A 1,071,607-nucleotide genomic window follows, 5' to 3' on the forward strand; every position below is an offset into this window, starting at 1 on the left:
CCCAAGGATGACAGAACAAATGAAAATGGGGGCTTCCCAACCCCATGGACTGCTACACCCACGTGGCCCTCTGCTCTGTGATTTCCAAGCAAAGCCTACGCTCAGTGGGAAGGAATGTTTCTGAAGGAGCAAACAGACATCAGAGTGAGACTAGCCTGAAAGCTTGTTCTTTTCTCAGTCAGAAGCTCCATTGGAGATAACAAAAGCAGCCCACGTTTTAATTCCCGAATTGGCTTTATTTCTCTGCATAAGGAACCCTGCACAGGCAATTCAAATTAAAACAAAATAAATATATGAATATTCATGTAAAACTGTTCTTTCTAATGAACAATTATACACAATGTACAATTTCATGTTCACTGGGTGGGTTTACAAAAATGTACCATTCCCAACTAAAAATGCACCAAAATAGTTCCATGCAAACTTATCAAAGTGACCAAAAATATGGAGGGAAAAACCTGACTGAGAGCACTTTGTCTTTTTTTTTTTTTGTACAATCACAGAAAAATAAAAACATCTAATTTCTTTGTTACATTTAGAATAACTAAATGTGGCCACTGTTTTTAATGTCGGTTTATGTTCCTAAAACATCTATGTAGTTACCATAAAAGTATATCAACATTAAACTGGAAATTACTGAGAAAAAGAGGGGGTGACGGCACCCCCAGCAGTCAGTAGTCGGTGTCGGAGCCCTCTGCGTTGTCCACGTTTCTTGAGAGCATGTAGTTGTCCATGTCGATCGAGCGGCAGTTGTTGATGGCATAGCGCAGGCGCTCGGCCATGACCAGCTGGCTAGAGTAGGGCGGCAGCCTCAGCTGGAAGAAGCAGGTCTGTGAGGTAGGCAGACTGTCGTAAGGCTGTGGAGAGAGAGAGAGACCCAGAGCCGTGACTGCAGCATCGGGTGTCACATGGCGGCGAGGGGCTGCCCGTTCCCTCCGCCCCAAAGTCAGGAAAGCGTGTCCCTGCTTGCAAGATGGGCTCCACAGACATGACTGTGTGGACAACGCGAGAGGAGGCAGAGACCGGGCCATGGTTTAGAAAGCGCTCAGGCTCTTGTGTCCCATGGCCATCAAGGCTTTCCTTCCTCTCCTCACGTTCCAAAGCCCTCGTGTGTACAGCGAGAACAAGCCCTGACAGGATTGAGAGAACACACTTCACACAGTGCCAGCTGCAAAGTAAGCATGCAACCGAGCTCATTCCCTTTCACCAAGAGGGTACCAACGTGAAGATGCTTCGGGGATTCCCCTACAGAGCTGGTGAAATGGAGGAACAACTCTCAGGGAGCCACCACCCTCTTCCTCCCCTCACTGTCCCCCTAGGGTGCGTTCTGCACGCTTCACCAGCCATGGCTGCCAGCACACAGCTCAAAAGAGGAATGAGCAGTTAATTAAATCCCAGTCCATCCTTTAACTGATGGTGATGCAGTCATTTAAAATGATAATTATGATAACTAGCAGCAAAACAGAAAAAGTTCTCAGGATGGATTGTTAGGTGCAAAAAGCAGAATACAAAATGCAAAGATGTGTATGCTTGAGGCAAAGACTGGGAGGAATCAGCAAAGGTGAAAGGTGAGAATGGCTACTACTAGACAGATAGGATTACATTATGTTCCCTGTCCCTCCCTGCAAACACAACTATTTTCCAAACGATTTGTAATGATTGTAACAATATTACACCGATTTTACAATTTTTTTAAAAATTAGTTGTTAAAAAAGAACCTGCCCACTCTTTCTTGCCCAACCCCCACTGAAAACCAGCCTTCTCCTCCCTCATTCCCCTCCCCTCCTCAGAGCCTTAGCCAGGTGAGTGCATTTCAAAGAGGTGGGAGATGGAGGGCCCAGAACCCAGAGCCAGTGCTAACACAAAGCTCAAATGCAGAAAAACCCCAAACCAGCAAAGACACTGAAGGGGAATGTTAGCAGGTGGCTCTGACTCGGAAACTAGAGAACTGGTCTAAGAGTCATAAAGGCGAGACCAGCAGTGGTCATTTTTCGGAGGCTGAAACCCCCCATGCAGGGGCTTAGTGGTGGATTAACTCCAAGGATGGCGGGGTAGCCCCTGACAGATACAAGGCAAGGGTTTTTTCCAGAGCTGAATAGAAATAAACCATTTCCTCCTCCCCACCTCTCTCTGAAGCAACAAAACAGATTTACAACTTATAGTTTCTGGCAAGTCATGTAGAAAATTTATGGAAAGGCTCTTTTCATAGCCCTTCCTGTGCGAGGCCTCTTCAGCAAGCCTAGCCCAGGAGTGGAGCCCAGGCGGGCAGCCTCGGGAGGCAGCGGGGGAGGGATAGCTTTGGCTAGAGCAACCTCCAGGAGTAGTTACTGGAAAAACACCAGAAAAGCAGGCACTGAAACCTGCTGAAACTGGCAGGAAGGGCCTTTGTGTGAAGAGGCCCTACTATCCTTACTGTTTCCGGAATAAACACTGTCGGCCCTGCTTGGAGGACTGCCCAGCTTATTGGGAGGGGAACAGGGATAGAGGGAACAGAGACACTTATAACTTAATGCTGGGTTTGAGGGGTATACGAAATGTGCAGGAGGTGGATAGAAAGAGATCTAAGTCTCCCCTCAGGAATGGTCAGAGGGTCCAGGAAAGCACCCAGGAGGGCTTCCTGGAGGAGGTGACACTGTTGTTAGGCTTAAAGGATGAATAAGTGCTTGCCAGGCATAGATGGAAAGCAGTGTGAAGGGGAATTTACTAAAGCTAGGGAACAGCCTACACAAAGGCAAAGTAGTTTAAAAACAGCATGGTCTATCAGGGAGAAAGGCCAACAGCCCATTATGGCCAGAACATAGTAAGTGTCAAGAGGTTATATATCACAAAGCGGGGCAGAGGCCAGACTGTGGAGGTGTTGACGGCTGCAAAGGTGGTCGGCATTTATTCTGGAGTCAATGCAGGGAGGCCCTGCATGGTCTGAAAGGAGGAGAGTGACATGGTCAGATGGGTGCTTGAGAAAGCTGAGTCTGGCAGCAGTGTGCATTTAAGACTCTAAGCCCTTTTATTCCTACGCCATCTGTCAAAACGGCAGCTGGGCCAGGGCTCTGCAGCTGGGGCCTTTCGTCAGGCTACAGAGAAGCTGCACTGCCTGCTCCGCACGCGGCACTCCACACAAGGAGCTGCAGAGTGCGTTCCCGCTGCTCCCGCCTCTTCCAGTTCCCCCTGGAGCATGTGTACCGTTAACGGAAACAAACAACTAAGACCCTGTCCCAGTGACAAGTCACACAACGCAAAGGTGTAGGAAATAAGAGGCAGAGGCAACACGATGGTCCCTCCGCCAAGCTTAGCGTTCACTCAGGAAGATACTGGAAGATTTAGCGAAGCTTGTTGGTTATAGTATGCCTTCCATATCCATTTAGGTCTTTTTTCACTGAAGTTATGTGATGTTTCTGAACAAGTTTTTCTGCTTGGTTTTTTAAAAATACGGAAATTCCAAGCATTGAGCCTGCACTGGCAGGCCTACTTGAGGGTTACAGTTTGGTTTTCCCAACATATAAGCAACAGGAGGCAATAAGGACAGGCATTACCAAGGAATTAAAAATAGCTTACTTACCCTATCAACCTTCATGATTTGAAATCGCTGAGAAATGTCAGCAGTGTTGGCTGGCAGTCGCGATCTCCCCGACACGAACCTCATGAACAGCACCCGCTCCTCGTTGGAGAACTCCTCCAGCGTGTGCCAGAACCACTGCACCAGCTGGTGCTGCTCGTCCACCTCCCGGTACCGCACCACTTTCTTCAAGACTTCCACGGAGATCTCGGGCATCCCGCACACCATCTGCTCCAGCTGCTTCGCGGTCAGGAGGGACAGCAGTGGCACGGGGACGATCCAGGACATCCCTTCTCGGACTGCAGCTACCTGCTCCCACGAGAGTTGTTGATTCAATGTCAGCGCCCAGACTGAGTACCCATCGTGGACCCACATGGGCTGGGCACCTCCCGCCTGCTCACCCACTCCCCAGGCCCCTGACTTATCCCTCAGAACTCCAGGCACGAGTGCCCATGTGCACGGCCCGCCCTCCTTACCTCTGACCCTTCCTTAGAGCTTCTCCCTGCTGGTGGGACTCAGATACTCCTTCTGGTCCCAGTTCCCGTCACTTTAGGAGCCCTCCTTCCGTCCCTAAGCCTCCTCACTTATATTCCCACACGCTGCCGTGGGCTGTGAAAGTGTGCCACGGGGGCAGTTAATCTCCTCAGCAGGGTAAGAAGCTCTTGGAGGACATGTCTACCTTCTAATGTTTTCGTAATTTCTATTTTTCTTTTGAAAATAGTCATATTTTTTGGTAAAAATTATTTGTGTTCATTGTTTTAAAAACTGTTAGAAAAGGACAAAGAAGAAAGGAAAACTGGAAAATCCTCTTGTAGGAGGGCAGTAGAAAGGACAGAGAATTTAATTTGGAGACTCGGGTTCCAAATCCCAGCTCCCCCACTTCTTTGACTGTAATTTTCTCATCTGAGAAGTGAGGCAAATAACTGCTGCTCACATAACCGTGAGAAGTGTTACTGGCTGGGCAGTGACACCGCTGCTGCTGGGCCCTCAGCACACAGGCCAGCAGGGCTGCCGCGGGGGGCTGCCAGGGGCGGCCCACACCAGCTGCTCAGAACTCCTCCAAGGTTGCGAGTCGTGTCTCCCCTACACACAGACTCATCGGTCTTCAAGGCTGGTTTCATAAATACGCCTTCATTCTTGGTCAACCCAAAACATCTACCAAAAACAAAAACAAACAAAAAAAAGCAAACCTAGAACCTCAACAGGTGCCACACCTCGGAGAAGGCCCTGGAGTTATGATTGGTCCAAGGTTGTCATGTCTGGGGCTGAGGAATGGGACTGGCAGTGACAATGGTCTCTACCGATATTAAAAGGAATACCCCCGCCAAAGTCTGCCAAAAACCAAGATGGCATGCCTGCTGACTCTAACACAGAAGCTGCCTGGAAAGAAATGCGGCTATGGTATGTTATGGGGCTGGCTGCTTGGGCAGGGGACAACTGGGGACAGTTATGGGAAGAACACTGGGTTCTAAGAGATGAGGAAGAAGTGAAAGAGGAAGAAGGCCTTGTGACGGAGAAAGGAATGAAGCCAGGACAGAGCAGCGCACAACTGACAGAGGGTGGAGTGTCCGTCAGATCCTCAGGGGAAGGGCCAGCAGAAGAGCCGCTGCTTTGGGATCCTGGCTCTGCCTTGGGCACAGCACTTCACTTCTCGGGACTCAGTGCTTTCATCTGTGAAAATGTGACAGTAATCCTTATTTCCCGGAATAACTATGGGAAAAACTGCACAGGGGTGCCTCACCACGCCTGGCACGCAGGTGATCAGTACACGTTAGTCAGTTATTCACTCACTGAGAGTCAAAAATAGTCAAGAACTAGAGTCAAATCCGAAGTCCTGGCTGTGTCAACAGCATTGCTGATGGAACCCGCCCTCACTAAACTAAGGGATTTCGTTTTCTGACTGGACTTGGCCCAAAGCCAGAGTCAAAGGACCAGGAGTGAAGAATGTAGAAAATACATACTTTAAATCACTACACAGCCTCAGAGCCTGAGACCAATTCTCAATAAAACCTCAACATATTCTGCAAATAAAGTATTACTGAGGTGGCTATAAGGATTATATAACCAAAAAAAAAAAAGAAAATGAAAAAAACATTTTTGGGCACAAATATTCATTTCTATGATCACTGATCATATTTCCATCATTTGTTAAATGCTTACTACATGTCAGCATAGAACAAGAATATATAGGAGACAGATAAGACAGACTGATAGATATAGATAGATCGATAGATAGATAAAGATAGATAAAATATATTTTTCATTCAATGTCTTACAAGCTAATCAAAGAAACAAAACCCAAACTCTATGGCCTAATTCTTAGACCGCAACACAGAAGTATGTGATATCTTGAGGAATTTCCAAGCAACAAAAAAGAGCTCTACAAGTTACGGACTCGGAGGAGAGCTGGTTTGTGGAGGAGATGCATTCTCAGCTGCAGCAGGAGGGGGAAGAGGCACTCGTGTGGGACTGCACGATCAGTGTTCAGGGGTTCCCTCACATGGGCCCTGACTGCCCAAGCTGGAGTGGGGACACTGGGTTGGGGAGCAGGAGGAGATGAGGAGGAGAGAGAAAGCAGGGTCTGAAGGCCTGAGTGACAGCCTGGCCTCAATCCAACCAGTGACCAATTCGGAGCTGACCTAAGTAAGGCCTTGGGTAAGGAGGTAGGAGACCCAGATATATGACCTGAAAAGTCTCTGAATAGGAGCTGTAATATAAACACAAAATGAATGAACACAGCCAATTCATATGCCAAAATTCAGCAGTAAACAGCCAGTTCTTATTTGGAGACAAAGGCAAATGTTCGTATGCACCTCCCCAAATATCTCATCTCACCTGTCGGTCCATCTCATGAAGTCGATATTCAATGGCCCTCTCCACATACTCCTTCCTATTGGAAAATGTGAGTGGGATACTATTTCCACCAGGGATAATGGGAACCATTTTGCCATCAGCACTCTGGCCAACAAAAGAATCAAGAGGAATCATCTAAGGATAGAAGAAAAAAGAATTTTTACTACATGGTAGAAGTGACAACAAAAAGTACGTTACACACACAAATATAGCACAATAGTAACAACATCAAGATTTTTAAGGATTAAAACAAAGCAGCCGAGATAGCTGATTAGGGTACTTGAGCAGCAGGAAATATGCTGACTCCTCTGGCTGGAGTTAGAAAGGATGCTGAACATTTCTTCCCTAAACTAGGTCTGATGAACTCTGGTCGCCCCTGGCTTCCTTCTCCACCTTGGTTCCCTTGGTCTTTCATTCTAACTGGCAGAGGATTGATTAAAGGGGCAGAAGCAGGGTGCTGGAGCTGACTCTCTTGGCAGCTATTTCAATTGCTGGAGCTGAGCTGCTGAGGGCAGCAATGGCACATGGCATGGGTCAGCCAGACAGCAAGGGGAAGATCACATCTGAGAAGCATCTACTCAATCCCAGCAGAAACATGGACGGGCCAGGGTTTACCTCATGGAAACTCTCCTCGGTAATCCCACTGTCTTCAATGTGAAGAATGCTGTTGAGGGTCTGCACGTAGAGCAGATCCACCTCCTCCAGGTCTTCCAGGGTGAGTGGGACACAGCACAGCTGCTTCCACACCAGAGGGGCCAAGTGGAGGTCCAGAGGCTTCTTTGTGCGAATGGCAACCCCCATTAAAATTCCCAAGAACTTAAACTGCATTAAGTGTTCATCGAGGCAGGCAGAAGGGTTAAAAAGGAACCTGCAGAAATAAAGAAAGTATTTCAAACAAAACGGTTCTTAAGTCTATTCAAAGTAAGTTACCCAACAGCTAGAGCATTAGTCTAGACCTGCGTTGCCCAATATGGTAGTTATTACCACGTGTGGCTATTTAAATTATTAAATAAAATTTAAAATCCAGTTCTTCAGCCACGCTCACCACATTCTGAATGCTCACCAGCCACATGTGGCCTGTAGCTACCGTTCTGGACAGCACAGGGACCATATTTTGAATTATTTTTAGAAGAGACATAAAAGGGCAAGTGAATGGCCTATTAAGTCCTAAGCTATCTGCTCCAGGATACCCGATTTCCTATATTCACTTCATTTACAAGTCCATGACACAAGATCCAAAATTCAAAATTTGGCAAATACAGGGATAATATATAACTGCAAATAGTAAGTGCTGTGACTTGATAGCCTATGAAAGCTTTTTGATAAAATTTGATGCAGAAAATTCCTTGACAGGAGGCCACAGTGGTCTTCAGAAATACAAAAGAAGTGAGGTTTCATTATCAAGTTTAACTTTCCTCTCTCTACCCCTATATATTATCATTGAGTTGGTCCCATACTAAACACCCAGATATTATGGCAGTGCCTCAGGTCTCTTCTCTGTGAAAAGGGAATAACAGTAATTCCTACTCCTTAGGGTTATAATGAAGATTCAATGGATAGCACATGTACAGCACTTAGAACAGTGCCTGGCACATCGTAAACAATCAATAAATGTGATGAATGCGAGCTACTATTGTGATTATTATCATTATTATCATTACTGATTACTGACATTCAATACCTACTTGCTAATTGCCTTACCTGTCTCTGTTGTAACCTACTTCTGCGGTAGCATTGGGAGAGGGGATGAGAAGGTCAACAATACCAGTTTCAAGCTCCTAAATGAAAGAAAAACAATTTTTTGAGAAATGACAATCAAATGCAGCAAGAGAATGAACTAATTACATTAAACATCATACTGAAACGAGAATATTCGAGAAATTTATAATGCTATCTGACAACCAGACATCTCTATAATTATTTTTGCGGTTTTAATTTAAAATGAAATTAGGAACTCCCCCATGCAGAACTAAGATGAAAAGAATCCAGGGCAGAAGTTGGGGTCTATGAGTAGGGTATAGTATATTCAAATATAGACTCAATAATTGATAGCTAGGTGTTATATTAGTCACAGGATTTATCAGATTTATCGGAAAAAATCCTGATACTAGACAAAGCTGGAAGGGTCAGAGCTGATCTGGAAGCAAAGCTGCCACTGTAAATCTTAAAATAAGAACTAGTCCAAACTCTTAAGACTTGTTTTTCTAATTCCCCTGGAGCCTGGAAGTTCTGAAAGCACCAGAATAAATCGGAGCACATGGGAGGTCCAGGATTTGTCTGTTATATAAATGTAAGTATGTGTCATTGTTGTTTCCTCTGCCAGTATTATACGGCACAACAGATGGTGAGTCATTGATAGATGGCTAAGCACTGACATTTATTCAGTAAGGTACCTTCACACATTTCACAAACTCTCGCTATAATTCACCTATACATCATTAACAGCATGACTTCATATAAGGCTCACAAATGCATCCTTGATACATTTACAAAAACATGTCTGACAGAATAATCACTGGAATCAGTAAAATGGCCAACACCAGAGCGGACGACTCAGTAGGGGACAATGAATATACCTGGCACATCTCTGTGATTGTGTCATCAAACACTCCTCCAGCATCATCAGCCCCTTCGCCAACCAGCTTAACCTTCCACGCTCTGGAGGGCAGACGGAGATCTGACGCATTCAGTTTAACTACCTGTCTTGCTATCTGGACAAAGATGGGCTTACACTTCCGTCCTCTTCAAGAGAAAGGAAAAACAGAATAAAACACAACTCTCACCAGCTTCCCCAAATCACCACAAAGGTCATTTGAAGATGTCTTCCCATCAGTGAATGAACAGGCAAGCTTAACAACAGCCAAACACTGTGCTAGGCCCACTGTAACCACATCAGGTACTAATGTAAGTACTGTTACTATCCTACTTTACAAATGAGGAAGGCTCAAAAGATTAGTTAGTAATAATGTTCATCTAAAAATATGCTAGTTAGTGAAACATACACACATATGCTAACCTGGTTGAAATCCTCTTGACTGTAATTTGAGGTCCATAGTTTTTGCCTTGAACCATGGTTTTTCCTATGGAGCGCACCATCGGGAGGGTGTAGACTCTTGGGGCTAACAAAGGCCGCAGCTGTCCCTGCACAATGCCCCACGTCCCAGCATTATAATGGGAGGTACTGCTCTATAACAGAAAGTGAGCTTATCATAAACGATACACTCTAAGGCTTAAAAGAAATACTACTTTTTTACTTTTAGAACACAATTCTTTCTGAAATTCACTTTAAAACCATAAACCCGGATATGAGTAGCTATTAGTTACTTTTAAAAATATTTGTTCTAATAAAATATGTAATTATTATTTTAAAAAACTTGGAAAGCACAGAAAAGGACACATACATGTACATACACATGAAATCATCCAGAATGCTACCATATGGAGGTGGCCCCGTTAACACTTCGATCTGTTTCCTTCCATGTGTGTAGACATACATTTTCCATATTGTTCCCATACTGGTTATACAATTTTCTGCTGCTTTTCTCACCCAACTTTATATCATTAGACATTTCTCCCACCAATTACAAACAGTTTGCTGACACTCTGTGTAGTGCATACAGTATTCTGTTGCCTCGCTGATTATCTATTTCTAACAATGACTTGTCAAATCTCTCATATGCCCATGACTGGTTACCCAAAGGATTTTTGATGAACAGTTTTATAAACTGATACCCATTTTGGTAGGCATGCCTACACATTAAACAAACAAACATAGCCAGCTTGCTTTCTTCCTAAGTTACTAGACTGTTCTATAAAGACAGTCAAATCAGCCAAATTTACTTTATCCCCATCCCCCACCCCCCCACCTACTCTTCCACAGGACCCAGAATGCACATCTGTAAGGAGAGCAAGAAGTCTCCTAAATGTTGTGGACGCATTCACATAAGAACCTTGACTGGTACTAACAGCTGTGTGTGCCTAAGCTTTAAAAACATTTCACCGACTTCACAGAAAACACATGCTTAGCCAGTCATCCCTCCCTGAGGTGGACAAGCCAAAACCCAGAAGGAAGACCACTGTGTGTCCAGCACCATGACTACCGATGTCTGGACTGTCACTGAACCAACAATAAAATGTGAACAGAATTGTTGCCTTTTCTACATCTCTTGGGTGCTGGGAGTAAAAACTATTAGCCACGGAAGAATTTTCCACAGGCTCAGAAAGGCCCAGACCTGGTGAGCATGTATGTCACAGGCACTATTTCCCAAGCCAGCATTTACCTGGTTGTTGGGGCTGAGGTTCAGCAGCCTCCAGGACGAGTACATGAGGTCTGAGAAGTGGTAGAGCAGCCGCAGCCGGGCCCTTGCGGTGTGAATGCTCACCTCCCGCAGGGCCCCGTACTGCGGGGGCACAGCATCGGGCAGGCCCAGCTGCAGCGGTACTGACACACCTGCCCGGAAAGCAAATGGACACTTATAAGGAAAATGCATTGCTTGCATTTTCAGTATTTTGAAAATTTTCAAACACACAAAAAAGTGAAGTGCACAATGAACACCTACTTAAATTCTATAACATTTTGTTATATTTGCTTAATCACATATTTGTCAATTCCTCTATCCGTTAATTTATTATGGAAACTTTTTTTCTCCTTTAATATAGTTTTCCATTTAACTATGGGACTTAAATAGTTTCTTCACAAAAAAACAAAAACAGAAAAACCCAAATTCTTCCTTTCATATTCAGTAATTGTCATCTTCATAATAACACTGGTGTGGGTCAAGACCAGGCAGAAAGTTCTGGAAAATGGAAATGAGCAACTTAGCAGAGCCACCTCCCACACTCACTAGGGATCTGACAGAAAGTGACCATGACAGAATGAAAGAAATGGGCGCATGCTTTACTGCAAGAATAGCAGCTCTGGAGAAGTAAAGACTACAAGGACTAACTATATCCACGGTTACTCTCTTATAAAAATGTACAAGGAGTAAAAACAAGATACTTAACTTATTTGAGTTTCCTATAAAGATTTGTACAGCTCAGTTCACAGAGGTATTTTACTATTATTAATAAAAGCTAACATTTATTGAGTACTTCTATGTGCCTGGCACTATTCTAAGACCTTCACAGGAATTGGTTCATTTACTCCTGTAGCTCTTTACGATAGGTGCTATTATTATCCTCATTTTATAGACAAGGAAACTGAGTCTCAGAGTCACTCAGTTCGTAAGTGGAGGCGCCAGGATTCAAGCCAGGCAATGTGGTTCCAGTCTGAACTTTTACCCACCACACTGTGTAGCCTCTGTCCTGAAGTGGGAGGGGAAACCTCTTGGAGACCTCCTGAGTATCTGAAAATGTCAGTACGTGGGCAGCACTGTTCATTTTGGATTCTGTTAGCCAGAAACCATCTTCTGCTTTTTTGGACCTACTGGCAAGTCCTGCCTTGCTCTCTTAGGGTATCTAACAGGAAAAAAACCTCTATGGAGAGTCTTTCCCAAGGACCTGTGGCTTAGAAGTAGAGAGGTCAGCAAAAAGGGAAGAAAATGCTGAGCTCTCAGGTACAAGGTTGCTTCAGGGAAATTATAAGGCCATAGACAACAGAGGATGGTAGAAAGAAAGGGCTTGAGGAACTGGGAAAGAAACAGCCTAAATATGAAGAAATGTGTAAGGATGATAAATGCCACATTTAAGGCAACAGTTACATTTGTGGGGAATGGAAGATGGATTTAATCCGGGGAGTACACAGCTGGATGGTTAAGTACACAAATATGCACTTTATTTTTCTTTATATAGTTTTGTAGCTCTATAAAGATTTCATAATAAATTAAAAGCAAAACAAACAACAAAAAGGTAGAAACAGCCCATCAGTACTGTTACATGCTGGAGTAAAATGGCAACAATTTTTTTTTTCTGTGCCAATGCACAGACAACAACATCATGTTTCAAATGGTTAACTGGAGTGAAGAATTTGACAAATGCGCTCAGGGCTTTTAATCTTTATTCTTAACAGTAGGCCTTAGGAAGCTACTTTATTTTATATAAAAACATACTTAGTTGATGCTCTAAAATTATAAATTTTTGCTTGCCTAAGTAATATGCAGAGAGGGACTGCTTCATAATGAAGTCTGCAGGAGAACTGCCTGCTGTGAAAGTATTTACAGTGCTGGTAGCACAAAGAGTGCTTTGGTTGTGTGGGGTTTGATGGTTTCAGAATGACGTCTGGATGCAGTTTGAAACTGGCAAGCAGACAGTGCAGCTGGGCACTGCTGAAAGAGAAGGTGCAGGAGCATGGGTATTTCATCCCTCACCTGGTGCTCTTGGTGGGACCGGTGGCGCTGTCCATGCAGCACTGTGGCAGCGGCCAGCTGAAATCTGCCGTATGTTTTTCCCTTGCAAAACTGTTACCAAGGTCGGTTCTCGAACGTGGTTGGTGTGGCCTAGGCCAAGCTGGGGATAAATTCAATCAGAGATTCAATTAGAAAGAGGAAGAGAGGAAGCCAAGATGATGAAATTTGTCTTAGATGGTAGCAGATATAAGTAAGTTAATAACTGTACCAAGACAAGCATGGAAATAATGAAATTAATTCTGATTTTCTCTATCAACGTGGTCCTCACAGCTCAGATTGTCTCCTAAAAACCAAGCTACAACAAGGCCATTCCAAATTTAGCAGCTGCGTCTTAATGACTGAACACATCCTTGATTTCCACTTTTGGAGAGGTAATTAATTCTTAGAGAGTTAAAACAAACAGAATGATCTATAGAGCTTTCACTTAAAACTCATGATTTCTTGGTTTTTAACACGGATTGCCTTTGTAACAATAAATAAGCAATTATAAAAACATACACAGAGGCAGGTTGTCATCTCTAGATCTCTGTTCTTAGGGTCTGACAGGGACAGCAGCATTTCAGCAGCTAAGCACCTCAACATCATTACGGAGGATCCTGTCAAGGCCCTGTCAGGGACCTCCCGAAGTTTCCTCAAAAATCAACTGCCCTCTCAGTAAGATACTGTGCAACCACGATGAGCAGCTTCCCCATCTGTTATGACAGTGATGAGGAGATAACAGTACCAAAATGAGGCCATGAGGGATGTTACTGGACCTTGAACTTGAGAGGACTGATGCAGGAAGGGGATGTGGGGTGAAAGCCAGTGTATTAGCCGGCATCTCAGACTCTCCCACTGAAGTCCCTCCCTCCTCCATATACAGGGTAGGCTAAACACATCAACATCGAATCTGTTCGCAACCTTAGAGGCTCAGTTTACTCCTCTTTATAATGGAGGTGACAAGACTTCCTGCACGCACATGAATATATTTTATACGCTATAGTATTATAAAATATAAAAGTATTGTTGTTTCATTCTTTCCATTTTCCAGACCAACTGATGCTCCTAGGACTAATCTCACGTACCACCGATGACGATGATGATGACAGAAGCGAATACTTACACAGTGCTGCTTCCTACGTGTCAGGCACCTAGCAATGTATGTAGACACATACTTGTACATTTACTCAGTTAACTCCCTGAATCACCTTGCTGTGATTTTTCCCTTAAACCACCGTGTAATACTTTCTTGGCCACAATCAAGACAGAGATACGAGCATGAACAAGTGGACGCACAAACCAGCCCCACAACGAGTGGGCGCACGAGGCACCGTGACAGGTGGGATGAGCTTCCTAACTTACCTGTTTCCCAAATGAGGAATGTGGTCAGATTTCTAGGATGTGAGAGCAGCACGTAAGATGAATATTTACCTGTCCTTCTGAATTGCTTCCCCAGGCATATACATCTCCAGTTGATGCCAAAGCAAGTGTGTGTTCAGCTCCAACTGCCACATCTTCTATGACCACTCCAGCCAGCACAGGGATTTGCTGGGGTCGATTGTGATTGCGAGCACGCCCCTCTGGCAAGCCTATCAAGCGATCTGAAAAAAAATAGCAGGAGGAAATTTACGAATGGCACAGCACAGTCCTTTTATGCTTTCTAAAGAGTCACTGAACTTTTATGGTGGCATAGCAGTGACATATAACTCACTGGGGCAAAAGCTGCTCTTTTGATAAGGTGTACTGGATTCTGAGTGAATGGAAAGTTTGAAACTGTTTCTTTGTAAAATGTCAGTGTCCTTATTCATAAAAATGAATACAATTAAATCTAAAATTAGTAGCTTATTTCAAATCAAGAGGCACCTCCGGTACCCTCAGATCTGAGAGGGCTGGTGTGTATGTAGTTCACAAAGGCCTGAAGCTCTCGCATTCTAAGAAAAGACGTTATTCGACCTGTCTTGTCCTCAAACTTCTAACCTACCCCTCCCCTTGCCTTTGCTTCTCAAAGTGCAGGCCAGCCCTGGTTTTTCCATGTCCTCCAGGCCTGTCTGGGTTGGCCACCTTCCACAGCCTACCTTCCACTCTCACCACTGCACTGAAACTGTACTGTCAAGAGCCATGAGTAGCTCCTAACTGCCAACCGCAGCAGCCTTCTAACCAGAGTGAAGGCTCTGGCGTAAGGGACCCTCAATGGGGAGGAGAGTGTCTTTACGACCAAGTTCATAGAGCGGAGCAGAAAAGTAGCTAGCGCCTGAAGGTCACAGTGTCCACTCATCACCCAGCGCAAAAAATGACTCAATTTAGGTCACTTTCTATAAAACTGGAAGGCAAATGTTTGTATAATACATATGCACACAAAACGAGCAACGTAATGCTTTGAAAATGCCTTACCTTGGCCAAAGGTATACACATGACCATCCTTGGTCAATGCAACAGAAAACTGGGTTCCACAAGCAACCTTTTTTATTCCAATTCCACAAAGGACATCAACTTTCTGCAAAACAAAAGTGTAACACACACTTCAAAAAGGGAAAAAAAAAACGATTGAATTTGTCGACCGAGATGTATAAACACAAGGATTATCTTCCAATAAAAAATACTAATAGTCACCTACCTCTTTCCACCCAAATCCATACTCCCAAATGACATTTTCCCATACTGCTTGTCAAACTACCTGAATTTGGGGGAGGAAGTATGCATGGGGCATTTGATTAAAATCCCCAGGCCTCATGTAAGGTGGAAGCATTCCTCTGGGCAACAGAAACCGAGGAGTCCTGTGGCCTTTTAAAGACCGCTGCAAGATCATGTAAAGCCATGGGCTGCTCCCAGTTAGACTTTTCCTGCTTTCAGAAGTTACAGTAACTGGTTTATCTGTTCTCCAGAGAGGGCTTCCTGGCTTTGTCAATTAAGCTGAATATTCACCATAGTTTACAATGTATCACAGACTATATATAGCGGTGAATATGGAGTTGAATATAAATTGGATATTTGTAAATCATGATGCTTATTATATACAGAGGGTACCCAAAAAATGTATACACATTTTAAGATAACATCTCTTAAAATGTGTACACATTTATTTGGCACCCCTGATTTGGCACTCCCGGTATGTTAAGAAAACAAAATAATTGTATAAGAAGTCTTCTGTAGAGCCAAGAAAACTTCTATAATGTAAATAATATTTTCTAATTTATTTGTTTCTGCACTCGGATTTCCTTTCTATTATTTTTTAAAGGGAGGTGCATACCTGTATAATTCAGTGGTAATAATAAGCAGAGATGGCAGCAGCAAGCAGAAGGTTACAAAAGATTATTCATGGTTCCCTCTATAAGACACCCTGAATATATGTTCATAACTATTTCTTCTTTACATGGGAGGTAGTGCTACAGTACGCAGCCCGTATACAGAGACAGACACTTATCCTTGCAGATTTTTACATCCAGTTTAACTATTAATGGCTTATTTAAAACCAAAATCTAGAAAGCTGAACATTTAAGAATAAATAACAAAAGCTTCTGAACTCCATTATGAATTACCAAAAATCTTAAAGGTAAATTATCTCCAACTAAAAAGAGGTACTGACATAAATGAAAACTGTTGTCTGAAACACTAAAGACAATACTGACCTGAGGCGAAGATTTTGCCGTGGAATTTCCTAAGCCCAGTTTTCCATAATCCCCATCTCCGAAAGCCCACACCATGGAGCCATCAGCTGACACTGCTAACGTGTGGTTTAAGCCACAAGCCACCTGGAGAAATAACAGGGTATTCAGTAAGGCAAATCATAATACCTACAACACATACCCTTGTTTCTGGAATCATTTTTTCATTTCAGTGAAAAACTTGGTTATGTTTCCAAAGATTCTACATGTTAACCAAAATGTGTCAACGAGAAATAATTCCTAATGTCCACAAACAAAAAATAACTTTTTGTTCAACGTGAAATCCTTCAGTTATCTGAGGCTAACTCAGAATCAGAGTATAGAAGATAGAAGTACATGTGACTCAAAAATACTCCTTCACACCAGAGAAGTCTAAGGTATGATACAGAAAAAGATAAAAATATCTTATTTCCTTGTTAAGAGATAGTCTCAATGTGCACAGGACTGGGACAATTACTGCCTAACATCAGTAGCTATCAGTGATGCAGCAGTTCAGCGATCTACTTCCAGACTACTGGACAGGAGTCACAAAAATCTGTATTCTTTAAAGGTTTTACATCAAGTTGTATTAGTACTTTAGGTGGGGGTTTTAAAATATTCACATCTTGAATTAATGTGGAACCAAATACGACAAACAAACTTATATGACAAACAAACAAACGAGTTAAAATGTGAATTTTCATATAGGGGAAAAATCATGAAAAATTCTCAATTAGGCCAAGCATCAGATTACATCAGATGTACAGCAGATTAAATATAACTGGTGATTCTTTCGTTCCTGAAAGGAGAATGTCTAAGCGCACAGAAAGGAAATGAGAAACTATGATCAGATACAGTGAGCATTGACTTATTCCATGCCTGTCCAATCTGATATCCCTCCAGTGCAGTCACTCTCTCTGGAAGTTTTTTGTTAGAGGTGTTTCCAAGACCCAGACGACCATAGTCACCGTTCCCAAAGGTAAACAGTTTGCCATCTGAAGTTACCACTGCAGAGTGCTTGAAGCCACAAGACATCTACAGATAGAACCAAGGAGAAAAACATTTTTGAGAAAGGGTACTTAGAAAAAAAGAAATCAGTTATTTTTGGTTATTAATATGGTAATAAATGTCACTGACAAATCAGGATCTTCAAGACCAGTATGTCACACCTGCCCAGTGACTTTCCTGCTCCCCCAAACCTGATCTACCTCACCATCCTCGGGAAGACCAAGCTAAACAGCATACCTGGGAACAACTTGCTACTCTTCAGCTATGTACAGATGACCCAGACTACATGAGCTAATGAATGGGGAAACTCTTTGTAAAATCTAAGGTGCTATGCAATGTTACAGTATTACTTTAGATCACTAATAAGATTTTCCAGAAAATGTGTATGAACTCAACCTTTGTGACAATAATGATAGGCTGAAAGCAAAGCTTTTCATTTACTGGTGTCTTAAGAACTGAGTGGCAAGAGCTAAATCCCACAATGATTCCTCCAAGGACCCATAGCACGCTAGCCTGGGCCAAGTAGCTGGCTCCGGAAAAAGGAGTCCATTCTAATTCCAAAGCCAGTCAGATGCTGACAGAATGAATATGAACAATCAGATACAGTGACTCTCTTATGATTGTGTAATACATTTTTACTGTTATTTCCCATTATCTAAATTTGAATCGACAACTAGTACGTTCACATTCAAAGGCATTCAAAGGCAAACTTATCCATGTCCTGCCTGACCTGCACCACTTCTTCTCCTTGTAAGGCCTCAATCTGCCTGGGTCGCCGCTGCCTGTCGCTGTTCCCATGGCCGAGTTTGCCATAATCACCATCTCCCCAGCTAAAGACCTCACCACTTTCCGTCAGGGCCATCGAGTGCCCATCGGAACCACAAGATGTCACCAGCTGAGTCACCACAAAGCCTGGAACAGAGCAGAAACCCAGTAAGAGTCACTGTATGTTAAACTCCCTCTTTACTTGCAGCTGCTAAAGAATATTCTCTGAATCGATATATGCCAAAATGGGACTACAGAAATAAAAACAATTTCTTAATTTTAAACCAAATTTGCATAAATAGCCTACCAAATTGGGAGCAGTCATAAAATAATGATGTGACAAGGAAGAGGAGGGTGACAGGAGCAGTTATAAAGGACTGTGTTCTAGCTACTCCTATAAATGCTTTAACGGATTACTTCATTTTCTATCTTCGCATAGAACCTATGAGGCAGATATTATTGTCACCACTTTTACAACTGGGGGAATTGAGTCACAAAAAGGTCTAGTAACTTGTGCAAGGTCCCAGAGGCAGGATGTAGTAGAACCAGATAGGAACCAAGCCCTCCCACCCTCACTGCTATGCTCTTCACACTTGGATCTCAAGGAGAACTCAAGAGCTACTCAGGAATTGGTTCTAAACTCCTTGTGACTTGTACTCTTTAACTTGAAAAAAAAACCCAAAAAACCCTCTTTGCTCTTTGTGTAGGCTTCAGAGTCAGTAAAATTTAAGAACAAACCAGAGGCTCCCGCAGTGGTTTCTCCAGAGGTATTCTTTTTCTAAGTCATAGAGAACTCTGACAGAGATGCCCTTCAAGTCTTTAGTACATTCCCATATAAACGGATTTTCAATTTTAATGGAACACATGCATGACGGCTACTGCTATTAACAGTTGCCTAATTATAGTTTTGCAATTTTAAAGAATTTGTTTATATTCTTTAGTGGGTCTTAAAACAGTTATTCATACCATTGAATTCTACCATTGCTATGATAGATAACTTGCAAAATAATACAGCTTAAAATATGGGAATTAGGGCTGTACGTGCCTAAAAGAGAATCTCAACATAAGTGAAACCCCTATGTGACTATCTAGGGAAAGTTTGAGATGAGCTCCAGCATAAGCAAACATTCCTACAGTTAGGCCATAGTTTCTGACCAACTTTTAATTGAGGATAATTTTACCTTGTAAGGCTGAAATAACTGTCAGCACATGAAGGTCATCTGAATTTCCTTGTCCTAATCTGCCATAACTTCCTTCCCCACAAGCCAACACTGTGCCATTGGCCTGGATGACAAACGTACAATTCTGACCACATATGACCTAGTATAAAAACATACAGCTAAATATATTATCCTTTATTATACAGCTTTAACATGCAAATATTTAAAATAATTTCATTTATACTTAAGATACCATCATCAATTTTTTTATCCTTTCACTACAGGGGAAGGGTTAATGTAACTAGGGGGTTCCTGTAAGCCCTTAATTGTTACAAAACTGCTTACTTAACTAAGAGATGTATGAGGCTCACCTGAGTTTTTAAGATAGTTTGAACTATGTTATTTACAGGGATTTCAGCCAATTGTGAAGAGTTTAAATAATATTAACAACAAAGTAGATAAAATAAGAAAGAGGAAAGGGTGACCGGGAAATATGAAAGACTGGAGGTCAGCAAGAGGTATAAACTGGAAGGGATATACATGAGAAAGAATAGTGCATTCTGGGACTTACTGAGGTAGAGAAGAACGAAAGAGAAAGCAGTGGCCTCAGGAAAGGTTTGGATATATAGTACCCAATTATTAGAAGAGGGGAGGGGTGTCAATGAAATCTGGTTAAAGATCCGAGTAAGTCTATAGCTCCAAAGAGAGAATTGATAATTAGAAGTATCTTCTATAAATAAGTATTGGAAAGGCCTAATGCTTCAAGATGTTAATTTATTAGACGTGAAAGCAAGAAAAATTTAGAAACTTATTAATACAACTTAAGTCTGATAAAAACCTTAGGCAAGCTTTTATTTGGAAGCTATAACATCATGCCTTTCTTTAGTGATTCCTTACAATAGACTATGAAATGCACAAATTTTATCCTCCAGTGTTATTGACAGCAAAGGAATCAGACAGAACTGTCAGTTTCCGAGTTTCTTCTCCATTTTTTTACCCTGATAGTTACCTGCTGGGCCTGTGAGAATGAGGGAGCTGCTGCAGGTACCATTACGTTTCTTCCAGCTTCTGCCAGTTGTCCGTGCCTGCCAGCACCCCATAAGTAGACATCACATTTACCCCCAAGGTGCCAGTCCTAGAAAACAACAATCATCTCAAAATTAGATTCTCATTCATTCAAACAAACAGGTACTGGGTACCAAGTGTGTGCTGGTCTCTGTGGGAGACACCAGGACACAAACACACAAGCATTTACAATCAGAAGATTTACTGGAACCACCATATAGTGATGTCCATCTTTACTGACCTCAGGTCTGGAAGTTGCCCAAGACATAATCTGTTCATCCATGCCATTAATCCATTTACTGTTATCCTGTAAGACAGGGCAAATGTCAGGATCAATCTTGCTTAATCACAATTTACCTGTTCTTAACTATTAGGCTGGTGCAAAAGTAATTGCGGTTTAAAAGATTAAAATAGCAAAAACCGTAATTACTTTTGCACCAACCTAATAACAAATAAGTCTTCTTCTAAAACTTAGTCTTTACAAAAAAGAACTTGGTAATATGAGAAATTAAGCCAGTTCTACAACGCCAAACTTGACTTTAGGCATTGTTAGTATTTCCCTTTATTATAAACACTTTCACTATCAACTATCACTATCACCTTGGTGATTCAAAGCTAACCATTTATGTTTTCTGAGCACCCAAAGGAATAAGGTCATGTCCAGGAGCCACTGTCCCATAAACTTGCTGTATAGCTTTGAACAGGTCACTTCATCTTTCTGGGCTTTAGTTTCCTCATCTACAAAATGACAGATTTGGGGCAAATGGGCTCAGAAGGACATTTCCTAATTAAAGTGTTCTCATTTAGATAATTTTCCTCAATTCATGTCTGTTTATATTTTATCTATATTTATAAATTTAAATATTTGTATATATAAACTTTAATTAAGTCCAGGGGGTATTGGATCACGAGCTGGCCTGCAGTACCTACATTATAGTTTATATTGCTAGACACTCAAATACAATCAGAATGCTCTTCCATATTCTTATTTCATGGTGATTACAAACATGATTGAAGTGCCAAATAATTTAGAATCTATACATGAAACAAACCTTACAAGATGACCAGGAAAAGATGCTAAAATATATACAAATAAGGTACTTACAGGCACTTATGAACAAAAAAAAAAAAAAAAAAGGAAAAATATGGGACTATGTCATTGAGAGCTAGCAAGTTTATAAAGAGCTCTAGTTCTCATATAATCAATCCCTGTCACCACAGAGGCCTGACAGCAGATCAAAAATGACTACTGAAAGCAAAATATTTTAAGTTTATCTAAGGGTATGTTTCTAGCTATTCAAGCTAGCAAATACTTACTGAGAAGCTGCTACATGCTAAACACCCATGATACAATCTCAGCCACAAAGAACAGCAGTTCCTATTACATTTACCATTAGGAATACAAGCTCATCCTCTGGAACAGGCTCTAGATCTGGAACAGTAAAAGATTCTGGAAACTGTGCTCCATTGGTCAGGGCTTCAGCAGCTTTTATGGTGGTTGAGAAACATTCTAACCAGGCCCACTCATTCGGATTCCAGGATGCAGGGTCAGGGAGACAGTTCTGGTGGTGTGGTGGCACTGGAGGGTTACACAACAGCTGGTCCAGATGAAGTCCCACAGCAAGGGAAGCCAGACACTGCATATAGGGGCTGTGAACAAGCTGGTCACCACAAACCACATGAGGCTAAGAGAAAAATGCAAGGACATTACGCTGAAGAGCCTCTGACAAATATTCTAAATTAACCTACTGCAATCTGATAGCCTGTAATTTTAAGTTCACTGTTTTTTAAGCTTTTTACTATGAAATAACTTTAGATATACACAGAGTTGTAGAGACAGTAGATAATTCCTGTATTCCTGTAAACCCTTCACCCAACTTCCTCTAATGTTAACATCTTCCATAACTGGTGCATTGATCAAAACTAAGAAATTAACACTCATACAGTACTAACTAAACAACACAACTTTATTTGGTTTCCCATTAATACCCCTTTTCTGCTCCAGAATCCAATTCAGGATATTATATTGTTTAGCATATTTTCAGTAGTTTTTCTTGATTTAGAAAAAAAGAAAGGCAAACAGATAACAACTGAATCACGGAGAACTGCTCCCTCTCACAATTCCTCATTTGCCAAGAGAACTCTGGTAGCCGCCAAAAGAAAATCCTTCTTTCATGGTGCTCCCTAGTTGTAGTAGAGCAACTCTGTGACAGACTAAGTGATTCAGAAAATAAATTGTGGGCAAATGCATCAGTGAAATTAACTGGGTGTGGTAACAGTTGATTATATTAATGTAGCTTGGCAAAAAATTCCCAAATCAAACCCAAATCACTCTACCTAGGGGTAGCACACTGTGACTAGTAAGGCCTGGAAGACAGGCTACATACACAGGAACAAATTCTGTAATTCCTCATTCTAGTATTTAATGACCCTACTCAGTCAAACTTAGCTTTTCCATACAACTTTCCACAAGGATTCACCTGATGTGGGGAGAAGATGTCCACTCTGACACATATCCACTCCCACCTCCCAACTCTGGGATGACAAAACCACACAAAAATAGATATATAGGCAAAAAAAAAAAAAGGGAAGATAATACTCTGAGGCACAGGTATTTTAAGAAGTTTTGAAATAATCTGAAAAAGAATGATATAAAAACACCATTCAAATTTGAGGGTTATTTTTAAACTTTACTCTCACTAAAATAAAGTAGGAGCAGACTTAGGATTACTGAACAACTGTTTTAAGCATGACTTATCTTCATTTGATTCTGCCCAAATAGCCCCATGTATTTTCCTCAGACCTCATCCTCTTAAGGGGTAAATTCAAAGCTGTAATTCAAATTCCAAAGCACCAGGTATCTGTAGATCTGTAGGAATGAGTGAAATCAATCACCTTTTCATAGGCATACTGCTCCTGAAGCATCATGGGTAGCCGCTCCAGAAACGCTCTCATGCAGGGAGCCATGTTTAATCCCAGAACACCTTGCTGTTTCAGTGCGGTCCTACAGGTTGCTAAAACATGATTGGCAGCAGCCCATTCTGGGGTACAATTCACAACCAAAACATCCTGATGGAAAATAAATCATGTCACATGATTTATTTAAATAAAAGATAAAAAATTCTATCACCATTCACATCTGAGATATTCCTTCCAGTAATTGCATTAAACATGTTTGCTTTTTGGACATTTTATGGTGTACTTTTAATGCCTATGAACTTCAAAACATCCTAAATTTTGCCTAAGTGAAAACAAGTGAATAAGAACCATAAAATTTGTGAACTACCTTGGATTAGCTGATTCTTCTAAGAGACAACAGGAATTATTTGCTATTACATAGGACTTGGAGGACAAAGTATCTAGCATATTTTAAAAGTCTGACATGACCACAGGGATACTAAAGGAAGTACTACTCTGTCTGCTGAGGGACATATATGCAAAAGAAGCAGCACTACTTGAACTGTGGCTCTATGGTTTATTCTACACAGGCCACTACTGCCTAGGGTCTGGTTCTGTGTCTTACTTCTAGCAGGACTATTCATGCAGGTTTACAGGTCTATTTTAGTATCATTTAACCACACAGAATGTAAACCAGAGCAGTACAGTGGCTCTATTCATTAAGGGTATAAAAGGCAATATTAAAGGGGATAATGTCATAGAATTACTTCACAGCAGTAGGGGGCTAGTATTTTTTTTTTTTTTTTTTACTAGAATATTAAATTTGGAAACCAAAATATATTGTGTATACTTGAGTTAAATGTCTTTGAGATAGTCCTTCTTTTCAGAGAAAGTTCTTTTGAGACAGTTTAGTGCTATCTCAAAACTCATGGCAGAAAGTCAAAATCCACTTTATAACTTACAATGGAGATGAAGTCATTCAATAACTAAGCACTTCACTGAAGTCTGGGGTATAATAGAAAGAGTACTAGATTATAAATCAGGAGACCTGGGTTCTACTTTTTTTTCTGCCACTAAATAGTTGCATTATCTTGGGCAAGAAATAATCCCTCTGAATATCTGTTTTCTCCTCTGTAAAGTGGGATGTTTGGACTATGATTTCTAAGATACCTTACAGCCTTATACCCTATGATTTGATATAACTGAAATTACCTTTGATCTATTTGAACAAGCAGCAACCCCAACATCTGGAATCCATACCGTGGTGTGAATAGCTCCAGAGCCTATCACAACAGTTTGCAAGACAGAGCCATCCTAAAATGAAATGTATTTATAATATGCATTACTTAACCTTGGCTATTATTTACATTTTAAATTTATACTTTACATTCATAAAAACATATTCTAAAATCTACACTTCAGCTAAATTTGATGATGTCCAATGACATACCTACTACTCAATTTTCTAGGGCCTCGATGACTTTAAAAGAACTTATCATCAATAAAAAAAAAAAATTAAAGGGCAGAGGATTCTGAAAGGAGTTTTCCAGTATTCAAGATATTACTACATAAAATATTCCTAGGCTTGATTGGGTTAATTTTTATCATACATAAGTTAATGAAAAACATTTCTTAAGATAAAAATAACATCTATACTCTTACCCTTAAAGACCAAATGTTCATGAGCCCACCTAGTCCACCAGACACCAGGGCCAACCCATCAGAACTAAAGGCAACGGTCCGAACTGGGGTGATGTGTCCCCGCAGCTGATAAACACACTTGGCTCCGGCTGGTTTCCTATATCCATCCTGCAATTCATTTTTGTTTTTAACATATATTAAGATTAAAATAATTTATAAATTCAAGATTAATAATTAATTCTTGGAAACTTTGTATTTCAGTATAACATTGGAGAAGAGGGAAGGACAACTCTCAGAAAGATTAAGCTAACTGAGAAAATGAAATATTAACCTGGTTCTCCTTTGCTAAAGGTGAGTTTCATCTTTTTTGAAACACTTCTAAGCTAACTTCTTAATCTTCAAAGTGGCAGAAATGACTACATTCCTCAGTTCCAATTATCCCTCAGAGATAAGTAAACTGTAACTTCTACTTCTTAATGAGTGTTTTAATTTCACAAATTTAACAATGTAGTTTTCATTTTTAGCCTCTAACATTTGTGAACTGTACATGCTGGCTTGACAAAAACAGGTACATCTATTTGCTGCAGATGGTTCTGTCGTGTGATGTCTAATTCCGTATTTGCTCTGCAGGTTTTAGAAGTAAGATAGGTAAGGCCTGTCCAAATACTCTCTGGCATAAAGAACAAACTAGATTTATCTTTAGTGCTTCTACCTCCACCTCTGTGATATTTTCCTCCCATTAGTGAGTTACCTACCCATCCCTCCTCACCTCTTCTCCCTGCCCGAGCTCCCTCTTCTTCTAGCTATGACAGAGTATAATACCAGGTGTATGCATTTACCCAAAGATCACATAAAGCATAGTATTTCTTTCAGGGATATTTGTGTCATGGACAAAAGAAACAGCAACAGAGGCTGCAAACTGGTAGCTCAGGGATGCAATTGGATTGGCCACCCAGTGCTGTAAAGAATCTTAAATCAGGTACCAATGTTTAACATTGGGAGATTTTACTTAAAACACTGGATTTTTTAGCTTCTATCAAAAAAAAAAAATTAGACAATTTAGTAACAATAGGCTCTCATTTCTTGAGGGTGACGATCAGCTTTGTGGTAATGTGCCCATCATATGAAGCATGTGCACTTCTGGGTTTTTTCTTAAAACCCTCTCCACACCTTTCAACTCCCAGCTTCAGGAATTTATATTACGTGCCTAGACTGTTAGCCCTGTAAGCATCTATGTGGATTTGTACCCTCTGTTTAAGGTAAATAAATTGTTCTTCATAGGGGGACTTCTGGTATCAGGAGGAGACATTAATACTTTGGATAGGTGTGCTCCTGTGGCAGTCCTATCTCACTGAACCAAAGACCTAACTTTGGACTTGTCTATTTGTAGTGTCCATTACACCCATTATTATAAATGATCACCACTCAGTATTTATTGAGTATCTCACCTTAACAAGCAATTATGGTGTCTGTGATTTATAAAAAAGTAAGCTAAATTCAGAAAGTATACAAAGCATGACAATTATTCATGTTTCCCTAATGGATCTTACCCTTTGGGATACAGCAGTATCTTAGTAATTAAGGGAGGATTACTTTCATAACATATACTATTTATGGTGTCAGATAAGGTCTTCAAAATCACCAGAATGTTTACCTGGCAATTTGATTCCTGGTCCCACCATCCTTCTGAACCAGCTACACTGGTTTGTGTAGTGTCTTGGGGAATACGCCAAACACATACTAAGCCACTCTGACAGCCACTTAAAATAATCACATAAAACCAAAACATGTCAATATGCAGAAGTAAAAGTATTTTCAAATAACAATCAATTAAGACCTGATAGAACTACCACTAAATGATATTATTTTAAAATTTATTTGTAGTAGGCATGCTACAATCTAAGAAATACAACTAGGACTGATATTCTAACATCACACCCAGATAAGAAGATTACATATGAAGATTCACATTAGAAAATTGCTCTTTATTTCTCTAAGGTGATCTTATGGTATTACACATTTGAAGACTAGTAACTAGCAATAAACTGTATAAGACTGTTGAGAAAACACATTTTATGCAAGTAACAGTCTATGAAAATTAAGACACACACACACACACACACAAATTTACAACATACGTAGCCATTAGTAAATGCTGCTTGGGTCCTTTCCCTGGGAGGCTGCACCAAGCGATGCCATTTACAATAGATGGATGGCAGAGTGAATGTAGACAGCGCCAGCATCCTGAAATCAGCCCCCAGAGTTTCACATTTTCTTCTTTGGCACATGTCATAAGAATATGACCTGTTGGGTCCCACTTCATACTAACAAGAGTATCCTTGAAATGGTAGGGAAAAAAAGTCATAGTAACACTTCCTTCACAAATACTTTAAACTCAATATTTAGAACCCATACTTCTATTATTTGGAAATCAACATTATATGCAAATCAGATACTGTTATATCATTCCCAATCATGACACCAACTCACCCATTAATATAGTCGGCATTATATATATTTGCTGCAGTCAAAGCTCAATAAATGTTAGTGGAATAATTAAGAAATCCCGATTCAGAAGGAATATTTACCCCTCATTAACATTTTAAGAGTCATTTTTATTTATATTAAAATATGAAAAAGAAGAAACTTAAAAAAATGCACCCCTCATACCAAAATAGCAAATACTAATGAGAATCTGGGGTATGTTATTTATTTTTTTAACTTTTATTTAAGTGTGTTTTTCCAGGACCCACCTGCTCCAAGTCAAGTAGTTGTTTCAATCTAGTTGTAGAGGGCGCAGCTCACCGTGGCCCATGTGGGGATCGAACGGGCAACCTTGTTAAGAGCACCGCGCTCTAACCAACTGAGCTAACTGGCCACCCCTGGGGCATGTTTTGTATTTATATGGTTATCATTGTGTCCTTCTGACTTTTTTTTTTAAAACACTCCTTCACCACTTCCAACTACTGGCTTCATGCATTTATGTCACTTGCCTACCTGTAACATCTGAACTGGCAATCTCTGTTTAAGGTAAAAGAATCATTCTTCATAGATGGAATTTCTTGCATTAGTGGGATTTACTTTAACAGGGGATGTTCCAAGGATGTTCCTATTTCACTGTTTTGGTTTTACTTCTGTTTTGGCTTGATGGCTTTCTTACATAGACTTTTCCATGTATATACATGGTCCACAGACTTTGTATAATGATAGAATATTATAAGTGACTGATGTGAAACATTGTTTTAAAGAAACTAGTATCAAGGAGCACTACAGTAAGAAACAAGAAAACGTTACCATCTACTAAAGATGTTTTACCTTATGTGCATCAATTAGAACAATGCCTCCTTTCTCAAGTGGTTCCTTTGTTCCCAATAGCAATTTTCCATCAAAATATCCCACTGCAAATGGTCTATCTTCACTGAACCAAGCAATGCAAGTTACAGACACTAACATAGAACAAAATAAAAATTTTAAAAGAAAAAAAAAGAGAGAAATGTATTTGTCATTGTCTAACTTAAAAAACAGAGGCTTTGCAACAAATATATGCTATTGAACCATTGCAAGTAAGTTTTCAAACATCTCTGTATTGAATTTAGACAAAATGTAGGCATACTGCAGGGATTTCATGTAACTCATTTTAAAAGTGTTATTTACAAGTGACAAGGACTACCTCATTTTTAACCTTTCATTCTTTTCAGGTGGTTATTGAAAAAGAAAGACAAAATTTGAATTCCCTTGCTGATTTCAAGTAATTGTACTAGGTGCTTTCCTTTTGGACCAGAATCTACCATGAAACTGAGAAGTGAAATGATCCACATCATAGAAAGAAAATTACCTGTCCCTTCTTTTGCTAATATTCCATACTCAGTATGTTTCCATAGTCTATCAAACATATTCTACTCTAACAATCTATATTCATATATGCGTCTTTAAGTATGTATAACACTGGACAACTACAAAAGAAAAAAACAGTATTTATCTGTGCAAGTAGAAGGGAGACATGGGAACTGAGTAGATGGAAGAAAAACTTTCACTTTATACCTTTTTAAACTTAAAAATTTTTGAACCCTATGACTGTATTATCTACTAAAAATAACAAAAACAAAAAAAACCCCAAAACTGTTCTGTTCTGCTAACACAGTACCATTTAAGCTGGGGCTGTGAACGCTGAAATACCCAATCTCCTAAAATGACTAACAAAAACTATCTAGTAATAGGCCTACGAATCCAAAGGGAATAAAGTGAGAAAATAAATGAAAGTGGACTTGACTACTATCCCTTGTCAGACCACGAACTCCCCTCTTCCTCTTTCCCCCATTTCCTCATTTCATTCATTCGTTAACAATTTCATCTCTACCAATGATTATTATCTTTTTTCTCTTGAACATTCCTAACCTTCAAGGGAGATTTGGAACCTGCTGTAAGTGATTAGATACTAACACAAAGGATGAATGACTAGTATATTAATATTGTATCTCTTTTGGCAGAGACCTGTGGTAAAGGTTGGGAGAGAAATATCTTTCAACTTAGTAACTAATTAAAATGAAATACCACCTGGATAAATTAGAAAACATAGTCAAAAGTAATATTTACTCAGCATTTTTAAAAGCAAATGCCAAAAGACTAACTCTATTTAACTTGGGGGAACACTTTCTTAACTAGATGTAAGTCATTTACCATCATTTCGATAGCAATGCTCCAATTCTCGACGGTACATGGTAGACACATCAACAACTTCGATCAGTCCTAGAGATCCGTCCATCCGTCCCACCAACAATAATTCCGGAGACTCTCCTGACCAGGCTGTAGCTGGAGCCTCTTCCGGCCAAGCCAGAGAAGATACCCAATGAGGTTGAATATCTACTAATGCTTTTCCTCCTAAAGATGGACAAAATGTTTACTAGTTGTTACTTAATTCTTAAAAGCAATTCTTAAAAACAAAGCAAGAACAAAAATAATTACTACCTAATTCTAATATACACTTAGAGCAGTCCCCAATTTCCTAATAGCCTACTAATGAATACGACTGCAAGACAGGATCCTTCCTTTACATACTACATAGATTATCAAATTAATAGGTTCCTCTGTAAAGCTACAAAAATGGTAGCTTTACAGAAGAGTAAAAGAAAATAGTGTACAAATGGCAAACACTTAAGTCCTTTCCTAATAATTACTGAAAACCAAATTAACGTAAGAACTGTACCTACAGGTAAGGATAGCTATTCCTTCAAATATGTGAAATAGAACAGCCGTTCCTCAAATATGCAAAAACAAACAAAAATACTGATGAGTCCAAGATTATAATGATAATTTTTACTGTCCAGAGAGGTATTATTAAAATTTACAAATCTGTACCTGTGAAACAGACTAAATAAATAGAAATATTTCAAGTGATTTAAAAGAATACATAGCTGAAAATTCAGTAATGCTACTTCTCCTCAAACCCTTCTCTGAACACTCAGTGGTACATGAAAAGAATTTTTAGTTTATAATTACCACGTTAGTTGAAACTCCCAGAAAGGAAAATCAGGAAACGAGCATGTCCTCTTTAAACATATTATGCATAGATTTTCACAGTTGATTAACAGATTGTGAGTTTCAAGGTAAAGGGAGGCCATTGCCAAAGGCTAAGAGAAAGGCTTAAAAAGTACCTTCAGTAGTTTACTATTATTTACAAGAGTCTTACCATTAACTTGCCAGATATTCACCATCTTTTCCAAAGCCCCAGCTAGATATTTGCCACTGATACTCCAGGAAACAGGTGAGAAACTTGGATCACTGGGTGACACCAGGCTTTCCTCAGTACCCTCTTCCCTAGAATATAATAGATATCAATGGAATTCTAATCCCCATCATCCAAACATAAACTAAATCCCAATTCTTAAAGTAATTGTTTCTTGTACACCTCGGTACATAATAGCAGATTCTTACATTTCAAAAGCTTGGCTAGCAGTATTTGACAATCACATAGTAGCTACTGTTTGTCATAATGTAAAAAATGTGGAATTATAAACGAGTGATGCTTAGACTATTCACCATTTAATGTAGTCCATAATTTGTCAGTAAAGACATTCTGATTCTGTATGGGTTGTACAGGTGGTTATTATCCAGAAGACACTGATTCTTGTCTGTCTCATCCCTAGGTAAGTAAGTCCTCAGAAAAGAAATACCTACAGCTGTCTATAGAAGATGCTACATTCTGCTACAGAAGAAACATCATTACTCTAATTCCTAAATAATCCTTGAAGAATGATGGAAAATTAGCCTACTGTTTTATAGAATTGAACATTTATTTGCTAGAACATTTATCTTGATTTAATTCTGAGTAAGTCCAACTATTGATAGCTAAAATTTTTATTTGCTGAATTACTATCCTGGAAATTTAAAAACACTTTGGGGATATAAGACTATTCTAAAAGAAAAACTGAAATATTTTAGTAACAATTTGATTACATTAACACAGCCACGATGAAGCATGTTTAGAGTTCTCTTATTTTAAATGTTATACAAGAGAGGACGACATCAGCACTCACAGTCTGCTGAACATGCAGGTCTGTTGAAGTGAATACTGCTTCTTGGTAACATTCCACACCCGGATGGTGCCATCATTGCCACTTGTAGCCAAGAGTCCTTTTTTATTACACCAAACACAAGTCATTACCTAGAAAAGTTGAAAAAGCCCAGCAATGCTTGAGCAAGTTTTGATTCAAATGATTCTATCATTTGAAAAAGTTCTATCAAATTAAAAAAAAAAATCTACCATGAAATTGTAAAATAAAAAGCATCCATGTTATAATGCAGCATGCATGGTCTCATTCTTTTCTAATTAGCTTATAAATATATACCCATTTGAAGTATATTTTAAAGTACTATGCCCAAACTCATTTGAGTTATCTGAAACTGTTGGAATTTTCAGTAAACAAGTTTATTTAATTCAAAAACATGTTTATTTAATTCAGTAAAGTATAAGTACTTCAACATATTTATGTTTTATAAAATAACACAGACTAACAAGAGATTTTAAAATTAGTTAAATAACAGAAGCTGGGCTTCATTTCCTAAACTGCCCTTGTCACTGCTCTTGGGCCCAGTGGGTGAGATTAAAACAGTGAGGACAATTTCTTTTCCTCTTGCATGTAGAAGTCTTCATTTTTGTGAGGCTATCCCTTTGATTTTCTTCTCATCCCCCATCTGATTTTCCCATTTGTACACTATAATGTCAACCCAACATACAGAGAAAGGAGAGTCGGTAACTACAAGATAAATATTGATAATTGTGCGTGTGTGTGTGTGTGTGTGAGAGAGAGAGAGAGACCTAACACTTGGCGTTCTTTGAGAAGGGCAGAAACTATTTTATCTTCCATAAGATGATCAACACACTTGGCGCTCAAAATACATACTCTGTTCTGATGAGCCTCCAACTTGATAAAGGAGCATTTTCTGAGATCTCCTCCCATATCAGCAAATGTCTGTGGAGTAGTTTGGTTGTCGCGATCGTGTGCAGCCAGAGTGCGCACGAGCTGTTGAGCAGCCCATTGCCTGTGCTGTGAGGACAGCCTGGAGGAGAGGCAGCAAGCTGCCAGGGCATTAGCCAGCTCCAGAGGGCCTACACCAGAAGGATCATAGGAAGGATGGACATACAATTGAGCAGTTAAATCTCCTTAAACGAAACAATGAAATAATACCCAGGTGAGAGCTGGTGGTGATGAACAAACAAAAATGGGTTAACCCCTATCTTTTAAGAATTAGCACTTTTGTAAGCAATCATTTCACTAACATATGCACATAAGGTATAAAGCATTTATCTCACACCAAATTATATAAAAAATCGCATTCATTGCAAATGTACATTTATATTCATCAATCAATAGTCTTTGCTCTAAGGACCCATAGACTGAGAATGCAGCAGAAATAATTTGAAGGCCAGGGCAGAGGCAGCATGCCCTAAAGAATAAGAATTTGGCTTTTGCTGCTCAAAAGTGATCTTAACAGCCAGTCAAGAGACGGGGCTGATAGATCCAAAGACCCATCTCTCTTGGCCACGTGGTCCTGATGAAGAGAGAAGGGTCGTATGATTAAGCAGTCCCTCCAAAGTGTTATCATCTTAAGACAAAGAGAAAAACAGCAGTATCTTCATCTCAATTTTATTAAGGAAACCTACCAGGATTATTATCTATGGTGACTCAAACCATAATCTAATAAAATAATCTAATCAAATGAAGACTAATTTGGTACATTTTCTAATATTGGTTTCTATGCACAATGAAAAAGTATCCATGCACTTCTTTTATGATCTAAACTTAAGAAGTATACATTTATATAATTCATCACATACCACACTGCCAACATGCATTTTTAAAAACATGAATAAATTGATAAGGAGACTATACAAATTGATTAGAAGACTATACAAATTAAATGGTATGGAACTTACCTTTTTTTTCAACTTCTGACTTATCATAGTTAGGTCTCAGTTTGGCCCCTTTGTCTGCTAGTAATGCCACAAGGGCCTGAGTTACAACAAAGTTTGGGGAGGTTACAAGCTTATTCTCTTCGGCAATTCCTCGGAGAAAGCTGGGTAGAAATTTTCGCTGAATTGGATCATCGACCGTGGTTAGATTTACACCTGTTGCAGCAGAAATCAAGTTCTGAAGAGGCAATTGGAATAAACAAATTTAATTTTTACATATAATTTTGGAACAAAAAGAAGATTTCACCTCAAAAGGTTCTTTTAAGAATCTGTTGGAAACAAACAATGCAACAAGAAAAGTCCTGAAAACTAGCTTACCTGTGTACACAACTGTACCAGGAGTTTTGCGGCACTAGGTGTGTTTGATGCCAGACATCCCACTGCTGTGCTCAGATAGGCCAGGCAAGAGATGGGCTTGTTGGCCTTGCTGTGCCCACCTCGTGAGCGTTCTGATGTTCCTGCCGTGGTAGAAGGGCTGGTGGAGAGGCCAGCTCTCCCTGCTGCGGCCAAGCACATCAATCGAACCAGCGTTCGGATATCTGTAAGTCCCAGAGATTCAAGACCAGCAGCCAGGCTACAACTGGAACCACTACCAGAAAAGGAAAACACATCAGATGGATAGAGAAAACAAATTTCTTAAGGGACCATTTGGAACCCCACATAACATCCATAGTACCAACAACCAAAATAAACGGTAGGCTGTAGTATCACTAGTCATACATGTCCTAAAAGATGTCCAAAAATATTATGTAAGCTGTTAACTGTTATTGAAACTTTAAAAAAAAATGTTGACATATGCTTGAAGTATAACTGAATTACCAAAATATAACATACAGGAATGTTCACAAATGATGATGGGCATAAATGGAACAAACCCCTGCAACTAATGACCAGATTAAGAAACTAAATACTACCAACACCTTAGAAGCCTGCTCGGGCCCTTCTCAGTCACTATGCCCTCAAAAGTAACCATTATTCTGACATCTAAAATCATAAATCAGTTTCGCCTGTTTCTGAACTTTATATAACTAAAATAATAAAGTATTCTTTTGTGTCTGGCTTCTTTTGCTCAACATTATGCTTTTAAGTCCCATCCACGTTGTTGTATTATAGCAGTAGCTATTCATTTTCACTGACATATAAATGAAATCTACCACAATTTATCTGTACAGGTGACAATCAGGCGGTTTCCAGTGTGGTGCTATGATGAATAGTACAGCCGTGAACATTCCTGCTTATGTCTTTGGGTGCATATATGCAAGCATTTCTGTTGGCTGTATACCCAGAAGTGAATTTCTGGGTCATGGAATAAGTTAATATTCACCTTTAGTTGGTGCTATCAAACAGCTTTCCAAAACAGTTGTACCAATTTATTTTCTCACCAGCAGGGTATGAGAGTTCTGTGTGTTCCACATCCTCATGCTCACCTTTTCCCCCTAGTCTTTTAAATTTTAGCAATACTGTTGGGTATGTGGTAGTATGTCACTGGGTTTTCATTTTCATTTGTCTGAAGACTAATGAGGTTGAACACCTCATTTTTCATATTTATTGACCACTTGAAGATCCTCTTTTATATTATTTTGTATTTTATCCATTTTTCTCGTCTTTTTCTTATTGATTTATAGGAATTCTTTACATATTCTGTTGGTTATATTCATTGCTAATATCTTCTCCCATTCAGTGGCTTTTATTTTTTTTAAAGATTTTTATTATTGGGGAAGAAGAACAGTGTGTACTTCCAGGACTTTTTCCAAGTCAAGTTGTTGCCCCTTCAGTCTTAGTTGTGGAGGGCGCAGCTCAGCTCCAGATCCAGTTGCCGTTGTTAGTTGCAGGGGATGCAGCCCACCATCCCTTGCGGGAGTCGAACCGGCAACCTTGTGGTTGAGAGGACACTCTCCAACCAACTGAGCCATCTGGGAGCTCAGCTGCAGCTCAGCTCAAGGTGCTGTGTCCAATCTAAGTTGCAGGGGGTGGAGCTCGCTGGCCCATGTGGAAATCGAACCAGCAGCCTTTCACGTTAGGAGCACGGAGCTCCAACTGCCTGAGCCACCGGGCCAGCCTGAGTTTTTACTTTATTAATGACTTTTGCTGAACAGAAGTTCTTTTTCTAATGCAGTCCAATATATCAACATTTTTCTTTATGGTGAAGACCTTTTGTGACTTGCTTAGAAATCTCTGCCTGTCCCAAGATCAAGAACAAATTCTTCCTATGTTACCTTACAGAAACATTTTTGATCTACCTTTCACATTCAGCTCTTAGAGCCATTTGGAAATATTTGTTTTATACAGTGTGAGGTTAGGGCGAAGACTCTTTTTTTCCCCTATGTGCATAAACCATCTGACTTAGCCCAAGTTATTGAGAAGACCATCCTTTCCTCATGTTCTGCAGTATAAACACTGCCATAAAAACCATAAATCAAGTGTTTATCTACGTATATGTGTGGGTCAGTTTCGGAACTCTTCTCCACTGTCCAAATTGTCTATTCTTGGGTCAGTACTGCACAGTCTCATCTAATTTTTATGTTGAGTTTCTTTTGGAGTCCTTCTGTCTTCACTGACAGTTAAATACCCTAGCTTAACCATTTCTTAAATGGATGTCTTTTAGGTATTGACTCTCTTCCCTTTTTCAACTTGATAATCCACAGTATGAACATGGCCTCCATGATGGAATCTGCAGGTTGACTTAGTTACACAGTTGGTTAATTCTGCAGAAAAACTCTTTTGATCCTTTATTTTCACCCTGTACCAAATGGATCAATATCTGTAGTTTCCCATTTCAGATAATCAAATAAAATGATTGCAGTTACTATAATGGCATTATTTTCTACCTAAAGATAGCCAAGTATTAACTGAATAACTGATTGAATGAATGGATAACAATGATGACTATGTCCAACTTTTCTTTCAATAGTAGATATTCAAGTTTTTAAAAATTCTATCTCATCCTCCCAAACAATAGCCAGACTCCTGTCTAATATATACCAGAATCTAACTTAGCATCATTTGACACAAAATAACACTTACCTGACTGAGAGAAGAGACAGAGCTCTCATGACCATGGTTCTGGCCAGAAGAACCTGAGCAGCCGCAGTCACTCTCCTTAGAGCCACCACTCGGTCGTGAGGGTTTGCTAAGGCTGCTGCCTGCTCACCTAACGTTATTCTCCCAGAGGAACTCTTTTCTACAGAGCCATGGCAACCTAAAAAACATTAAGATTTTGTTGAGATCTCAACATGGTAAGAAAAAAATATCTGGACTACAGAAATAATTTCCCATTCTACCTAGATTCTACGCTGCAAGGAAATCCAGCAAACCAGTGTGTTTTACTCATCTGGAACTTTGTTCTAAAGAAAATTCCTTGGGAGAAATAAATATTTCTTAGTTAACAATCTATTCCAGAAGACATCTTATAGATTTAGACTTTTTATACATTTTTTTGGTTTTATTAATACTTATTTTGTCCATGTATCATATCTACTAATATTAACAAATATAGGAAAGATATAGTTTTGAAAACATGCTTTGAGCACACATTAAGGGGTGAGTCATCAATACTGCCCCAATTCTTTACTTTGTATTTCCTATAGCAAAAAGTTACCATACCCTCTCACTCAAATAAAAGAAGACTGCAAGATAGTTCTTAGTCAGTCACAGGATTTTCTTATCACAGTGTAAAAACGAAAATCTTACTCATATTTATAAATTTTTTATCATTTCACTATTTCATTAAAAAAAATCAACTCATTATTGCATTATACCTTAAAAATGTTAAAACTGACTAAAGATACTTGGATACTTAATGGGGTAGGACAATGTTGAACCCTTATTCTTCTTATTTACCTTTAACTTATTATTATTGACCTAAGAAATAAATTAATGTAGACTATAAAATCCATGGCAATCATCATTTCAGTTTACCTATTTGCATTAGAGTCTCTTCCATACTGTTGGTGGCTGTTACCATTGCTACTGATGCTCCCAATGGATCACTGTCGGGGAACTGAACTGGTTCTGGTACAATACGCCGGTCGTTTAAACCAAGTGGTCCAGCAAGTAATTCAAATTCTTCTTCACCTGTTAGCTTTTCATCTTCATCAACCTCCAACATGTCCCAGTCTTCTGGAATTTAAATAAATAGATGTATGGTATGTGAATATAAACATGACATTAACTCTGCTGGCAACGGTTATTGTGAGATATGTCTAAGATGCAGGTGGACTAAAAGCCACTGCCCACAAAGTGAACTATGGCACCATCTCCTGGTGACCCAACCAAACTGCACTCCTGAGGCACAGTGAGACCACTAGAAGGGAAAGGGAGTCAGAGCAGTCAAATCCATTTAAAGCAAACGTTATAGCTGGTAATGGAGGTTTCAACTAATAAAAAAATATTGTTACAGGGCCAACAAAGAGTTAACGCTGTCCACAATCATTAGGGAATGAGTTCTTTCAAGTAAATGAATGCTCCAGATAAACTGATGCCCACTTAATTTTTAATTTTTTATTTTTTAACTTTTCTCAATTAGGATAAACATTGAAAATATACTATTATATATTTTCCTTACTTTGAAAAAAAAAAAGCCACACAGAAATGAACATTCTGTGGTAAAGCTAGTATTTGAACCGAGGCCCTTTAACTTTTAAAACTAGGGCTGTTGCTATTAAACTAGCTTGAGCTTTTTAGGGAAAGTTTAAGTTAAGATGTACATAAATACAAACACACACGAAGGTAAATTTTAGTAACCAGATGTTAAGCAGAAGGTATATATAAAAAATACATGTAAAAGAAGCTCTCAAAACAACTACCTTCATATACACTGTCCTGCTTGCCAATTAGATCTGGAGCTTGTCCCTTGTACCTGCACCAAACATGAAGAACATTGTGTAGTTATATAAAACGGTTAGTACCCAAAAATGCAAATTAAGTCATTAGGACATTTTAAGAGGTCATTAATTAAGCAACACAAAATAAAAAAGTGTGTTTCATGTTATGGGGTAATGTAACAAAATCTGTTGGCATGTAGGTACACACATGCTTACAAAATCAATGACTATTTTACCACATTACTGGGGAGGTTTATCAGCCATCAACAATTTTTTAAATCAAAACCTATTCCAGAATATCTTCAAGATTTCAATAGTTGACAAAAAGGTCAAAAACTCTACTCACTAGAGATTAACTGCTATTCAAGGTATAAAGAGGTAATATTTTCGTGAAAGCTCATTTTCTCTTAATAGTCTATTTTTTCATCAAGGAAAAACTCTTAATTAAGGTGTCCAAAATGTGGTGAAAAACACAATGAAAACAACTAACCATAATCCTCCTAAAGGTTACCGCAAGCATCCTACCCACAACGTGCCAACACGCCAAAGGTTACCCCAGTCAAACTCCAGTGAAGGACCTGCTGACATACCACTGTTCCTGGATCAGACGCCCCCTGCTCTGACAGGAACATGAATTCCTCAACCTCCTCCATTCCTCCTGCCCCCAATTCAGAAATCACAAGACTTCAGGGAAAGTTAAAAAGTAACTGCTCACATGAAAAACAGCTTTAATTCCCATGTATTTAATGAGAGATATTTTGTGCTCTTCATTCAGAGGGTCTGAATATCCATACAATTTCAAGGTACCTTTCAGAACTTGTTGTCTTGGATTTGGTCTTCAGGGCTAAGTACTTTTCCCTGCAGCTGCCACAAAGCAGGTAGTAGGGGTTTCCACTCCCACATTCTCCACCGAACCAGCCGTCCACGTAGGAGCCATTGCTGCGGTAGCCCTGCCGGTTGGCACTGCGCCCGCAGCCTGGGTGATTTCTCTTCATGTGCTGATTGAAGCTGACAACACTGCATTCACACAGTTCACACACCACCACTTCCTCCCTGTCTTCAGACTCACAAACATGCTGCACAAAATTACATATCAAATTATTAGTCAATTTAACATAAAATTAAGAAAAGGTCAATAGATAATTTCTGATATTAAATTAACTACTTTGTTTACATGTGTTGGCATATTTGGGAGATGTTCATTAATGCTACATAAATTTCTTTCAAGTCAGAATTCACTCACATAATCTGAAGATGTTCTTTCCCATTTCTCTCTTTAATAAGTTATAAAAGTAACTGACTATACTACTGAGAAAAGAGAATAAAAACAATTTTCCTCATCTCAAATATGTATTTTTTAAATCCCTCTAATGAAAACTACTTTTTATCTAGCCACATAACATGCATAAATATTTTCTGGATTTCTAAGAAGTCATTAAGATTCATTTATCTTATCAACTTAATAATATAGTAGATGCTCTTTCTTGTAGGACTTACGCCTTTGAACTTTTTAGTTCCCTGCCACCAAAGCATAACACTAAACAACGTAGACATACAAACCCACCATGTACCCTGCCCCTGGATGGAGGTATTTACAAGATCTAGTGGCACTGGTTCCTAGAATGAGGCATTAACAATGATTAAATGGAACCTATAAAGGAGAAGGACATGCATTCAGTAGCAAGGTGAGCACAGCAGCCACGTCATAGAGCCAGGACAGTTGACTGGGACCTGATGCCTGTTTTGTAATCTACCTTTGATATTAGGATCACATATTACCACAATATGGCTCTATCCATCTAGTCTGGGGAGAGAAGCAATAAAATCGCACAGAGATAGCAACAAGAGAGACTTTTTCTTATTAGTTTGTAGGTATCAAAGTAACTTCAAGCGTTAGAGCCCCAAACTTTAGGATGAGATGTTAAGACTTTTCAGAGTGTTACAACTCTAGGCAAGGCTGTTATTAGTACGCTAGGAACAGGAGGGCAGGAAAATAAGTCAGAGCAGCCCCCGCTGCAGTCACACACACCCAGGTAGGCCAATCCAGTACCTCTGGGATCCACATTCCCAGAATATCATTTTCACTGGTCAGGTCTTGTCCAAACATAGCTTCCATTGCTTCATCATCAAGATCAATTTCCAATTCCTCATCTAAATTAAAGTCATACAACGCCCCTGGATCTTGCTGCAAAGATATTCCTTCTCTCCGACTTTGATTCCTGTGGGCCTGCACAGAGCGGTATAACCCCGCTCAGAACAAAACAAAAAAGGCATTTTATTTGCATGTATAAAATAATTCTGAATATTTCGCCAATTCTTAACCTCCATACATGAAGATCAGAGCCTATCTCAGCTGACTTACTGGATTCTAGATCATAAACATAAAATTTTACCTATCACGTGTTTTCTTTTCTGTAAAAACGGGGTAATAGCACTCATACTGGGGGCTGGCCCAGTGGCTCAGGTGGTTGGAGCACCATGCTCCTAATGCGGAGGTCGCCGGTTCGATTCCCACATGGGCCACTGAGCTGTGCCCTCTACAGCTAAAACAATAGTTCTCCCTGGAGCTGGGCTACCGTGTGCTGCTGTGGGCTACTGTGTGCCTCCGTGAGAGTCCAGCGTGAGTGGCTGGTGATGTGTGCCTGCCGTGTGCTGCCGAGAGCAGCCGACCAACTGCCTCAGCCGGGGGGGAGTGGGGGGGCGGTGTGTGTGTGTGTGTGTGTGTGTGTGCGTGCGCCCGTGCGCGCGCAAGGCTCATAATACCAGCATGGACCAGGGAGGTGTGTCCTACACAACTAGACTGAGAAACAACGGCTTGAACCAGAGTCAGGCTGGAGGTGGAAGAAAGGGGAAAAAAGAAAAGAAAATAGCACTCATACCAAGCAGGGTGGTTCATGGGTTAAATAAGATAAAAAACTTTGTAATAACGTATGTTATATAGGAAAAACAGTAAGTGTGGGCTGTTATTATTTTAGGTTTTGTTCTTTTTAAATCAGTCCCTTTCATTATATATTAAGTCATCTTATATTTCTAGGGCACTCTTAATTTCTCTTTGTTCCCATAAATTATTGAATCACTATTTATGTTTTAATATTTCAAGGATCAAACTCTGTTTTGGCAAATCACATATCCTAATTTTTAGTTTGGAAAATATGCTCCCTATAACTTATACTTCACACGCCCAGAACATAATCCTAGAAGTGTTTACTAATGTAATGAGGCAATTTATTTTTGTGGATCTAGGGCTTTACCTAGTTGCGAAGCCCTAAGGTTCACAGAGAACATCAGAAAAGCCAGTGTCTAAAAATAAAAAAAAGAAAAAGAAAAAAAAAAAGAAAAAAAGAAAAGCCAGTGTCTACTTCTTTGGCACAGTGTTCTTTTCAGCTCCTTCTCACCATTGATGTTAAATTTTAAGCATGCACCTTCACTTCTTAAATTATAAGTTGCTTGAGGGCAGAGAGCATTTACAAAATTTCTCAATATTTACAAGTGATCAGTATAGCCTTCTGTACCCAAAGGGAACTTAAAATCTATGAATGCATGCTGTGATTTCAATTATGTAAAATTATATAAATACACAGAATATACAAATAGTTCTCTGTTAATGTGGAAGAACTGACTACTTAGTATCATTAGTTTACATCTTCTTTAATTTTTCCTTTTACATTGACTTTAATATATAAGCAAACTCTATGACACTTTCACCAAGAGAAGGTGAAACATAATTACCTGCTCTTGCTAGCAAAGTGCGAGCAGCTAAATCAAACTTGTGCCTTCTTGTTACTGCTGAGCGACCCCGAGCTGGTGGTCCACTTCCAGAAGCTGCATTCTCTGTATGATCCAGATTATCAGGGCTACAAGTGCAAGGTTGAAAGCAACACAGATTTTTAAAAACCATCACGGATAGAAAGCATAGGTGCATGCTTGCTTGATGGTGGTACTTTTTCCTCCACATATTACCGAGAATAAGTTTAGGATAAAACTTGGAAATATATCTTTTGTCCCTGGTAAAGCTCGCAAGTTTTAAATGTGTCATATTGCCATAAGCAATAACTTTATCTTGTTTTGAATTATGTCAACAATGAAATAATGCTTAATGCATGTTCAAATTCGAATGGGATCAGTGGCCTTAACTAAATCTTAAATGATTAAATTCTTAAAATTTAAAATGATCGGGAATCCTTGCCTAGAAGAAACAGATATTTCAAAATAAGTTATGAAAATATTCACTGAGTTGACAGAAAAAGTCAGCATATTTACATAAAATGCAAGCCATGGTAACCATATGACTCTGGCTAAAATTAAAAATGAAGATTTTGTACACCTGAAACTAATAAAAAAAAAAGAAGATTTAAAGTCATAAGAAGTGCTGAAGGGGGAAAATTTTAGGAAGAATTGTAGAATATTTTATTACAGCTCATTAAGGCTAGGCATTATCACAGAATTCTTTCCTCAACTTAAAAAAAAGGGGTATATTGTATTCCATATTAAAAACTGAAGAAATGAAAATATAAATACATATTAAGAGACAGAAAAGACTTAAAAGTCCTTTTCTATCAAATGCATTAATTAAATCAATTTCTAATATTGAAATGAACATTTTATGTTATATCACTTATATGAGATAAAACCATTTCATCAGCATGTTTATTTCAAAATAAACTTGCTTTAATTTTCAGTTTCCTCTTTTCAGATCAATTTTATATAAAAGTTATTTCCTTCTTTCCATGAAAACACCCATTCAAGTCAAACCTTATCATGTCATTTTTACCATTCACAGACACATAAACTTGCAACTGAAATGTCCATCTTTTCACATATCTCTACTTAGCAACTTTATACACCATTAGAAGCACCTATGATGGGAAATAAACAGGACTCTTGGGGGGCATGATTTACAACATGAACAGAAACATGGAAATCGGGAATTTCACCTTTCACTAAAGCCTTCCTCCATTTCAGCGGCATCGGCAGATGGTATGTCTCCTGGTGACTGCAAGTAACAGGGATCGTTTGACTTGCCACCACTGCCTAGGACGGCTGCTCCGTGCCTTGAGTCTGCTGTGCTCCCCGACTGAGGCTCCTCCTCGTCCTCATGCCCAGGGTGCTCTATCATCCACATGGCAAGCACAGTGATGTTCTGGGCATCAGCCTCTCCTCGAGCACCTGAACAGGAATAATAAGTACTTAGGGGAAGGAACTATGAAAATATGTAAATATCCCATTCCTCATCGAAATTTTACAAAAAATTCTGATACTGACTGTGGGCAAAATAATTAGTTATTCATGCTATCAGCTTAAGAGTGGCTGCTATGATGCCACTGTAACTAAATTTGGTGTTAAAAATCTTACCAAGCTTTAGGACCTCTTAAAACATATACTGCATTTAGTAAGATCAGGCTTCTCATAGCTGCATATAATGATATATAAAAACTTATCCTACCTGTGGCTTCCATGGCTTTAGCAATCTGCCGGAGAGAGAACCCCATTTCCAGCAAGGGTACTGCAATTGCTGGAGGAGGAGGAGACGTTGAAAGTCTACTGCTTGGGTCTGACAAGGCTGAGACAAAAGGAAAAGTAAAGACCTAAATATTACTAGACACCATGAGTAAAAACTGTTCTTAAGTAACCGTAAGTCCCCAATTTCCTGATACTGTCCAAATTTAATGAAATTAAGAATTTTGTGCTATAAGAATTTGCTAAATATATAACTAAACATGATTACACTGTTATAGCTTAAGGTTTTTCATAAAGATAAACCTGCTGAAAAAAATTTAAAACATTTATTTTAAAATAGGTTCCTACTTACAAAAAATTCAAACAACAGAAATTTGGAAGAATAGTACAAAACATTCTTTTACCCCTGATCCACTGGAAAGGAGTAGGAGACATGATGCTCCATCTCCCCTGAATACACTAATATGTGATTCCTACAAATAAGGACGTTTTCCTGCATAATCATTACACAACCATCAAAGTCAGGAAATCAATAATGTTTTATCATCTAATCCAGATCCCATCCTAGCTGCAGCAAAAGCAAAGGCTCCAATCCAGGATCACCTTTGTATTTAGTTTTCATGTCTCTCTTCAGTCTCCTTCAATCACTTTGATACTTTAAGATTACAAGTCAGGTACATGGTGGAGTATCCCTCAATTTCGGTTTGTCTGATGTTTCCTCATGCTTAGATTCAGGTTGTATTTTTAGGCAGGAATACCACAGGACTGATGCTGCCTTCTTCTCATTACAGTCTATTAGATGATACATGATTTCAATTTGTCCCATAACTGGTGATGTTAACTTTGATCATTTGAGTTAAGCTAGTATCTGACAGGTTTCTCCACTATTTGTATTAATAAGTACTTAGGGGAAGGAACCATGAAAATATGTAAATATCCCATCCCTCATCAAAATTTTACTCACTAGCATCTATTTATATTTATTGGCTGAATTAATCATTATGATGGTTGACATTTAAATGATGGTTTTCTAAGTCCATCATTACTTTAAGATTCATCAGTTGGTATTCCACTTTAAAGCAAAGTTTCTACTTTCTCTATAAGTATAGAGTTATATAAATTCTTATTGTATTCATGGGTTATCTGTTACTATAATTATTTATTTTGATGCCCCAAACCTTCCAGATTTGGCCAGGGGAAGCCCTTTCAATCTGTTTTGATGTCTTTGAGGCATGTGCCCATCATTCTCTGAGCCCTTTATCAGTTTCTGGCACCAGCTATTCTAAGCTCATCTCATACTCAACCCTGAAATCAGATTTTCTCTCAGGAGACTGGAGTTCCTTTTTGTAGAGAATGGTATTTAGATCTCATCTCAGCACTAGGTGTGTTTATTGCTACTGAAGCATCATTGCTCCCAGTGCTAGTGGAGGCCCTCCTTACCTGCATGGCCCTGGTGCCCAGGCCATGTGGACATTTCCTTACCCCACCTGGACTCCAATACTCCATACCAGACCACTCCCGTATACACAAGGAGCCTTTCTCACCCCAATTGGGTTCTGATCCCGCCCCCCACCCGGGCCACCATGCCACCTACCTCCCAAGCCCTGCTGGCATGAATGTGTACCTAGCTTGGCCTCACTTAATGGTTTTTGAATTGAATTAGGAAGGAGGGAGGGGAGAAGGACCGTAACTCTCATTTTTGCTTTATAAATGTCACTACTGCTACAGTAGTAATAGTACTGATATGTCTGATGAAATTCTGCTTCTAGCCATGATGGAGTAACAGAGATTGGATTTACTCTCACTTACACAGGCACTTTAGGACAGTGATTCTTGAGAGAAGGGAACCAAATAAGGGAAGGTATACAACTGCCTCAGCTTCTAGCCTGGGGAGCTTCCAAGCTGCAGTTTGGGGAGGGTAAATTCAACCTAAACTCAGTAATCTCTCTGAATTAAAAAGACAGAGTAGAGAATTCAAAGTGGCTAGAATTCACAGGGTGTAATACCAGAAAGGAGAGAGCTATATAGAAAGAAGAGAGCTGCCCAGAAAGAGAACTCCAGAAATGTGCAGAGGGTCCTCAAGTCCTCTGCTGATGCTAATACAGGAACTATCCAAAGCCAGGGAAAGAATCACCAAAAAGTAGCAGGCAGAACAATCCTTGAAGCTAACACAGGGTTGGGAAGGGTTTATGTTAACACAAGCCAGAATGAAAAAACTTTGTAATACATAAGGCACTGGACAGAAAGGTATCAGTTCAGTGATGAGGAAAAATTAGTCCCAAACTAAAGGATGAACTGGTCCCACATAACAAAGCTTAAAAGGAAGACTTGAAAGAATAAAATTGTTTCCACGTAACTTAACTATATCCTACAACAAAGCTAAAGTATATTTGAAGAAATACAAAATATTCTGCACCCAATAAGATAAAAATCACAATGTCTGGTATACAATAAAAAATTACCAAACAAACTACAGCTCAAAATGAGGAGAAAAACTGGTCAATAGAAACAGATCCAGAAATTAGATAGATGATAAATTAAGTAGAGAAATACATTAAAATAGATATTACATATACAGTTGATCCTCATTAGTTATGAATTCTGTATTTGCATATTCAACTTCTCATTAAAATAATTTGTTTCTCCAAATAAAAACTCAGGGTATTTTCACAAAGTCATTTACATGCACAGAAGAACCCAAATTTCAGTCTCCCAATGCACTGTTCCCAGCAGAAGTCAAACAAGGTGATGCTCTGTGTTCTTGTTTCAGCTCTCAGACTGTAAACAAGTGTCCTTTTCAGTCTATTTAGTGTCACATTTTTTGTGTGTGCATTTTTGTGCTTTTTGTTGGTGATTTCACAGTACAAAATGGCCCCAAGCATAATGTTGAGACGCTGTCTAGTGTTCCTAAGTGCAAGAAGGCTGTAATGTGTCTTACAAAGAAAATATATGTGCTAGATAAGCTCATTCAGGCATGAGTTATGGTGTTGCTGGTCATGAGTTCAATGCTAATGAATCAACAATATATATTAAATATGGTGCTAAACTAAATAAAAACACACATAAATTAAGGTTGTATATTGATCAGTTGACAAAATGTGACCAGAAGCTCACAGAAACCTAGTCCTATATTTTCCTTAGGTGCACTAGTTCAGTTTTCATTAATTCAGTGTACACAGTGACTGTATGGAAAATAGCTATTCCAATGAGAACTGACTGTTATTCCACATATTTGATAAGGTAGAAGAAAGATTAAACATGTTAAAAAGACATAAAATATTTTTTTAAAAGACCTAAATCAAACTTCTAGAGACAAAACCTCAGTATCTAAATGGAAAAAATATACTGGATGGGTTAAGAGCAGATTAGACAATGCAGAAGATTAATGACCAGAAGACAATAAAAACTATCCAACATGAAATACAGACCAAAAAAAGACAGCAACAAGAAAGCATCAGAGCATCAGTGATCTGTGAGACAACTTCAAGTGGCTTAATATACATGTAACTGAAGACACTGAAATGGAGAAGTAGCACAAAAAAAAAAAATCTGAAAAAAATAACAGATGAAAAATTTCTTAATTTAATGACAACTATAAACCCACAAATCCAAGAAGCTCAACAAACTGCAAGCACAAGAAACATGAAGAAATTTTCACTAGGCTAGATCATAATCAAATTAAGTCCAGTGACAAACAGAAACATCTTAAAAGCAGCCAGAGAAAGAAAGATTACATCAAGATTAGAATGAGAAAGACTTATCATTGAAAACAATTCAAGCCAAAAGATAATAGAGCAACATCTTAAAGTACTAAAAGAAAAAAAACTGTCAAGCTAGAATTCTATGCCCAATGAAAATATTTTTCAAAAATGGAACTGAATTAGACTCTTTCAGACATACAAGAGCCAAAAGAATTCACCACCAGCAGACCACTATAAGAAATGTTAAAGGAAGTCTTTCAAGCAGAAGGGAATGACGTCAGATGGAAATATGAATCTACATAAAATAATAAAGAATCTCAGAAGTGGTAAATATGTGAGTAAATATAAAATACATGGTTTAGTTTTTAAATCTTCTTAAAAGATAACTGGCTATTAACAACAACAAAAATAATAATAATGTATTATGGGTCTTTATAAAATATGTAGAAGTTAAATGTTTAATAACAGAAGTGTAAAGGCCGAGAAAGGAGAAATGAAAGCATACTGTCGTTAGATTCTTTTACTACACATGAAATGGTGTAACATTACTTGAAGGTAGACTATGATAATTAAAGATGTATACTATAAACCTAAAAGTAATCCCTAAAAATACAATACAAAGTATCGCTAATAAGCTAACAAAGGAGATAAAATAAAAAAGACTCATTTAATCCAAAGGAGATAGGAAAAGAGGAAAAAGGGAACAAAAGAACAGAGGACATGAACAGAAAGATCGTAGATTTAAACCCAACCATACCAATAATCACATTAAATGTAAATGGCCTATACATTCCAATTAAAAGACAGAAAACATCAAGTTGGATTAAAAAAGCAAAATCTAAATATAGGCTGCCTTAAACCCACTTAAAATATAAAGACACAATAAGTTAAAGGTAAAATGATGGCAGAAGATATACCATTCAAACATTAATGAAAAAAAAATCATAAGTGGCTATGCTTATACCAGATAAAGCAGATTTAAGGGCAAAGAATATCACAAGGGATAAAACGAGTCATTTCATAATAATATAGAGGTCAACTCATTAAGAAGATATAAGAATCCTAAATGTTTATGGATCCAAAGACAAAAGTTTAAAATACATGAAAAATTGATCAATGAAAGGGGAAATAAACAAATCCATAATTGCAATCAGAGATTTCAACACTACTCTCTCAATAATTGGTAGAATAAGTAGACCCAGAATCGGTAAGGATAAAGAAGACTTAGACAGCACCATCAACAAACTTGATCTAACCAACGGCTTATAGACCACTCCACTCAACAAGAGCACAATACACATTTTTTCCAAGTGCATGTGGAATATTTATCAAAACAGACCATATTCTGGGCCATAAACAAGTCTCAATAAATTTAAAGAATCAGGGGGTGGCCGGTTAGCTCAGTTGGTTAGAGCGCAGTGCTCTAACAACAAGGTTGCCAGTTTGATCCCCACATGGGCCACTGTGAGCTGCGCCCTCCACAACTAGATTGAAACAACTACTTGACTTGGAGCTGATGGGTCCTGGAAAAACACACTTAAATAAATGAAAGTTAAAAAAAATTAAAAATTTTTAAAAATAAATAAATTTAAAGAATTCAAATTATACAAGGTATATTCTCTGATGACAATGAAATTAAATTAGAAATCAACAACAGAAAGCTATTTGAAAAATCCCCAAATATTTGGAAATGAAATAATATAGTTCTAAATAACCCATATGTCAACGAAGATATCAGTGGTAAATTACAAAGTACTTTAAACTGAATGAAAATGAAAATACAGCATTTCAAAACATATGAGTAGCAGCAAAAATCAGTGCTTACGGTGAAATTCATGGCACTAAAAATGCCTTTATTAGAAAAGAAAGGTTTAGTATGACTGATAAACAGTACATTATTCTCTCCCAAATAACCATAATTTAATGAAATGAAATTACAGCTTCAAAATATAGATGACAGTTCCGTTTGATGGGGCAGACCCCTTTTTATTAAAATCACTGTTTTACCTCCAATGAAGACAAAACACAATGCCCACATAATAAAGTCCTACATATCTGGAATGCCAAGAGATTTAAGTGTCATAGTACATGGTAACACACGCACCTGTGCGGTTAGCTGGCCTTGCTGACTGGGAATCAGGAGAAGTTAAGCTTTGCCTCCTTCCTACTTCATCAGAAGGAGAGGTTGGTAATGATGATATTGGAGGAGTCTGTGCACGACGAGTGGGAAGTACAGTGGTAGTTGGGTAACTAGAGAACATTTGCCTTTAAGAAAACAACAATGGTTAGCATAAAAATCCAATTAGCAAATACATACATCACCATCTTATAAAAGAATATATGACCTGGAAAACTATACAAGTTAGCTATAATTTAATTGGGGACAGAGGATAAAGACTCTGCAGTTTTAAAAATCAGTACCTCACAGGATGCTTTCACTATAAAAGTATAATACCTAATCATTTGTTTAGCAAAAGGTAGCAACATAGCAGGTGGAAGAACATAGCAATTACCAAAAAAGATTTTATAAAATCCCTGCCTTCATGGCACTTTCCTCAACTGTAATACCAAGATGACAGGGGTATTTTGGTAGGCTTACAGTAGTTAGAATGAAAAAGACTTTTAAAGATAGAAAACTTAAGAGTTACTTCAAATATAAATTCACTAGCTAGCCATGCAATTATTCACAAGGATTCATAGTAAAAGTGTATAGGGAAGTTATGGAAAGAAAATGGCCCAGTCACCCTGCACAACTGAAAAATAGCATATAAATGGCATGCCAGCTGTGTAGAACAGGAAAGGTACCGGAGAGGCAGCACCTCTCAGGATGAGGTGGCAGACATTGTCCAAAGAATAAAGTTAGGAAGATCCTCACTGACTGACTGCTCTTTTGATTTGTCCAACAGAACTAATAACTTTTTAAGTATCAAAAAGCATTGTCTCCCCAGTTAAATATTGGTGATATGATGGTCTTTACATAGGGGACAGTTGTTTCCCTGATTTTTTTCATGCTAAAATATATTCAGCCGGGCAGAGACAATTACAGCTCTAATGCAGAAGACTGAGAAGAAAGAAGAAATCACAGGCCTGGCGAATGCTTCTGGCAGCAAGAGAGCATTATTTTACCATTGAATCCTATGCCTATAATACAGAGCTTGAAAGGCAAAAAAGAGTCGCAGCACTACTAATCCTCTGGGGATGTCCTGAATTCTATAATTGCTGGAGGGATTAAAGATCACATTAGAATATCCTACCATTCCTCTCTTCCTCCTTTCTTGAACATAAGCACTTCTTTGGAACTGTGGTACTTAAGTGAGAGAGCTAAGAGGCAGGAGATGTGTGGGGAATGGGTAAAGGTAGCTACTAATACTGGTGTTCCTTCTGCATAAGACCAGAGCAATAATTTTTAACATGTGGCCACCGCATCAGAATCACTGGGGAAACTTAACTGAAATACAAAGTACGTGCCCAGCAGGCGCTAAGAGGTTTGCTGGGGGATACAGCCCCAGAGCTTTAGAAAGCCGACCAGGGGGCTCTTGTGCACAACAAAACTGACAGTCATTGCAATAACAGCCACTCTCTCTTCTACTGACATGTCAGTCTACACATTGGGGAATAATAATGGCCTGTTAATTAAAGGGAGGGGGGAAGAAATAAGAAAAAGGAGGCTATCCATTCTCCTTCCCCTTATTTCCCTTAAGAGAGCTCACAAAATAGCCTCTCCCTAAAGATCTTCTCTCAAGGTTTTCATTGTGTGTATACAACTAGCAAACTGAAGCAAAAAGAAAACGTTAACATTATCAGAAATTTACAAATCTACTAAAATAGGGTTGGCTGAAGAAGCATCATAAGACATGCTCTTTCATTTGAGTAGACTTATTTGATTTTACAGTAAGAAGAAACTATGTTTTAAAGGGAAATAACCTGAGAAAATTATTTTTCATGGGTGAGCTCTTTCTTGAGGCTGTAATATTCCAAATACAAGTATTTACTTGTTAACGAAAAAAATATTCAAAAGCTTAGTCAAAAAAGAAAAAAAAAGGATCAGTGCAAGGCAATAGAAAGTTGTTAGCAGCACCGTTGATTAGATCTGGGACCACCGCTAACTGGCTGTAAGACTTGGGGCAAGTTGTTAAACTTCTGAGGAACATTTCCAAGTTCAGTAAAATGGGTTTGACCATATAATCTCTTAGGTTCCTTCTATCTCTAGAATGCTTTAAGTTGAGCACATTCTTCGTAAGAGAGCAATTGTGTATTCAGAACCATAGCCATCAAATATGGCAGACTTTACAGGTCAACTTCCCTACCTGAGAAGACTTAGTGGCATCACTCCTGGGGACTCAGAGGCAGGCACTGTTTCTGTGTCAGTAACTGGAGTGGTGGCAGTCGTAGTGTCCTCCAGTGAGCTGCTCATAAAGGAAGTCGTGCTCGAGGCTGATGGGCTGGTGGTAACTGGAGTCTGTGCCTGCTGGGCTTGGTCACTTTCTTCAGCTTGTTGGTCAATCTCTATAAAACAAGGTAAAGGTTAAGGAAGCAGCAAGGATTTGTTTTCTCAAATGTGACATGGGAATCGAAAATTTTTAACCTTTAATTTGGAAAGTTTCTGAATATATTTCATCAATTATCAATCTCTATGAAAGATTTACAGAAAAAAATGTTCTTACATATACATATACATCTGTGTATTCACTATTGTACTCAAAATTGTAGACTCTACAGACAACAATGTAATAAGTCCTTGTAATTACTCATTTCTCTTTTTAGGGAAGGTTCTTTAAAAAAAAAGTCTCATTCATGCTTGTAAGATCTGACCAGAGATTCTCTAAAGACATCAATCATTAAAACTGTGTTTCCTTCGATTTTGATGCCTATCTTTACTCTTTAAATAGGTAAAGATGAACACATGCAAATACAAGAATAATGAAAATCTAGACAGAAACTCTATGCTCTGAAAAGGGCAATGCCTCACAAAATAATCTACTCCAAGTTAAAAAAAAACAAAACAGTTGCTACAAAGATAGCTAATTCTATTAAGGTTTGCTAAATGGCCACATACTTTCATAATCATCATCAGCTTAACACTTCTATTCTATGCACCATGCACCCCTCTCTACCTGTGTACTGTCTAAGCTAAGAAAGAAAGGAGGGAGTAAAGGAAATGAAAAGGAAGGAGGAAGAGGAAGGGAAGGAAGAAATAGACAGTGGAAGTTCCATGAAGACAAGGGACTTTGTTTTGTTCACTGCTGACTCCCCAGAACCTAGAAGAGTACCTGGCATATAATTAACAGGCACTCAATAAATATTTACTGAATGGATCTCATTTTCATCTCAGAATTCATATTATCCTCAACAGTGAGGATAAATGATAAAACAAGGTTTTTTACATATAATACAGAGTCAATGAAAGTAGTACTTTAAAATGACCTTTAAAATGTCTCTGAGAAGTTATCAGAATAATATATATTTTGAATCAGATCAATAAATACTTGAATACCTTTTGTGACATGAGTTAAATTTCAGTTTTACAAAATGTAAGTTTTGTAAAATAATATTTACAAAATTTTTACAAAATTATTAAATTCTAATGCTTTATAGGTCTAAAATAGAAAATTATCGGTAGATTATTAATATAAAAGAGAAAAAAGAACTGTCCACCTTGCAAAGGAAAAACAATGTGAAAATTACTTTGGCCAAAAACAAAAGTTTATAAATAATTTCAATTATAAATAATTCCAACAGCACAAAAGAAAAAAAAATATCAGATAACATACCTTGCTTAATTTTGCCCCCAAACTGGTCTTCCAAAAGCCCATGGACCACTAATTTATAGATCATGGCTTGAGCTCGTTCCAGATCAGCTAATCCCAATGCTCTCTTTATGGGCGACCGCATGACTGCTCGCTTCACCATGTGTCGCATCAAAAACTGCAGGGCTGCACGCAGTTCCACATCTTCATGGACAACTGGAGAGCTCGCACAGTCAGAGTTGTGGCCATTTTCAGCTAGAACTTTTGGTATCAGCAACAGCTCAGCATATTTACTACAGCCAAGAAGAGCACTAAGTGATTTCATAGCACCAAGGTAGAGATAGGACAGCTGGACTGCTCTGATTTCTGACTGGGCTATGTCATGGTTTTTGGACATGTGTTCATGATTTTTTCTTTTTCCTTCTGGTATTTGATGTTGGGATTCCACACCTGGGAGAGCTGGATCTGAAGAAAATGAAGCTATTTCGTTTTCGGATTTGGAGCTTGTGGTACCCTGACTTTTGACATCGTCAGATGTTAAGCCTGTTTGCATATCTAAAGCAGATTCACTCTCGGTTTTCTGTTCAACATCCCCTTTCTCCTCAGATTCATGTCGGTGTTTCTTTTCATGTCGCTTGGTGCTCTGTTTGCCCATGTCTTCATGAATGCCAGTCAGATACGTGAGGTCCAGCAACACAGAAGCCGTCAGGCCCCGGAATCGCGCCACGTCAAAAGGCAGTGGTTCACAGGGTTCCAGGTTATACAGTGGAGTATCACTAGGCGACCAAAAAGTTGGGAAGCTTTAATAAAGATCAGAATGACACAGGAAGAAGCAAGTGAGGGATAGACAGGAGGAAGGTACAGAAAATAATGTAGACCAAATAAGATGCATCATGTACACAGTACAGAGAACAATTGATACAAACTAGAGAGGTCATCACAGAGAGAAAAATGAGTCTATTACGAGAATATGGGGAGATGTGATGTAAATGCAAAAGCAATGAGATGGGCATGTGCTTTCAAATAAGAATGTTCACTATAATATAAAGTAAGCCAGGAAGTAGCAAACTCTCTGTAAAGAGCCAAACAATAAATATTTTAGACAGTGTAGGCCATAACCTTTGAACCCTACCATCAGTGTGAAAGCAGCCACTGACTTACCTAAACCAGGGGGTGTGGCTCTGTAACTATTTACAAAAAACAGGAAGTAGACAGGTGTTCTTTGCCAATTCCTAATGTAAGCTATTTGGAAAGTTTGTATAATAAATCTAATTTATTATGTGGCTAATGGCCATTTATAACCTATTCCAGAGAAGACTTTGCTTCATTTAAAACATTACATTGTATTCTTTAATTAATGCTTCCAATTTATAGTTTAAGCAAAAATATGATCAGATATTTTCTGATATTTGGCAAGAATTTCCTGAAGTTTAAAAATCTTGTAATTCTATAAAACATAATAGAAAGTTTGAGGAAGTATAAAAAGTTTGGTGGCACACATTTGTTGTATTAACCTAAATTTTAGTTCTAACTTAACTTTCCTAATATTATTTTCCCTTTACCTCATTTTTCTTATTTGTTTTAATTTAATTTATTTGGTTATACTGTATGTATATTAATAAGGATTAATAAATCCTTTCTGAAATAAGGCAAAGAATAAAAGAAAAGATAGATATTTTCACATAACATTGTAAAATTTTCATTGGTTTCTTAGCTTGGTGGAGGTGGGGGGAGGTAGAATCTATCAACTCCTAAAATGATGTGTAAACTTTATTATGGATATTTTTTAGCTGAGAGAGTCCTTAGCTACTGTTAGACTCTAAAACAGTACAGCCTCCGAAAAATATTTAAGAAACACTGTTTTAGGTATTATCCCATGTCATATCAAGACTATCACAGAATCACTTTAGGCAGTATAGTGAATAGTTATATTATCAATAAATTCTTATTTTCAAATGATACAATTATACAGTAATTAGATAAGTGAGTCCCCTTATCGATGGAGATACTTGACATATTTCTTTTTAAACATATAAAGTTTCTAGTTCACACAAATCCTATCTGATGGCAAAACACATCTAAATGCTTTTAAGTATACACACAGTTTGTGTCAAATAATGTCATTCCTGTATTTATCCAAAATGTTGCACACACACACTGAGAGGATAGAAACAAGTGCTTAAAAAAAAAAAAAGGCAAGAATACTTAAAATCACAGATAATACGAAACCTAATTTTAGTCACTCAAACGTTCTCGTCCTACATTCAAAGCCCTTCTACACGAGATGTAACTGATGGATCTGCTGGCTGGCGTTTTCCTATCCCAGTGTATAATAAACATGATCAAACAGTAGAAGGGCAAATGAAAAAATAGAAGGATCCCAGTTAGACTTACCATTTCTTCACAAAACAAAACAAAACTACATACTTTACAAACCACTAGTATTCCAGGGAACATAGATTTGGGAAATATTCCTTTATGAAATCATACCCAACTGTATGAAAAAAAGTATTTTAAAAAGTTAACTGGCAGCTCACCTAAAATAATAATTACTGTCTATAGGCAATGGCCCATGTCACCGTTAAGAACTCATTTGCTATAAGCGTAACTCAATAGATCATACCTGATTGTAATTTCTGCTTCATCCCATTGGACCTTGGCAGACGTGCTGCCCTCTTTGACCACTCCCAGCAGCGTGGCATGGCGCCCAGTTTGCTTGTGAACACACCGACCTCCAACTCTAAGACCAGCATCAACTCCTCCTATCACTGCCAGCACAGGCCACACCTCTATGCAAAGGGTCCTCAGCTGCAGCTCTGAGAGGTCAGCAAGGCCATGTCTATTATGTTTACCTTTCTCTTCCTCTTTGCTCTCCTTCTCCTCTCTCATTTCATTTTCCTCTCGGCTTTGAACCGAGCGGCTTTTCTTTAGCTTCTGACCTGACTCTTTAATACATATCTTAATTTTGTGCAGCCTTTCCATCATTTTTTTGTTAATGCAGTAAGTCCAACGGTCTGTTCGGTGAAGGATTCGGATAAGCTGAATAGTGGCCTCCGCCAGCACTGCTGCTACTGGACTACAAATGGGGTCTCCTGGAAGTAAGTCTCGGGGTGTGCCACGCATCTGCATATCACAAATTTTCACCTGTAAGAGAATGGCAAATGTGTAATATTAATATTTCTCCTAAACTGTAATTCACTATAAATTCTAGCACATGTACTCCCGTTGAACTAGTGTTTGGTCTCCTAATACATGTGTATTATACCACTGACCCCAATAAGGAGTGAGCTTTACTGATGTTTGTAACAGTTATGGTCCTCTGATATACACTGCCCAGTCATTTAAAATTCACGCAGGCTGTGAGTATCATAGCTGTTGTGGCCACATGGAAGATGGATACAGACCAAGGCATATGTGACTAACTCAGTTCAGTCCAAAAAAATAAGACGCCTTGAGAATCTATTCACTCTCATCCTCGAGACTCCAGAATAATATTGAGTCCTGGGACCATCTTATATTGTTTCAGGGGCACAAAGGTAAAATCATAAATGTAGATAATTAGGAGAGCCCCAATCTGGACACACACTTCAAATAAGACATATAGAGGTTAAGAGAAGAGTAAGACTTGGGTTCAAATTTTAACTCTGCATAACCTTGGAAAATTATTTAATCTGGCTAAATAAACCTCAGATTTTTCATCTGAAAAAAGATGGCACTAATAATAGTATTAATAGTATTGTATGGTTATTTTAAAGATTAAATGAGCCTATGTACATAAAGTGCTTATTAGGACAGTGCCAGACACACAGTAAATGTTCAAAAAAATGTCAATGGCTACCCTGAAATTATAACTTCTTGAAAATTTAAAAAATGTATTTAAAAGCACAGAATAAAAAGTACTGCATTTTGCTGTGTATAATGCGCACTTTTTTGCCCAAATTTGTGAGGGAAAAATAAGGATGCGCATTATACATGGGTACTACTGATTCTGTATCCATATAAATGTTTTTAATTCTTTTATTTATGCTTATGATTTAAAAGTGTAACTCTAGAAATCAATAACTGTATCCATATGCAAAATAATACCCTGGAATATGATAATCAGTTTTGTTGAACTTAAGAGGAACTTGCAATGACGATTAGTTCTTGGCCTTCTATGATGCGTAACTGTCATAAATTTGTTACTGGTACATAAAATTTCTTGTCCCTTCAATCTGTCCCTGTGTTTTGTAATTGTTACATAAAATTTCTTGTACCATATGTTAAAAAATAAATGTTAAAATTCCTTTATAATACAAAAAACAAGCACTTAAATGTAAACAAGTAAAAATTTGAATTACAAAATTAAAACGAAAGATTTTCTTCCCCTGAAAGTTTGAGCCAAAAACGTGGCTGCGCATTATACACGAGAACGCATTACACATGGCAATATACTTTCATGGTTAGGATTTACCAAGTCCAGCACTTCCATTACAGAAATATTATTGTAGGACAGAGCATATTTAATCCAAATTTCTGAAATAATTTAGCATTTTGTGATATGTTAATAATGTTGCCAAATTACAAATGTCTTTATTAATATACTGCCATCAAAAAAAAAAAAGAAAGATTATATATGAGATAAAAACTTCCTACTAACAGGGTGGCCTGTTAGCTCAGTTGGTTAGAGCATGGTGTTAATAACACCAAGGGTGCCGGTTCGCTCCCTGCCTGGGCCACTGTGAGCTGTGCCCTTCTTAAAACAAAACAAAACAAAAAAACTTCCTACTAAAAAATAACTAGAAATTCTGGAGACCAAACCCAGTCTACCCTACATCCTCAAGTGAAAGGATGGATTAGAAAACAAACCCACCCACCAGCACAGGGAGATGACAAAGGAGTTTGTCCCTGCCTGGGTTTTAGATGAGAAGAAAAAGTTTAGAGCTAGGGGATATCTCTTTCAGAGGGTCCTCCTAAAGGTTTAGGGATCGCATTTATAATACCTATAAGATCTGAGAATCCCCTCAACTGAATGAATGAAAGGCAGCTTCCCCTTCACAACTGGAACTACCATTATTCAGCTAAGATACCTGATTACATTTAAGATTATTTCTATTATTTCTCTCATATTCATAATTGCCAATGAACCAGATTATTCCTAAACTATTTCCTATAATTCTTATAATTGCACATAGGCTTGAAAGTTGACTCACTATGTTCACATTGCCAGAATATCAAACAGTGCTTTAATAAAAAGTAAAGGCAATTTCTAAAAGTAATCTGTTCCAGAAGAGTAAATTGCCTTAGCAGGTAGGTACTTTGAATAGTAGAAATAACCTATATATATAAACTCGATCTATGCTAACAAATATCAATAAAAAATGATAAATATCCTTTATGTTTTAGACTTGAAGCTTCCTTACCTTTTCCCCTGGGTTGCTACTATAGAACATTACACACGGGTACAACTGTGCTGCATCCACATCTTCAAAAGCTAATTTGGGTTCCTATAGTGTGACAGAGGTGATGAAAAGAAAAGGAAAAAAAAAAAACATTAAAAAAAATTAATAATATCCAATCACATTCAGATTCAAAGCTCTTAGGAGACAGAACAAAGTTACTAGAGCCAAATTTCAATTAACCTTGCTAACCAAGGAAATTCCACATTATTACAAATGATCCTAATTTGTTCATCTGTCAATAATCTTACTGGGATTTTACTATCTTTCTGTTGTTTGATGCTGATAAATACTGTAAGAACCAAAAAGTAGTAGAGAAAAAGAATGGATAATCTATAATCTGAGTAATAGCACTTAAATAACTGAGATGAGTGTAAATAAAAACAAGAAAACATGAATGTTTGTGAATGAGTTTCAGTACCTCTCCATTTTTCCCAAAGGAAATGGTCCTGGCTTCCATGTCTAACACACAGGTAATGAAATCTCCTTGAGTGAAGCTGGACAATGTCAGAGTCTGTTCTCCATTGTGATAGAGGTTCCCACTGTAGGCCCGATAGAGCCACATATCCGAGGTAGTACGGTGGTTAAAGTCATGTACTGGCCAGCGAGAAACTCCAACACACGTGCCTTCATTACCTCTGTTTTCCTTCACAATGTAAAACTAAAATGAAAATGGTAATGTTCACTAATATTCCAAAAACCTATTTAGGTACTATTAACTACATAAACCAATACTGGAAAATGTTTATAAATAGTACTTATACATTTATGGGAATATAAGTTTATTTTCAGCCTAAGTGAAAATAACACACAAATGAAATATATTTCATCATTTTGTAAAGATTTTTAAACAAATTTAATCTTTACCTTGTAGAACATTTAGAATAACCTTTGAATACTTATTTAAAATTTTTTTAAAATTTCAATTACAATTCACATTCAATATTATATTAGTTGCAGGTATACAGCATAATGATTAGACATTTATGTAACTTACAAGGTGATCTCCCCGATAAGTCTAGTACCCACAATGGCAACATACATACTTATTACAGTATTATTAACTATATTCCCTATGCTTGAGTACTTATTTTAAATAAACAATCTTAGCTTACATCTTAATTATGAAGCTGAGGAAGTATGTTTAGTCCAGAAAATTATTAATGGAAAGCTTCAATTCTTTACATATAAATTTTCTAACTGCTCTCTTGCATATACTTCTGTGCAGAAAAGAGTTAATACAGCAGGTCTGAGACTGCTATCTTTAAAAACGCATGCCTTGTAATGCTGGCCCTTGGCTAGTGTCTGGGAATTGGGCTGGTAAAGTTTCCTCCACTGATACAAAACTTTCCCTAAGTGATGGGTGGCTCACCAGGCCTAGAATATTTGAACAAACAATATGGTTTATGCTGAACACCTGCTTTCCTTCTGGGAGTCTGGAATTTTGGCACATGCCAGGCAAAGGGTACCTTCATGATCAGCCAGCCCCCAAGTAGTGATCTTGGGTGCTAAGTCTCTAATAGGCATCTCTAAAGCACTGCAGACATGTTGCTGCATTTTGCTGCTGGGGAAAGAGTGCTCCATGCGACTTCTCATGGGAGGGAGAGAACATACGGAAGCCTGCACCTGGATTCCTCCAGACTCTGCCTGTGTCTTTTCTCCTTATTATCCAGCTATGTATCCGTATTGTGTTGTTGTAATAAATCTTAGTCACACGTACAACTATATGCTGAGTTCCGTAAGTCTTTCTAGCAAATCTTTGAATACAGAGGTGATCTTGGGGACCCCCAACACAGTGGTGGCAATGATGACATTGGACTCTGGAGCTCTTCTTGAGGACATCCCACTTGCAGCTGACTTACTATGTTCAGCTTTTTGGTTTAGTTGCAGTTTGCAATAACAGACTGATAGCTTGACTCTACATGTCTCATCTGTCTCCTGATATACACGCCTCAGTAGGTGAAGCTTTTCCCAGAAAAAGATCGATCTTTTCTAGGCTGCTCACTGGATAAATGATAATGATAAACAGAGGTAGAAGGTTTTCTAAACCTATTTTGAAAAAAAATTTTTTAATTGGGATTTTTGTCGTGACCAATTTCTGGTTTATAAGTTACATAAAAATGTTTTTGTGTGAAAATTCTTTTGTCCCTCTTTCACCCAACCTGTCTGGACAAAAGGTCTAGATGAAGATAAAAAGTGATTGAAAAAGTTTGAAATTATAATTACTAAATTACTAAATCACGGGTTTTAAAATAAGGGAGAAAAAACAAAAATGCAGGCCCTGGGGAAATGTGGAGGAGTGGGGAGGGCATCAATGATCTTTGTTTTTCAGAACTGTTCCTCCTCCTAAGGGAAAAAGTATCCATGTTGTCTTGAAGCCTGTTGTGAGCACTTTAAATTCACACTGACTGCTGGGCCTCCCACCACACTTGACAGACAACAGGAAGCAGAGGGTGGCCCCTGCTCCTGCACTTTGCACAGAACACCTCCAGATGTCATCCACACTCTTGAGGCAGATAAAGCGATGTCACAGACAAGCAAAACCATTTAACTGACTGCATTTAGGCGGTCCCTCTGAAACCAAGGACTCAACTAACTTATTCCGACTGCACTGGGAACAGAGGGAAAGAGGTGACACTGGCGCCCTGTTAACTTATTCTGCCTTATTACTGTACATCCTGACTAGGGCTATCCTAACAATTATAAACTTTGTTTCCAGGGATACCACATATGTCCTCTGGGAGTGTATTTCTTTTGTGTGCACCTATCGTGACAGCCTGAGACCTGGACTGGCCAGAGTTGTGCTGTGCTAAATCAATGCCTAAGCCAGTTTTAAAAGGTTAATACAAAAACGTAAGACCAAAGCCACATGACTTTTTAATGTAGACATTTATAGTTAATAAAATTTGTTTTAACTGGCTAAGTCTAGGACCTCTAAAAGGCATAACTGAAGTCAACCCTACAGGTTGGTCTCACTCTGCTACATGGGGTTCTACTTATAATAATAATTTTACTGTAAAGACACTGTGGCCAAGAGCCAAGAGGGTGGACTGCACAAAAGGAGTTAACATAGAAGAGACAGCTATCCTTAGAAAGGCCTGCTTGTGATGTTAGCCCTTGGCTGGCATCTGGGAACTAGACTGGTAAACAGTTCCCTACACCAGGGGTGTCAAAACTGCGGCCCACAGGCCAACTGTGGTCCACAATCCATTGTTAATTGGCCCGCAGCAAATTCCAAAAATATATTTAGTTTACTTAAATACACCAGGTGAGGCAATACATACTTCACCTCGAGTGAGTGGCCCGGCTGTTTGCATATTTTATCGCATATGGCCCTTGGTAAAAAACGTTGAAAAAAGTTTGGACACCCCTGCCCTACACTGATAAAAACTTTCCCTAACTGAGAAGGTTGGCTCATTGTGCCTAGACTCTTCAACAATATGGTTTATACTCAATTCCTGCTTTCTGACTGGCAATCTAAAATATTAGCTTATACCAGGCAGAGGGTATATGATCGGCACCTGATAAAAATCGCAGGCACTGAGTTTCTAATGGGCTTTCCCTGGCAGAAACATTACACACATCACTGCATTTTCACTGTTGGGTATGCACTGCATGACCGCCTCATGGGAGGGACTATCATGATTAAAAAATTTTTTGATAATTTTAGAATTGTAGAACAGTTATAAAAATAATAGCATTCCTGTATATCTTTCATTCAGTTTCCATTTATGTTAACATCTTACATAATGATAGAACATTTACATATAATGATTTTTAAAAACTTTCCATACATTTTTCATAAGAACCTGGAGAAAAAGGACTAGAAGGCAAAAATGCTAAAAACTACTTGGAATTCTACGCACCTTCCACTGATAGCACCCAGAAGTTACTCCAGTCGATGCCAATCCATATCCTTTTCCTCCACTGCCATGAGTTAAAATCTGTCCATTCTCCACTAGGCAACATTGAGCTTTCTCTGGGTCAAAGGACACTTCTTGAATAGGGAGATTCTCATCTTCTTCCTCCAACTCTCCCTGCTTCTATCAGAAAGGAAGCTGGGTCAGTATTTTGGAGTAACGCCAGATCTCAGTTAATACAAGTTAATACAAGTTTTGGCACCCCCAGTATATTCTAAGACCCCTAATTGGAGTCCATAAATATTTATTGAGTATCTACTACTGAGCAGTTACTATACAGGCAGTGGGAACACAATGATAAATACAGCATGGTCCCTGCCCATAAAGAGCTTACAATCCAATTAGGGGACAGAGAGACAAATAAATAACACCAATATTATAGTGAGAGAATTACAAAAGTTATATGACAGGTATAGCAGAAATATAAAAGTTTAAGTCTAACCATGCTTGGAAAGAATAAGGAAGCATTCAAAAGATGATGATTTCTGAGCTTAGTTCTGAGTGATGAGAAGGCATTAAGCAGATGGTCAAAGGAGAGAAAGACATTCAGGGCAGTATGTGTAACACAAGTCAAAGCATAAAGCTGCAACAGAGTTCAGATTGAAAGTAACCTCAAGCAGCATGGAATGTCTGGAGGATGAGAATGGCAGAAAAGGAGCCTAGAAAGTGAAGAAGGAACCAAATCTTAGAAGGCCTTGAATGCCATTTTCAGTTTGAACTTTACTCTAAAGACACTAGAGAGCGGACGGGTGGCTCACTTGGTTAGAGCGTGAGCTCTGGGCAACAGGGTTGCCGGTTCAATTTCCACATGGGCCAGCGAGCTGCGCCCTCTGCAACTAGAATGAAGGCAACGAGCTGCTGCTGAGTTGCCGCTGAGCTCCTGGGCGGCTGAATGGCTCAGTTGGTTGGAGCGCGTGCTCTCAGCTACAAGGCTGCTGGTTCGACTCCCGCAAGGGATGGTGGGCTATACCCCCTGCAACTAAGATTTAACAATGGCAACTGGACTTGGAGCTGAGCTGCGCCCTCCACAACTAAGATTGAAAGGACAACAACTTGACTTGGAGCTGACAGGTCCTGGGAAAAACACTCTGTTCCCGAATAAAGTCCTGTTCCCCATCCCCAATAAAATCTTAAAAAAAAAAAAAAAAAAAAAAAAGGGCTGGCCTGGTGGCTCAGGTGGTTGGAGCGCTGTGTTCCTAATGCCAAGGTCACCGGCTAGATTCCCACATGGGCCAGTGAGAAGCGCCCTCTATAGCTAACATTGTGACCAATAGTTCTCCCTGGAGCTGGCCTGCCATGAGCAGCCGAAGGTTGGCATGAGCTGCCGCGGGCTAACGTGGGCTGCCGTGTGCTGCCATGAGCAGCTGACAGCCGATAAGAGCTGCCTTGAGCAGCTGACTGATGACTGGCAAACAATGGCCTCAGCCAGGGGTGGAGGGCAAGGCTCATAATACCAGCATGGTCCAGGGAGCTGTGTCCTACACAACTAGAGAAACAATGACTGAGAAACAATGGCTTGAACCGGAGTGGGGGAGGAGGAGGCGGAAGAAAGGGCGGGGAATAAAAAGACAGTAGGTCGTGCCTACACAGAATGATTTACATAGAGGGTCTCTGATCAGATCTGTGTTTTATAAACATTGTTTTACCAGGAATGTACAGGATGAAGGCAGAGAGACTAATCAGGAGATTACTGTAAGAGTTCAGGTAAGAAATACTGAGGACTTGAATTCATTCATTCATTGAGTATTTATTAAGCATCTACTATGTGCCAGGCACTATAGCAGGTCCTATATATTTTAACTAGATAAGATCTCTGTTCTTAAAGAACTTATATTTTGGAAGATGGAGACAGAAAATAAACAAGAAAAATATCAGGTAATAAGGGCTACGTTGAAATTAACACAGGTGATGTAACAAAGAACGTGCGGCAACTAGATTGAGGATCAGGAAAGGACTCTCTGAAGAAATGATAATTAAGTGGAGACCTGAATAATAAGAAGTTGACCTCTGAGAAACATATCTGAGGGAAATATTAGGAAGAGAGAATAACCTGTGCAAGCCCAAAGGAAAGAACAAGCAAGCTTAGTGTGTCCAAGACACAGGAAAAGGCAAGTTGTTCTGAGTATAGTGAGCAAAGGGGAGAGAACAGGAGTTCTAGATTTTATCCCAAGAATGATGAGAAACCATTGGAGGGTTTTAAGCAGGGAATCAACATGCTCTGATCTACAATTTCAAAATACCACTCTGAATCCTGGGTAGAGAATGAACTATAGGGAGTTAACAATGGAAGCAGAAAGACCAGTTAGGAGGCCATTGCATAGTCCAGGCCAGTGATGATGGTGGCTGGCAGTAGGGCGATGGCAGAGGAAGGAGGATGTGGACAAATACAAGTTATTTTTTACAGAGGAGTCGATGGGACTTGGCGATTGCATGGATGGAGACAGAGAAGAATCAAGGATGACTCCTAGGTTTTTGGTTGAGTCACTAACTAGGCAGAACAGACTATAATAAAACTAAAGACGCTACTAACTATGAGATACCTATTAGACTATGGTTCAAGGGGTAAGTCAAGTAGAAGAAAGGTATATAAGTCTAGAATTCAGGAAAAATGTCAGAACTGGAATTAAAAATTTGGGAATAAATGGCATATGGGTCTGCATAAGGTTTGGTTGGGTACAGAAAAGGGAATGGGAGTGACAGCTGAGAAAAAGGGGGTCTTGGGACCAAGCTTTGGGATACTCCAACACTTAGATTAAATAGAAGAGGAAGAAGTAATAAAAGAGAATGAGGGGGGGGAAGTCATTGTACTGAGATAGAAGGAAAACCAGAAGAAGTGTGGAATCATGAAAACCAAGAAGGACCGAGGTAGCTAGATGGAGTCAAGAGCTACTTAAGAGCTCCTAATCAATGAGGTCTAGTGACTATATGGATGGGGACATTAGAATACTCTAGAGTTCCCAGGAATTCAGATCTGGAAAACTAGGTAAATGGAGCCATCAATAAAAAATGAGACAAGAAAAAAGGGGGAAAGGTTTGAGGAGGAGACACCTGGACTAGCATTTAAGTTTGGAAGGCAAACTTAAGAAGACTGCTTTCGATCCCGGGTTTCGGCACCAAAAAAAAAAAAAAAAAGAAGACTGCTAAAAAAGCTAAGCATAGAACTCTGAGGAACACCAGAGTTTGGGATGGAGGCAAGGGGAAAGTGGTGTCAAAGGAAAGATGCCTCCAGAGGGAATCAGGATTGGCAGAGAGTATATGGAGATCTAGACGGTAGTGCTCTAAAAGCAATAGAAGGCTACCGTTTCCAGAGGTCCAGTAAGATGTGGACAAAAAAAGTGTACACTGTATTTAGCAATTAACACTTTGTCATTTAATTTCTGTGCTTTGATGGAATATAAACAATTGGGTTGCAGAGGTAATGAGAAGCAAGGAAGTGCCTGAAACATATGTAAGATTCCTCTTCTGAGAAGCTCAGCAATGAAGGACAAGAGAGAAGATATAATATAAATGATACATTTACAAATGAAGAGACTGAAAGTTTAGATTTTGGGTGAATCGTGTTGAGGATGTCAAAATCATCTTCCAACAACTTTAAAAATAGAAACTTGGGCCATTTGATCAACGTCTACACCAGATTCACAAGCTGGAAGCACAGCCTCAAGGACGTGAAGTGTAAGGAACCTGTTCTTAGGGAAGGCTTCATGAATTAAAAAAGGATTTGGTAGGCTGGGAACGAGAGATGTGTATAAGCTGAGGGGAAAGAACCAGTGGAGAGAGAAAGAGTACAGAGAGAAGATGGAAAAACATAGAACAAGGTCCCTCAGAGGAGAGGAGATCTAGAGACAGGTGACAGGATCCTCACTTGTGCTGTCTAAAAATACCTCTTTGGAAGAATCAATTACCTGTAATTTTATTTCTTGTTCTTTTTCCTTTATCTGAATAGCATGTTTGGCCTGAGCAATGGGTGTCTCCCACATACAATCCGACAGAAGGGAAAACAGGCATTCAACAACCTATTTGTTGAAAGAAAAAGAATGATGAAATTTATAAAGGGTAATTTTAAGTATTTTTAGAAAAGAGAAATCATTCAACTATAATACTAAGTCACATGTGAAATTTGATTATGTCAATGTCCAACAGCTACCTTCACTGGTTTTCATTATCTTTTTTAAAGAGAGATTATTAACCCACTAGAAAATGGGTTCCATCGCCCTCATGTTGCCCCACTATGTGGACCTTTGAATAGGCCATGCAACTTCACATATTTCTCGGTAGAGGCCCAAACCTAGTAAGAGATTTCACCCTTACTATCCCTTACTGTAGATTCACTATCCCCCTCCTGCTTACACCTCATTACTTAATTTCTCTTTCTCCTTCCTTGCTTGGAGATGAAATAATAAAGCAATCTCAGAAGTGGAAGTTTTGTTACTAAATAAATGAGACATTTACAACGGAAGAGACTGTAACTTTAGATTTTGGGTCAATCATATTGAGGATGTGAAAAACATCTTCTAACAACTTTAAAAATAGAAACCTGGGCCATCTGATCATCTTCTACACCAGATTCACAAGCTGGCAGCACAGCCTCAAGGACGTGAAGCGCAAGGAGCCTCGTTCTTAAGTTACCAACTAGAGGAATACCTGGGTGGGGGGAAAAGACATTGTTTTATTATCAATGTGACTTAAATTCAAAGTTTAAATGAACTTGGTGAAAAATATCCCTGAGGCTGCTAAGCGTTTATGGGTGTAATGGACTCTACTGCAACCTATTATCACAAGAATTCTGGACTAATCCTGGACAGATTAATGTATATGAATATTCCCATTTATGTTTCCGTTTTCAGATATATATAAAGGAAATAGCACTATAATCACTACCTATGCCAGGCACTGTGTTATGGATTTCACACATATTAACTCTGTTGATCTTCAAAAACTTTACATTATATCCCCATTTTACTGATGAGGAAACTAATGCTCAAAGAAATTAAGTAAATTGACCAAAGCCCACACAGCTCAGTGGAGGCAGAGGTAGAATTTTAAACAAGTCTATTAATCTCTAAACCTCAGGCTTATCATCCCTTCCATTGCTTCTTCTCTGTCCATACCCTGGCTGCCTCAGAGAGATTGTAAGCGTTAGTGGGAATAAGCAGTTTATCCTTTTCTAAAGTAAACAAAGGTAGAGACAGACTACTGATACTTTTTTTTTACACCCATTACTGCAATAGTACCAATGGAAAATAAGTGCATATCTGATTTTTTTTATGCTCCAAGACCTGAATCAGTATTATATAAGCCTCACCTTTTAAAAAGAGAAAAAAAGCTGTTATAAGGTGTACTAGTTAAAAAAAAACAACTATTAAAGTATATTGAGAATATATGCATATAAAATAACAAGTACCATGGAAGATCACATTATGTTTTAGCATACTTAAAAAACTAAGATGATGAAAAAGTTCTGGAAATGGAGAATAGTCGTGGTTGAACAACACTGTGAATGGCACTGAATTGTATACTTAAATAGTTAAAATGGTAAATTTTATTTTATGTATATTTTAACCACAATTAAAAAAACATACTAGGAAAGAAAGACTGACAGTAATCTATGCAAACAGACCATACTTTTAGGCTATATCAGGAATTAAGCTTATTATATACAACTTTCATAAATAGCACACAATGAGAAATTACAATCAAAGTACAGAAATCATATTATGATAAGAGAGAATGGACAAATTCAGATCTATATTTTGATAAAGAGATGAGGTCAAAATCTGTGTGAAATTATCAAACAGGATGTTCTCTGCTTATATTTATTACTGTAATCTGAAAAAACAGGGCCAAGTTGTTTAAATCCATTATGTTCTCCAGTGCTACTTTCTGTTATTAATTCCCATCAATTTTTACTTCCGAAATTAGAGTTTTCTTTTGACCAAATAAGTAGTCAGAAAATAAGAAAGAAAAGTCCTGAAATCAAGGTCAAGCATCTAGTGTTGTCAAAGCCTGGCATTACCTGAATAAAACACATGTGATGTATAAAAACACTCTACAACAAGGCAAAGGTCAGATACCTGAAGAACACTTCTGAGATGCTATATTTAGAAGCACCTCTGTCCACTTTGGGGAAGCCATTTTTGATTGAATTGCTTTTGAAGACACAACTCTGCGAAGAAAAACTAAAAAATCTCCCAGATGCAGTTCAGCTGCGTGTTGCTTCCTAAGAGCAGCTGAAGAGTGAAGAGACAAGTTTGCATTATAACCAAAACCCAACAAACAGGAGAGAGCCTTATATCAAATAACTTACATTTAGATTGCAGTAAGCAGAAACATAATTTCAAAATCTAGGTTGTCTGCTGCTAAATTTTTACAATTTAAAGAACAGAATGGGGGTAGAGTACCTCTTCTTTACTTAAATGTTCATAAACAAGTATTTTTTATAATCTTAGTTTGAAGAATATAAAATTACTCGCTTATCTTGGGTACACACATACACAAGCATCTCACTCCAACCTTGTTCCTACACATTCCTTAAAAATCCAGTTCAAAAGCTACCTCTTCTGTGAAGGCTTGTTAGAGATCCTGGGAAAATCTCTTTTATGAGGCCTCCATCCTACCCCCCCCCCCCCCCTCACTCCCAGCAAGTATTTCTAAAATAAGACACTAAGTTCCTTAAATTAATTAAAGCCTGGAGACCTTATATATAAAGCTGGTTGATACAACTTGATGATAATTTGTGTTTCAGTATCAATACATGTGAAATGAAAGGTACACCTTTCAGGTACGTATTTTAGGTTTGTGGGGTTATTAATACCTGGGCAGCCTGCCTCTGAATGCCTGGCCACTGCTGACTAGAACCAGTCTCACTCCCAGCCATCCCCATAAATCAAGAGGTGCAATGGCCTTCTCTCCAGGACGACCTGAGGGGAATGGATGTGGATTCAGTCTGCTGTTCCACCTGCTGAGATTCACTCACAAAAGAACTGTTTCATTCTTTGCTGGATATGGAAGGATGCAGTTTTGTTGGGGACGCATAGGCTGAGAAGTAACTTACTATGTCTTCCCACATATGCAGTACTCAGCCCAGAGTGGAGAGAAACTATTACCTTGACAACCCTGTATCTCCAATTGGATCTCAGGAAAACAAGAGGTGGCATTAAAAGCTTGTTTTTATTTTATTACCTTGTGAGTCTGCCCACGTTCTTTGTATAAGCACTGTACTCTCTATATAAACATGGAGAAAGAACTTGTGACAGGTTCAGCCTCTGAAACTAAAAGCTAGTCCTTAATCAGACTTATACATCCTCCTAGATTCTGAGATTTAGCTATTTTTTCTATTTTCCTGTATTACACCATAATTATTTGTTTATATGTCTGCCTTCCTTATTGCCCTAGAAGGTCCTTGAGGACAGAGACAATGTTTTATCATTTTTGTACCCCCAGAGTATTTCCTCTACCCACCTACCTATCTATACAATTTATAGATACTGGAGTATTAGAATATTCCAATATTAACATTCATTGAGCTCTCACTATGTGACAGACACCGCTCTAAGTGCTTTACGTTTATTACATTATTTAATCCTCATAACAATCTTAGGAGGTTGTTACATTATCCTTATTTTATAGATGAAGGAATTGGGGCACAGAATGGTTAGATAACTTGCTCTCTCCATCCATCCATCCATCCATCCATCCATCCATCCATCCATCCATCCATCCATCCCAGATTTAAAGAATTTAAAGGCTCCCAGAGTTTATTATGGTAATAAGACATGGTAGTTTCACAAAATGTTTTGAATAAATGACCAATTTTAGACCTTTATTCCCTTAATTATGTAATAGACATATGTGGTAGTTCTGCTCGGGGTTTAATTAATTTAATGAAATACAATGTTCACTGTAATTTTTTAAAAGCTATAAGCATATACAGCAATCAAAAATTATTATGGCTAAGTATAATGAATAATTTTTTTAGTGACTAGGGAACAGAACAGCCTACCAAGAAGTTTAGCTCCTCTAATTCTAACCCAGTTCCCAAATAATAAAACCCTTGGTCCTGAGGGAACACTTAAGCCAAGTGTGGTTAGAGATGGGCTGTCAGGATCATATGCTAAGGAAACATAACCTGGGGGAATCAGTCAGCTAGAACCTTTAGGTTCTAGAGCCAGGACAGCCAAGGAGAGGCTGAATATAGAGAGCGAGCAGTATGGTCACCACATCAGGGTTAACGGACTCTAAGGAGATAAGGTTCAGTCAGAAACTCATCTATACCACACATATTTGGAGAGAAAAGGGATTTCTAAATGAACAAATAAAAATCTTTTCATGCCTCACAACAGAAAGACATCTACCATCTAATGATATGCACATAATGGAGATTCAATAAATGCTTGTAAATAATGACAGAGAAAAGAGTTTATGATACCTCTGAAATCTCTCTTCTCAGTTTCTCCACTGGAGTCAACTTTTTTTCCTTCTTCTTCACCCTCTTCTTCTTCCCCTTCTCCAAAAGAGGCCATAAGTAGTACACCAGCTTGGGATAACAAATTCTTCAACTGACTACAGAGTAGATCCAACAAGGATTGAACTACCTTGGGGCTCAGTTTATCAGCATAGGTCCTACATGAAATAACAGGGAAAAAGAAAGTAGTAATAACACAGAAGGGCAAATGTTGTATCTAAACACATAAAGGAGATTACGGGAGATGGAGATTACTAAAATGGGAAAAGACCAGGCCCCACACAGTTCTATCCAGACTTCTACAATGCTCACCCTGTTGTGATGGCCAGAATCTGGAGCAATCTTGTACTAGCCACTTTTAAAGCCGTGCTAAGCTGGGAAACACCCGTCTTTGGCAACAACTGCAGGGGCTGGCCTAGCATAGTGTCTGTGCCACATAACTGCGACAATACGTTTAGCAGACCAGTGGAAATTGCCAAAGAAACATCCACTGGTTGATAGTGAACACTCAGGGCGAACACTGTAACCAAAAGGAGACGCTGCTGGGCTTCTAAAAAAAAAAAGAAAGACAGTTGAGAATCTTCTTTGAAGTAAACAAAGCATTTAGTAAAATGAACCATATTCCAAATTATAAATAGTAATATGGAACACTATTACATTTTCAAATATGTATTGTTCACCTATAAGTTTATCTACTAATGTCAAATACAAGGTACAGAATGTTACCTATTTAACAAAACCTCACGCCAAAATGTAACTTGCATCTTGTATCTGCAGGGACAGTTACTCACCAATGTGATGTTTGTTTGCTTGCAGGGCCCTCTCCAGGGTAGCCGACAATTGTTGGTAAATCTTATGCACAGCCACCTGGATTTCAATCTGTATATTTCTCTTAGCTGCTCTGATCCCATCCTGAATTACACATAAAGATTTACTTTTTCTATTAGCAACAATAATACCTCCTACCAAAATAAAAGCAATAGCATTTTATCCTTAGTCTATCTATCTGCTAGAGGCGTATGGTAGTTTGTAATTATTTAGTATACTTCAGTATATAAAAGTTTTATACTAAATTTATTTTTAAATGCTTCATAATTCTTGATTCTATGTAATCTTTCTCCTCTCCCACAAAGCAAATTTTCCTCAAATTAAAAAAAAAATTTTTTTTTCAAGCAATCAGAGAAACCAGGTAAAATGATCAAGTCTAAACTGTAAATTCTAGAAACCCATCCTCCCAAAAACCATATCCCAACTTAAATCTATATCTACCTCTATCTAATTTGGCTATGAGTTAACAAAACTGAGTGAGCAAAGAATCTAAAAGTATAACAGTACCATGGCTCACCTAACCCCAAACTATGATACTATTACTCAGGAAACTAAACCAATGAGATACCTTTAACACTCATCTAAAAGTCTTTATATTTTAAACCTCAATGTTAAACACCAAAAAGTTTAGTATTATTAAACTGGTAAAAAAGATGGTTAAAATCTGAATACACTGCAAGGTGTCATCCTCACCGGCTCCGTCACCTACCTGATAGTGATGCAATCGGCCGCTCTCTCCTTTGGCTCCTGCGTGTCCCACAGTGCCCAAACCAAAACAGCCCGCTAGAAACTGCAGCCTCACCGATGTGAGCAGCGTGGATGACTGGAAGCCTGGGCTTGACCTGCTTCCTGCCAGAGAGATGCTACCTTTTTCCTCCATCCCAGACAACAGAATGAGGATCTGGTGAAGTGCCTCTAAACGAAGCTTGAGAAAAGTACAATAAATATATTTTAGAGTTCTTCACTGAACCAAGATACAAAGGAACTCTATATGTCATTGACAATATATTACTTAGCACACAGAGAATTCTCATATTTCTCAAGAACATATTTTATTTTATTAAGATGAATGTTTATTTTGACTTTTTAAAACTGAAATATCTCTAGAAACTCTGTAAGGATATTTCAATATAAAAGAGGCTACACAGTACGATAGGAAAAGTAGTAGATTTGAATGTAGGAGACCTGGTTTCATGGCCAAACTCTTCCACCTACTGTGTGGCCTTAGAAAACTCACTTAACTTTCTGAGTCTCAGTTTCTTCATATGTAAAATGAAGCTAATAGTGTTTTATCTATTCTACTCACAGAACTACTGTGATGCTCACGAGGTGATATGTGTGAAGGTTTCAAAACTGTAAGGTAGTATGGTTACTGCTTTCTTTTACTTATACTAAAGTTACATAGAATGAAAACTCTTTAGTTCAAAAATTAGAGGAAGTATTCCGGAAGGTTTCTCTATGGTTCTCTCTACTTCTGGCTCTATCCTCCCTAGGAGGACAATACCTACTACTGCAGTCAATCAGCCTAACCCTCCTCTTTTTTAAAAAAAAAAACTTATTTTGGAATAATTTTATGTTTCCATAAGAGTTTTAAAGATGGTACAGAGAGTTCCTGTACATCTTTGCCCTAGCTGCCCCTAATGTTAACATCTTATATAATAACTATGGAACATTTATCGGAACTAAGACATTAACATCATTAACATCAACACTATTGACTAAACCACAGACTTTATTTGGACTTCACCAGTTTTCCCATAATGTCCCTTTTCTGTTCCAAGATCCAGTTCGGGGTATCACATTGCATGTAATTGTCATGTCTCCTTAATCTCCTTTAGTTTGGGACAGTTTCTGTCTTTCTTTGTTTTTCATGACCTGGACACTTTGGAAGAGCTGTTCATATGTTTTATAGAATGTCCCTCAGTTTGGGTTTGCCTGAGGTTTTCTCATGATTGGACTAGAGTTACGGATTTGGGGGAAGAATAAAGTCTCCTTCTCATCACGTTCTCAGGGGTACATGATATCACCATCTTATTACTGGTAATGTTAATCTTGATCACTTGGTGAAGGTGATGTCTGCCAGGTTTCTGCAATGTAAAATTACCATAGTTTTTCCCTTTTCATATTCTATTTGTTATCCTTGAATCACGAAGTCCAGTTTACTCTCAAGAGGGAGTGGAATTAAATTCCACCTCTTGGAGAGAAGAGTATCAAATAATTTGTGGACATGTTAAAACCACAATAACTAATAAATTATGTATTGGTAAATAAATAAATAACTCCAATACACTTTTTTCCGTTCTTAAAATGTGTATACATTTTTGTGGCACCCTCCATATTTTAAAGGGGAGATATTTTGAGGCTATCTACACAGACATCCTGTGTCTCCTTCAAGTTTTGCTCCCTAATGTTAGCATTCATCATTATTACTGTGGTGTTCTAATCTAGCCCATTTTAAACAAAGATAAATGGGTCAAAAATGGAGGCTCTAAGAAGCAGATCCATATGGTCACCAGTCAGTCTTACTCTAGTTTCTACGGGACAAGTGAAGACTTATGATCAGAGTATCTTGTTCTAAGAAATGGCAATTAAAAATGCACTTTTGTCCACTTCAAACAAAATATCATGTTGTTATGGTTATGATAATGACATCAAAAAGCTCAAGTGGAGGAAAAAGGAACGCAAGGAGAAAAAGAAAAGGAAAAGTTTTTCCTACAATTGTACATTCAATGGTTTATGTTTCCATAGTCCCTCATGAAGAATAAATATCAAAGACTTACTTCTGCCCTTAACTGCTGCTGTTCCATTGCAATGATGGAGGCCTGGGGGCTTGTAGACATACTTTCCTCTGGCTCTTTAAAACCTGGTGCATTCCCCACATCTCCACTCACAAAGCTTACAACATTTTCAATCAAAGTATGAACTCCCAAAGACTTGGTAAGATCAAAATCAGACTCAAAGGAGTAAGAGGAGTTGCACAACCAGTCTCTGCTGTGTTTCAAGCGAGCCCAAGAGTCGCTCAGGGATTCCAGTTGACTGAGCATTGGACCTACATACAAACAAAACAAACAAGCACCAATGGCAACCAAGTAGAGCAAACATTCTGAGACTACAGGAGGGCTGAGTGCTGTTACCATACCAACTGGTGAGAAATGGATACTTATGTTTGAATACATGCATGCATTAAGTGAATCTGAGCAAAATGCTTTGGTAAAAAACAACAAACAAAGCAATGTAAGAAAATAAAAGGAAAGCCCTGTTTGATGTACCAGTGTCTCTGTAAGTGCTTTAGCAACACGCTGCCACAGAAAAAGGAAGGCAGAAACTGCTCTCAAAATGCTTAGCTTAAAATGCTCTGCAGTATTAAACCAGACCATCATTTATGAACAAAAAGGAACTAGGCACTTAGGACACTACTGGTAAGACCTACTAGTAACAGGACTTCATCTGATTAAACATTATCATTGCAAAGAGTAAGTTAAGACTGTGCAGTGTCTACGTATCTGCAATAAAACATTACCAAAAAAATGAATATAGAAGGGCAAGTAAACTTACACAAAAAGGAAACACAAACGTTACCCTTTGGGTTTCATTAATAAAAGGAACAGTTTCACGGTTGCAAATGAATACTTATCGTAGGTTGTGAAACTCCTAGATAGAGGAAGCAAAGTTTCACAGACAAGAATATGTACGATTTACTGTAAGATGATATTTATGTAAAATTACTGAAGGGTGTCACAATAGTTGCTAAATATACCATTAGGTTTGCCAGCGGGCATTTTATAGGCTAAAATCTTTAGACAGCAAAAATGTTAATATGTTTGAATACAACAATGACTGTCAAAGTCATGTCAATATTAGCTTTAAATAAATAATAAATGTCCAATTCTTGTTACAAGCTTTGTTTTTAATTTTTAAATTTTACTTACAAATTTATCCTTAACTTACAAATGATCCTGGGTACAGGAATTAGATTAATCATAATCCTTGGCTCATGATATACGTTGGTATAATCATTGGTCCATGCATGGCCTGCTTTTGTATTTATATTTACTTATAATAAATGTGAATATAATAAATGTGAACCTAAGAACTAGAAAATGACAGTAACTTTATCTTTCTATCTGTCCCGCCTCCAACCCCTCTCTCCCTCCTTGTATCCTCCTACCCAAAGCTTTTATTACCCCTAGGCCTGAGTTTGCTTTCATTGTTATCAAATAGTGTTTTATCTTATATGTATTCCCAAGACAAATAATGTTTAGCTTTAGTTGTTTTTGACTTTATAAAAAAGTATCATTTTATATATACATTTTGGACATACTCTTTTCATTCAATATTATATTGCTAATATTAATGCACAGTATTGCATGTGGCTATGATTCATTTGTTTGAGTGTTGTATAATATCCTATCATGTGAATATACCAAATTTCTCTATTAGGAATGCATCTTTAGGTAACCAATAAAATATGCATTACAAAAATTATATTTGTTATATAACGAGATGGAAAAGATCTGGGAAGAGAACTACTTAAACATTAATGCCCACAGAGAGAACGAACTAATACAATATTGATTGCATAACTTATTTTTGAATTACTACCCTGGTAACAGTAAAACCTCAGGACTGTAAAATTCAAAACAGGCAGCTAATATAAAGTAACTATGAAATAATGATATGAATTCTACCAAACAATTTGGAATGGTAAAGAATATATGGTTTATCTGCCTTTGCAAGAATTTTTTGCACGTTTTTGCAAGAATTCTTAAAAATTAAAAAAAGCTGAATTTTCAGTTTTACTGAACATGAAAAATAACCAATCTGAAAATTTCCTCAAATTACATAGCTGAATATTCTTCATATAGAATAGAAAAGAGGACAAAATCCAAAGAATAACTTTATGGATGTAAAAGGTATTAAATTAAAAATTATAAAGAATAAAGTAGGGGTTAAGGTAAAAAGAAAAAAGAATCATTTTCCATTTCCTTAAGCACCCCATATTCAGAATCTGGATTTCTCCTTAACTTAAAAATAATAGTTTTTGACTCTTTGCATTGAGCTTGTTTGTTCAACAATAAAACTTCATAATAAAAATTCTTCTGTTTTCTATAACTTATAAATTCTTTTTCAAAATGGAAATAAAAAGTGCAATGAGCTAGTGTTAGAACCAAAAAGTAAAAGAGACTTTAAAGATTATCTAGTCCGATTTCCTCAAATAGAGGCTCAAAGAAATTGATCTGCTAAATTAACACTAATTCCTTATTTTTATGGGAGGTGGTCTTACATTTTCCTGTTATTAATCAGCTCACAAATCACTAATCCATGGAAATTTCAATTGCCTGCCTACACTCAGGTTCAATTGTGAAGAATCTACAAATAGTTAATTATATTAATACACTCCAAATATTCTGTGGAATGGGTGGCCAACCCCAAGTTAAATCTTCTCTGCAATTTAAAGCAGAGGTCAGCAAACTTCTTCTGTAAAGAGACAGACAGTAAATATTTTAGGTTTGGTGGGTAATGAAAGTCTCTGTTACAATTACTTAACTCTGCTGTTGTAGTGTGAAAGCAGCCACAGACAATCCATAAACAAATGAGTGTAGCTGTGTTCCAACAAAACCAGATTTACAAGAAAAGTGGCAGGCCAGATGTGGCCCACCAGCCATAGTTTGCTGACCCATAATTTAAATATAACTTATTAGGTGTATGACCCAAACAAAACTTTGTATGAATAAAATATAAGAAAGAACAAGAAAGACATTTATCTGAAATCATTAGGGTAAATTAATAATTGTAACCAAACTATTTAGGCTGACATCTTTGAAACACAAAATTTTACAGTTTGGGAATGAGAGATGAAAGAACGCTAATTCTTAAAAAAAAACTACAACAACCTGATAACTTTGATTTGTTCTATATTATTATATCTGAATATAGGAAATACTGTGTCTGAAAAGCAAAAGCAAAAGCCCAATTACTTAATATTAATTCAGAGTCAGCTACTATAAAAAGAAAATGTAAAGGCCAACAAGAAATTTTTGAGATTGTTTACTTGTCCTTACAGCTTTGGATCTTAAATGGAATTTTCAAAATGAACATGGCAGAGCTGCAATACATACTTTATAAACCATAAAATATGTAGGCAAGCTAAAAGGGGGAAAAAAATTAAAACATGCCATCATGTACTTGCTTGAAGCTCTTCTTTTTTCTGGGGCTCAACTGGCCAAAAAGGAGTAAATACACTACCATACAAGAATCAGAAGACAAAAGGAGAAATATGATACAGAAGACAACATTTACATCTTCTTTTCTTTATATAATCTCATTTGAAATGCACAGATAAAACAGCATTTCACCCATACATGTTATACCACAAAACACACATATTGATAAATGTTTCCGGTATTATTTAGCAATGAAACCCTAACTTTATATTTAAAGACCTAGGGTGCAAAAAAAATCAAACCATATAGTATTTTAACTAATAAGGTCCTGATGTTGCTTCTTAAAATTGTTGCTTTGGTATTCCCCCATTTTTTCACCGTATCAGCTTAAATATGAAAACTACACTTAAGTAGCTGCAAAAAGGTACTTTCAATGAAGGATGAGCCCAGTTCTGCACAACCATAGCCCATCTTTTAAGTATTTATCAAAGGATCAAAACACCAACATATTTAACAGGTTTTGCCAAGAATTTTGAGAGGCTGTTAGGAGAATTAAATAATATGTTTGAAGTGATGAGAACAATGCCTGACATATAGTAGTAAGCAGTTTATAAGTGTTTAATGAATACAGATTTCATATTACCTCTGAAGCACTAAGGAGAAATATGTTTCACTTGTCTCTTCTTAAAGTAATTTATGATATTTTTGGTTTTAAAATTTAGCTTTGATACCTCTAAAGAGCTGAGCAAGTTGGCTAAGCTAAACTGATATGCTCACTTTGCTTTACCCCTTTCGACTATATTTGCTTTCGTGGACCAAGAACTTGGACCAATTGGGAAACAGTAACTGGAGTAAAGGAAGAAGCAGCAATCATGGATCAACAGCGTGTATCCTAGTATCCCCAACGCAATTATTGAAATTATAAGCACTAGGAGGAGTCTTTGGAGACATAATAACAGCGGCTGAAATGTGTATACAACCATTAATTGTCATTGATACATCTATTTAGTTTCAGTAAACGGGACATAATTAAACATTATGTCTAATTTCTCTTACTAGGCTTTTAATAACTCAGGACTGCGAGTCTAATAAATACAAAAGCTATGTGAAGGGGAAAAGTTACATTTCCTCTGCAAAATACTGGAAAGAGTAAACGAGCACATAGAACAATTTTCACTTGGCTGGACATGTGTTGTCCTTCAGAGCTCAAGTCAGAATCAGAACACCTGAATGACTCTAAATAGCTCTCTGACTTGGTAGGTACATCTGCCCAATTGAAGATAGGCATATTATGGTTTATGGCATCTAGACCATATTGACAACAAATAAGGAAGGAAGAAAGGGTGGTTTATTTCACCATTGTTTAAAGTAAAAAAAACACAAACCAGAAAAATAAGACCCCCCCCCCCCACCACCACCAAAAAACACACACACAAAAACATTAAACTGACCTGGTCAGAGGGTAGTCACTAAATATACATGATTTAAAAAAATTCCTTTCACAATATAATCTCCTAAATGTGTCTTCAATGTTAATTTCTTTTCAAGAAGGAAATCCATTAGAATAAAATAAAACTATTAAGTGCACACTTTCGTTTAATCCACAAACTCTAGGATTCATGAGCTTGAAAACTATTTTTGTTGCCCTATCTAACATAGTCATTTTTCTTTTTAGTCACCTACTCCTGGAAACAAAGCCATCAGCAAAATTTTTCCCTGGGAACACTAAAATGCAATGATTAGAATAAATTAGTACCACATTAAGTGATACCATGAAAATTTACATAACTAGTCTGCCTCCCTATTACATCTTCCTTAATGGTAATTAAAAAGAAAACTTTTCCCATGAGGTCCTGGGTTTGTTTTTCTGTTTTCAACAAAATAAAGTTAACTGCCAACAAGTTAATAGGTTTCGGTACTACCTTGAGATTTTTGGAGAAGGTAGTTTATCCATAAACAAAATTTGGATTGATGACTTAATTAATTTGTATTCACTTAGATCTAAAACTACAGGAAATCCACATCTACTTCTAGGATAAATGTTTAAAAATCTGAACAGGCAGCAACTCTAGGACAGTAATTTTAAAATGTCATATTAATTCCTCCTAAATAATTAATCCTCAAATTCTAGGTTATTCTTAAAAACACTAGGTTAACAAGATTAGGTTAACAACACTAGGTTAATAATTCTAGGCTATTCTTAACACTTTCTGTTTTATTCCAAAGATTGCTTTGCCACATGCTGACATGGTTAACATAAACTGAATCTCAAATTTCCATAGGAATGATAGGAATCTCCATAGGAATGACAAAGATTTGAGAGAAAAGGATAATTTTAGCCAATAGACTATCACTTATAATTAACATAGTAGGAAGCTCTTAAACTACAGGTTGGATCCCTTATGCTAATCAATACGTTTGGAGCCATCTTCTCTCCAGCACCAAATGGTATGCACTCATTAACATAACACAGAAATTTTAGAAACAATAATCATCTGAGTTGACCAAAATCAGGAAGGTAAATTTGTTCCAAAAATTTATTTCCTAAGTCAAGTGGTTAAGGAAAAGGATACTCTAGCTAATTATGGCACATGAATTGCCAATTTTCAAAGAATTAGAAAATAAAACACATACTGCACATTATACTATCGTTTAATTTCTTTAATGTCACAAATACCTTATAATTTTTTTTTACAAACCTAGTAGCTTTGATATGTTATAGTCTCAAAAGATTTTTCAATAAAGTACCAGCTCTAGTCTTTATTCCCAATAATTCAGAAAAATCATTTATGTATTCTGATTATAATTAAAGGGCAGTCAACAGAAATACCAACATTTCTTCTTCTAAGTTATAAACACAAAAATGAAAAATTGTGTTTGCCTTTCTTCCCCTCATTCCTGTTTTTTTCTGGGGGGCGGGGGGGTGCCAAGGGAGCTATCAAGAGAGGAGTTTCATTTTGAAATATAAAAGATTTAATAGCATGAAAAAAATATTTTTCCCCCACAGGCTTTTAGAAACTGCCCCTAGTGTCAATTTTTAACATTTCACGTTTTCATAACCACAGTATAAATGGGTTTAATAAAAGTCAGTTAATAGAGAACAATACTTAGAGAGTTTTTAGTTATTCTTGGATTTGTTTTATTTAAAACTGCTGTTCGTCCCATCCATGTGCACATATAACCAACAGCTAACTATATTATTCCCTAAGACAGAGCTTCTAACAAGTGATCCCTTGATGACACTTTAAAAATTGTTCCTTGTGGGAAATTTTTTTATTTAGAAATCATATAGTTCATCTATTTCATGCTTTATCTTAAGAGGCAAAGAGGGAAACTAGAAACTTTCAACTTGAACATGTGTATGTGTGTGCAGGAGGCAAGTGGGGTAAAGAGTTCTCCCTGTAACAGCATTTAAACTACAGCAACTCTAATATCACCAAGCTAAAACATGGCAAATTCTGTACATAACCCCTTCTCCCCCCATAATTGTTCCATAGGACTTTTAATAAGCCAAAACACATGGAAAATGAGAAACAGAGCTGATTATTAACTTCTAGACATTCCTAGATTTTAAAAGGGTATATATTTTAAAGAAAATGATTTTCCATTTCACTCTTCTGATAAAATGTTTCTAATTTTTTTTGCAATAACATTTCAATGACAATCAGATCCAAATACATCAGATATAAAAACAGCTACTTAATTTAACCAGATAGTTAACATTTCTTAATACTCACCTCTCTTTCTATGAGATGATGCCAAATCCAAATCAACATTTCGTCTTCCACTCTATTACGTTAAAAATAAATAAAATTTAGTTGTGAAAAGTATTTTAAGACTAAGAGTTAATAGAGTATTAGTAAAAAATTATATAATTATAGCAAAGTGCTACTTATTCACCAGTCAAGTCAGACTAACAAAATGTCTAAACATTCACTGAAAACAGCTCTAACAAAGTCTAGGCACATAACTCTCAGATACTAAAACTCAAAGTCACGATGTACATTAATTAATATTGTAAAGTAGCATAAGTTTTTCTGTGTTGCCACCTTTTCTTCTTTGGAATCTTTGTCTTTTATTTTCTAAAAACGTATTAATACCCTCTGGATACGTAAAGCCCCTGTAGCAAAGTCGCACTTTCCAAAATTACTACTTGCTCTATCCTCACTTTCTGCCCTTTTCAAAACTCCCACTAGCCTTGGCTAGGCATTTAAAGAAAGAGAATCTGCTGAATCCACACTAACAGAAAAATAACATAGTCCTAATCCTTCTGGTACTATTTTAAAGTTTTTAAAATGTTTTAAAGAACCTAGTAAAATAAAGAAGCCTCAAATGTGTGAAACGGCAGACAGCGTAATAAAACAGTGAAGGTTTCCAGGAAGAATGGAAGTAGATTTGTGTGTGTGTGTGTGTGTGTGTGTGTGTGTGGTGGCAGGGCAGTGTAGACAACTCTACTCAAATGTACAGCCAACTACACTCAAACTCTAGATGACTTAAATTTATGCACACTTGACATTATGGCCTTAGTAATTCCAATTGTACTCTATCACACAATAAAAATATTGGTGGCAAAGAAGAAAGGCTGCATAAGTGACAAAACAGATCCATTTAGGAAATGTAGAAAATCTTTACTTGGTCACACAAACAGACACATGTGCACGCACGCGCGCGCGCGCGCGCACACACACACACACACCAGAAATGAGTATATACTCAGACCATTTGGTGCTGGACAAAACATGAACTGGTCATCACAACAGTTCCTGAAGACATCACTGTGTGCCATGCAATAGAACATTTTTATCATACAGTACCTTTGCCATGAGGACTCATGGAAGAAATTTATCTCAGGCCTCAGAACCAGAAATATCTGTGTTTCCCTTGAACAACTGGTCTCTTTTTATCTTTTAGATACTGTGAATCATGTAACTCATTATGCTTTTCCTGTTTGGTGGCCCACCTCTAGCAGAACACCACAGGATATGTGCTGAAGTGTGCAAATCTTACACCCAAGGCTTTATTTTCCTCTTAGTTTCTTTCAGCCCTAATTCATTCCTTAATTTATCTTTTTATAAAGTATTCATTTTTGTACATAACATCAAATCCTTTGTGAAATGAGGGAGGTAGGAGTTAAACTTCAGTTTAACTGTTTAGTTAGGTTTCTTCTCTGTTTACTAAGACAGAGAAGTAAATAATATATGACATAATATTTTTTCTGAAAGGAGGTTAAAACAAAGATTTAGCATGAAACTGGTTAACTTCAGTTATTTTAAGAAAGCATTTCATTCACTAACAATTCAGGATAAATGAAGTACTACTAGATATCAAGGATATGAACGGTAATCCTAAATAACCTCAGACAGAAGGATGATATGTTTCAGCTGGAAAAACCTAAACTGCCCCCACTGCTTGCTACTCTTCATCTATACCAGGCTCTCTGAAGCTGAAGGCCCAGCCCAGGTGTCCCTTTTGTCTATAACAGAATCTGCTCTCTCTGGTTCTTGACTTTTCCACTTTTTATGATACTATCTTTCTAAATATTCCATAAGGAAAGATAATCAAGAGTCAATCTTTTTCAAAAATGTGTTTATTAATCTTTTAACAAACAATTCTGCAGAAACTAAACGAACAATCTTTTAATTAAATCTAGATTCAACCCACTTTTCAATACTGAGCTGTCTATTGTTTAGAAAACATAATTTTCAAAATGTTTTATATTATATTAACAAACTTGTTCTTCACAACAATCAGATGACATAATTACAGCAGGTAGTATTATTCCCCACCTCAAAGATAAAGAAGCTAGGGCTCAGAAAGGTTACCTGTCTTACCCCAGATCAAAATCAATAGTTGAGTCTTAAGCCTATTGTGACTAAAACAGTTTCATTGTTTATTTCCAAAAAACATGCCACTTTGACTCATCTTTTATCTTTTCATCACAGTTGAAATGAATTACCAATTATGCTTTGTATATTCTAGAAGATATCAGGGGCATTAAAAAAAACAAACAAACCTTAGACCTTCTAAAAGGTCTATTGGAAAGAAAGACTAATAATGCATAAGTTTAACATGAAACAAACCACTATGGTTTATTAGAGTTACTAACAAACTGCTATGGAAATAACAGTGAGAATCACTATGAGTAATCTTGGGAAAGCTTTCTGGAAGAGATGACATTTCAGCCAGTCCTTAAGGGAGAGACAGGACTTCATCAACAAAACCAGGAGGACATTTAAGGCAAACAATGCTTGTACAGAGGCTCAAGAGGTTTTCTTATGTTTGGGGTCTGGCATATGGACTACTATGGCAAGAATGCAGATTACTGCAGGAAAAAACTGGCTCCAAAAGCAGACAGGCAACATTTTCTAGACTCTCTGATTTCTGGATAGGCAGTATAGTCACTGAGGTCTTTGAATAAGAAGGGAGCACGACAAGCAGGTGTCTTGTTGTCTGTGCCTTCAAGACCTCTAACTTTGGGAGCAGTGTATAAGGAGATGGGCAGGAGAAAGTAGGGAGATCCATCTGAAAACTACCAGTCGGGCAACAAGGGCCTGAAGTAAAAAGTGGAAAGCACAGAAATTTTACCAAAATCAATAAAACAGTTATTCATTCATTCATTCATTCATTCATTCATTCACTCAAAACATATTTAGTGACTGCCTACTGTGTGCCAGGCACTATAGATGCTTGGGATATAGCAATGAATAAAATAGCAAAAATTCCTGTCCTCAAGGAGCTTATATTCTATTGTAGGCCAACAGAAACTAATAAATATAACAAGTAAATTATGTTAGGTGCTGGGGGGGGGGGGGAAGCAAAGCCAGGAGGCAGACAGGGAGTGAATATACGGAAGGGAGGGTAAATTGCAATTTTAAATAGAGTGGTCAGGGTAGGCCTCATTGAAAAAGTAACATCAGAATGAAGATTTCACGTGAGGGAATTCCCCATGCAGACAAGAGTATTCCAGTCAGAAGAAACAGCCAAGTAAAGCCCCAAACGGGAAGTTGAGTGCTGTGTTCATGGAAAAGCCAAGAGGCCAGCGTGGCAGGAGAGTCACTCAGGAGAGCAGTGTCACAGTAGATCAGAGGTAGTGCAGCCAGGATATGTAGTCTTGTAGGCCCGTGTGAGGACTTAGGCTTCTACTCTGAGGAAAAGTGAAGTCTACTGGAGGTTTTGAATAGAGAAGTAACATGATCTATGTTATAAAATTATCACCGAGTTGGGAGACTAGATAATGAGACTGATGGACAGAGAGGAATCTCATTCGACTACAAGACTGGGAACCTGAACTGGCAGCACGAAGATACTACTGGGAGTGAAGAACAAGAGGAGGAAGAACAAACAAAAACATGATGATACAATGAAACTTGAACACACTATATGACCTTCCTTAGATTCTTAGAATTTTCTTTCAAACAACAGTTTTTTGTTTAGGTGGCACTTTTATGAAGTCAGGTTTCCAGCCTGGATAGTTAATAGTACCACCTGCTAAGATAGGCAATATGACAGAAGGTTTGGGAGAAAGACGAGTTTATTTTTGGATAGATTAAGAATGGGGTAACCTGACATGCTCAGGTAGAATATCCATCAAGGAGTCAGATACATGAATTTGTAATTTTCTTAGGAAGAAAGAGCTAAAGATAGAAATCTGGGAGTCATTAACACATAAGTGGAAAATATCTATGCAATATAGTTATCTCATTTCTCTTTAAAAAGTTTTTTACATATCTAAACAAATGTATATTACTTAGTCTAACCAAAGCCTTATGTATCTATACCTTGAAAACAAAAATCCTTCTTTACTGAATCTAGATATACCTACCAGTGCGTAACCCTCTTCATCTGATTCAGGCTGAGACAAATCAGATTCACTCCTCGATTTGATCAGTCTATAATTTGGACTTGCGTGGACTAGCCGGCTCTCTGCAGTAAGACTTTCACTCCTGTCTCATATGCACAAAGAAAAGTTTTTCGATTTGGGACTGTTAGTGAACATAAAATTGAATGGAACTAGCAGCATAGATAATACACACACAATGAGGAGTAATTATGTCCATTGGTGGGAAATCCTAACTAACTCTTGTCTAAGCACAAAGCCCTTCTCAATTACATCAAAATAATTTGCATGCCACTAAATTAGAGGCATGCACATAACCTCGTTATGTTTCTCAGCTACTGTTGTTTCATGTACGAAAAACTGAGCCTCCTCATTTACTCAGAAATCAGTATTACTCTTTACATTACTTTCAATTCATCCCAGTCAATTTGCAATTCTTCCTCGATGCCTGTGTTAATTTCAGAAGAATACACTAACTTTGAGAATAATCCATTTCCGTGCATAAAGTAACAAAGGGAGGAGAGTAATGTTTTAAGTTTCTAGTCAGTCCCACCTGGTCATAAGTCCACCCCCTTCAGAGGCACTTGTTGAAGGTTGCTGCAACTGTCCTTCTTCCCTTCGCTTCTGAAGCTCTTCGATCACAGGACTTACTCCTAATATTAAGAGGGCACACCGATGGATCACGGAGTTGCAGGCAGCAGTGTACACATCCTGACCCTCAGGAAGGTCTGTGCTGACCCTTCGCTCTTGCTGAGACTGAGGAGATGGATCATCAGCTCGAGCCCCAGACCCTGCCCCACTGTTCATTCTATCTCGATCTCGGCTACGAGCTACTTCACGGGCTGAGAGGAAACACTGAAAGATTTCTGTAACATGCAACACAAAAACAAGGTCTTAACACATGGGGAGAGAAGAGCAAAAAAAAAAAAAAAGAAAAAAAAATAACAATAAAAATAGTCAAAATGTTTGGACCAAAAACTTACTGAAAGAGGGAAAAATGGTTTTTTAGACATTAAATACAGCATAGTAATAACTAAGTTAAAATTATATCAAAAATACATGTAAAATATTAAACTTTTCATGAAAATCACAATAGGAAACACTCATGCTTTTACAGAATTTAGATTTGGTTGGTTTTTATTTCTCCTCTTATTTCTGAATTTGATCAGTGGTTTTCAAGTGTGGTCTTAGACCAGCAGCATCAACATCATCTGGGCACTTGATAGAAATGCAAATGATTGGGCCCATCCCAGACCTTCAAAATCAGCAGCTCTAGGCATGGGGCCAGCAGTCTGTGTCTTAATAAGCCATTCAGCTGATTCTAAAGTCCACAAAAGTTTGAGAAACACTGGATTAGATAAAAATAACTGCTTATATTCATGACCTTAGTACGAAAAATGTCAGGTTACAAAAAAAACCTGACATTGGTCAAAATTGAAGCTGCACTGGTTATAATGAAAAGGCCTCTTTTCCCTTCCAAATTCCATATAATATTTAACACCTACACTTTGCTGTATCTTGGACACATTCAATAATCACCACCACTAAAGGTCTTTGCTGAAACAGAATGCGGCTATAATATATGGCCAAGATTGCCTCCAGAGTCAAATGGCATCACCAGGAATGTCCACCTGATGCCGGCTCTTCCCAATTTATAAGCAAAAAGGCAGTGGGTATAACAAGGTTCCGATGCAGTGGTACATACTTCAGAACAGGAAAGCTTTTTTTTGCTCAAATATGAAGTGAAGAAGGTATTGTTAATGGGGAACCAAGGCAGAAAAGTTGGGAAAACACTAGATTCATCTGTTCATATAGAAGTATAAACTTTAAAATTGATCTGTGTATTTTATAGAATTATTATAATATTTTCATTATGCTGTTGAAATCCCTTATATCTCTAAAACCAAAGCAACAAATGCAGTCTAGAGATAGAAATCAGTTAAAGTAATTAAGAATGGACACTGGAATTTGGGACAGACCTGGTTTTAATTGCAGCTGCTACTAACTGTGGCCCTAGCCACATAATTTTGCCTCCTTAAACCTCAGTTTGCCCATCTTAAGAACAGGGTCACACTAGGACTCCTAAAACTGTTGCGCAGATTATGAGTTAATCCATGTGAAGCATTTGACTCAGTGCCCAGTATATAACAGGTGCTCAAAAACTGTGGCTAGTTTAAAAATTATTACTCCCCAGATGACTATTATGCTTTCTGTTACTATATTTGAGGGCTACACTTTGCTACTATTTTTTCCCTTTTGGCCTCTGCTTTCAGGAATTTCTAAGCTAAGTTTTAAGTTCAACCACAAAGTTCCCTCAGCCTAAGCTTTTAAAATAAAATTATTCTCCCTCCCCATCTCCAATCTCCTTTTCTTCATTTATCTTTTTCCTCTTGTTTTAATGGTTTTTGGTCTTGTTTTGAGCCACCCTCAAAATCATTTTTAGAAGTATCCAGAACACAAATAAACTGATAATAAAGTGTCAAATTGATTTATATATACAGACAATCCCAATAGCAAATGCATAGCTGGTCATAACATTTTAGGCTACAAAATGAACACAAGTTTTAACCAAAGTGAATACATTCTTTAACTTAAAATAGCCAAATCACTCGAGATAATAATGAATGTTTTAAAAGCTTTGATAGTTCTCTTTAAATATCTAAATGATTACCTTTAAAAACTACTGTAGCCTTGGAATATAAAAATATGAAAAGGGTATTTACCCAGTCAATAGTATTCTCATGTATATTTTTGCTCCCTACTGAAAATAGCAGTGTAGTCAGTGGGTAAAATTTATAATTGTAGAAGTTCTACATATGAAAATAATTGGGCTCTCCTAATAGGCATCGAAGGAGGCTCTCTCTTCCTCACCACACAGAAGCCAGCTAGACCAATGGACAACTCGGTGCCCCCCAGAGGACATACTTTGAGTGACCTTATCCAATGGCTCATGGGCGTCTTTCATGCATGAGACTCAGTGGAATGGGCATGGTTTCCAAAAGCCTGCTTCCAGAGCTTTTCAGGCCCAAACATGCAATTCAATAGCTTCAGAATGGAAGGAACTATGACAGTTTTCAGAGCTGAAATGTTAGCTAATGTAAATTCAGATCACCAGCAGAAGATCAGATCCTTTTAGAAAAAACTATACAGAAATTTTTGTCTTTCTCTTCCCTAGTCAGTTCCCCTACCAAAAAGAACAGCACGGCGTGTATCTGTAAAGTAAGGTGTGTACTCACTGCCAGCTGTCATCACTTCATGTTCCCGTTCTTCCTCCTCATCCTCTGGCTCCGGATGCCCCTCTTCCCGATCTCGCTCGGCTTGTTCCTCCATTTCAGCTTCTTCATCGATGGTTCGGGTAAATGAATGCTCCTGAGGATCAACATCTGCAGAGTCTTGGTTTTCTGAGATCTTAAAGAAATGATCAGAGTGACACTGAATATAGTTTTCAAAAACCGTGAAAAACTTCATTAAAACCTTGACTTTTTCACCATGGAAAATACTGCTAATATCAATAACAACACATGAATTTTACTACCAAAAAAAAAAAAAAAAAGACATACTAGATAAACCTGAAAAATTAGAAAGAACATATATACATAAAATATATACAGAGACACCTATACACTCTCTCTTCCTCAGTATTTTTATTATAATGTCATGCTATAAATTGATTTTTATATTGCTATTCAGTTGTAAATTCCTAGAGCTGCAATTTAAAATGAGTTAAGTATGGCACCAACAATAAAAGGTACTGAAAGAATATGAATTTTTATTCCATTAAGTCTCTCTCAAGTTATGTATGTTGTTACTACACTGTATAAATGTTTAATAATTCTAATTTAAAACAGTATACTTTTAAACTTTTTTTTTTTTTTTTGGTGAGAATATTTAAGTTCTACCCTCTAGCAAATTTCAATTATACAAATAGTATTGTTTTTCATTTTTTTCTTTACTTTGCCCTTGAAGAAACCAAAAATTAGCAATCTGGTAAAGACAATGTTAGTTTTATTTCCCACAATGGTTATGCTACCTAGCAGTCATCTAGAGGAAAGAGTCCTTACAACAGGTGCTAAGAGAGTCACAAATACCATAACAATCCTGTGACAGTACTATATCACTTCCCCGACAAATCTCAGTATAAGGCACAAATGAGAAATTTTAATGATAGCCTCAAGATGCATAATAAAAGTTATTCTGTGATTCACGGCCAGTGAATAACAAGAATTTAACAGAGAAGGGGATACTTCGTCAGACTCACACAATACATAAGTCATTATTCCCACACTATGAGTTTCAAATTTGAGCCTCAACAAAATGGCAAAGTGAAGCAAATGGAGTTTTAAGGTCACTAACAAATAGATCCACAAATATGAAATCAGGGCATGACAAAGGAATACTATAACACAAACACAGAGATAGAGTTTGATTTTTAAAAATCCAAGATCTTAATAATGGAGTGAATAGCAGCTAATATACAAAGAAAGCATTTCTGAAGGTGATGTATTTTACAGGCTTATACTTATAACTAAAAGATCATGTTATCAGGGTTACCAAGCACTTTAGAAGTTATCTCATTTTTGGTGCATGAGTTACTTCTGGAACATCCTTAATAAGAGGTTTCAATCTTTACCTCCAGTAGTGGACAACTCTAATACTAGAAGGTGTTTTTCCTTATATTCAGCTAACAATGATTCTCCATTCAGTTGTTACCCTTTAGTCCTACCTTTGCCCAAAGGTCTATTTCCTCTCCTACATACCGTGTTTCCCCGGAAATAAGACCTAGACGGACCCTGGGCTCTAATGTGCCTTTTGGAGCAAAAATTAATATAAGACCTGGTCTTATTTTACTATAATATAATATAATATAATATAATATAATATAATATAATATAATATAATATAATATAATATAATATAATACTGGATCATATATTAATTTTTGCTCCAAAAGACGCATTAGAGCCCATGGTCCTGCTAGGCCTTATTTTCGGGGAAACACAGTAGAAGCTCTTTAAGGCAGCTATCATGTGACTCCCCTTTGTTTTCACTTCTCTAGGCTAAACATTTTTGACATTTTCCAGTTCTTGTATGAGATGATTTTCGGACCCTTCGCCAATCCAAGGTAGTTTGTTAATGTCCCTCGTAAATTATTAACACCCCAAATTAAACAGAATAATTCAAATGTGGTCTGATCAGCATAAAATAAAGAAATATTAGTTCATATGAGATTTGGACAATTCAATTTGTACAGCCTAAGACTATATAAATTTTCTTAGCAGACATGTCATAACTGATAAGTGTGGCATGAAATAAACCCCAAATTTTATACTCGCCCAATTTTTCACTAGAAAAAGAACTACTCAACATTTATTGAACATCTGCAATAAGCAGGGTACTTTTTTTTTTTCCTGACATAAACCAATATGGAGCTCTCTCTCACAGCTTGCAGAAAAACATAGAAATGAACTGATTTTCAACTTTACCCATCTGTCTCGTGATGATGGCCTGGTTTGAATAAGTTCAAGGTTCTTGCAAGCAAGTAAACGACTTCGAACTTTGTACACACAACGGTACACTTCTGATAAGCTTTTACCAGGTTGATATCTAAAGAAAAAAAACAAAATAGAAAAGTTACCTAATTTCTAACATCATGAGAGCAAATATTTGTCTGAGGATAGTTTAAAGTTACTTACCGGCTTTCTCCACATGCTTGACTAAGTAAATTTGTGTGTTTCAGAAGAGCTGCAAGAACAAATCTGGACACAGTATCCAAAAGTGACTCATTACTTAAAGTTGCACTGTCCCAATCTGAAAATAAAAACGATTCATTGACATTTAAAAGGGCTCAGAAAACAGTTCAGAGGTAATTCTAATAGCTTTAGTAATCCAACACCTGAATGTTATAAGTTTTTTAAACAGTTATTTAACAAGTACACCTACTAGATCCCACATACTATTTCGTGTGCTAAGGATACGGCAGTGAACAAAACTAAGTTACTGATCTCACAGAGCTTATATCCTAGTTGAGGGGTAGCAGAGAGACAATAAATAAAAACATTAATATGACAGGTAAATGCTATAGAGAAAAATAAAACAGGGTAAGGAGAACAGGGATTCTGTACTGTGTGGGATTCCTATTTTATACAGGCTGGATTGGGAAGGTCTCTGATAAGGGTACAGTTGAGTAGACATCTAGGTGAAGGAGGGGAAGAAGTCACATAGATACAGTGTCCCCTCAGAAAAACTAATATAGAGGTCCCGATGTGGGTTCACAGAGGCCAGTGTGGCTGGAGCAAAGTGTGCATTCACAAGAGTGGTAAGTGACATAAGAAAGCTGGCTGGGACTAGATCACATAGAGCATTGCAGGCCATTGCAAGTGCTCTAGGTTTTACTCTGAGGGAAATGGCAAGCACAGTAGGCTTTAAACAGAAATATGACATGATCTGACTTGTGTTTTCAGAGACTCACTCTGATTGCTGAGTGGAACACTTCCTATAGGGATAGCAATAGCAGAAGTCATTATTGCAGTGATTCAGGTGAGAAATGGTGGGGGCTCAGACAAAAGTAGTACCCGTGAAGGTAGTGAGAAATGGTCAGATTTCATATGTATTCTGAAGGTAGAGCTGATAGGATTTGTTGATGGATCAGATGTGAGATTCTGAGAGAAGTCAATGTTGACTATAAATGTATTTAGAATGTGGTTGGCATTTACTGAGACAGGAAGAACACTTTTGGGGGATACAGAGCTAGAATCAGGAGTCCAGTTATAAATACTATCTATTAGATCTCTTGGTAGAGATATCAAGTAAACTAGTCAAGTGTGTATATGGTATTTGAAGCCATGAAAGGAGATATTGTGAATACATGTACATTTAAGTGGGTAAGAAATGAAACAATTGGACAGAAATTAGTACATGCAATAGAAAACCTAAATCACAGCATTAGATGATGAGAACTGGTCAGGAGCTTTCTTTCATGCCATATTAGCGTACCAGTACTATACTTTAAAAGTGCAGTACATTCAGTAGATTCCAAATGGGGGTGGGTTTACCATCTATTCCACTCTCAGAATGTCTGCTAGACATTCTGTTAATTTGACAGATTTAATGTGCTATTTAAAAACAAAACAAAAACACCCTTGGCAAGTATCAAGCCTCAAGTAAACTTTATTTGTTCTTAATCCTTTCTTAAACCTCCTACCTCAAGAGATAAAAATTTTACATCCTGGTTTTCTAGTCATTTCTGTATGCTAAGGTAAAAAATTAAGTTCAGATTTACCTATTTTACTGGTGAAAAAAAACTGACAATCTAAAGATTCCAGATTTAAGAAAGTCTTACGGCTTACAGAGGATCTTAAAATGACAGTCTGTATCACATACAAAATTTTTCCACATTCGGTTCTTGAGAAATCATCTGTTCTAAGGGACCGCTTGCTATTCTGATAACTATGACGACTTAAAATTAAACAGGACACCATTTCAAGGAGACTAACATTCAATTTAAAAAGCAAACTAAAGTAATACCCTTGCTGTGTTTCAAATTTAGCAGAGATTATCCTCCTATGCAATTTTTAAAGTAATCGGTTCTTTTAAAACACCTTCATTAAAGTTATGGTCATTTCATACCAAGTACTAAAGAATGTTTCCATTATCTAAGTATAAAAGTTAAGGATATAGTATATAAGCAATTCAGCAAATAGTGCCATACAATGAGTTTTTATTCAGAAAATACAACTTAGAATGTAAACTTTTTTCTCCTCATTACCATACTTTTGTAGCTCTGGTGGGAGTCAATATAATAGAATGAATAAAATAAATGAATGGTAAACTGGATGAGACTAAACTTTCAAAGGTTATCATCTCACCGGTGTTTTAAAGATCTGAATAATATGTATCTCCTTTCATTTTTATTATTCAAAATGAAAGACAATAAAAGCGACATTTGTATCACAGAAAGAAGAAAATCCATTTTCTGTGACGTTTTTATCACAGAAAGAAGAAAATCCAAAGAAATGGAGGGAAACTAAAGATAGGATAAGAAAATATAACATGGAAAAACAACTAGGGATATGTGATTCTGAACAATCCAGGTCACTGTTAAAAGGGAAAACATGGGAGCTAAAAAAAAAATCAGGTATATCCTTTGAAAACTTGTACATAAAATTAATTTTAGTAATTAAATATTAGAAACTAAAATACCACTACATACTTGCACAACACTTTACTACTAAACTTAATATTAATAGTACACCTTATTTCAAATTGATATCTTCACCAGCACTCTGAAGTAGGCAAGTTTTACAGAGGTGGAAAATGACCAGGCCTAGAGTTTAGACTCTTACATACACATCCTTTCAGTTCTGACACCAGGGCTTGCAAAGGGAAGAGATTCATTAACCTACTCTTATACTAAATCCATTAATACTGCATGGAATCTTCAGTAAAATGATTGCCTCTGGATTTATCTTTTATATAAATCTCAATTTTCCCAAGTGGGTTTGCTTCAAGTGGAATACATGTATCTATAAAAAAAACCTAGAGGGTAAAGGGGGTCAAATACATGGTGATGGAAGGAGAACTGACTCTGGGTGGTGAACACACAATGTGATATATAGGTGATGTATTACAGAATTGTACACTTGAAACCTATGTAATTTTACTAACCATTGTCACCCCAATAAATTTAATTAAAAAATAATAAAACACAAACTATACATATATATGTGTGTGTGTATATACATATATACTTAATATTAATAGTACACCATATATATATATATGTATATACACACACACATATATATGTAATATATGTAAATAGAAATCACAGGGGTCACCCTACGTTTTATAGAAAATACCCTAACTTAGGATATTTTCCACAAAGAGGAAAAATAAGGTTTTTAAAAATGTTATTTGTAAAATACCCTTTTCTATAAAAAATAGGGTGACCCCTGTGATTTCTATTTACATGTGTTACATATATATTAGTATTGTGAGCTATCTAAATATTTAACCCCCTTTACCCTCTTCATCTCACCTTTACTAACAGCATAATCCTGCATGCTGATCCAAAGACTTCGTGCAGGCTCTTTTGAACAACCCAATGCAAGGTCTACAAAGACAGCAATTTCAGGTCTCAATTTGTAATCAAAAGGTTTCTGTTCTTCATTTCCTGAAAGAGCTACTTCTAATAGGCAACTCATACATTTATCTAAAAAAAAATAAAAAAAAAAATTGTTCATGTTATTAATTTTAAACCTCATGAATTTTGGTGCTACAAATAAAATCTGACCACATTTATTTAATGCATAAGAAATGACACATTTCAAACCATTTTAAGTAGATGATACAAAGTTCTTTAATGTTTCTCAATTGAAGGTAGTATTATCACTTCCATCTCCTCCAGAAGAATCTGTGGCCAAATGTACCTCTCCAAGGAAGAGTTCTAGCATTTTGGTAGGCAGGGGCCTACACATGCACAACAGTCTTTTATAATAACAAAGAGCTCTCTTGTTTGAAATGGAATGATATCCTCTTTGAGAAACATGGGGCCACTGGGAAAGAGACTAGACAAGAATTTTATAGGCTTAAAGGAAAACAATCAGGTATGATTCAAGAGAGATCAAAGATACCATGAACAATTCCTCAATTGATGTTTACATTTGTTCAGATGTTTCCTAACTTTTCAATGGGACATTTGGAATTCAGAATTTATTTTCCATTTAAAAAACAAAACTCATAAATGATATGTTCTTGGGATAATACCAAAAGTCAATTTAACCCATAATATAACTGAATCATAAATTTATAAAGGCCAAACATCCTTTTCCTAATATTTGCAAGTATTTAAACATAAAGTGTAACATTTTAATAATTAATGATGTTATAATTTAAAAACTGAAAAATAAGAATAAAAACTGAAAGTGATTTTACTGGTACTAAAGGCCAGTTAACTGAGTAAAGAAAATATAACAGAAATATGAGGAAGGTAGAGATATAGATACTTTCTTCCTCAGGAGGAGATAAGGTAACAGAGTAACACTAACAGCACTGCAACCATCTTTATGATGTTAAATATCCCTTAAAAAAAACCATGATTTTACTTTTCTTGATACAACTGTATCATAAAGTACCAGCTTAGCATTCACTAGCCATGGCCAAAATCACCTTCTAGTTCATAAATGAAATAAAGAATATACATTCCTATATGGAAAAGAGGAAAATCTTCAATAGTTTTTCCTCATTCCATTCTCCAACCCTCCAACTCCAAAGTAGAATCTTTCTGTGATTTTTGTTTTTCCTCGTTTGAGATTCTCTTAGATTGAGGTTTCTCTTAAGACTTTCTTTCTTGGATACTCTCTGAGTCTCTTTCTCTTATCAGAGAAATAATGAATTTTAGATCTAGTATGACCACATAGGCTATCGAATCTAACTCACTATTTTAGGGATCAAAATTAGAGGCCCAGTGAGATTTAAGGACCAATCATAGATAAAACAACTAGATCATCTGTTTAGGAACTGGAGAAATCCTCATTTCCAGACAGTCTGCAAGTTAGCCTGCCAGCAAAGTAGACAAATGGGAGATGAGGCAGGAAAAAAGGAATCACCAAAGGTACGATCAATAGGGAGGAAAAAATAAGGAATCGTACATTGTAACATCAGCATGAAAGCAGGACAGGCTGGGTGGGAGGAGAACGACTACCACTCACATCTGAGAGGTGTCTGAGCACTAGTAGTCATGGTAGGTAAACGTATAGAGCTTTACTTTATATGAAGCAGTTGTATAACCTCCAGGTCCCAGAACAAAAGTAATCAAGCATTTCCCATTTTTTGAGTTAGATGACTTGCCCCACATGAGTGATAAATAATCACAGAGTGGGACCGGGCCCACATTTTCCTAGCTCAGGGACTCCTTCACTCACTACACAATACTGCCGGATTTAACTGTTTTTCTGAGTGCTCCAAGTTACAGTCTCAGGTCCCCTGCCCTGGTAATGCTGCATTTGTGTTCAGTTAGTTATCTACTGAGCAAGCCCAGAATAAGTGAAATCTCCACTGGATGTGTAAACACAAGCATGTATTTTAAATGTTGTAAAGAAGCGTATTACCTAACTGAGGGGTGTCCATCTCTACGCCGTCACTAAAAAGTGGTGTTTTCATCCAATATGCAGTGTCCTGTTCCTCTGGAGACAAAGGGGAGCCCTGAAGCATGCCACCAAGGCACCGCCCAATAAGGAGAGCAATTGTTCTTTCCAGATCCACAAGCCACACCCAGGACTGGGCAGGCTGAGGTAATGGCAGGCCAGCAGGGTCAATCAGTTCTGGCCCTCCTGAAGACAAAACCATTAGTAATTGCGCCTTTATCTGGTATTCAAGAGTCTCAAGCTTTCTCATTTCTATTGCACTGCAATAAGATATTGAAGCAGAATAATTTTACCAAGAAAACAAATTATAACGCTTTCTGTGTATTTTCTCTTTAGTAGGTTAATTTAAAACACATTCAGTAAGTTATGCTATCAAATAAAAATTTCCTTTATAAAATTAATTAATTTTAAGATAAAAATTAAAGCAGTATATGACGGAATTATCCCAAAGGATTCTATTTATATTCTTCATTATCCAGATCAAATTTCACCACCACGAGTGAGGCAGCTCATCCCTTCAAAATCAACACAAGAGTTAATCTAGCAAGATGATATTTAGTGCTATGTAATGCTTTTAAGGCCTGAATTGAGAATTGTCTTGTACTAAGATCCAGACCCATGCTTTCTTATTGAACATTTGTTTTTAAAAGTTCTTCACATTAAATAAAACAAAACATGCTTAGCCATAAAGATAAGAACAGATATCAAGGCTTTAAGAAGTTATAAGTGACTTGCCCAAGATCATACAGCCAAATTACTAGCAGAGCCAAGACTAAAATCTGGGTCTTTTTATGCATTAATCCAGGATTCTTTCAAAAAAAACATGTGACTTCACTTAAACTTCAAAGATTTTTAAGATTTCAGTAATGAAATTCCTTTGACAGCCTTAGGACAGATAGACTCCAGTGGAAAAACATATTGATGTATTCTAGACATGATATTTTAAGCTATATTCAACTGAATAGAATCAACATTTTATAAATTAAGAGTGAATTCAAGTGTCATGCCTAAAATCAGAATGCTATTTCCTATACAGTACCTAAAAAGAAAAACAGAAAAATAGTCCAAATTTCTACCTTTTGCATTTCAGCTATCTATATATCTAACCAAAATATAAAATACTTTATTGTCAAATAGATTCAAAACTAAAAATCTTTGCATTTAAGAAATAAAAGTTTTAATCAAATCAATCCACTGATGTAAAATGTATCATTATGCTGCTGGCTGAATTATGAAAGAATGCTTTATCATCCATTATAAGATGTATTCCAGTTTTAACCATGTCAAAATTTGAAAAAAAGTGTCTTGGAATCAATGAAATACACAATTCAAACCTGATGACCATATAAAGACCCTATTCATGACAGTTATATATGAGCAACTTAAGTTTTCTCATATCAGTGCCCTCTATAGACTGTGAGCTCTTAGAAGATAACAACTTTATCTTTTTCATTACATAAAACATCAAAGTGCCAGATATGATTTACCTGATGCATGTAAGAGGAACATATTCTCTCAAAAGCATTATCTGCTCTTTTACCATTTTTACTTACCATGAAGAGGCCACTGTAACTCCTGGTCTTCTAAAAGAGCGGCAGCTGGCAGGAGTCTATTAAGGCAATCAAGAGGTGGCAACAAGTCGAGGAGGTAACTCAATAAAGGCCGAGCCACGGACACGGGGAGTAACAGTAGGGAGTTAACAATTTGGCAGAGCATACTGCCTGCAGCGGAGACATATATCACATCTAGAAAGGGTAAGAAATTCAACATGGATCAATTGTTACAAACTTTAAAAAAAAACAACCCTAAGAAATACTATTTTAGCCTGAACTACTGTACACTAACTCAGTAACTCTTTGCTGAACACCTACCTGGTGTGATATTAGTATTTACTCACTTTCAGAAAGTGCCAACAACAGACACTTTGTGGGAAAGCATATACATCTCATGCCAACAAATTCAAAGGACTACAGCTGCTTTTCTTAAAATGCATTATGAATTTTTCATTCACAAATTTACCCTCACTTCTAGATTTACTCAAGAAATATTTATTGAGTACCTACAACATACTAAGCACTGTTCTAGGTGAAAGGGATAAAGCCATGAACAAAGAGCTAACAATTCCTGCCCTCGTGGTGCTTACATTTTAGTGAAGAAAGACTTTATGTTTTTTAAACCAAATTTACTTTTTAAAAAATTAAGATCACCTCAAAGCATCTATCTTTTTACTATCTGTATTGATTTTAAATCAATTTGGTTTCAATATTTCATTGGATTTGGGGACAGAGAGGCAGGGAGGATCATTCAGAGATGAGCTCAGTTTGAATGGATTAAATTTTAAATGCCAGTGCAACAATGAAATGGAAGTATCTATTAAGCAATGGTTTTCGTTTCTCAGCTTCTTTTTTTCAGTTGGGGATCTTCAGAAATGAACTGGTTTTGGACATACTGAATGTTAGTTGCCTTTGGGACAACCAAGAAAAGTAGGTAACTAGAGAGAGGCTCCAGTGTGAAAAACAAGTTCTCAGCTAGGTGCAAATATGGGGGTCAACATACACATGGTGGTTAAAGACAATGGGACCAGAAAAGATCACTCAGGGAGAAGAGGGTTGAGGGCAAAATTCAGAGGAGTTTATAGGAACCAACAAAAAACAGTGGTCAGAGAGATATGAGTAGAAACAGATCTATGACTACATAGAAACCTAGGAAAAAGAAAGCATTTCAAGAAGGAAAAAAGAACTGGAAAATGCTAAAGTAAAGAAATAGCAGTTAAAAATCTCATTTGATGGCATTTACAATTAATCTTTCTGAGTATGTATCATCTAATGCCTTAAAATTAGGCCTTTGTCATGCCAAGTAGCATCTTTTCAGATTAACCAGGTCAGTCACTGCTACCGTCACACGCAAACAAAGATGAAAGGGATCTTCAAAAAGGAGATTCAAGATCATTCCTATTCCACTCAGAGATTTCAGGCCTTCTTTCGGCTTTGGAAAGGCTAAGAACTCTTGCTTTACAACCACTGATTAAATCTGAAATCTAGCACCAAACACACCTCTTAATTTTTCTCCAACGCTGCCATTCCAAGGACTTTCTTTGAGCAAATTTGCAGAACGTGAATAAATATCTGTAGCATGAGGCAACAAGAGCTGAAGATGTTTATGAAGCAATGCCACACTGCTTGAGTTCTGAAGAAAAAATGTTGCTAAATTACTACTTTGAAAGATTCAAGGTACAAAAATATCATGGCTTAACCAAATATCTGCGTTTCAAGTTCCCTGAGAGACCACCATAAAAAGCAAAGAATCACATACCTCACTAATGTTATTGATATGGCAAAATGCCAGCAGTTGTTTCTGTAGTGAACACAGGAGTTCATGAAGATGAGCAGGCTGGCTGTTCTCTGAAGATGATGTTCCAAGCAGAAATTTATCACTATTCTTTTCTAGCTCTCCAAATGCTTGATCCTAAAATGATACATAAATGAAGATTATATTTGAAGTGTTTGAGGATGAAAGTAATGTCCAACCATAAGTGATTCTAATTTAAGAAGCCACTGTCTCCTTTCTCCTATTATCAATCTTGAAATCTATGCTATGTTGTTATTAGTTATTAGATGGTAAGATTTACAAGCAATTTCAATTTGTTTTTCCATTTAAAAAAGTAATACATATTTCACCACAGAAACTTTGAAAATATAGAAAACAAGAAATAGGAAAACAGTACACTACCCAAAAACAACACATTTCAAAATTGAATGGTATTGCTTTCCAGATCTCATGTATAATTGTTTTGTTTTCACATACTTGTGAATATCTAAGAGCACAATTCTTAGAAATTAAATTTGCTTCTGATTATAAAAGAAATAAGTGGACTAAACAGACATGACAATTAAATGTAATATGTGATCCTGGAGTGGGAAGGGGTTGCTACAAAGGACATTATTGGGACAATTTAAATAGGGACTGTATATTACCGTGTTTCCCCGAAAATAAGACCTTGCCGGACAATCAGCTCTAATGCGTCTTTTGGAGCAAAAATTAATATAAGACCCGATCTTATTTTAATGTAATATAAGACCGGGTCTGTGACGTGACGTGACGTGACGTGACGTGACGTGACGTAACGTTAATGTAATGTAATGTAATGTAATGTAATGTAATGTAATGTAATGTAATGTAATGTAATGTAATACCGGTCTTATACAATATAATACAGGGTCTTATTTTAATTTTTGCTCCAAAAGATGCATTAGAGTTGATGGTCTGGCTAGGTCTTATTTTCGGGGAAACACGGTAGTTCTGCATCCATGTTAAATTTCACAAATTCGATAATTGTTCTGTTGTTATGTAAGAGAATGTCCTTCTTCTTAAGAAATACATGGCTAAGCGCTTAGGAATAGCCAGCATGACACCTGCAACTTACCCTCAAATGATTCAGAAAACTAGATAGATAGATTAGATAGATAGATAGATAGATAGATAGATAGATAGATAGATAGATAGATAGATAGATAGATACAGACAAAGCTAATTTGGCTAACAGGTGTGAGGAGTCTTTCAATTATTCTTCTAACTCTTGTGTAAGTTTATATTTCAAGTTAAAAATATTTTTTAATAATGTTATGTGTAAAAATTTTAGAAAATACAAAAACTGTATTTTTTAAAAAGTTAAATATCACCATTTGGTCAAAAACCCAAAGAAAATCACTAGTAATACTTTTTGGTGTATTTTTTCCTGATTTTTGGTAGCTTTTTCATAATATTGCTTATTCTATTTTTATTCTTTTCCAACAAATTCACAAATATTTTCTACATTTTCATAAGCCATGTGCACATGAAACAAGTCATATAATATTCCCTAGAGCATATATAGCATAATTTACTTAACCATTCCCCTATTTTTAGATATTCTAGTTGTTTCCAAATTCTTACTTCTTATCAAAATGATGTGAACATCTTTTACAAAGTGCAAGAGAGAGAACCTCAGAACATTTTAAGGCCCTTGCTATATAAGCACCATTATAAGCTGCCAAATAACTGGCACTACTAGAGAAACTGAATGTTTGTGTCTCCTCAAAATTCGTATGTTGAAACTTAATTCCCACAGTGTAGTAGTATTTGGAAGTAGGGCCTTTGTGAAGTGAACAGGTCATGAGGGCAGAGTCCTCATGAATAGGATTAGTGCCCTTACAAAAGAGACCCTAAAGAGCTCCCTTGTGTGAGTACACAGCAAGAAGACAGCTGTCTATGAACTAAGAAGCACGCACCGCTAAATTTGCCAGCACCTTGCTCTTGGACTTCCCTCCTTTTTAACTGAGAAATACATCTGTGTTGTTTATAAGCTACCTAATCCAGGGTATATTCTGTTACAGCAGCCCAAACAGCGGCCCAAATAAGATAAGCACCATTATTTTAAAATCTTGGAACATAATAAATTTGGTTTAAATCACATCAGAAAGAAACAATAATTTATGATTTTAGCCTAAAAGGAGTTAGTGTTTTATCGCCATTTCCATATAATATATACATCTAGCTCATCCCTAGTAACATAATAAAGGCATTACTTTAATTCAGCATAAATATTCCTCACAACTTTGGAAAAATATTTCGGTCAATAACAAGTGGATATACCGTTAACACTGTTCCCATTTCATTTGCAGCCAAACATCAGATTAAACTTAAATTCTTAAATCTGAGAGAAAATAATTCTATAGGAATACCTGTCACTCTGACTTAGTCAACAATCTTTTAATGTGGGCAGAACAGAACAGTAAGACTTATACAGAAGAAAAACAATACACAGACCCAACAATATGAAATGATACGCAATTCAAAGTTAAGTTGCCGAGTACATTTTGATGCTAAAAACTGCTAACGTGTGTGCAGTTATAACTACATAGTTAGATGGGGTTATCTGGGCAAGGCTTCCTAGAATAATGAAGTCTTACAGAAGTTACAGATTGGTAGACGGGAAGAGTAAGTAGAAGACAGGTACGCCATGTGCATGAGCTCAGATGAGAACGGTGTGTAAGCCAACTTCAGAAGAAGGTTCTTCTGAAAAGAACCTTCATCATTTGGATTACAATGAGGTTATTTAATAAAACAAGTCTATTCTAGCAGTAAGATGCTGAGAAGAGACCAGCAACAGTGAAAACAGCTACAACACTGCTATTAGTGTTAGGTCATGATGACTTCAGTTAGAACCCAGAGAAACGGAAAGAAAAAAAAGAGATGGATCTAAGAAACACACAGAGTAAGGCTTAATGGCATCCTAATACAGGGAAAGCCATAGTGTCCCCTGTCTTCTGTCCTACTGACCAGCCTATTCTTCAATAGTACCAATCACATTCTTCAATTATGAGATTATATCTGGTAAGGCCAATCCTCATTATTATACCCTTCCTCATTATTCACCTCTTACAAAACGTTGTTGACTATTTGTATCTGTTTATTCTTACACATTAACATCAAAACAATCTGGAAAAATTCTAAATTAAATCTCTCTGGAATTCTCAATTGCAAGTCACCCAGCACCCACAATATTTCAGATCTGATATGTTTTCCTCCTTTGGGGTTAGGAATCTAGAGTTTTATTTATTTTATTAATGTTTAAATGTCAAAATATCTTAACCTGAAGCAATCCTTTCCCCGTCCAAAAAGAACTCCCCGAGCTTTATTCATTTTTTACCTCCAAGAAAAAGGGCAACTTACTGTATAAAATCCTAAATTTCTTAAGAGAGTCTTCATCAAAATTTCAGCCAGATGGGTGTCTGGATGGCAGCTCTGAGTGCCGTAAGGTTGATCTGAAAGGTTTCCGTAGCCAGTACACACAGAAGAGAGGTCGGCAGCATCAGAGGGTGAGCTATAGCCAAGTAAGGAGGCTACATGGGTATGATCTTGCAAACTTGTCAGAATGATATCCAATTGCATTCTCTAAAGAAAAATATTTCCATCGATGAAATAGGAACAAATAAATAATTAGCTTAAAATGTACTAGAAAGGGGGGGAAAAAAGGATCACAGAAAAAAAACTATACTAATAATAACTAACCCACTTAATATCCTGATTAACAATAATCTTTTAACAAGTACATAATCAAAAGAAAAGCTACACCATTAATACCATTTGGGAAAACATAACTTACAGTTTTATTCCATCCTTTATTATAATACCTAAAACTCAAAGCTAAAATGGCACACTCTGCATAATGATTTTAGCACTATAAATAAAGTGAAGTAGGAAATGTCAACACACAAATTATACTACACATTCTTCTATAGAGTTACCAATGAAACTATTTATTCTAATGTTTAAAATAAATCACTGAAATCTAAATTAATGCAAAATACTCATTGGAAGGCATCTGGGGATATCATCAGTGCATACCACTTTTTCCCTCTAATCTATAACTCTATAATTGACTGTTCTACTTAATTAAGCAAAATATACTTATTTTAATAAACAAAAGATATTAAAATGGAAAGAATACGCATACTCATGTTATCATATACTTTTTCATAGCATCTATCTTCTTTTACTTTTTATGTAAGCAATTTCAAACTAAGTTCTGGGCATGGAACCAACATTAGTATATGCCCTTGATTTCAACTCAGTACATTACAAATAAACTAAAGGGTCACTGGTTTGACAGTAGAAAAATTAATCATAATTTTAATAATTAACCACAGATCATTTAAATTATCATTTACTTCACCTTCATTAGAAACCTGGGAACTCTTCCAGCAGAAAATATTAAATACTAGGATTCACCAGACCCATCAAATCAAGCATTATTTCATGAACACAAGGCAATCGACTAGTTTTATTTTCCTCGGATGTGTGTGTGTGCGCGCGCGTGTGTTTGTGTGTGTGAGAGAGAGAGAGAGATATTACTGGTTTACTTAGATAACATGCAAAGGCTCACCTGTCCTTTAGATAAGCTTTCCCATCTATCAGGTCCTTGGGGTAAAAGAGAATGAAGTAATTCCATACGTTCTCGTAATGGAGGTAACAGCATGGTTGCTCCCACTGACAGAGTTTCAATTACTACCTAATATCAAAAAAGAAAAGTGGGTTTATTGGCCTGGTTGTTATCTTTTTAATAAAAAGATAAAATAAATCTACTGACTATTAGGATCACCGAAGTCTAAAGAAGGTGGACCACGAAAGCCCAAACAAAGGTGGCATGTGAAAAAGAAAAGCATGCAAGTCCTTCTTTACTCGTAGATGTCTTAAAGAAGACCAGAATACATATTTTAGATATGCCACTAAATAGATAATCATCACCCAACAAATATTTAGTGTTGAATCTACAACATTGGACCTGGACAGGCTCCTTGCATAGTGCTATGGATGCAGAAATGAACGAGAGAGACAAAAGCTCTGCTTTCAGGAGCATATAGTCTAATGGGAGAGACCCTGAGCAAGTAATTATAAGTACAAAAGGAGTCACACAGGAAAAGTAAAAGGAAGTGTAAACTTGAATGAATACACACAAAAGCAGTTAACATGGACTATGGGCTATGGAAGGTCTCCCTAAGGATTAGGCACTTAAATTAAGAATTAAAAAATGGGCAGGACTTGGCCAAACAGAAGTCCAGGTAGTGGGAACAGCATAAGGAATAGCTGCATTATCTATGACCCATAACTTCTCTGCATCATAGCTTCTTTATCAGTAAAATGAGGCTGTTGGACTAGAAAAAAGAAACACTCCATGATTAAGAAAAGAACTCTTATAAATTGAAATATGACAGAAGAAATAAATAACCTCAATTGAAGGGTTAGAATATGAAATTAAATTTCTCACAAAATAGAGAGGAAAATGTGGAAAACAGGACAGAAAACACAAAAGGTCCAGAAGGCCTAGCATCCCAATAATAAAGAGTTCCCGAGAGAGAAAACAATGAAGAGGAAATAATAATATACTTCAAGATAATTTTTTAAAACCTAAAGCTATGAGTTTTCAAAGTAAAAGCTTCCACCCAAGAATACACCACAATGGATAAAATCAGACCCACATCAGTTCATATCATTTTCAAATGAGAGAACACAAAGGACAAGTAGACTTGTTATAGAATCCAGGAAAGAAAAACAGATTTCCATATAAAGGATCAAAAATTTGAATAGCACTGATTTTCTGAATAACACTGAAAGCTAGACGGCAATGACTTCACAATTCTTATGGGAAAATGATTTTCAGTTTAGAATTCTATGCCTGGACTATTCATGAAGCTATTGAATTCGCAAGCTACTTAAGGGTGACTATATTTTCAAAGAATATGTTTTCTATCTACCCTCTCTCAGAAGAAACTGATAAATGTAGAAAGCCAGTTGACACCACCTTAATAAAGTGATCAAGGTCAAAAACTCTAGTAATAAGATACATAAATATCATGAACCCCGTGATGTAGTGAGGACACATCATTTCTGTAGTATTCTTGTTAAAAATGCATAACCTTAGTTCAATCATGAGGAAAAACACAGAAATATTCAATAAAATAATTGACTAGTACTCATGAAGTGTCCAGGTCATAAAAGACAAGGAAAGAATGAGGAATTGTTACAGAATGTGGGAGACTAAGGAGAAATAACAACGAAATGCAATACAGAATCCTGAATAGGATCCTGCAAAAGAACAAGGGACACTGGTGGAATTGATAAAATTTCTAATAAGGTGTTTAGTTTAATTAATAATATTAAACCATTGTTAATTTCTTGGTTTTGCTCATTGTACCGTGGTTATGTAAGACTTCTGTATTAGAGAAGCTGGGTGAAAGATATATGAGAACTTTATTATTTATGCAACTTTTCCTTAAGTCTATAATAGGTTCAAAATAATGCACTGAAAAAGAAAGAAACAAAACACGGCAGCAACAGTGATTGCTGCAAACAGATAAATTACCAGAAGCTTCAGGGATAAGTACAGAAGAAACAAAAATAGCCCTCAACAGAAAAAGCCTTATAACACATCCTGGGAGAATCCATCTCCTAAGGATTCTCCTAAGACAGAGTAGCTACCAAGGAGCCTCAAGGAACAAATAAACTTATTTGTTCCTTATTTTATCCCAGTAGTTTTCAACCTTTTAAAAAATATTATACTCCCTCATTCCTGATTAACATTAAATCCTCAGAGTTCCCATTTCCCACCAAGTTCTATTAATACTCCTTCTAACTGCAAATCAGGGAATGTCCCTCTAGCAGAAAAGTCACTGTTATGTTTTTTGCTTTTTTTAGTGACACGTAATTCACATGTCATAAAATTCACCTTTTGAAAGTGTAAAATTCAGTGGTTTTTAGTGTATTTAGAGTTGTGCAATCACCAGTGTCTAATTTTAGAATATTTTCATCTCCCCAAAAACAAACTCTGTGCCCATTAGCAGTCATTCCCCATCTCTCCCTCTCCCAAACCTCTGACTACCAACTAATCTATTTTCTGTTTCTACGTATTTGTATACGCTGAACATTTCCTACCATGTTTCCCCAAAAATAAGACCGGATCTTATATTTTTTGTTCCAAAAGACGCATTAGGGCTTATGTTCAGGGGATGTCATCCTGAAAAATCATGCTAGGGCTTATTTTCCGGTTAGGTCTTATTTTCGGAGAAACATGTATATATGAAATTATACAATATGTGGCCTTTTGTGTCTAGCTTCTTTCACTTAGCATAATGTTTACAAGGTTCAGTCATGTTGTAGCATATCAGTACTTTATTCCTTTTTATGGCTGAACAATATTACATTATATGGATACCATTTTGTTCATCCATTCATTAGTTGATAGACATTTTATTTGTTTCCACTTTTTGGCTATCATAAATAATACTGCTATAAACATTCATGTACATGTTTTTGCATAGACATATGTTTTCAATTCCCATGGGTATAGACCAAGGTATGAATCTGCTGTGTTATATGGTAACTCTACCTTCAACTGTTTAAAGAATTATCTGTTTCCAAAGCAGCTGCACCATTTTACATTCCCACCAGCAATGTATGAGGGTTCCATTTTCTCTACATCCTTACCAATGCTTGCCATTTGTCAGTCTTTTTGATTATAGCCATTTAGTGGGTATGAAGCAGTAGCGCATGTGGTTTTGATTTGCATTTCCCCACTGACTCGTGATATAGAACATTTTTTTCATGTGTTTATTGACCATATGTACATCTTCTGCAGCAACATGTCTACTCAGATTCTTTGCTCATTTTTTAAATTGGTTTTGTTTTTATAAATTGTTGAACTGCAAAAATCCTTTATATATTCTGGAAACTAGAAGCTTATCAGACATGATTTACAAATGTTTATCCCCTTCTGTGAGCTGCGTTTTCATTTTCTCGATAATGTCCTTTGAAACATAAATGTTTTTAATTTTGATGAAGTCCAATTTACCTCTTTCTTTGGTTGTTTGTGCTTTGGTTGTCATACCTAAGGAACCAGTGCCTAATCCAAGGTCATAAAAATTACAGATGAGTGGATAAGCAAAATGTGGTATATACATACAACAGAAGATTATCCAGCCTTAAAAAGGAAAGAAATACTGCCATATGCTACACCATGGATGAACCTTGAGGACATTATGCTAAGTGAAATCAGCCAGTCACAAAAAGACAAACAGTGCATGATTCCAGTTATATGACATAGTTAAGAATGTCAAAAATCATAGAGACAAAACGTAGAATGGTAGATGCCAGGGGCTGGAGGGAGAGGAGAATGGGGAGTTATTGTTTAATGGATATAGAATTTAAATTTTTATAAAATGAAGAGTAATGGAGATGGATGGTGGTGATGGTTGTACAGTATCACGAATGTATTTAACACCACTGAACTGTACACTTAAAAATCGTTAAGATGATAAATTTTATGTTATACGTATTTTACCATATTAAAAAATAAAACTGAGTCCTTGTGCTCAGAATTCATCTTTTGGTGGAGAAAGACAGGCACGCTTGTAAATAGACAACTACAATACAAAGGGATATGATGAGAACACATACGAGAGAAACCTAACCTGTCAGGACAGCAAGGAATGAAAAAGTTCTCAGAAACGATATCTGACCTTTCACTTAAAGGATGGTTAACCAAAAACATTTATTCCCGCCACGAAAATAGGAATAGGGGAAAGAACATCCAATTAAAATTTTTCAATATAGAGTTGAATTTATGAGCTACAACCTCAGGGAAAGATGTGGCCTGAGATAAAGATTCAAGAGTCCTATCCTCTTACCTCTTGGATTTCATCTGGGACAGTTGAGTCCATCAGTCTGAAGAGCAAATTTCGAAGTGGACCTGCCTGTCTCCCAAGAATGCTGGTAGCTACTCCTCCCGCAAGTGCAAGAGCTAGGTGATTTGAAAGCAGCTTCAGGCACAGCTTGAGGAAATTGTGGTGTTCCCTGAAACCAAATAATCTGCTGTGAATTTCTGTAACAAAAAAGAGCACGTGCTTTCCAATTTGGGTAACATTTTTTTTCTCTCTTTAAAAATTTTGTCAAATTATAACTAACAGTAATTTTTAAAACGTGATTGGTGAAATGATGGATAACTCTCCCAAAAGATTATTATCAACAAGGATCTAAGTTTAGCTCTTTTTTAGATTATAAAGAAGTTTCATATAACTGAGGGGAAAATCAAACAAGAAAATAAGTAAGTCAAAACTCAGAATGAGCAATGAACAGACATGCATGCACATACCCACAAACATACATACATGTAACATACCTTGATGAAGGGAAAGGGAGTGGGGGGACCTCACTGTTTATTTTCTCACAGTATCTCTCAAGAAAAGAGCGCAGGTGAGAGAAGGTACTCTCTTCAAGATCTACGCAGTAAGGTCGGTGCCATGCGACCACTTGTCTAGATGAAAGCATGAGAAAATCATGACACACCCTTACCGTGAACTTTTCACACATGATCAAAAACAAAAACTAAACCATTACTAACACTGAAAGATTTCAAGAAGATACGCAGAAGACCTTCCTGATTATGAAGGTGATAGAACCCTTCATTTCAGCAACTGAGGAAGACAAGAATTTGCCATCCCTAGAGTTCTTCAAAAGAAAAACATGTAACGACCACCTGAGGTGGAAGGTTTGGATATTCACTCACCTGAAGGCAGAGGGCTGAGCCACGTGATCTATTATAGCCCCTTCTGGTTCTAAGGATCTACAAAATGTATATTTCATATTCAGAAAAATAGCCTGATTCTATAGAGTGATATACTGACATCTATTAGAAGAAAAACTCCTAAAAGATCTTGTGAGGATTTTTTTAAGATCTTGGGAACCAACTACCTACAAACAAAGTGGGAAGTTACAGATTTAATACTAACAACAAATTGTTTATATTCAAGTTATTATATTTTTGGCTTTTGTTTTGGAGGGTAATTATCTATAAATGATTTTAATTGGTTAGAATGTCATAATAAAGCCCATCTGAATCAAAGGTCTAAAAAGCAAATACAGTTGACCCTTGAACAACACACAAGTTAGAGGCACTAACCACCCCCTCCCCCGGCGCATGTGAAAATCCACATAAAACTTCTGAATCCCCAAAAACTTAACCACAGTTGTCCCTCAATATCTGCAGAGGATTGGTCCCAAGAAACACCCCGCACTCAAATCCAGATGCTCATGTCCCTGTATAAAATGGCACAAAAAACGGCATACAGTCAGGCCCCCACTTCCAGATTCCCAACCGCAGATGGAAAATACATACTGTTTTTGATCTGCACTTGGTTGAATCTATACATTTGAAACCTGAAGATACAGAGGGCAGACTATATATTTACAGAAAAAAATACAAGTGTAAGTGGACTGGCACAGTTCAAACCTGTGTTGTTCAAGGGTCAACTGTATAACACAGTCTAAGTTGTAAATTAGCCCACACACATCCGAAAATATCTGAAACAATCCCCAAATTCCTTAAAATTCAATCTCCTAATACTGGCTGAAAACCACCTATCTGTTTATCTAAAAAGATCTGATTATCACTTTAGGAAAAAGCTAAATTGCTGCCAAAAGTAATTCTTTTATTTAAAAGTATGGCCACTATTTTCCAAAAAACCTACCAGATAAAGGACACTGAGGCAATCAACTGTTTAAATCAATAAAGCCTAGTTCTAACTGTGATTATTTTAACTTCTTCTTGATATGCAGACATTTAATTTTTAAAATCAGTATCTAGAGACAGAGAAGAATTCAAAATATTTAGAAGATACTTTAATTAAGAAAGTATCTTAAATACAGGGTATAATTTCATGCTTATAAAACATATTTAACCTCAACATTCAAATTGAAAGAAATCTAGATGTCATTTCTATTATTGTAAAAAACCAATACGAGAAATGTTCAGAAGGGCATTCTATGAACAAAGTACAGTTATTTCTGTTATCGCTGGTGTTTCTGCTCCTATTAAAACACTAGAATTTTTAATATGGGCACTCTTACCTGTCCCTAGGAAGAGCAGTCCATGCCAGACTATGTGACGTTCCAGCTGAGATCTGCTGGATAGCTATGCCATCTAAGCCACTCACTTTCTTTGGTTTAGTAATAGGACCTGTGGAATTTCCTTGGCCACACTGCCCCATTGAATTATTGCCCCAGGCATAAACTTCATTATCTAAAAACAAAACACAAAATCAAAAGAAAAGCCCAATTTAAAAGTTATGTATTTATGGAAAGTGATCATTAATACTATTTCTTTAAAAACAAAGGATTTTACCATGAGAAAGAGCCAAACAATGACTGTCTCCAATAGAAATATCAACTATTCTTGTGGTAGCCAGTTCTTCAATAAGCTTGGGTCTCAAAGCAGTAGCTTCTGAAGAACCACAACCTAGACAAGCTCCACAGCCCCAAGCATAGACCTGAAATAAACAGAAATACAATGCTCATAATATCCTGAGATATTAGGAATAAATACCATAAATAACAGTGTAGTTTGATACTAAATAATAACTTTCTGTTGTTAGAAATATTTAGTTTTGATTATTTTAAAGATTTTCACAGTGATTTATTTTGCTGTTTTTTAATGTTCATTGTATAAGCAGACAAATAGCTGATCTGTCAAGAAAAATAATCGTTCATAGAAAAAAATGGAATGATCTTCTGAGAGATTCTGCCAAAGCTACTAATTGGCTTGCATTGTTATAGTTACCCAATCTTAGCAGTTTGGAAATACTGCTGCTATCTTAAAAATTCTCCTTTACATGTTTCTTACTCTGAAAGTGTCAATAAATATTTCTTGGTCGATTAGACCAAGATGTGATCGTATAAAATAAATTATATAAATCACACAACTGACGTTTATGATTTAGTTAAAACTACCTCACCTCATTGTTGTAACAATTTTAATTACCACTCACAAAGAGGGCCATGTGAAGCAATAGTCAAGATAGTTCTCTTCGAACATCTACGTTCTTTCCTAATCAATACGAAAACAACCACTGACTGATTTAAGGTGCTCGAGGAAAAGATGAGGTGAAGAAAAGAGGAATATAAAAGAATTAATGAAGGTCAATTTGGCAACCCAAAATCAAAACAATCAGCACACTGGCTGATTTTTTTTTTCCTTCAATAGGTTTTGGTAACATTATAGACTCGTATCCTTATGTCATCAAGTTTGGGAAGTTTTTCTGTCTTGCAATTATTTCAGGAAAGACTCTTAGAAGGTTAAACCTCAAAAAAAAAACCAAAAAGATTAAACCTATTCAGCCAAAAATGAAGAGCAAATACTTGTACCAGTTGCCAGAGAACTTAAGAAAAGTATAGAATACCATACAATTCTAGTACAAGACAGGCATTCGTTAGGAGGAGTTAGGAACTAAAGACAAATAAGGTGAAAAAATATATAATCAATGTCATTGAATACCTCTGAAATCACTCATTAAGTACAATATAGTACCATCACTCAGAAAGACCCACATAGCTAGGGTTTGCTCTTACAGTGTTCCTTTGGCTTGCATTTAGGGACCTTGTTATATAAAAAATATATAATGTATTTTTAAACATTAAGAATCACACTTAATATGGTGGGAAGTTAGCAGTGAAGAGGCCTGAGGGCAGAGATGAACTGTGGGGGAAAAAAGCAGCTGTTGATCTTTATTTCATGCTCAGCAAGTATAACGGTAAATAGACCCACCTTACCATTTAAAAGTATTTCTCTCTCACTTTATTTTTTTCTAAGAATATATACAGAGGGTGCCAAAAAAAAAAAAAATGTTTGCACATTTTAAGAAAGGAAAACTGGATTAAAATTGTACTACTCAATATATACCAACAACAAAAGATGAATACAAGTCACATTTGACTTCTGCAATTACAAGAGGTGCTCAAAGTGGTTACCATCAGCATCCAGACACTTCTGATTACGGCGAACTACTGCTTGAGCAGCACTGACCAAAGTGTCCACTTGCATACATTTTCTTGGCACCCCCGGCATTTGATTTTACATAACTCAGTATACTTATGATACAACTATTCCATATAGGAAATAATTTACATGTTCTTTTGGAATTCAATACAATGAATTTATTGTTATTATTAGCAACTAATAGTTGAACAGTCCTTGATAATTTATAGACACTTTCAATTCAAATAATTATCCTTTATGATCATTTGTAAGCAAAGCAGAAATTAATACGCCTCTTATACAAAAGAAGCACGATGCTCAAGAGAGGTCTGTGATTTGCCTGCGAGTATACATCAAACAAGTGAGCATCTTCTGGCTTCAATTCAAGGATTCTTAGCACAAAACCCATAGTAAGAAAGATGTAAAAGAGAAGTTTTAAGTTTTAAGGCAGCAACCAGCATTGTAACCAGACTACCGTGTTTCCCCGAAAATAAGACCTAACCGGAAAATAAGCCCTAGCATGATTTTTCAGGAGGACATCCCCTGAACATAAGCCCGAATGCATCTTTTGGAGCAAAAATTAATATAAGATCTGGTCTTATTTTGGGGAGACACGGTAATACAATGAAATACAAGGTGGTGAATAGTTTGAGTTAGATTTTTTAGGACACAAGGCATTCCGGTCTCTCAAAAAATAATTAAATTATATGCTAATTTCAGCTTTGCTGCTCATCTGCCTTGTGGATTAGTCAGAAAACATTTTTATACCACAGCCTGGCACACAATGTATTCCTGTATGTGAGAGAATGGGCGGTCAGTTCACTTTTTCACTGAGGGATTTAAGGGGGAAATTACTATCATCCTATCACCATACCCAGACCCTCTCTATCACCAACAAAAGAGGGAAGTCAAAATATGTACGCAAAAGTTTATAAAGGGATTGTAAAATTCTGACCATCCTAAGCCTGACTAACCTTCTCAGGAACCCTCTCAGATTATTTTCCATATGGAAATGTTCACCCTCTTTTGATCACTTTCTTGCCTTCTTAGTTCATATCACTGGTTCCAGCAAGATCTAGTCTCGCTTTCTCCCACTCTCCATGGTTTATAGGAAAATGTTTAAGGGGTGCTAAGTACTGAAAGATTTTATAAAACTATCTTAATACAAAACAACAGGGGACTGAGGGTACGTTTATCTGGGTCACACAGGCCAGGTCAGAAAACCTGGTTCTTTCTCAAATACTCTAGTTCCTCAAACAGGAGAAAACATTTCATTTCAGTAGACGGCATTTAAAATGTATTTTAACTCTAAAATTTAAATACAATTATTACTTTTTAGTCACCCCACCCTCGGAAATACTCCAATCAGCCTTTTATGCTCCTCCCTTGGTCCTACCTGCCCTGTTGATGTCAAAGCAAGTGAAGACTGGCTCCCAGCACAAACTTTGCGAATGAACATTCCTTGTAAAGCTTCAATAACTTTAGGTTTGTACACTCTGTTGGTATCGCCATGGCCAAGTTTGCCTATAAATACAAACATACTCAAGTTAAACAATTTACTTGTTTTAAACAATCTCTATTCTTTTTCTAAGTATTTAAGTTGACAAATAATGCTAATATTTCTGTTACTAACCTGACAGCTATGGAAAGCTCTAAGTTTCCAACAGCAGAGGATTTAACAAATGAATGTTTTTGTTTGTAAGAAACAACCGACAACTAATATCCTCTGAATCTTAATTTCAAGCAATTAAAACCACTTTACGGGAGATATGGAAAACTAATTTTCTGTCTTTCCTTTAATGGTCATATTTCTAATATGAAATTTGCTGATAAAATAAGCAGGTCCTATATTAGAGTACATGTGAATATAACTGTTTTTATTTTTTGAAAAGACTTAATAATTCATGAAATAAAACACTTGGTAAATCACTAAAGAAGCAAAACAAATGGCCAACAACACATAAATTCAACCTTACTAAGAATCAAGGAAATACAAATTAAATGATACCATTTTTACTATTAAAATTATTTTAAAAATCATCTTCATTTTAATACTCAGTGTTGTTGAGGGATATGGGGAAGTGAGCAGTCTCACATTGTTGGTACTACGTAAAGTGGATAAAACAACATTCATTGTATTGTTTTTAATACTGAAAAAAACTGGAAACCCTCTAGATACTCAACAATAAATTCGTTTTATAAGTTGGGCTACAATCACATGAAAGACTATTTTTAGTCATTTAAAGGAAAAATGCAGGGCCATGCTTGTCAACATACAAAGATAATCATAAAATACGGTTAGATAAAAACCTGCAGGCTATAAAATAATATCTATGGTAAATATGGGTCTGCTTTGTTTTTTATAGAGACATCTGTAGCCAAGTATGTACATACCAGGGATGCCAAAAAAATGTATACAAGTGCACACTTTGGTCATCCAGACGTGTCTGGTTGCTGATGGTAACCACTTTGAGCACCTCTTATAATTGCAGAAGTCAAATGTGACTTGCATTCGTTTTCGGTATATATTGAGTATTACAATTTTAATACAGTTTTCCTTTCTTAAAATGTGCATACATTTTCTGGCACCCTCTGTATTTGTATAAATGCATATATACTTAGATGTCTATCACCAAAGTCTTAACAATGGCTATAGCAATATTTGTAGAAACAGTCCATTTTAATTTTTTAAATTTCTGTCATCTGTATTGGGATTTTTCTACACTAGGCACGTGTAACTGAAAAATATTTTTTAAAAAAAAACTCAAGAAAAAAAGGCTAAAGCTATCAATAAATAATGTTTACATACCATTGTCTCCTCCTCCAAAAGACCACACGGTTCTCCCATCTTTAGATAAAGCAATAGTATGTGAACTGCCACAAGAAACCTCTCCTACATTGCTAATGTCTTTGACTAACGTTGGAATGTTACGGCTATTACTGTCACCGTGACCTTGGATAGAACACACACAATAAAAAAGAAATAATGCTGTTAACTCTTTTTCTTTAGTTATTACTTCACAGACAGAATATACGTTACAAGGTAGTAATAGAATTAAGTATTTTTAAGTGCAATTAAATATGAAAAACAGAATCATTTCTAACATCTTCTTATCCAATCTTACTGAGATACCCAGTCCCTTCAATGAATCATTACAACATTCTATTTATGCTCCTATCACAGCACTTATCTAATACTGTCTCGTATCATGCTTGTGTAGACTTGTTTTCATTACCCATACACTTCAGGATCACGATGGTACCTATCCCTGAAATCCTGCAGTGCCTCCTTTAGTACAAACTTAGTAAATGCTTGCTAGATTTAATTATATTTTAAATTTCAGCACCAGAATCTAGGTCTTCTCTATATAAACTTATCTTCCTCTTAACTTAAAACTAATGAAATAAATGACAACCTTTGGCCTGTTAATTCTAGTCTCACTGTTTCTCAGTAACCATCACCATTTCTATTTTTCTGTGAGAATAATTTCCATTTAAAAAAATCTTACCTAATCGTCCAAAGTCTCCTTCACCCCATGTGTATAATTCACCATCCTCTGTGACAGCAGCACTATGTCTGTAGCCAGCCGACACACAAACAACTACCTGCATTGCACACAAAGTGAATTTGATGAACACGAAGACACTAAAACATATAGTTCATACTAGATCCTATACACAGAGACTTCAGAGATGCTCATATTTCCCACTCATCCAGGAATTGTCATGTATAGTTGTGGATGTGCCCAGGACCAACGTGCCTGGCTAAAGGGTCAAGAACGTGCTGAAATATAGCCCGTGCTCTGTATTTCAGAGCACGGGCTATATGCTCTCTATTTGCCAAACCACGAACCCTGGCTTCCACCCAGAGGAGAGGACAACTCTTCTGAATTCATACGAAGGCAATGCAAAGACTAGCAGGCACCCCCCCACACACACACACAAATACATCAATCTAATCATTTGCAAGAATATTATATCACCACTCAAGTCTTTACTCGAACAGTTGGAAGGGTCTAAACATTCATGGAACAATGAAAAAGTTTTAAAATATAATGTTAACATAAAACCTCTAATCCTTGCTAATCAAGAAAAACTCATTACATAATAGAAATAACTCTCAGAAACACATTGACTATTATTACCAAGGCAGAAAGATCCAAGCAGTATATAAACTTATATCAAACTCCTGACAGTATCTCTTTACCCTCAAGTAGCTATACAATTAATTAATAGAATCAGGGGGATAAGGGTATATAGCAACATAATTTGGGGGCCACTCATACCTATCAACACTGATGAAAATCACTACTGAAAAAAGAACACACAGAAAAAATAACTACGCTAATAACTCCATGTCTTTTCTCTCTCTAGTCTCTTCAATTTCAAAAATTAGAACTCACTAGAAAATTCAAACTTTAGATTCAATTAAAAATACTATGTACTTCACATAGTTCTGAATAATATATTAAGAACTTAGGAAATTTCTATCTGTAAATTATTAATTTATTTTTGGGGATATTTTTTCCTTCATGACATTCATACTATTTTTAATTGGCAATGTTTCCATTACAAAATGAAACATTAAAAGGATTTTAAGTAAAGAAAGTTAAAAAGAATTGAAATTAAGGAAGAAAGAAGGCGCTAGGAAGGCTAGGAAAATACGAGTTCAAATAATATTCATCTGAAGTTCCGTAGAGCCCATATTCAACATCTTATCAAGAATCCCCTGATGTTGTCCAGTGGAATGTACTTTGGGGGTTGATGTCTAAGTTAAAATACTGAACGTTATAATAAAGTAAAATGCATTTGATTAGCCAATCTTGTCAGACAACCTCCTATGAAGGAAAAGTATCCCACTTGTAATTCTGCTGTAAAATTAAAATTTAAACTTGAAAAGACTTTTACATAAGAAAACTTTCAAGGAAAGAATGCAATCTTAAAATGGAGGAACCCACATAATTACATACATACATATAAGTCTACAAAATCACTTCTTTAAAGAAAGGTAAAATAGAAATAAGAAGAGGAGATCTAAATTCAGTTTCTAATGGTGCCAATTATTTGTGCATGACCTTGTGCCAGTTACTTAACCACGCTAAGTGCTTCAGTGAGGTTTCTGATAAAGTGCTACCTCCTCCAAGAGAACCAACCCTCTGACCTCATCATCTACTGTAACAAACACCTATTCAAGTTAGTATCTATTACAATACTCAGTTTTTTTCTTTACTGTTATTTGAAGTTGCTATGTTTGTTTACTTATTATCTCTATCCCATAGACTAAAGCTCCATGACAGCAAGGATCTTGTCTGTTCTGTTCACTGCTATGTCCAATGCCTAAAACACTGCCTGGCACTTGGAAGGTACTAAATAAATATTTGTTGAATGGATGATTCAGTTTCCTTATCTGTGAAATGAGAAAATAACTACTTTAACAAGGTTGTTATAATAATTATATATATGAAAGTGTTTTATAAACCATAAAGCAGAGCCAAACCAAAGAGGAGGGGGGCTGGGGCAACTTCAGAGAGAATACATCAAAATCTGAAAGATATTGTCAATTATAGCACCAATGCATCTAATTATTGCTAAATCCAAAAAAAAAAAAAAAAAAAAAAGGCACATACCTTTCCCTGCAGAGGGCCCTGAATAAGCTTGGGATATTTCTGTGTCGAACTATTTCCATGTCCTAGTTTTCCATAATCACCATCTCCCCAACTGAAGACTTCTCCTTCTGTTGTAAAAGCTAAAGTGTGACCATCAGATCCTTTAGAAGATGAAACCTTTTTAATGGACCTGTGAGGCTCAAATGTTAGTTTTTTTAAAGTAGACTGATTATTAGAATCTCCAAGGCCCAGTCTTCCATAGCTGCCTTTACCACAAGCTCTGACAGAGCCATCCGTAGAAATGACAAAAGTGCAGTATTGTCCAGCTTCAATCTATAAGCACACAAAAAGAATCGTAAATATAAAATGCTTTGGTGAGAATCAAAATATAATATTTAAGGCTGGTTTTACCAAAGAAGCTCAAAGAAAGTCTTTTAACAGCAGAATAGGGCATAAATCTTCATAGAAATTTAAAAGTATATAGAAAATTAAGAAAACTACTCATGGTCTTTTCATGTTGACTTTACTGTTAGGCTCAAATTAAAGTATATTTTCTCTTTTCAGGTCATCGACCTGATCATGGTTCAATGAAACAATAAAGCAAAATGTTTTAGCCTGCTCTTATAATTGGTGATGGGCAACAAATAAAATACATGTTTTCCTATAAATTCCTTAGAGTCCACTATGGCAAGAACCACATAAAATATATTCTAAACTCATTTGAAAAAATATATGTTTTAATAAAAATAATGAGATAGAAAGTTCTAGCTTGCCCAAAAGGTAGCTAAAAATATTAAAATGTGGTCATAATAAGAAAATGAAATGCCAGCCTGGGAAAGGGGAAATTCCATTTTTCACTTGTCTTATTTACTATTTGGGTTGAATATAACGGTAAGTCTGTTGTCATTCATAATTCTTTTTATAAATCCAGATCCCAATTTACCTTTTTGAAACTTGGAAACAGTGCTAGGGAAATGGAGGACTAAAGACATTTTTTTCTGTTAAAATGAAAAAACTGGCACAGTATGGCATAGAAAAAACCTAGATAAGAAACAACCAAGAAGCACCACTCATTTTAAAAACTCTTTAACATTATTTAAAGCAAACCCTGTCATCTACCAATTTTTAAGACATGCAGAGAACTCACAGTCTGAGCGTCAGAGAAACTGGGCGCCAGTTTGGGCTGTAAGATTTTCTCCTGTGTGCCTTCCACCAACTGATGGCTGCTGTTGCTCCCCCACACATACACCTCACAGGTTTCCGAGACTATGGGAGCGTCACCAGTCTGAATGCTATCTGGGCTAGCACATGTTCTTGAGTAATCAGAAGCCATTCTGCAAACCTATTTAAATTAAAAACATATAATAAAGTGTCATTTATAAAGTAGACATTTTTATAAATATTCTCTGAAATTACTGTTGAATTCCCTTCTTCGAAAACTTTCAACTGCTCAAATAACCTAAGAATAACACATCCAATCTTAAACAGAGATGGCTACACTATTTACTACTGTAGAATAAACCATTAAAAGATAGTAATAAAAATGGCAAAAATGGGGAGATGGAGACACACAATCAAGCCTTTTTAACTAAAAGTTTTGTTATTGCACACAACAGCACTATAGAAAAACAAAGTTAAAAAACAAAGTAGAAAAAACCACCAATTATAATCCCATCACCTTAATACAATATTATCTATGGCCTTCCGGAATTTTGCATATACATGTTCTTTAGTATAGCCATCACAGTGGATATATAAAAGCGATGATACAAAAGAGTCATGCAAAACTTTCCATATATCTATCTAATCTTCATGATTCAACCCATCAAATGTTAATATCCCATCAAATGTAAAAATCACACTTTACTTAACCACTTTCCTTTGATAGGATATTTAGATTCTTTCTACTTATTTGTAATATAAGCCATTTTTAAGAATATAGCTGTTACTACATTCTTTATTACCGCCTTAGTAGAGAACCACAGAAATGGGACTACTATATCCCCCCAAAAAAAGACCTCAATCTTGTGATTCTTGGAATGTCCTATACCAAACTGCTCTCCAAAAATAATGCTGCAACATTATATCACCAGCAATGTACAAAGGAGGGCTGTCCTCAAAACAGTAAAGGTCCAAAGCAATTCAACATTCACACATATATACATAGACAGTAATAAAAATCATGGCTTATGTACCATTTGCGTTAAATATAATGGTAAAATCTGTTGCCATTCACGCTTTTTAAAAACCAAGGCTTCTCCCTAACCCCCACTAACCCCACCAAAAGCACAGGCCACCCCAGTTTACCCTAACCAAGGAGTAGATGTATATGAGTGTACAAGTCTCACTGCATCCATACCAATAACAAGTATTGTTCTTTTAATTCTTTTGCAAACTTAAGTGGGGAAAAAGAGGATGCATTATTTTAACTTCACATTTCCTTATTATGAACAGAACTAAAGTTTTTCCATCTATTTGTTTACCACTAACTTCTGCCCATTTGTTTATTAAGGCTTAACGGATTTTTAATTGACTTGCATGAACTCCATGTAATAAAGGTGTTAATTCTGACTACAGCTGTTGTCAATATGTTGTCTAACTTTTAGTTGTGTTGTGTGTTTTTTTGCTGAATCAAACAAAACAATAAAAGAAGACTCTTAAAAAGTCAATATATTGGATTACCAACCCATTAAATAGGAGGGGATAGAGCAATTTTAGTTAGAATCTTTAAATAGTATTCAAAACAATAAAATAATTTGTATGTTAGAGAAATATTTTCTGGTGAACATTAGGACAGTTTTGGGGACATACTAAATATGCATAAGGGAAGACTGCTGGTCCCTAATAAAAGACCTGAAATTTTGCTAGAGACAAATGGAGGATGATGGATCCAAGCAGGTTAGAATTTTTTAATTTAAAAATCTATTACTATAACAGGACAAAAGGAAAATCATAGCTCCCTTCTCCCCCCAAAGAGGAGAGGGGCAGGAAAAAAATCTATTCATAGGGCTTAGAAATAAGTTTTTTGAAAACAACTAGGGGCTGGGTAAGATTCGGAGAAGATGACAATAGCAGGAGCAATGTAGTTTTGTAAACATTCTCAATCACTACGCAGAGCAACTGGAAGGCAAAACTCCAAACCCATGCTCAATATTCAAAACCAAACTAAACAACATGGGAAGCTGCAATAACTCCAAAACTAAGCAGGTGCAGACAAATCACCACCAAACACAAAACCTGCATGGTAATGACATCTGTGCAGGTGGAAGCAACAGACTGTCGACAGACCTCAGAACAGGAAAAACCCACAACCACCAGCAGATAGTCACTGGAAAGAACAGTGAACCAATCTAAGAACAGCAGTTGCAACTGGGAAGATCTCTGCCCTCTCTGATAACAGGTAAGTACAAAGGGTCCATGATGAGAAGTTTAAAAGAAGCCAGAGCAGTCTAACTCTTGTGAACTCTTAAAATTGACAAGCCAGGATTCCTTTACAGGACGGAGCACCCACACTGAGAAGAAAGTACTGGGAATGGAATAAAAATTGAGCAGAATACAGACAACAGACAGGAAAGACGGAAAAGGTCAAGATAAAAGTTGGGGAGGGGAACACACTGGGAACCCACCATGGTTTCTTTAATGTTACACAAAAACAATAAAAGGAGGGAGCATATGGAGTTACTAAAGCTATCCTGAATCCCATCCCTTTCTAAAAGTTCAGGAAAATGAATTTCGCATAAAAATAAGCAACAGAAAAGCACTAAGATCAAATTCCCTATGAAGTTACAATTAGAAAAAAAGGGAAAAGAGGCAGAATAACATCCCTAAAAGCATGCTAGAAGGGAAATGCCCACAGAACAGATTCAAGTGTAACCTATTCCAAAGCAAGCTAAAAGGAGTAAGAAAATGATACAAGACATGAAAGAAAACCACAAATCTGAAACACTCAAAAATGAGGTAACAGAACTCAAGAATCAGAATTAAAAGAAAAAAAAACTGTTTCAGAAACGAAGACTAAACTAGAATGAATCCAAGAATAAATACACACAGTAGATACCGTAAGAGCAACAAAAGATTAAAAAAAGGAAAAGCTTTTAGAAATAGAAATGAAGAAGATATACAAAGTATTAAAGAAAAAGTGACATACTATAGATAGGCAAAGATCCAACATACAGGTAATAGAGGTCCTTAAAAAAGAGAACCAAATAAAAAGAATAAATACTAAAAACTATAATTTAGGAAAACTTTCCTGAAATAAAAAAGATTTGAAACCACAGATTGAAATTCTCACATCTCCGAGAATATCAACCCAGAATGAATAACATCAAGATGTATTCTAGCAAAATTAACTGATCTTTAAAGAAAAAAAGATGCTTTGGGCTTCTTGGCAAAACAAGCACATGACTCATATGGGAAAGAAAAATCAGATTATATTCAGACTTTGACAGCAAAATGACTCATATGGGAAAGAAAAATCAGATTATATTCAGACTTTGACAGCAAAGGTTTATGCCAGAATAAAATAGAGGAACATATTTAAGATGAGGAAGAAAATGTGAGCCAAAGATTTACATTCTCAAAACTGACTTCAAGTATAAAGAGCACAGCAATTAACATGTAAGAACTAAGAGAATCTAGTCCCTATGAGTCTTTACTGAGGAATCTACTAGAGAATGAGCTTTAAACCACCAAAAAGAATAGGGAGGCATTGACACAGAAACTGAAAGTGAGCATTAAATATGTAGTTATTTGTGGAACTAATACTAAATGAGGGTTCAAAGACAGAGTATGTATGCTGTGACTATGTAGATATAATACAACTATTAAAATACAGAGGGAGCATATGAAAAAATTATTTTCAGTAACCATACTGTGGTGTTTGTCTAATTTTAGGACTGCTGTGTGTGTGTGTGTGTGTTGTGTGTGTGTGTTGTGTGTGTGTGATATGTGATTAACACAAATCAGTAATTATAAGATATTCTAATTCTATCATCCTTGTATCCTTGAGAATTAGCATTCTTAGTTTAGAAGAAAAGAGAGAGATATAAATGTAATGCAGAAAAGGTTACGCAAAAATTCTATAGCCCTGAATTGGAAAGTACCAGTATCAACTCCTAAAGTACTTTAGCTTTAAATAGTGTCTCTCTCTCTGTCTCTGTCTCTGTCTCCTTTTCTCCCTCCCCCTAACTCTGTCCACTATAAAAGCCTAGAAATTATAATACCAACTCAGTAGCAATGAGCATTTTTAGTGTCCTGATTGTAGTTCTGAAATACTATTTCCTACTAAAAGAAACCAGGGGCTTTTTGGAGAAATAGCTAGTGGATTCCAGGTCTGGGGCAAGAAACGTACAAGATGAATCTGGAACAAATTGATGGATCAGATAGCAAGGAAGCTATCAATGATTATTAGACCCATTTCAAAAGAACTTAGGAACCACACTGAAGAGGTTACTACCCTGAAAGACTATTGGCCAAAGAAGAAACAATATGAGCTTCACTACAGGTAATAATTCATTGTATTGAAAGTCAAATAGATTTAAATCTATCAGTTCATAATGATATTTTTCAAAGGAAATCAATTGGTCAAGGTTGGAGGATAATAGGAAACCAATTCATTAAACTGAAACCTAGTAAGTAAAAATCAGTGTTAAAAAAAGTCAGGTGGGGAAAGTGAAGCATTTATTCTGCTTCTTCTATATGAACTGGAGCAGAGTAACCAAATCATCTCTTTATAAAAACATTCTAATTAGTAAATGAAAGAGGAATGATAAAATATCACCATTTTGCACCCAACCACGAATGAATTAATAGATCTAGTCATTAAGCACCAAGGGTTGCTAACACCATGAAGAGAGACAACCATACGAAACCTGATGGGGGATCACAACACCACACACAGTCTTGCCAAAGCGATCAAACCGGAGACCCATCAAGTCTCCAGATCTACAGGCCAATTTGCAAGAAACACAGGACAGGCTGAACTGGATTATGAGTAATCAATCAGCAAAATCCAGATTGTGGGCAATTCTACAGCCTAAAAAAACCCAGGTTCCTGAACAAATACACTGAAAGAAAAGGAAAAAAAAAAAAAAAGAATGGGAATTTATAGATTAAGAGATTTAAGACTTTTTTCTTTTAATGAGCAAGACTGAACTAGTGTCTAGGGATGCAAACCTGTGTGACACAACTACAAAGAAAGTGATTATAGACAGTCCCCAACTAACGATGGCTCAACTTACAATTTTTTGACTGCAAAAGTGATACCCATAATAAACATGAGATATTCAACACTTCATTATAAAAGTTTTTGTGTTAGATGATTTTGTCTAAGTGTAAGCTAACGTAAGTGTTCTCAGCAAATGTAAGGCAGGCCAGGCTAAGCTATGACATCTGGCAGCTTAGGTGTATTAAACGCATTTTCGACTTAACAATATTTTAAACTTACAGTGGGTTTACTGGGACGTAAGCCCATCATAAGTTGAGGAGCATCTGTACCCTAAAAGTCAGGATAGTGGTTACTTAGAGTAGAAGCAAAAGAGTTATGGCCAGAACATGAAACGGCTTCTAGAGTGGCTGACAAGCTTTATTTCTTTATCTGCGTACAGATTAGAAGGAAAGTTTTTTCAATGATAATTCATTAAACCATACATTTGTTTGTATGTCTTTTGATATCCATTTTATTTAATAATATATTTTTAAAACTTACAGTCACCTGCACGATACAAAGTTCAAAATGAATGAAAAGGTAAACACTGAAAAGTGTGTCTCCTCATCCCTGATGCCAGACACTCCAGCTTCACTTTCTAGAGGCAACCACTGATGCCACTTTCTTTGGCATCCTTTCCAGAGGTTGAACGGATTATTTTAAAGGGATAAATAATGCTGTAGCATTTTAACACAAAGTACTTTGTAATGTAAAAGCCACGATTACTACATACCTCTTCAAAGAGACACAAAGCTGCCTCATAGAGCGAGCACAAGCCATCAGAGGTTCTGGTGGGTTCCCTCCACTGACTCCGATCAGCAGATGAACCCTGTAAGTAAACATTGTGGGATACAGGTTGGGAGGAAGAGAGACATATGGATGTATTAAAATCAGTTAGCTAGTCCACAAAAACAATTGAAGAACTGTTTATATGATTTTGTGCATTAAGATCAAATCCAAACATTAGGTCATGAAACCAACTTTTACATAAAAATGTTATAAAAGATTTGGCTACAGTGTGAAACAGTAAATTAAGTGCCAATGTCTCACTGATTACCTTATTAAATAGTGATTTATTCTAAGGGTCACAGGGCTGGACCCAGAAACAGTCAAGGAGTCAGAATTTTGCCAAATATATCCCATAAATCAGGTTCCAGGAAATACTCTGCTCCCTTGGGGCTGCCTTGCCCATCTGCCCCAAGGATACAGGCAAGGAGAACATCGCCGACTTGAGTGGTGACCCTGAGCAGAGCAGAAAGTCTGGCTCTCCCGTCTTAGTTTCAGCACAACCAAGGTGCTATCATAAGTCAGTTCCTGTAGCTACCTGACTACACTAGCAACAAAGCACCTTTCTCCTAGCACAGCTGAGGAACCATAACACCTCTCTGGGACTAAATGCTTAGTCTCCACTAGGGCCCAATGGCTATGGCCAGGAATCATTCTCGCACTGATAAATGGTAAACCAGAAAGCGAACTTGATCTTCATTGTTCCCTCAAATTCCCATATCCTTAAGTCTTTAGATCCCAAATGTCAAGCGCTTTCTTTCATTGATTTATCAATACTAAATTAATTGCAAGATTTTCATCAGTGGCTTTATTTCAAAGGATACTGTATTTAGAATATAAAGATTTTCACGATGATCACCTGGCAGATCTACCACAGAAAAGTATATCCTCTACTGGTGGTTGGCCTAGGTACCCTGTAAGACCCATCCAACTCTCACAATATGATCTTATCAATTCCAACTATTTTAATTAACACAATTCCCAAGTCATGAAAGAAATGAACCTGTTGGCTATTTATTGCTAGGTCAGCAGGTACTAACCTGCCCCTGCCAACAATTTTTCTTTCTAATTATTTAAGGTGGTGCTTCTCAAATTTTAAAATAGACATGAATTATCTGAAGATCTTATTAAAATCCAGATTCTGGTTCAGTAAATACAGACGGGAGCCTGAGACCCTGTGTTTCTTAAGCTCCCAGGTGAATGCTGCTTGTCTGAGACTCAGACTTTGAGTCGTAAGACTTTAGAGAGCCATTTGTAGGTCTGAATCATACCATAAACTGAGTGTTCAAAATTAACTAGTCTTTAGACATACAAGGTGTTGCTATATCAGCAAACAATTGGGGCAGAGCCTCCGCAAATTCCATCATTAGCTGTGGAGCGCTTCTGTGAAGCACAATTGTAATCTGTGGCTCCGTCATTTAAAGCACCGATAGTGATCAGCAAACCAAATCAGACGAGGAGCAGCCTGCTGTCCCTTCTGAGGAGCTGGCACCAGGGCCACCACAATCCCTTTTTTATGCCTTTCTACAGTATGGAGAAAAATGTTGAAAACTGCATAGTTTTTATAACAGACAGACCTGGGTTTAAATCCAGATCCATCACTTACTGGTGATGTGACTTAAAGATAAGTTTCCTTATCCTTAGACATAAATAATGCCTGTATTATTTAGAACTGAGAAGATTAATTGAAGTTATATATAAAATACACTTAGTACAGTTTCTAGTATACATTGTAATAACTCAAAACTGGTTGCAGTAATTATTAGTATTTTGCATCATGTACACTGAGAAAGAAAATACAGGCAGTCTTTAATAAATTCTTGCTAAATTTAAAAATAAGAAACCAATAAAATATCCTTCAAACACTATCTGCAGTGACTGTCATTGATTTCTGTTCTTCTCAAAAAGTCAATAGGTAAGAGACTTGTCCCAGTCAATGAGGATTAAAGACATCTCTAAAACCCATTTTACACAGAATTCTTAATGTGTTTTGTAAACATACTGAATAATAATAGTAATAATAATAAACGGCAATACTTAGGCATTTTCTAAAGAACTAAATTTTGAAAAATATAGCACATTAAATGTATACATTGTTAACATCATAGGACGCTCAATGGCCCAAAGATGAAATAGAAATTAAAAATAACAAATTTGTGGTTTCACAGGTCTTCATTTAATTACCTTTCTCTTAACTACCTACTGTTGAAAATCACATACTACCTTTTATTTGTTCATACTTGTCCTTTAAAGATATTTAGACAAGGACCTAAGACTGGATGGAGTCCATTTATTTTCTTGCTATCTGGCTTCACTCTACTTACAATTGCTTCAGTGACTCCCCACTGCCTAGGGCGTATAGTAGTCAAAGTCACCCAAAGTCACCACAGGCGTACATTAGGTTGAATTTAATTAAATTTCAGATTGCTTTTAGGGGAAAGAAATGATTATTTAATTGAATTTTATTTTTATGATTCCTTCTTGCACAGTAAGCAATAGCATCTGACGCTATTGGTCTCTAGAACCCATGTTTCTTAACACTTTACAGTATTACATATGAGTTTACTACAACACAGAAAAGTTAGATGAATTTCCCAAGTTCACATAAGCCAGAAAACTAAAACTAAAATTCTGACTCCCGATCCAGTGGTCTTAATACTGTATCAACTAGCTTGCCCTTGAATTCCATATTCACATCAACATGTAGAAAAGCTTCTCTACTCAAAGCATATAAAACATTTAACTAACCTAACAATCACCAGTAGAACTCTAAAATCATTCACTATTACTACAAATTCATTAAAAGCTGGGTTGACTTCTCCCAGAATCGTTAGGTAAGAATTTTAAAGTTGAGATTTATAATACATACCAAAGAACGCCTCATCTGCATTAATATCGTCATAAAGCAGTCAAAGCTGATCATTCCTTCTTGGCTTGATAGTAATTTGCTTTTCTCCATGGAATTTACAACTGCTGAAGCCCCCAATGCCATTTCTATCCATTCAAGAAGATACCGCAAAGAGCCTCGCTGAGCTGCTAAACCAAGCAGCAACTCAGAAGCTAACCTCCGACCTAAAGTGTCTGCCCCAGAATTGGGAATAGTTACTCCTTTAAGAAATGTTGTTACTTGTGATAAGCAGTCCAAGCCCATCGGAGGAATCTTGCTTTCATTTGCTAAAGATAATGGTGGCAAAGAGCTCACGACTTCAATTGCAGTATGAATAACGTCGTTACAAAGACTGAGACCAGGTCCCGACACAGGCATCATCCAACTTTGTCTCAGAAGTGCAAATAGTAAACTTAGACCAGTTCGGACGCCCATTTCTATAAGTGCATCAGTGCTGGACCGGGGCCGCTCACTCACAGAATGGACATCTGCAGACCCAGAGCTGCTCTCTGGAGAAGGCTGCTGCTGTTTCACTTTGCCTTTGTCATGGTATTTATTAGAAAGTGCATAAAACACACGCTGGAGCACAAGCAGTCGTTTCCGAAGGGCCCCAGCAAATGGGGAATCTGAACACACCATCTTCGCTAGGGCCAGCTGGCTGCTCAGAAGGGCATCCAAATAGTGGTCCTGCTCATCGCTTGAAAGAGACTCACGTTCAAAGTCTGGCAACTGTGGTCCTTTGAGGCACAAAACTTGTTGGGGCAAAGGTACTACTTCCTTATTGCTGACCAGTTTAGAATACAGAACAGCAACCCCTTCTCTTGTAGCAATAGATTCACTGTCCTCTGTAATCCAAGAGCTGTTGAGGTGTTCAAGCCATTTCAGTTTCACTGGTGGAACCATAGTTGCCATGTTGATTTACTCTTCAGCCATTAGTTCTGTAAAGGGAGAAGAAAATGAAGTCAAAAACTTATAAGGATGATTCATAAAATGTTTCTAAACTTCCATCTTACATTACAATTAGTTATTTTAAACTGGTGAAACACAAAGCCTGGACTTCAGTTCACAGCAAGGTACCTTCGTCACATAAGATGTTAGTATTAAGGGGAAATGGGTGAAGGGCACATAGAAACGCTGTACTATCAGTGCAATTTTTGTGTAAATCTAAAATTATCCCAAAATAAAAAGTTTATTTTAAAAATTGGTGATTTGTCTACCTTTTCTCTTCAGGTTCTGGTCCCACTGTCAGTATAACAGTGGGTTCTACATGCTGATAACTCCCAAATTTCTATCTCCAACCCATATATGTATAATGAGTTGAACTCCAAACTCATATACATAATTGCCCACTTGACCTCTCCATGTAGATATCTAATAGGCATCTGAAACTTAACATATTCAAAACTGAATTCCTAATCCAACACTACCGTCAGCCTCCCCTAAACCTGTTCTGCCTGTAGATTTCCTCATTTCAATAAATGGCAACCCCATCCTTCCAGTTCCTCTGGCCAAAAACCTTGGGAGTCATCATTGATTCCTCCCTCTCTTATACTCCAAATTAAATTAGTCAGCTCTACTTTAAAAAATACTGAGAATCCAAACAGTTCTCACCCCCACCATTGCTAAAACCCTGGTTTAAGCCATCACCTCTTGGATCACTGAAGGAGACTTCTTACTGGTCTCCCTAGCTGTACTGAGGAACTACAGTGACTCCAAAATGACAGGAATGTTTTTGTATATTTTGTTTACTGCTGTATTCCAGCACATAGTTAAGTGCTCAATAACTATTTGTTTTAAAAAAAGTACTTAAAAATTAAGTCCTCGGGGATAAAATGTTCACAAAACATATATCCCACAAAGGACTATCCAAGATACATTTAGAACTCCTACAACTCAATAATAAAGACAACATAATTTAATGGGCAAAAGATGTTAACGTGTTGCGTACAGATCACGAGAATCTTCACGAGGGATTTAAACCGCGCCGCACGCAACGTGTTAAAAAAACTTCATAAGCTATATAAATGGCCAATAAGCACCAGAAAAGTTCTCAACCTCATTATTCATCAGAGAAATGCAAATTAAAAACAAAAATACTATTACGCGTCCACAGTTATGGTTAAAATTCACAAGACTGACAACATCAAATGTGAGCAAGGATGTAGAACAACTAGAACGCTTTATAAAATCTTTGAGGAGTATAAAAAGGAACAATCACTTTAGAAAGATGTCTAGTAGTTCTTTACAAAATTAAACATATACCTACTCAGTGACCCAAAATTCTTCTCCTAGGGACTCACCCAAAAGAAAACATACCGTGTTTCCCCCAAAATAAGACCTAGCTGGACCATCAGCTCTAATGCGTCTTTTGGAGCAAAAATTAATATAATTTTTTTTATTACAAAAATTTATTTTATTTTATTTTACCTTATTTTACTATGAGACCGGGTCTTTAATATATATAATGTAATATGACATGAAATGACATGACATAATATATAATATAACCGGGTCTTATATTAATTTTTGCTCCAAAAAATGCATTAGAGCTGATGGTCCGGTTAAGTCTTATTTTCAGGGAAACACGGTATGTCATAAAAAGACTTAAATCAAAATAGTGGTTGTCCCTAGAAGGTAAAGGCATGAATAGACATGACAGAATTTCCTGAGGTGATGGTAAGGTTGGATTACAAGGTGTATGCATTTGTCAAAACTCAGTGAATATACTCTTAAGATTTTTGTATTTCATTGCATGTAAATTTTACTTCAATAAATATTGAACTCCAGTTGATATGCATATTGAAGCATATTTTGGGGGAAGTATACTGATAATTTATTTTAAAATGCATCAAAAAATAAGATGTGTGTGTGTGGAAAGATTAGATAGATATAGATAGACAGTTACACGATAAAATACGTATAGTAAAATATTAATGGTAGAATCTCAGTGGTGAGAATATGTCTGTTCTTTTTTTTTTGTCTGTTCATTTTTAAACCTTTCAATTTTTCTGTTATGTTTGAAAAATTTCCTCATAAAATATTAGGGGAGAGGTGGGACTAACTCCTGCTTTTTAAACAAGTCCCCAGAATGGCAGTCGTTAACAGTTGGTGGTAGAGAAAGATCCTCAAACACTCGATTAAGGGCATTTCATTTTCATGATACAGGTAGATTCAAGAAAGAGCTCCAGTGTTAGAGATCCCACACTAATTAAAAGGAAGTTCTTATTTCTCAATATGCCCTGTTCAATTCTAAATATAACATCTAGTGATACTTCCCTTCTCAAGCTTGATTACTATGCTTAATTTATCTTTGTTAGATATTTGGAAAGTATGTACTTAAGCGGGCGGGGGGGACCATAAGCCTCCTCCCACTTCATTAAGTATTTATTAAACATTGTACAGAAGATATAAAAGTACTTTATTTACCTCCATCCCTGCAAGCCATAGGTAATTCTGCTTTTTTTATTTTGCTAGTTTGACAGCTGTAAAGGGACATGCTATAGCTCTAACTTGAATTTCCCTGATTAACAAATCTGCACATCTCATGCTTATTGGTTATTTGGATGCACTCTTCTGGAAAATGCTTATCCTCCCAGTCGTGTGTTTTTCTACTTGGTTACCATTCTCGTCAACTTGTAAAAGGTTTTTGTACTTTATCACTGTCCTCAACATTGCAAACATTTCTTCTGTCTTCTGTTTACACACACATTTTTTTTCTTTTATAGTTTCTGCTTTCTATTCCTGCTTCAATAGGCATCCCCACACCCGCACACCCAGATTACTCAGGAATTCTGGATTACACAGACATTTGCCCAGATTTTCTTGAGGTATATATTTTTTTCCACACGCAAGTCTTAAATTCCGTCTGGAATTTAAATAAGTCCTATATTCATCTGGAATTTTAAGTAAGTTCTACATGGTATAAAACTGGATTCCAATTTCCTTGTTTCCAAGGGGATGGCTAGTTGTGCCACCACCAATTATTAAGTTATTCAGGACTTCCAAGAGAGCTGAGGACAATGGCAGCTACATAACTATCTTCCCAAACAGTAAGAAAAAAAAGAAGGAAAAAATAAAGTCTACATTAAAATCACACCTGCAGCATTATTTGAAGATACAGAATGACAAAATTGAAAATTAACTGTGAATAAAAAGAGAAAAATCACCGCTATCACCTCCAACGAGTCACAGGCTTTATGGCAGCAAAAGCAGACTAAGAGAAAAACCACAGAAAGGACAGAAAAGGAAAGATAATTAAGGGGCCTGAAGGTGATTTGGAATGACTTCCAGAAAGATTAAATCCACACAAAATGTGAAAATACTGGAAAAGTGTCCAGGCAGAACAGACCACAGACTACAAGGAAGAGATTTCAAAGTAGATTTAACTTAAAGAGGCAGGTATGATTTAAAGGAGCAACTTAATTTTAAAAGATGGGTGATTAAATGAGAATTCTTTGAAATGCAGATGGGAGAAAAAAGACAAAAAGGAAGAGAGATGCATCCTTTGGCAACTGGGTGGTGATGAGTAAAAAGGAAAGGGAGAAATGTTGAGGGTTCTGCAAGACAAAAGAGAACCATACAAGTGGAGACTTAACAAAGGTCCTCTCAAACAAAATAAAACAAAAAACCCTCTAAAGTACTTGGATTTTGCTATGACAGAAGAGGGTGTCATTAAATTAGGAATATTATAAAACACCAATACCATAAAAATGAACAAGAGAAAAGTCCATACAGAGCTATTGCAGAAAATCAGGAAAGAAAATTTCAAATATATCAACTGAGGGAAATCTTCCTGATAACAGCAAAGCAGAAGAAAATAACAGGTACCAATCTATACAAAATTAAACACACTCAAACATTTGAGTATATAAAAAACCTTGAATCAGAAATTCAAAAATAATATCAGAAATGGACCACAAAAAAGACAAACAGAAAGGAAGACAAGAAGGAAGGAAGGGAGGGAAAGCAGGAAGGAGGGAGGGGGAGAAAGAGAGAGGAAGTTAGGAAAGAAGGATGGATGGAAGGGAAAAAGGGAGGGAGGGAGGAAGGAAGGAGGAAGGAAGGAAAGAGGGAAGAAGGAAGGAAGGAAGGAAGGAAGGAAGGAAGGAAGGAAGGAAGGAAGGAGGGAAAAAGGAGGGAGGGAGGAAGGAAGGGTGGGGTGGGTGCCCTCCTCTTGCAGTTGAGCCTTGGTTGCTGTTTGAACGTCAATAGGAGGGACTGACGCTCGGGCTGATGAGTTGTAAGGACAGGCCGCCACTACAGGGGAGGAGCTGTGGTGCAGGGGCTGATGATACAGAGCAGGATTCCCTTTAGCAGGGCTCTGGGGCCTGCCCAGTAGGCCCTTTGGGTGTGTTGTCCCTGGAGGCAGTGGGTGATGTTCCAGCTGGGTCCAAAGTTGCCCACTGGGCCTGCCAGCCCCAGGGTCTCCCACTGCAGGCCAAGTTCATCCGCACCCTGTGCCCTGCCTAGGGCCACCTGGCATGAGCACAATGCAATGGTATGTGGCCACCACTCATGCTAGGCTTGGAGGTGCCTCAAGAGGCTAACCCACAAACTGATGCTGGCTGTCAATAGTGCTGGGCTGAGGGCTGCTCAAAGCCAGATGCTACTTGTTTGGGTTTTGTGAATCTTAGAGATTTTAGGAAAGTCTGCACCATGAGCCAAAAACGAGCTGTTTGTATGGAAAAGCCACTAGAAGTGGCTTGGGAGGGCCCGACAGTTGGGTGGGGCAGGGTCTCAAAGAATCAGGGCGAACAAATGGGGTCAACCAGGTTGATGGAGACTCAGATATGGCGGTACCTGCGTCTGCACGCTGGGATGGGGGAGGGCTCAACAAAGAAACAATGGCTTCCACCAGCTCCTCTGTCTAGGAGAAAGCTGCCCCTCCAACCCTTGCCCTGAAGCCAGAAAATGCAGCTCCTCCCCGTATGTCCCTGGTGCCTTTCAAGCTGCTGCCCCCGTGTGGGAGCACAGAGTAAAAAAGTCCATCTGCAAGTAAGTCTGTGTGCAGGCCATTTAAGAGGAGCGCCTAGGACTCCAGCCGCCCTCCATCTCATCTCAGCCACAAACTCCACTGGTTTTCACAGCCAGTCAGACTTCTCTTCCCAGCACTGGAAACTTGGGCTGGGACCTCTTGCTCCTCCGGGGGGAACCTCCACAGCCAAGATATCCCTTACAATTTTTAATGGTTACACATGGGTGTGGGACCAGCTCGTTCCACGTCTCCGCCCCTCCTACCACTGCCCAGGTGGCTTCTTCTGTGCATCCTTCATTGTGGGATTTCGGTTCAGCTAGACTTCAGATGATTCTAATGATGATTGTTCTGTAGTTCAGTTTTAATTTTGATATGGTCATGAGAGGAGGCAAGCACAGTATTTACCAAGTACTCCCCCATCTTGACTGGATCTCCACCTAAAATTTTCTTTTTTTAAAGAATTGATTATCTGTCTTGTTTCTAACTAAAACAAAAATTAAATAATGTAGGTTTAATGGTGTTTGTCCTTTCCTCAAGCAGATAGAAATCTTCAGTTGTGGGACAAATACCCTAGAGATAATGCATCAATCAGCCTGCTACCTCAGATACTCTTTAGATAGTTTTATTTACAATTTGTCATTTTGCATATGTATTATACATAAAAATCACAAGCATAACCTCTAGGTATATTATGATGATGCATTTCATAAAACAGAAAGATGAATCATCAATGCAGCAAGATTTGCTAAAGATAAGGTGATGACGCTTTGCAAAATAACTACAATCAGCAGAGAGAGGCTCAAAAAACAAAATACTGCATCAAACTAACAACACTTTCAATAAAACTTTTGAGTTACTAGCTAAGTTCTGTTTAGTCCTTTCTTTAACACATGTTGTAGGCAAATAAAAGAATAAAAAACAATTCATCAATGGTGTTCAAATTACAAATTCTGGTTCCTTCAGTGCTCAAGCACATATAATAAATTAAAATCAACTGGAATATCTAAATTTTTCAATAGTAAGCCCCATTTACATCAGCTACAATCAGCAAACCCTCTCTGAATAAGAAAAGTGAGAATAAATTAATTTCCTCTCACTAAAATACAGAATAAAGTTAATATTTCTTCAAATATTGTATAAAAAAGTAGTTTTCAGCCCATCCATTTCAAAGCTAAATTATCTACCAGCCATAGCCATCTCCAATGCTGACATCCCACAACTCTTCCAAACCAAAGCAAAACTGTTGAACTAAGCAATCACTTCTCAGTGTAGTTGTTAACACTACACTGATAAGTAGGGACAAAGTACAATCATTGATAACTGATTTAATTTTTCATTTTCCTTAAAACTCCAAGAAAGTATATAGTAGGTTCACAAAGTTTATATTTTTATATTCAATCAACTAACATTTGCAAACCATAATGTCTTAAGCCACTTTATCAACCTCTTCCTTCAGCTACAGAGAAGACAGGCATGATTCAGTAAATACTAGAATGGAGTCGGGAAATTAAGACACTAATACTTAAAAAATGACCTTAGACAAAATCACTTACCCTCCCAGAACACACCTAAAAAATAAGAGATTCAAATGAAATGATCTCTAAAGTCCCTTCCAGTTCTAAAATACTATAAACCTTTATATTTAAAACAAAACCCTAATGTTTAATAACATACAAAATTGAATCTTACTACATTCTATCCCCTTCTGGAAAGAACACAAAAAAGGACAAATAATTTCACCAAATGCAGAATATATTGCTGACTTTTCAAACCTCTTCCCAGATATAGCTCCAGCAGCAGAGTAGATTGAATGTGTACTTCCAAGAGTTTGGGGTACCATTTTAAGCAAGAAATTACTTTAAATTCCTACAATTTTAATTTTTTTCTTCATAATATACGGTGTGCTTTTAACATAAAATGATGTTTCAACTTAACTACCTAAAATTGAGACTAATGCCACACTTCTATCCTGGAATAGCTAGGAGTTCTCCCTCACCTTACCCCAAGCCTCCAACCTCACATCAACAGTGGGAGAAAAAAAGATAAAGGAATAATCATCCATTTCCTACTTGAAAATTTAAATGAACACTCACAAATTATAACACTTAAAAATTCAGCAATAGCATTTTAAAGTACAAGTTTCTGCTCCACAGATCTTAAAACTTGGGAAGGAAAAATTGGGGGAATTTTCTTAGTTACTAAATATTGCCTATTGTAATGGTTTTGTTAAAACCTTATGTTAGCTTCTACAATTTGGGACACAAAGGTCCCTGTTTCAAATTAATCTGAAGACAATTTATGTTTGTCCATTTGAACCACTAGTAAACTCAGAAGGAATACATTTTTAAAAACTAAATCTAGTCCATCACTAAAGAGTATCATCACGTACGTCCATTCACCAACTAATACATTTTCCAACAGCTACATCTTATGCAAATTTTAATGAACCTGTTTCATTTAATATGAAGAGTACTGAAATATGACTAAGTTCAGTAGTTTCTAATGTAAATTATTTTAACTTTTAAAATGAAATTAAAAAATTTAAATTCACAAACCTTTACAGAGCACATACTAGATTTCAAATACTTTAATTATCAAATAAAAATCCGTAAGACAGTTGATAACATGAAAGAAATTTCTAAATTAGAATTTTTAAAATTTTCAATTAGTTTACACACAATACTATATTAGTTTAAGGCGTATAACAGTGATTAGATATTTATATGACTTACGAAATGATCACCGTGATAAGACTAATAACCATCTGACAGCATACATAGTTATTACAATGTTATTGCCTATGCTGTACTTCATATCCCCGTAACTGTTTTTATAAGTGGCAATTAATACTTCTTAATCCCTTCATCTTTTTCACCCATGCCCCCCAACTAACTCCCATCTGGCAACTATCAATTTGTTCTCTGTATCTATGAGTTTGTTTCCATTTTGTTTCATTTGTTTTTTAGATTCCACATATAAGCAAAATCATATGGTATTTGCCTTTCTCTGACTTATTTCACTTAATATAATACCCTCTGAGTCCATCCATGCTGTTGCAAATGGCAAGATTTCATTCTTTTTTATGGCCAAGCAAAATTCCATTGTGTACCACCTCTTCTTTATCCATTTGTCTATCAATGGACACTCAGGTTGCTTCCATATCTTGGCTATTGTAAATAATGCTGCAATAAACATAGGGGTGCACATATCTTTTCATATTAGTGTTTTGAATTTCTCCGGATAAATACCCACAGGTGGAATTGCTGGGTCATATGGTAGTTCTATTTTTAACTTTTTGAGGAACCTCCTTATTGTTTTCCATAGTGGCTGTACCAATTTCAATTCCACCAACAGTGCACAAGGGTTCCCTTTTTTCTACATCCTCACCCACACTTGTTTTGATTTATGATGATAACCATTCTGACAGGTGTGAAGCACTATCTCATTATTGTTTTAATTTGTATTTCCCTAATGATTAGTGATGCTGAACAGCTTTTCATATCTCTGTTGGCCATCTGAATGGCCTCTTTGGAGAAATGTCTATTCAGATCCTCTACCCATTTTTTAATCAGATTGTTTGGGTTTTTTGGAGTTAAGTTGTATGAGTTCTTTATATATTTTGAATGTTAACCCTTTACCAAATATTTTATTGACATGTATCTTCTCCCATTCAGAAAGCAGTCTTTTCTTTTTTTGATGGTTTCCTTTGCTATGTAAAACCTTTTTAATTTGATGTAGTCCCATTTGTTTAAATTTTCTTCATTCCCCTGCGCAAGGAGACATATGCAAAAAAACATTACTAAGAGTAATGTCAAAGAGTTTACTGCCTATGTTTCCTTCTAGGATTTTTATGGTTTTGAGTCTTAAATTTGCCTTTAATCCATTTTGAGTTTTTTCTTGTATATGGTATAAGAAAGAAATCCAATTTCATTCTGTTGCATGTATCTGTCCAGTTTTCCCAACACCATTTATAGGCGAGACTGTTTTTACCTCATTGTATTTTCTTGTCTCCTTTGTCATAGATTAATTGACCATACAGGCATGGATTTATTTCTGGGCATTCTATTCTATTCCATTGATCTATGTATCTGTTCTCTTATGCCAATACCATGCTGTTTTGATTACTGTAGCCTTGTAATATAATTTGATATCTGGTAGTGCAGTACCTCCAACTTTGTTCCTCTTTCTTAATATTGCTTTGCCTATTCAGGGTCTTTTGTGGTTCCATATCAATTTTAGGATTATTTGTACTAGTTCTAGTGAAAAATGCCTTTGGTATTTTGACAGGGATTGCTTTGGGTAGTATGGACATTTTAACAGTGTTAATTTTTCCAATCTAAGAGCACGGTATATCCTTTCATTTATTTGTGTCTATGTCTTATGAATTTCTGAGTACAGGTCTTTTATCTCCTTGGTTAAATTTATTCAAGGTATTTTATTCTTTTTGAAGCAATCGTAAATGAGATTTTTTAAAATTTCTCTTTCTGATAGTTCATTATTGGTGTATTAAAATGTAACTGATTTCTGAATATTAATTTTGTATCCTACTTTACTGAATTCATTTAATAGTTCTAACAGATTTTTGGTGGATTCCTTAGGGTTCTCTATATATAGTATCATGTCATCTGCAAATAATGACAGTTTTACTTCTTCCTTTCCAATTCGGATGCCTTTTATTTCTTTTTCTTGTCTGAATGCTGTGGCTACACATAGGACTTCCAATACTATATTGAATAAAAGCAGTGAAAGTGGACATCCCTGTCTTATCCCTGATCTTAAAGAAATGCTTTCAGCTTTTAACCTTTGATACAATCTTAGCTGTGGGTTTGTTATATGTGGCCTTCAGTATGATGAGGTATGTTCCGTTTATCCCCATGTGGCTGTTTTTATCATAAATGGATGTCGAATTTTGCCGGATGCTTTTTCTGTATCTAATGATATAATCACATGATTTTTGTCCTTTATTTATGTAATGTATCACATTAATTGATTTGCAAATAGTGAGACAGCCTTGCATCCTGGGAATAAATCCTACTTGATCATGGTGTATGATCTTTTTAATGTATTACTGAATTCAGTTTGCTAATATTTTATTGAGGATTTTTCAATCTATGTTCATCAGAAATATTGGACTATAATTTTCTTTATTTGTAATGCCTTTCTCTGTTTTGGTATAAGGGTAATGCTGGCCTTGTAAAATGAGTTTGGAAGCCTAGCCTCCTCTTCAATTTTTCTTGGAATAGTTTGACGATAGGTATTACTTCTTTTTGGAATGTTTGGTAAAATTAACTTATGAAGCCTCCTGGTTCTGTACTTTTGTTTGTTGGGAGTTTTTTGATTACTGATTCGATTTCATTAGTAGTTATTGGTCTGTTCAGATTTCGTTTCTTTCTCATTCAGCTGTGAAAGATTGTATGTTTCTAGAATTTCTCCATTTCTTCCAGGTTGTCCAATTTGGAGGCATATAATTGTTTGTGGTATTTCCTTAAAATCCTTTGTATTTAGTGGTGTCGGTTGTCATTTCTCCTCTTTTATTTCTGATTGTATTTATTTGGGCCCTCTCTCCTTTTATCTTGATGAGACTGGCTAAAGGTTTGTCAATTTTGTTTCTCTCTTCAAAGAGCCCAACTTTTGGCTTCCTTGATCTTTTATATTGTCTTTTTAGACTCTGTTTCATTTATTTCCACTCTGATATTTATTATTTATTTCTTCCCTTCTACTTATTTTGGGCTTTGTTTGCTCCTTTTTCTAGTTCCTTTAGATGTGAGGTTAGATTGAGATTTTTCTTGTTTCTTGAGGTAGGCCTGTATTGCTATAAATTTCCCTCGTCGAACTGCTTTTATTTTGTCCCATAGATTTGAGGTCATTGTATTTTCATTTTCATTTGTCTCAAGGTATCTTTTGATTTCTTCCTGATCTTGTTGTTAACTCTTTCATTGTTTAGTATGTTATTTAACCTCCATATATTTGCGTGTTTTACAATTACAAGTTTACAATTACAAGTTTTACAATTACAATTACAAGTGTTTTACAATTACAATTACAAATCAATTACAAGTTTTCTTCTTGTAATTGATTTCTAGTTTCATACCATTGTGATTGGAGAAGATATTTGACATGGTTTTAATCTTTTTAATTGTTGAGAGTTTTTTTGTGACCTATCATATGGTCTATCCTGGAAAATGGTCCATGTGCACTTGGAAAGAATGTATATTCTGCGGCTTCTGGGTGAAATATCCTAAAAATATCAATTACGTCCAGATAGTCTAATGTGTCACTTAAGGCCATGGTTTCCTTGCTGATTTTCTGTCTGGATGATCTATCCATTGACGTTAATGAGTTTTAAGGTCCCCTATTTGATTGTATTACTGTTGATCTCTCCATTTATGTCCATCAATATTTGCTCTATATATTTAGGTGTTCCTACATTGGTGCATCAATGTTTATGAGAGTTATATCCTCTTGTTGGATTAATCCCTTTATCAGTATGAAATGCCCTTGTCTCTTGTTACAGCCCTTATTTTAATATTTTGTCTGATATAAGTATTGCTACCCCAGCTTTTTGTTCACTTCCATTTGCATGAAACATCTTTTCCATCCTTTACTTTCAGTCTGTATGTGTCTTTCAATCTGAAGTAGGTCTCTGGTAGGCAGCATATGTATGGGTCATGTTTTCTTTGTCCATTCAGCCACCCTATGTTTTTTGATTGGAGCATTTAGTCCATTTACATTTAAAGTAATTATTGGTAAGTAGGTAGTTATTAGCATTTTATTGTTTTCTGATTGTTTTTGTAGTTCTTCTCTTTTGCTTTCTTATTCTCTTACTCTCTTCCCTTGTATGCTGATGACTTTCTGCATTGCTGTGTTTGGATTCCTAAATAATTTGATGTACACCATTAACTAATACAGTGTTATTTGTTAATCATATCTCAATAAAACTGGGGGAGAAAAAAAAACTTAAATAATTTGACAAGATCACACAGAAGTAAACTCCAAAGTCAGGATCTGCACACAAGTCTCCAGATTCTAAAGTATAGTGCTGTTTACACTGCCCCGTAATACCACTCCCTGGAAAAATTAATTTTAAATGCAGGGTGAATGTGAGTTAAGAATCAAGTGTGAGAGCTTGTCTAAATACATATGCCCAGCTTCTCAACCCCAACCTAACCTCACCAAAGAACTTCTTTTAGAGAAGTATGATACTGCACTCCCTACCCCCACCCACACGAATGGAATCAGTGCCTAAAGACGACATCTGTGATATTGTAATTTATAATGAAAATATATAGATTCTCCCCCAATCTAGTTCATCCTCCATCTTTCTAAAAACCTGATGTTACTCTCCTGCTTAAAGCTTCAAGTGGCTATTTGGCGTTTACCAGGTAAAGGCCAACTGCTTTACACCAGCAACCACCTCCTTACAATCAGGAATTTAGGTACTTTCCCACTTTATTTTTTTTTAACCCTCTCCCACATAATCCTCACGTGCAAGGCTTTCAGAATTTGAAAATTAGGCTTTCTAATTCTCCAATAGGATATCTCTCACTTTGAACTGCAATTATTTAGGATTTTTTTTTTTTACTCCCATAATAGATAATGCACTCCATCCTTTATAGGGACTCCAACTTAATTTTAATTCCCTAGCATGCAGTTTAAAACATTACAGTATTTGTTAAACTAACGAATTATACAACTAATGTCTATATTTAAATAATTTTGGCTACCAAAAAACTAACTTCCAGACAAGTTAACTTCAAATCAATCAATGACTAACTAAAAGTCAATTTAGGAATTATACAACTAAACTATAAACTCTGTAATTTAACACAGAAAACCTCTTCTACCTACCTCCTTCCTAAGTTCAGTTCTCATACACAATAAGTTTTCAATAAATGGTAGCTAGTACCACCATCATTATCCCCAACTACATATACAGTTACCATTCATAGAATACCTACATCCAGCCCCCAACCTCAAGTGTAAAAGTGTAGAGGAACGAAAATCTAGAAATGTAGAAAAATTTCTATCAATATAGAATAACTCAAATATGTCTGAATTGTATAATATTGTTCCTTGACACAAGTATCCAAAGGAGACAATGATCCAGAAAACCCCTACAAGAAAGCTAGAATCTCCATGGGTAGTGCTAGTTGTCAGAGTTACTGAGGAAGTCGGTGCTTTGAAAGCAAAGGAGAATATAGAACATGAAGAAAGACAGGAGATGGAAGGTAACAGAACAATGAAATACTACAAAAATAAGTATTAAATTAACAAGTATAGCTGCAAGCAAGACTAAAAGTGCAGAGAAGCAAAAAGAGGTCAGAGAATTTCAAAGAGCAGGTTTCAGGAGCTATTCCTAAGTCTGGCTTAAGACACTGTGAAACTGAATGAAGGGAAAACAAAATCACAAATGATCGTATCAACTGACTCAAAAATAGCATTTGACAAAATTCAATACCTTTTCATGGGAAAAACACTAAAAAAGTAGGAATAGAAGGAAACTACCTCAATATAATAAAAGCTAAAAATCCATATGATCATACTCATGACAAAAAACTGATTTTCCTCTAAGATCAGGAACAAAGCAAGAATGCCTACTTTTACCATTTATATTCAACATAATACTAGAAATTCTAGCCAGAGTAACTGAAAATTACAAGAAAAATAAATAGGCATCCAAATTGGAAAGGTAAGAATTAAAATTATCTCCGTTCATAGATAATTATCTTATATGTAGAAAACCCTAAAGAGTCCACAAAAAATTGTTAGAACTAATAAATGAATTCAGCAAAGTAACAGGACACAAATTCAACACAAATCAGTTGCATTTCTATAACTAACAATGAACAATCTACAAAGAAATTATGAAAACAATTCCATTTATAATAGCATCAAAAATAATAAAATACTAAGGAATTATACAAGAAAGTGAAAGCCTTGTATAATGAGAACTACAAAACACTGCAGAAAGAAATTAAAGAAAACATAAATAAATGAAAAACTTCCCATTTGCATGGATTGGAAGATTTAATACTGTTAAGATGTCACTACTACTTAAAGCAATCTAAGGATACACTACAAACCCTATCAAAATCCCAATGACACTTTTTGGCAGAAACAGTAAAACCCATCCTAAAATTCATAGAGAATCTCAAGGGCCAAAACAATCTTGAAAAAGAACAAAGCTGGGCGACTCACACTTAACGATTTCAAAAATTACTACAAAGCTACACTAATCAAAACAGTGTGGTACTGACAAAGGACAGACATATATAGACCAATGGAATAGAATACAGAGCCAAGAAATAAACCCTAAGATACCGTGTTTCCTCGAAAATAAGACCTATCCAGACAATCAGCTCTAATGTGTCTTTTGGAGCAAAAATTAATAAGACTAGGCAATATATTATATTATATTATATTATATTATATTAGACCCAGTCTTATATTATAGTAAAATAAGACCAGGTCTTATATTAATTTTTGCTCCAAATGACACATTAGAGCTGATGGTCCGGCTAGGTCTTATTTTCGGGGAGACATGGTATATATTCAAATGATTTTTGACAAGAGTGTCAAGACATTCAATGGGGAAATGACAGTTTCTTCAACAAGTGGCGCTGGAAAAACTGGATATCCACAAGCAAAAGAATTACGTTGGACTCTTACCTAACACTACACATAAAAATTAACTCAAAATAGATCAAAGACCTAAAACTATAAAACTCTTAAAAGAACACATAGGGCAAAAGCTTCATGAATATTGCATTTAGCAGTGATTTCTTGGATGTAACACAGGCACAAGCAACACAAGAAAAAACATATAAATTGGACTTCATGAAAATTTTTAAAATGCGTGCATCAAAAGACAATACCAACAGAATAAAAAGGCAACCCACAGAATGGGAAAAAATATAGAGGGTGCCAAAAAAATGTACACACATTTTAAGAAAAGAAATAACTGTATTAAAATTGTAATACAATGAATGACGCTAGCATTCATTTGATTAGTGCCATATTTTGAGCGAACGTCATACTACACACTGCTACCGTAATTCAATTCAACTTCGAAAAGTAAGACATAGATAACGTCTCTTAAAATGTGTACATTATTTTGGCAACCCCGGTATTTGCAAATCATGTATCTGATAAGGGATTAATATCCAAAATACACCAGCAACTCCTAAAACTCAAAAGCAGAAAAATAAACAATCCAATTCAAAATGGGCAAAGGACTAGAATAGACATTTCTCCAAAGATATACAAACGGCCAGTAAGCACATAAAAAGATGGTCAACATCACAAATCATTAGAGGAAGGCAAATCAAAACTACAATGAGATACCACCATTAGGATGGCTACTATCAAAAAAAAACAAGGAAAAAAAAAACGAAAAGCACGCAGGCTGCCGGATGGCTCAGTCGGTTAGAGCGGGAGCTCTCAACAACAGCATCGCCAGTTCAATTCCCGCATGGATGGTGGGATGCATTCCCCTGAACTAAAGATTGAAAACAGCAACTGGACTTGGAGCTGGGCTGCGCCCTCCACAACCAGATTGAAGGACAACGACTTGGAGCTGATGGGCCCTGGAGAAACACACTGGTCCCCAATATTCCCCAATTTAAAAAAAATTTTTTTTTTTAATACATGTCTTTAAAAAACTAAAATAAAATAAAATTTAAAGTATATTTAAAAGAGGAAAAAGTAAAAATTTTAGAAGCTTTTCAATAGTTTTACTCTAAAGAACAAAATCTCTACTGTGGCCAAGAAGGCCAAGGCCTGCCCTCTCCCGCTTGCTTTCCCTTCTATAGCTCCACCTGAGACGTTCAATTCCTAGAAGCAACATGCTCCTTTCTATTGCAGGACTTTGCACATGCAGTTCCCTCTGCTTAGAGCCTGGCTTCTCCATCCCACCCTTTTTCACCCTGTTAATGTCTAGTCACAAGATCTCAGTTTAAACAGCCCAGGACCAGGGACATATTAGGTACTCAATAATTACTAGTTGAATTCAATGTCACTTCCTCAGAAAAGCTAGCCCTGACAGCACCTATGTAAGACCTACTCCCTCTTTTAAAATGCTCACTCAGCACCCAATACTTTACCTTCACAGCATTTTGCAGTTTGCAATCATGTACTATTTGTGTGATTATTTGTTTAGTGTCCTTTCAAATTAGTCTGTAAGATCCATGAGCGTGCAGACAGTTTCAATTTTGTTTATATCCCCAGTGCTTAGCAAACAGAAAGCACATAGAGGGACCTCAATAAATATTTGCTGAATTGAGCTGAGTAACCTGGGTCTTTGTAGTTCATTATTTACACAGAATCTAATTTAAACTCAGATCTTATCTTACTCTGAACTGATATAATGAAAGCACTTTAAAAGAACAGATTCCAAGTATGGCGGTACCACAGTCCACACACCTCATGAATTCTGTCTTCAGTCCATTTCTATCTCCTTCTCTCACTGTACATACATTTTTGGAGTCATTCCAGTTAGTCCCAAGGTCTTCACCTACCTCTCACATGCTAATGAGTCCAGTCCAAATTTCTCTCTCCTTGGCTCTGGACCTGATTATCCACTAACATGCTATATCCACACAGATGTCCCAAAAGAATGTTAATTCCAACATGTTTAAAACTGAACTTGTCATTCACTACCCACCCTCTGCCACACTCACAGCCACACATAAATGTATAAAGCTCTAAATTTATTAATTTAGAGATTCATAAAAGAAAGACACCTATAAGGATACTTCTCAAGGGCATTTCTTGCAAGCGCAGGAGGGACAACCCATTTGCAAAGCTCTGAGACTGAAAATTAAGTCCCACTGTGACCCAGCTCTCCCCATCCCTGCCCCAAGGACTTCCCGTATAGAGGGCTCCATCAGGCGGACTAAGTGACTTTTACTCATTAAACCTCACAAATTATCAATGTTTAGCTGCACAAAATTAAACAGCTGACAAAAAGGAAAAAGGTTTTGTTATTATCCCTATTTAGAAAGTGAGTACACTTAGAAAAGGAAAAGACTTGCTGAGTTTGCTGGCAAATTGTTTTGCTCCATCAATAATGAGAATTAGTCAAAAAAAAAAAAAAAAAAAAGCTCAGGGAGCAGATATGCTTATTCAGCAGGTAAAGAACTATAGACAAAATCGAATCAAACTAATGGGTTTTGCTTGTATTCGAGAACCACCAATGTACAATCCTGATGAACCAGCTAAATAGTGGAAAAGAAAAAAAAACTACTGTTTTGTTTTGTTTTGAATTTACAGTAATAGTTAATACCACTAAAAGCAATTGGTTTTTTTTCCACTCATGGACCAATGCACAAATCCAAATTTAACTGCATACATAAATTACCAAATTCACCAATGAAAAGTGGGGTTCAAAAAATTACCAAAGGACTGGAAAATAAACCAAATAGCACTCTACCACCATCTTTCTAAAACTGAAATAAATGAGGAAAGCCGAAGGATTTGAGCACAGGGGCAGATGAAATAGTTCTTACAAGTGAATTTATCAAATTCTGAAGCTTTTTAACATTTCTTTAGGTGAAAAGTGATAACAGCGGTTAACATTCTTCGAGCACTTTCTATGTGGCAGGCACTGTGCTAATGCTTTACATGTATTCTCTGTATTAAATCTCAGAACAACTCTATGAACTAAGTACTCTTAACATTCCCCTTTGCCAGGAAAGAAAACAGAGGTACAGGGCGGCTAACTAGTTTAACCCAAAGTCACACTGCCAGTAATTGATTAAAGATTCAAATCAGAGCAGTCTGACATCCGACCTCTTAAGCACTAAATCGTGCTGTTTGTCACTTATTATGGTGGTTTCACAGGTTCTGTATCACTCCAAATTTTTTTAAATTAAAAACCTCAAAAGATTTCAAGACTCAGTTGCTAATTCAGTTCAGCTCCGTCTTCGAGTCCTGCTGCTGTGATACAATCCAGTCCTTCTAGCCACTATCTCAAGATCATTAAATGACCCCAATCAGGTCACAACAACGAAACACTTTTCAGTCCTCAACAGAAACTTGAGGGACCGGAATACAAAGGACTGAGACTAGCAAAACAATTCTGATGGAGAACAAAGTTGGAGAAATTCCACTATCTGACTTTAAGGCTTATTATAAAGTTACAGTAATCAAGACATGTGCATTGGCATCCAGAGAAATCAACAGAACAGAACTGAAAGTTGAGAAATAATCCACACATATATGGCCAAATGATTTTTAACTAATGTCAAGGCAGTTTAATGGAGGAAAAGACAATCTTCAGCAAAGGGTGCTGGAAACAGCTAGATATGCACACAGGGGCAAAAAAATGAACCTCAACCCTAATTTCATATCTTATACAAAAATCTACCCAAATTGGTACACAGACCTAAATGTAAGAGTTAAACTATAAAAATCTCTAGAAGAAAACACAGGAAAAAAATCTTAGCAACCCTGGATTAAGCAAAGATTTCTTTAAAAGGATTGAAAAATTTATACATCATAGACTTCTCCAAATTTAAAACTTTTGTCCTTCAAAGGAAAATGAAAAGGCAAATGTAAAGAAACTATTTGAAAAATATATATCCAACGAAGAACTTGTATCAAGAACATATGAAAAGAATCCTTACAACTCAATAAAAAAACAAGACCCACAGTTTAAAAATGGACAAAATATTTGAACAGACATTTTACCAAAGATATGTGACAGGCAAAATAAACTTATAATAATGCTCAGCATTAGTGATTAGAGAAAAGCAAATTAAAACTACAATGAGATACTATTAAAAACCCACTAAAATGGCTAAATTTCAAGAAACAGACAATACTAAGTATTGATGAGGATGTGGGGCAACTAACTAAAACCCTCATAAACTGCCGCTGGGAACGTAAAATGTAAAACAGTTTGGCAGTTTATTATAAAACTAAAGATTTACTGTACTTAACTAGTATATATGTAGCAATTCTACTCCTTAGGTACTTGTCCAGAAAAATGAAAACACATGACCACATAAAAACTTGCACATGACTGCTCATAGCAGCTTGATTCATAATAGCCAAAAGCTGGAAACTCACATGTCCATCCACTGATGGACAGACAAATTACAGTATATGCTACTATTCAGTGATAAAAAGGAATGAACTACTGCTGTAAGCAACAACATGGATGAATCTCAAAAGCATTATGCTAAATGAAAGAAGTCAAACACAAAAGACTATATATACATATAACTATATATATATAACTATATATATAACTATATATATATATATACACATCTATATATAACTATGCTTCTATATACATAAAATCCTAGAGGCAAAACTATGACAGGAAGTAGATCAGCGGGTGCCAGTGGCTGAGGAATAGGGGAGCAGATTAACTACAAAGAGGTACAGGAGAACTTACCTCCTGGTGGTAGCTACATAACTATACATATTTGTCAAATTGTTCATTTAAAATTGTAAATTTTACTGTATGTTAATTATACCTCGTTAAAGCTGACCAAAAGCAAACAAACAAAAAACCCAGTAACTTGCAGACCTCTTGCCTCCTTTGTCCACTTACGGCCCGAAGTTTCTGGGACCGCCTCTTAGAGGGTACCAGTCTCAGTCTCCAAATGCCTGTGGGGGGCATCACTGTGTCAATGCCTCCCACCTCCCAGCACCTTGTGCAAACTTCACCACCTCTCCAGCTCCCCGACCCATCCTCCTCCATCTTCACAAAACCAGCTCCTTCTGATTCACCACTCGAGGACCCAGTCAACTCAGCAGAGCAGCCTTTCACTCAGACCTTTCCTTTACACAGCAGCCTCTTGTAACTTTCCCACTGGCCCCATCCCGCTTCAGCCCTCATAACCTGTCCCCAGAAAATGCAATGGGCTCCCCAGGAGCCTCCCATTCCATTGCTTTCTACCTGCTTCTGCTAGATTAATCTTCTTAAAGCTCAGTTCTAATCAACTCCTATGAAATTGAATATAATCCATTGTAGTGGGTTTAAATCCATCCAGAAGGAGCCAAGTTTGCCTTCCAATTTCATCTTCCAAAAATACCCTAAATACATCCTAATCTTTAACGAACCAAACACTCCCGCTTCTGTGCATTTGTTCGTGCTATCCCTGTAACTAACTGCCCTCACCTATCATAATTTCATACCATATAAAATCTTTACCTTTCAAAATCCCTACTTCAAAGGCTTTCAAAGGCCTACCTCAAAGGTCACTTCCTCCATAAAGCCTTTCACATTTTAATCACTCTATACTCACCAATACAGATTTGATCACTTCCTCCTCTAAACTCTCATAACACTTTCACTTACTACACATAACATTTGTCATACTCTGCCTGATTTGTTAATTGTGTGTCTGTCTTCATCACAACTCTACAACCAGGCTTAAGCTTTTCAAGGCTGGTCCTCTGTACTGCTCCCTCTTGTCCCTGTAAGCCACTGGCACCTTACAGGGGCTCAGGAACTCCCTGCAGTAGATGAAATCAATTCTGGTCTAAAGAGTCTACAGAAAAAAAAGATAATATAACCTACAGGAATTATAAGGATAAATCAGATAATAGATTGTACTTTGCTTTTTTTTGTTACAAACTGAAACTTTACCTGAAGAGAGAGATTTTTAAAGAAGACCCTCAAAATCCACTAAACCAAATCTTCCTACAACAGCACTTTCAGTATAACATTCCTCTGCTTACAAAGTCACAATAATTTAAAATGGGTTCTGGGCTAGGCAGTCTCTATTTGACCCCAGTCTCCCCAAACTTCCTCTCTACCTTTCCCTGCTCTGCTTTGTGCCTCTGATGCTGACCTCTAGGGCTACACTGTGCAAGCCCTTCTGGCCTCCAGTTGGGTCAGGCCAATGAGGGGCACGAGGACGAGAAAAGGAGATTGCGGTCGGTATGTCCCTGGCTCCCTCCCCACCTCAGAACGCTTTCCCCTATGGCCACAGGTCCTAGCCACTGGTTTGGCTTCCATTGCTCCAGCTTTCATCTGGTTTCAATGTTCCTCTTGACACCTCTGGCTTAAAAGTATCAATGGCTTCCTGGTATTGGTAGGAACTGAGACCTTCACAATCCCTTGTTGCTTTCCTCAATCCTACCCAAACCTCTGTAACTAGTCCATTTATTTCCCACCAGGACCCTGAGTGACATAGCTCCCTAGGCTTAAAATTACTCTCTCTGCTTTCAGGGCTCTCAATGAACTGTTCCCCCAACCTATCAAACCTTCCCTACCGCGTGCTCCTTCCTCAGCAGCCCTCCGCCCCAGCCAGACAGGCACCCCTGCCAATCCTCACCATTGCTCAGTTGGGTGTGTTCACGCCTACCCTTACTCACGCTACTGCCCCCTAGAATGCCCATTCCTGCCTCTATCTAACAACTATTTCAGATCTACGACACCTCCACACACACAATTAAACCTGTTCTCATAAGCTTAACCCGCAATTATACTTCTCATCTTGGAATTTCCATGTCTCTTACACAGAAGTACTTTGAAATTGTAAAAATAAGTGTTAGGTATTGCATTGTATGGTCTCTAATTCGTCACCATATATATCCCAAAGGGAAGTCTTTTAAACTATTTTAAGTTCCTTCTTTTATAGTCTACCATGGAAGTTAGTGTAACGTTAGAAATACAGTAACTCTTACTGACAAATACTAGTTATTTTAACTCTTGTTACATCACTACAACGTTCTAGTACAAAAAGTTTATGGTAACTAGCTACAAGTAAATTTACTCTGTTTTTAATGATTCTGTTTTTAATATAATAATTACAAACAATGGCTGCTACCAACCTTGGGGTTTTTAGAACATTAATGCACTTTTTAATAAAAGAATCCTTTATAAAAAGAGTAATGCAAGTGATCAATTTGTCAAGTTCAACAACCTATTACACAAATAGATGGAATTCTAACCCAAATGCAAACAGAAATGCCAGCACATGCAAGAAGGATACCTTAACTTGTAGCTGACCAGTGGCCAGGAACCCGACAACAGATTTCAACAAAGTAGATTTTCTAGAAGCATGAAGAGACCAGTGGTCTTCATCTATATTGTTTGCAGAGAAAATTCTCCTTTCCCTTTAGAACACTTCATTTGCTAGCATCTAAAGCCTAAGTCATGGCAATCATTAACATTTTTGGTATATTTATGCTTTCTGAACTCCCAATGATATATCCAATTTACACTTCAAAAACTCATTCTTATGAGGCTCCCTAAAATAAAGAATGGAGAAAAAAGCAAAAGTGTTGGAAGGAGACACTAGAGCTAGATCCTCACACAATCTCAGAATATCACACTGAATGTGATTTTGAAGAGGAAAAAAATAAACCGTAAAAGACTCTCTGAAAGGGTCAGTCTCCGGCCAGAGTTGCTGGGGTTTCCTGCTTGCCCGGCACCGACGCTGGCCCCACGGTGCAGGCCACGCAGACCCAGCCCTGGGCCACTCCGCACGGCGCCGGCCAGCCCAGCATCCCACCACCGCTCGGGCACAGCACAGCCACGCAGCCGCTGGGTCTCAGCCGCCCACCACGACGACGGCGTCCTCCTCGCAGGTGCAGGTGCACCAAAACTACCAGCAGGACTCGGAGGCCCACATCAGCCCCCAGACCAACCTGGGGCCCTGGCCTCCTACGTCTGCCTGTCCACGTCTTACAACTTTGACCGCGATGATGTGGCTTTCAAGAACTTGACCAAATATTTTCTTCACTGATCTCTTGAGGACAGGGGGCGTGCTGAGGAAGCGATGATGCTGCAGAACCAGCAAGGCGGCCAAACCTTCCTTCAGGGCACCAAGAAACCAGACCGTGACGACTGGGAGCGCGGGCCGCAAAGGAGTGTGCATTACACTTGGAAAAAAGTGTAAATTGGGCAGTACTGGAATTGTACAAACTGGCCACTGGCAAAAATGACACCCATTTGTGTGGCTTTATCAAGACTCATTACCTGAATGAGCAGATGAAATCTATCAAAGAATCCAAGATTTGACCACATTATCAACTTGCTCAGCGCAGAGTTAGCTCTTTGACAAGCACACCTGGACACAGTGATGAGCGCTAAGCCTCTGACTGGCTTCCAATAACCACAGGCCCCCTCCCTGCTTGGTCACCAAAGCAGTACATGCATGTTGGAGTTCCCTTTACCTTTCTGTAAGTTGTACCAAATCGTCTACTTAAGTTCTTCCATTTGTACCATGCCAAGTAATTTGGTGTCCCCTCCCCCCCAAAAGACTATCTGAACGATCTAGAGCAGGGGTGTCCAAACTTTTTTCAACGTTTTTCACCAAGGGCCATATGCGGTAAAATACACAAACAGCGGGGCCACTCACTCGAGGTGAAGTACGTATTGCCTCACCTGGTTTATTTAAGTAAACTAAATATATTTTTGGAATTTGCTGTGGGCCAATTAACAATGGATTGCGGACCACAGTTGGCCCGCGGGCTGCAGTTTTGACACCCCTGATCTAGAGGTATCAAAGGAAATGGGGTTAGGGGAGACATAATGGTACCAAATATTAAATGGCTCAAAAGTAAACTTTTTATCTCCTCATCAGGAAGAAAGGAAGGAAGGAAGGAAGGAAGGAAGGAAGGAAGGAAGGAAGGAAGGAAGGAAGGAAGGAAGGAAAGGGATGTACCCTAGCACATTCACTAAAGTGAGTCCTATTTGCACATTTTTAAAAAATCTTTTGTAACTATGTTAATTTTAACAAAGGCAGTCCTATTTATCACTACCAGGAACTTGGTAAGAATGTGGAAAACGTATCCAGAGTAGGAAGGTCTACTAGATAGAAAGCACAGTGCCCAAACGGACTCAGAAACCAGAATAAGATAAGGCTATGTAAGCAATTCCAATACAAGATGTTAACATTGCATAACAAAGTTACGTACTAAGGAACTGACAAGGACAGAGTGGCCAGGACACAAGAGATGCCCTACACATTGAGTTAAGAGATGTGGACCTAAACTAAAAGAGCAACAATGTAGTCCGATGAATTTTAAGGACATTTAGAAGGTATGCTCAATGAGACTAGGTTCAATCACCATTTTCACATTACAGTTTTAATCTTCACATCACAGTTTTAATCAAGAAATAAGGTATTGCTTAAACTACTAAATATCCTATTCACTGCAGCCTTTTTTAGAATAGCAAAAAGCAAAAAACAAAAAGGGGAAAGAATCTAAAGTCTACCAATAAGAACTGGTTAAATAAATTATACACATACATTCGGATTCAAGGCAATCATTAAAATGAATGAGGAAGATCTATAATTCCCTGGAATATATTGAATTGGAATGATAACCACGATATATTAAGTTAAAAATACATTAAGATGTAGGTTACGCAATTCCACTCCTAGGTATATATCCAAAAGAATTGAAAGCAGGGAATCAAACAGATATTTGTACACTAATGTTCATAGCAGCATTATTCACAAAGGCATAAAAAACCCAAGTGTCCATAAACAGATGAATGAATAAACAAAATGCAATATATACATACAATGGAGTACTACTCAGCCATAATAAGAAATGAAATTTTGATATATGCTACAACATGGATGGACCTTGAAAGAATTATGCTTAATGAAATAAGCCAGGCATAGAGGGACAAATATTGTATGATTCCCCTTATATGAGGTACCAAGGATAGTCAAATTCATAGAGAAAGTAAAATGGAGGTTACCAGAAGCTGAAAGGAGAGGGGAAGAAGGAATTCTTGTTTAACGGATACAGAATTTTTGTTGGGGATGATGAAAAGTTTTGGATGTAGACAGTAATGATGGTTACACAATACTGTGAATGCATTTAATGGCACTGAATTATACACTTTACAACTGCTTGAAATGTTAAATACATTATCTATATTTTCCAACACATACACAAAAATAAGATATAGAACAGTCTGCAGTATGCCACCATTTGTGTAAAAAGGGAAAAAAGAGAGAGAATAGGTATGAATGCATGACTGAAGGGGTTTAAAATCTCTGAAAAGACATTCTAGAAACTGGTAACAGTTGAAGCTGGGAAAAACTAGGAAAGTGGATGGACATGGAGAACAAAACAGAGATATACATCTTGCTGTAACCCCCTCTGTACCATGTAGGTTTAGCACTTAAGAATATATATATATATATATACATATATATATACACACACACACACACACACACACACACATATGTGTGTTAAAATCATACAATATTTGTGTGTGTGTGTGTTATTAATTAAAAAAAGGAAAGAATTAGCCAGGCAAGGATAATCTTCCCATGGATGCTAAAACCACTGGGAAAAGGTTGTGGAAGAGAGGATTTTCACACAATTTCAACATACCACCCCTAGATTACTTACTAGTTACAAATGGAAAAAGTGCATTTACAGTGAAGTGATCTGGTAGTAGTCACCTCCTTAAATGATCAAACTTAGCATCACCTATAATGGAAAAAAATGGCATTAAGTGATGCCTCTAAAGTGATGCAAAAAGTACACACCATCTATACAGTGTTCATGCAATAAATGTTTAGCCAGAATATATAATCTGAAAGAAACAATTAGCAAATTCAGATTGTAGGATATTAAGACAAATGCCCTAGATTCTTCAATAAAGTTAATGTCGTTAGAAAGAAAAAGGCAAGGCATTGTTATAGATTAAAAGAGACGTAAAAACCAAAAGCAATATGTGAATGTGATTGGATCCTGGGTCAGAAAAGAAAAACAAATAGAACAGGTATAAAAGATATGTCGGAGACAACTAGAAAAATTTAAATACAGGCACTGCATATTAGATGATAATAAATTCATGTTAGTTTCCCTAGGCGTGATAAAGGTAACTGATTATGTTGGATAACGTCCTTATTTTTAGGAGATGCACACCAGAAATATGGGCAGAGGGGTGAGTATCTCAGTGGCTACAACTTACTCTCATTTAAAGCAAAATTGTATGTGAGTTTAGAAGAAAACAAAAAAAGCAAATGCAACAAAATGTTACAATTTGTGAAACTAGGGAAAAGTGTATGGGTATTTATTGTACTATTCTTCAACTTTTCAATAGATTTGAGAAATTTTCAAAATAAAAGTTTGGAGAAGAGGGCAGAAACAGCTAAATCAGGCACAGCTGGGCCCCAATGATATAAAAGAGGAAATATAAAAAAGATTATCTTTTACAATAAAAGTATACATGGGAGTTAAATGATAAGAATGGTTTTTCCATTATTAACCATGTCCTTCCTGATGGAGCATATGTAATAAACTCATTTATTCCCAGAGTTTCCGTGTTAAGCAAATCTCACTTTCGATTTCCCTGTAACACAATCATTTTCTTTTAAATACAGTGATACCATCTCTGTAAACTCAGAGTTGATTTATAAGCCTTATTCAAAAAAGAGCAAGCAGAAAAATATTGCTCCCATAAACACGTAAGTTGCCTACCCTTCCTTAGAAGGAAGATAAAGGCCAGACAGCAAGATGACAAGTTTTACTTAAGCTTGTGCTTTGTACAAACTACACAGAAAGAAACTAAAGGGCAGGGAACAGCTGGGTTCAACAAAAATGAGAAGGCAGAACTATTCATCTCTTAAATCTTTAACCCACATCTTCACTGTTTTAAAATAGTATGAATTCCTATATATCAGAGAACATCTATGTAAATCTGCATTGTAACGTGACTGGAGGTAAATTATAGCAAGGAAAGTTAAACGGTAAACTGATTTGGAAATGAGCTTAACTATCTCTGAATATGTCTATTTTCTGGAGAATTCATTTTTAAACAAAACAATGAAGACACAATATGACCACTACTGACAAACTGACTCAGGGAAAAAATGAGAAGCTTCTCATTCCCTCATCTTGAACCCTACCTAACTCCCTCCTGAAAATCTCTCAGGTTGACAGAAAATAGCAGAATTTGAAAATAAATCCATCCTTGTGGAATTAATCAAATTATATATTTACTGTATGTACACTTCTATGAATATATATTATGCTTTGATAGTTTTTTAAACACTTTTTAATGAAATACCCAGGTGCCATATGCTGAAAATTGCATGAAAGAAATCAAAGGACACCTAAACAAATGGAGAGACATGCCATGTTCCTAGCTTGAAAGACTAAATATAAAAATGTCAGTTCTCCCCCAAATTGATCTATAGATTTAATGCAATACCTATCAAAATCCCAACAAGATTTTTGTAGCTTTAGACAAGCTTATTTTATGTTTATATGGAATGGCAAAAGAACTAGCATAGCTAAACTCATAAATAAACTTAGAACCAACAAGGAAATATTGAGAGATGTAAATAAAATATAACCCAACCCTCAAAAAGAAAAACGTATTTAAAATAAGACCATCCAAAAAATCTGCTTGGGCAGAGAGCGATTAACAAAGCAAATCACTAGATGCAGTAATAAAACAGAAAGCAAGATATGCTAAGAACTGACTTCAAGTACAAAAATCTATTCCACAACCCAACACAACAGGCTCTTTCCCTACCACCGCTCCAACAGTACTGAGGCAAGTTTCACACACACACACTCACACACTCGCACTCACACACACAAACACACCAAAAGTGCCCACACAGAGTACTCCAAAAGAATATTTTATTGTTCTCAATGTTTACTTAAAGAAGTCTGAGTTATTTATCTTTTAATCCAGTATAGTGTGAAAAGTTTTTTCCTATCAAACTACAAAACAATCAATAGTCAATCCCAAATTCCAATAAAAACAATAAAAATAAGCTTTACATTACTCATTGCCTCCTTAAATTAACCTAACCCAGACAGATTTTTATCTATTCACCTCGCCTTTACTAACAGGTCAGCGATTCGGGGTGGGGGTGCTGGAGAAGGGCTTGACTATACATGTTTGCCGGGAATATTACCATTTTATGCCTGTTGTCCCTGCGTGTACCTTTTTACTATGGTAGAAGCAAAACACCAATGTTTATAGATATTCTCTTTTAAGAATATAGTATTTCAGGTTGTAAAACAGTATTTGTAGAATTTTGAAAAAATTCTTTATATAGATAGATAGATCTAGGAAAAAATCTGGAAAAACCACACATGAAAATTTAATAGCGGTTACTCTGCAGAGGGGACAGTTTTCACTTTTTTCTTTACATCTCCCTATACTGTCTAAAATATTGTTTTTTACAATAGCATATATTATTTCCATATGTTAATATGCAGCTTTTCTTTCTGATCCAAATCCTCATCTCATTTCAGAAACACGCACTAATCCTCTTTATGTTATTCTTCAAGAACTGAGGCAATGTGATATAGTGTAGAAAACTTTAGCTTTTAAGATGCAGAAATCTAAATTCAAGAACCACCTTTGCTGTGGAAAATATGGAACCTACCAGCATACCTTTCAAGGTTGTTTAGAGGATCAAACGAGAATGCTTGTGAAAGTGCTTTCACGTAATAGACTAACGTGAGCTATGATTGTTACTGCAAGCACATGAACAAACTATGTAACCTCGGATCCCATATATAAAATGAGGGAGTTTTAAGGAGGGAGCTCCAATTCACTTCTAAGCCTGAAATCCTTGTATTAACAGTATCCTCTTAATTCAGCCTCCTATCTGCATCTAATCTATCTTTTTGGGAGTTATACTTTTTATGAATAACATTCCCAGGCCTCCATGTTTTCTATCTTCACTAGGACACAGCTCGCTCTCCACATTCTTCTCTTATGGCCCCCTGACCACCTACCTGTAAGTTAAAGAAAAGATGTCTTCTCCATCCAAAAAGACTTTAAATCCCCTTTGAATCTCATTTTTTTTTTTTTTTCGTGATCTCCATCTCCAAATCTTGCACTGTAGAATAGTGGCTATGCAAATAGACTCTGGAGCCAGGCTGCCAAAATTCAGATCCTGGCTCTGCTATGTCACCAACTCTGCAATGTCACCTTGCACAATGTCCTTAATCTCTCTGTGCCTCAATTTCCTCCTCTGTAAAACTGAGATAACAATAGTGCGCCCACTGCATAAAGTTGTTGTAAAGATTGAACAAACTACAAATTATACACAAAGGACTGAAAACGGTGCCTGGCATGTGGTAAATGTTATGTATGATAAAGTCCTTTCCTAACTCCGCTTCCGTAAAAGTATAATGTTTACAGGCTAAGATGAAACAAACCAACCAGCATTTCCCTCTTGCTTTTTTCTCATTGAAAAATGTCTTATTATTTTTTACCTATCAAAAATTTCTCCACATGACTGTACTAAAGTCATACACATTCTTTGTCATCGGACATTTTTCTAGTTATTCTGTGTTCAAATCTGCTAATTCAATATTTCTCAAAACTTGTTTCCTCTAGAAAATTTGTTCTACTAGTTCAAGATGTTATGAGGGAGAAAAAAGTTTCAGTGATCAAATAAATTTGGAAAAGGCTGAGTTAATGTTACACAGGTTATTTTTTTTACTGTCTTTTACATGTTAATACGCATTATTATTAATACATTCCAAGAGGGGATAAAGTGCACATTGTTTACCAAGTTTATTTGACCCCAGTAGTCTTTTGTCAAGGAGCTACATTGGGAAATGCTGCTTCAGTTCTTTGACAACCTTTAAAACAAAATATGTTATGTAAACCCAAAAACTTTTTAAAACATAATTCATACACAGGCCTGTTCTCAAATTCATGCTGAGAAATCTGGCTCAAGAAACTAATAACTGCTGCCCTGCACAAATTACTTTTGAAATTTCTGAATATGAACACTGACCTCTAAAAAAACCAAACACCAATGACCAGGTACACACGCTAGGTCACAAGCTGCTATCTCACAATGGACGTTAATCTACTTGCTAGCCAAACGTCCTTTAAACAAAATCTAGTGATTCAGTATTCCCAAGTTTTCTCTGTGTTTTCAATAATAAGGACTTGTACTCTTCCCTTAAAGGAATTCCACCACAGAATCTTGTCAAATCATCCCAGAACCAGTTCTAACATAAATTCAATGACCTAAACATACAATTTACATTGTTGAAGAACTATCCAAAAGAACACTACATAATACCTGAGTACGGAACAGTAGAATTCCACTATTTTGCAATCTGATGAATTAATAAATCTAAGCAATGACCATCAATAGATGTTAACATCACAAAGAGAAATAACAAGACCTTATGTACCTCAAGGAAACACAAAACCATTCCTAAGAAGTATTCTTACTAAAATAATAAATTAAAAATCAAATAATCTCACAAATCTATCAACTTACAGGAAATTCAGGAGACAGAACATGTTAAATGACACTACAGAGATGCAGTCAGCAAAACAGGGAAACTTCTCAGCACAAACAACCTGGTTTAACAAAAAATTTTAAGGAAAAAAAAAGAGGGAAAGTCCGAAGATTAACAATGATTTAATAAACATGTCAAACAATTATAAAGTATGGACCTTATTTGGATCCCACTTCCAGCAAACAAACTAGATGTGTGTGTGTATGTGTGTGTATATATATATATATATATATATATATATATATATATATACACAAAATAATCAGAAAAATATGAAACCTGATTACATATTTGTTGATATTAAGAACTTGCTATAATTTTTTTTGGTAAAATAATGGTATTATACTTATTTTGTAAAGAGAAAGAGGGATTATATTTTAGAAATCCATACTGAAGAAACAGAAATTTACAAAGTAAATAAATATGTCTGAGATTTGGTTCTAAAAAATCCAGGAATTGAGGGTGGGGTGGTGGATAGACATAGAGGAAACAAGACCGCCTATAATAATTCTTGAAACTCATTGGTGGGTACATGGGAGCTCTTTATACTATTCTGTCTACTTTTATATTAACATATGTTTAAAATATTTTGTAACAGATTGAAAAAAGTGTCTGGGAAATTGAATTATCTGCCTAGGACTGCTAACAGTTTCTACATATTCCCATAACAGATTAGTGCACAATCAGGCATGAGTGAATGTAAATTTATCAGGATTAAATTATATTTATAAAGTACTATAAGAAATCATTTGATATGAATTTCACTAACACTCAACATGCTAAACTCTCCTATATAATTATTCTTTTTTACAAGCCTGTTAATATCCAACCAATTTATGGTTTTCCATGAAAAAAAAGTGTTTATGATTTATTTTTTAATTTTTCTTTATTAAATAAAGCAAGAGTCACAGAAAAAAACTTGCAGACAATATTGCAGAGTCATCGCCATCTTTCTAGTCCTATGGGCCTAATGGTACTTCTGGAATTTATCATCAGCAGACTTATTGCATAAGCACTCCAGCTCACTAAGCTCCAAGCAGGCCTGGTTTTATCTTATGTATAAAAACCCTTTCCTGCCTTCCTACTCTGAAATAAAGAGCCAAACCAACAGATGGCAGACCAACAGGGAGAGGGTGGTGATAAGGAGGCAGTTACAAGAGAGCACCACAGAAAAAGAAAATAACACAGAACTGAAAGATACTATGAATACAAAATATTCAGCAATTCCTTAGAGTTTTGCAAAACAAAGTCACATTTTGTCAATCATCGATCACTTTAAAGTGAAATTATTCTATGAATTTACATCTGACTTTATTCCTTTATACAGGGTATCTTTAAGAATTTTGAAAAGTCCCTCTTAATATCTCAGACCAATTTAAATTATCCAAAGCAGTTCAAGCTATTTTCAAAATGAACAAAGGAAACAGGGAAAATAGTAAACTTTTACCAACATTTCACGACTGCTATATGTTACATCATACATCAGCCTTTTCAGAAGCTACCAAACTTTCTTTTTGATCTCAAAAAAATAAAGCACCCCACCTCTATGCTAGTCTATGATACGATCAAAATATCGATATTACCTTAGCCTAACTGGTAGAGGTTTTAATTAAAATATTGGTTTAAAAAATTACAAGTGTTATTAGAATGACAGTTTTAACCTAAATTACATTTCTTAAAAATGCCTAAGCTTTTGGTTAAACAAACATTAAGAACACGCCAACTGCAACAGGCCATCTTTGCCCATTCAGCGTGCCACGGAGCTTCTGCTTCCAGAGTAAGCAACTTTCCAATCACTTATTTAAGAGATCAAGCCCATAACACCTTACAAAGCAAAAGTCCACTACTCCTCACCCTCTGGCAGTTTTACAAAGGAACAGCAACTTCCTTATGAACAGAACCTTCATTAAAGAGGGTCTAGCAACTACGTAGTGATTATTTAAGGGCTCGTTCCTCAGACAGCAACCTCTCTCCTCTGTGGAAGCTTGTCAAATGGCAGCCTATCTCACAGAGGTGTTATGAAGATCAACTGAGAAATGTTTACCAATGTACTTTGTAAAATAAAAATCTACCAGGGGTGCCAAAAAATGTATACACATGACTTGTATTCATCTTTTGTTATGGGTATATATTGAGTATTACAATTTTAATACAGTTCTTTCCTTTCTTAAAATGTGTATACATTTTTTTGGCACCCTCTGTATATACAAATGTAAATCATTATTATTTCACAACTTGTTTGCACTTTAGCCAGGTGGCAGACTAAACTTGCTTCTTAACGTCACTGGGTTTTAAGGTCTACCAAGAAAAACTTCATATTTCAGGGTATAAAGATTCACTAATATTCACCTTTCTATAGCAAAGTTCAATGATTATACCAATTAATGTTCTAACATCTATTTCCCCTCTTTGGTAGAAAAGAACAAGGAACATGCTTTAAGAAGTCAAAGCAACCTGTGGCACACCTAAAATTCTAATTGTCAGCATGAGTTCCTTAATATCTACTCGTATGTAGAATGATCCTGTCCATACATTACTTGGCTGGGATTTCAGATCAGCCAAAACCATCCAGCTGAGCCTGGCCATTTCCCTGCTCTGCCTCCCACAGTTTCCACCAACACCCCTCTGTTTCTGAATTCTAATCAAGGCTCCACCACTTACTAGCTGTGTGATCTTGGGCAACTTACTTAACCTCTCAGTGCTTCAATTTCATTACCTGCAAAATAAACGGGTTAAGCGTAGTTTAAATAAGAGTTCAACCAGATTTAAACATAGTGTAAATAACAGATGAAACTGCTTAGAATAGTGCCTTGTGCACAGTAAATGCTCAGTATTACCCAGTATTATTCCTTTATATGTACATCTGTCTACTCCACCACACCACCTTCACGAAATTACATAAATTTCTCCATCATTTTACATAATACCTTCCTTTCAGAAGAAGGAGCAACTTTGAGCAAGCAGAAACGATGGCCATACTTTGACAAAGTTTCATTATACGGTATATGACTGGATACTTGGTTTCCAGTAAGGTCAAAGATAACCTTATATAAAAGATACTGGCTCACACATGCTTTTAAATTATATTAACACATAGATAATATAATCTCCCTAGTTCTAGATTAGGTTATCCCGTATTTCTAATACAATCAGATAGCAAAGCTGCTTACTTGAGTTATCACATAAAATTGTCCATGACCAAACAGTTTTATGGCACAATGACTAACAGAAAAGGTCTTAAAACATGACAAAATTTAAAAGGACTCTTACAAATACTATTAAGTTTTTTAAAAAGCTTGGAAAACAATATATCCCTCCCAAATCACAATCACCATAGATTTTAAATCAAGAGTCTAGAATGAGGAAAAACAGCTTGCCAGAGCAAGACGAAGTATTCCTATTACACTCACATCACTACCACCATAAGGAGAGGACAACCAGAGTCATCCTCTGCAACAAGCACAAGAGCTGATTTTTCACACATTACTTAGCACATCCTATGCACAATTATATGCTCTTGAAAACATTATAAACTCTAAAACTTAACAGTTCGTATGTGAAAATTCAGTGTTGTTTAACTGACTTAATAGTTTTCCTTTGGCCTAAAACCTTTAAAAGGCAGAATCACTTAATCTAAGTTAGAGACAATTTTACTCCATAAACAACTTCCTAGAGCTGCATCCCTGACTTACGTCGTGCCAGGGTCTTTTCTAGCACTGAAATAAACAAGACATATAAGGTTCCTACTCACATGGAGTTTACATTCTAGTGAGGAAGACAAAGAATACACAAGTAAACAAATAAGTCAGTAAGTGCTGCAAAAAATAAAGCAAGAGCGAGGGGGCTGGGGTTTGGCCATTATTTTCTGTAGTGTCATCACTGAAGATCTCTCTAAAGAGGTAGACTCTGACAACACCTCTTTAAGCAGACACCTGAAGGATGTGAGGGAGCAAGCAGTGCGAAAACCGAAGGCAAGAGCACTCCAAGCAGAGCAAGAACAAACATTAAGCCCTGGGAATGCACCTGGCATGATCAAATACAGGGAAGTTCAGTGTAGCAGAAGTGGCGTGAACAGAGAAGATAGGTACTAACTACATCATCTAGGAACTTACAGGCCATGGCCAGGAATCTGGCTATGTTAACTGTATAAAGCACTATACAGAGGAGTAGCCTATCTGATTGACAGTTTAAAAGATCATCCTAGCCAGCCATGAAGTGCAGAAGAGACTTTAGGAGGTCAAGTGAGCAAGTATGGAAACCAGTTGAGAGACGACTGTAACTATCTAAGCAGAGGAGCAGGTGGTTTAGGCCAGAGTAATAAGGTAGATATGATGATATGTGACCAGATTAGAAATATATTAAAGAAATGGAGCCAAGAGGATTTGCTGATGAGCTGATTAGAGGGCATACCGAAAAGAGAAGACTCACAGATGACACCTAGGCTTTTGGCCTGAGTGACTGGTCCTGCCATTTACTAAGAGTAGTTTCATAGGAAATATGAGGATAGGAATCACACCTCTGTATTGTGCAAATTTAAGCTGAGATGCCTATTAGACAGCCAAATGAGATGTGGAATTGGCAGATGAACTATGGCACTGAACCTCAGGGAAGGGGTCTGGGCTGAAGATATAAATGTGGGAGTTGATCAGCATATAGTTTTTAAAGCCATAGAAATGAATAAATGTAGACTGGAAAGACTTTTTTGTTTAATCCTCACACCAGCCCTACGAGGTAGCAACTATAATTATTATTCTCATGTTATAGAGCGGGAAACTAAGGCTAAGAGATTAAGACGCATCCAACTCCATTCTGCTAATACATGGTAGAATTAGGGGGGGAAAATCTAACTGACTACAATGACCATGGCTTTTCTCAGCTGGGGTTAGTCATCAGAACCACAGTACTTGAATACTGGAGTGAATATTTTCTCAATTCTCCCAAGGATGGTACATAACTACTGCCATTCAAGACGCATTGGAGAGAAGTTAATTCTCTACATACAACGAATGTTCAAATATCCTAGAACATTACAGTCTAGTTCTCTCATGGAACCCCAGTTGAGAAAAAAACTGTACTATACTATTATTTTATTATTATTATTATTCCATTACTACTACTGCTACTACTACTACTACTACTTACTAGGAATCACAATGAGAGCCGGTTAGCTCAGTTGGTTAGAACATGGTGCTAATAACACCAGGTTGCCAGTTTGATCCCTGCATGGGCAACAGTGAGCTGCGCCCTCCTTTAAAAAAAAAAAAAAAAGAGGGAGATTGATGAACAACTTAAGTTACCATCCTGTGACTTTCCATGGCCTTCTCTCTGTAACCAGTAAAATCAGGTATTATTGGGGGTTTTATAGCGCCACAGGTTCCTTGAAGACTACAGCAGACCTTGATTGATTCCATTCACAAGCAGCACTCAGCATGTTTTCCTGAGAGCATCAGTTCATCAGAAACCCACAAGAACATCAGCTCCTCCAGGGCTAGAATCTTTGTTTTTTCATGTGTTCCATGCACTTGAACAGTGCCCTTTCTGGGAAAGAATCTAAATTTCTAGACATGCTGGGCAGAACTTGTTACCTTGTAAGATGGGGATGTTTTTCACGTTATCTGAGTTTCTTGGCACCACTAAAATCTGATAGGATTATCCTAATTATCCACTACTTTAAACTCTCAATTTCATCTTCCTTAAGATTGGCCTTCTTTCTTACGGAAATATAAAGGGTTCCAGATATGGCCATTGCTGAAAAAACCCTACTATACCTGTGTACTATTCAAAATAACTAGCATACAATGTGAGCAAATAGCTACTATATCAGACATACTTTAAAGGAAAAAGTACTCTCCTTACCATTTCAATTATCCTTTGTTAAACACCACAAGTATTCAAAGCACGGGTATTATGAATCAATTCTGCACTTCCATTAAATGCAAGGGTTTCAAATGAACAATCCGGACCAGACCAGAAATTGCATTCCAATCGATTTCACCTGCACATAATAACCTACATGTATCACTGCAATATTAGTGGACTGTGTATTTCATTTTCAAGCTATAAGAACCTGCCAACCGCAGGCACTAAGTGCCCTTCCACAACTGGCTTGGGTCACTTGGGTCACTAAATAACCTACAGAGTATTTTTTAAAATCATTCCTCTCAAGCAAAATAAAATGAAATAAAGTAAAAATAAAAAGAACAGCAACACATTCTGTTGGTGAGGCTGTGGGGAAAATTGGTGCTCTCACACATTACTGGTGGGAATGCAAATTAGTACACCACTTCTGTAGAAAAGCTTGTTAATACCTGACAAAACTACATATGTACTTAACTTCTGACTCAGCAATCCCACTTGTAGGAAAACTTGTACATGAAGATACAATACAAAAACACATATGCACAGGTCATTTATTGAATCAATTTTTATAATTATAAAACATAGGAAACAGCCTAAATGCTCATCCATTGAGGAACGGTTGAATAAACTAGGATACATCCACACAGTGGAGTAGTGCACAGCTGTTAAAAAAAGAATGAAGAATATCAAAAGAACAGCTCTTCAAATAAATAAACTGATTTGGAGTGACTTACAAGACATACCGTTAAGTGAAAAAAGTAAAGTTCAAAAGAGCATCTATAACATGCCACTCTTCATATAAAAACAGGGAGTAGGAAAACAGTTTGGCAGTTTCTCAAAAAGTTAAACATCGAGTTACCATATGACCCAGCAATTCCACTCCTAGGTATATACACAAGGAAACTGAAGGCATATGTCCACACAAAAACTTGTACATGAATGTACATAGCAGTACATTCATAACAGTCAAAAATGGAAAACTAAATGTCGATAAATTGATACATGAATGAACAAAATGTGGTCTATTCATGCAATAGAACACCCCTCAGCCATAAAAATGAATGAAGCGCTGATACATGCTACATGAACCTTGAAAAAATTATGTTAAGTGAAGAAAGCCAGGCACAAAAGTACACACGTTATATGATTCCATTTACATGAAATGTCCATAATAGACAAATTCATACAAACAGAAAGTAGATAAGTGGTTACCAGGGGCTGGGGAAGAGGAAATGGGAAATTATGCTAATAGATACGGGGTTTCTTTTTGAAGTGATCAAAATGTTCTTGAATTAGATAGTGGTGATAGTTGTACAACCTTGGAATATACTAAAAACCACTACATATATTGTATACTTCAAAAGGGTAAATTTTATGGTACATGAATTGTATCTCAATTTAAAAAATTATATAAAGAAAAAAGAAATATAAGAAAACATACACAATCTGTTCATTTGTGTGAAAAATAATGGAAGGATAAACCCAAAACTGAAGAGATTCTCTAAGTATATCTTTTTATATAATAATGTTTAGTCATGCTAATGTTTTATATACAGAGAAAAAGAAAGAAACGAGGGGCCGGCCCGGTGGCTCAGGTGGTTGGAGCTCCGTGTTCCTAGCTCCGAGGGCTGCCGGTTCGATTCCCACATGGGCCAGTGGGCTCTCAACCACAAGGTTGCCAGCTCAATTCCTCGAGTCCCTCAAGGGATGGGGGGGCTCTGCCCCCTGCAACTAAGATTGAACACGGCACCTTGAGCTGAGCTGCCTCCCGGATGGCTCAGTTGTTGGTTGGAGTGCGGGCTCTCAACCACAAGGTTGCCAGTTCAATTCCTCGACTCCCGCAAGGGATGGTGGGCAGCGCCCCCTGCAACTAAAAATTGAACACGGCACCTTGAGCTGAGCTGCCACTGAGCTCCCGGATGGCTCAGTTGGTTGGAGTATGTCCTCTCAACAACAAGGTTGCCGGTTTCGACTCCCGCAAGGGATGGTGGGCCGTGCCCCCTGCAACTAGCAACGGCAACTGGAGCTGAGCTGCGCCCTCCACAACTAAGACTGAAAGAACAACTTGAAGCTGAACAGAACCCTCCACAACTAAGATTGAAAGCACAACAACTTGACTTGGAAAATAAATAAATAAATTTAAAAAAAAAAAAAGAAAGAAAGAAAGAAAAGAAAAGTCAACCAGGATTGGGAAGAGTCCAAAATGAAAAAAAAGAAAAGAAAAAAAAAAAAAAAAGAAAAGAACCTAATTGAAATACTGCCATTTGCAATAACATGGATGGATCTTGAGATTATTATGCTAAGCGAAATAAGTCAGACAGAAAAAGTTAAGAACTATAGGACTTCACTCATATGTGGGATATAAAACTGAAAGCAACAAAGGAACAGACAAAGAAACAGAAATTCATAAATAGACAAAGTTTAGTGGTTACCAAAGGATAAGGGGGAAGGGGTGGTAGAAGAGGGTAAAGGGGGTCAAATATATGGGGATGGAAGGAGAACTGACTCTGGGTGGTGAGCCCACAATGTGATATTATAGAATTGTACACTTGAAACCTATGTAATTTTACTAACCATTGTCACCCCAATAAATTGAACTTTAAAAAGAAAGAAAAGAACCTAATTGCATTACAGATAAATAACATAAGCACAATAAAAGGAGTAGGGAAGCAAATAACTAACCTAAGTAATTTTGAAAAACAGTATTTTGAGTCAGATACTATAAGGCTAAAGACAAAAAACAAACAAAAAAAACAAAACCTGTACACAAATACTGCATCCTAATTAGCAAATATGTTTCTCATATGGGTATGGGTTAGCAATCATAACTACTTGACGTGCACTCTAAAAGTGAATAAATAAGTTAATATACTATAGATAATGAGAGCCAGGATTCTCACTTCAGAAAAAAAAATTACAAATAAGAATAGAGGAAAAGTTGGAATGAACCTTGTGATGATGGACTGGAATAGAAGATAGCAATATGAACGTATGGTTTTTAATATATAGAAAAAGACAAATATAGAAATAAGTGCGTAGGCATGCGCTATCACTTACATGCATGGGCAGGTTAGTATATAAACATATTTCCTTGCTCAGGGATCTCATCAGGAATTTAATATTCCCATTAATTTAGAGGACCCAGTATGTGACAGCAGAACAAACTAAAATTATAAAAATCAGATCTGGCATCTAAAAAGTAAATTACCTGCTTTACGTTCCCTTGTAAATTTTTTAGTCAAAAACATTTGCTAGTTGTTGTGACTTTATTGGCTTTGCAAACTTCTTTTTAAATGATGTGACCAATTATTTTTTCACCATCATGATAATCTACATTTCATGTGTCTGTTTAACCCAAGTTTTATTTACATTAAAAAATTCTCTTCAATAGATCATGGCAAGATTGTTATTACTATATAGTTGTCCAACTATAAAATTCAACTTTTGTTTCACAAGTCAATTTGCTTTCATCCTAGCACAAATGTCTCTCTCCACACCACAAACCACAAAGTCATCATTATTTTAAGTTCCAAAAATCTGAATTTTAAAACATCAGCTGTTCAATGTATCCAATTCTTTTTTAATTTCAAATATTAAGGAGTAATTTAGTCTTTGGGGAGGAAAAATGCTTGAGAACTTCGAATTGTATTGGTATTTATTATGTGCATCATCTACTGACCAATCCAGCCAATCAACAACAATCTTCGAAATTTCTTTAATCAAATAGGATTTCAGGAGACGTTTACATTTCCTTTCTTCTCCATGCACCACCAAGATGCCTATATTGGGAGTGAAATAAGTACATGACCAGCAAATGAATGGGTGTCACATGCAAATAGCATGACTAGAAATTTAAGAAACTTAGGGAAAGCAAAATTCATAAAAGTTTAGAATTACAAGAGGCCTTAATAGGCTATTTAATCCATTCCAATGACAACCCCAGACAGATGACAATCTATGCTCTTTTTAAAAGCCTCCAGATTTCCAACCTCCCTAGATGTCTCATTCTGCCATATAATCCTGTCATATGATTTGGGGGAAATATTTCAAGACTATTCTTTGCCCTACCTAATGCTTTCTTTTCTCACATAACAATACATTTTAACTCACTTCCAAGATACACATACACACAGATATGTGCACATAGGCACCTAAGGTAGTACGGCGACAGCTCTGACCTAAGGCACTCAATTTTGCTTGTATAAACACACACTATAGAAACCTATATAATCAAAGGAACATATCCATCCCATTCCAATCACAAAAGCACTATGAAACAAATAATGTCACATAACGATTTGGGGCTAAAAATAACCAATGGAAATCAATTTTATAAAACCTTGAGGTAAACAGGTTTCTTCTCACTATGGATAATCATAGCTTATTTGCTTTCCAAAAACACTGCTCCTTTTCAGCATCCACCCAAGGCAGAATTGTAAAAACATATACGTACCAGATCCAAGTAGATAAATTTTTAACGTTTGATTTTTAAAACCATTTAGCTAACAATCATTTTGGAAGAGGGCCCAAGGAAAGAGATATAGTGATGACAGAGTACAGCCAGTGATAATGAACAAATAACCAGTTTTAACCAAGCAGGCCAAAGAAGTGACTCAAAACAGATCATTTTTGGAACATATATAGAATGGGGAAGTCCCAATCAAAGACGAGGCAAGTACTATTTGAAAAAATTAAGTGTCTAGTAGGAAATACACCAAAATGTTAACCATTAAATGCTATCTCTGGAAATGGAATTACAAGGATGGCTTAGTTTGTTCAGATTTGGTATTCCTATTATTCCAATTATCCGTATTTTCTTCAGTATTACAGACATTATTTTTAAATTAAGACAAATTCTGCCCCTGAGTTTCACAGCTCTCTAGGATGGAAGGCATGTCTTTTACATAACCTCCTGGGAGAGGTGGTACGAGGTCCTGTCTTCGTGTCTCCCATGAACCTGTCGCCCATCACAGAAATGGTTTCACCATGTTCTCTGGGACAGCTCCTGTCATTATCATCCTCATCTCACCCCAAAGACTAAACAATGCATCTCGTCTCCCCTCATGGTAGCAGAGGCTATAAATTATTTTATCGAAGCGGGAGATTTGTAAAATGGTTTACCAGGGGATGAGTTGCCACCACCCAAATGCAGAGAAAAGGAGAAAGACAGCCCTAGAGAAAGACAACCTCCAGCCCTCGATAGGTGGCCAGCGACGGGAGACACGAGGGTTGCAGTTCTCAGATCCCGAGTCGGGCCGCCGCCCCCAGGCCCCAGCATCGGCCGGGGGAGGGGCGCTCGTTAGCGGATAAAGGGGTGGGGGACGTGATCAGAGATGCGACCTCCGAGGGCTGAGGGTCAGGTACAGCAAGCGCCGGAGGGGCGGGTCCCTCCGCCCTCTCGGGCCGGCGGCTAGGCTTCTAACGTGGCTCTGTATGCGGCCGGGCGGCGGGAGGCCCCTGGGGTCAGGGGGCCCCACAACACCGGGAGGGCTCCATCAGGCCTTCGCCGGCCCCCCACCCGGGACCCCGGCAGCCCCGGAACGGCCCCAGTTGGCTTTGTCCGGCCGGCGGGGCGCACGCACAGGCGGCCAGGAAAGCAGAAGAGGAGACGTTACCGTACGCGGCTCCGGAACTGGCGGGAGTTGGGTGCGGCTCCTGCGACCCGAGCCCCGCTCGGCAGCAGCTGCGGCTGCCGCGTCCTTTATTTTTACTGCAGCAGCGGCGACTTGTCAAAGGGAAAGACGTAAGAGGCGGCGGCAGCGGCGGCAAGCGAGTCTCGCGGGATTTGGGCGGAACTCTCGCGCAGTCCGGAATCCTCGCCCCACCCACCAGGCCCAGCGCGGGAGGCGAGAGGAGCTGGGGGAGGAGCGCCGGGAGTAGGTTGCGGGAGGAAAGGGCGAGGGAAGAGGATTTAATGCGAGAGGCAAAGCTAGGTTCTTTGGGCACCCTACTACCGCGCAGCCCTCACCTTTCAGCCCTCGCGGAGTCCGGACCCTGCGGGGACCGAACTCCGCCTGTAAGGCACAATCGGGGGCCTTTCACAAAGGATGGTGAGGAGTAGGGGGCCAGCCAGCACGCCCCGTTTTCCTTGTGGTGGGCGGGGAACACCCCGACCGCCCCGCGTGCTGCTGCTGCTGGGCGTAGCAACGCGTTTAAAAGCTGACGGCCCGACCGGGTCGGCCACACCCCTTTATCTCCGACGCGCACCTTGCGCTCTACATCTCTGGTGAACACCTGGCGGTAGACCTATGACGGGTCAAGTTCAATCGCGTGAAAGCGGTTCACTTGACCTACTAATATCTCATATTCACATCTTTGCGCTGCAGGACTGCCAGAATCCTGCAGATGCTGGTGCTTGTGGCTCCTCGGTTTTCTTTAGTGCTGAGGAATACGGAGGTAAATTGTCCTTTGGGTGACTTACATCCTTGATCATAATCCCGATGTCTACAATGATGACCCATGAGGGACCCTAACTGGCTTGGTCATCACTGTATCCCCAGCACCTAACACCAGTCCAGGTACTCATTAAATTGTTGAATAAATACTCCTGTCCCCATCTTCCTTCAGTACCTGTTCTTACTCCTAGGCGCCTGCATTTCTCATTTGTACCCATCTTCCCAGTGTCCTTCCTTGAAACATTCTACTGAGCACCAGTTACGTGCAACTAAGAACATAGAGCCCGTCTCCGCCCTCAAGAAGTTCGCCATCTAATTGGGGACATGAGAGGAATACACAACATACAAGCCATGTATGTGTCATTCATGTAAAAAAATTATGGTAGAGGCAGAAGAGGTTAAATTGGACATATGTGAGGTGATTTAGCCCAAGAATTATTCAACTCACTGTCAAATAACTTGTTTCACTGTCAGACATAGGGGAAAATTCTGGAATCCTGTTTACCAGGTGTATAACCTTGAGCAAGTTGCTTGACCTCTCTGAACCTCTGTTCCTTATCTGTCCACTTAATAATGTTAGTTCTTATCATCATGGGGTTCCTGTGAGGAGTAAAATAAATGTAAAACTTCTGACATTAATTACTCATTAAATGGTAGGCCTTATTATGTGTGTAACTTTTAAGTTTCTGTGTATAAAATATGTATCTTTCTGATAAATCAGATGTGAGGGAATGGGCATAGAAGGTCTGACAAGTTCACGATGTTGCTAACCTTTTTTGATATCAGAGGGATTATTCATTATGAATTTGTACCAACTGGACAAACAGTTAAGCAAGTTTACTATTTGGAAGTGCTGAAAAGACTGCGTGAAAGAATTAGATGACCTGAACTTTTGGCCAACAACTCATGGCTCTTGCATTGAGACAATGCACCAGCTCACATGGCACTGTCTGTGAGGGAGTTTTTAGCCTGTAAACAAATAACTGTATTGGAACACCCTCCGTACTCATCTGATCTGGCCCCCAATGACTTCTTTCTTTACCCGAAGATAAAGGAAACGTTGAAAGGAAGACATTTTGATGACATTCAGGACATCAAGGGTAGTATGGCGACAGCTCTGATGGCCATTCCAGGAAAAGAGTTCCAAAATTGCTTTGAAGGGTGGACTAGGCTCCACCCTTCGGTGCATAGCTTTCAAAGGTGACCTTAGTGATGATATTCAGCAATGAGGTATGTAGCGCTTTTTCTAGGATGAGTTTGCGAACCTAATTGTCAGACCTCCTACATGGAGAGGTGTCATTATTGCCAGTACTTTATGACCTGGGTATTATGTGTGAAGCTGGGACAAGGCCAACAAGCTCCCTTGTCATTCTCATTTTAACATGCTAATGATGTAGGTATCTGTGGCACTCACAAGCATCCCATGACATTCCATTTTTCTTTGATTTGTAAACCTGTACTGCCTTTGCCTTTTCTCTTTCAAGAAAAGGACTCTGCTTATTTTAAAGGCCAAATGAGAGATTCCCTCCTTTGCCCTCTCCTTAGCTTCCACCCTCAGGGCTGTTTGGAAAGGAGAATTGAATCCAATTAAGTCCAATTTCATACAAGTGTCACATACAGTTAATGTCAGCAAGTAAGCCCTCACTAATTTCCACCCTCACCTTTGCCACACCACTCCTTCCCTAAACACTCTTTAATACTTAAATCTACATGGGCTGGAGGCTTATCGTCTCCATCATTTTCCCAACTTTACCCGTTCATTTTATTTAGATTTCCCCTAGAGAAAAATGTTGGAGATGAAAGGAGGAGAGAGAGGAAACTCAAGGCCAGGGCCTCAGCATCACAGGCCCTGATAGTCCTCTGAGCAGCACAGTCTGGCCACAGCAGTCAGCTCCATCTTTCCCCACACATACTCCTCACCCTTATCTCAGCCACATATTCCACAAATCCCACACCTCAACCAGGAGATCCCGGGCCAAGGAACTGTAGAATCAACAGAAGAATATATAGTTTTTCATCTTTCATCTGCATATAGGAAATGTGTGGCTCCTAAATAAAAAGTAGGGCTAAGTCAGAAGTGAAAGGATCCAACAGAGGAGTAAAGGCAGAGCAGAGGAGAAGGTTGAAAGGATTCAGGGAATAAGTTTTTTTGCCTTTGGCACTTGGCTTAGGAAACAAATAGCTCCTATGTTCAGAAAAAGGCTCCAGAGCAGGAATCCACAGTCATGAGTCTTGGCGTCCCCTGAAATGGCAGCCTATTCGCCCTCAGGTTATACAGCCTTTCTGAACCTCTTCTCACATCTGTAAATAGGGGTGATCATGGGTTTCCTGCCTGCCTCGAGTATCAGGGGAGTCAAATAACATAGGAAAGCACTTCATAAGTCTAATGCCACTGTATAAATGTAAGACATTATCATCCATCCTTTGTAAACCAGGCACTTTTGCAAGGGACTGAATATATACTAAATTGAGCAAGTTTTAACACCTGCCCTCAAGGAGCTTATGGTCTAATGGGAGGAGATAGGGAAAAAAATAAATAATTACAATACCAAGAGAGAGTGCAAGTGATGAGGGTGTGGGGGTAAGGCTGCAGCTCAGTGAGGAAGAACAAAGAACTGAAACACTTCTTGAAGGAGGTTTAGAAGAAGAACACACATAATGAGAATCCAGCCCATTTCATTAAGAGTGATTCATAAATCAACTCCAAAATAACTTCAACAAATTTCTCTGTTGTGAATTGTGAATTCTGCTGTTCTAATAAAACTCACATCTCCTGAACTATTAGAAAAGAGTCTTTGATGTGGAGTCATTATATACACCCATTAGCTTTGAAGAAAGATGGAATTAATGGAGGGAAAAATCAGTGGTATCTTAATTACAAACATTTTGTTCTTACAGTTTGTGTTTGAACAGCAGAAACAGAGAACATTCCATCTCACAAACTGGTCCCCAATAGTTCTCTTCAGCCAGTCTTACTGATCCAGGGACTATTGCAGATCAGAGGCCAAGAGGCATTTCCAAAATGTGGTGACAATGCTTTATTTTTATTTATGTGTTTATTTATACTCCATTTTTTTACAAAAACACTTTGAAATAGCTATTAGCACTTTATTCTTAATCATGTTTTCCACAAAGAAACTCCAAGAGAGTGTATATATCATTCAATCATTTCTCACATTTATTGGTGCCTACTATCTATAAAACATCATGCTAGAACTATCAGCTGTACAAAGTAGGCCCATGCCCTCTAGGGTCCTTAAAATTACAATTGGAGTTAAAGATCCATGAAAAGATAGCTAAATAACTAACAATGTAGATTCTATCCCCCTACATTTTTCCTTGGTTGAATGAGCAAAATTGTAAAGTTATGTGCCCAACTTCTGAAACTTGTTTACCCTATTGCTTTTCCAGAGAAGATACAAAGGAAGGGCAAGATGTTTATTGTAACTTGATATTTATAGATGTATGATGTATGATGGGTATTTTAATAGGTCCTCTGGAACACACCATCTTTAAAAAGAGTGTAACCATTACAGTCTTGTCTGTATACAGGTAAAATTTGAAATTGACCAAACCCAAGGATCAATTAACATTATCCTGAAAAAGAGAGACTTATGAAAAAGAAAAAAAAAATCATTGATAAAAAGCAGTATGATACAAGCTAAAAGAAGGTGCAGAAAAATAAATATTCCCAGAACTCAGAAAACAGAAGAGATTGCTGGACAGAGAGAATTTCATCCAGGTGGTAAAATTTGAGAGGGGAGCTGAGAGCTAAATATAAAAGGTTATGTATTCTGATAATAATGTAGTCGCAAAACACCAACCCCCAAGCCACAAAAGATCCCTAGAATTTTTGTTAAGTGTATCTATATATGAGAACACACGTTTTGCCTCTTTTCTTGCTAACGTATAATTGATCTGCCAAATGTTTGAAGGGAAGCAGGGATACTAAAAATGGGAATACAAGATTGGCAGGTAGTTCTTTTGGAAATGAAGTCCCTTCTTGCTGAATACAAACCTTTTCGAGTTCCCACTTGAAATCCATGTTCTAAATGAAATATCACACACACCAGGACAATTCACCTTCTAAACAGTATTAACAACTTCCCTCCCTAGTTACTTAAGCCTGCAATGAAATAACCATTTTTAGATAAATTTTTTTCACAACAGTTTGTTAGTGTTGTTTCATCAAAACACAATTGCCTGGGGCAGACCAGATGAATATTTTCTCACTCATCAGCAGGGAATGGCATGTTGATGTCGGGGAAAGAAAATGAAGCAACAGGAAAAAAGTGTGCCTACCATGAGGGGAAGGGGAAGAAGGGAAATAACATTATATAGTGCTATCCATGCCAGGCACTAATAGCACAGTGGGAACCAGGCAAATGTTTGTTCTAAAAAGAAATTAGTAGGGAGGGTGTATGTATAAAGAAGTATAGCACAAGTTTAGAAAGTTCTGAGTACAATAAGAGAACTTTCACCCTTTTAAAGCATTGGGGAGCTTAGAAGAGGGGTAGTTAAATTCTAGCAGGTTGGATCAGGGATGGTTAATGAGAAATGGGTCTCTAAGATTGAGTGGTGAGTTTTGGACATGTCGGGGAATAGGGAACATTTTAGGAACAAAGAACAGCATAAGCGAAAGTGTGCTCAGGATCAGGCAGTCCAATTTAGGTGTGGCTATGTGGTACTTACATTGTCCAGGACTCTTGGTTACTAGTGATAGACATCCAACCTAAACTTGCTTGGGCAAAAGTAAAGGAGAAGAATTAGCCCAAGAAAGCCAAAAGAAGTTTGAACTATCAAACTGGGCGGGATGGGAATGGGGAGGGTAGGAAGCAAGATGAACTGGGGCTTCAAGAACTTCTGGAACCAGAAACTTTAGCACCACCAAACTCTCTTGCTTCTTTGCTTCCCTTGCTGCACTGGCTTCAGTTTCTCTCAAGAATGGTTTTCTTCATATGTCAGGAAATATGATACTCCCAAGCTTTACGTCTTACTATTTCCACCACTAGAAAGGGACTAGCATCTTAATTCAAGTTTGAAAATTCCTGGGGGTTAAAAGTGCTGATTGGCCAGGCTTGGATTAATGCCCACCCCTAGAGCAATCCCAGGGGGCCTAGGGGAAGGGCAGGGCACACCACAGATGTGCCCCATAGCACTTGCTAACAGTATAAGAAAAAGTGGGAGATGGGTCTGCAAAATCAGTCATCCTTGGGAGGCCGTGCTGTGGGAGTCGCAAGGACTGCAGTTGGCAGCTGTACAAGGAGCATCTCAGCCAAGGGGCAGGGGAAGGGGGAGGTGGCCCAAACTTACAGGGAACATTCACTGAACAATCAGGCTGAAATGGAGCTGAAAAGTTTGCCATTGTTCACACTGATTTGTTATCATTTCAATCAAGATATTGTAAAACAGTGGATCTCTCACTTGTTTAATACCAAGACCTGGGATCTTTCTTTAGCCTTCTAACTGGGTGACTTTAGAGAGGCATCTTAACCAAACTGTCTCAATTTCCTCACTGAAAAATAATAATAATAATGACAGCTGATATCTATTAAACTAGATGTTCTCAGCACTTTTCAAACATTATTTCACGTAGTCCTCAAAAATCCCTATAGGGCTCTAAAGCTGAGAAGGTAATCCCCACTCATAGGGTCACTATAAAGATTAAAGAAACCACGTAAGCGGCAGAGCCCTTTTGCTTGGCACACAACCAGCACTCAATACATCATTATTTTTAATTATCTGTTGCCCAGAAAAGGAAACTCCCCTCATTTCCTGATTGCTTCAGATACCAGAAGCTACTTTGAGAAAACACAAACAAATGGAAGGGAAGAACTCTATGACTCCTTGTTTCTGACATAGAGGTGGTTAGTTAGAATCTGACTTAATAGGGGCCAAAATAGGCCAGGAAGAGAAATACTACAAAATGAAGTAGGATATTGAGAAATGTGACTGTGGAATGTCAATTGAATGAGATTGGGCTAGGTATTTCCTTATTTCTCTTTAAAAGGACAGAACATTCCTAAAAAGTTCCCCCTGTAAAGCTGATCTAAAGAGCCATTTGAAGTTTTTAGTCTCTGACCTAATGCTGTCAAACGACAGGTATTACTCAACCAAAGACAGGAACTAACATTCACTGAGGAAAACCAATGCGCTTGAGTTCTGTGCTGTGCTCTTTATGTATATTAATATCTTTTACTCCCCCCTCCATCTAATAAGGTGAATATTTTCTGTGCACTATACTGAAAAGGACTCTCAGGCTGAGAGTTAAGAAGAGACTTGGTGGAGATCACCAGCTAGAAAGTCACAAGGCTGGTATTCAAACAGAGGTCTGTCTGACTTCAAAGCTTTGAATACAAAATAAGTCCCACTCCCTTACTAGGGAAAGATATTTAAGGCATGAGTGCTACCGAAACCTTAGGAAACTGTTGAAATAATAGTCACTTCCCAGCTTCTCTTTCTTCTGCCCTTTCTTTCATGGTCAGCCTCCTCCCTCCCCTTAGACAATACCTCCTGGCTGCTCAGGGCTGCAGACTCTTCCCAAAGACTTCTCATATCTGTCCTCTCTTAGTCTTCACCATAGTGATACGACGTCCTAAAGCGTGCTCATCCCTTCAGATAACACATTTTTAAACACATTTTGCATTCTAAATTAGATTTCCTGGGAGTATTGCAACAATATTTAAAAAATAACTCAAGTGATGGAAATTTCAGAACCTGGAAGAGGGTTATGGATCAGAACAGAGACAAACAGGCTTTTGAGAGTTGCCCAGGTTGCTACATAGCTCTCCACCCCATTCCTGCAACCCCAACTGTGAGTTTCCTGAGAGCTGAGCCTGAGTTTGTCATGATCTGTGTCTGGAAATCAATAAGTATATAATGAATGAATGAATGAATGATACCTGAAACACATGACTGCCCCTTGCTTCCACAATGCCTCAGACTAACCCAACCCAACTGTTCCCAGGTGACAAGATTGTTATCTGCCTTTGGCAGAACATTCTTTCCCATCCCCTCCCTCAGTGAGCTCTGCCAAAGTACAGACAAGGTCAGAACAAAATGAACCATGCCTCAGTGAATAAGAATGGACCCCACGGCTATAAAATATGGACTAAAGCTTTCAAGAGCATAGGGAGAATGAGAAAGAACAGGTTTGCCTGTGTGTGGCAGTGAATGTGAGTTACTGAAGAAGCAATCACCACAAATCCAACAAAACCAGTTTCTTGAGAAATATTCACCAGCCTTTCGAGAATCTACAGATATGTAGATGGACTCTTTTGATTAAAAACCAAAGCAGTGTAAATTAAAAGGGACTTTATTGGTTCATATAACTGAAGAGTCCATGGGTAAATCAAGTTTCAGAAATGGCGGGATGCAGATAATCAAACAAGATCCTCGTGGACTCTGCCTCACGTGCCACGTGTAGGCCCTGCGTTCCTCGGGGACGGTTTCATTCCCAAAGCAGATCTCTGCATATAGAAGGCATCATGGCACCTAGTGGCTCCAGGCTTATGTTGTCCTTAGAACTCTTTTTTATTTTTTTAAATACAAAATAAAACACAAATATGAGAAAAACACCTGAAACAAATACGTAGCTCAATCTAAGGTGAACATTCTTGTCACCAACACCAGAGGAAGAAATAGAAACTTGCCATCTCGCATCGATGCCCCATACACATCTTTGCTGTAAGCATGTTGGGGCAAGCATTCTCGCCTTGTAAACTCATTGGCCATAAGGCAATTTTGTCATAAAGATAAAAATAGCTGTTTGACAGCTTGGTTTACTTTTTGGCAGACTTAATGTATTTTTTCAGTGTGGTTTCATTTCTCCATTGACAAAGAAGTTCTCCCAGTACTCCCATTTTCATATAAATCTTAGCCCTCATAATGGTCTATACAATAAGCAGATGGGTGGTCTTGAAATACTGGATCATAACTACATTTAAGCCAGATTGCATGCTGGACTAGAAAATGATAGCATCACTTTGCAAATCCTTCCGTGAGCAGTCATCCTTCCCATCCGTCAAAACCAAAAGTTTACCGAGCTATGGCCAATATGGAAGAGACGGCTACTAATTCACAACGGCCTTTGAGAGCATTAATTATTGATTCTTTAGTTGGAAACTGATAATCACTCTTAATGAAGGAAGAAATTTTAGTGAAAAAGAAAATAACTGCCAAGTGAGACAAATCAACAAGCAATAAAAAAATGTCTACTATTATGAACAAAAGACTTTGAAGACAATGTATTTTCATTTTTTATAATTTTGTTTACTTTTTTCATATGTCTTTGTGACCTTTTTAATGTCCCTCTTAATTTTTGTTCTTTCGTCATTTATGGCAAAATTGACTGATGGCCAATTAGTTAGTTATTCGACGAACATGTTCCTGGCAAAAATACTTTTGGCAAACATGCTTGCAGCACAGATGTTTATGAGAAAACTACCTAGAACCTTGCCATCCACTCCAGAAGCCCCATCCATGGGCCCCTCCTAATCACCTTCCCCAGATGCTGATTTTTATAATAATCACCCCATGTGTATCCCTAAACTGGAGTTTAGTCTTGCCCATTCTTCTGTAAGAGGAAATATCCCTAAATCTCTTTCAACCCATATCTCCCCTTCTGTCCCTTTACTTCACCCAATCTGTTAAAGAATGTTTTTTACTTGTACAGCTTCCCAGTTTAGATTTTGCTGACTACATGCTCTTGGTACAGTTCAGCATTTTTCTCTGTTCCCTATATTTCCTACAAATATGTAGCTGCATCCAGAGACTGGGTTAGACTCGGGTTTGGTCCCTTTGGCAAGACTACAAGCAAGACTATAGGAGGCACACAATGCCTGGGGGGTCTCCATTTTTATGATGCCTAATGCCCATATCTAATAATTTATTGAGGGTTGTTAAAAATGATATTCTAATTCAAAGGTTAGCAAACTATGGCCTGTGGGCCAAATCTGTCAAACTTCCCTGTTTTAATACATAAAGTTTTACTGTTATTAAGTGACAGTCAGGCATGGAAAGCCACGATTTCGTCTCTCTGGATGTACCAGGCTTCCATTCTTTTCAGGGGTCCTGGAAATTTCGTGGGACTAGCTGGGTTAGGGTACAGGTTTCCCAAAGTCACAGAATCCACAGACTTAACCGACTTCTATCTCAAGGACTCTCCCTTCACTCTCTCTGCTTCCACCTACCGCACCCTAGAACACTTAACCTCTCTTCCTTCCTCCAGAATAATCCCCCCAAGGAACTCAATCTTTTGGAAACCAAACCTAGGACAGCAGACTGCCTTAGGTAATTTTTCTCTCAGCAAAAAGTTGCCTCTGCCTGTAGTTCAAACTTTCTCTAAGGCAGGAAACAAAAGGCCTGTCAACCTTCTCAGAACAGGGAAGGGAAATCCAAAACATAAACAAATGCCTGTTATTCTTTCTAATTCTTCCACAAGAGCAAAAGCAAAATACAACATCTCTATAAGTTTTCCTGCCGTACTGACTATCACATGCAAAACAGAGTTATCCTGAAGACTCTATCTTCATGAAGTCCCCTTTTCTTGCAAATAACAGAAAAATCATTCAAATTAGCTGAAGGAAAATGAGGACCCTATTACAAGGACACAAGGACAGGAGTAGCGTGGCCCTCCAATCATGAAGAATAGGAGCCAGAACCGGGATGTGCTGCCCTGAGCACCCTCAGGCCTCATCCTGCCTCTTGTTTTGCATCTGCTCCATTCTCCTTTCTTTGCAAACCACCTGTTGTTTCTCCTTTGCCATGGCAGAAAGCAGCCATCTGTGGCTCCCAATTTTATCTCTTCTCAGTTCAAGGGAACAGCAGACATTCATTGGTATCTCTCAAAGGCCAGAGTTTCCAGATTAAGAAATCTGATTGTTCCGTCTCTGGAGTTTGCAGACATCCCTTCCACTCATCTCCAATTGGCCAGAACTTATTCACATGGCCATACCTAACTGTAAGGGAGGCTGGGTTATGTGGTCTCTAACAGGGTGGTCATAGGCTCTGTGAAATCTATCACTAAAAGGAAGACGGGGGAAATAGCTATTGGAGATAGTTGCCTCTGCCACAGTCCATATCACATGCTTAGTTAAGACAAAGATGGATATGACATCTCCTAACGATAAAGCCAAAGACACATGATGGATCTAGCTCATGCTGGGCGCTATAACCTGGAGAGAAAGAGAAACTGACACCAATAGGAAACCGACCTGGTACCTTCTTTCTGGAGGATAGATTCACAAAAATGGGATTCTCAGATCAATTTTTTCCAGCTTTATTGAGATGTATTTGACATATAATATTGTGTAAATTTAAGGTGTACAATGCGTTGATTTGATATACATATATTACAATATTATTCAGCCATGAGAAAGAAGGAAATCCTACTATTCACAACATGGATGGACCTTGAGCATTATGCTAAATGAAATAAGTCAGACAGAGAAAGACAAATAGTGTATGATATCGCTTATATGTTGAATCTAAAAAAAGCCTAAGTTATAAAAACAGAGAGTAGGATGGTGGTTAACAGAGGAGAAATTTTGGTCAAAGAGTACCAACTTCCAGTTAGAAGATGAATAAGTTCTAGGGATCTAATGTATAGTATGGAGACTATAGTTAACAATACTGTATTGTATACTTGAGAGTTGCTAAGAGAGCAGATCTTAAATACCTCACCACAAAAGCAACAGCAATTATGTGATGCAATGGAGGTGTTCTCAGATCAATTTTAATTCGTATGGCCAGATTACTTTCTCAAGAGGTTGTAATAATTCCCATTTCTATAGCTGATTATAAGAGCGCCTCTTCCCCCAGGCTTACAAGCACTGCATGTTATCAGCGTTTTCAAGTTTTACCAGTCTGATGGATGAAAGATGGTATCTTGATGTTCTAATATGCATTTCCCTAACTACAGTGAGCTTGCATTTTATCTCCATTTTAAGCAAGCTTAGCATATTTCCTGTTTGTGGCTTTGGTCATGGCCTCAGCTCACCCGAGTTTGTGGTATCTTTTCAACCCACCTCAGTTTGCAAGGCCCGAGAGTGAGCACAACTTTACCTCTCAGCTTCAGCAGTGGGCCACACCCTGCATGTTTGCTCAGCCCTTCTGGAAAACAATTTGCCAAAATGAATTGTTCTCACCATTAACCCAGCAACCCCTCTTCTGGGAATCTGTTTTACAGAAATGATCTAAACTATAGGAAAAACTATATGCACAAAAATGTTCATTATAGCATTAGTTATAAGTGAAGAATTTTTATAGCAATCCAAGTAGCAGACAATATTTAGCAAGCATTAGGCAAGCTATGGTATGCTGCAATCGTAACTCCATTAAAATGATAATTATGAAGATCATGGAATGATATACAAATTTCTCATGATATAAAATATGGGCAGAGAATGGCTCCTGTTTTTGCGTGCCCTACACCTCTTATCCACGAAAGGAACCACCTTTCCCCCTGGTTGTATGGCAATCACACCCTTCCTCCCAATCCTTGCCTGCAGGAGTGGGCATGTGACACAGGCCCGGACAATCAGGATACCTCTATCCCCTACGCACACTGGTTTGTCCAAAGGATAGACATGTGACCCATGGAAGGCCAATCAGAGTCTCAGTACAATATGTAGTATGTGGATACTTTGTCTTCCTCTAGGATAAAGACCTATAAGAACCACAGAAGCCTCACCATACTGTTGGCCATTTTCTCACCACATAAAGAGAGCCCCATGGATATTGAAACCATACAGAAGAAAACAATCAGGGCATGGACAGACGTAGGACCCTAAAAACATCATTTGAATACATGAATCAGGCTATTCCAGAAGCCAGCGTACTTCCTAGTTATTGAACTAACAAATTTCTTTTGTTTACTTTAAGTTGGGTTTTGGTTACTTGCAACCAAGAGTTTTAACTAACACAATGTGTATATGAAAAAAGATAGGAAGAAAATGCGCTTATTGCATTAGGGTAAAGGAATTATGGGAGTTTTTCTCATATTTTCTATTCTGTTTGTAATGTTGTGTTATTTTTATAATTTAAAACAAAATTGTTTAAGAAAAAAAGCAATCTACCCTCTTGGGGCCTACTGCCGCTGAAAATGATCATAGTTCAGGGTCCCCATGTATGTAGTTTAGGAGATCAGAGGAGCTTTTTAGGGACTTGCCCAAGGTCACACCACTGAGGGGCTAAGATACAAACTCAGGTCTGCCTCCTCCACAGCCAGTGCTACAAATTAATCCCCTGACTCATTCAAAGGAAAAAATTCATGGGCATAAGTATAAATAAAATATATAATTACTCCACTGTATTTGATAATCCTCTATTGTAATAGCTGGCACTTTAGAAAATTAATTTTCATTACACATATTATTTATTTCAATTTTGTTATATATATTATATTCATATCCCATTGCTATTGTAACACATTACCATAAATGTAGTGGCTTGAAACAACGTACGTATTATCTCATCATCCTGGAGGTCAGAAGTCTGCAATAGGTCTCCCTGGGCTCAAATCAAGATGTTGGCAGGACCGTGTTCCTTCTGGAGGTGCTGGGGGAGGATCTGTTCCCTTGCCTTTTCCTGTTTTGAGAAGTTAACTCAATTTCTTGGCTCATGGCCCCCTTCCACCATCTTCAAAGCCAGCAGTGCAACATTTTCTAATCTTTCTCTGATCTTCATCCTCCTGCCTCCTTTTTGTAAGGACCTTTGTGATTACATTGGGCCCTGGATAATCCAGGATAATCCCCCCATCTCAAAATCCTTAATTTACACTTACAGAGTCCCTTTTGCCATGTCAGTTAACATCTGCACAGGTTCCAGGGATTAGGACATGGAGATCTTTGAGGCATCATTATTCTGCCTGCTACACAACGTACTTAATTACAAAACTGAGAACTTGGAGCATGTACCAAAAAAGTTGCCTACAATTCCTCCATCATCCTATCACAATGACTAATAATATTTCTTTGTAAGTCTTTCCAATCTATTTTTCTATTGAGTCTTTCACATAGTTATAATTACACCATTTTGTGTGTGGCCTTTTCTCTTGATATATCACTAGAAGCCTTTTCTGTGTTGCTGCTTGGTCTTTATGATATTTACCAGCAGTGGCTGCATAATATTCCACCAACTGGACATGCTGTCGTTCATTCAACCAACCCCCTATTGTTAGACCTTTAGGTTGCCATTTAGGATGTTTTCAACTCTTCCACACACAATGAGGCAATGAACAAACATATGCACACGGCTCTTTCTAAATTTGTGGGTTATTTCTTTTAGAATAGATTCTCAGAGATAGAATTACTCACCCTAAAGAAATGAACGCTTTGACACCAACAGCCATATTGCATCCCCAACGATTATAGTGATTTCACTGCCACCAGCAATAAAAGAGAATGCTTGTTTCACTGCATCCCACAAATTGTTGTTGCTCCAGGGGTGTGAATACAAAGCCCTTGTCATTGGATTCATTCTCTGTGTTCTGTTTGTACTCTGGGAAATTGGCTTTTAGTCACCTTGCTGGAGATAAACCTGAAGCGTCCTGATTTCTCAGGTATGTTTTCATCAGTCATAACTGAATTAGCCTGTCAATAAATTCAACCCTTTTGTCCAAAGACACGAGGTTAGAAACCAACTGCCCAGCCATGACTTTTTTAAAAAATGGTTTAGTAGGAGAGACAGCATCCACCCTCACAACAACAGCTGTGGAACACATCTGGAACATGTCAACATCTCTTCCTTGTCTCTTACAGCTGTGCCTAGCTGAGCCCAGCTGGGAGGTCCCTAGCTGCCCAGCCCCCTGAATACTGCAGGAGAAAGGGGCCTGACCTTGCAGTGCTTGCCAAGCATGCAGTCTCAGGCTACTGTGACAACATAAATAAAGCCAAGTTCGTACCTAGATTTGTGGCTGCCTCTGGTCCTGAGTTAAAGCTTTTTTCAAAAATGATAATAACATGACAATGATACTAGCAACAGTAATCAGTATCTCCTCAGTAATTGCAACGTCCGAGCAGTATGCTGAGGACCATGTATGGATTTTCTCATTTTTCCTTACAAGAACACGGGAAGGTGTCTGCTATTACAATGATTTGAAAGATAAGGAAATTGAGACTCAGACAAGTTCAGAAACTTGTCCATGTCCACACAGCTAAAAAGTTGCAAAGCCAGGTGGTGAGGCCAGATTTTATCTGACTCCAGAGGAAGATTCTCAACCACCACATTAGGCGGTGGTGCATGCTAAAAATATCTACACCATATTGTCTTAGTGAATTGCTTATCAACCCAGCATATTAGGGAAAAGTCACCTGGCACCATTCTGTACCTTCAAAGAAAAGAAGAGGGAGGGCCCCTAACTGATAGCAGGGCCTTGGGAAAGAATCACAGAGATAATGAGGACACATCTGTACCTTGCCCACACATTCTTTTGCTATCTGACTTTTCTCAACTGGAAAATAACACAAGGAAATAAGTGTGTAGTTGGGTTCAGGCTCCTGGCTTATCTCCCAGAGCAGAGGACCAGTGCTTTGAATTCTGGGCTCTGTCATGGGTCTGCATTCCTCCAGCATTCCCCTAGCTCCAGGCCTGGATTGAGGGCACTGAGCCAGACAGAAGCACAGAGGGAAGGCCTTGGCTGGTGCTTCTGAATCAAGGTCTCCAAGCCAGGAGGCTGCACCCTCAGACCCAGACACTCCCGCACACACTTGGGGTGGGTAGGTGCAGATGTTATCTTCCCCAGCCTCAAGAGTCTTCAGGCGAGGCACCAGGTTCCGAAGTCCATCTCAAACAGCAGTTAGAAGTTGTGACTTCCACCCTCTGACCCTTTCTAATCTCATCCTCCCTCATTGCTGCTGCCTTCTCTAAGAATCCTTCCCGGGGCACCAGCTCTGCTCTTTAGCCGTAAATGCTGCCCTTGTGGTTGTTAGCAGCAGCAGTATTAGCAGGAACAGCAGTGACAGTAACCGTAGTAATAGCAGCAGTGAGGGTGGAGATGGCGGTAGGAGTAAGAATAACTACCACTGCTATTTACTGAGCCCTTCCTGTGCTCCAGGTGCTATGCCAAGGACTTACCTACATATTTTCTTTCGCTTTCACAACCACCCTGGGCAAGGTGGATGTTAATGCTCCCCTTTCTGGATGAGGCAATGAAGCTCTAAGATACAGTGTAACAAAGCAGAGCTGGGATTTGAATCCAGGTCTACCTGCCTCCAAGGTCCGTGCTCTTCACTGGCATGTTCAGTCCCTCCTTCCTGATGGGAAATGGGTTTTCTACTAATTGCCAGGCTGTGTGCTAGTTGTCTTGAGACTTGCTCAGAAGTCCTCTGCATTAGTTTCATATTATGATAACAAATCACCACATTTTAGTGGCTTAAAACAACAGTTTATTATTTTACAGTTCTGGAGGCCAGAAACCTCCGATGGGTCTTGTGGAGCTAAAATCAAGGGCGTCAGCAGGGCTGCCTTCTCTCCAGAGGCTCTGGGGAGAATCCGCTTTCTTGCCTTTCCAGCTTCTAGAGGCCACCTGCATTCTTTGGCTCAGAGGCCCTCCCTCCATCTTCAAGCACATCACTACAACTTCTGCTCTTGTTGTTACATCCTTTCTCTCTGACCCTTGACTACTTTGGGACCACCTGGATAATCCAGGATAATCCCATTTCAAGACTCTTAACTTAAGGGCACCTGCAAGGGCCTTTTCTTCATGTAAGGTAACATATTCACAGGTTCAAGTATTGGGACAGGGACATCTTTGAGGACCATTATTCTGTCTACCACACCCACCAAGGGCCAGTTTGCTCAACCCAAAGCTAGGCAGGAAGGGAAAGACCCATTGAGTGAGTGGTCCACACCTCTCCTCCCCTCAGATGCTCCCTCGTCAGAGTCATGGAACTGGGGCACAGGCTTGGTCTACAGAAGGATGTGTCGAGAGCAGAGGGTCAGAATGCAAAGAGCTGATTGGTCATCCAGCGGTTTCACAGTTGGGTAGAATTAGAGGCAATGGAGAAGGCTTTCAGTCTAGTTTACCAGTGCAGGCTTCCCCTCCACGACATTTTTGACAGAACCTTGCTAGAATATCTCCTGTAACAGAAACCTCACTCCTTTACAAGACAGCCCATTCCATTACTGGCCGCTCTAGTTGTTAAAACTTCTTCCTTAACTTCAACCTTCCTCCTCAGAAATGTACCCATTGGTCCAAGCCCTGAGGCCGGGGCTGAACAAGCCCTCTCCCTCTTCCGGAGGTGAGACATTCAAGTGTAATGAGGACTTTGAAGGATACTCCTGCTAAATCAAAGGCACCATTTGCACCTGGGGTATGTTCTGCCATCCTCCACTGCCATGATAATAGTGGATACTCTGAGTGCCGTCAGAGTCTGTGTGCCCATGGATAATACCAATCTGGTGCCTACCACAATGTAACGGAGTCTTAAAGACAGTGCCCGGGACTGGTGTCCAACAGCAGAACTGATTCCGCCTTGAAAGAGAAGGGCAGAAGCAGGTTCGGAAGCCTAGCCAGGAGCCCCAGGCTCACCTCTTTAAAGCAGCTGCCAGAATTGAGAGACTGAAAGCAGGTGATAAAAATAATGTATGGTGTGACGGGCCGGCCCCGGTGGCTCAGGTGTTTGGAGCGCCGTGCTCCTAAATGCCAAGATCGCTGGTTCGATTCCCATATGGGCCAGTGAGCTGCACCCTCTGCAACTAAGATAGTGAACAACAGCTGGGCTGCCGTGTGCTGCCATGAGTGGCATAGACGACTGGCAATCGACTGCCTCAGCCTGGGGGGAGCGCAAGGCTCATAATACCAGCATGGGCCAGGGAGCTGTGTCCTACACAACTAGACTAAGAAACAACGGCTTGAACTAGAGTAGGAGTGGGAGGTGGAAAAGGGGGGATAAAAAGAAATTATGTACGGTGTATGTGTCGGGACCGCCTTCAACTTTAGTCCAAACTGAAAGTACAGAACAATTTGGGTCTGATTTTCCCTCCCTGCCTCAGACTCACAGAGAGGTAGAGAGGCTGCTGCCCCGCCTCTCCACCATGCCTCTCCCTCTCTTCTGTCTTTTGAAACTATTGAGCGTTTCTGTGTCTGTCTCAGGCCTGTGCCATTTACCTTCTATGCCATTCTTCCTTTCACCCCTGCTCCGGTCTGTATTATCAGAGGTGACCCCTGGAGTTAGTCTGTATGTCTCCGGCCTCTGGATCAGCTGTCTTCTGCACTGGAAGGAGACTGGGGGGAAAGCCAGGCTGTTTCTCCCTAATACACACACACACACCCCTGCCTGCATCTGTCCTTTCCCTCCGTGGTCCAGTGTCTATGGGTATCGCTGGTTCCTGTGCCCTGGCAGCTCCTCCCACTGACCCTCCGGCCTAGGGGTGGACGTGACTTTCTGCTGCTGCTAATCTCTGAATTGCGTCATGTTCCCCAGTGGTTTCTTGGGACTTCCATCCCTTGTGCAGTCAGTTCTCTTTATTAACATCTCTCTGTTTTAAATACTCAAAGTGGTATTTGTTCCCAGGCTACACATTACCAATATAGGTTCTGTAAGACTTTCAGCTGTCATGCTTCAAGCACCCCACCCTGTTTTAGAAATCCTAAACTCCCTCCCTTAGACCGATTATTGATTTTCCCATCTAATAGCCTTGGTAATTGATTTAGAAATTTCCTTTTTGTTTCCTGAAATCTCCGAAAAAGAAGATATAGGTTCACGAGATCCACAAAGGGCAAGGGTGGGATCCAGTTCCCTTCGACTCAACAAATGTGTACGTGGCTCTCAGCACTCACTCGCTCACTCACTCATTCATTCATTTAACAAATATTTATTGAGAACCTACGATTTTCCAGGCACTGTTGTAGAACGTGAGGATACAGCAGTGAACAAGACAAAGTCTTTGCCTTTGTGGAGTCTATTCTAGTGGAGGGAGACAATGAAGAAATAAGCAAATAAACCTATAGCATATCAGATGGTGACAAAAGCTACAGAAAAAATACATAGCTGGGTGAAGGGGTAGGGAATGCCTAGGAGGCCATTGTCCTTTTATATAGGTGACCACAAGATCCCTCTGGTGAGGTGACATTTGATCAGAGACCTGACTGCCTAGGGAGTGAGCCTTGTCAGGTAGCTGAGAGACGAGCATCACAGGTAGAGGGAAGAGCAGGTATAAAAGTAGATCCTACGATGGAGTGGCCTTGACATGTTCAAACAGCAGCAAGGAAACAAGGATGGTTGGAATGGACTTAATATGGGAGAGAGTGATAGGAGATTAGAAAGAAGAGAGAAAAATGGGGGGGGAATCACGTGGGACATTAGAGGTCAAGGTAAGAACTTTGGCTTTTAGTCTGAGATGAGGACCTCTGGCGGGTTTTGAACAAATGAGTGACCCTATATGTCTGACATTTTAGAAAGACTATTCGGACTGCAGCATTGTTAATAGATTAGAGGGGGGCAAGAATTGAAGCAAGGGGACCTATATCAATAACCAGGAGTCTAGAGCAATAACTCGGGGAGAGGTGATGATGGTTTGGATTAGGTGGAAGTGGTGGAGATGGTCACGTGAGGTTGGATCCTGCATATATTCTACAGGCAGAATCAACAGGATTTGCTGACATAGAGTATGAAAGAAGGGATCACAGAGGACTGTTTTTAGACATGGGAAACTGAGAGAATGCAGCTGCCATTTATTAAGCTGGAGAAGGCTGGCAGAAGGTGTGTGGGAGGGAGGGTCAGAAGTCTGCCTTTGGACACATGGAGTGTGAGAGGGCTGTCAGCCAACCAGACGGGTCGGGCAAGCAGGCAGTTGGATATAAGTGAGTCTGGAACTGACGGGAGAGGTTTGGGTTGCAGAGGTCAAGTTGAGAGTTGGAGCCCTCTTTTGGCCCAAACTTTGGGCCCCCTCTACTCTGGACAAATAACTCTGACATAACTCAAGGATTGAAATGACTTTCAAGTAGCTTCCACATGCCAGGAACTACACCGAGGTTTTGTACTTGTTACCTCACTTAATCTACTCCTAACATCCCGAGAGATGAGAAACATCTCCCTGTTTCCAGGTAAAGAAACAAGACCAGAAGAGATCAAATCGGTGCCTCTATTCCCCCACTTCAAACACCTCCTTCCCAAAGATACAATTTTATAGCCTCACTTACCATTATGTAAAGCATCTTAATCTAAAATTCATGAGATTAGTGGGAACAGAGTTTTTCTGAGTTGATGTCATTTTTATTTCTTTTCCTGCCTCAAGTTCAGACTTGATTTCTAATTGGTGGAATTTTCTCCTTCTCACTCTCTTGGAATCTCTGTAGGACCTTTCACCCCTGTCTTACTTATTTGTGCTCCTTTTTTATTCCCTCTTCTTATTCAGGATAGCAGCGGGGTAGTTTTGACACCCCCATGGGTCCTGGCATAGAATAGGTGACCATGACCTTTAGGTATCTGGGCTAAGACCAAGTGTCCCTAAAAAAATGACCCTGAACAATATCTTTCCATTTCCCATCTACCAAACTATAATTCTCCTTTGTGTACTCTACTTCAAAAGTGAAGGGGGGTCAGGGCATGGGGACCATGGGGAGAGGGGTAACAAAGGAGGTAAGAGGAGGCCAATCTCACACAATTAGAAGTTCAAGATCCTAAATTGAAATACTGATTCTGTCACTTACTATGTGGTTTTGGACAAGTCACTTAACCTCTCAGAGTTGCATTTTCCTCATTTGTGAAAGGGAATGACAATCCCTGCCTCATGGATGGTTATGAGGATTAAATGAAATGATGGGTGTGAAAATGAGAGCAGTTTCCATCTCGCAGGAGACACTAGATGAATACTTGGTAGATAAACAAATGGATAAAAGATCTAGAAAGAAGTAGATAATACAGAATCTATTTGAAGAAGTGCAGTTTTTATAGAAATGTACTATTGAAACCTATATAATTTTACTAACCAATCTCACCCCGATAAATTTAATTTTAAAAAAAAGAAGTGCAGTTTAAAATTTTTTCATGTCTTACACATTATCTTTTGGGGTTATAAATAACATTAAGCAATAAATGAAGTATGTCAATGAACAATTATGACTCACAGTGGAAATGCCAAGCCTTTAAAACCTAACAGCCAATTTAATTACTGGATCCAGCATCAAAGACATACCAAAGGACATTTTTAAAAATTCCCATAGTGTAGGATATGACAAAGTTGCTGTGCAAGGGACGGAGCCCTTGGTTGCTATTAAGAGTCTGAACAACCAGAGGAACATTTTTCTCCACATCAAGTGAGAATCCTATATCTTATATCTGGATTAAGGCCAATCAGGATATAAATGATTTTGGTGATTTTGGTCCTAAAGATTATAGGCAAATCCCCAAATTTACAGTCTCTGAGCTCCTCCACGAAGGGGCTGGAATCTGCCCAGACCCCTTCCAGCCTTCTCTCTGAGGCTGTGGAGCTCCTCCCCGCTGCTGCTGCTTGCCCTCCTCCTCCAGAAGGGTCCTCCCCACTCTCCCACACCCCACCTGGAAGTGGGGGCTGGCGTCAGCCTGCATTTCCATCCTCCCTGCCTGAGGTGCTGTCCAGATGCTAACAGTTGGGAGCCTTGGCTGCCTCCTGAAATACCATGGGAGCTGTCCAGCCTGGGACATAGGCAGAGACTCGGAGCTCAGATGACGCCTGCAGAGCCCAGGACCCAGAGCCTCTGAGCCAAGCTAGCATAGCCAGGAGAGCCCTTGTAAGCCATGCCTGTTTGTAAAGGAGGAAACTGAGGCCCAGAGTGGACAAGGGTTGGCTCAGGGACATGTAGCCCAGCAGCAGAGACAGAAGCAGTTTTTCCACCTCTGAGTCCCGTGCTTTTGTCACATTGCCACACTGTGGGTTTCTACCCCCACAGTATACAGTATTATAGGCTCACAGACCAATGTCTGTTGGATACACGTGTATCATTGACAGTGACACTCACTTATACAGCCCTTTATGGAGTGCTTTCATCATTATCGCTTTTAATTTTTGCCACTGCACTGTGATCAGCTACAGTGGTACTGCTGTCATCACCCCCATTTTCCAAATACAGAAACCAAGGCACAGAGACATGCCTAGGGGACTGGAGCCAGTAGCAGGAGTGGGTCAGGGAAAGCTGCCCAGAAGAGGAGCTATCTGAGCTGGACTGGGAAGAAGGGGCTCACTAGGAGGACGAGGGCAGGAGAAGGACACTGTCGGGAAAGGAGGCACAAAGGCCCGCATTTATGGGAGGAGGGAAGTGGGCGCGCCAGAGACAGAGATAGAGAAGAGCATGGCAGAGGCACGAGGGTGAGGTCCAAGTGGTAGGCAAGGTAGGGGCTGGGGACTGCCTTACACAGCTGTGAGATAGCCGGTAGTCCTGAAGCAGTGGACGGTCTGTACCTCAGCCAGCAGAGCTTGCCTGAGAGTCTTTCCCAAGGGCGTTTCTGAGGGGCGTGGCTCATCCCTCCAGCTATGCTGTAAGTTCCCCTAAGTAGGAATGACATTGATCCTTCTGGGGTCTCCTTCCTTCCCAACCCGGGGCCTTGTCATGGGCTATAGCTCCATGTCATCTGCGATAAAGCTTCAAGGGCCTGCCTGCCAAAGCAGAAGCCCTCGGGCCCTGGCCTTGGGGCACACACTTGCTTTCATGTGTGTATGGTTGGGACAGTGGGAGGAATGATGGTTGATGCTGTGAACTCACCTCTGAATGGGATAGGACAAGGGAATGCTGGGAATTTGTGTTCATTGGACATTTACTGGGCACTCCATTCCAAATCTTTAAATATGCTATTTTATTTAATCCTCTAAACAACTTTCATTTTGCAGTTGAAGAAACTGAGGCTCCGAGAAGTGAGAGAACTTGCCCAAGGTGTTCACTCTGAGGCCATGCTTTGGACAGGCTGCTCTCTGGGGGGAATCTAAGGCAGACCTGGAAGCTGGGGGACTCCTCTGAAGGGAGGCTTTGGCTTGAGGACCCCTGTTAGCCTTGCTGACCTTTCTTAGAACTGCACTGCAATCTAAACCCTTCCAGCCAGCCCTCCTTCCTTCCCTCTCTCTCACATGGTCAGACCTGCCTTGAGGTCTGAGGGCTTTCTCAGCCTCCCCATCTTTTGCTCACAGGCATTTACCAAATAAACCTCTGCATATCTAACCTTGTCTGGGTGTCTGCTTCTTGGGAGACCTGGGCCAGCACAGCTGCAGAGCTGAGACTTGACCAGCTGGACTCCGACCAGCCCATACCTCACATCTCTGCATCATGTGTCCTCTGCCATGACACACTTACAGGCATCTAGAACCAACGTGGAACCGGCTGCCTAGTTTTCTTTAAACACGTACATGACAGAGCTCCTCAGCCCTCCTCCCTTTTGCAGCAGCCTCGCTTCCTTCCGGAGGGGCTGGCTCTATGATCGCGGAGAGCTCTGTGTGCCTGCCTGCTGTTTCTTGCTTTTCCCTGGGACTCCAGTGGAGAAGAAAGCCTGTGCCAGTTTATTTTCCCCGCACAATGAAGCCTGTTTTGCACCTGCCTCTCAGTTTCAGTTCTTATTCTTTCCAGGGTCTAAACAATTCCCCCTACAATGACAATGTTCAAAGGCTCCCGAGCTCTGCACAGTCTTTGTAACCCCAAATAAACAAAATATAAAGTAATTCTACGGATGGTACAGATGCCCTTACATAGGAGAAAGGGCAAGTTTCCTGAAAAGCTGTATACACGGACTCTTTCCACAAACTAAATCAAGTTTTATATTCAAGGGGTGGAGGTACTCTTTATCTAAAGGACTCCCAAATCGATGGCTTCTTCTCCTTTTCCTCCCAGTCCCAGACTATACAGAATGGATGCTGGGTAAATATTTTTCGTGTGAAAAAAAATGATGCTGCTTAATGAAGTTGTTTTATAAATTCAGATTTCCGCATGACTGGTTTCTAGAAAGTAGACTATATTGTTCATTGTCAGAATAACAGAATAATATGCCATTCTTCCTGCTTCCAGAAATATAGTAAGAGACCATTAAGCCCATTCCTAAAATCTAATTAATTCTAAATAGCCCTGGCTGCTGTCTCAAGGTTCCAGGCAAAGGAAATGAACATAATTGTTTTCCTGTGTTGGGAGGTGGGAGGACATCTAGACTTGAAATACACTGTACTTGGATATCCTGGTGTCACCCTTTATGGGTTTTATGCCCTTATCTATGGAAAGGACACACTGAGACACCTTTTTGTAGAGCTGCCTCTTCTGACATTAGCCAGACGACATCGGCGTTGATCAGCTCACCATCCCCAGCAGCCATCCCCCGCCTATCACTCTCTGGCACACTACCCGATTTTATTTCCTTCTTAGCATTCCCACAACTTGGCATTATTAATGTCACTAGCATTTGCCCCCACACACCTGGCCCTCACCCTACCTCCCCACTAGAATATAAACCCTACAGAGATTTTCTTGTTCATTGACACTTGCCCAGCTCACCAACATGACCCCATGGCTAGAAGAGTGCCAACACATAGTAGGTGCTCAATAAATATCAGGGATGCCCCCCCAAAAATGTATACACATGACTTGTATTCATCTTTTGTTATCAGTATGTATTGAGTATTATGATTTTAATACAGGTTTTTCCTTTCTTAAAATAAGTATTCTTTTTTTTTCTTTCTTGGCACCCTCTGTGTATCTTGAATGAGTGTTAAATAAATATATCTTGAATGAATGGCTGAATGAACAGAGAGAAGCCAAAAGAACAGAAGTCAACAAGAGGTGGATTCAGATGGATCTGGATGGGAACTAACAAAGGTCTGGCCTTTGGCTATAATTGCCCACGAGACTGTTGGTATTTTCCACTTTCTTTGTGGGGTTGCAGGGGCCATAAATGATCATGTTTGGTTATTTTAAAGGGACAATGAGGGTGAAGGAAGAGAGAGTCAGCCTATCCCTTTAACATTTGTTCTGGCCTCTAACAACAAGATTATAAAATGACTCTGCTGTCTTATTCTTGGAGGGCCCTGTAGGCTTCTAGTGGATGTGAATGCATCTCACAGAGCACATTATGCTTGTTTTATTATACAAGGAATAAGTAAAATGCTTGGGTTATTGTTCAGGATATATTCATTTACTCACCCCACCCCTGTTCCTATTGTGGGTGTCGTATACTGTTCTGTCCCATCGATGTAGGGCTTGCCCATGTGACTTCCTTTAGTCAATGCTGTGTTATTGAAATGATGTAAGCCGAAGCTTTATATGTGCTTATACAGTTTTGCTTGTGTCTTGGGCTCTGGGGATCTGGAAGGGAAAGCAAGCCTTAGAGAGCTAGTGTCCCTTCAGCCTGTGTCAAAACGAAGACACATAGAGCAGACCTGAGCCTGACCTGCAATGAGGAGCCAGGCCCAGTCGACCTGCATCCTGAGACAGAGCAGACCCGCCAAGCCCAGCCTAGATCAGTCCAATTGCAGTTGAGCTGCAGACACATGAGCATGAGACTAAATCCTTGTGTTCTAAGCCACTGAGTTTTGGCGCTGGTCTGTTATGCAGCATTTTTGTGGCAATAGCTAATAAATAGATAATATATGCTCACTGTAGAAAAGTTAGAAAACATAGACGAGTAAAAAGGAAAAACACAAGCCATCCATGAATCAGCACTGTGAGCATTGTGGCATACAGCTCTCAGCCATTTTTCTGTAGTTCACAGCCATGGGAACCTATTGGACACATCGTTTTGTAACCTGTTTTTTCATACCAATATGTCACGAGCATCTTTCAAAGGCCATAGCTTTGCAGTGTGGCCTCGTTGTCCCCCCACCAACCCAAGGCAGGCTCCGAGATGCAATCGAATTTGCCCAAAGTCACACCTCTGGGAATCAACAGAGCCCACTGTGACTCCAAGCTCAGTGCTCTTTCCACCAGGCAGGTTCTCTCCTGGGGCCCCATTAGCATTTTTGGCACCTGGCAAGGTCGGCTCCTTCCCCAACAAGAACAAAATGAAACCTTTATCTTATCTGGAAGGAGAGCACAAGTGTTGGGTTCCCCTGATTCACATGATCCTAAGGGCTGTGACAAAGCCCTGCTGCCAACCTCCCTTTGCAGGTCTCCTGGGGGATTGTCGTTTCCTCCTTGGGTAGAGAGAGACAAGGGCAGGTGGTTGGGAAGTGTGTTTTGATGAAGCCCTCAGCAGGCCAACTGGTTTCCAGTTTCATGTGGGGGAGAAACAAAGCTCTCGGGTGTTCTCATCAGCAGGAATGTAGCAGAGGGCAGATCCAAGTCCTGTAGTAGAGCCAGCCTAGGAACTGCTGGCACGAACTTGGGAAACACAGGAAGACAGGCTGCATTCCAGACTACAACAGCTTCAGCAAGAAAAGTCCATGAAGGATGGAGAAAGGAGTGCAGAATGAGCAGATCAAAAGCCACAGTCACTCACCTAAGCAAAGGGCCTGGACTCGGAGATGGAAGGCCTACCTCCTAAGAGTTGGATGGCATCAGTTTTCTCATCTGTCAAATGGCCATAGAACTATGCTCATTGACCTCTCTCTCCACAAAGCAGGGCTGTGAAGTCACAAATGGGAAAGGGCTGTGGAAAGGCAAGAACGTTCACACTGAGAATGCTGGGGGGCAGTGTACTCTGGCCAAAAACCAGAGGAGACAGGGCATGCTGATCTTCACTCTTTGAAGGGCAGCAGGGGGAGGAGCAGCCTGGATTTGGGGAGCTTCAGATGGAGAAGGTACACCCTATGAATCCCTGAAAGTGTGTAGAAAGTGGGCCCGTCACAGCTTCTCCTGTGATCAGGATTTTCTCCGGAGAAAGCCCTTATTTGTAGTTTCCTTCTTAAGTTGATTTTCTGGCCCCAGCTGGTGAAAGAGAAGGAAGGAAAGATGGAGGGAGGGAGGGAGGGAGGGAGGGAAGGAAAGAAGGAAAGAAGGAAGGAAGGGTGGAGGGAAAGAAGAAGGGAGGGAGGGAGGGAAGGAAGGAAGGAAGGAAGGAAGGAAGGAAGGAAGGAAGGAAGGAAGGAAGGAAGGAAGGAAGGAGGAAGGGAAGGAGGGAAGGAGGGAGGGAGGGAGAAAAGAAGGAAGGAAGGAAGGAAATAGGAAAGGAAAAGGAAAAGGAAGAAAGAATACTGGGTAGACTGGAGGCAGTGCAGGAGGGTGGGAAGGAGTGTCTGAGACCATAAAATGGGGCCAGTCTGGACCTAACCCCTGAGGAACCAGAAGCCTTGGTGTAAACCCAATGATGGTGGGGAAGCCCCAGGCCCAGTGGCCCTGATGGGTGGGTGAAGAGCATGGCTAGGCTTATTTAGCTGAAGGGATTTCTTCCTGTCTCCTTCTTTCAAGGCCAGCCTCTTTACAGAAGGAGGAAGAAGTGGGAGGTGTAGACACACAGGAGGTACAGGAGAAAGAGCTTTGGAGTCAGACAGAACTGGATTGAAATTCCAGTGGTATGACTTTGTGCAATTTACGGAGACTGTCTAGGCCTACTTTCTTCGCCTGTAAAACAGAGAAAATACTTTTTTTTTAATGTGTAAATTATCTCACACAGTGTCTGGCATATACTAGGTAACAAGTATTGCCAAGCTTGCCCAGAGAATTAGTGAAAGAGCCAGAACTAGAGACCAGGTTGCTGAACTCGATGCCTTGACCCTGCTTCTCTGATCTCCTCAGTAGCGGTAGTGGGAAGCAGGCAGTGCCCTAATGTCTGGCAGTGAGGACCGCGGCAACTTGAGTGCACAGGGGAACTGCCAGGAACACCCTCCCTCCCTCAGGATTAGAGTCCCCAAGGCTGCCTCTCTCTGAGGCCTGAGGACAGCAGACTAACTCTTTCTCTGCAGCTCTCTACAGGCAGCGGTGGGCTCCCTGGGGCCAGCACTACTGCCAGGCCTCAGGAAAGCTGTGGGGAATATGCCAACAGAACTAGGCCTAATGGCTGCTCCCCAGAATGTCCACCTGAGGGACCCAGTTCTCAACAGCTCTGCCGTCAGAGTCAGCAGGAAAGAGAAATCCTCCTCAGAGAGCTCCACAGCACACCGGGGACCCCACGCCTCAGCAAAGCTTGAAAGAACCCTGAGGGGACCCAAGTTACAGCGGTGGGGACCCAGTGCCCAGCTGGAAAGGCTTCTTCTACTGCTTTCCCTCCTGTATATAATTCTTTCATCTCTAAACGGCAGCCATTGAAAGGCATTTATTTCCTTCCTTCAATTATCTAATCACGTGAGGATGGAGGTCGCCCTGTCTTCATCATCATCTTCCTGACACAGAGCCAGGATGCATGGTGTTCAGAAAATGGGTGCTGAGCTAACAGGAGAGAAATTGAGTTGGATTCTTTGGGGGTTCTCAAAGGTACTTAAGAGTTTACTGGACCAAAATGAGTAGGAAGAAGTTGCAAGACATTTGAGCTGTTCAATCTGTACCTTGATACACCCACCAACACAGATTTCCGTACTTTAAAGAAAAGCAACATTGGTACGGTTATACAAGGGAGACTGTATTGTTTAATATGATTTTCTTTCTCATTATAAATATGATGCATAGTCATTGGAAAATACGTTTATGTAAAAAATAAATGAAGTTCTGCATATACATAGCATATATATGTATGTGTATGCATAAATTTTGTATTGAGGCATAACATCTGAGGTCCAATGATTAAGTTCACGCACTTGTTGCCATGATGTTACTAACCTTTTTGGATATCAGAGGGATTATTCATTATGAATTTGTACCAACTGGACAAACAGTTAACCAAGTTTACTATTTGGAAGTGCTGAAAAGGCTACGTGTAAAAGTTAGACGACCTGAACTTTTTGCCAACAATTCATGCCTCTTGCATCACGACAATGCACCAGCTCACATGGCACTGTCTGTGAGGGAGTTTTTAGCCAGTAAACAAATAACTGTACTGGAACACCCTCCCTACTCACCTGATCTGGCCCCAATGACTTCTTTCTTTACCCAAAGATAAAGAAAACATTTAAAGGAAGACATTTTGATGTCATTCAGGACATCAACGGTAATATGACGACAGCTCTGATGGCCATTCCAGAAAAAGAGTTCCAAAATTGTTTTGAAGGGGAGTGACGTCATAGGAATGGCAGCAGCAGGGCGCACTTTTTGAGTTCTTCTCCGGATCTTTTCACAAACGGGATATCTATAACCTATCAAAGGACTCTCTGCTCATCACGCAGAACAACTAAGAGACTCGTGCAAGGATTACTTGAAGGTGGGCAAATTGGGAGAGCAGGGGAAGAGGGAAGGGAGCAGAATGGGGACGCGGCCCGCATCTGCGGCTGTGGAAACGTGGCCAGCATCCGCAGCTGCAGAGACGCAGGGGATCCCAGGACGGAACAGAGAACACAAAAGCCAGGAGGTGGGCTCTTTCCCTGCATCCCACAGCTGATCTCTCCCACCGAGGAGGCAGCATATCCAGCATTTGAGGCAATAACCTCACCTCCAGTTGGGCCCTAGGCCGGACAAAGGACACAAATGCCATACCTGGGCCCCTCCCCCCGCTCTTCCAATCCTACCCCTGCCCTTCCAGAGACTTAAACTGACCCCTGAACTGAGGAGTAGTGTCAGATTACAGAGGAGCCTTAGTGCTCAGGCTCTGGGAAGACTGGCGTGCAGCTCTGACCCAGGGAAGAGGCTGGGAAGAGTGTGATTTTTGCTGGGCTAGGAGAGAAGAGACTCCTCCACCCCCAGCCACCACCTTTTCTGGCCTGCGGGAAAAGTGTGACATGGCTGGGCTGGGAGAGAGAAGACCCCTTCAGCCCCCACCCTTTCTGGCCTGCCTAGGGCAGGGCAATTACAACTGCAGAGACACTCCCAGGGATCAGCAGTAAGCGGCAGACACAGCTCTGGGCTTTCAGCAGCTCAGAAATCTCCCGCCCACCACACACACACACACACACACACACACACACACACACACGGAAGAAGTGCCCTAAGACTCAGGAGAACTGGACACAGGGCTGGTGGTGCTACTCTCAGTGAGCATATGTGCAGGCAAGAGCAGAAACTGCACTGACTTTGTAGAAACTACCATCCAGACCCCTCAGCCCCACGCATCTAAATCTGCAGTTCCAACGTCACTCTTGGCACCAGGTGACCAGCTCTGCCTGCACAATACGCAGAGGACTCTTTGGTACAGCAGAGGACAACCTAGAGATTACTTGGTGGGCTTAAGCCAAAACTGGCACTGCTTTTGGTTTTGTTTTGTTTTGTCTTTATATCTTTTATATCTTTGCCTGTGTTGAGTGGGGGTTGTCGGTTGTTTTTACATGTGAATGTATTTGATTTTTTCTTTGTTGTTGTTGTGCTTGGTGATTTGCTTTGTTCTGAAATTGCCCTACCAGGGCCCAGCTTAAGAGGCACAAGATTCAACATACCCAGAGGCCAACTCCAGACTAACCAGAGTACTACCAGGTTTGACCTACAAGTGACAGACCCAGAGGGAATTCTCTACAGGCACAAGAGCCCATAGAGGCCAAACCACATTTAAGTGGTCAACCCTCACGCAGCAGAACACCCTGCGGTGGGCAGAGCCAAGTCTCACAACTAGTCAGACTAGGAGTTAACCCCACCTATTCACAAGCGAAAAGCAATTAAAGATCTTCTTTAACAGGACAATATACACAACACAAGAGTCACCTTTGGAGTACACGCAGAGAAGAACAAAGTAGTGCAAGTCAAATATAAAGGACACATACTACATAAGATAACCCAGCAAGAACTAAGAACTCTAGGGGATCTACCTAATACATCGAAGCAAACACAAAAAGTCAGCCAGAATGGGGAAACAAAGAAACATGTCCCAAATAAAAGAACAGAAGAAACCTCCAGAAATGGAACCAAATGAAACAGAGGTAACCAACCTATCAGAGACAGAGTTCAGAACACTGATGATAAGAATGTTTAAGGAGCTTAGAGACAACACAAAGAAGGATGAAGAAATCATAATGAACAACCAGTTAGAAATAAAGAACACAATTACTGTATAAAGAACTCACTTGAAGGAATTAACAGCAGGTTAGATGAAGCAGAGGATCGAACCAGTGACTTAGAAGATAAGTTAGCAGAGATCACCCAAAGAGAACAACAGAAAGAAAAAAGAATAAAAAACAATGAAGATGATTTAAGAGACCTCTGGGATAACATCAAGCGCAAAAACATGCACATCATAGGAATACCAGAAGGTGAAGAGAGGAAGCAAGGGATTGAGAACATATTTGAAGTAATAATGTCCAAAAACTTCCCAAACCTGATAAAGGAAACCAACATACAAGCCCAGGAAGTGCAGAGAGTTCCAACCAGGATAAACCCAAACAGGCCCATACCAAGACACGTTATAGTTAAAACGGCAAAGGTTAAAGACAAAGAAAAACCCTTAAGAAAGTGGGAATAGAGGAATCATATCTCAACATAATAAAGGCCATATATGATAAACCCACAGCTAACATCATACTCAATGGGGGAAAGCTAAAACCATTCCCCTTAAGATCAGGAACAAGACAAGGTTGCCCACTTTCTCCAATTCTATTCAGCATAGTGCTGGAAGTTCTAGCCACAGCAATCAGACAAGAAAAAGAAATAAAAGGCATCCAAATCGGTAAGGAGGAAGTAAAATTGTCATTATATGCAGATGACATGATACTATATAGAGAGAACCCTAAAGACTCCACCAATAAACTATTAGAGCTGATGATGAATTTAGTAAAGTAGCAGGATACAAAACTAATATTCAGAAATCAGTTGCATTTGTATATACCAATAATAAAACATCAGGAGAAATTAAAAAACAATCCCATTTACAATTGCTCCAAAGACTATAAAATACCTGGGAATAAATTTAACCAAAGAAGTAAAAGATCTGTACTCAGAAAATTATAAGACACTGAAGAAAGAAATGAAAGAAGATACAAATAGATGGAAACACATGCCATGTTCATGGATAGGAAAAATTAATATAGTTAAAGTGTCCATACTGCCTAAGGCAATATACATATTCAACGCAATTCCTATCAAACTACCAACGACGTTTTTCACAGAAATAGAACATATAATCCTAAAATTTATATGAGACCATAAAAGACCCCGGATAGCCACAGCAATCTTGAGAAAGAAGAACAAAGTGGGAGGTATAACAATACCTGACATCAAATTATACTACAAGGCGACAGTAATCAAAACATTATGGTACTGGCATAAAAACAGACACATAGATCAATGGAACAGAATAGAGAGTCCAGAAATAAATCCATGCCTATATGGCCGTTTAATCTACGACAATGGAAGCAAGAATGCACGGTGGGATAAAGACAGTCTATTCAAAAAATGGTGCTGGGAAACCTGGAGAGACACATGCAAAACAATGAAGTTGGACCACCTCTTTACACCATATACAAAAATAAATTTAAAATGGCTTAAAGACTTAAATGTAAGATCTGAAACCGTAAAATTCCTAGAAGAAAATACAGGAAGAAATTTCACAGACATTACCCGGAGTAAGATTTTTACTGATATATCCCCTCGCACGAGGGAAGTAGGAAAAAAAATAAACATGTGGGATTACATCAAACTTAAAAGTTTTTTCACAGCAAAGGAAACCATCAATAAAACAAAAGGGGATCCTACTGAATGGGAAAAGATATTTGCCAATGATGTATCTGATTAGGGGTTAATATCACAAATTTATTAAAAACTCACTCAACTCAACTCCAAAAAACAAACAACCCAATTAAAAAATGGGCAGAGGACATGAAGAGACAATTTTCTAAAAAGGACATACAGATGGCAAACAGACATATGAAGAAATGCTCAACCTCACTAACCATCAGAAAAATGCAAATAAAAACCACAATGAGATATCACCTCACCCCAGTCAAAATGGCTGTCATCAATAAATCAACAAACAACAAGTGCTGGCGCGGATGTGGAGAAAAGGGAACGCTTGTGTGCTGTTGGTGGGATTGCAGATTGGTGCAGCCACTATGTAAAACAGTATGGAGGTATCTCAAAAATCTGAAAATGGAACTACCTTATGATCCAGCAATCCCACTCCTAGGTATCTATCCGGAGAAATCCAAAACGCTAATTCAAAAATCTTTATGCACTCCTATGTTTATTGCAGCACTATACACAATAGCCAAGACATGGAAACAACCAAAATGCCCATCGGTAGATGACTGGATTAAGAAACTGTGATACATTTATACAATGGAGTATTACACAGCCATAAAGAAGAAAGAAATCTTACCATTTGCAACAACATGGATGGACCTAGAGAACATTATGTTAAGTGAAATAAGTCAGACAGAGAAAGATAAATACCATATGATCTCACTTATATGTGGAATCTAAAGAAAAGAATAAGTGAATGAACTAATCAGAAACAGTTTTGGAAACATGGAGGAAAAACAGAGGGTTGCTAGATGGGGGGGGCAATAGGGATAAGGGGGAAGGTGGGGATTAGAAAACAGTCGGTAACCACAAGATGGTCACGGGGTTTTTGAAAATTAATTTGGGGAATGTAATCAATAATGTTGTAAAGATTTTGTAGGGTATCTGATGGACACGTGTCCCATTTGGGAGACCCCCTCAGGGATGATGTAGATGCCTGATCACTGCACTGTACACCTGAAGCTGAGCAATAATAAATGTCAACTATAATTTTTTAAAAAAATGGTTTTGAAGGGTGGACTAGGCACTGGCATCGGTGCATAATTTCTCAAGGGGAGTACTTCGAAGGTGACTGTAGTGATACTCAGCCATGAGGTATGTAGAACATTTTCTAGGATGAGTTCGTGAATGTAATTGTCCAACCTTGTGCATACCATGCCACTGTTAATATAAACTTGCTCAGTATAAATTTTTTCCCCAAAATTATACATACTCCCTAATCTGAAGTGAGATGTCTGTCAGTCATCCCAGGCCGTTAGTGATGTGCCTCATCAGGCAAAAACTGAAGGAAGGGCAATTTCTGCAATTAGGAATCCAGACCCCTTTGGGATGCTACACTTAGAAGCTCAATGGGTTTGTGGTTGTGGGCAGAGGACAGAGGACATCCAGGTACACACAGGGAAGAGAGCAACAAGTGGGGAAGGTGACCTTCCGGAAGAGGGGAAAAGGAGTTCCTAGTTATTTGACACCTACCCTGAACCAGGCCAGAGATGGCTAGCAGGTCACACCTGTGTCTCCACTCCCCCATCTCACCCAATGCAGACATTGATGGTTGGTCCCAGCACTCTTTCTATCCCACTCACTCAACCCAGCGCTCCAGGCAGACGCTGCTAATTATGGAAGTTGCCACCTGAGTTTCTGGACTTTCAATTTATTGCCTCTTTCAGTCCTGCAATGGCCCATTATTAAAGGTAATGTTCCCATTTTACGATGAGGAAGCTGACGCTCAGAATTAGTACATCGCTTTCCCCAAAGCACTCGGGTAAGTGGCAGAGCCAGGAATCAAATCCAGTCTATCAGAATTCAAAGCCCAAATTCCCCTTCTCTCCGCACGTCTAGAGCCCTCAAGAGGGACAATTTCCATTGCAGTTGCCTCTGGGAGCTCCACCGTGCTTTTGCAGGACTCCCTTGCTGCCATTCCCATACCACTCAATTAACACCAGGCCTGGCCCTGGGGAATCAGGCCCCTTTAAGTCATGCTCCTCACAAGGAGGCTGGCAAGAAGTCTACCCATCCCCCACCCCCACACCAACCATCAGCTCTTCCCCTGCCCTTCAAGGAACCTATGCAGAGACTGCAGACAAGTGGGGATGGGAGGGGCAGACCAAGCCCCAGAGCTGCCACACTCTTGTCTTGACTCTTGTTTGGCATGGGGCCAACTAGGCACAGAGGGTTGGGAAGTAGACTCTTGGGAACTTTCCAGTGACACCAAGAGGTGAATGCCTTAGCTTTAGGGGAAATTCCCAAAAGAAATAGTTCAATTAAACCAACTTTCTGTGGCTCAGGGTCATCCCAGGCTATAACTGGCATGTGAGATAGGGAGAGGTCAGACTTGGGCCCATATGTTGGAGCCTCCTGAGAAAGAGGATATTGTTAACCTATATCAGTCATTTGCACTCTAGTGTGAATGAGTTCCCCTGTGCATTTTCCCAGAAGCTAAGGAAAGAACTTAAGCCCTAAGGCCTTATGGTGAGGAGGAACCAATCTAGGAGATTTCAACAGAATGTAGGCTCAAACCCAGGTTCTTCTACTTGCTAGCTGAGTGAATTGGGGCCAATAATCTACCTCTCTGAGTCTCAGTTTCCTCATCCCAAATGTAGGGGAGTGACAAGTCCAAGGATGTGGAGACCATGGATAGAGACACCTGAGTGAAGATGCCTGGCCTGCAATAGGTACTCAGTTTGCCTGCCTGCCAGCCTTCCTCACAAAGCTTCAGGCAGAGGAAGGCTGCCCATATGGAGCCAAAGCCAGAGAGCAGCCCACTGCCCAGAGGGCCTCAGGCAGTGTTCTGAGTGACCCGGCTAATACTGAAGCTAGAGCCTGGAGCAGGACTCCAAGTGGGTTATCTGGGACTGGCCTTGACCACTCTTGCTACAGAGTGGCTTGGGGGTGGACATGCTCTGAACATTTGGGCTGACCTCAACATTGACATCAGCAGCAGATTATCTTCGCAAGTGGGGTTTGAACTTGGGGTTGGTGACCCAAAGCAGGTGGGGAGAAGGTTTTTCACCCGGCTATACTCCAGGGATAGACAGACAGGACTATACTCTGGGCCTTGCCCTGTATCTCAAGGAACATCCCCTACTCAGGAGAGGCAGAGAGATCTCAACTGACACTAGGAAAAAGCATGAGAAGTTTAAATTATGTAAATGCAAACTTGTCAGGCACCAAGGCAAAGTGGGAAGAACTGGTCGTCCATCCTACAGATCAATAGAGCTGAGTACACAAAACCCCAAACTATTTCTACTGGGGGAAAAAAATGAACTATAAATAAAACTAAAAGTCAAATGAGAAATTAGGGAAAGATATTTGCAGTACAACTAACAGATAAGGAGATAATCTTTTTTACTGAGAAAGTTTTTTCAAATGAATTAGAGGATAAATACCCAAGTAGATAATGGACAAAGAATGAATAGGCAATTCACAGCAGAAGTTACAAATTACCAGTAAACATGTGAATATACACCGAACCTTATGAGTAATCAAAACAATTAAAATTAAGGTGAGATAGTATTTTTTAAACTCACATTGGCTAAGATGGAAAAGTTTTTAAATGCTCAGGGTGGGCATGGGTGTGCAGCAGTGACATATAAACACTCCTGGGTGGGAGTATAAGTTGAAATAAATTTTATGAGAGCAATTCGGCAGTTTATTGCAAAACTCTTTCTTCACCTTAACTCAAAAATTCTATTGAGTAATTTATCCTAGGGAGCAATTTAAAAAAGAAACCTAAGATGTATAAGAATATTCAGTGCTACTTATAATAATGAAAAACTGGGAGCATAAAATGTTGAATAGAACATGATAAATAACATGGTACTTCCAAGCAATTAAGTGTTTTACAGGCATTAAAAGTTGTAAGCGAAGAGTATTTGTTAACATGGGAAAACTTTTATAATATTGAATAAAAAAGATAACACATTTTGACAGTATGAGCTCATTTTTGTAGAAACTATGCATGTGTACCTGCATTGAAAAAAAATTAAGAACATATTCTAAAACGTTACTAGTGTTTAGATCTGAGTAGAGTTATTATGAGAACTTGGAGGAATTTTGTATGTTTATTTTTTTGTTTTGCATATCTTCTTTATTGAGTATTCTGACTTATGTAATGAGAAGAAAATCCTCCAAATAAAAAAACTAAAGAAATAATTTTAAGAAAACTCCTTCTCCTAGCCTCTCATGCCAATACCCTTCGGGTTGAATTAGCACACGTTGCTCAACTGTGATCAGAGTCCTGGGCTGGAAACTAGGGTTTGGGTCTTATTTGTGGTCAGCTCAAGACTGGCTAAGGCCTTTCTCATCCCTAAGGGTCTTCAGAGCCTAGACTCCAGGGGATGTGGCAAGACCTTGGCGAACTGGAGAAGACGAGCCTCCAGGAAGAGCAGACACCAGCCCCACTGCACACTCTGAAAGGAAACCGGGCCCATGGCCATCACCTGCTGGCAGGTGAGGGGCTGGTGGTCCCCGACTCATGAGCATATCATAAGTCTCTATAAGCGCAGCCATTGTTTAACTGGATCGGTGCATGGAAATCAAGGGTCCATGCATTTGGATGGGATTAAAATATATGTATACATCTTTATTATCATTGACCTCTATCTGAAATCTAGCATTTCCTTTGATTATGAATGCAGACAATAAGCCTCAGCAGCTTTAGTGGTATCTGTGACTTTGTCACTAATAGAAATCATTGATATTTTCTTATCACATTACAATTCCTTGCAGGTAATCCCAAAATGTGATTTTTATGAGGACGGACAATTAAGTTCTCAAACTCATCCTAGAAAAAGTGCTACATACCTCATTGCTGAATATCACTATGGTCACCTTCGAAGTACTCCCCTTGGGAAGCTGTGAACCGATGCCAGTGCCTAGTCCACCCTTCAAAACAATTTTGGAACTCTTTTTCTGGAATGACCATCAGAGCTGTCGTCGTATTACCCTTGATGTCTGAATGTCATCAAAATGTCTTCCTTTCAATATTTTCTTTATCTTCAGGTAAAGAAAGAAGTCATTGGGGGCCAGATCAGGTGAGTAAGGAGGGTGTTCCAATATAGTTATTTGTTTACTGGCTAAAAACTCCCTCACAGACAGTGCCGTGTGAACTGGTGCATTGTCGTGATGCAAGAGCCATGAATTGTTGGCAAAAATTTCAGGTCATCTAACGTTTACACATAGCCTTTTCAGCACTTCCAAATAGTAAACTTGGTTAACTGTTTGTCCGGTTGGTACAAATTCACAATGAATAATCTCTCTGACATCAGAAAAGTTTAGCAACATCGTTGCAGCAAGTTCACAAACTTAATTGTCAGACCTCATACTCACCATCACTTCAAATTTCCGGCAGTTAGTTTGCCCACTGCTAGATTTTGTTACTGAAAGTCTCAATAAGGAAACACATTGATTATATTACACATTCATTTTTTTAAAATAGTTTTATAACTGTATCTCAATGTAATTGATTTCCTTTATAGTCCTTTGTATTTTAGTTTGCATATTTAACAACAATATTCTGAGAAGGGGCCATAAGTTTCACTAAACTGCCAACGGGGGCCATGCCCCCCAAAAGGTTAAGAACTCCTGCTATAATAAGCCCAGGACTTTGAAACAGGGAAGGGGGACTTTTCTATTTGGACTGATTCTTACTGGTCCCTCTCCCCTCACCAGCTCACAAGAGAAGCCTGGACTTCTAATGTTTCCAACAGAACACTGTGATTTGCTACTGATTCACCTTAAACCCTTATCAAATACTTTCCCAAATAGCCAGCACGGAAGGTGAGTATCCATAATCCCCAGGTGATTGCATTCTCAACAAAGTCACCAATAATGATGTCACTCAAGACACTGAAAATACAGGTCAGGTTCCAGGTTTCAGAGTTTTTACAAATAATAAGCCCTTACCACCACATCTGTAGTGCAGGTTACAGTTTCAAAAGCACGTTTCACACGTTTTCATTTAAGCCTCATACCTGCAAGGATCAGGTATGAGGTCCACAGAGGTAAAGCGACCTGCCTGATTCTCATTTAGTAAGTAGCAGAGCTAAGATTTGAACCTAAACTTCCCGACTCCACATCCAGTGAGCTTTCGGTTGCTTTGCTCCCTTCCCACTCCACCCATGCCTTGGGATTTGAGACTATAGCAAATTTAAGCCCTGGCTTTCTTCTGGCCTTTCCAATGTTGGAGTCCTGCCTCCATTTTAAATTCAAAGAACATTCTACAGTTGGTCTTCATCTGTGTAGGAAACTCCATCTGTAGTATCTAATATCTGCTGTTTTTCCCAACCAGAATCTCTTCTCTCTGCTTCCTTTTGGAGAACTGCTTCTTCCCAATTCTCTGTGCCCTAGAGTAACTGTCCATCTCAGTGCCCCAGGGCCAAGGATGGGTGTCTGACCCAAGCTTAGCCAATCAGATGCTCTCTCTTGGGAATCTTGTGCAGAGGGAACCAATGCCAACATCCCAAATGACTGAGCTCCTCACCCATCCCTGGTTCCTATCCTTCTCAAGGCTGGTTTCTAGCCCCAGCCAACTTCTGTAGCTTTCAACCAAAGAACCATCTGGTTCACCATTCAAACAGATAAGAGAACAGGGGAGAGGGCAAGAAGAAAGGAAGTCTGTTTGTGGTGCAGGCCTACTATGTACAGACATTGGGCCAGGAACCTTCGATATACTCTTTCATTTTATTCTGATAATAGCCTTTTGTGGTGGGTATTATTAGGCCCATTCTAACAGAGGAAGAAACTGAGGCCTAGAGAAGTAAAGTCACAGCATTGCATATTGAGACAGGGGTCAAACCCAAGTTTGTTCCATCGCAAAGTCCATGCTCTCACCACCATCTGAGGCAATTTCCTTCCTGTGGTACATTGCTCATTTTCTAATTGACAAAGGAGAAGCGTTAAAATGTATTCTATCTTTCTCTTTCAAAATCTGAAGAGCACACTCAGCTCTGGCTCTGGGTTCAACTGTGAGGGAGAGGGTCCTGGGACGCCCTTTCTGTGCCATTTTGTTCACTACATCTCCCTCCCAACCCACTCTGCGCTCTTCCCAGATACATGTCTTTCTCCCCTTCCCCACAGAATCTTGCTCTTGGGAACGAGACTTCTTGAATTCATTCCCATCTTACTCCCTGTGAGTGAGAAGACAAAATGTTTTCCTGTTTAGGAGCATATCCAAGAGCAGAATTTCTAATTCTGGGATTTGTGGGTGTCAGTAAGCAGGGTCAGAGGCAGTTTAGAGGATGGCCATACCCCTCAAATAATACTGCATAGACTTCCTCACATTGCTCAGTCCTGAGGGGTCAAGGCAAGCCAGCAGAGCTCATCGCGGGGTGTGAGACCTGATCCTGTGGGGAGGGGCCTGTGCTCTGCCCATAGCGAGGAGAGGTCCGGGCTGGGTGGGGCTGAGGGGACAGGCCTAGGACACTATCTGGGGAAAGCCAGGGATCTGGAATCCCGCAGGTGTTGCCCCAGCTTTGCCTCATTTGGATAAGATACTCCCCTCAGGGGCTACTACATACCCTTGTTGTGGCGGAGCCAGGGGCTGGGGGAGGGGAGTCCCTGCAAGTTAGAAAAGGGCAGTAGTGACCAGAGCCCCTAGGCCTCCAGAAAACAGCCTGGCATTTAGGGACTTTCCTACCAGGGCCTGGAGGGCTGGTATGACAACCAGGATAACCCGACCCTCTACTGAGTACGGGTCACAGGCCAGGCTCGTCAGCACTTCCTGCTGCTCTCGGTGGGTCCCCAGCGGCAGACAGACCTTCTGTTTCAGAGTTATCAGGACCAGGATGGTGAGACAACTCCAAGGTAGAATTTCCCACTGGTTAGGGCTGCACCAGGGCCAGCGGGGACAGGAAGGTGTGGAGAATAGGCGCTGTTGTCCGAGAGGGACGGGGGGTTGGCTTTGCTACCCTTTGTTTGTTATTAAAGAAAACACCACGGAATAATCTGACTTTGAACAAATAAATCCAGTATGCCAGCTGTAGGGCAGACTGTCCACGTGTGAAATCTAGAAAAAACCTTAAGGTAATCATTCTAAAGATGGAGAAACTGCAGCCCACAGAAGTGACAGGACTAGCTTGACTTGCTGGACCAGGAATCTCCACTCCCCATACACACACTATAATTTCCACTCCAGGAAGGGAGGCACTATAACAGCTCAAGGGTGTCAGATTTTAGGTAACAAGCGTCCTGCACTGCTCCCGCTGTACCCTCCTCTTCCTCACAGTTCATGAGGAACCTCCTGACCACATTCCCCATTCAGAACAAGTCACCCTAGTATTGACAGAAAAATACATCTATTGTCTCTGGGTATTAGGATTGCCAATTTTCTCCCTTAAAAAAAAAAAAATACAGAAAAAAACAAACAAACAAAACTCTTTACTTTTAGAATCAAAAATTTTCATTTAAAAGAAAATAAACTCGCTTCTGCTATGAAGTACCCACAGAGCCTTGTTAGTAACTCCTGACGATTTTATGTGGTTTGAATAATGGTTTGCATACTTGGGTCTGTCTTGCCCACTAGACTGTAATCCCTTCTAGGGCCAGAAATGAGCCTTGTTTGGCACTGAGTTTTCCCAAGGCTTGCTCACAGCAGGTGCCCAATACATGTTGAATTAAAATGGAAACTGGGAATGAAGGGCTATTAGGCTGCCATTTTGCTCTCTGTGTGACGACTGGCAGGCACTGGAATGGGCAGCAGTGGAAAGGCCCCCTGTGTGTTGCTCAGACCTTTCATCCCATGAAATGTTACAGGAGAAAAGTATTTCAGTTCAAATAAAATTTCTCAGCTACCATCTGGCAGACCAAAGGAAAGAGAGTAGATGCACTGATTCACACGAGGGCGTTAACGACAAGCTCAACACTGCATGGTGTGAGCTTAAATTGATAGAACTAGTTGGGAGGGCAATTTAGCAACATCTAGTAAATTGGAGACCGTCTTACCCTTGGGCCTATCAATTCCACTTCTGAGTACACACTCCAAAAAAACATTCACACCTGACACAGTGAGACATGAATCAAATGCACAGTGTGACAATGTTTGTAATAAAAATGTCCATCAACAGGAGAAGGGCTGAATTGTGCTTAAGTTCAGATAATAGAATAGTAGATAACAATTAAAATCAATGGACTAGAGCCATACATATCAATATAAATTAACCCCAAAATTTTAAAAGAATATTTCAGAAGGAGATATACTATGACAGTGTACAAAAGTTTAGAAATCTATAAAATGATACTATACTGTTCTTATGGATACATAAATGCTAGCAAAAGCATAAAATTATGTATGGGGATGATGTATACTATATTCAGAGAGTGGTTCCTCTGGGGAAGGTGGGAGGTGAGAAGTAGGTGGTGGGAGGGCCCAGCGAGGCCACAAGCTACGATGTATCATCCTGATCTCTTGTGGTCTTAGTTTATTAATTTTTTATTGTGGTAACGTATACATAAAATTTACCAGTTTTCAGTGGACAATTCAGTGGCATTAAGTACATTCACATTGTCCTGTTATCATCACCACTATCCATCTCCAGAACTTTTTCAGTATCCCAACTGAAGTGCAAAAATGGGAATGAAGGGTTACTAGACTGCTATTTCGCTCTTACTATGATAGGGAGAGGGTGGAATGGGCAACAGTACTAAGATCCCATGTATGAAATTCTGTACCCTTTAAACAGTATTCCTGTTGCCCCCTTCCCTCAGGCCCTAATAACCACTCTCTACTTTTAGTCTGTATAAGTTTGATATTCTATGTACCCCATATAAGTGGACTCACACATTTGTCTTTTTTTGGTCTGGCATGTTTCACTTAGCATAACAGTTTCAAGGTTCATCCATGTCTCAGAATTTCATTCCTTTTTTAGGCTAAATAATATTCCATTATATGCATATATGCACACTCATATGTACCACTTTTTGTTTATTCATTCATTTGTTGATGAACATTTGGGTTGTTCCCACCTTTTGGCTATTGTGACTCATACTGTGCAGTTCATTAATTTTATAGCTAGTGTGTGCATAGCATTTTCCAATTTACACAGCATTTATTTACATATGAAGGCAGAGTAGATTTCCTTATCACATTTTATTGAGGTTCAGACAGGTAATATGCCTGGCTGAAGGTCACACAGCTGATATAACTTGAACTGAATTCTCATATAAAATGGTGCCTATACTCAGGATCTAAGATCCTATAGTCCCTCTAAAAGGTTTTGTGGTAAATTTCAGACCTCTTGGCAGACTCAACTTTGAAAGTTCCTTGTGGCCATGGCCTGTGTCTTTCTGTATCTTGTGTTTGACAGGCAGAAGATGGTGCATATTTAGTGAACATTTGATGAGAGTCTGCTGTAAAGCACTCACTCTCTCAAGGACCTATGAGACCACCAGCTGGAGAGCTGCCAATCACATCCAAACTCCCTCCCTTGGCCACAGGAAGTGCTGCCTCTCCACTGTTGCTACAGAGAGTAGAGCTGGGACCCCTATCAGCTCCTGAGATGAGCTCCTAGATTTTCCTCAGATCTGGACTTATGGCTCTTTTGACAGGATACCCATGGCTTGAGGAAAGGGGGAAAAAGGAGGCTTCTACTTCCTCTTGGGAAGGCATTGGAAATCATGCCCATTCTCTAGACCCAATTCATGTCCCCCTTCTTCCCTTCAGCTTTCCCTGTCACCACTAGACTTTCTCTACCTCTACACCCCCTCCCCAATAGGGCCTGTTCCAACTGCTCCTGAAGACCCTATCTCTAACAGCTTCACTGAAATACAATTTATATACCATACAGTTCACCCACTTAAAGTATGCGATTCAATGGGTTTTAGCATATTCAGTGATATGTGTAACCATCACCACAGTCAATTTTACATTTGTCACCACAGAGAGAAATTCTGTACACTCTCCCATCCCCCAACCCCAAAGCGATCACTTTTCTATCTCCATAGATTTGTCTATTCCAGACATTTCATATAAATGAAATCACAGAATATGTGGTATTTTGTGTCTGGCTCTTTTTACTTAGTATCATGTTTTCAAGTTGCACCCAAGTCATGGGAATCTCTTTTACATATGTGAATGTCTTCTTCCTCTGGCTGGGCTATAAATGCCTTGAGGTCAGGGCCACCTTTTCTGTTGCTTTTCTACCTCCCCACCCCCCTCCCCCTCAGTGCTCAGAACAGTGCTAAGCACTCAAACACACATTGGTTTCCCCTCTGGGACTTTGGGGCGAATTGTTCCTAGGGGTTCCCTTTCATGTCCTCTATGGGCCATGACAGTGAATAGGCAGGGGGACTGTTCAAACTGACACTGGATTTGCCAGGAATAGGGTGTGCAACATCCAAGACACTGGCACGTTCTGCCCCACAAACTTTGATGGCTCATTGTTAAACGATTGAGCTCGAATTCTTGGCCTGACTCTAACACTTTCCAGCAGGTAGGGTGCCCTCAGCAGTGGTTAGCTTTGTCTCAGGTATAACTCCACCTTTCAGGTCACAGGGCCTTCTCCCGGCTTCCTGAACAAGGAACCTCAGGCCTTTGCTCAGACCACGCCCCTGTCTGGAATGCTCTTCAGTCTTTCTCCCTTAAGACTTATACTGTGGCTCATTGCAGAGCTACCAGATGGGGAGGAAGCCTGGCCAAATGGAAAGTGTGAGGGCCTGGATTTGATTCCCGACTTGGTCATTTAGTACCTGCAACCTCAGACAATTTTTTAAACTTCTCTGGATCCAGGCTTCCTTATCTGTAACGCAGGGCTACCAGGAGATCTCTCCTGTGGGTTGTGCCAAGCGTTGAAGCTGACCTATGTGAAGTGCTCGAACTGGTAGGTATTCAGTGGTTTCAATCCTTTGCCTGTTAGATTTGGGATTTTCTGAGGAAATATCTGAGCTGTCCTCATTTAAAAACAAAACATCTTTTATTGAAATATCTGCATAAAAATACACCAATCATAGCACATGTAAAAAAAATACACCAATCATAAGCATATAGTTCGATTAATTTTTAAAAACAGAACACAAGTGCGTAACCAATTCCAGATCAAGCCGCCAACGTCCCTTTGTGTTCCTTCCAGTCTCTACTACCACCTCCCTGACCTCTGACCAAAGGTGACCACTGTCCTGACACCACAGAAGAGGGTTGCCTGGTTTGTACTTATATAAATGGGATCTTACACTACCATACCCCTTACACTCTTAAGGAGCCTCCACTCTTAAGGAGCCTCCCAGAGCACTGCTTCTAAACCTCTATTTGACACAATTTTGTGGGCTCCCAGAAGTCAGGAGCGGAGACTTATTTCCCTTATTACCCTCCCTGCGTCTCACAGGATTCAAGAAGATGGAGAAGGCAAAGAGTCCACGATTGTTGGTGAGTTTTCCTGGCCCCTAACCCCATGCTGAGAAAAACAAGTCTTTATTCACTGGTGAGGGGAACTCACCCTCTCTAGGCCTCTGGGGTTTCTCAAAGGATGCAGCCCCCTTTTCCTCTTTTTGACTCCTGTTCCACTTCTTTCCTTTGGGTGACTTCCTCCCCCCTGGGGCCAGGCCTTCGAAGACACTATGTCAGCACCTCCTCTGAGGGTCAGGCCCTGGGCAGGAAGCCTGGGAAAGCTGCCCCAGCTGCTCTTCCACAGACTGGCGCTGGGCATGGGGTATTCTAATTTGAAGTTAGTTTGAGCAGGGGGGTTGGGGTTATGGATAAGGCCTCCTGGCAGATGCAGGGTCAGGTCCTATTCTGGGGTCAGCTCTTGTCATCCAGAAAGCCTGGATGCAGGCTTAGGGCAGGTCCCTGCTGGCCTGCCTCTGACTCTCCCCCATCCACACGATGCCCCAGGAGATACCAATCCTCCAGGCGCCCCATGCAAACACGGACATGCGTAAGTCTGCTTAAAACTCTGGAATGTTATATTCTATTTATAGCTATCATCTGTATTTTGTTATGTTTTGTTTTAGATTTTAACTTTCAAAGTTTGTTTATCTAGTGCTTTCCTTCCTTCCCTCCCTCCTTCCTTCCCCCTCTTCTTTTTCTCAAAGTGAATGTTGGTTGGCCATTAGTCAAGTTATGTGTCCATGCTGGGCAAACTAGGTCCTTTGTAGTGCTGTGTGGGGAGAGCATGGGTGGGGCTGGTATTTTCCTAGTCTTGCCCCTGCCGCAGCCTGGACATGGGGACATCAGCCCAGCAGGCTAAGTGGCTGGATCTCATGGGTCCCATCAAAGTTCACTGCCCTCCAGTTTGTGCTAAGGTCAATTGTCCAAATTGCTCCCTGGGCTGAGCAGGTAGAAAGGTGAGTCCTGACAGGGCAGGGGCCCTGGATCAGAATCTATGGGACATGAGCCCTTACTTGAGTATCTATCAGAATATCAGCCTCATCTACAGCTGCTGCTATTGGCTGTCTTCCTTCAGGATTAAGCACTGTCCTCTGCTTACAGGATGCACCTCTCTCAAAAGGGTGAGCTTACTGCCTTCCCTTTCCTGTAAAATCAGGGAAGAAGAGCCTGAAAAAGCTCTGGAAAATAAGGACGCGCAGAAGGAGGGTGGTGGTTCAATGTCCGCCACCCCCACCAGAGGTCTGCCTTGTTGACAGGCTTGGGGTCAGAGACAGCTCTGGATGGGAGCACCTCTTCATGGAAGAGCCCATGAATTCCCTGGAAGGGGCTGAGTCTGAAGAAATGCCCTTACTGTACACACCACACACAGTTGTATTCACCACCTCCGCATCGTAGACACGCCTCTACAGTGAATCCCCACAAACCCCACCCCACCCTTTACTCCTACCCTCCTCCACTATCCCCACCACACATAGAAGTCTAGAGCTGGCAAGGACCTTCAAAGTCTAGCTATTTTATAGACAAGAAGACTGAAGTAGAGAGAGGAGAGGGCTAGTGGCCAAGCCAGAGTGGAACCTCGTCTCCACGTGGCTCAGGCAGCTGTGTGCAGTGGAGACACAACATTTCATCTCCTCTCCCCGACTGTGTGACCTTGGGCCAGTTACCTAACCTCTCAGCCTAGAGTCTTCGTTTGTGAAATGATAACACCCACGACAGGGTTTGTTTTTTGTTTTTGCTTTTGAAGAGTCATGTGGTATGAGCACTTTCCTTGCAAGCTATACAGATGGTGAAATGTGGTGGACAGTCAGAGCTCTGGGCTTTTCCCTTCCTTTGAAAGTTCATCTGCAAGTTACATTGGGAATACGTGTTGCAAATGTTTTTTTTTTTTTTTCCTGTTATGTCTTTTAAGTTTTTCATGGTATTTATTGCTTATTATATAGAAGTTTGTGGTTTGAATGTAGTTAAACATATCCATCTTTTTCTTTAAGATTTTGTTTTTGTGTCTTGCCAAAATTATAAGTGAGGAACATTTTATCAATGACAGATTCCCCCAGACAAATCACAGAAAAGGAACTATCAATAGATCTTTAAAATATGAAAAAATCCCACAAATTCTCTCATAATAAAAGAAATGCTGAGATACCAGTTTTTATATTATCAGATTAGAAAATATCCTAAAATTTGCTAACACATTGAATTGGTGAAGCTGATGAGGAACAAGTTACTCGTATACTTTCCCGGTGAAGCATAAATTGGTACAACCCTTATCAAGGGCAATTTTGCTATATTTGTAAAAATTAAAAATGCACGTACCATTGGATCTATCAATTCTACTTCTAGGAATTTATCCTCAGATATTACACATGTGTCAAATGACATGTACATTATAGCCTTGTTTGTAACAGCAAAAGAAACAACCTAAATATCTGCAATTGGGGAACTGGTAAAAATATGTTTCACCCATGCAATCGGCTGCTATGTAGCTGTAATAAACAAGAAGCTTTTTATAAACTACTATGGAAAACATCTCATACTGTTGTGTGAAAAAAGCAAGGAGCAGAACACTATGTACGTATAACACGCAACACTCTCTCACCACTAGAGTCTAGTAGATCTCCACATCATGGAAGCAGGGCCCTCGGGTCGCTGTGGCTGGGGAACTGGGAGAGTGCTGCTCTAGCCCAAGGGTACTTTAAAATGTATAGCCAGTGGTTTGGCATCATGCAGCCCGAGGTTAAGGGCCCAAACCCCAAAGTGATGTTCATGAAAACCAAGCCTCCCAAAAGCCAAGAGGCTCAGTGACACCTAGAAAGATTCCAACAGACCCATCAGAAGCATCATGCTATTTTGGCTTCTGTTATGTCAAAGGAGCGGGATTGCTTGAAAGTTGGGTGGGATCAGCACAAGGATTGTAAGTTTTTGGACAGCCCTGCGCAAACAAGGATCCAGGGAGCCATGCAAGGGTTTACCATGAACACTGAAGAAAGACAAAATAAGTAAGACTCACAAGCCTGGTGGCCCAGGCTGGGAATCACTGCTAAAACCACAAAGTGAGATTGGCTTACAATCAAATGAATTTGTATAGTGAGGATCATGGCTGAGATCGCCATAGTCCTACCAAATCAATAGCTAGTCTTGTTAATATTTTCCCTTGTGATAACCTATGTCTTGCTAGAATATGTTATTTTGTTACTTTAATTAAAATCTATTCATTTTGCTTCTGTTGTTGCATGTATGCATTTCGTATCTTATCTGTATGTGATCAAATAAAATATGGCTTAGGTCAGTCACTTTATTGATTTAAAATGTCAACTAGTCTTATTTTTCCTTCTAACAAAAATTATGTTTACACATAATTCTGAAATTGAATATGACAAAATAAATATTTAATATGAAGATATGTAACCATTTGTGTAAAAAATGGGAAAGAATACATATCCTTATTATTATGTATTATTATATATATGCTTTTATATATAGATGACTATATTTAATATTATATGCATATGTATAATCTCTAGAAGTGTTCACAAGTAACCAATACTAGTGAAATCTTGCTGGGGAGTAGAAGGAGAGTTTTCTCTATACAGCTTTTCATACTTTAATAGTTTTGAACCATATGAATGATACTTCACCAATTCAGAAAATTAAACAACAATTTTAAAATGGCAGACTCCAGAAACCTAATCTAGAATATCTAACCGGGCTCTCAGGGATTGGGGCTATATTTTTAGAATTCCTCCGGGAACCTCTTAGGGGGATCCTGGCCTGTGACAGAAGATCCCTAAGAACCTGGGGAGCCTCAGATCCAGGAGTCAAGATCCCATGAGCTATACTGTGCCACCTGGTGGCCTGAGTCAGACAAGATTCCAAGCATCCCTCTGAAAAATCTGTGGGGATACTCAGCAGATACAGTCAAGGATGGAAGATAACATGGCACTATGCCCAAGGCCGCATGGGGGTGGCTCCAGTGACACACAGTCGACCTCCAGGGCTGCTTGTCTGGGTCCAACTTGGAACGAGGCACAGCTCCTAGAGTTCCATAGCCTCTGTGTCCTAAGGAGCCACCTAGAGGCAGCCTGCAGGAGCACATAACACATGGACTTTAAAGCCAGACCTGGGGCCAGCCGTGGCTCAAGCGTTTAGAGTTCCATGCTCCTAACTCCGAAGGCTGCTGCTTCGATTCCCACATGGGCCAGTGGGCTCTCAACCACAAGGTTGCTGGTTCAACTCCTCCAAATCCTGCAAGGGATGGTGGGCTCCGCCCCCTGCAACTAGCAATGGCAACTGGACCTGGAGCTGAGCTGCGCCCTCCACAACTAAGACTGAAAGGACAACAACTTGAAGCTGAATGGCGCCCTCCACAACTAAGATTGAAAGGACAACAACTTGACTTGGAGAAAAGTCCTGGAAGTACACACTGTTCCCCAATAAAGTCCTGTTAAAAGAATAAAAAAATAAAAAAATAAAAAAATAAAGTCAGACCTGAATTCAACCCCTGGCTCCACCATCTACTAGCCTTGTTATCTCATGTAGCTTAACCTCTCAGGTCCTCAGTTTTCTCATCTGCCAAATGGGTGCAGGTATAAGTCAGATAAAGTGTGCACAGAAATTTAGAACAATGTCTGTGCATAGCAGGAATTTGATAAATGTTAATTCTCTTCCCTTTTGTTACTCTTGATAACTTTGTTCTCCTGCCCAAAAGAGAGTAACCTGGCTCCTGGGAGCTTTCTGTGGACACAGTGCTGGGAGGGCTCAGCATTGGGAAAACTGAGGAAAAAGAAATCTGTATGCTTCTGGTATTTCTAAACACTCTCCCTCCTTCCTTCCACCTTCTTGCTTCTTCTTTAGCTACCGAGGAATATTCTAGGCCTAGCTGAGGCGGGGAGGAAGCTCAGGAAGTGGCTGCAGTTCCCACAGTCAGGGTCATATCCAGTTCCAATCATTCCCCAGTAGGTCTGGGTATTCCGTCAAGTACTTCCTTTAGCCAGGGAGCACGGCCCAATCCCTGTCCTCAGGGAGTGCACAGTGTGGGGAGAGAGCCAAATGGGGCCGACATCACAGTGAACGTGCAGGGGGTTGAGGAGACTCAGAGAGGCATTGACGAAGTTACTAAGTTGGCCACTTGCTTTTTTGGCTTATGACACTGTTTCTAGAAGCTCCTGATAAAATACAACTAAAGAGCCCATTAGTCCCTCACCGCTCCCTTCAGATTAGCATCATAGCTTCCCTCCTAGGCTTTCTTAAAGATGGCAGAACCCAAGGGAGATAAAGACACTAGACTAAAAAGTTTTCATTTGAGGCTGTGAGCAGGAATGTTCAGAGAACAGGACAAAGCAGCCTGAGAAGGGTGACTACTGGGTTCAAAGCTGCCTGTCAGTGGGACGATACCAGCCTGGTCAGCGGAAGAGCCTCACAGGAGGAAATTGGGAAATATCAAGATCACCTGTGTCACAATTCTGCCCTGGCTGTGCCTGTACCCCTGGCAGCAGAGGACTGCCAAGAAGTCAGACGCCAGGAGAACAGAATCCTGACCTTAGGCATCACCTGATTCACAGGTGAGGAAACAGGACCAGCAAGGGGAGGTGCTTGCCCAGTCCCACATGAGATAGTGGGTGAGCCTGACCTGGCCCTTGAGTCTTCTCCCCATCCCGTGGTGAAAAGCACTTGGGCTTTGGAGCCGGATGGAATTGGATCTGAACCCAAACTCTCCCGTTAGTGTGCTAGCTATGTGGTCATGGAAAGGTCCTTCACCTCCCTCAGCCTTGGTTTTTCTCATTTGTAAAAGAGACAATAGCTCTTTCTCAGGATTGTTGTGGAGACTCAAGATAAAATATGCAAATCACCTGGCACATGGCAGGCACATGACAAGTGGGACCACTAGTATTATTGCTTCTCCTACCCAAACTGCCCCTGGCACAAAAAGGTAGGAAAGGGGCTGGCTGCTGCAGCAGGGCTGCTTTGCACTCGGTGGGGGTCATGGCAGGGGCGAGGGGTTGTGCGTGGTGAGGAAAGCAGAATGTGCCTTGTGGCTGGACAGTGGGGCTTCCTAACTAACCCCAGCTTGCAGAGTGTGCAGGCTATGGGGGTCACACCCAGCCCACAGTGTGGAGTGGCCGAGGACACTTGGCCTCTTAATAATAAGACCAATAATAATAATAAGAGGCATGGCCTCTTATTCCAATTAAGGCACCTGCCAACCATATGTTTTGCAGTCACCAGAGCGGTTGCCAGGGGCAGAAATACTACAAGGAGTCTCTCTTCTCCTCTCCCTTTTGCTCTAGTTTCATTTATGTATTTATTCTTATTAATTTATTGTACGTCAACAAGAAGCTTGGCTATTGCAGCAACACCACTCTCTGAGTGCAGTGTCCTGGGCACTTAGCTTACATGCATTTGTTCATTCCATTTAATCCTCACAGCAGCCCTGCAAGGAACATATTGCCATCCCCATATTACGAGAGGGAAAACTGAGGCTCAGTCCCTTAAGTCACTTGGTCATGTAGGTGCCAGAACTGGGATTCAAACCTGGAGGCCCTGCCTGACTTCAAATCTGGTGTTTCCCCACCTGAGGCCAACACCTCCTGCTGGGATAAAAGCTGCTTTCCAAGGAAGAGGGATAGATACAGGCAGGGCCTGCAGGCTTTAGAGGCTGCCGCAGGCCTGGCTCCCGGCCCCGTGTGGGTGCAATGTTGGGAGGGGGGAACCTCATTTGAATCCCCGAGAGTTTGCTCATGAGGAAACCCTGAATGAGTGGAAGGTGATCCAGCCTGAGAGCAGGTAAAAAGCAGGGCTCAGCAGGAAAGGGGAAGAGACCTTAGACTTCTCCCAGCATCTGTTCCCCTTCTCTTGGCAATCACCTCAGGTCCCCATTATCAGTTTTGGAGGAAGATGACTCCACCCCAGGCTCTAAGGCCCTGGGTCTCAGGCCTAAACAAATTATCCCAATCCATCCCCAATCCTCATTATTGGTCCATGGATGAGCACATGGACCAGCAAGACACACGGAGAGGTTCCTTGGGGTCTTCAGAAAAAAGCCACCGCATTTTTCTGAGGAAGCTTCGATGGGTAACCTTTCTATCTGGTGTTGATACCTCAGGTCCTGTTGAAAACCACTCAACCTGTTGGAAAGGTGGGAGGTCACAGGGCTCTGCAATCCTCCCCCTCCCCCACACCCTCTCCTTGCCAGGCCGCTGGCTGAAGTGGTGAGAACCCAGTTGAGACCAGACTAGTGGGGTAACAGACACCACAGCAGCTCCCCCCACTACTGACCCAGAAGAGTCAGCCTAGTGCCCAGACCAGGACACTGGGTATTTTCAGCCTCTAGCAGCATCAGCAGGGCCTGAGAGGCACAGCCATATTGTATTTCATGTGACCCAGGCACCGGGCCAGCGACGTGGCCATGGGGAGCCCACCTTGCGCCCTTACCACTGGCCTGGGCCCCATCTCCCTTTGTGCTGGTCCCCAGAGCCAGACCAGGACAGAAGCATGTAGGAAGGGCTCCTTCCAGACCTAGAAATCACCAAAAACAGGTGACAAGAGGGACTAGCAATTTTCACTGCCACCAAAGTGCTCGAGAATGGGCTTTGAGCCCCTCAGCAACCCCACCTTCCACCTATTCCTCCGTAAATATCCTCAGCAGTGCTCCTCTCTGAGCCCACATAGGAGGTAGGGTCACCAACCGCCCCAGTTTGCCCTGGATGCTCCTGGCTTTAGCACTGAAAGTCCTGGGCAAGCTGGGCTGTTGTTGGTGATATGTCCTACCATTCTCCAGTCGTGACTCCTTTTTGAACATGCAGAAACTGAGGACCAGGAAAGGCAAGTCCCTTGCCCACGTTCCTGAAGCTAGAAGGTGAGGGGCTGGCTCAAATCTCTCTAACTTCCTGCCTCCCTCCCCCAGTCAGGCCTGATGCCTCATTCAGGTGATTCTAATAGCCCCTACTGAGCTCCCTCCCTACGACTCCCCCCTCATCTATCTCTGTCTCAGCTCTGAGGGATATTTTCCTAAACCAGTGCATCAGAATCACCTGGAGCCTTGTTAAAGCAGATCGTTAGGTCCCAGCACCAGAGTTTCTGAGTTGGCAGGTCTGGAGTGGGGCCTGAGAACCTGCATTTCTAACAAGGTCCCCGGGGCTGCTGATGCTGCTGGCTGAGGACGATGCTTTGAGAAGCACTGATATGCAACATAGCTCTGACAGTCTCCCCAAACCTCTGGACCTCCCATGGCTCACTCAGTAAAGGCCTGGGCCTGACTTCAAGACTCACTGTGTTCCAGCCCCCATCACCCCCACAGCTCCCCACCTGTCCACACCAGGCCTCACCCGGCCAGGCTACTCCACATCCTCAGGAGATGCTCTGCTCGCTCCTGCCTCTGTGCCTTTGCTCTAGCTCTTCCTGGGCTGGACGCCACAGTCCCCTCCATATACACTAATCCCCTTGTACTTTAAGCCCATCTCAAATACCACCTCCTCTGGATGGCCCGCTGGGCCCCCATCAGTCAGGACGAAGGACTCTTCCCTCAGCATGCAGCTGAGCCCCTATTTCATCCCGCGCTGTGTAGTAGCTCCCTTGTCATTGGTCTGTGATTCCTTGAGGACAAGGACGGTCTCTTTCATTTTTGTTTACATACCGTGTTTCCCCAAATAGAAGACCGGGTCTTCTATTCACTTTTGCTCCAAAAGATGCCTTAGGGCTTATGTTCAGGGGATGTCATCCTGAAAAATCATGCTAGGGCTTATTTTCTGGTGAGGTCTTATTTTCAGGGAAACATGGTATTTGTTAAATGGATGTGACCTCAGGAAACAGAACCAGGATGACAGATGGCTCTGTGAGAGGCAGCTTTGAACTCAACCTGAGAAAAAACTTACAACAATGTGAACAGTCGACATCAGCCCTTAAGGGTCCTGCCAAGAGGTCACCAGCTCCATCACCTCTGGGCATCTTCGGTGGGGTCGGACCCTTCTCACCCCAGAAGAACCGGACCCCCACCAAATCCACGGCCCTGCATCCCAGACCCACTTGCCCCACAGGCTGGCTGGAACTCACCAGAGGCTTGTGATGGCAGGCAAACACGAGTTGCCAGTGACCTTCACTGTCTGAATTAGAGAAGCGACCAGTGGTGAGGCCTCCCTGCTCCAGGCCAGCCTACCTCCCACCTCCTCAGAAGGACCAACCCCTCCTTGAGGCACCCACAATCCCTTCCTCGCCTCATCCACACCTGTGACTCTAGCCTTACAGCTAGAGGAAGCAGCTTATCTGTGGAGCAGCTGAAGTCTACAGATTCGCCCACAGTTTGGGAACAGTGTCTGGTACCACGCCAGGCACATGTCAATGCTCAGAAGCTGCGTGTCTTCTCCCCGTGCCCTGCCCAAACCCTTTCCTCATCCCTGGTGCCCTACCAGGTACACCCCAATGGGCCAATGCCACCATGCCCTTCCCCATCTGCTCCTGGAATGAACCTGCGAAACCCATTCCAATCAAGGGGCAGTGACTGAGGTTCCCTGCCCCACCATCCCTGGGGGAAATGTTACTGTTTAAATCAGACAAACTTGAAAGACTCACTTGATTGCATTGTGGCTATGCATACCATTGCGGTGCTTTTTTGTTTATTTGTTGGTGGGTCGGTTTGGAGAGAGAAGAGAAGGATTTTCCAGAGTCTGGACTCATAACTTGGTGGGGCCCCCAGAGTCAGCACTGATTGTAAGTTTGGTGAGGACTGCAGTTTGTACCATGGAAGCCAATCTGCCCTGGCTTCCTCTCTCACCAGCAAGTGCCCATCCGTCAGTTTCAAAGCCGGCAGCTTGGTTATTGGAACGGCCTGAGAAAGCCATGACCTGGGAGAACCAGCTGGAGAACACCCGGGTTTCAGCTCGCCTTTTGCCAACCTCTAGGACTCATGAGCATTCTTGCTTCCACTCCTTCCTGGGGCTGGCTGAGGTCATGACCTTCTGAAAGAACACAGGGTCAGCCAGCCTGTCTGAAATTTCCTCTCTGTGTGTGTGAAAGGAGATATGTCCAACTGTGAATACATTGAGTCCACATCCCTATGACTCAGCAGATGCGCTGTCCTCAACCCTGTCCCCTAGAATGTCAAATAGATGAGCCTCAGAGGTCTGACAACGTTAGAATAGATGCTGCAAAGCCTGGGCCCAGAGGCACTTCCCCCATGAGTCCTTTTGGATAATACCCAGGCACCCAGCTACATCCACAGAGACAGATGCACACACCCAGACACCCAGACATACCAGACGCAGTCAGATGCATACATATAGAAACAATGACAGACACACAGAAAACTCAGACACATTCAGTGCAAGCACACACATGCAAGCACACACACACACACACACATACACACACAAATATACCCACACAGAGACAGATGTACACACAAAGATACCTAGGCACAGCCAGAAACACATATACTCTCTCTATCTCTCTCTCTTTCTCTCTCCTCCAAAGGACTCAGCCAGAGTCAGATCTGTCCTGTATGCCTGACCTGGAACACCTCTCCCAACCCCAACAGGTGGCTGCTGGCTCTCTAGCAGGGCCTTCTGAGTCTCTGACCTGGAACCAGGGTCACAATGGCTAGAAAAGGGGAAAGTGGTAGAACGACTAATTCATCACACTACTAACGCAACTCCCAGAAAAGAAGTGTCATTCTTTCATTTATTTGGTGACTTTCCAAAGTCATGGGAAGGCATAAGGACAAGAAATCAGAACACTAACTCATACCTCTTTCCCCTTCTCTTATCAGAAGCTTATGCATCTTGTAAAGCCAGACAAAAGTCTGATGCACAGTAGGCCTTCAACACCAATTCGTCCTGAACTGAGTCCATCTATGAGGATGGCCATGCCAGGAAAGGGTGACTGCTAGTGTGTGGTTCCAAGGTCTCTCTTTGGCTTCTTGCCAGTCTGAGGTCCTGCAGCTATCCATGTCATTTTGGATCAACCAAGGGAAGATAACTCATGGATTAATTCATTCCGTAAATACCTACTGAGCACCCCCAGGTACTGTATAGAAAACAGCAGAGAGCCCCACTCCTGCTCTCACAGAGTTTATGGCCCACCAGAGGAAACAGACATAAAAAACAACTCAAGTAATCCTTTTTTTTTTCACCCCCAAGGAATTCTTAAAGTAAGTATTTGTTGTAGGCTGAATTGTGTCTCCCTACTCTCCCCCCAAATTTATATATTGAAGTCCTAACCCCCAGTACCTCAGAATGTGACTATCTTTGGAGACAGGGCCATTAAAGGGGTGATTAAATTAACACAAGGCCACTAGGGTGGGCCCTAATCCAGTAAGACTGGTATCCTTAGAAGAAGAGGAAATTTGGATACACAGAGACACAGAGACAGCAGGAACATGTGTGCCCAGAGGAAAAACCATGTGAAGAGGCAGCAAGAGGGTGGCCATCTGCAAGCCAAGGAGAGAGGCCTGAGGAAACCAACCCTGCCGGCACGTTGATCTTGGACTTCCAGCCTTTAAGAGCTGTGAGAAAATAAATTTCTGTTGTTTAAGCCACACAACCTGTGGTATTTTGTGATGGCAGCCCTAACAAACTAATACAACATCAAAAACAAGAAAACAGGGTGGGGACGGCGCAAATAGTCTGAGTCCTGCATTTACTTCTTTAAAGAGTTGTTACACCCATTGAGGTGAACTACACAGGTCCTGAATGAAAAGACGAAGCAGCACTAAGTGCCCTCTCAGTGCCCTGACTCCAGTAAGGCTCTGTTTCAGCCTCTGGCCTCCCCAGCAGACACCCTCCAGCAGCAGTGTGGGAGGAAAGCCCGCCATGCCTTCTCCAATGGTGTTTAATAAACCATTGCCACATGTCTGTGCTGAATCTGGCATCAAACAGGTGTGTTGGAGCAAAAGAGGTTAGTAAGAGTCACACACACCCCCCGCCCCAGGAGCCGTCCACTCAGAATCTAGACCACCCGCGTTGACTGCCACTATAGGCCATGGTTGTTCTTCTTTGACATTTCTGAGAGTCGCCTGTGGTCTCAGAGGGCAATTAAATTATGGAAATAACAAATCCCTTCTGTTTGCCAAGTTCTTCGAAGGCGGCAAACCTTCTTTACAAAATTGGTCTCAACGAGGTACTCATGAAAATAATATTGGTATTATGATCACCATTTCACAGATGAGAAAATCGAGGTCCAGAAAGATTGAATGACAAGGCCAAGATCCAGCAGTTGAAAAGTGGCAGGACTTGGCTCAGGCCATTGGGCTCTGAGTGGTGAACTATAATACAGACTGTTAAGAACTAGGAAAGGGAATGGAGGGAAGACATAGGATCACCTTGTCTCAATTCAATATGAGATGAAGAAACCGAAATGCAGCCCACCCAGGAGCAGGGGAATGGCCCACACGGCTTTTCAAATCCCGACCGGCCTCTGGGTTTCAACTCAGAGACATGAAGGCAACACAGAGTGCGAAGGTCAACAGCCTCGTTGGGCTCTGACGTCCGCAGGCATCTCAGAGTCCTCAGGCAAACTCCAAGGGGAAGCGATGACTGGGGAGGCGAAGCTGGGACCCACAGGGGATATGTTCTACCCCTTCTCTTTAAAATGGGAATAATCACCCAGCCCAGGGATTCTCACAGGCTGGCAGCATGACCTCTGATCAAGGTGCTGGTAAAAGAACTCAGAGGAAAGCCCGCCATTGAGTCATGAGGGGAAAATCACCCTCAGGGATAGTCACCACACAGCCTCCCCGTCCTGTCCATAAGGACCATCAGGGTTGATTTCCTTCACTTCACTTCCTCTCTTTATTATTTTAATGTAATGCTTGATACGAAAAAGAATGGATAACTAATATGTAAGCAAGAAAGAATGACAATAACATGAACTCCTGTGAGCCTCCCATGAACTTAGTGTTGGCGAGAAAACACCGCCACAGCCAGCACTCACCTTTCTCCTCCTCCCCATCCCAGCTGCCCAGAAGCAAGCTTCACCTTGAACTCTGGGGCAGTCAATGCCCTGCTTTTTTTTTTTTTTATTGGGGAAGGGGGACAGTGTGTACTTCCAGGACTTTTTTCCAAGTCAAGTTGTTGTCTTTTCAATCTTAGTTGTGGAGGGTGCCGTTCAGCTTCAAGTTGTTGTCCTTTCAGTCCTAGTTGTGGAGGGCGCAGCTCAGCTCCAGGTCCAGTTGCCATTGCTAGTTGCAGGGGCGCAGCCCACCATCCCTTGTGGGAGTCCAACCGGCAACCTTGTGGTTGAGAGGACGCGCTCCAACCAACTGAGCCATCTGGGACCTCAGCAGCAGCTCAGCTCAAGGTGCCATGTTCAATCTTAGTTGCAGGGGGCGCTGCCCACCATCCCTTGCGGGACTCGAGGCATTGAACTGGCAACCTTGTGGTTGAGAGCCCACGGGCCCATGTGGGAATCGAACCGGCAGCCTTCGGAGTTAGGAGCACAGAGCTCTAACCGCCTGAGCCACCGGGCCGGCGCCCAATGCCTTGCTTTTAAAATTTCATTTTATTATACTTGCATGTATCCCTAAACAACATATGGTATAGTTTCTGAGCTTAATAAAAATTATACTGTATGTGGTTCTCTGGGAGGCTTTTTTCACTCAACAGTGTTTCTCCAAGAAAAGTAGAGAAGAAATTGGATTTGGGGGTGGGCAAAATTGGGCTGGAATCTAGATTCCAAGTACTTTAGCTGTGCGATTGCATATAAATTTCTTAACTCTGCTGAGTCTCAGCTTCCTCATTTATATAAATGGGGCTCTCATTTCCTTTCAAGATGATGAGGATTAAGCGAGATGCCATATATGAAATGTTCCTATTGCAGAATAGGTTTTCAAAGATTATTGTGGGGTTTTTTTGTTTGTTTGTTTGTTTTTCTTTTCATTTTTCTTCCAGCTCAGGGGAGGGAAAAAAATACTTTCCACAGGGAAAAAAATACTTACAAAAATTATTTCTCCCTAGATAATATAATCAACTTTTTTTTTTAGATTAAAAACTGGGAACACAAATTTTATTCAATAAGGCATCACTAAAATATGTACTTCAGCTATATATATATATGGAAGAGGAGTGAAAACGAGAACTAGTGGGAGAGAGGGAAAATTAGGAAGAAAGAAACTATTAATGGGAGGTCACCACCCGTGTTTCCGCTTTTTGAAATGTCAATTAACCACTGCTTACCGTTCTTCAACTGGTCCAATCCCTCAGCCTATTAAGGTTTGCTTAGAATGGGATCCTCTCAGCAGACCACCAAGAAAGACATTATTCTTTGGGGGGCAGCAACAGTGAACAAAACACTGTCAGGGTGATATCAAGCTGGGAACCAGATGGAAATAAAGTTCTACAAGCCTGCGCCAGATAAAATTCCTTGTGATATCCCAGCCCTCAATTTAGCTCTTCTCACATGAACCTACTTTGTCTGTAGAGCACAGGGTGTGACTTTTCTTTCATGGAGATTTTGTGGTTCACCTCTTATGGTATGGCTTTCATTTGCTTCCAAAATAAGGTTTTCAGCAAATAAATATGTGAGCGGAAAATACAAAGGCAATCGAAGATCTGGAGTCAGGAAAGCTGGTGAGGTTGACATTAACATGCAGCACATTAAAATATTTATCTGCGCACTTGTGAAATATTAATGCAGCATCCTGAAAAAAAACACACACAGACAAACACTCTAGGGCAGGGCACCCTCAGACCTCTTTAAAGACTTGCCTTTTAACCAAACACAGCTTTCGTCACTGGAAATGTTCCATTTGCCTCCTAGCACACTGTGGTTCATTCGGCCTTGAAGTGTCAGCTGGTCAACACATCCTCTTCAGAGCCAACTGAACACACCTGGTTCCCCTGGGCCAGCTGCTCCACTCATCCTCATACCTGGAGGGCACCAGCCATCCGCCAGCAGAGAGGCCACAAGGACTGAGCCCCTGTATGGGGGTGGCATGGGCGCTTGGCTCTGGCTGCTAGGCCTCAAAGACCAGCTCAACGGATGTACATCTTCAAAGGCCCGCCTCTGCTCACTGTCTGGCCCTGCGCTTCCCAAGAGATTCTGGGAAACCCAGCAGATGCGATCAAACACCAGAGAGCTGGGCTGAGGAGACTTGATTAACAGGGCTTTCTACAACCTGAATGAGAAGAAGGCTAGGAGGAACAGTCTGTGGGCAGCACAGAGTCCTGAATTACCAGAACTTACAGAATGGGGACTCTTTAGGACAGGGCGCATGTCTGTCCTGTTTACTGTCCTAACCCCGCATCTAGACCAGTGCCAGGCACATACTGGTCCACTGACTGGCTCGCAGCGCGTGGTGGTTGGCTACTGACATGCCCTCACCTGGAGGCAGTGTCCTTTACTGCAAAGATAGACAGCAGCAAGTGTGACCATTTCTTCCATTTTCAGGAATGAAGAATGAGGCAGGGAACAGTAAAGGATAGATGAGAGCTTATTTAAAATGAGGCAAAGTGGATGGTCCATCCATTTCCTAAAAGGTCTACCATAGTTTATGAAGCTGAAGAAATGAGCACTGTACTAGGAGTCAGGAAGTCGGGGCTTTCATCAGACATTTTCACAAATTTGCTGTGACGCAGAACTAGGCACTTCCTCTCTCTAGGCTTCAGTTTCCTCCTCAGTAAAATGTAGTAGTGTTACCAGAACCCCAGTGTTTTAGCTTGAGTCCACCTGCCTGCACACACTGGCCCAAAGAAATGCATGAGCAGGAGTTTGCAGTATAAAAAGAAAAAATAGTTTAATATTGACTTGGTCGATTCGGAAGCGGGGAGCTTATGCTTCTAAAAATCCAACTCCCCGATGGTGTGTAGGTTACAGATTATATAGGGCAAAATCATAAGACACTGTGGGTTAGTAGTATGGAATCATGCTGGGAACTGATTGGTTGGAGCTAAGGGTCATAAATCATATCTTCAGGTCTGGAGGACAGCTCTGAGGTCTTTTCTGGCATCCCTCTGTCCAGTCTCATGGGAAAGTAGCCAGTTCCACCTTAGGGCTCAGGGACTGAAACATTACTTAGGTCAAGATGTTCTCTTTAACCTACCAGAGGTCCAGGCTACTGGCTTCTACTGCCTCAGGGTTGCTGATTATCCTGGGGAAAGGCCAGGTCTCCAAGGGGTGTGTGGCTATATATATATATGTATACACACATATATACACATATGTATGTATATACGAGTATATATATATATATACACACATATACATATATACATACATATATACATACATACATATATACATATATATGTGTATATATATACATATATATGTATATATATATATATATATATATGGAGAGAGAGACAGAGAGAGAGACAGAGAGAGAGAGACAGAGACAGAGAGAGAGAGATATGATTTCTAGAGCTAGGATTTAATACCAAATTTAATCAAAGTCATAAGGACCCTCAGTTTCAGTAGTTGGGCCAAATTCTAAAACGCTAACCTTATGGTCATGATCAGAAACTCAAGACTGGGTTTGTCAAAACCATTTACTGCTATCCTTCCTAGCAGAAGGGCAGTTCCCTACCCACTACCACACTTTACTTCCTAGGAGCTCCCAGTGAGCCCCTGTTCCAGAACATTCCCTGCTGACTGATGTAACCAGCCATAGCCAAGAGCCCCTCACCGGCCAGGTCTGTAACACAGCTCCCAGCCTCAGCTGTCCTCCAGAGGCTGCGGTGAGGCACAGAGCTGGTTCTGCCTGAGAACTGGGGACGCCCAGGAACTACAACAGAGTTTTATTCACCAAGCTTGCAGGTCCACTCCATTTCTGACGGGAAGCTTTTCTGAAACCATATTGCCTTTCTGTTCCTATGGGGCCCTTTCCCTCTGGATCCATATACTTGAATGAAAACAGCCTGGCCAGCTCTCTCACAGGATGTGCTTAAAACTTACTGCTGATAAAGGGAAGGGACGCCTCCCCTTTATCCCTAGGCCCTTTCCTTTCTGCCCTTTTTACTTTCTCCCCCCCTCTCTCCTTCCTGGCTCACTTTCTCCCACTAACCTTCCAAAACTTTCCTTTTCTTTCCACTTCTTACCATATGTTTTCTCAGTGTCAGGCCTCACCATAACCCTTTTTATTTCTGGCTTCCAAGGGTCTCGTCTTCGGTTTCTGGTCAGCAGCACCATTCTTCTGCCCTGGAAAACAGGGCTCAGATCTCTATGCCGTTAAGGTTCCCCTGCCATATTCAGTCAAGGGGCTGGGTAGTCCATCTCTTTTTCTCCCCGTGGGTCCTTCTTTGCCCTTCTCCATCCACATCTTTAAAAAGTCACTGCCCCTATTTTGGCAATAGTATATTGGCAGGTATATTAGTTTTCTAGGACTGCCTTAACAAAGCAGCACAGACTGGTGGTTTAAACAACAGAAATTTATTTTCTCACAGTTCTAGAGGCCAGGAGTTTGAGATGGAGGTATCAGCAGGGTCGGTTTCTTCTGAGGCTCTCGCCTTGGCTTATAGATGGCTGTCTTCTCCCTGTGTCTTTACATGGTCTTTATCTGTGTCCTAATCTCTTCTTTTTTTTTTTTTTTTAAGATTTTATTGGGGAAGGGGAACAGGACTTTATTGGGGAACAGTGTGTACTTCCAGGACTTTTTTTCCAAGTCAAGTTGTTGTCCTTTCAGTCTTAGTTATGGAGGGCACAGCTCAGCTCCAGGTCCAGTTGCCATTGCTAGTTGCAGGGGGTGCAGCTCACCATCCCTTGTGGGAGTTGAACTGGCAACCTTGTGGTTGAGAGCCCACTGGCTCATGTGGGAATCGAACCGGCAGCCTTAGGAGTTAGGAGCACGGAGCTCTAACCGCCTGAGCCACCGGGGCCCGCCCCCTAATCTCTTCTTATAAAGATACCAGTCATATCAGAATTCGGGCCCACCACAGCCATCTCATTTTAACCTGATTACCTCTTTAAAGACCCTATCTCCAAATACAGTCATATTCTGTAGTATTGGAGGTTTGATACTAGGGTTTGGGAGACATGATTCCACCCACACCAGCAGGGGTGACGGTCACAGTGGTAGAAGAGCGCAGGCACATATGCCATATCTGGGCTGATTTCCTCGGACTGAAAATCTTTAGGGAAGGATGCTGAAGGTAGGTGCCTCGGAGTCCAGAGGGGGTGGTTCAGTATGATATACTTCTGAGACACTGTCCACTCAGCACCCCATCTCTGGGTGCTCCCCCAGAGTCATAGGCACCTGAGCTGAAGAAAATCAGATGGCGATAACCCTAAAAGAAGCCAAGCATCAGGTAAACCAGAAGTTTAATAAAAATGAAAAACAAGTTACAATACAGTGGGCTGGCAATGGGCTGCTTTGGAAGGTCTGATAAGTTGGTCAGCCTAACTCCAGGTAGATTCTGGGAGGTCACAGGAATGGCCCCTCCCACCTCAAGATTCGTTTTGCTCACTTGTCTTGTTCCCGTGGGAGAGGCCTCTGTCTTCCTGGTATAATTTTTGACCAGGTTGCTTCTGAACTCCCTCATCCTGTGAGGGAATCTGCCTGATTCGGACCTTCCCCCATGATGATGATGATGCTCATTTACATTGTTTTCTTAAGTCCACACCCGCACCCCAGGTTCTGAGGTTGGCAGACAGGTGAGAGCCCATTTTATGGAGAATAAGAGCTTTGGGGACGCTGGGGCCTCCTCCACAGGAAACAGCCACAGCTCCCGGGGTCTCCAGGCTCCCTGCAAACTCTTCTGAATCCTGCAGGCCCAAATCTCTTGCAAAATGTTCAGGAAAGCAGAATGCCTGGGATGTGGTGATGAGCGTGGACCAAGAGTCTGTACAGAGGGAGCCCCGCTGGGCCTGGGCCTCCCTGGTGGCCACTGATTGCCAGGCCAGTTAGGAGGTACTGCTCCTCCTCCGGGGGTGGAGGGCTTTCCTCTTGGCAATGTCCTCCTCGGTGTCACTCTCACAATTCCTCTGGGGGAAAAAAAACAGGGCCAGGGCAAGAGGGTCATGAGATGCCAGGAATAGGGCTGTGCTGGGCAACGAACGGAGCCTGGTACACCTGGGACAGGGGCCTGCAAGCCAGGGAGTTGGATGTTGAGGGGAAGGTTGTTGTTCTGTCCTGAGGCAGGATGTAGGGGAGGGTGGAAGGGGGAGGGATCCGAAGTGGTGCCACGCCAACTGCCATGAGGCCTCCTTCCCAGGAGAAAGGAAAACAGGCAGAGAGCATGTAGGGGAAACCAGGCACCAGGAGAAACCAAATGATAACAATCATGAAAATTATATCTGGTGGCTGCCACATAACCAAGACCACTTTGATAAGTGGTCTGTGGGCTGATGGGTCTCCTGAACTCAGACTAGAGAAAAGAGGAGGGCAGGGAGGCACCAGGACCTCCCCAGACTGAGGGCCACCACTCCACACCCTGTCTTCTTTGACTGGCTTAGGCTGCACCTTGAGAAGCCTTGCCATGAAGTTTTTCCCGGGACACGGCTTCTGTGCTCCACTTATATGAAAGAGAAAAAGAATAAAGTACATTCCATGGCTAAACCAGAGCTGAGGCAGCCACCCTGGAAGTCATGGTGCCTTTTTCATGCAGGCTACATCGATCTAATCAAATTATTAACGTTATTAAAAGAAGTACTAATTCAGAAAGACTTAAGCAAGTCATAGAATCATTTGTAAGAGGTTCAATTTTACTAAGCATTAAAATTGCGAAGCAGTGGCACTGCATTTTAAAGTCTACAGGAGTATTTTTGACAATAATATTAGCTGCGAATACGTATTGAGCCCTTATCAGTCCAGGTTCTAAACAAACAGACCTTTATTTTTTTTTTTTAGTTTATAAAGTTTTCTTTGGGAAAACTTTATAATAGAGGTCTGGGACCCAATCCTTTTCCACTTGTAGGATGAGCCATTGAGTTTATGGTGCTGAGTGTTCAAGTGAAAACAGGGCTATTTTTAAATGTTTGCACAAGAACAAAAACTAGGATAGAAATTTACTGTCTTTTTGATACTTTCTGGTCCTCTTTCCCGATGGCCTGCATTATATCAGGGCAACTCAGGCGTGCCTGCTATCTGCCATGGGCCTTCCCAGGGCCCTTTCTCCTTCCCCTAGCTTAAGCCACCTGGAAATCCAAGGTCAAGATCAACTTTAGCCAAATACATCCTGCACCAAGCCCGGCTATAACAATAAAAATAACTCAAACTCTGCTGAACAGCAACTTTTTAGCATGCGTCAGAGCCAAACAATAAAAAAGTAAGTTTGGGGGGAAAGTCTGCCTATCATTACCAGGGATTTTCAGAGGGAGAGAGTCCTATCCCCATTAATAGCAAATGAAGAAAGAGGCCAGGGAAGAGACATGGCTTGGCCAAAGCCACACAGTTGTTTCGGACTTGTGGAGTCATAAATCCTCAAGTCCTGGGCAAGAGTAAGAATATACAAGAGTTCGGGCTGAAGAAAGAGGACCCCAGGATGTGTGTGTGGTGGGGGAGGCGCGCAGGGACCATGCAGCGTCCTGGGGTGCAGCGTGCGTGCTCTGGGTCCTGAGGCTGCTCACAGCTCACTGCCCATCTGTCTCAGGCAGCTACCTTCCAGCCCCTTCCTGAGCGAGAGTCACCTTCCATCCTGACCTGTGCCGTCCCAGACACTCCTGGGGCCCTCATCACACTCGGGGAGCAGTGGGGAGCATCTGTTCAGAGAACCTCTAACGCTGAAGTACTTACACTGCATTCTGAAGCACTGGCACTGCATTTTAAAGTCTACAGGAGTATTTTCGACAACAATATTAGCTGCGAATACGTAATGAGCCCTTATCAGGCCAGGTTCTAAGACTGTGTCCTCATTTCATCCTTATGACTACCCTATGAGATAGGAACTCTTGTTCATCTCGTTTTACAAATGATAACATTTTGACATAAAGAAGTTAAAGTAATTTCCTCATAGTCACACAACTAGTAGGTGGCAGATGTGAATCCTGGAAGTCTGGCTCCAGAGGCCACACTCTTGACCAGTATGTAAGTCCCTCAATTTAACTGGACACAAAACAATAACAAGCTAATCAAATATAAGTTGGCATCTAACTATTATTGTTATTATTACTATTATCATTATTAATCTAAAACAAAACAGAAATGGAACAATTGGAACATGAATAAAAACCCCCCTTCTCCAGCAGGTCTTTGGATTGTCAGGAATACATTTTGGATTGCCTGCCGTGGTCTGCTATCCAAAGTCCTCAGCATCTCCCACAGGCGACAAGTCCTCAGGGAAAGGCCGGGGCAGTGGAGCAGCAGCCATAATCTCTTGGAAGGCCTACCAGGAGAGGATTTAAGATCCTCAGAAGCTCACAATTCTCCTGTCACCCCCAGTGGCCCCCCAGAACACAAGTTCTCCACTAATCACAAAGTATAGAGGACAGGACCAGCAGATCTGGCTGGAAACAGTTAAGACCCATCCACTCCCCCTCACCCCCAAGCTCCAGGCCACCCCAGAATCCCACTGCAGAAGGGGGCGCTGCATTTACCCACCAGGGTTTCATCCGGCCTCAGGTGCACCTTCTTCATCAGAGAGCGGGTGAGGTGGTTACACAAGGATACGATGCTGAAAGAGAGCTGAGGGAGGGAGAGAAAAGGAACTGCCACATGAGAATGTGCACAGAGATCTCGGAGGGACCCAGGAACCCAACTGCACCCCTTACACCCCCGGCCTCCCGTCCTAAGCCCTGACTCACCTTCCACCGTCTGCGGACATACTGCTTCTTGAAGTTCTCCAGATTGACCACGGACTCCCTGCGCACCAGGGCTTGATGCTTGTCCACTGGCTGGGAGACAAAGCAGAGCATGGCAGCTGACACTGGGCTTCGATGGCAGCCACCCCCTTCCTGCAGAGCCCCCCTTCCACATCCCATCCTTAGCCTGTCCCTGGCACCTCCTTGCTGGGCAGGGTGCACAGAGGGATGTGGTACTGAGGGCAATGTTTACAGATGTCTCAGCTGTTCAGGAGATGGATGCCCTGGGTGCCCCTGAGCTACTGTTACACAGCCAGACACACCGAAGCCGACTGGCCTGGAGGCTCGGCTCCTCCACAGAAGAGTGGGAGGTAGGGCTTTCAATCACGGGTCACATTGGGGAAGGGTCACTGTACAGCAGTCTAGGATGCCCACTGTGTATTGGGCCCGATGGCCTAGCAAAATGGATGCTTTGTGGGCATAGAGGACATTAGCACGTACTCCATTCAAAAATAAATGAGGGAAATAGGGGCTTTGATGGGGGTCGGGAAGAGACAAGATGTGTAGTTGCCTTTCACAACCTGGCAGTCAAGGCTCAGCTTAAATCCTGACTTCTCCAAGAAGCCTGGCATGGCTTCTCTGAGCCTCAGTTTTCCCATTTGTAATATGGGGATAATAAACCACATTGGGTCACAGGGTTGTTTAGGATTAAATGCATGTGGGTGTGTAAAATGCTTAACCTAGAGAAGCTCAATACCTTCTCCGTACTCTTTTTAAGAATTGACTGTATTTTATTTGAAAAATAGCTTTATTGAGGTATGTATGGTTGGCATACCAAAAAGACTGAACATATTTAATGTATACAGTTTGATGAGTCCATTCCCTCTTGAATTCCTCCCCTTTTGTAAAACAAGGTTATCCGAGATCAAGAGATCAAGAAATGAATTTCAGGGGTTCTACTAACTTCCTGAAATGGTTTGTAAATTTTAGTGTGTAAACTTGTACATGAATGTTCAGAGCAGCATTATTCATAACAGCCAAAAAGTAGAAAGAACTGAAAGGTGCATTAACTGATGCATGGATAAACAAAATGTGGTCTATCCACACAGTGGAACATTATTCATAAAAAGGAATGAGACACTGATACATGCTACACCATGGATGAACCTTGAAAACATGTTAAGTGAAAGAAGGCAAACACAAAAGGCTACATACTGTATGATTCTGATTACATAAAATGTCCAGAATAGGTAAATCCATTGAGACAGAAAGATTAGTAGTTGCCAGGGTGCAGAGAGAAGGGGGAATGGGAAACGCCTACTACAGGGTATGAAGTTTCTTTCTGGAGTGATGAAATGTCCTGAAATTAGATAGTGACGATCGTTGCACAATCTTGTGAATAGGCTAAAACCCACTGAATTGTACGCTTTGAAATGGTAAATTTATGGGATGTGAATTATATCTCAATAAAAAAATTGTACATATGTACAGATATACATTTCTTCTGAGGCGATAGCTTTCACCGATTCTCAAAGGACTCCACGACCTCAAGAAAATGAACTGCCCCAGACGATCTATAAGGTCCCATCCAGCTCTATTTTTCTCTCCACTCTGACAGCCTCCGCACAGCAATGCCTCATGTGGCACCTTAGGGAATGCTAAGTGAGGTCGCTCAGTTCCTGGGTGCTGGTCTTGTCTCTTCCCCACACTTGGAGCACACCTCCATTTTTGTTTATTTTTCACCATGGTGCCAGGCACCAGGCGAAACCAGTGTGCATTGCTGGCCCACACTGTTCTGGACGTACAATGTTCTCGCAGGATGCCCTTTCCATGTCCACCCAAACCCCTCCTCCTTGGAAAGCTTCTGTGTGTTTCAAAGCCCAATTCAAATGTGATCTCCAGGACAATGTCCAAGAAACAATATCTCCCTCCCTGGCAAGACCAAAACACATGTGAGAACCCTTACTATACATATCACCTATTTCGGTCCGCTCTGCAGTGGAGTCGTCTCACTAGCAGAAAACAACTTGAGGTCACAGAAAGAATTTCCTTCATGTGTTTTCAATGTCCCCTGCCCCACCTCCTCCCCACCCAGAGCACACAACAATGGGTGCTTAATAGTTGTATGGTTAAATTGTTTCCCTGGACTGCTGAAGAGACAAACTGGAATGAAATCCTAGGACCTGGGACCTGCTCACTCCTGCCAGAAAGGCCAGGCACCTGGACCAGCCACTGTGATACCATGAAAGGGTGTGAGCATGACTCCCCAGGGCTCTGCCTGGGGTCAGCAGAGTTCTAGGGGTCAGGGAACAGGGAAGAGAGTGTGCACATCCTTGACATGGATGGAAGTTAAGAAAGCAAGGGGGCAATTCACCATCCCAAACTGGAACACAATGGTTTCGTCCAAAGAGTGCAGGACAAAAGAGGAGAGGGGAAAGAGGAAGAGAGAGAGGGAAGAGAAAAGGATGAGGGTGCTGAGGGGACCATCAGGCCAAGCTCTCCCCGTTCTTTCCTCAATTGGTCTCACCTCCTCTGCCACATCTGCAAGCCCGGCTCTGGGTCTAGGTCTTACCCAAAGGGAGACGCAAAAGAAGGCAGAGTCTGCCCATGCCTTGAACCAAAGCCTTCCAGCAGCTTCCTGGCAGTCTTGATGGAACCCAACAAGCCCACCAAGACCCCCAGGGCCTGTACCATCTGAGTCCTTCTCCAACTTAATTTCCTCCCTTTCTCCTTCCCGTCTGTGGTCCTCCAGCGACACCAGAGAGTCTGGGCAATTCTGACCAAGCTCCTAGGAGCATGTGTGGTGTCTCAGAAAAATGTCAGGAAGGTAGGCAAGAAGACAGAACGCTTTGGCTGAACTCAGATTTTGTTTTACAGATTTAAATGCCTTTGAAAAAGCCCAGCAGGGTGTGCTAGGTCAGCACGCACACCCACAGAGCCAGGAGATGAAGCAGCAGCCATCCTTCCAGGTGTGAAAAAAAAAGGAACCCTGGCTTTTCAGAAGAGGCACTCCAGAAGATTTTCTCTAAATACCAGGCCTCCTCTAGAAACTCAAATAGATTGCAACTTTTCAAACCTCCATCTGTGCCATTTCTCCAGCCCCAACCTCCACTGACAGCCGGGAACACCTGAACACCCACTACCATCTCCTGCCCAGGCCCGTCACTCAGCCCCTCCGCCTCCCCAATCTCCTTTATATAGGTGGCCCCTCCATCTCTCCCTTTTCCTGGCTGTTTCACTGGCTGGAGCCTGGGCCCTGCAGGCTTTACGTCACCTCCTGAGAGGAGCACGTAGGCTTACAGGTGCCTGAGTCTCTGCCTCCTTATAAATGGCGGGAAGAGCTGTAGAAGGGATGTGTCCCTGCAGGTTGTCCCTGTACCAAACAAGCCAATGGAAAGAGGTAGAAATGCCCTTTGCCTCGCCTGAGTTGGTCTCACTTTTCCAAGTTAGGTCTTGGCAAGGACACACTCGCACTTTTAATCATCTCTCTGGGACCTTTTCTGAGCAATTTTTCTCTCTGGGACCTTTTCTGAGCAATTTTTCACCCCCAGGAAAAGCTTCAAAAGCTCTCCCTCCTGTACTATTACAGAGGAGAGGTGATTTGAGAGACGTAACAATCAATGCCGCGTGTGGACTGTGTTTGGATCCTGATTTGAACAAACCAACTGTAACAGGACACCTTTGAGAAAAGTGGGGACATATGAGCATGGAATGTGTGACCAGAGGATATTAAGGAATTACTCTTGATTTTGTCAGGTGTGATAATGGCACAGTGGTAATATTAAAAAGAAAGTCCTCATCAGAGATTCATGCTGAAGAATTTATGAATTACCCATGTCTGAAGTCTGCTTTAAAATACCCCAGAAAAAGTAGTGGTGATGAATGAGAGAGGACTGGCCATGACTTGCTCACTGTTGAAAGTGGGGAACAGGTACATGGAATTCACTATACGATTCTCCATACTTTTGTGCAAGTTTTGAAAATTTCCTATGACAAAAAATTAAAAACAAAAACCCTCTCTAATTTCTATCATCTTCTCTTTAATCTCCAGTCAACAGTCCAGGTTTCTGACCCAAATCTGGGCTTATTCCTCCCAATTCTATGTGGCACGTTCTCCACAAGGCTACATTTGGGGTGGGGCGTTGAGGGGAGAACGTCCCTGAGAATGGTTCTGCCCTCTGCCACCCCTCTTACTCTTTCCCCATCCACATTCATCTCTGTCCTGTTTTCTGGACTTTCAGGTACCTTTATTTTATCACTTATCACGGCTTTTCCCATATCTCAGTTGGTTGGGTCCGCCTCTGCCCCAGACACTGAATCTTTAGGGGTTGTCTTGTCCTTATCTGTCACCTCTCCAGAGCCAGAGCACAATCAGTGTTTGGTCAACTGAACTGGCTTCTTCTGCTCCTCAAATATGCCCACTGCTGAGTCTCCTTTCAAGGCAGAGTCTTCTCCACAGGCCAAGTTTTGCAGACAAAGGAGAAAAGGCCATTCAGCTAGACAGGCACTTAAGAGGCCGACAGCGGGGTGGTACCTGGGCACACAGCCACCTCCCACATGGGTTGACTGCGCTGGGTGATGGACGGAGTGAGGTGGGAAGACACCGTGTTCATCGCCTCCTGAGGGGAGGGTGGGTGGTGTGGGGAGGGTGTGCATGGAGGAGACTCTGGCTTCTCCTGTCCTTATTGCTCTGCCCCACCGGTTACCATGCCATCGCCACGATTCCCAAAGCAAAGCGGAGTCGTCACGTGCCCGTGCTTCAGAGCAGGGACAGGCTGCTGCCGTCCTCAGGCACCAACTCTCCAGCTTCCTTGGGAAGCATTATTCAGGAAGGTGTCACACACTCACCCTCCCTTTCCCAAGAGCCCAGGATGGTGTTTGCATAGGGCCCAGAGGCCGACCTTTCATTCACAGCCTGGTGAATGAAAACTCTGACGGCAGATGGGCCTGCCCACAGAGCTGTGCCCCCAGGCCTACCTCCCTCTAGGGACCAGTGCCATGGACACCTGGGACCATCAGCCTCACCGCCTGCCCTGAGCCTGCTGTTCAAATGCCAGCGGTGGGCATGCGGGGAGGAGTTCTGCAGCCTCTGGCTGAGCGCTCCAAAGGCCTCCTTGGGCTCCCCTCTGCACCAGGTTCTGATGCCAAAGGGTGACAGGAATTGGACTGGCCAGGTGACAGAAGAAGGCCACAGTCTTCTCTGATTTCCCTGAAAGACTTGAGGGCCTTTCTCAGTTCACTTCAATGTGTCTTTGGAAACTCTTGGTACAGAAAACGATCTGTTTATAAAACAGCTAAATGACAAGTCATTAACAACTGGATGTGAACACAGAGAGGATGATTCCATTGAAAGTCTCTTATGGTTCCCACTAGCTGGGTGCCTTTAGACAAATTCTGTCCTGTCAAATGCTGTAAAGTGAGGGTGTCTGGTGGTTTACCTCTGAGGACCTCCCAGCACAGACAGTGTGTGGCTGATGCCCACAATCCTAAAATAAGCACTTCTCCCTCCCTCTTCTCAGTCTCCCTAATTCAAACCATCATCCACACCTTACTCCTAGATTGCACTTTATTTCGACCTTCACAAGAAAGTTTCCCCTGAGTTGCTCAATTGGCAGGTTCCCTTTCTTTGGGAAATCTGGCCGTATAAGGTCAAGGTCTGCTCGTATTTGCCGTGTCTTCTGCCAAATGAGTACGTTGTGTCCCATGACAGAGCAGTAGGTTCTTGGAGATCATAGATGGGTCATTTGTACCAATTCTCCCAGGCAGGGTATAGGAAACAGCTTTGCCATCTTCCACGGATTCCAAGATGCACCCTTTTTTGGATCTCTGAAGTCAGGACTTGTCTCCCAGTCGATGACATCATGTCCTTACTATAGGCCTGAAGAGAAGGCAGGTGTCCGAGAGAGTCCCCACTGCTTCTGCCAGCTACCAGGGGCCAGCCAGCCTCACACTGCTTGACATTAGATTCTCTGCTTGAGGTTCTTTTGGATCATGCTGATTGTGCAAGTTCAGAAGGCAAACCCGCATGAGGACCACTAACCTGGGGCTCCTATTCTCAGGGGATGATTTTTCATCCTGCCACCTAGTGTCAAGGTTGGTATACACATGTTCCCTTGTTTTCCCTTTCTTCCTGGTGGCTTTATTTCTCACTTATCCTCTCAGTGAAAATGTCCCAGCTTTGTGTGTGTGGCATCTCCTATTGAACTTCCCATCTTGGGCTTTTTATCTTTCTTATTTTTGATACATAAAATAATGATGCTTCTTATATTTGATGAAAATATGGTTTCTTATATTTGATGACAAAATTCTGTTACAAATATTATATACGATATTTGAAACGATCCAGCATGCTAATAGAAAAGGAGGTAGAAATGGTTGCATGGGATCAAAATCTCATGTCTCATCCTAAACCACTTCCTGTCTGTGCTGCTCACTGGGCAACCCCCCACCACCACCACCGCTCCCGCCCCAGCACCTGTCATTCGTCATGGCTCCCATGACTCTTGGGATAAAGGCAGAGCTCTTTAATACGGTAAAGCCCTCCTGGTCCTGCCTCCTCTCCAGCCACATCTACACCACACTCTTATTCTTTCCCCTCCAGCTTTCCTTCTATCTGCACAGGTTCAGCCTCCCATTCCCCTGCCACCACAGAGCCCTGGCATGACAGTTCTGTAGGGAACAATTCTTTCTCCCCATTTGCCTAGCTGATCTCAGCTCTAGCGTCATCACCTCAGGGACATCATCCCTGACTAGATCATACCCCCAATGCATGCTCTTGCAGTACTGAATACTTCTCTTGCATAGCGTATGTCCCAGCTGCAGTTCTACATTTCTAGAATGTTCTTAATTAATGTTGGAATCTTTCACTGGACTGAGATTAAGGCAGGAAACATGGCTGTTTTCATCAACTTTGTACCCCCAGTGCCAAGCCGAGTACCTGACAGTTGGTAGCTGCTTAGAAATTATTTGTGGATGCATAGATGGATGGATGGATGGATGGATGGATAAATTTGGGTATAACCTGCCCCAGCAGCAGAGAGTAAACTCCTGGAGCCTGGGGCAGTTAGGGGAAGCAGAAAGAACAACAGACTTATCATCGGGACACCTCCAATTTTGCCATTATGACCTCGGGCAAATCACATCCTGTTTCCTCATCTCCAAATTGTGAATGACCTTTACCCCGCCTATCTGACAAGGGTGTTTTGTGAGTCTGTGAAGACACTGAAATGATACATCTGTTCCCCCACCCCCGTGATTCTAGCGCAGCACTGCAGCCACACTCCAGGCTCTGTCTATGTGAGCTGGTCGACTGGCCCCTCCTCCAGGGAAAGGGTGATGAGATCCTGCAGTCCCCAGGAGGGGTACGCAAAGCCTGGGGTCATGAAGTGACCACCGAGCCTTGTGCTTCCCAGTCTTAACTTCCACCCTCTTCAAAAACTCTCATGGAGTTTCTCGGAATTTCAGGGCCCTGTGCCCTCGATGCATAAGAAAAGGAACCTCCTTGTTGAGTCCCTTTTGGTTTTCATTCCCAACAGAAGGTCGGAGCCCTTAGCCAGAAAGCTGGAGACGGGTGAGATGTTGCCTCTCCCCTCCTGCTCTGCGGGCTGATCTTCAGACAGGCACTGAGCTGTGCTTCTAGGACACACTTCTGGGGACCATCGTGTGAAGGTGTGAGGCATTCCACCTACACCTGGCAGAATACGTGAAGCTGCTTACTTTACCTCTGAATATGAAGGTTGATATTTACGGCAAAGCCTCACAATTTCTTCCCAGGTGTCTCATCTTAGAGTGGGGCATCCTGAGTTTCTGTTTCATCTGTGTCAACTAGCTATAAATGACTCTGGGTAAGTCATTTTCTCGGAGTCAATTTCCTCATCAGTTACATGAATTAAAACAATACTAACAACAATAGTAACACCACCCACCTTCCTGTCTCACAGAATTCTTTTAAGGATCAAAGACAAGTGCTTGGTAAGTGATGTCCATACAAACGAAAAGTAATATTTTCTCTGTGCGTTTTAAATCCCTCCTTTTGCAGAAGGAAAGCACCAAACTGACTTGCTGTCACCTCTAGTTAGCTCAAATATTACCCAAGATCTGCAATCCATCAGGCATATAGGTGGGGAGTGAGAGGTGCACACGTCCATCATCACAAATCAGTTGTCAAGCATCTCCCCAGGACCAGTCATCCTCCCTCAGGAGAAGGAGCCATAAAAGGTATTCATCCTCAATTGTTTTCACAGCTTGGCTGCCCTGCCAGCTGCACCCTCCAAAAAAAAAACAGGTTGCAGAGAGGAGGTGCAGAATGAATAGCTAGCTAGCACCTCCGTGATGCTGGATTCTGTGAAGGTGGTACAAGGCTATGCTACGGACACACATTCCTGCAGGATAATTCTAGCCGATGCCCAGCAGGGCAGTTGGGGACATGCTTCTGCAAGCCACCCAGGACGCATTACTGACTAGATCCCGGGGCTCAGAGCTTCAAACCAGCCAAGACTTCCTTGCTGCCTGATCTGTTGAGCAGCTCCACTAGGGACTCACTGGTGTCCCAGCGGAACACGGAGCCCAGGCCATCTGTGCTCCCACTCTCCAGCTGGAAGCTGCCCACCAGTTCCTGGATCCACTGTAGGTCTGCTGACAGCTCCTGCCTCAGGGCTTCAAATTGCTCCTGCAGATGGTCCAATTTCCTGGCCATGCTTCCGAGGCTGGACCCTGTAGCCTGGATGTCTTCTCCCAGGAGCTTCTTCAAGGACTCCACTTTGCGGAACTCATACCTCAGCTGCGACAGGTCGTGCCGGGCACTCTCGCTCTCCTCTCGGTACCAAGCTTCCTTCTCATTGAAGATGGAGACCAGGGCCTCCACATCATCCTGGAGGGTGTCATGGGCCCCTGACAGGGCACGGCATCCCTGGTCTACCCAAGCCACGTCCTCTACCACACGAGCAAAACGCTCGAAGTTGACATAGGTGTTATTGGGGGGCATGCTTGAGTGGCATTTGAGGGTGTACTCTCTCAGGCGCTTGGTCTTCAGCTGGGTGGGCTCTGTCTTCCGTTGTTCCGGGGCTCTGACTTCCCCTTTGGACTGGTGGGTATTTAGACAGAAGAGCCAGAGTTAATTTGATGCCTGCTCCAAAGGGCAATTGGAGGTGCAGGCGGAAGGCACACAAGCAGTCTCTTTGGCATTCACTGCATGCATCAGGCCATGGGGAGGGCCAGGCTGGGATGAGGACCCCCACAAACCATAAGCAAGGTTGAGGAGGACAGAGGTCCTGCCTGCACACTCACGTCAGGGCAGGGTGGTCCACGGCCATTAGAGGGTCTTCACACGCATAGCATTTAGGGCGCTCACACAGACAAGCAGCCTACAGCAGGACTCTGCAAGTATCCACACAAGGCCATGGCTGACAGCAGGAGGCTGAGGGGCCCTGCACCTTCTGGGCCAGTCAGCTCCCTGTGCCTCAGCAGCACTCAGCAGGCTGAGCAGGGAGGCAGTCCGAGAGACTTGTTAGCTCTGTGCCTTGGGCCCACTCCAGACCTGGAGGGCCCTTGGCCTTCCCCATCCTTCAACGAGCAGAGGAACCCGACCTTCTCCAGAGCACTCCAGCCCTCCCCACGCTCCATCTTCCACAGGCGTCTACCCCTTCTCATCTGCACCCTCAGACATCCTCCTCAGCCCTCTCATTTAACTCCAGGTGAACGGGAAGTCAGACGACGTCCCTGGGACTGCACATCTGGTCAGTCAACAGAACTAGGGCCAGATTCCCCGTCTTCTGATTCCCACCCTCCCAAAGGGCTTTTAGCACCTTACTCTGTCGTGACTAGACCACAAGACCCTCCGAAAAACCAACAGCTGGAAGCGCAACTACAAAGCCTACAAAGCGGGTTAGGCAGGGCGTCACCTCTGTGCCCCGCCCCTCCCCAGAGTGTAAGGTATTGCCCTAAAAGAATGGCTGCCTCTCCTCCCCAACAGGCCTCCATCTCGCACCCCTATTCCCTGAGGTCTTGAGGAGTCTGAGGAAGCGGGGTGACTGGTTTGCATATCAGAGCCCAGAAAGTCAGAAAGAAGGAGCCCTGGTTACAAAATTGATGTTTTTCATTGTCACTGATCTCTCTACAACTGGGGAGTCCTGATTTCTGCTTTGAGAATGATGGTGACATGTCATCTCACATAGAACACTTTGTAAGATGGCACCAAAGAAAAAAGGGTTTCAACTTGGTTTGTGAGGGTTGCAATTCATAAGCCACCTGAACCCGTGAAATATAAACTTAAACCTATAAACCTAGTTGAACAAGCCCCAGACCCTTCAGAGCCCCCGACTAGCTTTCATCCATGCCCAAGGGTCAGTGTTTCAAGCAAGGCCTTTCCAGGGCCCTCTGCATAATGCTATCCAGCCAGCCCCGGCGACAGAGCAGGGACCTGCCTGCTCACTGCAACTCATCAGCATGCCCTTACCATGATCCAGGGGTGTCTGAGAGCCTCTTGGATTGTGAGCCGTTTCCTGCAACAAGGATCGAAAACAGCCATGATTCATGAGGACAGAAGCTGAGGACAAAGTCTTCATTCTTACGCTTCTTAGACCCGCACTTTGGCATTCTTTGACCACTGGCATCCAATCAGAATCATGGGGGATACAGAGATGGATGGGGAGCTGGCTGAATTCCAAGCACTCCAGAGAAAGTGGTCTGGGCAGACCCCGCAATAAGGTGACATTACATAAACCATTCTCTTTGGTCCCCAACTTGAAGGCCCTAATGTCACACTACAGGGAGTCTTACGTGCTCTTTTGAGTTTCCAGTTTTCCATCGCTAAATCTTTGGTCTCTGTTTTTCTATTTGTCTCCCAGATCCCTTTTGTACTCTGCCCTGCTCTGCACCCAGGTAGGGTGATCCTACCTAGCACTGCCCTTTGACAGGGAAATGAAGGCCCTGTACTTTAGAGGATGCCTCTCTGACTCTCTCTGATGTCTGTGGGACCAAGAAGACATGGCTTTCTAGAGTCTGTGGACCCTACTCCTAACCCATCAAGGCCATGCTCTGGGCACCCAACACCCTACAGTTCCCTTCCCATCTCCTGCTTTGATCCCACAGCCATGGGGTTCACCCTGGGACCTGAAGAAGGGGTAGGATTATCCTGTCTCCTATTCTCCCACTTACTGGCCTCTCTGAGCTTATCTCCCTCAACTCCCAACTGAACTGGCTTGAAAACTCCATCACGTTTCTTTTCAAATCCTAGTTCCAGCTGCCTTTAGAAGAGACTGCACAAAACAATAAACCCTAGAGAAACCCAGGCTGACTTCCAAACGTACACTGCACACACACACACACACACACACACACACGCACACACAGTTATTTACATTTCAACAGGAAAAAAAGCAGAAAGACTTGAGCAAATAAGATCCATGCCAAGTCTCGGCCAGTCCACACTTCTCAGCACCTGCCCAGATTAGACCACAATGGTGCAGATGACAGCCCGTGACAAAGTGGGGACAGATTGACACATCTTGGGGAGAGGCAACAGGAGAGGGTCAGTACCTGAGAAACCCATGCCTTTCTCTGTCCTCTTACCGGGTGTCTTTAACCAGAAGCTTCCGAATGAAGTCCTTGGCCAGCTCGCTGGTCTGGCTGAAAAATTCCTCATCAAAGTCATAACTCACTGCTGTGATATTTGCCAGCGTTTCCTGCTTCGTGTCTCCCAGGAAAGGGGATGCTCCACTTAGGCTGAACACACAGAGAGGGAACATGTGATTATAGGAAAGTAGATGGAAGTGGCGTTGATGGGCTCAGGGAACCCTGACTCGTACTGTTGCATGGGGACGGGAGGCTCCCAGCAATACTGCCCGCCCACCCTGGGCAGCCAGAGCAGCCTTTTCAAGGGAGTCCAAGTCAATACACTTTATGGAGCTCATACCAAGTGCTTGACAGAGAGAAATTGTGTCTTCAAGGGAATCGAAAGTGGCGGGGATAGAAGCACAGGAGAACAATGCAGAATAGAAGCGAATGCCGACAAAGGACGGGGAGCACAGGACGAAGGGGCGGCCCAGTGCAGGCAGCATGCATGGCAGAGTCAACATCTGCATCAGTTGTGTCTTGAAAAATGAAGATGTTGTCAGCAGTCAGAGAAGGAGATGGAAGGTCTTCTAGGCTCAGGGAGCAGCTGAGCAAAGCATAATAGGTGGAAGTCGATAGGCCATTAGAGACGGAAGGGTGTGTGAGGTTCCCCTGCAGGGTTTGTCAAGGAGATGTCATTCAATAGTGACTCCTGAATTTACTGTCTTCTGACTCATATTCTCATTGCTTATGGAAAACCTCTACTCAGATGTGCCATTGTCCTAGAAGTCACTGTGTCCAAACCTCCCTCCATGAGCTCCCCACCTTGATTAATGATGTCACTTCACAAGTGTACCCAAGCTAGAAACATAAGGGTCACGTCTGACTTTTCCTTTCATTCCCTCACTTCATCTCACTGGCCAAAAAAGTCTTGTTGGTTCCATTTACTAAATGTCTCTTAAAGGGCATCCCCATTCCCACTGCCATAATGGCTGCAAGGTGCACTGGAAAAATTTGGTATTTCAATTCTGAGTTTGAATCCCAGCTCTGTCATTTGTTAGCTGTGTGAACCTAGAGAAGTTACTCAACCTCTCTGAGCTGCAGGTTCCTCCTCTGTAAAATGATGAAAATAAAAGTCTCCCCCTCACATTTCTGTTGTGGACAATAAATACATATAAATAACTCCATGCAATCCTGCCCCATCCTAAAGCTCTGGAATTGATGGTCACTATTATTGTCATTGTTAGAACACAAAGAACCTTCGATGACTCCCCATTTTCTAAAGGATGGAATCTAAACTCCTGAGCAAGGCCTCAGAAGTGGGTCCCTGTAACATGCTCAGTACACTTCACACACTCACTGTTCCCTTCTTCAGCAGGGAAGCCCTTCCCTCCACTTCTACTTGGAGAATTAACATCATTCCATAGAACTCAGTTCAAATCAATCACTAGCTATCTCTCTCCCTCCTTCCTCTCTCTCTCTAACTCCCTCCCTCTGTCCTCAACAACCCTCGTTAAACCTTCCACAGCTCTCCTGTCCGTCTCTCACAGAGGCGTGTTCATACCTCTGCCCACAGACTTGGTCCCCCCAGGTGAGAGTTAGCTATCTTGTGTCTCCCCCGACCCAGGAGCTCCAGAGAAGCAGGGCCGACCCTCCATTATGTCACCATCCCCAGTGGCTGGCACAATGCCCGCCATGGAGCAAGCACTCAGTACACTGTGTGGAAGTCAAACGAGCTATGAGAAGACTATGCACCCTGTACACACTAGAATTGTTTAACATTTCAGTATGGAAACCAGAGTTCTGAAGAGATCAAGGTTTCAAGAGCCAATGCCTGAATATTCTGGCTCTGATCTGAAACTATAGAGCAATATATCAAACTCTCTCTTTGCATCAAATTCCTCTGGGTTTTTTTTTTTTAATACTGGTGCCCAAACCCCACCCCAGCAGTTCTGATCTAATAGGTCTGGGGTGGGGCCTGGACTGTGGCTGATATTAAAGTCTTGATGTGCAGCCAGGCTTGAGACCCGGCACCACAGCTTGAGGGGAGGGTCCCCAACATCACACAGAGCTCTCAGTCCAAGTGCTGCTGGAAGAGTCAGAGAACTGTTTACGGGGTTGACCCGTAACAGTGAGAATGACCCCCTCAGCTGTTGAGCATTGGTTCCCCCGCCCCCCCACCCCACCCCCATGGCCCCTCTCTGGCTGTGGGCTGACTCTCACCCAGTGTGCCACAGAAACAGCATTTTCCAGGTGTACTATGAGGGGAAACCGGTTGGGAAACAGTGAGGAATGAACACCTAATCGGCCATGTCCTACGTGCCAGAGCGGTGCAAGGAAATTTACACACGTCGGCTTATTTATCCCTTATTTATACACACCCGTGGCGGGAAGTTTGTGATTTCTATTTTTCTGACGAGAAAAATCTCATTTTTCGGATGAAGCCCAGAGAGAGGTTAAGAATCTGCTCGAGGCCACAGAGATGAAAAGTGTCAGATCCACCGCACACAGAGCTATGCAGGAAATCTCTACTTAAGCAACTGAATACTTCAGGGACAGGAAAGAGAGACTCTGGGGAGAAAGGAAGAGGGAGTGGGGGCTGGGAAAGGAAGGCAAAAGGGCGAGAGAGAAAGAAGAGGAGGGCAGGCGGGTAGCTTGAGGGCTCTCCCAAGGCTTCTGAGTGGAAGCTGCCATTCCCACAGGAAACCTCGGTCTGGGTCAGGCTGAGCAGTGGATCCCTGGCCAGGGTGAGGGTGCAGACACCGTGTGAGCAGGATGGAGGGCCCAGGCTGCTCTCCTGGGGTCCTGCCCAACCCCCATCCAGGGCCAAAGGTGCGAAACGGAGCTAAGAGTGCTCAGCTTCAGGTTTGCTGCATGGATTGAACACATCTGGTTCGTGGTGGGTGCTCAGGAAACGTCAGTCTGTCTGTCTGCCTGCCCCTCTCTCCTTCCTCTTGTTTTCCCCAGGACTAAGCTGGGTGGGAGCCTCGGGATCAGCGATACTCACAGGATGTAGGTGATGACGCCTATGCTCCTGCAAAACAGAGAACAGTCAAGTCAGGACCTCCTGCTTCTAACCCCAGACGGGACTCTACCCCCCACAGGGCTCTCAGGGGAAGCACTCACTAGCCCCTCCACAGAGGCCTCTGGATGCCATCTCAGGCCCCACACCCCTCTTCATCCCCCTCTTCAGCAGCACCCCGGGAAGCGTGCGGAGTCATCAAGCTCTGGACATGGAGTCCGAGGACCCAAGTTCAAGATCAGACTCCTGTGCTTACAGGCTGTGACTGGGGCAAGTCCCTGATCAGCGCGGAGAATCCTTCTCTTCCCACAATGAGGATAATGAAAACTACCTCAACAGGACTGCTGGGAAGATGGGAGAAAGGTGCCCAGACAACTAACTGTAAAGCACTGTTGAAAAGAAACAAGTCCTGTCTGTGCAGAGAATCAATCACTGTGGTTTCCCCAGGCTCGGAACAGAGTCTAGAATAGGACAGGCTCCCAGCAGTCATGGTTGACTGGCTGAACGAGCTATTGTTACCATTATCTTGCTCAGGGCGGTGGCAGGCCTCAGCGTGAGCCTGCACCTCCAGTCTCACTTCTCCCCTTGTTCTCCACCTCAGTCATGTTCTAACTGGCCTCAGGGCCAGGCCTAGATGCCTCCACCTGCCCAGACTGTAGGCCCAGCACACCTGGAGTAGCCAGGGGCTCTAAAAGGTGAATGTGGAGAAAGGGGTTTTCATGGTCAAGGGGGATCTCAACCAGAGCCAGGGTCTGAGAACTTCTGTCTTTGGAAGGATCCTTAGACCACCTGGATGGCCTACACAACTTACCACATGTCAGCCTCCAGGCCCAGGGGCTCATAGTTCACAATTTCTGGAGCTGAAAGAAGCATGTCAAAGAGTCAGCAGAGTATGAAAAGGAAAAGAGATGGCTGTTGGGAATTTTAAGGAGTTTGGTGCCAAACGTCTCCACCCTGAATCCCCACTGAGGAAAACCAGAGCAAAGGAAGGAGATAATCCGGATCTAAGAGTTTTGAGGAAGTTAGCTCCCTGTTATCCTTGTAGAAACCTTTCACAAAGAGGTCTTGATAGTGAGGGAGAGGGAAAGCATATAGGAACATCTGGAAAAGGAAGAGGAGGATGAGGAGAGGAAGACGTAGGAAGGGGAAAGGGGGCCTAATGACAAGGCCTGTGTTAGAACGCTCTAGTGGAAACCAGTCAGGTCAGCACTGGAAAGTGATGGAGAAGGCAGAGAGGGAATCCACATTCCTCGAGTCTGGTCTGAAAGAGGGCACCTCCCACCTGAGGGACAGAAGGCCATTCTGGGGGCTACTGAGATGATGAATTTGAGGTGCTGGAGGGGCCCCCAGGGAAAGATGTCCAGAAGAAGCTGGGTATTGGGGAGTGGGCCAGAGCCATCAACTTTACAGTCATCGTACAGGTAGAAACAGGAGTTGTGCAAATGATGCGGTGAGTAGGAAAGGGTGCAGAGTCTAGGAAAGAAGGCTCTGCTGAGGAAAGGAGACCTAACGGGGCCCAGAGATCAAGCAGACAAGCACTAGAAAACGAGTGTTGAATTCCACACTCACTGCAGTGCCCAGAGTGTGGAAAGGGAGATAAGAGTGTAGACGACTCTTAAAAAGCTTGGTGATGGAATGGAGGAGCATGAGAAGGGCAGTAGCTAGAGACGGGAGAAGGACTGAGCCTGTTTAACCACTAATGGAAACAGAGGGAGAGCGGGAAAGGCTGTTGGTTCATCTGGACCAGTACCGAAACCACCTCATCTCCAAGGTAAACCCACCATCCCAGGCTCCCACCTCTCCCCTACTTCCAGATACAGGGAACCCCTTCCTGGTTTTGCTTAATTTTTAGCTTCATAAAAATGATGTCATACTGCACGTGATCTACTGTCACTTGATTTCCCACCCCCCCACTCAACATTATACTTCTAGCGTTCATTGAAGGTTCATCCATTGAATGATCTTTCATTTTCACTGCTGTATAATAGTCCATTGTGTGGAGACAGAATTCTATTTTTTACTCATTCTCCTCTCAGTGATCCTCTGGGTGGTTTCTACTTCTTTTATTATTGGAACAACAATGCTATGAACTTTTTTTGTACATAGCACTTTTTTTGTGTCCTGGCACACACATGAAAGACTTTCTCTACTACAGTGATATTCAAAGTGTGGTCCACAGAAAAAGAGTCTGCAGATTGTCACTGGTCCAGACAAGATAGGTACAGAAATGGAAAGTAAGCATTAGAGACTCATATGTAGCAATCTGACATTGTCTTGACATTCAAACCATGATAATTTTTCTGGGAATTAATTTTTCTTGTATCTTACCTAAGAAGCAGTCCAAGACAGATTGAAGAATTTTTGTTTCTTTCACCATAGAGAGTTTGAGAAGCACAAGTCACTTTCCAGTGCTTATCTGCTCTATGTACTTATCCACTCATTTCTGCCCTCTATGTGCTTTTGTCTGTCCCTTTATTCCCTTTCCCTGTGCTTTTCTTCTTTCTTCTTTCTTCTTCTTCTTCTCCCCCTTCCCTTCCTTCTCCTTCTTTTTTCAGTTTTTTTCATTGTTTCTTCCCCCAACCTATATTTTTGCAACGGCTACCCTCATCATTGTTTTAAACAGAAAATGGTTATATTTGCCTAATGTTTACTGATATCTGTGCTCCTATTGCTTCTTACATTGAGACCTCCCTTTAGAGGTCATTTTCCTTAATTCAGATGTACATCTTTTAGAAGGTCCGTTCATAGAGTTCTGTTGGTGGTTAATTGTTTTGTTTTCTTATTGTTATTCTTTTTGTTTTTTGCTTTGTTTTACCTGAATCTTTTATCCTCATTCTTGACATGTAATTTTCCTGGGTACACAATTATGGGGTTTTTTTTATTTTCCTCAGCTCTTTGAAGGTACTATTCTACTGGACATTTGTTTTGAGAAGCACGTTGTCAGTCTAATTACTGTTTGTTTGTTTGTTTGTTCTGTAGGTCATCTGTCTTTTCTTTCTAGCTGCTTTTAAGATCTTCTCTGTCTTTGCTACCCTAGAATTTAACTATAATGTGTATAGGTATGGATTATTCTTTTCTGTTTGATATACAAGTACATTGTTCTTTCTTTATCTGGGGATACATATTTTTACATTAATTCTAAAAATTCTCAGCAATTTTCTTCAAGTATTGCTCCTCTAGTGTCTCTATTCTTTCCTCTGAGATTCCAAATACACCTACGTTAGGCTTTCTTTCTTTCACTTATCCTCTTTTGCTTATCCTCTAGTTCATATTTTTGTCTTTGTCACTCTGTGGTACTCTAGCTAATTTTTTTCCAGCTTGGTCTTCCAATTCTTCAACTTTCACCTCAGCAGTGTGTAATCTGCTGGTTAGCCCGTTGAGTTTTAAATTTCTATGACTATATATCGAATTTCTTAAAGTTCTATCTGGTTCTTTTTAGAAATTGCCTGGTCATTTTTGGGACTCTCTTGTTGCTTGCTCATTCTGGTGATTCTACCTTTTATTTCTCTGTACAATCCATTTATTTTATAGTCAATATCTGACAATTTCAATATCTTATGTCTTTGAACATCTAAGTCTTGCTCATCTCTGACTGAAATGCTGATACGTGCTCTTGCCTTTGGGAGAGGGCCTCCTACTGAATTTTCTTGCTCCAGTTCTAAGTTCATTTCATTGGCTTTTGGGAGGAGGAGGTGATGCTGAAGGTGTTACTACCCTTAAAGATGTCTCTGATTTCCCAGGAGTCCAGAATTTCATTAAAAAGTATATTTTTCTGAAGAATCCAGTTTTGTAACGGGAGGGCTTGTGGAAAACCAGGTCCACCACCCTCCGGGAAGCTGACACTAAATTTTTAACCCTGGACCTCAGGTTGAAATTTCAAAGGAATGGAGGGAGTAGGGAAAGTGGTTATAACCTATTTCTCAGGGATCTTGGGCAAAGAAAGTCATCATAGTTTGGGCAGGGGCTTAGAGAAGATACCCTATATATCTCTAAGGTACAAACAAAACCAGTTTGGGGCTGGAGCTGACTCATATTGACTAATAAGAGTCAACTGTGAGCAATTCTTCCCAACTCTGAATTCAGTGATACATTAGTAGCTTGAAATTGGCAAACGTTATAAATTAAGGCTTGGTTTTGTTTTGAGACCCAGTTATTAAGACATTTACCAGCATGTCACTGGGCAAAACCCTCCACAGTCTAGCTTCACCCATTACTATCCCACTCACACAAGTAGTCTGTGTGAACTCTCTGCTCCATCCAGAGTGGACAGTGAATTGTCCCTGATAAATGCGCTCATTCTGGCCCTATCCCCCGGCTATGGATGACTGAGCCTGGAATATGCTCATCCTCTACCCTGGCTCCTTCCCCATTCCTCTTCAGATACTTCTCCCACCCACAAGAGCCCTGTCCCTCACTGATTCGAGGCCATAACTGATATCTCCGACTGCGAGAATGGATATCTTGTTTGAACAGGCTTTGAGAGCTGTCTACATCGCTCGCTTTACCATTAATCACATCCTGTCTTGTGGCACCTCTTCCATTAATGCCCTGAATTTTTAGTTGAACCGTTTATTGTTCTTTAACACTTGGTTTGACTTAACTAAATTAACATATACGTTTTTACCATACATGTGAATGGTGGACAGTGACTGCTGTCTCAGAAAAAGTTCAAGAATAGATGTCTTGTGCTCCAGGTTCAAGCTGGCTCTGCCACCAACTCGCTGTGTGGCGTTGGGTATATCATTCTGAGTGTGGTTCCTACCATCACTGTATCTGTCCCTAGTACCTCACCTGATAGCTGTCATACGGAAGGTGAAGGAGCACCACTGGATGACCTTTACTAAACTCTTCCAGCCCTCTAAGTCCACATTTGTTAAACTAGACCAGACGATGTGAAAAGAGCTTTCCAGCACTCCTTTGCGGTGGCTTGATGTCGTGCTTCCACAAAGGGTAAGCCCCTTGGAGTCAGGGTCTTCTTAGAGAGACAACCCAGTATGACGGAAAGAGCACAGGCTTTCCTGTGGATGTATCTGTATTTGAGTCTCAGCTCCACCACCTACTGGCTGTTTTGCCCTGAACAAAGCAGTTGATAGAGAAAATAATTAAATCTGCTTCATGAGGTGCTTTGAGGATTAACTGAGATAATGTCTGTGGAGCACCACGCATACCCTGTTTCCCCAAAAATAAGACCTAGCCGGACAATCAGCTCTCATGCATCTTTGGGAGCAAAAATTAATATAAGACCCAGTATTATATTGTTATGTTATGTTATGTTAGTTATGTTATGTTATGTTATGTTATGTTATGTTATGTTATGTTATGTTATGTTATATTACCGGGTCTTATAGTAAAATAAGACCAGGTCTCATATTAATTTTTGCTCCAAAAGATGCATTAGAGCTGATTGTCCAGCTAGGTCTTATTTTCGGGAAACACAGTAGTACTTGGCACACAGCAAGATTCCCCTACCGAGGGGGGTCTTTGGGCGCTCTGCAGGGCCATTCCATAGTATCTGCAGAGTGTGTACGTGTGGCCTGAAAATCCATCAGAGTAGATGCTCTGACACATTCTGTCTTCGTTTTTGATTAGAATGTGGTCAGAAGTTTCAGCACCCAGGTTTTAAGGAGACCATACCTTCCCTCCATTTCCAAGACCACTCCAGCTCCCAAAGCAGAGAGACAGTGGTTCTCAACTCTCATTCCTTTCCCCTTTGCAGGGCTGTTTCGTTATGACCCCCAATCTGCAGCCCCAGCCCCACGAGGGAGTTTCTGGGGCTGGGCCATGGGTGAGAGAAACAGAGGGAAGAGGAGCCTCCAGGGCCCCCCGTGTGTGAATAAAGGCACCCAGGACAGGTGAGTGTGTGGATCTGGCATCTGGCCAATGATTCCCCTTTTTCTTCTCAGGAAATCAAATGCGACTCCAGAGAGTTGAATTTACAGCAATGCAAGAGGGTGAGGTAGTTTTAAATCTTCACAACAAACTCATCGAAGAGCTGGTGGTGGTGCCAGCTCTGGGAGGGTTTATCTCTGCAGTGGCCTCTAGCCACACCTGGCCTTCCTAGGTCCCACTGGGCACTCAAAGCCAGCCCTGGACCCTCACCCAGAGGCTCAGCAAGACTTCTCCCCCCCCCCATTAGGTGTTGAGGGGTCTCCAAGGCCTCATTGCTCAGCACAGAGGCTGGAGTCCCAGACGCAGGGTTTGCTCCTGGGATTTCTTTACCTTTTGATCCCAGATTCTTTGCTGGGAGAGAAGTAGACCTAGGACTCACCAACAAATTCTGGCGTGCCAAAAATATTCTTAAATTCAACTCCATCTTCTATTTCGTGAGCCAGGCCAAAGTCAATCAGCTTGATGTGTGGAATGGGAATATTCTTGTCTAACAACATAATGTTTTCTGGCTGGAGAACAAAAAAGGAAAGGAAGAAAAGATGGTAATTAAAGCCCCGTTTTGTGATTTTGCTTTGGGCTGGGGTGAGGTTTGGTGTTCTTTTTTTAGGAGACAAAGACCACATGAACTCTTTCTTGTTTTTGTGTCCTCACTCTTCTTCTGGGAAGGCTGAAACAGGCAAGCACTGAGGGCAACGTCTCGGTTTTACCAAACCCGCTGCTCATGACAGACACGGAGATGTTGGCTTTCATCACCCTTTCTGTCTCTGAATGGCAGGTCCCTTCAGTGCAGTGCCTCTGTTTCTCTATCTGTCAGATGCAACCAGGGAGATAGACACCCGCAGCATTTCCTGTAAACAAAACCACCGCCTCTGTGTAAATGTGATGGGGGCAGAGGCATCGCAGCCAAGCCTCCTCGGTTTACACTTGGCTTATTGACCTTCATCTTCCTGGCCACCTCTTTCCCCAGGCCAGCCAGCTTCCTGTTGACAATACTCTTCTCCTCTAGACAAATGGTGTGGCTCACACTTCTCTATGTGGTTAACTAATTTTGTCCCTCAGCAGGACACAGGGGAAAATGTACCTGATTTCCAGGGAAAATACCAGCTGCCCTGGCTATTTCCAGCCGAGCAAACAGCTGCCAGATCTGACATAACAATGCGCGTGTGTGTTGGTGGCGGGACAGCCCCTGCCCTGGCCTCATACACCCTGGGCTTCCCGTGAGACCAGAGCAGAATCCTAAGTCCTTCTCACCCCCACCCAACCTCTCAGAGTATGAACTGGGTGAGCAGGTCCCTCTGTTTCATCCTCTTTCCTCCCACTCCCACCATGACTGTCCTAGACTCCATTCAAAGTGGAATCTCCTGACAACATACAACCACACAAAAACGTGTACACAAATGTCATAAGAGGATATTCATAATGTAACAGTGACATTATATCTTCTATTTTGAGATTCAAACCTCGTGTTAATAATTCGATTTGACAGTGTGGTTTGTCTTGGGACTTTTTAAACGTTTTTCTTTTCCTTGCTTCCCTCCCCACTGGCCAAACCTGAATAATTCTGTTTACTATACATTTACTATGCAAGTGTCTACCAACTGATGACTAAATAAACAAAATGTGGTGTATCCATACAGTGAAGTCCAGCCATGAAAACGAATGAAAGCAAAGAAAAAAACGAAAGGAATGAAGTACCGAAACATGTCACAGCAGAAATGAAGGTCGAAAACATTATGCCAAGTGAGAGAATCAATTACAAAAGACCATGTATTACATGATTCCATTGATACGCAATATCCTGAATAGGCAGATCCAAAGAGACATAAAGTAGATTAGTAGTTGCCTAAGACTGGGGGGATGGGGAGCGACTGCTAATAGGTACAGGGTCCCTTTTAGGGTAATGAAACATTCCTAGAGTTGGTTATGGTGTTAGTTGTACAACTTTGTAAATTGTACACTTTAAATGAGTGAAGTGTATAGTATAGGACATCTCTCAAGAAAGCAGTTTAAAATCAATAAACAAACAAAGAAACAGGTGTCTGTGTGTTTAAGAAAACTGAATGTCCCTATTTCTCAGGCTACTGAAGAATTTCCGGCCTTGCACCTTTGCTCAGATCACTTGCTCCACCCGGCAAGCCTTCTGTGCAGTCTCTGCCCGCCAAGATCCTACTGGGCTTCAAAGTCTAACCCACCCACCTCATCCTGAAAACCCTCCTCAGCAGCACTAACCATCGCTACCACCAGAGGTGAACTCTCCCTCCCCCAGGCTCCTCCGAGCTTATCTGAACCTTTTTGTTATGACACTCAGCTCGCTTTCCCTTGTCCAAGGGCCCTTGCTGCCTTTGTGCTAACTCCCCTTCGGGATCCTCGGCAGGAGGGGGGATTCAGGTCTTTGCATCTTGGTCCCCACAGCGCAGAGCACAGAGGCTGGCAGGCCGAGGGTGGCCCTATCTGTTAGCTGAACGGATTCTGAATCTGGACTAAAGACACCTCAGGAACCCCCACCTCAAACTTCCCGGCACCACGATGTCTCTGTGACCTCACATCACAGTGGCTGAAAACTTTCACTCAAGTGAGCTGGCTGAGGGCCTTTTTCAAAAAAATAAATGATACATTTCCTTTAGCATTTTTCAGGCTTGTTTATTCTTTCTTCCCCCCTGGAGATTTCTCTCAACTTTATTTTGAAACGTGTCCAAGTCCTTTTCCAAGGCAGAGGCAAGTTTTAGGCTCTGCAGAAAGGAGAGTGAGGACACGGTAAGGTCAGGAGACAGGACCCAGGCAGGTGGCCCTACTCCAGTGCCTCCAACCGCACTGTCTGGCAGCTGCCCACAGACCCCACAAGGGCCCGTGCAGTCAGCTGCACGCTCCCCACTGCACACCGCGTCCTGGGAAGGTGGCTTTTCCTCCCTCCATTCCAGCACATTCCTCAGCCACCTTATTGGGAACTTCTCTTCTCTTCCAGAGAATGACCTTGAGGCTTGTCCCTGGGGCCAAGGGGCCAAAGCCCAGAGCCTTCTGAGCACCACACGGTGCCTGAAGTCCAGGTACTGCCACACAACACTCTGAATGAGGACAGGAGCCGCAGTGGACAGAGGCAGACACACCAGACCTGTGAACCCCGGGACCATGGGGCAGCAAGGACAGGGGTGGGGAAAGACAGGGAGGAAGGAAGAACAATTTTCCCAGGCAGCACAGCCCTGAGAGGTGAGAAGCGTCCTCGCTTCGCATCCTCTCTTCTCAGTGACCCACAGTATAGGGGAAACAGCCTCTCCACCGGCTTGTGAGAACCTCACGGCAAGGCCACGTTTTCTCACCTGAGTCCCGCCTGCGCCCAGCCCCATTCCAAGAACCTAACACACAGCAGATGGCTTCTCCCCTGCTTGGAACACTCTCCCTGCAGTTCCTATCCCAAACGTGGCTAATTCTTATTCACATTTCAGTAAAAATAGTACCTCCTGTAGAAGGCCTTCGCAGGCGCACGTGCGCACACACACGCCACCTATTGCATTGCTTCTTCCACTGTCTCAGGGTGGTGGCTGACTTACCTGTCTCCCTGCCCTGGGCTGTAAGCTTCCTGAGGGTTTTGCGCCTATTATCTACCCAAAGCTTGGTAGAGAGGCTGGAATCCATCAGGTGCTCAATAAATGATCCCTGAGTGAATTCAGGAGCCATTTAGTAAGCTGCAGCCGTGTGCTCACTGAGCACATGACATATTTTATACCTCACTGAAATGAACCCTCTCAGCTTTTGCAGTGGGTATTATCATTCCTCTGTTTCAGAAAAGAAACCACGACTGAAGTACTGGCTTTAACCTTCACCTGACAGGCTCCAGTGCTTGCATTCCTCACCACCAGACTAAATGATCCCCCTTCCCTGCCTCTCAAGGGTCCTGGGAAGCTACTGCAGGAAGAAGTGGGACTGCCGCTTGGCCTGGCACCCTGGGGCGGCCTCACAGCCTGGCTCAGGCACAGCACCTTTCCTGCTCTGGCACCTGCTTCCTGTCCCAAGATGCCTTTTCTTCCAGTGATGCTTTTACCCAGATGAGGGGCCCCAACCCTCGCCCCTGGCCTGGCCCTCATGCAGTGAGTGTCCAGAGACTCAGAAAGGACCTCCTGGGCTGGATTTCCTCATCTCAGTGAGAAGACAGAGATCCTGGCAAAGAGAGTCCCAGGGTGGGTCTGGATGAAGTGATGTGACCTGGGAGTTTCAGATGGGAGCTTGCCCTGGGACAGCAGGACTGTTCTGAAGGACAGTCAGGACGTGGGTTCTTGTCCCTACCTCACCACTGGGCCATTTGGACCAGATGTACCTTTAGGCTTAGACCTGTCCTGACTGCGAGAACACAGAGGCCATGGGAACCAGTGCTTCCTGCTTCCTTCCCAGGCCAGCAAGGCAATTTCAGCCAGTCAGATTTGGACTCCACATCTGTAGCTCCTTCTGCTTTCAGAAAGGCTTTCTTCTTGCTATTCTAACCTCCACTAATAGCCTGATGATACCCAGAAGGTAATGCAGGGACTGATATTTACCAAACATTTACCAAGACAAGCAGGGCACTAGTGTTCTACACTAGTCATCCTTGCAGCCACCTCAGTGGTAGGTACTATTATCAACCCCATTTCACAGATGAGGAAAACAGAGGCTCAGGGAACTAATGTATTTGCCCAAGGTGCAACAGCTCATAATGGCAGAGTCAGGGGGTGCTTCCTGGGCAGTCCAGCCCTGGCTCTCTTCACCACATGACCCAGTTTGGTTAAATATCTTCGGCGGTCCCCCTGACCACCAGAAAAAGCCCAATGCCCTGCCTGATATTTAAGGCATCCAAGGCTCTGCGCTGGCTGCCCCACGCTGTCTTTCCAGCCTCACTGCCCATCACTTGCCTGCACCTGCCCCATATCCCCTCAGGGTGGTATTACCGCCCCCAGAACAATGTCTCCGTTTCCTCCTTTGCTCCGGCTCTTCCCCTTGCCTAGAATGCCTTTCCTACTCTTCTTCACACTCTAAGAGCCTATCCCCCCATCCCTGCCTCCTTTTGCTCTTTTACTTTTCAATGAAATATTCCCCGACCTTGTGTTCTAACCCACTCAGCGCTGACCGAGCAGTCCGAGTTGTAGGAGGCTGTCTCTCATATTGTCACGCCGCTTTCCTGGGTGGTGGCCTCCCTGAGAAAATTTGAATCAGTTTCAAGGATCCTGGCATCCCCTGTAGTGTCTTGAGGGCCAGCACAGCAGCAGTCCCCCCAAGGGTTTGGTCTAAGTTTCTTTGCTTCCCCATTCCCCAAACAGGGTGGGGGAGGAGTGGTAGAAAAGAGCCCAGGCCCGGTACTGGGAAACTCCACTTTCAGCTTCACCCAAGGCTGTGAACTGAAGCAGTCCAGGTCCTCTCTCTGGGCCTCAGTCCCCCAACTCTAAAATAGACACGGGATGATATCCCAAGTCCCTTTGAGCTCCAGGCTCTGCAACAGCAAGGTGGCGGCAAGGTGGCACAACCTCCCGAGCTGGCGGGGCCAATTCCCCAAGGCATGACATGCAAAAGCTCAGGTCTCCAGGCCCCAGGTCAGGAAAAAAGAACAGGCAGCTGTGACCACAAGCCTCTGGGCCCAAGCCAAACTGGCCTCGGGCGTAGTATGATCCTATCTCTGCTCCCTCGCTCCTGTCACTCTCCTCCAGCTTTATTTACATCAGCTAAATAGTTCACCTACGCACCTGACATCATCTCAAAAGCACGACTGGAGGGAGGGATCATGTTCTCATAGGTGCTGCCATTACCCAGGTCTCATGGAACAGCCACCAGGAGGTGAAACTGCCCTCACCTATCAAAATAAACCCACCCCGCTCAGCCCACCAGGCAGGCAGCTGTGGAAGAGGCCAACATGCCCCTTCGTGTTCTAGTGGATCTGGCCAGAGGTGCCTGCTCTGGGGAGAACCAGAAGCTGGTCCTCCAGGTGGGATCCACGTCTATGGGTGACACCTAGCACAGCATGTCCAGGAGCCCCTGCTGATGAAGGCAACCTGGGTGGGTGACTATGTAGTAAGGTGTACATGACCAGAGCTTAGAGTCAGGCAGGTCTGGGTTCAACTCCTAGCTCTCACAGTGAAACCTGGGCAGACATTGGATCTTTTAGAGGCTTGGTGTACCATCTGTAAAAGGGGACAACATCTACCAAGGCACAGAGTTGTTCTGAGGATTCTGAGTTGCTCCCCGCAAGGAGTGATACCCAGCACCACTTGTTCACTCCCTTCTGGGATGCAGACTTGACTGCCAACATCATCCCTGAGAACTTTCCAGCATCCCTACTGAATCACCTGCACACGGCTGAGGACTGTGACCTGCACAGACCCACCTCCTCCCCCACTCATCTTCTGCTTCCCTCTTCGTACCCCGTTTCACCCCCAGACTCACAGTGTTGGGCCTGCAAGGGACCTCAGAGATCATTTAGTCCCTTCACGTTTCAGAACAAGCCAGAGAGGTCAAGAAATGGCCAGGTCTACCGAGCAAGGAGCAGAGCCCAAGTCTGCTGACCCCCAGCCTAGTGCCCTCTCCAGGTGTCTGTGTGGCCTGCCTGTCACTGGATAAGGCTGCTCAGCTCAGTAGAGCAGGAGCCCGGCCATAGGACAAGGAACCTTCACTGGAAATGTCAAGCACAGCTCCAGATTATTTAGGAAGCGCCGGGCAATCTGAGAAAGCAAGGCGGTTCCATACCAGGGCTCTGTGGGCAGGTTTCCATGGTGCTGCAGCTCACTCTCCTCCCAGCACACTGTAGATGAGACCACAGCAGCCCCTCCCCACCAGCCCCCAGGGTGGCCCAAGCCCCATGCCCACCTCCATCTAGCTTTCAAGGCCTCCCACCTCTGGCCAGATCACCGTCTGCCACAGCCAGGCTGACCTCCTCATCACCCCTACCCCAACCTGCAGCTCACTCTGTGGAATGCCTTCCTGACAAGCTCCTTCCCCCTGCTCACCACCCAGCTCCAGCTCTTTCACCCTGGAACACCTTCTATGACCCTCTCCTACAACACCCATGGGCCTGCATGGTACCGATACGCCTCTGGCAGAGAATCAACTGCCCTATAATTACTTCCTTACGTGTCTTCTCCCCATTATACTGAAGCCCCATGAGGGGGGACAGGGGCCTTCCTCTCATTTCCATCCCTAGAACCCAAGAGTGGCTGGCACTATCGTAGGCGCTCAGGAATTGTTCACTGCATACGTGAATGGATGAATCGATGTAATCAGATGTGTCTCCTACACATCCTGCTTCCAGGCAATCAATACAGACAATGGCTCAAAGCCTTAGAACCTGGGTTTGAATCCATGTGTGACATGTACCAGCAGTCTGACACTGAGCAAGATACTTAGCCTCTGCTGACCTCAGTTTCTCCACCATAAATTAAGAAGAAGAATAAAACCTACCTTAAGAGGGTTACTAAGAGGATCAAACAAGTGTCCTGTAGCCGTTATCATCATCTGTCATTATTTCCTTGATCATGTCTCTCCTTCCCAGAATGATAGTCTTTATTTTATCATCTGCCTATTGAAATCCTCCCTATCCTTCCAGGCCCAGCTAAAATTCTAACTCCTCCAGAAAGTATCATCTGAATACCCAGCCCAGCGCTTCTTCCTTCTCCCGGCTCCACGCTTGTGCAGCAATCTTGACCTGCAGCATTATGTTTGCCAAGAACTCTGTGTGTCAGTCTTGCCTGCCCCGCAGATGGCATATTTGCTGAGGCCAGGGCCTGCTTCTTATACTTTTCCTGTGTTACCTGAAAGCACAGGGCTTCATATATAGCAAAACCTATCGCACTTAGTTTGCAAAGCATTCACACACATCTCATTTGATTCTCACTCTCTGATGCAGGTGCTGTCATCACCCCCATTTTACAGATGACTAAACAGAGGCTCAGAGAGGTGAAGTGCTTGCCCGAGGTGCCTCAGCTAATAAGGAACGGAACTGAGACTCAAGCTCTGGCTGACTCCAAATCCTGTGTGCTCTCCCCTCTCCCATGCTGCCTCCCTTCCTCTAGTAGATGCACAGTGCCCACTGGGATCACCCCTGCCTACTGCCAAAGTGGGCATTTCCATCTCAGCTCTGGTGCCTAATCAGCTTGCCACGCAGCTGTATGTTTTTCCCAGAAAACTCAGCTGTGGCTTAGGGAAGGGCCCTAACTCAGTCGCACTGGATTTGTTAAACCATAGCCTCCCTCCATTCACTCAGAACCTCCTCCTCTGGGGGAGGCCACTGCATGGCTGTGACCTCCTGCTGCCCTGCCGGGGAAAGCAGGAAACTACCTACTCTCTCTATGCTCTTGTGGGGTAGAGATAGGGAAATAAAAATTCAACTTCAAGGCCATTCTAGGACCACTGGCCTTCAGCCTTGAGCCAATCAGCAATGCTGCCTTTATGGTCTGTGCCACACACCAACTAGCATTTGCCATGGGCTCTCCCCACACACGACTTTATTAAATCACCACAGCTGCCAAGCTGCGGATGGCCAGTGCCCTCATCTAAGCAGTGAGGAACCTGGGCCTGGTTCCAGGTATTCTGCTCTGCTTTGGGGGCCCCATCTGAGCTAATTGCCCATTGGGATCCCCTGGGGATGGTGTTAAAAATACCAAACTGATTAAATCGACTCACCAGGAGTGAGGCCCCAAAATTGGTTTTGTAAAGCAAGCTCTCCATGGAAGTCCAGAGTAGGCAGGGCCCAGGGTTTGGGAAACCAGCGCTAAAGAGGACCCTGTCATCAGACAGACACGAGTCGAAATCCCACTTCTGCCCCGTGCTAGCTGTGTGACCTCAGCAAGTCATTCACCTCTCTGAGCCTTGGCCCAACATCTGCAAAGTGGGAATATTAATATGGTAATGGACTCTGAGGAGGCATGATGAAGCCCTAGGAGCCTCCCGGATCTGTAAAACGGGTACCACCCGGAACCTCCTTCACAGGGTTGTGTGGATAAAATGAAGAGACACATGCAGAGCACTCCGAGAAGAGCCTGCATGTTTACTGTGTTCAATAAATGTTGGCTGCCATTGTTATCACACCACTGCTGCCCACAACAGTCAGCCTGCAGGTAGCGCTATCTTGGTGACAAACGCTTTCACCTAGAGGATCTCAGAGAACCAGGGCTGTGCCAGAGCTGGCGCCTACTGGCTCATGACAGCCGATGACTCAATTTGCAGGAATTTTGCCAGCCAGTTGCTAAAGCGCTAATGTAATATTACTTTAATATTAAAAATTAAATTATACAAACTTATATAAATATTACTTATATAATTATATTAACTTTAGTTATAAACTTAAGTAAATTAAAAACAATACTTAAAATTTATCGCTTCCTAATTTTTAATTATATTTTAGTATCATCTATGCTCTTGAGGCTATTTCTGCCTTTTAGCTCTGTATTGGGGAAATACTATATAATGGTGTGCTCCTGCACCCCTCTTCCCAGCTCTAGTCAGTGATGTCACGTTGATACCTTGAAATTGGCCATAGTGAGTGTATTTACACCACCGAAATTGGCAGACACTACAAATCAAGACTTGATTTATTGTCTTCTTGATTCTAGACTTAAGAAGTGCTAGATGGGCCAGCCCGGTGGCTCAGGCAGTTAGAGCTCCATGCTCCTAACTCCGAAGGCTGCCGGCTGCCGGTAACCGATCAACCTCGAGTCCCGCAACAGATGGTGGGCTCCGCCCCCTGCAACTAAGATTGAACACAGCACCTTGAGCTGAGCTGCAGCTGAGCTCCCAGATGGCTCAGTTGGTTGGAGCACGTCCTCTCAACCACAAGCTTGCCGGTTCGACTCCCGCAAGGAATGGTGGGCTGTCCCCCTGCAACTAGCAATGGTAACTAGACCTGGAACTGAGTTGCGCCCTCCACAACTAAGATTGAAAGGACAACAACTTGACTTGGAAAAAAGTCCTGGAAGTACACACTGTTCCCCAATAAAGTCCTGTTCCCCTTCCCCAATAAAATCTTTTTTAAAAAAAGTGCTAGAGAAGATCACTGAATAAAGCAGCTTAAACTTAAAAAGGTGCTGTGTCTGTAGCCATTATTTTGTGAATAGCACAGAAAATTCAGGAAATTTTTTTTCAATATGCAGAAACTATTAACCTATTCAGCAAAGACGTCACTCATGTCACTGGTAAACAAATAAAATTCCAACGCGGATCTTCGTGGTTGCATTTTGAATGAAGTTCCGACACATATCTTCATGGTTTCATTTTCACCTTACTTGTTAATGTAAACAAAAATAGCAACCAACATTCTTGTTGGACCTATACTCATTTGTCAACTGCATCCACAGGTTGGCTACTGATACAAGAGTTTGGCAAAAACCAAGGAAAGTGTTCTGGAGAATTTACAATAAAAATGATGTTTTTATTATTTGTAAATTGTATTATAAATCTTTACATCATAAAGTTTGTAGTAAGTGTATGTATTTATACGTGTGTACGTGCGTACGTGTGTGTGTATAGCCACATTTGTTTTTCAGAGGTCTGGCTGTTACCAAAACAGCACTGCACAGAAACTCAGTGAAGTTGGTTACTGTCTCTGTTTTCCAGATGAGGACCTGAGAAACAGAGAAGTTAAGTAACTTATTTAAGGCCACACAACTAATAAGTGGTGGAGGCAGGTTTGAGCCCAGGTCTCCTTAGTGCCAAGGTACCTGTTCTTTCTACCACCCTTCACTGCTTCCAGAATCAGATTCTTTCACTCCTACTGAGATCAGCTGCAGTGGGAGGGCTGATGGTAGAGCTGCGAATAGAACTTAAAAGGCACTGTTTGAACACATACTTCAGTGGAGGTCAGGCCTGCCAGGGGTCCAGAGTGGAGGGCTTCGGGCGGCTGGGAGCAGGATGAGGCCTCTGAGCACGTACCCTTTCTGGCAAAGGCGATAAGGACAAAAGAGGACAGGGACACGGCATTTTTGTCTTAGGAGCCTCATCTGTAAAATGGGGATCATGATTCATCTACTCCAACCGATATCAGCCTTACACAGTGTCCTACCACCCTGGAAATCTGCCCAGCCTGCTGGCCGGGAAATGCCACCGTATTCATCCTCCCTTTGGATTTTTTCATGCCCACCTTTCTTTCAGAATTCTATTAGAGGCAAGAGAGGAACAGGGAGAAATGCGGCCTAATAGGGAGGCTAGTTAGCACTTGCAAGGAGTTTTAGAGTTGGCAGGGCCCTTTCATAAACACTGATATCTTCCTGGTCCCTCATTCCACTCCTGTGGGATAGGAAGGAAAGGCAGTATTATCCTCACTTTCAAGGCCAGGAAAGGTCAAAGATGTGACCTCCCCCAAATCCCACAGCAAGGGTAAGACTCAAATGCAGGCTCAACCCCAATCCTCTCTTCTTTCCACTTTGCCATGTGGCCTCTGCTGTATCTTGCAAGAATCAGCTAGTTGGTTTAATGCTCCCCATTTCAAAGCATCTACATTTCAGTACTTTTAATAGTGGCTCTCCATAGTTTAATTTTTGCTACATTTTGTTCTTTCCCTCAACCATTCAGGAGTTCAGTGTCCTCACTTCACTTGTCCTCAGGTTACCCCAGGGTGGTTTTGCAGTAGCTGGTAAAGCAGCCAGCATGCATGCATTTCTAGGGCTCCAGCTCACAGTCTGATGCAGGGCTGAGAGGATGTACCCATGGGGTACGGTATGAAGCTGGGGCACAAAGGAACCGGAAATAGGATCCACCTCTCAAAACACACCATGATGGTAAGGAAATCAGGAAAGACTTGTATAAAAATTCTACAGCAAAGTAAAATACTCCAGAGCACACGTGGTCTGCTTGGGTGAGAATACAAAATGAAAAAAGCAGGAGAGAATATCATGAAAGTAGTATAACTTATAAGCACCTTAAAACACACATACACACACACACACACACACACACACACACACACACCTGTTCATAAAAAGCTGGAGAAAATACACCAAATGTTAATAATGGTTGTTTTGGAGTAGAGAGTCTATGGGTAACTTCTTTGTACATTTCTGTATTTTCTATGAGTTATTATTTTTTTTATAATAGCAAAAAAGACCATCAACTTCATTTTTTAAAAATGTTTATGGGGTATCTTTGGTTCACCTCTTTCCCACATTGTTATCATATCTCCAACTAGTCTATTCTCTCCCATCCATCCTTTCCCCTAGTAGAATTTTCTTTTTAAATAAAAATTGAATCATGTTTCTCCACCAATTAAAGGGCTTCCATAAATTACTGTTAATTTTCTTAAGTGTGACAATAGCACTGCGGAGTGTTAGGAGACAGACCTTAATCTTGGGAGATGCATACTGAAGAGTTTAGAGTAAAGTGTCAGGATGGCTACAATTTTCTTTCAAATGATACCAAAAATTTAAAAGATCGTGTGTGTGTGTGTGTGTGTATTACTCTTTACATAAATATAATTTTTTTTTGTGTGTTTTTTTAAAGACAGAAAGAGGTAAAACAAATGTGACCAAATGTTCAGTTTAGGAGAAGGGTGTAATGGTGTCTATCGTATTCTCCAATTTCTTCAAACATTTTGAAAAGTTTTCATAATACAAAATTTTGAGGGAAAAACCCTTCCATGGCTCTGACTGCACATACAAAGTCCTTGGTCTGCCCTGAACCTTTCCAGTCTCACCCTAAACTTGCTTGACAGTTAAATCTCTGCCAAGTCTCACCTCCACTCCATGCCTCCCAGGTGGGAGTGTGGAAATAGTCTCATTCTTGTAAATTCTACTTTCAAATGCATGCATATTTTATGGCAACTACTAGAATACAAATTTATTTAAGTATGAGCAATAACTTACTAGAGAAAACAATATATAACTAGATGATAAATTAACTGTGTAAATTTAGGGCACAGTGCAGATCTTGGGATTAACTGTATGTAACAGGCATGACCCAGGGAAGTAAGAAATCTGCACTGTTAGAATCTGGTGAAATAAAAGCTAACACCCAGCTTTGATTAATGTTTCCTGACTAAGTTCAAATCCCAGGCCTGTCATTTAATACCGATGTGCTCTTGGACAAGTTACTTAACCTCTCTGAATCTCAACTGCCTCGTGTGTAAAAAGATGACCATACCTTGTACCTCAGTGGGCGGCCATGAGGATCAAATGAGAGAACAGATGTAAGCATGCTGTACTCTAGAGCGTACCATCTATATTTAAAGTATTATTAGTATCATTCCTATGAAAGCTTGATGTGCAGACCCCATCACATCATGAACATAAGAACAGCTCAAAGGATGATCAGGGCATGAAGGAATTTGGATTTTTGGAGTATCTTGCTCAGGAATTCAGTCCTCTTAACACTGTTATAAATCAAAAAGCCCCTTCTGAATTCTGGGTTCTTGGCTTGCAAACAATTTGATTCAATTGTCATGTCTTATTCTTTTTGTTTAAAATACTAGTCAGACTCAAGTTGGATCAGGGTAGGGCTGTGGGGAGTGTGGCGACACACCCTTACTCAGAAAGGAAACTCCCAAATCCAAAATAAACACAAAACCACACAAAAACGCCCTCTACAAGGCCTTTATTTGTATTGGGATCACATACCAGGGTGAGGTCCGCGGGGAGCGCTGGTACCATCCCTGGTAATCCGTCCTGTGGGAGGCGTGCCTGAAGGCACTTCTGGTGCTACCAGTGCTGAGGGGTAGTCAGCCCCAGTGTCCCTTCCATCTACATAAACACAGGGCAACATCATCTGCCTTTACCAGTCCTACCTACCCACACCAGCAGGCCTTTCTGTGGTGAATTTACACCACATACCAGGCTGGCATTCACTCTGCTAGGCAAATGGCTTACCCCTCAGAAGTGAACATTTCTCGGGCTCGGGCTTGCTTTTATTTCAGGTGGCCTCCCCACCGAGTCCCACTGTGGCCATCCCCAGGGAGAGGGTGAGCCCTTGGAGAGCAGGTACCAAATCACATTGGTGTTCGTCACTCTACCCTCTGGCATAAGATAATCCCTCAATAAATGTTCACATCACTGAACTGAAATCTTCCTGCAACTTCTTTTGCATGTTCCAGGTGACGTGAAAGGGCTTTTGCCATCCATGTGTGTATTTGGTCTTACTAAGGCATTCATTCATTCATTCATTTACTCATTTTCTCAACACTGAGTAACTTGTCATGCGTCAGACACTGTGCTAGACTCAAACAGCAGAAGGTGATTTACAGTAATAAAAGCTGTCAGCAGCAGTCTGTACAATGGGCAACAGAAGCAGAGAGGCAGGTTAGTTCTGTTACGCCTTGGGAGGGGACATGGATGGGAAAGGATTCCCAGAGGAAATGGCGTTTCTGCTGGACCTCAAAGGATGAGCAGGATGTCCACGGGGGGAAAAAAGGAAGAGCACCAGCTTCCTGGATGGGAACAGCATGCACAGAAGAAGAGGGAGGCCAGAACAGTATATGTTGTCTTGTTGCCTGGGGCAACAAGAGTGGGGAAAGATGGATGAGGCCAGAATCAAGGCTGAGGCAGGGTAGGCAAGAGCTGAACGCCACGCTGAGAATGGGTTCATTTAGCCTACGGGTGATAAGGGTCCATCACAGATCTCTGGGCAACAGCACGCCATTCCCTGTTTACCAAGCCTCCTTCTCAACATGAATTTGTCCATTGATCTGCCTCCTGCCACAAGGCTGGAAGCATGTCGTGAGCAGGGTCATAGGCTCACCGTCCCTAACACAATGACTGAACATAGGAGGAGAGGTCATTCCTCTTCCAAAGGCAGGACAGAGAGCTGACCCTCCTCCATCACCTGCCCCTTCAAGGAGGAAAGTGGGTGCGGAGAACAGGTCAGAGGTAAGAGAATGGAGACACGATGGCTGTGTTCATGGGGCAGCAAAGCGAGCCTGACTGAGGAGAGGAAAACAGAGGCCCTTCACTGAGAATGAAAACCAGGAACAAAAACGTATTCATATAAAATGAACTTCAGACGGTGGGAGACGATATGAAACTAAGACGCGTCCTCTAAGCTGTTAGCTGGAACTTAGGCATGAGCCCCTCCAGCTGGCAGAAAGTTCCCACCCCGGGGCACACATACACACATTCTGGCTCCACGAAGTGTACCCAATCATGAGGGAATCTCACTGAGTTCTGGCTACTCATCACTTCCTGAAGTTGTCCAGCTGGGCCCCAGCCAATGGACCCCCTGGTGGGGGAGCCAGAAGGCTCGGAGTCTACACAATTCTAAGGATATGAGGCTGGGGTGGGCGTTAGCAACGTCCTCACCCTACGCGCATCCAGGAGAAATCCAGACTGACTCCAGGTCACGGAAAATGTCCAGATTGAGCCCAGGAGCCAGACAAGATCCCCCACTAGCAGCCCCACCTAGCCACCTATCTCAGCTCTCTGCTGAGCAATTTAGAATTGCACTAACAGGCTTTGTTTTCTTAGTCTATTGGGGCCCCAAACACTGTAACAAGAGTTGCGTTTTCTTTTCCTCTATTCTGGGAAGGGAAATAACAACACCAGCTACTACTACAGAGCACCTCTTCTGTATTCAGCACTTCATGCTGCTTCTCTCTAACCTTTACAACAACTCTGCCAGGCAGGTATTATTATTCGTGTTGAAGCTGAAAACTGAGGTTCAGTTGGATCCTGGTACACAGCCGAGTGAGGATCAAACCCTGACCTGGCTAACTCCCAGCCAGCACATCCCTACCACAGCAAGCTGCCAAAAAGCAAACTAAACAGCACGAACCTGCTGTAATTAGTCATAGGGCCCGAGGGCCTCCACAACTCCTCACACCTCTCCCAGACCTGTTGGAGAACAGACAAAAGCGCTCATTTTGAAGCTGGCCTACCATCCAGGAAAGACATGAAAACAAATTATTGTCCAGTGTATTACCAGGAAGGAGACACAGGTACAATCCAGGTAGACCGTTTCCTGCTTGGTGTGTTACCACCTTGAGGTCCAAAGGCCTGCCCAGGCCCCACCCTCCTCGGTGACCCCGACTTTTATGCTGTGACACCTGAGTGAAAACTCTTCAAAAGGCCTTCTGTTGAAGGAACTCAAATGAGAAATGACAAGCATCAGAAAGAAGGGGGAACATACTGAGAGGACTCACGGCAAGTCACCCCATGATGCAAAGTGAGGGCAGAGTGAGATTCATGTGCGGGAACTGAGCCCACGCCCTGGTGCAGTCTCTGTGAGACCGTGGGCATGCCACACCCTCTATGAACCAGTCCCCCAAGCCAGACCCTGAGTGTCATCCTGGACTTTTCCTCTCCCACATCTAATTAGGTACCTGATCAATACTCAGCTCAACCTCTACGATAGGTCTTGAATCCGCCCCCTTCTCAAATTAGTTTGGTATTTGACACATCTCACCTGGGTTACTGCCTCTAGGCTGTCCCCATTCTGTCCATCCTCCCAGCCAGAGGGATCCTTGTGAAACACACACCTGCTCACCTCACCTCCCTGCTCACCTAGCCCCTGTATCCCTCAGGGTAAAGTTCCACCCCCTTGGCTTAGCTCCCACACCCTTGGGTCTGCCTTCTGCTCTCCTAGCTTCTTCTCCAGCCATTCGGTGCATTCACACTTTGCCTGTACTTCCCTGAATGCATTGTGCTATTTTGGGACCATGTACACTGCTGGCCTCTCTTCCTATGAAAGGCCCTTCCCCTCTGATAATGCCTGCCTGTCCTTCAAAATTTAATTCAAATACCACCTCTTCCAGGAAGCTCTCTCAGATACCCCAGTCTGACTTAGATGCCCCCTCCTTAGGCTCCCCAGCCCCTCATGTACTTCCCCCGGTCACAGCACTTAGAGTTGTTGATCTTTCTTTTCTCATGCACTAAGTTCCCCAGATAAGAAGAACTAAGCCTAGACAGGTCCTCAGTTGATTCTGTATCTGTATCTGTGCCCAGGCACCCGGTATAAGACTTCAAACACAATAGGAATTTATGGGTTGAAAAATGAGAGGGTTGGGCTGGCCTGGTGGCTCAGGCGGTTAGAGCTCCATGCTCCTAACTCTGAAGGCTGCCGCTTCGATTCCCACATGGGCCAGTGGGCTCTCAACCACAAGGTTGCCAGTTCAATTCCTCGAGTCCCGCAGGGATGGTGGGCAGCGCCCCCTGCAACTAAAGATTGAACACGGCACCTTGAGCTGAGCTGCCTCCCTAATGGCTCAGTTGGTTGGAACGCATCCTCTCAACCACAAGGTTGCCGGTTCAACTCCCGCAAGGGATGGTGGGCCGCGCCCCCTGCAACTAGCAATGGCAACTGGACCTGGAGCTGAGCTGCGCCCTCCACAACTAAGATTGAAAGGACAACAACTTGACTTGGAAAAAAAGTCCTGGAAGTATACACTGTTCCCCAATAAAGTCCTGTTCCCCTTCCCCAATTAAAAAAAAAAAAAAGGAAAACCATAAAAAAAAATAAAAATGAGAGGGTCTCCTCCCTGGCAAACAGGTCCCTCTGATCACAGGTTAGAGATCTTTATGTTTTGGTTGTCTGTACAGACTCGTCAGTCTATACAACAGAGCTCACTTACTATGGGACACGATGCTTCTACTTTGACCACACTCTTGCTTTATGAAGTCCTACGTGGTCATGGTGAACTTTCTTGGCCCTGAAGGTCAGTGGCCCCTGCAAGGAGTTTGATGGCCGCAGTACGGGGCGAGGTGAGGAAAGGCAGCCAGCAGCCCTGAGCTCCAAGATTTACAACCTCTGCTCAAGGGATGCCGGAGACCGTGCTGTGCCTGGCCCAGAGAGCCGGCCAACCTCAGCTGTGCCCTCTGAATGCTTCTAGCTCTGCCAGCTCAGGAGTTAGCTCTTGCTTACTGAAAAGTTCAGTCTTGTGAAATGTGTTTGGTTTCGAGTTTCCGGTCATTGGTCTAGTTATTTAAAAATTATACCCCATCTGCTGCTGAAAGAAATAAGGTGCCTGTGGTCTGATGAAGAAACTTCTTGCAGTCAGCCCTATGTGAAAAAAACCTGATATGTGAGATGAAACGGGGCAGGTGGACACTTTCCATAGCCTCACTTCCTTCCCAGGAGCTCAGAGTTTTCAACTGTAAGATGAGGGAGCAGGGCCACGTGGGTGCTGACCCCTCCTGGCAATGACACCACGAGAGATGAGGTCCATTCTTCCTAAACGGATTATTTCCCCTCACCCCCTCACTGACCTTAAGATCAAAGTGAGCAATTTTCTTGGCGTGAAGGTAGTTCACCCCATCCAGGATCTGCTTGATGAAGCTGGTGGCTTCCTCCTCACTCAGTGACTCCTTCTGGGCCAGGAAGTCAAACAGCTCTCCTCCGGACACTCTGCAAGACACCAGCAGGAGGGCCCAGTCAGCCCTGTGCGTCATGAGGCCCGGCCAATGCATGCAGCTCCTGAACCTGACCCCTAGCTCCCCTGTGTAGCAGAATCCCCACGCCAATCTCTGGGGCTTTGTCCAGCCAGCACCAGGGACTGGCTTTGCTTCTATTTCCTATGTTCATCCTTTTGGATCACAAGGGCAGGAACCACCCTTAAGTGTCACCAGAAGAGTCTCTGTTCACACTCTAGGCCCCGGTTCCTGATTACCCTGGGTGTCACCTCCCCCCCACATACAACTGAGGTGGCAGAGGACAGAAACAAGTGTTGCGGGATAACAAAGAGGAACATATGCTGGGCCAGAAACTGGAGAGCTAGGTTCCAGTCCAGCCCTGCCACTGACCTTGGACAACTCACTTCCCCCACTCTAGGCAAGCCTCAGTTTCTTTACCTGCAAAATGAGCAGACTAAACAGATGGCTCCTAAAACCCCTTTCGTTGATTTTCTACAAGATGGCCTCTTCAAAGGTTCAAGAAAATCTAAGCATGGTCCCTAATTTAAACATAAAGACCCATTAATTATACTCATTTCTAAAATTCTAAAGTAATACTTTTGTCCTCACATTCCACACTCTATCACCGTATGATTGTTGTGACAGGAATGGAGACCTACAGAGCAAAAACAATCTCCCCTGTAAATACTAGCTTACAATTTTATCTGAATTAGGGATTTAGGGTTGCAAGATAAATTAGGAGATTTGTATTTGCTAAATCTGGCAATTCTACCGGGCATTTGCCCTTTGACAGATGCTGGGGTATCCAGCCAGCATGTGTTCCTCTGGGGCTGGGACAGAGCCAAGGGTCACCCCAGAGAAAGATCTCAGGGAGGGATCTGGCCAGGCAGTCCAGGAACACAAGATCACCTAGAGAACTCATTTAAATGCAGATTCCCAGGTCCCACCGCAGATCCTACCAAATTAGATTCTCTAGCCTCAAGGCCTTGGAACCTGTATTTTTGTAACGACATAATAACATTAATTAATATTCATTGAATACTTACTCGATACATAATGCATACTGTATGCACATTATCTCATTTAATCATCACCATACCCTATGAGCTAAGTATTATTAGTTTCCTATTTTAGAGTTTAAGGAACAGAGGCTCCAAGAAGTTAAGTGACTTGCCCAAGGTCACATAGCTAGTAAGTGGTAGAGTCAGGATTCAAACCCCGGCAGAATGATTCTCAACCACCATGTATGCTGAGTGTCCCCGGATGATTTTTCTATAGCCACAACAGCTTCTGTCCCAGTGCTGCAAATCACTTCCTGCCACCTAGCCCATCCTAAATAAAGAGCATCAAAATTTTCTTTCTGCTTTTCCTTAAAAATGTCTGGAAGCACAACTGGACCTGATGTGGTACAACAGGAAGCACCCAGCAAGACCCAGAAAGCCCTGCCACTGAAGCTTCTCATTGGCGCTGTCCAACAGAACTCCTGCCAAGATGGACATGTTCTCTGTGTGTGCTGTCCCTAGTCACAGAGTGGCCACTCGTCACATGTGGCTGCTGAAATAGGGTTGCTGCACTGAGGAACTGAATTTGCAATTTTATTTCATTTTAATTCAAAAATGAAGTGATGCGAGATTGTTTTCTTCTAAACACAACTTTATTGCTATGGTAGGATTGCATTTCATTTTAACCATTGTGTTACTAACGAATTGAGGTGATTTTAGGCTGGAAGCATAAAATCCTTATACTTTATGTTTTGAAGCTGTAATATGAAAAAAGAATGTAAATACCTCACTCATGATTTTTATATTGATTACATGTTACATGAGAATTTTTTTGTATTGTTGGGTTAAATAAAATGTTATTAAAATCAATTCACCTATTTCTTTTTACTTCTTATTCAATGTGGCTACTAGAAAATCTAAAATGAGAAACAAAAACTCATAGACACAGACAATAGTTTAGTGGTTACCAGAGGGTAAAGGGGGTGGAGGGTGGGAGATGAGGGTAAAGGGGATCAAATATATGGTGATGGAAGGAGAACTGACTCTGGGTGGTGAACACACAATGGGATTTATAGATGATGTAATACAGAATTGTACACCTGAAATCTATGTAATTTTACTAACAATTGTCACCCCAATAAATTTAAAAAAATAAATTAAAAAAAAAAGAAAATCTAAAATTGCATATGTGGTTCGTATTATATTTCTATTGAAGAGTGCCAACAGAAACGGTATCTTGTTTAGATCTAATGACTGCTTTACAAGAAATACTGGAGATAGAAGGATGAGTTAAATAACGCCACGAGGAAGGCCTAAGCCAAAACCTGATTGTGAGACAATAAATGGGACAAATGACCTAGTTTTTCCAATAAATCACAGGCATCAAGAAAGAGGGGGAAGGAGAACTGCTATAGAATAAAAGAGACATACGAGTAAGAGACAAAAGAACCAAATGCAGTATGGGGACCTCACTAGGATGCTAATTCAAATAAAAACAACTGTAAAAAGAGCAGCGGGTCCATCAGGGAATATCACTATGAACTAGAGCACAGACAGCCTTGATGGCCCGAGGACTAACTGGATAATTCTGTCAGGTATAATAAATACATGATGGCCACATTTAAAAAAACCATCATCAGTTAGAGATGCATATTAAGGCATTTAAATATAAAATGATGTGATGTCTGAGGTTTGCTTTAAAATATTAAAAATATTTTAAATTTAATAATATTAAAATGTCCTAGTACCGGTCACTTTAGCAGAAAGCAGGAGGAAGGCCCACACCAGACGACAGGTGCTGACTGGCATAAACTGATCGGCAAAACCCACAAATTTAACTGAGCAGGTGGGCGCTGCTACTCATGTTTAAGTATCAGGCAAACCCACTAATCTATTAGGGCCCCGTGAGGAGCAGGGGGCCAAAGGCTCCTGATCAGCCCAGCAGGAATCACCAAGTCCAAACACAAAAGCCATGACAAGCCCTTCTTTCCCGGGAGGTCCTCCCTTCAGATCCCGGTCACACATGATTTAGGTACAGTCTCCGCAGTCTGTAACACTCCATGCATAGACAAACACCATGAGAGCAGTGAGACAGCTTGAAAGTAAAGGAGGAGACAGAAAAACGAGGAACAGACAGAACTCAACAAACACAGCAGCTCAAGCAAGTCATGGGAGCACCAGTGTGAACACTGATGCTATGGGTGGTGACAGCTTACAAGAAGAGGGCACAGAGCTGTTGGTTGACCGTGAGCCTTGCTGGGAAAAACAGGGACATCTCAAGAGCATCCCAGACCCCAACTCCTAGGGTTCTACAGAGAGAAACAGATAATTTCCCCAGCAATGACAAAAATGCCAATTAAAATGACAACAAAGTATCACTTTATAACTATACAATTCAATAAATAATGAACCCTGTTTTAAAACAGATGACCCAGGGCTAGCAACACTGCAGGCAAATAGGAACGCTGCTACTATGTTGCAGGTGGTACTGGTTAATTAACACTATTCTATGAAAGTGAGGGTATTGGGAGCCCTAAAAATGTCAGCCTAGTCATCCCATTCCTGAGGATATATCTGAAAGAATTCGTTCAGAAGAAAAGGGGATCAAATATATGGTGATGGAAGGAGAACTGACTCTGGGTGGTGAACACACAATGGGATTTATAGATGATGTAATACAGAATTGTACACCTGAAATCTATGTAATTTCACTAACAATTGTCACCCCAATAAATTAAATTAAAAAAAAGAAGAAAAGTGGAAATTTATGGGAAGAAAGTTGTTTTATGGCAGTAAAATCTGTGATGGTTAAAAAGCTGGAAAATAAAAACCAAATGTCCAACAAGAGGGAAAGACAGGTATGTAACTCAGTGAAACATAATACAGTTAGTTAAAAGGGGGAAAAAAAGCCATTTATGAAATTATGTTACCTGGGGGAAAAGTAGAGCAGGAAATTTTACAAGTACAATGACTGTATACAAATAGATAAAGACTAAGAGGAACCACAAAAAAAACATAAATAGCTACGTTTGGGTGGTAGGATTATGAATGTCATTTCTTTTCAGTAGTATAACATTTTTGTGATAATAGACTTTTTAAATAAATGTCTTGGTCTTCCCAGTGAAGGGAAGCTTGTCACTCTCTGCCGGGAATCAGTGTGCCGACTCCTGACCCTAACCTTGAGGCATGTCAGACCTCGGGCTGTTGACATGGCTGGTCACACTGTGGGAACCCACGAGGCTCGTCTGGGCCAGGCAGGTGCACCAACCCGTCCAACTGGCTGAGAAGTGCATGGGAGAAACACAGAGGACTTTGGGAGTCGGAAAAGGGGAGAGCAAAGGCAACTCGAGACATTTACACATTGAGATGGCTCATTTAAGCATCAAATGCAAGAGCATGCAAATGACCATCTGCCACGTAAATCTATATCCTGGCAACACCAGAACATAATTCTCAAATTAGAATGATCTCCAATTCCAGGTGGTCCATCCCACCTATAGGCAGGTTAAGTATGGCTACCCGGTTTACAGATGAGATCTGAAGCTCAGAAGGATGAGGTAACTTGCCAAAGGTCACAAAATCAAGGACTGCGGAGACAGATGCCACCACTCCTCTGCTAACCGGCAGATGCATACATGTCTGTGAGGCACAGAGCATGCCCAGCATGGTATCTTGCGGCTTGACTGGACACAGCCATTGTGATTTGCACCACAGGCCAACTCAGACTCTCCTGTCTGCCAGAACCCCACCTCCCCATTCCATGGAGATACCTCCAGGAGGGACAATCTCTGAACACTTGGTGTCACCTATCCAAATTCCACCAGGCTGGGCCAGCATAAGGCCATCCTGCCTCGTGGTCACAGCTATCTACACAAGCAGTGTGGACTCAAGTCCTGGTGTAAACTAAACTACATAATATATACAGAGGGTGACAAAAAAAATGTATACATATTTTAAGAAAGGAAAGAACTGTATTAAAATTGTAATACTCAATATACGAGGTCAGACAATTAAGTTCACGAACTCATCCTAGAAAAAGCTCTACATACCTCATTGCTAAATATCACTACAGTCACCTTCGAAGTACTCCCCTTGGGAAGCTATGCATCAATGCCAGCTCCTACTCCACCCTTCAAAGTAATTTTGGAACTCTTTTTCTGGAATGGCATTCAGAGCTGTCGTCGTATTACCCTTGATGTCATCAAAATGTCTTCCTTTCAATATTTCATTTATCTTCAGGTAAAGAAAGAAGTCACGGGGGGCCAGATCAGGTGAGTAGGGAGGGTGTTCCAATACACTTATTTGTTTACTTGCTAAAAACTCCCTCACAGACAGTGCTGTGTGAGCTGGTGCATTGTCGTGATGCAAGAGCCATGAATTGTTGGCAAAAAGTTCAGGTCGTTTTCGTCTAATATTTTCATGCGGCCTTTTCAGCACTTCCAAGTAGTAAACTTGGTTAACTATTTGTCCAGTTGGTACAGATTCATAATGAATAATCCCCCTGATATCAAAAAAAGGTTAGCAACATCGTCGCAACAAGTTTGCGAACTTAATTATCAGACCTCCTATACCAATAACAAAAGATGAATATAAGTCACGTGTACACATTTTTTTGGCACCTCCACTATATATCTCCCAGCAGGTAGCGCAGCATAGACTAACTTTGTGTTTAGAATTTATAACTTTGCCTTAACCTGTAAGCCCATTTAGATCATCCAAGAATTTATAAGGTTTGTGTGATGCATATCTTTTAATTTGCTAAATGTTTCACAGAAAGACCAAAATGTAATCAGCTAAAATTCCTTCTATAACCACAATCTCTGACATTGATGATTGCCAGAACTGTTTTTCAGGAACAAGCGTAGGATATTTTGCAGGACCAGGGGGTGAATTGGCTGAAACCGCCTGAGACTGGCTGAAACAGCTTGAAGGACACTCTATTGACCTCTTTGTGAATTTTCCTCATTATAACACTGAATTTATAGGTATATATATATAAACTACATATATAGTTATATATATACACATATATATATACATATATATATGTGTATATATATATATATATAGTATTATATACTTACGCCTCATTATAATACTAAAATCTCTACGCAGAGGTGGAGATTTTCCAACATTTTTGAACATGCAATGTATTTATAGCCATGTTTTCTAACTATGCATGTGGTAGAATGACCACCTATGTAATGACAAAGCCCACCTTAATGTCTATGCATGATTTCCCCCCGTAAAGATGGATCAGATGCTCCCAGACAAGAAAAAGCTAGAGCTCATCACCACCAAACCAGTATTACAAGAAATGTTAAAAGGATTTCTTGAAGAAGAAAAAGAAAAAAAAGATAAAAAATATGAATAATAAAATGGTAATAACTTCATACCTATCAATAATTACCGTGTTTCCCCGAAAATAAGACCTAGCCAGGCAATCAGCTCTAATGCATCTTTTGGAGCAAAAATTAATATAAGACCGGGTCTATATTATATAAGACCCGGTCTTAATTTACAGTAAAATAGGACCAGGGCTTATATTAATTTTTGCTCCAAAAGACACATTAGAGCTGATTGTCCGGCTAAGTCTTATTTTGGGGGAAACATGGTACTTTACATGTAAATGGATTTAATGTTCCAATCAAAAGACATAGGGTAGCTAAACAGATAAGAAAACAAGACCCAAGTGTCTGTCGATAGATGATTGGGAAAAAAGATGTGATACATATATGTACAATGGAATATTACTCCATAAAAAAGAATGAAATTTTGCCATTTGCAACACCATGGACAGACCTAAAGGGTACTATGCTAAGTGAAAAAGTCAGACTGAGAAAGATAAGTATCATATGATTTCACTTACTGTGTTTCCACGAAAACAAGACCAGGTCTTATATTAATTTTTGCTCCAAAAGATGCACTAGGGCTTATGTTCAGGGGATGTCATCCTGAAAAATGCTAGGACTTATTTTCCGTTTAGGTCTTATTTTCGGGGAAACACAGTATATGTGAAATCTGAAAAACAAAATAAACAAACAAAACAGACACAAACTCACAGATACAGAGAATAAACTGATGGTTTCCAGGTGGGAGAGGGGTTGAGGGGTTGGGGGGCTAGGTGAAAATGTGAAGGGAGGGGAGGCCAGATGGCTCAGTTGGTTAGAGCGCGAGTTCACAATAACAAGGTTGCCGGTTCAATTCCCGCATGGGATGGTGGGCTGCGCCTCCTGGAACTAAAGATTGAAAACAGCAACTGGACTTGGAGCTGAGCTGCGCCCTCCACAACTAGATTGAAGGACAATGACTTGGAGCTGATGGTCCCTGGAGAAACACACTGTTCCCCAATATTCCCCAATAAAAAAAAAAGAAAGAAAGAAAGAAAAGGGGAAGGGATTAAGAAGTGTAAATTGGCAGTTACAAAACAGTCACAGGGATGTAAACCATAGGGATTATAGTCAATAATATAATAACTATGTATGATGTCAGATGGGTACTAGGCTTATCAGGGGGATTACTTTGTAAGTTATATCTGACTACTATGCTGTACACCTGAAACTAATATAATAATGAATGTCAACTGTAGTTGAAAAATAAAAAATAAAAAAATAAAAATTTTTTTTGAAATTAAAAAACCACACAAATCTGGTATACGAAAAAGAAAAAAGATGGATCAGATGTTTTGTTTGAGAAACCCACTGCTCTGGGAGCGATTCCCAGTGTGTTCCTTTCTTGCAGGCTCACGGTGAAGTTCCTTCTCATAAAACCCTCTCAGAGTTGTCTTTTAGCTGGCAACTACTGAAGAGTTTGGACCCAGCTCAGTCCAGTAATACTGGTCCCTCCACTTCCTGGCTAGTGGATCCGGCAAGTGACCTGGCCTTACAGTGTTCTTGTAGTAAAATGGGGATAAGAAGAGTCCCTGTGGGATAGGATTAGTATGAGGAGTAAATGAGGTAAGAGACGTGCTTGGCACAGTGAATGCAAAGCAACGTCTCTGTTTGGACATTCCCCTCATGACAGTCCCTGTGAGGACTGAACAGATGACAAACATGGAGCATCTGGCAAATGTTGTCTAAATAATAATTACGACAATAAAGGCATCACAGCACCAATGCAGTGGATTTTTCTCAGGAAAGGGCTGGCGATGGGCTTTGCACAGCCGAAAGGATGCTTTTTCTTCCCTGGGACATAGAACAGACCCCTCCCTGCTCCCCATGCCCACCCTGCCCCCCATCCTCCCGCATGCTTGCCAGCCTGTAGAAATGACCCTAGTGTCAATCATGTCTTCCCTTTGATCCCCAGGTCCCAATGAAAGCCAGACCTAGAGTGTCACCCTCTGTCCCTCCAGCCTGGCAAGTCCATCCCTGCTTTGGCCCAGATTCAGAAAGGAGAATGTGGGTAACTGAGCAAAACCACCCACCACTGACTTCATCCCCTCTGGGCGGAACTTAGGTCTGGTTGCTGCTGCCCTCTGGGGCCTGTGGCTGGACCTTCCGCTGCCCTGCCTGCCCCTGCTGCCCACCATGGGCCCCGGCAGCCCACTCACAGCTCCAGGATGAGCACCACGTCGGTGCGGTTCTCGAAGACATCGTGCAGCGTGATGATGTTGGGGTGCAGCACCTGCCGCAGGATGCTCACCTCCCGCTGGATCTCCTCGCGACTCACGCCCCGCCGGCTGGCCCGGCTCTGGCGCTTCTTGATGAACTTGGCTGCGTACTCCAGCCCGGTGCTCTTCTCCCGGCACTTCTTCACAATGGCAAACTGGCCGCTGTGGGGACACAGACTCACACAGTTAGGGTGTCACTGTGGCCATTGGGGAAGTGACCCGACTGTTGGCCCCCACGTCACACTAATTCAGAGTCACTCTGCGAGGGCAAAACAAATCATGTCACCAGCCAGCATCCCCACCTGGCCATCAACCAGTGGCTGAGATGGGGCAGGTACTGGGCTTCCCTTCTGTTCATATGAATCCTGAAGGAATGTGAGTATTGTCGTTCCCAGTGTACAGATGTGAACACTGAGGCTCTGAAAGGTTATTGATTTGATCAGAATGACATAGCCTTGTCATTCCAAAGCCTCAGCTAGAACCCAAGTCTAGTATTCGCCACATGAAATCAAAATGTCCATAGGCTTATACTATGTAATGGAAAAGATTAAAAAGGAAAAACAAAGACAGACATGGTCAAAATACTAATGGTAGCAATCATCCATTTGAGTCTCCTATATCTGGATATAAGTACATATTCGTCCATTTGGAATAACAAGGTGACAAGCACCTCGAACTTCTCATGTTTGTACCTTTGCTCCCAACGACCCCCCCACCCCAACAAATAAAATCTCAATTACCTGATGTGAGCCAAGCAGCTAGACAATAGGGGGACCGAACAATTACGAGAATGAGGGACTTAATATAAACACAGGGCCAGAAGCTATGCAGGCTGGGATGGTGGAGATCATGGTGGGGATCCTGGTGGGGTCCTGGTGGGGGTGGAGGCAGCCTGACACTGTCAATACTACAGTGGGGTTCAAGAGGGCTGATGGGACCACAGAGTTGTAAACTGTTTGGAAACTGAGGCACAAGAGAGGTCAAGTGACTCACCTGAGGTCATCACAGTTAATGGCAGAGCCAGACTCCAGAGCCCACTGTCCACAAAGCCTCTCAGATACAGGAGTCAGGGCTGGGCCTGGAAGTCCTCCATGCTGGGGACCAAGACAGCAGCCCTAAGTGGCATCCACGCCAGAGCGGCGGGCAGCCCTGAGCCAGCTTCCCCAAGTGCTCCCAGCGCAGCCCAGCACACAGGAAGGACAGCAGCCTCCATTTCACCATCTCAGTTCAGGCACTGAGTGCCAGCGGCTCTAAGTCTCTGGAGACTGCCCAGGGGCCCCCCTCCTGGGGGGCCTCCCACTCCCCTTACAGTGTTTTCCACCATTGCCCCGTGTTTTCTTGCCACCCACAATACCCACTGCTTAAGACAGAACTTAGAAAGTTTCAAGGTTCAGCTTAATGGCTTAATTAGGGGTCACCAGATGCCACACTTAGGATATACTCTGTTAGTGGCTCTGGGGTGAGAGCCACACAATTAAATGCTTTGGAGATGTGCCTCAACCTCAGAAAAAAAGCATCGCATCTGAATCATTCCATTACTAGAATCATACTCAATGAGGCAACCTTCACCACACACACAAAAAGATTCGAGTAGAACAAGCGAGGAATAAATACGCCAACACGTAAACAGCATTCTATGCCAACCATCTTAAAGATGTCACCAGACACACATTCATGCGCCTCTCCATCCCTTTCTTCTCCATTCACTCAATGCTAGCTGAGCATCTGCTCTGTGGCAGGCTCCATGCTGGGCAGAAAGGGGCAGGGACCAAAGGCCCGGGGAATAGGTACAGAGGGAGCTCTGGGAAGGGAGAGGGCCCTGGGGGCTGGGCTGGGCAGGGAAGGCCTGGTGGAGCCAAATTAAATTACACTGTCCACTAACATTAAAGTTTCAGCTATTTATGCCCCAGTATTGGCTCTCAGCTATCCACACACTAGGGGCTGACGCAGGTGGAGTGAAGCCAGGCCTCCCAAAGCTGGAGTGAATCCATTCAGCGAGATCTCTAACACACTGGCGACTTGGAATCACTTTGGGCCTCGGGGACATCGGGTCCTTTAGCGGGTGCCAGCAAACACTTGACGAAGCTTCTAGCCCAGGCAGCTGTGAGTGTCAGCGTCAGAATGCCCACACTCCGCTCCCCTCTCTCTGATACCTCAAGGGGCCTGGCATCCATCGGCAATCCTCAGGACAAACAGTTGAACTGTGGGGAAGCCAAAACTTAAGGATTCTGAGCCATTTGTTTAAGCTTACAGAGCACAGAGGTGAAAGCACAGGGTTTTTATAAAGCAGAACTAAATATTTCAGGTGACCTTGACAGAGTTTCCCCTATTCTTATGAAGGAAACAGAGGCATTTTCCTATATCGCATGCCTAAAAAATTCTTCCAACTCTCCAAAAGCAAATGAGTGTTTGCTTTTCCTCGTTGAGTTTTCTCTTTGTGAGAGCAGCTGTGGCACTAAGAAGTGACTGGGGGTCAGGCATCTTCCTCCCGCCAAAAGGTATTTTGTGAGGGGGTGACTAACGCGGAGCCAAATACCAGGCAACACACTCATCTCCCCTCTCTCCACAGGGGTGGGGTCCTCCATTCGACCAGCCCTGGGGAGCCTCAGGAAAGCCAGGCCACTCGCTGGCTTTCCTCTTTCCTTGGGCTGTTACTGGGAAGAGTGGAGAATATGCCCCACCAGGGCCAGCCCCCAGCCCATGAGGCTTTGGACAGTGAGAGCAGGTCAGACAGGTCTGGTTCAGGAACTTATCCTGTCACCTAGGGCAAGAGGCTATCTGATCTGAGCGTCAGTTTCGTCATCTGTAAAATGGGAACTATGAAGACTAGAAATATCTGTCACGTTGGCCCACAGTCATCCCTGATAAATGGTAGCTTTCATGACTACAAGTTTGTGGCTCATGTGTAGGCTGAGCAAGAGGTACTAGACATGGAAGTCCCTGATTTCAATGGTCTGCAATGTGCGGCCAGGAAATCAGTGTAATTTTAAAAGCCCCCCTGATGATTCCAGCGCACAGCCAGCTGTGGAAATATCTCTATTCTAAGCAATTGGCCGACTCTTAATCCTTAGAGCAGTGGTTCTCAGCTCTGGCTGTACATTGGAATCATGTGGGGAATTTTAAAACTACTAGTGCCTGGGTCCCCCATCTCCAGAGATTCTGATCTTCTGGGTCTGGGTGGCAGCCTGGGAATCAAGATATAGCAGGTTCTTAAATAACGTCATTTCATTATAATGAACGATGAGACGCCGTTTGAACTTAACTCTAGTTTATATCAATTAGCCTACGGTAAAATTGGTTCCATTATATGTTATTTTGCTTAAAGTTGTCGAATGACGTTAAATGAGGACTTTCTGTACTTAACAGCTCCCCAGGGACTCTGACGGGCCGTCAAGGCTAAGAGACACCCACGGACCACAGTTCTCTGACTACCTCCACTTTACAAGTGAAGAAACTACAGATGTTACTCATATTATTCCTTGTCCTTTTCAGTATGACCCTCTCCCTTAGTTCTTTGATCTGACAAGGGAGGGAGAAAGGGAACAGGGAGGGGAGTGTAGTGTATCCCACCAGCATAGCTTCTGCTTGAGGGGTCTACAATCTAACTGCCTCAGTATTCATTTGCAAATCAAAACAGATTACCCTGGGCTTTGGGGGATAACAGGAGTGAAAGTTTGCATTCAGGCACCCCTTGGTCACTGTACCCAGAGCAGATGCACAAAAGCCAGACCTGAGGTGGCTCTATCATGCCCAACAAATGGCACAAGCAGACCCAAGGGTAGGTTGAAAACAGTGACAGTGATGGGCCCTTGTCTGCCCATGAGATAGGCTCCAAAGCCAGAGGTTCAGACTCCGTGATGCAGAGGTCACCTGGCTTCGCTATGCGGGTAAGGGGTGGACAGCGAGAGCGGGCCACTCTAAGTTAGGACACAGCCACCCAGGGAGGTATCCAAGGAGGGAACAGAGGGGAGCCATCCAATCTCTCTCTAACGGAGGTCACTGCCAACACTAATTTAAAAATTATGGGAATGCTGCAACATTGATATACACTCGTAGGCAATGCATGCATATTCCAATGTCATCCCCCATCCCCCGACCCCCCTTCATACCTAACCCACGTCTAATTCAGCAAAGGGCTGGTGGTCGGGAGGCCGGATTCCTGATCCTGACCTGCCATCAAAGCTTCATGGCTTTCGACAAGGAACTGCCTTCTCAGGTCCTGTTTCTCTCCCCGCCACCTGAGGTCTCATCTCAGAAAGCTTCCTGTTAGCTCAAAAAGCCTGGGACAACTCTGAACAGAAAGGAGGGCTTTCACTTCACTCTCCAAATTCCTATCCCTGGGCTGGTGTCCGGAGACTTGTGTTCTAGTCAGAGCCCTACCACTAACTGGCCATGATCCTAGGTAGCCTATTCAACACCCCAGGCCTCAGTTTCCTACCTGTCAAATGGGGGGGGAGAAACACCAGGTCTGCCCACCTCACAGGACTGGTGGGGAAATCACGAGATAATGCCTGAGAAAGGACTTCACCATCGAGAGCTGTACAAAGGCAGGAGGCATGGGTGGGTGGAACTCCGAGCCCGAGGTTGGCTTGCAAAAGTCACGTAGGTAGGTTTAGTGAGTGACAGTTAACCGGCAAGTCACAGAAACCACCTTCCCTGCTTCTGCCAGCACACTATCCTGCAATTATGAAAGGAACACACCCCTCTTCCAGGCAGAGAGCTCAGCTCCTCACTCACTCAGCACCCTGGGAGGACAGAGGAAGCTGCAGAGAGAATGAGACAGATGGACCTCATTCCAGAACTCAGCAGAGCCCAGGGTGGCACCCCACGAGGGTCTCCTGTTGTCTGCCCCAGAATCACCTGATAAGGAGTAACCCTAGAACAGCTTCTCAGCGCCGAAAATGGTGTTGGTGTCTCCAGCACCAACTCCTAAGCTTCATGGAAAAGCTTCATGGAAAATTCAATCGCCCCCAAATTTCTCACTGCCAAAGGGGAATTAACCTAGAGATGACCCAAATCTCACACCACTTAGATTTTGCATAGCAATGTGGCCATTACAACATTTACACCCAGCTTTTCTCTTTATACGCTAAAATTATATTTATTTTATTAATATTTGCAGATAGTTCCATTTTACAGAACAGAAAACTGAGGTTTAGGGAGGGCAAGTGACTTGGTAGTTGGCCCTGAGAGCAGGGCTAGGACCTAAACCATGTCTACTGACTCTCGCTCCAGTGAGCATGTTGAGATAACTAACTAGTGGTGGTGTAGCAAGCAGTGAGGAGAGGGGCCCGCTCCAGAAGGGAGGAGCATTTTATCACTGACATTGTGTAGCTTTGCTGGTGCACAGTGATAATAAAAAGCAGACTGATCTTTATTTGATTTTACCATTGGTTTTTAATTCTCAAAGACAATGCATGCCCCTGGTCTGCATTGCTCAGATCCCACCAACTGCCTGCCCGCCCTCACCTGCCATGGGAAGCCACAGCCAATCAGATGTGTTCTGGAAGCCCCAGGAGCTGGTTACTACAGGTGTTTTGTAAGGTGTCAGAATAAGGTGGGCCTAGTTCATTCTCTTCCTCGGTCATCTCCAGTGGCCACGACTTTAGTAACTTGCCCCAAAGTCACCAGTTTATCAAGGTGGAGATGAGGCAGAGCTGCACAGAATGCAAACCCAGGGACGAGATACCACGTGAGGGGAGAAGTGTCAAATGGGAAGTGTTCCAAGGTAGAAGGATGTGGAGACCAGGTTCCTCCTCCTGCTTCCCCGCCAAGGGGTCACTGCAGTTCCACTTTCCCACCCTGGAGAACAATGAGTCGATTCCTCTGGAATTACCCTGCAATTTTTCAGGGCCACACGCAGAGATAATGCTTAGAAGCTTCCAGTCAAGGCTACGCAAATGCGGCCCAACGGGTGGGGGGATGGGACCTGCAGCTAACATATTTCAAAGTCATGGGCAGGAGCCACTCGAATCTAAGGTCTACAGGAAACAGATCAGCCTAATCCCAAAGGACACAGACCCCAATCCCACAGCAACAAACTATCTGGGGATGGTGTCACCAAGCCGACTCCTCACTCCTCCGCCTGGCCAGGCTTGACTGGGGGGCCTCGGTGGCTGACCCTGCCCCTTATCTCTCTCCCCTTTCCAACACATCCGTCCTCTAGGCAGACCACTCTTAGCTCCCATAGACAAGATCCTTCCGCCTCTTCCCTTAGCAGACAACCTGTTTCTGACCAGGACTCACGTCCAGGATTTAGAATCAACATACCCAGATTTCCAGCTCTGATACTTTTAGCAAATCGCCTAACTCTGAGCCTCGGTTCCCTGTGAGTAGCACAGACATAAGAATATCGCAGCCTCACCAGGTTGGGATGAGAATGAAATGAGACAAGTATGTGGAAGCGTTATGTAAACTACAATTTCTCCGTGAATGTGATTATTCTTTCCTTCCATCCCCTGGATCACATCTGGATCCTGGTCTCCATTCTCCAGCCCCAGCATATTCTTGAACCTCATTCAGCCCCAATGATCTCCACCCCCAGATCTCAGCTTAAAATCACACAGTGCTGGGGAGGACTGTGGCAGATGGAAAGCGGGGTCCCCCGGTGGTGCCAGGATCCAGAAGGCAGAAAACACTTCAGGACATGGTTACTCGAGGGTAGGGCAAACAAGGGACTAGATATCCAGGCAGAAGCCAAAATAGGGTGAAGACATGTAAAGTTACCAGAAGTCGGAAGGGGAAATGGGTCAGTATTCCAGGCCAGAAAGAAAATTTACAAAAAGCCAAATGCGCAGTTTATCAGGAAATAGGTGGGCCAGCAGAGGAGAGAGAGGCACGCAGGAGCAGTGGCCAAGACAGAAATATCAGCACAAGACCTGAAAACCAAGAAGGCCCAGAGCTGTTCCAATGACCAGTGTTTGGCCAGTGAGCCAAACACCCTGTCTAATGAACCCGTTTCCCCTCTGACCACGTTACAATGCCTCTCTGGTCTCCTGACAATGGTCTTTTACATTTATTGGAGGTGTGGAACCCTCGGTCCAGCAAATGTTACACAGAATCCCAGTATGTAAAACAGATAAAAAGCAGTGCCTCTTTTGGGGGAGGGGTACTCAGAGCCCACCTACTCAAAACCCACCCCCATGATGCCTAAAGGGGCTTCATGGAACCCCAAGAGCTCTAGGGGACACAGTTGGAGAAGTACGCTCTCTATAGGGCGGAAGCACACTCTTGGATGATCCCACAGCAGTTTCACACTATATACGAAAAAAAAAAAAGAAAGAAAACCAGAAAACACTGATGCTTCTCAAAATTACTATCTGGTCTTTCAAGAAGTTACTTTGACCAAGCGAAGATCAGGGCCAACAGTCAGGAATACATGTAGGATAAGCATCAGGAACCAGAAATCTCCAGGGAGCTGAACCCTGACCTGTGAAGGGCCCCTGTTCACAGGGTCACAGGTGTCTGCCTGCGCTGGCCTGTGGCAGCTGCTTTCACAGGTTAGCTCATTGAATTCCCTGGTCCCACAGACTAACTTCCTTCCTCTGAGCCCCTCCATTTTTTTTATTATTTTTTTTTTTTGTCAGAAAAAAACCCTAAAGCACAAAACGGAAGGAATCATTGAGCAGAGCCAAGTCGGGCTGAGGTATGATTACTTTTTGGAGTCTATTTTTAAGTATAAGCACATTTTGATGTTGTCAAATGAACATTAGCCCACATGTCCAAGACCTGAAATAAATTAGGCTCGATTTAAGTTGGATTGACTATATGCACAGGTTTTCACTAAAAGTACAGCTGAGAGTCCTCTGGTGTTCCCTAGTCTCGAGTCCAGACACTAATATGATGTAAGTGACGGTGGCAGTGCTGGGCTTGGAGACGACCATCCCCCCACTCACCATCCACCTAACGGTCCATTCGCCAATCCATTCATTCACTAATTTCTCCTCCATCCTTCATTTATAAATCAGTGTCCTGAGTGCTATTAAACAGGACCCGCCCCACAACCTGAAGGAGTTACAGTCAAATGGGGAGATCGGACAAACACTAGTGGAAAAAGAAATATGGCCTAGATGTGTAGAAATACCTGCCTCAGGGCCAAGTGAGTGGGCTACAGCAAGCAGTTCAGCGGAAGGAAGGAAAAGTACTGACTGATTGGAATCAGGGGACATGTTATGGAGTCTAATGGGATTTGAACCAGGCCTGGAAGAAAAACCTGGATCCTGACAGGCAAAGGGAAACAGCCCTCTACAGCTGGAGAGGCAGAGTGTGATACACAAACGCTCTGTTCTGTGGAGGCCCCAAGTTACCACCTCTCGGCCTCACTTCCTCCCTGTCAAGTAGTCACTTTCTTGAGGAAATACACCAGGAAGCTAAACTTGCCCTATCCCCTCCTCTCTGCGGGGTGGAGGGAAGGACAGCGCAAGAGGTCAAGTAGCCAATGACTCCCAGTCAGGTCAGACAGCCTTCTCACCACCCACATTGTGAAGCCAATTGGCCTTCACAGCCTGGGCAAAGCCCGGGAGGCTGGGCCATATGGCTGAGACCTTAAACATGAGCTCATGGTGCACAGCAAGAGAGGGACTGCAGAGAGAAGACAGAAAAATCCAGGATGGTTGAGGTTCTGCTACTACTGTGGGGGTACAGCCTCATGCATTGCAAAACGGGGACGTAAACAGTTTATATTCCATTAATATAATACCTCCTTCCCAACTTGCCAGCGTCCTCCCCACCGGTGCAGAGTTCTATACCAGCCCGTCTCCTCTGAGCTTTGCTCATTCCTTGGCCCACACCCCCTTTCCATATTATGGGGTGTTTTCCATAATTCACATAAAGTGACTCCTTGGTTCCCAAGGGTTAACCAGGCCTCATTCCAAAGTGACACATTCACATTTTAACAGCATCTTTGACCAAGAGGGGCTTTAATGGTAGCAAGTTTAGGCACATGTCGGGCAAGTGGAGGAACTACATGGAGATTAAAAAGGTCTTTCCACTTTCCTAAAACTCACACTAAATACCATGTTTCCTGGAAAATAAGCCCCAGTTAAGATCGCCAGCCAGACGGACGCATTTAGTATGTTATGATGATGGTCCAGAAGAAGATGACATGATTATATTTGAATAAATGTAGATTATTATTGTACATGAAAAATAAGACATCCCCTGAAAATACGCCCTAATGCGTCTTTTAGAGCAAAAATTAATATAAGACCCGCTCTTATTTTCGGGGAAATACGGTATAAGACCTGGTCTTATTTTTGGGGAAACACAGTAGGTGGGACTATGTGTATTTGTGTATGTGACTGTGGGTGTGTGTACAAATCATAACCTATTATTTCTTGTCGATTCTCCTCTGCACACCTGGATCTTAATGTCTGAGGGATTCTTACTGCAACTTTGTCATTAATACACTCAACTCTTAGCCACCTAGGGTGAAAGCTCTATTTCTCAGAATTTCTGTGAGCTTTTTTTATCCCAAGGTGGTTTCCTCGCCATTACTTGACAATGGCCCCACTCACCTGTCTCAAACACCAAGGGCTGTGAATAGAGAGGACAATACACAGTGGGCAGGGCACAAGGATAGGAGCCCTGGGTCTGTCACCAACTTCCAAGTCCCCTTCTTTCTTGGGGCCTCCGGGTCAGATCAAGATGTCTCTTTCAGGTCCCCATCCGAGCTCACCCTCTTAGGAGTCTCTGACGCAGGTCAGTATGTCACATGTATCTATCAGCCTGAGACATACTCATACAGGGTGATTTCTGGGTTTTCACTGGACAGGGCCCAGCCTTGTGTTCCGGTTACTGAGTTTTATCAATCACATGTTAGCCAACTAAATTTCCAAAGAGAGAGAGGGATCAAGGCTTCAGGCAAGGAAAGCAGATCTCAGGCACTCTCAACAAGATGCCCCTGTACTATCTTCACACCAGCAAAATGCTGAACACACCAAATGCCAAAGGTATTGCTATAACAAATTACCTGGGTGGTCACCTTAGCCCTGAACTACCAACCAGCCCATAAGAGCCTGGATAGTAAGTACTGTCTTTGTCATCTTTATAACTCTCACAGGGCCCGCTCAGCACTAAGCAGTAGGCAGGTATTCAGCCAGTGTTTGTAAAAATAAAGATCTAAACTGAGACAGCAGGAAGTGTGGTGGAGGGACTGTCACCCACAGCTGGCCCTCAATGCAGCAGGAGAATGTCACTGGCAGATTTGCGTTAAAAAGAACATGGTTGTAATATTTTTTTAATTGCAAAAGGAGCATGTTCGCTATTTAAAAGAACAAAAGAAAGAAAACATAGAAAAGCACGAAGAGGAAGCTTCCTGAGATAACCATTGCTATCATTTGGGTGTCTTTCGGTACATACTATAGTCTTGTTTTGTTTGTTCAATTTTTTAAATGTAATTGGGATGACATCACATATACTATTTTGAAAACTGCCTTTTTTTAAATACTCTACTTAACAATGTATCATGAACATTTTCCCACATAATTTAAAATTCTTTTACTACCTGATTTTAAAGAATGCCCCACCATACAGATAAACCATGATTATTAAAACAAATTCTTAATTTTGGACATTCATCTTACTTCTATTTTAATATAATTAGTAACACTTATAGAAACCCTTATGTATAAATCTCTGTGCACATCCCTGATTATCTTATTCCAGGAAATAAGGATCCTTGGTCAAAGATTATGTACATTTTAAAGATTTTTGATACTTGACAAATTATCCTCCAGAAAGAGGATAATTGTCCCATTAATCCTTCCAACAGCCAAAAGCACCATTAGCACCCCTACTCCCCAGCCCACACACGTTACCAAATACTGGCTCATTACTTTTTTCAGCTTCCCCATATTGATACTTGAAAGATGATAGCTCATTGTTGCTTTAACTTGAATTAAATTATTAACTTGTAGTTGATTACTACTAAGAATGAACATCTTTTCCTATGTTTACTGGTAATATGAACTGCCTACAAATACACGCTTTGCTCACTTTTTTATTGGGGTGTTTGTCTTTTTCTTACTATTTGTAAAAGCTCTTTACATATTTGTCATATTAACCTTTGTCACGTATGTTACAAATATTTGCCCTGATTGTTTTGTAAAGGAGCTTTAGGTCTTTCCAGCATTAGGTGGTGTTGACCAGTCTTTTTCCCTTTAATTCTCTTTCCTCCGGCCTATCACTTTAATCGCCTGACTTCTGTGCCTTAGGACACTCTGGGCACTCTGAAGGGGAGTGCCTTGTGGCTTGGTGACATTATTGGTCACCTGGGCACTCACACAGTTTATACTTTCAAACTTACTGCACAGGCCCCACGGGAACCACCGCCATCCCTCATTCCCCATTCCTGATCCCTTCCTCAAAGTCACCTCACTCTTCCTCCTGACAATGTCCCTCCTGCTGGCTGACGGCAGGAAGGGATGGCATCTGAGGGTGAGCAGGCTCTGCTGCAGAGTGGGCCTGGTGCCCCCACAGTGGGCAGCAGCTATGGGGGTGAACAGCACAACAGACCCCTTTAGGGATGCAAAGCATCTCCCAAGTCCCAAAGTATCCATTATGTTGTTAAGTATCCTTTGTAACAGGATGCACATGATGGCTTTCTTTCGGAAATCAGGACCATGAAGATGTCCCTGATATCCCTCCTCCTCGTTTCAGATAATGAAAATGACATACTCTATCTTATTTCCCTTTTGTTATCTTGGTGGTCAGTGACAACAGCTATGATGGCCTAGATCTTGGGTGTATTTCCTGCGTCCTTCCTTCACACCAGTGGTTCTCACATGCGAATGTAACAGAATCAACTGGGGAGCTTGTTAAAAATGCAGGTGTCCAGGCCTTACCACAGATTTGAGAAACCATAATCTTTTGGAGGGGATGTGGCTTCTGATCTTCTACCTTTGCTTTCAAATTCTCTGTGCCTCTCATTGTATGTTGCCTCAAATCCTTAACATGCATGAGCAGGAAGAACTAAGTGAGTCTGTGTGGCTAGCACTGCAGCAAAAAGAAAGATAGTGAGCTGCAGAGCACACCTGCAAGACAGAACTCAGTCCATTTCACAGATGGCTAAAGGAGGCCCCAAACTAGTAAAGGTGTAGCCCAGGGCAGGACCACCCAAACGCCCCTTTACAGACCATCCCAATGGCCAAACTGATTGACTGTAGAGCAGAAGGCATTTCCCATAGGAATAAAATGTTGCCAACCCCATCTGCCTCCTTCCCCACACTCACAGGTAGCCAATTCCCTCATCCCTGCCCTGAAAGAGGCTTCGCTTCAGATCTACATCCAGCTTCCTTATGCCCACAAGCCTGGAGGGCAGGGTAAGGGTGGAGGGAACAGGCCCAAGTCCTCTTAGAAGCAGATTTCTCTTCCAACTCTCCTCCTACCCAGCCCCGTCTTCCCAAGAGAAGCCAGAGCCTTGGTTGGGCAAACGGCGCAGAGTTGCAGCTGTGCCACCTCCTCTGTCATCACCAGCCCCAATTAGCAGCTACCAGGAGCCCTCGGGGCTGCCACTCCTTCCCAGTTCCTCTAAGTCATTACAAGATCTGGCACTGCCTGACATGTTTCCTTCGAGCCTAATTGTCAGGACGCAGGAAAGGTATGTGTCACATCCAACACGACTTATTTTTCCTCGATCTATAACACAGAATGGACCCTGGCCTCTGTCATGGCCTCTTCCCAGAAGCCTCTGGCCTGGTCTGCCTCACTAGCTGCCTCAGGGTGGCCTCGTCCTTGCCCATGTGGTTCGCACTGGAATCATGGGGCAGAGGTTAATCGACAGCTCTTTGGGGCCCAAGGGGACTCAGCTCTGGGCAGGACCCCAGAATAACCCTAGCGCAGTTCTGTTACTGGCTGGCTCTAGGACCTTCAGTAAGTGTCTTAACTTTTCTGATCCTCTGTTTCTTCATCATTAAGATGGGGATGACAACCTCCTCAGAGGCCATGATGAGAATTAAATGAATTGACACATGTAAGTACCCAGAACAGCGTCTGGCACATGATAAACACCGACAAACATGATTTTAGTTTTAGCGCTCAGGACTTCAGTTTCCTCAGTGGTGAAATGAAAATAATACACTTCAATCACAGGGCTGTAGAGAAATGTTAGTTAGAGAAATGTGAGCACACTTAGCACATAGCCTGGCATATCCTTGGTGCTCAGTGAATAGTTTCTGAATGATGAAGGATGAATAAATCAGACAATGCATATCATGGTTGAGAACAGACATTTTCACACATGTCTGCAGGCTGCCCTTTCCTGCTCCTCAATAACTCAGAAAATCACCTCTACCCTCAGAGAAAGAGGCCCACAGAGCAGTCACTGGCCCCCACACATTCCTGCCTTATCTTGAGAGCTGGCAGATCCCAGCTTTCCTTCCAGAGCAGAGTGAGAAGCCGGGCTGTGTCTCAACATGTCAGGGCCTGGGACAGCCAGGGGACAAACTGTCTCCTTGGGCCTCCTGCCATCACACCGTTTCCTCCAGGTCAGGGACTCCAGACAAAGGTGGGATCTGGCTGGCAAGGCTCATATACACACAGGGAAGGGTCCCCAGACGAGCAGAGCTCTCTGCCTGAGTCCCACCCGCAGAGCAGACCCACCCACAGAGCAGACCCAGAGGAATTGCCAGGAAGCCCAGCCAGAAGCAGCTGAGATGGCCATGACCATATAACAGATGCGGTCTGAGCGCCACATCCATCACAGTTCTTACTGCCCTAGACTCTTCTGACAGTCTGCTTGCCCACACCTGTCCGCCGCCCGGGGCTGCAAGTCCCAAAAGGCAGGGTCAGCACTGTCTTGCTCCCTGTGGTGCTTCTGGCATCTCGAAGCGCTCAGTGAGTGGCAGCTGAATACATGAGTCTGGAGTGTAGGCATGGGGAACATAGACGTGAAGAGGCAGTTCCCCAGTCAGACAAACACCACCAAGCACTTGAAGAGGGCACCCTCGCCAATCTCTTTTCTAAACTCGTCATCCCGTGTACCTTCTCTCCCACGTTCTTTGAGGGCAGAGCTGTGTTGTGGAACTTCTCTTTACCCCCAGGACACCTGAGCTCACCCAGGGTGTACAGCTGGCACTCTGACACAGACTAAACTCAACTCGAGAGCACTGCATATACACTCTGCTGGAGACCTGCCCAGGCCCGCTGTCCCAGGAGGAATTTTCCCATGGAACCCAACTGCGAATAGAACACAAAGTTATTTGGTCAAAATTCCCCTTCCTCTCCCTCCCAGAAATTATCTAACCACACTGGGGCTGGAGGTCAGTACGATCCACAGACTAGGTGTCAGGCCCCAGCCTTTCTAGGCACAGCAAGGAGCGGGAGGGAGCAGCCAACAGCTGCTTCTCACGGAACTACAGGGTCAAACCGCAGGCAAGAGGAAGGACCCTTTTCACAGTTGAAGAAACACTCAGCGCAGCTTGCCCAAAGTCACAGGGCAGTCTACAGCAGAGCAGCGCGTGACCCCAAGTCACTCAACACCTATTCTGTGTCTTTCTGCAATGGCAAGGATTTCCGCACTTTTTCTAGTAGCAGGGCTCTTTTTCTTTTCATTAGTTATTTACTTTTACATTTTTAGCCAAGTAATAGGCACGAAGGTGGCTAAATAGAAACGAAATTGCACAGAAGTCCTTTCAGCAGAGACACGAGCCCCCTGCCCCCACTCTGCTGGCTAGAGGCAATCACTTTCAAGTCTTACTGTGTTTAAGAACGCTTGTTTCAAATAAATCCTACATAGAAGTGTAATGTACAAAATATTGCAAAGCAAAAATGCTTTGGTTGAAAGGGAAGCAACACAATGCACTTATTGATGACTACACACACACAGAGACATACACACACACACACACACACACACACACACACACACACACACACACACGACAGCTCCTACCTAAGTCTGTACCATAGGACTCAATGTGAAAATGACACCACTACAGCAAACTTCCCCTGACATCACAGCCTCCTGCTTTTACTGGGGACCAGCTGTGGAGGCAGAGGGAAATTTTCTCCCTGAACAGACACACCTGCACCAGGTATACCTGGATTTTATCCTCACACCCAGACCCCTGAGGTATCACCACCTATAGCAAAAGAGACCCCTACGAAGCCTCGGGTTTCCCTAAGGTGTAGGCACTGACTAGTGAGAGAGAAGTAGGGAGGAATCCGTGTATGTCACAGTCCCATTAAAACACGAATAACTAATAGCTAGTTGGGTTGGCAGTCATGTACACCTTAATATGAATTAGTTGAATTAGACTGCTTTCCTACCAACTGACAAAATTCAGTTATGCTGGAGAAAAAAAGGAAATTTTTGTATAAGAAGAGAAGAAGGGATAGTGTTGGGTTAGGGAGAACTGAGGTACTTAGGGAGAAGGCAGAACAAGATGGGCCCTGCAGTGGAAGTCTTTGGGGTGCTACAGGGCAGCATGAGGGCACCCAGCATGGGCAAGCTGGGAACAGGGGATGACAAAGGTGTCAGAACGCAAAAAGAAAGGGGTGAAAGCACCCTCTGATTGCTTACTTTGCAGTCCTTCCCTTCTTTGAAACACTTAAGTCAATACTCTTCAACCACCTCCACTACTGGGGGGAAAAGTTCTGGTCTGAACCGGATTCTGCTATGCTGCCCCATCGGATGCTGAAGGCCGGAACTGACTCTTTCTGTTATCTCTAGATCATTGTCCAGCCATGGGGAAATGCAGCTTGCCACCTAGTGAAGACAGTTACAATACCTGATGGTGCAATCGCCTTCCTTCCTCCTCCTTCCCCCAAGCACTCACAATGTACATTATCTCCCCCCAAAATTTAGAGCAAATACACAGCCCAGGAAGATAACAGCCTCTTCCCACCAGATGGTGACAGGGAAGGAAGTGGGGGCATTGAGTTGCTATCACAGCTCCCAACACAACCTTCCTGGAATGCTCCCTTCCTCCCGGAGCCTTGTGCCGCTCTTCCTTCCCTCTCCTCACCACTGGACATTGCACCCCTGAGAACGTTGCTCCTCAAAATGTGGTCCTTGAACCAGCAGCATTGACTTCCCCTGAAAACTTGTTAGAAAAGCAGAATCTCAGACCCCACCCCAACACTACTGAGTCGGAAGCTGCATGTTAACACAACACTCAGCTGATTCATATACGTATTAACATTTCAGAAGCATTGTTTTAGCAAATATTACAGACAGCAGTCCCCCAACCCATTACTTAATAGAATGCCGATACCCAAAAATTCACTCTTCTTCACCCCTCTTGTTGAAAATCTGTTGAAAATACCTAGAAGGCTATTTTCATACCTTGGAAAAGGCAGTATAATAAGCAAATACAAATTAATAAATATCTATCAAATGACTCTTTCCATGAATAATAAGTAACTTAAAGAGCAGCTTTATGATTTACAAAATCATTTCACATGCATTCTCTTGTTTCTTTTTTTTTTTTAATATATATATATATATATATATTTTTTTTAAATTTATTGGGGTGACAATTGTTAGTAAAATTACATAGTCACGAAACCCTGGGAGGCCCTTGGGGACAGGTATCACTGACTCCTATTACGGAGGCGGAGCCAAGCTCAGGGGCCGTAGAGAGAGTAGCACCATCTGAATTCCTATCTGGTGGGAACGTCGCTGCTCGACACAGATTAAACATAGTGTTGGAGGAAAGGATGACACGATTTGATTTTTAATGTTTGTAATTAAACAGAAATTCATCAGAAATTCCTTTTTCATTTGGGCTTTCTTGTTGGGAACACAAATCAGCTTTACCCACCCTAATAACAAACAATATCCTGTATATGTGCTTTGATCAAATTTTTTTTGAAGATTACAAATCTTGAAAGGTCTTAAAGTTTCTCCTGTTTATCACTGTGTCTTCCACAGCATCTGTCACAGTAATTTGCACATGACAGTCAATAAATATTTTCTAATTAGTTAATTGATAGATGACCAACTGACAGATTTATCCGAACATGTCTTTTTCTCTCTCATTGGAGAGGCCTGTAAACTGAGCTAGAGGTATGATTCATTGGGGTCCTACCCCTAAAATATAAACTAGATTCCTGATAGCACCTTGTTTTCTTTTAATCTGCCTCTCTCCTCAATTTAAAACATCCTGTAGATACACATACATAATTCCATTTAATAAAGGATTATAGTCAACTCAAGTTTCACAGAATGAAACCATAATGTGTCTGGTTGTCTCCTATGATTTGCAGTCTGGCCCAGAAAGCAATTCTCAGGAAGCAGTTTCAGAATTATTTTCAGCATTGACAGCATCCTTGGGAGAGTCTCTGGTTTATTTAAAAACAGCAACAACCAATCACTCATTATTTTGCAGTCATACCTTATTCTAGTCGCAAAGACATTTCACTATTTTTTAAATAGCTAACATTTCTTTCTTTCCATATTCTGGGCACCATTCTAAAATGTGTTAACACATCAAAAAACAAACAATCTGATTAAAAAATGGGCAGAGGGCCTGAATAGACATTTTTCCAAAGCAGACATACAGATGGCCGATAGACACATGAAAAGATGTTCAATATCACTAATCATCAGGGAAATGCAAATCAAAACTACAATAAGATATCACCCCACACCTTTCTGATTGGCTATCATCAAAAAGACAACAAATAACAAGTGTTGATGAGGCTGCGGAGAAAAGGGAACATTTGTGTATTATTGGTGGGATTGCAAACTGGTGCAGCCACTGTGGAAAACAGTATGGCGGTGCCTCAAAAAATGAAAAATACCATATTACCCATCAATTCTACCTCTAGGTAGAAGAAAACAAAACACTAATTAAAAAAGATATATGCACCCCTTTGTTCGTTGCAGCATTATTTATAATAGCCAAGATATGAAAGCAACCTAAATGTCCATCAATAGACAAATGGATAAAGAAAATGTGGTATATATACAGAGGGTACCAAAAAAATGTATACGCATTTTAAGAAAGGACAAAACTGTATTAAAATTATAATACTCATATACCTATGACAAAAGATGAATACAAGTTATGTGTATACTTTTTTTGGCACCCCCGTGTATATATATATAGCAGAAGTCCTGCTAGTCTGGTCCTTGTTCTCGCCTGGGTACCAGCTTCCGTCTGCAGTGCGACTACGGGGCCTGAGGCCAGGGAAAGGAGAAAGCCAATTTGCCGGAATTTTGCAGGTCTGCTGTCCATCGCACTGAGCAAGGCTAGAAAAGACGAGGAAGAAACTGACCAGATTGATACTGATGTAATTGTATTCAAAGAGGAATAAGCAGAGAAAAAGAAGGAAGAGAGACACGAGATGAAACCCTGTCAAACAAAGAAAACCAGAAAATGAGAGTGAACCAAAGCCTGAGGAAGAGCCAAAGCCTGAGAAAAAGCCAGAGGAGGAGGAAGAACAGAGGAGGAGGAAGAAAACAGGACGAACTTTTAAAGAAAGGCTGATTCAGTCTCTCCAGGAATTTAAGGAAGATATACACAACAGGCATTTAAGCAAGGATGAGATGTTTAGAGAGGTGAATGAAAGAAACGAGATAAGGAGAGTAAGAAACAAACTTACAGTGATGCGTTGGAAGGTTAATGGAAACCATCCTTATTCCTCTTGAATGTAGTTTACCTTGATTTTTATTCTTTCTGATACTAACATTGCCATATAGCTTTCTTTTGATTTGCATTTTCCTGATAAACCTTCGTCCATTTTTCTACTTCTAACTTGCTATTAGTGGTTTTAGACGCATCTCTTCTTATCTGCATTGTCATTATTTATCATATTTTGAGCCAATGTCCAAGTCTCTGCCCTATAATAGGAGAGCTTTACTCATTTGCACAAAAAGAAGTTCCTGACAGGATATAAAATGAAAAAAGAAATCACTAAGTAATATATGAGTATCGTATTTTTATAAGGGAAGAGTACACTGGTATATTACATGTATGCATAGAAAAACGTGTGAAGGATGAAAGACAAAAAGTACAGTCCGTGGCAGGATTATGAGTGATTTTTAAAATTCTATTTATTTGTACTTTTCCTTATACCTAGAATGTACACACATTATGTTAAAATAATAGAAGTTCTATAACAAAAAAAAGTAAAAAAGAAAAAGAAAGAAAGAAAGAAGTCAGACAAAGAAGGACAAATACCTTATGATTTTACTTATATATGGAATCTCTAAAACAAAACAAATGAACAAACCATACAAAACAGAAACAGTCTCATAGACATAGAGAACAAACAGATGGTTGCCAGAGGGTAAGGGGGGGGGGGCAGGGAAAGGTAAAAAAAAGGTGAAGGGGAATATGAGGTACAAATTTCCCATTGCAAAACAAATAAGTCAGAAGGTTGTAATGTACAGCATAGGGAATATAGTCAACAATGTCTTAATAACCTTCTCCGATGACAGATGGTTACCAGGCTTAACATGGTGATCTTTTCTTTAGGTATATTAATGTTGAATAACTATGTTGTATACTCAAAACTAATATAATATTATATGTTAACTATATCTTATTTTAAAAATATTGTAGGCAAACATTAGTACATAAATAAAATAAAATGTATTAACTTAGTCCTCTTAACAACCATGTAACGGAGGCATCATTATTACCCGCTACTGGCTCATGAGGTTATTGGAGTGCAGAGAGGGGACATAATTCTCTAGTCACACAAGCTAAGAAAGGCAAAGCTGAGATTTGAACCCAAAGGGACTGGCTCTAGAGCCTTCTTCTTAATCCTGATTGCATCATCAAGAGTGGTGGGAAACGGAGTTGGAAGTCTGGAGAGAGGGGACAAGATAGAAGGTTGGGATCTGCTCACTTTGGAAGCCAAGCAGGGTTAACTTTGATCCATCCTGAACGTCACCAGAGTTTGCTGGGAACTTGGCCATGAGGGAGAAATCAACCTGAGTTTCTCCGTATTATTTGTTCCACCCAGAGAAAGGTCTCCAGCTGACCTCTGAATGCTCCTTTCTACCTCAGTCACAGGTGATGGTGGACTTCTAGGATAGATCCGCCCCCATCCTGTGTCCCTAGAGTCAATCATATACTGCCGGGATGTGTGATCCCCGGAGTCAGGTGACCTGAGATCTGGGACCAGCTCCCTCAAAACAACTGGTATGCTTGAGATAAGTCATGAACTCTCTCAGCCTCCGTTTCCTCGTCTGTAAAATGAGGGTGATCCCTGCCTACATAAGGTTGCTGTGAAATCCAAATGTGACAATGGAAGGGAACACACTCTGTAAGCAGCAAAAGGCCACACAAACGCAGGGAATGATATGGTGAGAGCCATCGGTCTTACTCGTAGACTCACTAGGCAGCTAGCTGTCTGGCAAGAGTTCAGGGGCCTTTGCCCAAGAATAAACACAATGCCTATTATCTCATCTCTCAGCATCATTTCTTAGAGTTCTGGGCCTTCTTCACAGAATCATCTAGTTAAGGCTGCATGGTCAACAGCAAATCGGTCATCCACCCCAGGCCTTACACAACTGGAATAGATCCATAGTCTTCAAACTTCTTAACTAGGAAAGCCCAATAGGTAAAACCGTGAAAACAGAAATGCTAGGGGTGGAAGAGCCATGTGCTCAAGTCCCTTTTCCGCTTCCCCTTTTGGTGGCCCTGGGAGACCCTGGATTCTAAGTTACATGGCTTATAAATCACTGGGTCAAATGCATTCCATCTTTCCTTCTGTCTAACCTATGGGATTCCATGATTCGTCCTGGGAGCTGGTGAAGAATGTCAGGGTGAATTGGGGTCCAAAGTTATTCTTATAGCCAAGTCAGGGGACCAGACTCCCTAGGAAACTGGCCAAGCTTGGAGTGGGATATTCACAAAGTTGAGACACCGCTTGCCATTGCCCGTGAAGAATTCGTCCCTTGGGTAAGTTAATTTGCTGCTATGCCTGTTTCTTCACCTTTAAAATGAGGTTATTAAATCTTCCTTATGGAAGCACCCCAAATAATGTATGTAGATACTCACCCCTCCAAGGGGTGCAGCTTAATTCCCCCTCCCTTGAGTGTGGGCTAGACTTAGTGACTCACTTTTTTTTTTTTTTTTTTTTTTTTTTTTTTTAGTAATGCACTTCTCACAAATAGTGTGGAAAGGGAAAAACGGTAACTTTACAGTGAGGAAAACTGGCCGCCACCAACTCAAGCAAGTGATCAAGGTTAACATCACCAGTGATAAGTCATGTTGAGATCAGGTACCCCTTGTTAGGACGCGGCAAAAAGGGCACTTCAACTCCATGGTCTTCTTCCCCCAAATCCATAACCTCAAGAGAAAGACGTCAGACAAAGCCAGCTTGAGGGACAGTGTACAAAATACATGTCCAGTACTCCTCAAATCCCTTAAAATCATGCAAAACAAAGACTAAGAAACAGTCACAGACCAGAGGAGACTAAGGAGACATGAAAACTAAATGCAATGCGGTATCCTTAATGGGATCCTGGAACAGAAAAAGGGACATTAATGGAAAACTGGTGAAACCCACGTAAGGTCTGGAGTTTAGTTAACAGTAATGCACTAATGTCGGTTCCTTAGTTTTGAAAAATGTACCAGGGGTTTATGAGATGTTATTAACATTTGAGGAAACTGAGTGAAGGACACACAGGAATTCTCTGTACTATCTCTGCAACTTTTCCATAAATCTAAAATTATTCCAAAATAAAAGTACATTATAAAAACTGAGGTTGATAATAGTATTTACCTTACAGAGTTGTTAGGAGGAATAAATGAACTGATAAAAAGGGCTAAGAACAGCATCCAATATACAGTAGATTCTCCATAGATACTAATTACTTTTATTATTACTACTACTTTGTGCCAATCCAGAAAATAGTCCTCTATTCTATGTTTTAATGTATTGAAGTTCATTTGGTTTACAAATATTTCAATAATGTCTGTGACACTGAGACTGAGAAACATGTCTAAACAATAAGACATGATTCATATCTGAATCAACCTGGGATCACACAGTCCCATAAGTTTTTTGTCAAATCTCATTAAAAATCTTTTTTTTTTTCACTTCACCAATTATCAACTCATAACCATCTTATTTCATCTATACTCCTATCTAATCTCCTCTCCACTGGGTTATTTCAAAGCAAATCATCTGTAAATATTTCAGCAGGTATGTCTAAAAGATAAGGGCTTTTTTAAAAAAAAAACTATAGCCACAGTACGTAGCATATTTTAAAAAATAACAATAATTCTTTAATATCATCAATATCCAACAATATCCAATTGGTGTTACTATCTACCCTATTGTGCCATAAAAGGTTTTTACAGTTTGTTTTGCCAAATCCAAATCCAAATAAATTCCATACATTACATAGGTCTCTTTTAATCCACAGGTTTTGCTCCCTTCCCTCCCTCCGCCTCTCTTTCTCTCTCTCCCTCCTCTTCCTCTCTCTCTAACTCCCTCCCTCCCTCCCCTTTCCCTCCTTCTCCCCTACAATTCATTTGCTGAAAATACTAGGTGTTTTGACCTATAGTTTCCCACAGTAAGATTTTGCTGACTGCACCCCCAGTGTAGTTTAACATGTCCCTCCGTTCCCTCTATTTCTTGTAAATTGGTGGTTGGATGTAGAGACTGATCAGCTTCATGTTGGAGTTTGTGGCAAAACTCCACAGGTGGTGCTGTGTAGCTTCTATCCGGAGGTACGTACAGTCTGGCTGTATCTCTTTGTGATAATAGCAGCTTTTATAATCGATGCCTAGACCTGTTAATTCAATATCATCATCAGCATGCGTGACTTGCCTCACGCGGATCCCTTTGCCTGGAAGGGACAGCTTTGTTTAGACCAGTGCGTGTTGAAGATTTTGAGCTCCTTAGCAGGACACAGACTTTCAAAACTGTTATTGCCCCATTTGCATGGGGTGGAAGGGGGGTCTCTGCTAGGCCTCCATAGAATCTGCTGGCTAGTTTGGTGGCGTCTCCCCCTCCGCTTTCGTCACAACAGTCACATGGTGGGCCCCAAGGTGTGGCAGTGGGCTTTCTCACAGGTTCTGGGGCACACACACAAACACACTGAGCATGTGCAGCACGGCCTCCTGAGTCAGCCAGGGACACAACCTGAGGATCCCGTAACTCTGAGAGCCACACCCTCCCTTTCAGCAGCCACAGGTTGTTCTTTAACCTCACATTCTTGGCTTCAGGGCCAGTGACGACTTCTCTTTCTTTCTTTCGAAACATTAATTCCTTCTACTCCCATAGCTCCTTTTAGATTAGGGTTTTCATGAGCTTTCAAAAACCGCTCTTACCTAATCCTCCTAGTGTTAAGTGAGTGAGGAAGGTGACTAGCAGAGAGCCCTACTCCCCAGCCGGGGAAGCGGAGCCCAAAGAACTTGGCTGGTCAGCCCGCAGTCCTGCTCGGGCCTCAGGCCTGCACGTAAAGGTGCAAGATCTTAAAGGTGCGCTTGTCTTTAGCAAGACGAAGATGAGCCTTCTGAGTAAGTCCAGTAACCACCCCCGAGGGAACTTCCACCTGAACTGCTGGGGACGCCAGGAGGCTCTCAGCAGGAGGGGGATCCACCCAGCTCATGGCAAATCATCCTGCCTAGATTTTCCTGAACAGCAGCAATTTCAAACACTTGGACCCACTCTCAGGCTCTGTGTACAAGGCCATGTGTTCTGATTAGGGGCTCAGTAGACACAGTCACCACAGATATTGAAAACAAGAGAAGAAACTGGATCCTCCCTTGACCTAAATCCCAGCTGATGGTCCAGGAACACCACGTGCAGTTCAGGGAAGATGGGCAGGTGCTGAAGAAGGTGTGGAAAGGGATGCCTGCAACAACCCAGAAGGTGGGAAGACAGCCATGTGCCCTCCCAAGATGAGAACGGGCTTGTACCAATCTGCCCAGAATCCCTCAAGCTTGAGGCCAACAGCAAATACCAGGAGACAGATGGCCAAGGTGGGGGCGGCAAGGGAAAAAACAAGAAACTATGTTGCCCACAAAGGAGGGAAAGTAGCACAAGGACTGGATGCAGGAGCAGAACGAGATCCAACTCACGTGGGCAAAACCAGTCGCCCAGAATCGCCCTGGCTGCGCCATCTCCTGGCAACCCATCACTCCCAAGCAGGCTTCAGGACTGACCCGCACCGAGTGGTCCCAGCACACCACCCTGGTCCACCCGGCTCCTCCAGGCCGGCCCTGCCCCCTCTGCTGCCACAGCAGCACTTGCCACGGAGATTTGTAACCACCTGAATCATGACACGGGTAATTTTAGCTAGTTTACCACAAACATGCCAGAGTCAGAAAATCCACCTTTGCCATCAGGGCCACAGGTCTCCAGGCTGACCGGTCAGGGAGCAGAGGACACCAGAACATCTCATGTTACGTTGTGGTCTCTATAACATATGTCAGCTTCTGCCACCTCCAGCGAAGGGTGTGCAGTGCCAGCACCTGTCTCAGGACCCTGAATGGAAACCGTAAACTCCCCCTACAGGGCAGCACCGACCAAGGCAAGTCGTCCGAGATCTCCCAGTACATAATACAACTCAGCAAACCTCAGGGAACCGTGCAAGGAAAGGGAACTTCTCACCAACACCTTCACTTGACAGAGGGGGAAACTGAGGCCCAGCAAAGGGAATGGACTTGCCCACGTTCCCTGTTCTCCCAGGCAATGACAGACCCAGGACCAGACAAGTCTCCTGACAGGCAGCCCAGGCCTCTTTTCTCTCCACCCCGCCTCATGTTTCAGACAGCTTAGACTTGGCGCCTACGTGAGGAAGGCCTGGCAGCGAGGACAGGAGAAAGCCAAGTCCAGATTACATCAATCTCACAGGTAGCCAAGAAGGAAGTGGAGACTATTTTCCCCTCCCACTCACAGGGAGCCCTGCTCCAGGAAGCCACTGAACATGCAGGGAGGCCAATCTCACTCAGAGAAACCTCCACCAGCTACAGGGATGGGAGGAAGCTAAAAGACAGTGGTGGGCCCTCATCATGCTCATCACCACAAAACCCTGCCTCACATGCCCCCCCAAATGATGGGAAAGTATAAGATCCCCTCAGGTTGGAATCTGGCCCCTCGGTTTCAGTGCCCCAAATCTTTCCCCTACTCTCCTACCATGGCAACCTTTCCCTTGCGCACACTGCCTAACATGTCTACCTCTTCTAGCTCCAGCCAGACTTGTCTATCCTCCATGGGCCAGTTGGAAGGCCCCCTCCTCCAGGAAGCCTTCTCTGCCTCCTGAAGCCCCTCCTCTGCTCTCCCAGCTCTGGAGAAAGTTAGCACTGGGAAGGAAGGCAGAGTTCCCCTCCTGGAGGACCCGTGCTTACTTAGCACTGGGATTCCTCACTGGGACAGTGGACAGTCACCTATGGTCACCTAATGTATGCAGGTTGATTGCTACTGAAAAAGGGACCAAGAATTCTACTTTTTGGCACATCAAACAGTTTAGGGCACGCAACAATGTTTGATAGATGCCATTTAGCACTACGTGTCAAGAACCATACAACCCAAATGTCCACCAATTGATGCATGGACAAATAAAATGTGTTATATCTATATGATGGAATATTATTTGGCAATTACAAGGAATGAAGTACTGATACATGCCACACTATGGACAAGCCTTGGAAACATTATGCTAAGTGACGATGCCAGACATCAAACACCATCTGTTGTACGATTCCATTTATGTAAAATGACAAATCCATGGAGACCAAAGTAGATTAGTGGATACCTAGAGTTAGAGGGATTGGGGGAAATGGGAAGTGACTGTTAATGGGTATGGAGTTTCTGGGGTGATGAAATGTTCTAAAATTGATCACAGCGATGACGCACACTGAATATACTAAAAGCCACTGAATTGTACATTATAAACAGGTAAATTGTATGGTATGTGAATTATATCTCTACTTAACAAGATAAAAAAAGAATAACCATAAAAATCCTCTTCCGGGGCGGCCGGATGGCTCAGTTGGTTAGAGCGCGAGCTCTCAACAACAAGGTTGCCGGTTCAATTCCCACATGGGATGGTGGGCTGCGCCTCCTGCAACTAAAGACTGAAAACGGTGACTGGACTTGGAGCTGAGCTGCGCCCTCCACAGCTAGATTGAAGGACAATGACTTGGAGCTGATGATTCCTGGAGAAACACACTGTTCCCCAATATTCCCCAATAAAAAATTAAAGGAAGAAAGAAAGAAGATATGTATTAAAAGAAAAAAGCTCACTCACATGCTTTCCCTGGGAGATGTCAGCTGTGCCTGACTGTGTAGGTCCTTTATGAAAAACTTCTACATATACTGGCGCTGGGTCATATCTCAGCGCCCTGCACAGTTAATATTATCACCATTTTACAGACCAGGAAGTTGAGACTCAGAGAGTTAAGGTCACATAGTTAACTAGCCACAGATCTAGAACTTAAAATCAGATAATCTGAGCCTGAGTGCAGAGTTCTTTGGGAATGTAACCTATGGCGAGACTTCAAAAGAAAGAACACAGATCCATAGACAAGGAAAAGCTGGAAACAAAGTAAACATTCTCCACTAGGGAACTGTGGTGGCCATTCCTTGTTCCAGATGCAATGGAAGATGACACAAACATTAAAATGAAAAACAGGAGCACCATGTGTTATAAAATAATGTTCAGTGAACATGCACAAATGGTACATAGTTTGATTAGTTTTTGTTTTGTTTTAAATATACTCATGTGGCAAAAAAACAGCAGAGAACACAGATGCAAACATGTGCTAGGATAATGAATAGTTGAGTGAAAGCTTTCCTTTTAAAATGTCCCGTGTTGTTTTAACAGTTAAAAAAAGAGAGAGAGAGAGAGAGAAATAAACACTTGAATGGACACTCCCAACCAGCTCAGCAGAGCACTGTAATCATCCAATCGGGGTGAACTCAAAGGAGGGTCAGTAGTCTCCACAACACAGGCCACTGGACTGCAGGTAACCAAGGACCTTAGAGTCATTGGGGAAGAAAGGCAGGACCTCTTTTTCAGTCCGCCAAATAAGACCTCCTCTTTGTCAAAAGGAGCACTAGAAAGCTGGCCCGAATTTTCCAGTCACTTCTGATCTTTCCTTTTCAACGCCGTGTCCTGGACACAAGGCCCTCCTGTTTTCACCTCTGCTGCACACCTGCATCGTGGCATCTGGCACGTTCGACTAAAATGCTCTCTTTATACATTCCTCTTCCTCACTAGACTGTGAGGTCCTCAGGCACAGCCCACAATCACCCACCCCTGAACCCTCAGGCATCTCATACAGTGCTGGACGCAACAGGTGTGCAGTGTATGTATGTTTTCTGAATAGGATTGGCTCGACTCGTCATACCTGCCACTCTTGGGCTAGACGTTTACAGGCGAATAATACACTCCGCACCACCTCCTGATCAGCGTTCTTGCCCCAAGTCCTCCACCCACACTCTCATCCAGCCCACACATCCCCAAGTCCATCTTCCTGAAACACTGATGTCATTACATTCTCCTCTGCTCAAGACCTGTTTTCCTCTTCCCATCGAGCCTGAGTGCCTTGGCTAGGCCCCAGGGCCCTTTCAACACCTGGCCCCGTGCTACTTTCCCAATTGTACTCTGGCTTCCCAGCAGGCACAGCCCAACACACTCATTCCCACCTCCGGGCTTCTACTAGCCCTGACTGCCTATCCTGAGATATCTTCTGCCCACTCAAATGCTACCTCTGCTTCAGTTCAAGTTCCAACTCTTCCTGGAAGCCCTCCCTGACCATGCCAACCCCTCGGCAATCCTCGCCTCTGAATGTGTCAGCTTCCAAACTTGAGTACACCTACTTCTCTTTTTGTACCCTTTTTCCCCTGTGTTTGTCTTTTCCCCACCCCAAAACTAGATTAATCTGCTTAAGGGCAGGACAATGTCTTACACTTCATCAGTGTAACCCACTGCACCCACTGTAAGACAGGCACATTGGAGACGCTCAAGACTTATGGGTGGTTAGGTCTGAAAATCCCAAACACAGCCACAGTTAACGACAAAAGTGTTTTCCAAGTGGTACAGAGGACTGACTGTTCCAGGCACCCAGCACAGTTGGGGCATGGGTAGGAGGGTTTGTAAAAGGGACTTGGAAACGTAAATCTATGCCACTAAAACTCAGGCTGAGTTCTCTCTAGCATCTGATGGTATAAACCAGTGCTTCTCACAGTGGGCGCTTGATCTGGGCCCTTCCTATCAGGAAGTGGTCAGGGCAAGGGAACAGAAGCAGCCATGCGAAGGGGTCCTGAGGATAAATGAGGCAGGTTGGAGTAGAGGACACGCAAGAGGAGAGCTGGCTCTAACTGTTGCTTTGCACCCTCCGCGGCATGACCACAGGCAGCTGATCACCTCCTTCTGTGAGCCTCCTTTTCCCTACTTGTAAAGGGAGAAAGGGAAGGTGATCGCAAACAATGCTACAGCCTCATGGACACTAAGGCAGTGCCGGGAGGACGGAGACAGTCTGTGAGGCGCTGTCCGGGGTAGTCGCCGCTAGCCACACGTGGCTACTGAGCACTTGAAATATGGTGACCATGACTGAGGAACTTATTTGTAATTTCATTTAATTTTGACTATTTTACATTTAAATTGAAATAGGCATGCATGGCTGGCTGGTGGCTACTGCATTGCCTAGCTCTAAATGAATGCTTGAAATGCAAGTCTTTTAGAACCCTATCTCCATATAGTAAGTGAAAAGAAAAAACGAATTCGATCTTCTGGTTTTCAAATGCTTTAGTTTAAATGGCAGAAACTGTGAGCACCCCTGGAAGAAGTCCCAGGAAGCAGAGACCCTCTTCCTGAGTCCTCACCTCCACCTTGGCACAGCCAGCTTTGTTGGGAGCTAGGAGTCCCTTCAACAACCTTAGCTCACCAACCTGACCTCTCGGTGCCCCAGTTCCTTCTGCAACGTGTAAACCAGTGTGGTCACACAGCAGCCTAGCCGTCTGTCCCCTCCAATCTTTCCTTAGGGAAAGAAGACTTTGTGGGACCGTCCCTCTTTGGGGTTGAGTTCATTTATCCTAAGTCTCCCTAGTTGGTCCTTGTAAGTTGGGTCTGCAGTCAAAGACGAGTAATGATTCCTCATGGGAGGAACGACTTAAGCCAGACGGGACCCCATTGGGACCCCCATGAGTTAACATAATAAAAGTCAGGAGGTAGCCATACCCCTCCTCACCATTATGGGAAGCTGCTAATGCATGCCCCAGTTGTTGTCCTGCACCCTGCTGTGCAAAGGACTTCTTAGAGCGATAAGATATCGCTCTTCCTGCTTAGCTCATGGGATGGTTTTACCTCGTGAGACTTGCTCCCCCAGGGGGTTGAACACACCCACCTTAGTCGCCTGGGGACAATGAGCATCGGTTGCTTTGGGACAGATATCTGGGAATTGGAAGAATTTTTATGGTGCGGACCCTGCCTTTCATCTTGTGATGCTTATTGTAAGAAATCAGTAAATACCCACGATGACCCAATTCGGGGCTCCAGTCCCTTGAGGCTGTGAGTCCCTCAGTCCTCTGTGATTTAACTGTATTTGAGTCTCTGTCTCTTTATGACGCCGCCTCCCTCACCTTCCCACGGCTTGTGTTGTGCAGGTCGCAACAAACCAGCCCCTCTGACTTCCCCACATAGTTGTGAAGACACACAGTAGAGAAGTACCATAGGAACCCTAAAAGTGCCAGCAAACACCGATTACTATCACCATCCATCGGTGCTATAGTGACCTGCCTGAAGCCTAATGGCTCTATAATCTCTGGGGGCTGGGGAGAGGGTGATCATAATGTGGCCAGGGACAAAGGGAGAACGTTTCTGGCAGCCACTGATTTATCAAACACTCAATAAAATATTCTACGTGGCTTAGATGCATTCAGTCAATGTGATACAACAATCTGCCAACAATCCCACTTCCCAGAATTGACCTGAGAATTATACTGGTACGAGTGTGGTGCAAAAGTGGGTCTTGTTTACTGCAGAAGTCTCAGTGCCCAGAATCATACTTGGCAGCTGGAAGGTGAGTAAAGGAGGTATTCAAATGTATGTACAAGGATGCTCATTGCAGTAACAACCAAAATGTCTATCAACAAGGGCACTGATTAAGTTTATTACAGTCCATCCCTAATAGGTGGGCTATGCAGCTGTTACACACACACACACACACACACACACACACACACACACACAGATCTGTGAAAATGCACAAGATTAAAAAATCACATTCTGAACACGTCTACACGTACAGTCCAATCCCATCTACATTTTAAAAACTACAGCATATGCATATATCATTGTATATGCATAGACAACTTCCGGAAGGATACACAGAAATTTAACAATGGTCACTTCTGAGGACTGGGCCTTATGAAGTTCAGAAGGACAAGGGCAGGAACTTTTAAATGCACTATTTGGTTTTTTTATTAATTAGTTTTCTTCCCCAACTTAAAAGTTAAACATGATCATGCTAAAAATTCAATCTGGAACATCACACGGCCGATAAATATATTTCCCGAGGGAATGACAGAGAAAAATGTTTACGCTGTAATGTAACTGGGGCAAACAAGATATAAATGGTATTTTTGGTGTGATCATAATATCAAACGGACAAAAAAGGACAACGCACAGAAGCAAAACGACGACACAGCCCCTAACAGTCTAGTCCTTCCAAGGAGAACTGAGGCCCCTGCCACCCCCATCCCTAGACAATCCACACGGTGGCAACCACAGCTTTTAAGGACCCAACTAATTCCAAAACCAGAGTTCAAGAAGCAGTCACAGGAACAGTGCAAATGTCCTATAAAGTGACAGACAGGTCCCACTCCCTCACCCTGATGGCATTCGGAGATGGAGTAAGCCTGTCTAACTCTACCTAAGGGCTGACACCTTGTTCTTGGTTACCACGATTTTAGGCTGGGAGCCACAAGTCGGGAGACATGAGGTGAATCTGTGCAATCTCAAAAGGCCAGACTCTAACAGCTTAAACTACCCAGGGTGCCTTTAAGACTTGGTAATTGGGCAGAAAAATGAAACCAAGCGGGAGTCCTCCAAGCAGCTGCGAGGTCTCTGATTACCTTGCTGCAGCCCTATGGAAGCAAATACCTTAAGAAAACAGAAGGGTTGGCTGGGGAAAGGAGCAAGAATTTCAAAGTAAAGAACCTGAGGGCTAGAAGGCACTGAGATACCATCGAGCCCCAACCCCCACATTGCCAGGAACGAAGGTCCAGATAAGAGTGTACTCCTTCTAAAATGACTACAGACCCAGGAAGACGGGTGCTATTAAGTGACAGCGTTCTTGGTTTCCTGGCTGCAACTGGAAAAGCAGGCTAGATTTGAGAAATTATCCATTCTGGAAAAATACAGTTGGCTGCCCAGCACATGGAAGCCACAGGAAACAAGGGCCCCGTCCCTGTAAGTGTTCCAGCCTCACATGAATAAATCATGATGCCATCGTAAGCAGATAGAAATCTCCGCTTCAGGACTAATTAGTCATTTCACTTAGCAAATCTTCAGCCTTCTTTGGGTGTGGCTGGCAGCTTAGCCAGACAGAAACACCTTCCGGCTAGGGTTCTGGGCCTGGAAGTTTGGCTGCCTGAGTCCTCCCTGAGGTTGTAGGACACAGATCAAATGCTTATTCACTTCATTGTCCTCTAACTGGGTTCCCAGATGACCTGCCCCCATCCCAGAGAACCTGACCCTCATTATCCCTTAGACTAACAGAGAAAAGTGTGATCCACCCTGCAGTTTTGTTTTGTTTTGTAAGAATACTGCGTGAGGAGGCAGCAGTGCTGGGGATAGAGGTAACTTCATGTTAAGAGTGGGTAACTTTACGTTGGTTCAACCCCTGTCATTATCAGATGGGATCCTTCAGAGACCTGAGGGCTGATGGGAACAATCACACAATGTCCAACCTGAAAGGGAGCTTTGAGATGAGGAAAGAGTGAAGATAGGGAACACATAAAATGGAGTCACTTTAACCAAGCTGCTAAAATTAATATTATGAAGGTAAGGCATGAAGAAAGACTATTCTTATTCTAACTAGCCTGGGAACTTACACGTTTTGAACTTTTCAGTCTTGTGTCAATGCCTAAATATACATCAAATAACCCTCTGATAACCCACTGCAGGACTCACATATCCAGACCACCTGACATCCATTATCCAGATTGCCTGACATCTGACTGATAACCATCCCGGACCAATCCTAGGGCTAAGAATGCAGCAATCATTATTCTCAAGAATGCACTTTTCACTAAAAGAATTCTTAACTTTTCTTTCTTCTTCAGAACACTTTTGGGGTTTTGCCTACTGTGTTCCCAGTGTACAAATTCTAAGATCCTTGAATAAATCTTTATCATTTATTTCTTTTTGAGTTCACGCGACAGAGTACGTAATAGTCCAATGTTCTGGTTTTTCCAGAGGCAAAAATAAGTACCCAGAAAGTGAGTGACTTGTTAAAAGCCACCTGATAATTTAGGAATAAGTCACCTACTTCTTGGGTTTTCATTTCTTCCCTCTGGAAAACCAGAACGTTGGACTATTAGATATTCTCAAAGGTCTCTTTTAGGTTGAAGGTTGTGTGATTGTCCCAACAGCTCTCAGGGCTCTGAAGGAGACCTCAGGACGAGATAAGGAGTCCACAAACACTTTCCTATGCCAGGTGAGTAGCCAAGGGGAGAGAGACCATCAGGTATTTATCAAAGACCACATGCAAGTACCACAGGGGAGCTTACATCTAATTGAAAAAACAGACCTGATACCACAGAAACGTTAATAGTACTATTAAATAAAAACAAGACACATCACAGTTGAGGGAGAAGAGAAATTACCAAAGAAGCAAGAGGCATAGAGAATCCTAAGAGGAGGTGGGCAGGGAAGGATGGGGAGATCTGGCTAGAGTTGCACAGCAGATCTTTGCAGGGTGGTAAGTCAGGGTCAGGTGGCAGGAGAGGGTATTGCATGGTCAGGGACCTGTGACAGCTGCAGTCTGGCAGGAGACAAACAGCTTGGCTGACCCACCAGGGCCCTGCCATTACAAGGTCACCCTCTTTCCTGCCTATGCCACGTGGGACAAGCACAGCCTGTTCCCGGTGGGAATTACTGCTCTGAAGTTCACGAGCAGCTAACCCCAGGGCTCCACAAGCTCCTTATGTAAGAGCCTCCCATTGCCAGTCTGTGGGGGTGAAGGCCCACTTGGCCATAAGGCTCAGGGGCCCTTCCTGGGGAGGAGAAGCAGCTGCATTGGCACAGGGCCCAGCCTGCAGCGAGGGCACTGACCCCAATGGTCTCAGGCAACTCCAGGAGGAAAATGGGGGTGGCAGGTGTAATGGGTTGAATAGTGGTCCCCAAAACGATATGTTCATAGCCTAACCCCCAGAACCTATGAATGTGACCTTATTTGAAAAAAGTGTCTTTGGGGAGGTACCTAGTTTAAGGATCTTGAGATGAGATCATCCTGGATTACCTAGGTGGGCCCGTGTCATAACAGTGAGGCAGAGGGAGATTAGACAGAAGAGGAGGCCACACAGACACACACAGGGGAGAAAGCGATATGAAAACAGAAGCAGAGATTGGAGGGATGCGTCTGCCGGCCAAGGAATGCCAAGGATTGCCACAACCGCCAGAAACTAAGTTAGAGGCATGAAACCCATTCTTCCTCAGAGCATCTAGAAGAAACCAACCCTGCCAACACCTTGATTTTGAACTTCTGGTCTCCACAACTGTGAGAGAATAAATGGCAGTTGATTTAAACCACCTCATTTGTGATAATTTGTGATGGCTGCCCCAGGAAACCAATACAGCAGGGAAGGAAGACGCAACAGCAGGCTCGAGGTTTTCAGGAGTTGTGGGAGAAGGGGTCAGTGATCTTTGTGTAACAGGGGTCATGAGGCCTGTGGTAGTGGAACCCTCCCAGGAGGGTATCCAAGAAGACAAAGCAGCCTCTGGCCTGAGGACTTCATACCAGCTGGATGATAACATGAACAGAAGCCCGCCCCACCCGACCCTGCTCTCTCATCAGACACCGGCTGCCACAGCCTCTTAAAGATGCTCCGTCCAGAGCTACAGTCCTGTCCACCCACCCCAGCACCCTCCACACCTGACCCTCTTTAGGCATGAGCTGCCCAAAGTAACTGGGCCATCCTTCTCCGGCAAGTTTCTGAGTCCATTATCATAGAGAAGCAGTGTAATTCAGTGGAAAGTGTTCTGGCTTTAGAGTCAAACAGACCTGGGTTTTAATCCCAGGGTGACATGGGATACGAGTGATTTGACCTCTCTGAGCCTCGGTTTTCTCATCTGTAAAGTGGGGGGCAATAATCACTACCTCATAGGGTTACCATGGCAATTAGAAAAAGCACATGTAAAATGACCAGCCTACGGTCTGCTATATAACAGGAGGGCAACAAATGTTAGCAATTATCATCACCATTATTTACATAAATAACAAAGTTTTCCTGGAAATTGGCCTGAGCCCACCTTGTTTTCATTGCTGTGGTGGATACAAAGAGATCGACAACCTGCGCTGTCCCCAAGGGCTCTGCCTCCGCAGAGTTGCTGAGCACCTCCTGTGTTCCCTCTTCTTACCCGCCTTCAAGTCCCTTCTTCCTGGGCACTAGCTGTGACCTCAGTCCCCTATGTACCTCCAATGGGCACCCAATAAGTATTTGTTTTGTGAATAATGATGCTGAGTGAGTCTCTCAACCTCTTGAAATATCAGTTTTCTCATATGTAAAATGGGGCCAATAGCATCTACCTACCCTGATGCCTCACGGGCAATTGTAAAGGCCAAATAGAGAGAGAAGCCTGAGAAGGCCAGAGGGGCAAGCCCCACACAAAGCTGGGTCCAGGACAGTCACAGTGAGGTCTTGCGATGCTCACATCTCCCTGTGCTCAGAGAGCCTTCATTCTAGGACATGGGTGGGTCCACATCTTAAACTAGGTGTAAACCTCCCTGCCTTTCCTGGTCTGGAGTCAGAAAACACTGGCTTAACTTCTCACGCTGTCTCTTCCTAGGTGTGTAACCAGGTCACTTAACCTCTCCGAGCCTCAGTTCTCTTCTGTAAAAGAGGGTTAATTGCCACTGTGTGTCTAGAAATGCAGCTGCAAAAAATCTAGTGAGATAATGTATATGAAAGTGCTTTGTAGACTGTAGAGTTCTCTGCAAACATAAGTGATTATTATAATTATCATTACTATGTCAGAAACAAAAGACACTCACATTGGTGTGAGCCTCCAAGGAACACAGACTGGGCCAGAAGGGGAGCGTACAAATGCCACTGCTCCTTTCAATTTTGGTAACTTTGAAACCCTCTCCATCAGATTTCAAAATCCTAGGTGGCTTTGCCAGGAAACCAAAAATATTCTAGCCACAACTCTGTAGAACCACAAGATAAGCCATTTCCATAATATGTGCTGCTGGGCTTCAATCAGCTCAGCTGCTTGACCAAAAAAAAAGTTTTTTAAAAACACCACACACCACAACTCAGCCACTCCCCCCAAAACATACTTCCCTTCTCGTAAGAAAATACAATAAATAGAAACCAACTTTGAAGAAATCCAACTCTGAGGCATTCATTCTCGGAAGGCAGGTCTTCCCTGTGATGGGGCGGACACAGCATTCTCCAATTATAGTTTGCAAGTAGGGAGAGTTCCAGTGGGAGTGGGTGAGGAAGTGAGTCTTCTGGTCTGTTCCAAGGACTGTGAACACTGGACCTGTGAGCCCAGAGAGGCAATCGCTGCCTCAAACTCAGAAATCAGCTCTACTAATCCAGCTAAAAAGCTAAAAAACCATAAGAGTCCTCTAGTGGTTGTTTTAATTAACCAAGTACAAAGAAGGCTTACAGACCAATTTCTCCTCACCCACAGGCCTTGATACAACAACCCACACTCCAACTCCCGGCTCCCCAACAAAGGGCCTCCCCCATGGCACAAGCAGTGCGAGGATGAAGGACCCTCCAGACTGGCCAGAAGGAGGCTCAAAGGAGGCCCTCCTGTCCCATGGTTCTCATGGGCCCCCTGGGACTGCTGGGTCGCCCCAGGGGAGCAGATACACCCAGTCCTAGGTTCGGGGCTGATACACAGGGATCCTGCCTGCAGCTGAGACTCGTCCATGTTTCACACTTAGGGCTGCCTCTTCCTCCAAAGACCATCGGTCCTGGATGGAGGCTGCACACTGTTTATTAGCTCAGCCTCCCTTCGGAGGTTTCTGTTCTCTGGTGAAAAACCCTAAATCACATGAAAGGCAGCCTGGTGTAGTGGGAAGAGCAAATGCTTTGCACGCAGGCAGATGTGGGTTTGAACCTAGGGACTGGCTCTGGAGCTTTGGACAGATGACTCTCCTGGCCCTGGATTCCTCATCCCGAAAACATAGCTAATACCGATCTCACAAAGTTTTGTAAGGATTCATAATAACATATGGAAGGCGCCTGGTATATGGTTGGTGCTTAATCAGTGGTAATTATTATTATAGCTGCACTCCCACTCCCATGCACAAATTCTAAGGCCCAGTCCCTCCTCCATGCCCGGCTCCTCCTACCTTTGCTCACCTGTAAACACTTATCAGAGTGCCTCATTCTCAGACCTGCCCAGTCTGGGCCAAGCTGGGCCTGGCCAAAGTGGAGTACAAGATTGGCAAACAGAAAGCACTCAAAGAAGTAAGTGTTTGTTTACTTAGAAAAAAAATCCTGAAATCTCAAGTGATTGGAATTTTTCCCACAACATTCTGCTTTCATGAATACAAATCAATAAGTAAACACACTTAGATCAGGGTTTATGCAAAAGAGTAACTTCTTATATGAACTATTCTCTTCTCCTAACAGTTATGTTACTATGCAATGTCCAGTAGGAAAAACACTATGATCTGAGGGACCTGGAAGGTTCTGGAAGTTGAGACTCTTCAAAGAAAACGATTTTATTTCTCATGCATTGCCCTTTTCTGATTACAAAAGTAATATGTGATCATTGTAGACAGTGTAGAAAATAGAAAAAATAGGATGAAAAATTCAAATTAGTGGCAATTTCACCATCTCTAGAGAATGTTTTGGTGTTATTTCTTTCCAGTCTTTTTTCTATATGCCTCAACGGTGTAAGTATCCATTTGTTTAAAAACCAACAGAAGCATAAGCTGGCCATCCATTGCCCATCCGTAGCAGTCCTGTTTTCCATTCTCCCCAGCCCTAAACAACTAATTAGTTAGTGACACACCTACACGTTGCATAACTACATCTTGTCTTATCAGGGCTTGATGAACTTCTACCCTCTGAGTGAGCTAACGTAGTCATCTCTGCTTTCCATTTTCGTGCCACAGAGTCAATATTTACTGGCTGTGTTGCTAAAACAGGCCCTGGGCACGGACTCAGAGCTAAATGTCCCTGCCGATCGTCAGCAGCAGCCGTCGCAGTGGCACCAGAGGCTTTACTGTGCCACCAGGTGAATGATTCCTGCCCCGACTGAGCAGACAGACTCCGGCCCAGCAAGGATGCTTCATGTAGTCATCAAGTCCCGGAGGCTAGTGCTGGGAGGCACAGAAATGTTAGCAGATGGAGAAACAGAGGCCCTGTCGGGGCAAGGACTTGTCTAAGCACACGTAGCTCCAGAATCAAAGGCTGTACCCCTGCATTCCCACACCAGCACTTTCTCATTGTATGGTCTCTTTGAATGCATCAACATGGAAAAACGGCTGAGATAACAGTTGGGCAACATTTCATCAGGCCTGGAAATTGGGCAAGTGCTGGTCTGAGATGGTCAATTTCACAGAGGCGTCTCCCCAAGATTGGCCTGGTCTCTGACATCATCAATTATCTTGCCTCTTGCTGGAGTGCATGCATTTATTGATTCATCTATTTGTGTGACTAATTCTTATTGAGCCCAACTATGAGCAGGCATTACTTGCCTCACCCCTCTCTTCTAGGAAGGATCTCTTTGTAGTTGTCAAGAGACAGACCCGTCGGGTAGCCCCAGAGAAGTCTAAGACTTAAAGAAAATATCCATAGGAAGGAAATACAGGATAATTATGGTTTGGGGGTAGGTCTCTGATAGCAGGCCTCTAGGAGATAGTCCCTATTCCTAAGAGCATCTCAGGTACTATTTAAAAGGAACTGAGTCAAAAGGGAAAGGATACGTGACTTGGTGCGATACCAAATGCCTGTAGTGTTTCTGTGGAGTCGTAGAAAGAGCAACGGACAGGGAGTGAGGGATCTACCTTCAGGGCCCACTTGCACCACAAAAAATGTTACATGGCCCAGAGAGGGAAAGTGTCTTGCCCAAGGCCACACAACATAATGGTGGCCAAAGTGAAACTTGAATCAAGCTCTTTACTCCAAATCCATGGCTGATAGCTCTGATACCACAGATGAGTTTTTCTAGTTCTCAGACAGCCCCAAGAAAGCCACAACCCTGATCTGGGGTTCCATGGCAGTAGGAATTCCTTCCATCTCCTCAGCTGAGACCAGGCCCTGCCTACAAGGGTTAGCCTTAGCTCCTTCTCTCCCTGGGACTAGAGGTGTCACTTGGGTTTCAACTGGGCAGAACCAGGCTCAGCCACTTCCTAGAGAAGCAGGAGCAAGACAGAGGTCAGTAGGCTAATCCAGCACATGAAGAAGTTGTAATGTGGGGCAACTGTGATACCTGAGAGGGAGAACAAGTGAGCATTCTGTACAGCTGCTGGGATGTCAAAGAGCTCTGCACACGTGGCCTGTTACCCTGCTCCACCCCTCCAGGCAAGAACACAAAGAAGGTCGTGCGAGCAGGGCTGTGATGAAAGGATGCTGCTGCATTTCTACCATCTGCTGGGCTTGTAGACGCGAACTCAAGCCCTGGTGGCTCAGCTCTCTGAGCACAGCTTATGGTTGCATTGGCCCCTGTGTTTGCTGAATGCCTACTGTGTATCCTGCCCTATGCTAGAGGTGGTGGAAACTCTAGAAAACATAAATCTTGACTCCTGTCCTCAAAGGTCTTGCAGCCTGGCTTGGACTACAGAATGAACCTCCAGAAAACCTTCTACTTTAGAAGAATTATAGATGAGGCACAGACTCCAAGAGCTATGAATGCCTGAAGCTGGAGAGGTTGCTGAGGCTGGGGGAAATACCCATGGAAGGTTTCAAAGGGAAAGGCGGTATTTCCATTGGACCTGAGCGCTGAATAGAACTAGTGTAAGACAGGAAGGGAGATGAGAAAGAAGGTGTTCACATGAAGGAAAAGAACATCTTATTAAAAAACTTGGACAGACCAGCTAGAGTGGAGAAAGGTTAGAAAGTATCGGGAGGGAAGGGTGGACAGGTAGAGTGGACAAAATAATGGGACTCAGTTAGCCACACCTTTCAGTGTAATCAGCCAGCCGCTTATTCCTGATTCTGTATCAGACAGAATATAGGGGAAACATGGCTTAGACATTGGCCTGGAAACACTTACCCTGCAAAGAGGAAACTAATGTGGCAACAAAAAGGGAAAGTAAACACAGGAGAGACACCTGTATACCTGTGGGCACAGAGTACAGTTTTATAAGAGTAACCATCCCAATGCCAGTTAATATCAGCAAGCATCAGCTAACCTTGGCAATGTTCTAGGTGCTGGCTAACGGGCAACCTTGCAGAGAGAAAAGAAAACATACGACACTGTTATTACTCAATGAGAACCTGCAATATTAACATTTAAATAATTGAAGTTCTGTTCTCAGTTAATGGTCATGTTCTTCAAAGCATTAGGCAACCCGACTTATTTTTGGACGCTCTTATTGAGGAAAAGCTCCCTAAGGCCAGCATTAGCTGGAATTAGGACGTGAGCCATAATACATACAGGTATACCTCATTTCACCCAACAGACAAGGTCCCTAGCGAGTGGACTTTTTGAAAGTCAAGTCTTTTTTTTTTAAAGAAGGACTTGTGCATGCTGACTACTTCTGTGAAGAGCAGACTATTAACATTTAAAAATGACTCTAAAGAGCTCACAGTGCAATGAAGGGGTTAGAGAGGTGGTACCTTGGGGCCAGTCTATATTCTAGTGGTGTAATGACAAATGACTGTTTCCAAACCCCTTGGGTACCTCTGCCAGAATTTTGCTCACGAAAGTGATGGGAGACTCATTATAAGTCCCAGTATGGATTCTATCTCTTTACCTTCCCTTTCAGCTGCTGACATCCTAATACACTAATCCTTCAGCAAGGATTCACTGAGTCTTTTCTTTCTGTGAGAAGGATACAAGGCAGTGAAGCCTCCATCCCTCCCTTGAAGAGCTTCCAGGTCCTCATCACCTCACATTCTCTACATCGATTCACTCCCCCTGGCCCACCTCCCATGCCCCTTTCTCCATCCAATCCCATTAACCTTTCTTCCAGCTTAAAACCAGAATGAAGTCCAAACGCCTGAGCATGAAATGTTTAAACAGCAATTTGTCCTATATAACGTAAGAACTACGTTAAACATTTTAAATTTAGAAGATACAGAAAAGTGTAAGTAAAAAACAAATCATCTATTATCTCACCCCACTACCACTCCCCGCTACCCCCGTGACCAATACTATTAAAACTTGAATGGCTGGCTTAGGCTTTTGTCCAGCCTCTGCTTGCTACTCTGGGCTTGTTTGGTGCTTCCCTGCCATTACCTCTCATTCCAGTTTCTGGGGACCCACCCCCCAAAACATACCTTGCATTGTCCTGCCCATTTAGGCAGCTCAAGTCCATCTGTACCTGGAATGCCCACCTCCCCTGCTCAGCCTATCCAAATTCCACCCAACCTTCAGTGCCCCACTCAGCTCCCAGCTCCCAAAACCTTCTCTTGAATTGCTGCTGAGCCTGATACTCTCATGGATCGTTTGTTTGCTTGCTTGTTTGCTTATTTACCTCTGCCACCTCTCTGTAAGCTCCTAGAAACATAAACTATATCTTTGCACCCACTCCCCTCCTCACCCTAGCACCCATCAACACATCTCCTACCTAGTATCTGATGGGTATTTCATAGACTCGCGAGATTTTAGAGCTCAGCGGGGGAAATGGTGAAGACCAGAGAAGAGGAGAAACTTGACAAAGGTCACAGTGCAAAGCCAGAATAGAGACCCCAGAAGAGGAGCCAACTGCAACCAGAATTCATTCAAACGTTTGTGGTGCACCTACTATGTGCCTATCACTGTGTAAAGCACTGGGAGATGAAACAGAATGACTTCCAGGTCCTATGATCAGAAAGCTCATTGAACTGTGAGTTGCTTTAGGGTAGCTTTTTATTAGGGGTGGTGCAGAAGAGGGTGGGAGCGGACTCAAGGCAAATAATGCCGACTAGGAAATCCACAACAGACTGTGGAAAGCAGGCCAGGTGCCTCCAACCCTGCCTGCAGCCCACATGCTTGCAGCAGTCAGGCAGGCTTCGGGAAGAAGCAGAAGTTGAGCACATGTAGAACTGGAGGCGCCACAGATCACTGGAGACACAGATAACTCAGGGAAAGCATGCTACCTGGGCTCTTCAAGGGAAAGGTGGTCACTGGAAGGATACACACAGGAACAGGAAGTGAATCTAGAGGCCATGAAGGAATTAGCTTATGGGTCACTGTACCTTCAGTGGCAGCTCCATTCCCTCCTCACACCCTGCATTAAGTCTCAGAGAGAAGTCATTTAATTGGCTTCTAGCTAATTAGCACTGCTCCTGGTGGGCAGAGCTTTTTCAGCCCAGCCATTTCATAGGTTACCAACTAGCCAATGAATGGGTCACTCTTGGATCAAGTGACCATCCCTGTTCCAATCAGGGGCCAACCCTGCACAAGGACCAACTCAGCTTCACTCTATGTGGGAGGGGGCTGTGAGGGGCTCAAAGGGTATGGGAAAGAGGGTAGTTTTAGGAAGCAAGGAATACTGAGTGTGGTAGACACCATGCAAGAGTTGGGGTGGGGTGGGAGAATCCCAGCAGGAGTCTAGTGTGAGCAAAGGAAACAGAGGTAAAAATAACATAATGGGCTAGGTAGCACTTCTCATAGCTGGTTTTCTCTAAAGCTGAGATAGCATCCCAGGTCTGAAGAGTGTCGGGTTGCTGTTAATCAAGTGGCATCTTATGAGCTGCACATCAGTGATACTTATTTCTCTATGGCCTGTTACTACCAAGAAGACACAGGAGCACCTCTTTTTTGCTTCATTCTTTGGTTCAGATGAGACATCAGCAAAAATTTTACAACCCCAAACTCTGGAAACGCTGCAGAGTTCAGGGCTCTGAAGATGCTTTATAAAATTTCTTTCTCTAAGAAATCTTTTCAAGATGGCTATTTGGACCCGTGTTTACAAACCCCTGTGAACACATAGCCTTATTTCCCCTCTATCTGGCCTCCCTGCTCTCAAAGGTTGGGACAGGGTCTTTGTGCTTGTTTACTTATTTGTAAAATGGGGAAAATGACTTCCCACCTGCCTGCCAATCCCACAGGGCGAATCTCGCTGATTAAATGAAGTAACAGAGGATAAGCTGCCCAAACCAGTTCCTCCCTGAGCTCTTCAAAACCACTGACCGCTGGGCTTTTAGCACAATGATGTCCATACCTGTGACCATTTTCTGGGCCCTTCCCACATGCCAGGCTATGCCCCTTACGTCTGTGGCAGGGATGAGGGGAAAGAGAGAAACTTTAAAGAGCCTTTGACTGTGGAAAAGAGAAACCCAGAGTCCACTGAGGGAGAGGTTGCAACAACAACAAACAGCCTATATGTAAAAGAAAGAATGGTAGCAGGTTTGGGGAAGGCCCTAGCATCGTGGCAGAGGTCAGGGGTCAAAGAAGCAGAGGTATCTATTGTCCCCCTTTAAGTCGTTTCCTTCTCTGTGCAAAAGTTCCTCCCACTGACCCCAAACCTTACATGAAACTCAGTCTACCCTGCAACCAGTCTCAGAGATGAGGGAGGCACTCAGAAATGGGCCTGAGTTCACACAGGAGACAGGGTCACATAGGGAGTGTAGCCTTGTCTTGAAGGAGGAAGGGGTCCTTGAGTTCAAGGACCTGAGGCATTGAGGAGAATGTGAGCACTCCCTGGGGAGAATCAGAAAGGCTTGGTTGGGAACAGGACTTCCTGTTGCCCTGGAATGGAATGCTAATTATTCTTGTTTGGACATTAACCAGTGGGACCCCAGAAGGCTGGAAAACATGAAGAGACAGATTCCGTATGTGGTATTTCAACAACCCTGTGAGACAGGGACCATTACAACAAAGAAACAGAGCCTACAAGAGCAAAGCTGCCCCAGAGGTCCAAAAGCTCATAGTAGCAGAGCAAAGGTCAAACCTGGGCCTGGTGGCTCCAAGTGCCCAGAGAGGTCACGGCCAGGCTTGGGCTTGTCCACCTCCTGCCCTGAGCCACTCCTCCTGCCAGGAGCGGCTCAGGTGCCCTTCCCTGCCTCCTCCCTCAGCCGCCCTCTCCCTGCCTGTCTCCTCTCTCAGTCAGCAGACGCTCCTCCAAAGGACTGGTGAGAACACTCTGCCTCCTAGAACCACACTGCAGCCCCTCAGCAGCTCAGTTCTCCTGCTAGCTGGTGGGCCGTGGCCTGGGGGCCATATGAACCTCATCCTAAAGAGGGAAGTATATTTCAGCGCCTTCCATGCCTTGTGGCCAAGCTACCAGGGGCCAGCAGCTCAGGATTCAAGATCAGGGTCCTGAGTGGAGGCCTCAGAGTTACATGCTGGCAGCAAGCGGGTGGGGGACGGCAAGGAAATGCCAGCGGAAGTGGATTAGACACAGGACAACTGGGCTCTCAGCATATTGTCCAGCAAACTACCAAGAGCACTAAACAATAGTACTGGAGGGGACCCGAGGGTCACAGGCAGAAAGAAAATCCTAGGCGGCTTGGCACCTCAAAGAAGTCAGAAGTCATGGTTTAAAGCCCAGCTCTGACACGCACATTGGCAAGTTAGTTAAGTTCTCTAAGCTTCTGCTTCTTCCTCTGCAAAATGGGAGAAATACCTACCAGCCCATAGGGCTGCAAGAGGATAAAACCAAGTAATAGTCCCCGTGGCTAGTGCAAGATACTCAATCCCTAATACCCAAAGAGCTCCTTCCCTTCTTCCCACCCAGCACTCCCTGAAGAGGATGGGACTGCCCTAGGTGGTCAATGGTTCTGCAACTGGCCTTCGCAGAGGTTCCCCATGGGCTGTGAGAGGAGGGCGGGGAAGGGGGGCAGGTGGACCTCTGCTCACCCCTTCTTCCTCCTTTTCCATAACTACACCTTCACTTTGATCAGTTTATATCCAGTCTCCCACCACATAGTTATCGACTTTTTAAAAGTTTTACTGCCCAAGTAGTAAACTCTACCAAAGTAGATCAGGAGTAGGCACCCTTTTCCTGCAAAGGCCAGATGATAAATATTTTAGGCATCGTGGACCAGGAAGCAAAATCAAGGATATTATGGAGGTACTTATATAACAAAGGAGAAAACAAAATTTCAACACATCCTTAATTAATGATATTAAAAATATAATAAGTATAAATGTCTAATCACTATGTTATTTTATATACCTGGAACTGATAGTAAAAATAAATAAAATAAAATAAAGAGTCTAAAATATATATATGTATATGTATATGTATATGTATATGTATATGTATATAATAAGAATTGAGTTTTGTTTTATTTTGTTTTGTCTGTTTTTTGTAATATACATCTCCCAATAAGAAGAATAGAATTTCCTTTGGTGGGGAGGAAAACAGTTTGCTTAATTGGGATCCAAAGTTAGTGTTCCCTATCATCAACTCTATTGGAACTGTTCCTCTGTAAAGCCCATTATTAGCTCCAGAGCCATTCCCAAACAGGTGGCAGACAGATTTGGCCATAGGGCTGTAGTTTTCCGTCTCCTAGATTAGACATTGTAGAAGCCCTTGCAGGCTAAAGGTTTTGGGCTCTGAAGCCTGTTGAAGGCTGCTTTGGGGTCTGGGACCATCAAAGAAGAGAGACTCTGAAGGTTGCAGTCATCACCTCTGCGGGAGGCCCTGGAAGCTGCAGGGTCTCCCATGACCTCCCTCCTGCACTGCCAGAGCCCTGGGGTGATTTACTACAGCTGAGGTGATGTGTACCTCGAGGCCTAACTCCTACCACGGTCCTTACCATGAGGCTCTTACCCCTCATTTTGTTCTCCCTAGCAAGGGGGAGATCAGGGGAACAGCTCTCTCCTTTGCCCTCAAAGCACACCGCTCCCCAAGCAGCCTCTCCCAGTAACACTCTCAGAAAGCTTTCTTATAGAAACCTTCCTGCCAACTTCTAAAAGTAGAGACAAAGAAGTAGGACCCTTCACTGAAGTTCCAGAGTCCCCCAGAGATCCTGAATCCCCTCTACCTGTGAGGGGAGGGAGGCAACACCATCTGTCTACAGGGAAGAGCTCTGTCTCTGGTCCTGACAGGTCAGGTAAGTTTTCTGGGCCTCATTTTCATCTTTTACAAAATGAGAAGAATTATATATATTTGCCTTATGTTGCCGTCGGAACTTCAAATTATCCATGAAAATGAGTGGAAAGGTAATTAAATGAAAATGAAATGTAAACACCATGAAAAAAGGTAAAGTAGCAGAAAGCAGAAAGATTGGAATTAAGAGAGAAGCACAAAAAAACCCTACTTTAAATTTCTGCACAGCAGGGGTGACTCAGGCGGCAGGCAGTTAGAGCTCCATGCTCCGAACTCCAAAGGCTGCCGGTTCGATTCCCACATGGGCCAGTGGGCTCTCAACTACAAGGTTGCCGGTTTGATTCCTCAACTCCCGCAAAGGATGGCGGGCTCTGCCCACAGCAACTAAGATTGAACATGGCACCTTGAACTAAGCTGCCTCCCAGCTGGCTCAGTTGGTTGGAGCTCGTCCTCTCAACCACAAGGTTGCCGGTTCGACTCACACACAGGATGGTGGGCTGTGCCCCCTGCAACTAGAAAAGGGCAACTGGACCTGGAGCTGAGCTGTGCCCTCCACAGCTAAGATTTAAAAAGGACAGCAACTTGACTTGGAAAAAGTCCTGGAAGTACACAGTGTTCCCCAATAAAGTCCTGTTCCCCTTCCCCAACAAAATCTTAAAAAAAAAAAATTTCTGCACAGCAAAAACAGTAATATACCTTTACAAAACTCTTAAACTACCAAAAATACACAAAAACAATGAAAGAGTGTTGGCAAAGCCATAAGGGAATAAGTGCATGCTGGTGACCTGGTAAACTGGTTTAATACTTCTAGTTTCAACCATTATGCAAATCACTCATAACCTTTGACCTGGTATTCCACATCTGGGCAATAAAGCAGAGAGAGGAAATTAAACAACTGTATTCAAAGAAACATTTATTTTTAGTAGTGAGAAACAATAGGGGAAAGTTAAGTAAATTGGGAATGTCTACACAGCAAAATATTATGAAGCTAACAAAAGTATATGGACTATATCCATATTTATTAAAAAGAAAAAAAATGGTCAGTAGTCTTCAAAAATATCAATGTCATAAAAGTCAAAGAAAGGCTAAGGAACTGTCCAGATTGAAGGAGACTAAAGAGATATGACAACGAAATGCAATATATGACCTGCCCTGGATCATGTTCTGCTATAAAGCACACTAATGGGGAAATTGGCAAAGCTGGAACAAAAATATTGTATCAGAGTTAAATGTCCTGAATTTGAAAACTGTACCGTGGTTACAAAAGAGAATATCTATGTCACCTATGTCCTTAGTAGATGTAATAATGAAGTATTTAAGGATGAAGAGGCATAATGTCTGCCACTGACTCTCAAATGGTTCAGAAACAATAATAGTCAGACAGACAGAAAGCAAGGAAGGAGGAAAGGAGGCAGGGAAGAAGAAAGAAGATGAAAGAGGAGCAGGAGGAGGAGGAGGAGATAGAGGGAGGGAGGGAGAGAGGGAGGGAGAGAGGGAGGAAGTGACAAAATGTTAAAAATTGGTGTATCTGGATAAAAGGTGTACAGGAGTTGTTATTCTGAAAACTTTTCTGTTATATTTGAAGTTATTTTGAAACAAAAAAATGTTTTAAGTTATATTGACTCTGGATACATGAAAGATATAAATAAAACAATACTGAGTCAAAAAAACAACAACACAAAATGTATATGCTGGTGACAAATTAGAAAAGAAAGTGTATACAGTAGATAATAGGTATATAATGGTTTCAATTACCCACATAAGTACCTCCTTCCAGCTCTTAGAGTTTTCATAATGCAAACTGAGCTCAATGAGACCGACCCCTCAGGGCAAGTGATTTGCTCTGCGTGCCAGCTTCTGACTGAAGCCTGCAATGCAGCCACTTTGAGTGGCTTTGTGCTTTGTTTTCCTAACAAAGGATTATAACAAGGCCTCTCTCCCTCACCCACAGCTTCTGACACCCAGGGCCCTCTGCAGTCGCCTATCCTCCTGGCAGCCCCATCCCGACGACCCTCTCCACGGGCCCTCTTGCCCACGCCCAGGCCTGACGCTCCCCGGTCCTTGGCAGAAACCTTACCTCAAGATGGTTACCTGCCATTTCCCGAATTAGCCTGTGAGGTGCTGCTTTACCCAGGGTAATAGCTTCCTCCTCTGAACAAACACCACATGTTTTGGGGGTCCCTCTATGTTCTCATGGACTGTTCCATCTTCTCATTTCATTAGCTTTTGAAGAGAGTATCCTTGTGCCCCACTTAGCCTTAAGCTCTTCTGGGGCCAGGCCTGAGCCCTAAGTGTCCTGTGTCATACAGTGGGTGCCTGGGAAGAGTCATCGGATTGTGAAAATGACCTAGAGTCCAGACGTACACACACTCATTCACACACTCACTCGTCTTTTGGAAACCACTGCCTTGTCTAAGGCACAGCTGTGGTCCAAAAGATTTCCTTGCCACAAACACCAAGCTGAGAGCTTCCTGGGCCTGACACAGACAAGCTTCGTGTTAGTGGCAAGGAAGCCTTTTGCATTTGAGTGACAGGAGACCACTGTGTAACTTCTCTGAGCTTTGGTTTCCTCGTCTGGGAAGCAGGAATGTGATCCAGCTCATTGTTCTGGAAGGATGGAATGTGCTCGACACACACTGATATGAGGGCAGGATTCCTCACACATGTCGGTCACTTTCCCTTTCCCAGCAACAGGAAATAGAAGCATGTGTGTCAGAGAGGCACAAAATCTCAGCCTAGTGCAAACAGGGCTCTGACCAGAGAAATTTCTGGCTGTTATTTCTGACTTTCTCTAAGATTTGCTGTGTTGCACAAAATGGAATTTTCTCACACGGCTCCTTCTGGATAAGGTAGGTCTGTCTATATTTCTTGAGCCACTTACCTAACATTTTAGAGACCGAGTTTCTTCATCCCTAAAATGGGAATAATAACTGCTTCACAGGGCATTACAAAGATTAAATACAAGAATGTGCATCCAGGAAATAGAGGTAATTTTTGTTTTGTTTCCCACTATGTGTTTGGAGAATCCTGGGGGTTCATGGATTCCAAGGCCTATGGAAGCTGGGGGTTTGGCTGAGGTTTTCTGCCTGAGATTTAACTCCAGGCATGTTCCAGACAGCTCTGCACTTAACTGATGGGTATCTGTGGAAGCCGAGCACTTATCAAGTATAAAAGGCCTGGGCTGGACACTGCGGCGGCAGGGAGGTGAATGGATGGATAAGTCCAGCCTGGAGGAACCTCCATTCCAGCAGGGAAGATGACCAGGTGAACCCTTTTGTGTAACATGAGGCACGATGAGTTTAGCACTTGATAGAGATGTGGGTCCAGAATAAGAGGTACTTAAATCCACAGAAGGGGGTGGGATAGGATGGGGTGGGTCATGATAGGCTTTGCCAGAAAGACAACATTTCATCTGGACCTTAAAAGAAAAGTTTAATTTTTCCCAGCAAGCGCAAAGAGAAGTGACAGAAGTTTGGGGGACCTCTCGCCTCGGGGGACCTCTCGCCCGGACCTGCCCCAGTAGCTTAGCACTTGGGGGGATGTGAACAATGAGTGTATGTGTCCCTCAAGTAGACACAAAAGACGACAGGAAGCGTGGATGTGAGAAACAGCCATGGAAAGATTAGGAGACAGAAATAAAAATAGCTGTTGTGTTAAGGCTGCTAATCTTTTTTTGGTTTTTGTTTCTTGCATTTTATGTTTTGTCTTTTTTACTTCTATTATTTATTTATTTGTTTGTTTGTTTTTAAGGAGGGCGCAGCGAGGCCAATGCGAGGATTAAACCGGCAACCAATGCGGGGAATACACCGGTTATTAGCACCATGCTCTAACCAACAGAGGTAACTGGCCACCCCAAGGCTGCTCATCTTTTATTGGCTTAAACTATCTTCTTAAATTTTTTATTAAAATAAAAAAACTGTCATCCAAATTATGCACATCTCATAGATATATATATACATGTCTATAAAAAGATATTCAACGTATTGTAGGAAAAAAGCAAGTTATAGATTATTACGGTCATGTGATCCCAGCTGGGTCCACGGACACACTTCAGTACTTAGAAAAGCTCTAAAAGGCAACAGAAGAAAATTATCATCAAAGTCTACCTGTAGGTGTGAGATGTGGAGAAAAGGCAGAGGGAGTTCTGCTTTTTACTTTAACTCTTCATAACTTCATGATACTTGCCATGCATCACTTCTATAATAATTTTTTTTTTAATTTAAAAAGAAATAGTAAAAGCCCCTCCGCTTCAGAGTTCATCTTGGAAACCCTTTTCCCAAGCACTGAGACTGGTAAACACAAACACCTATTATTGTTGCGTTCTACAGCGCTTTGTGGCTGGTCTGGGCCGTAGCATCCAGCCTGGGTAAATCTGATCCCTTACACATTTCCTGTAGGTTTTCGTTTCTCTCTCAAAGGAGGTTGCCCTGCTTAAGCTGAGTATGTAGTGGGTGATGTTAACCACAGAGGACCCCACTGGGAGACAGGTCTGGCAGGCGGCCCTATTAACACGGCCATTCCAGGGAATTCCTCAGCTCCCAAGAAGGGTGAAGTCTGACAGCAGTGGATTCCTCCCTGGCCCAAGGCTCCTGTCCCTACAAAAGGCGATTGGCAGGTTAAGTACCTAGCGGGGTACCTCTCACCCTGTGAATAAGTAGCAGGGCTTATGGCCTCTGTCTTCACCAGGGAGGGAGGAGGGGGTAAGAGGATGGATGTGGTAATGATGAGGGACGCTCCCTGAGAGAGGTGGAGACTGTGGATAAAAGTTGAAGGTACATATAAAGGCTTTTGTCTGTTTGTTTAAACTAGCACAGTGTAACTGAAAAGTTCTTTCAGTTCCACCTCCTATATTGCTTGCTGTGACCTTGGACAAATCACCTCTCTTCTCTGGGCATCACTTTTCATTGTCTATAAAATGGAGACTTGGACTAAATTCTTGTTGAGATCCAGTTTAACAGTAACACTTTATGATTTTATGTTAATATCATAATTTGATAATCTAAGTAAAGGAAAGTAATACAGGAAAGAAGAAACCACTGATTATTCCATGCTGCTTACATTCAATTACCTTGTATCCTTAGGCATACGCTATTCATCACGGGGCCCATCCACTAGCACTCTTCCCCTGGGGAACGTCACTCCTTCCCAAATGCTTACCTCCTGATTCTGACCTTGCTACTCTACCCTCAAGGTCAAACAGAAAAGACCATCTGACCATATATTCTCCCCCACTCCCCAGAAGCATTCAAATTAAAGAAAAAAAATGAGTTGGTGCTTTGTGGGTCCTCACGGTGTGATGGCCAAAGCCCTAGACCACCAGTCCCTACCCTGGTCTATCACCAGTTCACTATGTAACCTTGGACAAGTGTCACTTAACCTCTCTGGTCTTAGCCTAGTCTATAAAACGAAGGCTTGGATGAGTTTCTCTTTGTGAGCCCTACTCTAATATTCCCCTGCTCTGCCCTACAGCGGCTATCCAGGCTGGGAGCAGCCAGACTCTGCAGGCCAGCATTTCTCCAACTGCTCCAGCATCCCCAGCAGGCTGGTGCCAAAATGTGAGTGCAGCCAAGTGTCTGCACTTAGAGCGGGGAGCCAAAAATCAGGCAAGATACAAAGGGCCAGGTCCCTGCCGAGCGCAGGCCTCTCCAGCCGGGGCACGTGTCCCCATCCAAAGCTGGACTCTGCAGCTTTTCTGACGGATGTTGTCTTACTCACAGGACAAGGACAGAGAAGACCCCCCAAAGGAATCAGAAACATGTGCTTCAGGGACCAGACCAGGGCAGGGAGTGGAGGGAGACAAGATTCCTTGTCTGTTAACATGTGGTTTTAGCTAAGGTATAACATACCTACAGGAAAATGTACGTGAACAGGCACAGCTTGATGTATTTTCATGAAACGAGTGAAACAGGCACTCAGACCAAAAAACAGAACAAGAATACCGATGCAAAAATCCTAAATAAAATTCTAGCAAATCGAATACAACAATGCATTAAAAAGATTATTCATCACGACCAAGTGGGGTTCATCCCCGGGGCACAAGGATGGTTCAACATACGCAAATCCATCAATGTGATACATCACATAAACAAAATAAAGGACAAAAATCATATGATTATATCAATTGATGCAGAAAAAGCATTTGACAAGATACAACATCCATTTATGATTAAAACACTTAATAAAATGGGTATAGAAGGAAAATACCTTAACATATCAAAGGCCATATATGACAAGCCCTCTGCTAATCTCATAATTAATGGAGAAAAACTGAAGCCCTTTGCTCTACGTTCAGGAACACGACAGGGATGTCCCCTATCACCTCTGCTTTTCAACATAGTGTTGGAAGTCCTTGCCAGAGCAATCAGGCAAGAGAAAGAAATAAAAGGCATCCAAATTGGGAATGAAGAAGTTAAATTATCACTCTTTGCAGATGACATGATGCTATATATAGAAAACCCTAAAGACTCCACCAAAAAGCTATTAGAAACAATCAACGAATACAGTAAAGTTGCTGGCTACAAAATCAACGCACAAAAGTCCATTGCCTTCCTATATACTAACAATGAAATCTCAGAAAAAGAAATACAAAAAACAATTCCTTTTGCAATTGCAGCAAAAAGAATAAAATACCTAGGAATAAACTTAACCAAGGATGTGAAAGACCTATATGCTGAAAACTATAAGACATTTTTGAAAGAAATTGAAGAAGACACAAAGAAATGGAAAGACATTCCGTGCTCATGGATTGGAAGAATCAACATAGTTAAAATGGCCATATTACCCAAAGCAATATACAGATTCAATGCAATCCCCATCAAAATCCCAATGGCATATTTTAAAGAAATAGAACAAAAAATCATCAGATTTGTTTGGAACCACAAAAGACCCCGAATAGCCAAAGCAATCTTAAGAAAAAAGAACAATAATGGAAGTATCACACTTCCTGACTTTGGCTTGTACTACAGGGGTACAATAATCAAAACAGCATGGTATTGGCAGAAAAACAGACACATAGACCAATGGAATAGAATTGAGAACCCAGAAACAAAAGCACATAAATATGGACAGATAGTTTTTGACAAAGAAGCTAAAAACATACAATGGAGCAAAGACAGCCTCTTCAATAAATGGTGCTGGGAGAATTGGATAGCCACGTGCAAAAGAATGAAACTGGACTGCTATTTGTCACCATGTACCAAAGTTAATTCAAAATGGATCAAAGACTTAAGCATAAGACCTGACACAATAAACTGCATAGAAGAAAACATAGGTACTAAACTTACGGACCTTGGGTTCAAAGAGCATTTTATGAACTTGACTCCAAAGGCAATGGAAGTAAAAGCTAAAATAAACGAATGGGACTATATTAAACTTAAAAGCTTCTGCACAGCAAAAGAAACCATCGACAAAATAAAGAGGCCACCAACTGAATGGGAGAAGATTTTTGCAAACAGTGCCTCCGATAAGGGGCTAGTGTCCAGAATATACAAGGAACTCATGAAACTCAACAACAAAAAAACAAACAACCCAATTGAAAAATGGGCAGAGGACTTGAAGAGACATTTCTCCAAAGAGGACATACAAATGGCAAATAGACATATGAAAAAATGCTCAACATCACTAATCATCAGAGAAATGCAAATCAAAACCACAATGAGATATCACCTCACCCCAGTCAGAATGGCTATCATCAACAAGACAAATAGTAACAAGTGTTGGAGAGGCTGTGGAGAAAAAGGAACCCTCATACACTTTTGGTGGGAATGCAGACTGGTGCAGCCGTTATGGAAGGCAGTGTGGAGGTTCCTCAAAAAATTACGAATAGAATTGCCATATGACCCAGCAATCCCTCTCCTGGATATCTACCCAAAAAATCTGAAAACATTTAGAGATAAAGACACGTGTGCTCCAATGTTCATTGCAGCTTTGTTTACGGTGGCCAAGACATGGAAACAACCAAAATGTCCTTCGATAGATGAATGGATAAAGAAGTTGTGGTATATCTACACAATGGAATATTATTCGGCGGTAAGAAAAGATGATATAGGAACATTTGTGACAACATGGATGGATCTTGAGAGAGTAATGCTGAGCGAAATAAGTCAGACAGAAAAAGCAGAGAACCATGTGATTTCACTGATATGTGGTATATAAACCAAAAACAACAAAAGAACAAGACAAACAAATGAGAAACAGAAACTCATAGACACAGATAATAGTTTAGTGGTTGCCAGAGGGTAAGCGGGGGTGGGGGATGGGGGGTGGGAGATGAGGGTAAGGGGGATCGAATATATGGTGATGGAAGGAGAACTGACTCTGGGTGATGAACACACAATGGGATTTATAGATGATGTAATACAGAATTGTACACCTGAAATCTATATAATTTTACTAACAATTGTCACCCCAATAAATTTAATAAAATAAAATTAAAAAAAAAAAACACAGAACAATACCTACACCCCAGAAATCCCCCTGTGACCTTTTCCAGTCACTAGTCCCCCAAATAACCACTATTCTGACTTCTAACCCATGTGATTCATTTTGCTTGTTTTGAACTTCACACAAATGGAATTATACAGTATGGGCTGTTTAACTCTGGCTTCCTTCGCTCAACATTATGTTCGTGAGCTTCACTGTCAGCACAGGTAAAAATGAAAAACGACTGTCATTCATTTTCATTTCTGCATAGTAAGGATTTAATGAGGAGCTAAAAATCAAGAAGCTAGTCCTGAGTGTGGGCTAGGGTACTCACTGACAGCCAAGAAAGTAGGTTGACATACAGCTCTCCCCAATATAAAAGTGACCACTTTCCATTGCTGTTCTCCCTGCAGAGCCCTACACCTTCCTCCTATGGGCTCCATAGGTGGGAGCCAGGACCCTGAAGCCCCAAACTTACTTCAAAGGCCAGAAGCTCCTGCTCACTGAACACTTACCCTGTGCCCAGCTCTGACTCAGCATCTCATGTAACCCCCATAGCCGTGAGGTAAATATTGTTGTCATTCCTGTCTTACAGGCAAGAAAACTGAGACTCAGAGAGGTTGCGTAAGCTGTCCTAAGGTCGCACAGCCAGGAAGGAATCCACAACCCCAATCTGCGTGACCCCTAAGGCCAAACCTCTCCACCACTCTGTGTTCACAGGGAGCTCGCCAGCTGCATCTGGCCCCCACCTATGTCTCCAACCTCATCGAGTACCACTGACCCACAGCTCCAATTCTAAGGCCACATGGGCCTCCTGCCAGCAGCTCAGGCCCCAGGCCCTTCCCCATGGGGTTTATGTGCATGCTGTTGCCTCTACCTGTATATTGACCCCTCAGTTCTCAGTTCTCAGAGCACCCAGGCTTCCCTGACCAGCTAGTCTAACCTCCATCCCCTCTTCTCTCTCAGAGCACCCTGCTGTCTCCTTTTGTAGCCCTTAACACATGCTATGATGATGTGTCCTTTTGTGTTCCCTTAGCCACTTGTTTAGTGCCTTTCTCCACCAATGGATCATAAGTTGCAAGAGGGCAGGAATGTCTGTTTATTTACCACAGCCTTGGACAGTGCCTGGCACACAGTAGGTCCTCAATAGTATGCTAAGAGAAGAAAAGAAGGGGAGGAGAGAAAGATAGAACTGTCCCTTCAGAAGCTAAGCAGTTATCTGGAGGCAGCTCTCGTTCCAACCTGTTTACGGCCCCCGGCGAGACCTTCCCCTCGCTGAGCCTCAGTTGCCTCAACGATCAGATGAAGGGCCTGTTAGAAAGGACCTTCAACGGCCTTCCAGCTCATCTGACCTCTAGACCACAAATCCTAGGATGTCAAGCCATTGCAAAGGCCTCAGGCCTCTGCTGCCTCTTCACCACCCTACGTCCAGTTAGCACTTTAGAAAAGTGGGCGGAGTCCATGAAGGCACAGGGGAGGACGAAAAACATGAGATCTCTTCTGGCGCTCATCGCTCTGATGTATGGGGTGGGGGAGAGACAGAACGAGGCAGGAATCATAGATGAATCCCCCAGGAAACTGTTCTGCTTCCTTCCTTCCTTTTTCAGAGTCCCCCCTCCAACTTCTCAGTTCTTAGCCCACCCCAACCCTAGTCGCATCCAACTCTGCCCTTGCGCACAGCTGCCCCCACAACCAGGGGGAGCTCTGTGTCCTCCTCGTCTTTGTAGCCACGGCACCTCACACCGATTCCTATACACAGGATGTGGCTGAGGTGAGGCCACTGAATCGAATGCCATTGGCGGGGTCTGCTGCTGAGGATGCCACTTGCCCCCTGGAGTCACCCAGGTCAGGAGAAGCACCTGAGGAGAAGAGAACCTGACTTCCCATTCAGAGGCAGACTGACTACCCCCGCCTGTCTTCCTCCCACCCCTTCACCAGGCCCCGGACTGCCAGTGTCAGGCGGTCTCGGACACAAGGCAGCAGAGTCACCCCTCTCTGGGGTCTCTGCATCTCTTCCTCCCTCACTCAGCCAGCCAGCCAGTCACCCAAGACAAGCATTGGCTAAAAGTGAAGCAGGCTCACCCCCCCTTCTTCTCAGAGTAAGGCTCCAGCTTTCAAGCTCTGTCTTTTAAAAATAAAAGCAAGTAAAGGACTAGTCCTGACCCAAGGGCTCTACAAAGGGGAAAGGCCTCCTGTTTTGCCTCTTGGATACAGTAGAGGCCCTAAGCCCCATGTTTTTGCTCTGCTGGGTGTGTGAAAGGTGAGTCTGGGTACACTGCTGAACACGTGTGCGTGTACAAGTGCCACGCACAGAAGGGAGAGCCAACAGGTGTGCAGTTACAGACTGGACTGGCCAGACCTTGGCTATGTCACTTGCTGGCTAAGCAACTTTGGGCAACTTGCTTAAACACTTTGGACCACAGTTTCCTCATCTGATAAACGAAAGTAAAAATAATTCTCCTTTCATGCATTGTTGTGAGAATGAACCTTCAGGACGAGTGTTCTGTAATCACTAAAACACCATCTAAGTATTAACAGTTGTTAGAAATGGAAGGCAAAAAGAGAGCTTTGGGAAAACCTTCATTTCTCCCAAATAGTAACTACTTTCGTCCCTCAGAGGTTAGCCTTGGCTGCATTCTGGGTTTAGCAAAACTGGAAATGCACCCGATAACTCAGATCCCAGAAACCTTCATGACTAGGTTCGTGTGGCTTGTTACTCAATGCAAATCCACTTTCAGGAGGATTACTTCACCTCCCATTTGGGCTCTGAGCTTATGAAACAAAATCCCGGGAGCCATGGAAAATGCCAAGAGGGACTTGGAGAAGAAAACCAGCAGGTCAGGTCTCAGTCCAGAGCCTAAGGAGAGCTTTGTGAGAAAAATAACAGATAAACCAAGATATACTGAGATCCACCATAACTCTCAGCCAGAATATATTGAAAACACAGAACTCAACAGTGCTAGCGCCTTCTGCCAGCAAATCTTTATTTCCAGAGACATGACTATTTGCAGAGCCACGCATGGAGATGAATAAACCTCAGGATTGTTTTTAAAGCTTCCCATGAGTCCTGTGACATGTGACAAGCTCGTGCCCTACAAGGTCAAGTGACAAGTGTACCAAGAGAAGCATATTCTTGGCTCCATCTCGCACCCTCTCTGCCTCTCACAGCCTCTTACCTTCCCAGCTCCTCTCCGATGTCGTAAAAGTCCTCCACCTTCTGTTGCTTGAACGTCTCCATGTTTGGGCTCCTCATTGAGATATCGAGCATACAGCCCTGAAACTGAAGAAACCTGAGATTAGGACAGATGTGTAAATTGGCACAAGCCTAAGAGTCTGGGTCTAAAACTAATCAGCTGCTAGGGAGTTGGTAATTTGACAATAATCCATAGCACTGGTTCCTCAAGAACTGCCCTGCTCAAGCCTTTCCTGACCTGTGACCAAATGACACTGTATGGTTCTTATTTGATTTAGATTAATTCAAATGTGTGAAAGAGACAGAAAAAGAGCACTCCTCACGTCTTCAGATCTGCTCTGAACAATCGGAGAAACAGAGCCGTGGCAACTTCAGCAACTTGTTCCCAGGAAATTCAGGTGCACTGAGAAAAGAGGCAGTTGTGATGGAGGAGAAAGAACACTCGTTTGAGTCAGAAGATCGGGGTTCAAGTCTCAGTTTTACTTGAGTAAGTCATTTAAACTGCGGAAGACTCAGCTTCCCTATCTATAAAAGGGGCTGATGCTATAAAAACCAACTGCAAATCATAAAATTATTTTGTAAATTATAAAATGTAGTCAAAAGGTAAGGGATTTCATGACCTCAGCTCCCTGAGGGGCTGTGCCACCAGAATGAGAGTCTGAACTGATGTGTAAACTCTCACTCATCACCCCAAGGGAAAGATGGGTGGGAGTGGTGTGACAAATTACAACAGGCACCAGAAGCCTGAGGTTCTAGTTCCAGTTTCACCCACAGCTAGCTCTGTGACCTCATCTCATGTCAGAGGAGCCTCAGTTTCCTCATCTGAAAAATGGAGCTAACTCTGCCTGCCGAGGGCACCTCCGTGAGAACCACAGGACAACTCTGGGTCATGCGGAGTGCTCACCAATCCACCAGAAGAGACTGTCTGCATCCTGCCCTGGGATCCCCCTGCCCCAAGGAGCTCACCCATTCTTGCCACCCTGGACAGCACCCTGAGGGCAGGGCCCCAGATACCATCTGCAAACCACAAATATAACACCAGCTGCCTGTTGATGTGTCTTTCAAGAATCATTAGCACAGGCCTCTCAGAGCTCATTTTGGCTAGTGTTGGCAGCTTTTCTTCAGCCTGCCAATCAGATACCAACCACACCCAGACTCCATGATCCCCAAAAGACTGTTTTCACCAGGCTGGGTGGAGGCGCCATTACATAAGGACGCAACTCATCAATGCCAAGTGGCTGAGCGTTCTAACTTTCTGGTGATGTGTACATTTCACCCTCTTTCCTCCATCTTTGCCCTCTGCAAACCAGAGCTGTGTTACCAAGATGCCACCCGCCACCCTCCCTTCCACTGAAGCACATACATCCCTGAAGACCTCCAGGCTTTACTCTCAGGGTCACCTGCTGACCTCCTGCCTGTCGGCACTCACGGGCCATCACACATTCTCCTCCCCACTTGGTCTTCCCTTTGTACTTGACCAGGGCCCAGCGAGCATGGGATACCGAAAAGAGCAGGCTCTAGGAGCCCCAGTTCTAGGCTGGTCTGGGTGTATATGATACAGGTGTGCTACTCACAGCAGGTTGGCACCCGCTCTGGGCCTCAGTTCCCCTCATCGGTAAACAGGGGTGATAACATCTATATCACCTACTTCACACATCTGTGTGAGGATCCATTGTGATAAAGCACATAAACTGCTGGGCAAATAACAGGATGATTGTTACCAATATTATTTGACTCATCGCAGGCTAATGTTTGTGTTTCTGCTTCCCACAGCCATTGAGACAACCAATTCCGTTCCTTTCTGAGGAAAGGTTTGGAGATCCTCCTGGCAAATGTGGCTTGACCAGAGTCAGAAGCTTGACACGCTCACCCCAACCCTAACGCACCCTAGCAAATCTCCTGAGATAAACCTAGAGGGTGGCAGGCCTGCTACCCACCATCTTCTTTGTGCTGAAAAAAATCATTCCAAATAAATTATTTGTGCAGATCCTGGGGGGGTGGGGGCTGGGGGGGCTGGAGGTAGTTTACTAATTTTACACAGCTAGCTGGGAGCAGAAAACGCCAAAAAGTTCTGTTAGTAGATACTGTGAGAGTGGTCCCAGAACAGCTAAGATCCTCCTTTGGCACAAGGCCAGGGCCATTTGTTACCAGGAGCTGAGCTGGATTTGAAGCAATCCAGCTCCCCAGCAAAACAAGCCCATCCTTGGGTTCTACAGCCTGGGTGGCTGGGGTGGGGGCAGGGAGCTCCAAAGACAAACTAGACCCACGAGTTTGGTCCCAGTTCACTTTCTCAGCCTTGGGCCCCTCCCCCCACATAACCTATATTACAGCCAAAGTAGACTTTTTCCCACTCCCCCAAAACTTTTACCCCTGCCATGCCTCAGTTCAAGCAGCGTCCCTTCCATGAAAGGCCCACCTGGAGAGCCTTCCTAGTGGCGCCACTGCTACATCTCTGTGAGGCTCCATGACCTTTTTTCTCACCCATACAGATGAAAATTCTCCCCCTCTTTAAATTCCCAGAGAGGGTTCCTCATACATTTTTAGGGTGAGAACTTATATCATCATCTGGCTCATCATAATCTATAGCCACGTCTAACCCAGAGGAAAGGAGCACAGATTCCATAGTCACAAGGGCCTGGGTTCAAATCCGAGCTCTGCCACTGACCAGCACACAATGAGCACAGGATAACATTGTTGAGTTTCCAATTACTTACATGGAAAAAGAGTCTAGACAATGCCTAGTGTTGGTGAGCAACTAGGACTCTCAAACACTGGGACAACCACTTTGGAAAACTGCTGGGCAGTTCCTATGGACATACCTAAGAAGCTGCATGCAGATGTTTTCTCAATGGTTCATGTCAGAATGCTCACAGCAGCATTATTAGTAATAACTAGAATTTGGAAACAACCAAATGTCCATCAATAGATGAATGGATAGAGTTATCCCATCGATGGAATTATTACACAACAATGAGAATAAACTACTGCTACGTGACACTACCTAGATGAAACTCACAACATAATATTGAATGAAAGAAGCCAAACACAGAAGACTTCATACTGTGTGATTCCACTTAGGCAAAACTTATGGTGCTAGAAATCAGAACAGTGGTTACCCCTGGATGGGAGAGCATGCCTGGAAGGGAACAGCAGGGGGTTTCAGGGCGCTAGCTCCGCTGCTTCCTGATCTGGGTAGTGCTTACATGGGTACATGGGACATATACTTCTTTTTTACGCAAAGTTTTACATACTACAAAATGAATCTTATATCTAATTTATGGGACAAATGAGATATCATATGTAAAATGTGCACAATAGTGCTTGGATGGTCACAACAAATGTGAGTTGCTTACCTCCTACCTATTGTCTTGGAGCCTCCTAAGGGCAGGGGTTGTGACAGTCTCACCTCTGTCCCTTGCAGTCGCTTCTATACAACATGAATGCCATAAGTGATGATACCTCATTAGATAAAAACAACTGATAACAACTTAAAGCCCTTTTCTTACATCTCTCCCTAAAGTGAATTTGCGTTTTACCAGTTTAGAAACATGAAGCTAAAGAGGAGAAACTCTGAGGTGGACACATAGTCACCAATCAGGACCCACAGGAGGACCCAGAGGCATAGGTACCTTTCTGGCTCTAAAAATATGACACCACACGGCCCAGGGGAGGGACACAGCTACAACTTTTGGCCAGAGGCACAGGCCACTGGCTCCAGGCATTCCAAGGATGAGGCCCCATTTAATGCCCACATTTCTCTTAATGGAGTCTCCAGAAATCATATTCCTGCCCCCAACCCTAACACTAGGCGACACTTCTGAGGTTTAACACAGATTTCCTAGAACCTCACAGAAAGGGGCCTCAAAGATCATGTAGGGGATTTTTAGACTCTGCTTCCAGAGCCACCAGTGTGAGGAAGGGCAGCCACAGCAGCTCTACTTTAACCATACCATATGTTGGGGTTCCGTGTAAGAACTCATTGGGAGGGGGGTCTGAAAACCACTGCTATCGGGTCTAACCCACTTGTTTCACAAAAGGAGGAAACTGAGGTCCAGACAGGGGAAGGGACTTACTAAAAGTCACACCTCCAGCCCACTCCAGCTGTTTTTCCTGGGGTTCTGTTTTTCCCAACCCGCCAATGGTGGCACCAGGGTGGGGGAAATCAGTGGCCTCCTGGAGGATCACCCCATAGGGGACTCTTGGTCCTACGGAGACCTCTCCCCCACTGGCCCCAGCTCACTCTGCTGACCTCTGAGATCCTCACCCCATTTCACCCGGTGCAAGTCAGTGAAATGGGACCGTCACAAAGAGCAGGCATGATTGTCCTCTTCCGCCTCCCACCCCAGCCCTGCAATTAGGAATTCTCACACTCAGGCTCAGAGGAGGCTGCCAGCAGGAGGGAGGGGGCTCTGGCATTACAAAGCCCCTCCAGGCATTCGTGGCTTTGACCCACCCTAATCTCTGCTGAGGAAGCTGGGGCTCCCAAAAGATCAGCCACCTACCTAAGTTGACAGGAGGAAACTCCATCTCTTTTAGTGAAAGTCCTGCTCCACAGGGCAGCCTGTTTGTTCACCCCCACGTGTAACAACTAGGGAGGCCTTAGGGCTGTGCTCAGCGTCAGTTCAGATCTCATTCCTGCCAGCCAGAAACTTGCTCCAGACCAGCACACACCACCGAGTCCACAAACTCCTATGCCCTGTACCCAAGCCTTTCCCAAAGGGTCCACTTTAGGTACTAAAAACACATCCTGGGAGATGGGTGGTTTGGGAAGACTAGGACTCAAGGTATTTGTGAAGGGGCCAAGGCAGCATCCCTCAGTCACCAGGACTCTCCCAGGAATACCTTACAGAGGCAGTTGGGAAATGAGCATCAGAAACCATAGCAACAGCCCCCAGCTGCCCTCCTGGATTCTAGAGTACAAGGTATCAGGGGCTGTGCTCACTCCACCTGTCCAGAGTGACTTTCCCACCTGTTTCTGAGGCAGCCAGCTATGGCGCCCTCTCTTCCCAGTGTACATTCCTAATCTACCAGTACCTGCATGGTCTCCATGCTCACCTCTCTGGGTCTCATTTTCTCCTTCCTAAAGGGAGAATACTAAGTTCCACCTTGCAGAGTTACAATGAGTATTAGCCAGAGCCATGAGACATCCACAATGCCTGGCCCAGAGTCGGGGTCAACTGTAGACAACAACCTTCTATGCTTTCTCCCCTCGCCTGCACAGACCTGCTTGGCTGTCCTTGTGCCCACCCTAGCTCTTCCCCCAGGCCGAGCTCCTGACCACGGGGCTCACAGCTTCATTCTGCAACGTAGGAAGCGCACTGGGCAGGGAGCGGCCTCCTAGAATCACCTCCTGGAACAAGCGGGCAGAAGGTGTGTGAGGAGGCTGATACTAAGAAAACCTGGTCCCTCTCCTCCAAGAAATGTGAAGTTCTCTTCCCCGTCAGGGGGCCTTAACGTGATGGAAGCCTGTCTCCCATCTCCTCCCTGGGTGCCAGGCCTCTGCCCGCCGCCCCGTCCTCAGATCAAAGTGCCAAGTTTCGGAGCGCGCACTGGGGGCGCAGCGGCCAGGTCCTGACGTTCCAGTGCCGGCCACAGCGCCCAAAGTCACGGCGGGCCCTACCCGGGGAGCGGCGTCAGGGACTGGGGCGGCGGGCTTAGGGAACTCGAGAGTGCGCCCGGAGCAATTTGCCCCGCGATCCCCAGCCCCGGGACGCCGCTGCCGTCTGGCCACGCGCCCCATCCGCCCGTCGAGCCCGCACACCGGCACTACTCACTGCACAAGGCTCCGCTGCGGTGGGCGCGGTGGGCTCGGGGGCACCGGGCGCGCAGTGGGGTGCGCGGCGCTCGGCTCGGCTCTCCTCCCAGTCGCCGGGCGCCCGCCCGCCGAACCACTGAGGAGCCGAGGGGGCGGAGCGGCCAGCCAGGGCGCCGGCTGGAGGCGCGCCCCGTGGCCCGGGACGGGGCTCAGGGCGCCGCCTGCTGGAAGCCCCTCCGGACAGCCCCGGGATGGGGGCCCAGAGCCAGGCTGCCAGGTCCGGGCGGTCACTTCCAGAGTTCTAGCAAGACCCTCCAGGCTTCCTTACCCGCTGTGCCCCTCGCGTGCTGTGTGGCCTTGCGCAAGTCAGCTAACTTCTCCAAGCCTGGTCTGGAAATTGATTCAAATGGACTGATGCATGAGACATAACATCGCTCAGAAAATGGTATTTCCATTGCCCCATCCCCCAACACACTCCGTGAGAGAGGAAGTCCCACTAGGGAATAGGCTGCTTCATCCCTGCCAGCCAGCATGCTCCCTGACACCGCACGGATTCTTCTGGGAACCTCGCCACCCACGTTTCACGGTGCGGTGGGGGCTGTGATGGGGTGGGACACTCCTCGACTCACCACCACCCCACGCTTGGGAGTAGCCTGCCTTCGTTTGCCCTCTCTACCCCAGCCCTGGCACGACTGGTGAGTGAAACCCCTCATCTTCATCAAGCCTTCCCTAATAAAGAACTTGCAAGTGGATTCCTCCTCTCTTCCTTACCCCCAAATCCCGGGAGGAAAAAAGGAATGAGGGGGATGGGGGAGGAAGGAAACAGAAACGGAACTTCAGCCGAGTTCAGTGTTCTTACTTCAAGACAAGAGGCTGTTTAGCCAAAGGAAATGGAAGCCCCCTTCCCAGAGCTTCCATCCCTGGGTCACCCACGGAGCTTCTCAAGACAGCCTTGGTCTTCCGCATGGCACCTGAGCTTTTCCTTCATCAGTAAAATGGGGGAAACACCCCCTCATACAGCATGTAATGGAGCTGTTGTGAGACTGAAATGAGACCGTTAGAGGTGCACGTATAGGACCTCTGCCTGAGTGAGCAGCCTTCCTTCCGCCCTTTAGCCTCTCCCACACCGGGACTGACAAGTACCGAGGAACCCACCTACCAGCTGGCCAGTACTTCAGGGTCTGGTACAGCCTGGGGAAATACCCCCGACTTCCTTGTTTATAAACTTTACAACCTCTCAGGTCAGTGCAGGCTCCTAGCTTCCTCTCCCAAAAGCACCACGCTACCTGGAGCAATTATCCAAGCCCAGAGGCGGCATCCGAAATTCAGCTGGCAAAGGAGGACATCCACTAAGCATAGGGACACCCTTCCTCCTCAGACCACCCTCAAAAAACCCCTCCAGTCCAGTTATCTATTCATGTATAAGAAACCACCTTTGGTGGCTTGAAACAACAACTTTGTTAGGCTCACAAATTCCGAAGGTCAGAAATAGCACGTGTGGCTTATCTCTGCTCCACAAAGCTGAGGCATCCACTGGGGAGACCCGAATGGCTGGAGAAGGGACTATTGTGGAGGCTTCTTCATGTACATGGTCAGTCAGTACCTGAGCCATGACGAATCCAAGCCTGAGCTCAGCCAACACTGCTGGAGCACCTACATGTAGCCTCTCCATCCAGTCCCTCTGAGCCTGAAGCTTACTACCCGAGTCGCAGCAACAGTATCCCCTTGCATGAGGCAAAACAGCCCTTTTTGGATGTGGTACTTGGCAAATGAGTCAGAGAACATTGCACTTGGAAGAGGCATCATCAATCATCCCATCCAGCCCGATTATTTTTTAAACGAGGAAACTGTGGATCAAAGAAGAGAAACAACTTGCCCAAGGTCATACAGCTGATGAGAGGCAGAGCAAAGACTAGAACCAGGCCTCCTCCAGATTCTCAATTTGGTGCTCTTTCCACTGTACCTGCCAAATGCAGGTACCTAGAGAGGTACCATCTGGAAATGCATTTTATGCTCAAGGTCGAGTGAGTTTTTCAGACCCTCACCTGCGAACAGTGACAGGACACTGAGCATTGAATGTGGGACCACGGCAATAGTGGGCAGAAATGTGGTGGAAACAAGGCTGCAGACTCCAGAATGAAGACAGGAGAAGGTCCAGGTATTAAGAGCTAAGAATTATGCAACTGCTCCACTTCCTGCATGGTTCCCACAGTTGACCAAATCGAGTCCCAATGCCTCACCCTGGCAGTTAAGGCTCCGGTTTCCCCACTCTGCGCACACATCATTTGCTCTTTTGTGCACGCACGTCCTGCTCTTTTGCTAGGTTGGATTATTGACTGTTCCTGCATACTTGCTTTTTTTTAAGCCATTCGACCACCACCACCCTTATCCCATCCCACAAAATCCTATCCGTTCTTCAAGGGCCTTCGAGGTATCATATCTTCCATGGAAACTTCCCTGATCTGCCCTTTAGATGGCTTTGTTCCTGACACCTATCACTCTTGGTTTGTACCTAATCGGTGTCCCCTTTCCTCTATTTCAGTTATGATTAGTGTTCACTTCTCTTTTCCTCAAGGGCAAGGACAAATGTCTTGTTGATCTTTGTACACATACAGTGCCTGATATCCCAAACCTAACAACACTTTTAAATTGAATTACTAGGATGTAAATGCCACAAAGTAAGAGACCATACCTGTTTTGTTTCCTATTGTTTCCCAAGAGTACCCACGTGCCTGGCACTTGGTAATGTCGTGTTAGATGAAGAGATGTATAATTAATCTTAATAGCTGTCACATACTACATTTCATTTAGCAGATGCCATCCTAGTGCCAGCGGCTTTACTTCAAGGTAGATGTTGTTATCCCCTTTTACAGGTAATTGAGGTAACTGAGACTTCGGGCAGTTGACTTGCCCACGCTCACCCAACCTGTAAGTGTCTGAGCTGTGATGTGAATCTTGCCTACCCATCTCCAAAGCCCGAGTTCTGCCGGCCTCAATTGAAACTTCCAAGTATTCTAAAGTGGTGGGGTTCTCAGCCCTGGCTGCCCATCAGATATTTCCTGGGAGGGTTTAAAATTCCCCATGCTCAGACTGCACCCCAAACCAATTACATCAGAACCCCTGGGAGTGGGGTCTGGGCATCAGTAATGGTTGAAACTCCCAAGGTGATTTCAACATACAGATTGAGAACCACTTTGTTCATTTCACAGAGCTCTGGGGAAATGAAGGCATCCTCCATCAACCCACCAAACTGCAGACACATCCGAGCACCTGCTTTGTACAAGACAGTCCAAGGGACTGTGAGATAGGTGTGTCACGGGAGCTTGAAGCTTGCACAGGATGAAAAGACAAGCCCACAGGGGAAGACGTAACCATGGCAGGCAGTCAAGTTCAATGCAAGTGGTGATATCCTAAAGCACACTTTGGTACCTGGCAAATTTACAGAGCTTAACCACCTGCTGATGAGGAGGCAGGGCCTAGATGAAGTAGCTGCATGTGTCAGCCAGGACAGCTGGCACTGGAGTTGGCCTAGAGGATGCATGTGTGAGGGCTACATGCAGGGATGTCAGATGCTTGAGCGTGGATCCCAGCACACAACTTACTGTGTGATCTAGGGCAAGCTTCTTGACCTCTCTGTGCCTCATTATCTCCACTAGTCAAATGGAGACAAGAATAGCATTTATCTCATAGGCTGTTGTGAACACTCATTAGTTATGGATATGTGTGAAGGACTTAGATTAATGTCTGGCTCATGATAAAGTGCTCAGTGAATATTAGCTATATTTATTATTCCTTAAATGTCTGGGGTGAGCGCCTCTAGAGGAGTAAATGGATCTCACCCATCTTTGTACCCCACCCATCCTCATCCTGACCTAGAGCAGGTTCTAAGCAAGTGTCAAATGAAACCTGGAACGCAGGCTTCTTGACAATGAATGGGTCCAGTGCTGACTTCTTTCTTAGGTTATCAAGGCAGGCCAGGAGGTACCTCCCCAGCTGGCTCACCGCCTGGGTGGAAGGCAGGCAAGAAGCCTCCTCCTCCCAAGGTGGCCTGGTGGTCTGGCGTCTCAGCCCTTCCCTGCCCTGCCCACCCTGCCCTGTGCCCTCTGCTCTCCCACACCCAGCCAGGCAGGGGTGGGGGGATGGAACAGGCCTGGCAGTCCTTCCTGCTTCCTCCCTCAGGATGTAGGCTGCTTCAACCTCTAGCCTTGCTGAACTCAGTAAGGCCTTGACCCTACCACACGGGTAGGGTGGAGAGGGGAGGAAGAAAAAAAATTGAAAGGGGCTGGGGCCTGGGAAGGCTTGCCTTTCCCTGGAAGCCCTGGAGGGTGGGGATTCCTGGGCATGCGTGCACACTCATTCACTCCACAAACAGTCAAGGGCACCTCTTGGGGCCAGGTGCAGGCAGGGGGAAGTATAGGCTCAATGCCCAGAAGGGTCAGGTCTACTCCAGCAGGCATCATGAGGGGCTTGTGGGGAAGAAGAGGCTTGATTCAAACATGATAGAGGACCAGGGAGAGTCGGAGGTGGGGAGGGAGGGAACACACAATAGGTGGGAGCAGCTGTGTGTACAAAAGCCTAGTATAAAACCACCTGCCATTTACTGCTTCAACACTTGAGCCAGCATGGGGGTCACAGTGTGTGATGTTGTCACCTTCTGTCTGGAGCAGAGGTTGGTGACACAAGCACTGGGTGCTTGGCTAGAGTCCCCAAATTATGCCCACATTTAGGGTTATAAATTCAAACCACCTCCTTCTCTAGGCTCAGGAATCAGATTGGACTATTTATATTCCTGTTTTCAGCCACTATCTGGGAAATTCACTTTCCCCTCTCTGAGCCTTAGTTGCCTCATCTGTAAAATGGGAATAATTACACTTCTCTCTCAGGACTGAGGTGAACACCAGACAAAATATTTGAGAAAGCACTGGCACATATGTCAGTTTCTCTCCCAAAACAGATGTTTCCCTCTCTCAAGACAGTCTCTCACTGGTGCCATATCTCCCCACCATGTTGTTCTTACCACTGTCTCTGAAACACTTTCTTCCTTTGCCCTTCATTTATCTAAGACTCAGCTCAATTCCAACCTCACTCACTTTTCAAACATTTCCTGGTGCCCATTGTGAGCCAGGCTCTGAGAGAAATGAGGACCAGGCCTGCCCTTCAGGAGCTCAAAGCCAAACAGAGGAAAGACCCTGGGAACAAATGCCCAGAATCCCATGTTCTGGAGCCAGGTCAGAGGCTGGGCCGAGCCCCCAGGGAGCCCTTGGGGGTTGGGGGGATGGTCCCTGAGTGGCGAGGCAGAGGCAGGGAGAGAACACTCTAAGGAGATAACACTTCCTAGATGTCACAGTCATGCCTGAGGAGCTGAAGTTATGGTTCCACTTTCCTGTGTTTGTTAATGGACCCTCTGAGTGACTCCTGTCACCTTCTCCATACTTTGTTGATAATGTGGTTGGACCTATCAGAGGCCTTTGGTGGATCCACGAGGGAAGCCTGGGTAGGACAGCATTCCCTCCCCACCTTCCTCTGAAGAGAAACTTCATGGTCAGACCTGGTCGCTCTGCAGGCGGATCCTCCCACACCCCTGGTTGATCCCTGACTTCTACGTAGTTGGCTTTTCCACTCGGGGCCCCTGCTCTGCCCTCCCTGGTCTGCATGCTGACTCCATCTCAGCTAAGCCCAGATCCTGACCCAGTTCTGAGCAGCTACATCCAGGAAAAAAAGACACAAAAGGCCAAGTCTAGCCGTCTACAGTGACTTCTGCCCTAAACAGGACTGGGAGCTGTTCCTTCAGCTCCAGACCTGCTCTCCAGGCTAAGGGACCCCAGGCACAGCAGAGCAAGTAGACTCCTCCCCCTACTCCTCCACCTAACAGTGGCCACCGCTTTGGATTTGGCATAAAGCCTAAGTAAGAATACCTCCGTGAAGAAGAGAACAATCTCCCTAGGGAGGCCTCCTGGGGGACAGGGGGCACCGTGGGAGAAGCAGAGCAGAGGTAACTCTGGTCCTCCATGAGGGGCAGAGGGTGGAAAAAGGAAGCTGGCTCCATCTAGAAGTGAAATACACCATGGTGCACCACATTCAGAGTAACACTCTACTTTTTTATCAGTTTGTCCCCAGCCTGCACACTCCCCACCCTGTCCCCAACAGGAAAGCTACACTAACAACACACCCAACCCACTTACACAGTTTGTAAACTGGAAAAAAATAGAAGTCTGCCAGGCCAGAACAAAAAAATGGGAAATACAGAGAAATGTTCAGAAGCAGAGAGAGAGAATAGATCTAGGAAGCCCAGCGTTTGTTTAAAATGAGTATTAAGAGCTCTTTCACCAGGGACCCACCTAGATGGGCCACCATACAGTACTTTTACAATGGAGGATTCTGGCAGGTACCCCCTAAATAAAATGTCCAAATTTAGCATCAATAATAATGGGGCAAACTGACATCCTCTGCCTGCTGATGTGTTGCGTTGAGAAAGATGCAACATCCTCTCTGTAGTACTCCTGCCAAAAATATAGAAGCTGATTCTAATCATGAGGAAACAATCAGACAAATCCAAATTGAAAGGCATTCTGCAAAACAACTGATCTGTACTCTTTAAAAATATGTCATGAAAGAAAAACTTTGCTATTCTAAATTAAAGGACACGGAAGAGACATAACAAATCTGTGCAATATGTGATGAGTGATTGGATCCTAGACTGAAAAAAAGGTTAAAAGGGACATTATTGGACAACTGTGAACATTTGAATTACGGAATACATTATCCTATAAATGCCACATTTTGTTAAGTGGGAGAATTTTGGTTATGGAGAATGTCCTTATTCTTGGGACATGAACATTGAGGTGTTTTGGGAGCAATGGCATTGTATCTACAAGTATTCCTCAAATAGTTCAGCAAACAAGAATATGTATATTGTAGAGTGAGAGAAAACTAAATATGGCAAGCTGTGACAGCTGAGAAGTCTAGGTGCATTCTTGCAACTTCGCTATAAGTTTGAAACTTTTCAAAATCAAAAGTTAGGGAAAGTAAAACATAACATTTATTATGCTAATTAGTAGAAAAACTAAAAGTAAAAATTGTTGAAAGTGGTTGCCTTTGGGGAGTCACACTGAGGTGGGTAGAAAAAGAAACTTCTAGTGTTCATTTTCTATTTTTTGAACTTTTTTCGGTTTTGCTGTTTCTATATTACTTCTGTGATTAAAAAAACAGGTTAATTAATAAAACAATATGTACAACAGAGGTTGGTCTGAGGATAGTCAGCTTGTATCCAGGGAGGCCTCTTCGTTCCAGAAGAGAATTCACAAATATCATGTGTAGTGCCCATTAATGCTCATTAGCTTTTAGACTTATTAATGAGTGCTGAGGTCCTTCGACCTCAGTTTTCCTCATCCTCATTTCTACTCAACAATAGCACTTATTGAAGAACATTGTATTCTTTTGCTAAATTTTGCTAAAAGAAAAAAAATATTGTGAAGAACATTTAATATCATTAATGTGGAGACATATAAAGATGTAAATAGCCTTCAATACTGATGAAAATGACAAAATGAGTAGAATTATATCTTGATTTTTATATTCTATTATGTTGCGTTTTTTTTCGTCAGTAACTTCTCTGTCAACTTACCTAGCCCCTATTTTAGTCTACAAAATAATTAAGGAACCTAGAAAATTTTACATTTTTTCTATCTTTTAATTCACTTCAATCAGTGGGGAGAAATGACTTGCCCAAATCATACTGCTGATTATTGGCAAACACTCAACTGGAAACCAGGCCTCTTTCTGTACATCCTAACCCCACAGTCTTGATCCTGATTCTTCCACGCTGTGTGAGTTTGGACAGGTCATGTAGCGTCACCTGACCCCATTTTCTTACCTATAAAATGAGGTAGCAGGATTAGATGAACACAAAATCAACCCCATAGTTCCTGATGATGGCCATGTGTTTTAGTTGGAGAAATGAAGGTCCATCAAGGCTCTGCAACTTGGTAAGATTCACCCTGCAAGGCCATCTTGATCTTTGCACATGTATTCATTTTATGTATACAGTAGTCCCCCTTATCCACAGTTTCACTTTTCACAGTTTGTTACCTGCAGTCAACTGTGGTCTGAAAATATTAAATTTCCCCAACCAGTGACATCATCTGCTCCTGACATCCAACCATTGACATGGCTCAATGATCCACGATCACCCAAAGCAGACGGTTCTTCAAAAGGTCAGTAGTAGCCTAAGCCTGCATCACGATGCCTACGTCATTGATCTCACTTCGGCTCATCACAGGCATTTTATCATCTCATATCATCACAAGAGGGGTGAGTACAGTACAATAAGACATTTTGAGAGAGAGAGAGACCAGTCACATAACTGTTACTACAGTATAGTATTATAATTGTTCTATTTTATTTTTAATTGTTGTTAGTCTCTTACTGTGCCTAATTTATAAATTAAACTTTATCATAGGTATGGATGTATAGGAAAAAACATAGTATACATAGGGTTTGGTACCATCTGTGGTTTCAGGCATCCACTGGGGGTCTTGGAACATATTCCCCACAGATAAGGGGAGCTACTGTATTCTGACTCATCTGAACAGACCTCACCTTAATGTAGCCAAAACACGGGTATGACAGACTCAGGAATCCAGCAACAAGGAAAGTCAGCTGATATGACCAAGTTTAGCTTAATTAGCTTCACCACCACCACCACAATAACAACAAAACCTGAGAAGTGTAACATTCCTTTAAAAAAAGAAAAAAGAAAAAGAACAACTAGTAAGCTTTAGTAAAGGGTCATAAGCATCTTTAATCTGAATGAATCAATGGATTAGCAACTGTGGATCAAGCTCAATATTAATCACTCCTGTGGTTGCTAATAATGCTAATGAATCCTTGAAAGCCCCAGAAAGCCAGAAGCCACTGTGGCTTCTAGTAGGTAGAAATTTAAAACTGGAAGGAACCTTCGAGATTATCTAACACCTTCATTTTATAGAAGGAAGAAGGAGGCCCAAAGAGGGGAAGTGACTTAGTTCACACTTGTCTGGGGACAGAGCCAGGATTAAAGGTCAGGCTCCCTAACCCAAATAACACTTATTTGAGGTTAGAAATTACTAAAAGGAAACAGACCGAAGGCCAGACAATTAAGTTGGCAAACTTTCCACCATGCACTTATACCACGTATTCATTGCAAATAAACTACTTTTAAGGCAGAGATAATTATACTTAATTTTTTATAATTTTCTTCTACCATTTTATATGTAAATGTACTCTTGTTTTTCATTGGAATCACCTGGCATATATTGTTTTGTGTTTTTCTGTTCTCTTTTAATTTTATCTTGAGAATTCTCCCATGTAATTAGAGTCTTTGAAAAAATTAAGGGGGCCGGCCCGGTGGCTCAGGCGGTTGGAGCTCCGTGCTCCTAACTCCGAAGGCTGCCGGTTCGATTCCCACATGGGCCAGTGGGCTCTCAACCACAAGGTCGCCGGTTCAACTCCCGCAAGGATTGGTGGACTGCGTCTGCAACTAGCAACGGCAACTAGACCTGGAGCTGAGCTGCGCCCTCCACAACTAAGATTGAAAGGACAACTTGAAGCTGAACCGCACCTGCCACAACTAAGATTGAAAGGACAACAACTTGACTTGGAAAAAAGTCCTGGAAGTACACACTGTTCCCCAATAAAGTCCTGTTCCCCTTCCCCAATAAAAATCTTTAAAAAAGAAAAGAAAACATTAAGATCCCATTAAATGAATACAGTATAAATTATTTAACATTTTACCAATGTTGGACATTAAATTGTACACTTTTCATTATAAAAAATAATTCTGTGATCATGTGGTTCATAAAGGATTTGAAAATAATGGTCATGGACAAGATGGATTATTCAACAAGTGGTATCAAAACAATAATTAACGATCTGGGTGAAAACGGAGTTGGCTCCATTCCTCACTGTATATCAGCATCATTTCTGAATGGTGCAAATATTGAAATGTTAAAATGTTGAATCACAAAAGTTAAAGGGAAACATAGAAAACATTTTATAACCTTGGAGAGGAGACCTTTCTAATTATGACCAAAAGATGCAGGATACACAAAATTTAAGACAGTTAAATTACATCACCTAAAAATAAAGAAAATCTTCACGGCAATACAGTCAAAAACAAATGACAAACTGGAAAAAAGGATACTTGCAACACACATCACGAAGGGCTACTCCCTCCCTACTCTGTAAAGACCTCCTGAAAATCATGAAGAAAAAGACTAACAGGAAAAAATGGACAAATGATATAAACAGATAGCTCACAGAAAAGGAAATACAAATGTCTCTAACACATAAAAGAGATGTTCAACCTTGCTCATAATGAGAGAAATACTAACTAAAACTCCACTGAGGTATAATTCTTTACCTATCAGTTTGACGAAAATCTAAAAGTTTGATAATTCCCTATTTGGCTGCGGTGAAATGGGTGCTTTCATACATTGATAACAGGAGGGTAAAGTGGCACAATCTCTATAAAGGGCAATTGGACAGCATCTATTTAATCATAAATGCATAGGTCCTTTACTCTACAATCCCATTTTGAGGGATTTACCCTAGAGATACACTTGTCCATGTATAACATGAGCTATATATAAGGTTGCTCATTATAACATTGCTTGTAATAGCAAAATAATGGTAAAAACCTAAACGTCCATCAATCGGAGGCTTGTTAACAAATATGATAAATACAACAAAACACTCCAACACTATAAAAAGTAATGAGGAAGCTCTTTGCAGATTGATATGGAAATATCTCAAGAATACATTGTTAAGTAGAAACAAAAAATAAAGCAAGGCAGGTCTGGCAAGATATGTGCTAAAATTTGTGCCAAAAGCATATGTATATTTGTATGGGATTTTACAGGCATAAAAACTCTCTGGAGCAGTAAGAAACTATTAACCATGAAACCTATTGGTGAAGCGTGAGAACTGAGTGAATAGGGTTGGAAAGGAATCTTTTCATCGTAAACCGTTCTATGCTTTTTGGTGTTTGAACCACCTGAAGGTATTTATTACTCATTCAAAAACAGAATAAATAATTGTTAACAGGTCTATGCAACCCAAAAAAACTGGGAGATTTTATATATAGTTTTATATATATATATATATATATATATATATATATATATATATATATATATATATATATTTATATATGTAGTTATATATATTTAAATATATATATTTATTTATATGACAGAAAATGCTAATATCCATATTTTATAAATAGTTTTCTAAATAGTGAACATCTCAACAGAAAAATGAGCAAAGGATAAAACTTATAAGATTTTTCAAAAACCCCATGTCATGCAGGGTCTCTGGTCCTGCTCCCCGCACAAGAACGCAGGACAAGGTGAGGCCAAAAAGGAACACCCACGGAGCCATGGATGGGGGGTTCATACCACTATATTCTCTCTGGCGCCTGGGTTGGAGACACAGGAAGCAGGAGCCACACGATCCGCAGCCTGCCGTCCACTCCTCTGCCAACCAATCACCCCCTGGTGTAGCCACGGCAGTTATATTAGTGGCTAATGGCTAACCGGTAACAGTTGATGGCCACCCAGCCACAGCGGACGGCCATCTGATTACAGCTGATGACCATCTAATAACCGTGCCAGCACCTTCCCAAGTGAGGCCGAGAGCCTGGAAACTGCTCTCTGGGACTCTGTCCCCACACCCCAATAGAAATGTTTTTCAATATTTAATTTTAGCAAACAAACACAAATGAAAAAAGAGAGCATTTTTAACCCCCCATGTTGGGTAAAGTTTTTTTTTAAATGATAATACCCAATAGTAGTATGGAACAGGGACAAAACCCAGCATTCTTAGTGGTATAGCAATTGGCACAATTTCTTCAGAGAGCAATTCAGCAATACGTATCAAAAGTCTCCAAATTACTCATAACCTTTGGCAAAGTAATTCATATCTAAGAAAGTTTTTGTAATAATCACCCCAATCAGAACAAAGGTGCAGACTGCAATGCACCCAGTGTGATCTGGCACCACTTAGTGAGCCTCTGACCAGGCTCCCCAGTGGGGGTGAGTGTGCCCTGAGCAGGTGGGGGGGGGTCCCTCGGCAGGTGCTGGAACACCCAGGACAGCTGACGCTAAGCAGTTTGTGGATGAGCCTGGAAACCAGGAAGCTAGCACTAAGGAATCATGCTTTGCTGCCATCTAGTGCTCCCCGGGTAATCGCACCCAGCTGGGGGAGGAAAACTGTCACCTCCATGAAGTAGTAACTTAGCACCAAGGGGCCCTCTTCTCTATTTTTACTTAACAAACAGTAATAAAGCATTTACTATGTTCCAGGAATTGTACTCAGCATTTACTAGCATTCCCTCTGAATCCTCGTAACAGTCCTACGAAATAGGTAGTTTTATCATTCTCATTTTACAAAGCAGGGAACTCAGGTAGACATTAGGTGACTTGTCCAAGGTCACACAGCTACTACAGGATTAGAACAAGTGGCAGACTGGCACCAGCATCTGTGCTCTGAACCACCTCCTTCGTGAGAGTCAAAGGTCTGTGTGACACTGACGGCGCTCAGAGAGAACCTCACAGCCCACACAACTGCTTCCCCCCTTCCCCCAGCACATCTGACCCAAATAAGTTCACAAAGAGACTGAGTTCACCTCTGCCTTATAGGCAGTCTAACCTGAGTCAGGGACAAACACTGGCCCAGGCTAGATCCAGTGGATTTTTTTAAAAATTCTTATTTGTAAAATATTTCATACTATATCCACCAAGATGTAAGGAATAACATAACAAATACTCAGCACCCACCAGCAGCTTTAAAAATAGTGTTTGCATTCTATGTCAACTATAATTTAATATATATAGTCACAGGATATGGAGTACAGCATAGGGAATAGAGTCAATGGAATTTTATAATAGATGTATACAATGTCAGAGGGGCAATAGATTGGGGGAGGGGTTATCACTTTGTGAGGGGTGAAACATCTAACTAGTACATTGTTTTGTACATCTGAAACTAATAATACAAATAAATAAATAAAAAGAAAAAAATAAAATCATATAGAGGAAAAAGAAAAAAAATAGTGTTTACCGTAATGGTGCATCAGTGATGAGTTTCCACCCTCGCAGTTCGATGGCTTGTTTTTTGCCATTGAATGAACACATGCGGGATACCATCTGGGCTATAAATGCAATGCGACTCTTACAGCAATTCTTTTCCTTCCTAATAAACAGTCCTCCCCGATTACAGTTGATTGTATCCTGCTGGAGACATCTGCAGTTTAGGTAACAAAGCAGTTGCTTCACAGTGGAGCTGAGAAAGCTTCTTCGTTATTGGTTATGGTCTAGGAAAGTAGTGGCTCCCGACCAAAGCTGTGAGCCCCAGGCTCTGAGGAGTCATGGAAGGAATGGGAAGCCCACGTGCTTGGCTAGCATTCTTTGTACACCAGTTCTTCACCTCAGACCCACTGACTCCTTAGCAAATCCATGAAAGTTCTGGAGTCACATGCAAAGCTTTATGTGAGTGCCTTTTTCCTCTAGGGAAAGGATCCATTCCATCTCTTTTGTCAGAGTCTCAAAGAGGTCTGAGACCTTCCAAAAGGGTTAAGAATCTTTCCTATAGAAGAGGGGCTGGCAAATGGCCTACAGGCCAAATTAAGCAGTGCTTGCTTTTGTACAACCCACAAGCTATAAGAATGGAATTTTTATATTTTACATGGTTAAAAAAAAAAGAATATTTCATGACATGTGAAAATTATATGAAATTCAAACTTGTGTCCATAAATAAAGTTTTGTTGGAACACAAGCACTCTCATTCATTTATATATTGTCATGGCTGCCTTGACACTGTAAGAACAGAGTTGAATGGTTGCAACAGAGATGCAAAGCCTAAAATATTTACTATCTGGCCCTTTTCTGAAAAAGTTTGCTGACTAGATGGGAGTAGATAATACATCTTGTATACCTCTAGTTTTCACTTGTACGTAGATGCTATCATGATTCATAAAGTACACATTGTCATGCAGGGCGGCCTGCGGGGCCTCTGGTCCCACTCCCCACATAAGAACGCAGGATATGGTGAGGACAAAAAGGAACCCCCATGGAGCCATAGATAGGGGAGTCATACCACTCTATTCTCTCTGGCGGCCAAGCGAGACACACTCAGTAGTAGCCACACGATCTGCAGTCCGCCATTCACTTCTCTGCCTGCCAACCAACCAACCAACGCAGCCCCGCAGTTATATCAGTAGCCAATTGGCTAACCGGTTACAGCTGATGGCCAACCAATCACAGTTGATGGTCATTCACTACCGGAGCCAGCAGCTCCCCACGCGAACCCGACAGCCTGGAAACTGCTCTCCAGGACTCTGTCCCCGTAACATTCATTTAAATATATTATTAATGTAGTGCACATTAGTCATTGGAACCCTCTTACTGCATGTGGGGAATTCCCACCACTTGAGTCTTGCTGGGAGAGTCGGCCTCCCCATACAGGAGGCCAGGCTCTTTGTCCCTTCTCCCTGGCAGCCAGGACATGGAGATGTTACCTGGGATCAGCCCATTAGAGACCCCACCTAGGACTTTGAAGCTGGAGTGAGTCACACAAAGCAGTAGGGATTGAGATCGTTCTGGCAGCAGTGAAGATCGCGGCATTACATCTAACTTCCAAGTGCAGCAGGGCCAGCAGGATGGGGGCACCTGCAGCAGCGACCTGTTTCAGGTTGCACCTCAGTGGTCTCCTCACTAGACAGTCCCTCGGGTATGGTTTTGTCTTTGGTCCTGGCTGTCTAGCTTCCATGTTTACCTGGCCAGGACAAGTTCAGGCACTAGATGAGACTGAACCTGCATCACTCACTGCTGAAAACAGAGGTCCGTAAGTACGAACTCCAGGAAGACAGTGGCTGATCCATCTTTGTATCCTCAGCCCCTAAGATAATGCCTGATACTTGAAAGGTGCTCACTGAATATTTGTTGGTGAGCACACCAGTGAGTAAGTACATGACTTGGAGAAAGCATCCACTAGGGATTTCTGATTTCAATAGACTCCGGCTACCTGAAACTGGTAATGAGAGTCTCAAGTATCAGGGTTTCATGAGCAGGGGATGTAAAGACAGCCCTGCTCTTCAAGTCCTATATATCGCTTCCTGGGTATCCCAGACCATCAGGGCTCCAGTGATGAGAAATGGTCAGAACTTGAGGATTAGTGTGAATTTGACCTTGGGCTATGAACCCCAGTGCACCCTCAGATAATGCCTTCATTCATATCTTAGAGGGCAGCTGATCAAAAAGCATGTGTATGCACGTGTGCACTGGGTGGGAAAATATGGAACAGTGCGCACACCAGGTACACTAGCTCTTGCCCTGGCCCTGGATTGCAGACAGTTGTAAAGTAAGAAACTTGGTGTTGGCGCTAAGGACCTTGTTGGATGGGTTTGTAATGTAAAAAGAAGTGCTTACCGTGGTAACTAAAGATCAGCAACATCTCATTACTTCTGGGTCTATTTATCCATGGTAGGTGACAGATTTTTAAGATCTGGGGGAAAGAGAGGAGTCAATGAGAACCCTGTTTCCCCAAAAATAAGACCTAACCGGACAATCAGCTCTAATGCATCTTTTGGAGCAAAAATTAATTTAAGACCCAGTCTTATTTTACTATAATATAAAACCGGGTCTTTAATGTAATAAATATATAATGTAATATAAAATATAAAATATAATACCAGGTCTTATATTAATTTTTGCTCCAAAAGAAGCAGAGCTGATTGTCTGGCTAGGTCTTATTTTCGGGGAAACATGGAACTTTTAAAGCAGAAGATCAGGAATCAATAGTGACATTTCCACAAAGCTAGTGCTCCAATGCCACAACGTCTGTGGTTTCTGATAGCAGAATTTTTAATCATCTCCAGAGAGGGAGAAGACGGGGATAAAGCTGTGCTGAGACATTCCCACAGTGCAGACCCTTAGCAAAAGTCAAGATGGCTTAACAGGATTTTTTTTTTTTTTTAAGATTTTTATTGGGGAAGTGGAACAGGACTTTACTGGGGAACAGTGTGTACTTCCAGGACCTTTTTCCAAGTCAAGTTGTTGTCCTTTCAATCTTAGGTGTGGAGGGTGCCGTTCAGCTTCAAGTTGTTGTCCTTTCAGTCTTAGTCTTAACAGGATTTTTATAACCAGTTATGTGGTATAAGAATTACAAGGTGTGATCAAACAATGCGGTGAATGCTTAAATTAAAAAAAATTTATTACAGTAAAAGACACATTGTCATTAATCCTCCTCAAAATACTCCCCTTCACTTTAAACACACTTATCCCATCGTTCTTGCCACTTTCTAAGGCAGTTCTGGAAGTCCTCTTTCGTGTCTTTAGTTGCGTTGTCATGGCTGCCTCAATGTCCTGAATTATTTTGACTTCAGGGAAGAGCCAGAAATCACATGGTGCCAGATCCAGTGAATAAGGTGGATGAGGACACACCGTAATGTTTTTATTCGACAGAAATTGCTGTACCAGAAGTGATATGTGACATGGAGCTTTGTCATGATGGAGGATGAAACCGTTTGCCCATTTCTGAGGCCATTTTCTATGTACATTGTTTCTTAAACTCCAATAAGCCCTTATAACATTCTGAGTTCACCTTTCCTGGGTACAAACTCAGCTAGCACAGTTCCATCGAGGTCAAGAAACACAATTAACATGACTTTGATGTTATTCATACTCATAGAAAATGGCCTGAGAAATGGGCAAACAGTTTTATCCTCCATCATGACAATGCTCCATGTCACACATTACTTCTGGTACAGCAATATCTATCAAATGAAAACATTACTGTGTCCTCATCCACCTTATTCACTGTATCTGGCACCATGTGATTTCTGGCTCTTTCCAGAGTCAAAATGATTCAGGACAGAGGCAGCCATGACAACACAACTAAAGACACTCACGAAAAGAGAACTTCCAGAACTGCTTTAGAAAGTGGCAAGAACAATGGGATGAGTGTTCAAAGTGGAGTATTTTGAGGAGGATTAATGGCAATGTGTCTTTTACTGTAATAGTTTTTATTTAAACATTCACCATAGTTTTTTATCACACCTCGTAGTTTTATTTTTGTCCCCCACTATCATTTGAAACTTTGTTATAGAGATATGATCTTCCTCTGTCCATCGGTAAAGACGTGATTTCTGTCAGATAGTCTTCCTGTTACTTTTAATTATGTAATCTCATCGAGTCAAAGTATCTACTCACATCTATTATCCAACACTACAAACTTGGCATTAAATCTTTTGCTAATTTGAGCTTGCTTTAGGCCTGAAACCTACAGCTGAGTAATGGGATGGAGTCCTTTGCTCTCTCCTTTCCTCAACTCACCCACATGCTAGTTATTCTACTACGGCCTCAGAGGCTGAGGGAGAAGCTTTGGAGACAGAGCAGTTCTTACTTACCTGGTTGGCCCTGTGCTCTCGGCCTGCCTGGTGTTAAAGCTGGCTTTCTCTTGGGTTGACAGTTTCATGAGCTAATCAGAGGTTCCCACTGTGCCCCTTACCCATTAGATACCTCTCCATCCTGTCTGCTCACTTGCTGTCCTCTCCTCAGTCCTCGGGTACCAGGCAGTTCATGTCCAGACCTTTCTGCTGAGGTGTCTTTGGCTCTGTTGATGGTCTGTTGGACAAAGTCAACAGACCCCACAGCATAGTCCGTGAGAAAAATTCATGCATCCCTTGCCACGAGGACGCAGTTAGCTTTGCCTTTCTTTTGCCCTCTAGATTTCTTAGGCAGGAGTCAGATAACAGCCTTCGCTAGCCCACTCCTGCTGTCTTTCTCAGGCCTGAGTCAGGCACCAGTTTTGTGGGTCTTCCAACTGCAGAGAACACATTTCCAAACTCTCTTGAGTTGTCCCCTTGAAATTCCCCTCAGCAGACAGTGGTGAAGGTGTCACTTCCCTACCCTTTTGCCAAAAGAGGGTTAGAACTCAGCACAGCAATAGCTTTATCCAAAGAAATCTCTTCATCAATCTTACCAAATCCTCTGTTCTCTCAAAACTTATATTCTTTAAGTAGTAAAGGAATTAAAGAGCTATGAAACAAGATTTCTTGTTTCCCCCTTTGTATCCTTAATAAAATTTGAGGCAGAAGAGTTCCATTTTTATAACCTGTATATTAGTTACTTATTGCTGCGTAACAAATTACCCCAAAAACTAGTGGTGTAAACAATAAACATTTATTATTGGTCACAGCTTCTCTGGGTCACAAATTCAAGAGTGGCTTAGCTAGGCAATTCTGGCTCAGGGTCTCATGAGATTCCAGTCCAAGATAGAGGATTGCTTCCAACATGGTTCCAACCTGGTTCACTTCCAAGATGGTTCCAAAATGGTTCACTCACAGTTTAGAAGTTGGTGCTGGCTGTTGGTGGAAGGCCTCAATTCTTTTCCATGTGGAATTCTCCACAGAGCTGCTCAAGTGTTCTCATGACATGGCAGCTGGATTTCCACAGAATGAGCAATCCAATAGATCAAGGTGAAAACAGCAATACCTTTTATGATCTTGCCTCGGAAGTCACACACTGTCACCTCTGATTCTTTAATTGTCATACCAACCAGCTCGAATTCAATATGGAAGAAAACTATGTAAAGGCATGAATTGAGGATTATCAAGGGTCACCATGGAGGCTGCCTGCCACACCCTGTTACACTTCAAATGATCAAACAAACTGAACAAAGTACACATAAAGAGACCACTTAGATTGTTTTCATCAAAACTTCTTTGGGGACTTCTTGATCTTCAAAATTATACATATCATCTAGTCCTCTGTACATCTGTTCCTTATCATAAATGGGTCCAGGACTCTCCTTGAAGGAAGGCAGGGCCTAGGGCTAACCTTAAGGGTTCTTTTTGGTTCTCAGATCTCTAATTCTAAATAACGAGAAAATAAAGTTATAGAAATATACTTCAGAGTTGACATTTACACTGAAATTTACAATTCAATAAGAAACATTCTAAGATGTGTCATTATAAGAATCATCTCTGTTTTATTTATTTTACAGAGTAATGATTTTAATTGAATACATTTGGGCATGGTAAATATTTGACATGAAAAGTAGTTGTATCAGAATGGGCATCAGAAAAATAGCAACTCCTATTACACGTAACAACTAGAAAATATTTTCTTGTCTGATCATTTAAGTGTTATAAATCCTGAGAATGTTATACACTGAACATTCTAGGTACTACCTTATAATTAAATCTTGCTTGGAAATCATCCTTTAAAAAAATGCTTTGAGGTACAAATCCCCTATGTATCAAACATGAGTCTTTCATATTTTATAAAGAGCTTAAACAACTACATCAAACAATTACAGTTCAGTGGCTCTTAAAACAGCTATTAGTCAGGTTCAAGGACACACTGTTCCACAATTTCCCGTAAGTTGGGGTTCTCCATTGCAGCTGCCACTCGCTCTTTGTCATTTATCTGCTTGTTGACTGCAAAACACACAGAAAAAAGTTAGCAGAAAAAACTGCATCAGTCTACGGCAACAGACACTGTTTTACTAGCCTGTTAAAACAGAAAATTTAACTCCTTGAGAACTTAAAGCTAGTTTTGGCTAATTATTCGTAAGTTCTGGAAGGGAGACATAAAGAGAAAAATATGCCCTATAATTCTACTACTCTACCACAATTATTTTCATTTCTTTCTTTTCAGTCTGTCCATATACATATTTCCATATAGTTACGTTCAGAGTAAACACAATTTTGAAAACTGTTCTTTTTTCCCCTTAAGAAAAAAGAAACTGTTCTTTTTTCCCTTATTTTTTAAACAATAGGGTTATTTAACGCAGCAAAAATTATAAGTGTTCTAAATTATGAAGGCTATGCCACAGTGAGTACCTTTAAACATATAGCCTTCTTTTCTGGAAACATTCTTAAAAGTGGGATTATTAGATTACAGGGTATAAATATCTTTATGGTTTGATTCATATAATTACTTCTTAATATTTTTAATCAATTTATATTCTTAACAGTAATACACAAGCTATCGGTTTGCCAAAAATACCCGGTATTAAACAGAAACAAATACACATACACACACATAAAAGAGGAAGTGAAAAATGGCTCCAATTATTGTTGCAATTTGCAATTTATTCACCGTCAGATAACATTTTCCCATGTTTATTTATTAGTTCTTCTTGTATGAATTTTCTGTTCACGTCTCTTTCTATTAATCTGCTGGGTCTTTTTTTTAAAAACCAGTTTGCATGGATCTTCACATAATGAAGGTATTGGCCCATATCTGTTGCCTATAATTTGCTAAAAGCACTCCTGATGGAAAAGTTCAAAAGACAGATGTCCATGTTTTCAATGTGGGCTAACTTTTCTGGGATCCTGTTAAAATGTCACATGTAGAAAACATATATTCCCACATAAACAATTTTAATTCTTTGTTTCTTCCTACTACGATGTAGGCTCCACAAGGGCAAGGATGTATCTCAAAGGTCAAATTGCCTACACTGAAAAAGCACTCAATAAATACTTAGTAAATGAAAAATCCAGAATGATAAGGCTTAATATTAATACTATGGTGTTATAAAATCCTATAATTAAAAGGAGTTTCAAAAATATAACAAGAGTGGATTTAGGGTATCTAAACTCTTATATTCTTTAAATTAAGAGGTAGAAGTCATGAGTTTACGGGATTTGAGTAAATTTAACCCATGAGGAGTAAAATAATCTACATATTGGGAATTGTGAAAATAGGACATGGTTTTGGTAGTTTACATGACAATATCTAAAAAGTGTTCTGGATGGGCTGTTCCTCTGAAAGCAGTGGGCTTCGCTCTCTACAGCTCTTTTCTATGTTCGTGTTTTCGTGCATCTCTTCCTTCATGTGTTTTCTGAGTCACTGTCTTCCTCTGTGTGTCTGTCTGATTGTTACTCTGACTCTTATTACCGTCCCTTTCTTCCCCTCATCTGCTAACTTTTTCCAAGTTCTCAATTACCTCGCAATGAAAGCTAAGTACAACATGCACTTTGAATGGATTTCTCATTATTTGCACTCTATCATTTGTAGATAAAATGCTATTCTGTTTTTAATGTAACACATAGGTTATGTGGAACATTTTGTCTTTTGCTTTTCCCAAACTCCACCTCTCTGCTAATTTTAAGTGGCTTCTAATTGACTTCTCTCTGTAGGCCAGAGAGCCTCTGTATAAAAAAGGTTTCCCACTCCTATTTTAATACATTAATTCACACAGACAACACCTACCCCAAGATTCCCTAAAGCTTTACTTGCTAGACCTTCAATTTCAATTTCAAGTACACAGTTCTCTATTCCACCACCAAGGGAAAGAATTGAGTCTTCATTAGAGCTTATAAATCAAAGTTCTTAGAGCTGGATATTCTTTATCGATGTGTAGCCACTGGCCTAAACTACTCAATATCCACAAGGTCTAACTCTAATTCACCTAGAGTCCTACTGAAAAAATTACTTCCTTGAAATGCCTAGGTTTCCCCACCTCAAGGAAGCGTTAATAAATGATTTTTCACTTTTTTGCAAATGATCCAGTAGATATTTGGCTGGCAGAATAACCTGGTCTCCAAGATAAAGTGCTATCTGAAGTTGTTTTTAAATAAAAGTTCAAAATTCACTTACTGTCTTCCTCTGTTGAGTGGGTTCCTTCGGAAATGTAGATTTCCAACTAGAAAGAAAAAATATTAAAAGAGAAACATTTAGAGTATTCTAAGATGATGAGTGAGTGGAAATGTACCACGGACTCAGGGCCTATGGATGAAACCCCAAAGATCCTGCTTGTACCATCAAAGACTTCGGGACAAATCCCTTAGATGCTTCTCTAAAACAAGTGCTGAAATGAGTAGGATTTTTAATTGTGGTCACCTGGGAAACTTCTATAGAGGGTATTCCATTATTCTTTTATGACTACAAACGAATACAATTTTACAGAAGTGCGATCTCATACGTGTTTTACTCATGCATATCTCTCCCCTGTACTCTACTGCTTCCTCCTAAATCAGTATCTAAACTTCTTCCCTGCTCCACCCCCCAAGAAAGCTACATAAATAATGTAGTGTAGTGTCTTCCATATTTTTGTCTATACTCCCATAATCTAACACAGATTTCACATACACACACACCCCAAGACTGGATGCCTGTTTTACAAAAGTGGGATCACAGTATAGTTTTCAGTATCCTCCTTTTCTCATCCACTTTTATCTTGATAAATTTATGCTCAGGTGTAACGTTGGTTAAGCCAGCCCCTGGCCCTGTAGCACACGCTCCCTCACATTAGCTACCCTCGAAGAACAGAGCTTTTGAGACAAACCTACAAAATTATTGCAAATCCTGTGGTAAATAAATCATGCTATATGATAAAGAAATGTTTACTTTCCAGAGAACATTGGAGCATATGAATTAATTCTTATATACTTATTCACTACTGAGATAAATGTTCTTCATGAGGAAAAATCATAGCCTATTATGGTTAAAAGAGACCTTAGAGATCATCTAGTCCTGTCTTTTTTAAAAGACAAAACACCACATCAATTCCCCTAGTGGTACAGCTCTAACTCTTTTCTCTAGACAACAAAGTAACAGGTATAAAATCATTCCATATCCATTTACTTTGGTTTAAAATTATGCATGATTCATAATTCTAAAAAATGGTAAATAAAGGGGAAGAGTCAAGCATTTACCCTGTTATTCCTATAAGAACTATGCCTCAGGGTAACCAAACAATTGGTTTGGTACCTTGAAGGCATAAAAGATGCTAATTTGAGAGGTTTCTTATGGTCCTTTTTAGGTGGCTCTTACTTGGTTTTAAGATTTTGCACATGAAAAATGCTCAACATTATTAGCCATCAGGGAAATGCAAATCAAAACCACAATGAGATATCACTTCAAACCCATTAGGATGGCTATAATGAAAAAGATAGACAATAATACGTGTTCACGAGGATGTGGAGAAATCAGAACTCATACATTGCTGGTGGGAATGTAAAATGGTGGAACAGCTGTGGAAAACAGTCTAGGAGTTCCTCAAAAGGTTAAATATAGTTACCATATGATCCAGCAATTTTACTCCTAGGTGGAAGAGAAATAAAAACTCATGCCCACACAAAAATCTGTTCACAAATGTTCATAGCAGCATTATTCGTAACAGATAAAAAGTGGAAATAACCCAAATGTCTATCAACTGATAAATGTATAAATAAAATATGGTATACCCACACAATGGAAAGGAATGAAATACTGATATGTTACAAGGATAAATTCTGAAAATGTTATTCTAAGAGAATCAGTTGTAAAAGACCACAAATTGTACAATTCCATTTAAATGAAATGTCCATTAGGAAGTACAAATTGGTAAGCAATAAAATAGTCACAAGGATGTGAAATATAGTATGGGGAATGTAGCCAATAATGTAAAAAGTATGTATGGTGTCAGATGGGTACTAGACTTACGGGGTGGGGGGATCACTTCATAAATTATATAAATGCCAAACCATTGTGCTGTACACCTAAAACTAATATAAAATAATAGCAATGTCAACTATTATTAAAAATATATATATAGTCACGATGTAAAATACAGCATAAGGAATGTAATCAATGGTATTGTAATAGCTATGTATGGTGTCAGATGGGTAATAGTAGACTTGTTGGGGTTATCACTGTGAGGGGTGTAAATGTCTAATCACTATATTGTTTTGTACACCTAAAACTAATTCTAAAAAATTAAATAAATAAGTAAAACATCCAGACTAGGCAAATCTATAAAGACAAAAAGTAGATCAGTGGTTGCCTAGGAATGGGGGAGGGTTTGGGAGAGATGGGGAATGACTGCTATCCATATGGGGTTTCTTATTGGGATGATAAAAATGTTCCAAAATTAATAGTAGTGATTTTGCACAATTTGGTGACTATATTAAAAATCATTAAACTGTATACTTTAAATAGGTGAATTGTATGATGTGTGAATTACATCTCAATAAAGCTGTTATAAAACAACAAAAAACATCTTCCTTACCTTATGTTTAAATGGTAAACACCGCTGAAGTTTCACTCTTAAGCATAGTCCTATGGAAGAGAAAAAAGCCTCAATTATCCCTTCTTATTGGTTTTGAAAAAGTATACAGCTGTGTCTAGGTATCTCTATACAGTACAGTAGCTGAAAACAGCTTTGGCTCAATCCATGGTCTGTCTCCTTTGAGCCTCACACCATACTAGCAATTTTAATATAGCGAGAGTCTTACATATTCCTCATGATAACCCAGTGAGCTAGGTATTATCAACCCCACTCTACAAATTATGAAACAAAGTCACACTGTAACTTGCCCAAGGTCACTGAGCTTGTAGAGTGGCAGAGTAGGGAATGGAACACAAGACCACTGCAAAGCCAGGTCCTTTCTACTACATCAATTTGCCTTCAACAAAGGTTAATTCATTCATTAAACTTTACTAAATGTCCACAACAGGCCATGCAAAAATTTAAAACCAAGTTAAGTCACTTCAAAAGGACCACAAGAAACTTCTCAAAGTTGGAATCGTCTATGCCTGCAAGGCACAAAGTTATTTCCCTAAAACAAGCTCTTCTGAAGTTCAGTTTATCACTGCAATGCCAGGTCACAGTTCAGTAACTTTTTCTCCAGTTGAGACTTGTAAGAGAAATTAGAACTGGGCTTGGAACAGACCCTCCACACCAATGTTCCACTTCTCCCCCACCTCAAAATAAGGAACGAATTTTAAACGAAATCTACACCCTAGATGCAGAAAATAAATCAAACTGCTCTTATTATGAAGAGAAAGTGTTTCAATAATGAGTTTTGGCTTTGCAGGCTTTGATTTAGAGCAATTTATTTCCTTTCCCAACAAATATTTAAGGGCTTGTTATGTTATAAGGAACGTTTTCTTAGTATTTTGGTTTGATTAAAAATAAATAATAACAACAAAACCCCAAACCATCCCAAAACAGCAAAATATAATTGTTAGACTACCTATCTTTACGGGAAGTATGAAATTAATTTTCTTTTGGTCTTCTAAGTACCATCAGGTTTTCTAACAGGATCGTTTGAAAAATCCCAGAATAGGAAAAAGGATTAGATAAGCTACGAGACTGGGTCTGACTTAAGAGTCTAGAACACAGTAATTCCATAATACATATTAAGGAACGCTAAAATATGTAATTTCTTTCAGAGGGTCTTCCTTTGGAGGATCTGCCTTATTGTCTAGAGAGTTCTTCTCTCCCCTCGGCCCTCACATTCTCCTTAATTTGTTGCTTGTGTACCATCTGAGTATCCTCATGTGTCCTAGTCATTGTTGATAGGTGTTTTACACATTAAGTAAATAGTAACTTTTACAATTCACGAAGCACTTTCTTAAGCATCCTAAAGAGAAGCAGTGTAGCATAATTGAGATACTTTGGGTTCAAAAGTGGCTCCACTGCACACTAGCTGTGTGACCCTGGGCAAGTTACTTAACCTTTCTGGGCTTTAGATTCCTATCACAGATACTTTGATTCCTTAATTAAAATTAGTAATTTTCAATAGAAGTATGAAATCTCGTCGTATTGATGCCATTTCTTATTAATAGATACTATAGTTTCTTCCAGGTTTCATTACTGCAAATTTACCACAAATGTTTTGTACATGCTACTATTTTCTTCTATGGAATTATTTCCTTAATTCCTGGGTCAACGAGTAAAAACAAGTATTATAATAGTACCACTACATATAAGGCTGTTATGAGGAATAAATAAATTACTATGCAATGTACTCAAGACAGTACTTGGCATACAAGTATCCAGTAAACATCAGCTATTGCTATTTTATCACTTTCATTTTACAGCCAGGAACCAAGGTAAGGGATTTGTTCAATATCACATAGCTAACAAGTAGCAGAGCTGGGAGCTGAATCTAGAACTTATCATTCCAAATCCTATGCCCTTCACATTGGACCACACCTGCCTTCAGCCTTTCTTGTCTGAACTAAGTCAACACAAATGACTATCAGCTGATTTCTCTGCCTTGCCCACTCATCCCCTTTGACTCTTCTGTTTCTTTGTAATTATTCACCAGGGTAACTCTGAGTAGGTGACAACCTAAGCAGTCAGGGTGGCACTATTACTCAGGTGTCTTTCCTTGCTTAGGTCTACTTGCTCATAGGAGATGCCTCCTAATACATCGGCCAGAAAGAGGGCTTTCCTCTCTAACTTTTCCAATCATGTTGATTGAACACAATTACTACGGTACACCACTATACTAACATGAGAAAAGCCCAGGGTGTTAACTGAAACCCATATCAAAATGGCCAAAAAAAAGTGACAAAACTTTGTTCAAGTGCACAGATCTGAAACATCAACCATAACCTAATTTTGGCACCATTACATACATTTATTTTTATTTCATGTGCTCTCTCAATCTCTGTCCACATAAACAGGTTTTCAATAACTGCAATCATAATATGTAAATTCAACTTATCATTCAAGCGTTTTCATACATTTCTCACAGATACTTTGATTCCTTGATTAAATTCATCATTTTCAATAGAATTATGAAATCCCGTCATATTGGTGTCATTTCCTTATTGATGGATACTACAATTTATTCCAGGTTTCATTACTATAAATTTACCGTAAACGTTTTGTACAGGCTACTATTTTCTTCTATGGGATTATTTCCTTAATTCCTGGGTCAAAGAGTAAAAGGTTTTTATTGAGGATTTGCTAATATGTACCCACCCAAAGGCTTAAAAATATTTATACCATATGACCTAATAATTCCACTTATAGGAATTTATCCTGAGGCAAAAATTAGAGACAGAGTTGTTTATCACAATATTATTTATAATTGTGAAAGGCCAGAGGTAATCTAAATGATTATAAAAATATGCTATATCGATGTGATTAGCACGTAATCTATATGACTATATAATTGAAGAATATTTAATGAGAAATAAAAAACATTCTTCCTCTATTCATGCTTTCTATTACTTAACCCTTACAACTTTGTAGATACCCTATTATCTCTATTTTACAGATAAGGAAACTGAGGCTCAGAAAGATTAAGTAACATGCCCAAGACCACAAAATGGCAGGCTGACAGAGCTGGAATTTTAGCCCAGAGCACACAATCTTTTACGATAGCAGCTGATTTTTATTTTCTACTTTATGCTTTTGTGGAGTTTCAAAATTCTTGCCAACAAACATGTTACTTTTGTGATTGAAAAAATACAAAATAAATTTTACTTTTTTGAAAAATCAATTTGCTATAGGCTCTTAGAGTAGGGTAATGGACCATCTATTTAGTAATTCTTATAGATCAAAATATGTTAAGACACCTCCTTTACATTTGTATAGTAGCAGTATTTTTGATATCTGCTGATTCAGAAAATGTTCAATGACAACAAATAAATATGAATTCAACAATGCTTTCTCTAGCATTGCAGTTTTAATAACTACAGTAGTATCTACGGATTAATGGACCCTTGAGACGTGGCCCATATGCTGGAAACCACTAAAAGAGGGATGCCAGGTGAAAAGTGAGAAGAGAAAGACAGAAATCACAACAATAGTGGGAGCAATAATATAATATTTGCCTTTTCAATCCATTTTATAAACTTGTCTATTTTAAAATAGGGAATATATTCCCATGGTTCAAAAACTTAAAAAGAGGGCCGGCCCAGTGGCTCAAGCGGTTGAAGCTCCGTGCTCCTAACTCCGAAGGCTGCCGGTTCGATTCCCACATGGGCCAGTGGGCTCTCAACCACAAGGTTGCCGGTTCGACTCCCACGGGAGATGGTGGGCTGCGCCCCCTGCAACTAGAAAATGGCAACTGGACCTGGAGCTGAGCTGCGCCCTCCCCAACTAAGACTGAAAGGACAACTTGAAGCTGAATGGCACCCTCCACAACTAAGATCGAAAGGACAACAACTTGACTTGGGAAAAAAGTCCTGGAAGTGCACACTGTTCCCCAATAAAGTCCTGTTCCCCTTCCCCAATAAAATCTTTAAAAAAACAAAAAAACAAAAGTTTTAAAAAGATATACAGTAAAGTCTGCCTCCTACCCTGGCCTCCATCTCACCAGTTCCCACCTCCACTCCCACTCATCCCCCATCACAGCTACTCATTCTTCAGGTGTTCTTTTTGCATATGCAATCAAATACAAACGTATATTTTGCCTTAGTTTACATAAATGTAGCATAAATATTATACATAAATATTATACTTGCTTTTATTTCCTAACAGTATGTTAAAGAGCTCTTTCCATATTAGTACATGGAGAGCTTCTCCATTCTTTTTTATAGTTGCATAGCATTCCATGGCTAACATACACCATCACTGATATTTAATCAATCTCCTACTGATCAACATTTGATTTGAAATAGACTTCCTTTATCTTCTTTATAACAAAGTATGTAACAGACATATACCTATAGACGCCTACTGTATATCTTACTGCTAACTAACACAAAATACTGGGAATGCAGCCTCTCAAATAGAAAACCACCTCAAAAAATACCCTCCCACCAGGACTTGTGCCCGTACTACACAGACGGCAACAGAACAGCCAAAAAGGGAAGATGGTGACGGCGATAGTGCTAGTCTGCCAGCACCCATTCCAATGCCCAGAACTGAGAAGACGGCCCACACCCACTCTCCAGTAATTGTAGGCATGTCCACCTGGGAGAAGCAGCATCATGTAACTGAGGGAGAAACACATGTGGGGTCAGGAGACCGGGGTTTGAGCCTCAGCTTCACCATTTCCTGGCGATTCAATTCTGGGCTTAAACTCTCTGAGCCTCAGGTTCGTTATCTGTAAAATGAAGATAATACTAACCCTCTCCTAGGCTACTTGTGAGGACTACAGAAGATGAATGCAGTCGTCCCTGAGTACCACAGGGAGTTGGTTCCAGGCCCCCGTGGATGCTCAAGTCCCTTACATCAAATAGCATGGGATCTCCATACAACCTACGCCTATCATTTCTAGATGACTTACAATACCTGATACAATGTAAATGCTATACTGTAAACAGTTGTTAAACTGTATCGTTTAGGGAATAATGACAAGAAAAAATGTCTCTACATGTTCAGTACAGACACAACCGTCTTAGACCTAACTATGCAGCACACTTCAGAACAATGTCACTTTTCTTTCCCCATATATTTTTGATCCCTGGTTGGTTGACTCCGCAATGCAGAACCCACGAATACAGGCCGAATGTACATGAAAATATGCTATAAACCACAAAGTGTGACACACGATACTAATTGTAATTTTGGATCAATATCAGCTGGAATAATTTAGAATTAAATATATGTATGTAGATATAAAACTTTACCAATAAGAGTTGCCAAAGAGCAATGAGGTACTGTTGGCGTGAACCTGATAATAACCAAATAGTCCTCTTCATTTATCTCCTGAACCTCCACACAACTTTCCGTTACTACTTCCAGTTCTTCTAAAGTATTGGGCTTCTCCGGGTCCCGGATAGTTCGAATCAAATCTAAAAAAAATCACAGACAAGGTATCATATGAAAACATGAAAATTCTAAATACGGATGATTCTGCCAGCCCTAATCCAAATAGCTAGTACTTTTTGTTTAAGCAAATACTATAGCAACTCTCCAGATTTCTGACAGAAATTTCTACGACTCAAAAAATTCCTTTTGAGAAAATTGTTTTCTTGGATTATCATTAGATCATATCCAGTTTCTTAGATCCAACATTGCAGGGAGAATATAAGAATGGGGAAAGTGTCATAGAAGCTCAAGAGGAAGATGTAACTTTTAGCTTGGGAGAACGTGGTATCAGGATTTATGGAAGTGGAATCTGAATCAAACCTTTAAAGATGGGTAACATTTCAATATTTAACATTTAAGGTCAAAGAAAGTGAAGAACTGGAAGTTTAGTTTGCCTGGAACCCAGCATAAATAAAGAATATAAGGGTTTGGTGCAGACCACCAAGGATGGGTCTTTTACAGCCAGCCGCAGGCAACAGGATGTCCTCAGGAGGTTTTGGAAAAGGAGTAACGTGGACAGTATTACACTGTCATCTGGTAACTCATCCACCAGCTGGTAGACTCAGGACTAAAGAGCAGAGCCAGGGATACCAGCTGAAAAAGTTGGGCCTAGCTTTCTTTTCAACGAGGCGGCAAAGCAGCTTCCCCAGCAAATGCAGAGACGCAGATCTTTGTGAAGACCCTGATGGGCAAGACCATCACTCGAGGTCGAGCCCAGTGACACCACTGAGAATGTCAATGCTAAAATCCAAGACAAGGAGGGCATCCCACTTGACCAGCAGTGTCTGCTCTTTGAGGGCAAACAGCTGGAGGATGGCCACACTCTCTTAGACTGTAATATCCAGAAAGAGTCCACTCTGCACTTGGTGCTTCGTCTGTGGGGCAGTATCATTGAGCCTTCCCTCCGCCAGCTCGCCCAGAAGTACAACAGTGACAAGATGATTTGCCACAAGTGTTACTCTCACCTGCATCCCTATGCTGTCAACTGCCGCAAGAAGTGTGGCCACACCAACAACCTATGCCCCAAGATCAAATACGGCCCCTCTACCACCTGCTACACTCACAGGCGGCCTCCTGTCCCAACCCCCTGGCCCTGGGGCTTCAACAGTTTCCCTTTCATTGAGTAGAGAAGGAAGGAATGAAGAGAGGGAGGGAGGGAGGGAGGAAGGGAGGGAGGAAAGGAGGGAGGGAGAAAGAGAGAAAGAGAGAAAGAAGAAAAGCTGAGCCTTTGACAATGGTAACAGAGAGGAGGGGATAGAGGAATAAGTAATGTCAGAGGCAGAATCAAGAGAATTTGAGAACTGTTTAAGTGTAGAAGACAAGGAAGGGGAGAAAAGGAACATGACTCAGATTCCAAGTGTGTCTGGGAGAACACTGACAGAATGAAAAAAAAAACACAGGAATAGATTTGAGTGGGAGCTGGAACAAATGGGTTCAATTTTATACGTTGATGATTTTGTACTGCAGCATTAGGCTTAAGAGTGGTGGCTGAACCCCTGAGCATCACAAAAAAGAATGAGTAGAACAGTGGTTTTCAACCTTGGCTAAACAATGGAATCACCAGGACTCCTTAAAACAAAAACTGGTATCTGAGCCCTACACCCAGAGATTCTGATTGGATGTGAGTGTGGCCTGGGCATTAAGACTTTAAGAAATTTCTCAGGTTATTCTTACGTGTAGCCCAGTGTGAAAATCACAGATGTAAAGGGAAGAGACCCAAGGATAGCTCTGTGGAAAGCACCTAATTTAGGGATCAGAAGGAGGAAAAACAAAAAACAGGGAAGGGAAGACAGGGGTGGTTAACGACATCAAATGCTGCAGAAAAATCCAGGTTGACAAGAACTATAACAGGTCTTTAACCAGTCACCCAGGAGGTCACCTGTAAGAAAGCAGTTTTGGTAGAAAGGTGAAGGCAGAAGCTAACTTGCAGGAGTGGGAACTGAAAATGTAGTCCTCGGACTTTGTCAGGGAAGGGCAGGGCAGAGAGAGAAAGGACAGTAGGTCTAGAAAAAGCTACAATGACAAGGTTAAGGGAAGCTTGGGTATGTTGTATAGCCCAAGGGAAAGGATCAGATAAAGAGAGGTGGAAAATTTGAGGGGAGGAGGGGAGACGGGTAAACTAAGCAGAAAGGAATGAGCCCAAGGATGTGGGAACCTGGGTTGGCCTTGGAGAGGAAAGCTTTCCTCTTACTCTGAGGTTGTAGAAAAAGATGCAGAAGGAGAATGGCAGAGAAATGGTGAATTAGAAAGGAGAGAAGCAGAGGGAGTCCACACAGGATGGGCTTGATGTCCTGAAGCCTGAGATTTTGTTCTATTATGTATAGCTCCCCTTCAATTAGAAATGCAGCTTGGAAAAACAAATCAATCAAATTTACCTTCTGTCCAGCAACTCCTGGGCTTATCGTTTGATTAGAAACAACTTGAAAACGGAGGCAGGAAAAAGAGGACATAGCTTCTCCTTCACAAGGCTGTGTCATCATGGAGTTCAGGGAAACAGGGGTTTTTGAAAAGGAATTTGCTGTCCCTCATCCTAGGCTTTTTCTCTGTAAGGCTCATTTATACAGGCTGCATTATATTCTTTATATGCTACTTAGCCCAGAAAAACCTCACCCATTATTAAACTTCTCTAGTCTTCTAGTGATTTGAGATTTGGCTTTTAGAAAGAAAGCAATATTGCTGTTGCTCTCCTCACATTACTCCCCTGAAAAAAATTCTTCTATGGCTCTGCACTGATATTAAAGTCTTCATTTATATTTAAACCTTCAGTATCCAATTCCAACCTGCTTCCTAAAACAATTTTTGATCATACCACCTTTAACCACAAACCTTATCCTGTAGCCCTGCCTACTGCCATTCCCTAAAGATGCTATTTTCTCACCTCCATACTTTTGCTCTACTTTTCTCTTTAGTATGCCCTCTACCCTCTATCTGTCCAGATCCTACTAATTCATCAAGACCCAACTCAAGTGATTCTTTCTCCTAGTCTTTCCAGATCCCTCAATCAGAATTTGTATTTCTCCTTCCTCTGAATTTCTGTGTCTTTCAAGTCTACGGTCTTCTACTGCATATAATAAAGAAATGTTATGTATTTGTACATATAGGTCCTCCTCAATGTAAGTTAGAAGGCAAGAATCATCTCTCTTCCAAAGCTGTATCGCCAGAGCCCTGCTGTCACTAGATGCTGTAGACAGAGGTCTGACAGGACAGGAACGCACCTATCTGCTTCGTGGAGATTATTCCACTCATAACAATCATTTGGCTAAGTCCTGCCTCTAGCAAGACAGGTAAACTACATCAGCTCCAAAGGTCTTTTCCATCCCTGGCTTCCTTCTCCTGGCCTATTATCCTTACCTGTATTATATTTGTGTTCTTATGGTTATATCTCTTACCCTTAGTCAGCAGGAATCTCTGAACGTTACTTAGATCCATTCTTTTTAGTTTTCAAAAACAATGCTACATTAAGTCCAAAAAAGGACAGTCATAAGGCAATTGTGAAGCAGTGGAAAGTGCACTACGTTTGGGCTTTCGTATTTGCTGTTTCCTTACTGGCACTGTGACCTCCAGGTAGTTGTGTAACCATTCTAAACTTTTTGTTTCCTCATCTGTGCAATGAAGATGGTCCCGGGGGTAAAGAGAGAATGGTGTGTGTGTGTGTGTTCCTTTTTTGCACTCCAATCTTGGCTCTGTTAAGAAGCCCTAAGTTCCAGGGCCGGCTACGAGGAGTCTATCTCGTCGTCTTCTCTCCGGGATCTCTGCCTATTAACTTTGCAGCAGAAGAAAGTGGTTGTGACCCTGGACCAGTCCTCAACTTGGCAGTCACACAGCAGTGCTCTCAACCGCGGTAGGAGGAGCGCGTGTCCAGGCATAGGAAAGAGAGAGGCTCAAGTAGCGCAACCAGGCCAGCCTTGCTTCCTACCCAAGCACCCTACACACCAGCTCTGCCACTAGAACGTGGGGCAGACAAGAGAAAAGCAGGGTTTAAGACTTCCAGACTTGGCTTGACCCAGGTTAAGGAAGAGCCTGGGTCCTAGAAAGACCCACAATGCCGCGTAACTTAGGATACTGGAGAAAACGCTTCCCATGTTCCCGACGAGATCCGGCAAAAACCGGAGTGGCTACTCCCAGCCCGGAGGTGAGGCACTCGTTACCCCCCGCCTCCACGTATAACGCCAAATACTGCCCTGGGTAAAATTAATTACCATAAACTTCTAGCGCTTTCTCTTCCATGATCCGGGGCTGCCGGGCAGCTCCCCGCTCAAAAAGGCCCGAGAGCCACACGACTCTGCTCAGCATCCAGGACAGCAGCCCCGACATCCACTCCATGCTCACGCTCCGCCATCCCTGGCGACTGTCCCACCCGAGCCACCGTCTTTCAGAAGCCGGCCTCGCGATTTATCAACTTCCTGGTCTTCATAGGGGCCAAGACAAGCCTAAAAGTCCAGGGGAGCAGAAAATAGGCGGATCCGGACGCAGTAGCGCGGAGGATTTAGGGAAGGACGCCGCAAGGACCACAAGTCCCAGCATGCTTTGCTTGATTTCGGCGGGACTAGAGAAAAAGATTCCTCGCGGAACGTGAGGCTCATTGCCTGCTGGGATATGTAGGAGGTTTTCTTCCGAAGACAGGGAGCTATATTCTGGGACTTGTAGTTTCCGCGTGGGGGAGGGGGGCGGTACTGTAACGGTCTGTTACCCGCCACAGATGGCCTCAGCGCCCTGAAAGAGCTAAAGATGAATCTTGAAGAGGTAGGGGAAAGGAGATCTTGATTTCTAGTCCTGGGGGAGCGTGCACCAAGCTGCTTCCACACAGTTTTCTTACTTCTCAGTCAGGCCGGTAGTGAGTTTCCGTTGAGATAAAACGGGATGTCTTGGTAGCCCAGTAAGGATAGTTAGGCTGGCAGCGGAGGGGAGGTTTTTTTGGTTTCTCCTCTCATAGGGACTCAGGCCAGCACAACGCCCCAGTAAAGGCTGAATATTTCTGCCAATCGCCTTCAAAGACAACTTAGAACGAGAGAGTTTTCCCTGTGTCCGGTGAGTCCTACTGTGACATACTGGAGATAGCAATACTGAAAAGAATGCCTTAAGTCCTCTAGTGTTCATGGCCGTGATGGATGGCAATAACAAGGTTGATGGTGTTAGTTTTTTTTTATCCATCCCTCCAATCGATTCTCAAACATTTATTGGGTACTTAATTTGCCAGACTTAGTCTATAGACGCCAAAGATACAAATATAGTACACGACCCCTCTCCTCCAGTGGCTCACGGACCTGTGAGGGAGCCAATTACTGATGCTGAGGAATTTGCAGTTAAAAACAAACTAATTCTGTTGTCTAAGTTAATGCCAAGTTTTACCTCTATTGAGAAGAAAGTCAGGATTATCTTGCAGAATTATCCCATGTCCCATTTATCTTTAAACTCTTGTTTAAAGATAAAGTTTTATCTAGCTGATTTATGCTTGAGGCTTGCCAGACAACCAAAGAATCATTTAGGTCCCAGGAAAATTTTGTTCAGAGTTTAATAATTTCCCTGCCATCTGTTCCTCTTCACTTACTCCACAGCAATTGAGAGGATAATCCTAACTTCCTTGCAACCACATTTAGGACACTGAGGTTTCACCTCCTTTGTGACGCTTCCCGACTTCAACAAATAGAATCGATGATTTCTTTTAACTGGGCTCACACAGCACATTATAGCACTGAACGTGTTGAGTTGTTGCTCTACATGACTGTACCTCAAGCACCTAATGAGCCAGGAGTTCCTTTATTTTTATATCTCAGATGCGTAGCGGGGTGCCAGGCACACATGCGATGCTCAATATATATTTTTTAATGAAATAACTAAATGTTGTCCAAAGAATAAATGGCGAAACGTTACTGCAATTTGTTGAGAGACCTCAATCAAAAATATTTATTGAATTTCTATGAGGGCACTGTGCTTGGCATGGGTAGGTTTTGGCATGTAGAGGTTTCCACACTCCTTGACTCAAATGACATCTCTTTAAGAACCCTGTTTGATAAAACTATCCAGAGCACAAAGAGCCTTACCAACCTGAGCCTTCCCGGCTCCTCCTCCTTTGCCCCTTTGCCCCCTTGGTTAAGATAGCGTCGCGGTCCAGGGCTCGGATTTGCTGGGCAGAAGCCGCGAGCTGGCCCCGCCCCGCACCCAGCGCCTAGGCCCCGCCCCTGCTGCCCGGCGCGGCGCGTTCCGCGGGGTCGGTCGCAGCCATCCCATTCCTCGGCCGGCTGTAACTATTTGCTCGTGGCGCTCTCTCTTTATAAAGTTGTTGTTGCGGCTTCCGCCGCGGGTGGAGGAAGATGGCGTCGGGTGGTGGTGGCTGTAGCGCTTCAGAAAGATTCCCTCCGCCTTTCCCCGGCCTGGAGCCGGACTCCGAGGGGGCGGCCGGAGGGTCAGAACCCGAGGCTGGGGACAGCGACACCGAGGGGGAGGACATTTTCACCGGCACCGCGGCGGCCGTGAGTTCGCACCCTTTGGGGCGGTCAGAGGGCGGGCGATCGCCCCAAAAGGGAAGAAAGGCTGAGCGGAGTGGGCCCGGCGAGACCTTGCATTGGTGACAGTAGTCGTGGCTTGGGGGCGCTGGATGAACGCCGGGACGTAGGGCCTGGTTTCCTGGCCCCTGGGAGGACAGTAAGGAGGGGTGTGGTGGCTTCTCCGCCTGGATCTCTGACTGCGAAGAGCCCCCGAGGCCGGCATTCGGCCCTGCCGTGTGGTGACCCCACAGACTCATGGGTCTGTTTTGCTGGTCGTTTCCCACAGGGCTGATTTAATAGGTCAAGTTGAAGGGATGGGGTGTAGATTATCTTGCCTTACTGCTGCTATGATGAATAATGTTATATCAAGTGGCCCATGATAGTGACCCGTCCACAAATGCTTTCGTTAGCTCAACACTAACTGGTAATTACCAAAGGCCCTTTCTGGATCTTATCATAGTTTATAAGAGTTAGATTGACTCTGATCTCTAGGAAAATTCTGCCAGAGATCGGCTGGAAAAACGCCCTGCCAGATAAAGCACTACAGAAACCAAAAGCTTTGTTGTCGCTTTTAAAGGGATATGTTAAAGTGCTTAAGTATCTTAGCTGGAGCAAATCTGTAAATGTGAGAAGGAAATGGTGTTTCCCATAGTAATTTCCAGGTTTCTAATGAGTTTGGTGTTGGGAAAAACTAAATTTTGTAAGTGGAATGTGGAAATCAGTAATCAGTTCTGGAACCAGTGGAGATGTTTGGGGTTGTTTTGTAAGAATATTGACAAACACCATTGGTACAGTTGGTTCCAGGTTGAAAACTTCTTCAGTGCTAGAGTAGGTCTGTGAATTTATGTATATTTCTGTCTTGGATAATGCTTCTCTTCATAGTAGCCACATATGATTAAATAAGACAGCTTTAAATTCTTTATGCAGTATATGTCTGAAAAAGTTGGACGTTTGTCTCACTTATGTCAGGAAAAGGTTAAGATTCTTGGAAATATCTTCTATGGCAATCATTAGAATTTCCCCTGTGTTGTATTCTGAAATTGAGTCCATAATCCCAACTCACAAAGCACTTGCTGATGATAGTATAACAGCTCAAACTGTCTAGTGAAGTCTCTGTTACTCTGAGAAATAACTCTCGCTGCTAATTTAGTCTCTGTATTCCATTAAAACAAATCTTGAGTCTATTCCTTTGGTAATTCTCCCATATTCATGGAAAACAGCTACTGTTGATAACTGCTGGGATGGTAGATATTCAGACTGAATATCTGAAAATAGAATCTCTGGTAATGAAAATGATTGGTCATATGGGCAAATGATGATTTATTTTCAAAAAAGGATCCTGGAAAGTTATTTTCTAGAATTAACTAGTAAAACAGTTCAAGAGGCTATGATTTGATTGATTGCACCAGATTACTGTACAGATGCATCAGTACTTCTCTCTTGTAAGATTGTAAAAATAATTTGCCTAATGTCCAGCTAAAGGGAGGAGGAGGAGGTTACAATGACTTTGTTCTACCATAGAAAGCGTAATTAGTTTTTAGATTTTGATTTTAAAAAAATGAATTGCTGAGGAAACTGAAATGCCACCTGTAAGCCATTTTTTGAGCTGCCTACCTTGCTGTTAATCTTCAGGAATCCAAGACCCCAAGATCCCTCACTAGTTAAGCTGTGAATTTCTTGTTAAATAGCCATTAAATACAAATTATATTCCACTACGTGCTTTAATTGTGAGCCAATGTGAGAAGGTAGGGGATTGCATTGCTTCTGTATCCTAATGAACAGCATGAAGAATAAAGTAATTAAGAGCATGGGCTTTGAAGTCTGATTTAAATCCAGGCTTCGTTATTTGCTAGCTTACGCTTGGGCAAGGTGCTTAATTACTTTGTACAGTTTCCTCACCTCTAAAATGTGAATAATAATAATAGTATTTACCTCCACCGTTTTTATAAGGATTGAATTAGAATACATACCTATAAAACACTTAGAACAGTTGAGTGTTCTGTAAACTGAAATTACTTAAAAGGATCAAAAACCCCACAAAATCTAATAATGGATTACAAATTTTAAATTAACCCTAAAAATGGTTAATACAACCAAAACAACAGAAGAACAAGACAAGCAAATAAGAAACAAAAACTTGTAGACACAGACAATAGGTTAGTGGTTACCAGAGAGGGTAAGGGGGGAGGAGAGGTGGTAGATGAGGGTAAAGGGGATCAAATATAGTGATGGAAGGAGAACTGACTCTGGGTGGTGAACACACAACGTAATTTATAGAGGATGTAATATAGAATTGTCTGCCTGAAATTTATGTTACTATCAACTGTCACCCCAATAAACTTTAAAAAAAATGGTTAATACAATTTATCAAAATCAAACTGGGAAATTGATTTGATTAGTTAGAAGTCATCAAAGTAGACAGGATTTCAGTAGCATTTTACTGTTTTAAGTTTATCTTCATATGGTTTTTTGTTGCATGTTGGAGGTAGAGGAGCACTAAAGAATTGGGGAGCTGAGGCATGTAAAATTTAAAACTCATTTATGGTATGCATGTAATTGAGGTAACAGCTGCTGCTGTTAGTCACCCATCTGCTCTCTTTTACAGCCCAAGAGACTTTGTTAATACAGTAATAAAAGTCATTTGATTTACAATTGAAACGGCAGCCCTTGATAATAATGCATCTCAGAATCTACAAGGAGAGACTGGAGTTACACAATTATTAAAATAAACCTGAAGTCATTGCTTTAAGACTGAAAACCAGCTTGTGGAAGGTCTGATTCTTAAAAATTCTTTAGACCTTATCTTTCTGCCTCTTTGTGAGCCTATAAAGAAAAAGGTCTAAAATTCTAAATATATTATCTGAATCTTTGATGTAGACCTAAATCCAGATATATATCTTTTTAGTTAAAACTTTCTCAGTTCTGGGATAGCATTGATTTTTTTTTTCCTTAATAAAACTAGAGACTAAATAAAAAGAAATAAAAATAATAAAATAAAAATAAAAATTATATAAAAACAAAAGAAAAAAGAACAACAAAAAAATAAAACTAGAGACTAAATTAGAGCCGTTCTTTCGGCTCTCCTAATTCTTAAAATTACTGCATTAAAAAGACTACAAAATGACATACATACTTTTATACCTCATTTGATCTCACCGGTCTTATTTGCTTACGTCTAAACCTGAATGAAAATTAAAGCAAGTTCTTTATTTGCCTTCCCAGGAGTTCTTTTTTTTTTTTTTTTTTTTAAGTGTGTTTTTCCAGGACCCATCAGCTCCAAGTCAAGTAGTTGTTTCAATCTAGTTGTGGGGGGCACAGCTCACAGTGGCCCATGCAGGGATCGAATCAGCAATCTTATTGTTAAGAGCACCGCGCTCTAACCAACTGAGCTAACCGTCCACCCCCCAGGAATCCTTATATACCCGTCTCTTGTTAGCAGTATGCCAGGATCACAGTTAGATTTGCTATGTAAATAAAAGGGGAGAACTGTGGAGGCCTTTCATTGCTGAGAGGAAAGAGGAAAACAGATAAGTGATGTCTTCAGTTCAGATTTTGGCCAAATCTGGTGACTTCTTTTGATGATATTATCAGACCAGTTAGAATTTTTTTCCCACAGGTCTTGTTCTTGAATTGAAACCCTAATTAAAGAAATGGCCAGAAAAAAGAAAGAAATTAAAGAAATAATAAGAGGGAATTTGAAAAGTCATCTATTGAATATTGAGAAGAATGATTAATCAAGAATTATTTACATGTTCCCACTGGTGTTTAAGACTAAAGAACACTATAACTTGTATTGATATTCAAAAGTCTTGGATAGCAATTGGCTTCTGATTGACAGTGTTTTATAGACTACAGAGAATTACATAAATGGAAGTTATGTGTTAACATTTAGCCAGGAAAGGGCATGGTGTTTTTAGAATCCAGCCCTCATCTGTGATCAATATAACATGTATCCTGAGGGGGAACAAATGAGCTTTTTAAAAAAAATTGTGGTGGAAAAATCACACAATAAAATTTGCTATCGAGGGCCGGCCCAGTGGCTCAGGCAGTTGGAGCTCTGTGCTCCTAACGCCGGAGGCTGCTGGTTCGAGTCCCACATGGGCCAGTGGGCTCTCAACCACAAGGTTGCCGGTTCGACTCCTCGAGTCCCGCAAGGGATGGTGGGCTGCGCCCCCTGCAACTAACAACGGCAACTGGACCTGGAGCTGAGCTGCGCCCTCTGCAACCAAGATGGAAAGAACAACAACTTGACTTGGAAAAAGTCCTGGAAGTACACACCGTTCCCCAATAAAGTCCTGTTCCCCTTCCCCAATAAAATCTTTTTAAAAAAATTGCTATTGTAACCATTTTTAATTGTACAGTTCAGTAGTGTTAAGTATATTCACATTTTTGTGAAACACATCTCCAGAATTTTTCATCTTGCATTTCTGAAACTATACCCATTAAACAAGTCCCCTTTTCCCCTCTCTCCAGCTGCTGGTAACCACCATTCTGCCTTCTGTTTCTATGAATTTGACTACGTTAGATAACCTTGTGTAAATGGAATCATGAAGTATTTGTCTTTTTGTGACTGGCTTCTTTCACTTAGCATAATGTCCTCAAGGTTCATCCAAGTTGTATGTAGCATGCGTCAGAATTTCCTTCCTTTTTAAGGCTGAACAATATTCTATCATTTGTATATACTATATAACACATTATGTGTATTGATTTATCGCTCAATGGACATTTGGGTTGCCTCTACCTCTGCGCTCTTGTAAATAGTGCTGCTATGAACATGACTGTTGAGATATCACCTCTGAGACCTTGCCTTCCAATTCTTTTGAATGTATACCCAGAAGTGGGATTGCTGGATCATATGGTAGTTCTAGTTTTAATTTTTTTGAAGAACCTCCATACTATTTTCCATAGCAGTCGCACCATTTTGCAATCCCATTTGAGCTCTTTTTAAAGACTAGTTCATTTCCTTTTGAGTGATTGTAGGATAACTTCTTTAGATCTGGACAGAAATTTGGTAATTTTATTAAAAGCTCTAAGGAGATTAATAATTTAGTTAGTTCATATCTTAATTCTCTGTTCTACAAAATACATGATGGCTGTTCCCAAAGGTGTTCTGCATACTCAGTAAGTTTCTTGTCACTGTCCCTTCTCTATTTTTAACCAGCTGAAAATTAATCTACATAACAGTAATTTTAAACAAAGATTTATTGCTTAGGTTCTTTAGTTAATGGTGTAGTCATTTACAACTTACTCATATATTAATAAATAGTCATGGATGAGTGTCCCTCTGGTGTGTAGTATTTTCTGTAGGTATATTGTCTCAAACACTTGTTTTTGGAGCTACCATCATCACAGGTGTCAGATATGGTGAAAAGACCAGAAGTTAAAATTCCACTTTTTTTCACATGGGTCTAATACAAATGTTTGTAAAAAAAGTCAGTAACTGGTGTTATGTCCAAAGATTTATTTTAATGCTCAGCTCAAATTGTAGACAAGTTTTACTTCTAATAAGTTTCAATTTGCCTGAAGTGCATAGCTTCGTTGATTTCTTGATCATAGAATTGTACTAGCAGTTAACCTAGCTTTCAAGATAACGGAGGAGAAGCTAACAAAAGTAGTTAAAGACCATTTTGGAGGAAGGGGGCTGAGTGAAAACTTTTAAAGATGACGAATAAGAACCCAACTTAAAAATTATTTAAAATTCAAGTTTGGAGTTTATGAGAGAAACAGCAAAGGTGGAAGTGGGACTTCTGATTTCTGTAGGGAGTTGCTGCCCCTTTGCTTACTACGGTGTTAAGGTAGCTCTGATGACTTGGCCATTTGTGATTTGTTTGGTTGAGAGGAGAGAGAGGAAAAGGAACACTCTGATTTCTCTTCCTTGGTCCTTAATGCTTCTCAGCACTCTTGAGTAACTGTGGGCGTAAATAAATCATGAGTAGTGGACAGTTACTAGAGCAAGTAGCCTTAAGTATTTCATCTCCAGGAAAAGCCTGTTTGTTGCTCAATTTTTCTGGCTTTTGCTTAGTCAGATGGACAGCTGGGGTTTCATTCTGCTTTCAGAGCAGATTTGAACTGGGTTTGCTTTTTCAGTTTAGAAGTTAATGTACCCATTAGTGCTCTGATCCTTCTGCAGTTTTCTGGCCCTTCCAACTTATATTGGTTAGTAGGGAAATTTCACCAGAGAATCCAATAGAATGTCAGTAGCTGAATTTTGGTAGATCATAGTGTGCCCATTCTTTCTTTCTCCTTTTTTGTTTTCTTTTAATTCTTTGTGGTTTGCCCTTTCACTTTGAGATCTCTAATGGGCTTGCTCATGGTTTTCCTTACCTAGCTGAAAGGTCAGCTCTGGGCTCATTTTCCCCCACTCTTCCAGCTCCCCTTTTACCGTTTTCATTAGTTCTTCTACCCTCTTAGCTCAGAGGTTCTTTATCTTTTTTTGTGTTGTGGACCTGTTAGCAGTCCAGTGAAGCTTCTGGATCTATTCCCAGAATAATGTCTTTGAATGTGTAAGATACATACGATTACAAAGGAAACCAATTACACTAAAATGCCTGTACTATCCTTTGAGGTTGCTTGAACATAATGCAAGGGTTCTGTGTGGAGCAAAGAGCAGTTTGAGCGGCAGGAGGAAGAATCACAACTAAAGGGAAGTTACCCAGAATCCCAGTAAGACTTTTCCGAGCTGAATGGCTGTGTCAGCTCTGAGGGGACAGCAAGTCCACCCCTGTCCTTCTCTGAGCTAAGAAAGCCCAGGCCTCACGGTTTGAGGCTGGTAATTGGTGAGGAATACCTGTTTGCTCTTAACACAAGTGCTCTCTAGTTCCTCTCTGAGAATTAGCTTTAGGCCTGTCTGTGTGCTCTTATAAACAGAAGCACTTCAACTTTTTTTCAAACAGGCTTATCAGTGGAACCACCTGCTAGAATTAACAGCCAAAGGGAGTCAGCAAGTGTTGGATATCCTAGCCTAGGATCCTATCCCTAACAGAAAGAATGCTTCCTTTATTTTTAAAAAATGTGGGAGGCCAGGGGGGAGTAGGCAGGGCTTTAGCTTATTAGCTACATTACAAACATACTGTTTTCATCAGAATATAATTTTATCTGTTGCCTAGAAATTTAGCTCCCTTCAAACACATGATGTATAGTTTTGTGACTTAATTATTAAATGGTTTTTTAAATATGAATTATAAAGCAAAGTTTATTTTTAGTATTGATTTTGCCACTCAGTGTAATCAGTGTGCCTCCTTTCCCTGAAAATAAGTCCTTCCAAAAATTGTGATTGTTGATTCAAAATTAGCTTTTTAATATAAATTATACCTTAATACTGATTAGAAATTAGCCTTTTAACTTTAAGCATAGCATATGAAATGTGTTATGCTATAATGCCCAGGTGGGTATTTATTTTGATGACAAGTATCGACATGAGAAACGTCCAAACCGGTGGAGAATTTTTTATAAGAGTTTATTTGAGCCAAACTGACCCCAGGATTGAAGGTTGCAAATGCTCCGGATAATGAGTTTTGCAGTTTCTTTTATGCGTTTGAAATTATTAAGGAGGAGAAGCTTCAGGAAGATTACCTGAGGATGGGAGAAAGCAAGGTTGGGAGTGGCTAACCAGACGGTTCATAGGATTATGTGCTCTGGAGGGTCATTATACTTATTTCAAATTGTGTTAACCTAGACGCACAAAAGCAATGGACAGAGCTTGCTTACGGCAAAGATAAAAAGATAAACCTTTGACTAAAAAAGTTACATGCTTGGAGTGTGACTACCCACCATGACCTGCCCAGTTAGGAATTTATGATCAGATCACCCTGTGAGGTTACTTTCTGTAGAACCCTCTTTTTGTCCACATAAGTAAGCTATTATTTATTATAGACTCTACAGTCTCATGGAAGACTTGTTTTCTATTAACTGTCCTGTATGAATGTCGGATACCACCAATAGGGGGCCAGTTATTCTTATCCTTAAAAATAGCTCTGCTCAGCTTCTTTTGAATCTGATTTTAATTAAAATTTGAGAATATTATGCCTCAAAGGCCATCTGTGTGCTCGATACTCTTCAGTCTGTTAAAAAAAGAAATACTAGGCCCCAAATGGAGTCAGTTACTCTCGCAGCAGCACACCAAATTTCAAATTCGACCTCTCCCAGAAATGTGACCTTTAAACAGTCAATCTGAAATTTCCTGAGTAGCACTAGTGAGGGTAATCTGCTTCATAAAATCACTGTTGCTTCCTTCGCCCAAGAGAAGATGACCTGGCTGAAAACAATCCTCTTTTCTTTTGCTAATGACTTCCTTGCCCCACCCTCCTGCCTTTAAAACCCTGCTGTTTTGTACAGGTGCCCCAGAGCACCTTTCTGTTTACGAGGTGGGGTGCTGCCCGATTCATCAATGGTTCGATAAAACCGATTGGATTTTTAAATTTACTTGGTTGAGTTTTGTTTTAACAGTCCCAAAGAAATAAGTTAGTTTGTCCAGTGCCAATCCAAGTCAATCAACCGAAAATAAATTTGGTATGGTTGTGGAGGAAAAAAGGGTGCTGTAATCATAAATTCCTAACTGAGCTGGTTGGTAGTCACGCCCCAGACCTGTAACTAATTTAGTGAAGTGTTTTAAGCCAGCCCTGTCCTTTGTTCTTGTGCATCTAGGTTAACACACCTTTGAAACGCCAGAGTAAAACCCCTGGAAAGTATGACCACCCTCAAGAGAGCACAGAATCTTGACTAATCTGTAATCCATTCCCCACCTTGCTTTCTCCCACCTTCCTGTAATCTCCCTTACTTTCCCTCCTTAATTCCAAAAGAAACTGCAGACTGTTATTCGCCAGAGAATTTGAGATCATGTTCCCCAGCATAGTGTCGTCAGTTTTGGCTCAAATAAACGCTTATAAAAATTCCCTACAGGTTTGGACGTTTCTTACATCGACAAAGTAAAAAATAAAACGTGAACAGAGATAAAGTTGGAGAGGGGCACTGTACTGTATGCCAGAGAGAGGGTTAACACCTTTGTAAGAAAAGTGCGGACATCTAACTAAGAAATGCTAACTTAGCATAGAAAAATGGGCAAAGAGATCAAGACAAGTCACAGCAGTGTTCCTATGGCCATAAACATGTGGAAACAATGTCTTTTCAGCAGTCAGCCTGGCAAAGACATTTTTTAAAGAGAGAATGCTTAATGTTGCTGTGAATGCAGCGCTCATATATTGCTGGGGGTGGGGGGATGTAAACTGCTGGTCTTTCTGCAAGGCAGATTAGCAGAGCCTTTGAAAATTTTATGTCCAGTCATTCTACTTAAGAATCTATCCCAAGGAAATAATCAGATGTGGACTTAGGTATAGGGATGGATAGCACATCAATACTTGTGATGATAAAGAACCTGGAAACTCGGTATGTCCATCCTTAGAGAAATGACTATGGAGAGTTAAGTCACCGGTGGGATTTTCGTACAGCTCTTAATGACAAGTACAAATGCTCAAATGGTAGAGGGGGAATACAAAAGATAAAGTTTTACCTACATAGAGGATTAATTTTGTAAAGAATTACAGAGGAAAGATGTGGGTAGTAAATATAGTAATCAGTCTATCTTCCAGTTTCTTAGAACTCAGCCTTGAGTGGTTTTGGGATGGAGCCCCAGAGAATTCATCTGAGGAACAGTTTTTGGTTCTCACAGGTAGTTGTTACCTAGCTACTAAGGAAACACAAGTCTTTGTTTTCATCACAGTTCTAGTCAAGCAACTTATTATGGTTTGGGCTTGAAGGTGGTTGGGTGGAGGAAGAAAGACGGGTAATGTGCTCTGCTCTAGTTATCACTGTAGTAGCCCCTTCATCTGGGTCTGTTTCTCCTGATTAATTGTGGTTAGACAGACTGCTATTCTAGTGTTACACCAGAAAATGCTCTTAAGTCTTAAAACGTGCAAGTTTAGATGGTAAATCAGAAAAATACAGAGCTGGCTTTATTCATCTCCTTATCACAGGAATGGGTTCTTCTAGGTTTTTTTAAATAGCTAAATTCTCACCTGTGCCTTTCCTGTTGCTTTAGTCTCTCTCTAGTGAGCTACTAGTAAATTATATACATACATATATATATATATATATATATCTACACATATATATATATATATATATATATGTGTGTGTGTGTAGATAGATATATATATATTCTGAATGTAGCTTGGGTTTTAATCTCTCCTATATCTCCATCTACAGATGACTGGTATTGGGAACTGAATTGAAAAGAAATCAAATGGCTTGTTATGAGCTCCCATACTATACGAGAGCAGAGTGTGTGGGGAGGCAGTGTGTATGTAGGGCGGTGACTGGCAATGTGTGAGACAAAAGGAAACATGGGTTTTGTTTTTGCCCTATTATTGTCTGTCTCTGCATTGATTTTGTTGTTATTTTTTCAGATTATGGAAGCAGCTAGAAGAAAAAATCACTAACAGAATTGGTGTACTATTTTAGCGTGTACAACTAAGTGTTCATTAAACTTCATTAGCATAGAAAAGTTCCAGTAGAAGCAGTGTTTGCTAATATAAAACTAAATATTGGTAACAGTTTCTTTCCCTGAGGGTGGCCCAAATATTTGGATGGAACTGTTTGCATGGCATATTCAGAGTACCCAATAGATCTGTCATTTCACCTTGTTCTGTTGGGTCAGAAAATGCTGGTTTCTGAGGAACAAAATCACTCAGATTTGTTGGGAAATGTTTCCTAAAAGCTTCCTTAAGTCAGGTCTTGAACTGATTTGGCCTTGGGGTCTGACTTCAAAACCCTGCAACACCACACCATAGCTTCTGAAGCCGGATTCCCGGCTTTCTGTCCATCTGCACAATCCAGCTTTGTTCGTTCTGGTCCTCGTTGGGGTTCCTCCCACCCTGTTTGCGGCTGATCACTGAGCTTTTGATAAAGGCCATGGACTGACTGTTTTCACTATGTGCCCACTAGTCTAAGCAGGACTGGTTTTTATTCTGCTAGCCTGACACGGGTATAGTTGAAAATTATGTGTGTGTAAGTTAAGAATGAAAAGATAAGTTATGTTTATAAACAGCATTTCATGTAAAGTGCTCTACCCTCTTTGCCTGTCAGAGGGGTCAGTAATTCCCATACAACTTGGGCTTCAGTGAACAGTTTAAGCCAGAATCAGAGCTTAAAATCTGGACTCCGGTGTGGTGTCCCGGTCACTAGAATGCGCCCTATCAGCATTTGAAAGAATAAAGGTCATCGGCTGAGAAGGAGGAATGCATTTGGGCAGGTTCTTTTGAAAATGATCCGCATGTACACATACCCACATCGGTATCATGTGCTTTGGGGCAGGGCATTTCAGCAGGGTTTTGGTGTTAGAAATTAACTCTAAAATGTGTGCGTTTATTTGAGCTCTGTGATCACTGGGGCAGCACTTACTCACTCATAGTGACTCGCTGCTTATTGAACTGTCTTCCCCTAAACACCTGTGGGAGCCACCAAGGGATGCATTCAAAGTCACTTTCCAGGTTTGTTTTTAATGGTATTGTTTTATTCAAGAGTATCTTTTTGTTTTCAGAGTAAGCCCCAGTCTCCAGAGAGAATTACTTCCCTTCCCGTCAACAGTGGCTCCAAAGAAAATGGGATCCATGAGGAACAAGACCAAGAGCCACAGGATCTCTTTGCAGGCAAGTGTGGACTCAAAAGTTACACTAGGGAGCTTCTAAATGCTGTGTTAAAGTAACCTCCTCCTGTGTGTATTGGAAACAATTCTATGTGAAATACAATTGTGGAAGATTCCAAACCTGGAAAATGCAGTCCCTGCCATCAAGATCCTTACAGGTGTAGGGAGTAAGACGTACATATACAGTTATTTGAGAAGGTGAGTTAGACAAACTTTTAAACAATAATATAACTGTGGCCAGAGGAATGCTAGAAATACTAAGTCATGGGAGCTCAGAGGGACCTGAGATCAGACTAAAGCAGTGGCTTTAGACTTTTTGATCAAGACTCATGGTAAGAAATACATTTTGTGTCATAATCCAAAATATATCCATACTTGGATAAAACTGAAACAAGTTTAGAGGGTAAGGGGGATCAAATATATGGTGATGGAAGGAGAACTGACTCTGGGTGGTGAACACACAATGGGATTTATAGATGATGTAATACAGAATTGTACACCTGAAATCTATGTAATTTTACTAACAATTGTCACCCCAATAAATTTAAAAAAATAAATTTAAAAAAATGGAAAAAAAAACACTGAACAAGTTTTATTAAATGACTTGCCCTTACTACTTTCAATGCAATCTGAAATTTCCTATTGTTTCTCTTTTTTTAAAATGTTATTTGCAACCCATTGAATAGATTTCACAATTCACCAATGAGCTACAATCTGCACTTTGAAAAACACGAGTGTAGAGCAGAGTTTATCAGTCTTGGCACTGTTAACATTTGGGGCCCAATACTTTTTTGTTGAGAGGGACTGCCTGGATCTTAACGGGGTGATTTTTGTCCCGCCCCCTAAGACACTGGGCAATGGTTGGAGACGTTTTAGTTCTCACAGCTGGAAGAGCTGCTAGTGTCTGGTGGGTAGAGGCTACGTATGCTGCTCAGCAGCCTGCAGTACACAGGACAGCCCTTCCCAACAAAGAATTATCAGCCCAAAACATCGGTGGTGCCCACACTGAGAAACTGGTCTAGAGTGGCCTTGGAAGGCTCCTCGAGAGAAGCAGGATTTATGTTGGAAAAAGGACAAAGAGTACAAATGGTTGGGCAGGAAGTACAAGGTGCAATGAGGGACAGTCAGTAAACCTGGTTGGCCAGAGCGGGGTTCTTAGAGAAACCATGGAAGATAGGGCTAGAAATGTAGTTTAGGACGATTTCCGATGTCAGTATTAATTAGTTCAAATTTTCATCGTAAGCGGGGAGGGGGGTGGTAGATGAGGGTAAAAGGGATCAAATATATGGTGATAGAAGGACAACTGACTCTGGGTGTTGAACACGCAATGTGACATACAGGTGATGTAGTACAGAATTGTACACCTGAAACCTGTGTGATTTTACTAACCATTGTCACTCCAATAAACATTTATTTTTTTTAAAAAATTGTTTTTTCATCCTAGTGCCAATTAAGAGCCGTTGGCAGTTTTGAAAAAGGAAAGTGATATGGGCAAAGTAATGTTTTAGGAAAACTGATCTAAGAAATTATTATATAAAATAGATTGCAGTGGACAAAGACTAGAGACTGCAGAAGTCATTCACAAATTAGTTCAAGAATGAAATGGCAAAGACCGAAAGTAAGGTGACGAAGGAAGGGGAAGGTGAAAACGTTTCAAAAGAGAAATCAACGAATCCAGGTATTAATGATTAGATGTAATGAGTGTCCAAAAATGGGGATTGAAGACAGAGTGAAAATAAGTCTCAAGTCCAAGGACTAAGAAGATAATGGTAACATTTGGAGGCCTACATTCTAAAGAAGAAACTGGCTTTGGGAGAAGAGTGAGTTTGGGTTTTAGAAAATTTAAATGCAAGTGGCAATGCCCAGGAGGTGATTTGAACTGTGGTACTCTATGTGGGGAAAGACGGAAGAACTGGAGATAGGGGAACTTCTTAGAGGTTAAAACTGCCCTGTGAATAAGATCCTCAGAGGAGTGAAGGGTGAGGAAAGGGAGGGATGAAAGGGCGGGTGGAGGGTAAGAGCTTGGGAAGACTCACATTAGAACTCTGGTAGGAAATTTAGAAGACATGAAAGGGAAGAAGTTAGAAGGTCTATAAAGATTTAGAAGATTTTCCAGTTCCTTTCATCTCTGAACTTAAAGTACACACTGTTCATTCTGGGAGTGATTATTTTTTGGATAAAGTTTCTGGAGGAGAAATGCAAATAATGAGTTATCTTTAGTTATATGGCAGGTTGAAAAGGTTTTTCTATCTTTGGGCCTTAATGTTTGTGATCTTTCCTTATAAGAGGACCTGAAATCTTAGTGTGACTTGAGTCACTTCCGTGGTTGGGTTTTATATGCATGAATATGTAGAACTTTATTAGGGACTTACACTTATTACTAAGGAGGGTTCTGATTAACTTCATTCCCCTACTGTTTTCCTAAGCAGCCAATACCTGCCTCACTAAGAAAGGAACATAAGATATCTACAGAAAGTAATGCTTACTTACAATGAGACGTTTACTTTAGCACTCTTAGCTTCTCCAATATTTAATATACTGACTGGAAATTTAAATGCTTTGATTTTATTTTCCACGTGATTAGTTTAGTGGTGGTGGAGCCCAAAGGCTTTTCCATTACTCTTATCAAGAGTACAGAGAAAAAAACATTTTTAATGTAAGTTTTAGCATCTTTGTCACATGAATTTCAATAGAAAATGTACAGCTGTTCAAAAGGCTTTTAGTTGCACTCTAATAAGTCAAAGGTTTTAAATGAGAAGCACCTTATGTTTCACTTCCAAACATATTTATTAACTTAATTATTTATGTGGGGCCTTCATGATGGGAATGTCCTAAACATACTGCAGCTGGTTGCTTGCTTCAAAGAATCCTGTCATCCCGAGATGTTTGTTATGTATACTTTTTTTGTTTTGGACTCCCACAGCAGGGGCAGATTACATTACCACCGCTCCCTTTTTACTGATAGGAAACACATTCTAATGGTGTGGCAACCTTGTTTGTAGACATGATTCACACTTAATGATTAGAACATTGATCTAGGACTTGGTTATGCCATGTAGACCCCCATCTCAAGGTTTCATTTTAGCTCCAAATGAAAGTCTAGAAAAGAAAAAGAAACCTCTGTCTTTGATTTCCCTGAGGCTAAAATTGAATGCCTACCGATCAGGCCAAACCTAAATGGTTATTTGTTTCCTTTATTAGAAAGAAAAGAAAAAGCTGAGCTGTTTAGGTTTTGAACTTTTAGCTCCACTGCTTTGAATTGAAAGTACATTCTTTATATTTGCCTAAAAAATTTTAATGCCTAAAAATGGTACATAATGCTCTTTTGAAAGTACTCCCTCTAGAACACTTGGGGAATGAATTGTTCTGCTCAACTGAGATTTTCCCAGATAGATAAAGGGAGCTCTTAAGCACTAATTTTTTTTAAAGTAATTTTGATTAGAAAGATTTTCAGGTATTACACATATCTTTTTTTCTAGTTTGCTGTCTTTCTGACCCTTCCTTTGATGTCACTTTTCACTCTCAGTATACCTGCCTCTTCTATCATACTGGCTTATAAAGCAGATAACCAAACTTCTTTTACAATAATTATAACTAGAACAAATAGAGCTCATATAAGGTTTTAAATGAATACTCCTTAGACTAAAATAAATTGGTACATTTCCTTTGGCTGTGTAGTCTTTTTGCTTGATAACTGGTTCTTGCCTAAATTCTATATAGGAGAGAGTAGCCAAGTAGTTGTATTTAGAAATGAGAGCGGTTGCTGTACAAAGCTTGTGCTAGAAGAACACCGCCCTTCCTGCCCTCCCCTTTTATCCATGTAAAACTTTCTTGATTCTTGTTCTTAGTCGGAGAACCTCCAAGTATTGAGAGTGGTTGCTGTCGTTCTTGTCTCTCAGCCTAGAGAACTGAAGTTTAGCCATCAAAGACCCATTATTGACCTTCATTATAAAATAATCAACTATTTTTAGATGCCACAGTGGAGCTATCCCTGGACAGCACACAGAATAATCAGAAGAAGTTACCAGCCAAAACGCTCATATCTCTTCCTCCACAGGAAGCCACAAATTCTTCTAAGCCCCAGCCAAGCTATGAGGAGGTGAGAGTCTGTGCTATTGGTCTTATTTATTTTGGATTTTTAGGACTGTGCTGCCAGTTAAAGTTCAGTTGAGTATGAACCTTGAGAAAATATTTCTGACTTTTGAAGAAGACCTTTATGGTTAATGGACAGCCAGAATCCAATAAAGGACTCTTTCTTGTGCAGAGTATCTGTTACCCCGAGGAGAGCACAAAGGCTTTCCATGGTCACTAATGATATTTAGTGTCTGATGCTCCCATATTCAAGAGTGTAGTCTCTATTCATTCCCTCCTTAGCCTGACAGAGGCAAGTCTTCCAAAGCCTAGTAATTAGTCATTATTACAAAATAAGGTTTTACGAGAATAGATACAACAAAAGACCTTTAAGCAGACTTCAACTTAAAATGGTGGAAGTTGGTTCATTAGTAGTGTTGGGAATGGACAGAGCTGAACACTGATACATAGAAGAATATATTTTGATGTTATATTGATATAAGATTAAGACAGTAAAATTGGTTTTTTGTGTATCAACTCTCATGATTGTCTTCTCTTTAAAAGCTAGAGGAAGAAGAACAGGAAGACCAATTTGATCTGACAGTTGGGATAACTGATCCTGAGAAGATAGGTAAGTGTGCTTGGGACCCCTTCTGCTGTTAGGATGTGGCTGTGGAAAATACAGTTGGCTAATTTCCAGATGAACTAGCCAACGTAAATACTTCGTCATTATCTTTCCTGTAGAATTATACTGCTTACTATGCTTCTAAGGCCAGAATCAGCAGTCAACCAGTACTTTATTTAGACTTTTCTTGGCTTTAGGCAGAAAACTCAGAGACATCAAATACTATTATAATCCCTTTTTAACACGTTGCGTACGGATCACGAGAATCTTCACGAGGGATTTAAACCCCGCCGTACGCAACGTGTTAAAAACCCAAATATTGCCTTCTCTCACAGAGTTGATGAGACCATTTTATTCCCTTTTCAGATCATAAATTCCATTTAAATACAAAAACAAAACAAAAAACCCCACATGTTCTATAATTTGGGGATACCGAATTTATTTTTCCCTCAGGAAGTTTAGAATTCTTGTTACATACCATTTCTCATATAGTCTTGATACCTACAGAATTGGGGCAGTCTGCATCTCTCTTTCATAGGTAAAGACTAAAAGACCCAGGTGGAATCTTGGTCAGATTGACATTAGATTTTCAAAAAGCACAATATTTAACTTTGGCCAGGACTTGAATTTCTCAGCTAGCCTTTCCGTGTCCCAGCCTTGTGAAGCTGTTGGTGAGCAGAGAGCAACCGGCCTCAGCTGTCCTTGTTCCAGAGACAGCCCGTGACAGTAGAGGCTGGACAGAGCCCTGTCCTAAATGGGGATGGTGTTTATATGGTAAAAGGAAAAAGATAATCTCCCATCTTTTGTCTATTCTGGACTAGGAACAGGAATTTCTAAAGTCTAACTTAATTAAACTTTATGCCCAAATGCTTTGTTGTTAAAATGTCGAGTTTTACTTTTCCTGTACTGTTGTACTGGTAGGATATTTATGAGCATCTTATACGATTCCCTCATCCAACAACAGAGGAAATTGAGGACCAGTAAGTGAAATACAGCTTTCCTGTCAGGTCACAATGTGGTCCCTGGTAGAGCCTGGACTAGAACTTGGAATTATATGTTTAGGATTCTCTTGCTTCTCTCATGTTTATGAGTATCCTATATATCAGTTTCCTAGGGCTTCTGTAACCAAGTACCACAGATGCGGTGGCTTAAAACAACCAAATATATTCCCTCAGAGTTCCTACTGGAGGTCAAAAGTCCGAGGCCATAGTGCCAGCAGGGCCATGCCCCCTGTGCAGGCACTTGGGGAGAACCATTCTGTGCCTGTCCCCTTTCGGTAGCCTCACACATTCCTTGGCTAGTAAATGCATTACTCCGCTCTTTGCTTTATTGTCACATGGCATTCTCCCTGGGTGTCTTCACATCATTTTTCCTCTATGTGTGTCTCTCTGTGTCCAAATTTCCCTTTTTTATAAGGACACCAGTCATACTGAATTAGGACTTGGTTACATCTGTAAAGACAGACCTGTTTCCAAATAAGGTCACATTCTGAGGTACTAGGGGTTAGACTTTCAACATAACTTTCTTAGGAGGACACAGCTCAACTAGGACACAGTTCAACCCATAACAGTAATTTAAACATCACATGGACCAGATTTATTTCCACACAAATCACTTTTGGTGATAAGCCTTCTTCCCCTTGCACTGTAGTCTAGATTCATAGTCATGTTGATGCCAAGAAATCAGCCTCTTAAAGCGTTTTCATATTCAAGATCTGATTTTTTTTTTAATCTTTCATTTATTTTAAGTGTGTTTTTTCCAGGACCCATCAGCTCCAAGTCAAGTAGTGGTTTCAATCTAGTTGTGGAGGGCGCAGCTCACAGTGGCCCATGTGGGGATCGAACAGGCAACCTTGTTAAGAGCACTGCGCTCTAACCACCTGAGCTAACTGGCTGCCCCAAGGCCTGATCTTTTTAAGAACACCTTCTGTTTGGGTGGGCTATTTATCAACATGTGCTTCTCATTTCCACACACATCTAAATAAATTAGAATCCTACTTCTACCAGGATATGCTTCTTCCTCTTGGTAATGTGCATATGCCGTCTTCAACTTTCTGAAATTATTTAGAAATTAACCTGAATTTAAAAGTGCTGTATTACTAGCCCATTTCTGTATCTTATGAGCTGTGTATATACGTGCAAGTAGTTCTCTGTTCTCACACATGTCCTCAGTAAAAGCAGCTGATATGCAGGCGAAGTGTCTGAAGACCCTGCTTTGCTCCTGTTGTACGTACAGGTGCACTTACACGTTCCTTAATTGCAGGCGCTAGATTATGGGGTTGACCTTTTGGACATCTGACCATGACTATTCAACTGAGAATGAAATTTTGAATACTTTTCCTTAAAGTAAATTTAGATTACTTTTTCCTTTTATCAATGGTAAGCACCCTTCATAGCATTAGGCAATGCGGTGTGAGTTGGTTAGAAGAGAAAAACACTACTAACCAGTATAAAATAATTTCTAAAGCTTAGTCTATGATTTTCATTTCACACATACTCTTTTGGTGGAGGCTGGAGAGGCAGAGAAGGCAAGCCCTCTATTCCTGTGTGATCTCCAGCTTCTTTGTGTGCTTTCCCAGCCATCTCACGGAAACCAAATTGCAGAATATGAGCCTGCTTATGACAGTATTGCACCTTCTTCCCCTGGGCCCTCACCCCACCACCAGTTCAGAAGTTTAAGCAAGTAGTAATTGTTGACCTAGGTTTCCTGCTTGGTGTAAGGAAGAATCAAGGGGTGGGGAGAAAAGGAACAAAACGAACCCCAAACACCAGAGTCCAGCCCTAAAGCTGTGTCTGTCTAGAGTGCAGTGTATGTCTTTTCAGTGCTCAGAGAGTCAGTGGTGTCTTTATGTCCCTAAGTGGCCTAGGTCATGACACTGATACAGAGAAAAACAATTGCTTGAATCCCAATTTACTGAACAGTCGAAGGCTGTTTCAGAAAAACAATCCCTCCAGGAAAGAGAGAGTTGTGTGACATCAGGCAGCCGAAGTTTCTTCCGGCCAGGCCCTTTGCTCTGGGTGAACATGCTAGATGAGAGAGGTCAGTGTCCCCCAGCACTGATGGAGGGGCCGTGACAGTATTTCTAAAAGAGCAAACCAAGCCCAGAGCTAGCTTAGGGTAGAACTACTTGTTTCCTTTTACATCATTTGCTTCCTTCTCCTCCTCCTGCTTTATACAGCAAGAGAATTGTGTGGTTTTAGACAGATGTGTGCAAACAGCTCAAATATTGGCATGGTAACAACTGATGGATTGTCAGTATCCAGTGCTGCTTTGTGAAGGGCATGAATGGAGCCTGGCTTTAGAACAGAGGACGGACTCTCTTGTCTAACTCAAATTGGGACCCAGCCAGCATCCATGGGGTATGACAAGCACCAGAGGCCATGAGGCAAAGTCAGAATTGAATTGTAGGGTAGTATCTAAAGTTTGGTGATGAAACAAACATCCCAACTTGTACAGGGCCTCTGTGGCTTAAGATTCCTGGCTACATGTGAACAAGGTGAGCACTGCTTTGGTGAACAGAATGCTCAGTCCTCTCCTGCTTTGTTATTCTCCCACAGGGGACGGTATGAACGCCTACGTAGCCTACAAAGTCACAACACAGGTGAGCCCGTGTGACCTTGCTGATGAACCTTAACGGGCTTGGGTGCTTCTACGAAGAAGGTCATCATTCAGATGATTTCTGGGTATTTCTTTAGTTCCTTTGCCAACATCTTCCTTCAAGTTTACTCAAGATGGAGCAAGCCTGCCTCCCCTTGGTGATCTCATCCACACCTTTCCACTTTTCTTCCAGAGACCTAACACGTCAGTGTCAAACTGCGTCAGTTTTTTGAAGCCGTGCAGTGTATCTGACGTAGTCCTGTCCCTCTTAGGAACTAAGTGGCTTAACAGCTAGTTTGGTGGATTGCCCCGAACTATTATCAGCTGTTTAAAAATTCTCAGTTCTGAGCTTTCCTGTACTGAGCTTCTTTTAATACTTTCCCTAACCTTTTGCCCCTCAGGTCTGGTCTTCCTTTTTCCTATTTAATGCATACACCACTTACACAATGTTGTATGCAGGTTATGAAGCATACAAAATGAAGCCCCAAACCTACCACCAGTCTTCAGATGAGTACTGTTGACCTGTGTGTTTCTCCCTGTCACATCCCCTGCCTCACACCTTAGAGGTGACCACTGTCCTGAGTTGTGTCTTATTTCCTTTATAAAAAGTCTTCATGTATGTATCTCTAAACAATATACTGTTTTGCTTTTGTTCTTGAGTTTCATAACAGTGGTATCATGCTGAAAATAGTGCTCCTTTACTAGCATTGTTTCTCAGACCCATCCATGTTGTGTGTAGCTGTAGTCAGTCCACTGTGTGATTGTAGCATAATATATCCATTTTCCTGTTGTGAATATTTCACACGTGTCCAGTTTTTTATGATTATGAACTATGAACATTTTTGCACATGTCTCCTAGGGTACATGGAAAAGAGTTTCTCTAGGGTATATAACCAGGAGTAGTACCCCTGGGTCGTGCACATGTTGAAGAAAAGGAATGCAAACTTTTTAAAAGTCTTTGCACCGATTTATACTCCCATCGGCAGTGTGTAAAAGTTCCCATTGATACGCTCCCTTGCCAACAACTGGCAAGGCCAGTCTCCTTAAATTTTGCCTGTCTGCTGAGTATTAAATGATCTCGTTGTGACCTAGGCCTAGTCTTTTTTACTAGAAGTCTCCTTTATGTTGTCTCTCTGCTATTTGTTGGCCTGCCTCCTGTAAGTTCTAGATCCTGTGACCCTGGAGGGGTTAAAGTATCTGCAGTGTGGACATTTCATCTGATCCTTCCCCCTTAGAAGCACTGTTTAGTCTCTTTTTTTCAGTTTGGCTGCTTTAATTCCAGTAGCTAATACCCTTAAGTCAGTGCAGGATGAATGGTTGGAGGTGACCATAGAATTCTAGCTTTCTAGAGTTCAACATTAGTTTCCTTAGAGCAAGTGTTATTAACCAGGGAATGAAACTGTTTTTGAATGTAATTCATTGCCTTTTGTAATCCTACATATTTTATGCATTTTAAGTCATTATTTTGAGAAGGGCTCCGTAGGCTGCCACACAGCCAGAGGGGACGATAGCTCAAAAAAGTTTAAGATTTTCAGCCTTGGAGAAAGTTAAAATTTACTTACGTGTGGCTAAGCAACAGGGATCTGGGCAGTAGATTCCTTTGATGTCAGCCGGATGACTTGCAAGATACTCCTGCATCCCCTATTTGGAATAAAATCACCTTGTTTTTTTCTGTCCCCAAGACGAGCTTACCAATGTTCAGAAGTAAACAGTTTGCAGTGAAAAGAAGATTTAGTGACTTTCTGGGGCTTTATGAGAAGCTTTCCGAGAAACACTCTCAGAATGGCTTCATTGTCCCTCCTCCTCCTGAGAAGAGCCTAATAGGTAAGGCTGTGGTCTTTAATTTTGCTTGGATTTGTTTCCTTTGCATTCTTCTGCAGTATACGTTCTACTTAGTGTATGAAATGATTTCTATTAACAGTGTAGTCTTGTGGTTACAAAAATTTCTGGTGTTTTCCTGTAAATTGCAGGAGGTCTAGAGAAACAGACAGCAAGTTTTGACATGTTCTCTTTCTTTGGGTATAGCAGGAGGTTCTGGTTTTAGCTTCCACAGTTGTGTGTGTGTGTGTGTGTGTGTGTGTGTGTGTGTGTGTGTGTGTGTCTCCTAGAGTGTTAAGTGATTGCTATTCCTTCCAGATTGGAATGTAGTAAATTGGATGGGGTGAGGGGCAAGGAACCTTCTCATTACCATCATTTGATGTTTGATCTATACTCAGAGTCCCACTGGCCCCTTTTAGAAAACAGGCTCTGCAAGTCCCAGAGTTTAGAACCTCCAGCACTTCGAGACTTGTTTAACCAATGACTCTCATGTGAAGAACCTTTTGTTCTTGCCTGCTCATGGCATAGAAGTGGCCTTTGGTTGTGTTTTGTACTGTTTTTACTGCCTTTCCTTCTAGAGTTTTTTTATAAGTTTATCCTATTCATGATGGTTATTGGTTATTTTTGCTTTTTAAATTCCATTCCAGGAATGACAAAAGTAAAAGTTGGGAAGGAAGATTCTTCTTCTGCAGAATTTCTTGAAAAACGGAGGGCCGCTCTAGAAAGGTAAGTGCCCTACAACCATTTTTCTGAATAACATGAGAACTAGGGAGGAGCTGAAACCCGAGACTCAATTATGAGACATTCACTAGAGTTAATAGAGATGAGAAAGTTGAGTGAATGAAAGATTCACACTTCCATGTTATCTCTTAACTTTTCCTAGGTCTCTTATCTTCCCACCTTGGGAACACACCATCTTCTTTTCTTTCCCTGCCCTGAGTGGACAATAAGATATGAAAGGCTCTGAGGTCTCTTTCTGACCAGTTATTTTTCTTCCCTTTTTAGAAATGTGAATAACATGACCTTAAATGTGCTTACTACAAGCAGAGTCATATTTAAGTGCCTTATCTGAGGACATTGTAAAGTAATGAAAAACCTTGTACCTCTGCCAGCACTATATGACGCCCAGAACAAGTGGGGCCAGCTTGACTAACCAGATGACCGCTTACTCTGTAGGTACCTTCAGAGGATTGTGAATCATCCTACCATGTTACAGGACCCTGATGTCAGGGAGTTCTTGGAAAAAGAAGAGGTTAGTATTGTACAAACTGAATTTCATAATTTGTATTTGCCCCTAGTGAAATGAAACATTCAGTCAACAAATACTTGAACACTTAACATGCATATAGGGCAGTTAGTACCAGACTCTATCCTAGTTTGTAAACCCCTAATAGTGACAAGTATTTTTCGGCCTTTGAAATAAAAGAAGCTCTGCCTGTAGTCAAAAGCAACTGGTTGTAGAGGTCACACTGTAGCCTAGTTTTGTCTTACTGGATTAACACAATGATCCATTTGGCAAGTCCTCAGCATCTTTCATAAGTTACTAGGCTCAAATTCAATACGTTTTTTGTGCCAGGAGCTGAGGGGCGTTGGTTCAAAACCAGTTACCACAAACCACAGAACTGCCATGTAGTAAAAGTGTTGATTCAAGTGGACAGTCTTTTTCTACAGGCTATGTGTAGGCTATTCATGATTTTGAAAAATTGGAGCCCGCCCAATTGCTAACAATTGAATAATCAAGTAAAATATATTAATACAACAAATATGTTATTCTCATAAACAAGGTACACAGAAATGCTCATAATATTTGCTAGAAGTATATATTAAAAGAATTATAAAAAGTGAAACATGAAACCATGAAAATGTAGCTGTAGAAACACGTTAGTCATTAAGGATCAAAAGAAACACTGGAATGAAACAACGTTATATCTATCTCATAGGAAAGAAAACTAGAGGGAAATAAATCACAGGGTAGGATTATCATTTTGTAGTTTTTTTGTGTTTTTATTTTATTTTTTAAATTTACATAAAGTACATAGTATTCTAATGAAGAAAATACTTCTAAGTATATGGGTATTTTTTTCCCTCAAACTGGAATTTTTTTAATTAAAGATTCTCTGTCTAATGCTTTAAATCCTTCATTCTTCTTCTGTGATTCCTAAATCCATTCTTCCTTTGCACCCACTTATCCCCAGTTCATGCCCCTAGAACAGGGTTTGTGGGCAGCAGTACCACTGACACTTTGGGCTGGATGCTTCTGTGTTGTAGGGACTGTGCTATGCATTGTAGGTTAGCAGCATTCCTGGCCTATGTCCACTGGATGCCAGGAGCAACCCCTTATCTCCAGACATGGCCAAATGTCCCCTGGGAGGCACAGTGGGCCCAAGTTGAGAACTGCTGCCCTGAGCACTAAATCCAGTTTCTCAGCATGCTATACTATATATACTGTAGGCTCTTCAGCATCCCTTCCATGCCTTAGGAAAATAGTGGTAAGACCGAACCAATCAGATATTTCTAAATATTTGGCATGCTTGGCTTAATTAGATTATCCCTCAATGTAGCCTCAATCTGAATAAATAATGCTCCTGTCCTTGGATCTTTGTTCACTGGGGAAAATCCTAATGGAATCACGGCACAACTTCGAAGTCTTTCAAGACCTTAAGTCCAGCTTTGTGCTGTGTGTGGTAATCCAAACGAACTTCTGACTTTTAACAAAAGGATGCTTGGTATTGAAGTAGTTCATGCCTGGGTGGGCAGACAATCTCGTGAAGTCACCTGGCCACATAACATTCACACTCTCCTTTCCTTCTACGCACAATATCCAAAGCTGGAAAGTTTGCTGATTCTGTTTAACATGGTCCTTTGGTTTTTCTTTCTGTACGTGCTGGTGGTGGATTTGTGTAAGTGACTTTGAAAACAACAATTAACAGTTCAAATAATTTGCTTGGCAAGTTTTAGGCATGACATCTGATGGATACTAATTCTTCCGAACCTAAAATAGGGGCAGCAGATAACTTGCCATCCCCGCCTTCTTGGTCTTGTAGCTGCCCCGCGCCGTGGGTACTCAGACATTGAGTGGCGCTGGTCTCCTCAAGATGTTCAACAAAGCCACAGATGCGGTCAGCAAAATGACCATCAAGATGAATGAATCAGACATTGTGAGTAGCCCTGTGCCTCTCGGCCTCCCCACCCCCTCAGGCTCGTGGGTCAGGAGCCCTGAGGGGTCCTAAAATTTCTGAGACTAAGGATTTTCTTTTTAAGATAATTCAGTCCATTTTTTTACAAATGGCTAAGGAAAGACTGCTCTATGCCTATGTGAGTAGCTTCCATTAAAGCTCTGGCCTTGTGTGTTTCAGTGGTTTGAGGAGAAGCTCCAGGAGGTAGAATGTGAAGAGCAGCGCTTGCGGAAACTGCATGCCGTTGTAGAAACTCTGGTCAGCCACAGGAAAGGTAACAAGCTCTGAAGTTCACTTGGAGCTGGGGAAAACTGATGTGTGCAGCGAGCTGGAGAGGGGAGTGCGTGCTGTTCCCAAACCTCTCAGCCGTTCAAGTTGAAATTCTCAGCCCACCTGGTGCTTGATGTTCTGATCAAAAAGATACGTCCTGTGTCTCCTGACAGGAAAGCCCTCCTCCCACTTGATCTCATTTGTCTTTCCTCGGCCACTGTGGACATTGTACTTTCTGCCCAGAAGGGGTGCAGGAAGCTGTTCCACATACAGCTTGACCTGAGACCTGGGCTTCTGTTGATATGATTTGAGTCGGTGGCTTATATCCATAAAATGATGTCACACACTTTAGCTACATGGTCAAACAAGCAATTTGTAAATGTAGGGAAATGAGATGTATCTCCTAACCCATCCTCCCTTTGCTTTGGTGAGATTTGCATAAGATCTGTGAAACTTGCCAGATTTGAATGCTTTCCTTCTCTGCCTTAAACATAAGGATCATCGGAAATCTAAACAGGCAAAAAGACATTAGAAAGAGGCCAGTGAGGGCTAGCAAAATGCGGCCCGGCCCCTGGGCCAAATCTGGTCCTGGGCCTGTTGCTGTGAGCTCGGAACAGTTTTTACATTTTTAAAGGGATGAGTGGAACAAAGAGAGAGAGAGAGAGAGAGAGAGAGAGAGAGAGAGCAAGTAAGACCTTATGTGGCCTGCAAACCTTAAACTATCGGGCCCTTCACATAAAAAGTTTGACCTGCTCTAGAACATGCAAGACTGTGTAGTATGCCATGCAGATAGGCTGTTCACCCTGAGCTTGGACATAAAAATCAGAATCGTTCCTTTGTCCCGTTTGTATTAACTGGCCCCTGGCTCTCCAGGAATGTTGGAGCTGCTGCTTCCAGGGAGGCCTAACCTTGAAACTTAGGACAGCAGGTGCCTCTCCTGCTCGTGTGACCAAGCTGCATGCCCTCCCTTTCTGAATACAGTTGGCTGTGGTGCAGGTGACTGGGTTCCAGAGCCCACAGTTGCTGCAGATGCAGGGGGCAGCAGGGCTGAGACATGCCATGCAGTGTCAGCTGACTGGTCCCTTTTCCTGGTGAAATGAGCGGCCTCTGCTGTCTTCCTCCTTCCAGAGCTAGCGCTGAACACAGCCCAGTTCGCAAAGAGTCTGGCCATGCTCGGGAGCTCAGAGGACAACACAGCATTGTCACGGGCTCTCTCCCAGCTGGCTGAGGTGGAAGAAAAAATTGAGCAGCTCCACCAGGAACAGGCCAACAATGACTTCTTCCTCCTGGCCGAGCTCCTGAGTGACTACATTCGCCTCCTGGCCATCGTCCGAGTAAGCTTCTGTTTCCTTTCCTCTTTCTCCTCCCCTTCATGTCTTTCCTTTGCTCTTCCCCTTCCCAAGAAAGTTTCATCCATTATACCTCGAAATAGGTCTAAGTTTTTCTATTCTCAGAGAGAAGGTCTGTGAACCAAAAACTCCATTTAACTTAGCTAGTTACCACTAAGTCCTTTGAGGCCCCACAGCCAGTTTTTAAATGCATGAGGAGACAAGACCACTCCTAAGTGTCTACGCGGGTCCCTCCATAGTGTTGAATGCGGACAGCGTCCTGTGCTCCTTTCTTCAAGTGGCTCATGACAGACCTACTGTCTGGGCCCTGGGAGCCGTGACTTCCTCAGTCTTGGTCTTTGCCTCCTTAACAGTAAGCGGTGGCTTTACCCTGTAAGCGCTCTTGCTGGCTTCCACTTGTCCTCCAGTGTGACAGTCAGGTAACTACACGGATCCAGTTTGGCAATGCATGGAGGAGTGTGGCCAGGGGGCTGAGAGAGCTTGTCACCAGAGCCCTTCGTGTGCTGTGCTGTCCACTCTGATAACCACACCGCAGCCTGCCCCTCGGGTCAAGCACCTCACCTTTCCCCCCGGTGACCAGGACCTTTCAGAGTGGCCAAGGAAGCTTCACTGGGCAGTGGTGTTAGCTCTCGCATGACCTCCCTGAGACAGGAAGAGCCAAGAGGGAGCCTGGCGCCTGCCCTGTAAGAACCTGAGTCTGCCCTTGGTCCACTTGGGACCAGGATGTATGAGCCTCTTGAGTTGGAACAGAGCCACCCGCACTCCCACCCCCAACACCTCCCTGACCAGATAGCTCTGTGTTGTCAAGAGCTGAGCTGCTCCCAGGATTCTCATTTCGTCCATAGCAGAGATGCTTAATATAGCCTGTGGGATTGCTCAGTGCCCTCGCCCTTTGCTGTTTCGTTTGCTGCTGACTCCAGAGTGATAAAAGGCTGGAAAAATAACCTGCTTTGGAATTCCTAGAACTGGTCAGGCTGCTTAGACCAGAGAACCATCCCCGGGAAGGGCACTCCAGGGAAGCCTTCAGAGAGAGGCACTGTTTGGGATCCCTGGATCCCAGAGCTCTTGGCTGTGAGCCCTGGGTGGGGTGCGCCCCTGTGGACAGGGGGGATGGAGGCCTCGCCCGAGCCCCAGGTGCTGGGGCTGCACACCTTGGCACGCAGAACTGCCAGGCTGGGCTTTGCTCTGAGACCCTTACCTGCCCTCATGATCATGAGCTGGTGGTGGGCGTGGAGAGGTGAGCAGATGTTTCTTTTCCGCTCTGCCCTGAACGTGGATTTGCAGCACTGTTAGCCCAGGGGTTTAGGCTTGAGCCTGACTTACTTGGATATGAGGTCACCCTTTACCTAATCCTTTGACATTGAGATGGTAAGAAGTGTCAGGTGAGCAGTAGTGACACTACTGGGGAAAGTGAATTTGATGGCATTTCACTTCCTAAGGTGCACGTTTTGGCAAAGGCCTGTACTAAGGAGGCCTAGAAAACACCCAGGGAAGAGGAGCCAACGGAATCGGGCTGGGGGACGGGCCGCAGGCACGGATCTTCACCCAGGCTCTCTGGAAGCCTGCAAAGCCAGCGGGATGGAGGGTGGTTTGCTTAGGCCAACAGCTGTCCTCTGGAAATGTCGATTGTGGTCAAGGGACTGGAACCAGGGAAAACCAGCAAATAGATTTTGGGGGAGCTTTTTGGGGGCCTTGATAGCCGAGAGCAATTGAGTGTGTAGATAAGATGACAGTGGTGTGTTTAAGTTTCACGATGTGTTAAGCTAACCCTGTATACATTGTGGGTGTCAGCTTAAAGGTTGCTTCCCTAGGTTGGCCTTCTTGATATATCTCCTAGGCTAAGCCAGGTCCCCAGTTTTATTATAGTACCCTGCTTGTTTTCTCTGTGCTCTGCATACTTGTAATTATTTATTGGTAATCATTAATGTAATCTTGGCCTTTTCTATTAGATTATAATCTCCATAAAAGCAGAGCCGTGTGTTTCATTCCCCGCTGTGTTCTTAGTTCCTGGCACATGGCAGGTCTCAGGAAGTGTGTGTAGATTCATGATTGACTGATCTGAGGGAGGCCGTCCGAAGCCATAGTACTGGGCACTGGCATCAGGTCACCTACTGTGCTCCCAGCCATCCAGTCTTGGGAAGAGCATGAAGCAGCATGGCACTGGCCCACTGGAGGCTTGGAGAGGAGTCTCACCCAGGCTTGTGCTTTCTGACCTTCGGCTCCAGCTGGGCACTAACACTCGGCTGCAGAACCTGCCCCTGCTCGGTCCTTCCCTAGCCCAGCTGCGGGGAGAGCCCCCCGAGGCAGAGCCAGCGGGGCTCCTGAAGGCTGCTTGTGCTCTTCCCCCACCCCCACCTCCACAGGCTGCTTTTGACCAGCGCATGAAGACATGGCAGCGCTGGCAGGATGCTCAGGCCACACTGCAGAAGAAGCGGGAGGCTGAGGCTCGGCTTCTGTGGGCCAACAAGCCTGACAAGCTGCAGCAAGCCAAGGACGAGATCGTAGAGGTGAGGCCCCTGAGGCAGCTCTGGGGCGGGGGGGTGCACTGGTTCCTTAATGAGCCTGGGTCCTGTCCCACCCAGGTTCTCCAGAACTCCACAGCAGTCGAGAGCTGATTTACTCTAAAGGACGGTGGCTGCTGGGGAAGCTGAGAATGAGTCCAGGGGTCCAGGCTTGCCTCGAGGCCTGGCCCCGCCTCTCTTCCCATTTCACCTAGACTTGCCAATTCGGGATCTCTGCCGGAGGGGTCCTGGCTGGGTCTTTGAAAAGCTCCAAGGTGATTCAGATATTCCTCCCTGGTGAGAACCAAATTCAGTTCTCTGGGGCTCCCAACCCTTCTGGTGAGTAGCTAAACCAGGGGCTCTGGAGTACCCGAGCTTTCCGAGAGACCAGGTGTGGTCTGGGGGACCCGGCATCTCTTGCCCAGCCAGCACCAAAGGTGGCCTTTGCTGGACTTGGACTTAACATGCTAAGTCTCCATATGACCCAGAGGGACAGGCAGACATAATGACCAATTGAGGTCATATGTAGAATTGCTCTCCAAAGGCAAAGACTTAATGGTACCTTAACATTAAGTGATCCTTTCTTTCTTCCCAGTGGGAGTCTCGGGTGACTCAGTATGAAAGAGACTTTGAAAGAATTTCAACTGTGGTCCGAAAAGAAGTGATACGGTTTGAGGTGAGATAGATCTTGCTTCTCCCAAGTGTGCGGTGCCTGCTTTAGTAGTTAGTGGTGGTGGTTTTGTCCAAGTCTATCGAGTGGAGATGGATGAAGCTGCCAGTGACTTGCCGTTGTGAAAAGGCGAGACCGTGTGTGTGTGTGTGCGCGCGCGCGCGTGCGTGCGTGTGTGTGTTTGCTCCTAAGGCAGAGGGGCTGTCCTGCACGTGTTGCTGGACCAGAACAGACATAGAACAAAACTTGTAGCTGTCACATACCCTCCGGTCCCCTGTCCTGTCTCTTCCCCTCCCCCACACTGCTGTGCCAGGAGTCCTTGCACGCCCTTGGCAAAGGCTGTTTGGCTAGAAATTACAGCTATTCCAGCTGCTCTCTCTACTTCCTGAGGCTCTGTTCAGCCTCAGTCAGCAATAAATCACCACCATCTTATCAAGAAGGGAAGAAGCAAGTGTCTGAGTGGTCAGTGTAGAATCCTCTCTCCCATAGAAAGAGAAATCCAAGGACTTCAAAAACCACGTGATCAAGTACCTTGAGACACTCCTGTACTCACAGCAGCAGGTATGTGAGTTACGCATGACTTGGTATCATCTACTGCCTGCTCCAAAGGCCAGCTGCCTGCTTGTGGCTCTGGGACAGGATGGGCTGGCCCTGTTTTGGGGGGCCCTGCTATGATCAGTAATTGAAAGTAGGCCCTGTTGCTGTAACATGGAGCATCCAGTAGGGTCTTTTGCTAAGTAGGATTGCCCTAATCCTAAAATGAGTAGTTTCTAAGACTAAATTCCAACTCTCCTCTCTTTTAACCCCTTGACACCACCTGACCCTCCTGAAGCGGAGGCCCTGGTCAGTATGTGGGACAGTGGCCCCCATGATGAGGAGCTAACTGAGCCGGGCAAAGCCATGGCCCCCACGGGGACTTCCTCTTGGGCAGAACCAGGACTGTCTTCAGAGACGGCCCCAAGTCTAGAGAGATGGAAGGGCAAGGTGGCCGGCCGGCCATCTGTCCTCAGGTCCGCTCTTAGCCTAGCCATTTCCTCAGCTCACGCCTGCCTTTGGGTGGCGGAGGCGCTTGAGGAAGTGCCGCGGCACTGTGCTTGCTCCCCTCAGGCTCTGCCACTAGATGGGGGCACTCACTCACTGTCCCCACTTCTTTGCAGCTGGCAAAGTACTGGGAAGCCTTCCTTCCCGAGGCAAAGGCCATCTCCTAATGGACTGAGGACACCAGAGCCACCTGCTTGACGCTCCCTTTTTATACACGTCCTTCTCCATCTCTGCTGGACCCCAGCGACGCCATCCTGCCTAGCCTGGACTTGACCCCTTCTCCCTGCACCCACGACCAAGCTTCCCCGTCATTCTAAGCATTACTTCATTTAGCTTCCATATATATTTTCTTACCTGAGAGAATAGTTTCTTGCTTTAAGCAAAGACCTATAATAGGTGGTGGAATTATGGGATAGGGGTGGAGTATTGATATAAATATATAAATACAAATGTATATTTTTCAGGATGTGGTTAGGAACTGGGAATAACGTTTTCTGTTACTCCTGATGGTGCCATGAAAGTTTATGTAATAAAATATTTTAAAATCAGGTCACGTGACTCAGAATGGTGGTGCTTTTTGCTTTAGGCTGGGGTGCAGTTGGGAAGGTCTGGAATACTCCTAACTGCTGCCCAGTTAGATTGTTTCTCTCCACAGGAGTTCACAACCTTGTGCTGCTGCTTCGCTATGGAACTGGAGTTTCTTTTTTTCTTACCTACCTCAGCTGCGTGTCCTGGGGGTCTTTTAATCTGTTTAACTCTTATTCCTACTTCTTTCGAGAAGGCGTTTTGAAGATGTCTCTTATAATAAGAGGTGCAAAACCAGTCCTGCAGAGGAGGCAGACTTTCCCTGAGCTGCCAGGGTGCTGAGTCCTGGCTTCTGAATGCAGTCTTGTGTTCCCAACTTCTTTTTGCCGCCTATCAAAACATGTCCTTAGAAGTGTAAAGGATGGCCAAGGACTTAAGTCTTTATCCCCATAGACAAGACCCAGGCACTCTGCTTCTAGATAAGGTCATCCACGAGTTTCTAAACCGTTTGAGGTTCCAAGAAGCTTTACTGTGCGCCCAGCCTCCAGCGGGGTCTGTGCTGGCCTGGCCAGGCGGCCTGGGACTCGCATGCGCTGTTGCTGGGCTTCCCCGCAGCTGTGTCTACAGCTGCTTAAGCTCACTGGTCAGAGGGCCTGCCAAGCTGTTCTGGGGGGCAGGGCTGGCAGACTGCCTACCAGGGAAACCTTGCCACTCCCAGCCCCACCCCCCCCCAAAGATGCCTCTGCCTGAGGCGCTCCAGACCTGCTCTGTCAGTTCTCCTTGGTGGGTGGTTAAAGTTTGGGGAAGGGCAGCCTAAGGCAAGAGAATGCAGTAAATAGCACTGACTTCCAGTACCTGGGGGGCGGGGGGAAGCGCCAGTTCTAGTAAGTATTGTGAACAGGTTGGTTGTTTTTAGTTTTTTGTTTGTGTTTTTTGAAAAAAGTCACAATCTCTTCCTACCACCCAATATCCTTATTACCACCTTTGAGTTTTACCCTTCCAGTCTTTTATATGGTTGCTTTTGCATAGTTGTAATAATATACACAAAATATTTTGTATCCTGCTTTTATCATTCAACACTGTATATTTGTATGTTATAAGCATTTTTTCTGTATTGTTACGTGTCTTCACAAACTTTATTTCTAAAGCTATGTCACTCATTGTAAGGCTGCCATAGAGTAACTGTACCATAATTCTGACTCATCCCTTGTTGGAGTCTTGCTTTGTTTGGTAACTTTTTATATTTCAATATAACTTCAAACCTACAGAAAAGTTACAGGACTACCCAAAGGACTCTCATAGATCCTTTACCCAAATTTCCCAAGTGTTTACATTTTACCCGATTTGCTTTATCTGTATTTATTATGTATTTTCTGAGTCATTTGAGAGTAAGTTGCAGACATTGTATCCCTTTACTACCAAAACTTCAATATATATTTCGTTAAGTTATAACCGTAAGTACAGTTACCAAATCAAGACGGTTAACACTGATTTAATAAATACTGTTACCTAATCCATGGTCCATATTGAAATCTTGTCATTTGTCCCAGCGATGTCCTTTATAACAGTTCGTTTTTTCCTGGTACAGAATCATGTATTACATGTAGCTGTAACTCATGATGACATGTGTCTCTTAATCCAGAAGAGTTCCTCAGCTTTTCATTACCTTGGCATTTTTGAAGAATACAGGTCAGGTGATTTGTAGAATGTTCCCCAGCGTGGATTGTCTCATGGTTCCACGTGACTAGATTAGGGTTTTGCATGTTGGGCAGGAACATCACAGAAGTGAAGTGTCCTCGGTGCATCTGAAGTCGGCGTGTGATGTCAGTTGGTCCCATTAATGATGACGTTAACTCTGATCGCTTGGTTAAGTTGACGTGTGCCAGGTTTCCGCATTTTAAATTTACTACTCTCCCCTTTGTGATGAACAAGTAATTTGGGGGGAGATAATTTTTTGTTCCTTATCCAATGTGATTTTCTAACTCCATCATTTCTTCTTCGTTTATTGGTTGACATTCTCCTTCTAAAGAAAAGCATCTTTTCTCCCTATTTATTAATCTGCTTATTTATCAATATGGATGAATAGATTCCTATTTTACTCAAAGTTGCAAGTCATTCCTTTGATTTATTTTGATTCTCCATCCATCTCAGATTTCTAGCAAGCTCCTGTGTCTTTTTAACATGCCCCCTTCATTTTATGAACACTTTCTGGCTTAGCAAGATATTCTGGGCTTATCTTATATCTTTCCTGCCCCAGCCCTGGAATCAACCATTTCTCCAAAGAGTCTTGACTCCTTTTCCTGGGAAATTATATTTACAAACCAAGATGTGGGTGCTGAGTGTGCTCATTTCTGCTAGAGTGTCATTGCTTCTACGCTTGGTCAAAAAATCAAGGGAATAAATATGAAGATATATAGAAATATGAAGAGATAGATAACAAATAAAGAGTTAGTTTTTATAATCATGAATTCACACTGATACTTCAGTCTAGCCCCATAGGGTTTATACTAGTTTCCTTCCTTTTCCATATTTGTGACTCTTCTTCACAGAAACTTAAACTTTTCTACCTTGATTTTTTACGCTTTGTTATGGTCCATCCAGTGATCATCTTGATATAAGTCTCTTTTTATTATTTTCTTGGGATGGACTCTCCTCTGGTGTCAGAACGTCCTCCTCAGCCTCCTGCATCCAAGGCTGACAGGGCCTGTGCATTTCTGTGCAGGCCTTGGATATGGACAGCAAGAGGGCCCTTCGCAGGTTAGGAGTGTTGAGCCAGAGGCCCGTATACAGGAAATAGTGGCACAAAAGGAGTCATTCCACCCGGGAAGGGATCTGTGGAGAAGGGGATGCTTGAACCGTCTTAAAGGTGGAGAGGGGTTTGCTCCTTGTGCTGGAACCATGAGCCTCCCTGTTCCCTGCCAGTGGAAGGTGGGCCCATCTAGTAAAATGCAGTGTCTCGGGGTGGCCAGAGTCAGTCAGTGGGTGGTCCGTGGAAAGGGATGAGCAGGAACCGAGTCACACATGACCTGGAAGTGTGGGAGCTACTGAAGGGGTTTAAGCAGGAAATAACATGGTCATGTTTGTAATTTAGACATAGCAGAAGGTTTGAGACTGGGGGCACGGAGAGCAGCCGGGGAGGATTGTGCTTGGGTTGGAGCTCAGGAGAGAGGTTCGATGGGTGGAGATGGAGCCATGTGATCTTGTCTTCTGAGGGAGGAAGCGGAAACGAGGATGATCCACAAGTTTGTCGTGTGGATTTCAGGGTGAAGCTCTTCATTACAAGGTGACACAGGAGGCCAAATAGGTTTGGAGCAGATGGGAGGCAAGCGGTGGGGACAGTGAGTGCTGACCTTGTGGTATAAGAGGCTCTTATGAACAGGAAGGGAGACCCGTGGTGATAGGTGGGGGAGACAGAATGAAAGAAGGCTTTGTTTTATTTAAAGGTGGATCAGACTTAGCATGTTAATAACATTCAGAAGAGAGAAAGGGAAGAACGTTCAGAACCATGTCTGGGAACAGATGCACAGAGCAGGGAGCAGGAAAGATAGATGGCGGGGGGCAGGGCGGGGGGTACAGAGTAAAGGTCTCCTGCTTAATAATTGTTCTCAGGGAGGTCTTGTTTACCTATTTGGAGGCAAGTGGTTTAGAGAAGAGGTATGGAGATGAGTCTACACTTGCCCTGCTTCCCCTTGGGTTATTTCTCCTAAGGATCTCTGGGCTCCGGAGTCCTGTAGATGAGGACCCAGAGCTGGAGGGACCCCCACATTTAATACAAGTATTCAGTGAGTATAAGTGAGAGAAGTCAAAATGATAGGAAGGGTCACTTACACATAAATATTTGTAACTTTGAACTCTTTCCAGATTTTCATTCTGGATGCACTTGTAGCTGGGAACCCTAAGGAAAAGAAAAAAATGCCTTTGCAGCTCAATTTTAAAAAGGGAGAGAAGATAATGGAAATCTGCTAACTGGGCCAGGAACTGATTGAGGAGAGAGAATGGTGATGGGAGGAGTGTCCTTTGCTGAGTGAGCTTAGAGCCCACATGGATTGAAGATCATGAAGTTTGAGGGACATCAGGCCCCCCGGTAGTGGGGTTTTCCCCACCAGTCCTGGGGGAACCAGAAGGAAGGGGAAGAGAATGGTGATCACTTCTGGAGCAAAAGACACACTTTTGCTGCAGTTAGCACGAGCCCAAACTGAACACTTTGTCTTCTGAGTCACCAGCTAAGACTGTCTGCTCCGTGTTTGGGTAGAGTCAGGCCGGAGCTGAGTTAGAAATGGGTGAGAACAACTCAGCCCATCTTCTGGCCCTGGGAACGGTGTGTACATCATCTGCTAATGTCTTGCGACCCAGCTGTGTGGTTTCATGTTGGCTCTCTCCCCCAGACAAACTCCCAAGCGGCACAGCTTTATAATTCCATGGCCTGAGCAGAGATTGGGGCTTTGAATAGGTGCCAAGTAGATAACTGTTCAATGTTCTCCAATTGCAACTCCGCTGCCTGGCACTCCTGGCCTTCTATGAGAGGGACCCAGTTCACCTTCTCCTGTGTATCCCCTAGTCCTTCGTAACCATGCCGACACCTCATGGAAACTGATTCCAAGTAAGCTCTTTCCTTTCTCACTCCTGTGTGGCCGAAGGAACCTTCATTAATAGTGGGCTTTGTACCTGAAGCCCCTTGTCTCAGCTCCTATCCTCTCTCCAGTCTCACAATTACACCTGTCTGACACAGTCTGCATATTGCGGATAGCAGTGTAGGTAGGTAGAGAGGGCGGGCATTGGCCAATGTGTCCGGATATTCAATGGGGATTCCCATAGACACTTCTGGAAAACAAGTCCATGAAGATGACTATGCAAAGATGCCCATCACAGCATTGTTTACAGTTACAGAAATTGAAATCAGCCGGCCCGGTGGCTCAGGCGGTTGGAGCTCCGCGCTCCTAACACCGAAGGCTGCCGGTTCGATTCCCACATGGACCAGTGGGCTCTCAACTACAAGGTTGCTGGTTCAACTCCTCCATTCCTGCAAGGGATGGTGGGCTCCGCCCCCTGCAACTAGCAACGGCATCTGGACCTGGAGCTGAGCTGCGCCCTCCACAACTAAGATTTAAAGGACAACAACTTGACTTGGAAAAAGTCCTGGAAATACACACTGTTCCCCAATAAAGTCCTGTTCCCCTTCCCCCCGCCAAAAAGAAAAGTATTAAAAAAAATTGAAGTCAATTTAAATGTACAGCAGGAAGGGATTAAATGAATTATGGTACATAATACAATTGGATATTACATATATACAGTCATTGGATATGATACATAGCTATATTCATTAACAAAGAAAACATTTTTAAGTGAAAAAAGGTATAGAATTACATGTATGGTATGGTCCACACTTACATAAAATTATATTTACGGGAAGGATGTTGATTGAACTGTTAAGTGTGGTTGCCTCTAGGGGTAGAATGTTGCATGATTAACAATCTTTATACCATTTTATGTTGCTTGGAATTTCTATGTATTTTATAATCATAAAAATTAAAGCTATTTTTATTATGGGGGAAAACTCCCATGCATCCTTTGAGGTCTACTTTATACATAATTCTCTGGGAAGCTTCCTTTGATCTCCTTTCCGTGCCACCCCCAGACTGGAATGGAAGCCCGGCCTCCTGTGTACCTCATGGCAAGGCACTGTCTGTCATCCTCCTAAACCTTTGGTCTTTCTCACCTTTGTGTGTAACGTTCTTGGAGGTGACCTCATTAGCCTTGTGTCTCTGAACTTCTTACATCATGCACTGTGTGTTCTTACTCCTCTGGGTGCCCTCCTCTAACCCCAAAGGCATCCTGAAGGGCAGTAGTGCCCTTAAGCTCTGGTGATTATTGTTTGATGAGTCTGTGGGCCCAGATCTTGGGGTTTTTCAAGAGATCAAAAAATTGGGTTCAGTAGGCATTGCTGTGGTTGGCCGGGTTGGTGCTCAGGTGTCCCCAAGTGCAGCCTGCAGGCTCCTCCCCTTGGTCATCCTTGGGTGTTGTGGAAATGCCCCTCTGACAGTGAGGACCAGACTCGGGGGCAGAGAGCCCCTCCCCGTAAGGCTGCTCAGAGGAAGCCAGCTGCTCAGCATCCATAGGATGGACTTTGGGTCCAGAAAAACCCTGTCCAATCTGAGGTAAGGCCTTTTCCAACAGGGATGTAATTAATAATTGTTTCCAAATGAGTGCCCCCTCCTAGCTTCCGTGCTCTCCGCTTCCTCTTCCATTTTGAGTGACAGCAGTGATGACCACAGGGGCCCAACCAGCACGTCTCTACACAGCATCTTCACCAGGAAATGATAAGGCCCCTGGCAGCTAGGAACAAGTATCGGCGGGTCCAGACTTCCCCGGTGGCCCCTTCCTACCCCAGGGCCTAACAGTAAGACCTGTCACATGTTAAACACCTACTCTGTGCCTGTGTTCTCAGGGCTTGGAAATACCATCTGTCTCCATGGCCCTGCCACGTGGGCATCATTCTCTCCATTCAAAGACTGAGACTTAGGGACCTTAAAAAGCTTGCCCAAGGTCACACTCCAGAGCTAAGACTTGAACCCAATTTGCTTGACACGATCCACAAGGATGGACGGGGGAACCTAAACATTAACCCAGTAAACTGTTTTCTTAAAGACCTTAGTAAGTCCGTACAATAGGCCTGTTAAGGACAAGTTGCCCACCTGACCTTGTAGGCATTTGAGCTTCTCTGATCCCTTGAGATACTCTCATCTGGTAGCAGGAGCAGAAGCTGGAAGACAGGAGCAGCTTGAGGGAGTAGCTGGGGACCGTTACTGGCCAAGACTGAAAATTCCACTTGCCAAGAGACTAGATAGCACCCATGGCACTTCCATTCCAAACTTTGAGCCCTGGGGCTGCAGCCCCTCCTGGCCTTTGCCACGGCTTTCCTGTTGTCCTCAGCTCTCTTCATGATAAACCCCCGTGACTTGAGGCTACCTGCACACATCTTTGTTCCTTGAACCCCAGTGCTGAGCACACCAAAGGGGCTGATTGGTTGGTCCACTGACATATCACACTAAGGGGTGCTTGTTGTAGCACCAGAATCCACCCCCCTGGGAAGCTGCACTGCCTTAGATGCCAGGTGGCTGGGGGCTCTGCCAGCTCCCTCTGCTGCAGCCCTGGCTCACGTCTGAGGCAGCTGGGCTGCCTCTTGTCCGGGCAGGGGGCAGGTGACTCCTAGGAGTGACACTGCTGGCTGGAGCCTGGGGCTGGACCCTGCCTGTTCCCTGAGAAGCAGATGACCAGCCTACCATGAGCCAAATTTTGCTTTCAGGGCTTAGGCAGGACATGCTTGTCATGTGCCTTCCTAACACAGCCTCTCCAGGGCCCACTTCTCCTCACACCTCAGGTTCCTTATCTAGGAAATAAAGTATCTAGACTGGCTGAATCATTTAAAATGTTCTAGCAACAGAACTATTTTTTTAGACACCTACGCCAAAGTCCAATAGTCAAAACAAAAATATTCCATTATTTCAAATGTGTAAGATACACTTGGGGCCAGCCCGGTGGCTCAGGCGGTTAGAGCTCCATGCTCCTAACTCCGAAGGCTGCCGGTTTGATTCCCACATGGGCCAGTGGGCTCTCAACCACAAGGTTGCCAGTTCAATTCCTCGAGTCCCGCAAGGGATGGTGGGCTCTGCCCCCTGCAACTAAGATTGAACACGGCACCTTGAGGTGAGCTTCCGCTGAGCTTCCAGATGGCTCAGTTGGTTGGAGTGCGTCCTCTCAACCACAACCACAATGTTGCCGGTTGGACTCCCGCAAGGGATGGTGGGCTGTGCCCCCTGCAACTAGCAACGGCAATTGGACCTGGAGCTGAGCTGCGCCCTCCACAACTAAGATTTAAAGGACAACAATTTGACTTGGAAAAAAGTCCTGGAAGTACACACTGTTCCCCAATAAAGTCCTGTTCCCCTTCCCCAATAAAAGAAAATAAAAATCTTTTAAAAAAAAAAAGATACACTTATTAAAAAGGTAAGCAGTAAGTACTCTGGGGCTGACAGGAACAGGATAGCTGCTAATTTACACCAACTTCTGCTTCCAATGTATTCTTTTACCTTATTTTGGTTGCACAATATGGAGAAAATCAGGAAACTCCTGATCACAGAATTAGTAGTTGAAATAGTAGTTTTCTTTTTCTTAAGCTAACCTTGCAATCGCAGGATACTGAAAGAGGAATAGTAGAGTTTGTTCTTGTTTCAAAGTTGAACCAGTAACAATATACAGGAAGAATCATATGCAGTTGCCAATAGCCCACAGTTTTGGCCTCCAAAACAGCAAATTCATAGAATTCAGTCAAATAATGATAGCTAACATTCATTTACTGCAAGCCAGGCCCCATGCTAAACACTTTAAAAGCATGATGTCAGTTAATCCCCACAACTCTCCCAGGTACAGATAAGGACCCCGAGGCACAGGGTGTCGTCCAACGTTGCCCAGGTAACCAGAGCCGTCCTGGGTGGAGCAGTCCAGGCCCAGCAGTCCAGTTACTGGGGGGAGGTGGGGCTGGGCTCCCTCTGGGGCCAGTCTGCCCCTGGCCACCCGCCTGGAGAAAAGAATCCAGCCTCTGTGCCCAGCAGCGCCCGCCAGCCCCAGGCCCAGGAGCTGTTTGTTTTCTTAACAGGGTTAACCAAGCCTCCTGAGCAGCTGCACAGCCCAGCAGAAGTGGTTCTAGTGTGAAAGGGGCTTTGTGTGATGGTGGCAGAGGGCAAGGGCCCAAGCCAGAGTGGGAACCAAGGTCCAACCCACCGGCCTGCCACCCCACCACCAGCCACCACCCCCAGTGGGGGTATGTCAGGGGGACACCACCCCCAGTCCTTCCTGCCCTCTGCTTAGGCCCTGATTCTCAGCTCTAGGTGCCAAGTCTGAACAGTGGGGCGAGAGGGGCCCCACTCCCTGGCGGGGCTGTTTGGGGAGTCGAGAGACCTGCGTCTACAATGTGGTCCCCAACTAGGGGCATCAGCATCACCAGGGCACTTGTGAGAAGCACACATGTGAGGCTCCACATTCAGAAAATGGGTCAGGGCGCTCTAACCCTCCGTAACATAACAGGCCATGTTGGTGATGCTGCTGCTTGCTGAAGTTCAAAAACCACTGTTCTATCATTTGACCCTTATATACCCTGCCAAGAAAATGTGACCAACCAGTACTTTTAACCAACTTTCACCGAGAAACCTGGACGTTAAATTTGTATGTTGAAGAGTGATGGAGAAAAGACAAGAATTTATACAGTAAAACAACTCATTGTGAAAATGGAAGTCACTTTGAAGAGCCTGGAACTTATCTCAGTGTTCACATACTGAGCGGGGCCTAACTTAAAGTGTATAGAAAATAAACTTTACCTCTGACTGTAACCACTGCCGTGGGGTATCCACCATGTCATGTGTTCCTCCTTTCAGGAAAGCATTCTTCATAACTTGTTCTATCTCCCCAAAGACATCAAAAATGTCTCCAGGTTAAGAATCTGGTTTTTCTTCATTGATCTTCACTCATTTACCATGGGATGCAGTGGCATTTTTCAAGTCAATTGCATCAAATCTCCCTCCACAACTGGTGATGAAAATCCATTATTGATTTGACGCTTCTCAGGAACGCTGGAAAATTAAGCAAATGAATATGGTAAAGAACAATCTGGACAGAGAGAGAGAGAGAGAACTCTGAAGGTGGGAAGAGTATTCCTGTTGTTATCTCCCCTTCCCGCCTTCCTCTAACCCTTCAGCAACCCCTGCTCCCTTCCTCTCTCCCAGTCTTCCCTCCTCTCCCTAGCCTTTTCCCAACACCTCTCTCCTCCATTCATTGATATAGTCTTTCAACCCACAAATGTGTTCTTTGTGTCTACTACATGCTTTGCACCATGGTGGCAGCCACTGAGAAGACACACCAGGTCCTGGCCTGATGTGGCTCTGAGTCTGGGGTAGAGTCAAGGAAACCAAGGAGACACAATAAACAGACATAACTACACATTGGAATAAGGTGATATGATAGGGTGGTCAGAAAGGAAGGCCTCTTTGAGGAGTTGAGTTTTATGCTAAGAATTGGAAGTTTTAGGCTAAGCTTACCAGGTAGAGTCGGAAAAGTGTTCCAGGGAGAGGAACCATCATATACAAAGGTCCTGAGGTGGGAAAAAGCTCATTAGGTTTGAAGAACTGGAAGAAGGTCATTGTGGCTTGAGCTTGGTGCGTGGAGGGGAAGGACAGGGGGTGAGATGAGAAATGGAGGTTGGGCTGGGTCATTTAGAGTACTGTAGAGTGTGGTAGGGAGAGTGCGTTTTGTTCTAAGTGCTATGGGAAGTCTTTGGAAGGTTTTAAGCAGAAGCCTTGATGACAGTTTCTGCTGTTAGATAGAATGGACTTTGTCTGAAGGAGGGAGGCATGGAAAGACAGGGAGATCCATTTGGAGACTAGCAGTTTTCTGGATGGTAGGAACAGAGACAAAGGGGCAGACAGTCGTTAGCATGGATGACCAAGAAGTTTAGAAGTCTGGGGGTCCCAGGGAGGACTTCCTGGCCAGTAAGACAAGCAGAGCAAAGTCCCTGAATGATGGAGGCCCTAGAGTGTAAGGGGGCAAATGAAACCCCAGCACTTCTCCTCATGGGGTCATTTCCCTTCCAAAGAGGTTCAGCTGCCTCATTCTAGGGCCCTTGTGAGGATGGAATTGGAGGAAAGAAAGTGTGGGACATAGGATTGATAAGACCTGCTTTTCTCCTTTTTTCCCCCCACCTTTCTTCCCCTCCACACACTCCAGTTCAAGCTGGTCTGCCTAGTTGTGTAGGACACAGCTCCCTGGCCCATGCGGGTATTATGAGCCTTGCGCTCCCCCGGGCTGAGGCAGTTGGTCGCCAGTCGTAGGTCGGCCGCTCACGGCAGCTCTCACTGGCTGCCGGCCGCTCATGATGGCTACCGGCCCCTCATGGCAGCACATGGCAGCACACAGCAGCTCACGTCAACTTATCAACTTACGGCTGCTTAGGGCAGCCCAGCTCCAGGGAGAGCTGTTATTCACAATCTTAGCTGTAGAGGGCGCAGCTCACCGGCCCATGTGGGAATTGAACCAGAGACCTCAGCGTTAAAAGCACGGCACTCCAACCACCTGGGCCACCGGGCCAGCCCCCCTTTTCTCCTCTTGGGATCATTCTCTCAGCCTCTCGTGGGGGCAGAGCTGGGAAGGGAGAGTTTCTGCTCCAGCTCAGAAGCACCTCTGCACTAGCAGTGCATGGAGTGAGTGGTTCCCCAACCCCATCCCCTAAGACAGGTACTCTGCTTCTTCCTTCCCACCACACGACCTCCTACTAGGTGTGAGCTCTTGGAGGCAGGGCCTCCCTTCCCTTCACCACCTGCCTAGGCCTTTGTGGGAGAAGTCAGTGGCGTGGACTCTGCTGAATGAGACAACTCCCTTATGGCTGAGGGGTGGGGGGCTGAGAGGTGGGAGCAGAGGCCCTTTCTAGAACAGGGGGTGAGAGAGTTACAGATTAAGTCCTGCCCCTTACCCAGAAAGACCCTGCCCAAAGGGGTGGGCAAAAACAGCCTAGTGCCACCTTCCACAGGCCCTCTTCCCCATCCATTGGCCTGTACACAAACACCACCCACCTGTGCCTCTAGGACAAGCCCACAAGCTGCCATTTTCTTAACACCTACTTTGCTGAGGGCTTAACAGGGATCATCTCACTCAATTTTCAGGCACTCTCCCCAGGGAGGTATATTATCCCAGTTTTGGAGATGAGCACAGGTCTACACAGTTTGGGAAATCCAAATTGTCTGACCCCCAAAGCAGAGCCTAGGTTGCGAAACCGCCTCTTGCTGGCAAACTGGGCCGGAATCAGGTTAGGGCTGAAAGATGAAGGAGTGAATTACAAGAATGAATGAATGAAGGGGCTTGTGGATGCTGGGAGAGGGGAGGACATCAAAACCAGACGGGGTTCCAAGGCTTACCCAGGCGCGGCCACCCTCTCAGGGTCCAGGTTGAAGGTGGAGAGAAGAGGATGGGAGGCAGCCTGGTCGCGGGGAAGGGCGTGAGGAACAGAAGGAACGTCCCTGGTTGGCTCTGAAGGTAGGCGCCAAGGTCTGGGCCCCGAATCCTCCATGCCTAGCGCCCACAGGCTCTAGTCTTTGGTAGACACTCAACAAAGAGCAGGGGAAATCTTGGCTCGCCCGCGTTCCTCACAGTCAGTGGGCGCTCAGTGTATGTTGACAAACACATGCCTCTCCACCGAAGGGTCCCCACCCGCACTGCGGCCCCACCAGGCTCAGGGAACAGCTCTCAGCTCCCACCACCCTGCGCGCTGCCTAATCTGCCCCTAGCAGGACTCGGCGCGCGAGGGAACGCCCCGGGCTGGGCCATCTGGGGGCGGGGCCTTTGAGTCCGAGGGGGCGGGGCCGCCCCTTCAGGGTCTCTCCGCTGCTCCTGGAGAGTTCGGGCTCCCAGCTTTGAGTGAGGAGGTGAGGGCGGGGACGGGGGCGCGGATGCTGGAAGTTCACATCCCGTCGGTGGGGCCGGAGGCCGAGGCGCCCAAGCAGAGCCCAGAGAAAGGCCACATGGTAAGCGGGGGCACTGGATGAGAAGGGGTGCAGGGACCGCCGATTTCCCTGAGCCGAGCGCAGTGGGGACCCCGCGCCCCGGACTGGGGCGTCGGAGCGCTGCCGCCGAGGCCGTCGGGGGACAGCCAGCCGAAGATCTCGGGGCGCTAGAATTTGCCAGCCCCGCGGGCGACGATGCGGGCTCATGAGGGACTGCACCGAGCGGAGGGCGGGTCCTCTCGTCCTTTCCACATAAAGTGTGAGGAGCGTGGGAGGGTCCCCGGGGAGCGGCGGCGCTCCAAGGCTGCTTTGTGCCTTTAAGCGCGGGAGGGTGGGCGGGCGCCTAGCCTCACGCGCATCCGCCTGCCGGCCCGCGCCTGCCAGGTGTTCCGAGTGGAGGTGCGGTACTGCGGACGCAGACACACGGTGCCCCGGCGCTACAGCGAGTTCCACGCGCTGCACAAGCGGGTGAGGCGGCACCGCCGACCGACCGACCCCGGCCCGGCCCCTGCCCAGCCCAGGGAGGAGGGCAGACGAGCTGCGGCCTCCGACTCTGCCACCCCCGTTACTACCCCAGTCCCTGGAGGGTATTCAGGGCCTGGGCACTGAACTCCCCATGGGCTGCGGGGTGGACACAGAGGGTCAGGTTCCGGCCGGCACTGTCCATGCCCCTGAGCGGCCGCCCCACCCTCGGGCATCTGCTGGGGCTGGGAGACTGGGTCCCCTGCCCCAACCACCACTCACCCGGGACTGTTCCGGGCAGAGCCTGGAGTTGTGGGTGAGGGGAGGGGAGACAGACTGGGGAGGGCTCTCGCAGGGATGGAGTGAGCCTGAGGGCTCAGTGGGGACACTGTGATCGCACCGCGGTAACCTCCTCGCAGATCAAGAAACTATACAAAGTGCCCGACTTCCCCTCGAAACGCCTGCCCCACTGGAGGACCAGAGGGCTGGAGCAGCGGCGACAGAGTTTGGAGGCCTATATCCAGGTGGGCGTGGGCCTGACTCTCGTGCTCTCTAGCCCGCTGGACTAGAGGTGGGACCCAGCCAGGTGTGGGCGCATGGGGAGAGGGGATGCACATCTTGGGCATGTTTTTTAGTACCTCAAGCCTCAATTTTCTGAACAGTAATTTCGGAATTAATTGAAATTAGTTTACTTCTTGAACTTTCATGGAACTGGAACCACTTGCCTTCTAGTTACCTCATTCAGTCTTAATTATGAAACTGGAAGCTAGTTCTCTTCCTCTCCAGGCTGAGATCTTGGTGCTGCCTTCATGATGAGGACCTAGAGTGGGTACCCTCCCCACGACCCCCAAAGTGATGCCAGATTATAGGCCAGGCTGGCTCATGGGCATACACCTGTGTAGTCACAAGGCCCAGTGTCAGACGGGCCCCCAGCTTGGTTAATGAATGTTTTGCTCTTACTGTCTTGAAATTCTTGATCATTTTGGCAGGACCTCCATGTTTTCATTCTGCACTGGGCTGTGTGGCAGCACAGAGCTGGGTCTGATGCAGGTTTCCTCTGCCCTCTTCTCCAGGGCGTCCTGTACCTGAACCAGGATGTACCCAAGGAGCTACTTGAATTCCTGAGTCTGCGGCACTTTCCCACCGGCCCCAAGGCCGGCAGCTGGGGGTGAGAACCTCTAGGGGCTATGGCTTGGCGTGCGAGCGGCCCCAGCATTGGGAGGGCAGGGCTCTCTGCGGCAAGCAGAGGAACATTTTAGAGGCCAAGCCCTGTTCCTTCCTACACCTGCCAGGCCTGAGCCTGATTCTTTTACTTTGAGACACGATCTCCCTCAACAGCTTTCTTGACCCTAGTGGAGGTGTTTTCTGGACAGCCTTGGTTACCCCAGCTGCCTCTGGAAATTAGCTTTTTACAAAAAGAGGCAGTGGCCCCTGGGAGGTGAATATCCGAACCCCTCTGGGCATCCCCAGCAGCTCACATCCTCCCTCTCTCTTTTCAGAACCCTGGGGGAGTTCCTGCCTAGCAACAGCAGGCAAGTCAAAGCCCCTACCCTTACCCGCTCCTGCTGCCCCCTGGTGGCCATATGTCAGGAGTCTGGCCTGCTGCCAAAATGGCTTGTATTGTCTGTCCTGGTCCAGGTTTTCCTGTTGGTGCCTCCTGAGCCCACTGCCTTCTCACCTCGTTTTTTTATGGGTCCTTGGTGATCTCAATTCCTAGTCTCTACCTAATAGGAGACTGCTCCACCTCCCTCTCCAATGCTCCTGACCCTCTGTTCTAGAATGCAGCTGCACCATCGGCCTGTCGTCAGCTTCTGCATGGATCCCTACATTTGCGCCCCATCCCCAGGTGAGGGGTTGCTTCTGACCTATAACCCGTATTTAGGGCACAGGTAGCAGGGCGGGAGTAGGGCTGAACTTGCCGTTTCTCAGCTCCCAGGACCTCCAGGCAGCTTCTCTCCTAATTGCCCTCCTTTGGGACCATACCTACCCTGCAGCTCCTGTGCCCCCATAGCCTGCTTTGTATTCACCAGGGAGCAGACATGATGAAATTAGCTTGGCTCCCCTGATCTGCGTTCCTTACCAGCCTGGCTTTACCAAGCTGTGAACAGAATGTGAACTGGGAATGCCCATGCCTCATGTTAGGTGACCAGCTATTACCTGCTGCCTTGGCAGGGGCTCCTGCTCCCAGGGGGGGCTAAGCCTGGCTAGAGGCTCTGGAAGCTGCAGGCCTGAGGTCAGGCCCACCCCACAGCGCCTTCCACTGCAGCCTCCTACACCTTCCTCCTGTTCTCCTTCGGCCAGAGCCATTGCCCAGTGTGGTGGTGAATGGCGTGCTCCAGGGCTTCTACGGCTTCGGCACCAGCACAGCTGACATCCAGCCAGAGGCTCCTTGTCACCCTGCACCTCTGCCATCGATGATGCCCTGACCAGCCCAGAGGCCTCTGGACCACCTGCCAGGACAGTCACATGCCTCTGTCCTGTGAGCTCCATAAAAGGGACATGGGCTAGGTCCCCCTTGGATTGGACTCAGGACTTACCCACCTCAGGCTCAGAACTGAGCTGCATTGGTGGCTGGGGGTGCTAGAACTCCTGCACTCCTGGAGCCCTGGGGCCAGGGCAGGACGACAGAGTGAAGATTAAGGGAGAAGTCAATTTAGGAGGTCGGCTATGAAAGGGTACAGGTGTATTTCTTCACTAACACCAGAAGGGGGCAAGCAAAGGTTGAGGCACAGTAGTAGGCCAAGTTTAGAAGCAAGGAGCAAAAGCTAAGTTTTGTGGGTAGCATCTGAGGAAAAGGTTCTGGCTGGAGCCCAGGGAGGGGACAGGCAGCCCAGCCACAGGAGGCCCATATAGGCTGGAATGCAGACCTGGGGGGGAGGTGCTGCAGGCCCAACAACCCGCTCACACACAGATTATAAAAAAACAAAACCCACCTTTTTTTTATTGGTCAGTGTTGGTAGGAATTTGTTACAAAACTGGGCCTGTGGGCCTGTGGAATGTGAGAGGAGCGGTCCACTCCATCAGATGCCAGCACTAGGGCCAGTGCAGCAGAGCCCTGTGGCAGGCTGTCTTCACCCCTCAAAGGGGCAACAGGGCCGCACAGACAGTTGCTCAATGGGAAGATGCCCCTGAGGCCCTACTCCTTAGCAATGGCAAAGGGCTTCTCCACCTCGATCTTGCCACAGTCTGCGATGACCACATCTTTCAGAGGCTTGTCCCGGCCGTCTGTCTTGGTGCTCTCCACCTTCCGCACCACCTCCTGGGAAAGGCAGAAGCGGGAAAGTAGGGTGGGTCAGGAGGTCCGCCACTTGAGACACAGGCCCAGTGTATGGCTGGGGAGGACTGAGACCTCAGGTGATGAACAGCCTACAGACCTCGAGGTCCCAGAATCCTAATAGTCACTGCTAGGTGCTAGGTACTAGGTGCTAGCCCAGGGCAGGGAGAACTCAGCGCTGACAAGAGGAGGCAGCTGTGTGATCCTAAAGTACAACCCAGATGGGCGAAGGGTGAGGAGGAGGAAAAAGGGTGGCTGGGGAGTGGGTACCACATGGCTTCTCGTGGACATCATGTTCAGCTGTGCCCTGTACAATTCAGGGTGGTGTCAGCATGTGACTGAGTGATGGGATGAGGGTCCCTGCAGTGGTGCAGCCTTAAGGCCTCCTGGTGGGACCCTGCCTGGGGCCTGAAAGGATTCAGAACTTTGGGGCACAGAGCAGCAGGCTATTTATCCCCCCCCCCCCCCCCCCAGTTGGCAGACACAATGCTGGTCTGAATCTTTTGGGAAAGCGATAAAATACATGGCGTCCCGGCCCAGGGTCGGTGCCTTGAAAACTCACCATGCCCTCTATGACTTTGCCAAACACGACATGCTTGCCATCCAGCCAGGCTGTCTTGACTGTCGTGATAAAGAACTGGGAGCCGTTGGTGTCTTTGCCCGCATTAGCCATGCTCACCCAGCCGGGCCCATAGTGTTTCAGCTTGAAGTTCTCATCGGGAAAGCGCTCACCGTAGATGCTCTTACCTGGGAAGAAAGACAGAGTGGGTCAGGGGAGCTAAGCTGGCACAAACCAAGCACATCTTTGAGGTGAGGATTCCAGGGGCTCAACCTGTCCTCTGTACCAGGCCAAGCTCAAGTGGAGTGTAAGGGCATCAAAGCTGAACCCCTCTTACCCTCTGACCTTGGAGCCAAACAGTGGTGACAGACCAAGTAGAGCATGAGGCCAGGTCAATGTAGTGAACAGCTCACACAATCGATTACTTTGAGAATATGGTTTTACGGCTTTTAAATAAGGCACATATATTAACTGGCCTTGGCTATGGCCCAAGAGGCGTGCCATAGGGGGACTCTGGTGGAGAGCTGCTGTGCAGGGGGCAGGGGAGGAGGCAAGAACTCTCCAGAAAAGGAGGAATGCTGTGGCTGACCAATTTTTCTTCCTAAGAGAATAGAAGGCACTGAGGTAGCTGCCATTTGGGTTCTGGAAAGTCAAGAGCCTCTTATCAAGAAATAAACAGAAAAAAGGTGGCTATTAATGTGTGTAATGAGTCTGTCCATGAGGGGTCTGGGGCTGGGGCACATGACAAAGGGAGCCGAGAGCACATCTCCACACTTTTTCAGAGATCCTAAGATTCAGGAGAAATACTGTGCTCTTTTTCCCCCGTCCCCTTCTAGAGATTCACACTGTTCACACTGTGTACTAGTATACTACAGGCCCCGAGAAACCCAGCAATAAAGAACTTTCATTTTGTTTTACCCAACACCTTTCCACCTTTTTTCCCCTTAATACACATATTTTCATCCTACAGTTCCACAGAATGGAACCAGGTTGGGAAATTGTCCCAGACTGATGCTAATCAGGGAGATATTTCTGACAGTGTAGCAAGTGGGAAGACTGAAAACCAAGAATTCCTAGACTCTGGCTGGTGGGAATGGGGGTGTCCCACTTCTTACTCCCACACTGGAAAGAAACTGGTCTCTTCCAATGTTGTGCAATGACTCCTGGCTAGGGTGCTGGATAAAAGCCTCCCAACGTGAGAATCCTCTTTGTAAGTCTCAACCAACTGCAGGATTTCAATTACTGCTGCTATCCAAATCTACAGCCTTCACTCCAATCACTTTCCCAAAATACAAGGAGTTCCAAGTTTCAAGGGATAGTTCTTCATGTTAAACTGAACATACTTTGTCATGTTCCTCCAGATTCCATTCTTTTGACAACTTTCCTCTGCACTGTCACTGCTGTCCCCACCCCCCCGTCACTTAGTCATTCTTTCCATTCCTGCAGCCCTACTGCAATAATGGCTAATGATTAGATGCATGACAGAGAACTGGGGCAAGAATTTTACACGTAAAAATCCCACCTGATGATGCAGCAGCTTATAACCCTATTTCAAAGATGAAGAGACTGAGGTAGAGAGAGGTTAAAGGTACCCAAGCTGGAGGCAGCAGAGCAGGAATTCAAACCAAGGGCTCTAGCTTTCGAATCTCAGCTCTTACCTACTAGGCTATCCTCTCCTGGGGCTCCAGCCCACACTGCCCTACCCAGGGACACTAATCCCCTCTGCTGTCACGCAGCAGCCTACCCGTCTGTTCCCTGTACCTGTCCCTAAAGAAAGGAGAGTCTGTGAGACTGATCCTTTCAGGGACTTTGCTTCACCTTTATGTTTGCACCTTATGTCTCATCTTTGGACCCGGAGGGTGGCTGGTTAGCCAGTGAGCTGTAAGATTCCCCACGGGGGGGACAACTCAAGCCAGGCACAGTCGATTGGGGCCCAGCAGGAGAACCCACGGGGTTGATAGAGGTGGGCATAGACCCCCGACCTTCCCCTGGTTAAGAAGAGCTTCTGCCTTTGTGGCTGCATTCCTTCCCACAACCTGCTTGGGAAGAGATTCAATGGTGTAATAATAACATCAGTTCTCCATCTATCCATTTCAGTAAGTTTAAGCATAAAGGTTCAGCTGCTTGCAGGAGGTACATCCTGAAATTGAGGTTCAGCTGCTTGCAGGAGTAATTAATTCAAACCAGTTTCTTAGTATAATGTGTGAAATTCAGACCTTGGAGAAACAATGTTGTTTTCTTGTGTATGCATCAATAAAAGCCACAGGATGGCCCCATTCAGTGTTCTCAGTCCTTTGAGGGTGTGAGACCCTTGGCCCCTGTTTCATAACTTTCTTGACTTCTGTTTCTTACTTTCTTAATCCTTCGTCGCCCCTTCTCGTTCGCTCACTGCCTGTGTTGCGCTGGACATGACACCCTCACCAGTTTGCTCCTGCCTTCACATCCTGAATCCTGCTGTCACATTATTTTCCCTCAAAGTCCTTTGTGATTGGGTCTTCGTCCCATTCACGTCTTCAGTGGAGCCTCACTCCCTATAGGACAAAGCTAGTGTGGTCTACTTCCATTCCCTGGCCCCACCTTTGGGCAAGCTCCTGCTGCAGAACAGAGCTGGGCTCACACCGTAACTATGCCTCTTCTTTGCTCATTCAAATTCTCCATAGCCGGTACCCCGCTCAAATCTTTCCTCACACTCACAAGGCCTTTCCTGAGCATCTTGGCCTGAACTGATTCCTTTGCTAGTCAGCACTTTGACAATGGCTGACTTTACTTACCATGTACTGGACACTTAACACTCAAGACCTCACCCAACCCTCACAGTACCCAGAACTCTTACTACTCTTACTTTACACAAAAGGAAACTAGCCTTGGCTATGGCCCAGAGAAGCTCAGAGAATTCATTTGCCTGACGTCACAAAGCAAGAAGGTGGCAGACACTGGGTCATACCCAACTGCGTCTGACTCCATGAATACAGAGAGCACTACGGTAATGTCTGCTTTGTTCCTCTCCACTGCTGCCGCCAGCTACTGCTTACATCTTGTATTGTTACGGAGCTTTTCTAGTGTTTTCTGGATCTTCCCACCTAGATGATCACTTGAGAACAGAGCCTGAGTCATAAAGGCTGTATTATGGCCAATTGGTGAGCGTGCAGGTATTGGAAGTGAAAGGGAGTTGCTGCCCCGATTTTTGCATCCTCAGCACCCACCACAGCCTGAGTGAGCTGCAGATGCGTGGGATGGTGAGACCTGTGGGTTAGTCCTATGTGTCTGTTCTATGTGTACAAGTAACGCAGAAACGAGACTCACTCAGCTCTTGCCAAGTGGCCTCGTGTGGGATACCGCCAAGGAAAGCAACTTCTCCCACCTTGCTGGTGCTTCCAAAGTTGCTCACACAGGCTTTGAATGCCTGACCTAGAATCACCTACTCATGTGTCTCACTCTGCTCCGCTCCCCCCTGGGGTATTGTGAGAAGTCGCTGAGGCTGTAGGCCTGGATCAGCAGGTATGCCAGCTGGACGAGATCCTATTTCCACCTGACCCCCCAATTACTCCCTCTTCTTTGTACTGAATTCCCTGTACTAAGATGGGTACAGCTGATCTCAAAGCAGGTGACAGGTCGGCCTCTGAAACTATAGAAGAGATCTTGTCCACCCTACACAGCCCAGCCCTCCCACCTAGGAGTCTGCACTGACAGCCTCTCTGCCCAGAGGACCTGAGTTACCTCCAGTGCCATCTCCCCGAGTGAAGTCTCCACCCTGGATCATGAAGTCCTTGATCACACGATGGAATTTGCTGTTTTTGTAGCCAAATCCTTTCTAGAAAAAGGGATGAGAAGGTGAGGAGGTGGCATGAGGCACCAGACAGACCTCCTGGCCCTGTAGGAACCCTGCCCACAACAACTCCCGCTCGCAGAAGAGACACCACTGCTGGCCAGAGTCAGTTTCACATGCTACTGAGTGAGCAGTGACCACGGGCCAGACTTGCAGCACACAGATCCAGGAAAGGCTAGACTGCACGTTCCTCTGTCTTCATACAATTCCCAGACTTTATATAATTCTACTTCACACAATGCCTCCGCCCTTTCCCTCTTGTTTTTCTTTCTAATCATAAGAACAGATGGAAGAAAACTGGGCAAATAAAAAGGTTATCTGCTGACCCAATGGGAAGTTAAGTTGGAATACAAACTTTCTTAAACGGGGCCTTCTTGTTTTCTTAAAACCTGGGAAACTCTGGGCCCCTTACTCTTAAGAGAAAGGTCGGGTACAGAGGGCACAAACTAGTTTCCACAGATACGTTTTCTTCGGTTATTGCAATGTCTTCAAGATACGTTTTCTCAAAAAAAAAAAAAAAAAAAAAAAAAAAAAAAAATCCAGATTTCTGGATTCAGTTTAAAAAACTCAAAACATGACAAGACTGCGTTGCCCTTGCCAACATGTCAAGAGTTGGTACTGAGGGCTCCTGGCACACATGGGCCACATTCTGCAGGTGTTTGCTGCCAGCCCTCATTTGAATGTGACTATCTCCGCTCTAGCCTCTTACCTCTCCTGTAGCTAAAGCCACAAAATTATCCACTGTCTTTGGAACAGTCTTTCCAAAGAGACCGATGACCACCCGGCCTATATCTTCATCTCCAATTCGCAAGTCGAAGTATACCTGAGGAAAAAGAGCATTTCAAGTTTAGCCTCTATAAAGGAGCCTTGCTAGGGAAGAGAGGGCCCAAGAAGCTACCCTGAAGATGGGAGAGAAAACAAAGCCGTATTTTAAGAGCAGTGTTTGTATCTGACTTTGGTGGCTACAAAAACCCTATGAGAATCTAATGAAAGTTGCAAACCTGTTTCCCAGAAAATACGTTTACACTCTCCTTGTGCTACGACAAGGTAACAATCTTTGCTCTAAATAATGGGTTCGGATTTTAGAAATTAACATAAAAAAAAGAAGGTGGGGAGCCTAACCTTACCACGCAAGTTTAAGCTATACTGCTGTGCTTTGTAATTGGAAGTGGCTAACATTTGACCGAAGTCGAGAAAGGATTCGCAACTTGACAGACGTGAACTTTTACCGTTTCGCCAGCACTGCGGGGTATTTGCAAAGACTACTATGAGGCCGACAGTGCTGGCCCCAGGTGGGCACTCCGGGCCCCCAACGCCTGGGTCAGGCCAGGGGTGTTGGGGTGGTTCCAGGTCATTCTCTGGTCTGAATGGGGGAGGACCGTCCAGGTGCCAAGATGTCAGAGCCAGGAGACTAGGGAGGGGCTGAGTCAAAGCCGCAGACGCCCAGGCCTGATCTCCTGAACCCTAATTGCCTCGGACATCAGTGACCAGCGGCGCCGAGGCCAAACCCAGGCGGCGAAGGGCGGGCCTCGCCAGGCAGGTCAGAAGAGGGGAGGACGGACCTTGACGGTGACTTTCGGCCCCTTCTTCTTCTCATCAGCCGTAGAGGGTCCTGGCAACAGCAGGAAGAAGACGGAGCCCACGACCAGGGCAGCAGCGAAGAGCACCTTCATGTTCCGCTCAGAGAGGCGCAGCATCCACCAGAAGCAGCTTGCTCTGCCTAGACAGCGAAGGCCTGAAGAAGGTGGCGGCAAGGCGGTGTGAGCACCGGCGCCGCCACTGAGCACGATCGCGGGGGGAACCAGGGCTCCATTAGGCCTCTTAGCAGCAGGAGGGCCTCTTTTTCCCCCTCTGGATCGGCGCCGGATAGTAGGTCCTTCTGGCGGGCGGAGCCCGGCTCGTCAACAGGGCGGGAGGAGACGCGGGCTCGTGGGGGGCTGCCACGTTACTGCGGCCTCATTGGCTTCCCAGCTCGCTAAAGGCCCACCCACAGGATGGGGGATCAGCGGAAGGCGGTGCCCCCTCAAAGAGAATGGGGCTTGGGTTTCTGAAGAGACTACAAACCCCAGCATGCAGAGCGGCACGTCCCGGGGCCTGCTCTGCCTTTGCGGAAGTGGACGTCTTAGCGGATATTTTAGGTGAGGAAGTTTATAGAGAGGGTCGGAAGGCTTTTGTGATTGTCCGTATCCGACCAGTCAAGCATTAGTCACCACCAGATTGGGTTTAAGTGTGGTAGCTTCCAAAAACTCAGGGCACGTTTATGCTTACCCAGAGTATGACCTTATCAGCTCCTTGTACTTGTCTTGCAAAACTTGCTTCAAAACCCACTTCCTTTTAGACATAGTGCCTATCACTTTACCACTCAGTTTCCTCTCTCTCCTCTAATCTTACTGTGCTTACCACTGTGTGAGTCAACGCACACTCTAGTGTATACTCTGGTTCATCATTTCTTTTTCCCAAGCAACTACATTTTTTGCGAGGTATGTACTGTGTTGCACTGATTTTGTACAACTCCCAGATCAGTGCTGCAAGGCTAAGGGCTCAACCAATATTGGTTGCGATAGCGTCACATTAGCACTGAGGTGGGAAATACATGCGAGGGCCTGAGGTTTAGTTTCCCTTCTCTAGACACCTTCAGAAGGGCAGGGATAGTCGTCAGTCGCCTCCACACCAGTTTCAGGTCTTCACACATACGTGGTGCTCTACAGAACACATACTTCAGTACTGGGAGTCATACACACCTCCCCAAATAAAAATTACACTCCTATCTTATTCCCCAAATTTGGACTTCTGATGTTATTAAACGTCTTTAAAACTAATTTTCAAAGGTTAACGTTACAGAAATTCCTGGTCTTCACAGCCCAGATTGTAGGTAGGCATGACTCCAATCCATTTCCATAGCTGAACTCTGCAGCTTGGTCTCTAGAGCAGGTACTGACCTGAGTTGGAGGTTATACATGGCCGCTGGCATGACCTCGTCCTTCCCTACGCTGAGGTCACTGCAGGTAGACTGCAGAGCTTCTACAGGCAGTTCTCTCATAAACACAAATGACATCTGCTATTTCTAATCCTCACACCTCAATCCAGGCCACCTCCACCAATCAGGTGCATATATTCTTGGATAAAGTTGTTGCCCTGACAAAAATAGTCTTCCAAACAACCCACCTCAATTTTTTTGGTCTGTCAAGCCTCTTTCCCCACTCACTGGTCTCACGTTGCCCATAGCCACTGAGAAAAGTGTTTACCAACCAATGTTTTCAAAGTAGCATTCTCCACAAGGAGCTAATGCTAAAATGGCATAAAAGCAGCTTTCTCCCTGCCTCCCCACCTTTGAAAGAAAAAATTAAGTTTGATGGATAGAATGCTCTCAAAGTGAATGTTTTCTCTCATGATGATTTTAAATTTTTTTCTGCTCTTCCTTGCCTACCAGTGAAAAACAAATAAGTAGTAATTGAGGAATAAAATAAAAAAATTGCAACCAGCCAATCATGCCTAGATGGAAAGTTGTTTTTGAAGCCAATATATGCCTTTGTGATTTTACATTGCATATCAGTTATATCCTCTGTCTGTATAGATGTTCCTCATTAGTAGAACAGGATTATAAAGCTACTACTTCCAAGTTGTTCCACAGAGCAGATCTAATTCCCCGGTTCTACCACCTAAGAACCACAGGAGATACTGGTGCTAGTATGTGAGTGATGAATGTCCAAATTCTGCCAGGAATATTTACCTTTAAAATGACCCACAAGAGAAGGAAGGCCATGTTCAACCCAAAGGAATGAAGCAAGAATGCCAAAATATCAGGCATTTTCATTAACTGGAGGCTTAAATCAAAATTAATCCTAGCCAGATTGTTAGTTACAAATGAACCAAGGGAGATTAAAATCAGATCAACCAACCAACCAACCAAACACACACAATTAGCCAAGAAAGGTAAGACATTTTATTTTACATACAAAAAGGGTGCAAACTGAGTCCTTTCCTCCCCAAATTGGGGAAGAGGTATACTTAAAGATCACATTTGTGTTTTCCATGGTGCCCTAGGAAATGGGCTACTCTGAGATAACATATCAAGACCCATTTTCCATTTTCTCCAAAGAAGGCTACTTCCTCTGCAGAGGAGTTTTTCCTAATGGTGTTACAAATTTCTCTCCTGGAGGAATCATTTCAGATACACTTGAAATTGACATTCATGTTTAAAAAATACTACAAATTTCATTTTCACAGCTGAGCTTTGTGACCAGTGCCAGGATTTGTGAAACAACAGTACATATCTAAAACCAAAGGTAAAAAAAAAAGGCATTTAACAATGATCAGACACATCCACACATCAATTAAAACTGATTTCCACAGCTGATTTATACATTAGTCTTTAAAAATTGCAATCAACATCCCAACATCTTTTTAAAAGTATAATGGGTAAAGATTAAAGAAACAGACAAAATAATAATATAATAAATTAGAGGATGTATATATCCAATGGGAACATTATTTTCCATTGGGGGGTTATAATATTTTTGGTTTCATCTCTTTCCTGCTGTTTACTCTTCTGCTTGATAAATGGGGCTCATTCCCAGAGCCAGCTTGCTGTGACACTACCTTGAGAAGTCACTTTATGTCCTAGAATATTCAGGAACACATGGTCCCAGCAGCCTGGACTGGGTTTTTATGGAAGTGAAATACACACAGATGAGCACACACACACAGAGGCATACAAATGCAACCCACCCATCTGTAAATATATTTCTCCCCAAAGAAATGGCTCATCTTTCCTGGGACATTCCAACAGACTGATTAAGCCTCGTAAAAAAGCTTTCGATGCAAGGGCTGGCCTGGGATTTGGTCTGGAGCTCATGAAGGGGAACACTGAATACGTCTCACCTGCCCTGAAAGAGGGGCTTTGTGCAGAAGGGGCAGTCAGCACAGCTGATCTCTCGTGTGTGTTACTGGATGACTGCACCGCACCACTTATTACCATGGATAACCCTCTGCTCTGAGACTGAAACGGGTGATGGCACCAGAAAGATGATTGTGAAGAATAAAGAAGAAAACTAACAAAAGAAATTCAGTCCACAGAACTGAGGTTTCTTTATAACATCAAGTTTTGTAATCAAACTAGAAATAGATGGAGTACACATTCACTTTTCTCCTCTGTAAGCTGATCTACAAATACTGGAGAGGACTTCCTGGCTGCTTTGTGAGGAAACATGTAAACTACTACTGTCTATATCCAGGGGACCTACTTACTGTGTTGAATACAATGAAGAAACCTATTCTTTTGCACTCAGCCACTTGCAAAAGGAGTTAGGGAAAACATGTTTTTAAGACTGCTTAATTGATCAGAGACTTCCAAGATTCCTTATTTGTGGCTAAAACACTGCTAAAAACTACACACGCTCAGAAGGGCCTGGTTTCCTCTTTTCAGATACCTACCCGCAGCCCCCAAGAACACAAAACCATAGGAATCCCACTTTGATTCCTACCAACCCATCATGGGAAAGACTGGGAGTCACTGTCCAGCAACCTCTAGATGGGACTTGCTGGAGCCCTGGAGTCGGCAAAACCAAGAACCCCCGAGACAAGGCCTGCTGCTCACATGGCCAATCCAGATGGGGTACCTAGTTATCCTGGCTCCCTAAGGGTTTCTGGAATTCATCTGCCCACCTTGGGGCAATGGTGGGGATGGTGGCAGTGGACTGGCAAAGGCCATATCAGCTGTATGGCGCTGCAAGCTCCCGACGTGACAAACTCTAGCCCTAACGTGATGGCTCTGACACTACATTAACGCTGTCAGGGCAAGTGCCTGGGAACGGAAAACTGGTTTCAATATGAACATGGAAGAGGAGACTAGGACACAGGAGGCACGTGGACTTGGGAGAGATGCATCAGAAGATCAAGTTCTTTTGAGAAGATGCTTTCTAGGCTGCCATGGAAGTACTTATTTTTGAAAAACGCAGGCCATGCTTGCTCACCGGGAGCGGGCACAGGGTCCTATCTTTTGCATAAAAAAAATTAAGGCTATGATCTTTAGTAACCGTTCTGACATAACATTACCATCACTGCATATTTCTAACATTAAAAGTGATCACTAACACTGAGAATCAACACTGAATATGTACTACCAACCAGTGTACATTTCCAGTGAACTAAGTTGGAAGTTAGAGGCAATGGACGCCTCTTTTGGCGAATGGCAGGTGTTCAGTACTTCTACTGGAAACCTCAGGATCCTGCCGGCTCTGGTTGCCCCTCTATTACAATGTAAAATGGAGCTTTAACTGGATACCAACCTAGTCACCTGACTTGTACCTTCCTAGACAGACCCCAAATAGCAGGAGTGTTAATTAAGGCAGCCATGAAAGCACACGGGCTGCTGGCACACTGTCCACCCCAGCAGAGCAGTCTGGAGTGAGCTCACTGGGAAACGCCCAGGCGTGCATACATGCAAATGGTCCTTATATGCCTGGGCGTCACAGACACAAGTCATGCTTTGGTCACGTGGGAAGGACCCTCTATGCCTTGGTGGATTCCTGGCCTGCTTGCCTCAATCTGCTCAGGGTGCAATGCCTGAAGGACTGCAGGGCTTGGGAGAACTCCTAATGGTATATGAAGTGCTGTAAGCACTTCACACTAACTCAGAAACAACTGCATCAATCCCAAAGAAAAAGATCCCTAGGCATCTTGGTTGTGAAATGAAGAAAGCTCACAAACTACACAGCAAGTGGACTTGGGTAGGTGGTGGGTGGAGGGACCTGGCTGAGGCATAGAGCTAAGCAACTATAGCAACAGAGCTGAGGAGGAAGCCCTGATGGGGGTGGAACTGATGGCCAAACTACTCCTTCGGTACTCTTTTTTTTTTTTTTTTAAATTTAAGTTTAAAGGCTTTCTCAGGGGTCTGGGACTACCCTGGAGTGCCAAAAGCCCTAGAAGGATCACCATTACCCTGCATGCCAGAGGGACCTGGGCCTTTTCACTTTTGTTATGAAAATCAAGTATCTAGTAAGAGATCTGCGGGGGGGTGGGGCAGAGAGTAAAAACAGTGCATTAGGAAAGACCCCCCCAAAACTACTCAGGTTCAACCCCTTCATAGCTAGCCTTTAAAAATATTTAAGACCAAAAAAAGTCAAACCCAGCTGCAAGGGGGCTTGCCCTGCAGCCAAGCTGGCCACTGCCTTTGCTTTTTATGGAAACGGGGTGGGCAGTAGGGAGGCACTTAGTGGGGTATGGAGTGCCAAGAGGCTCTAGGCTCTGCCACCATGTCCCCTTGCCCTCCCTTGAGAAGAAGGCTTTTTCTATTCAGGGAAGAGGAAATAAAAGTTTTTATACAGGAAATTAGAGTTGCCCAAATACCAACTGAGAAACTATGTAAGTTTCACTGATTATGCCTTAACTACTAGGCAATGTCAAGCAAACAAATCCCAATATTAATGTTCAAAATCCTTCTGGGTAAGGGGTATGACACTGCGTCTCCCAGCCACTCAGGAAAATTTCTTTTAAAGACATGGAAGATTATAATCTTTACATAAGGTAAGCAAGCAGGTGTGAAGCCAGTGAAGTGACATTGCCTAGCCAAGGCCTGATGGAACAGGTGAAGCCCAGTAACTGGTTCACGCTACTGCTGCTATTTCTGCTCCATGTAAGATACATCAAGGGACCTGTCAGGAAATGTCAACTACCAGAAAGTATCCCCACACCCTCCAGTCCAAAAGACAGCCGTACACCTCAAGACAGGCAACGATTTGTGTTCATTCCCAAAACCACCCGACTAAGTCACCAGTTTTTGTCCTCTATGGTTAGTTAGCTCTCTCTACTCCCAAATACAAGAACTCATTCCCTGATGTAAATAATCTTTTCTCTTCTATCACATCTGGAATGTGAAGTCACTGTCTGGATAAGCCACTGAACTCAAATGAAAATCGAGCATGAGAAGATAAACTCCATACATTAATAATTTTTAAAGCAGTGAATAAGGAACCAAGACTCCTCACAGTAGTATGTCAAGTGACTACACCATGGCAGGGGATGCAGACAGTGTACTGGGAAGCACATGCTCTAGATACATGGCCATCTTATCTGGAAGGAATCTATGTCCAATTGAGAAAATTTCAGAGCTTTCAGTTCAGTCTCCTTTCCCCTGGAACTTTCCAGCACCAACCAATCTTACCTCCTGTTCACTACAGCCCCATGTACTGAGTCCTAAGCCTGCTGCTGTGGACCTTTTGGGAGAAAATCTGTAGGTGCTTGGTTTCTGACAAGGAGGCCAGCCCAAATGCTAGAAGTCAAGCTATTGGGGCAGACAGTACACACCAATTTTATGTCCTGGCCCTGTGATGCCAAATCCTGAGGTTCCGTTGGCAGTTGGAAGGCAGGTTCACTTTCCTCCTCTTTGTGTCCACTAGTGGCAATATGACGGTGGCTGTTTCATCACTAATTTTGTCCCCTACGTCACTAAGGAAGTCACATGGCTATCTAGTTGGAAGTCCCTGGCAGTGGAGAAAACAGATGTTTCAGATTTGTTTTAAGCATCTCCTTCTCTGGGATAAACTATCTTCTGGTCAGTCTGGCTTGGCCGGCTCATCCCACGCACTGGAGAGCGAGGCTGTCCAAATCGCAGGCTGATGAGGTGAAGAGGCTCTGTAGGGACATTCTTCAGTAGCTGAGAAGATGATGAGAATTCAAGTATGTGTCCTTGCCAACCTGAGTGTTCACTCAGAATGACATAGAGTTTGGCTTCTTCTCTTCTGGGTGCCGCATACCCAACTCTTTCCATTGAGAATGTCCTCTGGACCCATGTTCTCTCTGAATGGCTTGGCTGGCCCCATCCCCCTCAAAACAGAAAAAAGGTAAAACTCCCAATATAACCAGACACAATATGCATCTGCCATGTTTTCTGTTAAAAAACAAAAACAAAAAACTAAAAGTGCAATAAAGTCAGTTTTTTTTTCCTTTGCTCAGAACAATGCATTGTCCTACTACTGACTGGAGAACAGAGTTCGCTTGTCAAGAAAAGCTAGGAACGCCAACACATGGGGACAGTAGACTGCAGATTTCTCACAGCTTGTGTCCTACAGTGTAACTTCTTCACAGGAGGGAGGGAGGGAGGGAAGGAGGGAGTAGCCTGCACCCCGTGGCCAGCGGGGGATGGAGGCTGTGCAGGCACAGAGGATGAGGGAGCATACCGCCGGCCAGATATACCTGGGAGGTGGAGAAGACTCTCCTCCAGCGCAGGCCTGCCATCTTCCTCCTACCTGGGCCGCACTCCCAGCCCCTTGGGCTCCTTCAGCAAACAAAGCCTTCGACTCACTAGCTATGATGCTGGGGAGGACTGGGGGCGGGCCAAGGACCAGGAGCAGACTCAGGGGAGGGTAAGAGACTAGTAGTCCTTGAGTTTTTGTGAATGACACCTTCACTGTAAACAATAGGAAGGAGAGTCAACCAGGCGGCCCCAAGGGCAAGCAGTGGAGCAGCAGCAGCTCTGGGACCTGCTCAGAGCCTTAGGCAGGTGGGGACAGCCATGGACCCACTGGGCCCTGGCTGCCCACACTGGCTCCTTCTGGGGGCATGTTTTCTTCCTTTTGGTTTGGATCTCCACCCTCCCCCACAGAGGAGTCCTTTCCAATGAGAAATGGCAGGAGCTGCAGGTGCAATTGAGTCAGAGTCCCCAGGGCCTGAGGACTCCTGGGAGGCACTGGTCACTTGTGGCGCTGAGCAGTCTTCTTCCTTTTCCTCTTAAAGAAACAGCAGCACCTGGAGCACAAGGAACATTGCAAGTCAGTCGGAGAGGCCTGCAGCTTCTAACATGCTTCTGCCTGCTTCTGCTTCCTGCGGGGGGGGGGGGGGGGGGGCATTCCCCTCTGGCGCTCACCCCCAGGGCCGCCCACCAGCTACAGTGCACACACTGGGGGCAGTGGGCAGTGTCTGCCAGAAAAGCCAAGGGAAATAGCTGCATCATTTCAACCTGCAGCTATCAAACCTAATTATCAAAACCACTGCAGGCCAGGCAGGGCTGAAACCAGCATTTTTGGAAGGAAGATGAAGAAGGCTTATTTCCTAGTCTAACAGCCAATCCAGACACTTCATCTTTATCTGGAACCATGGCGTGGGGACCCTCCAGGCTGCGTAAGAATAGCGGTCATTGTCTGCCCCTTGATGCAGAGGGCGACATTAAGGCAACTTCAGTGATCAGTGGGTATGGAGGCTAAACAAAGTAAGGCAGACGAACCCCATGAAAAGTCTGATGCTTAGAACTCTAGGAGGACCTCGTGACGCTACCGACGAAGGATTAAGGATTCTCTCTATCCCGCAGCCCTGCCCCCACCTCGCTACCTGGAGTAGGCAGAAGCCCAGTTGTAGTAAGAACTGCGAGTCCAGACTTCCTGACTGAATCAGCACAGCCCACACTCTTCATTCAGAGGGGATCAAAGCTGATCACCAGGAGGCGTCTGGTGGCAGGGTCCTCCTCAGCTTAGCTTCCTGACAGCGCTGCTCTGTGCCCGACGGTTATAGGACGGACCCTGTTTAGAGTGGCGGTTGGGGCCTGCTCCCTTCATGAGCCCTCCAAGTGCTGCCTTCTGGGCAACAGCCACCGCTCCGTCACATCCTAAGCCTGACTGTCCCCGCCTCACACCTTCCTTTGGAATAGGAAGCACCGCTTGCTCAGGCAGTGACTAGTCCAGAGGGGGTGGTGAGGGCTGTGGCATGGGTGGTGCCAAAGGCATGTCCTTTCCGGGAAACTGACACATGGGAAATGAAAATGCGAGGGACAGAAGGTGGTAGATGAGTCAAAGATGCCAGGTGATGAAAGGGAGTAAAGTTGGAAGTATGACTCAGACTTGCTGGACCCTTGAAAGAAAAGCTTTTCTCAGAAAACTATCTTTTGGTCTCTTGCCCAGTCCTTCCAGGTTTAATGCCAGGAATATTCATATGGAAATAAAGAACTGTTGCTTACTTCCTATACCCTTAAGTTCTCCACTGTAGCTGAAGTTCTCTCCTTTTTTAGTCAGACTCTTGGTGTTCCTACACCCACCAAACTAGTTATTAACAATGTGAAGAAAGTTTTTTAGAAAGCAAAAATAGACACTTACACAGACAGTGACGGGCTTTAACCATATCTGAATGAATCAAACATGGAGATTTTGGAAATAGGAGCTTAAGAGGGTCTCATGATTTTCTAAGTGTATCAATGACATTTGTAAAGTACTACTAATGAGAGTGAAAATAGTCACTAAACAATGTGTCGTGTATTTGGAGACTGAATACATTCTTTTTTTTTGCAGCAATTTATTAGAGAATAGTTTTTTAAAAAGTACTAAAAATTTTGTCATACTTGTATTTAGACAATTTTCTCAGCTTTTTTTGAAAACGTTCTTTTAAATAACAATGACCAACAGTTTTGGTTGTTTAAAATAGTCCTCAATGGAATCCCTGGGGAAGGATTAAAAAAAAATGTATTTTTCTGTATAGATGCTTTAGAAAACAGACATTTTCCAGGTTAAGTGTCCTGAAATTAATATTTTTTTCCTGAAATTAATATTAAATAAGGCAAATTAAATCTTATGGGAGCACCAATATTTCAATAGAGTTACCTGTTCCCTGTTTGCCATGACTTTCAGAGGGATAAATAATATTTAAGCCAATTTCGATTTTTATCCTTTTTGGAAGATGCTAGGATTAGGATTTTGTGTTTTTAAGTAAAAGCAATCACAAAAAAAGTTTGAAATACTGTTTTAGTCCATTTCAAACAATACTTCATTTTTATCTCCTGAGGCAAGTCATAAGAATCAACGTCTGCATACAAGTGTATCACACGCTGATGTGCAATGCTGAATTCAGCTGACTGGAGGACAGGGTGAGCTCTGGTTTAGAGCCTGAGTTAATTTTTTTTAGCTGATTAGTGTAGTTAAAGCTTCAGCAGTAGCAGAAAGCTTTTAATGATTCTACCCATGAGGAAACAGACCCCACAATCTGCTCTTCAACTCTTTGGTTTCTCTGGGGACTACGAGTAAAAGGACCCATTAAACTCGGGCGAACCCAGACCAAGCCCACTGACAGACTCCATACAGATATCTTACTATCAGGAGAGAATGAAGGTAAGTGATGAACCCTTCTTGTGCCTTAGGTTTCCTTCCAGCTGTTTCTCTGATTGGATGACCAGAAGTTCTTAACATGCTCGAGTGAAACGGATCCAGTCTCCCTACTCACGAGCCATCTACTGCTGCCCTGGGCCTCTGAGCCATCTATTTGCCTTTCCCACACTGCTCGCTTACTATGTCCTTCAGCTGTTCTTGGCTGTGCTCTTCTTCTTGGCTCTAACTGCACATTCTTCCCTCGCTCTAACACCTGGCTCAAGTGCCACAGTAGCCATGCGGTCCTCCTTGACCATCCTGTCCACAGTGACCTCTCCAGGGACAATGACACAAGTGTCATTGAAAAAACTACTTGTCTTTTCAAGTACATAAGTCTTCTCCCTCCAGCGAGAAGATACCTAAGTTCTCTGGGGGAAGGCGTGGGGCCTCCTAGAATTCCAAGCAGTGAGTTAGATGAGCACACAGAAGGCCCTGGATTTGCAGTCAGGATCATACAGGACTGACATCTCACAGGAAAAAAGAGACCACAGCAATGTCAGATTTTACAGACACATGTTTGCTAAACAAATAGGCCCAATATACTCCTTGATACTGTAAGACTATGAATTCTATCTCCATAAAACCCAATCGTTAACTTCAGTACATCCCTGTCCCTGGGAAAATCCCATAGGAAACTTAGTGGCTTAGGGTTCAGAAACCAGTGCTTAACCTAGTCACTGAGACAAACAGAAACAAGGTAATCCGAGAGGCCAGCAGGCTGGTATCACTACACCAAGTATGACCCCATGCATGCAGACAGTGTGGGAGAGTTACAAGTCCAGTCTGCAATGGACCAGCCAGTTCAGGAGCACCAGGAAGAGAGCTGGGGAGGGGCTCTGTCTTATAGCAAGAATGTGCCTCACCAAACAGGGACTCTTTAAAACTTCCCCTTCTCTATATCTCATGGTGTTCCTAAGAATGCATTCAAGGCCCCTGGAAAAGAGAGGCTCCAATATCCCATTGGCCAAGTCAGCCCTTGGCCCATTATACTTTCTTATAGGAAGTAAATAGACAATAAACAAAAAACAAACAATAAAACTCCAAACAACAACAAAGTGTCCATCTCTCCCCCAAGTAGGAGCTGTCTTTTTTTCAGACTCATATTCTATAGATAGAAGAACCAGCTGAATCAAAAAGAAATCTCACCAATTTTTCCAAAGCAGTTGATTTCTAGGTTAGAGACCAAGCTGCAGAATGTGAGATTATCTGGTAACAATTGTCGTTAGGGTTGTGAGGATAATTTAATAATCTAAACCACTGATAGAGTAACTTCGTCCTCCTACCTCTGAACCTCTGATAACATCTGGTTGTATTGGGAAAAAATTCACTCAGTTAAAAAAAAATTTTTTTTTTTTTTTTTTAATACTGTGGGATATTGTTTTGACAGGAGGAGGCAGCGATGAGGTGGGTTTGAAAGGAAAGAAGGAACAGATTAATTCCTAGGTCCAGGCCTGCCTCATCCCCACCTTGTGGATCTAGTTCCCCAGTCTGGGTGGTTATGGCACAAGGTGGCACATGGAAGGCATTCAGTGCTCCTAAGGCATTTTGTTTGGCTTTGCCAATCCCAGCCTAGTCTGGTCCGCTCCCCTAGCATGTGGACCGGAGAGAGGGACTCACCACAGGTTGAGCATTTTCAGGCAGCTACAGAGTGTATAAAGAGAAAAACACAGAAAGGAAGAGAGAAAGAGAGAGATATTAGTCCACAGAGGTGAGATGGAAGCAACTCCCTGTGAGCCATGCAAACATGCAGAATGTTGTCTGTGTTTAGTTTCCTCCTCTCGTCAAGGCAGGGTGAGTAGGTCCAGGCCACTGGGTCCCCACACTCAAGTGCAGGGGCAGGTACCTGCTAGAAGCATGAAGGTGGGAGGGGGATCTCAGGGAGGGGGAAGGCAAAACAGAAAGAGCGTTGGTGGGCACCCCAGGGTGGGCTTTCCTGTGCACCTTCCAGGAAGGCAGCAGGAGAAAAGAGCACATGACCTGCTTATAAGAATTCAATCAAGCACCAAGGCCAAGCCATTTTGGTTCCCACAGGAAGTTTCACTACGCAAGTTTTTAAGCTACCCTTCCCAGCCATTCTGAGAGAAAGAGAAGTGCCTAGTCCAAACTGCCTGACCAAAGCAGCTAGCAGTTAGCTCTTCCTCTAAAGGGGGAAAACGCTTAAGAGACACTTTACCTGAGAGATGATTTAGAGCAAGGAGTCGCTGCTCTGGACTAAGGTGTAACTGCTGGAGAAGGGCCTGTATCCCATTCCTGTTCATTTTCAGGAGAAATGAGGTCCAGTCCACATTTGCTAATTTATAGATAACGTCAGTGGATAACCTAAAATTCTTGCGTTCTCACCATAACAAAAATCAACCAAAAACCTGTCTTGCGTCACTACTCTTCCAATCACACATAAACAACGACATGTGTCCTATAGCTAGAGAAAAAGGGAAGTTAGATGTTCATTTTGTAAACAGAACAAAAACCAAGACCCTGTTATTTCTCTCCTCCTTTACACAAAACAAGCTGGGAGAAGAACCCAAAATTAAAAGCTTGGAAGTGAAGGTTTCACCAAGTCTCTCCAGTAACCTAGTTGAATCTTAATAAAGGCAACAGGTCCCTTTTTCGCACAAGCAGGCTGCAGGGACAAATGGCATCGCAGCTGCATGTAATGAGAGGTTGTTTGGGACGTCTCGTGCTTCTCTAGCTGTGACTTCTTCCCATGAACACGATCAAGCAGGTGGAACTATGGCTCCGCTTTACTCCCCCCGCACACACAGAAGGCCAAGAAGAAAACCACATGGCTGTGCCCTGACAGTTCCCTGGGCAAGATGGGCAGGCAGCTCATGAAATCACTAGGGGAATCAGCACACAAAATGCCCTACGGTACAGGCTTCGGGATGCCATTAGGGTCAAATCCAATTGCCACATTTTTAAAAGGGCCCAGACCTGGAACTGGAACTGGTGGCAAACAGGCACAGCGGCTCCTTTCTGCTAAATGGGGAGACTTTAAATTCTCTTTACATCCTAGAGTTTAGATTATACCAGGACAGAATACACCGTATTGAAATCTCTTTGTGTGAATAGTCTGCTATCTTACACACAGGACACAAACACCACACTCACATACACAAGTAGTGCACACAGTTACCAAAATGAAATGAGTAAGTTCAAAAGATAAACCTGCATAGGGCATATGGTAAGATTAAAGCCATTCAATCTTGGTATTCCAAGTATACTATTAAAGCCAAAGCTAAACTTTCAGCCTTCAAAGTAAGAGCCGTGATGGTGAACTGGGAGTGACGTGGGTACAGCCATCTTCCAAGCCCAGACAATGTTTAGATCAGACGACACCTAGTGCAGTGGTTCCCAACCCTGGCTATACATTCAAATCACCTGAACTTTACAAATTCCTGAAACTCAGGCCATATCCTAGATGAATTAAATCAGAATCTCTGGGGCCAGGATTCAGAAATTTGTATTTTCTTTTTTTTTAAAGTTTTTTTATTTTTTATTTTTTTATTGGGGAATATTGGGGAACAGTGTGTTTCTCCAGGGCCCATCAGCTCCTAGTCATTGTCCTTTAATCTAGTTGTGGAGGGCGCAGCTCAGCTGCAAGTCCAGTCACCGTTTTCAATCTCAGTTGCAGGGGGCACAGCCCACCCACCATCCCATGCGGGAATTGAACCGACAACCTTGTTGAAAGCTGGCGCTCTAACCAACTGAGCCATCTGGTCGCCCCCAGAAATTTGTATTTTCTAACGAGCCCCAGGTGACTCCAAAGTGCAGCCGAGGTGAAGAGCCCATAGGGAAGCAGAACCACACTTTATTTGGGAGAATGAAGTTTTGTCACAGAAACTGAAAAATTGTGAATACCATTAAAATCTCTAAAGTCCCTGAGCATAGGGAGCATGTCTCCTTAATAAAAAAGGTGTCCACCTGGCACTAAAAACTCCCTCTGTGTGAGGGCCTTATACTGTAGCAGGGCCTTGTATAAACAGGGAAACGAGCATCTGAAGCCGCCTGCAGTCAGCAGGGACTCGACCAGCGAGAGTCCACGTCATCCTTGGTTGTTGTTTATCTACTGGGTAGGAATCCTCAAGTCCTCGCTTTCTAAGGAAAGGCCCTCTGGAAAGCAGAGTGAGCCCATCATGTAGACAGGCCGCCGAGCAGAGGAGTCGGCAGGAGGGACGACCATGCAAAGTGTGTCTGAAGGAAGAAGAATGCAGGTTTTGTCTGGCCTTTCACTATCTTGTATCCAGAGGCGTAAGCATGTTCTGGCTTGTACTTAGGTTATTTGGGGGCTCAAGAGACTACTTAGGACACAGTATCACTATAAATATGTTGACTGCTTCTGAGAACGAGGTACTGGAATAGCCTGAATGTTCACAAAGGGTATACAAGAAAAATCATCCATATCGGGCTTGGCAGAAGTTACTGATTTGTAAAGGACTTTTCTCTCCCTACCACGTGTGTTCTTGGAGGTCACATCTGGATTTGAATTTGGGATGGGGCAAAAAAGGAAAGAAGTGCTAGAAATGCTGCTTTTGCAGTAGAATCAGCAGTAATTTCACCTTCCACTCCATATTCTAAGAGTTTAAACACAGACCATGCAGAGAGCACGATGGGGTTGGTGGTACGGGCAGGGCACGACATTCACATGCAAGAGAAGCAGAAAAGGGAGTGGGGGAACCTCCTCAGCCCCCTGGGATTAGTGCGATTTCCTTTCCTTCCCAAGACCCTTCCACTCATAGGTGCAGAGACTGTTTTTCTTGCTTGTCTTATCTGAGTCTCCCTGCGTCCAGAACACAACAGTCTGGACTTTTTCTTGCTTGTTTTATCTGAGTCTCCCTGTGTCCAAAACATTTAAGTGAGAACAAAATGACCCTGAAACCCTTGCTCCAGGACTATAGATGCAGATTGGTTACCCAAGAACCCGGAATTTAATGCTGTTAGCACAGCCCATGGTTGAGATAAGCAGATTTTTCTCTATGCCCCACAGGGAGCAAGAAGCTCCAGGGCCCCAAGAGGCTCATTACTATTTAATCTACTGTACATCTTCTATCATGATTCTTGTATCATGATGTTTTTTGCCCCAGGTGGACTAAAAATATGTGACTATCTTCCCAGAAATCACAGCTAAAGAAGGGCACAGCAGCTTTACAGTACCATGCAAAAAATAAAATGGTAAAAAGAAGAAAGCTGTAGACATAAGCATGAGGAATTCAGTCTGAGATGAGCAGCACACAGAGAGGAAGAGACAGATTTTTCAACCTATGACTGAAGAGCCCCCTTGAAAGATGAACGTACTTAGCTTCCTCCACTACCTCCACCTCAGCGTGAGCAGTGATTGGCGCATTGGAGTGGGCTCCCGTGGGATCATCGACGTTCAGTTCTCCGTTGGTTGAGCTAACCACCTGAAACAGAAAGACAGAGTGTGATAGACACCCTGGCCATTGGAGCCTCCTGCCAGCACAGAGGGTCACTAAGGGATACCTGGTCTCAAGGTTAGGCACAAGCCAGGCAGTGTCTAAAATGTCTGCTTTCCCGGGCCAACTGTCCTAAGTTAGGGAAGGTCCCCAGAGCCGATTATATCATGTGAGAACACAAAATTCAATGATGTAATCATATAAGAACAACAACTTCCATACTGAATGCCTAGGTCAGGCTCTCTGCTAGAGAGAGAGAGAGAAAGAGGGAGAGAGAGAGATTTCTCACAAAAATCCTACGAAATAGGTCACATTAATTTCTTTAACTCTACTTCTCTTAGATAACGATGATGATGATGATGATGATGATTAGACTCAGTGAGATGTTAAAAAAAATTCTAAAAAGGAAATTAATAGTGGGCATCAGAAATTATAAGCAATCACACTTTCCTTCAGAAATTTCTTCATGGCTTTGACCATCGGTTTGAAGTTACTCAAATAATAAGACTGCCACGTCCTCTCTGGCGAGAGGGCAGACAGTAAGGAAACGCTTTCCTTGGAAGACCAGTCTTATTTCAACAACCTTTATTTCAGGTTCAGTGTTATCCCATGTCTCACTGATGGTCCCCGAATTGTAACTGAAGGCTCTCACTCCTGTCATCTGGTTAATGTGGACCCGATCAGGCTTCTCTTGCTTGTGCAGCTGCTTCTGCCACCTGCTTTCATTTCCAGCACATGACTCCTGTTTATGTGGGTGCTGGGGAGTGGGACAAGGGACCCCGCTGGACAAACCACTCTGCTGTTAAAGATCTTGGCTGAAACATGGGAGAGAACCACAAAATAGAATAAATGGTTCAGATAGCATATGACCTTGGGTACGTAACTTCATCTATTTGAGACTGATTCTTACAGTCGATGTGAGAATCATACAAGAAAATGAAGGCGATAGTACCTAGTACAGTACCTGGTACATAATCACCGAGGCAGCATAGCACAGTAAACCAGGAATGGGCTCTAGACTTAGTCAGCCCTGGGTTTGAACCCTAGCTCCACCACTTACTTGCTCTGGGTCCTTGGGCAAGATCCTCAATCTTTCTGTGCCTGAGTTTCCTAATCTGTAAAATGGGAGACAATGCTGCTTACCTAATCGGGTTACTGTGCGGTCAGTCCACAAAAGTGTTTATCCCAGTGCCAAGTACATGGCAATGGCTCGATAAATGTTCACGTTACTGTTATTCTCCCTCCATAAACATTTACTCTGATCTCCCTCTAGAACTGGGGTCCTCACCAGCAATTAATTTGCAAAAATTTCCTGCATAGCCATAAAGAGGAAGGTGGGAGGAAATGCTTAGTATAAGGAGTCTTTGGGTATTTATTCAAAGAGGAAAGGGCAGACGAGGTGAATACTACTTACTAGCAATCTATTCCCAACATTATTTCTAAACCAGAAATATTTATTGTACTTAATAATATGTACTTTAGAAAAATTAAAACGCTATATGGTTAAAGAAAACTACAACATTAAATTTGGACTTACCCAAGGAAGACCTGAATTTCTGCTCGTGATAAGATTTAGCATCTCTGATTAATGGAACCACCTGATCTTATTTATCTCCTGACATGATATAGTAAATACTATATGACATTATCTATGTAGTATTCTTGTCAGAAAAAGATTTCATTTGAATCTAAGGATGATGGAAACAAACTGACAAATCCAAAATGTGGGACATTCTATCGGACAATAAGATTGGACTCTTCAGAAGAGACAAGTCTTAAAAATGTTTTTTTTTTTTTCCTTTTAAGATGGGGGGACTGTTACAGATTAAAAGAGATTAAGAATCAAGTGACTGAAAAGAGACTGAAGAGGTATAACAACTAAATGCATTGAATGGACCTTGATTAGATCTTGAACACTGTAGGATTAATTTTGGGGACAATGGAGGGACATGTGATATGGACTGTATATTAGGTAAGATGGAATTATTAATTTTCATAGATGTGACAATGGTGTTGTTGGTTACATGAGAGAATGTTTCTGTTCTTAGGAGACGTGGGCTGAAGTATTTTGAGATAAAATGTAATGATGACTGTAAGTTACGTTCAAATTGGTTAGCAAACACTTCCCTACCCCCTCCTAACCCCTTCACACAGAATTAAGCCAAATATGGCAAAAATCTTAATAATTCGTTAATCTAATTTAAGGATTTACACAGGTTCATTGCATTCTCCCCTCTAACTTTTCTATCGATTTGAAAATTTGAAAATAAAAAGTTGGGGAAAAACAGCAAACCCACAAGGCTCAGAGAGGGTTTATAGAATGGAGAACCACACAGCTCCTTATGCTAATACTGTCCTGTTAATTTCCTCAGCCTCCATTTGCTTCCTGTGGGCACGTTCTGGCTGCACACTAGTGATAATGCTGTGAATTCATCCTGTGAGCACAAGGGTTCAGGAGAAATCAGAGTAAGTTTCTTAATGAACAACTGAGCAACTAGATAAGATGTTCAATAGAATGTCTTCACATCTACTGATAGGACCACAGCAGGTGTAAGCATCACCGCTGCGAATTACCTGGTGACTTTGGGTCCTGGTACCTGTTCATAGCGTTTCATGTGTCCCATACTCTCTAATTTCTCCTTGCTATGAATTGTCACTTGGCCCACAAACAATGTCCTTGGCCAATAGAAGAAGAGATTATCTTCATTTTACAGACTAGACATCTTGTCTGTATCAATGAGACTCTGGTCGCAAATGAATCCGACACAAATGGGAACCTTAACACCAGTTGTCTAACCTTAAATACACTTGGCAATAAATCTGGGCCTCTTGAGCATCCACTTAATTATTTCAGGATGGAGGTATAGTTTGACGTACCACTGAATTGCTGCCTCGATGTGCAGTGGGATAAACATTAGTGTAGGTGAGCAAAGAGCTAGAGCCCTGGCTTAGCTCCCCCACAGTGTCCTCTGTGAGCCCTGGTTTCTCATTCTGCAAGACTCTGCAATCACCTTGGTCGTAGCAGCCTGAGAACCACTAAGTTAAATACAGTGACATCTAGCAATAGATATCTAGGAAAATGGTATCTAGGAAAGCAATTTGAAAAATTGTAAAGAATCTTATGAATGTAATGAACTATTAGTATTTTAAATAATATCACTTATATGTTTTCTACTGAATTGTTTTAGTATAACTTCACTAAAAAATAAGCTTTTTTGTACACCTGGAATACTGATATTTATTTTGCTGTAATCACTACTAAAATTAATCCCATATTCCTCTGTCTATATCACACAAAAACCAAGTAATTCGTATCTTACAGGATTATCTTATGAAAGAGATTAAGGTGAAACACTACTAGGTAATTAAAAATTATAAAGATTTGAGCAACGTAAATATTAGCTGAATGTTAAATGTCATTCTTAAGTCTTATGCCCTTGTGTGGTCCTAGATATTTCTAGATGTTTCCTACATTTTAATTTAAACAACTTTAGAGATTTCTGTCTTCTTGAATTTGACCCTTCCATATGTGGAAGGTCTATGGAAATACTGGAAGGATGGGAACCGGAGGGGTCTGCCCATTAAGTAGGTTGGAATGGGAGTGTCCGTTTGTCTTATCAGATCGCACTTCTCATCTTGGAGTTTTGCACTTCCTACCAGGTCGTCATGGTACCTGCAGGTCATCAAACAGGCCAAACCATGGTTTGACCATATTACCTTTGAAAAGTGAGACAACTTAGAAATACGTGGGCATCTGTTATTTGGTCTGCAAAAAGCATAACCTTTATGTTTATACAAATTGGGGCTAAAATCAAAGAGGCAGATATAGTGAGGAGCAGCAGAGCTTACCGTAATATTAGGGAAATGGCACAACTGCCTGCCCCTGTGTCAAAGAAGCTGGTAGAACTTAGTTTATAGGGAGTCGAGGGAGGGTGCATTTGTCAAAAGTGTTGCCAGAAACTTTCAATGACTCCAATTCTAATCTGAAGAGAACCCCTCACAGTGAACAATAGGAAACACTGCCCAAGTGAGTGCCCTTGTGTTCTAGGAGCACAGATCTAGTAAACTAAGCTGAGGTGCTTGACTATATGGTGTTTCCCTTTTAAAATTATTATTTATCTTTACTGTTTTTCTAATTACAAAGTAAGCCTGTTTATCATAAAAGAAATAATTAGAATATTAAAAAAGACAACATAAAAAAAGCACAAGTTTCCAGTGATATCATCACATGGAAGTACTAGTGGGAAATTTGGTGTACGTTCATCGAGAGCCCGGGTATGCAAAGCATTTACATAAAAGGACAAATAGTAAATATATTAGGTTTTGTGGGCTATAGAGTCTGTGTCAAAGCTACTCAACTCTGCCACTGTAGCATGAAAGCAGCCACAGATAATATATAAATAAATGAATGTGGTTATGTTCTAATAAAACTTTGTTTACAAAAACAGGCAGAGGGTGGAATCTGGCTGTTCAGAAATCTGAAGCTATACTAAATCCTGTTTCTTTCTCTGTATATGACTGTTTTCTCTTTCTGGAAGCTTTAACGAGCTTCTCTTTGTCCTCGGTTTTCTGAAATTTCACAATGATGTACCTTGGTATGGGCACTCAGTGGACCCTTCTGATCTGGAAGGAAGTCTTTATGAGTTCTGGGAAATTATTTTATTAATGATTCCCTCACCTCCACTTCCTCTGTTCTTTCTCTGGAACTTCCATTATTTAGAAATTGGACCTCCTGTACTCTCCTTACATCTTGTATTGTTTTCTACTATTTTCATCTCTCTCTTTGCTCTACCTTCTGGGAGACTTCCTCCTAAATTTGTCTTCCAAACTATTGAGTTTAAAAATTTTGTTTAAGTTTTAACTTTCGAAGAGCTCTTTTTTTGTTTGTTCTTAGAGTGTTCCTGTCCTTGCGTCACAGTTGCAGTATCTTCTGTCTCTTGAGGATATAGAACAAGGTTTTGTTTTTGTTTTTTTGGTTGTTGTTGCTGTTGTTGTTTGCTTTGGTCTCTATCTTATTAAAGTCTTTCCTCAGAAATCTGATAATCCTTGATTGTTCATATTTCAAAGCAGGAGATTGCAAAGTTATTTGGCACTTTGAGTACAGGGCTGGGACTTCTGAAACATGGATTTCACTGTAGAATGACTTGGCTGGGCCATTTCATTAGGGAGACCCTGTTGTCAGTATGCGCAGAGGTTTTCTTTTGGGCTGGTCAGATTCCCCAGGGTCAACTCAATCTCCCACCTAGAAGGTACACACCTGGCCATCAGCATTCTGAAGCACTAAATGGGGAAAGCTGGCAGTCAATATGCATACATTCATTCAGTCTCCCTTTTTCAGGCTAGTACTCTGCCCCCAAATGTGCCTCGTACCCCCTTATCCAGTGAAGATCCTCTATTTTGCCTTTTCCGAAGAATAAATCTTTTGCTGGGGAGTGGGGAGAGCACCTAAGGATCTCTGGCTTCTTATCAAAATAAAGAAGACTTTTGATCAATCTTCTTTATTTTAGTACATGCCCCTCCACACACACCTGTCCTTAGAGAAGGCTAACTTCTGAGCCTTTTGGGGATTTCTGTTTAAACACCTTCTCTACTTTCCCCTCTATTGGCTCAGGATTCAGTTTTCTTGAGACTCCTCATTCAATAACTGCCCATCTGCTTTCCAGCTTCCAACATTTTGTTGCTGTTGCCTCCTCTCCTGTTTTCTCCATCCTTGTATGGATTAAGGCCTTAAAGAAAAATCCCTTTATCATTCTTTTAGTGTTGTTTCAGGAGGGTGTGAGTACATCTGTGTGTTCAATTCACCCTTTTTACCTAGATGTGCCTATGAGGTTCTTACAGGGCCAAAGCTGTCTCCTAACTTCCTGTGAATAACATGGTCTTAAGTGAATCACTCCATGTAAACGCATATCCTAGACAACCACACCATCAAGATGCATTTCTACATGCAAGAGGTTTGTCTACCCCTTTATAAGAATTTGTATTTCGTAGCTCTGGGTTCACTTGTGTGCCCCAACTGGTGGCATCACTTACCAGTATGAGAAAAATATTTAGGTTAAGAATTAAGACAGTGACATATAAGAAAAGTTAAGAGACATACGTACTGAAGTACTAGAGAGGATATTGATTCAAAACCGTCCAAATGAAGTCAGAAAACAGTTCTCTAAGATCATACTTATTTCAGGAGAAAAAAGAAGTAGCCTAAGTTCGTAGGTCCCCACTCAGACCCAGCTGACCTGGACTAATTAACATTCTCACCTTATGTGCTAAGGTACCTCTCGTCATGGAATGAGCTACATACATAGGCTGTCCTCTAATCTAAAAAAATACCTTTTTTATACATTTCAGATCCTTACAATTCACAGACTTGACACTAACAAACTTCAACCTTGATGTTATTTTTATAGTTTATCGTGAGCGGATCAAGGTTGTAGGACTGGTTTCAGCAGAAATCAGTATCAGAAATCAGAGACATTTCTTAGTCAATGACAACAACCAGCAACCCTCTCAACAAGCGATTTTTGTAAGTCCACATAGGCAGAAAATTAGCACACAGTTATTCAGTTACCTAGAGAAGCACCTCAACCTTGCTATAAAAGTTTCCCTTCTAAAAAACTCCGAATTTCAGAAGCAAGCCAACATTCTCTCAGCCACGTTGGGAAGGCCAGGAAAAGGCAATAAAGGCAGTAAGTACCTGCACTGATCCCCCATGGCGGTCTGCAGCCAAGTGAGACGTCAGGTATGAGGTATTGGTCTGCCGGCTGGGCTGGATTTCCCACTCTCCTCGGCGCTCTGACGATGTGGTCTGCTCAGGCATTAGGAAGCATGAGAGCAAGAATGGAAGGAAAGGTGAAGCAACAGCAAGCAATAACAAAACCAAATACATTAGTGTCCCTGAGGGTTTTGTATTTGTTTTGGATTTTAAATTAACAATCGCTGCAAAGCACTGAGAAAAAGTTAGTTTGGCTCCTTCATTTCAGCCTAATAAGCCCACACACGACAGTCTACAGCAAACCATCCTCAACCAGATACAGAAGGAAAAAAATCACCAAAAGAGGGGGGAAAAAAATCAGAAGCTGGAATCACCTTTTAGCTTCCATATTAGTAAAATTTCAGTAGCCACGAGGCAGACCAAATTCAGAATGTTAAGACTGTTGGACAAAGGAACAATCATACTTATAAATCATTTCGGATTAAAGGTCTATCTAAATAGGCAGTAGTCAGTACAGAAAATTCCTAGCATTAGGAATGAAGGTAACATGCCTTTCCCTTAAATAGGGAGCCCACTACTCTCAATATAAACCTCCACCAGACTTTCAACTCAGAGAAAATAAGCAGTGGCTGGAATATGCTTTCTTAGCTAAAAGAAGGAACAAAGTATCTCTTCAAAAGCAAGTTCCACAGGTCAAGAATATGAAAAGATGGGGGGAAAAACATAAGGCTACAATATTTTCCTGATTCCTCTAGCTAATAGCCTCTAGTCTAGAATTAGAAAAAGTTTAGCTATGACCACTGTGAATTTTCTTCTAGAAAGCAAAACAAAGATCTTTTCTCAGCAAAAGGAGGGCTTTCAATTCAAATCCTTTTTGGGTTCTGCTGTCACTCGGGCTCTCTTCATTCCTTCTTCACATGTTTTTTAGATCTCACACTACTCTGATCTTGCTCATCTGTGATTTTTGTTCTGAAGAATCTGTTTAGGTGCCTCTTCTCCTATGCCAGATGGCTGAGGAGGTGTTAGCATCATGACGCTCAGCTGTAACAGTCCTAGGGCCCTACAAAAATGAAAAATGAGGAGCTCGAGAGGCAGCCATGAGGGATTGGTAAATCAAATTTTAATTGCTGCTGATATAAACAGCAGCAGGGGTTGGGATGTGATATTGCTGCTCTGCATGAAACCAGTAAGGAGGCTATAAATCTCAGAAATGTTCACAGCTAATAACGTTGTATTCTATAAAAAAGAAAAGGAAGAGTGAAGAAGTAATGGTCTCAGGCTCCATGTTCACTCTTCCCCATCTGTCGACAGTTGTTTAAAGCTCATCTGTATGTCACCAAAAAGGCTTTTCTTACCAAAAAAAAAAAAAAAAGAAAAAAAAGAAAGAAAAAACCCCTTATACACCAGCTAGAATTTACTCATCTTCTTTATTAACGGAATATGAATTCACATTATAAAGGATCCTGGCCATGTTTTCTGATGCTCCTCAGGGAATGAGCACAGTCCGCAAGAAGGCATCTGTATTAACTTGCTCGCTATACACTCTTACAAAAGAGGAGTTTGATTTTATACTGCTAGTCACATGTGAGAGAATGAAAACTACTCCGACTATATGCCCCTCCAATTATTTCAGCCAACAGAGGTTCAGATGTTTCATTTTCCAAAATAAGACCGTGGTTTATAACATAGTCCTAACTATTTTATATAATTTATTGACAGTATCCATATCCTCAGAGAACTTGATGAGAATAAATCTGTTCTTCTAATATTATATCTATAACTAATATATATTAGACATCGTCTCTTCAGTTCTCTCTAGGACTTTTTTACTTTTTGTGACATTTAAGTAGAATATTTAAGCTCCTAAACTACTATACAGATCTGTCAGTTCTCAAAAACTTTAAATGCTTAAAAAATATCCAGACATATATAGGCCATTTGATGGTGTTTTGAGTTCTATGATATGTGTTCAATGCAATTACTTCCCTCATGAATGCTCTGTTTTGCCTGTTTTTAAAAGCCGACAAAATTGAAAATGGCAACAAATGTACATAAAACACTCATGTGCTTTCAAGCTTAACAAAACCTTGGACAGCTAGCTGATCAACTATTATTTTCATTTTTACTGAACTATGTATGAGAAGTCTGGTTTGATTCTACTGTCTGATTCACAGGGCCGTGTACTTGTTTATATTCCTTCCAGCTAAATAAATAACTCTTGGAAAGAATTAAGATTTCTGTCTAAATGAAAATAGTACGGCATTTTTCAAAGGCCTAAAAGTCACACTCCACCTCTATCCTCAAAGCAATGCACTACTTATCTTTTGAAGAGAGAAAAATGTTAATTCCTGACTGCTTCAGAAATGCTTCGGCTGTAACAGGAAGAACACAGCGCACCTTACGACTGCTTCTCAGTACCTTCTATACACACTGAAAGCAACAAATCGAGTGACAGACGTGAACATGGGGTTGTTGGGTTGGGTTTATTTGGGAATTACTTTCCATCATTAACACTAAACTCTATGGCTATTCTTTTCTGGAATTTAAGGGCTTGGACTGGTACCTACAAGTTGATGTAGTAGAAAAGGTCATTTGCCCGTTTTGGAAAGCAACTGAGTGCCTAGGAGCGAGATGAAAGCACAGCATGCTGACGACTACAGCATTCTGCTGCTGTTCCTGCCCCGGGAAAGTATTCTCGGCAATGTACGTACATAGGGGTTACGATTAGGCATCTCAGCACAGGAGCTAGTTATACAGAGCAAACCAGTAGAGGAAATAGGCATGTAAATCCTCCCCTCTTAAAGATCATTCATGCACATGTGTCTATCTAAGAAGCTATCAAGAGCATCCACGGGTAGAAAAGTCATTCAGCAAAATCAATCTCTCTGCATTACTTGAAAGACAAAGGTCCACATGGAGTGTGTAAATCCCCAAAGGTAGAATCAGGAATCTCAAGCAGTGGGACTTCCTTGGGGGAACGCTTTAAAATCTTCAGTTGAGATTGTATTACCTGCGTGGAAATGCTTGGTTTACCATCCAGGAGGTGAGTGTGGAAACAAGGAAGAAGCAATCCAGCATAGCATAAATCATAGGCACAGCTAACCAAAAAATACTTCAGGGAAAACATAGAAGCCTGGTATAAAAAGTCAAAATCACCACCAGCGCCTAGGGCAGAGGAAACCAACTTCTCTCTTCCAGCAGTCATGTGGCAGGGATCAATGGACAGACAGTGGGGAGAATGACACTAACGAGAGGGTAAGAAAAGAAGTCTGAAAACCCCTCAGATGCCACCCCATCTATGGGGTGATTTCAAATTCTCATTGTAGAAAAAGCTACTGTTCTGAAGCAAAGGTAAGCAGGTGTCTTTCTCCTGTTGTAACAAACAAATCATCAAATCCTATTCTTTATATAAAGTTATTTTGAAAAATTAATTTCGATTATTCACAAAGAACTTTATTTCACTTTATGGCTCCCAAAATACTTTAAAAGTTGACTGCCATCTACACAGAACATTTTGGCCTCCGATGTCAGTGTTCTAGACTCACCTATAATATAATTAACAAGAATGGAGACTGAATAGTACCAAAGGTTAGCAATGAACACACTAGATTACGTTGTCTCACAAAACTTCCAAGACAAATTTTTTTTTTTTAAAGATTTTATTGGGGATGGGGAACAGGACTTTATTGGGGAACAGTGTGTACTTCTAGGACTTTTTCCCAAGTCAAGTTGTTGTCCTTTCAATCTTAGTTGTGGAGGGTGCAGCTCAGCTCCAGGTCCAGTTGCCGTTGCTAGTTGCAGGGGGCGCAGCCCACCATTCCTTGCGGGACTCAAGGAATCGAACCAGCAACCTTGTGGTTGAGAGCCCTTGCTCCAACCAACTGAGCCATCCAGGAGCTCAGCGGCAGCTCAGCTCAAGGTGCCGTGTTCAATCTTTAGTTGCAGGGGGTGCGGCCCACCATCCCTTGTGGGACTCGAGGAATCGAACTGGCAACCTTGTGGTTGAAAGCCCACTGGCCCATGTGGGAATCGAACCGGCAGCCTTCAGAGTTAGGAGCATGGAGCTCCAACCACCTGAGCCACTGGGCCAGCCCCAAATTTTTTCTTGATGTAGTGGGGATAAAATGAAGAAAGAACGGGGCAGTCAGAATGGTAAAGGAAGCATCTTTAAAAAAGTTGGGGGTGTAATGAACCTTAAATATGAAATTTAAAAAAGCTGGTAAAGTTATTGAAATATATACTTTAATAAAATTAAAGACATCTTTCTATTAAGCTCATGACATAGAACCAAATTTCCTATGCCAGACGGGTTACTCCATGCAACCTGTCACATGTGTTACAAGTGACTTCCTGTACTCGACGTACTTGATCACGTATCAGGGATGTTTGAAAATCACTGATAACAACATGGAAGGGATTATTACCAAGCTCCATGCTATGGAGCCCGCAGAGATGACAGTATAAATTCTGTGACGCTCTGAGAAAAGTCATGAGAACAGTCCTAGAGGCCTGAAACTCTCTCCTCAGACCCTGCCCTATTCTTACTTAAAATGGTAGAAGATACTTCCCTCAGAGAATCAAGATTTATCTAGGTAGGATTACTCTAGAATCAAGTTCCTCAAGAGGTGCCTCAGAACAAAGGGTGTCTGCTGAAATACAAAACATTAAAGAATGCATGCAGGGGCCGGCCCAGTGGCTCAGGCGGTTGGAGCTCTGTGCTCCTTACTCCGAAGGCTGCTGGTTGGATTCCCACATGGGCCAGTGGGCTCTCAACCACAAGGTTGCCAGTTCAATTCCTTGAGTCCCGCAAGGGATGGTGGGCTCCGCCCCCTGCAACTAAGACTGAACATGGCACTTTGAGCTGAGCTGCTGCTGAGCTCCAGGATGGCTCAGTTGGTTGGAGTGCGTCCTCTCAACCACAAGGTTGCCGGTTCAACTCCTGCAAGGGATGGTGGGCTGTGCCCCCTGCAACTAGCAATGGCAACTGGACCTGGAGCTGAGCTGCGCCCTCCACAACTAAGACTGAAAGGACAACAACTTGACTTAGAAAAAAGTCCTGAAAGTAAGCACTGTTTCCCCAATAAAGTCCGGTTCCCCTTCCCCAATAAAATAAAATAAAATAAATAAATAAACAGCTTTAAAAAAAAAAGAATGCATGCAGACAGAAGAAAACTTTTAATAGAGAATAGAGAATTAAGAGCAAAGGTGAGCAGCAGTGACTAGGTGACAGAATGGGAGAAACTAAGAAAAAGTTTGTAATTTAGTTTTGCATTAGCTTGTTTCAATGTCCCCCTTGGAGTTAAGATCCCAGAAATGAAGACAACCAGTCCCATTCTGCACTGAGCTCTACGCTGGAGGATGGCAGGGCAAGTGTGCAATTTCTACACCTGAGCTCCTGCTAGCAGCAGGCAGCAAGTTAGGAAATTACACACAGTCAGAAGGAGGCAAATTATCTCTAAAGAATCTCATATGCCCTTTCAACTATTAGTACACTGAACCTCGCTGAAAATGAAGCATTGTTCTGTAAAAGGAAGGGAATGAAGAATTAATCAGCTTTTGCTTTTTTTTTTTAAGGCTATTGAACTTGAAAAAAAGTAATAAAGATATTTATTTTATGAAGATCTCTGACCATCTTGGCTACTTAGTAATTTGGCCTAATCTCCCCTTTGGAAACGCTATGCTTATAACAAGCTTCATTCAGTAAGCACCACAGCATTAAACCACAACATATTTTTCTGAGGCTGTATATTCCTTAAATCTAATCCCTTGGAGTCTAGATACAAATATACAAATAAATCTGAACCACTCTTTTACCAGGGGCACATCTTCTTTAGAACTCAATATGATTTCACCCTTTTAGGTATTGTTGTTTATTTCTTGTGTGTTTAGTTTAAACATGGTTCTTCTGGAAGGATGAGGGATCAGCTTTACTGATCTTTGATTCACATGTTCCTGTCTAGTCAAACTGGAGAATTTGCAAGTGAACAGTTCATCTAGTAGAAAACTACAAAGAATAAACTCCTTTCCTTAAATACATGCAGTGTATGTAAAAACAAGTAAGTAACATTTTGGGATTCAGTGTTATCAGGGATAGGATACCATGTCTGGTAGAGTTTAATAGCTCTTGATGGCTAATAGGACCCTCCATTGGTTCTAACCTTCTAGGCGAAGTACCTATTCTTCATATGCCCTCAGAAAACCCACCAATTAGATTGGTGCAAAAGTGATTGCAGTTTAAAAGGTTAAAAATAACTGCAAAAACTGCCATTACTTTTGCACCAACCTAATAAAAGGAATCAAGGGGAGAAAACGGCAACTATCAAAATTGCTGAACCACCATGGTAGTGTATGCTTGTGTAGCATTTACCCAAGTAAGGATTGTCACAAGCTCAGACTCAGTTCTGAAAGAGCAGGAAGCGTGTTGCTGCATACATATCCCAGTCAATGCAATATTCTATATTTATCATATTGAACAAAACCTTCCACACTGAATAAACCCTTCCACAGCACCACATACTGCACTCCAATATTACATCTCTGGATACCAGCAGAACCTACTTCCTGACTGAAGTTGATCAGAAAATGCAAGGGAAGCTTTGCAGGTAGAAATAGGCAGAACTATTGAAGTTTTCATCCCCTTCCTGAGGGATGGTAATGCAGAGTTCTTTGGAGAGGAACCAAAGCCTAAAGACTTACCATCTTTGGAATTGGGGAAGGACAAATACCAAGGGTAAAACGACAGAAGAGACTAACCTATTGGGATCTTTCTAAATGGATTTAGCTTTCAGGAATATTTACTCTACCCAAATTCATGATTTACTTACAGTTTTCTAGCTGGGTAAAATTAATGTTCAAAAATATTGTTCTGGTATTAAAATAGTTAAAAAAATAGCTTTAAAGACAGATCCAACATAGGTGAGTTTAAATAGGAACTATATTTGGGATCTATTACTACATCTAGGAACTAAACAGCACTCAATTCAATATACCTACAACCTAGACCAGCAAAGCAAATTTTCCCTAAAAATTCTCATCATGATGGAGAACTAATACAATCGCTTGAACTTACCTGGCAGCAAGAGCCTGCCGAGAGCCAAGTTTTGATCATATCACCCCTCTGCTCAAAACCTTTCATATCTATTCCCTGCTGAAATTAAAAGTACCAATTCTCCAGCCCAGCATTCCAGGAGCTTCATTAAATGGCTCCAATCTATTTTCCTAGTCTTGTCTCCTTTGTTCACACCATATATTTTAGCAAAATGGAGCTAGCTAACTTGTTCTTGCCCATATTTTTGCTTGGAATGCCTCTTTGGTTTCCACTTAATTCTTCCAAGAGCATTTCAAATACAACTTCTTTTGTGAAACTCTTTGTCATGTTCAGACTAGACGAAATGTCTCCGTCTTATAATCCCTGATGTTAACAATTTGTAACTCGGGAGGCTTATCTGTTCTGCCAGTGTTAATAGTCGTCTGGCTACCTGGCGTATCTGCTTGTCAGTTCCTTGAGGAGAAGGACTCCTTACTTATCTTGGTATCCCCAGGACATACTTTCACATAGTAGGTCCTCAGCTAGATTTACTGAGTCAAAGTTCCTGAAAAAATAAAGTTAACATCTTTCACTCTTGCTCAAGGAGAGATTTCACTTTCTTTTGCTGATTTTAAAACTTGAAGAAAATTGGTCTAAAAAATCATACTGCTTCCAATCCCTGGAGTTATAAAAGGGACATATTTAGCTGTAATTCTTCTTTTAAAAAAAATCATAAGCAAACAACCCTAAAGATGGAACAAAAGCTATGAGACCACAGACTAAGACACAGTGTAAAGGTTGAACAGACACTAGAAATCCATTTCCCTACCGCACACAGCGCAGAAAGAATTCTACCCAGCAAGGATTCAGAATCCTGCTGGGAAGGAGGTGTAGAACTTGCATTAATGTGGGGAATTTCAATCCCTTAGCAGCCATGGGATACTAAAAATACTAAAAGGGAAAAAAAAAAATCAGAGAGACCTTCAAGATTCAACTCTTCAAAAGGAAGCTTACTGCCTTTCAGATGACATTTCCTAATTATATACAGTGGTTTAATAACCTTGCACTAAAAAATACATTGAAACTCATTGTACTTTTACTTAGGGCCTAGGTATGACATCATTTACCACCCTGGCAATTTAGGTTTTCAACTACCTTTTTCCTCCATACTTTTAAAATCCATTCAGAACAGCAGCATTGATTATGAATTCACTGAAGCAACCAAGACCAAAAAAGGAAACACACGTTTTAGTTTAAATATATTCCAAAACACATGAACAGGCAGATATATTGATTAGACTTCACTGACTAGTTAATTAATTTTTTCCATACCTTTTCTATTTAAATACATTTTTCATTGTAAGGTAATATAACCTCATTACAGAATAGTTTGGAAAAATATTACCCACACTACCTTTTCCAACACTACTTCTGTTAATATTTTGGCAATGTTTCCTCTCACTGATTTTCTCATCTTCTCTTTCCTGAGGGGAAATCACGAGGTATTTCTAAATTTGCATTTTGGTTTCCTCACTATAAAAATCATAAGCACTTCCACGTTTCTACAATTTTCTCTAAATATCTTTTAAGCGGCTATACAATACTCCACTGAATAAATGGATTACAATTCACTTTAATACAACCCAGTTTATTCTAAAGGATTTGAGCTGGATCCATAAGCATTCCCTTATAACTGGATAGATGGGTCATTTCTAAAACTTTGCTACAAATGACATTGCGACAGTTTTATGCATATAACTTAATCTATATCTTGGGTTGTTTTATTATGATTGATTCCAAGAAGTAATATTATTCTATCAGAGAGGATAGTAACTTTATCAAATTACTTTCTAGAGAATTTGTAACAATTTGCAAAGTCAAGAGCAATGTATGAGTGTCAGTACGTACCCCAACTATATTTTTTAAAAAGGAGGTAGAGAAAAAGGGCAAAAAGCCAACAGTATTCTGTTGTCAAATCAGCAGTCAGTCAAATTATAATTCTTAGTCAACTACTCTGATTAAAGCATGTAATTATGGACCCAATTAGTGTATAGTTTGCTAAACCCCATCTTTTTGCCTACCTACTCTCTGTTTTTATTTACTTTCTAATACACAGATTTCCTTCCTTTACACATTATTTTTCTTACCCGCCACGCCACACATTTTGCCAAGAGTATGAACTTGTTGGTGAGTCTAACAAAATTTGGGCACGTACTTCACTGTACGTACATGTGTGTATGTACTTCTGTATACTATTTTTAACCTATGTACTTTCACATGTGCGTCTACGAGGTAAGTGTTGTCGCACTTTATTGTAGAAATGCCTGTGAATGTAAAAAAGTGAGGAGGAACAAGCAGCTAATCTGATAGGTGATAATGACTGTGTGTGTGCACACCAGCATATATGTATATTTTTATTACTCTTTGCTTATTTATCTACTGGGGTCCTCATTTTTCTCTTTTATTACGATAGAAATCATCAAATTCACTTCCCAATCAGTTACCCTTTTCTTTGAATGTTGTCAAACTTGATATTTTTGTGCGTGTTTGCCTCCTCTGTCTTTAGGCTGAGAGCAGCCTCTCATATAGATTGCTAGTTTCCCAAATCATGAACAATGCTGGATGGATGACATGGCCTTTTCTGGAGTGGCCTAAAGCAAAGCTGAGTCTTCACTGTGGGTCCACCTCAGATCTAGAAATGTGAACCAGCTCTACAGTTCACCTGGGTATAGAGACAGAGGTGGAGTGGAGGTGCCAGTTCATGCCCAGGTTAACTGCAAGTCCAAATTACGCACCCTTTCTAATGAGCAAGGAAAAACCAGCATTGGCAAAAGCTGCACACTAGACTGCAGATGAGACCCAAAAGGGGCTAGCCTATACATTCTGTATGTCCAGCAGGTCCTTTCGGCCAACATACTCTGACAGGCCCAGGTTCTCCAGAGTAGATGCTTCATGTAAGGCACCTGGCTACATCTCAGTGCCATTACACAAACCCCGAGAAATGCTAGAATGCCACATCACACTAGTGAGAAATGGCAACCCCGCTGTCTTTAATTTCAGTATATACACGTAAGCAGAGAAGCTAAAGAATCTGAGTTTAGCCACAAATAAAGGGAATGCATGAAACAATGAAGAGCCAACACATACCTGATTTCGTAGAGGCTGTTGTTGTGACGGCCGATCCCTGTGTGTGTGGCTTTCTCGAGTTATTGCAGATGCACCAGAGTCTACATGAACCGACCCTACTGGAGTAGGCTGGAAAAATATAACAAAAAGTCACATGGGGAAAATAGGTCCAACTTAATACCTCTGCAAAGGACAGCATCATTCTAATTCTAATAGAATAGTAGTCATTATTATTTTCAGCCACCAAGGGCAGTTTCAAGTCTTCTTGTCTTCTCAGTTTGCTTATCTACAAAAAGCAGGCAGCTCGGTCCTCAACAGTTCATCGGAGAGTAGCTTCCCTTTGAAAATAAAACCAAAACACCTACTAGTGATGTTCGCTAGCATGCTCTCAGGCCCTGTGGACGCTTGGCCAGAAGAGCAAAGTCAGAAGTCTCCTATGGTGCTGGGTTCCACTCCTACAGAAATCAAGCACCTTAACCGCTTAGGTAGCACCAGCTTCTGGATCATTCAAATGAAACTTCTTAAAAACTGGCTTAAATTCGGGTATCTTAGGACATACTGGTCATCATCTTAAAAATGTAAAGGGAGTTACTCCTATTGCCTGACTCTAGTAAGAGCAATCGATGGCATCACCCTGAAAAGGCTGGTAAATGTAAAGTCTACAGTCAGAGGAATGGTTTTCCATCGATCTAAGCAGAAAGTCTGACAAGCAAAGGGGTGAGGTAGTGCTGGCGTGAGGTGAGCAGTACAAAGAGGATACTCACAATAGGCCTCCCGACCCAGTCGTAGGCGTAGTCAAAGGTGTAGCCTTTCCTTTCAAAGAGGTCAGTGAAGAGGGTCCGTAAATACTCATAGTCAGGTTTTTCAAAGAAGTCTAATCGTCTGACATACCGCAGGTAGGTTGCCATCTCCTCTGTGAGGGAAGAGGTGAGAAGCCATGCTCATTAGCTGAATGCTTCCCATGGGGAGAAGCTCTGGGCCATGCAAGGAATAGTACAGACTATGTGACACGGGAGTTTTCTTTGTGGACCTAATGGAAGTGACAAAACCTATCTTAGTCTAAATAACAATAAAGAAAATGGAAGTTTTCTGGACCTTTATCTAGAGATACGAAGTCAGTCTTCACCTGCTATAAAGCTTTAGTCACATTGGCTAGAGTGTCCTTTTAGCATCCTACCTGGAAAGTTTTCACAGAGCGCTTCAATGGGAGTGTTCCTTTTGGTGTCACCAATTTTTTGATATCTCTCTTTTAATGTATCAGCCTGTAGAGAGTAAAGAGACGTTAGTTGGAAATGGGTGCTAAGTATGGGAGGTCCAGTGTATTTGGGGATACAATGGCTGTTTCACTCAAACTGGCAGGACTTTAGTTAGACAGTCTCAATTGTTTTTCTAGCACTAACAAATTAGAAATATAATAGAGATGATGTATTTAGATATGTACAAAACATCTGCTCTGCTCTGGAAAGTTTTACTCGCAAATATATTTAGTAGTCTCAGATAAACATCATCAAACGTAATGTGACGAGTGGCTAGGAGGAAAACAAAACTCATGTAGCAATATTTTCAAAACTGCAGAAGCTTAGTAATCTCTTGTGGCCACTGGGGTTCAAAAGCGATTCAGCTTTCCCCTTCTGAGATCAGCTCTATGATAAGATTGAAAATATTGCTAATCTAAGTGGGGCCAGATAAGATAGGTGGCTCCACAGCGTACTTATCATGAAATTGAATTTTTAAAAAAAGAACAAAAAGTAGGAAAAAAACGCCTTTCCCCAATGTGGTTCCAGAGGGAGAAATGTTATCTATGATACAGGCATGGCTGATAGACAGGTTTGATGTGTGTCAGTGGCTCAAAGCAGCCAAGTGTGATTTGCTCAGGATGGTAGACAAAGGGCTTCTGGAGCTTGGACCATGTGACCTCAAGGGATCACCGTGCGGCAGAGCGGGCCTGCTGCACCAGCTTTAAACAATAATGTGCTAGAGTAAGCTGGAGAAATTTTATGTCTTCAACTACGACAAAAATGATTCACGGACTGTGAAGAAGTTTCAAGCAATTAATAATACATACACAAATGCACTGTTTGGCTGTACGACGAGCAAATATGATAGGAAACTATTTGACAACTGTCAGTATCAATGAGGAGATATGTATGACCAGGAGAAGACAACTGAGGAGATGTTAAGAGAGGAATTTAAGGGGAAAGAAAATCTTTCCAAAGGGAAGGGGTAGAAGCCTTACTTTTCAGGACAATGTCCTACAGAGCACAGCAAAATCAATCATTTTGCCCTTCTGGAGGGGCAGGGGGTGTAGGAGTACCCAAAGATACTGCTTAAGCTTCTTTCCGCAATAACATGTTGAAATAAATTACAACTCAAAAATATGTCTCACACTGAACTATCTAATGGGACTTAGAATGGGTTAGAAGCTTATTATTTCCTAATCTATAGCCAGAGGCAGAGAGTAATTACAATAGTTATAATTAATAGTTAACGTTAACACAAATGTACTGCAGTGACACCTACCTAAAGAAGGCTATTTTAAACTGCATGTCTCACAAGGAATGGTTATTGTCCATATAGGCATTTTTCCAATAAAACCCTTGAACAGCAGTGTTAAACCTGGATTTTCATTTTAGTTCAGGTGGGCGCTTAGCCTATGCAGGATGACAAATATTTTCTGCTTCCCTTTAGGGGCACACCAGCCCTGCTGGCCTTGCTGCTAAAATGTGTAGCAGCTGCTGACATCAATTTGTACCAGAAATTCCCCAACACACTGGGAACACTCATCCTGCTACATAATGGTAATGGAGGAGGAATATAGACAGGAAAAGTAGTACTGGCAAGGCTAGGAGGGAATGAGGGAAGAGATTATGGAAAATCCCAAAACACGGAAGAAGGATTCAGAAGGGGAAGAACACTAATGTGAACAAAACAGAGCTTCCAAAGCCCAGGGGAGCATTTACAATATAGACTAGTGTAATTGGTCACTGCTTCTCATCTCTGTAGCCAATCTTCCTCATTGTGCTTCTCGCAGACATCAAGTCAGCCACCCCTTCACTGACAACTGAGTATTGAAACAAAGCCCTCCACTGAGCACTTTCAAGGATACCTTGAGTCCTTGCCAGGGCAGGCTGCCTCGAAGGAAATACATGAACATATGGCCTAGGGCTTCCAAATCATCCCGCCGGCTTTGCTCTAAAAGGGAAGATAGATCACACATTACATTTGCAGTTATTAAAGCAGAAAGGGGCTCAAAACCAAGCAGTCCCTTTAGAAACCCTTCTGCTCTGGAAAGGTTTACTAATTCTTTGTATGCCTAAACCAGGGATAGTATTTTAGGTCAAAACCAAAAAACAATGTGTACCACCTTTGCTTAGATCTGTCACTGACAAGTAAATATCAAGTGAAAAGAGCAAATCCTAAACTAAAACCAAGTCCAAATCACTAAATGGTGAGTAACCACCCCTCACTCAATGCGGTCACCTTCCCGAAAGTAAGATTAATTTAAATGAAATAATTATTTTCAGTATATGAGCTACAATTACCCTTGGTTACCATCAGGGAAAGTGGGAAGCAGATCAAGCAGCTGAAGCTGTTCAAACAGTCCATTCTGGAAAGGCCTGTGAAGACTCAAGCTGCAGAATGCCTAGCACATATGCATTAGTGCTTTTTATTTGTCATAAAAAATTAATAAAAAACTATTTTCAAAACTTGATTTGATATAAGCAAACATCAACGCACAATCTCTCAGCTCCATTGTATGTGTACCAGGTTCCAAGGCCACCTTAAGAAAAAATTTAAATTTATTACTAAGGTGCCCTTTATGGGCACATAAAACAGGATCCCTGGGGGCGGCCTATGGTGAGCTCTTAACAACAGGATTGCTGGTTTGATTCCCACATGGGCCAGTGAGCTGTGCCCTTCACAGCTAGATTGAAGACAACGAGCTGTAGCTGAGCTGCTGGTGGGGCAGCCGGATGGTTCAGTTGCGTAGAGCGTGATCTCTTAATAACAAGGTTGCCAATTCAATTCCCACATAGGATGGTGGACTGCGCCCTCTGCAACTAAGACTGAAAACGGTGACTGGACTTAGAGCTGAGCTGTGCCCTCACAATTAGACTGAAGGGCAATGACTTGACTTGGAGCTGGTGGGCCCTGGAAGAACACTGTTCCCCAATATTCCTCAATAGAAATAAAAATAAATAAATAAATAAGGATCCCTGCATTCTGGGAGCTTATCATATAAAACAAGTTGCTGGGTTTTTCTTTCTTTCAATTGGAAAGATTAAAATGGTAATGACTGCAGAGTAACACCCTATATCTCCTTTGGTTGTTAGACTGAATATAATTAGTACATGCCTCCATTTCTGATTTGCCAATTATGGTTCATTTCAGGCATTTTATGTTTATTTTTCCAAATCAAGCTTAGGCCTTTATCGAAAGAAATTACAGAAGACTAAGGGCTACCTTAAACTTGGCTGTGCTTTCATTGTGTAGAAAGTAAAGTCAAAGAGAATCAAGGAGGCAGGGAAAGCTATTTAGCCAACTCAAAATACAAAAGCACAACACGGTTTAACTGTGGCCACGAATTTTAGGCAATTTGCATGAAAAAGAGTGAAAAGTACTCTACTGGGTAGATGAACAAAAAGGCAACTTTCTAAATTGCCACCTAAGTAGATTTTTGAAAAGTGGTCACCAATGGGAAGGGGAGGCACCCTGACAAAATATGTAAATAACCTAAAATTAGTTGATGCACATCAGTTGATATAATCTTAAAAAGAATAAAATCGAACAGGAAGACCAGAAGCTTTTGTCTACATAGCTTGCCTAAAGGATGCAATAAATTTTATACATAACTGAAAACAAAGTCATTAGACAAAAACAGTTTGTTAACAGAGCTTCAAGTTACACAAAAAAAAGAAAGAACAAGCAAGGTGAACTGAGGCCTCCAACAAAGCAGGGCAGACAGAGAAACCACCTTGCACGTTCTCACACTGCATCACACCTACTCATCACCTCTCCATTTTTATATTCACTTCCTGTAAGGAGGCCCCTCAGTAATAAAAAATTCACTGGACAAATGGTTGCAATTTAGTAAGTTGAGAACTAGAGGGCGACATTTCCCACATTTTCAATATTGATCAGCCCTGCAGGAAAAAAGGCCAACTTCTCTCTTCAGAGCAAAGCCAATTATAAAATGAAATTTAGAAAGAAACAAAAAATGTGTGTGTGTGTGTGTGTGTGTGTATGTAAACACATTTAAGCCCACAGGAATAATTAATAAAGTAACTTTCAAATACTGAGAACCATGAAAAATAGCTGTGGAATATGGGATAACAGTGGTTCTAGAGTCAGGTCATCTAGATCTTGGCCCATCCTTTCCATTAATTTAATCTATGTGAAATTAAGCATGGCCAAGTCATCTACTTTGGGCCTAAGTTTCCTTATCTGAAAATAAAGTGGTTGATTTAGATAGTCTGAAAAGTTGTTTTCCAGCCAGCTCTACACTAACCCATGATAATGTAATCCATTTAAGGCCTTTTTAAGAAAAAAACAGGGTGAAAACCAGAGCCATGCTTTATTTCGTATTTCTTTGAACATTCCACATTCATCAAAGTCAGTATTTCCACATACCCTTGTTTATTCATCATGCAAGACATTTTCACTTTCAAAGAAGGTAGGTTTCAACACCAATGAGACCAGTAGGACACAAAATTCTTCTCCACCATATAGGTTTGCTCTCAACCAATTAGAAAGACATGCATGGTTTACATATATCACATCCTTGAGTTTGGGTCAAATATATTTTGTTGTATTAATAGTAAAGGAGCTAGGTAACCCAGGGCTCTCACCCTAACTTCAACCATGAAAGAACACTTAACGGGTTGTCTTAATCAGTGGGGGAAGGTGGCTAACTGGATGTGGCAATGTCGGGCTTAGGAGACATCTTCCCTTGTTCTCTTCCCTCGCAAAATTAATAGGCAATTCTTTCCAAGTTATTTGAAGATACACTTCCCTTTTTCTTCATTACAACATAAAGGATGCTACATATTTAAAAACCAATAGGATTAGAGTTCCTACGTAAACTTCGCTGGTTTGAGACTCTGGCCAGAGTTTAAAGGACATGTGACAACCATCTGTATGTCTTCTCTCTAATACTGACAAAATATTGTGACAGGTTGGATCTGACCTGAAAAACTCTGGAACTAGGAAGTCCAAGTTTGGATATAAACTCAAAGTTCCATCAGAAATGGCGACCCACACTAAGAGATGAAGGAACTCAGTCTGACAACAGTAGATGCTTAAAACATTTTGTTGAATAAATGATAATTATTATTATAGAGTCTTTACTATAGAGCCAGGCACTATACTAAACATTTTAGATGCATTATGTCACAGAACCCTCTGATATAAGGTTTGTGCCCATTTCATAGATGAGGTAACTGAGGCTGAGGGAGGAAGGTTATTGGATCAAAATCACATAGCTTTAAGCGAAAGAGATAAGATTTGTATCCCTTTTTCTTAATGATTACATTGTACCTTTTACAAAAACAACGCGGATAACCATCCCTGTCTGTCCTTGTTTTTCCTGACAAGAACAATAAAATTAGAACACGAATTAATGAGCCCAGGAAGTAGGCACTTGGAAGAACAATTTCTAGAGTCTGTCAGTTAAACCAAGCAATTATGGCTTTACAACACAGGCTGTCTCCTTGTAAAAGGGAAGTAAAAAGGAACACAGAGCACTATGCGAGACCTGTGTTATATGTTACCCCTTCAATTCTCAAAACATCCTTGTGAAATATTACTCTCATTTTACAGATAAAAGTGACAATGATAATACGTAGCAGAGGAGCTTCTAATCTAATTTTAAAGCGTTACATTTAGTTAAGTGAGGATTTCCATGTTGTTATTGACAACATTCTGACAGCATTCATGATTTCAACTCAAGCTGTACCACACTACTTTGTAAAGTCGTTTTTACTCTTCACTAATACTAGAATCATCATCTGAATACCTGTGCAGTTTACTCCATGAAGAAACTTCGTAGCTGTTGATTTTAGTCTTTAAAATACTTTAGTGTACAAGTTGATTAATATTCAAACACCTGATGTAATCAACTATGTCTAGGATTATGAAACCTGATATTCTGCTTACAGAATGTAGATGGTATCTTTCAAACATATTTTTTCAATCACCTTGGAAACTTTTCTCCAAATAGAATCTTCCATGAAAGACCAACATATAAACAGATAAAAAGGGAAGTTTTACTGGAGATGCTGGTGAGGGGCCGAGGACCCTGCCTACTTTGCCTTCCACTGTTCTTAAGGCTTCTCTCTCCTGAACTAGTTCCTCTAACAAGTAAGGCCTTCTGCCTTGATCGGAGCTTCTGCAGTATTTGTACACACAGTCAATCCTGAATAAAATGCAAGACTCATGGAAAAGCAAATATATTTTCACTGAATAAGACGTAGGCTCTTCCTTGAAGAACTATCATGGAACTGCGCACAGTGACCAGCAGCCTAGCCCGTTTTTCATGGAAATGCTCCCTCCCCAACAGGTATTAGCCCGATGTCCTATATAAGGTTATTTGTATCAAATTAAATAAAATGCTATGACTTTAATACACTAATTCAAGTACCTACACTGCTAAGAAATGAAGAATTTGGAAACACAGTATAGTCGACCTTTGAACAACACGGGGGTTTGGGGTGCCGACCGCCTGCACCGTTGAAAACCCACATATAACTTCTGACTCTGCCAAACATAACTAATAGCCTACAGCCAATTAACATGTATTTTGTATATGTAATATATATATATATATATATATATATATGTGTATATATATATATATATATATATATATGTATTCTCACAATAAACTAGAGGAAAGAAAATGTTTACAAAATCATAAAGAAAAAGTATTTATAGTATTCATTGAAAAAAATCTGTAAACGGATCCGTGTAGTTCAAAACTGTGTTATTCAAGGGTCAACTGTATAAAGAATTAAAATCCTTAAATTGTTAACAGAATACTCAGGAAAGTCACTAACTTACCATCATAAGTTCTCAAGTATAAACATCACTTACCTGTGAAGCAGTAAGAATCACAGGTTGTAATGCAGAATGGGGACAAAAGTGTTATTAGAACAAAAGGCTGTTTTAACGACCTGCCCCTTCCAAGGAGCAGAAAATAAACACACCTTTGCCAAGATGCGTGTTGATAGACATGTATCTTGCAGTTCCAGTTAAACTTTTGTGCTCCCTATAAGGTATATGTTTTTTGGTTTCAGGGTCAATGTATTCCTTGGCCAGTCCAAAGTCTATAATGTGTATAACATGTTCTTTCTTATTGCCTTGCCGGCCAATCAGGAAGTTCTCTGGCTTGACATCTCGGTAAATGAGATTCTTTGAGTGCACATATTCCATTCGAGAAAGCTGAAAAGAAAAACACAATGATGGAAATTCTCCAATGAAGTCTACTGAAAAAATACATCAAAACATTTTCTTTTATCAGCCCAAGGTTTTAATTACTGAAATGAAAATAAAAAACTCATTTCTTCTTCACTACCTAGTCACTTTACTCTTGTAAACAAGACAACATTTTCTGATATGAACATATACACAACAAATATCACAATAAAAGAGTGGGATAGTACAGTTCAGCTAAGATGATAATATACAGTTTTACCTCATGTTACAATTTGCAAATGATGAATAGTATTAGGTGTTCTTATTCTACTTCAGAGAGTAAGCATTTGGGAGGCAAGAAGCATTCCCAGACAGGGTATCGGAATATGCTGGCTGCCTTTGAACACAGGTGCCACTGCCACATTCACCCCAGTCCAGCTCTTTGTTGCAGAAACGAGGGAAGTGAGGCCCAGAAAAGTTAACACTGGACTGATATCAAAGAGTTAATTATCAGCAGAGCTAGGAGTGCAGTTTATATGTGAATGTAAAAACAGTCCAAAATAATAATCAACATTATTTCAAAGTTCATTAAGTTCATTTCTATCTACAAAGCTTTTCTACTTATTCAGTCTAGAAAGGGAAGCTCAGACATTTGAATTTTAGACTAAGAAGTCAAGGTCAATTTTTCAGCATTTCCAAGTTTTTGATGTAAAGTGGGTTAGACCTACATCATCACGTCAGACCAATAAAAATGCATTCGCATTCTTTCCAGAGGCTGACAAGCTTCTCAAAGGAACTGTCTTAACTGCTCCTTAAACTGGTAATGATATGCAATTTGGCAGGCGCTGAGAGAGCTGCCTCTTCAGCTATGTCAGTTTGAGAACTGGAGGCCAGAGAATTAAGGAGGGTTCTTGGTCACACAATTTTGGAATCTGATTGTCAGGGCAGTGGGTTACATTTCCAATCTTTTCTTGGATGCAACAGAAAAGGGAGAGGGAGGACGTGACAAAACCTAACAGGCATGTGTTTAAAATCTATAAATAAAACATCTAAGAAATTACTTGCATTTGTACAACTTCCCCTAGTCATCTTCTTTTTCCCTAATCTAAATGATATACTTCCACTTCAGCTAAGGGCAGGGTATTGCTCTGAGGTGCAAACTCTTAAAACAGAGCAAAGGGCAGAGGCAGTGGACTTATCTGGATTGGCCCCTGTTGCCCTGGTCAGCTTCCTAAGAACACTATCAAGCCTATGAGTGTGCATTCACTCGGTGTCACTACAGCTGGTAAACCACCAAAAGGGACACGAGGATGTGGCTGCAGGACCCACCTGTCCTCCTGCAGAATAGCAATGCCAACTTACCAACTGGATGGCTATCATTAACACAGTCTTCAGAGTAAAAGTCCGGTCACAGAGGTCAAACAAGTCCTCCAAGCTAGGCCCGAGGAGCTCCAGCACCATCGCATTGTACTTCCCACATGGTCCAAAGTAATACACCTGTGGGAGACCTTCACCTGAAAGCAGAGGGGAAATGGGGTGCGAATGGGGGAACAAAAACCAAAAGATGAGATAGTCGCAGCAGCACTGAGTAGATGTAAAGAAAGTACAGTTTGTGAGATTTCCATTTTCCTTCCTAGTCCCTCCTGGAGAACTTAAACTGAGCACAACAGCTTCAAAGGGAACTAATGATGAGTGGGAAAGGCTAAGTCCTTTCACAGTAGGTTCAAATAAGCAGTTATTTCATACCAGAGTGTCAAAGACATTTCCATTGCTATGTAAGACAGAGAATGGTCCCTGATTCATCACTGGGTCAGAGTGTAAACTATTTCCCCCCAAGGATGCCCAAGAGCGCATGGTTATTAACGGTTCAAAAGACAGCTCTCGCTGAGCTCAAAAGGCCAGGCTAACAGACCCTGTTGCATTCTCTGGTTTCATTTGCACTTCCTATGCTTACTGCCAAAGCCACACATGGAGCTGTTGGCAGCTGCTGCCCCAAGGACAACTCAGTCTGCAGGGGTGAGGTCACAGAGGGTGCAGCCTGGCCTCTTCTCACAGCGAGTCTTGGTAGTTTCCTGTTTTCTATTAACTGGAGCAAAGTCAACAGATAGGGTTTGGTTACTGATAAGTAATTATGAAAGAAATAGGGGGAAAAAATACAAGTCTGGGTTTCCCCCAGATTTGAAATTCATAGCTATAAGAAACCAAAATCTAGACTTTCTCACCAAAGTGGCAACTTGTGAATGAATTTCCTCCTTAAAATGTACTGTAAATATGAGGCACTCAGTAAATGTGACAAATGAGGCACTCAGAACATTGAAAAAAACCTGGTGTCATAGAGCAGAAACACTTCCATCTTACACAATAATGTATACCATGGTTTACAGCTGTATATGCTGCAGATTACTGCTTACAAGTTTTTTAGAAAACAAAATTCTCGGCATCTTCGTATCTCTTTTTATTTGTACAGCTAAGATACAGGCAGAGGTCATTATATCTGCTATGACCTGAATGTTTGCACCCCCCACCCCCAAAGTTGAAACCTAAGGTCTAATGTGTTTTAAGACTTGGGGCCTTTGCGAGGCGTTAGGTCATGAGGCAGAGCCCTCATGAAAGAGATTAGCCCCCCCCCCCCCCCGAAAACTTCCACCATGTGAGGACACAGTAGGAAGTCAGTCGTCTACAACCCAGAAGGGAGCCTTCATCAGAACCCGACCGTGCTGGTGCCCAGATCTTGGACTTCCAGCCTCTGGAACTGTGAGAAATAAATTTCTGTGCTTATAAGCCATCCAGTTTGTGGTATTTTGTTATAGCAGCTTGAATGGACGAAGACAATATGCGCCACCTAATAACCCAAGGTGCCAATCATTCTCTCCAGGACAGGTCTTGCATGTGTGGAGTTGGTATGATTCATTGCTACGATACGTGTTTACCTGTTTCATGTGCTGCATCAGGCTATCTTGTTCCAGCTAAAGACTAAACAACTTGAGTGTTTTAATAAGTTCATTCCTAGCTCAAATCATCTAATATAGTATACTCTGTTCCTGCTAGTTCCATAAATATCCATTGAACTGTCCTTGTGGTTATTTTGATTGTCCCTATCTCCAAAAGGAAACAGAATTTAATTTGAAATGTCTTTCCCCCAACCCCTGTTGTTTTGAAGAACTCATTTTTCAGTGTATTTAAAATATGTAAAACCTAACAGCTGTTCCCAGCGAGTCCAGCTGAGGAATCCGAAGTAGAACACTATCGTGGAGATTCATTGTTTTTATTAATCAGACACATGGTAATTGTAGCTTGGGATCTTTTACATTTATATCCTATGTAATAGTTTTTGATGTCACTAAAATTTGATTTTTCTAGTATAAGTATTATATTCTTCAAAACAGGTTGAGGCAAATCTGTTGTTTGCCTGCCTAATATCCACTCTTCCTTCTTTCTTAATAATAGAACTTCTAATTATAGTGAATAGCAACCTGCCCAGTTATAACTTTCCAGCCTCCCTTGATAATAGGAATAACAAGTGAGATGGAAGCAGAAATCATGGATGGGATGGTTCTAAAAAAGCTCTTTCAAGGGAGATGACTCAAGTTGGAGCTATGCCCCTTTGATGATGGCTGAAGCTCCAGAAGCCATCTATATATGTTGGTAACTGCAGTTTAAAAGGTTAAAAATAATTGCAAAAACCGCAATAACTTTTGCACCAACCTAACAGCACCATCAGACGCCTGCAGGATGTAAGATAGTGCCAAGAATGGATGAAACAACAACAGAAGAACCCGAGTACCTGATGGCTATGAAGTAACCACACCAATGTTGGACTTCCCTTCCCTCTGGACTTTTTTAATCCAAAATAAAAATCAATCTTTGCCTTGACTTAACTACTGTTATTTGGATTTTTTTTTACAGCTAAATCTAATACTAATTAATAAGCAATTTATTCCTTTAGTCGGTTAAATTGCAAATCTGGGTACAACATCCTCCTCTGAAGTAAAGCTAAAAGTCAGGCCTGCTTAGAAATATAATATTAGTATAACTTCCTAGACTTGCTGCCAATATTTAAGGAACAGTTTAAATGAGACAAATGAACATCCTGTTCTTGACAGTCTTTAGTGCCAAACCTAGGTATCTCTTGTTAGAAATGTCCATGTTTACAAAGAAGTCACAAAAGCATTCTGGGTGATGTCTATAATTTCTAACTGTGAGTTATATTACTCGTAACCCCTGCCTTTAACTTCAGAGATGGGAGAAGTTCCTGCTGGCTGCATGATTGCTCCTGTTATTAAATACCCTGAGACCTCACAATACTCTGTCAGGATTTGGGATACTCAAGACAACTTCTCAATTACTGCGTGGCTTTAAAGCTTTTCTCAAAGATGGACTAGGCCCAAGATGCTAGTATGAAAAGAGCTCAAGTCAGAGTCTTGGATCTAGTATTTGGTTGGTTCTGCTACCAATTCTGTAAAGAAGAGAGGTTTAGAATAGTTCCGTTTTAAATCCAAAATTCTGACCACAGCTGAGATCTCCTTCTAGTTCCTCTTTGTAAAGCCATAGAACCAGCATGAAAGAAACTCGCCTCCATGTCACATAGAATGTGTGTGGTACACGTACAAATGTAAGCAGGGAGCGGTACTCAACTAGAAGTGTGTCAGTTGGAAACATCTCTAAAACTTGAAAAAAACAGATGCAGTGACTTCCCTTCAAACTTACTAAACCAAAATTTCTGGTAGTGGATGTAAGCACAGATCCACAGGTGATTCTGAAGTGCAACCTCAGCTGGAAAACTCTGTGTCTAGAGGGTAAAAATAAAAGGCATTTCTTTGTTTTATGACTAAAAATATATGAGGACTCAGAAAACATTGACAGAGCAGTCGCTTTCAGAAATTCCGTTACATCAGAAATATTAGACTCAATACCTTTTGAAGGGAATCATTTTAAGGCTATTTAAAAGACTTGTTTAGAGCTTCTTAGATATTACAGAAAATGTACTGCTGAGTATAAAAGTCTCTTTGGGAGATGTAGCCATAATTTGTTAGAACTACTTGTACAGAAAGATGCCCACGCAAGTTCCATTCTGTGCCTAGTTTCTTGCATGACTGCCCATTAACTGGCCAGTGCTGGTGGTGAAAGACACAGAGAAGCGCACTGAGAAAGTCTTGTCTTTTTGGTCACAGATTACCACAAATAATTTTTTATCACCTGGGCTTCATTTACATGAGAAACCCTGTGTTTTACATTTTATTCTTCTTTTGCCATCTCTAATTCCATTGCTTCAGAAAATTACAATTAATCCACATTATGCTGTGAAATCCTTTAGTAAGACTGGGTATGAGGGCAAAGCCTTAAATACAACACAAGCTACACACATGGTAAACAAGGTACTTCCTGCACGTAAACATGAGATACTGGAAATGAAGTGGGAGAGGTAGGAAAGGCGGACATGCACTGAATTCTCTGATCCGTGGTATTTCAGAAACCAAGGTAGTTTTCTAATCTCTCATCTGTGATGGAAATGAAGCACTAGTGAGGTCTCCCTCCTTACTTGGTCAGCTGCATAAAAGCCTAGAAATTAAAGAAGTGAATCCGGAATTTTCCTTTTCTAAAGGCTTTCCAATAGATTTCATTTAGCTACAGGTTCCATCTCTTACAAACCAAAACTGCAAGTTTATATATACATTGCACATGTTACCTTGTACATTTTCGTAGGGTAGCATGAAACAGCTTTTCCACCCACCAATAACATGTTCTTATAAACCCTGCTGGACATGTGACACACACAGAGCAAGTTGCACAGAAGGAAGTGAGGTGCTCATCACTACAGCTAAGTTTCAGTCTGGCATAAATTTAACTTGGGTTAAACACACAAAATCAAGGATAATGGCTTCTTTATCATCCGAGCTGTTACCTAAAAAGATTCCATAATGCATTATGAACAGTACCTACTCTAAGTAGAGATATTTTTAAACGCACATCAGGCTGAGAACTGAAATAGAACCACCTTGAAGCTTTTGGTAATTTGATCACATTATTGCCTAATAATTAGCCTTTCATCTTTTTGAAAAACTAAATTACCTAGCTGTGAAGCAATTTCAAAGTCCCATACCTACATTAATATCTAGATATAAAAAATAACATCTATATGAAAATACTCTATGAAAAAATAAGCATAGCTCGGTGATCACTGTCTTCTAAAGTCAGGGCCGGGGAAAACCTTTAAGGGCATAATGACCTTGGCAATTCACTTCTTTTATCTGTTTATACAGTTTTTTAATTTGTAAAGAGAATACAATAATTTTTCTCCAGAATTAAACTGTCCTTGGTCCCATCAATGGTAGTGGCTTCCAACTACTGAATGTTCTTTATTGTTTGAGAGAATCAGGGAATTATTTACATATGGGGAATTATCATCAATAATATTAAATAAAGCCACTTAACAAAAAAGAAAGAATAGGCAGATAAACAGGTCGATATTTCATAGGAAGAACTGAAAGTGGAAAATGAAAGCAGTGCTTTTAAAACTCAGGAAATAACTAAAAAACAATGCATTATTACAAAGACAAGACAATACATGTGTTTCTCTTTTAAGAACAGAATCCCTTTCATTTTTCTGACTCTGAAAAATGCCTCTTTGCAATATGAACCAGTTCAACATATGAATATACTCAACATGCTGGTTTAATAACAAAAACAGCCAGACCCAGAATTAAAGCATCAGGATAACGTTGTCTGTCCTATAATGAAAAATGTTTTACAATCATCTTATTCACAGGTCTCTTGGGAACTGGAGTATCTCTAGACATATCTGCTGCTAACATAAGCTCACATTTGTGTGGTGGGGGAAGAGGAGGCAAGGAAAGGCAAGTGCAGTGAGACACAGAAACTGACCTTTTCCAGTTTCTCTATCACACACATAATTACCAAGTGCCTCAAAGAAGGTTCAAAGTTTTATTTATCCAAAGGAGTCAAGAAAGAAAGCTCAAGATAGGAGGACAGATTCCTTCTGTAGTAGATAGCACGTAAGATAAACACTATTTAAAAAGTATTTTGTGTAATGGGGGTGGGGGGGTGGGCTGGGGATGGGGGATTCTTTCTCTTTCCAAAAAGACACACTCAGCTCAGAACTGGTAAATTTAAGGGATAAAAACACCGTCTCTGAAAGCTTTCCACTTTCCTCAGAAGGGCAATTCCTGTGATTAAGTTATGAAGACAGAATTTCAAAAGCTAAGAGATGCCCAATTCTTCTTTACAAACATCTGAACAATAAAAAGTCAAGGAAATTCTAGCAAGCATTTAGAAGGAATGAGAAGAAAAAAAAGAGGTCACTCCCAAGTACAGTGAGCCTCTTTCTGACAATCCTGCCCCACTCCTGTTACACTTTCCCCGTCCACGTGTCTATCTTGCCTGTCACCACCAGAAGGCTGTCTGAAGGCTGCAACTACAACGTGTTAAGTAAGTTTGTGTGTCCGTGACAAGCTAGCACTGGTCCAAGCATATGGTAGATAAGGGTAGAATAAGCACAAATTAAACAAATAAACAAACGAACACAGCTCAGTGAAACGCCACTTGAGTTTTCTATTTGGAATGTACAAGGCTCGCCTCTAAATGCTCACACACGTAATACAGAGCAAAACAAATTAATCAGATTTTAAATGAGCAGGGAATGCTAACACAGTTGATATTTCTGAGTAGTTCTTGTTTGAATTCCATGGGAATGACTGAAAAAAAAAAAAAAAGTTCTGTTGGGCAAGTCCCAGTAAGAAGATTGCACATAATTCAGAGTTGTAGTTCTACACTGACTTTATCCTGTGTTTTCTTCCATGATGGTAGTTATGGTATCTGCAGTTTCATCTTGCTGTTCCCATATGTAGATGAACTACGTAGAATTACTCATTTAAGTTAACAGCAGTGAAAGTTACACACAAACAAATGTAAATGTCTTCCCTGCTCTCAAAAAGCCACCTGCCAATCCAAATAGGTTAAATGACTAACAAAATTAGTCATCTAAGTCATCTAATCTGCAAAGGAGTCTAATGACACCTTTCTTTTTCTTCACCCCCTCCATTTATATGTAAACAAACTCTTTATTTTGGTCCTAGCGAACTTGGAATTATGTGGTCTTTATATTACATAAGTAGCCCTCTTCTTTTCTTACTTAAATCTTAGTCATCCCATGAAGAAAAAGGGAAATCCTAGTAATAAGTCCATTTTACGTAGGAGACAGAGACCCTGAGAGATGGGGCCTGGACTTACTTAGGTAACAGAGTTGCCCAAATAACAGAACCAGCTCTCTCAACTGCAGACTCGCTGCTCTCTTCTTTACACTGAGCTAATTCTCTGCTTTTACACTGATTCTCTCTTCTTTATACTGATTCTCTGCCTCTGTTCTTCTTCCCTTTCATACATGTGGTTGCCAAAGTTATTCCCTATCCTACCTCTTCCAAACCACATGCCTTTTAAGTTAACATTTACTTTTTCCAGCAATTCTCTGTCACTCTTCCGAGATGTAAACCTCCCATCCCTACTACACAGGCAGCGTAACCTGTTCTAGCCACGCCGTGGTTCCCATCTGTGTTGTATCAGCTCCATGTACACTGTCTTCCCAGATTTCCTATCATGTGTCCATCTCTCTGTAGCTCTTGAGCTCTGTGAATTCCAGTCATTGGTCTGGAACAGACGCCACCTGGTGTATTACCTATTTAAATTATAAAAGTGATATATACTCATTTCCAACAAACATAACAGCAAACTAAAAGCAGTACAGAAATATATGAAGAAAAAGTATCCATATCCATAACAACAGATCATATAACACATATGCATAACTAAGAATCTTTTTCTGCAGCTTCATTTTTAATTTAATACTATGTAGTGGACGTTTATTCTTGTCAACACATGGATATACTACATGGTATCCCTTTCTATGATGAATCATATTTGTTTAAGTTTTCCTGTACCAGGACATTTAGGTTGTATCCATATATTTGTTATTAGAAATAGATATTATAGTGAACAGCTATTGTTTTTGCCCGGCTTGCATCCTTCTTCCTTCTTTTGATAAAAACACCTTCCTCTTCCAGTGGAAAAGCACCATTTCCTCGGTGTTACTTGATGTGGGTAAAGTGATTCAACTCATTTCCCACTGCCACCCCAAGGATATGACTCAAGCCAGGTTCATCAGAGTATTCTATCCCCCTGCCCTGGGGAATTGGGTCAAAGATGGGTGCTTGGCTAATCTCAGTACAATGACAGTCCACTCCAGGACTCCTGTGGAACTGGAGGAGAGAAGTAACCCCCCTCCCCTCACTCCTGCCCTGCCTGCTAAAATGGAAGGGGTAAGCCTGGAGCTGCCCGGCACCACCACACGAGAACAGGTAGACTACCTGTCTGGGAATGAAACTAACAGAAAGCAGAGTTGAGAGCAACAGAGAGACAGACAAATACACCACGTAACCTGAGGACCAAGGACAGTGTTGGTCCTAGATCTGGCTGGCCAGACGTGAGAATATTGCTGGACTTCTCAGTCTCGTGAATGAAGAAATTCTTGCCCCACCCACTCTCTCTGAAGTGAGCTTGAACTCTATCACTTGAAAATGAAAGTGTTTAGACAATTATGTGTACAATACTGCAAAAAAATCCTTGTGTCTACGTTTCAGGGCAAGAATGCAAATATGTTTTGAGGGTAAATTCCCTGAAGAGGAAATGCTGAGTCAAGGGGTATGAGTATTTAACATTTTAGTACACACTGACAAATTGCCGGAGTTCTAAATCCTCTTTGGTCCCTGGCCTGTTTCAAGTCCTGGGCCAATTTTCAACATTTAGTACTGCCGTCCTATTACTTAAGTATCCAAGCCCATGGAGTATTTAAAAATGCTTTCAGAACCTGTCTTGACCCACTATTCCCAAAGCCCCAGCCACAGTGTGTTTGGAGGAAATTTAGCTTTTTATCCAAATTGTCACTGATATTTCAAAGGCAGAAGAATCCTTCCCACCCCATTATTTGTTCAATGCTACAATGAGAAAATTTCACTCAAAGAATACCCCTATCACAAAAGTCTATTGGCCATACACTGTTCTATAGTTTATGGAGTGTTTTTATAGAGGTGTTTATATAGGTTCTCCCATTTAATCCTAACAAGTACATACAGGTATTACTACTCCCATTTTAGAGGTAAGGTAATTAATCTGAAGTGACTTGCTCAGGTCATACAGTGAGGGGTACAGCCAAGACCTAAAACCCCAACTTCTGCCTCCAAGTCTCCGGCTTTTTGGCTACATCTCATGTACCGATCTGTGCCCTAAATTCCAGGACATCTACAGTGACAGCAAGTACTACTGGGTCACATTACTTTGATAGGAGATGAACTGATTTTTGTAAAGAGTCATCAGAACACGGTCTGTCTATGAACCTACTGGACAATCACAAGATATTGATAATGTTTATAGACGATGAACCCAAGTAAATAAAGAGTAATATTTCCCTTACAAAAGCACAGGTAAGATTACATCAGGAGTGCATTAGTGGTATTTTTCTAATACAACTACCAAGGAATCCATCGTCGAATGAAGCCTAATAAATTAAACACATCATGAGGAATTCAGAAGGCAGCTTGGCATATGCTTAGATTAATACAGAAAGTATGAAAAGTGGATAAGCATACGTTTTCACTAACTTTGGGCCCATTTAACAAATTGTTCCCAGAAGTCTCCTGATTGATAAACAAAACAACGCCCACTAAGGCACACAGTCTAATCATAGCACAGAAACAGTGTCCCCTATTATTGAACTCCCTTAATACTGTAATATCCCTCCTTAAGCATAAAGAGAGCCCTGGGAGAGTAAAGCACCAAGGGTCACCCTCATTTTCCGAATGGGAAAGGAGAGGTTAAGTGGTTTGCCACAGAACAGCAACCGGCCAGTGGAACAGATGCTACTGCCTGCCTTTTTTTCTCTCTCATTTGAGCCTTCACCCCAATCTCTCTCCAGTCAGAACAGATGTGACCTGATAGAACATTCAAGATGACTTTATTACTCTCATCACTGAGGAGGCAAGACTTGCAAGGAAGCAAAGTGAACTCATTTATCTTGCTGATTTTTCAGTTAGTCTGAGGAATAAGTGCTGCAATGTCCCTGTTTCCCAGTTTCAAATTCAATGAAGTTCAAGTGTCTGGCGGTCAGTTTGTCCATTCATCAAACATCACAAGTGAGAACACAGTGCTACGGTAACAGTAAAGAGGGGCATCTAACCTTGACTGACGGGGCTGGAGAAGGCTTCGCAGAGCAGGGGTCACAGGCTGGGTAAGAGCTGATTAGGCTGGAGTGGGGAGAGTGAATCTTGCAGGCTGAGGGAGTAGCAAGCATATACTCTGTAGGTAGCTAAAAGCCCAGAGGCAAAAGCAGGGTAACAACTCTGAAATTAGAAAAACTAAGACACTTTTGGTCTCACCTGTAGACCTTCTAATTCTGAACCACTGGCTGGTTAAGCAAATGTCTCTAAAAATTATGGCAGAGGTCATTAATAAACTTGAACAGGCAAAGATATCTGAGTAAATAAAAAGAAGATCAAAAGAATAAAGAGGAAAAGGAAGGATTAATCTGAGTATTATACACCTATAATAGCTTCAGTGCATCTTCAATAATAGTTTCACAGGAAATATTTTCTCCTCAGCATATACTAGGAACACACCGCTGCATTACAGCAGCACTAGCTAACAAATACAATGCAAGCCACGAATTAGAACCCTGAATTTAAGTTTAAATTTTCTAGAAGTCACATTTTAAAAGTAAAAAGAAATAGGTGAAATAAGCTTAATATTTTATTCAACTCATATCCAAAATATCATCATCCCAACATGTAATTATTTAAAAATTATTGAGATATTTTACATCCTTTTGGGAAGGTACTACATCTTTGAAATTCAGTGTGTATTTTATACTCATAGCACAACTGGATCGGCCACCTTTCAGGTGCTTGAGAGGTACACGCAGCTAGTGGCTCAGCTCTTTAAGGAGTTATGAAAGGTATAAATGAGGCTGCATTATGTACAAAAGTGGAGCAGGAAAAAGGTTCTATACTTGGCAATCTGTACGACCCCAACCAAGAAGCCCCTCCAGCCCACAACTCTCCTTCCTCTAAACTCTCCAGAACTGCCGATTCTGTTCATCTGGAGCCAATCACAGGTTGTCGCCTCTTAGAAAATACGTAAGTTAGGGACACAGAGTCTTCTTGTTCACCACTGAATCCCCAGGGTGTACCTTAAAACAGTACTTAACCCAAATGGGATGCTCAGTGAAGACCTCTTTAGTAAATGCATGAACAGACACATACCTGTCTCTGAATCTGAGCTTATTTTGTACTTGGACAGCTTTCCTTACTCTTCTATTTGAACGTGTCCAAGTAAATTATACCTCTTTTTGAAAGTTCAGCCTCATAGCTCTCAATAAAGCCTCCTTGTTTCCAAATAATTAGACACCATTTTCCAACACTTCCATGTTATTTTATATGTACCTTTAAAAAGAAAATCACGTTCCAAAAAAAAACGCCAACATTCCTCTTTCAGTTTGCATTATGGTTAGACACATTTGCGAGCCCCTTGAGAGTTGCACGACAGTGTCTTACAATCAGTAAACATTACATTTTCTTTCCAATGAGGCTCAGTGTCCTGCAGGTCAGAGACCATCTTATTTATAACTCTGTGGTCCTCAGATGAATCAGCATAGCGCTCTGGCCACAGCTGATGCTCAGTGTTTCTGTTCATGAAAACTCCCTCCTCTGGCATTACGACTGAAGTCATTATTAGTAAGAAATTGCCACAGGGTGGTAAGCAATGATGAATTAAAGCACTATGAAGTATAAAGACAGAGGAAAATGAAGGGAAAAGTTAAAAGTACGTCAGACTGCTGAAAGCACAAGAGAGTGCAGAGGTGTACAGAGCTGACAAACTCTTTTCAGTGGGTGGAACATAAATTACTCTTAGGAGTTGTGGAAAGATGACAATATAATTGGTCATAAAAAATTCACCGTTTTGTGGGTTTTGTCTTAAGCATGCTTATGTGCAAGTCATATTCTACAAATGCAACAGGACTTAACCAGCAACTAGATCACTGTTTTGATAGTTGGTGTGCAGAGTTATCTATCCTCATGTAGTTTGTTACTGGAACTTCAGAAAAATATTTTCTCTCGCCAACAACTGACAAACATTAGAAAGAAATTTGCTAAGTGTTAATACAGGACAATGAATACATGCTTCCACCTTTTTATAACCCATAGGAATAATTCATTTCAATGACTCATCTCTTTCATTCCATGGTATTCCGTAGCTTTGGGGATGCTGAGTGAGACCTTCCTTCTTAATGATTAACCTCGCCAAACTATGAGTTAGGAAGGGTAGTGACTGAGGGCTGCGCTCAGTCTTATGATACTGGGCTTACTCCAGCCCTCAGTCTGGACTTTGATCTCCTTAATAAGCATTCTCTAAAGGCAGCCATGAAGCTCTTCTTAAAGTCCGAAGGATGGCTGTGAGGATACGAAAGGAAGAGAAACTTGCAGGGACACAGTAAGAGAGGGGTGAGTAAAGACAGAAAATTATGACTTGGAACTAAAGGAAGAAAATGGCATCAAAACCATGAGGGTCGGGTCCCTTATAAGCAAGCACCCACCGACAGGCTTTGGTGACAGCCTTCCCCGAATCTCTGCCTGTATAAGCACTATGTATATGGTACAAGTTTTCTGGAACTTGTTACAACTCTCCAGCCCAGTCCACTTACATATAAGTTAGCTGGGCCTGTTTTTAGAAACTTACATTTTATTTTTCCATGAAGTTTCTTAAAAGAAGACAAAATCCCAGTAACAAATTCTGCCTTCACACTGAGCAAATGTCTCTAGCGTTCTGCACTTTGCAAAACAATGCACTGAGAAGGTGTTAGTACCTTGTGTTACTGTGAAGTGTATGCAGGCCAAACAATTTCTATAATAAACTCACAGCACTCTATTTGCAATGAAAGAAATTACTGGTCCAACAAGTCTTCACCAGTAAAATCTTTAAAATAGAATTTTTTTCCCCAGGAGGGAGAGGGACAAATTTTATGCATATGATTAAAGGTAATTACTCTCTATATGTCTCATGCGACTTAGAGCTATTTGCAAGTTTTAAGAGGCTGAGAAGGGCCACATGAGGTTTGGCTCTAAGATAAGCAAGTCTCTTACAGCATTACATATGAACTTTTACTGCTTATTTTCCACTGTACCATAAAGTACCTTATTAACCATAATATGAGAAATGTTGTCTTACTGCTCTAAACTATGGAAAATATACATAAAGCACACACAGCCATAGAATTTATCCTAGTCCGGATGTGTACCAAGTGTTGGGCTTCAGAAATACTGGTTCCTTTTTTTGGCTAACTAGTGTAGCTAGTTGATGAAGGTTAAGGTCATAATGTTTCATCCTTGAAAGGACAGAAATTCATGGTACTATCACCACTAAACTAGCTCCATTAAAGACTAGCAATTATTAGTACTGAGTATGTGAATCACACCTTTCCAAGCCCAGTAAATGAAAACAACCCTTTCTATTTTTTCTTCACAAAATTAAGCATCAGTCACAGATCGGACTGATGTTTTAAAATCAAGAGAACAATTTAAATGTCTTTTTAAAATGTTTTCTGGACAACGTAGGTACATTTGGAAACGTCACACACATGCACACACACTCTTCAAAAGGAAAAGACGACCACACCACGCTTTTTGTCGTCTGAAGTTTGTTTCATACACTGTAAGGCAGGGAAGCCGATCATACACCAATCTCAGGTTCTTGCTACTGACTCACCAACTCAAGCACACTTATAATTCAGGTTCTGCTCCCCAAGAAAATAAAAAGGACCATAAAACATTTTGCTGACATACACCTTACTACACATACTCTACACCACTGTATATACAGTACGTCCATGCCGGGCACTGCATATTTACTGAACACGCACGATCATGAACATAAATCCAGTCAGACTGTGCTCTACACCCTGGGCAACTTACGGGATTTTTCAAGGGTAACTTTGATTGTGATTTTCACCCCTGTGCTAACTTTAGCTCCTAACCTCACGTCACTGACTCCACTGTATTTAACAGTTTCCTTAGAAAAACTGTCACCCTTGAAATCCTAGCATTTTAAATAAGATACCTATAAACTAGTGGATAGGTGTGAGCTGTGACAGCTGTTGGTGGTCTGGTTATTTGACTGATTAGATTATCCCAGAAGCCAAATGAAACTAAAATACGGTGTTCTGGGAGGTATCTTGAGATTTTGAACGAAGCCTCTAGACTCAAATTAAGTCCCCAAAATGACAGTGTCTCAATATGAAAAATTATCACAGACATGGGCCCCAGCAACTTATTCTGTAACATTTTTATCTTCCTAGAATATTTTCAATGTTTTATTTTTCAATCATAACATTCAACTTGATATTTAACTCATTTTACTCCTTTAGTATTCTCATCTCTCAAATCCATATTGGATAATAAAGCTAAAAGAACCTCAGCAGTGTTTAAAATTTACACCTTCCCATTTGATAAACAGACCCCTATCTTATATTTAAACCAGAAAAAAATTTAATGAAAAATATATAAATAAAAAAGACTAAATAAATACACATGGTAATAGTAACTGTTGAATGGAGAGGTTTAATTTTTGTTTCATATATTTTTCTAAACATTCATTGATATTAGTTTTCCCTAGAATTTAATGAAATCTTTTAAGTGAAAAACTGTTTTTTCCTTTGAGGAAGCTGCACGTAGATGATTGCAAATTCCTTCTCTAAAGTTACTCTCTTTTTTTAGGGAGCAGAGTAAGAGATCTCGTGTGCTCTTTTCTGAACTGTAACTATTAAGAGTGGACCCAAGCAAAAAGTTGTCAAGATATGACAATGATTGTGTCCAAATAATTCTCGAGCTGCTCACGAGTCCTTTATGTCTGAAGATCTGCAATGCTATAGCCATGGTATTGATGAGAACTGCACATATTTCATTTCCTACCTTCAAAGGGCTTAAATTCCAGAACTTTCACCATCGAGTTCTTGGATGCTCTAAGTTTATAGGTACTAGTAAATATACATGTCTCTATTTGTATACCAAATCCTCATAGAAATAATTTGGGGGATTTTGTTCTAATACCTTAAATTATTCATTCATACCTGTATTTTGCTTCCTTAACACAGTTAATTAAAGATTGTTGGCACAAGCAAATAAAGAAGAGGCTGAGAGTTTGGAGAGTGTACTCATGAAAGAAAGAAGCTGCAACTTAACTTAGTGACCTCACTACCAATGAAATACTGCTCCAAGAGATTATATACTGAGATTTCATCAATTTACCAGACATTTGTTGAGTCTCTTCTTTGGATCAAGTGATATGCAAGTAATACTATAATGAATACAAGATACTTCTTGTCCTTAAAAAACTCATAATCCAGTAGCATATTCCACTGTGAAAAGTCCATAGTGAGAGTGATACAGTTTTCTGTCTCTGAGCGCTGTCATTATAGTGCCTCCAGGGTGGCATATACTTCTCTGAGGTCATTTCCTTATTCTGCAGACTAAATGGGGTGATAAAAAGGAATAAGGAGTTTGGTCACTGACACACTAGGGCAGGAGTCAGCAAATTAGATAGAGCCCATAGGTCAAATCTGGCCCCTCTACTTTTGTATGATTAGAAAACTAAGAATGGGTTCTACATTTGAAAACATTTGAAAACTTAAAGATTTCCTGATACGTGAAAATTCCATAAAGTTCAAATTTCAGTGTCCATGACTAAAGCTTTCTTGGAATACAGCTCATTTGTTTAGATATTGTTTATAGCTGTTGTTGTACTTCAAGGACAAAGTTGAATAGTTACAACAAAGACCAATGACCCACAAAGCCTGAAATATTTACTACCTGTTCTTTTACGCTATCTGGCTTCATAAGAAATCTCATCTTCCACACTGGAGGCAGGAGGTAGCTCAATACGTGGATCCTTTCTTTTGGGGGGCAGTGATATTCACGAACATTCCCACAGAACACTAACAAAACTTGTGCTGTGTCTGTAGTTCAGCACTAGAAACACCACTTTCTTTGAGGATTCATAAATGAATCCAGTTATGATAAGTACCAAACATTAAGTGAATCAGTTGGCCTGGTCCTTGCATAAAGGCTTCAACTCCATTTTACAAAAGAACAAAAATAGGTATGGCAATTTGGTCTTTTTTTCCCTGGGGTTCTTTTCCCAGGTATTAAAAGACAGTTGTGCCCAAGTGTACCCTCCAAACTGGCATTAAAGGCTGTGGAGCTGTGGAAGTAACAATGTTCATTCTCACTAAAGAGGTGCGAATGAGCGTAACTGTATTTCAACCTGACCACATCCAGCTCCTCTGAAAGAAACAAACACCTCCCTCAAGCTGACAGATGTTTTGGGCTCACCATAGCAGGAATTCTGCTCTATTTCAGAGAAAGGACTGGGAAATAATCAAGTGACGATTGCTTGAGCAAACATCAGAAAGTCTACAACAATGAAACTGTTATATCTTCATTCTGATATTCTTTAAAGCTATGAAAAATGTAAATAGGATATTTCCATTTCTACAGGCAAGTTAGACCTTCAGTCTCAAAGTAAAACAATACTGCCTTGTGTTTATAAAGCACTTTTCCCTTAAGAATTCAAGGCCTTTACAGACATTACCTCATTCAACCCCAGCAGGTCTGCAAACTCGATAAGAAACAGGTTTTCCTGTTGTCTGAATAAGGAAACTGAGGCACAGCATGGGCACATGGTTAATACTGAGTCATGGAGAAACAGCTGGAAAAATTAGGCTCAACTTTTCCCCTCGCTCCAATTCTTGGCTGTCTCCACTTATTCACATTGCCTGTAATTAGAAATGGCAAGTGTCTACGTCTCCACAGTCCTTAAAATGTAATTTCAAGGCTGCCTGTTTATACTAATTAAGATCAGTTTCCCTGAATTTAGTCGTCTAAGTCTCCTCCCTCTATAATATCCCTGGCAGAGAGATTTCTAGAAACTTATACATAGCAAGAAAGGATCCAGATTTCACTCTCTGTACCAAGATCACTTTTTCACCCTTTCTTTTCTTGTTATGAAAACTTTCTACCCAGGTGAAGACCCAAAAATTCCTTCTAAATTCCTTAACCACTCCTACCGTGTTTCCCTGAAAATGAGACCTAGCCAGACCATCAGCTCTAATACATCTTTTGGAGCAAAAATTAATATAAAACCTGGCATATTATATTATATTATACTATACTATACTATACTATACTATACTATACTATACTATACTATACTATACTATACTATACTATACTATATTATACCTGGTCTTATATTAAAGTAAGACCGGGTCTTACATTAATTTTTGCTCCAAGAGCTGCATTAGAGCCGATGGTCTGGCTAGGTCTTATTTTCGGGGAAACACAGTAACTATTAGACATCTAAATTGAGATATATTACTTGTTCCCAACTACATTTGATACATGATTCACTTCTATTTTAAGTAAAATTTCCATCGTTTCAGTGTCTCTTCAGATGTTCTTATTCTTAATTTTCCTGTATTCTGCTTCCTATGTTTGCCCAGCTTGTTTATAACCTACTCCTCAGGAAGTTCAAATTATAGAAAGGTTTTGTAAATCTCAGACTTTCTTATGATTTTCTTCAGATCTATGCTCCGTTGAAGCAGAACCATGTTCTTGTTAATTTCACAGTTGCCGAGATTCAAAGCTTTTTCTGATACCAACTAGCACCTGCTATCTTTTTTGATGACATATATAATAAAACCATTCCCTCCTAGAAACTTCAAAATAGCAGAGCCCCATCAACTCTATGAACACTTTCTTTATTCACAGAATAAAGGTTTCAGTGGGTGAAATGGCTTGCATAGGGTAGCTCTGAGCTTCTCAGTTATATACATGGCACATGTATTCAACATAAATGATTAACTTATTTTGGAAAGAAATGTTTCAAAACCTAGGCTGCCCAAGGCCATGAAAGGTTTTGGAGGTAACAAAGGCAGCCTTCTCTAAGGCTTGAAATTTGGGGCACTATGTGACACAAGAAATCCTACTCCTTCACTGGTGGGAAGGTCTGAGCCTTTGCTTCAATTAAACACTTTTGTGTCTATTTTACACCACTCTATCATAATTAGGTAAGGGATAATGGATGGAAGGTTCCAGGCATACATATGGGTATATTTATATGTATTCACACAAGACAAAAATCTGTACAAAAACATGGGACAAACAGAGTCCTACCTCAGGTTTGCTTACTGTGTGACCCTGGGAAAGTTCCCTGAGCTCAAAAATGGGAAAAATAAAATAACATATAAAGTACCTACTGGGTACTTAAGTTCACTTGCATTCTCTGACCAATGAGATTTTGCCTAGACTTTGTCACATTGTGAAATTTCAATAAGTATCTTGCTGTCTTTTTAAACTTGGTTTAGCATCTCCTTTAGAAGAGAGCCAAAGCAGAATGGCCATTAGATTAGAAGAGCTGCTAGAAAGCCAAGATATGGCAGCTCAGGCTTAGATCAGCTATATGATATTTATTCCTAGAGCCCTTGAGAATTTTTCCCAGGCACGTTGCTAGGTTGCAGTGGAATTAAGTGTTTAAAGCACAGCAACATGAGTTTCTCCACTACATTTAAAACCTCTCAATACAATTAAGAAGGGTCCAGAAGAAAAGAGATCATTGTAGTATCCGTTTATATTACAGTTAGGTCTTTCTAAACACCAAGTGAAGTGGTGGGAATTATTACCATAACCTAGTACTCTAGTACTTTTACTAAAAATGTCAAAGCTATTATTCAAAACCACCGTTCCTAAGAAACAGGTAACTCTGAGAACAGTAATAGAGGTCAGCTTTATGGCTCCTTGTACCTAAGTCAGAGGCCTCCACCATATTTTATCAACTTGCATTCTCCTTTCTGTATCTGTGGTTCTATTTTCTTGCCATTTGCCTATTCCCCATCCTCTTTCATTTGTTCCTGCCCTTGCGATCTCAGTCCCTTTTTCTCCCTCCCTTCTCCTGCCACTTCTGCTGCATGCTTGGCACTGGTTTATTCATCTTTTATTTAATTACCAAAATATACTATACGAGGCCCTTATCATGGGGCTAGCCCATACCTAACTATGAACCTTCATGCTTCTATCGCGCCTCTACTATGTTTAGGCTGCCTGTCTGTTTAGGCCCCTGGTTTTGCCGATCTCTGCCCCAAACTTGTCATCCACCAAGTCTTGGTCCTGTGTGTCAGACGCAAGCCAAAGTGGGAGGTGTACTGGATAAAAGAGATGTGGTCTGGGAATTTGAAAAATTGACAGTGTATACACTCTCCTAGGTAAAAGGACCCTGAGAGCATGGAGAAACCTAACAACAGTCCCATAACAGGAAAATAAGTTTGGGACTTACCCGTAGCGACTGTAATACAATTAACACAACACTGATGACTGAAGAAAATGATAAGAAAATAAGGAACATGGTTATAATTCACAGGGAGGTTTTATCTGCTGTCTGCAAGGCTTATAGCCTTTAATTACCATGATTAAATACTGCTATTCTTTCTTATGAAGCTGGATCATTGTACCAAACAAATACTGAAGCTACCAGGAGGGCAAGCAGGGAATCTGGAGTTAATCTTTAAGTCCCTGACTCCTAATCTTGTGTATTCAGAACAATCTATAGAAACTACATCTGAAAAACATAATTGTGCTAGATGCCAAAGCCTTTTATGCTTTGAAAAATCTAAACACAGTGATATAAGAAGGAATGAAGCATAAAAAAACTGAAGAATGTATTTGCTTTAGTCACAGAGAAAAATCTGAAACTGACTTTCCGGGGTGACCGGTTAGCTCAGTTGGTCAGAGCGTGGTGCTGGTATCACCAAGGTTGTCGGTTCGATCCCCGCATGGGCCACTGTGAGCAGCGCCCTCCTTAAAAAAAATCATAAATAAACAAAACTGACTTTACAACAGTGAGGAAAAGAATAATGTATTTTTTTCATAGTCATTACATATAGTTGCAGTTTCATTCACATTTCAAACTACTGTTTTGCTTTGTAATAAATTTGGAAATTCTCCAGCAATCTCAGGTTCAGTCACTTGAACCATAATTTCCAAATATTAATAAAAACCTACCCTGCCCCCAGCTATCCAATTATGTGAAACACTGGATAATGTTCACATTTTGATTCACTGACCATTTGGATGTCCATTTTGCCAGGGTTATATTTATAATGTATAAATTGTAAAAAACAAGCTTGTCTTCTGAAACTGAGGAAAATACCAAGTGTAATAAATTGCTGTACCAGGATGTTTCCTGTACAGTAACACGTGGTTTTTAAGAGTTTTTAATATAATCTTAGAGTTCAAATAAGTCTTAAAAAGTCAGGTATTCTTTTTACCCCGTGCACAAACCCCCCTCATAACATTCAGAATGTGTAACTGTTCAACTTCTGCCTTAAAAACTGCCCTCCCCCAAGAGATAGGAAATCATTGCATAAGACAGCTTATTTCACTTCACAATTTGCTTTTTTCAGTCCTATGAGGTGTTTGGAAAGAAAGGAAACGAGGTATTGCACCATTTTATTATCATTTGTTGATCTTATGCCTGAAACTGTTAACACATGGCTCAGGATAAATGGAGACAGAAATAGGTTGCTAGGTGATGACAGAGGTAAGAGAGAGACCATAAATCCACTGTGCAGTTTTTTTAGAAATTAGTACATACTATACAACAATGAATTCAAAATAAAACAAATAATTTGTATTAAATATAAAAATTCAGTTATAATAATGCTCAGGACAGAAAAACGCAAATAGTAACAAAGAATTAAAGTGAAAACTTAAAAGTGGCACTGCTTCCCATTTCTAATCATACTCTTCAAAGGTATTCGTTATTAAATTTTTTGCATATCCATTCAGATAGTTTCTATGCTTATGTGGACATATCTGTATTTTATATATGTGCATATTTCTTATATTACACAATACCGATCACGTTATACTGTTCTGCAAACCTTTTCACTTAAAAATATATTGGGACATCTTTCCATTAGTATATAGGACTCTACCTTTTTTTTTAGAGCTAATTCCATAGTATAAATAAATATATTATCATTTATCCAGATGCATACTGATGAAAATAGATTACTCTCACACTGTTCTGTTACACAAAGACAAACTTTGTCTTCTGTAATTTCTTTTAATATTTTTTGTTCTAGAATCATTTGGAATAAACTGAATCTATCATTTATAGCTCTTTCAACATCTGAAAATCATCACATATCATATGGGGAGTAAATGGGAGAACATATGAAAGTTTTGAGTCACCATACTCATGTATCAGAAATCAAGAGGGGAAATGACTTCCTCAGATAAAAACAATCTAAATATCTGACAACATAAAATTGATGCCTAAATTATGATCTCTGAAGCCAATAGGATATTATACAATTATTAGAAACATGAAGACTCCACAGCATCATGACAAATGTTATCATGTTAAGTGGAAGAAGACGTGCAGCTGTACATGACCTGAGATTAGCCATGAAACACATCTGCATATGAAAAGGACAGAAATATTCAAATGAAATGTAGCTGAGTTAGGGTGGTATACGAGTATGGATCATCATCATTTCCTTTCAAAATATCCTTTAATTTTTATAATTTGGCTTCTACAATAAGCAGAAAAAGGAAAAATGGCAGCTATCAGGAAGACCAGGATGCTCATTTTCAGTGTCAAGGCCCTCACAGCCCCTTTACTTTCTTCCCTGAGTATCTTGGAGATACCAACCCTCAAAGTAAATAATCAGGTCTTGAAATTCTTGATGGCAAAGCTACGATCAGCAAACAAAGCTTGAAGTGTGACTGCCCACTAGAAAACAGAGTGGAATGGAAGGGAAGGAGTTAGAGATCAAATGAGGAAAAGAAGGGACAATCAGGAAGAGCTCCAACTTAAACCACATTTGTAATCATCCAGTGCTACCATTTTTGTTCTATTCTCCACATGAGTACAAAACGGGTATGAATTTCCAGAGCCTATGATATAAGAGTCAAAAACTCAAGGAAATGATTAAGACCTGGGTACTTAAGGTCATATTCCCAAGCCAACACAAAAGTTACTACTTTAGGAATTTAAAGTCTCAAGTTCTGGTCACAATAGTAACAGCAGTATTCTTTACATTCATTATCGCTTATTTCTCCCCCCAAAATTCATCCATTTATTGTAAGCACTGATTAATTTCTTGAGCAAACCTAAGTCATAATGGGCTTTTTAAAAGTATTCCTTGTCATGATACCCAATATTCTGCAAATCACTGGCCTGTGCTGTATGACACACAGAGCACTAGTAAGTAAAAACGATCATGTTATTTTGGTTGTTATGTCTTTGGCATGAAAAGTTGTTTATAATGCCACAACATCACCTTGGTTCTGAGAAAGTGGCATATGTGCTCCGGCTGCTGAAACATTACTGATGAGTCACATTTGCAGCTGGGAACACACTCTAGAAAAACGGAGAAATACTTGTGCTTGTGAGTTAGGAACAAGCTCTGTTCATGTTCACATTTATAATGAGACATGGTAAAATCTTGTTTACTTTCTTGTCAACTGAACTACTTTCAAATTAAATTTCCTTTTTTGGCCATCCCCAGAGAATATTTTTATTAATAACTTGGCAAAAATCTAAAAAGGTATGCTTATCAAACCTTCCTAACTTCTTTCTGTCACGAAAATCCTTCCCAACTGCCTACTCTGTGAAGGAACTCTGCTGGGCCTCAACACTGGAGACACAGGTAAAGAAGGTACATGCCTTGTTCTCAAGGGGCTTAGTCTTATGGGGCACGGAGGCATGATATGCAATTACAATTCAGAAAACAGTCAATACTTAATCATAAGTTAACAGAATCAGGATTGAAAAATATCCCAATATTTAGTAATAATGGGATAAAATAACATGACATCTAAGAGGTTTAGGTGCTCAAAACCAATTATATAACCACAAAATGCAGAAAGCTTTTATTGATGGTGGCTAATATATAAAATATATAAAGGTTTCAGCTGAGTAAAACTCCATAAAAGCATAAAAGTTAACTAAGTGAAATGGCTGTTAAAACAGCTCATCCAAAAAACAAACACACACACACACACACACACAAAAGAAAAAAAGAAAAAAAGAAAACAGCTCATCTAAATTAAAGGTAATATTGCATCCAGATAAAAAAAAAGTAATAACCCCCCTGTCTCCATATTCAGAGATACCGGTGCTGTTTTATGAGGCTCATTTTAAGAGGAACATCACAAAACTGGGAGTGAGTGTGTGGGTGTGTCCCTCACACACACATTCATACCTGGTAGTGGAGCAAGGACAGTGAAGCATCTATAAAACATATTGTACAAAAAGACAAGGAATTGAAGATGCGTGGCTTACAAGGAGATTTGGAGCTGAGTGGTGGAGGGGGCAGCATATAACAATTGTGACGAATGCCTCTGAGCTCCATGGAAAGAAAAAGCAGATTTTGGCCCAATATGAAGAACTTCCAATACTGTGCGATTTCCAACACTGAATTACCTTGAAGAGAGATAAACTCTATGGCTAGCAGTAGTCAAGCAGAGATGGATGACCAGTTATTAAGAAGCAATTCCTACACTGGGTAGAAATTTGTAACAGCTCTCTCAAGCTCCTCCTATCTTGGAAAAGCTGTGGTTATCTTGTTAGCTGCAGGCAAGAACATTCAGACTACACTTACCACAATTACTTTAAGAGTAGTGGACAATCTCAAAAAGCAAACAGGTCAGGAATCACCATTGAACTTCAAGTAAGACCTGGAAGGCTTTGTGACTTTCAAATGATTGTCAGAGGAGACACTGGCAGGGAGACCTATGCGAGCCAACCCACTGGAGTACGAGCCTCCTGATCAGTTGGCCTGATCACTACACAGGAGCCCTTCCATTCACACTGGTGGCAACGGATGCACCAGTCTCAGAGGTTCCAGGTTTTCTTTGCTGCCGTAAGTGAAAGGCAATTTTTTTAAGTCCTCCAATGCTCTTCCTATTTAATCTTGTTTTCAGTGCATGGAGAATGCTGAAACTTCAAGAATCTGCATGCAACATTCTCCTATATTTGGTGACAGTCTGAATCCAGCAACACAGATGTTACTCCTATATTAACAGGTTTTGTGGCTCCATGCTGAAAAGTAAACATTTGCCTGATCTCGTCTCTTTGGAAGGGCTTCCAGAGGAAATCCTGTGAAATGGCCTGGTCACTTTCCTCAGGCCACTTAAACTTCTAAGTTGGATTGGATCTGGCATGTTTTTAACTATGCTTTAGATTTGTGAGACAGGTACAGACATGTTTATTTTAAGTGAGCTGTGATAATTATCACCCTGAAATTTATGAAAGCAGAAAGAACTTAATAGCCATTTAAAATTTAGTTTTGGAAAGACAAATCTCAAGTTATATATACATCCTATGAACTCAGTTGCCAATCTTAAATCCTATGCCAGGAACACTCCATATTTAAGCATACAGTCAATGAACAGATATACGCACATACTAACAGGCTCCTGTGAGCAACTAGTCACGTTAGATTCAACGAAGGACATATGTCCAACCTGGCCTCCCTACGTTATAAATATGGCTGATTATTGACATGGTCAGAATGTAAGACAACTTGAATAACACCCAGTGGCTCTTAAATAATTCTATATAATCTAGAAAGTGAAACTCAAATTCCCTCAATAGTACCTTCAATAGTGGTACTTGAAATAGAAACCATGTTTCAGTCATTCATACAAAACCGTCACACTGAAGAAAGCATAAAGCAGAGGAATGTTTACTAATGTCAAATAATAAAACTAGCGCTGAAGGATTTCATCTTCTGTGAGAGGTACACTATAGGTACAATCTCCTTAAGATTGGTAACATTTGCTTAGTCAAGATATTTTTCAGGAAGCCAGTAAGATATTTCAAAAATTAAAGCATTTAGGTGAAAAATAGGCATGTTTTTAAAAATTAAAAACTTAATGTTAAAAGATCCTCAACGGTCACATGTTATTATAATCATATAGGTAGGTTTTCCAAATTAATGAGAACAATGGATAAAATGACAGTTAACGGTATTCCGGAACATGTGTTTTAGTATGTCTTTGAAACGGATATAGTCTCAATGTAGTAAAATACAGCTTGCAAATAACAACCCCTCCTCCTTTCTTCGAAGCAATGAAAAGAGAATGAATAAACCATGTGTATTTCAGGTGGGTGAAAGCATTCAAAGGTTGGTTTGCAGGCACAGTAATGGCATCGCAAATCCCCAATCAACTCAACTGCCCCTCCAGGAGCCAGAGAGCAAGTAGCTTTTCAGTTGACTGTGTTCATTGACCTATCCAGGAAGCAGGAGAGATATAAAAAGGTAAAGTGGAGAAAAGAGTTTGCATATATTAGGGCTTCCAGTAAGCTATATGTTAAATAAATGGAGAAAACAGACTTGACTTACCTGCACTGCCAAGCTGCTTGTAAAACCTGTACTCTAAATGAAGCTGTGGAGCACGTGATTTTATTGGTTCCTGAAATTCAAGAAGAGATACTGTGATCAGATTTAGATAAACAATTTTTTTATTCCTAGGTTTTCAGAGTAAACCAGAGCCAAGGCCACATAATGTTTTAGAGACGATACATACATGATAGCATTTTCTTATCAATTTCTCTTTAAAAATCACAGCTAGGGGGAAGATGAAGCTGAATCACATATAATGCCTTCCATTAATATTTAGGTAAAAATACTCTGTACTTGATCTTAGCCAAAAGGCCGAGAAGCGATAGGTAAAAATACTCTGTATCCACCATTCAAGGATAGCTCTCTCATGAAGTATTCTCCTGAAGTGTATTCTCTTTGGAAACCAGATACCAGTCCTTTTAATTAAATACAGGCATGTATTTCCTGCTTGTTTTACTGTGAATTTTGGGTGTATGCAGTTTTATATTTTTTAGAAAAACGATATATGCTCTGGAAGAAAATTTCAAATGCACAAAAATTAGGAAGAAACTAAAATCAATGTGAGATCCTATCATTTTAAAAAGAAGTACTATTAACATTTTGGTGAATGTCCTTCCAAATATTTATTTACAAATATAATTATATAAAATATAGATTCAGAAATATACTATATTAAATAAATTTGCTTTACACCAAACTTCAAGAATTGGCTGGTTAATTTTTCTGAATTGACAGTCCACCAGGCAACTAAGTAACAAGAAAATCAAACAATACCCTAAAAGATACACCTGCATACTCATTACGGTGGCTATTATCAAAAACACAGAAAATAGGGCCGGCCCGGTGGCTCAGGCGGTTAGAGCTCCGTGCTCCTAACTCCGAGGGCTGCCGGTTCGATTCCCACATGGTCCAGTGGGCTCTCGGCCACAGGGTTGCCAGTTCAATTCCTCGAGTCCCGTAAGGGATGGTGGGCAGCGCCCCCTGCAACTAAGGTTGAACACGGCACCTTGAGCTGAGCTGCCTCCGGGATGGCTTAGTTGGTTGGAGCGCATCGTCTCAACCACAAAACAACAACAACAACAAAAAAAAACACAAAAAAAACAACAACACAGAAAATAACAGGTATTGGCAAGGACGTGGGGAAACTAGAATCCTTGTGCATTGCTGGTGGGAATGTAAAATGGTACAGCCATTGTGGAAAACAGTATGGCAATTTCTCAAAAAAACACAAAATATTACCATATGATCCAGCAATCCCACTTTCCTGTTCATAGCAGCATTATTCACAATACGTAGTTAAAAGGTGGAAGCAACCCAAGTTTCTATCAATAAATGAACAGATACACAAAATGTGGGTACACACTCTTGTATACATAAGATGAAATATTATCAGCTATAACAAGGACATTCTGACACATGCTACAACATGAATCTTGAAAACATTATGCTAAGCGAAATAAGCTAGACACAAAAGGACAAATACTGTGTCATTCCACTTGTAGAGTAGTCAAATTCATAGAGACAAAGAAAGTTGAATGGTGGCTGCCAGAAGCCAGGGGCAGAAGGGAACAGACAGTGTTTAATGTATATAATTTCAGTTGAGGAAGATGAAAAAGTTCTGGAGATGGATGGTGGTGATGGTTGCTCAACAATGTGAATGACTGTACTTAATTCCACTGAATTGTACACTTAAAAATGTTTAAAACGATAAATTCTAGACATCAATTCCTTATCAGATATGATTTTCAAATACTTTCTTCCATTCCATGGGTTTCACTCTGTTCAGAGTCCTCTGAAACACAAAAGTTTTTAATTTTGATAAAGTCCAACTTATCTATCTTTACTTGCTTGTGCTTTTTGCGTCATATCCAAAGATTACTGCCAAATCCAATGTCATGAAGCCTTCCCCCTAAGTTTTCTTCTAAGAGATTTATAGTTTTAGCTCGTATGTTTAGGTCTTTGATCCATTTTGAATTAAATTTTGTATATGATGTATCGTAAGGGTCCAGGTACATTGCATGTGGATATCCAGTTTTCCCAACACCATTTGTTGAAAAAAACTGTCCTTTCCTCATTAAATGGTTACTTGTCTATTTTTAAGATAGGTTCAAAGGAAAGATACCCACAGCTTCCTTTGATAATTCACACTGGTGTTTAACAAATTTCATGGCTTGCAAGGTCTTTATATGGGACTTAAATCTCCACTACTGAAACTTAAGCCTATTTTCTTATGTCCTCAATAACAAGAGAAAATAACCCATGAACACTACAATAGCTCTCTTCAAATAACAAAACTATTCAATCATTTCTTAAACTTCATTTATTCAGTCAAATTCCTTTAACCTGTACTCACTGGTCTTACTTTTTTTTAGCTCTTTGACAATCGTTGAAGGCTCTTTCTGAACCCACTTGAAGTTTTCTGCACTTTTCTTAAGATACAGAATCCATAAATCATAGAATTCAGAAGTTTCCTTGAAGTTATCTAGTCTATCCCTTTGTTTCTAGGAAGGTTTTATCTAAATCAATTCATGCAGACCGGAAAACAGTTAAGTCATCACTTAGTGTTGCCGATAGGTTCTTGGAATTGTGGCAAAATAATGCATAATGCAATCAATTTTACCATACTCCAACTGATACAAACAAGAGTTAAGTTCCTATGGCAATGCATCAACGTTATAAACTAAATGACATTGAACAAAAAGTTATTTTGATGACCCACTGTATTTCATATGCCCTTAAGGAACTCTATACAAAAAGAACTCATACCCCTCTTTGATTGTAAAATCAGCAATCATTAGAGTTGGACTTCAAGTTTCTTAAGATTCTTGTATTCAAAAGGAAAATACATAAGATTAATTATACTGTAGTCACTTCCTTATTCATTTATCTCTTCAGATAGAGAGGGATCACTCCTGAGTCTCCACTTGGTTTTAGATCTTCCACTATATCATCATCAAAGCAGGCAATTATGTAATTTGTCCTTTAGCAAAATCATTAATAATTCACAAGGAACCAAACAGAAATAGTAGTGACAAATTAATATGGAACCAGACAGATGTTGACCTAAACACTACAAAGAGGAGTGTTCTTTCTGGAGAAACAGTCTTTGGATTGTGACAAACCACAAGGGGTAACAGATCCTTCTTCAAACATAATACTCTCAAAACTTCACACTGGAAATCTGCGTAAGAAATAATCTGCTCTTGGGTAACAAAGCTAGCAGGTAAAAAAAGCAAAAGCTCTTCAGATTTATAAGGCTGACAGTGAGCATACATACCACATATAAGAGACATGAGGGGGCTTTTTATGGAAGACAGAAGGACTTTCACCCTTCAGCTAACCCCTTCAGCACCTAGTTGTAGCTCGCTCAGCCAGTTGGAGTTTCAAGGTGCTGTTCTGCCAGCAGTATGGATGAAGGACATTGCAAACAGTCTACAGCTTTGGAAGGCAGCAAAATTCGTAGCAGGGAGATGAGTTTTTTTTTTTTAACAATTGATAGAAAACCTGTATTAAAAATAACCCCAGAAATCTCAGTGGAGGTAAAGGGGGGGGGGGGGGGCTCATTACACTATATTGTTTACATTGTGTATGATTTTTTAAAGCTTCCTAGATATCCAAGAAACACGTGCTCACAATGACGATCCAAACAAAGTAGAACTGAAACAGTACCAGCTGGGCTTCCTTGTATTTCTGTGCCAGATGCTGATTACATTTCCATAGAGGGCTGGCTCTTTGTCAGAATCACGATTATTCTGGAACACACATGCCTGCTTGAAATCCTAAACGGACAGCAGACAGCTACCTTGTAGGACTGTAATGTTTAAGGCCAATTTTGCTGTTGCAATGAAAAGAGCTCAATTACTGTCCTTGTATCTCCCTCAGAGAATACAGGCCAACAGCCAGAGAGGAGGCTCACAGACAAGATTGTTATCCTTTAAAAACCTTTATCTAAAATTTATTTGAAACAGAAATGTGGTACTGAGACACCATACTAGATGACATGAAGTCTATTTTTAGCTTTAACTCTTGGCCATACAAAATAGAATAAAAAATTTGATAAAATGTAAGTGAAATGCAATGGTCAGCCATGTCAACAATTTGCTATGCAAGTTTATCTAAAATAGATCGACTAGTATGAATCTGGAAGGAGAAAATCTAAAGAGAAAGCACTGACCCTAACAAAAAGCCTGAAAAGGAGTTTTGATAAAGGGACAATAACAAATACACAGTATTGAGGCAATATTTTGAAGTGTTTTAGGGGCTGCTTCTTCCTGTTACTAGCCCCAAAGAATCAAAATTATTCCAACTTACCAAAGTAGTAAAACAGAAAAAATTAAAAAAACAACAACAGATGAACTAGAAAACACTTTTACAGAATAACTAAATTTGTAAAAATTTAAAAAATGGTTAATTCTTTGATGGTCACTCTAAGAAAATATTTGGTCTGTATAGTTATATGCATTACCTCTCTTCTTGACTCCGTTTCTCCAACAGAGTTCCGAGTCAATAAACAAAAGAAAACACTTGGTTCCCTAGCAGCTACCTCTCCAAGCCCTGCTCCCTGCCCACCTCTTTGTGGAGAAACCAATCTGATAACTGTCAGTTTTTTCACAAGACAACTCTAACTACTCCACAAGCCCACGAGCTGAATGAGAGGAAGGATAGATGTGGATGTGGTTAAGTGCAATTCACTACAACTGTCACAATTGTCACAAGGTATGTTCTTCAACCATTACCTCCTCTGTCTTCCAACTAATAAAGCCCAAAACTACCTGTGAATCCTGGGAAACTTACTAGGATTTAGTAGGACACACTTTTATACAGTTTCATAGAAACTAGTCACATGAAACATTTCATGTAGGACTAGAAATGGTTTTGTATCAACCTTACGCATAAGAATTGTTTCTCCTAAAATTGTTAATCCTCAAAAATAATATATTGTTTTGAGAAAATATTTGGCCTGCATTGTTATATATGCATTACCTCTCTTAGGATACTATTTTCAATAACTAGGTTAGTTATTTATAAGATTAGTACCAACAAAACCAATTAAACCCTTTGCTTCAAATTTGACCATGTAATGTGTTTTTTGTGTTTGGTAGCCTTTTAACGCAATGATGAGATGTTCAGATTTGTATTAAGTATATTAATAAATACCTTATATTTAAAAAATGGATCAGTCATATTCAAGAAAATGATAAAATTTTCAAATGATTTTATCTTTTAAAATAGCACTGTGAAAGGTACCAAGTTCGCAGAAATTATTAGCCTTTCGGTGACTTTTTTGCTGCCAGCTATTTTGTAACTATTTTTTGATTCATCATTGTTAACACTCTAGTTAGCATCATCTAATGTTATATAGTCTACAGTGATTCATAACTGTAACACTATATATAGTTGAAGGAAAATGACTATGTGGGATCATACGCAAGGAAAAGAAACATTAGTATTTTTGTAAATGCTCACTACCTCCTATAGAAAGATATGTGAGGGATGAGGGCACCAAAATATAATGATCACAAATATAGATTCTACTCACCAGTTTGATAGCTACATATTCATTGGTGTAGAGATTTTTACCTAGGGAAAAAGCAAAATGTATGTGTTAGTGACATTTATCCCAGGAAACGCAAAGCAAAATCCTAGCATACAAGGTCATGAGAAAGGTCCCATTCCCAGTGCTGTTCACATATATGAAACATGATTTATAAGTGAAAAGGTAAACAGAGATAATGAGACCCAGGCAAGACAAGGACAGAAACAGCTTGAGAATTTGGAAATTTAGAGACGAGAAATTTTTAAGAAAAGAACACAAATCTCTTTTTCTCTAACATATGCACGTTATGTTATTTAGTATTTCCCAAGTATTAAGCTGTGAGGCAAATCAAGAACAAAAAATGCCAGAATTTCAAAGACACCGAGATTTTAACTCTTAGCACAATAAGCACAAACCTTTCTTCTTCTAACTCACTGACAAATGAAGATTTTATATTTTTCTGTCATGGTATTTAGTGTCAACTTTAGTTAGTATAAAGGACAGTGTGAAATAAAAGCAATTATTGCCCTACTCACCTTTTGGAAAACTTATCTACGGAATATAAGGAGATGATTCTCAGAGCTCTTGACTCTCTTCACCAGAAACTAGTGCTGTATCTTTATGTGCTGGAAACAGCTCTCCACCCAGACAACACTTTTAACCATATCAAAGTTCTTCCCGAAATAACAAATTTTACTCTCAACTCTTCTACTTGTATAAATGGAATCGATATTCTCCTAGACATCTCGAGTTGAGAACTTGGGAGTGAGGATGAGGATGAGCCACAACACTCACTTACCAGGCCCGTATTACGTGCTGGGCACTCAGCCTCCTTCACCCCCCTACCGCCGGTGACTCCTGAGCTTTCATTCCTCCTGCATGTTTAGTGTGTCGCATAGTGTAGCCACCGCACTGGGTCACACTGCTTCTTATATATTGGTCCTGCCTTAGTCAGCTAGCCTCTCACTGTCTTGAGGGTAGTGCTTTGATCTCATAGTTCTGTCAGTGCCGTATTCTGTGGAAGGCCATGCTCTCCACTTCACAGACACCCCAGACCTTAACTGAGTAAAAGTTATTGGTATATGTAGTATGACTACTTTTTAAATAATACATAGAGATGTTCTATTTATATATATACAAATACACACATATATGTAACATAGCTGAATATATATACATGAAAAAAGATAATAGAAAGATATATATGAAGGTATTAAATGACTGTTTCTTAGTATTTTCTGATTTTTATATAATAGTTTTTATAATTTAAACAAACAAAAAAAACTTCATTTGGGAACAAAAGCTGCTTGCAGTATAAATTCTTATTTTTACCAAGCTCTAGACAACAGATGACCCTTTGTAAACTACACAATTGTACTTTTGTTTGTTTGTTTGTTTGTTTGTTTTTGTAAAGATTTTATTGGGGAAGGGGAACAGGACTTTACTGGGGAACAGTGTGTACTTCCAGGACTTTTTTCCAAGTCAAGTTGTTGTCCTTTCAATCTTAGTTGTGGAGGGCGCAGCCCAGCTCTAGGTTCAGTTGCTGTTGCTAGTTGTAGGGGGAGCAGCCCACCATCCCTTGCGGAAGTTGAGTCGAACCAGCAACCTTGTGGTTGAGAGGATGCGCTCCAACTAACTGAGCCATCCGGGAAGAGCGCAGTGGCAGCTCAGCTCATGGTGTGTATTCAATCTTAGTTGCAGGGGACGGAGCCCACTATCCCTTGCGGGACTTGAAGAATTGAACTGGTAACCTTGTGGTTGAGAGCCCACTGGGCCATGTGGGAATCGAACCGGCAACCTTCGGAGTTAGGAGCATGGAACTCTAACCTCCTGAGCCACCGGGCCGGCCTCCACAATTGTACTTTTAATACTGCTATAAGGTTGCTGAATACTCTTATGTGTTGAAGAGTATACTAATTTAGGAATAACTTCTGTCTGCCAATAAAATAATAAAGAAGACTCACAGGTTGCCAAACACCTAAGAAACCATTATAAGATGAACAACTTCTTTTTTTATTTCCCCTTTCCCCCCCAACTCCAAGTCAAGCTGCTGTTCTCAGTCTAGTTGTGGAGGACGCAGCTCACTGGCCCATATGGGAATCGAACCGGCGACTTCGGTAGGAACACAGAGCTCTAAACAGCTGAGCCACTGGCGGCCCGAACAACTTCTTTTTTAAAGGAGCAAAAGTAGAAAATAGGCACTTTTTCTTTATACATTAACCACATTTAGCTTCTAAAAGTTAATTTGTGTTTCTAATTAATGTTAGCATAAAAAAATTAAAATATATATATATTTCAGGAAATTCTGAAAAGGGTACCACTGGGAGAGAAATAGGTGAAGTATTAAGTTAGGCAGATTAAAATTACCTAGCAGATCAAAACTACTCCCAGGGAGATTAAAACTACAAATTGGCCACTGACTTCTTCCACAGCAGATACGATAGTGCATAAAGGTTTTTCAGGAGAGCCCTTCCAGACTCTGTATAAGCAATGTTATTGTGACCTAAAGCCAATTTTAGCACACAGCTGACCCTAAGAACTTAGTATCACTTAAAGGAAAACAGTCAAGTTTAAAATTGTATATGTGTTTAGGAGATCTTTCTGAATTGGACACCCACACCCCAGTTTTACCATTAAGAACTACTTGGTAGAGGGTAGGGAAGTAGGGACACCAAAATTCACCCCTTACTCATTTGGAATACAGCATGCCTTCACTGTTAAAGAATTAATACTTGAAGTATATGCTTCAAGTAACAGACCCCCTGGAGTGAGTGGTAGTGTAAGTAATGTAATAAACCTGGATTCTGATCTGTGAGCAAGAAAACGAGAAGGTAATTACAGGAGTCTTAGGAAGGAAATTCTTTTCTTCCTTTTTTTGCCCCAGCCACTTCCCCCCAGAATCTTAAAAAATGAGTAAAATTTTACGTTAAAGAAGAGAGAAAGGCATCTCAGAGAGAAGAAACTGCAGAAGCAAACAAACGAAAAATTAGAAAGTACATGGTGCAGGCTGAGAATGGTGAGTGGGCTTGGAGTAGATGGACCATAAATTGCACCATGAGGATCAAAAAGGTGTAGGGAGGGGAAGGAGTGGTTAGGGCAGCAAAAGAGACTAGAAAAGTAAGCCTGAGTTCACATAAGAAAGTCCTCAATGCTATTTAAAGTTTAAAAGAAAAGGTTTTTGAGTAGGGTAGTGACATGATCAGATCTGTCTGAATAACCATTTGTGAGGAAGGAGAAAAGATTAACTAGAAAAATAAGGCACCAGAGGTAGGGGAAAGCATTTGAAAACTTTAACACCCATCGTATGCAGATATCAGACATTTAAGATGACTGACACTCAGTTCTCACATCTCAGAGACTGTATTCTAGCTTCTCATGCAGGGCCTTGCACATAGTGGCAAAAAATTTGTTAAATAAATCACATAATGTGATGAGTGTTAAAGAAATAAGAGCAAGTCAGTAGAGGAGCTCGGATGAGGGAGCATAAAGCACATGGGCACAAGTGGCCCTCGAGGTGAGCCTTAAAGGACAAACAGGAGAAAAATAAAGGGAATGTCTTACAAAAACTACTAATTTCAACAGTGAGATGGAGACATAATGCACAGATTTTGACATACTGTGTGAGTGGACCAATAAGAACACAGCACAAGGTATATGGGGAGAAATGGGGAGAAGAAAAGCCAGATAGATCCAAAAGGGACAGAATATGAACTACCAGGAATGCCAGCTTCTTACTCTAAGTTATGCACAACCAAGGTTACATGGAGGTGTGCCAGGGCACAAGCTAAAGGACAAATAAGTCATCACTTTTAAGGGTTTGGGGGAAAACTTTATAATAAAACAAATTAACTATGTTACAGAAATTGTGCATAAATTTTTTTTTGAAGAAAAAATGTTCAAAGAAATCCCAGGCACTTATGGATCTGCTTCTTCCATATAGTCCAGGTCTCACTAATCAGTGGAGATAAAACGTTCTCATTTTCCTTGAGTTCAGCTGGGCAGCCCAATTTTCACAGAGCAGTTCAGTTTCAACAGTGTGAACCTTCCATCTCCCATGAGGGTGGGAAAGGGTACCTGTCAGCGAGGCCATACCAGGGAGGAGGGGGATTTAGCGATTCACTGCTTCATAAACAGACCTACAGCTAGGCTTCCTGTTTTTAGCTCTGCATCCCAACTTTCAGAAGTTCCCAGCGTCTCTAATTTTTGAGCCTCTCTGATGTATTTTATGTTACAAACTGGGCTATCCTTTCAATCATTCAACTTTCTCTGGACTGCTATGTCAGTTACCACTGAACTATGTTTTCCAGCTTTCAAAATTTTGCTAACATTTCTCATCTGTTTTTATCTTCTTTTCCATTTTTTTGGTTCCTTGTGTTTTTATGCCTTAAAAAAAAAAATCCCTTTTCTAAATATACTTTATAAAACTGAGGCAGCATCCAGTTCCGTAAACTTCCACATGTATTATAATTAGTTATGTATATATCTTTTTACCTCCACTAGGCAGTGAATTTTCTCAGGACAAGAAGAATGTTCAACTCATCTTTTTATCCCTAGCGACAAACATAGTATTAGATATATGGCAGGTAAGAGATGCTTGCTGAAGTGAACCAAATTGACTTGATATACAGAGAAGGTTCTGAGAAAGTTCTAGCCACCCCACCCCCCAAAAAAAGGCTAGTTTACAATCAGATTATGGATAATCCTAAATGGAAATACAGGAATTTCGATTTCATTATTCATCTTGCTGGGAAACTACCAAAGGTCTGGTGCTAAGAGAAAAAGCATAATGGTGAAAGTTTGTTTTAAAAATACTAACCTGGTCCCAATGTGTAAGAGAATAACTAGAAATAAGATGAATAGGAAGTTTTTATAGCACAACATTAGAAGAACAACATCTACCACATACGGTGTGGTTATGAAGACTACATGAGTTAGAATATGTGAAAATACTTTGTGAACTGTAAGGTGCTAGATAAATCTAATTTTTATTATTCCTATTATTATTGCAGATACGAAGCAATAATTTCTAAAAGAGAATGACTTAAAAAATAGGGTTTATAATCAACTTATTTCGAAGAAGAAACGGACCACCTTTGGATTACATGTAAACATAAGGGATAAGGAAAAGAGAAGGATCAAAAATGATGCTCTTAAATAATGGAGAAAAGAAAGAGAACCAGGAGAGTAGACAACGATCCTGCCACTCCACCATGATGCCTTCCTCCAAGTTCTCACTACATCTAAAAATAACAGACAAATGATGAAATGGCCCTCACCTTCAATTTTCATATCTGTATAAAAGAATGTAATAAATGAGACAGCCTGTAACACCAAACATGATGGCTGATACATCACAAAATGCTAGCTTGCTTGTCTTTGCTTATTTCCTCTAAGGGCACCAAAAGAACTGAACACATGTCACCCTCTTATAAAGCAATTATCCTTACTCCTAAGAGGCACTGGAGGTGGCTAGATCATTCTCTTGAGCCCTCATCTTGAGCACTCGAATGAATTCCTTTGCCAGGGGGCATCATTAAGACTGAATAGGCCAACACAAAACGCAACCATGTGGAAAGCTAGACAATCACTCAGCTACTCTCCTCAGTGACACACAGTACTCAAACATTTGGCTCTGGAAGAATTTAATTACAAAGATAGAGAGTTAAAATCCTGCCCATTTAAAATGAATGACTATCTCGGCTAAATACTGATATATATGAATATATGTATACTAATATATGTAATATATCAATAACAGTTTGAGGAAAGCAGGCAGTTTAATGGACAGAAAATGCCATCGGTGGGATGGCACAATGCCAAGCACTCAAAGCTTTTAGTATCTGTGGCACAAAATCCACAACGGTTCCCAAACTCACTTCCTGGCTATAGGTTCTTGTATTGTTAATGGAAAAGAAACTGCATTACACAGTCGTTTTTGGAGCTTTACATCTAAACTCAGCCCTTTTGAAGCAGCAGTGCTGGAGGTGATGCTGCCCATAAAACCCACTGCGTGAGGACTTCCTGTTTCCCTAAGTCACCTACAGACACAGCACTTACTGTAAGCTTCATCAGGCACAGCCTTATTTCAAAGAACCCGCAGGTCTCAGCTCTCAGTCACACTGATAAAGGAACATATCAGTTCCTGATAAAGGAACAGCCTCTGATTCCCATTTTTAATTAGATTTCCAGCAGTCACATTTTCTTGCCCTAAAGTGAAAGTAGTGCATTTATAAGTTACTACCTAGAATTTGTAAAAAAAAAAAAAAAAAAAAAATCCAGCCAAAGAACTTGAGGCAATTAGGAGTTAAGCCAAGAAACCACTTTTATGTAATTCGGATTGGTTACCATGTCTACTTAGGGCAAACAGGACAGGCTGGCCTATTGCCTCCACCGCGCGGGGCATCTCTCAGTGGGCAGTGTGTGCAGGGGTACGAGGATAATAAAGGGCACGAGAACGTTGAAGAAAAACGCCAGAGGTCTTCCTCCTTTTTACTGGCCTGATTCTACTGGTATATTAGTATACTATGCAGAGACATTTTCCAAATGGTTAGCAGTTAACAGCAAGGATAATTTCTTTTTGTGCCACGTTTTCTGAAGGGATTAATTATTAATGTCAGTAAGTAGTTTATTGTAAAAAATCTTATTAAATCTTCCTTAACACCACTGGTAATGGTATAATGCATGTTTACTATTAACATGCTAAATCCGTAAGATGTATCTGTTTTTGACAATTTAAAGTGTTTTGGAATTTGTAGGACATGATCCATTAATGGAGTGTGAAATAAATAAATTCAGTGGGTCTTAACCAACATGATCTTTAAAGAAAAATAGTATACGATAAAAAATAGAGTACCTTGCGTTTAGAAAGGGTGTTATTTCATGAAACTTTTGTTTCAGGTACACACATATTAGTGTATGTATTTGATCACAATATTTATTTTTTAGTGTGGATCATGGTAAAAATAAATAAATAAATAAAAGCCATCAATAAAAACTTTCTGAAAAGCAGTTTCAATTATTTCGTTTTGGAATAAAAAGCTTAGGTCAGTGATTGGACTAGCTTTCATGACTTTCCTAACTATTAACTATGATATTCTGATCAATCTGTTAGTAAGAAAAATGAGGGTTTTTCTAGCAGCTTAAAGTCTGGAGTGAGGCTGAGTAGAGTGAGGTAAAAGGGGGTGGGGGATGTCACTTATTAATGGGGTCAAAGAAAGACTCACACCCCATTTCAAGAGGGGGACGCCTGTTAAGTACTTACAGAGGCCTATGTTTTAGGCAAATGTGTAAAACTTTCTATATTATAGTGGTGAGAAAAATGAAAATAAATCACCCCAAAAAGAATGATACTCTGCAGCAGAAAAATACTGAAGTGTCCTTTAAAATTTTACTACGCAAAATTTCAAAGTTATATGATTTCCCCCAAAAACCTCACCCAATTTTAAAGCAAATCAGCAGATATTTCATTACGGACATCTAAAAGATTTGAAGTATTCTTTTAGAGCAGATGGATTCCTTGTTATTTGGAGGCCTCTGCAATATAAATGGGGAAAATTGGAAGACCAGATGGAGACCCACAGATATGGGGAAGGTTATAGTCCCAGTCAGACATTTCAGCAATTCAGGAAGAAAAGTCCAAATGGTTCTTTGAAAAGTAAAAGGGTTGAAAGTGAAAAAACAAAATTATGATCAAAGTTCAACGCAAAGCAATAGATTTTACAAGAACTAAAACCATGGAATGACCATGACTTGAACTTGATCATGAGGCAAAAACAGTCTATTTTATTAATATTTTCCTGCCAAGAAGACTATAGCCCTCCATTCTAGATGACAATGCAAGTTTTAAGAGGAAATACAGATGCTATTAATGAAGTTACAGCAGGTACAGAAGAATACTTATATGTAAAATTAGACACTCAACTAATGTACAAATTGGAGAAACCACAGTATCTCCACGGATCCCAGTGATACACCTGTATCTGTTACTTTTTGCCCTAATGAAAGTACTTACGTCAACAGAAGCTATGTTAGTTAACGTACTTTCTTTTTTTGATTAAGTCTTGTTTTATTATTAATTATTTGGACAATTTCCTAGAGAGTCTGTGCATAATTTTTCCGCTTTGTTTACATAGTCAGTGATTAGGAAGCAGCTCCTCCTAAGGAACAGGTGGAAAGCTTGTGAGGGTCACCAACACATACTACTGACATCTAAAAATCAAAATTTAATCCTCTTGTACAAATCACGTCTTTAAAATTTTTTTATCATTAATTTTTCTTTTATGTTAAGTTATAACTTACATGAAGTAAAGAGCACAAATGTTAAGTGTACAGCTCAGTGAATGTTTACATATCTGTATATATACCCAAATAACCATCTGGGGAGAGAATATTTTCAGCACTCTAGTAGCCTTTCTTGTGCCTCTTCCCGATCAATAATCCTCATCTACCACCACCCAAACTAATCTGTTTTAACTGCAACAGCCAAGAAACTAGTTTTGCTTATTTTGAACATCTGTGGATGTAATTATACAATAACCACTCTTTTGTGTCTGCCTTCTTTTGCTCAACATTATGTTTGAGATTCATCCATTTTGTTGCATGTATTAGTAGTGCATGATTTTTTACGTTTTTTAATTGGGGGGGTTAGTTCTCTCTAGTTCATGTTTATTAGTGTGCATGACTTAGATATTCTGCTATGAACATTCTTGAACATATTTCTGGTACACATACTGTGTTTCCCCGAAAATAAAACCAAGTCTTCTATTAATTTTCGCTCCAAAAGACGCATTCGAGCTTATGTTCGGGGGATGTCATCCTGAAAAATCATGCTAGGACTTTTATTTTCTGGTTAGGTCTTATTTTCAGGGAAACATGGTATATATGCATTTTCTTGGGCACAAACCTAGAACGGAATTTCGGGGTCATATGCTTACAGGACAATAAACTTATCAAATCCACTCTGTATTTCATCTAAAAGCATGTTGAAACATAAGAGACAATCCTTCTCAGGAAGAATTCTTTGGTAAGTGTAAGTTGAGTTGATATCATAAATTACTCTCATTAGTCACCAAGGACAACTAGGCCAAAAAGGTAGTCACCCTACTGAGGTCCACCTTTCCTCATATTTGTATCTTATTTCCAAACTGCTGCCTCTTCCTCCACATCAAAACTCTAATGTCTTGGTAGCTTAAGCTAAGCATTAAGAAGCTACCAAGTTAATTCCATTCATAATAGCCAAGAGGTAGAAACAACCCAAATGTCCATCAATGGATGAATGGAGGACAGATGCATAAACAGAATGTGGTATATACATGGAATTTTACAATGGAATATTGTGATACATAACAGTGGAATTTTATTCAGCCTTAAAAAGGAAAGATATCCTGTCACATACTACAATGTACATGGACCTTGGGGATATTATGATAAATAAAATAAGACAGTCACAAAAAGGCAAATACTATATAATTCCACTTTTATGTGGTATCTAAAATAGTGAAATTCACAGAAAAGAACATAGAATTATGGTTACCAGGGCCTAGGGAGAGAGGGAAAAGAGGATGTTGTTTAACTTTCCCCAATTTCAGCTGGAGAAAATGAAAAGGTTCTGGAGATCTGTTTTACAACAATATGAATATACTTAACCCTATTGATTGTACACTTAAATTGGTTAAGACCGTAAATTTTATGTTGTATTTTTTACCACAAAGTTAAAAAAAATGAATCTGCGCAATCTGTTTCAGACCCACAAATGCCATTTTTAGGAAAGTAAAAAATTCTAAGACCTACCTTCTCAGTGTAAGAATAACTATTGTCATTTTGAGCACAGTCACTCCCAATTTATAATGGGAGAACGTGGTCTTTGGAGAGACCACGTCAAAATGTAACAAAAAATCAGTTTGTACTTTAAAAGTAAATCACTGAAATCTCAACAATTTAATGGCAACAATTTAATGGACTTGCTAAACTCTAATCTGTAGAATTTTAGGCAATGCAGTGTTCTTTAGTAAAACGTTTGCTTTAATGGCTAGAACGGAAACGTTAACCTACGGCTATCAGATTCTCATTCAAAGTCAAAAAAATCTTGCCTTGTGGAGAATAATAAACATCAAAGCAGCACCATCTCTACTCAAATATTGCCTTTTATAGATTAGCTTAAAAACCTTGTAAGGAAAAACAAGTAAGACGATCTTGCTCATGGTTATTCAAGTGATTATGAAACAGTGTATAAGGCTACAAAAACATGATAGACAATGTATAATTTAAGACTGACCATAAATGATATAATAGTCTTATTGCCAATCAATAACTTACAGAAAAATTAAAAATATATCAAATGTGAAGAAACTTGAAACTTTCCCAAGTCTAACTATAAATGTAGTTTCACAGGTGGGAAAAATAATTTCAACCAATACCAAGTGATTACACAAACTTTAAGTCCAATAATACTGTATGAAGTTACATAATTATATTAACAAGTCTGTGGTATCAATTTTGACTAAACCTACATATTTTAGTAAAAGCTTTTGAGATATAATTCATACACCATACAATTCACCCATTTACAGTGTGAATTCATGGGTTTTAGTATGCTCAGAGTTGTGCAACCATCTCCACAATGAATTTTAGACTATTTCCATCTACTTGAAAACTCATACTCTTTAATTATTACCCATTTAACAGTCTTTCTGACCCTCCCCCGACTCCCAACACCAGTCCTTAGCAACCATTAATCTGTTTCTGTCTCAAAAGATTTGCCTATTCTGGATATGTCACATAAATGGAATCATATAATATGTGGTTTTTGGGACTGGCTTTCTCCACTTGGCACAATGTACATCAATTGTTGTACCATGCACCTTCATTCCTTTTAAGGTGAAAAAATACCACATTTTCTTTATTAATCAAGTCATAGACATCTGGCTTGCTTCCACTTCTAAGCTATGAAAAGTGCTACGAATATTCATGTACAAGCTTTTGTGTAAATACACGTTTTCGTTTCTCTTGGGTATATACCTAAGAGTGGAATTGCTGGCACAAATGGTAACTCTTAAATTTAACTTGTGAGAAACTGCCTGGTTGTTTTCCAAAGTGGCTGCACTATTCTACATTCCCTTCAGCAGCATATGAGGTCTCTGACTTCTACTATACATCCTCCCCAGTTAACACCTGTTATTATCTATTTGATTCTAGTCAGCCTAATCGGTATGATATGGTATCTTACTGTGGTTTTGATTTGCATTTCCCCAATTACTAATGATGGCGAAAATATGAGGAAAAAGTGAAAAAATCAAATGGAGTCTCTAGAGTCAAGCTGTTAAATTACTAAAATGAAGTAGATTGAAGCATAAGGAAATGATGTTACTCTTGCTTTAAGTAGCCTGGGAACTTAAGTTATGCCTGGAGATAGATATATTATATAGATAACCCTCTGATTATCCCCTGAAGTACTCAGGAAAGAAAGTTCATGTGTTCAGACCGCCTGACATCCATTCTTCAAACCACCGGACATCTGGAAGATTACCATCTGGGACAAACCCTGAGGCTAAGAATGCAGGACTGATTCTTCTCAAGAATGTACTTTTTACTATAAGAACTCTTAGCTTTTCTTTCTTCTTTGGAACACTCTGTGTGTGGCCTAGTTGTGTTTCTGACTTGCAAACCCTAAGACCCTTGAATAAATTTTTGCCATTTATTTCAAGTCAAAGTCTTTTGATTCTTTTGTGCTTGGCTGACACATCATTTCAAATGCTTAAGGGCCATCTCTATGTCACCTCTGGAGAAATGTCTATCAAATCCTTTGCATATTTTTAAATTGGGTTGTCTTTTTAGAAGGTCCGACAATTAAGTTTTCAAACACACCCTAGAAAAAGTGCTACATACCTCATTGCTCGATATCACTACAGTCACCTTTGAAGTACTCCCCTTAAGAAGCTATGCAGTGATGCCAGCGCCTAGTCCACCCTTCACAACAATTTTGGAACTCTTTTTCTAGGATGGTCATCAGAGCTGCCGTATTATCCTTGATGTCCTGAATGTCATCAAAATGTCTTCCTATCAACATTTCCTTTATCTTCGGGTAAAGAAAGAAGTCATTGAGGCCCAGATCAGGTGAGTAGGGAGGGTGTTACAATACAGTTATTTGTTTACTGGCTAAACACTCCCTCACAGACAGTGCCATGTGAGCTGGTGCATCGTTGTGATGCAAGAGCCATGAACTGTTGGCAAGAAGTTCAGGTCGTTTTCGTCTTTTTCACACAGGCTTTTCAGCACTTCCAAATAGTACACTTGGTTAACTGTTTGTCCAGTTGGTACAAATTCGTAACAAATAATCACTCCGATATCAAAAAAGGTTAGCAACATCGTTTTGACTCTTGATTTGAACTTTTTTGGTCATGGAGAATTGGCTGACTTCCATTGTGCACTTTGACGCTTTGTTTCAGGATCATATTGGTACACCCATGCTTCATCATCAGTGGTAACATGGCCCAAAACATTGTCTTGCCTCTCCAAAGGTCTTGGCAAACTTCGACTCTCCTTTACTTTTCTTCATCGGTGAGCTCCAGTGGGACCATTTTTGCACACCTTTCTCATGCCAAGATTTTCCGTTAAGATTTTCCTGTTTCTCTGAGGATGTTTACTTCGTCTGCTATGCTTCTCACAGTCAGCCAACGATTTTGATGCACAATTTGATGAATTTTTGCAATGTTTTTGTCAGTGCTGCTCATTACTGGCCACCCTGACCTCTCTTCATCAGTGACATGTTCTCTCCCCTCAGAAAAACGTTTAATCCATTTGTACACTGCCATTTTCTTCATGGCTTTATCCCCATAAACTCAGACTAACATGTCCCTGATTTCACTTCCACTCTTGCCAAGTTTAACAAGAAACTTAATATTTGCTTGTTGCTCTAATTCAAGCTCAGGCATTCTCACAATAGCATACAAAAACATGCAACAATAATGAACGCCACTCAGCAAAACACCGGCACACGTTGACACGAACACAGCTGTGAGACACTGATACACCAAGTTTATGAAACCTTACCAAGCTGTTTGTACAGTGCTGACAATGTTAATCGCTGGCAAGTTCATGAACTTAATTGTCAGCCTTAATTGTTGAGTTGTAAGAGTTCTTTACATACTCTGAATACTAGTCCATTATTAGGTATAATTCGCAAAGTTTTCCCATTATGTGTTTGTTTGTTTTTACTTTCTTTATGGTGTCCTTTGCAGCACAAAATTTTTATTATTGTGAAGTCCAATTTATCGATTTGTTTCTTTTGTTGTTTGTAGTTTTAGTGTCATACTGTAAGAATCCACTGCCAACTCTGAGGGCATGAAGATTCACCCATATGTTTTCTATGAGTTTTATAGTTTGGGCTCTTACATTTAGTTCTTTGATCCATGTGATTAATTTTTTTATACAGTATGAAGTAAAGGTTCAACTTCAATCTTTTGTATATGAAAATCCAGCTGTCTCAGCATTATTGGTTGAAAAATTATTCTTTCCCCATTAAATGGCCCTGGGACACTAGTCAAAAAGCAATGGACCACAGACCTGGTTTCTCAATTCGTTTCCATTGATTTATGTCTAACCTAATGCCAGTAGCAGTGTCTTGATCACTGTTGCTTTGTAGTAAATTTTGAAATCAAAAAGTGTGAGTCATCCAACTTTGTTCTTCTTTGTCAATATTGTTTTGCCTCTCTGGGTCACTTGCAACTCCATACCAATTTTAGGATCAGCTTGTGAATTTCTACCAAGAGCCAGCTGGGATTCTGACAGGAATTGTGTTGAATCTGTAGATAAATTTGAGGAGTACTACCATCCTAACAGTATTAAGACTGGTCCATGAATGTTAATGTCTTTCCATGTATTTAGGTCTTTAATTTCTTTCAACAATATTTTGTAGTTTTCAGAGTATAAATTTTACACTCATTTTATTAAATTTATTCTGTTTTTGAGATTTATTCTTTTTCAATACTATAAATGGAACTGTTTTCTTAATTTCATTTTTGGATAAAACATACTTTTGTATAATAATGATTCAAGACCTCTTCCTTCATGCTCCATTTCCAGAAGCACATTATATCTTTTAATTAGAAAAGTAATAGTATCTGCCAGATGGATGACACTCCTTCAATAAAAATTTAGAGCAAAATCATTTACAATGGAAATGTTTCTAAAGTTTCAGGTTTAATAAAGAGTGTATGTGGTGCTTGCTTTGGCAGCACATATACTAAAACTGGAATACAGAGAAGATTAGCACGGCCTCTGCACACGGATGACATGCAAATTCATGAAGTATTACATATTTTTACAAACTTCTAGTTATAAAATAAATAAGTCACGGGGATGTACAGCATGGTGACTATAGTTAATAATACTGTATTACATATTTGAAAGTTGCTGAGAGTAAATCTTGTAAGTTCTCATCACAAGAAAAAAATTTTTGTAACGATATAAATTTCCTGCCCATACAGATAAAATAAAACTAATTTATCTAGTAAGCTCTGAAGGATGATATGTTATATTTCTGATAACAATGTATCTTCATGAAAATGTCTACTGTGTTATTAATTTATTATAATAATAAAAGGTAGTAGTAACTGGAAGGCCAATTATATGGTAACAATTGTGGTAATCTGCTTGAAGAAACAGAATGAAAACATTAAACTTATGAAAATCATATAGCAACTTAGTAAATAAGAAAGTAGAATCTCAAAGCATACCCAACTTTGTTTATATTAATAGAAGTACATATATACATATGTGTATATGTATATACATGTATGTACACAACTGAACAAAGACTTTGCTCTAATTTTCTGTGATGTTACAATTCTGTCTACCAAAACCAACCAACCAACAAACAAAAAACCCAAACAAAACAAGCTTCATGAATTGGAATTATCCTTAACCTCTCTATAGTCTGGATGTTCAAATTCAAACAATCTAATTATTATTTAGATTAATCCATCTCTGAAGTAGTTTATAAAATAAAGATACGTAGAATAAAGCAGCACTGCAATCTCAAAAAGGCATATTAATTTTTAGTTTCACAGTATAAAAGCCTAAACTAACTAGAAGAGAGCCCTTTAATCAAAGAGACATTTAGCATTACTTGAAATCACAAAGCATTTACTGTTTAAGCTTTTTACCATCCAGACAAACCAGAGAAACTGCCACTATTATTCTTTAGATATCAGCACCACTGGGTAAAAAAGATTGCCCTGTATTTTTAACAATACAGAAAAATTACACCTTTTGGGGGTAAAGAGGACACATCAGAAATTCTAATTAATTTATGTTCTGGGTAGGGAAATGACATGTAATTCCTTCCAAGATTTTTTACTGCCTACAGGATAAAGTCCAAAATCCACATCATGGCCCAAAGCTAATCAAGAACAGACTCTGCTCACATCTCTAGCCACATTTCCCACTGTCTTATTCAAATAAAAAGCTATGGGTTGAATAAGATACACTGTTTATAATTTCTTCCACTTCACAATATCCTCCAATTTTCCTCTAAATTTCAAAATATATGCTTTGCAAAATAAAAAATAAAAAAATATTAATTATTAATTAACTAATGCTTTCGTTCCTCACCTCCTAGAAAATCCCTGAAGATTAAAGCTAGTCCAGCATAGAAACCAGATAGTTAAAGAAAGAATCACTGGCTATCATTTTATACTTTATATTGCTTTTCCTAGGAGTTGGTAATTATGTTTAATGCCAATGACTACCAACTTTGGAATTCGGTATTTATTATCTGTTTGGGATGTCCCTGATCTTGGCTCTAGTTCCAAGTTTATGGTAAGTAGTTTATTACACTTTAACCCAAGTCATTTAATTTCTAATTTCTCTCATCTTTAAAATGATGAAGGCTGGACTAGATAATGCCAAGGTTCCTTACAGGTCTAAAACTTAACTATTACTTTTGTTGATTTGGATTATCTATATTTATTAAATCAGTCTAAGTTACCATTAGATTTCTGGGAGCCAGGTCCCTCTCTTGTGTCATACTAAATAAACTCAAGGCCATCTTTTTCATATAACTGTTGCTAATCTAGTTGTCAGACCTGAAATTGTACAGTATGGTTCTTCAACCATGGTCTGGTTTTCTGTTCAATTTACTGCTTATTTAAGATAATGCCGAATCTTGATTATGTTAACCAGTCAGTGTATGAGCTGCCCCACTTCAACCATTGTACTATGTGAGGATTTCATTAGGATAGTAATCCCCCTTATCTGCAGTTTCACTTTCTGCGGTTTCAGTTACCTATGGTCAACCGCGGTCTGAAAATATTAAATGGAAAATTCCAGAAATAAATAATTTATAAGTTTTAAATTGCATGCTGTTCTGAGTTAATGATGAAATCTCAAGCTGTCCTGCTCTGTCCAGCCCTGGACGTGAATCATCTCTTTGTCCAGTGTATCCGTGGTATGTATGCTACCCGCCTGTTAGTTACTTCATAGTTGTCTCGCTTATGAGACTAGTGGTATCACAACGCATAGTTTCAAGTAACCCTTATTTTACTTACTAAGGCATATATTCAAAAATGTTATTACAGTATATTGTTATAATTGTTCTATTTTATTGTTAGTTATTATTATTAATCTCTTGCCATGCCTAATTTATAAATTAAACTTTACCCTAGGTATGCAATATAGGAAAAAATGGTATATATAGGATTTGGTATTATCCAAAGTATCAGGTATCCACTGGGAGTCTTTAACTATATCCCCTGCAGAAAAGGGGGGGGTGGGAAGGGCTACTATATGTCCTTCAAAGGTCTCCATCCAATTCACAGTTGAACTAAATGGAACCAAAATCAGAACTCTATGTTCAGCATCAGTGATAATAGTGATCCATTAACTAATTCTCCCTGGTAAAGGTGTTTCAAAGAACTACAAATCTACTTAATTTCTATCAGCCAGCTCATATTTTTATTCATGTTACTAGAATATCACAAAAGTCTGTCAAATCAATGCTTTGCTGAATAAAAATACATATACCGTAATATGTACATTGAGACATCTGGTTTAACATGGCAGATAAAATTAAGCATTTAGCCCTATTACTTTCCAAAACCCCACTGAAATGACAAAAGAAACAAAAAAGGACAAAAGAAATAGGTAAGGAAACAGCAGACGAGAGATGTCAACATTTTGGATGGTAAGTGAAGAGACAAGTGGTAACAGACAGACTTAGCAGACCTGAGAAACCCAAATGCTAAGAGTACCTAATGATACTGACAGAAAATTTATAACTTTGTTATAAACTTGAGAAGAAAAATTAATAAAGTGTAAGTAGATAACTAAGAAAAATTTAAAAAAATCAAGTATCAGTAATTTTTATCTGAAGGGAGGAAGGCTAGGGATGTACTAGAAAGGAAACACAATAATAATGCTTTCTTGGCTCAGGAGTGAACAATATTTCCACAACCATTACACTGTACATGTAGAAAAATGGCTTAACTAAAAAGTATGACATAAGTACACTGGAAGAATGTAGGGAATGTATGTACAGACGACCCCCAATTTAAAGGGTTCTACTCATGATTTTTCAACTTTACAGTGGTGCGAAACCGATAAGCATTCAGTAGAAACCATACTTTCAATTTTGATCTTTTCCCAGGCTCATATGTGGTACAATACTCTCTTGTGATGCTGGGCAACGGCAGTGAGCTGCAGCTCCCAGTCAGCCACCTGATCACGAGGGTAAACAACCAATACTCTACAGTGTGCTCATTGTTAGATGATTGTGCCCAAGTGTGGGCTAATGCAAGCGTTCTGAGCATGTTTAACAGGCTAGGCAAAGCTATGATGTTGAGTAGGTTAGATGTATCAAACGCATTTTCAACTTATGGTATTTTCAACTTACAATGGGTTTACTGGGACATACCCCACCATAAGTCAAGGAGTATATGTATGTAATTTGGAATAGCATGTATGAGAAAAAAACCAATAAACAATATTTAATATTGAAAAAATTAATAATGTCTAGAAAAAAGGTATCTAGGCAGACATTTAAAGAGTTGAAATGCTTGCTTGCACGGATCAGGGCTTTAAAATCTATGTCACATGGTTATTTTCATAAAAATTAAATTATAAAAAAGTGTATATCTATAGCATTTTCTTGCCCTAGTAACCCCAACTCATGATCTACATCTTGTGGATGGCAATGAGCTCCACTTCCTCTAATAAGAGCTTTACCTTTTATTGAAAAATATAACCTTAAGTTCAGACAGTTTTCTCCTTAGGATTCATGATGACATCATGTAAATACGGATTCTGCGCTCTTTTCATAATCAAATCCATAATCATCCTAGTTTTGTAGTCCTCCTCAACAATTCCAAACCGGTTTAGCAATCCTGGAAATTTTACTGTTAAATTTTCCTCATTAACTAGCCAAGATCTCAATGCATAATCCTGCAAGTACCATATCTATGACACTTCTAAATTACCATATTAACATGACGCATACTGTGCATCAACAAATGTGGTTAAAACTGTTTATTCCTACCATTTTTAAGATTATGTTATTGACAGAAAGAATTCTTTCTCAAGATCTGTTAAAGTTGTTTAACCTCAACAAATTGTGCTTGAGTTAGAATAGTACCAAATTTCCAAAAGAAATTTACACTGTGACACTACTAGGAACAAGAATTGTATATACATTTATGGTTTTTTTCCCAAGGAAGTTAAAATACATTATTTCTGGAGCCATAATTTTAAATTTAACCACTCGACACCAAACTGTGGAACCAAAACAAGTAATATGATCTTTTACATGCCTGTGAAGCGGAAACATAAAAACACCACTTGCAGGGGGCGGGGAATATATTTTGTCAGGTCTACACACAAATGTACACATATACATATCTCTGAAAAGATAAAGCACATGGGACAAAATATTAACTGGTAATAATATATTATGGATATTAATCATCGTATTCTTTTTACTTTTTTATCTTTTTGTAAAATTTTGAAAACACTGTACAAAGTTGGGAAAAATTAAAACAAAATTTCTAATGTTTTGTATTATATATATAACCATATGCTCACTATATATCAACCACTGTCTTAGGTGATTTTATACATTATCTGAATTATATGCTCATAACAAATCTGTAAGGTAGATACTATTACTCTCATCTGACAGGAAAAAACATGAAACCTGGAAAGGCAATCTGACTCCAGGACTCTTACTTTTAACCACTGGGGAAGAGAGTAATGACATAACTTCTAAAATTTGTTTTAGTTTGTTCCATCTACAGACACTAAAAATTTCCAAATTTATAGAAAAATCTTATCAATCTTATAAAGCACAAAATATGTTTTTCTGTTTTGTTGGTTGGCTTGGGTTTTGGCTAACATACAGTTCCCATTTGTTCAAGCTGCTAAGATTTCCTACGACACCATGAATAAAGTAACATTTGATTTTATAATGGCTTCACTTTCAACTAGAGAACATACAGTTAGTTACATTTCATGTTTTATTGTAAACCTATATCTATTCAGATGAATGATTTTCAAAAAATTTTAATGTAGCAGAACCATATCTTTCAAACAAAATATTACTGAGAACTCAATATATAGGTAACAGAGCATCCTGCCAGCTCACTTTTTCTTTCCTGTTCTCTTAAGAATGGGAAATAGGGGCTCCAAGATTTTATGGGACACAGTATGAAACCGACTGATATGTATCTGAAACTGTTAATGATCACAACTGCTAAAAACAGGACTGGCTGACAGGAGCTGAAGTTACAAATTCTAATTTAAGGTTGGTAGTGACAGTTAAGTAGTTCAAGTAAAGCATATGCACAGAAATGATCATATACACCCTACTTTAGTCATAAAAATAAGTGTCTTATTTTAGCAGCCAGGGAGGAATGTGTCACAGGACAAGTTGCTACCCTTAACCAATTTACCTGTGCCAGAAACATACTTCTGTTCTAATGCACTTTTGCATATTTCACCAGATACCAAAGAGGGAAAAGAGCAAAAAAGTCAAATCTTCACGCCTCCACTTTCTTGTTTGTAAACAAAAACATTCTCTAATAATATCGATTTCACAGGGATAACATGAAGATTATTAAACACAGGTATACACCCATTAGATGTGGGGAAAAAATCATCTATTTACTTATTCTTGCAACAAAGGAAAACAAGCCATTGTTTGTAGACTAGGAGTATACATTTTCTTAATTCTGGAGGAATAGAATCATTTGTATCTTAATGTTTACATGATTTTTTCCAGGCCTGATTTCAGCAGGAAATTCAAAACTTTAAAAAAAAAAAGAAAAAAAAAAATCCTCAAAATATGTCCCATGTTTCTCAATTAATAAAAAACAACCTGCAGATCTGTTTCCAGTTCATTGTGTTCTCCTACCTTTTATCCAGGATCACCCTTCATCAATCTTCCTTTCTTAAATACTCAAAATTCCTTTCTATTGTGGCAATATTCACAGGTAAGACTCCATAGAAAAAATCTGCTCATTAAAAAAAATAGAGAAAGCCCACAAAGAAGCAACTCTTAACAGAAGAAATATAAATGTGCAAAGATGTTTAACTTCACCCATGAATACATACACATTCAACAAGTTACCATTTCCTGCTGTCACACTAGCACAGATGAAAAGATTCCTAATAATCCTCAAGGTTTGTGAAGAGGAAAGGAAATAAGCCTCCCCACTCCCCACACACAGTAAATGGAAACCATCTTTCTGGAGGGCAAATTGACAGTGTATAACAAAATTGCAAATATGTATATCCTTTGACTCAGAAAGTACACTTATACAGAATTTATCCTAATAAAATAAAATAATCAGCCAAGTTTGGACTACAGGATATTCAGTATAGTATTATTCATATTAAAAAACAGAAACAATTTATATGTATAATGTATAAAGACTAGTTAAATGAATTATTAAGTAACTACAGACGTTAAAAATAAATGATCTGTATTTAAGTTGAAATAAGAAGTGCATGCTATATTAAATTACATAAAAGCAGGTTTAAGTACAATTTAATTGTATTTCTAAACTATATCCTGATATACATATTAAATTCTGGATAATTAAAGAAAATTAGTGGATATCTTTGGCGACACTTCCCAAGTAGAATTTAAAAGAATTTTTAGTAATAACCGTGTTATTTTCTTTTTTAATAATTTCCTATAAAGGACATTTTTTTGCTTTTTGTTTATTGCTTTTTTTCTGATTACAAAATTTAAAAGAACAAAAGGAAGGGGGAAAAAAGAAACGTCTCAGAAATAAATAAACAGAAGTGAAAAATCAAAGGCCGTAAGTGTTTCTCTCCTGCTTACTAACCTTAGGGCACGAGGCTTTGCTAGCCCACCTGTCTAGAAACTCTTCTCTTTAGACTTTTCACACTCTCCCCTGCAGGGCTTCCTCTTCAAGCATCCCTTACAGGACCCTGTTTCTCCCGGTCAGACAGGCTCCACAGAGCCTCACCTCATCATCCACAACTGCAGGTTCATTAACACCTATTTGGTGACGAATTCTTAATCCCTATCTCAAGCGTCAACTTTTCTCAGCCTCAGATTCATATTTCTGCATACGTGTTGCAACTCCTCAAAATCTATTAATATATATTCACAAACTCTACCTGTCTTCCCCACTGCTACGCTAGTCCTGTGTTTCCAATCTCCATTAAAGGTGATCTCCCCAAGCTGGCAAACTCAGTCATCTCTGACCTCTTCCCCTCAAATCCTGCCTACGGTCTACTTCTGAAATTTCTCCCTAATTCATCCCTTCCTTCCCATCTCACTGCCATTTTCAGAGCTAAGGCAAGCCTGGCCATTTCTGACCTGGACTATATAAAGCCAAACAAAAATTCTTAAGTATCCATTATATGCCACATACAGCAAAAGGAATTAAGAACACAAAGATTAATAAAGCAAAGTACTACCATTAAGTGTCCCTGGAGGTAGAGAGATGGAGGAAGATAATACAATGAGACAAGTACTACAATTAGAGCAAAATCCACAAGTTGTCAATCTGTCCTATGTGATTTAACCTTGTAACTATGTGAAATATCTTTCTAGAATACAAACCAGATGATGTCACTTTTCTGTTGTAAAATTCTTGATGACTCTACTCCACTGCCTATAAGAAAAAGTCCAAATGCTTTAATACTATACAACCACTTCACAATCTGGTCCCAACCTAACAGCCTCATCTATTACTTTCTTTCAATTCACTCCCCTAACCCAGCCATGTAGAACTGTAATAGTTGCAGCTCTGATCACACGCTGAGCGTGTTCACAACACCTAGTGCTTGTGCATCCCACAGCTGGAGAGCCCTTCTTCCTGTGCCCACCAGTGGAAGTCCTGTCCTCCTCTCAATCAAACAATACTTCCTCTCTGATACCTTCAGTAATCTTCCCAGTCAATGTAGTTTTTACACAATCTATTATAATACGTATCACTTCATATTATAATTTTTCTCTTTCTCTCTAACACTAGACTGTGAGATTAAGGACAGAAACTACACTTTTGTTATTCTTTGTATCTTCCCCAAAGTCTAGCAAGATAGTAACTACTTAAGAACCGTTTGTTAAATGGGTGATCGGGTGGAAACAGATTTTCAGAGAACCAAACTGTACTAATCATTACATTACTTTTTTGGTTCTGTCTGGAATCCAGGGGTCTGCCTAAACATTAAGGCCACTATCTATCACCACCCCCACATAGCAGGAGCCCGAAGGAGCCCATGTTTTTTTCTCCCCTCTTCCTATTCATCTGGCTATTTATCCATCCATCCCACAAATAACAACAGAAAATAATACAGATAGAATCCCTATCCTCCATGGGGCTTATATTCAATAAGGAGAGACAATTAACAGGTAAACAAATACATACAATCGTTTCTGATAGTGCTAATGCGATGAATAACATAAAGCAGTTTCATGAGCTAGAATGTGGCTGGGGAGAAATATTTTATTTTAAAATGAAGGTGGAGGATAAGTCACAGATTTCTCTGAGATGGTAACATAAAAAAAGCTGAGGCCTAAAAAATGAGGAGCAATCAGCTAAGCAAAATTTTGGGGAACAAATTCTGCAAGCAGAAGGAACTATTAAGTATAAAAGCTCTGTGGCAGAAAAGCACTTGGCTGTTTGAGGGACAGAAGAGACAGTGTAGCTAGAGAAAGAAATGAGTTTGGGGAAGAAAGCACGACCCTGTAGGAGGCATTGGTGGAGGCGTATCTACCCCTGCCTTCAGTTTTCAATTTCCTAGTTTACATCTTTCATTGTCTGCACAATCTTCTACTTATAAATATCAGAGCAAGAGAATACTGGAATGGGGTACACAGCACACCCTCTTGTGAAAAAGATGTCAAATGATTCTGAAAGTACCTTTTCTGTTTTCTGTTGATAATATCGTGTTTCCCCGAAAATAAGACCTAGCTGGACAATCAGCTCTAATGCGTCTTTTGGAGCAAAAATTAATATAAGACTGGTCTTATTTTACTATAAGATGGGGTTTATAACATAATATAATATAATATAATATAATATAATATAATATAATATAATATAATATAATATAATATAAAATACCGGGTCTTACATTAATTTTTTGCTCCAAAAGACACATTAGAGCTGATTGTCCGGCTAGGTCTTATTTTCGGGAAACAGGGTAAGTATTCCTAGATAGAATACAGAAAATAATACAGATAGATATAACAATATGGCCCCAGGGCTAATGTAAATCTGATAAGCACATTAAGAATAAAACCATTTGAAAAGAAAGACTAGTTTTTTTACTACAAGGCAAGTCAAAATAAGAACTAAAAAAATTATCCTAGATTTATGGAAATAAAACACAATACTTTACTATTCTGAAAATATACATGGGCTACAAATTTACCTTTTTAACTGAATGGATTTCTTCCATTCTCATGTAAACTTAAAGATCAGATAAGACAAATCTAGACTTAAGTAACTGAATAAAACAGTTTCCAGTTTTCATTGACCAAGGATTTTCTTCAACTTTATAAAAATTAAACAATTTTATGATGTTTTGAGAATACATGAATTTATATGCATTTTAAACTGCCTCACAGCAGTAATTTTGTAGATGTTTATGTCATAATCTATTTAATTCAAGTACTATTGTGATGTTAGAGCAAAGTTAATTCATTACATAAATGAATATTCACCAAACTAGCTGCTAAGCAATTAAGTAGTTACCAGGAACTCAAGCAGTGTGAAATTACACATCTTACTCCTGTTCTCAGTAGCATACGCTGGTTTTGTTAACCCAGATGTGAACACATCACTAAATATAAAGAACCTTGCATTATCATAGTCAGGTGTTAAAATTCCAGGCTGCCAGGCTTCGATCAGTAAAAATAAATTCATTCTCAGCATCCCTAAATTCAATTCTGCACCCAGTGATCTCTGGTTAGTGTAGCGATGTTTCCCTGAATCTCTCTATGGGGGAATCAAAAGTTAAGACTTTATCCATCTGCTTTTGCAAAATCATCAGAAGTAGCAGAGGGAACAAGCAATAACCATCTTATGCTCCTACACTCCCATTCCCCCATGGGCCAAAGTCTCCAACAATGGGTCTTCATAATAATCTATAGCCTCAGTGTTGATGAGGAAAAAAGAAAAAACTTTAACTTAAAAGGGGACCTCTTCACATTCCTCAGGCTGATGTCCACCTTCATACATTTATAAGCTCTTTCATTTTTCTTCCCCATTCACCTAGGGACGGCCATAAAAAAGCTTATAAATACCCAATGTACCATCTTCCCAATTTCATGTCTTCAAACTAGTCAATTTTGTCATTATTCACCATCTCACTCATAAATTTATACTTGAAATAAAAAAATCCATTTTCTTGGTTGGGAAATTAAAATTACATAATTTCTCCCTTAAATTCTAGCTCAATCCCCATGCTGGCACTTAAGGAAGAATTGCAAACATAATATGAATGGAAAGCCTCTGGAAACAGGATGTATAACCTTGCAGACTAAATCGGAGTATTACTGAATGAGAATTTACTCCTTCCTTATCTAGGGCAGAGTTTGAACTAAAACAAGGCCTTTCTCCCTTCACAAAGTGTGGTTCACGGACTAGCAGCTTCTGGAGTACCAGGGAATCTGTTAAAAAGACAGAATTTAGGACTCTACCTCTCAGACCAACTAAGTCAGACTCTTCATTTTAGTGATATCTGTATGCAGACCTCCCTACATCATAACAATCTCAGAATTGGTGGAAAATTTAAAAGCCTGTCACACATACGTAGATATGAACCTTGGGTAACAATCATAACTAATGACTATAGTCTCATTCAAAATATTCTTTAGTTCTTTTAATAACAGGGCTTCTTTAAGAGAATTTCCCATAAAGATATAAACCTCGTCTTGAAACACATCATAGCTTATTACAGCTGCTGCTGTTAGTGAAAGCCACTGATATAACCCAATTCTTACCTAATCTGAGCTCTCCGAAGTTCCCACACCCTATCTTCTTGCCAACCCTGAAGTTGGGTCCCACCATAAGAACCCCAGAGGATGTCGAGGTGCCAGACGGTCGGGAACAGTGTGTACTCCTTTGTGCCATGGGTTTTGTTGTCCGTTGTCTTTCATCCTTCTCCCTATTAGGATGGTCCATGATCCTACACGACAGAGTCTCTCCACAATGAGCCGCCTCAGTCTGTGTACCTCACTTCAAAACAAAAGTATGTCCAAAGAAACTGTAGTCAGAGACAGGAAAGGAGTTCTTTTGGCACCATATTTGTGTTTCTAATGTATCTCCAGGAGATGAAAAAGCACTGATTAGTTCTTGTAGGACATGTAGACTGTAGGTCTCAAGCATAGGATATTTTGTCACCTAGGTAAAAATCAAGAAAACACACAGTTAAAAATTAAATTTTAAAACAAACTGAGAAAGTTACCACTAATTACAATGGACCTTATCCAAAAATGAGCAAAGTGGATCACTTCCTGAAATGGGTTTTGGCTTTATATCCTCCAACAGTTTAGCCATCTGGACTAGTTACTCATCTGGTAACATAAGCTCAGTAGGCTGCAGACCATGGTTACTAAAGAACACACAAACCTTTAATATGAAATGCTCTCCTCTAGTACTGTACATATGTCCCAAAAGAAAGCTATTTGTTGGCTTTTTTGTTAGTGGCTAAGAGAAAGATACAACGGGGTTAAGCCTAGTTAAATAAACTGAGGACAATGAAAAGCTCCTCCTTTCAATTTGGACAGAACCTAGCAGAAATGAGGCTAACACTCAACCCTCTCCTCCATCCCCATCATCTATCAAGCACTGACAGCAATGACACAATCCAAGAAAAGTTACTGATTGACACAGACTAGTTCTACGAAGGACTTTCCGAAACTCTAGCGGTACTAAGCAGTCCTAGACGAAAGCTTTGGAAAGCTCAACTTTTGATCTAGTTTTCATTGTGGACTAAGTGTACAAAGACAGAGTGCCTGACGCAGATCCTGTGCATAATCCCAAAGTGAAAATAAGGCTGCAAAACAAGGAATCTTATACTAAACTCATTCCCTACAGGAATTCTCCGGTGCCCCAATTCATGACTAAGACAAAAATTTACAATGAGATCATTTTGACACTATTTTTAATAAGCCAGGTATCAATTAATAAAAACTGTCACCAATCACATACTAAACACATACTTATGTGTCCCTTTTATTAAATATTTTCCTTAAAATTTTAAGGAAAAGAATTAGAACAGCGGCTTGGTTCTTACTGCATGTATACAATAAAGCAAGTACAGTCTAGACTGTCAACTTCTTATGGACACTTTCAATTCCCTAGTACAGGGACAGACACAAACCTGTGAGCGGACTGTACAAATGGGCACATGATCCAAGAATATAATCTGTTTATCTCCTTATGGTAGTTAAAATAAACTTTATTTTCATCTTTTCTGTCTGTTTCCTTTGCATTATTAAAACTGTATAATGACGATTGGCTTCCATAAAACTAATCATCAACAAAATGTTTCTCTGAATTCAGAAAACAATGTATGTACATTCATAATGTATATTCTTTTAAGAAAAAAATCAGGGCAATGAGAAAAGGTCAGCAATTACTAGATTTCCTACAAGGGCAACACTCTGAATTTATAGTTCTCCTCATTCTTTCTCGTATCTCCAATTGCATCAAATAGTCTGTGATTAGCTGTTGTTTACCAAAACTTCCTCAAACAATATTAGTAAGAAAAGGGAAATACAATTTAAGATGTTTTATTTAGACGATCTCATCTTAACTGGTGGGAGTATGTCTATGTGTGAGAAACTGTCAGGCTATACTTTCTTCCCTTATACTTTTTTGAGGACAGGAAAAGTATGTGTCTTAACTTATCCCAACAATATTGAGCATTCAACTAACTCCCAAATTCTCATAAATAATCATTCATATAATAGTGTCATTTATAAGATTTGGAAACTTTGTCTATTACTCTCCACATTTTTTATTTGTGTTCATTCCGTTTTTCTAAGAGATGATGGTTATTTTTATAATACATGTCACTAACTTTCTCCATTACACTTAGACTCACATAACATTAAGTGGAGTAATCATTATCCATGTATACTTGGATGTATGCATTGAAAAAAAAACATACAGGGGCGGCCGGATGGCTCAGTTGGTTAGAGCGCGAGCTCTGAACAACAGGGTGGCCAGTTCAATTCCTGCATGGATGTGGGCTGCGCCCCCTGCAACTAGATTGAAGGACAACTACTTGGAGCTGATGGGCCCTGGAGAAACACACTGTTCCCCAATATTCCCCAATAAATTAAAACAAAAAAACGCACAGTACTTGCAAGGCTAGAAAACTGCAGAAAGCCAAAAGCCAAAAATTGCCTTCAGCTGGGAAAAGGATGATTTTAACACCTGATTGTAGACCAGAAATAACTAGAAACATAGCAAAAACACACATTTTAAGACAACAATTTTCTAATCTATGCATGGGACATTAGTAGTCTAATTCATAATTATGGAAGATGAATAATATTCAATACCACTTTATGTGGCAGTTCTCATTTAAGAAACTAACTAAACACTAGAAATTTTTAAAATTCTATTTCTTTATCACCCACTGCTCAAAACTATTTTCTACTTCCCAATTACAAACTCTTTAACTTGTCATTTGAGTGCCTCCAATATCAACTCCTCATTTAAATTCGTGTTTTAAAAAGCTACTTCACAAACACAAGAAACATCCATTCTTAGCCCGTATACCTAGAATGGCCTCTTAACTCTTCTGTCTTATACAGGCCTGACTCATATCCTACATCTTGTGTGAAACCTTTAATAACCAATTTATCATCAACACGTGATGAGCACCACTATCTATACCACTCATTTGTCACCTCCCACGTACCAGGTTATACTGATATGTACTATAATATTCAATTTGATTATAAGCCTTTGAAGTTAGAGATTTCGTCACATCTCCTTAAATTTCTTGCACATAATTGGTACTTAATACATACCAAATAATAACTATGATAATCTTGCTTAACAGAAAACAGATTCCCAGTGACACAACCAAATATTTTACACCAAATAATAAAAGAGAACCCTAATTTACCCTAAGAACTCCTAGAATTCCTCTAGCGAGAAGCTAGTATTATTTCACTTAAATTCAATAGTACTAAGACCTAGTTAGGATTTCCATTTCACAAGGATATTAAATGGTTTATTTACAGTTACTAGCAGATAACATATGAAGAAGTTAGCTCAACAACCAGATCAAATAGAATACCCAGGGTAAGTTATACTTTAACCTTCTTTTTAAAAAATTGCTTTCAAGGATAGCAGTAGAAGACAGACTATATACTTTTTTCTCTTTTTTTAATAGTAAAAAAGGGGGGAAGGAAAGATATTATATAAATGCAATAAATACACGTAGATGTTTATTTTTCAGGTGAATTGGCAATCACTTGTAACTTATTTATTAAACATGTCTAATGTTATGATGAATACATATTTGAATTTTTAGAGTGATAGCAGCAAAGTCTTTAAGAAGTCTAATTCTAGTAGTTAATGTCAATTTAGGCATGCCTGAATTAGAGAAAAGATAAAATATTTTTAAAAGTATGAGACCCCACAGTCTTTATAATAAAAAATTGTAATTTATTTCAGAAACTGTTTTTACTCTTTCCAGAAGGCATCACTCTATCAATCAAGCCCCACTTAGGTGCTGAATAAAAACAGATTTTTACCCATGGCTTTCAGGACTGGTAAATTATAAGAGCTCTCTAGCAGATCAAAGAATTACTACCTATCATAAAATCAACAAATCCAATTCAGGGAATCGTGGGTGGGAACTGATGCCCAGTCTGCTGTGTTTGTATTCGAGTTGGGGAATATGGCTATCTTCAGCAGTGCTCGTGAGGAGGTTTCCTTCACAGACTGCTTTTGAAGATACAGCATTCTATCACAATGAAATGGGAGAAATTCATGTTTCTAGTAACTACCACCCTGAGCCAACACATAAAAGATATAGGTCAAAGCCAAGAATTCATCTGGCCCCAAGTCACTCTCTGCAAGGCAGCAATGGATGTTTCGTGGGAGAGATAGGCATGGTCTTCTACCATGAATGAACTGACTAAAGTATATTTACTGCTTCATGCCATTGTATTTTGAGAAGTTGCATGAAGTATAAAAAAATTAAGTCATATTATAAAACCATCAAAGAAAATGCTTAAAAAATTACAGCTGCAAATCTGTTAACTGAAATAAATCACTGATTTACAGTTTGATATTTTAGATTCTCATATATTGGCAGTGTTAAAAATGAGGCACATAAATATTTAAATTTTAGTCAAAACACACTCGCCCTTTGTTGATAGTCAACACAAAAGGTTGTCAGGCTTCTAAATCTCTCTCTTCTGATATAACTTATGATGAAATTGTTTATTGGTGTAGGAATGCTGGATCATATGGTACCGTGTTTTCCCGAAAATACCTAGCTGGATAATCAGCTCTAATGCATCTTTTGGAGTAAAAATTACAGTAAAATAAGACCCGGTCTTATATAATATAATATATATATTATCATTTGAGTGCCTCCAATATTATATTATATAAGACCGGGTCTTACGCTAATTTTTGCTCCAAAAGATGCATTAGAGCTGATTGTCTGGCTAGGTCTTATTTTCGGGGAAACAGGGTAAGTGTATGTTTAACTTTAAAGAATTTCCAAAGTGACCAGACTCTCTCTTCTACTTTTCCTTCATCTACCACATGTTAGCTTTGGTCCTAATGCTTACAACCTCTTGGTCACAAGTTTCAGTTTCAGAGAGAGCTTCCCACACTAGTGTCCAAAACAGAAATGAAAGGGCAATAGCAAAACAGTGTCTGTTTTTTGGTAAGGGTGAAAATTCTTTCCAGAGCCCCCAGCAAAAGTCCCCTTATGTTGAGTTGCCACCAAAGTGTCTGCAACAGTATCTGAAACTCCCACTTTAAGCAACTCAAAGAATGAGGTCAAAGCCTAACCTGATGTTTAGAACATAGGATAAATGTCATGAGCAGTATCACACTCAAAGAAAGTATTCCGTAAACATTCAGTAAAAATGACATCATGTGTGCATATGCATGTGTATGCTAAAAAATCATCAAAAATCATAGGACAATAAAAACTATAGGACAATTTAAGTACAAATAGAAGACTCATAACTCATTTTAGCTTTTAAAAAGAGGATACAATAAAAACCTCACTTTAACCTAACAAATAATCAAAATTGATTTATTTTAGCCAAAATACATTGCGGGAGTGCTATTATTAAAGGGAAGAACAGATTCTAGTACTATTACTGTTTCTCTTTTCCACAAATTTCAATTATTAATGTCTCCAATTTTTACCATCCCACCCCTCATTGCTCAGTCTATTCCCATGTGACCATTTTTTCTCCAGTTTTTTGATATATAAATGACATATAACAGTATTAGTTTAAGGTGTACAACATAATGATTGAATATAGGTATATATTACAAAATGACTGCCAGAATTAAGATCCTTCACCATACATAGTTATGATTTTTACTGTAATGAGAACTTTTAAGATCAACTCTCTTAGCAACTTTCAAATATACAATACAGTATTGTTAACATCATCAATAAAATGAAAAGGCAACCTACAGAATGAGAGAAAATATTTGCAAATCATGTATCTGATAAGAGGTTAATATCTAAGATATATTTTAAAACAAAAAAAACTCACATAACTCAATAGGAAAAACCAAACAATTCAAATAAAAATGGGCAGAGGAACTGAACAGACATTTTTTCAAAGAAGACATACAAATGACCAACAGGTATATGAAAAGGTGCTCAACATCACTAATCATTAGGAAAATGCAAGTCAAAACCTCACTGAAATATCACGTCACACCAGTTAAAATGGCTGTCATCAAAAAGACAACACATAAGTGTTGGCAAGAATGTACAGAAAAGGGAACGCTTATCTCATGCACTGTTGGTGGGATTGTAAATTGGTACAGCCACTACGGAAAACCATACAAAGGTTCCTCAAAAAATTAAAACTAGAACTACCATATGACCCAGCAATTCCACTTCTGGATATTTATCTGAAGAAATCCAAAATATTAATTTGAAAACACGATTTACAATAGCCAAGATATGGAAACAACCTGTGTCCATCAACAGATGACCAAAGATGTAGTACATATACACAATGGAATATTATTCAGGCATAAAACAGTATCTTGCCATTTGCAACAACATGGATGGACCTATAGGGCATAATGCTAAGTGAAATAAGTCAGACGGAGAAAGACAAATACCATATGATTTTACTTACATGTGGAATCTAAAAAACAAAATGAATGAAAAAACAAAGAAACTCATGGATACAGAGAACAAACCGATGGTTGCCCGGTGGAAGGTTGGAAGGTGCATTGGTAGTATGGGTTTAAAAAAGGTGAGCGGATTAAGAAGTGCAAATTGGCAGTTACAAAATAGTCACGAGGAGGTAAGGTACAGCATAGGAAATATAGTCAATAATATTGTAATAACAATATATGGTGACAAGTGGGTAACAGACTTTTCAAGGGAGATCACTTTGTAAATTATATAAATGTCTAACCACTATGCGGTACACTAATATAATATTGAATGTCAACTATATTTGAAAAATTAAAAAAATTTTTTTTAAAGAATAATAGTTTAAAAAAACACATAGGTCTATTGAGTGGGGAAGGAATGGGGGGCCCAGGGTAGAGTGTCAGACCCTGAAAAGGGTGAGGAGCCCAGCATAGAGGTCACATGGAAAGTGCAAGACAGCATGGTGTGCTGGAGCACAGGCAGGGTAAAGATGACATCCAGGTGGAAGAGGTAGTATGACCAGAACCGGAGTGTGGAGTGGATGGAGGTGGCAATAGGAGATCAGGTATGTACAGGCAGATTGGTCAAATAAGTTAATATACTGAGGACAGTGATGGTCAGGTTCCACTATAAGAATGAAAAGGGAAAAAAATAGCATGAACTACGTATGTGGTGTTAGATTGGCATTGGAATTATCAGTGTAAGCTCATGGTCTTATATATACATATATTACGTACATACATACACAGATGTGTATGTTTTTCTACACACACATATATACACACATACATATATATATGACAGATAAATATAGAAATAAAATAATTACTCTTTCTATCCACAGGGCCTGAGAGGAACAATACCCAATAGCACTGAACACATCTGGCACCCAGATCTTTATTTTAAAAACCATTCTCAAGTAAAAAGAATCAGGGTTCAGAAATGGCTGATTCTAGAGCCGAGGCAGTGGAGTATAAAATGAGCCTAAAACATGAAAGTAAAGAAGTGATCAATGAATGATGGGTACATGTCAAAAGGACAAAGGAGCTAACTTGTAGGGGTTCCTACTGGCTAAATTTGAGTATCAAAATAAACTACAGTAAAAGATTATAATCCTCTGAATAAAATGGTAAAGTAGGAATTTACACAGATATAATTGAATAAATTGAAAGTCTGATTAGGAATGGGACACTTACTTAGTCTTGAAGTATTTCTGTCTAAGTATTTTAGGAAGAGGTACTTAAATACTTCCTAAAATACTAAATCACTCTGAAGTGGATCCTTTTACTATAAAGGACAGTATTGGGACAACTGGCCAAATTTAATTGGAATCTGAAGATCAGATACACTTTGATAACATAGGAAATATATACTAAAACACCGGGACTTATGAAAAATCTTATCAGCAATTTACTCTAAAATAGTTTGGGGAAAATATGTTCTTCGTACTATACTTCCCAAAAAGACACAGAAAACAGTATGTACTTAATCTATAATACTTGGGGTTTTGTTTTTTTTAATGTTGTTTCTTTATTGTAGATCTGTGGGAATCACAGGATCCTACAACTAAAAAAGTAAGTTAAAATGAAGTGAGTGTTCTTTGCATTTACATCTTCTGCTTTATTTTTCAGTGAAAAGAGATAATCTTATTTCCATAAATTAGTTTGTTCCACCAGCTTTACATTTTTAGAAAAGCTGCCCATTCTTCAAGTAAAAATAAGTGAAGAGATTAAACACAGGGATACTTTAACTTTATTTGCCTTCCAGCTCTCTCACTCTTTCCTCCCATTTTTACATACTTTTTCTGTGATTCCATCAACCTTTGAGAGCCCTCAATTCTTTCCTTTCTCCTCCAGCCTACTTAGTTCCATAATCTATCATTTCAATCATGCCAAAGTTCCTATCCTATGTGAATCTAATTATTGGCCTTCTCTATACTCAAACCTGGGCTCTGCTGAGCACAGGTAGAGAAAAATGTCACAACTAATAGCATATAAAAATGTGGCTTCCTAATTCACGGGAACCTTGAACTATGCTAAGCAGTCCTGCTACCTTATCCTTAGTCTGCTACCTTATCCTTAGCAGATGATCTACTACTTCACATAAGAAATACCGTGTTTCCCAAAAAATAAGACCAGGTCTTAGATTAAGTTTTGCTCCAAAAGACGCATTAGGGCTTATGTTCAGGGGACATCATCCTGAAAAATCGTGCTAGGGCTTATTTTCCGGTAAGGTCTTATTTTCGGGGAAACACAGTAGAAGTCACATCCACAACTGGAAGAAGTATGGATTGGCACCGCATTACTGGAGGATAATTATACTATTTAAAACTTTAAATAAAATTTAATGGTAATTCCTTTGATTTTTAAGTCTCATTTTGAACAATCCATAAGTATCGAAATTCATGAAAAGTGTGCTAAAATATATAAGGAAGTCATATAATATACACAAACTTTATGCCCTTAGGAAAAATAAGATAAAATAATAAAGCCCAATCCCCCCTACCATTACATTCAATAAAGAAATGGCTCAGGGCTCAATAAATCAGAGAAACGAATCTTATTCCCTCATATGGGCTCTCATTGTATGTGAATCCCACAACATGGAATGTAATTTTACTCTTTAATGATATGTATCTTTATAAAATATAGCTTCAGAATGCACTAAATCTAAGGAAACAGCAATCTGATCCACTGTTGCAGGAAACACTGACCACACTAGATTTATCTATAGGCAATACATGGGTTTCTCAAAAGTACTACCCTGGAAAAGAAACCATTCTTCCTCAGGATGGAACAAAATCTCCTAACCAATATCTTTGTTTACAAGTTTGTCCTCTCGACTCCCTTACGTCTCCATACCAATCTGTGCACAACTGAAGCCGAAGGGAACTTTCTAAACTGCAAGTCTGAGCATGTCATCTTCCAACTCAAAGGCCTGTAATGGCTTCCCAACGCCCTTGGAAAAAAGTTAAAATCCTTTAAAGTGGCTTAAAGTCCTTCCTGATCCAGCACTTGTTTACCTCTCCAGCTTCATTTCGGTTAAATCCTCCCCTCACATTATGTTAATGAGCACCAAATTTACTTCATTTCCTCCAAATGGTCCTCAGCCAGGCTCTCCTTTTATCTCTGCTCCTTAGGTTACCTTACGCTCCTTTACTTTTACCTTAAATGTCTCTTTTGCTGGAAAACTTCCCGACTCCTCAATTCTGTATTATGTGACCCTCTTATATACTCTTAACACTCCACCAAAGCACTAATCACACTGTACTGTAATTATTCGTTCACTTGTGTATTAGTTCTGTGAAGGTAAGAACTGTCTCATTCACCATTTTATTCATAGGACATGGCATAGTAGGTTCTCAAATATTTAATGAAAAAAGGAATACATAAATGACTGAATGAATTCTCAATTTCACTTTTCAAGCAAAGAACAGATTTAACAAAGTTGAAAAATTCAAATCCAACAGATCATAATTCCTGCCATCATTCTAAAGTGAAGAAAATCAGTAATTCCAGTACCATGACAATTATATCCTGCCTTAATTATATGCAATGATTATTGTAGTTATTAATAGGCACTGGTCATTGGAAAGGTATGACCCAGAATTCTTCATCAGATCATACCAAGATGGCGCAGTAGATAAACGCTGTGCTTACCTTCTCTCACGACAACATCAAAATTACAACTAAACTACAAAACAACTATCACTAAGAATCGCCTAAAATCTTATGAATCGAAGCCCTACAACTAAGGACGCACAAGTAAAGCCACCTCAAGACTGGTAGGAGGGTCAGAGACGCAGAACGAGCTGGTTCCACACCGGTGTGTGACCATTAAAGATCGGGAAGGTTGTTTCGGCTGCGGAGGTCCCCCGCAACTCCCCTGAGTAGCAAGAGGTCCCAGCCCCACCCCAGCCCAGGGTTCCAGTGCCAGGAGGGAAGTCCCCATAATTTCTGGTTGTGAAAACCAGCGGAGATTGTGACCGAGGGAGACTGAGTGCGGCTGCACTCACAGGCGCTCCTCTTAAGGGACTGAGCGTGGACTTACCCACCAACAGAACAATCACTCGCTCTGAGCTCCAGGGCTGGGGCAGCAGCTGGAAAGATGGCAGGGACAAATGGTGGGGAATTGAGTTATTTGGCCTGGGACAGGGGCTGGAAGGCGGCTTTCTCCTGGACGGAGGAGCTGGTGGAGGCCATTGTTTCTTTTTGAGCCCTCCCCCTTCCTGGTGTAGGACTTAAGCAGGCGCCAAATCTGAGTCTCAGACATTTGTTTGCCACGCCCCGGTGATTCAAGACCCCACCCCGCCCAACTTTTGAGCACACCCAAGCAGCTTCCAGTGGCTTTTTTGTACAACCCGCCTGCCTTAGCTCAAGCTACAGACTTTCCTAGGGTCTCTCAAAGGTTTGCAGAACCCAGATAAGCAGCATCTGGCTTCAGCATGTCCTGTACCTATGGCTGACTCGCCCTAAGCTTGGCACTAGCGGCAGCCAACCTTGGTTTGTGGCTCAGACTCTCAAGGCGCTTCCAAGCACAGCACGGGCGGCAGCCATCTGCAGATTTCTTTGTAGCTCCTGCTGGGTTGGCTCTGGGTGGGGCATGGGCTGTGGCTGTACTTGACATACAGCGGATACCCTCCAAGGTGATCCTGGGGCTGGCGCCCCCCAGTGGCCAGCTTCAAAACAAACTGGAGCAGCACCCCGCTGCCTCCAAGAACAACACACCTACGGGGCAGATTGCGCAGGCACCAGAGTCCTGCTGAGGCAGATCCTGCTCTGTAGATCAGCCCCTGCACAACAACTCTTCCACTCTAGTCAAGGCCAGTCCTCACAACCAGTGAGCCCAAGGGTCAGTCCCTCACATTGATGTGCAATTATCAACCAAGGCTCAACTACAAGAGGAGGGCACACACAACACACACACAAGGGACACACGTGGAGTACGTGGTTCAGGTGACCAGAAAGACTGCGCCACTGAGCCCCACAGCACACCTACTACATAAGGCCAGTCTACTAAGACCGGCCTAATACACAGAAACAAAAACATGGAGACAACCAAAATAAGGAGACAAAGAAACATGTCCCAAATAAAAGAACAGAACAAAGCTCCAGAAAAAGAACTACACAAAATGGAGACAAGTTATCTACCAGATGCAGAGTTCCAAACACTGGTTATAAGGATGCTCACTGATCTCAGGGAGAACTTTAACAAAGAGATAGGAAACATAAAAATGGAGATAGAAAAGATGAAAAAGAACTGGTCAGAAATAAAAAATACAATAACAAAAATGAAGAATATATTACAGGGAATCAACAGTAGATTAGATGAAGTAGAGGATAGAACCAGCGATGTAAAAGATAAAGTAGCAGAAAACACCCAACGAGAAGAACAAAAAGAAAAAAAGAATACAAAAGAATTAAGAGTTTAAGGGGCATCTGGGACAACATCAAGCGTATCAACATTCACATTTTAGGGGTACCAGAAGGAGACGAGAGAGCAAGGAATTGAAAACCTATTTTTAAAATAATGACAGAAAACTTCCCTAACCTGGTGAAGGAAATAGATATACAAGCACAGGAAGCGCAGACAGTCCCAAACAAGATGAACCAAAAGAGGCCCACAACAACACACATTATAATTGAAATGCCAAAGGTTAAAGTCAAAGAGAGCATCTTAAAAGCAGCAAGAGAAAAGCAGTTAGTTTCTTACGAGCGAGCCCCCATAAGATTGTCAGCTGATTTCTCAACAGAGACTTTGCAGGCCAGAGGGACTGGCAGGAAACACTCAAAGTGATGAAAAGCTAGGAACTACAACCAAGATTACTCCACCCAGCAAAGCTATCATTTAGAATTGAAGGACAGATGAAGAGCTTCCTAGACAAGAAAAAGCTAAAGGAATTCATCACCACCAAACCAGTATTACAAGGCATCTTAGAGGGACTTCTTTAAAATGGGAGGGGGGGTTAGGGATGAGTGAAAAGGAGAAGGGACTAAAGGGGGGAAGATCAATAACCTTGTGATAGCATGGTACAATGTCAGACGGTTGCTGGACTTGTCATGGTGATCACTTCTTTAGCATAGGGAATAAAATCAATAATGTGGTAATAACACTGTATAGTGCTAGGTGGGTACTGTTGAATAACTATGATGTACACCTGAAACTAATATAAATTGTATGTTAGCTGTATTTTAATAAAAAAATCTTTTAAAAAAAAGTACTCAAATTTGTACCCATCTTAGATGCCAGAGAGCATCAGAAGATTAAAAACTAATGACCAAGACACTGGCTTTACTATGGAGGTATCTCAAAAAAATGAAACTACCTTATGACCCAGCAATTCCACTCCTAGGTATCTATCCAGAGAAATCCAAAACTCTAATTCGAAAAAATTTATGCACCCCGATGTTTACTGCAGCATTATACACAATAGCCAAGATATGGAAACAAACAAAATGCCCATCGACAGATGACTGGATTAAGAAACTGTGGTACATTTATACAATGGAGTATTATGCAGCCATAAAGAAGAATGAAATCTTAGCATTTGCAACAATATGGATGGACCTAGAAAACATTATGCTCGGTGAAATAAGTCAGACAGAGAAAGACAGATACCATATGATCTCACTTATATGTGGAATCCAAAGAAAAGAATAAATCAATGAACTAATCAGAAACAGTCTCAGAGACATAGAGGAAAAACTGAGGGTTGCTAGATGGGAGGGGGAGTGCATATAAGGGGGAAGGTGAGGGGATTAGAAAGCACAATCGGTAACCACGGGGATACGAAAATCAATTTGGGGAATGTAATCAATAATGTTGTAAAGATTTTGTAGGGTATCCGATGGACACTTGTCCCATTAGGGAGACCACCTCAGGGATGATGTAGCCTGATCACTGCACTGTACACCTGAAGTTGAACAATAATGTCAACTACAATATTATATATATATAATATATATATAGTTACAAGAAGCGGAGTACAGCATTAGAATAGAGACAGTGGAAATGTAATGGCTGTGTGCGACGACAGAGGGGTAGTAGATGGGGGTTATCACTGTGTGAGGGATATAAATGATAAATGTCTATTACATTGTTTTGTACACCTGAAACTAAAAAAAGAAAAGAAAGGACACTGGCTTCATTTTAAATCAAACTCTAAGTATTCCCATCTGGGGGCTTCTCTGGCATTATCAGTATTTAGCTCCTATGTTTGTTCTAGGCCATGCAGAAACAGCTTATTTAAAATAGGCACTCAGTTGGTGAGGTAGAAGATCAAGGCTACAAATCTGCATTTTTATTTTCAACCTTGACACCAACTTACTTCCCTCCATTTGATTCACCTTCTCCTTTAAGAAAAAGGACATACCTGAAATTTATGTTATGTTTTACTGGAGAAAGAAAAAAAAGATTAAAAAAACTGTTAGCGAACAGCCATCAGGCTCAGTTGGTTTCAGCTCAGTTGGTTAGAGCTCTGGGCTCTTAACAACAAAGTTGCCAGTTCGACCCCCACATGGGCCACTGTGAGCTGCGCCCTCCACAACTAGATTGAAACAACTACTTGACTTGGATCTGATGGGTCTTGGAAAAACATACTTAAATAAGTTTTTTTTTTTTTTAAAGAGAAAGATATACAGGGGATTTATGGTTTCTATTCTGCATATAAGGAGCTTGGAAGTCACCACTCTAACAAGTAAAAAGCTGAAAAGACTGAAAAATCGACTTTCCTCTTGGATCCATAAGAGAGGGAAGAACGTAGAGCAAACTTCGGGCAAACCATGTTAAAATATGCCAGAGGACTTGGTTCTTAAGGAGGCCTGCCTGCTGGAGAAACAAGTTAACCAGCCCCAACCTGAGGTGGTATTTATCAGAGCCTCACTGACTTGGGAGATGGGAACTACTCAACTTTAGTCCCCTCTAGCCTTCCACACCGTAAAAGGGAAATACCCAACCCAAATCACTACAGCCTTTCTGTCCCAACTAAGGGAGGAGAAAAAGCGGAGAAACTTACAGTCCAGAGGAACAGGCTCACTAAACGACTGACACCTGACATGGGATTAAAGCATGCTAACCTGTCTTTAACCAGATACATCATGTCTAGCTATCAAGAAAAAATCGCAAGGCATATTTGAAAGGCAAAAAACACAACTAGAAGAGACAGAGCAATTATCAGAACCAGACACGGCCAAGGATGATGGAATTATTAGACCAGGAATTTAGACCAACTACTGTCATATGTCGCTTAGTAACAGGGATATGTTCTGAGAAATGCGTCATTAGTCCATTTCGTCATTGTGGGAGCATCACAGAGTGCACTTACACAAACCTAGATAGATGTTCTAGCCTATTGCACACCTAGGCTATATGGTACAGCCTATTGCTCCTAGGCTACAAGCCTGTACAGTATTACTGTACTGGATACTGTAGGCTTTGTAACACAGTGGTATTTGTGTATTAAACATATCTAAACATAGAAAAGGTATCGTAAAAATACAGCACAAAAGATAAAAAATGGTCCACCCTGTATAGGGCACTCAGCATGAATGGAAGCTGCTCTGGGAGAGTCAGTGAGTGAGCGCTGAGTGAGCGTGAAGGCCGAGGACGTGACTGTCCCCTACTGGAGACCTTATAACACCGTTATATAAGCCCCCCCACCACTGCTTCCTTCTGACAGGGTCAGAAATAGAACATCAAAGCTGTCAATGCTGCTCCATACACAGGGATGTGGGCTGGATGATTGGAATGACCAAGAACTGGCTGGGTGAGGCCACAGATGACCGTAATGGTGCCTGTCAGGAGCGCGGGAGCGCGTAGAAGGCGGCTGAGGATCAGCAGGAATGAGAACTCAGGATGGAGACATAAAGGAACACAGCGATTGTCAAGGCAATGTGGTTTCAGTAACTGCATGTTGGAGCAGTGGTCAAATTAAGGAACTTTCTAGTATTCGATTGAAAAAAAGAGGGTGTTTAACATGGAGAGGGTGTAGCATTAAGGACTCAGAATTTGGACTTTGGAATTTTGTTTTTACTTCCATTGATCTTATCTAGAACAAAGGGCTCTCTCTAGCCTTGAGTTGATGGAAGAAATAAAGCTTATCTACGCTTTACATCATTATGACCTGCAGGTATTTCCAAAGACAGGGACAGGCTGGCTCCACACCACCACAGAAAGCTCCTACTAAAGTGGCTGTGGCCCTGAATACTTGCTAAGGTAGCTCCTGTGGACCCGCGTCTTTGCACAGATCTTAGCTCCTCGACAGAGAATTTACAGCAACATCCGTCCTCTGAAGACCACAAGCTAGATCTGGGAGGGGTGTAGCGCCTTCTGAATATGTAGCACTGGGGTGGGGATGGGGGACAGACTCCTCTGTGGCTGAAACAGGTCAGTGGCTGACTGACTGGGATGTAATCTGTGCACTCAAAACTGAGGGGCTGTGAGTGAGAGGGAATCTATTGCCAAGCCCCACAGATAATGCTCCTGTCAGAGAAAAAAAAAATCCTCCTAACCCACATATCCTTCCATTTCGTCCAGGAAATTCAGCTCCATTTTAATCTTATGGGGCCATAATCATATATGTGGTCCACCGTTGACCCAAACATCGTTATGTGGCACATTACTATTATTAATATGCTAACAGGCTCTGAAGTCCTTCAATAGGTGAACGGATAAATAAGCTGTGATACATCCAGACAATGGAATATTACTCAACACTTAAAAAGAAATGAGCTATCAAAGATGAAAAGACATGGAGGAACCTTAATGCATATTACCAAGTGAAAGAGGCCAATCTGAAAATGCTACATACTGTATGATTCCAACTATATGACATTCTAAAAAGGTAAAACTACGGAGGCAGTAAAAAGATTAGTGGTTGCCCCGAGGGGAGAGGGATCAAGAGGCGTAGCACAGAGGATTTCAAGGGCAGTGAAACTACTCTGTATACCATTAGTTTGGTGCAAAAGTAATTGCGGTTTTTACAATTTTTTTTTTTTTTTAACCTTTTAAACTGCAACTGCTTTTGCACCAACCTAATATAATGCTGGGTACATGTCATTATACATTTGTCCAAACCCACTGAATGTACAACACTAAGAGTGAAACCTAATGTCAACTGTAGGCTTTGGGTGATATGATGTGTCTATGTAGGTTCATCAATTTTAACAAATATACCATTCTGGTGGGGGATGTTATAGGGAGACTGCACGTGTCAGGGCAATCTCTGTACCTTTGGGAAATCTCTGGAACTTTCTCTTAATGTTGCTAAAATAAAAAAATGACATCTTAAAAAAAAAAAGATATATACATGTTTTTAAATATTATTTCTATATAAAAGGACCATAGGAATTATACCAATCACTGAAGGAGTTTGCTAATTTCCAGGTGACAAAAAGGAAAAGTACAAGCACAAAATGGATTTCTTATTCAATCAACAAACATTGAGTAAGTGCCTCCTATGTATGTAAAAGTAGGACAGTCACTTGGTATATAACAATGAACTCAACATATATGTAGTTCCTGTGCTCAGAGCTTATGGTCTACATGGGGCATCACAAATAATCATAAATAAAAGAACTACAAATTTGGGCTCTGCTACAAAGAAAACAAAGACCTACTGAAATAAAGATTATGGGGAAGTCAAAAAGGAGAGTTTTAGATAGAGTTCTAATAAAGGTCTTTATTAGAAGCCACATTTAAACAGAGCCCTCAAGGATGAGAAGGAAACAACCTTGTCAAGAGCTAGAAACAGTTTCCAGACAGAGGGACAGCCTGTAAAGAAAGGCTCTTGGTGAAAGACCAGCAAGGCTGGGGATTAGTGTGCAAGGTGAAGAGGTAGCAGGAGTCCATCATTCAGGATTTATTAAGTCAGCTGATACTCCAATGAGAAGCCATTTTAAGCATTTAAAGCAGGGGAGTGACATTTATACTTAAAGGGATTTAGGTTTATAAAAGACATTTATATTTTTTTAAAGAATTGGCCCCAGGTGCTGTGTGATCTATTCAGTGAAGTTAACTTGGAATTACCTGCCTTGGTAAAGACAAACTATTCCTTGCCATAGACCAGGAAATTGAAGCTCAGAGAGGTTATATGCACTGGCTAGGTCACACAGTCAAACCCAGTCAGGAGTCCAAAGCCTGAGCTCTTTCCCGTGTGCCACACTTACCAAAGGACCTGCACTCACTTACTCACCCATTCAGCCCCATTGAGTCAAAAGTGCACTGGCCTCAAAACTGTCCTCCTGAAACAATAAAAAACAAAGTGTGCAGTGATTTTTTTAAGTATGTTGACAATGTTTTTGCTAGGGAGCAAGAATAATAATTCTCCTTCCCTCGAGTAACTTAAAATTTCTTATTTCCCACACTGATTAATGTTTTCCATCACTTGAACACTATATTTATGCGCCCATTTTTAGTGGCAAAATTTCTCCATGGGATCTCATTTGTGTGTTTTTTAAAAACAACTTTATTGAGATATAATTCACATGCCATACAATTCATCTGTTCAAAGTATAGCTCTGTTTTAAAAATAATTTTTGAAGTTGGAGATCTCAAACTGGGTGTTCTCTTTAGCCCACAATTAGTCCAATTGGTTTTTCTTGAGTTTGTTTGCCTGGTAAATACTTAACCAGTTTCTCTAGTTGTTTCATTAAGTTCACAACAGGGATGGACAGGGGGCCAAGTCCTTAAGCAACTGCTATACTGCTCAGAAAAGGATCTTCTGAGCCTGTCTGTCCTGCCTTTGGCCCTTACCTCTAAATCTTATTCATGTAAATCTGGTGAAGACTTCTTCATGGAGAAATAAGCCAATTGTGGTAGCAAAAGTTTTTATCAGAGAGAAAGGAAAAAATATATTTATATAAATATTTTTACATATAATCTAAATAAATCATATATAGTTCATGACTTTGCAGTTGTAGCCTCAAGACACAATTGAACCATGTACCTAACTTACTTCTTTGTGGTCTAAAGTATATTATTCCTGGAAGACATTCCCGGAAATTTGTGGGATTAAATTAGTGCTGTTATCTGTTTTCATCACCTTGAAGTTTTCTTCATTACTTTTGCTTTAGTATTATTTTTTAGTGTTGTTAATTCATAATAGTAGTACTATATGCTTTTGGTGAGGGGGGGAGTTAAGATTGAGGAATAAAGGGTATAAACTTGTACTTATAATGTCTTCTTTCCTGGAGAACTATTTTAATTTGAACAAATATTCAAATTTACTGTGAACCTGGTTAAAATCTGGTTTTATCCAAATACCCATTAGACTTTGAGCTGACTTCTTGCTACTTCATAAAATTTGTCACATTCGATTTTCTTGTCAAATTATATATACCTATCAAGTATTATGAAAGTGTATCTACCCCCAAAGGATAAAAATTGGACATCCCTGAGAATATTAAAAAGAAATACCATCATTCTTTTTTTTCCCCAAAAATTTTTTTGAGAAGCACTTGTAGAATACCTGGCCTCTTGAGGTGATTACTTTAAGAAAGCAATACTTACTTAGATTTTAAATTATTGCAGTAAATTTGTTTCAAAGTTAGCTTAATTTATCATGCTAATATCCTTGTATTTATATTGTAGACATAAAATGTAATGCTTTTCCCTTGAATAAATTAAAATCATAAAAGGAAAATAATGTTTGTCTAAGAGACTTAAAAAAACAAAACAAGGTATGGCCGGTTACTCAGTTGGTTAGAGCGGGTGCGAATAACACCAAGGTTGCTGATTCGATCGCCCCATGGGCCACTGTGAGCTGCACCCTCCTTAAAAACAAACAAAAAAAACAACAACACAGTAAGCCCTAAGTAGACCAGGGCTTTTTATAATTCTTCAGGTATGCATCAGGAAACAAATTCCTTGATGAAGAAGTTGCAATTCTGAAAAGGACCAGATATTGAATGCAATGAGTGAGGACTACTGCAAAGGTATATGGCGGTGAGGTGAATAGTGGGTGTACTATCTTAAAGTGCAGCTACCTCGCAGCTCCTGCTGAGCTGTGCCATTTAAAAACACAGGCCCAATGTTGCCAGCTCTGATTTTTCAAGAGTTGCTAAGCACTGAAATTTCAATAAAATCTCCTAGTTTTTATACGTTGGCAATTAATTTAAAAAAATTTCAGTGTCAAGACACCAGTTTGCAACCTCTGGTCTAAAGTTGTTAAAGCAAAATACAGCTTTAAAGTCTTTTGCATAAATAATCTGTTGCCAACAACAAGGATGGAAACTCACAAAACAAAGAAAAAGCACACTGCTTAAAATAAAAAGTACATATCTTGTTTATTCTAGCAATGAAAAGGTCTTAATATGAAAAAAAAAAAGAAAAAAAAAAAAGGTCTTAATATGAAAACTGCGAGTCTGAAATAACGATCAACTAAATGCTTTCCACAGGGAAGTTCAGAACACGATGGTTAGTACTGTTAACTAGACAAATGTAATTCATTTCTGTTTCTTACTCAAGGGAATTCCCATTTCTCAATTTCAAATTCTAATGAGAACAATTTAATGTATTATTCTACGGAAATGAGCAGCATTCAAAATATTAGATAATGTTTTCCACATTAGATAATGCAAGCATCTATATGAACAGATGGGTTTCTAAAGGAAAAAGGCTATAATCTATCACATAAAATTACCATAAATCCACGGGCTGATGATGAATATAGCTGCTGCTGAAAGTGGGCTAGGTTAAGGCTCAGTCATGCAAATTTCATTTAAAAGCATCTAGTCAAAGGCTTAACACTAATACTGATAGTTTTCCCATTATGAAATGATCATATCATTAAACCTTCCTTGAGTAAACAAGGCAGCCAACAGGGTGAGGAGGGAGGAGGCGGATTTAGGGCTGTAATGATTCTGTACATAAAGCCTGAATTCTCTTGTATTTCCCTCTAATTTATTGATAAGCTACACCAGGCAGTATCAAATCTCACAAAAGTGCCTGTTAGGCTCTCATATAACATTTCACTGCATTTTTATTCCTTTTTCTCAATTACCTTAAGAAGTAAGTATCTTTCACCTTCTAAAATCCTTATTCTGTGACATGTTTTCTTCCACTCATGGAGCATAAAGGCTTATAATACGAACGTTCAGAGATTCTCGTTTCTTAGTTTTATGCATGAACTAGCTAAAAAGAAATCTAGTTCTTTCTTCCAAACGTGCGAACAGCTAAGCCTTTTTCATCTCAGACACATACTATACTCTTACTTGGCACATGCAAACCAAGTTTTTTAACTCAGTTACTCTAAAGTTTAAGATAGGACTCCACTTTAATCATAGCGATATAAAACGCATTATACTTTTATCTTTCTCTTGCTTTTGTCATGAATGGGTCTTCACTGTTCCACTGCATTTACTGGTAACATGAAAGGCTGCTGTTGAAAATCTGCTCTGGTATTAAATACAAGTATTACTCTATTTGTATTTCACTTTTGTGTAGTCTCAGAAAATTGTTAATCATTGGCCAAACACATAAGCAACTTCACCCATCTGGTTAGAATGTTTGAAGTTATATTTACTCCCCTCTTTCCTTCAAAAAGGGCCATTATCTGCATACTCTCTCATTTTATGGCTTACATGGTAGTGCAAAAAGAATAGGTTCCTTCTAGTATTCTTAACAAAAAGCCACTCTTTCCCAACAGATTTTATTATCCTCTGTATACACTTCATAGGACAGAATGAAACACAAGAAATAGGTCACATCTGTCACACTGCAGAATAGTGACAACTGTAAAATCTATTTATTGGGCCCTTACGTTCCAGGTATTCTTTAAGTGCTTTAAATATAATTCATTAAATCCTTGCACAATCCTATGAGACAGTAATATTTTTACTATCACCCTCATTTCACAGATGAGAAAACCAAGTAAGGTGCCTAAGATTACAAAACTAGGAAGCAGTGGAGCCAGGATACTTGGCAGCCTGACTCAAGAGCCTGTGACATACTCCTGTGGCTTTAACAAACCCTACACTGATTATCAAAACCTATAGGAAGAAAAGTATATAGTTGCCCTAAGACAGCATACTCTTGTAGCCTGAGAGTAGAAATGAACCCTATCCAATTTCTTCAATGGTTCTTAAGATTCATCGCTGACTATGCAACAAATGCACAGATTATCACAAGAGAATTTATTCTTTTAAGAAATATGAGTACATTTTCAGGTATGAATACATTTAAGTTTTGTCAAGAGGATGCTACTGAATTAACATGTAAGGTAAATTTTATTATTATACAGTCCAATTTTCTGTAATGTGTTAGGTAGGGTAACAGAAAAGTACCTGAATCGTAAGAACTTGATTAACCAATATATGGTGATGGAAAGAGAATTGACTCTGGGTGGTGAACACACAATGTGATACATAGATGATGTAATACAGAATTGTACACCTGAAATCTTTGTAACTTCACTAACAATTGTCACCCCAATAAACTTTAATTAAAAAAAACCAACAACTTTATTAACACAAAATACAAAAAAAATAAAAAAAAACCCAAAATTTAATACAGAAATCTTTTGAATTTTTATGACACTTTTTCCTATAATCATTCTTTACAGCTAAATGGTAATAAAATAAAACAATATTATGTATTTTAAGGAGAATGGAACAACATGAATACAAGTGGTCTTCAATGATGTTTTACCTTCACTGGGATATGGCTAGAGTTACGTTATACCTCAAAAGCAGCACAACAGCCTTCCATTGGAATTCTACAAGTGTATATAACCAGCTTTAAGCTTCATCTTTCATTATTTTCTGTAAAGATAACTGAACTCCATCAATTGAAGGAGGTCGAAGCAGGGAGTTCAAGCCTAGAACACAATTCACATAGCCTGACAGCTGTTAGTGCTACATTACTCTCATATTATAATGGGTTACCTCATACTAAGAAAAACTCTATAGTCCTAGAATCATAAAGGATTACCTAACCATTTCTATGAAAAATTAAAATCGGGGGAGTATTAGATTCACAACTACTTTAAATAAAGGTTTTAAAAGCTCTATTACTTATCATAACTTTAGGGTTTAATTCACAGCTCTGAATTTGTACGGTAGTAAGAGCATCTTCTGAATGCCTACTTCACATGTGTTTTGTTATTTAACAATTATCCTTTGGGAAAGGCATTATTAGTCTTACTTTACCCATGGGAGGAATAAAATTTAGAGGTGTTAAGTAATTAGCCTACCACTACCATAGCTAAGAAATGACAGAGAGAGAAGTGAAATTCCGATCTGCCTGATCCCAAAGCTCTCACCCACAGCATGTCACGTCCCATCAGGTCACGTCACACCTCGCCTCATTCAACATGAACGAAAACATCTGCACCTCAGTTTTCAGTTAATTTTACTGTGTTTTAAGATAGATTGTAAACCAGTTCTTCTAATAAACGCAATTTATACTAATTTATCAAACCTTTAAATTTTAGTATAAAATTTATAGGACTAAGAAACTTATCTTTATTTTCAGAGATTTTTACACACACATACGTACACACACATTCAGCTTTAATTTAAATATGAGCTAAAATTACTTGGGAAGAAGGGAATAAAGAAATCCTAGCATGTATAAGCTCAGGAGTAAAATACAAGAGTACCATTTTCTAAGAGCATCTCACTCAAGGAGCTGAAAGAGGCACTTTAAATTAAAAACTAAGGCAATGACAGTAACAAAGCTTGAACTACTGAAATCTTTTACCTGCTTTAACAGATTGACAACATTACACCTATCTTCACCAAAACTCCTAGAATTACCTGGTTTTGTCTAAGTTAGGGTACGCCTAGAGATCACAATATTATTTTCATCTTTGGTTTCCCTAATGACACTTCCAGAAGAGTTCATACAAAGATTCAGATTATTGTCTTGTTTTACAAGAATTGCTTTAAGACAATCTATAAAGAAAACAAATGTTTCTTTCAAACACTTCTACCTACTATTTAAGAACATACCCTGTGTGAGAAGGTATATAGGAAAAATATCTTTCAGTATGTGGTAAAAGGATTTTATTTTTCTACTGAAATAATAAAAACAAAAACATAACAACTTTTACAGAGCAGATGGCTTTTCTTCCTTACTCAAGAAAATTAAACAATAAAACGGTCACGACGCTGCCAGGATGGAAGAGCCACAAACACCTCTCCCTGGCAGTCAGAAGGGTCCCGGATCCCCATTTTCCTTAAATTAGTTTTTAAATTTTTAAATAAAAGCTTTGAGGACTACAGCTTGGAAATACAGGAATAGTCAGCATAACAGGCTACAGAACAACAGGCAGCCTTGATGACTTTCCCACATAATTATCGCATTGAGCTCTCTCCACTGATTGCCTCACCCCTACCTACAATCCAAAGAACTAGTATGACTCCTCCATAAACACTTTGTGACTGAGGATTTAAACTTGTAAGCTTTCAAGTAACTTTTTACCTAATTATTACTTTTTTAAAAATCACCCTATCCTATCAGTAAAGAGTGCCTCCAATATTGATGGGAAAAAATAGAATTCCGACCTTTTCTGTTGATCAAGGGAATATTAGATTATCATACAAACTCCATTCTGAGTTGAGTTCCTCCAGTCAACTTACTCCTGCTGTTGCATGTCTTGTTTTAGCTACTTCATTTCAAATACTTAATCACAGGGACAAAATAAAACCTACTTAAAACCTGCTGGTAAGCTCCCTCAGTACAGGAGCAAATCTGTCTTGTTTGTCACTATAGTCCCAGTGCCAACACTAGGCCTAACACAGAGTAGTAGCTCAATAAATTTATGACACGTGAATGAATAATACTAGCCTTAGTTCACGCATACATCTATCACGGAACTGCTTGTGGCTATTTTTCACCTGTCTGCCCACTAACTGGATTGTGGAACTCTATGGAGCCAGAGACTGCTGTCTTATGTACCTGTGCTGTCAAGCAGTGCGCCCAGAACAGAGAAGTGAGTAAATATTTTAACTGAATCAAGTGTTTTCAATTAACTAAAATTTACTTAACAAGCACTCTCAATTAACTAGATCCCATTACTCCATTTCACTCCTTATTCTAATAACAAAAAGATTATAAAACAACAAAACCACAATATACATAAAACCCATAACACATACTCTACACACATCCTTTCTTGCCTCCCTTCTTTCTTACTTGTTTTAAGGCCAGGAAGTCTACTGGAATCAGTATAAATACAACCTGCACTTATCTATGTAACTGAATATGCTCAGAATTCTTATAGAGAATAAAAGATTTATAAAGTTCATCAGAGAAAGAGTCCACTCCATTCCCTACAGTATCAGGGATATCAGTGGTATATTTTTAAACGATCAAGAAACAAAAGACCACCACATACTAGTCTAGTTCTTCCAATATACTGTACGCCTCTTAAGGGCAAAAACCCATTTCTTCTTAATCATGCCCCATAGTACCTTAAGCATAGTAAATGTTCAAAATAAAACAAGCTTTAAAAAGTTAAAAATGTTATTCATAATCTTCAATTAAAAAGTTAATCCTAGGGCCGGTCTGGTGGCTCAGGCGGTTGGCACTCGGTGCTCCTAACTCTGAAGGCGGCCGGTTCAATTCCCACATGGGCCAGTGGGCTCTCAACCACAAGGTTGCCAGTTCAATTCCTCGAGTCCCGCAAGGGATGGTGGGCTCTGCCCCCTGCAACTAAGATTGAACACAGCACCTTGAGCTGAGCTGCCGCTGAGCTCCCGGATAGCTCAGTTGGTTGGAGTGTGTCCTCTTAACCATAAGGTTGCCGGTTCGACTCCCACAAGGGATGGTGGGCTGTGCCCCCTGCAACTAGAAACGGCAACTGGACCTGGAGCTGAGCTGCGCCCTCCACAACTAAGACTGAAAGGACAACTTGATGCTGAACGGCACCCTCCACAACTAAGATTGAAAGGACAACTGACAACTTGACTTGGAAAAAAGTCCTGGAAGTACACACTGTTCCCCAATAAAGCCCTGTTCCCCTTCCCCAATAAAATCTTAAAAATAAAAAAAAAGTTAATCCTGTTATCCAAATCCAGACATTCTAGGCTTTCTTTGTTCTAATGGATTGAATTTTTAAAAATCTGTGTAGGAGCTTTTAAAGAAATATGAGAAATTATAAAAGCACTAAGAGGTTCAGAATTTACACAACCCAGCTATTCAAACAGCTAAAACAGTAAATCAATCAGTGGGTTAATTCTCTTGTGTAAGTCATTTCTCCCATCACAAGACAGGTCATCCCCGTATCATGGGAAATCAAAATGAAAATTAGGTAATTTCCCAAGGGAAAACAGCTAGCAAGAAGCAAAGTTCCAGGACTAGTTTGAATTTGTGATCTCTACTTTCAGAAGACATGTAAGAGTCTTATGAAAATACTTTTTTTCTGACTGTTGAACGACTAATTAAAATGATTATGTCCCCCACTCAATTACTACTATATTAAATAAAGAATAATGCTTACATGTCACAATAGTAACTTAAAACCGGTTACACACAAAGTTTAAAACAGGTGAAATTATTAATAATTATTATGCATATACTGTCTCATGTTCTCCTTTTTAGGGCAAGTAATAATTGCCGCTCTTCCTTTACAAAAGCTCTACTTTCACAGGAAATTATATTTTGAATAGTTTTTATCCAGGTTTTAAGAAAGGCTGAACAAGTTCTCCTTATGGCCGTGTCAAAAAGCATGCAGAAGCTGGTTGGGATACGCAGTCTGTAGTTGAACAAAAAGATTTGTTTAACTATGATGGAAATCATCATGTTTTCCTCATTAATACTGTATCTAGATCTAGACAGCCATAATATTTTCAATAGTACAGAAGACATCAGACAAAAGACGAAACTAAACACAAACTTTCTTTTCAGGTTTAGTTGATGAAAGAATTTCAGAATGGCTAATAAGTAGGACAAATACTGCTGAAACTGAATAATCAAGACGATCTCCTTTATTTTGTGGGAGTACAAAAAGCATTTTTTAAAAAGTCTAAAATATACTGCCACATAATCTTTGACTTAAAACGTATTTCTATACAAAATTCGACTGTATAGCTGACCATTAGGTATTGTATACAGTACATATGCCTTAAATGATACATTATAAAATAATTTTTCAGGACAGAAAGAGGTTAGAGATACAACCTCTTACATTGAAATAACAAACTAGAAAATGTCTATAGCCGATAAAAATATAACTATTATTAAAAAGGAAGTTTTACTCACATGTTACTGAAAGTACATAATTGACTCTAGTCTTATAGAAAATCATCTAATCAATTAATCCAAACAATTTAATAAGCAAGATTATCAACAATCTTTACATTATCAACAAAATTAAATTTCCCATATATATCTGTTATATATTTGCTTTTTTTCTGATTATAGAAACACAAGCTTATTAGCAAAAACAATCAGAACTCACAGAAAAATGATACAAAGAGTGAAAAATGAAGCCTCACCACCAAACAAGACTTTAAAATTTTTTTTCACATCATCTATTAACTTTTTTGTTTGTTTTTTACTGTGGAAAATATACATATTCATCATTTTAACCATCTGTAAATACATAATTCATTGGAATTAAATACATTCACAATGCTGTGTTCTCATCACCATTTTCTAAATCCAAAACTTTTCATCACCCTATCATAAACAGTCACCCATTAAACAGTAACTCCCTCTTTCTCCCTCCCCTCAGCCCCTGGTAACCTCTACTCTACTTTCTGTATCTATGAATTTGCCTATTCTAGGTATCCCATATAAGTGGAGTCAAACAATATTTGTCCTTCTGTGTCTGACTTATTTCACTAAGTATAATGTTTTCAATGTCCATCCATGTTAAAGCATGTGTCAGAATTTCCTTCAGTTTTAAGACGGAATAATATTCCACTGTATGTATACACCACACTTGGTTTATCCATTCACCTGTGAACAGATGCTTGGTTTATTTGCACAGTTTGGTTATTATAAATAATGCTGCTATGAACATTAACATACAAATATCTGTTCAAGACTAATTTCAATTCTTTTGGGTTAAATTCAATTCTTTTGGAGTGGAATTGCTGTGTTATTTGGTAGTTCTAGCTTTAACCTTTTGAGAAACCACCAAACTGTTTTCCACAACAGCTTCACTATTTTATATTCCCACCAGCAACGTAGGAAGTTTCCAATTTCTCCACATCCTCACCAACACTTACTTTGGTTTTTTGGTAACAGCCACACTAATGGGTATGATTTGATATCTCATTTTGGTTTTGATTTGTATTTCCATAATGACTACATTGAGCATCTTTTCATGTGCTTATTAGTATATTTTCTTTGGAAAAATGTCTATTCAAGTTCTTTGCCCATTTTTGAATTGGGTTTCTCTTGTTGAGTTTTAGAAGTTATGTATATATCCTATATATTAATCTCTATCACATATATGACTTACAAATTTTTTTTTCCATTTTGTAGGTCATCTTTTCATTTTCTTGGTGCACAAAGTTCTCAGTTTTGACAAACCTAATTTATCTATTTTTCCTTTGCTTGTTTGGGCTACTGGTGTCATCCATAAAACTACTGCCAAACCCAATGTCATGAAGATTTTTCCCATTTTCTTTTAAGAGTTTTACAGTTTTAGCACTCAAGTTTAGGTCTTTGATCCATTTCAAGTTAATTTTTGTATAAATTGCACAGTAGGAGTCCAAATTCATTCATTTATATGTGAATATCCAGTTTTCTCACTGTCATTGTTAAAAAAGATGGTCCTTTCCCCATTAATGGTATCGGCATCCTTGTTGAAAATCAATTAACCACACAAAATTGTTTAAAATGTAGTTTTTGAAATGAAAAAAAAAAAAGAAATGGGATACTACTACACGAATTCAAAGTTTAGGCGTTTGCTTTGTTTTTGGCAACAATACATCTTGGACTAGTTTCCTATCAGTATATTTCATTTTTTAAAAAGTCAGTTGTAGAGTATATGTAGATATTTCTAAAAAATTCCCTATAATACTGAATACAATTCTATAGTTTATGAAAACCAGTACCTGAAATTAAATTAGAAGTGTGAATCTGCAAATTGCCTAACAGGCTAACTAACCTTAATCTCCACTTTGTACTGGGACTATTAAAATCAGACCTGTTAAGATTAAGCCTACAGTGTCTAAAACTTGAATAAAGGCTAAAAGTCTGAAACAGTCATAGCAGATTATCAGTTTGTATCAGAAAAATTCTGACACAGTTTCCTAATTTTAAAAGAACAGAATGAAATAGGACAAAGTTTCACTCCGTGAGATTTATGGCTCTACTCATCCATTGTTGTTAACTCACACAGATGTCACTGAAGGGAATTAAATGACAGAATATGGTAAGCCCCCTCCATTCTCCATGAGATGCTGCTACAGCTAGTATAATCTAGTTTACATCTGAAGTCACATGAGACTATGGCAGAGAGGATACTCTGATCAAATACAATCTTCACTAATTCATCAAACATCACTATGAAAAACAAATATGGACCAATCTCAAACCCACTTACTAGGTCCCTACCCCTTTTATTGGAATATTTTCTTTGAACCCCTTATACTATAAAACGGTGGTTCACGGTTGTGGCTGCACATATAATCACTAGTGAAACATACAACTATACAAAAGCAGTATCTGTGCCTTTCTTAATATTGTGATTTAATAAAATGAGGGTGGGTGGAACACTGGTATTTTTTAAATATGCAGCTAGGATTGAGAACTATTACTCTAATACTTGTTACCAGTATTTCTCTAAGAGTGGTCCAAAAATTCCATGCATTTGCTATGTTTTATAAATACAAATATGTCTGGCCCCCAACTCCTAAACCACTTAATTAGAAACTTGGTGCACGGCTCATAAATCTACATTTTAACATGCTCCCCAGATGATTCTTTTGCACTGAAGTTGGAAAATCACTGCAATAGGAAAGTTCTAAAATTTTTACTTAGTGTAAATACATATCCCTAAATGTGTGTGATGGCTTTTGTAATGTGTCAACTTAGGTAGGATAAACGTTCCCAGAACTCACTTTCTTATATGTTTCTGGTTAGGGTGGGCCACAAAACATTTTCATGTAAGATCTGGAGGATGGAAGGAAAGCAGCAGTTAGTGTTTTATACTCAGAAGGCCGGGATAGGAGCTTTTATAGCTCACGCATGCTGTTGCTTAGCCGCTAGCTCACTTTGTCGGTATGTGAAAGTAGCCCAGGCCTGCAATGACTCCACCTTCCCTTGGATCTACCTTCAGCCTCTCCTGGGCAATTGGAGTAAAAATGCCCAGTTTCACCTGCAAGATAACCTACATCAGCAAACTTGAAGGCAGTGGCAACTGATAAGCATTTCACTCTTTGTCGGTTCTAGCTTGTGCTCGTGGCTTCCAATTTTCCATCTTCTCTTATCAACTACCTGCCTGTGAACTTTATGCTCTAGCAACAGAGTCAAAAGACTAACATACTGTTTAACCAGCTCCCACAACTGCAGTCAAATCCCTTAATAATAATATACAGATCCTAGTGATTCTACTTTCAGGTTGAACTCTGATACAATTAATTATGGAAGAACCACTGGCCTAGCTCTTATATACAAAGGGTGCCAAAAAAAAAAGTATACACATTTTAAGAAAGACTGTATGAAAATTGTAATACTCAGTATATACCAATAACAAAAGATGACTACAAGTCACATTTACTTCTGCAATTACAAGAGGTGCTCAAAGTGGTTACCATCAGCGTCCAGACACTTCTGATTACGGCGAGCTACTGCTTGCACAACGTTGACCAAAGGGTCCACTTGTATACATTTTTGTGGCACCACCGGTATTATCCTTATTAAATCCAGTGCAGAGTCCATTTCTCACTTCATCATCTTTATTTCTATACCCCAATGTTCCAGCCAATGACATGAAATGGCAGGAAGACAAAAAGAACCTTTCCAAACCCAGGTGACCTTCCCAAAGTGTACTTTAACCATATATATTCAGAATGTACAATGTAAAAAAAAGTTTAACACTGCGCTATATAAAGTCTTGGATAAATTTCCATAATCACTTCTTCCTACATAACACAATCAAAACATGGAAGGAAAGAGCCCATTTATTTAGGAACGCATATTTACTGACTGCTTTCTATGTACCAAGTGCTAACACCCCAGGGATACACACACAAAACACAGTTTTTAATGGTTTTAAAAAGCATGATAAGGGCTCTTACAGCTGTGCAAGAGGTATTTTGGAGTGTAAGAAAGCACAGACAAGGGACAGCTAACAATGTGGTGGTTAAAAATCCTTGCGAGAAGAGTCCCTGGCACAACATTTCTCAAACTATAGTCAGTCCCTAGGGCAGCAGCATCAACATCACCTGGGAATTGGGTTAAAAGTTTGGGGCCCCACCCCAAAACCACTGAATCAGAAACTCTGGAGGTGGAATCCAGCAATCTATGTTTTAAAACAAACTGTCCAGATGATTCTGATGTACACTTAAGTTTTAGAACTACCCATTGATCTGATCAGGGAACTGTAATTATGTTAACAATTCTTCGAATGTTAAGTCCGAGAAGCCACTGACAGTTCCGAATGTCTGAGGCTCTTTTCCTCTTAATTACCACTGCCCTCAACAAGTAGAGAATACGTTATTTTCAAGCTCTCACAGAACATTAATGAAATTTGATTACCATAATTTGCCATGTACAATGCGCACTTATTTGGCCAAATTTGTGAGGGAAAACTAAGGATGCGTATTACACATGGGTAGTACTAATTCCTTATGTATATAAATGTTTTTAATTCTTGTATTTATACTTATAAGTTAAAGTGTAACTTTAGAAATCAATAATCATATCAGTATGCAAAATAATACCCTGGAATACAATAATCAGTTTTGTTGAACTTATGACGAACTTGCAATGACAGAGTTCTCTGATACGTAAATATCATAATTTTATTACCAGCACATAAAATTTCTTTGTATCTGTTCTTGTGTTTTGTAATTACTTGTTACATAAAATTTATTGTACCATAATATGTTAAAATAAATGCTAAAATTCCTTTATAATACAAAAAATTACCTAAATGTAAACAAATAAAAATTTTAATTTAAAAATTAAAATGAAAGACTTTCTTCCGCCTGAAAGTTTGGGCCAAAAATGTGGGTGTGCATTATACACAGGAGTGCACAATACGGTATGTGCTATGCCCAAGAACTGCCAAGCTTCACCCACAAATTTTGATGTTACATTTTCATTATCACTGAGTTTTAAGTATTATTAAACCTTCATCATTTCTTCTGCAACCAGTTATTTAGAAGTGTATTTTTTAATTTTCAAACTTTTGTTTAAAGTTTGCTTTTAAAAAACAGTCCTAATTTAGTTTGCACTGTCATCAGAGAAGGTGGTCTGTATGACACATATTCTTTGAAATTTGCTGACTTTCAGGAGTTTTTTAAAAAAATTATTATGTTTAGTTACAGCTGACATTCAATATTATTTTATATTAGTTTCAGGTGTACACAGCATAGTGGTTAAACATTTATATAATTTATGCAGTGATTCCACCCGGTTGATCTAGTACCCACCTGGCACTATAAATAGGTGCAACATTATTGACTATATTCTCGATGTTGTACTTTACATCCCCATGACTATTTTGTAACTACCAATTTGTTATTTCCTAATCCCTTTATCTTCTTCACCCAGCTCCCAAACCCCCCTCCACTCTGGCACTCATCAGTTTTCTCTGCATCTATGAGTCTGTTTGTTTTGTTTATTTCGTTCTTTAGATTCCACATATAAGTGAGATCATATGGTATTTGTTTTTCTCTGTCTGACTTGTTTCACTTAGTGTAATACCCTCTAGGTCCATCCATGTTGTTGCATCAGGGGCACTTTTTAAGGATGAGTAAATTTCTGCAGCATTATGAGAAAATTTGCATTCCACAAAGCACTATATGTTCATATAGTAGCAACTCAATGGTACTGAGTCTTTAAAACTTGAATACAATGTTCTATATTCATCCAGCAGCTAAAGCATGTTCACTGTGTTGTTCAAGTCTTCTATCTCCTTGCTAAATTTTTTGTGTTAAAAACTATTATTATACTGAATTTGTAAACTTTTCCATGTAGTTGTTATTTTGGTTTATGTATGTTGAACCTGTGTGTGTGTGTGTGTGTGTGTGTGTGTGTGTGTGTTTTGGAACAAATAATAGGATTCTGGTATGTTCCTGGTAAACAGAACCTTTTATTGTATTAGACCATGTAGCAGAGACTGCTGGTGGCCTCTGCCAATACTGTATCTCTCCTCTTTCCTCAGTAAAGAAAGTCCAATTTTATTCTGGGCAGCAATATGCTTCTCTAAAATACATAACTGCCTTGCAGTGAAGGGACAACGAAGTTGCTAGGTGGAACTGCTATGAGTCACTTTAAGAGATGGCCTAAGAGTTTACATAACTCCACACCCACCTCCCATCCTTCCTCCTAATTGCAATCAGAGAGAGATGGTGCCTGAAACACCAATCTTGGACCATAAGGTTAGCCACATGCTAAAAGATGGTGCTACAGAAACCGCTCAGAGAAGTATCCTGAGACCTTGATGAAATGAAACCTCCATAATTGGCCCTAGAATGTCCATTTCTAGGCTCTTTTATGTGGGAGAAAAATAAATGTCTGCCTTCTTTAGGGCAGTATTATTTTCATCTCTACCTAGCAGCAAAAATCAATTCTCATCTGAAACACTGACACTATGTATAGCGGAGCTCTTTGCCCTGAAGTTTATTTTAGTATAATATAATTAACCAGGTATAACATTTTTCATCCTACCCTCAACTTACCTCTGTCTTAGTATTTTAATCTTTTAAAAACCACATAGTTAGCTTATGTTTACACACAGTCTGACAATCTTTGTCTTTTAACTAGAGCATTTAATCCATTTATATTATGATTAATGATATATTTGGCCTCATTTCTACCAATCTGTCATACTCTTTTGTTTCGCTTTTTTTCCCCCACATTATTTGAGGTTCCCCTCTCCCATCCCATTTGTCTTCTAGTTCAACTTTTATTCTTTTAGGGGCTACTCTAGAAATTTTTAAAGGCACGGTTAATTTAAAGTTTAAAGTAAGATGTCTCTTAACCTTCTTTCACCTACTGGTGGAATTGTGATTAGACTGAATATTAGTTTTCTATGGCTGCTGTTAACAAATCACCACTAACTTCATGACCTAAAATAACAGAAATCTGTTATCTTACAATTCTGGACGTCAGAAGTCTAAACTGGGTCTCACTAGGCTAAACTCAAGGTGTTGACAAAAGACTGCATTCCCTGCGGAAGCTCCAGGGGAAATTCGTTGTCTGTTTTACCTCTAAAGACTTCTTGTATTCCTTGGCTCAGGGCTCGTTCCTCCATTTTCAAAGCTAGGAACGGAGCATCTTCAAATCTCTCCCTGGCTCTCCTGCCTATTGTAGTCCCTTATAAGGACCCTTCTGATTACATTGCATTTACTGGATAATCCAGCAGAATCTCCCAATTTCAAGACCATTAATTTAATCACATTTGCAAAATCCCTTGCTATCTAAGGTAACATCCAGAGGTTCTGGGGATTAGGATGTGGACGTCTTTGTGGGGAAGGGTCATTATTCTGCTTACCACAAATGTATATCAGACCTTTTTATTCTTCTTCCACGTTATAATCTTATATTGGTGTTTTCTATCTTTTATCTCCCTATACAGCAATCCTACTTATTTCTTCAGATCTACTTCACTAAGTCTCTTTTCAATCTAATGTGCTGTAAAACCTGCTCTTGATTTTAATTATAGGATTTTTGTTTGTGAATTCCACCTAATTATTTTAGTCAATTCCTTGTTACTTACTCATTCTTTCAATTCTCCCATTTGTTTCTTCAGATATATTAAACACATTTATTTTTATATTCAGTATCCTGTAATGACAGTACCTGAAGTCTCTGTGGGTCTAATTTTGGTGTTTGTTTTGTTCATGGTGACCTATTTCCTCATGTGCTTTATGGTTTTTTACAAGGAGCTCATGCTCTCTGGAATATTATCTTTGGTAATTCTTTGAGGCCTTTGAGAGGACCTTCCTCCAGAAGAGATCTGGATTCACTTCTGTCTTTGGGCACAACACCAAGCTATAATCACTCAAAATAAGTCTCAACTTAGAGATATTTTTGAAACACACATGTAGTAGGATCCCAAACCTCTATGAGGCATGTTTATAATTATAAATATTCAGGGAAAATTTCTTTCTCCCGCTATTCACAGCCAAGGCTTAGAAGGATAAGGTTTTAGGCTGTTTCTCTTTGCTAGGGTGATGTTTTTCTGTTTCTTCCTTTTTAGTAGGTATATAACCTTTTGTGGGTTCTGATTTTAGTAAGGTGGAGCTCTGGGCTGACTCCCTATAATGCGTGGCTTCCACTCTTTGTCTCCTGAGTTCCCATGTGCACCTCTTAAAAACTGAAAATACAAGTCATCTATAACCAGCAGCTGCCCTTAGGGCAGCAGTCATTAGGTGCTTGCAAACCTCTCTCAATTTCGTCTCTTTTTGTTTCCTATCTTACTTTTTTTGCCAGCTCATCCGTGATTTGAAGATTTAGGTGTGTTTTTTTTTTTTTTTTAAATAAATCCATCATTTTTAGATGTTTAATAGTACGAAGACTTTTTTTTTTTCTTTTAAAGATAGTTTCTGGGCCGGCCCGGTGGCTCAGGTGGTTGGAGCTCTGTGCTCCTAACTCCGAAGGCTGCCAGTATGATTCCAACACGGGCCAGTGGGCTCTCAACCACATGGTTGCCAGTTCAACTCCTCGAGTCCCACAAGGGATGGTGGGCAGCGCCCCCTGCAACTAAGATTGAATACAGCACCTTGAGCTGAGCTGCCTCCCAGATGACTCAGTTGGCTGGAGCGCATCCTCTCAACCACAAGGTTGCCGGTTCGACTCCCGCAAGGGATGGTGGGCTGCGCCCCCTGCGACTAGCAACGGCAATTGGCCCTGGAGCTGAGCTGCGCCCTCCACAACTAAGATTGAAAGGACAACAACTTGAAGCTGAAATGGCGCCCTCCACAGCTAGGATTGAAAGGACAACAACTTGACTTGGGAAAAAAGTCCTGGAAGTACACACTGTTCCCCAATAAAGTCCTGTTCCCCTTCCCCAATAAATTCTTTAAAAAATAAATAAATAAATAAATAAATAAATAAATAAATAAGATAGTTTCCCATATCACAGGAAACGAAGGAAAGGTACATACCTATTCTTAACTGATAATAAATGTAAGATTATGTTACACCGGTGTTTCTGAAATTATACCTTCCCTGTACATTTCATTTCTTAATTCTCCTCCTCCTTCACTCCTTCCAAGTTGCCTTCTAAGGAAGTGTCCTTTATCAAGTAACTATAAGCAGGTACAGTTGACCCTTTGAACAACATGGATTTGAACTGCATCGGTCCACTTATATGTAAATTTTTTTCAATGCTGTAAATTTATTTCTCTTCCTTATGATTTTCTTAATAACATTTTTCTCTATCTCACTTTATTGTAAGAATACAGTATATAATTCATACTAAATATGTGTTAATCGACTGTTTATGTTATCAGTAAGGGTTCCTTCTGGTCAACAGTAGGCTAACAAGGTTTTGGGGAATCAAAGTTACATGTGGATTTTTGACTGCGTGCAGGAGGGGTGGTCAGCTTCCCTAAGCCCCGTATTGTTCAAGGGTCACCTGTGTTACTTTCCAGACTTTGCCGCCTATTTCTAAGACCCTTAAAAATTTCCCAATATCTCTCCTTTTGAAAATATGGCTTTACGGACTATAAATATATATTTATGACATTATTGCCAAATAACAAAAATTAAATATACTTATAGACAAATACACGTGCAAATAAGAATGGAAAATAAAATAATTTGTTAGGATAGTGAAATTTTCATTTTTAATTATTTTCATTACATTACTTACGTAATAAAATGAACTCCACCACCATTTTCAGCTGGCTAGCTTCCCTTTTTCATCCTTGGTTGAAAAATTATTCATACAAATACGTTTCTTAACCCCGTCAGCCATTCTCTCATGTAATTGTTTCAGGATGTTGGTAAATTTCTATGGGCCGCCAAACTTAAGAAACAGTCACTATAAAGTCTGTCATGCTGCAGTTTTTATCTCAAAGCTATATAAAGACATCCCACTCTTTGTGGCTGTCAAAAATCAGCCAGAAGTGCATTTCCTAATCAAAACCAATTCAGTCCCAATATCACTATCTGCCAATAAAAGGAATCAGACTGAAATCACTAACCAGTAAATTACTACTACTTCAATGCACCTCCTCTTTAAAGAAGGAAGTTAGGATGGCTTCGCAGCTCAAAGGTGGGGAAAACACACAGGCTCACAAAAGATAAAGCAATGGAGAGAAATAGTAACCTTTGACTATGCCTCAATTTCTTTATTGGTAAAGTAAGAATAACTACCACAGAAGAAAAAAAAGAAAATGGATGAGAGACATCGGGCAGCCCACCAAGAATGTTCTTTCCCATCATCTCTGTTCTTTCAGTAAACAGCTACAAAGCAGGAGGAGGAAATATGGAGGTAAACGAAATGAGCAGACAAAAGACAACCATACCCTGGAGAGGGTCGTTTCCTCACATCCACACAGAGCGCCAAGGAGTGACTCCTGTTCTTGCATGTCCACACCCAACAAACAGAATCCTAAAAGGAACTTGAATTTGTCCTGGCTTGTTTGACAATTTGTATTTATCAGTACTCCATAGACCCAGAGATTTTTCCTTTCCATCCTGTGACTCCCTACTGAATTCCCAAGAATCCATGAAGTCTTCTGGGTCTCTATGCATAGTAGTCTCTGACTGGGAAATAGCCCCTCAGACGAAAATCCAGTGAAAACACTAGCTAATGTTTGAGAGAAGTAGAAGAAATAGCCTCCCATTGCCTCCAGGAGGAAAAGTACCAATAATTCTGTATTTAATACCATCACTTTAAAATAAGAGATGTGTGTCAGTTACAGTTTGACACATTAAAAGCAATGAGTAAGATTCGTGTTTCTTCTTTAAAACTAAGAAAGGCCCATGAGAACAGAAACAACTGGTAAGCCCACTACAAAGAAGCAAACAACAACAAAAACACCCAAAATCCATATTTCAGCACTGCTTTGTGAAACATTAATTAAAACCAACCCTCCTCTAGTAACTTGCTCAGAAGTCAAACATACACACGCCCACAGGATTCCCATGAGCCTGGGCCAAATTCAATTATCAAGACAGTGTAGTGAAACTCATAATTTTGTACATTTGGCTGCATAAAAGGCTGTCTAAAACAATGCTTTACAATTCTAAAACAGGAAAACTCTGTTACTCAAAAGATAACTGGATTTCATTTGCCCCTTTTCCTTTTATAATCATAACTCATTTAAATCAGTTACGTAAAATTTTCACTCTTAAACGCTAAAAGACAGTATCTGGTATTTATAAAATGCCTAGGGAAAATGTGACATTAAAACAGAAAATAAAAAAACTTCCTTTTAATGAATATTCCAAGAATAAAATTATTAGCATATTACCTTCAGATTTTCTCTTTCCCAACTAGCACACATACCTATCTTACCTTTCTACTCTTCCATAATTAGCCTTTACCTTGTCTCACCTTCTAATTTACTCATGCCTCTACCAACCACAATTCTGTCTAACCAATTACTCCTAAATATAAATATACATATACACACACACACATATATATGTGTATATGTATGCAAATATGCCAAACTGTACTTGTGCATAGATGTAAATACCTTTAAGTATTATATTAGTCTAGTCATTAGGATATTATGTCTTGAATAGGTGAATTTGCTAAATTGAAGTTTAAACTTTTAAACCCTAAAACTAAGTTTAAGACGTGCATACTTTATACTTACATAGAAGTCACTGTAAAAATAACTTAACCAATGATCCCAGCCAATTCAATAAGAAAATGAGATATAAACATTGGAAAGGAAGAGGAAAAAAGGGAAGAGATCATAATTTTAGAGCATAATCTCACACATGGACTCTTAGGCAGCCAAACACATGAAATTATGTGAATTTAACCTTTATGATGACTGAAAACAACCAGTGCTAGTTTTCTGAGAAAAATTATGTCATTTAGTCCTAATAAAGTGTGTAATGCCAAATATTACTATACTATTAATAAATGGCCCCACGCTACTAAGTTTTAAGACTGTTTTTTCCTTTCTTTTATATCAAAAGTCACTTCTGATAGCTGTTGGTGTGTTCTGCTCTAGCAGCACCTTCCTTCCCTGGTTTGTAACCTGCCGCCTTTACTTTGCTGAGCTATAACCATACCTGTTAGTAAAGTTAGGTGACTTAGTAAAGTCAGGTGACTATGCTCTTGGAAGCTTCAGAAGTACACTCTTAAAAAAAGCACATAGTTTTAGGACTCAGACTTTTAGAATACAGATTTCCTAGCATACACTCAAGTTCTCAGCTGTGTGGATATATGAAATTTCTATGGAAATAAAACTATTACAAGAGTTGCTATGGGTGTAAAACTATGGTTTGGTAAAGATAGGCCAGTTCATTTCACAAATAGGTCAAACAGAGGAGATGCAGGAGCAGTGGGTCAAGATATGTGATTTGTAGGGAAATGATCATTGCTCTATAATTTGTAAGAGACTGCCTTACATTTTAGAAAGGGCAGACTAGTTTCAAGATCAGCCCAAACAATGTCCTTTTAAATGTATGAATTGAAATAATTTAAAAACATTAAAGAAAAAAGGAAATGCTATTTTACGTTTTATGTGTTCAAATACAGAGAATAAACCAAATTAATAAAAAACCCCACTTCTAATTAGGAGTCCATTGGGTACATCCCTAATACAAATAAATAAGAAGAGTCTATTATTAAAATGTCAAACATAAATGCCTCTAAAGCAATTTGCTCTTTGTTAGGTTAGTCACTGCTGCTATTATTCTGATTCCACCAATAATTTTCTTATTAAACCATCTTTTCCATAGATGTTTTTTTCCAGTCAGCGGTGGAGCTACTTCTTAGTAGCTATACCCCAACAACTTTCAGGGTCATGTAAATGTCGCACATCAAAACTCAAGGCGGACTCGTCAGCAGACTCTACCAAATTTTATCCACATGACAATGCAAACTAGAAAATGCAGACTCTGTAATTTTCACTACCACCTAAAATTTCAGAAATTAATACAATTTGATGTGTTTCAAACTGTACTAATTTATTTTTACATAAATTTTATTTAATTTTACTTTAGTTACCAAATGTGTATGATATCCCAAGTCCACACAGCACTGTGTTGTATTATACATTTGAAGTACATATTAAAGATGTTATACAAAAACAGTATTTTTCATCTATAAAATAGGTAAAGATAAAAGAAAACTATGACACCCAATGTTGGCCAGATACACTCTCATGCCTTGTTGAGGGGACTGTCCCACCTCTCTGGAAGACTCCCTGGTAAAACGCTCATTCACTGAGCCTTATGGAATAAACAGTAATGTTTGCCTATAATACACCAAGCAAATATGTTTCCTAAGGAAATAATCAAAATGTTTATTTCAGGATTTATAGCAGCAAATATCAGAAATAACCTAAAAACTAACAATAGCGATGTAGTTAAATAATTTATGTTATATAGCGATTAAGTGACTATAAAATGATACGGAATATTTTCTCAATGTTAAGAGAAAAAGGATACTAAACTGTATAATTTAGGTTTACTTAAAATTTATTTTATAAATAAATATAGAACTGGACAGAAAATTTAACTACTGATAATTATTACTCTCTAGGAAGTATTACATGTGGTTTTATTTTGTTCTTTGTAACTTTCCTATATTATTCAAATTTTTTTACGATGCTCACATGAAATAACCATATAAATCATTTGAAAAAGAAATCAAACTAAACACCTTGTCCATGTCTTCAAAATAGTGACAAAATACTGAGATACAGCTAAGAAAAAAAGTGTTTTTAAATATTAAAATAATAAATAGTGCATCATGTATTTTATAACAAGAGGATTGAAAATACATGCATGTTAGCATAAAGAAATAGAATTTAAATACACAACAAACTGTCACATTTCTAAATGAAGATAAATTTACAAGCACTTTGTTAAAAATTTGCAAAACATTGAAACTTTTTATAATGACTGTTTTACTCTGTAAACAGCTTACAGTAACAGAAAATCTTACTAATACTGTTTAAATAAAAAATGACATTTGCAAGGAAACATTAACCCAAGAGTTTAATAACACTGACCACCACTAAAACAAGCAGTTACTGGTTACAAGTACAAATAATGTCAAAGTTAATAATACTTTATCTTTTACACCTTATTATAATATTGTAATTAAATTACACTCGATTCAGAATGTTATAAAACTAGCAGGCATATGCATGCTCAAGTTATATATACTCTAGTCCTTGAAAGATTAAGTTCCACAGTCACCTGCTTCCAGCAGAGGTATTATATTACTTAAAAACGCAAACTTTCGTGCACAGCATACATTACTTCTTATTGGGCACACCAGAGACTATGCATTCTCAAGTCAAACAAAGGTCTGAACACTCTAGTCACTCTACTCAAAGACAAAATTAAATCTCTCAACCCTGGCATTGGTCACTCTGGACACAGGATTTTACAGCAACATGGAGAATCAATATAATTTTCATATAAAAATTAAGTGAACTAATGTTTACCTCCCCCAAATAAAAAACAATGATTCTGAATAACCAACAACACCTTAATATATTTTAGTACCAACAGAAAACCAATGCAAGAAAGCCAAAGACACACACTCTTGTGAACAGAGAAGAATGTCTCATATAGAGGAACAGAATGTAAGAATTGAATCAAGGGCTAAAAATTCTGAATTCTAATCATACATAAACGAGTGACCCAAGTTAATAGTTCTTACCTCAACTTTCTCAACCATAAATTGAGACATTCAAAAATAAGTCATGAAAATGTTTGAAAAAAAGAATGAAAACAAAATTTTTAACCAAAGAAAAAGAATTCATTGTCCTAATCTGGACACATAAAGACAAATCCCAGTGGTCCTGAAATCAGTACTGGTAAGTGTGGCACCTTAAAAAGATTTCAAGTATGTTTAGCAATTGGGAGGTGGTGTTTTAATACCAAGGATATAAAGCTTAGTTTAATCACAGCTGAGTGCACAAAGGGGTTTATGCTGTCAGTACTGTCCTAACATGGATACAGCATAGCCTTGCCTACAAAATGATTAAAAGTGTGCAGTTCAAGCAAAAAAGATAATGGTTAACTATATATATGTATTTTTTATATTACATTTACAGTAAAAATGTGAATATACTTCATGAAATAAAATTTGTTTAATCATTCTCAAATATATCTGTAGCAAATATCTGTAGCTCCTATGTTAAACTATTAAATACATAACTCCTTATTTCCTTCATTTAGCAATCATCTTGGTTATGTGTCTGATTTTTGGATCTTAGTACTTTTATCTTTTATTACTCAAAAAACATTATTACTGACATTCTTCACTCGGTAAGTTAAAACTAAGATGTTAAAATTAACATCTAGTTAAAACTAATAAAATTTTGTTCCCAATTTTTAAAACTTATGCCATTGGGTAAATTTATTAAGAAAAATGATGAAACCAGCTAACAGCAAGATTTGAGAATTACCAATGGAAAAGAAGCTTGTGGAGGGGAAAAAATGGAGCTATGCTTCAATTTCTGGAAATATGGCAGATTACTCAAACAACCTGCCTACTAAAAACTGAAAATGCTGAATTAAAAGCAGCAATTCAGGTATTTTTTCAGCTCAAAAATTTTTATTTTGTTTTTTCTTATACTATTTTTCTCTTCAGTATTTTCATATATATCTTTATATCCTTAAGGTTTTTAATGTTTTTAAAGTCCTTGCATACTAATTCTATCATCTCAGTATTTCTAGGTCTACTTCTATTAACTAATTTTTCTCCTAGTTATGGATGACACATTCCCACTTATTTGCATGTCTAATTAACACAAAAACTAGGAGAGTGGTTCCTTCTAGGTCAGAAAAAGAAAGGGACACATAGAGCCTTCTACTGGTAATGTTCTGGTTCTTGAGTGATGGGTACACAGTGTTTACTTTTAGTCTTTAAACTATACATGACTATAAGTATACTGTCGTTCCTGAAAAAAACATTGTAAAAATTAAGTTGGGTGAATTGAAGATTCAGTAGGAAAACTTAAAAAAAAGGGGTGGGAGGAGCAGGGGAAGGACATCACCAAAAATGGCAGAGTAATGAACTCCAGGGCTTTATCTCCTCCACAAAATACGAGTAAGCTGGCAAAAATGGTCAGAATCAACTTTGCACAACTCTGCAATCTAATCAAAAACTTAACAACAACCAAAGGAAGGCTTAGCAAACAGAGAAACATTGCAATAGAAGAGTGCTATACGGTTTTAAACTGGTTTTAAACTGACTGCCTACCGCTCCCATTCCCCAGCTCAGCAGAGGCAGTGAGGATGGCAGCTATAATCCTGGTACAGGCTGACAGTGCCAAAGGTGCAACATAAACCTTAGTCTCAAAGAATTGTGGTTGAAAGTTTTGACCACACTGACAGCTTCCTCAGGACTGGCACAAAGATTTAGTTTTTATTTTGCCTGACTTTAAGCATTCCCAAGGCAAGCAGCCTGGTGCAAGGGAAAACAATAAGGATAAGACATAGAACTAAAAGCCTTTAGGAAGAGAGAAGGTAAGAAAGAAGATATATGGGGAGAAATGGGCTTGGTAAATTCTCATGTATAACAAGGAATCTAGAAGGACACACCCGTCTAGAAAAGGCCTAAGACGACCCTAAGCTTTCACCTCTAGCCGACCTTCACGCTCCACACAAACAGGAAGTAAAAACTAAGGCAGCACTGTAAACGGCCTGGCTAAGCATTGAAAGAATACCCAAACACAGAACCACTCGGCCAAAAGTAGGAGAGCATTTGTTTCTTTTTCTTTATTTCTTTTCTGGGTTCCAGGTGTTCAAAAAAACTTGGTCAAACACTAGCTAACTAATAAGCTAATGGAACACAGACTTCAATGACTACACATGACAAAGAATACACACTTTACAAAAATAGTTTTAAAAAGACACTAAACAAACCACAAAACAAACAACAACCTACAATAAAGAGTAACAAAAAACCCTGGGGGGGGCATGGAAATATTGTCTAGAGTTGACACATAGTAACATTTTAAACCTCTGGCTTTCAGCAAAAAATTAGGAGTATAAAGAAACAAGGAAGCGTGGCCCATTCACAGGAAAAAAAATAAATTAATATAGAATCTGTGCATGAAGTTCAGGCAAAGGAAACCAAGAAAACAGTATCTTTCCAAGTAGAGAATATCGAAGAAATGGGAATTACAAAAAGGAATCAAATTGAAATTTTGGAGCTAAATAGTACCTGAAACTTTTTAAAAATTAACTAAATGAATTCAATATCAGATTTGAGTAGGAAAAAGAATCAACACATCTGAAGACAGGTCAGCTAAGGTTATCCAGTCTGAAAAATGGGAAAAGAATGAATAAAAATGAACAGAGCCCAAGGAACCTGTGGGACATCACCCAGTGCACTACCATGATGCATAAGTAGGAGTCACAGAGGGAGAGGAGAGAAAGGGGTGGGAAGAATACCTGAAATAATGGCTACAAACCTCCCAAATTTGATAAAAAAACATGAATCTACACATCCAAACACCACCACATCGAAGCACTTCAGCTAACCCCAAGCCACGTGAACTTAAAGGGATCAACACAAAAACACATTATAATCAAATTGTCAAACACAAAGAATTTTTAAAGCTTCAAGTGAGAACCAACTCATCACCTACAAGGAGTCCTTCGTATGCTTAACAGCCAATTTCTCATCAGAAATCATGAAGGCCAGAAAGCAGTGGGATGACATATTTCAAGTGCGGAAAAAATAGTCAACCAAGAATGCTATATGCAGCAAAATCTTCTAAAAAAATGAAGGAAAATTAGGACATCCCCAGCTAAATAAAAGCTGATGGTGTTCATCACTAGTAGACTTGCTCTGTAAGAAATCTTTGGGCTGAAACGAAAGGACAATAGATAATAACTAAAAGTCATACAAAGAAATAAAGAATAAGAGTAAAGAGGGCTACATAGTACATATACAAGCCATTATTGCATTAATGGTTTGTAACTTTTTTTGACTTATGTGATTTGAAATAAAAATGTGTAGAACAACATGCTTATAACTAAACATCTCTGTTAATGGGAACAGAATGTATAAATATATAATTTCTGATAATAACAACATAAGGGGGGGCAAAGTTTTGTGTACTATTGAAACTAAGCTGGTATTAATTCAAACTTGATCGTCATAAGGTTTAGATGTTAATTGTAATCCCCAGAGAAAAACTAAGAAAAAAACAAAACAAAAATAAACAGAAAAAAGAAACAAGAAGAGAATAAAACAGTACACTAGACAAAATCAACTGATCACAAAAGAAGGCAGTGATGGAGGAATCGAAAAACATTAAGACACATAACAAGCAAATAGCTATATGGCAAAAGTCCTTCCTTATAAATTACATTCTATTCCCATTAACACAGATGTTTAAATGTAAATGGATTAAATTCTCCATTTAAAAGGTAGAGATTGGTATATGGATTAAAAACAATTGAACTAAATGCTGTTTACAAAATATTCTATTTTTATCCGAAGACACAATAGCTTAAGAGTAAAAGGATGAATGAGAGAGAGTCCATGCAAAAAGTAACCAAAGGGGCAGCCGGATGGCTCAGTTGGTTAGAGCGCAAGCTCTCAACAAGGCTGCCAGTTCAATTCCCGCATGGGATGGTGGGCTTCGCCCCCTGCAACTAAAGATTGAAAACGGCAACTGGACTTGCTTAGCTGCGCCCTCTACAACTAGACTGAAGAAAAACAACTTGGAACTGATGGGCCCTGGAGAAACACACCGTTCTCCAATATTCCCCAATAAAATTTATTTTTAAAAAAAAAAGAGTAACCAAAAGAATAGAGTGCCTATACTAACATCAGACAAAATAGAATTTAAGATAAAAATTGTTACAAGACAAACTATTACAAATAAGGGTCAATCCATCAAGGAGACATAGCAATTATAAACATACACATTGAAAAGAGTTGAGGGGCAGCCGGTTTGCTCAGTGGTTAGAGCATGGTGCTCATAACACCAAGGTAGCAGGTTCGAGTCCCACATGGGCCAGTGAGCTGCGCTCTCCCCAACTAGATTGAAAAACTGACTTGACTTGGAGCTGAGCCGTGCCCTCCACAACTAGATTGAAAAACAATGACTTGACACGGAGCTGATGGATCCTGGAAAAACACACTGTTCCCCAATATTCCCCAATTAAAAAACAAACAAAAAAAGAAAAATGTATGAAGTAAAACACAGAATCGAAGGGAGAAATTGACAGTTCTACAACAATAGTTGGAGATGTCAACACTCCACTTTCAATAATGGATAGAACAACCAGACAGAATACCAATAAAGCAGAGTATGTGTACAACACTATAAACCAACTAAACCTAACAGACATATACAGAACACCCCACTAACTAAACAGCAGGATATACATTTTTCTCAAGTGTACATGGAACATTCTCCAGGATGGATAATGTCTTGTTAACCCACAAAACAAGCATCAATAAATTTAAAAAGACTGAAAGGAGGAAGGAATTGGGAATCATGTTATAAAGTACCTGCACAAACCACGAAGCAGTATAGTGTTATTTGGAAGTAGACTTAGATGAGTTGTAAATGTATAATGCAAACCATAAGGCAATGAAATAATTTTTTTAATTCATGTGCAATTGTAAGGGACAATAAATAGCCAAAATACGAGGTATGATCAAAACCTATGGTGAATGTTTAAATAAAAATTTATTCTAGTAAAAGACATATTGCCATTAATCACCCTTCAAAATATTCCCCCCTCTTAGTACACATTTATTCCATCATTCTTGCCATTTTCTGAAGCAGTTCTGGAAGTCCTTTTTCATGAGTGTCTTTAGTTGCTCTGTTGCGGCTGCCTCAATGTCCTGAACGAATTCAAAATATTTATCTTTTATGGTCACTTTGACTTTGGGGAAAGCGAGAAGTCCCACGGTGCCAGATCCGGTGAACAGGGTGGATGAGGACACACCATAATGTTTTTATTTGACAAAAATTGCCTATCAGAAGCACTGTGTGACATGGCACGTTGTCATGATGGAGGATGAAACCGTTTGCCCATTTCATGTTAATGTGCTGTTCATGATCAACTGTTTACGGCGCACTTTAAAACACCCCTTTTCTCAACAGTAGCTGACACCCAACTGACTTCACTGAACAAGTTGAAACTTGTCACTCACCGTTACTAAGGTTTGATGCCCGCTTCCCATACTAAAGATTCCTGCCTTTCCATTGGATGGCACTTGCCAGCAGCATTCACCACATTTTTTTGTCATACTTTGTACAATCTCAGAAAATCTTGAAAAACAAAACTGGAGGCTTCCACTTCATGATTTCAAAATTACCACAAAGCTACAGTCCATGGCATAGAACTGAAAGTCCAAAAATAAACCCATACATCTATGACCAATTGATTTTCAATAAGAATGCCAAGATCATTCAGTGGGGAAAGAACAGTCTCTTCAACAAATGGGAATGGAATAACTGGATACCCACATGCAAAAGAATGAAGTTGGACCTTAACCTCACATTGTAATAACTCAGAAAGGATCAAAAACCTAAATATAAGAGCTAAAACTGTAAAGCTCTTAGAAGAAGATACACAAATGCCCAATAAACACATGAATAGCTTCTCGGTATCACTAGTGACTAGAGAAACGCAAATCAAAACCACAAGATACCACTTCATACCTACTAGCATGGTTATAATCAAAAAATGAAAAGTGACTGTTGGCGAGATTGTCGAGAAATCTGGAATCCCTGTGCACTGCTGATGGGAATGTTAAATGATACAGCATCTACAGTAAACAGTATGATTGATTCTTAAGAAGAGTTAAGCATAGAACTACCGTATGATCCAGCAATTGTACTTCTTTGGATATACGTACACCCAAAAAGATTGAAAGCAGGGACCCAAACAGATGTTTGTACACGCATGTTCAACAGCCTTTCAGTTGTGGAAGATAAAAAAAGTCTGGCGATAGTGGTGATAGTTGCACAACAATGTGAATGTACTTAATTCCACAGATACACTTAAAATTGTTAAACGGTAAATTTTATGTTATATTTTATCACTTTTTTTTTATTAGTTTCAGGTGCACAAGACAAAGTAATACTTAGATGTGTATAATTTATATCCCTCACACTGTGTGAACCCCCCTCCCCCATCCACTATCCCTCTGACATTGCACAGAGCCATTACATTTCCACTGTCTCTATTCCTAATGCTGTACTCTACTTCTCGTAAGTGTGTGTGTGTGTGTGTGTGTGTACACATATAAAATTATAGTTGGCATTCATTATTGTTCAGCTTCAGCTTCAGGTGTACAGTGCGGTGATCAGGCATCTACATCATCCCTGAGGTGGTCTCCCAAATGGGACAAGTGCCCATCGGATACCCTACAAAATCTTTACATTATTGATTACATTCCCCAAATTGATTTTCAAAACCCCATGGCCATCTTGTGGTTACTGTTTTCTAATCCCCTCACCTTCCCCTTTATCCCCACTCCCCCTCCCATCTAGCAACACTCAGTTTTTCCTCTATGTCTCCATAACTGTTTCTGATTAGTTCATTCACTTATTCTTTTCTTAGATTCCACATATAAGTGAGATCTTATGGTATTTGTCTTTCTCTGTCTGACTTATTTCACTTAACATAATGTTCTCTAGGTCCATCCATGTTGTTGCAAATGGTAAGATTTCTTTCTTCTTTATGGCTGCGTAATACTCCATTGTATAAATGTACCACAGTTTCTTAATTCAGTCATCTACCGATAGGCATTTCAGTTGTTTCCATGTCTTGGCTATTACCACATTTTTTTTAAAAAGCAACTATAGGAAGAGAAGAAACCATTGCATGAATCTGTGCAATAATCACTTATACAGAAAGGCAGCTTAAGATAGAGCTACAATTAATGAATATCTACTTAAAATGTGGAATCAGACCAATTATCAACAAAAAACATGAAAACTCTCTACCAAAAAAAAAAAAAAATTTGGCAAAGGACTTGAACAGACATTTCACCAAAAAAAATATATATATACATATATACAAATGGCCAATAAACACAAGAAAAGATATTCAACAACATTTATTCATTAGGGACATGCAAAGCACAATCAGGAAGTATCACTTACACCCACTAGGATGGTTGTCATTTTTTAAAAGTCACAAAATAAATGTTGTTGAGGGCAGAGAGAAATTAGAACCCTTGAACATCGGTGGTGAGAATGTAAAATGTAAAATGGTGTAGCTACTGTGGAAAACAGTTGGCAGTTCCTCCAAAACTAAAATGTAGAATTACCATATGACCCAGCAATCCCATTCCTGGGTACAAACCCCTAAGAAAACTGAAAACAGGTATTCAAACAAAAATTTGTACATCAACACTCATAGGAGCACTATTCACAATAACCAAAAGGAGGAAACAAACAAAGCTGTCCATCAATTGATGAATGGATAAACGCCGTCTATCCATACTATGGAATGTTATCTGGCCATAAAAAGAAACAAAAAGTACTGATACATGCTACAACATGGATGGACCTAGAGAAAAGTACACTAAGTAAAAGAAGCAGATACACAGACAAAAAAAGCAGACACAAAAGGTCATATTATAGGACTCCATTTATATGAAATATCCAAATAGGAGAATTCATGGAGACAGAAAACAGATTAGTGTTTTCCAGTGGCTATGGAAAGGAAGGTTTGGGGTTTTCCCTTTTGGGATGATGAAAATGTTTTAGAACTAGATAAAGGTTATGGTTACATAACATATGTACCAAACACCACCAAATTGTGCACTTTAAAATGGTTTTATGAAGTCAATTTTTTACCTAATAAATAAGAGGATGCTAGAACAGAACTCATAACATCTTAAGAAAACAATTACCCAAGCATGTTATTTTACTACGTATTGCTTCCCAACTATCTGTTTTAACAGGACTCTAGATGATTCCAGTATACACTAAAACAAAATAACACAAATATTTCTTAAGCTGTCTTAAGATGCTTCTGACCTTTTTTCTAAATTAACAAATATTTCTCTAGAGAGGGAAGAGGGGTATTATAGAACGCTTCTCAGGCATAATTTACTCATGGACTGACTTACTCTAAAATCTAAAAGATATTTTTTAAAAGCTGGATGAAGTCGTTCTTCTAATTCAGTCATCATGAGCAAAAAAGACAAAACCCAGAAAACAGCTATCACAAGTCACTTCATAGCATGGTATCACAAGAACTTTACACCTAAAAAGCACAATACAAAAATTCCCATTACTTATTTCTCACAGTCACTTTTATGAGACAGTTTCAAAGGAGCTAAATGACTTGCCCTGTTACCCACTGGAAGCACTATTTCCCTTCTAACGGTGACTTCCCCTTGATATTTGTCACCTAGGATTAAAACTTTTCTGAGTTAGTTTTCTCCTTTATCTCTTGGTCTCCAGATATTATCAGCTGTTTCTTCAAAAGACGCTTTAATGGTAAAGATACTTGACTTGACATCCTGCGTCTACCACTTACCAGCAGTGTGAACGTTGAGGGTAACCTTCCTTTCTTTGCCTCATTACTTGATCTGTAAAATGGGAACAATAGCCACCTCAGTGACTTGCTGTGAAAGTGAAATGAGATAATGTGTCCAAAGCATTTAGCATATTGCCCATTCCATAAACACTTAAAAAATTGCCATCACTATTATTACTATTCTGTTTTCGCTAATATTTCCCTAGAACAGGCCCTCACTGTGACTAGAGTACGTCTGTACCTCCTCACCTGGCTTCCTTCATCCCTATGTCTTAGTAGTCCAAAGGATTCTGCATATCACAATCACATTTACCTTGCATACATACAAATACATCTTGTTACTCCCCAGCTTAAAAAATCATTAATGGGGGGCAGACAGATGGCTCAGCTGGTTACAGCGCGAGCTCTCAACAACAAGGTTGCTGGGTCAATTCCCACATGGGATGGTGGGCTGCGCCCATGCAACTAAAGACTGAAAACAGCAACTGGACTTGCAGCTGAGCTGCACTCTCCACAACTAGATTGAAGGACCGCCACTTGGAGCTGATGGGTCCTGGAGAAGCACACTGTTGCCCAATAAAAAAATTTTTAAAAAGTCATTAATGGGTCCTTATTTATCAAATCTAACTTCCATCTAACTTCCTCTGCCTGACTTATGAAATTGAACTTATTAATCTAACTTAACATCAAATCTAACTTCCTCTGCCTAACTTAAATTATCCTCTATTAATGTATACCAGAATCGTCTGGAGTCCTGTTAAAACAGATTGTTGGACCCCGTCACTAGAGTTTCCAATTCAGTAAATCTGGAGCAGAGCTTCAAAATATGCATTTGTAATACATTTCCAGGTGACACTGGTGAAGGGACCACACTTTAAGCACTAGTCCAAAACGCTCCATTTGGCCTCCCTAAGCTTATTTCTCCCTACTCGCTAACCGGCACGCACTGCTTTGATTGGATAATAGGCGTGTTCACAGGCTGTACCCAATGCTCCCTCCATGCTTAATTGTGCTGCCCCAAAACACTTCCTTGCCTACCCAAATCGCACCCATCCTTCAAGGCTGTGGTTCTCTTAACACTTTCTGTACATTACAATTACCTGAGAAAGTTTTTAAAAACTATGGATGCTCCACCCTTAGGTTCTGATTCAACTGATCCTGGGAAGTTTCCCCAAGCGATTTGAATGAGCGGCCGGAGCTGAGACCCACCACGTTACCTTCAGTCTCCTTCCCATCAAGACTATGAACACTCACTGAATTTTCTCTCCTCTAACGTCCTATAGTACTCCCAGATTATAGCACCAAGTCGGCATTTAGTTACAGACAGATTGTATTACTCTACCTTTCGTTTTAAATCTTGTTTCTCCAAGTTGGTCGATGATCATAACTTCCATTTCTACCTTCCTATCGCACTAGTATGATGATGAACGCACAGCTCTGTGGTTATTTCTTCATTGATTGTGAATTCAAAATAGAATTCAGCGCTTTAAAATATTTCTAATCTATCCAATTCAGGAAACTATACTCCCACTTTATAAATACAGTTCTGCAACAAATTAATACCGTTATGGCAAGTCATTTAACTCCTTCCTGCCCCAATAAATAAATTGGAAAGAAAAATATTAATGTATCAAAATACTGTGAATAATGATTAATAGCATCAGAAATGGTTTCATAGTTGCTTCCTGAGAATGGATTTTCTAAATCCATTAAAACTGTTTCAAAACAGTTAAAGAGAATCAAAGCACACATAGTTAAAGATGCTGAAACTCTGAATAGTTCTATGATTTGTTTTCTCAACAGATGTGCATCCTTCAAGCCCTGAATTCACCAGATGCATATTAAATTAATCTGTACTTTTAGTTTTTACATAACACTCCACTCTAGTTTTATAAATACACCACCACATAAAGCAGAATTCCATTGTTGCCTTATGAAATTAAATATTAACAAATTATCTCCACTGTGCCAAAAAACAAATATACTTCAATTCATTTTAATGCAGGCAAATGTGTGCTTGCTAATAAATACAGGATATAGTATCTTCATTATTTTTGAATTGGCAGATTTCTATCTAGAATGTGAAAAATAAATTTGCTCTTAACTAAAGATCCAGTGACACATAGTACTTAAAGAAAACCACACTCAGCACTTCAGCAATTAACTAGGAAATTAAATCGAATATTTGAATTCTAATACTGCAGTGGTTTATTAGTCAAATTAAATTTCCTGGAAAGTTTACTTCTTAAGAAATCATGCCTTCACTAGAACCAATTAGTGTATTATATCATAAATAGGACTGGACTGGGAGTCAGGAGACTGGGGTTCCAGCCTGACTCATTAGCTGTACAATCTTGAGTAAGTCACTTAGCACTTAAGTAGTCTCAGCTATAAAATGAAAGAGTCTAACTAGACCCTCTCCAAATTTTTTTAGCTTTGTGATTCCATAATCTACGAAACTTAAGAAACACAAGCATTAAACCAGATGGATTCCATTAAAGACAAAGTGAGTTTATGTATTGATTGATTTGGAGAGCATCCATCTCTGGAAAACCTAAGTGCTTTCACACAAACAGATTGTTCCTGTGCCCGTTGTTATTTAGGTGAAAAAGCAAACAAAATCCACCAAACATGAAGTTATCAAACAATTTTTACATCACACCCTAGATGGCCAGAATACCTGGATGTCATAATACCAATTAAGGTTAAGATATTCAGGAATACAAAGGGTGTCCTAGAAGTCCAGGACGGGACAGTTACAAAGCCAACTGACAGAGGATTCTAGCTAGCAATGACTACTTAGGTTATGTACGTAATAGTGTCTCAGGACAGCATTTGATTACTTTTAGAATAGATATTCACACTCTGAGTCAGAATTGGAAATTATCAGGCAACTACAGCAGTCCCATGTACTTACTCATTCCTCCTACTCAATCTTTGCCAGCTCAAGCTTCTGGGCAATCTTCAACAAGTGTAATAAGAAGCAAACACCGGAGAGGGCAGCCAAAAAATCTGTATAGCTGAAATGCTGCGTGATAATGAAATGCAAGTGGCAAAGGACCTGAAGTGATGGTTCAAAAATTCTGAATTTTGATCTCTTTTACCACCTGAAACTGTTATATGGCCAGTGTCACATTTAGCTCACCCATCCTAATGCCCAATTAGGTATCTCAAACAAAGAATTAGGCACCTGTCAATTAACATCTAATGACCTAATATTAATTTTTTTAAGAAAGGGAAACTCAACACCCTGAACAATGCTTCTAATTACATCTGAGAATGTTAGGAAAATCTCTTTTCAAAACTACCCCCATATGGGGTGGCTGGTTAGCTCAGTTGGTTAGAGCATGGTGCTGATAACACCAAGGTTGCTGGTTCAATCCCCACATGGGCCACTGTGAGCTGCGCCTCCTTTAAAAAAAAAAACAAAAACACTACCCCCACAGAAGAAGATCTAAGATGACAGAAAGTATGGAGAAAAAAAAAAACTACCCCCACAAATTATTTTATTTACTTTAGTTTCTTTAAAAAAAAATGTCCAGGGTTGGGGTGGAAGTAAAGGATAAATTGGCAGAGCCCAGAGGATTTTTAGGGCAGTGAAAATATTCTGTATATTATAATGATGGATAAATATTATAACACATTTTTTCCAATTCTGCAGAATGTACAAACAAAGAATGAACCCTAAGTTAAATTATGAACTTTGGGTGATTATGATGTATCAATAGTAGGTTCATCAATTATAACAAATGTCCCCTCTGGTGGGGGATGTTGATAGTGGGAGAAGCTACGCATGTGTGGGGGCAGGGGATATATGGGAAATCTATGTACCTTCCTCTCAATTTTGTTGTGAATACAAAACTGTTCCAAAACAATAAAGTATTTTTTAAAATACCACACTGACATTTTTAGAATAGCAAATATTTTTATAAAACAATGGACATCCCTGTGCAACAACACAAATACAGACACAGTCCTTAAAATTCTCACAAGCATTAATTCAAAACGGATCTTAGAACTCAATGTAAAACGCAAAACTATAAAAATTCTCAAAGATCACACAGCAGAAAATCTATGTGATCTTGGGTTTGGCAATGAGTTTTTAGATACAATACCAAAAGTATGCTCAGTGAAAGAAAAAATAAGTTGGACTTTATTAAAATTAAAAACTTTTGTACTATTAAAGACACTGTTAAGAGCATAAAGGGCACAAGCCACAGTTTGGAAGAAAAGATTTGTGAAACACATTATTTATCTGATAAAGGATTTGTATCTGAAATACGCAAACAACACTTAAAGCTCAATAGTAAGAAAACAAAGATCCCAATTTAATAACAGGCGGAAGATATGAACAGACACCTCACCAAAGACACAGAGATGGCAAATAAGCACATGAAAGAAAAGGGGCTCAACACTGTATGCCACCGGGGAATCATAAGGTAAAACACCTATTCGATTGGCTACAACTGATAATACGAAAGCTGACAAGGAGGTAGAGCAACAGGAACGCTCCCTCGTTGCTGACGGGAGTGCAATTTGGCAGTTCCTTACAAAATGAAACAGTTTTCCCATAAGATCCAGCAATCCCGCTCCTAGGTATTTACCCAAAGGAGTTCAAAGCATGGCTACACAAAACCCTGCACGTGCACGTTTACAGCAGCTTGACTCATAATCGCCTCAAAAATGGAAGTAGCCAAGATGTCCTTCAATAGGTGAAGGGATCAACATCCATATAACGAAAATTATTTAGCAATAAAAGGAAATGAGCTTTCAAGTCACAAAGAGACATGGAATACATATTGCTAAGTGAAAGAAACCAGTCTAAAAAGTTTACATACTACATGATTCCAACTATATGAAATTTTGGAAAAGGCAAACCTATAGAGATAGTAAAAAGGTCAGTGGTTGCCAGGGATTTTCTGGGGGAAAAAACAGGAGGGCTGAATAGGTCAAACAGGATTTTTAGGGTGGTAAAAGCATTCTGTATGAAACTGTAATGGTGGATGCATGTTGTTACAGTTTTGTTAAAATCCACAGAACTATACAACACAAAGAGTGAACCTTAATAAAAACTATGGATTATAGTTAATAATAATGAATCAATATTGGTAATATTGGTTCATTAATTTTAACTAATGTACCATACTAATGTAAGATGTTAATAATAGGGGGAGTGGGTGGAAAATTATGTGGATGAGATTCTATCTGCTCAATTATTCTGTAATCTAAAACTGTTAAAAAAAAAAAGTCTTAATTTTCTAAAAAATTGGACATCCACAATCTCAAAAAGTAGATACTGCTACTTTAGTCTACAGAAATTCTAGTAAGTAAACAAAGAAATTAACTTTAAATAAAATTCAGCTTTAATCCCCTTGCCTTTGTCCTATTGGTCATTTTGATCATATCCCTGCTCACTAGCACCTACATCAGAGAGTGACAGCTCCCGTGTTTCCCCAAAAATAAGACCCAGCCGGACCATCAGCTCTAATGCGTCTTTTAGAGCAAAAATTAATATAAGACATGGTCTTATATTATGTTAAAATAAGATTGGGTCTTCATTTTTGCTTCGAAAGACACATTAGAGGTGATGGTCCAGCTAGGTCTTATTTTCGGGGAAACACGGTAGGAAGTAGAGAAGATATGCAGCTACCTGACCACAGTTATGGTTGGCAATTTAGCCTGAAGAACTAAAATGAGATCTGGTGATTATCATGGACACACACACAACTTAAAATCCTTTCACATCATTCACTAATGCCAACAAACTAAAGTGTATTTATAAATGTATCAAGAGGGACGTAAATGTACAGTACTTTCATTCAGAGGCGCCAAAATCCTCAATGGCCCTCTTTGTAGGTTAAAGAGTTAGAAAGTATTAGTTACAGAAATCAATGTGGGTCCCATGCTATGGTTCCCTAGAAATGTATGTGGCATTTTGATGGCGACGTCACACTGCAGCATTCTGCCAGGCTTACCCAGCTCCCACAGCTGTTGCACCAAGTCCTCTTTGATGGCAAGGGCAATGGCTACCTGTTCACTCAGCTTCTCTGGTCAAGACAAAATCCAAGAGAATATCCCTTTCCCTGGTATGTCAATGCCTCCATTGTGATGGCTGAGCAATTATTGAAGAACAATTCCCATCCCTGACACCCCAGCCCTGCCGTAACTACACTACCCACCTAGCGCTTCTGGGTAACTAACAGAGCAGAGCAGGGTAGCAGCAGTCTGTCTGTCTTCCTGTATCACAGTATGGCTCTCTTCCATCCAGATGGCTCTCTTCAGGCCATTTCTGGGATACCACACTAGTTCTACTTAGTTTGTCAAAGATGCCTGGATCTTTCTGGTCCATGCATGCTATGTGCCAGCTACTGTAATCTGCACTAGTTATGGGCTTTTCCAGCTCAGTAAACCCAAAAGCCTGACCTCAGAATTTATTAAGATCCATACTGAAAAGTGACAAATATGTGCCCTATGAACTGTATGGTACCATTTAGATGAAAATTACAGCAACTGGCATAAAGTAAGGCAAAACTCACTACTGAAAGACGAAGTTTAAGTGCACTTAGCACTAAATAAAAAATCCTCAGGAGAAGCTTTTCTTCTGGTTGTGACATCAAAGGGGAGAAAAAGTTTTATTCTGCATCTCCACAATCCATTTCTCTTTTTTTTAGCAACTTCCACCAAGAGTGGACTACGGTAAGAATTACCGACAAAAATGGTTTGTTTAGTGAATAAAGACAAAGATACATGAACCTACCTAACGTTCATATTGTCTGAAATAACAAACACTTTTAACAGATGTCTGTGATCTCTGTAATTCAATATAAAGATGCAAGTTCGTTCACTGATACAGCTGAAATTATGTAACTTAAATCTGAGGATTCTTATTTTTGAACAATAATCTGATGAATTCAGAGCCACAAAATATGAAGGGGTAAGGGAATAAAGAATCTGAACAGATGGCATCTCTCTTAATTTTTTTTTCCTGAGTCCATCTTGAACACAATCCCAATAATGTCAAAATCTAATTTAGCTCTCCAAGTAATCTACAAAACTGGAAATGGTAATTCTGAAGTAATTCATTCTTTTTTTCTCCCAGATTCTCAAAGTTTTTGTGATTAGGCAGAAATGAGTAGAGAAAAGTTAGATGTTTAAAAAACTATCGCTCCACAAATTCTAAAATTCTTTCATGAAACTCTACTTCCACCTCCCTGAATCCACTGAGAAGTTTCTATCAAGATTGATATTAAAATCTGTCTGTGGTATCAACCTTTTTTTCTAGATACAATGATTATTTACCCTTATTAGAGACTACACCATATCTCCAAAAAGAAATGTGCTTTAAAATAGAAACAAGCTCTGGAAGATACTCATTCGGTTTGAGTAAAGCATTGCCTGTCATTTTTAAAACATTTCCACAGTAATTTTTCACTCCTGATTTGGCAGCTCCAATAACATTGTTCATTATTTGATTCTAGTATATGGTATATAAACCTTCCCCATCTTTCCTAAATGTTTCTGAGATCATGAAAGGATGGATATTAAAGGAAGGTTTAGTCATTTTTAGATTTCGTGACAAGCAAATTCCATAACTGACAACTGCAAAGATCCTTGGAACAGCCACATACTTTGGGTGGAAAAGTTCATTGAGAAAGTATCATCTCTAACAGTCACTACAGTTGCCTATAATTTAGATAGATATTTTTACTCTAACAGCTAGTATCCTCTTATACCAAAGTAAATTGTTTAAAAAGTTTTATGAAAAACGGGGGGAAAAATAGGAGCTTCCAATAGCTTTACCAAAGCAAGAAAATATGGCCTCAAATTTAAGATTTGAAGGATGATGAAAAAATGATCCCGGAAAACACAGCTAAAAGCTTATAGATACACTAAAGGTTTCACACTCTCAAAAAAGCCATTTAGAAAGTTGAATAACCTTACAAAAAGGTTGAATAACCTTACTACAACTGTAGCAAAAACCTAATTTCAATTTAAAAACATAGTATTAATACTTTTTTTAATTTTAAATATATCCATATATCAATTTGACCAAGTTATTGCCTAGCTGCAGTGGCGGAAAAAATTTAAAATAGTATTTCCACCTCAAGGAGCATGCAATATAGTTGGAGATTTCTATCAGCGTTTCATTAAAAAAAAAAAGTTCATCCCTGTTTAAAACATAAAGACATGGGGAAAAATATATTTGAAATTTTCTCTCAAAATTATGCAAAATCTTTAAAGCTCTTTAAAACGTGATGCTGAATTACAAACTGTTCCTACTTTCCACACACACAAAAACTATTATTAAAGCAAGTTATTTGATTTTTTTTATACTTTGAGTATAAAGTACACTTAAATATTACTAACTGCTAGTTACATGAAAAAGCAGCTGAAAAATCTGACATACAATAGGTTACATATAAATATCATTTTAAAACTATAAAACAAATGTATTATAGAGACTTCATGCTTCTGAGATTTATTTCTATATTCTCATCATGAATAATATAAAGGCAGAAATTCATTCCATTTTCATTTATTTTACAGATTATACAATATAAGAATTCTGTGTTTTGCTAACAGTTTAAATCTAATTAAGATGAGTCATGCTACTGATGTTGATTTTAATCTTAAAATTACAACTACTTTCTATTTTATACCCCAATTTTAATTCTCTTCAGAGACATGTGATGTTAACTAATATTTACATACATTACTTTAAAAATGTTTTTCTTATCAATCCATACCACACACATCACAAATCTGAGAAAAACCTTTAAAGCATCATTGGTCATTTCAATAAATGCACATATTCTGCTTTATTTATAAGAGTTTTAAGAAACTACTAACTGAATTACATGCTACTTATGATCAATTCCTGTGAACACTGAAAGTCCTGCTGTATACACGTTTTGGAATATTATCCAATTCCCTTCCTATCTCAAACCTCATTCCACAAAACTGGGCTACCTTAACTGTGTAAGATTAATAATTCATCTTTCAAGTAGAAGGTGCTTTCATTTAAAGTGGGCTATTATTCAAATATATTACCACCCTTTACCAACACTGGTAAGAATTTCAACTCGTTTCACTTATGAAGAAAATGAATCTCTGGTAGATTCCATGACTTGCCGAGGGTCAACAACTAGCCAGTGGCAGCCTGGCAGGGTTCAATCCCAGATTTACCTACCTGAAAGCCAACACTCCACTTGACCACAATTATCTCCTTAAAAGATTAAGAGACAGGCTCAAAAGCAGACAATCTTGTCTCTCCGAACATATCTACTCCGAGACTTCTATCAACACACGACACCTATAATTCGGTCACTGATTGAAATATAAATGAAGAGGATCCTTCTGCTTCATTTAAACTAGGGCAGGCTTACTGGCAGGTAAAAAAGAGGTTGGAAAAGGCTTGTCTCAACATGTCTCCCATAACCCTCTCTATCTATACGGTTCCCCTAGTCTATTTTTTATAACACGCATATCTACCAAACAAGGCTATGCCAGACTAGCCTATACTTTGGGGCTTTTCAGAATTGCACTTTCCTAAGATAATTTACACCAGATTTAATATCGAACTGGGAGACTTTGTTGAATAAGCTATTCTGGCTCGTCCCAAACATTTGAAGTATCATTTAGACAACAAACCCAGTTCCACCCTCTTTCTCTTACGCTGTGATGCCTGCCCACTTGGGGGGTATCGCTCCTGTAGGACGCTGAGGCCAGAGCAGTAAAGGAAGAAGTGGGGGAAGCGCACGGAAGTTGGGTGGAGGGAGGTCTCCTTACCCCTTCTTCTGTCCTAGCTCTGCCAAGGGCGGCTCCCCACGGTGCCCAGCCGACTCACAACCCCCACAACCCTCGAATCCGGCTGTCCCAGCGGGGTGGGCAAGGCAAACGGGCAATGGAAGCACAGGATTGCCCCAACCACCCCGCCAAGGTCCACGCTCTCCTTTTGACCCGGTAGGATGCTCCCCCTTTCAGAGCGAGCCCTCCAGGTGGCAAAGTCCCGGTCCACAACGGCGAAGTCTTCTGCATCCGAGGAGGCGACTCCCGCAACCTTCACCGGGCCACCTGAAACTCTTCGCCCGCGGTGTCTCCCAGCCCCTCCACTCCACCCCCGCAACCCTCCATAGATACGCACGCCGGCCTGCGCCCCACCCAGGATCTCGGCGTCCCACTCCCCGACCGAGCGAAGGGCCCCCCATCAACCCCCACAGACACACACACACCCTCTGGCTCCAGCCTCCCGGACCCCGTCGAAGCCGGAGCGAGTACCTAGTCTGGCCGTGCTCCGGGGCTCAGAAGGGGCGGGCGCGGTCCCCGCCCCGAGGCGCCGTGCGCTTCTCTACCCACCCGCAGAAGAGGCTTCTCTCTTTCCCAGGAACGGGAGGGAGGAGAGGTGTGGGAGGGGAGGGGGAAGGCGAGGAGCCGAGGGGCGGCAGGAACCGAACCGGAACCACTAGCGCTGGCCCCACCCTCGGCCCGGTGCAGAGCACCCGGGCGCTCTGGATAGGACCAAGTTAAAGCAAGCGGCGAGAAACGGACACCACCACTTCCGGGTCACCCCCACTACAGCCACTCCTTAGCAACCGCGTGGGGTTGCTAAGCGGAAGTGCCTTCAAAGATAACCACCCCCATTTCTTCTGGGACTATCTGGAGGTAGCTGGGCGCGTGTGCTCCTATTCGGCTTCTGGTTTTAGATAGAGCACACGCTTTGCAGCGGGTCACAAAGCTCATCCTGCTTTTCCCTTCAGCTGTACGCCCTCCATCTGCCTCCGACCACTATATACACCTGCTCCCTCCCGCCCTGAGTCTCAGGCCAACCCTTTGGCTCCACCTAAGTCTCTCTCTGGTCCCTCGTGAGAGTTATTTTCTGTCGGTTTAGCAAGCATCTCCCTCTTGTGGATTTTCAGTTGTGTTTCAACTGGGTTTTAAAAATATTCAATGTTAAATAATTGTTCTGTTAACTGAATACCACTCTGTAATTGCAAAAAAATGAAAATAAAAATGAAGCTGTTTTGTTGACATTCTGAATGCTTCTAAGTAAATGCAATTTTTTAAATTAAAAAAGTAATACAATAAAAATACTCAATGTCATGAAAGCTTATTCATGCACTTCGTTCTCCTTTGACAGCCCCTAACGGAATGGTGAGAAAAGTTTCGTCTTCATCTATCTTTTGTAAGGATTGTACGTTTGTATATGATCGGGAAATAATCTAGTTAAATGGAAGGAGAAAATAAAGATTCGCTATAAATTGAGTAGAGTGATTTAAATCCTTAAAAGAAAAAGCAATGAGAAAAGGCCAAAGGAAGCCCATACTCAAGCTTGGGAAAAAAGAAATTTAATCCTCCACTCAGAAAAAAACTTTCATACCTACACTGTGGACAAGAAAAACCTCATTTACTGTATCAGGGTGATCTGGGCTTTGCAAATATTGGAAAAGCTGGTTGGGGTAAAAGCCAGCAATATAACTAATCCTCTTTAGAAAAATCACCCGTATCGTAACGGCAGTTCAATAGTCAGAGAAATGTAGTTGGGCATTGAGAGAAACATGAGAAGAAAATCTTGGCTTGACTTTCCTATCTTGAATAGGTCTGCTTAAAAGCACTAAAGCTTAAGAAAGAGGAGCTCCTGAATTTGTTCATTTTCTATGGAAGTGAATGTACTTGCAACTGCTGGCTCTAATTTTATTGGTCACAATAATCTCCTACTCATCAATATTGGACTGTGGTCCACCTCAGCTGGTGCAGAGGAAATGAGTTTTGGTAACTTAAAACAGCAGATCTGTTGGTTTCCTGTACATATGGGAGAGCATTAAATTGATTTCAGCAGTTCAGCAAAACCTTTAGGAAATCCCTTCAGATTCAAATAGTAGTAGGTTGTTTAATAAGTTTTAAACATTTCAAACCCTTCTTACTGACATGCATACATGTGGAAGTATACATATACACACATACACAATTTAAATGGAACATGAGAACATCTGGTAATTGTTCCTGGCTGTGACAAGTGATAAATTGTTACCCTGACAAAATAGATTGGTATTTCGATTGCCAACAGGTTTAAATATAAAAAAATATTCTAATTAGAAAATAAAACTACGAACCCAATGAACAATGATTTATCTAAAACTGGTGGACTTAGATGTCTCTAAAAACTTTAAGACACAATTATGGTAAATGTGTTCTATAGAAAGGTTTCTTGGGTAAAATTAATAACGATTAAATGTGGTAGTTTAAGCCAATATAGAAATGCAAATTCTATGCCTCATCCGTTTTTCCCACTGTCTGAAGAAATACAATTTAACCAGTATTCATTTAGATCCTCTCTTCCTACAGTTTTATTTTTCACTTTTGTATAGGTATATGAAATTGGCTTGACTCCTAAATATTCACTTGAGTTCTGTAATTCTATCATTTTCAACATACTCGTTGTTTGGAGACCTCTAAAGGTATAGCGCACAATCATACCTAAAACTAGCTATGTGGGTTTAACTACACTTTTAGGATGTTGTGAGTACTAGAGGAATCCATTTTCTTCATATGAAACTAAGACAGTGCTCTCAGATCTAGGCTAGATCTCAAAGTCTTCAAAGTCAGTACACTACCTTCATCCTGTAGATCAATATGACCTCCAGCTTTTTTTCCCAGTTCTTCTATTTTTCATTTTTATTGCCCTTTCTAATCATTTAAGACACAGGGTATCTAATGTTTATTTTTGGGAAACTGTTATTCAATTAATATTTAAATATTCCTACAGTAACTAATATCTAAATATTCTTAGAGTTCCATTGGCATCTCCAAATATATCATGAGTCAAACAATTAGTGGATACTTGGGATCAGTTACAAGAAATGTAGCTAAATTTCATTTATGTGCCTAATCAATATACAACACAAAAGACATAGCCCCTTACACGGGGACTTAGAAAAACTTAGGATACATGTGACATAAACAATAGACATAAACAACGGCTTTATCAATGATTTAAACCCTCAGGACCAAATTGCCTTATAGTTTTCCAAAAGACGACAATCATCCAAATTTTTTCATCAATAGAACATTTAGCCTTAGGAACAGAAGGCTAAAGATGTAACAGCTATCTTTAAATACTTGAAAGTTGTCATGTGGAAGGAATAACTTGTCCTGTGTTATGTCAAGGACAGAACCAAAAATGAAGAGGGGAGTTAGAAAAAAATCAAATTTTTAACTCATAACATTTTTCACAATTAGAGTTGCCAACTATAAAACAACTAGTCTCCCCCAATGAACAGCTGTAACTGGGACTAAACAAAATGACTTCTAACATTCCTCCCAGTTTCACATCATTGAAAATCGCTCCAACTTCCACAATGCTGTCCTCAAAGGTAAAAGTAACAATTATAACAATGTTGATTGGACCAAGGCCAAGCTGAGCCTTCAATTTTTCCAAGAGTTACTCCAAAGGATTCTAAATAGTGAGATTTGTAAGCCATATATATATATATATATATATATATATATATATGAAAGTCAGTGATTTTAGGCTTTATTTTCTGCTTCTTAGAAAATAATAAGCATTTGTCATAAATAACTTTAAGCACACTTTATAATTTTGGCTGTAGTATTGCTCTTCCTTTGTGAAATTATATAAACACAAAATGCATATGATCCTTACAATGTTCCATTATTCAAAACTTCCAGAAAAGTAGCTTTAACCATTGTCTGGCCAGGAATTTAACACTAGCATTAATAATTTGAATAATCCATTCAAAGAGGAAAACCAGATCAACTTTGTGAAGGGTACAAAATTACAAATTTAGCTTAATTACATATAAATTTTTTTATTCAGTTTTAATGGAAACGGTGAGTTTGTACTTCCCTTGTTTAGAAGAGGCTAAATTGCCAATCTATATTTTCAAAGGAAATAGATTATATGGGACCTGTACCTAATAAAAGTGAGACATCATCAAATATTGTATATTTGAAAAGACTATAGTTTCTTTAGGTCAAATTTTTTTAGAAACAATTACATATCAAAATTAGACACACCACCAAAAAGTTTCTCTCTTCACCAGTGAAAAATAACAAATCAGGTTTCAGATTCATCAAAACTTGACTTTATAGAATTGATTTGAGCTACTCCTTAATAAGAAGCCTAATTATCAAAGAACTACTTAGGATAAAAACTCTATTCACAATTCAGTAACATTCTGTTTAATATGTTTAATACCCACCTCTAAAAGACAAAGCAAAAAATGTAATCTACGGTCATCAGGATTCAGTTAGGAAGTTGATAAAATCAGGTCAATGCACTGATTTGTATTTGGAAAGAATAAAATAGAAGTATCTAGTATAATATAATCTTAAGAAGCACACAAATGGATACAGTCGGTTGTGAAAATAAGTATCATTTATTAAAAACAAACTTCAAAATAAATGCCTGTTAAAACATGGTTATTATTGACAGAAAATGTCAGTGAGCAAAAAGTATGATGAGGAAACAAGAATTACTATTACTAAGTAATATTAAACCCCTCTTTAATTATACCCCTGATTATCTTGAAAAAATATAATGGTAGCTCTAAAAACTTTAGAGATAGCTCTGAGTTTATGGCATGATTTGCCTTTCATGTTTTATTGATTTCCAACTCTAAATGTATTGTCCCAGAGGATAATATTTTATGATACTGAACCAAACTCATAGTCTATGAAAATTCCGCTTTTTATGTAGTCTATGAAATCCTTCTGCCTGATTCAATGCTAGTATTTTATTTTTGTTGTTGTTAGAAGCTTTATCAAACATTTAAACCCTTGCCTTACATTTTTCTAAGACAGCAATCCAAATTTTTTCAACATTGCATCTTTGGTCCCCATTTTTTAAAGGGATGTAGGTTCAGTTTAATTAATATGTGCAGAAATCTATCTGCTTTTTAAAGCAAATAAAAGGAACAAAAATATGGCACCATTTCAAAAATCTAATGCCGATAAAAACTGCAGTAGTGCAAAGATCTAAGCAAATTTCAAACACAGCAGATTTGTAATTAAGAGCACCACCCAATGATTTGTTTTTAGCAAGAACAAGAAGCTTAATAACAGGTAAAAGAAACCAAATGCTACATTATATCGAATACTAAGGTAAGTAACCATTATTAATCTTACAAACTTTCCAGTACCGTAACTACTTGCTTTTGAATAACTATATGTAACCCTCATTTAAATTAAATGCCTATTCAACAAAGCTAATTGGAACAAATACATTTACTCAAATTTACATCCTACGATAACAGAGTAAATAGGAAACAGTCAAGGATGAATAAGAAAGTTTTATTCTTTTTCGTCATCTGTGTCATCAGGTGGCAAAGGACGTACTCTGTGGAAAGAACAGAGAACTTCAATAGTCAATATCAACTGTAAAAACAAAACAAAAATAGTTATAAACATATAAATGGGGAACATCAGTTAACAGTGCAGTGGGTCTGGTCAAGCGACTAGAAATGAGAAAAAACTAAACTCTGTTAATTGACTAACATCTACAAATTCTAAGTACTAGAGCAACAAAATTTTTAACAATTTATTTTGCCTGTTATTTTACTGAATCAGTGTTTCTTCTTTAGGATATGTTGCCATTTTTATTAAAAAAGGAATATCTCTTTCTATAGCATCTTTTTTCAACATGTTAAGTGGATGATAACAGTGGAAAATAATCTTCAAGAAGTTTGTGATAATAAAAAGCAAAAAAATTAACAATCCATTTGAGCAGAAAAAACAGAAAGTTGTAGTAGTCATACTGAGAGGTCTTCATTGTATTTTTCCGAAAATTAAATCAAGTTAACAAAGGAACACTATCATGACCCAAATTTCCTTTTTGCAAGGACTTTAGTCATCATGGCTCTCTGTTCAAGGCATTAAGTAGGTTGTCTTTTTGATTGACTCTCCCCCACACAACTGACGGAGTTTACCCTGCCTTTGTGAGAAAACTTAAAGTCACAGGAGTAAACCATACTCCAGATTACGAATTAGGGAGTTAATAGCAGAAGTCCTTCTGATAAACTGATTGTTTACTACTTACTATCAATAGTTGAGCTATTGATCTACTATCAATAAAGGGGTAATTACAACTCTCCTAAATAAAGACCAATCTAAGAAAGGAGCTAAAGGGATAATATAAACTTTTTATCATACTATGGATCAAAGTTCTTTATGAGAATATACGTATAATCTTCTCCAGATGATGGAGATTGCTCTGATGGTCATGGCATAGCCATATTTGGCTATATTGCCAAATATTTTGTTTCCTTAATGGAACTCACAAATAATTCAAAAGAATTGTAACATACTCTAGAGCTGATATTATTAGCTTGTTCATATTAGAATGAGAAAGAACCAGGAAGAATGGTGCCAGACAATGTGAGAACTAAAAGAGACTTACCGGAACATGAAAGCAAGTCTATTAAAAGGCTCTATCCAAAAATGTAGCCCTTTGGTTGTTTTTTTGGAAACCAGAAATAATAATAGTGATATAGCAACAAAGTCTAAAATTTAATTACTGCTCCAGAGTTTGACATTCCTTTTAACTATCTCGTAAGATAGTAAGTACTCAATAACTATTTACTAAATAACCTTATGAACAGTATTGAATAATTCTTAAAATTTTATATGCATAAACATCATTTTATATGTCCAATACTTTGTTTTCATCGCTCTTTCAGCCATTTATTTTTGTCTAGCTCGTGTTCAATGCAAATCAATTCCAAACACAATATACAATCCAAAACAGATGTATAGTGTTCAGATATGAAACAAAAGGGAGGGTTCACTCACACACAGATCTCACATAGTTTGAGATCTGTTGGGTCTGGTACCTGTGTAGGTTTCTAAAGATGGCAAATATTGTCAGACTAATTAAGAGTAACATGTAAGAGTAAGACTTATAAAGAGTACCATGGCCACACAGGACACTGTAACATCTAAGCATCAGCGTGTGAACATGTGAACCAAAGACTTTGTGGAATGTCTATTTCTAAAAAGTTTTCTGTATATCAAGGCAGTTGTAAAAGTTTTAATTTCAAGAATCAAGTCCACTTAGGTTTAAGACCAGGTTCTAACTATCTAAAACATTGACTGATATAGAAAGGGTTCCAAATGTAGCTTTTCTGATTCATAAAGCTTTTTAAAAAATATTTACAGAAAGAGAACAAAGAGCTGTGAATTTAATGCATGCATGTTTCCAGTGTTCACTTCCCAAATACCTAATACACATTACTTTTGCCTCCTTCATATATTTGCCTCTTTTCAAGATTCCCAAATTTCAAGATTTCCAAATTTCAAGATTTGTCAAATATACCTTCAAATCAGATAAATTTTTAAGTTGTAAAAATTATTCAACATGAGTATGCAGAAATAAAAAGCAGTATTTTAAGATTGATTGATGTCAATGCACTTCTAATCTTTACAATCAATTTAAATGATCCAAGTTAGCTAAACAAATCTGGTACGCTTGTTGGATGGGAGTATGTGATAGGAAATACCTATTACTTGACTTTTAAGAGTACACGCAAGAATTATTCATGGTTGGATTTGTAGATTCCAATCCATTATTGCCCTGGCACCTGTCAATTGCTACATAGAGTCAAACTCGATATCAAATACAAAGCCCCAGAGGAAAGAGTTAAATTCCCAAGAGAATAGTGAAACTTTAACGCTGTAAAACTTTATGTAGAGTATACCAGCATTAAATTAGGACTGAAATACAGAGGACTTACAGTGACACCCCATGGTTCCTTCCGATGTACATATGAATGAAATCATGGCAGTTCTTTATTTTACCTAATCATTTTACTGCCTTCTAGATTTAATGAACCAATGTGAAAACGGAATCTCCATTCCATGGCTCATCCTTTTTCTATAGATTAAGGTCAGATGATTCTTATTTTCAAGGTAAAGTTTTAAGTGTCCATACTTCTTCAGCTACACTTAATCACGTCATTAATTTCCGAGGTTGTCTCTCTCTTCTTCCTTGTACATGAAACTCCAGCAGATTTAATATTGGCCTTCATTAAGTAGTCAAACCTTCATCTGTTCTTTAAATGTGAAATTCTCAATATTTTCTGTGGTAGTAGACTAGTAATTAGTAGCTTTGATGAAGATCTGTTGTTTCCTTGCCCCACTGAACTTCAAGATGCCATATGGACTGGGCTGTAGAATACGGGTTGGTGAACTGTGGATGTTCTTTGACCCCCATCTCTTAAAAGTAGAGATGGAGAAGAGCAAAGAAGACCACAAGGAGACTGCCTGTTAGCTGCAGGGCACATGTGGACGTTGTGGTTTCGGGAGGTTCTGGCGTGCTCGTCAACGGAACTTCGGAATAAACCTGCGTGGGTAGCAACAGCGCCAGAAGCAGCAGCCCCAGACTGAGCCTGGCCACCATCCTCTTACCCATGTTGGTCTCTGAACCTTTGGTCAGGCCCGCGGCTTGGCGCGCTAGAGGATCATGGGCTCCTGTATGGTGCAGGAGAGGTGCCAGCGCAGGATCTTAAATCAGGGGGCGTCATAAAGGCAGTGAGGCGGCACCACCCGCCCGGCCGCGTCACCACTACCCCACCCCCAGTCAAAAATTTGTTTTTAACAAAATATTTCAGTTGTTGAGAGAGCCTGGAAACCTGTATTTTAAAAAGCAGATTTCCATTGTGTTTTTTAACAAGTGGCATTGATTTTTTTCCTGATGGGTAAAAGCATGTTTGTTGTTGAAATGTGGTAGCATAGCACTCAGTGAGTATGAGAAGAGATTTTTACCCAGAGATTATTATCTGTATTGATATTTGGTATATTTTCATTCTGCACTATTGATATTTGGTATAATTTATACATACATTTGATATATTTATATACGTCTTTTACACAATAAAGACTGTACTTTCACATCCTGAATTTTTTCGTAACACTTATGAGCATTTTCCTCACATTTAAAGCTTTAAAAGCATGAATTTGAACACTAAATTCTGTATCTGTGCTGTTTTATCCCCACCTTGTTTTGAAGTATTCTTACATATTTATAGAGAAGTTGTAAAGAAAACACACCATGGAGTTAGTTTTGGTTGTTTCTAAGTAATGGGTGTTTTTTTTTTTTTTCCAACTTTTCTACATTGGTTATATATTTCTTGTGGAGGCTGAACTTGTAGTTTTTTGAAGGTTAATGGAATTCAAGCTAGATCAACCAACATGGAAATTGATTTTTGAGAAAAAGACTATAGAAAATAGTAAAAAAAGTTTATGATTAATAATGTCCCATTTAATGGGAACTGATCCTCTCTAAGTGACTAATACTTTTCAGTGATGTTTGAAATTTGGGAGTGACTTCGTATAAGAGATTAGCATAAGTTTTAAAAACCCTCTGGTCTGTATTTTCTCATCTGCTCAAGGAGAAACTCTAAAGTTACTCAATATCCTCTTGTCTTTTATTTTCAAGAATATACTTTCTTTATATTTCAGAATATATTATAAAAACTTACCTTCTCTTTGTTTTTCCTAAGCCACTGCTTCCTGCCTCTTCAGGAAGCCGATTCTCTTTTTCAGAATCCTTAGGGGACAGCCTGAAGAATTCTCCAATTCCTTTTTGCCACTTGGGAGTTGGGCGTACACAAACTGGATTCCCTCCTGCGTACTTATTTTCAGCTATAAAATATAAATAAGAACTAAGAATAGCCGTTCCTTAAAGGGACACTTAATTTTTAAACATCAAATCTAAAGGGTATTAAATGGGGTGGGGGGAGCAAAAGGCTCATAATACCAGCATGGGTCAGGGAGCTGTGTCCTACACAACTAGGCTAATAAACAACCGCTTGAACCAGAGTGTAGGGGGAGGGGGAAGTGGAAAAAGGGGAATAGTGATCCTTTGGTTCCTAATTTTCCTGAAGGAACCTTATAAGAATGCGTTCACTGCCAGAAAATATATAGCAGCAACATAGTTCAGCACAGAATTCAAACCCAGCTCTGCAGACTTGGTTGTGTGACCTTTATCAAAAGAATGTAACCCAAGCTTAAATTCCCTCATCTTTAAAAGGAGGATGTTACCAATTTCATACAGTTGATTATTGATTAAAAATAGAGATCTATAAAATGCCTTAATAGTTGCATTTCTCCAACACAATTTCATGAAGGGCCTATTCAGTTGTGTTTCAACAGTGGGGCAATGGAATGTGCCCCTGATTGGAATTTAGTCTAGTGATACAGGGTATAAGACATTCTCAATAAACTCACCTACTTTCAAAATTTTTGACCTATTTATTATTCCTTTTTATCGAAAGAGATTGAAATAGTAAATATTTTCTAATGAAGTGTTACTAATAGGAGGAAGTTTGAGTTAACTTAAAAACCCATAAAGTCCTTAACAGTGCTCCCTTGAACGTTCTTAACTAGATATTGTGGAATTGATCTTCCTTACTGCTCAGTTGCCTACTGAAAGGAATGAGGCACCAGATGGTTCAGTATTTTCTCAATCTCTCCTTGCACAGGAGCAGCATGAAGCTATTTCCCTGGCCTGGTTTTCACTACTATGTCTCAAAGGAGTATCAGGAGCTGCAAAGTTGGCACACACACACACACACACACACACACACACACACACCAGTCAAAATAGTAGTGGTAATATTAATAATAATAAAGGAAGGAAAAACATACAGAAACAAAAACAAAAACATTAAGAAAACGCTAAGAAGACGTGAACTATCATCCTAATTCTTATTTGGAAAGGGACACTTACATGGCCTCATAAAAGAAAAAGCCATTTGTCAGTATTTTAAAAACCCGCTAAACCAGAAAAAATAGGTTTTAAGTAATATTGTGTCCGTCCCTAACTAACACCAAGACTTGAGATTCTTTTCCCTGTGACCCCCACCTCGATGCCAGCTCGCCAAGAGCCCAAGCTCCCTCATTATATACAGAGGGCAAGGAAGAAATTCAGGCGTGAGAATCTCAGAAAAAAAATTCCCTGATGGGTCAGGGGACTCACAAGTCAGAACCGTGGTGCCAGGCCTGATCCCCTTTTGCTAGGGAGCTAGCAGGGGCGCCTTTTACCTTTCCTCGATGAAGGCGACGTGGAATTAGTGGCAGAGGTGGAGGAACCAAGCACCTTCCTTGGAGCTCGAGAAGCCACCACTGCGGAGACAGGAAAAGGACGGCATTCAGAAGCGGGCTGTAAGGTTCCAACACCGAATCTCGGAGTCACTTTCGCACCACAGTCCCCGATCCAACCACTTAGAGAGTAGAGCCCCACGATCCTGAACAGCAGGATAACCCTCCCCTACCCCCGCCGCATCTTCCTCCTGGTTAAGGGGCCGGGCCACTGCTTCCGGCCTGGCTGGACCAGTTTGGCTCACAGGGCAGTGGGGGGCTCCAGCTTCTCCCACCACCTGCGCTCCACTACTGTGCTCGCCTGCCTCACCTTTTCTGTAGGTGCCTGGGACACTGTCTGCTTTAGTCCGCACCATGTTCAGACACGAGGAGATGAGAGTAACCAACTGAATATTCCAGCCGAGGGTGTTTCACCCGACAAGAACCGGAAAACGAATCTCCCGCCACAGTTTATATTGGTCTCTTTCCCGCGCGCTGCGTGGACTCTCCGGGGGCCGCCGCTCCCATTGGTTTCGCGCGGTCCTCCCGCAACCAATCGCCAGTGTCCAGTAATGACAGTGGCGAGTCTTGGCGCACTGCTGACCCGTCTATCAACTCACAGAAGCTCGTGATTCGTATCTGCGCCGGGTGGGCGGTGCCGGAGCGCTTTCCTGGGGTGCCGGGTGTGTGGGTGCTAAGATTTTGAACTACCTGTAGGGAAATCGGCCTGCTTAGAGAAGAAAACCCAGTAAGGACAGAGAGTATTCTTTTATTTCTTCAAAAGTTACCACAGGATTAAATCCATAATGATTGACTCCTGGAAGTGAAACCTGAAATGAAGCGGACTCTTTCATTCGGAGCAAAATAAAGAGAACTTTCCTTTAATACTTAGGGCAGGAACTCTCTCTACAGCGTCCCTAACTAAAACAATTCCACGGAACGGGAGAAAAGGAAGCTAATACAATTTATTTACAGGGATTTTCTACGTTTTTAGGATGGGGTGAAACTAAAGAAAAAACTGAGTGTATTATATATAGATACACACAAAAGAAACAAATTAATAAGACGTCTTCCCGAGACCTGTGCAGTCTCAGTTAAAAAAATATATGCCAAATGTACTAAGGGTACATCCCTGGCACAGAGCACGCATAATTCTAGAATAGGAACTCATATTTTCTAACCCTGTGCCTATCTTCTAATTACTCACAATATCTCCGGGGAGTGATTTTCACTCTCTGAATACCATGCATAAAACATCAGATGAGCTTGCCTTGGGATTTTGTTAAATGTTCACTTGAAAGGCAACCCTGAAAGTGTAAGCACGACATTGATTCTCTCCAACAAATTATGCTTGAACTTTCGGAACTCTTAGTACTTTAACAGAATCAACTACTTTGTGTTTTAGAATAAAGAAAGTGCAATTAACATTATAATAACAGGAAATGCATTGAAAATTACTTGTAGCTTTGTCTAAACCTTGGAGTCTAAGATTAGAGCCAAATTCCTATCAGAAAAATCAACAGGCCCTAGGGTATATTCCTTTGTTCTTTGTTATCATGTCCCTCTCGATACACAATGGTTCTTTAATGCACATTATTTCCTTTTCAGTTAAAGTGGCTTTTACAAAGGCCTGAATTACTAATTTGAACTCATGTCCCAGGTCCCTGCAGAAATTGTAACTGCATAGAAAATCTGCTGGTCTTTTCTCCTAGTCCACATGAAGAAACAAAACTTGTTCCCACTATAAATGAACATTCACAGAGTATTTTTTAAGCTGGAAAATCGCATATTTTCCAAATTAATAACAAAGACAATGTATATGTCTACACTCAGTGTAAATCAACACACCTGTGTGATTTTGATTATTTTATATCCATGAAAATATTAGCATACAAAGGTGAAACAACATCCGATTAATGTAATCACTTAGACTAAATAGCCTAATGGGAATGAAGAACGTATAAATGTAACACAAAGCCAGCCAATTAAATTTATTGATAAAATATACCAGAAGACATTATGCTCTTCAGAAAAGTCTGGCCAAATTTTCCCCAGTCTGCTGTGCAGTGGAGTGGAGAATAGCAAAAGACCTTTAAATCTGGTCATCTTCAGATGAAATACATACCTTTAACTTCTTAAAAATCAATACAGGGAATTCATGTAGAAAGTCTTCCAAGTCAAATCCCAGCCCCTGTTTTATTAAAGTTCTCTCCCCCTCGAGCTTGCTGAGTTGTTTTGGCCCTCCTAGAAAAGACCCCGCTCAAAACATTAAATCGAAAGAGGTTTTAGCAGCGTGAATTTAGTGTTAGACTACAGAGGGGCGGGGGTGGTATTAATAAAACCACTATCAACAGACCAAATCCTCACAGCGCTTTACTCTAGTTTCCAATTACTATTTTAAATGTTTTACATAAAACTGGACAATTTAAAAGCTGGTCCCTCAGGTTACGGATTATTTTTCTTTTTTTCTAAACTGTCGTTTTTATAGGTATTGGTACTGTCTTCTTAGCAGAATTCCCAGTTTTCCAGTCCTACATCTGAAGATGCGGGAAAATCACGCGCAGAAACTCTGACGCAAGCGTAAACACTTCAGAAAGAGAGCAGTAGGAGGAGCCAGTACAGGTAGAGGGATCGGTGTTATCGGGTGGTGCGACCGCGCGGAGCGGCGCAGGCGGGCGGAACCCGCGCGAGCGAGGTCGGTGTTGCAAAGGGGACTCGTCCAGCGCAGGACTCGAGGCTTTTTCAACCCAGCTGGTTCCGGCTGGGGAAAATGGCGGTGGCTGGGGCGGTGTCACAGGAGCAGCTGGTAGGCTGGTGCACCCAGCAGTTGCAGAAAACTTTCGGCCTGGATGTCAGCGAGGAGATCATTCAGTGAGAACGGTTCCGGTCCGAGGCGGGAAGGAGATCTGGGATGTGCACTGGCTGAGCGAACAGGGAAGCGGGGAGGACTAAAAAGTTAATGAGAATGAAAAATGTGATAAAAGGGCTGCTGTTCCTCTGTAGGCGCCGAATTTTGATTATCGGCTTTATAGTTTACTTTCTGAAGTAGGCTGTCAGGCTCCACAATGGCCGGTGGGGCCTTTTTTTCCTAGGAAAACGCCAAGTCCCTGATAATAAGAACTTGTAAGGCTGTCCCGGGAGCCAGTTTCTTTATAGATTCTGGAGCAAAGGGACAAGCCAAATGGCTTTCTATAAAGTCCTTACTCTGAACATTCTAGTTTGCCCAGTCTGAGTTGTGCCAAATTGTATCTGGAATTTAAATGCGGGCGGCGTTGTACAGTGCAAATAGCTCCTGACTCAGAATATATTTTCTTTTACCAGTTTTGGAATGTTGAGCAACTTAATTTTCCTCTCTCTGTACCTTAGTTTCGTCACCTAAAAGCTGAATAATTAGTAGAGGTTATCTTTAATACTTTATGATTCTTATTAAATGGGAATGGTGACATGATTTAATACCTGCTTTCAGTTGATTTAAGAAATATTTGTTGCGCTACTATGTGCCCAGGTGCTGGGGCAACAAAGACAATTGCGGCAATTGGGTTCGGCTTGGTTCATAAGACCTGAAGTGGGGGAAGTGCAGGGTGTTGTGGGGGCACGTACGGTAGTAAAGGACTCTCATTAAGATTTGGGAAACTTGAAGGTTTACTGCAAGGGATGACTTTCACCTGAGAACTAAAGGGTCGCTAAGTGGAGGCGCGGTGTTGAGGAAGAGGGAAAAACTTCCAGAAAAATTGGTCTTGTTCAAGGAATCTGAACATGTTTTTGACTTGATTCCTTGTTCGTTGGTGCTGACATCTGAATTGCAATTCTGGGGCTTTTGTGGGAAGTTAGGTAAGTTTCTGAGATTGGGAGAAAATAGACTTGTTGGCAAAGAGTTAAGAGAGCCTATTTTAAATGATTTTTTTTTTTAAACACTGGAATAGACTATCAAAAACAAACACAACCAAATCGTATGGGTTGGTCTTGTCCTTGCTGGAAGGCAAGATCAGGTTAAGCAGTTTTTCAAACATTTTTTTAAAGCAATGGAATGCTGTCAAATGAAGTAAGACTTTGCAATATAGCAAACAAAAAAGTCATTCAGTTAAAAAAATGTTTTTTGAGGCTATTTTTGATGAATCAACAGCGAGGTATGGATTGGTACAGTCTTCTCAGTCTCAATTCAATTGTGTTTTATCTGCTTACACAGTATCAGGAATATTTTCATTCTTATAGATTACAGTTTAACAGCTCATATTACAGCCTCAGATTTTCCTTAGCTAAAGTTATTCACACCCTTGAAAGAGGAGTGATCAGAAATTTGTTTTAAAGTTGAAGCATTAAGTATGGCTAAACACCTGCTTGCATTTTCTAAATTCATAAATATAAGTTAAACAAGAATTGTTCAAAATTAAAGTAAGCACTAAAACTACCTATAATACTATTTGAACCACTTACTTTTTACTGGTTGTTGCACAACACGCTATGATGCCATGATGAAAACATTTGCTGTGTAAGAATGCTGTGCCGTGCCTGGTATTTGAGAATTATCCAGGTGTATTGTAGTAGTCTGGCAACTTGAACAATTTGACATGGGTGGCCTGATTTTTTTTTTTTTTTTTAAACACAGAGCTCTTACCATCCTACTAAATGACACATTTGTGAGACATTAAGATCTGCACGCAGAGTTAGCAAACTATATTTTGTTCCACAATGTATTCATGTTTTAGTTGACTCTGCTTCAGTAAGATTTGCTATATAACACATTTGGATGTATGTTGTTCTTTATTACATTTTTAAAAATAGTTTAAATGACATTCAAATAGTTCTGGAGCTCTTTATTAATACTTCCCTAGTGGTTTGAATACTCCAGAGTTAAATGATCAATCCCCTGAGGTTCCTGGCACCTCTTTGAGTCCTTGATAGAAGTTAATTTTTTAATGGGGGCTGGTAAGTTTGGGGATGAAGTTGATTAAGCTATAAAAGTCCTGAAAAACAGTTTTTGTTTTTTTAAAAAGCTATGATGGTTTAGAAGATGCTCTTAATGACGCCTGAAGACACAGGTTTGTTTACCTATAGGTAATAACTCTATAGGTAAATCCACCCTCATTAGGAAAAGAACACAATACATATACTACCAACCATGGGACAACTGCATGATGTTTTAAAGGATATAGCATTATTGTTCTTATATCCCACACCAGTGTCTGAATTACTATTTCTTCAGATCTTAGGATGCTTTCATGGTCCAGTATCTTTACTTATAAGTAATTCTTTTCACTTATTGTTTTCTCTAATAATGTGACATACTGTAGAAAACTAAAAAAATCATAAAAGAATAAAGGAGAAAACTAAAATTACCATAGTACCACAATCCAGAGATAACCATCATTTCTCTTTTAGTGTTTTCCCATGCATATTGTAATAGATGTTCAAAACATTGTAGTGGAAAAAATAAAATAAAAATAAACCAAAATTCTATTTAATCATACCACTCTATGGTAATCATTTTGGTGTATAACTTTCTAGCCTTCTTCCTACACATAAGCGTATGTATATACACATTCCTTTTATAGCCACTGGGATCATATGCTATAGTCAATCCTACTATTTCACTTACCATGACGTGAGAGCATTTTCTCAGGTCAATAATAATTACTCAAAAATTTCACTTTTATTGGTGACGTATTACAATTTGTAAAGTCCAAAAACGAATTCATTTGCCCCTTTCCTATCAATAGATGTTTTAAATAGCTTCCAGCTTTTCACTAATTCAAATAATGATGCAGTTAACTTTTTTGCATAAATTTTCCTGTGTCTCTTATTTCATATAGAATCCTATAAATGGAATTATTGGATTATTTTTAAGGCACTTCAAATATACTGGCTGATTGATTTCTAGGAAAGTTGTGCTGACTTGTACTCCCATCCCATTTCACTTTTAGGAACCCTGTATAACATTTCCTTATGATACAGGCATACCTTGGAGATATTGCAGGTTCAGTTCCAGACCACTGTAATAAAGTGAATATCACAATAAAGCGAGTCATAATTTTGCTGAGGGAGGGTCTTGCCTTCAGTTTGTAAAAAATGCAACACCTGTGAAGCGCAAATAAAGAGAAGCACAATAAAACTAGGTATACCTGTCGATCTGCTTATTTGGATGTGATGCTAATCTTGAGTTAACAATTTTTAAGAATGTTAAATCAATAACTGGTTAGATTGTAGTATAGATCCATATTTTTAGCAGAAATGAAGAGAAATTTTAGGTTTGGCAATATAGAGATTAAGTAATCTGTATTGTTTCTATGAAAATATGACTGCAGATGTATAGTTATCCAAAGTATTCCGCCAACTATACTTTAATAAAAAAGAAAAAGTAGTGCTGTGTTAAGGGTAGCCCCACAAGCCTATCTTCAAAATACTGATTCGATTCTAGAAATACAAGGTTATATGAAGGTTAGGTTATGAACTGCTTGAAGGTCAGGGTCTTTGTCCTGATCAAACTTATATCCCTAACATCTAGCGTAGAATTTAGCTCAAAGTAAACACTCCAGTGGATTAATTAGTGGTTTTTACTGTTATGATTATTGAAAATCATACTGTAAGCTAGCTTTGTTTCAACAACTTATGTCTTTGCTTCCTGAGGTATGTTTTGTCAATTGAGAGTGCTGAAGAGGTACGAGAGTATGTTACTGACCTCCTTCAGGGAAATGAGGGCAAAAAAGGTCAATTCATAGAAGAGCTTATAAACAGGTGGCAAACGAATGATCAGGAGTTGATTTCTGATGCTCTGCAACTGTCCTTCAAAAAAGATGGTAAGTTTAGTTAATGTAATTAAGTAAAAGTTGAAATATTGGTAAATGGGCTGGCTTATAGGACCTGGTATTTTCTGTCACTCCGTTTCCTCACAGCTGACTTAGGCAGAAGAATATATATACATATTTCTAGTTTAGTTCTTCTCAATCTGTAATGAATATTGTTCTAGTACAGGATTCTTCAACTTAGTCAATATCACAAAATACCTGTTTGCAAATGTGGCTTCGGAATAATTTGAAAAATTTACACATGGATTAAAGAAAGACTTTTTAGTTATGTGCATACCTGGATGAAGGTAAATGTTGACCAATTTTAGTATGAGTAGCATTTAGAGTAACTAGTTAAACAGTAGAAAAGCTGAGCACCAAACTAAATAAGCCATTGCTTTTATATAATCTAAAATACCAGATTTTAATTTAAATTCTTAGTTCTAGCCAATAGTCTTTATCATTAACTGCAATCTTGAAGATGATGGTTTAAATTTAACTCTGGTTTAAGAGGAAAAGATAATTTTCAAACCTGCGTGACTTCGTATCTTGACTCTGAATATAAAGCATCGCCTTCCCTTTATTAGCTATTAGTTCACCAATAATCCTACCATTATCTATCTACGGGCATATCTACAGAGGGTGCCAAGAAAATGTCTATACATTTTAAGAAAGGAAAAAGCTGTATTAAAATTACGCTGATGGTGACCACTTTGAGCACCTCTTGTAATTGTAAAAGTCAAACGTGACTTGTATTCATCTTTTGTTATCAGTATATATTATTACAATTTTAATAGTTTTTTCCTTTCTTAAACTGTGTATACATTTTTTTGGTACCCTTTGTATATTGTTTTTTTCTTTTCAGGGTTTTTTTAATTTCAGGTGTACAAAGCAACGTAGTAGACGTTTATACCCCTCACAAAGTGATAACCCCCTCCCCCAAGCTACTACCCCACTGACATCCTATATAGCTATTACAATATGTTTTTTTCTTCTTTAAAGAAATTTTAGATGGGCAGAGATCAGGAGACCAGCTAAAAAAGGGTAGGCGGAAAGGGAGAAACAGACAGGAAGTTCCTGCATTTGCTGAACCTGATACAACCGTAGAGGTCAAAACACCTTTTGATTTGGCTAAGGTAAGAGCTTATACAGTGCATTTTTTTCTGGCTATGTGGAAAAGAGAAAATGACTGATACATTTCAGAGAGAAAAGTTTACAAATTGGTCTAGAATAGCAATTTTTCAACAAATGCATGAATTTTATGAAGAGCAAGTGATAATTACTTTCTGCGAAGTAGTTTTTTGACAACCTGATTAAATATTATATTTGCTTAGAGATGAGATTGAGAGATCATGTATACATATATATGATGGAAAATATTTAATGAAATGCACCAGGGCTTCAATTTTGAAATTTTTTTGTGGGTTTATACTAAACGAATACACAATTCTATGTTTTATTAAGAATGTTCCTATTTTGGGCCATCCACCACCACCACCACTTTTCTCCTCATCATTTAGCTTTTAGAGCTTTTTGTATTCTCTTGATAATCAAAGTAGCCCTGTGAGGTAAGCAGAAATATTTATAATCCGGACAACTTGACCAGCTAAATTTCCCAGTAGAAAGCAATAGTTAATGATGCTAAGATGGAAGAGTAATGATCAAAAATTCTGAGTGTGATGATCATGCAAAAAAAAAAAAAAAAAAAGATATGGAAAAATGTTTACAAAATATTAAATTAAAGAAAAAGAAATAGAGACATAAGTTTTTAATCAGATGGAATAAAACGAACAAAGACCATCACAAGCAAAAGGAAAAAACACAAAAAGATGTTTAACTTTATTAGTAATTAAGGTGACCAATTTGTCACCCTTATTGCCTGGGACTTTTCCAGTTTTAGCTCTGAAAGTCCGGTATTCTGGGATTCTCCTATGTCCTGGACAAGGTATGTTAGCTAGTTTTTCTAGAGCATAACCTTTTCTCAGACCCTTGATTATAACTACTTTGTATTTCTTTCACTTCCTTTTTTCCTGGTTCCCGAGTAGTGTATCAGTTGTTAGTGAACAGAATTGAGGTTTTTCTCCCCTCAACTCTTTTCACTGTCATTAATTATTTGATGTTATTTCTGCTATTTTTATACAATTAGGCACAAGAGAACAGCAGCTCCTTAAAGAAGAAGACGAAATTTGTCAGTTTATACACAAAAGAGGGACAAGACAAGCTGGCAGTCCTGATCCCTGGTCGCCACCCTTGTGATTGCCTGGGCCAGAAACACAAGCTGATCAATAACTGTCTGATCTGTGGGCGTATAGTCTGTGAGCAAGAGGGTTCCGGACCTTGCTTATTCTGTGGTACTCTGGTAATTGTTTATTTTCTATTTTATTTTACTATGCTTTGGTTTAATAAATAGGGATATTTACATCCCTAGTACTGGTAGTTTCTGTTTTTCATAGTAAATTTCTTCCCTAAGATATCCAATAAACTGTAGTGGCAGGAATTTTTTAATAGAAAACCCAAGGTTATATCCTAGTACTGAGATCTCTTAGTGAAAAGCGTTTTGAGAATACACATTGTTGAGGGATGCAAGTCTTGTACAGATTAATTTCAACTCAAGAAAACTAGGGCCTAAAATGTCGAAATTTTTTGTCAGTCTTCATATGTGGTTCATATCCCCAGGGGAGTAGAACCATTATGACATAATCCGTAATCCTTAAAGCTTCTGTTTCCAGGACACCTCTTTATAGCTCTGCATTGTCTGAGGGAGTGACCTCAAGAGTTTAGCAGTAATGGATCTCGATTCTTGTTGTTGGTATTAAGAAATGTGTATTCATTTACTCTAAATTTTTATAGACTTTTATATAAGAAAGTGTCATCAAGGTGTATTGGTTGTCACTGTATGCTTCAACACCATCTCTGCATGGTAAAACATACAATGCCCTTTTTCACCTAAAAAAATAAAAGAGTTTATCACTAATGACTCTTACAAATATCATAATGATTTGTCTAGAAAGCTTATTCTGCTTCTTGAGCTGGCTAGCAGAAACTGGCTTTTGGTGTTGATGAAGGCATCCATTTAATACTGCTTTGTTTTTTCCCTCCTCTTTCTAACTACTTTGTTTGGGGCCTTTAATTTTTCAATATACTCAGAGAACAAGCTGATAGACAGTGGATGACCTGAAAAATGTAATGTCTACCATCAGAAATATTCATAAGATGGCAGTAAATGTCCTCCCATATGGAGCTTTCTCTAGAGAAACACCCTACGGCTGGCAGGAACTCTGTGTGCCACTGTGGCAAGTGCTAAGAAGCACAGTGTTTTCTGTTAGATCCCTTGAAGATCTAACAGTTCAAGAAACAGAGGAATGTAGAGCACATTGGCCTTTAAGCCTTGAAAGTTCTATAAACTTAGTATGAAACTTTTTAAGTAACCCCTTCTTTGCTTCCCTTCTTACAATTGCAGTGATTTTATAATAAACAGAACTTTTTCTTTGATTAATATGTTCACTATTTTATAATGTTCGAAGGCAAAGGAACAAAATATACATAGTGTAAAACGGAAACTAGTTTTCACTGGTGACACTATAATTTGCTTTTTCTGCTTTTTTCTAATAACATACCTGCTTATAATTTCTCTTATAAGGAAGGCTTGGATTTCATTATTAGAACTGAAGGTCTTTTTTAAAAAAAAGTTTCGTGTTTTTTTCCAATATTCTCAATGATGGCAAATCTTTGCTTTGAAAATGGGTTAGATTTCTTTTTTTAACTATCAAGTCATTCAGGGACACTTGAAGTGAGAACAGTTTTTTGTGTGGTTCCTGAAAGTAGGGAGAAATGGAAAGACTAGGGCAAAAGTCATTTGGAAATATATATGTGTGTGTATATATATTTATATAGATTACATTTATATATATATGTTTTTTGTCACGTCTGGATAAAAAAGCACCAACAGTCTCATTTTTTTATTACCATATCTAATGTGTAATTTAAGATTACTTTTTAGGTATATCAAGCAAACAATATAACTATTAGATCATGTTTCTTTTATTACTTTATAGGTATGTACTCGTGAAGAAAAGGATATTTTACAACGTGACTCAAACAAGAGCCAGAAACTGCTCAAGAAGCTAATGTCAGGTAGGGCAGCAATCTTCTGATTGGTTTACTGGGTGCTAGATACATTTTGTTGTTTCTGTGATTGTTTCTCTTTCTTGTATCCTGGTTTGCAAAATGCAGTTTATTTACTCATTTAGTCTATAAGCATTTGTTTTTTTGAAAATTATTATTAAAACCACATAACATTGAGCAAAAAAACTAATAATAGTAATGGATTATAACACGAAGAATAAAATTAATATTCTGAATTAACTGTGTAAGTTAATAAATGGAGAAGGGACAGCTTTTTCTTATAGAAGACTTCTAATTAATACAGAAAGGAATGAGAATAAGAGGAAATCACCATTAGAATACCACAGTAGTAGTAATTACTACAGTTAAGATCCACCAACGGATGCTAAAATTGTTGGAATAGGAGATTTGCAAGGTCACGAAAGATAAGACAAGAATTGTCACAGGTTGGAGGAGACTAAGGAGACATGACAACCAACTGCAGTGTAGGATCCTGAATTGGATCCCAGAACAGAAAAACAACATTAATGGAAAAGACATTGAAATCCAAATAAAGTCTATAATTTAAAGTCCAAATAAAGTTAATAGTATTGTACTAATGTTAATTTTTTACTGCTTGATTGTGCTATGGTTATGTAAGATTAAGGGAAGCGGAATGAAAGTTATACAGGAACTCTACTTTTTTTCCAACCCTTTTCTAAGTCTTTTGGTTGGAAAACATGATAAAAGTAGTTAAGGACATTTTTAAAAAGGAAAAACAGTACTCATTACTTTCCACTTATGCAAATTATTTTTTAATTTTATAAAAATCTTTACTTCATTTCTTTAAGTTATTTGTATAGCAAAATTTATTTTTATGCAGGAAAGATGTAGTTTCTTTACAAGCTAACTTTTGTTTTAAAGCACCGTTTATTCTAAATATTTTTTTTATTAGTTTCAGGTGCACAAAACAATGTAATAGTTAGACATTTATCAATTATATCCCCCACACAGTGCAAGAAGCAAATTTTTTTTAATACATAGATAAGTTGGTGTTATAAAGTAGTGATCATATTGTGTACAGAATTTTGGTTTTCCTTTTTTTCAATTAATATTTTATAATTAGTTTCTATATTGCTATATATTCTTCACATTTATTGTTTTTTGTGGCCAAAAATAATCTATTAACTTGATTTATTGTAATTAGATTACTTATTTTCTAATTACTGGATATCTTGACCCTTTTCAAATTATAAGTAATACCACAAGTGGTCACCTTTGTTAATGTATCTTTTGTTTTATTTCCTTGGGATAAATTCCTAAGAATAGAATTACTGGGTTAAAGAATATGATCATTTTTGACACTTTAGATGTATTTGCCATATTACTTTACCAAAATGTTGTACCAATCTACAACAATACTAGTATTGTACCCCCAAACCTGTCACTATTGAGTTTTGATATTTCCAATTTTTAAATTTTTATAGTTGTAACTTTTAAAAATTATTAAGGAAATTGAACATGTCTCCATATTTTTTCAATTAGGGTTTCTTTAAGGTCATTATTATGAGAAAAGGTAGTTCTAAGTGCTTTTCTTATATTCAGCCTACAAGAATCTCTCTGTTTTGTTTTTTCAATTTAAAGGAAAGATTTGACAGAACTTTGAACAGCCCTGGAATTTTAGGTAAAGAGAAAGGTCAGCCTTCATTATACACTAGCTGTTTTCCTAACAAATTTTAGATCTTGTTTTACCATAATGTATGGCTCTCTTTTCTGGGACCTGTAGATTTATAGAATGCTGTCACGAAGGAGATAACACATGGTCAAGGAATGAATGTGGGCTTTAGGCTTAGACAGACCTAAGTTTAAATTTTGTTTTTACTTTCCAATTTCTGAGTGAACTCAGTAAATTTATCATCTCTAAACTTCAGTTTTTTATCTGTGAAACAAAAATAATACAAACTATCTAACAGGATTATTGGGAGGATTAAATAATACGTATTAAGCGCCTTAGCATCTAGTAAATTCTCATTATTTATGTCATCCCCTTCTTGCGATTTCTTTTTTTTTAGTTTTTACTTTTGATATGTAAAAGTATGTTTAAAGGTGATACTCAGTCCTAAAGTTTTTCATGTTTAAAGGTGATACTCAGTCCTAAAGTTTTTCATCATTTTTATATTGTGTTATTAAACAGTTTGGGACCCTTAGTGATCCAAATTTCCCTGAGGGAAGAAATGGACCTTAAGGTTTATTGAGAACCTATTACGGTGTTTTCCCGGTAATAAGACCTAGCTGGACAACCAGCTCTAATGTGTCTTTTGGAGCAAAAATTAATATAAGACCCGGTCTTATTTTACTATGAAACCAGGTCTTATATAATGTAATATAATATAACATATAATATAATATAATGCAATGCAATGCAATACAATACACTACAATACAATACAATAATATCATACTGGGTCTAATATATTATGATATAATACAAGGTCCTATATTAATTTTTGCTCCAAAAGACGCATTAGAGCTGATTGTTCAGCTAGGTCTTATTTTCGGGGCAACATGGTATGTGTCAAGCACTGCTTGATGCTTGGCAAATAAAGCCTAACCTGTGTACTTCTTTGTTTTCCATTGAAATGAAGGCTGTTGGCCATCAGGGCTGAGCTTCTGATTTTGTTCTTTGCTGCACAGTGATACAACTAATTTATATTATAGGCTGACATCATTTTATTTCCTTATTGAATTTCAGGGACGGAGAATTCTGGAAAAGGGGACATCTCTACCAAAGACCTTCTTCCTCATCAGGAATTGCGGTTTAAGTCTGGTCTGGAGAAGGCTGTCAAACATAAAGACAAACTGTTAGAGTTTGACAGAACTAGGTATGATATGGTTAGCGTAACAAATGCTAAGAAATAGGCTAGTCCACAGGTTCTGCCCATTAAAACGTTATTTTGGCAATTGATACATTCTTAGGGGTGGAGTATGAAAAAATTGACAGGAAAAGAAGAGTTGGGTGCTCTACATAGGAGACCAACATCTTGGTTTTGAATCTGTGTTTGAATAAGTTAGGCTCCCACCAAGAGGTTTCTACCCTGCAACATTTTTTTATTTTTGGCAAATGCTAGTATACCCCCTAGAAAGTTGCTTTGGGTTGGCAGAATTCCCCACTTGTTTCACTTGTAGCCATTCATTCATTCAGTTAACATACAGGAGTGCCTACCATGTGCAAACTGTTGGGCTGGGCTTTGGAGAATCTGTAAGAAGTTGCCTCTGGGAGAGTGTAGGTAACGCCATATCATGGGAAGGCATGATTTACCTTTCTCCTTCCCTTTGACACTAAATTTGTTTTCTGATTCATTGATCAATATATTAAAATGTCCCTAACTTGGCTTTTACACTCCTATACTTTTGTCATTTAGCCCACTGACTTCTCTTTAGGAGACAAGTATATGGATTTGCTAGTTCTGTTTTTCATTTTTTCATTTTTTTCCTCTTTTGGACCAAATATATATTGAAAACCACTTGATGGTTTTAAAATGTTTACATAGGACTTATACGCTCACTTCTGATTTTGGAGCATTCTTGGGCATCCATATTTGAGGTAATAACTGTTAGGACAGCAGGAGAGTGAACTACCTTGAAACAGTTTCCCAGTAATCAATAGGTGACCTAACTGCCATGTGTTCTTTTTTTTTAGCATTCGAAGGACCCAAGTCATTGATGATGAGTCAGATTACTTTGCCAGTGATTCTAACCAGTGGCTGTCCAAAATTGAGCGGGAAACTCTACAGAAGCGAGAAGAGGAGCTGAGAGAGTTTCGACATGCCTCTCGGCTCACTAAGAAGATCACTATTGACTTTGCAGGCAGGAAAATTGTAGAAGATGAAAATCCACTAGCTGAGTATCATAGCAGGTAAGTGGGCAGCCCCTGAAAGGGTGTGAAAGAAGGGGGCAGTTTGACTATAAAGTATCTGTCCTCTCTAATGGATCTGTTATTTTTGTTGATTTTAAAAATAATATATTCATTTGGAATAGAAACATATAAGAGTAGCTAAGGAAATTTTGAAAGTGAACAGGGAAGGGAACTTGTCCTGCTAGACAATTACTGTTTATAAAAAACTGTTTTTAAAACTGAGGTAATTTGAGCACAGGAATAGATCAATGAAACAGAATTCAGGAAGTGACCTGTGTGTCTGCATTGTGTATATATGTGTGCATGGGAGTATATTAATAGGTGTGTAAATTTAGTCATTGATAAAGGTAACATTTCTAACCAGTAAAGAAAGGATTAAATACATGGATGGGATGATTGGCCACGAGCTTAGAAAAAATCTGAAGTAGGTCTCTACTTCATCCGTGATAAGTTTGACTAAAGAGTTACATGTAAAGGAAATAAAAGGATCAGAAAGAAATATAGAACAAATACCCTATGATCTCACTTATATGTGGAATCTAAAGAACAGAATAAATGAACAAACAAAACAGAAATAGACTCAGAGATACAGAGAAAAAAACTGATGGTTGCTAGATGGGATGGACGTTGGGGGATGGGGAGAAGATGAAGGGATTAAAAAGTACCAATTGTTAGTCACAAAATAATCATGGGGTTGTGAAATATAGTGTGGGGAATGTAATCAATAATGTTGTAAAGATCATGTAGGGTGCCAGATGGGCACTGGACTTATCAGGGGATCACTTCATAGACTGTGTAGATGCCTGACCACTGCGCTGTACACCTGAAGCTGAAGTAGAATAATATTGAATGTCAACTATAATTATAACACACACACACACACACACACACACACACACACACACACACACACACACACCCGGATATTGGTGAACTTAGTAATGTTTTCCACAAGGCCCAATCTTTGGCTTTTCTCTTTCATACCTGTCAAATCCATCATAGAATTTTCCTAAACAAAGGTTATTTTCTCCCTAAAAGGAATTCTACCACTAACTTCAAGTTAATCATTTGTTCTCACCTACTACATATGATACACAGGTATAAGAAAAAAATAAAATTATTTCTGGGTTATGGGTTAGGAATTTTTCATTTTCTTTTAACTTGTATTTTCTAGTTTCTCCATAATAAACATGGATTGCTTTTATAATAATGAAAATCATTTTTATGTTCACTAAGTGGTACAGGATTTTAGAAGTGAAATTGGTCAGTATCCCAAAATTTAAATTGCATACTTTTTGACTCAACAGCTACATACCAGATATCAAATGTGCATTTCTTCATCCTCTTCTCAACTGTTTAAAAATATATTTGCCATTTTGATACATGAGAAATAGTATTTTATCGTAATTTTTATTCACATTTCTATGCTTTGTTGTATGCTAGTAAGTGTGAACATTCTAAAAATGTATTGGTTAGCTGTTTGTATTATTTCTTCTATAGGTTCTGGAGTTCTGGATATACTTACCACTGTACTATGTCTTAAATCTATTTCCTTCCTTCAGATCCCACTGTCCCCATTCTATTTGAGACTCACCTCTTCCTTCAAATTCTTGTACCTTTTTTTTTTTTAAGCTTCATGTCTTTGTTTCTGCTTTTTGTTGGTTTGGAAATCCCTCTCCCAATCTTTGCCTTTCAAATATCTACCTCTCTCTTGAACTGCTTGGTACAACACATGGGATAATAGGATAATAACCACCAGATAGATTGTGCCTGTCTCAGAGTATTAATTATATCCTCTCATGTTTAGTTCATCATCTTTATAGCTGTCTTAAACCTGCCACTCAGATTCAAAGTTTCTTGAAAGCAGGAACCATGTCCTCTACACCTTTTAAGTTGCTTTGTATATATAAGAGGTTCCTAATAAGTATCTCTTTAATTTTATTCAAGGTCAGGTTCAGCCTTACCTACTAGTAGAAGCTTTTCAATATGTTGTGCCTCAGAATTATCATCATCCACATTTGTTTAGTATCCAGCAGAGCATGGAGTAAAACAGCAAGTAGAGCTATAGAGTAGAACAAGATACGGTTCCTGCAGGACCTATGATCTCTTACTAACCAGTGGGAGTAGTTCCACAGTCTTTAAATGGAAATTATCCCTTTTTTTTTTTCATAGGTTTAGAGCCAAATATTCATAGCAAGCACGACCATAGGCATAGGATAACATGGGACATGTTATCTGATGACTAAAGAGGTATTAGGAGACTTCAGAGAAAGGCGTAAGCACTTTTGTGCTGGGCCAGTAGAGGGCACATTACAACTTCTGGGCCTTGAAGCGAGGATAGAATTTAGATCAGCGTGGACAAGTGGAGGGACTCCTGAGTGGGCAGAGGACTAACTGAATGTGTTGAGTAAATGGGCTGCCATAGAACATTCTGTGGGTTCAACTGTTTCTAGACAACTTTTCTAATTTTGGCATTTTTAATAATCTTGTCAAACAGATGAATGATTGTCGTGTGTTGTACCTATTTTCTTAGCGCTCTGGAACTTTTATTTTTACTAACTTATATTCCTTACAGTTCTTGGATGAAGAAGGAAGTGGTGGGGGGAGCAGGGAAGGAGATCATTCATGGAACCCTCTTTGAATTTCAAATTTTATGACTGTTGAAGGGGTTTTATGTTGGTGGTAAGTCAGGCTATTCTGAGCATAGAACATTACTAATCCTTTGATTTCTTATCACAGACTAGATGAGACAGTCCAGGCCATTGCCAGTGGAACCTTGAATCCACTGACCAAATTGGATAGATCTTCTGAAGAACCTTTGGGAGTTCTGGTGAATCCCAACCTCTACCAGTCACCTCCCCAGGTCAGTGGACCTTTGCTCTAACTGATAATGAGAGAAGTTTGGGCCCAGATATTTCTCCTTTCAAGTAAGCCTATTTAATAGGCTTTAAATACCAGTCTACTCTCTGAACACACCCACCAACCTTATTCTCTGACTTAATTTTCCCCAATTTTTTTGCAGCATTTCTGACAAGTTGATCTGTATTTAATTTTCTGAATATTTCCCAAGAGAGAGTTTTATTAAGTACTGTAGAGACTTAGACAGTAGATTCATGGTCCTTTTGTTAATGTTCTTTATATTTTATAGACTATGGGTAGTGCCATAGACTGGTGTTTTAAATTAATACATTAATTCACGTATTCATTGTTGTCATTCATTTTTCTGTCAAGTACATTGAGCATCTGCTGTGCACAAGCACAGTAGTAAGTGGTCAACCAGACATTGCTTCTATCTTCAAAGAACTTGTAGACTAGTAGGGGGAAAGATTACATAAGCGGCTCTAATACTGATGGAGATGTAAAGTACATTGGAAACCCAGATGAGGGGAAGACTACTTCAGTTGAGAGGAATAAAAGAGGCTTTTATAGGGAAGCTGGCATTCATAAAAAGTAAATATCCAGGAAAATGGATGTTTGGGGATGGCGGGGAAAAGAACATTCTAGGCAGAATGTACTGTAGGAATAAAGCATGGATACACAAAAGCATGGTTGTGTGTGTGTGTGTGTGTGTGTGTGTGTGTGTATTTATATATACATATGTATCTATGCGTGTGTGTGTATATATAAATTCACTCACTATTGTGTGCATATATATATAAAACAGTGAGTGAATTTAGGCAACCTAGATAGTACTCATAAAAGGGATTATCATGAAAAATAGAGTAGGGTTAGGTAGGTAGACCCAGATCAGTAGAGAGCTTAAATGTTTAGCTAGGAGGTTTTCATGTTTTTATTTTGTAAATGAGCTGTACAAGATTCTTAAATAGAGGCATGCAATCAGAGCGGTGCTTTAGATAGCTCCACTGGAGATCTTTCATTTATTCAGCACTGTATATGTGCCAGGTTCTTTGCTAGGTGCTGGAAAATTAAAAGGTAAAGGCCCAGCTCCTGTCCTTAAGGACTTCACTTTTAGTGGGAACATGTGTTTTTATACAAATAATTCCATCAAGACAATTGCTATAATAGACATGTCATGGGTATAATAGGACTTTAGGAGAGTTCATAAACCCACTAAAGGACTCACAAAAGAAATAGTGTTTGAGAGGAGACTTAAGGGGTGAATAGGAGTTTCCAAGCAGACAAATCTGGGGAGGGACTTCCATGTCAAAGGTTCAACATGTACAAAGACTCAGCATCTTGAGAGCATTGCAGGTTTGGAGAACCATAAATAGTTAAGTATTGTTAGAAGTTAAAATGGACTAGTAGGTGTTTTAGTTTCCTAAGGCCCCCATAACAAAGTACCACAACTGGTTGGCTTAAGACAACAGAAATTTGTTCTCTCATAGTTCCCAACACTGAAATCAAGGTTGGTGGGGCTCCCTCTGAAGGCTCTCTTTCCTCTCAGCGTCCGGTACCCACCGGCATCCCTCGGTTTGTAGCTGTGTCACTCTCATCTCCGCCTTCGTCTTCACCTGGCCTTCTTCTCTGTGTATCTTTGTCTTTCTGTGTATTCTCTCCTTTTATAAGGACACCAGTCATTATTTGGGGTCCACCCTAATGCAGTATAACTGTATTTTAACTTGGTTACATCTGCAAAGACTATTTCCAAGTAAGGTTACTTTCACTGGTTCTGTATGGCTATACATTTGGGATGGGGTGGGGGGGATACTACTTAACTCAGTGCAGTAGGCAGCATCCTATCAGGAAACCCTTTATGTCTCATGTTAAGGAGTTTGGCTTTATACTGAAATAGGCAGAGTCCTTGAAGAATTTTAGCAGAAGATTGGATTGACTTCCGTGCTTATGTAGAGAATGGATTGGAGGGAGGAGTAAGACTAGACGCAGGGAAATTGCTAAGAAGGTTATTGCAGTAGCACAGTGGGGAGATAGATGATGAAGGCCCAAATGAGTGTTGCAGCAGAGAGTTATCTAAAGGCTAAAAATATAGATGAGACCAGTTAGCAGGCTCTATGATAGTATTATTGAAAGGTCATAAGAGATTAATTTAGCAAAGAGTCTATGGGAATAAACAGGTAACATGAACAAAAACTGTAATAGAGATAGAACAGAGAATTTAGGCCGCAGAATTATTCAAATATCAACATTTTTATGAACTCATTTATTTCCCTTGTAATGGATCAGTTCTTCCTCTGTGTCTGCACTTAAGGGTTTATATCCCTGTGTAGTATTTACTCAGTTCTGTCTTATATTTTGCATATTTATATGTATCTCTTAGGATTGTAAGTTCCTCGAAAGCAAGAACCATATCTTTTTATATTTTATATAAGTCTCACTACTTTTTATGCTTTTTGTGTAGGTAAGGACTCAAATGTTTGTGTTTTTTAAAGATACGACACAGTTGAGTCATAAAATTTTATTGCAGAAAGATTTTTAGAGATTTATTTAGTCCAACCCCATCATTTTACAATTGAGAAAAACTGAAACCTTTAGGGGTTAAATGATTGCTTAGAGTTTCTAGACTACCACTCTAGCATTTTTTTCCCCTGTAAATGACTAAAAAGTCAAAGAATTAAGACAGCTGAGTCCCACCTCACCATCCTGATAACGCCTTTTTTTCCCCTTGAGTTTCGGAGCACTCAGTCTTCTTGCTCTGGAAGGAAGAAACATTAACCTTTGTCACTCTCTAACTGAACTTCTGCCAGGACTCTTCAGTCTACTGTAACTACCTGTACCCTGTAATTTTCTGTTCCCTTTCCACGATGGGAGCCTTGTTTCAGTAGTGCTCCATCCTCTCTTTTAGGGGACAAGTTGTTTGTTTCAGAGTGAAAGAATACGTGATGCGTCCAATAGTCGGAAATGCTGCCCTGACAACATCTGTTTGGCTTTATCACGGTACCGGCCTGTGACCCTGCTCCTAAGCACATGAAGAATGTGCAGACCAAAATGTTGACCCTTCATTTGGCTGATAGATTTACGTTGGGAAATTGTCCAGAATTCAGTATGGATCATGAATAAGCATAAAATGGAAATAATTACAGACCAATTATTTAGTCTGATAGTTGTGCTTTTGCTGGTGTTAGGAAGCTATGTATGGAGATTTCAACATTCCAGTTACCTTTAAGGTGGGAGCTTGTTGTCATACGTGAGGCTCCTACTGAATTATATCTTCTCTACTTTTTTTGGCCCTGTTTCAGGCAAAGATGGGATAAAATATTCTAGGGATATGTTCCCAGTATGATTTCTTCCTTACTAGCACTTGTCTCACTTTGTATACCTACTCCAGGGTTCTCCCTTGTCAGACTGTATGTTTGGTTTCTTTCCTATATAGTGGATAGACCAGACAGGTGCAGCCTCACAGAAGAAGGCTTTCCCTTCAGCAGGATCAGAATTAGAGTTCAACTCATGTCGGCACCAGTTGCGAATCCAGGACGAAGAATTTCAGGAAGGCTTTGATGGTGGCTGGTGCCTCTCTATGCATCAGCCCTGGGCTTCTCTGCTTGTGAGAGGGATTAAAAGGTAAGGATGGAAATGAGTCTTGGCAATAAAGGATTTTACAGTGACATAAACTTGATTTAGAATTATGGATTGGAATTTTCTTCAATTTAGTGGTGATTTATACTATTCAGTACATAGAAGTTTAAGCAATATATTCGTGGTAGTGACTTGGTAGTAGTCTTTTTACTGAATAGCTTGAAGAAGACTGAGGTTAGAAAGGCTAAGGATCCTACTCATAACAAAGAATAGAATATCAATTTTTCATCTTTGGAGGCAGTCTATTGACAAAACTTCTCTTGGCGTTGCCTTTGTAATATAGCACTCAATAACCATAATGGGGGTGGCCGGTTAGCTCATTTGGTTAGAATGTGGTGCTGATAACACCAAGGTTGCCTGTTCAATCCCCACATAGGCCACTGCGAGCTGCACCCTCCTTAAGAACAAGCAAACAAACAAAAACAACCTTAAGGGTTTGATTCTACTTGAAATTCAAAGTTTTTAGTGCCTATTTATTAATTTTTTAAGACACTAGCCTAACTGGTATTCTCTCTCGCTCTCTCGCTCTCGCTGTCTCACTGTCCCCCTCTCTACGCCCCTTTTTCCCACATTGAGAGAAACTATTTTACCAGAAATTCCTTTTCTACAAAAAGGAGAAATAGTGAGGGATAGTGGAGGTATAATAAAGTTGTATCGTTTTACCTGTTAATGATGGTAATAGCTTACAATTCCATGGTTTCATATGTTTCTTTTCAATTCATGTTTTTTTAATAGTGGGTTTGTTTATTATTTTCATTTTTTGCTTTTATAAATGTAAATAGAAAATTGGAAAATACAGAAAAGTAGCTAGAAAAAGGAAGATCACCTATAATCCCATCACCTAGAAACAGTTACTCTTAGCATTTTAGAGGGTTTACATTTTTCCTATGCAAAATGTTATATAGTGAGGTGATAATATATATTTAGGGTTTTTTCTTTCACATATCATTATGACATTCATTTTCCTTTTTTTATCCAGTTTTACTGAGATAAAATTGACAACATTGTATTAGTTTAAGGTGTGTAACATAATGATTATATTGCAAAGTGTCACAGTGAGTTTAGTTAACATCCATCACCACACATAGTTACAAGTTTGGGGGGTTTTGTGATGAGAACTTTTAAGATCTACTCTCTTAGCAGCTTTCAAATATACAATAACGTATTGTTAATTATAGTGGCCATGTTATACATTTCATCCCCAGGACTTGTAACTGTAAATTTATACCTCTTGACTAGCTCCACCATTTTCTGGCAGCCACTAATCTGTTCTCTGTGTCTATGAATTTGTTTTTTTCAGATTCTACATAAAAGTGAGATCATACAGTATTTGTCTTCTCTGTCTGACTTACATATTTCACTTAGCATAATGCCCTCGCAGTCTATCCATGTTGTTGCAAATGGCAGGATTTCCTTCGTTTTTATAGCTGTGAATAATATTCCATTGTACATATACACCACATTTTCTTTATCCATTATCTGTCAATGGACAATTAGATTGTTTCCATGTCTTGGCTATTGTGAATAATGCTGCAACGAATGTGGGGATGCAGATATCTCTTTCTTCCTTCTTATTTTATCTATTAGAATTTTATATGCTCCTAACTCATAACAGTAATAATACCTTATATTTAAATAGAATTTTATAGTTTTCAAAGCAGTAGCTCTATGTAATAGATCAGGCCACTATTACAATCTTTGACAAATGAGGACATTTAGGTAGGCAAAGGTAAAGTAGCTTGCTCTGAATTACAAAGCTAGTTAGTGGCAGAGAGGGAAATAGAGTTCAAGTTTTCAAAGTGCTTTTTTCCACTCTCACTGTGTAAGCTTCAGTCATTTCTCTACTTCTCTGAACAAAAACTTATTATCAGCATTTAGGAACAATCATTTGTACTTCGGTGTTTTCATGATTAGTTGTGATTTCCTCCTTCATTAAGATGCATTACTGTTTTTCTCCCCTCTTGAAGGTCAGGCTTTCTTTCTTTGGCTCCTAATTGTTTCATAGTCATACATGTAGTGCCATTAGAATAAGCTCATGTAATCCGCTTCTGCCCCCTGGCACGAGGCCCTCAGATGTCTGTTCTTCTCAGTCAATTCTCTGTAATTTAGGTGCCTTCCTTTTCTAAAGTCGAAAACTAAACAGCTACTTTCTGCTGAGGGGATCAGAATGTTTACATTTCTCTCGGCCAATTTTGGGTCTGTATTATTTAGTTTCTCACTGAAAAGGAAAGGATGAGCAGCATCCAACCCACAATCACTAATCCCACAGAAATAAAGTGGGTGGTTCTGCCATATCTGTGAGATGATTTTCTCAGTAACCCTTCAGGTTATTTGGTATAGAGGGAAGAAATACATTGATTCGTTCCTCATTTATTGAGTACCTACTATGTGCCTGGCACTCTTCCAATTCATTTATATTGGAAAACTAAGAATATGAGAATTTCCCATTATAAGAATAGTATCATAGGGGTATATTATCAAGGTACTTTATTTCATTAGTGGGAACTAGAAGAGAAACACCTTTTTATAATCCTTGGAGAGTAGCGAGTATTCTCTTGAATGCATTCTGTTATTCCACTTAAAGATTCTTTCAAATTAGTAAACAGGTTGTTTAATTATCTAAAAAGAACATAACCTTTATAAAATACCCAGAAAATATAAATGAATGTGGTTATAATTTAAAGAGTAAAAATGATAAACATTTTATTAAATTATATTAAATAATAATTATAAGAGTACTATTCTTGGGAAGTTACATGTGGGTGAGAATTTTTCTGTCATGTTAGAGAACAATTAATAAATATTTCAGGAAAGGTTAGCCTTTGAGTCCAAGGCAAGGATTTCCATTTTTGCGGGACAACTTGGAATGCCTTGAAAATGCAAGACTTGGAATGTAGAAGTCCCAAGGCTAGTGAAAGCTCCAAATCCGAGTCATAAAGATCAGATTTAAAAAATAGAAGCTGAGAAAGATAAGTTGTCTTTGTTCTGATGACAGGAAAAACTAGAGAACAGGGTTCATACTCAGGTGAAGGGTGTTGTGGGAAAATTGTTTTTCACAAAAAAAATACCCCTCTTGCTGAGGTATCACTTCTAGAGCTCCTCATTCACCTGGATAATTTGCTGTATGTTATGAGATCATCCAGGACACTAGAATTGGATCCTTACTACTAAATTTATATTTGTTTAAGGGTGGAAGGCAGAAGCTGGTACACCCCTCACAGAGGACGACTTTGGATAGCAGCCACAGCTAAAAGACCCTCCCCTCAAGAAGTCTCAGAACTCCAGACTACATATCGTTTTCTTCGTGGGAAAGGTAACACCCATATACGACTGAATTCTCCTTTCAGTCTTATTTTGTGAAGAGAAGTCATTGACATTCATCTTTTTTTCACTTCCTTCTGGTGGCTGCTGCTGCTTTTTTTTTTTTTTTTTGCTGTAAGTGACTTTAAACTGTGGTGTGTGTGTGTGTGTGTGTTTAGTGGCAAATCATAGACAGCTGTTCAAAATGTTAATTTGCCAAAGAGTACAAATAAAACTATCAGCTCCCAACACCAGAAATCAAGCAACTAGTCTTAATTCTGAGAAAATTGTCTCCTTTTTTTTTTTTCAACTATGAGAATAAAAAAACTATAAACTCTGGGATTTTTAGATTGGGAAGAATAACCACAAATAAGAATTTTTATTGGGAGTGACGCAAATAGACATCTGCTATCGGATTTGGACAGATCAAAGTTGGTTGACTTAAGAGTGTATTTTGCGAATCCCCCCAAGCACGGAATATTTGGATCCTAAAATACACTTCTTACCCTTGGTTGTCTTGTTCTCCTTCCTCTTATCCAGTTTATGCATTTTTTTATGAAGGTAGAATGAGAGGATAGTTACAGTACCACCTTTAAAAGTTTTCCAAAAACCAAGCTTTAGGAATCAAAAGTGCATAGTTCCATAAAAACGTATTTCAGTTTTGACTGGCTTGTTTTAAATTTGTGTGTTCTGACATTCTTAATATTTTCTATTACATTTGTATGGGTTTTCTCTTGACACCTGTAGCTTGTTTACAAAGCCCATCACCACCAACTCAAGTAAGATCCAGTTGAGTATAGTGGAATTGATTTGTTTAGAGTAAAGTTGTGGGGTCCTTGAACTTCCATGGTGTGAGGGGAATTTTCCTATAGCTTAGGATGTGGACAGTGGACTAAGCCAGCCACTCACACATTTTTTCGCTAAAATATGAACAATGTGCCAAATAAAATCTCATTGTTTTCCTTATGTCTACCAATAGATAATAGAGAAAGTGATTTGTTCAGAATTGAAAACAGATTCATGAGTTCCAGGGTCACAAAGGAAATTTATCCAATCCTTCTGTAATTCTTTATTCAGATGTGGAATTTCCCAACGACTATCCATCAGGTTGTCTTCTGGGCTGTGTGGACCTAATTGACTGTTTGTCCCAAAATCAATTTAAGGATCAGGTAAGTAAAGAATACTTCTCTTGGACAGATGCTTGGTTTGGCACCACAGCTGGCTTATCGATCCTTCAACACAGAATATCCTGGAGATAGAAAGTGCTAGCAACTGAATTTAGATATGTGAAAATAATCTTTTAATTAGGAAAAATTGGGGAGAGAAAAGACCAGGGCAGAAACAGAGAAAATTTAGTGACACTTTAGTTTCTGATATGTGGAGGACTGGTACACATACATTTCTTCATAAAAAGCTGTTGCCACAATACAGCTCATAAGTATAGGATCCTTAGCCTTTAATAAAACTTTGTTGCTTTTGGTGAAGAAACCCTCCATTACTATCCCTTGAATTATTTCAATTAATTGGTGGGATGGTAGAATTTGTTGTCACTTACTCTTGAACATTTGGTTCAGGCCAGAGAATTCATGATAAGCAAGTGTGTTTGAACTGATTGCCTGGACCATGCCAGGTTTGGTGTGTGTGTCTGTGTTTGTACATATGTGTGTATTTTTATTTATTTTGATCACTAAAGAATGAACTGACATAACTAAAGTACATTTTGAACAGCAAAGGTAGCCGAAGGACTTTAGCTTAATTGGAAAACTCTTGAAATTTAGAGGCTTATGTTAGACTCAGACTAGCAGAAATCCAAAATGGGAAGGTCCATCCTTGAAGCATGAAGTCTTACCTAACAGTATGGTTTTCCTGTACTTTGAATAGTTACTTTAGGCAAAAGACTTCCACCACGGTGCTTAAGAAAATGTTTTCCAGCTGAATTTTTCTCAGTAAATTCTTTGTTTTTCAGACTTATTTGCCTTTCATTACTATTATTACTGTCTGTTTAAAAAAAAACAAAAAACCCACAGAACTTCCAATCTCACCTCCTGTTATCCTTTCTTCACAGATTTTAGCCAATAGTTACATCCATCTCGTTTTCTGTCTTTCATTTACTTGTGCATTGCCTCCTCAGCCCTTCTCTGATTACTTTATGTATATGAGGACAATACCTTCAGTTTGGCATGAATTTTGACTTTTTTTCTGCTTTTCATACCTGATCCAGACCTAGGCAAAAACCATAGACATGCGGAAGCTCTTTCTTTTCCACAACACACCCTTGTGGAAACAAAGGTTCTCTCTCTCATGGGCCTTTTGCCCATTTTTCAATGTCTTCTTTCCTCTCCTCTTCTGCCTTTTTTTCAGGCTAGAAGTAATATAAAAATGCCTTACATTGGTGTAGGTTTTACAATTTTAGAGACTCTTACAGCCATCAACAGGTTAGTGTAACTTAATGTATTATATTTTCTTCTTAGGATATTTGCATTCTAAAGGAGAACTCAGGAGCATCTGGCAGTGTGGTTGGTTGTTTTTTCCTTTACTTGCTCATTTGTCAATCAAGTAAACCACCACCTGATACAAGGTCAAATGATTTATATCCTTAGACAGCCAATCTTCTTTCTTCCACAAATTTATGTAGAGAAGGGTAGGAAACTGTAATCCTGGTCTACGGAGTACCACAAACTTATGGGAATTAGAAATCTAATTAACAAATTTTTTTCCTTTCTCGGGGATACCTGGCTTTCAGGGTAGCAGGATACTCCTTGAGCTAATATTCCATGTTTTATCCTGACTCTGTGGTCAGCTTTTCTGTGTCTTTTCCCCATTGTTTCTGTTCTGTGTTTGAGGGTAGCACGTGAATGTATTCAGAATTGATAGTAGCCCTATTTGAGGATTATTTATTGGGTAAGGATCTTACCACTTTTTAAAGTTTTAGCTTTGATATTTGGCTGCTTTTTGGAAAATTTCTTGAGCACCCTTGGTAATCTACCAGTTTCTGTTTGAACTAGGATTCTGTGATGTAAGAATTGTGATTGTCTAGCCTGTTTTACCAACCTTATTCTCATTTCTGAATGAGTTGAGAGTTTAGGAATAATAGTCTTAGAATAGCGTTTTCCAAACTATTCTATGGCACAGGTGTTCTCTGAAACAAAGGTGGGAGGATTCCATGGACACATACATTTGGAAAATATATTTGGAATAAATTAATTTGTTTATTGCAGAACTTCTCAGAGCCCTTAATATGCTAGTATGTATTATGACTCTCTGATTATCTAGTGGATATAACTTGCAGTGTTCCCAAAACTTTTTGACCACAATCTCCCCGCCCCCCACTTTCCTGCCTTACCCCTCTCCCCGCCCCCTCATACAAACACTGCAAAACTGGTACTATATACAGTTTAGGAAGTGCTAGTCTAGGTATATTTGGGTTTTTTTATCCTCATAGATCAGCTCACTGAGGCAGAATCATCCAGGAGACAAGTTTCCTGACCTGTCTCTTCTTTTTGCATCTCTACACTCATGTCCCATCACCCAGCTGAATTGCATTTTCTTTGAAAACCAGTGTGGATCTAGTAATTTTTATTTCAACTGAAACTAATCTCCTGTGTGACTTGGACCACATTTTGCTTCTCCATCTTGTTCCTAATTTTTCCTCTCCCCAAAGAAGCTCAATAATTTACTTCCTGACCTCACATTCTTGGCCTTTCTTTGGTAAGTTAAAATATACTAAGCCCTCACTATTTTCAGCATAGTGTGATCATTTAGTTCTTAAAAAAAATAACAGAAAAGGTTTTATTAGTGGTTGTTTAAAATAAAATGCGCTACAGTATAAGTGGCTTTAAAAATATGTGCTTAAAATGCTTTCCTCTGAGCTAAGAATTCGTCTTCCTTTTATCTTCTAAGATAGCATGGCTGATTTGTGCTAGGAAAAAAAAATCCCACTAGACCTTAAACCCTCCAGAGTAACAGCAGGGGATCAACTTGGACAAGGTAGGGAGTGCTACGGAAAGGGCTGTAGGCTCAGCTCAGGAGAGAGAGGTAGATGAGAGCCGTCTAGTTAAAACTTCTGTATTCCCCTGGAAGGAGCCCATGTCGTTTGCAGGCGTTTTATCTGCCAGCAGCAGATGTAAGCTCTCAGAAACAGCAGGGAGGATGTTGACTGCAGCAGTGCATCAGGGCTGTGGTTTGTAACCTCAATAGTAAGGCAGTTAAAACTTTTTTTTAACAAAGACGTTTTGATTGCCAAATCTATAACCATTAGCAGCTGTGGTTTGAGCAGTTCTCTAGACCTAACAAGTTTTCAAACAAAAAGTTGAGTTGGTGGCTTTTGTTTTTACGTGTCTGTGTTGTGTTCGTGCTATTTATATCTCTGCCTTCAATAGGAAATCTGATTTGTCTGAAATCTCCAAGGTCATGATTATTTAATTTCTTCTGTACTGAATCTGTCCCTTTCCTGCCAGTTTCCTGACCCTTTAGTCCATTTGATCTTACGGCTTTTATAATAACCAAGAACTTATCTTTAAGGAATTATGTTGAAGCAGTTCTACTGCTGGATGCCTATGTCATTGATATCAGCATTAGAATTGCAGTCTTCCAGGGCGGAAAGCTTCTCTATGAGTATCCAAGCAATACAGGATGATTGCAGGTATCACTTCACGTGTGGAAATCATCAGCTTCTATCACCAATGGGTTGTCTATAAGTCTGAGAGATCAGAAATTAAGAGAATGAAGGAAGTAAATATTCAAACCAGGCATTAGCCTTAAAAAATGCAGTCCCCAAATTCTCTTTTAAAATATGTGAAAACGGTCCTCTCTGTTGTACTGAGAAAACCTGCCGCTTTATAGACCTAAAATGTAGGTTCCTTAGGGATTGCAAGGGCTGTATCTGAGACCCAGCAAAAAGGGGAACTGTATGTCTGCCACAGCAAGCCTAATCCTAGGCAGTTCTTTCTGCCCCCCACCCCCAGGCAGTTCTTTAAAATCATAGATCACTTAAGTGAGACAGGAAATGTATCTTCAGAGTTCTGATTATGATGAGAACATTTGCTAGAGTTTCTAGGTCAGAACAGACTGTCTTTAGAGTTTTTTGCAACCTGGATGTCAAGTGCTCACTTAGTGAGTTGAGGACAGCCATACACATTTTTCTAATAATCCAGGAAGCATTATACTTTATGTTGTATTTATCCTGAAGAGAGGAGGGGAATATTAACATTCTTCTGTTCATTTATGTACATTTTTAAATGTATAGCTTTTCATCTGAAAATGAACGTGTAATTCTTAACACGTTGCGTACGGCAGGGTTTAAATCCCTCGTGAAGATTCTCGTGATCCGTACGCAACGTGTTAAGATTTTCTTAAATATTTACCAATAAATACTTGAGTATATATCATAAATCAGACACAGTTTTTGACACTAAAGGAAAGAAAAAGTTGAATCAGCAATGGATTCTATGCTCAGAATGTTTGAAAGACCACTGGGTAGATAAGATATGTTTATAAACAACCAAATACAAAATAAAAAGCAAAGGTAACTGTTTTAAGGGAAGTAAAGACTGCCTCTAAGAAATTTAAAGGAGGAAATGGTTGCTTTCAGCTGGGAAGGATCCAAAAAGACTTTATGAAAAATATGGCTCTTGAATTAGCCGTGAAGGCTGCTCGTATCAATAAAAGTCTATTACTTTTTAATTAGTTATGTGTCAGAAGCAAGGTATCATCACCTCTCTTTAAATTTGGGAGAACTTAAGACTCAGAGAGTTAAAAATAATGTGCATACTGTCAGTAAATGGTAGAATTGAGATTGCTGTTCAAGTCTTCCTACTTAGATAGTAGAAAAGCATATTCCAAGGAGAGGGAGTAACGTGAGGTGGGAAGTTATGGGCCGGTATGGAGAGTAATAGCAAACCAGTTGAGAGAAGAGTATGGATGAGGGGGAACAAGCAGCAAACAAAAATGGGAAGGGGTAGATAGCTTTGAATGATAGGCTATAGAGGGAAGACTTTTCTGTAGTCGTGGGGTGGGGGAGAGGTGTTTTGAAGGTGATCAGAGCCTTGCTTGAGGAAAATGAATCTGGTAGCAATGTGGGAGATGGATTGCGGTGAAGAGACTGAAGGTGGGAACACTAGTGAGAAGGCAGTTGTCACCTAGGGTAGAGATTTTTAAAAATCTGTTCTAGGATAGTGCCAGGGGAATTAGACAAGACAGGAACAGATGCAAGAGATTGTACGCAGGTAGAATCAATCACTTAATGTGACACCTTCATTTTACTTATAAGTAAACCCAGGCTTAGAGAGAGAGGAAGTGGTCTGCTTGATCTAGAAGGAATCTGCTGTAGCCTTGCTATCTTCTTGCAGTCTTTTCAAGGCTTTTTTAAAAAATAATTTTTATTTATTTATTTATTTTTTAAATTGGGGAACAGTGTGTTTCTCCAGTGCCCATCAGCTCCAAGTCATTGTCCTTCAGTCTGGTTGTGGAGAGCACAGCTCAGCTCCAAGTCCGGTCACCGTTTTCAATCTTTAGTTGCAGGGGGCACAGCCCACCATCCCATGCGGGAATTGAACCAGCAACCTTGTTGAGAGCTCGCACTCTAACCAACTGAGCCATCCGGCCCCCCTCCTAATTTAAGATTTTATAGATCAGAATATTATACAATCGTATATTCAGCAACTATTTATTGACCATGTGTCATGTACCAGGCACTATACTAAAAGACTAAGGATCCAGAGTTTTAACAAGATATTCCATTTCCTCTAGATCCTTAAGTCTGCTAGGAGAGACTGAGACAAGAAAACCCAATCATAATAATTATCATATGAACAAAGGAATGTACAAAGGAAGGTACCCAGCTCCTAACTCAGCTTGGCTGGAGGTAGGGTGGGGAGGGTTAAGGAACCTTCTAAAAAAGGTGAGTCCTGAAGAAAGCACAATTTAAGTCTTCCTTAATATACCATCCTATATCATGTCTCCATGCTCTTGTCCACCAGGAGAGTTCCTATTCATTCTTTAAAACAGCTCAGATGTCATTCTTTCTGTAGAATCTTCCCTGACCTCAGCCCATTTCCTCCCTGGCAGGATGAATCACTTCCTTTTCTTGGCTACTGTGTTGATATTTCTATTGCATTTTTCACTTTTGTCGGTTTGGTTTTTGGTTTTTTTTCGTAATTACTTCCCACCCCCACCCCCGTCAAATATGTTCACATGTAGTTCCTTTAGGTGGTCACCATCTGTCTTATTCACCTTTTTATCTCCAGTGTCCTAGCATATAGACTGGCATATAGTAGGTGCTCAATAAAGGTGGTAATAATAAATTGAGAGGCAGACAGTGGTTGATGAAAAGCCTTTTAAATGCACTGTGAAGGAATTTGAATTGTATTCTGAAGGCAACCGTGTGTGTGACATAATGAGATGTGCATTTTAGAAAGATTTTCCTGGCAGTAGTAGGAAGGATGGAGTGGGTGGCGCAAGCCTAAAAACAAGGAAATGATTAGGAAAGTATCATGATTGTCCAGGTGAGGCATGATGGAGGCCAGCAATAATGCAGTTGAGTTGGACAAAGAGGAACGGATGATTGAAATGTTAGGAAGTGAAGTCTATAGGACTTGGTGATTTGATCGGATGTGAAGAGTGAGAGAAAGAGGGAAGTCTAGGATAAACTTGAGTTTCTGGCTGTGGTAAGTGGGTGAATGGTAGTGCCATTAGTCCAGATGGAGTATACAAAAGAAGAGAATATTCTTTTAAGGTAAATGACTTTAAAAGAAATGAGCTGTGGCAAACAAAACCTATATTGTAGCAGGAAAGGAGAGATGTTCTGTAGTGTGTGATACCATACAAAAACCCATTTTCCTATAATTTTTCATTTGGACAATTAAATTATTTTATTTTTTTAAATATTTTAATCTCTTGTTCTAAAAAACAAATGATTTTTGATAAAGGGGTATTGATGTTAATAATGCCAGATTACTTGATAATGATCTTACCTTGATATGTCAGGTGAGGTAAAAGAATTCTCTGAGCTCTGCCTCAGAATAGTTGTTCTCAGTTGAATCAAACCAGACATTGGAAGATAAAATCTAAAATTGGCAGAGCCCTTAACTCAAGCGGAGTCTTAGCACACTGAGCTATTAGTCCCGGGGTAGACTTCAGTGGTTAAGAACCTCACAATGTAGTGTCTTTAATTAAGAGCAATTTTCTTTTGGTTCTCACTCGTTTAAGTTGGAGTGAAAGCCTACCACATGAAAATTAAGACCAAAAATAATTGTCATGGATGGGTGATTCCCATGTAGGTCTTGAAAAGTCAGGGTAGAAAAGCTTGAGGTTAATTTTAGAGAAATATACTTGATTAGGTTCTTTTGCGTGTGGAGATTCCAGCATAGGATTCCCAAGGGCACAGAAAGCCAGAGTAGAAATTTTACGGTGAGCAGGATGGGACCTGGAAACCAGTGCTGTGTGTCCTCAACCAGATTGTCTTCCACAAATGGCTGAGACCCGTAAGCTACACACCACCTATCCCTTATTATTTCCACCTGGAGAAAATATGACTTGTCGCTCTAGCTTGAGCTGGAACCCTCTGTCTTTGATACTGGACACATGATTTGGATTAGGTACTGGTCCATGGGAGTTCAGCTCTCCCACTTGGGGCCAGCTGGCACGATCTTTATCCAACCCTAGTGAAATACACAGTAGTTGGGAGTCCCGTGAGCAATATGTTCCTCTGATGGGAGACAGATTTTATCCTCCAGTAGAGTGGGACTTGAGTTGCATCCTGTGAACACCTTGAAATAGGAAAACAAGAGCTATTTATCAGAGAACACAGTTGCTTCAGGATCTGCTTCTTTGGATCTGTTGTGCTTATAGCCTTTTTATCAGCCTCATTTCCTTCTCTCTTTCTGAGTATTATGTATGACCTCAATCTACTTGGGGTTGATTTTCCGCAAACTAGATTTCAGAGCCTGATTTCATGTGCTATCGAGTTCCCCAAAGTTCAAACCAAGAAAACCTACAGCAAATATATGTTCCTTGTCAATGAGTTCCTTCTTGACTGTTTGCTTTAGCTGTTCTCTGAAGACAGGTATAGGATTTATAGGTCAACTGGGGATTTGTAAAGAGTAACATCGTTTAGGAGTTACTGATCATTTCAGTACAAGGACTAAATGGAGGTTTGCAGAATTGGTGAAAATGCCCACTTGGTTCTGAATCAGTAGTGGTTTCCAAAGACTACTAAACTCTTTTTTTTATTTTTATTTTGTTTATGAAAATGGCAGAAGAAATGTTTCTAGATGACTGCTGAACAGTTTCCCTCTGGAGGGGAGAAGAAAATGACTGTTTAGTAGTTAATTACCTGTTATGTTAGACAGCTATGAAACTTATGAACGTGAAAGAAGAGTAGGGCCCCCCCCCCCCCCCCCCCCCCCCCCCGTTGTCAGGCTGGAGTCATGTTGTCTTAGGCAAGAGCAGCAACTTCCTGAGGGAGGAATCTGTTAACTGAATTTGAATGGTTGCTTTGAGTTGCTTGCTTGATCTTAAAACGTAAGTTCCCTGACCTCTCTGTTGTGCTATGACAGTGATCCTTAATGGAGCATCCTTTCTAAATTGGATATGACATCCAGAGTTTGTCCACATTCTTCACAAATAGGGACCCCACACTCTCGATTTTTCTCTGAGTCAGTTGCATTTTACTCTTTTGACTCTCAGACCAAAAATTCCTTTCTTGTAAGTCTCTGACCTACTTGTTAGTATAATATATACTATGGTCCATAGTGCCCAGGCCGCAGTTACAGAGATCATGCTTTTTTGGAGGTGCTGAGGTTCCGCCAAGCTGGCTTTGCTTTAATGCATTTGGCCATGAAGAATAATCCCTTCTCCCAGTGCATAGGCCTTATTATTCCTGGTAGGCTGCTTTGCTCGTCCGCTTTCTTTCTTGTAAGCCTCTTGAAGTTCACTGGTAGAACTTGGGAAAAGGGATATTTACGTGAAACTTGGATTTAGGTTCAGTTGAGAAAGTTGATTTTAATGTTTAGTGTGAGGCATGAATGGGTCCAAGGAACCTCTTGTTCTATAATTTTATTTATCCATCCTTTTCCCTTTTATTTGACATTTGCTTATTCGGTTAATGTATGTCAGGATAGTTATTAAACCTCGGGCTTTATTGGCCACTTGCCAAAAACAAAAGTTTTAATTTAACTTGAGGGATAACAGGTTACAGAGTCGCGCCTGCTTTTACCCAGTTACAGTCCTGAAAGTGTCCAGTTCCTGGATGTGCATGTTCAGCATTGTTAAGGTAACCTTAATGAACAAGTTGGTAAATTCATTGTTCTTTCATTGTACAAGTACTTATTGATTGCCCCACTATGTGCCAGGCATGGTTCTAGGTTCAAGAGGAGTAAATTGGACAAAAATCCTTGCCTTTGTGGAGCTTTCATCTTAGTAGTAAGTGGAGACCAAATTAAAAAATTAAATAAGTAAATTATATAGTATCAGATTATAGTGTTACAGAAAAAATGTAAAGTCAGAGAGGGAGGTTAAGAGTGCCAGGTTTGTGAGGAGATTGGTGCTCTGATGTTAAACAGAATGATTAGGGAAGACTCATTAAGAAGCTAACATTGAAAGTTCTGAAGAAAGAAAGAGAGGAAGCCATGTGGGGGAGGAAGCGGGAAGGGGCCATGGATTCCAGGAAGAAGGAGGAGGCAAGTGCAAAGGCCCAGAGGCAGGAACAGCAAGGAAGCCAGTGTGGCTGGAGTAGAGTACAAATGGAAGAGTAGCAGGAAAAGGCATCAGAAAGGAAATGGGGGGGCCAGAAGGTCTAGGGACCTATAGGTCATGGTGAGGACTTAGGTTTTTATCCTGAGATGAAAAGCTATTGGGAAGGTAAGCAGAGGAGTGACAGGATCTGATATTTTAAAAAAAAAAAATTGCTCTGGCTGCTGTTTTGAAAATAGACAAGAGGGAGGTTAAGGGCAGAAACAGACCAGTTAGGAGGTTATTGTGATAATCCAGGGAGACATTATGATGGCCCGGACCAAGGAAGTAGCCATGGAGGTCTTAAGAGGTGGTGGAATATTAGATATCTTTTGAAGATGGAGTTGACAGGATTTCCCAATGGGTTGGTTGTGGGATTTCGGGCCTGAACAATTAGAAGGATGGAATAGCTATTTATTTATTTTAAAGGGATATAAATAAGAGATGAGCGGGTTTGGGAAGGAAATCTAGGACCTTGTTTTTCGTTTGTTTGTTTGTTACTGTGATAAAATACAACAAAATTACCCTTTTAACCATTTAAAGTGGCATTAAGTACGTTCACAATGTTGTGCAACTATTACCACCATCCACCTCCAGAACGTTTTTATCATTTCAAACAGAAACTCTGTAGTCATTAAATAATAATTATTTCTTCCTCCTCCCCCCAGCCCCTGGCAACCTCTATTCTACTTTCTGTCTCTATGAATTTGCCTATTATAAGTACCTCATATAAGTAGACTCATACAATATTTGTCCTTTTGTGTCTGGTTTATTTCACTTAGCATAATTTTTCAAGGTTCACACGTCTTGTAGCATGTGTCAGAATTTCATTTCTCTTTGAGGTTGAATAATATTCCATTCTATGTATATGTAACACATTTTGTTTATTCATTCATCTACTAATAGACAGATTGTGGGAACTATTGACTATTGTGAATAATGCTGCTGTGAACATTGGTAGACAAGTATCTGTTTGAGTCCCTGCTTTCAGTTCTTTTGGGTATATACCTAGGAGTGGAATTGCTAGATCACGTGGTCATTCTATGTTTAACTTTTTGAGGAAATGTCAAACTGTTTTCCACAGCGGCTGCACTTTTACATGCATACCAACAATGCATGAGGGTTCCAATTTCTTCACATCCTTACTAACACTAGTTGTTGTCCATGTTTTTTGTTTTCTGTTTTGTAATAGCTATCCTAGTAAGTGCGAACTGATATCTCGTGGTTTTCATGTGCATTTTCAGGACCCTTTTTTTAGTTTTGTTGAGATATAATTCACATATAACGTTGTATTAGTTTAAGGTGTACAACATAATGATTTGATATATGTATATATTGCAAAATGATTACTACATTAAGTTTAGTTAACATCCATCACCTCTCATAGTTACAAATCCAGGACCTTATTTTTTAACTCTAAGACTAAAGGAAATTCCCAGGTTGTGAATGTAGAGAGGGTTGAGGTCTGAGGCCTGACCCCTGAAGCACTCCAACGTTTAAAGAATGAGATGAGAAGCAGTCAGTAAAAAGTAAAACCAGGAAGAGAAGAATGGTGTCATGGAAGCCAAGTGACAAATGTGTTCAAGAAGGAGGGAGAGAAGAATTTTGTCAGGTTCTACAGATGGATCAGTTAAAATGAGAACTGAGGGCTGACCATTTGATTTACCAACATGAAAGTGAACGGTGGCCTTTATGAGAATAGCTTTGTTGGAGTGATGGGAGTGAAAACCTGTTTAGAGTGAATGCAAGAAAAAATAGGAGAAGTTGAGGCAGGGAGTATAGATAATCTTTGGATGAATTTTGTTGTAAAATCTGAGAAATGGGGCAGTAGCTAGAGGAGAATGTGGGATCTGGAGAGTTTTTGTTTTATGGCAGACATTACAGAAACTATGTTTGTTAATGTGATTAATCCAGTAGACAGGACATTTATGGGTGTGGATGACTAAGGAGAGAATGGCTGAAATGGCTTGCAGTTTTGGAAATGCAGAGCTCTGACGTCCTGGCCTCATTGTCCTCTGCCTTACACTCTAAGACACACAGAAGAGAGAGCACGAAAACGGAAGAGATGTTAGTTGTGACTGCTGCTGCTTTGGCCTCTGTGGCATTAGGTTTAAAGATTCTGACAGCAGCAGCCTCTGGTTTTATTTGTGCAGAAGCACCTCAGCAGTAACAGCTGGACCCTGCTTCTCTTTGAGTTCTAAAGATCCAGGGGATAAAGAGAGAAGAGAGTTTACCCTTCCAGCTTTAGTCTTTCTTTTCTACCATGAACATTTTGACCTTGCCTGTGAATACAATTGTGGTTGATACATGATATTAAGCTATGTTTTATCAAAGTACATGCCACACCTGTCCCACACTGAAAGCCATGGTATGTGGGCAGGACCAAAAGCTGCTTACAATCCTTTCTGTTTTCTCCACAGCATTACTTACCACCTAGCACAAGTGGTCAGTAAAGAAGTTCAACTGTTTATGCTTCCACTTCCAGAGAAATTTGAATTTTCTTATTGAAACCTCCATTTCTACCTTAGAGCCTTAGATCTTTAGAGAACACATCTTAGGTGAATAGGAGTGGAAAATAATTTCATACTTCTGAGGGTAATGACTAGGAGAAAGCCTCCTCTGGTAATGAAGTGACCCAAAGTTGCGGTCAGCCTGGGAGTCATATTTGTCGACCATGCTAAACACAAGACATCCCAAGGTAGGAAATAATGAGATGTCAGGTCCATTGGGCATTGTTGGAGAGCACTTCTGCCAACTCCCAGCTCCTTAAATTGTGATGGTGGTCAGCATGGTCTTACTAGGTTCTGTCTATTTTTATAGAAGGAATAGAAGTTCAAAGTATTCACACAGATTTGTTTTGTGATAAAGAAATCCAAAGGAGGCTTCTAAATAATTTTCAGAAGTGCTCTACCAGTTAGTTACCTTTTCGCCCTATGTAGGCCTGGAATGCATCCAGCAAAACAGCTTTTGCATGTTCATACCTTTCAGAATGAATCATCTTCCTTCCTTTTAGAAGGGTTCTGTTGACTATTTCTGGCAGAATTTTCACAAATGTTCCATTTTTCTTAAATCTTCTAGTGTTTCATCTGAGTTGAACCTAGCAGAGTGCCCCTGTTCTGAAGGAGACCTCCGAATTGCCCAACTCCCAGGAACTTGTGTTAAAGGAACAGTCAGTACTGATTCTTCAGGGGAGATCTCAGGCATCGGTTTTTTTTTGTTTTGTTTTTTAAAGAAGTTGTTCCCATTATAGGAAGTCAGAAACGGGAGGCAATAGACTGTGTAAGAATACTGTGCTAAGGCCTGGGGAAAGGCGGAGGTTTGTTCTTGCTTGTTGAGCATAATCCTCTTTACCTGACTGTGACGTGAAGACTCCTGTCACCAGAATGTCGAAGTGAAATCTGGGACATCATTTGATCTTCTTTAAATTTGAAATTTGTCCCAACTAGCCTGAACTTTTTATTTTTATATTTCACAGTATCCAGACATGAGTCAAGAATCTGATTCTCCATTTGTTTTCATCTGCACAAATCCCCAGGAAATGATTGTGAAGTTTCCTATTAAAGGAAATCCAAAAATCTGTAAGTCACAAGCTTTGATGGTCTAATTTTCTTTTTTTTTTCTTTTTATCTTACATCTCATTTGTTTAACTTTTTAAAAACTTTCTCTTTTACCCTGTTCCATGGCATCTCAAGTGTTGGAGGATTAATAAAATTATATTTATTGATAACTTTAAATTTAGATTGACTACGGTATAGCCTTTCCAAAGTGTACCTTGAGCCACAATTATTGGCATGCTAGTGAATCACTCTAAACTTCCATTTAGGACCCCAATACATTTAAAATCCTATTTGTCAGTCAAAAGAGTATGCTTTGTTCAGCTGTGCTGCTCATTAAAGGAAGTAGTAAGCCAGTGCCAATGACAACATTGTCATTTATCCTTTACTCCTCAGTATTCAATCCAAGACGAGGACAACTTTTTAAGTGTCTATTCTTGAGTGTCTATTTTGGAGGCATCACTTCCCACTGTTCCCTTGATTACTGGTTCCTAGAGCTTTATCCTCATCCTCTTGCTTTTCATCCTCTTTTTGAAATCTCTTGATGACTTCTGTTTTCTGTAACTTTGGCTTTTATGTATTTGTGATTATAGTACCCTCTGTATATTCACTTCTTAGGAAGTGTTTATTGACTTCACTCCTTCAACTCCCAACTTTTCTTCAATTTTCAACTTCTCTTCTGTTTGGTGATATAGCAAACTCTTCTATTTTAAAGCAATCTCAAGAAACACATAGTGGTGTCCTCCTTGCCTAACTTCCTTTCAAAAACATCAACAACTCTCCCATTTGTTCATGTCAATTACAGTTTTGTGCCTCTGTGACATTGCTTTTCCATTGTGTGAACTGGATGATTCTGGGGCATGCATTGTCTTCAGCTATGCACAACTCGACCTCACCCTGTACATTGGAGACCAACTAGCCATTTTACAAATCTGTTCTGTAGAGAGGTACTTTCAAACTGTAATGTAAATAAAAATCACCTAGAGAGCTGTTAAAACAGGTTCCTAGGCCTTCTCCCAAGTGATACCTGATGCCATTGGTCATCTGATTACACTTTGAGTAATACTGCTTTCAACCACAAAATGAAATGCTTTGTGTGAACTTAGATTAATTCACTACAAAATTCAGGCAACCCTCATGATTTATGAGACGTATGTTCCCGAGATTCCAACAGAACAGAAAATCTAAGGGCCGGACGGGTGGCTCAGGCGGTGAGAGCTCCATGCTCCTAACTTCGAAGGCTGCCGGTTCGATTCCCACATGGGCCAGTGGGCTCTCAGTCTCAAGGTTGCCAGTTCAATTCCTCAAGTCCCGCAAGGAATGGTGGGCTCCGCCCCCTGCAACTAAGATTGAACACAGCACCTTGAGCTGAACTGCCAATGAGCTTCCAGATGGCTCAGTTGGTTGGAGCGCATCCTCTCAACCACAAGGTTGCTGGTTCAACTCCCGCAAGGGATGGTGGGCTGTGCCCCCTGCAACTAGCAACGGCAACTGGACCTGGAGCTGAGCTGCGCCCTCCACTACTAAGACTGAAAGGACAACAACTTGAAGCTGAACGGCACCCTCCACAACTAAGATTGAAAGGACAACAACTTGACTTGGAAAAAAGTCCTGGAAGTAACACACTGCTCCTCAATAAAGTCCTGTTCCCCTGCTCCAATTAATTAAAAAAAAAAAATAGATTTCAAAAAAAAAATCAATCTCTCTTTAAAAAACAAAAAAAAAGAAAATCTGACTATAAATTGCCCTTAACTTAGACAAATTATTTACTTAAGACTATACTCCAGCTGGTAACCAAGTGGCCCCAGAAATTATTTTTCCTTCTTCTCTACTATATAGGATTTAAATCTCCATTTTTTTTCTCCCTCTTTTTTGGTTGTGGCATTCCATCCTGTGTTCCATTCTTGCCTGACTCAAGGCAATGATAGCAACACTGGTAGTGGGAGGAAAATGTGGTAGATCTGCTCTCCCAGACCCATCTGCTACCTTGATCTTTAGTCCCAGTTACCTTTTCTTAGCTTCCTCCTCTATCTTGGTTTTTATCTGCTGTTTAAGCTCCTATGAGGAAATGTTCTGTGTAAACAGAGTTTAGGTATTTCTCTGAATGTTTTACCTGAGTACTTTCTCTACCCAGAGACCCACCTTCAATACATATATGGCCTTCATTTTTCTTCATTTAATAGAGGAGGGGAAAGTGATTTTCTTAGGAAGCAAATTTTAATAACCTCCTGTCTTTCCCCATTGTTTCTGTTAGTTAAAAACTTTAAAAAGCCAACATGGGTTGTATGCTGGTTCCAGGGACAGCAGGGCTAGACAGAAGTTGTGAGATTGCAACTTCTTCCCTGGTGGCCCAGACAAGGAGAAACATTGGTCAGAAACAATAGGTAGCAAAAATTTATTTTAAAAAAAAAAAGAAGAAGGAGGGAGGAAGGAAAGAAGGAAGGAAAGGAAAGAAAAAGAAGAAGGAAGGAAGGAAGGAAGGAAGGAAGGAAGGAAGGAAGGAAGGAAGGAAGGAAGGAAGGAAGGAAACAGGTTCACCAGTCCCTGTGTGTCTCATAAAAAAAGATTCTGTTGAGAGGGAGCCAGGGTGAGGATTTAGTCTGGTGTGAAGTTTCTATTCTCTCTAACTTCTCATTCCTTTATCTTTTATTCAATCTTACCAGCTCTAAACACCTTATTACACTCTGCCAGAACTTCCTTCCCTTAGTCCGCAGGAGCCACCTCCAGTATTTGGAGCCAGGAAGTCTTTAATCCTACTGCCACAGGGAAAAGTACATACATAGCTCTTCATTTGGAATGCTTCATAGTTTATTCTAGATATATTGTTACTTGAAGTGGTTAAGTTCCATAGTATTGATAATGTGACTGCTCTACTTCGATTACAGCCCTATGGCTTAACATTTTTTTTTTTTTTTTTGGTGGGATAGCTTAGGAAACTAGCCATCTTTTATATAGATAAGTTCTATGAGAAATATATTCTAAACTTCTGACTTGAAAATAAACTTTTTGAATACAATCTATTTACATGTTGTGTCGTGTGTGTATGTGTGTATGCCTTAAAATAAAGGTATATATTTTGATTTGTTTTTGAGCTTGTAAACTTGAGCTTGCTTAATCTGAGGATAACTGTGTTTCTTGAAATTGAAATAATTCAGAAAAGAGCAATGTGCAAAATGATATCACTTGGCTGTGTGTCTACTCAAATTAGGAAATGCAAAAATGTTAAATATAGTAGAATATATAGGTTGACGGTTCAAAGGGATAAAAGAATCTTTTTACTTTAAATGAACTACATGCTCTATAAATACATGCAAACACTGCCTTATATCTTATGCAAAGCATGTGAAAATCCCTGTGAGAGTTATGTCAATTGATGACAAATATTTGTTCCCCTTTTAACTTCTTGCCCATCTGCTGCACGTGCCTTTGATTTTCTTTTAGGCACCATGATTGAGGATGTGGTTTAACACTGAAATGTTATAGGTGCTAAATGTAAAAATATTGGGGAAATACAGAAACTAAGCGTTATTACTCTACTTTTAAGAGCGTGTACTGTATGTTACTGTAGTTCACGGGCCAGATCCCAAGTCTTGAAAGAAGAGGCTGCACTAGAACTCAAGAGTTCAAGGTTCCTGTAATCCAAGGGCAGCCAGGATGACTGCTTCTTTATGTAAGAAGCCCCTTTCCCTGGCCTTCATTGCCCACAGCTGGCCCAAGAATTGCCACTATTGGCAATCACTTTGGTGGATGTAAAGAAGTCCTTATTTGTAAGGAGCTCACAGATTGCTGGCATATGTATGGTTTTCTTAGGCAGCCTAGGGGAATGAATGAATTTCTGAATCCCTGGGAATGCCCTGGAAATCCTTATTGCTCTATATTTCCCCCCTCCTATTTTCCATTTTATGAAATCATCATTGAAGCCAGAGATTAGTTTGCCAACCACTGGGTGCTTTGCTCTGATGGGTTGATCTTACATGAGCTAGTCTCACTTGAGGGTTTTCTTAATCCAAGTAGAGTTTTCTGTAAATTATACTTGGAATTTTCTTACAAAGCTTTGAGAGTGTGAAGAAGGCAATGTCCCTTTTTTTTTTCAATATGAGGACTCTGAAGTAAATATAGTTAAAAGACTTGCCTAGAGTTATACGTGGTAAATTAAAAGTAAAATTGAGACCATAACTAAGAAACAACAACTACCAAGCCTCAGCATAAATAAAGACTACCCTTACTTTTTCAGAAAACTTGGAGCTTATGAAGCACTTAGCATATATTGTTTCAATTAGTTATTTGATTAAATCACTCAATGTATGTGAAATATTTAGCACAGTGCTTAGTATACAGAAAGCACTTAATGTTAGCTGTAATCCTCCCAACAACTTTATAAGTTAGCAGGAATTTTTCCTCCTTTCATTTTTTTCAGTTGAGTATTTTGCGCACATCTTTCTGCTTCTAGGTTTTATGCTTTTTATTATATTGCCTCAGAAACAAGTCATTCCAATTTACATTTCATTTTTAAGGCACAATATCATAGAGCTGGAAGGGGCCTCTGCACTATGTAGTCTAGTTGCCTCTTCGCATTGAAAAAGTGGAGGACAAAAGTGACCAGGTGACTTCCTCCAGGTTATACAGCTAGGTCATCTCAGGGCTTAAACTCGGACCTGGTCCTTCTAACTTATTCAGGAAAGAGAACTAGAAGTCTGGAGTCCTAGATGGAATTCTAAATTCTGTCCTGGCTTGTTTTAAAAAGCTGAATGAGATGCAATACTTCTTTGTACCTCTGGAGGCCACCGCCTTTATAATGTTTATCTGATATCTAATTTTGGTTACTTAGTAGTCCCTATAATGTAAAGGTTTTGAGATTTGTAGTGTCTCCCTTCTTTGTTTAATTCACTTGGTGAAAACATTGAGCATCTACCATTTGGCAATCACTATGGTAGTGTTAGGGATACAAAGGCAAACTTGCCTTGTAATAGGGCTCTTTGCCAGATTGCTGGCACATGTTTGGACTTCCAGCCAGGCAGCCTGGGGGATGGAAGAACTCCTAAATCCCTGGGAATACTCTGTGCTCTAAAGCCCAAATTAAAATCAATAGCGTGTGACTGTTGTAGATGGCATTTAGAGTATCATTTAGTGTTGATTTCTGAGGAAGCCCAGAAAAGGAAGTAATGTTATTCCAGAGGCAGGTGTAGCCCTAGAGAGATGGGGGGGCGGGGGCGGGGGTGGAGTGAGGAGAACGTAAGAAAACAGGAAAACTTGTCAGGTTCGGGTTATTTTTCTCACACTCTCCTTGTGTAATAGTCAGGACGTGAATTCTTAATTGGACAAATGAGGATATTGAAGTCCAGAGAGACAATGACTTGCCCCAGGTCATACAGCTAGTTAATACCAGAAAAGGGTGACGTGGAAGCTGGCTCTCCTGATTCCTGGTTCAGTGCTCTTTCTCCTACTGATGCTGCCAACAAATGACAATGGCAGCATAGGAGGGGCAGTGGTTGTGAGTGTGGGCCTGTAGTACACCTGGCTGTCCTTATAAGGTGCTTCTTGTTTTGTTTTCTCTTTTGTTTTTAAGTGCTGAGGCTGAGGTTCTACTGAACTGTTCATTTCCAGCATCAGCATCGCTATTGACTTAAATGATACCTTTTGTTTGTTTGTTTGTTTGTTTGTTTGTTTGTAGAAAGCAACCTTCAAGCTCTGTTCTCTGTTCTCAGCCTAGACTGAAAGGAACTCTATTAAGATTCTCTTCATGAGATGGATGGCTCTTAAAGCTGCTACCACTGAACCAAACTCTATCCTGGTAGATCTGAGTTAGAGGTCAGAGACCACATCAGGGAAGAACCTCTCATTAGGGTCACCTGGGACAGGAAGGTTGCTTGTTTTCTAACTTTAACACTTAGAAGAGTCATACAGCCTATGACCTTTGCCCTTCTTAGCTGGTGATAGGGGCCCTTTGTCAGTAAAGCATTCGTTTGGATTCTACTCTGCTGTTTCAGGTCACTCCCCCTATTAAGACTGAGGCAGTAAAGGGGTGAGTTGAACTGCTTTTCTCACTGTGAGGGAGGTTCGTGCATTATGCTCAGCCAGTTAACAGGTCAGAGGAATGGGTTTCCCACTGTGTGAAATGCCTTCCTCTATTATATATGTATGTTCTTTAAAAACTTGCCTTCACATCAGACACCCTGGAAAAGGTGATGTTTCTTTTCTAGTAGCTACAAAATTAGAAATGTTAACTTAGATTCTTTAGGCGAGTACTCAGTGTGTTTGTATGCGTGCTTTTGTGTGTCTCTACAGTGTTCCCACTGCTTCCTCATTCTCACAGAATGAAACTCTGAAGTTTGAAAGTGTCTGAGTCCTGAAGCAAGATAATTGAATGTGACAGGAACACAGTAACCAGGAGACCTGGGAGGCCATGAAAGATTTGCATTGCAAATATGAAAAATAAATAATGAGGCTTCTTTTTCTCCCCTTACAGGGAAACTGGATTCCAAGATCCATCAAGGAGCAAAGAAAGGGTTAATGAAGCAGAATAAAGCTGTCTGACCCAAGAGAAAAGGAACTACCCAGCATAGTGAAGTTTTGTGTACTAAAATTGTTATCCACGGGTCCTTCGGAACTGAAGCAGTAGAAATCTCAAGGCTTGGCATCAGGCTTGAATCTCTCAGAATTTAAACTCTTACCAAAACTTGTATATTTTTCTTAAAAAGTGGGATTCTTACTTTATGTAGTGGGTTGAAATCTTTGAATACATTATTTATAAAAACCTATTTTAAAAATTCTGGGTCTTTGACATTTTTCTCAGAATGGTATTAGAAGAGAAAGGAACAGGTTGGAAATGACTTTCCTCTCAGGCTTGGAGTTGTAGTTAGGAAAATTTTTACCTAGGTTAACAATTTTTTTTGAGGGACCGCTTGAATTTTAAAGTTGGTTTTTTGTTTTTCAAAATGATGGTCTGATGGAGTGTTCGGATATCTGAGGAATCCTGTGTTTGATGCAAACCTGTGATGGCAAAAAAAGCTTTTTGACAAGTTTTCTGCTCCAGTCCAACATCTATTGAAGTGAACAATCTTCAAATGCTGAGTAACCTTCATTGGCAGATTTTTCATTTTTTTTGAAGGGATAACCTGAAGAGTTGCTGCCACTTTGTTCCTTGGTTTGAGACATTAGGACATAAAAGGATCAGACTGAGAAGAGATGGAGCCACCTGCTAAAGCAGCATGAAACTGCCCTATTTATTTTGTTTTTATTGCAAAAGTATCACTTGGATGGGGCAATTAGAAACAAACTGAAAAATAAAATCCCTTCAGTAAATGCATCCAAATATCCCCCAAATGCTGAAACCAAACCCTTTAAACCATCCACACCCCAGGAAGCTGTGAGCTTTGGAAAAATAGGAGGTTGATTTGAAATGAGATTTTTACTAGTCAGTCTGGCCCCACTTAGTGAAGCACTTTTTTTTCTGAGGCTGTTCAGAAGAGCTGTCAGAATCTCAGTTGCTGGTATCCTCAGGAAATGCATGGTCTTAAACGTGTATGTTCTGCTTTTTATAAAGCAGCACCACCACACTGGGGAAGTTGGATTCCCTCCAGCAGTTGTGTGCATGACTTTAAAAAGAGAGCGCAAGGGAGAGAAAATAAGTGCCCTGTGTTATGAAAAAGATTAATTTCCCCTTTCTTTAATCCTTCATATTCAGCGTTTATTTGCATTGAAATGCCTCCACTCATTATGCATTGATGTTCACTCAACTGTGAACCCTGCTTGTTGCGTTGCTCTAGGCACTGGCTTTGAGGGGCCGATCACTCTGGATTCCCAGGGAAAACCCACACGATTCTTGTTCTGGTGATGCAAACATGCACTATTTTCTTTCTTTTCCTTTTCAACTTCTGTAGAGAAAGTGGAAAGGACAGCTAATGGCACTTCTTTCGGGGGGCGGCGGGGAGTCTCTTTCTAGCCTCTTACAGACCCTAGTATTGTTAATGAAGCCACACTGGGTTCACTATGCAGTTAATAGTTTACCAAGCAGTAGCACCTTGAATTCTGTGCTGGATTGTTTGGTTTTCGTAATACCAAAATAAAACCAAAAGGCAGGAGGTAAAGAGCCTGGGGGGGGTGAGGAGGTAGTATATCTGCCTTTGCATTTGAAAGACAGCCTGAGCACAGACGAGTCTGGTTTGATTTTTCCACCTGGATAGATTGTGTGTGCATGCCTGAAGAAAAATATCAGGAGCTGCAAGAGTTCAGGTTATGCAACCATTTTGTGTGCCATGATAAGAAAGTTTACAAGAACCTTACAAAGTTTACAAGAACCCACCTCAGCATCCAAAATATGCAGCTGGGCAGAATAACTTGGAAACTTCTCCTTTTCGTGGTTAGACTGTGAAAGCCTGTCTTTAGTTCACGTGGTGGTAGTATAAGGTCTCTCCTTTATTTGCAGAGACACGGAGAGGAAGTGTGGGAGAGACATGAGGATAGATTGGCCCTCAGTTGCTCAGTGATGAATAGCATAATTTAGAGCCTAGTGGAAATTCTTAGCAGCCTGAGTACAAACTCACGCAGGAATAGCCTTTTAGTGCTTCACAACACTTTGCACTGACCCTGTCACTGGGACAGCTTGGCCTGAGGGAAGTTTCACATTTCTGAGCCGGTTTCCTTTTGCAGCCTACATATCTGCGCCCCCTTTTGGATGGTTGGGTTCAGTGGCTCCCAATTTGTATAATACCTAAAGGATTCAGCATTTTTATTTTTGTTTTTCTAGGTAGGACCCAGTCTCAATTATATAAGCTCAGAGTAGGATATATATGAAGCTGGAGGTGTTCTCTGTCAGGATTTAGGCGACTTTGGCCTTGCAGTCAGATGTTTGAAATGGAGTGAGGGTTTTTTATTTTGCTTGCTATAGCTATTTTGGAGAAAAAGAGCTATGTGTCCCCTCTTATTAAGCTGGAAGTTTACAGAAACCCATTTTTTTCCTAGGGAGTAGGTATGAAAAATTTAGACTTCTAAGATTACTTTTATAAATAATTACAAAGTTACGGCTTTTAAGAGTTATAACCCTGAATCTCTTTCCATTTTAAGTACTGTCTCTACTAAAGCCCATTTATGTGGATTTCATTTACTTTGGTAAATTTTTTTTTATGCTTTTGCTAGAGCTGTTAGACAGTATGGAGGTTGTTCTTTTGCTCGGCTAGAAAAGGCCAGTAAAAAAGCAAGCATCTTAAACTAGAGAAATCAGCTAACTTCAGTTTATTAGGCCTGGGGGAAGGAAAGAAAGTTCTGTGATGAAGGATGTTTTCTCCTTAAGATTCAAATAGCAAGTACTCATCTGCTGTTCTCAGCTTCTGTTAATTTGTTTAGAGGGAGGTGATCCATACCACAAACTCCAGCAACAACAAGGGATCTCATTTGTGGGTGCTTTCTACTTCCCTCATGCAGAGAAGAGAGAACATAGCCACAGTGCTATCCTCTGACACAAAGAAACTTGTGTGAATGTCTATGTGTGTGCACATAATGTGGATTAATCCATGGAGTAAAACTTGGTAAACTGATCAGATTTCAGATTTCAGTTGTGACAATGGAGAGTCCAGAAAGAAAACCTAGTAAATGTTGTCCTCTAGCTTGGAGTCAGTTAAAGAGGACCAGGGAAGGGGTACAGGGAATGTGACTCAGGATCCATAGAAGTATGTCACAGGAAAGCAGAGGGGTGTTTGGGACAAGACGAAAAAAATGTAATTATAGAAGATTTGAGAAGAGTTTAGAGCTCTACTGTCTAATACAGTAGCCGCCACTAGCCTCCTGAGGTTATTTAAATAAAATAAAAAATTCAGTTCTTCACTCACGTTAACCATATTTCCAGCACTCAAATAGCCATATGTGGCTAGTGACTTCTGATTTGGACAGTGCAAATATAGACCATTGCCAACACTGCAAAAAATTCTATCGGACGGTGCTTGGTCAGAGCAGAAGTCAATACACTTTTTCTGTAAAGGGCCAGATAGCAAATATTTTAGGCTTTAGAGGCCATACAATCTGGTACAACTATTCAACTCAGCCAATGCATCCATAGATAATACATCAATAAATGAGCATGGCTGTAAACCAATAAAACTTTATGGACACTGAAATTTAAATTTCATATAATTTTCACATCACAAAATATATATTTTTTCAAAGATTAAAAAATGTCAAAGCCATTCTTAGCTCATGGGACATACCAAAACAGGTGGTGAGCCTGAATGGACCTGTGGGCCATAATTTGCCAGTCACTGGTCTAGAGGAACAGGAAGTAAAACTGAAGATTCTTTTTCTGTACAGGACATCAATCACTTGAAAATTTTTAGTGGTTCTTCCAGGCTTGAAAACTCTCTGTCTGAAAATTGGGGTTCACCATAGGAATATTTATTTTCCCCTTTTTGCAGTCCAGTCTCCAGTGGTAGAGTCATGCTCTTCAGTGGCAGATGACTACTCAAGTGTTAACCTTTAATTGAGTCACACCTAAGTCTAAAACACTAAACCCTTTCTCTACCTGCTAAGTAGCTGAATCCTCACTTGTAACATCACCCAGCCCAGACTGGAAGTTTGCTGTCACCTGAGATCAGTTCTGTCCTTGTACGGTCCTAAAACAAGCTGAATATTTGTGGACCTAAGGGAGATTATTCTCCCTAGGCCAGAGAGGCTTAGTTCTCATCATTAGCCCTCACCCCAACCCCCAAACACACACACACTCACACCCCTTTTGTATGTGTGCAGAGATGGAGAGTAAAGGGATTTTATGACCTGGCTCTATCCCCGAGTCATACTATCTTGAGGGGTACTGTTGAAGGATGCCTCAGGATAAGGGAAGAAAGGAAAGACGAAAACTGGAGAGCTGACTAAGGAGATCAAGGACATTGAAAGGACATAATAGGGGCTAAAAATGTAGGGACCCTTGAGAATTGAGATAAATTTGTTTGCCGTGGAAGGAGGTGGAAGTTTTAGGGAGGAGGTCCTGAAGAGTATATGTTTCACAAGTGAGAGGTGGGTAGGAGTGTGCGCTTAAACAAACATGGACTGAATGCCTACTGTGTACTAGATAGTGTGCTGGGCCATCAGAGATGAATGGTAGATAAAGAAAGATAAAAGTTTCAGTCGTTAGAATGGTGGGTTGGAGAAGGACAGGATAAAACTTTCAGATAATAAAAAGTATTAAGATTTGGTGATAGAATGGTGAGATGAAAATGGATGTAGAAAGATTAGAAATGGGTACTTTGTGGAGGAAAACATGGTAATCCTAAAAAAAGAAACTGGAGAACAAAGGATAAAAAATTAGGGAGTTGATATTTTGCTGAATCAAAGGATAAAATGGATGAGACCATCATGAGCTGTGCTTGCTCTTCTGTTCTTTGTGGATGTTCACGTTCAGATCTCTTATGGCCCTTTCCCCACAGTTGAAGGACACCTACAGAAATTGTTGTCTTCTGTATTTAAGGTACGATACTTCCCCCTCCAGAGACCTCTCTGCGAGGAAGTCTTGTCCAGCGAGAGTTCTTTCCACGAGAAGAGAGCGTTAGGTTCGAGCTCTCCAATCCAGGTTTCTTCGAATTTATCTCTGTTTTAACCGGCTCGCCGGGTTTTCCAGCATTCCCAGAGCAGACTCGCTAATCCTGGCTCCGTGTGACCGCGCATTCCGAGACCCAGGATTTGGCTCCTCCATCCAGGTTCCGGGTTTCCCCCGCGCGCTCCCGCTCCAGACTCCACACCAGCCCGGAATCCGGATCCGAGGGTCCGGTAGTCCAGTGTCCGGGCCTTCTGGGCGGCCTTGGCTGTCCCGGATCGCGGCAGCGGCGGCGGCGGCGGCGGCTGTGGCGGCGGCGGCTGTGGCGGCGGCTGAGGGACCCGCGGCCCCGGACACAGCGGCACCGGCCGGGCGGGGCGGAGCGGCACGGGGAGGGGGCGGAGAGCCGGAGCGGAGGCGGGGTGGGGTGGGGGGGAGGGGCCGCGGGAACGGATGGCGGCCTGCACCCCGTAGCAGCGGTGGCTCTACGGCCCGGGGCTCCGGGCCAGCGGAGGTGGCGGCTCCCGGGACCGGCCGCGCGGTGAGTCCGGAGCTTTGTGTGGAGCTAGGGCTGGGGGAGGAGAGAGGCGGCGGTGCTGAGGGGGGCCGGGGGCAGCGGCGCCTTTCGGAGGAAGTGGGGGTTGGGGGGCCGGGGCGGAGCGAGGGGAAGGTGTGTATTGGGGGGAGGGGGGGTCGTTGCGTGGGTGGGGGAGGGGGCGTCGAGGGGACCGGGGTGAAGTTCAAAGCGTGGCCGGGGCGGTTCAGGCTGAGGGTAGGGGTGCCGGAGAGGCGATCAGGGTCTGCCCAGGTTGTAGGGGCAGGCCAGAGAGTTTCAGAGGCCAGTGTGGGTATCTTGAGGGGGCCCAGGGCGACTGGGGGTAGTCAGAGTTAGGGGGGTTCAGAGCGAAGGGTTGGAGCAGGACGTGTGCGTGGCCCAGGAGGGGGAAGCAAGGTAGCTGGGAGTGTGCAGTAAGTACGTTGTGGGTGTGTGCTCCTTCCAGTCTTCAGGTCACATTTACTCTGTCCTTTTCTTCAAGATGGAGGGATCCCTGGGCCTGGCCCTTAACTGCTATCCTTGTACCCCCCGGGAGGGTTTGTGACCCTGTCCTGTTTGGAAAACCCACGCTGCCCTCTTTTTCCTTTATGTGTAATTACGGTTGGATCATCTCTGTGCTTTGCTCAGATTCTCCTTCCTCCCTCTTGGGGTTGAGGAGGAGGAGACACATCTGACCAATTAATGTGTGTTTGTGAAACAGGCAGCAGCAAACAGTCATTTCAGCTTCTAGGAATTAGGCTCACACAGGGTGGAGAGATCAGAGCCCTTCAGGGAGAATATTTCTGAGCAAATCACAGTTGATTAAATTCTCTCAGAAACAGCTTCCTACCTAAAATGCGAGTGGGAAAGATGGGGGAGAAAGCCTGTCTGTTTCCAGCCATGTGTCCAGAGCCCCAGGGGTGGAGGAGAGTCCCGGTCCCCCACAGGCCTCTCTTTTCTGTATTAGGCTTTGCTCTGCAGCCTTGAGTTAATTTCACCCCTGCTGCTTTGTCTTGGGGGAGGGAGTGCTGGTTTAGGCTGTTGTGAGGAGATGACTGTTCTGCTGCCACACACAATAGTCGTGTCATTTTATCGGGAGTGCTACCCCAGGGCTGAGAACTGCTGCTGCAGAGATAAACCGGTCCCTCTCACCCGCCTATTGTGTACACAGTGAAGGTCAGAGGTTCAAGTCTTGTCTGAGAGCTTTGGATATGCTCCATCTCCCAGGGTCCTCAGTGCCATTTTCTTCCTTTTCCAGGCTGGGGCTTGCCATTGGAGGAGGCCAGACAGAAAGGCTCTTCTTTTTGAGTGAGGAACAATGCAGAGCTCATTGGCACACATTTTTCCGAAGAATAGGGGATGCCAGCCATGTTGTGCCTGCCTCTTTGGCAAGCCTGTACTAAGTTGTGGAGGAATTGTGTCTGGGAGACTCACTAACCCTTATGTTTATGTCAGACCTCCAAGGGGAGGTTTCTACTCTTGTTTGAGCCATCACATTTAATTCTTTTTTATAGACGTGGGATACTCATACAATGATTTTTGTTCATTTGTTTAGGAATACCACTAAAAACCCGTGCAGGATTTAGATAGAGAGTCAAGGACCTAGCACCTTTTTAAGGGTGACTTCCTGGTCAGTAGTAATTGCACAATGAAAAAGCTACAGAATTTGCCTATCTGGTCAAGGGCTATGGAAACAGAAGAACTTTCCTTTTAATCTTTAATTCTGATGAAAGGAGGTGACTTGCTTATTGTGCAGAAAGTACATATCTGTCTCTTTATTAGGGAGAAATGTGCCAAAGAGGTGAATATAGTAAAAGAATCATTTGAAGTCTTGAGGGTGATTAATAAGAACAAGCTAGTAAGAACCCTCTCCTTGTATATATCTCATAGAAGTGCCCAAAGAGTACTATTCGTTAGGTAAAAAATTATTTGGGGCTAGAAATGAGGTTTCCATTTAGGACATTAAAGAAAACTTAAGAGGTTAGAAATCAAACTCGCGAGAGGGCTGTTGTACACAGTACACTATGTACACAATAGCCAACCATTTTCTATAGGGTTTTGTTGAATAGGAACTTTAGCCTCTGGTTTTGGGAAAGGTCTTTCTGGGGTGCTGAGAGTCAGGCTGTGTTGCCTTCTCAGTCCTTTATTTCAGTGACAGTGAGTCTCTTAAAATGATGGCTTGCCACTTAGGTGTTGGACTTTGTTAGGAGGGAACAGATTGTTCTGACCTTTATATTTCCTGATGACAGAACTGTCTTAAGGTCTTACTGGAGGTGGTGTCTGTCTTTAGGCTATTTCCTACTAGTGTATGTCTTAGGCCTCTGAGTGAAGCCTCAGCTACACAGAATCCAAAGCTTTTTGCTCTTGGGCTGTTGGCATTCATTTCTGAATCCTGTCAGGTGACAGTGAAGGCAGAAGCCACAGATTAAATTTGCCCTGATTAGATTTAGTGGTTTCAGATTTGGACCCTTGCCACTAGGAGTCTTATGAGTCTTCCGATCGTGACCATCTTTCAGAGAGCACTTTGGATTTTCGCCCCCAGCTTCTTGGTAGAAAATGTTTCCTTGTGAGAGGTCTAGGATAGCTGGACAGATAGGTGCTTTTTTTGTGTGAGGCTATGAAGCATAATTTTGACTCCTGGTAGTAATTACATTACAATTAGCATATAGCAACTGAATGACTGGAACAGGATAATTTGTTGAGGGGTTTACTGATTGCTCTGTCAAGTGGAAGTGCCACTCCTTATTTATTTGACTGGGAACACCGCAGGCTGGGTTCAGCCATGGAGACTAAGAAGTACAGGAATGGTGTGTGGTCTCCAGAAGTTCTTGCTCTGTGTGTTTTCTCTCTCTCCTCCCTCTTCTCCCCTCTCTCCCTCATTACTGCCGGGTACTGTAGCATCTTCTACTGCCACTTTCTCCTGCCCCTAAGGTAGCCAAGCAATTGTTATTTCCCATGTGGAAAACTGGTCATGGATGGGAATACAGCCAGATAGATGGGGCCACTCAGAGATAAGGCAGCCCTATGTTGTGTGGCAAGTTTTCTTTTTAGCAGCTGAATTCTCACTTACTTGATTTAAAAAATCAGTTTCCTTTAAGAAAACAAAACAAAACAAAAAAACAAGAACAACAACAACAACCCCCCAAATACAAAATCACATAGTGTGCTAAATATGCCTTCATGATCTCTCTCGGAAAAGTCTGTCTGGCTGTGACAGACAAAATGAAGATAGGTGAGGCTGATTGGCAGGTTCTGAGCCCATGAAGTGTCAGTGAAGGACTCTTTTCACTAGGTAACAGGTAATTCACCAAAGCACCTGCCTAGCTGAGCATGTGGAATTGGCAGCAGCTGTGCAGCTGAAGAGGGATTATTGAGCAGGTGGTTAAAGCATCACATGCCACAGTGACAGGAAAATACTTGGTCTTCCATGGTTTAGGTTCAGTTCATATGTGTGCAATTGCTCTTTGTTTCACATTTCTTAGTGCCTGATACTGGCTTGTTAGTGAAATGATAATGGAATAGGGCAAAGAGATTCTTCTTTCTCTGTTTCTTTTAGATTACTGGGTAGCTTGCCTTAGACGTGGTCCTAGAAGGCCCTATTGTATTTCTATGAGTTCTGGCTTTATGCCTTATGAATGGGAAGGAAATAGTGGTAATTCAGTGTTTCTAGTATTTGTTTATTAGAGAGAAATGGGAAGGAGAAAATTCTTTGCTTTCAGTGTGGTGAAATAGATTCAGCCCACTGGGAGGAGACCCAGCAGGTTTTATGCAAAGGATGTAATTGACTTTTTTGTGTTAGGTCTATCTAACATTCCTTATTCAAGAAATTTGCATGTGTTTTTATTTTATGGATATGATTCTCCATATGAAGTTTGCATTTATTTGGTTGTTTGTTTTATTCCATTTTTAGTTTCTCCCAGCACCTTTATAACTCTTTTCTCTGGCATTGAGATTAACCTCACTTGTTAGAATCACGTCATCACCAGAGGACTGCATCATGTTAAGGAAATATCTCAACTAAATATTTATCTTAGAAACAAATATGGCATTTTCTATAACTTGGAGGAGGACTTTCTATTTTGAGGTTTTCTGCAAATTCCCAGATTTTTCTTACAGGTTATCATCTTTATCTTCTGTTAATATGATTTTATTTTTCTTTCACATGTTCACGCCACTATAGTAGGCAGAGCTATGGAGCCTAAAATTTATAAGCAAGTAACTTACTGTTTATTCTCGGACTTTTTAGTGCCCTCCAGTCATTTTTTGTATTAAGCTGAGAGGCTGTGTGCTTCTTCTGTTGACACACACACACAATCAAATTCATAGGGTAGGACCGTGTTTCCCCGAAAATAAGACCTATCCAGACCGTCAGCTCTAATGCGTCTTTTGGAGCAAAAATTAATGTAAGACCTGGTATTATATTATATTATACTTGGTATTATGTTATACAGGGATCTTATGTTATATAAGATCCCCGTCTTATATTATATCAGTCTTACATTAATTTTTCTCCAAAAGATGCATTAGAACTGATGGTCCAGCTAGGTCTTATTTTGGGGGAAACACGGTAATTAACAGTTGATTGAAGGGGAATAAGTGATATTAACTGTCTTAGAGTTCAGAAATCCCTCTTCCAAGAGGAATGGAGGCTCTGACCTGTTTGTCAGAGTGAGACAGAGATAGAGATTTAATTAGGTAAGCAGGCAGGCAGGTAGGTGGGTGGATGATAGATAGGTGGGTAGATAGACAGGAACATTTGCAAGAATCTGCTTAAAACTATTTTGTAACCTAGCTTTAAGTGGGAGTCTTAGCTATTTGTATAGTATTCACTTCTGGGAAAGAATAGAAACTTCTTTATTCCCCTATATGAAGCCATCACAGTTGTTTGTTTTAAACAGTTCACAAAGCACGATATACTTTCCTAGCATTCTCAGTAGTTTGCTTCCTCATGCCTTTTTCTGTTTCCTATCTCCCATCCTAGTTCTCTGCTCTGAAGACTTCTCTAGCAGCTTGGAAACACTCTAATTACTGCAGCTATTATAGTCACAACCCAGATCTTCCACCTCCTTCCCACTCACCACTTTCTATCTTCCTTTCCCCTCCCCTTGCTCTAGCAGCAGGAGTTGAACTGCAGTCTCATGAGCACAGTCAGATCTATGAATGAGCTTTATATCTTGTCAAGGCAGAACTCCAGATCCAACAGGGCTGATTTTTCATGGTTCTCTTGCTGTTTGTTCTTGGATCAGAGTCCCAGAAATAAGAGATGGCAAATACCTATTAGGTGATATCTAGTCTATCACTCAGGAGCAAACCTACGATCTTTCTCTTGTCTCTGTGAGAATTTTTTCCCTTCCTTCTTTTGTAGGTGAGAGCTGTCTGATGCCAGGCAAACTCTGAAACTGCCTTCTTTTTATTGTGCTCTCTGGTCATTAGTGTCTGGTGAACTTTGCTCTCTTGGATTTTGATACTCATCCTATTTTCAGCGTTATTTGCTCCCAGCAATATCTCCATCCCTTCATCTTCAGTCCTTTCTTGATTTTTGGCACCACCTTTGTAAGGGTTCCTTGTGTACCATCAGTTTTCTATGCCGGAAGTTACCATTTTTCAAACCTTTGCCACAAGGGTCATTGTGGCATCCTCTTAAGGAGGTGCATTTGATGGAACCACAGGACACCTATCATTGAAAGTGGTAATTAATGAAATGGCTTAGAAAGCAGCCCAAGGTTGTGCCCTTAAGAAACCCCTGTACTGTATGAACAAATGCTGCTTCTTTCTGTTTGATTTGGGGTACTTCCTGTTCTAGTCCTTTGTTCTCTTTATGTGGATGAATTTTATTTTTGTGTGGCTTAGTTACAGTTAACAACGGTTTAGTTATTGTGTGATTTTTAATAGTGTTATTATATGTTTTCTTTGCTAATACAGCTTTTCAAAGCACAGAGGGAAAAAAGCATAGAATCGGGACTCATACAACCCAGGTTCTCCTTTTATACCTCTAAGTAGCTGTGTGACCCTGTGCTTGTCACGGCTTTGTTTGCACTTTTCCTTAACTGCAAAATGAGCACATTAGACAGGATCATCTCTAAGGGTCCATTTAACTGTAAAATTTTATGGTATCAAGATTGAGAGGAAAGTAGGTTTTCCACTGACTGGAAAGTGACAGATGTGAGCAGTTTTTTATTACTGTGTTAAAAATATAGTTTGTGTTCAGAAGGGCTAATGAGTGCAGCCTTCGTTCCCTGGGGCTTCACTCCCCCCTTTGATATGTTTTTAAAGTTTATGCTGTGCTTCTTTTACTAGACCATCTTCTTTTAGAGGGTTTTAGACCCGCATTCTGCAGGTTCACCAGCTTGTCAAATATATCTTTTTCTAGTCTGTTCAAGCCATAAAAATGAGAATCAGAAAGCTGCAGGAAAAGAATCTCAGCTTGTGAGAAGGAAATCATACCTGGAAGGATTTGCTAGATATCAGTAAGTAATTTTGTACATTCAGTCAGGGATCTAAGATCTTAAATTTCTTATAACTGAACTCTTTGAACCAAATGGGACTGATTGGGGAGATGGGTTGGGCATTTTTCCATTTTTGACCCATCAGTAGAAAACCTGCTTTGAATGAACTTCTTGGGATTGAGTATGAGTTGCTCATTATGTTGTATTTAGAAAATAAAATTTCTGTTATTTTTAATGCTGAAAATGCCAAATTGGTGACATTTGGTAAAGTATGACTAACGAGGGGATCTCTGAAATACCCCAGTAAAAGGGACTAAGGGATTGAAAGCAGGTGAGTGACTGTAGGAGCTTAGAAGTTGACAGTCATGTTAGGAAATCTTTGCTTTTAAGACGTTTAAAGGAATAAAATTGCATAAGTTAATACCCCAAGTTAGGTTCCTTATCAACATTTCCCATTTGAATCTTGGATTTGGGATTTCCGATAGCAGTTATTCACTGAATGTAAAGAGGAGTCTGACAGTCTTTCATTCTTTTTGTTTGTTTATTACTATAGCACAATCACATGTTTAATCTGCCTGTGAACATTGGAAGAAGCATCCACTATTTTTAAATTTGTACTTAAAACATCCATCAGTCTGTAATAGAAAAATTTGGTGAGTGGAACTATTGTTTGTTTTGGACTCAAAAAATGTCCTGGGAGTGCTTTGCTTTATTCTCAACCATCTGTAGCATATTACTAATTTTCAGGTAATCTAAAGGTTATTTTTGGGAAGTGCTCCACTTGAATGTGAGATTTTAGAAAGATTTATATAAGACATATAAGTAGTTTTTGTAGATAGTTTTTTTTTTTTTTTTTTTTTTTTTTGTTTTTTTTTTAAGGTGGCAAGTGAAGTATAAGGTACTGAATTGGACAGTGGCCAGAGTAGGTGCCATTCAACCCTTAGACATCAAACCACACCATGAATAAAATCCAGATCCTGTCAGTTAGGCCACATAGCATGCCTAGTACTGCTTTGCATGCTGGTACCACGTTGAATGCTGGTACCTGTAGTTCCTTAGGCTACAGCTCAGTATTTGTAGAGGAAGGCAGCGGTGTCTGCTCTACTCTATTTAGAATACAGCCTGTAGGCGCTGGGTATGTTACAAGCGATATTCCTAGTAACATTCCTAGGTGAAGCACTTTAGGTTTCGTTGGGATGAACTTTCATTCATGCAAGCAGACCTGCATGTTCAGGAATGTACCTTATAAACTTCAGTTACAAATTCTGAGGTTTGGTGTGAAGCCCAGCATTTATCTTTGTTTTGGAACCGATGCTTCTAGAGCGGTCTTAAAGAATGGAATTAGAAATGGAACTATAGGAAGAGAAATTGGAATTGTGGAGATTATGGGGTATATGAATCTGAAAGGTATACAGGGAAGGGGGAAATTTGTTTCTGTTTCGTCCAGTCCATTGTTTCTGAAATCTTCCTACCTTTTTCTCCCTGAACTATTACAGTTCTTCCAGGTGATGTGGGACAAAACTTTGAACTCATATTTGGTTCTTCTTTTTTCTTCCTCACCACCTTATCTAATCATTCATTCCATTTGGATTATTCTGGATGTCTTGCCATTTAGCTTCAATTTCTCATTTCACTCACCTAGTTCAGGCCTTCATCTGTGTAGTACTGCAGTGTTATTACAGTTTTTATTTATTCACTGAGCTAATATTTATTGAGCACTTACATGCCAAGCCAGACATGGTACCTGTCTTCTCAGGACTTATAAGTCTAGTGGGGGAGACCACTGAGCAAGTAATGAAGGTGCCCTAATGCACTGCAGTGCTCTGAAAGGAAAGAATTTGGTTCTAAAAGGGTAGGGAACAAGGAACCCCACCTCCTTCCTGAAGCCTTTCTTAATCCCCTTCTTTCCACGCACCTATTTCCAGAATTGATTTCGTCTTGCTCTGTATCTCTTTTAACTCTTTGCTAGTATCTCTGTTACATAACACTTTATCACACATTGTCTTTAATTGTAATGAAGTAATTATAATTATTTGTGAATTTTTTTTTTCCTCCCTTACTCTGAACTCCGTAAGATACCTATGTCTCGTCTCTTCCCATGGCTTCTAGCCTAGTTTCTTTAATATAACTTTATGTTTAATTAATGTGTGCTGAATTGAATTGGATTATGATTTTTGAAAATAGAAACTTCTTGTGATTTTCCCCCCCAGGCCTCCTTTTATGTTAAGGTAACCTCCTTTCTACACATTTTATCACAAACCGAATAACCTAGGAACAAGGCAGACTGCGAAAGCCTTCAGAAGTCTTTTAGACTCAAGAACAAGCGTTTGCTGCCCTTACTGCCTGCAGCAGTGCTGTGGTGCCATATATCCTCGATGGGAGCCTTGGGGGAGGGGGAGGGTGGTACATGGCCAGTGGAGGTAACGTAGGTCAGTCACGGGAACCAGACTGGTTCTGTTATAGGAGTGTAGGCCTTGTTGGGCCCTCTGGGAGGTCTTTTTAGTTTTTCTTATTTACTTCTTTTATTCCATAAATATTTATTGGATTCCTACTGTGTGTGTGTAAGGTCTTGTTCTAGCTGCTTAAGATCTATCAGTGAACAAAATAGACCAAAAAATCCCAACCTCATGGATCTTTTAACAGACGGAAACAGAAATAAGCATAATAAATGATTATACGCGTATAGTATTGAAAGAGTGACACATCACATGGGGAAAAAATAGCGCCGAGTAGGGGGATTAGGAGTGTGGAGGAGGGATAGGTAGGGGAGGTCGGCCGGTTGCAGATTTAAATAAGATGGTCAGAGTAGGCATCATTGAGAAATGTGGTGCTGGTGTGTTACTGGGTGGTTATGCACTTCCTTGAGATTGCTGACCGCTCTTCCATCCAGCAGAGAGAAAGAGGCAGTGTCTGCAATTGTTCCCAAGTCCAGCTGACATTTAAGGGAGAAGTAGCTATTCGTTATGTTTTCTCCTGGGTGCTCCTCTGGTTGGCATTCCGGAAAGTTAATCATGGTGAAAATTGCAGTCAGTCATGTCTGGAAGACACTAGGGGTGGACTGGAGGCCTTGTACCACAGAAGGGTAAATCCCACCCCTCTGTGGACTGGGCCTTGGGTGCTGACAGTAATGGGTGAGTTAGGCCTCCAGGTTTTCTCCTTCCTCAACTGGAAAAGCCCAAAATCGTCACCTTCCTTCCCTCTTTCTGGTGAGGCTTCAGCAACTGTATTTCGGGGTAGCTCTTTAAAACTAAGCTTTCAAGGAGTGTGCACTAAAATTGAATTCAGCCTAAAAATTTAATTTTCCGATTTGTGGTATTTTTACTTCCTCTTAGCACTTAGTTAGCTATGTTCTAGAAGTCTCAGTACCTAATTCATTAGCCAAAGGATGAAGGTATCTTAGGATGTCTAGGTGCTTTCTTGTCTGACTTGTGTGTATTGTAAATTTTCTTGTGATTTTGTTGCTTGCCCTTTACTTACCCTTCTACTTCTTCATTATTTTTCCTGTTACCTCTTTCCTTTTTTTCTTTATAAAAGTTGATAGGAAGCAGAAATCCCTTAGGCTAAATTGTTGTTTTGGTAATAGGCTGCAAGCTAAAATTTCTACCTAATATACAAGGTAGAATGTCTTATTTCTGTCCTTGGGTTATGTAGAATGCAACTCGTGGTCAAGTTCTCAGACTGTTAACACGCTATGTATTTGACAGACTGAAGTGCAGGGTACCTGTAGGTGCTATTTTTATTTGTATCATCAGGTCCTGCAGTTAACAGTACACCAGGAAACCTACTTGCCATTCTGTAAAAATGTGTTCTTTTTGTTGTGTAATTTTAGAGTGAGGGTTTTTAATGAACTCGGGTGCATGCTAAGAAAAATCTGTTACTTTTAGGCAGACAGGGTTCTAATGTTAGGTGAGCTTCAAGGCAGATTTCACATGGCTTTTTTCTGGACTTGCTGTATATCAGACTTGAAGTCATACATTCTCACTACATATGCTTAAGTGGTACAATAACATAGAGCTGATACTGTGAACTTTAAAGCCAGCAGCTGTTAATTCAAGTGTATGTTGTTGTTTTTCTTTAGTCGTTAAAAGGATCTCATTTTAACCAAGTTGTATTGCTTCATTAGTGAAAAATGCTTTAAGACAGATAACTTAGTTTGCTAGTGAAAACTGTATTTTTAGTAGTAGTGTGTCTGTGGTTTGTATTAGTTGTCCCTTCCAGTCCTAGCAGAGCTAGAAATCCTGGCCGTGTAGATTTCAGATGATTTCCATAACACTATCTGACAGAGAGGGAAGTTACAGGGCAGTGTCTGGCAATATTCTTTTTCTTATGGAGCCTTTCTATAAGAAAGAAATGCAGTTTTAACAAGATCACATTGGGGTATGTGACAATGGCAAAGTGACATTTTCTTCCAATAACAAATCTGTTTTTACCTGGATATGTGATCTGCAGCACTGTATTTATTTAAAAGTGTTACCAATGTAAACATGATTAGTGCCATTTCTGCCATCATTACATAATTTTTTTCCCTTTTTCGGTTGGCAACATAATGGTATCATGATTTAATTCACGTCTTAGATACTTGATGGCAGGAAACTAGTCCTGAAATGTGGTGTGCTAAGGTTGTATACTTCATAGGAATGATAGAGGCAGCCAGGGATCACATTTTTACAAGGATTGAAATGTTTGCTTAAATAAAAATGTCACATGCCTAATCAAAATAATGTGACTGAGTTCAATACTAGAGATTGGAGAAGCTGCAAAATAATAGGCCAGATAATAATAATTGGGAGTTTATACACAGATTGGTTAAATACTTCAGTGAGAGCAAATGTGAAGATATGGTTTTGAGTAAGACAAACTACTACTTACAGTTGGCAGTTTGAGAACCTACAAAGCAAAGAAATAAGCTGGATTTTTACTTTGAGGAACAAACAAGAATTGATAAAGATTTCAGTAGGTCAACACTATTTAATAGTAGTCATATGCTGATTAAGCTCAGCATTCTTCAGGGAGAGGAATAACAAAGTCTGTCATCTGCAGATTCAGTTTTAAGAAATCAAGCTGTAATCAAGTGTGTACATTAGGAAAAATAGAAAGACAGTTTCAAAAAGTAAATGACCCACTGGAAGTTTAAAGACTTAAAAACGATCTTATTAGTAGTCCAGTTAAAAGAAAAGGGATCAAAACAGCCATACAATACAGATGATTATTTGGCATAATCTTAGAGGCTGTGGAGAGGAGAAAGTCATCTTTTAAAAAAATTAGAAACATTTTCAAGCACGGCCACAAGAAGCCCACAAAGTAATGATGGTTGAGTGTTACCTAGAAATTAGGTGAAAGAAAAAAAGATGAATTTGATAAGCCTCTTTGCACAACAGGTGGTAAAAGTTTTCTGTTTTTGTTTTTTTTAAGAAGACATGTTAAAAATAGAAAGGCAGCTAGAAACTTGGTGAGACATCTTGATCATGGTATGAAAAAGCTGCATTCAGGGATGAAAATATTAGAGAATTTCCACTTCTGTTTTCCCCCTTGCTAAGCAGATTAAAACTTCTAGGTCAAATGATGGTGGATGCTTAATGTTTTTTTCCTGATTAGAACATGAATTAATTTTTTTTTTCTTCCCCTTTCTTCCGCCTCCCCCCACACACTCCGGTTCAAGCCGTTGTTTCTCAATCTAGTTGTGTAGGACACAGCTCCCTGGCCCATGCTGGTATTGTGAGCCTTGGGCTCCCCAGGCTGAGCCAGTCGGTTGCTGGTCGTTGGTCCGCCGCTCACAGCAGCTCATGGCAGCTCTCGCTGCTTCCAGCCACTCACGCTGGCCACTGGCCGCTCATGGCAGCCCGTGGCAACACACAGCAGCCCACGGCAGCTCATATCAACTTCTGGCTGCTCACGGCAGCCCAGCTCCAGGGAGAGCTGTTGTTCGCAATCTTAGCTGTAGAGGACGCAGCTCACTGGCCCATGTGGGACTCGAACCGGCGACCTCGGCATTAGGAGCATGGCACTCTAACTACCTGAGGCACTGGGCCGGCCCCCCTAATCTTTTTTTAAAGCACAGAAAGTACAGAAAAATATAAAGAAGTCCCAGGAATTATCCCAGAAATGTTAACATTTATTTAGTATTTCCAACACATTTTTTTTTTGCTAGCTGCTTAGGCTTTTCTTGATCAAATCAATGATCTTGATGGGATCAAATTTATCTACTCAAAATTTAGCATTCAAGGATAAACTGTGGAACTCTTAATGAGAGAATTATCCCTTCAAGTTGCATGATCACGGCACTCGGACTTGTGTAGATTTCAAATGTGATTTGTCAATAGAAAGGATTTGGAGGTAGAGGGACTAAAAACTATATTGGAAAATTAGTAAAATGTAAATTAATGACGGAGATAACTTGGTACCATTCATATAACTTACTGGGGCCATGGCAGTGAGTTAGTTTACATAAGGAGAAGTCTCACACATATGACAAATCAGTAACAGTTGTGTGTGGACAGTTGTTACCAGTGGACATTGGTTAGTTTGAAAAGACTTTTGTTAAAGTCAGGCCCAAGGCTATTTAAAAACTTGAGTCACAGAATGGCAGACAATGTTTTGTTGTGCGTTAGCAAAGCGATTTTCTGACAGTGTACACTTCTATAGGTCCACACTCCCTCCCTGTAGTTCTAAAACCCAAAAGCTTTGAAAACAGTTTTTTTGTAAGGTTGGTGCAAACCTGACTTCAACTAATAGGAGGCTACTTATAGTCTTTTGTTGTTGTTCTTCTATTTCCAGTAAATATTTATTCATTTTGCTGTGGGAATATTAGTGAGTTTGACGTTGGGGGCTGTTCCAGTTTCTACTGAGAGTGTTACACTGTCTATGGCAGGGGTGTCCAAACTTTTTTCAACGTTTTTCACCAAGGGCCATCTGCGGTAAAATACACAAACAGCTGGGCCACTCACTCAAGGTGAAGTACGTATGGCCTCACCTGGCTTATTTAAGTAAACTAAATATATTTTTGGAATTTGCTGCGGGCCAATTAACAATGGATTGCGGCCGCAGTTGGCCCGCAGGCCGCAGTTTGGACGCCCCTGGTCTAGGGCATATTAATTTCCTCAGCTTTTTACAGGTGAAATAACTGAGGCTCAAGGAAGCGTGGTGATTGGCCTGAGATTGTTACACATCTAGGAGAGAGTAAGGAGTAGGACTGAGCTTTTCTGCCTCCTCCCTTGTTTTGTTTTGTTTTCCATTGCACTGTGCTGCTTCCTCATGACGTTACCTCCAGAAACCATCTTGATGATAAGTCTTCTAGGCGGAAGAGTCTAAGTAGTGACCCTCATCTTATTTGACATTTTAATAAATGTTTTACGTAAGTGACATAGTTAGGTTTTCCTGTGACATTAAACTCAGGTAGTTAGGTTCCCAAGTTGTTTACATTATACTTGAGGAATATCTTGGCTGTTGTGAATGGATGTTATGTGTAAGGGATGAAAAATAGAAGATGAACTTCATTGTGGACAAGTATTAAATTTAAAAAGAGGCAGAAAATCCAAACCACTTTTTTAGTCTGATTAACTTCTAACAATTGTAAGCCCTCAAAGAAAACAGGAATCTAGGTAAGCTATTCCTAGAAAAATTAGCTCAGTGTGCTGCCAGGGAAATGCTGGGTATTATTGGGAAGAGAATCAGAGCTAAATAAAGATAAAAATAAACTCCCCTTTATGCAAAACCAAGGTTTGTCTGTGTTTGTAATAATTATTCTGTTGATCCTTGAAAAATACATATCAAAGCTGGTGACCAATGGAGGTGAAGGCTTTAATGAAGACATGTAAAACAAAACAAAACTTCAGGTTTAAAGACAGGAAATTTTATCAGCCTTATTAAGTGAAGAGAAGAACATACCAATTTTTAGGATCCTGTATTGGATAGAAAGCACCATTTCAAGTTAGAAATGGATTGAATTTAATTATTGAGTTGCTCTTCTCAATAGTAAATAAAATGTGTTAACTCTAGAGCAGGGGTGTCCAAACTGCGGCCCGCAGTCCATTGTTAATTGGCCCGCAGAAAATTCCAAAAATATATTTAGTTTACTTAAATAAACCAGGTGAGGCCATACGTACTTCACCTCGAGTGAGTGGCCCGGCTGTTAGTGTATTTTACCGCATATGGCCCTTGGTGAAAAATGTTGAAAAAAGTTTGGACACCCCTGCTCTAGAGGTAGTAGAAATCAAAAATAAAAGTAAGGTCAGGAAGGTTTTTGTGTTTTTTTGATTAAACTTTATTTTGAGATAATTGCAGTTGTAAACATAATACAGAGGGATCCCATGTATCCTTTACCCAATTTTCCCCAGTGGTAACATCTTGCAGAACTGATAAACTACACCTATCTTGTTCAAATTGCCCCAGTTTTACTTGTGCCCATTTGTGAGTGTGTCTACCGGGGGTGCCAAGAAAATGTATACAAGTGGGTGCTTTGGTCAGCATTGCTCAAGCAGTAGTTTGCCGTAATCAGAAGTGTCTGGACGCTGATGGTAACCACTTTGAGCACCTCTTGTAATTGCAGAAGTCAAACGGGACTGGTATTCGTCTTTTTTTATTGGTATATATTGAGTATTACAATTTAATACAGTTTTTTTCCTTTCTTAAAATGTGTATACATTTTTTTGGCACCCTCTGTATTTAGTTTTATGAAATTTTATTTCTACCACAGTCAAGGTAACAGAACAGTTCCATCACCACAAAGGTACCTCCTGTTGCCCCTTTGTAGTCTAACCTACCTCACTCTTGCTGCCCCTCCTCCCATTTCCCATAGGTTTTTAAAAATTATTGAATTGATATATTTTATTATAAATAACCTATTGAGGGAAACAAGGGGTATTTTGAGGAGTACAGATAGTCTCCAACTTAACAATGGTTCAACCATCAATTTTTCAACTTTAGGGTGGCCGGATGGCTCAGTTGGTTAGAGTGCGAGTTTTGAACAACAAGGTTGCCGATTTGATTCCCACATGGGCCAGTGAGCTCTGCTCCCTCCACAACTAGATTGAATGAGCTGCTGGAGGGGTGGCCGGATGACTCAGTTGGTTAGAGTGCGAGCTCAACAAGGTGGCCGGTTCAATTCCCACATGGGATGGTGGGCTGCGCCCCCTGCAAGTAGAGATTGAAAACGGTGACTGGACTTGGAGTTGAGCTGTGCCCTCCACAACTAGATTGAAGGACAACAACTTGGAGCTAATGGGCCCTGGAAAAACACACAGTTCCCCAATATTCCCCAATAAAAATAAAAAAATAAAAAAATTTTTTCAACTTTACAATCGTGTGAAAGGGATAACATTCAGTAAAAACTACTTTGAATTTTGACGTTTTTTGGGGCTAGCAATATGCCATATGTTCTCTCTTACGATGATGAACAGGAGCAGCAAAATGATTTTGCCCAACTATAGGCTGAGTGTTCTAAGCACATTTGAGGTAGGCTAGGCTACGGTATGTTGGGTAGGGTAGGTGTAGTAAATGCTTTTTTGACTTCTCAGTATTTTTAACTTCTGATGGGCAATATCTGTATATTCTTTTTATAAAATTATTAAATGTTTTATTTATCAAATTAATACATGTACTTTTTTGTTTGTCTCTTCACATGAACTTTATATTAAAATTCAAATAGTACTATGGCTTTTAATGAAAATCAGCAATCCACTATTTACTCCTTCCTAGTACCAAGTCTCACTCCCAATAGGCATGTGCTTTAAACTTTTTAATCTTTCTCTTGTATTTACTACCATATTTCTAAATAATAAATAATACGCTCTCTTATTGTCCTCCCTTTCTTATCAAATCCTCCTAATATAGTTAATGTCACAAGTTTTAGTTAGATAAATATTCATTATTTATTGTGTAAAGATTGTTTATCATTGGGCCACTTAGTATATACTGCTGTGTTTTCTTGTACAACTTTTGTTTTTTTCCAGGATTTAATATTACCTCATTTCTTTTGGTTTATTGTTATTGTCCTTATTACTAATTAATTTTTTCAGTCTCTCCAACAGATCTGTAAATTTTACAGTATAGTCATACATAGGCTAAGGCTTAAGTAAGTAGTTTGTTTCTTTTCTCCTTTCCCTGCCTTTCCTTTTTTCCCTTCTTTTCTTTCTTACTATCACTCTAAATATCCTAACCTGAGAAGATTTATGGCATGATTCCCTTATACCATGTTCATATAAAATGCTAGTTTAGGATCAGGACCATGATCCAGTAATTCAATGCTTTTGTTCATAAGTACTTACTATTTTATTCTATTTTTGGACATATACATGAGATAGACTGTGTTAAGTACACTAATCATAAATGTACAACTCAATTTTTCCATATTATACAGCCGTGTAACCACCACACAATTCAAGATATAAACATTTCCAGCATCCCACAAGGTTCCCCCTCATGCTTCTCAGTCAGTAACAACCACCCACCCCCCAGACATGACCACTTTTCTGACTTCTGTCACCTTTAATTCATAGGTATTTAAAATGTGACGACTGGATGGTTGAAGTCTGGTAGTCTGACTTACGCATTTCAGTATATACGTGAGGGCTCTCTGGAGGTGGTTATGTCCAGGTGGTTATGTACCTGATTTGTGGACTAGTCCTATTTTGAGAAGCAACTATGCGTAGCTGAGACTGTTTGAAGACTAAGAGACTACTCATGAGCAGTTAGGCATTTTAAGAAACGTGGGGGCTGCTTTCCTTTCTAACCTTCCCCCTAGACTCTTAATGATATCTTCATCCTTTATCCTAGAGAGAGTAATGCACATTCTGTTCTAGTAAGTTTGACAATTGTCAGGTAATTGAGACAGTTTATATAACTAGTGACAAATCAAGCTGAAGTAAGACTGGAGAGGAGAAGCCTAGGCACAGTTATGCAGCCTAGGCACAGTTATGATTCTGCCCATTGAGGAAAGCAGTATTCACTCTCTTACTGACCAAAATATTCGAGGGCAGACAACCAAACACTGTTCTTAGGATACAGTGGTGTGTAGGGTGTTTGCAGTCTAGTGGAGGAAACAAATATTAATCAAATCATCGCACACACTGAGAAGTAGCAAGTGCACAGGGAATGTCTTTCAGGTAAAAGCCAGGAGGCAGTCAGGTGGGAGTGGGCTGCAGAGGGCAGAGTGTGGCCATAGGACAAGGCTGGAGACGTGGACGTGGCTGAGAGATAGTAAGGATGCACGTAGGAAGTCCACCATTTTTTATGGCTAGTCCAGCAACGTAGGTATCTTTCAATAGAGGTTTTCTTTTTAGAGTTGTTGTAGAATAGTGAGGTCTGGAATATAAAATGTGAAGGCAATTCCTGGAAAATGCTTAGTTTTTTATTTTTCCCCTATGCCTGTGAACTTGACCTATATTGTTCCCTGTTTTAGACATGAGGAGTTTGAGATACAGAAAAGGTTTGACATAACAATTCTGTGTGGAAGGCCAGTTTCTTAGGTCTGATTTCTAGTGATCTCCACTATTCCTCTTTGTTTTCCCTGAGAATTTGACGTCACCCCTTTCTCTTTAGCACAAAGAGTTTACCTCTGGGAATAAGAACTAAATTATAAATGGCTACATAACCGTCATTATTAGGGGAGGGGGAATGGTAGAGCTTTCTTGATTGTTTACTTTAGATGGTCTTTGCCTTCTGCTTCTTGGCCTACTTACACATAGGCCTTAGTAAGGGTTTTCTCTAGTGTACTAGTTCCACCAAGTGAATCCCTTTAGGGTTGGGATTGAATTATCTACATACTAAGTATGCTGTTTAGCCTGTCGTGAGATGTGTGCTGGCACGGAGCAGTACTCACAAACACCAAAGCTCTAAACCTGAGCACTGTCGAATAGCTGTGTCCTGGCGGAAGTGTCATTTGCTTCTGTGAAATGAAACAGGTCAAGCCTCATAATCTTTGAGCATAGCAGCCTGTGAGGGCCATAAAACTATTCATGAGATGCAGCATATAAACACTCCGGGACTGAGAGATGCTACACTTTTATGTCCTTAGGTGACACATTGTCAGATGAGCCCTGTTGAATTGGATCCGTCTTCTTAAATTGGCACGTTAGTCTGTTCTTTATCTGATCCCCACTGGAGATATAAGCTGAGAGCTGTGGTACTTGAGGAGATGACACAGTTCCTTTGTTACAGTAATTAATGTAATAAATTAAAGGAGAGACCCAAAGGAAAGTTGATTGTTTCTCATTAGAGCCCTAGGTGGAAATTGAGTTGATTAGTGAGCTTCTATGAAGTGTAGCAGGTGGAAAAGGAGATGCCTTTTCTTCCAGCTGGGTAAGCTCAGCGTCACTGAGGATGGTTTACGTGTTGTACTAGCCTCAACTGAGGTTGGCTAAGTATGAAGTGATTTCAAGTAGCATCTGGAATTCAGGGAAGATGGTATGATACGGTTTTATTCTAGCAGCCTTGCTGCATCTCTGTGGTTTATTGAGAGTTCCCAGGGGGCATCAAACCCTAGGAACCTGTTCACACAGTTTAGATTTGAAGGCCTATCCTGTCAGTGAGGTCAGCAACCTATTGGGTTGGAACAATTGGTGAAGAGATAGTCCAGATGTTAAAACCATGAGCCGTGAGGTTGGTACCTTGGCCCTGAGGGGTTTTTGAAGTAAGATGGAGTCTTTCGTCAAACACTGTCGTGTAGAGTTTTATGAGCCACAGGTGAAGGTCCGTAGTAGTACTGTAAAGGGAAAACCCAGGACACTGAGTTTATGGACCAAGAAAGGATTGCCATTTTCTTTCATAGAACTGAAGTGGATGTTAGCACTACTTGTAATTTAATTTGTAAAAAAAAGATTAAAAAATTTTTCCTTTGTTTTTTTAAATACTTTAGATATTCACGGTGTAACTGAAACAGTCCTCCTTAAGTTCAGATACCAGAACTCTTTGAGAATATTTAGGTCACTATATTTTTGAGTTGTCTTATATTTTTGAGATTTGTATCCTCAATATGCTTAGAACCATGATGGATTCTCCTTCCATTTTATAATGAAAAAATTAACATTTGATGAAGCAGCTTGGCTAGCGATCTGGCTGGGGTCAGTGGAAATTTGAGGCCAGAAATCACATCTCTTGATTGTAAGTACTGTGCTCTTTTTCCTGCACCGTACTACATTCCTAGAATTGAGTATAGCATTTTTTTTTTTCTGTCCATACAGCTTTTGGAGGGAACTACCTGAGCCATATAGATCATCCAAATGTGTGTGACCTGTGTGGTCCCAAGTAGATTATACACACTCATACACAACTGTTACTTGCTCAGGTCAGAGCCTGTAAGAAGATTGATTCAAAACCCGTAAGAATAGGGGATGACAGATAAATTTACAGAACAGCATTGGACAATTTGCTACTTAGACCAGATTATCTGTGGGTAGTTGGCAATTAAAGAGCCTCTCTTTGAAGCCCTCTAGGATGGGTACAGAGCTTTATTTGGGTGGAAAGAGAAATATTGTTCTCATTATGTTTGGACATAAGTCAGGTAAGTTGCTGCTTGTGTCCTCTGGGCAGGGGCAGAGACCTCACCTGAGGACTTTTTTTCACATTCTTAGCCAAGGCCTTGTTTATTCTTCAGTAGTGTGATCTATGGCGTGTGCCCTAAAAAAGCATTTAATACCTGAAATGTGTGATTACAAGCCAGTTTACAGGCTGGGAGTGTGAGAGTTGGGTTCCAGAGAAGAAACTGGGATTTGAACTCCTGTTGTTATAGGTACAGGGTGTGGGGGAGTGATTGTCATGACTTCTCTTGGTCACTGCAGAGAGATCAGATATAGGAACAATGCACAAATAGTACTGACAAGGAACTCCAGAGTCTGGTGAATTGTGGTACTAAATAGGAAAGTGGTGGGGTACAATTAGGCAGAAGGAGAGAAGAGGGAGGAAAATATTTACAGAAGCTCTTAAAAGTTGAAAGTGCCTTGTGTTCACTGTAAGGTATTGGTTTTCCTGATTGTGCATTTTCTCTGCCACGGAAGCAAGAGGTCAGTGCTTTTCATTTCCAGCTAGCATGTGAGTTGCCCTACCTCCTGGGGTTAAACATCTTTGCAATGACCTGTCAGAGAGTTGATTATTAGCTGTAGAAAGCCAGGGATGCTGTAGGGAGCAGATGGAAGTGGTTTGGCTGCTGCAGCCAGGCTGATTAAAGAATCTTTGGCAATTTTACAGTGTATCTTTGGAAATGTACCACCAGAGTTACTACTATGAAGCCTGCTGGGTTTGAAAAGCTGGATTTCCAAAGTCACCTGGTTGAAAAGTAGTTCTTACAAAAACTCTTAACACCCTCAAAAATAGTCGGACAGTGGCTCTTTAAAGAACACCAGTACCACTAAAGATCAGTCCTCATAATATGTTTTCTTTGTATCCTGGTCATTCAGAAATTCTGGGTAGTTTTCTAACAGGGAAACTACTTTTTTCTTAGCTATATTAATAGAATTGTAGATTTGAAAAAGGCCCTTAGGTATGTCCAGACTACCGCCCCACCACACATAGAGGAATTCATTATGCAATTTGATTAACAGGCGATTATGCTTTTTCTGCTTACTACTTGCAATGATAAAAATATGCCTTCATTAATAAGCATTGTGGGCCATGGTTAGAAATCTCAGGTTATTAAATTTTTTTCCTGAGTTAAATACCTGTCTTTCTGTAACTTCTACCCACAGGTCCTGCTTCTACCCTCAGCATCAGAGAATAAATTTCTCTCTCCCACGTTACAATCATCATATATTTAAAGCTAACCAGCCTGTTTCCCTTCAGTATTCTCCTTTCTAAAGAACACCAGTTTATAAGACCGTTTTTCTTATGAAATGACTTCTTGTTCTTTGACTGTATACTCTTCTGGACATCCTTGCATTTAATGAATGAATATCTCACTTAAGATGTGGAACCTAGAAATAAGCACAGACCATTAGATGTTGTTTTCTCCAGCTCCCTTTTGAGAAGAAGCACAAATTATTTTTAATTAAAGTTTATTGGGGTGACGATTGTTAGTAAAGTTACATAAATTTCAGGTGTACAATTCTGTAATATGTCATCTGTACATATGGAAGCACAATTTAAAAAAAGTATTATGGCAATATTTCTTGCTTATTAGAAAAAACAAAACAAAACAATTTGCGATGACATATGGAATTGGGACAAGAGGAATTGAGGAAGTGTTTGTCCTTACTGGTGTTAAGGCTGAACTTTCTGAGGTTCTACATTATTATAATCACTGATTTTGCCTCATATCCTTTTTAGGAATGATTTTTTTAATATCTACATTGAGGTTACTCTTCATATTACAAAATTCAGTTGGTATGTGCATTTATAAGAATTAAATTTATGCTACACTGAACTGATTTTAGTGCTTCAGATAGTTTTTAACAAGGTGGATATATGTGTTCTTACATAACTGAAAATCGATTGCTTTTACGCATGACAAACAACTTGATTCAGTGTAAAACTCCTGACTGACAACCTTTTCTCTTGAAAATTCTGCATTTTTCATTCTCTTTTAACATTTGATATTGCAGAGCAGTCTGAGGTTGGCCTAATTTTTGTCCTTAAGGTAGGATTTCTTCCTATCTCCATATGACAAGTCAGCCAGTACAGTAGAAAACTGTCAGAATCTCTCAGTGAGTACTGACATTTTTATGTATTTCATATTCTTTCCTTTATATACACTTCCAGAATCTCCCTTCCATTACCATCCTGTTTTCAAGAGGAAGCTTTGTTTTATTTTTTAAGAGGACGGTCTTTTGAAAGTTTAATTGTTTTTCCAAGGGTAAACAAACATGAGGTTGTTTTAATGGTTAAATCATACACTGATGACAGTGCACCTCTGGAGGAAAGTGGGTGGCTAAGCCTTAGATGAATGTGGGTTATGCTGTAAGCCTAGCCACAATTGCAAAGATTGCAGACGTGATAGATTATGATGTTAGGAAGAACTTTGCTTTAATAACCTTCTGTAGTGCAAATTCAGTTGGCATTCCCTGTTCTAGAAATGCCCTCTGCCCCTCATAATAGAATTATTTTTCAGTACCATGTTTCACTGCATTATTCACTGTCTTACTTGCTGCTGTATTCCCAGAACCTAGTTTAATGCCTGGCACATAGTAGGCAATTAATACAATTTTTTTTGAATGAATGAACAGGTAACGTATTTCACTATTGTTTCATATACTATTGAGAATTCCAAACATTTTACTAAAAATTTCTTCAGAATTCTGGATCATTTTCAGAGGTATCATTTCTCTGACTCTTCAAGGATTTCGTTTTTCTTTACCTTATGGGTGGCATTTTTTCGTAGTTCCTGCATCATGTTCCCTGCCGCCACACACACACACACTTTTTGCTTATCTTTTTATGAAATAAGATTTATGTAGACTTGATGCCAACAGTGGTTGGTTGCTGTTGGCACTAAGCTCTCTTCTGGGGTAAAGGATGTATTTTCTTCTCAGATCTATAGCTAAATGGCAGATTAATGTGCGCTCCGTTCTGTCTCAAATCGTCGTTGCTATCAGGCATTCACTTGGTACAGCTCTGCTTTCCTACGATGACATCTTTTCTTGTAACGGCACCCTGGTCTTTTGATACTGTTGAGAAAGTAAGTGGAAAGTACAGTTTGTCTTGTTTCTGTTCTATCTGTAGGATTTACTTGTTAGGAATCTACTTTGTAGGATTCATTGTGCCACCAGTGGTTTGCTTTTTCTGCTCTGTTATCTTATGAGAGTTATTTTCTGAATGGATATAGGAAGATGGCGGGCAGGGCAGTGAGCAGGAACAGAACTCTTGGGTTTTGTCATAAAGTAATACCAGGATGGTGTATGTTGGCTGTTAGGTTTTTCTAGATGGTACACTCGCCCCAGGTCTCATGAGTCAGGAAACTGGAGGGGATATAAATTGCTTTTTTTAACCCCCCACCCTTTTTTTTTTTTCAGTCACTCTCTATTTCATGTGGTGAGGCCCTGCTATTTATAGAACCGTGCTATCAAGAATGTAGAGAGTTATCCAACATTCATTCTGGTGTTAGGTTTCTCAGTAGCAGTTTTTAGTAGTTCAGTTATTGACAGGGTAAAATATTTTCTGTGTGTGTGTGTGTGTCTTCATAGGTGTTTCAGTGGGAAGTGAAAAAGGCCACATTGAATTCTGCTGTTTGGGTGTAATTTGAAACCTAAAGTTTAATAAGGTTGATTTAACTGAATTTAAGCTGATTGGTTGAGGCCTTTCTGAGGATATCTCCTCTAGTTGCAGTTTTTGTCACCTATCCCAATGTATTTGTCCCAGTTCTTGTTTTTTTATTTGTATTTACACATAATTTGTATTTACCCATAATTAGACACCTACCCCCAAGAATAGAACAACAAAGAATGTTTATTATTTTTAGTGGGTACAGGCCCTGTTAGTAAAGGACTTTTAAAAGCCTTTGCTAGTCCATGTTCTGATAATTCAGGAAGCAGCAAGGAGAAATGGGGTGTGACTAAAGTTGTGCTAGAACCTGAATCTGATATGCCAGGGCCTGTATTGATTGAGGGAGGATTGCCAACTGGCAGTGGTAGAAATAAGTCTCTTGGTAATGGGAACCTAACTGTAGAGGATTTCTAGTTAAGATTTACCACAGAATCTCTGGGCAGTTAGATGGAGTGGGAATTACCATTTTCCTTGGTCCAATGTGACTTGGTCAGATATACAGTTGAACTTGTTTGTCTTGTCCATTGTGATGTGATAGGCCCCTGGAAAGGGTATGGTTTGTGTGGGAGTTTATTTCAGGCTGTCTCCTTGCCTGTATTGTTTCCTTTAACAGCTCTTGACCTTTTCTTTTTCCAGCAATGATGTTGTCCAGTGGGCATGTACTGACCAATGTGGCGGGTCTGAGAACGTAGCTGAAGCTGAAAATAGGAAAGCTGGGGGCAAGGAAGAGCCTTGAATCTTGAGGTGGGACGTTGACTCTAAGATGTCCTTGAGCAGTGGAGCCTCCGGAGGGAAAGGAGTGGATGCAAACCCGGTTGAGACATACGACAGTGGGGATGAATGGGACATCGGAGTAGGGAATCTCATCATTGACCTGGACGCCGATCTGGAAAAGGACCAGCAGAAACTGGAAATGTCAGGCTCAAAGGAGGTGGGGATACCGGCTCCCAATGCTGTGGCCACACTACCAGACAACATCAAGTTTGTGACCCCAGTGCCGGGTCCTCAAGGGAAGGAAGGCAAATCAAAATCCAAAAGGAATAAGAGTGGCAAAGACACTAGCAAACCCACCCCAGGGACTTCCCTGTTCACGCCAAATGACGGGGCAGCCGTCAAGAAAGAGGGGCAGGGCCGCTCAGGGGACGGTGCCAATGCAGGAAGCCTGGTTGCTGCTGTTGCTCCCAAGGGCTCTGAGAAGGCGGCTAAGGCGTCCCGCAGTGTAGCCGGCTCCAAAAAGGAGAAGGAGAACAGCTCGTCTAAGAGCAAGAAGGAGAGAAGCGAAGGAGTGGGGACTTGTGCAGAAAAAGATCCCGGGGTCCTTCAGCCAGTCCCCTTGGGAGCACGGGCTGGTCAGTATGATGGAAGCGCAGGGGTGGACGCAGGAGCTGGGGAGCCACTTGGGAGTATAGCTATTGAGCCGGGGGCAGCGCTCAACCCTTTGGGAGCTAAACCGGAGCCAGAGGAAGGGGAGAATGAGTGCCGCCCGCTAAAGAAAGTCAAGTCTGAAAAGGTAAGAGGGGGCCAGATCGGGCTGCCCACTGCCAGTCGGTACTGCCCTGGACTAACTGCCAAACGCTCTCTGCACTCGGTGGGGGGCTCGTTAATTTGTGGGTAACGACCAATTACCAGGTCAGAGCAAATGGTGACGATAATGCGGTTTTGTTTCAAATCGGGATTCCCCACAGATTCATTGACAGCAGGCCTGAACGTTTTGGAGGAGCATATTTGTTGTTGGGGGCCGCTACTTGTTCTTGTCCCGCCTCAGACACTTGCTGCTGGAGACGGGCAACAACCTTTATTTATGTGGTTGCCAGCTTGACTGGCATTTCATCCTCAGAGTCATTGATAAATAGGCTTTCGGTGGAGTGCTGTTCTTAATGGGATAAATTGGGTCTCTGGGGGGACAAAGGCGGTTAAGTAAGTTTCATGGCATGATGTCTGCCAGGTGTTCTGTTGGTGGTTACCAAAGAGCACAGGGCACAACTAAGGCAGGTGAACAAGGGGCCAGGGCGGACTGTACTATGAGCTACTTATTTAGCCAGGCCTTAGGAGTTACTGGTTATGAACGTTTCGTCTTGAAAAAGATTCTATGGCCACTAAAAGGAAAGTTCTTGGCCAGGTATCTCCCTCAACTATTGGGACTCAGAGTCTCCTGGTGGGTCCTAGATGCCGAACAGTGTAATGATATCATGCCTTCTGCTTGACTTGGAAGGACAGGGGCCTGTAGCCCCAGGAGGGGCTCCTCCTGTGCGAAGATGAGCTTAGTTCACGTCTCAGGAAATGGCGCTTGCGGGGCTGGAGCGGAGTAGCTATGAGTCTAGGTCAGCTCAGGCTGGCTTGAACTTCGGCAGCTTACAGTTTCCTGCAGAGCAGCTGGCCTGGTCATGAGCTGTTCATTGGCTCTTGGTTCTCTGCTCTGTGCTCTGCTCGCCCTGTGCTTTCAGCTGATCCCAGCAGATGCAGTATAAATTGATTTCTCTGTAGTTACATCAGCTGCAACAGGGAATACCTATTTCCATATGTAAGGGTTAATAAATAGAGGGTGGCTGTATTTGTTTGGGTGGCGGTGCCCTCTCCGTGCCTGGATTCCAGGGGTAGCTTCTGCTGTTTTTGCTGAAGATATTTTGGTCTTTGCGCATGGCACATCTGTAGCTCTTAGCAACATCTGGGCTTCCCTGGTAACAGGGCTGTGAATTTTCTTCCGCTAATAACACAGTGGTTCATTCCCTTTACCGGTGGCAGCTGCCAGAGAGGCTGCTGTGCTGAGGTGGCAGATGCTCAGTCCACCTCAGCAGAGTCAAGTTCCAGCTGCTGATGGGCTCCTGCCGTGCTGGCTGCACTTTCCCGTTTTCTCTGGGTGCAGATGGATAAGACTGTTTGAAAGAGGCCTGGGAGTACCAGCCGTTCCTGCTTCTGTTCCAGGCCCATTAGGCTGTTCCCTATATCTGGCTTCAGGAAACTCGTGCCCTCTATCCCTGTTCATCATCATCGTTCTTCCTGTGCTGAAAAGCGGCCACTTCTGAGAGTGGCCTTCATTTTGCTTTCAGTTTAGAACTCTTGCCTCATGTTGCAATCTTCTCCGCCCAGTGGTAGTCTATGGGGGAAAGGATTAATGATGCTTAGCTTCATGTTGGGTTTCATTCTAAATGTCCATCGTAGTCTCCAACAGAGAAGCAAATGGGACCTATTTTCTCTTATAGGTGCAGGTCCTGGTCGGGTGGCTGCCCTTCAGCTTATAATTGGGCTGAAAGATGCAGTCCATTCAGCTAAGAATACACCTTGGTGCCAGGGGAGTTTGCCCCTTAGTAATGTCGCTGTGTTATAAGCCTCGTCTCCCAAGGAGACTGAGAGTGGGGCAGTGGAATGAGAGCGAGAAGGGGGAGAGACTGTGTTTCAGTTTCTGGAAGAAAGATAAAATTGCTGGGAAGTACTTTTAGCAGCATTTGTTGTGCAGTTGGATGTTACTATCAGCCAGAACCTGTTCCTTTCCTTGTTCCCCCAACTCTTGAACAGTCTGGTGGTGGTGGGGGTACTTTTACATAAAGCCTTTGACCGTTGAAATAAATAATTATTTAAATAAATGTTTGGAAGTTGCTAGGAGGCGAAAACACTGCAGGGAGAGAGTGTTTCTAGAATGGGAGGAGGGAAAAGACTCAAGGGAAAAGAAGGCTGGGAATCTTGCAATGGAGCAGCTTTTGAGAAACGCAGACCCCAGGGTCTGGGGCATAATAGGTGCCCAGTGTTTAATGATTAGTATGATAGCTTATAAGCCAAGTCTTTAAAAACTTCTTTAAGATTTTCTCTCTGAGACATGGGCCTGCCTGTGGCTTAACTGGTTTGGAATGTTCCTTCCATGTGGGGACAACCAACAGAACCAAAACAGCAAAACAGATGTTTTTATATAATCTAGGAATTACATACTCTGAGCTGGGAACTGTCATGAAGAGGGAAAACTCATAATATTTGGAAAGTGTCATGACTGTATGACTAGTCTACTCCCCCCCCCCGCCCCCCCACCCCAGAAATAGGAGAGAAGACAAATGGAGTTTGCCGTGTAGGATAGAATTGTCACAAATCTACCACAAGTCTATGAGGGAGATTTGAGTATTTAAATTACCTCAGGACCTTCTCACTCATCAAGGTAGTTATCTTAGGCTATGGCTGAGGGAATTTTCTGTCAGCCAAGGATGTAGATTTCCCTTCATGGGATCCCACTTTTACTCCACCACACCTCTCCCTGGCAGGACTTACTATGCTGTTTCCCAGAGTTCTAGGAGAGATGGCTCTTAGCAACTGCTGCTGCCCTGAATTGTTGTTAAACACTCCGGCCTTATACTTCCTGCCAGCTGAAGAGATGGGGGTGTGGGGGTTGTTGAGGAATAAACAAGATGGAGCCTCATGGCTCCTGCCTGTTCTCTTCCTGGGGTTTGATTGATAGGTTGTTAAGTTAGGGATGGAAGGGGAGGTGGTAGTGGGGAGGAAAGGTGCCTGTCTGAATGTCCTGAGTTTAGTGCTTGCGTTGCCACTCTGACAGGCAAGAAAAAAAGAATTTACCAGCTACAGAAGGCAGTGATCTATCTGCTGACTCTATCATGCAGACAAAGCCAGGGCTTAACCTGGGAGTTTAAGGTGAGACTCTTTTTTCTTTTTTCAAATCACGTAAAGCAACCAGTAGACTCTAGTGGCTAAAGGATCTAGAAGCGTGCAACCAGAAGCTCCTGTCACCTCTTTAGCTGCTACTTTCGATCTTGCAAGGTAGGAACATTCTGCACTCACTTTCCCACATTTGTGTCTCAGCTTCTGTTGCTCTCAGAATGCTGTACGTGTGCACCACTTTCTCCATTGCTCCAGGATACAAAGAAAATTATAAAGTGTGCTCTTGGCCATTTTGCCTTCTGATCATGCTTGCTATCATATCCTGTATTCTAAGAGCATCTTCCCGTGCCCTTGGTTTTGTTTTCCTGCTGTAGTTCAGGCCTTCCAGCTCAATTCTCTTGTGTTGCAATCCCTCATTGCCCCACCAAGGTCAGGGCTCTTTTATTCCTTCTGATTCAAGGCTTTCTCTCTTAACACCTTCCTCCTTCACTAGCTGTTCTTTCTCAGCCAGTGAGGGCATAGCAGTCAGCCTTGCTTCCTTAAGCCAAATGCCCTCAAGCATTTTCCTTCATGGAAAAAATTTAAAAGAAGTTGATATTTATGTGGGACAGAGATGCATTCACTAAATACAGTGGAGCCTGAGCTTAATTTATTTTTTCTTCAGCAGCTCTGTTTTCCATCTGGGTGTTGTAATTCAAGGAGGGCCCAAAGAAAGATTATCTTGTCCAATCTCCTCATTTTCTGGAAGAGGAAACTAAGACCAGCGAGGTCATGTGACTTGCTGAGGCTCTCCCAGGTAGTCGGCAAAGCCAGACGCAGAAACCCGGTTTTTGGTTACCACATTCTTCTGTCATGTTGTTACTCCAGGATTCTTCAGTCTTGAACGGTTCTGAGGGATTCTGTTTTCCCACTTTAAAGCCTACCTCAGAAACACCGGATGTGGATGCCCACGTGCTCTCAAGACCTCTTTCATTTGTTTTTCATACTGATTTTAACGTTGTGGACACTCAGTAAAAGGATCTTTGAGTTTAGATTTCTTTGGTAAGGTGGTGATGTTTGCAAAGGATAACCATTTACATCTGGAGCTGAACATATCCTAGTATGTGTAAAAAGGGGAAAGTTGCTTTTAAACTGCTGCTTAGAACTTGACTTCTTGAAGGGGTGTGTGTGTGTGTGTGTTCTGGAATATTGCATTCAGTCAAATTTTCATTGTAATCATCCAGGCATTGCTAGTTCCATCTTTATTTGGAAGTTGCAGGTAAGCAGGGGGAAAAAACAGAACAAACCCTGCCCTTGGACTTGTCATTAATTGGCAGATTTTAAATGTATTGCGGATATTGTTTTGTAAAGAGATGGTAGCCTGTGGGAAACCATTGTTACCTTTCATTCATTCTGTGTATTGAGTGCATGTTAGATTCTAGGTGTTGTGTTTGTTGCTGGGTGTGCACTGGTGAATCAGTAGATAGTGTCTGCTCTTTGAGGAGCTTCCAGTTTACTCTGTAGAACAGAGTTTCTGAAAGTGTGGCCATAAAGCCATGTGCATCACATCAGCTGCGTGTCCAAAATGCAGATTCTTGGACAGTCCCCCACCTCTTCTAAATATATTTGAGGGGTTGGGCCCCAGAAATCTGCACTTCCAAAAGGTTTTCCAGATAATTGCTATAATCTTGAACATTTGAGAACCATTGTGAAGTTTCTTTATAAGGTGGGCATTGGGAACCATTTCTAACTTAAAACACCAGGCTTCTAAACTTAAATTTCACATCAACTCTTAATGTATAACTTAGTGGTTAAGAGTTAAACTCTGGAGCCAGACTACCTGGGTTTGTATCCCAGCTTTGCCGCCTATTAATTGAGCCATCTTGAGCAAGTTACTTAATTGTTCTACCTCAGTTTTCTCGTATGCAAAATGAGGAAAACAGTAGTTCCTAAGTAGGGTTGTTGCAGGATTAAATGAGTTAATCCATATAAAACACTTAGAATAGTGCTTGGCACTTGGGAAGCATTCGATAAATACCAGAAAAAAAGAAAAACATGATTTGGGTCCACCCTTGGCAATAATGGGCTGAATTAGAACAACATTCCAGCTCTACAGGCAGCCCAGTGTGAGAAGATAAACAGACTGGTTAAGACTTTCAGCACTGTTCAGAAGAAGTTCCAAATCTGGGCTGGGAAATTCGCATGCTTGGTGATGTGTTCTCAAGCCCCTGATATTATTTAGAGTAGGGTTTTTCTTTCGGGGAGGGAGGGGCAGAAATTGGCTTCAAAGGCTATTGAAGTGGCCTGTTGAATTTCAGATTTCATATGAATTGAGTTTCCTTTCTGGCCATATCCCTGGTGTGGGGCCGGGTATGTTGGATAGAGGTTCCTGTGGGTTTGCCAGCATGTGCAATCTCATGTATGCTGGAAGAGCACGAAATGCTTTTGTTTCTGCACAAGAGTGCATGGAAAATCTCAGTCCCCGTCCTTAATCTTCCTCCCCAGTGTGAACTTACATTTTTGCTATTTGGGTAAAAGAGCTTTTTTACCTGCAGAGCTCATCCAGGGAGGCAGCAGGGCTCGGGCTTTCAGGCTGGAGGTGGTAGTAGCATACACAGCTGAAATCCTGCCACTGCTGGCTGGCTGAGCCCTCCTCTCTGTGGTTTTCACTCTGCAAGCCATGCTTGAGTAACCCGCCTCCAGAGCTGCTGACAGGGCCGTGTTCAGAGGCCTTGGAAATTACACTGTTCATTTCCTTATCATCCCCTGACCTGCAGTGCAGAGCCTTCTGGTGCAGGAACAAGGCAGAAAAAAATCCAGACGGCTCCCAGCCAGCATGTGTCAAGGGCTACAAAGAAGGAAATTGGACTTGCTCACTTAAAAACCATGGGGTTAGGCTTTGATTTTTGGTTCCTGCCGAGAGTTATTTGTGTGTGCGCGCATGTTCTGTCTCTGTGTGGATGTATAGCATGAGTCTGTGCATGGCAGAGCCGTTGAGGAGGGACATCTGAAAGTCGAGAGCAGAGGGAAGATGGCTTTGCAGTTAATTTCTCAGCTGTGCCATTGGGATGGGCCTGGAAGGATTAGCAGCAGGAAGGTGCCAGGCCATATTAATATTTTAAAATATATTTCTCTCGGTGCCGTTTAGTCATGGTTGAGAGCACCCACCCAAGTAAGAAGCTGCCCTGGCTGGCTGAGGAGACATTTTAAACAAATCCTGTTTCCCTGAAGTCATTCATCCTAGATGACATTGACATAATCAATGTTTAAGAACTTGAGAAAGTGTAGACTTTGGGTCCATCTTGGATACGAGGAATAGCTCATTGGAAGATGCCAGATAGTGTGACAAAGGAGAAATGGACAAGAGGAATGGATAGCATTTTGAGATTTTGTGTTTACAGGGCAAAATTCTATTATCTTCAGAGCCCGTCCTTGCTTTTTTGAAGTATTACAAAACAATCTACTTCATTTTTGTTTCGGCGTTTCTCTTGCCCTAGGAGATCCAAAGGAAACACTTTTCAGGCTGAAGATGTAAAATGTGGATGGCAAGAGGTTCTTGAGCAGAGTTTACAATCATTCTGTCCTTGATTTTCCTTTTTCTGAATTTCCACTGCGTTGGTGACATTGGCACTTTTGTGAAGTGGGAAAAAAAGAAGTCTTTTCGCTTTCAGACTGGAGGTGTTTCTAAATCTTAAGTGCCTCTCTTGTTGGAAGTACTCTGTAGAGAAGTGTTTTTCTGTGAGGAGGTGACAGCGAAGGTGAGAGGGCGTTACTTCCTTTTACCTTCTCATAAAACACTGGCCCCTGGGCCAGCAGCATGACAGCATTTTCTGGGAACTGTTAGAAATTTGAATATCAGTCCCCACCCCAAGTCCCCACATCAGAAACTCTGGGGTGGAGGCCTACTGATTGGTGTTTTAACATTAGCTCTCCTATTGATCACGGTTCACACTGAAGTTTGAAGTCCACTATTGAACAGCAGCCTTCCCTCTTAATAGTGAAGATCAAATTCATCAAATCTTTTTTTTTTTTTTAAGATTTTATTGGGGAAGGGGAACAGGACTTTATTGGGGAACAGTGTGTACTTCCAGGATTTTTTCCAAGTCAAGTTGTTGTCCTTTGAGTCTTGGTTGTGGAGGGTGCAGCTCAGCTCCAGTCCAGTTGTCGTTGTTAGTTGCAGGGGGCACAGCCCACCATCCCCTGTGAGAGTCGAACCGGCAACCTTGTGGTTGAGAGGACGCGCTCCAACCAACTGAGCCATCCGGGAGGCAGCTCAGCGCAAGGTGCCATGTTCAATCTTTAGTTGCAAGGGGCAGAGCCCACCATCCCTTGCAGGAGTTGAGGAATTGAACTGGCAACCTTGTGGTTGAGAGGATGCACTCCAACCAACTGAGCCATCTGGGAGCTCAGCGGCAGCTCAGCTCAAGGTGCCGTGTTCAAGCGTAGTTGCAGGGGGCGCAGCCCACCATCCCTTGCAGGACTGGAGGAGTTGAACCGGCAACCTTGTGGTTGAGAGCCCACTGGCCCATGTGGGAATCAAACTGGCAGCCTTCGGCGTTAGGAGCACGGAGCTCCAACCGCCTGAGCTACCGGGCCGGCCACTCATCAAATCTTTAAAGGATAAAAAAAAACTATGGACAGTCAGTATGATTTTTTTTTTTCTCCTGAGTGATGTTCAGATACATCTTTGCTTTTTGTGAACAACCTGACAGGAACCTAAAATGGGAAGGAATACCTAAGGGTTTCGGACTTTGAGAGCAGAAGAGATATTCAAATTATTTAACTTTTCTAAGACTTTTTTTCCTCATATAAAATGTGGAAGTGAATAATAGTACTGACCTCATAGGGTTAATGTGAGGATTAGATGAGATAAAGAAGCACTCAGCATAGGGCCTTTATATACTGTGTTCTCCCGAAAATAACACTGGGTCTTCTATCAATTTTTGCTCCAAAAGGCGCATTAGGGCTTATGTTCAGGGGATGTCATCAGGATGAAAAATCATGCTAGGGCTTATTTTCCGGTAAGGTCTTATTTTCGGGGAAACACGGTAGTAAAGGCTCAATAAATGTTAGCTGGTGCTGATATTTATGTTATTAGCTATGAGGGTGAGGTCATTGTGAAGTTAAGGACAAAGGATATACTTAGAAACTTTGAAGAGTTAAGCCCCTGAAGGTTTTGGAAAATAATGAATTTATGATAACTAATATTCTCCCTCCTGCCGATTTCCAGGAAGGCTTGAGGAAAGATTGATTCGGAGCATTTGGAGCTGCATTGGGGTTTGGGGTTGCGTTGTTTGATTGATTGGTTAGTTTGGGAGGGTTTGTTGGACTCCTTTTGGCATAGGGCTGATCTTAAGTTGAAGAACCACGGCTCTGTGATTATTTTAGTTTAGAAAGTTCTTTTTCCTCTGTTAATCCTTGACAAGTGCAGACTTTTAGCCTTTGAAGGGATTAGAATTCCTACAGGTAGCTGAACAGTCTGGAGAAAAATGAGGATTGAGATACTTCTTTTTGTGAATTTGTCACTAGCTGCAGGAAATAAAAAGACAGTTCTTAGATTTTTGGAGGTGTTGTTTTCAACTTGAAATGTCCATTGGGAGAGTACAATTTGACTGTGTGCCTGAAAAATACTCTACCTGCTTTTTAAATTTGAGACCACTGGGTTCCAGCCCTAGTTATAAATACTAGATTGTGTTTAGATGAACCAGACCTGGCCATTAAATCCTTCCTTGGCCTCTTTTTTTTTTTAATGAGGTATAATTGACATAACATTATGATAGTTTCAGGTGTACAACACAGTGATTTGATATTTGTATACATTGCAAAGTGATCACCTCAATAAGGCTGTCACCATACATAGTTAAAGAAAATAGTGAAAAAAATTTTTTTTCTTGTGATGAGAACTTTCAAGATCCACTCTTGTAGCTACTTTCAAATATGCAATACAGTGTTATTAACTATAGACACTATGCTATATGTTGATCCCCAGGACTTACTCATTTTCTAACTGGAATTTTGTACTTTCAGCCCCCCACCCCCCACCTTCACCAACCCCCTGCCTCAGGCAACCACCAGTCCTTTCTCTGTGTCCACGAGCTTGGTTTGTTTGTGTGTGTCTTTGTTTGCTTGCTTGTTTGCCTTAGACTGCACATATAAGTGAGATAAGGTATTTATCTTCTCCTGTCTGACTTATTTCACTTAGCATAATGCCCTCAAGGTCCATCCATGCTATTGCAAATGGCAAGGTTTCATTCTTTTCTTATGGCTGAATAATATTCACATATATGTATGTATGCCACATTTTTTTTAAATCCATTTATGTATCCATTTATCCACCAGGAAACATTTAGGTTATTTCCATATCTTGGCTATTGTAAATAATGCTGCAGTGAACATGGGGGTGCATATATCTTTTCGAATTAGTGTTTTCATTTTCTTTGGATAAATATCTGAAGTGGAGTTGCTGGATCATTTGGTAGTTCTGTTTTTAATTTTTTGAAGAAACTCCACACTGTTTTCCATAGTGGCTGCACCAATTTACAGTCCCACCAACAGTGCATAAGTGTTCCCTTTTCTCCACATCCTTGCCAACACTTGTTATTTCTTGTCTTTTTGATAATGTCCTTTCTAACTGGTATGAGGTGATATCTCATTGTGGCTTTGATTTGCGTTTCCCTGATGATTAGTGATGCTGAAGCGTCTTTTCATGTACCCGTTGGCCACCTGTACGCCTTCTCTTGGCCTCTGTTTTTGTTTAGTAATGGGTTCTCTTCATTGTAAAACATTTTTTTATAAATTGGTACCCAGCTTAGAGTTGATATTTCCTATCTGATATGTTTCTTCAGATGTTAAGTACTTAGCTCTGTACTGAATCAAACCTTATGAAAGGCAGAGAGTATTGTAGAAAGTTGAATACATTCATCATACACCAAGCAAAATAGCATGAAGTTAGAGAAATTACCATTCAGGCTGAAGAGTCTATTTATTGGTGCTAGGGCTTCTCAACTGGAGGTGCATGTCAGAATTACTTCTGGAGCTTTTACAAATTAAAAGTGCCCTAGTGAAGTAAAATCTTTAGTGCTGGGGACACCAAGCGTGTTTATATTTTTTAAAAACTTCAACAGGTGCTTTGTATGTACCTCTTGGTTGAAAACCACTACTGTTGTGAAAAGGACTTCAGCTGCGCTCTCTGGCCGCTGGGAATCCCTGTTACTCCCTCCGCCAGCGGAACTCTTGGTCAGCCTTGCTCTGTGCCATTTCCAGATGGAGCGACGCAGTGCCCGTCAGGGGTCACAGCAGCTCGGGCTTCTCCTCCAGCTCTCCTTCCTCATTGCTCACTCATGTTGGGGTCAGTCCTTTAGGAAAACAGCTGTAATGAATCTGACTTCTTATCCTCTGAATCAGGAGAATTCATTATTGAATTTCTTGACAGTATAGCCTGTAAAGTAGAGCATCCGTATCAGCATTACTGATTACATTTTGAGTTGTTGTTCCAGAATTTTTAAGGCAAATTTGAGCAAAATTCTTGACTAGATGCATTTGCATGTATAGGCAACTTTTTTTTTTGTGATTATTTTTTTCTATGTAAATCAGAAGGGTTTAGATAATCTAAATGTACTGCTAATCCAAAAGCAGTTTCTTTTCTCGTTGATTTGTAAATATATTTCTGTGTTTATGTTGGACAATAGGTGTTCTTAATTTTCTGGAAACCTGTGATACCGCAAAATAAAATAATGCAACTTTCCAGTAAAGACCTTATTCCTGAGCCTGCTTCTGGACACATTCAAATGAAACATGCTGTTTTAAGAAGAAAGAGCCTCACCTCACAGAAATAGAAGTCCCCTAAGTTCTTTGCTTTTTTTGGTATAAACACATATTATTTCTTTGAAGTCAAAAAGAGAATTAAATGTTTTTGAGTATAAAGTATTTCCCTGCTGGACTTTTAGTCTCGTACGTAAGGAAGAGTAATTAGAATGCTTGTTTTATCAGAGATGAACACATACTTGAATATGCTGCAAACTCATCATTAAAAACACTGGGGAATATCACATTTTGGCCAAAATTATAATTACATGGCCTTAAGTTTTTATAATAAAATTTAAAATATGTTTTTTAGTACTGGTACATGTATTACCTATGCTCTTGTAATTTGCATAAATCTGTACTTTCGTCGGATCTTTTTAGCTTTTAGAGTATTTCAGATGCGTATTCCACTGAATAGGAGGAGAAAAAATTGGCAAATGTGGGGAAGACATCATACAAGTAACTACACATTTATATACACCATGTTAGACTAGGTCTTAGTTCCATCAGTATGCAGATTTCCTAAACATCTGGTAGAGTGTCTGTTTTAGATAAAATATGCCATAAGGCATTTTTCATTTTGATTATACATATGTGCTTGGATTGAAAATGTGGGGACTTGAAATCAAACAGGCTGACTGCTTATTAGAATTTCAGAAAGAGGCTGAGAAATTCTTTCATTTTTGTTTGTCCTTTCCCTTCTTTTACAAGGATCAGGTTCTAAAGTTAGGGTACAAAGCACTCAGTAAGAAAGTACCCTGAAAGTCACTCAGGACGATGCCATGCTGGAGGTTGACATACTGGCTTCGTAAATTCAACACAGTGTTTTTCTCCAGCTTTGAAACAAACCGTTATTTCTTCAATGGCGGTCTCATGTAAAAGCTGGCTTGTGTTTAACAACTATATTGATAATAAATGTGTATTTGTAAATACTAGAATTACCCTAACCCTAGCGAAATGCTTACACTATGAGAAGCACGTGGAAATGGAAACCAGGTAAGTGAATACCAGTTGGTCTCCCATCTGTGGCTCCCTCCAGAGCGTATACTCAATGAGTAAGAGGAACTGTGAGGCCCAAACCATTCAAGTTGTTCTTTTTTTTTTTTGCCACCCACATATTGTTGATTTGATTATGTTAAATGTATACGTCCGGTTATCTGTTTGGTGTATTTTCTGACAGTAGAGGAAATCACGGGGTCCAGATTCTCTCTGTAGTGGAAATTTACAGGTCCGTGGATTAAATCCAGTTTAGATTATTCTTTTGTAGCATTTATTTTTCAATTCTAACTTTCATGACCCCTCACAATACCCACAGATTCCTTTTCATTAGGTTCCCCTGGTCACTGAAGAAATAAGGTCGTTTCTGTAATAACCACAGGTCTTACCCTGAGTCAAACAAGAACCGCCCTGTAGGCAAACTGAAGAACAGAGCTGTTCTCTTACCGGCATAAGTGTTCGGAACCACTCTCTTTTTTAGGCCTAGTGCCTTTGGTAACTTCTTTGAGCTACTCTTCACTTTTCTATCCTTTTCTGACTTTCAGCTAGAATCTAAACCATGCTTTTAAAAAGTCCTATTGTTGTTTTATTTTTTATCTCTGAGACTCACTTTTACATTTATTATTGGTCCTGTCTTAACCAGATGGGATTAGATTTAGTCATGCAGATTTAGAGAGGACTTTCCCCTCCTCCCCAATTGAAAACAACCACGGAAAAGTAGTCGTGGCCGGTGTTCTATGGGCGTTGATCGCAGTCTGGGCACAGCGTTGGTTGTATCGAGAAAACCACTGTACTATTGACAGTGAGGTTTGACCCATTTTAAATTGCTATTAGCTGCTGCTTAGAGATGCCACTGCGGTGAAGAGTACGTACTTGTGTACCTTATTGGAAGGTTTGGTGCCAGTGCTATGCTGTTAGCTGTGTGCTGGTGGCAGCTCTTGTATAGAACCTGCAACTGCCCTATAGGACTGGAGAGACGAAGTTTTCACATTGAAGAGCTAAGTAAAAGTGATTCTGGGTGTAGGCCAACGCATCACCGAGGAAGAAGAAAAGTACAGTTTGCCGCTCCCTGGGAAGCAGTTTGGCCAGGGCAAAGTTCCCAGAAATGGAAATTCTAAGCTTATTGATTTGGGAAGCTCTGGATTTCTGCCCCTAAGCCTTTGTGAAATGGAGATTCTTTTCAAAGGTGGGGAAGGGATTGGGATAAGGTAGCTTAAAGACTTAAAATAAGGTCCCTTTCAAAACCTCTAATGAACCCTTTAGAATTAAGCAGGTAGGTGACCTCAAATATCACACACACAGGAAAAGATTAGCTGTTGTTTAGAAGCCAAGTTAGGGCTGTCCCTAGCTTCTGCCAGATTAGTGACCCGAAGTGGCATTCAGAGCAAAGTCTGGGAAGATAGTTGGAAAATAATATGTATCCCAATGACATTTTCATATCTGACTAAAATTTTCAGATGTTTCCATTTGTTTATATCCCCTAGTCACAGTTCATCCTTCATTTCATCTCTAATAACCAAAAGCAGGAAAAAAGAGCCAGGCAAATCGCACTTTAATCCTTCCCATTCCTTTGCCCCCATAGCGCTTTGGTACTGGCGAAACCTTGTTGAAATGAACCGGGAGCAGTGGGGAAAGAGTCTTGAATATAAACTTTGATGGTTTGTTTTTATTTTTAACAACACTACCCAAATTTTAGCACTTTCCCTACTACCTGTTTACTTGCTCTAGGCAAGAAAAACAGCAAATGACTGGTTTATCACCCTTTGGGGCTAGTTTGGACCAGGAATTGGAGATTAGGGTAATTTAGGAGTTGATAGCAAGAGTTGATGTCTTTCCGTCTAAGTAATACCTCCCAAGAAAGAAACAATAAGTATTTTTAAAGGAAACGTAGATTTTAGTGTGGTGCTCTAGTGAAAATGATCTTTTCTTAAATGTTTTTATTTTGATCTTAGGGATGGTTCCTTATCGTTGCATTTATCCTGCTTATATGTTTGTGTATCTTTCAGAACCATCTCCAGAGTTCTTCGTGCAGGCTACTGAATAATAAGTCCAATGGGGCATACAGTCTAGTAGGAGAGACAGAATGGAATCAAATAACCTCATGCATAGCAGGGTGGGGGTCTGAGAAAATATCCGTGAAGAAGTTTGAGGAAATACCTTAAAGGATGAATAGTAGTTAATTTGGAGGAGAGAGTAAATGAGTGAATAGCCAAGTGACATGTCCCTTAAGGTCTGGGGGTCATAAGACAACTGGAAATCTAAAGATTTAAGAGTTACTAATGTGAACAGATAAATTGACGCCATAGAAGTGTGTGAACTTACCCAGGGAGAAGGTATCTATTGAATGAAGTAAAAAGAAGGGAGCCCAGGATTGATTCCCGAGGAACACCAAGAAGATAGCTAACTTAGATGGCATATTAGGAAGTACTTCCCTGTGTAATGGAGCGCATACAAAACTACAACTGGAAACACATGTCTACAAAACCATTTAAAAATCCTCTGAAAGAGCTTATAGAACGTGCTTGGTTCTGTAGTTAGATTTGGTTTACTGGATCGAGTCATGCCTTAAGGAAGCTTCTTTCCCATGCTACTAATGAAAGAGTGATCTTTGCTTTTCACTTCCATCACTTCCTGTATTTTTCCTGCTTTTCACTGCCTCTTCCAAAACATTCTCAACTTCCATAATGGAATTAAAACGAAAGCATAGACTGTGATTAGACCTGTGTTTGAATCCCAGCACTGCCATTTAGTTGTGAAATCTTGCAAATTACCTACCTCTCTGCATCTCATTTTCCTTTTAGTGTGGATTAAAAGTACACTGTAAGTGCATGGTATATGGTGATTTAGTAGTTGTAAATCAGCAACAAATGTTTGTTGTTTTCTTTTCTCTTCTTTGCAGCTTCTCCTGTTTTCTGAGGTAGGTGAGTTTTTTTCATCTGTGATCTGTCTGTCCTACCTCCTCATGGCATCTTGTAACAGCAGCTTCTCTGCTAGGGCGAAAGAGTTTCGCATTTCAGTCCTTTCTGGAGAGGAGGGTTTCTCGGTTGTTATAATCCAGGGTGTTTTTAAACAGTAGCACCATTGGCATTTGGGGCGAGGTAATTCTTTGTTGTGGGCTGTATTGCAGGATGTTTAGCAGCATCTTGCCTGTATCCATTAGATGCCAGGAGCATTCCACCCAAGTTCAGACAACCCAAAATGTCTCCTGAGATTTCCAGAGTCCCCAAGAGGTCAAAATCTCCGTTTGAGAATCATTTGCCAAAAAGCTGTTTCTTGATGTGGGTGTTACTTACACAGCTGGGTATGTTTATGAAAATGCAGACTTGTACGTATATGACACACACAGTTTTCTGTTGTGAATGTTTTGTTTCCACAAAATCTTTTTAAAAATCCTTTTTTCACTGAAGGCGGGCGAGAACCAAGCTCTTACCTATAACTATGTCTAAGTTTGTCTAGGTTTTCATTCTTCTCCCTCAATTCCTAAAAGGTAAGGTGGAATTAAGGGGAGGAAGGGTCCATGGTAGGATGGAAAGGCCGTAGTAAGAAATAGTCTGAAAACCTGGCTTCCAAATGTCTCTTTTCAACTCCTGGCCAACAGGGTGTGGAATTCAACCTAGGGAAATTTCTATTACAACATTTTAGAAATAAACTCTGGGCACATGACAGAGTTGAATCGTCAGCCAACTAGGTATCTTCCTTCCCACCCTCTGTGCTTTGTTCTGTGACAGCAAAGGAGAGGAGCGTCTGACTGGGGCTGCTTCGTGACCCCTTTCTTGAAGTCCCCTGAAGTTACTTTGGAAAGTGTTTGCTTTTACCTTTCACATAAAATCTTGAGTGTTTTCCTGTGGGTAGAATGTCCTTTCATATTGCATGACGTGGACTGCTCCCCGAGAATGTAGCCCCCAGAGAATTCCGTGGGGAGGATCCAAGCTGGAAGCAAGAGGTTCAGTAACCCACCTCAGTGTCCTGAGAGGGGTCCGGGGAAAGATCCTGTTTTGAAGTTTGAAAGATCCTTTAAAGAGAGGGCAGGCCTTGGGCCAAGCAGCCTTTGAGGTGGTAACCAGCTCATAAACGAGAACTGGCATGTGCCAACAGAGCCTCTGAACCTGGCTCCAGAGTTGGCTGAGGGGAGTCATGTGTGGAAGGCTCTGTAAGTGGAATGATTGTTCTTGGCTTTCCCCGTTAGTGTGGCTGGAAACGGCGCAGGGAGGGAGCTTGGACCTGGTCTTTGAGGCCTGGGCATTGCCCTGAGAGGAAGCGTTTTTTTTTCCCCCTTCCTTTTCTTGTTTTATTCCCCTCCCACCCCACCCCACCCCCTTAGTATTAACATTTCAAGGTACAGGAAATGGTTGGATATGGAGTGTTTTACAACTCTTCTAGGGCAGCATTCATATTCTGGTCTGCCAAAATGAAAGCCAGAAGGGTTTTAACTAGGTAGAATCCAGGCTCATAACTTTTACGGCAGTGCCCTAAGCAGGTACCCTCGGTTTATTTGAAAGTGTTTTAAGTTTTACCAAAATCCTGTCCTTGCCAGAGTGGTTTGTAAAAGAGGGGAGACAACCATGGTGGCTAACCAAGGAGACCAGCAAGATGTGAGGTTGGCAGCGTGCGAGCCAGCTGAGGACAAAAGCAGAGCATTGGTGTGGGAAGGGGGTGCAACTATGCCTTGGACCTCTGCCCCCTTATTTTTCTTTACCTGCCCTGGCTGCTTCCAGAGCTTGCTCAATAGAGTGGGGGACAGGGGGTTGTCTCTTAATCCCGATATAGGAGTACCAAACTTCAGATGTGTTATCTAAGCTCTGAGCCTCTGGCACTTGGCTGAAGCACTTGCTGAGGCATCTGGTGACAGTAGACAAAAGCCTAGTTTGTCAGAGAGAAGATTGGGGCAAAGTACAAGCATTGTTATCTGTGATGCCCTCGGGGCAAGCTGGCTGCTTGGCAAATGGGAATGTCTTGACCTTGTGATTACGTAACCTGCCCACTTGTCTTCTCTTTCTTTTAGATTATTTTCTACTAGTGAAGTTTCAGCATGCAAGTGTTGAAACCTACTATTAATGCTTTTTTTTTAAAAAATGTATAAATATCATAAAAGTAATAAGTGCTTTATTACAAAGATTTGGAAAATGCAGAATGGTAAAAGGAAGAACAGAAAAATCATTTAATTCTACCACATTCATTTTCTTAACAGATAATTTATTTAATGTTGTTGAATTGGCTGAGATTATTGGTTCAGGACTGGCTTAGACACGATCTATATATACCTCATGAATCTTAACCCTGTTCCCTTAAGGATTTTTAATTTACCCATTTGAGAATTGACCCGGTCTGGCCCTGCTTGGCTAGATTTTATTACGTTTGATGAAATTTCACCCTGGAATATGAAACTCTATCTTCTATGTTTAAGGGTTTTGTGTGTGTGTGTGTGTGTGTGTGTGTGTGTGTTTAAATGTGTTTTTCTAGGACCCATCAGCTCCAAGTCAAGTAGTTGTTTCAATCTAGTTGTGGAGGGCGCAGCTCACAGTGGCCCATGTGGGGATCGAACTGGCAGCCTTGTTGTTAAGAGCACCGCGCTCTAACCATCTGAGCTAACTGGCGGCCCCTTTATAACTTGTCTCAAGCCACGTTTTTATCTTCATCTGTGATTGTCTTTAGAAGTCTGGGTGTTTGTTTTTTAAATTAGTGATGATGAATGAATGTGTAGGGGGGAATGGTTTTGCTATTTTTAAATGCTAAACGTTGACCTGCTTTCCTCTTTTTGGAAAGAGGTATCTGTGGTGTCAACATAATTTGCTTTCATTGATGAACTTGGTCAAAAGTCTTAGAAGACTTCTTGTTGTAGAAAAATATAAGGGCTATCTTTCATGGAATCTTGAGACAAATCAAAGGACTTTTTCTTTTCATTTAGAGTAACATTTTAGTTAAGACAACTGCATAGAAACAAATCTTTTTCTGTATAATTTTGTATCTGATTTACCTGGACTAGTCTGGAGCTTCAGTTTATTAGATGTTTACATAGCTGTTTAGGTTTTCGTTTAACTACTAGAGGTTTGTGATAAAGAAAATGGAACTCTTGGTCTAGTCGGGAAATGTATTTTGGACTTATTTATTGTTCCTCCTTAATGTTTTAATGTTAAAACGAGGCAGAGGCTACACGAGACTGGGATCTCAAAGTGCTCTTTCACATGGCAATAGCAGGTGTAGCCATTCCCCAGAGACCTCCATTAATACCATACACCCTTAGGATCTTTCGGCAGGACGGAAATGGGGGGAGATGCTAGCTGGGGATTTTTAATTTATAGTCTTTGGAATTATGCATTCTATACTGATAGGCTATTTTGTAGATTTTTTTCCATTTAACATGGACTCTCTTCATATAATGGGAGCGGGAGCCTCCAGTCAAAATAATTATTCTAGCAGCTCTGAGACAGATCTTTGGAACTATCGTCAGCACTGTGGTTTGAAGAAATCAAATCACGATTGACTACCTAATAGTAGGCTTTGAACAAGAGCCTGGCTTAGGAATTTAAGGAAATCTAAGAAAACCTTCCATGTGATTAACTTAAATTTCAGATGAATGGAAGGTTGAGAAATGATGACTGGTGACCTAAGCTGTGGGCAGAATTGCTGCTTGTTTATCAGATGGCTCTAGTGTTCTTGCCTTTCCGTATTTATTGTCAAAGAGCAGAAAAGAACCTGTTTCCAGAACGCTTTTTTTTTTTTTTAAGATTTTATTGGGGAAGGGGAACAGGACTTTATTGGGGAACAGTGTGTACTTCCAGGACTTTTTTCCAAGTCAAGTTGTTGTCCTTTCAATCTTAGTTGTGGAGGGTGCTGTTCAGCTTCAAGTTGTTGTCGTTTCAGTCTTAGTCATGGAGGGCGCAGCTCAGCTCCAGGTCCAGTTGCCGTTGCCAGTTGCAAGGGGCACAGCCCACCATCCCTTGCGGGAGTCGAACCGGCAACCTTGTGGTTGAGAGGATGCGCTCCAACCAACTGAGCTATCCGGGAGCTCAGCGGCAGCTCAGCTCAAGGTGCCATGTTCAATCTTAGTTGCAGGGGGAAGAGAATTTTGGAGGAAGAGGTAAGCTAAACAGGTTATATATTGGGGATTTTTTTTTCCCTTCCACAAGTTTTTAAAAATTAAGATATTCACATTTCCTTTTTTAAAATATACAATTCAGTGGTTTTATAGTATATCCACAAAATTGTACTACCATCACCATTATTTAATTCCTGAATATTTTCATCACCCCAAAAAGAAGACTTTGGACCCATTTTGTGCATTCTTTAGGATTTTCTATATACAAGATCATGTCATCTGCAAATATACTTTTATTAATATTAACACTTCCTGTCTAATACGGATGTCTTTTTCTCTTTCTTCTTGCCTAGTTGCCTGGCTATAGCCTTCAGTACAGTGTTGGATAGAAGTGGCAAGAGCGGACATCTTTGGCTTGTTCCTGATTTTAGGGGAAAACGTTCAGTCTTTTCCTTGAAGTATGATATGAACTGTGGGTTTTTTTTCAGAGATGCCCTTTATTAATATGGAGTTTTGAAGGGAACATTTATACTCTTGTTTGAGATTTAAGGGTATTTTCATTTTTTATATTATGATAGTCCTTGAGCGTGTGTGTCAGGGAGATGGGTTGGAGAAACCTGTGGAAGGTAAAGCACACACAATCAAGAGCATCTGCGTTCCGGTGTTCATGCCACCACTTAAACTGTATAACTTTGGGAGTTCTGTTTTCATCTCTGTGACTCCTTCGTTCATGCTTTCTGTTAATCCAGTTTGCTAGATATGTATTGGAGGATACCGGGTTTAAAAAGACTGAGATCTTTGTCCTTAGATATCAGTTTACATGCTATGCCAATAACTTCAATTTTTCTTTTATCTGTGAAAATGGAGGTTTTGGGCATATGTTGATTTGTGGGCATGTGCTAAGCTCTGCTTCTTTTCAGCGTTCAGTATGGTCACAGCGTAGACTGGCCTTATATGTAGATAGCATGCGTGCTACCTAAGTGTCAATCTCTTATACTCTCGTTTTTTAAAACTCCTATAGTTATGGGGCAGCTGGATGGCTCAGTTGGTTAGAGCACGAGCTCTCAACAACAAGGTTGCCGGTTCAATTTCTGCATGGGATGGTGGGCTGCGCCCCCTGCAACTAAAGATTGAAAACTGTAACTGGACTTGGAGCTGAGCTGCGCCCTCCACAACTAGATTGAAGGACAGTGACTTGACTTGGAGCTGCTGATGGGCCCTGGAAAAACACACTGTTCCCCAATATTCCCCAATAAAATAAAATAAATAAGCATTAAGAAAACACAAAACCACTGTAGTTACAGCGGTGACTTCCACATCTTTGTCCTCTGCTCTGCCCTCTTTCCTGAGTCTGACCATGGTTTCCAGCTGCCTGACGGGTTTCCTCGCTTGGTTGTCCCAAATATACTTCAGACTCACAACAAAATCCTGATTTGTCCCTAAAGCCCACCTCTCTCTCCGTGCTTTCCCAGTTTCAGTAGTGGGAGTATTTTCTTCCATTCTTCCCAACTAGAGACTTGTGAGAGATCCTGGACCCCTTTTCCTCACTGCTCACATCTAGTGCTCACAAAGGCCCTTTGAGAAATCCCTTGTTACCTCTGCTTTTTCCTACACTTGTTGCCACTTTCTTTATTTAGACCCTCATCATTTTTTACTTGGACCAAACTCTATTCTCACTCCCTTTCTTTCCTACTTGGTAAATTTGTCATTGAGGATCCAGCTTAAATGTCACATCCTCTTTATAGCATATTCTTTTTAGCCAACTCCTCAGACTTCTAGGTTTAATGAAACATCTTTCTACAGTTATGCACCGCTTAATAATGGGGCTATGTTGGGAGAAATGCATCGTTAGGCGAGCTCGTCATTGTACAAACTTCAGAGTGTATTTAGACAACCTAAGTGGGATAGTCTGCTACACACCTGAGCTATATGTGTAGCTTAGCTACAGGTGTAGCCTATTGTTCCTAGGCTACAAGCCTGTACAAAATGTTACTGTACAGAACAAAATGAGATTAAATCAAACCAAGAGAAAATGAGGCAATGAAGAGACGCAGTGTACACAAGTTGTATGAGGCTGTTACCAGCATAACACAGCAGACTTTAAGGCAAACTTTTTTTTTTGTAAGTAGAAAGATTTCACTCTAAAATAATGATAAAAAGTATAGTCTAGTAAATACATAAACCAGAAATACAGTTTGTTGCCATTATCAGGTATTCTGTGCAGTACGTAATTGTATGTGCTCCACTTGTGTGTGTGCCCCTGGCAGCACAGTCGGCTTATTTCCATCAGCATCACCACAGTCACGTGAGTTGCACTCTGACCTTTTGACAGCTGTGGCATCACTAGGAAATAGGAATTTTTTAGCTCCATTGTAATCTGATGAAACCCACCATCGTATATGCGGTCCATCGTTGACCGAAATGTTATTATGGCATTTGTATTACTGTTATGGAAATTTTGAATATTACATAGTTATTAATAGCATAAGTTGTAGAATCACACCGACCTGAGTTGGAATAGCTGGATGACCTTGAGTATATTACTCAGCCTCTCTGAGCCTCAGTTTCCTTGTCTTAAAGTAAAGCAATAACTACTTCATAAAGCAGGAGAGAAAATTAAGTGCAGTTATGAAGGTAATAATTATAGTAATCGTGGCCACAATATATCGAACATTTATTATTTGCTGAGCTCTGAGCTAAGTATAGTACTTGATACATATTGCTCATGAAAAACAACCCTGCCTAAGGTATAGCAGACATTCAGTAAAGAAAAGCTAGTATTTTCTTTGTTGTTTTCTTCCACTGGGCTGAGCATCCAAAGGGCAAGAATCCTGTCTTGTCTTTGTGATTGACAGTGTGATAGATCATCAGCTAGGTGTTAAGTTTGCATTTAGTGTGATTTGACGAAATGCTAGGAAGTCTTCTTCAAAATAATATTCCCTACTAACTTGACGGCAGTTCCTTTGGGATTTGAAGGTTTTGAGTTTCCTATTCAAGTACACCTATTACCCCTGGAGAGAGAGAATACTTTGTGCTAGTATCAACAACTATCCTATGGGAATTAGTTGTTTACCAGCTGCTTTCTAATCTGAGAAAGACCTTACAGGGTGAGACTGGGCAGGAAAGAAAGGGGGGAGGAAGAGACCTGAACCCACAGTATCATGGGGAACAAAACTGCCGTTTCTCATTTGCCTCAGAATTACTCTTTTTCCTCATTTGTAGTGGGCATCACCCTACCGAGTACAGACGGGCGACATGTGGTAGCCTTGGCTCTGCTATAGGATTAGATCATGTAAAATTGAGTCATTTCTGGTAGTTGAAGGTCTGAATTAGTTGGATTATTTAGCACTCTTTGATACTATTTGCATTTGCATACTCATTCCCTGTATAAACAGTTAATAGCTTTATGTTGAGTGTTGAGAGAAAATATTTTAGACCTGGTCCCTAATTTTGGCCAGCTGTCTTGTAAAGGAATGTTAGCTGTCAGCTACCATATGAACTTCCCAAAGGATTGTGGAGCACAAGATAAAATGATAAACCTGAAAACACTGAAAAGGCTACACAAATGCAAAGTGGATTATTCCAGACTTTAATACATGACTTTGGAAAACTCACTTAACTTCTTGGGCCTCGGTTTCCTTATCTCTGAAATGAAAGACTTGGAAAAAAATATTTCCAAGGCCCCTGTTCTAAAATTCTGAGAGATTTCATTCTGTCTCTCTTTACTGGTGTCCCTTGCTTTCATGCAGTCTCCACACACCAGCCATAGTTACTCATTTAAAAGCTGTTCAGTCCATATTACTCTTTTCCTCAGAACCCTTCCTTTCATTCAAAGAACAAGCCCGGGGCCTGTAGGCCCTACATGACCTGTGCTGCTCGCTGCCGTACTTCTGCGGCTTGACCTCCTATTTCCTCCCCCTCACTCCTCCAGCCATACTGGACTCTGCTGTTCCTTGCTCATCTCAGACTGGCTCCTCTTTTCTTAGGACTCTTACACTGAAAAGTCCGGCTTCTAGAATTCTCTTTTCACAGACAGCAGCATTGTCAACTCCCTCTTCGAGTTTTTACTCAAATGTAACCCTGCTTTAAATTGACAACTGCCTCTGCACTGCTCCCCTCCTGCCCGATTATTTTTCCTCAAAGCACTAATGTCATTTACTAAGTGTGTACTAAATGATTATGTTTATCATTTATTGTCTAACTACCTGCTAGAATGTAAGCTCTGCCAGGGAAGAGATTTTTGTTTGTTTGTTTGTTGGTTTGGTTCATTGACCCTTGTTTCCGAAGCACCTTTAGTAGTACCTGGCTATTAAATATTCATTAAACATGTGGATGGCCTGTGCAGTGTGGTGAATACTATTCTCAGTTTTAGCTGATATGAGCCTCGGTTGACTCATTCATGAAATGCTGGTTTTGATCTCTATCTTTCCAGTTAGAGGTTTTCCTCAGATACCTGGTAGTCCTTGGTTGTCGGCTCATATTTTAAACATCTTTAAGCTGGGGCACTGAAAGATTGACCGGACACCGAGTGCATCAGCACGGCATATTTACGGTGAACTTCACAGTGAGATGGCTGTTAAGTTGTTGAACCTTAAATGTCAGTTGGTGAACCCCAGGTGTCAGTATCTTTTAGGTATTTCCTCATGGGTTTACCACATTGCTTAGAAAAGCCTCTTCTAATCCTCCTGGAAGATAAGGACTGAGCGCCAGCTTTCTTTGTGCCAAATGAGGGGACTTGGGGCCTCGGCCTGCGCATTCAATATCCTTCAGTCCACATTCAATCCTTCATTTTGGGTACGATCCTCACGACCTTTCCTGTGCCTGGAACACCGTCGTCCAGAGAGCCTGTACTTGACCGTCTCCAGGGTAAACGTCTAGTCTCCAGAGTTGAGGAGGGGAGGGTATCTGAGTGATGAGGGATATAATTGCTTCTTAAGCAGTTTTTTGTTTTGGTTTGGTTTTTAGTTTACATTTGTTTATTGTTGTAACATTTTGTTTTGAACATCCCACAGTGCACCCAAACATGAGCCATTTATCTTAAGACAATTGTCTTTGCTTAAACAGTTTTCAGCCGGTCTCATTCATACTAAATCAGCAGCTTCCCTGGACCTTGAGTTATCTGATGCTGCCAGTTCCTGAGCTCTTGGGGGGAAGATTCTGTAGTGTTGATTGGTATAGTTGGAAGTTTTCACTATTGCAGATTTCGTATTCAGCATTCTTATGTCCTCTTAGTTACCATTCTTTCATTTGCTTTCTAGGTCCCAGAATGTTACTGTTGTCTCCTCTTCTTTCCTTCTCTTGTGGGTTTAAGTCTTTAGAGAATCCTTTATTGTAGTTTTAGTATGGTTTAGTCTATTTTATTTATTACAGCTATTTTCTTGTCTGTCATTTGTCTTTTGTTTGTTTTTTTTAGGAAATTTTTTTTAAATTGGGGAATATTGGGGACCAGTGTGTTTCTCCAGGGCCCATCAGCTCCAAGTCATTGTCCTTCAATCTAGCTGTGGAGGGCGCAGCTCAGCTCCAAGTCCAGTTGCCGTTTTCAATCTTTAGTTGCAGGGGGCGCAGCCCACCATCCCATGCGGGAATAGAACCGGCAACCTTGTTGTTGAGAGCTCGCGTTCTAACCAACTGAGCCATCCAGCCGCCACTCCAGCAGCTCAGCGGCAGCTCGTTGTCTTCAGTCTAGTTGTGGAGGGTGCAGCTCACTGGCTCATGTGGGAATCGAACTGGCAACCCCACTGTTCAGAGGCCACGCTCCAACCAACTGAGCCATCTGTCCTCCCCTCTTTTGTTTGTTTTGAGTTGACATTTTTACAGAGATAATTGTAGTGTCACATGCAGTTGTAAGAAACAATGCAAAGATCCCTTGTCCACTTTCCCCCAATAGTAATATTTTACAAAACTATAGTATATCACAACCAGGACATTGATGTTGATACAATCCAGCAGTCTTATTCAGATTTGCCAATTTACATGTGAGTGTAGTTCTGTACAGTCTTGTCACAGGGGTAGGTTTGTCTGTCCACCACCAATGTCAAGATTCTGAATAGTTCCATCACCGCAGGGGTCCCTGGGGCTGTCCTTTCATACCGTAGCCACCTCTCTCATACGCCCTGCCCCCCAATCCCAGACAACCACTAATCTCTTCTCCATTTCTAAAGTTTTGTCATATCAAAAATGTTACATAATGGAATCACACAGTATGTAACCTTTTGGAATTGGCTTTCTTTCAGTCAGCGTAATTCTCTGGAGATTCATGCTGGTTGTTGCATTTATCAATAGTTCATTCCTTTTTATTGCTAAGTTTCAATGGCATGGGTGTATATGTGCCGCAGTTTGTTATACCAATCACCTGTTGAAGGACATTTGGGTTGTTTAGTTTGGGGCTATTCTTTTAAAAATTGCTATGAACACTCATATGCAGGTTTTCGTGTAAACATAAGTTTTCATTTTTCTGGGATAAATGTCCAAGAGTGCAATTGCCGGGTCATATGGCAATTATGTGTTTAGTATTTTAAGAAACTGCCAGATTATTTTCCCAGATTGTCTGTACCATTTTACATTCCTATCAGCAATGCATGAGAGGTCCATTTTCTTTGAATCCTTGCCAGTATTTAGTGTTGTTATTATTTTTTATTTTAGCCATTCTGATAGGTATGTAATGATATTTCATTGTGGTTTTAATTTGCCTTTCCCTAATGACTAACAGTGTTGAAGATCTTTTCATGTACTTGTTGTTATCTATATATCTTCTTTAGTGAAATGTCTCTGAGTGTCTTTTGCCTACCTTCTAGTTGTTTACTGTTGTTTTTAGAGTTCTTTATATATTCTAGATCCTGTTCTTTATGAGATGTATGTTTGCAAATATTTTCTTCCAGTCTGTAGCTTATCTTTTCTTCTTTATATGAGTTTTTACAGAGCAAACAATTTTAGTTCTAATAAGGTATAATTATCAATTTTTCCTTTTATAGATTGTATTTTGGTGCAAGTCCAAAGAACTCTTTGCCTAGCTCTAGATTCTGAAGATTTTTTCCTATGTTTCTGCTAAAAGTTTTATTTATATTGTGCACTTAAGTTTGTGATCCATTTTAAGTTAACTTTTATAGAAGGTGTGAGGTTTAGGTTGAGGTTCATTTTTTTTGCGTGCCTGTGGTTGTCCAGTTGCTCTGGCACCATTTGTTGAGTAGATTATCCTTCCTCCATTGAATTACTTTTGCACCTTTGTCAAAAGTCATTTGGGCATACTTGTATATGTACATTTGTCGGTTCTCTGTTCCATTGATTTATGTGTCTATTCCAGTACCACATTGTCTGATTACTGTAGCTGTTCAATAAGCCTTAATATATAGGGTAGAGTTGATTCCTCCCACTTTATTTTTCTTTGTAAGTATTATTTTAGTTATACTTAGGCCAGTGCCTTTCCATATAAATTTTAGAATTAGCTTATCTATAGCTACAAGAAACCTTGCTAGGATTTTGATAGGAATTGCACTGTGGGAAGAATTGACATCTATTTGTTTGTTTTTTAAGTTTGCTTAATGTGTTTTTAGTCTTACAGAAGCTTGTATTTAATGAAATCTGTTGGTTTGGTTTTTTTAATGATTCCTGAATTTCATGTCTAACTTAAAAACAACATCCTTACCCCAAGATTATAAAAATATTGATATATATATATATATATTTTTTACTCTTAAGTATTTTGTTTTTAAGTTTAATGTTTTTAAAACCATTTGACATTTATTTTGGTGTGCTGTAGGAATCTAATATTTTTTAAAAACCCAGTTGGCAAGTCATTTGTCTTCTCATCATTTACTAAATATTATTCATAGTTTTTCATTGGTTTGAGATGCCATCTTTATCATAATCTAAATTGTTTTATATATATATATATATATATATATATATATATATACACACACACACACACATACATATATATATATATATATATATATATATATGTATTTGGGTCTGTTGCTGGGCTTTCCTGTCAGTCCTATTATATACACTTTCAGTGATCTGTTGTGGTCCTATGCGATACTATCATGTCTAGGAGGAGGCATAGCGTGATAGGTAAGAGCTACTTGGGGGTTAGACTAGTTGAATGCTAGCTCCGTCATTTACCAGCTAGATGATTTAGTGCGAATTATGTAAATTCTCTAGACCTCAGTATCATCTGTAAAATTAGGATTATTTTACATCATACATTTTTATTATTACATTAATTATTACATACATTATAGGGTTATTGTGAGGATTAAATGCATTAATACCTGTAAAGCTCATTTAATGCTATGTGACATAGAAAGTGCCATGTTAGATTATTGTCATGGCAAAATTGTTCTCAGATTCTTTCTTTCTAGAGCTGCTTTAAAAATATTTTGTTACGTTCTTCCTCAAATCCAATTCAGCTATTGATTAGAATTACATTTACTTTATAGATTTGAGGGAGAAATGGTCTTTGTAATAGTATAATAAACTATTGCATTATCATTATATACTGTTGGCTTACCACCTAAGAATACGGTGTATTTCTTCATTTACTTAAGTCTAGAGTTGGGACTTAATAGATGGAGAGATTGTTTTCTGTTCTTATCCAATCTAAAATACAAAAAGAAAGAATTGGGGTCTATGTAAGCTTCAGGGGTGGGACATTATTGGCTTGTTCTTTCCCCATAGAATAACAGCAATAGAAAAACATGATGCCCTAGATGTTGTGTAGGTGTTTGCACCTGTGCTGGTGGTTTAAGCAGGTCTTCTCAATGCCCTCACATTTCTTCCCTAAACTGCATGAGTGTTTAAGTGAATAAAGAAAAACTCAAGGAATGATAACCTTTGGAATGGTAATAATAAAACTCAGAATATATGTGAATATATATATATGTATATATATATATATATATAAAATGAGAGTTTTGAGTAATTTAAATGAAATGTGCAAGTGCAATTGTTTATTGGGATTTGCCTAAGGGAGAGCCCCCCCATGCCTGCTCTAGAAGAGAATGCCTCATATACTCAGTTTTTTCAGTAACTATCCTCTCTTCTCTCCTCAGTCTTTCTTACCAGCTGCTGCTAGATTCTTTGTATTTCAGATTGGTCATTTTTAAAGGAGAAACTACTTTTGGTTGTGTGTAAATGAGATGCCTGAAACGCAACCCCCACCCTGCATGTATCAGTAACTGCTTCAAGAAAATAGCAAGGAGGGCAAAAGACTGATTCCAGTGACGAAATTCATACACATGCACTTAAACCAAGATGCTTGTTCCTGTTTTCCTGATTTTTCTCCCAGAATTGTTTAGATTTGATAGGTGGTTATGTTTACACTAGAAAAGAGTAAATATCAAAACAGCTGAATATTTTGACTATGAAGTGTTGAGCTGAAAGACAGATCAGTAGAGATGACAATCAAAATACAGCAATATACTTATTCTTTCGATATTTGTATAAGTCTGGAGATTTTAATAACATTTGGGGAGTACAACAGTATAGTAAATAAATAAATAAAGGTAATTGTCAATCATATAGAATAATAATGTACTTTTTAAAAACATTATTATACATGCAAAAAATACACTAATTATAAGCTTACAGCTCAGTGAATTTTCACAATTTGAACACACTTATGTAACCAGCATCAGACCAAGAAACATTACTGGCCCCTGGAAACTTCCCTTGTGCTGCCTTCTAGTCACAAGCCCCCTAAGGCTAACCACAGTGCTGACTTCTAACAGCATACATTAGTTTTGCCTGTTTTTAATTTTTATATGAATCGGGAGTCATACACTTTGGAGCCTGTGAGAGTCATACACATAATTGCATGCAGTTGTAGTTCGCTCGGTCTCATTGCTCTACAGTAGTCCGTTGTGAGAATATATCACAATTTATTTAACCATTCTACTGTTGATGAATATTTGAACATTTATAGTTTTCAGATCACCTCTCACTCTTTTTTTTTTTTTAACATTGTAAGGGCTATGGACATTTTTTGAAGTACATTGATGAGGAAATCTGAAAATTTTTATTTATTAGTTCTCTATCTCAGACATTCCATAAGGTGAATATACACCTTTTATTTTAGAAACTTGCTTGTCCACATATTTTCCAAACCCATTACCTACGTTTTTGGTATATTAACAAGCCTTCCAATCTAATGGCTTAAGACAACCACTGTGTACTTAGCTTTTTTTTTTTTTTTTTCCCCATTATGAGGGTTAGCAGTTGGGGCTGGGTTCTGCTCCATGGTTGTGATCTGTGCCAGACCTGGCTTCCCTTGGTTTGGACACCTGAGCCACCTTCTCCATGTGTTCTCATCCGCCAGCGGGCTACAGGAGGGTTATTCGCTTGGTGGTCTCCCTCCCCAAGAGGAGGTGTGAAATGTGTGCCAGGCAGAGAGCTGGCACTACTCTGTTTCCTCCACTTTCTGTTGACCAAAGCAAGTCACAAGGCCAGCGCAGATTCAAGTGGTAAAGAAGTAGAATTCCATCTCTTGATGAGAGAATTGCCAAGTGGGTGGGTTCAGGAAGAAATGTGACTTTTTTTTTTTGCAATTTTCCATACCCATGTTTTTTATTTGCTTTTCGGAACATAAATCCTAGTGATCCAACTTGACTGACAACTCCTTTTGTGTTTTTGGTATGCATTCATATAAACTTTTATTTTCACCTCTGTTTTAAAACCGTGTTTAGTGTGATAAATGGAAGTAGGTCTATCTTGTATCAGGGTGGTATTTTAATTCTGTCTATTCTTCCTCCCCGTCTTTTTTTTTTCTGCGCTATTTATTTTATCATTCAAGATGCTTAAGAACAACTCTTCAACAAAGCCTTTTCTGTGTCATTCTACCCCACCCCTACCCTGGCGTCTTTCCTTTGAGCTCTCCATGGCAGTATTTAGCATCTGTAAGATTTTATTACATTCAGTTATTTTCTTGTCTGTTTTCTGTTATTAGACGCTAAGCTTCTGTATGTATCTCCAGTGTCTGACATGCAAATTTTTTAAAATGATGGATGACTTGTGAGAGAGCTGTTAGAGTTTTTTCTCTCCCAAATCTAGCTTCTCTAGTTTAGTACAGAATTGTTCACTCTCTGCTTCTATTTGGATGTAACTGTTGCTACTTTGACTAGGTGACAGTAATTTCGATTTAAGTTACTGAGAAAGTTTAAATATCACCATCCTTATAAGCAAATAATTGCTATTACTTTTTTGGTGCTACTTGTGTTATTGATTAAATATATATTTTTTTCCTACGATACTGTGCTTTTATTTAGAATGTAGTATTTTACATAAATATGCCTTTAATACTTTGGAAGGTGGAATAATTCAATATATATGAGGTCTGACAATTAAGTTCGTGAACTCATCCTAGAAAAAGTGCTACGTACTTCATTGCTGAATATCACTCACTACAGTCACTTTCAAAGTACTCCCCTTAGGAAGCTATGCACTGGCACCAGCACCTAGTCCACCCTTCAGAGCAATTTTGGAACTTCTGGAATGGCCATCAGAGCTGTCATTGTATTACCCTTCATGTCCTGAATGTCATCAAAATGTCTTCTTTTCAATATTTCCTTTATCTTTGGGTAAAGAAGTCATTGGGGGTCAGATCATGTGAGTAGGGAGGGTGTTCCAATGCAGTTATTTGTGTACTGGCTAAAAACTCCCTCAGAGACAGTGCCATGTGAGCTGGTGCTTTGTTGTGATGCAAGAGCCATGAATTGCTGGCGAAAAGTTCAGGTCGTCTAACTTTTTCACGTAGCCTTTTCAGCACTTCCAAATAGTAACTTGGTTAACCATCCAGTTGGTACAAATTCATAATGAATAATCCCTCTGATATCAATAACGATTAGCAACATCATTGCAACAAGTTCACAAACTTAATTGTTTGACCTCTTACAACGAACATTTTGTCTTTTTTTTTTTGCTACTAATTTGGGGGGAATTCCTCACCTTATAGCTGCAAACTCCAATGTGTACTATAAAATCAGAAAATGCCAGCTGGCTTACTTTACCAACCGTCTTAACAAGTGTCTGAGACCTTGACCCAAGCTTCACCAACCAGACATACTTTACTGTTTTGGCCCGTTGCAGACAAGGTTTGTCGGCCCCTGATCTTGAACAGTGTTTCTCAATCTTTATTATTGTTTCATAAATAGCCTTTTCAGACTTTTTCTTCCCTAATTGCCTCCCCCTCCCTATAATATTTTAAAACCAGATGTATGCTGTGTATCTCTGTATGCTGTTGCCCTTGGGTAGAACATAAACCATCATAATATCTTACGGATTCTCCCCCCGGGTGGTATCGCCCTTATTGAGAATGCGCGTACTCTAATGTTCAGGTGAAAAAGGAGGTGAGAAAAATTTTCAGATGGGTTGGTATCGAGGTGTTCAAACAGTATTTGGGGACTTGCCATTAGATCTCTAAGCTATTGGACTGTCATGTCAACACAGGACGAGATATTACCATCTTGGCGTTAAAAGTTTGGGGAAATTTTAGTGACTCTTTACCAAAATATTCCAGGCTTTTGCTTCAGTTCATACTCTGGTTTAGCATAGAGTTTATTAGTAAATTTGGCTATAGGCAGAGGCCAGAGTTTAATTTTTAAAAATGTTGTCTGAAACGTGAGGATTTTTATCACCACTGCTTTATGTCGCTAGCTCTTTGCAGCTCTCCTGTGCCTCCTGATACATTAGAAAAACAGATTTCTTTTCTCCCATCTCCCCCATCCTCATCTTCTCTCCTTCCCGAGAGCATCTGTTCTTGGAGAAGTAGGAGTAGGCAAGATTTTGTCAGGATTTAAAGGCTGGAGAGAGAGGAAGGGCTGGTTAAAAGAGAATACTCCAAAGCAATAGAACGCATAAAACTACTTTTTGTCAGTCGTTGATGGCTTTGTGTTTAGAAATCCAGAATAGCAATTAATCTTGATGAAAACAGATCAGTTTTTAAAATATAGATGAAAAAAACTCAAGTCTAATAGCAAAACAAAGTCCAATATAGTCCCTTTTCTCTTCTCCACCAAATAAGATATATGGAAAAGGGGAAAAGAGTTGCATTTCCCTGGAAGGAGAATAATTGGCAGAGTGGAACACGGCAAATGACTTCTACTGGGGCTATCACTGATTTTTCTGGAAAGGGAATTGTTATCGAGGTGGAATTTCTTCTCTTTGCCCTTCCCCTCTGAGTCCTACTATTTACTGAACTGAGACATTTCTTCTCTTCAGTTTAAGTGGGTCCTTCTGTGATAGGTGAGTCCAGAACCTACTCCCCAGTATATGTTTTCTATGTTGTGTGAGAGTAGGAAAGCTTAGAAAACGGTCTAAAACCAATCTTTCTCAAACTTTGAACTTGTCTTACAATATTTGTGGGTCTCCAGGGAAAATTAAAAATATAATTTTGCCTGAATTTATTAGACTTGTTTGGCAAGTAGTCATTGTGAGAGAGGGAGGCAGAAATGATAATTAACCTCTTCCAGGTTCAACAATGAGATTTAAACCTTTTTTTTCTGGTATTTTCTTTCTGATTTAAGATTTCTCTTTTTTTCCTCCCTTCATCAAATGGAACTTCAGCCCTGTTATACTGAAGTAGAATTTAAATATTGTCAACTTTCAAGGGTCTGTGCACTACAGTCCAGGACTCATATTTTCATTGGTGTGTCTACAGTAGTTCTTTTTTGTTTACTAAACCTGGTTGTCTGTTGGTATTCCATATCTCGGTGTTGCTTCTTGCATCATCCACTCAATTGCTGAAGCTGAAACAGAGACTTGTTCTAGACTCTCTCCTTTTCACTTATTCCTGAAGTTACGTGTCATGTGAATGATTTCTCTTAAAAACATCCTCTGTCTTCCCCTGCACCCCGACTTCTCTGGTTAGACCTCATCACTCATTACCTGCATCATCCAGTTACTTCCTAGTTGGTTTCCCTGCTTCTGATTTAGCCTCTCTTCAGACCATTCTTTACTTTGTTGCCAGGTTATCTTTCTAAAGTGACAGCATGATACCAGTCTCCTGCTTAAAATCTTTTAATTACTTCCCATAACATTCTGGATTAAATTTCTGTTCCTTAATTTTAAGACACACAGTCCTTCAGAATCCCGTCCCAGTCTGCTTTTTCCAGCTTCACCTTCTACCACTCTGCCTTTATTTCAGCCTTGCCAAAGTGCTTGGAGTTCCCTAGACATGCCATGGGGTTTCACACTTACTATTGTTTCATATCACTGTGCCTTTCTCTGTGTTTCTGTCTGTGCCTAGAATTCTTTCCTCTGCCATTTTTTGTTTTTAAAGATTTTATTGGGGAAGGGGAACAGGACTTTATTGGGGAACAGTGTGTACTTCCAGGACTTTTTTCCAAGTCAAGTTGTTGTCCTTTCAATCTTAGTTGTGGAGGGTGCCATTCAGCTTCAAGTTGTCCTTTCAGTCTTAGTTGTGGAGGGCGCAGCTCAGCTGCAGGTCCAGTGGCCATTGCTAGTTGCAGGGGCGCTGCCCACCATCCCTTGTGGGAGTCGAACTGGCAACCTTGTGGTTGAAAGGACGCGCTCCAACCAACTGAGCCATCCGGGAGGCCGCTCAGCTCAAGGTGCCGTGTTTAATCTTAGTTGCAGGGGGCAGAGCCCACCATCCCTTGTGGGACTCGAGGAATTGAACTGGCAACCTTGTGGTTGAGAGCCCACTGGCCCACGTGGGAATCGAACCGGCAGCCTTCGGGGCTAGGAGCCCAGAGCTCCAACTGCCTGAGCCACCAGGCCGGCCCTCCTCTGCCATTTTTTATCAAATAACTTCTAGTTGTACTTCAAGAATTAGTAGTTTTACTCTTGGAAGCCCTTGTTTCCCAAGACCTCATATGTATTTGTGTCACAGCATTTATCACACCATACTGTATGATCTAGTTCTCTCTTTTCCGCCTAGACTGTAAGATCTTTTTGAGGGCAAGAATTTTGTCATCTTTATTTTAGGCTCCATATTACTTAACACAGGAACTGGTTCCAAGTAGCTGCTCCATGAATGCTCATTGACTGAATCTAATTTATGTTAAAAAGAAGAAAAAAAAACTAAAATGGAGCAGAAAGATTTTTAACTTGAGCTCTGAACCCATTTATTCCAAGTAATGTTCATTAGACCCAAAGTCGAACAAAATCAAAGAATTTGAAAGGCCTTTGGGGCCTATTGGAATATAATTTGATGTGCTTTACCGTTCACTAGCTTTTGGTATCCAGATTCATGCAAAATGTAATTAAGGTAATTTTTGTCACCCAGACAAATGATGCTGAGGTTGGAGGTTCTCTTTTCAGGCCGGTTTTCCTTCATGTTGAAAACAGCAGCCAGCATTCTTTTTTGCTTATGATACAGACTTGGTTTCTTTTATATCCTCATCTGAAACCCCTTTCCGAGGCCATGGGCCCCTGTCCGACTTAGCCCAGAGTGTTCTCAACTGCAGTGCCAGGACTAATCTTGTCTGGTAAATCCTCTAAGCTGTCCGCAAACAAACCCCTTCTAACCGGTCTGGCATGAAAGCCCTGAGCTGGCAATGCAGGGCAGGTACACTGGCTGTTAGAAGGCATTTGGTTTGCAGTCTCCAGATTGCCAGTCAGTGCTTTTCCTCTGCTGTTGGCCCGTCACGTTGTAGGTGTTGTGCTGCGTATCTCAAGGTGGCCTTCACATGTTGAGCAATTGCAGAAAGCAGTGATTTCCATCTAATGAAAGAACTGTGTACCTGTGGTTTCTGCCATTCTGATTAGCTGATAAAAGAGGTTAAGACTGGCTACTTATCAGGATTAATTGAGACTAATAACCCACTTTCTTGAAATCTTGTGTCTCTCCTGGAGGCTACTTTTAAGTGTACAGATTGATGGTTTTTGACAAATGAGTGCCTCTGTTTAACCACCGCCCCACCCAACATGTAGAGTATTTTAATTTCCATAGGAAGTGCTTTTGTGTCTCTTTGCAACCAACTTTCTCCCCTTATCCCATTACAACGAATCACTAATCTGATTTCTAGCACTATTCTAGTAGTGGTGCCCAGTTCTGGATTTTGTATAAAAGGATTCATACAGTATGTACTTTTTTATGTCCAGCTTCCTTCTCTCAGTATAATGTCTTTGAAAATCGTCCATGTTGTTGCACGTATTAGCAGTTTCTTTTTGTTGCTGGGTACTTAAGTTCATTATATGGATATACCACAATTTGTTTATTCACTAACTGAGGAGATGGGTTATTTCTAGTGTTGAGCTTTTATAAATAAATCTATAAATATTTATACATTTATTTTTTATGGGCATAGGGTTTCATTTTTTCTTGATTAAACACCTAAAAGTAGAATTACTGGGTCATTTGGTAAATGCATATTTAACTTTATAAGAAATCATCAAACTATTTTCCTAAGTGGTTGTGCCATTTTACACTCTCACCAGCAACTTATGAGAGTTTAGTTGTTGCAAATCTTTACCATAATTTGATATTGGCTATCTTTTTCATTATAACATCCTCGTGGGTTTGAAGTAGTATTGTGATCTTAATTTTTCATGTTTCTTAATGCTGCTGCAAGTAGTATTTTTTAAATTTTCATTTTCTATTTATTTGTTGCTAGGACCTAGAAATACAATTGAATTCTGTATTGACCTTGTATCAGTTATTTAGCTCTTATTTCTAGGAGGGTTTTGTGTTTTGTTTTGTTTTGTTTTAGATTTCCTAGGTTTTTCTACATAGACAATCATGGTGTTGATATTGCACTTATTCAACTTGAGGCAGTAAGGCTAGGATCCACATAATCGGGATTTTTGGCTTGTTCAGTTTTCTGGATATTTGCAAACCTTATCCTCATAGGCCTCCGCATGCACGTTAGGGTGACATAATCGAAGTGTGAACCATGCATGTGAAGTGGATGAATACAATTGCAGTAATAATCATATGTAGAATTGACATGGCAGATGGTAGACGAGGCTGCTTTGCCCTCTGGGCTTTTGAAATTTTAGAAAGAAGGTCCTGTGCTCTAAAGAACAATGAAATTTGGCTCTGGCCCAAAGGAAGCACTTCCTGAAAACCAGGTTACATTGGCTGATAACGGTATTACCTCCGGCCATTTGTGAAGACGGTTTACCAATTCATTCATTGTACAAATATTTAGTGAGTGAGTGCCCACCAGGTACCAGGCACTGTTTTGGTACTTGGCACACACCAGTGAACAAAACAGTAAAAAAAACTAAAACAAAACAAAACCTGTTTTGATTACATTCTAGTGGGAGAAATACACAATACATATTAAGCATGAAAATCTCTCTTTTTAGTGAAGAGGGCTTTGAAGAAAGATGAGGTACAGAAGGGGGGATAAGGGTGTATAGACCCTTATATGTTTAAAGACCCTTACAGACTACTTAATTAAAGCTGCAAAGTCATCAGATTCACCTCACAGACCAAGTAGCAGGAAGAAAAGTTAATTCATAATTAATTACTCAGTCAGTGATGATCATCTGATGAGGATGGTCTAAAGTTTAGCTGTGTATTCCCCACTGATTTTCTTCCCCAAACTAATCGTCTTATTTGCAAGAAAGATTTCAGAAAAAATGGTTCCAAGCAAACTACATTGATCCCTCACCACAAAGCACCCCATTTTCATAGAAAAAGGTTTGCTTTTTTTTCAGCATCTACAAATACAGTACAGGAAACAAAGGTCGTAGCCTTTTAGCAATTGCAGAATTGTCCATTTTACCGTCTTGCTTAGAAATGGTCAATATTATTCTTAAGATCAGTGAAAAAGGAAGTAGAAAAGGTGCCAGTTTTGAGTGATTGTACTTGTGGACAATTGTAAAACATTAGCTGTGATAGAAACAAACACTATATCAGATGGCTGTTAAATCTGATCCTTTTCATTACAGACTGATGAATCAATAGATGTTAGTTAATATGCCCAGTTAATAGTACTAGTGAGAATCCCTGAAGATAAATTTTTAGAACATTATTTGTTCTGCACATCTACTAAAACAAACCACTTGAGATGAAACATTCAAAATAGTAAATGAAATATTTGAAAAAATATTATGGAAGTCTTTCCTCGGTTTGAGTAAGTGGTAGTGCTGCTTTATATCAAGAGTTCACCTGAAAACCCTGAATACAAGCGCATGAATTGTTTTATTCAATTTTGCATAGGAGAAACTCAATTTTGCTTGCAGGCCTGAATTCCACATTAAATTATGTTTTCAAAATGGTGAATCTAATAATAACAAACACTTAAAATAGGGCTCACTGCCTGCACTAAGACTGTTGTGAGAAGTTTACGTATGTTTGGTAATTTAATCACCACAAGTTAATGATGTGGGTACTGCCGTGTTTCCCCGAAAATAAGACCTCGCCGGTCAATCAGCTCTAATGCATCTTTTTGGAGCAAAAATTAATATAAGACCTGGTATTATATCATATATCATATCATATCATACCATTATATTATAGACCCGGTCTTATAGTGAAATAAGACCGGGTCTTATTTTCGGGGAAGCTTGGTATTAATGCCATCCCAGCTATAGCCGAGGAAGTGAGGCACAGAATAGTTAGGTAATTTGCCATGGGTCACATAGCTAGGAAGTGGCAGAGCCAAGATTCAAAGCCCGGTAATCTGGTTCAAGAGTCTATACTCTTTTTTTTTAACTTTTAAAAAATTGTGTTAAAACATACATAACAAAATGTATTATCCTACCCATTTTTAAGTGTACAGATCTGCTGATAAGCAGAATGTGTTAAGTGCATTCACATTGTTGTGCAGCCGATCCCAGAACTCTCTGCATCGTGCAAAACTGCCACTCCACGTATATCCCATTAAACAATTCCGCAGTCCCTTCTTCCTCTGCCTCTGGAAACTGATTCTACTTTCTGTCTCTATGCATCTAATATAAGTACCTTATATAAGTGGAATCATAAAATTTGTCTTTTTGTAACTGGCTTATTACACTTAGCGTAATGTCCTTAAGGTTCATTCATGTTAGAACATGGGTCAGAATTTACTTCCTTTTTAAGGATGAATAATATTTCTTTCTCTCAGTATTTCATTGTGTGTCTATATAGCACATTTTGTTTATCCATTCGTCTTTCGATGGACACTGCGTGGCTTCCACATTTTGGTGGCTGAGAATAGTCCTACTGTGAACATAGGCGTGCAGATACTTGCTTGAGTCCCAGCTTAAATTATTTTTGCGTATATACCCAGAAGTGAAATTACTGACTCATACTGTAATTCTGTGTTTAATTTTTTGAGGAATTGTCATATTGTTGTCCGTAGTGGCTGCACCATTTTTCTTTTCATGTGCTTATTGTCTATTTATATGTCTTTGGAGAGATATCTATTTAAATCTTTTATCCTCTTTTGAATTGTGTTGGATTTTTTTTGTTGCTGAGTTAGTTGTTGGAGTTCTTTCTATTCTAGTTATTAGTCCCTTATTAGATCTGTGATCTGCAAATATTTTCTCCCATACTGTAGGTTGTCCTGCATCTCTTGATGTGTAAAAGGTTTTAATTTTGATGAAATCCAATTTATTTCTTATCTTTTGTTGCCTGTGCTTTTGGTGTCATAGCCAAATTCAGTGCCCTTTATGTCTTCTTCAAAGAGTTTTATAGTTTTAGCTCTTATGTTTAGGTCTTTGATCCATTTTGAGTTATTTATTACATATGGTGTAAGGTAAAGATCCAACCTTTATCCAATGGCTTAATTTCTGGCCCGTTGTCTTTACCTCCGAGATTACTTTCACCCTCAGTTTTAAAGAGTTGGCATACAGGATTTAGGAAAAGTGGGTGGTAAGGAAGTGGCAGTAGCAAGTATAGACTATTTACTTAGAAATTTTAGTAGATAGAGGGGGAGAAAAAGAAAGGGATTGTTGTATTTAAGTAGGGAATATTTTTAAAAATAGCATGCTCATACATTAAATTTCTGAGAGGTCAAAAAAGTATTAAGAAAAAAGGTATACAATTTGGAAAACAATAAAATACTGTGTTTATGGATATATATATATATATATATATATATATATATATATATATTAAATGCTTAATATCTATGTTTGGCATCAATAAACCATGAATTCATGATAGTGGTTTCCCTTGGGGTGGGGCTGAAGGAGAAAAATAGGATGAGGAAAGGGGTACGTAGGAGACTTCAATATATAATGTTTTAATTTTTTTTATAAAAGGGATGTTTGAAATAATATAACAATATTAAGAGTCAACAAAGCTGGTTGATGGGTACCAGGGGTATTTATATTCTTTATTCATATCTGTGTTAGATATTTTATAATAAAATAATTTAAAATTTAAAACAAATAGAACATAAAATAAAGTGTATCAACGTTAGCCACATCAGAAAGAGGATTAGATCTTCCTCTAAGATAGGAGGGGGCAGAGAAAATAGTTTAAAAAAAACGTTTAGAAAGGAATTTTGAATTGAAAAGAATAGAACTTTAAGGGAGCATAGATAGGATAGATAAATCTTAGTCTCATTTTAGTGGCAAAGTATTTGCAGAGCGTAAGGTGGGAATACTGGGTAATAGTTTTGGGAGTTCCATCATGGTTGGTTGAAAAGTTTGACAGATTCAGGATAGGGAGTCATGTAGAAACAAATAAGTTGCTGAGTAGCATTAAAGGGTTACCAAAGGATGGTTATGAGGAATTTGTTGTTGGGCAGAATACCAGTTTGTAGCTCAGGAGAAAAATAAAAGAATGAAAACAAAACAAAAGCAGAAAAATTGAAAGGTTGTATTAGGATAATTGGGCTGCAAGGAAGAGAAATCCACTCTAATAAAAATCAGTGGGGGAGTTATTTATTGTAAGGCTTCAGGAGACAATCATAAGGGCACCCAAACTCAGAAGTACAGCTAGACACCTCTTGAGTCCGTTCATCTCCGCATCTCTTCTCTCCTTTCTTGACTAGCCTACTTTGCACTTGGCTCTACAGGCCTGGCACAGCACTTAACTGCATAAGTCCCCTCCCTCTTGAATTGAGGTTTGACTCATTAGTGGGTTATCAGATCAACTAACTTGGTTGCAGCCAGCATTTTTTAAAAAAGAAATTCAATACAGTTAGTAAGATTATTTTAAGTTGTGTTTAAACACATACTTATTGCAACATAAAATTAACTCATCACATTTATTGAGTGCCTACTATGTGCCACACAGGGATGCGTTAGTAAACAAACCAAAGTCCCTTCCCTTTGCTTCCTCCTGCCCAATACCTCTTAGAATGTACGGCAGAGTTCATTTGCTCCATGGGGAGCAAAAGAGGGTCAGTGCCAGGGTAGGGATAGAAGGAGTGCAGGAAACCTGCCTGAGCTATATATAACAGATCCTGCACTGAGTAGGAAGCAGGTTGTCTGCCTGTGGGGTAAACTCCACCCCTTGTGTTCGGGTGCACTGGGTCCACCTGAAACCGAAGCTGGAGCCAGAGAGTCTTTCTCCCGCCACAGCCTGGCGTTGAGTAACAAGCAGCAGCCACCGCTGCTCAGGGGCAAGAACCGAGGACCAGCTGGCAAGTGACCTTATCTGGGGGGTTTTCACAGATGCCCTTTATCAGATCGAGAACGTCCCTTCAATGCCTGCTTTGCTGAGCGTTTTATCAGAAATAAATGTTCGATTTTGCCAAGTGTTTTTGCTGTATTCACTGAGATGATTATATATTTAAAAATTTTTTTAGTCTGTGCTATTTTACTCTGTTAGTGGTGAATCAAACTGATTGGATTTTAGATGTTCAAGCAACCTTGTTCAATGGATAAAACTCACTCAATCATAATGTACAGTAGTTCCCCCTTAGCCACGGGATATGTTCCAAGATCCCCAGTGGATGCCTGAAGTCATGTTTAGTATCAAACCTTATATATATTATGTCCCCCACCCCCTCGGACACATGTACCTTTTCACTTAAAGGAAGCACCTTTCAGCTTCGCTTTGACATATCCAAAATCCCAGCCTCACTGCTCTTGTGCTTTGGAGCCATTATTAATAAGGCTTATTTGGACACAAATAATATACACAAATAAAAATAAGGGTTATTTGGACACAAGCACTACAATAGTCAGTCCAATAACCAAGGGCTACTAATAGACTAACAGGCCGGGAGTATACAGTGTAGAGACACTGTACAAAGGGATGAGTCACGTCCCTGGTGGGACAGAGCAGGACAATGCGAGATTTCATCATACTACTTAGAATGGCACACAATTTAAAACTTATGAATTGTTTCTGGAGTTTTCCATTTAATGTTTTTGGACCTCAACTGACCGCGGGTAACTAATACTGCAAATAAAGGTACTGCGAAGTAACCTTTTTATATATTCTTGGATTTGATTTGTTAATTTTAAAAGAAGTTTTTGCACCTATAATCATAAAGGATATTGAGCTAAAGTTTTTATAGTAATAACGGCCTCACAGAATGTGTCAGGCAATATTTCCACCTCCTCAGTTTTGTGGGAGAGTTTATAGAATTGGTATTATTTCTTCCTTTAATATTTAGTAGAATTTACCAGAGAAGCCTTCTGGGTCTAGAATTTTTTGGGGGGCAGGGAGGATTAGGGAAATAGGAGTGGGAATCCTTTTAACTAAAAATGTGATTTCTTTAAAAGGTGAAGGACTATTCAGATTATCTCTTCTTGAGTGGGCTTTGGTAGTTTGAGTCTTTCAAGATTTGCACTGTTTCTGACAAATCTGTAGTCACCCTTATATTTGTTTCCCTCTATATGAATCTGCTTTTAAATTTGAATTTAAATTTAAATTTAGTGGTTTAAAAATTTTTTAAGCTTAGTTGCTTTAAATTTTTTCTATCACTTGTTTTAATCAGGTTGATTTTGATGCTCCTTGACAGTTTTCTTCATGCTTCTTGTACTTGGGGTTTGTTGCAGTTCTTGTTTCTGTGAATTTGTGGTTTTCACCAACTTTGGAAATTTTCAGCTGTTAATCAAGTATTTTTCTTGCCTGTTTTTGCAGACCTGAATTACATGCTCGTTATTCCTCTTGAAGTTGCCTTTTTTTTCCCAGCCTTTTTTCTCTCTCTGTTTCATTTTAGATACAAGTAGTTTGTTTCTGTGTTTTCAAGTTCAGTATCCTTTCTTCTATAGTGTCTAATCTGCCATTAATCTCTAACAGTGTCTGTTTCATTTTAATCATTATAGTTTTCATCTCTGGAAATTTTATTTAGATCTTTTGTATTTACAAAACCCCACTTAACATGTTTAATCTGTCCTTGAGCTTCTTGAATATATGGAATACTCATATTATAACAATTATTCTAATGTTTTGTCTATTCTATCATCTGTGTCATTTCTGGGTTGATTTCAAAAGATTAATTGTTCTCATTATAGGTCATATTTTTCTGCTTCTTTGCATGCCTGGAAATATTTTATTGGATGCCAGACATTGTGCTGGATTTTTGGTTTTTTGTTTGTTTTTTAATATTCTTGAGCTTTGTTCTGAGTTGTGATTAGATTTCTCAGAAATAGTTTATCCTTTAAGCTTCTTCAGGTAGAATCAAAGCATTAAGTAGAGCTGATTTTCTCCACACTAAAGCCAATACCTCATGTGGACTCTGTCTGATACTCTGTGAATTGTGAGGTTTTCTTCTCTGGTGGAGGGAACAGGCCCTATCCTGTATGAGCTACAGGTATTTCCCCCTCTCCATTCTTTTGGATGGTTCTCCTTCCAGCCTCGGGCAGTTTCTCACATACGTGTGCTACCCAGAACTCAGCTGATCAAGTGAAGGAGTTATCAGATCTCCAGAATTTGTGCAGCACTTTCCTTTGTTGTACTGTGCCCTGCAAACTCTGGTTTTTGACCTTTCCAAACTCCCAGCTCTGTCTTCTGCTGGGTTCTGTTTGTGTTTTCCTTCCCCACCAGCAGCTTAGAAATTCTCTCAGGCAGTAAGCTGGGGCAGTCGTAGTAGAGCTTACCTTAATTTGATTCTCATCTCTCAGGGATCACTATTTTTGTTTTTGGGTCCAGTGTTTTGATAAGCATTTCATATATTTTTATTGTTTTTTTTCCTTGTTTCAGGCAGGAAGGTAAATCTGATCTCTATTACACAATCTTACCATTTAGTTTTTAACAGGCTTGCTCTAGCTGCTGTATTGAGAATAGACTTATGGTTGTCAAGGGTGGAAGCAAGGAGACCATTTGGGAGAGAAATACAATAATCCAAGTCAGAGGTGATGAAATAAAAGGTAATTTTCACTATATGTTACCATCAAAGTTGAGAGCCCTTGATCTTTTATTTCAAATTTTCAAAAATTTGTTTAATTCAAACCATTTAGTGGTTCTCTTCAGGGTTAGGTCTTCAATACCGCCCATCCTCCTACTCCCACAGTCCATTCAGTTATTGTAGATGGTTCTGGAGGAGGTTAGTTGCGAATAGGGGCAGATTTCTTAAAGGAGAGGGGAAAGGAAAAACCAGCACTAAAATGGAAAAAAACATCTTCTAAGAAGAGGTTCTAAAAGATTTATTCTGAAACAAGGTATCCCTATCTATTTTTTAGAGGTTTTTAAATTCTCTTTCAGATATATTTTGTCATCTTCATGTGGATGGATGGGAGATGGCCCTGCAGCCTTGCCCAGACCTGGTCTGCTGTCCCAGCCTTTCAGGGGAAAAGTCCAAGTACTGTCGGAGGGCGGAGACTAATGTCCCTTAACTGCCTTCCGTTCACCCTGAAAATTGTGAATTGACAGTCAAGCTTCAATTCTCGTGGCACTACTAGATACAGCTTCACAATTTGACTTCTTTATGTAAATAATTACACAGAAAAATATATTAGAAAGGAAACTTTAAATTTGAAAATCAGGGATATTTTACATTTAAAAAACAAATTTTTTCTGTTTAAATTCTGTTTTCCTTTCTTCCTAGAGTGGCACTGTCTTTTATTTTGAGAGTGTCCTTCCTACTTTGAGTATTTAAAGGCCCTTTTATGAAATGATGATGATAGATGATAATGTTTGATTTTTGTTTTTACTATCCTTTTTTGACTAAATAGAAAGTTGTCGACCCTATATTACTCTTCTAATTTATTTTCCCCCAGAATTGGTTGTGGTCTATATAACCCACCACAGTGAGCGCCTAATTTAAATGGATGGTCTTAAAGTCAGGCTGAGTGGTGAGGGAAGTGTTGGCCAGGATCAGGGTGAATCTGGAATGTGACGCAGACATCAAAGTACTAGAGCCCTCCGATGGGGCAAAGCAAGTCATTGTATTATAGGAACCTGTGGGAAGGGATGCGAATTATGTCAGCTAATATCCTAGAGGTGAGGCCGTCAGAGTGATGGCAAAATCCATAGTGCAGCAGTGTTTATGGGAATAAAAGGCGTTGTGAAAAATTCATTTTATATCTTGGTCATTTTTTTCTTTATTTAGTGAGGGCTACAGACTGTCAGGACTAAACCAAGTATGTTTAGTACATGTCTAAAACTAAAACAAAAACAAAAAAAAGATCTCTTTCCCTCCTACTGACTGGCAATGCAAATCTAAACTCAGAATAAAGCATCTGTTTTCTCTCCACTGTCATCCTTGCTACCTGCTTGTTCTTCCTTAAAAGATGTTTTTATTGGCTGCATGTGCTTTGGAAAACAAGCAAAAATTGTCACTTTAGCTTACTTTCAGCTATATCGTTGTAGGTCCTAACTGACTTTGTTACAACTTTTTTTTCCTTCAGTTTAAAGATGTGATGCCACACAACTTTGTAATAATTGCTTTAGTTGGAATTATTACAGGAATTATTAAGTAGGAATTCTAATCATGTCTCTAATTCTCTGCCTCATGGAACCCTAAGATTCAGTTTTTCCCCATAAAAATGTTTAATTTTTTGGTGTTAAACTGACTTGTGTTTATGTAAATAGCTTACAAGATGAAGAAAAGTGTAGAGAACCAAAACCATCCATATTCCAACCTGTTAGCAATAACTGTCTTTAACGTTGGGTACCTTCAATATCTGCATTGTGCTTTGTACCATTGAGCTCCTACTGCTTTTTAAAAACTTATCCTTTTCTTTATTTCATTTAAAATTCTTTGTAAACATTTTTAGTTATTGCTAAATATTCCAGAGTCAGGGTGTATCATAAATTACCCAGCCATTTCCTAACGTGAAACTTTTAGGGCTGTTCTCAGCTTTTTATTTATAAATTAACCTTCTCAATTTCTTTTAACAGACAGTTTAACCTACATTTATTTTTTTGTGGATAGACTCTTGGATATAAATAATGTTACAGTGGATGTCTTGATGTATACATCTTCATTTGCATTGTTTTTTTTAAATCAATACATGACTTTTATTGCATCTTTAAAATACCACAGATAAGTCTGAGGAATCACTCGACATCTTGGTGTTTCTGTAGTTGGACAACTTAGGTCTTATTCATCAGCCTGCTGCACTGTTCCTTTTTCAGAAACTTAGATACCATCCAAAATTTTTCTGATATCCTTGTTTTTAACTGTGGTGGCTTGTTGAATCAAAGCAGATGAATTTGATACAAGTTCAATATCATTTCCTTCAAGAACTAACTCGTCTTTTTGGGCTTGAGATACTGAACAAGCAACACCTGACCTCATCAGAACCCTGTGGATGTATTTTTCACCCAAGAAATTTCGGATTTCAACAACCATTCTCCTGAAGAAAGACGCTGATGGGGAATTGAGCACGCACAGACCTCAGCTTGTATCGGACGCCCGGTGTAACACCCTTGATCACGTTCCATGCGTGACTACGGAGAATGTGAACAGGAGCCAGCTCCTTTCCATGTCCCCTCCGTTTGTCAACCCGGAGCCACTTCTTTTTCCTCCCAAGGAGACTGAGCTCTACATGGATGGGATTGAAATCCCTTCGCGGGGCGCCTATGGGGCGCTTCCCAGTAACTGTGGTCCCTTCACAGTGATATCCACGTTTTCTGGGATGTCCAGTCTGATTGCTGAGAATGGTCTTCATCCTCACAGCAGATGCAGCAGAAAGAGCTGCATTATTTTCTTTCTTGGGCAGATTCTTAGAAGTAGAATAATAGAGTTGAATAATTTTTTCAAATGTTTTCTACCTATTTATATTTTTTCTTTTGTAAATTCTGTTTTGGTTTTTGTTTTCATTTTATCTTTGGGACTTTGTAGATCTTTGTTTTAATTATTTGTATGAGTCCTTTATTACAGCTACTAATCTGCTGTCAATAATAGCAACAGCACTTACTAAAATGCCAGGTATTGCCCTAAATGCTTCATGTACATTAACTTGTTTAATCCTCATGACAATCAGATATTGTTTTTTGCAGAAAGGTTAAATAAGTGGTCAGTTTTTCAACCCTAACTAAAAATTTCGCATAGAAATCTTTGACCTTCCCTCCTCACCGCTAACACTTAACACTACTAGTCTCTGGCATAATACCAGTGTATTTCATCTGTTTATAACTTAGTGACATCATGTTGACCAGTACTCAGTTGTTACACACAGTGTGTTTAACAGTTGTACCATTACCTAGGTTTATTGAGATTTTTTGTAGTGAGTAGATTTAGTATGTATTTAAAGTTATTCACTACGTGAGAGAATTTTTAAATTATTATTTATATCCTATCTGCTTTGAAAAGGGATTTAATGCAACGTACAATAAATGAGACATGCAATGGGATTTTTAAACATTGAAGATCAAAAGCCTTAAAGAGGAAACAGGATAATTATACCTGAAAATCTAGGCTCATTTAATAACCACAATTTAGTATTAAATTTAGTTCTTTTTTCCTGACAGTTTTGGTAAGAATGAAATTCTAGCTCTTGGGGATAGCCCAGATTCATTCATTTGAAATTTCGGCATTTGGTATGTCATATATTATTCTGAATGCTAAAATATCTGCCACTGAATAAACCTGAAATGTAGTGCATACTTTTCACTAGTCAGTGGGCAAAATTTTGTCTATATATGCAATGATTTTAAGGAGCATTGAGAAATATTAAGGTACTGGTTCTATCTGCACAAAATCACTCTTCTCCCTCTGCACCCACTCAGAATTGTGAAACTGTGTAAGAGTGATAAATATATGTTTGTAGGTTGAAGTATGATACAAGGCGTGACATTGAAACGTTTCTTCCAAATTTTTATTCAGCAATAAAAATTTGTTCCAAGGGCAAAAAATAATTTTATCTGGGGCCGAAACTTGTGGTTGGGATTGTTGGAAATCAAGAAAAAAGTTGAGAAGAGAGATGGAGGCTGTTTTGAGAAGAAATGGAGGCTCAACAATTGGGAATGAGTCCTGTAGTCGGTGAAGTGCTACTAGAGACCTCCTGAGCAGGGTAGTGATATCCTGAAAATAATGTTTTAGGAAGTTGAATTCTGTTAGTCGTGTCTAGAAAGATTGTCTCAAAGGAAGAGACACCAGGAAATCACTTAATAGCCTACTGCTGTAATACACACACTAATGATTCTTGAGTTTGATATTGACTGCCATAATCCAAGGTGTACGGACCCCCAGCTTAATCTGGTTTCTCTTGAAATTCCATTCTAACCTTGCCCGAGAGCCCACCACACTGAACTTCCTTCAATTCTTGCTGTGTCTTTTCTCTAAGCTTTAATGCATACATTTCTCTGCCTGTCACATTTGCATTTTCCCTTCCCTTCCCATTTCTTTCCACTTCTCCCCTTCCCCTTTTATCTTAATATAGAGATAGAGCCTCTAGAGTGCCTGGGTTCTAATCCTGGTTCTGTCCCCTTCTTAGCCATGTGACCTTGGCAGTTAATCTCTCAGAGCCTCAATTTCTTCACCTCTACAAGATGGATAATAATAGTTTCTAATTCATAAGGTCCTTGGGAGAATTAATGGGTAAATAGATGGAATAATCTTAAAACAGTACATGGCACTTATGCATCATATAAATACCGTGTTTCCCCGAAAATAAGACCTAGCCGGACTATCAGCTCTAACGTGTCTTGTGTAGCAAAAATTAATATAACACCCGGTCTTATATAATATAGTGTAACATAATAATAATATATTAATATAATATAATATAGACAGGACCAGGTCTTATATTAATTTTTGCTCCAAAAGGCGCATTAGAGCCGATTGTCCAGCTAGGTCTTATTTTCAGGGAAGCAGAGTATTGTTATTGTTGTCTGGTTCATGTTCATTTTTCTGATCTCAGCTTAGATTTTTACTTCTGGGAAGTCTGCTGACCCAAAGCTAGGTTAGGTACTCCTTTACGTTTCCATAGATTCCTCCACTTCCCTCGCCATGCGGTATTATCATGGCCTAGCTGTTTGACTGCCCCAAGTTCTTTTTCTGTTACCATCACATCACCATATCCTCCTTGACTGACACATGGCAATTGCTAGGTAAATACTTGTTGTCTAGCACACGTATGTAGTTCAGATAGAAAACTCAAATTGACTACAGTGTGGGGAGATTTTGGTATTTGAACTAAATTGTTTATTTCAGAGTTTTATTTTTCAGATTCCTTTGCTTAGCTTTGAAACCCTAAAACATGTCATTTGTTTTCTTTTGGGTGTCGCCATTCCCTTTTAGTCAGCAAGTCTTTCATCTGGACCTTGACCCAAGAGGTTGAGATTTTTCAGTTTCACCCTATTTATATCCCCCAGTCTATTGTGCAAATCGAGCTATTGTGCTAAGTGACCTTTTTAGTGTGGAAGAGAATTCATGCATTTACTGTTAAATTCACCTTTTTAACTTTGGCTAGAATATGAAGAAATGCCCAGAAAGGATCATTACCAGGCTGGGCCCTAACCTGGTGAACTATTTTAACGTGAAGCCTCAGAGATGTAAAATTTTCATTTTAGATAAAGAACGTGGTTGTTATTCTGCCTTAATTGCAATGTCTGTTTGGAAAGAAGAGATACTGTGGCTTAAAGATGGAATCAAAAGGTGATGCGAGTAAGACTCAAGTCCTGGAGGTAAAAAGTAGAGAGCCAAAAACTGACCTTGGTTAGTTAGCCAGGGATGGGGTGGCGGAAAACCTGAAAGATTAAAAGTGAATGAGTGGTTGCCAGCCCGATGGCTCAGTTGGTTAGAGCGCGAGCTCTGAACAACAGGGTTGCCGGTTCGATTCCCACATGGGCCAGTGAGCTGCTTCCTCCACAACTAGATTGAAGACAATGAGCTGCCAGACAGGCTGCCTCTCAGCAACAAGGTTGGCTGGTTCAATGCCCGCATGGGATGGTGGGCTGTGCCCCCTACAGCTAAAGGTTGAAAACGGCGACTGGACTTGGAGCTGAGCTGCACCCTCCACAACTAGATTGAAGGACAACGACTTGGAGCTGATGGGCCCTGGAGAAACACACTGTTCCCCAATATTCCCCAATTTTTAAAAAAAGTGAATGAGTGGCAACAACCAAGTGGAAAGGTCAGGGGTCTATAGCAAGGAAACCACTGGTGACCAAGTCAGAAACTTTGGAGGGGGCCCTGTGGTAGAGTACTAGAAGAGTCTGTGTGAAGTATTTCCAATACTGACGTTTGTTTATCACCTATTGTGTACCAGGTGCAGTAGTTATTGATGGAGGGAATAAAAAGATGACATGGCCTCTTAGAGAATTTCATTCTCTGGTAAGAAATGTAATGAATATCTGGTTGGATACGTAATAAAGAATTGCAGTTGACCCTTGAACAACATGGTCCACTTACACACTAGCTTTTGTTTTGTTGTTGTTTTTGTTTTTAATATGCAGTTGGTCTGCCATATCCATGAGTTTCGCATCCGCAGATTCAAATAACCACAGATCAAAGTTAGTATTTTCGATCTGTGGTTGGGAATCCATGGATGCAGATGGCTGACTGTATACATTGTTTGATGCCATTTTATATAAGGGACTTGAGCATACGCACCTTTTGGTATTTACTGGAGTCCTAGAACCCATCCCCCATGGATGCTGAGGAAGGAATGACTGGGAGAGTCAAAGTTGTACGTGGATTTTCAACTGGGGGGGGTCAGTGTCCCTAATCCCCACATTGTTCAAGGGTCAACTATATATTAATAATTGCTAACATTCCCCACCACCTCCAAGTATATAAACTCCAGGAGAACACAGACCATGTCTGTTTTGTGTCTGGCACATAATAGTTGCTCAACAAATATTAACTGAATCAATGAATTTGTTTAACCTTTCCCAGTTTGCTAAATGCCTTCACGGATATCTTGTTTAGTCTTCTACCTTTTCTGTTCACCCCCTTTGTGAGGTAAGCTAGATGGATAATAGTATCCATCAGAATAACAGTATAACATAAAACAGAATAAATTGAGTTAAATAGAAGTTAAAATATGAGACTGTAAAGGAGACAAAATGAATTCTGGCTTGGTAGGGTCACATAATGCCTTTCTAAGGACATAGTCTTTTATCTGTGCCTTTTAAGGAGAATAAGATTTTAATAAAAAGAAGAAAATAGGAGCTTGTGTAGCCATATCTTGCACCATATGAGTTGTTATACCCTGTCCTGGATCTGTAGTTAGCACATACTTTCATGTAGCCTTCCTCTTGTCTCCCTAGTTTTTTGTTTTACTTTTTTCAACAAAGGATCCTTTGGTTTTTTACAGCCTATCAGATGCTATTCTGTCTAGATAGAGTTTGTTTATTCCTTGTTTATATTATTCTCTTATCCAGTAAATCCCTTATTTTCTGTTCCAGGAAATGAAATACTCTTTCATACTCATTATTTAGATTCTAACATAGAAAACTTCCTACACGGTTATCTCTTAAATTTTCTGCCCATTTCTTTGCGTTCATACACATGACCTTGTGTTTAGAAAAAGGGGAGAAGAAGAACAAGAGATGAAAAAGAGTGTCAAGTGAGATCGTTAGCAAAAGGAAAAAATAAATGATGATTATGAAAAATAAATTGGCAGAACTTCTTAACTGACTGGATTAGGGGAGCAAGACTAGAAACAGGGCAAAGATGACTGAAATCCATAGAATGTGTATTTCAAGTCATGAACTTCCTTCCATACATTTTTCATGAACTTTGAAAGGCTTTCTATGAACCTGTGAACTTTAACCTGAAAACAGCATCTTTAGATTTCGATCATCGTCTTAATGTCACTAATTTCTCTGCCTAAAATACTCTAATGACTCACCAAATTAAGATAAAATACAAATTATTTTACCAAGGCTGAAAAGTCCTACATATCTGACCTGAGTGCCTATTTAACTGACCTTAACCATGTACCACAGCCGCACAAATCTTGTGCCTGGTCCTGCCGGTGTTTGTACACTGCTGGCCCCTCAGCTTGTGGCTCCTCCCCGATACCTGCTTTACTTATCATTCAGCCACTAGTTCTTCCAGGCCCACTCATCTAATGGTACCTACCTTCCCCCAGTTATTTGCAGTCTAACCCATTACCTTGTTTTATTTTTATTTTAGTTTTTTAAGATTTTATTGGGGATGGGGAACAGGACTTTATTGGGGAACAGTGTGTACTTCCAGGACTTTTTTCCAAGTCAAGTTGTTGTCTTTTCAATCTTAGTTGTGGAGGGTGTCTTTCAGCTTCAAGTTGTTGTCCTTTCTACCTTAGTTGAGGGCGCAGCTCAGCTGCAGGTCCAGTTGCCGTTGCTAGTTGCAGGGGGACAGCCCACCATTCCTTGCGGGACTCGAGGAATCCAACTGGCAACCTTGTGGTTGAGAGTCCACACTCCAACCAACTGAGCCATCCAGGAGGCAGCTCAGCTCAAAGTGCCATGTTCAATCTTAGTTGCAGGGGGAAGAGTCCACCATCCTTTGCAGGAGTTGAGTTGTTGAACCGGCAACCTTGTGGTTGAGAGCCCACTGGCCCAGGTGGGAATCGAACCGGCAGCCTTTGGAGTTAGGAGCACGAAGCTCCAACCACCTGAGCCACTGGGCCAGCCCACCTTGTTTTATTTTTGTAATAGCACTACACTGCCTAAAACCATCTTATTTATTTTTTTGTTTGTCAGTCTCTTCTAGAGAAATCTTTGCAAGGGTTCATCCTCGTCTGTTCTTCACTTACTGCTGTAGTCCCATTGCCCAACCTTATTGTAGCAGTCTTAACGTCACAAACCAAAGTAGGATAGATCTTAACTTTAAAAAATGAATAATGAACAATACTACTTATTAAGATTTGATTGCTTAAGATCTAAGGTTTCGGTATTCTGACTCCTTGTAATGCAAAATGGATTCTCTCATAATAGTTTCATTTCTTGACTCTCTCAGAACGGATCTCTATAGAGAAACTTGTACCTACCAAGGCCTTATAGCCAAAAACCTATTGTGGGCATCAGATCCAGTGTTACCATTATGTTTCGTCTCCTCTGAGGCGGAGGACCAAGAACCAAACAATGTGTTTGGGTATTGTGAGGATGAAAGTCATTCGGTTAGTTTTTAGATTAGGCTTAGGGCGTGCCATTTTGTTAAGCTACCTTAAGAACTAGAGTTTGTTCAAATTCCAGTGAGATAAGGATGTACCCCCTGCTGCCTGTAATATTTTGATAATATGTTTAATAGTCTATCATCTGACATCTGAATTATCCTTTTGAGCGTTACAACTCCAAACTTCTTGCAAACTCCTGAGAATAAATCCCAGATTCTAGTATAAAACCTAATAATTTCAGTTCAGTCTTTTCATTCTCGAAGGTCCACTTTTCATTCTCTAAAGTACAGTCTGTTTCTCAGGTTGGCATAGTTCCAAGGATATTGAGGAATGTTGGTTGCTAAATACATGTAAAAATTCTGTTCACTGAAAATGGTTGTAATTAGTAGTAATAGCAATCATTTATTGTGAGTGCCTTCAAAGGAGACAGTACTAGGCAACAACTTATCTTGATAATCTCACAACAGCCTGGACAAGTAGGTGATAAGTATTCGCATTTTACATTTGAAGCAACTTTGGCTTAGAAACATTGACTTCCCCCAAACCATACAACTGAAAAGGATCAGAAGTTGATTTGTCACGTAGGTCCATGTGTAACTTCAAAGCTGGTCATCTTAGCACAATGCTTGGCTGCCTGTATCATTTAATTTGATGGAAGCACTAATATGACACCCACACTGGGCTCACATGTTGCTAATAATCCCTCTACATCCCAGCCACACACATTCTTGGAGTTCCTGCCTGCAATAACTTCTACATAATTCTATTAAATTTCTCACGTTTAACTAATGGTGCTAGACAAGTAGGAAGGGGGTTTTACAGTCATTTATTTGCAATAATCTTATGATTGTCATAATTAAACAATAACCTGAGTTCATGGTTTAGAAGCAGAAGCCAGCAAAAATTTAATCTTCATATTAGCAGCTTTGTGTCTGTGGGGGTGGGAGTGGGGTTGGTGGGTAATTTGCCTAGAAGGAGAGAGAACAGTTACTATGCAAAGAGGTGAGGTCACTTCTGAAGTCTAATTGTCTAATCACGGGGCTGGGGGAGTGGGGGTGGGTGGGAGGTGACCTATACTTATAAAAAGAATTAGGAGATAACGACACCAAGCAATATATATGAGCCAGATGAGTGCTATTCACAATAATTACCCCAGTGGCTCAGAGAAGAGAGAGCTGTGTGGTCGGGAAAGCTACTGGTTACAAAATCCACTCGAGCACAAGATAATCACCTACGAGGAGCTGTAAGTACTGTACACTGAGTGTTCCAGCACTGCTTCTCTGGTGTTATTTAATTTGGGGGTGATATAGAGGAGAGGTTAACGTTTAAAGGTTGACAGCACACAGTGAAGGTTTATTTGGACTTATTTTTATAACACCTGAAATAACAAGCATTTCGTTTCGTTTTGTTTTCCAGCGTAATGGTGTATGCATCCCTTAGAATTGCCTTTGTGGTATTTTGTCATATTCAAGGGAAACCAGGGTGTGTATGTTTTGTTGTAGAGCAAGTGAAGAGAAAGATACCCATTTCAGGGTGGCTTCAGTCGTATGATCCGAGTTTAATGAAACCAGCTACATGGAAGAGCATGTTAAATTCAGACACTTCCCTTCAATCCACTTAGATTACAGGGAAGGCCAATATTGTCTCTGATGCATTGCTGTGCATGTGGCTCATCAACCATATCCTTTTGTCCACTCACAGTTCCTTCATTTTGGTCAGTACTTATCTCTTTACTAGAGAAAGTAAGCTCTTGATTGATAATTTATGAAACTGCTCCAGAGTTACCCATAATGTCATTGCTTAGGCTACTACGTACGTACGTAAGAACGCCCGCTAAGTTACATAAGCATTTTAGTAAATGAATTTAATGTCCTTAATTTTAGAAGCAAAAACAGGCAAAATTAGGTCTGGCAAAGGCATCTGAAGTCATCGCTGTGGTGATTCTTAACATCTCTTAAGAGAACCAAGATAAGAAGGATACTAGGATAAACCACCTTAATATTGAGCTAAGTTTCTTTTTTGTGTCCCTTAAAATTCACCATGAGTTTTGGTTAAAGTAAGGAGGGCAGTAAGTACCCATTTGAATATTGACCTATACATTTATTCAGGCACTTTTCTGTTGACATGTTTTAAATCAGTCTCCTGGACTAGCCGTAGAGAAAGAAGTAAGCATGACCAGGCAATGGCTGATATTTGAACTGTCTGAAAAGTGGACTTGGTTTTATCGGGACTTCAAATGAGACTCCATAGCTGGGTACTTCAGAATGTGTATGTACGTGATACATATCAGAATCTGTGGCCATGATGTAATTTGAAAAGACTGCTAAGAGCCAGAAATTCTAGCCACTTTTTTTTATTAAATTTATTGGGGTGACAATTGTTAGTAAAATTACATAGATTTCAGGTGTACAATTTTGTATTACATCATCTATAAATCCCATTGTGTGTTCATCACCCAGAGTTAGTTCTTCTTAAAAGGCCAGTTAGCTAAACATATTTAATTAGGATTTAAAATTTATTTAGTTGATTCACAGCTTAAAACAAAATGTGAGTAAAGGAACAGATGCAGAAGAGATAGGGAAAGGTTTAGAATTAGAGGGTCCTAAGCTGTCAGTGGAGGAAGGAGTGAAAGAGACAGTGTTGCCTACTTCCCAGTTTTACCTCAGGTGACCCTGCTTACACCTCACTGCTTTTGAGAGCTAGTGGAGAGAGATTGTATTACAGCCTAGTAGTGTGTAATCCAGTTCTGCTGGAGGCCAGCCACCATCCTCTTCCAGGTCATGGTGTGGTATCTCTTAGTGTCATTCAGAGGTGAGGACTGTTTCATGGCAGGCAGCCTGAAGCTGCTGATAATAACACAGAAGCCTTAAGAGTGGTAAGCTTTGAGAAATCTGATTCCCAGAAAGAGTGAAAAATAAATTCTATAAAGCATGTAAATTTCACCTGTTAGGCAGTTACAAGGAAATACGGGCTAAAAAGGATCTGGCTAAGTAGAATTGAGAGAAAATATTTATAAACATACTGAAAATGTTTTTAAAATATTTTAAAAGCAGGCTTTTATTTTATGCTTTTAATTGGAATAGCGTGAACTGGTATCCTTTAAAGAGCCTGGAATTCAATCTCAAAAAAATTATCAAGACAGCTTTTCAAACATAATGGACTAACTATATTGTGGCAAAATATTTTCCCTCACCCAGCCTTGTTTTCTGAACAATTTTAAATATACAGAAAAGAGAAGTAAAATGATTACCTACCACCTAGATTCGATAATTATTAATTAAAAGTTTTGCCACATTTGCTTTGTCTGTATATGTGTATTTTATTTGTTTCCATTATTATACTACACAATAATTTCCTAATACCATTTGTTATCCATGTGTAGCAAGATATTTAACCACTTAATTAAGTTTGCTTTTCCTCACTCTAGTAACCATGCTCTTCCCAGGGCCTGTTTTTCCTTACCACTTTCCCATGGACCTGATGCCCAGCAGCAACTGATGAAATTGTATGAAGGTTCATAAGTTTTAAATTTGGGAACCTCTAGAGTAACGGTTCTCAACTTGGGCTGCACGTTAAATAATTTGAGAAGCTTTTAAAAATCCTGATCCCCATTCATCCCAACACATAACTCAGAATTTCTGGGAGTGGGGGACTCAGGCATCAATATTTTGGGGGACCCAGGTGATTCTTCCACTTGGGCAAGATTGAGAATCTCAACTACAAAACCTAGTAATCTTCAATGAGTGTTCAGAAGTGTTTGGAGGGTCAGTTGACATTTTTCTGACCAGAACTGAGATGAAGAGTGACATGCATAGGTGGTTAGGCTTTTTCCTTTTTTTCGATAAACATTTAGTAAACATCTGTTAATACGATGTTTAAAACATGAACTAGGTTCCATTCATAATGATGAATAAGATCAGTTAACTGTTGTGCCCTGGAAAGATCTTGGACTTGGGGGGGTCAGACTTCTATGGAGTGAAATTCTTGCTTTGCCAGTAACAAGTTGTATGACTTCAGCTAAGTCCTGACTCTATGAGGCTTTCGTATGAATGACCTCGCGTTTCTTTCCAGTGTCTCTACTGCTGTTACCACTGCTCTTCATGCTCCAGCCACACTGGCCTTCTTTCTGTTCCTTAAACATATGACACTCATACCTATTCTAGTACCTTTTTCCCCCCAACCCTATCCCCCGCCCCCCACTCTTGCCTGGAGCACAGACTGACTATTGCTAGTCATGCAGGTCTCAGTTTAAATGTCACCTCCTCAGTGAGACTTCCCCGGAGGACCTCATCTGAAGTAACCTCCCAGAGAGTCCTTATCATAGCATCACGTTTGATTTTCATTTTGGCACTTAGGCCTTACTGCTATTTTCTTGTTTGTTATGGTCTCCCTCCTCCAGTGTAAGAGCACCCGGGGAACCCGGACCTCATCTGTTTCCTGTATTCCCAACAACTGTAGGAAAATGCCTGAGATATGGAGGAGGCCTGATAAATATCTGTTGGACAAATGAATAAAGTGGTGACAGTAACCCTATCTTTTGTTTGAGATAATTTGTGAAAAGCTCCTGGGACCATCTCCTATCAATCCCCACATGGCCGTTTCCCAAGCAGCATCTTTTCTTGTAAATAATGAAAGCCTAGCAAATTGAAGCAGGTGGAGGGTACTTCTGCTGAACACGTACCGAAGTGTGTTGGCTCTGCCATTTCAGTAGCCCCCTCCGCAAGCTGAGGTTAGAGAGTTCCTTTTGCTTGTAATGAGTCTCCTTGTGAAGCAGCATCCAGAGGAAGTGCCATCTTAATAATTCTCCCTCTGAACAAGAATTTGCTGAGTAACCTTTGGGTAATGCTAAAGAAATAGAATATATTAATCAGTCATTCTTTATTTGTGTATCACTGAGAGTCAAGAAGGAGGCAGCATTAGTCGACTGGTTAGCTTTCTGTGTTGTCTTTTCCAAGCTAAAAAGCTGATGCAGTAAACGCACGCAGAATGTTCTTGACTTTTCTTTTTCTTGTGTTAATTTTTGAAGCTTTAATTTATTGATCTTGTACTATGTGCCAGCCACTAAATGATTAGAACACATCTTATATCATTTCTATGAGGTGTAGGAACTATTTCTTATTTCCATTTTACATGTGAACATAGTGAGCTTTAAGGACGTTAAGAAAACTTGCCCGAGTGAGTGATTTGTGGAACCAGCATTAAAATCCAGGCAGTCTGACTTGATCTTCCACTGTTTTAACCACACTACCTCCCATTATATCCTTTTCTCGCCTCATCTTTATCATTTAAATATTTCTATAAACTGCATTTGAGACAACTCAGGGTAAAAAAAGCAGCAGGTACCAGGAAAACATTTCCCAGTTGCCCAGAAGCCATGTTCTAATTGGTCTTAAAGATACTACCATGTTTCCCCGAAAATAAGACCTAGCCAGACAATCAGCTCTAATGCGTCTTTTGGAGCAAAGATTAATATAAGATATTATATTATATTATACCCGATCTTATAGTAAAATAAGACCGGGTCTTATATAAGACCGGGTATAATATATTATAAGATAATATAAGACCGGGTCTTACATTCATTTTTGCTCCAAAAGACACATTAGAGTTGATTGTCTGGCTAGGTCTCATTTTCGGGGAAACACCGTAGTACCATCGTTTATTAATGTGTGTTAGTGGATGAGTCTGGAAAGTGGAACCAAAGGTCTGGACTTGTACTTTTCATTAAGCTTTCTAATTATTTTTTGATATCTAATCAAATGCTTGGATTCTAGGCTGACTTTAGCAAGGGATCCAAAAGGAGCATTTATGTTTAATTCTCTCTCTTTTTTTTTTTTGAGGTGTACTAATGCTACTTAAATGCGTTAACTCCTTTATTTTTATGTTTCATTTTGTGGGACAAGTAAAATTAGCCCAGATTTGTATAAAACCATCACACTTTATTACTAAGATTAGTTTAACCTGAGGAAAGCAGTTTTGTGTGACACTCTCTGAAGATGGCTGGTTTTCACATCTCATCCTGCAACTTGTGTGTGGTCTGCGCTGATATTCAATTCCTTTTTTTTTTGTTAAACGTAGCTGTATTAAGAGGAAATAGGTATTGATGGTTTTGAGTAGGACAGCCCAACTAAAAGATGCTCGCTTATTGGAGCAAGTGAAATTTAAGAAGAAATGATTCTTGTGCTACCAGCATCTAGTGAATATCTAATTAAATGTCCTTCTTGCTCTGCCGTGATGCTGATGTCACTCTCAAATTAAATGTCCTAATCCTGGATGTTAAGGTTATTTGTCACTTCATTTCTACACACATTTGTTAGTGCCTATCACTGGCCCCGGCACCTGCAGAAGCTCCAATTGAATCCTAGGGCCTTAGGGCAGAGGGGCCTACACTCTCCTGGTTGTCAGTGTTCTTAGTGTTTCAGTAGTTCTTTCACAGCACATCTAGGTCAAAAGAATATCTAATGGTTCTGTTTATTAACTATTAGATCTAAACAACTCAGTAAGTATTTATGTTCTAACATAGTAGTCATTTGTAAAAACAATACCCCCAATTAAAAGAAAAATCATTTTATTTCATGCTTAAATCACCCCGGTTACTTACTAAGGAGACGTGCGCCCCTGTTGGGAGCTGCATAACTTCTCCACCTTTGGAATCACACTGGACACCACCACCCTCGTTTCCCATCCCACACTGATTTTCATGTCCTTGCTTTTTATCACAACTGTTGAAAACCCAGTTTTGCAAAAGACGTGGCATCCGCAAAAGGAATGTAGAGTGATCTCCTGTTAAAACCATGAACTGCCTTGTCGTTTGGGGGGCGAGTTTGGTGTAGTTGGCGTCGCGCCCTACAGGTGTTGAGAATTACTTTGTTTCCCTCAAAATTTTAAAATACTTAGCAGTCCTCCTGAGTTTGTTGTGCTGCCCCAGGGTACCTCAGCACATAATTGGCAAACACCACCCTGTGCAAAAAATAGTCCCTGTGTAACCAATTTTATTCTGCGCTGTTCCCCTGCTGAAACTTCCTGCTCTAGCCTCCCCCCCCCCAAATAAATACATATTTACTTCTGTTTATGCGCAACACACCCTTTGTACCTCTGGTATATGGCGTTCTTTTCACCTCACACCCATCTTCCTCAGTCACCTTTCCCCTTCTATTCTTCCAAACTATATTTCTTCCCTCCTGAATTCTACTTTAAGACCTATCTCTTTAGATTTTAATTACCACTGTTGCCATTTTTTACATTCTACCATTGTAAGCTGGGAAAAAATGGTTCCCCCAAGAGATATCCACATTCTAATCCCCGGAACCTGTGCATGTTACCTTATATGGAGAAAGTGCCTTTGATTTGTGATTAAGGATCTTAAGAAGAGGAGATTATCCTTGATTATCTAGGTGGGCTCCAGATGCAGTCGTGTGAGGGGGGTGGGGGGGGACACAGATTTGAATACACAGAAAAGAAGGTGATGTGAAGATGGAGCAGAGAGAGGTTTGAAGGTGCCGGCCTTTGAGATTAGAGTGATGTATTAGGTTGGTGCAAAAGTAATTGTGGTTTAAAAGGTTAAAAATAATTGCAAAAACCACAATTACTTTTGCACCAACTTAATAGCGACAAGCCTAGGAATGCTGGCAGCCACCAGAAGCTTGAAGAGTCAAGGAACAGATTCTCTCCTACAGCGTCCAGAGGGAGCCTGGTCCTGCTGACCATTGATTTCAGCCCAGTGAACCTAATTTTTGACTCTGGCCTCTATAGCTGTGAGAATAAATTTATGTTATTTTAAGCCACTCAATTTGTGGTAGTTTGTCATAGCAGCTATAGGAAATTAATAGATTCACCTTCTTCATTATTAGTTAGCGCTTTGGGTGTACACTGTTTCTGGTGTATTTCTTCTCCATAGAGCCAAACTCTTAAGAGTTTCACGTCCATGCTGACCAAAGTTCTCTTTGATCAGATTGACCTGCCTGAAAAAAGTAAACATACCTAATTGGCTGATATTTATTCATTTGCATGCTCATTCATTCAGTATGTTTTTGAGAATCTGCTATCTGCCAAGCACTGTACCTGGTATCATTTTCATGATTAAATAGTTCCTGAAACAGACACCCACTCGTAAGTTAACCGTTGTACTTATTTGTTGTAAATCATAGTTAAGCCTCAGTAAATAGAAGTTCAAGCTGTCCCTTTCCCTCTTTTTCCCCTCGTTTTTCAAACTGATAGCAAGCTGATTTTGCTAGCGCTTGTTTAGAAGGAAAATCATGTTGTTAATCCTAAAATGATGTATTCTGTTCTGCATTTGGCCTTAACTCCTAGATTGTTAATATTAAAATGTACCTTAGAAATTATTCACCTAACTCTCCCATTTTCCATGTGCAAGAACCGCGTTCTTAGAAGGAAAAGTGATTTGCCTGAAGTCATAAAACATAATGGCAGAACTAGAATTCTATCCCAGTTCGTCCTTCTTTCTACTATGGACAGAATTAAGTTTATTTTAACACAGGCTTAGACTTTATATTTAACTCTTGGAATTTTGCGCTTGTTGGATGTTTCCCCCCAAATGAAGAGTACACCTTTTGAATATCATACCTATACAGTCAAATACTTAACTCCTCTGGATTCAATCCTGTTGCCTTGGAAAATTTGAATCTGCGTTAAAGGGTAAGATTTCCCAATATTGAAAGTTTGTTTTGGACTTTATTTATATCTTCATTTGTTTCATCGCTATTAGAATGACAGTATTAGAACAGAGTGAGAAGAGACGTCTATGGTGAACAAGTATAGTTCCCTTATTTTGCAAGTGGCCTCTTTGAACTGGCAGTTCTACGGAGTAATGGGAAAATTGCTGGTTTGGGAGCTGACAGATGTAGATTCTGGTTTCAGGTCTATAATGAACTAACTATAAGTAACTAGACAAGTCGGCAAATAACTTCCTTTCTCCGAACGTGGTTTTATTCATCTGTAAAATGAGAGGTTAATCTGGATTCTGTGAATCACTGAATCCAGAGACTTGGCTTTCAGTGCCACACCACCTTCCTACTTGACCTCTACAGACTTTTAAAGTATATCAATAAGGACAGTCATAGGTCTTTTTATTTTGTAAAGTCTGTGCCACTACCGGGAATAATCACTTTGCACAGAACGAGTGCTGAAGCTGATACGTGTATTCCTTCTATAGACTGTTAATCCAAGAAGGGAAAAGAAGGAACTTTGGGGCGTGGATTCTTCAGTAGAGCAGAAAATCAAACAGAGTGCTTAGGTACTTCGGTGCAATAGCTCATAATACTGCCACGATGATGCTGAGAATGAGAATGACGGTAAACATGTATATACCATGTGTTAAAGTCAGTGCTACGCCCTTTAAATGGATTAAATGAATGGATGAAATGGGTTGATAAATGTAGAACACAGAATAATGCCTGGGACATGGTGAGAGCTATATAAGTAATAGCTGCCATTATCATTTTTATTGTTATATTATTGTGGTGGTGGTCGTAGGTAATCTTCACAGCAACCCTATAGGGTAGGTACTGTTTTTATCTGTTTTGCAAATGGGAAGCTAAATGCCAGAAGTGAAGCCAGGAAATAGAATAGAATTCAAATCTCTAGTCTATATACCGGGGGTGCCAAAAAAATGAAATGTATGCAAGTGGACACTTTGGTCAACGTTGCTCAAGCAGTAGTTCGCCATAATCAGAAGTGTCTGGACGCTGATGGTAACCACTTTGAGCACCTCCTAGGATTGCGAAGTCACGTGACTTGTATTCATCTTTTGTTATCGGTATATATTGAGTATACAGTTTTAACACAGTTTTCTTTTCTTAAAATGTATATGCATTTTTTTGGTACCCCCTGCAGTTGAGTCTTCATTTGGTTAGGAAATTCCTAGAGCTGTTGGGTAGCTCTTTTACTTCGAAGTAGCCAGGAAAGGCCCCTTTGAGGAGGTGACACTTAGGCTGAGCTTGAAAGGTAACAGCTAGCATAGCAAACTTGGGAGAGGGTGGGCAGCCCCAGGAGTTCTAGGCCGAGAGGAGAGTAAGGCAAGTGCAAAGTCTTGGAGAGGAGAGTGGGTTTGATCAAGTTCTAAGCATAGAGATGTCATCTTCTCAGTGAGTCCTCTGAATACTCTAAAATTACACACCTACACACACTTTCTATTCCCTCTTTCCTGTTTTATTTTCTCCTTAACACTTATCACTGTCTCACGTACCATATGATTTATTTTGGGGTTTTTTCTGTCTCCCCCACAATGGGATATAAGCTCCATGAGGACAGGGGTTTTTGTCTGATTTGTTTGTCACTGTAACGAGGGGCCTCTCTTAGGCCATGGGGCTACTTCAGCAAATGAGGACAACCTCTCCTTCCCAAGAGGCTACAGGCTTACACCAGGACACGCAGCTTAGCTAGCAAAGCGTGATGTGGATTTGAGCCTCCTCCTGCCTCCTCAGCTAGGAGCCCTTCATACAAGACGTACTTGAACAGCTGTTACATATAATCCTCTATGCATAGCGCCTACAACAGTGCTAGCCTGTAGCAGGCCCTGAAGAAATATTTGTAGAAGGACAGAATCGTTTAGAGTGAATGGGGAAGGGTTATGGGATGAGAAGGTAGGCAAGAAACCGGATGTGGTAGGGACTTCTCTAAGGAGTGTTTTTGTTTTTTCTGTCCCTCATAGCAGTCAGCTGGGAAGTCCCCCGGAATACTTTTCATTGAATCGTAATCTTCCATCTTTTTAATAAGCAGTATAGTAATTCTGTAGTAGGGAAAGGCTGGGACTAACTAGAGACCACCGTGCTATTGGACACTGGCCTCAGGGGTCTGTCTCCCGCCTTCTTGACGCTCATCGGTTTGGCATTGCATTTTGTCTGCATATGTTGGTTTACCATGTTCTATTGAGCTCTGTGTGAGGGGCTTTGGGATAAGCTATATCTAAAATAACCATTTTTTTCTTGAAACTTCAATCCAGACACAGTAGGGTAGAACTTTTCAATCAGGATTATTGCAGAAAACCCAGGACCTCTGGGACCTGTGATTGAATAGTGAGTGAGGGCGGGGAGTGAGGGCCCCCGAACATTATTCTATTTAGGAACTTGGTATCTGAATTAGCCTAGAGCATCTCATTTTTCATCCGCTTCCACCCTCACCCCCCAAAGAACACCAACGCTCACTGATGTAATTTAGGGTTCTCTGTTCACCGAGGAGATGACAGCTGGAATTTGGCATTAAATGACTGTTTGAGCTTTTGTTTCTCTTTCAATGCTGATGTTTTTTGGCACCCACGGCCACATTTGAGAATTCACTTTTTCTCTGAGAGGATTTTGTTAGCAGTTGGTATCTTACTGCCTTCCTCTTCTGTGATAGGATAAGACTACAGCTTGGAAAAGAAGGAAACTGCAGAGGTTTATAGATGGAGTTCTGCCCCCACATGCCCGGGGCCTCAGATGTGCATGTTTCTGATGAATCACTGCTGGTAGTAGTTAGTATTTACTGATCCTTATAGCCCACTATTGTGCAAAGCACAGAATCTGCCCAAGGAATTGCATGGCTATATCACCCACTTGATCTGTTGTTGGCTTTCTCCCTCCTTCATCTTGGTTGGTGGCTACAGGGAAGAAAATGGGAGATAGAAAACTGTAAGCAAGAGGAAATCTAGGCTATGTCACATTATTGCTGCCTGGAAAGTGGCCTGGGAGTTCACATGCACGTTTGATGCTTTGTGCAGCTGCCATAAATCACCTGCTCTCATTGGGGTGAGGATGAAATATTTCCACATGGTTGCTCAAGTCTCTCTCTCTTTGCCCCGGTGCGCCCTCCCTCTTTCTGTTTCATTAATTGCTTAGCAGTTGCTGATGCAATTAAAACGAAATGTGTCGGCAGCCTCTGTGCTTTGCTGTCAGGGCCCTCTCTCTAAGGTCTTCATCTTGCTGCTAGGGATGGGTGAGCATCTGATTTTGAAGCAAGAGGAGGGGGGGACCTGTGGCTGCAGTGAAATGCATTTTCCTAAAAGCAGCAGCTTGCAGAGCTAGATTTCTCCTGACATCTCATCATTTTACCACGCCAAGCCCTAGTCCCTTGTGCTGTTCATTAATGGGGCTTATATTTGGCAGCATAGTATATGGAAATGAATCCTGCTGAATTGCTCTTGTTGGTGATATAGACAGTGCTTTTTATTTTTAAATAGGTGAGAATAAGACAGACACAGCAGCCTCAAAGTGCAGAAGAGTCAAAAACAAATCCTCATGGTTCCATGGGAAACAAGAACTGGGAGATGTTAAGAGAATTAGATGGCAACACTTCGTCTGTTTTGGGTCACCAGGTAGAATACACGCTACATCTGCTATTATTCGTGTCTCCCTCCCGGCTGCATTTGCAGCCTGCCTCTGACTTCTGCTCCCTTTGGCTTGTTCCTGAACTTGGAAATTACCACGAAAAGCTCAGATCTAACTATTGTGTTTCTAGTCCGTTCCTGGTAGGGGAGGATTGACTGCTTGCTTTACCAGTGCTGTTTGGAAGTCATGTGGCAGGTGGGTTGCTGTGTGACATGAATTCTCCATCTGCCTACCTGTACCTGAGACCACAGTATGGGTTTGCCACCTTCACAGAGGGTACCACAGTGCTACTCAAACTTTAGCACGCATGGAGTCACCTGGAGGGTGTGTTAAAACAGATTTCTAGGCTGAACCCCCAGAGATTCTGATTCAGTCAATCTGGGGTGAAGCTCATTTGCATTTTTAACAAGTCCCCAGGAAGTGCTGAGGCTCCCAGTCTGGAGACCACACTTGGGGTACAGGCCTAGGGATAATGCTGCACGTCTGTGATTAGCTGAGACTCAGTGTTTGTTGGTTTGATCTGATTTTTCTAGTAGTTAGTTCTCTCTCAGGATGAGATAGATTCCAGAGATTTTTATCTGCTTTTACTTTCAAGCAAAGCTAATCTGTTGAAATTATTACCTGAAGTTTTGACTTTCAGCCCCCCTGCCCCACAGATCTCACCTGATCGTCCATGTTCGGTGCCAGCTGTGGATCTGTTCGGGTGCTTGATTCTGATAGGCAAAGATACAGTGACTTTGAAACTGAAATTTTTTATATTATGATTAAACAACTGATATTATGTGCCTGAATGACAGGTTCCATATTTTTTCCTAAGGTACAGGGGAAGTGTGCAATGTGTGTTTCTTTGTGAACTTTAATTTATTAAATTCCTTTACCCACCTTGATTTGGTCAGATCTCTTTCTGACCTGGCAGTGGGGATCATTATTGTTTCTTCTTTGTAATAGACTTTATTTTTCACAATAGTTTTAGATTTACAGAGAAATTGAGGAGATAGTATAGAGAATTCCTATATAGCCTGCACCCAGTTTTCCTTATTATTAACATCCCCTATTATTAGTGTGATACATTTGTTACAATTAATGAACCAATATTGATTTATTATTATTGTCTAAAGTCTGTGTCTTATTTAGATGAATTTACTTTCCTTTTTCTGTTCCAGAATCCCAGCTAGGATACTAGGTTACATTTAGTTGTCCTGTCTCTTTACGCTCCTCTTGTCTGGCTGTTTCTCAGATTTTCCTTGTTGATGACCTTGACAGTTTTGAGGAGTACTGGTCAGGTATTTTGTCGGATGCTTCACTTTGGGAATTTGTCTGACGTTTTTCTCATGATAAGACTGGCGTTGTGGGTTACTGGGAAGATAACCACAGAGGTACAGTGTCAGTTTCATCACATCAGATCAAGCATACGTGCTGTCAACGTGATTCATGACTGTGGATGTTGGCGGTGAGGTCGTGTTTGGCAGGTTCTTCACTGTAAAGTTCCTTTTTTCCTCCCCTTTCCACGTTGTCCTCTCCGGAGGGCGGGCACTGTGCACAGTCCACAGCATAAGGAGGGGAGAGGTCGGCTCCCCCTTTTTGGGGGCAGGGTATCTACATACATTATTTGGAATTCTACATGGGAGATTCGTCTCTTCTCTCCTATTTATTCAGTTATCTAATCATTTATTTATATCAGTATGGACTCACAGATGCTGGTTTTATATTTTGGGTTATAATCCACTGCTACTTTATTTTGTTTCTCACATTATTCCAGCTCTGACCACTGGGAGCCCTTTCAGCCAGTGTTCACATTTCTTTGCCATATTATCATTAGTGTGTCCCCCCCCTGCCCCCCCCACGCATACAGGCTGTATGCTTTGTTGTGGTTTGAGTTGTCTTCACGTTCTGGTGCCACAGAATGCAATAGACTTAGCTTGTATTTTTCTTGCCCCCGACCTAGAGTCAGCCATTTCTCTAAGGAGCCCTGGTTCCTTTTATTAGAGAATTAAAAAACAATTGTATTACAGAACAAGATGGAGCCACTAGGCATGCATTTCTGCTACTGGAGTGGAACCATTATTTTTTAAACAAACATATTATTTGTTATTTTTGATAGTACAGTAGTTCCCCCTTATCTGCGGTTTCACTTTCCGCGGTTTCACTTTCTGCGGTTTCAGTTACAAATGGTCAACCAGTCCAAAAATATGAAATGGAAAATTCCAGAAATTAATAATTCATAGGTTTTCAAGTAGTGTGTTCTGAGTAGTGTGATAAAACCTCGTGCCGTCGCACGCCCTTCAGCCTGGGATGTGCATCATCCCTTTGCCCATCCACTGTGCTCATGCTGTGCACACTACCCACCCATTAGTCCACTTAGCCTCCTTGGTTGTCAGGTCAACCATTGCTGTGTCATAGCGCTTATGTTCAGGTAACCCTTATTTTACTTACTGATGGCCCCAAAGTGCAAGAGTACCGTGTTTCCCCAAAAATAAGACCCAGCCGAACCATCAGCTCTAATGCGTCTTTCGGAGCAAAAATTAATATAAGACCCGGTCTCATATAATGTAAAATAAGACCGGGTCGTGTATTAATTTTTGCTCCCAAAGACGCATTAGAGCTGATGGTCCGGCTGGGTCTTGTTTTCGGGGAAACACGGTCATGATGCTGGCAATTCGGATATATCAAAGAGAAGCCATAAAGTGCTTCCTTTAAGTGAAAAGATATGTGTGTATAGTAAAAAACATATTATGGGTAGGGTTTGGGTACTATCCGCAGTTTCAGGCATCCACTGGGGATCTTGGGACATTTCCCCCACAGATAAAGGGGGGACTACTGAATTAGTAAACGAACAAATTGTTGTTGCTGTTAAATTTAAATATAGTCTTACAGAGGTTAGACTACATTGTACATAATCTATATTGATCCTTCAAATGCTTATTAATGTTTTAGATACCCTTATGTAGTTGTATGTCGTTTAAATCAAATTTCTCCTTTTGAGAGATTTTCCTAGTACTGAGCCTCAATTATTGTGTTTGAGGACGCTGGAGTGATTGTAGGCATTAAAGAGCGAGAAGAGACATCAAGGGACCAAGGAAAGACTAGATAGCATGTCCCCTGCTTACAGTTTTCATTAAGGGAGAAAAGGAGAGATTTTCCCCGAACACCAGTGCTTTGAACATTAACACCTACAGGTTGGGTATGGGGAGGGGAAGAAGGAAGAGGGAAGAAGCAGACTTTGCCTGATGATCAAAGAGGGAATTTGACTCCTCGGTGTACGAGTATATAGCATTTTGTGCTTATGAAACTTCTGCACCGTGAATCTTCTGGAGACAGAATGGGACTAGCAACCATTGAGGAAGTTCTTCTGTTTCCTCAGGGAAGTTGACAACTTTGTTTTCTCCTGATACCGAATTCCCTTTTCTTATTCAGTGTTCTTGCGTGCTATTAATTACAGAAATTACCGAGATCTTGGGCAGTATAGTTGTGGGTAGGACTGTGTGTTTACAAAAAGAAGGTTTTGAAATGTTGGCAAGATGAACGTAATGATAAAGCCACTTGAATTTGCCAATATTTGGAGTTTAATCTACATTCCAACCAAGCAAGCTGACTTTACCCAACTAAGAAAATATTAACACACTAAGAATTACTTGATATATTTGAGAAATTAATAAAATTGGAGACTAATCAGGATTAGGCACCTTGAGAAACCCAAACTCCTGGTTTGGCTTCTTTTAGGTTGAATTTATCTATTTCATTTGTATCAGAATTTACAGATGGAAATATGGTTTTTGTTATTAATAACTACTGTTTATTCAGCACCTACTTGCTGTCAGCTTCACGAACCTTTCTTTAAACATTAACACTGACTCGAGGTCAGCTTAAATGTATTATAAATTCTGATCCAGACTTCCGTAGTTGTGTGCTTCTCAGTTCCTATGGTCAATTAAGAATTCGTCATCAAATTTTTGTCCTAAAAGTTGAAAAGAAAGTCATCATCATCAGAATTATATTCAACAATGGGGCCTAGATTTTGTTTTGTTTTTTTCTTTTCTTTTTTTTTTTGTTCAGCCAAACTGTCAATCTTGTCTGAAAAGCTAAAATAAACTTTTGGTATCCCAGAAAATTTACTTTCCATACACTATTCTAGGAAGCTGATGGAAGACGTTCTTCACAAAATAAGGAAAAAACAGGAAAGAGGTAAACATGTGATGGAGGAAACAGGAACTCCAATAAAAAAAGGCTAGGGGATTCCTCAGAATAGTGCAAATTTCAGTTAAACAACTGTTCACCAGCACTGACAGGGCAGCCAGCCAGTCCATTGGAGAAAATTCGAAGTCACCCAGAAGAGACTTATTTAGGAAGATGAAATGAAATACTTAATGGGTCTGAATGTCTCAAGAGGAAATTTATACAACTGACAAGGATTTTCTAGGGTGAAATATTGATGATACATAGAAATCTAAGCAAATGAATAAAAAATAATATTGACAGGAAAAGCAAAACGTAGTGCAGGAACAGAAAACGAATCAGGGTTTACTCAAGTGTGAATAGACTTACATAGTCATTATAGGGTACACTGAATATTGAACTAATCAAAATCACTGTCATTATATAGGCTAGTTGGGGAAATAGGAAGGATGTATGTGTATGATGGGTACAGAAGCAGAAAAGAAATCTGAATCATTATCTTCCAAAGTGGGAAATCAACAGATAATTCCCCAAAGTGAAAAATCAACAGGTAGCAACACAAGCCACGTCATTTAGAAACATGGAGCTCTGTTCCAAAAGAATCACTTAAAAGATGCGCAGGTGGTTTGCCTCTAGGGAGTAGAAGTGGGACAGCAACAGGGGCGAGGGCTACTGTTTGTTAAGAACAAAGTTTGGTTTTAAACTTTGTAGAACTCTTAACGCTTTAAACTATGTGCGTGTTTCACTTTGATCTTTAAAAAAATAGTAGTGTGCCTAGAAGGAAAATGTTTTTAAAAATCTTAATTTAAAACACAGTTACTCTCTAAACAATAAATTTCATTGTGGTTAGTTCAATGCATTGATATTTGTCGATATTTCTGATTTATCATTCAATATGCTTTGGCTGCAAGTATAATAACAGAAACCCTGTTTTTAAATGGCTTAATAAGGAAACTACTTATCCTTTATCAATTTCAGAGGCAGGCCAGGTTTGGGGATTTCTTTGTTGTTTGTTTGTTTGTTTGTTTGTGATAATGAGATGACTCCAGCTTTGTAAGCATTTCATGCAAATACCACAACATGAGGTTAAGACAGGAAATCTGCTTCTGTTTCTTAGGAGCAAGGAAACCTTTCCCAGAAGCTTCCAGCCATTTGATTCTAACATCTCTTTGACCGTAACTGGGTCATAAGCCCTCTGAAACTAGTCACTGACAAGGGAACTGGGATTTCAGTGATTGATTTAGACTAATCATCTCAGGTGAAACGGCTGTTGGGAGTCAACCACAATGCTTGGCACCCCCATCATTACATGTTAAGTACTTACGGAGAACCCACTCCTCTTTCGAGAAGCTTTACTGTTTAAAGGAAAAAAGAAAATAAGTGTAAAGCAGTTGATCGTCATACGGACAGTGCCACAGGTACTTAGTAAATATTTATTGAATTAATTAGGTGAATGTAAATAAAGCTTTTTGACATAGATGTAAGTGCTCTAGGAGTTCTAAATTAGGGGGAAATACATGAAGTTCAGACGAGACCAGGAAGCTTCTTGAAGGAAGAAGACTAGAACTACTGTTTACTCATTAGCTAGTCACAGAGTTGTCCTACTAAAGTAAATATACTTTTGTCCACTGGACAAAATATTTCACCAGTTTGGAGGAGGGGGCAGGGCTTATTTGTAGTGTTGACCAATTTCCATGGCATAAATAATCTTGTCCTGGCCAGTTTCAGTCTAACAACATGGAGTCAACTGCTTGCATACCACTGCTTCTCTGTAACAGCATTTCTAAAGTTCTGATTAACCTGAGACCACATATTGATAAAAGCAATATTTAGCTTTTTTAACCTTCTAACTTATCAATAATAAAACCTAGATTATCATTATAAGGTAGTTTTGGTGTATTGGGGAAATGAAGAAAGCCTTGCTGTTAGCTTGTGGTTCTAGATGAAATAGTACTAATTCCGTTTTTACGGAGTGCTGACTATGTGCTCAGTACTATAAAAACAAATAAATAAGACCAGAATCCCCAGGGCCTCCCTTCTCAGTCTGTTAAGACCAGTATCAACAGTTAACTTCCAATGGCAGAGGGTTAAGGGCTCTTGACTTTTACAGTGCCATGAGAACCCAAAGGAGAGGACCACTAAATTGGGGGTATTTGAATGAGAATTTCAAAGGAAATAATGGCATTTGCACTGAGGAGATGAAGGGAAAGGATCATTTCAGGCAATAGGAACAGCATGTCCCTGATTGCTGGGGGATGAAAAATCTGACACGTTCCACGCTTTTCCTTTGTGATGTACAGATAAAGCTCAGGATGGGTAGAGTATAGAGAAGAGAAAGGAAAGGTGAGCCAACGCCAGACTGTGAAAGGCCTTCAGTTATATTAAGGAGTTTGGATCTCCTTATTATAAAGTATGAAACTCTTTAAACAAGAATTTAATACACAAGTTTCTGTTTCTCCATATCTTGCCTAAGCTGGGTGTTTATCATTTTTTTTAAATTATGCTAGTTTGTTGGGAGAAGTGCTTTGTTGTTGTAATTTGTGCCTTCCTAGTTATTAGTGTGGTTAAATGTTACTTTAAAAATGTGTCTGTTGGTCATTTGTACTCTGTGTATTGCTTGTTCATATTCTTGACTCATTTTTCTATTGAACTGTTTTTCTCTTAATGATTTATAGGAATGATTTATAAAAACTGTAGATGTGAATCCTTCATTTTAAGCTTTTTTTAGGGTTATAATTCTAGGCTTTGTGGTCGATGGATTGGAAAAAGGAGAGACTTTTGTCACCTTGGCCAATTGGGAGCCATTGCAGTAACTCACAGCCGTAGACCAGAGATAGTGTGGAGCTGAACTGTGGCGATAGGAGAGGAGGGAGGCAGGTTAGAGACCTAACTGCCACTCAGTGACTTCATAGTAGAGCTTGGATTAAATGTCGGCATTACTGCCAATTATTGTCTCCTTTCCTTTTGATTCTATGAAAAAGAAATAAGAGAGTTTCACACAGCAGAGTCTACAGTAAGGCTAAAATGAACTGAGGGCATAATTTAAGAATCTTGCATATAAAAGGAAAATGTAGATGAATATATTTTATCTGCTCTCAGGAGATGAATAACTTTCTAAGCGTGAATGCAAAGGGAAAAACACAAAGGAAAAGAGTGATAGCTTTTACTAAACACAAATTTTTAATTTTTTTTATATCTAAAAAGATCATAAACATCCCCCGAGGATCCGGCTTCACTGTAGTCCTCTCACACAGTCTCTCTCCTTTCTCTCACATTCCTCAGACCCCTGAACCTAAAAGCAGTGTTGGGGTCCTTTTTCTTTCTTGCAACTTGCAGATCATTGTCTCTCCTTTTTCTCTGCAAGTCCCCAGGTTTGTAAGTCTTGTCATGTGTCTGTTTTACTCATCTTACAGACTCTGGGGTTACGTCCCTGCATTCTTTAATTGGAATGTTTAATTCATTTACATGTAATGTAATCACTGCTGAGATTTATGCCTACCCTTTTGCTGTTTACTTTCTATATGTCATGTCTTTTTTGTTCCCCTGTTCCTCCATGATGGTTGCCTTTTGTGTTAAATAGCTGTGTTCTGCACCATTTGAATTCCCTTGTTTCTTACAGTATTTTGAGTTATATTCTTAGTGGTCGTCCCAGGAATTACAATTAACATCTTAATTTATGATAATTCAGTGTGGATTAATGCCAGTTTAATTTTAGTAGTATGCAAAGTGTTTGTCCTGTCGCCCCTCCTCTCCTTGGTGCTGTCGTTGTCATACAAATAACATCTTTAGACATTGTGTGGCCATCAACACAGATTGTAATTATTGCTCTACGCAGTGATCTTTTAAGTTGGATAAGAAAAACAAAAAGAGTTACAAACAAAAAATACATTTATACTGTGCTTTGTATTTACCTCATGGGGTAGGCAGAATAACGATCCCTAGAAAATCCGTGTCTTAAAACTTGAAACCTGTGACTACGTTACCTTACAGAGCCAAAGGGATTTTATAGATATGATTAAGCTAAGGATTTGGAGAGGGAGAGATTAGCCTGAATTATGCAGGTGGACCCTATGTAATCACACGGATCTTTGTAAGGGAAAGAGGCAGGAAAGTAAGAGTCTGGAGAGAGATTTAAAGATATTATTCTGCTGACTTTGAAGACGGAGGAAGAGGCCGTGAGCCAAGGAATGCAGGTAGCCTCTAAAAGCTGGAAAACGCAAGAAAACAGATTTCCCCCTAAATCTTCTGCAAAGAAATGCAGTCCTGCCGACGTCTTGATATTAGCCCAGTGAGAACCATTTCAAACATCTGAGCTGCAGAACTATAATAAATTGTGTTTTAAGCCTCTAAGTTTGTGATAATATATTGTAGCAGCAATAGGAAACTAACAGAACTACGGAGTTAGTTTTACTGGTGTTCATTATTTCTTCCTGTGGATTCAAGTTACTGCCTAGTATCTTTTCATTTCAGCCTGAAGGATTCCGTTTAGTAGACCTATAGGGCCGGTCTGCTGGCATTGAATTCTCTCAGTTTTTGTTTATCTGAGAATAACTGAATTTCTCCTGGTTTTTGAAGAATAGTTCTGCTAGCTGTAGAATTTAACCCTCAGCTAGGCAGTTGGCAGCTCTGGGGTAGCCTTCCCTTTCTGCTATGCAGAGCCTCCAGGTCACCTAGAGATGAGAGGTCAGGCCTTCCCTGAGCATGTGCTCAGCCCTGGGCACGCGCACAGCCTTGTGTGAGCGTGTGGCCTTCTAGACTCCCAGGGATACATCAGAGCTTTTCAAAGCCCCTATGATCATCTCCTGCCCAGCTTTCCTTCATAAAGCCTTTTGGTTAGTCTATCATTTGTCCCAACTGTCATCCGCTGCCTCAGGCAGCCACAAAGTTAAACACTTGCCTGTAAGTATCTTCAACCAATGCTCCCACCCCCAGGGAAGAGGCTTTTCACACTGGCCAGCTGTAAGCCTGGTCAAACAGACAACCTTGCAAGTGGGGTCGTCCAGGAAACCAGCAGAAAGGTCAAGTAAGGCCAGTTCTTTGGGAATGAAGCTTTGAAGGCACCCCAGCCCTGTTCCCCCCCCCCCCCCCCCGCCCCCAGCGGCTGTCTGCTGTCACTGGGATTGTAGGCAGCTGATTTTCAGAGCAGGCAATGGGAATAGGGCAAATTAAGATGCCACAAAAGCTCAGTGTTCTTAATGAGAGTCAGCTGTTTTCCTTAAATAAATGCTCTCCACATTACTACAAACTTTTGGTTCATTTCCAGATTTCTGAAAAACTTAACTCGGACAGTTTTGCCTGTTATTATCATTGCTTTTATGGAGGAGAGAATTTTCGGAGATCTCTGCCGTTTTATGCTGATACCGCCCCCGCCCTCCCTCATTCTTTAGAGGCTTTAGTTCCTTGCTCACAGTCACTCTTCCCAAAACTACTCCCGGCTTAACTCTTGGTATATTCAATGTCCATGGTAATGATTTTGCTGGCACCTTCGCTTCTTAGTTCCTTGACCACCTCTGTCCCAGGGATTTTTGTCTCAGCTGATTTTTACTCCCACGGTCATATCCTAACCAGCGCCCCTGGGCCAAGCTGTTTTTGTAAATAATGTTTATTTAAATACAGCCTTTGCTCCTTCGCTTATATATTATCTACAGCTTTTTTCACACTACACACTAGAGTTGAGTATTGCAGCAGAGACCATTCATTGGCTCTTAAAGCCTAAAATATGTACTGTCTGACCCTTTATAGAAAGTTTGTGGACTTCTGCCCTAGACCTACTCAGACCTGCGTCTCTAGCTCAGTTTCAAATATCCTATCCTCCAACCAGCTCCTCCTGTTTGTTTGTTTGTTTGTTTGGCAGTGGCCTTCCTCTGGAAGCTCAGCTCCATCAGTCGTTGACCTCACCACTTTTTGGACGGTGCATCTCATTTTTTTCAGATCTTCCCTCCTTACCCTTCCCTCCTTACATTACAGTCACAGTAGTACCTCGGTTTTCAAATGTCTCCATTGACGAACATTTCGGTTTACGAACACTGTAAATTTTCTGGATCTATGGTATCATTAGATAGTAAAATTCATGCTAAATTTGCGGTTTTGGGGGTTGATTTTAAACGTCTGGAATGGATTAATCCATTTTGCGTTACTTTCTATGGGAAAACCGAGGTACCACTGTACTTCTTCTGTACATTCCTAAATTGTTCACTGACAAAACCCCGGCCACGGTTAAGTCCAACTTTTGATCTGCTCCGTGCCTGCACCTGGGCATCTCGATGTGGCTAGAGAAAACCACAGTTATTTTGCTTGTTCTCACTTTAAGTCCGTGATTATTAGCCGCACGTGGGCCTCTAATACTTCACAGCAGTCCTGCTGCGTTTCCCTATGTATTCGCTCTCATGCCTTCTTAGCTCTCAAACTTCCTGCACTCCTCTCCCATAGTCACTCTCACATTGCTTACTCTTTCACTGAAAAAAATAGACACGCGCTGCCACCCATTCTACACACATCTTCCCATTTATTTTTATTCACATGTACCCATTTGTCGGTCTTTGCTCATGAGCTGCTTGTGTACCCGTGTGGAACTAATCTCTCCTCTTACACACAAGATCTCTTACTCATGTCTACTCAAAGACTTCACTCCAGCATTTCTCCTTTTTCTCTATTGCAGAATTACTCCCCCCTCGCTGCCCAATATATAGGCTCATGCCCAGCAGCAAACATGCCCTAAATATCTCTAATCTTTAAAAAACAACCTCTCTCGATCCCACATCCTCATTCAGAAAGTACCCTGTTTCTCGATTCCCTTTAGCAAAACTTCTCAAAAAGCAGTCTCTCCTCCAGTTACACTGCAGACCCAAGTATATTCTGCACAGCGTCTCCTCCCTTTCTCTCCGAAACCGACTCTCCTCTGGCTTTTCCCTCTGCCATTTGCAGTAACTGCCCTTGCCAAAGCCATCAGTGACCTCTTCATTGGGAAATCCGATGACCAATTCTCAAACAATTTTTAAGTAGCTTTCTTGAGAATAAAATTCACATGCCATAAAATTCCCCTTTTTGAAAGTATAAAATTCAGGGGGTTTTAGTATATCCCCAGTGTTGTGCATCACTGCTGTGTAATTTTAGAGCATTGTCGTCACCCCAAAAAGAAACCCTATGGCCATTAGTAGTCACTCCACACTCCTGCCTTCCCTTAGCCCTTGGAAACCATTCTTCTGTTTCCTGACTCTGAATTTGCCTATTCTAAACATTTCATATAACTGGAATCAGATAATATATGGCCCTTGTGCCTGGCTTCTTGCACTTGGCATAATGTTTCTCTGGATCGGCCACATTATAGCATGTATCCGTACTTTCTTCCTTTTGGTGGCCAAATAATATTCCATTATGTGGATATACACCACATTTTCTGTGTCCGTTCATCAGTTGGTGGACACATTTGAGTTTCTGTTTTTTGGCTATTATGAATAATGGTGGACATTCATGTACAAGTTTTGTATGGACATGTGTATTCAGTTTTCTTGTGTATATACCTCGGAGTGGAATTGTTGAGTTATTTGGTAACTCTGTGTAACATTTTGAGGACCTGCCAAACTTCTTTCCAAAGTGGCTGTACCAGTTTATAATACCACCAGCAACATAAGAAGGTTCCGACTTCTTCACATCCTCACTAGCGCTTGTTACTGGCTTTCGTCTTGGTGGGTGTGAAGTAGTATTGCATTGTGATTTTAATTCGGATTTCCCTAATGACCAACGATTCTGAGCATCTTTTCGTACGCTCATTGGCCATTTGTATATATTCCTTGGAAAAATGTCTGTTTAGATCCGTTGTTCATTTTAATTGGGTTGTTTTGTCTTTTTGTTGTTGTGTTGTAAGAGTTTTTGTCCCATACAGATCATGTGATTTGGCAAATATTTTGTCCCATTTTCTAATGGGATGTCTTTTCGCCTTTTTTTTTCTTTTCGCTTTCTTGATAGTCCTCAGTTCTCAATCTTTATCCTACTTGACCTTTCAGTAGATTGGAAAGTATCTGAAAAAATACTTTCCTCACTTGATTTCCAGAACTATATTCTCCAATTTTTTTCCCCTCGCCTTATTGTGTGTTTCACCTCATTCTTCTTTGCTGCTTCTTTTTAATCCCTCCAACCTCTAAACATTGTAGTGCCCTGGCTCAATCCTCAGACTGCTTAGTCTGTCACAGCACTCTCTCTGTTATCTCCTCTGCTCTCATTTGTATGCTGACAATTTCGAATTTACCATCAGTTTCACATAGGCATCTGCCCACTTGACATTTTGACTTAGACGCCTGTTAGACGTCTCAAACTTAGTATGTCCAGAACCATATTCCTGCCTTTTCTCTCCAGAAGCTGTTCCTCCCTCAGTCTTCCTTATCTCAGTAAGAAGCAATTCCATTGACTCCTCATTCTCTCCTCCACATACAACCTACTTGCCTTATCTTGAATATGTTTAAAATCCAACCTCTTCTCACCACCTCTTCTGCTACCAGCTGGTCCAAACCACGTTTAACCTCTTTTGGATTATTGTAATCGCCCTTCACTAGTCTCGCTGTCTTTAGTGCCCTGTAATCTTTTCTCCGCATAGCAGTCAGAATGATTCTTTTAAAGCGTGTCAGATTACTTCACTCCTCTGCTCAAAACCATGTAGCAGCTTCTCATATCATTCAGAAAAACTCAGTTCTCACATACATCATCTGATCCCTGTTTTCATTCTGACCTCTGCCTCTCTTTTCCTGTCACACTAACTTCCTCAATATTTCTCAAACGCTCCAGGCACATGCCTGTCTTACGGCCTTTGTGTGCTACTTCCTTCCGTTTGCGATGCCCACCCCTCTGTTAGCCTCATGACTTCAATAACAGTGCCATGCGGAACCATATTGGAGCCAAAGGCAAAGGAAAAAAGTCAATAATATCAATCCAATCTTTATTTCAGTTTGATATTTTGTTCATTGTGGATTTTTGGATTAATTCTGACTTTTAAAAAATTGCCTTAATATATCATGTCTCTTGATTACTGAGTTTTTTGTTGCCCCTTTAAATTTTGCACCGAAGGTTGAGTACTTCTTGTGCCTGGTTTGCCTCATTTGCCTGACCCTGCTCAGGAAACTGAAAATAGAAGGGAATCTCTTTCTGACAAAGGGTATCACTGTAAACCTACAGCTAACATTGTAGCTAATGGTGAAAAAAAAACACACAAAAAACTGGATGCTTTTGCCTTAGGATAAAGACCAAGGTAAGTGGTATGTCCTGTCTCACCACTTCCACCCTCATTACACTGGAAATTCTAGCTAGTCCAGTAAGGCCAGAAAAACAAATAAAAGGTATCCAGATTGGAAAGGCAGAAATAAAACTGTCTTTATTTATAGATGATAAGATCATCTATGTAGAAAATGCAAAGGAAGCTGCAAAAATGCGAAGGAAAATGCAAAGATATCAGAACTAATACATGAGTTTAATAATATTCCAGGATAGAAATTCAGTGTATGAAAATTGTATTTCTGTATACTAGCAAACACGTTGAAATTTTTTTTACATTGTAATTATTAAAATACCATTTATAATAGCGTTAAAAATTTGAAATAGGGATAAACCTGACAAAAAAAATATGTAACATCTGTACACTGAAAACTATAAAACCTTGCTGAAAGAAATTTAAGAAAAACGAAATAAATGGAGAGATTTACCAAATTCATGGATTGAAAGACTCAATAGTGTTAATGATGTCAATTCTCCTGAAAATTGATTGATAGATTTAGTGACTAATTTTGATCAGGGTTTTTAATAGAAATTAGCAAAAAGATTTTTAAATACACTTACTTTAGTTTAAAATACACTTAATTTACTGACTTCGGTTCTTATTATAAATCTACAAGGATCATGACAGTATGGCATGGTTATTGAGGTAGCCAAATAGATCGATGAAAGAGAGTCCAAAAATTGACATATATATAAATGCTCAATTGATTTTTCTGTAGAGGTGTAAAGGCAATTCAGTAGAGCAAGGATAGTTTTAACAAATAGTATTGAATATCCATCTGCAAAAAAGTGAAGTTCTGTCTATACCTCACAACATATATTAATACAACATTTAATTCAAAATGGATCTAGACATAAATGTAAAATCTAAAACTATAAAACTTCTGGAGAAAATCACAGAAAACTTTTATGACCTTGAGTTAGGCAAAGATTTCTTAGATATAAAAGTACAACATATAAAAGGAAAAATTGGTAATTGGACCTCATTAATGACAGGAAGTTTTGCTATTTAAAAGACACTGTTAAGAGAATGAAAAAGCAAGCCATAAACTTGGGGAGAAAATAGTTGCAAATCACATAACTGATAAAGGACTTGCACCCAGAATGTATAAAGAAGCCTTAATATTCAATAGTAAGAAAATAACCCAATAAAAAAATGTGCAAAAAATTTGAACAGATACTTCAACAAACGTAAGTGCATAAAAAGATGTCCAACATCTACAATTGAAAAGACTGATGATACCCAGTATTTTTTAAGGAGCAGCTGGAACTGTTTGACACTATTAGTAGGAATATAAATGATAGAACCACTTTGGAAAACAGTTTCACAATTTTTAAAGAAATTAAGCACTTAACTAACATAACCCAGTCATTCCATTACACCACATAAAGTCTTGTACATGAATATTCATAGAAGCTTTATTTGTAATAGTCCAAAACTGGAGACAGTTCAAATATCCATTAACAGGTTAATGGGAAAGCAAATTTTGGTATAACTGGGCAATAATTATTACTCATTAACAAAAAGGAATGATCTGTTGACAAATACATGAATGACTCAAAATAATAATTCTGGGTGGAAGGAACTATATAAAATAAAGAGTACATATTACATAATTACATTCATATAAAATTCTAGAAAATGAAAACTATAGTGACAGGAAGCCTTCAGATCAATGTTTGGCTGGGAATGGGATGGAGAAGGGCAGGGAATTTCTGGAAGGACTAAAAAGCACCAGGAAGGAAAATTACAAGGAGACCTGAGGAAAATTGAGTGTGTGATTGATATGTTCACTCTCTTGATTATGGCGATGATTTCACAGTGTCTTACAAGTCAAAACTCTGAGACCTTACAAGTCCAAAAAGTTTGTCTACATGTTAAATTCAAGACCGGAAATACTAGGTTGAGCTATAAGAAATTACTGTTGACAATTTTTGTCCTATAAAAATTGTAGTTTCATATATGTTTAACCTAATAATTTTACCTCAAAAGGTTGAAAGTATTGTATTATCTTTTTATTCTTGTTACTCTGAAATTTTATTGTGATGTGCTTTGGTGTGGGTTTCTTTTCATCTGTACGACTACGTAGTAGGTAAGTTCTAGACAGCCCTTCAATCAAGAAATTGATATCTGGACTTTCTTTTGTTTTGTTTTTTAAAAAATATTTTCCTTTCTTTAGTCTTTCCTTTGACAATTCTATTAGTTGCATTTCAGCCCTACTATATACTGTTTTTCGCAATTTCTTATTTTTTTCTCCATTTTGCATCTTTTTTCTAGATTTCTTGAGCTTTAGTCTTCAACTTTTGTGTGTGGGGGTGGTGTGTGTGAGTGTGTTTGTGTGTGTGTGTGTGTATTTCTACAATCTTTTTAAACTGAATACTTTTAGATAGTCTCTTTTGTTCCATGGATGCAAAAAATTACATCTGACAGGATAGTGTTTTTATTTTGTTGTTTTTCTGCTCCCTGCATTGTCTCTATTTATTACAAGTTCTTTCATTGTTTAGTTTAGATTCAGAGGGTTTATGTCAAATGTCTTGTCCTTCTTGATTATCCACTTGTATTTAAATGTAAGACACTCCAGTCCTTTTTTTTAGAAACTCTGTTTTCATTGGTGGGGCTTAGCAATGGGTGGGCATTACTGTAGTGGGTGATTGACCATTTGGGTGGCGTCTCCCAACTGCCAGCATCTGTAGGCTTTTGCCTACTTTTACAGAACACAGTAGAGGGAAAATGGTTCTGTGTTTCACTGTTGCTGTCAGTACTGTCCTTTTCTCCCTATTTTCAGTTGTGCTTGGTGTGGGAGAGGACAGAGCCTGCCTGGTTAACATCTCCAGAGAGTAAACCCTCGGACTTCGGCTAGAATCATGAGGGGTACGGATGCAGTGGGAGATGGGGAACCGGCACTGGGGGGTAGACATGGTCTAGAGGTCTGATTGTGTCTTGTCAAGACTTGGAGCTGATCTTCCTGTTTTGAGTCCTGCCCTCTTTTCAGAAGAGCCTGATGCCTAAGCCTTTTCTGGGTTTTGAATGTTTGCTAGCACAGTTCGTCCACTTTCACCTTACAGGCTTTTAGGTCTCTTACAGGCTTAGGTTTCACTTCGCACACTGGTAGTAGCCCTGGGTGTCTCTTTGCTGCTATTATCTTTGGGAAATAACTTGAATCTGACATGTAGTTTTGCTCTATTTTTTCATTCTATAGCAAATTGTGAATGTTTTTTACTGGGTTAAGTTACCCAGTTTTTTTTGGTAAATATCTCTAAGAGTTCCCTTTGAATACACTAATAAGTTTTATTTCTAAAAATCTTCTTGACTAGCTTCTGGCATAGCTACCCAGCACCTAATTGGGTGCTCTCGGCGTCCTCAGTTAATACTCATTTGCCTTTGGCTTCTTGACCCCTGTGCCAACCATACTCAGTAGATTTGGGCTTGACTGAATTATTTCAACATTCTGAGTGCTGAGTTTTTCTCCTTTAAATGACGTCTCACAGAGGAGGAAACAGGATCTAAGAGATTTTGAAATGCATATTTTTAATTGAGATAATGTGCCGAAGGGAATATGCCTTGTGAAGTCAAATTACTGATGACCTTGTTACGTTTTTAGGAAGAAGTTAACCCCCTAAGAAGGCAATAGAAACAAAGCTTGTTTTGTCCTCTTCCTGTCCTAGCTAATTACACTGTTGTTCACTGTCTTTGATTTCTTAACGTCTAGGTTGGCTTAAGGAAGAGGGAGGAAAAGGAAGGGGGTCAGGGATAACTTGAGCTGACGATGGGTGTCAGCAGCATTTTCTCCTGCGGCCTTCAGGGAATGCTGGGTAGAATGATGATTATTGGAACGGAATGGAAGGCAGCCAAAGTCTTGAATTTTAGTAAAATGGAATAGTTCTCAAGTTTATTAGAACCACCATTTAATGCTTTTTCATTAGTTGTCTCTAATTTTAACCTTTCCCATAAAATGTAGCAGAGAGGCAGCTGTAATCTGGCAACTCATGGCCCTTTTTTTTTATCTCCACAATAGAGATGTTTGTCTTCAAGATGATAATTTTTCTTTATAGCTTTTCTTCCTATGAGAGGTTGTCTCTGCCTGTTGCTTTCTAGAAGAGGTTCTAGAAGGACAGTGCTTTGCAGTTTATTCAGTATTGTAGGAGAGGCTACTGTGCAGAACACAGAATACCATTTAATTCACGAGGATGGCGGAGACTAAAGGAATTAGTTCATCCTTTAGAGCAGCTGAAGGAACTAGCAGCCCGTTGTTCTCCAAAGTGGATCTGGCCACCCACCAGTTACTGAAATCTCAGCCTTGTCTCTCTATGCATTTCAGTGTGCTAAGCGGTCAGGGGGAAAATCCTGTCTTCCCTTCCTCCGTTAGACATGGAGGAGCTATTTTATAGATCAATGAGACTGTATCAATCCCGTCAGAGCCCTTTTTTTAGCACCTAGCTCAGCGCCTGCTTATAGACAGGCCTTAGGAAACTCTGGTGCATAGATGCTGAAATAACTAAGTTCTGGGCCAGTGGTTCAGGGAGCCTCATTGAGTTTCTGGAAAGTTGTGTTATATTGTCCTACATTTGTGGAGAAACTAGTAAAAGTTACCACAACTTAGATTCTCTAAGTCATTCATTTATTCATTCATTCAAAAATATTTATTGCGTACTTCCCATGAGCAGGCACTGTGCTAGAGACCCAGGGATAGTGTCGGAGCCAGAATACCCTCCTTCGTGGAATGTCCAGTTTATTGTGGGAGGGACACGTGACAAAACTAGTCTTTTGGTATGAGATAAGTGCTACACAGGGAAGTGATACCTCTAAAATACTATGGAAGTGGAGTCTGTAGTTTAAGTTTTCTGAAAACTTAGTGTAGTTATTAGTAAAATTTCTTCACTCCCTGCAGGGGTCATCAGGAAAGTTTGGCATGTTTCCTCACTGTAGCAATGTGCAGGTACTAGATAATAAGGACTGTTTTCCCTCAGGGTGTCATTTGTTTCTTTCCCTTATACTTTTAAGCTGAAATAAATCCTGTGCAGTTTAAAGAATAACAATAAAAAGAACACCTGTAACTGTTAACGCACCTTAAGAAGTAAAGCGTTGACATTTTAGGTTTAGAACCTCCTGACTCTTTCCTCATTGCACCCTCTCCTTCCTCTTCACCTCCCACTGGCATTTTATGTTAATCGTTCACCTGCTGATCTTCATATTTTTCCAGTTGTCTGTATTGCTAAGCAGTTTTGCTTAGTTTCACCTTATTTTTTTGTTCTTGATGTAAATGGAATCACAATGTCACGCCTTCTTTGGTGCCTTGCTTTTTCCTTGTCCACGTTGATATGTGCAGTGTAGTTAATTTATTTTCCCCACTTTCGTGTTCCACAGTATGAATATGAAAATCTCATCAGTGTGTTGGTGGACATTTGGGTTCTTTTCAGCATTTTTGCTATTGCAAACATTGCTGCTGTGAATAGTGTGTTGTCCCCGGTACACATGTTTCTCTGGTGCAGGCTTTCTCGGGGGTACACACCCCGAAGTGGAGCTGCTGGGTGATCGGGTGTGCATGTGCGGTACTAGGCCAGGCCAACCTATGAAAGTGGTTGTGCCACTTCATGCCTCCACAGGCTTGGCCGAATCGGTACTTCTATTGTCAACTTTAAAAATGTTGCCAGTATGGTCGGTACGCAAAACTGTCTTAAATACGGCCAGGAAGGGGTTAAGAGCAATGTGAGCACCTCTCAGTATGTTGTGTACCGAAGCCTCTTTCTTACTCTCGTTCTTTCAAAAAAACAAACCCAGAAAGAATACAGGATGGGAGTTTAAAAATTCTCAGGGCGAATGGCAAGGTTTATAAAGCACAAAGGCTCACTTCCTCTGAGTACTGAAGCAAGGACAGTGTGCTAAGGTAGCCTCCTTCTAAATAGATGTGACTAGAGGCTTTTCTTCTGAATGGACTGTCTAGACTTATTAGGATGGTAAGGAAATAATTTGGTACTTTGCCACATGGCTTGAAATACTGTATATGAAATGAGAACTTAGAATGTAACTTTGCTTTTTTCTCTTTCTGCAGGAGATTAGAAAAGGAATTCTTTGATTTACTATTAGACAAAACCTTAGTTTTGAGAGAGGACAGAAAGATTTACTTTGGGTCTGTTGGTGTTGATCGTAATATAGCACAGAATGGTGCACAGAGCGAAATTTAGTAGGAGTTTCTTCTTAGACTAGTGGAATAATTGCATGTTGATTGAAAACGTGAGGTATACAGTGAAGTTGAAAAGCATGTATTTCTGCCACATGTACTTCCTTCCTTCTGTACCCATCTCTTCCTTCCGCAGTTGTGAGTTGGTTTATTTAATTTCTTGCTAGTTCCTGCATGTGTGTACCTGTTCTCTTACTCTAATCCTTTGTTCAATCAGATCAGTCCAGCTTTGGGGCTAGAAATCCATTGAATCTCATCTAGCAACCTGAGCAAAACCCATAACGGGGGGAGGGGGAGAATATCTTTAGAACTAAGTTCTGGAACACTGGAGATATGAAAATCATACCAAAATAGACCATTTCAATGAAATATTAAAATTGCCATTTAAGATTGAAAGAAGATCTCTTTGCTTGAGGAATACATGCATCTGACCTATTTCACCATTTATTATACTTGAAATATACATCATCTCTATGGAGCTCAAATATTGTGATTCTTCTAATACCTGTCATGCTTGGACCCTAAGCCATTCCAGAGCCACTGTGGTTTATGTGTAGCCTTTATCTCAGTTATATCATTTTGAAGAGGTTCCTGGTTGGCAGTGTTTTCGTTTTGTGCTGAAAATGCTGTCTGAATGTAGAGGTTTTCACTTTGAAGGGTCCCCTTGTAATAAACCTCAAGTTAAGCAGCAGTGCTATTAAGGCTAGCTGCCCCCTGACAGTCATACCAGTTTGGATTAGAATTTAGAAGAGACTAAAATGCTAGTATTTTATTAATCTCATAAGGAGACTGAAGCCAAGAGAATCTAAGTGACCGCAGCTAATGACTAGAAATGTCTCGAGGGTCCTAGAAACCGAGTAACAGGAGCCAGGAAAACTCCCTTTGCAGAATTAAGGTCAGCTTGTTACAGAGGTTAGGGGAAGGGCAGATAGTGGGGGTCTCCCGATCTTTTTAAAGACTGAAGTATTTGTCTTTAAGTATTTGTAGGCATGTTCCTCTTATGAGAAGCCGTCCCACCCGTTTGTTTTTCCAAAGGCTTCTTCTCAAGCCAGTGATTAGCCACGTGCCTCATTGAGGGTGGAGATTAAGTGCTTTCTGTCTAACTCCTTTGAGAATTACAGGATTATTACCACTTTGTCACCTGCTGACCAGTTTTATCTGCTTGGGGAGACTGGGTTATGCATTCTGCTCTACAAGGAGAGAAAGATTGTACAGACTACTGGAATTTCTGGCAACCTCTTTCCCAGTCTTACTAGTGCGTGGAGGACATGTTCCAGCTAGCCAGATAGGGCGAGTGGTTTAACTACACATCACAATGTCATTCGGGGACTCTTTCTCCTAGGTTTCTTTCTGGCTTGCTCTGATGAACACTAGCAAATTCCATGTTAACTCTTCTGATGGAGCCCCGTATAGAGTAGAATAAGAATTATGGAAAGGGCACTCACCTTACGTGCACATGTTCCAGCCTCAAATAAGGATGGGCTTAAAAAGCTAAAAAGGAGCACTTGACATTTTAAATTGATGATTTAATAGCCAACTCCTGACCTGTTCTTAGCCTGAAAAGAGTTGCTTATATCTCTGGCTTGTGAACCTTCTATTCTTTGTTCTGAAGGTAAGGGTCAGTGGATAAAGCCCCTTCGGAGGATTCCTAGGGCACATTTAATCATAACAGAAACTTCAGCAGCAGCATTTAGCATTTTTAGGGTATGTGCCAGGCAACAATGCTAAATGCTTTTTATATGATACTTCATTTAATTCTCATAATAGTTCTGTGAGATACTTACTAATATGATTTCCATTTTACTAATTGGATAACTGGCTGAAAGAAGTCCAATGACTTGCCAAAAATTGCACAGCCAGTAGTGGTGGGTCTATCTGAACCCAGGTTGGCTGTCCTCAAAGGCCGTTTCTCTTCATCATTATCGCCTACTTATCTTCACCCTGTGCTTCTATTTGAAGAAGTCTTTCTTCCCTTATCTATCCATTCTTAAACCAAAACCCTCTTCTACTAATTCCTGAAATAGTCCACATCTGTGAAATTTTTCAGGGATTATTTTATGTGAGATTTTCTTTCCTACAAGGTTAAAATTATAAATAGAGTGGTTAAGAAATTTCACATATTGGAAACAGACCCAGAAACTTAAGAGGTTTGTTTATTACAGAGTTGGCAGGAAAAACTCGTATCCTTTTGAAAAGCTCTTGATGGTCTTCACAGATAAATGACTGAAAACTGAGACTGACGGATGCTGTAAAAACTTAGATGGTATGTGGTTGATTATACTGGTTATGATAAAAGCTAAAGCCTTATTCTCATTTACTAGAAAGTCAAAGAGCTGCCAGAAGAAGTTGCAGAGAGGAAGAAAAAGCACACACTGTGCATGGCCCCCATTTAATTTATGAGCTTAAATCTTAACTGTCTGCCAACTACTTGCTGATTAGACATCTCAGTTCTCAACCTGTAGCTAACAGATCTGGCCTTTCATTGTTCTGGCTTAAGAGGGACCCAGACTCTGCTCAGTATTCTAGCTCTTGGGCCTGAACGGTTTAAACATTCCTATGGATAAATATAAGGCCATGCATATGGGGGAAGGGGCCTGAGGTAAGTAAACTGAACTCGATATTTAGTGCATATTATATGTTGTATGTTAAATATTATATACCAGAGTTAACTCTAGAAAACCTGAGAGTCGATGAAGTACCAGATACCAAAAAGCCTTAAAATGTACATACCTTCTCACTCCCTAATTTTATATGTAGGAGTTTAGCCTGTGGAAATACCATGTTCCCCCGAAAATAAGACTGGGTCTTACGTTAAGGTTTGCTGCAAAAGACACATTAGGGCTTATGTTCAGGGGATGTCATCCTGAAAAATCGTGCTAGGGCTTATTTTCCAGTTAGGTCTTATTTTGGGGGAAACATGGTAGTGAAACCAGGTACAAGAGGTTTAGCCATTAAGATATTTCTCTCAGCTTTGTTCATACAAGTGAAAATTGGGACAACCTAAATATCCACCTGTAGGGCATTGGTCAGGTAAATAATGGTTTATTTGTGTAAAAGAATACTATGCAAACATTTAAAATTGTGCTTTAAATTAGCTAATTGACACAAAAATGTTCATGATACAGTGAAATTCTTATAATCTGGCTTTTTGTGATCTGAAAATTCCAGTTGGTCTTCAAGAAAGTTCCCACATTCAAGAATAATCCAGAATGTTCTGATGATCCAACCATAACTCATTCCTGTAGTAAAATTGAGTGGATAAAAATAGAAATGTACAGTCAATTGTGATAGAATTGAATTGGATAAGAAGGACTGGTGTTTACTGTCTGGCCATAGTAATACTTTTGTAGTGGAACTCCTTGGCTGTCATTCAAGTATTTTATTTAAGGAAGATGCAAAAATGTAATACTTTTAAGAGTAGGAGAGGTTGAAAGAGTTTTATATCATGAACAGGATGAGGCATGGCTCCACCTTCTAAAAAAAAAAACACAGCAAAATATTCGATCAACAGCTTATTTTAGGAGAAATGAATAGGTTGATGTTGAATCTCCTCCCGAGCGGGGTGGCTGGAGAAGCACTGTGATTGCTCATCTTACTAGGAACACGCAACAGACAGAGGGTCGGACCGTTTTCCTACAGGAAAGAGGGATGCTGGGCAGCTACAACTACATGTACACTGTGGTTTTGAAAATGAAAACCGGAAAAGGCAAAGACTTGCAGGGAATATGTTGAAATAGTTATGAAATATAAAAATTATAAAGATGTCACGGGTCGTTGGCTCTTAAACTCCAGAAACTGGATCAGTCAGAATGAATTTCAGGAGTTTTGTTAGAGTGATCAGAAAAGACTTCGTCTTTCCACTGGGCTTGTAAAGCTTGAACTGCTTCAGCTGCCTTGCCACTCAGAAAGAGAGCCTGTCTGAAAATGAAGCTGGACCAGAAAAAACAGCACCAAGAGAGGGAGGGATAGAAACTAGGTCTCAGTGACATCATTTGAAGCCCCTACAGCAGGGCATGCCTGATTTGGACTTCTTATGTTATTTGAGAGCCACTAAATTGCCTTTTTGTTGAAGCCAGTTTGGCTGTGGTTTTCTGTCAGTTGTAACTGAAAAAGCCCTAATGCAATTCCTTAGAGTTCGTCAAGTTCAACCACTTCATTTCATAACAAGGTTGAAGTTTGGAGAAGTGAAGGGACTTGCCTAAGGTTATACAGCGAAGTGGTGGGAAACGGGGACTAAAACCTGGCCCTTCTTCACAAGCTCATCACGGCAACGTAAATCAGTTCAGTTAGGTTTGACGTAAGTCTCGGGTGGGTTTGATGATGCCATTTAAGATAAGATAAACTGATGGAAATCAGCATGACTGTGGCACAGCGTGTCTTTTGGAATGACAGTTGACTGCTGTTGTCGGAGAATTGACCCCAATAGTCTAGTTCGTATTTTTCTAAACTATTGGATAAGAATTCTGTCCACAGCATTTCATAATTGATAATAACTGAGTCATCTGTGAATTTAGTGGATGATATTTGGGCCGCGGTTCTAATGTTGCCCATTCCCTGGTCCTCCTAAGCTTCTAGAATCATCCGACTTAAACATTTTTCCATGGGTGTGTCCAGTAATATGAAAAGAAATATGGACCGCAAATATATGCCAAGCTCTTTCCTGCCTTAGGGGCTTGCGTATGCTTTCCCCTCTGCCTGCATTACGTATCCCTGGGTTCTCATGTCTTCTCATCTTTCAGGTCTCAGCTGAAATCCAGCCTCTTCAGCGACACCATCTCTGACCACCCTCGGTAGCTCACATTGTTCTCTTCTCACTTGCCCTGTTTATTCCTTAATAGGATTCTAATTTATATTTACTTACCACTCTATACCCAGTGTCTAGCACAGGACCTACAGAGGGTACTCAATAATTGTTAAATGATTGAATTTGAGGTATCCAGGCCTTGAAAAGAAACAGTAAAAAGCACTAAGTATTTGGACCCTCCTAGCCTGTCCCAGGTAGCTTACTTGCCCTCTCACCTCCACTGACTGGACACCCGGCACAAATCCTGAAGAGAGGAAACTAAGAGCTGTACTTAACTACTGTACTAGTCATTGTCTCAGGCATTTTTGAGTTCACATTTTATTACCTCTGTTCTTCAGTTCGTTGTGCCTTGTTCTTTCTCTTCTCTGTGACTTCTCACCTACCCACTTGGCTCTGACCCAGATTCCTCACACGAAAAGGGTATATCCGAGAAGTGAGGTGGCCCTGAGAGCAGGCGAGGAAGGATGGAATGACAAGGGCCACCAGAAATCTCTTTCAGGACTCTAATCGCTCTGAGGTCACCGTTTAGAGTGTAGAATGAGAGGGAGTCTGAGTGCCCTTTTTTCTTGCTCAGTGCCCTCCACTTGAGTGCTTAGCTGGCAGGCGGGCACCTTTTCCTCCTCAGTTACTGTCAGAGCAACATGAAGGTCAGGCAGAGAGAGACAAATGAGAGCAGCTCAGAGGAGGGAGGTTACCACGGTAACAAGCAGGCGGGACTGCTATTTGGAAACTGGCCTAATCTTTCTCCTCCTCCTCCCGCCTTCGCAGCACATGAAGATGGGTATTGTTTAGCTGACCTGCATCCTTGGGGTGGGAACCGTAATCCCTTTCTGGCAGTTCCCAGTGACACTGGAGTGAGCTGCTTTGCATTTTAATTTGATAAGCAGCAGCGGCAGTTTTCTCAGAAGTGCTAGAGACATGGCTTTTTTTTTGGCCTTGTTCCAGGTAGGATTTCTGGTTGCCATAGACAGAGGCGTTTGGGATATTTATTTCTCAACAAAGATTTTGCGTATTTGTACATGCATGGGAGATGCCACATAGTTCTCAACAATGAGCACCAAATGAATACAGGCAGCCCCTAGGTTCTGAATGTCTGCTGCGTGAAGGTCATAGAAATGTTCATGTCGTACTGCCCTTGTCCTTAGGAACCGTAGGAACCAGCCAGCTATTTGGGGCCAGTCCTACTGCCCGTTACCTGTGCAATAGATGTATTGACTTAATGTCCTTACCCTTCTGCCTTCCCCTCTACTGATACGCCCCACGCTTCTTACTCTCTTCGCCTACCTGCTCATTTCCTCATGTATAATAATAAACCTAAATCACATACGTAAACATCTTTTCATTTTCCTTTAAAATGAAAACAGCTTTTTAAAAAACTAGAATAATGCATTCTCAATAATGAAAAATCAAATACTGAAAGATATAAAAGAGAAACTAACACTCTTCAGATTCTCACTCCCCAAAGATGACTATAAGCGCGTCCTTCCAGATCTCAGCTTCTCATCTACATATTGTGTAAGAATCGTATGTACTTATTACCCTGATACCAAAACCTGGTAAGGATAACACAAAGAAAGAAAATTACAGAACAGTATCTCTGATGTATACAGATGCAAAAATCCTAAACAAAATTCTGGCAAATCGAATGTAACAATGCATTAAAAAGATTATACATCACAACCAAGTGGGGTTCATCCCAGGGGCACAAGGATGGTTAAACATACGCAAATCGATCAATATGGTAACACCACATAAACGAAGTAAAGGACAAAAATCGTATGATTATATCAATTGATGCAGAAAAACGTTTGAAAAGATACAGCATCCATTTATGATTAAAACACAATAAAATGGATATAGAAGGAAAATATCTTAACATAGTAAAGGCCATATGTGACAAACCCTCAGCTAATATCATAATTAACGGTGAAAAATGGAAGCCCTTCGCTCTACGTTCAGGAATACAACAGGGCTGTCCCCTATCACCTGTGCTTTTCAGCATAGTATTGGAAGTCCAAGCCAAAGCAATCAGGCAAAAGAAAGAAATAAAAGGCATCCAAATTGGGAATGTAGAAGTTAAATTGTCACTTTTGCAGATGACATGATACTATATATAGAAAACCCTAAAGACTCCACCAAAAAGCTATTAGAAACAATAGACGAATACAGTCAAGTTGCCGGCTACTATATCCATGTTACAAAAGTCCATTGCATTCCTATATACTAACAATGAAATCTCAGAAAAGAAATAAAACAATTCCTTTTACAGTTGCAACAAAAAGAATAAAATACCTAGGAATAAACTTAACCAAGGATATGAAAGACCTATACACTGAAAACAATAAGACATTTTTAAAAGAAACTGAAGAAGACACAAAGAAATGGAAAGACATTCCATGTTCATGGATAGTAAGAATCAACATAGTTAAAATGGCCATATTACCCAAAGCAATATACAGATTTAATGTAATCCCCATCAAAAATCCCAATGGTATTTTATTTTTTTTAAAGATTTTTTTTTTTTTTAATTGGGAAAGGGGAACAGGACTTTATTGGGGAACAGTGTGTACTTCCAGGCCTTTTTTCCAAGTCAAGTTGTTGTCCTTTCAATCTTAGATGTGGAGGGTGCCATTCAGCTTCAAGTTGTCCTTTCAGTCTTAGTTGTGGAGGGCACAGCTCAGCTCCAGGTCCAGTTGCCATTGCTAGTTGCAGGGGGCGCAGCCCACCATCCCTTGCAGGAGTCAAACTGGCAACCTTCTGGTTGAGAGGACACACTCCAACCAACTGAGCCATCTGGGAGCTCAGCGGCAGCTCAGCGCAAGGTGCTGTGTTCAATCTTAGTTGCAGGGGGCAGAGTCCACCATCCCTTGTGGGACTCGAGGAGTTGAACCGGCAACCCTGTGATTGAGAGCCCACTGGCCCATGTGGGAATCGAACCGGCAGCCTTCAGCATTAGGAACACGTAGCTCCAACTGCCTGAGCCACCGGGCCAGCCCCCCAATAGTATTTTTTAAAGAAATAGAACAAAAAATTATCAGATTTGTATGGAACCACAAAAGACCCCAAATAGCCAGAGCAATCCTAAGAAAAAAGAACAATGCTGGAGGTATCACACTCCCTGACTTCAGCTTGTAATACAGGGCAACAATAATCAGAACAGTGTGGTACTGGCAGAAAAACAGATACACAGACCAATGGAATAGAATTGATAACCCAGAAATAAACCCACATAAATATGGACAGATAATTTTCAACAAAGAAGCCAAAAACATGCAATCGAGAAAAGACAGCCTCTTCAATAAATGGTGCTGGGAGAATTGGAAAGCCACATGCAAAAGAATTAAATTAGACTGCTATCTGTCTGTCACCGTGTACCAAAATTAACTCAAAATGGATCAAAGACCTAAACATAAGACCTGAAACAATAAACTGCATAGAAGAAAACATAGGAACTAAACTTAATGGACCTTGGGTTCATTAAAAGAGGATTTTGTGAATTTGACTTCAAAGGCAAGGGAAGTAAAAGCTAAAATAAATGAATGGGACTATGTCAAACTAAAAATGCTTCTGCACAGTAAAAGAAACCATTGACAAAGTAAAGAGGCAATCAACTGAACGGGAGAAGATTTTTGCAAACAACTCCTCCTATAAGGGGCTAATATCCAAAATATATAAGGAACTCATATAACTCAACAATGAAAAAACAAACAATCCGATTAAAAAATGGGCAGAGGACCTGAAAAGACATTTCTCCAAAGAGGACATACAAATGGCAAATAGACATATGAAAAGATGCTCAACATCACTGATCATCAGAGAAATGCAAGTAAAAACCACAAGGAGATATCACCTCACACTGGTTAGAATGGCTTTCATCAACAAGACAAATAGTAACAAGTGTTGGAGAGGCTGTGGAGAAAAAGGAACCCTCATACACTGTTGGTGGGAATGCAGATTGGTGCAGCCGCTGTGGAAGGCAGTGTGGAGGTTCCTCAAAAAATTACAAATAGAATTACCATATGACCCAGCAATCCCTCTCCTGGGTATCTACCCAAAAAATACGAAAACATTTATCCATAAAGATATATGGGCTCCGATGTTCATTGCAGCTTTATGTACGGTGGCCAAGACATGGAAACAACCAAAGTGTCCTTTGATAGATGAATGGATAAAGAAGATGTGGTATATATACACAATGGAATACTATTCTGCCATAAGAAAAGATGAAATAGTGCCATTTGCGACAACATGAATGGACCTTGAGATTATTCTGCTAAGCGAAATAAGTCAGAAAAAGTAGAGAACCATATGATTTCACTGATGTGTGGTATATAAAACAAAACAACAAAGGAACAAGACAAACAATTGAAGAAACAAAAACTCATAGACACAGACAATAGTTTAGTGGTTACTGCAGGGTAAGGGGAAAAGTGTAGCAGATGAGAGTAAAAGGGATCAATTTGTAAGGTGATGGAAGGAGAACTGACTCTGGGTGGTGAACACACAATGTGATATATAGATGATGTAATACAGAATTATACACCTTAAATCTGTGTAACTTTACTAACAATTGTCGCCCCAGTGAACTTTAATTTTAAAAAACATCGTATGTACTTACATACAGATCAATTTAACATTAATGAGATAATCAAGTACATGCTGTGTTGTCACCTTTTCTTCACTCAAAAATGTGCTGTGGCTATCTGCCCTGGATGATGTATAGAAATCTATGCAATGATGGCCATTTAGATTATTTCTGGGGGTTTTTGTTTGGCTATTAAAAGCAGTACTGAATCAAAACTGCATCATACATCTTTGTGCACCTGTCCTGTTACCTTGATAAAAATTCTAGACCATAGTAAATATTTAATGTTTATGAATGAAGAAAGGATACATAAAAAGAATGCTTATTAGAAACCAAAGTAAGTTCTAAAGCGAAGCACTCTAAATTCTTTCTTCCCAATAGAGTCATTGGGTGGATAGACTGGATGGAATGTCTCGATTTCTTCAAGGTGTTTGAAAAAGCCTTTCTGTTATTCTTGATGTCATGTCAGTGCAATGTGGACTGGCTGGTAATACAGTTGTGTGACTTTATAGCTGGCTGAAGAGCTACAGGTAAAGAGTATTGATTAGTAGATGTTTGTCAGCTAGGGTAGAGGTGGTATACCACAAGGCTCTGCCTTTGGGCCAGTCTTGTTTGACAATTTTAGTATAGCTTCCGTGACTAAATAGAAAGTATGCATATAAATATGTGGGTAATATGTAGTGGTCAGGACTTTTTCAGTTGTAATGGAAACCTGGCTCAAGCTAGTTTAAGCAAACAAGGAATGGAGATCCTTGGTTTCAGGCAGAGGCTCAAATAAGTCATTGGGATTCTGTCTTGGCTCATCTCCCGATTCTACTTTCCTCTGAACTGCCTTTATTCTTAGACAAGCCTTCTTCATGTGTTAGGAGAAATGGCCCCTGGAAGCGCCATATTTGATTAGTACTTTCAGAGGAAGGAACCAGATGAGGAAGGAATTTCCATAGCCTGTGGAGAACTGATTCCGTATAGTTTGGGTAGAGTTGGGCCACTCTTGTCGTAGAATGAGGTTGGGGGAATGGATTTCCCACAGGAAAGAAAAATTCCTCTACCAGAAGATGGAAGGGAAAGCATGATGAAAAGTCAAAACTGACTATCATGAACCACTACAGATGGATGGCTGAAGCACTGAATGTCTGAATAGAGATTGCCAATGTCGTAAGAGAGTGAAAGATGGAATAAAATTAACAAGATACTGTTAATATTACTCTCATCATCATTAGCTAACATTCATTGAACTTTTATTGTGTCTTGGACACTGTACACTAGCACTTTGCATGCAGTTAATTGCTGTACAATGACTGTATGAAACAGAGGTACCCTTGATGTTTTTATTTTACAGAAGCGGAAACTGAGGTTCAGAAAGATTACATAATGTGTCTGTGGTCGCCCAGCTATTAAGTAATAGAGTTGAGATTTCAACCAGTCTGTCTGCTTGAAATAAGCACTTGAAGTTTAAAACAGTTTCCTACATTTGGGGTACATGAATAAATAAGGTACAGAACAGTGTATATAGTGCACTGTCATTTGTGTAAAAAGAACAAAGGGAAGGTACGTATAAACAAGGAAATGCATGTGCATTGCATTGGTTGCTTCTGAGAAAGGAAACGGGGGGATCGGGGACTGAAGACAATCTTTTCAAAGTTTGATTAGAAAAGATCTAGGGAGCTTTAATGGATATGAAATTCAGTGGGAGCTTCCGAAAGTGACTTGATTCTTAGAAGAGTTGGTCACAGTCACCATTGCAGATTGCCAGAATCCTGTAGGCGCACTGCTAGGCGCTTGATGTGTGTTAAGGAATTCAATCTTTTAAACCATCCCAGTAAAGTCAGGGATATTTTCTCCCCCCACACGGATAGATGAGGATGGAGTACAAACAGAGGTTTTATGAATACCTATTATAGACAAGATTTTACCCTTGGGTGGCTATTTAGATGATGTTTAAGGTTCTTCCATGCTAGGATTTTGTCTTACATCTTCTTTTAGGAACATATACGTGACACAAAATGAAAGGCTATAGTATAAACATGCTCTCTAGCAAAGCAAATCAGCTTTGCTGCTGCTTGACCTCTCATTGGAATTAACCCATAGTTTTCTGTCAAATTTATGAGGCTTATGTGGACGTTAAACAAAATCAGTGGATATTCTGTGGGCTTCTAGAACACAACATCACCTAGGAGACACTTGGGCAGTGAAGCCTAGCTAACCAGATGGCCATTTCCCTCCTGGTTTTACAGTGCTAAGGTGTCCATAATCACGAGTAAATCCATACTGTACGTCACCCTTTAGACCAAGGTACAGTTTTATCTCTATACCTTTAGCTTATGTAGGACAAGGAAGAATTCTGTAGGAAATGATGGCTCCTGGCTAAATTTTTAAATTTATTGTAGATAATGGCATGTTTCTGAACTACTAAGTTATAATTTCAGAGAAGTCTTATCCTTGGTAATTTGAAAACAAGTAGACACTCAAGAGAATGATTCCCCCGCCCCCCCCAGCCAAGAGTAAGGGTCAGTTTTGTCAGTAGTTAATGACCATCATTTATTTGTCCATTTTCTAAACAATTAACTGAGCTCTTCATTCTCCCAAATTTTTTAAATACTTATTACTCAGTTGCTGAAATTCATTAATCCCTAATTATAAACATCCCTTACTTATGAGATACTTAGCTTGTGCATTTTAGGAGTGTTCTTTCCTACTCCATTCTTGCTAATAATTTTCCCTGCCTTCATCTCTGTTTCCTTCGCCCAAACTAGAAACTCTTGTTTGCCAACGAATAATCTCCCTCAACTCCTTGCTACCAGAACCCCAGTTTTGTTTAGGAATCAGATGGATATATACTTCTAAAGAAGCTGAAACTTATTCTCAAATTATTATCTGTAGACCCCGAGGTGTCTCTGAGACCTTTTCAGAGGTTCTGCTAGGTCAGAACCATTTTCAGAAGAATACTAAGACATCATTGTCCCACTCACTTGTTGGCTTGGCACTGGGGGTGCAGACGCAGTGGTGCGTACAATGGCTGGCCACCTTGGCACGAGTCAAATCAGAGGCACCAAATTGTACTAGTAGCCGTCACATTCTTCATTGCTAGGCCTTTTAGTAAAATATAAAAAAATTTATAAAGCCAGTTTCACTTTAAAAATATCTTTAAATAAAGCAGTAAAAATTATAATTTATTCAGTCTCGGCCTTTGAGTATGTGTCATTTTATATTTTATGTGACAAAATGGGGAATACACATAAAACACTTGTGGAATTGAGTTGTGAGCTGAACTAGCCAGTTTTTTTCATGAAATGCCATTTTTTACTTGAAAGAACAACTGACAAATTATTCAGACTTGGGTATTTGGCAGACATTTTCTTAAAAGTGAATGAAATGAGCCTATTACTCCAAGAAAAACAACTGACGGTATTTGTTGTTAATGATAAAATTGGAGCTTTCAAGCAAACATAATTTGGGGAAATTTGTTTCTCCTCCCTCACTCCCCATGAGTTTTACAGCTTACCAGTACTTAAAGACTTTTTCTGATGACTATGACTTTTTCACATCAATGAAATGAAATGTGTCCATATTGGAAAGAGCGGTATAACTCAGTGAATTAATATTTTCCAAATGACTAATGCATGCTGTTAAAAAATCATGCATGGGTAAAAGAAACTTTCAAAGTGCAAGATAGACCAATGGATTATAGTGTAAGGTACAAAAAGTTCATTGCAAATAGTGTCAGATTTCATATTGCCACGAACCTTTAAGAGTTGACACTTGTTGGGTTTTGGTGTCATATCAAAGAAAAATATCCACAATTATTTGAAAAGGATATATATATATATATATATATAATCGGTGTGAGGCCCTTTTCTTCATGTCCTTCAACCAGAACATTTAACCAACAGATCGAATGCAGAAGCAGCCATGAGAATCTAGCTGTCTCTTAAATTCGATGCTGAAATTTGCAAAATATAAGTAAATCGGTGCTGCTCTTCTTTTGTTTTCCTTTCTTTTGAAAAATTGTAATTATTTTTATTTAAAATGTTATATATAATAGGTTTTTAAATGTTATTTAAACAAGTCAATGCACATTAAAGTATTTCTTTTTAAATTCTAGTATGGTGAATATCAATAGATATATTCCACATAAATAAAAGTTCTTTGGGTTCTCAATTTTTTGTTAATCTTTTTGAGATAATGTAGCTTAGTGATTCAGAGAGATGTCATGGACCCTTCACCTAGTTTTCCCCACTGGTAACACCTTGCAAAGCTATAGGACAACGTCGCAATAGGGATGTTGGCATTGATGTAACCACTTATCATGTTCAGATTTCCCCGTTTTACTTGTACTGTGTGTGTATGTGTGTGTGTGTGTGTGTGTGTGTGTGTGTGTGTGTACGTACGTACGTACTTCTGTGCAATTTTATACCATGTAGGTTTGAGTATTTACCACACGCTCAAGACACAGAGCTGTTCCATCACTGCCAGGGCCACCAGCGTCGCCCTTTCCTTATCACACCTGCCTCCTCCCTCCTGCCTCTCACCAGCCCGTGTTCCTGGCCACTGCTAATCTCTTCTGCCTCTAATTTTGTCACTTCAAAATTGTTAGTTGATTTAAATAAGTTAATTAGTACATCTTAAAATCTTTGTTTTAATTTTTAATACAGTAAATATCAATAGCCAGAGCCTATGTACATAAAAGTTGTCGGGTTCTCAAGTTTTAAGACTGGAACAGTTTCCTGAGACGAAGAAGTTGAAGAACAGCTGGTTAAAGCCCAGAGCGTCATTCCCATTTCTCCTTCCCAAGCCACCGGAGAGCAAGATGTGGGTGGTTACGTCTCAATTTAGAATTCTTATGCTTTCTCGTAGAACCATCCATATGAATGATGATTAGGGTCTTGAGTACAGTTTGGTCCATTCATGTTATAAGTAAATTGAGACTTTTCTTCTAACATCTGTGATTCTGAAAGATTCAGAAAAAGGCTTTAGCTTTCTGTGTTTACCTTATTTGGTTTGTGACTTGTTTGTTTGGTTTTATATCCTAAGGGGTAAGAGAATGGAGTAGAAATGACAAGCTCCCCTCTGACTTTTTAGGAAATGAGTATGTGAAAGGAGGTAAGACGTGTGTGTTCAGGAGAGGAAGTAGTTGCAGGCAAAGAATGAGTTTTTCTCAAGTTCTTTATTCTTGAGAAGCTAATTCCAGTGCTTTTTTTTTTTTTTTTAATTAAATTTATTGGGGTGACAATTTTTAGTAAAATTACATAGATTTCAGGTGTACAATTCTTTTTTTTTTTAAATTAAATTTATTGGGGTCCAGTGCTTTTTTTAGGAACACTATAGGAATGGGAGAGATTATCAACCTTTTGGGGGGCGGGGGGTAGTTTCAGAGGTCCCCCGCCCCCCCCCAAATACTTAGGCCCCTATCATCACTCATCAACTGCAGTTAATAGCTTTTCTAAAGGAAAATTTGTGAATTTCAAGCAGGCAGAAGATTGCAGAATGAGAAGATTTTAGACGAGCAGAATAGACGCTTCATTTGGCAAAGCCTTTGCCATCGTAATGGAGCAGTGGACACTGCCATGTGATTGGTGTCGTGTATTGATTTTGTTTGTGAGATGTCTTTTTCCTTTGTTAAATTTCCAGCGTAATTAATCCATTCTCACACAGTAGGAATTTAAAGAAGCTTGAATGTTAGAACCGTTGGATCCACTATCTCCTCTTTACCCAAAAGAGGTCTTCAGGGTCTGCACCTGACGCTGTGTAGAGATCTCTGCAGGAGAACGCCCTATAGTTAATCTTTAGTCTAGAAATAATATGTTCACTGCACTTACATTTTCTAGTACACACTGGAACAGCCTTCACTGCTGACCTTGACTAGGTAGAGTGTTAAAGTAAGTCTTCTGTGAAGAATAGAATATGTAGCTTCTACGAACTGTTTGATGTCTGGTTGCGGTGCCAGCCACCATGTCTTTCTTTTTCTCCTTTTCCTCCTTGCCTTCTGCTACAAGATGTCTTGGAGATTAACCAGAGTTACTATCAAATTCTTTTTCAGAGCAGCCTAAGTGAAATCTGGAAGCTCAGCCGGCCAGCAGCCTTTTTCCTTTTTCTTTTTTTTCTTTTCTCTCCCTCCCCCTCCCTCTCTTCCTCCTTGTCTTCTTTTCCTCCCTCCCCCCTTCTCTTCCTTCCCTTCCTCCCTCTTTCTTTTTCTCCCTCCTCCTTCTCTTTCCTTCTTTCCTTCCTTCCTCCCTCCCCCTTTTTTTTAAAAGAGAGGCTTAGTGTACTTAGTGTTTCACTTAGGGTCAAAGAGTACTTAGTGTTTGAAAAGAGCTGATTTCCTTCTTCATTAATAGTTAAACGTTGTGTTGTTTTAGGATTGACTCTCAGAATATTCTATTGCATCTTGTCAAGAGCTTTGCTGGAAAGAGGAATTCATATTGCTCCCTCCATCCTTAGTTATTCCATGATATCTACCTGCCAGGCTCTCACAAGGAATCACTGGTATTTCACAATAAGCAAAAATAATCTTTAGTTATTTTTTAAAAATACAGTAAACTTATTTTGTCTCGAAATCCCAGTTAACAGGAGGCAGTTCAAATAACTGAAGATATTTTCCTCTGTATTTTAATTTGAGAGACAAATAACACATACATAAATAAATAAATGTGATTTTAAAAAATACCTGCTCTTTTTAATAACCCACAATAAAAACTTCGTGAGCAAGTCAAGTTTTATATAATGTGTCAACCAGGGAAGTACTTATGTGTTTGTCCATGAATCGGGAACCTCTATTACTGCTAGTATTGCCAGTGCTGAGTCACTGTAAAATCTTGAAGGACCTTTGCAATTATTAAAGAAAGAACATCTTATTAATATAGTAACATAGTAATACTAATAAGATGTTCTCTTTCTTTAATAATATATTTGACATTCTACTTTCTACATCATCTTATCTGATAATTCTGAATAAATCTGAACGTCCATCTAACCATTACACCCAGTTATCTTTCATTCTTAGATAAAGGGAGTTTCTCAGAGCTCCTGCAGTTGTCAGTAGAACCAGCTTCCTTTCTATCGTTTGACTGTGAAGGTGAAGATACTAGACTCATATTTGTGAAGGGAAGAAGGGAGAGTGTAAATCAAATATTTCTTTACTGCATTTTCTACCCCCAAAATTCTGTTGCAGCCTTGAAATTTTCCCTCCATCAGTACTCTCGAGTGGGAGGCAGCCAAAGTCAGTGTGTAATTACTTCTTGCGGGGAGTTTAATGGCTTTGGCCTTTCTTTATTCTCTCCAGTTCACATTTCTGTGTCACCTACCTGTCAGCACTCAGACCCCTAATAGGTGCTATTAAGACTAATATCTAAAGGTGAATTGAAAAGAAGTATCATTAAAAGATAAAGAATATAAATTGTTGGGAAACTTAAGAGATTTCCATCGTTAAATTCTCTGAGTCTCTTTGAAGGTTTTTGTTTTGTTTTGTTGTTTACCTCCCCATCAGTGAGCCCCAGAAACCATGGTGGCACTTCTTAGCACTTCAGAGAGTGAGAATTTGCCCCGCTTTTATTGTGGTCCTAGTTGTTAAGGTATTTAATTACCTTAACTTTTTATATTCTTGCTCTTTATTTTCCCTGCTTGCACCAATCTCCTGACATTCCCTGCTCCTGTATCCTAGGTGTGTGGGAAAGGAGGCAAAATGAATCCTTCCCTGATTTTCATTCTCTCCTAGAGAGTGATAAATGCAGCTCTGCTTGTTCCAGTGAGTAGTAGCATATGAAATCCCATAAAGCCACCTAGGTTATTAGATGAATATCACAGAGCTGCTTATTATGCACTATGGCTTAGTGTAGATTATAGATGTGACCAAACAGTAATTAGAGCCAGAGTTGTAATTAAACATTATTGTGCTGCTCTGTGATTTCTCCTTAGATTTGTTGCAAAGTGAAAGGAAACTGAATAGTTCCAAACCCATAGGTGGATTTCTCCCCACCTCCAAAAATCCCTTTTAATTAACTAAATAATTAAATAAAGCCATCCTCACAAGACATCCTGAACTCGACTACGTAACTCTGATCAGTAAGGTGTATAGTTTGGTGCAGACACGTGTTAATCACCTCCTCATGTGTATCCAGTTATTCTTAGTGATCAGCTAAGTTTCTTCTCTTCAAATGTCGTATCGCAGGGTTTAATTGGGCAAAGAGCTTGATTGCAACAGTGGTGTTTCCTACTTATATCTTAGATGTTGTTTTCTGTATCTGTCAGTACAGAACTGGGGGCTTGGCTTTATCTAGACTGTGAGTAGCTTATCTTCTCCCTGGACTCCAGCAGCACTGAATAACCTAGCAGGAAATGAAACCACTTCCAGAAAAGAGCCGTCCTTGCTGGCTGAGAGGGAGAGTAGAGTGGAGGTGACACGCCGGGGACTCACCTCCTTCTGTGCTTGGGATCATTGCCTCTGCAGTGGAACAGATTGGCAACGGGACAAGCCAATCAGGCAAAGCCATCAGAAAGTTCACAGGAGTGACCTAGAAGGTGCGGGCCAATCTCTGTGTGGAAAGAGGACCTTGCAGGAATTTTTCTTGCTGGTAGAAGAAAGGTATAGAAAAGGGAACGAACTCCAGGCAAAGGAAATGCACATGCTGACGGTGAAATTGCTTTTGTCTTGCCCAAGAGAAAGAGCGGAGAAAAAAGGGGAAGGCCAGGAGTGAAGATGATCTGTACTCTGTCTCTAATTTCCCCTTTCTAGTAACTCTCAAGGGTAAACTCTCCAGGAAACTTGGTTTCCAAAAAGTTACGAGCGCCCTTCTCGTAGCATTCCCGAAAGGGCTTACTGATTAGAGCCAGATTCTAGCACAGCTAGGAGTAGTAGTTTACTTTTTCTGTGGTGTTTCTACCTTCAGGTCTGTGCATGGACATGTTTACAGGGTCTTTCAAGGGTCTACCACATCCCAAGAAGGTTGCCAAATTAAATTATAAATGCCTGAGTTTCAAGAGTGCAAAAGAGAGCGAAAATGCCTTTTGGCGTTTACTATCATGCAGAAGATTCATTACACAGGCTTCCACTTCGATTTCATTTTATGAAAAAGGCGGAGTTAGGGAAGTCCAAGGTGTGTGTGTGCATGTGTGTGTGTGACAACAAGCTGATAAGGATGATGTTTTGGCAGCTTTTCAGGGACCAGAATTAATCAGAATCAGTGTTTAACACTGTGTGGACTCTGACAGTAATGATCTGCAAGTAGCAGTGACTTCTAAGCCAAGTGGCAGAGCTGACTGCAGAGAATGGGTGCTATGTGCAGGTTACAGTTTCTAGAGTAGTATTCGAGGCCAGCAAGGTGTGCGTGTGTGTGTGAGTGTGTGTGAATGTGAGTGTGTGTGTGAGTGTGTGTCTGTGTGTGTGTGTGTCTGTGTGTGTGTGTGTGCGCGCTAAGGGGAGGAAGGTGGATTATAGCCAGAGCAGTGATCGCGCAGGAAACTCTTCCAGAACCAGAGAGCTGTCCAGCAGCTTGGATTATAGGTTCCATGTGTGGCTCTCTCTGAATGTAGGTCTGTTGAAGGAGTATATTCAACCTGGACTAAAAAAGTCTTTAACAAGGGGAAGAGGGTCCCAATCCTTGACTCTCATTATCTAGGTCTGCTGATTGGTGTCATTTAATCTTCAGGGAAGAACCGTCTGTGTGTATTGAGGGGCTTTGCAGACGCGAGACACTATGCTCAGTTAGGATTCGGACGCTGTAGATTCGGAGTTGGTGCTCTGCCACCCTGATGCATGCTGGGATTTAAACACTGAAGGCACTGTTACCCTCTGTTACAACTTTTCATTTAACACTCGATGGGTTGCATTCTTCTTGGAATCTAAGTAATTGGGATCTTGTGAGAGGTTCTAGATTTGGAGGGAGATTGACGGTCCTTATGTTCGACTATTTTGATCTCTGTGTGTGTAATCAACTTCATCTGTAGACTGCTGGGGACTGGCTTCTGGATAGTAACAGCACCTCCTGTTTCTTACAGATAAATTTGATGTTAGATTCACACTCCAGAATGCCATTCTCATTAACCAGTTGCTGTTATAACAGAAACCCCTATCACATTGCTTCCTCGTCTCCTATATAACTTGTCAGTAGATTTCCTTCTAGCTAAAGATGAATGAAAGCTCCAGTCTTCTTGAAGTGGCTTTCCTAGGATCTGGCTATTTCTCCTCCCTTTACCGCCTCCCGTGTTCTTGGATTTTATACCTGGTTAACGTATTACTTGTTGAATGATAGAAGCATCATGGCAGCAGTAGAACATGGCTCAGAAGCTGGTCCTCTTCTTCCTCTGTGTGCTCTGTTATGGTTGAAATCTGGCCCTGATTCTCTTTCATTAGAGATTTTTAAATGAGACAAGATTTTTTTTTATATGCTTTTAGCCAAGCACAGTTTATGAGGAAAATTGTTAATAAGAAGCAGAGCTTCTCCTAGTGCAGGGTGCACCCATCGGTAGTGGTCTCGTGCCCTAGAACTTGAGGGAAGGGTCCGTCTCACATTTAGAGCCCTCCACACTCAGGCGGGAAAGGACGCAGGACGCGGCGGCGGAGTATAGAGAAGGTGTTTCCTCTGAGCGTCCTCCCTCTAATCAGCCCCTCCTTTCTCTCCCCGCAGATGGAGTCCCCCGTCGCCACGCCGGCCGTGCTGCCGCTGCACCTCTTGGTGCCCGTGGTCAGTAATGACATCTCCTCCCCCTGCGAGCAGATCATGGTCCGCACCCGATCCGTCGGGGTCAACACGTGCGATGTGGCTCTAGCCACCGAGCCTGAGTGCCTGGGCCCCTGTGAGCCTGGGACAAGCGTCAACCTCGAGGGTATCGTGTGGCAGGAAACCGAAGACGGTAAGTGCTACGTGTGGTTTACCCACCGCTCCTCAACCTGCTGCTGCCTGCAGGCGCTGAGGACTATAAATAATACCAAGTACTTAGTAGGCTTCTCAAGCAACTGTAGTCTGCTGGTGATACCTAGACAGGATTACAGCAAGCTTCTCAGTGAAATTGCCTGGCTTCTAAAGATTGCCAGTTGTGGGGTTTTTTTAAATGATTTATCTCCCCTTCATAGCTATTGAAGTGTTGGCCCTGGTACGCAAGCAGTCATTTGATAGGCGTTGGCCAGGTAATTCAAACTGTGTCTATAAACTCCATCCCCTCTCGATCATTTTATAGGAGAGAATTCAAATATAAATAAACTTTTGGGCTTGAAGAGAAAAAGTAATAAAAGGGCAGCCGTGGGAGTCAAGGAAATGGAAACCATTTAAATTGACTTAGTGTTGGCTCATTGCATGTGTAACGCTTGCCTTTTTGAACACCTGGAGACGCAGCCAGTTCCTTCCCACTGGTTGCTTCATTGCCCAGCCACCCACGCCACTTCATGCATCTGTCGCTTAGTACAGATTTTATAGGCCTAGGCAACAGGGACATGTTTACGTGGTCTTGTTTTCAGGCATTCACCAGGCAGTTGGCTCGCTGTCGGGTACCGCGGCCCAAGGCGGCCATCCGGGCTTCTTACATGTTCCATTTGCCCCTGAGAACAGGATGTCTTCTGTTTTAGAAGTTCATAAAGCTGAAAAAATAGGAGTGCAAAGGGACTCAGCCAGGTAGCTCAGATCCCTTGGTACCATCTGTGGCAATTTGATTTCAGCAAATACATTCTTTTTGTGAAAAATCCAAGTTCTTGTCACAGGCTGTGTGGTTAGAGAGCCTGGGCCCCGGCGGCCCATCAGGTCTCTGCATCAATAACCAGACTCGCAGCGCGTCCCCACTCAGAGGGGTTGAGAGGCCCCGAGAAGCACAGCTCGTTCCCTCTGATTATCATAAGCTGCCTCGTCAGGCTCCTGTGGAGATTCAGGCATCTCATTCTGGTCATTCTGATAAAGCCTGTTCCTCTGCACATGCTGTTGTGATTCAGTATTTAAAGTCTACCATGCAGTCAGCACTGATGTGGTACAACTTAAGAATTCTGTGTTCTTGGCTCTTTCATCATTAGTTATGTAGGAAAGCTTCAGCTTTTAGAATAATATTGCCGATGAGGTTTCATTATATACCTGAGACAATAAAGCAAAAAGAAAAAAAATCCTATTATGTTAGACACTGAGGCAGAGACCGTGGAGAGAGAGCCTGGCGCTCGGGGCTGACTCGGGTATGTGTATACATGTGCCATCTGGAAATCAGAAGTGGCTGTCTCTGATTTTTAAAATGTCATTCGCCTATGGCCAAACAGCTGAACAGCCACAGTATCTGTTGGAATGACAGACATATCCAGACCACAGCCTGTGCCATCAAGCAACCTTCAGGGTCTGTCCCTCAATATATCGAAGATAGAAGACATCAGTTTCCTACCTATTGATTCTACCGATCTTTATGCTGGTGAATTTTCTCCGAGGGCGAAATGCTTTTCATGTATGTGAACCTGAGGAAACTGCAAATGTGAAGCTAACCTTTTACTCTCCTGAGAACAGTGAACAGTGCATCCCTTTTTATCTGAGGATTCCTGTTCTCTCTCCCTGCCAGGAGGATGTTAGCACAGAGATAGATGGATGGATGGATGGATGGATGGATGGATGGATAGAAATCGTTTGCTCTGAAACTTTCTCTGGTTGTGACTGGCAGCCTATTACCAAGTTTCTCTATTATATATTTTTAATGCACCTCATTACAATTATATACTATTTCATAGCACTCATTACAATTTGCAATTTTGTATATAAAGATGCTCCTTGACTTACAGTGGAGTTGTCTCGATAAACCCATCGTGAGTTGAAAATATAGTAAGTGGAAAATGCATTTAATACACCTAACCTGCCGAACCTCATCGCTTAGCCTGGCCTGTCTGAAACGTGCTCCGAGCACGTACATTAGCCTGCAGTTGGGCACAGTCACCTCTCTGCTGCTGCCCAGCATCACAAGAGAGTAGGTCCAGCATATCACCGGCCAGGAAAAGAGCAAAATTTGAAATACGATTTCTACCGAATGCATATGGCTTTCACACTGTCGTAAATTTGAAAAATGAAAAGTCAGATCATAATTAATCGGGGACTATATATAATTGTATTTTTCTATTAATGTATATCTCTTCCACTGTTTTAGAAATTCTGTCAGCTCAGGAACTCTGTTTTGCTCACCGTTATATACCCAACATCTCACACCTGTAGTAGCCCTGAAAAATATTTATTTGAATCAATGAGTGCTTGCATCTGTGTCATTCTCATTTCTGTATCTATGTTAATTTATATCTAATAGATACTATAACATTGTTTGAACTTAGAAACCATGTCAAATACTTTCCAAAATTCTACACCTTCTCCGAAACCCAGAATAAATACTACTTTCATCAGCTTTGAGATCACTCATTTATTTAATTAAATCTGTAAGAATTTTAGTTCTCCTACGTTTAATACTATATTTTATCCCACATAGCATATTGTGTTTCAGGATTTAGTACCTCTCTTCCTTTTTCTTTCTTTCTTTCTTTCTTTTTTTTTTTTTTCATCCCAAGGGAAAGAACTGGTCTGCAATTACATGCATACTCTGCTTTCTGGCCATCCCAGAGGGCCTTCTCCTGAACTGTCAGTTGGCAAAGTCTGAATTGGTTCACATTCCTTTTCATCTTCAGGTAACAGAGATTTCCTGCAAAGATCATTCTTTGCAGATCTGTAAGATCTAGTGTACTGAGTCAGTCCTCAAGTTAATAAGAATTATATACAGATCCTTAAAAAAAAAAAAAAAAAAAAGTTCTTCCAGCCTTCTAGGCTTTTGTTTGCTACCTGACTCTTTCTTTGTACTTCTGTCTATCTCATTGCCCAGCAAACTACTATCTTCAATTGAAAAACCGCTTACAGCTCAGAGAGAAGCTGTGAATGCTTGGCCTCTGAGGGGAACAGAGGACCCCAAGATCCCTGTAGAACTGAGCTACCTTGTGAGAACAGGTGTAGAGATCATGGCCTCAGGTCTTCCTGGTTTCTTTGCTTACCTCTCCTGCAGTGTTGCTTCTTTGTTCCCTACTGTAAAGCTTGCCTTGGAGGCGGTTTGAAATTCCTGCGGATCCCATCTCTTTTTAGGCAGCCCATAATTCAGCCAGCACTGCAAAGGTTCTCCTTAACTAGGCTCAACCTTAGGACTATAAAGAATCACCTGGAATGATTTCCCTGGCTTTTGATATGTATTATTCTCAGCACTTATGCAGAAGGTCTGATTCCACCTGATTTCACTTTGTCTCACCTCACTTCAAATAAAAATATAACAGGTTCCAAGTCAATTCCTGGTTCACAAGGCTTACCGTAACCCAGGATCCTGGAAACAATGTATAAAAAGCCGTAAGGCACACCATACATTTTTTGCTGAGGAAAAATTGCTTATTAGCTTCTATGGTGTTTTAAAGAAAGACAAGACTGACTTTAGATAAGAATTCCAGGAGATGCTATACGTTCTCCTTTTTAGACCACAGCGCTAAGTGGAAGGCCATATACATGGTGATGTATTTTACTTTGGCAGTGTGCTTTCTGGAAGAATTTGTGGTATAGTGGAAAGAGCACTGAAGTGAAAATCAGGACCTCTATAGCTCTGCCACTGTCATTGTGACCTTGAACAAGTTCCTTAACTTCTTTGGGTCTTAGTTTTCTCATCTCTTGAACTAGGTGACCAATAATGACCTGTCCAGCTTTTAAGTTCTGAGAACTGTGGCGTAAATCTTGTAATCAGCATAGATCCAGTACTAGTTGACTGTGGCATCTTGAAAATGAACAGTTTCCTACACCGATCATGGGAATGAAAACTGAAGGATATTAATACCAATGATGAAATTTCATTATACGCTTGTTACATAGATTTGTTTCATCAGAGCAGTGAACCTATTCACCTTGCGAGTATCAGATTCAGGAAATCTTTTCCTCCCGGTTTTCACTTCCTGATCCCAGACTGACAAGTGGAAGAATTCATAGAACCTGGCTGTTTTTGATGCAAGGGTATGCTAGCTGACAGGAGCTGAGCTCAGAGTATTGCCCAGCAATCCCTCATCTCCCTGTTACATTCACATTCCCCAAAACTTTTATCATTCTCAGGATTCATTAGCCCAGTTCATTCTCTTTACGCTCGTAAAATAAGATCAAAGATACACAGCTAAACCCCCAGCTTCCCTCCTCTCTTTCTTAAAATATATTTTTCTCATCCTATTCTTTTTTCTCCTCTTATTCTTAAGATTCTTTGAAACTCTATACCATGAATTTTATCTGTTCTTCCTTCATCTTCATTCTTTCCCTTCTGTTTAAACTCTTTACCCTCTGCAACACTTCCTTACAGTGAAAATATTTTCCTCGTCCTTGCTACCCCGTTGAACTACTGACCTCTCTCCTTTTCTTCACTAATTGCTATTGCTGTTTCCAGTCTCTTTTTACCGGTTCAGTATCATATAATATTTTGCCATCAGATTTCTTTTGCCACTATTTGACTGAAACATTTCTTATACCAATGATCATTTATTTTCCAAAGAATCTTTTCTTAGTCCATCCTAGACTTTTAGAAGCTCGACTGTTTCTTTATTCTTGAAACTCTTTTTCTTACCTTCGTCATACTGCACTTCCCTAAATTTCCTCATTTCGTGAAACTCCGGATGGTGTTTAGGATGCTGAAATGGTCCGTTCGGTCCTGTTGGCCTGTACATGGGGCCTGTAGCTGCTGTTGCCCCACTCCTTTCCCCCCAGACAAGCCCCTTATTCACAACGTATTTTTCATTACTGCGTGTGCCATAGTTGGGGCAAGTTGAGGAAACACTGAATTAAGAATGGTATTTGGCTGCTGGGAACAGAAGATGAAGTAATAATGATTTACCGTAGGAGAATTCTGAAGGTGGGCAGTTTAGGAGTGGTGTGGTGGCTTCACAGTGTAATCAGGGCTCCAGGGCTCCTTGAAGTTAATTGTTTGTTGCAAACTTGCTATTGTAGCTCCAGCCATCACATTCACTTTTCAAGTTGGAGAAGAGTAAAACAGCAGCTGCCTCCCACCTAATGTTTCCCTCTGACAAGCTTTCCCAGAAGCCACACCCTAAGGCTTCTGCCTACATCTCATTGGCTACCCCTTCTGCAAGGAAGGCAAGGAAATGTATAGCTTTTATGCTGGATACATTACTTCCCCACACAAAATAGAGGCTCATGCTCTGCATAGCCGTCACACATAACTCCCAAAAGTCACTACCTCAGCAGCCATCTTTTGGTAAATGCAGTCTTATATATTCATGGCTTCAGCTGCCTCCCTTGCATGAACAACCCCCAGAACTATAGATTGTAACATGTATATTTAACTTTTCACAGTCTACTTAAAATTAGTATTTTTACCACCTCAAGTAGAATGTAGAAATTTTACTACCATATAAATCCCTTTACTTTCCCTTCTTTATGTTGTAATTGTCTTAACAAGCCCACTGCATGTTTTTGTATGGCCTATAGGTTATACAAAAGTAGGCAGTGTTTTTTAATGGTTGGAAAAAAATTTTAAGCAAATATTGTGTGGCACAAAAATTATATGAACTCCAAATTTCAATGTCTATGTAAAGTTTTATTGGAACTCAGTCATACTCACGTCGCGTATTTTTAGCCACTTTTTGCACTAAAGTAACAGAGTAGAGTATTGCAACAGAGTCCATATAATCTGCAAAGCCAAAAATATTTAGTATCTGGTCTTTTACTGAAAAAGTTTTGCAAACACCTGGTCTTATATATTATATCTAATACGTTGAAAACCCCATCAGATAACTTTTTTAAAATTTTCTCTTTCAATCATCATATATACTTTGAAGAACTCAAGAGAATAGTTTATTATATTTATGCATATACTTAACATTTCTTTTGCTCTTCCTTCATTCCTTTTGTTGCAAGAGTCCCTCTGTTGTTTTCCTTCTGTCTGAAGAATTGTTTGGTAATTCGTTCAGAGCATGTACATTGACTGTTAATTCTCTGAGAATGTCTATTTCACCTTTATTCCTGAAAGATTTTTTTTCTGAATACAGAAATCTAGGTTTACCTTTCCTTTTTTAGGAGTCTTCAGCCATATTTCTTCAAACATTTTTTTCTGCACTTCACCACCCTCTTCTCTCCTAGGATTACAGTGACATAAATATAAGCTAGTCATTATTCCTTTCCACCCAGGATTCCTGTGTCTTTTCTCCTTAATTACACTGTAATATGGCTGAGGCAGGGAATTGCATTTTATATATCATTTTATTTCCCCAAGGACTAGTTCACTCTTTACACAACAAAGTAAAATAATCAGTAAATATTAAATTAATAAAATGGACCATGCCTTGTACCCATGTGTTTCAGGCATGTAGGTAAAAGTGGTAATTTTTTGGTAAACTCTCTTAGATTCATTTACTACGTATTAACTAAAAATAATGAGGGATTTTGTAATGTACTTGCTTTTTTTTTTTTTTTGGATGTTCTATATCAATTTTTATTTATTTTCAATGTTTTTGTTTTTTAAGATTTTTTTAAAAATATAGCCAGCATACGTTATATTGGTTTCAGGGGTCCACCATAGTTATTCAACATTTATATACCCAAAGAAGTGATCACCATGATAAGTCCAACAATCATCTGACACCATACCATGCTGTCACAATATTATTGACTGTATTCCCTATGCTGTACATTACATCCCCATGACTTATTTTTTTATACCTGCAAATTTGGACCTCTTATTCCCACCTTTTCACCCTTTTTTAAATTTTTCAATTACAATTAACTTTCAGAATTATTTTATATTAATTTCAGGTGTATAGCATAGTGGTTGGACATCTGTATAATTTAAGAAATGATCCCCCTGACTAGTTTAGTACTTACCTGGCACTATACGTAGTTATTACCATATTATTGGCTACATTCCCTGTGCTTTACTTTACATCCCCATAACTATTTTGTAACTATTAGTTTGTATTTCTTAATCCCTTCAATTTTTTCACCCTGCCTCCAAACTCTTCCCATCTATCCCCCCAAAAATCTAGTACCCATTTGACACCATACATAGTTATTACGATATTATTGACTGTATTCCCTATGCTATACCCTACACCCCCATGACTACTGTGTAACAACTAATTTGTACTTCTTAATCCCTTCCCCCCTTTCACTCACCCCCAACACCCCTCCCATCCGGCAACCATCAATATGTTCTCTGTATCTTTGAGCTTGTTTCTGTTTCATTTATTTTGTTCTTTAGATTCCACATATAAGCGAAATCACACTGCATCCATCCTCTATCTGATATACTCCACTCGGCACAATTCTCTCCAGGTCCATCCACGCCGCCACAGATGTCAAGAACCTTTTCCCTTCCAAGGCCGAGCAATATTCCATTATATATATGTACCATCTCCTCTTCATCCATTCTTCCATTGACAGACATCCAGGCTGCCTCCACATGTTGGCCATTGTAAACAATGCTGCATTGAACATATGGATGCACATATCCCCTCAAAGTAGCACTTTGGGTTTCTTCAGATAAATACTCTGAAGTGGGTTTACTGGGTCTTTCTTTGTCTCTTATTACAGCCTTTGTTTTAAAGTCTATTTTGTCTGGTATAAGTATTGCTATCCCAGCTTTTTTGCTTTTGTTTCCATTTTCATGAAATATCTTTTTCCATCCCTTTACCTTCTGTCTGTGTGTGTCTTTCAATCTAAAGTGAGTCTCTTATAGACAGCATATGTAAGGGTCTTTCTTTTTTGTCCATCCAGCCCTCCTGTGTCTTTTGAGTGGAGGATTTAATCCATTTACATTGAAAGTAATTGTTGATAGATATGTAGCTAGTGCCATTTTATTATTCATAAATTTGATTCCCCCCCACCCATCTTAAAGAAGTTCCTCTAACATTGATTGTAATACTTGTTTGGTGATGATGAACTCCTTTAGCTTTTTCTTGTCTGGGAAGCTCTTTATCTGCCCTTCGATAGTAAATGATAGCTTTGCTGTGTAGAATAACCTTGTTTGTAGGTCCTTGCTTTTCATCACATTGCATATTTTGTGCCAATCCCTTCTGGCCTGCAAAGTTTCTGTTGAGAAATGATCTGACAATCTTCTGGGACCTCCCTTATAAATTACTAGTTGCCTTTCTCTTGCTGCCTTTAGGATTTTCTCTCTTTAACCTTCACCATTCTAATTATAATGTGTCTTGGTGTGAGCCTGTTTGGGGTTATCTTCTTTGGGATTCTGTGCACTTCCTGGACTTGTATGTCTATTTCCCTCGCCAAGTCAGGACAGTTTTCAGTCATTATTTCTTCAAATAGATTGTCAATCCCTTCCTTGCTTCTCCTGGTACCCCAATGATGCAAATGTTGTTACACTAGATGTTGTCCCAGAGATCTCTTAAACTATCCTCATTTTTTGGGGCTCCTTTTTTCTTTTTGCTGTTCCAATTGGGTGTTTTCTGCTACCTTGCCTTCCATACTTCTGATTCTATCCTCTGCTTCATCTGGTCTGTTGGTGATTCCTTCTAGTGCATTCATTTCAGTTCTTGTATTCTTCACTTCAGTTCTTTTTTATGGTTTCTTTTATATGTCCTTTTATATGCTTGCTGTCTTTGTTGAAGTTCTTACTAAGTTCCTTGAGCATCCTTATAACCATTGTTTTGAACTCTGTATCTGGTAGGTTGTTTGCCTCCATTTTGTTTAGTTCTTTTTCACAAGTTTTCTCCTTTTATTTCATTTGGGACATAGTTCTTTGTTTCCTCATTTCAGCTGCCTCTCTGTTTGTTTCTATGTAGATCTGCTACATCCGATAGTCTTGGCCGGGTGACCTTATGTATTAGGTGCCCTGTGGGGCCCCTGGTCATCTGTACCAGGTGCTCCAGGAGTGTCCCTTGTATGGGTACTGTGTGCCCTACTGTTATGGTTGATCCTTGGTTGCTATTGGCATGTCAGTGGGTGAGATTGACCCTCAGGCTGATTGGCTATGGGGTTTAGCCACCTCTACAGCTTGCAGACTACTATAGTCTGGGGTGGGATTCACCACAGTGGACTCTGATGCCTATTGAGACCACCCTTTAGGTGTGCCATTTGTGGAGCTAATTGGGCAGTGTTCTACTTTGGTCTGAAGCCACCCTCCAAGTATGTTGTTTCTGGAGCCTTTTGTGAGGGGCTCCGGTGCAGGCTTAGGTCACCCACTGCCTGTGACTGGTTGGGGACTACCCAGTAAGAGCTACAAAGTGATCTGCAGTTGTTGGCTGCCTGTGCTAACCCTCAAGGCATGTGGGAGAGGGCACGCTGCGAACCAAGGGCATCTGCCATCAGCACCAGGCCTGGGGAAGCCCCGCAAAATACCAGGACACCCCAAGGCCTGCTGCCACCTGCCAGCTCCCTTAAGTTTCAGCCACTGGTAAAGCCTTGTGCAGTGTGGTATGCAAGTTGGGTGAGGCAGGGAGTCAGTAAAATAGGAAGAGTTGTGGTTACCAGGTTAATGTAAATTCTGGTTTGGTGCCAGTGCTGAGCCTGAAGCTACTCAGCAAAAGTCTCAGGGCACACCGAGGCCCGTAGCCACCAGCCTGGGGTCTGTGGACTCTGATAGCTTTGCAAGAAACAGTGCAATGTGGCTGGGGCTGGCTGCTTGGAGAAAGTGCCTCAGGTGTTGGGGGTGTTGGGTGGGGTGGGGTCCCAGTGAGTCAGCAGCCGGAGCTTTGGAGCTCACCAGACCAATCAGATTCAGATTTGGCCGTAAGCGTAGGGGGCGGGCTCAACACAGGAAAGATGGCGCACAGCTGCCGGCTGCCCAAGAGGAAAACTCCACACAGGGAAAATGCCGACTGTCCTCCAGCCTTTCTCCCCAAAGCCACACAACTCAGTCAGCTGCCCATATGTCTCCGACACCCGGAGTCGCTGTCCTTCCACCAGAGCCCAAGGTGAGTGCCTGCGATCGAGAAGGTCTGTGTGCGGGACCTGTAAGAGGACGCCTGGGTTTCCCGCAGCCTTCCATCCCACTGGGATGGTCAGAATACCCACTGTTTTTCAAAGCCAGATGTTGTGGGGCTTTTCTTCCCGGCACCCGTTCTGGGGCTGGACAGTCTGGTGTGGGGCTGGGGTCCCTTGCTCCTTCTGGGGGTACCTTTGCAGCCGATTCTGATTCTGAACTGCCACAGAACTTTGGGACCCGTTCTGCGTCTCTGCCCTTCCTACCAGTCTCGATGTGGCTTCTTCTTTATATCTTTAGTTATAAAACTTCTGTTCAGCCAGACTTTCAGATGGTTCTCCAGGTTGATTGATCTGTAACTTAGTTGCAATTTTAATTTGTTTACGGAAGGAAGCAGGCACAGTGTTTATCTACTCCACCATCTTGGATTTCCCTCCTCCTTTCTTTCCTTCCTTCCTTCCTTCCTTTCTCAGTGCCTTTTACTACCACTGTTTTGAAATTATAAAAGTCAGAGGTAGAGCCTTCAGATCTTTTCACAGAAAATGGTTTGAAGTTACACTGGGAGGAACTTGAGCGTGGAGGAACCTCAGAGGCAGTCATAGGAATGAGGATGCCGGGTGTGTAGGCCCCAGCCCCGCCCCTGCTACCCCACCAGATGCAACTCAGCAGTTCTTTCTACCTTTGGGTGATTTGTTTATTAGGCTCCTTTGTAAAATGATACTTGAATAGGATGCTGCTTCAGATGCAGTTCACCCTCCCACTCCGTGTAGAAAAATCTCTCTCATAACAGCTCTGAAATTTGTCTGCTCTTCTTTTACCAGAATATCAGAAAGACAGACGTTGTAGTGCTATCTGACCAGGTTTTTGAAGCTGAAGTGAGTGCAACTCCCTTGTGTGCCAGAGGGTATAAAAAGCTATGTGATAAGCTTGACCTGTCCTGTGAAACTTAATTCTAACTTAATAATGGTTTAAGTTTTCAATTTTTGCCCTTGGTAAAGAAAGGTTTGATCATATACATGCACATGCAAACAGAAAGGTGTATCCCCCACCTCCGAATCAAGGTATACATTTTTATTCCAACAACTAGAAGTATCTGGAACTATTTGAGAAGTGTTTCAAGGAATAATAGTGCCTTAAAAGCATAGTTCAGAACAACTATCTCTGAACTAGAGTCAGGAGAGTTGGATTCTACAATAGTTTGTACCTTTACTAGCTGTGTGATCTGAACTTCTCTTGGCCTTAGAATTCTAACTGGGTGATGGGGTGGGGGGGTGGGGGCTTGGGCTAGATCTGCACTGTTCAGTAGAACTTGTGTTAGAGATACGCTGTCCAAAATGGTAATCTAGTTACATGTGATATCGAGCACCTGAAATGTGGCCTGTGGAACTGAGGGATTGAACTTTAAATTTTATTTAAATAATCACAGGTAGCTAGTGGTTTACCATTTTGGACAGCATAGGGGCTAGGTGATCTTCTCTGAGGTGGAAAGAAAAGTAATTGTATGGGACAATGAAGAGGGTGGGTAAATAGCCGACATACCCAGGGTGGTTTCTGTGCACTCTGGCTTATGTTACCTGGGACAGCTTTCAGCCCTGCTTCAAACTCTGTGGTTAAGCCCTGTGCTTTGGTCTGTGGGTTGCAGTTTTCTCATCAGTGTAATAGGCAGTGGTTTTGCTTAGCAGGAAGTTCGTTTGCCGGTGGTAACACCGCTAAGAACCTGCCTCAGCTGCTCTTCATCCTCATCTGACTGCAGATCCCGGCTGTGAGTCTTTATCTTTCTCACTAAAAGGAAGAGGCTGTCCATTAACCTTCTTCATGGAAATAGTAACCTTGGGAGTTAGCCTTGGTGATTCTGTGTGATTCTGATGTAGGAAAGTATGTGTGTGAACTGTGAAATAATCTAATTTTTGATGTTTATACTGGAAAGTGAAGGTGATACCCAGCTACTGTTTTTTTCTGGTTCCTTGGCTGTATATAATTAATACTCCTTCACCTTCAGTCTTGCATCACTTACCTGGACAGAGATGCTTCACAGTGACCAAGCTTTCTCCACTGCTGAGCCAGTTGCTTACTAGCCTGACTCCCGCAGAATCCAATAGCACAGTCATAAAGAGCCTAAACAGCCATTGTCTGGTACCACAAATCTTCATAGCAACAGACCCACCGCATGGCAACAGCAGCCACACAAAGAAAACAGTAGGAAAATCAATACTTACTTTCTCCCACCCTTCCCCCACCCCAAACAACAGCCAACACATTCTTGCCACCTAGCACCTTACTCCTAGGGGATGCTTTAGCCACCTCCTCTCTTTCTCCCAGCAAAGCAGTCAGGCAGTACAGTTGGCCAGGCTGCAGGCTTGCCAGATAGGTAAGGTTGTTTCAAATGAGATTCTTTTGATATTTCAGTAACAAAACCATCTCAGATGGGCTCAGAGACAGACCTGTTTTATTACAAATGCCATCCTTTAACAAGTAATTTAGTTCCTGATACTTATGTATGAACCCAGGTTAGTGATACTTAGACAGTAAATATAGTTCTGGTATAAACTGGGGCTAAATGCTAGCCCCAGCTAATTTAGCTTTGGCATATGATTCCAAGAGGAAAAGGCCCCTATTCTCTTGTCCTCACTTAACTTGCTCTGAGCCTTAGTTTCCTCATGTGTAAAATGAGGAGGTTGGATTACATATCTCTGTGGTCCTTTCGCCTCTCATTTACAATTCTGGGATCATTTGTGTGGGACAGAAGAGAGAACTGTCTTTGTTAAGCCTTGGTTGTGGCAAGGTCTGCAAGGTTCAACAAGGAAGATGTTGAACCCTCCAGTCTCAGTGCTTACACTGCTGAAAACAGGGCCTGGCCCTGCCTTGGTGGATAAAGCTGCTGTAACAGTGATGGGCAGAAGCTATTAGCAAGGTTGGCAACGAGCCTTTTCTCCCACAGCAGTGGTTTCAGACCAGTGCAGGCAGAGCTTTGCTCCCAGAGCTGCTGCCTTGTAATGATACCAGTGAGAACTCGCTCGCTCTCTGTCTCTGTGTCTTTTTCCTCCTCTTTTTTCTCTCTCTTCTGACTACTCTGTGAAATAAGGGGTTGTTCTCCACCTCTTCTGATACTTCATTATCCCCTCTCCCTCAGGCTTTAGAGAACAAAGAAATCATAGGGCATCAACTTTATAATTTAGGCAGCTGGAAATAATTTTCCCAGGATAGGGTGTGTAGGTAGCTGATTCCCCCTGGCATGAGGCAGCATTGCTAAATGGCCTGTGTTTTGTCTGCCAGGCTAAGGCTTTGTTAGGCCCACTCAGGCTTCTCTGTATTTGAGTTAAATTATAGTGGCAAACCAGGCCCCTGTACTTTTAGAGGGATTGGGGTTAAGGAAAAATGGAAAGTGTGTCATTTATAGGCCCTGCTACTTGCTAATTGCTCAAGAAATTTTTGTTTAATCCACTGTCCCTGTGCTTACTCCTGCCAGATCCTTTATTTCCCTTAGTTGCTGCCTTCATGACCTTCTCCATAGCAACAAGCTGTATGACAAAAAGGCTATGGTGAGAGATTGAGTAGTCTCCCCTCCCACAAGTTCTACTCTGTTTTCTCTTTAGGATATCTAAAAAAAGGCCTAAAAGACTGCTACCAAATAATTTTCTACCTCCATTAAACTCATAATCAAATGAAACTTTTAACCCTGAACTAATTCAGTGAACAACTTTCCGTCTGATGTGATTATGATTATCCTCATCTTTTGAAAAATGGCCCACCTCGTTCAGTACACTTGAAATACTGTGCATCTTCCCATTTACCCAGCCCCCCTCTGTGTTGTGGCTTTTAGCCTGCTTTCCTGAGAATTATTATTTTTAAAAAAACCAACACCTCCCAGAATCAAGAATCAGTGGAGAAAGAATGGATATAGAAAGTGGGACACCCCTCCGCCCTCCGTGGGCTGTTGCATTAGATACTAGACTGGTGCCTACCCTGGAGACGGGGCAGAGTGCCTGAAATACAGAACTTCCCTGTGTCCCCGCTGACTCTGGTGCTGACGTACAGGCGTTACAGACCCAAGGTTTTGTTTTTGTTTTGATGTTAGTAGGTTTTACTGAACACTCATGTAAATATGTATACAAATCAGATGCATGCAGATCACTGACTTTTCTAAGTGCACATCTGTGGTATCAGCACCTAGGAGATGCAGAAAAGCGGTATCACCAGGACACCAGAAGCCCCTTCAACCTCCCTCCGATAGCTAACTTCCTCCAAGAAATCAATTCTGACTGCTAATATCGTACGTTAGCGTTACCCATTTTGAACAGGATATAAATAGAATCATGTCTGGCTGTTCATCATCCATGCCAGTGAAGTTCTTATAGCTGTATGTACTTGTACTTTGTTTACTCTGATTATAGTATTTCATTATGTGAATGCAGTAGCCCCCCCCCCCCCGCCCAATCTACAGTTTTGCTTTCCATGCTTTCAGTTACCTGTGGTTAGCTGCAGTCCAAAAACATTAAGTGGAAAATTCCAGAAATAAACAATTCATGGGTTTTAAATTGAATGCCATTCTGAGTAGCGTGATGAAATCTTTCGCCATCCAGCTGTGTCCTGCCCAGGTCGTGAATCATCCCTTCTTCCAGCGGATCCACGCTGCACATGCTACCCATCCAATGGTCACTTAGTAGCCCTGGGGGTTATCAGATCTAGTGTTTCTGTATTGCCGTGCTTGTATTCAAGTTACCCTTATTTTCCTTAATAATGGCTTCAAATCACAAGAGTAGTGATGCTGGCAATTCCGATATGCCAAGGAGAAGCCATAAAGTGCTTCCTTAAAGTGGAAAGGTGAAAGTTCTCGACATAATAAGGAAAGAAAAAACTGTGTGCTGAGGTTACTGAGATCTACCCTAAGAATGAATGTTCTCTCTGTGAAATAAGATATTTTGAGAGAGAGAGAGAGACCACATTCATAGAACTTTCATTACAGTTATAATTGTTCTACTTTATTATTAGTTCTTGTTATTAATCTCTTACTGTGCCTGATTTGTAAATTCAACTTTACAATAGGTATATATGTACAGGAAAAAACATGGTATATATAGAGTTTGGTACTATCTGCAGGCATCCACTGGGAGTTTTGGAACATATCCCTGCTGAATAAGAGGGGACTAACGTACAATAGTACTTTATTTAAGTTGTTGATGAGGATTTGGATTGTTTGCAGTTGGGGGCTTTTGTGAAAAATGCTGCCGTGAAAATTCTTGTACATGTCTTTTGGGGAATATATGTATACATTCTATCTGTATTCCTGGATCAGAAGGTATACATATGATCAGCTTTAATAGGTATCATCAAAGTAGAACCAGTTTATACTCCTACTTCCAATTAGAATCCTAGTTGCTCTGCAGCCTTGCCAACACTGGACCTTATTTGTCTTTCTCATGTTTGCCATCTTCGTTGGTGTGTGGTGGTATCTCATCTTTGCGTTAATTTGCATTTCCATGATGAGTCTGGAAATTGAGTCATGAGCATCTTTTCATGTGCTTTTTGGCCATTTGGAAATCTTTTGTGAGCTGCATGAGCAAACTTTGTACCCATTTTTGGATTGGGTTGTATGTTTTTTTCTTACTGACTTTATCAGATTTATGTATTGTAAATATCTTTTATCCATATCTTGCCTTTTCTCTTAATGGTACCTTTTCATGAATGGATCTTCATTTTTATAAAGTCTAGTTTATCTTTTTTTCTTTTAGTTCATGCTTTTTGTATCCTGTTCAAGGAAATTTTGCCTTTCCCAAGATAATGAAGATATTTTTTTCTTTATTTTTTTTCTTTTTCTTTTCCTGAGAATTTTATTGCTTTTCATATTTGTATCTACAATCTAGCTGAAATTGATTTTTGTTTAGGGTGTGACTGGAGAGTCAAGTTTCTGTTTTTATCAGTCTTATACCTGATTGACCCAGCACCTTATTGAAAAGACCGTGCTTTCTGACTGCACTGCACTGTCACATTTGTCATAAAAGAGGTGACATGTGTGCGGGTTTATTTCTGGGCTCGCGCTTTTATTCTGTTCATCTATTTGTCTAGTCTTGTGTCAGCACTACACTGTCTTAATAACTATAGCTGTATAAGTCTTGATATCTAGCACACTAGCTTGTACTTCGAGGTTGCCTTAGATAGTTTCGGCTTTTGGCATGTAAATTTTAGGATCAGTTTCAATTTTTATGGGAAAAACCTGCTGATTTTTTGATTGGGATTACATTGAATCTACAGATCAATTTGGGAAAGACCCAAAGTTTTATCCTTTTTTATTTAAGCTAGTGTTACTCAGTCTGGGGGAGGGAAGGAAAGAGGATCAGAGCACGTCAGTGATATCACTTGGGAGAGCTTGTTTAAAATATGTTAGCTATCCCCCACTCCTCGTATTCTGAATCAACAGATTCAGGATGGAGCTTAGGCATGATTTTTGTGAAACAGCTCCCCTAGAAGTTATGTTTTGCTCCATCACCACTATTCTTCACCACCCTATTTGAGAACCAGTGACCTAGACTGCAATCTCCTTGGCTATTATATATAATATATTATTATATAAGGCCCAGTCTTATAGTAAAATAAGACTGGGTCTTATATTAATTTTTGCTCCAAAAGATGCATTAGAGCTGATTGTTCAGCTCGGTCTTATTTTCGGGGAAACACGGTAACTCACTGAGGCTAGTTATGGTAAAATCTGACTGATTTAGTCAGCACCAGGTCTGCTTTGGAGGTTGTATTAGTTTCCTAAGGCTGCTATAACAAAGTACCAAACACTGGGTGGCTTAAAACAACAAATTTATTGTCTCCCAGTTTTGGAGGTCAGAAGTAAGAAATCATGGTGTTGGCAGAGCTATGCTCTCTCTGATGGTTCGAGGGGAGAATCCTTCCCTGCCTCTTCTAGCTTCTGGGGGTTTGCCAGCAATCTTGGCATTCCTTGGCTTGTAGGTGCCATCGCTTCAGTCACGTGGCTGTCTTTTCCCTGTGTGTCTTCACATCTTCTTTCCTCTGAGTCACACTGTGTCCAATTTTCTCTTTTTTATTAGGACTCCAGTCATATTGGGTGAGAGCCCACTTCAATGACCTCATTGTAACCTGATTGCCTCTGTTAGTGCCCTATTTCCAAGTAAGATCACATTCTGAGGAACTAGGGGTTAGGACCTCAGTATAATTTGGGGGGACGTACTTCAACCCATAACAGAACCATCCAAATTTTCAAAATAATTATTGTCACAAGTTAGAGACAGGAGGGAAATCTAGAACTGTACGTAATAGTGAGAGGCATTGCTTCTTAAAGCCAGTCCAGGCAGAAGAGCAGCCAGCCTCTGATCCCAGCTGTCCCTTTCTTTACATTACTATTTCCCCTGCCCTTGGCCCTGAGAGCCACAATGTGTTCAGTTCTACTCGTAACAAGTCCTGAAAATGCCAAGTGGAGGTTAACAGAAAGAACAAGAGGTTTCAGCGGTTAGCTGCATCTGGGAGCCTCTGGCTAAAGAAGGCTGAAAGGAAAAGTGCCTTGTGTGGGCCAGCGCCTGCCCGAGTTGTTATCCCGGTTCTTCCTAGGGCTTGCTAGGTCATAAAGCAGCAAAACTGTGGACAAGTGTGATTCCATCTCAACCCCAGGCAAGCATTTCCTCAGACCTGTCCCGTTGAGATGATACTGTCCTTATTTCCAGTGGTTTTCAGACAAGGACTCCCACTGGACAGCTCAGGGCATGGTGACCTCTGCTGAGCCGTCTCCCGCTGTGGGTACAGTGTGTGATTACCTCAGCAAGAGGAAAGGGAGGATGTGCGATTTAATGGTGTGGTGAACCTGCCTTTTTTTGCCCTTATGCAAAGTTTCTGGGTGGAGGAACGATATCAGATCTTGAGTATTTCTCCCAAACCGCCCCACAGCTTGGGGGTGGGGGTGGAGTGGTTTACATTTGATGCCTGTTCCACTTTGGCCTTGCATCTCTACCTGTACTAGTTCTTTTCCTGCTTACAGTTTTAGCAGTAACAGATCTACTAACCACTCCCCACATTGGTACTTGCTCGGTGCATTGAAATTCTGTGGAGAGAATACCATGGTTATGTGGAAATGGTTCCAGGAAGATAGGTGTTACCTTTGTGCATTCTTTGGCTCATTCAGCCCCAAAAGATCTCAGACATAATGGCTCAGGATTTTTGTTGCCTGTCAGTCCCAGAACTGAAGGCAGAAAAATTTGAAGATACCATTTTCTATAGCACTGGTTCCCAGATTTGGCTGCACGTTAGAATGTAGGGGCAGAGATTTTTAAAATCCTGATGCCCAGGTCTCACCCAGTTAAACTGAATGTCTGTAGGTATCAGTAGTCGTTAAAGATCTCCAGGTGCATCTAATGTGCAGCAAAGTTTGGAACCACCGCTGTGTAGGATTCAAACATGTCTGCACAAGACCCAATCCTCAATTGCCTTATTGGGTAACCTCAGATTTATACTGAGAATGTTTAAAATATTCCTGGGAAATACAGATTCTCTTTGAAAGTATCCTCTCCAAAGGAATACTAACCACATTTCTATCTTTGGGTTTCTGGTTTTCGAAGACCCATACATGATTTGATCCTTCCTACAGTCAAATCCATGACTTATAAATGAATGGATTGCCAGGGTAAGTGAGATAAAAACCTGGAGGTGTTGCTGTTAGCTTATTTGAGGTCCTGCCTGCATGAGGTTTGGTAGCAAAGCATTCTCTCTAGTAACTTTCACTGCAATAGACACATTTGGGGCTAGGGCTTTCCCTGAAATGTCACTCTTTACCAAAGTTCTTGACATTACTTACGTGGCAAACCCATAGAAGGGGGGAGGAGGGGAGGAAGAGAGAGAGAAAGAAAGGTTTTCAGAATAACAACCAGTTTGTTGGGAAAAAAATCTTAACTAGTAGATGAACCACAGATGGTCCTAATTTCTCCTAGTCTCTTCACTTCTGGAGGCTATTCACTCATGAATTTCTGATTATATTTACTCTCTATCAACATCTCTGGTTTGAACTTTTGTCCTGGAAGAAACAGTGCTCAGAAATTTGCATAATTTCTAATCACATGGCAAGATTAATAATATACCAGAGATCAGCTGTGGGAAGCAAACATTACCTTCCCCCAGTTGGGGCTTTCACAGAGGTAGTACCGTGTTTCCCCAAAAATAAGACCCAGCCGGACAATCAGCTCTAATGCATCTTTTGGAGCAAAAATTAATATAAGACCCGGTCTTATTTTACTATAAATATCTTATAGTAAAATAAGACCGGGTCTTATATAAGACCGGGTATAATATATTATAATATAATATAATACCGGGTCTTATATTAATTTTTGCTCCAAAAGACGCATTAGAGCTGATTGTCCAGCTAGGTCTTATTTGCGGGGAAACACGGTAGTACCCAGAGGTCCAAACCAGACTTCCTCACAGGCATGCTCTTGTAACACCCTTCTCTCTCAGTTCTAGCCAGTTTCCTGCCTGATACTGCTGCAAGCCAAGATGCAGCTATGCTTGTAGGTTTCCAGAAACTGTGACTTATGTACTTGAATGTGATCTTGTTCCACCCCATCTCTAACGAGGACTAGGAAACCTGAAACTCTTACCTACTGGGAGCTGAGATATTTGTTACAGATGCGTCCTCCTCCTTGCCCCCTTCCACTCCTAACATCAGTAGACAAACATGTCTGTTATTCTCCTTTACAAAGAAATTGGAACTACACAGAGCCCATTAACAGGCTCTTGATCATTTAGTAGTAGCTAAAAGGAGCTTAACCCATATAAGTGGTTTGGGGAGAGTAAAGAGGACTTTTTACCAGGAAAGTGGAGAGCCCAGCTGAAGGCATATTCAACTTCTAGAGAACAGGACTAAATTTAACAACTTTGGCACCAGTGTAAAGAGTGTCAGCAGCAACCATTAGTGTTTATTGTTAACCACTCCCATTAACACTGGACATTAGGCTCAGCACTTTTTATTTCTCTAATCAAGCTAAGGAATTACAGCTTCCAAGGGAATCTTTTTTAAGGTGACAAGCTTTTTAGAAAAGAAGAACAAAGGAAAAGAAACAGGGGTCTTTAAAAAGATAACAGATGATAGAACTACACACTCAGGAATAAATCCCTTTACCAGAGCGTCTGCCTTGAGATGTGAGTCTTAGGGGTCAATTGTAAATTGCATAAAATATATATAAAATGGTTTGGTGCCAAAAGACTGTTGCTGAGTCTGCTAGTTTTTAAGTTCAAAGTGGATACTGTGTAAATAATCTGTAGATGGTGTGCAAAATTTATGAGCTCTTGATCCAGTTGGTAGCTTTGTTTTTGTTATAAAAGTTGATAAATTGAAAGTTTGAAGTAGAGAAGTTTTTACACATATCTTTGGACCGGTAGGTCCTCTACTAGGTCACATTATAGTAAGAGGAGGAATGGGTATGCTTAAAAGTCTTTGTTTTAAGCTGTGTTATACTGTGCTTTGAATTCAGAATGAGAGGCAATAAATTGTATCTCCTCCTACATTTTTTATCCCACCTCTAGCAACTGTTTTTTCTTTTGATGTTTTTTAAAAATTACATTCTTTTTTACTTATTTAAAAAGTAATGACTGTTTTCTTGGAAAAGACACGAAAAGCTCAAGCAACAAGAGAAAAAAATGGATAAATTGGATTTCATCAAAATTTAAAACTTGTTCATCAAAAGACACTATCAAGAGAGTAAAAAAGACAACTCAGAATGGGAGAAAATATTTACAAATCATATATCTGATAAGGGGTTGATATCCAGAATATATAAAGAACTCCTACAACTCAAAAACAAAAACAAGCAAAAAAAAACCCCAACCTAAATCAAAACTAAGCAAAGGACTTGATTAGACATTTTGTCAAGAAGATATACAAATGACCAATAAGCACATGAAAAGATGCTCAACATTATTAATCACAAGGGAAATGCAAATCAAAACCAACATGGAGATACCACTTCACACCTCCTAGGATGGCTATTATCAAAAGAATGGAAAATTAACAACTGTTAGGATGTAGAGAAATTGGAACCCTTGTGGACTGCAGGTGGGAACGTAAAATATTACAGCCATTGTGGAAAACAGTTTGGTGTTTCCTCAAAAAGTTAAGCATAGGGCCGGCCGGTGGCTCAGGCGGTTAGAGCTCCATGCTCCTAACTCCGGAGGCTGCCGGTTCGATTCCCACATGGGCCAGTGGGCTCTCAACCACAAGGTTGCCAGTTCAATTCCTCAAGTCCCTCAAGGGATGGTGGGCAGCGCCCCCTGCAACTAAGATTGAACACGACACCTTGAGCTGAGCTGCCTCCCGGATGGCTCAGTTGGTTGGAGCAGGAGTGCATCCTCTCAACCACAAGGTTGCCGGTTCGACTCCCACAAGGGATGGTGGGCTGCGCCCCCTGCAACAGGTAACGGCAACTGGACCTAGAGCTGAGCTGCGCCCTCCACAACTAAGACTGAAAGGACAACGACTTGACTTGGAAAAAAGGCCTGGAAGTACACACTGTTCCCCAATAAAGTCCTGTTCCCCTTCCCCAATAAAATAAAAAAATTAAATTAAAAAAAAGTTAAGCATAGAATTAACATATCTAGCAATTCCACTCCTAGCGTATACACATATACCCTAAAGAATTGAGAACAGGTGTTCCAACAAAACTTATACATGACTATTCACAGCAACATTATTCGCAGTAGCCAAAAGATGGAAACAGCCCAGTGACCATCAACAAATGAATGGGTAAACAAAATGTGGTATATGAGGTTTGCCAGTTAAGTTTGTGAACTCATCCTAGAAAAAGTGCTACAGACCTCATTGCTGAATATCACTAAGGTCACCTTCGAAGTACTCCCCTTGGGAAGTTATGCATCGATGCCAGCGCATAGTCCATCCTTCAAAGCAATTTTGGAACTCTTTGTCTGGAATGGCCATCAGAGCTGTCGTTGTATTACCCTTCATGTCCTGAATGTCATCAAAATGTCTTCCTTTCAATATTTCCTTTATCTTCAGGTAAAGAAGTCATTGGGGGCCAGATCAAGTGAGAAGGGAGAGTGTTCCAATACAGTTATTAGTTTACTGGCTATAAACTCCCTCACAGACAGTGCCGTGTGAGCTGGTGCATTGTCGTGATGCAAGAGCCATGAATTGTTGGCGAAAAGTTCAGGTCGTTTTCATCTACCTTTTTCACGTAGCCTTTTCAGCACTTCCAAATGGTAAACTTGTTTAACTGTCTGTCCAGTAGTACAAATTCATAATGAATAATCCCTCTAATATCAAAAAAGGTTAGCAACATCGTTTTGACTCTTGATTTGGACTGATGGAGCTTTTTGGTTGTGGAGAATTGGCTGACTTCCATTGTGCACTTTCACGCTTTGTTTCAGGGTCTTATTGGTGCACCCATGTTTCATCACCGGTGATAACATGGCCCAAAACATCGTCTTCCCTCTCCAAAAGGGCTTGGCAAACTTCATCTCTCCTTTGTTTCTGTTCGTGGGTGAGCTCCTTCGAGACCATTTTTGCACACATCTTTCTCATGCTTTTCCGTTAAGATTTGCTTGTTTCTCTATGGATGTTTACTTCGTCTGCTGTGCTTCTCACAGTCAGCCAACGATTTTGATGCACAATTCAATGAATTTTTGCAATGTTTTTGTCAGTTCTGCTCGTTACTGGCCGCCCTGACCTCTCTTCATCAGTGACACATTCTCTCTGCTCAAAAAAAACATTTAATCCATTTGCACACTGCCGTTTTCTTCATGGCATTATCCCCATAACCTTGGACTAACACATCCCTGATTTCACTTCCCCTCTTGCCAAGTTTACAAAGAAATTTAATGTTCGTTCATTGCTCTAATTCAGGCTCAGACATTCTCATGATGGCACACAAAAACACACAACAACAATAATGAACCCCACTCAGCAAGACACCGCCACACGTCGACACAAACACAGCTGTGAGACACTGATATACCAAGTTTATGAGACCTTAGCGAGCTGTTTGTACAGTGCTGCCAATGTAAGCGCACGGTGGCAAGTTCATGAACTTAATTGTGAGACCTCACATACTTATAATGGGATATTATTCAGTGATAAAAAAGAATGAAATTCCTGATATATGCTACAATGTGGATAAACCTTGAAAAAATTATGCTGAGTGAAATAAGCCAGACATAATACAGTAAGTATTGTATGATTTCACTTACGTGAGGTACCTAGAATAGGCAAATTTATAAAGACAGAAAGTAGAATAAAGTTATAGGAGCTAAGGGGCAGAGAGCATAGGGAGTTTCTGTTTTAGGTGACGAAAAACTTTTGGAACTAGATAGTAGTGATGGTTCCACCAAACAAAAAATAATGTAATGACTTTTATTGATGAAAATTTGGGAAACAAAGAGAAATCATAAATCACCTAGAGCTAACCACTATTATGATTTTGTTATGCAAACATTTTTGTTTTATTTTTAACAAATTGGGACCCTTTGTATATTTGTAATCTGATTTGTTTATAAAGGAACATATGAACATTCTGCTGTAACATTAAATGGTCTGTAACATTTTAAATAACCACACATTACTCCATGTTAAGGATGTATCGTGATTGATTTAGTCAAGTTCTATCCTTTTTATTAATGGCTTCTTGCTGCCTTTTGCTTGCTTTGACATTTTTTGTTTCTTGCCTCTTCTGCATTATGTATCTTCCCTTTGCCACCAGTGTGTAGCTCTATTGCTGCTTCTATTGTTTTCTGGTAGAGAGAGGTCAAACATAACATCAGTAACCTTCATCTAAGCCAAAAATAAACCTACAAGTGTTGATGTCTTTCATTCTAGTCTACAATTGTTATTCTCAAGTGCAATACATGGGCCATTTAGTGTTTCACACCTGGAAATGTGAGCTGCTGAGAACCAAGAAAGTGTATCCTCATCGTGCAAGCCAGCATAGTTAAAAATAGAGGCTTTAGTTTGGAGTCAGACTGACTGGGATTCAGATCCTAGCGTTGCATCTTATTTAGCTGCGTAACATTGGAACAGATTGCTCTAAGCGTCCATTTTTTCATCCATAAAATGGGAATAATACTTTGGTGGTTGTTGAGAGCATTAAATATCAGATAATATGTGGAAGACTCTTAAGCACAATAAAGGGTAATTATTACCTTGAAAGACGGCAGGACTTCACAGAAATACTGTCTACCGCCACTCCCATTCCCTCCCCCCACAAATCAGAGAAAGCAACAAGGGATTGAGCCCAGGGTGTCTGGGACTAAGCTTTTGTATCATTAGGAACTGGGAAACCTCTTCCCTGGCTTTAGGGGGGTGATACTGGAGTCTCAGTCTTAATTCAGTGGCAGCTTCAGTGTGTGATGACAGATTAAGGCCTAGGCTGCTCCTACTGACGGTTCATCTCAGAGGTGGAAGAGGAAGATAGATGCTTGTTGCAAAATCTACAACAAATTTTGTCTGGCAGCAAGACATAAGTAAAAGAAGAATTTGAACTGACTTCAGCTTTGGTTGAACAAATTCAGAAATTTACTTTTAAATGTGAGCCCAGTGAAATAAGATACATATGGTGGATTTGTTTTTTACAGTCAGTGTTAACCCTTAGGTGAAATTTGAAAAAGTAGAATTGTAACTTTAAATGAAGCATTGGAAATATAGGACTCGGTTTAGTTGTATTTGTGGCTTAAAACAATTCTAAATCTTTACACCACGTTTTAATACCATAAACTTACTGCCATGGAGGATGTTGTCACTTAGGTTTACTAATAGTGCTCCTTCCCTGAACCCCAACACACACACACACACACACACACACACGCTGCTAGAAATTTGGTGAACCACACTGGGTAGAGAATCGCAAAGTAACAGATTCTTATCTTTGAAAGAAAGAAGAGTAAATATAAGTAGTTGAGAAGGTCCTATTGTGCTGGTAGCTCATCAGCCAGAGATGAGACCTGGTACCTATGCAAACCCTGCCTGAAGGGCTAAACCAGTTCTGGGGGCTGTTTATTCTGTTTGGTAGATACTGAGTACCTGCTAAGTATTTATGTATTGAGAAGAAAACAATGAAGATGTTATCTCTTCTAATACAGCATCATTGGAGGCTTGGGGGGGGCGGGGGTCACTTTTTATTTTATACTTGCATACATGACGTGGCACAACATTCAAAGCGTACAGAAAGGGTACACAGTACAAAGTAAATTTTCCCCTGTCCACTAGCCTACCTATCTTGAGGCAACACAGTTACAATTTTGAAGTACAGTTATTAATATCATTTTTAAAATCAATATTTAGCACAAGATAGAAATAATATAGCCGACATGGGGATACATTTGGGGATACCAGATAAGAAATTTGGTAAAGTAAATCATTAATTTCTAAATCAAATAAGCTCAATCACAATAGACAGCATAAAATTTGTATCCGGAAGTCTTGGTGCTTAGCTGATTGAAGAGAGATTACGTTTAGAGGAGGTTAGAAAACTTGTAGGTGAAAGATGCCTGTACTAAGGCAGGACATCCAGTGAATCAGAAATGTGTTCAAGGGAAAGAGGCGCTCTCCACCCAGTTTCAGTAACTTGGCTTTAGCATCTCAACCTCTTGAAAGTAGGAAGCTGGGGAGTCGGGTATAGGTAGAGGGAGAGACCATTGCATAGGATAGAACTTTGAGGAAAAACCTTGCAGAGTTTACATCTTTACCTAAGACTAAGAATAGCTAATATGATTGTGAAGTAAAATACTCGTTTAGTGTATAGTACGTATATCGGGGGTTAATGGGAGAAATCCTTTTGCTATTTATTTAAAACGCAAAAAGAAAAAACCTATAAAAATACAGTTTGGTAATGGCCCAGTAGAACCAGTTTAGTAGTCCAGAAACAGGTCCTAATTTATAAGCAAGCCAAAGGAAATGGGAAGGATTTTTTAATACATAATAGGTATTGGGGAAGAAACCCTCTGTGAGGGAAAAAAGTTGACTTAGAAACCCATTTAAAACTATACATCTCTTTTTTATAAGTTTATGTAAATGTACATGTATCTCAAATCATCATGTTGTACACTTTAAGAATCTTACAATTTTGTAAATTATACCCTTAAATAAAAAAATTTAAAAATAATAAAAATAAAATAATTTCCAAGATAGAAAAAAATAAGTTTGGATGGATAGATAGATAGATAGATAGATAGATAGATAGATAGATAATACATACACATAGATAAATGCAAGGTTTACTAAACAGGTACATGTTTGTTTGATTTTTGTAAAGCTGTTCAATTAAAATAGTACGTAAATAAATATCCAAAATTCTAGATGAAAAACCTAAGCGTAAAAGTGCAATGAACGAAACCACAAAGAAAAAGATTGACAGATTTGGTTACATTAGAAATATAAACCTTTGCTAAGTTAAAGAACATCTTAAACAACTTTGCCTAAAGCTAAGTTTAGGCAAAGCTGAAAGCTGTTTTACTTTCACATGGGCTGGAATGAAAAGAAATTCATACCGTGTCACATTTTTGCCCTGTAATGCCAAATAGGCAGCTTTGTTTCCTAAGATTGGTGGAGTTGTTTTTTCACATTTGCTTTGTATATGGAAGCTCTCTCAGGAAATCTTATATAACTGAAGTATCTTCAAATACATATATGCAAATAACTATCCCACCAAATACTGTGTATTAAGAGCCCTATTAATGATACAATCAGCAGATGCCATATAATTGAGAACCAAAAGAGGTCACTTTTAGCTAAATTACAGAACTCAGTTTGTTTTCAGCTTTTCCTGAGAGGGCATCTCTGGGTAAGGCACCAGAGCAGACCACAGCAGCTCTTCTTCAGCCTAGTTATTTTTAACTAGGAGACTGCAATAGGTGCCTGTTACTACAAGGGGTTAGTTAGGAGCAGTGAGCCTGGGCTCGGCTTCTGTTCAGTGCGGGGTTCCCCAGCCAGTTCATCGCCGGCATTTGGAAGGGAAAGATGATGACAGGAGCTGTCAAGCAGACTATCCAAGGAGAAAGCATCCTTGACACAGCAAGACATAAGATGACCTAAAGGTTTGTAAGCTACTCTGGCAATGACAGCTGATGGAGAAGGCCTGATGGGAAGTTTCTCCCAGGTGTTCTTCAGACACCAACGCTGTAGTTTTCTACAGTTGCAACCCTCTTGGGTTTTGTTTCTGTTCGCATGTTGTGTGTTAGAGCCCTCTCACCTTACTCTCATTAACCACTGCTGTCACCACCATCCACAGCTCTCTGTGCACGAGAAGTTCAGTTACTCAGAATTTCAAAAACAAAACCAAAAGAACCCTCATAACATGAAATGTTAGAGCTCTCAGTTCACACCTGTCATACCATGTTACCTAAGCTACTGAAAATCTGTACACACTGCACAGTAGGGCAGCTCCTGGGCAGGGCCTCCATCTGGGACAGCTGCCTGATCTAACAGTCTTGGGTAGCTGCTCTGCATACAGCCAACAATAATTTCATTTTAGCCAATCTTTAAAAACTTACGGGCCTTTATTAAATAACCCCTTATTTCCTTAGACAGGTTAGGATATTCTTACCTACCCTGTGCATCCCTTTGAGCTTTTGAATTAGTCGTGGCAAGAATTGTTGGTGATGCCTTCCACTTTATATTAAGAGGTTTTGTCACCTTTACTTCCTTAGAGATTATAACCTTCCTGGAATCAGACTGAAAATTATTCAACTCCACTTCTCCACCCACAGACCTGCACAAACAGCACATTGCTTTAAATTAATAGCTTTTTGTAGATTGGGTGAGAAGCCATTGGTGTTTGAGTAGTTGTCTGTGATTTTAATTTCTTAGCAATGCCCAGCATCTCCCACTGTCCAAGACTGAGAACCAAAGGTCAATAAAAGTGGTAGAGAAGCCATCAAGCTGCTAATGAGCTATAAATTATCTCTTATTTTTTATAATGTTGAAGGAAACTTGAGTTATAGACAATGGTTGCTCTAGCACCATCTAGAGAAAAGTCTCAAAAAGTTTAAAATGTTATTTTACAACTTCACCATATCAGTTCCTTTAAATCTAGATGCTACATTCTTCCTGTCTCTCCTTTTTTACGAAATAAGTCATGATATGGTAAGGTGTAGTTCACTGGCCCTTCAACCAAACTTTACTTTGTCTTTATCAACTGCTGCTGATAACATGTTATCTTTTTGTGTCTTTATCTGTTCCAGCTGGATTATAAGATACCTGAGGATAGGATAGGGACCATGGCTTCTATTTCATGTCTTTTATCTCCAGAGCCCTGGAGATAACTTCTGATAAGAACCTACTAAATGTTGATTATTAAATGACATATACAGACATTACAAATAACCTATGGGTTAGTTACAATATAGCAATATGGATGACTCTTCACAACACAGTGCCAGGTTAGGACACAAAAAAACAGAATGAGATATATGACAATACTACATATATAAATTAAAATACATAAATTCAAAGCTGTATACATTTTATACAACATATACAAACAAAATGTGTACATTAAGCATGAAGAACGGCTATGAGGGGGATGGAGCATGGGAATTGTGCAACCCAGCACACCAATCAAAAGTTGTTATTTTCTATCTATAACTTTTTTTTTTAACTTTTGTTTATTTTAAGTATGTTTGTCCAGAACACATCAGCTCCAAGTAAAGTAGTTGTTTCAGTCTAGTTGTGGAGGCACAGCTCACAGTGGCCCATGTGGGGATCGAACCGGCAACCCTGGTGTTACGAGCACCATGCTCTAACCAACTGAGCTAACCAGTCGCCCCTCTATAACTTATTTTATAATTCATTAAGGCACCAATTGGTAGCAATTAACAAATATTTATTTAGCATCAAGTATTAGACTAGCTTCAAGTTCTTCGTTCTCCCCTAACACACAGCCTCAGCTTGTCATCCTGTGGTTTCAGCCTTTCTTATGTGTGCCACGCTCATCCCAGGTCCCATCACTATTTACAAAATCCTACCTATTCTTCCTTGTCTGATGTGTCATATGGCTGTACCATACATAGTATGTAGTATATGTATTTTTTTAACTAATGATTTTATGTATATTCGTTTCCCTCCCCAACAGAGTAAAACTTTCAGTTCAGTGAAGGTTTTGAATCTCCATTAGCACTTGGCACAATGATGGGGTATAATAAGTAATACGTTTACTGGCTAATTGCGTGAAAAGCAGTGTTTGAGGTAGATTCCTTTGACAGTGGTTTACTGGCTGGATTGACAGAAAGAAAGACTAGAGTTAGGGAGCACAATTCAAAGGCTGTTGGAATAGTCTAGAGGTGAGTTAATGAGGACTTTGAACTCTGGTAGTGGTGGTGGGATGGAGAAGAAGACATTATTCAGGGAAAATTCAAAGGCAGAATGGATAGGCCATGGTGACTGGCTCTATCCAAATGCCCCAGAAAGCCAGCTCTGCTTCCTCCTCCAGCCCATGAGCCCTTCTGGTTATGCCCTGAGCTGCCTGCTTCCTTTACACATCATCAGTTCCACTCTTTAGGGTCCAGAATTCTCATAACGTAGGAGAATTCCAACCGGGCAAGCGGATCCCCAGAACACAAAACTGACGGCAGTGGTAGAACTGGATGGTCCCCAGCTTTCTGTCTCCCAGCATGAAGATAGTAGCAGCTTATTTAATATCTCTATAAAAAGGCAAACGTAAAAACAGTGCTTGGCTTTTATTCCTTAAGTCAGCAGTTCAAAAACTTTTTAGATTCAGGACTACTTTCCACTCTTAAAAATTATTAAGGACCTTTAAGAGCCTTTGTTTATATCTGTCGATAGTTTATTTTATTTACCATAATAGGAATTTAAAAACTGAGAAACTTAAAATGTGTATTTATTAATCCATTTAACAATAATAACCCTATTACATGTGTTAACATAACCTATATTTATGAAAAATCACTATAGTTTCGAAACAAAAATAGTGAAAAGAATAGCATTGTTTTTACATTTTTACAAATCTTTTTGATGCCTGACTTAATAGAAGACAATTTGTTGAAATATCACATGTCATGCAGCCTCTGGAAAACTTATGTGTACTCATGTGAGAATGGAAATAAAAAGATAAATTTGTCTTAATATAATTATGAAAATAGTTTTGACTTTGTAGACCCCTTAAAACAGTCTTCGGGGACTTCCAAGGGTCCCTGAACCACACTTTGAGAACCATTGCCTTACGCAATCCTAGTTTTTTTTTCTGTCTAGGAGAGCCTTAAAGATGTATATTTCGTTTTGTAGCTATGGCTAGGTGTTCTTGGCACCTGGACCAAGACCTAATACCCATTGGAAGAAATGGCACTTAAAAGAGGAAAAAAATCAAGGCTTCAATTTAAAAAAAAAATGTTTATTGGACATTGACCACACCCCCACACACACTGCCTTCAACGCTCACTGACAAATTAGTTGTGGGGAGTTATCAAAAATGGTTTTGTCTAACTGATTCGTTTGGCTATTCACTACAGAATTTTTCCCCATGAACTTTGAGTTCTAAATATAACAGACTCTTCCTAGAATCATGGAGTTAATGGATGTGGAATGTATACGGTCATGAAGTCAGATAAGAGGATTGGTAGGGCCTGATGGTAGAGCGACTTTAGTATTGAGTCCGTGATTTCCTCATCTAGAGTCGATTACAAGAAGGAAGTTGGATATGATACAGAGATTGGCAATAAGGGAAAGACCACTACTGCAAAAGGTATAGGCATAGTAATAAGAAAAAGTGAGAGGAGACTGAAAAGCAAAACACGAAAATTCAGCAGATCAATTTGGGCACCATTAATAGAGGGCCATTAACCCGTAGCTCCTCAGTAACCTTTGAAGAAATATTACTTACAATACCACAGGGTAATCATATCTAGAATAATGTCCCTGAGTTATCAAGGAAAGGATTAAAATATCCTCTTTATATGGACAGTCCTCAACTTATGAATGGCTTGTGTTTCAAAGTTAATTTAGTTTTCAAAAAAGGTTTTGGAACTCAAAACATTTTTCTGTAGAAACAGTAAAATAACTGTTATTTTGGGTCCCAGACAAGCTGCTTTTTTTTTTTTTTTTTTTTCATTTTATCTGTCAGACAACTTTTGCATGCCTAATATTAATGGAAGTATTTCAGTTGGTTCTCATTATAGCTTTGTTTTAGTGAGAATGCTTTCTGAGGCCAGAGCCTGGGCATAAACTGTTCCCCTCCGGTCTCCATCATTTGTCCTGCAAGTAGTTCGATGACCTATATCAGGGGTCTGCAAACCACAGCCCTTGTGCCAAATCCAATCTTGTACCTGTTTTTGTAATTTTATTGAAACACAGCTATTCCCATTTGTTTACATATTGTCTGTGACTCTTCTTGTGCTGTAAGAGTTGGAAAGTTGCCACAGAGACTGTGCGGCCTGCAAAGCCTGAAATGTTTACTTCGTGTCCCTCAGATTAGAAGCCCGTCAGCCCCGGTCTGCACACTCTGGCCTGCCCTGGTCTCTGACCTCATCTCTTCCCCTCACTTACTCCACTGTTCCTCTCTCGCTTTGTTGTTCCTCAGAACCTGCCAAGCACATTCCCACTACAGGACCTTTGTACCTGCTGTTTCCTCTGCCTAAAATGTCCGTCCTCTTCATTTCCACATGGCTACTCTCACCTCTCTCAGGTTTCTCTGCTTGTCACGTTCTCTGAATGTTACCTTCTCATAAGGCTATTCTTGACTGTCTTTTACAAAATAGCTGTATCCCCACCCCTCACATCCTCTCTTCCTCTGCTCTTGCTTTATTTTTTTCCATCGGGCTTACCATTCCCTAATATATTTATTTGTTCGTTTATTTATTGTCTGTCTTCTATCACTTGAATATAAGTTGTGTAAGAGCAGGGACTGTCCGTTTTTGTGCATTGCTGAATTCCATCACTTTAGAACCGTGTCTGGCCCAGAGTAGGTGTTCATTTGTTGAATGAATGAATGATGGATGAATGAATGAATACAAGCCAGCATATGTGCATGCCAACCTGCCCTTTCCAGGGAGTAGTTGTCAGCATCAACTGGGATTGAAACAAGATTCAAAAGCAGCATGGAGGCAAATGCTGATGTTTCTATTTAAAAACTTAGTTACTGGAGTATTCAGTCACACATGACATCTTCCCCCTAGCCTTCCAGTTTTTCAGTCCCTTATGTTGAGAGCAGGCAGCTGGCCATATTTATCTTTGTTCTCCAGTGCCTAGTCCAGAGAATTCCACAAAGTAGATTCTTAATAAATATTTGCTCCCAGCCCAGGAATGGATAGACCTTCATATATTCTTAGCTGTTTTTTGTAACTTCACTACTTAGCACAATGTCTGGCAAATAGTAGAAGCTCGGTACTTACTTGTTCCAGGAAGGAATAAGTTAAATTAACTATTTGTCTTCTCAGGATAAGACAGGGCTCCAGGTTAACAAATTACCCCCAAAACATAGCAGTTTAAAAACAGTATTTATTATGTCACATAGTTTCTGTGGGTCAGGAATTCTGGAGTGGCTTAGGTGGCTGGTTGTGTCTCGAGGTCTCTCATGAGGTTACAGTCAAGATGTCAGTTGCGGCGGCCATTGTCTGGAAGCTTATTTGAGGCTGAAGGATCCACTTCCAAGTTAGCTCAGTCACATGGCCGTTAGCAGGAGGCTCCGTTTCTAGCCCCGTGGACCGGAGGCTCCCTAGGGTGTGCTGCTAGAGTCCTCACAACACAGCGGCTGACTTCCCCAAGAAAAGCAAAAGCAAGGAGGAACCCACACGGCCTTCATCACTTAGCCTGAGAAGCCATGCACATCACTTCCACCACATTGGGTTTAATTAGAAGCATGTTGCTAAGTGCAACCCACACTCAAGGTGAGGGGAATTAGAACCTACCTTTTTGAAGGGAGGAATATCAAAGAATCTGTGGACATAGTTAAAAACTGCCACAATCACTCTGATACTCTTAATTGCATAGAGAAGTTGCCGATTTAAAGAAATAAGACAGGGTTTTGGAGATGGTATCTATTCTGCCACTTGAATGCCCTTTTCAAGTTCAGTAGTGGTCAGTAGTGCCAGCATTCTTTCCTAAAAGGAATGTTTTTTAAGTTTTTTTTAAATATTCCTACCAAAATTAATAACTATTTCTGCCTTTGTTTTTTGAGTAAGTAAGACATGCGTATGGTGCAAAATTCAGTGGTAAAATGAGTATAGAATGAAAACAAGTTTTCTTCACCTGCATCGCAGCCACCCGGTTTACCTCTCTGGGAATGACCACTATTCCTAGTTTATTTATCCTTCCGGAGTCATTCTATACACTTATAAATACAGATTCATGCACTTATTTTTTATACAGATAGTAGCATACTATAGTTATTGTTCTGTACCTTGCTTTGTTTTTTACTCACCTGTATATCTAAGTACTTGTTCCATTAATAGTTTATTTATAGTTCATTTGTTTTCACAGCTGCATAGTGTTTCATTGTGTGAATGTACAAAAATATATTTAATGGGTCCCTCATTGAAGGACATTTAGTTTGTTTCCCATCTTTTGTTATTAAACAGTGTTGCAGCAAACACTTTAGTTTTTACACTGAGAATATTTATGGGTAAATGCTTACAAGCATATTTGTTGGATCAAAGAATTTGCTTTTTGAAAGATAGTGCCAGATTGCCATCAAAGGTTGAACCACTTTTATACACAGGTTGAACCAATTTTAAACACCCACCAGCAATACCGTGTTTCCCCAAAAATAAGACCCAGCCAGACCATCAGCTCTAATGCATCTTTTGGAGCAAAAATTAATATAAGGCCCAGTATTATATTATATTATACCCAGTATTATATCATATCCGATCTTATATTAAAATAAGCCCGGGTCTTACATTAATTTTTGCTCCAAAAGACGCATTAGAGCTGATGGTGCAGTTAGGTCTTATTTTCAGGGAAACATGGTAGTAACAGTAGAAAACTTTAGAGATTTCACAAGTTAACTATCCCAAGCTTATTTATTAAAACAGGCTGGAAGAAACATGAGGAACAGTGTTGTCAATAAATAAAGCATTATATACATTTTTTACACTTTGTGCCCAACGTAATCCCCTGGCACATGTTGATGCCCAGTAATTCTTTGTTGATTAATCTCAAGGGAGATGGACTTTCTCTGTGGAACTTAACTGATTGAGTCGGTCTCTGTATTCCAGAGAGTTTGTAACTCTTGGAGTCAACTGCTACTGAGCGAGAACCCCCTGCCTGCTGCAGATCACTTTAATATTTTATTGGTGTATAACATAAATAAAATGCACAAATATTAAGTACATGGTTTGATGAATTTTTACATATGTGTATAGCTGTGTCACCACTACCTATATCCAAAATTAGAATGTTACCAGTACCCCTGGAAGGTTCTCTCATGCTCTCTCCCGTCAATACCACCCCAAAAGGTAATCACCATTCTGATTTTTATCATCATAGATGAGTTTTTCTATCTTAAAATGTGATCACCTAGTATGTACTCTTTTGTCTGGCTTTTTTCACTTAACATTATGCCTGTGAGAGTCATCCATGCTTTAGCGTGTAATGGTAGTTCATTCTTCAGTACTGTATAGTATTACATTTTGATTATACCACAATTTATCCATTCTGCTTTTTATTGACATTTGAATTGTTTCCAGTTTGGGGCTACTAGGAGTGAAGCAACTATGTATGAACGTTCTTTAATGCCTCTTGTTGGATATAAGCTCTTATTTCTAAGAATTGCTGGGTTATAGGATAGGTGTATGTTTAGTATTAGAAGGTCTGCTTAGAAATACCTAAGTTTTGGTAGAAATAAAATAGTTTTCCAGGGTGCTTTTACCAATTTATACTCCCACACGGATGAAGTTTTTTTCTACCAGGTAAATAATGTCTGAAATGACATGCCTTATACTTCATGCCTTGTATTTTCTTCAGCTTAAGTTTTTGATCATTGTTAAAACTCCATGGGAAATGGCATTTTATCATTTATACTTTTAAGTGTCATAGCCTTTCATAGAATCCCAGAATTTTAGAGTTGGAAGGAGGCTTGAAGGTTATCCATCTATTCCAACCCTCTCGTTTTACAAATGAGGAAATTGAAACCCAGGAAGATAAAGTAGCTTGCCCAGAATTATACAGCTAGTTACTGACTCATTTGGATGAAGGAGATGCTTACTCAGCCCACAAAATAAACCATTATTCATTTCAAACACTAGTAAGGCTCCTTAGACTCACGTATAAGGATGGAACTACTTTTAAATTTTTATTTCCTTTAACAGAGTTTCTGGAGAGAAATAAGGAGCATTCATTCATTCAACATATATAGTGTTTATTGAGCACCTACTATATGCCAAACATGTTTCTAGTAGTTAGAGATACAGCAGTGGGGAAAAAACTGATAAAAATCCTTGCTTTCATAGAAAGTTTCATTCTAATAGCACCAAACAGACAATAAACAAGATAAATAAATAAAAGTTCTTCTTTGTTACATACTGATAAATACTATGGATGGGGAAAAGGAGGAAAGGGAACTAGGGATTATATAAATGAGGGGGTGAGAATTAGCCTCACTGAGATGACTTTTGAGAAGAGATTTGAACGAAGCAACGGAGAGTAAGCTTTGAGAATGTGGGGGCTTTGGGGGGATGTTGCAAGTAGATGGAATGGCAAGTTCAAAGGCCCTGAGATGGGAGCATGCCTGTTGTGTTCAAAGAACAAGTAGGTCACTGTGCTAGAACAGAATAAGGAGCAGAGCCGTAGGAGGTGACAGTAATCAGAGAGGTAATACAGGTCAACAGCATGTGAGCTCTTTAAGGTCACGGCAAGAATTTAGGCCTTTCATCTGGGTGAAATGGGAAGCAGCCTTTGGAAGGTTTTGAGCCAGAGGAATTATAGGATATGATTGAGGGTTTAACAGGCTGTCTCTGGCTCCTGTGTTGAGAGTAGGTCAGAGAGGGATAAGGATGGAAGTAAGCTAGAAGGCTGTTGCAATAATTTAAGGAGTTCTTGGAGCTGGAGAAGTGGAGATTGTGAGATACGGTCAAAATCTGGATATATTTTGAAGGTTGAAGCAACAAGATTTGCTGACTGTCAAATGTGGGGCTTGAGAGTAAGAAAGGAGTCAAGTAAAACTCCCAAAGTTTTTGACCTGAAAGGATGGAGATGCCATTACCTGAAATAGGGAAAACTTAGCCAGTTGTAAAAATTGGGGGGGAGGGGATGTCAAGGGGAAGGAGAGTGGATATCAGGAGATCAGTTTGGGTCATGTTAAGTTTGAGGTCTCTATTTAGACATCAAATGGAAATGTCAAATTTGAAATTAGATACATGAAACTGGAGTTCAGGGCAAAGGTTTGGGCTGGAGATAGAAATTCACGAATCATCAGTTAGACATGAGGAAGCAGAAGATGCTGAGGAGTGACCAGAAAGATAAGAGGAAAACCAGGAGAGTGTGGTATCCCTGTCCTGGAAACCAAGTGAAGGAAGTGTTCCATGGAGAGTGGTCCACTGAGCATGACGGTACCAGATCCCTGAGAGAAAGTACCTACCAACAGAATGTATTCTTTCCACTATTGTGCCTTGGATAGTCTTGAACACACAGCTGTTTTGAGGTTTTTGAATTGTCCTCTGAAGCAAAGCAGGGCAGCTTTGGGAGTAGGTTTTGTCTCAGCATTGCACGTTTCCTGAGACCTGGGAGAACTTGACCGATGCCTTATACCTAAGTAATTTCTCCTTTATGTTGTTCCAGTGTTGCTCCCCTTTAAGAAGGAGAGCACTCTACAACTCAGCGTTTAATGAGATTATGTCTGTGAGACCCTTGATAAATACGAAACCACCTAGAGAAACACAAAGCACTATTTAGTACTGCTATTTTTAGCATTATTGTTACCATTATCTTCAAACCAGCCAAGTCTTTCCGTATTTTGTGAACACTTATTCAAAATAGGAAGCTTTCTAAAATGAAAACCAATTTTTCTTTCTCTTCAGCCTACTTGCTGCCCTAAAGTTAGCCCCTAATGGAGAAACTAGGTCTGTTAAGTGTTTTTTTCCGCTTTTTCTTTCCTGTCCTCGTATTCTCCCAGCTGTCTCAACTCAGAACCTTGTAGGGAGAGAGTTACACTTCAGAAAAATGTGTTTGCTTTGACATTTAAACAAGCCTTCATTTTGTTTTTCCATACAGAATTTTTCCTCTTCCCCTCTCCCACTTCCAGCACTCTATCTGACCTGTCTTGTTTTCAGCTCATTCATTATTCCTAAGGTTTGCAGATTATAGCAGAGGAAGAAGACAGATTCATAAATACGTGTTCCTGCCCAGCTGTTTCAAGAGTAGGACTAACAGTCATTCATCTTCCAATTGTATGCCTGCTCTCTATGTACTGCTTTGCTCATCTACCCTTATTAATGAGGTGCCTATCTCTCAGTCTTACCTTGTGTAGAAGTAAATGGACTCTGTTCTGTTCAAATTGATTATGCAGTAATCAGAGCAGCCCATCCCTGGAAGGAGACATCCATTTGAATTCACTTTGTTAATAGCCAGAGAAAATTTAGCCTAATTGCTTTTTTAGGAGGTTTTCCATTTTCCTTAAGATTCCAGGACCCTAGAAAGGATAAGAATCCTTTTTTCCTCTGGATGGACACCGCCTTCCCTCCCGGCAATCTTGTATGTGTGTTTCTGAGGGTTTTTTGGTAAATCCTTAAGATAAAGGGACATCTTAAAGAAATTGTGTAAAAAGAATCAGAAGCCACTAAAGATAGCTGAGTGACGTCTTAAAGATCTGACCACTAATAAATGAGACTTTTGGTAAAGTATTTAACTTCTGGGCTTTCATTTTCAACTTTGGAAGGTAGTTTTCACAACCCCAATAAGACAGTGCTGTTGTAAGGACTATGCTTTCTCTTTGTGGCCTGACTTTTTCAAAAAGTGGTTTAAGGCTGTGGACTATTCAGTAAGATCATGAAAACACCTAGCACGTAATAGATGTTCAATGAATGTTTGAATTAGGATCCAATTGCCCAAACCAAAATTTTTTCCTGCCCTAATTTCATTAGATTGAGACTTTCTGGAAGGATAATCCTTTTTTATTTTCCCAGTTCCCTTGTCTGATCTAGTTTTATGATAGAACATCCTAAAATCTGACTCCAAAGAGAACAAAGGCTAATTAAATAAGGTCTTACTTAAAGGAATGCCCAAGAGTTCAGGGTTCCAGTCCTGATATTCCATGGTTTTGTCTAGGCACTTTGTACTGATGTACTGAAAGCCTACTATGGGCAAATTATCTAATTTAATAATCTTATCATTTATTTCGGTTTTAGTCCTGTAGCATTGACTAAAAATTTGAGATTCATAGAGGTTAAGTGACCTGTCCAAGGTTACACTGTAACAGAGCGAGGATTTGGACTAAGGTATTTTAACTCCAAGTCCGGTGATCTTTAGACAACATTCTACATAAAAGAAAATGAATGTAGGTGAGTTACTACAGATAGGCCCTGGGAGTATCTGTAGTAAATGTAGGGAGTAGAGTGCTGAATCAAAGAGTATTTTATTAGTTTATGACCAACACAAACAAAAGGCTAATTCTAGATTCCCCAGACTTATTCTCTAGATACATTACGTAGCAAATGTGCCTTGGTTGTCTGAGCAATTGAGAACAAAAAAGAAAGAAAATGTGCCTTGGGACTTCTGAACAAAATGACCTACTGTGTTCGAACTTTTGACACATTTCCTCTTCCAAACACATAGCAAGAAGTAAAATATATAAAGTGAAAATCAAAGAACATATTTAGGCTCAAAAACAAAATAACCATCTACGTGGACCAAAAATAGAAAAGATGCTGAAGCTGTGGGCCAGCTGGCCTCCAGATCTGGGAACAGAATGGTGCCTGAGAAATGAATTCCTGAGCAGTAATTAGAGATAGAACTTGAAGTCAGGGGAGTGAGATGCCAACCCTCAACCAGACTCATAATAAGAGGCTTTAAAAAGTTAATTGAGGACCGGCCCAGTGGCTCAGGTGGAGCATCATGATCCTAACGCCAGGTCACTGGTTCGATTCCCACATGGGCCAGTGAGCTGCGCCCTCTACAGCTAAGATTGTGAACAACAGTCATGAGTAGCCAGCGAGAGGTGCTGTGAGCGGTTGGTCGCTGCCTCAGCCTGGGGGAGTGCACAGCTCATAATACCAGCATGGGCCAGGGAGCTGTGTCCTACACTACTAGACTGAGAAACAATGGCTTGAACTGGAGGGGAAGGAGGAGGCAGGGAGGCGGAAGAAGGGGGGGCGGGGGGGAATAGAGTTAATTGAATAGGGAAGGAGGGAAGCCTAAGGAGTTGTGAAGAAGTAGGTCACACTGCCTTCTGGTTCAATGATGAGAACTATGATATCCTACATTTCTTCTAACGGCACAGGCCATTAGAAGACCTGTTCAGACTAGGTCCTTAAGGTACTAGATGGAAGAAATTTTAAAACTATGGAACAGAGAAGGGAAAATTAGTAACAAAAGCATCCCACTCAAAAAAAACCTGCTCAAAAAAAAGCCTGCAAATCAAAATTTTATATAATAGGAATCTAATACTAAGAAAAGTAACCAATAAAATTAACCAGGACTTCCACTTTGTTGAGGGTGAAATATACATACCTTTCCCTACTTCTCCCACCAAATACAACTAAAAACCCTGTCTATTATATATATAAAACAAATATAACAAGGCTGTAAAAGGTGGACAAAAGAAGGCAGACCAGCTAGGGACCTCAGGACCTGAGGAATGACATGTGGTGAGTTCCTTGGGTTATATTTTTGCCTCATATATCCCTGACATGGAGCTGTACATTATACTTAATGATGAAAGACTGAATGTTTCCTCCCTAAGAGCAGGAACAAAGCAAGGATGTCAATCAGCATAGTGCTGGAAGTTCTAGCTAGTGCAATAAGGCAAGAAAAGGATTTAAAAGGCATACAGCTCAGAAAAGAAATACAACTGTACTTACTTGCGCAGTACATGATTGTCTACATAGAAAATCCCAATGAATATGCAAAAAAACCTCCCAGAATTAATGAATTCAGCTAGATCATAGAAGACAAGATAAATATACAAAAATCAATTGTATGTCTACAATATACTAGCTATGAACACATGGACACTGAAATTAAAAATACAGTACCATTTACAATAGCTCAAAAAAATGAAATACTTAGCTGTAAATTTAGCAAACTATTTACAAGATTTGTATGCTGGAACTGCACAGTGCTGATGGAAGAAATCAAAGCTCTAAACAAACGGGAAGCCCATAGTAAAGATGTCAAGTTTTTTTCCAAATGGATACATAGGTTTAATGCCATTCCTGTCAAAATTCCAACAAGGTATTTTGTAGATAGAGATAAGATTATTCTAAAATTTTTATGAAAAGGCCAAAGGAACTAAAACAGGTAAAACAGTTTTGAAAAAGAAGAAGAAAGTGGGAGGAATAAGGCTCCCTGATTTCAAGACTTATTAATAGCCACAGTAATCAACCATGGAACAGAACCGAGAACCCAGAAATAGATACACAAATGCACCCAGCTGATTTTGATAAAGGTGCAAAAGCAATTCTTGAGATGAAAGCCTTTTCAACAAGTGGCATTGAAACAACTGGTCATCATAGGCCAGAAAAAAGAATCTCATACAAAAATTGACTCAAAATGGATCAAGGACAAACAGAAAACTGGAAAACTTAGGAAAAAAATCTAGAAGATAATCTTCAATGGGCAAAGAATTCTTAGAGTTGACACCAAACACAGGATCCATAATTGGCACAAATCTTATAAATCATTGAACTGGGTGGTGGGTACATGGGTTTTTGGTAGGTGTTTCTTTGTATTTTTTCAGTATGTTTGAATTTATTTATTTATTTATTTAATGAAAATGTGCCTTAACTGGACCATGAAACCTTTGCAACTATTGCCCATCCTAACGGCAGTTCCTATAGAACTATTAGCGTAATTCTGTTGTCTCATTGGGACCCAGCGTACTCCCTAAACCCTACTACGGGAGCCAGAATGCTACTCAAATGGGAAGTATATTTCTCAGTGGCCAAAAGGGCTTCTCTCATCTATATCTGAGTCTTCTTGTCTTCCAGGAATGTTGGTGGTGAATGTAACATGGAGGAACAAGACATACGTAGGTACCCTTCTTGACTGCACACGGCATGATTGGGCACCGCCCAGGTAAGCACTCTTCAGCTTTTTAGTTTATGTTAGTCTGAACCACCCTAATCAGGGATGGCTTGTACCTTCATCCAGCTAGAGTTGGTTAGCTTTTAAAAGACACCCAGCTTTTAAAGGACATTGTGGTATAGAGACAAGGAAAAGCACTACATTCATCTGACAGTCAAGAAGAAGAAATGAATTAGGTGTTCATGGGTTGGGTAGGAATGGGGAGAAGGTCCTATTTAAGCTTTTGTCTGAAATTTGAATTCCAATGGGTAGTACCTGTAATCACCATGAGACCGAGGCCATAGAGTCTAACGATGGGTGAACACGCATTCATTGGCAATACTTTTTTTTTTAAACAGATACATATTTTGCTATGAGTACTAATTTTTTTTTTTTAAGATTTTTTTATTGGGGAAGGGGAACAGGACTTTATTGGGGTACAGTGTGTACTTCCAGGACTTTTTTTTTTTTTTCCCCAAGTCAAGTTGTTGTCCTTTCAGTCTTAGTTGTGGAGGGCACAGCTCAGCTCCAGGTCCAGTCGCCACTGCCAGTTGCAGGGGGCGCAGCCCACCATCCCTTGCGGGACTCGAGTAGTTGAACTGGCAACCTTGTGGTTGAGAGCCCACTGGCCCATGTGGGAATCAAACTGGCAGCCTTCGGAATTAGGAGCATGGAGCTCCAACCGCCTGAGCCACCGGGCCAGCCTGTCTACAGCTAGTACTCAGACAGCCTACTAGAACTCACCACTTAATGCAGTTCCCGTGCTTTCAAAAGTTCCTTTAACAAATCATATTCATTGAAAATGATAGTTACCATCTGGACAGTTCTTCTGGAGACTGCAGCTAAACTGGTTTGAAGATGTGTTCTCTTTTTAATAATATCCTGTTGTGTTTGTCTATTGCCAAGGTTCTGTGACTCCCCCACCAGTGACTTGGAAATGCGAAACGGTCGGGGGAGAGGCAAACGCGTTCGTCCCAACAGTAACACACCTGTCAGTGAGACAGCCACAGCCTCTGACAGCAAAGGGACCAGCAGCAGTAGCAAAACCCGAGCAGGAGCCAATAGCAAAGGCCGTCGAGGCAGCCAGAATTCTTCAGAGCATCGCCCACCTGCCAGTAGCACCTCTGAGGATGTCAAGGCCAGTCCTTCCTCAGCAAATAAGCGGAAAAACAAACCCCTTTCAGACATGGAGCTTAATTCTAGCTCAGAGGACTCCAAAGGGAGCAAGCGTGTCCGTACGAATTCCATGGGCTCAGCCACTGGCCCCCTCCCTGGGACGAAGGTGGAACCCACTATTCTAGACAGAAATTGTCCCTCCCCCGTCTTGATTGACTGTCCCCACCCAAACTGCAACAAAAAGTACAAGCACATTAATGGACTTAAGTACCACCAAGCTCATGCCCATACAGATGATGACAGCAAACCAGAAGCAGATGGAGACAGTGAGTACGGAGAGGAGCCTACCCTCCATGCAGACCTCGGGAGCTGCAATGGTGCATCTGTCTCACAAAAAGGTTCCTTGTCCCCTGCCCGCTCAGCTACCCCCAAAGTTCGGCTCGTAGAGCCTCATAGCCCTTCTCCTTCAAGCAAATTCAGCACAAAAGGCCTCTGTAAGAAAAAGTTGAGTGGGGAAGGGGACACAGACCTCGGGGCCTTATCCAATGATGGCTCTGATGATGGACCCTCAGTAATGGATGAAACAAGCAATGATGCCTTTGATTCTTTGGAAAGAAAGTGTATGGAAAAAGAAAAATGTAAAAAACCCTCTAGTTTGAAACCTGAAAAGATTTCTTCCAAGAGCTTAAAGTCAGCCCGGCCCATTGCCCCTGCCATCCCCGCACAGCAAATCTACACTTTCCAGACAGCCACCTTCACAGCAGCCAGCCCCGGCTCCTCCTCGGGCCTGACCACCACGGTGGTCCAAGCCATGCCCAACAGCCCCCAGCTCAAGCCCATTCAGCCCAAGCCCACTGTGATGGGGGAGCCTTTCACAGTCAACCCTGCCTTGACTCCAGCCAAGGACAAGAAAAAGAAAGACAAAAAAAAGAAGGAGTCTTCAAAGGAACTTGAAAGTCCTCTGACTCCTGGGAAGGTGTGTCGAGCAGAAGAAGGCAAAAGCCCGTTCAGGGAATCATCCGGAGATGGGATGAAAATGGAGGGGCTCTTAAATGGCTCATCAGACCCCCACCAAAGCCGACTGGCTAGCATCAAGGCCGAAGCTGACAAGATTTACAGCTTCACGGACAATGCCCCCAGCCCTTCCATTGGAGGCAGTAGCCGCCTGGACAGCACTACCCCTACCCAGCCCATGACTCCCTTACATGTAGTGACCCAGAATGGCGCTGAAGCCAGCTCGGTCAAAACCAACAGCCCCGCCTACTCGGACATCTCCGATGCTGGGGAGGATGGGGAGGGCAAAGTGGACAGTGTCAAGTCGAAGGACCCCGAACAGTTGGTTAAGGAAGGTGCTAAGAAAACTCTTTTCCCCCCTCAGCCACAGAGCAAAGACTCACCGTATTACCAAGGCTTTGAGAGTTACTACTCTCCAAGTTACGCACAGTCCAGCCCAGGGGCTCTGAACCCCAGCAGCCAGGCAGGAGTGGAGAGCCAGGCCCTGAAGACAAAAAAGGATGAGGAGCCTGAGAGCATAGAGGGCAAAGTGAAGAACGATGTCTGTGAGGAAAAGAAGCCAGAGCTGAGCAATTCCAGTCAGCAGCCCTCCGTCATCCAGCAGCGTCCCAACATGTACATGCAGTCCCTTTACTACAACCAGTACGCCTATGTACCCCCCTACGGCTACAGCGACCAGAGTTACCACACCCACCTCCTGAGCACGAACACAGCTTACCGGCAGCAGTATGAGGAGCAGCAGAAACGGCAGAGCCTGGAGCAGCAGCGCGGCCTGGACAAGAAGGCAGAGCTGGGCATGAAGGAGCGGGAAGCCGCTCTCAAGGAAGAATGGAAACAAAAGCCGTCAATTCCACCCACTCTCACCAAGGCCCCCAGCCTGACAGACCTGGTGAAGTCAGGACCTGGCAAGGCCAAGGAGCCAGGGGCTGACCCTGCCAAATCAGTCATCATTCCCAAGTTAGATGACTCTTCCAAACTCCCCAGCCAGGCCCCAGAAGCACTTAAAGTGAAGCTGAGTGAGGCCGGCCACCTAGGCAAGGAGGCTTCTGAAGCCAAGACTGGTGCTGAATGTGGCCGACAGGCAGAGGTGGATCCAATTCTTTGGTACCGACAGGTAACTATTCTGGGAGGAAATAGACTGTTTGATATTCTTTCTCTCTTCCTCACAAATCAGGGTTTTCCTGATGTCGGGGGTCAACAGAATACAGATTAGCAGGAGAAATCTGTCATTTTAGGGAATTTTTACTTTTGTGAATAATTTTAATGTTTTTAAAAAAGCACTTTTACGTCAGTAAAAGGTGTGTTTCCCATTTGACAGGCGAGTCCCAGGTAAGATAGCTTGATCTGTGTAGGGTTACTTGAGACTTCACTAGCAGAGCCGGAACTGGAGGCCTAGTCCAGTGTTTCCTTCAGTGTTTGGTTCCTCTGGAACGAGTTAGTGGTGATCCCTCCCTTTTTTAGACTCGGCCAAAAGTACACCACTCAGACTGAGTTACTTTCAGAAAGATTTTGTAGGTAGCGTTAGAACTAAGAACTTGGTCTAACATCTTGCGCTGTTCAAGAGACTTAGAAACAGCCAGACCTTCTACCCCTGAACTTGCTCTAAAGAAGTGAAGCCACCTTAACGTCCTTGGAAAGGGAGCGGCCTCTTCTATTCAAGGAGTCATTTCCCCAGAATGCTTCTTCCTCTCCTAGAGAAGACTCACTGATGGATTTCCCTTTTCTCCTCCCACATCTTGTTTCCTTTTAGGCAGGGAGGGGATGGGCTTTTAAGCAGAGGGACTAGAGTTCATTGTAAACAAAGGTCAGTAGAGGCCACTGATCATACTCTGTCCCAGGTGTGTGGTACGATCTGCTCTGGTGTTTCTCCTGGAACTTTGGGCTTGAAATTTCTCTCATCTGTACAACACTGATTGCTCATTCTGTGATTGTTGTAGGAAGCAGAGCCCCGGATGTGGACATACGTTTACCCTGCCAAGTACTCAGACATCAAGTCAGAAGATGAGCGGTGGAAAGAGGAACGGGACCGCAAATTGAAGGAGGAAAGGAGTCGGAGTAAGGACTCGATCCCCAAGGAGGACGGGAAGGAAAGCACAAGTAGTGACTGCAAGCTGTCCACGTCTGAGGAATCCCGCCTTGGGAGCAAGGAGCCCCGACCAAGTGTCCACGTGCCTGTGTCGTCCCCCCTCACCCAGCACCAGTCCTACATCCCCTACATGCACGGCTACTCCTACAGCCAGTCCTATGACCCCAACCACCCCAGCTACCGGGGCATGCCTGCTGTCATGATGCAGAACTACCCAGGTACAGCACTCCTTCCAGCCAGCGTGCCATTGATCGGGAAAGGAGGGGAAGGAGAGCTTTCAAAACCAGAGTTTTCTTGCTCCTCCCTAAAGTGTATGGAGGCTCAGGTAGTTGACATGACAGCCCTTGTTTGAGTGTGACGTTCTATGAAGTGGCCTCTCTCACCCCGTGCTCCTTGAATGATCCCTAATTACAGTCTGTGGGACCACCTCTGCCTCCCTCTCTCCAGCTAGAGGGTTGCCTCTACAGTCTCTTTTCCTGGGTCACTAAAGGTAAAACTCCCTCTCTGCCACTGCCGTCTTCCCTCTGCTGGGATTTTTTTAAAATACATATTCTACATTTTTCAGTGTGCTTGACGCTGTGTGGAATATAAAAGAAAGAGGGAAGACTAGTGGCCTCCCCTCAAGGAGCTTACAACTTAATTGTAGCAGGAGAGACACGTGGAACAAACAACATTCAAACCAGGGTAATGCATGTGTTCGTTTGCAAGACTGTGTACGGTTGGAAGGCTTCGCATTTGGGAAAAGTAGGTTGAAGTCAGATTTGGGGAAAGTCCAGCTACAAAAGGTTCATCTTGGGAAAAAGAAGCTCTTCACACTGCCATCCATGAGTTCTTGGGGAAAGGGGCACAGAGTAGGAGTTTTGTGTTTCTTGTTAGAAGAAAATGCTCTTATTCAGCTCTACTCCCTGGTTTCTGTTGCCTAAAGAGCCATTGTGGGGTACCTGTGGGGTAAAAGAGAACTTCCACTCCTTAAAGCTCCCACCTCCCTACAGGAGAGCAGTCTAAATAGTCTTGAGATTCTGTCGTAACATTATAATGCGTCGTCTAAATAGGACAAGTAAGCTTTTCAAGCAGATAGAAGATTGCTTCACCCTGTAGTATTTCTTTCTCCTGTTACCCCTAATTCGTCTATGTAAAAATAATAGTTCCATTTGATGCGTGCCTGCTCTGGGCCAGGCACTGTACTAGAGGATTTATATACGTTATCTTATTCAGTCTTCCCCGTCACCCTATGAAATAAGTATTGAGCTCTTTTGATGGCGAAGAAACTGAAGCTCAAAACTGTGGTTAATTTGCTCCAGGCCACCCAGCTGGTAAATCTCAGATGTGGGTATTTGAGCCCAAGGCCATCTGCCTCCAGATCCTCTGATCTCTCCACTTTATCATGTCACCTGTGCAAGATGAATGTCCAAGACTGGGGCTCTAGGGAAGTTGATTCCCCAAAAACCGAGGGCCATGTTCCTAATGTCCCTGAGCTAGTTTTGCCCTAGAGCTCAGTAAAGAAGGACAGACTAAGAGTCTCAGCCCGAAGACAGCATGGTGGAAAACATCTCAGCCTGTGCCTAGGGAAGCTGATGCCACCTCGCCAAGCTCACTAAAGCAGACTTTCTCTACCTCTCCCATCTCCTTGACTGCGTTATTTCTTCCTCCCCAGGTTCCTACCTACCTTCCAGCTACTCTTTCTCCCCATACGGCAGCAAGGTCTCAGGGGGCGAAGATGCCGACAAGGCCCGAGCCAGCCCCAGCGTCAGCTGTAAGTCCAGCTCCGAGTCCAAAGCCCTGGACATCTTGCAGCAGCACGCCAGTCACTACAAGAGCAAGTCTCCCACGGTAAGGGAAGGGCCATGATACTGACTAGGAGCAAAGACCCAGAGGGTCCGCGTCGGGGTCTGGGAGAAGGTGGGCACGTCCGGCCCTAACCGCAGTGCGTGTGGCTGCTCCTCCACATCCCAGTGGATTCTTGGGGGTCCTGCATGTTGAAGGAGACATGATGCGGGCTCTGGGCATCTTGCTGTCTTGTGTGTCTCATAATCGTACTTTTGTGTCTGCTTTCCTTTTCAGATAAGTGATAAAACTTCTCAGGAGAGAGATCGGGGAGGCTGTGGGGTAGTTGGGGGTGGTGGCAGCTGTAGCAGCGTTGGGGGAGCAGGAGGCGGTGACAGGAGTGTAGACCGGCCCCGCACATCCCCTTCCCAGCGCCTGATGTCCACACACCACCACCACCACCACTTGGGGTACTCCTTGCTCCCGGCACAGTACAACTTACCCTATGCAGCAGGTAAGCCTCCTTTCCCACCACCTGCCCTTTTAACCACCCCACGAGCATCGCCCACAAAGCGAGACCCCACTCATCCCGGGCAAGATTTTTTTTTTTTTTTTTTTTTAGTTTCTACTCTGTCAGAAGCCTAGCCTCCTGCAGACCATTAAAGCAAATGACATTTATTTCCTCCCTTGGAGCTTGGGGACTCTCAAACTCTTCTAGAAAATTGGCTTTGATATTCAGAAGAATAAGGAACAGGTGTTCCCACAGCCAAAGAGAAACAAGCAGCTGAAAAAATAGAGCCTTACTATCTATCCCCAGCAACTACATCAGGCCAAGTACCAGATGTTTTTTCTGTCAGCACCCCAAAACTAAGTGGAGTAAGGAATTCACGGAGAAACTCCTTCCAGTACCCACCCAGCTGGTAAAAAGAAAGTGCTTAAATCGCAGGGTTCTGGGAGTGCTACACTGACATGTCCTCCTTCTCACTCAGGGCTTTCTTCTACAGCCATTGTTGCCAGCCAGCAGGGCTCAACTCCCTCACTCTACCCACCCCCCCGGAGGTGAGACCGGTAAGTAACTTTTTAATTTGGTGCAACACATAGGGCAAGGGTAGTTGATACCCGGATCACAAAATCCCTGGGGAGCCTAGGTGAGGGATGGCTGTCAGGGGTCAGCGGTCTGGAAATGGTGAATCGCTGGCCCAGCCTCTTGTACAAGTCTTCCATGAAGCCACGTGCTCAGATACGTCCCCTGTCCTCGGGAGCCTGGTACCAGCCTCCCCTGCTGTTCATTTTCGTGGAGCGCCACCTTGTGGTTGTTAAGCCAGCCGGCTGAATGCCTGGTTATCTGTCCGTGTTTCCCTTGCAGAACCCCAAGTGCCCGGATAACGTCAGCTTCACAGCCCGGACTGGCTCGCCCAAGGAGGTGCTGGAGGTGGCATTTAGACATCAGTTCAATGGTGTTGATCATCCTGTTTGCCGTGTTCCCACCATGACCGAAGGCAGACCCTGGGCTATCTCGCCTCCACCAGCCCCCCGGACTCCCCGACCCTCCCTCTTCCTCAGGAGCTGGAGAGCTGGTACTTAGCAAAAATATTTATTCTCTCGGCCACAGTTGTGACTGTCGTGGCCTCTGTGGAGATGAAGGCATGGGGAGCAACCAGAGGGCTCAGCCCAGAGAAGTCACTGCTCTGTTCCCCAAGCCCCTGGTCAGCTGCTGGAGGAGTACCAACCCCTCCCCCATTCCCCGGGGAGGGACCCCCCAAGCACTGGGTAAGGTCTGAAGACAGCACAACAGCCATCCCCTCTCTCACCATCATTACCACCATCACCAGATCCTGCATCTCCCCAGTGGTTTGGGCCCTGGGAACTGACAGCACGTGGAGGAATTAGAATCTCAGGAAAGAAATCGGGGGCTGTTTTCTCTGTAATTGTGAAAACGAGGTCTTCAAACATGAAGACTTCTCCCCTCTCACATGAGCACATATAAATGCTCAGAGCCCAGTCTGAAAAGGAAAACCCAGGTATTTGCCCCACCATGGCCTTGGGCTCTCCCTGTCAGGCAGAGGGTCAGGGGTCCCCACACCAGCACAGGGCCCCCCAGGGATACTGGGGGTGAGCTGGAGCATGAATGGAGTCTGTGAATAGAACCTTCATCCCCACTGAGTCCTGCTGCTTCTTAGCCCCAACCCCTTGCCCTTGTCTCTCTTTCCTCCTCGCCCCTCGGTGCCTTTCCCAGGGCGGTCCCCACGCTGATCTCTCCTCCTCTTTTCCACTACTTGGCTCTTACGACTCAGGCAGGTGCAAGAGTATTCCCCAGCATCGGGAGCTGCAGAGCCTGCAGGCCAGCTGAGGCCCAGGCCCAGGAGACAGGCCCTTGGCACACCCAACCATCCTGAGATGTCCTGTCCAGGCGGCCCGCTGAGTGTCCTCACTTAGGGCCACAAGCATACCGTTCCTCGGTATACAAGTACATGATGTTCTATAGCTCAGTCTAGAACCCCGTGTGTGCCAATACAAGCCGTGTTTCTTTGTGACACACGTTTTTGTTTAGGGGCCACTGACCATGGGAGGTTATGTGTTCCTTAGACCCTGGGATGACACATCCACGCCATTACTGCTCGGAGCCAGAGGGTACTCGGTGGAGCTGGGCTCTGAGGCGGCAGACGTTTCTCTGCTCTCCTTAGCAATGCAGTCTCCCAGGCCAGGCTCTGTGCTCTTTGTACTGGGAAAGGGCCGATGATTTGGAGGTTTATTGGAGTCACTTCTTCCCCACGATGTGGGGAGCTTTAGCTCTTACTTTGCTTTTGAGTTACCATCCCTTTGTTCTCTTCCTCTCCTATCTTTCCTTGACCTTCTAGATTGAGAGAGACTGACAGACACCAGTCGAGGCTAGAGAGGCGTGTTTGTGACCAGAGTGCCAAAAGTGACCGTTTAAGAAAGAGCAAAAGGACTTGGCTCTGACGTGTGGGGCGTGGAGCTGGAGGGCAGTAAGCACAATGTCCGCAGAGGCCGCTTCGCAGGCCCCCGGAGCCCTACTGTAGAGAGGCTCAGGGTGATTTGCCTAAGAGAAGCCCCTCTGCCCTGTAGACCTTTCCTTTAGGCTTCACGTTCTTGTTTTTGTTCAAGTTGGGTTTTGAGCCCATGCAAAAAACTCAGTTTTACACCTCTTAGCAGGCCCCACGCAGCCTCCTTCCCCCATCCTTCCGTCTGCCTCCTGCGGCCCCAGCAGGCCGTGCTCTGAGCAGTAACTTCCCTTTCACCCGTGGAAATAGTTGGTGTGGATTCCTTCATCCCACCTAACCTGAGTCACCCCCACCAAAAGGATGACTCTGAATTTCAGCCTGATTATGTCCTCCCAGACTCTTGTGGGGTGGAGCCAAGGACCCATCTCTGTTCCTGTTTGTTTTTAATATTGTTGTGCGTTTTGTATCTGTGGCGCTGACTCACAGCGTGCTCTGTACATATTGTAAAGAAACCGTTTGAAGTAATTTTTTCCCATTGGGCAGGCCTGGCTCCACATTCCTGCCCTTTCCACTTTGTTCTGTAACACAGAGAAGAGGAACTTCCGTATTAGCAGGGCAGCCTTGGGTTCTGCAGAAGGGGGCAGCTTTTTTTCTTTTTTTTTCCCTTATAAAACATTTGGCTCTTGGACCCTTATAGTCAAGTCTCCCTTGAAAAGTAGGCACTGCACTGCCCAGAAGAGCAGGTGAAAGTGACAATGGCAGAATGGCCCTCCCTTTTCCTGATCCCTGATCCTCCTGGTCCCAAATCCTTGCCAGGTCCAGTCTTCCCTCCTTGAAATAGCACTAGCATGAAGCAGCAGCAGCAGCAATGGGAAGATCTTTGACGAGTGCTGGAGTGAAGGATTTTGCTGTCTACCTCCAGCCTCTCTGCATTGGGAGGAGCACAGGTGGGGGTACCTGTGGCACCCATGACCTGGTCAGAGGGATGAGACACGCAGTGAGGATCCCCACCCCACCCCACAAGCAAAGGCTGGAAAAGTGCGCTGCGAAGGGCTCAGCCCACCAGACAGGCTCTCTCTGAGCCCGCCTGCCCAGGCCTCTTGCTAGACATCGCTCATCGGGCACCTCAGAGGAGCTAGAGGGAGAGCCTCGTCCCCAGGTAGGACAGAGAGCCAAGGCTTGGAGAGCTGCTCTCCAGCATTCACACCCATTTCTTCCTCATTTAAGGTGTGTCAGTTCCCTTCATCCCTTTTCCCTGCCTATACATGTATGTGTACATGTATGAAATTCCCTTCTCTTACCTCACCCTCTCCACACATCTCAAGGTCAAAGGACCACATGCAGAAGGGTTAAGAGGGCACCCCATGAAATGAAATGGTGATTCTTGAATCTTTTCTCTCTAGGCTCCAAGGTGGGGGTGGGAGGACTTAGCTCAGGTGTGGGCGGATAGGACTGCAGAAGGCCTACGAGTTGTTGTGTATGGGCTTTGAGGTCACCCATGTCACTAATTATCCCATCGCCCGTCACCATCCAGTGTCTACTCTGATGCCCCTAAGGTTCAACTGGGCAGCTAGTTGGCCCCGTGCATTCTGGGCCTTTGTTACTTGTTTTGTTACTGGGGCCTCCCAGGAAGCTTCCTGATGACCCTCTGCCATGGGGCCCTCCTGGGATTGAGCTCCTCCCCAGCCCTAGCCCCAGCCCCTCCTGCCCCAGCCCACCCGCTTGCCTTGGTGCTCAGCCCCCCATTGGGAGCAGGTTGGGGCGAGCTGGAGGCCCGGGCTGGAGGGGCAGTGTTGCTGTTCATAGCTTTTGTTCCATTGGCGTTGCTCTGTTGGATTTAATTTCAGTCTTCCTGATTCTTCCCTTCTGTAAAGTGTACATTACCAAGTTCCTTGTTTTTTTATATATATATATAAATATAAATATATATATATATATACAAACTGTACTCTTTTTGCCTTTGTACATTCAGGCAAGAAGAGAAAATAAATCTTTTTAAGAGACAATCACAAATCTGTGAGGGCTGCTGGTTATTTCTCCTGGAGTTTGCTGCTGAGCTGCTTCCTCCTTCCTCCCCACCTTTCCGTTCTCCTTCAGCTTTCCTGATCTTCCTGGTCCTGCTCCTTCCGCATCCTCAGCTCCACCTTCCCTGGCTGCTGGCAAGCTGTTAAATCCAATGTCCAGACTGCCTGCCCAGCAGCTTCCCGGCTTCGCCACTGGCTTACCCAGGAGCTTGATCCTGTGCCCCGGCTTTTCCTGTCTTCCCCCTTAGATCCCATTCACCGAAGTGGCTTTGGACCCCTGGGTGCTCTGGGACCTCCCAGAGACCCTGGCTTTGGACACTCACCTTGGAAACTATGCAGTGGGAGCTCTCTGCCTAAGAGTTTGCACTACTTCAGCCTGCCTGGGAGTTAGAACAGGTGGTTTTTTTTAAGGAGTGGGAAACTCCGACTCCCCCAGATTCTAGCCTCCAGAGTGCTCTGATCCAGAGCCCAGAGAATCATTCCTGGCTGGTGGGCTCCTATGGCTACGCCATCAGAACAAGTGCTAAGGGTGTCTGGGTCAGAGCATTTGATCAGAATTTCAAAGGGTGGTACCTTCTGAAACAGCCCAACCAAACCATTGTTCCACCTCTTGAACTTTCTCCTTTCCCTGATTTCCTCTCCCTTCCCCCACCTTTTCCCCCTTTCTCTCTACTTCCTTTTCTTAATTGGCTTTGGATTGAAGTATATTTTTTAAATTATTTGTTGTATTTATTGAATAAAGTTTTTAATATCCCTGTTCTTAAATTTAGACTTAGTTTGCCTTTCACATATCTCCCCTCCCACTCCATCATCCCCTCAAAATATTCCACCTTCTAAGTTGCTTTTTTAATTGGAGCGCAGATTTTGGGTACCATTATTTCTTTCCTGTAAGTGGTATTATCTAGCAAAGTTTTTCCTTTTTGAAAGGGAAATCTTAGAACTGAGTGCCTGGGTTTCCAATGCAACCTTCTGACTCTGGCTGTATTAAAGAGGATCCACCAGCAGAGGGCAGCAGAATCTCAAGCATGTTTCCTGTCTGCTGGCTTTGGGGATGATAAAGGACTGAGTTTTGCCTTGGTTCTTTACCTGTTTTGTAGATTCCTTAGCCATTGTCGCCATTCACACGGATCTGCTGTAAACCTCACTGTAGTGACTTTTTTTTTTTTTCAGTCACTGCCTCTATGCCGCCTCTGGGGGTTATCTGCTCAGTGGAGGACACCTTCAAGCCTTTCTTTCAGTTTAATATCTCTAGGTCAGACCTACTAATACTGTGGAGGGGTGAAGGTGCTGAGCTCACTTCTTTTAAAGAATACCAGGTGGGGGTCCAAGGTTAAAGAGTTGGCCCAGTGTGAAAACACCAGCAAGCTTCACACACAACAATGTGAAAATGGCCTAAAGACTCAGAGAAAGAAAAGACAGCCACAGCTCAGCAGCAGATAGTTCCCAAACTGTAGTAGGTGGAAGAACAGTCCCAGCACTTCACTTGGGAAAACAAGCAGCAGGAAAGAAATGCTAGTAAGCCACTGAGAAATTTTGAGAGAGAGAATATCGATCAAGAGGATTCTAGCCCCCTCCCGTGGCACAGAGGGCTTCTTCATCAGACTGGTGGTCCAAGGGGAATGGCAGCCATGCCTCAGGGCACTGGGCTCCAAAGGAGAAAACTGTCTTCCTAAGGAAGGTGTATGCTGCTTCCGTCAGAAACCTCTAAGAATGGAGATGTCCGTTCCCTGCAAAAGCCAGAACCCGATTTCAGGACTCAGCTGTCCATACAAAAGGAAGAACTGAGACATTTGGCTCGTGGTATGTGTAGCCTCTGTTCTGGATAAAGCTGCTGTGTACACATCTGTCTCTCTAGGGGGCTCTGGCAGTGTGTCCCAGACTCCTAGCAACCCCATATTTTGCAATGTAATGTGGTCCCCAGAGACCTCAGCCAGTTTATCTGTCCAGATGCTCCACTGTTTTTTTGCTGAGAGGCACGTATCACACCCCTACTAAGTTAGGCTCTAGATTCAAAAGACAGTAGTGGCAGGAAGCTGGTCCCAATACAGGAATAAAGAGCAAACCAAGCACAACTTTAAATCAGTTTATTGACACAGTAACACAACACACTTGCCTCCCTAACACCCCCACCCACTCACCCAATCTAGATCTCTCCCCCTTGGAACCAGCTGTTCCTTAAAAACATAAAAGGGCAGGCCACTTCCACCTCCCCAGCCCCACCCCAGCCCTGTGGAGCAGGGTCTCAGGCACTAGTCAGACCTGTTGGAGGGGTGGGGTGGGGGTGCGCGGTTAGCACATCAGCCAGGCAGAGGCAGCCAGTCCTTCAGAGCAGACCCCTCCCCGCCCAAGCCCCAGGCCCTGAGTTGCTATTCTTCTTCCTCTCTGCTCTTTGTGACCCTGGGAAGGAGATACACCGGGGCCTGGGCCTACAGCCAGGAGCAAGAACTCTTGCTGTGATTTGAGAATTCTAGTTTGGCTAGTGTTTTGTAAGGCCCAGGCACCCCAAAAAAAGCCCTGGTGGTGGGAGTGAACTTCAGTGCCCCTATTTAAAATGCATTGATAACATGAAACAGATTAAGCCAGCTTAACCAAATGCCAGAATAACACTAAGCTGTAAAGGAGGGATCAGACCTGCTTTCTCCAGGCCAGACGCAAATGCACACAGAAAAGCCTAGTGTTAGAAAACACAAGGACACTGCCCAGGGGCTGAAAAGCCTGTACTCAGGAGCCCCTGGGGTGACAGGAAGCAAGGAAAGAAAATACACAAGTCTTAAAAACCAGAAAAGAAAGCCCAACAGCTGGGGAACCTGAGCCTGACAGCGCTGCCCTCCAGGCCTTGCCCCGGACCCAGACGTCCCTCCCCCTCTAGGCAATGCCCTCCCCTAGGCTAGATAGAGCACATCACACAGCGCGGTTTAAAAAGCTTCTAATGCCAGTTCATAAACATCTTCATTTACTATTGGTGATTACATGTGAATAATATGTTTTTACTGTTCTTTATGGAAAACAATGTCAACGAGTCAACTCCAAGAACACAATAGGCAACCCTCACCCTGAGCCCCTCTGCGTCCTTCCCTAGACAGCCAGGAGCCCCCTCTGTCCCAGGGCTGCCTAACTTCCCCTCTTTCCCCACTGTGGCTCTTGGGCAAAGCATCCTCTATGACCATTAGTCCTCATCGGACAAGTTCTGGTCCAGAGGGTAAACCATGAACATCACATCTGGCCGCGAGGGGACACAGGGATGGCCTGGACGCACAATCTCAAAGCCCAAGAAGCTGAAGGTCTTCAGGAGTGGAGCTGCAGAAGATAAGAGTATAAAAAGGATTTTGATAAGAAATACAAGAGGAGGCTGAAATCAAGGAAAAAGCCAAAACAAAATGGAATAAACAAGCTCTAGGCCTGGTCTAAAGACCCTTCAGGCACTGCCCCCCATGACTGCCCAGGTTTGTAGGGCCCCCCCTCACTATACAGGAGCCCCCTTTTCCCCTCCCATGTCCCTCATTTTCAGGGAAGGTCTCAGACTGCTTTGACTCCTCACCTCTGTCTTCCCGGCCCTTCCTGAAGCATATGAAGACGTAGTTCACTTTCATCTTCTCTTCAGCAAATTCTAGCAGTGCTAACAATCTGCAAGAAGCAAAGAAAACTCAGGCCCACTACCACCTCTGCACTTCCCAGCCACCCACCCGCAAAAAGGCTTATTTATAAATAGAGAAACTTCAGGGAGAAGGTTCCTATTTCAAGACCCCAGGAGCCCTAAGTTCAGGAAAAAATAAGCCACAATCTCTAAGAAAAAGGTTCCTGGGGGCGGCTGAATGGCTCCATTGGTTAGAGCCGGAGCTCTTCAACAACAAGGTTGCCAGTTCAATTCCCACATGGGATGGTGGGCAGCGCCCCCTGCAACTAACGACTGAAAACAGCGACGACTTGGAGCTGAGCTGCGCCCTCCACAACTATACAGACTGAAGGACAGCGACTTGGAGCTGATGGGCCCTGGAGAAACACATTGTTCCCCAATATTCCCCAATAAAATTTTAAAAAAGAAAAAGGTTACTGAATTCTCTCTTCCTAGAATAGGGGTTCTTCCTCTGAAATTAACCAACTTAACTAATGCAGTTCCTAAGACATTATGGGACCTAGGGAGAAACCCAGTTTTTCAAGGGCTTTCCAAAGATGCCAAGTTGGATAATGCTCGCCTGCCGCAGAGAGGGACTCAGAGTCCTAACACTGCGAGAAGGGTTTCCTCCAGAGGCTGCAGCCACTCAAGAGAACTCCCTGCTGAGGCCTTTCTCACACACCTGGCTGCGTGGAGGGTCTTGCCCAATCCAATGAAATCCCACCGGATCTCTGAGCTTCCTGGCCTTTTGAACTGCACCATTGTATGGTGGCTCAAGGAGCATTTACTGTCTGCTGGGAAGAGTGAACTATGGGGCGATTAATGACAGGGATTTGGTTAATGTGATAATGATCTGCTTTAATTATAACCCAGAGCAGGCCTGTTTTACTGGCTAAAAATAGCCCGCCTGTTACAAAATGGTATCTGCTTGGGAGGCCTAGAGCTCAGGGTGAAGGCAGACTGCTCCTCTGTCCTCCCCAGGAAGCACATGCCCTTGTCTGGAATGCGACCTCCTTCCTTCCCCATTTGCCCCTTCCCCTTCCCTGGCCCTTGCTCCTTACCCTTCTTTGCTCCCATCAGCTAATAATCCATCTGGGATTTCTACAAACAGGCTCTGGCTGGACAGGACTGCATCCCAGGAAGACACCTTCACCTCGGTGACCTCATACTGGAAGTGGACGATGTGAGGTTTCCCATCGTTCACAGGGAGGTCCTGGGTCACAGTGAGCTTCTCGTCCTGGGAAGAGACCAGGTCAGGGGACACGTCACTACTGCTTCTGGCCACATCTAGGCTCCCAACCTAGGCGGTACTGGGTAGCATGGGACAGAGGGCACGCTGAAAATGTAGAGCTGCAGGCTGGCTACACGGGGCAGCCACTAAGACCAGCTGATGTCGGCTAAAAGCCCGTGTGATGGGAAACAGAAATTTTAGCAAGTGTCCACTAGATGCCAGGTACTGTGCAAGGTGCTTTCCCATTTCTCAATCACCACAATAAGCACTGGCGTAGGCATTAACATCCCCATTTTAAATCAGGTATTAGGGGCTCAGAACAATTAAGCAACTGATCCAAGGCTCCACAGCTAGTAAATGGCAGACGTGAGATTCAAACCAGGAATCCCGGACTCCAAGCCCATGCTGCTCCCCCCACCAGCATGCCCTTGCCCTTCCCCCTCGGAAAGAGAAATACTAGAAACAGATGAGATACGTGAGGGCTTGGCTGGGGCCCAGCCTGCTTCCAGGTGGCCACAAGGTCCTCAAGGGACCAGAACTCAGCCACCCTGCTTCCTTTCCAGGCCAGTCTTAGGGAGCAGCCAAAGCAACTTGGGGGCCTCAATCACAGGACATTAAAAGCCAGCAAAGGGCAGGCTGCCCCAGCCCGGACCATTCCCAGGGCAGAGTCCAGCGGTCTCTAAAGCCCTGGGCTGTGCCCTGTGCTGCCAGGGTGATAGGTGTTTGAGACGCAAGCCCCCTCTCCTTACCGCCACCTGCACTCTACCCTCCGCCCTTCCTAATCTGGCGGGACTGAGGCCAGGATGCCAAGGGTGAGGACGATGGGGAAACTCCTGGACCTTGGTGTTTCTCAAGAGAAACTAAGGAAGGAGTCATTACAGGAAGAGCTCTCCCATTCCCCCCTTCTTCCTCCCACTCTGGACCCTGAACGAGCACTAACATGCAGCCACCAAGCTAAGAAGACCGCAGGGTGTCTGCTTGCCGAGATCCTCCCCGTCCCCCCCAAAAGCCACACAGCAGCCTCAGCTCGGAGCCCTTCCCAGTCCCCTCTGGGCCTGGCCTGAGGCAGAAGACAGCAAGCTGCTCACTGCCCGTCAGCGCAGCAGAGGCCTTCCGCCCCCCGTCGTCCTTACCTTATATATTAGAGCTGAGACAGAAGGATCCCTGCCGCCCCCTCGCCCACCGGGGATCTTCGACAGTGGGTGAGGGGCATCAGGAGCACCACAGAGGCCCCGGAACAATGTGCCTGCAGCACTGGAGCTGGGGACAGTTACTCAAAGGCAAAAGACTACTGCAAGAGACAAGGTGCGAGGAGATGTAACTCAGTGACGCGAAGATGCACCCCACCATCCTACCCCGCCCCACCCTTCCCGAAAAAGTCGCGCCACCCCTCCAGCATAGGCGCACGCCCTGGACTTCCACTCGCAGAACTACTGCTGCTCTAAGATGGCAGGAAGCCGCTGTCCTGCAGAGGCACAGGGAGGCCGCCTGCATGTGACCCCGAGCGCCTGTCAAACACCAACAAACCTCTGCTGGCAGACCCCGGAAGAACCAGATCCGGGCCAGCTTCTAGGCCTAGAGCGCTGCACCCCCCAGCACCTCTCTCCGTACCCCACGTGTGTCCACCACCTACGTGGCAAAATCACAAAGCCTACACAATCGCTGAAGAGGCAAACAGGCCTCCGGAAGTCGCATGGGATGGGTACCGCGTCCCTGAGGAACTGCCAAGGCCACTTTTCCAATGATGGCCTCCTCCCTGACCTAAATAGAGGAAGTGGACAGAAATCATGTCCCAAATCTGTCTAGGGTCAAGAACTGAATTAAACCCGGGGATTTGGCTCCCAGAGAGGAGGTCACTAGAGCACAGAGTATCTGGAGTTTGTCCCTAGTGAGCCACCAAATGCTGGGCTTCCTCGCCCTTCTTTGCTAGAATCTGCCCTGGGCATGTGAGTTGTAATGTTGACACGGTGAGAATGGACACTCAGGTGTGTAGTACTGGGATAGGAAGGGGTGCTGCTGGGAGGAGGTGTATGTGCTGTGACCTAAGCAAGGAAGCCAGTAATCACCTGGTACGTGCCCTTACTGGCCACCGTGCCTTTCAGGGGGACCCAACGGGATTCCACATCTACTCCACTGCCTTCTTTGAATCCAGTTTCATGGCTCCTTAGGCTGAGATGTAGCTCACACAGGCCAGGGGCAAGTGAAGCAAGGTAAGGGGTAAATTGTCTGTGCGTGTACACCATGACAGCCAGCTCACCCCGCTGTGCACATCTTCCCAACGAGGCATGTAATGATGTCACTTTGGTAGCTTGAGTCAGCCATAGGCGGAGTATTTACACCACAGCAATCAGCAAATGCTATAAATCAAGGCTGTTTTTCCCCCTGAAAACCAGATGTAAAATAATGCAAGACACCATCCTTCACGCTGTCCTGTGCTTTATATGGCATGGCATGGCAGATTTGGGTTTTTCACTTAGGCTCAGAGCGACAGAACTGAACTCACACCTAACGTGGCAACGATACAAGAACCAAAGGAGCAGCCCGCTGAGCCCCTCAACAGTAAGGGACCTGTGCAAGCCTTCCAGCTGAGACAGAAGTCCAAACCCATCAATGCTCTAGCTCAGCTGCTCTCTTCCCTCAAGGATTTCAACTGGGGCCCTGAAATTACACTTGGCACTTTCCCTGGGAGATGGCATTCCCAGGGCAGTGTCAGTGGGCCGAGAGCAGCAGCAACATCGGGGTGATAACCATATGCACCCCCTCCTGCCTCCGGGCATCCTCGGCTACCCCACTCCTGGCATCACCAGGAGACACTAGGAGAAGGCGCACAACGGAGGACTACGCTACTGTTTTCAAGGAGGGGACTTAGTTTCTACTAGGGACAATTAGTTGTCATACTCCCCCTTCTAGTGTGTTAAGGGATAAAATAATAGTGTCCAAGCTGGAAAAAATAAGGCAAGGGTGGGAGTTGCCCCAAGCAAAGGCACATACACACCACGATACGGTTCCCTTCCCATCCCCTAGTGCCCGCTTCAGGCCCCTGCTGGCTTGTATGGGCGAGCGGAGCCCCCACAGCCTGGACAGACCCCTGGGCAGACTGATGAGGGCAGCCTCGTACACCACCACAATGTGCAGGTCACAAAATGACTAGCTCACCAAGGCCCTTGCAGTTCTAGAATTCTGGTGCTAACCAACTTCAGACTGCTACTTCCAGAGAAATTCATCTTCAGCATCTTTAGATGGGAGTTACATCCAACCCCTGCCCCGCATCCTAACCACCATCCTGAGTCGAAGCTAATTTTTACTCGCAAATGGCAGATGCAATGGCACCAACCCACTGAGATCAGAATAAGGTGGGTTTTCTTTTTTTTTTAAGATCCAGAATCCCCTTTATCTTCCTAGAAAGAATCCCTAGGGCTGCCCTGCGTCCAGCACTAATCTGTGAGCTCATGGTGTATCTGACGTCCTCACCTCACTTCTCAAATAAATGCAAGAAGCCTATTCCATGGTAACATCATTTACGTCCCCACTCACACACAAGCATCCTGGAAACTTTCCTCCTCTCCCACAAAATCTGCAGAGAAAGCAAGTGTGTATGTGAGTGGGGGTGGCGTCCATCATAATGGATGTTTTCAGTTACTTGCTGTCAATGGCAAATTGCTTCTCTCAAAAAACCTGATTATCATTTATGAAGCGAAAAAGAAAGGGCGATGGGTACAAATGTGGTGGTTAAAGAAATGAAGGGGCATAAAATTGCCCAGCAATGGCCTTCTTGTATTGCCTTTAGTGTCCAAACGGTATTGGGGCACAGTATGCCACCAACCTCAATAGAAAAGTGAATCCTGGAGGAACTTAAGCACAAGAGAAAGTGGCTTCTACACACAAGTCTTCCTGTCACAGGATCCAAACCAGGTTAGGTTTCATATTCAGTTCAGTCATGTTTCTACTGGCTCCAATGCCCAGCTTTTTCCACTCCTTCCTCACATCCTGCTCACTCCAATGAGGGGGCAGGACTGGTTTAACCTCTACCACCAAAAGAATGATTTAAACAGCTCAGTCCAGAGGCTGAAAAGATCACAGCTGATTAAATAAGAAGCATCAAATGTGTCAGACCGAACCCACACATCCAGCTGGGCTGCTCCTGCTTTTGGAGAAGAATAAAATATACCATTGCTGGAAATGATGGCATCAGGTATCCAAGTCAATTCGGAAAGGAGATGGGAGATTACAGCCGATCTGTTAGTGCCTTTTATTTTCTCAGTTGTTATCGGGCATGCCCTTTGGAAACACTCCTCAGGATACATGAGTGCTACCGACATATCACATCCTGCTGCCTCTAATTTAAAGGATTCTGTGACTGTTGTCTGAAATGTCCTTAGCAGGTTATAATTTCATAGACTGGCTACAGACAGGCAGTGTATGGAGCAGATGTATTCCTGAGGCATGTTGCTGGTAAATCAAATTTTTATAATTCAAATCCTATTTTTAATCTCCAGGGTGCTTGCTATTTAAAGAAAATAACCTTGCATCTCTTGATAATGTAAAGGATCTCCTGTTAAAAATCGCTTCCAGTTGACTTTATGTCAGTTTTGATTTTTATACTTACTGTGCTCAAAGCACAGCCTGCTACATAGAGGTGTAATATAAAAGTAATTCTGTGGCTGACTTCCATTCAGCTAAATCTAACAAATACTTGACTTCATATTCTCCTTCACATACTTTTGATCATGTTTCCCTTCAATCAGTGACCCGAGCTTGTTCAGGTCTGCACCCCTTTCTCTCTGGTTTCCATTACATGTCAAGAGGGCGATCAGATGGCTTTGGTATTACCTACTTTACGGTATCAAGTGAAAAGTCATAAAACCACATTCCCAAGCATTCTCCATTCACTCCCCTCTTGCACCCTCTTCTGACCCATTCCTGGCTATGACCCTGCCTCACAGAATACTCTCTAGGGTGCCCTGACTTCCTTCACACAAGCTGCTCTTACTCTGAGACTAGGAAGGTCTCTGGTGACTAGTCCCTACACAAAGAGGGACCAATCCAGGGCTGCCCATCACACTTGGTTAAAAAGAAACAGGAAGAAAGGAATAGGAAGAGGTGATGGCCACCTCCAGTCTAGTGTGAGTAGAGAGGCCGATTTCCAGCTGCCAATTCCCTTTCCATATGACAAAGGTGCCCTGGTCAGATGCCAAGCATAAGTCACTTCACTAGGGCTATTCTGTGTGCCAAAGGGAGTCTACTTGCTAATAAGCACAATTATAAAGAAAATGACATCACCCGATTATAAAGAAAACGACATCACCACTCTGAATCACAGACTAAAAGCAAACCTGGGTTTTGGTTGATTCTCCACAAGAAATACACATGGTGGCAGCTAAAATATCTGTGCCTCAGGTTTGCTTATCTCATTACACTGCTGATACTGGTACATCTTCCACCAAAGGAAGGCACAACTATATAGGCTCTCAGAGGTTGATGGATAGCTAGCTAATCATGCTTTCAAATAAGACCTGAAGTTTCCATTTTAAGTACCTCAATCTAGTTTGTATAGGGAAGTCATCCATCACCCAGTTCCAGCCTCTTCCCAGGACAGAATCACCTCATTGTTTATATATATCAAAGGCCTAGGAAATTTCCTTAAGGTTTATCTTATACAAAGCATTTTATTCTGCTGCTGCTAACAGGAAACTACCTGTTTTGTCCACTTCAAGTAACAAAATCTTGCCCACCTACTTGGCCATTTCTGGTGTATAGCTTTCAATTAGGCTTCACTGCTTCCAAATCATGGCACCAACTTGAATCAACACTGTATACTGCATGTTTCAAAAAGGGATGAATTACTCTTTTTTTTTCTAGAAACACACATAGGTAACATCCCTCTACCCCACTCCTCAGTCCTTTTTTGTATTTCTGAGCAGCTCTGAGGCTAAATTTGGATTTCTTGGCAGAGTGAGGAATTACTATTATTAGTTCACACTGCTTTCTGAAGCATACCTCCAATTTGGGGGGATTCTTGACTATACTAGGAGTCTCTCTCTATAGGAAGACCTTGAAGGCACATCGTAGAAAAACTTGCTCTCCCGATCACCCCACACCCAACAAGCCATAGTGCCAAAAAGTAAGGGTTAACCAAAACCAAATTCTTAGGAGGAGAGACAGAAATTCCATTACCCAGGGAACCATTCAGTGAAGATGCTCAAGGTAGCTCTCACGTGCTCTTGTACCTGCACGCACCCCCACACACACACACCCCACACACAAACCACCTGTAGAACCAACGCTTCTCCTCAAAGCCCACCAGACACAGATTGGTCCTACTATGGCGATCCAGCCAGGAACAGCTCTTCTGCTCATGCTGTACTGTCACAGTTCTCAGCAAGACCTAGACAGACTGTCTTCCTGCCCCTGCAAATCTAGGAAGAGAAGGGCCATGAAGCTTGATTTCCTTGGATTTAAACCTCATGTTCAAAAACTATAATAAAACTGCTTGCACTTGTGTCTTCTTCCTTCCCCCACCATCAGGAATTCTGACATTTTGGAGGTACTCATCAGAACAAAACTGGAAAGGAAGAGCCTTGTTTTCAAAACATACTGTGGGCTCCTCTGCAACTATTTCTTCCAGGAAACCAAGCCTCCACCTCTTGAGTATTTCACTCGAGCCAGGGAAGCTGGAAAGCCCATCCCCCACCCAAAGAGGGCTCAACTCCCAGCCAGCTCCCCCCTCTGCGGATATAAAACACCAAGAACACTAAGGGGGAAGAACATCCGGCTCTTATCACAATCCCTGGTTAGGGCTCTACCAGGATTCCTTTTAGAAAGTTAGGGGCAGGCCAGAGGAGTCTGGGAAACATGCTATGGAAACAGGATTGCCATAACTCAAAGAAACCAGACACCCTGCACACACCGCCCCACCCCCAGGCCAAAGTGGAAGAGCCTGATCCGAGGCCGTGCTCCAGCCCAGGCCCTGGCAGGCCAGCTGGCTCCTTCCTCCACCTGCCTGTCACACAGCCAAGCCCCTCAAATTACCAACACTCTAAGCAAGGGCCCTGGAGACAAGCAAGCCTGTTTTGCCACTTAGGAAGCTGGAAGGAATTTGCAAGTTAAGCGAACCCAACCCCCTCTTTTTACATGTAAGCACACTGGCTAACCCACAACTAGAACTCAGGTCTCTCAGCCTCAAGGTCAGCGACGACTCATGTGCTGGTCCCATGTGCTCATCTCTCAGGGCTCAGCCTGCAAAGGACTTGGCTCCTAGATCAGCTCAGTTTCGAGGACTCCAGAGAATGCCTGCTGAGACCACAACACCTTCCAAACCCCACTGCCAAGACAAAAACGTAAGAATAGAAAAGAAAATCCACCTCCCATATCCCTTTCGTGGGTTTTCCTGTGGGTTCCTCTGCTTCCCTCCACCCCTGCCCTGCACTCCATCCTGCCTTCTCACGCCGGTCCTCTATCCTTGGAGCACACAAAGCCTTATCTACAAGTAACGCCTTTTGCATCCAGACTAAGTATATATCCACCTCCTCAGCTCCAGAAGGGCTGGATTAGAGGTGGAATATAAGAGGGGAGTGCAAAAAGAGATGGACATGGAAAGTCTCAGAAAAGGAAAATGTAAGAGCAGACTGGGATTGCAGGTAAAGAGGGCTTGGGAGTCGGGGTAATGTAATGGGTCAAATGGGACCATAACAAACCAGGAAATGAGTGAATTCTCTTTCTGTATGTAGGGAATAAACAGACGTGTAGGGACTAGATAAGAGTCTGAGAATGAAAATGGCCTATGACTGAGAACTGAGTAACTCGAGGTAGGAGAATTTAAAAGGCTGTTGTGGGTATCTTGGGTTTTTCTGGACAGTTCCTGGGAGATAGTACCTGAAGACAAAGCCCTTTTCAGTAGAGAAAGAGCTGACATCCATGAAAGGAATATGATGGAATGGGTCTTCTGGGGAGAAGAAAAGGGAGGCAGTGTTTCTCATCCCTGGCTGCACATTAGAAAGAATTAACCTGGAGAAGCTTTAAAAATATATCTTAATAGCCAGGTCCCACCCTAGCACAATTACACAAGATCTTTGAAGGTGGGGCCCAGATGATTGATTTTTCAAATGTGCAGCCCAGGTTGGGAAACACTGAGACACAAAAAAAGCTGGAAACCCAACTGGACTATTAAAGAATGGTGCTGCTAAAGGAGTGAGAAATGGCAAAGTAGAGACCATTTTAGTGAGAAGGGAGCCCAAGTTTGAGAGGAACCTTGAGGGGTAATTAAAGCCCTGTGTGAAGAAAAGCAATAAGAAAGGCTATGTCTGTAAGAGGAACTGAAGTCCAGTTTTGGACAGACCCAAGCACAATTTAAGGGGGATTTGCAGGGAATGGATCTGCTTGCAACACAATGAGGCCCAAGTGAGGGGCAGAGGCCATAAGGCCAAATCTGGGGACAAAGGGTCTGGTGTGGGGAACGAATGGGTTTCAGACTCATTTTGGAAGGGGCAGCAACCAGTCTAGGGAAAAAAAGAGGAAGACAATTAGACCTATATGTTAAATGGAAGCCATTCTGATGTATGTGAAACAACTGGGGTTAAGAATTGTGGGGTTTCAAAGAAGAGTTTGGGATAGAAACAGAGAGTGTGTTTGAGGGAGAAGAGGAGGACAAGGGGCGCCCTGGTGAAAAAGGAGGAGAGGAGAGGTATGGAGAGGAAAACTGAATGATGAATTCTGCCTAGTGTGAGCAGGGGGAAGTATAGATGATGTAAGTTTAGAAACCATTGGTGCTGTTTCAGGAAGATGTGCAGCCCTTCTCTCCAATTCATGGGGTAAGGCGGGGTCAGGTTTTGAGGGAGGAAATTTGCAAAGGCCCAGTGTCCAGAGTATGGAGGCACTGGAGGTAGGAAAAGAGAAGCCAGGTGGGCTGAGTTCTGTAATGTAATGATCTAAAATGAGGTTCAGTGAAGATGGGAGGAGTAAGAGTAAAAATGAGGTCCAGTGGAGAGTGTTTAAACGGCAGGAGTGTTTAAAAGAGTGATGGGAACCCCATTAGGGGAACAGGATAGAAAACAGTCAAGTCCAAAGGGTTTGAGAAATAAAAGGAATGAGGTTGGGAGACAGGGAAAATGGGGCCTAACTGGGAAAGGGGTGCTGAGGGAAGGAGGGAAAAGATGAAGCTGCAGTGAGGGACCAAGGGGTGGGCATCATTGTAAAGACTATTAGGCCTGAGGAGAGCAGTGGAGGGTGACGGGTGGGGGTAATGGGTCCAGCGGAGAACTGAAGGATGGAGCCCGACTTGGGGCGGAGGGGACAGCAGTGATAACACACGAGTCTGGTTGGAGGGTGCAGTTTGAATTAGGGAAGGATTCAAAGGGTAGGGTTAAGTGGCTTAAAGGGGGAGGAAGATTTGAGGAAGATGGGAAACAATTTGGAGAATCTGGATGAGGAAGAAAGCCCACTTTGGAAATGGGGCACCGTTCGGCGGAGCTGAAGGGAAATGGGGACCTGATTGGAAGGTTGGGTCCCGATTTGTGGGGGCTTTACAGGAGCAGGAGACCCGGATGAGGGGGATGGGCCAGGCTGGCGGGAGGGGGGCTAAAGGACGGAAGGAGGCCCCGTTGTGGGGCTGGGGCTCGGACTGGGGTGGCTGAAGTGGGGAAGGGACCCAGTGCCGGGCGGATGGGGCCCTTGGCGGGACTGGGACCGGCTGGTTGGTGGGGGAGGAGGCCTCTGGAGCAGATATGGGGAGGATGGGGGCGGGGAGCCTGGGCCGGGCCGTTACCTGTCCTGGGTGTTTATCATCCTCGGCGGCTCTGCTCAGGGTGGGAGGAGGCGGCGCAGGGAGTGGGTAGGTGGATGAGTGGGTGGGTGTGGGGTCGCGCGCGCGGGGCCGATCTCTGCGGGCTAAGTCCCTGTCAGGCCGCGGGCCCAGGCCCTCCTCCTGCCTCAGCAAGCGCCTGCCTCCAACTGACCCTCCCCGGCCGCCGCCGACGCCGCCGCAACCGCCCCGCCCCCAAGTGCTCATCTGCATAGCCCCACCCCGGTGCCGCGCGGTGTCCTGGGAAACTGGGGCCCACAACAAAGGGCAAAGTACCGCCCCACCTCCGCGCAGGCGCACCAGGAGCCGGTAGTGGCGGGTGGGGAGAGGGTCCGGATGAGGCGCAGTTTTGGAGGTTGGCGGTGGCCGTGGCGGTGGCAGCGCTGCCCAAAGGTGCGTTGTATTTCAAATAGAGTTTACTGAGCTTTGACCCGATCTAGACTGCGTCCCTACGCCTTGTTTGCGTGGGGCCAAGCAGCACTGTGTCTTTTGTAGGCCCTGAGAGGATATTTTATTAAAACAAAATCTAAATTCTAAGAGTACTAGACACATATTAGCGCCATTCCCAGACTAGGCCCAAGCCACCAGATCTCATTTACCTCAGCTCATACTGCAGGTCACTAACCTCAGCTGTCAGCTGGGATCACAATCTCTGCACCTTGAAGATACACATCTCAGGTCAATAGTTAAGGCCTGACACTGGCTGGTGGTCATCTGAAGCCTAATCTCTGTGGGTCAGCATCACAGTCACCTGACAGCCGTGGTGGAAGCCATCACTAACTTGTTCAGAGTCACTTTAGATCCCAATCACGCAAGGTGACATCACCTCCACTCGCTCTCCGTGCTGGTCCTTCCCACAGATCAGTGACAATCTCTGGTGCAGGAACTCTCCCATGGCACTCCCTGCAGGCCACAATCACAGGCACTTCAACACAATCATCCAAGCTCCCGACTCTATTCCTGGTCAATCCAGATTGCAAACAGCAGACGTCACATTGTTTTACATCACAGTGAAGCACTGCCACCTCGACGCCTATTCACTTATTCAACAAATAATTATTGAGCAGCTACTTACTGTGTGCTCCATGCAACGGCCAGAGTCCGGGAATACTCCGTGATCCACTAGGCAAAGTTCCTGCCTCAGATGTCACAATCTGGGCAGAGGGAGAGACACAGAGAGGCCATCACAATATAATATGAGGTAAGTGCTCGATCTGAGGGAGGCCACAGAGCAAGTAACTAGGGAATGAGTGATCGCAGAAAGTCTGATCACAAACACTCCAGATCAGAGATCACTGTGACCTCCAGTGTAACAATAGCCCCAAATCACAAATGTCCCACATTAGAACCATCTCAGGACACCATTACGCTACTTGACAAACAACATGCTTTTGGGTTTTAGATGATGGGGATGTAGGCATGGAAGAAAGTTTGCAGCTGCCAAACTAAGACTTTTTCAGCAAAAAGGGAAGTGGTAAATGATACCAGAATATCACTAGCTATTTAAACAAGGCTGGTCCCACACCCTGGCTCACTTTAGGTCCTCCACCTTGTCCCCTTGGCTCTCCCTACTTTTCCAAGTTCCAGCTAGCTCTGTTCTTTCATTAGTACCTCCTGGAGCAGAACTGGACAATGAAACCCAGCCCCAATCTACCCCATCTCATAGTCCCAGAGACCTGGGCACTTTTCCTGGCCCTCAAAGGCAGCAGGGATGGCTCATTTCTGCTAGACCATCTCCGGACAAGTAATCTTTTGGCCTGAAGGGCAGTTTTTAACCAATCGATCAGCAAATATCAAGATCTAGGTGAATAATAGTGACCACTTATTGAACATCATCTTAAAGCAATAATTTTTACAATGGCTCCCCACTCCCATTTTACAGATGAAAATAATGAAACCTCAAGGAGATTTTGCCAGCTAGTATTTATATGTACTAGGCAAGTTCATTTATTTGCTCTAATTGAAAGCTAGGTAAGTGGTAGAGTTCAAGTTGTCTGATCCTGTGCTTTGTCTAGACTCACGTGGTAGAGGAGTGAGAAGGTCTCCGCCACAGCTGGCTGTTTGAAGGGGTGACCACCCTGATGGCCACCTGGCAAGCAAATGAAAGCATCACAAAAATGGGGAGCCACCTTCCTCTAACTTGTGCTGCCCAGTATGACAGCCACTGGCCACATGCAGCTATTTAAATTTACATTAATTAAAATGAAATAAAGTTAAAAATTCAGATCCTCAGTCCCATTAGCCACACTTCATCAGCTTAATAGCCACACGTGGCTGGTGGTTACAGTATTGCACAGTGCGGATTTTCCAGCAACACAGAACATTCTGGACAGTGCTGTATCCCATCGTTTCCCTGTCCCTATTTATCTCCATCATCACCACAGGTTTGAGCTCTGTCTCATTCCTTATCACTTACATACTTGTCCTCACACTGACAATGTGCCGGCCTTGCTCCCAGCTCCCTTGCCCCCAGCCACTTCCTTCCCTTGTGCCCTCAGCAACCTGTGAGCAGCAAATTCTTCCGTATCCTCAGCCTTTTCTCAGGATGCTGCCTTCACCTCTTCGCCTGACCTGACACCTGGCCATCCCCTACAGACACACTGCTTCTTTAGCAGCCCTCTTAGGTGAATGCTAGTCTCTCATTCTCAGGTACCTGGGCGTCAGGGAGTGGGTCATTATGGTCCTCTGCCATCCCCACTGCCATTTCTAAACCCTCCTTCCTACAGCACTTCCCCTCCTTCCTACAAAACCCCCAGTTTGGCTCTTGGCTCACTGCCTCTTTCCCACCCTAAATGTTGTTTTATTTGGCAATCTCAGCATCCACGTGATGGCCTCTCCAACATCCTCTTCTCACTTCCTTGACCTTCTCACCTCCAGTGATATTTTCCACACTCCACAGCAGCTGCTCACTCCTGTAGTCACACCCTCAACTTTGTTTTCACCCTCTTCCAATATGTAGACTGACCACAACCTTTTCCTTAATTAAGCCTCCCTCTGTCATTCTTTGACCCTTCTCATGAGCTCTGAAACCCTTCACCCCACTAATTTCTCATTCATTGGCCCCAGTTTTCCATCATCCATCACCTCCCTTGGTACCTGCCTGGCAACACCCCTACTCTGGATAAATCCACCATCTGCTTCTCAGTGCTTTTGCTAGAGCGAAATCACACCACCAGGCAAATTATCTTCATTCCATTTTCATGATCCTCACCTCAGACAGCATCTCAACACTGCCTCCTGGGAATTCCTACTACATTTTCCCCATGAGTTTGCTTTTCCGCTCTCTAACATAACTTATATACTTATTCTCTCTCTGCAAAATCTCTACCCCTCCCATCTTAGCTGATGACCTAGCCTCTTATGATTTTTTCCCAGTTTTATTGAGATATAATTATAGCATTGTACTAAGTAGTTTTAGGTGTACAACATGATTGTGTGTGTGTGTGTGTGTGTGTGTGTGTGTCTGTGTGTGTGTGTGTGTACCCTAGCTCTTATGCTATTGAGGAAATAGAAGCGAAGGGGAGCTTTCTCTCATTCCTAACACAACCTGCAAACCTATCTGCCTCTCCACCTGTATCTCTCCCCTCCTGGTACCGAGAAGTGCCCCCCCCACAAGAGACCAGATAATACCTCCACAGAAGCTATATGCTCCAAGCGTGTGCTATAGCCCATCCCTTCTCCCCTTTTCAAGAACCTGGCTCCTACAATCTAATCGTTCCCTTCAGCACACAAACATGCTCTCCAATCCTTAAAAAATAATAACACAGCAATTCTGAAACACTGTTCGGCAGTTTCTTAAAAACTAACCATGCAACTACCAGATGACCCAAGAATTGCACTCCTGGGCATTTATCCAAGAGAAATGAAAACTTATGTTCACCAAAAAAACTTGGACACATATGTTATAGCAGTTTTAGTCATATAGCCAAAAATTGAAATCAGCCCAGATGTGCTTCAGTAGGTGAATGGTTAAACAAACTGTGGTACATCCATACCATGGAATACAAGTCAGCAATTTTCTATTTAATTTTTAATTAAAAAAATTATATATATATATACATATACATATATGTATATATAATGTGATAAGTTTACACTTAGGTAAAATCACATATGTAAATATAATAAAAATGTATTTAGCAACAACAACAAAAAGCTAGAAGTTAGGTTACAGGGCAGAAGAGTATGCTGTCTCTAGGAATTGCTTGTGCAAGTATGAGAGGGACAAACTCAAGGGAACCAAAACAGGTAACTGAGGAGAATATATGACAAGAGGTAAGATGGAGATTGGAGGGGCAATCAGTGGGCCCCATTTAGGGACTCAGTGTCTATAGGATCTCATCCAAAAAAGCTACATGGTGCCATGTGGTTCAGACAAACCTGAGCTTGGCCATTGGCTGGCTGTATGACTTTGGACTAGTCACTTGGCTATTGAGGGCCTGTCTCCTCAGTGAAAAATAGAGGCCATGCGCCTGCCCTCTAAGACTGCCATGGGCATTAAATAAAATAGTGTCTGTGAAAGCACCTAGCCCAGTGTCTAGAAAATGTTCCATAAATGTAAATTCAGTCCCACTTCTCTCTATAAAAATCTGTTCTCCAGAAAAGATCTGACAAAAGCTAATTTATAATGATAAAGTTCATGAGTGCTTACTACGCTCAAAAAGAGAGAGAACGGAGAAATAAAAGAACAAAAGAAACATCACTGACCACCTTTAGAGAGTTCGAAGAAACCACCTCAGTTTTCTGAAAACTGCTAAGTAAAGGGAGGGAATCCAGTCAAGCATTTAACTCGTCTTTCTTATATGAACTGTATGTACTTCAGGTTAACAAAATCGTTGATGTGAGATAATTATTCTGAAAACTGGTACGAGTAATAAACAAGCATTCCCCTTGATTTTCTTACAAACATGCCTCAAGGGAACCAATTAGGTAATAAATGAAGAAGGAACAGTAGAACATCACCATTTTGCAAACCCGTAATGAGAGCATGATCACCAATAGCTGTTGATGTTACAAAGGAGAGAGACACGTGAAGGTTATCAGCTTCTTGATGACAGGCTCCGTCTCCACCTGTCGAGTACTCTAGACAAAAACATTAACCTGAATCAGAGCAAGCCTTTATATCGAAATACAGTTCACAGAAAATAAAAGGAGACGAAGGAATTTATTAAATGGTACCACAGGAATACAATCAGCAAAATCTGGAATGTAGGAAATTTCTAGAGGACAAAAATCGCTCTTCACCAAAAAGGGTGGAGGGGATCTGTAGATTCAAATAGATTTAAGAAGATTTATCCACCAAATGTTACCAGTGGCACTTTTTGGATGGTGAGTCCAACTGTAAAATATATATTAAGGAGATTTGAACATTGATTTACTGATAATTAAGAAATAACTATTATGGGGGTGGGCAAAAATGGGTGAGGTAGTCAAAAGGTACAAACTTCCAGGTATAAAATAAGCCCTGGGGATGTAATGTACAGCATGGTGACTATAATTAACAATTCCCTATTGTAGAAATAAAAGTTACAAAGAGGGTAGATCTTAAAAGTTCTCGTTAAAAGAAAAAAAACGTAATTATGCATGGTGACAGATGTTAACTAAACTTACTCTGCCAATCATGTCACAATCTATACATATATCAAAGCATTATGTTGTACACCTAAAACTAATACATTATGTGTCAAGGATACCTGAATTTTTAAAAAAGAAATAATTATTTTTTAGGTCTGATTGTTTAAAAAAGAATCCTTATCTTTTAGTGATACACACCGAAATATTTATGAAGGAAATGCTATGCCTGAGATTAGCTCCAAAAGAACCAACTGGGGGAGGGTCTATGGATGAAACCAGTAGCTATGAGTTGATGATTGGTTGAATCATGCCTTTAACCTTTATGTATGTTTGATATTTTCCATTATAAAAATTTGAAAAGCAAAACACATCATAGTAGCAACAAAAACAACAAATCTTAAACCACGCCAATCTCACAGCCGCCTGCCACTCCCCACAGGCTGCTCATGTCAGAGTTGGCTTTCTGTCCTACTGTTTGACTTCAGGAATGTTAAAGAGTTGATTACTCCTTTCCTCTTGGGGCACTTTTGTCTTCTTTTCCATGACGATGTCCTATCCTGAGTGTCTCCCTGGCTGCTGCTTTCAATGTCTTTTTCCACTTTCACCAATTCTACTGCCCTCTACATGTTGAATTTCCCCAGCTTCCAGTCCTGGAGACTCTTCTCTATATCCCTAGATGATCTCATTCATTCCCAGGAATTCAAATACCATCCGTGGTCTAATGGTTCCGTGTCTCTAGCCTAGAATCCTCCTTTAAGCTATAGACACCTAGGCCACATGACATGACACATGACAAGGCCGGCCTGACATCTCTGTTAAATGGCTCTCACCTCACATACCCAAACCCTTGATTCCACCTGTCCCCTCAAACCTGGTCCTTCCCCATCTTTCCCATCTCCAGAAATAACCCCACCACCATCTGCTTCTCAGGCAGGTACCTCCGTAGGTGTTGTTAGAATTCCTCTTTCCCTCACCCCTCCTCCCTTCTCATCTAACCTATCAGAACAAGTCCTGTCATTTCTGTCTCCAGAATGGATATATTTGTTCTCCATCTCTCCTACCCTGCTCCAATTCACCACCATCTTTTGCTCAAATAACTGCAGCCTCCTAATTGTCTACTTGGCTCCTTTCTTGCCTTATTCCAAGTCCTTCCCTTCAAAACAGCCAGGGTAATCAATATTTTAAGTATTTTTAAAATGTAGATTGTATCCCTGTGGTACTTTGAACCCGCCATGGCTCCCCACCTCACTTGTGACTCCTGACCGTTCCTGCGCATGAGACCCTGCAGGATCTGAGCCCTCCTACCCTCAACTGCAGCCCATTTCCCTCTCCTTCCTGGAGCGACTCTGCCTCCTTTCAGGGTCTTGAACATGACAAGCTGCTTTCTGCCTCAGGACATTAATTCCTACTATTGCCTTGGCCTGGACCATGCTCATTCCAGATCTGTACGAGGCTGGCTCGCCATCCTGAGACCTCACCTAAAAGCCACCTCCTCAGAGAGCCCTGGGAGCTTTGCTATACCCTGGGCATTTCCTTCACAGCAACTGTCACATCTGTAATTATGTAGTCAGTTGTTTCTTTGTTCATAGTGTCTTTCATCCTTTAGACTAAAAGCTCCATAGGGTGAGAAGCAAAGAGTCTGGGGCATGTTAGGCACTCAATGAATGTTAGAGTTGTTGTTTTTTTTAATCATAAAATTCAATTAATAATTTTTTTTTCAATTTTTATTGGGGAATATTGGGGAACAGTATGTTTCTCCAGGGCCCATCAGCTCCAAGTTGTTGTCCTTCAATCTAGTTGTGGAGGGCGCAGCTCCCTGGCCCATGTGGGAATCGAACCAGCGACTTTGGTGTTATGGGCACCGTGCTCTAACTATCTGAGCCAACCGGCCACCCCAGTGAATAATTTTATGAGGCAATGTTTACAGTAGAGTTGGAGAGACATGATTTACATGTATGAAACAAGTAGGAAGCAAATGCAGGTGGAAATTAGTGCAAAAGTGGGTTGCTCAGCCTGAGAGTGCGGGAGTGTAGAAGAATTAGCATTAGCTTCTTTGTTCAGAACAAAGACAATTCAAACACCACCTTTTCAAGGTGGAAATGGAGCCTGAGTTACTAAAAAAAGAGATTAAAAAGAAAGGTTGTAAAAGTCCCAAGCAAGAAGATCAGGTCACCAAGAAATAGATGTTTTTTTCTTCTGTTCCCTCCCAGGGTTACGCCAAAGCTGCCTTTGGAAATCGTTGGTTACAGAAGGACATTACCTAAGAGTCAGAAAAACTGAAAGTCCCAGTTCTCCCCCCTTTTATTGGTTATTGATCTTGGGCAAGGCACATGTGCTCTTTGCGCCTCAGTTTCTCACCTAAATTTTGAGGTTGGGAGCAGGCCTTGAAGGCTTTTTCCCGCTCTCAAGACTTTTTAGATTTCCAGGTGGTCATTTGTATATGGTTGAGCTACATGGGCAGAAATGACTTACAGGGTTAAACGAAACATCAGGAGAAAGAGCTTGGTTTTCAGGACCCATCCCATCCATGTGCTGGAACCACACTGGGTGTGGCAGGAGAAGGGTATGAGGGGTGGCCTCTTGTCCAGGGAGCCGCCTCGCAGGGTCTGGCTTCCATCCCACTCCCCACTCCCTGAGTCAGGGTCCAGGGAGAAGAGAGGGGTCGGCTTTTAGAAGTGGCAAAGATGTGTGAGGAGCCCTGCACAGCCCTTGGCTCCCCAGGCAGGAAATGCCTGGTGGAAGGCAGAGCCGTTGAAAGCACTGGAAACCAGAACGAGCGAGGGGCCGGACTGCCGGGGGCGTGGGGTTCCGGCCCCGGGCAGAACATTATTTTAGACCAACAGGAAAAACAAAAGTAATGGTTCCCACCAACTTCCCAGCCCCAAGAAATTGGAAATGACTAGCGATTCCTTTCCGTTCCTCTGAGAATGGCCACACAGTCCTGTGAGCAATTCCATCCCCGTTTGCCCAGCCGAGATGGCTCTGCCCACAAGAGAGGAGGGCTCAGGGCTGAGGTCGTCTGTTCCAGTATCGTCTACATTTTCATGACTGGCTTTCACCTCAGGAGAAAAACTTTAGGAAAAAAGTGACCCTTTCTTCCACCCACTGACCAAACTCTCCATCAAAACCTGGCTACAGCCCGTCAGACTAGGAAATACACCCAAGCAGGAGTGGGCTCACCACTGGCTACTACCCAGTTAGGTAGGGGCAAACCTAGGAAGAGGGGACAAAGTTGTCAGCCATCTGAAGTTTCAAAGGGATGGCAAGAAGGTAGGGAGAAAGGTCTGAGGAAGGCCAACCTTCAGAGAAACCAAGGAAAAGGGAGGGGTGTGCGGTGGGAGTAGGGCAGCCAGGGGTTGGAGCCCACAGCCTGCCAAGGACCAGTGCTGGGCCCTGGGCTCTGTGCCCGTTCTCTGATCTGCCGCATTGTTCAGCTATTTCCTTCCCTGGAAGTAGTAAGCGGGTGGAGAGGGCCAGGGATTGCATGGCCAGGAGTAAATGGAGCAGGGTGGAGCTTCCAGTGGGGGAGGCGGCCTCGGGTCCATTCCCATGACCAGCTGCCCTTCCGGCAGCCCGGCGACCGCGTGGGAAAAGGCCTTGGAAGTGCTGGGGACAGTGTGTGTATGTGTGTTTTCATTTATGTCTGACTGCCTTGCTTGGCTTTAGTCACAGGACAAAGCCCTTTGAGAAATAGTCACCAGTCTATGTTCCCACTAGGCTCTGCCCTGGGAGAGGCCTATGAACCCACCCCCAGCGCCTGAGAGAAGGGCACTGGAGACCTTAGGTCCAGCTCCCTGGAGAAGTCTTGGCTTCTAGTGAATCTAGATTGGCTGACTTCCTGGATTTATGAGGATGCTTCTGGAACCTTCTGCTAAGCTCCCAGCTTCCTGGCAGAACTCTATTACTACTAGATAGGTGTTGGAAAAGGAGTGGGAACCAGACACGGGGAGTGAAGTCAGCCATTCCCACAGCATCTAAGAAACCCAGACTCCTTCATAACCACATAGACCTTGGAGCCAAGCGGCATGCCAAGAAATTATATGACGGTCCAGGGCTCTGCCTTCAGGCAAGAAGCCTTAAAGCAGAGATCACAAACTAGCAGCCCGCAGGCCAAGCCCATCCTGCAGTCACATGCCTTGCTTGGCTAGCACAGCACTTAAGAAATGTTTGCGCTAATATTGAAAGATTTCACACAAAACTCCCAATTTCTATAGTCTCTTGAAAAATAAGAAGACATGGCTCATGTTGATTCCATATTCCACCAAAACAGCGGTTGTTTGGATGAGTAAGATTGCTCCCTTCAATAGGCTGTTGGAGTTAAAAAAAAAAAAAAAAAAAAAATTGCTCCTTTTAGAAAGAGCGTGGGTTGTCCATTTTGCCACAGTCTCCACCACTCCCCGTTGTATTCAGCAGTGAGGCTAAGTATCAATTGCTGTTGCTCATCACACTTGCGTGATTATTACATAGTTTTCTTTGCCCTTGTCTCTATCAAAAGGGATGGAATAAAAGAAACCAAGAGGACAATGGGTTTCTAAAGAGAATGTTTCTACTCAGCCAGGTGTATTTGTGAGCAAATAAAGATGGGATTTAGTGTCCTCCCACCACCTTTTCTGCCCCATCCCCTTCACCTTCCATACACATGGCACCTAATGCCACCTTCTGACAATACTATGTCACAGGCGTTGTGCCAAAATTACCCCAACTCCTTCCCTCACCCCAAAATCACGATTCTCATTTTCTCAGTAAGCACATCCCAGTTGCAAGGCATGAAAGAATAATGTCTTGGAGCAATCCCCAGCTCATCCCCCAGCCTCACGTTGCTAGTAATAGCCCTGAGTTTCGGTGATAAAGCCGAAACTTCATAGCCTACGTATTCTCTCCTGCAGAGACCCGCAACATGTGCCTGTGAATACATGGAAACACATCTGAAGGAGCCAACACTGAAAAGCAAGGTCACTTCTGGAGAGATGGGAAGGGGACCAGAAATAAAGGTGATGGTCCCAAACCTATCCATAAAATTTTAACTTTTTACAAAGAGATTATAATCAGGCATAACCTACATAATTAAAATTACTAAGAAGCAGAAATGCCTTAGCCTAATAAGTGTTAGTCTCACCCTTACTTTTGCAGCTTATCTCGGATTACTCCCCACCTTGAACTGGTCCACTCACAGTTCCCTAAACATGCCCTATTTCCACTTCCATACCTTTTTCCTCTCTTCTTTTTACCCAGAATGCCTTTCTTCTCTACCAAGCCAAATTCAGCCCATCCCCCAAGGCAGTAGTCTTTCAATAAGTTAGCTCAAGCACACCCTAAACAAAATTTTAAATGACGTACCCCTCAATAAAGCTGACTTTTAAAAATTATATTCTCTTGAAATTTAAATTAAAAATGTTTTTCCAACCAGGGTTAAATACTTGCAAAGGGCATGATTTCTGGTGTATTGGAAACACTGACATTTTAAAATAAAACATATTAAATGTATCCAGTGGAATCACAGAGATTTGATACCCATTATCAACCATTTGCAAAATACATAAGCAAGCTCTTCTTCAACAAAGGAAAATTTGCATCATTGTACTTTTCTCCTTGAACTCACATTTTCTTTCCATTTCCCCCACATAATGCTATCCTAATATAACATAAAGTTTATGCTTGGAAATATTTTATTGATCATCAAACCATACTTATCTGCCATAAAAGTATATGTATGAATTAAAATTGTATTTTGTCTTATTTTTTTGTGTCCATAAAGCTCTAGAGTTTAAAATTTTCTTCTGGATTGACCTATTATTACAATTATTATTAGTTCACTGTTTGTCAAAATAATATAAACATATTGCAAATGTTGATAGAAAATTATTAAACACTAGAAGTAAATTTTTATAGGAAATACAACTCATATTGAGATAGATATGTACATGCTGGATTGAGACAGTGATCAGCATTGTATTTCCACATTTCATTTTTACAGATATTAAGCTGAGAAATCTTGTTCATATAAATAAGTACACGGGAACGGAAGAAGTTCTGGCAGAGTCACTCAATACCACCTAATCATCCAGCAGGTAACAACTGAATTTGTTTCACCTCCTTCAATTGTTGAAAGCAAAATACTGGGAAATCTATGATTTGCGAAAGGATGTATTACCCAGTCCTTCTGAGTCATTCACTTTCTCAATATTGAAATCACTCTTTTAAATAGTTTCTTTGTTTGGAGCCCCAGAGATTTTTACACAAGCAACATAGCAAAGTCACATTTAGGATGGGCAAGAGGTAAGTCCTTTGTATAGCATAAGCTAAGTTATGCTGTACTAACAAGCAAGCTCAAAATCTTAGTTGCTTACACAAACAAAGGGTGTTTTTTTTTCTCCTCTACCCCCTACCCCCACCCCAACTCACGATTCATGTCCATTGCAGGTCAGTGGAGGTTCTTTTTTTTAAATTGAGGTATAGTTGACATATATAGTTGGAGGTTCTGATCCATGCCATTGTCACCCAGGGATCCAGACTCCACCATCTGAAATGTCATCGGTCATCATGGCAGAGAGGAGAATCATACACTGGCTCTTAAATGTTTCCACCCAGAAGAGACACACTTTTGCTCATCTTTCATTGGCCAGAGCAATGGCAATGCCTAACATCTAAAAGTTGGGAAAGTACCTGGAAGCAGGAGAACAAAGAAAATGGGTGAGTAGTACCAATGGATACCACACCTTTCTTTTGTAAAGAGGGAGACAAGAAATTGTGAAAATGAGGGAGGAGAGGTCTTCTCGGGCATAGAATACTACTTACTGAAGATGTGTTCTGGAAATTGATTTCTTTCAACATAACCCTGTCAGAAAAGAAAAGCCTTTTTGTATGTCCAAGTGTGACGACCACTGCTGACTTTGTGAAGCCTTCTCCACCCTGTAGATCCAGGGACCTCTCCTGGGTTCCTGCTGTCATTATTGCTTGTTCTATCCATTTGCAAGCTACTGGGAGTTAGTTATTAGGTTGATGCAAAAGTAATTGTGGTTGAAAAGGTTAAAAATAATTGCAAAAACCGCAATTACTTTTGCACCAACCTAATACCTTTTTATATGTGTTCTCATGTTTTCCTAACAAGCTGTAGTCTTTCTGAGTATGGGAACTATATCTTCAAGTGTTTATACTGCTTACCCTATCTAGCAAGGACAATCAGAAAATACATGAGTTCTGCTGGATGGCCAAAGGGGTCACTTTTCTCTGTGTGCTTCAATCTCCTCAGCTATGAAGCTGGGATAACAAAGCTCTCCCTTACAATTACAACCGAGATGCTGGGAAAGCTCCTCCCCTCCCAGTCTCCTGTGCGTACCAGGTATCAGCATCCTGACACTGAACTTCTGAAAAGCTGTATATGATGATAAGCCATCGAAGGCTCTGGAAAGGGTCTGTGAAAAGTAGGTTGAGGCAGATCATCAGTGATTGCTGGGTGGTTGGGGAACATGAGAGATGCTGTGTGTGTGTGTGGGGGGGGGGGAGCTAAGGGCAGGAAATCCAAGTAGAAAGTTGTTCCTCTGATCCAGAGGTGAGGCGTGGCACCCACCAGGAGATGAGGCAGGGAATGGCAAGCCACACTGCACCCTCAAGAAATGACCCCAGATGTCTTCTTAACCCCCAAACCTGGGTTCAAGACAGATCCTCAACCCTGGCAGAGGGTGATCACAATCCGTATCCTCTCAGCCGGCCAAAAACAATCATTTTCTGTATCGGACCCCACCCCCTGGTGGCGCGTGGAGGCATTGCCGATATACTCTGGTTCCTCATGGGGAGATGAGAGATTGATGTGGTGAGGGGAAGATGGCCAATGCTGCTTCTGTTGAAAAAGAAGGGAACCAAGGAGGGAGAGGAAGGGGCCGTACCGAGGGGTTGGGGGTAATCGAGCACGTGGGGACAGTGTTTGTCTCCAGACTCACCTCAGAGAGAAAACTGGAAGGAATCTTTGAGATGCAAACCAACAGCACATGGCCTTGGTTTTAGCCCAATGCACTGGTGTCTACATTTTTTTGGTTAGTTGTCAACATGCAAAATCAGGAATTTTCACCTTAAAATCTGAATGTCGAGTTTCTCTTGAAAACCCAAAGCCACATGGGACCCCCAGCCTGCTGAGCAGCAGCTGGCGGGGGCTGAGAAGCTAATGCCCCTTTCAGTGGGGCATGAGGTGCCCTGCCTGCCATCCAGTAACCTAGGCGCCTTCCTCAGTTCCATCACCCCGACCCCTGCACTAAGGCCAGCCTTTCATGACGGAGAGCAAAGTCAAAAAATACCAGGATGGGGGCCCCCAGTCACGCGTGTGACTTGCCTCCAGAACATTCTCGCTGAGCATCATCCGGCATATACTTGAAAGGCGCAAGAAAGTCATGGGCTGTGAGGCAGCTCATGGCACCTTTGAATAGCTCTGACCGCTCGCACAGGGTGGGAACCTCCATCAGGTTCCCGTGAGGACACATGTCTAGAGAGGAGGAGACTTATCTGCAATGTGTCTCAAAAACGAAATAGCCAGGGGAGAGGGGTGGGGGAGCTGGATGAAAAAAGTGAAGGGATTAAGAAGCACAAATTGGTAGTTACAAAATAGTCACAGGGATGTAAAGTACAGCATAGGGAATATGGTCTAATTGTTACAACAAGAATGTATAGTGCCAGATGGGTACTAGACTAATCAGGGGATTACTGTATAAATTACGTATGTGTCTAACCACTATGCTGTACACCTGAAACTAATGTAATATTGAATGTCAACTGAAAAAAATAATTTTGTAAAAACGAAGTAGCCCGTTAGTAGGCAGGTGTGTAGCCAGTTAGCAGGCATGTGTTAGGTACAACCAGATGCCCTAGACATGGTTAGTGATGATGGCAGGACCTATGCTCCGAAGGAACTTCCAATCTGGACAGAGAGCAGCAAGGTTTACACAGATGAGATCAGTGCCTGGCAGGGCTAACTGGTCTGGTGACACCTGAGAACAGTGCACTGAAAAGGAAGAGTCCAAATTTGAGTTCCCAGATGTGAGAGAAACTAGACATGTAAGCTCCGAGAATATCAACTGTGGTTATTAAGCTCTGTGCCATTCCTTGCACGTTACTATGGTCATCTAGGAATTTACACCGTGAGGTGGAGGGGCGTGCAGGTCTTTACCGTGTTTCCCCGAAAATAAGGCCCAGCCGGACCATCAGCTCTAATGCGTCTTTCGGAGCAAAATTTAATATAAGACCCAGTATTATATTATATTATTATAGTATATTATTATAGTATATTATTACATTATATTATATTAAAGACCTGGTATTATATATTATATTATACTATACTATATTATATTATATTATATTATATTATATTATATTATATTATATTATATTATATCATATATTATAGACATGGTCTTATATTACATAAGACTGGGTCTTTTTTTTTTTTTTTTTTAAATTAAATTTATTGAGGTGACAATTGTTAGTAAAATTACATAGATTTCAGGTGTACAATTCTGTATTACATCATCTATAAATCCCATTGTGTGTTCATCACCCAGAGTCAGTTCTCCTTCCATCACCATATATTCGATACCCCTTAACCCTCATCTCCCACCCCCCACCCCCCACCAAGACTGGGTCTTATATTACAATAAGACCGGGTATTATATTAATTTTTGCTCCAAAAGACACATTAGAGCTGATGGTCCAACTAAGTCTTATTTTCAGGGAAACACAGCATGAAACACAGTTAGGACACCTGAGTTTTATGGCAATTCTGCATAACCAAATGAGACTGGGCACATCTCTTCGCCTCTTAGGGCCAAAGCTAAGCTTCTGCATCCATGAACTCGGGGGGGTTGAATCAAATTCCTCAAGGCCTCATATTCACTTTTGTATCCCCAGTGCCAGCACAGGGACTGGCTATCTACTGGTGGTGCCACAAAAATGTATACATGTGGACACTTTGGTCAATGTTGCTCAAGCAGTAGCTCGCCGTCATCAGAAGTGTCTGGAGGCTGATGGTAACCACTCTGAGCACCTCTTGTAATTGCAGAAGTCAGATGTGACTTGTAGTCATCTTTTGTTATCAGTATATATTATTACAATTTTAATAGTTTTCCTTTCTTAAAATGTCTACACATTTTTTTGGTCACCCTGTGTATGTAACGAATCCAGTAGGTGCTCCGTAAATGTTTGTGACTGACGGCTGACTCTACCTCTAAGGGCACTACCCAGAACACAGGCCCCCAGACAATCCAGAATAAATAGATCCTGGAGGAGCCCCAGGCAGTTCCTCCCGGAAGATCAAAAGGGAAAAACATCTGTGTGAGGCTATGAGTATTTTTTACCGCAAGAGGGCGCCCCAGCCTCACCCGGCCCAACCTGTCCCTGCGAAGAGGGCGGCCCCATCTCAGGCCACCTGTGTAGTGTGGGGTTAGGTGAGCAGAAACCTCGCAGTGGGCACCACTGGGCCAAGACAAGACATCTGAGATGTAAACACAGGTAAACATCGGGCAGAGGAGCAAAGGAGCATGTGGAAAGGCAGGACAGGCAAGGGACCAAGGAGAGAGAAGGACTTGCTGCAGTCACAGAGCATGCCTAGAGATCCATCAGGACATGACCTGGGGTCAGGTCACACAGAGGTCCCCGGTACCTTGAGGATGGTCAGTTTCATAGGGAAAACGCTCTCCCTGTGATTATCTCAGACCCTGCACAGTGGGCAGCAAATGTCTTGGATGCACCAGGTAGAAGGGGCCAGAAGCCAGATTGGGGTGGGTCCTGAATGCCTAAATCTGGCCCACAGGCTCTAGAGAACTATGAAAGTTCTTTGAAACTGTGAAATGGTATTTTGGCGCAATTCATCTGGCAGATGTAGACGAGAGATTTAAATATATACGTCCATGGAAAGTATACGCAAAGCAGTATTTGGGAGTATGGTCTTTGGGGAAAATCCTAGTGGAAATCACTGCTGTGGGGGCTGTTGCTCCCTCCTTGTGCCCTTTTATGGTGCTCCTCCCTCAGTCTCTTCCCTGAGACCCGAGCTAGTTTCCAGGAGGCATGCTCCGCTGGTTCCAGGAATACGACGCTGGGTCTGAAGAGAGAAACAGGCACAGCTGAGAAGCCTCTATTGTGAGGGATTGGCTTCACCGGGGGCTGGAATCTGAGTGTTCTGCTCTGGAAGCTGAGGCGTGGCCTTGGGGTCAGATGTGGTGCATCTCCTTCTGTGCCCACTTCCTAAGACACCCACAGAGCTGTTCTGAGAAGCCACAGTGACATGGGCCCATGGTAGGGTCTAGACTCTTAAGGGGAGGGGCGCAGTAGGAAGGCATCCAGGGACAAAAGGGGAGACTGAGCCATTTGGAACCACTGACGCCTAAACCTTCCCCTTTCCAGTTACTACCCACTTAGGCAGCTGCACAGCTCAGACCCCTAGAGCCCAGGCTGTGCCCTGAGAACAGAAACTATGCCTCAGCCCCCGCCTCGGCACCAAACAGGCTCCAGTAGAGAGCAGATACTCAGCAAGTGTTTGCTGGAAGGAAGAATGACTGGAGAAAGAGAATGAGGGGGTCAGTGGGTGTGGTCCTTCCCCTGGAGTGACCAGAACCCAGAGCTCAGGGCCTTGGCTTGGCTCCTCAAGGCCTCTCTCCAAACTTCTAGTCCACGAAATGGAGAAGGCTGTTCTGTTCTGTCCCAGGGCAGCAGTGAAGATCAGGGACAGCAGCGCTTTGTGACTACAGACTATGGACCCGGCTCCCTCCTTCTCTCCTAGCCCCATGATGTTCAGTTATTGAAAACAAACTCAAGTAGTTCATCCTGAGTCAAAATGACTCATTTAGGCAGTATTATGAAGACGCAGTTGTTCGCAAACTCTAACGAGATAATCCAACTCAGACAAAAGCGGCTGATATTGGCACATGTATAACCCTGCTCTGGCCAAATTAGGAAACGAGTCCACCTAAGAGATTTCTGACCTCTGATCACCCGTGCCCAGGTTTTTTCCCTCCCACATACTCCAATGGTTGTAGCCTTTGGTTTTTGTTGGTGGCCTATTTTGTAAGTAGGTTACTAGAGAGGTTTGGGTAACCACGGGTTCTGGTCTCCCAGGAACCCCGGCCTTGGTGGGACCCTGTGACTCAGAGCTCCAGAGAATCATTTCACCCCGGAGGGGACACCAGAAAAGCTGGGTCTTGAGCCTTCTGCTTTCTGTGGCACCTTTTTAACTTTGGTTTCCATAGCTACAAAAAGTAGATAATAATACCTTTCCTGCATATCTCATAGGGCTTTTATGAGGATCACCACAGATAACTGTAAAGCAGTATATAATGTATTACTATTAGATTGGTGCAAAAGTAATTGCGGTTTAAAAGGTTAAAAATAATTGCAAAAACTGCAATTACTTTTGCACCAACCTAATACGACTACTGTCAGAACTCTGAAATCCCAAATGATTGGCGCGAAAGGCTACGGTTCGATCCAAAGGTGCCAAGGTGCCAAAGCCAGCTCTGGAGGATTGTACATGTTCCCTACGATTCCCAGGCCCCTGCCCTCACTCCACTTCCCTTCCAGGTAGAATGAGGGGTGAAAAACCTTTTGAGGACTATTGAGCCATTGGAAAAATAACCAAGGAGCGCATAAATTAGGATCAACTCAATTTCAATTGTTAAACATGAGCAATATGAAAATGTTCTTTTAAAGATAACGATAACAAACATTTATTGAGCACCTACTATGTGTTAGGCACGTCCCTGTATTATCAGTAAGCCTCACAATAATCCTGTGAGAGAAGGGCACAGGTTCACGAAGAAATATATACACATTTAGAGGAGAAAAGATGGGCTTTCATGAAATGATACTACCATTCCTTACCTCTTAGACGCCTCCTATTAAATTGTGTTGCATTTTCTCTAGCACAGGCAGAAATGGAGATACACTGTCTTGGTTCTGACATAAACTGAGGACCTTTGGGTCCTGCAAGCCCAGTGACCCTAGGTTAAAAGGCCAGAGAGCCTGCACAGGGCTGGGCTGAAGCTGGATAGGTCACTGAGGGCCTTCTCTTTGTCCCTTAATCAGGGCACAGCACCGAATGGCTCAGGAAGACACCAGGCCAGGGTGTGGTCTGACAGGAAACCCCGAGCTGCAGTCCTGGCTTCTGGAATTGCAGGGAGAGGCTTCTGAGCCTGTGGCCATCCTGTGCCTGCTGCCTCTCTGCCCGTGTGCTAGAGGGTGTGCATGCGGTTCTGGAATGGCCAGGTGGGGTGGTGGCAGGAGCTGGACTGGACTCAGGAGAGTGGAGCACACCTTGGCCATTGTCTGTGACTAGAGCAAACCACTTCCCCTCTGAGCTTCAACTCCCTCATCTGTAAAATGGGAGAGGGGGCTGGACTCCACATGCTCCATGCTACATTCTGATGGTCAAGGGCCTGTGGAAAACCAGGCAAAGTGATTTGCTCTAAGGTTATGAAGATAACAGCTGAGGGGCATCTGGCCTCACTCACTGACCTCCCTCTAAACTCCTGCACGGGCTCCTACTCACCCAACCCAAACAGAAGCCAGAGGGCGAGGGAGCCCCCGGATGGTGTCCACACTGACCAGTGGGTGTGGGTGGGCTGGGTGAGGTTCAAGGAGGCCCAGGGGAAATGCCTGGAGCTCATGCCCCTTTCCTGTCAGCCCCGGAATAGTGCCAGGGCAATGATCTGCCCAACCTCCTTCCCCTCACAAGGGTGGGCCCTCAGCTCCTGTAGTTTCTCCTCTTCCCGAGGGAACAGCCAGGGAGTGGGGCTTGCCCTCTTAGAGGTGGCCCACGGAGGGAGGCCCACGGGGGGAGGCCTAGCAAGGACGGACAGAGGCAGAGAAGGCTGCAGCTGGGTGGCTCCCTCCTCCTAATACTTCACAGGAAAGTCTTTCTTTCCCCATTTGCACCTTTCCCTTCTAGGGTCCCCTTCTGGCACTTTCCTTAATCTTACCCTGAGGGGCTTTACTCAGTTTCTCAGGGATACTTGCATTCTGACAGAGGGCTCCTGGAGATTAACAAGGCTTTACTTAGGCTTCAAAAAATGGAGCTCTGCAGGGCACATGCATGGCAGGCAAGACAGGGTGGAAAGGGTGAGGAATGGGGGAGCCTAGTCCCTCCTGAGACCTCTGGGGTCCCATGGAGCCTGAGCCTTTACCCTGCACTGATTCTAAGGAAAGCTCAATGTCAGCACACACAGCCCAGAGGCTCCAAAGGCAGGCCTGGGAACCTGCTCTCCTGTGAAAGCTGCAAAATTAAAGTCACATCCCTAAAAATGCTGGCCAGGAATGGCCCAGTCAAGCTGCTGAGAATCATCTCTGTCCCAGGAGGCAGAGTAGTGTCAGGCCAGAGCTCAGGAGCAGCCTGGGCCCCCAGGGAATCAACAAGCATCCTCTTAGCACCATCCTCACGTGTGAAGGGGTGGGAGGCGCTGGCACTCGTGAGGATGCCTTCTCTGCCATGGGGGCAGATTTCCGTGCTGCTGGGAAGGCACCCCTGAGCAAAAGTGCCCTGCTTCTTCCCAGGTGCCCAAAATCCTTTTCAGAAAGTCCACTTGTCATCAGATCAGGATTAAACACCTCTGGAAAGGAATAAGGTGCTTTCTGGAAAAAAGCATAGAAATGGGGAGTCGGGACCTGGCTGCTTGTGACCCTCGCCTTCCTGTGTCTTTGCCAGGAAGCCCTTTAGCTATTTGAGGCTCATCAACTCCACAGTTCAGTCCAAACATGACTGTCCACTAAGGCCCTTCTGCAGAGGCCTCCCCATGAAAAAGGCCCCAGTCCAGCTGGCCAGCCCCTCTGGGATGGCTTCAGGGCCTCCCTCCCCTTCCCCGCTCCTCCTCTTAGACCCAGGCCTGGGCCCTGCTCAGTAGAGCATGAAGGAGGCCCCCCCAGGGAAGCCAGAGTAGCGGGGGTCTTTAAATTATGGAGCAGCTTTCCTAGCCCCTCTGAGAAAGGCCCAGACGCCCCAGCTAAATAATTCACCTCAGGAAGACCCAGTGGCTCCAGACACAGCTAAAGTAGGTCAGGCATCGGCCTGGACCCGGGGCTGTGGGGCTCAGAGCAGCTTCCCCACCTGCACTAGGAGGGGCTGCAGGCTTGTAAGGCCTTGTTTGCTAGGCAAGTGCTCAGCTGATCCAAATACAGCATTGGGGTGAGGGGTACAAGCTGGAAGGCAGCCACACCCTCCTCTTGCTGGCACAACACAACCATCAAGCCCCTCCTCCCAGAGCCTCCCTCTGGGGTCCAGACAACCCACTACTTGACACTCAGAGTTACCTACAGGGCCTGTGCCTGGCCAAGCTCCTCCTCCCTCACCCATCTGGGGGTGCTGTGTCCTCTCTTCACATGCGGGTACCAGCTGGGGCTGCAGATGTCATCCCTGAGCCTTTAAGAGCTGACATGTTCATCAGCAGGGTACCATCGACCCAAGTCGCCCAGTGCAGTCCTGGGGTTCAGGGGAAGGGGTGAGGCAGGGAGCAGAGAGGGACACCAGGGTCAGCCCCCCAAACCCCGCAGGGAGGCTTTGGGGCCTCTCCTGCCCTCCCTTTCTAGGCACAGCTTCTGAGTCAAGCAGTGAAGGGTGTGGGGTGAGGACATAGACAGAAAAGACAAACAGTAAAGCCATTAGGTTAGTGCTCCCACCCTCCAGAAGGAGCTGAGAGGACTTCAAACCACTGTGTCACACAGGAGGAAACAGGCCCCAAGTCACAAAAAGGGAAAATTGGGGCCAGCTGCAGGCATCCCAACTGGGCCCAGCACAGCCCAGGGTCCTGGCACCACAGCGTTTCCCAGACCTTCACCTCAAACACATTTGCTCTGGCTCCCTCAGCAATCAGAGCTGCAGATGGGAGCCCAACAGGGCAGGTGAGCTTAACCCTTTCTGGGCCAGATTCCTGGGTCCTCTCCTTCCCTAACAGCCTCCCAAGACAGGAACCAAAGATGCTGCTGCACGGAGGAGCCCAACCTCCCAAAACCACAGCCCTTCTCTGCTAGAGAACCCGCAACGCCACAGGCCACAAAGGGTTAGGCCGGCGAGCTAACAGCCCTGGAGAAAACCAAGGTCCCTTCTGGGTGCATGGAATCCCCAGCCCCGTCCTCAGAACTCAGAAAATGAAGTGAATGAATTAAACACAGGCTGGGCTGACAGATATGGGCCCCTGCTGTATGGCCCGTGGCAAGTCCCTTTTCCTTCAGACTTTAGTTACACAAAAGAGGGAAAGAAAGAGGAAGAGGCTAGCAGAGCTCTCAGGCCCAGGCCCACTTCACTCCCCCCCGAATTCTCAACATCTGTCCTCTAGGCATGCCCTCCCAACAGCAGTCTACATCACAGGGAAACAAAGGTCAGAGAGCAGTTCCTTTGGCTGATTTTTTATTTTGCATTTCATATATTATCCAGTTTCACATTCTCACAGGATCAGCAATTACAACAGCCACCTCATCTCCCAAGTCTGAAAACGGCAAGACAGCCACAGCTGTGGCCGAAGGCAAAGCACTGATGTGCTCACGAAACAAAAAATTGCACAATTTTTCCTTCATTTTTCTTAAACTAACGCCTGACACAAAGGCTCATGGCTGGAGAACGGAAACCCTTTTCTTCTTCATGCCTCAAACTAAACATTAAACTTATCTGACAGGGCAAACAAGATCTCTTTAATAATTAATTGCACACACACAAAAAATCCTTTATGATGCATAAATATTTTGTTACACAGGGTACAAAAATATTTTCACTTTTTGGTTGGTTTCAAAGTCTGGAAAGAATGAGGAGCAGTGGCAGGGTGGGGTGTGCCGGGGAGAGGTAAGCAAAATGGGCCGAGAAAGGATGTTTTTAACAGTTGTTGGCCCATCTGAGGAGGAGGAAGTGGACCCTGATTTGAAATGAAAAGAAAATACTCCATCTTTGTTCAGTGGTCGTTGCTGTTCAGCCTGAAAGTGTGTGTGAGGGGTGTCAGGGGGTGGGGGCACCGGGTGGAAGTGGCTGCCGGGCTCGGGCCTCACGTAAGCAGGGTGGGTGTAGAGGAGGGGTGTGGAGAGAGGACCAGGAGTGCTGAACCATCAGTGGCCAGGACCTGTTGCTATGGTGACACAATGTGAGAACAAACTGTACACTCACATATACACAAGTCTAAGTGTCTTAATTCATGCCAGCAAACATGCAAAATCAAATGCCTCATTTCGTGGAGGTGGAGCTACAGAAGCAAGTTTGGACCAGAGGTCAGGCCTTGCTCGGTCCCCGTGAGGCCCTGTGGGTCAGGGTGTCCCAGCAAGAAGGCCCCTGAGTCCTCCCGTGAGGCCTTGGGGAAGGGCTCTGGGGCAGGACAGGGCTGAGGAAAAGGAGAGAAAGGAAATAGGAAGCAGTCCACTGAGTCAGGCTTAAAATTCACAGTCTTTGGAGGGAAGCAGCGGCTCTCCACAGGCCGCCGAGGCGCAGTGGCAGCTCAGGGCAGCTTCCTCCCCAGCAGGGCAGGGGTTTCTGCTGCGGTCATGAGACCTGGAGGGAGCAGAGAGAGGTGGTCATGAGCAGAGGTGTGGGACTGGGGCTACACCCAGGCCTTCCCCTTGTGACGAGGCTGCAAGACAGATGGCAGGCGGTGGGTGACGGGTGGGAGGAGAAGGGGAAAACCAGCCAGAGTGCCCAGTGCATGAGGTCAGGTGAAGGCCTGGCACTGGGCAGAGGAGGGAACCATGGCCCTGCAGGACGCCCAGGTGTGGGACACTCACCCTGGGCCTCTGAGCCAGCGCTTACTGAAGAACTAACAGAACTGACGGTATTTCCATCCTTGCTGGGTGGTATCAGAGGAAGGGTACCAGCGCACCTGCAAGAGAAGCCAACATAGGAGCTAGCTGTGCAGTCCCTCCCCTCGACAGGGGAGCCCTGTAAACATGGCCTTCAGTGTCCCTGTGGGAATCCTGATTCTGTCACTGACTGGCAGATGTTGAGCCAGTAACTACTCACCTGTAGGCATCAGTTTCTTCATCCTGAAAATGGGAGAGTTCCACCTGACCTGCCTTCTCCACAGGGTGAAGGTTCAAATGAGAGAATGGTTACAAAGGTGTTTTATACTCCACTAAGCCCGACTAGAATGTGCCAGTTTGTACCAGGTGGTGTCATGGCAGTGTGTGTGTGTGTGGGGGGGGCCACTGGTGCCAACAACCTGCCCTTCCCCCTTTACTGGAACAGCGCAGAATTCCTAACATTAGGAGAAGGAACTTAATACATTTTTGCATGACTTCGCTGAGTCTCAGTGTCCTCATCCAGCTATAGACTAGAGATGAAGTCACGGGCGGTGGTGAGGATCAGAGATGACAGAATGTGAAAACATTAGAAAGTAAAGTTGGTGTGGTCTCCAAGGGGTAGGATGCCAGACACTGGTCCTGTCCTTGTATGATTCTCGAAGGAAGCCATGGTCGAGACCGAGCTGCTGCATCCTTCCAGTTTCCATCTCTCCATCCCTCTTGTTCCCTCTGTTACAAGCCCCCTAAGAAGTCTAGAAATTTGTAACCTACTAGCTGAACCCTCAGGTAGGGACCTGGCAGCTACCAAAACCCCAGCACTTGCCAGAAGGCCCCACAGAACAGCAGCCCCGAAGCAGGATTCCTAGAGACTGGTCAGAAAATGACATGCACCCCCTTCCCCGTGGGCCAGTCGTCTGGACGGTAAGCCGTGCTGGGTGCCAAGTCAAGATTGCAGGGTAGGCCACCTGCCCCAGTTACAGACTGCACATCTGCCCTAGCCTGACCCATGGCTGCCTGGATGAGGGTAGGAACAGGGAATCACAGGACTCTTGGTGACGGGGGAGGGGGGGAACAGCCATGAGAGGGGAGCCTGGGATCCCCTTAGGGAAGGAAGGGATGGCACACAAGAGCCGATGTAGAAACAAGTAGCAGCTGGGCACACAGACAAGTCCCTTGGAGCTGCAGCAGTCGGACCCAGTTACCCACTTGGCTGCCTGGAATCCCTGCCTCCAGGGGAAGCAGAGAGGATATCACGCGATGCCAGGCCATCGGGGGGCTGGTGGAAGCTTCCTGAGAACTTGCTCCTGTGCCTCTTCCAAATGTTAGGTGCTCTTTTATACAGCTCAGGATTCTGACCACCGCATGCTCAACAGAAGTCAGGGGCTGGCTGGTCACCCCAAGATGCCAGGACGCTTGGCGTGTAGCATATAGCAGGGCCAAGTCTTAGGTCACTTGACCTAAGGCTCTTCCCTGGACTCCCAGGATGTGCCACTGCTGTCACAAGGACACAGATGACGCCAGGATGCTAGAACTACCTTTCGGAGCCCCACACCACACAGGGCTAAGAGTCTCTTCTCTCGCCTTTGAGCTGTCTAGCCTCAGAAGCTGCCATCCCTTCTCTCCTGCCTCCTAAACATCTGGAAACGATTCCCTGCCTTCCTGGATGACAGGTGAGTGGGAGGAAGACTTTCCCTTTGCTGAGCCGTGAATGCCCTCAGCTGGATGCCCGGCTAAACACTAGAGCTCATTCCACAAGGACAATGAGGAAACCAACCCGCTGCTGCCAGATAAGCCCGTGGTCCAGCTCAGGGAATCCCCTAGGGTGCCCTGACCACCCCCTTCACCTAGCCTCCAGCTGGAGCAGCCCCCTGGCAAGGAAGTGCCTGAAAGCTGGGTGCCCTGCAGGGCAGGAGTAGGGGAGAACATCGGATGCGAGTGGGAAGGACTCTTTCATCACCGGGGAAGCTCAGGCCTCCTGCAGCTGCTTAAGGGTTCCCTCAGAGAGCCCGCCTCATCTGGTCCCACACTCTTACCCCAAGTACTAGAATTCTTGCCTCCAAAGCAGCAGCTTTCCCCCTTGCCTGAGATGAGCTGGCCGCTCCTTGGGGAAGAAATAGAAGGCCCCATTTCTGAGCTTGAGACAGCGTTCCCCAGAAGTGGATAGAACATACTCAAAGGACTGCAGTTCCACTTCCCTCAGACACTGAGTAGAGGCCAGTGGTCTGGGTCCTCTAAAGAAGCAGTCCATTCCTGGCTGGCTCAGAACAAGAGACCCCCAGACCCAGGGGTCAGGGCCAGCACATCAGGGAGTGATCAGCCCCCTCTTAGGGCCCCTAGTTGTTCACAGGAGATTTGGGGGTCCTGAAAGGCCACCCCACAGCGACAAGCCCATGGGCATCTAGAATGAACCAGGCTCCAAGAGGACCAGCACCAAAGCACAGAGGGGCACGAACTCACTCCTTTCTCACATCTTGAGGCTGAGAAGATATGTCAAGAAGTGGGCAAAAGAAGGAACTCACACAAGAAGAAATATGAAAAGCCAATAAATATGGGAGCCTCACTCATCAGAAAAAAGGTCAATGAAAACAATACCGTCTTAGTTAACCCAGATTGGCAAGTCTTCACTTTGACCTTGTAACAGTTCTAGGAATTTGTGATAAGGAAAACAAGCAGGACAGGTGCCCAGAGAGGTGTGAACAAGGTGTGTACCACCTATCAGCAGCAAAAAATTGTGTAAACAACCTATTTACCATCGACAGGGAGCTGGACACACTTACACAGTGGTGGGCTGGCCAGGCATCCAGAATGTACATCTACTACATTTACTGATGTGGAAACATGTCCTGATATTTAAATTTTAGAAAGATTAAGCGTGTATACAGTAATTTTTGTAAGCAATTCATATCTATGGATTTATTTATATACCTGCACCCAACTACCTGCTGAGTCTAAGGACTAAAAGTAGTGATTTTTTGCAAAGCAGGATAGTAAGTCAAAGAGAAAGGAGAAAAAAAAACCCTGCCTATTTCTTTCCATAAATGCAGACCTCTAATAGCTAATGCTTATGAAGCTCTTAGCATGTGCCAAGTGCTGTTCTAAGAAGTTTTCAAGTACTAAGTTCATTTAATCCTTATAAAAACCCTATGCAGCTGATGTTATTACCATTCCATTATACAGATAAGAAAACAGAGGCAAGGGAGCTCAGGCAACTTTAAGGTCATCAGTAAGTGACTGGGTCAGTTGAAGTGGAAAACCAAGTCCAGTCTGGGAGGACCCTGGGACACAAGGAGACATGGAGAATCCCTGCTCTTAGACCACCACCCTTATGTGCCAGGCGCCAGTGCCCCCTGCCATCCACACCTCGATTGCCCCATCCTCTTTTTAAAGGAGAGGATTCTACCAAGAGGATCAGAAGGTTGAGCAAGAGAGCAAGACGGCCTGGTGCCGACAGTGGGATGAACCGTCTCCAGCCTCTCCCTACAGGTCTCCGTGGCTGAGGCTGGGCTACTGGCAAAGGGCATGCAGTCGGGGAGTGCCGCTGGGGTAGAGCAAGGAAGGCTTGCTTTTCACCTCCTCGTCTCTTAGCTGCCACCTTCTTTCCAAGTCACCTCCTTGCCCCCAGACACAGAAAAACATTTCTGTTGGTCCTCTGGGTTCAGAATAGTCCCCTGAGAATCAACCCTGTCCACTTTATTTAGCCATTTTCAGCCTCTACTTCTGAGGCAGCATTGTCAGGGGGGTAAGTGGGGGCTCTTGGAAGGAAAAGAGAAAATGCTACCACTTAGAAAATGCTTTCATGCCTATTACTGCATTTGGTCGTAACAGCATGTTTTACTGTTGAGGACATAGCTTTCCAGAGAGCTCGAGAAGTAGGGACAGAATTAGTTACTACGTGGACCAATCTCTTGTCATCAGTCTGCTTCCCCCAAAATGCCGCTATCCTCAGGTGGCCTTCATCCCCTCCCCTGGGAGGCCAAAAGACAGGAACTCATGCACGAGGGGGACTCTAGCCTCAGACAGGTCTTGGGTAGGGAAACTAGACAATAATGATATTAAATAATAGCCATGGTAACTGACACTTCTACAGCCCTCCCTCTGTGCAACCCTATGAAGTAGGTATGATTGTCACCATTCCACAGAGATGAATTGAAACACAGAGAGGTTAAGTAACTTTCCCAAGGTCACACTGGTGTTAAAAGAAAAGAAAGAGCCAGGATTTGGACCAACGTAGCTGGACCGGAGCCGAACAACCGCAGGGTGTGGGGAGGGTGGGAGGAAGCTAGAAAGGAAGAGAACAGGAGGCCACACAGCCCTCAGGGGCAGGCAGCAGCGCACCACTCCCAGCAAACTGTGGGGCCACCCCGAGAAGGGCAGAGACGCCTCTTCTTATTGTAATCACTGGGACACTGTCCCTGGCCCCCAACCTCTGCCTTGCCACTGTCATGGCCTAGCATCTCAGCACACATGGGGCAGAATCTCTCACCCGATCTGGTCTAGGCCTCTCGTTTTACAGACGAGGACATGGAGGCCCAGAGGTGAAGCCACTTGCCAATGGTCAGGTAGCTGACTGGGGACAAAGCCGGGACCAGAGGCGAGGAGCCCAGCAAGGCCTCGAGAAGGCCCTGCAGTTAAATTCTCGATTGGCCAGCAGCACAGTGTAAAACTGCCTGGTCAGACAGGGCAGGAACAGTCTTCCCCGCTCTCCACAGAACCTGGTTTGTGGTAAAAATCCAAACACTTCCCTCCAGGAGAAGAGCTCTACCACCTCCTACCCCCATCAGTTTCCCAGCGGGCTGGGGCATGCAGTTAGGGAACAGCACCAAGTCGAACCACACTTCTGCCCTCAGTACACTCTAACGTTGCCGTGTTCAGGGAGAATTCCCCTGCGGAGGACTAGGAGCCCCGGAATCTGAAACTTCTACCTCGGAACTAGGCAACCCAGATGATACTAAGCCCTTCAGGGAACCTGAGATGGACGGGAACTTAGCCCTCAGTCAGCGTACTAGACTCCTCCCACCTCAGCTTCTAGTTCCTGTGAACTCGCCCTTCCTGGCTTCTCATTTCCTTTTCCTCCTCGCCCTTCTCCTGCCCCAGCCAAGTCCAGGTGACCTCTGTTCTCTCCGTCTCTACAGCACAGCATGCCCTAGCTAGGTCACTCTTCCCCACTGATTAGAGGCCAAGGTGGGCTGGCCATTGCTCCTCAGCCCTCCTGTGCACCCTGGCAGTGCCTGGTCCATACGGCGGGCAGTGTCCTGCCATTGCCTCGCAGGAATGGGCCGGTGCTGACCACCTGCCTGTCTGCCTCTCGGGCACCTGGAGCGGCACTCAGCGAGCACAGAGCCCTCCTGGCCCAGCTCTACCCACCTGACTCTCCTAGAAGTGCCGGCTCCCTCTTTCCGACCCCAGCACAGGTTCTCCAGGGAGAGCGTCAGGCTTCATGAAAACAGGAACTCTCACTGAGCACTCAGGATGTTTGTCCCAAGCACCGTTCTAGCACCTCTCATATTAACATTTAATTCTCACAACAACCCTAAGGCAGATAATAGTCACCTTCTCCAGATAAGTGAAAAAAATCAAGGCACAGAAATCTTGAAGAGGCAGAGGTAGGCGGCCTGGCTCAAGGCCACACTCGAGGTGGGATTTGAAGCATGGTTGTTGCCACAGACAGAATGCAGTCCCGTGCTACAGGTGTGCAGGGGCTGGGGGAACCACGGCCCGTCTCTCTCAGCTCTGCCTCATGTCCCCGACGTGGCCTCACCGCTATCCTCTCCCCACCTCCGACAGAACCCAAACTCTAAGGGGACTGTTACGGAAGACAGTAGTTCTGCGGCAGCTCTGGAGACATGAGCGGCCCAGAGGCCAGGTAGGTCCCAAGTCTGGCCAACTCAGAGCCTTCATTCTTCCCCCTCCTGCTTCTCCCCCGGAGGGAGCTCTTACCTGAGCATGTAGGGCAGCAGCAGCGGCAGCAGCAGTGGCAGCTGGGTAGGTGAATGCAGCATGTGAGATGGCTGGGGTCAGCTCTGTGGTGTATAGCGGGTATGGGGCCCAAGCCTCTGGGGACGTGGGGATCAGAGCGGCCCCCATCAGGTCATCTACAAAGGGAGAAGACAGCCCTCATCATCAGAACACTCCTTTTCCCTTCTGCCACCCCATTCTATACAGAGAAGGGGACCCCGCACATGGTTGAAGCATAAACTCCCCACTCAGGCCAGCCAGACTCCCCTCAAGAACCCCAAGACCAGGGAAAGAAACCATGTGAACTTGGCATGGCATGGTGAGCATCCTGTCTGCTCCGAGAAGCTCTCAGATGGGCTTCCACCCATCTCCACCAACAGAAATCAGACAAGGCTTCAGGGAAGTTGGCATGGCTGACAGTGCAGGAGCTCAGTCTGTCTAAGTTCCAGCAAAGGCTGCACGGGAGGAAAAAAGAGTGGAACCCGCAGGGACAGGAGGCTGTGGATGCAAGAAGCCTCGTGGAAAAGGGGGCAGGCAGGCAGGACTCATTCCCTTCATGAGAATCGCAACGTCTGCTCACTGTATACAACTCCACTGGGGCCTCCAGCTCAGGCCGAGTACAAGGGCAGCCAACGGCAGCTCAGAGTGCTACTCACAGGGGTCCCGCGCCATGAAGTGTGCTCCTAGGGCAGGGTGAGCGCTGGTGGGATTTGGTGTAGCCATGAGCTTGTTCTTGGCCATCTTGGTGTTGGCTTTGGCAAACTCTAGCCTCAGGGTCTGTGGGTTCTCAGGATCAAAGCGAATACCCTACACCAGAAGGAAAGAAAGGGAAAAACTTTACTCGGTAGGACCCAGACTATCCACTGCAGTGGGGATGAAAGCACCCCAGAAATTACCTTGTCTGAAAGACTGGCCCACATGGGGCCAAAACAGAGGACATGCTGCCCGGGCCTTCGCAGCCAAGGACTCTGCCCCAGGGCGTCTGGGAAATAAGGTCCGTCTGTAGGCCCTTTCCTTGGGTGTGGAGTGGGGGAAGGTTTACAGAAGACAGAACATGGACACCCGGTGCCTGGAGGTCTGTGGGTCAGAGAAAGACCTGTTCTCCATCTACTCACGTTCAATGCATTCTTGGCTGCTTCTGCTCCTGCCCGGCTGTCAAAGATCACAAAACCAACAGGCTAGTAGGAAAAGAGAGAACACCCTTGCATCTCTTCCAACATTCCATCTCCCTCTAAACAAAACAAAACAACCAAAAAGCAACTCTTGCCCATTTCCTCCCTACATTCACCTGGAACACTAGAAGGTCCTCGTGTACCACGTCTCCCACCCAGGTACCACATTGTGGGAAGTGCCAATTGAGCTTTATCCCACTGCGCTAAACATCACCCTTTCAGTAAAAGTCTTTTATTTTAAATGCATGCAGGTGATCAAGTTCCAGTGTTTTCTCCAAGAAGAAAGGGGACTCTACTATATCAAGTGCATGGGATTCAATCAGGGGCAACAGGTTGAAAATTCTCCAACTTCCTTTTGCCAAGGTTTAGTCCCGACCCCAAGTGGCCCCCAGCCTCCTGGCCGGAGCACAGCCACCACTTCTGTGGTCCTCAGCCTTGTTTCAGGCTGTGGCTTCTCCAGAGCCAGAGACGGAGGACCAGGAGCTGACTGGTAAGAAGAGGGGACCTGTGAAGGCCACTGTTTCATCAGCCCCAGACAGACATGGGATGACGGGGAGCAGGTCTCAGCGGCCAAACGCCTCAAGATTAAGGAAAAGGCAACAAGCTTAGTTCCAAGCTGAGCAGTTGGTCTGCGCCGGGAGCAAGAAAACCCTTGGGGAGAAATTACCTGTCTTGACGTGAGCTTGATCAGGGACCCTTCGTATCCCTGCAGAGAGAGACAGTCATCACCGGGGAAGGTCAGGGCCTTGCTGCACTGCCCCCACCACCCCCACTATCATGCCCTTTCCCCAGTGCTCGCCTGTATCTTTCTCACACTTCTCCCCGAAAAATCAACCCACTCTGACCTCCGCTACTGTGGGGCGCCCTCCGCCCTGTGTTCTGGATCCCATGGTCTAGCACATGGTTGGGCATCATGCGACAGAGGTCATCCATTCCATGCGTAAATTCCCGTCTGCTCCATTAGCTTGTAATCCAGACACACAGACCTTACCTTTGTACGTTTTCTCATCTGCAAACTGAAAAGGCTACACTGAATCTGAAAGATGACTTATACAGCAAAATCTACTGAGATGCTCTACGTCTCCCTTTTACAGATGAGGAAACAGAGGCTCAGGAGGGCTAAGCAATCAACAGAAAGCAACACAGGAATTAGAACCAGGACAGAGAGCCGGGTCTGCAATCAGTTTCTGACACACTGCCCTACATCTTCCTGCTGCCCAATCCAGGGCACAGATTCATTCTTGATGCTTCTCCTCCATCCTAGGCTCTGCCCGTGGGTGGCTGGGTCCAGACTCACCTTGAACGGCCGGAAAAGCAGGTAGAGTTCTCTGGGTTTAATGTCCACAGGGAGGCCACTGACGAACAGTGTCCGGACCTGGGGACAGAGACCACAGTGGTCAGGGTCAGTTTCTCAGGAAGGAACTTGAATCCTTCCAGAGTTTAGGGAGGAATTCAGTATTTCCTGGGCCTCCTTTGCAGGCCGAGACAAATGCATACTCAAGAGTTTCCTAGCATTTAACTTTTCAAAGCCCTTCCTGTACACTTTCCTTTCTCTAGATCTATCCTGCAGGTGTCACTCGACAAGCACCCGCTGAGCACCTCCGTGCAAGACTGTCTGCTGTTAAACAAACACGAAAAGAGAGAGCCCTGTTTAATAATGCACAGATCTAGCGCCCCTCTGGTATCTGAAGCAAGCTATGGAGTCTTACCCCCCAAAATGCACAAGGTAAAATGTATATATTTTTCTTTTTTTTAAATGTGTTTTTACAGGACCCATGAGCTCCAAGTCAAGTAAGTAGTTGTTTCAATCTAGTTGTGGAGGGCGCAGCTCACAGTGGCCCATGCCGGGATTAAACCGGCAACCTTGTTAAGAGCACTGCGCTCTAACCTACCGAGCTAACGCCCAAAAATGTATATATTTTTCAGCAGATACTCATGGATCCCAGGATGAGAGGCTCTGTCTGGTCTAGGGGAAAGGCAAAGACATAAATGGAACCTTAAGTCCTATGCCACATGCTGGAGCCACCACTTTCACACCCATCTCCTACTGCCTCTCATGCTACATGTAGGCTCTTTAATGGCAGGGAATGTGTTGCATTCTTGCCTCTATGCCCAGCTGGTGCTGGTACTAAATGTTTCCTGAATAAGGGATCTGGGTAAGAGATGGAACAATTACACTGGGTTTTGAAGCATGAGTAGGATCTTAACAGCTTCAAGTGAAGCAGATAATGCTGTAAGTTACAAGCCTTGCCCTCAACATGGTTACATGTTGGTGATAAGGCCAGGTCTAGATACCAAATGTCCATCCTGTGACTCTAGCCAAACCTGACCACCTGAACTGCATGTGAGGTCCATGAGAGGTTTGACAAAAACACTTTCCTAATTCACCGCTAGTTAAATGTTGCTGGTATCCAACGCTAAACTCGCAAGCCCAGATCAGCCAATACTTATAGTGGGGAAGGAAAGATTTTTCCATAGTTTAGATCTATTAAAAATCCATCTTGCAGGCCAGCCCAGTGGCTCAGGTGGTTGGAGTGCCATGCTCCTAACACCGAGGTCGCCGGTTCGATTTCCACATGGGTCAGTGCAGCTAAGATTGTGAACAATAGCTCTCCCTGGAGCTGGGCTGCCGTGAGCAGCCAGAGGTTGGCATAAGCTGCTGTGAGCTGCTGAGTGCTGCCACGGGCTACCGTGTGCTGCCATGAGCGGCCAGCAGCCAGCGAGAGCTGCTGTGAGCGGCCAACTGGCGACCGATGGCCTCAGCCGGGAGGGAGCGCAAGGCTCATAATACCGGCATGAGCCAGGGAGCTGTGTCCTACACAACTAGACTGAGAAACAATGGCTTGAACCAGAGTGTGTGTGTGTGGGGGGGGGAGGCGAAAGAAGGGGGAGAAATCCATCTTGAAACTATAGCTTCTCGAGTAATGACAAATCCGAGTGTAGCTTCCCTACACACTTGACTCCCATTTTGAGCTGTATCTCATACCCCAGTGCCAAGCAGAGGTCTTCTCAATTCATCACTGTGGACTTAAGAAAAAGTTCACATGCCACCACCCACCCCATCACCTGGCCATTCCTGAAAACATTTAGGTTCCCTACAGTTGGGTACATCCTCTTCTCCAGAGGCACCAAATAATTTCATCCATGCTCTAGTGATGGCCTATTGAACCCAGGCAACAGCTTTTTTAGAGACAATGGCTTGAATGAGGAACCTGGAGCATCCAGGCAAAGTTACACCCAACACACACCCAATACCTCCCCTGCCCCCAACACACACACACCCCCTCCACAACAGAGCCAGGAATGACAAAGGAAACCAGCATGGATAGCTCCTGGTAACCAGTGTCACCACCCCCACTCCCACAGGAATGACTCCCAGACCATGACGGGTAAGAAATGGGTAAGGACAAGCTTCTTCCCTCACAGGCGTTGTTGCCAAGAAGCATCCTCTTGCTCTTTAGGACCCATCTTTCCCCTTCAGTCATGCCTTTCCCTAACCTGACACACCTCTGCTCCCAGGACTGGGGGAAAGGTTTTGTACACTTCACAGCCCTGGCAGCTCTGCAACCCTGTAAACACAGGGTTTAAGTGATGCCCTGTTCTCAGATGCACCTGGGAGAAATGGGCAGCTGAGGCTCCAGGGTGGGCTCAACAGAGCTGCTGGAGTCCAGAGGGCCGCCGTCCTCCACACGCTCTGCCTCCGATGGAAGGGCCTGTAATTTCCATGTAAATCCCAAGTGGAAGTGGCTCAGATCACACAGCTTTTCTTTCAAGGCAGCAGACCTGGGACTCAAAATCCATGTCTCCCAACTACTCTTTTGGGCTGGTCGAAGTGACACTTGCTTCTGGGTGACCTAGATCACTACTTCTCCCTCCTCCCTGGGATGGCAGGACATGGTCTGGGTCAAAGACACAGAGCCAGAGCTGCCCCCCAGAAACCTCTGCCTCAGTTCTCCCCAGGGGCCACCCATTTCACGGGAGCTAATTTTAAACCCTTCCTCAAATGGCTCCTTTCTGGCCAGACCTCCCCAGGGGCCTCCTTAAATGGCAAGTTCTCAGCACAAAGTTTCCTGCTTGGGTGGGGGGGAGGGGAGTGAGCATAGGGGATCTTTCCCTAATTCCCAGCTCAGATCCTCGTTTCCAGCCTTCCCTCTGGGCCAGATGGTCCCAGCCTTTTCCTCTGGTTTCGATCTTTTCAGGTTCTGAAGTGCTCAAAAGGCTACAATACCACTCCCATCCTGCCCCGGCCACCTCTCAGGAAACAAGCTGAGGCCAAGGCATGATGGGTAGGTGGTAGGTCCCTGTCTGCCGGGTCAGAGAACCTTTGCTGGGAGCAGAGTCTGGGAGGTGAAGTCACAGGAAGCCTCACCTGACTGACTACGTCCTCTCCCTGGATTTTACTTGATCTTAGTGCCCCCCCCCCCCCCAGCAGATGACAGGCACCCTGCCGATCCCCTTGCGCAGACGGAAACTGAGGCCCAGAAAGAGCTCATGCAGGTTAGCTCAACAAGCAGCAGAGCTGGCTAAGACCAAGGCACCCTGCCTCAGCCGTCTGTTCCACCAGCAATCCATCCCACTGCGGGGACAGGGGGCATGGTACAGGGGTGCCCTCATTGGCCTCATGGGTGGGTAACATGGTGCTATACACCCCCCTTCAGTAGCCAGTCACTCCCTAGGCACTCGCTTAGGATGACAGCCAAGCTGGAGTGATGGGAGCAGAACTAGATGAAACTGGCAAACCAGGGTGGAGGGAAGCCTGAGCTTAACAGTCTGGTCAGCTACACGTTGAGAAGGCAAGAGGTTCTAGAACCTAAGGCCCCTCTGAAGGCAGCTGCTGGCGCTGCCCCTCGGCCGCCCCTTCCTTGTTCCTTAACTGAAGGGCACCCATCCTTCAGGTCCCTCTACTTCCTCACTCCCCTTTCCTTGCTCTGAAGTCAAACAGGCCGTGAGAACTCCCTGCCTTCTATTGTTCCTACCCACCTGAACTTACCCCTCACCTGGAGGCTACAAAACACCAGAGACAGAAGCCAAGTCTCAAAGCTTTCCTATCCTCCAAGGCACCTCGAGTCGGCCTCAGCACTCGATCTCCACCGTCTCTACAGACCTCAGTCCCTCCAAAGAGACTCCCAGTCACAGATGTGGCCCAGTGCAGCAGCAGTGATGCCATAAATGGGAAAGAAGACAGGCTTTAGTGAGGCCACAGTCTGTGCCCCGGCTTTAGGCTTGGCGTGGGGGCAGATGCTTCATGGCTCCGAATCTCACTCTCTTTATCTGTACAACATGGATACCACCTACGTCCAGGATGAAGACTTCATCTTACTCCATGCCCAGCACATAGGAGGCTCAACAAAATGCACTTAGGGCTCCTGTCATCACAGCATCTACTTACACGAAACCATGAGCCCTTTATTTGCAAGTGCCTAGTGAGGCTGGGTCAGGTCTGGGCCAGGGCAGACCTGGCAACATGGGTGAGACGATCTCAGGGGTCCCTGGATTCTTTCATTTTCCTCTTCCCTGGGGGGTAATGTCCATGGAGATCAGCTCGTTCAGCCTCTCATTTAGAAGGAAACTGAGGCTCAGCACAGGAAAATGACAAGCTGATGGCACAGTCAGGCTCCCTTAGGGATGGCCGGACAGACATGCAGTTACTTCTGCAAGGCCTGGCCAACTAATCCTGTGTCCCAGGCCAGCGCTTGAGACCACTCTTTCCGTGCCACTCGCTGGTGCCAGCCTCCTGGCAATAGGGCCCGACATTTCTGAGGGGTGGGTGCAGACAAGGATTCAGACCCCCCCCAGCCAGCTGGTTAAACCCCAGATGGGAAGGAGGATCAACCTGAGAACCGTGTCTTGTCTATTCCACAAATGTATTCTACGAATTCAACACAAAAATGTTTTCAGTGTTTGAAGAAAACCTAAGGGGTGGTTCCCACAATCTTAGGCGGCTAGGAGTCACTAAGCTTGTTTACCTGGCCCTTCTCCTTCCCCACTCTCACCCATTCTCCAGAAGCATCCAGACAAGCCAAGGGATTATCTCTTTCCTGTCCTGAAATGTGGAAAGCAACCACAACCCTTTTACAATGGTCATCGTCGTGGCCAGTAAGAGCAGGTGGAGCCAGACCACAGCCACATCCTTCACAGAGCTGGACGATACGTTTGGAGGGGGGTAGAGTGGATACTGGGGGAGAAATGGAAAACGGATTCTCCATCCTTAGAAGTCAGTGAAAGGAGAAATATGTGGAGGAACACACTGGAAGCACCAAGTTCAATACGGACAAGGAACTTGGCCAGAGAGGTGTCCCCATACAGGACATCGCAGACAGGGCTGTGTGGTCCTCATGGCAGTCAGGAGCAGACTCGACCTTGCTCATGGTCCCAGCCAGGACCAGGCCTGCCCGGGAGAACCAACTGGCCTTTTGGCACAGCTGAGTCTCACATCCAGCAAGGCTTTGGGGGCTCCTGAGGCAGCTCTTCCCTTATGCAAATCCTGCTGCGTATCTTTGCTCTGAAGTTGCTAGAAGGTCCAGCCCCTTGTGCTAAGGCCATGGGCTACCACTGGTCGGCAGACTTCCGGGGTGTACAGGTCTGGCTGTGTCCCCGGGCTTCTTCCCTCCAGCTGGTGCTGGACCTGGAGTGTCCGAGGGCTCCTGGCCTCCCCCAGCAGAGGAAGCAGTGGTCCCCCATCCTCAGCCTTATTCCTGAGGCCCTTGGGTTGGGGATGCCCCCTCCCATAAGAAAGGGTTAGAAGGAGCCTGTCAACCACACTGTCTAATCCCAGCCTGACAGAGGACCCGGGGCCGCCCGGGCGCTGTCCTTCAGGGCAGGAGGGGAAACTGCAGGCCATGGTCGAGGTTTCCCTCCCCCTGTGCAGCCCTCCCCAGCCCAGACGTCAGAGCTTACTTTTTATAGAGAAAAGAGAAGTAGGAAGAAGGGGCTCTGACAAACTCATTCATATCTATGGTCAGTGATGTTCTTCCATCAAACTGAAATGTTTAAAAATCTTCAGAAAAAAAGGAAATCAAACAAAAGCCTCCAGGAGAAAGGTGATAGTGCCACCCAAGCATCGGCACAAATTCAGGCTTCTGTGGAAAAGCTTCCAGGCAGGATGCTGACCAACCTTTCCAATCAGCCCCGGGGGACATCTCTCTTGGCTCTGGCCACTCCCATAGGCAGACCTGTCATTCAGGTGTCCCCAAGCCAGGCCCGCTCCCTTAACAGTGGCTGTTCAGAGGTCTCCCTCCTCCCCAGGGCACACATGGGGCCCAGCTTACAAGGGGCCCTGGAGGAATTAAGGGAAGGGGGCTGGCAGGAGAGGAGGGGTGGGTGCTCTATACAGAAGAAAGCAGCGTTGGCGCAGGGTCCGCAGGGGCTACGGAGCCCCTCCTCCCTAGTGAAGAGGACCCCACACTCAGTGGAGGCCAGGCCGGGTGCTGAGGGCTCTGTAGCTCCTACTCTTCCAACGGTGCCACACGAAAGACCTCCTTCGTTCTGGGCGTTAAACACTCAACTTCTCAGTGAAGGACGGAGGCAGGGTACTGTGGCTGCGAGAATAGGCTCTGGAACTAGCAGCTTTTATTAGAGATGACAAGGGTAAACACTGCTTTCAAAACCAGTGGTACGCCCGTGGAGAGTAAACCCTCAGCCACAGCCTTCTTCAGGCACCCCCAGCCTGACAATCTCCAGACAGCAGCCCAGATTTCAGGGTCCACCTGCCTGGAAGATGGACCTTTCTGCACAAAGGATGCAGAGGCAGGAAAACATCAGGGCCACTCCCCACCCGTGCCCCACCCCATTCCCACAGAAATTCCACAGGTCCACCAGGAACACTCTCCCTTGTAAGACAGACTCCTGCCTTTAGGTAAATCCCTGCCTCACAAGGCTGGGACTCAGTGAAAGACACCGCTAGGGAAACCTGACTCCAAGCAACAGAAACATCCTATCAAAGAGATAAAGATGATATTTGAAAACTGATTCTTTGCAGCAATCCCTTAGCATCTCTGAAAGTTACAATTTAGTCTGGAAAGGAAAAACTGTTTCAACTGTCCACTCCATCAAAACCTTCAAGTAATGTGCTGGCTTCAAATCCCCGCCTGCTGGCTGCTTAGTGTAAGCTCTCCTGGTGTCATCTGGATGGAAAACACCACTTAGGAAAGGTGGGGTGGGGGTGGGGGGGGAATCCAAAAAGGGAAAAACAAGCCTCTCGTAAGCCCCTCCCACATCCTTCCCAAGCTCCCAGCCCTCAGCAGCAACCTAAATGCAGAATATTTGAGCTGGAAGAAACCTTATTTTTAGAGGAAGAAACCAAGGCCCTGGGGCCCAGTGAGTTGTTCAGGTCACGAGCGTGTCAGAAGCAGCCCCAGGGTCTCCAGAAGCTCACGCGCCAAAGGCCTTTTGCAGACCCTGATCTCACACCACCAACCCACAGCCCCTAGTGAGCTCAGCCTTGGGCCCCCAGGAAGAGGCAGGTGGCCTTCCGCTCCTGAGCTAAGAGGGTAGAAACTGCCCCTCACGGAAGGTTGATTGGGGGGTAGGGGACCCACCGGATGATCCCATGGTTAGTCCTAAACGGAGTTAGTTATAGGGGAGTCAAATGGAAGATGGACAGACTGCCAACTCCCAGCTACTGTGGTAGCCTTGTGCCTCCCTGACTGTGGCGGGAGGCGAGAGCAGGGCTCCTCACACACCATGGACAGGACAGCTGGCCACACAGAGCCCCAGGAAGCCTGAGCCCAGGCCCCCCGCCCCCCACCAGCCAGGCCACGAGGGTTTATAAATTGCAGCCTGCCCTATATACAGCTTAGGGCTTTCCTGATCTAAAGATGCTGAAGAGCCTTTTGAACCTGTACCAGCAGCAGCCATCATCACACCCTGCTCTACTCTGGCTTCTCCAAGGGGAAGAGACCCCACTGAGAACCAAGATGGGATTCAGGCTCCGTCTCCTCAGCGAACACCTGCTGCTCAGACATAGACACAAAAGAAAAAGAGCCTCAAACCAATTGTCAGGGAGCTTGGCTTGAAGTCCCAACCCTGCCACCAGCCAGGCAGGTGGCTTTGTGGCCTTCCTCCGCTGCCTCAGCAATAAAGGAGAGGGGTGATCTAGCCACAGGGCCCTTCACACCCCACCTTCTAAGATACCAGGGAAGCAGGAGAAGGTGTAGCTTAAACACTTTCCTTCTGCCCACGCGAAGACAAAGAAAGTCGTGAAGAAGGGGATCAGGGATCGAGAACAAGAGGGAGGGAGAACAGACATCAGTAGCCAGGCCCTGGACCAAGCTGGGCCTGACTGAGGGTTTGGGAGGGGTCTCTGCCCGGCCACTACTGGGGGTGCCAAACAGAAAGCTCAGAGCAGTCACCCTCCCATGCAGAGATCTCCGTGGCCAAAGTTTTTTCTTTTGTGTACGTATGGAGGGGGTGGAGTGGGGGCTGGGTTCTGCCTGGGTCTTAGGCTTGGCACCAGCACGTTGCTCTTTCCCCTCCCGGGGTGGGTAAGAAGTCCCTCTGAGCGAGGCCACTTGACAAGAGGTGGATGGAATGTGGTGACATGGCCCGCAGACCCAGGACTTATAAGGGCTGAACAAGGGCACAGGGAAAAGGAGCAAGTAGATCCAGCCAGACAGTGACTGGGAACCTAGACGCCTGTGCTCCCAGAACCTGGTGCTTCCCTTGATTCCTCCAGGGAGCTCTGGGCTGCTCAGCTCCCAGGCCAGGCCCCCGCCCCGCTTCCCTCCAGGAAGCCCCCACCGAGGCACGGCCGCCGCAGTCTGACTCTGTGTGAAGTCCCAGGCTTTGGGTTTGCTCCAGTGTTTCGCCTGCCCCTGCTAATTCCAGCCCCAAATCATGTTATTATCGGAGCTTGGCTCTCAGGCCCCATCTGGGCAGCACTTGGTAGTTGCCAGTTCTTTCATGCTTACCACTGGTACGTAAGCCCAGCAGTCCTTTGATATGACAGGAAGAGCAATACTGGCCCATTTTACAGACGAGGAAACCAGCTCAGGAATTAGGTTCCTGGCCAGCCAGCCAGTAGCGGAGCTGGGGGTCAAGTCCAAGTTGCCTGGGAAGTTAGGGCTTTTCCCCCATAGCCTGCAATGTGTCCGAGAGTTTTGACTCTGTGTGTTTAGGGGTAGGAAACCAAGCTGGGGTGGTAAGAAGTTCTCTAAAGGGAGGGACAGTGCTGGCATGTATCAAGTGTTCAATAAGAAGGCTTCCGACCCCACGTCCAGTGCCAGGAACAGGCTGACCGCCTTAGGAACACACCTGGTCAAAGCCAGTTGTGAACATCGGCTGACACCTCATTTAGGGAACCAGATCAAGCAGTATGAACTACACTGGGCAGACTCAGTGCTATGACCGGGCACCCGCTTTGCACTTGGTGCCAGACAGAGCCAGGGGCTAAGGTTTTAAGAACTCAGAGTGGCAGGCTCACAGGGCCCCCAGCAGGGACGCCTCCCGGGGAAGGTCCCCTCCCCTTCTGTGTCATCCACCTCCCATCCTTCCTGGTGCCGTGTGGTCAGACAATGCAGATCTACTGCCTGTCCCGTGTGCCTGGCAAGGGTTGCAGTTGCCACCACTGCCACACACCACCCCACAGATTGAAAGCTTTGCCCTAGATGGACGCTCACACCCCTCCCCCAGCTCCAAAATCAATACCTCCAATCCTTAAACCACGTGATGTTATTTCAGCGTGAACACACTGCCCTGGCACACACAGCACTGAGCCCAGCACTCCTGCTCCCCACCTGACTGAGGCAAATGACACCTGCCAAGCAATGTTTCCTAACGGAAAGCTCCTGTCGAGAGAGGGTCTCTGGTTCAGGGATGGAGGCTTCTTCCAGAACCTGCATTCTGGTCTGGAGCTCTTCTGTCACCAATACATGAAAATCCCTCCATCCTAGGCTGTGCCTGGATGGGGCCACAACTATACATCAAGAACAGGGACCGGTCTGGGTGGAAGTTCTTCACAGCCTTCACAGTGACAACGGTTCTCAAAAGTGGTCTCAGGTCCTACTCCAGTAATTTCTCCTGCCCACCCCCCGCCCTTTCCCCCAGTAAAAGCCCTATTTGGGAAGAGGAGGTTGGCCCTTCCCAAGAGGAGCTAGGTACGGCAGACTTATCCCATGGCCTGGTCTAGGTCAGGCCCTGCCCTTTCTCCCTGGGAGTCCAAGTCTTGTTCAGAACTATACAGGTGGCCTCGAAGACGTGTGACAACCGAGGGCTTCTGCTCAGTCAGCCGTAAGTGCCTACAGGCAATGGCCGGTGGGTCTAGGCAGACCCTCCCACTGTACCCAGCCTCTGCTCTACTCCAGAGGTCCCCAGCACAGACGGATCCATCAGTGGACTCCTCAGGAAGGGAGGGCCCAATGATACTGGCACCTGTCTAGCATTGGCACATCTCAGAGGCATCCTTATTTTTTCCATCCAAGGATGGAGGAGAAGGAATCAGAAAGCAGGGAGGCTGTGCTGGCCCCTGGGCAGGCAGTATACGGGTTCTGGACACGAAACTTCATGAGTTGGGTGCAGCTGCCACCTCACAGCAGCCTGGTTGCTGACGGATAGTGATGGGTCTGCCCCACCACCTCACAGCATTGCCAGGGGCATAAGGACCCTTCCGAGGTGCCCATGGTCAGTGGATGGCAGAGGAACTCTAACACTCATTCAAGAGATGGGTGGCCTGGGACCAGTAGCTCAGCCCTCCAGGTAGATGGGAGGGACTCCTCCTTTCCCCCACCTCTCAGGACTGTCTGGAGGCCCCGTGGGATAAATGGGCGGAAAGCATGAGGGCAAAGGCTCAGCATCCCGCCAGTTTATGCCTGGCTTCTAGCAGTAGTGGTCAGCCCCCCGCTGGACATGGGGATGAGAAGTCAGAATGTCCAAATGCTGAATGAGATTTAGAAGCTGGTTCTTACTTGGGCAAACTAGCCAGGCTGCCCATGTGCAAGGAAGGAGCTAAGGAGATCCAAGAGAATGGCCACCCAAAATGACCGGCAGTCACTTTAGAGCAAGCAGCATCACTTTAGTTAAGCTGCCCAAAGCAGCACGATACCAAGGAGTGTGTGAAGACCGTCAGCCCCATACAGACAACAAGGGGGCATACTGCCTGTAGAGAACTGAAAAATAATAAAACTGATCTGGACTGGCTTTTATTATCACCACAAGATGGCAATTCTAAACAATATCTGTGATAAAATGCTCTTCCTACAGGGGCTGACAGCTCCCCTCACCCAGTCTTGGGCTTCTCTTGGGACCTTGGCGTCACCCAAAGCTCAGGCCTCAAAAACTTTAGTTGCAGGACTTTTTCTTCCCCTGCCCCCAAGTCTCACCAAAAACCCTAATCTAAAACTGAACAGCAGGTATAGTGTGGTGAAGAGTAAACTCTGGGTTCAAATCCCAACTTACCCAGTCGCTGCATGAAAAGTTATCTAACCTCTGTGTCTGCCCCTCACGTATGCAACGGTGTGACAAGTACTTCACAATGCCACTGTGAGAGTTACAGGAGGTCAAACGGTAAAGTGCTTCAGAACGATGCCTGGCACAAATAGTATGTACGGGCTTATTATGAAGATAGCCTCTGCCACCGGTTATTTGAGCAGAGGGGACACAACAGCCAGGAGGGAGAGGAACCTCACCTACCAGAATCCACCTGCATCCACCTGCCTGGGCCATTTCCAGGTAAAAGGCCAGAAACACAGACACCTCCCTTCCCGCACACCAAAAAAAACCTGTGGACAGAACACCAAGAAATCCCAGATTCTGTCAAATGCTTTTTATGACAGAGCAAAGAAAAGGGGGAGGTACCCAAGCTGCACACTAGCACCCATAATTCCTTTACACTCATCTAGAGTACTAACTCCGACCCTTGCTATCAGGGGCCAGAGACCTGGCTGGTTCCTCAAGATATCCCTAGAGGTCACACGATGGACCCAGGGATCCCGGGCCTGCAAGGAGCCACCTTGGCCCAGTTGTAGTGAATGCAATGGACAAGCAAAGATGAGGGTGGGAGGGCAGCAAGGGACTAACACCCTCAGGTCAAGCTGTCACCCCTTTAGCTGCCATTAATCACTGCCGTTCTATAGTTAACCATTAGGGTGACATAAAACTTCTTTAACTCTTAGAAACTCAAACACCCCCACCCCAAGATTCCAAATAACACCCTCCCCCCAGGGGGCCTCCAATGAATAATGACTATAATTTAGTTTTACCTCGTATTATGACAGTAGAGTCTCCATTTTCAAAATAGAATGTTTTCAAACTACACATACTCCTCTCCAGAAACAGTGTAACTATCTAGCCATCCCCCCAGAATCACTAAGACAGGACATGCTTGGGGCTGGGGCTGAGCATCATGGGAGGCAAGCCTGTTCATGTGCTATATTACCTCACCTTCTGGAGCTCAGGCACATGCTGTGACCCACCTGGGGTAGCGTATATCCTCTAGATTGAAATGGACACGTAGCTTTTCCTCTGCAGACGCTCCCCTTAATTCCCCACTGCCCTCGTTAGCTTCCAAAGGGTATCAAAGCTTCTAATACAACTCCTTCCCCAGTGGCAGAAAAATACCAATGTCCCCCTAAGTCTGCATGATCTCAGGCTCTTCATCATGTGCCCCCCAATACGGCTGCAACATAGCAAACTCCTAGTAGTCACCCACACGAGCCATGTGGTTCCACCATGAGCTCCCACTTTCATACATGCTATTCCCTCTTCTTGGAATGCCTCTCCCACCCGCACGGGTCTGACACGCTCCTACTCAGCCACGTGTAAGGAAGGCCTGACCTAACTTCTCAGTGGTACCACGTATCACTTGGTGATAGCCCCTTATTTTATCTACCATTGCACGTAACGCCCCATCACTCCCTGGCAAGTCCCCCTCACCTCCCAGTCTGTGATCTTTCACCTATATCCCCGACCCTAGTCCAGAAAAGGAACCTAATGCTTATGATATGCATGACGCCCCTATGGGTAGCAGGGCAAGCAGCAAGAGTCAAGGCTACACAAAGACGAGCGGCTCCACTGAAAACTCCTCCTGGAACTATGAAAACACACCCCTTTCTCCAGTGACCGAACACCTTTAGGAATTGAGGGCTTATGGTAGACAAGCAGGGTTCCTTGGTTTTCTAGGGTTGCTTTAGTTAATCTCCAATAGTTAACTGGGAAGAGCCAACCTAGGTCAGCCATGAGAGAAAACTACTACTGCTAATGCAATTCCCTCAAGAGTGTCTCTTAGGGATCGCAGAACTAACCACCTAGGGTACACCTAAGCTAAAGGAGTCCAATTCCAGCTCAAACCACCAATCCAAGATGGAACCCCAACAAGAGAGCTCTTGGCCCACTGTGCAGAAGGCTAACCAGGGGAGGGGGCCAATCCCTACACTTACCTGACCGGAGCAGACACTGGGCTCCAGGATATCCCGAGCCGTCGGTTTTAAGACCTTCACACATGAGCCCAGGCCCCTTCACCAGCACCAGCTGCACTGACTCCCTGAACCACTACAGTGCAGTGGTCACCTCCACCCCCAAGGAGTAGCTGGGATCCCACTTCTTGAGGATGCTGCCCGCTCTCCCAGAAAAGGCACTTAGAAAACAGTGACCAACACCTGAAATGCTCTCTCCAAGACTTTCGCCTGGCCACATGGTTCACCCTGCCCACTTCCAAGTGGTGGGTATGAGGGTTCGCCCAGCCTCCTGGGCGGTGTGGGGTCCCTGCTTAAGTCAACCCTCTAGCAGAAGTGGCCTTCTGGGTGCCAGGCCAGCTTCACAGGAGACAGCTTCCCTCCCACTTTCAGCCCACAGGCCAGCAGAGATCCCACACACCCTCCCCCAATTCTCAGGAGGAGATTCTAAACAACCAGGTAGAGTCAGGATGGCATCAAGGTCCCCAAAGAAGGACCTGTGGGCATCAAGGTCCAAGGAGGACAAGACCTTCAGGAACAAAACAATCTCACCACACTAGAGCCCACATCACACTAGTGGACAAATGTCAGGCCCTCCCTTGCCACCCTTCAGAGTGAAGAGTTGTAGATTCCTCCCTTCCTCCCCCCCAAGAAAGCAGGATCTAGATCTAGATTCTCAAGATGTCATGTCATTGGTGGACCGGGGCTTGCAGCAGGCCTCTGAATTGCTAAGAGTGGGAGCTGGCAGTGTGACCCTCCCACGATCCCTCCCACAGTGAGCAGCCCAGCCCAGCAGTGGGCAGTTGCCACCATTCTGCACCAAACCTATAGCACTGCGAAAGGGTCGGCAGCACTGCCACTAGAACGGAGGGAGGTAGCAACACCAGTCCCCACCAGGGGCTCTGTGGTTTCTCCCCCAGACCAAGGGGAAGGGAGCTCAGGGTGGATAACTGGCCCCTGGTTTCCTGGGCAAGAGGATGCCAGGGCGGGGCAGGAAGGGTCTCTTGGCCCTGGAGTGACACAGCACAGGCCGGAGGCCCTTCCAGGGAACTTCGAACCCTGCCCCCTTTTCACAGCAGTTTTTGTCTCTGCCGGCCCAGTTCCTGGTCTCCATTCGCGAATAGCCATATCTACCACCTCACCCCACACATCCTCCCCGATCTGGCCATCCCATTAACCACCCAGCTGCTGGTGATTCCACGAAGCCGCCTCATAACTCCCACCTCTTAGCACATGGCCGGTAGACGATAATGTCGTCTCTCGCAGAATCCCACCCAGGCTGGCTTTGGGGTCCTGGCTGCGCTGCCAGGACAAAACCGAAGGGATGAGAACCGGGAAGTGTCTTTAGGCATCTCCTTCCCAACTCTAATAAATTGCGGATTGACCTCTTTGCCAGACAGGCTATGAGAGAAGCCCGTCCACCTCCCATGACTACAGCTCCAATGAACCACGGTGCCGGGCTGCCGGCCCGGGCCTCCAAGGTCACGGGGAGGGGTCAGGGTGGAGAGGGCATGAGACTGAAGGTGCCGCCCGCTTGCCGTGCAAATCCCGCTCAGTTCATTCTAGCGGTGGCGGGAGTCCCGGCCATGCGGGAGGAGCGCCTGGGAAGACGGCAGCGAGCCGGGCGGAGAGCGGAGAGCGAGGGACGCGCGGGCAGTAAGCGTGGGGCGGCCACCGCGCCGCTTGTCCACCACGGGACGCACGGACCGCGGCCCGCGCGCGGCCCGCCCCAAGCCCGGGAGGGCGGGGAGACAATGCCCGCCTGGCGGGGCAGCCCAGGCCGCACGCCCACGCCTGCTGGACACTGGCTGCTCCTCCCTGGCCGAAGGGCAGCGGCGGGAAGGCGCCGGGAGCGACGGCCAGACCGGCCCCGTGCGCCCACTCCCCCGCCCATCTCCGCGTGCACTTCACCCGACTAGTCCCGCGGCCGCAGACTCACCTCCTCCTCCAGGGTGCCGCCGGAGCCCGAGCCCGTGCCGGTGCTGGTGGTGTGCTCGTCGTCCGGCTTCAGGTTGCTCATGGTGCGGGGGGTGGGGTGAGGGTGGCGAGGGGAAGGGAACGCGTAGGGCGAGCGCGGCGCCGGGCCCCGGCGAGGAGGTGGAAGGGGCGCGGTGAGCGGTGCGCTCCGGGGGTGCGGGGCGGGGTAGCGGTGGGGGGCGCGCGGGGCGGTGAGAGGGGCGGCCGCCGCGTCGGGCTGGGGTCACATCAAGTTTGGCGGGTGCGGGAGGCGGGGAGGGGGTGCGGCGGGGGAGGCACTGGGAACCGGAGCCGAGCCCGAGCGGCCGCCGCCTCCGCCTTTTCACTGCGACCGCCGAGTGTGCCCGCGGCGGCGGCGGCGGGGGGCGGGCGCCGGGGGAGGGGGCGGGCGCCGGGCGGCGGCGGGGGGCGGGGGCCGGAACCGGCCTCAGCTGGGGCCGAGCCAGCCCCCCGCCCTCCTTGCGGTCTCCGGGGGAACGCGCAGCCAATCCCCGCCGCCCACTGCGGGCTCGCCCGGGCCCCGGCCACTGCGCGTCAGCCCCCGGCGGGGCTTTTCCCCTCTCTCCCCTGTCGTTTCTCTCCCTCTCTTCTCTTTCCTCTTTTCTTTTCTCCAAGACAAGTTTTTAAACTTTGTTGAACTCGCCCACCGAACTTTCTTAAAGGGGCCGCGCGCACTCCCGCGCTGTCCCAGCCCGCGGGAAGTGGAGCTGGGTGCCCGGCACCCTGCGCAGCTCGACATCCTCGCCTCGGCAGCCCCACGCAAGGGGCTCCTGGGTCGTCGGCTTCAGGAAGTAGGCTCCCCTTGTACCCTGATCTGAGGTTATAGGGTCGGCCCACTCATGTCACTCCCAAGTCCAGCCCCCCCAGAGCTGGTCCACGCTCTCCTCCCTCCCTAGAGCTCAGGGCTGCTGGGGGCCGGGTTCTGGAGAAGATGATGGGGGCGGGGGATGGGTGCGGACACCTGGGCTGTGGCCCCGGCTGGCCGCCGCTTTGCTGCGTGACCTTGAGGAAATCACTTCCCCTCTCTGGCCTCAGGCTTCCAGCCCAGAGGGTGGGACTTAGATCTAAAACTCCCTACCCGCTACCAGTCACTGAATAGGACTCTGGGCGGGGAAACGAACCTTTGGGACCCAAATGGTTATTAGCCCCGGGAGGGGGTACCTCAAATGACCTAAAAGGTTCCATTCGCTCCCTCCACCCCAACCCCAATTTTTGGGTCCTCTCTTTTTTCGTCTTAAATGTGCTCCCCTCCCCCCCAACACACACACACACACACACACACACACCTTCTTTTCCCCTCCAGGTCATACCCGATGGCGGGGGGAGGGGAGAACAGCCTCGCAGCTCCGGCGGGGTGGTAGTGACTCCCCTCTGCGGGTCTCCAGGACGCGGCTCCCGGATGGGTTTCCCTTTGACTTTGGAAAACCCACGCCCGCCTCGGGTTGAGCTTGAAGCACAGCAACCACAAACCGGGTGGAGCTGCCTCAGAACCGGGCACCTCCTCCGCGCCCCTGCCTCCGAACTCGAGCTACCACCCGATGCCAGATGTTCCGTTGGGTTTCGGGGAGACCCGCGGAACCCTGGTCGGGATCGGGCGTCGCCGGGTGTGATCTGCCTCCCTGTATCTAGTGTCTGTTCTGACTTTCCCTACCAAACCAGGTCGTTGCACCTGGGTTTTAAGATTGGAAGCGACGCGCAGCGTCAGTGGAATGGGAGAAGTTAGATTTGCAGTCAAACCAGTTAGGATCAGAGACCTTGGACGAGTGACTCCATCCTTCAGAGCCTCAGTGTGCCGGCCTGCTTGCTAAATAGAGCTGGCATTACCTTAAAGGAGTATTGAGAATGGAAGCATGCAATATTCCTGACTTAGTCTCCCCAACAAATTATAATCTTTCTAACCTTCCATTTCACAGATGAGTAAATTGAGGCCTACAAATAGGCGATATCTTTCCCAACGACATAATCTTTCATTCAGTAAATTATTGTTGAGCACCTACTGTGTGCTGGTGACAAAGCCAGTAGCACCCTAGTTTCCCACCACCCCCATTGCCAGCATTTGGTTCAGGCCCTAGTATGAGGGCAGCTGCCTCCTATAGGAAGCTGGCACTGCCATTCCATGAGAGGTGTTTCACTTCACCCAAAGTTCTTAGATACTTCCAGCCTCTGGCACCTCCAGATGGAGCCAACCTTGTGAACCCGCAGATATCCCCACCATTCTTCACAGGTCTTAGCTCATCTGGCATCGTCTTCCTCACCCTCTTCCCTAGATCTTCCCACCAGGCATACTACCGCCTTTGGCCCTGCTCTAGTCTTCCTGCTCTCCCTCCTCCCTTTTTGTTCTTTCCCCTCTTTTTTCCCTGACTTATCAATTCCAGTCCTCCCCTCAAATTCCTACTATGGCCCCATTTTTTCCAGGAGGAGGAGCCTGACCAGTTTTCTAAACCCAGGTATCCTCTAGACGTTAGTTCAAATTTTTCAAAGAGTAAGGGAGTCTCATCTTGCCCTTCAGGTCTCCACTTTATAGAGGAGGAAACTGAGGCCAAAAGAGGCCCATGTGACAAATGATGCAGGGTCCACAGTTGACCCCCATCACTGTAGTTTTCCATGACATGAAGCTGATTATCTTTAAATAATATTTATTACTTTTCTGATGATAATAGCAATCCATGCACATTGTTGAATAGTTGCAAGCTATAAAATAGTTTAGAAAACAATCTGCCATTTAGGGCATGAGATTATTAATAGTTCATTCTAGTCTTTTTGTCTGTGCCTATTTTAAAAAACAAAATTGCAATCTATGCTGAACATACAATTTCAATACTCCTTTTTTTTCCTTAAATTTATCCTGAACATTTCTTTTTAAATTCTTCAGACAAAATTTTTTTAATGATTGCTTAACCCCCATTAGATGTGCCATAATTTATTTACCTTATCTCTTGTTGTTAGACATTTGTATTATTTCCAGTTTTATTCTTTTTTGCCTTCATAAGAAACACCTTATACAAGGATTTTTAGTGCCTCAGAAAGCTTCCTATATGTGTGACCAGCCCTTAAGCACATTGGAGGCAGCAACTGTCTTATTCCTCCTTGTAACCTCCTCAGCTCCTGAAGTGTAAGAATTTCTGACTCCACAGGGACGTGAAGATTATATAAATGGAAAGCTCCCACCCAGCCTGGTGTGAGTACCCAGTGATGCCACCACCTTGGGGGTTGATGCACGTGGGCCTGGATAGAGGAGTTCAGAGTATACAACTCTGGCAGACTCCCTGGAGGCTGAGAATTTTGGACTCAGACCCCTAACTATAACCTAGGAGCCCAGCTTCTAGCAACCTCTCTGGTGCCTGCTCTTCCCCCAATGCCAGGCTTCCCATCACCTCTGAGCTTCTCACGGTTCTGTTCCATTTGTCTGGAACTGTCCCCTTTCCCCAGGTTCCTGATCTTCCTGCACCCACTCCCCACTCCCCACTGCCCTTCCCAGATGCTCTCAGAGTGCCTTCTCTGTGTCCTCTTGTGCCCGGGAATACCTTTTCTTGCAGTCTCACCTACCAGATGGGAAAATCTCAGACTCTGTAAAGTATCCACAACCCCTGCTAAGTGAATACAGCCCCTCAATCTCTGCAGCCCCAGGTCTTCAGCAGAGAGCTTGATGAGTGATGGGCATTTGCAGTAGTAGGTATTCAATAGACCTTTGCTGAAATGATACCAGGCCGTTCCTGGGGCCTCTGAGTTATCTGGGGCCTGTGGCCCTTACTCTTTGATTTATGGTATATACATTACCCTTTGGTGTTTCATTCTGTTTTTTGTTTTTTAACTTTTATTTATTTAAGTGTGTTTTTCCAGGACCCATCAGCTCCAAGTCAAGTAGTTGTTTCAATCTGGTTGTGGAGGGCGCAGCTCACACTGGTCCATGCGGGGATCGAACCAGCAACCCTGGTGTTGCGAGCATCGTGCTCTAACCAACTGAGCTAACCAGCCGCCCCTGGTGTTTCATTCTTAAGGGAGGAAAAAGAGTCAGCCTCCTGAGAAACACTGCTCTGGGACCCACCCAGCATCCTAAGGGTGTGCCTGGACTTTAGGGTAGGCCTCCTATTCTAACCCCAGCTCCCCCACCTTCACGAGAGCCTGGGCAGTAAGTAGGCAGGTAGAGAGTGACCTTGAGGCCCAAAGGCTGGGGTGTAGCTGAGGTGTATTTTCTTGGCACTTACAGGTTTAAGCTGCACTTGAATGTGAGAGGTCTCACTCAGGAAGGGAAGGGGGCAGGATGCTAGCATTTATAAAGTACCTACTCCTTCCTGCCCAGGCAATTAATATGTAGCCTCACAGAGTCTTCCCATTGTCCCTGCTTTCCCTAGTTATAAAAACAGGCCCAGAAGTATTAGGGGAAGTCACCCAGCTATTAGTGGATGGCATGCATGGTGGGAAATAGCCTTGTGATAGGATTCTAATTCTGTGATCTTGGGGGACCTACCAGCTGAGTATCAGTGAGCGCCCCTGTGAAATGGGGATACTAGTGCACAACTTCAAGGGTGTGTTATGTAAGGTAAGTGAGAGCTCGTGGAAAGCACTTGGTGGTGTGGTTGTTGCCCTTGATCCTACTGCTAGTTTGAAGAATAGTGGTGCAGCTCAAGATCAGAGACTGGGTCATTTCAACCCAAAAATCCTGAGCTCTCTCCTCCCCTTACCCTTCTTTACTCTGGGCTACATAGTTACCTAGACCCCAGGTTCAAATCCAAAGCCAACAGTATTTCCAAACAAGCTGTGCCAGGAGACCTAGGTTTAAGTTTAGATGACCATGGCAACTTGTGTGACCAGAGGCAGTTTAATCTCTCTAAGGCTTTGTTTTTCTCCTGGTCAAACTAGATATGCCTTTCAGGTTCTCATGAGGGGTGATCCAGTCTTTCTTGAGTGTTAAATGAGATCCTGGCTCTGGAAGTTCTATGAAGTCTTCAAAGTTCTAGGACCACAGGACGGGTGATTATAAAATCAGCAAAAAAGTAGAACCAAGAACTTAATTTCAAATCCAATCTTCCCAAGAGGCAATGTTTCCCCTCCTCCCCCAACATAATGTTATTTCTTCTGTTCCCACATGGCTGAAAATTAGGGGAGAACCCCAATGACAGGGATGATGTCTTTTTTTCATTTTTGAATTCCCAGTGCCCAGCCCAGGCAGGTCCTAGTACAGGGGGTTCAGTAATGAATATTGAATGAATAAAAGGCTTAGGTTACCATGGAAAAATCCCTGAGAAAAGTATTTTTTTACTAACATGTCAATGAATGCTTCTTCCCTCTCCCAAGGTGGGGGAGAGAATGGGATCCCAGGAATGTGAAAGGGAAGCGATTAAAAACAACAATCAGAAACCCAAAAAGGGTGTCTGGGCAGATCAAAGTTTCCTGGCCTGCACCCAGGGCTCCCAATTGATGCCTCCCTCTCAGCAGCCAGAGCCGCTGCCCACCACCAGTGCCACCCCAACCTCTGGGCCAGCAGCCTTTGCAGATGTGCAGGTTCAGCGGCTGAACTCAATTCACCTGAGGCTGCGCGCAAGGTACTGAGTTCATTTCATACTTTCTAGTTAATTGCAAAGACAGGTAGCTTGGAAATTTTCTTTATAAGAAAAAGTAAAACGAATCAACGGTTTTTTCATGTGGAGCCCTTAATGATCTTGTATCCCCCAGAAAATCTGTGTGTTTTAAAAAAAAAAAAAAGTTTTAAGTTCTGGCAACGATTAAATGGCACTTGCTAAACTTTTACTGGTTTGGGTCCTTCCCAGGAAACCAAAGGTCACTGAGAATGGCTCTCTGGCCTGCTTCCCTGCCTGAGTGGCTGGTCCTCCCAGAGCCTGGGAGAGGCCCCCCCCCAACCCCAGGCCAGACAAACTGTAGAATTGCCTGGCGTGCTTGGGAAGCTGGCCCCACTGGGCATAATTGCCAAGACCTAGGGACTGAAAGTAAGAATAGTTGTACTTGACCAGGGTCCAGTGGGACAAGTGACAGTCTTTTGGGGGTTAGGGCTCTGTGTAGGGTAGGGTGGGGCGGGGTAAGGAGGGAAGAGGAGCTGGCTCTACCTTCACCACTGGAGGTGGCAGTGAGGCACCTGTACCTTCCATCTTTACAGTCTTTTTTGTCTTCCAGAAAAGCTCTTGTTCATAAGGAGAAGGGAGCAGATGCACTCATTCTCTCTCAGGCCTTACGGATTTAAGCAGGGAGTAGGGAGAGAGGTCAGTGCCTAACCCGAAGGAATGCTTCCCCCAAGGTGGGCATTGCAGGTGATAAAATCTGTATTAAAAGGGGCCCTAGAGGTCATCCAAGCCAGTGGGCCTCACACTTGGCTGCAGGCCAGAATTGGCTTTTGAAAAAGACAGATTCCTAGGGCCCATCTGAAAACAACTACATCCAGATCTTTGGAGACAGACCTTGGGAATCTCCTTGTACCCCCAATAACTAGAACCCTAGGACCTAAATCCAGGTGCCTACATCAAACACTTGAATCTCCACCAATAACTGATCCAGCTTCTGCCTGAACTTGGGGAGAAGCAGCTCACATTACCCACCCCAAACTGCTCATTTCACTGCTTCACCTCCGGTTCTTCCAGGTTCTAGACTGAGACAGGCCTGGGTTCAAACCTTGCTGCACTTTATATTTGTTTTTGTGACTTTGTGCAAAGTGACTAAGGACGCTCTGCCTCGGTTTCCTCCTCTGTGAAATGGGGACAGTTTTGTGGGATCACACAACAGTGCTTGACACAGTGCTTGGCATTATGTCCTGTCAATTAAAAATTTAAGTTGTACCTCCAGTTAAACCCAACTCTGTCTCCTTGTTCCTTCACCCAACTCTTCATATATATGGCTCTGGGTTCTATAGCTTCATAGAGCAAAGCCCTGCTCCCTGTCTTAGGATGGTCCTTGGCAGACCCAGGCCCCCGTCCCAGTACCTGACCCTGATTCCTGTCCCCTAACACCCTGGCTGGCCCCTCTTCTGGACTGTCTGGCACTAAGGGTGGTGAAGTATTGTGGGAGGGGAACTCTGCTCAGGAGGGCCAGGCCTCCTACAGTTCCTTGAGCATGTGGAGGACCAGAGAAGCTGATGGGAAAAAAGCTGCAGAACACAATGACCCAAGGAGCGCAGAGGTGGCTCCCTCATCCTGCTAGTATAAGGCTGCTAAGTTAGACTGCCGGCTGTGTGCCAGGCACAGAGCTACGCGTAACGAGTCCCAGCTCTCATAGCTGGCCGGGTAGATAATTTTTCTGTATTTTACATTTGAGGTGCAGCGAGGTTAAGTTACCTGTACAGTGGTGCACAGCTCTGACAGGACGGGGATTTGAACCCAGGTCTCCCTATACCCCACTAGTGACACTAGAATGGAACGAAGGAATCGAATTTGAATTGAGGTCTAAGTCCAAAATGCAGTTTTCTTCCAGGAATCATCTAGATAAATATTTGCTAATTTCTTACCTAACAATAATCCCTTGTATTTACACACTATGCTTTATTTTTTTTTCCATGAAGTACACCTTCATGTTTTTCTTTTTTGTTTTTAAAAGAGCTAATATTTGCTCATGGTGCTCCCGGTATACAATTCACAAAGGACAAAAGAATGTTAAAAACTGTTTTCAATTCTTCAGAATGTTAAATAGAATTACCAGATGACCCAACAAGTCTACTCTTAGGTATGTACCCAAAAGAATTAAAAACAGGTATTTAAATAAAAACCTGTACATGAGTGTTCACGGCAGTGCTATTCACAACAGCCAAAAGGTAGAGGCAACCCAGATGTCCCTCAGCTGATGAATGGATAAACATATGGTACATACATACAATGGAATATAAAAAATCCATGAAAAGGATCCATGTGGATGAACCTCCAAAACATGCTAAGTGAAAAAAGCTACACACAAAAGGTCACATACTGTATGGTTCCAATTATATGAAATGTCCAGAATCAGCAAATCGCTAGAGACAAAGCAGATTAGTGATGGCCAGGAGTCAGGGGAGGGGAGCCGGGGAATGATGGCTAATGGATATGGGGGTGATGAAAATGTTGGGACTACATCGAGGTGATGGTTGAACAACACTGAGGATACTGAATCATACACTTTAAAATGGTTAAAATGACTCATGTTATGTGAATTTTAACTCAATTTTATAAAAATATTGAACATTGTCTCCCCCAACCCCACCCCTCGCAACTAGTACAAGTTCTGGAGCTGTTCTGAGCATTTATAAACATTTGTATGTATAGTCTTTCATGTAAGTGGTAGCATCCTATCTGCATTGTTTTGTACCTTGTTTCTTTTACCTGGCAGAGATCTTGGAGATTATTCTACCTTAGCACATAACAGACTGGCTGTGCTCTTTTTAACATCTCTCTACTGTTCCATTTTGTGGATGTGCCCTGGTTTATCTAGCCTGTCCCCTTTTGATGGGCATTTAGATTGTTTCCAGCCTTTTGCTATTTTAAACAAGGCGGCTATACATGGCCTTGACATGGGTCATTTCACACAAGCCTCTGTGAGGAAATTCCTAGAAATGGAATTGCGGGGTCAAAGGGCATGTGCATTTTAATTTTTCCAGTTGCAAAACTAGTGCATACTTGTTATACAAATTTCAAACAACTCAGAAGCTAAAAAGTGAAAGAAGCCCGCCCCATGACCCCAGTCCCACGCCTCTGAGGAGGGGTTGCCCCCTCTTCCTGTCTGCCTCCCTTTTCTGGAGTCTTCCTCCCTGGCCTTGGGTCTGCAACTCTCAGAGCCTTCCTTGCCTGCCTAATTCTGGGTCTCCGCTCCTTCTATTCCCCCACCTCTTCCTTCCGAGGGATAAGGCCTCAGTAGTTTACCATCTGTCCCCTGAGCTGGGGCTGAGGCTCACAGTCAAATATAATGTATTTCCACCAAACCTATCAGTGGCAGGCCCCCGCCACTGCTTTGAAGTTATAGACTGTTCAAACCAAAAGGCACGGGCTTCTCATCCAACCCTCACATTCCACCTTATACAGGAGGCAACCGAGGCTCAGAGAAGGGAACTGTGGCTCAGTGAGTGGATTTACAGAGCCAGGAAGAGAAGCTACATTGCCTGACACTTTGTCCAGGAGTCATTTCACTCATTTAATATAGTTACTGAGTAACACGAAGGCCCAGTTAGGCACTGGGCTCCAGCAGTGAATGAGACAGAAACCTTACGTTGTGTTCAGGGAGACCAACACAAAACAAGTAAACAGAATATTTCACTTACACGTGCCATGTAAGCATAAAAGTGACTTGGCCCCCAAAGTTTTAATTTGGTGGTGATATCCGAGCTGGGACCTGAACGATGGGAAAGAGCCAGTTAAACCAGCATATGTAAAGGTCCTGCGGTAGGAAGATGTGTGTGTTTGACAGACAAGAAGAAGGCCAGTGTCACCTGAAACTAATATAAAAAAATTTAAAGAAGAAGAAAGAGGAGGAGATGGCCAATGTGATTAGAGCAAATGAGGTGGCAGCGGTGCAGAGGGCGAGTCATGGGTCTGAGAGGCAGTGAGGTCATTCTGTAAAGCCGTAAGGTCAGCTTCTCCCTACCCTTCCTCTGCCCCTAATAGCTCAATCTGGAGGACATGGCAGGGATCCCTGAACCCTTGCTGAATGAATGAATGAGCACTGTGGTGAAGGTGAGAGAAGAAAAGCGGCAGATAGGTTTATTATAGAATCCTTGAACAGAGACATAGATTCAAGCCCAGGGATTACTTGCTGGGTGGCTTGGGGCCTGCTGTTGGTCTGTATAATCATCATAATGGCAGCATCTGTGTTGCAATTACTCCACTCTGCCCTTGTAGCTATCATGGGAAAGCAGCCATAGACAATACAAAAACATGGGCAGGGCTGTGTGCCAATAAAACTTTATTTACAAAACCAGGCTGTGGGCCAACCCATGCCTTAGAGAGTATTTAAAATGTGCCAGGTACAGTCTTAAGAACCTTACGTGTATTAACAAATTATAATGAGAGGCTGGACAGATAATTTTTCTGTATCTCATTTGGGTCTTGGACCCCCGTTGAGACTGAGGTGGTATCTCTGGATGCTGGCTCTGGAAACCTATAGACACACAGAGTTGTGCACACAGCTTGGGAGGTTAAGGACCTTTGTGGGCCCTCTCGATGAATAATCCCTAAGGCCCCTTCTGCCTCCGACAGGGACCATGTGGTGGTGCTAGGAATCGTGGAATGCCAGCGGGAAGGCTCTGAGAGACAGAGGAGGAATTGTGAGCTTCTGGAATGGATGGCAGACTTGCACAGCAGTCTAGGGGCTGGCTGACAAGAGGCCTCCACTCAACCTCTCTGCTGGAGTCTGTATTATGAGCTCTAGACAGTTGTCTTCTCAGGAAAACGTGGCCCACTTAGTCCCTGGAGGACTTCCTTCCCAAAGCAAATGGCAGAAAAAGCCTAGCTGGGGGAGTTGCCCTGCGGGAGACTCCCTCAGCCCTGTTTCCTGGCGGAGCTGGTGGGTCAAGCCATTTCTTCAACTCTGTGCCTCCAGTGTAAAACAAAGGAGTTGGATTAGACTCATTCTTTCCAACTATAGATATTTATGAGCAGCTACTGTATAGCAAAGATCACATTGGACCCCACCAGTGATGAAGCAGCGTCAAGCATAGGGAAGCATGCCCCAGGGGAGTGAGAGGCCACCTGCAGCCTTCAGCCAGGCCAGCTGGGGGGCTGCTGCACTGGAGCTGGACTCTGAAGATGGGTAGCTGGGAGCATTCCAGGCAGAGGGAAGGACATGGGTATGGAAAAACTCAGGGTGTGTAGAGCCTGGTTTGGCTGGAGTGTCAGGTGAACAGACAAGGAGAATTGGGTCCATGGTTTGGGCCCTGGTGGGAGCTGGACCAAGGGTCATAAGGTCGTGGAGAGAGGGGCAAGCACTGGGCCCCCCCAAAGAGCTTTGTAGGAGGGGATTAGGGAGGGACAGTGAATCCTGGGGTCGGTGGGAGGCACTAGGGAAGGACAGAGAAAAGGCCAGGTTTGGTAGGAAATCTGTCTCAGGCGTTGGAAATGGGAGGCTGGAGCTGAGAGATTAGGCAAAAGACTGCCCACGGTGATTGCCGAGCAGGCAGTGGCTGTCTTCTCAGGGGAGATGCTGGTAGGTGCTTTAGGAAGTAGGTTTGGGAAGTTCCATTGTCCCCATTCCACCCCCAACAGTCCTCTGGGACGTCCACAGTGCATATTAGCATGTGAAAGGCTCAGAAAGAAGGGGCGGTGGGGGTAAGGAGATTGGTTTAGCTGCTGTGGGCAGGGGAGGCTCACTGAGGCTCATAGGACGACTTCCTGGAAGAACATTCCAGACAAAAGTAAGGCATCTAAAAGATGTAACCATCTGACAAAGCTGAGTATATTTTCTAAATGTTTTGGAGTAATCTAGCCTCAGTTGGAGGGACGGATGGAGGAAGCGTGGTGGGGCAGGTATGACCACGCTGAAGGCAGCCTGAGCCTTGTCCGTCTCTATTGGAAACCATCTCCCCTCACAACATTTTAACCCAAGAGGTTGGGATTGTTAACTTTTTTCCAGATGAAGAAGCAGCTGCTCAGAGAGGTTTAAAAGCTGCCACAAGATTACAGCGCAGGAAAGCAAGGAAGCCAGGACTGGACTTGCATCCTAGCGTCTGACCTCAAGCTCCTTGCCTTTAACCTCCAGAGCATGCAACCTGGCAATTAGATTTAACTCTGAAAGAAGTCGGGATTAAAAGCAACATTAAATCAATGGATGGTTGGTAGATGAAGCAGTCAGGTCCCCCTTTCCCTCCTACCGCCTCAGTGGGGGCTGGCTGCCTGCCACCCTGCCCAAGCCTCCAGCTCTTTAAGAATTGCTGGTTGTCCTGAGATACTGAAACCAAGAGAAATGGCAGAGTCTCGGACACGGGGGCTTGGGAGCAGGTTGAGAGAAAGAAACAATTTTGTAGGATGATTATAGTTCATTTGTTATCGGATGGACTTGGATCCACCACTTATCAGCTATGTCACCTGGGACAATAAATAGACTGTCTGAGCCTCAGTTTCCCCAGTTGTAAAATGGGGATGGTGATAGTACCTGCCACACAGTGGATATAAAGATGAAATGCAGTGCTGTGTGTAACACACAGCCCAAGGCCTGTACGTGTATATGGTAGCGGCCACATACATGGCTTTGATTACCAGTATCGTTATCCTCAGGTGGTTGGGATGGGTCCTGAGGTTTCTTTGACATTCTGCAGGACTCGATGAGTTCACATTTTGAGCCTGAAATTCCACAAGCTGTTGGAGCTGCTGGACTGGAGGTCAGGAGAGAGGTCTGGAGTGGAAACTCTGGTCTGAGAGTCTGAAGCACAGCTCAAAGGTGGTCTCTGGGAATCTGGAGCCAGGCTGATGTGTGGGGCATCTTCTGGAGGACACCATGCAGAAGAGCTCAGAGATGCTACCAGAGCTTCCCTCCCTTTTCAATCCCTGGCCCCATTTAGAGTCAGCTTTGGGCACGGAACAAGTCAGGGCTCTGGAGTCAAAACACTGGTTTTGCATCTTGCTCTTCCACGATGCAAACTTGGTGTAAACTTGGGCAAGTCACTCAAATGTCTCTACTAGGCAGTTTCCCCATCTGTGCAAAGGACTGTATAATAATGCTAACCCCAAGGGGAGGTTGAGAGGATGGGTCTAGACTCCAAAGAGAAGATATGAAAGCACTTAGTAAACTTTAAAGGCCGCACAAATGCAGGACATAACTTTTCTCACAGACCTGATGCCAGTGGCACCTCTTCCATGAAACCTTCCCAGACTGCACAAATGGAATGGAATTCTTTCTCCACTGATCTCCTGCTGCTCATCTGAACCTTACGTATACACCTGCTGCCCCCATCAAGAGGCACGATTATCAGGACAGGACAGGTCTCTTGAATTCTGAGCAGTATCTCCTGACACCCTTCTTGTGGTCTGTCCACCCAGCACTTTCCTTGCACTTGTCCTGTCCTCTGTCTGTAGGATGCAAAACCAGCTAGGTTCATCCTCTGTCGCTCTGCCCCCTGACCATGGTACCATGGTGCACAGTGGAATCCTTCACCCAAGTAGACTGATAAATCTCTGAGAATTTACACTTGGGCCTGGAATTGACAAGGAGTCAATTCAGCATCTCTCTGAGTAATTAAACGTGTAATACGCAAAACTCAGAAGCTGGTAGCTTTCCTTTTCTGTAAGTGGTGAAACAGGGAAAGCTGTGATCAGAGAAGCAAAGACAAGTGATAGAGAAGCCTTCCTGGGCTTCATCACGTGTGGAGGCTTCCTTCCAGTAAATTCCCTTTTGGGCTTCATCTAGTACTTGTGGGTTGTAATACTTCCTGAACTTTACAGAAAAAGAAAGTAAGTCTTACAAAGACCAGCATGCCTGAGGTCACGTCATGAATTAAGAGCAGAGACACCACATCACATATACTTCCTTCTAATCATGTTTTAAACAGATTATTTCAGGTAAAATTGGCACACACATGTTATAAAGTGTGCAATTTGATAAGCTTTGATATACGCACGCGTAGGTGTACGTTTGTGAAACCATCATCGCATTTAAGATAACGAACAGATCCATCATCAAAGTTTCCTCCTGCCCCTTCTTAATCCCTTCAGCTGCTCCCTGACACTCCAGGCAACCACTGAACTGCTTTTAGTCACTATAGATTAGTTTGCATTTTCTAGAATTTTGTATAAATGGAATCATACACTGTGTAGTCTTTTTTGGTCTTTCAGTCAGCATAATTTTTTTGAGGTTCATCCATGTTGGATATCTTAATAGATCATTCCATTTTTGTGGCTGAGTAGTAATCAGTTACATGGATATACAACTACCTTCACCTTTGATGGACATTTGGGTTGTTTCCAAGTTTTGGCTATTACAAATAAAACTGCTATGGACATATGCTTTTGCTATTTCTTTTAGAGAGATACCTAGGAGTGGAGCGGTTGGATCATAATGATAGGTGGATACCATGTTTAACTTCTTAAAAAACTGCCAGTGTTTTCCAAAGTTGATTATACTGTTTTGCACTCCCACCAGCAATGTATGAAAATTCTAGTTGCTTCATATCCTCACCAAACCCGTGGTTTCAGTCATAGTTTTAAGAATTCTAATGCGTGGCTATAGTTTTAAGTTTTATCTTTAGGTCTATCATCTATTTTGAGTTGATAATATTGATATGGGCTATCAGTCAAATTTCTTTTGTGTGTGTATGAATATCTGATTATTCCAGCATCATTTGTTGGAAAGATTATTCTTCTTACAAATGAATTCACTTTCTTTAATAGATATGTTGCCATTTAGATTATTTCTTCTCTTGAGACACACTTTGTGTCTTTTATTAAGGAATTTCTCCATTTCATCTCATTTGTCAAATTTATTGGCATAACGTTTTTACAAATGATGTCGAGCATCTTTTCATGTGCTTATTGGCCATTTGTATCTCTTCTTTGGAGAAATGTCGATTCAAGTCCTTTGCCCAATTTTTAATTGGTTTATTTGTTTTTATTATTGTGTTTTAAGTGTTCTTTATATATTCTATACACAAGTCCCTTATCAGATATATAATTTGCAAACATTTTCTCCCATTCAATGAGCTGTCTCTTCCCTTTCTTGAGCATCCTTTGAAGCACAAAAGTTTTAAATTTTGATAAAGTCCATTTTATCTACTTTTTCTTTTGCTTTTGGTGTCCTAAGAATCTGTTGCCTAATTTGAGATTTATTCCTATGTTTTCTTCTAAGAGTTTTATAATTTCAGTTCTTACATTTAAATATTTGATCTATTTTGAGTTACTTTTTGCATATGATATGAGGTAAAAGTTTCAACTTCATTTTTCTTTTTTGTATGTGAATATCCAGTTGTCCCAGCACTTTTTGTTGAAAAGACTATTCTTTCACAATTGAATGGTCTTTGCATTTTTGTTGGAAATCAATTGACCATAGACACATGGGTTTATTTCTGACTCTTAATTCTTTTCCATTGATCTAAATGTCTATCCTTATGCTAGTACCATTCTGTTTTAATTACTGTTGGTTGTTTGTGGTAAGTTTTAAACTCAGGAAGTGTGGATCCTCCAACTTTGTTCTTTTTCAAGATTGTTTTGGCTATTCTGGGTTCCTTGAAATTCCATATGAATTTTAGCATCAGCTTGTCAATTTCTACAAAGATGGTAACTGGGATTCTGATAAGGATGGTGTTGAAACTAGATCAAATGGGGAGTATTTGGGGAGTAAATGGGAAATATTTGACACAGATTTAATTGCTAACACTATTAAATGTCCTGAGCCGTGAAGATAGGATGTTTCTCCATTTATTTAGATCTTCTTTGATTTTATTCAACAATGTTTTCTGGGTGTGTTTTTCACTTCTCTTGTTAATCTATTTCTAAATATTTTATTCTTTTTTATGTTATTATAAATGGAATTATTTTCTTAATTTTATTTTCAGATTGTTGATTTGTGTATAAAAATACAGTTGATTTATATATATTAATCTTTTATTCTACAACCTTGCTGAACTTGTTTATTAGCTCTAACAGTATTTTTTTATGGATTCCTTGGAACTTTCTGTATACAAAATCGTGTCACCTGCAAGTATAGTTTTATTTCTTCCCTTCTAACCTCGATGCCTTTTATTTTTATTTTTTTGCCTAAGTGCCCTAACTGAAACCTCTAGTACAATGTTGACTAGAAATAGTGAAAGCAGACATCCTTGTCTTGTTCCTGATCTTAGGGAGAAAGTGTCAAGTCTTTTATTATTAAGTATGATGTTAGCTGTGGATTTTATGTAAATGCCCTTCATCAAGTTGAGGAAATTATCTTCTATTCCTAATTTGTTTTGTTTTATTATAAATGAGTTGGATTTTGTCAAATGCTATTTTTCATCTATTGAGATAATCATGTACTTTTTGTTGTTTTTAATTCTATTATAAGGTATATTACATTAATTGTTTTTTGGATGTTTAACCAACCTTGCATTCCTAGGATAAATCCCACTTGGTCATGGTGTAATTCTTTTTATATGTTGCTAGATTCAGTTTGCTAGTATTTTGTTGGCCTACTGGCCTGCAGTTTTCGTATGATGGCTTTGGTTTTAGAATCAAGGTAATTCTGACCTGATAAAATGAGAAAGTATTCCCTCCTTTTCTGTTTTCTTGTAGAGTTTGTAAAGAATTGGTATTAATTCTTCTTTAAATGTTTGGTAGAATTCATCAGTGAAGCCATCTGAGCCAATGGATACTTTTCTTTAATATTTCAATCTCTTTACTTGTTATAGGTCTATAGGGATTGCCTATTTCTTCACGAGTCAGTTTCAATAGTTTGTTTCTTTCTAGGAATTTGTCCATTTTATCTGAGTTATTTAATTTATTGGCATACAGTTGTTTATAGTAGTCCTTTATAATTCTTTTTATTTGTGTAAGTTTAGTAGTAATGTTCCCTCTTTCATTTCCGATCCTAGTAATTCGAATCTTTTTTTTTCTTGGTCACTATAACTAAAGGTTTGTCAATATTGTTGATTTAAAAAAAAAACAATTTTTGGTTTATTGATTTTCTCTTTTTCTGTTCTCTGTTTCATTAATTTACACTGTAATCTTCCTTATTTCCTTACATCTGCTTGCTTTAGAGTTAGTTTGCTCTTCCTTTTCCTGTGTGTTAAGGTGAAAGTTTAAGTTATTGATTTGAGATCTTCTTTTATAACATAGGCATTTACAGCTATAAATTTCCCTTTTAGCACTACTTTAGGCTGCATTCCATAAGTTTTGTATGTTGTGTTTCTATTTTAATTTATTTCATTTACTTATATTCTAACTTCCCTTGTTATGTCTTCCTTGGACCATTGGTTATTTCAGAGTTGTCGTTTAATTTCCCCATATCTGTGAATTTTCCAAACTTCCTTTGTCATTAATTTCTAATTTCATCCCATGTTGTCTCACTTTCATTTTTGAAATATATTTTTCCTGGATAAAACATTTTAGGCTGATATTGATTTTTTCTTTCTGTATTTCAAAGATGTGGCTCTATTTCTCACTTGCATTGTTTCTGACAACAACAAAAATCTGCTCTCCTTATTTTTGTTTGTGTGTAATATGTCTTTTTCCTCTGGCTGCTTTTAAGTCTTTCTCTTTATCACCTTTTAAAAACAATTTATGATATACCGTGGTATAGTTTCTTGTTTCTTTTTCTGGTTGGGTACAGTATACTTTATTGATGGTACATGCCAAACCCCTCCCCTTCTTCAGGGTCTCTGGGATGGAAATTGTGTCAAGGATGAGAGATGCTCAGTGTATTGGGAGATTGGGTTGGGGCAAGGACTCCCCAGCAGCTAAGGGCCTCCCTTTTCCTCTCATGCTCAGTGGGGCTGGTGATCCAGAGCACTCTTACTCCTTGGATGCCACATAGAGACTCTAAGGTCCGTCACCCTGTTGCTGTAGTCAAACTCATTGTCATGCCAAGAAAGAAGCTTGATAAAGTGATCGGGGACGGCCATGTCAGCCTTAGCACCGAAGGTGGAAGAGTGGGTGTCACTATTAAAGTCACAGGAGACAACCTAGTCCTCAGGGTGGCCCAGGCTGCCTTTTAGGGGGCCCGCTGATGCTGCTTCACCAGCTCCTTGGTGTCGTCCTATTTGGAAGCTTTCTCCAAATGGCAGGTCAGCTCCACGACCGATACATTAGGGGGTAGGGACACGGAAGGCCGTGCCAGTGAGCTTCCCATTCCGCTCAGTGATGACCTTGCCCACAGCCGTGGCAGCGCCAGGAGAAGCAGAGATGATGTTCTGAGCAGCCCCTTGGCCACCACACCACAGTTTCCCAGAGGGGCCAGCCATAGTGGGCGCCTGTTCACCCGGGCTACTTTTAAGGTCTTCTGGCTTAAAAGCAGCCCTGGGGAACAGGCTCCCATTATGGCCAAATCTGTTTACTCCATCCTTCACCATTGTGTCTCAGGTGTACCTGGCACTGCACAAGCAGATGTGGCTGTCAAATGGGGAAGATCAGAGAGCTTGGTATACTTTCTTTGTTTATTGTGCTTGGGGTTTATTAAGTATCTTACATCTGTGGATTTCTAGTTTTCATCAAATTTGGAAATTTTTCAGTTTTTTTTTTCTTCAAATATGTTTTCTGTCCTCTTCCCTCCTTTGGGGGCTCTAATTACACACACACACACACACACACACACACATACATACATATATGTTAGGTCACTTAAAGTTGTGTTATAGTTCACTGATGCCACGTTATTATTATTTTAAAGATTTTATTGGGGAAGGGGAACAGGACTTTATTGGGGAACAGTGTGTACTTCAGCCCTTTTTTCCAAGTCAAGTTGTTGTCCTTTCAATCTTAGTTGTGGAGGGTGCAGCTCAGCTCCAAGTCCAGTTGCCGTTTTCTAGTTGCAGGGGGCACTGCCCAACGTCCCTTGCGGGAGTTGAAACGGCAACCTTGTGGTTGAGAGGACACATTCCAACCAACTGAGCCATCCGGGAGCTCAGCGGCAGCTCAGCTCAAGGTGCCGTGTTCAACCTTAGTTGCAGGGGGTGCTGCCCACCATCCCTTGTGGGACTCGAGGAGTTGAACTGGCAACCTTGTGGTTGAGAGCCCACTGGGCCATGTGGGAATTGAACCGGCAGCCTTCGGAGTTAAGAGCACGGAGGTCTAACCACCTGAGCCACCGGGCAGGCCCACGTTATTATTTTTTAAGCTTTTTTTCTCTTTGTGTTTTATTTTGGATAGTTTCTGTTACTGTGTATACAAGTTCACTAATCTGTGCGAATGTTTCATTAATCCATGCAGTGTATTTTTTTTCTCTGACATTATAGTGTTCATCTCTAGAATTTCAGTTTGGGTCTTTAAAAAAATATCTTCTATATCTCTACTTAACAGGGTCAGTCTTTCCTTTATCTCCTTGCACATATGAAATAGAATTATAATAAGTGTTTTAAACTTGTGTCTCCTAATTCTGTCATCTGTGTAATTTCTGGGTAGGTTTCAATTGATTGGTTTTTCTTTCTGTCATGGGTCATATTTTCCTGTTTCTTTGTATACATGCTAATTTTTATTGGTTGCCCGACATTGTGAATTTTATTTTGTTGGGTGCTAGATATTTTTGTATTCTTATAAATATTCTTGAGCTTTGTTCTGGGGTGCAAAAGTTATTTGGAAATAGTTCAGTCCTTTCAGGTCTTGCTTTTGTTAGATAGGGCCAGAGCAGCATTGAGTTTTTAACCCACTTCTAAGCCAAAAACTCTTTTGAGTGGTCTACTCAATGCCCCATTAATTGTGAGGTTTCCACTCTGGCTTGTGGAAGCCCCGTGTGAGCTCCCAGGATTGTTCTCTCTAATCCTTTTGGGTTGTTCTTACCCTGCTTTCTGATAGTTTCCTTACGTGCAAGCACCAGGATGAATTACTGAAGAGATCCTCTCTGTAGAGCTCCAGAGTTCTCTGTGTGCTGCTCTTGCCTTGTCAGTTCTCTGTCTCGTGTCCCTGGGCTCCTGGCTTCATCTTTCTACTGCAGGGAGACTGCCAGACTCCACCTGCCTTTCTCTCACTCGGCTCTGGTCTGGAAACTCTTCAGACAGTAAGACGGAACATTCTTAGAGCACACCTCATTTGTTTTCTGACTCTCGGGAGTCACTATTTTTCATTGTCTGGATCCAATGTCTTGAGAACCATTGTTTTATATATTTTGTTGGGTATTTTAGTTGTTTTAGGTGGGAATATAAATCCAGTCCCTGTTACTCCATCTTGGCTGGAAGCAGGAATCCTTATGATTGTGAATTTGTTCAGCTGGCATTAGTTGAGAGCGAGCTTGCTACGGACCTACCTCACACTGGTCCCGTGGCTCTCCAAACACTGCACGTTTTCCTGTCTCAGGGCCTTGCATGGGCCCTTCCCTCCGTCTCAATGCTCTTTCTAGCTGTACTTCCCTCTCTCAGCTCAAAGGCCTTCTCTGATTCCCTTGTGTAAAGTGAATTGGTCTCTTTTATTTCCCATTACACTTCTGCTTTCCTTTACAGCTTCTTTTATTTGAGTGTAGGGAGGAATTTTTGTCTGACTCCCTGGAGCCAGCTCAGGGCCAGGCACACTGTAGGTGTCCAATAAATATTTATGAATGAATGAGGTCTTTGCATATTTCACGGTGCCTGTCATATAACAGCTCAGTCAAATTGGGGGGTGCTTGGCTGACGGGAACATCACTCCCTGCCCTAAGGTGCCCAGCAGGGAAGGGATACTGGGCCCCTGGACTGAGGCCACACTCAACTCACTCTTGGCCGCACTCTCCTTTGTGATAACCAAAGGCCCTGCGAGCTGGCCAGGGGAGGGCTGACAGGTGGGGCTGATGAGTTCCAGACCCAGACCTCTGGGCCTCGGCACAGCTCAACAGAACCGGACGCTGGGCAGCAGCCAGAGCCAAGCTTCCATGACGTCCAGGGTCATGATGTCCCTCCCTGGGCCATGACCCCCCCCAGGCCCTTGGTGGGGCTTCGGGTCTCACCCTCCCCTCTCCAAGCTGTCTGCCACCAGGCTCTGGGGAAAGATAGAGCCCTCCCCCGGCTCTAGTCCCAGATCTAGTTGTATGACCATTGCAACTATCAGAACACTCACAGAATTAAAGATCGAAAAACACTTTGTAAACTGAAAACCTTCTATAAGTACTCACGGAACTAGAAAGACCTTAGAAAGTATCTGTTCCAAACCCCCATTTTTGATAGAGGAAGAGATTGAGGTTTAAATGAGATAATGTATGTAGACTGCATAGCACCAAGCCGAGGACTTTGTGTTTTATTCTAGCTACTCACCACCTGCCTACCCTGGCTAAGCGGCCTATGCCTTCCCGACAGCCCTTCCCTCCTCAGCTGGGGGCCTTGATCCATCTGTCTTCAATAAGGATGACAGCAATCATTTTTGGAGCATTTATGAGCAGCCAGGCCATGAGCTAAGCACTTTATATGCATCATCTAATTCTCTTGTCATAGGGTGAGATAGGTTTTAGTGTTCCCCACTTTACTGATGAGGAAACTGAGGCTCGGAGACATTAGGTAATCTCCCCAAGACCCTACAAATAGTAAGTGGCTGAAGCAGTGTTTAGACCCCAGCGTGGAAGATCTCCAAGCTTCTAGGCTCTGGTTCTCTCCCCTTCGCAGTCTCTTTCTTCTTCTCCTCCTCCTCCTTCTTTTCATATTTATTGATTTTCACTGTATTGACTTTAAACATGGTATGAAGCGGACTGCGAGAAAGGGAACCAGTGATTCTGAGTTAAAATGAAGCTAAGGGGGAAAGTACCTCACCTCTGGCTTCAGTCACCAAGCAGTCTCTTCTGATAACTTGTATTTCCTGCCAGCTACCCTCTCCTGGCCCTTTGGGGAGGGTTTCTGAGAGTCCATTTGGTCAGTCATCGGAACAGGGCAAGACAGGTCTATAACCCCCTTAGAATCTGCCCCGATGCCCAGCTATGAGCTTTCTGGAAGTTGGCGGTGTGGATGTCTCTGAGGGTCAAAGATAATCTGGGTCAGAAACAGTCTTGGGGTAAAAGGGAGCGTGGGTCGGAGCCTAGAGACCCAGCTGTACCCTCAGCAAGTGTCCTACCAAATAGTTTTCTAGGAGCCCCTAGTTACACATTCCCCACAGGATGATGGGAGCTGCAAATGCAGGCTGGTAAGTGGGGTCCAGCCCTGTGGGACCTCTATGTGGCAAAGTCACCTCTGATATGGCCAAGGAGGGGGCCTGTCTCAAGGGTTGGGGAGGACCTCGCCAGTTTGGATGAAAGAGAGTGGGGGTGGGGTGGGCAGCCTTTGCAGCACAGAGAAGCCAGGAGTCCTGTTAGGCTATCCAGCCTTTCCCAGGCTCCTTTCATGTGTTCACTGTATCCACACCACAGCCCTGAGAGAGGGGTTGACAGATGAGGAAACAGGGTCCAAGACAGCAGGCCGAATGCCAGGTGATGAGGTGAATCATTCTGAAGGAGGTCTGGGGGGCTATGGGAGGGTCCCAAGTCTCTGGAGGTTACCTGGGCAATGTGTGGGGTGGCTTCTCAGAGTGGAAGAGAGTGAAGGCCAGAGATGGAGCAGAGGCTGTTGGAGTAATCTCGGTGAGCTAGGAGACAGGCCTGGGCCCGGGCAAGTGCCTGGAAACAGAGTCCTGGGGGGGATAGGGCTGGGCTGATGGGAGGCGCGGGATGGCTGATCTGGAAGGGATCCCAGAGATCATCTACCCAATCCACCTGTTTTACACAAGGAAACTGAGGCCCAAAGAGACAAGGGGGCTTGTCCAAGGGCACACAAGGGGTTAATGGTAGAGCCAAGCTAGAAAGACCCTGGGAAGCTCAAGGACACCCCCATTTAACAAGGAGCTGAATCTCCTCCTAGAAGAGACCCTCTTCCCCCCGGAGATCAGGTCCCCATCTGAGGTTAGCAGGGACCCCAGTAAGACCCTGGCCTGTCCTCCTTTTTCCTGGGCCACAGGTTTTGCTCATCTGTGAAATGAGGCCACTGGACCAGGTGAGCACTATGGCCCCTTTCTGCCTAGAGGAAGATGAGGCTAGGCCTTCCTCCTCGCCCTGTCCCCCAGCCCCCAGTCCAGCCTGCCACTGACACGAGGGTGGGGCTGGCCGCTGGGGCTCACATGCCTGAGGAGTGAGTGCCTGGTCCCGAGGAGGCAACATGATCTGTAAAGGATCCCTGACCCTCTCCTCTTGAACCCTGGAGAGGGCGTCTCAGTCATGTGAGGACCACAGGGGGATTAGTCCAGCTGAGAAGGGAGGATGGGGAGGCAGCCACCTGGGGAAAGACCGGGAAGAGGGGAAAGAAGGAAGCAGGGCCTTGGGCTCCAGGGGAAAGCAACTGAGCTGCTGGAAAGGGCCCTGCTGGGGCCCTGCAGTGGGAAGGTGCCCCAGCCCGTGTCCTTTGGAGGGTGTGGGACAGGCCACCTTCCAGCTCTAAGTTTCTGAGTGTATGAACCAAGTCAAGGTGAGCTTTTGAGGTGGGTGGGTAGGCCAAGAACCTAGGAGAAGGGGAAGGAGAGGTGTGGCGGGCCTGGAGAAAAGAGGAGGAAGGCAGAAGGGAAGAAGTCGGGCCCCGCCTGGGAGCTGAAGCAGGCAGAGGAAGGATATGGGCAGGGGGCTTTGAATGATGCCCCGTCCTGGATAAGAGTCACTGTCAGGTGTTGCATACAGCCCCGGGCACAAAGAGACCTGGCAGAGAAGGGCAGAAAGCAATAGATTTGGAGCCAGCCAGGCCTGGATTTCTGACCCTTCTGTTCACTAGCTGTGTGGCCTTTGGCAGGTCTCTTGGCCTCTCTGAGCCTCGGATTCTAGAACCAAAGAGCAGTGTGTTTCATCCTTCACACTGGGCAGGCTGTGAGATTAGATTTCAATCCTGTCCCAGACCCTCCCTCTCCCCTGGCTGGTCACCCTGGTTGTACTTCTTTACCCAAGCATACACCCCCTGGGGGCTAGCATTATTCCCCCATTCTCCCATCCCCAGGGCCCGCAAGGGGCTGCTCCAAGCATTCCGGGAGTGCCCCAGCCCCTCTAAAGGGGTTTGAGCCAATCCAGGGCCTTTGCAGAGAGGGGACCAAAATGGGAGGCTGGGGAGTGGGGAGGGCAAGGACCTTTCCAAGCTTACAGTGGGAGGAGGGAAGCACATGCCTGCTTTACCCCCATATCTTCCCTTCCCCCTCCACCCTCTACTGGGATACTTGGGGCTCCCCTCCCCTTTTCCTGCTTGTCTTCTCCACAACAAGGAGAGAATGTTATTTAGAAGGAGATCAGGAGATTTGCCTTAAATAGGCATGGAATACTGTGCCAGGGCCCAGGGTGAGGGGTGGGGGAGGAGGCCACCCTGGGTGTTGGCGAGAAAGGAATGGAACTGAGAGAACAACCTCCGCAGGAGTGTGCACAGCCCTTCCCAGTTTACCAAGCACAGCCCCTTGATTCACCCTGATGCTGACTGGGGCAGTTGGTCAAGCAGGGCTTATTCCCACCCCACTCCCATTCTGAGGATGAGGAAACTGAGGCCCAGCTCAAGGAACTGACATGCACTAGCTACCAAGTGGCACCTGAGACTGAATACCAGGGTCTTTCCACCGCTACAGTGCCCAGGAGCTGGGAGAAGGTGTTCAGGGAGGCAAGACGCCCAGAAGATAGTGCCTCCTGCTGCAGCAAGGGTGTGGGCTCCTGCAGGGTGGGGATATCTTGAGGCCTCCTGGGACACCGGGCCCCACCATCAGTTCCCAGGCATTTGGCTCCTGCCCCCAGATTGCCCCTGCTGGCCAGCCCCAGCTTGTAACTGGACGCCCTCCTCACTCCGCACCTTCCCAGGTGAGCTGGGGCTCTGCTTACTGAACCCAACACCTGCCGGGGGAGGGAAGTGAGGCAGCCCTGGAGGTAGGGGTGGGGAAAGCATCTGCCAGGCGGCTGCGAGGCTAAGGAGTGGGATGCTGGGCCACTAGCACCATCACTGCCCTCCCTACAGGGCTTGTCTGGCACCTGGGGTTCACTTCCCTATTCAGGGTCTCCTTCCAAGCCTCTCCCTTTCCATCTTGGCCCCTCCCAGCCATTTATGTCTCAGCAGGTGATGCTCTTGGAATCCTAAAGAAATGGAGCCCTGAGTGTGGGGTTTCTGAGACAAAGCTAGGGGCCAGGAGGCACCCCATGCTTGCTCCTTTTTTCGAAAGCTCTGAACACCGAGGTGAGGCCTCAGACCCCTGGGGACCCATCCCGGCTCCACTACTTACAAGTGTGAGACCTTGAGCTGCCCACCTGTGAGCTTCAGTCTCCTCTGTAAACTAAGTCTAAAGATCCCCCTCATAGAGCTGTTGAAGATGCTCTGGTAAGATGGATGGAAGGAAGAAGGGGGGCAGTTATGACAAATGCACTCATAGACCAGGGCTGAGACCTCTTGTTGGAGGAAGGAGAGGGAAAAAACTTCTCCCCTTGCCCTTAGTGGGTGGGCCCAGCACAGAAGACTGTGAAAGAAAGCATTCACTTGCTCTGGGCTCCTGTTAATTCTCTTTGTTATTCTCCAGGCCACTCACAAGGCAAGCGGCGGGAGGGGGGTGCAGGGTGGCCAGTTCAGGTAAGAATAATAAAGACCAATAGGAGACAACCAGGAGGGTTTAACCTTGTGCCTGGCCCCACCCCAGCTCTTTACTTGTACTAACTTCATTGATTGGCTGTTAGCCCCATTTCACTAATGATGAAACTAGGTCTGAGGATTTAGGCAGCAAGTCCAAGGTCACATGGGAAGTGGTGGAACCAGTATCTGACTTCAGAGCCTTCTTGCTGACTTTGCAAAAAACCCAGGACCCTGGGACTTGGATTCCAGACCAGCTTGCAGTGTGGCCTTTGCCAAGTCACCTAACCGCTCTAGAGATTAGTCTTCTCTCCCCATAAGGTGGGAATAATATCTCACTGTCCTCTCAGGGTTATTGTGGAAAACAAGAGGGCTAATGAACACAAACCATGAGGCATTCAACAGATACCCAGCACAAGCTTCTCAGCAAAGGGACCCCTCCCTCCCTATGCTTCCTGGGCGCCCAGCTCCTGAGGTGTCCACGTGCCCCACCAGGCATTCAGACTGGGAAACAAAGGACCTGCCAGGTCTCTGAGAAGGGACTGAATGACCACTTGGCGCCACCTAGTGGTCTATGGAGTGTGGAGCGAGAGGGCCTGCCTGCTCTGGGATTGGGGGTTTGAGCGTGATCATTGGCCCCTGTGGGGGGTGGGGAAAATACGCCAGGACCTCAGAAGGGATGAGGTCATGCCTCGATGCCCTCCCTTGGCCACGCCCCTGGGGCACTCCGCCGGTCCACCATCTCTACCCCACATCTTATTCCCTGTGGACCGCTGTGGGAAGACCAAGGGGAGGCCACCGGGTCCTAGTTCCATCTCTGCCACTGCCTAGCTCCCTAGGCCTCAGCCACCTCCTCTTCAAAATCGGAGTAAACATCCCTGCCTCTCAGGGGACTGAGAACTGTCATGTGTTCTTTCATTTACCAAACATTTTATGAAGTGTCTCCTTTCTGAAGTCATGCTGAGTGCTGTGAGGACACAAAGGTGTCGAAGCCGCGTCTCTTGCTACCAAGGGATCCACCTTATTCTAGGGGGAGACGGATGTAAATTGCTAATTACCCTCAAGGCAGATCCCAACGGGCACTGAGGAGGAAGCACTGAGGCACGCGAGCCCTATGGGGGCCTGCAGGTAGTGGGACTCACAGGAGCCCCTCTTGCCCTGCAGGGGGGCTCTCACCCCGCACTCAGCCTCCTCAGGGATAGGCCTTCCGCCCCCCCATCTTCTCTTGCCTTAAAGTCTTTAATAAAGGGGACCATCAACTCTATCTTTCACACCTCTGTGCCTTTATACCACACAGTAGCTTTTTCTTAAATGCCTTTCTCCAAAGTGTCCACCTGACAAACTCATCTCCAGCCTTCCTCTAATGAGTGGGGGAGAGGGGTGGCCGGTTAGCTCAGTTGGTTAGAGCACCACCGAGGTTGCCAGTTTGATCCCTGCATGGGCCACTGTGAGCTGCGCCCTCCTTTAAAAAAGAAAAAGTAAAAAGTGGGGGAGAGAGTGGGAAATCTCTACAATAGGCAACTAGGGAAGAAGTCACGGTGTCCCCCAAACAGTGGCACAGACACTCCCACCGTCACAGCAGCATATTCAGGCAGAAGGCAAGCACTATGGTCCCCTAAGGCAGGCTGTCTGCATTCTCTCATTCCTTTATTTATTCATTCCCTGCTCTTGGCCCGGTCCATTCCATGTGCTGGGCTGGGCACTGAGGCTTCAAGAGGAGGGGACTGACTCAGTCCTGTTCTCAGGAGCTTCGTGGTGCGGGAGACAGACCCACAGCCAAACACAGCACAATGGATGGGCTCAGAGTCGGGACCTGACCTTTCTGCCTAGAAAGGGGCAGAGCTAGTACCTGGGACACAGAGGAAGTGATGTCTCAGATGAGTCACAGGTGTTAATCTGGCCACTTCTGCTTTGCTAGAAACATGTAGCCAATCAGGGAGGTGTGTGGGGGGCGGCATCTGCTTTCTCGGACCATCTTCTAAGTGAGCTTTCCCTGCCCTGCAGATACATCTGTTATTGATTCTTTAGCATTTGTCACCATTTGAGGTTATCTTGTTATTTGCTTATTGTTTAGAATCAGTCTCCCTCCCACTGATGACGCATCCCGCATCCCGAGGCAGGGCCACGTGGTCTGGTTTACTGTGCTGTCTTCAGGGTCTAGCCCAGCACCTGGCCTATTAGAGACATTGGATAAAGGAATGTGGAACGAATGAATGAATGAACACACAGGATGGGCAGGAAGTCTCCTTTATCTCAGTATGGTGATATTTCCTCCTTTGTTCTTCCCATACTTATCCATCCACTCCTGTCCCCATACCCTAAGGGGGTAACCAGGCCTTTGCCTCAAATCTAGAAGGTACCTGAGGACATACTTTTCTGATTTGGGCTTCCCAGGTCCAATTCCTTGAGGGCACCATGTTGGGGTGAAGAAGAGTCAGAGAGAGGGGCCCCAAGACTAGGGAGGGGCAAATGATTAGAGGGTCCCCTGGGAGCCCCACAGGGAGGTGGCAAGGTTCCAGAGGGCATGGTGTGAGGCCCCTGGAGAGACTGGCTCTTGGAAAGACCGCCACCCCACCCTGCTCTCAGCCTCAGCCTGGGCAGTTATGGCCTGTAGAGGCTGGTCACTGCGGTACAGCAGCCACCACGAAGCCCTGGAGATAATAGGCCTGCTCTTACAAGGCCCACTCCTTGCCTGTATGACCCTGGAGGGGGGGAGCCCTCAATACTGACGGAGATGGCGTTTCCCTATACCCCCAGGGATACAGGGTAGAAAGTACATTAAATTAGATGTCAAGAAAATAAAGAACCCTGAGGTTTCTTGCATACCCCCCTCAAGAAACAGTCCACTATCATGATCTGACCTGAGGAGCAGAGATGTCTGGAGTCCCCCTTGTAGGAAACATGTCTGCCTTCCTCCAGGGGGCTTCTGGAGACTGTCTTCACAAAGAGAAGGGATTACTAAGGACAGGACTTTTCGGTGCCGGGGCCACCTCATGAGGAAGACATCTTTAAGCTGGGCAAGGCCGTATGAGATGAGGAAAAGCTGAAATCAGTGCCTAGGTGAGGAGAAAGGGCTGAGAGGGTGAGGGGTGCCTCGGCAGTGTGTGTTGAGGGGGGCGTCAGAGAGGAGAGTCCCAGGAGAAGACCCTCAGACATTCTCAACAGCCTGGCTCTGGGAAATAATGTAAGGTTCATCTCGGGGCAGAAGCCCTGGTCCCTCTTGCCAGTGGCTGCAGAACCTGCATGGGAGACCAAGCACACCAGCCACATACCTGCCTTTCGGTCTGGACTGAGTGATACAAGGAGGCAGCAGAATGCAAGACTCCTTCCCCTCATAGCTGTGCTCGGTACCCAGGGGTGGCGGCAGCGGTCTTCCCGGCCAGCTGCTCCCAGCTCCACTCCTGCCAATGCTTCTAGCCTCCCTGGTTCCCACTGATTTCCAAGCCTGGGTTTCTGGGCTTCCTACCACTTCTCTGAGCTGGTCTTCTGTTCCGTTACCTTCCTTTCCTGCTTAAGTTATCCTGAGTCAGTTTCTCCTGTTTCCATCCAAGAATCCCAAAGGTGCAGAGCTGTTAGAAACCACAAGACAATGCTATCTGTGCTGAAGTGGATGGTCCCCAGTGTGTTCAGTGGAAGGAGTAAAAACGCAAGGTGCAACCTGACTGTAAGCTTCCTAAAGGCAGGGCCCCCAGCGTGACCTGCTAACAGCTGGGTCTGGGAGGAGGGCTGTCATGTGAGCAGACGGGGAACACCCCAGCCCTCGAATGGTACCATGTTTAAAGGCTCCCATGGTTCCCCACTTGTTGAGGGGGTCACCCTAGTGGGCTTGGCTTCTCCTAAGAGTGTCTTCTATTTGGGGCAGAGAAAAGGGTTCATGCTACAGAACAACAATTGACTCCTCAAGATCAGGAAGGATGGTAGCAAGAGCCAGATAGTCAGGGGTCATCCGGGAGCCATGCTGGCAGCTGTCTGCCAAAGGAGCCAGTGTAGGAACCAGACAGGACTGCTCTACAGACATCGTGGTGATAATCATTAGTAATCATGCATGTTAGTAACAGCTACTGATTGAGTTCCAGCCATGTGGCTAGGCTTTCTCCCAACAGCCCTATGTGAAAGGGAGTTACCACCTACACTTTATAGGTGAGGAAACCTTCTCAGAAAGGTTGTATAACATGCCTAAAGTCGCACAGCTGGCAAGTAGCACAATCAGGATGGAAAGCCAGGCCTGTCCCCTGAGTTTTAACCATCAGTCAAATTCTCCACAGGCTGTAGCCCTGCCTCCTCCACGAAGCCCACAGTGAAGGTATGAGGCCCCATAGCCCACCTGAACCACCATGGCACTGAGCCCCCATGTCAATGGCCTCCACCATTTAAGCAGACACTCCCTGAGCACCTACTCTGTGCACTGGGGCTCCTGCTGGCTTTTGGAAGACAAGGATAAATGCCTCCAAGCACCCAGATTTCATGTTCCCTAGCTACCAGCATGGTTTCATTATTGACCCCTTCCGTCATTGGTGATTTTACATTTATGCGCTATTGCTCTCTGGAGCTGTCAAAGCATGCTTCCACCATCACTGTATGTACCAGCCAGAGCTGATACCTTACACTCATAAGGAGGAAACCTTAACAGTTTTAACCATCCAGTGACGGACCCTGAACAATTTCCATCAGGCTTTTTAATCAGCTGAAGCTAGTTTGTTGATCTCTTCCCCATGAGGACGTCCAAGCTGGAGCTCCGGCAAGGCCCACAGTGAGCAAGTGTCAGCCAAGGCTCCCAGCATTCTTCAGATGTTGCAGCAGACCTCCTTACCATGTGAATTTTCTGGTGTGTCCTTGTCTGACTATTGGGTGATGGAGGCTCACCTTGTCATTTCATTGTGAGTCACCAACCTCAGGTAACTCAGCTTTCCAAATAACCAGTGATACTAATAAAACCTCACGTAAAGGTGCTGTGAGCTCAGCACCTGCCTTTGTGCTGGGGGCAGGGCTGGGGGCAGGACACACAGGAGTAGCCTCCCTGGGATGGGTATAGCCAGTGGCCCAGGCAGGGGTACCTTCTTAGAGAGAGCAGAAGACTCAACTCACAATAAGGACAGTTCACAAGTTTATTTGTCCTATAATAAATAAATACAGTCTGAGAACATCCATTTCAATCCCCCCTGACACTTACTCTTCCCCCAAAAGCAGTTTAAGATACGGGCACACAGTTTGCAGTGTGTGTTCCAATGCCAGGCTCAGGAGTGTGTTTGTTCTGACTGTGCTAGGCTGGGCCTACCTGTGAAGATACCCACAGGTTTCCCTTCTGTGTGGGGCTGGTACTTAACCCGAGTTTCCCAGGACTGCTAAGGCCTATTCCTGCTCCTAGAGCGCCTGCCTCTCTCCTCCAGCGCCCAAAGGGGGCAGCATTCATGTGTGGCCCTGTGGCCAGCCCTTGCAGAGAGCTCTGTGCTCTAACACCAGATACCCACCATAGGCCCATTCCCAACTGGCTCCGAAAGGGTTACTCCTGACCCTGGAAGCAGCTCACCCAGGACAAGGGGCGAAACAGGCACAGCTGGCAAATGGGTGGGAAGCATTCTCCCTTGACCTCTGCCAGGGGGCTGATAACCCCTTATGAAAGGAGAAAGGGGCACTGATCACCCTCCCTGTTCTCCCCTGGGAGCAGGAGGAGGGGAGACTATCTTTTGTCTTCTTTTTGCAGCTCAAAGGTTTGGGTCCACGTTCTCCTGGTCTGAGGCTGCCTCATCGTCATCTGGGGACTCCTAGATGAAAGCCAGAGAAGCCGAGTCATGGGCTTCTGCTGTCCTCCAGAGCCACAGCCTTGGGCTCTCCTTCCTCTTGCTGCTGTCCCCAGTGAAGCCAGAGAAGGCTCTGCCACCCCCAGTCCAGGCCCCTGGGCCTTTCCTGTCCTGCCTCCCAGGCTGCCCACCACTGGGGGACTCCCTCTTACCAGGCTGAGGCCCCTGCCTCGCCGCAGGGCGGCATAGAAGCGCAGCACACGGGGGTTACATCGAACCACCGTGGGGTCAAAGTCCAGCACACGCAGGCTCTGCAGGCTGCGGGCCCGGGAAAGGGCCACGTAGGCCTGGCCGCTGGCAAACACGCGGCCCAGAGAGATCTCCACGCAATCTAGGGACATGCCCTGGGGGTTGGAGGGACAGAGATGGATCCAGCTCTGCCTGAAGTCCCTCATGCCCACGAGCCTGAATCCCACCTCACCAGCCCAGCTACTGCCCCGGCATCTCTTTGCCCGGTCCAGAGATTCTCCAGGCAGAGGGATAGGCTGACCCCAGATGGGTCTCTGAAGAGGAGAAGATCTAGGAAATAATCCAGGATAAGAGTAGAGGGATAGGGGTGAAAGGAAAGTGCTCAGGCCTGGGTTAGACAGGCATGGGAATGAATCCTGGCTCTGCCTCACTAGCTGTGTGACCTTGCACAAGTTACTTAATCTCTCTGAGTCTTGGTTTCCTCCTCTGTAAAACAGGAATGATTATTACATGATACAGTCATTGTAAGGATAGAGTTTAACATATCTGATAGTGGCTCAGAAAATGGCACAGCAGATCATAGAGGAGAAGTATACGAGTGCATCAGGGAAAGGCAGGGAAGGAAGCAGAATGGGAAATGCACTAAAGAAAGGTTTATTCTACAACTGGAATTTCCCATCGAGGGCAAGCTCAACCCCCATGAAACCTTTGAGGCCCCCCCTCAGGCCTATCTCATCCCCCACACTGGCTGCTCACCTGGCTCTTGTGGATGGATATTGCCCAGGCCAGCTGGAGGGGCAGCTGCTGCCGGCTGAGGAGCTGGCCCCCGGTGACCTGCACCGTCCAGCGGTCAGTGTGGATGACCTCAGTGACTCCACACAGGAACCGCACCCGGGGCAGCCCTGAGGGAGAAGGCCAACCTTTCAGTCCAGCTTCAGGGCTCAGAGGTGAGAAGCAGACCTCACCTCTCCATCCTAGTGTTCTTCTCTCACTTACCCCGGGGCCCTGCTCCAAACCCAAGCAATAGGACTGCACCCCCATCACGTACCTCTCCCCTCGGTCTCGAACCCGACTACCACCCCTCGGGCACCATTCACCAGGCCCCGGGACACCGCTAAGTTCTTCATCAGCATCACCTGCAAGGGAAAGAGAGCTGGAGGCACGAGGCGCTGTCCCCGTCCTACCCCTGGCCTCAGGTCCGGCACTTCTGGGAGGCTGGGGTCTGTCCTGGAGGGGCACTGAGTCCTAGTCCTTACCTGGGCCCCTGCCTGTGACCCCTGCAGCAAGCTGCTTTCTTTTCGCGGGTGTCATTCCCCCTTGTGTCAACGGGGAATAACATTTGCCCAGCATGCCTCAGGAGAGCGTAAAGAGCAATGAGGTAACAGACATCACAGGCTTTGAAAATTTCTGTTATTGGGTGTGGGGGGGGTCCACAATCTTGAGGGATAGCCCCCAGGTCCTGCCACTCCTCTTCCAATCACATGGTACCTGCATCTTCCCCTTGGGTGTCCAGAACCTGAGGAAAGGCTCCCATTTAGCCCATTCCCAACAAGGGAGAAGGAAGGAGGACGCTCACAGTGTAGGGTACGTTACAGAAGACAAGTGTGTGGAGCAGATATTTCACTCCTCATTTCAGAGATAAGGAAACCAAGCTTCAGCAAGGGCGAGAAACTTGTCCAAAGCAACACTGCTTGGAGCTCCAAGCATAGGAACAGGAGGGCAGTGGGAAGCTGAAGACAGAAGGTGGGTGGGAATAGGAGGAAGGGAGTTTGCTGTGATCAGAGCTGGGCCATCTGGCTGTGGCGCAGCCTGGGCCGATGGGCAAGGATGCGGGACGCCCAAGTTCCTAGAGTCTAGCCCAGCTTCCCTCTTACCTGGGCCCCCAGCTTCAGCTGAAGGAGCTGGCTAACGGGACACTGGGCATCCAGGGTCCGGGCTTGCTCAGGGTCACTGTCCAAGGCCTCAAAGCTGTGGACCTCACCTGGGAAAAGAGTTGGGCAAACAGATTACCAGTCACCGACTTATGGCTTATCAGCCCAGGGCATGGGGGTAGGTAGTGGGGACAGCTCAGGCCTAGGTGGGGCTTTAGAATTAGAGACCTGGGTTCAAGTCTCACTCCAAGCACTTACTGACTGAATGACCTTGACCCATTCAAAGTCACACCTCTCAAAGTCACAGTTGTATCTGTAAATGTAAGGACCTTTATGGCCACAGAGGTTGGGGCCTACATATCTAAATGATCTCAAGGGCTCAGGCTGCCTGGGAGCAATACCTGCCTGGAGGCCCCTCCCCGCTGGCCTTGCCCAACCCCAGCTTGCTACTCACCTGGCAGTTCCTGCAGCCGCCTCTCGTTGGTAAGGGCCACGTCATCCTGGTGGGTACAGAGCCTTGTGGCCACAATGCCATCTCGCCCCACCTTGTGGGTGGCTGTGGCCTGGAGCTGGCAGGTCACCTCATCTGAGCACCTGTGGGAGCTGGGCTGTCAGGGCACAGCCCACCTGACTACCAGGTGGGGGGGCATGTGGGTGGTATGGTCCAAGCAGCAGGCCATGTGTCAGGCCTGGGGCCTGGAAGAGGGCATCAGAGCAAGATTTTTCTGGCCCCAAGGCTGGCCAACTTGTCCTTTCTCCACTTTGACCTCATACATGGGGACCGAGCACGGTGTGAGTGCGGGGGTGCTTGGCGGTGATCCTGTGTGGGCACCCTTTCCTGTGCCTGCCCCCAGGAAGGAGCAAGCCACCCGCCCACCCCCAGTGTTCCTCCGGAAGTTGGAGCCACTGAGTGAGCACAGGCCAGGGGTTTGGAGGACCTACACCAGGCACTGATGATAACCTATAATACTGGTAACATAATCAGATCAGCCTCCAGGGGACAATCTTCCAGCCCCTGGCCTGCTGCTTTTAGGGGAAAAAATCGAGCCCATGTTTTCATTTCCCCCCATTTTCAGGCTTCCTCCACATGGAGAAGACTAGGTGCAGCAGCAACTCCTGTGGGAGGAGGGGAAACAACTTGGACCCACCTTTCCCTGCTCTGCCACTCAGCCTTCCTTCTTCTTATGTATGCTGTGTACCTTCCTACCTGCCTCCTGTCACCAGGCATAGAGAGCCACTCACCACCACCACCCTCTGCCTAGCCCGTCCCAATCGAACCTTGCTTTCAAGGCCCAGATCTGACCCATATCATCCGCCCTCCCGGCCTGCCCACTCCCATGTTAGAGTATTTGTAGCATTTCAACCTTTTGTACTAGCTGGGCTGGGATGATATCTGCAACCTTCCCTCCCCTACCAAGTGACCAACAAGTTCTAAGAGTGGAAGGAACTTAGGTTTAGAGTCAGACCTTGGTTCAAATCCCAGCTCGGTCACTTACTAGCCATGACTTTGGGCAAGTCACCTCTTTGAACCTCAGTTTCTGCATCTGAAATGGGAGTGTGGACATTACTGATTCCTGTTGTGTGTCCACCTGCCCAAACTTCCCTGACACCTACTCTGTTCCAGGCCCTGTGCTGGGTGATGGAGACCCCAGTCTTGGGGGAGGAAGGGTCCCAGTGCTCACAGAGTGACCATCTCCAACGGGTCCGGAAGCATTTCTCCCCCTTCGCTGGGTCCCTGTGCTCCTCTCTGACCCACCCTTGGATGCTCATCCCATGGCCCCTTCCCGATTCAAAGGGCCCACCTGCCCAGCCTGACAGCCTGGAGCAGAGAGATAAAGGTCTGGTCCGCCTGCCTCCACACCTTGGTCAGCTCCAGGGTCACAGGGACGCACCTCCTCCAGCTCTTGGCCTGGTGGGGGCAGGGTGGGGGTGTCAGAGAACAGAACCGACCCCTGAGGGGGAGCAGAGCAGGAGGGCAAGTGGTACCTGGAAGCAGAACTGCGGGGGCTGGGAGCCCCTGGTTACAGGAGGCAGCTGCAGGAAGTCCCCACAGATGATGAGCTGGATCCCTCCAAATGGCTTGTTCCGCTGCCGGATGGCTCTGGAGAGAAGCAAGAAGTGCTTTAGGGGCTGGGGTGGATGTGTTCCACATGGAAAACCACCAGAACCCAGCCCTCACTGTACATACTGACCTGGCCACGGCCTCCAGCTTGTCAAACAGCTCTGCCTCCACCATGGAGATCTCGTCAATGACCAGACGCTGGCAGCTCAGCCAGCCCTGCCGCACCCCTGGCCGCTGGGCCAGGGCCACACACTGGGCCAGCGGAGCCCGACCCGAACCAATGCCTATGAGCGACACTATTCAGCCTGGGCTGAGACTCCAGCCCTGTCTGAACCCTGACCTTCCCTCCCTTCCTTCCCACAGGCCTGGCTTGCTCCCAGCTCTAGCCCCAGGGGCTCTCACCTGCAAAGGCGTGGAGGGTGGTACCCCCGATGTGGCAGGCTGCCACCCCAGTGCTGGCAGTGGCCACAGTGCCTGTGGGCGGCAGTGAGCCCAGGATACGCTTCAGCAGATAAGACTTCCCTGTCCCTGGGCAGAGGGCAAAGTCAGGGCTACCTCTCCTCCATCCCCCCCCCCCATCTTCCCCTCACCCCTGACTCTGCCTCCCACTACCTGCACTCCCAGTGAAGAAAATGCTCTGGCCTTTCAGGACAATCCTCAGCACCTCAGCCTGTTCCTCAGAAAGCTGTGGTTTGGTGGGGTGCAAGCTCAGCCTCTTCACAGGCAGGGGCCACCTTGGTGCTTCCTGGGGAGATAGGGCTGTCTCAGGGCCTCTCACCACCTCCTCGGCATTGTCCCCCACCTTCTTGGCCCAGCTGCCATGCTAGGTTGGTAGCCCTGTGTCTCTGCTGGCTTCATTCCTTGGAGCCCTTAGGCAGCCTTGGTTTACCTGGAGATCTTGCCAGTAACAAATGGGGTCCAGGTCTCTCCTTGAGAGGGAACCAAGGCTGGGTCTCCACTGACTCCTGATGTCCTGAAGACACCATTGTGCGGGTCTGGACCTCAGCTCCCTCCCCTAGGTTCCCTAAGCCTCCTGGTCCTCTCACTCACCCGTCTTTCCCACTACTCTCTCGCCTCAAAACACCCAAGCAAAATCCTGCCTAGCCAGGGCACTTTCTTGCCCCATTTCCATCTTCTCACCAGCTTAGTCTCGAACCCCTGTGGTCTACGATCCATCTGTTTCAGTTCACAAACACTGTCAAGCCCACCAGGCTTTGTCACCACCCTATTTGATCGCACCTGTTGGCTGCCCCTCACACTGCTGACCACTTTTCTCTAAAAGTTCCTATCTTTCTCCAGGAAGACTACATTCTTACTTTTCCTTCTGAAGTCTCCTTTCCAGGCTTCCTTCTCAGCTTTCTCTTTTAATGTGACCTACGCCTCCTTTTCCTATTCTCACTTACCCAGTCTCAGGGATTGCACTATGAGAAACACACGCACAATTCCCACATCTCTGTCATACTCAGAAATCCTATGGGTATCTTCTGAGATAACCAGCAACCCCCTCAAATACCGCCATCATCTTTTCCCCAAACTTTGGTCTCCTCGGTCTCTTCCATTTCAGTGGCACACCCAGTCCCCAAGGGGTCCCCCCTTTCCTGTCCTCACGGTACTGGGGTTGGCCCCGGCCCGGGGCTCCGTGGACTGCTTCACCGGCGTGGTATCCGGGACCCGAGTGGCCGCCGCGCGCCGTAGCTCCTCAGGCTGCACCGGGCTGATGGTGATGAAGTCACTGGGCCGCGGGCCAAGCAGCTGCGTGCGGGCAGAAGCCGGCGGTGGCCCCGGAGCCGCAGCCAGCTTGAGGCGCAGCGTGCGTAAGAAGCGGCGCAGGCGGTCCGGGGGGCAGTCGGAGAGCAGCAGCTGCACAGCGCCTGCTGGAGGAGCGCCATCCGCGGGGAGCCGCAGCGTGCTGCGCCCCGCCGCGGCGAAGCGAGTGAATAGGCGCGCGGCGCGCAACGGGAAGCAGCGCGGCCGTCCAGCCAGCCCCGGCGACTGCAGCCGCAGCATCAACTCGCGGCGCTCGTTACGACCCAGGCTCAGCTCCGCAGTACGTAGGGCCTGGCGCCTTCGCGGCTGCCCACCCGGGCTCAGTTCCTCCACAGCCACGTGGCATCGCAGCTCCGCGTCCTCGTATTCTGCCGCCGCTGACGCTGCTAGGGGGCCCGACAGCATCGCCACCGCCTCTGCAGGTCTGCAAAAGGACCGGAGCACAGGTGTCACAGGGACTCAGGGACGTAACAGGTGTTATAGAGGCCATGAAGGGGAGCCCGATCTAAGCCACACAGGGTTACGGAGGCTGTCACTAGTAACATAAAGAGGTCACAGAGATGGTAAAAGGACCCTGGGGCCAACCGGAAATTAGTCTCCTGCACAATTTCCAGACAGGCGATTGGGTAGCATCAAATGCATCCCCGGTTTGGGGATCCTCGGTTGTCTAGCATGGTCGCAGAAGAAGGGGGACCCTGAACAGAAAAGAAGCCAGCTTCCAAGAGACCTAGAGCGGGCACTGAATCTTCCCAGTAAACAGGACATCTCACGTGGGGAGTTGAGCAAGGGGGCTGACACGTAATAAAGCCTTCTGTTTTCCAGGTACGTTCACTAGTTTTTATGCAGCGGGGCAGGTCTTACTATTCCCCGTGCACAGAAGTGGAAACAGGTTGGGAGAGGCCCCTACGCTGGTGTAAGTTCAGGCTAGTGTGATTCTGAAGCCCTGGCGCTTCCCACCTTCAAGGTGGGGAAGGGGTAGAGTATTTGACTAGGGAAATCGTCGGGGGACCCTGGGACCCCTGGAATCCGTGCTCCCTCCGTCTGACCCTCTCGTTTGCACCCTTCGGGCAGGGACTCCTTGAAGAAACTATGCCTTCTATCTCTGAGATCGGGTGGATACTCACTTGCGGTGGCACTCGGACGAACAAGCTGAACAAAGTTGACCTGCGGGCCAAGCTACGGCACTAGGAACTTTCAAATACTAGCAATAGAGACTCACCCTATCACCAGCCGGATCTTTAAATTACCCAGCCAATCAGAGACAGGGGCATGGCAACGGGCGTGTCTTTGGTTGGGTTCCACCCCCCGAGCTTGGGCTGTACCAATTGCACGCGGGAGGAAGGAGGCTCACTGCGGTGGCCGAGCATACCAAGTCGCGTGGACGAGTGGGCGTAGCGGGAGAAGGCGGGGGCTGCAGTTGCGCCGCACGTGGTGTAGTGTCACCAAACAGGGGTCTGAAGATGTTTTCAGAACTGTCGCTCCAACGCACTCCTCTCATCTAGCCCTCACCTGGCGGCTGAATTTGGCCTTACGGAAGAGCTGCTTCTGATCCCTCCCATCTCTGTTTCCACTCACCGGGTCATTGTCCAGTCCTAGGCAGACCACTCCATGGTCAGTCGCAGCCGCTGCCCCCGCCCCTCAACTCTTCCCACCCTTCTCTGCCTTTGTAAGGGTCGTTTTTTACGCATTGTCTTTCCCACCCAGCTGAGGCGCATCAGTGAGGAACTCCGAGACCTGTGTCAGGTGCGCAGAATACAAAGGCAGCTCAAAGTATAACTGATCCCCTGTCTTCAGGGAATACTTATCCCTCCTGTTGCCCTGGACACTTGGGAAATTTTTTTTTAATTATCTCTTTTCCCCCCTCAGTGAAGCTTGGGATCATACAAGTGAGTCCAGCCCCGTCCCCCGCCCCCCACCCCCGCCATTTATTTAAGTGTGCTCATTTTGCAAAGCTCCAAGAGTTTTACCTAAGGTCACATAGTAGATAGCAAAAACAAAGCCTTGAACCGAACTCTAACCCGGCCTGAGCACCTGCATGTTTCATTACTATACCACACTCCTCCCACGTGATTGGTCTTCCAAGAAGGGAATCCAGGCCTGGACTGGAATCTCAGCTCCTGATAGGCACTGCAATGCCCCAATCCGGTGGTTAGAAGTTACTCCTAAACAAATTTCCTTAATGTCTCAAAATTTTTTCCCATCATATGTAAAAATGGGAAAAATGAAAATGTGATGATTGCACAACTCTGTGATTATACTAAAAAACATTGTGAATTGTTTGCTTTAAGTGGGTAAATTGCATGGTATGTTGATTATATGTCCATAAAACTTTTAGGGAAAAATCACAAGAAATATATTTTCTCTCTTCAGTGTAGTCTTGACCTATGAGTACCAGTAGCATAAACTGTCAGGAAAATGCCTCTTCCCAAGATGTCCATGTTTTAATCCCCAGAACTTGTGAATGTTACCTTACATGGCAAGAGGGACTTTGCAGATGTAATAAATTAAGGATCTTGAGATGGGGAGATTATCCTAGATTGTCTGGGTGGGCACAATGGAACCACAGGATTTCATTGTAGGGGAAAGGGGGAGGCGGGAGAGTCAGAGAAGGAGATGTGATGAAGGAAGCAGAGGGTTGTGTGTGTGTGTGTGTGTGTGTGCGCGCGCGTGTGAGAGCGAGAGAGGGAGAGAAAGATTTGAAGGTGTTATTGCTGGCTTTGAAGATGGAGGAAAAGGCCATGAGCCAAGCCAAAGATTACAAGAGGTTTCTAGAAGCTGGGAAAAGAAAGGAAGTGGGTTCCCCCGTAGTCTCCAGGAATTCAGTTGTTGTTAGCCCAGTAAGACACATTTCAGATCTCCAGAACTGCAAGATAATAAATCTGTCGTTTTAAGCTACTAAATTTGTGGTAATTTGTTAAAGCAACAATAGCATAAGTTATACAGCTAGAAAGTGAAAGAGCTGGGATTATGAACCTAGGTCTGTTCATCTCCAAAGCCGATGTTCTCTTCCCACTGCCTTCTTCTCGAAGTCAGTCAGCCTAGCACACTCACACAGCCTGCTCCTTTCCCCCTTTGTCTCTGTGCAGTGCCCAGACTACCTCTAGAGAAGGCATGGAGATGTCCACATGGATTTTCTCCCAACATTTATTTTTTTTTTGGCTTTCAAACATTTTTAATTGTAAAATATACATAACACAAAATTTACCATTTTGACTATTTTTAAGTGTATAATTGATTGTCATTAAAAACATTCAAATGTACAACCATTACCATGATCTATTTTTAGAAATTTTCGTCATACCAAACAGAAACTTTGTACCTATTAAACAATAACTTTCCATTTCTCTCTCCTCTCAGCCCCTGGTACCCCCAATATTTATTCTGAAAATATTCCAACATATACAGAAAGGTTGAAAGACTTTTACAGTGAACACCCATATACCTACTACCAAGATTCTACAATTAATATTTTGCTGATTTTATAATCACATGTCACAATTTAGCCATCCCTCCATTCATCAATCTGTTTTTTGTTATGCATTTCAAAGTTGCAGACAATGTCACATTTCACGTCCAAATACTTCAACACACATAGCATTAACTAGAATTTATGCTTACATTTTTAATGTAAACTTCACATATAGTGAAATGTACAAATATTAGGCTTATTGTGAGAGGAGTTTTGACAGATGCCTATACTTGTGAGGCCCAGACCCCTATCAGGATATAGAACTGTGCTAATAGAGTAGCCACTAGCCACATGCAACTAATTTTAAAGTGATTAAAATGAAATGAAATTAAAAATTCAGTATTTCATTTGCACTGGCCACACCTCAAGTCCTCAGTAGCCACGTGTGACTAGTGGCTACCCTATTGGACAGTACAGAAATAGAGCATTTCTGTCATTGCACTAAGTTCTAAGAACATTATCATCAACTAGAAAGTTCCCTCATGCCCCCCTGCAGTCAATCCCCACCCTCAGTCCTCAGGCAACCCCTACTCTGATTTTGTTTTCATTACAGATTATTTTAGCTAGTTTTAGAACTTTTTATAAATGGAATCATACAATATGTATTCTTGTGTTTACGGGCTTCTTTCACTCACCATAATGATTTTCCACGTTGCTATGCATATCAGTTGGTGGTTCCTTTTTATTACTGAATACTATTCCATTGTATGGGTATACCAGTATACCGGATTTTCCAGCTCAGGAGAGGAATGGAATGAATAACTGAACACAACTTGAATAACGGTTCTCTGGCTCCGCCCTCTTCCCCTCCCCAGCGTAGCTCTCCGATCAGCTGGATCCTGATTGGCCGGTGGAGGAGGGAGGCGGAGCCAGAAGGCCCCTCACAGCTGGGACTGGACTTCCTCTCGGCTTTGAGCAGCCTTGGTATCCGCCTGGTACTCTATCTGCTCGCTGCTGCCTCTGGGGTCATTTCGGAGAGAAGCGCAACACCGCTCCCGGAACTCCTCGCTTAACCCGAAGGCTGCTGCTCTCCGACTGCCCCCCGGACCGCCTGCGCCTCTCTCAGGAGGAATGGGATTTTCTTCATAAAATTTTCTCCTCGAGATCTCTTTCCTTAGGTATTATCTGCTCTCTCTCACCGGTGGTCTCAGTTCAATCCCCGGCTCATTAATAAAAACAATGATTTTAATGCAGGACTGAGTGGTTTACAAAATGCATTTTCGGCGTCATCTTGATACTTAAAAGAGCCCCTCCCCTCCATCTTATGATCCTTTCTCTCCAAGCGTTTGCCTTCCGCCTTTACAGCCGTATCATCGCTTACAGGACAGTTCTGCTGGGGAACTGAAAGGGTGTCTCGCGACCGCGGTCTTCCAGCTTCCAGAGCACGACTTCATCACTGGGCAGCGGACACTTATTTTATTGAACTTCTGGTACAGGTGATACTTACTCTTTGAAATACTCTCTTAACTCCCCCAACATACTCCCCTTGTTTCATCCTACACGTTGGCTGCTCCTTGTGGGTCTCCTTTGCTAATCCCTTTTTCTCAACCAGACTTCTCAGTGTGGGAGGACGTTATCTTTTTGTTTCACTACCTTTTCCAATCTCATGGTTTAATTGTCAGCTACATGTTGATTCCCAATATCATATATCCAACCTGCCCTTCTCCCCTGAACTCCAGATTATATCTCCATTTGTCCTCCTCGTATCTCACACAGATGCCTAACAGGCATGTCAAACTCACTTGCTCCAGAACAGAGCTTCTAATCTCCTTCTCCAATACAAAATAAACCTGTTTTTCTCCTGTCACTTTAGTAAATGACACCACCAATTTTGACTCAAAAACCCACATCATATCCTGGATTCCTTCTTCACCTACCACATCCGATCAACCATCAAAACCTGTTTCTGCCTCCAAAATGCATTTTGAATCTATTCACTTCCCTCCATCCCCACCCCACACCCTAGAGTTAGCAACCTGCCATCTCTCCCCAGATTACAGCAGTAGCCTCCCAATCTCACTGGATTGCTGGCTTCCACTTTTGCCCCCATACAGTCCTTTCTTCAAAGAGCAGCAGGTGGAATCTTTTCAAATGTATAAATCAGATTTTGCTACTGCTCTAGTTAAAAGTCCTCGATGCCTCCTTAGGCTATTTCTCTTAGAAAAAAATCCACAGTCCTTACCATAACCTAAGGCCAACTCCCTCCCTTCCAGCTTCATGAAGGCAGATATTATGGCTGTCAGGTTTATGGCTTTGTGCTGTTTAGAACAGTGTCTGAGACGTGGTAGATTCTCAACAGATATTTATTGAATGGATGAATCAATGACTAATGAAACCATTATCTCCAAGTCCTGATCCCGCTCTCTTTAGTATCCCTTGAATCTGTCCCTACCATCCTCATAACCACTGACCTGGTTCAGGCTCCATCACTTCCAACCTGGATTTCTGCAACAATCTCCTACCCAATGGCCCTCTACCTCTCTTGCCCTGCCACCACACCCATACTGTTTCAGATCTCTATGCCATTGTTCACACTGTCCCCTCTGCCTATAATACCTGTCCTGCCTCTGTGTTCTGGTTTTGGTGTCTTCTTTTCCATATTTACCCTCACATTTAACACATGGTTTCCTCATCTGTTTACATGATGAAGAACAGGGACCATGGGTACTGCCATTATCTTCCAGCCATTAGCGTAGGGCCTGACAAGCAATCTAGGCAAATAAAACTTGTGTTGAATGAATGCATGTGGTATGGAGGCAACACCCAGAGGGCCACCCTGGGCTGGATGGGGAAACTGAGGCCAAAGTGGTTATCAGTGGCTCATTCCCCAAAGTGGCAGAGCCGGCTAGATATCAAAACCTACCTCACCCCCGCCCACACCCACACCATGAGCTGCTTCTGTGCAACAACATGAATTCCCCAGGGTCACTGGTCTCCTGCAGGTGGAATATGAGTTTCCAGATATAGCATCTTTTGAGTCCTCAGGCACAGTGTGCAACAGCTGCACAGCTCTGCAGATTGAGGGAATAAAACCATATGGTGGCTGCAAGAAGTTGCCACATACACTGACTTTCTCAAATCCCCAGGCTGCATTTTTTTCATTTTAGATAAAGGGACCCAGGCGCGGCCATGAGAAAAAGATGTGCTCCCATCTTCTTCCCCCTTCGCCTTGTGTCCCCAGGCTGCCCTTTTTCATTCAGGACTGGAAATGGTTGGGAGCCTGAGAGTCATCAGAAAGCAGTGAAAAGGGATCTCTGTCAACTGTGATATCTGCTGCTATGGCAGCCAGAGCCAAAGGAGGTCACCATTGATCCCAAAGGCACTTAATTCTTCCTGCTGCGACACAGGGCAGGGTTGACCCAAGAGCTAAGGGGAAAGAGGTGGGGGTGGGGTGAGACGGTGCTGGAGGCTGAGATGTAACCACTTTCTCTGAGTCTCTGTTTCTCTAAGTGTAAAATGAAGAACAGGGACCATGGGTACTGCCATTATCTTCCAGAACTAACGCAAGCTATAACTAACACCATTCTCTGCTGGTACTTACATTTCACTCCCTCATAATGGTTGTCAAGGCTGTAAGATCACCAGTGGATGGGGGTGGGGGTTGCGGGTGGCCCTTAGATATTGGAACCAGAGAGGGGAACAATTCTGAGAAATGCTCGACGAAGGCTGGAGAACACTGCATTTTAGGACTCCTTAGAGCCGGGGCCAGAACCCCTCTCCCAAAGGGCCTACGGAGCCCAGTCCCCCAGCCCCAGGTCTTCCGTTATATTACTGTCCATGGGATTCAAGCTCCAGGCATGGCCCTGCCAGGAGGTTCCAGGGAGAAGAGGATCAGATCGTCACCACCGTCTAGCGTTGGGGAAGAAAGAAGAGGAGCTTCTTGGTGGCCTCATCTCTGGGCCGCCGGGACTGCTTGGCCCAGTTGGGCAACCCAGCCCACTCCAGTCTGGAGACCTCAAAGGCACAAACCGCCAGCGCTTCAGGCGCTAGCTCAGTCCTGCCCCACCCGGCCTCGCCCTCCGGATCCGCCCACATCCCTCGCCTCTGCCTCTTGCCGGAAACCCCCTCCCCCTCCTCCCGCCCGGTCCCCCGCACCCTCTATCCCCTCCCAGTCCCTCTCCCTCGGCGAGTCTGGGAAGCTTCTCTCCGCCCTGTCCCTCCCTCTTCCTCCAGCTCGGTTTCCTCGGTCCAGACCCCGACCCCCGCCCGCCCCGCCCAGTCTCCTCCCTCATCCCCGGCCCCGCCCCTCCGTTTCCCTCCCCAACCCGGGCCTCCAGGTCCCGCTATTCCCCTCCCCAGGCCCCGCCCCCCGCCCCCGGAAACCTCTCCCCGCCCCCGGCCCCGCCCCCCCGAAGTTTCTTGGGCCCCCGGCGGGCGGCGGGACAGAACGCAGAGAGCCGCCGCCCGGCTGGGCGTGGATGGAGCTGGCGGAGCCCGCGCGGTGCCGGGGGTGAGCGGCGGAGAGGCCGATCGGCCGGACCTCAGCGGACTCGCCATGGAGGGGGAGGTGAGGGCCGGCCAGGCGGGGGGCCTGGGCTGGGGTCTTCCAGCCACTCAAGACGGTTGAGGTTCTGGGCTCAGGCCCTTGTTCCTGCCAGCTCCTCTCTCTCAGGTCTCCGGACGCCAGCACATCACCCCCCCACCCACCCCAGGCAGAGCCTAGGCAGGGGCGGGAGTAGGGATCGCATGTCCGGCACTTCAACGACCGGTCCTGCTTTATTATCTCTTTGGTTTTTCTCATCAACTGTGGGCATGTTATTGTTCACATTGGATTAACGGGGAGACTGAAGCTCTGCTGAAAGTGGCTTGGGGTGCTGGGCTTGAACTTCGGTTACCGTTGACACCCCGTGCCAGCCAAGTCTGATCCTGGGCGCAGACTGTATGTGTTGGGTTGGGGGGGAGTCAGTGGGTCCTTCCAGCCCCTGTCTCAAGGAGTCCTGAGGCAGTGACCCTAGCTGGTGGCTGGAGGACTGGAGAAGTTGTTCTTTTTCTCCCCTGTATCAGTCCCTGTGAGTCCCCTTTCCCTTACCCTCTGGCCTGCCCCAGAGTCGGGCCCATGTAGGGCTAATCCTGGTCCCTGCCTTCCCTACACCCGTGGGAGGTCTAACTCCCAGGGGGCCCTGGGCAGCTGGACCAGCAGTTCCCTTTGAGCCTCCTTCTTCCCCTCAGAGCCCTCTTGGTCTGGGGTGGGTCAGGCACTCTGTGATTCCTGTCCTTTACTTGCACACTCAGTTCTCCCAGTAGCCCCATCATCCCAGCACACAGCAAACACTTCACGTGTGTCTGTGGAGTGAATAAATTAGAGGGGCCTGCTGAGTCTAAAGGACTTTGCTTCTAGTCCTCTGAGGAGGTCTCAGCTTCTGCCCCTCACAGCCAAAGGAAAGGGGATATGTCTGTGCCTGGATATATAGGGAGAAAAGATGAAGCGTTCATTCCTTGGGCAACCTTGGCCAGTTGGGGAGCCTTGAGTGGACCCGGCTGCCTGTGTCCCCATCAGAGCCCATCTCCCTACTTCCTGGCACCACTGCGCAGGGGCAGCTGGGCTGTCAGGGTTCCCTCCAGGCCAGGCCCTGTGTTTCTGTGGGATAGTAGATAAGTCACTTCCCCTCTCAGCCTGCGTTTCCTCTTCTGTATAATATAGGGCTTGAGGGCCTCTTCCCTGGGTCCTGACTGTATGATTGTGGCCCTTTCTGTCAGAGTGGGTGGAAGTAAGGGGCAAAGTCAGGTCACTATGATTTGCTGTGGTTTTTTGCTGACAGGGGTGGAGCAACCCTCTGCTACCTCAGGCCCCTGTTGTGAGGGCTGGGCTCTCTGGCTGTGGCCCCTCCCCTTCTCCCAGAGGATGTGGGACAGGATTACTCCATCTCCTGATCTGCTCTGGCCCCCAATTAAGGGAAGTTCTCCTGGGGCGTCCTGGGCCCATGGTTTGTCTCGTGGCTAACCCAGCCCAGCTCTGCACTCTCTCTGGTCCTGAGTTTCTGACATTGCCACTCACTGATTCTCAGATGCCAGAAACTCTGCTCATAGCTGGGCCATCTAAGATCTTGCCTACTTCCTTCTCCTATCTCCTACCTCCCCTTTTCTAACTATTTTCCTCCCATTTCTTCTCCCAGTCACTTCCCTTCGTTTCTTGAGGCCTTAGTGTCCATCTTTGTTTCTCAAAAACCCCTCTTAGGTTGTAGTCACCTGCTCTCTCCCATGACCCCAGGCAGGGGTCCCACATAGCTGCTTTCAGCCCTCCCCCTAGCTTTGAGCTTCCTCCTCATGCCCAGCCACCCTAGTGCCAAGTCCCCTCAGCCTCAGTGACCTCTTCTGTGCAGTGGGTTGGTAGTCTCTGTCAGACTGAGGTTTGGTAAAGAAATGCAGGTCTGGACACTGGGCATCTATCCACTTGTGTTCTCAGGGACTCAGTTACCCCATCTATAAAACGAAGGAGGTGGGCAATCCAGAAATGTGATGCTGTGTGTACAGAAGCTTTGAAAACTGCAAATACCGATGTGAGGTATTGTTGCCACTGGAGTAAGGTTGAAAACACTGGACCCAGACTTTCTTGTGTCTGCCTTGGGGTTCTGCCCTCCTGTCCTATCAGTCATGCCTTTGCCTGGCTTGGCCTCCAGTGGCTCCAGGCTGCTCAGTTGACCTTTCCCATCTAGAGAGAGGCTGGGCAGTGTGCTATCCCAGGACTGGTTTTGTGACCTTGAGCTAATCTCCGGCTCTTTCAGGACCAAACTTTCTCATTCTATAGTGAAGGAGTTCAGAGAATAGAGTCTTGGAAACCCTCTGTGCCTTTCCTTCTTCTCTGGGCCAAGGTGTGTGTCTCCTTCCCTCCTCACCGTCCTACCAAAACCCTGCCTTCTGCAAGTGCTTCCCAAATGAAACCCAAGCCCTTCCCCACCAGAGAGCTAGAACCAAGGTGTCCTTCCGGATGGGGGCTATGTTCCTCCCCACAGGCTGGGGCCCTCTCAAGCAGAGGATGCTCACCTAACTCTCAGACCGGGGACTTCCATTGTGCGGGGTCTGTGTTGCCCCCATCAGACTGGAAGTTCCCCCAGGGCAGAGCTTGTGCTTCCTCTCTCTGATTGCCCCATCGGAGGGCTCTGACATAGTGGCTTCTTAGTCGAGTTCAGTCAGAAAATCACTGGGTTAGTCAAAGGGCAAAGATCGTCATTCTAAGCGCCCCGTGATGTGAGGTGCCAACTTTCTTTGTGCTGGTCTCCATCTCTGTCATAGCCTGTGTCATGACTTTCTACCTGCTCCCTTCTGTGCACAGGGTCAGGGTGGCCTGGCATCTTTTTCTTTTTAATGAATGACCCAGAGACCCTCCCATCTCAGACAAAGAGGAGCCAGGCTGGTTCCCAGGGGTGCCTCAGGAGCTCCCCACAGTGGGCAAGGGAGGGCCTGAGTGAGGATGGATGGGAGAGGAGAGGGAGAAACAGGAAGAATAGTGGTCAACAAGAGGAGAGGAGGCCGAGACACTGGGCTGAGCAGGACAAAACCTCCCCTGTGAGCCCTGCCAAGGGGAGGGGCCACTTATTAAAACTTACTGGGGCATAGCCAGGCCCCCTGGTGGGAGAGTGTCTGAGGGGCAGGGAGAGGGGCTGGGTGAAGGGTGGCGGGCAAGCAGGTCTCCCTTCAGCTCGCTGTTGCTGATTCCTGATACGGAGACACTTCCCTGGGCTTTGGTTCATGGCTTCAGCCCCTCACTTCTCACTCCCCGTGTCCAAAAATGCCTTCTCTCCTCAGTCGCACCCTGGCCCCACCCATCCCTAAGGCCCTAGACTTGCTTCTCTAGCTAATCCAACCACGGTAATCACTGGACACTTCTCTGCTACATCCAGAGAGGACAGTGGTCAAGGCACAAGGTTCTAGCTGTGCCCCTGGGAGCTTCTAGCTAGCAGGAAGTTTTCACGTGTCAGTGGGTGAGGCAGGCAGGGGAGGTCACAAGTGGAGGGGGTTTAGAAAGGGGTGTGGATGGGCCCCTGAAAAACAGGCGGTGAACTTGGAGCACAGAGGTGGGAAACCCAGGCAGCAGCTTCATGCTGCACCATTCCTACCTACCACCTTGTTTAAGAGAGACTGAGATCAAATATATGGTGATGGAAGGAGAACTGACTCTGGGTGGTGAACACACAATGGGATTTATAGATGATGTAATACAGAATTGTACACCTGAAATCTATGTAATTTTACTAACAATTGTCACCCCAATAAATTAAAAAAAAAAAAAAAAAGAGAGAGAGAGAGAGACTGAGAGTCTGCAGGCCTAGGAAGTGGCCAGCAGTGTTGTAGTTGCTGATGCAGGGGTGTGATGTGTGACGTGGGGGTGGGGGTTCCCATTTCCCACTTCTTCCAGCCCTGGGCTTGGGCCACCCTGCAGGGTTCACTGAGGGGATGAGGGCCCTATGGCTCACATAGCCTGTGGGGCTGAACACAGCGTCTCTGGTGATGCAGGAAGGAGGGGTTGGGTGCATGATAGGATACGAGAGCACCCCCCTTCTTGTAAAGGGCCCTGAAGCCCCCTTTTCCCCTGGTCAAGGGTGGCTCATAACTGGCCTGTAGGCAAGTCTCCCACTTCCTCATTCCTCCATCCGGGAAAATCATTTGGGACCACCGCACTTCCCCATTTTTCTTGTCATATACAAGTTATAGAGAGAAACTGAGAGGGCACCTCACATTCCAAGGAGCTCCTTGGGCATTGAGGCCCAGCAGCTAAACCCACAAAGGTCTTATTCTAAATTCTGAACCAGGCTCAGGGAGAGAGGGTCCCAGCGAATCAGGGGGATGGCCGTGACAACAGTAACAATAATGACAGCTACCATTTACTAACTTTAGGGTATCCTAGGCACTGCTTTATGTGCCGTCTCTTTGTTCAGCAGCAAATATTTATTGAGTACCTGCCGTGTGCCAGACGCTGTCTAGGCACTGAAGATATAACAGTAAACAAAACAAAAATCCCTGCCCTTATGGAATTATATAATTTTTGCAACTTTTGTTAATGTCTCCATTTTACAGATGAAGAAACTGAGGCTTAAAGAGATCAAGTGACTTGCCTCTGGTCTGTGTGACTTGGGCTTCAAAGCTCAGACTCCCAACCACCAGACCGTGCAGTTCAGAGAGGTGGGGGGTGCAGTGTGAACAGATTAGGTGTGCCCTGCCATAATAGAGAGCAGGGAGGCTATGCCCTACCCAGCCCCTAACAACTTAACCACACTTCCATCTGCCTGGGCTTGTCCATCCAAAGGCAGCTGTGGCCACAGGGTATCCCCTGGGGAGAGGTGTGCTTCTTTTAACTAGGGTCCCTTTTTGAGCTTTATGTAAATTACAAAGTAGTCAAAATTAGTACTCATTTCCTTCTGTCATCCTCTAGATTCTGACAAGTTCTTGACACCCCCCCCCCCTTCCCCTTCACACTCACTACTGTGGGTACCAGTCACTGCAGCAAAGTGATAGCAAATTTGGTGTATTTTAATTTTCATTTCACGGATATTTCTTGTGTACCCATTATGTGTAAAGGAAGAGTGCTAGGTGCTGGGGACCATCTGGTAGGCATTCACCTGGCACTCAGTTACCCAAGCAGGTAATCAAGGGGCACAAGATGTCAGTGGCTGGCCTGGAGCCCACAGGGTGACTGCTGTGTCTTAGAGAAAGGTTCGAATTGACCCCCTATTTCAGCCTTTGTTCGAAGGCAGAGTTCTTGGAGCCCTCACTAGATGGGGTGGCTGCCCCAAAGTCCTGGCCTGGGGGAAGGAGGAGGGCAGAGGAGTCTCCTGTTTGGGGGCTGAAGCAGGAGCTACAGAGGAGGTTCTTTACAAGTGTGGGGGGAGAGGGCAGATTACCACTCTGCCTACCTGCCTCCTCTCATCCTTCTGATACTGCTTAAATGTCTTCTCTGGGAGGTCTTCCTGAGTCACCCTACCTGATCCAGGTCCTGCACGGTCCTCTGTCACCCCCCACCCTTCACTGTTTCCTTCGTAGCATTTCACACTTGTAAATGCGTTTGTATCTGGTGTTTATTTGTTCAGCAACTCCTTCTCCGAATTGCCAGCTCCAGGAGGGCAGAGATCCATTATTATTATTCCTCTCTGCCTATGCCAGCACCTGTGACATTGTAGGAACTCAGTGCAACATTTGTTGGCATAGGAGGCTGATGATGGAGCAGGAAGAACTAGGGGTCAAAGACCCAGTTTGAGTTCTGGCTCTGGCCCTCCAGCTGTGTGCCCCTGGCAAGTCATCCCTATCCGAGGTTCAGTGTGCTGCGACATGTGGATAACGATGCCACTGCCTCAGCGGGCAGCTGTATGGGTTAAGTGAGGCAACGTGTGAAAAACAACACGGTGGCTCAATACAGAGTAGCTGCTGCTGTTATTATTGTTGCTGCTCTTATTATTTCTTTTCTTTTTTAAATCATATCAGGATACAAAGTTTATTTTTTATTTATTTTTTGTTTTTAAACTTTTATTTATTTAAGTGTGTTTTTCCAGGACCCATCAGCTCCAAGTCAAGTAGTTGTTTCAATCTAGTTGTGGAGGGCGCAGCTCACAGTGGCCCACGAGTTGTTAAGAGCACTGCACTCTAACCAACTGAGCTAACTGGCCTCCCCCTGCTCTTATTATTTCTAATACTGGATTAAGAATATCTGCCTTGGGAGTTGTGGGGAAGTTCACATGGGATGATATCAGTATATACCCAGCAGAGGGACACATCCCTAGTGTGGCCTGTGGACTGTGGTCCCGTGGGGGCAACCCTCATGGCATGTCCTGGTGCTGTCTTACAGGGTATGAAGGAGGGAGGCGAGAAGCCTCGGGGCGCACGGATGGCGGACAAGGCTGGTTGGATCAAGAAGAGCAGCGGGGGCTTCCTGGGGCTCTGGAAAGACCGCTATCTGCTGCTCTGCCAGGCCCAGCTGCTGGTCTACGAGAATGAGGTGAGGACCTGCCTGGCCCTGAGGTTGGGGGTGTGGGGCAGGGGGCAAAGTGAGGGCAGCCTAAGCCCTCAGGAGGATCCCAGAACTGGGGCTGGAAGACGTGTCCACCTTTGCCATGCTGTGCAACCTTGGGCCAGTGTCTGATCTTCTCTGGGTCTCTGCAGCATGGGCACGATACCTCCAGGTGCAAGTCTAGGGCTCCTGGATGAGGGGCTCTTTGAAGTGTGCGTAGGGATGTGTGTAGCTCCTCAACTGTACACCTACACTGCACCTCCCTGTCCCAGGCTAGGTTCCACTTATGTGAGTGTTCCAGAAAAACTAAGCTTGCTCCATTTAGCAGTGATAGTAGAAATAATACTTATCGCTCACACGTGTTTGGAGCTCTTACATACCTCTCAGATGACACGACAGTCCCATGAGGGTGGTTTTCATGTCATGTTGTACAGAGATGGACCCTAAGGCCCAGGATGGCCAGATGACTATTCAGCATCTCAGTGAGTGAAGGCACCAGGTCTAGAACCAAATCCAGTGCTCTTTCCACGCATCGATGCCAGCAAGTAAACTCTAAAACTAATTTTTGGTGGGAGTCCTCTAAAATATGTTGAATATGCTCTACTTTCTTCAGCAGAACTCACTGGCCTAAACTGAGTCTTTCCTTGGTGGCTCGGAGTCACTTATTGTGAGACGGTTTTGTACAGCCACGCCGCACTTTTCAGCTTTTCTTTCTCCTTTAACATCAAGCTGCCAGTTGCCACTGCTGCTGTCCTTGTACCTCTCAGCCCTCTCATCTTCCCACTGCAGACTGGTGTCCCTTCTCATTTCATCAGGCTTGGAACTTGGGCAATCAAGGATGCTAACATCGTGTGTTAAGTAAGAGTCGACAAAGCTCTGGGGGAAGACCTGACCTGGCTTTTACTGTAAAGGATGTTTGTGTCCTGGGGTTGAGGCTCTCAGAAGACGGGCTCTCACTGTCTGCCTTTGACAGGTGGACCACATGGGGGAGAACTGGCCTGGCTGCCAAAGAGGGACTTCCTGCCGGTTCCCCACCACCCTTTCTCAGCATGCCTCAGGGTATCTTGGCAAATTCATAGTTGTGCCAGGCCAAGAAAGATGGGGACCCCACATCTACATGTTTAAAGGCACTGCCCCTGAGAAGCACCTTGATTGTCCTGCCTCAGGCCCAGGTTCACGGAGTTGGGGTGTCAGAGAAGCAGCTGGAGCAGGGCAAGAAGATGAGTTGTGCAGACAGCCCTCCAGATGTTCTGTACCATCGCTGTCACCAAATGAGGACGTGCTGTGGTGACAGCAGGGGGATATTTTTATAAATAAAGGGCGTTGTTTCAGCTTCCTCCAGTCCCAGCTGCCTGTGTTAGCTGAGTGACAGGCCCCAGCTCTCAGCCTGTCGGGCGCTGTTAGACTTGTCCTGGGCTACCTTTCCACATCTGGCCACAGCTGGGAAGCAGGCAGGAAGGATTTCATGTCCCCTAAACATGAAAAATCTAAATCACACTTTAAAACAAAAAATCACTATTAAAAACCTCAATGTAGTTTCAAAAACTTAGCCCTCAGGGCTGAGGAGCTTGGCCCAGGAGTAGGAATTGGGAAATGCTTATTAGTTCAATTCCTCTTTCTTGATGTAAGGAACTAGGCAAGTGCAAATAACTTTTGGCTGTTTCTTTGCTTTCAGTGAGGCTGACGTTCCAAAAATGCTGCCCCCACCCAGTGCCTGCTGTTTTATCCATTTTTCTGAGCTGCAGAAGGGCCAGATGATTCAGCATTCTGGGTGGAGAGGAGACCCAGGTCAGGCAGACGTAGGGAGCTGGGTGGTGGAGATGGACTGACTTTCTGTTTTGGCCAGTGGTTGTCCAGTTGTGGGAGGCCTGTGTACATGGGGCAGGTGAGCTGTGCTCTCTCCAACTGTGGATCCTTCCTCAGGTGGCTTTCTTCCTCTGGATGCCCAATAGGAGGGAACTTCCTGGGGTCTCACTCTGGGTCAGACATTCAGTCCAGCAAACTGGTCCTACCGGTATATATGTCCCTCTTGAGGGCTGCCCCTTGTAGGGCACTGTAGGCGAAACAGAATGGAGAGCAGACACATGCAGCCCAGGGTAGAGAGAGACGGTCCAGCAGGGAGTTGGGACTGTTTTTCACCATGGCAAGGTGTCCCTAGCACCTAGTCCAGTGCCTGTACCTGGCAGGGACTTTGTGCATGCGGGACCTCAAAGGAGGGAGGGAGCAGCAAGGCTCAGGCTCACAGGCGTGGGCAGTGGGGCTTCCTGGACCAGATGGATTTTACTGTCCCTTGTGCTGAGTGGAAGAACCTGGAAGGGATTGGAGACTAGGGATTGGAAGGAGATGTGTGGAGGCAAAAACAGGAAAGACACCTGACTGAATCTGGATGGGAAAGCTCAGGCCACCCTGGCCATCAATTCCCCTTTCCCTGAGGGGCTAAAGAGAGGGCCAATCAGTGGTTATCCCCCTTAGCTGTACAGCCATCTGCTTTGAAAAACACTGATGTCTGGGCTCCACGCCTCCGGGGATCCTGATAAATTTGGGATGTTGCCTGAGCATTGGGGTTTTTAAAGGTCCCATGTGCCACCATGGTTGAGACCCTCTGGTGTAGAACAGAGGTTCTCAAACTTTTGTATACATCAGAGTCACCTGGAGGCTGTTAAAATTCCAGTTGCCAGGCCCATTCCCCTAAGATTATGATTCAGCAGGGATGGAGCCTGAGAGTTTGCATTGCTAACAAGTTCTCAGGTGATGCTTTGGCTGCTGCACCAGGTACCTCACTTGGAGGACCGCCACTGGTACAGAGCAACCTGCTGCTAAGGCCCTGACCGAACCTCTGCCTCTGGCTGGGAGGAGTGAGCTGTGCTGGGAAGAGCTCTGGACTGTGAGTCAGAGGGTATGGGTTTGAGTTTGGCCCTGCCCCGCATATTGGGGTTTGTGTCCCTCGGGCAAGTCACTTTACCTCCAGGCTTCATTCTCTTCCTCTGTAGAGTGAGGCAAATACTGGCTTTTAAGGTGGTTAAGAGGCTCTGGAGAATCTGGGATGTAAAAATGCTTGCTGAGTGTCAGCGTTTCTTAGTAGGGTTGTCCCTCAGTATCCACAGGAGATTGTTTCCAGGACCCCCATGGATACCAAAGTCCACTGGTGCTTAAGTCCCATATAGAAAATGGCACAGAATTCGCATATAACCTATACTCATCCTCCTTGTACTTGATCTCTAGCTTACTTATTATATCTAATACAATGTGAATGCTATGTAAATAATTGTTATACTGTATTGTTTAGGGAATCATGACACTAAAGAAATGTTTATACATGTTCAGTACAGAAGTAACCATCACAGGCCTAACAACGTAAAGTTTTCTTTTTCCAAACATTTTTGATTCAAGGTTAGTTGACTTTGTGTATGCGGAACCCTCAGATACGGAGGGCCAACAGTATATGTGGATCATCATAGAGGGAAATTGGGGCATTTCCTTTGCAAATAATTGAATCACTGCCTCCCAGATATCCCACCCACAACGGCAGGGCACTGAGGCTGTCCCTGGGTGGGTGCTTTTCCTGGCTGTCTGCGTGACGCACAACAACAAGAGTTTCCTTCACTTGTTGGCCAGTGTCCCCCTCTCCCCCAGCCCCGACCCAGGGCCTGCTTCTACTTCCCTAGAGTCTCCAGGGTGAGACTGTGTCACATCCAGGAAGTTGTTCCAGCCGGGTCTTCCTGGAAGAGGAACCAACTGACCACCAGTGAGGGAGGAGGAGCTTGTCCCAGACAGCTTGCTGGACAGGCACCTGGCGGGTAAAGTCCAAATGCAGAAAACACTCAGGTGCCAGGGCTGGCGGGCGGGAAGGCAGCCCAGCCAGTGCCCAGAGGTGGTTTAGAAGAGGCCGACAACTGTCCAAGAAGATAGCCTGGGGGAAGGAGGCACTCTTAAAGGAACCCTTGCCCTTTCTGTTGTACTGGCCACGCAGGGTGGCATCTCACTCCAAGCTAAGGGTCAGCGGAGGAAGATGCCAGAGGAGAAGTCAACTCAGGATTTGTGTGGTGAAGGCAGGGCATGTAGCCCAAATGTGCCCTATTCACACTTCCCTCTGTGGTTCTGCCTGGAAAGCCTTTTCATTTCTCAGCTTGCTCCCTCTTCCAGGTTACCTCTTCCACAAATCTCCGCCCGGCCTCGGGGCATGCATGGACCCCCAGGCATCCATTTTTAAGCCTCTCTGGCTTCCCTTGTTTCTTCCTTTGGCCTTAGGCATATTTGAGTAAGCCGTGTTTCCCACTTTCGGGCTGTGAGTCCCATTTCTCAAGTGCACGGTGAGGCTTGAGGGTGTCCCTCCTGTGAGTGTGGATTTGCTATAGTCTAAATACTGCATCTTGGTGATTGATTGGCAGCCTGAGGTCTCTCCTGACCAAGTGATGCCCTTGCTGAGTGGGATCAGGGTGTGAAGCGGGGCCAGGGTGTTTGAAGGTCTGGGTGCATCTGGTTCTTACCACTTCATGTCCCCTGTGTCTCTCTTCCCAGGATGAGCAGAAGTGTGTGGAGACAGTGGAGTTGGGCAGCTACGAGAAGTGCCAGGACCTTCGTGCCCTCCTTAAGCGGAAACACCGCTTTATCCTGCTTCGATCCCCAGGGAACAAGGTAGGGCTTTACCTGCCATGGCCTGACCTTCCTCCGGGCTGGGGTCCGCTTGGGAAGATCACCCCAGGAGGCTCTCTAAGACAGGCTGGGCTCCTGGATGCAGCCTGAGCATGCTCGGTGGAGTGTCTGAGGCTCAAACCCGGGGCCACCACAGGTTGGACCTTTTGCTCACTTTGTCATGGAGTCCCTCCAGTCCCTGGTTGATAGGAGATGCACGTAGGGCTCTGCTGCGAGCTCTGCTCCCCTCTCCCCTTCCAGGCCCTGGGCTGAAAGGGCCTAAAAGACCGAAACGCGGCTCTTCCCAAGCTGTAGTTGGAAAGTAGCCTTTGGGAGGTGAGGCCCTTGGCCTCTCACACCCTGGACACAGGAGGCCCAGGGCTGAAGCAGGAAAGCTGGGGATGAGGCCTTCATCTCACCAGGCCTCTGACACTGTGATGTCCTCTGGGCCAGAGGGGAAGGTGTGACCTCTCCTTCATCCCATGCTTTCCTGGGTGGCCACCCCTCTACCCTCCGTGCTGGGGGATGCACAGCCCCCCCAGCTTTCCTCGCCTTGCACTTTCCTTTCTTAACTGTTGCTGGAGAAGTTCTCTTGCCCAAGAAGTTCTTTCCCGGGACATGCTGTATGTGGATGAAGTTCATGGTTTGTACCACGTATGTCTGGCAGGGGGTCCCAGTGGGCGTGGACACATGGCATAGTTTCACAGATATCAGGAGGGAGTCAGATCCGAGGCTGGTATGTGCAGCACTTCTCGCCAACTAGCACCCATCTGCAGCTGGGTCAGGCCTCGCCCAACCTCTGCACGTCATGTGGAGCCTCTCAGAATGGGGCTGAGTCACAGAGGCGGGGAGTTGGGGCAGGTCTGATGTGGGCCTGCTGAAGGCCATTATGTTTCTTCCCCAGCGTTTAGGGCCAGGAGCCCAGTCTTCTGTGGCTCTGAGCCCTGGAGGAGACCACGCTGCTTTACTCACTAACTCTTTGTCCTGCTCTGTGCTGGGTCGGGCCAAAGAAGCAACTAAGGGGTTCCGACCCTGGGATTGGGGGTGAGCTCTGGGTGGGGGCAGGTTTATAGTGTCATGAGGGTTCATGGGGCTGGGCCCAGGTTGCACTTGACATGTGCTACTTAGGGCTCTTTGGGGAAGAGGAGAACCACGTTTTAGTCTTTTAGGCCCAAGAGCCCCTATGCTATCCGGGAGGCCTGCTTCCTCTCTAATTGGTGCTATGGTTGTGTGTGTATGTTTGAGACATGCAGGGTTCGTTAGGTATGAAGGTTTGTGCCTGTGTGTGTGTGTGTGTGTGTGTGTGTGTGTGTGTACCTCTGTGTAGGTGCGTGTTTACCTGGCCATGGTCAGTCTGGGTCTTTGTGTGTCTCTTAGTGAGCTTATGTGGATATGAGGCGGAGGGGACCTTGCTTCTCTGTCCTCTGCCAGTGCTGTTCTGGAGGCCACCTCCGTTCCGCAGCTCTGAGGTCAGCTGGTGGTGGGCTAGGTGGGTTAGGCTGGGCACAGGGCAGGGTGGGACATTACATTCCGAGAGGCCTGTTTGTGCACATACATTCTCAGCTGCTTCAACCAACACCCCAATTCTGCCAAGAGTTCAGGTTGGCTCTGGTGACTCTGGGAACAGGATGACCAGTTGGGGACACGGCCATGGAACAATTGGTGGGGCTGCAGGTTAATGGGAGGACAGCATACCCTGATTCCAGTTCAAGAGTCCCCTGACCCTCGACACCCCAGGAGCTCAAACAGAGTGGGGGCTCTCCAGAGGCAGATGGGGGACCTCCCAGAGAACCACGTCCCCCCTCATCCTCTCACCCTCCTTTCCTATCGCCCTGGGTGTTCCCCATCCTCAGTGAGGCTGCCCGCTGGCCAGAAGGTCACATGACCCCGCTGTCTAGTCCTGAAGCCGCCTGTTTTTTCCTTCTAATCAAATAAACAAAGACTCCAGTGTCTTGCATGCCCCTCTCCCCCCTGCCTCCCCATCCCCACGCCCCTGCCGTGAGGTCACAGGCAGACGCTGCCAGGAAGCAGGGTGGCCTCTGCTGGGCCTTGCTGTCCTGCTGGTCTCAGCCAGCTTGGCCCTTTCCTCTTTCCTGCCTCCCTTCCCCCTCCCACTTTTTTCCTCTCTGCCATTTTGTCTTCTCCCCTTTCTCAGGCCATATGGGCCTATTCTGTGGCCAGTGCTGTTAACTCCTAAAGTCCTCACAGGGCCTGTGCCCCTGGGGCTTCTGGGAAAGGCTCGGGGAAGGGACCTGTGCAGCCTGTGGCTCTTCAGCACACAGGTAGTGTTGGAGCAGGAGGAGCAACTTGTTGGTGCTCAGATAGGCCCTGTTCTGATCGCCCTGTGCGATGTGGGCTCATTCCGTCAGGATCATGGTTCCTGACGGTGGGGCTGGGTCCCATTTAACCTTGTATTCTTTCTCCTAAGGGAGCCCTTTGGCCGACACCCTCCCCCCAGCCTGCCTCAGGTGGGCTGGCCAATGGGGAAGGCTGCAGTTTCGGTTGGGTCCAGTGGTCTGTTCTTGTCCGTTAGGCCCCGGATAGTGAGGAGACCTGTGCAGGGCGCCACTGCGGGTTGGTAGGACTAGAACTCCATCATCTTGGCTCCTAGGCCAGTGCTCTTCGTCTGCCCTGTTCTTGCTGTATATGTTGCTGGGTTCAAGTGCACCTTGCAAGCTTTCAGGGATGCTAAGTCCTGCACCAGGCAGGGTCTCCACCAACTCCAAGCCTGTGAGCAGGAGCAGCCACTGAGCTCAGAGGGGCTGGCCCTGCTCCATGTTTCTCAGCCCCATCACAGGGTTGGGTGGGCCCTTGCAGAGCCCGGATGCAATGCCGTCCCTCCCTGAGCCCCTAGCAGCCCTGATGGCTGGGCTGAGAGGCAGTTGCCAAGGTGCCCTGGGGTTTCTGACTTAACTGCAGATCTGCTGCCAGGATCGAATTTACCCTGGTCATGCAAATGAGCATTTGGCTGTGCCTGGCATGGAGAGGTGGGTGGGACCCAGGGCCCTGTATGGGGAGAGGCAGGAGGCAGCCAGGAGGAAGTTATATAACAAGGATGCTGAGGGGGCCAGGCGGACTGTGGTGTTACATAACTCAGAGAGTGGCGAGAGGGAAGGTGCTATCTAACACCAGGGTGGGGGATGGGCAGGCTGGCGACCCGCCCGACAAAGAACTGGGGCATCTTGAGGTCGGAGAGTGGGCAGTGGCCCAAAAAACAGGGAAAGGGAAGGAAACTTGGGCCAGTTCATTCATTTATTGGCTCATTCATTCAGGAAATATTTACTGTATCCCTACTATGTGCCGGGCTCTGGCTTTAGTCAGGTTGAATTCCCTCAGCATTTCTTTATGGTAGGCCGTGTTATCCCTTTTTCCAGATGAGAAAATGGGCTGTTTTGTCTAGAAGGAGGGCCATGGTGATAATTCCTACTACTGAGCACTCACTCTGTGTCCAGCTCAATTCAACACTTTAGATACATCAGTGATCTTCACAGCTCCACGAGGCAGGTCATGGTGATGTTTTTCTCTTTTAGATGAGGAAACTGAGGCTCAAGGTCAGCCAGCTGTAGGTGGTGGTCTGTCCAGCTCAGAGGCCCTATTGCTGTGACCACGGTGCAAGGCAGCCTCTCGGTTTACATGGCCTCGCGCCTTCCACTCTTTCCTGTCTGACCGTGGGGCCTGGCAGGGAGGGGCCCTTGGAGCTGCCCTCTGATTCTCACATAGTATCTTGGAGCTCCTGCCTGAAAAAGGAAGGGATCTGTGGGGTGGGGTGGGGTGGGGTGTGGAGTCAGGAGTCATAGGATTACTTTAGGCTGCCTTGGCCAAATTCCATCCCATCTGGTGAGCCTGTGTTTCCTCATCTGTGTGATGAGGGGTTGGAATTGACCCCCAATGCCCTTTCTCTCTTATAATCTATGATTCAAGGAGACCCTGCGACTTTTTCACTTGGGGCAAGGGCTAGGTGTGGGGCCCACTGGAGAGTTGAAGGTGTCCCTGGTTCCAGTGGGCCTTCACCAGTGGGACACCCCTCATGCTTGTCTCCTTCATCACCCCAGTCCTAGGAGACTGGGGCTACTACTACTTTACAGAGAAAACTAGAGCCCAGAGGTCAGGCAGCTGGCCTGGGGGGGCAGTCATATGGAGTGAGACCAGATCTAGGATATTTCCACAGGGCAAGGTCAATTCGAATCCAAGTCTCTGGTGGCTGCATGTAGGGAAAGAGCCCATTCACTGCTGGGTCTGTCCTCTCCCTTGCCCTGAAGCCTGGTGTCAGACCTCTTGTAGGAGTCATTTTGGTTTGCTCCTGGCCATCTGGGCCAGGGCCAACTTTGAAATCTGGGGTGGGAAGCTTCCTTAAGACCCTCCATGTGAGCCTGGTTAAACATCTGCCATCCACCCCACCCATGCCCCCCGCAGGTCAGCGACATCAAATTCCAAGCACCCAGCGGGGAGGAGAAGGAATCCTGGATCAAAGCCCTCAATGAAGGGATCAACCGAGGCAAGAACAAGGCTTTTGACGAGGTGCGATGCAGTCCTGGGCAGGGCTCTGCGTCCCCTTCCCCACCCTGTTGTGAACCCAGAGAGGACGCTGCCTCACCGCATCCCAGACAGCCGCTTGCTTATGTCTCTGCTACAAGCACTGGGGCATCTGCTGTTGTTACCTCGTTTAATCCTCACAACACCCCTCAACATAGGCGGTAGTGTTCCCGCTTTACAGATGAAGCACTGAGGTGTAAGGAAATTCAGTGACTTGTTCTAAATGAAAACATGGGTAAGTGGTGGGGCAGAATTTAACTGGCTGCAGCCGTGTATCCTTGCCAGCCTCAGCTGGAAACAGCAGGTGGGCCCAGGACAGAGGGATCTAGGGGGTGAGTTGAGAGCCAGAAAGCTCATTTGTCAGTTTGGCCATGAAGTCCAGGCCAGACTGTCTCTAGCCCTGGGCCTCCCATCTGTCTGCAGTGGCCACCCAGCCCCCTATAGTGGTGATGGTGGCAGCAGTGGCCATGACCAGGCTGTGGCAGGCAACGGTGTCCCCTGGGGCCAGATTTCCTCGGGAGGATTGTCTTGGACATCATGGATTTGTAGCTCTTTGGGCTAAAATGCATCTGAGGGCCAGATGGGGTGACCCTTGGATTGTAGAAGTCTGAGACCTGAGTGGAATGAATCTTCTCAAGGCCCCTTACTGGAAGCCATGGCTCCTATGTCGTGTCTTATGTGACTATGTCACGTTCAGCCCTTCACTAGCTGGGGAAAGTGTCCCCGTTTTGTGGGATATACGGTGGGTGTTGGAAGCCACGGCTGGAGCGTGGGCTGGGCCTGAGCGCAGTCTCGGCAGATCAGCCTCAGCTCCTGCCTGAGGAACAGAGACAGCTGGACCCCCAGCCGGGCCTGAATGCTCAGCCTGACCTGGAGATTGAGGGTCTTAGCCCCACCCTCATTACAGGGACAGGCTGCTCCAGGCTTCAGAGTCTGGATTTTCCATGTGAACTTCACTCTGTGGCTTCCTGGACGACTACTACCCCCTTTCCTTACCCTCAGAGAGGAGATGCTGCCCTCCAAATACCCCGACCCAAAGGGGCGGAGGCCCTGCTCTTTCCGGGCCTATCCCCAAGGGTCCTGGGAGAGTGACTGGGGCCAGGGCAAGGCCAATTCTGGAAGTAGGTACCCGGGGATCATGGGGTGTCTTCTTCCTCTCCCCCAGCTAAGCCCAAAAGGAGCCTCGGGGCTGCTTATGTATTTGTAGTAGGCTGAGGGGCAACCGCTGATAACCCATATTATGCCAGGAAGACTGACGCAAAGAGGGAGAGCCTCAGACTACAAAGAGATGGTAAAGGCAGTGCAGAGACAGGACGAAGAGCAGAGGTCCAGTCATGGAGAGATGCTTCAGAGAGAGGCAGCAACGGGGCGCTTGACCCTGTGGGTGCAGACCCTGACTTTGAGTTAATGCCTGAGCATTTCCTCCTCTTCCCAAGGCTTGGTAGGGACTGACCTGGTTCCTTCTCCTTCCCAGGTAAAGGTAGACAAGAGCTGTGCCCTGGAGCATGTGACACGGGACCGGGTGCGTGGGGGCCAGCGGCGCCGGCCACCTACAAGAGTCCACCTGAAGGAGGTAAGACTTTGCCTCAGCTTGGCCAGGTAGGAGGCCAGTTGAGCTGGGGACCCCAGCTCCTTAGGATGGCAGCCAGGCTCGGATGCCCCTTTTTCCAGAGGATTCTTGGACCTGGGGCTTCCTGAGTGGCAGGCGGGAATCTGTGTGTGGAGGCACGTGTGTCAGATGTGCTCAGGGTGTAGATGCCTGTGCCTGCTGTGCTTATTGAATCCACACGCTGGCCTTAGCCAGAGCTGGTGCCGGAGGGAAACGGAAACCCTGAGGCTACTCCCTGCCTCTCAGGGCTCAGTTTCCAGCTGGAGTAAAGACCAGCTTCAAGCAGAGCTGTGTCTAAGGGTTCTGGGAGGCTGGAGCAAAGGGACCACAGAGGACCCACTGGCACTTGAGCTGACCCTTGAAGGATGGGAAGTGTTTCACCTGGCAGGTGGGGTATGAGGGAGATGCCCGGTGAGGGAGCTGTGAGCTGAGCATGAGGCAGGAGAGTGTAAGGTGTGCTGGGAGGTCTGCCGGGAAGGTGACGTTGGGAGGAGAGTTAGGAGGGCTTGAATGCTGGAACTGGGGACAGGATGGATGGGAGGGTGTGTTCCAGAGGTTATTTGACGCACAGGATAGGGTGGGTTGAGTTGAGGGAGGGAAAGGCAGGGGACCAAGAAGAAGAGGGAGCAGTAGGGCCTCCAGGTTCCCACAGGAGTTGAAAAGGGAGGGGCCAGTGGGAAAGAGACTGGGAAGCAAGAGTCACCTGGACTTGTGATTGAATATGGGGCTGTGGCAGATGGACTAGACCGAGAGGGAGGGTTGTCAGAGGTCCCCCAAGCATGGAGGCTGGGCAAATAGAGGCCCTGGGCACAGGGAATTTGGGAGAAGGTGTGGGCAAGGGGAGGAGTAAGGGAGGAGCCCCTTTTCAGACTAGTGTTGCTGATGGGGGTAGATGGTGGGGGGAGGGGTCTTGGAGGCCAGGAAAGAACCTCAGCAAATGAGGCCAGAGAGGTGGGTGGCACATCTAGGGAGAGAAGGGCACAGGACCTGGGGGTCATCAGCCGGGTTGGCAGCCACAAGTCACAAGGGCAGGACTGAGGAAAAGGTAAGTGGTGACGTTGAAAGCATATTTTCTCAGAAGACTCAGCTTAGGGCTGTCATGGGCTAGAGAGCTGAGGGTGCAGGGGTGAGAGAACCATAGGGGGAGGAAGGCGGAGAAGGGAAGGGACCAAGGTAATTGGAGAGTTTGTTTTGAGGCGAAGCAGACTGTTCTTGTCTGTCACCTGAAGAAAAAGAGCCTGTAGAGGGAGCGGACTGTAATATCCAGAGAGAAAAAGAAGGCTTGAGGTAGGAGGTCTAGGAGGTATTGGAGGAGGGCCAGGCTTTGAGGGGAGATCCTTTGAGAAGAATTCAGGGAGGGACTCTTGACTGATTGAGCATGTGTGTCAGCCAGATGGCCGGTGCGCATGTAAAAGGGAGTGAGGGTCCCAGCCAGGACCCCCACCCCCTGAGGGACCTGGGGAGAGACTTACTGCCCAGCCTTGCTCCACGGCCTCCGAGGCTCCCGGGGCAGGTCCCCATGAGCGTGTGGCTGCTGGGTGTCCCTTTGGGTCCCCGAAGCATCCCAGGTCGGTGTCAGCTGTCTACTTGGTGCAGCTGTTCCCCTCTGGCAGTCAGCTGTGGTCTTGGGCCACATCTGACGGTGTGAGGAGAGTGGGCACTGCTGAGCAGCTGGCCAGGCAAGGCCTGGAGAGATCTGGGCTGGAGGACTGGGTGTGGGGCTGGCAGAGCCGTCAGAGGTTTCTGGGGAGGGGAAGCAGAAGGGAGTGCGCGAAAGACAACTCTAGAGTCCTGGTAAGTCCTGGTTCTGTCGCCTACTGGCTATGGGAACCCTTGGTGGGTGGTTGCAGAGAAGGGACACTCTGCCAGGAAGGGGTCAGAAACAGGGCTGGAATCATGTCCCCTGCTGCCCAGGTCAGTATAATTGCATTAAAAAGAGCAGCCCCTTTCACTGGCTGGAAGAAGCAGGGCTGGGGCACCGAGTGGTCCCCCTGGGTCTGACTTCCTGGCCTGTGATTCCAGTCAGGGAATCCTACGGGACTGAGGGAGAGGAGAGGATCCATCAGAGGGCATGGAGAGTGGGTGCGAGGGACCCGAGCAGCCTGGATGGGAGGGCCTTAGTACTCTTACGGTTGGGCACATCAGACCCAAAGGCCAGTCACCCAAGATGACGCCCATATGCTGCTTCCCACCAGGTAGCCAACGCAGCTTCTGATGGACTTTTGCGCCTGGACCTGGACGTTCTGGACAATGGGCCGCCAGTGTTTCCACCCAGCAATGATGTCAGTGCAGCCCAGCCCAGGGAGATACTCCGGCCCCCCGTGCCTCCTACCAAGCCTTCCCCAGCGCCTGAGATGACCAGCCTCAGTGATGGAGTGGAAACCCCTGTGGGCAAGAGTGCCCCAACCCCCGTCTCAGCAAACTCTGAGGGCCACCCTGAGAGCCAAGAGGACTCAGAGACCCTGGTGGGGAAGGATAGTGGCTTCGAACAGCCCCCCAACAAGGTCTTGCCTGACAAACTGAAGGTGAGCTGGGAGAACCCCAGCCCCGGGGAGCTTCCTGACACTGAGAATGCAGAACCACCGCAGACACTCTCTTCTGAGACTTCTGAGGCTACGCCCAAGGAAGGGGGGAAGCCCCCTACACCCCCACCCAAGATCTTGTCAGAGAAACTGAGAGCCTCCATGAATGTGATGGAGCCTTTGAGGCCAGCCCAGAGTCCTGGGGCCCCAGAGACCTCCGCCTCAGGCACAGCTCAAGTCTCAGTGAATGGCGTGGATGACAGTCCTGAGCCTGTCAAGTTATCCCAGGCTGCAGGTACCCCAGGGGATCCCCCAAAGAATGCAACAGCGTCCACAGCACTGCCACCCTGGGACCAGCCACCTCAGTTTCATCCCCGCTGCTCCTCCGTGGGGGACCTGCTTGGGGATGGCTCCCAGCGTCCACGGCAGCCTGGGGCACGGCTGTACCGGGCCCAGCTGGAGGTGAAGGTGGCCTCAGCACAGACAGAGAAACTGTTGAACAAGGTGCTGGGCAGTGAGCCGGCCCCTGTAAGTGCTGAGACCTTGCTCAGCCAGGCCGTGGAGCAGCTGAGACAGGCCACCCAGGTCCTGCAGGAAATCCGAGATCTGGGAGAGCTGAGCCAGGAAGCACCTGGGCCACGGGAGAAGCGGAAGGAGCTGGTGACTCTCTATAGGAGAAGTGCACCCTAGGGCCTGCCAGGCCAGGGCACTGTCCCCTTGGCCAGCCTAGTCTATCAAAGCCCTGCTGAGAAATGTTATTCTGCTCAGTCTGTGTTGAAGGGCCATCGGGCATGGCAGGGTTTGGCCAGGACCTGCAGAAACTCCTGGTATCCTTCCTGCCCTGGCCAGTGGTGCCGGGTGCCACCCAGGGCCACTGTCTGGCTATCTGGCCTGGCCTCTGGGCTCTGACTTGGGCTGGGAGCACACACTCAGGACCTCTGTGCTTTCATGGTTGTTCTGAAATGCCCCCGGGCTTTAGCACAGCCCTGGGGGGCTTTGGGGGTGGCGTAATCTCTGCTTCTCAGCCCCAGTAGTTTACATTCCTGACTTCTGAATAGAGCACAGCTGAGCTTCCCGCACCTCCGCGTCCAGATAGCCCTAGGCAGAGAGCCTCCTGGCAAAGGCAGCTTCAAGCCCTAACCAGCCCTCCCACCCACATATTCCGAGTAGCTGCTGAGACCCTGGGTCCAGGCTGTAGGTTCATACCTCAGTTGAGTAAGACCTGGAACTTAGCGAGGGCCTCTGAAGGCAGGTGGGAGGCATCTGTGTGAGAAAGCCATTCGCTATGTGTCCCCTCTCTGGGCCTGTGCTATTCTGCAGCCTTCCCCTCTGGTGAGCTCTGACCAGAGGACCCCAGGGTGGAGGAGGGACTCGAAGAGTCTCCCTGCCTCGCGACCAGCTTGTGTCCAGCCTTGCACATTCCTATAGCGGTGAACCCCAGAATGGCCCTGATGTCAACCTCAGAAACTCTTACATGTAACTCATTATAAATCAACTTTCAGAAGAGAAGCCACCCCAACTTCTGTGCCTCCCCAGATGGGATTTATATCTGGGTCTCTGTGGTTCCGCCTCAACTCAAACAGGTCCAATATCCCAGTCATTTCCTCTAATGCTGAGGGGTACGTCGGGGCCTGAAACCACTTCCCTCTCCCCTCTTCCCTGCACCCCTCTGGCTCAGGCCCCAGATGGACTGCTCCTCCTGAACTTCCTAGTGGAAGGAAACTTCTCCTGGTCCTTCAGTGGCCTGTGCCTGCAGCCTGGACCTCTCCCTAGGGTGCCGCCCCTCCGCCCTCCATCATCCCTGGCTCTGGGAGCACGTCCAGTCTCCATCCTGCTGCAGGAGCTGCACTGAGGGCAGAGCTTGTAGGTGCAGAGAACCGGAAGGCCACAGCCACCCTCCCTGAGGCCTGTGGGAATGGGAGACGTTCCTGGCAGGAGCTGCTCAGTGGGTTTCTGCATTTGCACTTTTGTTTACTGAAAGAGAGGAGAGGGAGGGTTACAGCTTCATGCTCTGGTCTTTCTGCCCACTTCCCCGCATCCAGCCACCAGTCGTGCCCACAGGCCTGCCAGCGCAGGTCACTGCCTGCCTTACTGTACTTCTGCTTCGTTCTGGAGGGTAATAGCCAGGGATCCGTGGCCTGTATCGGGCAGGGTTGGCGTAAGCAGCCATGTCATAGCTCTTGAGCCCTCATGGGCCTCCCCAAACCACACTCCTTGGACACACTGGGCTCCCATGCCACAGTCTGCCTGTTTCTCCATGTGTCCAGTATGAGAGCAAGAATGTCATCAGATACTCACTGTCACATGGCCCCCTATCTTCCTTTGGGGAACGGCTTTCTGCCACCAGCAGCCGGGGCTGTCTGGGGCTTTAACCAAGTCACCTGCTTCCAGGGACTAGAGCCTCCTTTTCTTCTTCTGATAAGCGTGACCAGGCTGAGCGATCATCTCTGGGGCCACCTCAGTGGCCTAATGCCGTTGGTTCCTATGGGGCTCCCATGCCTTGGCAGCCTGGGCCCCAAGGGGGAAGCCAGCTTTCAAGGGAGGGGGAAGAGGATGGGGAATACGCTGGTGCCGCCTTGCCTGCGTCTCGAGGAGGATGGCATTCCATGTCTTCTGCTTATGAAGCGCCTTTCTTGAAGTTTGGCAATAAATCCCTTTTTATGGAACTTTTCTGCCGCAAGCCTATTTGTTGGTGGGACCAGCTCCAGGGCTGACCTCGGAAGCGGAGGGTAGGCGGTTGGTCAGTGGCTCCACCAGCCCTCCAAACCCGTTGTGGGGCATCTTCCCCATAGGATGGTCTGCGCACTGCCCTCCCGCAGTGTTCCTTCTTTGCCAAACTCAGCCATGACCCCAACTTTACGCACACACATTTCTACAGGCCGGGGGCTCATTTTCAGTTTTTAAAAGCTTTATTTGGAAATAATTTCAAACAGAAAAGTTGCAAGAATAACAATAGCACAAAGAACACCTGTGTACTCTTCCCAGATTGACCCATTGGTTTATCTTTTGAGCACTTTCTCTCTCTCACATACACACTTTTTTTGCCCCCCTGAATCATTGGAAAGTTAGTTATCATGGTCCCTTACCCCCGAATACTTCAGTATGTATTTCCTAAAAAATAAGTGTATTCTCTTATGTAACCACAGTACCATTATTATCAACTTCAGTAAATTTAACACTGATATAATAGTTAATATTCCAACTTTGTCATTTGACCCAATAATATCCTTTATCATATGTTTCCTCCAGTGTAGGGTCAGATATTGCACACATGGGTCTTTAGTCTCTAATCTGAAATGTTGCCACAGCCGTTCTTTATTTTTCATGACGTGGACATCTTTGAAAAATACAGTTCTTTCCCCCCACCCCCTCTTAATAGAACAGTCCTAACTTGGGGTTTGTCTGACATTTCACCCTCTTTTAATAGAACAGTCCTATCTTCGGGTTTATCTGAGGTTTCATCATAATTAGATTGAGGTTATGGATTCTCAGCCAGAAAACTGCATAGGTGCTACCGGGTCCTTCTCAGGACCTCACTTCTGGAGACACATGCCTCCATCTGCCCCCTCACTGATGATGTTAATTTTAATCACCTGGTCAAGGTGTCTGATTTTTTTTTTTTTTTCTATTGTAGAGTTAATGACTTTTCTCTTGCAACTAATAAACAATCTGGAAGACATTTTAAGACTATGCACAAGTGTGTTGCACCTCATCAAAATTTCCCCCTAGGTTTAGTCTCCACTGATGATTCTTTTTTTAAAGATTTTATTGGGGAAGGGGAATAGGACTTTATTGGGGAACAGTGTATACTTCCAGGACTTTTTCCAAGTCAAATTGTTGTCCTTTTTAAATCTTAGCTGTGGAGGGCGCAGCTCAGCTCCAGGTCCAGTTGCCGTTGTTAGTTGCAGGGGGCGCAGCCCACCATCCCTTGCAGGAGTCGAACTGGCAACCTTGTGGTTGAGAGGACACTCTCCAACCAACTGAGCCATCCGGGAGCTCAGTGGCAGCTCAGCTCAAGGTGCCGTGTTCAATCTTAGTTGCAGGGGGCAGAGCCCACCATCCCTTGCGGGAGTCAAGGAGTCAAACTGGCAACTTTGTGGTTGAGAGCCCACTGGCCCATGTGGGAATCGAACCGGCAGCCTTCGGCGTTAGGAGCATGGAGCTCTAACTGCCTGAGCCACCGGGCTGGCCCCACCACTGATGATTTTTGCCTGCACAGGTGTTTCCTATGATGGTAAAACGTGATTCCAGCTGTTATTTTAACCTCAGTGCCTGGTCCTGACTAGGGGTGAGCCTGGGCCCTGCCTTATTATGCCCATGGCACCCCTAATACATCTCAGCAGGACCCCAGGGCTTAACTGAGCATTCTTTGGCAGCCCTCGGGTCAGTGGACAGAGACCCACAGGGACCTCAGTGAGTCTCAGCCTTGGGACTTCAATTTCCTCACCCATGAAAAGGGAATTGCAGTGCTCCCCACTCCCCGATGTGGAAAAGTACCACTGTGCTCCCCAAAGGCTAGCTCCCTTCCTCTTCAAAGGGCCGCTGGACAGACCCGGTGACCAACATAACAGGAAGCACCTGACCCAGGGCCTATCGACTGGCTATGACCCTCGTATCCCTCCTGAATTCCCCTGCCACTGGCCTGATGTGTGACAGCCATACTGAGTGACAGTGAGCTTCTGCACCTTCGCTTCACCTTCACCGGCCCTTTGTCTGAGAGGAGGACCCAAGGTAAGGGAGAGGAGTCCCTCATTGATGGAGGTCCTACCCTCCCTGGCCCAGAAACAAGGTCCTCTCTGGAGGGTCACCTTAAAGAGAGCAGCTGCTGGGAAGGTGTCAGTGGCCAGCCACAGGGCTGAGGAAGGATGTGGTGAGAACTTTCTTCCGTCTGGTCCTGGGGGCTAGAGGCCTTTTGAACACATGCTGCGATATTTCAGTGCCCTAAAGTCCTGTGGGTAGTGTGATGGACAGTTTTGCAAAGCACAAGGTAACTACTTTCATACAGGACCCAGGACAGCAGGGACTGGTAGGGGAGGGGGCATCCAGATTGCTCCTCCCTCTGCCCCCACATGAGCCTGGGACCTGGAAGCTCCCTGTATCTTTCTGGTGCCACCATGTTTTGTGTCCTCCTTTAAGCCCTGTCTTCCTGCTTCCCTCCTCACTCCATGAGACACGTCATGAGACATGAGACAGGGCTGTCAGAAAAGGCCACATAAACTCACTCAGATGGAGGTTTCTTTGATGTTATGAGAAGGCTCTGTGGGGGAACATGGAGGGTAGAGAGATGATAATGGGAATTCCTCCCTGTTCTCATAATTGTATTAAAGGAACAAAATTCCTGAGGAAGTAGCAGGGTATAAATAGAAAAACCATGACTTTAGATTTGGAGGCAGACACATGTAGCTTCAAACCCCAGCCATGAAAGAGAAACCTTAGGCCAGGGGTGTCCAAACTGCGGCCCGCGATCCATTTTTTATTGGCCTGCAGCAAATTCCAAAAATATATTTAGTTTACTTAAAGAAACGAGGTGAGGCAATACGTTCTTCACCTTGAGTGAGTGGCCCAGCTGTTTGTGTATTTTCCCGCATATGGCCCTTGGTGAAAAACATTGAAAAAAGTTTGTACACCCCTGCCTTAAGCAAACTGTGCCTCAATTTTTCCTGTCTGTAAAATGGGCTAATTCTCTCTTCTTCACAGGGTTGCTGTGGAACACTTAGCCCATGGCCTGCCTCATAGAAAATGTTTATAAACTCCAGCCTCACAGAGCACCTATTTGGCAGACTTATATCTTGGTCTCTCATTGTCACCACAGTGGTCTCGTGAGGAAGATATATTTATGTTCACTCTGTAGGTTAGGAAACTGAGGCTTAAACAATTTGCCTAGGAGACCACAAGTTGGTATCAGGACCTGGGATTTGACCCCCTAGGGTCCAGGCCTGGGGCCACAATCAACTGGTTCCTGCTTTGTCTCTGGAGAGTCTGTGATGTCAGATGGATACTCAGCCCAGGGGACTTCCCGTGGGCTTGGGGTATCCTCCCCTTTCCTGGTGCCTGGAGGATACCCTGAGGCTGGCCTGGCTCTCTACCAGCCAGCTGTGGCCCATGGGAGAGGCTCGGGAGGTCCTTCCCTTATAAGGACAACAACTGAACTGTGATGAAACTTCTCAGCTGCCCTGCTGGGTTGGCGGGGGAAGGGAAATGACAGGCTCCAACGGCTACAGCTGACAGCTTGAGCCTCGGCAGGAACTCGCCCACGAGCCTCCCCTCTCCCCTTCCTGCGTCTGTGATGCACTGAGCGGGGCTTTCCAGAGGGTCCCACAGACAGGAGAGGGGTGGAGGAACCAGAGCCTGGGAGGCCAGAGTGGGTGGCCCACAGAAAGGAAGATGCAGAAACTAAGGCCTAGAGAGGGGACAGGACCCTTGTAGGCAGACCAGGAAGCGTGCAATCTGGACTCCAAGCTGTAGGCCGATGTAACCCCAGCTCCACCCTCAGACTGGTTAGGGCCTAAGGGCCCAGTGAGGAAGCAGGAGGAGGCTCTTGGACAAGTCCTTGCTCTCTCCCTTTGGACCTCTAGGGTCAAGTAATAAAGGGATGGGAGCATGGGTGGAGCTGGTCACCCATGGGAGGAGTGTTACCCTCCTCCCTTTGCTGTGTCCCTAATCTACTGCTCTCCCCAACAAAATTCACCAGCCCCTATCAATCTGAGAAACTAATCATGGAATCACAGGATATCAACACTGATAAGGATCTTTAAGACCATCTAATCCCACTTGCTGGTTTCAGAAAGGTGGAAATAACAGCTCAGAGGACCTAAACTTGCCCATCTGTATTGTAAAATTAAAAATATACCTGTAACAAATTATATGTAAATAAATAAATACATTCCGGGGGGCTTTTATTGAAAGTTCCGCTTTAAGAAATCCCATCTTGGGGCGGCCAGATGGCTCAGTTGGTTAGAGCACAAACTCTGAACAACAGGGTTACCGGTTCGATTCCCACATGGGATGCTGGGCTGTGCCCCCTGAAACTAAAGATTGAAAATGGCGACTGGACTTGGAGCTGAGCTGCGCCCTCCACACCTAGATTGAAGGACAACAACTTGGAGCTGATGGGCCCTGGAGAAGCACACTGCTCCCCAATATTCCCCAATAAAAATTTTTAAAAAAGAAAAAGAAGAAAAAAGAAATCCCATCTTGTTAGCTGAATAAAAAAAACAAAGGGCTTTTCCACACCCAAGTTGGGGTTAGCTCTAAGGATTGGAAGTTCCCTGGATTGGTGATTCCCTGGAGGCCACATCTGGGCATGGGGTGAGGCCAGTTCCCAAGGGAGAACCAAATACGGCAGCCAAATGTGGCAGATGGACAATCAAGCTCGGTTTCCAACACTGCTGTGCACAAGCTGTGTGACCTGAAGCAGCTGCTCAGCCTCTCCGCGTCTGTCTCATGTCTCCTGGCGGGGTGATTTTGAAGATAAAATAGATAATTTAGATAAAGCATCCAGCTCAGGGCCTGGCACCTAGCAGGGGCTTAGTAAATGGGTAGCAACATTGTGTGCCGGGCACTTACTCTGTGCCAACATTACCTTCGGTGCTGTGGATTCCAAGTACAATAAAATGGGATCCCTCCCCACGTTGCTCACTGTCAGCTGGGGAGACAGACCCTCCAACTCTGTGAATGCAGTGGGATGAGCCTGAGTTCGAGGGGCAAGTTCTGAAGCAGCTTTTGTTGGGAGAATCAGGCAAGGCCTCTTGAGAAGGTGACCTTCGCATGGGCCTTGAAGGAGCAGTAAGTTTCCCGAGAAGAGGAGTTGGGGAGGGCACTTGACACAGAGGGAACAGCATGTGCAAAAACAGAATCACAGTGTCTTACTGGAGCTGTGGCAAATTCTTTGTGTCATATCCTGTAGGAAGAGGTGCTGAGGGAGGGGTGGGGGACTGGGAGATGAGGTAGCAGAAGGCAGGGTGTCGTGATGTTCACTCAGAAAACTTGGACTTTATCCTAGAGACCAAGGCGAGTCATGGGAGGGTTTTCAAGCAGGCAGGGCAGGCTGCAGGGTTGCAATGGACCAGGTGTGGAATGGTGAGGGCTTGGGTTGGGACAGTCACTTTGGAGGTGGAGGGGAGGAGGCAGAATAGGGGATTTGAAGTCTTGTGGATGTGAGAGAGATGGAGTGGGAGGAAGGGAAGTCAGAGATGACTCACAGGGTGTGGGGGGTATGGAGGCACCCTTTCCTGACATGGGGAGCCTGTGGAGAGAAGCAGGTTGGGAAGAGGATGGCAGCTGTGTGGAGGGTTGTGGTGAACTGCTAGGACTAGGCTGGGACAGATCTGAAGGTCACGGAATCTAGACGGTGGGTGATTGAAGCCACGAACATGGCAGAATTATATCTTATATGTTACTCAGGATTAGATTTATTGTGACAAGAGGCCATGGTGTTGGATGAGTTCATCAGAGGCTAAAATCTGAGCTCTAGGGGAGATAGGCCAAGAGAACAGTGACACAAGTTCATTGGTCTTTCATGTGAGTGAAGTCCAGCAGGAGAGGCCACTTCTACTGTGGCAGCTCAGCTCCATTGTCCTCTGAGCCCTGGCCTCTTTCTCTCTTACTGTTCTGCCATCTTAGCACCCCCTTCAAGACCCATAAGCGACTTGGCTCCAGTCACCACACTTGTGTTTCAACCAGTGGGAAGGGAGGGGGTGATAAGGACACACATGGCCACACCTCGCTCCCAGGGTGATCTTGCAGCTCCTCAATCTCTTATCCTAGTGTTTATGGGCGGAAAGTCTTATTGCTCAAGAAGGGAAGGATGACTCTGGAGTAGTGGTTTTCAACGGGGAGCCATGTTGCTCTCCAGCAGACATTTGGCAATGTCTGGAGATATCTTTGTTTGCCACAACTGTCACTAAACATCCTACAATGCACAGGACAGCCCCTCACACAATCGTCAGTGGTGCTGATTGAGAAACCCTGACCTAGACGGACAGTGTATAGTCCCACTGCTGCAGCCAGGAGACCATGCAGAGTGAATGCACAAGTCACTTATGCGCATGTAAGACACCTGTCCCTAGCAGGCCACCCACAACGTCAGGGGAATTCAGCAGCTCAGACTGAGGCGCTGGGGTTTGTCAGATTTGTCACAGCCTGGAGAAACTCCCGCCCTCATACAAAAGCAAAGAAGCTTTGTTTGTGTCTCTGTCTTATTCATTTCTTGATGTTGGTCTCAGAAGTGCAGGTTCCCAGGCTGGACTCTCAGGGAAGGGGCTTAAGATGTGGGCATTTCTTTTCCCAGAAGCTATCCCTGGGAAGAAGTGCCGTAGTCTTGGCAGCGAGGGCCAGGCTGTTCAGTCCCTCCCTTACAGTGGGCCTCAGGACCCTCCCCTCAGCCTCCTGTCCACAGCCAGGGCTGGGGGGCCAAGGTGAGGCCCCTGTGGCCCAGAATCCTCGGAGACACCAGGGCAGCTTTGCCCACAGCCCTGCACATGTGCCTTGCTGAGCTTCCTCCCTCCCAGGCAGCCTTCCAGCTGAGTCAGCGTTTCTCGGCCCCACCCACTTTCATTTCCTTCCTGGCCTGTGGCCTTAGTTCGGAAGGGAAGCAGGCCTGCCACCAGTGCCAGGCCATGCTGAGGCTAAGACCTATGGGTTCCCAGAGTCCCCAGTACGTGATGTGGCCAAGAATATGCCTGTCAGTGGGATGGGAGTGTGTGAACAGCTCTACCTCTGGGGAGGGCTAGGAAGAGGAATAGCTCCCAGGTCCTTCTGAACTGTCTGGGGTCCCTGCTGTGGGCTAGCAAGCATCTCCTCAGGCCAAAAACACCCCGTTCCCTTGTTCTTCTCTGGCTGTGAAAAGGCCCTCTGAAAGGTACTGGTCTCAGAATTGCCCATTGGGCCTGCCTGGGCCAGAGTCAGTCTCTGCAGTGGTTTGGGAGGCAGGGTCTCCGTCAGCTCCTGCCTTCCAACCTGTTTCTGGAGGTCCAGAGGGACCCTGGAGTTTTTCAGCGTTTTCAAATATCTAAGTTCTTCAACAGGTGATGTGACTTCTCGGATCCTCAGTTTCTTTAAATGAGGAGAATAATGCCTACCTGAGAGCTGTGAGCATTAAATAGGGTCATGCATGTGAACAGTCTAGACTGTGCCCAGCCCATGGGAGGTCAGGAAACAGCAGCTGTTCTTATTGTCATTGTATTAGCATATTGTCTCCCTGGAGAGCCTTTTCTACTTTTATCAGAAAGTCCTCCCCAGAACTGTCACTCTAAATCTTTCCCCCCTTTCTTCCGCCTCCCTCCCACCCCCACTCCCACTGCGGTTCAAGCCCTTGTTTCTCAGTCTAGGTGTGTTTTTTCTCAGTCTAGTTGTGTAGGACACAGATCCCTGGCCCATGCTGATATTATGAGCCTTGCGCTCCCCTTGCCGAGGCCAGTAGTCAGTCGCCAGTGGTCAATCGCCACTCACAGCAGCTCACGGCAGCCGTGAGCTGCCGGCCACACATGCTGGCTGACGGCCACTCATGACGGCACAGGGCAGTCCGTGGCAGCGCACGGCAGCTCACGCCAAACTCTGGCTGCTCACGGAAGCCCAGCTCCACGGTGAGCTCGTGTTCACAATCTTAGCTATAGAGGGCGCAGCTCACTGAGCCTGGAGGGAATCGAACCAGCAACCTCAGCATTAGAGGCACGTTGTTCCAACCATCTGAGCCACCGGGCCAGCCAGCCATTCTAAGTCTTATCACAGAAACTCTGTGGTGGGAGGAACCTCAGCAACCTGCATTTTACAGATGAAGACACAAGGGAAGGAATTTGCCTAAGGTCACACACAGAGGCTTGAGTGGCAGGTCATCAACTAGGTGGAATCCATGTGCAACATTGTCCTCTGGCCCTCTCCCAAGGCTCTCCACCTCCACCTGGGAAACGGGCCCAGGCCTTTCATCTGCACCATTGTTGGGAAGAGCCCCAGACACCAAAAGGCTGTTTTCCTTCTGTCCAGCTCAGCGTTGATGCCTGGAATCCGGACCCGGTGATGGGAAGTGTCCTGACATCTGTCCTCCTGCCAAGGGGGGGCAACCTCACAGGGCTGGGCTTCCTGAAATACAGCTGTGGCAGCAGCTGCATGAGTTTGTTTGCATAACATTTAATATTCATTAAAAAAAAATCAAATATTAGAAATCGGGTGAGAAGGGAGAAGAGATGGAGTAGATAAGGAAACGAACTTTTCCAGCAGAGAATAACTAGTTATTGTGGGGTTGATAAACCAAGAAATAGAAGCATTAAGTATATTATGAGAATTCATAAGAGCTAAACATCATTCACTACTAAAGTGGTTACCTCTGGTCAGTGGTTCTGGAGGTGGGAGAATTTAACTTTATTTGATACTTTTTAGAACTGTTTGAATTTTATTATTTGCCATATATGTATGTTGGATCTATTAATAAAATAGTTAATGCTGAGCTCAGTTGCAGGCAGAGGCTGCTTGGGCAAAGCTGCAGTGTGGCTTCTTTTGTCTCTAGCCTCCTTAGATGTGACCCCTCAGGAAGTCAGGCAGTCCCCTTGATCAGGAATAGAGGGAATTCTGTGTTGGTCAGACTTCAGCTGGGCCCTGCCTCCCTGCCCCCTCAGTTGAGATTGGCTCCAAGAAAAAAAAAAAATGGCTCTAGGACTGTTAAAAAAATAGAGCTGGAAAATTTAGTTACCCATATGGAAAAGAAAAGAAAAAAACGACAGATGATTGGATAAAGAAGTCATGGTATATATACACAATGGAATACTATTCTTCCATAAGAAAAGATGAAATATTACCATTTGCAACAACATGGATGGATCTTGAGATTATTATGCTGAGCAAAATAAGTCAGACAGAAAATGTTGAGAATCATATGATTTCACTGATATGTGGGATATAAAACTGAAAACAACAAAAGAACAAGACAAACAAATGAAGAAACAAAAACTCATAGACACAGACAATAGTTTAGTGGTTACCAGAGGGTAAGGGGGGAGGGAGGTGGTAGAAGAGGGTAAAAGGGATCCAATATATGGTGATGGAAGGAGAACTGACTCTGGGTGGTGAACATACAATGTGATATATAGATGACATATTATAGAATTGTACACCTGAAATCTATGTAACTTTACTAACAATTGTCACCCCAATAAACTTGAATTTAAAAAAAAGAAAGAAAAATAAACCCTACCTCACACCATACAAAAAAAATCAACTCTAGATGGATCAAGAACTTAAAAAGTAAACATTAAAACCTTTAGAAAAAGTACTTGAGGAATAATTTTTGATATCTTACTTCATTAAAATTAAGAACTTCTGCTCTCATCAAAAGACACCCTGAATAAAGTCAAAAGACAAGACTACAAACTGAGAGATGAATTATTTTATATAACCAACCAAGGATTAGTATTAAGAGTACATAGGAAAAAAATAGAGAACTCCTGTAAATCAATAACCAAAAAGATAGACAGTACAACAGAAAAATGAACAAAAGATATAAGTGGCATTTCACTGAAGAGAAAGTATGTATGGCTAATTAGCATCTGAAGACATACTTACCCTTATCAGCATTCAGGGAAATGCAAATAAGCACAATAATGCTTATTTAAACAAACCCATTTTACACCTATTTGGCTGGCAAAAGTTGGACAATACAAAGGTAGAAAAGGATGTGGCCCATGAGATCTCTTAAGTATAACTATTGGGAATAGAAGTTATATATTCCCACATCTACTTTAGAAAACAATATGACCTTTTCTTGTCAAGCTGAATATACATTTACCTAGCAGTAGGTTGAATTATTATTATTCCCATTTTACAGATGAAGAAACTGAGGCACAGAGGATTAAGTGATTTGTCCAAGGTTACAGTTATTAAGTATCAAAGCTGGGATTTGAACCAGACTGTCTAGTACCAAAGGAGAGAGGGCACTGATGAAATAATCCCAGACATTGGAGCAACTGCTAGCTTGGGGTGAGGTTTTCTGTGACCCCAGAGGAGAAAGCTAAATGAAATATCTGAAGATAACACAGAGACATGAGGTAGCCTCACAGAGAGGAAGGGCCCTTCCTGGGCTTCTGGCTTCGCCACAATGTAAGTTGTAGGATAATGTCAGGTGCACCACCCTCCGCCCTCCATTCAGCCAAGGTGCACAGTGAATGCCCACCAGGTGCACTTCGTTGTGAGTATACGATGAGAAGACACTGTTCCCTCTTGCAAGAATCAGCCCAATGGGGAGACAGACATATCGGAGGCCTAGACAAGTGCTGTGCTGGGTGGCTGCACAGGGGGTGGGGACACTGGGAGGTGAGGTGGGTGGGCACCTCACCCTGAAACCCAGCTGTAGGCATTTCTGTGTCTTGTGAACACGTGACTCCTCAGAAGACCCTGCTGACTTGGGCCTTTCACAGACAGGAAATGTAGGCCCAGAGATAACCAATGACCTACCCACAGGCACACAGCTTGGATGTGGTACACCAGGGTCTAGGATCCAGGCCTTCTGTTGCTAAACCCTGAATGATTCCTAGCAGGTCAAACTCCAGGCCCCCAAGCCAACAAATGGTTTGAACATGCCCTCCTGTGAGCCACAGACTCTGCTCCAGCAGTAGAGCACCTTCCCTGGCTTTCCTTCTTAGAAACAGATGCATCATCCTTCCATTGCCCTCTTGGTTCAACAGTGGTTGAGACAAATGGGTGAATCACATCAAAAGCAGCAGTAAATGTGCTTCAACCCCAACACCTATCTGCTCAGTTCCTGTGTTGGGTTCAGGAAGGTCATCCCTCCAGAGTTTTCAAACTCCCACCCAGATTCAAGACCACACTGTCTACAAGGGCATGTCTTCCTTGGGATGTGATCTGGGGAGGGAAGGGCGGTGGGAATATGTGTCAGGGTCTCCATAATTATATGGGTCTCCCCCTGCCTGAAACACCACCATTAAAGCCATTCCTTTGTGTCATTTCTCCAGAAGGACCTTGATCATTGAAACATATCAAACAACTTGTCAGCCATGAGTCCCATAGCATAGCTATGAAAGTGCTTTAGAGTTTATAAAGTGATTGAACATTGAAAAATGCTTTTGATCCTCATCATGGCTATGAAAGGTAGGGCAGCAATTTAAACATGTCCATGCAATAGATGAGGACATCAAACGAGGCTCAGAGAGGCAGACGACTTCATAGCCAATACTTGAATACAGGCCTGTAACTCCAAATTCCATGTATGATGCGCAGATAATGGGCAGTTGCTTTAGAGAGCAGAGGCTAATGGGACACAGAACATATAGGTTTTGATAGGAAAGCAGAAGGAATGAGGAGGAAGGGTTCTGGAGCAGGGAGAGTTGGCTAGAGGGTCGGGCATGAGTCTGCTGGGTGTTGACAGTTCGGGCAGGAGTGGCCTGGAGAGGAGGCCACAAAGGAGGAGTGGGGAGTGAGCTCTGGGGACTTCTGGTTGGGCCTGTCCTGACGCCTGAGGGGCTGGCGTGGACCTTTCCTCTAGGCTCCCATCTGCTCTCTGGGCTCTGAGGGCCTCCCAGCTTGCTGCCAATGTCTGCTGCCTGATTCCCGGCCAAGTGTCTTGTGAGACTGTCAACACTGACCTCGTCACTCTGGCTCGTGACTATGTTCCTTGTGTGACCACAAATGAGTCAAGAGGGGAAGCAGGCACTCAAGGGCTTCCGGGGGATTCCCAGGATGCAGGCTCTTAGGGCCCTGGGTGAGGGATGTCTTGGGGTGCCTTGGAGGCTGGGGCTTCCCAGGGCTGAGCTGTGAAGTCACCCTCCACCCAGGACTGAGGGCCAGTCAAAATATCCTTGGACCTAACTCGATTCCTCTCCTGCCAAACGACATCCAGTGAGGAGGGGCACAGAGGCCACTTTTGTGGAGGAAGGCCTGGCTCAGTGTGAAGCAGTCTGCAGGCGCCTGGGGGCAATACTTCCGTGCAGTCCTGGAAGCTCCACTTTACAGAGGAACAAATAGAGGATCCATTTTCCCTGGAAGAACACCTCGCCAAGAAATCACAGCAGGAGCCCTAGGAGCCCCGCATTTACTGAGACCCACCACCTGCCAGGCACTTTGTCAATTTAATCAGATTTTAAAATGGTACGCAATCCACAGTTGTCCAGTTGAGCCCTTCTAACTGTCCATTAGCAGAAAAATCTCCCCCCCCCCCGCCCCCAGACATTTAGGTTGTTGAACTTAACTGAAAAACAACCTTGAGTCCTCTGCATATTTTTCTTCATACACAGGTATACTCTCCATCATTAGGCCGTGTCCTAAGAGTGATGGGTAAGGAACGGAGGTCTTTTGGCTAGAAAAGAGGCCGGCAGTGGAGGGCTGTGAGGGGAGGATGCAGGCCAGCTGTCTCGCTTTCATGAAGGGAGGCCCTTCCATTCCTGCTTGCAGCTCTGGAAGCCCAACAAGGACGCGAGGTTCGAAGTCACGATGGCCGGGGTATGACCAGGCAGTCTCTGTTCTTTCCTGGTCGGCCACTTCCCCCTCATCACCCTTCCTCTCCGGGGTCCTGGTTCCTCATGCTGGCTCCCCACCCTCCTTCAAAATGTGCTCTGACAGAGAGGGAATGCTGGTGTGGATGGAGAGGCAGACCCAACAGAGGGGCAGATCGTAGTGCTGGCCAGGGCGTGGCGGGGCCCCATCCCTGTACTTCCCCAAGTCTGTTTCCTCAGCTGTAGAATGGGCATTCTCTTATCTGCTCTTGTGGGCATGGACTAAATGAGATGGTAGTGAGAAAACACGTGTGGTTCCAGGTCACAGTGGTCATCGACTGACTCACATTAAGGTATAGGCAACGATAAAGCTTCAACGTGGCTTTTCCCAGTGGGCTTTGTATTTAAATCGGGGGTCGAGTCTAGCTTCTTTCCCAGGGGAGAGCTCTCCTTTCACCAGGAGGGGAGAAACAGCACAGGGTTTGAGTCGGACAGACTGAATCCTGGCTCTTCCCTGCCCTATGTCTGGTCTTGAGCATGACAGTTCAGTTCTCTGAGACTCAGTTTGTCATCTGTTAAGTGGGGATAATAACAGAATCTACCCTCAGGGTTGTTGTGAAGATTCAATAAAATACTGTGTGAAGAGCACTCAGCTCTGAGCTTTGGGGAGAAATACCCTAAAAATGTTTATTGGTGAATATGGTCATGATCATTCAGGATGCAAATCCTGAGCATGAGCAGACCCAGGGGCTAGTATGATAGGGGCTGAAGGAACCAAGCAACCACCACCACCATAGAGCTTCCTACTGCCAGGCAGGAGATTCCTCTATATCATTCCTGGGACTGAGCACACTCAGCCTCCTGATGGCCTGTCCCTGTGGGGCTGACCCCAGACTGCAGGGTCAGCTGACCAGGCCCTCGCTCGGCTCTGCATCCTCCCTCGGTCCCCTGGGTTTAGGGGGTCAGCCCGGCTGCCTGGCCTGACACTGAGCTTCACAGAGCTGGCTCCCTGCGTCAGGCCTGGAGACCCATGAGGGAGGGCCCAGGAGTGGGGTTGCCTCCTTCTGGATGCCCAGTGTTGTCCTCTTGCCTGGATGGCTCCTCAGAAAATGAGCAAGGCTGAAACTGATAGGGACAGAAGAGAGTAGGAACCGGGACCCAAAATGAGGAGCTAAACCTGAGACAGGAAGGGGCACCCATGCAGGCTAGGCCAAGTAGAGAGCTGCGGCTCTCCTCAGAGCTGATTCCAAGTACCCAGGGGCTATGTCTCATACTTGTAAGCCCCTGCAGCCTGTCCTTCCTCCTGCCCTCCACCCTCCCCAGTTGCCAGCAGCTCTCCTCCGTTTCATACCTCCCCAGGGCTGGCATTACCCAGGATGAACTTCCCCTCCACACACACACCAGAGCTGGAGCTGCATGCCCCAGGACTGGACTGGAGTGGGGTAGAGGGCGGGGGGTTTGCTGGACAGACACTCAGGAGTCACCTCTGTGTTTGCCAACAGAGACCAACATTCTGCTTCTAACCAGAAGCTTTCAAGCATTGTTTCTAAAACTTCAGCCATTCATGAATCACTCTCTAGACTTTTGCTGCCTAAACTATTTCCCATTTAATATTTTTCTTTAAATCAATGCCTTTCAAAACAGCCTAGTTCAAAGCAATAGCATCTATAAAATCACGAGTTTGATGAGCTGATTTATTTTTTCCTGATTTACATTTGGGTCAACATATTATTTAAAAAAACAGAAACAGTTTACCCACATATCATCTGCATTCACCTTATAGACCATGATTTTAAATTCATCTTGTTGGCTATGTTTTGGGAAACTACTTAGTGGAAAGAAAAATTTTGGCATCATAAGATATAGGTTCTACTACTTCCTAGCTGTGTGACCTTGGGAAAGTCACTTAACCTTTCTGGGCTTCACTTTCCTCATCTGTAAAACGGGGATCCTCTCTTCCACAGGTATCATGGGCATAGGTATGTATATGAACACAGGACATGGCCAAGGTAGCTTTCCTCCTCCTCCTGGAATCCTGTCCGTTTCCCTGCAGGATAACTTAGGCAAGAAGCCTGTTCTCTCCAGCCATCTTCCTAACCACAAGGAGCATTTGCATTCCAGGGATGCCTGCGAAGAGGTGAGTATTCCTTTGACATCTGTCCTGGAGTCTACCAATCACAGGTAAGTGCTTCCTGGCACGCACCCCAGGTTCTCGTGCTGCAATGTCAGTTCCTGTTCTTGTTCTTCCACTCTCAGTGGAAATGAGAATTAGTTAGGGACCCTGTTAGTTGGGGGGTGGGGGTGGGAGCAGGGGTTGAGGCAGCCTGAGAATGTGGAAAGGCTGTGGGCAGCTGGGTTCAATCGTGGCACTGGCACTGTCTCCTTGTGCGCTCTGAGCAAGTCACTGGCGCTCTCTGCATGTGGGTTTTCTCATCTGTAGAGTGAGGGGCCAGCTTTGACCGTGAACCCAGGCTCTCCTGCACTTCCTCTCTCCCACTGCTCATGGGGTGGGTGTAAAGAGCACGGACTCCCGCCTTTTCCTACTGGGTAACTAATTTGTTTGTCTTCTGTTTTGAGGATGTGGGAACCCAGAGGGACCAGGGCAGGGTGCCGATGGGGGTAGAGAGGAAGTTGTTGATGAGGGTGGGAGACGGGCTGCCACTAAACCCTTATTCACTGGAAACTTCTCCTTGTCTCCTCCCTCATACCACTACAGGGAAGAATCGAGGTGTTTCCAAGGATGGTCTGGGAAGGATTACATAAATGTGGGTGTGGGGGTGTCATGCGGGGCCTCTGGTCCTGCTCCCCGCATAAGAATGCAGGATATGGTGAGGCCAAAAAGGAACTCCAATGGAGCCATGGATGGGGGGTTCATACTACTATAGTCTCGCTGGCGGCTGGGCTGGAGACACAGGAAGCAGGCTCCATACAATGCACAATCCGCCGCCCGCTTCTCTGCCAACCAACCACCCCCTAGCGTAACCACGGCAGTTATATTAGTAGCTAATGGCTAACCGGTAACAACTGATGGTCACCCAGCCACAGCAGATGGCCATCTGATTACCGCTGATGGCCATTTAATAACCAAGCTAGCACCTTTCCATGTGAGGCTGAGAACCTGGAAACTGCTCTCTGGGACTCCGTCCCCACAGGGGGCATGCCCGGTGGCATATCTGGGCTGTGCTCCGTGTCTCCCTCTGAAGGAAGGGTGTACTCCAGATATCATCCGAGTCTCCAAAAATGAGGGGTGGGAGGGTTCAGAGATAACCTAGTCTAATCCCCCATCCTGCTTTTTACAGGAAGGGAAACTGAGACCCAAAGAGGTACAGTGACTTATTTAGGGTTATGCAATGACCTGACAGCAGAGTGAGACAAAATGTAGGGGTCCTGCCCTCTGCTCCCATCCTTTGGCCCTGCCTTCCCACCTTTCCTCACCCGGCTCTGATGACACTCCCAGGGAGATTTGGGGCTTCTATTTAAAAAAAATGATCTAATTGATTCTTAACAGGAAGTGTAGGCTTTTTTGCTCTGAGTTGACAACCACAACAGCTACACACAGACAAGCACATGTGCACCCACATGCACACACTCACTTTCCCCCATTTGTATACAGCTGTGTGCAAACACGTAGAGTAACCTGCTCATATTCGTTGGCATATAGGTACACGGATGGAACACACCTGTGTATTTCTTCCAGTGCTAGGAACTGCCCAATCAGAGGCTCCCACCTTGTGCCCTCTGACCCGGGTGGAAGGGCCTTGAATGCTAGCTTCCATAGTGAAGAGTGGATGTGGAGGGAAGGAGTTCAGACAAGGGGACCAGGCAGGACTTCAATGGGTAACAAAGGCCTATGCCTCAGGTTGGGCCCCATGGCCGATACCCATCAGCCCTCGCCTAAAGAGACCACTTATATAGTTCACAGGCCAGACTGACAGGGAAACCACCAATTTGTCATGGGGGCTCAGTGAGGCTAAAGAAATGGGGCCTTGGAGAATAAACTAACTTGCCCACAATGGTCCACAATGTAAATGGCAAAGTCTAGATTTGAACTCAAGTCTGTTTGACCAAGCGCCCAGGTTTCTGGTCCCACTGGCACAACTTTCTTCATGCCAAAGGAGCTGCTCCAGGCAGCAGCACCTCCCACACCCATAAAACGCCACAGAACTTTTTATGGACAAAATAAAGGAAAAAGTAATATTAATGGGAGTCTATGTGGGGTTGAGGGAATCTTCATGGACAAGTTGCCATTTGAAGCTGCTTTAAGAAGGAATGAGAGTTTGTTAGAAGAATGGAGGAGAGGACGGAGGGCATTCCTAGCAGAGGGAACAGCACAATCAAAGGCAGTGCAAGAAGGAGCAATGGTCAGGGAAGGGCACGGTGGCAATGGAGTAGGGGGAGACTGGCCAGAAAGCTGGATGGTCAGAGCTCTGGGATGGGGCTGGAAGATTGACGGGAAGGTCGAAGGTGTTGGAAGGGCTTGCATGCCAGGCAAAAGCATTTGGGTGCCAGGATGTCCTGGAAGGTCCTTCAGGAGGGGTGTGACTCCATCAGTCCTGTGTTCTAGAGCAGGGGTGTCCAAACTGCGGCCCGCGGGCCAACTGCGGCCCGCAATCCATTTTTAATTGGCCTGCAGCAAATTCCAAAAATATATTTAGTTTACTTAAATAAACCAGGTGAGGCAATACATACTTCACCTCAAGTGAGTGGCCCAGCTGTTTGTGTATTTTACTGCATATGGCCCTTGGTAAAAAACATTGAAAAGAGTTTGGACACCCCTGTTCTAGAGTCTCACTGTGACTCCAAGATGAAAAATAGTAGTGCGTGGATGCAAGGAGATGAGCTGGGACAGGGGACCAAGGAAGAGCTGTTACAGGTGTCCAGGAGGGGTCATAGGCTAGAACCAGGCCTGGAGCAGTGAGATGGAAAGAAGGGTGGGTGGCAGAAGAGAGACAGCTTGAAAATAGACAGGGCAGAGATGGTTATGCAGTCACTAGGGGCAGGACTCTGAGACCACCCAGTGCCCACCTCTGCCCCAGCCCAGGCCACTGGGTTCAGGCTGAAAGGCCTCAGAGAAAGACTTACCCCTGCTCCAGACTCCCTGACGTCCCACCCCACCCACTTCCCCTGTGGGGAAGTAGCAGGGACCCCCACCTGCAGGCAAGCCAGGATTTTCTCCTTTTTTAACTAGCTAAGAAGCAATATTCAATCTCTGCAGAGTTGGAGGGACAACACTAGCTGCCACCGATGGGCACAGACACTGACTGGTTCTACCAGCAGTGAATAAGGGACCCTGGGACTCCTATTACTGCCATGACGGATTTATACAGTGTCTGCTTAAACACTGGGTCTGGGGTAGTCATGCTGATTGGCCAAGTCTGGTCACAAGCTGGGCTCTTCCTCATAAGCGGAGAATACCCCACGCATAGGAAAGTGTTTCAGATGCTGGGTGGCCAACAGAAATGACAACTGTCCAATATGCTACCTTATAGGGATGTTGGTAAGAATTAAATGATAAATTCCGTGTAAAAGTGCTTAGCAAAGCATCTGGTATAAAGAACATGCTCAATAAATGTTAGCTTTCATTCCATTAAACTGTAAGCTCCATGGGGGCAGGAAGTAGACCTCTTTTTTGCCCCTTGATATATCCCTAGTGTGTAGCATGGTGCCTGCCATATAGTAGAAGCTTAGCAAATGTTTGTTGCATGAATGTCTTGTTCCTCACATTTGTGCTGTCTAGCCTTTCTCTCCTCCCCATTTTCTCTTTGCCCTGGCTGGGGCCACAGTATTTTCCAAGGAGGAGGCATATGCTGGAGCAGAAAGAACCTTATAGCTGGAGTCAAATGCCCACAACTCAGTTCCAGCACCAGCTCACTGTGTGATCTTGGGCAAGTCCCCTCCCCTCCCTCAGTCTGGGTTTCTGCACCTGCCAAAGGGGTATAATAACCTCAGCTGCTCTGCCTCACATCTCTGGTGTGAGGGACAAATGAGAAAATGTGAGAAGCTGATTGCAAAGCAGCAAAAAGCCTTCTGCCTCAAAGCCGAGGAGGAAGCAGCTGCTGAAGCCATCCACTGAGAAGTGTTAAGACCCCACCCCAGAAGATCCGCTTTTGAGGAGGGGTGGGAGGAATGCGTGTGGGGAAATGGCCTTCCTCTTCCCTCAGTGGAACGGCCTGGTGTTCATGTATCTGTGAACTGAAGCTATTTTTGTGTAGCATACTGCGATTATGACAGGGCCTCTTCCTGAAGGGGAAGGGTGGGGAGTAGACCTGAGTCATCAGTGAGGCGATCAGGCCACCCAGGCCGACACAAGGCTGCCTGGGGAAATCAGACCTATCCCAAAAAAATGACTCCAGCCGTCTGCTTTCCTCAGGTAGTGGCCCCAAAAAGGGACAGTGGGGTGGACAACCTGCTCAAAGAAGGGCTAGGTCAGTCATTGGACTTGGAGCCTGTCAATCATTGTTGATCTTCCAATGAGCTGTGGGCTGGTAGTATCCCACTAAAAAAAGGACCCGAGGACCCCCTGAAAAGAGCTGGAATAGATAGATGGGAAGGGTGCCTGACATACCCTTCCTGCTCTCTGCAGGGTTGGCTGGCTGGAATTGAAGTTTCAACCAGGGATTACCGGGCATGGACTGTGCCCACACTGTGTTTAGGGGCTTCACCTGTCCCCTTTTATTGAATTCTTCCAACACCCTCCCCCTTAGGTAGAAGTGATTTGCCTCCATTTTATAGATAAGGGCTCCGTGGGCATGTGACTGACTCAGCTCTACGGGACTCCTGACTGTAAGTCCTGGGCTGAGGGCGCCAACAGGAAGGGTGATTATTTTCTTTACTGGAAGGACAGGGAAAGCCTTCCCAGAGAACGTGACATTTGAGCTGGCCCCTAAACAATGAGCAGAATTTAGCTTTCTTGGGGGGCAGGGAGAGAGTAGAAGGAAGAGCATGTGACCAGAGGGGATACAGCATGGGCAAAGGCATGAAGGTGTGACCGAGCATTGCTTGTTTGGGGGTGTCAGGTAACTGAGGTGGCTGGGGAGTGGCAGAGGTGGTTGGGGCTTCAGGGGAGGGCCTTATATGCCAGGCTAGGGGGGTTGGGCTCTTTAGGGTTCTAGCAGAGCTGTGCAGGCCCTAGGTATCCTCCTCCCGGAAGTGCAATCATGCAAAGAGAGGGGAGGGGAGCCCACAGTGGGAGGAAGGACAGGGACGCCTGTCAGGCCCAGAGGAAACGAGGTAGGTTTCCTGCCCTGGAACCTGGGCTCAGGCAGTAGCAGCCTCACAGGGCTGCTGTGCTCCATAGGCCCAGCCTCTGTCAGAGCTTTAGGGCCCTGCTCCCTTGAGTTCTGCAAGGCCCCTTTCCTCTAACCTTCTCTGAGTTCCTCCTCTGTGCCAGCCTTTGCATACAGTATTCTCTTTAATCCTCACAGCCACCTGCAAGATGAGTATTAGCGTCCCATTTCATGGGGGAGGAAACTGAGGCTTAGAGAGGTTAGGGGACCTGTTCCGAGTCACACAGCCCCTCTGGGTGACACCATGGGATCCCCACCACCATCCTTCAACCAAAGAATTCTCTCTGAGCTCTGCTTTCAGTCAAGGGACCAATAACCTCCTTCTTTCAGAATAAAGAGGACCCTGAGGCTGAACCCAGCTATAACTCATCTGCCTCCAATGAGTACCCTCAGCACGGACTCAGATATAAATCCAGAGAGCCCTTTAAACATCATTTTGTCCACATATTGCAGATGGGGAAACTGAGGCCCACAAATGTGCCTAAAGGTGATTGGCTAGCCTCTTTTGAACGAGTCTCTCATTGGGGCTCTAGCCCAGCTGAGAAGTTGAGCAATGAGGGATGAATCGATTCGATTGCAAGGCCTTGGGAGAATGTGGCTTGTGGTATACTGGTTGGCTTGGGGCTTGTGGGGGACCAGAGCCAAAATGCGTTCAGCTCCTTCATGCCACTCAGAGCACTTCAGACAATTTAGGAAAAGATGCCCCCTCTCAGGACACTTTACTGCCATCTGCCCGAAAAGTACGCTAATAACTATGCAAATTTTGGTGACATCAAGGTGCCTGCAACCCCTAGAGTTGTGCAGTGCACAATTTGCACAATTGTGAGTGGCCACCCAGCCCTGAAAATGGATTGACGTCTCTGGCAACTGTCCCCACTTCTTTATCTCCCTCTTCTTCCCCTTACCCCTTTCTACAGAGCCAGGGACCGTTGTGGGAGAGGGAAGGTCAAAGACAAGGGAGGAGGAAGAGCGAGGAGGGGGCAGCAGAGGGAAAGGGTAAGACTCATTTCTGCTTTCAGAAACCGAAACCAAAAGTCCTGGCAAGAATCAACGTGAAAGGCAAGTCTGCAGCAAGATACTAATTTTGCAAAACCTTGCTGAGGGAGCAAAGCCTCTGTATCTGAGGGCAGACCCTAGCCTCAATCTTGGTGTCTCTTAGACCAGGCCTTGCTTTTCATGCTGACAAGAAGTGTGCACAGTAAGAGACTTTCTCTCTGAGGACTCAAAAGCCCCCTCCAGACAGTATAGTAGCCATCACTGGGGTTTGGAGCGCTGCTGGAAGGGTTGGGGAGCTCACTCAAGCCACAGAGACACCTAATGGCCCAAGAGAGGGTGACTTCAGCCTGGGCTGTTGTTAGTGTGTGTGTGTGAACACACACACACACATGAAATGGGGCAGCTGGTATCTATGTTCCTCGGCATAGTGGGGACCTTATTTCTCCACGTTAAGCTTAGGACATGTGAAGTAACGTGGATTTTTGTGACACATATGGCTATGAAAGGTCATTTGGGTGCCACAATATTGGATTCTTTGGAGGCTCTTGATGCTTATTCCAACAATGGGACAGAATGTTTGAAATGTGTTTAAAAATTCAGATTGTTGTGTGGCCACCATTTCTTGTGACCTATGTGATTCAACAAGCCAGTCGTGTACAAGGAACCCAGGTGTCACCCCCTCCGTGGAGGTTTCCTGGATTCTCTATGTAGAGAGGTATGCTGAGCTCCGTGGCTCCCAGCTCCAGAATGGGCAGCCCTTTGAGGGCTGATTCTGTGTTTAAATCATCTTTGAATCTCCCATGATTCAAAGTCAACTTCCTCCCTGCAGGGATTCTGAGTGTAAGCTCCTGGTTTCTCCATTTGTGGGCTGACACCTACTGTGTGTGGCCTTCCAGAGGCAGGGAAGAAGGCGGAGCCTGGCTCCATCATTTTCCATCTGTGGCTTTGGACAAGTTCCATTCCTCTCTGAGTCTCAGTTTCTCCATATGGAGATTGGGATGATTTAAATAGCTGACTTTTATTGAGCATGTTGGGTCAGGCACTGTGTTGAACATATTGCATGAAGTAACTTATTCAGAAAGTACTTACAAGGGCCTCCAATGTAGGACACTATGAGGTCAGCTGAGGAAATGGAGGCTTGGAGAAGTTAGGTGATTGTCCAAGGTCACATGCAGGTGAGTGGCAGAGCTTGTACCCCAGAAGTCACTCTGTAACCAGCCCTCTGTCCTGGACAGAACCTAGCAGGCCTGTGGAGTGCTCAGCACAGAGCCGACCCGGTGAAATCGCTGTATGGTGGTGCTGTTATCAATGGACAGCAGGCCTGCTGGCCCGGAAGGCACTTGCAGTCTGAATTCAGGGCCCGGGGCAGTGAGAGTCCAGCCAAGTGACCCCACAGGCTCTGTGGGAGGAGGCCCTCCAAAATGGGATTCTGAAAGACCATGTCCAGCAGGAGGGGCAAAGGCTGCCCACGGCCCTGAGGAAGGGGGTTGGGCCACCCCTGAGCAGGCTCCTCACTCGTGGCCTCAGATGCCCCCACAGAGGGCAGGAGACTGAGAGGAAGCCAGCTGAGTGAGTAATAGAAGAGGAAGCAGGTCGCATTCAGGTCTGGCTGACCCACAGAACCCAGGCTGAAGGGACCATGGGTCTGCGAGTGTCCCAGAAAGCAGGTCACTGATACAGTAACAGTCAACTCACTGGGGCTGCCTCTGGGGAATCTGGCTCAGCCTCCCTTCCTAGCGCCCTAGTGCTAAATCCACTCCTGATCCTGGACCAAGGACCAGCAGACAGATGGCGCAAGTAGAGGCTGTGACTTGCTTGAAATCCCTCCTGGCAAAGACTGACAGACCTCTAGGCCTGCCAGAGAAGAGATGGGCCTACAGTGCACAGCCCCAGGGGTACACACACACACACACACACACACACACACACACACACAGAGGGACAGAACATGACGGCCAGGCTAGGTGGATTCAGGGAAGCCACTAGAAACCTAGTAGCCCCTATGAAATCCAACAGGCCAGAATTTTTCAAGCACCCTTGCCTCCTTTCTCACACCCCACAGCCAATCCATTGGCAAACGCTGTCGGCTCATTCCTTTCCCACTGCCAGCAAAGCCACCACTGTCTCTCATCTGGGATACTGAAATAGGCCCCTCACTGGCCTCTCTGTTTCCACCCTTGGCCCCCATAGCCTGATGTAAACAGCAGCCAGAATGATGATGTTAAAGATCATGTGACTCAGTTAGAAGCCCTCCAGCAGCCCCCACTTCACTCAGAGCCAAAGTCATGCCCCACTTCTCAGCACACCCCTTTGATATCGTTTCCTACTCTTCTCCCTGTCCCTTGCTCTGCTCCAGACACTTGGCTTTCTTGCTTTACTTCAAACAAGTCAGGCCTACCCTCCCATCCCTAGGCCTTTGCACTGGTGGTTCCCTCGGCCCAGAACACTTCCTTGGATATCTGCATGGCCTGATCATCAGCCTACTCAGATGTTACTGTATTTCTCAGCATGCCAGCGGAATACAGCACTCAAGTTAGGATTGTTTGAGGACTCTTTGCAAAGGTGTGGATGAGATGTAAGGAAACCCCAAAGGAGAGTACAGTGCCCAGGCGCAGGAGCCTTTGCTACTCCCACACCTGAGGGGGAGGGAAAGAAGTGGCTGCTGGAGCCAGGAAGGAAAGAATTGTGGGATAGGCCTCCTGACAGGAGCAGGAGCCAGGAGGGAGGGAGCCAGGGGCACAAACGCCTCCTTGTCCTTCCTGGCACTCTTGCAAGGGCTCAGCATTGGTGAACCAGGCTGGAAGGCCACTGGAAGTCCCTCCACCATTAGCCACTCCTGCCTGCAACTCACAAGTCCTCTTTTCCTGCCCATTTTTTTCCCATAGCACTTATCTCCTAACGTATTTACATATTCATTATGGTTATTTTTATTGTCTGTAAACTCCAGAGAGTAGGAATTTTGGTCTCTTTTATTCTCTATTATATCCCAAGAACACTGATTAGCACATAGCAGACACTCAATATATAATCCTTGAATAAATCAGCCTCCTTGGGCCCCTGACTGGGGAAGGAGTGGGTGGAAGCTGCTGTCTGGGGCTCCAGGATTGGAGAGAAGCCAGCAGAGCCTGGCTGGGAAGGGAAGGCAAGCCTGTGCTCAGGCAGCCTCCAACCTGTGGCTCATGGAGCAGATCCCTGCCTCTCCCCAAGGCTGTGATGTTGAGAGCAGTAAGATTGTCCTTGGCAAAGGCCTTACTGTGTTTGGTCTTCTGAACAAGGCAGTGCTCTGTGAAATCGCCTACCTCATGAATCAGCTCTTTGAGGCCACATCTGGCCCCTCTCCTGGGCCTCCAAGGAATGTTTCCCTCAAGGAGGCCTAAACTCACTCTGCACGGGTCCTGGAGTTGAAGGCTACGGGCTGTGTTCTAAGCCTCCCTTGGCCAGGTCTTGGGTTCCCAGCGACAGAGCTGTGCGGTGCCTGCACCATCACAGGCCCGCCCATGCTGGGCTCTTGGGCTCCTTCCCCCCCAGAAGTCCAGGGTGTTGGGGCCTCTCTCTGAGACGGCACTACTACCCCCCTCAATAAGCCTCACTGTCCTACAGAAGAGACGACTCAAAGCAACGTGACGTCCCGTCCCGTCCTCCAATCGTAAAGTTGTGCAGTTTCTCTAAAGGGTCTATCACCTGGAAGCTATTTCAATCCAAATACCAACAGGATTGGGGAGGGAGCCTCAAAAATCAATATCAATCTTCTTCTGGAAAAATAGACATTTGAAACCAGCGGGAAAATTCTGAAAAAGGAAAGGAACATACCACACAAACCCCAGAGATCTTAAAGTAAAAGACTGATAACTTGAACACGTGAAAACGAAAAACCTGAATGAAGAAAATTGTCAAAAAACAAAGTCAAAAGGCCACACACTGGGAAAACTCTTTGGAACATAAGGTCAGATAAGGGTCTAATCCCCTTAATATATACATTTTAGAAATCAATACATAAAGGGCAAATTTTTTTTTTAAATTAAATTTATTGGGGTGAAAATTGTTAGTAAAAAGGGCAAATTTTAAAATGGGCAAAGTATATAAACAGACATCACAAGAAACATTTTTAAATGAATAGAAAATACATGAAAAGATGCTAAACTTCACTCAGAATTAAAGAAATGCATAACAAAATAACAATGAAATACCATTTTCAACTACCAAATTGGTACCAATTAAAATGTTTTATAACGTGTAGTGTTGGTGAGAGTGTGGGGAAAGACAGACTCTTACATTACATTTTGGAAGGCAATTTGCAAATAGCTAGTGTGACGGAGTAAAAGTGGCCACACATTCTTTGATACTCCTTCCATAGACAGGTGGGAGTCTATGACCCCTTCCCTTGAATTTTGGCTGGTCTCTAAGTTCGCTGACCAATAGTTTACAGCAAAAGTGATAATGTCCTAGGTCCAAATGTATCCCTTAACTTGCCCAGCAGGTTCTACTTCCTACCTCTTGCAAGCCAACTGCCAATTTACCTGAACTGTGATTACCTGAAATCACCGTGTTATGAGAAGCTCAACTCAGGTGGGGAAGCCCTGGAAAATATGACACCACATGGAGAGAGAGAGGTGACAGAGGACTGAGGCCCAGTCGTGTGAGTGATGAAACCAGTCTGGAAGAGAATGAAAGATGAACCATCCAGCTGAGCCTTTCCTGAATTCCTGACCCACAAAATTGTGAGTAAAATAAAATGGAGGTTTTAAGCACTGAGTTTTGGGGTAGTTTGTTATACAACCGTAAGTTTCTGAAATAGCTATCCAAATTTAAATGTACCCTCTGACCAGCAATTGCATAGATTCTATGAATCTAACCTACTGAAATGTTTACACAAGTGTATTAAAACTCCTGAACAGACATTCATTGCAGCATTGTTTGGCGTTTGGGAAAGCACAAGACTGGAAATAATCTGTCCATTATCATGGGAATGGCTAAATTAATTCCAATATATCTAGTTAATGATATATACTGTGCCTGTTGAAAGCATAAGACAAGAAAATGTCCTACTCATGGTCCTGTGAGCCTAGTGTGACATGACAGAATAGTTAAAGTATACTCGTATGTGCATAAATTCTGGAGCCATAGACTCTGGCTCTTATATTTATGATCTGTGTAACTTTGGAGAAATTGTTTAACCTCTCCCTATACCACAGTTTCCTCACTTACAAAATGGGGGTGATAATCACAGTACCTACTTCAGATGGCTGTGGTGAGAAATAAACAAGTTAAAATGACAAGCCTGGTAAGTAACTGTGTTATCTGTATTTTGAAGTTGCAAAGAGCTTGGAATTTAAATTGGGTTGGACCAGACTTTTAATATCCTAAAGAGATTGCGTAGCAAAGGATATGCCAGATTGACATTCTGGGTGGGACAGGGAAAGGAGCTTTGACAAATAAGGCAATGGTGGGAGAATGTTTTTAAATAAATTGACTCATACCACACTTCCTGTTCTGCATCTTGCTATCTTTTAGAGATTCTTCTTACCTCAGTACTGACAGACCCACTTACCGTAGTTCTTTTCAACAGTTGCCCAGCATTGCATTGTATGGCTGCTCCTCAATTTATTTCACCATCCTTTCTTGATGGATGCTTGGATTGGTTCCAGTTTTTTTTGCTATAGTTACAAACAATACTGCAGCAAACATCCTTGCATATTTATCTTTGCCTTATCTCTGCTATTATTTCTGTGGTGTAGATTCTTAGTAATGGAGTGTTGAGCATAAAGTATACTCATATGTGCATTTTTGAAAAGTCTGATGTTTCAATATCTGGTCCCATTTCCCCTCCACTGCTTTTGTTTTCATAACTTTGCTGTCTGTTTGCACATGTTTATTGTTTTAGATGAACTTTAGTATCATATGCCAAGTATTATCAGGCCTTGTTTTGAATGAATACCAGAATGAATCAGCCACCATACCTTCCCTGAAATGTTCACAGTCTGGCAGACATTGGAGTGAGGGTAGCAATGTAGTAGAGGGTGACAGATGCAAAACAAACAGTTACCCCAATGAGGCCAGGGCTGGCACTAAAGGCTAGACCATTGATTTTGGGAGACCCAAATAAGAGTAGAAGTTAAGAGCAGCATTTTAGTCTGGGGTAATCAGGGAGGCGTCCACAGAGGAGGTTTCCTGCCTAGCCTTTGCACCAGTTACAGAGCACTTTTTATAACACCAGTTCATTGAATTCTCACAACAGCCCTTTGCATTAGGTAGTATTATTATTTCCACCTTCCAGAAAAGGAAACTGAGGCCTGGAGAATGAAGATCTTGCGTAGTTCCAACCTCCCAGCTCTTAACTCCCCTTTCCCTTTCTCTTTGCTGTGTTTTCCCCATTATCTTCCCCTCTGCCCCCCCTCCCCCGCCTCATGCCCCCCACCCTGAGTCATGCTGGCTGGGTTGGCAGAACTCTGGGCAGTGGGCACTGCCTATGACTGGACAACCTTACAGAGGCTTGGGACTCAGACCCCACATGCCCAGATGGACCGGCCCCTGCGCCTGCTCCAGGGCCCAGACCACACAAAGCTGCTTCACTTCCCAGCGCAAGAATGCCAGGTCATCCCATCCCTTCTCCAGGAAAACACCTCGCTCAGAAATTAGGCCTTTGAAAGTTCTTTTGGGTTAAGCATTTGCCCTGTTCTGCAGTTTTTGAAAATGTACACTACTCTAACAGGAACCCATAGTCAATTCCCAAACTTTCTGTGTGAATAGTTATTCCATCTTTTCCCTTGGGTTCAGAGAGGCCTGAGGCTCTCTGGGAGGTTCTTAGTCCACGGGCAATGTTGGGGAAAGCCTCAGAAAATAATGCAGCAGGAAGTCCAAGTGGAGGCCCAGCTGGGAGAGTCAGAGCAGGTGGGCTCCACCCGTGTGGTGCCTCCACCGGCGGACCTAACCAACCTCAGGTTAGACTACAGTCTGTATCCCCCAGCCTCTCCCTGCCCGCGCCCCTCTGGTTTACGTCACGATCATGACGGTAGTGGGGACAGATTACGTGAGTGCACACCCGTGAAAATTACGGTATGTAGGAGCACAGCTCTTCATCGGCTCTCGCTCCCTCGCGTGTCGACTGCAGGCACTGCAATCGGGCCGAACCGGCTTCTCCTTCTCCAAGGGAGAAGGTTTAACCTGGAGAAGCTGGGCGCCTGCCTGCCCCTTGTCTCCCTCATGGGGCTTCTCCAAACCAGAGTACCTGCTTGTGCTGTTTTTGAGCCTGTCCTCCAAATCGCTTTACTTCCCGGCAAGAAACTCGCCCCCTAGAGTCTGGATGCCACAGCGGACGCCGGTCGGAGAGATGCCTTCCGGCCTCACCTGCGGGTGCGGCCCCACAGGGAACGCTGCAAGGGGTGCAGCACCTTGGGGACCACTGAGTTCACTTTGGAGAGCGGCATATCTGGATTCCACTCTCAACTCTCGCCTGTTTTCAGTGTATCCCTGGGCTGGTCATTAACTTCTCTAAACTTCACTTGCCTCCTCTGCAAAATGGAGCTTAGATTTACTCACAGGCTTGTCAAGATGATTCAATGGGGTAGTACAAGTGACAGGTGGAGAACAGACGGATAAGAATCACCACCATAATGGGGGCACTCCCTGTGTGCCGGGACTGCCCCAGGCATTTTGAAATGACTCTATAAAAAAGTATCATCCACAGATGAAGAAATTGAGGAAAGAAATCGAGATTTAGTGATTTGCCCAGAGTCACATAGCTAGAGAGTGGCAGAGCTGGGACTGGACTCAGGAAGACATGGGTACGCAAGTGCTGGGAAGGGTGGGTGGGCGTGCAAGGTTTGTAAGTTAGGGGGTGTCCAGAGGCCTGAAAACTAATCCAGCCCTGCTCCTCTTTGGGTCATTAATCAGTGCTTTCTTCCTCTAGTGGAATATTCACACCCTCTAGTGCTTACATGAGCAGGGACCTAAAAGACCATCCAAGCCTGTTTCCTTATGAAGAGAGGGAAAGACTTGTCCAGGGTCACACAGCTGGGCAGCACAGAACTGAGCAGGAGCCTCCGTTGTAGTCCTGCTCTTCTCCCCACCTCCACCCTCCCCTTTGGGTGAACAATTCTGCAGAGTAATGCTTCTTCTCAATAACAATCTGACTGCTCAGTACAGGCACCTCTCCAGGGGCTGTCCACTGGCCACTCCTGTCCCCACTTAGCCAGAACTTTTGCCCCCCATGTCCCCCAGTCTCCTTCATGCACACCAGGCCTCTCTCCCCTCACAGAGCTGATCCTGAAGCGGAGAGACCAGTGCGGCCTCTAGCTCCCAAGTGCTGGCACAAGACGAACAAATATTTTCCGTGTGTGTGTGTGTGTGTGTGTGTGTGTGTGTGTTTTGAGGGGCAGCAAAAGTGATGCTCAGGGACTGAGTTGTCTTTGACAGCAATTTATTTAGTACAAGTTCACTGTGGGAATTATAATAATTTCATAAGCCAATAGCATACTGGATAATCTCTCCCAATAAGCCAAATGCAGAAATAACATACTACAAACAAATAACAAATTAATCACACTGTTATTCCAGGCAAGGGGAGGTGAAGGAATAAAGTCCAAATTTAATATTAGGTGTACTTTTTTACACTACAGGCACTGGGTAGACCAACCAATGAACTGATTTCCAGCTGTCAGCGCAAAAGTTAAAAGTCCTCTGTTGCTAGAGCACGTTGCTAGGGAACCAAGAAGCCAGTGTTGGTAGGCGGGCTGATCTCTCTCACTGGGCGGTTTATCACTACTGTCTGTCTACGCATAAGGATTGCCTGGCCAGGACTGGAGCGAATGTCCCAAAAGTCTTCGGAGAGTTTTTAGGTTAGCAAGAGCAGCCTCGCCCAAGATGATACTCTCAAATAGTCCCACCAAACTGTCAGCATTTATAGCGTAAATGTCCCCTTGCCATAGTTGTTTCTACACTCTCATGGATAGAGAGTGGGCTGCTGGCTGCTTATCAATAACAACAGATATAGAATGATGACATCCTGGCATGACTTCATACGTATATCAAAGCAACATTTTTTTCCTCATCATAAAGAAGTGAATTAAAACAACTCCTCTTAGCTCATAAACAAGTAGATTTGAAATCCTATTAAACCTATACACAACTGTGTGTATCTTTTTCCTTTTGTTAGAAAGGGACTAGCATAATTCATAGCAAATGATTCCAGAGGCATCTTTGGGTAAATGAATTGTGGCTATTTCCCCCCTTGTTTGTATTTTAAATTTTCTTTGTAACGAACAAACACTATTAATAAAACAAGAAATAAAAGTTGTTTTAAAATTCTCTTAAGAAAAAGGCCAACAATCATAAAGAAAAATGAGCTAGAGATAAGAACAGATTGTTCTCAGAAAAAAAGAAAATGAAAATAGTTCTTAAACATAGAAAAAGATAACCAACTTTGCTTGTAATGATAGAAATGCATATTTAAAATTACACTGAGTTCCCATTCCTTACCTATCAGATTGGCAAATATTCATCTTCAACAACATGTCCTCTTGGGAACTCTGTGGGGAAACCAGCACTCATGCATTGCTGATGGGAGTGCAAAATAGTTCAGACTGCAAAGAGGGGATTTGGCAATAGCTAGCAAAATCACATGTGCATTTATCCTTTGACCCAGAAATCCACTTCTAAGAATAGATCCTATAGTTGCACTGGTACTCATTATAAATCTATTGTAATAGCAAAAGACTGGAAATAGGGCAAAAGTCCATTGGCAAGAACTGGGTGAATAAGCCACACAATGAAAGATTCTGAGGCCGCAAAAGGAATGAGAAGAGCACAACCTACTACTGTGGAGAGATGGTGGGGGTGGGTTGTTCCGAGAATAGAGCAAGGTGGGTGTCCAGAACAGGCAACTCTGTTAGAGGCAGAAAGTACATCAGTGGTTGCCCGGGGCTGTGAGGAGAAGGGTGTGTATGGGGTTTCTTTTTTTTTGGGTGATGAAAATTTAGTGGTGATTACACAACTCTAAACAATACTAAAAACCATGGAACTATACACTTAAATGAGTGAATTGTATGGTATGTGACTTATATCTCAACAAAGCTGTTACCAAAAAAAGGCAAGGTAAGAAAAAAAATATGTATAGTATGCTACTATAGAAAAGGGAGAAAAAATATACATAGTATATTATATATTATATTATATTATATTATATTATATTATATTATATTATATTATATTATATTATATTATATATGTATATGAAGGTCTGACAATTAAGTTCGAGAACTTACTGCAACAATGTTGCTAACCGTTTTTGATATCAAAGGGATTATTCATTATGAATTTGTACCAACTGGACAAACAATTACCCAAGTTTACTATTTGGAAGTGCTGAAAAGGCTGCGCGAAAAAGTTAGCCGACCGGAACTTTTCACCAACAATTCATGGCTCTTGCATCACGACAATGCACCAGCTCACACAGCACTGTCTGTGAGGGAGTTTTTAGCCAGTAAACAAATAACTGTATCGGAACACCCTCCCTACTCACCTGATCTGGCCCCTAATGACTTCTTTCTTTACCCGAAGATAAAGGAAATATTGAAAGAAAGACATTTTGATGACATTCAGCAAATCAAGGTAATATGACGATAGCTCTGATAGGCATTCCAGAAAAAGCTCCAAAATTGCTTTGAAGGGTGGACTAGGTGCTGGCGTCAGTGCATAATTTCCCAAGGGGAGTACTTCAAAGGTGACCGTAGTGATATTCAGCAGTGAGGTATGTAGCACTTTTTCTAGGATGAGTTCGCAAACTTAATTGTTAGACCTCATATGATATTGAATTAAATGATATTAGGGTAAGCAACAACAAAAAAGGTTATTGTGTCAGTCAGGATTCAGTCGGGGAGCAGAATTGCTTGAGGTGGTGGGATGGAAGCCTTACTGTAATAATTCGCTTGGCACAATTGTGGAAGGAGCTGGGGAAGACAGTGACCAGGGGGCAGTTAGAGAAGCAGAGTAGTCACTGATCAGTCAATCTGAGAAACCAAGTGTGTGCAGCTGCCCAAGTGGAACCATAGGGGGAACTGCAGGAGGTCTAGGGGAAGCTGTTTCCTCTGTGCAGACAATGCCTCTGGGTGGGCCATGAGCTCTGTGGCAGTCTGGGGCCGCTGTTGGTCAGCTGGGTCACCAGTTGGGAATAAAAGCTGGACATGGAGCGAAGTAGAATGAGAACAAGGTGGAAGCTGCTGACTATGACAACCTACAGAGACTTGACTTTGAAACTTGTAAATATTTTACATAATTATAAAATAAAATTAACATTAAAAAATATCTAAAAAAGCAAAATGAAACAAATAAACCTATGCATGTTGAGTTGGAGAGAAACTATTTCAAGTGACTTTAAAACAGTAATGTGGCTATATGCCCCTAATGGGATATATCCAAATGACAAGACAAACTTAAAAATACTTAAACAGTTTTCAGGAATCATGTTGTTGGTTGTTACGTTGAAATTATTACTCCAACACTGTCAAGAGTATATTATAGGGTAAAAGGAATGAGGAATTATGTTGGAGTCACTGAGAAGTGGGATTTCCAATGTGGGAGAAAAAAGATACAAATGTAATTTTGATAACGTTACATAAAACCCTGTTGTCTTGAATCTCAGTTGATACTCGGTCATGAGTTTGAACTCATGATGCATTTTATCAGAAAACAAACAAATGAACAAACATGTCCTAGCTCTATCCACTGAAACGTCCTAGAAATAAGACCAACCCAGTAGCGAGAACCAGATGGAAGAGATACATAAGGCAAGTTACGGGGAAATGGTGCATAGTTTCCGTGCCTTCTCTGGAGTGTGGCTCTCTCCTTGAATCACCATATGTTCACGAACCAGGAAGCTCTCCAAACCCCATCCTCCCTTTTTGTACAAAGAGAGGTAAGACATTATGTACTTTCTGATGGAAATACACACATCACTTTTATGAAAGGAGCTTCTCCAAAACTCTGTCTCAACCTTTTGATCAATCTACCGATTTATAAGAAACACAGGAGGCAGAAGAACATGTTAAATGACACTAGGGGAAGGTCATTGGCAAACTCTAGACCGTGGGAATCTCTACAAGATAAATGACCCAGTATATCAATAAATAAATTGTGTGTGTGAGTGAGTGTGTGTGTGTGCGAGAGAGAGAGAGAGAGAGAGAGAGAGAGAGAGAGAGAGAGAGAGAGAGAGAGAGAGAGAGAGAGAGACTGCTTGGAGGGAGAAGAGAAGCAGAGGAGACTTGGGTGGACAGGTGGGGGCCCTATTAGGATGAGAGGACCTTTTAGAAAAGAGATATTGAAATATGGTTTTTAGGAAGCTTTGCTGTGTCTGAACTGTCCTGAATTCCTTGACACATTAAAAATAATGACTTGCATTACTCTTCAAGGCTTTGGAACCAGACTAATGTTTCTTTTGAGTATGATATGACAGGGCGATGGGCTCTGAGTGGGAACAGATGAATCCAGTGTTGTCTGTCACAGAATTACACATGTGACTGTGCTTTGGAGGAAAAGCCAGCTGTGAGAGGGACAATGAGGGTAGGGGTGGCACACTTAACACTGGGAAGCTGACATTTAGGCCAGTCTTGAAATGTGACAAGGAGCCAGCATGGAAAAAGGGTGGGGGGAAGAGCTGTTCCAAGTAAAAGGGAATAGCAAGTGCAAAGGCCCTGAGGCAGGACAGAGGAAATTTCATTCTGCTGGAGGAACTTTTACAAGTTTAATTTTATTTTTTTTCCCCTCTCTGAAGATAAAAAAGGACATTTTATTTTTTTAAATTTATTTTTAAATTTAATTTTTGTATATTAGTTTCATGTGTATAAAACAACATAATGATTAGACATTTATACCCCACAAAGTGACAACCTGCTCAATCTACTACCCCTCTGACATCAAATATAGCTGTTATAATACCATTGACTATATTCCCTATGCTATACGTTACATCCCGTGACTATATACAGCAGCTGCCAAAAAAAGTATACACATTTTAAGAAAGGAAAAACGGTATTAAAATTGTAATACTCAATATATACCGATAACAAAAGATGAATACAAATCATGTGTATACATTTTTTTGGCACCTCGATATACATTTAATTATAGTTGAAATTCAATATTATTCTACTTCAGCTTCAGGTGTACAGCGCAGTGGTCAGGCATCTACACAGTCTATGAAGTGATCCCCTCAATAAGTCCAGTGCCCATCTGGCACCCTACATGATCTTTACAACACTATTGATTATATTCCCCATACTGTATTTCACATCCTCGTGACTATTTTGTGACTACCAATTTGTTAAAAAAGGACGTTTTAAATGATACACATTGCTAAGTTACAAAGTTAATAGGCTAAAATGATATGTAGAATTCATAAAGGACAATAATTGGCATTTTTCCATTGTTAAACCAAGTTTGTCACTTTCATATTTCATCATTATTTCTAATCAGTGTTAAGGTCAATCACTTCCTTATATCACCTGCACTCACACAGGTCCTGAAGCCACCCCCTATCTCCCACCCCGAACCCCAGCACTGTGAGATCAGGCCCTCTGTCCATCCCTGTCAACCCTGGTGGTCTCTGAATTACACGTCCTTCTTGTCCTTCAATCACACCGTCCCTGATGCCAAAAGGATGGAGGCAGCAAGTATGTGAGGCTGGATACTGTCTGCTTTAAGAATGACGTGGAGACGACATGTGTGTCTGTGTGTGTATGTGAGGTGAGGGCTGGAGATGCAGGGTGAAATAGGCTCTATATCCTGGCAGGGACAGGAAAATGGCAGAGCCAGGGTTTGGCAACCCCAGATATCTCCTTCTAAATACCCCCAAAGCTCTTGGGGTCTTGTCCATAGTGACCCACTGGATTTTGCATCTATACTTTTTCTCATAAAACCATAGTTGTTTTAATAAAGTGCAACTTTTCCACCCCCTTCCAGGCATCATGTAAAACTGAGGTTCTGAATGTGGTTTCCTGTGTCCCTTATCCACTACTGTGTACCCCAGAGTATGGTTACCCCAGTTTGAGATGCTCAGAACGAGGGCATCTCAGAAGGAGGAACAGGCAGAATACACGGCAGACATGGGCTTCTCTGAGGACTGAATGCCAGTAGAGACCCCTAGATTCCCAGTGGGTGGTCATAGGAACTCTGAGGTGAAGGTGCCCATCTCTGTGAGGTGACAAGGTCCATCATGGACTGTGTCCTGACACTGGCATGCGCCCATCCCCCTGCAGGGGATGCACAGAAGCAGGCATCACAGCCTTGCTCAATGAAAGCATCTGTGTAGCTTAGGACTCAAGGACACTGGCTTTGGGGACACATGCTTTGTTTGAATCAGCCACTGTGGTCCCTCAGATCTTGTGACTCACTATCTGTGCATCACTATCCGTTTTCTTCCTGGACAAGAGGTTGATAACAGCATTTACTTCACAGGGCGGGTAAGAAGAATACATGAGATAATGCTGAGATAGGACTGACACAGTGGCTGGCACACAGCTGGTGCTCAGTAAATGAAGACAACACAAGGAGATTAGATATGCTTGTGGAAAATAGTGAATAAAAACCTGAAAAAAAAAATGGATTGGGATGAAGTGGTGTGGACAACTTAGAGCAGTGCGTCTCATACTTGAATGTGCACGTCACCAGAGATCGTGTTGAAATGCAGGTTCTGATTCAACAAGTCTGGGCTGGGGCCTGGGATGCCGCCTTTCTGACAGAATAATAAAGAAGCATGAAATCAACTAAGTAGATTGCAAAACACAAATCACCTTTCTATTTGTTAAAAACAAAAACAAACCTCTAATTTCTCAAGATATGAAGTAAGAACCAAGAAAAGCCAGGAGGGCCATCTTGTGGAGAAACCTGTCACCAGCACTGGGAAGCCCTCAGTGCTAACACCTCTTTAGTGACCTGGAGAAAGATCCCTGTGTTGCATCCAACCGGGGACTATCAGGGCGGACCAATCACAGATCCTCCCTCCAATCCATTGGTTTTACAGATAAGGAGAAAGGAATGGAGCTGGATTTTAGGATCACAATGCGCTGTATATCCTTTCCCTCATTACTGCCAGAGAGTTTGCCAGAATGGCTGCTCCAGGCTACTCCCACCAGCAGTGACCTGGCTGTGACAGCTCCTCATTCCCCACCAACATGTGGCATTATCCAGCTTTCTAATTTCCGCCAGTCTAATCGGTGTGATATCTTATTGTCATTTTAACATGTATTTTTCTGATCATGAATAAATCTGACCATCTCTCCATATGCTTGCGGGCTTGCTGGGGTTTCTGTTTCTTAAAGTCTGCCCAAGTCCTTGGTGTCTGAGTTTCGGCGCCTGGGGACAGGCTCCTGAGCCCTGAGGACGGGGCCTGCCGTTGGCCGTGCACACACCTATGGGCGCCAGAGGCTGGAACAGCTCCTGCGGGGGGGGGGGGGGGGGGGCATACGCCCACGGAGATTTGCGGAGCCCAGAGTGACCTGGAGAAAGATCCCTGTGTTGCATCCAACCGTGGACTCACCGGACTGGGACCCGGAGGAGAGACCTGCAGCCTGGTCCCGGATGGGCGGGGGGTGAGGGGAGGCCGCAGTACCGCGTGGGCATCATACCCAAGGGACGAGGCGGAGTCAAGGGGTCTGGAGGAGCCGCTGCCGCACACACTTCAACGCTCCTCCGCCCCAGCTCCGCGCCTGGTCCTCTCCGCTCCCCAGGCCCCACCGGGGAGGATGCGCGCTGGCGGGCTGGCCTCCGAGCACAGCGGAGCCGCGGCATGGAGGAGCAGCTACCTTGGGAGACCGATGGCCGTGAGTCCGCAGGGCCCCGGTGGGGCGGGGGGGTCCGGTGCAGGCAGAGGCCCAGAGCATACCCCGCACCCTTGGGGCCCAAAGCTACTATTGGCTCAGTCCATGTGGCCACCTTCGTCTCAGGCTTCTTTGTGGCGCCGAAAGAAACGCGCACCGGGCCGCGCGCCTGGGACTCAGCGGCGCCAGCCCCTGGGAGAGCAGTGAGCTGCCGCGGTGGAGACATTAGCTAGAAATAAGATGATAATGCGGTCCTTTATCGAGTACTTACTTTGGTGTCAGGCTGAGCCAGGACAGACTCTATTATTCCCAGTGGTCCTATGGATGGGACCTATTGCTACCTCCATTTTTGCAGAACAGAAAGCTGAAGCACAGGGTGGTTAATTAAGTTACCCAAGGTCACACAGCCATTAAGTGGTAGAAATGCTGAAGGCCCCAGCTCTTTCAGCATGTTGGGGCTGGATGGCGAGTGGAGACCATATCAGATGGGGAAACTGAAAGCCAGAGGAGAGAGTTATGGTGTGCTGCAGATGGGAATGAGAGCACCTCAGAGCCTTGCTCAGGGAGTGTGTCTGGTGCCAGGGCCTCCCAGCCAGGTGGCAGCATCCATGTGGACCTTGGGGGGCTTTGGCTGGGAGAGCGGAGAGAAGGATGGCGTGGGGAGGGTGCTAACTATGTAAAGGGTACAGGGTTCTGCCTGCAGCAGAGAATCACTGTGATCAGGCCCTTAAGGACCTGTGCAGCAAGGAGCATTGGGGTGTGTGGGAGGGAATTCTGGGCAGAGGACCCAGCCTGGGCAAAGGCTCAGAGGCCAGAGTACAGGATATAGTATTTGATGTGGCCAGAAAGAGGATGCATGGGTTGAAGTGGATGGAAGAGATGAGACTGGACTTGATTTCATTGGCACTATGCAGGGTGGGGTCTGCTTGCTCCCATTAGGACTCTTAGCTGTTTGCCAACACAAACCAGACCACTCCCCATAGGTGTCTGCTAAGAGAAAGGGAGTCAGAGCTGGAAGGGATCTTTTCGGGTCACTTTATTCACCCTCCCCCAATTCCACAACTGAAGAAACCGACACCCCAAGGGGGACATGGCTAGCCCAGGATCCTGCTGCTAGAAAGTGGCAGAGTGGGTACTAGAACCCCAGCTTCTCAAAGCTCACCCCTGAAGTGCCAGCTCTTTTCCCAAACCTGGATCCTGGTGGTTTTTAGCTAAGAGGTTAAGGAAAGAAAAGCTCGGGACACAGTGCTTCCTGGAGATGTTTGAGATCTGAGAGGGGCTTTTCCAGAAGGGCTGTCTCCTCACCTACAGGAAAGGCAGACCCCTTTGGAGGTGGGGAAAGATGGAGCATCACTGAGGACCACACTTGGAAGGTGGTGTTTTCCCTTCCCCTGAAGTATTGACAGGAAGCTGCCTTCCCCTGCCATTCGCCTGAGCTCATGGCTTGGTTTTCCATGGGGCTAATGAGTCTGAACTTAATTAGGGCAGCATCTTATAGTCCAAAGGCCCCTGAAGAGATTTAATGATTTGTGTGTCATCCATTCATTCAACAAATATATGCCAGGGCCTAATTTGGGGATTCAATAGTTAACAAATCAGATAAAAATCTCATGGGCTTATATTATAATGGGGGAAGCAGACAATAAACGTAATAAATGTGTGACTATAGCATATGCAGACAGTGAGAGGTGCTGTGGAGAAAAACAATGCAGGAAGGTGTGTAGGGAGGGTGCTTTCCTTCATTGGGGCTTCACTGGCTCAGAAGGCCCTGATTGAAGGAGGCCCCACCACTTCCCGGTATTTGGCCACTAGGAATTATTCTCTGATTCTTTGTCTTGGAGGAATAACAGTGATGACGATGAGGGCATTATTTGCCAGACACCATGCTAGAAGCTTTTCATATATATATATATATATATATAAAATCTTTACAATAACCCTGCAGGGCAGCCGACATCCCCTTTTGGCAGATGAGGAAACTGAGGCACAGGATAATTAAGTAACTAATTCATATAGCCAGGAAGTGACTCAGCCAGAGCTGATTGCCCTGGGGCAGCAGCTCTGAGGTCCACAGCTTGTCTCTGTGAAGCCCCAGAAAGCCCAAGACCCTCTCCCACATCTGGAAAGCTATGTGGAATTTATCAGGAAAAACAAACTGATGGCAGCTCTATCACCTCAGTGCATCCTAGCCTTCCCTGCCCAGATGCTGGCCACCTGTCCCTGGATACACAGAGGGACTGGGGCTGGACATTCACACTGGACCAAACACACAGGATGTGGGTTTGGCAGCAATAAAACCACAAGATTACCTGCTTTGTAATGACTGTGCAAAGGGCCAGGAAATATTTGTCCCTTATGTTAGTGTGTCTAAGACTTTCTGGAGGAGGACAGGCATCCATTAGTCTGAGGATGGTTAGTGTCACTCATGGAAGAAGAGTTTTGTGGGTTCCTCCCTGTGCCCAGCCATGGGCCTGCTGTGAGCTGTTTGGATGAATTGAGAAAGGTCAGGTGTGGCAATGACCCTCAAGGAACTTGAGCTCCAGGCAAGGAAACCAGACATCCTTGCAAGCCAAGAGCTGTCAGAATGATGGCAGCATGAGGGTCACCAGGCCTTAGTCCTCTGGATTTGGCCACTAACCCTCTGAGCCCACCGCTGCCCATGGCTGGAAGCTGGCAGGGGAGCTTTGAGGTTCTCACTAGTCTTGAGACTGTCTGAGATAAAGTGCAGTGATGAGGGCAAGAGCAGTACAGACAAATCACAGAGAAGGCAAATCAGAGTGGGTCCCATAGCTGGGAGAGGAGAAAAGAAGAGATGGAAGGATGAGGACAAAAAAGCTGAGTGAATGCGGTAGGTGGCTCAGTAGATCCTGGCTGCTTTCTACACAGCACTGTGAAAAAGGTAGTTATCAACTCCAGTGGGAATGAATTGCATTCCCTTTCTAAGCGCAGACATGGGGAGCAGACATGAAACCTGGAGGATAGGGCACCTCTGAGAGGTGAGGGGTACACTCCTGGCTCTGTAGATGGTCTTGCCCATGCTCTTCCATCGTCAGGGTTTTGCTGAGTCCTCGCTGTGTGGATGTGTGGTGAGTTAGAAAGAAAAGCAGCCTGTCTGGGGAAATTCCCACATTGAGAGGGAGGAGAGGCATCCTCTCCCTCTGCCGTTCCTCTGAAAGAACCCCACCCAGGAAACGTTCTGGGCCAGGGGGAGGCCGGTCACTGCTCCTTGTTATGCCGTGTGGGGGACTCTTCCTTCATTCCGCATCCCTTTTCTCCCCACAGTGCTTCCTCTGGAGAGGCAGCTCCATGAGGCCACGCACCGGAACAACATCAGGAGCATGAAGGAGCTGATTGGGAGGAGAGTCAACGTCAGAGCCAGAAACCACGTGTGTACATGGGCTCCTCCACTTAGGCCGAGATAGGGGCAGCGCGGTGGGGACAGCTCCACCCAGGAGGGATAGTTCATGGAGCCTGCATTTACATTTGTGAACCTGCGGGAGGCTCAGTTTGTCCACTCTGTCCCAAGGTCTCTGAGGCCTTGTCCAAGGTCAGGGGCAGGATTCTGAGCCAGGCTTGGGCAATTCCAAAGCTCACACTCTTGACCCCTGTGACTCATCTGAAAGGCATATCCAGGGAACAAAGGTTAGAGTCAGGAGTGCAGGGCGTGAAGGTCAGGAGTAGAGGCTGGCAGACAGGTAGATAGGGGCAGACACCTGAAAAGACAAAGATGGAGTGGTGCCTGTGGTCAGGAGTCCAGGGGTTTCAGACCAAGAGAAACCAGACCAAGAGAGGCTGAGCATACATGAGGCAGCAATTTAGTTCATTTTTCTGAGGGCCAGCCGTGCCCACTGAATGTGTAAAGCTGCTGTGGGTCTCCACCTGCCCTCAGGGGCTCAAAGCCCAGGCAGGGGGGCAGACCAAGCCCCACTGATCAGGTCTCAGGGAAGGCGGCAGGTGGGGAGGTCCAGATCCCTGCTGGGGAAGGGGACAGAGGGAAAGTCCATTCCTTTCAGTGTGGGACACTAAGGATAGGCTACTTAGGATGGCCTCTCCCCACCTGAGGGCTCTAGCTGTCAGGAGCATCTTAGAGGCAATGCCAGCCTGGGTGCCAGGTCAGCGGAAGCTGAAAGGGTTGGATGTAGAATTCCTGACTGCAGCAGAGGCTGCTCTGTCTGGGGGACACGACAGGGGTATGATCTAGGTCTTCCAAGCTTTCCTAGGTCTCAGTAATAGTAACAGAAATTCTGGGGTATGTCTGGTGTGTTTCAGTTTTCACAACACTTGTTTTCTGGTGGTCCTCACTTTGGTATTATTTATAGTTTGAGGCAGGTACAGAGGGGTCAGCAAGTCACCTTAGCTCACGTGGCATCTTATTGGTGACGGAAGCCTTGATCTCAGTCCTGGACAAGCACGAGCGAGGAAGCATGGACTTGTAGGATGATAGCATGCTAATGTCACATTCATTCATTCATTCATTTATCGATTCATTCAATCAATGAATATTAAGGGCTGGGTGCTAGGGACAGAGCAAATCCCACGGCAGTCATGATTCCTGCCCTCTTGGAGCCAATAGTACGGTGAGGGAGGACTGATGTTACACAGAGTATATACATCACAAATGATTCATTCCCACTGTGACAGGTTGAGAGCAGGTGGGGATTGGAAGGGACCCACCCCACCTGAAGGGGTCAGGGAAGGCTTCATGAGGAAGTGGCTTTTTTGCAGGAGCCAGTGAAGAAGGGCAGTGCTCCAGGTAGAAGCTACACATGGGCAGAAGCCTTGAGGAAGGAATAGCAGCTAGTCCCCAGAGAGACCATATAGAAAATCAGTGTTTCCTTTCGTTGTCCCCTCACAAGCAGAAGACTACGGAGGGACCCTCGCTTCCCCCAGGCCTACTTAGCTGTGCCAAGGATCAGAGACCATGGTGAACTGCCAGGGTGGTCTGAGAATGAGGTGTGGGGTCAGGACCCGTCAGCCCTGTTCTGAGGGAAGGAGGGGACAGAACCCAGGCCCTCAGGGGACCTCAAGGACTTGGAGAATAATCATAGGCCACAGGTGGCTGCCCAGCGAGGGAGCAGCAGGAACAGACTTAGAGGGGGGAAGCTGGCATTTCTGAGAAGCAGTGGTGAGCAGGGCCAGGCCGTGCAGGGTCTCCTGGGCCCCAGGGTTAGGCGTTTGTCCCAAGAGCAATGAGGGGCTGTGAAGAGTTTTAAGTGGGGGACAGATGGATGTAGCCCTTGTGTTTTACTACATTTGTTTCAGCTGCTGCCATATGAAGGAAGAGGAGGTGGGCCAGAGTGGGGCTGGGGCCCCAGCTAGCAGGCACCAGTGCCAGCAAAGTCCATTCCATTCTGCAGACCAGCTTCCTGGCCAGGTGGTGGGCCAGGCAGCCAGCGGATGCCTCACAGCATTTCTCTCACTCCTGGCAGGTGGGCAGGGTGGCCCTGCACTGGGCCGCAGGTGCAGGGCACGAGCAAGCTGTGCGGCTGCTCCTGGAGCACGGGGCTGCTGTGGACGATGAGGATGTGGTACGAGATCCCTATGAAGGCACGGCTATGTGTGCATGTCTGTCTGTCTGTCTGTCTGTCTGTCTCAGGGTGGGGGAGGGGCATTGGAGCACACTGTGGGTCTCTGAGCCAGCTGTCATTGCTGAGGTTGCCACAGATGCACAGGGGCAGGGTGGGCAGGATGTCAACGTTTTTAGGGGCCAATGACAACACCCTGATCCCATTTTTCCCTTGCGCAGTCATAAACATCTTTCCATTTTCAAGGGCCCTTCAGTTCTCAGAGAGCCTTTCCAGCTCCTCGTGATACCGTGTGAACAAGGAGAAATATGGGCTTGGGTGGAACAGATTGGGTGTATTAATAAAGGCCTTAATAGTAAAGTCATCAGAGGTAGGTCTCTCATGCTACGCCACAGGGCTGTGTCCTGGCTGACCCTGGAACCAGGAACGTGCATGAAGACTGACAGTCTTAGACTGGCAAGCAGCACACTGCTGAGATAGAGCACTGAAGAATAACAGGGGCTGCAAAATTAGCTGTACGTGTTTGAGAAAAGAGCGGAATCTGACGATGATATTTGACAGGGATACATTTAAGAGTCTACATTTAAATTTTTAAAAATTGTAAACTTCCTGGTAAAGATTTAGCTTCCATGGAAATACTTTGCTTTGTCCTGGCTTCTCTCTGCTCCCAGGCCCCACCACTAGGGGTCTTGATTACAAGGCGGGGCAGCAATACCGAGCTCCCCACGCCTCCCTGCACCTGCTTAGGCTCATTTAGTGACTCTGGAAGGAGACTGGGATCGTAAGTCTGAGCTTCCCAATAAAACAATGCAACCCCTTTCGTCAGGCCCTTGCCCACAAAGACTACCACTATCACCAATGTGCTCTGAGATTCCTTCCTTGAGGGACTGACTGAGAAAAGAAGATATGAGGGAGAATAGTAGGCGAGAGTGCCTTTATAAACCTGTTTCCTTTGCAAATAGCAATGAATATATTTTGAAAAATAAGAAGGCTGGTGGGCATGCCTACTTAGTAACAGGAGGGTGAGGGAGACCCTGGAGAAGGGAAATCCTCTTGTTGGGGGAAGATCTCTAGTGATATGTCACAGGGCTCTGTCCTGGGCAGTTTCTGGAACTAGGACTGTGTGGTGTCCCTGGGGTTCCCACGGGCAGGAGGCTGTGGCTTCCATGACTCCTCCCCCAGCCCTGAGCCTGGACCGTTTCAATTCCCAAGCTCCTGTGGGCTTCTCCTCCCTTTCCTCTGCCCTGTGCTTATTCATTCCTTTCCTCATCCAGCCAGCCCACAGTTACTGATATTCTACCCGGGGCTGAGCTCTGAGTCAGGGCTGGGTCTCCTGGCCTCTTTGACTCTAACTCAGACCAATCCAGTTCCCATTTGAGGCGCTGTAGCGGGTGCAGCATCTTCCCTAAGATTTCAGGAGGAAATTCTTGTGGTCACCATTGGCTATTACTTTTAGCTTCTGCTCGATTTTTGCCACCCTCTTACATTTTTGCAAATAACCCTTTGTCTTTGCCCTGGCATCACCCCTAAGGTGGATCTCAGTCCTTCTCTCTGATTTCCATAGAGACCCCATACACCAGGCTTTGGGTGTGGCACAGGCTTTCCAAAATAAGAGATGGAGGGCATTTACATCACACATGAAAACAATGTAAAAATCCTGAAATTCTATCTTTGACATGCCTGTTCTTTAAAGTCCCTTGCCACTTTCCTTGTGTTGGGCACTGCTTCTGTCCCCACGCCCCCTCAAAGCTGTTCTTGTCCCCCCCCCACCCTGCCTCCAAATTGTACCTGTTTCTTTTGTTTTTTTCATAAAGATTTTTTATTTTATTTGGGAATATTGGGGAACAGTGTGTTTCTCCAGGGCCCATCAGCTCCAAGTCGTTGTCCTTCAATCTAGTGGAGGGAGCAGCTCAGCTCTAAGTCCAGTCGCCATTTTCAATCTTTAGTGCCAGGGGGCGAAGCCCACCATCCCATGCGGGAATTGAACTGGCAACCTTGTTGTTGACGCCCGTGCTCCAACCCACTGAGCCATCCGGCCGCCCAATGTGTGCCTGTTTCTAAAGCAGAACTGTGAAAACTCTCTGGATGCTCAGGTGCCTGCAGATCAGTCAGTTCCCTCCTGGTTTCACCTTTCACCCCAACCACTTGTCAGAGCTTTTACCTAAACATAGTCCCTAAGAGGAATTCTGGTGCCAACTAGTAAGACTCCTTTGCCTGTCACCCCTCACAAAGGCTCCTTGTGGAGCCAGTGGGGAGGCAGCTGTGACCAGGATATTCCATGCTGATGCTGGGATGGGGCGCCTCCCCTCTGCCAGAGGTGCAGACTGTGAAATTGAGCCTGCTTGAAGACTAAGAGCTAGCCCTGTCCTAGGGCAGGGTCCCTGTCCTCTGGCCGCTGGGGGTGGGGCAGAATAGTGGGACCCTGACCCCTTAGCTCTTGAGATAGGCTCTGTATTTTTGCTCCCGGCAGAACTGGAGAGCATTTGCCCACTACAGGCCTGCTCCTTATGCTGGTCGGGAGATTTTCTGGCCCATCAGAATGATGCTACACTGTGTATGACAGGCCTTTGGCCTTGCTGGGGAACCTAGAACCACACAGACCCTGTTTCAGTGGGAAAATATGTTCTGGTCTTATCAACACCTGACTTACAGACACACTTTGAGGGTGCCCCAAACTGAGGGAGGACAGAACAGCCTCTAGGCCAAAGATGGTGATGGTCCCCCAGACCTGGCCTGATACCACCACCAGCCACGGAGACAGGGAAAACCATCGCCAGGGGTGAGGTGGGTGGCCAGCTGTTAATGTATCTTGGGAGGTGAGTTTGGAGGCCTGGGGGTGCTCTTTACAGATAAGGGGCAACGCTGGGGAGATGGGGACGAGGGCTGCCCTCAGACGCAGAACTCCACGAGGGCTGAGGTCAGGGAAGGGGCTCTGGGGACCCTGGAGCGCTTCGCAGATGTTGAGAAAGAGCATCCTGCGAACAGGTCCTCAGAAGAAGGCCCAGACGTATTCTCAGTTGCTCCCAAGGGCCCGTGGGGTGGAAAGTACAGGGATGCAGGTCTAGGTGCAGCATAGGGAGGGGCTTGCTCGTGGTGAGCAGTGTTTGACTGTGCAGCGGAGGTCTCGTGCGGTGAGGAGGCGCCGTCCCTGCACGTGTGCAGACTTCAGCCATCAGCCTGGACGATGTTCTGCCAGACATTCTCAAACAGTTGATTCTCAAACGCCAGTCCAGGAGGTCTTCACCATTCGCAGCAAATCAGAAAAGAAGAACAATGTAGTGTATTTTTCGTGAAGCCGAATTTGGAAAGAGTATATTCTGAGACGGGCTCCTTCTAATTTTTTTTGTGTTAAAATGGTCCCTCTTTATGAAATGAAGATGAGAGTAGATGGCAGCTGCTTTATTTTTAAGTTTTATTTGGTACCCCACCGCCCTGCCCCAAAGCTTACAATAGTATATCAGCCTCTGTTTAAAAAAATTTCCTGGACTTTCAATTCCTAAAGCTTGGAGCTCCCTCACCTGGGTGGCATTTATGGTCCCTTATGATTGTATGATTTTACAATACAGACATGGGCCCAGATGGCACAGCCACACCTCTTCACATTCTCCTCACCTCCTCACCTGTGTCCTTTCCCCTAGTTTGGAATGAACGCGCTTCTCCTGTCTGCCTGGTTCGGCCACTTACGGATTCTTCAGATCCTGGTTAACTCTGGAGCCAAGATCCACTGTGAGAACAAGGTAAGACCTCGCTGGCAGCCCCTTGCCTCCCTTCCCCTGCCCCCCCTGCTCCCCACCTCCAGCTGTACAGGTCTGCCCCCATCACTGCCTGCTCATGTCCCCACATGCCTCTACCTGCCCCAGCTTGCCCTCCTAGAACCTTCTCGAAACCCCGGCTGAGCTCAACTCAGTGAAGCTGGGATCCTTGCAGCTCCCATTGGGGCTGGGAAAAGGGCCTGGGGTGCCTCTTCCATCAACACTGAACACCTCTTTCTTCTCATCCCTCCACCCTTTTCCACTCTGGATGTAGGACAGTCCCCAGTCCTCTGACCAGCCTCCTTATTTACATAAGGATCAAAATAACACCTTCAGAGGGTGGTTAGAAAGATTACATGAGAGAGAGGTGGGGCCTCCTCCCCTCTTCCATGGGCCCTGCCTCCCCTGTGCTCTGGGTGGGGGGATAGGAGGAAAGCACCTTTCACCAAACTCTGAGACCTTAGTTACTTTACCACCCTGAGCCTCAGTTTTTCCCTTTAGAAATGGGGATGCTAGTAGGAGAAGTAAGTTCAGTGCTGTGTGTAAAGGCCCTGACACAGTACGTGGCACATTAGGGAGCCTGGCAGTCCCTCGCTGCTCACTGGTGTGTGCTGTGGTTTGAGTGAGGAGGGCCCAGCCCATCAGAGTGCTTGGAATTCCTGCACAGTGGCCCTTAAGAAAATGCATACATTTCTGGGCCAAACGCCGTCAGCCAGGGGTTCTCAAGCTGGGTCCTTAGAATTCAGGGATCCAGGGACTTAGATGGGAAAGAACGGACATATTTTTCACTAACCTCTGCTTGAAAATTGAGCATTTCTTTCAATGGTGACTGAATGCAGGGGTGGAAGTGGCATGGCCTCTAAGTTACAGACTACGTCCACTACAGCCTATTGCTCCAAGCCCATCACAGGGCCAGTCTAGATTCAGGGGGTGGAGAATATTGGATTCTCCTCTTGAAAGCTAGCACAGTACTGCCCCCTAGGGTGCTTCCAAGGGTGGGAGAAACAGTTGCGGCCAACTTTGCAAACAATCTACCCAGTTCTTCTTTCAATCTTGTTCACAGTCCTCCCCAAAGGTACTCATCTCGGGAAGCTGTGGGCTGGGCCACACACCATTACCTCTGTCTGTTTTCCATTAATATCCCACAGTGCACTTAGTCATTTTGTCTCCTCCAATCGTGTGATGATTTCTCAGTCTTTCCTTCTTTTTCATGACTTCTACATTTTCGAAGGGTACCAGTCACGTGTTTTATAGAATATCTTTCAATTTGGATTTGTCTGATGTTTTTCTCATGATTAGATTGGGGTTACAGAAATTTGGGAAGACCACAGAGGTTAAGTGCGCTCCCATCACCTCCTTTCAGGGGGCATATGACACCAACATGATTTGTCGCTGTTGATGTTACTTTGATCCAATTCTGACACCAATTCCCACGTATGTGTTTTTTTCCACACCACCAAGCAGCTAACTCAGTTCTCCAGTGGACACTGACTGGGTGTCCCACAAATTTACTAAATTCTGACACTATGTACCTGGAGGTAGTGTGAGATTCCACAGGGTAAGGGCTCAGCCCTACAAGACTGCCCACTTCAGATGCCAATCCCAAGTGCAGGTTGTTATCTGGGCTTCTGACCAACTGGCTATAAATCAGAGGTTCCATGACCCCCTCCCCATGTTCAAGTAATTTGCTAGAGCAGCTCTCAGAACTCAGGCAACCCATTTACTTACTAGATCACTGGTTTATTAAAAAGGATATTAAAGGGATGCGAATCATCACTAGCCAGATGAAGAGATACACAGGGTCAGGTTCCAAACAAAGGAGCTTCTGTTCTTGTGGAGTTTGGGCCCAGCACATGGATGCATTTTGGTTCACCAACCTGGAAGCTCTCCAAACCTGTTTCCTTTGGGTTTTTGTGGCGGCTTCATTACCTAGACACAACTGACGCAACCCTTGGCCATTGGCACTTGATTCAGCGTCCACCCCTCTCCTCTCCCAGGATGCTAGCGGGTGGGACTGAAAGATCCAGCCTTCTAATTGAGGTTGGTTCCCCAGACAACCAGCCCCCACCTTAGATTTCCTAGGGGCTTTCCCAGTTACCTCATTAACATAACAAAAGATATTTATGGCTTTCACAATTTAATAAATTGAAATCCCAAAAGGTTTTAGGAGCTCTGTTCCAGGAAAGGGGACAAAGACCAAATATATATAGTATTATTATTATAAATCACAATATCACACTTGATTACTTGGTTAAAATGGTGTTGGCTAGGTTTCTCCACTGTGATGTTAGCATGTTTCCCTTTTCATGCTTCATCGTTAGAAACTGTTTGTGGTTTTAATTTGCATTTTAATAATAACTAATGATGTCAGATATCTTTTCCTGTGCTTATTTGTCTACTGTAAATCTTCTTTGATGTCCACATTATTTTTTAATTGGGTTGTGTTGATGTAAGAAACGTCCAGACCGATGGAGAATTTTAATGAATTTATTTGAGCCAAACTGATGACAATTGCTTGGAAGCAAAATCTCAACAGATTAAGAAGATGCTCAACAGAGAATGGCAGTTTTGCAGTTTATTAGTTTATTTTATACATTAGAATCAAAGGAGAAGACGTAAGGAGGGTTACATACAGTCCACTGGTGATAGATTCAGGGGGTGGGAGAAAGCAAAGCAGGGAAATCTCTGGAATTGGGTAAAAAAGTGAAATGGAGAGACATATGCTTCTTTTACATTGGTGAGTACATGATAGTTAATTAACATTTTATAGCACATAAAGATAGTGTTGGGGGAACAAGATAACAATGAGGGCTTCTGTGGTCTCACGCTCTGGTGTGGTGCGTTGTGCCCCAGGGATCCTGAAAAAGGGATTACTTTAACATTCCAAGGGTGTGTTATCTTAGATGCAAAAAGACAATAGAGTGGCTTACTTGAGGTAAAGGTTGACTTTTGTCAAGAAAGCTACAGGCCCAGGATATGTCTTCCCGCTCTGACTCGCTTTTAATTAGGAATTTTTATGTTCAGGTCATCCTATGTGGCTAATTTTGGCCTGTCTCCCAGAGCTTGTCAGGTCTAGTATGCAGCCCCTTTTCCGTCCACAGTCGTTTAATTTCTTCTTTATGAGTTTTAGAATTCTTTATAAATTTTGGATGCATTTAAAAATAAATTACAGACCACAGTGTACTTCCCTCTAAATTCTTCAGCATGCATATCATTAACTAGGGTTCAATTTCTTTATGTACAATGAAGTACACAAATCTTAAATTTATGATGTCTGAGATTTGACATGCTACTCCTGTGTAACTCAAACCACTGTCAAGATGTAAAACATTGTTCTATTGATTTTTATGATCACTGATGGCTGCAATCTATTCGAAAAACAGTGCTCCAAACAATCTAGCTGTAATGTAAAGCCAGGATGGAGGCTTTGGGCTGTATACATTGGATTTGCAAACCTCCCTCACCTAAATGTTGCTTCTGGGTCCACAAGACCTCCTTCTGCACCCTTTGGGAGACAACCAGTATGGGAGAAGGGCCTCCGTTCGCAGACTGCAAGGACCACCCTGGGCTTGTTTCCAGGATGGCCTGACCTTATTGCACTGCGCAGCCCAGAAAGGCCACGTGCTGATTCTGGCGTTCATAATGGAAGACCTGGAGGACGTGGCCCTGGACCGTGCTGATAAGGTAAGTGTGGCGTCAAGGCTGTTTTTCCTTTCTTTTGGGCCTGGAGCTCCTGGGACCACTCCTGCCCATTCCTTGAGTGCATCCTTTGAGCTTTGGGTCGTGCAAACTGGACCCCGCCTCAGGGAGCATCTGGTCTAGAAGGGGCATTAGGATACAAATGAACGAGACAGAATGTGGCTCGTTCCCTGGAGAGGCTCTGAAAAGGACTAGACAGGTTAGAGAAGGGTGTCACTGCTTTCTGCTTCCTGGAAGAGGTGGCATTTGGTGAATGAACTGGATTTGTCGGTAAGATTGGAAAGTAGGGGTGCATTCCAGATGGAGGAGAGAGCATCACTAGAGCTTTAGAGGTAGAAAAAGTCCATGGTGTATGAGTTCAGATGGATCAGACTCTTGGGAGTAAGGGCCAGAGGGGTTGTTGGGGTCCCTCAAGGAGATCTCGACTCTCAGCCTCAGGACTCTGTCCCTTATTCAGTAGGCTGTAGGGAGCCCAGGGGGATTTCAGTGGGGGAGAGCCCCTCCCAAGTGGGGTCTTGTTGGGAAGTTGGGTCTGGACTTTCCAGACCGTGTGTGTGGGGTGAGGGGCGAAGAGAGTGTCTGGGGCAGGAGAGGCCACTGCAAGCCCCGAGTGGTTGGGGAAACAGAGGCCAGATGGGCAGGCCACAGAAGGTTCACTCTCTCCTCCCCTGTCAGCTTGGAAGGACGGCATTTCTCCGGGCAGCTGAGCACGGGCAGCTGGATGCTCTGGACTTCCTCGTGGGCTCTGGCTGTGACCACAGTGTCAAAGACAAGGTACTGTGATCGCGGGTCCCAGGGGAGGGCCAGGCTCTGGGCTCCTGACTGGGATGGGCACTGGCAGCTCACCTGTGCCTACTTCTGAGTCCATCATCCTGGAGGGGCAGGCAGCCGAAGGACCGGAGTATGGCTGATGTTCATGACGCAGGCAGTTTTGAGCACACACTATGGGTCAGTCCTGTGCTACAATAAGAAGCACAATAATGCCCAAGACGTAGTTTCTTACCCAAGGAACTCAATGCTACCATCCTAGTAAACAATTATGATCTGATGTGGGGAGTCAGGATGGCAAATCCCATTGGTTGGCCGTGCTGCCTGGAGTGGGTTTGAGCGGATTGTGAATTCCACTGGGGACGTCTGTTGTTGGGGCACGGGGTGGGAAGAGTTAGGGGGATGGTAGCCACACCCCTGTGGTTGTTTGCTTTCTTTGTGATTTCGTAATCTACTATGGTTATGGCAAAAGTAGGGTAAGTGTGCTGAGCAGGAAGCACTTCATTCAGGGTGGATTTCACCAATCTGAAAAGGGGTGAGGGATGGGCACTGGAAGGGACTACCCTGCACATGACTGACCACCCTGTAAGGGACCATTGCGAATCATTAGGCACATATGTAGCAGCAAATTCTAAACAATGCTTCCCACAAAGGGATGAACTCCATTTTTAATCTTTTGCTTAAAATAGAAGTCCAGAAAAGAAGGAGTCCTGTTTGTAAGCTAGTGGCAGGGAGCTCACCGACAAATGCACTGCAGGATCTTAGAACTGGAGGGCATTGCATCAAGGTCCAGTTCAACCTTCTCACTTTACAGATGTGGAAACTGAGAACCAGAGAGGGGGATACTTTAGCCAGGATCACAGAGAAAGACAAAGGTCAAGCTGGGCGTGGAACCAGCACCCTGATGCCTCGCCCTGTGCGCTCCCTGTCACCAGGCTGCCTCCTGGGGCGCTGAGCCTTTGGGTCTGCTACGAATCCGTCTGTCCACACTCATCCTTTAGGGATGAAAAGACTGAGTTGGATCCTGAGAATCAGATCAGGCTGATTTCCTTCATTTTGGAAATGTGGCTATCTGTGGAAATGGCCTAGCTCTGTGCCAGGAACTGAGAGTACAGAGAGGGGTAAATGGCAGCCTTTGCCAGGACACATCTACTCAGGAGGCAAAACATGATTGTACTCAGGGCCCCAGGAGCGCTAGAGTACCAAAAGCAGAAAACAAGAAAAGTCCAGCTTTGATTAACTTCCCCAGAATCTTGCAATCAGAAATTCTAGAACGAAGTGGTTAAAATTGTATGCCCCTGTTCAGTTTTTTATTTTCAGATGAGGAGTATTTTCATTTGGAATTTCATCTGGGGAAGGGGCACTGTAAACTTTTCAAGGCTTTGGGCCACTGAAGGTCTGACTCCTCCTGCTTGGACCCCACGGCCTGCATAGGGGGAGAGACCTGTCAGAACTGATGAGAACACACGTCATGCCATAGATGCTGTAATGTTAAGGAGGCTTTGAGAGCCCAGAGAAAGTGATTCATTCCTCTGGGAACATTGAGGAGAGGCTGACAGGGCGTCACAGAGGTGGAGAGCCTGGGCGTCCCCATAGGTAGAGGGCAGAAGGCGCTGGGGCCAAGGCCAAGCCCTCCTACAGCCAGGCTCTCCTGCCTCTGAGCCCCCTGCCCTGTCCGGCCCTGTTTGGGGGCCTGCGCTATCTGAAGCTTCAAAGGGCAGGATGTGGGTATTTATAACCCAGAAAGAAGAAGAAAGCCCTGCCCTATCTCCACAGCCCTGCTAGCTGGGGCACTTGTCAGGCCCCCCTCCGTTCACCCGCTTCCTTTGAGTCTCTTTGAACACAGAGACTTCACACTGTGGCCACATTCCCGTCGCCTGATCCTTGCTGCAGCGAGCAGACTAGGCCCTAGGCCACTGCGTGTACATCTGAGAAGAGGGTGGGAGAGGAGCGGAACAAAGCTGTTGAGGGGAATTTTAAAACTTAACTTTTATTTATTGATATAATCATCATAAAGGAAATTTAAATGTTTCATCTTTGATCCCATAGGATAGTTATAGCTGTTTTATGTATGTGTGGATCTATCGTGGAGGAGGGTATGTTTTTAACTCTCTTTAGTACTGCTTTGGCAGATGTTCACATCCTCATCGGGCCCTTTAAAGATCTGTGCCTAAATGTGGATGTCCTGATTCCTTCCTCAGAAAGGTACTGCGACAAGCCAGGGTGGGAAAGAGCTTGAGCTGGGAGGTCCCCATGCCTGGTTCTGCCAAATGTGTCCCAGGGGCTTTCTGGGTGTGATGAATGGCCAAAGCTGGATCTTCTCTTCTTGATACTTCTGCAGGTTCCTCAGGGGTCCCTGCCCTGGTCCTGTGTCTGTGGTTCTCCCTTAGGGACATACCTTTTCTCTAGCTGGCCCCTTCTAGCCGTCCTCCCCTTTGCTGGGGTCCTTTACCCTTCAGGTGTCTTCTGCAGGAAGATCCCTTTAAGGATCGCCCTTCAGCAGGGGCCACTTCTAATACAAAGAACATTGTGCCTTGTGCTCCGCCCCATGGAGCCACCTCTACTGCCACCTTTGGACTTCTCAAGTGTGAGGCAACTACCAGTCCTCTGGCTCTTGAGGTCCAGAAGACACACGTCAAGCTTTCCACATTATTTACTAATTGAACAAATATCAATTGAGTGCTTGCTATGTGCCCCAGGCCATATTCTAGGCCCTTGGGGAAACTTCAAAGAACAAAGTAGACAGAAATCGCTGCCCTATAGTGTTTATGTTCTAATAATAGAGTCAGACAATAGACAATAAACATAGTATACAAGTAAATTATAAAGTGTGTTAGGCTAGTAGCATTATGGGGAAAAGGAAAAGTCGTGCAGGGTTAGGGGCATCAGGAGGTCAGGAGTGGGAGGTCCTGTTTTAATTATGTCAGGGCCAGCCACACTACTCAGTGGGAAGCTAACATCTTGAGCAAAGACAAGGAGGCAAGTGATGGTGCTAGATGGCTGCCTGGGCACAGCCTGGGCACGGGAAGAGTCCCTGGAGCAGGGGCCTTGAGCAGAGCCAAGGGATGCTGATCTGGGGTCCCCAGGAAGGGACCAGCTTTAACAAGAGCATAGAAAGTAGGGACTTTGTTTGTTTGTTTGTTTAAGTAATGTGTCTGCCTTGAAGTACAAGGAAAGAGAGTCCAGGACTTGGCCCTGGAAAATGTCCCCGGTTGTAGTTTTTGGCACAGTTCTCAGGGGGCAGGGTGGCAATGGCCCAGCATGCAGGGCTGCAGCTTGCAAGGGCTACCTGGCTGTGTTACAGTGACTCGTGGACTTGCTCTGTGACCCTCAAGATGTCACTCTCCCTCTCTGGACCTCAGTTTCCATGTCTATAAAATAAGGGGTGGCTCTAGCCCGTCCCCCGTGTCTGGGAGGGTCTGTGATTCTACTAGCCCCATCTGCCTGCAGGAGGGGAACACAGCCCTTCATCTGGCAGCTGGCCGGGGCCACCTGGCTGTGTTACAGCGACTCATGGACATCAGGCTGGACTTGGAGGAGCGGAATGTGGTAAGTTACTGCCTGGAGGATACAGAGATGCATGACACTCCTTCCCTGCCTTCAGGGAACCCTCAGCCTATTACATAGCCTAGTTTTCCATGGTAGAGGCCCTGAAACCAGGAGCTGAGGACATGTTCTTGTACTAACAGCCACCAGGAAAAACTAAGCAGCAGCACAAAACTCCAAACGTAATGGGGCACTAGGCATGAGGGATTACCAAGACGTCATACATAGGGGAGCGGCCGGATGGCCCAGTTGGTTGGAGCGCGAGCTCTGAACAACAGGGCTGCTGGTTCGATTCCCACATGGGCCAGTAAGCTGCGCCCTCCACAACTAGATTGAAGACAACGAGCTGCCGCTGAGCTGATGGAGGGGCGGCCAGATGGCTCAGTTGGTTAGAGCGCGAGCTCTCAACAACAAGGTTGCCGGGTGCTGGTTCAATTCCCGCTTGGGATGGTGGGCTGCACCCTCGGCAACTAAAGATTGAAAACAGCAACTTGACTTGGAGCTGAGCTGTGCCCTCCACAACTAGATTGAAGGATAATGACTTGGAGTTGATGGGCCCTGGAGAAATACACTGTTCCCCAATATTCCCCAATAAAATTTATTTTAAAAAAAAAAAGTCATATATAAGGTGTGTGCTTAAAGAAGGTAGACATCTCGGTGGCCAGAATGGCCAGGGATGGCTTCCTCAAAAGGAGGGAAGGGACAGAGAACAGGGGTGAGGTGGCCTGAGGGCGAGGAGAATGTGAGCAGAGGTGTGGAGGAGGGGGTGAATGTACCACATGCTCCTCAAAGTGAGAAAACCTGGTGCGGGGCTCAAGGAACCACAAGTAACCAGGCCATCTCCTGCAGGGCAGTGGAGAGCTCAAAGAGCCCTGGGTCCTCGCGTGAGGGCATCCTCTCGCCTCAGGTTCTGGCCCCAGCCTCCTCCATCCTCATACCTCTTCCGTGTGTTTCAGGAAGGTCTGACTGCCCTGCACGCGGCTGCTGAAGGGATCCACCACAACTGTGTGCAGCTCCTCCTGAGGGCTGGGAGCAACGTGAATGCCCTCACCCAGGTAGCCAGGCCCCCCCATAACTGACGTCTGTCTGCCCTTGGCTACTGAGCTATAACCATGTCAACAGTAGCAGCCACAATGATGCCTGAATATTGTGTTTGCAGAGGCTATGAGGCAGTAGACCCAGGTTCTGGTCTTCGCATTTCTATTGCTGAGCTGTGTGATCTGGGCAAGTTACTTAACCTTTCTGAGCCTTGTGTCTCAACTATAAAATGGGGGTGAGATTTACTTACTTTTTTTACATTACTGTGAGGATTAAATACCTAGCACAGTGCCTGGGACATAATAGGAGCTCAATACCTGTTCGTGTCTTCTTATTGTTGGGCACTTCATAGTTCACAAAACGCTATCATATCTGTTATTTCAGAAAAGTGTCCCCCATTTTACAGATGAGGAAACTGAAGCTTAGAGAGGTTCAATGACTTCCTCAGGTCACAGGCTAGTAAGAAGAAAAGCTGAGTCTGAAAAAACGTATTCTCCTGACTCCAGAGCTCAGGGAAGATTTGCCCCGCCCAGTGTGGGGTGGTTCCCCAGTATGAGGCCCACCTGTGCAGGGGACACACCATCCCTCAGAGCTGTGGCCTGGGCGTGACTCTGGGACAGCCCTCTTCTCTCCCTCATCATATTCCCACCAAATTCCTTAAATTGGCTGTTAGAAATTTTCCGGTGTCCTAGAAAGGAGGGTTGTGATCTTTCTTTAAGTAGGAAGTTGGTACTTTTGTTTTGCTTTTTGTTTTTAGATCAATGACAAAATAATCTTTCTTGGCTGGTTGAATGGTTACAGGGTTTGGAATTCTCTATTTGTTCTAAATTTCAATAATAAGGCAAAAATGATATTGTTAATAATAAAATATAAATAGCAAAAATAGTTTTAAAACAGGAATTAAAATGGTGTGCCAAAATATTTATTTGGCACAAAAGAAAAAAGTCAAGGAGAAACAGTAGAACAAAAAAGATAGGAGATATACAGAAAATAAATAGCAAAATGGTAAATGTAAATTTAATAATAATATCAGTGTTAAACTCTCCTAAGTGTGAATAATGCTTTATAAGCCACAAAACACTTAATTTACAGAACTCTCTTAGCAGGTATAGGAGCTACTAGCCTAGGGGTAGGGACACCAAGGCCCAGAGAAGGAAAGTAGCTGCCTCTGCAAACTGTGTCCCGGGGTTGCTCTCTGGTCAGCAAGGTCCTTTCTCCATGTCCAGTGCAGTACTCAGCACTGGGAGGGCTTCCTAACCGTAACAGCTTCGGAGTTTATAGACTGGGGAGTTCGTGTCCAGCTGGTGGTCATGTGTGGGGCTGGGGCTGCCCACTGCACTGGGTCTTGTGCTCCAGTCTTGGCTTGAGGTTTCTGGCAGAGGCAACATTCCATTCTGACACTCCCACCCCTCACGGTGTGGGGGAGCAGGGTCTCTGAGGAGGGGGCAAACCCAAAGTGAATGCATTTCTCATTGAGCGGTGGCCTGGTTCCCACCCACTGTGTGTACCCACTCAGACAGGACTTTGGGAAGGTAACCAACTTGTCCCAGGTTGCTCCATGATGTCCTGGTTTTAAAATGGAAAGGCCTGCATCCCAGGGAACCCTCAGTCCCAGGCCATCTGGGACAGTTGGTCACCTAGAGGGGCCTGCCTGGCAGAGTGGGAAGGTCTCTTATGTGAGATCCTTGTTGGGCCAGGGGTGGGTTCTAACTGAAGAAGAGCACTTAGAAGGCCCATATGGGAGGACGCCCCTGCTCTGGCCCCTCCAGGACCTGCTGGGACACCCTGAGACCAGTTCCAGCTGGGAGGTGTGTGCCGGGTAGGGTTTGCTCTGTACTGGCAAATCTTATGTGTCCCCTTCTTTGAAAGGCATCTCCTCAGAGTCTATACTCTGTGTCTTTACCAGCTAAGGAATCGTGCAGGCTCTGGCCTATGTTTTGGAGTTTGCGATGGGGGGTGAGGAAAAGCTGAGACCATAATGAGCTCCTGTTAATACTCACCAGGCCTGGGCAAGTCATTGATTTCTCCAGCCTCCAGTTTAATGGGGATAATAGTCCTGGGGGTTGGGGACTGGTACTTTTGTGTTGTGAGACAAAAATAGAATAACGAACCCAAATGTGCTTTGTAAACCCACGGTGAGGGAGCCTTAGGATCTTGCTGTGATTCCTGTTTTTCCTCTAGAAGAAGCAGAGCTGCCTCCACTATGCAGCCCTTGGTGGCTCTGAGGACATGGCCCGGGCCCTCATCCATGCAGGAGGCTGCACCAACGTGGCTGATCATGTAAGTGGGGGCCTGAACTGAAGGGGATCCCCACTGCAAAATCTCCCATGACCTCATCGATTGGGGTTGGGGGCCAGGACCAGGGAAGCTGGCAGCACACAGCAGAGTCAAATAAGGTTCAAAAGGGACAGGATTAGAATCCAAGCTTGCATTTCCTCTCAAGTGAATTACCTGTTTGTGTTCTCCACTCATTTATCCATTGGGTCTTAGTAATTATCTCTTTATTACAGATCAAGGTTGTTCATTCTTGGTTGTTCACTCTTTTCCTCTTATGTTGTGGTACACACAATATACCATAGGTGACAGTATGACCTTGTAGTTAAGATATAGATGTTGGCGTTAGACAACCTGGGTTTGAGGCCTGGCTCTGCCACTCACAAACTGAGTGACTTTGGGCAAGCAGCTTTGACCTCCCTGGGCCTCTGTCTCCTTATCAACAGGTACTGTTATTATTCCCATTACATAAATGAGGAACTGTCTGTTTAAATTAGAAAGAGGTCATTTCATATAGCTGAAATAAGTACTCTAGTTAAAATTATTATAAAGACAGAGTAACACAATTCATTGGAATATAGAGGGGAAAAAAAGGCACTGTAATCCCAACACCCTAGTAAAGTAATACTTTTCTTTATTCCCTCTCAGTGTTGCCTCATATGTACAGAAGCACCTCCAGCTGGAATGAATCCAGACTAAGACAATTCTAGAAAGGGGGATGCTTATTTGTTTTTCCCCAAGACACCAGAATCTTGACTCCTGTCCAGTGGAGTCTACCCCTCCTAAGTATCCAGTGTTGCTGCATAGTTTTCCTAGCAGCCATTTTTAGGGGCTGACCATGCCAGATGTGGTCCGGTGTCCACATCACATTTTACTTAACAGTTCTTCAACTGTTGGATATTTACGTTGGCTCTGATTTTGCCACTATAAATAATGATTTCATGAACATATTTGTGGTATATAACTTTTTATTTCTTTTGCATTATGTGTGAATTCTCCAAACAGGATTTTTAGGTTAGGTAGTAAAAACATTTTTTATGATTTTTCACGTAAGTTGTTAAATTGCTTTCCAGAAAGGTCACACCACATAGCACCCAGTCAGTTATGAATGACTTTTTACCAATATTAGATATTACTTTAATCAATTTTATAGTTAAATGATTCTTTATTATTGTTTTACTTTGAGTCTCTTACATTACTATTGACCCTGAACTTTTCCCTTTAATTCATTTTTCTAATTTAAGTTCTGCTGTGAGTTATCTCTTCAGGTCCTTTGTCTAAATTGGTGGGTTTCTTGTTTGTCTTTTTAAACAATTTTTAAGCTGTCATTACTCTTGGACCATCGCATATATTGTTTGCTTTCACAATTTTTTAACATTCTGAAGATGTAAATTTTTATGTAATCAAAGGTATTCTTGACACAAGTTTTTAATTTTAATTTAGTAAAAATTTTGAAAATTCTAGTTGTGATTTAATTTTTGATGTTTCTCTTTAATCCTCCTAGAATATACTTTTGCATATTGTGTGATATATTATTCAATAGATACCCCCAATTTTTGTATATCTATCTCAAGTGCATTTATTAAATAATTCTAACATAAATTTAAAAAAAGCCTTAATGCTTTTTCATTCCTTCATCAATATTTACATTTTGATATATGATGGACTCTGTTTCTGGGTGAATGATTCTCTTTCAATAAGTTGTGTATCTAATTCTGAGTCACCATACTATTTTATTGTTGCCTTATAATTAATTTTAAAGTCATATAAAACTAGTCTCCCTTAATTATTCTTCTCTGTTAGTATAATCTTTTATCCTTTTTAGATTCTCACCTGTTTATTTTCCAATTGAAATTTAAAGTAATTTTGTCGATTAAAAAAAATCAATTTCAGATTTAGATTAATCCCTGTAATCACTGTACTACTGTAAACTAATTGGAGATAATTAACATGTTTTCAATAATTAGTCTTCCCATATAGAATAGTGTCTACATGTTCAAATATTAATTTAAATCTGCCAACAAAGTTAAACTTTAAAATTGATTAAAAGGGAGTTTAGAAAACAGAATAAAACCATCCATATTCCTACTACCCACAGATATTCTTTTTTATTTACTGTATACCAATCTTTTAAAAATTACCTACTTTAGTACAGTTCGAATTATAATATGCATATCATATTGTGCCCAGATAATCACGAGCATTTCTGTGTTGCTGCATAGCTACTGATGATGACATTTAGTCTGATAATGGAGCTGTCATAATTTATTAACCTCTTTAACTATGGTACGGCATCGTTTCCTTGCCAATACAGGTAACACATCTTAATTCATGCATGAACTTTTCTTTTGGAAAGATTCCCAGAAATGGGAATTCGAGGTCTAATATTGTGAACATCTTTCTAAGTCCTGATATATAAACCAAATCACTTCCTAAAAGTCTCATGCCAATATGCAGAGCCACTGCAGTGCATGGGCCACCTGTTTCTCACTCCTGTCACCAACATTGTATATTAGATTTTAAGTTCTCTCCCAATTAAAAAAAAAAGTCCATAGTTTACATTGGGGTTCACTCTTAGTGTTGTACATTTTATGGGTTTTAATAAATACAGAGGGTGCCAAAAAAATGTATACACATTTTAAGAAAGGAAAAAGCTATTAAAATTATAATACTCAATATATACTGATATCAAAAGATGAATACAAGTCACGTTTGACTTTGTAATTACAAGAGGTGCTCAGAGTGGTTACCATCAGCGTCCAGACACTGCTGATTACGGCGAACTACTGCTTGAGCAACGTTGACCAAGGTGTCCACTTGTGTACATTTTTTTGGTACCCCCAGTGTGTAATGACATGTATCCACCATTATAGTATCATATAGAATATTTTCACTGCCCTAAAAATCCTGTTCTTTGACTATTCTCTATCCGTCCCCTACCCAACCTCTGGCAATCACGATCTTTTTACTGTCTCCATAGTATTGCCTTTTCCAGAATGTCATTTAGTTGGAATTATACAACATGTAGCCTTTTTAGATTGACTTCTTTTACTTAGTAATATGCATTTACGGTTCCTCCATGTCTTTTCATGGCGGCTTGATAGCTCATTTCTTTTTAGTGCTGAGTAATATTCCATTGTTTGGATGGACCACAGTTTATCCATTCATTTACTGAAGGACATCCTGGTTGCTTCCAAGTTTCGGCAATTATGACTAAAGCTGCTATAAACATCCATGTGTGGATTTTTGTGTGACATCAGTTTTCAACTCCTTTGGGTAAATACCAAGGAACATGACTGCTGGCTCACATGGTAATAGTATGTTTAGTTTTGTAAGAAACTGCCAAACTGTCTTCCTAAAATGACTACCATTTTATATTCCCAGCCGCAATGAATGAGAGTTCCTGTGGCGACACATCGTCACAAGCATTTGGTGCTGCCAGTGTCCTGGCTTTTAGCCATTCTAGTAGGTGTGTACATCACTGTGTTATTATGGAGCACTTTTTTACTTTCTGTCACTACAAGATGCTCCAGATTTATCCTATATATTTCCTGTCTCAGTGCTAGAATCAGCCATTTCTTCAAGAAGCACTGGTACCTTTTATTGGAGAATGTACATACCGCTTTTTTCACATAACTATATCTTTGAGCTCTTTATATAAGTATATGTACTTAAAAACATCCTCATTCTTTAAGCTGCCTAGTATTCCATGACATGGATGGAACATAATTTATTGAATTGTCTCCTATATAAATGTAGGTTCTAATCTTTTGCTATTACAAACAACACTGCAACAAAAATCTCTACTTATATCATTCCATATATGTGGAAGTATATCTGTAGAATAAATGTTTAGAAGTAGATTTGTTGGGTCAAAGGGAACATGCATTTGTACTTCTTATATATATTTCCAAATTGCTGTCTGTATGGGATACATCAATATACAAGTTCGGACAATTAAGTTCACGAACTTGTTGCAACGATGTTGCTAACCTTTTTTGATATCAGAGGGATTATTCATTATGAATGTGTACCAACTGGACAAACAGTTAACCAAGTTTACTATTTGGAAGTGCTGAAAAGGCTGCGTGAAAAAGTTAGACGACCTAAACTTTTGGCCGACAATTCATGGTTCTTGCATCACGACAGTGCACCAGCTCACACAGCACTGTCTGTGAGGGAGTTTTTAGTCAGTAAACAAATAACTGTATTGGAACACCCTCCCTACTCACCTGATCTGGCCCCTATGACTTCTTTCTTTACCCAAAGATAAAAGAAATATTAAAAGGAAGACATTTTGATGACATTCAGGACATCAAGGGTAATACAACGACAGCTCTGATGGCCATTCCAGAAAAAGTTCCCAAATTGCTCTGAAGGGTGGACTAGGTCCTGGCGTCGGTGCATAGCTTCCCAAGGGGAGTACTTAGAAAGTGACGGTAGTGATATTCAGCAGTGAGGTGTGTAGCACTTTTTCTAGGATGAGTTCGTGAACTTAATTGTCAACCCGTATAGTCACTCCACGAGTATAAGATGCTGCCTATTTCCCCACAGCTTTGTCAAACATCTGGCCAAATTTTTGGATGTGTGCCAATCTGATGAGGGAAGAATTTTATCTCCATGTAATAGGAATTTGCATTCCTCTTAAGGGTCTTCTCTATGCCCTTTTCTATCAAATGTCTGTTCATGTAGCCTTTGACCATTTTTCTCAAAAATACTTATTTTGTAATGATTTGTAGGAATCTGTTGAAGAACATCTGGGTTGTTTCCAGATTGGGGCTACTATGAATAAAGCAGCTATGAACATTCATGTACAGGTTTTTGTATGAACATAAATGTTCATTTCTCTGGGATAAATGCCAAGAATGAAGTTGTTAGGTCCTATGGTAATTGCATATTTAGTTTTATAAATAACTCCAAAACTGTTTTTCCAGAGTGGCTGTACCATTTTACATTCCCACCAGCAACATATGAGTAATCCAGTTTCTACACATCATTGTCAATATTTGGTGCTGTCGCTATTTTTCATTTTAATCATTCTGATAGGCGTGTAGTGTTACCTCATTGTGGTTTTAACTTGCACTTCCCTTGTGGGTAATGATGTTGAACATCTTTTCATGTGCTTATTTGCCATCTGTATGTCCTCTTTGGTGAAATGTCTAGTCATGTCTTTTGCCCATTTTCTAAATTTTTATTTGTACTGTAGAGTTTTGAGGGGAGTTCTTTATATAATCTAGAACTAGCTTTTGTAAGATATGTGACTTGCAAATATTTTCTCTTGGTCTGTAGCTTGTGTTTACATGCTCTTTTTTTTTTTTTTAAAGACACCAAAGGTTTTTTGTTAATCTTTTTTTTTCCCACAGGACTTTTTTTATTGGGCAACGGTGTGTACTTCCAAGACTTTTTTCCAAGTCAAGTTGTTGTCCTTTCAGTCTTAGTTGTGGAGGGCGCAGCTCAGCTCCACGTCCAGTTGCCATTGCTAGTTGCAGGGAGCGCAGCCCACCATCCCTTGTGGGAGTCGAGGAATTGAACCGGCAACCTTGTGGTTGAGAGCCCACTGGCCCATGTGGGAATCGAACCGGCAGCCTTCGGAGTTAGGAGCACGGAGCTCTAACTGCCTGAGCCACCGGGCCGGCCCCTACATGCTCTTAATAGAATCTTTTGTAGAGCAAAACATTTTTAATTTGATGAAGTCCAATTTGTCAATATTTTTCTCCTATGGATCATAATTTTGGTGTCAAATTTAAGAAATCTGCCTAGTCCTAGATCCTGAAGTTTTTCTCCTGTTTTTTCTAAAAGTTTTATAGTTTTATTTTAAGTCAGTGATCCATTTTGAGTTAATTTTGTATAAGGTGTGAGGTTTCAGTTGAGCCTCTCTCTGTCTCTCTCTCTGCTTGTGGAAGATCAATTGCTCTGACACCATTTATTGAAAAGGCTATCTAACATTTCTCCATTGAGTTGCTTTTACACTTTTGTCAAAAGTTAGTTGGACATAATTGTTTGGATCCTTCCACCCCCCCCCCCCCACTTTAGCATACTATTCACATGGTTTTGCAGCATTTCATAAACTTTTTATTTTAGAATATATTTAGTTTCACATAAAAGTTGCAAAGGTAGTGCAGAGAGTTCTCATATCATACACCCCACACCCAGTTCCCCTATTAGTGTAGTCCATTTTACATTAATATGGTATATTTGTTATAATTGATGAACCAATGTCAATACATTATTACTAAAATCCATACTTTTTTCAGATTCTTTAGTTTCTACCTAATGTTCTTTTTCTGTTCCAGATGAAGAGTAGTGCAGAAGGGAAATGACTTGCCCAAAGTCACATAGTGAGTTCCTGGCATAGCAAAGTCTCAAACTGGGGTCTTCAGGTTCCCGCCTAAGGCTCAGTTTTGGACTTCAGGGATTCAGGCTTTGGGGCTGTAAATGCCTCAAGCCACCCTCCACACCCAAAGGCACAATGTATACCCCTCCCTAGTCCCATCTCCTAGCACCCACCTGCAGCTGGGCAGCCCTGGGAGGGACCCATCAGTTGATCCGTGTGTCTCTCCCCTCAGCAGGGTGCCTCTCCAATTCACCTGGCTGTGAGACACAACTTCCCTGCCCTGGTCCAGCTCCTCATCGATGCCAACAGTGACCTGGATGCCATCGACAAGGTAAGTGGCTGCGGGAAACACACGGGCCCCACGGAGCCTCTGGGCGCCCTTCCCGTCTGGCGGGGCCGGGCTCCCATCTACTAGCACCGCCCAGAGCTGAGGAATTGCTGTTTGAGCTTGTGAAAAGCTCTTTGCATATGTGTTGAAGGTAACATCATTTTATTAACTCTTCCACTATTTTGAACATGTTGGTTGTTTCCAAGTTTTTGCCATGATATATATAACACTGCAGTAAACATCTTCCTACATTTAACCTTTTCCTTTCGTTGATTTTTTTTTTTTTTTTTTTTTTTCTGCCTTAGGAAATAATTCCCAGGGCAGAGGGGACTGGGCAGTCTTGTGTAATAACAAGAGGCCTCCAAGTCCTGAAGGTGTGACCTGTTGGGAGCTTTTTAAAATCCTCCTCCCCACAACCCACCTCCCCACCATATAGTCCTCAGTGCTGGTACTCACAACCACTAGCGGTAGAAAGCAATTTGGCAGGATATAGCCTATATCATTAAAATGGTCAGTATTTGTATGTCTGAGAATTGAGTGTCAAGAAATATATTAAGAGCTCATGTACAAAGATATTAATTGCAGTACTGTTTATCAGTCTTCAATTTGAAAATGACCCAAAAATGTAATAACAGTGAAGTGGTTAGGTACAGACAGACTATTATGGAGCTATTAAAAATGGTGTTGATCAGCATTTATACCATATGGAAAGTATTACATTAGGTAGAAAAATAGATGCACAATGTATATACAGGATGATCTCAAATGTGTAAAGCCATAAAACTAAGAACACTGCATTAAAGAAAAGACTATAGAAGAGATATACTAGGATCATTACTGAGGTTGACTTAGGTGGGCTAGCAAGTGGTAGTGTTGCTTTGTTCTCTCCACTTCTTTGTTCTCTGCTGAGTATTATGTTCATGATTAAACCCCGTTTATCTTCCCTTATAACTTCTTAGAGAAACTTGATGAAAGCCCAGCTGGGAATGTACCCACCTTGGTCCTGTCTTGACGTTGAGCCTGAGGCTACCCCTCCATGCTTTTCTGCTACCCTGTCCCCTTGGCTTCTTCTGCAGAGGCAGCAGACACCGCTCCACCTTGCTGCAGAGCATGCCTGGCAGGACATAGCAGAGATGCTCCTGGTCGTGGGGGTTAACTTAAAGCTGAGAGATAAGGTACCTCTGCTCACAAGCAGCCTTCCTTTCAAGCTCCCTCTTTTCCAGAGACCCTGATGCAAATGCCTCCTGCTCTCAGGTGTCAAAGCCTCCCATTCCTTATATATCAGCTCAAAGACAGCCTCCTCCAGGAAGCCTTCCTGCCCCTCCTCCTCCTTCCCTGCCTCCTCGGAGGGCCCTCAGCACTTGGCATGCCTGTCATGCAGGGACTTTAGTCCCGCTCCCCGCACAAGAATGCAGGACATGGTGAGGCCGAAAGGAGCACCCACGGAGCCATGGATGGGGGCGTTCATACCACTATACTCTCGCTGGCGGTTAGGTTGGAGACACAGGAAGCAGGAGCCACACGATCCACAACCTGCCGTCCGCTTCTCTGCCAACCAACCCATGGCAATTATATTAGTGGCTAATGGCTAACCGGTAATAGCTGATGGCCAACAAGTCACAGCTGACGGCCATCTACTACCCAAGCCAGCACCTTTCCACGTGAGGCCGAGAGCCTGGAAACTGCTCTCCTGGCTCTGTCCCCACAATGCCCCCTCTCCTCGTCTAGGCCTGTGATATGGTTGTCTTCTGTTTTATGGCCCTCATCAGACTCTAAGCACCTTGAGGTACCTGGTGGGCAGTGGGGAGGGGCAGTGGAGAGAGGAGCAGCCATCACCATGCCACAATCCCCTCCCTGTAGGGTAGGGTTGCGGGAAGGCTCCCAGCTCATCATACCTTGGAGGCAGCTAACCTCCTCAGGTGGCTGGACGTCCAGGATGAGTGAAAACTTGATAGGAGGCTGAGGAGGTCTCAGTCTCATGAGGGAGATGGTGTTCATACATGTGGCCCAGTAAGGCCAGCCCTTGGGATGTTGTGAGAAGGGTTGGGGGCAGGACCAGGCCCTGAAGCTCAGCCTGGAAAGGGCTCCCCTGCTTTGAGCTGGGCCCCAGGGCAGCTGGCCAAACTTGAAGAGGTGCTTCCCATCTCCCCACAGGTCCTTGGGGGTGATGGAGGCGAGCACTGTACAGGACGCTGGGAGCCAAGGGCTGGGAGCCTGAGGGAAGGCGGGCGAACGCTTCACAATGAGCCCAAGCCTCATCTCTGGGCTTTGCTTACTTCTCAGAAATGGAGCCGGTAACAAGTTATGCAGGCTGCGATTCATAAACCCTTAAAGGCTTCCTAAGTTCTAAGGAAACACAGGAGATGGTGGCTGGCATTATTATTATTACCATATTCTTTCTGTGGTTTTTCCACCTCTCTCGTCATGCCCAGAAAGCCTTTCTGTTCTCCAGTGTAGACTGCTGGAAACTGCTTTCTTTGGGCAGCAGGGTTTGTAGTCAGTGCTAGAGGCCACGCTACACCCCTCCTGTAGAGTCTAACTGCCCTTTCCGCTTCTTCCTTGCAGCAAGGAAAAACCGCCCTGGCAGTGGCCGCCCGCAGCAACCACGTCAGCCTGGTGGACATGATCATAAAAGCGGATCGTTTCTACACATGGGAGAAGGTACTGAGACCCTGTGCTTGGTCTTCCACGTGGGAAAGGGAGCGGCTTTGGCTTCAGGTGGAGCTGGCTTTGACCAATTCAGGTGCCCCTCAGTTTCCAAGGGGGTGATAATCTCTGCCTTACCTACCACCAGAGTTGTTTGTAAGGGTCTGGGTGGGGAGGGGCACCCAAACCACAGTGAAACGAGGCTGACTGAGGTCCATGCCAGTGTGGAGAGACTACTGGATATTACTGCCACTCTTGGTTGATGAATGAATGCATGCACGCATGGACAAAGAGATGGCCAGTTGGTTCCAGCTCACTGCCATCTCCAGGTGATTGGAACTGCTGCTCGGGGTGTTGTGTTCAGGGAGCTTTCTGAGCCCAGAAGGAAAGTGTGTTGGGATTGATTAGTGATGTCTGCTGTGGAATTGGGAAATAGTGGCTGATGGAAGGCTATGCATTTACTATGCTTGTTGTCAGCAATGGGGGGTGGGGAATTTTTTTGGTGTCTGAGGGTTTTTTTTTTTTGTTTGTTTGTTTTCTAAGGAGGGCGCAGCTCACAGTGGCCCATGCGGGGATAGAACCAGCAACCTTGGTGTTATTAGCACCACGCTCTAACCAACTGAGCTAACCGGCCACCCCAACGGTTGTTTTTATACACAGAAAATAATTTTTACATTTACTTCAGTTTTAAAAATTAATACTCAATATACTACAAATTTAAAAACTAGTTTTCCTTAAACTTTTAAATTCATTAAAAAAAATCTTATTATTCTATTTATACAACCGCGTTTCCCCAAAAATGAGACCTAGGCGGACAATCAGCTCTAATGCGTCTTTTGGAGCAAAAATTAATATAAGACCTGGTCTTATTTTACTATAAGACCAGGTCTTATTTATAAGACCAGGTCTTATTTTAATATAATGTAATATAATATAATATAATGTAATATAACGTAGTGTAATGTAATATAATATAATATAATATAATATAATATAATATAATATAATATAATATAATATAATTCAGGGTCTTATATTAATTTTTGCTCCAAAAGATGCATTAGAGCTCATTGTCTGGCTAGGTCTTGTTTTTGGGGAAACACGGAACCTAGTAAATTTTAACAGTCACTTTCAAGAAGCCTTTGGATTAGTGTTTGGTCCCATGTTTAAACTTAATTAAACTACAATAAACATTTTAAACTGAATGAATAAATTTAATATGCTAGATTTTCATTTTAAGCATTTCAAATGCTTCCTAAATCTTAAATTATCCTAGCAAATCCAATAAATTAAATCAACAAATAAAGCGAATTTCAAATATCTTAGACATTCTAATATTGTTTACAAACTTAGCAAACTTCTCTCACACCTCTCAAGTAAAAAATCACTATTCCAAAATCAGTTGATAGATAACAAATTTCAGTAGGAATCATAAGATGTTCTCTTTCACTGACAGGCTAGATCCTCACAAATATTACAACCCTTTTGCAACAGATGACTCCTAAATGTAACCCCAAGATATGAAGACCAAGTATTTGATGAAATGATTCATCTCTGAGATTAATTCTAAACCACCTCACTCTTTAAAAGTTCTCAACAGTAAGGCAGAGGTGCAGTTAGAATCACAAATTCCCCCTCCTTACCCTCAGGCCAATTCAATCGGAATCTCTGGCCTGGGGACCAAGCGTCAGTAGTTCTTAAAGCTCCCAGATGATCGCAATGTACAGACGTGGCTGAGAACAGTGCTCTAAGGAAATGGTTTTTAATACCCCAGGTGAGAGCCAAGCTCCCAGTTCATCACCTCACAGGTGACTGGCCACTGTTGACCAGGACGGAACATGCAGACACCAGGGGGATTTTTCTCACCATGAGCTTTTAACAACTGTAACTCTGCCTTTACCCCTTTATTTAGGCTTTTGTGGGTTTCATTTATGCTATTACATAATTCTTTTGTAACCTCTCATTTTATCACCTGCGTTGCATAGAAAGAATTATGTAACCCCACCCATAACCAGTTGGAATTCAGCAAGTCCAGTGCCTGGTTCTTGGTTTGCGTGGTGTCAGCCACAGCTGCTGAGTCATTCTGCTGACAGCTGTAATATAGAAACGCAGAAAAAAGAGAGGAATTGGGAAGCCTCCCTGGAAGAGGTGGCATTTGGTGGTCTTTTGGCTGTGGCAATGGAGTTGAGGGACAGGGAGGCAAAGCAAGGAATTCTGGATGGAGAAACAGTGTGAGTAGCTCGGATTCCTGAGGTTAAGACAAAGAATAGAGGCAGACACCAGAGCAGTGAACAGTAAGCCCCAGGTCCCAGTCCAGCATCACAAGGGAGAGCCTGGCAGGGATTTCCCTGAGACGGCTGCTGCACTTTTGGGATCTGCCCCACAGGACCACCTCTCCTGCAGGGACCCTAGTGACCCGTCTGGGAAAAACTTGACCTTTAAGCAGGACCATCAGCAGGAAACACAGCAGCTGCGCTCTGTGCTGTGGCAACTGGCCTCCAAATACCTACTGCCCCACGAGTGGAAGAAGCTTGCGTATTGCTGGGAGTTCACTGAGGCCCACATCCAGGCCATCGAGCAACAGTGGACAGGTACCACCTGGGCTTGGCACCCCAGAGCAACCAGCGGGCGGAGGGGTCGGCGCCCTTAAGGTGTGTTCAGTTTTCTGTGCTTCTGGTGGAAAAGCCTGTGGCACCCACAGCCCAGCCACATGAAGCCACATGTCATTTCCAGCACACCGAGTGCTTTTTCATTCCTCCCGGCCTTTGCACAGGCTGTGTGCCCTCTGCCTTTCCCTCCCGATTGACCTGTGAACTTCACGTTCTTCAGGAATCAGCTGCAGCTGATATGCATCATTCATGCATGAAACGAAAGGCACTCCCAGTAAAAAGCGAGGAGCTGCTGTTGCCACTATTATTTAACATCTATTTGGAAAATTTGGCTCTGGTACTAAGGCATGAAACAGAAACAGAAATAAGGAGTACAAATATTGGAAAGGAAGAGAGAGATTATCAGATGCCATAATTATATACACAGGAAGTTCAGAAGAATCAATTGAAAAACTCTTAGAATAAAATAATGCAATGAAATGGCTAAATATATGATAAAATACACAAACACCATGGTATTTGTATTATTCGTTAACCTATAAAAGAAGACTTGGGTAAGTGGAATGACATTTTGTATTCCCAGCTAGAAAAAAAGTGTCATGTAGATATTGATTTTTCCCAAATTAGATTAAAACTTTGATCCAATTTTAAATGAATATAAGAGGTTTCTAAAACTTGACTAAGGATTTCTACAGTTCACCTGAAAGAATAAACAGGGTATATATAAATGAATATTCTGAGAAAAAAAGTAAAGAGGGTCTAACCCAACCAGCCTCAACCATTTATAAAGTTAAGATAATTGACATAGAGAGATACCTGACACAAAAATATACAGACCAATTAGTGGAATAGAGCAGGGAGTACAAAAGTGAACTCTATTACAGATAAGAACTTCCATAGATGGTAAAGGCGCTCCGGTAAATTATGGGGCTGGAAGCAAGGGCTAGTGAATAAATGGGTGAAACGGAACTGCCGCACGAAGGGCAGCACCATGGGGAAGAACCTGCTAAGGGCCAGAACGTCAGAGGACACAGTGAAAAGACTGCCCTGGACCTGATGGCTGTGCCTGAGGGGGTGCGTGTGTGCGTGTGTCTTCAGCTGGGAGAGCAGGCCTAGTCACAGAATTTAATACCAGGTCCACTCTACTACCTGCCCTGAAGAGTGTAGGCACTTATTTTCCAAACATGCTTGTATGTTGGAATCACTTGAGAAGCTTCAACACCACTCAGTGCCCAGGCTGCACCCAGACCCAAGTATGTCGGAATCTCGGGGGGTCAGGGGAACCCAGGTGTCAGTGTATTCTGAAGCTTTCTAGGTGTTCCCAATGAGCACTAAGCGTTGAGAACCCCTGATGCAGGGAAAGAACATGGCCAGCTCTGTCTGACTGAGCCAGCTCATCTGTAGAATGGGCCAACACGCAAGGCACAGACCACTGTGAGCAGCGAGGGATGAAAGATACAGTCAAGGGCATCGTGGTATCACAACAATGAGTGCCAATTATTGCTCTCTTAGGAGTGACACCAACAGCATGCATGGTGGGTGCTCAGGAGAAAGCCTGGGGCTGGGGAGGTTCAAGAGTCCCCAACACTAAATCCCGGCCCCCACCTCATCTGAGGCTGCTCCTCCCCGCCCCTCTCCATCTCTGGGCTGAGCTCCGCGGGAGCATGGGAGAAGGTCCTGGTGTTCAGCAGGCGGCACAGGGCAGCACAGACACGTGCTCAGACCTGGCACATGCTAAGTGGGCTCCGTCTCCCTCTCTGTTTCTCCTTCACGGTCCTCAGGCACCAAGAGCTACCAGGAGCACGGCCACCGGATGCTGCTCATCTGGCTGCACGGTGTGGTCACGAAGGGTGAGAACCCCAGCAAAGCGCTCTTCGAGGGCCTCGTAGCCATTGGCAGGAGGGACCTGGCTGGTAAGAGTGTCCCCTGCCCAGCTCCAGCTCAGGGCAGCCCGGGGAACCAGGGTCAGAGCTCCATGGCCCCACTAGAATGCGGTAGGGCCTTCCAGGGGCTGCTCAAACTGCAAAGTCAAGAGCTGACTGTGAACCTTCCAGATCCCTTGTCCTAGCTCTGCCTCCTTCTGGAACTCAGGCGGAGCCTGGGGCAAATCACGGTGCCTCCTGGCGCTGGGTTCTCCATTTGCGCATTGTGGACATGGCCCAGATAATTCCTACAAACTCGCAGTCCTAAAACCACTGACGCTACAGTTGCTTCCCCTCCAGCCCTCTGTACTTTGATTTTTTTTTTCTTTCCAGTTTGGAATGAGGCTGGAACAGCCTGTGGAGGTCTTTTCACAAACATTAAGACACATGGGCCAGAACTGGCTTAATATGAGTTGAACCAGTCAGATCTGGTCAAATAAAATTTCTGAGGCCACACCAGTCTTTGAATCCTAGCTATTAAATGGGTTTAACAAATGGGTTTTCTAAATAAAATGTAAAAAGTGTTACTCCCCAAAGCCTGGTTTGGAATTCAGGGCATCCCATGGAACCATCAGGCAAGTGGGATAAAAGGTTCTAGTACTAATCCCTCATTAAAAACAAGGTCAGCCCATGTTGACAAAGCCTTAATGGCTATTAAAACACATAATGTCCACCGGTGTGGTGCTTTCCGAAATGCCACAGGATGTGTTATCCGGCAGTCTCCAATAGTAATGAAGTCTGTTAGTGCCATGGCAACAAGGAAAAACACTGATAGCATCTTCTTGAGGGCAAACAGGAAAGCCCCTGGCACAGTGGCTATTTCACAGCTATAGGCAAGATAGGAAAAGAGTCATTTCAGAGTAAAGGAATTGGGTGTGACTTTTTAATTTTTCCAAAATATTCTTAAATATTATTGTTGCTTCTTCTTTTAGCACAAATTCTGGCAGCCAATTAAAACCTAAAACCAGCCCTGTGACACAGAGCTTAGGCAACATGAGGCAATAGGAATCTTGTCTTTTGCAGAAAGCATCAGGAAGAAAGCAAATGCCGACCTGAGTGCCCCCAGGAGGTGCACAGCCATGTAACCGGAGGCGCTGGACCTTCAGGAGCGTGGGACCTCAGAGTGCGGGCACCAAACAAAAGATGACCACCATTAAGGGCTTTAAAAAAAATCACTGTTAACAGACCTCCAGCTGCTTCTACTGAAACACATAGTCATGCAGGCCTAGAAAGGCAAATGCAGGAGCCTGTCTCAGGTTTTATAGGGAATCCCTTCCCACAGGTATGGTCTTTCACATCTCTCAGCTCACTTTCATCTCCATCATCTCAGAGCCTCACCACAGTTCTCTGAGGTACAAGGGGCATCTTTTCAGAGAGGACATGGGCTCAGGGTGGATAAGAAGCTAATTAAGTGGTGAGATCAGGTGCCAAACCCAGCATCCCTGTCTCCCCTACCTGATGCAGGGCTCCAACCATCACTTACAAAATGGACCGCCCTTAACTCAGTCACTGGCTTTTAGGAATGCTACTCTTACACCACAGCTGTGACTGCTCCCAAGTTGATTTGTACACTTGGACAGTTCCAGGAGGCACACACTCTGATTTTTCCCTCCTGTTTTATCATTGTTTGAATTTTTAAAACTTTTTATTTTGAAATCATTTCAGACTTACAAAAAAGTTGCAGAAATAAGACAAAGAATTTCCAAACAGTTCTCACAATACAGCTTCCCCAAAGATTCACATCTTACATAACCACAGTATACTTTCCAACACCAGGAAATGAACACTGATACGATACTATTAGCTTATCTTCAGATCTTATTCAATTTTTAAAATTTCAGCCATTCATGTCCTTTTTCCAGACAAGAATTCAGCCCAGGATCACACCTCGCATTTAGTTGTCATTCTTCTCCTTTTTAATAGCAAAGGCTTGGCACTAGCGCACAGAACTTTCTGGGACGTGGGGCTGCTCTGGATCTGTGTTACAAATGTGTTTCCCACTAGCCACCTGTGGCTCCTGAACACCTGAAACGTGGCTAGTGGGACCAAGAAACTGAGTTTTACATTTTATTTAATTTTAATGATTGGAAATTTAAATAGGCACCTGTGGCAAGTGGCAAGCGCATTGGACAGCACAGCTGATGGGGAGTTTTGCCTTTAATTCCGGTGCCAGGCAAGCACAGGGCACTGCATGGTTCAGCCAAACCAGTAGGAGAGTGTGGTTCCAGAGAAATGTGACTCTGCAAGCTTCACAGTTTCACAGCGTGTAGAGAATTCTCTGTGCAAGAAGCCTAGAAGTTGTGCCTGAAAGCTGTTTCTGTCTAATTTGAGCTCTCTTGAATATGGCACAGTTGGCTGTGGCCCATTGAGGAGCCCACATCTTAGAAAATCTCCCACAAAGTTACCCATCGGGCGTGAGCCCTGGGAAGAAGATAGAATAAAAATCATTTGAGCTGAAAAGAGGATTCAGCGATCACACCTGGATGATGGGAGTTCAAATGGCATAATCCTCCGAAAGACAATTTCACAGTATCTACCAAAATTACAAATACATTTTTACCCACCGACCCAACAATCCCCCATCTAGGAATTTATCCTACAGATAAACCTGTAAACATTATACTAACGCTAATGCAGGTTAAGACAGGGGAAACTGTGCCGTGGAGAGGAGTATATAGGAACTCTGTACTATATGCTGTATTTTTAAACTGAAAAAAAAAAAATGTCTTACTAAAAAGAACCCTACAATTTATGAAAAGAAAGAAAAAGAGGCTTTGAAACCAGCCCATTTTATCATCAGGTGATCTGAGAGGTGGGCCTTGCCAGGGGTCTCACAGGTGTTGGATTCAGACGCCAGCACAGCACGCAGCCTCCATGCCGTGTGGTGCCCTCCCTCTGCATGTGCTGTGTGGAGGTGGAAAGCTCTTCTTCCATCTCTTCCATTTGTGAAAGGTGGTTTTTTTCCCCCACACAGGACTTAGATCATTCCTCTGGATGAATTTTGCACAATGAATTTTGTATGTTTTTTCAAGACAAAGCAAATTCTTAAAATAAAACTGAAATGTTGAAATAGCTGTCAAATTCAATACCCGTTTCTTTTGTTTGGGAGATTTATGGCAAACTTTCAAATCAGACAAGCTGTTGTGGATTGGTTCTGTGGAACCACAATCGCTCAACTCACCACCAGCATCCGTATTTACTGAGTGTCTTCTGTGCCAGGCAATCTGCTGGGGGCCGCGACGCAGAGCTGAGTAGCCCACAGTTCCTGTCCTCTGGAAGCTTGAGGCCTTGGGGGTAGGGGGTGGGGAGGGGGCTCGGATACCAATAATGGAATATAATGCAGTTGGTGCTATAATTGGTGTACGCAGAGAACGATGGGATTTATTCTTCCTTGGAGAAGGTAAGGGGGAAGAAGGTGAGAAACTCAGAGAGAAGACCGAATAGGCAAAGCACATTCCAAGCAAAAAGCACAGTCTGCAATGTAACAGGGCGGGGTGGGGTGGTGGGGTGGAGATGTATGTTTGGGGAATGGTGTGGCTGGAACACAGGAAGCATGGAGGGAGGAGGGAGGAGCTGGAGGGGCAGGAGGCTGTGAGGGGCCTGGTGTGCAGAGGGCCTGGCCATTTCGCCCTCTGTGAGACTATTCCAGCGGGTACTATTATACCAGCTCCAGAGCTCCTCACCCAGTCGGCCGGTGCTTGGTTGGGCCTGGATCACAGCTCAACTTCTCCCTCTGCCCAGTCCATCTTCCTTACACAACTGTTCTTCCTTTGATCCTTAATAAACATCCTGCACCCAAAGTTTCATCTCAGCATCTGCTTCAGCCTGAGACATGGGGGTGGAAGGGTGGGGGTGGGGTCTAAGATGGCTGAATTTCTAGCTGGGCAATCTGAGGAACAATGACACTGGGACTTGAGATGATGGGGTTTGGGAGAGAAGGGGCAGGTTTGGGCAGGGGGGACATGGCTGTGGCTTTTGCCAGTAAAGTCTGAGGTGACTAGAAGACTGGCCTAATAGGTCTGAATAGACAGTCAAGGCCAGCACTCAAAATCAGTCAGGGCTGGAAATGGCAGTACTCAGGGTATAGAGCATGGGAGCAGTTAAAGCTGTTAGGCGGCATGGCTCACACTGGGAGAATTTGAAAAGAAAGTCGAGGGCAGTCCCCCGCAGTTCATTACTATACCAGGTGAGGTGTGGGCTGCTGACCATGTGTGGCATGGCCCTGCCCAAAGGAGGCCCCTGCTTGCTGGGAAGTCAAAACACACACAGTGAAACTATGGCAGCCTCCAAGAAGCCTTAATGCTAATAGTTAAAAACAGCAAGCCCTGCCTTCACGGTTTACCAAGTGCTTCCGTAACTCAGGACAGTTGTCAAGTCACAGGTAGAGAAGACACTGGCCCTCATGGAAAGATCCCTGGCCTCAGGGACGGTCCGACCCAATTTGGCATTCCAGCGCCTGTCCTTACTGTGTGATGCCAAGCAAGTCTCTGGCCCTGTCCCAGTCTCCATGACCTCACCTGTAAAGTTTAAATCAGGGTTGTGGTGGGGATGAAATCTGTAAAGTAGGGCCCACTCAATATCCTGAAAACTTAAAGGAAATAAAGCTGATTTTATCTAAATTGTACCTAAGAAAAACCAAATAGTTGATGAGGGAGTGTGTGTGTGTTAATCAGCAAACTCCAGTTAATAGACACAGAATGATAAAAATTAAGAGTATTGTCACTGTTCTGTAACCCCTGATGACATGATGCTTCTGTGCAATGATCAGCAGTGGCAGAGAAACCTTCAGGGGACTTTTCCAATGACTAGATCGGACCAAAAATACCTGAACCCACTGAGCAGTCTCAACAACTTAGAGACAAACAGAAGTTACGTGCCTCGTAAGGTGTCCCAATGGGAAGCACACAGCTCTGCCTATGAAGCATTTCTGCCAGAAAGATCAAGATCAAACCTAATCAAGCCTCTAGATATACTTGCCAGTTTATGGGAAATACCAGCGACAGAGAAACAAATTAAAGAACACCACAAAGCTGCAATCAGCCAAATCCAGACTGGTGAATTCTGTCGGGCAAATAAGCCTGTTTCAACAAATGGTAAGAAAAAAAAAAAGGGAGGAGGAACTTATACTTTAAGAGATTTAAGAGACATTTCAATCAAATACAAAGTGTGAACTTTGTATGAAAACTGATTAGAACAAGTCAATTGTAAAAAGACATTTATGAGATAGTTAAGAATGGGAACATTAATTGGATATTAGATGATATGAAGGAATTATTGGTGAATTTTTAAGTGTGATTATGGCGTTATGGGTATTTTCTCTCTTGAAGGTCCATATTGAAATATTTACAGATGAAATGATACAGTATCAGAAATTGCTATAAAGTAATCCAGTGATGGGAGTATGTGTGGAAGAAGTGAATATAGGGTGAGAAACAACACAAGACTGTCCATGAGTTGATAATTTTTGAAGACGGGTGATGGGAACATAGTTTTCTCTATGTGTATTTAAAATTTTGCACTGAGGGGGCGAAAAAGAAGGTATTAAAAGTACCTGGCGCACAGTAGCAGCTCAATAAAAGATAACTACTATTATTTTACAATGATCAAACTGAGTTTTTAGAGAGATTAAGTAATTTACCTAAAGTCATACCAAATTGGCACAAAAACATGGTCTGCTTCTCAGAAAGTCCTACCTGTGCAGCCCAGTCAGACAGCTAGAGTAACCACAAAAGCCATTCACTGAAACTGAGTTTTTATTCCAAATGACTGTAATGGCTAGAAAGACAACAGCTAAAATTGAAAACAATTTGTTTATCTGGAAATTAGAAGTAGTTGATTTACAGGCGAACAAACTGTAGGATGACCATCCTGGTACTGGTAACGATTATAATCAAGAAAGCATAAAAATAACCAATGTCCTTCTGATACACAATCTGGGTATGCAGCATTTACAGCAAATAACATAAAAAGAAAGAAAGGAAGAAAGGAAAGAAAAAAAAAAAGACAAGGGAAAAACAAAAACCCCACAAAATCCCAAACCTTAGAAATAAACATTCACATAAGAACATAGTGAGGAAGACTTTTGGTAGCAAAATGTTCACAATTCGTAAAAGGGAGTCTTCAAAAGTACCTCTTCAAATTCAAAAGCTAAAAAAACAGACAGGGAGCAGTTACACTGGCTGAGAAGAGCTGCCGCCTGTCATGAAGATGACAGTCCTATTCCGAACACAGTGATAACCGGTGAGCCTGACAAACCGAACCGAGAGGCCAACGGGCAGGCACTGACGCCACTGACTGTACAGGGATCACTCATCATTGCCAGCCAAAGCCCTGGCTACTGCTCCCCCTGGCTGATGCCAAGGTTGCCTTTCTGTACCTCGAGTTCCTCGGCACTGACCATAGATGGGTCTATGGCTGCGTATTTGGTTCCGTGGAATTGCAGCAAATGTATCTGTAGAAATGCAGATCATTATTTTAAACGTCACCATAATATACATTTTGTGCTTCTAAAATTACAGGGTTATATATACTAATTAGAGAAAAGCTGGAAAACACAGAAAAGTCCAAGGTGTATTTTTTAAAAACCTTCATTTAGGATCTTTGCTCTTCATTTAATATATAACCAGTCCCTCCAAGTTCCTACCAACTCTTCATAAACATCTTAAGTGGCAGCATGCTGCTGCATGAGTCAGTGTTCACCCTCGCCCCTTACTTCCAGTCAGGCCCTTTCCGCCTCTGCGGTTCTGCCGAGCACCACGATGGACGTCTCTAGGCATCAAGGTTTTTTCTTTTTTTTCTCCCCTCCCCTCCTCTTTTTAAACTTTTATTTATTTAAGTACATCTTTCCAGGGCCCATCAGCTCCAAGTCCAGTAGTTGTTTCAATCTAGTTGTGGGGGGCGCAGCTCATAATGGCCCATGTGGGGATCTAACCGGCAACCTTGCTGTTAAGAGTACCGCGCTCTAACCACCTCAGCCAACCAGCTGCTCAACATCAAGGTTTCTGTATTTAGGATCCTCTCCTTAGGATCCACTGTCACAAGTGGATGACAAGATCAAAGCAAGTGACCTTTTTTAAGGCTGCTGACTCTTCCTGCCAAATTGCCAAAGCACTCATTTCTCAAACTATTCTAATATCCATTTAGGTAGAGGATCAAGAGATGGTGTTTGTTAGTGTGTATGTGTGTGTGTGTGTGTTTGCTTTGCTTTTACATTTACTTTTATTAGCATTTATTTGATGCTGAATTTACTCCCTGGTCATAAGTTGTTGTTCCTTCAGTTTTTTCTGTGGTATCTTTTTCTTCTGTGCAGCCTCCTCTGCTCTTTTTCCCTTAGGATCCTCTCAGGGTGGCAGGGAGAGTTCGTGTGTGGGTTAAGCCGCCCATGAGCTCTGTAAGTTCTGCGCTGCATCTTGGGAGCTTTGTTCCCCGGGCTGTGCTCAGTGACCAGAGAGCCTACATGGAAACTCTTAAGTTCAGCATCACTCTCTGCATTTTTAAGCACGTGCAGCAAAAATTCCACACTGTTTGGGCCACCAACCCCGCGTCCAGTTTCAATGTTTGGCCTGGGCACATCTACCAACTCTACCATTGTAATGACGGAATGGCACTCACGGCTTCTGCAAAGAGACATCCTTCAGATACTTGGTGGCTTTTTGGATATGCATACCCTTGATGGTCTAGGCAATTTCACCAGTGTTCTTAAAGTGAACACGAAGATTTGAACCTCTCGATTTGCATGATTTTATGGAGTTCTCTAGGTGGAGAATAGTGAACCATTTTTAGAGGTCGCCTTAGGCCGCTTATGAGAAGATCTGTTTTTTTTTTTTTTTTTTAATGTACTAAAAATACTCGTAGATCAAGAAGTCTCTTCGTGGGATTCCGATTTACCCCACTGAGGTTTGGTGTCCTGCTCTGACTGAATTCACTGTGTACCCAGGAGGCAAAGTCACATCATACCAAATGGTTACTTCAGTGTGTAGAGGTGAGCCTACTTTTCTTGGAAAAGGGATGGTGGGCAGAGAGTCACCCAGGTGTCTCTAATATACCTGCTTAAATTCTCCTATAAATTATTAATGTAAACCACCTTTATTAAGTCAATGCCTCATTCCTACGGAGAATTCTATAGTTCTCTTACTCCACCATCCAAAAAAAAAAAGCTCTGTATTTCAAACCATACACTTTGGGTTCAAAGTGCTCTGGGTTCCACGCTGGGACTTACCTGTACATAAAGATTCACTTCTGCGCTTCTGCACAGGTATGGGAAATTGCCTCCTGTTTTAAGGTGAGCCCTCCGGGCATTGGGATACAGTTTGTACATTTCTTCTTTAGCTTCAGTTGAAAGTGCACTCTGGTCAAATACCTTTAAAAAACAAAGATAAGGCTGAAACCTACTAGTGTTTTAATATGTTCTTTTCACATGATGGAAAGTGCCACCCCAAGCATTTCTTTCTCATGAAGAAGTACCACTGAACCCCTGTGCAGCCTGGGCCACCTGCTCCTGCTGACCCCTGGTGACTCTAACTCCAACGGAAGATGTTAGCTACACATTATACTGCCGCATGTCTCTTGTTATCTTTGGGGGGAATTCTGCCATGCATTTCCTTTTTCCTCAAACCTAGGTAACTAAATTAATAGACTATTAATAGTGAACAATCATTATTAAAAATGACAATTAATTCCAAAAAAATCATGAAACTCCAAAAGAACTTTCTGATTTTATTATTAATTAAATATAGCTACATAAATACTATATGCTCAGTAAACAAAAATCCAAAAAATTTAAAGAGTGTAAGAAAAAGTCCAGATACTTTCCTGGTGGAGCCACTGATAGCAGTTTGGGGCATATGATTCTAGACATTTTTCAATGCCCATAAAAACTTACGTTTATACACATACAAAAACACGTTTTTCAAAAAAGTAATTTAAAAAGCAGCAAAAAAAAAAAAGAAAAAAAGCACCTGCAACTTGCTAAAGCTTATAGACAGTTTTCCATGATCATGTATCCAAGTAGTGGGCAGTTTTGAAAAATGAGCAAACAGATCAAATGCACTGAGGAGCAAATGTTTCACTGAGAGTCCTGAAAAGCTTGTTCTGTGTCATGGTAAATGTCAGAATGTAGGGATTGTATTGCAGAATGATAAGAAGTTATTGTTTACAGGCTTATATAATAGATAATTTCCCGACAAAAATCAATTTTTAAAAATACCACATTATTTGAATTTAGGAATGAATCCATTTATGAGGCAAAATAGTTACATGATTTTTTAAAAAATAAGCCAAAACCACAATGAAATACCACCTCACATCCATTAGGATGGCCATTATCAAAAACCAGAAAATACCAAGTGCTCGTGAGGATATGGAACAATTGGAGCCCTTGTGCACTGCTGGTGGGAATGTAAAATGGTGCACCCACTGTGGAACATGGTATCATGGTTTCTCAAAAAGTTAAACAGAGAATTACCACATGACCCAGCAACTCCACTTCTAGGTGTGTATCCAAAAAAATTGAAAGCAGGGACTCAAACAGGTATTTGTAAACCAATGCTCATTGCAGCATCATTCACAATAGCCAGAAGATGGAAACAACCTAAATGTCTATTAACAGATGAATGGATAAATAAAATGTGGTGTATCCATACAATGGAATATTATTCAGCCTTAAAAAGAACATTCTGATACACGCTACATCATGGTTACCAGGGGCTGGGAGGGGGTGGGATGGAGAGTTATTGTTTAACGGGTACAGAGTTTTAGTTTGGGATGATGAAAAGTTCTGGAAATGGATAATGGTGATGGCTGTATAACATTGTAAATGTACTTAATGGCAATGAATTGTACATTTAAAAATGGTTAAAACAGTAAATTTTGTTATGTATATTTTATCACAACTGAAAAATGTAAGAAGCAAACTTTTGTACTATTTAGACTTTATGGAATTCTTGATTCTCTGCCCTTTTGAGGTACCTTCTCTTTCCTGCCCAGATGTGTAATAGCTAAAGTACAATATCAGTTGATAACAATAGCAAAAATACACCAAAATGGGTAAGAACTACCATGTTTGTTTAAATTTATCCTGATATCAATGGTGTTCTTTCTATCAGGAAAAATATTAGATAAACAATAAACAGATTGTTTTGGAATTATAAAGGTGGGGGATTTAAAAAAAAATCTAAGGCAGCATTTGAAGAACACTGAAAAATTATAAAATAATTCTGAGGAGGCTCTTGACACATACATTTAGAAAGGTAAAGCATCTATTTTACTTAAAAGGAAGCTTACATCCATAATGGTTACAGGGATATCCCGAATTTTATGAGGTTCCACATAAGAATTTTGACAATTCAGGGTAAGTCTTGAAGCCAGTTCACTCTGACACAAACTTTCTAGCTGCAGAAAGAAACACAGGTAAAGTTTTTGAATTAATTTTGTTTTTCACATTTCCATTAAATCCACAGGTAATATTTGTGCTTATAAAGATGGAATCATGTGTGGTGGGGCCAGAAAGGTCACCAATGAGGAAACACAATGTATCTGAGAGACTATGAACTGGGCCTCTTGGGTGGTAGCATTTTTTTATTGTGGAAACCTGGCCTTCCATAGCCTTCAACCTGAACTGCCACTTCCACCAGGTGCCTGTGGGCGGCAAGGCAATTCCTGAAGCTCAGAGATGACAGATACATTTTTAAGAGATCTTAGAGCTAGATGTGTCCTGAGAAAAATCATCTAGCTCAATAGTTCCGAAATGTGCACCTATAGACCTGCTACATCAAGATTGACCTGGGGGAAGTGAAGGAGGAAGAGTGGGGTAAAAATACAGCGATCCTAGATCTGCACGCCCAGGAATTCCAGTTTAATGGTCAGGCGTGAGGCCTTGGAACCTGTATTTTCGAAAGTTCCCCCAAGTGAATCTGATGGATTACCAGCAAGAATATCTGTTTGGGTGCATTAAAGTTAATATGGAAGACTGCTAAACGAGCACCTCTGTTACCTACTCAATGAGACAGATGTATCTTCAAGAACCAAGCAGACAAGGAAAATACCAGCACAACGTGTCCCCGCCCAGCGCCCCCATCCTTACCCTGTCCACCATGAAGTCAATGGCATCGGCCATCACAGAGTCCACTGGGCCAGATGAAAAGTTGCCAAGAACTATTTTTTTGAGCATAAATGATGGCATCAGCCAAAAGCTGTAAAACAAAGACCTGATCATTTAAACTTCCAAGACTATATGTGAATGGCAAATATTCATTCATGAAGTGTTATATTAGGTAGGTACTTGGATCTAGAGATAAAGAGACCTAGGCCCTTCTTTCAAAGAGCTCAGCATCTTGTTTTTATATACACTTTCCCGAGCTCCCGAAGAGTTATGGTTTAATACAATACAACTTCTATTTGAGATTTGAAATAATTATAAGCAATATTCAAAAGACATTCTGTTGATTCCAAGATTTTTTTTTCTAATTGGCCTTATATCCAAAGGCTATACTATTTCCTTTAGAAAACTGAAAACTTAATATATGAACCTTCAGTTTTATGTCACCTTTGGATTGACTGATATTTCAAAATAGCAAAATGAAAGAGTTATCGTTTTTCCCCCCCATTTGCTACTATTAGATTCAACTGGGCTAATTCAAGGTAATTCAATCTTTATGTATTTCTATGTGACTTTTGGTTCATATCTATTCTACTAATTACAAACGTTGAGAGTCATTATATACGGTAAACACTAAGTTTTCTAAGACTAATCTGAAAATGACTTATCAAAGGTGGAGACCACCTTCTGATGCCTATTCTCAGTGGAACAGCCTTGTTGGAAATTGAGCTTCCCTTACAAGGACAGTCAGCCTTCTTTCCGTTATCTTTCTAAGTTCTCCACTCAACTCTTACAGCTTTCTTATCTTCTAATGGCCTGATGCCGACGTATGCTCTGTGAGGGGTGGACTCTGTTGGCTATGCTCACCCCTGCAGCCTCTGTGTGTGACACACAGTATGCTCTCGGACATTTGATAAAAAGTAGCTGATATGCAAGAGCACAAAGTGGGTGGAGTCTTGGCTTCTAACGATCATAACATTAAAAATAATCAATGAGTTTTAGCTCATCATCTGGACATGAAGCATTTGTACCTAATGCATACAAGAAATTGCTGTGCGAATGCTGAGTGAACTCCTAAGATGATATTGGAAAAAATAAACAAATAAATAAGAGTACAATCTTAAGTAGATGTGAAAATTATGAAAACGTTTACCTATAACATTATGTGAAAATCAATCTGATTAGATAGGTATGTTTAGTCACTGGGTTTTTTTTTTTTTTAAGGGTAGAGCCTAGCCTTGCTAACAATGAAAAAAACGCACATTTAAGTCAGCTTAAAGGTACCGTTAGATACCTATCAGACTAATTAAAATGACAAAATCAACGAAAGGATGGCAGGTTGCCCCACAAAATACTCCACCATTTCTGTCTTTCTGAAAAGCAGACTAACATTAAGTGTCAAGACGTGCAGAATATCTGCTGACAGACTAAATGCTCTAGTCCCTCCATTTTGGGGAATATATCTCATGGAAGTAACCCAGAAAGAGAAGGAAAAAAAGTAATTTGTACAAAGATTTACAACAGAACATGATGAGAAACCGGGAGAAGCCAAATGCCTAAAGAAACTGTTTTAGTCAACAGACAGAACTGTTTACACAAAATAATAAGTGGAACAAGCAGAACACAAGATTAGTTGCATACGCATGGAAGAAAAACTGTAAGAGCATATGAGTGTATGTTAAACAAATCTAAACAATAATTTAGAGTTGAATTCAGAGTTCACTCAATTATTTTCTTTTGCAAATGTGACTGTTTCTAATTTTAAAAGGCAGGGAGGTAGCACAAGACAGAAGTAGATACGACCTTTCTTTCCTGGTGCACCAAAACAAAAAACAAAAATACCAAAGGCCAACATTTTTGAAATTCCACTGAACAAAAATAGTAAGAATTTAAGCCAAACGTTTACGTTCTTACCTGTTTGCAGTCCAAGTTTGATTAAAGATAGAGGTGTCACTGAAGGAATTGCACAGGATGAGGGAATGGACTCTGGGAGACTTGTGAGTATATTCAGCAAATTTCTGGGCCAAAAAACCTCCCAAAGAAGCTCCAAAAAGATGAACCTAATTGTAAACAAACACAAGGAGGATCCTAAAACAATGATCAATCCTGAACATAAATATAAAAAAAAATGTTTCAACTGTCACCAACCATAGAATAGGATGCCACTACTAGTCAATAGACTAAAATACCTACAGTAGTTAGAAATTAGGAAGTATTGTATTTAAATAGAATTTATACATCCCGTCAAGAAAATAATACAACTGTGCACACAAATTGTACAAGTTAAAAAATATTGTTCACAGATTACATTAGAAAACAAAACCACTTAGCAGTTTATGTTTGAGAAAACTATAATTCAGTAATTCCACTGCATACCCAAGAGAACTGAAACCATATGTCCACACCAAAACTTGTACATGAATGGTCATAGCAGTGCTATTCATAATGGCCTAACATTTTGGAAACAACCCAAATGTGTACGCCTTTTAAAAGGCAGGGCGGTTGCAAAAGACAGAAGTAGATATGACCCTTCTGAATAGATAAACAAAATGTGCTATAGCCAGACAATGAGATGTTATTTGACAATAAAAAGGAATGAAGTACTGACACATGCTACAACACGGATGGACCTCGAACACTTTATGCTAAAATACAGAAGCCCGTCAGAAAGACCACGTATTGTATGATTCCATTTATATAAAATATCCAGAATAGGCACATCCATAGAGACAGAAAGTAGAGCAGGTTGCCAGGGCTAGGGACATGGGGAGGGAGGGGGAAGAGTGACTGCTGAGTATGAGTGTCTTTTTGGAGTGAAAAAAATTGACTGTGGTGGTAGCTGCACATATCTGTAAATATATTAAAAACTATTGAATTATACACTTTAAAAGGATATATTGTATGATATGTGAATTACAGCTCAAAAGAGCTGTTATTAAAACATAAAAGACAACAGGCTTTACAATGTAAATGTTGCATTAAAATCATGTGCAAGTAATTAGTTTCAGGGTACTCACTTTATCCAACTGTAAATGGTCTAAAAGTTTTCTGAATCCATCACAGAATTCAAGATGGTCCCAATAAACTGGATATTGCAACTGAAATAATAAAATTCAAAATTTATTTTAAAAGATCTAAAGGTGAAATATAACTCATCAAGGTGTGATCAAACAATATGGTCAACATTTAAATTAAAAAAATTTATTACAGAAAAAGACACATTGCCATTAATCCCCCTCAAAACACTCCCCCTTGCTTCGAACACACTTATCCCATCGTTCTTGCCACTTTCTGAAGCAGTTCTGAAGTCCTCTTTCGTGTCTTTAGTGGCGCTGTCATGGCTGCCTCAATGTCCTGAATCATTTTGACTTTGGGAAGGAGTGGGAAGTCTCACAGTGCCAGATCTGGTGAATAAGGTGGATGTGGATACACCATGTTTTTATTTGACAGAAATTGCCGTACCAGAAGTGATGTGTGACATGGAGTCTTTCTATTGTGATCACAAATTATGGTGAATGCTGCTGCCGAGTGCCATCCAATGGAAAGGCAGGGATCTTCAATATGGGAAGCAGTTGCATTGAACTTTAGTAACAGTGTGTGACAAGTTTCAACTTGTTTGGTGCAGTCGGGTGAGCTACAGTTGAGAGAGGTGTGTTTTAAAATGTGTGGTAACTCAACCTCCATCATGACAATACTCCATGATTCAGGACATCGAGGCAGCCACAACAGCGCAACTAAAGACACTCACAAAGAGGACTTCCAGAACTGCTTCAGAAAGTGGCAAGAACAATGGGATAAGTGTGTTCAGAGTGAGGGGGAGTATTCTAAGGGGGATTAATGGCAATGTGTCTTTTACTGTAATAAATTTGTTTTTTACTTAAACATTCACTGTACTCTTTGATCACACCTTTATATGTGAAAAATTTAGCACTCTCATAATAGCATTTCTCATTTGCTCAAGCTTTGCTCCTTATTCAAAATACATGAAAATAAGCTCTCCTCTTCTCCTAAACTTCAAAATTCACATTTTACTTAACAGACAAATTTTAAGAAGAATAAAAAGTAAGCACATTCTAGTGATATCATGTGAATAACAATTTAAATTCACATCAATTTCCTTTCCAAATTGCCAAGAAACTCTGAGGTTTGGGGTGCATAGAGTGAGCGGAACTCATCCAAATAAAGAAATATGGTTTTCCCTTAAATCCAATTGCATTTTGAATTATGGCCCAGGAGAACTAGAAATAAAGTCTGTTATAAGGAGAATTCCCTTTTTCTGGTAGCATTTCTTTAGGGGAGTATTCAATAAAATTGCTCCTTTTTTTCCAATCGACTTAGTCAGTCTGATTTCTTGAACTTTTATTTGTGACCAAAAAAGTGTGGTGCTTGACCCTACGTAGCCTGTCTATTTATGCTGATGATGAGGAAGAAAAAGAAATACAAGTCACTAAGTCCTTTCTAGAGAGCTCAGACTTGTCATCTAAGAATTCCTCTCTATTTACATGTAAAACCCATCTGACAGGCTTTTTTTAATACTTAAGATTCATTTTGTCATTGACAAATCATTAGAATAAATGCTGCCATGTAAATTATGGAATAATTTCAAACTTCATGTAATGTGTGACTTTTACTATTAGCTTAGTGCAAAAGTAATTGCTGTTTAAAAGGTTAAAAATGACTGTAAAACCGCAATTACTTTTGCACCAACATAATATTAAAATCCTATTTATGGACAAGATTCTCTTATTTTGAGACAGGATGGAGAACAGACTCTCCCTAGCAGAAAATTTGAGAATCTGCGTCAAATGATAGCCTAAAAGAAAGGGAAATGATATTTTTTCCAGGTCCAGTTGCCGTTGCTAGTTGCAGGGGGCGCAGCCCACCATCCCTTGCGGGAGTCAAACCGGCAACCTGTGGTTGAGAGGAAGTGCTCCAACCAACTGAGCCATCTGTGAGCTCAGCGGCAGCTCAGCTCAAGGTGCTGTGTTCAATCTTAGTTGCAGGGGGCGCAGCCCACCATCCCTTGCAGGACTCGAGGAATTGAACTGGCAGCCTTGTGGTTGAGAGCCCACTGGCCCATGTGGGAATCGAACCGGCAGCCTTCGGAGTTAGGAGCACCGAGTTCCAACTGCCTGAGCCACCAGGCGGCACGGGAAATGATATTTTATAAAATCTTTAATTAAAAAATATCTGTGCTCTGGACAGGTGATAAAATTGTATACAACTTACCACACACACACACACAACTAAGTACAAGTAAAACTGGGAAATCTAAATAAGAAGGGTGGATTATATTATATTAATATCAAAATCCTGGATTGTGATGTTGTACTATAGAGTTTTGCAAAATGTTACCATTGTGAGAAACTGGGCAAAGTGTGAAAGGAATAGCTCTCTGTATTATTTCTTAGAACTGCGTGTGAATTATAGATTCACATTTTAAACGAAAATTTTCATTTAAATTTAAATGAAAAAAGGATCCATGCATTTTAATTGCTCGATACTAACAAATATCTAATCAGTTTCAAAACCTCATGGGGTTGGGCATTGTGATCAAATCTTAAGGACAAAGTGATTTTGAAGATACTGTTGGCCTTTTCTTGATTCATTATTTAGCTAAAGAAATAGGGAAAGTCCACATCAAGAAGCTTGAGGGCAAGAAGAAACATCCAGCTAGAAGGCAAGGCAAGCGTGACCAGCCAGTTTGGAGTGATAAACAGTCAGCTCTACAGGACGACAGACCCCTGGGGGCGGCTCCGTCTCCCCTCCCTGGCTGACCAACAGTGACCACCAGGAAAGGTGCTGTCATGTGTTAGGCTGCAGAGGGCTGGGATCAGGGCACTTACCACCTTGTTCTCATGGAATGCTGTCCACAAAGAGGGATTACTGAAAACCCAGATCGAGAGAGGATTATGTTGCAGAGACTCAAACATGCCCTATGAGGAATGGTTCAAGAATCTGGAGACATTCAGCCAGAGAAGAAAAGACCTGGGAGGAAGGCAGCGGGCAGTGCTGATAATAAGTAGTTTTCTCAAGAAAGAGAAGGGCTGTCAGGAAGAAGAGGAATTGGATTTGTTTTGTGTGACCTCAGCTGGTGGTGATCGCACGAAAATTTTTGGTTACCTTCCCAGAGAAGCGATCTGGCCCACATTTTCTCTCCTTTAGAGAGTAAATAAATGTATAATAATGGCAGTAGTCCCACAGGAAGTACTATTTATAGGCTAACATTCCAGGTCTCAGAAACTTCCAGTTCCAAAGCAAAAGTGTCTCTCCTTCCTCAGAAGTTAGGAGGCCAACCTCCGTTGTCAAGTCGAGGTATGCCAAAAACAACAGTGCCTTCCCCACCCATACCTTTCTCCCACAGGAGACTCAAGGGTGACCAATAGGCAACGATTTAGACTCAATTCGGTAATAAAAAAACCAATTAGAAACCAAAAAGTTCTTAACCAAATGCTAAGGACATGAACTAATTAAGGAACCTCACTTCAACTGTCAAAGATTTACATTAAAGCAAGGCTTTAGTCACCTGGATGTTAGCAGATCCCTTTGCAGATCCCTTTGCTAACATTCCATGCTCAGCTCTTCGGGAAGCAGTGGTGTAATAAATGAGGAATGGAAATGGAGTCAGAACACTGAGCCTGGTTCTCCTTCTACCACCTATTGGCTGTGTGATCTTCAGCCATCACTAAAATGGCCTGGACCTCAGTTTCCTCATCTATGAACAAGGGCAATGCTTCCTACTGACCAGACTTGTGAGAACTTTACAAGAGAGAATGCACTTAAAAGCTGGGAGTAGAGCAGGCTTCCAAGAGAGGTTTGTCAACTGCATCGCTGTACTTGTATGTCTGTGTACCACACTACCTTCCTTCAAAAGGCTTTATTTCACATTTTAAAAAAGGAAAACAATATCTTACCTCAATGAAAAATGTGCCCAATTGCTATTGTTGATTAGAAACCGATGCACAAAAAATCCCACAAAATATGAACCTGAATTATAATACTGAATCAATAATACTTACAGCTATAACCCGATAACCCCATCCAGTCAAAGCCAAAATCTGCTGGAAAAATACATCTGCAGTCCCACTGACAGGGGGAAGAAATATGAGAGGACACCTGACATTTCTGGGACCTGCATCATAGAGCGACCATATCTTACTGTCATCATCATCCACGATAATCTGGAGGCAAAATTGTAAGAAAAAATGGAGAGCCTTATGAATTTGGTTTTTGTATTGTTAACTTCACACTATAATTTCATTGACAACTTGAATATCTCTGCCTTGTTTGTTAAAAGGTAACTGGGGATCACACAAGACTAGCACGTATAATAAAATTGCTTTGGTCTCCTTTTCCTCCCTCGGTGCTACGGAAATATTCCACAGAATTGCTTCTTATTCTTCCAAAGAGCTGCTTTTTCTATCAATTTTTAATTTTCCTTTCCGTCTATGATTATCTGAAGTCGATTTTGTTTACCATGAAACAATAAACTCTGTACCTGGCATCTTACTCATAGTTCTTCTGTATGTGTGTGTGTGGTGCGTGTGCGCACATGTGTGTAAGAGGAAGGCAATTTGCAGAGTCATTCTCCAGTGCTGGCCCAGAGGACAGGCTGGGATCAGCAGGGTCAGAGTGTGAATAGGGGAGCGAGGGGGAGACAAGATTCCAGGCTCTAGGGAGAAACTGGGTAGAGATGGTACCACTCAAGAGATGCTTCAGGAGTAGGTGTCACTGTCCCAGGAAATATTTCAAACTATTCAGTCTGATGCAGGGAGTGCACACAGGAAAAACTGGCTTTTTGGGGGGGAAAGTGGGTGGCAAGGAGGAAGGTCATCAGAAACCTTCTTGATTTAATGGTTCTTGACCCAATGGGGGAAACAATGTGCATTAAATGAGCCGAGACAAGTCAAATGTTCAGCACAGAATTTGGCAGATACTGAGTGTTCAGTAAGTGTTAGCTATTATTGTGACATATTAATTTTTGATTTCTTTGACTTTTGGTGCTATTTGGAAAAGTACATTAACTGTTTGAACTTTTGCCAATGCAAATTAGCACCTATCCTAATTTTACATGAAAAAGTTCAAGGCCTCCAGGTTCTATTTTCTGAGATCTCCCAGCTGGCAGTGCAGTGGGGCTCTGTGGTGTCATTCTGGGTGGTGGCACACTAACCGGGGTCACTGGTGTCATGGGGAGCAGACCACAAGGGCAAAGCAAAGTACAGAGGGCCCTGACAACGCCCTTTTGTATATCCCCAGGTTACGGATCACACATAGTATCTCATGCTTGTGTTTTTGCCCTTTGTATTTTGCCACTCACATTTTTGCTCTTCATGGTTTTTTTTTTGCTGGGATTGTGGTAAAAAACTTTCAATGACCTTTGAGAGTGCACAGTAACTCTCAATCTTGTAATAAAATCCATGAGAAAAGATGGTCAGATTGTTAAAATGTTCTAGAAAATTATTTCAATAATCCAATTTGGAAGAAAAGTAACAAAATGGCATGTTCTTTTCTTCTTCCCTCGTCTCCCAGTTTTATTAATTGATATAGTATATTCTAAATACAAGCCATAAATACAGGTTGTTTATCACGTCAATTTTCTCAGAGTTCTTTGAATGGTAATTTGATCAGAATTCCTTCAGAAGACATAATATCTGTTAAACAATTTAAAATCTAGCACCACAAAATTTCAAGCAAAATTATCATTACTTGCGGACCAAACTGACCTGACAACTGGAGAAAATCACATCAACAAAACAACTTCCTATAACTGCTTCTAAGAATATTTAGATAAGCTTGTGTTGGTGGGGGTATGGTGATCCCTTTGCTGAGTGAGTCCATCAAGAGGAGCACACACAAGTTAACTTGAAGGTATGGAACAAGGTAGAGGGACTCCAGGAGCCAATTCTCCTTTTAGCACGGGCAGTATTTTCCCAGGTTGAAAGAAGGGAGGAGGCTCCCTTTGGTAAACAGCCAAGTACTTCTGGCTTTGAAGCCAGATTAATTTGATTTTAATCCAGATTCTACTAGGCTGTTTGACCTTTAACATGTTAACCTCTGCGAACCTGTTTTCTCATCTGTAAAATGGGCACACCACTACTCACTTTGTTAAACTGTTGAAAGCACTAAAGATATCTGGAGACTTCCTACAATAGTGCCAGGTATATAGCAGGTATTCTGTCTATACTTGGAAAATTGTATCTCAAATTACAATATGGAGAGTAGTTGTGTTATTAATCCAAATTTGCATGATACTTCCAACAGCTGTCTACCCTGACAATATAATAACAGAGACACAGATGATCTTCAGATCAGAGTACTCTAATACTTTTGCGAGGGGATCAGCAAAGATTTTACTCTGTGGCTTGAACAACCTTTGTCTAGTGTGATCCCCAAACATTCAGGATTAATTTGGGACTCAGAGTCAATAGTCAAATTTCAATATAAGTGTTTGGAGTTTTTGGACATCCCATGCAAATAAAGTTTCCAGAAGATGCCTACGGCAGAGTGAATGTATCGTTGCAAACAGAGGATCTATAATGTGACCCACTGTAAATCTTAAATCTGAGGAACAGGAAAATGCTTTATAATAGTCTGACCGGCTTTCCACTAAACTATACAGAGGAGTACACATATTCTTGCTTGCTTGACTATGTAAAGACAATTATAAAATGAGTATTGTTATACTCGCTTTTACTCTTGAATGAGTCTCAAAAGTTGGCTGTACTTGACACAGAAGGGGCGAACTTTATGCTCTGCGACTGAGTCATGATACTTGGCAATAACCTTTACTCTCAAACACTAAGACATAACATCTAAATCACACACAAAAACAATACAAGATTTTGCAAATAAGGGGTATAATAAAACCATACATACCTTTTTAAGGGGAACTGTACTTCTAAACCAGTTATAATCAGGAGAGACTTTAATCTCTCCCATGATTAGCTGAAATGGAGGTTACCCCTGAAATAAAAGCATGTGGTTTCATGTCAAGAATTCATGTTTACATCAGAACTACATGTACATACAGTCTGGTCTAGTTATACCAACAATACATACTTTAAAGGGTAAAACTGAGGAAATGGCTACTTTACCGGAGAATTTTTCAGACCTCCTTAGTTCTTCCAGAAGAAGGATCTGGTCTAGAAAATGTAAATGACTTACCGGAGAGCCCATGGCTGTTGCAAACCTAGGACCAGATACATGGCAGTCTCTTCTGAAATCAGACCGCCTGTCCTAGGTAAGTGATTCAAAACTGCAATTCCATCATCTGTCTTTTCCCGGTATCTTATTAACCCATTTTAATAAAGATGTTCCTGTCTGACAGAATTATAGGGAACAGCATACACTCACACTAAAGAGTTCATGTAAGCCTGCTTCCTGATCGATTAGCAGAGGGCTGTAAGTCTAACTCTAGCAGAACATAATTTCAGAACTTCACAAGTAGTTCTTAATGCAAAATACAGGAAAACTTGTTCACATTTATGTGATTAAAAGTGGTATCATGTCCTCTGAAAGATCTGTAAGATACCAGGGTAGGCTTGAAGGCACTATAACTAGCAACAAAACATGTGCCTTTTGAAAAAAATGTGTGGTCTTTTGTTGTGAGATTAGTAATTTCCAGCCTTTAGAGTTCTGAGACTTTAGAATAGTCACCGACCTTCTTTGGGCTTGTGGTCTCATCTATGACGGTTTCATCACTGTATCTCCAAGGCCTAGAACAGTGCTTGTCACCCAGCAGGCATTATCTGTTGACTAAATAAGTGACGATGTCCTAACAAGATTGAACTAGGCAATCCTAGAGTCCCTTCTAACCCGGGCAACGAATGGCGTTAAACTGGCTGAGTATTATCAATTTAAAGGCTGCCCCTCTTTACTTAGGTATCTATGTGATGTCATAACAGGAACCTGAAATTATAGTTCCCTGTTGCAGATTCTTATTGCCAAATGAGGAACTTCCACCCATCGGTTTTGGAAGGATTCAAACACATGCATCGTACCCTGTTCTCTACCCCAGGGCAAGTCTGGATTTCCTAGCAGGGATAGGATAAATTCAAGATCTTAGAACTGAACTCATGGGCTGAACTCGGAACTGTCATTTTAGAGGGGCTTCTCTGGAGTGGCCAGGGACAGGGGATTCTAAACGCAACGGAACTCTTCCTCCTTGGCCCTCCACTTCTCCCTCAGGAGCACAGGGCACTCAGTAGTCTCAAATGTTACCTCTAACCTTGGGGGGTTACTAAATTGAACCCCAAGGAGATAGTAAGGGTAGACATCCAATATTAAATTTGATTTACAACCTTGCATTGTAATAGTGGTCTCTTCTCTCAAGGCTAGGATGATACTTTCAGAAAAATTTGTTAAAATCGTAAATTGCTCTAAAATATCGAGCAAATTAGCCAGTCTTATACTGAAAATCAGTTGTGCACATAGTTATTATTCATACTGAAATAAAGAAAATCATTCTTTGTATATTCATTTTCTCTTAAATACTAACATGTTAAAAAATCCTAGTCATCTGAACTATAGCCTTTCTCTAAGCTGGTTATTGCTTTTAATTAAAAGCAACTAGCACATATTCTGGAATATTTTTCACCTGGATAGACTTGAAATATTCCTATATCATATAAATAATTCCTAATGGAGACATTTTCTAGTATTGCATTATTATAAACAATTACATTTTACAGGAGGAAATATCAAAAACATGTTTAGCGAAAAAACAAAAACTCTACTCAATAGATTTATAAAAACCCCTTAGCTAATTAAAGCTGGAAAGTTTCCTTCTAGATTTACCAAATTTGGCATAAAATATTCGTAATTTGGAATCAACTGCAATGTACAAACAAAACTACTATACAAATACACATCACACACAGGTACACATTGACTGTCATCCACTTCTTCCTACAGCAAGAAACAGAAATACGTTCCTTACCTCTCAGTCCTCAGTACTATTCACAACTACCCCAGTATCATAACATTTTATAGCTAATCTTACTGGATGGAGAGATTCCACCCAACTGTGACTACATTTTTGTAGAGGCAAGTGATTTTAACACTTGTGCTAATTTGGCAGTACATGAAAGGTAAGATCGATACCAAATGTTGCTTATGACCAACTGCCATCTGAGTGAAAAAAAAAAAAGCTCACTGCTGCAAAGGGAGAACAGCTGTGGGCGATATGAAAAGGAAGTTGTTCTCCCAGCTCTTTCATCCACTAAAGGGGTATACTTTTCCAAGTCACAAGAGGAACATTCTGTATACGGCAAAAAAGGTTAACTGAGATCGTGACCAAACTGGTTGGTATGAAATAAGAAAGAATGTGAGCCAAGAGTTCAGCACTGATTTGATCTCTCACAATTCTTCACTAAAACAAAAGCACCTGTTCATGCTGGTAGGGAAAGAGCTGCAGAGATTAGCCTTAATCTTGCCTAAGGAAAGCCCTCGTCAGGGATGCTTCGGACACCCTATCCTCTCTGGCCCATGTGCTGCTTGACAACAAAACTGCCAGTTGTGAGTGTGCATGAAGAATCACCAGCACTTATCCCTCTGCATCTCAACAGAACCTGCCAGTTTACAGTCAATGAAATCACCTTGACAAATGTCTGTCACATAACCAGCTTAACTAGTGTCACATAACCAGCTTAACTAGTCAGAGATTTTCTGATCCTTTATCTCTATCTGTAGTTGATCTACATATGGACAATCTGTGATTATTATTAATATCAGCAATAATAAAATGTTGAACCTGAGAGTCTCTAGGTGATGCATTAGGCTTTTTAATGCAAGTCTCCAGTACCTTACCATACCACGACATAACCATCCTTTTAGATCTCTTTAGGGGAAGCTTTATCTTTCTTTTCTTCATGAACCTTTTCCATTATCTTCTAAATCTCATGGGAGGAAAAGCTGCCTACTTGACATTTCTTCTGTGCCACCTCATTTTGTGTTCTGTCTTGGTATAAAAGCTTTTAGAAATTTGCATACAGCTATTAAGTTACTCCTCAGTCTCTTGAATCTCTGTGCTAACAGGAGCTGGAACACCATAGGTGGAGAAGCAGCACAAATGCAGAACTCATACCTCCCCAGGAAAACGAAAAGAGGAAAAGTGAGACATTCTAGCCCTGCTACTTTTCTCATCCCCCTGGCCCTACTCAGCAATGACAAAGACATTTGTCACTTTCAAACTGAGGCACACTCTAAAATAACTGGCCTCTGCTCAGAGTTCTTAAATTTACTGGAAAACATGTTCCTGGGCTGCAGCAGTGTAGCCCCAAAATAGGATTACAGGAGTATGCCTAGGTCAAGCGCCCCCCACCGTCTCCCAGTCCCATCGGTGACACAAAGGCAGAGTCACAGGCACACCGACCACCCCCATGAACTCAAGACTAGAGAGCGCGCGCGCGCACACACACACACACACACACACACACACACACACACGTGATCACGTGCATGGTCACGTGGACTGGCCCACTCACAAAGTCACACAACAGAGGCAGCAGCGCATATTACCTACACACCCACTTGCAACCCCATACACATTACACACCACACCCCCGCTTTCCAGGGCCTCGCCCATCCCTCACCTGCCGTGGCCGCCCCCACGTCCCTTTCCTTCCTCCCCAGGGCGGCTCTTCCCTCCTGTACAGGAGCGGGCCGCGAAGGCGGCAGAGCCCGTTTCGGGGCCGGTGGCCGCAGGGCTCAGGAGCCGCAGGCAAAGCAGGCAGTGGGGGCGCACGGGAGGGCCGGCCTCCGAGGGGCGGGGCGCGCGGCGGAGCGAGCCTGGGCCGCCGCGCTCCCTCCTCCCAAACCTTCCGCGTAGCGGGCGCGACTCTCACACTTCCGGGTTTGGAGGGGGTGGGGCCGCGTCGCGAGGAAGGGGCGGGGCTGCGGGGCTCAGGCGGTCACTATGACGACGGGGCGGGTTGGTGACTAGGCTGAGACGATTCGGGGGCTCTTGCTTATTCCTGCGGGTTGGGAAACCGTCATCCATCTCGGTGGTGTTTGGGGGGAGCGGGGGAGGAGGAGGAGGTCCGAGTTGCCTCTGGGTCAGCTCTGGGTCACCTATCAGACGTGGGTACGGAGGGAGAGGTTATCGGAGTGGAAGGAGGGGGCACTTGGTTCCTTGGGACCTGCCTTTGCCTTCAATTTGTTCCCACTTGGGAGAAAGCAGGCTTGGGTGAGCAGGGTTTTGTATACTCTCTTGGTAAGTTTTTTGTCTTTGGCACAGCTACAGACACCCTCCATAGTCCACCCGTGGAACGCCCCCACTTCTCTTTCCAGACTTGTGCTGACGTTCTGGAAGCTTTTCGGGGAACAGCTCCCAAGGCTTCTCCAGCTCCATCACTTTCCCTTAAAGTAATAGAGAATATTAATAAACGAGATGTGATCAAAACATACAGTGAATGTTTAAATTAAAAAAAGTATTACAGTAAAAGACACATTGCCATTGATCCCCCTCAAAATATTCCCCCGTGCTTCGAACACACTTATCCCATCGTTCTTGCCACTTTCTGAAGCAGTTCTGGAAGTCCTCTTTCGTGAGTGTCTTTAGTTGTGCTGCCATGGCTGCCTCGATGTCCTGAATCGATTCAAAACGTTTAGCTTTTATGGTCATTTTGACTTTGGGAAAGAGCCAAAAGTCACATGGGGCCTGATCTGGTGAATAAGGTGGATGAGGACACACCCATAATGTTTTTATTTGACAGAAATTGCCCTGCCAGAAGTGATGTGTGATATGGAGCATTGTCATGATGGAGGATGAAGTAAAGACACTCACGAAAGAGGACTTACAGTACTGTTTCAGAAAGTGGCAAGAACGATGGATAAGTGTTTTTGAGGGGGGAGTAATAGCAATGTATCTTTTACTGTAATAAATTTTTAAAATTTAAACATTCACTATATTTTTCAATCACACCTTGTATTTATAATCATTTTTAAGCAAGATGTTGCAAATGTCACGACTTAGTAAAGTATTTCCAGGTTTGCTGAAAGAATGTATACAACTGAATAACAGTTAAGTCTTATTGTTTGAATTTTTTAGTAATCCTGCAACAAGGTCCTGTTGAAAGTGCTTCTCCCTAATCTGTTTTAGGAAAAGCTTGTACCCTGTTTAAATGCCTTTGAATTAGCCCTAACCCAGGCAACTGTTTATTGGCTGAAGGTCAGGGGAAATCCGAGTAAATTGCATCCTTAGTTATGACCTATGCCCTCCTGTTCAGGAGCCTTGGGTCGCCGTCTAGAGCTTGAACAAATCCCAAAAATTTCCCAAGGTGTATAGGGCATGTTCCCATGGAAGATTTTTAACCTTTTGGTTTTTCCCCAGAACTTTGGAATAGTTTAAAGAGTGGAATAACTGGAAAATCACTGGTTGTATGTAAAATACATTATAGGTACTTGTTACATTATGTATCTGTCCAAGAGGGCTGGGAACTTTAATTTAAAGAGCGAAGGGCACAGAGTGATTCAACCAGTGACTTAGAAATGATCAGGCTCATAATAGGAACTAAATGTATACTGAATGAATTAATGAGAGAATAAATCTATCCACATGTATTCCTAAAAACAACATTCCTTGGATCCCACACCCCCAAACCTCACTTTAGTAACAGTCCTAATAAGAGGTAAGCTATGCGTATGCCCAAATATATTAGAAGTCTTTATTCTGTTAATTTGGTAATAATAATGTTTAACTTGAGTATTGATCATGAAAAACCACTTCAATATATAGATATGTTTTGTTACATATATGCTTTTATTAAAAATGTAAAAGATCAAACCCCAAATAATGTTTTGTTTCCCTTAGAAAAGGACCCCATGGTTATGTTTGAATCCTCACTTGTTCCATAACACATGGCAAGCACATTGTCCATTCCCTCAGACGAACAAGGAACATTTAATATGAGGATTCCAGCTGTCCCATAATTGCACAACTGCAGGAAGCAAACTTTTGACCCAGAGTAGGCCATAGTACAGACAGACCTTGTAGATACGGCTGTGAGGGTTTGCAGCTGTCGTGGTTGGGGTCTACCAGATGGTTCCCACAGCACCAATCCCTGGGTGAGAATCTTACTTAAAAACTGGAATGTTCACAAAATACTCTGTGAACACCAAGCAAAGTAAACAGATGGCCAGCTGGCTCTCAATATTGCCCAAACCCAAGCTCTACCTCTCAAATTGATCCCTTGACAGGGTAATATTTGTTTTAAAACACACATATAAAATAATCCTAGATATATCTTTTATGCATGTATGTACACCAAAACACAACAGTGGTTACCTCTGAGAATAAATGGGATGGAAGGGTTGGTAAAGGAGAACTTTGGCTTTAGATTTAGTGTTGTAATTAATGTAATAATATATTCATATGTTATTGTGCGATTTAAAAAAAATATTCGAAGCAACTATATTCATGCTTTAAATCTTGCCCTAAACCCTGCTCTAAATCCTTCAATGGCTCCCCACTGTCTTCCAACTAAAGTCCAAGGTGCACAGGCTCGGGCAGGTCTGGTTCTTTCAAAAGACCCCTAACACACTAAGTCTCAAACCTTTAGGCCTTTGTATGTGCTCTTCCCACCATTTACAATGCCTCCTTCCCTTGACCACCAGAGTAAATTACCCCTGTTTTACCCCCCGAGAACTGTGGATGTGTGAAAAAGTGAAAGAGGAACAAAACCCTTAGTTTTTCACACTAATACCAATTCTTGGAATACCATCTTTTTAAAGCTTCTCAGGGTACAATTGATTGCAGTGATATAATATATCAAATTACGCTGAGACACAAGATGGAAAATGAATATTGTTTTCTCATTGCCAGACTGACTCTGTGTCAAATACATACCACACTGGATTACAGGGATCAGATATGCAGTGGGGATTCTGGAACTGCCCAAGAAAGATATGACTCTTCTATAGCTTGCTACATAGGTACTATTAAACAATTATTACAAACAGTTATTTATAATTAATGACTATCATCTGGGAGTTAAGAAACCTGAGTTCTATCCTTGGGCAAGACATTTCCTCTCTCTGGGTAGTTTCTCAATAAAGTGAGTCCAAGTTTAGACTAAATGATCTCTAAGTTCTTTCCAATTCTAAGATTTCAGATTTCCTATATTTATGAGAGCTATATTACAAACTCTTTATGATAGCCTTTCCTCAAAATTGTGTCTCTGATAATCCCCCCACTGCTTTTCCCTTCCTATCAAACTTTTAAAAAGTATACACACAAAAATGCTTCTTTAATGGAAACAGTATTTTAACTTCTTGGGTAAGTTAATGTTTGTCCATTATTAACTTTTTAAAATAAAAGTTCCTGAGTGAAGGTACCATCTGCCAACCTAGCATCTGATTCATGTATCTTCTGTAAACAATGCGATAATCTACCTTTAAAGAAGAGCAGTAGTAAAGAATCCTGCAACATAAGAGCTGCATTAATATACTACAAAATAAGCAAAACAAATCTGTAGGGTTCTAGAAAACTTTATGAATTCTTAGAGGTAATAAAGACAATGTTTACCTAGTAACTAAAATAAGACAATTGTTTTGAAATAGTCCAGCACAGTACCTGCATATAATGTGTGCTCGGTTAAAATGTGCTCCCATTTCTTCCTTTCTGAGTACTAAAGCCTAACACATTACATTTCCTGATCAAGGATAAAAACATTTGCAAATAGAGGCAGGGTAGTCCAGGGTTAGGACCCCAGACTGACGTCAGACTATTGGAGTGTGAATTCCAACGCCACCATTTATGAGCTATTTAATGTCCCGGAAAGCTGAGGCTCAATAACAGTACCTGGCTCAGAGGGTTGTTTTAAGGATAAAATGAGACAGTTCAGGTCAAGTCCTTAGAAATGTAGCTGGCATTCGATAAATGTTAGCTAACAATAGTATTGAGAACCTCCTGTGTTCCAGGCATCATGCTAGATTCATTACCTTTGTTATTTCTATTCCTTGTGACAACCCTTGCAAAGTAGGTACAATTTTTTTTTTTTAGTCGGCGCAGCTCACAGTGGCCCAGGCGGGGATCGAATCGGCAACCTTGGTGTTATTACCACCACGCTTTAACCAACTGAACTAAACAGCCACCCCATACAATTTTAATTTCATAGATAAGGAAACAGGTTTAGAGAGAGTGAGTAACCAGCCTAGGCTTATGGTCAGTGGCAGGGCCGAGGCTCACACCATGTTTATTGAATCTAAGACTCTGCCTCTCAAAATAGTATATTTTCACCTTGAAATTGTTCGATAAGTATAAAGAAAAATGGTGAAAATAGGCAATACTGCCTTAAATACAAAGTATAAAAACAATAAGCATCCTTTTCGGCAGTCATTCTCAAGAGCTCTTTTTTACGCTCAGAAACATTTCTTTTGTCCCTCAAACCAAACCAAGAGTAAAATCCTTTTAAACAAAATCTACTGTCGTCTTCAGGTTCTAATCTTCGTATTGTCACTAGCTAACTGTTGCCAGGCCCCTGTTTCATCATCTCTAAAATGAAATGTTGAGTTACTAAATCATAGATCCTTTCCCACTCTAAAATTCTTTTCCTGCTGTTGCTCTAAAAGCATCTCCACAAGTTGTTGCTGCCACCCAGAGGAGAAATATTATTGCAGGCCCAAAGAGGGTGCTATGGCAGTTTTAGACTGTGGTGACAATACCAGCTACCATTTATTGAGTGTCTCCTATGTGCCAGACACTTTTCCGGGCATGTTCCATATGTATTACCCATGTTTTTAAACTGAGAAATCAGAGTTTAAAAAATTTCACTTGTCCTGGGTCACCCGACTAGTAACGAGTAACTGAATTCCATTTTGAGTCTGATGTTTTTCAGCAGTGACAATAACCAAAATAGAAGTATCTTGCAAAGGAGAGAATATGTTTACAAATCCATCCTTTTAGCTAGAGCACAGAATAGACTGTGTTCAACCTTCCCTGAGAGGACCCTGGACCTGGGGGCCAGCCGATGCCTCAGATCCGTGTGCACTTCCTCAGCTAGTTAAAGCTGTTACTACTGTAGCATAAAAATTATTGGCTGAGGTGATAAAATGCAGAGTCTCATATCCAGAGATTCTGGCTCATGGTCTGAAGTAGGGCCCAGGAATCTACATTTTAAACAAGTACTGCAGGTGATTCTTTCAGATGAGAAACCCTGCTCAGTCACACTGGTGTGTGGTTTCTATAGGGGCCTGAAGAGAGTGAGTCATATAGTTTCCCGAGGCCTATCTGGAAGGTGACCATTTACTTGTTCAGAGAATGGGCTGCCAAATTGAAGATGGCCTTTCTGAATTTGGTATTTATCCTCGTCCCAGGATGGGCTCAACGCTCCCTAGATGGGAAACTGCCCTCTATGGGTTGGGCCTTGCACTCTTGCCTCAAGATTTCATATGTATGAGAGGTATTTCATAGAGTCCTAAGTATACCAACAATGCCAATCATGATGACCAACTTCTCTTTCCAGCTCACACTGTCTCACCCGTAGCCCCTACTCAGCATTAGGCTAATTTTTGTGCAGGTGAAATCATTGAACTGAGGTGGGCCTTGACTCACAGTCTGACCAAACACTAGAAGAGGTAGTCTGACGTGAGAGATTCTGCCTGGTAATCGGCTAAACAACCAGATAGGCTCCACCCAAAATGTGGGGTGGCAGACCTGAGACCATTAACCACCAGGTATTAAGAGATCAGAACTAACAAGCAGAGAGTGGTGCCCTCAGTAAGGTTCCCCACTCTCTGTGGCAGTGTCTGCAAGGGCACTTCCTTAGATCCCCTGCAGAAATCACCGCTACCGCACACCCATAAGCTCCCAGAGGGCACTAATTCTCATTCTCTCTGAATTTCATGAGTTTAGTGCCCAGACTGGGGAGTAAGTGCTCAATACATATTAACTGAAAATAACAAAAAAGCACTTTCATAGTCTTTGATTCTCCAAACTATTTTAGTAGATTTTTTTTCTTTTTAATCTTCAGCCCCATTTTACAAATGAGGAAACTAAAGTTCAGTGATGTTAAGTGAGTTAATCAGTGGCGGAGTCAAAACTCTCCATAAGAATATAATACCGAAGTGAAAACCAAATTCTTCCAGTTCCACAGCAAAAATCTTTTAAATCCTTTTTCCCCATCCGCATAATTGCTACTGTAGCTTCACATTTCCAACCTCCCAACAGATCTTCCTGCCCCAGGTTTACCTCCAGTCTACATCCCACCCCACTACCAGTTACCTTTCCGAAATGCAGAGCGGTTATGTCACTTCCTTCCTTAAGTCTCTTGCATGCAAGACACAGGTCCCAATTCTCGTGGTTTTCAAAGCCTTCCATGATGTGCCCTTCTAGTCTTACTCTTCCATTCTCATCTCCATCATGCTCCATTCATATCAATTCTTCCAGTTTCTTCCACTGTGCTTTCCCCCCCGTTTAATATGCCATTTCTCTTCCATGATCTATTGTTAGCTTTCCCCCAGACAGCTGTACATGTCATTAGATAATTAGCTTACATATTGAAGAGAATGCACAGCAAATTTATGGTTTAAAGAATGATAATAAAAGGCAATCAGGTGCCCACCACCCAGTTTAAGAACCACATTACCAAAACCCCCTGTGAGACAGTGTTCTTTTGGGCCTCTGTGCCTATGCACATGCTATTAATAGAATGCCCTCTTAGGCCTTCGTCTGCATAGTGAACTCAGCATTTGGAACCTCAGACTTAGCTTTACCTCCCCTGGAAAGCCTCCAT

The 1,071,607-nt window shown here is 42.4% G+C and overlaps 16 protein-coding genes, 5 long non-coding RNA genes, 1 other non-coding gene and 4 pseudogenes across 79 annotated transcripts; 14 read left to right on the plus strand and 12 right to left on the minus strand.

The window, feature by feature from the left end:
- Window positions 1–215: 215 nt before the first annotated feature.
- Window positions 216–171,569, minus strand: HERC1 (HECT and RLD domain containing E3 ubiquitin protein ligase family member 1). Of its 18 annotated transcripts, none has more exons than XM_088797273.1 (80): window positions 171,411–171,569; window positions 128,706–129,661; window positions 125,784–125,879; window positions 119,993–120,187; window positions 118,867–119,178; window positions 116,749–116,845; window positions 116,049–116,192; window positions 114,636–114,763; window positions 111,611–111,755; window positions 111,337–111,508; window positions 109,997–110,053; window positions 109,610–109,744; window positions 109,119–109,284; window positions 104,822–104,947; window positions 103,609–103,830; window positions 100,210–100,362; window positions 99,951–100,083; window positions 98,451–98,642; window positions 96,862–97,083; window positions 94,791–94,964; window positions 91,447–91,561; window positions 91,237–91,357; window positions 88,990–89,161; window positions 86,307–86,619; window positions 85,739–85,859; window positions 81,654–81,705; window positions 77,929–77,994; window positions 74,533–74,801; window positions 72,462–72,677; window positions 71,716–71,836; window positions 71,237–71,474; window positions 70,889–71,082; window positions 68,535–68,690; window positions 66,998–67,104; window positions 66,366–66,476; window positions 62,410–62,586; window positions 58,965–59,204; window positions 58,508–58,591; window positions 55,729–56,249; window positions 53,130–53,905; window positions 51,666–51,864; window positions 49,463–49,623; window positions 43,644–43,760; window positions 43,135–43,366; window positions 41,930–42,054; window positions 40,230–40,450; window positions 39,004–39,276; window positions 38,183–38,231; window positions 37,296–37,496; window positions 36,402–36,576; window positions 33,696–33,966; window positions 33,342–33,555; window positions 32,308–32,567; window positions 31,441–31,568; window positions 30,594–30,721; window positions 29,585–29,785; window positions 28,223–28,353; window positions 27,046–27,245; window positions 26,562–26,667; window positions 24,929–25,075; window positions 24,479–24,580; window positions 23,264–23,437; window positions 21,760–22,053; window positions 20,610–20,675; window positions 20,313–20,438; window positions 19,325–19,463; window positions 18,109–18,290; window positions 17,250–17,405; window positions 16,356–16,478; window positions 15,121–15,223; window positions 14,161–14,330; window positions 12,712–12,850; window positions 10,687–10,856; window positions 9,423–9,592; window positions 8,983–9,148; window positions 8,108–8,184; window positions 7,022–7,274; window positions 6,389–6,541; window positions 3,557–3,862; window positions 216–857 (listed from the first exon to the last, which is right to left on the minus strand). In XM_088797273.1, exons 2-80 carry the CDS (start codon window positions 129,633–129,635, stop codon window positions 672–674), a joined length of 14,763 nt encoding a protein of 4,920 aa, XP_088653399.1. In that variant the 5' UTR covers window positions 129,636–129,661; window positions 171,411–171,569; the 3' UTR covers window positions 216–671. The 18 variants fall into 18 exon arrangements, with proteins under 18 accessions (XP_088653399.1, XP_088653396.1, XP_088653398.1 ...); XM_088797270.1 differs by having other exon boundaries at window positions 62,410–62,583; window positions 86,307–86,646; XM_088797272.1 differs by having other exon boundaries at window positions 53,130–53,881; window positions 86,307–86,646.
- On the plus strand, window positions 142,796–160,667 carry LOC148758675 (ferritin heavy chain-like; annotated as a pseudogene).
- LOC148758676 (uncharacterized) lies at window positions 167,379–167,672 on the plus strand. Its single transcript, XR_016020569.1, has 2 exons — window positions 167,379–167,469; window positions 167,610–167,672. It is a non-coding gene; the product is annotated as an uncharacterized LOC148758676 (long non-coding RNA).
- Window positions 171,570–234,359: 62,790 nt separating the features above from the next.
- DAPK2 (death associated protein kinase 2) lies at window positions 234,360–348,184 on the minus strand. 4 transcript variants are annotated; one of them, XM_074327593.2, is made up of 12 exons: window positions 347,779–347,909; window positions 341,988–342,091; window positions 285,074–285,295; window positions 276,380–276,518; window positions 258,634–258,763; window positions 253,177–253,225; window positions 252,351–252,377; window positions 249,362–249,514; window positions 248,247–248,292; window positions 237,797–237,886; window positions 237,594–237,677; window positions 234,360–235,039 (listed from the first exon to the last, which is right to left on the minus strand). In XM_074327593.2, the coding sequence occupies exons 2-12, from the start codon at window positions 342,077–342,079 to the stop codon at window positions 234,959–234,961; spliced, it is 1,113 nt and encodes a 370-aa protein (XP_074183694.1). In that variant the 5' UTR covers window positions 342,080–342,091; window positions 347,779–347,909; the 3' UTR covers window positions 234,360–234,958. The 4 variants fall into 4 exon arrangements, with proteins under 4 accessions (XP_074183694.1, XP_074183691.2, XP_074183693.2 ...); XM_074327590.2 differs by lacking the exons at window positions 234,360–235,039; window positions 237,594–237,677; window positions 237,797–237,886 and adding an exon at window positions 243,342–246,875 and having other exon boundaries at window positions 347,779–347,934; XM_074327592.2 differs by lacking the exons at window positions 234,360–235,039; window positions 237,594–237,677; window positions 237,797–237,886; window positions 347,779–347,909 and adding exons at window positions 246,134–246,875; window positions 348,088–348,184.
- On the plus strand, window positions 303,298–303,728 carry LOC148758677 (transcription elongation factor A protein-like 9; annotated as a pseudogene).
- A 17,771-nt stretch (window positions 348,185–365,955) lies between the features above and the next one.
- CIAO2A (cytosolic iron-sulfur assembly component 2A) lies at window positions 365,956–381,749 on the minus strand. Its single transcript, XM_019750741.3, has 5 exons — window positions 381,485–381,749; window positions 377,105–377,269; window positions 371,796–371,845; window positions 369,404–369,449; window positions 365,956–367,236 (listed from the first exon to the last, which is right to left on the minus strand). Exons 1-5 carry the CDS (start codon window positions 381,606–381,608, stop codon window positions 367,139–367,141), a joined length of 483 nt encoding a protein of 160 aa, XP_019606300.1. The 5' UTR covers window positions 381,609–381,749; the 3' UTR covers window positions 365,956–367,138.
- Window positions 377,766–378,488, plus strand: LOC109457670 (ubiquitin-ribosomal protein eL40 fusion protein pseudogene; annotated as a pseudogene).
- A 1,735-nt stretch (window positions 381,750–383,484) lies between the features above and the next one.
- SNX1 (sorting nexin 1) lies at window positions 383,485–415,074 on the plus strand. The gene is made up of 15 exons (XM_019750738.3): window positions 383,485–383,755; window positions 395,304–395,412; window positions 399,380–399,507; window positions 400,044–400,110; window positions 403,662–403,705; window positions 405,384–405,525; window positions 406,167–406,245; window positions 406,696–406,771; window positions 408,564–408,677; window positions 408,876–408,969; window positions 410,094–410,299; window positions 412,678–412,821; window positions 413,411–413,491; window positions 413,975–414,046; window positions 414,643–415,074. The coding sequence occupies exons 1-15, from the start codon at window positions 383,597–383,599 to the stop codon at window positions 414,691–414,693; spliced, it is 1,566 nt and encodes a 521-aa protein (XP_019606297.3). The 5' UTR covers window positions 383,485–383,596; the 3' UTR covers window positions 414,694–415,074.
- Window positions 415,075–416,394: 1,320 nt separating this feature from the next.
- LOC141570575 (uncharacterized) lies at window positions 416,395–427,373 on the minus strand. Of its 2 annotated transcripts, XR_012494723.2 has the most exons (3): window positions 427,009–427,363; window positions 424,423–424,674; window positions 416,395–420,148 (listed from the first exon to the last, which is right to left on the minus strand). It is a non-coding gene; the product is annotated as an uncharacterized LOC141570575 (long non-coding RNA). The 2 variants fall into 2 exon arrangements; XR_012494722.2 differs by having other exon boundaries at window positions 416,395–424,674; window positions 427,009–427,373.
- A 43-nt stretch (window positions 427,374–427,416) lies between these two features.
- Window positions 427,417–432,585, plus strand: SNX22 (sorting nexin 22). 3 transcript variants are annotated; one of them, XM_019750752.3, is made up of 7 exons: window positions 427,425–427,614; window positions 427,978–428,061; window positions 428,475–428,579; window positions 429,129–429,223; window positions 429,555–429,587; window positions 429,834–429,901; window positions 430,357–432,585. In XM_019750752.3, the coding sequence occupies exons 1-7, from the start codon at window positions 427,540–427,542 to the stop codon at window positions 430,479–430,481; spliced, it is 585 nt and encodes a 194-aa protein (XP_019606311.2). In that variant the 5' UTR covers window positions 427,425–427,539; the 3' UTR covers window positions 430,482–432,585. The 3 variants fall into 3 exon arrangements, with proteins under 3 accessions (XP_019606312.2, XP_019606313.2, XP_019606311.2); XM_019750753.3 differs by lacking the exon at window positions 429,555–429,587 and having other exon boundaries at window positions 427,417–427,614; XM_019750754.3 differs by lacking the exon at window positions 427,978–428,061 and having other exon boundaries at window positions 427,417–427,614.
- On the minus strand, window positions 430,968–437,491 carry PPIB (peptidylprolyl isomerase B). The gene is made up of 5 exons (XM_019750751.3): window positions 437,277–437,491; window positions 436,424–436,537; window positions 435,606–435,699; window positions 431,892–432,076; window positions 430,968–431,314 (listed from the first exon to the last, which is right to left on the minus strand). Exons 1-5 carry the CDS (start codon window positions 437,409–437,411, stop codon window positions 431,192–431,194), a joined length of 651 nt encoding a protein of 216 aa, XP_019606310.2. The 5' UTR covers window positions 437,412–437,491; the 3' UTR covers window positions 430,968–431,191.
- Window positions 437,492–439,634: 2,143 nt separating this feature from the next.
- CSNK1G1 (casein kinase 1 gamma 1) lies at window positions 439,635–596,709 on the minus strand. 10 transcript variants are annotated; one of them, XM_074327578.2, is made up of 15 exons: window positions 596,496–596,681; window positions 553,648–553,696; window positions 536,056–536,455; window positions 510,585–510,625; window positions 505,046–505,115; window positions 479,884–480,035; window positions 478,314–478,548; window positions 473,216–473,301; window positions 471,287–471,371; window positions 470,874–471,022; window positions 470,131–470,238; window positions 459,939–460,049; window positions 453,129–453,235; window positions 449,454–449,477; window positions 439,635–445,458 (listed from the first exon to the last, which is right to left on the minus strand). In XM_074327578.2, the coding sequence occupies exons 3-15, from the start codon at window positions 536,234–536,236 to the stop codon at window positions 445,404–445,406; spliced, it is 1,404 nt and encodes a 467-aa protein (XP_074183679.1). In that variant the 5' UTR covers window positions 536,237–536,455; window positions 553,648–553,696; window positions 596,496–596,681; the 3' UTR covers window positions 439,635–445,403. The 10 variants fall into 10 exon arrangements, with proteins under 10 accessions (XP_074183679.1, XP_074183682.1, XP_074183683.1 ...); XM_074327581.2 differs by having other exon boundaries at window positions 596,574–596,676; XM_074327582.2 differs by lacking the exon at window positions 553,648–553,696 and having other exon boundaries at window positions 596,574–596,709.
- LOC141570574 (uncharacterized) lies at window positions 491,823–516,291 on the plus strand. Its single transcript, XR_012494720.2, has 3 exons — window positions 491,823–492,083; window positions 509,540–509,761; window positions 515,591–516,291. It is a non-coding gene; the product is annotated as an uncharacterized LOC141570574 (long non-coding RNA).
- LOC141570985 (U6 spliceosomal RNA) lies at window positions 524,797–524,900 on the plus strand. The gene has a single exon (XR_012495410.1). It is a non-coding gene; the product is annotated as a U6 spliceosomal RNA (small nuclear RNA).
- Window positions 596,710–600,592: 3,883 nt separating the features above from the next.
- On the minus strand, window positions 600,593–607,797 carry PCLAF (PCNA clamp associated factor). The gene is made up of 4 exons (XM_019748657.2): window positions 607,642–607,797; window positions 607,275–607,355; window positions 605,711–605,873; window positions 600,593–601,572 (listed from the first exon to the last, which is right to left on the minus strand). The coding sequence occupies exons 1-4, from the start codon at window positions 607,685–607,687 to the stop codon at window positions 601,527–601,529; spliced, it is 336 nt and encodes a 111-aa protein (XP_019604216.1). The 5' UTR covers window positions 607,688–607,797; the 3' UTR covers window positions 600,593–601,526.
- A 2,228-nt stretch (window positions 607,798–610,025) lies between these two features.
- Window positions 610,026–652,944, plus strand: TRIP4 (thyroid hormone receptor interactor 4). Of its 3 annotated transcripts, XM_019748695.3 has the most exons (13): window positions 610,027–610,181; window positions 613,935–614,104; window positions 615,095–615,228; window positions 616,239–616,451; window positions 618,148–618,226; window positions 620,949–621,078; window positions 621,897–622,112; window positions 624,852–624,975; window positions 628,402–628,589; window positions 631,793–631,917; window positions 632,982–633,073; window positions 646,108–646,210; window positions 652,653–652,944. In XM_019748695.3, exons 1-13 carry the CDS (start codon window positions 610,081–610,083, stop codon window positions 652,718–652,720), a joined length of 1,743 nt encoding a protein of 580 aa, XP_019604254.2. In that variant the 5' UTR covers window positions 610,027–610,080; the 3' UTR covers window positions 652,721–652,944. The 3 variants fall into 3 exon arrangements, with proteins under 3 accessions (XP_019604257.2, XP_019604254.2, XP_019604255.2); XM_019748696.3 differs by lacking the exon at window positions 646,108–646,210; XM_019748698.3 differs by lacking the exons at window positions 624,852–624,975; window positions 628,402–628,589 and having other exon boundaries at window positions 610,026–610,181.
- A 5,157-nt stretch (window positions 652,945–658,101) lies between these two features.
- Window positions 658,102–842,710, plus strand: ZNF609 (zinc finger protein 609). 4 transcript variants are annotated; one of them, XM_074327572.2, is made up of 10 exons: window positions 658,102–658,245; window positions 682,506–683,379; window positions 787,518–787,743; window positions 828,883–828,970; window positions 829,865–832,202; window positions 833,026–833,392; window positions 834,829–835,004; window positions 835,236–835,452; window positions 835,928–836,006; window positions 836,305–842,710. In XM_074327572.2, the coding sequence occupies exons 2-9, from the start codon at window positions 682,633–682,635 to the stop codon at window positions 835,999–836,001; spliced, it is 4,233 nt and encodes a 1,410-aa protein (XP_074183673.1). In that variant the 5' UTR covers window positions 658,102–658,245; window positions 682,506–682,632; the 3' UTR covers window positions 836,002–836,006; window positions 836,305–842,710. The 4 variants fall into 4 exon arrangements, with proteins under 4 accessions (XP_074183673.1, XP_074183675.1, XP_074183676.1 ...); XM_074327574.2 differs by having other exon boundaries at window positions 835,943–836,006; XM_074327573.2 differs by lacking the exon at window positions 658,102–658,245 and adding an exon at window positions 665,253–665,338.
- LOC148758678 (large ribosomal subunit protein uL6 pseudogene) lies at window positions 728,622–729,655 on the minus strand (annotated as a pseudogene).
- Window positions 841,995–854,714, minus strand: OAZ2 (ornithine decarboxylase antizyme 2). The gene is given in 6 exon segments (XM_019748669.3): window positions 841,995–843,222; window positions 843,464–843,549; window positions 844,600–844,775; window positions 845,903–845,983; window positions 845,985–846,060; window positions 854,530–854,714. Coding segments are annotated over 6 exon segments (570 nt in total). The 5' UTR covers window positions 854,550–854,714; the 3' UTR covers window positions 841,995–843,091.
- On the plus strand, window positions 851,973–890,371 carry LOC109456405 (uncharacterized). 2 transcript variants are annotated; one of them, XR_012494717.2, is made up of 6 exons: window positions 851,973–852,106; window positions 865,026–865,130; window positions 866,114–866,207; window positions 866,642–866,829; window positions 886,563–886,731; window positions 889,205–890,371. It is a non-coding gene; the product is annotated as an uncharacterized LOC109456405 (long non-coding RNA). The 2 variants fall into 2 exon arrangements; XR_012494718.2 differs by lacking the exon at window positions 851,973–852,106 and adding an exon at window positions 854,862–854,958.
- Window positions 876,495–901,707, minus strand: RBPMS2 (RNA binding protein, mRNA processing factor 2). Its single transcript, XM_019748667.3, has 8 exons — window positions 901,329–901,707; window positions 886,303–886,380; window positions 885,673–885,711; window positions 884,949–885,011; window positions 884,490–884,640; window positions 883,816–883,970; window positions 877,864–877,958; window positions 876,495–877,633 (listed from the first exon to the last, which is right to left on the minus strand). Exons 1-7 carry the CDS (start codon window positions 901,407–901,409, stop codon window positions 877,896–877,898), a joined length of 630 nt encoding a protein of 209 aa, XP_019604226.1. The 5' UTR covers window positions 901,410–901,707; the 3' UTR covers window positions 876,495–877,633; window positions 877,864–877,895.
- Window positions 901,261–942,781, plus strand: LOC109456404 (uncharacterized). Its single transcript, XR_012494716.2, has 2 exons — window positions 901,261–901,400; window positions 942,401–942,781. It is a non-coding gene; the product is annotated as an uncharacterized LOC109456404 (long non-coding RNA).
- Window positions 931,521–942,350, minus strand: PIF1 (PIF1 5'-to-3' DNA helicase). Of its 3 annotated transcripts, none has more exons than XM_088797291.1 (13): window positions 942,221–942,350; window positions 937,958–938,540; window positions 936,962–937,094; window positions 936,752–936,877; window positions 936,480–936,633; window positions 936,274–936,388; window positions 936,090–936,196; window positions 934,742–934,881; window positions 934,291–934,397; window positions 933,465–933,552; window positions 933,173–933,318; window positions 932,380–932,571; window positions 931,521–932,191 (listed from the first exon to the last, which is right to left on the minus strand). In XM_088797291.1, exons 2-13 carry the CDS (start codon window positions 938,519–938,521, stop codon window positions 932,132–932,134), a joined length of 1,932 nt encoding a protein of 643 aa, XP_088653417.1. In that variant the 5' UTR covers window positions 938,522–938,540; window positions 942,221–942,350; the 3' UTR covers window positions 931,521–932,131. The 3 variants fall into 3 exon arrangements, with proteins under 3 accessions (XP_088653417.1, XP_088653418.1, XP_019604223.2); XM_088797292.1 differs by lacking the exon at window positions 942,221–942,350 and adding an exon at window positions 939,486–939,601; XM_019748664.3 differs by lacking the exon at window positions 942,221–942,350 and adding an exon at window positions 939,241–939,315.
- A 3,153-nt stretch (window positions 942,782–945,934) lies between the features above and the next one.
- On the plus strand, window positions 945,935–968,483 carry PLEKHO2 (pleckstrin homology domain containing O2). 3 transcript variants are annotated; one of them, XM_088797293.1, is made up of 7 exons: window positions 945,935–946,092; window positions 952,360–952,509; window positions 955,294–955,405; window positions 957,040–957,156; window positions 961,567–961,671; window positions 963,161–963,259; window positions 965,491–968,483. In XM_088797293.1, exons 2-7 carry the CDS (start codon window positions 952,505–952,507, stop codon window positions 966,505–966,507), a joined length of 1,455 nt encoding a protein of 484 aa, XP_088653419.1. In that variant the 5' UTR covers window positions 945,935–946,092; window positions 952,360–952,504; the 3' UTR covers window positions 966,508–968,483. The 3 variants fall into 3 exon arrangements, with proteins under 3 accessions (XP_088653419.1, XP_019604224.3, XP_088653420.1); XM_019748665.3 differs by lacking the exon at window positions 955,294–955,405; XM_088797294.1 differs by lacking the exons at window positions 955,294–955,405; window positions 961,567–961,671.
- Window positions 968,484–1,004,542: 36,059 nt separating this feature from the next.
- ANKDD1A (ankyrin repeat and death domain containing 1A) lies at window positions 1,004,543–1,042,854 on the plus strand. 15 transcript variants are annotated; one of them, XM_088797302.1, is made up of 15 exons: window positions 1,004,543–1,004,738; window positions 1,008,622–1,008,725; window positions 1,010,769–1,010,867; window positions 1,014,503–1,014,601; window positions 1,018,196–1,018,300; window positions 1,018,991–1,019,089; window positions 1,022,534–1,022,632; window positions 1,023,586–1,023,684; window positions 1,025,849–1,025,947; window positions 1,032,508–1,032,606; window positions 1,033,680–1,033,778; window positions 1,035,169–1,035,264; window positions 1,037,636–1,037,840; window positions 1,039,640–1,039,771; window positions 1,040,804–1,042,854. In XM_088797302.1, exons 1-15 carry the CDS (start codon window positions 1,004,558–1,004,560, stop codon window positions 1,040,863–1,040,865), a joined length of 1,677 nt encoding a protein of 558 aa, XP_088653428.1. In that variant the 5' UTR covers window positions 1,004,543–1,004,557; the 3' UTR covers window positions 1,040,866–1,042,854. The 15 variants fall into 15 exon arrangements, with proteins under 15 accessions (XP_088653428.1, XP_019604263.3, XP_088653427.1 ...); XM_019748704.3 differs by lacking the exon at window positions 1,004,543–1,004,738 and adding an exon at window positions 1,004,986–1,005,342; XM_074327563.2 differs by lacking the exon at window positions 1,004,543–1,004,738 and adding an exon at window positions 1,005,008–1,005,342 and having other exon boundaries at window positions 1,033,563–1,033,778.
- Window positions 1,042,855–1,045,515: 2,661 nt separating this feature from the next.
- SPG21 (SPG21 abhydrolase domain containing, maspardin) lies at window positions 1,045,516–1,064,731 on the minus strand. 2 transcript variants are annotated; one of them, XM_019748690.3, is made up of 9 exons: window positions 1,064,468–1,064,731; window positions 1,060,752–1,060,838; window positions 1,057,895–1,058,056; window positions 1,053,893–1,053,973; window positions 1,052,790–1,052,935; window positions 1,050,861–1,050,969; window positions 1,050,062–1,050,169; window positions 1,047,999–1,048,139; window positions 1,045,516–1,046,231 (listed from the first exon to the last, which is right to left on the minus strand). In XM_019748690.3, exons 2-9 carry the CDS (start codon window positions 1,060,812–1,060,814, stop codon window positions 1,046,115–1,046,117), a joined length of 927 nt encoding a protein of 308 aa, XP_019604249.2. In that variant the 5' UTR covers window positions 1,060,815–1,060,838; window positions 1,064,468–1,064,731; the 3' UTR covers window positions 1,045,516–1,046,114. The 2 variants fall into 2 exon arrangements, with proteins under 2 accessions (XP_019604249.2, XP_019604251.2); XM_019748692.3 differs by lacking the exon at window positions 1,057,895–1,058,056.
- Between the last annotated feature and the right edge of the window lie 6,876 nt (window positions 1,064,732–1,071,607).

This window comes from Rhinolophus sinicus, chromosome 3 (genome assembly GCF_057876585.1).
Source record: "Rhinolophus sinicus isolate RSI-liver-muscle chromosome 3, RSI-T2T, whole genome shotgun sequence".
Lineage (NCBI taxonomy): Eukaryota > Metazoa > Chordata > Mammalia > Chiroptera > Rhinolophidae > Rhinolophus > Rhinolophus sinicus.

Coding starts and splice junctions, on each gene's coding strand:
- HERC1 (XM_088797268.1), bottom strand. CDS start 129,635: ATGGCAACTATGGTTCCACCAGTGAAACTGAAATGGCTTGAACACCTC. Junction 19,464..20,312: donor CATTCTCACAGGCCCAGCAG/GTAACTATCAGG, acceptor TTTTTATACTAG/GTCATATGTGGTCAGAATTG. Junction 3,863..6,388: donor TTCATGAGATGGACCGACAG/GTGAGATGAGAT, acceptor TCGTGGGAGCAG/GTAGCTGCAGTCCGAGAAGG.
- DAPK2 (XM_074327590.2), bottom strand. CDS start 342,079: ATGCTCGATATCTCAATGAGGAGCCCAAACATGGAGACGTTCAAGCAA. Junction 253,226..258,633: donor TGGCACGCCAGAATTTGTTG/GTGAGTCCTAGG, acceptor TGCTTCTTTCAG/CTCCAGAAATTGTGAACTAT. Junction 246,876..248,246: donor TCAGACACCCCTGGATCATG/GTAAGGGCATGC, acceptor AATACCCACCAG/TCCAAAGGGGAAGTCAGAGC.
- CIAO2A (XM_019750741.3), bottom strand. CDS start 381,608: ATGGAGTGGATGTCGGGGCTGCTGTCCTGGATGCTGAGCAGAGTCGTG. Junction 371,846..377,104: donor CTCTTTGGCAACTCTTATTG/GTAAAGTTTTAT, acceptor TCTCTTCCATAG/GACTATGCTTAAGAGTGAAA. Junction 369,450..371,795: donor GTTTACCATTTAAACATAAG/GTAAGGAAGATG, acceptor TTTTCTTTCTAG/TTGGAAATCTACATTTCCGA.
- SNX1 (XM_019750738.3), top strand. CDS start 383,597: ATGGCGTCGGGTGGTGGTGGCTGTAGCGCTTCAGAAAGATTCCCTCCG. Junction 383,756..395,303: donor TCACCGGCACCGCGGCGGCC/GTGAGTTCGCAC, acceptor TTTTGTTTTCAG/AGTAAGCCCCAGTCTCCAGA. Junction 405,526..406,166: donor TCCTGAGAAGAGCCTAATAG/GTAAGGCTGTGG, acceptor ATTCCATTCCAG/GAATGACAAAAGTAAAAGTT.
- SNX22 (XM_019750752.3), top strand. CDS start 427,540: ATGCTGGAAGTTCACATCCCGTCGGTGGGGCCGGAGGCCGAGGCGCCC. Junction 428,062..428,474: donor TCCACGCGCTGCACAAGCGG/GTGAGGCGGCAC, acceptor ACCTCCTCGCAG/ATCAAGAAACTATACAAAGT. Junction 428,580..429,128: donor GTTTGGAGGCCTATATCCAG/GTGGGCGTGGGC, acceptor CCTCTTCTCCAG/GGCGTCCTGTACCTGAACCA.
- PPIB (XM_019750751.3), bottom strand. CDS start 437,411: ATGCTGCGCCTCTCTGAGCGGAACATGAAGGTGCTCTTCGCTGCTGCC. Junction 436,538..437,276: donor GGCCGAAAGTCACCGTCAAG/GTCCGTCCTCCC, acceptor CTTTTTCCTCAG/GTATACTTCGACTTGCGAAT. Junction 435,700..436,423: donor TGGCTTTAGCTACAGGAGAG/GTAAGAGGCTAG, acceptor CCCTTTTTCTAG/AAAGGATTTGGCTACAAAAA.
- CSNK1G1 (XM_074327582.2), bottom strand. CDS start 536,236: ATGGACCATCCTAATAGGGAGAAGGATGAAAGACAACGGACAACAAAA. Junction 510,626..536,055: donor CTTCGGAGAGCTCAGATTAG/GTAAGAATTGGG, acceptor CTTTTTCCCTAG/GTAAAAATCTCTACACCAAT. Junction 445,459..449,453: donor CTGAAAATGCTCAACCTGTG/GTGAGTCCCTCT, acceptor CTTGTGCTCCAG/GTGCTGCTGTTTCTTTAAGA.
- PCLAF (XM_019748657.2), bottom strand. CDS start 607,687: ATGGTGCGGACTAAAGCAGACAGTGTCCCAGGCACCTACAGAAAAG. Junction 607,356..607,641: donor CCCAGGCACCTACAGAAAAG/GTGAGGCAGGCG, acceptor CTGTCTCCGCAG/TGGTGGCTTCTCGAGCTCCA. Junction 605,874..607,274: donor GTCGCCTTCATCGAGGAAAG/GTAAAAGGCGCC, acceptor TATATTTTATAG/CTGAAAATAAGTACGCAGGA.
- TRIP4 (XM_019748695.3), top strand. CDS start 610,081: ATGGCGGTGGCTGGGGCGGTGTCACAGGAGCAGCTGGTAGGCTGGTGC. Junction 622,113..624,851: donor CTAGCTGAGTATCATAGCAG/GTAAGTGGGCAG, acceptor TTCTTATCACAG/ACTAGATGAGACAGTCCAGG. Junction 631,918..632,981: donor TCGTTTTCTTCGTGGGAAAG/GTAACACCCATA, acceptor TTCTTTATTCAG/ATGTGGAATTTCCCAACGAC.
- ZNF609 (XM_074327572.2), top strand. CDS start 682,633: ATGTCCTTGAGCAGTGGAGCCTCCGGAGGGAAAGGAGTGGATGCAAAC. Junction 828,971..829,864: donor CATGATTGGGCACCGCCCAG/GTAAGCACTCTT, acceptor TCTATTGCCAAG/GTTCTGTGACTCCCCCACCA. Junction 835,005..835,235: donor ACAAGAGCAAGTCTCCCACG/GTAAGGGAAGGG, acceptor TTTCCTTTTCAG/ATAAGTGATAAAACTTCTCA.
- RBPMS2 (XM_019748667.3), bottom strand. CDS start 901,409: ATGAGCAACCTGAAGCCGGACGACGAGCACACCACCAGCACCGGCACG. Junction 884,641..884,948: donor CAGCCAAGAATGCATTGAAC/GTGAGTAGATGG, acceptor CTTCTGGTGTAG/GGTATTCGCTTTGATCCTGA. Junction 877,959..883,815: donor CTGCTGCCCTACATGCTCAG/GTAAGAGCTCCC, acceptor CTTCTCTTGCAG/GTGCGCTGGTACCCTTCCTC.
- PIF1 (XM_088797291.1), bottom strand. CDS start 938,521: ATGCTGTCGGGCCCCCTAGCAGCGTCAGCGGCGGCAGAATACGAGGAC. Junction 934,882..936,089: donor CAGGCTGTCAGGCTGGGCAG/GTGGGCCCTTTG, acceptor CAGCTCCCACAG/GTGCTCAGATGAGGTGACCT. Junction 934,398..934,741: donor GCGGCTGCAGGAACTGCCAG/GTGAGTAGCAAG, acceptor CTCTTTTCCCAG/GTGAGGTCCACAGCTTTGAG.
- PLEKHO2 (XM_019748665.3), top strand. Junction 957,157..961,566: donor TTCGATCCCCAGGGAACAAG/GTAGGGCTTTAC, acceptor TGCCCCCCGCAG/GTCAGCGACATCAAATTCCA. Junction 961,672..963,160: donor AGAACAAGGCTTTTGACGAG/GTGCGATGCAGT, acceptor TCTCCTTCCCAG/GTAAAGGTAGACAAGAGCTG.
- ANKDD1A (XM_088797302.1), top strand. CDS start 1,004,558: ATGGAGCTGGATTTTAGGATCACAATGCGCTGTATATCCTTTCCCTCA. Junction 1,019,090..1,022,533: donor ACCACAGTGTCAAAGACAAG/GTACTGTGATCG, acceptor ATCTGCCTGCAG/GAGGGGAACACAGCCCTTCA. Junction 1,032,607..1,033,679: donor ACCTGGATGCCATCGACAAG/GTAAGTGGCTGC, acceptor CTTCTTCTGCAG/AGGCAGCAGACACCGCTCCA.
- SPG21 (XM_019748690.3), bottom strand. CDS start 1,060,814: ATGGGAGAGATTAAAGTCTCTCCTGATTATAACTGGTTTAGAAGTACA. Junction 1,048,140..1,050,061: donor TCCCTGTAACCATTATGGAT/GTAAGCTTCCTT, acceptor TGTTTTTTAAAG/GTATTTGACCAGAGTGCACT. Junction 1,046,232..1,047,998: donor AAGTGAATCTTTATGTACAG/GTAAGTCCCAGC, acceptor GCATTTCTACAG/ATACATTTGCTGCAATTCCA.